The sequence below is a fragment of the Typopeltis vanoorti genome, chromosome 22, assembly GCF_054136105.1.
Source record: "Typopeltis vanoorti isolate ZY-2024b chromosome 22, IOZ_Tvanoo_1.0, whole genome shotgun sequence".
Lineage (NCBI taxonomy): Eukaryota > Metazoa > Arthropoda > Arachnida > Uropygi > Thelyphonidae > Typopeltis > Typopeltis vanoorti.
In genome coordinates this window covers 85,244,751-86,313,938 of record NC_143570.1, presented here as the reverse complement: position 1 = coordinate 86,313,938, position 1,069,188 = coordinate 85,244,751, and the positions used below count along the sequence as shown (strand labels likewise).

At 35.5% G+C, this 1,069,188-nt stretch overlaps 4 protein-coding genes and 1 pseudogene across 7 annotated transcripts; 4 read left to right on the top strand and 1 right to left on the bottom strand.

Annotated features, from left to right (window-relative positions):
* Positions 1-7,296: 7,296 nt before the first annotated feature.
* LOC150094541 (4-trimethylaminobutyraldehyde dehydrogenase A-like) lies at positions 7,297-157,119 on the top strand. 2 transcript variants are annotated; one of them, XM_090412176.1, is made up of 9 exons: positions 7,297-7,384; positions 28,874-29,040; positions 38,165-38,310; positions 45,458-45,587; positions 54,545-54,789; positions 79,255-79,482; positions 99,824-100,012; positions 122,858-123,081; positions 156,869-157,119. In XM_090412176.1, exons 2-9 carry the CDS (start codon positions 28,878-28,880, stop codon positions 157,086-157,088), a joined length of 1,545 nt encoding a protein of 514 aa, XP_090268302.1. In that variant the 5' UTR covers positions 7,297-7,384; positions 28,874-28,877; the 3' UTR covers positions 157,089-157,119. The 2 variants fall into 2 exon arrangements, with proteins under 2 accessions (XP_090268302.1, XP_090268301.1); XM_090412175.1 differs by having other exon boundaries at positions 7,304-7,650.
* Positions 157,120-201,714: 44,595 nt separating this feature from the next.
* On the top strand, positions 201,715-717,778 carry Frl (formin-like protein). Its single transcript, XM_090412395.1, is given in 28 exon segments — positions 201,715-202,084; positions 322,115-322,198; positions 350,171-350,257; positions 367,520-367,599; positions 374,755-374,838; positions 399,165-399,378; positions 438,326-438,402; positions 453,960-454,131; positions 490,118-490,378; positions 498,609-498,657; positions 505,303-505,355; positions 517,462-517,603; positions 525,274-525,462; positions 535,612-535,736; positions 552,954-553,052; positions 571,011-571,187; positions 580,333-580,415; positions 583,209-583,236; positions 587,630-587,664; positions 589,074-589,095; positions 595,761-595,829; positions 610,532-610,612; positions 628,998-629,127; positions 641,667-641,839; positions 655,138-655,239; positions 675,657-675,773; positions 696,981-697,086; positions 713,763-717,778. Coding segments are annotated over 28 exon segments (3,072 nt in total). The 5' UTR covers positions 201,715-201,958; the 3' UTR covers positions 713,870-717,778.
* A 13,648-nt stretch (positions 717,779-731,426) lies between these two features.
* LOC150094539 (MBT domain-containing protein 1 pseudogene) lies at positions 731,427-733,088 on the bottom strand (annotated as a pseudogene).
* A 15,751-nt stretch (positions 733,089-748,839) lies between these two features.
* Positions 748,840-968,196, top strand: LOC150094538 (DNA methyltransferase 1-associated protein 1-like). Of its 3 annotated transcripts, none has more exons than XM_090411891.1 (13): positions 748,840-749,024; positions 765,015-765,107; positions 782,734-782,819; positions 791,553-791,673; positions 809,693-809,767; positions 832,320-832,538; positions 845,931-846,038; positions 868,511-868,702; positions 877,835-877,903; positions 900,127-900,199; positions 913,193-913,347; positions 937,744-937,875; positions 967,983-968,196. In XM_090411891.1, exons 2-13 carry the CDS (start codon positions 765,015-765,017, stop codon positions 968,040-968,042), a joined length of 1,383 nt encoding a protein of 460 aa, XP_090268017.1. In that variant the 5' UTR covers positions 748,840-749,024; the 3' UTR covers positions 968,043-968,196. The 3 variants fall into 3 exon arrangements, 2 of the variants coding, with proteins under 2 accessions (XP_090268017.1, XP_090268016.1); XR_016550226.1 differs by having other exon boundaries at positions 748,841-749,024; positions 877,832-877,903; positions 937,744-937,935; XM_090411890.1 differs by having other exon boundaries at positions 748,841-749,024; positions 877,832-877,903.
* A 38,580-nt stretch (positions 968,197-1,006,776) lies between these two features.
* Positions 1,006,777-1,028,571, top strand: LOC150094537 (uncharacterized). Its single transcript, XM_090412090.1, is given in 3 exon segments — positions 1,006,777-1,006,832; positions 1,027,603-1,027,634; positions 1,027,637-1,028,571. Coding segments are annotated over 3 exon segments (1,023 nt in total).
* The last annotated feature ends 40,617 nt before the right edge of the window (positions 1,028,572-1,069,188 follow it).

Genomic DNA, 1,069,188 nt, shown 5'->3' with positions numbered 1-1,069,188 from the left:
ACTTATTTTTACCTTAAGTTCATCTTGAATAGGAATAAAATAATACGGTTCTCGGTAGGCAGGAATCTGTTGATTTATTTTCCACAAACCACTATCTAATGCAAATTGTCTTGCGGATACAGCGGGAACTCCGAAACGTGCTCTAATTATGTTTGCCATTCTTGCACTACGCAGACACACCGTGGGTATTTAAAAAGCCCGAAAGAATCCCTAGAACAGAAAATTGACTTATAAGTTAAAGGAAATATGCTTGCACTAAAATACGAGATATTAGATGGCGCTCAGATACGCACTCGATGTAACTCACACTCGTGTTATCTTACTTAATGTATTTCGACATCATTCTTTCTAGTATTAATAATATCAGAAGTAGAATAAAGCAAAAAACATTGACACAACACTGCAGTGATGAGACATGCATGCTTGATGAATGTAATCGGTATAGTACTGGAAATGGAGTGTGGTTTAGAGTTTGTCTTCCTGTGAGGTTTCATCACAGGCCGCCATATTAGTCATCAAACAATTCCTGCAATTAATGCACCATTAGAACATTCGAGATCACCTGTTGCTTATATAATTAAAAGAATGAAAAGAGATAGTGAGAATGTCTTGCACACTTCATAAACTGATGCAAAGCATTCTGATAAGAGACTGCCGGGAAGATTTGTACTTTCTACCTGGTGTTTATATAATTAGTATATAAACAATTGTCATACACAACTGGATTCTTTCAATTATGAATTCGGGACTTCCAAGATCTGTGTAAGAATATTAAGTTGAGTTTTATCGCATGTATTCCCATGAAGGAGGTAAGTGGTCAACAGCAGAATGTTGCTGATTTGATGGGTAAAGCATAAATGCTTTTCATATTCCCCTTTGTTTGAGGGGGGAGTTCTTTGAGTGGAGAGTTATTGAGCGTTAAGCTCGCCCTGGAAGGGCAGTGAGATTAGCTGTGTTCAGCTGAGCATAGTATTGACTTGAGTATTTTGTGTTTGTAGAATTCTGATTCATTGTGGTCTGAAGCTTGCTTGATCAGTGGGTTTGGATGATTGTTTGTCTTGGTGAAGAACTTTTCTGCCAAGTCATGGAGAAGGGATGTGATGTAGGGAACCTGTGAATCTGGGAGTTCTAATGAACTATGGGGCATACAGAATCATTCTCAGGCATTTGTTCTGTATTCTCTGTAGCTTTTGAATATTTGTATTCGAGGTGGGCTCCATGCAGGAGATGCGTAAGTGATGACTGAATGTATTACCATCTTGTATATTAGAGAAGTAAACTGGATAACTTCTCTCATATACAAGAGAGAAGTACTCTCATTACTTCTTCTGTTGATCATGAAGTAGAGCTGAGCAATTGCTTTGGATGTCTTCGAGCTTTTGTGTTTTATATGATGAGTGAATTGGATTTTTTTGTCAAACATGACACCGAGGTATTCAACTTCGCTCTGTCATGGGATCTTGAAAATTAGCAGGTGTGTATCTTCCTTGATCTGAAACTTCTTTTTGGTGAACTGGATCCAAACAAACCAGCGAGATTGCTTGGATCCTCCAGTCCATTAGCCAATTCTCAATGTATGAATACTGTTCTGGAGTATTTTGATAGCTAGTTTGGGACTGAGAGATCTTTTTAATAAAGTAATATCATCCGCATGGAATTCTGTGATTGTTGAACTTGGATTTTGAGGAATATGAAATAGAAATATCGAATAGAAAACTGCAGGGGAGCCAGAAGAGAACCCTGTGGCACATCTGCCAGGATCTTGTGTCTGGTTGATACGGTTTTATTTATTTTTACTTGCATGAATCTGTCTTTAAGGTAACTATCTATGATTTTTATTAGATTAGTTGGCATATTAAATTTGATGAGTTTGTAGAGAAGATGCCACACTTTAATAAAAGCCTTTGCGGTGTCTATAAAGACCGCAGCAGTGTGGAGGTCCTAGTTGAAACCTGTGGTGGTAAATCCTACCAGTAGGCGTATCTCATGTGTGGTGCTATGGTCTTTTCTGAATCCAAACTGCTCATTAGGGATAATACCTAGTTCATCTGTTGCTGATCGAAGATTTGTAAGGATGACTTTTTCTGCAACCTTACCCAGGCTGGACAGTAGACTGATAGATCTGTAGCTTTCGGGAAGCTGGGGGATTTTTCCAATCTTTTTGATTGGTGTGATGTCAGCTGTTTTCCATGTTAAGGGGGAAAAATCTGAGGAGAGCATTGATAATATTGACTAGGTGCACAATGGCTTTTCTGGGAAGTAGTTTGATTGTTCTGTTTGTGATTCCATCTGGACTAGAAGCCTTGTTATTATTCAAATTGGTTATGATATTCATAACTTCTGTTGAAGAGGTGGGTGTGATGGCTCTTGCGTTCTCCTTTTGTTGTGTTATGATCTGCTTGACTCTGTGGTGAATCTTGTAGATTAGAGTAATGTTCAAATTCTAGTAAGATGGGTTACATTGATTTTCCAAATTGTCAACCTAAGCTTCTGCTTTTTCTTGGTCAGTGTGAGCTGCACCTTTCTTGGTCTGAATTGGGGGTATAAGTTGCCTTTTAGTGCGGAGGGTTCTCAAGAATTTACAGATGGAGTTATCCTCTGGGTTCAGATTGTTTAGTTTGGTTTCCCATTCTTGATTTCGATATTTTTGTAGAACTTCCCATAATTGTCTATTTAAATTATTCAGAGTTATTTTATCTTGTGGGGCTTTTGAGTTATGGTACCTCTTTCTGGCTCTGTTTTTCAGTCTGATCAGGTCCATAATTTCCTCAGGGATCCGACCACTGTAGTGAAAAACTGTGGTTTGTGTGACTGAAGTTAGTGTTTTTATAATTTGGTAAGTGAGGTTGTTGACAGCTATATCTATCTCCTCTTTGTTATGGATAATGGGTGCTGGGCCAATGTGATCTGAGAGAGTTTTTCCCAAGATATAAAGGAGTGGGGAGGAGAGAATTCTTCTTGAGTACCGAGCTTGAGCAAAATGGAGTTGTGATCAGATGATAATTTTTTTAGCGTTTCGGTTGGTATTGGTATCTGATGTTTCTGAGAATTACGATGTCCAGCACGTCTGTGTTCCCATTTGGACTGTGATGAGTGGGCTCTGTGGGTCCAGCTATAACAACAGAATTTTGCATTCAGTAATGGTTTAGGGTGCGGCCTTTGTCATTGATTGTGGAGCTATACCAAACTGTATGCTTGGCATTGAAATCTCCATCCATGATGATGGAGTCTGTGAAGCCGAGAATGGAGTCCAAGTCAGATACCAGTAATGGAATGCTGGGTGGGTTGAATACTGTATAGATTTTGATACTGCCAGCATTGTTTCTATGAATTTCTAGGCCTGTTATCTCTAGGTTCTTGGTTTGTGAATTGGTCAGGACATTGTGCTTATGTAGTTTTTAATTAATATGGCTATTCCTCCTCTACTGGTAGTAAGTTTGTCTGTTTTGTACATTGCGTAGTTCGGTAATTTAGGGTTATTAGCTGGCCGGAGATGTGATTAGTTTACTAGAATTATATCAGGAGTGTATTTGTGAATGAACTCTTGTAGTTCAAGGATTTTGTTGCTCAGTCCATTTGCATTCCATGCAGTTATGGTAAAGGAGTTAGGCTTATATTTCCTATTGTTCATGATTGAGGGCTGTCAGAATGGAATGGATACCCTGCAGGAATTTCTTCGTGGAGGATGGCGTAGGATTTGTTTTGCTGAATTCCTAAAGCATGGTAGCTAGTGAGGCAGTTAGAACTTATGTAAGGCTGGAGCTTGTAAATTTGTTGGAGGAAGTATTCTTGGATCGTGCAGCCTCGGCGTATGTTTTGGTCCTGATTTCACGTTGATTTACTTTCTGAGTTGTCAAGATAGAGGTTATTTGAACTGGATGTCGATCTGCAAAGTTGTCCGGAGTGTCATTGCTGGGTGATGGATCAGCGGTTTTGGGAGACCTAGGGTTCTTTGGGTGTGCTATGCATCCTTTATAGTTGGCGGGGCAAGGACCTCCCTCAGTTTACTCACTTAGCAGGTGTGGATCTTGGCATGGTGCGTATGATAGTCTGGTGGCCTTCGCCACATTTTAAGCATCTAAAGTTGGCCTGGCATAGCTTTTGGGCATGCCCAAACCGCTGACATCTGTGGCACTGTCCTGCAGACGCTCTCTTTCTTAAAGGTTCCATAGTAATTCTGAAGCCTCAGACAGTACTCAGTTCATATATTTTCATCGCAGTCTCACTGCTCACTTTGATTGGGATCAGGCTCCGGTTGCTTAGATCAGCTGAGATTTCTTCTGGAGTGATTCCTTCTGTAACACCATGTATTACTACCTTTAGGGTCTTTTCGATTGGTAAAGCGAATGTAAGGTAAGGAAGATTTTTGTTGTCCAATAGTCTTGTCATCTGCCTGTAGTCAGTGACAGTAGCTGGCTGGATTTTGACTCCATCATCTGAGTTTTTTGCCCAGGAGTATGTGATGTTTTGCTCCCTGATGACTGATATTTCAGAAATCCATTTCTCCTTGTCTCATAATATAACCGGGGGGATCCTCTCCGAGTTTTTTCGGAGCGTCTTGTGTGGATGAGTCATCCTCCATAAGATCGTCTGTTGTTCTTTTCCATTTGTTTGAATGCTCTACTTGTGAGTTGTTATGACAGATGGGTTTTAGGGGATGGAACAGTCATAAATTCCCCTTGAGATTCTTCGTCCTTTCGTTCTGGAACAACTGTTTGTGCGTGCAGGTTTAAATAATACAGCCAGTCAGTCTCAACCTTTGCCATTATTAACTTTAGCACTTGTAATGATTCATGATCCTTGATGACTTCCATACCATTCGGGAGTCTCCTGGAGTTATCTGAGGGCTACGAAAAATTCCTTCAACAAAGTAGGGCAGTGAGACTGCGATTTAGTTGCTTTTAATAATTAAATCAGCAATGGCGATTCTAACGGCGGTTAGGCCTAGCGAATCGCCCTCGTTGCAATTATAGTCCACTTAACAGTGTTGCTGTTCTTAAATATAATCCGCAATTTAATAACTGCAATCGCGTCTCTGCTACTTAATCTAGCAGCTACACTACAAAATCAGAGTTACTCATATTTTATTAACACGTTACTCAATCCTTAAAATTCATTGAAGCAGGCCTCCATCTTGAACAACACACACCACAAACAGATCCCCAAGTGGTCAACAATACCCAAATCCGAGTTATGTAGGGAAGAGCTTGGCGCGATTGGATGTTGAGTAAACTATCGAGAAGCGTGTGACTAGATTGACAATTCGCATTTCCCTCCTAGCAGGTGGGTGGGTATGGGTACACCGAGAATGTTATCTAAGTGTTTTGATCAATCTGGGAATGAGTTTTCTGGTATGGGCTAGAACAATTTGCATTGCTCGAGCAGGAGCGAATTTCTCAGGTAATGAGCTTGCACAGCAAGCTCATTACCTGAGAAAGAAGTAATATTTATTTGTTAATAAATGCATGCATTTATAAGTTTTCCGTTCAGGCTTTTATTGTTGTAGACAGAAGACCTCTTAAGCTAGGGCGGCAATAACTGAGCTTTGCGTTGTATATCGAAGCGCGATGATTGCTGGTCTTGTTAAAGCTACCTTGGCTTGCTCGGTTGTAGGAGCTTCCAGGTCCTCGCAGCAGCACCGTGATTTCATGCGCGCGTTAGCCATTTCACGTCGTCTCACTCTGTTGCTTAAACACAGGTCATACGCAGTCAACGTCGCTTTAGTCAGTAAGCTTCAGCCAGCCTTTAGAAGTGTGCGTGTTGCTTTGGAAAGTTAAGTTACACCTAACTTTTTATGACGATGTTATTGACCAGTTCATAAAGAAGAACTGTAGGGTAGAATTTGTATTCAAGTCGCTAAATTGAAAAAGATAGAATATCATTTGTAAAATAAATGCTGTATTTGTATGATTAAATGTACATAAATTTCTAAATATATAGTTTTAAATGGTTGGTAATTCATTATTCCGCTAATCAAACTTCAATCACACCTCTCACTCCCTGAATAATAACAAGAGCAAGCGTGAATTTCAAGATCAGCATTCGCCCATGTGCTCGAGAACACCAACACCGTAAGTTAGATTGATTGCAATTCTGGTCAGTCCTTTGACGTCAGTCTACACTTTCCTTTGGGTGTTGCATGGAAAGGATCCAGTGGAATATCAGCATTACGACGCACTGTTATACCTAGGACGTCGTGGCCTACTCTTAGTAACTGACGCAATGCTCAGCAGCGGCAAGTCTGCAGATCAGCAAAATTGTATTTCAATCATCATCCTCCATAGCGCAACTGGATGATGTACGGAACATTGAGCCCTTCGATTGGAAAAGTCCTGCGTTTGATTCTTGTCATGACGACAGCAACCTTTATATGGGCTCTTTCAGTTGAAGGTGGGTCAGCCAATCTCATACGAAGTTAGCAGGGTTTTTTTTTTTTTTTTTTTTTTTTTATGGTGTTTACAACACCATAAAAATTGGTGTTGTAAATCACCACATTTTTAAATAAGAGTATTAATATTTTATTAAGTGGTTCGCTATTTGTAATCACATGATATTCCTGCTGAGTGCTTTATGATTGTGTGGGCATGTGCTTGCTTGTAAACGAAAGCAGGTCTACTCAAGGACTATTTCGGAATAGACAAGACTAACACTCTTTGTGGACGAGTCTTCCGGAGTGTGTCCATGAAATGTTTCGATATATTTGAAAAACCGATGAGCCTGTGTAGCTCAGTGGATGTGGCGTTTGCACACCACCGCGCTAGGCCGCACGAAGGAAGTCTTGGTTTCGAGTCTAGTCGGCGACTAGAGGAAATTTTTCTAAGCCTTTTTTCGACCGGTTCCCGAGTTAGTCGATCTCTGGCACGGGCAAGCAGGTTTTTCCTCCCGGAAACTCGGGTTTTTCGTCCTGTAAACTCAAGAAAATCGACCGTAGAACCCACATTATTTCAGACATTAAATATATTGTGTTAGGGTTAGAGACCACGAGATGGCGGCACATTTGAGCCGTCTCTCTTCACTGCGTACCGCTTAATTAGTGATAGCCTTGGGCCATCTGTCTCTGATTGGGTACCAGTGGAGATTGAACTGCCCACTCAGTCTCCAAAAGTTAGATAGGGCTAAATGGCCTCGCCTAGTCCCGTATATACGGGAATAAAAAGGCGTTAGCTGATTTTTTTTTTTTTTTTTTTGAAAAACCGATATTTAATATCAATAAATAATTTAAAATGAAAAGTACTTTCCACCTGGCGTTCATTTTCAACTTTTTTTTTTCCTTTTTTAACTAGTGAAAGCAAAGCCATGAGCCAACGCTATTTGGTATTGCTGTTAAGACGGTGCTGATTTTAGTATTAGAAGCGCATTAAAGTATTTTAATTGCTGCCATACTGTATGCAACTTTCCATTCATTCTTATAATAAAATAACACTTCTGAATATTTTGGTAGATTGTATTATTTTTTGCTTTGACCACCGGTGAAGCTTGACATATCCCCCTAGTCTCATAAGTTGACTGAACGGTATTAAAAGATAAGCAAAGTTTTACGACGAAGATTGACGATTCTTCATTACACGGTTTTACTAATTTGATTTAGTGACCGAACTCGGCTCCCTAAGCAAGATACTGTTATTTTTCGAAGTTGAATTGTTATTAGAGGTAGAGTTACCAAACTTAGTTTTATACTCATATATCTGAATTCTCAAAAAAAAAAAAATTATGCGTGATTTATTCGATTTGATGGCCGTAATTCACATATCCGTAATTCTTTACCATGTGGTTTAAATAGCTCTGACTACTACCTTTCTGTTTTTCATATAACGAAAGCTGAAAATGTATTCTCAGCTATATATATAGTTAACGTCTCACAGGAGACTTGTGAATACTAAATATACCTCGAGATAAATACAGTACAGCGCGTTTTCATCTGAAATGCTTAATATCAGTAGTAATTTATACTCCAAAAAGACGTACTTTTCAGAAATACTGGTGTGCGTAATGTTATTTTCCAAGGCTGAAGCAAAAGGAGAGATTAAGCACAAGTGCTTTCAGAGTTCTGCTTGCGAGAGGTCACAGATCTTTGCAAAGACTTGCATTTAGCAGTTTATTGCAACGTTTGTAGCTTGCAACAATTCTTTTCCTTCATAAGGGGAAAAAAAAACATGCTGTACCACATGAAGTTTTATAACTACAAATTTCTTTACCGTCATATTCAAGAATAATCTCAAACAGTTAAATTATCACAATTATAAGCACCTTTATGTCAGAAACATTAGTTAAAACAAGGAAAGTTGGTTATATCTTAGGATTCCCTAAGATATAATTCCCAGTTAAGTTACAACAGTTAATATAGAACTTAATTCAACACATCTTTGAGATTGCATCTGTTATCACCATTGTCAAACTGGCACATAAGTGCTTTTTTTATCGTATAACCTTTAGGTAGCAGTTTATTTCAGGCCCATTGCTTACAGTTAAGAGTCATATTTTTGTTTTTTATAGAATTGGGTGGGTATCATTTCTGTAGATTCATTGTCTTTTATATGTAAGCACTATAGGAAATGCTGGCCTCGTTGGCCAGATGGTTAGCATATCCGCTTTCCAGCCAAAAGGCTGTAGGTTTGAATCCTGCTGTGGCATGGAAGTTTGTGATTGTCTTTCACCTTCATACACTTATTCACACAAGTGTGTAAATACTCTCCCAAGTATTTACACACTTGTAATTTACACACTTCTCCATAATGGGAGAAGCCTTTACCCAACAGTGGGGAATATATAAACTTATAAAAAACTACAGGAAATAGCAGCATGACTGAAACATGAATGGATCCTGTAGAACTCATTCACCCAATCTCAGTTTTATTGACCATCTTTGAGATGTGGTGCTATTAAATATTATTATTATTATTATTACGGGCAACTCCAAGGAGTCCTTAGACTCATCGAGGGAGGCCCTAAACATCATGTCCACCACAACTATTCGACATTCACATAGTATCTATCATACTTTGCCTTGAACTCATTCACCGTCATAGCACCCACAACAGACTCTGGCAGCTTATTCCACTCATTCACCACTCTACAAGTAAAAAACCCAGCTCTAACACCCTTACTAACCACACTCTTGCCCAGCTTCCATAGATGTCCCCTAGTCCTCCCACCACCAGTCCTGTTCTCAAAAATATCCTCTGAATTAATCCTATAGAAACCCTTCAGCAATTTGAATGTCTCAATCATATCTCCCCTTTTCCACCTATCAACCAATTTCTGCAACCCATAAATCTTCAACCTGTTTTCATAAGGTTCATTCCATAGACCTGCTATCATCGTGGTCACTCGCCTCTGGATCCTCTCAACCTCCTCCCCATCAAGAAGAAACCTAGGTGACCAGATCTGGGCTCAGTAATCAAGATGGGGTCTTCTCAAGGCTCGATACAGAGGAACAATAACTTACTTATCTCTGCTCATCAAAGTCAGCATCCAAGTGATTTGATGAGCTGATTTAGCCACTTTTGCAATGTGCTCCCTAAACTTCAACTCCCTATCCACCAACACTCCCAAGTCCTTGGCCTCATCAATCTCCTGGAGTGTAATTCCACCAATGTGATATACTGCTGCTACTCTTTTCACCCCAAAATGCATAACCTTACATTTTGCCACATTAAATTGACATCCATTTTCCTTAGCCCAGACCTCCAATCTAACCAAATCATCCTGCAATATTTTGACATCTTCTGCATTCACTATTGCCCTACCAACTTTGCATCATCAGCAAACAAATGAACCGTTCCTCTCAGATCCTTCCCTATATCGTTAATGAAAAAATTAAACAGCAGTGGTCCAAGAACGGAACCCTGCAGCACACCAATAGTCACAGGCTGTCTTTTGGACTCGACTCCTGGACAAACTACTCTCTGGTATCTCTCCATCAACCACCCTCCTATCCATCTCACCAACCCTATATCCATTGCTATATGTTGTAGTTTACGGATTAGAATTCCATGTGGTATCCTGTCAAAGGCCTTAGCCAGGTCCAGCAGTATCACTGTAAACCCATTACCCTTATCCAGTTCAACCCTCACTGTGTTATAAAACCTGAGCAAGTTACCGAGGCGTGATCTACCCTTCACAAAACCATGCTGTCTCCCATACAGTATCTGATTTTCATCAATCCATTCCTGTATTTTTCCCTTGACTACTTTCTCCAAGACCTTGACAACGACTCCTGATATGCTGATCGGTTGGTAATTTGCAGCAGTAGTCTTGGATCCTCCTTTATGCAGTGGAACTATTTTCCCCTCTTTCCACCTCTTCGGGAATAAACCAGACCCGTTACTCAGATTAAACAATGTGATCAAGGGCGCTGACAATTCTTTAGCCACTTCATGTAAGACCCGTTGGTATACTCTCCAATCCCACAGATGTATTCACATTAAGGTTCTGTAATAGACTATTCACCTCCACTTCATTTGCCACAATTCCCCTATAAACTAATGGTTCCTTCAATGTCACCACTTGTATGATATACTCTTGCAAAGTGTTCACCCAGTAATTCCACTATATTGACTGATTCATTGACCTCCCTACCATTGGCATTCCTTCTGCCGTGTACAGTTTTTCTTTTACTTGCAGCATATTGAAAGAACTGTTTGGGATTCTCTTTAGCTTGGCTAATTTCCATTCATAATCAGCTTTTGCTTTTCTTACCACACTCATTACCCTTCTGGCCTGCACTTTATACCATTCATGTGCCTGCAGGTCACCTTTCTCTTTAAATTTCCTCCACAGTTGTTTCTTTTTTTGCAACTCAAGTTTAATGATGTTATTCATCCATTTAACCCCTACTTGACTTACTATTTGGACTCTACGTATACAGTCAGCCATAACCTCCTGCAAATGCTCCTTGACCACTTCCCATGCCCTATCATCAAAACTGCCCTTGCAGTTTTACATGCCATGGCACTGAACCAAGCAATGTCCTAAACTTGTCATACTTGCCAGCATGGTAATTCCACATGTACCCTGTCTTAATCGAAAATTTCACACATTTAGCCACCTCCCAGGCCAATACCCTATGATCACTCTCACCAATAGGTGGCAACATGGTCATATTCATTACAATTAAATTCTCAGATGCTATTACTAGGTCAAGCACTCTCGAACACCTAGTATTTTCCATTACATGCTGTCTCAGACAGTTATCCCTTAGTAACTGAATAAAATCCAGTTCCTTCCTCACGTGTCCTCTCCTCCTTCCAATCGATGTTACCATAGTTGAAATCCCCCAATAATAATTACCCTCCTTCCACTCATTTTATCAATTTGTCTATGCATACTATCTCCACCATCTATTCCATCACCTGGTCTATAGCAGTACCCAACTGTACATTTTGTTCCGTTAGTCTGAATCTCACACTAAATAGCCTCAAATGAGCTCTTTTCACTATCCTGCAATACAACTTCTATTCGCCTTGGCTTCAGTTCATCAGCTATCATCAATAACACTCCTCCCATTTTATTCTCTCTGTCCCTCCTGAACACACTATACCCTACACATTCTATCCCACTAACTATATCATCTTCTGTCAGCCATGTTTCACTAATGCCAATAACCTACAAGAGATATCCACCACTATTAGGTGGATATCTCTTGCAAACTAGCCATGGAGTATAAATTTTTATAGATACAGTTAACTGACCTAAACAGAAACCCCACTTCCAGATGAGGGAGTCAAAATAGCCCAAAACTGTTGGGTGACACTAAAAATAGTGAAATTACATACACATCCAAAATGTATTATAAAGTATATTAAAAGAAGTATAATTCAGACAGCCAATACCAAGAAATTAGAATGAAATAAATAGATAATTGTAAATTGTTGGATACATTTTTTTTTTGTTTGTTTGTTTTTAAGAATTATTACATCAATTAAAATTTTCAAAATGTAAGTTTCAAAATCGAAGTAATTTACACTTATTAAAAAAAAAAAAAAATTAAATCTAGTGATTACATAGTCAGTCATACACTGTAATGCTGGAGTTACTTGATGTATGGTATAGCCCCTCCTAAAACCAGTATCTGGATCTTCCTCTGGTGCATGGCCTGTAAAGTAAAAGAAAAAAAAAGTTTTACAAATATTTTAATATGAAAAAAATGTGCAAGCAAAATTCTTTTGCACATAAAAAATTTGACTTAGAAATTCATTCTCTTCAAGTTATTAGTAATACTGTTCTTAAACATTTCATTAGTTAAAGATATAAATATGTATTTATATATTTTTTTTTATTTATTTACCTACGCATATTTATTAATATGTCATCATCATCATCAAATTTCTGACATGTACCCTCAAGGGGTGTACAGGATATGATAGTACTACATGAAAAATTTACATCATTACTAACTTCCTATCTACAATTTTCCTCCAAATCAGTCTGTTACTTGTCAAGATTCCAACATTATCAGATCTTATATTTCTATCGTCTAAGGCACATTGTGCCGTATCAATCCACCTATATCTTGGTCTTCCTCTGGGTTGTTTTCCTGCCAGCAGAGAACACTATCAATCTTTCCTTGCCCATTCTATTTAAGTGGCCATACCACCTGAGAGATTAGCTCTGCTAATGCATTCCTGGATGCTGACAATGTCAAGTTCTTTCCTAATATCCTCATTTTTAATATAATATTGCCATTGAATACCATCTGTTCGCACCTCTAATCTTTCTCAGGACTCTCATATCTGCGGTCTCTAGTCTTTGGTCAAGTGTTTAACTTCTGACACAGCTCTCAGATCCATAAGTTAAAACTAGTTTGAACACTGTCTTGTATACAGCTAATTTAGTGTTCCGACTAATTTCTCTCTTATTCCATATGAATTTATTCAGTTGACTTCCCACCATACCAGCTTTGCTGATTCTGTTGTCTATTTCCATATTTAATTTACCATCTTCACTAAAAATTGAGCCTGAGTTGATGAAAAGTTTTACTTGTTCCACAGGTTCTCTGTTCAAAACACAGTTGACATTTTCAAGTATGGATATGTATTCCTGACTGTATGTCTGTTGAGTGTTTTTTACCACTGTGCTATCACTGCTTGTTTCATTTAGCAATTTTTTGAAGTGATTACTCCATACTTCAAGGATATCTTTTTTTCTCATGTTTTCATGTCACCTTTATCATCTCTAACTCCTTTTACAGCACTCTTTCCTCCATTTCTAAGCTTCTTCAACACCTCCAGAATATCTTACCACCTTCTTGATATTTATTTTCTATGTTCTTGCCAAAGTCCTCTCATGACTTTTGTTTAGCCAGTTTTACACAGTGATTAACTTTCTTACATTTGTCTCTGTATTCTCTAAGAGCACAAGCTGACTTATTTGCCAGGAACTTTTGATATGCTTTCTTCTTTTCCTTCACTGCCTATTTAACTTCCTGTGTCTACCATGTAGTTCTGTTTTTCTATCCTTGCAGACAACCTCACCACATGCCTCTCTGGCTGAATCTATCAGGGTTTTCTTCAAGGTTTGCCACTGAATCTCCAAGGTTTGGTCTCTGTTCTCCAACTCTTTCATATTTTCTTCAATAATCTTGATGTATTTTAGTCTACAGTTCACATCTGAGAGCTCCTCAACTTTTATTCACTTTAAAACTTTCTTACATGTCATTCTTTTCAATATGAAATTCAATTTTATCCTGCTCAAGAATAGTGATCACTTCCAATTTCAAATCCTCTGTACACTCTGGTGTCCTGCACCAGGGAGAAAACATCACTATCAACAATAACATATTATTATTATTATTATTATTACTACGGGCTACTCCAGGGAGTCCTTAGACTCATCGAGGGAGGCCCTAAACATCATGTTCACACAACTGTTCAACATTCTCACAGTATCTATCATACCTTGCCTTGAACTCGCTCGCTGTCATAGCACCCACAACAGACTCTGGCAGCTTATTCCACTCATTTACTACTCTAAAAGTAAAGAACCCAGCTCTAACACCCCTGCTAACCACGCTCTCGCCCAGCTTCCATGGGTGTCCCCTAGTTCTCCCACCACCAGTCCTGATCTCAAAAATAACCTCTGAATTAATCCTATAGAATCCTTTTAGCAATTTGAATGTCTCAATCATATCTCCTCTTTTCCGCCTATCAACTAGTTTCTGCAACCTACAAATCTTCAACCTGTTCTCATATGGTTCATTCCATAGACCTGCTATTATCTTAGTCACTCGCATCTGGATCCTCTCCACCTCCTCCCCATCAAGAAGGAACCGAGGTGACCAAATCTGGGCACAGTAGTCGAGATGAGGTCTTATCAGGGCTCGGTACAGAGGTACAATAACTTGCTTATCTCTGCTCGTCAAGGTATTTTTCAACAACCAAGTGAGTTGATGAGCTGATTTAGCTACTTTCGCAATGTGCCCCCTAAACTTCATCTCCCTATCCACCAACACTCCCAAGTCCCTGGCCTCATCAATCTCTTGGAGTACAGTTCCACCAATGTGGTATACTGCTGCTAATCTTTTCACTCCGAAATGCATAACCTTACATTTTGTCACATTAAATTGACATCCATTCTCCTTAGTCCAGAACTCCAATCGATCTAAGTCATCTTGCAAGACTTTGACATCTTCTGCATTCACTATCTCCCTACCCAACTTTGCATCATCAGCAAACAGATGAACTGTCCCACTTAGACCGTTCCCTATATCGTTAATGAACGGATTAAACAGCAGTGGTCCAAGAACAGAACCCTGTGGCACACCACTAGTCACAGGCTGTCTTTTGGACTCTACTCCTGAATAAACTACTCTTTGATATCTCTCCATCAACCACCCAGCTATCCATCTCACCAACCCTATATCCATTCCCATATGTTGTAGTTTACGGATTAGAATTCCATGTGGTATCCTGTCAAACGCTTTTGCCAGGTCCAGCAGTATCACTGTAAACCCATTTCCCTTATCCAGTTCAGCCGTCACCTTGTTATAAAACTTGAGTCAAACATAGTCAATGAGACTTTTCTTATTCCTTACCTCTTCTCTCCATGTGAATTTGTGCACAAATTTTTTTGTTGGAACATGGTGTTAGTAATAACCAGTCCATGTCCTGAGCAGAAATCCAACAGGTATTTGCCATTATTATTAGCTTTGCTCTTTTCTTCAAATTTTCCCAAAATATTTTTGTATATCTGATAATCACTTCCTACTCTGCTATTTAGATCCCCAACAAGGGCCAACTTTTCCTTTTACATTGTGTCCGTAGCTTCCTCAAAAAATTCCTCCACTTCTACCTTAGTAGAGCCTTCAGTGTTACCATAGGCACAAATAAGTCTCATTGTCTAGTTCCCCATTCTGATATTTGCCCACATCACTCTACTTGAGACTGCCTGCCATTGAAGAAGATTAGCCTCGTATTTAGTGTTAAATACTATGGCTACACCTTTTCCTTGATTTTCATTGCCTGAATATAACATTTTGTATTTTTTGCTCAGAAAGATCTCACCAGTTTTTGTCTTTTTTGTTTCAGTCATCCCTATTATGTCAATCTGGTACTTATCTAATTCCTCAGCTAGCTCCATTTCTTTGCCATTCAGGCTTCTTATGTAGATAGTACCGATCTTTAACTCTGTTGATGTTGAGTTGTGGTGTGCTTTCAGATTTGTTCCGGTAGCTGACTTTTCACTGTTCTTCCTGGTTCCCTGGCGAAAACAACGGGGGCCCTTGTTTAACAGGGCGATGCCCCAGCCGGCATGAAATTCTGTCATGTTGTACCATCATTTTCTATATTGGTTTAAGCCAATAAGAATAAAATTTGTTCGGCTAAATCCCAAATTGCCAACCCATCCTCGTTCGTTCAGTATTCAGGTAGATACCCAACAGGGTGCACCACGAGAAGGTGAGGATTGGACATTAGGTCAGAAGCCCTGGTCGGTTCTCCACATTCCTTTAAAGGCTATGTGGAGGTCTCCGCTCAGTTATACAGCTTTGACCCTTAAGCACCCCTTATTAATATATAGGTCCCCATTTTTCTTTAAAATTGTGTAGTAGTGACAAACCTCATTGCTGCAAGATATAAAGGTACAGGAATGCTTCCTAAATGACAGCAGTTGTGTATATTTCAAGATGACATTGTGCTTTGTATTAATGGAAGGTGTGAGGGATCTAGCAGTGCTCTAAATTTAGTAAGTTTTGTAGAAGGGGAGTTCCTGGGACATGGGCATCTGCAGAAAATTTTCCAGGGATAGAAAGTAAAATTTTCTAGGGGAAGGCAAAGCTAGGAGACAAATAATTACATCAAAAATTTTTTATTTATTTTTTTCGTTTTTTTTTTTTTCCACAAGTAGAACCAAGGGGACAAGTGCCCTGTTTTCCCCCCTCTGCAGACGTCCATGTCCTGGGATGTTTACTGAGAATACAGTGCCACTTTATAAATGGGGGGGGGGGATCCAAAACAGTGACAAGTCTTCAGCTAGTTTGTTTTAGAAGTAATGAAGGTGTTGGAGAGGTTGCTTAGAGTCAGAATAAATGATTTCATTGATTATTATTATTATTATTATTATTATTACATGACACTTTCAGGGAGTCCAAAGACTCATCGAGGGAGGGTGCCTACTCCACAACTCCTGTCTCCACCAATTACTTTCATCATCTACGCCAACGGCACCTTCTGCCGACTACCACTACTAGTATTTTCAGAGACAGACACAAACATCCATGCCCAAGGCAGAATTCGAACCCGCCACCTTTTTGGCTTGAGAGCAGATATGCTAACCACTCGGCCAACCACGCTGGCATTGATGAACATAAAAATCTGTGTTGTCAGAATTGTCATGTTTTATCTCAGTAATTTAGTCACGTATAATAGGAAGAACTGCAGTGGATACAGGAAAATGTATGAAAATGTATTTTTCTGTATTTTGCAAAGGATTTGATAGAATACAGCATAACAAACTAGTATTGAAATTTAGAAGACAATTTAAATGACTTATAGATTATCAGTGAGTTGTGCATAGGAAAGTGATGAGTTGTGTATGGTTACTTTCCTAGGACCTCTGCTTAATTGATGTTGCTAATATACTTAACGGATTTGATAGATCCTCAGATCTTGCTTGAGTATAAATTCGATTGTTTGCAGATGTCACATTAGGAGTACTTCACTGAGCTAGTTTGGTGACAGGAGCAGAAGTTATAATGTCACATTAAGGATGTGAGGGGACTGAGGATAATTGCTAATAAAATTTTGTAGTTTGGGGGACACATTGCAGTAATTGTGCAAGTCTCTCATGCACACAGAGGACTGTTTCAGAATTCAAATATTTTATGGAATAATATTTATTACTATTATTACTGTGTGACACCTCCAGGGAGTCAAAGAGACTCATTGAGGGAGGGCACCTGTTCTACAACTCTGTCTCCACCACTCATTCCACCAACTACAATGAACCACGACTGTCATCATCATCTACCACCACCACTGGTATTTTCACAGACAATCACAAACATCCATGCCCACAGTGAGATTCGAACCCGCAGCCTTTTTGGCTGAAGAGCAGGTTATGCTAATCACTCAGCCAACCAGGCTGGCATATTTAATAAAAGTAAAAATTATGATAAAAATATTTGGAGTCTTTGTACAAAAGAGTATAAGCCATAGCAGATTGAAGATCACAAATTGCTGAAATATTGTTCCTCTGTATCGAGCCTTGATAAGACCCCATCTAGACTACTGTGCTCAGATTTGGTCACCTAGGTTTCTTCTTGATGGGGAGGAGGTGGAGAGGATCTAGAGGCGAGTGACCAAGATGATAGCAGGTCTGTGGAATGAACCGTATGAGAACAGGTTGAGGATTTGTGGGTTGCAAAAATTGGTTGATAGGCGGAGGAGGGGAGATATGATTGAGACATTCAAATTACTGAAGGGTTTCTATAAAATTAATTCAGAAGATATTTTTGAGAACAGGGCTGGTTGTGGGAGGACTAGGGGACATCCATGGAAACTGGGCAAAAGTGTGGTTAGTAAAGGTGTTAGAGCTGGGTTCTTTACCTTTAGAGTAGTGAATGAGTGGAATGCGCTCCCTGAGTCTGTGGTGGATGCTGTGACAGTGAATGAGTTTAAGGCGAGGTATGATAGATACTGTATGAATGTCAAATAGTTGTGATGAATATGATTTGGGGCCTCCCTCGATGAGTCTAATGACTCCCTGGAGTTGCCCGTAATAATAGTAATAATAGTAATAGTAATATTATGATTATTGTTATTATTTTTATTATTATATGAATACATCTTCACCTATTCCAAGGACTCATCAAAGGATGACCAATTTAGACACTATTTTTAAATGCATATCATATCTCTCCTGGTGAAAAAGGATATTGACCAGCAGAGATATGGATGTGGTGGTTTACAAATATGGTCACTGGATGTTGAGATATCAGGAACATTTAGAAAGAGTACAGAGGAGGATAACAGCATTGATATGAGGATTTTAGAATGTTAACTATGAAGGTAGCCTGAGGGAATGTAGTCTTGCAGTGTTTTGTAGATAGGAGGAGGACAAGAGGTTGTTTAAGACATCCATTGTTGTGTGTGTGTGTGTGCGTGCACGCATGCTCTCCGTTCAGATCTGTCCCTAGCCATATCTTTCAGAATTTCTAGGCACATTACAGTTGCTTCTTTAACTCCATCCACCCATCTAATTCTTGGTCTTCCTCTTCTCCTGCTTCCATCAACTTTAGCAAGCATCATCATCATCTTCTCCAGACTGTTGTTTGCTCGCATAATATGTCCAAAGTATGACAATTTTTGCTTGATGATTATAGCTTCGAGGGAGCAATTTGGCTTTATTCTGTCTGTCACTGATTTAATGGTTTACTTTGCAGTCCATGGTATTCTTAGTAAGCGTCTCAAACAGTGGCAGCCCATGAAGTTTTAAGTGGGGGTGCTGCCTATACAAAATAATTTAAAAAAAATTATTTTTTTCCTAATTAGTAACCAATTTATTAATAAATAAATCTGTAGATTTATTTTCATGCCTTTAAAAGGTTCCGTCCTTAGCCTGTTGATGATTGTGGTTATTTCTCTATTTTCATTAATTGCACTGATTTCATTCTTCTTCTTGATAGTTTGTTTTACCAATCTTATTTTGATGACAAAGTTAGATCAGTTAGTGATAGTGGGTGTAATTTTTGAGGTAATAAGTATCTTGCTTCTTTGGCTAGTATGTCTGCTCTTTCATTGCCTTCAATATTTACATGGGCTGGTATCCATTGCAGTGTACAGTTAATTTAAAGTTGTTAGTAGTACATGAATTTTCTGTGAGTTTTGTTTTTCCATTTTTTAATGTCTCAGGCACAGATTTTGAGTTGCTGTAGATAGTTATTCCTTCTGTAATATTTATTACTGGATTTCAGAGATAGAACTTGAGAGCTGTTTGTATGGCTGTTAATTCACAAGTGAAGTTAGAAGCTATTTTGCCAGCTGTGGTTTTGATTTGTGTTTCCTTGCTTCCAGGTAGAGTTAGAAAACCCCCTGAACCTCATTGGTTTAGTGCTTCATCAAATTATTATTATTATTATTATTATTATTATTATTCAGGCCTCCATGGAGTCAAAAGACTCATCGTGGGAGGTCCTTCCTAAGAACATAAAGTCTGTCAAGACTCATCGAGGGGAGGTCCCCCCTAAGAAACACAAAGTCTATCATACCACTCTTTAAACTCATTGACCGTTCTCGCTCCCACCACTCCATCAGGCAATGCATTCCACGGTTCAACCACCCTCCACGCAAAGAAACCACTCCTTTCCCTCTTGTTCACAGTTTCCTTTCGGAACTTCCAGGGATGGCCTCTTGTCATCACTCCTTCCTGCTGTTCAACCAAGCGAAAGAACTCCCCAGTGTTAACTCTGTAACCACCTCTCAACAGTTTAAAAGTCTCAATCATATCACCTCTCCTTCTTCTATTCCACCAAACTCTGCAGTCCACATTCCCTCAGCTGATCCTCATAACTATCCTTGTACAGTCCTGAAACCATCTTTGTCATCTGTCTTTGTCCTTTCCACAGTTAATTTATCCCCTTCAAATCCTGGGGACCAAATCTGAGAACAATAGTCCAAGTGTGGTCTGATCAGAGACTTATACAACAGAATGATAACCCTCTTATCTCTGCAGGTCAGTGTCCTTCTCATAATTGCGGCAATCCTCTGTGTTACCTTCACCACCTTTACAATATGTCCCCTAAACTTCAGGTTTCTGTCAATCATCAACCCCAGATCTCTTGTCTCCCCTACTTCCTCCAGTATAACTCTTCCCATAGAGTATGCAGCATCCCATCGATGTTTCCCAAACCTCAAGACCTTACATTTTGCTACATTAAACTGAAACCCCCATTCATTTGCCCATCTATCTAGCTTATTTAAATCCTCTTGCAGGGCTACCACATCTGCACTATTACTAATAATCCTTCCCAGCTTCGCATCATCCACAAACAACTGAATATCCTCTTGCAATGTCATTGATATAAAGGTTAAACAATATAGGTCCTAGTACTGAGCCCTGTGGGACCTCACTTGTAATCCTCTGCCTCCTTGAAACTGCTCCACCATATTGAAACTGGATTCAGGATTGGCTGTCTCATAGGTATCAGAGAGGCAATCCTGAATCCAGTTGACCAATCTGACATCCAGACTCATGTGCTGCAACTTAAATATCAGCTTATCATGTGGCACCCTGTCAAATGCCTTCGCTAAGTCTAAGAAAATTGCAGCATATGCCTTTCCCTCATCTAATGTTCTTGTAACTTTATTATAAAAGGCTAGCATATTGCTAAAACAAGAGCGCCCTTTCACAAATCCATGTTGGCTCTCACAGATAACATTACTCTCATCTGCCCAATGCTGTATATGGTCCCTCACTACTTTCTCCAAGATCTTAACAACTACTGATGACACACAGACTGACCTATAATTAGACACTTCCAGTCTGTTACCACCCTTATGCAATGGCACTATCTTACCTTCCTTCCATTCCCTGGGCACCCTTTCCTGCTGCCAGACTTTCATTAAAAGCCAGGTTAAAGGCACTGTCAGTTCCCTAGCACATTCTCTCAAAACTCTAGCATTAAAACTGACTCCTCTAGGATGAAATACTCCAATAAAGCATTCATTGAACAATTCCACTATGTCCTTTGCATCAGTCACTCTATTCCCATTTTTATCCCACAATCATTTCTCCTCCTACTGGCCACATAGCTAAAAAATTCCCTAGGATTTTCTTTGGATCTTAGGGCCAATCTCCTCTCATATTCCAGTTTTGCTTTCCTTACCACGCTAGTGTTACACCTGATATCTTATGAATGTAGAATTCTCAACTATCATGGTGTAACATGAAGAATAAATAAAATAAATTAAAAACCCTGCATAAAAGATAATAGTTGAATTAATTAAAAGAAAAAGAAAGATTCTTGCATCCAATAAAATATATAAAAAATAAAGGTGTTTGTTAAACTAACTAACAAAAGAGAGAATATATTAATATTGTGATATGATTTAAAAGAGAAAATTTAACTAAATAAGACAGAAAAGGATTAGTCATAAGAGATGGTATGTGAGAGGCTAGAGATTAAAATATTAAGTGAATTCATAGAAAAAATTTGGAAAGGGGATTAAGTTAGAGGCTAGCGGAAGAAAAACAACAGACTATCGCTCAGGGCCGATTCCCGGATTGAGACATCGTTTGGCTCGCCGACCAAAGGATGTTTGGCAGAAAAAAAAAACGCCACCCTAATTGGTCGATGAAGTAAAAACAAGTAGGGGGTGGAGAAAAGAAGTTAAAGAGGGTGCCGTTAGGAGAGCAAGTATAAAAGGGTTGGAAACCCCTCCCATAAGGCTTTTTGGTTTTTGTTTTGGTTCTGTTCCCGAGGAGTTCTTTACGAGCTCGGTGGCATAGGTTTCACGCGGTTTTCCTGAATGGAGATTGGGGTTATATCTCCGTCGTCACAACATGGAAACAAAAGTGAGCGGGATTTCGATTCTGGATTTCCTATGTAAGAAGCGAAGAATGCCATAGAGTCAAAGAAAAGGAAACATATTCTTTGTGTTTCAACTTCAGTGACAACCACGAGAAAGGGAAAGCTATAAAGATATCAGTATCCACGTCGCGAGTCGCACAGCCATCATATAGATGATTCAAACTGTGTCCTGAATTACGAAAGTTTAAGACCGTGTAAGCATAGTTCAACTCCAAAAGGAATGTAGGAGTAGCAGATTATCAGAGAGATTATACCAAGCTAGTTCAATCAGAAAAAGGTAAAGGCCCATATGAAAAACTCAAGAAAGGAAGGTACTGTAAAATATATCTAATGTTAACTAAAATTTGTCTGTAATAAGTATCATTATTCTAATACGGAACTGTTGAAGTGACCAAGGAAAATTTATACTATCTGCACCATCAATTCCTCTCCCTTATTCCGGATACCCCTGGCATTAGTATAAAGCATATAAATGCCATTGTTTCTATGATATATTTCTATGATTGTTTAAATGATCTATCAATGTTGGCAGTGACATGGTTTAGATTATTTAAATGACGATGTATAGCGTCAAATCCTTTTCTTTTATTTTCTTGCTCTGAATCTTTTTTGAACAAGGTTTTAGGAGATTTAAGTTTATCATTATGTTTTTTGGTAGAATAGTGAAAAAGAATGGCTCTTTGCTTATTTCAATGGACAGGTGCTCTAAGTCGATCGGTTTTCTAATTTCACTATCGTATTTTTAAGTAGATGATCTCTTTAGTTTAGATTTTCTTGTCCAGGCATCAAAAGTCCTGAGGATGTGATCCTGTTGTAGGCTCTTGATTCTCCTAGTGAATTTAACTGTAGAGAGTTTTCTTTTGTCTTCTGGTATGTGAAACCCACACCCTCGTTGAGCTTTTAAATTATTCATGGTTGAGACTGCACCTATAATAATTTTTGCTACTCTTGATTGTACTCTGTCAAGTTTTTCTTTTGAGCTAGTAGAAGCTGGAGCCCAGATTGATGAGGTATATTCCATAGTAGGTCATATGAGTGCTGTATATGTAGTTTTTAAGATCAGAACACATCCCTCTGGTAATAAAATCCTTTTTTCCATTATGAGATACTCCAGTAAAGTGATCATTAAACAACTCCACTATGTCTTCTGCAGTCATCATACTCCCATTTTTATCTAACAATGTCATTCTTCCACAATCATTCCTCCTCCTGGCTACATGACGAAAGAATTCCTTTGGATTGTCCTTGGATCTCAGGGCTAATCCCTTCTAATATTCAAGTTTTGCCTTTCCTACCATACTAGTCACTTTCCTAGCCTGAGTCTTATATTCCTCATACAACTGCATTCCGCCTCTCTCCTTATACCCTATAACCTCCTTTTCATCTAAAATTCCTGTTTGATATCATTAATTGTCCCCTTTACACCAAATGTTCTCTTTTTCATTCAAGGTGTATATGTTACCGCTAAAGTGCGAAAACAGTTAATGTGCACATTACCTAGCTAATCTGCAGATTAACTGATTTGCTCCGTTAACGTGCAGAATCAAGAGTTTTCCGCATTTTACCTAGGTAATGTGCACATTAACGGCTTCCGTATCGTTAAATTTCAAAAGTTTGTTTCTCTCATTTCCTTTCCCTACTCCTTCCCCCCTCTCCCTCCACTTTTAGTTTGTTTTTTTAATAAGTAAACATAATTTTATCATATGTTTTTTTTTCTTAATTGTAATAATATTTTAAACCGTTTGATTCCTTGTATTATATTAATTGATTGATGATTGATTCTATCAACTAATTTGTTGATTGTTTGATTGTATTAACTTTAGATATTCTTTAGATATCAAAAAATAAATAAATAACATTATCTTAATTTAAACATACAGAAACGTTGCTGTTGTTCCAGCAAAGATCTTATTTTCACTTTAACGAGTGCCTAGTAGGTAATGTGCAGATTACCTAGGTAATTTGAAAAATGAAACAATTTTCCGCACATTAACGGATCACCGTAGTTAATCTGCACAATACTTATATAATCTGCAGAATAACTGATTTCTGCACTTTAGCGGTAACATATACAACTCACCATTACTGCTAATAAATAACCTAAAAATAAACTAAGCTAATAATACATAATAAATGTGTCATTGTGGAATGATAATGTGGCACAAAATGGGATTAGAGTGACTGATGCAGAGGACATAGTGGAATTGTTCAATGAATGCTTTATTGGAGTATTTCATCCTAGAGGAGTCAGTTTTAATGCTAGAGGGATAGGGCAGGTTCGAGGTACAGGAGGAGAGTGTGTTTCAGATACTGAGTACTCTGGATGTCAGTAAAGCTTTGAGACTGAATGGTATTTCACCACAAGTTTTGAGAGAATGTGCTAGGGAACTGGCAGTGCCTTTAACCTGGCTTTTCAATGAAAGTCTGGCTGCAGGAAAGGTGCCCAGGGAATGGAAGGAAGTAAGATAGTGCCATTGCATAAGGGTGGTAACAGACTGGAAGTGTCTAATTATAGGCCAATTTGTGTGTCATCAGTAGTTGTTAAGATCTTGGGGAAAGTAGTGAGGGACCATATACAGCATTGGGGCAGATGAGGGTAATGTTATCTGTGAGAGTCAACATGGATTTGTGAAAGGGCGCTCTTGTTTTAGCAATATGCTAGCCTTTTATAATAAAGTTACAAGAACATTAGATGAGAGAAAGGCATATACTGCAATTTTCTTAGACTTGGTGAAGGCATTTGACCTTCACTAAGTCTAAGGCCACATGATAAGCTGATATTTAAGTTGCAGCACATGGGTCTGGATGTCAGATTGGTCAACTGGATTCAGGATTGACTCTCTGATACCTATCAGACAGACAATCCTGAATCCAGTTTCAATATGGTGGAGCAGTTTCAAGGAGGCAGAGGGTTACAAGTGGAGTCCCACAGGGCTCAGTACTAGGACCTATATTGTTTAACCTTTATGTCAATGACATTGCAAGGGGATATTCAGTTGTTTGCGGATGATGCGAAGCTGGGAAGGATTATTAGTAATAGTGCAGATGTGGTAGCCCTGCAAGAGAATTTGAATAAGCTAAATAGATGGGCAAATGAATGGGGGTATCAGTTTAATGTAGCAAAATGTAAGGTCTTGAGGTTTGGGAAACATCGATGGGATGCTGCATACTCTGTTTGAGGAGTTATACTGGAGGAAGTAGGGGAGACAAGAGATCTGAGGTTGATGATTGATAGAAACCTGAAATTTAGGGGACATATTGCAAAGGTGGTGAAGGTAACACAGAGGATTGCTGTAATAATGAGAAGGACGCTGACCTTCTCAGCGTCCTTCTCATTATTGGAACAGATTGGAAGCTGACCTGCAGAGATAAAACAGTTATCATTCCGTTGTATAAGACCCTGATCAGACCACACTTGGACTATTGTTCTCAGCTTTGGTCCCCAGGATTTGAAGGGGATAAATTAACTGTGGAAAAGGTACAAAGGCAGATAACAAAGATGGTTTCAGCACTGTACAATGATAGTTATGAGGATCGGCTGAGGGAATGTGGACTTGAGAGTTTGGTGGATAGAAGAAGGAGAGGTGATATGATTGAGACTTTTAAACTGTTGAGAGGTGGTTACAGGGTTGACACTGGGGAGTTCTTTTGCTTTGTTGAACAGCGGGAAGGAGTGATGACAAGAGGCTATACCTGGAAGTTATGAAAGGAAACTGTGAGCAAGAGGGTGAGGAGTGGTTTCTTTGTATGGAGGGTGGTTGAACCATGGAATGCATTGCCTGATGGAGTGGTGAGAACGAGAACGGTGAATGAGTTTAATGAGTGGTATGATAGACTTTGTGTTTCTTAGGGGGGACCTCCCCTCGATGAGTCTTGACAGACTTTATGTTCTTAGGAAGGACCTCCCACGATGAGTCTTTTGACTCCATGGAAGCCTGAATAATAATAATAATAATATATCTTATTATTGCAGTAACCTTCTTGGGGTCAGGGGGCTCATTTCGAGAGGTCCACAACATGTCTGTCATATTGAACTTTGAAATCATTTACACTCCCTGCATTCACAATGCATTCTGGCAATCTGTTCCACTCACCAGCCACTCTTTCTGTAAAAAAACTACTCCTTACACCCCTCGCTACTGCATCTGTACACAACTTCCAGTGATGGAAGTGATGCAATCTACATTCCCTCAACCACTCTGCATAGCCAATATTCCAGAGTACTGATAGCACTTTGGTCATTTGTCTCTTGATCCTCTCTTGTATTTTTATATCGCAATGAAAACTAGGTGACGAAATTTTAATACAATAGTCCATGTAGTTTGACCAATGACTTATTCAAAGGCACCACCACTGCATCCTTATCCATACATTTTGATGTACTTCTTATCATAACAGCAATATAATTTGCAGTCTTCACAACACTTTCAGCATATCCTTAAAACTTTAGTCCATTGTCAACCATTACCCTAAGATACTAAATCTCATCCAGTTCCTGAAGCACAGCCCCACCAATGCAATATGCAGCTTGATATCTCTGCACCCCAAAGTGTAGCACCTTGCATTTCTTAATATTAAAACTACAAACCCCCACTCATTTGTTCAAGCTAAATATTTTTCATATCTTCCTGTAGAGAATTATGATCAGCAAGACTCTTGATAATATCATATAACTTTGCATCATTAGTCGTCAACAAACATTTGAAGATCTGCAGTAATCCACATGACATGTCATTAGCAACTAAGTTTAAACAGTAGGGGCCAAGAACAGAACTGCTTGCCACTGGTCACCTTTCTTTTCTGAGGCACTTTTCCATCATGTATAAATTGCTGGTATCATTCAAAAAACCTGCTTCAGTCTATCTAACCATTCTGTTATCAATCCCATCTTCTGCAGCTTACACACTAACTTGTCATCTGGTAATCTATCAAATGTATTTACATATCTAAGAATATTGCTGTATATAAATCTCCCTTACCCAACACATTCATAATTTTATCATAAAATGTAAGCAGATTGTTAAGTCAAGATCTGCCCTTCACAATTCATGCTGACCATCATAGAGAATGCCCATCAATTCTGTATTTTTTTCCTAATCAATTGCGCATACCTTCATTACAACTGCAGATATACAGATTGCAGATATAATTGGAAACTTCTATCCTAGAACTGTGCTTGTGGAGTGGTACTATATTGTTTTGCCTTTTTTCCATTCCTTAGGAACTTTTCCTACTGCAAGACTTAAATAACCAGGTCAAGGGCATAGCTAACTCGTTTGCACATTCTTTAAAAATATGTGTGATATGTCATCCATTCCTGCAACCTTACACACTAACTTGTCATCTGGTAATCTATCAAATGTATTTACATATCTAAGAATATTGCTGTATATACATCTAACATCTAACCCAAGCAAGTGTTGCTTGGGTTAGATGTTACATCTAACCCAAGCAACACTTGCTACACCTCTAATTCCCGTAATATTTGCCTCCCTTCTGCATGTTACATAGCATCATTTATTATTATTATTATTATGTGACACATCCAGGGAGCCCAAAGACTCATCAAGGGAGAGTGTCCCAACAGCATGGAATGATTGAATCCCTTCCAACTACTAACCACACTCAAACTTGCTTAACTTGTTTCGTGAGCCATTAGTAGCAGAGGCTCTACCAATCGACCAACTTTTTACCAGCGTGATGTATACTACTGATAACGTGTTCATTAAATAACTCAACAATGTCCTTTGCTATGGTTACTTTGTTGCCATAACTATCTACTAGTATCATCCTTCCATAATTATTCTTCCCCCTTGCCTGTCGTATAGCAGAAGCATTCCATTGGATTATTTTTGATCTGACTGGCCAATCTCTTCTTATACTGTACTTTTTTACCATGCCTTTCACCTTTCTGGCTTGCAGTTTATATTCTTCACATATCTGTTCACTAAAAATTGTCTTGTATCTCCTCCATAACATTCTCTTTTTCACACTGCTTGCTTGAGTTCACTGTTCATCCATCCCACTCCTACTCTTTATTTACATAACTCTTGGTATACACTTATGCATTGCATTTATTTAAAGAACAGAATGAAGTGAGTAAAGGGGGGGGGTCGATTCATTTCTAGACTGAACATTACCTCAGACATGAAACATCTTGAATGTACCTGCTGTTGCTCAATATTCTTTTACCCCCACCCCCCCAACCTTGTATTGTCTCATCGGATAACTGAATTTTTTTTCAGCTTAGCAGTGGCCAACACATCATTTTGTAATACTTTTAAGTTGTGAATTCTATCCAGGTACTTTAAGCTTAACACGTTGAGGCAAATACATTGGTTGCTTGACCTCGTAACTAGCACAGGGAAGCATTAATAAGTATGGTTATTGCTCTGTTGAATAAAGTAAGTCACTTTTTTCTTGATTGGAAAGCTTTGATAGTATTGTAAGAGTGGTGGATTTTGTTTTGTGGGAAGTGAGGAAATGTGGATTGAGTTTTAGAGTGATTTCAACTAGATTATCCTTTCCTAGTTGGAGACTAATGTGAAGTGAATTAAATACTAGTTTATAGATTTTCATGATATTTTGTTTTGCTTTTATGTGTCAAGATTTCTGATACTGGAAGGAATGTCAGGATATCATGAGCAAAGATTTGATTATGATTTGTATTCATAAAAAAAAATCATTGATATACAGACGGAAGGAAGATAGTCTTGAGATATTTGGGCAGTAATTGAGTATTCCAAGAAGAAATTGGATACCTAAATGCAAATTAATAAGCCAAATATGATGCTTATATTATAGTTTGATAGCTGTTTGACTAATTATTATTTTCACTCTATTTTTTAGGTAAATGTCGATGCATACAATTTTGAAACATATAGGAAACAAATTAGTGTATCCAAAAACTGCCAAAAGGTATTCTACAATGTCAGGACCATTCAATTTTATTAATGGAGAGAGAACTGAAGCAATTGATGCTACACATCATATTGAAGTTATTCAACCAGCTACAGGTAATAAAAAGTATTTGTTTGTAAAATTTGCTAACTGAAATAATATCCTGAGACAATAATTAGCAAATATTAGGAAGGAAAGGCTTCAGATTTGTTTTGTGATACAGAATTTTATTGTACATTTAGTCAGTATTATCAAATAAAGTAAAATAGTTTTTAAATCTGATGTGAGAGGTGGAATCTTTAATAACTTTGGCAGTCCTTTGAAACTTTGTGATAAACTGTTTCTGATGCAAAAATAATGGTAATACTAATGGAAACTAATTCACAAAGGTTTCTTTGCCTTACCTTTCAAGCAAAGCACTTTACTCACTTACTGTTTGCCATACAAAAAAATTATTCCCCATCAATTGCTCAATCACACCTATGTAAATTTCTAACAATGATCTCTTTCTTTGCCTCCTGTTCCTTTTGAAAAATTTCTCCAGTATTTGTCTGTAAACTATTCTCAACAATTTGGTTATCTCAATCAAATCACCTTTCTTTTATTCACCACTCTTCATATTTCAGTTCATCAGGCTTTTCTCATGTTGAAAGTTTTTCCACTTCGCTATACTGTAAATTAAAGATGCCAAGAAATTATATTCTTGGTTTAATCCTTTATCCAAGTGTAAGCAAACAAAGTTTGCACATTATTATTATTATTATTATTATTATTATTACCCCAAGACCTCATGGAGTCAAAGACTCATCTGGGAGGTCCCCTCATCTCTCTCTCTCTCTCTCTCTCTCACACACACACACACACCTCATCATACCATGTCTTAAACACATTCAAACTCCTTGCAGACACCACACTCTCAGGCAAGGCATTCCAATCATTCACAACTCTGCACAAAAAAAACCTGCCTCTCACACCCTCTTTATACAGTTTCCAGGGATGACCTCTGGTTCTCCCCTGATCTCCCACTATTCTCTGTAGAACTTCTCCACCATTGATCCTATAACAACCCCTTACCAACTTATAGGTCTCTATCATATCTCCCCTCTTCCTCCTGTCCACCAGACTACTCTGCAAATTACATCTTCTCAATCTTTCCTCATACTCGACATTCCAGAGGTCAGAAACTACCTTAGTCAGTTGCCTTTGGACCCTTTCCAACATCTCTTCATCCTTCTGAAAACCCGGTGACCACATCTGGGCACAATAGTGCATATGTGGCCTAATCAAAGCCTTATACAACGGAACAAGAATATCCCCACTTCTACATGTCAATGTCCTCCGCATCATTCCCAGAAGCCTTTGTGTTGTCTTCACAATTTTGGCGATGAAGTATTGCCATGAAGTAACATCATGGCTAATGACTTCACATCACTTGCCTTAGTATCCCATAATGCAAAGCACATATCCTTGTGGACATGTGCTTTACTTCAACCTTGGTATCACTTCTGGGTCTGGCTCCCAGTGATGAGACCTCAATCAAGGTTGAAACCAGTCTCGGTAGTGACCCTTCCCATAATGCATAGCATTATACATGCCTGCAAGGATATGTGCTTTACATTATGGGATACTAAGGCAAGAGATGGGAAGTCATTAGTCTCTGTATATGAGTTTCCCAGTTGTTGAGTTACTTCACATGCAAACTTTGTTTGCTTACACTTGGATAAAGGATTAAACCAAGAATATGATTTCTTAGCATCTTTAATTTATAGTCTGTTCTCATAGCCATCATCCCACAAAGTGATATTCTAATATTTGTTTTTTCACTTTTATCTGAATCTTTGTCAGATATTTTTAACTCCTCAAAATCCATATGACCAAATCTGTATCTAGTAGATATGATCTGATCAAATATTATTTGCCAGTTTTCTGAATTCACACTATTGTATTAATCCTATGCTCTCTGTGGTCTTCTCTCTCTCTCTCTCTCTCTCTCTTGCCATGATCCTCTGGCCTTCTCTACCTCCTGTAAATACATTTCTAGTAGTAGTAGTATTTCATGAAATTATGAAATACTAATGGAAATTATATAATATTGATGGATCCAACATTAGATCCCTTATGTTTAGGTATGATCTCTCCATTTACCTATTAATATTACCAGTATATACTATTGAAGGAGCTGCATCAGATTTATTCATGATAACTCTATCAGTTTTACACTAAACTGCATATCTCTTTTCAAAATTACATATGGTATTTACTAAAATATAAGTCGAACAGTAGCAGCCAAAAGATAGAATTCCCTGATATTTCACATAATTCCCTTCTTCTCTGCAACATACACTGCACCTCTACATATAACTCTTAGAAAACTAGCCATCTGACAAATATTTATTAATCTTATGTGCTATCAAAATAGCAGGTTGTGTGGAGTGACCAAATCATCTTCCCACGATGATTCTATGGAGGTATCATATAATAATAATTATAATTATCTAGTCCCATTTGTTTCAGCAATAATTTATCACGAGGAAATTGTTCACTTATTCACCGTCTTATCTTCATCACCTTATTATAAAATGTAAATATTAGTAGATAAAAAAAGAATGTCTTCATAGGATCCTTAATCTGCCCTATCCAATATCATGGACCTGAGTAGCTTTTCTAGAATCTTAACTGCCACTCTTAAAATGAAAACTAGTTTGTAATATAATGCTTCTGATTTTGCATTATTTCTATACAGTTGCACTGTCTTGCATTCTTTCCATTCCTTTGGAGACCCAGGTGAATATCAAGATGTTAAACAGCTTTATCAAGTTGCTATTAATTCTGTAGTGTACTCCTTTAAAACATAGCAGAATCTCATGTGGTCTCACTGCTTAGTTAGTATGATACATCCTCTTTTGGGGAAAATATTTGGGTTTTATATTGCAGTAGACTAAAAATTATATTTTCATTTTCATCATATTTTATCATAATTTAAGCAAACAGTAAGCATCTACATATGAAGCAGCTTCACAATGGGCTACTAGGGCTACTAGCATAACAAAAGAAGACGACTTCATTATGAGGTGCTCTACCCATAATATAGTGCATTCTTTTTGGGATGTAGAGATTTTCCTACATATTGCTATGGAAATAGCAATCTCCACAGTGATTTCAATCTTTATGAAGATAAGGTAAGGTCTCATCATTGGGAAATTATATCCATAGAGATACTAGAGTTACTTGATAGCAGGCCATATATTTCTCATATATAAATAGCAAAATGGTATTTATTATATTTTTACTATACTTGAGAACCGATATAGTTGTAGCAAATGCTCTTGTTTCTATGTATATTTTACACAAGTGTAAGCAAAAACAGTAGACATTTACATGTGAAGTATCTACATGACTAGTAATTGCATAATGAGAGCAGCTGTTTTAGTACAAGTTTTAGTAGTAGTTGCTTCAATTATCTCATAATGCAAAAGCACACTACTTAGGATGTGTATGTTATTATTTATTATATATGACCCCCTCTTCCTATTCATGGAGCTATGCAGATGGCATACCTAAGATTCCTAGTGCTGCCAATCTATCATACAGTATATGCTTTTTTTCCCCTCTATCCATTCTATATTACTATAGTTGAGATCTCTTAATGATCACTGCTTTTATGTTTTTCAAAACTAATTTACCTAGATATTTCTCATTTCATCTTCCTTTGCACACTGTACCTTGCACTATACACACTCTCAAAGCCATCAGTGAATTTCTCTTCCCAATTTTTTTCAACCCCAGCAGGGTTTATTCCTGTCAGGATATCATCTTCTGTCAATCACATTTCATTGATATTAATAATCTTAAGAGAGAGAGGGGTGGTGGCACACACACAAACTCATTTCATTTATTCTTGATATCCTATCATTTATATATATATTTATATATATATATCATCATCATCATCATCATCAAATTCCTGCCATGTACCCTCAAGGGGTGTACAGGATATGATAGTACCACATGAAAAAAATTACATCATTACTAACTTCCTATCTACAATTTTCCTCCAAATCAGTCTGTTAGTTGTCAAGACTCTAACATTATCAGATCTTATATTTTTATCGTCTAAGGCACTTTGTACCGTATCAATCCACCTATATCTTGGTCTTCTTCTGGGTCGTTTTGCTGCCAACCTGGCAGAGAACACTTGTTTTGCTAATCTGTTTAAGTGACCATACCACCTGAGATTAGCTCTGCTAACGCATTCCTGGATGTTGACATTGTCAAGTTCTTTCCTAATATCCTCGTTTTTAATACGATATTGCCATTGATGCCATCTGTTCACGCCTATAATCTTTCTCAGGACTCTCATATCTGCAGTCTCTAGTCTTTGGTCAAGTGTTTTACTTCTGACCCAGCTCTCAGATCCATAAGTTAAAACTGGTTTGAACACTGTCTTGTATACAGCTAATTTAGTGTTCCGACTAATTTCTCTCTTATTCCATATGAATTTATTCAGTTGACTTCCTACCATACCAGCTTTGTTGATTCTGTTGTCTATTTCTATATTTAATTTACCATCTTCAGTAAAAATCGTGCCTAAGTAGCTGAAATGTTTCACTTGTTCCACAGGTTCTCCATTCACAACACAGTTGACATTTTCAATAATTCTGCCTATTTTCATTGTCTTTGTCTTTTTATTGCTGACCTTCATACCATATCTATTACAACAGCTATTCAATTTAGTCAGAGAATCTTGCAGACTTGTAGTGGATTTATTTAGAAGTATAACATCATCCGCATAAAGCAAAGAGCTGACATTAACACATCTCCAATTTTGATATCATGTTTAATACCACTTTCCTTCATAATGTGATCCATATAGATAATGAATAACAGAGGGGATAATGTACATCCTTGTCTCACACCAGATTTAACATTAAACCATCTTCCTGTACTTCCTTCAATTCTAACTGCTGACTTACAACTCAAATAAAGACTAAGTATTGCTTGATATAATGCCCCATTGACACCATATAACTGCAGCGTATTGAATAGCTTCTCTCTTGGCACCTTGTCATATGCTTTTTCTAAATCGACAAAACTTAAATACAGATCTTTGTTATATTCCCATGCTTTCTTGACTCTTTGTCATAAAGTGAAGATCTGATCCTGACAGCCTCTATTTGGCCTGAATCCAGCTTGTTCTTCACCAAGCTTTTCTTCCACAATTCTTCTCAACCGTTTCTCAAGTATACTGGCATAAATCTTACCAGGAACACTCAGTAGGGAAATACCTCTGTAATTCTCACATTCAGTTTTATTTCCCTTTTTATATATGGGTACTATGAGAGCTCTACTCCAATCATCGGGAATTCATCCCTCTGTCCAGGCTTTCTGAACTATGCAGTGCAGCCACTGTATGAATCTTATACCACCATACTTCAGCATTTCTGGTCGAATATCATCTACCCCTGCTGCCTTGCCCTCCATGGAGTCAACAGACTCATTGTGGGAGGTTTCATTCACTGTTCCAGTCCTTAACACTCCTTGTATTAACAACACATTCTGGCAATGCATTCCATTCACTGACAATTCTCCATGTAAAAAATCTACTCCTCACACCCTTCTTCACCACACTTTTACATAACTTCCAGGAATGACCTCTGGTTCTTCCCAGAACAGCCAATCTGATAAAATCCTCTCACTAACTTAAACAAATCTATCATATCACCTCACTTCCTCCTATCCACCAAACTCTGCAAGCCACATCTCTTCATTTATTCCCATTTATCCCTCTCTCCATAGCCAGCATTCCAAACTCTTGATATTGTCTTAGTCACCCATCTCTGGACCCTCTCCAGTGTCTCCACATCACATTGAAAACCAGGTGACCAGATCTGAGTACAATAGTCCAAGTGTGGCCTGACCAGTGCCTTATACAGTGACACAACCACTTCCTTATCCTTGCATGTTAGAGTACTTCTTATTATAGCAGCAATACGATGTGCAACCTTTGCTACACTATGCAACACACACATGCACATTCACACACATGCGCACATACACACAACGCAGTGCATTGTTTATTCCTGTTTATCCCATACTTATCATTGCTGTCCAAAGCGTCACACTCTAATATACAACCTTTCATCTCTCTGCACTAACATCATCATCATCATATGGAATATAGTTAGCATTAAACACATATGAACACATAAAATGATAAACATGGCCAAAATAAGCATGTACATTCAGACAAAAGTTTAGTGTATAACAAGTGTGAAAAAACTGAAATAGACATGTTGCAAATTATCATATTATAGCCTGTTTTTGTTTAGGAGTATCCCTTATATTTAATTCATTGGCTAACATAACTCAAAAAAGGGTATATATATTTATACTTTAGGGCATTATGGGCGAGTATAGAAGGTAATTATGGCAGAATAAAAAATGTGGAAAAATTTTGTACATACCTTGTTTTTGGTTTAAAGATGCCTTCTAAATCCAAGCTCTTGCTGAAAGGTTGTATGTAAATAGGGGGAGGGGGAACATGGGGATGTGCTTGAGACACGGGAAATAAGTTTGGAAATCCGGGTCTATTAATAATATATATATAAATATATATATATTATTTTGTTGTGGGGAGAGGGGGGAAAAACGAAGGGGAAGGGTATCCTTATGTGGAAACTGGGGCAAGGGTTTACGGGGTGTGGACCGTTTCGGTCATCGTCTGACCATCGTCGGAACTTTGTGGGAATGACTGTAGGGCTATGTGAAGGCTGCAAGTTGCATCTGCCAAATTTGGGCATTTGTTGTCGCTAAATGGCCAGAGGCGTGGCTTAATTTGTAAGTTTTGGAACGTCCAACATTCGGAAATTAGGTAGGGGCGGTGGACGTTGATAGAATTTCCATCGCATTTTATGGCAATAGTTTCGATATTCTAAGCATTGTTTCGTTTTCTTGTTTGTCAATGATTATGGCTTTGTCAATTTGGGGGATGTGTTTTAGTTCAAAGGCGTGAGCTGCAATTTCTGTCTTCCCCGAAAAACGGTTACCCGATACGACCCATAGTCTCCTACAAGAACACCACCACAGCTCCTTTATCAAAATTTGTTGCCAAACTCATCAAACCACTACTAACAACGTCTATCTGTATGATCAAAAATACAGATGACCTATTCTGGAAATTAAGCAACACTACTCCATCCCAGGATGACATCCTCTCCTCACTAGATGCAACTTCATTATACACCAACGTGGATGTTCCCCAAACTTTAGACATCGTACACACACTACTCTCCGAGGACCACACCTTACACACACGCACAAAACTAATACCAAATGACATCATTAGTTTGATTAAACTCACAATATCCACCAACTTCTTTAAATTCAACAACTCCTTATATGTTCAAATTTTCGGTCTCCCAATGGGCCAAAACATCAGTGGACAATTAGCGGAATTATTCCTGGCACACATTGAATCACTTCTACTCCCTCCCCCCCCGGCATCACCTTCTATGGCAGATACGTAGACGATATTTATGCATTGGCAAACCCTCACACATCTCCGCCTTACAAACATCCATCAACGATTTTAGCAACAGACTACAATTCACCATGGAAACAGAACAGAACAAATCCATCAATTTCTTAAATCTTACATTAATCAGAAGCCATAACAGAATAGCCACGAAGATATTCCACAAACCCACACATGTCGGAAACTACCTCCATTTCAATTCATACCACCCATATTCCATTAAAAAATCAGTCATCCTATCACAATTTATCAATGCTTACACATTCTCAACCAACAGCAATTTTCTTAACACAGAACTCAAGTATTTAACACAGGTTTTCAAAAATCGCAACTACCCCACACATCTAATAAATTACGCGAACTATACGGCAAAATCCCGTGTTAACAATAATACAACAAAAGCAGACTTCCCGACACGTATGGTCATCAAATTGCCATACATCCAAAACACATACAAGGCTTACAAATACATTTTCAAAAACACGAACTATAAGCTAGTATTCACCACAAATCAAAAATTAGCAACTCTCCTAAAACCTACTAAATCTCTCACTCACAAAGAAATATTCGAACACCACAACGTAGTCTACAAATTTCCTTGTCAAAAAGACTGTGACGTCACCTACATGGGCTCTACAATTAGGTCGTTATGGACTAGGCTACAAGAGCACTTCAGGGATTGCAATATTCCCATTCCAGAATATCTGAACACAAAAAAACATCGCAACATCAAAGAGAAAAACAAAACACAGAATACGGTGAAGACAGAAATTGCAGCTCATGCCCTTGAACTAAAACACATCCCCCAAATTGACAAAGCCATAATCATTGACAAACAAGAAAACGAAACAATGCTTAGACTATCCGAAACTATTGCCATAAAATGCAATGGAAATTCTATCAACGTCTCCACCGCCCCTACCTAATTTCCAAATGTTGGACGTTCCAAAACTTACAAATTAAGCCACGCCTCTGGCCATTTAGCGACAACAAATCCCCAAATTTGGCAGATGCAACTTGCAGCCTTCACATAGCCCTACAGTCATTCCCACAAAGTTCCGACGATGGTCAGACGATGACCGAAACGGTCCACTCCCCGTAAACCCTTGCCCCAGTTTCCACATAAGGATACCCTTCCCCTTCGTTTTTCCCCCCTCTCCCCACAACAAAATAATATATATATATTTATATATATATTATTAATAGACCCGGATTTCCAAACTTATTTCCCGTGTCTCAAGCACATCCCCATGTTCTCCCCCCCCCCCCCCCGTTTACATACAACCTTTCAGCAAGAGCTTGGATTTAGAAAGCATCTTTAAACCAAAAACAAGGTATGTACAAAATTTTTCCACATTTTTTATTCTGCCATAATTACCTTCTATACTCGCCCATAATGCCCTAAAGTATATATATATATATATATATATATATATATATATACCCCTTTTTGAGTTATGTTAGCCAATGTATTAAATATAAGGGCCACTCCTAAACAAAAACAGGCTAAAATAGCCGTTAATTATATTAATAGCGTTTAAGAGGAGTAGCATGGGAATTTCACAGAAACTATACTTAATCATATTATATAGTGTTATTGTACAATTCATTTCTTACTTTCATGCCATATTTTATAATTAATATACTTACTACAAATTATCAGCACTCTTTAAAGTATATAAAATAACTCTTGCTAACTGTTTCAGGTAAACTACTGTGTAAAATTCCCAATTCTGGACCACAAGACGTTTTTAGAGCTGTACAGTCAGCACATCATGCGTTTAACAATTGGTCTCAGCTTGGTAGTCAGGAGAGAGGTCATTTACTAATCGCAGCAGCTTCAAAAGTGAGAGTAAGTAGATAAAAAGTTTACTTTTAACGAGGTGACTGCCTGAGGATATATCATTTATCATGCGTACTTTGATAGAAAATTTTAAGAATGCTTGAGATACATGTTTAATAGTTAGTCAAAGATTTTTTCTGCATTCTTCATATAAGTTGTGCAGTGACAGAAGTGATAAACAAACAAACAAAATATATTGTATTACCAGATAGTCATTTGGTAGTGTAGTATTTGCTTTATTCACCGATATCTAACCCCCACATTTTTCATGTCCTGCAAGCTGGTTATCTTTGCCACCTATCACTGTGTGACTAGTCAGAACTCCCCCCCTTTCTATTAGCCTGTCAAAATTAAAATTTAGGATAAAGGTTTGTGTATTTGTACACCCAGTGGAGATGCTACTTTCTCCCTCCCTCCCCATCTTAGGGGAGTAATTTCATTTCTCCCTACCTGTCTAAAAATTGAATTATCCAAGATAGCTATGGCAGCCATTTGATGGCTGCCAGGTTATTTCAGGAAACTTCTATGTATGTATATGAGGTGTCAGTTTAGGGGTAAGAGATGATATTAGAGTGCAAGAGTGAGAAGAATTATGAAATATATCCGTGCTCAATATATATTGGGCATGGAAATGGGGATGTGAGTTCAATGTTGCAAAATGTAATGTTTTAAAATTTGGAAAACAAAGATGGGATGCAGAATTTATGTTTGGTGAGGATATATTGTTGGAGGTGGAGGAAATAAGAGATCTGGGGGTGAAAGTGGATAAGGATCTGAAATTTAGGGGACACATAGCCAAAATTGTGAAGACAGTACAAAGGCTTCTGGGAATGATGCGGAGGACACTGACTTGTAGAAGTAGTGAGATTCTTGTTCCATTGTATAAGGCTTTGATTAGGCCACACATGGACTATTGTCTCCAGATTTGGTCACCTGGTTTTCAGAAGGACAAAGAGATGTTGGAAAGGGTCCAAAGGCGACTGACTAAGGTAGTTTCTAATCTCTGGAATGTCGAGTATGAGGAAAGATTGAGAAGATGTAATTTGTAAGATGGAATTTGTAATTTGCACTGATCCTATAACAATCCCCTACAAGTTAGTAAGGGGTTGTTATGGATCAGTGCTGGAGAAGTTCTACAGAAAATAGTGGGAGATCGGGGGAGAACCAGAGGTCATCCCTGGAAACTGTATAAAGTGGGTGTGAGAAGGGAGGTGATAGTGGATAGAGGATCTGAAATTTAGGGGACACATAGCCAAAATTGTGACAACACAAAGGCTTCTGGGAATGACTTGTAGAAGTAGGGAGATTCTTGTCCATTGTATAAGGCTTTGATTAGGCCACACAGACTATCGTGCCCAGATTTGGTCACCAGGTTTTTAGAAGGACGAAGAGATGTTGGAAAGGGTCCTAAGGCAACTGACTAAGGAAGTTGTCACTATAAGTTGTCACTGCACAACTTATAGTTTCTAACGGTAGTTTCTAACCTCCGGAATGTCGAGTATGAAGAAAGATTGAGAAGATGTAATTTGCAGAGTCTGGTGAACAGGAGGAAGAGGGGGAGATATGATAGAGACCTACAAGTTAGTAAGGGGTTGTTATAGGATCAATGCTGGAGAAGTTCTACAGAAAATTGTGGGAGATCTGGGGAGAACCAGAGGTCATCCCTGGAAACTGTATAAAGAGGGCGTGAGTAGGGGAGTGAGAAGCAGGTTTTTTTCGTGCAGAGTTGTAAATGATTGGAATGCCTTGCCTGAGAGTGTGCTGTCTGCTTTGAGTGTGTTTAAGAACGGTATGATGAGCTGTGTGTGTGTGATAAAAAGACCTCCCAGATGAGTCTTTGACTCCATGAGGTCTTGAGGTAATAATAATAATAATAATATAAAATTCAGGCCAGAAAAATAACAAGTGTTCTAGTCATGTTCAGAAAGTTAAATCAGAGTATGAAAAGAAACTGACTGAGCAGGCTAAAGGCAACCCAAAAGAATTTTATTGCTGTGTTACAGGTAAAAGAAAAAAATGAATGTGTAAGAATAACTTTAGTGATTGTAGATGGTACCCTTGTGTCAGAAGCAGATTAGATTGTTCAGATAATGAGTGCTTGCTTCCCTAAGATCTGTCAACTAGGTGTATGTAACATGGGGCACAGTGATACCACTACATTGGATGAAGAGATAGAGGTGCATAAGAATGAGGTTCAAGAACAATGTATAACCTGGATATGAATTTAGCAGTGTGACCAGATGGGATATCAGCATGTATGTTATAGGAATATTCAGCTGAACTGACTAGGCCCTTGACATGCTTGTAGAATTTGAGTCTTAGCTCAGGAAGGGTACCACAGGGATGGAAAGAATGCATGATAATCCCATTGCACAAGGGTGGTGCAGAGATTGGTGTGTCTAATTATTAACCTGTCAGTATCTCTGGATTAATTGTGAAGATTTTAGAGAGGTTGGTAAGAACTCACATAGAGAAATTTGTGAACAAACAAAAAATATACTTTGTAAGGAACAGTATGGGTTTACTAACGGAAGGTCATGTCTGAGCAAATGAGCAAGGATTTTTCAGTAATCAAACTAAACATGCATTTAGGTTTGGGTGCTGGTTAACACTCATACTAAAAATTTAATGGAATGAATACAGTAAAAAGAGAAATAATTAAACAGCAGGCAGGTTTAATCATTTCGATATTTCATTTGGTATGGAGACATTTTCAGGAATGCAGTATTAAAATTCAAATTAAATTTTTTTAAGTGAATGGAATTTTTAATGAAGATGGGGATTTCCTTTTTTTTAGGAGGAGAGGATTTTTTAACTGTTAACAAATTTGTAAGTGCATTTGCATTATGAACAGGATGAAGGAGGATACTGGATGTAGATTTTTGAGTCCCAGTATATCCATGATAGTTTAACTACCCTGGATATATGGGATCCAAAAATGTGGTTTTGGTTTTTAATTTTTTTTTCATCATCATCATCATCAAATTCCTGCCATGTACCCTCAAGGGGTGTACAGGATATGACAGTACTACATGAAAAAATTACATCATTACTAACTTCCTATCTACAATTTTCCTCCAAATCAGTCTGTCACTTGTCAAGACTCCAACATTATCAGATCTTATATTTCTATCGTCTAAGGCACTTTGTACCGTATCAATCCACCTATATCTTGGTCTTCCTCTGGGTCGTTTTCCTGCCAACCTGGCAGAGAACACTTGTTTTGCTAATCTTTCCTCTCCCATTCTATTTAAGTGACCATACCATCTGAGATTAGCTCTGCTAACGCATTCCTGGATGCTGACAATGTCAAGTTCTTTCCTAATATCCTCATTTTTAATATGATATTGCCATTGATGCCATCTGTTCACGCCTCTAATCTTTCTCAGGACTCTCATATCTGCGGTCTCTAGTCTTTGGTCAAGTGTTTTACTTCTGACCCAGCTCTCAGATCCATAAGTTAAAATTGGTTTGAACACAGTCTTGTATACAGCTAATTTAGTGTTCCGACTAATTTCTTTCTTATTCCATATGAATTTATTCAATTGACTTCCCAAGATACCAGCTTTGCTGATTCTGTTGTCTATTTCTATATTTAGTTTACCATCTTCAGTAAAAATTGTGCCTAAGTAGCTGAAATGTTTTACTTGTTCCACAGGTTCTCCATTCACAACACAGTTGACATTTTCAATGATTCTGCCTATTTTCATTGTCTTTGTCTTTTTATTGCTGACCTTCATACCATATCTATTACAACAGCTATTCAATTTAGTCAGAGAATCTTGCAGACTTGTAGCGGATTTATTTAGAAGTATAACATCATCCGCATAAAGCAAAGAGCTGACATTAACATCTCCAATTTTGATATCAGGTTTAATACCACATTCCTTCATAATGTGATCCATATAGATAATGAATAACAGAGGGGATAATGTACATCCTTGTCTCACACCAGATTTAACATTAAACCATCTTCCCGTACTTCCTTCAATTCTAACTGCTGACTCACAACTCAAATAAAGACTTAGTATTGCTTGATATAATGCCCCATTGACACCATATAACTGCAGCGTATTGAATAGCTTCTCTCTTGGCACCTTGTCATATGCCTTTTCCAAATCGACAAAACTTAAATACAGATCTTTGTTATATTCCCATGCTTTCTCGACTATTTGTCGTAAAGTGAAGATCTGATCCTGACAGCCTCTATTTTCCCTGAATCCAGCTTGTTCTTTACCAAGCTTTTCTTCCACAATTCTTCTCAACCGTTTCTCAAGTATACTTGCATAGATCTTGCCAGGAACACTGAGTAGGGAAATACCTCTGTAATTCTCACATTCAGTTTTATTTCCCTTTTTATATATGGGTACTATGAGAGCTCTACTCCAATCATCGGGAATTCGTCCCTCTGTCCAGGCTTTCTGAACTATGCAGTGCAGCCACTGTAAGACTCTTATACCACCATACTTCAGCATTTCTGGTCGAATATCATCTACTCCTGCTGCCTTTCCACATTTCAAGCTTGATATTTAATATTCAAACTTGTGTTTGAATATTAAATTTTTATAACATCCACCACATACACAGAAAAATTGAATTTATTTATTATTATTATCCCAAGACCCACATGGAGTCAAAAGCTCATTGCATGTGGTCCTTTGTCATACACACATAATACATTAAAATTCTCTGCAGACACCACACACTCAAGCAATGCATTCCAATTATTTACAACTCTCCTTGCAAAAAAACCTGCTTCTCAAGAACTTTGCTGACACCAGTGGGATTTGAACCCCATAATTTCTTATGTACTAGACAGGTGCTTTAATGCACTAAGCCATGGCACCACATACTTTAACTCCAATGTATTTCATCTTATGCTACAAGGACATCATCAGAGAAAATAGAGAGGATCAGGCAACAACATTCAAAGCACATCACATGATTTGTACTCACATGCTCGTATCTTGGTCACAGCTGAGTTAACAGTAGAATGCAATATTAGAGTTCAAAGGGAAAAACATGGGTAACATTTGTTGTAATTCAAATACAAGGTTACATAATTTATTCATTATTACAACAACAACAACAATAATAATAATAATAATAGTTAATTGTGATCACTTCCCAGAACAGGATTTAAACTCTTAATACTGATTATTTAAGAGTTTATTCCTGTAAAGTGTAGTATTAGCATTATTATCCCACAATAAATCACATATTTTAATTAATCCCTAATTAATTAGTTGTAGCATCTTTCTTTTATTGCTGACCCAGAGGAAGACCAAAATATAGATAGATTAATACAGTAAACAGTGCCTTAGAAGACAGAAATATAAGATCTGATAATGTTGGAGTCTTGACAGATACAGATTGATTTGGAGGAAAATTGTTGATAGGAAGTTAGTAATGATGTGAGTTCATCATGTAGTACTATCATAATATCCTGTAACCCCCCCCCACCTTGAGGGTTCATGTCAGGAATTTTAAGATGATGATGATGATGAACTTTTCTCTATTGAGATCTTATCAGAATAGCTGTTTATAGTCATTATAAACATTTTATTTTACAGAAATATGAAAGACCTAATTGCTGTGTTATTGTTGTTAGTGATATCTTCAAAATTCAAAATACAAGAGGATACATGAGATTTGAAATAAGTGATCATTTTTGAGCAGGATAAAAGTGAGTATTACATTGAAAACAAAAATATGTACAAAAGTTCTTAAGAATCAAAGTCTCAAATATACAATATTACTCAAGAAAAACTGAAAGAGTTTGGAAAAATAAAATAAAAAAAATTAGACACCCAGTAGCAAAACTTTATGGGAAATTGATTGGCTTCAACCATGGAAGAATGTAGTGAGTTGATGTTGTTTGCAAAAAAGAGAAAAAACAGACCTTCATTCTGGATCCAAAAAATTAAAGGGGTACTTCTCAAAAATGAGAAATCATATTGTTTCTGGCAAGTAATTCAGAAAGTGTCCTAAGAGAATACAAAGAAAAATGTATGAAAACTGAGTAGCATGTGTAAATGTGGTTAAATAAAAGTCATGGGAAGACTGGTAATAATACAGAAGGTAAATATTACAAAAATGGAAAATGTTCTAGAGGCTATTGAAAAAAGCTTCAAAATTGAGGAAAGACTACTGTAAAATGAATGAAAGATGATACCAGTGAATTGAAAGTAAAGATAAACTAAAGTTTTACTCAAATGCGGTAGTTGTCTCCATAATTTCAAAAATGTAAGTGAAAGTAAAGACTTCTGAATGTCTGGAGTAATTATTATGAAAGATTATTAAACATGAATTGACAGAAAAGTGATAGAAAATATGCAATAGGAATGCATTCAGAGTACACATATTAATATTTGAAGTTTTTAAAGCATTCAGAAAGTTAATGTGGAAAAGTGTCTGTAGTAGATGATATTCAATCAGAAATGCTCACTTCAACATTTGAATCCTTTACTAATTAATCGTCTGCTTCTTCTCAAAAAAAAAAAAAGAGAGAGAGAGAGAGAGAAAAGAAACTGTTGTTTATTATGATTGATTTTGGTTTATTTCTGGAATTAAAACAGTAATTCAAAAATATAGTTCTGTCATTAATAAAATGCTATTTTTCTGCCGTCATTTATATCTGTGTCTGTAAAAAATCGATTTTGAGATTTCAACAAGATTACGAATAGACTTTTGTAATGTACTGTTGTACATCTACCAGTCTGGTTGGCTGAGTAGTTAGCATACCTGCTCTACATCCAATAGTTCATTCCAATTCCAATGGTCGTTTAAGAATGTCTTTGGGTGAAACATGACTTTCATCCACTTTAAAACTACTACCCCACTTACTGATGGTGTGAAGTGGCTTGAAAAGTCTGTGGTTGGTTTCTAGTGTAGTTTCCAAATTATATAAAAAATAAATTTAAAAAAACATAAAAAAATAAAGTAATAAAAGAAACTTAGCCCATCGTCAGTACTAATGTACTATAGGTTTACAACCTTCCTTGGTTCAGAGTCATATAAAAAATAATTTGAGAACTTCCAGTATTTATACGTAATGCGGATCTGATAACCTTGTTATTATAAACAGGATTTTAGCTATTACACATGTATTGTATTTATTTTTCTTGTAAACTTCTCGCTCATTGTCATTATTTAGGAAAGATTAGATGAAATCTCCAAAGTAGAAGTTATGGACACAGGTAAGCCAATATGGGAAGCAAAAGTAGATATTGCTGGATGTGCTGATGTTTTAGAGTATTACGGTGGAATTGCACCATCTATTGTAGGTAAGAATACCAAATATCACTTTTGTTACCATACCAGGAAAAACTCATTTAGTAATTCTCATTTACATGATAATTTTATTATCAGCTCCCACTCCTCCTTCTCCTCATCAGATTCTTGATGTGTACCCTCATGGGTTGTGCAGGATACTATGATTAGTACTACATCAAAAGCTTACATTATTACTATTTCTAAATAACTTAGGGAATTGAAACAACGTAGATCCGAATATAAATTAAATGATACTTTAATAGATATTTCCGATATTTCGGCAATGTCACATTGCCATTTTCTAAAGGAACTTACAAAAAGGCAGGTGCACACAGGTGCCTTTTTGTAAGTTCCTTTAGAAAATGGCAATGTGACATTGCCGAAATATCGGAAATATCTATTAAAGTATAATTTAATTTATATTCGGATCTACGTTGTTTCAATTCCCTAAGTTATTTAGAAATGCATAACCAACGTATAAGCCTGTCTACGAGAATCTACATTATTACTAACTTCATATCAGCAATATTCTTCCAGATTAGTCTGTTAGCAGTCATAAATCCAATATTATCAAATCTCATATTTCAGTCTTCTAAGGTGCTTCTTACCAGTCCACCAAGATCCTGGTCTTCCTCGGGTCTTTTCCTCACCACCCTAGCATCAAACACCTGTTTTGCTAATCTTTTCTCTTCCATTTTGTTGGACTATGCCACTTCAGATTGACTCTGCCCATATATTACTCAGTACTAACCATGTCAAGTTCCTTCCCGATATCTTCATTTTTAATATGATTCTGCCATTGATGCCATCCGTTCACTTTCCTAATTTTTCTCAGAACTTTCATATCTGTGGTATTCAGTCTTTGGTCAACTGTGTTATTCTAACTCAGCTCTCATGTCCATAAGTGAAAATTGGGTTGAACACTGCATTATATACAATTTCTTTAGTGCTTTTACTAATTATCTCTTATTCCATATAAATTTATTCATATAATGCCCAACTATGCATACCTTTGCTTATTCCCTTGTCTATTTCCATATTTAATTTACTATTTTCATTAAAAAAGTACCTAAATAGCAAAAATGTTTTTCTTGTTTTATAGGTTTCCCATTCAGGATTCAGTTAAATGTTTTCAGTGTTCCTGCCTCTTTTCCTAGTCTTTGTCTTTTTATTGGTGACTTTTATACCAAATTTACTGCAGCAGTTATTCATTTTAGTTATAGAATCCTGCAGACATGTATTGGATTTATTTAGGAGTATAACATCAGGTGCATAAACTAAAAGACTGAGATTAACATCTCCAATTTTGATATCAGGCCTAATGCCACTTTTCTTCATAATGTGATACAAATGATAAATAACAATGGAGATAGCATACACGCTTGTTTCTCACATGATTTTACATCAAAATCATACAACTCAAATATAGACTTTATATTTATGATATAATGGCCTGTTTACATAATTGTAGTTTTTAAACATCTTTTGTCTGTCTTTTCCTGATCAGAAAACTTAAATATAGATCATTGGAAGTTTATTTTGCACTTGGTTAAACTATAATAAATTTAGTTTAATCCTTTATCCAAGTGTAAGCAAACAAAGTTTGCACCTGAAAATATCTTCAGGACTGAGGTAAGGTCGTACATCCTTTGCTGCAAGTTGCCAAGGGATGTACCACCTTATCTCAGTCCTGAAGATATTTTCAGGTGCAAACTTTGTTTGCTTACAATTAGATAAAGGATTAAACTAAATTTATTATTAAATATAGATCCTGGTTGTATTTCTGAACTATTTTCCCCTAAAGTGAAAATTTAATCCTGACTTGTTGCCTGAATCCATAGTTCTTCTTCATGTTTACCTTTCAGAATTTTTTCTGAAGCTTTTCATAAGTATGCTTACATAAATCTTCCTGGAATTCTTAGCAGTGAAATTACTCTGTAATTATTGCTTTCAATTTTATTTCCCGTTTTATAGATGGGCAATTTGAGCTCTAATCTAAATCATCCAGAATTCGACCTTCTAACTAGGCATTCTCAATTATGTAGTGCAGCTACTATACGATTTTTATACCACCATATTTGAGCATATCTGGTCAAATATTATCAACTCCAGCTGCCTTTATTGATGGCTTTCTCTTTCTCAAGTATTGATTGCATTCTACTTGAATATTTTCTGCCATTATTCTCCCACTTCTTTTTTCATTTATCCTTTCAAAGTAATTACTCTAGATATCCACTATACCTTTTTCTTCATTTTTCATATCATCCTTTGATGGTATTGTTTCCTCCATGTGTAATCTTTTTTCAGTAGCTTCCAGAACATTTTTCCACCTTTCTGATATTTATCTTCTATATATATTCTTATCAAAGTCTTTCTGTGACTTTTGTTTGAACGGCACATCACTTCACTTTTCACATTTTTCTCTACATTCTCGAAAAGCATGTGTTGACTTATTTGAATTTATGATTATTTTCTGACCTCCATGGAGTCACTAGACTCATCATGGGAGGCCAATACAAAGTCTATTGTATCACTCCTTAAACTTATCCCTGGTCAGCATGTTCATCATCCTCTCAGGCAATGCATTCCATCCTTCTACCACTGTCTATGCAAAAAACTTACTTCTTACCATTTTACTCACTACCTTCTTTTGCAACTTTTAGGAATGGCCTCTTGAACTTGTTCCTTTCCCTTGTTTTACCATATGAAAGATCTCCTCAGTATTGAGATGATAATAACTCTTCAACAGCTTAAATGTCTCAATCATATCTCCCATTTGCTTTCTATCCACCAAATACAGTCTGCATGTACTCAGTCTATCCTCATTAGCAACATTGTACAGTCCTGACATCATTTTTGTTATCTGGCTCTACATCCTCTCCAAGATTACTTCATCCCCTTCAAATCCCAGTGACCAGAATCTGAGCACAGAAATCCAGATGAAATCTGATTAGAGATTTATACAATGGGACCAGCACACTTTTATCTCTCATGATCAATGTTCTCCTCAACATTGCTGCAATTCTCTGAAATGTCTTCACACACTTCACAATATGTCCTCAGAACTTCAAATCTCTATCCACAATCACCTTAAGATCCCTTGCTTCCTCCACTTTTTCCAGTATTACTCTATCAAGTGAGTATGAAGCATCCCATCTGTGGATCCCAAATTTTAAAACCTTACATTTAGTTGCATTAAACTGACATCCCCATGGCTTTGCCCACCTTTCCAGCTTATTCAAATCCTCTTGAAGAGAAAAAACATCAGCACTGTTACTAATAGCCCTCATCAACTTCACATCATTTGCAAACAACTGAACATCTCCCTGTGATCCTGCAACAATATCATTGACATAGAGATTGAACAGTAATAGTCCCAGGACTAAATACTATGGAACTCCACTTGTAACCTTCCTACTCCCTGATACTGCTCCCCATATACAACTCTCTGATATCTATCAAAAAGCCAATCATCAATCCAATCTACTAGCCTGATATCCAAACCCATATGCAACTTAAAAACCAACTTGTCATGTGGTATCCTGTCAAATGAAAATTACAGTGTATGCCCTACCCTCATTCACTGCTCTTGTTACTCTATTGTAAAAAGTAACCAGATTACTAAAACAAGAGTGTCCTTTAACAAATCCATGCTGGCTCCCAAAAATAATATTACTCTTATCTGCCCAATTTTGTATATGAGTTCTTACAAATTTCTCCAAAATCTTAACAACTGCAGAAGAAATACAAACAGGCCTGTAGTTTGACACCTCCATTCTATAGCCATCATTATGCAGTGGTACTATCTTAGCCTCCTTCCACTCTCCAGGAACCTGCCCCTTTGCATGACTTTCATTAAACAACAAAGTTAATGGTAAAGTCAGTTTCATATCACATTCCCTTAAAACACATGGTGAAATTCCATCTAGTTCCCCCTGCCTTATTGACTATTGTACTCAGTCTTTGGAATACATCCTCTTCATTCACTTCTAAAACTTCACCAGCCATTATCCTTCTAGGAATGAAACCTGTAGTACCAGGATGGAGCAGTCTAATAAAGTGATCATTAAATAGCTCAACTATGTCATTTGCTTTAGTCACCCAATTCCTATCTCTGCCAGCAATATAATCTTCACTATAATTTTTCCTCCTACTCGTCAAATATCAGAAAAAGGTCCTTGGGATTCTCCTTGGATTGCAGTGCCAGTCTCCTCTCATATTCTAATTTTTTTCTCCTTACAATACTAGTTACTTTCCTAGCCTGAGCCTTATATTCCTCATGCAAGTGATCTCCACCTCTCTCACTTTATATGCCTTTCATATTCTTTTGCAATTCCCCTTTTATTCTTTCTCTCATCTGTTTGACTCCAAATTGCTTAAGCTTCTTCTTCACTTGAGGTATACAATCTGTCATTATTGTCAACAATTCTTTCTTAAATATCTCTCATGCACAAATGACCCCCTCACTTCAAATTCTTTCATCCCTTCTGCTGCTGCAAGCTGGTTTCTAAGTCTATGATAGTTGCCTTTCTTATAATTCCACATAAATTCTTTCTGTTTTGATATCTCTACATGCTTCATCCTCCAAATCAGGACTACATGGTCACTCTCACCAACAGGAGCCAAGTATGTCATCTCAGTCACAATCAGTTCCTCTGATTGTAACTGCAATTTTTTTTATTTATTCATATGGCGTTTCCTCCCTTTTCTCTCCCATCCCTATTGGGGCAAGTTGAGCCCCTCATGGGGGGGGGGGGGGTTAAGTGTTTATGACTGTAGATCCGTGTGTGTTCACGGGGCCGGTTTGCCTGCTTGCAGGATGAAAAACCCCAAATAAACGGGTGTAAAAAACCCTGCTGTCCATGCCCAAGACCGGCTAACTTTGCTGTGGCTGAGGAAGATCCTTAAGCTCCTCATGTTGCTGACAGGAATTGAACTTAGGACATTCTTTCCCCAGGCATATGGTTGTGAAGTGCAAAGCCACTAGGCTAACTGCACAGACTATGACCGCGATGACATACTGTGACTGAATCCAAAATGCTTGATTCTTGTGTTCCATCCACCATATGCTGCCTAAAACAGTTGTCCCTCAAGAAATCCAAAAATTCAGTTCTCTTATTACTGTCTATAGTTGAAGTCTCCATAATGATCGCTCACTTTGCACTTGCCAAACTAATTTTCCTAAACATTTCCTGTCATCACTGTCTATATTCCTTGGTCTGTAGCAACATCTCACTAAATATCTTATTGTATAAACATCCATCTCACACCATATACTTCAAAGCCTTTGGTGTTATTTCCACTGAGATTCTCCACCCTGAGAGCACACAGTTCATCTCTTATTACGAATAACTCCACCACCACCACATTTACCTTCCCTATCCTGCTGAAATATGCTCTACTCTTTGATTTCTACCCTTGTTAGAACATCTTCTTCAGTTAACTAAGTTTCACTAATACTAACAACCTTTGGGGAGACTGAGTCAATCAATGCTACAAACTCATTCCATTTATTCATAATGCTCCTAGCATTTGTATACAGAAAAACCGGTGTATTTCCAGTTACTCCCCTCATACTCCACCTGACTCTGTAATGTAGTGTAGTGTACACCCCCTCATTTCTTAAGCCACTATCCCCACATGAGGCCATCCCTGCAACATTCCATCTTTGCAGTTCTTTTCTCTGTCCCAACACACTCACTTCTTCAGAAAACAGCTTCTCTAAATGTCTGCATCCTTCTGCATTAAAATGTAATTCATCTCTTGCATACAGCTCTTTTCTATCGTCAAATGTACTTCACACATCCGTATATTCCAGACCTCTTTTCTGCACATTCTCACTGTCATCTCATTCATCATCACTGTTTTTCTCCTCCTCTCTGCATTATCATATTGGGGCGGCATATTTACAATCTTTCCTTGGACATCATGTGCTACACAATTCACACTACTTCTCAGGTCATTTATCCCAACCATTACTATCATCTCCTCTACACTCATCCCTCTTCACTGCCATTACCAGTCTCTCTAGCATTCCACCAGGCAAGCATTCTTCTGGCACTCTACTCCGCAAACCCTGAATCATCAAATCTCCATATATGAACACTCTAAAGATATTCATTCGTCCTTTTCTCACTGGCATCCCTAACACTTATGGCTTCCACTCTCTCTCTCTCTCTCTCTCTCTCTTGTTTCTCTCCCTCTCATCTCTGTATCCCTTGTTTGCACACTCTTTCGGCTGTTTGCAGTTTCCTCTTGTCCCCTGTCTCTCTTTTTTGTTTATTTTTTTTTAGGAAAGTTATTGACTTTTTTAGTTATCTTACACCAGCTACTTAGGTGGCGCTTTTTGGGATTGTCAGTTATTGTTTAATTTGATCTTAATGTACTGAAGATGCTTGTGACACATAGGCGAAAATTATACTATTAAATAATCTTTGTATGTGAGTTTTTTCCATTATTAATTTTGTATCGATATGTCTACTCATGGTATACCTCTTTTAAAACTTATTGCTAGACTTCACGGAGAGTCTATTTCCAAACAATCTGCTAAATATGGTAAAGTATTGGTAAAGAAGACCAAATGCATTAACAGATTAATATTCCTTAAACGATGTAAGATGGCCCAGGTTATTCCAACCTGTTGTAAAATAAAAGAAGTTTTTAGGTCCCCAAAAGCTCATCGGATCTACTTCAAAGCTAGTAAGTCTCTTTTAAATAATCAGCTACACGAAGCTAAAAAATATCTTGCCCTCTTAAATAGAGAAATTATGGATATAAAAAATGCTCTGGAATCTGTTTTAATGGTTGAAACTTTTACTACTGTAATGCGCATATCTTCGAGTTCTTACTTAAAGGTCTTTAATGATTCTCATGACAAGCTAAAATGCAAATTTGAATCACTGGTCAGCATACCTAGATCCAGTAATAATACTATTGATATAGATAAAGTAGTTATAAATGTTTCCGGACGTCCATTAACAGACTGTGAATGTTTTGTTTTATCAAAAGGACACGATTTCGCTGTTACGCCGAATAAGGTACCAATTATGGATTTTTTTCATAACATAGACAGGGGTATTTGATTTTTTGGAATTGTCAGTTATTGTTTAATTTAGCTTAATGTACTGAAGATGCCTGTGACACACAGGTGAAAATTATACTATTAAATAATCTTTGTACGTGAGTTTTTTCCGTTATTAATTTTGTAACAATAATATCCTTCCTTATTACTAATACTTATCTTTTTAACACTCACATGATGCATTGCATCCATCTTCATGCACTAGCTATGCCACCACCAATTCAATATACTTTCTTTTTTTCCTTGATTGTATCTTTAACCTCCAAAGTCCACCATTGAATTTTTATTTTACTGTTCTTGCAGATAAATTTACTACATGCCTGCCTTTCTGGCTGAATGAATCACTGTTTCTTCACAATCTTCTGCTGGGTCTCTAAGGTTTGGTTCATTCTTGTTTTAGCATTCTTTCATTTTTTCTTAAACAATATTCATATATTTGAGTCTACAGTTCACCTCTGAAAGCTGCTCAATTCTGATTCTTTTTAAAACTTTCTTGCACACTTTTCTTTTCAGTATGATATTCAGTTTCATTCAAGTCAAAACTAAGTAGCAATTGCCTCCTGTTTCAAATCTCTTGCATCTCTAACTAGTGTGAAAGTGTTGTTATCAATAATAATCTAATCATCGAGACTTATCTTTTGTCTCTTGCAAATTTGTGCACTTCTTCATGTTGGAACATAATGGAATTATTTGGGATTAGATTACTTATGCCAAAAAAAAAAAAAAAAAAGAGAGAGAGAGAGAGAGATTTCTTTATTCATAGAATTTTTTTCTCATCACAAGCTTATTTAGTATTATTGATGTAATGGATGGAACAATAGCAGAAGCATAAATGAAATTTTTTGCAGTTATGGTAGTTTTGAGTTGTAGTAGAACAAACTGGTCTAATTATATTTACGTTCTTTCAAATTTAGTAAACGTTACACACACACACACACACACACACACACACACACACACACACAGAAAACAACACTGATGTGTGCAGGAAATAATATTATTTCCTACAATAAGGATAAATGTAGATCATCAGATCTGTTCAGATTTGGACAAAATAATAGTGCTTGAAAACTTTCATTGTATATATGTTTTCCATGAAGAATCTTTTCTCATATAGAACTTTAGCATTTTAGCTTTTTTCCAGTGAACCCTGTATGTAGAAGTGATAGTATGCTCTGCAAGCCTATTCTGTTTAATGAAACTTGCTATTTTTTTATATTTGTGGCAATAATCTGCTGCTGAAATCCCAGATTGCTCCCAAAGTATGGTAAACAACAGGTGCAAGAGATCTCATAAAACTAGGGAATGACAGTGAGGGAAGCTTACTCCTTAACAGGGAGGTAAAAAAAGACGAATATGTCTGGTTAAGATAGAATGCAGCTAGAACTTAGTATCTCATCAGAGTGTTCTTACATTTCTCTGACATAGGGTCATTAAAAGCTGGTATTTGCACATTTGGTTTAATCCTTTATCCAAGTGTAAGCTTGATAGAACAGTTTTAAAACCTTATTTCTTTTATTCATTATATTGAGACTTCATTCATTTTAGTCATGTTATTCAGATCCTCTTGATGGTGTGCAGTTATTAGATTTATTCATACAGTAGCTCTCACCAGCTTCACATCACAATATCTCCCTTCAGGTCACTTAAATATCATGAGTATTCAAGCTGATGTATTGTCTGTAAAATCTGTATATCGTAGTTAATTGCACTTCAAAATAATCCCAACTTTAAAAACAAAAAAAAAATCATTCTCTGATATTAACAAATATTATGGGCACCAAGTTGTGCTATCTTATTAAAAAGCAAGTAACATTGTTAGAATTAATATATGTTTGTTTTTTTCCTTATTAAAGGATCATTTTTTAAATGCCATTACTCATCTAGGATTCCATCATAACTTGCCAATGGGAAACTTTGCAACAGTTCAAAGAGAACCACTTGGTGTAATTGCTGGTATTGGTGCTTGGAATTATCCATTTCAAGTTATGACATGGAAGGTGGCCCCTGCTCTTGCATGTGGTAATACATTTGTGTACAAACCTTCCCAGTATACTCCACTAACCTCAATTATGCTGGCAGAGATTTTAACAGAAGTCGGAATACCCCATGGTGTTGTGAATGTAATACAGGTCAGAATTTTATGTATATATATGAGAAGTATTATTACAAGATTAGTCTTTATTAACTCATACTGAATATTGCACATAATTCATATAGAAATAGAGAAGTTTAAGTTGCAAACCCTAAAAAACAGGCTTCAGACAAGAAAGATATTGAAGGACATATAATTGAACTGTGTAAATTGTCAACTCTGAGTTCTCCATATAGCATAGACTATTTTCACTAAAGATAATCTCTCAATACCACCAAGTATTGTCACTACACAGAATATATTTTATCTTTCTAGTTATAAGAAATGCAAACTAGACCAGTAATTTGAAATTATCTGCTACCAAGTTTGCACGTCAGCTAGATGACAGATAATTTTCATTGTGATGAAATACCTGCTTCTTAGAGATGTGACACATTTTCTTTTTCCTTTTTTTTTTCCTTTTAACTTCTTTTCCTTTTCCTTTTTTTTTTCCTTTTAACTTCTTTTCCTTTTCCTTATTTTCTCCTTTTCTCTCTCTCTGTTTCTGTTAGCTGTTCTGCCAGTTTTCCCTGGAAAGAGTTAAGAGTAGTAGTGTTTTGAGATGAATAGCTGTTGTAATAGATATGGTATGAAGGTGAGCAATAACAAGACAAAGACAATGAAAATAGGCAGAAGCATTGAAAATATCAGCTGCATTGTGAATGGAGAAGTGAGAAGTGTCAATGGAAAAGAAGCAGAGCTGACAGAAGAATTAGAGCAGTACCATGTCATTTACCTCCCACACGATACTGATTTGCTATAGATTCTTGTACCTTTCATGTGTTAGTTAGTTAATTATTCACATTTGACATCACTGGATGCTGTATGGTCACTCTCACACCTCATAAGGTTTTGAGAATGATGCTTTCTGATAGAAGAAGTTGTAAGATCACAAATGCCCTTTCCACATAAAATTAGTAGGACAATCACAAACATCCATGTCATGGCAGGATTCAAACCCACAGCTTCTTGGCTGGAGAGCAGACATGCTAGCTACTCAGCTAACCAGGTTGGCCCTCTTGTATGGTCTAAAAAAAAAAAATAAAAAAAAAAAATGTCAGCATAATTAGTATTACCGAAACAAAAAAGACAAAAAGCAGGTGAGATTCTTCTAAATGACCATTACAAGACGTCATATTCAGGAAAAAATGATCAGGGAAAGGAAGGAGTAACTATAATATTCATCACTAAACATGAAAATGATTTTCTTGAATGGCAAACAGTATCAGAGAGAGAGAGAGAGATGTGGGCAAACATTAAAATGAGGAATTGGAGAATGAGAATGAGACATTTGTTCTTATGGTCATATAGACGGTTTTACTAAAAAAATTGAGTAAGTTTATTTACATAAAGAAAAAGGAAAAGATGGTCCTTGTAGGTGATCTGAATAGTAGAGTAGGAATTAAACACCAGAATCTAGAAATGTTTTTGGAAAATTTGAAGAAAAGAGCAAAACTAATAATAATAATGGTACATATTGACTAGATTTCTATTCACGAAAGAGACTAGTTTACTAACACTATGTTCCAACATAAAGGCATGTACAAATTAAAATAGAGAGAGAACACAAGAAATAAGAAAAATCTCAATGATGATGTCTTTGTTGGAATATAGTGTTAATAAACTAATCCCTCTACTGAACAGAAATCCAGAAAGTACTTAACATTATTATTCTAGTTCATGACATTATTTTATTATGCTGGTTCAGGACAGAATGGTATATATAGCAGATCTGAAATAGGAAGTGATCATCATTTAGTTGAACAGGGAGAAACTGAATACCATATTGAAAAGAAAAGCACGTAAAAAAGTTTTAAAAAGAATCAAAAGTTGAGTAGCTTTCAGAGATGAACTGTAGACTCAAATATACAAATATTATTCAAGACTAAATGAAAGAGTTTAAAGACAAGAACCAAACCTTGGAGATAATTATTATTATTATAATTATTACGGGCGACTCCAGGGAGTCCTTAGACTCATCGAGGGAGGCCCTAAACATCATGTCCATACAACTATACGACATTCTCACAGTATCTATCATACCTTGCCTTGAACTCACTCACCGTCATGCCACCCACAACAGACTCTGGCAGCTTATTCCACTCATTTACCACTCTAAAAGTAAAGAACCCAGCTCTAACACCCTTGCTAACCACACTCTTGCCCAGCTTTCATAGGTGTCCCCTAGTACTCCCACCACCAGTCCTGATCTCAAAAATATCTCTGAATTAATCCTATAGAAACTCTTTAGCAATTTGAATGTCTCAATCATATCTCCCCTTTTCTGCCTATCAACTAATTTCTGCAACCCACAAATCTTCAACCTGTTTTCATAAGGTTCATTCATAGGCCTGTTATCATCGTGGTCACTCGCCTCTGAATTCTCTCCACCTCCTCCCCCATTAAGAAGAAACCTAGGTGACCAAATCTGGGCACAGTAGTCGAGATGAGGTCTTATCAAGGCTCGGTACAGAGGTATAATAACTTGCTTGTCTCTGCTCGTCAAAGTATTTCTCAACAACCAAGTGAGTTGATGAGCTGATTTAGCCACTTTTGCAATGTGCCCCCTAAATTTCATCTCCCTATCCACCAACACTCCCAAGTCCCTGGCCTCATCAATCTCCTGGAGTACAGTTCCACCAATGTGGTATACTGCTGCTAATCTTTTCACTCCAGAATGCATAACCTTACATTTTGTCACATTAAATTGACATCCATTCTCCTTAGCCCAGAACTCTAATCTATCCAAGTCGTCCTGCAAGATTTTGACATCTTCTGCATTCACTATTGCCCTACCCAACTTTGCATTATCAGTGAACAAATGAACTGTTTCTCTTAGATTCTTCCCTATATTGTTAATGAACAAATTAAACAGCAGTGGTCCAAGAACAGAACCCTGCGGCACACCACTAGTCACAGGCTGTCTTTTGGACTCTACTCCTGAATAAACTACTCTTTGATATCTCTCCATCAAAAACCCACCTATCCATCTTACCAACCCTATATCCATTCCCATATGTTGTAGTTTACGGATTAGAATTCCATGTGGTATCCTGTCAAATGCCTTAGCCAGGTCCAGCAGTATCACTGTAAACCCATTACCCTTATCCAGTTCAGCCGTCATTTTGTTATAAAACTTGAGCAAGTTACTGAGGCATGATCTACCCTTCACAAAGCCATGCTGTTCCCCGTACAGTATCTCATTTTCATCAATCTATTACTGTATTTTTCTCTTGACTACTTTCTCCAAGACCTTGACAACGACTCCTGATATGCTGATTGGCTGGTAATTTGCAACAGTAGTCTTGGATCCTCCTTTATGCAGTGGAACTATTTTCCCCTCTTTCCACACCTTCGGGACTAAACCAGACCCGAGACTCAGATTAAACAACATGGTCAAGGGCACTGATAATTCTTTAGCCACTTCACGTAAGACCCGTGGCACAGATGTATTCACATTAAGGTTCTGTAATAGACTATTCACCTCCACTTCATTCATCACAATTCCTGTATAAACTAATGGTTCCCTCATTTTTTCAATGTCACCACTTGGATGATATACTCTTGCAAAGTGCTCGCTCAGTAATTCTGCTATATCGACTGATTGAGTGACCTCCTTACCATCGTCATTCCTTAAAATCATTCTGCCATGTACAGTTTTATTTTGCTTGCAGCATATTGAAAGAACTGTTTTGGATTCTCTTTAGCTTGCAGAGCTAGTTTCCTTTCATAATCCGCTTTTGCTTTTTTTACCATGCTCATTACCCTTCTGGACTGCGCTTTATACCATTCATGTGCCTGCAGGTCACCTTTTTCTTTAAATTCTCTCCACAGTTGTTTCTTTTTTTGCAGCTCAAGCTTAATGGTGTTATTCATCCATTTAACCCCTACTTGTTTCACTATTCGGACCTTAGGTATACAATCAGCCATAACGTCCTGTAAATGCTCTTTGACCACTTCCCATGCTCTATCGACGTCCAGCCCTTGCAGTTATACATGCCATGGCACTGATCCAAGCAATCTCCTAAGCTTGTCATACTTGCCAGCACGGTAATTCCACATATACCCTGTCTTAATCACAAATTGCACACCTTTAGCCACCTCCCAGGTCAAGACCTTATGATCACTCTCACCAGTAGGTGGCATCATGGTCATATTCATTACAGTCAAATTCTCAGATGCTATTACCAGGTCAAGCACTCTAAAACCTCTAGTATTTTCAATTACATGCTGTCTCAGATAGTTATCCCTTAATAATTGAATAACTCCATTTCCTTCCTCACATGTGTTCTCTCCTCCATCCAATCAATGTTGCCATAGTTGAAATCCCCCATAATAATTACCCTCCTTCCACTCATTTCATCAATTTGTTTATGCATACTATCTCCACCATCTATTCCATCACCTGGTCTATAGCAGCACCCAACTGTATATTTTATTCTGCCAGTCTCAATCTCATACCAAATAGCCTCAAATGAGCTCTTTTTACTATCCTGCAATACAACTTCAATTCTCCTTGACTGCAGTTCATCAGTAACACTCCTCCCCCATTTTATTCTCTCTGTCCCTTCTATACACACTATAACCTACACATTCTATCCCACTAACTATATCATCTTCTGTCAGCCATGTTTCACTAATGCCAATAACCTGTGGCCAGGAAGCACCAATCAAGGCCAAAAATTCTTCCTTCTTGTTCCTAATACTCCTGGCATTAGTATACATGAAATGCAGAGGTCCCTTTGTCCCACCCTTATCTTGATGCGTTATTCTAACTATCCCATTCCGATTTCTTGTTCTTAGTATTGGCTCGGGTACATTATATACATTCTTACACTCAACTGTCTCACTGATGTCTGCATGTACACCCCCCCCCCTCCTTGGTAGTTCTAGTTTCTCTGGTTCTTCACATCCATTTCACATTCAGCAACACTTTTTCCAGTCTCCACACACCAAATCCATTCAAATGCTGGCCATCCATCTTGTATAAATCCTTTCTCCCATCAAACTCATTCCACACGTCCACGAATTCCACACCACACCATACCATCTGCATAACCTGTGCATAAAGTCATTTGCGATTATGACCCTCCTTCTAAACTCCTCTCTGTCGTACCGCGGCAACAGAGTCACCATCCTAACTCTGTCACTCTTTTCTTTCACTACCTTTAACAATACTTTCAAGTCCTCTCTCATAAAAAATTTATCTCCTTTCAATTCATTTGTACCCGCCACAATTATCAATTCTTTCACCCTCTGTTTTTGCGCTCTAATACTCTCACTTACATCCTTAAATTTCGCACCTGGTAAGTACGATTTAGTTAAACTCCCATCTATCACTCCTCTTAATAACGAGTCACCATACAACACTCTTTCATTGACAAACTTAAGAAAACAATGGTTAATTCAGCCAGAGAGACAAGTGGTGAAAATTCACAAGAATAGAAAAATCAGTACTCTATGGTGTGGACTTAAGGAAGACCAAAAGTAAGTCATGAAAAAGAAGAAAGCCTATTGAAAGTTTGTAGCAAGTAAATCAGCAATGATCTGAAAGAATACAGAGAAAAATGTAAGAAAGAAAAGTAATATGCAAAAGCAGCTAAACAAAAGTCATGGGAAGACATTGGTAAGATTATTATTATTATTTTCCTGACCTTGATGGAGTCACAAGACTCATCATGGGAGGTCAACACAAAGTCTATCATACTACTTCTTAAACTCATCCACTCTCCGCACTTTCACCATTCTCTCAGACAATGCATTCTATGCTCCTGCCACTCTCCATGCAAAAAACTTACTTCTTATCCTTTTACTCACCACTTCTTTTTGCAGCTTCCAAGGATGTCCCCTTATCCTTGCTACTTCCCTTTGTTCTACCATATGAAAAATCTCCTCAGTGTTAGAGGAGAAGGTAAATATCAAGAAGGTGAAAAATGATTTGGAAGCTATTGAAAAAAACTTAGAAATAGAGGAAAGAACACTTTTACAAAATTAATCAGAGATGACAAAGGTGACTCGCAAACTGAATATAAAGATTCATTTTAAAAATTTATGGAATTTACAACCGTGTTAAAAAAACTTTTTTATTATCCCGACGTTTCGATCTTCACATCAAGATCATCATCTGGAGCATACATCAATATACAAGACAAGCTACTTTACATTATTAATTGTAAGCTAAAGAAACAATGATTTGATCACATGGATTTTTAGTATTATAATTCTTATTTTTGCTTTTAAGATACTGGATTTTCTACAGTCCTGTTTATAGTTGTTCTTAGGTGAGGAATGTTCCATAGGTCGAATATATACCTTCCATATGTTTGGGATTTTTAGACCATCATTATTGTTCAGATTGGGGTGGTTGATAATAATCTCACATGCTTCCTTAAATTTCCGTTCATACCATGTTTTAGTGTGATGTAGACAGCCAGTGCTTTATAAGTCAATTCTGTGTAAGGAATTCAGGGCATGATCAGAAGGCCAGCTTCACCATAATTATTATATTTAATGTGTCGTTTATGTTTTTTTTTTGTCTGATAGGAATTGTGCGTCCTGTTTTTCCTATATATGGTATGTTGCAAGTACAATAAATCCAGTATACTCCAGGGTGGGCTAGTGGAGGGAGTGGGTCTTTGGATGTGTTGAGTAAGCTTTTTAATTTTGCAGGAGGTTTAAAGGTGGCTCTGAGGTTGTATTTTCGTAGTACTCTGTTTATTTTGTCTGATGTTCCTTTAATGTAGGGAATGGTTATAGTTTTACTATAGTCAGGTTTGTCTTTGTTTTTTATTGAGGTTTTGTAGAGAATTTTGTTAATAGTGTTTTGGCTGTATCCGTTTTTTTGGAAAGTATTAAAGATAATTTTAAATTCGTCTTTTAGTGCCTGTTTGTTGGAACAGATCATCTGCGCCCTGTTTTTTAGCCTGTTGATGACACCTAGTTTTTGTGTTAGATGGTAGTAGGAGTTTATGTGCATATATTGTCCCATATGTGTCGGTTTCCGGTAAACCCACTCCCTCCACTAGCCCACCCTGGAGTATACCAGATTTATTGTACTTGCAACATACCATATATAGGAGAAACAGGACACACAATTCCTATCAGACAAAAAAACATAAACGACACATTAAATATAATAATTATGTTGAAGCTGGCCTTTCTGATCATGCCCTGAATTCCTTACACAGAATTGATTATAAAAGCACTAGCTGTCTACATCGCACTAAAACATGGTATGAACGGAAATTTAAGGAAGCACGTGAGATTATTATCAACCACCCCAATCTGAACAACAATGATGGTCTAAAAATCCCAAACATATGGAAGGTATATCTAACAGATAAGCTTAGGTGTTGATGGTTGTTCATGACTTATTTTTCACGGTATTAACAACACCACAAACACTTTTATCAACAAAGATGTTTTATTAACGCTTATATTTTGCTGATTTTCAACTCAGCATCATCAGAGCACAACACACGTAAACACGACAGTGAGTGAGTGAAACAACAATATTGCAAAAGACAAAAGATCTAAAGTCCTATTTTTGGCACCCTCTAACGAAAAAAAAAAAACCCAGCAGTTATCCAGGAGTTTTTCTCAGGATAACTGTCTCCCAAATTTTTGGCAAATTAATGCAACCATATTTGTTAAGGTTGGGAGAATTCTTCAAAGCCATTGCTGACTCTATTTACAGAAAGCCTACACACACAGGAAGATACCTACATAAACAATCACATCATCATCCAGTCCAACAGTACGGCATTTTAAAAACACTTACACACAGAGCCAGAGCCATTTGTTCTAACGATACAGCTCTGGTCACTGAACTCCAGTACCTGTGCCATACGTTCTTAGCCAACGGCTACAATCCCTACAAAATAGATAAAATACTACATAGGCCTATTACTCTGCCCTCCCCTAATACACAAGAATACAACACGACCATTTCTATTCCCTATATCAGAGGTACATCGGAAAAGATAGCCAAAGTATTGTTGAAACATGGCCTTCGCACCACCTTCAAACCTCATGTCAAGCTGGCAACTCTGATCTGCTCACCCAAGGATAAACTTCACCCTTTAGCACACCCAGGAGTGTATGAAGTTCCATGTGACTGTGACTTGGCCTATTATGGGCAAACAGGAAGATCAGTGAACATCCGCCTGGAAGAACATGAAAGATACATTCGCTACTATTACTATGGCAAGTCGGGGCTGGCAGACCACGCTTTGGACACTCCTTCACACAGGATTAGATGGAGGAAAACGAATGTGCTATTAAGGAGTCGTTATAGATCTGAAAGATTATTTTTTGAGTCAGCAATGGCTTTAAAGAATTCTCCCAACCTTAACAAATATGGTTGCATTAATTTGCCAAAAATTTGGGAGACGGTTATCCTAAGAAAAACTCCTGGATAACTGCTGTTTTTTTTTTTTTTTTTTTTTTTTCGTTAGAGGGCGCCAACAATAGGACTTTAGATCTTTTGTTTTTTGCAATATTGTTGTTTCACTCACTCACTGTCACGTTTACATGTGTGTTGTGCTCTGATGATGCTGAGTTGAAAATCAGTGAAATATAAGCGTTAATAAAACATCTTTGTTGATAAAAGTGTTTGTGGTGTTGTTAATACCATGAAAAATAAGTCATGAATATGGAAGGTATATATTCGACCCACGGAAAATTCCTCACTAAGAACAACTATAAACAGGACTGTAGAAAATCCAGTATCTTAAAAGCAAAAATAAGAATTATAGTACTAAAAATAGGACATCATTATTTCTGAAAGAAAACCATCTGAAAGAATGTTTATTCCTGTCATTGTAAATAGAATTTAGCTTGATGTAAATTTTTTTTTTTTTTTCACTAGAGGTCATGCCAATGGAATTACATGTGATCAAATCATTGTTTCTTTAGCTTACAATTAATAATGTAAAGCAGCTTGTCTTGTATATTGATGTATGCTCCAGATGATGATCTTGATGTGAAGATTGAAACATCGGGATAATAAAAAAGTTTTTTTAACACGGTTGTAAATTCCATACATTTTTAAATGAATGCTGATCACCGTGTAACTCTAAAAGAAATGAATATAAAGATATTCTACATGTCTGGATAAATTCCTTTGAAAGATAGTTAAATAAACAAGTAGTAACAAAATCATGGTAGAAAATATTTAAGAGGATGCAGTCAGGAGTACATAACAGTACATGAGGTAGAAAAATCCATCAAAAATATGAAATCTGGAAAAGTAGCTGTTGTAGATCATATTTAACCATAAATACTTAAATGTGGTGGGATAAAAGTTTTCTAATAGCTCATCATCATTATCAAATTCTTGCCATGTACCCTCAAGGGGGTGTACAGGATATGATAGTACTACATGAAAAATTTACATCATTACTAACTTCCTGTCTACAATTTTCCTCCAAATCAGTCTGTTAATTGTCAAGACTCCAACATTAACAGATCTTATAATTTTTATCATCTAAGGCACATTGTACCGTATCAATCCACCTATATCTTGGTCTTCCTCTTGGTCGTTTTCCTGCCAACCTGGCAGAGAACACTTGTTTTGCTAATCTTTGCTCGCCCATTCTGTTTAAGTGACCATACCACCTGAGATTAGCTCTGCTAATGCATTCATGGATGCTGACAATATCAAGTTCTTTCCTAATATCCTCGTTTTTAATATGATATTGCCATTGATGCCATCTGTTCACGTTTCTACTCTTTCTCAGGACTCTCATATCTGCAGTCTCTAGTCTTTGGTCAAGTGTTTTACTTCTGACCCAGCTCTCAGATCCATAAGTTAAAACTGGTTTGAACACTGTCTTGTATACAGCTAATTTAGTGTTCCGACTAATTTCTCTCTCATTCCATATGAATTTATTCAAATGACTTCCTACCATACCAGTTATGTTGATTCTGTTGTCTATTTCCATATTTAATTTACCATCTTCACTAAAAATCGTGCCTAAGTAGCTGAAATGTTTTACTTGTTCCACAGGTTCTCCATTCACAGCACAGTTGACATTTTCAATGATTTTGCCTATTTTCATTGTCTTTGTCTTTTTATTGCTGACCTTCATACCATATCTATTACAACAGTTGTTCAATTTAGTCAGGAAATCTAAATCTTGCAGACTTGTAGTGGATTTATTTAGAAGTATAACATCATCCGCATAAAGCAAAGAGCTGACATTAACACATCTCCAATTTTGATATCATGTTTAATACCACTTTCCTTCATAATGTGATCCATATAGATAATGAATAACAGAGGGGATAATGTACATCCTTGTCTCATACCAGATTGAACATTAAATCATCTTCCTATACTTGCTTCAATTCTAACTGCTGACTTACAACTCAAATACAGACTAAGTTTTGCTTGATATAATGCCCTGTTGACACCATATAACTGTAGCGTATTGAATAGCTTCTCTCTTGGAACCTTGTCATATGCCCTTTTCCAGATCAACAAAACTTAACTACAGATCTTTGTTATATTCCCATGATTTCTCCACTATTTGTCGTAAAGTGAAGATCTGATCCTGACAGCCTCTATTTGGCCTGAATCCAGCTTGTTCTTCACCAAGCTTTTCTTCCACAATTCTTCTCAACCGTTTCTCAAGTATACTGGCATAAATCTTACCAGGAACACTCAGTAGGGAAATACCTCTATAATTCTCACACAGTTTTATTTCCCTTTTTATATATGGGTACTATGAGAGCTCTACTCCAATCATCGGGAATTTGCCCCTCTGTCCAGGCCTTCTGAACTATGCAGTCCAGCCACTGTAAGACTTTTATACCACCATACTTCAGCATTTCTGGTCAAACATCATCTACTGCTGCTGCCTTTCCACATTTCAAGCCTTTGATGGCTTTTTGTACTTCAAGTATGGATATGTATTCCTGACTGTATGCCTGTTGAGTGTTTTTTACCACTGTGCTATCACTGCTTGTTTCATTTAGCAATTTTTTGAAGTAATTACTCCATACTTCAAGGATATCTTTTTCTCACGTTTACATGCCACCTTTATCATCTCAAACTCCTTTTACAGTGTTGGATCCTACTTGTTCTTAATCTATACTTTGGATCCGACATGATTACAATTATGATGTTCTTAACCTAAAAAATAGTTGCTAGTTGATTTCTAATACAAATATAGAGAAAATTTATATTTATAGACTGCGCCACTCTATATCTGAATTAGTTCAAGAATTGAAGATAAATCAACCCTCAACTAGTTCTCCTTAATATATATACTGGCCGAGTATATTTAACTAACTTAATTCACCCGCTTTGGTTCGAATATTTTATGAATGGTGCAGTAAAAGAGATTCAGGCAAAATACAACTTTAGATAAACAAAAACAAACATTTAATTTTAAAATCACAAATTTTACACTTAGGATCAAATCACTAATTAAGTTATTATAATCACTTCAGCCTTTCTGATAATACTGTTATACAAACTCAGACAATGGTAATTCTGTTATCTGTAATACAGTCTTCTCACAGTTCCTTTCAACTATTTAATAAAGTTCCTTAATGATCATTCGCATCAATATCTCATAGTTCTTTAAGTTTCAAATACAATAAAAATTGCAGTTATACCTCTTCACAAGCAAACATTTATAAATTTACACTTTAGCTAATCTCCGCAATAGTTACTGTTAGCATAAGGAAATTCTAGGGTGAAACTCACACACTTCTCTGTATAGGAATATTAATGGTTGGAATAATCTTACCGATAATCTTCTATCTTCATCAACTTATACACAAACACTTTTTATAACCGTAAACACTTTTAACAATAATCGGCACTCATTAAAATAAATATTCAAAGCATTAACTGAATTAATTCACGGTCACTATACACATAAACAAACGTTCTTGCATGAAGTACTACTGATCACTCATGAAATAAGGCAACACACAATAATTCCTTAACTTGAGGTTTTATATGCACAGTTGTTCACTCTTCCGGCATTCAATTAATTCTTTAGACACTACAATTTCCAAAAACAGCTAACAGTAAACTTTAACTTACAGCCTCTACTACTTTATTTCAAGATTCTGTGTGTCCTTGACAGGTCGGCCCTGAAATTAAATCTCAACTCAAGTATTGCTAGTCTATTTAGTAGTCACTCAGCTGTCTTCCGTAGCTATAATTGTTATTCTACAACTTATTAGCTAACCGCCTCTCGACTAGTAGACTTTATTTAGCTGCTTGAGTGACTTGCTGACTCACTATTATCGCACTGTGATTGCTGAATGCTCCGATTCCAACCTAAATGCCAATCTCTCTCTAATAAATCTCTAATGCTCCCCCTTTTCCAGCGTTCCTCGCTTTTTATATCTGTTCTTCCTGCCCAAATTATTCTCGTGATTTCTTTCCAAAACTCTTTTCAATAAACCCTCTCACGTGGTGTTCCAAAAACGTGCTCACTATCTAACATACGTTTCCATGACAACAAAACAAAATATAATAAAATTGAGCTATTGCATAATGTTAAACTTCTACAAACAGGAATAAATAAAGAATATTTATATTTCAATTAATGCGCAGTTAAAATATCAAATACAAGTTCTTATATTAATATAGCAATAAATAAAATAAGCTTAATAATATTTAAATACAGTCTTTTCATTATTAATACATATATCTTTGATTAAATAATTAGATATTAGACAAAATTAAAGTAGTTATATAAATATTAAATTGTAATATAAGTTGTTTACATTAAATAATATTTACAAGTCTAGGCTTTGTGATGGAAGATCATGTTGGATTCTGAATCAAATAATAATTACTCCAATTTCTATATATTCAGAATCCAACAACAGCATTCTTTCCTCCATTTCTAAACTTTTTCAACAACCTCCAGAATATTTTGCCACCTTCTTGATATTTATTTTCCATGTTCTTGCCAAAGTCCTCCCATGACTTTTGTTTAGCTAGTTTTACAAAGTGTTTAACTTTCTTACATTTGTCTCTGTATTCTCTAAGAGCACAAGCTGATTTATTTGTCAAGAACTTTTGATATGCTTTCTTCTTTTCCTTCACTGCCTCTTTAACTTCCTGTGTCCACCATGAAGTTCTGATTTTTCTATCCTTGCATACAACCTCACCACATGCCTCTCTGGCTGAATCAATCAGGGTTTTCTTCAGGGCTTGCCACTGAATCTCCAAGGTTTAGTTTCTGTTCTCCAACTCTTTCATTTTTTCTTCAATAATCTTGATGTATTTTAGTCTACAGTTCACATCTGAGAGCTGCTCAACTTTTACTCAACTTTTATTCGCTTTTAAACTTTCTTACATGTCATTCTTTTCAATATGAAATTCAATTTTATCCTGCTCAAGACTAAATAGTGATCACTTCCAATTTCAAATCCTCTGTACACTCTGGTGTCCTGCACCAGAAAGAAAACATCACTATCAACAATAACATAGTCAATGAGAGTTTTCTTATTCCTTGCCTCTTCTCTCCATGTGAATTTGTGCACATTTTTATGTTGGAACATGGTGTTAGTAATAACGAAATCCAACAAGTATTTGCCATTATTATTAGCTCTGCTCTTTTCTCCAAATTTTCCCAAAATATTTTTGTATGTCTGACAATCATTTCCTACTCTGCTATTTAGATCCCCAACAAGGATCAACTTTTCCTTTTTCATTGTGTCTGTTGCTTTCTCTAAAGACTCAAAAAAATTCGTCCACTTCTATCTTAGTAGAACCTTCTGTGGGACCAGGCACAAATAAGTCTCAATGTCCAGTTCTCCATTCTGATATTTGCACACATCGCTCTACTTGAGACTGCCTGCCATTCAAGAAGATTAGCCTCGTATTTAGTGTTGAATACAATGGCTACTCCTTCTTTTCCTTGATTGTCATTGCCTGAATATAACATTTTGTATTTATTGCTCAGAAAGATCTCACCAGTTTTTGTCTTTTTTGTTTCAGTCACCCTATTATGTCGATCTGGTACTTATCTAATTCCTCAGCTAGCTCCATTTATTTGCCATTTAGGCTTCATATGTTGATAGTACTGATCTTTAACTCTGGTGATGTTGAGTTGGGGTGTGCTTTCAGATTTGTTCCAGTAGCTGACTTTTTGCTGTTCACCCTGGTTCCCTGGCGAAAATAATGGGGGGCTTGTTTAAGTGGGTGACGCCCCAGCTGGCATGAAATTTTGTCATGTTGTACCATCATTTTGTATTTTGGTTTAAGCCAATAAGAATACAATTTCTAATAGCTGCACTGCATAATTCAGAAGGCCTCATCAGAAGGTCTTTTATGAAAGCATACTTATGAAAGCCTCGACAAAAATTATGAAAAGTAAACATGAAGAAAAACAAGCTGGGTTGAGAACCATGTCAGATCATGATTCAGATTTTCACTTTAGGGAAAATACTTGAGAAATCTTAGGAATATAACAAGGATCTATATTTAAGTTTTGTAGATCAGGGAAAGACATATGACAAGGTGCTAAGACAAAAGATGTTTCAAAATGCTACAATTATATGGTGAAACAAGACACTATATCATAAATATGTAATCTATATTGAGTTTTAAGATATTTTGTGTAAATTGGTGTGAAATCCATATAAATGATGAATACAATATTCTAATATTATATTCATCATTTATATTATTATTAACACTAGACCTCTAAACATTGTTACACACAAAACCCATCAAACCGTGGTTTAACCACCTTACCGGCCATTGTGGATCAAATACACATCCTCATATGCTTCATATCCATCATATATTTCAATGTAATATCAACTGTATTAGAATTTTAAAATGCATTTCGCATCCATGATATCCTTGACGTCTATAGATGTCTTGGCCGGTAGCGTGGTTAAACTCATTCAGTGTATCTGCATTCACCACAATGTCAGCCAAAGTATTCCACTGACCAACCACCCTCCATGCAAAGAACCTACTCCTTATGCACCTGCTTAAACCCTCCTTATACAACTTCCAGGTATGTCCCCTTGTTATACCTCCTTCCTCCATTCTATGAAAAAATTCTTTTGCATTAACCTGGTAACAACCCTTTACCAACTTAAATTCTCAATCATGTTCCCTCTCTTCCTCCTATTTGCAAGTGTCCATATGGATCACATATCATTCAAATGTGATCCATATACTATATGCATCACATTATGAAGGAAAGTGGCATTAGGCCTGATATCAAAATTGGAGATGTTAATCTCAGCTCTTTCATTTATGCACGTAATGTATTTAGACACATTAGTGAAGATGGTGAGTTAAATATGGAAATAGACAAGGAAATAAGCAAAAGTGACATGGTAGGGAGTTATCTGAATAAATTGATATGGAATAAGAGAGAATTAGTTAAAACACTAAAGAATCTGTGTACAATGGTGTTCAAACTAATTTTCATTTATTGATCTGAGAGCTGAGTTAGAAATAACACAGTTGATGGAGATCATAGATATGAAATAATTAGAAGAAACACACGTATAAACCACAGTGAAAATTATTTAATTGTAAATATTTCATCCTAAGTATCTTAGGACATCATCAGTACAGTATTTAAACAAAAATTAGGAATAACATACAGTTAGGGTGCATGATTACAATAGAATCTCATGAAAACGTGCATAACGTGCTAAAGTAGTACAAAAAAAAAAAAAAGTTAATTATTTAACACAGTTTTGTATGATAATTTCCCATACTTTAGGAATAGTAAGAACGTCGTTGCGGTTTAGGTTTGGTCTGTGTAGTAAGCCCTACTACACAGACCAAACCTAAACCGCAACGACGTTCTTATTATTCGAAATACACTTTTATTAATACAGACCAGTATTTTACAAATAAACATTTATTAAAACCTACCAGTTTCGCCAGCAAACTGTCTGGCTTTTTCAAGGTATTATGGAGATATGAAAGTAAATGCAAATTAAAAGGAACATAAAAAACGTTGTAAACCAAACTAGTATCTATGGTTACACGTTTCGCGTGACAGAGATGGCTTATTGTTCTTATTCATTATCACGCATGCGCGTTTGTTGTAGACTTGCAATGTGATTACTGGCCAGCTGCAGTTCAGATTGACTGAGAGAGAGGATCAAGTTTTTCCACGAACTGTTGAGAATTATACCCTGATTTCTGTTGAGGTTTCCGCCGGTTATTAGTACTATTGTGGCTTCCTTAAAAACACTTAATAATAAACACTTAATTGTGGCTTCCTTAATAACCGGCAGAAACCTCAACAGAAATCAGGGTATAATTCTCAACAGTTCGTGGAAAAACTTGATCCTCTCTCTCAGTCAATCTGAACTGCAGCTGGCCAGTAATCACATTGCAAGTCTACAACAAACGCGCATGTGTGATAATGAATAAGAACAATAAGCCATCTCTGTCACGCGAAACGTGTAACCATAGATACTAGTTTGGTTTACAACGTTTTTTATGTTCCTTTTAATTTGCATTTACTTTCATATCTCCGTAATACCTTGAAAAAGCCAGACAGTTTGCTGGCGAAACCGGTAGGTTTTAATAAATGTTTATTTGTAAAATACTGGTCTGTATTAATAAAAGTGTATTTCTATCTATAAAAACGACCAAAAATGTATACCTTGTTCTTATTATTCCTAAAGTATGGGAAATTATCATACAAAACTGTGTTAAATAATTAACTTTTTTTTTTTTTTGTACTACTTTAGCACGTTATGCACGTTTTCATGAGATTCTATTGTAATCATGCGCCCTAACTGTATTTTATTCCTAATTTTTGTTTAAATACTGTACTGATTATGTCCTAAGATACTTAGGATGAAATATTTACAATTAAATAATTTTCACTGTGGTTTATCTGTGTTTCTTCTAATTATGAACGCACCACAGGTTTCGTTATTTAAAAAAAAAAATAGATATGAAAGTTCTGAGAAAAATTTGGAAAGTGAACAGATGTTGTCTGTTGGCAGAATCATATTAAAAATGAAGATATTGGGAAGGAACTTGACATTGTGAGCATTGAGGAATGTGTGAGCAGAACTAGTTGAGGTGGCATAGTCCAACAGAATGGGAGAGGAAAGATTAGATAAACAGGTGTTTAATGCCAAGAAGGCAGGAAAGAGACTAGAGAAATGACCAAGTTGTAGGTAGGTTGATGCATTAGAAGTTCCTTAGAAAACATAAATATAGGATCTGACAATATTGGGGATCCTGACAAATAACAGACTAATTTTGAGGTAAATTATTGATAGGAAGCTAGTAATAATGTAAACTCTCCATGTAAGCAATATTATAGTACATCCTTCCAGGGTACATAATTTGATGATGTGATATAAGGGGCATTCTGAAAGTTATGCTTCCATTGGGATCACTCCCCCATCCAAAATAGATATGATAATAAAATAAAAAAAGTTTGAAATATCTACTTTATTTTCATACCCTTTCTCAGTGTAATCTCTCTTTCCTTTAATACATTTTCTCTCATGCATAAAAAGTTTTTATAATTCTTAATGTTGTTTTCAGAAGAACATTTTTTTGTCACTGCTTTGACTTATTTGTCATTTTCAGAATGGATACACCTGAGATAGATATTCAATTTAAGAAATAATCAAAAGGTTGTTCCTCAGCATGAACATGGTTAATTTGTTTCACTTTTTCAAGATCTGTAGTTAGCTCTAAAGTTAGTGTGATCCCTTTTGTCATACAGGTGAATGATATCTTTGTTGTTTCAAAAGACTGTCAATGTTCTCTAGCAGAAGGTTGAGTTTAGAACTTCTTGACTGTATAGGGTGATTACATTCTATATGAATTTTCATTTGGAATCATAATGATGGATCCAACTTTTCTGAAGAAAAGCATTGCCTTCCTATGGTAATGGTAAAGACATTAGAAACAAACTTCCATTCTTGTCTGTTTCATTTCACTAGTCAGTAACACAGCACCAATGTGTTCATCTTTTATTGTAACCAAATTCTGTGACAATGACTGACAAAAAATTCAATTTCCATGCTAGTAATTCTGTGACTCATTCATCTATTTTCTCTGATTAGCTGCTCATCTTACTGCTTTGGAAATCATTAGTTGTAATTTTTGGCCACCCACTTCATTATCAGTCATCAAGTTCATCTATACTATCATTGTTTCTTGCTTTTACATACATTAGAAAACTTGCAAAAGTTTTGTCTTTTGCATACAAGTAATTACCATAAAAAATACAATTTTTATCACATATTACTGTATATTAAATTGTAGTGGAAGGATGAAGGAAGAAAGCAATACTAGACTTATTTCAAAGCTACTCACACTCCAAGTAATGTGCAGGTATCTTACTTTCAGAGTATTTATCATAATAGAAATGTGATATTATAGATTGTTATTATATTGGGCAGTGCAGGTGGCTGCACTGCTCAAAAGAGTTTGCATCCTAATTATAATAAAGGGAGTTTTTTTACTCCTTTTAATCAGATTCTGACTGCTGGCATTAGTGTGCATGAGGTGTTTTCAGAAAAGATGCTCTTTAACATAAGAAGAATTTTCATTAACATCCCTTTATGTGTTGCACATATAGTATAACTAATACTTTTTCTTCCTTTCCAGTAAAGGTCCAGTGTCCTGTTACAGTCTCTTCTCATCTTTTCAAAGGCCATCCTCTATTCTTTCTCTCTTGAGGTTGATATCTCTCTGGGGAGTCTTCCTTCATTCATTCTTTCTGTACGTTGTCTCCATCTCTCTCTCTCTCTTTCTCTCTCTCTCTATAAAGATCAGTGTGGTCTAAAAGAGATATCACCTCAAGTTCCTTTAAGATATCTTTTTTCTATTTCTTTTGAAGATTAGTCTGTTATATCAAGCTGCTTTGTGCATGAATCTCATTTCACATTTCAGAGCTTATCAGCCTTTTTCTATCTGCTTGAGTTATGGTCCAGGCTTCTGAATCATATGCTAGAAAAGGTCTTGCTATTGAGTTTATGGGTTCTTATTCTTGTTTTCTTGCTTATTAAATTTGGATTGAATCCTATATAATTGGTTATTTTATGTTGCATATCTTTCTCTCTTTTATAAGATAAGTGGTAGTCTAGATATTTGAATGTATTAACCTATTCTATAATATTATTAAAATTCTATAATAATAAATAATAAAATAAAAAAAATAATAAAATTCTATAATGCTGTTATTAGTTTATTGATGTGACCCTTTAGGGTCATATCAATAAACTAATAATAGCATTAATTGTACAAATTATAAAACATGCATATCACTGTATATTTACATAATTTATACTTGTAAAAGTCATATCAATAGATTGATTGAATTCATTGCCAAAGATATGATTACTTTATCAGATTTCAGTCCATAATATTTGCTTCTGATCACTATTGTTGTACACTTTTCATTGTACTGTACTTTCTTCAACAAAACTACTCAAAGTGAATTTTCCTTAGTATATCCCTCTTAGTCATAGATATCTTCTTAGTTGTATTGCCTCTCCCACAATACAGCTACTTCTGACTTCACTAATACACAACTCACAAATACAACTCTATGACTATATGAAGCTTCATGACATGACTTATGAAAGTCTTCACCTCCCCACAATTTATGAGAGAAAGAGAATGTGAATGTGCATTAAGTATCCTTTGTCGTGTCTGTTTATTCTGCTTGCTCCTTTTTTTTGAAATAGAGGGCTCTAGTGGTAATACTTTCATCACTGCTTATTTTATTTTTTTGTAGAACAGCAGTCATAGTTGGTAACACATATAGCTGGGTTCTAACAACATTCCCATCTTTCTGTTTTTTTACTTTTCAAGAAAAAAAATACATTCCATTTTTCAAATCAATTAAATTTGTTTCAACAGTATTTGCAAGATTTTAGAAAACTGAAAGCATTCTTCTGCATCCCATTCCAGAAAGTATTTTTCATTAACTTTCATTATAAGATGATAAACTCCTAAATGTTCTGAACCAGAAATGTGAAATGAGTAGCAAAGACTAGCAAATTGTACCCTCTCTCTCTCTCTCTCTCTCTCTCCTATGTACTTTTGTTATTTCATATGGGAATTGTTATTTCTATTACTTTGACATTAATCGTTCATGCTTCTCTGACTTCGTTAAGTATAGGATCAACCTTCTGAGCAGAAATAATTCTTTCTTTATCTTATAGTTGCATATTTGGATGTGTTTTGGTAACATTACAAACTTCCTGTTTAGTTTTTGACTGCATAGTTTGTTTTAATTGTTTCATTAATGACATACTGTGAGTTGGTATATTGAAATTCCACATGCTTGGCCATCCTCTATGTCAGTACTACATAATTATATTCCTCAATTGGAGACAAAGTTTTTACCTTAGTTAAGGACATATTTTCTGATGCTGTCAGAAACTTTCATATCCTGAGTAACTTTCATATCGCTTTCATCTCTCACACACATGCCTATTTAGCTTCAAATGCACTGCCTCCCACATCCTTTGCTGGCCTTGTTGGCCAAGTGGTTAGCGTATCTGCTCTCCAACCAAAGGGCTGCAGGTTTGAATCCCACTGTGGGCATGGATGTTTGTGATTGTCTGTGGTAACACATATGGTAATGCCATATGCATTAACTTCTGCATAATCTTGCATTAACTTAATCAAGTTAAACAGCAGTTATTCCAGAAATATTAGTGGTGGTGGTGGTGGTGGGCAGTAGATGCCATTGGTATAGATCATGCAGTTTACTGTACTTGGTAGATTTGAGTGGTGGAGATGGAGAGTTGTAGAGTGGGTTTTAGAGTTTTCATGGAAAGGGAAGTTATACAAACAACTAGATGGGACAGCAACGGGCTACCCCATTTATCCAGTTTCTACGTAGAACACTGGGAAAAGTTAGCTATGAATACAGCCACTCTAAAACTAGTGGTTTGGCTGCACTATGTTGATGATGTGTTTGCTATTTGACCACATGGTACAGACACATTGGATACATTTTTAGTGCATTTAAATAGCCAGCATCCTAAAATCTGCTTCACAATGGAACAGAAAGCTAATGACTGTCTGCCTTTCTTGGATACATTAATCACATAGCTTCTTGATGGTTCATTATCTTTTTCTGTTTATAGAAAATCCACACATACATGGAGATATTTGCACAAACAGTCACACCATCATCCAGCTCAACAGTATGGTATCCTAAAAACACTAATTCACAGAGTTAGAGCTATCTGTTCCTATGACAATGCTCTTACCAGAGAACTCACTCACTTGTGTCACACTTTCTTAGCCAATGGCTATAATCCTCATATGATAGAAGAAATAGTAAATGCTACCCAGAAATCTCCCCACACAAGACTACAACAAGACTGTTACCATCCTATACATTCAAGGCACATCTGAAAAGATATCTAGACTGCTTAATAAATATTAGCTACACACATGCCATATTTAATCCATATGTCAAATTGGCAACTCATCCATTCACCTAAGGATAAATTCTCTTCTTGATCACATCCAGGAGTTTATGAAGTGCCCTGTTCTTGTGACCTGGCTTACTGTGGACAACAGGAAGAACTGTTCACATCCACCTTGGTGAACATAAAAAAAATACATTTGGCACTATTGTTATGGCAAGTCAAGTCTAGCAGACCATGCCTTAGATACCCCTTCACACAGGATCAAATGGAAGAAAACAAAAATGCTACACAGAGGTCATGTCAGAGAGATAGTTTTTGGAATCAACAGCAGCTTCAAAACATATTCCAAACCTCAACAAGTATGGCTGTATAAATTTACCAAAAATCTGGGAGACAGTCATTTTAAAATCTAATTAATACTTGTTTTCTCTCTTTTTCCAACATAGATGGCACCAAATTAAGACTTTAGTTCCTTGTGTTATAAAAGGATATGAAAGCGAAGTAGAAGATAAGCTATGAGTGAACATGAACAAGACAACCTGTATATGGTAAATCTCATGTTATGCATACTGATTTGGCCACAGTGAGATCAGTGAGAATAGGCAAAGTATAGTGAGATTGCTCACTGTATTATTCACCTACTATTTGTTTTTTATTGAGGTTAGTTGGTCTTGGGCTTTGTGATTGGTTAATTTTGTTATGGGTGCTCTGGTTTTCCTTGCAAACATAAAACTGACTTTGAACACATTTGAAAGGAGTTACATGTACTGTTGAGGTATACATATGAATTTGGTTGATTCACAGAGTTCATGCTGGTGTCACCCTAGACCTAATTAAGTCTCTTGGTAGAAGGCATAATAATAATTAAGGAATGAAATCTTACTACATAGTGACCAGTCATACTCATCTTAAATATTTATCTGAATGAACAGAAGATACAAATTTTTACATCACCTTTATACACTGCATAAAGGTGGTGATAAGGCTATAACTTCAAATTATAGACCAGTCTGTATATCTGGAGTTGTGGTGAAAGTACTGGAGAGATTGGTGAGAAGTAGGATGCAGAAATGGGTTGATAACAGCAGTATTCTCTGTGGTTATCAGCATGGGTTTGTTAAGGGGTGATCATGTTTTACTAACTTACTTATGTACTATTACAAGTGACAAATACCTTGGACAGAGGAGATGCATGTACAGTGGTGTGCTTGGATTTTGCAAAGGCTTTTGATAGACTGCCACACAACAAACTGTTAAATAAATTGAAACAGATGAATTTGGATAACATATTTCTGAGTTGGATCAGTGACTGGCTGTCAGATAGGTATTAGAAAGTTGTATATGGGGTTGCAGTATCCTAAAAGAGGCTGGTCACTAGTGGTGTACTGCAGGAGTCAGTTTTGGGACCATTGTTGTTCAGTTTCAATATTATTAATATTAGGATGAGTTTAACTAGTGATATGCAGCTGTTTGCAGATGAAGCAAAATTCGCTTGACTCTACAATGTAGATTCAAGCGAATGTTATGGCCTTACAGGAGGACTTGAATAGATTGCATGAATGGGCAGGTAAGTGGAACTGTCAGTTCAACATTGCAAAGTGTAAGGTTTTGAGATTTGGTAAGCAACAATGGGATGCAAAGTATACACTTGGTGGGGAAATTTTAAAGGAAGTAGAGGAGATGAGAAATTAGAAGTGATGGTGGTCAAGAACCTGAAATTTAGGGGCGACATTGCATAAGTTGTGAAGACATTACATTGGATAATTGCAATGATTCAGAGGACCCTGAGATTCCGAAATAGAGAAGTTATGATGTCATTGCATAAGGATTTGATCAGGCTTCATATGGATTATTGTGCACAGATTTGGTCACTGGGTTTCATGGTGACAAGGATATCTTGGAAAGGATCCAGAAAAGATTCACAAAGGTGGTCAGTGGTCTTTGGAATGTGTAGTACAAGGACAGATTGAGAGAATGTAAGTTGCAAAGCCTCATGAATAGGAGGAAGGAGGGCCAGGATATGATTGAGAAATATAAGCTAGTCAGGGGTTGTTATCAGATTGACATGGAAGAGATTTTTAATAGAATGGGGGGGGGGGATAGAACCAGAGACTATTGCTGGAAACTCTATAAGGAGGGTGTGAGGAGAAGGGTCTTTGCATGGAGAGTGGTTGGCGAGTGAAATGCATTGCCCGAGCGTGTTGTGAATGTAGACACACTGAATCAATTTAAGGCATGGTTGGATGAGCATTATGTTCACTAGTGTGTACCTCCCATGATGAGTCTCTGACTCCATGGAAGTCAGTTGATAATAATTATCTATTCTATTCTATTTCCTTAGCCATACGGCTGGTGGGGTTAATTATATGCTACCATACTAGGGAAATGACTATGAGCAAGGTTGTTTCCCATTGCCTTCTTTGCCATACTATATCCTATGACTCTATCCTGTATGTTCACAGGGCCAGTTTGCCTGCTTGCGGGATGAAACACCCCAGATAAACTATTGGGAAAAAACCCTGCTGTCCACACCTTGGGTGTGGACAGCAGGGTTTTATGACTAAGGAAGATCCTTAAGCTCCTCGCGTCGCTAATGGGAATTGAACCTAGGACACTTTTCCCCCCAGGTATATGGTTGCAAAGCACAAAGCCACTAGGCTAACCAATCAGACATAATAATAATAAATAATAATAATAATACTCTAGAAAATAACAAACTGGGTAAACAGGCTATTAAATTTTTATTAATAAGAAAATCCAGATTAGCTGATCATACTGGCATCAAATGGGAAAATACATACAAATATTCCTGCAAATAAAATGCAGACTAGACTACTCAGAATAAGAATAATTGTACCAATTTCAAAATTTTAGTAGGCTATTCCCCATAATTATATGTGTTGTCTAAGTCACCTGTAATAATGGTCCTGACCATGTTCCTGGATTTAAAGTGAGCATGTGTTTTTATCTTGCCATGTTTCACTTTACAGAAACATGAACAGAATTTACTATTATTTATATATTTAGTTGATTTTCATTTAACAAAGTTATGTTTACTACTCAACTTTTTTTGCAGGGAGAGGGTACAACAGGTGCTAGTCTTTGTTGTCATCCTAATGTAGCTAAAGTAACCTTTACTGGCAGTGTATCCACTGGACAGAAGATTATGAAAGCATGTGCAGATGGAATGAAACGAATAACTATGGAACTTGGAGGAAAATCAGCACTATTAGTCTTCTCTGACTGTGATTTGACAAATGCCATTAAAGCAACATTATTGGGCAATTTTCTTACACAGGGTGAGGTGAGTGTGTTTATTACAGTCAATTTTATTTATTTTTAAATGTTATTATTCACTATTAGTAATTGTTTGATTAGTACAGAAGTGATTGATCGACAAGGCACAGTAAAGGTTTTAAAGTATCTGTGTCCATTAGTTTGTTCTTTTCGTGTTCCATATAGAAATTTGTTGTGGTGGGGGAGAAACCAATTGTAGTCCCATTTAGCTGTTTGTATTTTCCCTTTACATACAAAATAGGCAGTACTTCAAAGCTGCTGGAGAGCAAAAAAAATACCCATGATCTTATTAAGTTAATGGGTCTCTTTTAGAAAGATACGTTAATAAATAGAAATGTCATAAAGCTGATCATGATGGCTGAATTTCCAAATATGAGGAATTTTTTTTTATTTTAAGGGGAGGAAAACATATTATCCTCAAAATATTGGTATATCGGATATTTCAGTTTTGTTAAGATAATTGATTCTTTATTATTTCTTTTTAGATAAACAAGTTGTAATTTATAGATGTAGTTAAATGTATAATGCCTAGTAGCTAAATGATGTGAATAAGTGTATTTCACAAATATAATTACTAGCTATTAACCTCCCTACCAGCTTTGATGTATTTTTATGTCCACCAAAATGTGGATGTGAAGCATATGACTGAGTTGGAGAAATATGGATAAGAAGTGCTAATCACCATTAAGAGGTGTGATAATCCCTCACACTCAGGAGAATCCTTAACTAGATTAACTCGCATTTGTAGCTGTGTCTCAGAGCCAGCACTACTAAGCAGGACAAAATGTGCACTTCCTTGCAGTATATGCAATGTAGCTGTATTTTAAATAGAGATATAAACTGAATGTATACAATTTGTGTTATGTTCCATCGAGTTGTTTTCGACTCCTGGTGATTCTATGAACATATACTCTCCATTCAGATCTGTCCCTGACCATATCTTTCAGAATTTCCAGGCACATTCCAGTTGCTTCTTTAACTCCATTATACAATGTACAATATACAATTACGTATACAATATATTATGATATTTCTAGTCCTTTTATCATATAATTATGATTTGTTGCTAATGACAGGAAAAATAACAGAAACTTTCATTCTAATTTTTTTTTAATCTAAACAGAAAAGAAAAGAAAAAAAAGAAAAATGTCATTGATGAATGCAGAAAATGCTTGCTATCGATTATTGCATGTAAATCTTGTTTCAATCTAGAATAAGAAATGTCAGAATAATTTTTTATAATATTCCTAATCATGATTACATGACCATTTAGTTTTTATCTTCAATAAAGATTTTGAGAACAAAATTACTTTCATGAAACAATTATTTCATAAAATAACTATTTCATAATAAGCCAGTGTTACTAAGCAGCATGAAATGAGTAATTCCTTAGAGTATATTAGTGTAGCTGTATTACTAGACCTCCAGAGAACCAAGAGCTCATCAAGGGAGGCCATACATTATCCACACCAACTGTCATACCTTTTCTTAAATTCATTCACACTAGATGCACTCACTACTTCAACAGGCAAGCTGTTCCACTCACTTACAGTTCTATGAGAGAGAAATCTAACTCTTACCCCTTTGTTAATTGCACACAAACTTAATTTACACGAATACCCTCTTGTCCTCTCCCACCTTCCTTATAATAAAAAATTTTATCAAAAAGTATGCTATTATGTTCTCTCAAAGGTTTATAGACTTCTATCACATCACCCCCCCCCCTCTTTCTTCTATCTACCAGTTTTTGCAGTCCACATACTCTCAATCTATCCTTGTAATCTTTCATAATTAAGAAGTTATGGAGACACAACACACGTGTTAAAATAATTACTTTACTTAATATTAGGAAAGTAACATTTGATGTTTCGACCTCTGTATTGAGGTCGTCATCAGGAAAATACGTATGTATGGGATACAAGCTACATGCCACTGCACTTTACAAAGGTAAAACGAATCTAACTGCTTATTAATCTTTTACCTAGCCTGATCTCTTGTGGAAAAACTAAATTAATATTATTAAATTAAAAAAATTAAATTTAAAAAACCAATACATATAAAAATAAATTAAAAACAGAACTACATTAAACATTTCTTATAAAGTCCTCTTGTATTGATATTTTCTTCTGGGCTTGTTCCAGTTGATGCAGATGGGTCTTCCGCATTCTTGGAATGATTAATCCATCATTTTTGTTCAGGTTTGGATAATGTTTTAACATTTCACAGGCTTCTTTGAATTTTCTCTCAAACCAGGTTTTGGTGCAATTTAGGGACTTGGTGCCTTTCCAGTCAATTCTATGGTATGTTTGGAGTGTGTGGGGTCTGATAGGCCTGTTTTACCATAATGGAGGTATTTAATGTGTCGTTTGTGTTCGTCTTTTCTGATTAGGATCGTGTTTCCCCCTATGTAGGATAGGTTACATGTACAATGGATTTTGTAAATCCCTGGGTGGGTCAGGTATGGAAGAGGATCTTTGGAAGAACAGAGTAAATTTTTTAAAATTTTGTCAGGAGTTTGAAAGTAGTCTTGATGTTGTATTTATGTAGTGTCCTGTTTATTTTTTCTGAAATGCCTCTAACATAGGGTATGGCTATGGCATTCTTGTAATCTTTTTTGTTTTTAGTGGTATTTTTATGGAGGATCTTGTGAACTGTTTTTTTATTGTAGCAATTTTTTAAAAATGTATGGTTAATGATTTCAAATTCTTGATTTAGGGCTTGTTCATTCGAGTAAATTGTTAGTGCTCTAATCAGAAAAGACAAACACAAACAACACATTAAATACCTCCATTATGGTAAAACAGGCCTATCAGACCGTGCACACCAAACATACCATAGCATTGACAGGAAAGGCACCAAGTCCCTACACCACACCAAAACTTGGGTTTAAGAAAAAATTCAAAGAAGCCTATGAAATGTTAAAACACTATCCAAATTTCAATATGAGAGGACTTTAGAAATGCTTAATGTAGTTCTGTTTTTAATTAATTTATTTTTTAAAATTATTTTGTGTTTATTTTTTATTTATTTTAATTTAATTTTAATTTTGAATTTATTTTTATATTTATCATTTTTTTAAATTTAATTTTTTAAAAATCTATTTATAATTTTTAAAAAACTTAATAATGTTAATTTAGTTTTTCCACAAGAGGTCAGGCTAGATAAAAGATTAATAAGCAGTTAGATTCATTTTACCTTTGTAAAGTGCAGTGGCATGTAGCTTGTATCTCATACATATGTATTTTCCTGATGATGACCTCAATACAGAGGTTGAAACGTCAAATGTTACTTTCCTAATATTAAGTAAAGTAATTATTTTAACACGTGTTGTGTCTCCATAAATTCTTAACTATGAATGCTGACCACCATGTAACCTTAAAAGAAAGAAGTATCTACATTGTAATCTACATTCCATAATCTCAATATCTTCTTTGTAACTCTTCCTTGCAGCCTTTCCACAGCTTCTTTATCCCTTTGGAACTCAGGGGACTTAATCTGCACACAGTAGTCCAGGTGCAGTTGTATCAGTGCCTTGTAAAGAGACTTCCATGTCCTTATATGTCAATGTTCATTTCAACATTACAATTCTCCTCTGAGTTGTATTTGTGTGACCTCTGAATTTCAACTTATCCATTATAATTCCAAAATCTTTAGCTTTATCAGTTACTCCAAGAATGATCCCACCAATATAATATGCTGTTGGATATTGCATCATTCCATAGTGCATAACTTTATAATAACTAACATTGAATTAATAGCCATTATCATTTGGCTATCAAATGATAGTTTGATACCCACACTTCCAGTCTATCCAAGTCACCCTATAAATGATGTATATCAGAAGCATCTCTGGTTGCTGTCCTGTCTTTGCATCATCAACAAACAACTGATTTCCTGTCAGCTCCTTTCCAATATCATTAATGTACATATTAAACAACAATGGTTCAAGGACTGATCCCTGAGGCACTCCACTGGTCACCTTAAATCTGGCAGATTCACATCTCCCATATACCACTTTCTGATACCTGTCTAGCACCATTTATCCAAGCCAATAGTTCATATTACAATCCCATATTCTTTAGTTTATGCAACAGCCTCTCATGTGGTATCCTGTCAAATACCTTAAAAAAAAGTCTAACAGCATCATGGTGCATTTATTCCCTTTATCCATCTCAGCCGTAACATTATTATAAAATATGAACAAATTGCTCAGACATGACCTCCTTTTAGTAAACCCATGCTGCTCCTTGTAAAGAATATTGTGTTTGTCCACCCATTTCTGTATGCAACTTCCCTAAAATCTTTTCAATTACTTCAGAGATGCTGATAGTTAGACACATGTGCTAATATCCTATCTGTCCCAGTTGCTAAATTCTTATCCAGGTTATGCAGTTGCTCTAGAACCTCCTTCTCATGTAACTATCTCTTCAACCAATCTAGTGGTAGCATTGTGCACTATGTTACATAGATCAGGTTGATAGATTTTGATGATGTGAGCACTTATTATTTGAAGTACCTCATCTGCTTCTAATACTAGGATGCCGTATGCATTCATTAAAGTTATTATTCTGCAGTCATTCTTTCTTTTACTTGAAGCATAATAAAATTATTTTGGGTTGCCTTTTACCCGTGCAGCCAATTTCTTTTTGCACTCCAACTCACTTTTCCTTATAGTACTTGTAACTTTTCTAGCCTGAGCTTCATATATTTCATAATTCTTCTCACTTATTCTTATGATATTCCTTCCACATCATCTTCTTCTTATGGATCTCTTGTTTAATGAAATTGTACATCCATTTCACTCTCATTCTGTTTGTTCTTCGAACTCTAGGGAGACATTCAGATACCACATTATTTCAGTATGTTTTCAAAACTTACCACATCCTTACCATTCAACAACTAATACCATGGAACCAAACATAGTATTCTCCTGAGTTTGTCATGATTTCCAGATTTGTAGTTCACCATATAACCTGTCCTGATTGGAACATCCATGTAGTTGGCTACTTCTCAGGTCAGTATGACATGGTCACTGACTGGTGGCAAAATAGTCACATCCTTAACTGAGCCGCCTTCTAACGTTATAATTAATCGAATCTAACACTCTTTGTCCGTGAGTTGCTTCTTTCACACACACTGCTTGGGAAAGTTGTCATGCAACAACCCAATAAATTCTCCTTTGTTCTTATCACGAGTTTTCTCTGATACCAATCAATATTTGGGTAATTTGTCACCCATAATTTGGTGATACAATTCTTCATCCCCAGCAAATGAATCACAGGTCTATAATAACACTCCACCATATATTTCATCCTATTAGCTTCCAGTTCACACTGGATAGCCTCAAACTCAGCGCTACAAGGAGAAATTATTACAATTATTTCTTTCATTTCGATCCTAAATGGACTCAGTTATCTGATATCATTAGTAGTGCACTCCCTTCTCTCCTGTCTCTTTTGTCATTCCTAAAACTACTGTATCTTTTGTACTTGATTCTAGTTAACATCCTCTGAGAGCCACGTTTCACCACTGCTAACAATTTTAGGCCACAGTTTATTCACCAAAGCACTGAATTCAACCACTTTGTCTAATGCTCCTAGTATTTGTATATAGACATAACAAGTTACCTCCTTGCTTTTTCTTATACTTAAATCTACATTCTGCTTGTCCCAGTTGGACAACTTCCTCCTTGCACACTCAGAATGCCCAAACCCAAAGCATAGTCCATCAACAGATTCATAACTGTGCTCATTGACACTATTATATTTACATATCCTAGTTGAACTGGTTGCTGAACTTGAGTAAAAAGTAGTAGATAGAATTTGAATATCTTAAGGTTAAAATAATATTATTAGCATAGATAATGGTTGGAACTTTTGTATTAAAGGTTTTACTGCAAGTGCAAAACATAGGGGATTGAGCAGATATCTATCTCTGTTTGACTCCTCTGCACACTAAGATCAGACAAACTCATATTATTGTTTTTGCTTTTCCATAGATTTTAAATACAACCTTGGTGAGTTTGGCTCTTATATTACAAGCCCATAGTTTGTGGCAGAGATATGCATACATTCTTCTGAAGGCTTTGTTTAGGTCATTTGAGAGTAGTGTCAACAGGAACTCTAAGGAACCAGGTATATTACATTTCTGATGAGAAATAGATCAAAGTCAGTTGTTCTCGCTGGAATTCCATGAATTTGTGTTCTTCAGATGTGATCAATTCGATGCTTTATTCTGGTGTTATGGATCTTTATGAAGATTTTATAATCTGTGTTAATCAGGACTGTGGATCTCCAACATGATATGCTTGGCAGGATCTTCAATTTGATTTGCTACCTCATCTTTCTTTAAAACCCATGTCTTTTTAAGGATGAAGACAGTGAAATTCTCCACATCTATTAACATGTTGTTGAAGAGTGTGACTAAAACTGGGAGTAGGAAATTCCAGATGATATGGTAGACCTCTATTCTCTTTCCTTCAAAAACCAGTAGTCTTGCCTCTTTTACAACTTTTTTGTTACCTCTTCAGACGTTATAGTCTTGTCCTGAAACAAAAAATGATATCCTGAGAGAACTTGAGTAGGCCACTCATTATAGTGATTATTTTCAGAGAGATTAGACAAGAGCTGCTTTTAATAGGTATGGAAAGTAGTTAAGTGTTTTTTAATGTTAGGCCTATACAATCAGTGTTAGGATAGATCAGAAAATATTTTTCGCTGTGATGATGAGTTTGAGAGAAAAATTGTAGAATCAAGGGAAATCCTGCTGAACCTTGTCCACTTAAACAACAATTTGAGTTATAACATCCCAGATAGCCATGCTGCAGTTATTCAATATTGGCGTTCACATGAGCCTGCACGCACACTTCCAATAAACAATGGCACGCCTGTTAGAGCAACTTGAAAAAATACAACATTTTTTATGTATCAATTATATGTGGCAATTTTTACTGCATAACCTGGATAAGAATTTAGCAACTGGGACAGATAGGATATTAGCACATGTGTCTAACTATCAGCATCTCTGAAGTAATTGAAAAGATTTTAGGGAAGTTGCATACAGAAATGGGTGGACAAACACAATATTCTTTACAAGGAGCAGTATGGGTTTACTAAAAGGAGGTCATGTCTGAGCAATTTGTTCATATTTTATAATAATGTTACGGCTGAGATGGATAAAGGGAATAAATGCACCATGATGCTGTTAGACTTTTTTTTAAGGTATTTGACAGGATACCACATGAGAGGCTGTTGCATAAATTAAAGAATATGGGATTGGAACATTTCAAATCTGTGACAACAGGAGCACTGTGTATCTCTAACCGTCTGTTATAAACTTATGCACGCACGCGCGCGCGCACACACACACACACACACACACACACACACACAGAAAATTAATTTAAGAATAATGATTTTAATTTGTTTCACTGCCAACTGTAAGACAGAATTATATTCTTATTTTCCCAGTACCTTATTTAACCCTTAAGTAGGTATGCAGTTTATAATAAGTTTAGTTTAATCCTTTATCCAAGTGTGAGCAAACAAAGTTTGCGTCTGAAAGTATCTTCAGGACTGGGGTAAGGTGGTACAACACCGGGCAACTTGTTGCGAAGAGGAGAATGCTCTCATCACTCCTATCTCAGTATCTCCCATAATGCAAAGCACATCTCCTTGCGGATATGTGTAATGCTATGCATTAAGGCAAGGGCCACTACCCATACCGGTTTCAACCTTTATTGAGGTCTCATCAGTGGGAGCCAGGCCTAGCTTTCTCCACCTTTGCAACGAGTTCCCCGTGTTGTACCACCTTACCCCAGTCCTGAAGATACTTTCAGGTGCAAACTTTGTTTTCTCACACTTGGATAAAGGATTAAACTAAATTTATTATAGTCTAACCAAGTGAAAAATAAACTCTCGGCATCTTTCTCTGAATCCGGAGTAATTTAATAATAAGGCTGTACATCCTTTGGTAACTCCTATAGGTTGGGATGACCTCTCACTGCTTCTGCCTTGGTGGCACAACAATGAGTTGCCCGGTGTTGTGCCACCTTACCTCAGTCCTGAGGATTCTTTCAGGCGCAAACTTTGTTTGCTCACACTTGGATAAAGGATTAAACTAAACTTATTATAGTCTAACCAAGTGAAAAATAAACTCTCGATAGGTATGCAGTTCTAATGTAGTATTGGCCTGAACTTATTTTCACAAAATTAATTATCTTAGTATAATTATATACTAGAACGTTTTACATGATGAAAAGGGTTTTTAATACTTTTATTTAAGAAACATAATTATCTTGCAAAGACGAGTTGGAGATTGACTGTTATATTGACATGATAATGATAAAGGTGTTAGTATGGCTTTGCCATTGCTAGTGCTGACCATTTTCCATTGATTTCTTAAATTTTATTATTTGTCTTTCCTATTATTTTGTTTTTATGGATAATTTATATAAATTTATCCTTTATTATGGTAATAAATGAAAGCAAATGCATACTACACTTTTTAATTTTGTGAAACTATTAAAACTGAAGGTAAAAGTAAGAGACTTAAAAATGTTAAAAACACTAGTGCTATTGTGACATCATCTGAAACAATAAAGACTTGTTTTCCAAGACAAATGGCTCAAGGAATTCTAATGGTTATACTACCAAGATAATGTATAAACAATATCTTCAAGCTTCTGACAGAAACCAGAAACCCTAGATTAATGCAAGATTTTCAAAGCCCTTTCAAAGTGGAGACATTTAAGGTTCATGAAGCATTGAATTTTCACAAAAATATGCTGTGATATAGACTTGGCCAGAAATCATCCTGAAAATTGTGATCTAGCTACCTTCTAAAAAAAAAAAAAAAATCTAAAATGTACATCGAGTGCTTTTTTTAATACAGCCTATTATAATGCTAAATCAATAAACCAGTTTTCAAAGTTCCAGTAGTCAAATTATTGCATGTAATTTGGATTTAGCCATTTTAAACAGTAGCAAAATGACATGAAATATAAAGCATTTGTGTCAGTTGTTGCTGATGTTATTAAGCAAAAATTAGTTAAGGAAATCAAAAACTTCAGTAATGAATCTTCTTCCAGACATTTCAACAGATATTTCAAATGAAAAGAAACTCATCCATGATATGAGATGAATAAATAAAAATCACATAATTCCTCCACAAAACCAAGCTATGTGTACTTTGATAGAATAGAGAATGAAACGAACAAGCTTTTCTTGTCAGAAGACTGGTAATTTTGTTAGCAGGCATTTGGAACAGAAGTTGCATGTAACATACTTGGGGAGGGGGAATGTACTATTGAAAGAATTAAAGAGAAACAGACCAGATCTTACAAATTCTTGCACCTAATCTGAATTTGCTGTCTTATTCTATTAAAGATGTTCTCTCTATTGCTGAAATATATAAATGGTAGTAAATATATATATATATATATATATTTACTACCATTTTTTTTTTTTAAATATGTATGTGTGTATATATATATATATTGAAAACAAGAAAAAAGATTATGAAGAAAAACTTAATCAACAACTAGACTTAATAAACATATTTGAAGAAGACATAAATAAAATTAGCAAAAACCTAACAGAAGCATTAATCTCAGCAACCAGCAAATTCGACAGCAACAAGCATAGAGACCAAAAACTTTCGGAGGAAACCTTACAACTACTAAAAAAGAGGTGAAATATGAAACGACAAAAACTTAACTTCTAAAATAGAATATGTAGAACTCTGCAAAACAATAAGGAAAAGATCAGAAATGAAATAAGATCTTATAATGCTATAAAATAAAAGAAACAATTGAAAACAATAAAAATATGAAAATACTAAGAAAGCATTATCAGTGGTAATGGTCAAATAACTGCAATAAAAGATAAGTATGGAACCACAATAAGGAATCAAAAAAAACAAATCTTAAAAAGACTAGAAGAATTTTTAGAGAACTGTATAGTGATCCTTCAATAGATAAATTAAATATAAATAACATTTTTCCATCAAATATGAATTCATCTCACCATTCACTTCAGATGAAATAAAACAAGCATTAAAACAAATGGAAAATGTCCTGGTGAAGATCTAATACACATTGAATTAATTAAATGGGGAGGAAACAATATTATTCACCATGTCACAAACTTACTAAATTTATGTCTAGAAGAGGAGAAGATACCAGATAACTGGAAAAATGCTACTCTGATACTTTTATTTAAAAAAGGAGACAAAGAAGAAGTAAAGAACTATAAACCAATTAATATTCTCTCTAATCTGTATAAAATTCTCACCAAAATAATAACAAACAGGTTAACCCCTCTTTTAGACTCAAATCAACCAGTAGAACAGAATTCCATAAAGGCTATAACACAATTGATCATATTCATGCATATATGCATGGTTAGCCTAGTGGCTGTGCACTTCACAACCATATGCGTGGGGAAAGAGTGTCCTAGGTTTGATTCCCATCAGTGATGTGAGGAGCCGAAGTATCTTCCTCAGCCATAGCCAAGTTAGCCAGTCTTGGGTATGGACAGTAGGGTTTTTCCCCCAGTTTTTCCTGGGATTTTTCATCCCAGAAAGCAGACGAACCTGCCTTGAGAATTCAACACTACAGACATAGGATACACCTAGGCGTAGGGCTGACCACCTTATCCTATGAACGGTTTGAGGTCTGATGATTAATAAACCCTCGACACTGCAAGGTAAAAGAGGGAAAGATGATGAGATGAGATCATATTCATGCAGTAAAACAAATAATAGAAAAAGCAGAAGAAAACCAGTTGTCTCTCTGTTGAGAATTTATTGATTATGAAGAAGCATTTGACTCCATCAAAACCAATGCAATAATCAAGCTTCAGAATCAGGAAGTTCCTGGGGAATATACAATCAGGAAATCTCCTCCAGGAAATATAGTGCACTGCAACAGCAACAATCCAACTTCACACAAGCAGCAAGAGAATACCAATTGAAAAAGGTGTCTGACAAGGAGACTCTCCATGACCCAAAATCTTCATAGCAGTCCTTCAAGAAATATTTAATAATATAAACTGGACAAACTTTAGTATAAAAATTAATAACAAAAACTTAACACACCTAAGATATGCAGATGATATCATAATTTTTGCAGACACTCCAGAAGACTTTAATATAATGATAGATCTATATATTGAAAGCAGAAAAGCTGGTCTAAAAATAAACAAAGAAAAAACTAAAATCATGTTTAATCATTTTGTAGTACCAAAAAAAACACAATAATAGAAAACTGTTTCTTAGAAAGAGTCTCTTTATACACATACTTAAGTCATCTCATTGATCTAAACAATGGACATCAAAAGGAAATAAATAGAAGAGCTTAACTGGCCTGGAGTTAAGAATGTCCCACTCTATTTAAAAAGGAATACATATAACCAGTGTATTCTTCTAGTCATCACATATGGTTGTGAAACTTGGTTTCTGACAAAAGCACTGGCAAATAAACTAGCAACAACTCAAAAAAAAAAAAAAAAAAATGGAAAGGCTGATGCTAGGCATCACATTAAAAGATAAGAAATGAAACACCAGGATAAAAAGCCAGACTAGTATCACAGACATCTATCCAGAAGAGAAGATGAGCAATGGACCATACTATCCACCATACTAACAAGTGGATTCCAAAAGAAGGGAAACGAGGCCAAGGACATCCTAAAAGAAGGTGGGATGATGAACTGTCAAAATTTGTTGAAAAAAATTGGTCAACCATAGCCAAGAACAGAGAAAGATGGAAAAAGCTGGATGAGGCCTTTTTCTAGCAGTGGACTGAAAAGAAGAAGAAGAGGATATATATATATATATATATATATATATATATATTCATTTTTAATATTAACTGACTTAAAACCCGAGAATTATAACAAAATGAGATTTATTTGAAAACGCAGCATGTTTCGTCGAGATTGACTTCATCAGGCGTTAAGAACATAGAAAGATATTAAAAGACACTGAAAATAACATTGAGACACTCTAAAGCTATACAGTTATAAAGTTATAATATTCGACTGTGAGTTACAGTTATTATGAACTTGAGCTATAGTCCGTGTTAAAGTTCTGTTGTTGTACACTTGTGCGTGTGTGGAACCACGCAATCTCCAGTATCTGATAGTAGAGCTGAAAGAGTCGGGCAAATTATAGCTGAGATTATTGTTCATATGAAGCGGGTCCAAGGTGATTTCTTTTGACTCCACAATGTGGCATTCCACCTCATCATGGCAAATGTGTAGGTTTGAAGTTGATGTCCAATTTATCTCATGTTGGCGGCTTTCGTTGTTCGTGCTTATTGAAAACAGGACATGGCCCGACAGAGCAGTTGCTCTGGTTCTCTTATAAGCAATGTCTCTCTGGTGCTCCTCGAGATGCAGTAGGACAGATTTCTCCGTTTGCCCATAGTAAGGCTTTCTGCACTCACATGTGACCTTGTATACACCTGGGAATTGTAGAAGGTTGTGAGATTGTTTATAGTTGTTGAAACGTGATCTTATTTTTGGCAGAGTCGAGAAGCACGTTTGTATGTTAAACTTCTTTAGGATTCTACTCAGCTTTTTGGATAGTGTGCTGATATATGGCAAGACGATATGACCTTTGGAGTCATCCTGTGTCTCTACGTTGCTACGTTGATGGTGGGATAATTGGTTGTTAATACTTTTTAAAGAGTAGCCATTGTTTTTAAAGGTCCATTTAAGATGTTGTAGTTCTTTTTTTAGTTCTTCTTCATCTGACAGTACAGATCTTGCATGATTCGCAAGAGTTGATATAATACCCAACTTTTGCGCTGGATGGTGATGTGAGGACGCATGCAAATATCTGTCCGTGTGTGGTGGCTTTCTAAATATAGAGACTTTTATTGATTCAGGCGTCTTGGTGAGTTTAACATCTAGGAAACAGATGGAACTATTTTCTTCAATCTCCATGGTCAATTTTATATCCTGATGGAGGTTATTTAAGTGGTTGAGAAACCTGTGAAGATTCTCAATACCATGCTCCCATATGAGGAAAATATCGTCCACATATCTATCTATCTATCTATATCTATATATATATATATATATATGCTACAACTTATATTTAAATATATATATATATATATATTTTTTTTTATGTTGCTCCCACCCATAAAAGATTATTTGTAAACCTATGGTGCATTTTGTACCGTGAGCAACTAGGGATATATTTTTTTCTATTTTTATTAATTTTTTTATATGTATATTTCTTCATTTATTATTTTTTTTTTATGTAATCTGGAAACCCTGCTCTAGAGACAAACATGGAACTTTTTCAAGCCACTTCAGGCCTCCAAAAAATGTGGTGGTGGTCTTATACAGGATGATGACATTCATCTCCCACCTAAAAACAATCACAAAAATCCTTGCTCATGGCGATTTAAACTTGCAGCCTGTTGGTTGGAGAGCAGGTGCACTAACCACTCTGCCAATCAAGCTGGCATATAGTTAAGAAATATATATATATATATGCACAGCCTTTTTTTTTTTTTACCAGAATTCATAGTCAACAACAGCTTTCTAAAGCCCATTGCTAGACGAATGCCTCTCCATGCTTTGTGTGCTTCTACATCGTAAATGTCTGTAACATATTGTTATCTCATCATCCAATCTTAGCACTGGTCTACCTGTTACTAATAACCAGTTCTGGAGGTCCATTCTGTTATTTTTTTCTCTTTGTATATCAGACCTTCTCATCACATGTCCTACCGATCATCATTTGTTGCCTTTTATTACTAATGCAATGTCCATCACTTTTGTTTGCTTCCTTATCGTCCATATATAAGTAAGGTGATGGACATTGCATTATCTAATTAGGTTATTCTCAAAATGGCTTTTTCCATGTTTCTTCATGTTGTTTTCGTTTTCTCTAGGTGTTTTTTAGTCAAACTCCAGGTTTCACTACCATAGGTCATTGTTGGGAGATATACTAGTTGTATATCTTTCTTTTTAGGCAGTTTGGTAAATTGCTTTTAAATATCTCTCTATAATGGCTTTTTATTCTGCTGTTATTTTAGCAAAAATTTCATTATCAAGTTTATGATTATTTGTAATGATTTGTCATAGATATTATTCTGTTCTATTCCCTCAGCTATATGGCTGGTGGGAGTAGCTATATGCTACCATACTAGGGAAATTATTATGATCAAGGTGGTTTCCCATTGCCTTCTTTGCTGTACTATATCCTATGACTGTAGCCTATGTGTTCACAGGACCAATTTGCCTGCTTGCAGAATGAAAAACCCTAGATAAACTGGTGTAAAAAACCCTGCTGTCCACGCTCAAGACAGGCCTAACTTGGTCATGGCTGACTTAAACTCCTCACATCATCGAACGGGAATCAAACCTAGGACACTCCTTCCCCAGGTATGGTTGTGAAGCGCATAGCCACTAGGCTAACCACACAGAGTGTAGATATTACATGAACTCACAATTTCAATGTCTTTAATTTATTTAGATTTGTTTCCCTTCTGGAATAGTTTCACTATAGATTATTTTTGATTTATCCATATTTATTTGCAGGCCTATCTCCAGACTTCATAGTATGGATGAGTAAAAATTTTTTGTGACTAGTAGATTTAAGTAGTATTTCTGGAGGGTATATGCACTTCAGTATATACTGTATAATCTTATACTGAATCATTATAAGAGAAAAGTTAAACTTTTATTAACCTAAAATAAACTAAGAATTTTTATTACAAAGGAAAGGAAAGGTGGATATTAAAGATCCAACATTATTTCAAAAGTCACTTCTTGGCCTGTAGAAGTTACCAACTGATTAAAGCCGTTTAACTCTATACCCCCCCCCCCCTCCTGTATTTATGGACTCTCAAAAAATACATGTTAAAGATACCAAGCTATTTTAAACCTAGTTTTACTCCATTTCCCAAGTAAGTAAACAGACAAACAAGTCAAGTTTGCGCCTGCAAGTGTTGCAAGTCTAGCTGACCCTGCACGTAGTGTAAGACCAAGGCAACTCATGGTAAAAGTAGAATAAGCTCTGGTCACTAATCTTAATATTTACCCATAATGCAAAGCACATCTCCTGGAGGAGATGTATGATGCTTTGTATTTTGGTTCTTGGTAAAATCTTGGTATTTCTAGCCTGGCTCCCACTGATGAGACCTCAATAAAGGTCGAAACCAGTCTGGGTAGTGGCCCCTTGCCTTTAATACAAAGCATCATACATCTCCTCCAGGAGATGTGCTTTGCATTATGGGTAAATATTAAGATTAGTGATCAGAGCTTATTCTACTTTTACCATGAGTTGCCTTGGTCTTGCACTATGTGCAGGGTCAGCTAGACTTGCAACACTTGCAGGCGCAAACTTGACTTGTTTGCCTGTTTGCTTACTTGGGAAATAGAGTAAAACCGAGTTTAAAATAGCTTGGTATCTTTAACATTTATTATACCCAAGGTAAAATACTTTCTCCCAAAAAATACATAAAGAAAATGTGCCATTACATCCCATAGTAGATGGCATTGATTCCCCCACATACAAATTAGCTAAACATTTGGCCAAAGAGCTTACGCACTATACTGGCAACACACCATCCCACATAAAAAACTCAGCCCACTTCAAAGCCAGCATAGAAAATCTTACACTCCAACATACTGACATTATGGTCAGCTTTGACGTTTCCTCCTTATTCACAAATGTCCCACTCAAGGAAACTTTAGAGCTAATCCAAGCTAAATTTTCTCCTGATATCTCAGCCCTATTTCAGTTCACAATGAACTCAGGATATTTCGTTTGGCAGGGAAAATTCTACAAACAAATAGAGGGGACAGCCATGAGTTCACCACTCTCCCCACCCTTGGCCAATTTCTTTATGGAGACCTTTGAAGGAAAAAGCCTTAGCCTTTGCCTCACAAAAACCAACCATATGACTTCGCTACGTTGATGATGTGTTCGCTATTTGGCCACATGGCTCTGAAATACTCCTCTCCTTCTTAACACACTTAAACAATCAACATCCCAGAATCAAGTTCATTGGAAAAAGAGGAAAACAACAGCCTTCCTTTCCTAGACACACTAGTCACCTGCCAGCCTAATGGAACCTTGGTTTTCTCAGTTTATAGAAAACCCACCCATACAGGCAGATACATTTACCAACAATCCCCCCCCCCACACACACAACAATATGGAGTGGTGAAAACACTATACAACAGGGCTAAACTAATCTGTTCTAACGACATGGCCCTAAACACTGAACTAAATCACATCCTCAACACTTTCTCAGCCAATGGCTACCCCCCCCCAAAAAAAAAAAAAAATCCAAAAAATATTAAAACCTACAAACCACAGCTCCATTTTCCTCCCCTCCACAACAAGGATTACTCTAAATCCATCACCATTCTCTACATTCGAGGCACCTCGGAAAAAATTACCAAAATCTTAAAAAAACATGACCTGACCTCTGTTACAGGCCATACAGAAAATTGGCATCCCTTATCTGTTCTACTAAAGACCAACCACTTCCCCTAGACCTACCTGGTGTATACCAGGTCCCTTGCAGCTGTAAACTGTCTTACTTTGGCCAAACAGGCAGGACAGCGAATATCAGAATTTCTGAACACAAAGACTACATCCGTTTTCACAAGTACAGCCATTCTGGTCTTGCGGACCATGCTCTGGATACACGCCACAGAATACAGTGGACAAAAGCTACAGTAATACACCGTAGCAAATACAAATTCGAAAGACTATTTATGGAATCAGCCTCAGCCTTAAGAAACTCTCCAAACCTCAACAAATTTTGTTGTATGCGACTGCCCCAAATTTGGGAGGCTTACATCAGCAGACCTTCAGCCCAATGGCCAAGAACACCTACTTAGCCTGCTAGAGGGCCATCAGGACTTTTAGGAGAACAATAGCTTCATCTCTTCATTCTCAGTTACTGTGTTGTAGCGCCTACATGCACGTGCCGTTTTTTGTAAGTTCCCTTTGAAGATGGCAACGTAACGTTGCCGAAATATCGGAAATATTTACTAAAGTGTAATTTAATTTATATTCGTATCTATGTTGTTCAATTCCTTAAGTGATTTAATAATGCATAACCAACGTATAAGCCTGTCTACGAACATATTAAATTATATCAAGAATTACTATTCAGAAAGAGAAGCAATAGTGAAATACAAAAACATAGAAATGAAATGCCTAAGAAAAATTAATAGAACAAATGGACAGAAAAAAAAAAAAAATTAAAAAGTCCGAGAAGAACTTAACTTTAAAGAAACAGCACTAAAAAAGAGCCAACTAAGCTGTTTTGGACATGTTTCAAGAATGAAGCCAGAAAGACTACCAAACATATTATTAAATGGTAGAATCTTAAGAATGCTGGATCTTAAGAAAAACAGAAATGGATAAACTCAATGCTTTTGAAATGAAATGCCTAAGAAAAATCAATAGAACAAAGTGGACAGAAAGAAAAACCAATGAAAAAGTCAGAGAAGAACTTAACTCTAAAGAAACAATAATTACAGCACTGAAAAAGGGCCAACTAAGCTGGTTTGGACATGTTTCAAGAATGAACCCAGAAAGACTGCCCAACACATTTCCCCAAAAATAAGACCAGGTCTTATTACTATATCTTATTATATTTATAATAATGCTATAAATTTATAGCATTACTATAAATAGGTGATATTCTGTAGAAAAGCACACTATCTACAATTTTCCATCCTTGTGTTTTCACTGCCGTTTGTTTCACTATAACAACGTGTAAAGATGGCGTCCAACAAGAAACGTACGTCAGCGGCGCGCAGGACTTCTACTACTACACGAAAGGCTGGCTCAGCGTTAGATTTTTCGCAATGGATGCGGTGCGGAAACTGCTACATGTATGCACCGAAAAATGTGAAGGATCTGTGGTCGGTCTGGCAAAATGAGAAGAAAGAAAATGTCGACGTATGTGAGAAGTGTCGGGATAGGCTGGAGCGTTTGGGGGGTGGGGGGGGGGGGGGGTGGGGGGGGGGGGGGGTGGGGGGGGGGGGGGGTGGGGGGGGGGGGGGGTGGGGGGGGGGGGGGGTGGGGGGGGGGGGGGGTGGGGGGGGGGGGGGGTGGGGGGGGGGGGGGGTGGGGGGGGGGGGGGGTGGGGGGGGGGGGGGGTGGGGGGGGGGGGGGGTGGGGGGGGGGGGGGGTGGGGGGGGGGGGGGGTGGGGGGGGGGGGGGGTGGGGGGGGGGGGGGGTGGGGGGGGGGGGGGGTGGGGGGGGGGGGGGGTGGGGGGGGGGGGGGGTGGGGGGGGGGGGGGGTGGGGGGGGGGGGGGGTGGGGGGGGGGGGGGGTGGGGGGGGGGGGGGGTGGGGGGGGGGGGGGGTGGGGGGGGGGGGGGGTGGGGGGGGGGGGGGGTGGGGGGGGGGGGGGGTGGGGGGGGGGGGGGGTGGGGGGGGGGGGGGGTGGGGGGGGGGGGGGGTGGGGGGGGGGGGGGGTGGGGGGGGGGGGGATACTTCCACATTTGGATTACTGTGCTCAGGTCTGGTCACCTGGATTCCTTGGAGATCAGGAGGCTGTGGAGAGGGTTCAGAGAAGAGTGACCAAGTTGGTGAGTGATATAAAAAATACTCCCTACATTGATAGATTGAGAGCTTGTGGATTGCAGAGATTGGTTGATAGGCGAAGAAGAGGTGATATGATAGAAACATTCAAATTACTAAAAGGTTTTTATAGGATTGATGCAGGGAAATGTTTCAGCTGTGTGATAGTGATGGAAGAACAAGAGGTCATCTCTGGAAATTAAAGAAGAGTGTGGTTAACAAAGGTGTCAGAACAAGGTTTTTTGCCTGGAGGGTGGTGAATGAGTGGAATTCATTGCCTGACTTAGTTGTGAGCTCTTCGTCCGTAAATGAATTCAAGAAGAGATATGACAGATATTGTTTTGCTAGTTTGGGTCTCCCGCGATGAGTCTACTGACTCCATGGAGATACCCGTAATAATAATAATAATAATAATCTTCCTTTATGTATTAGGTCTAGTTTAGTATTACAGCCAAGAAAGCTTATTTTCCATAAACTTAATTTGTTGTTTAATCTTGTATCCTTCTGTTTGTCAAGCATACGTTCCAGCCAGGCTGGTTTGCCTGTTTTACAGAGGGAAAAAATCCTTCCTGCCCACCAATGTATGAGACCAGCTAATTCACCTTCAGTTGAAAAGCTTTTTGCATTCTTGGTAGGACTGAAACCTCAATTATTCTAACCAAATGGCATCATTGCTGCTGATTGTACTCTACAGTGATTTTATTTCATATTTCATTTTAAAAACGAATACACCATATACTGAAATACAATGCACGTACATGTGTGTGTTTCATACACACACAGTGATCTTTCAGTTATCCAAGCTTCAGATAATCAAGCTCTTTGTCAACTAGTCCTTGAATGGGTTAGCACATTGGCTGGCTTACAGTACAGAATCATGCAGCTGCACCTTCAATTAACCACGTCTTTGATTATCTGACCAGCAAATCGATTTCCCAGTTTGAGTGGATAATTGAGGAATTACTGCATGGACACACACACACGCAATAAAAATGAAAAAAATATTAATTAATAAGAAATGAAAATAAATATACTGAAAATGAAATGCACTAACACCATACAAAACTGAATTGTTCAAAGTTATTATAGTGTAATATTGAAATGAGCTATTTATCCAAGGGTTGGTTATGTGATTTGATTATTATTATTATTATTCGTGACACCTCCAAGGAGTCTGAATCTTATCGCAGGAGGACACTCACTGTACAACTCTGTGTCTCCACTACTACACAGAACCTCTACTATCTACATCAACGCCATCAACACCACCACGGCTAGTATTTTTTTTTTCTGTAAATTGCGTATGTTCTGAGGGGCCGATTTGTCTGTATGCAGGATGAAAAACCCGAGTTTCCAAGAGGGGAAAAACCCTACTATCACCGTATGAGATCGGCTAACTCACCTTCAATTGAAAAAGTCCATATAAAGATTTCTCCCGTCATGATGAGAATCGAACTTAGGCCTTTTTCTACTTGAAGGGTGCAACGTACCATCGTTCTTCCAGCTGCGCTACGGAGGCACTAAAATGATGAAAGCTAGAATCCTGTGTTTCATTTTTCACTTTTTAATGGATATGATGAATAGCTTTCATCTCATGTTCATATTATTTTAAGACCATTGTTTATCACAAAAACACTTTATATTCAAGTCTTGTTAATATTAAATATATGACAACTATTTTCAATATATGTACGATTGTGATTTCAAGATATAGAAATGACCTGGTCAGTTAATTATTTTCCAGTTTCATCTTTCAAACAAGCATTTATTTTTTAGGTCTGTTCAAATTGTACCCGTGTGTTTGTGGAGAGGCCCATTTTATCATCATTTTTAGAAAAATTAAGGGAAGCAACAAAAAAAATGATTATTGGAGATCCCATGGTCGATACTACTACTGTAGGAGCTGTGATAAATGAAAACCATGGACAAAAAATACTGCAGTATATTGAAACATCAAAAAAAGAAGTAAGGTATAATTTTTCATATTAATTTTAATTAATTAATATGAAATCTACAAATACTTATTTGTGGATTTTAAAAATGCATAAAAGAAAGAGAAAAGAAGTAACCAGAATTAATACGAAAAACTGTTTAATTTATTGAAAGTTAATTAACATATATTTTGTTTTATGCATCACAAAACATCTTCATTGTATTCAAAGTTATAATCTGTCATGTTAACATAGCTATTATTATGAATTTTCTCACAAGAATCCATGGACTCATCAAAGGAGGGACCCGTTATTAAATACCTATTATTCTTCTCCTTGAACATGTTTAACGAAAATGCTTGCACATCTAATAGTAGCCTCTTCCACATACACACTTACCACATGCTATGAGAACTTGGACCTCATATACTTCCTAACAACATCCCTAGCCTCACATACTTTCTAACAACACCCCAGTTTCCTGGAATGACCCTGAGTTCTACCTACACATCCATAAGCTGCAAGATCTCACTTGCATCCATACTGTAAAATCCCTTACTAAGTTGCATATTTCTATCATATCTTCTTTCTTCCATCTATTTCTCAGACTTTCTTAATCTCCTGCTGCTGAATCTTTCCAATTATTTTTCCATCTCCTTGGTACTCAGATAACCATATATGTGTCCACAGTAATTCAGATATGTTCTTTGCTAAGCCTGGTAAAGTCAGACAATAACTTCCTTATTCCTGCAAGTTAGTGTTATCTTTAACAGTACTGCTATCTGATACAGTGGCTTAACCATCTTAGCAGTGTGACTCCTAAACTTAAACTTGCTATTTACAATAACATCCAATGCTCTAGCTTCATTACTACTTGTAGCAAATTCCCATTAATGTAACACTCTCCTATAATGTTTTTCATCCAAAATGCATAATCTTGGTAAAAGTTGAACTGAACAGTTATATGAACAAATCTGTTGAAATCAGCCTGCAGAGATTCTGTATCATCTACATTTCCTATCACTTTCATTAACTGAGCATCATCAGGAAATAACCAGATATCACATCCATGACACTCTGCACTATCATTAATATATATGTTAAATAAGAATGGCATGAGTACAGAACCCTGTGGTGCACTACTGGTTGGTTAGCCACTTTCCAATCCATATCACAAGTTCATTTTGTAAATCCATCCATTTGAGTTTTGTAACAACCTCCAGTGTGGAATCCTCTCACATGCCTTTGCAAAATCTAGGATTATGGTATATATCCATTCTCCTTATCCAACTCTGCCGTCATCACTCTGTTATAGAACATATGCAGATTTCTAAAGCAAGATACGCCTTTAATAAAAACATGCAGTTCTCTATAGTGGAACTAGTTTTGTTCCACTATAGAGAACTGCAACCTACTTTGGATGCAGTTTCTAACCATCCATTCCAATATCTTGATGACCACACTAGAGATAAAATTGATCTATAATTCTCTGCACAAGCTTTAGCTCCACTTATGTATAATTGAATTATCTTGCTCTCCTTCCACTCCTTAGAAATCTTGCATGTTCTCAAACTCTAGTTGAACAAACAAGTCTGGAGCATTACTAACTATTTTGCACATTCCTTCAGCATCTGCGTTAGTCTCATCCAATCCACCTGCTGTATTAAAGCTTTAATGCTTGTAACTTATCTATGTCTATTCTTTCATCTAGTCCTGCCCATTATCTAGAAGAGAGCTAATGAGTCTGCCCTGATTGTATAAACTGAACACTAAACAGCTCAGCTGTTGTGTATCTGATACTTTTCTGCCATTCATTCACTAATGTCATTCTTTTTTAACTTGCTATGTAATGATAAAATGCTGTCAGATTGCTTTTGGACTTCTCATCTAACTTCTTTTCATAATGGCTGTCACTCTCCTAGCATGCTCTGTATAGTGTTCCAGAATTTCATCATCATTCTATTCACAGTATCATTCATCCATTTAATGCCTATGCAATTAATTCTCATAAGAGTGGGGATGCAGTCAGATGCTGCTTCCCTTTGAACAACCTTTGACTACTTCCCATAGTCAGCTAATTCCTCTACCATGTAGTTCCTTATTCCAAGGTACTGCTTCAAGCTGCCTTTTTAGTTTATTATAATCACCTGCCTTACAGTTCCACATATGCTCCTTCTTAGTCACAGCCTTTACATACATTGTCACCTCCCAAGCCAAAACTGCACGATCACTCTTACCAAATCTGATGTACTATGAGTCCTTTCCATCAGCTGCTACTTAAGGCAGTTATCCCTGAGTAATTCCATAAATTCAACTTTCCTCATTTTGCATGCTTTTTTCCTCCCTCCAGTCTGTATTCCTGTAGTTGAAATCATTCATAATGATTGTCCTTATAATCATAAAATTTATCTGTCTATACAGTCACAATCCTCTTCAGATGATCCTGGTCTATAGCAGCAGCACTCAATTGTATATTTTGTCCTGTTAACCTCTGTCTTACACCAAGCAACCTCAAACCCACTTCCTGTATAACTCATACTGCCGTCTCCATTGGAGATTTCTACACTAGTTGGATTTAATTCCTCTGCCATCATTAATAGTAGATCTCCCTCCCCCCACCTTTCTTATCTTGTTTGACTTCCCCAAATAAAGTGAATCCATGATGTTTTATTCCATTAACAATATCCTTCTCTGTTAACCAGATCTCATTACATCTGCCATTGCTAAGAACACCTTGCCTTTATTCCTGGTACTTCTTGCATTAGTGTATACATGTGATAGCCAACTACCAGGTTGATGAGTTGAATATTGAACCAAATTCCCCTCCCTATTTCTACATTTTACTCTTTTCTTTAATTGACAGAATTAGACCTTCATTTCCTGAGGTCATCTAACAAGCTATCTATCATTCTCTCTCTCTCCTTCTCTCATTCTGGCATCAATGCACACTTTCATGCAGCCACCCAGACATATCTAGTTTTCCTGACAATTCACATTCACTCTTTCATTAGATTATTTCTTCAAGCACCTGACACCAAAAGTGCAATCCATCTTACAAGTACAAATACTTTCAAACATCAGAATAATGTCATGTACCATCATTTTAAGAGCCTTCATAGCTCAGTCGGTATAGACCAGGGGTTGGCAAAGTGGTCGATATCGCCCTGGGGATCGACGTGGCTATAGAAGGGGTCAATAAATGTCTAGGGGTCAAAAGGGGGTCAGTGAACACCTAAAACGATTTTGAGTAACACCTAGTAAACATGCAATGCCAACTGGCTGATTGGCTGAGCCAACGAGGGAGAAGCCCATGCTCTCACTGATGAAGACATCTAGAACAGAGACAATCAGAACTAGTGCACATTTATTGTCCACAGCTATCAGAGTGGGAGTGGTGTTTAGTGATCTGATAACTTTGAATTTACTTTGTATTTTTTAAAGTTATAGTGCCCATAATGGTGGCCCCTGATAGTAAGAACAAGTGCCGACAGTATTTGCAAGAGTATTTAAAATTTGAATTTATACCATCATTTACCAATGAAGCAATGCCTATGTGGCTATTATGTGAAAAGACTTTCAGTAATGATGCCATGACGCCTACAAAGATGAAAGACCATCCCAAAAGGGTTCACTCTGATAAGAAAAACAAAGATCTTAATTTTTTTAAGGCACTGAAAAAAAAATATCTTTTCTTTCAGTATTTTCTTTAAATTTCTTTAAATATTTCTTATCAAGAAGCAGTAATAAAGTAAAAAGGTGAAGGAATTATTATTTTTAAATTGAGAAATTTATTATTGATAACACTTATTCATTTATTTAAAATGATGGGTGTCGATGAGGGATCAAGGATTCCATGAAGGGATCAGTGGTCTAAAACGTTTGCTGACCCCTGGTACAGATGAAGCCCTTTGGTTGGAAAGACCTGAGTTCCATTCTCGTCAGTGATGTGAGGAAACTTTATTTGGTCTCTTTCGACTAAAGGTGAGTTAGCTGGTCTCATACAGAGGTAGTGGGTTTTTTCACCTGAAAATTTGGATTTTTCGTCCCCCAGAACAGGCAAACCGGCCCCATGAACACACGCTTCTATAGACATAGGACACTTCCAGGAATAAGGAGTAACCACCTGAAAAACCACAGGAAAAAGTGACCATACCACCTGAGATTAGCTCTGCTAACGCATTCCTGGATGCTGACAATGTCAAGTTCTTTCCTAATATCCTCGTTTTTAATATGATATTGCCATTGATGCCATCTGTTCACATCTTTAATCTTTCTCAGGACTCTCATATCTGTGTTCTCTAGTCTTTGGTCAAGTGTTTTACTTCTGACCCAGCTCTCAGATCCATAAGTTAAAACTGGTTTGAACACTGTCTTGTATACAGCTAATTTAGTGTTCCGTCTAAATTACCAGCTTTGTTGATTCTGTTGTCTATTTCCATATTTAATTTACCATCTTCACTAAAAATCGTGCCTAAGTAGCTGAAATGTTTTACTTGTTCCACAGGTTCCCCGTTCACAACACAATTGACATTTTCAATAATTCTACCTATTTTCATTGTCTTTGTCTTTTTAATGCTGACCTTCATACCATATCTATTACAACAGTTATTCAATTTAGTCAGGGAATCTTGCAAACTTGTAGCAGATTTATTTAGAAGTATAACATCCTCTGCATAAAGCAAAGAGCTGACGTTAACATCTCCAATTCTGATATCATGTTTAATACCACTTTCTTCATAATGTGATCCATATAGATAATGAATAACAGAAGGGATAATCTAAATCCTTGTCTCACACCAGATTTAACATTAAACCATCTTCCTGTACTTCCTTCAATTCTAACTGCTGACTTACAACTCAAATAAAGACTAAGTATTGCTTGATATAATGCCCCATTGACACCTTTGTGTATTGAATAGCTTCTCTCTTGGTACCTTGTCATATGCCTTTTCCAAATCGACAAAACTTAAATACAGATCTTTGTTATATTCCCATTCTTTCTCAACTATTTGTCATAAAGTGAAGATCTGATCCTGACAGCCTCTATTTGGCCTGAATCCATCTTGTTCTTCACCAAGCTTTTCTTCCGCAATTCTTCTCAACTGTTTCTCAAGTATACTTGCATAGATCTTGCCAGGAACACTCAGTAGGGAAATACCTCTGTAATTCTCACATTCAGTTTTATTTCCCTTTTTATATATGGGTACTATGAGAGCTCTACTCCAATCATCGGGAATTCGTCCCTCTGTCCAGGCTTTCTGAACTATGCAGTGCAGCCACTGTAAGACTCTTATACCACCATACTTCAGCATTTCTGGTCGAATATCATCTACTCCTGCTGCCTTTCCATGTTTCAAGCCTTTGATGGTTTTTTCTACTTCAAGTATAGATATGTATTCCTGACTGCATGAATGGTCAGTGTTTTTTACCACTGCCCTATCATCACTACTTGTTTCTTTTAGCAGTTTTTCAAAGTAATTACTCCATACTTCAAGGATATCTTTTTCTCCTGTTTTTGTGTCACCTTTATCATTCTAACTCCTTTTACAGCACTCTTTCCTCCATTCCTAAGCTTCTTCAACAACCTACAGAATATCTTACCACCTTCTTGATATTTATTTTCTATGTTCTTGCCAAAGTCCTCCCATGACTTTTGTTTAGCTAGTTTTACACAGTGTTTTGCTTTCTTACATTTGTCTCTATATTCTCTAAAAGCAAAAGCTGACTTATTTGCCAGGAACTCTTGATATGCTTTCTTCTTTTCCTTCACTGCCTCTTTAACTTCCTGTATCCACCACGGAGTTCTGGTTTTTCTATCCTTGCAGACAACTCACCACGTGCCTCTCTGGCTGAATCAATCAGGGTTTTCTTCAAGGCTTGCCACTGACTCTCCAAGGTTTGGTTCCTGTTCTCAAACTCTTTCATTTTTTCTTCAATAATCTTTGTGTATTTTAGTCTACTGTTCCCATCTGAGAGCTGCTCAACTTTTATTTGCTTTAAAACTTTCTTACATGTTATTCTTTTCAATATGAAATTCAGTTTCATCCTGCTCAAGACTAAATAGTGATCGCTTCCAAATTCAAATCCTCTGTACTCTGTGCTTTTTCTAAAATATCAAAAAATTCCTCCACATCTAGTAGAACCTTCTGTGGGACCATAGGCATGAATATGTCTCATTGTCCAATTCCCCATTCTGATATTTGCCCACATCACTCTACTTGAGACTGCCTGCCATTCAAGACTATTAGCCTCGTAGTTTGTGTTGAATACTATGGCTATTCCTTCTTTTCCTTGATTGTCATTTTCTGAATATAACATTTTGTATTTATTGCTCAGAAAGATCTCACCAGTTTTTGTCTTTTTTGTTTCAGTCACCCCTATTATGTCGATCTGGTACTTATATAATTCTTCAGCTAGCTCCATTTCTTTGCCATTCAGGCTTTTTATGTTGATAGTACCGATCTTTAACTCTGGTGATGTTGAGTTGGTGTGTGTTTTCAGATTTGTTCCAGGAGCTGACTTTTCGCTGTTCGCCCTGGTTCCCTGGCGAAAACAACAGGGGCCTTGTTTAACCGGGCGACGCCCCAGCCGGCATGAAATTCTGTCATGTTGTACCATCATTTTCTATATTGGTTTAAGCCAATAAGAATAAAATTTGGTCGGCTAAATCCCAAATTGCCAACCCATCCTCATTCGTTCAGTACCCAGGTAGATACCCAACAGGGTGCACTACGAGAAGGTGAGGATTGGACATTAGGTCAGAAGCCCTTGTCGGTTCTCTGCATTCCTTTAAAGGCTATGTGGAGGTCTGCTCTCAGTTATACAGCTTTGACCCTTAAAAAGGTTTTGTTTATTTATTTAAAAAACAAATTTCATGACGTGTTTTCCTTTCACTGCATAATCCATCAAGAGATACTTTGTGCATAAACTTTTCCAAGAGATAACAGTAGTGATGGATTTGGTTATAGAAATTGTTAACAAAATAATGGCAACACCGCTACATCATTGGCAATTTTGTGAACTTCTTAAAGAAATCAATTGTGAATATTCTGACCTTCTTTTGCCTAACAGAATAAGATGGCTTTCCAGCGGTGCGGTGTTGATGCGATTTGCTACTTGCCTTGGAGAGGCTAAGTTGTTTCTAAAACAAAAAGACCTTGAATATGCATAGTTAGAAGATACTCATTGGTTACAAAAATTCTACTTTATGGTGGATATGACTTCCCAATTAAATGCACTAAATAAGAAACTACAGAGAAAGGGAAATACAGCAGTTTTGCTTTTAGAATAAGTGATTTCGTTTGAACAAAAATTATATTTGTTTGCGACATACTTAGAGAAAGGTGCATTATTACATTTTCCTACGTTGAAGAAATATCAACAAGAACAAGCTGATAATAATTCCATAAATTTAACCTTTTCCAAAGAAATTGTGATAAGTATGCAATCTGAATTTAATGGGAGATTTGAGGAGTTTAGAAAGAACAAGGCAATTATGCCATTTTTATTGTGACCACTTGAAATTAATCCTGCCGAATTAAATTTTCACCTTTTGCTGGAATTGATGAGGCTGCATTTCAACTTGAGTTAGAGGACCTGAAAAACCAAGGTGTGGAATTCAAAATTTAGAAATCTTGAAGCTGACCTGGAGGAGTTGGAAAGACAAAAATCTACACTTGCAATACAACACAAATGGTGTGAAATAGAAGATCTTAAAAAGCTAGATCAGATTGTATTTGACACGTGGAATCATTTGCCAGACACTTACATTCAGTTAAAAACATACACATTTGGACTTCTATCAATTTTCAGATCAACATATTTCTGTGAGCAAATATTTTCTAATATGAATTTTATTAAAAGTAAGTTGAGAAACCAACTAAACAACGTGAGTCGTTCATCATGTTTGAAAATGAAAATTACACCGTATTCGCAGCATATTGAGAAACTATCCCAAGAAGTTCAACATCAAAAGTTGCACTAAGAAGATATTTTAAATTAAAAAAAATTAAAGAAATAGGTATATTATTGGATTTTATACATATGTTTTTGTAAGGAGGAGGAAATTTTTGTTTTATTATTTAATATTTAAAAATATATAATTTCTTGTGACATGCCACCCCCTGTGTTTTAACAAGTACAAGTATGATAACGTGTTACTGTAAAAAAAAACTGAATAAATCATTTAATTATAATATTTTTCAATGTAGTTTCTAAATTTAAAGCAGTGATGAGCAATTAAATAGTAAATCAAATACTCGGTTCGATCTACATAAAGAATATTTTCTTTTTCTTTGATAAGACAGTATTAATTTATTTTCCATTATTTAGGTATATTTTAATTTTTTAACCTGCACAAATAAATCCACATGTAAAAATCAACATTCATAAAGTAGATTTTTAATTAAAATATAGTAATTCTGCCATACAAAACGAACACCATGGACTGCACAAAAAACCTGAGAGGGTCACATGCAGCCCATGGACCATTGGTTGCTCATCACTGTGTGCAGCTCCCTAAATTTTTTTTTAACAGACATAATTTTAAAAATGGCTCTTCACTCCAAAAAGGTTGCCGACCGATGGGCTAAGGCATCAATGAAAATTGCGGAAATTATTTCATGCTATAGGCATCAAAGAAGATTGCAGGCTATAGTAATCACTTAATCATGTCATCTTTCTATCGAAAAAAAAAGAGGTTCATTACTTTAAACATACACATACACACTGTTGTGTAGTGTGTGATATTGGTAATAATCAAACGAACAGCAACACTTAATACACTTGGACATTTTTGCAAAATTTCTAGTATATAAACACATGCCGACCTGGTTGGCCGAGTGGTCAGGGTATCTGCTTTCCAGCCAAGAGACTGCAGGTTCAAATCCTGCATAGGCATGGATGTTTGTGATTGTCTTCCACTTTCATACATTCATTCACACAAGTATACATACACTCTCCCAATATGGACTGGGTCACCATGGGAGTAGTAGACCCAAACCTCCCACAATGGGAGAGGCATTCACCGTGCAGTGGGTAGAAAAATAGGCTGATCATCATATATATATATATTCCTGACACTTAGATGTTACAAAATTAAATTTTCATTATTACTAATCACCATCAATACTTTTCCTTCAAAAATCTTTCCCTCTAGATCTTTTCAACATCTTGGCATCAGTCATATGTTTTTATTAAATTTTATTTATTATTTATTCTGTTTAAGTGACCATACTGCCTTAGACAAGCTCTGACCATAGGTATGCCAACAACATCAAGTTCCTTCCTAATATCTTCATTTTTCATATGACACTACCATTGATGCCACATACTTACTCCTTTACTTTCTCCCCAAATTCTCATATCTGCAGTATCTAGTCTTTGATCAATTTGAATTTCTAACTCAACTCTCAGATACATAAGTTAAAATTGGTTTGAACATTGTCTTGCATGCTGTTAGCTGTGTTTTGGCTAATTTCTCTTTCATTCTGTATAAATTTACCATCCCAAACATAGATTGCATATTATACTAATTCATATTTGGGAATAATTATTTTCTATCATTCAACACATTCATTCGTTCAACACATTTTATTTGATTATTCTAATTTTTTGATTCAGAGGTGTATAGCTGATGAATAAGAATGGAGATATTGTGCATCTTTGTCTTACACCTGATTTTATATCAAACAATCTTCCTTCATCAATTCTAACTGCTAACTTATAACTTTAGTATAGACCAGTGGTGTTCAACCTTTTTTACTATGCGAGCTACTTTTCTATAAAAAGTTATTCAGCAATCTACTCTCTTATATATAAGTTATTCGGCGATCTACTCTCTTATATAGATCACGTTCCCCCCAACATGATATCTGATTACACACAAATAAACAACTAAAAATAAACAATTAAAAAAAATACACAACTAATAAAGATTAGCAAAACAAGTGTTCTCTGCCAGGTTGTCAGGAAAACGACCCAGAGGAAGACCAAGATATAGGTGGATTGATACGGTACAAAGTGCCTTAGACGATAGAAATATAAGATCTGATAATGTTGGAGTCTTGACAAGTAACAGACTGATTTGGAGGAAAATTGTAGATAGGAAGTTAGTAATGATGTAATTTTTTCATGTAGTACTGTCATATCCTGTACACCCCTTGATGGTACATGGCAGGAATTTGATGATGATGATGATGATGATGACAACTAATAACTTTATTTGTGTGTTTAAAATTTTATTTATCACTTTTAATTATTTTAATACAACAAATATTTTAATACAACAAAAAAAAACAAAAAAAATATACTGGAGTAAAATATTTATTTCTCTATTTTGGAAAACCAAAGTTAGAAAAAAACAACAGATTGATTACAAACTCACAAGTTACAGGAAATTTTGGTTGATTAAAAAAAAAAAACAATGTGAAATTTGGCATTGTTTGGACCTCTCAATATTTTCATAGTCAAGTTGATATGAAGAAGTGGCCAATCGCAGATAATCATCCAAATGATCATTTGTAATTTGGTTTCTTAATTGATTTTTTTATGACGGTCATATTTGAAAAAGCGGATTCTGACAAGTATGTTGATCGACAGAATTTTTCGCGCAACATCAGTTAATATTGGGAATTTTTCATGTGCATACTTCCAAATGACTTCATTATTTATTGATTTTAAATGTAAACTATTCTGAATGTTTATTATCTCAAGTTCTACTTCAGCTTGGTTTATATCAAACAGGCCACTAATTTTATTTGAAATTTCTGTGATGTTCAAGTTTTATTAAAATCTTTAAATCTTGAATTTATTTCTTCCTCAATTAATTCTATTTTACGAATAAATTCTTTTAAATCATAGCAAAGCATTTCTTGATTTTGTTCAAAAAATTTTAATAAATATGGGAGATGTCTAAATTCGCAGTCATTTATATTTTTCTTTAATAAAAGTAAGTATTGTTGGAAAGTTTTTATTGAACTTAACATGTCAATTAAATTTTTATCTCTACCTTGTAACTCTAAATTTAAATTGCTTAATTTCGTACAGAAATCTACTAAAAATGATAAGTATAACAACCATCTTTTATCACTCAATTGTGGATAAATATCTCCTTTTTCATCAAGAAAAAATTTTATATCGTTAATTAATACAAGAAATCTTTCTAAAAATTGACTTCGGCTGAGCCAGCGAACATAATTGTACAACAGAAGTTCCCTTCATCACATGCCTGTAATTTAAATAACCGCTGTTGTAAGGCTTTTCCTCGAACAGAATTTACAATTTTAAATGTAATATCAAAAACATCTTTTGTGTTTAATCTTTTACTACACAGTACTTGTTGGTAATAATACAGTGGTGCGTTAAAAAATATGGATATTTATCGTTTTTACATAATGAAATGAAGCCTGATTTATTACCTATCATTGCAGGAGCACCATCAGTAGTAATAGACACAACTTTAAAAAGCGGAAGTTTGTGTTGTTTCACAAATTCATCAAATGCCGAAAAAATGTCTTCTCCTCTATTCCTTCCCAATAATGGTATAATTTTCAAAAGTTCTTTTTTACTTGAATAATCTTGAAATACCACGTGAATAAATACCATTAACTGAGTAATATCAGAGAAGTCGTTTGATTCATCAAATTGTAATGAAAACGCAACACACTGGTGAATGTCTGACATTAACCTAGCCTGGAAACTTTTCTCCAGCAATTGGAATTCTTCCTTTCGGCAATTTGAAACCTTGTCTGCGGCCTAGAAGTAGTCTCTCTCTAGCAATGTCTCAAACCGAGAAGCTCCTTTCTGGAAGCGGGAAACTCCTCTCTCAAGCAACGTGGATCTGGGCAGTCTCTCTGACAGCAACTCTGGACCAGGTGGCCTCCTCTCTGACAGCAATTCTAGAACCGGGACCCCTTCTGCTTGCTTCAGTCCCTTTTTAATAGGCCTCCTCTGAGACCTCGCATGAAGTTTGGCAACCCCCCAAAGAATCGGTATAAGTCTTTCATCTTAAGTTTCAAGTTCGGCACGCCTTTTGTTCTCCTCCACTTTCTTTTGATTGTAAGTCATCGGCCATCGGAAAGTTGTTTGAACTCTTTCTGACTGACTTCGGAGATGTTTACACTTAGAGCCTGCGAGCCTTTCTCATACATACAGTTTCAATAACAATCTTTCTAATGCCACCATGTACAGCTTCGGTGACAAAAACATTGCCTTTGCTTTTTAACACTCTAACATATTCTTATTAAAGCAGTATATACAGCTAGCTTCAAAAGAGTTATTTACAAAAACATCTAATACAAACTATGCCGAGACGAACAAAGTTTATTTTTTTACAATATTCACATGGGACTTAACCTAAGTAAAATATCGATGTAATGTGCTTTGGAATATTTAATATTTAAGCTACATTCGAGTTTTTACACTTTGCTTATAATCGTATTCACTCAGCTCGCTGTTTGACTTCCACTGATCTAAATTAATTCATTTACCCGGACTTATAAGAAAATTACTGATTTGACAATTTTAACGAAAAATAAATAAACAATAGCAATACACTTAAAGCGAATTAAAAATAATACAAAATAATGATAAATAAAATATTATGTTTTCAGTTTTAATTAAATTTGTAAGGAAGGAGGAATACACAAGAGATCGACCAAAAATCGCTCCGCAATCGGGTTGAACACCCCTGGTATAGACTATGTATTGTTCTGTATAGTATGCCATTGACTTCATATAAATGTAGTGTTTTCAAACAGCTTTTCTATTAGTTATCTTGTCATATCCGTTTTCTAGATGTATAAAACTTAAATACAGGTCATTGTTATATTTCTATAATTTCTTTACAAGTCTGTCTTAAAGTAATCTGATTCAGACAACCTCTATTTTGCCTGAACTTGGTGGTTCTTCTCAAATTTCCTTCCATAATTTTTCTTCCCTCTTCTCAGTTATGCTTTCATAAATCTTACCTGGAACCAGTAGTGCACTCAGGATTTAATCTTAGGGAGCCCGAGTTGAGTAGACGATTTGAGAATACACACTACGCATCACATACGACCTATGACTGAGCATCTACAGTGATCGCTAATTCATAATTAGTATGGAAATAGAAGACACGACACAACATAAATTTTTAAAAAAAATGAATTTTAATTAGGAAAAGATTTTTGGAAAATTTTCTAGTGTTTTGTTTATTTTTCATTGTGGGGCAGGCCCCCTGGACCCCCTCTGGGTGCATCACTGCCTGGAGCACTCACTAGGGAAATTTTTCTGTAATTCCCACATTCTGTTTGAAATTTTTTTTTTTTTTTTAAATAGATGGGCAATATGACAGCCCTCCTCCAATCACCTTCCAAGTAATCTTCATATTTGAGCATTTCTGATGGAATGTCATCCTCCAGCTGTCTTTCCACATTTTTGGTTTTTGAGTGCTTTTCTACCTAAAGTATTGATATATACTCCAAGATTGCATTCCTCTTTAGTATTTTCTACCACTGTTCTATTGAATCTTGTATCACTTAGATTATCAGACGTCTAAAAATTATGCTTCAATTCTTCCATCACCATTTTTATCTGTGATTTCTTTTACAGAACATTTTGTCTCCTTCATGATATTTATCTTTTATTCTTACCAAGTCTTCCCATGACTTTTAATTAGCTAATTTTATACATTGCATTGCTTTCTTACATTTTTCTCTGTTTTCTCTCAGAGCACATGCTGACTTACTTGCTAGGAACTTTCGACACTTTCTTCATGTCCATGACTGCTGACTGTCTAACCTCTTGAGTTTATCATGGAGTTCTGATTTTTCTGTCATTGCAGACAACCTCACCACAATGCTTTTTAGCTGAATCCATGTTTTCTTCCAAGTCTGCCACTGAATCTGCAAGGTTTGATTCTTTCATTTTTTTCTTAAATAATATTTGCATATTTGAATCTGTAGGTTATCTCTGAAAGCTGCTTGACATTGATTCTTTTTAAAACCTTCTTACACACTTTTTTTGCAGTATGATATTTAATATCATCATGCCTATATAACTTATAATATAAATTATAACTTTATTTGATTTATAACATAAATCATAATTTGGTATAATTTATAATCTTCTTCTTTGGTGCATCAATCCAAAGATTGGTAATTATAGCAGCACATCATAACATCCTGTCTTATGACTTCCTTTTTATCTCTTCATAACTCTTAGCGCCAGTTAGTTATAATAACATCATTATGTTATTTATATATGAAATTCTTGGTCTGCCTCGTGGCCTCTTTCCTTCTACAGTCCCTCCATTATTTCTGTAATCAGTTCCCCCATGCCTCAAATGGTATCCAATTAGGCATTTTCTTCTCTTAATTGATGTGTTTTCATTAATGACTGCTCTTCATGAATTATATTTAGAACTTCTTCATTACTTTTCCTTTCTGTCCAACTAATTTTCATCATCTTTCTCCAGCACCAAAGTTCAAATGCCTCCAACTTTTCGATGTCTTGTTTTGTTAGAGTCCAGGCCTCACAACCATATAATACAATGCTCCACGTGTATGTTTTCACTAGCCTTTTTTTGAGCTGGATGTTAAGTCCTTTACAGGTAAAAATGTTTCTAGTTTTTTTGTAGAATGCTCTTTTGGCTAGGATTATTCGTGCTTTAATATCTGATTGTTTTCTTCCATCTTCTGTGATAAGACTTCCAAGATATTTAAAAGAGGATACCTGTTGTATTAGGTTATTATTTATTCCCAGGTTTATTTTCATTGGATTTGCTTTACTTGTAATTAATAATTTTGTTTTTATAATTAATTTTTAGGCTGTACTGTGTGAAAATTTCTTCCATCTTTGTCAGGGTGGCTTTCAGTTTGTTTTCGTTATCAGCTATAACTGCTATATCATCTGCGAGCCGTAGCCAGTTAACATCAATTCCATTTATCTTAATTCCTGTTTCTATTAGTTCTTTCAATTTATTTATTGCATCTTCAAAGTACAGATTAAACAATATGGGTGAAAGAGAGCATCCTGTCTTACACCTCTATGTATTTTTGCTATTGCAGTTTTTGTTTTATTGCTGGCTGCTTCTATTAGGGCTTCTTGATACTTGTAAAGATCATATATGAGCCTTCTATCTCTCCAATCTACCTTTATTGTTTTCAGGAGGTGAAACATTTGGTTCCAGTCAATACTATCAAAGGCTTTCTCCAAGTCAAGAAAGATTATCAGAGTATTTTGATTCTTCTCAAATCTTCTTTCGATAACTGTTCTTAGAGCTAGGATTGCTTCTCTTGTACCCTGCTGTTTCCTAAATCCAAACTGGTCATTGCCAACATATTCTTCAACCTTCTTTGTTAGTCTTTTTTTTATAATTTTGAGTAGTATTTTCGAAGCATATTAAGCTTATTGTTAGATGATTTTCCACTTGTTTGCATTATTTACTTTAGGAATGGGTATGATAGAGCATTGTGTAAAATCTTTGGGTATGATCCCTGTTTCATAAATATCCTTTATGACCTTGAAAAGGTATGACTTAGTTATATTTCCTGAGTATTTTATTAATTCTGAAGGGATGTTATCAATGCCTGGTGCCTTGTTGGTTGACAATTCATTCAGTGCCCATTCAAATTCATCTTTTAATATAGTTGAACCAATTTCTTCCACATCAAGTCTCGTTTCATCTTCTATAGCCTTGGTGTCTAGATCTTTTCTACTATATAGATCTTCTAAGTACTCCTTCCATCTTTCTGAAATTTCTTCCTTATCTATAAGTATGTTCCCCTGTTTATTTTTGATAATTGTACTTCTTGTCTTGTTTTACTAGCTTATTCCTTTTATAATGTTATAACCTTTATCGATTCTCCCAGTCTTTGTTAGATCTTCTATTTCTTTACATTTCTCTGTATACCATTGTTCTTTTACTTCTTTACACTTTCTATTTATCATATTTTTTATATGTTTATATTTGTCTTTGCTTTCTTCCTTTAGGGAGGTTTTGTATTTCCTTCTTTCATCTATTAGATCTAGAATGTCCTGGGTGATCCATGGCTTTTTTTTTATTTGCTTGTTCCTTAATCCTATGCAGTCATTGGCAGCCTTGATGATTGTCTATGTTTTTCTTTTCCTTTCTCCAGTTTTAATGCTTTCATCAGTTTGCTGTTTATAGTTTCTATGGTTGTCCTCTGTTTTCAGGTTATTTATGTTCCATTTGGGCCTTTTCCTTGGTTGTGACAGCTTTTTAAATTTCAGATAACATTTCACTAAAACCAAATTGTGGTCACTGTCAATCAGCTCCCAGGTAACGTTTGCATGATTTTACTTGATTTTTAAATCTGTTTCTTGACATAATATCATCTATTTGGTACCTTGCTATATCCCTGGCATTTTCCAAGTTCACCCTTCTTTTTGGTACCTCATACTAGATATTAGTAATGATCAGATTGAATTGGTGTCAGAACTCCAAAAGGCTATCTCCTCTTTCATTTTGGCATCCAAGTCCATACTTTCCCACCACTTTGCCTTCACCAATGACTGCATTCCAATCACCCATTACAATAAGATTATCTTCCTTTTTTGGTGAGTTTGATTAGATTCTCAATATCTACATATACTCTTCTAACTTCATCATCACTCTGGTCACTAGTAGGCATGTAAGCTTGTATTATTATAATATTTGTTGGTTTTGCTTCTAGTTTTACCATTATCAATCTGCTAATATATTTTACTGAGTTGATTACTCTTCTTCCCCATTCCTTATTGAGAACCACCGTGACATTTTTTGCTGTTTCATCACCTGAATAAATGATTCTGTAATCACCACACCAAAAGTTTCCAGTTCCATTCCATCTCATTTCACTAATTCCCAATATGGCTATTTTTAATCTATCCATTTCTCTCTTCAAATTTTCCAGTTTTTCAATTTCTAGGAGGGTTCTCACATTCCATGTCCCAATGAATGTACAAGGATTTTGCTGGTTTATGACCTGGGAAGCCTTGCTTCTTCACCTGCCGTGCACAAATATTAAGCCATTGTATGCTTGACTATCTTTTAGAATGTCCATCTATACTGCTATCTTACTAGGGAAAAATAGAACAAGGTGGTATCCTCTTGCCTTCCTTGTCCAGTAATAGACTTCTAGAGAGGCTCATTGTGCTAGCCATTTCTTATTCTTCATGATCATCTGCCTACCACAGTATCCTTTACACCATTATCACTTATGGTGATCTTCCGATGATATGGATGAAAGTTGTTGCTGCCCCAACTTCCAGCGGGCTATAACTTATTGAATGGCAGCTACATCTCGCCATGTCGCATCCCCATCAGTGGAAATGTGTGGCTTTTTATAGAGATAACCATGCCACTGTCTATCTCACCACTTTCTGTTAGTAGATGCTGTCCCATTGTCCATGACTGCTTATTCACAGGTTTCCCTGTTAATTCGCAACTTCTGTATCCAGAGGCCACTCCCCTATCTGCAACCTGGGGATGTGCTTGGTAGCATGGGTCCCATGCTATGAAGTGAACACTTCTTATTTCAGATCCCTATAATTATGTGCTCTGACCCAGAATGATTACATTGCTATCAACAATAACATAGTCAATAAGAATTTTCTTATTTCTTGTGTCTTCTTTCCGTGTGATTTTGTGCACATCATTATCAACATGATATTAGTAATGACTTGTCCATGTTCCGAACAGAAATCCAATAGGTACTTACCATTAGTATTATTATCTTTACTCCTTTCTCCAAATTTTCTAAAACATTGCTATATGGATGATATTCATTCTTTATGTTGCTCTTTAGATCTCCGATAAAACCAGCTTTTTCTTCTGTCTTTTCCTAATCTTGAATTTTGCTGGTATTGAGTTGGAGTTTGTCTCAGTAGCTGACCTTTCATTGTTTGTTCTGGTTCCTTCATGAATATACAGCAGGCATCTTGTTTAACCTGGTAACACTTCAGTTGGCCTGACATTATACCTTCATTGTCGTTTGGCCTTAAGTTCATACAAAATACAATTTGATTGGCTAAATCCCAAATTGCCAGCCCATCCTCATTCATTCAGTATCCAGATAAATACCTACTTATCTACTAATAAGTTTCGAGAAGCACTGGGTGGTTCTTACATTCCTTAAAAGATTATGTTGCGATCTCCTTCCAGTTATCTAGCTTTGACTCTCAAGTGATCCTAGTGAATAAAATGAAAGTCAGATATAAATTGTAAATTGTAAAATGAAAAGATAAAAGAACAATCACGGTGATGAACTTTCCTTTCCCAAAGTTTGGAATTAAATAGTTTAAACTTAAAATTAAATAGTTGTTATTTATTTATTTTATACTTTTTTTTAAAAAAAATTTATTTATTTTTCCTAAGTTCCTGATAATGTTTTAGTTTTATACATAGTGCACATGTAACTGCATATAGTAAAAAAAAATAGCATAGCATTTAGTCATAATCTGTTGCTTTTCAATTTCCCACTGCTCTTAGGCGTTTTTGAACACAATAAAGCTTTGTGATACATAGAATGAAATATCTTATTTCATTTTCAATTAATTAAATAGTTTTCTTGTTAATTTGGTTATGGTTTCTTATTTAATTATGCAAATCCCATAGGTTTCATTACACCATAACAATATAAATGATGAATTTGTTTATGACACTTTTACTAATTGTTAATTGCATATGAAAACTAGTATGTTATTCTTTCTATAGGCTCTAAAATTCTAGATGGTATTAAAATGTATTTTTTGGTAACCACAGATAAAAACAAGTGAGAAATCTCCAAATTTGATCAGCTGTGTTATTTCTAACCCTTCACTCAGATTCATATGCTGAAATTGGTTTGAACACTGTATTGCATACTGCTAACTAGGTATTTTAGCTTATTTCTCTTTTGTTTTATGTATATTTATTCATGGCATTTGCATCCATTGCCATGTATACATAATTGACATTGACATATGTCAATTATGTATAGAGACTCTCTATGATGTTCATAATTTATTTAAGCTTTCTTTTTTTTTAAGCACTCTGGCATTCGTATAATGAAGGTATGTAAGTTCTTTTCACTTAAACTTTGATATCATCCAGGTCTACCTACTCACTGATGAGACCTCAAAAAAAGGTTGAAACCGGTCTGGGTAGTGACCCCTCCTCATAATGTAAAGCAGTATTACATCTCCTAGGAGCTGTGTTTTCACATTATGAGAAAATATCAAAGACAGTGAGGGAGCTTGCTCCACCTTTGCTTTGAGTTGCCTTGGTGTGGCACTACCAAGTGGTCACTTACGCTTGGATTCGCCGATAGTTCTTCGGCATGAAACTCATAGATCGTAGTTTTAGATCTTAGAGTTTCGCATACTGGCTGTAAAACAATAAGGGATTTTTATCCCCTTAATTTTAGGAAGATTTTCCTTTTGGGTATACAATAGAAAGTGCAATAAATGAATCAAAATTACAGTTCAATTTCACTCTTAGTTTCTTTCAGATGAAGTGTATTGTCATTGGCAATCCAGAACAGGGTACCAGTTGGATTCCACTCCACTATAAATTTCGCAACAGTTCTTGGTAGAAGAACTTTAGGTAAAAGGTCTCCAGGTAGAAGCTGTAGATGACGGCTTTAGCACATATGAAGAGGAAATTGCATATTCTGTGTCTGTTTTCTTCTGTATGGACTAAATTCCAGTAGTCTTCTTGGCTGTGTGCATAGTTACAGGTGCTAGAGGCAGTATTCAGGACATAGGTGATCATCGTTTTGTTTACAGGACACGTTAGATGTGTGTGTTCTAAGGTACCTGAAACTTCACAGAATAGACACAGATCTGTTTCTCTGAGCTGAAATTTGTAAAGCTTAGAAGGAGTTGGCAAGACGTTATGCCATAGTCTCCACTGTATGTCGAAATCTGGTTTGGCACACTTCGATTTATATGGAAGATCCCACTGAAAACTGAGTGGCATGTGCAGCCTTGTAGATGATAGGGTTATGGATGAATATATGAAGGGGGAAGTTGGAGGCACTGACATGAGGAAGTGGTATATTTTCTTTTAGTTGGAGGGAAGGATTAGAAGTGAGGCTTCAGATTGTACAAGATGAAATATCGGCTCCGAGCAGTTTTTAGAAGGAATACGGATTCCCTGAGGTGTAGCGATATCTGGATAGGCTTTTATAATAGCAGCTTGCATCTGTTGATATTGATTTTCAGTTTTTGAGTTCTTCATTGGTAGGCTTGTGAATGTTTTCCACTTTAGGGTTTGGGTCAGGAGGTCCCCTAATTCTTATTCCTGCCCAGTTCCATGTAGGGAAAAGAAAGGGCTGGTCAGTTGTGAAACTTGTTGTGTTTCTGTTCGAAAATAGTGATTCTGTAAGTACAGCTGACTCTGTTGATCCTGTCAGTGTGTAATGAAGTTCTGTGTTTTTCCACCGCTGTAGAGCATCTCTGTAAAAATGAGGTAGTTTAGGAGGAGATGGTGCAGAACTGGCCATTCGGAGGATTGTGGAAAGTGTAAGTCCTCTGGTGGATGATTTCATGATGTGATCGAAGGTGGTTACATGAGTATGATTGCACTGAAGTATATTTAGGAGGAAGATTATCTTGAAGGACCTAATCTTGTTTTCAAGGGAAATCAGGTCTTGACCTCCCTTACTGAGTGGCTTGCAGAGTTCAGGGTATGTTGTCCAGTTAGTATTGTTCCAGAGGAAACGTTTGATTGCCTTTTGAATGTTGTGGAGAAATTCTTCTGGGGGTGTGAGTACTTTGAGGGTATGCCATAACACACTCGCAGCCATCTGGTTAACTATTAGTACTCTTCCTCTAAGTGAAGACATGGAACGAATGCTGTTCCATTTACCTAGCAGCTGTGTTCAGTTCAGTTTGTTATATATTTTAGTGTTGCCAAGGTGCACGCCTAAGTATATTTGTCCTTCACTTGACGGTACATTCAATCGGAGAATCATTTCTAGCCTTCCATCTGCCTGACCACAAGCCAGTTGGCTTTGCAGAATTTAATTTGGCCCCTGAGGCTTGTGCATATAGTCTGTGTGCTTCCTCGGTTACTGTAATTTCTTCTTCATTTTGGACTATGACAATGACATCATCGGCATATGCTGATAGGGTTATTTTTTGATGTGGCTGTATTATGCTGGTTCGTTTGGAGATGATGGTGATGTACTCTTTTTAAGAAGAGTTCTATGGCCAGTGTGTATAATTGTCCAGAGAGAGAGATGACATCCTTGCTTGATCCCTCGAGAGTATGACAAAGTGCGAGTGAGCATGTTGTTGGTTTTTAAACAGAAGTGTGCATCTCTGTATAGCAATTGCACTGTTTCAGTGATGAGAGGACCATAGCCAAATGCCTTTAGGACTTCGTAAAGGTACTCATGCTCTATCCTGTCAAAAGCCTTCTCCTGATCAAGGCTGACGAGTGCTAGGTTTTCATGTTGGCTGTTTGCGATGTGGATGAGATCTCTTATTAAATGGAGGTTATCATGTATTGATTTTCTTGGAACAGAGTATGTTTGATGTTGGCCAATAACTTCAGGCAGTGTTGGCTTTATTCGGTTTGCTATAACTTTGGAAATGATTTTACAATTGGTATTAATTAGGGAGATTGGATGCCAGTTTCGGATATTCGTGTGGTTTCCCTTCTTTGGTATCAGTCGTGCTACTGAGGTTGTGACGGATTGTGGGAGCCCATTGAGGTAGGCTTCTTGCAGTGTTTTGAGGAGAAGTGGTCCAAGTTAATTCCAGAAGACTTGGAAAAACTCTGACATGAGACCATCAAGGCCAGAAGATTTGTTCTTTGGCAAGGATGTGCATGCAGTTTTCAGTTCATCTAGCATGAATTTGTTTTCTAAGTGGTTCCGATCTGTTGCAGAGATTTTTTTTTTGTTTCTTTCAGTATTTTGTGAATGGTGTGATGGGATGTTCCTGTGGAGCTGTATGCATTCTTGTAGTATTGTAGGATTTCAGAAGTGATTTTACTTGGATCTTCTTTGATGCTGCCATCTTGAAGTCTGATAGCAGAGATGGAGTTTGCTGCCTGGCATTTGTTTCCCAAAGAGAAAAAATATTTTGTGGGGGCATCTGAAAGATTTATTTGTGTATACTGCGATCTAAGTAGGCCACCTTTTGCAGATACTGAGTGTCTTTGCATCGCTTGGAAGGCTGAATGATATTTGGGGCTTTCTTCTGGGAGGTACTTCAGCTGTTCTTCAAGTTGTCGGATTCTAATGTTCCTCTGTTGATTTTTCTGGTGACTGTAGATCTGTGTAAAGGATATTATTTGTGATTTTAGGTGAGGCCACCATATTTTCATTGGTTCTGTATCCACTTTCAAGTGAGTGAGTGAGTTTGGTTATTAAAGCCTGAGTGTTTATTATGCAATCTGGATCTTTCAGGAGGGTATTGTTGAAGATCCAATAAGCACTTCCTGATTTGGATGCTTCCAAAGATAATGAAAGTTGCAACTTGACGAAGCAGTGATCTGAGATGTAGGAAAAAATGTGTGAGATGTTTCTAACTAGAGGAAAGGTGTGTTTGGAAATGTAGTATCTGTCAGTCGTGCTTGGTAGAGTGTCCTATTAATCGCTGTGATTGCTGACCTCCATGTGTAGGACTTCTTATCTGGATGTTGATACCTAAAGACACCGATGAGTTCATTATTGTTTACCAGTGTTTGAAGTTAGTTTATTAATTGGCTACGATGTTCAGCACATTGAAGTCTGTCCTTTTCTTGGTCAAGAGTGCAATTAAAGTCTCCAGCTATTATGATATGTTCTTGGTCAATACTAGAAAGATGGTTTTGAACAAAATCCAGGATTTATAGATAGATAATTATATTCATATTGTTGGAAATATTTTAATATGCTATATTTGACAAAAATGTTTTGTTTAGGGTGCTAAAGTTGTATGTGGTGGAGAAAGAATAATGATTGATTCCCTTCCTGGAGGATTCTATATTTCTCCTTGTGTGTTAGCAGACTGTACAGATGACATGACTGTTGTGAAGGAAGAAATATTTGGTCCTGTAGTATCAGTGTTACCTTTTGATAATGAAGATGAAGCCATTACAAGAGCCAATAGTAGTCCTTATGGACTAGCAGGTGGTGTTATGACCAAGTAAGTTTGAATTTATATTTATTTATTTATTTATTATTATTATTATTATTAAGAGAGACCTTCAGGGAGTCAGAGATTCATCAAGGGAGGCCAAATACTACACTCACCAGCTATCATACTTATTCTTGAATTCATTAACACTGCTTGCACTCACAACATCCAATGGCAATCCAATCATGCACCACCCTATTAGAAAAATCTAGCCCCAACTCTCTTCTTAACGGCATTCATTCTTAGCTTCCAAGGATTCCCTCTTGTTCTTTTCCCCACCCTCAATAAATTGAAAAACTCCATAAACTGAAATCCTGTATGACCTTTTCAGAAGTTTATAAGTCTCAATCATATCACCCCCTCTTTCTCCTGTTTGCTATTGTCTGTAGTTTACAAATTTTCAATCTGTCTTCATAATCATTATTCCATAATCCAGATATCATTTTTAACACTCTCCTTTGCACTCTCTCCAATATATCAGAATGACAACAGAAACCCGGAGACCAGACCTGCGCACAGTAGTACAAGTGAGATCTTATCAACATCTGTAAAGAGGCAAAATGACATCTTTATCTTTACATGTGAACATTTGTTTCAGCATTGCAATTATCTTTTGAGTTGTATTTGCAATCTTTGCTACATGGACCCTGAATTCCAACTTTCTATCTACTAACACTCCAAGATCCTTAGTTTCATCTGTTTCTTTTAACATAATCCCACCAATATAATACAACATTGGATATCTAATCATGCATGACATTTGAAGTGCATGACTTTACATTTACTGACATTGAACTGACATCCATTTTCCCATGCCCACAATTCCAGCCTATTCAAATCATTCTGCAAGTACTGCATAACAGCAGCATTCCTGATTACCCTACCTATCTTTGCATCATCAGCAAATAGCTGTATGTTGTGTATCAAATCCTTCCAAATATCATTAATGTACAGATTGAATAACAGAGGACCAAGCACTGATCATTGTGTTACACCATTATTTACCTTAAATCTTGTAGACTCACATCCCCCATATACCACTTTTTGATATCTGTCAGTCAGCCAACTTCTTATAATTCAAACTAATATTTTTTAATTCAAACCCATATTCTCCAATTTAAGCAACAGCCTTCCATGCTGTCTTCTGTCAAAACCTTAGCAAAATCCAAAAGTATCATGGTGTGTCCATTTCCCTTGTCTAGTTCAATGGTAACATTATTCTAGAATGTGAACAAGTTGCTAAAACATGTTCTTCCCCTTAGTAAACCCATGTTGCTCATTGCAAAGTAGAGATTCAATGTCAACCCATTTCTGAATGCAAGCCCTAACCAATTTTTCCAAAATCTTCACTACCACTCCTGAGATACTAATTGGTCGATAGTTGGATACATCGGTCTTTGCACCACCCTTATGCAATGGAATTACCATACATTCTTTCCATTGCTGCGGAATCTTCCCTGTTCTGAGACTCATATTAAACAGCCTTGTCAAAGGAATAGCTAGTTCAGCTGAACACTCTTTTAGCACACATGTTGATAACCCATCAGTTCCTATTACTGAATTCGTATTCAGTTTGTGAAATAGCTCTAATACCTCATCCTCATACACCTGAATTTCTTCATCCAGTGAAGAGGTAGTTGTGAGCTCAATGTTGCGTACACTAGGGCGATAGCTTTTAACAAAATGAGTGCTTATTAGGTGAACAGCCTCTTCTGCATCTGTAACCCTCACGCCATCTGCATTTAGAAGAGTTATTCTTTCATATTCATTCTTTCTGTTACTTGCAACATATCAATAGAATTCTTGTGGGTTGTCTTTAGCATGCAGAGCAGTTTCTTTTCATACCCAGACTTTGCCTTCTGTACAACAGTTGTGACTATTCAAGCCTGCTGCTTATTATTTTCATAATGCACATCATTCTTATGCACATGGTATTCTTTCCACATCATCCTTTTCTTACGAATCTTTTGCTTAATAAGATTACACATCCATTTGACTCCTACCCTATTTATTCTTCGAACTCTCGTGACACACTCTGATATTGCATCATTTAAGTATTGTTTAAATGTTTCCCATATACTGTCGATATTCTTCCCATCAATCAACCGATCCCATTCCGCTGAAATCAGTATACTCCTCAGTTGGTGATTATTTCCTGCTTTGTAGTTCAGCAAGCAACCGTTTCTGAATGGAACATTCATAAACTTAGTCACTTCCCAAGTGAGTACCACATAATCACTGTCACCAACCAGAGGCAGAATAGTTATATCTTTAACTAAAAGATCCTCTGACACTATAATCAAAAATCAAATCTAATACTCTTTGACCTCGAGTTCCTTCTGTCACATGCTGCTTGAGGAAGTTGTCCCACAAAGCTCAATAAATGCATTTTCATTCTTCTCATGAGATTCTACTGCTACACAATCAATATTTGGATAATTAAAGTCTTCCATCATGATTACTCTTTTCACACTCATCTTGTCTATTTGGTGATGCATTTCTTCATCACTAGCAACCAATCCACCAGGTCTGTAACAACACCCCCACCATGTAATTGATCTTGTTAGATCACCTCACACCAGATGGCTCCAAACTCACTGCCACATGAAATACTGTTAGTACTAGTACTACAGTCTTAGGTCTCAAATCTAACTGGATTCAAATCATCCGACATCATTAGCAGTATGCTCTTCTTCTCCTATCCTCTTTATCCTTCCTAAAAATAGTGTACCCTTTACACTCGATGCCAGTTAGTATGTCTGATTCTTTATTAATTTGTTTTTATTATTAATTTTTAATTCATATTTTTAATATTTTAATATTAATTTTTAATAATTTTAATTAATTTATTGATTAATTTATCTTTATTATTTATTTATTTATAGATATATAGAGCCAGATACACTATATAATTAATAATATCCAGACCCATTCGTAGTAGTGAATGTGGCTATATGCATACCAACCATGGTTCATACAAGTAGAAAAGGAAGACACAGTCTTGTAATTTTCATAGACAATCATTAATAGTAAAATGGGCCATACTGAAAAACTTAGCAACTTTTGATGTGGCACTCTCATAATATGCCACTTTGCAACAACTCATTTAGGGAAATTTCTGCCCTGATGCAGCTGCCATAATCAGCTGTAAGTGATGATGTTGTGAAGTGGAAATGCCTAAGAGCAACAACAGCACAATCATGACCTGATAGGCTATGTAGAATTGCAGAGTGCACCAAGTGCCGAAGCGTATGGTGTGAAAAAAAAATCACTTGCCCTCAGTTGAAACACTCACTACCAAGTTCCAAAATGCATCTGCAAGTGATGCCAGCACCACAACTGTTCATCAGGAGCTGAAGAACATGGATTCCCCATGACTTGGCTGTGGCAAGTGTCAGGTGAAGTGGTATAAAGCTCACTGTCATTGGACTCTGGAGCAGTGGAAACTGTTCTCTGGATTTAAGAATCACTTTTCACCATCTAGCAGTCTTACAGACAAGTCTGGGTTTGAAAGATGTCAGGAGAATGCTGTCTGGCCAAATGTGTTGTGCCAACTGTGAAGTTTGTTACAGGGTCATCATGGTTTCAGCTTGGGCTCTTTAGTTCCAGTGATAGGGATTCTTAACAATGTGGCCTATCTATAATGACATTGTAAACAATTCTGTGTTTCCAACTTTATTGAAACAGTTCAATGAATGCTCTTTCTGTATCAACACAACAGTGTGCCCCCCCCCCCCATCTGTAAAGTGAAGTCAGTGCAAGAATAGTTTGATGAGATGGGTATTGAAGAATCTGACTGGTCTGCACAGAGAACTGATTCCCCCCCCCCCCATCAAACACCTATGGGATGCACTGGAATGCTGATTGCAGGCCAGGTCAAATCACCTGACATCAGTGACCAATCTCACTAATGATCTTCTAGAAGAATGGAAATTAATTACTACAGCAATGTACCAGACTTTAGTGGAAAGGCTTTCCAGATTTTTTAAGGCTGTTATAGCAGCAGAGGGTGGACCAATTGCATTTTAATACCTTTCATATTAGAGCAAGAGTTGGGATGAGCAGTTGAATGGATATTTTTGATCAGATAGGGTAGACACTGTCTGGCTAATTCATCTTCATTTGAAAAGTCCCTTATAAAATTCCTCATGTTGTAGATGGGATTTGAATATAAATTTTTTCTTCCAGAATGACACTGTTGTCACTATCAGCTGGCTCTTTGGATATTTAATCTCATGAGATTATATACTTTAATGCATAAGTAAGCTCTGCAGTTCCAACAGTATCTTAATTTCATGTCCTCCTGAGGGGCACATTGTACAAGCAATAATAATAATAAAAAAACATTAGTCCCATAGGTGGCATAAAGATTAGATAATCTGGAAATCCTCCTCTAGAGACCAAATATGAAACTTTTTTCCACGCCATTTCACAGGGTTTCAGTTTCTGACATGACTGCTCTGAAATTCTTATTAATTTGAGATATAAAAAAAATTTCTTAAATATGGTTGTGATAAACATAATGGTACTAAAATGAAGGACTAGGATGCATTTGAGAACAAATATGTGAAATATTCATCCCAAACACTTTAGATCTTGCAAGGATATATATATAGATTTCGGGCTGTTTTCCCTGAAGGCTTTCAGGGAAAATTTCTAAGGGTTAGAAATTTCAGGTTGTTTCTGTTTAGAGATAATGTCCTCAATTTTTTTATTCTCCTCAAAAATAAGTAAATACATAAAAATAAGTTATTACTGGAAGGGTCACTCCTTAACAAAAACAGCTATAATAGCCGTAATTATAATTGTAGTGTTTAAGAGGAGTAACATGGGATTTTTCCCAGAGACTATACTTAATATCGTAGTGTGTAGTGTTCGTGCAAGCTCCTGATAAGATAAGTATTATTTTCAGTTATCGTTGATAAAATTAGTTAATATTGCGTAGTTTTGTTTGCCTTGCATATTTTAGTGCGTCTGTTTGTGTGTTTTTGGTGTGTATAACTTATTATTTGATAAAACACGTTGCAATAATTATGGCACCTGTACGAAGGAAAATGGCAGCCAGTAATGATGGTTCGCCATCGTTATCAAAGAACAGTAGTATAAAAGAAATGAGTCAGTGTACTAGCTGTGAAATGTATGCTTTACGGAGTGCAGTCGGAGTGTGGATAGATGATAATAAAGGATTGAATGTGTGTAGAAAATGTAGGGAGAATGAGGAATTGAAGTGTATTTCGGATCGTGAGTGTGATATTTTTGTCAAACTTCAGAATGAAGAAAATAGCGATATGACAAGAAACGGCAAGGTTGTACATGAGAATTATGAGAGTGTGAATGTAGAAAGTGTGAATGATAGTATTAATGGTTTCTCAGAGAATAAAAAAGATGAGATAGATGCATTGAATGAGATCGCGTTGTTGAATGGTGCGATAGAAAGGGCAAAACAGCAGCTAGAGTGCATGAACAAAAGTCGACTGAATGAACCAACCAATAATAAAAGGTATGACAGGAAAAATAGGCGTATGAATGTGAACATGAACAAAATGAAGGATAGAGTGCTGTATGGAGACTCGTTAGTACGAGGTATGTTAGTAGAGGATTTGACAAAATCGTACCAACCTGGTGCGACCATAAAGGATGTAACTGAGTCTATTAGAGAGCAAAAGGAAAGGGTGAAAGAAATGATTGTTGTGGCAAGTACGAATGATTTGAAAGGAGATAAAATGGAAATGATAGAAGACCTGAATGAATTGTTTGAGGTAGCAAAAGAAAAGAGTGAGAGAGTTAGAATGATTAGTCTTTTGCCACGGTATGACAGTGAAATGTTTAAAAGGAGGGCCATAATTGCGAATGACTTTATGCGTGGGTTATGTATGACGAGTGGTGTGGAATTTGTGGAGTGAGTTTGATGGGCGAAAGGATCTATATAAGATGGATGGCTTGCATTTGAATGGTTATGGTGTAAGAAGACTTGAGAAAGTGTTGCTGAATGTAGTGGATGTGCAAATTCAGGGAAACTAGATTCGTTAAGGGGGGGGGAGTAGATATACAGTCCTTAGGGAGGCAGTTGAATGTAAGAATGAATATAATATGCTAGAGCAAATAAGGACAACAAACCAGAGTGGGATAGTTAATATAAGGCATCAAGGTAGGGTTGGGGCTAATGGGGGTCTTAAATTCATGTACACTAATACTAGGAGTATTGGGAACAAGAAGGAAGAGTTTTTGGCCATGGTTGGCACTTACAGACCACAGGTTATTGGTATTAGTGAAACATGGCTGACTGTAGATGATATAGCTAGTGGGATTGAATGTGATGGGTATAGTGTATTCAGGAATGACAGAGAGAATAAAATGGGGGGAGGAGTATTGTTGATGATAGCTGATGAGCTACAGCCAAGGAGAATAGAAGTTGAATTGCAGGATAGAGAAAAGAGCATATTTGAGCCCATTTGGTGTGAGATTGTGGCTAGCAGAACTAAATATACAAATGGGTGCTGCTATAGACCAGGTGATGAAAAAGATGGTGGTGACAGTATGCACAAGCAAATAGAAGAAATGAGTGGAAGGAGGGTGATTATTATGGGAGATTTCAACTATGGTCGCATTGATTGGAGTGAGGAGAGGACACACGGGAGGAAGGAATTGGATTTTATGCAGTTATTAAGGGATAACTATCTGCGACAGCATGTAATGGAAAATACTAGGGGTCAGAGAGTGCTTGACCTAGTAATTACATCTGAGGATTTGGCTGTAACAAATATGACCACATTGCCACCAATCGGTGAGAGTGATCATAGGGTCTTGACTTGGGAGGTGGCTAAAGGTGTAGAATTTTCAATTAAGACAGGGTACATGTGGAATTATTGGGCTGGAAAGTATGACAGGCTTAGGAGTTTGATTGGCTCAGTGCCATGGAATGTACAACTGCAAGGACTAGAAGTTGATAGTGCATGGGAGGTGGTTAAGAAGTGCTTGCATGAAACAATGGATGACTGTATACCTAGAATCCGAATAATAAATCAAGTAGGGGTTAAATGGATGAATAACACCATTAAGCTTGAGCTGGAAAAAAAGAAACAACTATGGAGGGAATTTAAGGAGAAAGGTGACCGGCAGGCACATGAACGGTATAAAGCGCAGGCCAGAAGGGTGACGAGTGTGGTAAGAAAAGCAAAAAAGGATTACGAAAGAACATTGGCCATGCAGGCTAAAGAGAATCCTAAACAGTTTTTTAGATATGTAGCAAGTAAAAGGAAAAATGTACATGGCAGAATGATTTTAAAGAATGCCGATGGTAGGGAGGTAACTGAATCAGTTGAGATAGCTGAGTTACTGAGTGAGCACTTTGCAAGAATATATCATCCAGGTGGTGACATTGCAGAAATGAATAAACCAGTAGATTATACGGGAATTGTGGTGAATGAAGTGGAGGTGAGTAGTCTATTGCATAACCTCAATGTCAATACATCTGTGGGGTTGGATGGTATACCAGCTCGTGTAGTACGAGAAGCAGCTAATGAATTGTCAGTACCCTTGACCATTTTGTTTAATTTGAGTCTCGGGTCTGGGTTAGTCCCCAGCGGGTGGAAGGAGGGGAAAATAGTTCCACTGCATAAAGGTGGTTCCAAGACCGCTGTTGTAAATTACCGACCGATTAGCATATCAGGAATCATTGTCAAGGTCTTAGAGAAATTAGTCAAGAAAAGAATACAGGATTGGATAGATGAAAATGGGATATTGTATTGGGGACAACATGGTTTTGTGAAGGGTAGATCATGCCTCAGTAACTTGTTCACGTTTTATAACACAGTGACAGCTGAACTGGATAGGGGTAATGGGTTTACAGTGATACTACTGGACCTTGCCAAGGCGTTTGACAGGATACCACATGGAACCCTAATCAGTAAACTGGAGCAGATGGGGAATAGATATAGGGTTGGTAAGATGGATAGGAGGGTGGTTGAAGGAGAGATACCAGAGAGTGGTTTATTCAGGAGTGGAGTCAAAAAGATGTCTTGTGACTAGTGGAGTGCCGCAGGGCTCTGTTCTTGGACCACTGCTTTTCAATTTGTTCATCAATGATATTGGAAAGGATTTGAGAGGAAGTGTTCACTTGTTTGCTGATGATGCAAAGTTGGGTAGAGCAATTGTGAGTGCACAGGATGTCAAAATTTTACAGGATGATTTGGATAGTTTGGAGGACTGGGCTAGGAAAAATGGATGTCAGTTTAATGTGGCAAAGTGTAAGGTTATGCACTTTGGGGTGAAAAGAATAGCAGCAGTATATCGCATAGGTGGAACCGTACTCCAGGAGATTGATGAGGCCAGGGATTTGGGAGTGCTGGTGGATAGGGAGTTGAAGTTTAGGGGGCACATTGCAAAAGTAACTAAAACAGCTCACCAAATCACTTGGCTTATGAAAAATACTTTAACATGCAGAGAGAAGCAAGTTGTTGTTCCTCTGTATCGAGCTTTGATAAGACCCCATCTGGACTTCTGTGCCCAGTTATGGGCACCAGGGTTTCTTCGTGATGGGGAGGAAGTGGAGAGGGTCCAGAGACGAGTGACCAAGATGATAGCAGGTCTGTGGAATGAACCTTATGAGAATAGGTTGAGGATTTGTGGGTTGCAGAAATTGGACGATAGGCGAAGGAGGGGTGATATGATTGAGACATTCAAATTACTGAAGGGTTTTTATAAGATTGATCCAGAAGATATTTTTGAAAATATGACTGGTGGTGGGAGGACTAGGGACCATGCATGGAAGCTGGGCAAGAGCATGGTTGACAAGGGTGTTAGAGCTAGGTTTTTTACTTGGAGAGTGGTGAATGAGTGGAATAAGCTTCCAGAGTCTGTTGTGGGTGCTACGACCGTCAATGAGTTCAAGGCAAGATATGATAGATACTGTGTGAATGTTGAATAGTTGTTCCAGACATGATGTTAGGGCCTCCCTCGATGAGTCTGTTGACTCCTTGGAGTTTCCCAGAACAACAATAATAATAATAATAATAATATTACTGGAAGTTTTTTTCCCACTTGGTTAGACTATAATAAATTTAGTTTAATCCTTTATCCAAGTGTAAGCAAACAAAGTCTGTGCCTGAAGTATCTTCAGGACTGAGGCAACTCGTGGTAAAGGTGGACTAAGCTCTCATCACTTGTCTTAGTATCTCTCATAATGCAAAGTCTCCTTGCGGACATGTATAATGCTATGCCATTACCACTACCCAGACTGGTTTCGACCTTTATTGAGGTCTCGTCAGTGGGAGCCAGACCCAGAGGTGGTGATACTAAGGTGGAATTTACCTATACTTTGCATATTTACCTATACGAGTTGCCAAAAGGTGGCTCACCTTATTATTCAATTACTCTGGATTTAGAGAAAGATGTTGGAAGTTTTTTTCCACTTGGTTAGACTATAATAAATTTAAAAAATTTATTATTTGGAAAAAATTATTTGAAAGTGATTTGTAAAAAAAAAAACTTCCAACATCTTTCTCTAAATCTAGAGTAATATAATAATTAGGTGAGACACCATTTGGCAACTCGTATAAGTAAATATGACTTCTCCATTACTTTCACCTTAGTATCACCACCTCTGGGCTTGGCTCCCACTGACGAGACCTCAATAAAGGTCGAAACCAGTCTGAGTAGTGGCCCTTCCCTTAATGCATAGCATTATACATGTCCGCAAGGAGATGTGCTTTGCATTATGGAAGATACTAAGACATGTGATGAGAACTTAGTCCACCTTTACCATGAGTTACCTGAGTCCAAGATATTTCAGGCACAAACTTTGTTTGCTTACACTTGGATAAGTGTAAGCAAACAAAGATAAGTGTAAGCAAACTCTTTACTTTTAGAGTGGTAAATGAGTGGAATAAGCTGCTAGAGTCTGTTGTGGGTGCTATGACGGTGAGTGAGTTCAAGGCAAGGTCTGATAGATACTGTGAGAATGTCATATAGCGATGTGGACATGGTGTTTAGGACCTCCCTCGATGAGTCTAAGGACTTCCAGGAGTCGCCTGTAATAATAATAATAATAATAAATGATTAAACTAAATTTATTATAAGTTATTACATTTTTGGTAGAAAGAGAAGTGAGGGTACTTATTCCTCTTGAAATCTTTAATGAAAACCTCCTCTGAAATGTTCATAAAAACATCACTGATAGATTTCAGAGCTGGTAGCTGTTATGCAGAGAATTCTTTCCATGATCCATAAAATTAACAGATTTAATGTTCACTTAGATGAATTTTGAAAGTGGTTCAAAAGGGGAAAAAATGCCAGTAATCAGGAAGGTACCTGCTTACATCAGGGTGGTCTAAGTTCCTTCATCCTATCTTTAATTAATTAATTTTTTTCTTCCAGCTGAAAAAAAAAATGCAGAATATTGGTACTAATCAAAGCTGAAAAGTAACTTCCCATGGTATTCTCTTTAAATGCATATACTTTGTATAAAAAACTCATGTTGCTTGTTGAATGACTTCTAAGTTCATCATTCCATATAAGTTTTCAAAGAATCATTTCATGGAACATATATTGGATAACCCTTATTTCTATAGTGAATGCATGCATTGCATTTAGTGAATTTCTCATGGAAGGAAAGAAAGAAATATCAAGTAAAACTTGATATTTCTTTATATTTCTTGATAAATACAGCACATTTATTAATGTGCTGTATTTATCTCAAAATTGCTTGTCCCAGAATCAGTTTTAATAGTGTACTGTAAATAGATAGTGGAAAATTTTTATATGGGATTCTGGCCTGCAGGAGGATTTGAATAGAGCAGTGTTAATAATAATGAATGTCAGTTCATTATTGCTAAATGCAGAGCTGTGCATTTTTGATTGAAGAAAGTCTGGTGTGTATACTGTGGTGACAAGCTTTTACTCCTAGAAACTAATTGGAAGTAATTTCTTGAAGATAGTGATGAGGGAATTCAAGTTTGGAGATCACTTCTTATTTATGGTAATTCCACAGAGCATGTTCAGTATGTTATACATTAGGATGATGGTTAAGGAGAAAAAAGAAACTTGTTAACATTGGGTTTTAAGATCTGCAAACTCAGCACAACAGACTCCTGTTCCACTCATTCACCACTCTCCAAGCAAAAAATCTAGTTTGAACACCCTTGATAACTACACTCTTGCTCGGTTTCCAAGGATGACCCTTGTTTCTCCCACCACCAGACCTGCTCTGAACAATTTCCTCTGTATTAATCTTGTAAAAACCCTTCAGTATATCTCAACCATATCACCTTTTTTCCATCTGTCAGCCAATTTCTGTAACCCACAAATCCTTAACCTGTTCTCGGTAAGGTTCATTCCGTAGACTTGATACCATCTTGGTCACTCTCCACCTCACTCTCAAATGGTGGATCCTCTCCACCTTTTCCTCATAGCCAAAAAATCCAGGTCAGCAGATCTGCACGCATTAGTCGAGATGAGGTCTTATCAAGGCTCGATAAAGAGGAATAATAACCTGCTTGTCTCTGCTCGTCAAAGTATTCTTCAGTAGCCAAGTAATCCAATGAACTTCTTTTGCCACTTTTCTGTGTGCCCTCTAAACTTTAACTTCATATCGAGTAATACTTCCAAATCTCTGGCTTTGTCAATTTCCTGGAGTACAGATCCATCAATGTGTACCACATACTGATGGATCTGTACTCCACATTGATGGTGTACAGATCCATCAATGTGGTATACAGCTGGTAATCTTTTCATCCCAAAATGCATAATTTTACACTTTGCAACATTAAACTGACATCCATTTTCCTTTGCCTATCCAAATCATTTTGCAAACCATCTGTATTAACTATTTCTCTACCCAATCTTGCATTAACGGAAAACAACTGAACAGTTCCTTTCAGATTCTTATCTATATCGTTAATGTACAAATTAAATAGTAGCAGCCCAAGAACAGAGCCCTGTGGCATGCCACAGGACTCTGTTCTTGAATTTTTTTTTGTGTATTTACTGATGTTAATTCTGATGAAACAGTGATCTTGGAAATATCTCTAGAAAATACAATCAGAAGTTAAATTAAATGCATTGATTTGGAAGAGACAGAATATTAATTAATTTAGTTGCACTCTTTTGGACTGAATTAAAGATTTTTAGGAAGCTCTTGGGAATGGACAGATGTGAGAACAATATTCAGTGCTTGGATAGACTTATGGTTTATATAAAACTAATAGCTATTAAGAGTTAAAGTAAAATTTGGAGTGAAAAAGAAACAAATTTCTTGAATTTTGAGTTGGTGATATTTGTGAAATGTTTATGCCAAGAAAAATTTAATGTTAGTTATCCCAAGAAAAGAAATCTCATCTTGTCCAGAGATTTGGGTATTGCCCAAAAGTAAGACTGGAAGAATTTTTTTTTTATTTTTCCAGAAATCGGACAAGAATTAGTTTTGCAAGCTTTGGAGCTGACAATATTATAGACATCTACTTATGGAAATAAGAATTTAGTATTGTAGAAATAGATAATTTAGAAATTTTGACGATTTGTATAGTATAAGTCAGTTAAATAAGAAGCATTGTGGAATGTATTAACAGTGACTGCAGATGGTAATTGATGTATAGAAAAAAGAAAGTAGGTGAAATGTTTTCCCACTAGTTCAGGACACAAAAGTATACAGAGGATTTCAAATTGGAAGTAATCACTATTTAGTGTTTAGCAGGATGAAACTTTATTTCATATTGAAAAGAACAGTGTGTAAGAAAGTTTTAAAACAAAACAAAGTTGAGCAGCTTTCAGAGGTGAACCATAGAATTAAATACACAAACATCAATCAATAAAAAATGAGAGTTTGAAAACAAGGACCCAAACTTGGAGACTCAGTGGTAAACCCTAAAGAAAACATTGATTCATTCAGTCAGAGAAGCATGTAGTGAGGTTAGCAATAATAAGACAATGAAAATAGGCAGAAGAAATTGAAAATATCAACTGCATTGTGAATGGAGAACCTATAGAACAAGTAAAACATTTCAGCTACTTAGATATGATTTTTAGTGAAGATGGTAAATTAAATATGGAAATAGACAACAGAATCAACAAAGCTGGTATGGTAGGAAGTCGACTGAATAAATTGATATGGAATAAGAGAGAAATTAGTCAAAACACTAAATTAGCTGTATACAAGATAGTGTTCAAACCAGTTTTAACTTATGGATCTGAGAGCTGAGTTAGAAGTAAAACACTTGACCAAAGACTACGAGACCACAGATATGAGAGTCCTGAGACAGATTAGTTGCATGAACAGATGGCATCAATGGCAATAGCATATAGGAAAGATTAGCAAAACAAGTGTTCTCTGCCAGGTTGGTAGGAAAAAAGACATTTGTATATAAGATCTGTTTATTAGATCTGGAAAAGGCATATGACAAGGAAACCATGGAAACCCTGACATTCTGAAGAGCCTTCCATTTGGAAAGCTCTTCAGAATGCTATAGGTATATGGTGTAAATGGGATGATGTTATATCAAGTAACACATAGTCTCCATTTAAGCACTAAGTCAGCAGTTAGAATTGAAGGTACAGGAAGATGATTTGATGTTAAATCAGGTGTGTGACAAGAGTGCACATTATCTCCACTGTTATGCATTATCTATATGGATCACATTATGAAGGAAAGTGGTATTAAATCTGATATCAAAATTGACACTGTTAATTTTGATATCAGATTTACTTTACTCTTTACTTTATGCAGATGTTATACAGGATGATTCTAAATTAGTGTCGGGGTTTCCATGGCCTATAATTTTCAAACTGGAAACATCAAAATAAAACTGCTTACAGAATATGAAAGTGTAACTCAAAAAAAGGTGTTGCTGTACTTGCCATATTGATGTCAGGGAGATAATATGGCATCATTCTTCAAAATGGTGACTGTTCAAGAGAATGTAATGTGCATATTTGGTTTTTTGAAACAGAGTCTGATATCACAATGCAATGTCGTTACAGAACTCAGATGGAAAACACCCACTTTTAGATAATGTTATCCAATGTTGGTTAAAGCAATATCAAGAGACTGATAGTGTTCAGTACCAAAAAGCAGTGGGAAGACCGAGCACTTTGCAGGAAGATGTTGATCAAATCCAGGAAGCATTTTATTGAAACCCACAAAAATCAACTAAATGAGCTTCTTTGCAGTTAGATATACTACAAATGACTCTTTGGAGAGTTGTTCATTACTACCTTCAACTCCGTTCCTACAAACTGCAGATTTTGTAGGCTTTACAGTCAGACGATAAACCCCACCATTTCCAATTTGCTCAAGACATTTTGTCAAAAGTCGAAGATGATGAAAATTACCTTCAGAGATGGATATTTAATGATGAAGCAACGTCTTGAGTATTAGGGAAGGTAAATCATCACAACTAAGAATGAGGATCAGAAAACCCTCGCAGCATTCCAAAGAGATAGTTCAAAGGTAAATGTGTGGTGTTGTTATGTCGTATATATTTGCTATTATTATATCGATGCTCCATATTTAATTATATCCTTTCTTACTTCAACCTCTTCTATCAAAATCCTACCACTTGCACCTTTTATTATGTCGGCTGCGCCATTGTTATGTGGCTTTCTCTTTGTGTTATTTTTATCGTTATGTTTCCCTTTTATTCTTTTATTTTCTTATTCTTATTTTAATTTTTATCACGTCTTAGTGTTAATGTTATCAAATCTTTACAATCCTTCTTTTATTCTATGCTTATCGTTGGGTCTGAGCCTTTGTTCTATCATACTATTCTTTATTCATTTTATTTTATTCCTTACGTAATTTAACTTTCTAAGGGCCGCCAGAAATACCTGTTCCCTGAATACTATGAACTATCCTATTCACTCAGGCAAATTTATTTACTGCACCAGCCTGGGCCTTAAGGGTAGAGTTAAACTCAGCCTAAGAATAGTCATAGGATATCAGGTGCTACTAGTAATCTTAGCTAAAATTCAGAAGCCTTAGGTTTTCTAGTTTATTGCAGTCATGCCCTACTACTCTTAATTGAGATATCCCCGCACACACATACAATCACATACAATCACAGGTTCGTATTTTATGAAGGGTCAGGGTCAGTCAGCATGATCAGAAATACAGACATGTAAAGTATCAAATAAATTTAATGAACTCATTATGCAATGCAATACAAAATAAAACAATTATTAATTCTAATTTAAACTTCTACTTTTCTATACTCTCTCGTTCTTAAAATAATTTAGCATCGATTTCTAAAATGTTAGCAAATTAAATATTTCAACATATTTTACATTCTTATCTACAACTCAATGGGTCATTTAGGCATTTAGCACATTGATAATCTCTCTCGGATGAATCACGACAAAATCTCTATCTAACTGAAAGTTCTTAAAATTCATTTCAAAAGGCATAGAGTCATTTACATAAATCTTAGTTCTTCACACGTCCTTCTATTACAAGTTTAAGATACACTCTTTTCACACTGTTAGTCAATTCTCAAAAGGGGCTAGAACATGTGAAAGTACTTATCTACTCTTTATCGGTTTCTCTCCGTCCTTCCTTCTTTGTTACGATTCTGGCTATCTCGATTTTTCTGCCATGTGGGATACACGTGCTCTCCTGAGCTGGGCGCTATCTCTCCACTAAGGGTTTACGTCAACGATCCTTCTCATTGATGGCCTACATTCGATCTTGCCGAACTCTGCTGCGGTGCCATGCCAGAACTTCTCGAAAGTCAGCTTTTAAAAATAAGAGCTGAGCTGCGATGAACACTTGTAGCACACGGAGAAAATGCAGGAACAAACAAACGGGGGGATTCAGTGTCGCGGGTTTTATACGCTCCCCAAGAGCACCACCTTTCTGAGTTTGAATTTCTCTTATCGTCCTGCCTATTGGTCTCCGATTGGGTGACTTCACCGATCAACATACGGGACTTTCTATTTCCGAGAATGTATGCATCACGATATCTTCTCAGATGTGATGCCTGCGGGTGCTTATGCTGCTCTTGTAGCGTTAGGGCGATCTTTGCCCTATGTTGCTGAATAACTTGCATTCTTTCACTTGTAGAACATCACTAATAATTTCTCTTATAACTGCCCCTTTTTGCTGACTTACATTTATACTTGACACACAGATACATTAATTTTAATTCACATAATTCAAAGTTTAATATACAAGATGTTGTTTACAAAAAAAAAAACATAGTCATACTGTGCTAAAAGATAAGTATGCATATTTATTTTATGTTTATTGTTAGATTCTGGAATGGTGATGTCATGTAAAAATGAGGTCATCTATTTTAGATCTAACAGTGTGCTTTGTCATGTTTGGAAGTGTTGGGGCCCTTTTTCTTTGCGGAAAAAACAGTGACAGTGGTGAACTATCTGGACATGATACAGCTGTATCTGTTATCAGTTAGAAGATCATCAGCCAAATGTGGTGTTCCAGCAAGATGGAAGCACTGCCACATTGGGCTCTTATTGTCCAAGAATTTCATTTTCCTGGGTGCTAGGTTGGGCATGGTGGAGCGATTCTATGGCCTCCACACTCACCCGATATTATGCTTCTTGATTTCTTCCTGTGGGGATATTGAAGGACATTGTTTACCAGACTCACATGACCTACCTCAATAAACTGAAGACCAGAATTGTTGCTGCAATAGAAACAGTTCCACCACAAATGATGGAGAACACTTGGAGGGAAATTGATATCTCTTGGACATCTCACTTGTCACAAAAGACACACTGTTGAAGTTCTTTAGCATTTTGCAGTATTGATTCTATAGATAATAAAACTTTTTGAGTTACACTTTCATATTCTGCAATCAGTTTTATTTTGTTGTTTCTGGTTTTAAAATTATAAGCCATGGAAACACTGACAATAATGTAGAATCACCCTGTACTTCTGAATAAATTTGGTATGAAAATCAGCAATAAAAAGACAAAGACAACGAAAATGGGCAGAAAAATGAAAAACATCAACTGTATCCTGAATGGAGAACCTATAGAACAAGTAAAACATTTCAGCTATTTAGGCACAAACTTATCCTTGTCCACCACCACTCTAAGGCCTCATCTCCTCAGCTTCCCCCAATATTACCCAGCCAATTGTATACTTTGCACTCCATTGTTGTCTGCCAAATTTCAAAACCTTAGCTTGACAACATTGAATTGGCAGTTCCACACTGTTGCCCACTCATACAATCTATTCAAGTTCCTCCTGTAAGGGCACATCTGCTTGATTTCTCATTACTCTTCCTGGTTTAGCAGCATCTGCAAGCAGTTGCATATCACCAGCTAAACCTTTCTCAATATTAATAGTATACAAATTAAATAACAATGGTTTATCATCTATCTATCTATCATTTATATTACTAGTCTATCATCCAATCCCATCTGCTTCAATTTAGCGACGAACTTGTGGTGCAGTGCATTAATCTATCAAATGCTTTTGCAAAACCTGAGTATACCATTGTATATGTATCTCACTTGTCCAATACATTCGTCAGCTTGTTATAAAACATAAGCAAGTTCATAAAATATGATTTACCTTTAACAAACCCATGCTGACAAGCACAAAGAATACCACTGTTATTAATCCACCTTTGTATCCTATTATCTCACCAACCTCTTAACGACAACTCCAGATGTACAGATCAGCCCATAATTTGTTACCTGCTTTATCACCACCTTTGTGAAGTGGAACAATTTTGCCTTTCTTCCACTCCTATGGTGATGTTGCATGACTCTTATTAAACGGGTTGGCCAAGGCTGATGCTAACTGCCTGGAACATTCCCTTATGACATGTGATGATATGTCATCAAGTCCTACTGACTTATTGACATCTAGCTTACTTAACTCTTCATGTATCTCTTGCTTGCTTACCATTAACTCTTCTCTCATTTCATTGTTTACATTTGATTTCACACTGAGGATGAAACAGCTTGATGAACTGCTCACTGACCACTTGACCATGTCCTCTGGTAGTCACCAATCTTCCAATGTCATCCATTAATAGCATCTTACCATAATCATCCTTCCTTCTACTTGATACATATCAAAACAATTCATGAGGGTTTTTTTGGGTCTGATTGGCTAATTTCTGCTCATGCTGCACTTTTGTCCTTACCAACAGAATCACTCTTCTGGCCTGCTCTATACTCTTCATGTAACTGATTATTACCATTATCCATCTTGTGCCACCTCCAAAGTCCCCTCTTCTATATTTCATGTTTAATTCCCTTGTTCATCCATTTTAAACCTCCCTTATTAAGCCTTTTGACTCTTAGAATACATTCACACATTGATGCTGTTATGTATTTGTTTGTCCATTCCCAATCAGCATTCATTTCCTTACTGCTCAACTCCTCATTCCATGCTATAGCTCAAAGCTGTCTCCTAAGCTTGTCATAATCACTAGCCTTGTACTTCCACATATATCCTTTCCTCACAGAAGTATTCACATGGCTAGCCAAAACCCAGGTGATCACTTCATGATCACTCTCACCAACTGGAGGGAGGTGCAAAACCCACTCACAATTGCATCCTTTGATGAAATGATCAGATTTAAAATTCTCAATACTTGCATGCCCTCCTTTACATAGTGCCTGAGATAGTTGTCTCTCAAGAACTTAAGTTCATTTTTGTTATTCCCAAACGCCATCTCTTAATTCCAATCTATATGCCATAATTAAAATCACCAATAATAATCATCCTGTCCTTGTTCACTAATCCAAGTTGTTTATACATTTCTTCATTGCCACCATCCACATTCCCTGGCCTATAGCAATATCCAATTAAATATGTTGTCGACCTTCACTTTACACCACACTGCATCATAACCATTGCCACTATTTCCTTCTTTCATGTCTACCTTATGTGGACATAATTCCCCCTAATATCATCAGCAGCACTCCTCCTCCTCCCTTCTTGTCCTTTCTGCTCACAAAAAACACTGTATCCTTCCATTTCTATTCCGATTAGGATATCATCTTCATTCAGCCATGTTTCACTTATTCCAACAATTTTGGAGTGAATAAACTCAATCAGTGAAATCCGGACTTTGTCTAAACAAGGGTTTCATTTGGCCTTAAGTGGAAAAATGAGGGTTGCTAATTTGATATGTATCCATGAAGGTTTTTGTAAACCTAGAGTACTTTAGGTTTACAAAATCTGAGTGTGGGCTAAGGATTTTTTTCCTTTCGGTTTATTATTATTATTTATTTATTTATTTTTACGTAGTGTAGAAACCCTGCACTAGAGACCAAATATAGAACTTTTTAAAGTCACTTTAACCCTCCAGTAAGCAGGACAGTGGTCTCACACCAAGCATTGAAAATCATTTCCTACCTAAAGATAATCATAAATATCCATGGCAGGATTCTGACTTGCAGCCTGTTGATTGGAGATGGTTGATATATGGTTTGAATGTAGTGTGCAGGTTTTATTTATTAAACGCTCTGGATATCTTTTCAGATGGGGGTCCTGAACATACAGAAATAGTAATAGTTGTGTATTAGAGTCTTACATATTAGAGAAGGTTTTGAAGTGAAAAACCTTTGTATTAGAGAAATATATCTGGGAAATGCAATATTGGAAAGCTTTTGTTAACCTGTGTGGACAAGACTCTCTCTCTCTCTCTGCCGTCGTCCGGCAGAAAATCAAAGGTTAAAAGTGAACAGTTTGTTGAATTGAGTGCAGTTCAATCAATAGAAAGACAGTTAGTGAGATCATCCGTACAAAAATGGTTCAGCGATATATTCAGCACAGATGTTTCCTGTTTGCATCAGAGGACTAGAAATGATAATAAACCTGATGAAATGAAACATGGAAGTCATCATCAGTTCACTCGGCATTCTTATAATGCCAGACAATATGAGTGATTCTTGCTTTGCTTACTGGAGACCTGATGTGACTGAACACCATATTTGGACCACAAAAGCAAGGTTTACTTTTTCCTCATTTCTTCCAGCATTAGACGTTGTTTTTTAAGATTCATCTTTAAAATGGCTACTCATTAAATGGGCCAGTAGAAAGTGCACCAGACTGAACACAATGGCATAGTTAACTCTGGAAAGTTAACTATGCTATTAAAAAAATCACTAATAATGCCAGCTAGAAGAAATAAGGAAAAAGTCATCTGGAAGACTTTGCTCTGGAATCCAGACCTGAAGATTTGCCACTTCAAGTCTTCAGCAGACAAAGTGAGCATTGCCCAGTGTGAGAAGAGAACAACACTTGGTTGTAATCTGAGTTGACCAAAGGATAAACACTATCCATAGCATACTTAAAAGGTCCATTGCTGAGGAAGAGCAGAAATAATCCAAAATTGCAGTAGATATAAGAAAAATAACTAACATTTATTTTATTTTTAAAGATGTTTACAGTTGTTAGATTAGAGTTAGTCTTAAAATGACCATTTTCCAAATTTTTTGTTAAATTAATGCAGCCATGCCTAAAGTTTTTTATGACCACCAAAAATATCCAGTGTTTTCTAATTATATTCATTGGTCAAGTCTCTTGACAAATATGTATTTTTCTATTAGTCCTGTATATGATCTGTTGACTCATCCTGTATTGTTATCCCAGATTATTTTATGTTCTTTGTGTTAGAAAGAAAAGGTTAGTGTTCTATATATTGATTACTTAGAAATGTAGCACGACTTCACTATTATTATATAATCAGCGAAATTTTGGTATTTTATTTTTCTGTTTATAGGTTCATGTTTTACTCTTATACTTAAATCTCAAAACCAGACTTTTTATTTTTTCCTACTACTAATGTTATCTATAGTACTATGTAATTCTTCATAAAATGTATGTTTGTTCGGATACGTCGTATTATTATATTGTTTCCTTTTTTTATTATTATGAATTATTATCACATTATCATCATATCATATTATAATCCATAATAATCCATTTTATCATATTTATCATATTTATCATATTTATCATTATTATCATATTTGTCACTGCCTATAGCAAATACTTCAGCCTTCCCTTCCAGCTTGGGTAGAATTAAAGGTAAAGGAATCAATTGGAATTTTTTTTTCTGTTTCCTTCCACACCCTTTGTTGTGAATCGCCCTCTTGTCCTGTGTTATTAGTTGTTCTGTTCTTATTTTGCTTTTCTCAGTTTTTTTTTCCTTTCTTTTCTTCTTCTGGAGATGCACCATATCGTAATGTTTTAAAATAAATTCTTTGATAAAGATGCAAGTTATAATAATGTGATTTATGAATTATTTATCATGGTGATATTATATAATTCCTGTTTTCTACCAAACTACCAGATTTGAACTTTGATAGCATAAGATAAATCTGAACCAAGTGATTTTTAAAGAAGGAAGTGATTTTTAATTGGTGAATAGTCCGTTTTTTTCCCCATTTTTTTACGTTTTTGAGTGCTAAATTGTTTCTCTGAATACGAGTGTACTTCAGTGGTTGTTTTTTGGAAGTTAGTTGCTGTCGCGATATAATATATTTTGGTTACTGTCGGAATCGAATGCATAATGGTGGAAGACAAAACGAAGCTAAGTTTTCATTACTGTATTTAGTTATATTTCATTTTATTTAGTGTACTTAAATGTTTTGTTTTGTTTGTAATTGTTTGTACTTTTTTTTTCTATTTATTTAACGGAATTTATTAATTGAATAATTAACGATTACGCTACTCGGCAGTAAGGAATAATGGCGGATTCAGCTGCAAGTGGCGTATTGCCAAGTCCTCCGCCATTTAAGAACTCGATTATAAGAAATATCATAAGGGACTTTGTGGCATGTATGCGTCCTGAGAATTAGATATGTAGCTTGTTAAAGAGAGCAGAGAGCGTATTTGTGCAAAATGCAGGCAGTGGGAGGAAATAAGTGTCGAATTATCAATATCCGACCTTGTTGCTCCAGGAATGGGGAATGAATGTAGGAAGACAAGTAGCGTGATAGGAGAGAATGAAAAAAATATATGTATGAATGAGAAAATAATAGTTGATAGTGTGGAAGGCGTGAGTGACTGTGAAAGTTTAGGAGATGGTTTTGTTTGGGAGAGTGAATTTAGATTAAGAGTGACTGACCTGCAGAGGGAGATAGATGAGCTGAAAGAGGAGGTGGAATGTCTTGTGAATGAGAGCAGAAGTATGAAAGATAAGATTAGGAGAATGGAAGAGATAAATGCAAGCCGAATCAGAGTGGGGGAGAGAGAGAAATTTGGGAGTGTTAGAAGAGGAGAGAAAGGAAACAGAAGAGATGGAATGAGTGAGAGGTATGTGGGTGCTAGAAGAGGAGAGAATGGAAACCGTAGAAGAGAGGGAATGAGAGAGAGGTATGGGAATGCTAGCAGATGAGAGGATGGAAACAGTAGGAGAGATGGAATGAGAGACGGATATGAAAGTGCTAGAAGAGGAGAGAATGGAAACAGTAGGAGAGATGGAATGAGAGAGAGAGATATGGGAATGCTAGAAGACGAGAGGATGGAAACAGTAGGAGAGACGGCATGAGAGAGGGATATGGAAGTGCTAGAAGTGGAGAAAATGGAAACAGTAAGAGAGAGGGAATGAGAGAGATGTACGTGAGTGCTAGAAGAGGAGAGAATGGAAACAGTACGAGAGAAAGGTATGGGAATGCTAGAAGAGAGAATAGCAGTAGAAGAGAGGGAATGAGAGAGACCTATGGAAATGAAAGAAGAGGAGAGAATGGAAACAATAGGAGAGAGAGAGAGAATGGTAAGAGGTATAATGTATGGTGACTCAATGATCCGTGGTGTTCAAGATAGGATGCATGAGGAAGGAGTGTTTGCCAGGAGGAACAATAGAAAGGGCGGTTATGGCAATTAAGAGAGGTGAAAGGGTGGATGAGATGATTGTGATGGTAGGAACAAATGATTTGAGTGGTAATGTAAGTAGGGCAGCGAGAAATATGAGATTTTTGCTTGAGGCTGTACGGAAGAAGACAGAGAGAGGGAAAATAGTGTGCGTATTGCCTAGGTATGATAATGATGAACTGAGCAGAAGAGCGGTGATATTGAATGGCATAATAGCGAGAGTGTGTGACAACAGAGGACTAGTATATGTGGATGCCTGGAGTGCATTTGAGGAAAGAGAGGAATTGTATGCAAGAGACCGCTTACATTTGAATGAGGGAGGACGTAGGCATCTGGAGAGATTGCTGTTCTGAACGAGTCAGTGTGTCCCAGGGAGGATGATAGCAGGGGTTGCCTCTTGTGGGAATGGATACTTGGGAGAAGGGAGACGATGTCAGGTAGCAATGAGCCCAGTGGAGTCTAGAAGAGATAATGCTGGGTATAGAAACAATGGCATTTATATGTTTTATACTAATGCCAGGAGTATCCGGAATAAGGGAGATGAATTGGTGGCGCAGATAGCATCAGCCTGGCCAAAAATTATTGGGATCACTGAGACGTGGTTGACAGAAGGGGATATAATAACAGGAATAGAAGTCGCTGGGTATAGCATTTTTCGTCAGGATAGGAGGGGAAAGCGTGGTGGTGGGGTACTGCTTATGATAAGTGATGACCTATGTCCTCTAAGAGTGGAGGCTTTGGAAGGAAGTGAGACAAATGATTTTGAGAGCATATGGTGTGAGGTAGAGGTAGGCAAGACAGGATATTTAGTGGGGTATTGCTACAGACCCAGGAGCACAGAGGATGGGGACCAGGAGATGTTTAGACAGCTAAGTTTGGCAAGTGCAAGAAGAATGATTGTTATAGGGGATTTTAACCACAGTAGTATAAATTGGAGAGAGGAAGATGCATGTAGCAATAGGGGAATAGAATTTCTAGAATTCTTGAGGGACAAATGTCTTAGGCAACATGTAACAGAGGGAACAAGAGGTTCAAGAGTTTCGGATTTGGTTATAGCATCAGAAGAATTGATAATAACTGAGATGACATCTCTCCCACCAGTTGGAGAGAGTGACCATATGGTTTTGACTTGGAAAATGAATAGACATGCAGGAGTATCAAAGAGACGGGAACTTATGTGGAATTATAAAGCAGGTGATTATAATAGTCTTAGACGTCAACTTCGGGGAAGTTTCATGGAGGGGAGGAATTGGAAGGCCAGGATATCATTAGTGCGTGGGAAATTGTTAAAGAATATTTGTTAGCAGCAATGGTAAGTTGTATACCACGAGTGAAGAAGAGGACACAATTTGGAGTAAAATGGATGACAAACAATATTAAACAGGAATTGCATGCAAAAAAGAGGCTATGGAAGAGATATAAGGAGACAGGTGAAGAGAGGATGCATGAAGAATATAAGACACAGGCCAGAAGAGTGACTAGTGTGGTACAGAAAGTGAAACTCGAATATGAGAGGAGGTTGGCCTTAAGATCCAAAGAAAATCCTAGGGAATTTTTTAGCTATGTGGCCAGTAGGAGGAGAAATGACTGTGGAAGAATGATATTGTGGGATAAAAATGGGAATAGAGTGACTGATGCAGAGGACATAGTGGAATTGTTCAATGAACAATTGGAGTATTTCATCCTAGAGGAGTCAGTTTTAATGCTAGAGGGATAAGGCTGGTTCAAGGGTTTAGAGGTACAGGAGGAGAGTGTGTTTCAGATACTGAGTACTCTGGATGTCAGTAAAGCTTTGGGCCTGGATGGTAGTTCACCACGAGTTTTGAGAGAATGTGCCAGGGAACTGACAGTGCCTTTAACCTGGCTTTTCAATGAAAGTCTGGCTTCGGCAAAGGTGCCCAGGGAATGGAAGGAAGATAAGATAGTGCCATTGCATAAGGGTGGTAACAGACCGGAAGTGTCTAATTATAGGCTAGTCTGTGTGTCATCAGTAGTTGTTAAGATCTTGGAGAAAGTAGTGAGGGACTGTATACAACATTGGACAGATGAGGGTAATGTTATCTGTGAGAGACAACATGGATTTGTGAAAGGGTGCTCTTGTTTTAGCAATATGCTAGCCTTTTATAATAAAGTTACAAGAACATTAGATGAGGGAAAGGCATATACTGCAATTTTCTTAGACTTAGCAAAGGCATTTGACAGGGTGCCACATGATAAGCTGATATTTAAGTTGCAGCACATCGGTCTGGATGTCAGATTGGTCAACTGGATTCAGGATTGGCTGTCTGATAGGTATCAGAGAGTTGTGTATGGTGGAGCAGTTTCAAGGAGGCAGAGGGTTACAAGTGGGGTCCCACAGGGCTCAGTACTAGGACCTATATTGTTTAACCTTTATATCAATGACATTGCCAGTGGATTGCAAGGGGATATTCAGTTGTTTGCGGATGATGCAAAGCTAGGAAGGATCATTAGTAATAGTGCAGATGTGGTAGCCCTGCAAGAGGATTTGAATAAGCTAGATAGATGGGCAAATGAATGGGGGGGTCAGTTTAATGCAGCAAAATGTAAGGTCTTGAGGTTTGGGAAACATCGATGGGATGCAGCATACTCTATGGGAGGAATTATGCTGGAGGAAGTAGAGGAGACAAGAGATCTGGGGTTGATGGTTGATAGAAACCTGAAGTTTAGAGGACATGTTGCAAAGGTGGTGAAGGTAACACAGAGGATTGCTGCAATTATGAGAAGTACACGACCTGCAGAGATAAGAGGGTTATCATTCCGTTGTATAAATCTCTGATCAGACCACACTTGGACTATTGTTCTCAGATTTGGTCTCCAGGATTTGAAGGGGATAAATTAACTGTGGAAAGGATACAAAGACGGATGACAAAGATGGTTTCAGGACTGTACAAGGATAGTTACGAGGATCGGCTGAGGGAATGTGGACTGCAGAGTTTGGTGGATAGAAGAAGGAGAGGTGATATGATTGAGACTTTTAAACTGTTGAGAGGTGGTTACAGGGTTGACACTGGGGAGTTCTTTTGCTTGGTTGAATGAGTCTTTCGACTCCATGGAGGCCTGAATAATAATAATAATAATAATATCTTCAATTTGTTTATTTAATAAATAAATAAACAAATTATCATAGCCTTGTCTCAAGATTGTGTTCATATAATTTTCTCTGACACTTAGTAAGGAAATTCCTCCCTAATTTTCATGATGTTTAACTTTCTTTTTTAAATTGGTATAATAACAACTCTCTTCTGATCATCTAGGATTCAGTTTTTAGAATTAGGCATTGTAGCCATTGATGTTAAAATATAAAAGAAAGTATTATACAGGGTGGCCATAAAATAACTTTCCGTCTTTGGAGGCATCTGTAGCTAAAAACCAATAAAATATAAAATCTGGAATGAGACCAGATTTTATATTAAGACTTTTGAAGGCATGTGGAGATGATTTCTGCAAAAAAAAAGATTTAGTACCAAAAGTCGCTGACAGGGGAAATTTTGGCACTGGTGGAGCCAAAAACAAGCTCATAATTACATTAAAGGCAGATAAAATGGAATAATAACATTTCGACATTGTAAGCAACAGCTGCATCATTCATTCCAGCTGGATATGTGGCGCATTACAATGATAATAATAATAATAATAAAACTAAAACAACAACTTGCGAGAGACACATAAATTAATGTAGTGATTGAACTCACAGGAAATAATGTTTTATTCATCAGAATCAGGGTCCCCTGGACCACATACACGATTTTCAATGTGCTGACCTTTCTTGTATACAACAAATTGCATCCGGTGTGCGAAATGCTCTACAGCTGAACGTAAAGAGTCAGATTGGATGTTCATAACAGCCCGTTTTATGTTCTCTTTCAAGACATGTGAGTTGGAAATGTTACACAATGGATTTCAAATGCCCCCACAGCCAAAAGTCATATGGAGTGATGTCCGGGGATCGAGACGCTTATGCCATCGGAAAGAACGGACTGAAAACCCTCTCATTACTGAAATGCTGGCGTAAAAGGCGCTGTACTGAACGTTCAATGTGTGGCCGTGCTCCATCCTGCATAAAAATTATGGAGTCCAAACATTGTCTTTGCTGCAATGCAGGAATGACAAAATTTTCCGGCATTCGTCGATAAATCTCTCCAGTAATGGAGCAGGTTACAGGACCTGTAGGGGTAATACGCTCAAAAAAAGTATGGTCCTATCATGAAATCGGCAGTGAAGACACACGGTTACTTTTGGAGAATGCAGTGGTACTTGCTGGATCGCTTGGGGATGTTCAGATGCCCAAATTCTGCAGTTGTGAGTGTTGACCGACCCATTCAGATAAAAATGAGCCTCATCACCCCACAATATTCTCCAATTCCAGTCATTGTCGACCTCCATTCTGGCAAGAAACATTAGCGTGAAGGTCATGTGCTTATCATAATCGGTAGTTAGTGCTTGCACATGACTGAACTTATACAGATAGAAGTGAAGCATTTTCGTAAGATTTTCCAGACTGTACCATAAGCCATATCAATTTTGCGAGCCATGGCACGAGCTCTTGGACCAGGCCCTGTGTCGTCGAACACCGCAGTAGCAACATCTGTTACTGTCTCTTCTTGCACTGCTTTCCATCCTCTGCCAGGTCTAACTCCTAGTGATCCAGTTTCTTCAAACTTCTTAATCAACTTAACAAGTAAAGCACGCTGAGGCAAGGGAAGCGTATTGAGCACAATTCGTCAGGCATTCGAATAACTGCTTGAACTTTCCCAATTCCTTTTTAAGTGGAATTGGTGGCACTGCTGTCACGTTCACATGGTAAAATTTGCATAATCCTTTTTACCTGCATTTACTGCAAATATTTGACTTCTTTTAGCTCTGCTAGCACCAAAATTTTACCTATTGGCGACTTTGGTACTAAATCTTTTTTTTGCGGAATTCATCTCCCCATGCCTTCGAAAGTCTCAATATAAAATGTGGTCTCATTCCATGTATTAGTTTAAGCTACAGATACCTCCAAAGAGGGAAAGTTAATTTATGGCCACCCTGTATAATAACAGCTCTACTCGAATCATCTAGTATCTAGCATTCAGAATTAAACATTGTAGCCAACATTTTTGTAACTGAATGTACAGTTAATGGATTTTTTCTGATCCCTTAATACACTTTACTATAATTTTACATGATAAATGCCTGAGTTGCAGCCACAATTATAATGGATTTCTTTCTTTTAACAGTAAATTTTTCTGAGTTATTTATTTATTTATTTTTGACAAAATTATAACTACTTTGAAAAATCATTACTAATAAGGTATGTTTGCAGGATTTCAAAATTGACACTTCATATGTCTCACTTTATGTGTTTTTTCATTATGTGATGCGCTTCAGTATAAATTTTCACATTTCAACCAATATATGTATATATATATATGTGTGTGTGTGTAGAAAGTTTTTTGCCTTGGGTATAATATATGTTAAAGATGCCAAGCTATTTTAAACCTGGTTTTACTCCATTTCCCAAGTAAGCAAACAGACAAATAAGTCAAGTTTGCGCCTGCATGTAGTGCAAGTCTAGGCAACTCGTGGTAAATGTAGAATAAGCTGTTGAAAGTTTATTTTTCACTTGGTTAGACTATAATAAATTTAGTTTAATCCTTTATCCAAGTGTGAGCAAACAAAGTTTGTGCCTGAAAGTATCTTCAGGACTGTGGTAAGGTGGTACAACACCGGGCAACTCGTTGCAAAGTGCGTTGCATACTGAGATAGGAGTGATGTTAGCTTGCTCCACCTTTGCAATGAGTTGCCCAGTGTTGTACCACCCTACTCCAGTCCTGAAGATACTTTCAGGCACAAACTTTGTTTGCTCACACTTGGATAAAGGATTAAACTAAATTTATTATAGTCTAACCAAGTGAAAAATAAGCTTTCAACATCTTTCTCTAAATCCAGAGTAATTTAATAAAAAGGTGGCACACCATTTGACAACTCCTATAGGTAGAGACGACCTTGCTAAAGATTCTGCCTGGTATCTCCACTTGGGCCTGGCTCCCACTGAAGAGACCTCAATAAAGGTCGAAACTAGTCTGGGTAGTGGGCCTTCCCTTAATGCATAACATAACATTATACATATCTGGAAGGAGATGTATTTTGCATTATGGGAGATGCTGAGATAGGAGTGATGTTAGCTTGCTCCACCTTTGCAACGAGTTGCCCGGTGTTGTACCATCTTACCCCAGTCCTAAAGATACTTTCAGGCTCAAGAAGATACTCCCACACTTGGATAAAGGATTAAACTAAATTTATTGTAGAATAAGCTCTGATCACTATTCTTAATATTTACCCTTAATGCAAAGCCCAGACCGGTTTTGACCTTTATTGAGGTCTCATCAGTGGGAGCCAGGCTTAGAAATACCAAGGTTAAGTAATACAGAGCTTATAAGTATTTTACCAAAACAAGTTACCATAAGGTGCTTTGACCTTATTAAATAAAAATCTTAGGATGAGAAATAGATGTAGAAAGTTTTTTACCTTAGGTATAATATATGTTAAAGATGCCAAGCTATTTTAAACCTGGTTTTACTCCATTTCCCAAGTAAGCAAACAGACAAATAAATCAAGTTTGCGCCTGCACGTAGTGCAAGTCTAGGAGACCTGCAAAGTAGTGCAAGTCTAGGCAACTCGTGGTAAAGGTAGAATAAGCTCTGAATATTCTTCATAATTTTAAAATTATTTTTATTTTTCAACATAATCTCCCTTAAGACTAATACATTTATTCCAGTGACATGCTTAACATGACAGGTCTTTAGATTGAAGTTATGAAGATAGAGGTGTACGAGGGTGGTCTGAAAAGTTCTCAGCCTAAGAATAAAAAAACGAATTTATAATTTCAAGATTATTTTTATTTTCAACATAATCTCCCTTAAGACTAATACATTCATTCCAGCGATGCTCCGGCACCATTATCTCGTCCCTGTGGTGGTTCTCAGTAAGATCTGCAAAATACCCCTCTACAGCTGCAATCACTTCTTGATTCGAAGAAAAACGCTGACCAGCAAGGAGGAGTTTTAGTTTTGGGAAGAGATAGAAGTCAGAGGGAGCCAAATCTGGGGAATAGGGTGGATGTTCCAACAATTCATAGTGCAGATCCCTTAATTTTCCCATTGCCCAAACACCTTTGTGGGCAGGTGCATTGTCCTGATGAAAGATGATTTTTTTCTTCTGCAAACCGGGTCTTTTCTCACGAATTTTTTCGTCTAGTTTGGTTAAAAGATCGGAATAATATTCCCCGGTTATTGTTTTACCCTTTTCAAGATAATTAATAAACAAAATGCCTTTAGCATCCCAAAACACTAATGCCATGACCTTTCCTGCTGATGGAACCGACTTTGTCTTCTTTGGCACTGAACAACGATCTTCTGTCCACTGTTTGGATTCTGGTGTGTAATGGTGAATCCAAGTGTCATCCATAGTAATAAATCGATGCACAGAAGCAGTTTTATTCTTGTTAAAATGCACCAAACACTGTTCAGAGATTTTCATGTGAGTGCGTTTTTGATCTGCTGTGAGCAAGCACGGCACCCATCTTCCACAAAACTTTTTCATTTGCAATTCTTCACACAAAATATATCCTACACATTCTTTTGAAATGCCTATAGTCTCAGCAATTTCATGCACTTTGACTCGCCGGTCATCCAATACCATATCGTGCACTTAAGATTTCTGGTGTTGTTACACTTTTTGGACTTCTTTCATGTGGATCATCTTCAAGACTGGTACATCCACATTTAAACTTGGCAGCCCATTTCTTAATTGTCAAAAATGAAGGAGAAGAGTTCATAAACTTTTATGAACTTCGAATGAATTTCTTTTGGCATTAAACCTTCTTTTACAAAGAATTTTATAACCGCACGATACTCAGTTTTATCCATTTCAAGGGATACTGACAACACTTTTGCTTCAGCCAGCTGTATAAAACAAACTGCTTGATAGAATGACTTGCAATTTCACATGGATGCTTATGACAGATGTACCAACTTAGAAAAAAAAAAATCCTGCCAATAGTGTTGCCATCTATGGTCGAGGCAAAGAACATTTCAGACCACCCTCGGATAACTTTTTGTCGATATTTACAATGGGAAACAGTGTCGACAATGTACTGAATGCTCAATTTTCTACCAGAGCATTCACGGATCGTATGATTATAGTCGAATGAGGTTGGAACTTGTGTATAATAAGTAAGTAAAAAGAGTTATTCCAGCCTTTCTTTGGTTCAGTCCAGAAAAATAATAATTTCCCAAGTGATTACTTTTTCCAATTTTTGTGCATATTATAGGTTGTATTTAAAAATCATATCAAAATTCAAATTATCCGTGTTTCACTCTAGTATTTGCTAATGATAATCTAATCTCACCACAAAGCATAAACATTTTTTGCTTCTCACATAAATGGCGCACATGAAGCACAGCTATTGTTCAATTGACCTTTATGCTTTCAATATTTAAAATCATATTAATTGATAAATTGAAAATTTTTCAAGGTTATCTTACAGTTAATTACATTGGACCAGTTAAAATTATTATTATTATTATTATGTAACACCTCCAGGGAGTCCAAAGACTCATCCAGGGAGAGTACCTACTCTACAACTCTGTCTCCACCACTTAATCCACCAACTACAGCATAGTGCTACTAAACCAGTGCCATCTATCACCCACCACTAGTATTTTCACAGACAATCACAAACATCCATGTCCATGGCAGAATTCGAACCTGCAGCCTTTTGGCTGGAGAGCAGATACGCTAACCACTTGGCCAACCAGGCTGATACATCTGAAGCTCAATTTTTTTCTCCATCCACTTTTGGTAAACTGTTTTGCTTTGGACTGCCTTGACACACTTCCTAGAAAACTGTGGTTTTGATATTGAATGAGAATTTTGAAAAAGAGTTGGGAAAAAGTCTTCTTTCCAGAATGGATAATTTCTGTAACACAGTCATAGGTATCTAGATCTGGAAGAGCAGAAACAGTAATCTAACCATAGAAAGAAGAGCAAAATTCTGGGAAATCTTTCAGCTTGGCATTATAGTGCCAAAGGGTATAAGGTTATAAATGGCTGAGGGGAGGGTGTGCCACTAGAGATAGAACAGATGATACTTGTATGGGATTATGATCTGAATTACTAAGAGGAAAGGTCATTTCAGCAGGTTTTTCTTAACATCTTTACATTTTTCTTAACACCAGGTCTCCTTCAAGGAGACCTGGTGTTAAGAAAAGATCTAGAATGTTGTGTATTGCTGGAAAGAATCGTTTTATTCTTGTTGGCTGATGAACCGCTTGCTTTATGTCACTGCCTATAGCAAATACTTCAGCCTTCTCTTCCAGCTTGGATAGAATTAAAGGTAAAGGAATCAATTGGAGTTCTGAAATTTAAATCAAAGGATGATCCCTTCTGTTAAGATAGTTGGATTGCATAGAAATCATATGTCAAGGATACAAAATCAAAGAGGTCAGAATGATTTTCAGAATTGGGAGGAGGACAAAAAGGACAGCTGATAAATGATACATAATGGAGGCAAAGAAATCTTAGCACAGAAGGGTCAAAAAAGTCAAGATTAAAGATTTGGTGTCTCTGGCAAGAAACATCAGACCACATTAATTCATGTGTAGCACCCTTTTGGCAGAAGCAATCATGCACCTTCATCTGTTTGGGCAGTTAAAATGAGAGGAACGGATTGTTATTGTAGCAGTAATTTGGGGTTCAGTCAAAAACAAGAGATTATATTTGGATGTTAGTAGCTGGTGGCATACATGATTCAGTTTAGTATTTATGCAGTGAATATTGGTGAAGTGGACAGGAAGACATTTTTGTTTGTAAGGTTTTGCAGTTTTCTTTAATTGCAATGGTACTGTATCTCTTTGAGTTTATTGTCATGTTAAGTGTTTCAGATGTGAAGAGAAAAACAGAAGAGGCAACATGCTGTGTGAGGATGTACTCTTAGGCTCATACAGGGAGCATCCAAATTACATGACATAACATAGTTTCAACAGTGCCTCTGCATTTTACAGCAACTAAGCACAACCTGGATGTCAGAAAGTCTCCCAAATACATTGTATGCACACTGGCTACCATATAGCACAAAGGACCAAACCTGATGGAAAATGCATTTAGGAGGCTTACTGGTTGAGAGTGGATAGAGATAGAAGCTAGAATTCTTGCTCTGGGGATTAAATATAGCATCATCCACTTCAGGCCATTAAATAAGCAAAGTGATGTTTCACCAAGTGATGAAGGCCATCCTTTGTCAAACTAGGAAATTATATTATTATTATTATTACGTGACATAGTATATTATTACGTAACACCTCCAAGGAGTCCAAAGACTCATCGAGGGAGGGCATGTACTCTACAACTCTCTGTCTCCACCGCCGACCACCACCACTAGTATTTTCACAGACAATCACAAAAATCCATTCCCATGGCTGGATTCAGACCTGCAGCCTTCTAGCTGGAGAGTGGATACGCTAACCACTCAGCCAACGAGGCTAGCGTGGTTATCCTTTGGCAGTAATACTTGCTGATAGTGCCAGAGTCCATCTGTTGGAAACAGTTCATGCCTGAAGAAGGCAGAGTTGACTTGACTTGACTGGAAGAGGCTGTATATTATGCATTTACAGTCCATTAGCACTCAGGGCAAGCCTTTTACCCTATCAGATGAAGAACGCATGGAAAAATTTAACTTGTATTATGAGTTTATGAAGGAAGGAATCGCCTTCCTCTGGAACTATTGCTGATAAGTAATAAAACAGAAATGAATGTCATATTAGCATTTTATTTTAAAATTCAATTTCACCATTACTTAAACAAAATGGATTTTTGATAGCCATTCCAAACAATTTATTATACTATGGGTTGATTTTAATCCTTAGCTGGTTTTATAATTATTTAATTTTTGTTTTATTTGCTATTCTTTACACAATTTTTTTTTCCTCCTACATCAAGAGATATTCAAAGAGCACATCGTGTAGCATCAAAGCTTCAAGCAGGAATTGTATGGATAAATAACTACAATGTCTTCTCACCTGTAATACCATTTGGCGGCTACAAAATGTCAGGGTTTGGTAGAGAAAATGGATTGGCTGCTATTAATGACTTCACTCAGCTGAAAACTGTGTATGTTGAATTGAATTCTGAAATTGACTGTCCTATATATAGTGGATAATAAAGTAAAATATCAAATTTAATGTAAATAAGGAGTGTATTTTTTTTCATCACTAATTCCTGATATAAACTCTCAAGGAATGGATAGAATACTATGACACTACTATACAATTAAAAAAAAAAGGATGCTTATGAGATTTATGTTATTACTAGCTTTCTATTATATGTATTTTTATGCTTTTATAAAAGAATAAAAAAATAGACACGATGGTGATGATCACTTAAGTGGAAAGAATAACATTATCCCTTGATTTTATATTTTCTGTGTTTAAATTAATACTGTATTATGTTACTGCATAATATATAATATTATATTATATATATATATATATATATATATATATATATATATATATATATCCTAAAAAGAAGCCAATGTCAACCCAAAAAAAAGCTCCCTAAAAAGAAGCCAATGTCAACCAAAATAAGTAGATTGGTTTGGTTAAATTGGTGAATAGAGCATGCCCTGATCAGTGGAAAAGTAATTTTTTCTGACGAGAAAAAGTTTAACCTGCAGGGCACTGATGGCAGACAGAGAGTTCGAAGAGGATCAGGGGAAAAATTCAACCCTGACAGTTTGGTGTCAACAGTCACATTCTCAGCCAGCCAAATGATCTTGGGCTGCATGTCATATTATGGTGTTGGTTGCCTGCATTTCACAAAAGGTTCAGTGAATGCACAAGTCTACCAGAAAATTTTAGAATTGCTGCTTACTATCAGAGACCACTTTACTGTAATGATGAATTGCATCTTTCAGGATAACTCTGCCCCTTGTCATAGGGCAAAAAGTGTAAGTAATGTTATTATATATTTAGTTTAGTATTTAAAAAAGCTTTAATTTTTGTTGTAGGTTAATAAGTGGCCCAAAGAACACTCAATTCATTAACTACCATGGCCAGAAAACAACCCCATTGAGAATTTTTGGTACCAAATGGAGACTGAAATACACAGAAAGAAGCCAAAAACACTTTGGCAGCTCCAAGAAGCCATTAAAGGGTATGGAACCATAAATTGACAGTTGTATCCATCAGAAAATTGATTATTATTATTATTCTAGGCCTCTCCAAGGAGTCAACACACTCATCGAGGGAGGCCCTAACATCATGTCAAGAACAACTATTTGACATTCACACAGTACAAGTGTGGTCTGATCAGGGTCTTATACAATGGAATGATAACTCTTTTATCTCTGCAGGTCAGCTTCCTTCTCATTATTGCATCAATCCTTGTTACCTTCACCACCTTTGCAATATGTCCCCTGAATTTCATATTTCCATTAATCATCAATCCCAGATCTTTTGTCTCCCCTACTTCCTCCAGTATAGCTCCTCCAATAGAGTATGCAGTGTCCCATCGATGTGTCCCAAACCTCAAGACCTTACATTTTGCTGCATTAAACCAGCATCCCATTCATTTGCCCATCTGTCTAGCTTATTCAAATCCTCTTGCAGGGCTACCACATCTGCACTATTACTAATAACCCTTCCCAGCTTCACATCATCTGCAAACAACTGAATATTCCCCTGCAATCCACTGACAATCATTGATATAAAGGTTAAACAATATAGGTCCCAATACTGAGCCCTGTGGGACCCCACTTGTAAACCTCTACCTGCTTGAAACTGCCCCACCATATAACTCTCTGATACCTATCGGACAGCCAATCCCAAATCCAGTTGACCAACCTGACATCCAGACCCATGTGCTGCAACTTAAATATCAGCTTATCATGTGGCACCCTGTCAAATGCCTTTGCTAAATCTAAGAAAATGGCAGTATATGCCTTTCCTTCATCTACTGCTCTTGTAATTTTATTATAAAAGGCTAGCATATTACTAAAACAACATCACCCTTTCACAAATCCATGTTGACTCTCACAGATAACATTACCCTCATCTGCCCAATGCTGTATACGGTCCCTAACTAATTTCTCCAAGATCTTGGAGAAATTAGTTAGGGACCGTACAACAGCTACTGATAACACACAAACTGGCCTATAATTAGACACTTCCAGTCTGTTACCGCCCTTATGCAATGGCACTATCTTTACCTTCTTCCATTCCCTGGGCACCTTTCCCGTAGCCAGACTTTCATTGAAAAGCCAGGTCAAAGGAGCTGTCAGTTCTTTAGCACATTCTCTCAAAACTCGTGGTGAAATACCATCCAGTCCCACAGCTTTACTGACATCCAGAGTACTCAGTATTTGGAACACACTATCCTTCTGCACCTCTAAACCTCGAACCTGTCCTATCCCTCTAGTATTAAACTTGACTCGTCTAGGATGAAATACACCAATACAGTGTTCATTGAACAATTCCACTATTGCATCAATCACTCTATTCCCATTTTTATGCCACAATGTCATTCTTCCACAATCATTTCTCCTCCTACTGGCCACATAGCTAAAAGGATTTTCTTTGGATCTTAGGGCCAATCTCTTCTCATATTCCAGTTTCATCTTCCTTACCATACTAGTCACACTCCTGGCCCGTGTCTTATATTCTTCATGCATCTGATCTTCACCTGTCTGCTTATATCTCTTCCATAGCCTCTTTTTCACCTGCAGTTCCTGTTTAATATTGTTTGTCATCCACTTTACACCAAATTGTGTCTTCTTCTTCATTTGTGGAATACAGCTGCTAACAAATATTCCTTCACAATTTCCCCAGCACTAATGATATCCTGGCCTTCCAGTTCCTCCCTCCATGAAACTTCTCTAAGTTGATGTCTAAGACTATTATAATCATCTGCCTTATAATTCCACATACATTCCCGTCTCTTTGATACTCCTGCATGTCTGTTCATCTTCCAAGTCAAAACCACATGGTCACTCTCTCCAACTGGTGGGAGAGATGTCATCTCAGTTATTATCAACTCTTCTCATGCAACCAAATCCAAACTCTTAAACCTCTTGTTTCCTCTATTACATGTTGCCTAAGACATTTGTCCCTCAAGAATTCTAGAAATTCCATTCCCTTATTGCTACATACATCTTTCTCTCTCCAATTTATACTGCTGTAGTTAAAATCTCCCATAACAATCATTCTTCTTGCACTTGCCAAGCTCAACTGTCTAAACATCTCCAGGTCCCCACCCTCAGTAATTTTTGCAACCTGACTTCCTTCTGTAGGAGCGAAGGTGTTCCATGCCATTCCATGCTCTGGTGTCTTCTTTCTGGATCAAACTGAAAACACCAGCTTTCATCACCAGTGATAATTCTTTGCAACGCATCATGATCTTTATCAACTGCATAGATGAAATTTTGACAACATGCAACCCTGTACTTGCTCTCTGTTCGCGTGTCAACGTGTGCAGCATAAACCTTGAACAAATCTTCCTCTTGTGCAAATCTCTTTCTAAGATTAATCTGGCCGTTTCCTTACTGAAACCAAGTTCTATAATGAGTAGCCTAGTGGTTATTCACCTGCCATAGGCAACGATTTCCCTAATTTTCACTACATTTTCATTTGTCGGTGCAGAAACTGGCCATCTGCAATGTGGTTCATCCTCTAGGGATCCCCTCCTCTCTTTAAATGTTGAAAACCAGTTGAACACCTGTACATAGTTCAGAATATCATCACCATAACCATTTTTTTGAGCTTGTTATACTTCTGTAGCACTTTTTCCTAATTTACAGTAAACTTTTATCACAGCTCTTTGCACCATGATGCAACTCATGACATGGTCCACTCACACACTCTTACTTCAACGGTTGCCACATGAAAACTACTGCATTATCTGACTTAAAAGTTGTACCCGCGGTTACAACACACTCTAACAGTCAAAACTATAAACATGTTTGTAGTTTTGACTGTATTCAAAGGGCTCGCCTATAAAAAAAAAACCAATCTCATTACCTAATGGGCACACAGCGTATATTTCAGCTTGAAAATTACACACCACCATCATCATTGGCAGCTTTAGTTAATTACAAGGTAGAATGCAAACAATGAATTGATTTGAAACAGTGAGGGACACGTGATATTATACATAAAACAATGTAAAGGTATAACAGAGGAAGCACTGTATTATTAGTTATTATCAGTATTCAAAAACATCTTTGATAATGTGTGATTAGAATAAGACTTTCGCATATCTTAGATAGTGAGAAGCAATTGTTTTGATTCAAGTTTGGGTGGTGAAGTAAGGCTTCAGTGCTTTTTAAATAAATATTTCAATTTATATTGAAAGAGATGGAGTAAGCACATTTCAGACCATAGGATACTGAGGTCAACATCTATTCCATGTTGTGCAAGGCCAGATGTCTCAGATTTCCTACTGATGATGATGTTTTCCAGTGAATGCTCAGTTTGCCTGGTCTTTGTAATTCTTGTGGAATTGGTTATTACCACTTCTCTTATGCCGCCTCCATAATGCCCTTTTTCTCTGTATTGCATGCTTAATCTTTTCATTCATCCATTTCACACATACCTTATTAAACCTTCTGACCCTTGGAATACGTTTAGACATTGCTTCTACTAGATAGTTCTTGAATATCCACCAAGCTGCAATGATCTCTTTTTCAGCTAACTCCTCATTCCATGCTACACCTGCAAGCTGTCTCCCGAGCTCTTCATAATCACCACCCTTGTAGTTCCACATATACCCTATTCTCACAGAGGTCCTCACACTCCTGGCAACCAGCCAGGTAATCACTTCATGGTCACTCTCACCAATTGGAGGGTGATTGGACACCTCTATAATACAACCTCTGATGAGGTGATCAAATCCAAGACCCTCAATCCTCATGTGCCCTCCATTACATACTATCTGAGGTAGTTATCCTTCAAAAACTCAAGAAATTATCTCATCTTCCCAAATGGTATACCAGATATTGTTTCAAACTGCCAATTATTATTATTATTACTGTAGACCATCCTCAGAAAGATGAAAACAAATGAGAGAGGCCTATAATCAAAACTGGTTATAAAAAAGGACTTAGAAGAAGAAAGAAGGCTGCCCAATAATCATATCTTATTGATCTGAATATAAATGTAAAGAACTTTTTCACATTAGCAAGAGCAAATGTTTTGAAAATTGCTACCTGATAATGGTTTTTGTGCCCACTCATTTTTTATTAGTTGATTGCAAGATTCAAAAGTATTATTATTTAATGATTATTAAATGCTTAATACCTTTAGACATAGTACTGTTTTTCTCAAGCTACTCATGATTAATTGTAAATTTTGATTCAAGTGTGATCCGTTTCTGTAGAAAAAGTTGAGCTTCTTAAAGGAATAATTCTTTGGACTGGAACTGCTAAAGCACTTTATTATCAGTCTTAACATTTTGCCTGTGAATTTTACATTGTTAAGGAAAGGATTTTCATGAAACATTTTTATTTTATTATTATTTTTTTTTAATTCGCTTTAAGTGTATTGCTATTGTTTATTTATTTTTCGTTAAAGTTATCAAATCAGTAATTTTCTTATAAGTACGGGTAAATGAATTAATTTGGATCAGTGGAAGTCAAACAGCGAGCCCGAGTGAATACGATTATAAGCAAAGTGTAAAAACTTGATTGTAGCTTAAATATTAAATATTCCAAAGCACATTACATCAATTTTTTACTTAGGTTAAGTCCCATGTGAATATTGTAAAAAAATAAACTTTGTTTGTCGCGGTATAGTTTGTATTAGATGTTTTTGTGAAGTTAACTGTATATACTGCTTTAATAAGAATATGTTAGAGTGTTAAAAACGAAGCATTGTTTTTGTGGCCAAAGCTGTACATGGTAGCATTAGAAAGATTGTTATTGAAACTTGTATGTATGAGAAAGGCTTGCAGGCTCTAAGTGTAAACATCTTCGAAGTCAGTCAGAAAGAGTTCAAACAACTTACAATCAAAAGAAAGCGGAGGAGAACAAAATGCGTGCCGAACTTGAAACTTAAGATGAAAGACTCATACCTATTCTATGGGGGTTGCCAAACTTCATGTGGGGGTCTCAGAGGAGGCCTACTAAAAAGGGACTGAAGCAAGCAGAAGGGGTCCCCGATTCCAGAATTGCTGTCAGAGAGGAGGCCGCCCGGTCCAGAGTCGCCGTCAAAGAGACTTCCCAGATCCACGTTGCTTAAGAGAGGAGTTTCCCGCTTCCAGAAAGGAGCTTCTTGGTTCGAGACGTCGCTAGAGAGAGAGACTACTAATTATACTAGGCTTCAGACAAGGTTTCAAATTGCCGAAAGGAAGAGTTCCAATTGCTGGAGAAAAGTTTCCAGGCCAGGTTAATGTCAGACATTCACCAGTGTGTGTTGCATTTTCATTACAATTTGATGAATCAAACGACTTCACTGATATTGCTCAGTTAATGGTATTTATTCGCAAGATTATTCAAGTAAAGAAGAAATTTTGAAAATTATACCATTATTAGGAAGGACTAGGGTTGAAGACATTTTTTTGGCATTTGATGAATTTGTGGAACAACACAAACTTCCGCTTTTTAAACTTGTGTCTATTACTACTGATGGTGCTCCTGCAATAATAGGTAATAAATCAGGCTTCATTTCATTATGTAAAAACGATGACAAATATCCAGATTTTATAACATACCACTGTATTATTCACCAACAAGTACACTTGGTCGTCAACTTACAACCGACTTCCGTTCTGGCTGACAGGTCGTACGTCGATCTGGTCGTATGTCGGCCATATAGTTATTAACAGTATTCTTTAACCTTTAATCTTTTTATCATCTTTATAATTTATTTTTATAATCTTTTAAATTTATAATTATGTATATTGTACACAGTGTGAAAAATAATACTGTACATACTATACTGTAAACACAAAAATACAATCTAAAATTAATGTAAAAATTAATACAAATGAAATTTACAAAATAAATTTTTAATCTTTGCTTGTGCTGGGTTGTGGATCATCAGGGTCATGTTCTTGGGTTGAGGTAGGAGATGTTCTCTTGATGAGGAACATGCTGAGCTTTGTTTGAACAGTTTGTTTTTTTTTTCTTCATAAATCTCATGATAACAGTGCACAGCATCTTGAATGATACGTTCAACCTTTGTGAATCGTTTGACATTAGAGTCCATTGTTTCGAAACTGGCGAGAACTTTATTCAGTTGTGAAAAATAATCTGATAAACTCTTTGCAATGAATTTCTTTTCTGGCTTCTCTTCTTTCCTCTCTCGCTTTTTCTTCTGACACTTTCTGTGCTTCCAATTCAATCAACTCTTCATCTGAAAGTTCTTTTATTTCACAATCTAGCAACTCCTCTATGTCGTCTATTTCACATTCTAATTTAAGATTTTTTGCAAGTTTAACTATTTTTTCTGTAATCACTTCCAGTTCCTCTCCTTTTTCAAATCCTTCAAATGTATTCGCATAACATTTTAGACACTTTTTCCAAATTCTCAACATACAATTCTTTGTTACTCGTTCCCATGCAGTCGAAATATTCTTGATACACTGAAGAATGTTGTACTGCTTCCAAAAGTCTCGCAAAGATAAATCAGCATCAGAATCTATCACTTTGATGGCTTGTGCGAATGTCGTTCTGAGGTAATGAGCCTTGAATGCTGAAATAGCACTCTGATCTATGGGTTGAATGAGAGCGGTTGTGTTAGGTGGCATAAAAATCACTCTAACATTGTGTTGAAGGTTGTCCAGATGAGGAGGGTGGCCAGGGGCATTGCCCATAATCAATAAAATCTTGAAAGGGATACCTCTCTCCGCACAATATTCATGAGCCTGGGGAATAAAGCAGTTCATGAACCAGTCTTCAAACAGTGCTTGAGTCATCCAAGCTTTAGGGTTCGAATGGTAGTAAACAGGCAGTGTGTACTTGTTGATGTGCTTAAATGCACGAGGGTTTTCTGAACAATAAATGAGAAAAGGCTTCAGCTTAAAACCCGCGGCATTCCCACCAACAACAAAGTCAACCGATCCTTAAAAACTTTGAATCCTGGCATCCTTTTTGCTTCTTGGTGTATGTACGTATGATTAGGCATGCGTTTCCATTGCAAGCCGATTTCATCTACGTTAAATATCTGTTCCAGTAGATAACTTTCTTCTTTGATTAAAGAGTCGAAGCTATCAACAAATTTTTGGGCTTCATCTTCATTTGCACTTCCTGCTTCTCCTGTGACAAGTACATTATGCAAAGCAAATCTTTTTTTAAAATGCTTAAACCATCCAGTACTAGCCTGAAAATCTTCTGCGTAATCGTCTCCAGTGCGTGATTTTAAACTCTGAAACAGACTTCTAGCCTTCGCTTGCACTGTGCAAAGTCTCATGAGTGAATTTTTCTGTATTAAATCTTCCATCCACATAAACAACAATTTCTCCATTTCATGGATGGGTCCCTGTCATTGTTTGGTTAAAATTGTAGACTTCATAGGTGCGGAACCTTTCACAGCTTCCCGAATTCTTTCTTTGTTCTTAAGTATCGTCGATACCGTGGAATGTGATAACTTCAAGTCACGTGCTATCGTATTCACTTTCTTTCCGCCTTCATACTTCTGGATAACTTTCATTTTTACACTCTAAATCAATAGTTTTCCTTGACTTCTTAGCTGGCGTATCTGTAAATGAAGGCATTTTCCTTTTACTAGAATTTTATGGGTAGTATTTCAGTAGAATTTTAATTAATACACCACGCGCAACAGATGCTTGAAAGCGACTGAGTGTATGTGAGAGATAGTCATCATACGATAACTATCGTATCCCATAGTTATCGTACGCGCAGCTACCTGATTTATTATTAAATTATTCTTTTTTTTTTTTGTGATCATAAGTGCGGATAGTCGTAAGTCGACAACCAGGTGTACTGTGTAATAAAAGATTAAACAAAAAAGATGTTTTGGATATTACATTTAAGATTGTAAATTCTGTTCGAGGAAAAGCCCTGCAACAGCGGTTATTTAAATTACAGGCAGATGATGAGAGGGAACTTTGTTGTACAATAATGTTTGCTGGCTTAGCATAAGTCAATTTTTAGAAAGATTTCTTGTATTAATTAACGATATAAAAAATTTTCTTGATGAAAAAGGAGATATTTATCCACAATTGAGTGAATAAAAGATTGTTGTTACACTTATCATTTTTAGTAGCTTTCTGTATGAAATTAAGCAATTTAAATTTAGAGTTACAAGGTAGAGATAAAAATTTAATTGACATGTTAAGTTCAATAAAAATTTTCCAACAATACTTACTTTTATTAAAGAAAAATATAAATGATTGTGAATTTATAAATCTCCCATATTTATAAACATTTTTTGAACAAAATCAAGAATGCTACGCTATGATTTAAAAGAATTTATTCGTAAAATAGAATTATTTGAGGAAGAAATAAATTCAAGATTTAAAGATTTTAATAAAACTGAAATGATTGTATCTTTTATCAATAATCCATTTCAAGAAAACTTGAACATCACAGAAATTTCAAATAAAATTAGTGGCCTGTTTGATATAAACCAAGCTGAAGTAGAACTTGAGATAATAAATATTCAGAATAGTTTATTCAGAATTGGTATCAATGGTATAAAATACAACAATCTTAGATATGCTGATGATATCATTCTAGGTAGAATTCTATCTGCATACCGATTCCAAAGAAATATAATGCACAAAATTGTGAGGATTACAGAACTGTGAGCCGAATATCCCATGCATCTAAAATTATTTTAACCATTGTTAACAAAGAAATTGAAAGAGCCTTAATCAGTGAATTGAGTGAACAACGGAAAGGCTTCAGAAGAGGAATGGAAACCATTAATGCTATCTTAGAATTAAAAATACTAATAGAAAGATCACTTGAAAGAAATAAGTACATATGCTTCATAGACTTTCAGAAGGCCTTCGACCAGGTAAAACATAATAAAATGTTCAATATATTAGATAAATTAGACATAGAAGATCATGTACTTAAGATTATAAAAATGATTTACACTAAACAGGAAATGTTGTAAAAACTTCAGGTAATTCTATTGTTTTATAGATATCCTGAATAAATTGTACTAAATAGTTGTTATTATAGCCAAAGCTTTCAGCAGCTCAGCTGGGATATTATCGCACCCAGGGGATTTATTATTAGGAAGATTCTTAATTATGTGTTGTCTCCTTTCTTGTTGGTAGAGTGGTATCTGTTGCTACGTTTAACTTATGTTGTTGTTGTGAATCATCTATCATGTTACCACTATCATCATCATAGAGATCTGATAAATACTCCACCCATTTTCCATTTATCTTTTCCTTATCAATGATGATGTTTCCATCTTTGTTCTTGATGTTATTAGATTGTGTATGTTTTGCTTTTCCATTAAGTTAATGGAAAAGCAAAACATCTTTCATCTTTTCCATCTTTCACTTTCAGGAAATTCTTCTATCACAGTGCACTGCCTATTTATCCAGTTTTCTTTCAATCTCCTGCATAACTGTTTGATTCTCTCATCCAATGTTTTATATCTTAATCTTTCTTCTTCATTTGTTCCTCTTTTCTATGTTCTTCTTTCATCGATAAGGTCGATTACTTTTTTTGTTATCCATGGTTTTTTCTTTCTTTCTTCATGTTTATTGATGTGGTTTTTAGTAGATGTCATGATAGCTGCTTGTAGTTATTCCACTGAGAGAGTTCGTTTGCGTTTCGCAACTATGCAAACGGCAGTTCTGAAACATTTTCATTAAATTTTGATTTTACCATTGGATTTTGTACCATCTGCAGATCCCATTTTAGGGATTGTTTTCTTTTAATTTTTATTCTTTTCGGGTGAATATTCATCTTCATGAAGACCAGTCTATGATTAGATCCACAGTCAGCACTTGGCATCACCTTTGAGTTTCATATCCCATTGAAGTAACGTTTACTGACCATGATATAGTCTAATCGATTTTTGTATCTTCCATCTGGACTTTCCCATGTGTATCTTGCTGCTGGTTTTTGCTCAAAATAAGTGTTAGTTATGATGAGACTGTGCTTGTTACAGAAATCAATCAGTTTTTATCCTCTCTCATTATGAATTCTAAGTCCAAATCGACCCACATGTGTAGATGTTCTCTCTGATCCAACTTTTGCTTTCCAGTCACCCATAATGTAAATAACTCGATTTTTCTTGCCTCCAGCTTGCTTCCTTTATACACCATTCTATTTCATTCTATTTCAATGATCAGCATGTCTCTATGTTTAGAATTCACTAGAATTGCCATTACTTTGATTTTTTGATGACATGGATAATGTTTTTATTAATTTTCTCTTCTACAGTGAACATTTAGCTTCTTGATATTTCACCCCTGACGTATATACTTTATATATCTTGCCATTTCGAAATTTAAGCTCAAAGTCCGATGATCCTTTCCAAAAGGTTGCACTTATTCCTAGTATACTAATATTCCCTCTCTCTCATCACATTAGCCAATTTCCCAAATTTATTCAATCCTCTTATTCCAAGTAGCAATCTTCAAGCAATTTCTGCACTGAGTTTCTTTATAGCAGTCACAGACTGATGATGATGCCACAGGGCCTGCTATATCACCCTGACACCACCATTCCAGGCATTTCGAGACTGTTATGATCCATCAAGTCGTTTCCGACTCCTAGCAACTCCACGAACATACACTCTCCATTCTGATCCGTCCCTGACCATGCTTTCAGAATCTCCAAGTGCATTCCAGTTGCTTCTTTAACTTTATCCACCCATCTAATTCTTGGTCTTCCTCTTCTCCTGCTTCCATCAACTTTAGCAAGTATCATCTTCTTCTCCAGACTGTCATTTGCTCGCATAATATGTCCAAAGTATGACAATTTTTGCTTGATGATCATAGCTTCAAGGGAGCAATCTGGCTTTATTCTGTCTATCACTGATTTATTGGTTTGCTTTGCAGTCCATGTTATTCTTAATAAGCATTTCCAAACCCATAATTCAAATGCACCTATCTTCCTTCTTTCACTCTTTCTCAGGGTCCAACCTTTGCATCCATACAGCACCACAGGGAATACTATTGCTTTCATGATTCTGATTTTTGCTGTAAGGCTAATATCTTTATCTTTAAAGATCTTGCTTAAATTTGTTATTGGTTTTTTTCCGAGTAATAATCTTCTTCGGTACAATAACCATCTTTAACAATTCAGGATCCTAGGAACACAATATTGTTAACTGCTTCCATTTTCTCCCCATCTATTTCAAAATCATTAAGTTCACATGTTGCCATAACTTTTGTCTTTTTGAGGTTAAGTTTAAGACCATATTTAGCACTTTCTTCTTTAACTTTCATAATAAGTTCCTTCAAATCTTCTTTGCATTCTGCTAGTAAGGTGGTATCATCTGCATACCTCAAATTACTAACATTTTTTCCACCAATTGTAATTCCAACTGAAGACTCCTCCAACCCTGCCATTCTTAAAATGTATTCGCTGTACAAGTTAAACAGGTATGGAGATAAAATACATCCTTGTCACACCCCTTTACATATTATGAAATACTCAGTTTCTCCAAGATCTGTTTGGATAGTAGCTTCTTGTTCATAATAAAGATTCCTGAGAAGGTTAATGAAATGCTCTGGGACTCCCATTGTTCTTAACACATTCCACAGTTTCACATGATCTACAGAGTCAAAAGCCTTGCTATAGTCAAGGAAACAAAGGTAGACATTCTTGTGATATTCCTGCGCTCTTTCTATTATCCATCTCACACTGGCGATTTGATCTCTTGTTCCTCTGCCTTTTTGAAATCCTGCCTGTTCATCTGGCATTTCTCTCTTCATGAATGGTTCCAGTCTTTTCTGAATGATCTTAAGTAAGACTTTACTTGCATGAGAAATCAATGCTATAATTCTGCAATTTTTGCACTCTCTTGCATTGCCTTTCTTCAATAAAGGTATATAAACTGATTTTTTCCATTCCCTAGGCCATGTACTTGTGATCCAAATTTGCTCACATAGAGCTGTTAAAATTTTAACTGCCTCTTCTCCCAGGGCTTTGAGCAGCTCAATGGGTATTCCATCTCCTCCTGGTGCTTTCTTACTGGATATCTGTTGCAGTGCCCACCTCACTTCACTCTCCAGTGGTACTGGCCCCTGTGTATAATCCTGCTCTTCAAATTTCTCAGTAATTTTGGAGTCCTTTCTGTAAAGGACTTCTGTATACTCTTTCCATCTTTCTTTGATGTCTGCAGCTTCTATAAGATATCCTTTGTGTTTACTTTTCAATATTGTCACCTTAGCACTAAACTTCCCTGTTAGTTCTCTGATCATTTTGAAAAGATCTCTTGTTTTTCCTTTCTTGTTTTGGTCTTCTATTTGTTGGCATTCCTGGTTAAAGTATTTTTCCTTGTCTTCTGGCTTGTCGTTGAAACTCTGCATTCAAATGCTGTACTTCCTGCAAATTTCCAGTGGCCCTCATTTTCTTCCTTTCCTGAGCAGTTTTGATGGCATCTTCTGACAGCCCCTTGGACTTCTTCTTGCAAACTGGTGGAATATTCTTTGCTTCTGTTTTAATTATATCTTTAATCTCTTCCCATAGTTCATCTGGTTCTCTTTCACACAAATTGAGTGTGTTGAATCTGTTCTGTATGTTAATATTGTATTCAGCCGGTATGTTTCCAAGATCATATCTGATAGACATTTGTGTTGTTTTCAGTTTCCATAGTTTCACATGTATCGTAGCCACTAATAACTCATTTCTGTTCGACAGTCTGCACCTGGAAAAGTCTTGACAGACTGAATTGCACTTCTCCATCTTCTTTGTCCAAGAATATAGTCAATTGGATTTCTGTGTTGTCCATCAGGTGATACCCATGTGTACAATCTTCTTTTGTGCTGTTTAAAGCAGGTGTTAGCAACAAACAAAGAATTCTCTGCACAAAACTCAACTAGTCTCTTCTCTGCAGTGTTACAAATACTTAAACCCAAAATGACCTGTTATTTCATGTTCCTCAGTCTCTGCCACTTTTGCATTCCAATCTCCAATAAGTAGCCATAAATCTCGCTTTGTGCCGCATCTATCACTTCTTGTAACTTGCCATAAAATTCTTCAATGTCTTTTTCTGATGCCTCTGTAGTAGGTGCATAAACCTGAATGATGGTCATATTCATTGGATGTCCACTCACTCTTAGAGAAATGATTCTGTCACTCACTGAATTATAACCCAATACATACCTAGCCATCTTTTTCCTGAGTAAGAAAGATATTCCATTTTTTTTTTTACTTGCCTCATGTCCTGAGTAATACACCATATAGTCCCCTGACTGAAAATGGCCCATTCCTGTCCATCTAAGTTCACTTATTCCCAATATATCCAGCTTCTTGTGCTCCATTTCCATCTTTATTATTTCCAGCTTATCGAGACTACCTGGGCTTTATTTCTTTTCTATTTAGACATGATGCTTTACATAGCAGCAGTCTTTACGGAATAGGCCACCAGAACCATCCATCCCCCAATATGAATGGAGGACTACAGCTGTTGTTGGTTAGTGGATCCCATGGACCTAGCCAGGAGGCCTACAAAGTAGTCCACTGATCTCCTCATCTACCACTGAAGGAACGCCCCGATGTGCTGTGACAGCCCAGCAACCAGCAATTTTTTAATGCTTTTGAATAAAAACTGCTAACTACCAGCTTTTATTAGGTGCAGAAATCCATTTCTACATAATGAGTGCCCATCTAAATCAGGAGACCTGATAATTAGGTCTCAGCACCGGCAGGGCCCCAAAAGAACAAAAATAGGACAAGATATTTCTGTGACATAAAGGCGTCTCCAAACAAAGGTAGTAATCTGCAAAGCAATTAGTATTTCAGAAGTGGTGGTTAAGGAAACATTCGACATGGGCAGAATACAGGAATGAATGGATAGAAAAAACATGATCTGCTATGGGATGAACAGCATGATATTGTGAAGGAGAGATCCTGTCTTAGTAATTTATTCACTTTCTAGAATAAAGTGACAGTTGAACTGGATATGGGAAAGAAAAAAAAAAAAAAACAGCTACTCCATGACACAGCTAGAATATGCAAAATCATTTAACAGAATATTTCATTAAAATCTACTGTATAAACTGAAGTAAACAAGGATGGCCATAAAGCTGGTTTTATGGATAAGAAGAAGAATGATAGACAAACTGAAAGTAGGATTCAAACTAGAAAGTAGGTGACTGTTAGTGTGCCATAGGTTTGTATTTGGACAACTATTGTTTAATTTGAATGTTAATGATACTGGGAATGATTTGAGGTGAATGTCCAATTGATTCTGATTGATGCAAAACTGGTAGTGGTGGGGGGGGGGGGGGGTAATAACAATAATGTAGAGATCTTGCAAAATGATTTCAATAAACTTATGCTGTCAGCTAAGGATAACAGTTATCAGTGTAATTTGGCAAAGTATAGAATTATGCACTTTTGGATGAAAATATTACAAGCAGTGTGTTCCTGAAAAATAAACTATAGGAAACTGATGAAACTAGGAGGTCTGTGATGACAGAATTGAAAATAGTTCAAAGGATCACCCAGATGTTAAGACACATGACATACTGATAAGTAGGATTAAAGAGGTTATTATCCCTCTTTGTGAGACTCTGATAGAATGCGATCTATATTACTGTGTGGAGATTCGGTCATTGGGTTCCTTTAGGAAAGAGAAAGTGGTAGAGAGATCAAGGTATGTGGAATGCTTCCTATGAGGAAAAACTGAAGATTTGTGATTTATGTTTTGGTGACAGGCAGAAAAGAGAAGATACAGTCAAGACATAAATTACTATAGGATAGATGCCAAAGAAATTTTTCAATATGTGATAAGGCAGAAGAGAACAAAAGATCACCCCTGGAAATCGTCCTGTTCTGTATTTGTTATAGAAAGTAAGAGTGTGGATAACAAGGTCTTGAAGATTACATTTTTTGCTTAGACAGTTGAATGAGTGCATTGTAAACAGCTTCAGAAAAAGTATAATGAGCACTGTGTGAATAATGTTTAGTATATGCCTCTCAAAATGAATCTTCAGCTTCTATGGAATTCACTGCATAATAATGTGCAAAAATGGAAATCATTTCCAAATAATTTTATGGGCCAGAATGCAATGCGTTGCATGCTGAATTAAAGTTGCATTGTCTTTTTTGTACACACATAAAAGTAGAAAAGGGCATAATCTTCATAACATATTTGAATTACTGAGTGAGTACTTTGCAAGAATATATCTTCCAGGTGGTGACATTGCAGAAATGAATGAACCAATAGATTATACGGGAATTGTGGTGAATGAAGTGGAGGTGAGTAGTCTATTGCAAAACCTCAATGTCAATACATCTGTGGGATTGGATGGTATACCAGCTCGTGTTGTAAGTGAAGCAGCTAAAGAATTGTCAGTACCCTTGACCATTTTGTTTAATTTGAGTCTCGGGTCTGGGTTAGTCCCGAGAGGGTGGAAAGAGGGGAAAATAGTACCATTGCATAAAGGAGGTTCCAAGACTGCTGTTGTAAATTACTGACCGATTAGCATATCAGAAATCATTGTCAAGGTCTTGGAGAAATTAGTCAACAGGACTGGATAGAAGAAAATGGGATACCGTATGGGGAACAACATGGTTTTGTGAAGGGTATATCATGCCTCAATAACTTGCTCACGTTTTATAACACAGTGACATCTGAACTGGATAAGGGTAATGAGTTTACAGTGATTTTACTGGACCTTGCCAAGGCCTCTGACAGAATACCACATGTTACTCTAATCAGTAAACTGGAGCAGATGGGGATAGATATAGGGTTGGTGAGGTGGATAGGAGGGTGGTTGATGGAGAGATACCAGAGAGTGGTTTATTCAGGAATGGAGTCCAAAAGACGGCTTGTGACTAGTGGTGTGCTGCAGGGTTCTGTTCTTGGACCACTACTTTTCAATTTGTTCATTAACAATATAGGAAAGGATCTGAGAGGAAGTGTTCACTTGTTTGCTGATGATGCAAAGTTGGGTAGAGCAATTGTGTGTGCACAGGATGTCAAAATTTTGCAGTCTGCTTTGGATAGTTTGGAGGACTGGGCTAGGGAAAATGGATGTCAACTTAATGTGGCAAAGTGTAAAGTTATGCATTTTGGAGTGAAAAGATCAGCAATAATATATCACATTGGTGGAACCATACTCCAGGAGATTGATGAGGCCAGGGATTTGGGAGTGTTGGTGGATAGGGAGTCGAAGTTTAGGGGGGGGGGGGCACATTGCAAAAGTGGCCAAAACAGCTCATCAAATCACTTGGTTGCTGAAAAATTCTTTAACAAGCAGAGACAAACAAGTTATTGTTTCTCTATATCAAGCCTTGATAAGACCCCATCTAGACTACTGTGCCCAGATATGGGTGCGAGGGTTTCTTCTTAATGGGGAGGAGGTGGAGAGGATCCAAAGACGAGTGATCAAAGATGATAGCAGGTCTGCGGAATGAACCTTATGAGAACAGGTTGAAGATTTGTGGGTTGCAAAAATTGGTTGATAGGCAGAAAAGGGGTGATATGATTGAGACATTCAAATTACTGAAGGGTTTCTATAGGATTAATCCAGAAGATATTTTTGAGAATAGGATTGGTGGTGGGAGGACTAGGGGCCATACATGGAAGCTTTGCAAGAGTGTGGTTAGCAGGGGTGTTAGAACTAGGTTTTTTTCTCGAAGAGTGGTGAATGAGTGGAATAAGCTGCCAGAGTCTGTTGTGGGTGCTATGACCGTGAATGAGTTCAAGGCGAGGTATGATAGATACTGTGTGAATGTCGAATAGTTGTTCTTGACATGATGTTAGGGCCTCCCTCGATGAGTCTGTCGACTACTTGGAGTTGCCCGAGATGATAATAATAATAATAATAACATATTACAACATAAGGATTATTATCTTATCTAAGAAATGACAACCGAATAACAATTCAGCAATAGGTGCTAAGAGAGTGTTCAGCTGAACTAGCTATTCCTTTGAGTGGGCTATATAATTTGAGTCTCAGAATAGGGAAGATTCTGCAGCAATAGAAAGAATGTATGGTAATCCCATTGCACAAGGGCGGTGCAAAGATCGATGTATCCAACTATTGACCAATTAGTATCCCAGGAGTGGTGGTAAAGATTCTGAAAAAATTGGTTAGGACTCACTTTCAGAAATGGGTTGACAGTAATTCTCTACTTTGTAATGAACAGCATTGTTACACCCTGATACCTTTACTATGTGGAATTTTCAGTTAGCATGGTGTAGCATGAAGAGAAAATAAAATAAAATCCCTGTATAAAAGCTAATACACAAATTATTTAAAGAAAGAAAAATATTCTTGCATCCAAGTAAAATATATAACAAAAAAAATGTTTGTTGAACTAACTAATAAAAGAAGGAATATATTACAGTTGTGATATGAAAAAAATTAGCTAAGTAAGACAGAAAGGATTAGTCATAAGGAATTGTATGTGAGAGGCTAGAGATTAAAATATTAAGTAAATTCTTAGAAAATTTGGAAGGGGGATTTATCTAGAGGCTAGCAAAAGAAAAACAATAGACTATCGCTCAGGGTCAGTTCCCAGATTTAGACATCGTCACGTGTGAGTCACATGCTCATCGACCTCAGGATGTTTGGCAGAAGAACGCCACCCTAATTGGTCGGTGAAGTCGAATCCAGTTAGGGGCGGAGAAAAGAAATTAAAGAAGGTGCCGGTAGGGATCAAAGTATAAAAGGGTTAGAAACCCCACCGAGAAGGCTTTTTCCTGGATAGTTTCTTCACGAGCTCCTTCGTATAGGTTTTTACGCGATTTTCCTGAGTGGCGGGATTGGAGTTATATCTCCGTCTGACACAACAAGGGAACAAGTGGTGAGCAGGATTTCGATTCCGTATTTCCTATGGTAAGAAACAAGGAATGCCATTTAGCTAAAGGAAAGAAGGTATTATCTATGTGTTTCATCGTCCAGTGAAAAGGAAATCTGTAAAGAAGTTGGTGTCCACGTGATGAGTTTCACAGCTATTATATAGATGATTCAAAGTGTGTCCTTAATTCAAGAACGAAAAGTAAAGATTGCATAAGCACAGTTTAATGCCATAAGTACTTAGGAGTGACCGATTATAGGAGAGATCATACCAGGATAGTTCAATCGGAAAAAGGTAGAGGCCAATATAGAAAACTCAAAAGAAAAAGGTACTGTAAAAATCTCGTGTTAACTGAAAATCGTCTGTAATTGTAATCATTATTCTATTACTGAGCTGTTGAAGAGACTAAGGAAATTTATACTAGGACTTTAGTACATGACTGATTATAATGAAAGTATGCTTGTTAATATTATATAAGTAATTATGTGTCCTGAGATTTATGCATGTGTATTGTAACTTATAGGAAAGTTTTAAATGTCAAAGTTATGTGTTAACACAGTGAAAGGATAATTTAATCTACACAGTTTTAGATAGTTAAATAGAGTGAGTTGATCACATATGTCCAGGTGTTACAGCATATAGCGTATTCAGACTAATATAGGGTTAACTAATGTGTTAATTAGATCTGGGATTATACATATGATTGTATGAGTTGAATTTGTTATGGCGGCATGATCGCAATACGCATATAGGAGCATAGCCCAATTACTTGTGATAAGCTAATGTTATTTTGTAAATATTTTCTTAGTGTTGAATTGAATTATATTAGAAATTGAATTGTACCATACTAATGAGTTTAATAAACCTTTGTTCATTGATAAAACAGTTGTCTGAAATTGCTGCCCAATGCACCACTTGAAAAACATACGAACCTAATCATGCGGGAAATTAATGTGTTAAAAAATGAGATAAAGTGTCACGACTGCAATATTGTTTCACATTCAGACATATTTTAGTAATTGCTCCTTTGTTTTTGTATTGAATATCTCAAACTAAATGTCCCAAAAGGCGCAGTATAATATAAATATTAGGGATACTAAGGGGAGAAATAGCTTAAATATTTGTATTTTTGGGTAATATCTCGTGCATAGATAATAGTTGAACATAGATGAGTAGAATTTCACTAGATAGAATAATAATCATAAATTGGGACACAACAGCATGTATTTACTAAGGAAAGGTTATGTTTTAGCAACTTGCTCACATTCTATAATAACGTTACCAACGAACTAGAGGGGAATGGATACACCATGATACTTTTGGATTTTGCTAAGGTTTTGACAGAAGAAAGCTTGGAAGACTGTTGCTTAAATTGGAGAATATGGGTTTGGATTATAAAATATTAGCATGGATAAAAGGTTGGCTGACTGACACAAGGATCAATGTACCACAAGGATCGGTCCTTGGTCCACTGTCATTCAATCTGTACATACATGTCATTAATGATATTGGGAAGGATTTGATACACCACATACAGCTATTTGCTGATGATGCAAAGTAGGTAAGGTAATCAGGAATACTGCCATTATGCAGTACTTGCAGAATGATGTGAATAGGCTTGGATTGTGGGCATGGGAAAATTGATGTCAGTTCAATATCAGTAAATGCCAAGTCATGCACTTTGGCATGATTAGATATCCAATGTTGTATTATATTGGTGGGATTATGCTAAAAGAAACTGATCAAACTACGGATCTTGGAGCATTAGTTGATAGCAAAGTGAAATTCAGGGGCCATGTAGCAAAGATTGCAAATATGCAAATATTGCAAAGTTTTACATGTAAAAATATGAAGTTTAGTTTTCATTTTGCAACAATATACAAGTAACAAATTTTTAGTCCTTTAAGGATTTGTTTGTTTTTTCCCTTGTTATTTCAAAGTTACATTATCCTCTATAAGCACCATTATCTTTGATTATATTACTTTTATTCTTTTCTGAGTATAGATTGAAAATAATCTTTCCAATATTTGTTAGTGGTATACGTGCATTTAGTTCTTTCTTTTGTGTGTGTATCCAGATTCTTCTTTGACTACCATAAATAATCATGTTTTGATGCTTTTAGTAGTTAGTTATGCCAGCATTTCTATTTAACTTTCCTTATCTCACTATTTACTTTATTTTGTAAAGTTTCATATTCTTCATACATTGAAGTATTTGATTTGTCTTTTAGATATCTGTGAAATGAAGTGTCCTTTTCTTTTGTGTAGCTTTTCATATCTTCTTTATGAAGTACCATGGTGTCCATCTTTTTTTGTTTGTTTGTTTTTGTACTAAATGCCTAATTCTTTTCTTGCTTTATGTAGCGTCTTTGAAGGCTGTCCAATTTTTGTCTATTGTTTGTTTTTGTCTTTTATTGTTTGCAGTTTATATAACATTTTTTTTTCTCATACAAACATCTTATATTTTCTTCCTAGAGGAATTCGATCCTATATTTTGATCTTCACTGTTTATATACTGCATTCTGTTTTATTCTTAGATATCTTTTCTAGTTTTATTTTTCCAAGAATTAACTTATTGTCACTTCCTTTATCTGCTGATGATAAGAATTCTTACATCAATAATTTATTTGGGTATGATTTCTGTATTAGTTATAATGTAATCAATTAAATACAGATTTTTGTCATTTTATATTCTCCCATGCTAGTTTACATGGTATTTTATTTGGAGGGAGACTATTAGTAAAAGAATTATATGATATTCATCATCATCAAATTCCTGACATGCCCTCAGGGGATAGTACCACATGAAAAAGTTACATCATTAATAACTTCCTATTGACAATTTTCCAAAAAATTAATCTGTTATCTCTCAAGACTAATATTATCAGATCTTATATTTCTCTCTTCTAAGACATTTTTTACTGTATCAATCCATCTAGATCTTGGTCTTCTTCAGGGCCTTTTTTTTTTTTTTTTTTTTTTTGCCATCCTGACAAAGAACACTTGTTCTATTTCTGTTTAAGTGACCATACCACCTGAAATTACCTCTATCACATTCCTGAATATCTTTCCTAATATCCTCACTTTTAATATTTTAATAATATGGCTCATCTGGATAAATAAGAGCATAAAGAAACAAAAAAAAAAAAAAAAAGAATCTACAAAACAGTAGTCAGACCAGTACTAATATATACATCCAAAATAAGTATAGCAACTACAATAACTAGACAAATTCATTACAACTGATATGAAAACATCAAGAAAAATTGAAGTTATTACAATATTAAAATCAGCAACTCATAAATCAGAGAAAACCTGTAAAATACAGCCAATAAATGACTGAATTCAAAAATGGAAAAATCATATAGAAAGAATATAGGATAAAACATGGGCACTTTGTAAAGAACTGTATGCCTAAGAAATAAAAGCAGAGGAAGATAGTTGAGAAGATGACAGGGTGGTTTTGAAAACAACAGCATTACAAGGACTGAGCTTAATAGTGGAAGAAAAATAAGATAGAAAAATCTAAAAAAAAAAAATGTACATTGCAGTTTACTTGCCTAAGAGTTGCTCTATTTCAAACTGTTGGTTTTCATCTGAAACCCACAGTAATAAAAGTATTTTCTCTGAAAATTTTGTATTCAGAAAGTAAACATCAGTCAGTGCTAAAATAGTTGATAAACAACCCAAAACATGGCTTCACCTGCATTAAAACTACTTAAAGAGAGAATATTAAGTAATGTTTTAGCAGAAGTGTATAAACTGCGTTTGCGTGCTGATATGATAGTATTTGCATTAATAAAAAATATTACGGATTATATCGCCTTAAATATTACATACACGGAAACTTATCCTGAAGGTAATGAAACTGGATAAGCTTCTAATCATGTTCCAAACTTTTACTTATGTGGCGTGTAAAGGTTAACTTTGCAGTATAAAATTGTACCAGATGATTATTAATCTTGAAGGAAGTTGATACATTATCATACAGAAATCACACTATTTCTGTTCTTCTCAAACAGGAAACAGCGTGATAAGTGGGATCCTGATATGATTTCTAATTCACTGATCAACGGCGATAAAATAAGCATTTAAGACTCAATCAAAACGATAATCCAAACATCAATAATTTTGTTCTCAGTAAAGCAGTCGTGCAAAACGACAGCTACAAACATTAATTTCAATGGATGTGCTGGGAGTGTCTAAATCAGGAGTGCAAATATTTAATATCAGCACTGTTCTGAGTCCCAAGGGAACGGAAAGATACAAATTTAAACATCTCAATTTTCTCATCGGTAAGACAGCGTCATATATTTCGCGTGCAAGAGTATAGTTCCACAATACGTGGGGAACGATCCGATCCGCAGCCACTAATCGATAAATTCTTGGTATTCATTCCATTAAACTACGTTAAGCCACAATGTAAAAGCTCCCTCCTTGGCATAAAAGAATTTCCACTTACATAAATACGATCAATTTTGCAATGAATTAAGAGTGATAAAGCAGTTTTATCTCGCAATAATTAAGAAATTATTTTTAAAAAAAATCAGCTAACGCCTTTTATTCCCTTTATAGGGAGTAGGCGAGGCCTTTATTATTATTATTATATAAATTTAATGACGAGAAGCCAAGAGATACCAAAATAGAAAAAAGATATTTATTATTTGAACGCACAACTAGTTCTATCTTCTTAAAAGACTTCCTCTGAGAAATACAAAAATATATCATTACAAGTCTCAGCAGCTAAAAATTAACTTGCAAACATACTGCTGACATTTGAAAGCATTCTGAATGCAAGGCCGGCTCTAACGACGGCGCACTATGCATTTGCACGGGGTGGTAAATTTTTAGGGCTGCAAAGTTGACCTCAAGTATACGAAAAATAAATCATAAAAAAGCCATTTATTCCTTCTCTGTTGAAACCAGACTTCAGGATGTCGTCAGTTACATTTTTACATAATAAAACTTTATTGTACTGTATATTTTTTAAAAATCATAATCATTTAAAATAATGAGAGCCTGTGTAGCTCAGTCGGTATAGACGAAGCCCTTTGGTCGGAAAGACCTTGGTTCGATTCCCGTCCATGACGTGAGGAACCTTTATCTGGTCTCTTTCGACTAAAGGTGAGTTAGCCGGTCTTATACGGTGGTAGAGGGTTTTTCACCCGGAAACTTGGGTTTTTCGTCCAGGTAAACTGGCCCGGGAACACACACGGATCTACAGTCATAAAGCACATACTGAATCCCTCACTAGGAGTGCTCAACCAGTTCTAAGGAATGGGGGGAAACCCCGCACGAGTAAATAAAACAAATTAAAAATAGTGTAGTATTATGTTGCGTTTAATATTGCACGCTCAGTGTTAATATCAGACAACGTGACAATAGCAGAACACATTCCATTGTTGGCTGTGAAATGACCTTGACTTGAGGTTAAATCTCATTTAACCAATGAGACCAAACGATCAGTATGAGATAATTGGTTAAGAGTAAACTAATTAAAGAAATAGAATCAAAATACATAAATACAGTTGTGCAGTGATTGTTAATAATACTTTTTTTTGATAAAGTCATTAGGAGTTGGCTTTTAAAATAATTTTAACATTCCAATACGTCTGATAAAAGAAAAAATCTGGCATGTGCAGAATATCGCAAATGAAAATTGGAAAGGGAACGCGATATTCAGAAACAAAGTGGGCTTTAAGAAGAAAAAATAAGTGAAAGGACCGAAACCAAAAATTCTGAGCTCATGGCAAGTTCTAATTGCGATCCCAGAAATGTCGATATTAGTAACAATGAGGGCGGCAAAATAGGGGTGAGGGGGACAAAATTCGTAGGGTCGACCCTGTTATGGACTCGATTCCTTGAAGGAATTCTTGAACTATCTCAAAAATCAACACCCAAGAATACCATTTACCTCGGAATTGAAAGTTAATGCTTCTACCTTTCCTGGATTTCAAACTCACTCGTGTATTTTTTGTGTAACTGCAATATGTCCTATTTTGGTCAGACGGAGAAATCCATTGAGTTGCCTATGGAAGAACATATGAGACATCACCTATGGCAGAACTAGAGTCTGCTCACTATGTAATCATGTTCTTAATTCTGCTCACCCTAACGATGAAGATTCTATCACTCATCCAGTGATCTAGAAGAAATCAGTAAACATTTTCAGATGCTGTGATGAGCTGCAGAGAAGAACTGTGGAATCAACAAAAATTGTCCTCAATTCGGTCCAATTTCATACTAACCTTAGCTATAACCTATCTGATGGTTACCCTTCAAATATCCAACTTTGGTATGCATGAGATTATGCCAGCGTGAACGTGCCCAACAATACTGGCATCCAGAACTCAAATATCAGTAATTTGTTTCCGGTTAATTTTTAGCTGTTGTTCTCTTGTAGTGCATATTTTTGTATTTCTCTTTCTCTTTTATATTATGCACCCGATGAAGTCTGCTAAGAAGACGAAACTAATTGTGCATCAAATCAGAATTGTTTTTTCCTGCCATTCTATTTTGGAATCGCTCAACTTCTGGTCATTAATTTTTTAATGACTAGAAGACTTATTTGGGTTAATTTCTTAAACTATGTTGAATTCAACTAACTATTAGGTTTTTTTCCTCTCTAATTCAGATTCGCTGTTAAGATAGGAATCACATTTATTGCAATTGGCGGAACAAACATAAGCAAGAGCTTAATGTTATGTTGCGAAAATATTCGAAATAATGATAGACATTACAGACTCAAAAGAAGAAAATGCTCCTCTTTTTCTTTTTTTTTTATTAAAGATATCAGATGTACCATCTTAACAGTAATGTAGGCCCCTGGACAAAGTAATGCACTGGGTTCCCTACCCATCCACCTACGGGAATAATAATGTAAATTGCAATAAAATTAAGCCTACCGATTATTTGTACTTTTAACAAAATCAATGTTAAAATAGGCTGAAAAGCGAGAATTAATCAAAACAAACTTTTGCGAAATTTCTTTGAAGAGAATTAATTTATAACTGGCTTAAAGTCCATGGTCTTCAGACAGCAACATATCTTGTTAGGGTTAGGTACAAAGAGATGGCAGCACTTGTTTGCCAGCCTCTTCATCAGTGGCTGCTATAATTAGTGACAGACATGAGCCAGCTATCTCAGATTGGCTACCGGTGGAGATTGAACTGCCCACTCAGTCTCCAAAAACTAGATAGGGTATAAAGGCCTCGCCTACTCCCTATAAGGGAATAAAAGGCATTGGCTTATTTTTTTTAATATATAGTAGTAATAATTCATTGTAATATATAATATTAAAATTAATTATTAAATTTAATAGTAATTTATACACTCTGCCAAGAGCTCTCTCTCATGAACAATATAGCAGCATGGGGTCCCTGGGCAACTGCCCAGTGTGCTCATGCCTTAAGACTGCCTTCATATCAGCTAACGCCTTTTATTCGCGTATAGGAAGTAGGCGGCAAGGTCATTTTAGCCCTATATGACTTTTGGATACTGAGAAGGCAGTTCAAACTTCACTGGTAGCCAATCAAAGAAAACTGGCCCAAGACTATCACCTAATTGTACATAGCATCGGTGACGAGAGGCGACTGACAAGCGCCCCTATCTTGTGGTCCATAATCCTAACACTATGTTTACTATCTGATAATAGTGTGTTCTACACTCGATTTTCTTGAGTTTACAGGACGAAAAACTCGAGTTTCCAGAAGAAAAAGCCGCTTACCAGTGCCAGAGATCGACTAGCTCGGGAACAGGTTGAAAGAAAAAAACTTAGTTCAAATTCCTGGATCAGCGACTAGAAACGAACTTACTGGACTCTCTTCGGACGATTTAGTGCAATGGAAGGCACGTGCCATCTCCACTGATAAATAAAAAAAATAAACAGGCACAGAAAAATCTGTGAGTGGACTTTGTGTAGTTCCCAGTGGTTATCTAAGATCCATGCATTCACTAAACATCAATAGCTAATTTTTGATGTTTAAAGAATAATAATAGATAATTTACTAACAATAATAAATAATTTATTATGGTTAAAAAATAAATTATTTATTATAATTTAAGTTAGAGCCTGTGTAGCTCAGTGGATGTGGCGTTTGCATACCACCGCGCTAGGCCGCACGAAGGAAGTCTTGGTTTCGAGTCTAGTCGGCGACTAGAGGAAATTTTTCTAAGCCTTTTTTCGACCGGTTCCCGAGTTAGTCGATCTCTGGCACGGGCAAGCAGGTTTTTCCTCCCGGAAACTCGGGTTTTTTGTCCTGTAAACTCAAGAAAATCGACCGTAGAACCCACATTATTTCAGACATTAAATATATTGTGTTAGGGTTAGAGACCACGAGATGGCGGCACATTTGAGCCGTCTCTCTTCACTGCGTACCGCTTAATTAGTGATAGCCTTGGGCCATCTGTCTCTGATTGGGTACCAGTGGAGATTGAACTGCCCACTCAGTCTCCAAAAGTTAGATAGGGCTAAATGGCCTCGCCTACTCCTGTATATACGGGAATAAAAAGGCGTTAGCTGATTTTTTTTTTTTTATAATTTAAGTTATGAATTAAGTTATTATAAATTAATTTTTAATAACCTCTTATGACCAAGTATGATATCTGGATTCCTTGTTCTTGTGGCTTGTCATATTATGGACAAACTGGAAGATCTGCTTTAATTCGTCGCGAAGAACATAAGTCGTATATCAAATATCATGAACCTGACCAATGTGACTTGCTGAACATTCCATCTCCACCAAACATAGAGTTCACTAACATAAGTCAAGACTACTTCATAAAAATATCAGTTAATGTCATTTATTCCCTTATAGGGTATAGGCAAGGTAGTTTTGGTTCTATCTATCTTTTGGAAACTGACAGGAGAAGTTTAGTCTCCACTGGTAGCCATTTAGAGATAGAAGGCCCAAGGCCATCCTAATTATAAGCAGCATTGGATGAAGAGACAACTGACAAGTGTCTTCATCTCATCTCATCTCTTGACCCTAATCCTAACAAAATATATTATTGCCTGAAATAGTTGGGTTCTATGGTCGATTTTCTTAAGATGGGACGAAAAACCCGAGTTTCCGAGAGAAACATCCTACTTGCCCATGACAGAGATCAACTAATTCCATCATGAAAGCTGATTTCTTATAGATGATCTGCGTTTATCTCCTTTATTATTTATTATTTTGGTAATCTTCATGGCCGATAGTGCTTTTTAAATCGGTTGTTCTTTCTTGATGTTTAATTAAACACAAATACATTTTTAGTTAGGAAAACGTTGATCCGTTTTGGTTATCTTATACTAGCTACTAAGGTAACGCTTTTTAGAATTTCGGTTATTATTTAATTACCATTCCATTTTTGTACTGAAGATACCTATGAATGAATTGTGAAAATTTAACTAAGATGGCCTGTGTAGCTCAGTGGAAGTGGCGCTTTCGTCGTCTTCACTTGGTCGCTCGAAGTCAGACTTACGTTCAAGTCTAGTTGCCGAATGGAGGAACTTTTTCTAACAGACAGTACCATATCTTCTTAGGAATAGGTACCAAGAGTTGGCAGCACTTGTTTGCCAGCCTCTTCATCGGTGGCTGCTATAATTAGTGATAGACATGGGCCAGCTATCTCTCATTGGATACCGGTGGAGATTGAACTGCCCACTCAGTCTCCAAAAGCTAGATAGGATATATAGGCCTCGCCTACTCCTTATAAGGGAAAAAAAGGCGTTAGCTGATTTATTTTACAACAGCATGTTTTTCCACGTGAATTCTGTCTTCTGTAGTTTATTTTTTATTTTTTTTTGTTAAGGCGTAAGCAAGCGTAATAATTCAATTGTTATCGACGATGACCTTTGGTTGGAAAGACCTGATTGGAATCTAAGCCGAGAAGAATCTTTATCACGGCTTTGCAAGTTAAGGTGAGTTCACAGGCTTAACCGAGATATGCAATTTTTTACTTTCCGAAAACTCGCGTTTTCATCTTGCAAAACAGGCAAACATATCAGAACAGATGCCGTTTAGAGGCAAAGAAGCAATGCAGATAGGAATTAACTATTGGCTATTTAGAGATACGTGCTGGTTTAAATTAATTATAAAGTTTAATGGAATGAATATAACACATAAATAATTAAACATAATTTTAATATAGGATCGATTAAACCTGTATTTCGCTATTTATATGTGCTGTATTCATTCTATCAAACCTTACAATGAGTTTAAACCTGCATGTAAGTCTAAATACTCAACTGTTATTACTACATGGAGTAGTCACAGCACACAAAGCTAAACAGTACGATAAGTGAAAAGTTGGTTCAAACAGGGAACTTAACTGGCTGTCCTTCTTGAAAAGATGCAAGGAGAATATAATTGCCGGCAAAGGTTGGTCGATTGGCAGAGCCTCTGCTACTAATGGCTCAGTTAAGTAAGTTTTAGCGCGGTTAGTAGTTGGAAGGGGTACAGTCGTTCGATGCTGTTGGCACACTCTCCCTCGATGAGTCTTTGGACTCCCTGGAGGTGTCAAATAATAATAATAATAATAATAATACATGTGCAAAATTAAATCATGCTCATCTAAAGCTCTTCGTATATACAGCGCTAGCTTTGAGTGAATTCGAGAACAGATCGGAGCAACAAGTCCTATTTTATCTGCTATTAAGCAGCCATTTGTTCTCTCTCCAAGATTAACTCTCGTCAATTCTGAATTCTCCAACTTCTTTGGTTTATCCTTTCTGACATATCGGATAAATTTCGCTTAAGGAATTTCTAAAAATAAAAGAGAAGCACATCAAGAAATAAAACAATCATCGTAGATCTTTTTCTCAGCTGCAGAGTCAGCCGATTCAAAACATTTCGTCAAATAGGCCCGACGAAACAGTGGTTAGAGTTCTTAGTTTTTGCCACAACTTTGCAAGGTAAATAATGATCTAGGAACCGCACAGTGCGGAGGTTGAACTCGGCTGCATGACAACAGAAGAAAATGCAATAAAAATACATGCAGTCATTTCCGTACAAGGATATAAGGAGAGACATTTCCAGGTAAATGCAATTAGAAAGCATACAATTAGTTCCGTATTTTTTTATAAGAGCATTCATTCAAAAATATGAATCTAACTACGTACTCCAGGTTTTGCATGAAGCAGAACACCAAACTCGGGCCTACACTCCTTCCATAGGATTTCATGGCCAGTAATCACATAAAAGAGAGTGCATTTTTTAAATTACGGAAATCATACATCTTTTCGTTATTTACTTTAATTAGGTAAAGAAAACTTCTGGATTTTAACTGATCAAAAACAGCAAGAATTTCGCGATTTTACTGTCGGTTTTGGAGAGAGAGCTATACTCGTAACTATAAGCCGTTTGAAGTAACGCCTTAGACTTGATGCTCCATATAGCACCTGGTATCCGCAACTTGTCGCCTACCTTTGCCAACAATATTAGGCTTGACAAACCTAATATCTTTCTCCAGCTCCGCTGCATAGAAGAGATCTCTCTAACATCCAAATCCTTATTCTCCGTAAATTGCACAAAGACGGTAGCATAATAATCACTAAAGCCGATAAGGGTAATTCTACTGTGGTTACGAATGCTAGTGAATATAATCGGGAAATGAATCTGTTGCTCAAAGACCATAATTTTCTCCCTCCCTCATATCATTGTTCCTTTCAGTATTACCCACCATTCTGACTGATTCACTCGAAAAGATATCATTTGTAAACAGATTGAGGGATGTACCCCTCTCTTCAATTATTATATGGAACATAACATGCCCTAGATACTGCTGTTCACAAACCAATCTGGCTAAGATACGTTGACAACGCGTTCTCTATTTCGTCACATAGCTTAGACACATTAAATTCCTTTCTTACACTTTAAACCCCAGAATCCAATTCACTGTAGAAAACGAAAATAATAATAGCCTTCCTCTCTAGATACGCTAATCGCACGTCTTCCCAATGGCACATTTCTGTCTTAGTTTGCAGAAAGCACACTGGTACAGATTGACAAATACGCAAACTTTCCCATCATCCCCACCCTCAAGAATATAGTGTTATCAAAAGCCTTGTCAATAGAACTTCCAATGTCAGTTCTACGCAAGCTTTCCTTACAGTAGAACTCTTTTTTTTTATTTGCCAGACCTTCTTGTCCAATGGATACAATACCAAAAAGATAAAAAAAAAAGTATGTTTCTTCCATTTCCTCACATTCTTCTCAACATTCGGACTATAGTAATGCCATCACTATTCTTAATATATCCTGGATACCTTAGAAAAATAGCCAAAACTCTAAAAAAAGTACAATCCATGCACTTCATGAAAACCTCATCTGAAGTTAGCTGTTTTCATCTACTCTCCCAAGGATTCTCTACATTCTCTCTCAGTTTCAGGTGTTTACAAAGTTCTTGCAACTTATCATTTTATGGTTAAACTGGGAGATGTGATAACATCCTCCTAGAACATAAAAAATACATTTCTGCGTAAGTATCGTCATTCAATTCTAGATGACCATGCCTTGATTACCTTGTACAGAAAATATGGAAGAAAAATTATTATCCTTCACCAAAACAAATACAAAGTTAAAAGACGTCTTTCAGAATCAGCAAAAGTTTGAAAAAATATCTCATTAAATATGGTTGTGTTACAATTGCGAAAATTTGGGAAACTTTCCTTTTTAGATCTCCAACCCAACATCACCCTAGAGGGCAACCCTCATAGAACTTTAGGCTTTCTGTCTATTCTTTTCACTTGTTTTGTGCATTTATATTTTTGCAATTTTAATATTGTTTTTCCATGAGGTTTTTATGTGTGCTATATTCTTACCATTAAATCTTATAATGAGGAATTAGCCACTCTCTCTCTCTCTCTCTCTCTCTCTCTCTCTCTCATAAGCCCGATCCGATTTGTAAGCGGCGAAGTTACACGGCCGTGCAATGCTAGTGGGACGATATTCAGTGGAAGTGTAAATGTTCTACAATTTCTGACAACGTTCAAATTAATATATGTTATTTACGAAAGACTTTTCCTGATTTGCCAGTGATACTAAGTAACAATTCCTCACACTGTCTACTTTATCCCGCAAATATAAAACGAGGTTTACATATAGGCACTGAGCTGGTCTGTCTTTAAGGGCATGTAACCACAAATGCGTTATCTTTAAAGTCTAGTAGTCTTTGCTGTGTGACGGGGGATCTTTACTTGCTAGAAGGACAACTTCTTTGATGAAAAATTTCATACATGAAGTGTTACATAGAACCTGGAGTTATATCTCTCCATTCATAATAGTATTGATAAAATAAACTGGACCATTATCTTGAAATCGCTCCCATGCTTTATCGCTTCCTTGACCAAGTAGGAAATGGCAATACTACTCACAGTGTTCGCTGAGATGATGCCAGATCTAGGATTTTCAATTTAATGAAGCAGATGATTGTGACACTCCTGTTTCCAAATACCAATTTCTTCATGCAGATTACAGTGTCTGTACTTAAACAAGCTATGCTTTACATGGAACAGTTTGGGTTTACTACAGGGAGGTCATGTTTCAGTAATTTATTCATATGCATAATGTTACTGCTGCTGAATTGGATAAAAGTAAGCTAAGCTAGCTAATGCCTTTTTATTCCCTTGTAAGGAGTTCTCAAGGCCTTTTAATTTTATCTAGCTTTTGGAGAATGAATGGGCAACCCTAGCAGAATATGTTACTGTCTGAATTAATGCGGGTTCTACTAAACACTTTCTTGTGTTTACAGGATGAAAAATCCGAGTTTCCAGGAGGAAAAAACCAACTTTCCCCTGCCGGACATCGACTAATTCAGGAACCGGTCGAAGATAGGCTTAGAAAAAGTTTCTTCAATCGGTGACTAGACTTGAACTATCTTCAGTTCAAGAAGTTCTGCAAAAGGGCGGCCTAGTGCAGAGGATGCAAGCGTTACTTCCACTGAGCTACACAGGTCTTGGATATACATAATATACTGTTAGGTTTTGTATGGCATTTGATAGGATACTACATGAATGGATTTTGATTTTGAATAAACTAAAGAATATAAAATTGGAATATAAACTTTTGGCTTTGATAAGAGCGTTACTGACAAACAGGTATCAGAAAGTAATATAGGCAAGAAGTAAATCTTCCATACTTAAGGTGACCAATAGTGTGGACAGGGGATCAGACCTTGGACTATTATTGCTTAATCCACACAAGAATGATATTGAAAAGGGGATGAAACGAGATCTTCAGTTCTTTGCTGATAATGCGAAGATAGGAAGAGAAATTAGAGATGTTACTAATATATAGCATTTACAAGGTGATTTAGTAAACGTGACGTCATGCACTTTAACATAATGCGTTATGCAGCAGCATATTATATTGGCTGGATTATGCTTGGAGTAGCAGACGACACTAGAGATGGATATAGTGGATGGAAATTTCAAGTTCAAAGCTAATTAAAATTGCAAATAAAACTCAGAGGAGAACGGTGATGTTGAACTGAACATTGACATGCAAGTATATGGAAGTCATTTTGCCTTTTTAGTAGACCTTGATATGGCTACACGTAGAATACAGTGCGCATATTTGGTCTCCTGAGTTCCAAAGAATAAAGAAGCTGCAGAAAGGGTGCAAAGAAGAGTAACAAAGATGATATCAGGATTATGAAATGCAGATTATGAGGGCAGATTGAGAGTATGTGAAATGCAAACAATAGTAAATAGCAGAAACAGGAATGACATAATAGAAGTCTGTAAACTATAGATTATCAAATGTTAATCAAATAGATTATCAAATGTTTTTGTTATATAGAAGATCGGATAGGATGAGGGTGTATTAAACTATCCATTTTTATTTTCAAAGAACAACTGACATTCAGTTTGGATTCTTATTTCACTTTTTCAAAATTCTCTTTTTAATAATTCCGTTCAAAATGGAGTATTGCATAAGTTCACTATGATATCCAATTTTAGGGAGAGTACAAATTATAATCTTCTTTAGTTAAATATTTGCAGTCCACCTGTATCATTCTACGAAATATAGTCACTGTCTTTACCACACTAATAATGCCAGTGAACTTTTTAATTCTTTTCTTTTAATGTTGAGTTTTCTCCAGCAGAAAGTTCCATCCCAGAAACAACGTTTTGCCTCTCACAAACCAACATTCAAGCCAACCAGAAGAAAACATTCAATAAAAAAAGCATAAAATACTACCTTCATCGAATGTTTTCTTCGACCAAAATTTCAAACAACTTCCGGTTGAAAATTTTCTAATGATGAAGAATCTACAAAGAGAAATTTCTATGTTTATTATTATTATTATTTCACAGGCCCACTATGGAGTCCTACGATTCATCTTGGAAGGCTAAAAGTGTTAACACAATATCTATGATACTCTTGAAATCATTAACAGACAACACACTCAAAACTGTCTGTCTCAGGCAATCCATTCCATTTATTCACTACTCTCCAAATGAAAAATACAGTCCTTATCCCCTTGCTAACTACACTCTTACCCAATTTCATGACTTGTTCTTATGCCCTCTCTATTCAGGTGCTAAAATATTTCCCTTGAATTAGTTCTATAAAATCCTTCAACTTAAACGTTTCTGTCATGTCCACCCTTTTATACCTAACAAACAAATTTTGCCACCAACAACCCCTTATTTCATCCTAAAAGAAAGCATTCGACAGAACACTCACCATCTGGGTAACTTGCTTCTCGATAACCCCACCAGTTCATTAATCCCAAGAACCAGACCTAAGCACAGTAATCTAGACGTGGTTGTGTCAAGCCTATAATGAGGAACGATAACTCCCTTACCTCTGCTTGTTAGTGTGCTCTTCAATAACCAAGTAAGCCTTTGAGCTACCCTGGCCACTTTTGCAATATGTCCTGTAAACGTCAACTCACTACCTACTACTTCCCTCCAAATACTTGGCTTCATTGATTTCTAAGAGAACAGTTCCCTCGATGTGCTACAGACCTTGTAATCATTGTATCTTAAAATGCATAACTTTACACTTTTCCCTTTTAAAATGACGCCCATTATGTTTTCCCCATACTGTTAACCTATTCGAATCATCCTGCAAGCTCTCTGCATCTATTCGATTAAATATCAATCTACCTAACTTTGTATCATCAGCAAACAACTGAATATCTCCCTTTAAATTATTTGCTATATCATTTATATACAAATAAAACAGCAGTGAACTAAGCACAAGTCTTGTATCACATCACCAGTCATCTTCTTTCTCCTGGATTCTGCTCCTCCATATATTACTTTTTGGTACTTCATGAGCTACCCTTTTGTTGCAATTTGCATAATGGAGTTTCATGTGATATCCTGTCAAACTCCTTTACAAAATCTATCAGTATCACAGTGTAGCAATTCCCTTTATCCAGCTAAGTCACTATAATATAAGAAGTTAGATTAGTAAGACATGCCCCACCCTCTATAAAGTCATGCTGCCGATCACAAAGTATCATATAATTATCCACCTATTGTTGAATGCTAATTTTGACCAACTTTTCCAATACTTTTACCACCACTCCTGAAATACTAAGTGGTCTATAATTTGCTACCACAGGCTCAGCTCCTCCTTTAATAAAGGAATTATTTTGCCGTTCTTCCACTCTCTTGGGACTTTGCCAGAGCTGAGGCACAAATTAAACTGCCAAGTCAAAGTCATCGCCAGTTTCTCTTCACGTTTCCATAATACACGATCCAATATCCCATCCAATTCCGCAGCTTATTCGCATTCCGATTCTGCAATATCCAAAGTACCTACAATTCTTCAGCCCCTCCTCACAGCAGTCCTTGTCATCCCTGTCATAACAATACCATTACTTGGATGATAAATCCTTGCAAAATCATTGCTCAGTAGGTTCTACCACCCCTTACCTCTCTACCATCTGCATTCATTAAAGTTATCCTTCGATAATCATCCTTCATCTTATCTGCCACATAAAGAAAAACTCTTTGAGATTTTCTTTTGCTTGTTCAGTTTATTTCTACACTTGGATGATATATCCTTGCAAAATCATTGCTCAGCAGGTTAAAAAATTTCATCTGCCATAATTTAAGTATCCTCTTCCAAGATACTACTCTCTCATACCCTGAGTCCTTTCCCTCACATTTTTGCTTTAAGTAATTTTCTCTCAGTAACATAATCGGATTTTGCCTTCCTTCCCATGCTGATCGCCTTTCTTGCCTTATCCTTGTACTGCTCATGAGTTAGCTGGTCATCACCTTTCTCCTAATATACTATCCACAATTTTGCATATCATGCATAATTACACGAATCATTCATGTAATTCCTATCTCCGATTTATCTCCCAGATCTATATACAGTGTGATATTGCTTTTTCCAAGTACCCCTTATTTATCACCCATACACTGTGAACATCCTTCCCATGCAGATATTTATGTCATGATAGTGTTTCAAGCTGCCTCTTAAGTCTACCTTAATCACCTACCTTTAGTTCCACATATACACCTTCTTGATTGGGATTTTCACATTTTGCTTGCTTCCAAATCAAGACCATATGACCACTTTCCCCAATCGGAAGCAACGTATCCACCTTATGCACAGGTCGTCTGATTCTATAACAAGATACAACTCTCTCATACCTCGAGTCCTTTCCGTCACATTTTACTTCAAGTAATTTTCCCCTCAGCCAGTGTATTAATTCCATTTCTTTACTTCCACACAATCTTTCCTCCTTCCAATTTATGTCATCGAAGTTGAAGTTCCTCATAATAATTATTCGACTTGCACTCATTGCACTAATCTGCTGATGCATATCTTCCACATCATCCCTGGCCTACAGCAGCAAACAATTTTATACTATATCATATTGGCCTGAATCTGGCCTGGATTGACTCAAAAGAACTGCTGCCTTCATGACTGTCTTCTACTCCTGTTGGCTGCAATTCATCTGCTGTTTTCAGCAGTATGTCCTGTCTACTCTATACTTCCTGCAAATACTCAATACATCACATTCTATACCTGTAACTATATAATCTGCTGTTAGCCCTCTTACTAATGCCTGTAACGTTTGGCAAGGTTCCACTAACCAATGCTCCGAACTCTTGACACTTATACTTCTAGCATTAGTATATAAAAAACTGCAGCATCCTTGAAGGCCACAGCCATCTTTTCTTCCCGAACTGCGCATCCCATTCAATATTTTTGCTTGAGAAACTAGACTGCAATTGTTGGTCATTCTCATAATGACATGCTCAAAGAGTGCTCTCACACACATTCATGGGTGAGCGTGAGAAATTATCCACCATAATTGCTTTAGTTCCCGGCTTTGCACTTCCACGCTCTCAGTAACCACTTAGACACTTAACTCAGAATATATTTAATTGCAGCACATCAGCATTATACAATTTTTTACGTCTATCAAACTGAGCCTATAGGTCCACAAACTCTTCATCTTCCTTCTGCACAATTTACATATTAAATGATTAGCAATCGTCATCCTGCTTCTCAGTGGGCCAATATCAAAGCGCAGGAGCAGACTCACAAACTTCACCTGCTCGCTCTTGTTTTTCGTTTCTTCCAGTATTCTGACATCCTCTTTCATATAGTACTTCTTACCTCTTAGGTCATCGGTTCTAACCAAAACAATGAATCTTTCATCTTCCTGCATTCTAACAGCATTACCAATATTATGAATATTCGCACTAGGAAAATAAGCTTTTGTATCACTTTCGTGAATTACTTCCCTTATCAGAAAAACGCTGTAAAATATTATCTACTTACGCTATTTCTCTAAACAGTTTTCTTGTTGGCTTCGTATCACTTGATTTTTTCTGTTCTCAGATCAACTAATCTATTGCTGTTTCTGTAATCGTTCAGTATCACAGAAACAGTGTCAGTTTCAAGAACTACATCCAAGAAAGCTTTTTTCCTTATTCGGGTCTTCTACATTCTCCTGAATTTTCGCCCACGAATATGCTATCTTACTGTTATTATCAATCATCTCATTCATACTCCCTTTGGCATTTCTTTCACCATCGTTTAAACACGGAACTCCATTCATTCCGACCCTTTTGGTTTCAATGATTTCAGTACTAAATTGCACTATTTTATTCTATCGCTTCTGAGAAGTCTCGTATGCATCGTAAATCATTTATGACACATTCTATCTCCACTACCAATCTCATATCAGAACCCATTTTCTCTTGGTAACAAATACATAGCTCACACATACATACTACATTTCATAATTCCCCCATGTTGAATAATGTTGTCTTGGCTGCTATTGTTTTCGTTCGCATGGGCGCCATGAATTACACCGTTTATCTATTACACGCTATACATATAAAATAATCAGTTAACGCCTTTTATTCCCTTATAGGAAGTTGGTGAGGCCGTTTTAAACTTATCTAGCTTTTGGAGACTGAGTGAGCAGTACACTGTCCACCAGTAGCCAATCAGTAGTAGCTGGCCCATCACTCTCACTGATAATAATCGGCAACCGAGGAAGAGACAAGCAAAGAGGTTCTGCCATCTCTTGGTACCAAACTCTAACAGGATATGTTTACTGTCTGAAATGATATGGGTTCTACGGTCGATTTTCTTCAGCTTACGGAACAAAAAACCTGAGTTTTCGGGAGAAAAACCAGCTTGCCCATGCCAGAGATCTCTTAACTTGGGAACCAGTTGATATATTTATAGTGTCTGTGCTAGGCTTCGGATAATAAATATTTCAAAAATAAATACACTCAGCTACAGTAATGCATTAGACAGCTATTTATCAAAATATCATTAAATCAATTAAAAGCAATGATTTAACTTCAAGCTCAAGATCACACTAACCGTCCACTACATGACCCCTGGTGTCTTTCTTTTTCTAACATGCTTTTCTTTTCCAAATGTAATAAACTGTCAAATAGTGCTATCTTGCCATTTCTATTATGAGCTAGCTCATAGAAATCATTTCTATAACAATGCCAGTATTAATTAATCAGTGTATGATAATATAATCGTTGTCAGTCCCATAGTGGCAGTATGACGTCATCTTATGAAACCAGTATTAAGCAAATGGTTATAGAGTATTTTTTTCTGTCAATTTCATGTATTCTCCTAGCCATCTTGACTGATTGCTGCACTTAAAACCACAGTTTCCGAGAGGGAAATTCCTTTCACCACCATACGAACTCACATTTGAAGCGCCCTCATAAGGATTTTTTGCATCCTATAGAGGTTCAAACCTAGGCCTTTTCAACTAAAGAGAAAGACATGGGTTCGAATCCACTGAGCAATGGAGCTCCCATAACACTAGATAATCCCAACCATTCTCCAAACCCTTTTCCTTATCTTCCTCAGCAGACACATTTCTGAGATTATGGGTAGTTTGTCAGTTTGTATTTCAAATTATAGTGTGAATTCTCTCAGGGGAGCAACAGTCAGAGAATAAATATGATCCATATTTTTACTGACTTTTTAGAATGCCAACTAGAATACCATTATTTCCATGATATATTTCATTAATCGGATTACAAGAAAATCTGTTAACACATTATATACCCTTATAGGAACTCAAAGAGGCCGTTTTAGGCCCCACTAATGTTTGAAGACTGAGAGCAGTTCAATCTCTACTAGCAGCCAAATAAAGATAGCTGGCACAAGACTATCACTACTTTAAAGCAGCAAGTAAAGAGATGGAAAAAGCAGAAGGTCGAATATAGTCGAAGCCTTTCTTCAATGAATTGAAAGCTAGTCAATGTTTGGCATGGTCAAGTAGGGTTTCCCTTCTGAAAACTCGGATTTTTAATCCCGTATTCCAAGAAGTACAATTCATACTATTACATGCAGTAATTAGAGTATTAGAATTTAGTCAAACAAGATGGTAGTAGTTGACTACTGTAATCTCTCTCTCTCTCTCTCTCTCTATCCTCGAAAGCTTTGATTTTTTGATAGTCTGGGCTCACTATCAGTAAATGATTGGGATAGAGACTGCTCGTCTGCCCTCTTCTTTCCGAAATAATTACTTAGAGCTTATGGATCTTCATTCACTCCCTTTGAGGTAAATAAGACTTTAGAGAATTTATTTTTTAAAAAAGTTCTATATGACATTCACGCTATTCAAACAATAGGGGTGATAGTATTTAGGGCGACGAGATGGTAGGAGGACTTGCTTGTCATTCTCTCTCCCTTTCTCCAAAGACTTACAAATCATCATTATCCATAAGTACAGCTATCACTAATGACTAAGGATAGGTGGAGCCTACCCAAGTTTCAAAAAAACCAAGGTAAAAGAATTTTGCTTGCTTTCTATGGAAAACATTGATGAGTGCTGCTCTATAGCACAGATAAATATAGGCTTCTAGGATCTGGCAGGAAACATACTCAAGTTGGTGCATCCACCCTATGATGGCTTCTCCAAACCATTACATTATTTCTAGCATAAGTGAACCTTTCACGGATATTAGAGTTATTATAACGTGTCCCTGGTTCTCTCTACAGAACGATACCAGGTGTGCTCTGGTCTACTGAGAACTAGGTATACCCTCTAATATCTGTGAAACGGATACTTATGTTATTGGAGATTGTGTGATGGTTTGAGGAGGAAATTCATTGGGTGGATGCACTGACTTCTGTGTGCCTTCTTAGCGGAACCATGAATACCACCATTTACGGAGACGAGGTATTAGATATCTTCGTTGATCCTTATATGGGTGCGATAGGGGAGACGTTTATACTATAAGACGACAATTCTCATCCTCATAGAGTGAAACTGGATTGGCTAGCCAAGTTTCCTTACCTTAATCTTATTGAGCATGCCTGCGATGCTCTAGGTAAACATGTTACCACTCTTAATCATTCTCCCCAAATCTTGAGGACTTCCTCAAGATTTGGGGAGAATTTTGAAGAAGAGCTTTGCAGGTGCAATAGTTGTTATTACCAACTGATCTTCTGGATACCATTTTTAACAGTACGAAACATTGTAGTGCATTTCGTACTGAAGCACTCTGACAATCCCATTTTGACCTCTTGTGTTTGATTATTGTCCTCATGTACTTATTTGTTACTAAATTAAACTATTTATTCATAAAATTTGTGGGTGTTTCTTTCACATCTCATATCACCTTCCAGTAAATTGCCTAAAAATTCAGAATAGAGTTTTTGACTTATCGTGAGTTTTCTCTTTGTTTATTTATGGTAAACATTGTATTTATTTCATAGTTATTCTTCTAGATTTTAGGTATTAAGCATGCTATAAAGCCTGACGTCATAAGAGAGAGCTATCGTTGGCAGACTGCCAAGAAGAGTCAATTCATGTTAAAGTGGAGAAAGAAATAAGGCGATGTACGAATTGGTCACGAACACGCGAAATCACGTGCTTTATATGTAAAATTTTTCAACTGTGAAAGAAACACCCACAAATTTTATGAATAAATAGTTTAATTTAGTAACAAATAAGTACATGAGGACAATAATCAAACACAAGAGGTCAAAATGGGACTGTCAAAGTGCCTCAGTACGAAATGCGCTACAATGTTTTGTACTGTTAAAAATGGTATCCAGAAGATCAGTTGGTAATAACAACTATTGCACCTGCAAAGCTCTTCTTCAAAATTCTCCCCAAATCTTGAGGAAGTCCTCAAGATTTGGGGAGAATGATTAAGAGTGGTAACATGTTTACCTAGAGCATCGCAGGCATGCTCAATAAGATTAAGGTAAGGAAACTTGGCTAGCCAATCCAGTCTCACTCTATGAGGATGAGAATTGTCTTATAGTATAACCGTCTCCCCTATCGCACCCATATAAGGATCAACGAAGATATCTAGTACCTCGTCTCCGTAAATGGTAGTATTCATGGTTCCGCTAAGAAGGCACACAGAAGTCAGTGCATCCACCCAATGAATTTCCTCCTCAAACCATCACACAATCTCCTAATGAGTTTTTTAGCGAGTTTTTCATAAAGGTTGCCCATGTATATCGTTATTATTATTATTATTATTATGTCTCTCTGTTTGCATGTATTATTATTATTATTATTATTATTATTATGAGGAGCCTGTGTAGCTCAGTGGATGTGGCGTTTGCATACCACCGCACTTGGCCGCACGAAGGAAGACTTGGTTTCGATTCTAGTCGGCGACTAGAGGAAATTTTTCTAAGCCTTTTTTCGACCGGTTCCAGAGTTAGTCGATCTCTGGCACGGGCAAGCAGGTTTTTCCTCCCTGAAACTCGGGTTTTTCGTCTTGTAAACTCAAGAAAATCGACCGTAGAACCCACATTATTTCAGACATTAAATATATTCTGTTAGGATTAGGGACCACGAGACGGCGGCACATTTGAGCCGTCTCTCTTCACTGTGTACCGCTTAATTAGTGATAGCATTAGGCCATCTATCGCTGATTGGTACCAGTGGAGATTGAACTGCCCACTCAGTCTCCAAAAGTTAGATAGGGCTAAATGGCCTCGCCTACTCCCGTATACGGGAATAAAAAGGCGTTAGCTGATTTTTTTATTATTATTATTATTATTATTATTACACTGGCACCTTTATGGAGTCCAAGAATCATCTTGGAATGTCTTTGTGATAAATAACAGCAGTTACTACATATTTAAACAAAATTTAAACAGCAAAAACAACTCACAAGGATAATTAATCGTACTCACACCCTGCCAGTCATAAAACTGCTTAAACTGATTCGGTGATGTTGCACCCACCACTTCCTCTGCAATATATTCCACTAGTCATGAGAAAAATCTGCTCATTGTACTCGTTAAACTTCTTCCAAGAATGACCTCATTCTTTCTCTTCCTAACCTGTTTTGAAAAATTTCTCCTGTATCTATCCTATAAGATCCCATCACCAACTAATATATATCTATCATGTCACCTCTCCTCCACCTCTCTGGCAGACCAGAGTTACTATCTATTTCCATAATCAACATTCCACAGTCCTGAAATTTATCTTAGTTATTCTCATTTGAACCCTCTCTAATGTATCTTCATTGCCCTTAGAGCCATGCTAACAAATATGTGCACAATAGTCCAAATGGAGTTGAATCATTTCTTATATAACGTCAATCAGTTCTTGTTACGACTTATGCCTTTTTCATTATTCCTGCAGTCCTCCTGTGTCACATTCACTACATTCTCTATGTGTCTCCCGAATTGCAATCCTCTGTCCACAATCACTGCTAATATCGTGCTTCCTCCTGCCACCTCTTGCAGTTATTATTATTATTATTATTATTATTATTATTATTATTATTCGTGTGGAGTTTCCCCGTTCCTCGACCGCCCCTCAGGAGTGGTTAAGCCTCCTAATGAGGGATTAAGTACTACATCCTATGACTATAGCCCGCGTGTTCACGGGACCGGTTTGCGGGATGAAAAACCCCAGACAAACTGGAGGGAAAACCCTACTGTCTACACCCAAGGTTAACTTGCCTATGGCTGAGAAAAATCCTTAAGCTCCTCACGTCTTCGACGTGAATCGAATCGAGGACACTCCTTCTCCAGGCATATGGTTGCAAGGTGCATAGCCACTAGGCTAACCTCGCGGACACCTCTTGCAGTGAATTTCCGATAATATAGTAACTGCATTCCATTTCCCTGTTCCGAGATGCAAAACCTTACACTTGTGGACATTGAAGAGACATCCCCACTTTTATGCTTACAGGACCAACCTATCCAAATCCTCCTTAAATAATCTAGCATCAGTGTTATTTTTCATAACTCTTCCCATCTTTGCATCACTTGCAACAACTACATGTCTCACTTTGAGCCAGATGCTATGCTATCGATATATAAATTAAATACTAGTAGCCCCAACATAGAATCCCGTGGCACCCCACTTGTCATCTTTCTTTTCTAGGACACTGCTGCCTCATACATAAAACAGTGATATCTATTACTTAGGCAGTCTCAAATCCATGCCACTAATCTACTATCAGTCGCCCATTTCTCGCAGTCTAATTTATCATGCAGTACTTTATCAAATGCCTTTGCAAAATCAAGAATGGCGTTTTTTAATAGTATATGTCAGGGAAAATATGACATATACAATTCATGATCACGTATTTCGTTTTCGACGACCCGCATACATTGAAACGAAACCGCCAACAATAATTTCACTAAAAATTACAACTCTACGAGCGTTTTTTTTTCGCACATTTCTTTTTATTTTATAAACAGGTTAGTCGATGATTTTCATACATGAAGGCACATTACATGACAACCCCGAAGGTTATAAACTCTAGTAAATTTTCGATTTTTTTAAAAGTTTCTTTCATATTTGGCTATAAAATATCCTCGATTTTAATATCTTACATATGCCAAATTCAAGTCTTTGAACTCTATACTTTAGTAATTAATTACTTAGTAATACTTTAGTAATTAGTATATACTTTAGTAATTAATATATAATGATTTTTGAGAAAAAAAAAACCTTAACAACGCTGAAAGTGCTTATTATTATAGAACTGCGAACATGTTAGCAAACAACGATATCAAGATCACATATATAATAACAGTTGCTTAATTCCAAGGAAGCAACCAAATGTTTTGTGTGGGAGGTATTAAGTAACCTGAGGTGTACTTAAGCCCAGTTAATAATTTCCGCACGGTAAAACAAAACGCCATTGATGTGAAAACAACGGTATATACGAGCAACTATCACTTTGAAAGATGGCAAAATCTCAAGTATAAGAAAGTTTATTTAAACAGACCAACACCCAACTCTCACGCTTATTACCAAAAGAATGGGAAGTACCAAAAACATTTCTTACTTGAAGAAAGTATGCTATAGAATGTCCCGGATATTTTCTGCAGGGAGAGGCTGATTGGTCATTTGTTCGAAAACTTTCTCCTGCGTTTGCGCAGTTTCTGGCTGTTACTCATCGACCTATTTTTTGGGGTTAGAAGAAAATAGTTTACTGTGTACTCGGCTCTCCTCGATTGTATGTGATATGTTTAGAGTATTTGATAGGTAATGATGTGAAAATTTAACGAAGTGTTTACATGTGTGTTCATGTTTATAGTGCCTCAATGACAGTTCTGGAATTACCACAACTTGTTGCATTGGATAATCGAGTAATGAAGGTGTGTTTGCGGATGCTTTTTTCCCGACGCGTAACGTATGGTTACTGAGTCTGGAAACCGTCTGCCAGAATGGGCAACGCGGAATCTTCCCGATCACAGCTTAGCGAACAACGGGTAAAGCAGTCTGCAGTTGACAACATGAAAATGCCAATGCCTGAATCAAACGAATTGGAGAAGAGGTTTACGAAGGTTTTAGTAAGTTATATTGTATTGTATGTCATTTTTGATATATTATTACATATATAATTTTCTGAAATTGCCGGCCTCTGACAAAATGTATGTTTAGTCAAACAAAAACAATCCAAAAGTCCACGCAGGTGTTCGTGTTAACTATTAAAGAGTGTATTTTTTAGCATTCACTATTGAAACAAGATAGAAATTAATTTTTTCGGTTTACTTTCACCATGAAGTCTATACGGATTCTGAGGTTTGGGATACATAAACAGTTTATTATTATTATTACAAAGGGTGCCTCCTGAAATTAGTGCACATGGGATTTAGTCAGCAATTTTAGGTTAAGCATTTTAAGCTAATTATAGGAGATAGACTCGGTGATAATGTTATATCCTGTTTTCATGACTATATTTTTACAAGTTCAAGATAGAATGTTTAAATGACCCAGTTCATGGAGTAACAATCGACTAGTCAAAATGTTTGGTTGTTTTTCTGATTTTCAGAAGATTGGAATCGCTTGTTTTGAAAATTTCGACGCCGAAATTACAGCTCATCAGTTCTTCTGCTTTGATACCGTTTTGCTTTTTGTTAACGGGGAAGCCGGCAAACGGATCATCAGTTAATGCAGTGGAAGATTGGAAACATTTCATCGTTTCGGGCGTTTCTTCAAAAGCAGTTCTGCTTTAACAGCCCGTGCTGAGAAAAAACGACAGAAGGCTAGCACCCAATCATCCAGCTTTCCAGTGAGTCTCTGTGTTAATCCTTATATTCCCGAGAATCAGATCCAGAAATGAAGCAATTTTGAAAATCAATTCTCAGTACTTGAAAATAATGTTTAGTGTATTGACAAATTCTATAGACGAGGGAAAGATGCTTTAAGTATTTTAATAACCAGTAATGAGTACACGAAATTTATTAGAAAACTCTGCCCTGTGTTGCTGTGCCTCATGTAATGAGTTATGCCTTTAAAACTCCCATGAAATATTCCAAATACTCTGTGTTGTTGTTAGAAATGTCAGGAATGTGTTTCCAACTATGTCATGTTGAAAACCGTGTATACAGTTATTCGGAATGCGATGCGGAGCATCCTGTGTTTTTTGTCTTTTTCTTTAGTCTCCCCCCCCCCCTTTTCTCAACAGACATATTTCGTTACAAATTTATAAATATTCTTTGAAATATAATTATCAGTGTAACCTGTGTTTCATCTGACTTTGTAATAATACTTATTTAATCATAAGTTTATATTTATTTAAATTGCCCAAACGAAGATAAAATCAGGTCTCAAACAAATCATTTAGACAATTTAAATTTATTACCAAGTGAATGAATAGAAAAATGGCTTGTGATTAAAATGCTGCTGATTAGCTAAGTTATCACATAATTAAATCTTGAAGTAATATTAATGCCAAGAAACTTGATAATAGTTTGACAACTTTCTTGTAGCCAGTCTTTGAATTTATTCATAAATATCAGATTGGATGAGAAGAAATTTCAAGTGAGCATTGTCACATTTAATAGCATGTTGGTTACTAGGCTGGCTGGCTGAGTGGATAGTATACCTACTTTCTAACTAAGAGGTTTGGATCTATAGCATGGATGGCTGTGGAAGGCTTTTGGCTGTAGATGTTATTTGTCATCAGTGTATTATCACAAACTTGTTTGTTGTAGGTGGCTTGAAAATAAATTTCGTGTTTGGTCCCTAGGTTAGGATTCTCAGATTGCCTAAAGCTTAACCTCCTATATACTAATACCAATGTAATTGCATGTTTGCAGTCTTTTTGTTGGTGGAATTCACACAAAAAAAAAGCAATTTGTTCTAAAATAGTGTATTGGTTGTAGTATATTGATATAAATACATTTGCTGCATTCAAAGAAATGTCGTGTTATTAAAAAAGAAGTACTTCAAATATTTTTGAATAGAATTTTTATCTAGTTAAAATGATCAGCTCTTGCGGCATTTACCCATAGTAGGTTACTAGTTTTGATTAACATTTCATTATTTTAGGAAATTTTGGTTTAGAGAGAAAGATTTTTATCCAAATCCTTTATTAGTAATCTTTAAAAAAATGTTTAAAAACCTAAAAGGCAGTTTTCCAACATGTTATAAAGTGATGATAAATCTTTGTTAGCCTGCTGATTAAATACTTTAATTTGAGCAGCAGAATGGGAAAATATTATGAAATGTCATAAAATAGATGCAGCATAGGTTAAGAAATTTAAGGTTTTCATTATATAATTTGTATTCTGCTGTGAATATGTGAAATATTTAAAAATACTTCAAATTTAATAATAGTTTAATAACAAATAGTCCCATGTGAAAGAAAGAATGGATTTTCTTGAAAAGTTAAAGGTTTTATATGTTGGGAAAAATAATATGTGCAAAGCTGTTCCAAAAAACAGAGGAAAACTGAGGAATGCAAACAGCTGGTTTGGTGAGGCAGCAACTTTGAAAATAGCTATAAAAAAAGGCCTAGTAGTACAGAAACAATGTCTGTGAGAAGTGAGTGGAGGGCATCTTTAAGAGGATTATCAGTTTGATAGATTGTCCTCTTCGATATATGATCAGGAACCTTTTTTGGGATGTCCTGATGCACTACCCCAAATGTAAGAACAATATTCTAAGATTAGTTGAATTTTGGATTTATGTAATGTAAAGAGTTGAGTAGTAGGTGAGAGCCAGCCTAGTTGGCCGAGTGGTTAGCATATCTGCTCTCCAGCCAAGAGACTGTGGGTTCGAATCTCACCAAAGGCATGGATGTTTTGTGATTGTCTTTCATCTTCGTACATTCATTCATCCACATATGTACACACTCTCCCAAGATAGACTGGGTCACCATGGGAGTAGACCCAACCCTCCCCCAGTGGGAGAGGCCTTTACCCTGTAGTGGGTAGAAAACAAGCTGATCATCATCAGTAGGAGAGAAGCACTGTATTGATAACACTAATTTTTCTTTTTTGGGGGGGGGGAGGGGTGTCTGAGGTTATGGATGTAATATGTTTATGCCAAGATAAGCGGGATTGCAAACACTTTTTATAAACAAAAAAACAGCAAGGTATATATATGGAGATCTCCCAATGATACATATACTATTCAAATAGATTTTATAATAATTTATATCAATCAGAGATATAGAAATGGAATAACAAATGCAAAGGTTATGCCAAGTGCTTATTGCAGATCAGACCACATGCTGAGAATTCCATTAAGTATAAAGTTAGAAAGATAACTAACAGATTTAAACACCATGATCCACGTGGTTAACAGATTTAAAATATTCAAGTTGGAGACAGATAAAATTAAATAACAGTAACACCAAAACTTTTTCAAAATAATATGAAGTATATGAAAAGAAAGAATATCCCAACAAATGGATCAAGATAAAAGAAGCAATATTGACTGAAGAAGAAAAATATCAGAAACACAGAGCAAATTAAAAAAAAAAAAAAAAATGGATGACAGAAGAGGTACTAGAACTAATCGATAAAATAAAGAACCTGGAAAAATAATCATAATGGAAATGAAGAATATAAAAGATTAAATAGACAAATTAAAAAAAAATGAGAAAAAAAACATAGATGGATCAATAATAATTACTTAGAAGTAGAGATGTTAGATAATTAAAACTGTGGAGTTGCATTCAGAACTAAAATTTCTTAACAACCACAAGAAAATAACAAGTCAACAGTTAAATAAGAATGTTATTATAAATCTGAAAGATAAGATACAAAGATGGAAGGAATACCATCCATCTTTGTATCTTGGGAGGATTACTAATACTAATAAACTGGTCACAGGCCTGGCAAACCTATGATTATTGTTAACTGTCAGAGTAAGTATGAGAGATAACTGTAAGAGTGTGGGTAGTAGGGGTGTGTAGACTAGTTTTTTTTTTGCATGTAGAGTGGTGAATGAGTGGAATGGATTGCCAGAATTAGTTGTGCATTCACTGATGGTGAATGAGTTTAAGGAGAGGTATGCTAAGTTTTTGTGTAAAATATTTAGTTTGGGTCTCCCACAAGTCTCCAGGCTCTGTGTAGATACTGTATTATTATAATAACTCATGATGATTGTAGTTGCGGTTCGTTGTAGTTGGTGAATTGAGTGGTGGAGACAGAGTTGTAGAGTAGGTGCCTTCCCTTTATGAGTCTTTGGACTCCTTGGAGGTGTCATGTAATAATAATCTTTCCTAACTTTATTATGTCCAAGTATATATAATTTGAAAAAAAAAAGTAAGGACATTATTGACCTTTTATAGTTATGTTAGCAACTTAGGTGGCATTTTTTAAATTGTTTTTTAATATTTCATTGCCATTTTATGGTCTTGTATTGATGATTTCTATCATACTAAGGTGAAAATTCTACGTTAAGAAAGTTTTTTTATCTGAGTTTTCCCTCCTGTTTTATAATTCTTTTCAATATGCCAACTCATCGTGTTTCGTTTTTGAAAAAACAAATGTGAATATTCATTCCAACATTGCAGTTATCCTCCGAGTTGTATTTACATTTTTTGCTATGTGACCTTTGAACTTCAACTTCTTGTCTATAATGCCAAGATCTCTAGCCTCATCAGTTACTCCAAGCATGATCCCACCAATATAATATGCTGTTGGATCACATCACACCAAATTGCATAACTTTACACTTACTAACATTGAATTGATAGCCATTATTATTTTCCCACACTTCTAGCCTATTCAAATCACCTTGTAAATGCTATACATCAGTAGCATTTGTGATTGCCCTGCCTATCTTTGCATAATCAGCAAGCAACTGAACGTCTGTTGTCCACCTCTTTCCAATATCATTAATGATATAGGTTAAACAACAATGGTTCAAGGAGTGATCCCTGGGACATACCACTTCTCCTCTTCCTCCTTTCACGTATATTAAGCCTAGTGACCTGTTACATTCATATTAGGCATGGCCTATTACGATTTGAAACCGTGACTGCTTTGAGGATAAGGTGGTTACCCCTATGCCTCCTGGTGTGTCCTATGTCTGTAGATGCATGTGTTCACCGGGCCAGTTCGCCTGTTATGGGACATACCACCAGTCACCCTTAAATCTGGCAGATTCACATTCCCCAGTATATTAACACATACGTCTGATTGCATATCTCTGGTTTCAGTTTTTGTATCACCTTTATCAACTCAGATTCTTTTTTTTTTTTAAAGTATGGTACTCTTTTTCTCCATTTCAGACTTTTCAACATTCTCCACAGATTATAACATTTTTTTTTTGATATTTTAACAGATGTATAGCTAAAAAAAAAAAAGTCATTTTGAATTGTTTAGCTACTTATACACACCTTTGTTTCTTATTTTTGACTGTATTCTCACAGGGCATTTGCTGACTTACTAGGAACTTTCAGTATGCTTTTTTCCTTTATAGAAAAATTGTTACAGATCAGAAAGATTATTTTTAATAGTTCTTTTTAGAATTCTTCATAGCCAACCATTGCTATGAAGAATTCTCCTAACCCGAACAAGTATGGATACATTCATTTGCCAAAAAATTGGGAGACTTATCTTAAGATTAACTCCTACATAGCTGTAATACTTTTTTTTTTTTTTTAGAACGTTAGAGGGCTCCAGATTGGGACTTAATATATCTTTTGTCCATTACAATTTGAATTTTTTCCCTTTTCAGCATCTTCAGAGCAGAAGATAATTTGAAATTCAGTAAAATACAAGTCAGTTAATAAACATGTTTTTTTTTTATATATAAAATAGATCATTTGGTGTTGTTAATACCATTAAAATAAGTTACAAATTCTTGAGTATACATTATTATTAACTAGGTATTATTATTATTGATTCAGCCAGGAAGGTGTGTGTGTAGTGAGATTATCTGCAAGGATAGAAAAATGCAGACAAACAACCTTGCACATGCCTCCATAGCTGAATAATTTTTTCTTTAATTTGCCAATTAGACTTGAAGGTTTAGTCCTTGTTTTCAAACCCTTTATTGTTCTCCAATAATATTTGAATCCACAGTTAGCACTGACAGCTGGTCGACTTTGATTCTTTTTTTTTCTTACTTTTCTTTTAAATATAATATTTAATTTTATCAAAAGGAGTACTACCCCTTGTATTAAATCATTGGCTCTTTTTTTTCCCTCCAGTTAAATTAAGATATTGATGATATATTTTAAAAACACAAATTGAAAGAAAAATAATATAAGGATAATAATATTTGACATACCTTCATAGAATCCTCAATTTTTTGATGAAATGGCATCAGAAATAGAATTGGTAAAAAATAATAAATAACCGAACTTGAAACCATTAAAAATGAACTATAAAAACCATTTAGGACTATGGCTGGATTAAAATAAAGTAGAGTTTTTTTTTCATAAGGGTATAAAAATAGAGATAAAAATATATGGAAGCCAAAAATGTGGAAATTAAAAATATGAAACTAAAACCAGAAAAATACATACAGTGGTATCATAATGGCCTTGTATTGCAAATGAACTAAATTTAAAAATTGAAGATAAAAAAATTGGTGTTACAGGGTATAAGCATGAGCCGTTTTGACATTAAGAGTCGTCTTCAGAGGTCAAAGGCTCTCCATTGCTGAATAACTTTTTCCTTTACTTTGCCAACTAGACTTGAAACTCAAGGACCCCTTGAGCTTTCATTTTTAAATTTAGTAGTTTATCCTCTATTTTTGATGCTGTTTCATCAAAAAGTTAAACTTGAGGATTCTATAAAGGTATGCCAAAAATTATACTTCTATTATTTTTCTTTCCATTTGTTTTTAAAAAATATATATCATCAATGTCTTAATTTAACTGGAGTTAAAAAAAAAAAAAAAAAAAAAAAGCCAATGATTTAATGCAAGGAGTACTCCTTTTGAAAATAGGCAAAATAAGCATAAGTATTGATATCAGTTTAGAAGGGCAACATGGGAAAAATTTTCCAGGAAAATAATATTTTATTTTATTAAAAAAAAAAAAACACTATGAAACTAGTGTAGTGATCATTTTCTTTTCATAACTTCGACATATGCTCATATATCCTGAGCTATCATGAAAATACCACTATCAGCAGTAAATCAGTCAGGCGTTTTTTTTTTTATTTATTTATTGATGTGTGTGAATTTGTGCATATCTCCATGTTCTGATATAAAAATGTACAGAAATGTTAACTGTGATTAATCCATGCCCTAAACAGAAATCCAACTACTAGTTATTAACTTTGCCCTTTTTTTTCTAAATTTTCCCAGAGTATTTTTGTATGTCTGAGATCTATTTCTAACCCTACAGTTTATTCTCCAACAGAGATCAACTTTTCCTCTTTCTTTGTTACTTTGTTTCGTTCTTTGTGACTTGGAAAATTCATCCTTCCTTATTAGAATATTCTGTAATACAGTAGGCACAAATAAGATTCATTGTCTCCTCCATTTTGAAATTTGTCTGTATCACTCATCTTGAAATTTTGTGCCAATCAAGAACTTTCTCTTTATAATAGATCTTCTCTAGTTCTTCTGCTGGTCAGACTTATTTTACTTTAGTGTTTGGCTGTTACATTAGCTGATTTGGTTCCTTTACAAAAAAAACAAGAGGATGGCTGTTTAAATAGGTGACATCCTAACTAGCATGAAATTTCATCCTGTTGTACTATCATTTTATTATTATTTCTGCTACCATGCAACACCTCCAGGAAGTTTAAGGACTCATTGTGGGAGGGCACACTACACAACTTACAATGTTTCCTACTCTCTCCTCCAACTACGCTACTACAATCAAAACACAATGTCACCTGCCACCAACCATCAATAGTGTTTTTTGTCTGTAAATTGTGTGTTCTCATGGCTGATTTGCCTGTACACAGGATGAAAAAGCAGAGTTTCTGAGAAAAAAAAACAAAATTGCTACCTCCATATGAGATTGACTAGCTCACTTTAATTATGTTTTGATTTATGCCAACAGAGAATACAGTTTCATTGACTGAGTCTCAAGCACTCTTGAAATTGTGAAAAAAAAATTCTATTGACATTGGGGACATCATGAAATCTATCTGTGTATGCATACAAGGGTGGTTTGAAAATTTCTCGGCCTAACAACGAAAAAACGAATTTATAATTTCAAAATTATTTTTATTTTTCAAAATAATCTCCCTTAAGACTAATACATTTATTTGAGCGATGCTCCAATACCATTATCCATCCCTGTAGTGGTTCTCAGTAAGATCTGAAAAATACCCCTCTACAGTTTCAATCACCTCTTGATTCGAAGAAAAACACTGACCAGCGAGGAAGAGTTGTAGGAAGAGATAGAAGTCGAAAGGAGAGCCAAATCTGGGGAATAGGGTGAATGTTCCAACAATTCATAGTGCAGATCCCTTCATTTTCCCATTTCCAAAACACTTTTGTGGGCAGGTGCATTGTCCTGATGAAAGATGATTTTTTTCCTTCTGCAAACTGGGTCTTTTCTCATGAATTTTTTTGTCTAGTGTGGTTAAAGATCAAAATAATATTCCCCAATTATTGTTTTACCCTTTTCAAGATAATTAATAAACAAAATGCCTTTAGCATCCCAAAACACCAATGTCATGACCTTTCCTGCTGATGGAACCGACTCTATCTTCTTTGGCGCTGAACAACTGGTTTCTGTCCACTGTTTTGACTGCTGTTTGGATTCTGGTGTGTAATGGTGAATCGAAGTCTCATCCATAGTAATAAATCGACGCACAAAATTAGTTTTATTGTTGATGAAATGCTCCAAGCACTGTTCAGAGATTTTCTTGCGAGTGCATTTTTGATCTGCTGTGAGCAAGCACAGCACCCATCTTGCTCAAAACTTTTTCATATGCAATTCTTAATGCAAAATATATCCTACACGTTCTTTTGAAATGTCTATAGTCTCAGCAATTTCACGCACTTTGACTCGCCGGTTATACAATACCATATCGTGCATTTGATCAGTGATTTCTGATGTTACACTTTTTGGACGTCCTTCATGTGGATCATCTTCAAGGTGATACGGCCATGTTTAAACTCGGCTGCCCATTTCTTAATTATTATTATTATAAAAACTTCCATGGAGTCAAAGACTCGTCATGGGAGGTCTACTGTTATACACACAGTTTATCAAACTGCGCATTAAATATATTCACTGTCTCTGCGCTTACCACACTCTCGGGCAATGCATTCCAATCACTCACTACTCTGCATGCAAAAAACCTGCTCCTCACTCCCTTGCTCACACCCTCCTTATACAGCTTCCAGGGATGACCTCTTGTTCTCCTGTTATCATCACCCATTCTGTGCAAAACCTCCCTGATATTAATCTGGTAATAACCTCTTAACAGCTTATGTCTCGATCATATCCCCCCTCCTCCTTCTATCCACCAATACCAGAAACCACCTTAGTCAATCGCCTCTGAACTTTTTCCAATGCAACTTCATCTTTTTGAAAGCCAGGTTACCAGATTTGTGCACAGTAATCCATATGTGGCCTGATCAAAGCCTTATACAAAGGAACCATAACATCCTTACTTCTACAAGTCAGTGTCCTCTGCATCATTCCCATTATCCACTGTGTTGTCTTCACAATTTTAGTAACATGTCCACGAAGTTTTAGGTCCTTGTCTATAATCACTCCCAGATCTCTCATCTCCTCTACCTCTTCCAAGATATTTCCACCGATTGTGTACTTTACATCCCATCTCTGCTTCCCAAATTTCAAAACCTTACACTTTTGAAACATTGAATTGACATCCCCACTCATTTTATCCATTCAGCCAGTGTATTCAAGTCCTCTTGCAAAGCTACAGCATCCGCTCTACTCCTGATAGCTCTCCCCAACTTTGCATAATCTGCAAACAACCACATATCACCATTCAGACCTTTCCAAATATCATTTACATACAAATTAAACAGCAACGGACCCAAAACAGATCCTTGAGATACACCACTAGTAACTTTCCTCGTCTGGGATATCACTCCTCCATAGACAACTTGCTGATACTTATCAAACAGCCAATCTCCAATCCAGCGGACTAATCTACTGTGCAACCCCATCCGTTCCAATTTAATTACCAGCTTGTCATGTGGCAATTTATCAAACGCCTTTGCAAAATCTGAATATACCACTGTATATGCAACACCCTTATCCAACGCATTTGTCACTTTATTATAAAAGTAAGCAGATTGCTGAAGCACAATCTTCCTTTAATAAATCTATGCTGGCTGCCAAAGAGTATTTTTCTGTTGTCAACCCAATTCTGAATCTTAGTCCTAACTAACTTCTCTAATACCTTAACCACAACTCCAGACACACAGACTGGTCTATAATTCAAAGCCTTACTCTTATCATCTCCCTTATGAATTGGAACAATTTTACCCTCTTTCCACTCTTTTGGAATATGACTTAGTGAGAGACTCATGTTGAAAAGATATCCAAAAGCTTTTCATGTTGTTAATTCTCTGGCACATTCCCTCAAAATACGTAGAAAAAGCATCAATTCCCGCAACCTTATTTACATCAAGTCTATTCAATTCCTCATATACCTCCTGTTCACTTACTAACAATTTCTCCTCCTCCTTCTTTCCCACTACCTTCAAGTTCTGCATGATGTCACATTCACAAGAATGAAATACCTTTTAAAGATTGCTCACTAAATATCTCAACTATATCCTCCGCAGCAGTTATCATTCCTCCGTTTTCAGCTGTCAATCCCATCCTACCATAATCATTCTTTCTTCTACTGGCCACATATTGAAAAAACTCCTTAGGATTTTTTTTTGGCCACTTTAGCTAACTGCTGCTCATACTGCATTTTTGTTACCCTAATCAAGCTAGTCATCTTCCTCGCCTACTCTTTGTACTTCTCATGCAACTGGTTTGTTATTAATACTCATTTTGTGTTTCTTCCATAATACCTTCTTCCAGATTGCATACCTTATCTCTTGATTCATCCATTTTACACCTACTCTATTTACTCTCTTAACCTTTGGAATACACTATGATGTTTTTTTTTATAATTAAAAGAAACAGATGTATTAACCACAGTGAAAATTATTTAATTGTAAATATTTCATCCTAAGTATCTTAGGATATCATCAGTACAGTAGTTTTAAACAATAATAGGAATAACATACAGTTAGGGCGCATGATTACAATAGAATCTCATTAAATGTGCATAACGTGCTACAGTAGTACAAAAAAAAAAAAAAATTTTATTATTTAACACAATTTTGTATGACAATTTCCCATACTTTAAGAATAGTAAGAATGTTGTTGCAGTTTAAGTTTGGTCTGTGTAGTAGGGCTTCGGAACTTTCTTTGTATAAACGTTCATGTTTATATAAAGATCCATGTAAAAGTTTAGAATTTTCCCAATTGATCCTATGATTTGGATTTTCAATTCAGTGTTGAGAGAGGCCAAATTTCTGCGGTTTAAAAAGACGAATGTGGTCTTGATGTTCCGAGATGCATTTCTGAACAGACCTACCTGTCTGTCCAAAGTAAGATAATTTGCATGAGCATGGAATCTCATAAACGGCAGGCAACATCAAAGGTGAGAGTTTGTCCTTAGGAGAAGGTAACAAGTTGTAAATTTGGTTGATAGGTTTGTAAGTAGTGGCAAAATTGTATTTCTTCATAATTTTAGAAAGACGTTCTGAGATGCCTTTAACGTAAGGTATGGGAATCCTATGGACTTCTTCCTGTCTGGTTTGATGTGTGGAGAAGTGACTACTGATGATTTTTGAGTTGTTTTAGGATTATATCCATTTAGGATGGCTGTATTTTTGATATTGCCTCTACTAAATAGTTCTTGAGTATGGCCCAAGCAGCATTGATATCCTTTCCATCCAGTTCCTCTTTCCAATTTATTATTGCAAGCTGTTTCCTGAGCTTTTCGTAATTGCCAATCTTATAATTCCACATATCCCTTTCTAACAGACTTCCTCGAATGACTGGTCACCGTGCAAGTGATCACCTCGTGGTCACTCTCACCAACTAGTGGAAGATTTGACACCTCATTTATGATAACATCATCTGATGAGATGATCAAATCCAATACTCTTGATCCTCATGTACCCTCCATTACGTGCTGCCTAGGTAATTGTCTTTCAAAAACTCCAAAAATTCATTTTCTTTACCCTCCAGATGCAATCTCTTCTTCCAGTCTATGTTACCATAATTAAAGTCACCAATAATGATAATTAGTTTCTTGCTAGCTAGGCCAATTTGCCTATACATTTCCTTCTCATTACCCTCCATATTACCAGGTCTATAGCAACACCCAACTAAATATTTCATCCTGTTTACTTCTACCTCACACCATACTGCTTCAAAACTGTGACCACTATTTGCACCTTGAAATCCATCTGAGATGGGCATAACTCATCTGCTACCATTAACAGTACTCCTCCTCCCTTTCTTCCCTGTCTATCTTCACGAAAAATATCATATCCGTTCATCTCTATTCCTGTCAGGATGTCATTGTCATCTAACCTTTCACTTATACCAACAATTTTGGGGCAAATAAACTCAAGCAAAGCAACAATTTCGTTCCCGTTATTTCAAATACTTCTAGCATTAGTGAAGAAACATTAAAAATCATTACTGTTTCTACAAGTCCTACGAATGCTACTCCTATGATGTGACTCTACAATACCTTCCCCAGTCACTTCCTCTATATTACCACCAATTCTACAACTTTCCTCACACCTAAACTCTCCCCACCCATCCCGAGCAATCGCAATCTGTGTTTGCCTGCTCACACATTCACCTATTAATTCAGCATCCGCATGTTTCATAAAGTGTCTCCCCATCCACTCTGACTCCCTCCGTTTCCCTGTTTGTGTTGTACCTCCACACTCTCATTTACTTCATTCATAATATTCACCTCCACATTTGCAAGTGAGGAGAAGAGTGCTCATAAGCTTTTATGAACTTGAATTTCTTTTGGCGTTAAACCTTTTTTTACAAAAAATTTTATAACTGCACGATACTCAATTTTATCCATTTCAGTGGATACAAACAACACTTTTGCTTCAGGCAGCTGTATAAAACAAACTACTTGATAGAATGACTTGAAATTTCACTTGGATGCTTATGACAGATGTACCAACTTAGGAAAAAAAAAAAAAACTCTTGTGATAGTGTTGTCATCTATGGTTGAGGCCAAGAACTTTTCAGACCACCCTCATGTGCGTGTATTAAATCCTCTCTCTCTCTCTCTCTATCACACACAGTGTGCTCGTTAAGTAATGAGACAATTATTATATCAAAAACAAAGAACTATATTTGGAATTGTCAATTACACAGATTCAAACTAATCTCCCTCCAGCTGCACATAACGTTTACATCTGACATACAGGTGTTCAAAGGCATGGTGGAAGTCCTGAATTGGAGCCTCCTTCAGTCTCTGGGTCACACTGCGTTAGATGTCCTCAATGTCGGTGAAACGCTTCCCTTTCAAGGCACACTTTATCTTTGGGAAGAGGAAAATGTCTGTGCGAGCCAAATCTGGCAAATAGCAGGATGTTCAATCACACAGATCAACTTCGAAGCCAGAAACTGCTTCTAAGGCAGTGTGCAGGCACATTGTTGTGTAACAGAAACCAATTACTGTTGTGGAAAAGTTCTTTCCTTAATGACACCAAGCTGTACAGTGAGTAGTCTAGTGGTTATTTGCCTGTCACGGGCAACAATTTCCCTGTATTTCACTATATTTTCATTTGTCCATGCAGAAACTGGCCATCCACAGCATGGTTCATCCTTCAGGGGACTCCCTCTCCTCTTTAAACATTGAAAAAGTCAACACCTGTTCACGACTCAGACAGATATCAGTGTAAACTTATTTTTTAGGTCTTAGTACACTTGTGTAGTAGTTTTTCCTAATTTACCATAAAATTTTATCACATTTCTTTGCTCCATGATTCAACTTCTGACATGTTCCACTCATACACTCTTATTTCAGCAATTGTCACAGGAAAACTACTGCATCACTTTAAAAGTTGCACCTGCAACGACAACATACTTCAGCAGTCAAAATTATACATACATTTGTTACTTCTGTTCAAAGCCCTGTCATGTAAAAAATTAATCTCATTACTTAATGGCCCACTTTGTGTGTAATTTTTTTTTCTTCTTTGTATTAGTAGAGTAGCTACTTGTTTCTGATAGGTGCCTTGTCAGCAGAACCCCGTGACTGATATACTACATCTCAGGATTGATGCCAATGGAAACGTCAGCGAATTACTTTACGAAAAGCAAAAACATTTGTTTTAAAAATTTATTCAAGAATAACACAAAAAATTCTATGAAAACAACCAGCTCCAGTCAAATTATAACTATTAATAAATAAAATAAACCAAATTTAAGAAAAGAATGAATGGTACACTTAATACAGGACATGTTTAATATGCACTGAGCAGTTCTAATGCCCATATTTTTTTTATATGGTTTGCACTCATATATGTGAAAGCCATATAAAAATGGGGTAAGAGTTTTTATTATTTTATAATATATATTTTTTATATTTTTATTTCTTATTTATTTATTTTTTACATAATCTGGAAACATTGTTTTAAACTTCAGGCTTCCAACATGCATTGTGATTTCACGCCAGGCACACTGAAATTCATCTCTGTCCTAAAGGCAATCACAGGCCAGCATTAAAACTTGAAAAAGGCAAAGATTAACTAGAATAAACAAGAAAAAAAATTTACGAAACAAATTTCTCCAATTTTGAGAAAAATAACAATGCTAGCTTGATACATACAGTTCGTAATTTTTGTCAACTTTGATTGAAATATGAAACTGTGCATGTGGACATTCTTGCATTACCTTAACCACGAAATGCTGCAACAGCAGATATAGATTAAAAAATTATTCCAATATCACAAATTTCAATTAATTACTAAAAATTTTCCACTACACACTGATAAGCATTCCATATTACAATTAAATCTGTTTTCACTAATGAGGTGTACCCATTATAAGAGCTTTATGCACATGCAAATCACTGCTCAAATGACAAAAGTCAGCCACAATGTCTGTTGCCAAGAGACTATCCTTTGATTTTTTTTAAATGTTTGTACCTAATGTTTCAGAATGATAGTATATTGATTTTAATGACTTCAGTAGTCAACTGACATTATTGACCCATAGTTTAGAGGATGCTCTTTTTTAACATCAATACCTTCCTATTAAAAAAAAAAAAAAAAAAAAGGGACATCCTCTAAACTCTGCCTCAATAACGTCATTGATTACTGAAGTCAGTAAAATCAACATACGATTGTTTCTGAGACATTAAGCAGAAACTTGAGCATAAAAAAATCTAAGGATATTCTAATAAGCTAAATACATAAACTAATTCTAAAACAGTTATATGCTAATATGACCAATAATTAATAAAATTCTACAAATATTAAATAATTTTTCCTATGTTAATGTCATTCTGTTACTTTTAAAAAAAAATTTTTTTTTTTTATAATCATTGTCTTCCGTTAATGTTTCGGTGTTTAGATCTATTCTAATTACAGTACTGGATCACAAAATAAGCAGTAACATTACTTCTTGTAGCGTCAATCAAATGACTAATATATATATATATATCACTTGCTTTTGTTGATTATGGAATTCTCAGAGACAAGTAATTGTAATCTATTAAAACTATTTTTATATTTTTTGTCTTTAGGTAGTAGATGAATTTTGTCACATGGTTTGAGACCATCATCTTGCATATTGGAGGCTTTAAGTGACTTAAAAGAAAAGTTTTGTGTTTGATCTGTAGACCAGATTAAAAAAAAAAATCTCATACACAAGAGATTGTAAAACCTATTGGAGATTAACACACTATGTGTGGGCAACTAGTTAAGAAAAAAGAAGGCAATGCTCTTGAGGTGACACAAAATGCTGTCCTATAGATGGCAGAAATTGAAAAAAAAAAAAAAAAAAATTGTACCGGAGAAGATGAATAACCTAAATTGACACTTGTTTATTTTCTTATACACACGAAATCTAGTTCAAGGGAAGAGGGTGGAATACCACTTTCTTTTGAAAGGAAATATTTTTTTTTTTTACCATACTTAAGTTAAAAAAGAAAAGACTAGTGATGTTTCTTCCAACTGCTTGGAAGAGATTCATTTCAATAGAAGAAAAAGAAATAGTATGATAACAATTAGAAGCAAAAAATTAAAAAAAAAAAAAAAGGATAGAGCAAGATCATGTTTCTGTTGAAGATCTTTAGAATGATGTCGATGAAGAAATAAAAAAAATGTATTTGGCTGTTATGTATGATAAATTTGAAAGAAAAGAAGGCATTATATATTGCTCATTTTGTAATCTTTTTAATAAATGAAATTTGCTGGTAAATATTTTTTTAACCATTAACTAAGAACTAAATATTGGGAAGGAAAAATTCTGTAATTCATGAAATGTTGGAAACTCTTCTCTTTGTGATCTGTGACAAAATGTTAAGAAAAATTTTAAATCATTGTTTTTGCAAAAAAAAAAAAAAAGTTGGTAATTGACTTTTAAAAAAGAGATTTTAAATGTTGTTTACCCTGCCAGATGTTCAGCATTCTCTTGTTCACCATAATAGCCTTGAACTTTTTTGTATTTGTTTTGCTGCTAGCTGTTATTATCACTCATCAGACTTCCATGGAGTCCAGACTTGTCATGCTAATCTTCACCATCAAACAGTGCTCCTCAACCCATACCATAAACTGGTTTACTATATCTGCAGTTTTCACACATTAGGCAACATATTTTATTCCCTACTTCAAGTAGAAAACATGTTCTTCATTTCATTGTTCATATCTGCCTTTATAATTTTCTAGGCATAGTCCCAATTAACCTGTACTCTATGAGAAATCTCTTCTGGCACAGATCTCTGACCAACTTAGGTATTATTCTTATTTCTCCTATAGACCAGCCTCTGTAATTATCATTCCCTCAATCTGGCTTTATAACCAATATTTTCCAGAGACCTGACTACCTTACATTCTCCTGTTTGGACCCTTTCCACAATTTCTCCATCTCTTCAAAATACCATCATCCAATGTCAGATTATGCATATCAGTTCAAATGTAGCCAGATCAAATCTTTAGCAGTGCAATTGTAATTTGTTTGTTTCTGCATGTGAATGTCTCATTCTTCATAGCCATGATTAGTTTTCTTATCCTTAAGATTCTCAATAAAGGTGGCCCCTAAATTTCAGATGATTGTCTATTATAACTGTAATGCTTCTGAAATCTTCCCTGGAATTTCTCATTAATGTAAAAAAACTTGAGATGGCAGCAAGTTACATAAACTGTTTCAATGATATCATTCGTGTGTTGAGGCTTAAGTACTGGGCAAAGCTCACGTTAGAAGTTTAATTGAATGAAACAGCACCTATTTATTTGTATGGAATTTCCTCCCTTTTTCTCCCCCGTCCCTATTGGGGCGAGTTGAGCCCCCTCATGGGGGGGTTAAGTATTTATGGCTATAGATCCGTGTGTATTCATGAGGCCGGTTTGCCTGCTTGCAGGATGAAAAACGCCAGATAAACTGGCAGAAAAACCCTACTGCTTGCGCCCAAGACTGGCTAACTTGGCTGTGGCTGAGGAAGATCCTCAAATTCCTCACATCTTCAATGGGAATCGAACCTGGAACACTTCTTCCCCAGTCATATGGTTGCGAAGTGCACAGCCACTAGGCTAACCATGCGGACAATGAAACAGCACTAAGAAAGTATTAAAATATTATTTAATTCTTCTAGTATTTCTCTTGGAAGTACAAAATTTATGAACAGATACTCTTGACTCTGCCTTTCTTGAACCTTCTATGTGGTTAAGATATGCAGATGATGTGTTCTCCATTTGGCCTCATGGCCCAGACACGTTACTCTTTCATCTCTCACCTCAATGGACTTCACCCTAGAATCCAGTTTATCATGAAAAAAGAAACTAATAATACATTAGCCTTTTTAGACATCTTGGTAGCATGTTTACCCAGTGGTAGACCTGTCCTTTTCAGTATAAAGGAAGCCCACCATTTAGGCAGATACTTTCCCATAAACCCCTCTCAACAATATGGTATCATTAAAACACAATCCAATGGAACCTGTACCCTTTGTTTCAGTGAGTCTATCCTTACATTACAATTACATTGAAAGATCTCAGAGTTTTCAAGTCCCACTGAGAGCTTACCCCCCTTATATGTTCCACTAGAGAGGTTATGGTGCCATTGTATAAGACCTTGATCAGGCCTCATATGGATTATTGTGCACAGATTTGGTCGCTGGTTTTCATAGTGACTAGGATATGTTGGAAAGGGTCCAGAGAAGATTCACAAAGGTGGTCAGTGGTCTTTGGAATGTGGAGTATGAGGACAGATTGAGAGAATGTAAGTTGCAGGTTTTCACATTGTTTATTTCCCTTTCTTAAAAAAAAAAAAAGAATAGGAGATGCTGTGCCCTTCATTTTTAATAGCCTGGCTTATATATTATAATTCAACTTATAAAAAATTTATAAGATTCAAATTTATTATTATTATTATTAACATTTGACCTCCATGGAGTCAGAGACTCATCATGGGAGGTACACACTATTCCACAGTGTTCATCCAACTATGCCTTAAACTGATTCAATATGTCTACACCCACAACATAATCAGACAATGCATTCCACTCCCCATGCCTAGAACCTACTCCTCTGCTCTCACACTCCTATATAGTTTCCAGCAATGATCTCTTGGCTTTGCCCCCCCCCCCCATTCTATGAAAAACTCCATGTCAACACGATAACAACCCCTGACTAGCTTACACGTCTCAATCTTATTTCTTCTTCCTATTCACAAGGCTCTGCAACTTGCATTCTTTCAATCTGTCCTCATACTCCACCTTCCGAAGAACACCTTTGTGAATTTTCTCTGGACCCTTTACAACATATCCTGGTCACTATGAAAACCAGGCAACAAAATTTGTGCACAGTAATCTATATGAGGCCTGATCAAGGCCTTATACAGTGGTATCATAACCTCTCTATTTCTGCATGTCAGGGTCCTCCATATCATTGCTATTATCTGATGTGATGGCTTCACAACTTGCACATGTGGCCCCTTAATTTCAGGTCCTTGTCCACTGTTACTCGCAGATCTCTCATCTCCCTCTACTTCCATTAAAGTTTCCCCACCAAGTGTATACTTTGCAACATTGACAGTTCCATTTACCTGCATATTCATGCAATCTATTCAAGTCCTCTTGTAAGGCCATAACATCTGCTTGACTCTGCATTGCTATCCCCAGTTTTGCATCATCTGCAAACAGCTGCATATCACAGTTAAACTCATCCCAATATCATTAACATACAAATTGAACAACAATGACCCCAAAACTGACTCTTACGGCACGCTAAGGCGATTGATGGAAATATAGAGAGACGCTAAGGAAATATAGAGAGATGCAAGTGGAGCTGCACATGGTGTTTATAGACCTGAAAAGGCATATGACAGAGTGGCCAGGCAGCAGGTATGGAGGTGTATGAGGAAGAAGGGGGTGTCGGAGAAGTACGTGAGGATGGTGAAGGAAATGTATGAGGGAACAGAAACTCAGGTCAGGTCTAGTGTCGGCATGATGAAGGGTTCCCCATTGTCGTAGGGCTACACCAAGGGTCAGTTCTGAGCCCCTACCTCTTTGACCTGGTCATGGATGTACTAGTGGAGGATGTCAAGAAGGAGGCATCATGGAGCATGCTGTTTGCCGACGGCATTGTTCTATGCGAATCATCCCGAGAGAAGCTTGAAAATACCCTAGAAGAGTGGAGAAAAGTATTGGAGGAGAGAGGCATGAAAATTAACCGGGAGAAGACTGAATATACGTCAATGGGGAGTGACGAGGATTATGATCATACGACTTCAGGGTGAAAGGCTAATTTCAGGGAAGAAATTCAAGTACCTTGGGTTGGTCGTTGAGAGGAATGGTGACCTGGATGAGGAAATACAGCACCAAATAACACGTGGCTGAATGAACTGGAGGAAGATGAGCGGGATCATGTGCGACAAGAGAGTGAGTGGTAAGAGGAAAGGAAAGCTGTATAAGATGGTGGTGAGGCCGGTGATGCTTCATGGCACGGAGATGTGGCCTATAACAAAGGCACTGGAGAGGAAGATAGAGGTAGCGGAGATGCGGATGTTGAGATGGATGAGTGGTGTGACAAAAAAGGACAGGATAAGGAATGACTACATCAGAGGGACGGTTAAGGTGGGACCAATTTGCAAGAAGATACAAGAAAGTAGGCTGAAGTGGTTCGGACATGTAGAGAGGAAGGGTGAGGAGTATGTTGGTAAACGAGTGGAGTATATGGAGTTGGAGGGAAGGAGGAAAAGAGGCAGGCCCAAGCTCAGGTGGAAGGATAAGGTGAGGATCTTAGGGAGAAAGGATGGAGTCCGAAGGACGCCCTGGACCGGAGAACTTGGAAGAGGAAGGTTAAAAATCGGTGCGCCGACCCCGTTTAATATGGGATAAGGCATAGTGAAAGAAGAAGACTTCAATCTTGTCGAAATCCGGCTTGCTCATCCGGAAGATGTGCAAACGAACAACCAAGAACGATTTTTTCCGCTCTTCGGGGGCATGCCGTGATCTCCATATTTCATTACATAGCTTATGTATTTCTTTTGCAACTGATTCTCCCCCATATTTTAGCATCTCGCCTATTATGTTGTCATTTCCAGGACTCTTGTTGTTCTTGAGATGTTTTATAGCCTTATTCACCTCCTCTTCCAAGATGTCATTTTCAAAGATCTGTGTTAGTGGAGAGATTGCTTTTAGTTCTTTGATTACTTCTGTTGCGGTATCATTTAGTTGATTTTTATATAGTTTGCTGCAATATCTTGTCCATCTGTGTATGGTTTCTGTTTTGTCCATCCATACTTTACCATTTTCATCTTTGACTGCTACTGATCTTGTTTGCCACTTCCTATTGACATTTCTTATAAGTTTGTAGACCTCTCTAGTTTTGTGTTCTCCATGGTACTGTTCAATGTCTTTGCACTGGTCCTCCAACCATTTGGCTTTATCAGATCTTGCTGCTTTCCGTACTTCATTGCATTTTTGATAGTATAACTCATCTGCTGCCTCTGAATTATCTCTTTTAAGTTTCAGTTCTCTTTTCTCTTGGACCAATTTTAGGGTTTCCTGAATTATGCATTTCTTGTTGATCTTTTCTCTTTCAGGAATTACTTCCTCTACTGCTTTTTTTAGCACTGTAGTCAGTTGTTCTGCTCTTGCATTTATATTTTGATTTTCACTTGGGGTCTTAAGCTTAGTTTCCAATATGTTCTGATATGCTGTTCTTAGCATGTCTTCATTTAGTTTTGAGATGTCTCTAGCTTTTTGAAACTTTCCTTTGTACTTCTGTTTCAGCTTTAGTCTTATATTCACAATCACTACGCTGTGGTCCGAATCAATATCAGCTCCTTGGAATGATCTGTACTGTTGAACTGAGGTTCTCCATTTCTGGTCTATTAATATCAGGTCGATCATATTCCTGTGTTTTCAATTGAAGGAGCGCCATGTCCATTTACGACAATCTTTTTGTTGGAATTTGGTAGTGCAAATCATCAGGTTGTTATCCATGGCAAATTCTAGAAGCATCTCTCCACGTTCATTTCTTTCTCCATAACCTTTTTCCATCCTGTGTTATTTTTGCCAATCTTTGCATTCCAGTCTCCTCCAATGATAAGTATATCCTGCTTCGGTACCTCATCAATTACTAGTTGTAGATCCCTGTAAAATCTCTCAATGTTTTCATCTACACTATCTGCAGTGGGGGCATATATTTGAATGGTTGTGATAGTAAATGGTTGGGCACTGAATCTTGCAATCATTATTCTTTCCTAACTGGTTTGTATCCTATCATTGCCTGACAGTCTTTGTTACTTAGCAGGAAACCTATGCCTGCTTCATTATTACTTTCATTTCTTGACCAGAGAACTCTTCCACCATTTGATTCTCATGACAATGTCCATCTCATTTCTGAAATACCCATTATATCACATCCGTATTTCTTCTTGAAGCAACTGCAATTTTCCAGTTGCCCAGAGTGTATGGACATTCCATGTGCCAATTGATATTCCATCCTTTACAAGCCTGAGTTTGAATTTTTTTGTCTTTGTTTTCAGTAACTGATTTTTTGATCCAACCCTGATTACTCGATTGGGGACGCAGGCCTTGTTTGACTGGGCGATATCCGAGCCGGCATGAGTCTTTTTTCTTGTACTTTGGCGTCAGATTTCAATCGTGTTTTCTTTTTAGTCAGCACATCGACACTTATCTGACAAACCCTTAGTCTTCCTTGAAGAGCTTGGGAGAGAATCAGAAGGAGCATATAGATTTAGGCTTAGTGCGGCCTAAACTTGCCTTGACGTAGTACCGTCATTGGACTTCTGTGGCATTTTATAGAGTTACTGGAGTTGTCCACTAACCCACCACATCCTGTTAGTATTGCCGCTTCTTGTCCGGGACTGCTTATTGGCTATTCTCAGTTAGCCACGATCTCTGGTGGCCATTTCCCGATCCGCAACCTGGGAACCCGTCTGGTGGCATGTAGCTTTGCCTCTGGGGGAAAGACCCCAGACCTGAAACAGGCCTTCATGGAATTGGAAAATTCATCATGGATTTCCAAGATGCCTACATACACCATTAAAATATATTCATACTCTATACAGTACATTCAACATGCCCATGCTGGCAATCCATTCCTTCTCATTTACTATCTATTATTTGCATCCAAATTTTCTGATGTGCTCTCTTCTCAGAAATAATTCAATAATTATATCAGAATTCAAAATACTCTTGAATTACTGAAATAAGAGCCAACAGGCTTCACTTCAGCAAAGTGAAGCCTGTTGGCTCTTATTTCAGTAATTGTATTCGTGTACCTTTTGGCAACTTGTACAGTAAAGAAATAAGCTCTGACTATTGAAACCTTAGTATTACATCTAAGTATACCTACTCACTGATGAGACCTTAAAAAAAAAAGGTCGAAACCGGTCTGGGTAGTGACCTCTCATATTGTAGAACAGTAATACATCTCCTAGGAGCTGTGTTTTACATTATGGTTAAATATTAAGGACAGTGATTGGAGCTTGCTCCACCTTTACTACGAGTTGCCCTGGCATTGCACTACCAGGTGTTGGCTTATGCTTGGACTCACCGGACTTTATTTATATAGTTTTTTTATATTTGGCATGAAGCTCTTAGATTAGATTTCCTATCTTTGAGTTGCTTATTCGGCTAAGAAATAATGTGGTATTCAATATCTACTTAATTTTGAATAATACTCTTGAATTATTGATATCAACCCTCTTTCACATGAAAAAAAAAACACCTTAGTCTGTTTTTAAATTATGTATAGAAAATCTTGCCTCACCTGCTTCGACATTTCTTGTCTCCCAACATTCTACTTAGACACTGGAACTAATTCAGGTACAGTTTCCTCCCAAAATCTCATTCTTTTATAACTTTGCCATGAACTGTTTTGTTTGTCATGAATGGGGATCTTTAATCACAAAGATCTCCATAAGAATGGGGATCTTTGTGATTAAAGCCCTGTGCACTCCATGCAGACTTGCCATACGACTGCATGGCTCTGATTCATTGAATGCTTTTCTTTTTGGCATACTCAAACAGCAAATCTCATGATTCACTTTGCTTATGGGGAGGGAGAAGTCTTCTTTTCCTCCTGACACCTTAGTATTTTGCCTGTTTTACTGGATCGTTGTCTTGTACTCTCTACAGAGTTAAAGCACAGTAATCCACGTTAGGCCTGTGTGCACAGATTTGGTCATCTGGTTTTCATGGGGATATGGGGAAGATTGACTAAGCGTAAATATGAAGATAGATTTAGGGAATGCAATTTGTAGGGCCCTTTGAATAGGAGGAGGGGAATGTGATTGAGATACATTTTGGTAAGGGGGTTGTTACTGGATTAATGTTAAAGAAATTTTTCATAGAATGGGAGGGAGTATAGAGCAAGAGGCTATCCCTGTGAACTGTATAAGGAGGGGTATGAGCAAAGGAGTAAGAAGCAGATTTTTTTGCATGGAGAGTGGTTGGAATGCATTGCCTGGGAGTGTGGTGAATGTGGTCATGTTGAATGGGTTTGGAACAGTTTAATAATTTGCTTCATGTGTGTCGGTGTGTACCTCCCATGATGTGTTTTTGATTCCATCATTTGCTGAGATAATACTGATCTCAGTCGCATACCCACTTTCATAGTTGGTTGCAACTCCTACCAAGTCAACAGAATATTAGCTCTTCCTTCCCCCTTCTAAGATATAGATTGCAGAAAATCCATAACTGTTCATATATCTAAGAAACATTTGAATTGATGACTGAAATTCTTAAAAAAACAGTGTCTTGTTACTAACATTAGATCACATAGAAAATAAGCATCCCTTATTTCCCTTTTCTCAATACCAATTTCAACACCTCCCAGGAGTTTACAACATGCTATATAGTTGTAAAGTAAGCCTGTTATGGTCTGACTTAAGACACTAATTCTGAACATAAGGGTTATATCCTGATTCACTACTGTAGCATTTTGTTGGCAGGGGAGTGGAAAGAAGCTAAAGGAAAGAAACTAGATTTAGATATCAGATTAGTGAACTGAATTGGAGATCGGCTATCTGATGGATACCAGAGAGTTGTGTAGAAGGGAGCACTGTCAAGGAAGCAAAAGGTCACAAGTGGGGTTCTGCACTGCTCAGTACTTTGGACTTGTATTGTTTATCCTTTATGTCAATGATATTATCAGGTATTGGCATTATGGGATAGATACTAAGACAATTAATGTGAAGTCTTAGCCTCTATATACAGGATGATCAAAATTAAAGAATCCCTGTTTAAGGCCTCTTGGAGTGCTCCATTCAGTGATCCGAAATGCTGCAAAACCTTTGCAGGAATGTGTTGTGTGACATCTGAGAAAAAAATAGTTCCAAATTCACCACCAGGGGCATTGTAAACATCAAATGCGTGGATGCAGATCACACATACACACACACACCTCTGCAGGTGCCAGGAAGGTTTAAAAAGATGGACATAGAATTTTTCTTTTCATTCTGATTGTTAATACCATCCACAGTTATGGCACTATTCTTGCCCCTATGTGAAGCAGGGGAGTGGACAACCGCAATGCTGTTGCTGCACTCAACGAATTTCGTCACCAGAACGAATGTCTACTAGGTCCACTATCTCCATGTGCTCTGCGATGAATGATTAGTTGTTTTGAATAAATGGGATCATTGCGAGTTAGACCTGGCAAAGGTTACAAACACCCAGTGAGTTCACAACAAGTGAATGAAGTTGCTACTGCTGTTATGGAGCAAGTCATGAATAACAGCATTCGTTGCTGCAGTGCTTTTGCAAGAACATTGAGACACATGGATGTTCCTTACACAATTGTCTGGAAAATTCTACAGACCCATGATTGTAGTGAAATTGTGTCAGACTTAACTTGAATGGGTAGAAATGCAGAAGATTCTGCATTTCTACCTATTCAAGTTAACTCTGACACAAGAGTTGCACCCACAGGACTTTGAAAGTCGACTGACATTAATTTTAACATTTGTTTTATGTGTGGAGTTGAATGATGCGTGGCCTTGGATGATTTAGTGGGGAGATGATGAGGTTCACTTTCACCCAAACAGTGCTGTGAATACCCACAATTGCCGGGTATGGGCTATGTAAAATCTGCATGCAATCCAACATATTCCTTCGCATTCACCACAAAGTTACTGTCTGGTGCAGGATTACAGCCTTGTTTATCATTCTTCTTTGAGGATATTCATGAGTTGGGTTCTGTGATCTACTCAGTTACTGTCAAGAGGTATTGCGCCATTCTGTTGTGCTACAGCTGCACCTGTGCATGGATTTAGTCATTTTCATGCAGGATGGGCCCTCTCCACACATTGGTCGATTCATACAGAAGGTTCTTCGAGACTATTTCACAGAAGCCAGAGTGATCAGCTGCACATTTCCCACTGCATGGCCTTCTTGTTCACGTTTGTGACTTCTTTCTCCATGGATTTCTAAAAGACAGGTCTTATTGGGATCATCCTGATAATTTAACTGTACTGAATGACAGTATATGTGCAACATCAGTCCTAACCAGCTGCGTTCTTTCATTAAACACATTGTACAAAGGATGAAATTGTGGCATACCAGGAAGGGCAGCACATTAAATCGAACAGTACAGCCTGTGAATAAAAATGGGTTATTTATGCTTGTCGCTTTTCTCCTTCTTACACACACACACACAGAAAAATTACTACATCCATTCAGTACTTCGTATAGCTTGTTCTGGTGAATTTTGGAAACCCCCCCCCCCCCCACCAGATATCACTTCTGCATGACACACAGTGTATTTCTGCAAAGTTGTGCCTCATATTGATTACTCCACAAGGCCTTAAAAAGGGATACTTCAATTTTGATCACCTTGCAAGTAATGTAGTTGTGAAGTTACTTCATGCATAAACCTCCAGGATAAAATTGATTCAATGCAGATATTATATATTTTTCACATACAAGTAGCAAAAAAAGATTTATCCTCTTATTATTAAAACACTATTGATCAGAGATAGTTTTTGAAAGTTTCTTTATTCGGTTATAAAGTAAATTACATTTGCATTATGGGATACTGAGGCAGTTGATGTTTAAAGTAAACAGCTTTTATATACAAGTGGTCTATTTGCAAAGATACTTCGTGTGCAAACTTTAAGTTTACACATGTATCTTCATGACTGTTTGAGTTTTGGGTAAAGGATTCAACAAGAGTATTATTTCTTGCAAAATATAGTACTAGGCTCAGTACTAGGACCTATATTGTTTAACCTTTATATCAATGACATTGCCAGTGGATTGCAAGGGGATATTCAGTTGTTTGTGGATGATGTGAAGCTGGGAAGGATTATTAGTAATAGTGCAGATGTGATAGCCCTGCTAGAGGATTTGAATAAGCTAGATAGATGGGCAAATGAATGGGGGTGTCAGTTTAATGCAGCACGATGTAAGGTCTTGAGGTTTGGGAAACATTGATGGGATGCTGCATACTCTATGGAAGGAGTTATACTGGAGGAAGTAGGAGAGACAAGAGATCTGGGGTTGATGATTGATAGAAACCTGAAATTTAGGGGACATATTGCAAAGGTAGTGAAGGTAACACACAGGATTGCTGCAATTATGAGAAGAACACTGACCTGCAGAGATAAAAGGGTTATCATTCCATTGTATAAGTCTCTGATCAGACCACGCTTGGACTATTGTCCTCAGGATTTGAAGGGGATAAATTAACTGTGGAAAGGATACAAAGATGGTTTCAGGACTGTACATGGATAGTTATGAGGATCGGCTGAGGGAATGTGGACTGCAGAGTTTGGCGGATAGAAGAAGGAGAGGTGATATGATTGAGACTTTTAAACTGTTGAGAGGTGGTTACAGGGTTGACACTGGGGAGTTCTTTCGCTTGGTTGAACAGCAGGAAGGAGTGATGACAAGAGGCCATCCTTGGAAGTTACGAAAGGAAACTGTGAGCAAGAGGATGAGGAGTGGTTTCTTTGCATGGAGAGTGGTTGAACCATGGAATGCATTGCCTGATGGAGTGGTGAGAGCAAGAACGGTCAATGAGTTTAAGGAGTGGTATGATAGATTTTGTGTTTCTTAGGGGGGGGGGAAACCTCCTGTCGATGAGTCTTTTGACTCCACGGAGGCCTGAATAATAATAATAATATAATTTACTTTACTTTAGAACCAAGTGAAAAAACTTTCAACTATCTCTGATCCAAGGAATTTTAGTAATAAGATGATACACCTTTTTATTACTTGTATATGGCAATTATATGATTTCTGCTTTTATTCAACCTTGTCTACTGGATCATGGATTTGGCTCCCTCTGATGGGGCCTCAATAAATATTGTCGAAACTGATTTGGGTAACGGTCTTCCCATAGTCTTTTTGTATTATGGGATATTGAGACAGTTGATATGAATTCAACAGCTTCTATATAAAATAGCCTAATTATGAAGATATCGTGCATGCAAACTGTTCGCTTATATTTGGGTATAGGATTAAAACAAGAATATAATTTCTTGTCAAATGTAATTTGACTTATTACAAATTGAAAAATCTTTTAGTAGACTAGTGCTGATATTTTTGTTAACGTGAATGCTTGCTAATTTCAAGCATGTCTTATTTTTTGCAAAAAAAAAAAAAAAACTCCTTTACCTCTTGTCGCATAATAATACTCAAATTTTGAAACGAGTATTTCTTTTTTTTTTTTTTTTTTTTTTTTTTTTTGTTATAGCTCTCACCTGCAGTCTTGCCAAAAACATATCACAAGTATAACCTCCTAAGTCTTTAAAACTAGGATAGTTTCTCTTTTGCTCAGCACATTATTTAATTTATAATGGTTGTTAATTCTTTACAAATTCATCCAACCACTGAATACCACTTTCTCATTTGGGGTAGTGTTTCAAAGATCTTCCTACAAATATTTAACTCAGTATAGATGAGTGAGACCCAACAAGAAGGAGTTTGAGCATGGTGGAAAAACATTTTTGTTCTTCCATCAAGGGAAGATATGCTATCAAGTTCCTTCACGATATCCTTGATTTTAATGATTCTGCCATTGACGCCATCTGTTTACTTCACTAATCTTTATCAGAACTTTCATATCTATGGTCAACAGTGTTTGAACAAGTGTTTTATTTCTAACGTAGCACTCAGATCTAGAAATTAAAAATTTGAACACTGTATTGTATATAGCCAGTTTAGTGTTTTGACTAATTTCTCTCCTATTCCATATAAATTATTCACTTGACTTTCTAACATATTTGCTTTGCTGAATTGTGTTGTCCATTTCCATGTTTAATTGCCATCTTTGCTAAAAATTGTGTCTGTATATCTGAAATATTTTACTTGTTCTATATGTCTTCCTTTCAGAATCCATTTGATGTTTTCTGTATTTCTACTTTCATAGTCCTTTTATTGCTGACATTCATATCAAAATTATTACAGCATTTATTCAATTCAGTTATGGTATCCTAGAGACTTGTACTGAATTTGTAAAATCCTTATATTCCATGGTTTCTTAATTATTTGTTTTAAAGTGAAAATCTGATATTGACAAATTCTGTTTGGCCTGAACCTAGCTTGCTCTTCTCTTTTCCCTTCCACAATTTTTCTTAGGCTTTTCTCAGATATGCTTGCATAAATTTTACCAGGATCAATTAGTAGAGGAATTCCTCTGTAATTCTCACATTGTTTTTTTTAAATTTTTGTGGATAAGTATTATTGAGAGCTCTACTCCAATCTAGTGGAAGTCGGCTGTCTGATCAGGCCTTATAGCCACTGTAAAAGTTTTATATCCCAGTTTGAGCATTTATGGTCAACTATGTACTCCACATTTTAGGTTTTCGATGGCTTTTTTCTGTCAAGTATTGATGCATATACTCCTGATTGCTTTCCTTTTTTGAATGCTTTCTACAACCGTTCTGTCACTGCATGTTTTATTTAGCATTGTTTCAAAGTAATTACTGCAGATATCTAATATATCTTTAATCTTCTGTTTTCATGTCTCCATAATCTCTGATTCCTTTTGCTCTACAGTTTCTTCCATTTCTAAGCTTTTTCATTAGCCTCCAGAATAATTTACCTGATGTTTATTTATTTATTTTTTTATTATTACAAACTTCTTCCCATGATGTTTGTTTAGCTAGTTTTACACAGCTTCATTTTCTTCTTACATTTTTCTTTGTATTTTCTCAGAGCACATGCTAACTTACCAGGAACTTTTGATAATCTTTCTTCTGAATGATATAATCACGTAATCACAAGAAAGATATTTATTTAACCAAATATTTCGGTCTGGAAATAGCAGACCATCGTCGGTGGTATTACAAGAACAGTTTAAAAAATATACAAGCTAGAATACTAACAATAGATCGTTGAAATTAGAACATGCCGCGTGATGTTATATCACTAAGTATGAAACGAAATATTTTGAAGTAGAAACATGATTGAATTTGCTATTAAAAAAAAAAAAAAAAAAAAAAAAAAAAAAAATTGAGTAATCTTGATTAGGCTTTCCCAGATTTTTGATATAGATATGCAGTCATTACGATTCAGGTTGGGATGATGGAGCAAGGCCTCCACGCTTTCCTTGAACAAACGTTCGAACCTATAACGGGATCTATGTAAGAGGCGCGTTTTGGACCAAAGGATGCTGTGGTCAGTTTCAATCCTGTGTTGAGCCAAACCAGACTTTTCAGGTTTATTGTGAAGAATGGATGATTGATGTTCTTGGATTCTTTTTTCAAGAGAACGTCCAGTCTGTCCAAAGTAAGAGAGATCACAGTTGCAAGGAATTTGATAAACTCCAGGAAGAGATAAAGTTGAGCGTTTGTCTTTAGGAGAAGGAAAATGAGAAGACAATTTGTTAATAGGAGAATACGTAGCTGTTAAATCATATTTCTTCAAAATTCTTGCGATAGGTTCTGAAATACCGGAGATATAAGGAATAGGTACTCGACGTATTGAATCTTTGTTGTTTTGTGGAGGATTATAAGATGTAAGAAGACGTTGAATACTTTTTTCAGAAAAGCCATTGAGTTTCATGTGTTGCTGGATAGTAGAAAGTTCTTTCTGTAGATAATCAAAAGTAGAACAATTAGTTTTGGCTCTTTTGATGAGACATTTTATAATTCCTGTTTTATGACATGGATGATGGGCTGATTCTTTCAGAATATAACGACCTGTGAATGTTGGTTTCCTGTATACTGTAGTTGTAAGAATATTTGAAGATGATCGGATGAGGAGAACGTCTAAAAAAGATAACTGGTTGTTTTCTTCTAATTCCATAGTAAACTTTATGCGATGATGTAAGGAATTAATACTGTTTAAAAAGGAAGATAAAGTGTTTTTACTGTGAGGCCAAATAGCAAATATGTCATCTATATATCTTACCCAAAAAGATGGTAGAGGGAAACTAGATGTGAAGAGGACTTTTTCTAAATGTTCCAAATAAAAGTTGGCTAAAGCTGGAGAAAGAGGACTTCCCATGGCTGTTCCTTCTACTTGGCTATAAAATTTGTTTTGACATATGAAATAACCAGAATGTATAACGAAATCGAATAGTTTTATAATATCTTGAGGAAAGATGTCAGCAAGTAGTTTTAAAATTTCCTTAAGAGGTACATTGGTGTATAAAGATTCTATATCAAAACTAACCATAAGATCTGTAGGTTGTAATGAGACATCTTTTAATTTTTCTAAGAAATCTGAGGAGTTTTTAAAAAAAGAACTCGAGTTGCCAATGTAAGATTTCAGTAATTTAGCTAGATATTTGGCTATACGGTAAGTAGGAGAATCAATGCAATCTACTATTGGACGAAGAGGATAGTCAATCTTATGGATTTTTGGAAGGCCATAAAATCTAGGAGGTCTTGCAAAATGAGTTTTAAGTCTTTCAATTGTGTCTTTATCCAAACTGATGACTTCATCAAGGAGAGAATTTAATTTCTTTAGTTGTCTGTTGGTTGGATTATAATCAATTTCTTGATATGTGGAGCGATCTCGAAGCAAAAGAGAAAGTTTTCTTCTGTAATTTGCTGAGTCCATAACTACTGTTGCTTTTCCCTTGTCAGCTTTAGTGATAATGAGGTGATTATTTTTTCTCAAGGACTGTAAAGATTTCATTTCAGAAGGAGATATGTTAGAAGGAGGAAGTTTAGCCTTAAGTAGAGAAGAAGCGACTTCTAGGCGAAGAGCATTAGCTTTATCGCTGGTTAGATGATTAAGATTCCTTTCAATGTTAACTAGGAAATCTAGATATGGTATTTTATTTGGAACAATAGAAAAATCATGTCCTTTTGAAAGGATGAGGGTTTCGCTTTTAGTCAAAGGACGTCCGGATATATTTACAATCCAATTATCTGGAGTTATGAATGGCTTGGATTGTTTAGACGAAAGAGCCTCATATTTACGGTTAAGATGTTGACTTAGTTTATTATAAGCACGTTGAGTAGAACGTTTAGCTACATTTAGAACTATGTGAGAAAGATGTGGATCCAAATTTGTGGATATATAGGTGCGTAAATCAGAAGTCTGATGACTGTGAATAGCAAGATCACGTTTAGCAGCTTTAAGTTGATTACGGATTAGAGATAAACTTGTGTTCCGGTAAATATTATGAGCTCCAGGAGATTTTATTGTTTCTTTAATCCTAGCGAAATTGGGAATAATCTTGTTGTCGCGGCACTTTTTTAAGAAATTAATCTTTGCTCGTAACCTACCTTGTATAACTGAAAGTTTTCCTAATTTACCAGTTATTTTGGTAGCATTTTCCCCGTGAAGGATAAGAATTTGTTGTTTTAAGGATACTTGCGACATAAGACTGAATGATATAATCACGTAATCACAAGAAAGATATTTATTTAACCAAATATTTCGGTCTGGAAATAGCAGACCATCGTCGGTGGTATTACAAGAACAGTTTAAAAAATATACAAGCTAGAATACTAACAATAGATCGTTGAAATTAGAACATGCCGCGTGATGTTATATCACTAAGTATGAAACGAAATATTTTGAAGTAGAAACATGATTGAATTTGCTATTAAAAAAAAAAAAAAAAAAAAAAAAAAAAAAAAATTAATGAGTAATCTTGATTAGGCTTTCCCAGATTTTTGATATAGATATGCAGTCATTACGATTCAGGTTGGGATGATGGAGCAAGGCCTCCACGCTTTCCTTCTGAAATGAAATCTTTACAGTCCTTGAGAAAAAATAATCACCTCATTATCACTAAAGCTGACAAGGGAAAAGCAACAGTAGTTATGGACTCAGCAAATTACAGAAGAAAACTTTCTCTTTTGCTTCGAGATCGCTCCACATATCAAGAAATTGATTATAATCCAACCAACAGACAACTAAAGAAATTAAATTCTCTCCTTGATGAAGTCATCAGTTTGGATAAAGACACAATTGAAAGACTTAAAACTCATTTTGCAAGACCTCCTAGATTTTATGGCCTTCCAAAAATCCATAAGATTGACTATCCTCTTCGTCCAATAGTAGATTGCATTGATTCTCCTACTTACCGTATAGCCAAATATCTAGCTAAATTACTGAAATCTTACATTGGCAACTCGAGTTCTTTTTTAAAAAACTCCTCAGATTTCTTAGAAAAATTAAAAGATGTCTCATTACAACCTACAGATCTTATGGTTAGTTTTGATATAGAATCTTTATACACCAATGTACCTCTTAAGGAAACTTTAAAACTACTTGCTGACATCTTTCCTCAAGATATTATAAAACTATTCGATTTCGTTATACATTCTGGTTATTTCATATGTCAAAACAAATTTTATAGCCAAGTAGAAGGAACAGCCATGGGAAGTCCTCTTTCTCCAGCTTTAGCCAACTTTTATTTGGAACATTTAGAAAAAGTCCTCTTCACATCTAGTTTCCCTCTACCATCTTTTTGGGTAAGATATATAGATGACATATTTGCTATTTGGCCTCACAGTAAAAACACTTTATCTTCCTTTTTAAACAGTATTAATTCCTTACATCATCGCATAAAGTTTACTATGGAATTAGAAGAAAACAACCAGTTATCTTTTTTAGACGTTCTCCTCATCCGATCATCTTCAAATATTCTTACAACTACAGTATACAGGAAACCAACATTCACAGGTCGTTATATTCTGAAAGAATCAGCCCATCATCCATGTCATAAAACAGGAATTATAAAATGTCTCATCAAAAGAGCCAAAACTAATTGTTCTACTTTTGATTATCTACAGAAAGAACTTTCTACTATCCAGCAACACATGAAACTCAATGGCTTTTCTGAAAAAAGTATTCAACGTCTTCTTACATCTTATAATCCTCCACAAAACAACAAAGATTCAATACGTCGAGTACCTATTCCTTATATCTCCGGTATTTCAGAACCTATCGCAAGAATTTTGAAGAAATATGATTTAACAGCTACGTATTCTCCTATTAACAAATTGTCTTCTCATTTTCCTTCTCCTAAAGACAAACGCTCAACTTTATCTCTTCCTGGAGTTTATCAAATTCCTTGCAACTGTGATCTCTCTTACTTTGGACAGACTGGACGTTCTCTTGAAAAAAGAATCCAAGAACATCAATCATCCATTCTTCACAATAAACCTGAAAAGTCTGGTTTGGCTCAACACGGGATTGAAACTGACCACAGCATCCTTTGGTCCAAAACGCGCCTCTTACATAGATCCCGTTATAGGTTCGAACGTTTGTTCAAGGAAAGCGTGGAGGCCTTGCTCCATCATCCCAACCTGAATCGTAATGACTGCATATCTATATCAAAAATCTGGGAAAGCCTAACCAAGGTTACTCATTAATTTTTTTTTTTTTTTTTTTTTTTTTTTTTTTTTTTTTAATAGCAAATTCAATCATGTTTCTACTTCAAAATATTTCGTTTCATACTTAGTGATATAACATCACGCGGCATGTTCTAATTTCAACGATCTATTGTTAGTATTCTAGCTTGTATATTTTTTAAACTGTTCTTGTAATACCACCGACGATGGTCTGCTATTTCCAGACCGAAATATTTGGTTAAATAAATATCTTTCTTGTGATTACGTGATTATATCATTCAGTCTTATGTCGCACGTATCCTTAAAACAACAAATCTTTCTTCTTTTCTTTGAATGTCTCTTGACTTTCTGAGTCCATTATAGTATTCTGATTTTTCTATTCTTGCTGACAGCTTCAGCATAATGCTTTCTGGCTGAAGCAATTTTCTTCAGGGTTTGTGATTGAATTTCCAAGATTTCATTCTTGTAATTTTTTTTTTTTTTGAATAATTTTTGTGTATTTGTTGCATTTTTTTTTATTATTGAATTTTGTAATTGAGTTATCATTTTAACATATTTTCTTGAAAAAGGGAAAGGTCATAAACATTTTTTTTTTGCATGTTCTTTATTAAAGTACCATCTATGTGTGTGTGGCATGTTAATATTAACTTATGAAATGTTATAACAGCAACATAAAGAAGCAGTTTAGATGATTTTTTGTAGGCATATATGAAACAATCTTGTCTTCCTTTGCTCAGTGATCTTGAGGTTCATTTACTGAGATGTTATTCTTTGTGCCAGTTAATCACAGCAAGCAGACATCTAATTTCACCTAAATACTTCCAAATGTCCTCGCCACAGTGAGATTCAAACCCACATATTGTTGGTTGGAGTTCAAGACACTTATCTACTAGAACAAAAGACAAGTGTACCTTTTGACAGAGGTTATACTTGGATTCCCTTTACAGCTTTCATTGAGGCCTACTGAAACCACTTTCATTTTGTCATTGAGATATATGAGATACTCCCACTGCATTGTATGGCATCACAAATATATAATTTTATATCATTTTCACACAAAAAGAGGTAGAAGAATCTATACCACTTTAGTGTCATGTGTTCGGTAGCATCCTGTCCTGTCAGGTGTCTTCTCTCTCCAGGAGATTGACTACCATGTGTCTCCATCATGTCCTATTCTGCACCTCTCTGCTGCATTCCTCATATGAGAGATAGGTCCAGTCGTCTATATTTTTCATCCACTCCAGTCTTTGTCTTCCTCTCTTTCCCTCAACAGTTCCTTCGAGAAGTGTCCTCTGTAGGCAGTTATGTCTCAGAATATGTCCAAAATATCAGAATATGACTTTTCTCTTTTTAATTTCTTTCATCAGGCTCCTGTTTACACCTACCATCTCTAGTCCCTCTTCATTTGTCTTTTTGGCTTTCCATGGTATTCTCATAATTCTTTGCAGCATCCACATTTCAAAGGCCTCGTTTTTTCACACTCAGATTGGAGAGTGTCCATGTCTCTACTCCATATAATGTACCATATGTAGCATTTGGAGATTCTTAGTCTTGTTTTCAGATTTATTTCTCTAGATGTTAGTAGATTTTTCATCCTGTTGAAAGTTGACCTTGCAATTTCAATCCTTTTTCTAATTTCATCTTCTGTCTTTTGCCATTCTCTGTGATCAAGTGTCCGAGGTATATGTATTTTTGCACCTGTTCTAATTTATTTCCTGTTATATTGATGCATATTTTTGGTATTTTCTTTTCTCTTGAAATTATCATGATTTTTGTCTTTTTAAAGTTGAAACTGAGGCCATACTGTTCGCTATACTTGAGGGTTTCATCTATAAGAGTTTTGAGGTCATATTTGTTTTCAGCTAGAAGAACCTTGTCATCTGCATATCTTAGGTTATTAATATTTCTGCCCCCTACAGTGATTCCTTTGAGGTTACTAATTTTATTAAATATTTCTTCTGTGTACAGGGTAAAGAGAATCGGAGAAAAGACACAGCCTCGTCTCACACCTTTCTGAACTGGGAATTCTTCTGAGGTCTCTCTGTTTATTCTCAAAGATGCAGTCTGTTCCCAGTAAATATTAGTTAATAGCCTAATGTCTTTTCCACCCATGCCTATTTTTGGAAGGATTTCAATTAATTGTTCATGTTGGACATTGTCGAATGCCTTTTTGTAATCTATGAAGCAGAGGTACACATCTTTTTGTTTTTCTAGATATCTTTCTATTATGGTTCTGATGTTGAAAATACCTTCTCTTGTTTTCCTTGAAGCCACTTTGTGTATCATTTATTTTTATGTTTATTTTTCTTTTATTTCTTTCAAGAATAACGTATAGGAGGACTTTTGATACTTGACTGATGAGGCTGATTGTCCTGAACTCTTCACATCTTGTAGCTTTTGTTTTTTTGGGAATTGGAACGAAAATTGAGTGATTAATATCTTTGGGTAGAAATCCAGTCTCGTATATTTTATTGCATAATTTTGTTAGAAATTTCAGTCCTCCTTCATCGAGAGCCCTCAACCATTCTGCCAAGATGTTATCTATTCCTGCAGCTTTATGTGGTTTTAGTTTTCTGATGGCATTTTCAACTTCACAGAGTAAAATGGATGGTCCTTCGAAATCAGTCTGTTCAGGAATATCATTTCTTTGTTGTTCATATAATTTCCTTGTGTATTCAATCCATCTTTCCATGATTTCTTTTTTATCCATTAGAATATGGTCTCTTGAGTCTCTAATGACACTTGCATGGTTTGCTGTATTTGTCATGCTTGTCATTTCTCTGATCTTTTCATGCATTTCTCTACTTCTGTGTTTTCTATCAAGGTTTTCTATATTTATACATTTATATTTAATCCATTCCTCTTTGGCTTTCCTGCATTCTTTTTTTATTTCTTTATTCATGCTTTTATATTCAGGTTTGTTCTTTAACTTTTTTCTTTGTTCCATCAACGTCAGTATTTTTTCATTCATCCAAGGTTTATTCCTTTTCCTTTTTAATTGTGGGAGTATATTTTTGGCTGCTTCATTGATGCTATTCTTGAATGTTTGCCAGTTCATGTTAATTTCTATTTTCTGTGTGAGTTGTGGTGTCAGACTTGTTAAGGGATTTTGTGAATTCTTTTATAAAGCAGACTTTAACTTCTTGGTTGTTAAGTGAGTCTGAATTATAAGTTTCTCTTATAAATGGTTGGCTTGGTATCTTAAGTTTTATTTTTGCAATCACTGGGTTGTGGTCCGATCCTATGTCTGCTCCAGGATATGTTTTTGTTTGTGTTATTGCATTTCAGAATCTTTTGCTTATTATTATATAGTCAATTTGGTTTCTATAGATGTCCCCAGGGCTTTTCCAGGTACAGTATATAGTCTTCTGGGAGGATGTTTAAACAGTGTGTTGGCAATTATTAGGTCATTGGTTTCACAGAATTGAATTAATCTTTCACCTCTTTCATTTCTGATTCCAAGCCCTTGGTTTTCCATGCAAAATGAGATTTTTTCTGAGTCCACTTTTGCATTTAGGTCACCCATCATTATAATAACATCATCTGACTTAGCAATGGAGATTGCAGTTTGGATGTCTTCATAAAATTGTTCCAACTCTTCATCTGGGTGATCTTGGGTTGGTGCATATGCTTGGATAATATACAGGTGGAATGGTTGTGCAGTTATTTTGGCCGTTATGATTCTGTCATTTATGGGCCAATATCCCTGTAGAGATTTTGCAATTCTATTACTTAGGACAAGCACTACTCCATTAAAGTGTAAGTCACTGCCAGAGTAGATTATAGTGTGATTTTTTCTTCTTATTATGCCTGTATCTGTCCACCTCACTTCACTGATACTTGCAATATCGGCCTTCATCACTTCTAATTCTTGGAGTAGGTTATCTAATTTGCCTGCCTCGTAGAGTGTTCTGACCTTCCATGTTACTATTTTCAAGAGATTGCTCCTGGTTTTCAGACAAGGGACATCTGAGAATAATCCTCCCTGGAGGGTTTGGGATATTATCTTCATACACTACCTTAGTAGTTCTTGTCTTACAATTCCCGGTTTCAAGCTCTTCTTCCCTGTAGCTATAAGAGCTGATGGTTGCAGGGGTCTCAACCACATCTCTAACTTCATATTGTGACATGGTGTGTTTCATGGTTGACAATGAATAAATATGTGGTGAGGCTCCAATCTCTTCCACGACGGCTGGCCACAAGTTCCTTGGATGTCAGGAGTGTGCCCTCGATGTGCCACACATCTTGCTGTCATGCCCTTGATCAGTCAGTGTTGATTCTTCTGCCATCTTGGCCATTCCAGACTTTGTGCACATAAAGGGTAACATTCCCTATTTACAGCATTCTATATTGCTGATACCCTCACTTAGTTTAGTCCGCCAGTCAAGGCGGTTTACCGGGGTGTGGCCGCTGGTGTGCACTACCAACTTCTTTGAGCCATAAGTGAGAGTTGAGTGTATATGAGGACCAGAGCCCAACATCCTGATCCTGAGATCAGCGGCTGACATCGATACTATGGTGCTACCCCTCCATACTGTTGCTTATCCTAAGAAGTGTTTTTATCTTATTATGCATTTTTCTGGAATTTGTGAACAATGATTCGAGCTGAGCTGAAGTTGTTTAATTGAAAGCCCATTTTATTTCTTTTACAATTTGACATAACCTGAAAGTGTCTTTGGAATTTGTGCTGACAAATATAGAGCACTGATAAGGTTTTTGGAAGTTTTTGTAATAAAAATATTTAGGTGAGATATAACTATCAGACATGGGGTCTGATATCCAATTTGGTTACCCTTGTGAAGATACCTATTAATTATTTAATAGATTTATTATTTTTCAACACTATGTTGATAAATGTTTTGAATGCATCTGAAATGATATTTTTTCCATGATTAAGTGTGTTTGTTGTAGCATATACAAAAATTGCTGTTCATCTAAACTCATAAATATTACCTTTAAAATAATTCCAATTTGATTTTTGTCAAAGATTTTATTACTTTTGGCTGGAACTTTAACAGCAGTTTCCACTGATGTCAGTGTACAGTTAACAGTAGCCATGCTAGTAGAGATAGTTGAAGAGTTAGTCTTTAGTTGACTCTGAGCTTATCACTATCTACTGGAATAAGTGGCACTTCACCTGTTTATTTATCGTGACCTTGCTGTGATAAATGATTAAGTGGTTCCTCACCACCATATAGGTATATACTTTTTTAACTATAATTCCCTGTAAATGAAGAGATGAATGAAGTTTTATAGGATTCCTATAGTTGAAAAGTTATCAGATTTAAGTATGCTTTATATAAATGAAGTGTGTGTGTGTGTGGAAACAACGCATACATATTACACTAACTGCAACCAAATACTTAGTAATGTTAAATATCTTTTCATGATATCACTTAAATTATGCAAAAGAATTAAAGAATGTTTCATTGATAGCAAAGATAATATTTCTTATTTGAATTTAATTTTTCTATATTTTAATGAATAAACCATTTAATTTTTCTTTTATTTCTTTTTTAAAATCTGGTTCAATAATAAGATTGGCCAATCTTATTATTCTGTTACCCAAATTGGCCAGATTGTATTACCAATGTCTTTCCCCTCCCCTTCTGACAAAATCAGCAATACCAATATGGGATGATCGCCTTAATTCTCTGCTTCTTTTCCATGGTGTTATTACTATTTCTGTTCACCTGATCCAAGCATCTTCTTTGATTAAATAACTGAAGTAATCCTTCCTGGAATTTGAGGACCTTTATCTCTCCCCTTCCCTCAATCCATAACTCTATCCAAGCTTTGGTTTCTCCAACAGTATGCCAAAGCAGTTAAACCTTAGCTTTACACTCTGCGTCATTTTTTAACAAAAAAAATAAAATAAAATAATAATAATAAATAAAATAAATCAAACTTTGAAAGGGCTAAATGCTGAAAAGTTGCCCCCTACTCAAATGGCAATTGAACTTTATGGTATCCCGATAAGGATATTGTGTCAATTTCTGTTCTTTGACACTGATTTAGCTTTGCATTAGGATATTAGGACCCCCCCCCCCCAAATTTACATATTTGGCATGATAACGAAGTACCATGTGATATCAACGTCACATGTGGCTACTATAAATGGGCACCCCAATCCTCTCTACATAATCAGTAAATGTTTGCTAGTAATGGGGAAATGTGGTGACATAAGCCAATACTATGTACTGTCAGAACCGGATTAACCGTGTGAACATGCATCCAATAGGAGGATTCACATTGGTCAGTCATGCATTGTTGATCCTAAAGGTGAGCATTGGATGTCACGGCTGGTATCTCAGCAACGACGTGCAACAATGACACAACTCACCCACCATTACAATAGCTGGGCAGAGTGACTCATTTCCACATGCATCATGCGCTGTAACTTGCTTTGCCTGTGGTTCCAGAGACCAACTAGAGTACCCATGATGACAGCCAGGCATCGCAAACAACACTTCACATGGGTAAAGGAATGTCAGCAATGGACCCCTCTACAGATAGAAGAAGGTCATCTGGAGTGATGACTCCTGTTTCCTGCAGCACCATGCTGATGGCAGGGTTTGCATTTGACGTAAACAGCACGAAGCCCTATCCCTTGGTTGTACTGTTGGGGTTCAACAGGCTAGTGGAGGTGGTGTTATGGTTGGCAGCTTTTTCCTGGCACCCCCCCCCCCTGGATCCATTAGTTATCATCCCACAAACACAGAATGGTGAATGCTACAGGAATCTGTTAAACATCTCCATCCATATCTGCAGGAGGTCTACCCAGACCACAGTGCCATCTTTCAATAGGACAGTGCACCTTGTCATCAGGCTCATACAACTACTGAGTGGTTGGAGGAACACAACAATGAATTCGCCACATTGCTTTGGCCCCAAAACTCCCCTGACTAACCCTATTGAACATGTGTGGGATGTGGTGTGAGAACTGCTGATCCTCTTCCATGGAATGAGCATGGAAGAGGACCATGTCCGTTGTAACAACTGACAACTCTGTCAGTTGTTGCAACGGACATGGGTCAAGTTACACGTGCAGGATGTTTAACACCTTGTGGAATCAGAGTAATCAAGTTCTTTGAGGGTCATAATATTTATTCAGTGTATTATTCCTTAATTGTTCAACTTTGCTGAATTACATATAAAGGAGAATTAGTATAGAATAAATTTAGCTGGCAGATAGTTCTGTTAAGTAGTGCAGCATTATATTGGGCTAGTCTGTTATTTTTATTTGCATGGATAAAAAAAAAATGTGGAGGCAAGTTAACTTGGAGAAATAGAATTTTTGTTTCGTGCATTATGCTGATTGCATAAAGTGTGAAGGAAGTGATGAAGGTAATTTTAGACTTTTTTTATTATAAGTATTGTTTAGAATTAGCTGAATTAATGCAAATACTAATAGATCTCGTCTGGAATAATGTAGTGTATTAAGCCTCAGCTTTAAGGGAAGTCGCTAAAGGTTATCCATCTGTCAAATAAGTTAATGGAATATTCACTTAAATGTGTAAATTATTTCGCTGCAGAATACTGCTTCAGATTAAGAGAAACAGTGGCTGAGTCATTTAGAAAATTTAAAAATTTGGTAGGAGATTTAGTGAAGCATAAATATTCTGGAATTGAAAGTGGCATATTGTTGGAAAGATACTACTAGTGAACATTTAGGTGAAAGTAGTTGGCTTTTAGTGGATGAATTTGATGTAAAAGAGGATTTTAATAGTCAGGATTTCTTGTTTTATATGTTAAACACAGATTCTGATTTAAGTGCTAGTATTAAAATCTGTAGGTGATTTCATCATGAGAGAGAGATTGTGCAGTTGGCATCACAAGAATGTTATTCAAGTATGTTTGCTTTGGGCTAGAATAAAAGATTTATATCAAGTTTTGTAAGGAAAATGACAAATTCTGAGGTGTATGTTTATCTGCAGTAAGAAATGGTCTAAAACTGTAGTTTTAGATCAATTTGTTCCCACTTGCAGGATGATATTGTGAGTGATTGTGTAATTCATTTTCTTAAAAAGACATCTTTGAGAATGTCTTTTTAAGAAAATAGGCTTTGAAAGTTGCAATGACTCCCATTTCCATAGGTTGTAACAATGATGATGTATTTGGTGGGAAAAATAAAACTTTCACATTCTCACACAAATCATTAAGAGAATTTGGATGACCTCGTGGCGTGAGCATGATTTTGTGTGGTAAATTTAAAGGCGCATTAATCAAAACTCATGCCGCGTATATCAAGGGATTGCCGCAATTATTTTCGCCGCGATAATCAAATCTGCGTTAAGCAAGGGATACCTGTAATGACTTAGAATCCATCTATGATAACTATAATTTTTATCTCAGAAGGAGAATTATGACTAAGGGAGGAAATGATAATTAGACAGCATTGTGGGTTGAATTTGTTAAAAATCGAACTTTGAGGGTATGAAAAGAAAACTGAAGTATTAACAGGTAAGCATTATTTAATGTAAGAGACATTAAATGCAAAGTTGTTAGTACTGAGAGACATCTTGCATAATTTAATGTTAAGTATCCCTGGCAGATATTGATAATAAGCATGGATAGCAGCTGGATGAATAATCAGGTTCTTAAAGAAATATATTATAAGAAAAAGCTATGGAAAGAATATGTAAGAAACAACTAGCATTGATTGAATTAAAGATTGTAAAGTAAAATTTGAATTATAACTGCTTAGGTATGTTATGGTTTATAGAAAAGCTTTTATAGATATGTAAAAAGGGATAAGTATAATAGCAATGAAATAAGTGTAACCAGTACTTCTGGAAGAATTCTGAATGAGCCAACCATGGTTGCAAAAGAATTTCATAAGTATTTTGCAAGTGTTTCATATGCAGACCAGTCAGTTTTAAGTGAAAACACAGCTTGAGAGACGAGATTTAATTTATGACAATAATGCAGAAGAAGGAATTTATTTTTAAATATTGAAAGTTTTTCACTTGGTTATGCTATAAATTAAAGATGCCAAGAAATTATATGCTTCGTTTCATCCTCTACCAAGTGCAAGCAAACAGAGTTTGCATGTTAAGTCACTTCATGACTGGGCTACTTGTATATAGAGGCTGATGACTTCACATCAGTTGCCTCTATGTTCAAGTTAGGATGATGAAATAATGTTTTTTCTGTTTTCTTTATAAAGCCTATCCATAAGGCAGCGTTTTCTAAACTTTCAGTATGTGTGTGTGTATCCCTTTTAAAATTTTATTAACATTCACATACCTTTCAGGCAGAAGCAGTTATAACATTTCATTCAAATGCAAATGATTATGAAGTATTTATTTTTTAATATATGTGTTATAATGAATTGTAAATAGTGGAACAATTTTTTAAATATTATATACTTTTTCATTATGCAGATCCAATATACATATAGAAAGAAAATTTTGAAATTTAAATTTTCAGTAATTAAAAAAAGTTTAATGAAATTTAGCAGAGAGTGTGACCATGATTCAAACTAATTGAATATTAACTTTTAATGCGGACAGTTTGAACCACGTGGTTGGAATGCAGTTGTGCCATCAATCAGATGTGGCCCTAAGTCGATCAGTATGTGCCAAGAAACATATTTGTTTAAAACTTCCTTTAGATTTTTTTTTTTTTTTTAGTTATTGGAAAATTAATTATAGGGTAGACCTGCACTTATCTGTGACAATATTGAGACAAAAATATAAAAGTTAAAGAAAAAAAGTAACTAACATTTTTTTTTTTTAAAAGTACCTCATATCCCCTAAAAACTTTCGTGTACTCCTCGGGGGTGGGGGGGGGTATGCATATCACAATTTGGGAAACACTGCAATAAGGAATATACTGTTATATAGAATTTTTGTTTTTCCAATGAATCCTGTATTTAGTAACAGTTCTGCAAAGCCAGATTGTTCAGAGTTGTGATATTGATATGGTCCTCACACTGAATTCAGCTAATGACAGGGTCTTTTGTAAAAACACAAACTCTGCATGAGAGTAGATGTCTTGTGAAAATGTTTCATAAAGAAAGCTGTGAAACATTGTTACATCATCCTAACTTTGAACATGTCCAATAGATCACTTGTTCAATCACTTTTCGTTCTGCTGATCTTTCCTATGGAATTTTTAACTCAGAATGTATTGACCGTTTGTCACCTTACCAAAGCTGTTGTGATGCTTTGATTTTTTTTTTGTGTGTGTGTGTGTGTGTGTGTGTGCGTGCGTGCGTGCGTGCACGCACGCACGCACGCTATATTGTTTTCCTTTTGTTATACTTACACAGATTGTGATACCCAGGCAAATTCTACCAATAAAGATTTATTTGTATTCAAGGTCTCCATCTTTTATTTATTGTCTATTTAACATTCCTATTTTAAAAAGGACATTTACATTTCAGCACAGTCTTTAATAGCATTCTTTGCAGAATGCTATTAAAATATTTCAGATAGCTATTGAAGAGATAAGAAATTAGGCGACAGGAAGTAGTGTATAGAGGGAGGTGTTCAGTGAGTCAGGTTGTTAGGTGTGGGGTACTACAGGGTTTGGTATTAGGATTCTTGTTGTTTAATATATATGCATAAATGATTTAGGTAAATCATTTATGCATGTAATAAACATATGTTAATAAAATTTTTCCCATTACATCATCATTACTGATGGGTAGAGTAGTGAAATATTTGGATGACCTAAGTTCTTTACTGGCTGATAACTTAAAATATTGGAAGAGTTGACAGGAGGTAGGATTCAAAATTTAACATGAATATATGCAGGTATAGCTGTTCATGTTAAATTATCGTATTTTTCGGACGATAAGACGCACCCCAAATTTATGAGACGATTTTTAGAAAAAAATATTTTATTATATAAAGATATTTACAAATTCTTACTTAATTTTTATTTATTGTTACAATCATTTGTATTAGCAATATTCAGTTAATCTTCACTCTCGGTACTATCACTCGTCTCGTTAATGTCACCCTTCGTATTACTTTCGTCTGAACTCCTTCAAAAACTGCGTCATCTTGACGCAGTTTTTGAAGGAGTTCAGACGAAAGCTTCCTATGAATCTTTCACCCAGGTACATACTTCTGAAATTGTTGGCCGTTTCATACGTCCTGTTGCTGTAACATCGTGATTTGGCTTTGCCATCCATTTGTTCCACTCTTCCCGCATAAAATTTTTGGATGGTTTATTAATAGATTCATCCAAGGGTTGTAATTGACTTCTAAGGCCTCCAGGAATGAGCTAATTCTGTATTCATTTCTTTTAGAAACTTCATGGTTGATTCTGTTTTATGCGCTCTGAATTGATCCCACACTAACATCGCAGGCTTTTTAAACAACGCACCTGGACGTTTTGCCCATATCTTTTGTATCCATAATTTCATTCCTGTTTCGTCCATCCAGCCTTTATCTTGATCGTGGATAGTAATGCCACGAGGAATTTCATCTCTCGTAACGTTTTTCTCTTGAAGATTAACATAGATTCAAAAGTTAGACTCACTTCATCCATGTTCGCAATTTGATTAAGCTCAAAGTTAAATTTCCTTCTCGCTGATATGACAAATCTATGGACTTCTATAATTTTAGCTTCATAGTCAGCGCATTTTTTGGGCTAGAGTGGTTTTTGTACGCATGCATAACCCGTGTCTTTTCATAAATCTGAAGCACCAAGACGGTGATCCGGTAAAATCTAAAATTCCATTAGCAGTTGCCCATCGTTTCACTTAAAAAAATTATCATTTTCGTAGAAACAGATATTCCCATGTTTTGATGATTTGTTACCCAATTTTTCATTTGTACTTGTAATTCTGGTCATTTTTCTAGGTGTGAACAGAATGTTTTCTTGTGTTTACATAGCAGTTTTAATTGTTCCTCTTGTTTTCTCCACTCACGAACCATTTTTTCTGTTGTGGTGGACCAAAATGTCTTTCTGCTGCTCTGTTTCCATATTGTTTTGCATAATTTATCACATTTAATTTATAACTCACGTTATATAAAAGTCTTTTTTTGTTTTACACTCATTTTTTTCTAATTTTAAGATAAATAAGCATTTTAATGACTTATAAAAATTAATTCAAATAAACCGTACAAAAGCGCATATGTTCACACACTAATGACTATTGACGCTCTAAATCGGTGATTAGATATAATCACCGATTTAGAGCGTCACCCACATGCAGCGAGATAACTTAGGTACCTACCTTCAGTGGCGTACTTACTAATTTTATTAACATATTGCGCCAGTAATTGAACTTCGCTAACGTTAAGCTTCGGTACAGTGTAAAGATTCGTATTTTAATGTTACCAATTTTAAATCGATTTTTCTATGTAAAAAGGTGCGTCTTATGGTCCGAAAAATACCGTATATGTTTTGATATGAAGATGATATTAGATGAATAGGCTGAATGGACTGGATTTAGAAATGAAAATTAACGAATACAAAGATTTGGGTATTCTGGTTGATAAGGGATTTATATGCAGAAAACACATTAAGAAAACTAACAAAGCTCAGCAGATTGTAGGCTTAATTAAGAGAAAGGGAGTGAGGATACTATTATACAAGTCTGTAGTCAGGCCAGTATTGGATCAGGCTCTATATCAAGCTTTATCACTAAGTTTTTTGAAGGAGGTTGAGAAAATATTTAATTATAATATGTATTGTACTTGATATTTTTGTTTTAAATCCTATACTCAAGATAAGCCTAAGTGTGAAATAATTTTACGACTGGTTTACTTGTGTGTAGAGTGGTGAATTCTCCATGCTTGCTGCGCAAGCTCATTACTTGAGAAGGAAGTAATCTGTTAATAAATGCATGCATTTATAAGCATTCCATTTAGGCTTTTATTTTTGTAAACAGAAGACGTCTTGAGCTTGCTCGGCAATAATTGAGCTTTGCGTTGTGTATCGATGGCCGATGCTTGCTCGTCTAGTCAAAGCTATCGTGGCTTGCTCGGTTGTGAGAGCTTCTAGGTCCTTGCTGCAGCACTGTGGTTTCATGCGCGTGCATAGCCATTTCCGCTCCCTTTACGTCGTCTTAAACACAGGCCATACGCAGTCAAAGTAGCAATACCCAGTGAGCTTCACCCAGCTTTTACAAGTGTGCGTGTTGCTTGGGAAAATTAAGTTACAACAAACTTTTTATGACAATGTTATTGACCACTTCATAAAGAAGAACCGTTGGGTAGAATTTGTATTCAAGTAGCTAAATTGAAAAATATAGAATATTATTTGTAAAATAAATGTTGTATTTGTATGATTAAATGCACATAAATTTCTGAATACAGTATATAGTTTTAAATGGTCAGTAATTCATTATTCCGCTAATCAGACTTCATTCACACCTCTCACTCCCAGAATGATAACAAGAGCAAGCGTGAATTTCAAGACTAGCATTCGCCCCTGGTGTAGAGGTTGTTGACTTCAAATCTGTTGTCTTAGTATTCCATCATGGAAATACAGGGTATTCAGAGAAGACATTCACTAGAGATAGAGGGATTGTATCAGGTATATATAAGATAGCAGAAGTTTGCTTCGTTTAACTGAATCAGGCTCTATATCAGACATAATAAGATAACGAAGAAGAGAGTTGTAACAAATATAAAAGTTCATTTTTAGATTATAAGGGTTAAAGTAGACGTGAGGAGTGGCTTTTATGAATAGATTATAGAAGTTGTGAAATTATGCTACTTGCATGGTTATAGCTAGAAGACGAATTAATTAAAGTTTACTATGATTATCTAGTTTAGCAGTGACAAATACGTCAGTATTATGCCTTGTGTAAAAATATGTATTTTTTGAATGCTCCCAAAATGGATTGAACGATGCAATCCGTAAGGATGTCTTGGAATATTTTACTCTTGATTTACGTTGTTTACGATTCACTGAGGCAGGGCCGTCACCAGATTAGATCGCGCCCTTAGGCAAACAATTAAATATCGCCCCTGATGGATTATAAGACAAAAATATATGAAAATCTCCAATTGCTATTTTGTTTTTATTACAAGAAAAACATTAATGCAAAACGATTAAATAATGACATTAATTATATGTTTGCTCTACGGGGATATGGCACAATAAAACTGTTTATAAGCTCTTCTAAATTTGAATTATAAGCTATGTCCGCCTCTATCGATATAGTTGCTAGACCAAGCAATCTTTCTTGGGTCATTGCTGTGTGCAAATATTAACCAGTTTAAGCTTGGAAAAACTTCTTTCCGCACTTGCTACGCTAACAGGAATTGCGTAGCGACGGCGCCTAACGCAATATGGCTGAACGAGCGGCCTTACTAAGCAGCGCCGTGAGGCAGGCTGCCTCTATGCTACACCCTGTCGACGGTACTCCACTGAGGTGATTCATTAAGTCCCATCTTATTTAATTTAGGGATGGATGAAATAATAAAAGAAGTAAACAAAATGGCAAAGTGTGGAATACCTATTAAATATGAAAAATATAAGAATAATTGAGAATATGCTGATGATATAATCTTAGTATCAGAAAATGAAGATGACTTACAAAGATTAATAAATACACACTCAGTAATACAGCAGAAAAAAACTGAAACAATGACAGCCGCCAAGGAACCACGAAATATAAATTAGAAATCAGAGGGACAATAATTGAATAAGTTAGTAAATAAAATATTTAGGAATAGAAATGAACTATGGCATCACACAGAATGGAGTGCAACAGCAAGCAATAAAAGCTAGTGGAATATCTTGATGTCTCAACAGACTTATCTGGAAGAATAACAATCCACAAAAGAGTAATCCGATCAGAATTAACACGTGCAACAACTACAGAAATTAAACCGCATAGATGAACGTTAAGAAAAATTAAAGATGTAATCATATTAAACAAAATTAGGAACTCGCAAATCAGAAAATTGTTAAATACAGCCATTGAATGATTGTATCCAAAAATGGAAAAATTATATAGAAAGAAAGCAGGATAACAGATGGACAAAGAAAGTGAAGAACTGAATATCAAAGGAAAAGATGACGGGATGGTCCTGAAAACAGGGGCACTACAATCATAAGCATTTACACATAATCCCTGAGAACTTCGGGTGATGTTTAACGAATATATTTGTTATAAGGAACAGATATAAGGAATGACTATTCTTTTGCTGAAATCAGCAGAATGTGATCTGTTATAAAGATAACTTTGTTGTTTCAGGAAATGAACAACGTATACCACATATTAAGTAGAAACTTAATAATACTTCCAATATTTTTGCAATTTTTAAAGACTGTTCTTGGAATCCGCCTCAGACTTCAGGAACTATCCTAACCTCAGTAAATACATACAATGTATGGTTGTATAAACCTCACATCTGAGAAGCACTGATCCTCAGAACTTCATTACAACACCCACGAACATTACCCCTTCCCATTGAGGGAGGGGATTTTTAGAACTAGATTTACCTTTGTTGTTTCTGCTTCAGTCGTACTTATCAGTTTTTTTTTTTTCGTCTCTTTAAGAGAGCAAGTTGACTTGCCTAAATGTTGGAAGTATTACGTATTTTTTCCCCCATCTAATTAATACATAGTATACTTCGTTAATTTCCTTAAATGACACCGTTATGGACGTATAATTCAGTGTATAACCCTTTCCTCCCGAACTGTTAAAGGTGTTTCCTGTGGAAACATTATAACAGGTCACATTATTTTGATCCAGTTGTTCAAATTTTATTTTATTTATTTTTATTTTATTTTTATTTTTATTTTTATTTTTTTTGCCAAAATTGACTGCTACACCTTGATGTTTGATTTGGTTTAATTCTATATATATATATATATATATATATATATATATATATTTTTTTTTTTTTTTTTTTTTTTTGTTGCAAGTTAGGTTGAATGCATTTACTGAGTTTATTTTATTATTTTAATTTCTATTAAAAGGAGGTTTAGTAGTAATTTATTTTCATAATTTTTGCTACACTGAAATAGCTAACAGCTGTTTGAATTACTTTGCGTTTGTATTATATAATAGCCTTTTTTCTCTGCTGGAATGGAACAGACAGCACTTGGAGTGTGCCTGTTATTGGGACGTTGCATGTTCATGTACTATTTTGATGGGTTATTAAATCTTCATTATTATTAATCAGCTAAATGGCAGAATTTTTGTAGTTGCAGCCTATGTGCTTTATTTGTTAATTATTTCATGAAAGTAATTAATTTAAAAACAGGGTTGATGCCACGTATTCATCCACATTATTAATGGCTTCATGATGGGAACATTACGCAAATGCAGTTATGTTGGCACTTTAATGTACTATGCGAATATTTTTACTAATTACGCTAGTGCGCATACAGAAAGTTTTTGAAAACATAGTAAATATATAGAAATTTGTATAGGAATCTGTACCTAAACAGAGTGCCTGTATGTAATACAGGAATCTCTCACATTTAGTCTGACAAAAAAAAAAAAAAAGGGACGATTTTTATAAATTATTTATAAAAAGTTACAAATTATTTATAAAAAAGTTACTTGTCTAAATAGGTGTCCTAAACACGTCATTTCACACTTCAACCACCTAAGAAAGATGAAACTCAGAAAACAAAAACACAACTCATGATAAATGACAAATTTCAATTGGGTAGGTTTACACAACCAATCACAGCTATTTATTTCTAGGTGTCATTGCCTGGGCGCTCACCTTGCCTCTCCTGGGCGGTTTAAAATCACTGGAACGCTAACAACTTGATCTGCTGCGCCATCTGTATGTCAGTTCAAATTGCTCAAAGGTGTATGTATTTGTAATCGCACATCTGGGCTATTAACGCGAATGACGATTTTTACACGTCGAAAAGTGTTCTCTTTATGAATCATTAGTATTTTGTGTTTAATTTTAGGAATCACGCGAAGTCAGGAAACAATTAGGGGAGTGCCCCTGATATATATCAGGGACGAATATTCCGGGTGTGTGGTGCACATCCACAGAATAGCAATAATACCGATATTATATTATGTTTTTGCATTTATTCCCGTTAAAGACTCCCCTAATTGTTTCCAGGCTTCGGGTGATTCCCAAAATTAAACACAATATTCTAATGATTCATGAAGAGGACTTTTCGACGCATAAACATTGCCTCACATTCGCGTTAATAGTCCGGGTGTGAGGTCACAAATGCATACACCTTTGAGCCGCATGAACAGATGTACAGATTTCGCAGGCGGGTCAAATTCTTAGCATTCCAGTAGTTTTAAACCGTTCAGAAGGCGAGGCAGGGTGAACAGAATGCTCATGAACAGCCTCATGAGCATTCTGAACATGCTCATGAGGCTGTTCATTTGCACAGTCTATTTTGACTTGTACAGTCAGTTGAAGACTGATTTAGATCTCGATTTTCGGAGATTTAAATCATACTAGAAAAGCATACAATAGGACCACCTGACGTGGACTGGTGAGGCACATTACCGAGCATCTGAGTGACCATACAGCAGCTGTTAATGTTCAGTGCATAGATGGATGGATGGATGAATGATTTTCAGATCGATATACTAATGGGAGGAAACGTTTTCTGACAAAAATGAAAAACTTACTGAACAGTATAAGTATTTCGTCATGTTTGACGAAATTACAGCGCATTCACCAAATACCGACAAACTCGTTCAAGAACTTCAGCAGTAAAAGTCGCATGAAATAAGTATTGTAATTATTAATTTTATTAATATGAATAAAATTATTTTGGTATAATCATGATATATAATTGTTTTATGTAATTTGTTTCAATCAAGCTTTTAAAATAAAATAAATTTCGCTGTTTTACGAGTATTTCAATTATTTTGGTGAATGCCGTTTTTACTGAAATCGTTCTCTAGGCCCAAACAAGTTGCCAATCCCTGCTCTAAATCACTTGCCTACACATGGCAGTGTGTCCTGTTATAGGCATTGAGACCTCTTCTGTATGTGATTTCATTAAAAAAAAATAATAAAAAAAAATTAGATAATCCTAGCTAGAGAAGTGCTGTTACTTTATACAAAACATGACTGACATAACAGCCCAGTTTTTGAGACAATCTAAAACTCCACCAGTATACACCATTATACGATTACCGAAGCACCTTTATCTGCCATTAAAGAAGCCAGTAATTTACAACATATACAGGTAACCCTCGTATAACGCGGATGTTAGGTTCCATGGAAATGTCGCGTTATATAAATCGCGTTATGCGAGGACTCAGATCACATAGAAAAAGTAGGGTTAGGTTCCGAAATCGTTTTTTTTTTTAAATAAACAACAATGACATACCCAACAAAAATATATTTTTATTTAATTCAGGTAATTCATGTAAGTTAAGAAAACATAAACTATGAAACAAATACATAGTTAGAAAATTATAAAAAATTATAAATTGTACGTAAACTTCACTGCACATAATGCATAAATGTTTTAGGCAAAATAAAATAAAGTGCATATTTTAATCGTCATCACTGTCTTCAAAACTAACATTTCGAAGATGTTCTTTATTTACGATTGGCCTGACGTCGTCATCACATCTCTTGGACATCATTTGCATAATTCTCATTGCATACTTCGGCTGGTTTAGTTATCAAGAAGTCAGTAATAAGACCTTGCTTACCACTATGCTGTAATTTTTTTAAGTTCGTAATATGGAGCTTAACAAATATCCAATTGTCTTGTGAATTTTCCGGAGCGTTCCATTGAGGGATCATTATCCGTAAAATAACTTTCTTGCCAAGTCCAATCCTTCTGCTAATTTCTTTAAACAGAATTCTTTAACCGATTCATCAGAATCTTCGGCAGAACTTTCCCCGCCATTTGCTTTGACGTCATCTATTAATTGATCAGTTCCTCATTTAAATCTATTTCCCCATCAATTAATTCACTAATTTCGTTTTCAACTATATCGCAGAAGTCCTCTAAGTGGCCATTACTCTCTATCTATCCCTCTCGTCCGTCTTAGGACGGGTTGAGTCCCCTCTTAATGAGGGGTTACTGGCGTATTAATGCTGCTGGTTCGCCGCTCTTCTGCTGCATCCCCTGCATCCCCTAATGATTGTAATCCGTGTTTGTTCACGGGTTCGGTTTGCCTGCTTGCGGGATGAAAAACCCCAGATAAACTGACGGGAAAAAACCCGCTGTCCACGCCCAAGACCGACTAACTTGGCTATGGCTGAGGAACATTCTTGAGCTCCTCACGTCGTTGACGGGAATCGAACCTAGGACACTCCTTCCCCACGCATATGGTTGCGAAGCGCATAGCCACTAGGCTATAAAGATAAATTTTTTACACACACAAAAAAAAAACTCATTACATATTGTATGTAACTAATAAGAAAATAAAGTGCTCAGCTTGAGATTAACACACTTATATGATTTTTAATGTGCTTTCCTGGCAGAAAACGAAGACAAATTCAATTGTCCTCGTTTACTGTAAACAATTGACGTACATGCGTGCTGAAGGGTATTGCCCCTTCGCTACTTATAACTACATGCGCGATACGAGCAGACTCAAATTTAACGAAGATAAAATTTGATTTTTGAGTCGCGCAGTGAAAAATATATGAAAAGATAAAAGTTACTAAAATTTGTAGACTGTTATATCGAAATCGCGTTGAACAAGGGTTACTACAAGTTGTAGACCGCGTTATACGAGGGTTACCTGTACTTGGAAATTCTTGACTGTATTACATATACTCTGCTTAACGGTTTTAGGTAGGCTTGGAGTCCTCGGGAAAAATCCAAATAGGCGAATATATTAGAGACTATATGGAGATTGGGATGAAGTACCTAAATCCGGTTTTGCATTTTTTATAACAAAGGAAACATTATTTGGCAGCAAACCAAGATTCCTTACCTGTTGTTATATAATAGTTACATCCGGAAGTTCAGAGAGGCATAGGAAATAATTCTTTCGCCCACATTGTGTAGTAGAATCCAAAGCTTAATATTCAGCCACGTGTGATCATTTCTTATGAAGTTCAACTTCCCAGAAATGGATATGCAAGCAATACGTCAGGCGAAGATCAGCACTGACACTGCTGATCTTCGCCTGACGTTTATATAAAGTGAAAATTCTCTTTTATCGGAAGCTGGCTGTAACATCTTATTTATTTATGATGCCCTGTAAATTTATTTAACATATTTTATATGAACCTAATCCCGAGAAAACAGAACACACAGCTTACGGAACTAGTCGATTTAAATAAGTAATGTATTCTAGGTGTATTAAATTCAAATAATGGAAAATATCCACCGGAGCTTTGGGATGTATCCTTAACCAAGTTATTTTGCATGCAAGCGTCTTACAGGTGTACTGTACATCCTGATGTTCCGCCATGGCTAAATTTCGCTGTACTTTCTCGGGGCTGGTTTTTATGTTCTCAGGTTCCGAATTACCCGGGAGAAATCTGTCCCTTTTGGATGAGACTGGCCACCTTATTCCCTTGAAATCCATGAAATTGCCCTTTCATTTGACACGAAGAAATTATCTTCGTGTCATCCACGAGAAATCGAAATGAATTTTTTAACCAACACACATACCCCCCTTATTCTCCCAGTCACTTTTTTCAGGCGTTATACAAAGCGATTACATCATTACCGACTGGTTGGCTTAGTGGTTAGCGTTTCCACTTCCCAGCCAACCGTCCACCGGTTCGAATCCCAACTGGGGGCTTGATGTTTGTAATTGTCCTTAAGTGGGAGATGAATTTCATCACCCAGTGTAGACCGCCGCCCCTCTTATTAGGGACCTGAAGTCACTTGAATAAGTTTCATGTGTGTCTTAGAGGATAGGGTTTGCGGATTATGTAATAAATTAAAAAAAAATCCTTAGATCTCTCCACTGTACTAATGCCCTATAGGTTCACAGCCTTTCGAGAGAGGAAGTCACATAAAATTATATCCTAAACTTTGTCATAAGAGAAGCATCTCACTTAGGTGGATTGGACTACAGATGTCAAGTCATGAACAAGAAGCAGTTATTCAGCTGTGAAAGAGGAATGGGAGAAGTAAATGAAGTCATCATAATTGAGGCATTTGCAAGAAATAATTTCTTTGTAAAATTTTCAAATTTTACAACGAAATGTGTTACAGATACTTTTACAATATTTAATATAACTGGTATACCAGTATACAAACATATGTGTGTATTATCACACTAAAGTAAAATGAGAAGCCCACCCATTTTTGAACATGGTGGAACATAGTGTGATTGCACTTGTAAGATTAAATCAAATAGCAAATGCCATCTGTTGGCCCTCAAAGGCCGTCATGATGAGAATTTCTTTTCAATCTGCTGTAATTATCGCGAACTTCTCTTTAGGCTGTATGTTATGAAAATTTCTGTCGCTTTTCAATGTTTGCCTCAGCTCTTTCCAGGGGGGAAAAATCATGGGGACATCCTCATATATTCAAGAAAAATTTTTTGTTGCAACATTTGCGGGAATCGATGATTAAATTCCCCTTGTGCATATCTCTCTCTGCTTACAATATAATAGAGAACCGGATCTCAAAAATAAACAAATCTCGCCCGCCCAATATTTAAAATTTCAATGAAATCCAATCAATATACAGTATTTCCGTTTGTCATCGCCAGGCTACCGAAGAACGACTGTTCAGTGTGACTGCAGAATCCGGACGAACAGTTCGGCCGAAAGCGGAGCCAATCTGACCGTAGCCTAAGTGCTAACTTTTAACACAATTGACGTTCTGTTTTGATAATAGTGCCCGAGTGGGCATGACCGGAAGTACGAGCGTGACAGACACGTGCATGGTATAGCGTGGGCTGTTGCCACCGCCTTGAATACTAAACACACCCACACGATTTTTGACAGAACTGTTCAGGATTATTTATTTATTTTTTTGGTATTTACATGTACTGATTTATTTCGAACGATTATTATATACTTTCAAAGAAATGTGGGCTGAATAAGATCGGTGATTATGCTTGAATATAAAACCTTATGTCAACTATTATTTACATGCGATGTTAAGTTAACATCACATTGTCACGGTTACGACAAATTGTCTTATTCAATGTTTACATGGAAATTTATTGTGGAAGCATTTTTTTAAATAAATTCACTATAAAATAGCTTATTTTTATACGGTAACTAAATTATCGAATATAACACAGTATGATACAAGGGTTGAACCTGATGTTCTGAACGGATTTTGTCAATTTGAAGAAATCTCGATCTGTGCCTAAATCTGCGAAAATTGCAAATTATTAACAATTTCATCAGAATTGTTAATATCAGAAGATTTGCATTCAATCAGTGACTGTAGTACTTATTTCAGTAAATTTTAAATCTGGACAGGGTTCGTAACTTCCCAGTGTTGCATAGTTTGTTAGCTTCTGTGAAACAAACGCTATTTGCTTATTACATGAATTTGAAATAGTAGAATGATTTAAATTAGATTATATGGTTACAGAATCAGAACTTAGACTTTTTTTTTTATTCTGTGTTAAAAAATTCATATCTAAACCAAAACCATTATCTGTTTGAAAGATTATATAAAAGCCTTGATTAGATTCCTGAATCATGTCTGATTCATGAACGTAACCAAAATTTAAAATGACAGTTTTAAAATGTCCTCGTTTAGGAAACTAAGCGTATTAAATACTGTAACATGTTTTAAGATAACTTGTGGAGCTGACATAATTGAACTTTTAACATGTTAATTGACTATAGTTACATGAAGTGACCTACTTAAATTACCGAAACAATTATACTCGCTAGTTGCAGGTTTGTAAACAACAGAAAAAATTATTTATTGGCTGATAGTTCGTTCTTTGAAGCAGCGAGTTTCATCGTCTTTTTTGTTTGTTTTGTTATTTGTTAGTCATTTGCTGTTTTGAGATCTAACAGAACTTCTGAAGGTACAGTGGATGTCAACGTGAAATAACGTACTATATAATTCATTTCAGTAATTAAACTAGTTAGTTACTTTCTTTCTTTTTAAACCTTCTCAAGTTTGCGCTTTCCCCATGTTTAGCTGTTCTCACACTCTTGTTTTATAATTGCTATTGTGTTCTACCCGATTTTAACCATAGTAATTTTAATTGTTCTCACCGCGAGACTATAATTTTATCTTAAAAGTATGCATTAGAGGCAAAATTGAAATATTCGAGCCGGTATAGTTTTGAATTGCATTCGTGCACAAGATTTTCTCATAAGAATTTTAGGTTAATCATGCTAGAAAATGAGTAATGGTTTAGTGCATGTAGGTGGAAAAAAATCTTGCTTCCAGCATTTCTTCGCTTGTTACAAGGACATAATGAAAAACTAAAATAAGAAATGAAACATAAGCGGTTATAATTAAGGTTATAGTGATTGTGTATGTGTGTGTGTGTATATATATATATATATATATACTCTATAATATAAAATAAGCCTTTTTTTGTAACGTTTTTGTGTCACGTTTTTTGTCAAGTTATTTGAAACGTTTTGAAACTTAGGGGCTAGCCTGAGTGTCAAGTCTTCAAAATTCGAGTCATAGAATTCAAGGAAAACCGGCCTACCAGTCCGGAACTCGGGGGGTTGGGCGCTGCAGGCGCAGGGGGGGGGAGGAACCCCCTTTTGAGTCTTCAAAATCCGAGTCATCAGAATTCAAGGAGAACCAGCATACCAGTCCGGAACTCCGGGGGGGGGGAGCGTAGGCGTCAGGGGGACGGAGCCCCCCTAGTATATATATAAAATGTGACAGTGTATGATGATCAGCATCCAAAACTTGCCAAATTTGCAAAAATTGCGCTAGCAGTCGGTAGCGAAACACAACAATAAATTAGTAATTTATTAAAGTTAAATATTCTGTAACTATATAAACAGCAACGGTGTTATATAAAATAGGAAACTGAAAATAATGCGTCTTATTATGCACAGGCATACATAATATTGCATACTTCTTCGTACCCCATGGCACATGAGGCTGCGATCCATTTCTTCCAAGATACTTGTGCCACTAATTTTGCTTCTCTCCAGCTTTTCCAACCAACCATTCCTCTTTCCTTTTTTGTCATTCTCTGCCAAGTTAGTTTAGGCTTTTCCTTCCGGGATCCATGTCACAGCTGCACTTGGGGATCGCTATACTGTCTAATCTCGGTACATGTATAATCCATTTATATTAGCGTTATTTATTTATTTATTTTATTTTATTTTACTGGTGATACTACTTTGCTCAGTCCGTTTATTTAAATTATCGTCTGTTATACCACCTTGGGGTCAAAATATTTTTAATATTTTACAAAGACACGTTCTTCGAAAGTTATTTAATTTAGCTTCCTGTGTTTTTGGTCAGTTTTCATGTCTGGTCATAAAATATAGCCTTAATATTGCTATTGAAGATCTTTCTTTCTCTATTTTGGTTTTATTGTAATATTTGGATGATTTTCATATATTATTAAATTTTCTGAAAGCAATATTTGCTTTTGTCAATCTGCTTTATATCTCTGTCAGTTCCTCCTTCTACATTAACATTAGTTTTAACTAACTTCTACTGCATGTTGATCAATTTTAATTTCTTGTGGCATTTGATGTTCGATTTAATTATGGATTACCTCATTGGGATGCAAATTCTGAGTACAGATTCAAGCGATATGTAATGCCGGAATAGGTAAAGTCGCATTTATCAAGATAATCCATGAAAGAATTGGAGCAAAGTAAAGCCACTAGTTTGGTCTACAGATGCAGAACAGATGGGAGGACTGGATGGACAAATTGCTTCAGCCATTGGCCTTGGCAAGGAATGAGAAAACGGACACGATGCTATGTTCCGATTTTTGGTCATTTCAAATCAGTTTCCAATTTTGATAAGTTGTTTGCAAAGGTTAATGGTGATTTCACTGAGAACCGATATGCTTGATTCTTAGTTTGGTTAACATGAACACATTGTTTGGAGAACGATTTGGATAGAGGACGAGATTAGATTAGATTAGATTTAGAGAGATTTAGATAAAGGACGAGAATATCAAATGTGGGATAAGATCTGATTATTATTATGCATTCGCTGCACATATTTAAATCGGGTAACGGGAAACAATACTCCAACTAAGGAAATCAAGCTTCAATACAAATCATGAAAATTATCCTACTTGGTATTCTTATAATGCCATTTACTGAGGTCAAGAGTGACTCCCCGAAAATCAATACATCTCTTACAGTTTTCAAAGCGGACTACATTTTTTGCTTTTACATCATTTTTGCATGTCGTATGCTTGTACTCTTTTCTTGATCATTTTGAATGTAGTCTGTCACGTCCAAAACTCTCCAGTGCAGTGCATCCTTATTTATACGAAAACACGAGATTATGATATGCTCAGAGGGAGGATAAATATAATCCTCAGTAAACTCAAGCATTGTTGTTGAAGATATCACTTGCGTTTGGAAAATGGCCAGGATTGTGTAGTATTCCATAAAGTTTGCGCAGAACTTATGTGAGATGGTTGGTAAATGTGTAGGCATCTTACTTACTAGTAAAAAAAAAAAAAAAAAAAAAAAAAAAAAAAAAAAAAAAATCAGCTGTACGAGTAGTTCTAAATATTAAAATATTTAAGGAAAGGTGACTTTGTTTTTAGAAATGGTGTAGTGGAAGTAATTCTAAGTTCGGAAAGAATGGCAGCATTAAGAAGAAACAAATGAAATAAAGAGATATCAGTGTAATAAGTCCAAGAAGAGGTACCTCTGTGTAGTACTGAGTAAATATATGTACAAACGCTACCAAAGAAAGAGTCGGAGCTGATGAAACTGAGATGCGTAGTGGTTGAAGAAGATGATAGTTCAGTTTTCGTGGGGTAGAGCAGATAAGATTCTGCAGGTTGCAAATGGACATTAGGACGGGAACACAGATACATATAAAATGTGCCTGTAAAGTTTTGGGAGGTTTGCATTTATCCCATCTTTCATTTTCATACTTAAGATAAACTGAAATCGGAAGAGATATGGAAAATGTAATGAATTCTTTACTAAGCTACGTACATAGAATTTCATCAATTTCCTGTTGAAAATCGTGTTTTCCTGATGGTTAATCAGTACTACTCATACCACCCCACGGATTTCCTCTAGGTAAACCTGTAGCTAGCGGCTGTTTGCTAGCTAATATTGTGAAATACCTCGAAAGCATTCGAGTTAGATCCTGTGTATATTCGAGCTGTCGTTATATGTGGAATGGCCTTGTTAAAACTGAATCTTCGACAACAAGAAATGCTACTCTCCACGTAACTAAAATACTGCTCATACTGCATTCTAAAAGAAATGTGTGTGTGTGTGTGTTGTGGTGGGGAATGGAGATTTTGTTGTAGGACGACAGAAACATCTTTTGGCTGCTTACACTATTTAATAAGTGGCGTTGTTACGACGCAGTGAAGTTCATTTGCCATAGTGGCGCTGGTACCTCAAACGTTTACAATTAAAGATGATTAATTTGTAAATTAGTATTAGGAATGCTTACATTATTATTTATTAATGTGGTGATTAATTAAGGATGCCGTAATACTTCGATACTATATAATATATTCAGGGTGCCCTAGGAGAAGTCTGCAGACCTTTAGGGGTTTATTCCACTTGTGATTTTGAACCGACCAACAACCAAAAAAATTATGTCAACATGGATCACTTTTCTCTTGAGTCATGGTTGATATATCATTGCCAAGAAGGAAAACAAATACTGAGTTTTTAGAATTAGAAGGCACAAAAATGGTTTAATATAATCTTAAAACTTGTGAGAATGTCAAATTATTTAAAAAAAATGAAAATTAATTTATCTCTTATAGTTTCCAAAACGGTTCTACATTTTTTGCTTTTACAGTTTTTTCCCCCATCGTATGCACGTATTTTATTATTATTATAAAAACCTCCATGGAGTCAGACTCATCGTGGGAGGTCCACTGTTATACACAAAGTTTATCATATCGCGCCTTAAATATGTTCACTGTCTCTGCGCTCATCACACTCTCGGGCAATGCATTTCAGTTACTCACTACTCTTCATGCAAAAAATCTGCTTCTCATCCCCTTGCTCACACTCTCCTTATACAGCTTTCAGGGATGACCTCTTATTCTCTTCCTATCTTCACCCATTCTGTGCATAACCTTCCCGATATTCATCTGGTAATAACCTCTTAACAGCTTATATTTCTCGACATATCCCCGCGCCTCCCTCTATCCACCAATTCCTTCAAATTGCATTTTTTTTCAATCTGTCTTCATACTCAACATTCCAGAGACCAGAAACTACTTTAGTCAATCGTCTCTGAACTTTTACAATATATCTTCATCTTTTTGAAAACCAAGCCACCAAATCTGCACACAGTAATCCATATGTGGCCTTAATCAAAGCCTTATACAAGGAAACCATAACATTCACTTCTACAAGTCAGTACCCTCCACATCATTCCCATTATCTGCTGTGCTGTCCTCACAATTTTAGTAACATGTCCCCGAAATTTTAGGCCCTTGTCTACAATCACTCCCAGATCTCTCATCTCCTCTACCTCTTCCAAGATATTTCCATATGTGGAGTACCGATTGTGTACTCCACATTCCATCTCTGCTTCCCAAATTTCAAAACCTTACACTTTGCAACATTGAATTGGCGTCTTTAACTCTCTCTGCAACCAACAATAGAATACTCGAGGATTCTATTGTTGGTTGCAAATGTAGTCTGACACATCCAAAAATCTCCAATGTAGTGCATCCTTATCGTTAATGTGGCTCCCCATGGCCAAGTACGACAATTTGGATATTGCTTGTTCAGTTAATTGAAAGTCCGTGCTCATCTTGATATATACCAAGGCGGACGATATATATATAATTTATTTTTTATTTTAAAGAGGTATATTTCCTCACTGAATTGATCGTTGGAATCGTATGATCCCATTAATTGGTCACCAACACGTCTCTCCCGTACATCTATGGACAATCAGCAATAGAAATTTAACTTGCAGATGATTTTTCACATGAATAATAAATGTCACGAATATTGTTGTGGATATTTCGTAGATTTTGCTTGATCGACAATTAAAGCACTTATGCATTACATCACGATTTGTGAGCACCCAACGACAAAAGCTCACTCACGGCTCACAGCCTGCCAATTCTAACTTGTTCCAGGACTGTAGTTGCTAGCTAGTTGTTTAATCATGAAATAATCTTTATCTCCTACCTCTTAGACCGTGTGTCCGATTTCTGCCCGAGTTGGACACTTGTTTATTTATTTATTATTATTATTTTTTTGTTTTTAATCACTCAGTCGCCTCCTAAATTCTTGCAGATTTTTTTCTGGGATACCGGTATTTGCGTGCACGTAAGCAGTAGTTCGGCGTTTATTTATTGTAGAATAAGAATTCAGTAAATTGAAGAGTACATCACGTTGATATCCTAGTGAACTTTATCTCATGGCAGAAGTTAGATATAATTTTACGAAGGTTATGAAATTGTCAGGTATTACCACAGTTAACGGGTCCCTTTTTTATTGCTATTTAAATAATAAACACAGTATAATGAGAGAACTGGGGGAGGGGTAAAGAAGAAGATAATTCACACTGAGTATGCACAAGTTTTCATGGCGGAGACGAATGAAGAGGGGATCTTATTACTTGTTTATTCACTGTGGCGATTAATTAGTTAATGGCCATCTTGTCATGAATTACTCATCGATTTATTTCCTTTTTGGACGATTGCTGGCCTGACTGGCCGAGTGGTTAGTGTACCCGCTCTCCAACCAACTCGTCGCGGGTTCGAATCTCGCTGCAGGAAAGTGTTTGTAATTGTCTTACCTTGTGTACTGATATAATCTTTAATATGGCGCAGTATGACCCTTGCAGTCCTTGCGCCATTAAAATCATAAATCATCATCATCTGAACGATTCTCCTCTCCCTCTTCTTTTCTTCGGTTGGTTGCATTAGTTGGTCTTGGAATGAGGGGAAAAAACCGATGTGGAAAACTTTTAGAATTATAACTCTAACTTACTATTGAGTAAGAATTAAAAATATCCAGAAGTTCATGCTGTTTCCATCCCAGATAGACTTAGGTCTTGAAGCATTTATGATATGTTGCAGAAGTTATGAAGTTCTCAGGTAACTGTTAAATGCTTTCTTTTTATTGCAGTTGCTCTTTGAAGACATTGTCTGTGTATTTTTAATGATAACTGTGCTATTTGTACTAGCGCAGTATTGAATGTTTCTGTTCGAGTGTACAGATGTATAGCCAAAATTCACATCAGTAAATAAGTACTATATCCACACTTCCCATCCAACTGTTTACTGATAACGTTATGATAATTAAGCAAATTCGTTAAACATATTCCTTTTTTTTTAATCAAAAAAAAGAAAAAAAAAAAGAAAAAAATCATAATTCAGTAGTTAGTGCACCTTGTACTAGCGCCACTTAAAACGTTTTTGTTTTCCCGACCTTTGTATAATATGTACTTGCGGACCTGTAGCGTACATTTCTTGCGTTGTATATTTTCCCATTAATCTTTGCAGCCGTTTTAATAGTTATAATCATCTACTGCTTAATAAGGCAGTAGGTGGATATTTAATCCTTCCCGAACTCATGGTACTAATGTACTCTAGTTTCTGCATAGTTGCTACATGTAGAAATGTTAGAAAGCAGTAGGTTTCTTATCATTAATTTTCATCTTAAAACCATCTTAAATTCTCGGTATAGATTTAATGCAACACTATGGCAGTAATTTTCGCATAAAAAATTCTTGATTAGAGTAAAAATACCAGATGAAATTATTGCAACCTGATTTTTTTTTTTTTTTTAATGACTAACCCCAACTAAATTGAACCTGACCTACATTAGTACTGTGGACAAGCTAATGATTTTTATTTATTTATTTGTATATAATCTGGAAACCCTGCTGTAGAGACCAAACGGACATTTTAAAGCCACTTCAGGCCTCCAATAAGCAGGACGATGGTTTCACACCGGGCGATGAAATTCATCATATGACAATTACGAATCCCACGTGGGCATGGAATTCGAATCTGCATCTTGTTGGCTGGAGAACCACTAGGACAATCAGGCCGGCGAATTTTGCATGTATATGGTATGAATGAGGTGCTTCGCTAGTTATCATTGCCAACTTAAACTGAAATCTTCGCTCGGCTTTGCACCTCGTTTAAGAGGGACGGAAATTCGGGAGGGACACTTCATTAAAAAGTTAAAATAAAAAAAATGTCAAAATACACACAAAAAACGCCGATGTCATTAATAAGAAAGGAACTGTATTGCATATTATGCGGAATATGCATTATAAATCAATTTATTTATATGTACAGGAATATAATTGATTTATAGTGTGATAAATGTTAAGCTAATTTTTTTTAAAAAAGATAAATATTGAATAGCATTATGCTTATCATTACAGGTGAAAAAAAATTTCAGGCGGACGACTTCCCATTTAGGATGTATCAAAATTCGAAAATCACGCTTTAGATATTTTTAAGTAATGAATTGTTAGATGCTAGTGCAAACTATATCCTTAAAATCTTCGATGTTAAGACAAAGAAATAGTAGAGAGGTTTAAATATCGTTTTCCAAAACGCTATCGAAGTCTGAAGCATTGGGCTACTCTTCTGCATCAAAAGCAAGGACGTAACTCATATATATGTAATATTCGATAGAGCGGACAATCTAGTAATTGCAGAATCACTGAATCAGTCATTAATCACTCAGTTAATGAGCCTTAAATTGGCACATTTTCAGTAGACCTTGAGAAGGCAATTCAGTAAACTGAGAAAAGACGTGTGTATGGAGATAATTTGCAGTCATTAAAAGTTAGTGACATCGAAACCTTCGCAATAGTAATTAGGTGTGTCAGAAGGAATATGTACCACGCATGGTATTACCTAAACTTTGAACTTCCACATCAGAAATCCATCGCGTTCTTGAATAATTTAACGATCAAAACACGCAAAATCGAAACTTTTCGCTTTGAAACAAACTACCGTATGTGCCTACATATAAATTTATTTTCAAAATGTTTATTTTGTGGCATACTCGTATATAAGACGACATAAATTTAACGCTTGTCGTTGACAACCTTCTTGCACATTTACTTTTACTAAATATATAATGTAGGCATAGAAATGGCAGGTATTTTCTTTACTGTAATTTATGAGCATTGTCTTTTCATACAAGATGACCATAAAATTATTTATGTTTATAGGTTTCGTATATTATAATTCATGTGATTACCAATAAGATTTCATTATAATTTAATGAAAAAAATTGCATGCTTACCCGACCGAACATATTTGTTAAATACAAATATTTATTTACAAACTACTGTATATTCATCATCAGTGCCCATGGGGTGCAATATGTTGATGTCAGAAGGTCTTTTCACCATTCTTTGCCATTTCTCCATGTCCCTTGCCAGGTGACTTAGATCCTGTAAACTCTTTCCACACTACTCCTTCACATCTTTAATCTAGTCTCGTCTTGACCGCCCACCTCATCAAGGTTTGACATTTCTTCTGTTATCCATCCTGCAGATATGTCCAGAAAGCTTGTTTCATTCGCATTATTATTATTTTCAGTTTCTCATTTGTTACCTTTTCACCCATCCCGTTCATAGCATCTTTCTATAACATGTGTCCTTTCAAAAGCCAGTATTTTTCCCACAGTCTCTGACTGTAAGCTGTGTTGCTATTCTTGTTATTTATAAAGCTTGCTTGGTTACTGCGCCTTTGAAATACCGTTATTCTAATTAGCAGTGCGCGCTTTCTCTCTCGTAACCTTTCTTGCTTATACTATTGTGTACTATGTTTATCTACTTTTCGTACTACGAGTCGTATGCCTATGGATACTAGAAAATTTATTTTGAGACTGCACCACTAATATCTTTTAACTGGCATAAAACTCAGTAATACGGCTGGGTGATTTCTCTCTTTCTCTAACACAAATTACTTCAGTAAAACTTTACACAAACAGTCGTGGTCTATTTGCACTTAACTATACGCTTGGCTATCTCACTTGGCTTCCCGCTCACAAGTCCGATAATTTTTTTTTTAGCAACAGTGCATTGTAAAATAAACAATCAGGCAGCACTCTATTGACATATAATTAAAACACATTTATTTACATTAAAAATAAAGTACATTAAATAAGCGACAGGGAGGTTACTCTCTCTACCTATCCTTTTGGTATAAAGAAACAAACTTTCTCTTTTCAAATTTAAATGACTAAACAATATATTTACTCTGTTACTTCTCTGCTTAAGAAAACCAAATTGCTGAGACTAATTTACTCATAAAGAGATTAACTAGCTATGACAAGTTATCTTACAATTTATATTCCAGTTAACAACTCAGAGGAATCTAGAGATTAGCTAGTCATAGCAAGTTATCTTACAATTTATATTCCAGTTAACAACTCAGAGGAATCTAGAGATTAGCTAGTCATAGCAAGTTATCTTACAATTTATATTCCAGTTAACAACTCAGAGGAATCTAGAGATTAGCTAGTCATAGCAAGTTATCTTACAATTTATATTATTATTATAGTACACAGAGGGCTCTCTTATAGATATTTCTTATTACTATGTCTTATCAGTTCATCTATGACATATCTCCTAGATTACTAAAAGAATGTACATTAAAGGGTTGGAACACACTTACGAAGGCTCTTTGTCACGACACCTTCCAAAGGTCTTGTATCAAAGTCTCTATGGTTCTTCTTTCATCTTAGGCCTTGCTTCATGGGGCCTTTCGTCGGAGTATTAGCGGTTCTTGGACTGCAATTTTCCCGATACTCAAAAACTCAGGCAAGAAGTTTCAGCATACAGGCTTGAAGAGATTGTTCTGCGGCTTTTGGCTTTGGTTGACTTCCCAATTTTTCCCCTCTGGCGTGGGTTCGCCATAAAGTCTGTTTCTCTGGATTAGTATGCTTCTGGCTCTCTTCAGTAACAGCGATTCGTCTCCCCTTCTGTCAGCAACTGGACCTCACCTCCTCTCGACTGCCTCTGGTTCTCTGCCGAAAACTCCCCACTGGTTCTCTGCCTGAAATTGCCCACGATGTTTGGCTCAGTCCTCTTTTATTTTCGCCTTCTCGGGACCTTGCACCAAGGGTTGTAAACCCCGAAGAAATCGGCACTTCTCCTTGATCCTTTTGTTAAGGCTGGCCCGTTCTTTTTTCTCCTCCGTGCTCTCTTTTTTCCTTTGTCTTGTCGGGCAGCAGAAACTTCTCTGAAACTAGCGGACCTCTTTGATACTAGCTTTGAAGGTGTTCATGCGCAGAGCTTACAAACAACTTTCTTGTGCTCTTACACATAGCTATTATACAAAGTTCCGATGGCAAAGCATTGCTTTTGTTTTTGAAGTTAGTGTCCTGACAAAATGAAAGTTGGAGGAAATATCTTTCGAGGATATGAGAGGTAAAATGGTATAGGGAAGGCTACTCATAGGAGTTGTGCCTACTCAAGGTTGAGAACCAGGACCGTAACAAGGCCGATGATTATTTAAGAGTGCGAGGTGAAATAGAACTGGATAGTTAGTGTGATGTTACTGTAGGCTAGGGAGTGTAGAAAGCAGTGTAGATATCATTCTGATCCCGATTTGGTGAAACGCTTTCATCAAATCGGGACCAGTGGTCTTGGCTTTGAAGGGCAAGATATTCTTACAAGATGTGATTATGATAGACCTCATATAAGTTAGGTAATTACATTGGACTTCGTACAGCTCCCAGCCAACTAGGAGCTGTATCATGAATGGAAGAGAAGCAGTAATGCATGGGAATTAAAAGAAATATTTGATAACATAAGTGAAAAATTGTTCCTAAGGTGAGGATAAAGAAGTCGAATTGAAATGGATTGGGAGGTGATCAAAGAGGAACTACAAATCAAGAAGATATATAACCTGACGGTTGCAGATTGAACATGACAGGTGTGGTTCTTTCCCTCAGTGGCGCCTACAAATTAGTGGACAGAATATGTTTCCAGTGATTTGAAGCTTTTGCTGAAGACTTACTCAGTCTTGCTTTTTCCTGAGTAGGTGTATAATCTCGTTGTTGTTATACACTTAAGAAAACATCTCGAGTACCCCCCCCCCCCCACACACACACTTATTTATTTACTATCCTGTTTAAAAGAACGGCAACTTTTAGGCGTAGCATTTGTTATTCATGTCAGATATATTCTTCCGTAGAATATCGTCATCCGGTTTGTTGGAATTATGGCCAAAGCAATGAAGGTCATGAGGCTACTGTATTATTTTTGTTAATTGCACGTGCCCTTGCTCCTTCTGGCTGATTTGCCTATTTCGCGTAAAGAAAACATGCTTCCATCCGCCACACGAGACCTGCCAATTCACTTTCATTAAAAAGCCATTATAAATGTTTTTCGTGACCTAGATTGGATTCGAACCTAGGTCTCTATAAACAAAGACGTTATCAACAAATCGTCATCTGGAATGGCATTTTCACCAAAGTTATTTATTACATACAAATATGCAGTGCTATTTGTTGCACCTCGTAGGCTACCAAACCACATTCGTAACAATTTGAACACATTTTTAGGTTGTAGCACCCTTTACTTAGACAGATATCTGAGTTTTGTTTTCGTTACTGTGTAGAGCAATGCCTTAAAAGTATGAAAATTTCCCATTTTGCTCATAATGCTCAATTAACCGCACATCTTTGTCATTCACACTACCAAGTCAAAAGTTACCAATTACTGAGGACACTCCTCTTTCTCTGGATCCAACTTGCGCATTTAAGTTTCCCATAACAATCAGGATATCACCTTTGTTTTATGAATTTTTTTGTACCTCATAAAACACTTCAACTTCTTCATCACAATTGCTTGTCAGTAGGAGCATATGCCTGGATGATTCCAATGTTAAAAGGTTTCCCTGCAAGTTTGATTAGTATGATTGTTACAGGCCAGTATCCGAGATCCTTTCAGAAATTCCTTTTTTCATCATGATATGAACACCTCTTTGTGTGTCCTTCACTTTCCGAATAGATGTAAGTAAAGTTTCCCTTTTATTTTTCCCATTTCTTGTCCTCCTCGTCTCGTTAGCTCCCATTGTGTCTGTATTCATATTTAGCATATCATCCATTAAATTGTTAAATTTACTAATTTGGTGTAATGCTCTGACGTTAAAGGTAGCAATTCGTAAGAGCCTATTTGTAGTTTCCAGATGAACGTAGTCCAATGATGATTATTCTGATGGCTTTAAGACATTATTTTCATATAAGCCAAAAGCGAGTTATGACATTATATATTAATTATTACGACATTTTTCCCCCACTTTGCCTCTGATTCCATGACAAATATTTGTAAGGAGTCCATATTTTAATTTCAGTAAAATTCGTCCAGTTAGAATAACACAGTTTTGCGACATTCACTAAAACGATCAAAGATTTTTATAAACGCGTGACTTTTAACACTTAAATCAGATTTATTACAACGATACCACTACTGTGGAATTCTTAGAATGAACTTCATCGTAGATATCATAATAGTTCTCACTAAACAATGGAAATGTCTACCATCGACAATTGTACTTGGAACAATTTCAGCATGTAAAAGCAGTTATGAGTCCACTAACCGTGATGCGTACAGCGCAGAACACTAGTTTTCGTTGTCAAACTTGTCCTTGGTTAAGATTGCGTGATAAAAGCTATTTTTTTCCCTTCCGTTATGATTTTATACCTATTGACAAAAGAATGTGAAATGACAGTAGTATTTCCACTTTTTTTTTGTCACATTTGGGCCGTTTTTATTCTTAAAACGATTCCAAATGATAATTCATTATATTTTAATTTTTATAGTTTAATAATTTCCATTATTAAACTTAAAAATTAGTCTTACGGGCAGGACTGATCGATGAGAAAAAAAATTCTGTGCGTTATAATTTCATTTTTGTTGGCATGACAATTTGAAATTGACGATTCGTCAGCTTCCCAATTATCCCCAATTATCATGCAGACATACTGAATAATGACGCACCCGTGCCAGCTTCCATGCTCCACGTGTTTGTGTTTTTTACTTTTGTGTAACGGTTCGATGTTCGGCTTTAGTTATGTAGTGGTTCATGACCCTTGATTGTATTACTTTGTACTTCCTAACGCAGAAGAAACCACTAGCATATGTGGCGAAACTAGTCTGTTTAACTATCTATATATTATCACGACCTATTACACCCACTATCAGCTATCTTTTGTCACATTGATTACGATCATTACTGAATTTTTTGCTGAAAGAAATCATCACTGAATATCTCACATTTTTTCAGTCTTCAGAGAACGTTGTGATTGTCGAAAAATAAAACGATTACCATATGTGAATTCACACGTTCGTTAAATGTAGCAAGTAATTAGTTAAATTATGATACTGAAGAAAAACTTTTCATCAATAACATTTTTGCACATTGTTTCGTGCGCATTTTCAGTAATTTTAAAGGATGAAAGAACAGCAGAAACGTAAATGATAAAAAGGATGATTTGGCATAATGAGTTGTAGTAAAGGATCAGTTCTAACTATACTGAAGTCTTAGCACGGCGTTAGATTGGGGGGAGGGCATGGTGAAGAGTGTTATATCATTTCCCCAAACTGATATATCCGTCTGTTCATATTTGGACGATCAAGAAATTCTCTTTTTCTGTAGGATATCAGTCTTCTAAGTGATTGCCTTCTGTGCGAGTTAAGATTGTTCCATGCTGTCTGATGTACTCGTATTCCTTATGTTCGTCACGATGAACCGACACATATCTCCTAAATTGGCTAAAAGAAATAAGACAAACGGTGTAATATCCGAACACTTAAGTATGCTAGTAGGCGTATCCTTTTGTCAAACCAAGAAAGCTTACAGACCGAACGGGATGTACGCTTGAAAGTCAAGAGTTCTGAGTATCGTTGCTTTGCGCTTCCTTATGGCATTCTTCATGAACTTAGCATTGAAACTGTAGGGTAAAAAAGTAGGCTTTGCGTATTTTATTTATTGCCTTCTTTTTGAGATATCGATTATAGTGAGATCGATATTGTATATGCTTAAGCATATCATGCTCGTTATTAAGAACAGCAAGACGCCTACTGTGTCTCTTTTAGGGCTTCAGGTTTAATTAGAAACGTGTTGTTTCTACAACTCGTGACGTCACGTCTGCATTGTCATTTACACTTTTTGCGCTAATTCCATGAAGAATGTTTGTTTATGAGCTACTACAGCTTATATTTCTCCAGGGTAACACTAGCATCGTCAATGCTATTATAGGGACAAAGAAGATAAAAAAAAAAAAAAATCAGTGTAACGTTCGGAATCGATTAAATCGATAGTGACATCTCCTGTTTATGAGTAAGTTACGCCGATGTATCTGTTGATCTTATAGCTTGAATGTCATTCTCTGAGCCAGTTCAGATAACAAACATAATCTTTTTATTGGTACCAAATACTGGGCTGAGGAAACATCCTTATAAAAACTTGTTCAAAATCCCTCAACAAAAATTGAAGGTTTTGTGAGATAGGGGCTGCCTATAGCTGTTCTTTGTGCTTATTGATAGTACTGTATTTTCTTTTTATAAACGAAATATCCAGTTTACAAAGTACTTTAAGTTTAATTATAACGGTAAAATTTCTGGTTTTTAAATTTGTAGGTTATTTTGTAAAGGTATATTGGTAAACTGATATAATTAGATGAATTTCATCGCCCAGTATGAACTCATATTCCCGTTTGTTGGAGGCCTGAACTAGCTTGATAAAGCTCCAGAGTTCAGGATTATGTAATACACACACACACACACACATCAGGGGCGAATATTCAGGGTGTGCTAGGTGTGCGGTGAACATCCACAGAATAACAATATCAGCGATATTATATTTTTGCATTTATTCTCGTTAAAGACTTCCCCAATTGTTTCCTGGCTTCGCGTGATTCCCAAAATTAAACATAATATACTAACGCATCATGAAGAGAACGTTTTTCGACGCGTAAACATTGCATCGCATTCGCGTTAATAGTTCGGATGTGCATTCACCTCGTACAAACACATTTGAGTCCTTCGAACAGCAGCGGGTCAAATGCTTAGCGTTCTATTGGTTTTAAACTGCCCACAAGTCGAGGCAGGGTGAGCGCTGAGACAATAGCACCTAGAAATGAAGGCTGTAGATGGTTATTGTGTCAAACAATCCAATTGAATGTTGTAATTTGTCATCAGTTGCTGTTTTTGTTTTCTGAGTTTCATTCTGTATTGCTTGCGTGAAGTGTGAACTGACGTGTTTAGGACACCGATATAGACAAGTTTTTAACATATAATTTTCTATAAATAATTTATAACTTTTTTTTTTTTTTTTGGGCCATATTTACAATGGAAAACAGTGTTCACGATCTACTGAATGTCCCGTTTTCTGCCAGAGCTTTTGTGGATTGTATGAGTGTAGTCGAAGGAGGTAAGCCTCGTCCTTCTCTTCCAAATTTTACACATTTTAGTAATTCCAATACACCAACCAAATATAGCATTCTGCTTCATTATTGTTTTCTAATATATCTTAAAACAAACACATTGTCCCCCTCCCACTTTATGCAGATTTGATTACAATTAATTGATAAAGTATTCAAAGTTATCCTACAATTAATTGCAATTAAGATATGCCCTATGCACTCTTAAAACTCATACATCGTCAAAAATACAACCATACGGTCAAATTGAAGTGAATTTTGTAGCACCGGGTTGCATAAGCCACACGAGAGCATATTCAACCGAAATGGGTACGCGACGCCACTGATAGATAGCATGGGGAAAAACGTGTCAAAATTATATATTGCAATGATTTTGCTCTGACTAATTGAAATATAATGAACTGATTTGAGAACGCATCCAAAATTTTCATGCTGTACAGTTTTTGTTTTAATCGCTGCACTTTTATTGGCAAACTGCTTCGAATTGATATTAACTCGATATCGTTGATATTATCGATACACATGTACATATATGATACTTACGCATCATATGTGCGTATGCTAAAACGCTTCATGTTCAGTTGTGATAATGATGTCATTACACAAGAATGTGATTACGAAACATCTTTTTTTGCGACAGTCTGATAATTTCCTTGTTTTTCAATAACACAATCGTTTTGTAATCACTAATAGAAGGTAACAGTTTACATAATCATCTTTTTAAAGTGTTTGGATAAATCGGATATTCTTTGGTATGAACCAATGCCTAGCTGTGTGTTCTTGTAACTTCAGAGAATTTAAGATGAACCTAAGTTACGTTAAGCTCAATAATGTTAACATTGTGCTAACTGAGGAAATAGCACTCCCTGTCTCACTTGACTCAGAGATATTACTCCGCCCACATGTATCAATATCCGGTTACACAGTCATCTTAGCGCTGATTCGACACTAGTCTAGGAAATGCTTTTCTCTTCGGCTAAACTAGATAACACCTAAAACATGTTTGCTGTGGAAAAAGAAAAAATAAAAAACTTTTCCGTTACGACTGTTTTTTCCTGGTTTGGTATATATGCATGATAAATAAAATTCTAGTAGGCTCTGAATAGATAAGAAAGGTAATAATGTGTATCTGTAGTTATCCCTGCTTGTAATTATTTTCCTATTACTGGTAGCTTTAGGATACATCATTACCTTTTCAATTTATGTTGTTTGTCAGAAATTTTATTATAAACATTGCGAAGGATGCCCATTAAGTGATGTCGACCTTTTCCCCTTCTGTTGCGTTTTTGGATTCTTCACGTCTTGTAATTTTACATTTACTTTTTAAATAGCATAACTTTGCCTTAAAATTTTCCAGAAACGTTTATTTGTATTTTTGAAACTTTGATAATTACAGATAACAATGGTCACACTATCTTATTTAGAATCAAAAGAGAAATCAGTCTACTGTATTCGGTAGTTTTTTTTATACCTTTAAAACGTGGTAATTTGCTGTGCTACTTATAAACAGAAAAGTTCAAAAAATTTCAAACTGTTCGTGTTTTGCTTTTTACCTCCTTTCAACGTGGGTAAACTGTTTCCAAATTCATAACGTGACATTTTACATATACCTCATTCAGTACCTATGGTGCCCATAATTTCATTGAACATCGTCGTCTCCTTCCTAAAGAACATGATGTCACACTTGTGTGTATATACCACATATATAAGTTTTCTTTTTTTTTTATATATAACGGAAATGAATTTAATTAATTCTAATGTAGTTCGAAAATATCTGATGTAAATTTGCTAATATATATATATATATATATATGCATGCATGCACATACGCTGCTTGGAAAAAAGTCAATGGACACCATAGTGTGAGGAACAACCAGCCATGGCGCCCACCTTAAGATGTAGGACTTCCTTTCTCTGTGATGACCTCAGCCATCCTACGGAGCATACTTTCCACAAGCATTCAATGGAAATTTTGGACCATTCTTCCTGTAGGCATGTAATAAGATTCTGGACTCTTGTGGGACGAATTTCCCTTGATCTCGCCCAACGCTCCAGTTTATCTCACAGATTTTCAGTAGGGTTAAGATCAGGACTCTGTGGAGGCTAGTCATCAGGTGTGGTGACTTTCATGTCCAGAAACTGCAGTTACAGCAGCAGCCTTATGACACAGTGCATGTCTTGCTGAAAGAGACATTGGTCAGTTCCATGGAAACGTCACAAAATAGGAAGCATTGCATTGTTCAGAATGTCCAGATACTTCTCGGAGTTTAGTGTTAGTGGTACTAAAACAGAGATCCGAGCTAAAACAGGACCATACCATCACACCGCAACATCTGAATTAATAGTTACACACTCTGGCAAGAGACGTTCACGGGGAATTCGCCACACCCATCCATCTACTCCATAGAGGTTGAAGCGAGATTCGTCGCTCCATAACATCTTTCCAAGTTCCATCTCTCACTACACACTCTTTGCACCAGTGAAGACGACGCTGCATGCTAGTTCGAGTAATGTGGGGCTTGCATATTGCTGTCCTACCATAAAAACCCATGTTGTGTGTGAACCTCAGTTCTGAATGTTTTTGTGCAGATTCCTGTTCAAGTCGATACCCGGAATTCCGCATTCAGCAGTCGGCCGACAAATGGCGGTTTTTACATATTATCCTTCGTAGCACCCTTTGGTCACATTTAATTAGTGTGGTGGGTCGTCCACTGCGGGTATTACTTGCAGTGAACTCCTTGCGCTTCCATCTCAGTATGGTGTCACAGATTGTTGACCCGGGATGCCCCAATATGTCAGTGATTTGCATGGATAGGCCTGCAACCAACATGGCATCCTATTACAACGTCTCCTTCAAACTCTGCCAGCTCCCTTCTCACAGCCATTTCACCCGACACATTTGCACTGAGTTGGGAGCATCATATTCCTTCCATTTATGCCGGCTACAAGCATGCGACTCGTTACATGGTACGATACACCTTGCCCACGGGGTGTCCGTTGACTTCTTTCTATGTTCCCAATAATATTGGGAATAATAATAATAATACTATTTTCTCATGCAGTCTGTAGAGTGATTTTAATAAATTTTTAGCTAAGTAGTTTTATATTATACTAGAAGGTTAGCACCTTGCTAAAGCGTTTTATAATCTATAGATGCAAGTTGCTTTTTTGTTAATTAAATTTCTTTTCCTAGTTAGTATTTTAAGAGTGAGTATAGGTTATTATCCTCCTTTCGTGATATATATATACAGTATATATACACGAAGAAAGACTTGGTTTCGAGTCTAGTCATGACTAGAGGAAATTTTTCTAAGCCTTTTTTCGATCGGTTCCCGAGTTAGTCGATCTCTGGCACGGGCAAGCAGGTTTTTCCTCCCGGAAACTCGGGTTTTTCGTCCCGTAAACTCAAGAAAATCGACCGTAGAACCCACATTAATTCAGACATTAAATATATTGTGTTAGGGCTAGGGACCACGAGATGGCGGCACATTTGAGCCGTCTCTCTTCACTGTGTACCGCTTAATTAGTGATAGCCTTGGGCCATCTATTTCTGATGGGTACCAGTGGAGATTGAACTGCCCACTCAGTCTCCAAAAGTTAGATAGGGCTAAATGGCCTCGCCTACTCCCCGTATACGGGAATAAAAAGGCGTTAGATGATTTTTTTTTAAAAATTTATATATACATATATATATTTTTTTTTTTCGTTTATAATTTTTACTAGAATAAAGATTTTGTTATGTCTGATGTCCATGCTGATCTGAAGTATTGTCACTCCTGAAAACCTTTCCATGATTCATTAAATTTGCTGGTTGATCATTAGCTGTTAGGTAGTCAATTACCGATTCTTGAACTTTAGTTGTCCAGATAATTCTGTCAGCATCTTTGTCTAAAATATTTATGTTGTTGCGAGATAAAAAGTGTTATTTTTCTTCAGTTAAGGTAATTTTCGCCATAATTTGCTATTACAGATTGTATTAATTCATTACCTATTCTTGTATTTAAGTCGCTTACTCATAATATAAAATAATTTGGGTTTATTTTATCCCATTTATTGGTACCAACTTATTAAATTCTTTACTTTTTTTTTTTTTTCACGTTCTACCGGGGCATATGTTCCTCTTGTTAGATGGCCACTTTTCTTTTTAATCTTGTTTCTAATCATATTTCATTCCAATAGTTATAACGTTATATATTTTTTTTACCAGTCTTTGTCCATCTTGTTTTGTTTTTTATCCATCGAAACGAAAAATGTCATCAGACGACATCCAATGACACCCATTCAAAAGTTTATGGACCTCTACCATATCATGTTAACTGTAGTCTGTAATCCACGTACTCGCAATTCTCTTCTCATAATCTAAATCCCGATACAATGTTTGTATCCTTGTCTTTCTTGAAACATGCCCATTTCTTAAGTATCTCGGCCTCGACTTTGTGCTCAATACTATTTAGAATAATCATGAGTCTTGATTAGAATTGCTTGCATGAGAGATTAAACTAATAGATAGATTGTGCAGCGGTATGAATATGACTTCTTCCTATCCTATCATTACAACTCATCTATGAAACACTTATTCTTCCATTCTCTGCTTGGTATTCCTCCATGAATACTGTTATCCCTGGAGAGGGATCTGTTCCAAATTTTCCTCATCCGCTCTCTCTGTTGTACAGTTTTTTCACAATACACCTTTCATCTGATTTTGATTTACTCTTCCGTGCATTTCCCTGTTCCAGTCCTTATAACATTCAGTTATGGGCTTAAGCTCACGAATTAATCCAGACAACCTTTTATATTCGTGCCTACTCGTCTTCTGCTCTATCTCTTTGCATTCCTTAGCATAATATTTGTCTCCATCTCTTTATCCTTTGCCCTTCTGATGTGTTTTCTGACTTCTCTGTGTATTATTATTATTATGTGACACCTCCAGGGAGTCCAATGACTCATCGAGGCGGGGGGGGGCACCTACTCTACAACTCTCCGTCTCAACTATTCAAATCCACGAACTGCAACTAGTATTTTCACAGACATCCATGCCCACTGCAGGATTTGAACCCGCAGCCTTTTGGCTGGAGAGCGGATACGCTAACCAGTCGGCCAACCAGGCCGGCAATGTTCTTATGTTCTTCATTCTCTGTGTCATTTCTTCTTCATCTTCTTCTCTTGATCAGATATCATTATGAGACAATCAAGAGACCTCCATGAGATTCATGGAGATCTCTTGTTCTTTTAATTGATCTTGTATTATGTCGTTGATTGTCTCCCAGAGAATTTTAGGTGAGGTCTCATCAGGCTTCAAGAGAGCATCCAACTGTTTTGGATGTTTATTCTGTGAATCATTTGGAGATTACTCTGATATCCTGTCGTCTCCTAGGATGGGACTGCCTTGGAGGGTTTCGGACTCTGTATTACTCTGACTCTCACTAGTTGATGACCTGTCACCACTCTGTCCCAGGATATGCGTGCACATCAAAGATGCTTGTCTTCAACTTGCAGTGTCGGCATCTTGACCTATTAATGGGTAATGTACAAGTATAGGAAAGTCATGGATACTTCGGGAAACAAATATTAGTAATAACTAATCCGTTGATATTAAGAAATTACAGCAGATTTCCGCTACAGTTTTTATGTTCCTCCAACTAAACACGCCAACTCGAGCCAGACTATCACATTCTCTCCTACGTTTGCATTAAAGTATTCTAGAAGGAAGAGAACATTTCTCTTTGGCATACAGTCCACAATGATCTGCAGGTTTTTCATGAACTCCTCACTCTCTTCATCACCCACATCAGTAGATATCTGTGTAAGGTGCATAAACTACCGCTATTGACATTTGTAGGATGAGTCTAAAATCTAATAAGTGACCTGTTATTTATGGACTTATAAAAAAAAAAAAGGGGGAGATCTTGCTTAGGCTTTTATATGCCACAGCTTCCCTTGGTGCTTTGAATTTTCCCCCGAGGAAACAGCTAGGTCATCATCAGGCCTTCTGATAACATTTCCATTCCACGTGGTCTATAATTAACAGGATGTCATTTATATACCTATCCATCTCTTTACAGACTGTCTAGAGAACGCATTCGAAGCTGCTTGAAGAAGTAAACGTTACATGTGCCTGTGTGAAGTTAGCATCTGAGGTTATTCTCTAACCTTCTGAATCCCCCATTCACAGTAATACTCACATATATTGGAGACTTGTCGAGCAGAACCTTCTGCCTAAACCATGAACGTTGCTCTGATTTTTTTGGGCGACAGCCGGTGCAACATGAGATTCGCTATAAGAACACTCAATCATGTTAGATTTTATGGTTAAGGCACTGCTAGAAGGGGGTGGGGTATCCTAAGCTACTTCTGTTCAGCATGTAGATGCGGTTGCGAAAGGTGACTGTACTCCATGTTAGGAGCGGCCTATATACAATAATGTGTAATAGATAGGGTCCTTACCACATTCTCCTTCTACCCATAGTCAACCATGAATCACACCAAGAACTTGAAAAGCAGTGGAGTAATAATTTTGACCTCTGCAACCATTACATCCTAAGATAAAAACAGGGAAGAAGAGTTTGAAAATGCCTCAAAGCAGGGTATTGCTAGTGCAATAAATGATGTTTGCTATCCCAAACCCAAATGGGAGGATATCAACCAATGAGGCCGTTCTATAATGTCGAAGTAAAATTTTAAGAATAGCAACATGGAATGTCAAACATTGTACCAGTCTAGAGAACTTGACATCCTTCTCCAAAAAAATGGAAAATATGAGAACAGACATTATGTGACTTAGTGAAGTAAGATGGAAAGAAGCTGGAAAAATTCAAAGAAAAAAACATATACCATTGTACATTAAGGGGGATAATCACATACAAATGGTGTAGCAGTAGTGATGAGGAACAACACTTCGACTGCATACTGGGTTATTGGCCCATTAATGATAGAATAGTAATGGTGAAAAATGCAACCAAACTTTTAATATAATTATAATCAGGTATATGCCCACATTTACACAATAGACACTACAGAACAAGTGAACAAGCAAGTGAAATTAATGAATTTTACGAGTAAGTTCAAGAGGCAGTTTCTACAACAAAATCAGATGACGCATTACTAATAATGAGAGATATGAATGCCAAAGTTGGACCAGAAAAAACTTCAAGTTGCATGGGACCTTATGGACTGGGTCACAAAAATGACAGAGGAGACACAGCTATCCAGTTTTGGGAAGAAAATTGCCTTGCGATAACTAACACAATGTTTAAACAACATCTAAGAAGAATGTACACCTGGAAGAATCCAGGAGACCTTACAAGAAACCAAATCGGACTACATCATGATAAAGGATAGATTTAAAAATTGCATTAAACAAGCAAAGACATATCCAGAAGCAGACATAAACTCGGATCATAATCCAGTAGTGGTAACAGCAATATTAAAATAATAAAAAAAAGAGCAAGACAAGTTCCAAAATACGACACCTGTGTTCTTAAGAAGCCAGTATAAAGGATAAATTTCATCTGAATTCAATAAAAGCCTGAATAATATACTTGGTAATATAAATGTAACAAAGGAAATAGCTCAACAGAATGGGAATGCGTTTAGAACACCAAAGAATATATTACTTAAGATAAACAGAACTGAAAGGAAACCGTACATGAGTAAGGAAATAATCAGTATGATGGAAGAAAGGAGAAGGGAGGAGAACACTGAGGAACAAGCCAGATTATAACAAAGTGAAGAAACTCATAAAAAATAATGCAAGAAAGCGAAGGAAGCCTGGTATACAGATAAATGCAGAGAGAGAGAGAGAGAGAGAGAGAGAGAGAGAGAAGAACTGGCTAATGTACACAAAGAAAGAGACATACAACAAGATAAATGAACTAACATATAAGAAAAGGAAAAGCATGGAGAGTATTATCTTAAAAATGCAAAATAGTAAACCTATCATCAATAAGGAAGAAATATTAGGAAGATGGCAAGAATACACAGAGCAATTATACTATGAATATAGAGAATAAAAACCTAACACAAACAACCAGATGGGCCTGATATTCTTGCTGGTAAAGTATATAATGCAGTAAAGGGATCAGAGAACAAGAAAACAGCAGTGAGCGATGAAATCACAGCTTAAATGTTAGAAGCTCCCAATGGATGCTCTGACAATGGTATGCAACCAAATTTACAATACATGATATCTCCCAAAAGACCCGAGACACTCTATCTTCATACCTATTCCAAAATAAGCAATGCTACAGAATGCTTAGAGTATAGAACAATTAGCATTGTTGCTGAAATGTTGATAAAAATTATTCTGCAAAGAAACAAAAGAAATTTCAACTGGGAAATAGGTGCAGTTTGGATTCAAAGAAAAACATGGAACAAGAGATAGTATTTTCACTCTAAGAACAATACTAGAAAGATATCTAGAAAAACAATAGACACTTGTATATGTTTTGTAGATTATAGCAAAGCTTTTGATTCAATCAACCATATGAAACTAATCAAGTCCCTCAGTAAAATCGGAATGGATGGAAAAGATGGCTGTTAACAAGTGTATATACTGGGAGCAAACAGCAGCAATAAGAGTTGACAATGAGATATCTGAAGAATTTATAATTCAAAGAGGTACGACAACGATCTATACTATCTCCAGTACTCTTTATTTATATACTGAAGGAATATACAAGGAAGTTGTAAACCTAAAAGAAGTATCAATAGGAGAAAGGAATATAAACAATCTTAAGATATGCTGACGATACAGTTCTATTGACAGAAAATAAAAAAGATCTAGAAGATCTAATCATCAAAGTAAGAGTTATGAGTGAGGAATATGGTTTACTCTTAAATCCCAAGAAAACCAAGACCATTGCAATAACTAGGTAAAGACAACACCTAAAATTGATATCAAAATAGATGACATAACTTATTCAGCAAGTAGACATATTTACGTATCTCGACACCTTAGTAACAGAAACTATTCCTTTAGCTACTGTTTTGTTCTAAAACGAACATGTTCCCTTTGTGACTCAATTTTACAAATCAAGATGGTAGTAACAGAAGATGGAAGAAGGACAAGATAAAAAGAATTGAAATAGCTAGGGAGAAATTCAGCACAATGAAAAATGTCCTGACATCTAGAGATTTGAGCATAAAAATGAGGATAAGGTTGACAAAATGCTATATGTGGTCAATACTATTGAGACATGGACAGTATTAAAGGAAGCAGAAGATAAAATCAAACCATATTGAGATGTGGATTTTAAGAATTACGAAGGTATCATGGACTCAGAAGATAGCAAATGACGAAGTTATACAAATGATGGGAGAGAAAAGGAGGATTCTTAAAACTATCAAAAGAAGAAAGGACAAATACTTCGGACATTTGCTAAGACATGACAGCCTACAAAAAGTAGGCTGTCATGTCATGTTTCCTTGAAGAAATGGTAGTGGGAACGAGGAATGCAAAGAATTACTTGGAGCAGCAATCTTAAGAACTGGATCTATGTGCAAGGGAGACATGGCAATCAACCTCCTGTGCACGTAATTATGATGACTGCTAGAAGAGGTGTTAAGTTTGCAGAGATCAAAGGGAACACTCTTTGATCTCATCACTCCATGGCTACCTACTCTTTATTGGAAGCAACCTTTTTTTGGACTTCCCACATTAATATATATAATATCACAAAGCACATTTTTAGTACATAAACGGAAAAGTAGGGACGTTTTAAAAGTTACAATAATATTTGTGATCTGTGTTATTCCTATATTAAATGTTAATGTTGGGGCTTAAAAAATTAGATGGGGGAAAAAAAAACATCGAATTTTACCCGTTCTGGCACACTAATGTCAAGAATGAGTTAATCCAGCTTAGGAAAATTGTATTTACTTGTTCTTTTGTTTCGAGCATTATTTTCTTTGTCATTCACCGTTGTAGTTAGTAAGTGACTCAGAATTTGAGTCAGTTTCAGATGTTGTCATCTTTAATTTCGTTTGTGACCTTCGTAGCAGTACTACTACCACCTTTTTAGACAAATCGCTGTTGTTGTATTTCACTATGCAGGTCAGGTGTTGAAGCTGTAGATTTGTGTAACAAAAATCAGTACACAATAATTAATAGTTTCTCTCATTCTCTCGCTGTTATTTATTCACCCAAGGGTATTTAAAACTAATATTGAAATGATTTACTTTTTTGAATCAAATTACAACGATGTCTAGAATCGCAGCCGTCACCAACAAAACTGATTTGTACAGAAGCAATAGAGAAGGAAACAGACAATATAATACAGGGGGAGTATAGGTGGTAGGTAAATTTCTTCGTATAGTGTGAACCACGACCCTCTTTAATGGAGCCCTGAAGTAGCTTGAAAAAAAAAAAACTTCCGTATTTGGTTCTTTAGAGTAAGATAATCCCGATTATCTAGCTCGCCTGTATTGTACAAGAGGTTTACAGTCTTTCATGGATGTAATTAACATAAAAAAAATTTACATGGGATTTTAATAATAAAAAACTCCGCTTTTATTATCTTATAGATTGAATATTATACAGATTGCTAGATTTGAGTACTCCACTGAAGAATACAAAAATGTCCAAAAGATTATTTTCACACTGAATTGCGCAATATTGTCCAGCTTTTTTTTCCAAGGAGTTTTTCTAGTAATCCAAATCTTATTAAATGAGATGTTCTTTAAATTTCAAGACTATCTTTAATTTTTTCCACCGTGTTTTTGTTTAGTTCTATATTTATATTTTTCCGTTTTTTTTTATTCTATTCATTGTTATTTTTAGTTCTGGGGTTCTAGTATTCTCTGTTAGGTCATTCTTTGTTTTAAATATCTTTGCTACTTTATCATCATCATCACTTTCAGAGTTTTTGGAAAATAGGTCATCCAGTTTTTTTTTGCTTGTTTGTTTGTATTTTTATATTTTCTTTTATTTCTCTCTATTTACGTATTTTATTATTTTATACGTTTTGTTTTTGATAAATCCTTTTCTAGTTCTGTTACAAAATTGTTCCCTCTTTATTTATTTTTATTTATTATATTTTTTCCCCACAGACACTTGCATGTGACATTGTTAAACCTTTTGATCAGATTAGGCATAATCTGATCAAAAGGTTGTTCCATATATTGCTATTGGAGAAATGTGCAGTAATCCGACTAAAATGAAGTGGTTTAGCGAGGGAAGGGGGTTCCTTTGCAAAACGCTATAACAGATCGAATTATTGAATAAATTTCGACTGCATTTCAGATATGGTTATCTCGCATTTTATGCACCCATAAGAATTTCAGTCCGACCTGACAAAAATGGAGGAGGTGAGGTGTCTTTCATAAACGCTATTCCAGGTCACCTTATTCGACAGATTCCGACTAAATTTAGAACACTGGTATTTTGTTCTTTGAAAGATGCAGTAGAGTAGAGTCATGAAGAGGCATGGATTGTGTCCTACCCAGATACCTCTGCAAGTTGCATCATTCAACTGATTTTGACCGTAACCGTTAAATGATGCATCTTGTACAGAAAACCATTGTTTACATAGATCTCTTAGATATCCAACTTAATTGGACTAAAATGAAGGGCAAGAGTTTCGAGAGGTATTCCTTTCTTCGGACAATCAACAGTACCAGCAAATGTTATTTTAAAAAAATGCACTTAATGTTATGGATGAGTGCTGTTAAATAAGCGAAAGCGTCTCCGTAGCGCATTTGCGAAGACCCGCAAATTTGCCCTTAGGTTGAAAAGACCTGGATTGTAATGCTATTTAGGAGTCAAGGAAACTATCTCTATTTTTTATAAAAAATAAAATAAAATTGGCATCAATTTTATTTCCTTTTTAAAGATGTATATATCCGTTTTCTGGTTTTTGTGTACCTATGTTGCAGACACTCCCCCCCCCCCCCTACACACAATAAAAACCGCGATTTGCTAATTTTAAGAGAGTTACTACTGTCTGTATACTTGCTTGAGACTAAAAATAAAGAATTAATTTTAAAAAAAATTTTCCATCTTTTTTTCAAAATAAAGTTTTGCAATTCCTTATATTTGATAATTAATCTTTCAATAATTAGCGACTTCTTAATGTGGAAGAAATGAAACAATTTCCCATCATTAGAGCCAGCTCTGAAGAGAAAACTGTGTATTAGACTTAGATACTACTTTTATATTTAAAAATGTATCGAATACAAACATTGCGATAGCCGGTTTACGTATGCAGTCTATTATGCAGTAATGTTTTAGCAACGCTTCGTGAAAAATATATGCATTCTATTTTTACTACCTAATTTTGTTGTATGTTTGTGTTGCTTTTAGAGCAGTACAGTTACAATGCTTTGGGCAAATGAATACATATTGACATTTTTGAACTTAATATCTCTAGTCTTTTAATTCGTATTTTATTAAACGGCAACATTAATTTCTTACTGCATGTTATAGTACAAAAGAGAACTGCTTAGCTAGTGCATGTAGGATGAAACCGGATGACAGGGAAACCAGATAAATAAAGGCCACCCCTGCTCCTAAACAGGAAAGCAAAAATAGCATACACCACCCCAGTTAACGTGTGCAATTCCATTCGACTCATAAGTCACACGTGTATGGAATAGAATTGTCTTGAGGAAATTATATAAATTAAAATATTATGTAAATTAAAATATTATAATTCTTGCGGTTTCATCAAGAAATCTGTTGAGTTTCCCGTGCTCTCTCTCTCTCTCTCTCTCTCTCTCTCTCTCTCTCCTCTCTCTCTCTCTCTCTCTCTCTCTCTCTCTATATATATATATATATATATATATATATATATATATATATATACACACACACACACACACACACACACACACACACACACACACACACACACCTTTTATGCGTAATTGAAAAAAAAAGTGACGTAAGCGCATTTACTTTAATTAACCATTATGCTTACGTATAAAATTACTTCTAGACAATCTATCAATTCGATATCTTTATATTAACAGATTTGGATTAAAAATGAAGGTGATTTCAGTTTTAGTCCAAACACACACACACACACACACACACACACACACACACACACACACAAGTAGTTCCTTCCCCCCTTATCCGCGTGGGATACGTTCCAAGACACCCCGCGGATAGTAAACCCTATATATACTATGTTTTTTCCTATATATGATAAAGTTTAATTTATAAATTAGACACAGTAAGAGATTAGCAATAACTAATAAACAATAACTAATAATAAAATAGAACAATTATCACAACATACTGATAATAAAAGTTATGTGAATGGAATCTTAGCAACCCCAGCATACGTTTTTTTTTTTTTTTAATGAAGTCGAGAACTTTCATCTTTTTCATTTAAAAGGAAGCATTTTACGGCATCTCTTTGGCATATCTGAATTGCCAGCATCACTACTCTTGCGATTTTGGGCCATTTTAAAGCAAAATAAGGTTACTTGAGCACAAGCACTGCAATACCGCGACAGTTTATCTGATAACCGAGAACTACTCAGAACGGCGCGCAATTTAAAGCATATGGATTGTATATGACTCTCCCCCATGCAACAACGCTTACACAGCCACTCCCATATAAGAATAGTTTGGCATTATAACAGTGCCAAGTGGGACAGCCTCCGCAAATTCTATGCCTTATTCCCATGGTTAGACTATTGCTTCCGCCCTTCCAACCCAAACACATGCACTGAACTCATAACCAAAGTAATCCTCACTGGTATGGAATCATACATTCCCCACAGTACTTTGATCTGCTATTCCTTAACTAAACCCTGATTTTCCAAATCAAATAAAAGACCAAATAATACCATCACTGGCTCAGATCAAGAACCCCATCCTCCTTTAGAGCTTATACCTGAGCCCGAAATAAATGCAAAAAAAAAAAAAAAAAAAACAATCAATGCTTCCAAAACAGAGTTCGAAAGAGCAAAAAGCAGGAAATTAGCAGCTTGTCCAAATGGCAGCCGAGCCTTTTGGTCTCTCTCTCCAAAGCAATCGGCCATAACTTCTGCCCATGCTATTTCCACCTCTATCATATCCAGATGGCGCCATTGCACCATCTCCTACAGAAAAGGCCAATCACCTGGCCTCACACTTTGCTTTCAATGTACGCATAATCGACAATGGCAAACGTCCCCCAACCATTCCAGATGCTCAACATATGCTCACCATATCCTTTTGCCAGAAAGAGATCAGCAAATACTATCTAAATTAGACACAAAAAAGTCTCCTGGTCCTGATGGCATTCCTCCAATTGTCCTGAAGGTCTGCACACCAGAACTATCTACTGTCATATGTCGCTTATATAGACTGTCTTACTCCACTGGTATCTATCCCACAGTCTGGAAATTGGCCTATATTCAACCCATTCCCAAAAAAGGGCGACAAGACACTGCTGTCCAACTACCGCCCCATCTCGCTCAACTCAGTACTGTCTAAAGTAATGGAAAAAATCATCAATTCACAACTCCTACACTACCTTGAAACTACCCGTCTAATAAACGATCGCCAATATGGATTCCGTCGCTGCCGATCAACAGGAGATCTGCTCACATATGTCACCCATCTCTGGTCAAATGCCATGGAGAAGTTTGGCGAATCTCAAGCGGTTGAACTTGATATTTCCAAGGTGTTTGACCGGATCTCGCACAAGGGTTTATTAAGCAAGCTGCCATCGTTTGGTCTATCTCAAGACCTCTGTAACTGGATTGCCAGCTTTCTGTCCGGACTCTCACTATGTATGGTGGTGAATGGCTCCTAATCCTCTCACCATTCAACTAATGCTGAGATTCCTCAAGGTTCTGTCCTCTCACCAATCCTCTTCCTACTATATATCAATGACCTACTTCAGCTTACCTCCAACGCAGTACACAGTTTTGCAGATGACAGCACCTTCCATTCTTTTGATAAACCTTACTTGACACAACTCGCCTCACCCTACAGAACAGCAACCACCACTGCCCTTGATTCAGACCTCCAATGGGGTTCAGATAACCTAGTAAATTTCAATGCAAATAAAACCCAGTACTGTCTCATTTCTCATTAAAAAAAAAAAAAAAAAAAAAAAATGTAAAAAAAAAATTTTAAAAAAATTCAGTTTCTCCCAGTATTATTTTTGACGATACCCAAATTTCCAGACAATCTGAGATTTCTCTTCTTGGAATTACCCTGTCATCAAGCCTCTCCTGGCATAAACACATAATAACCATTGCATCCTCAGCTTCTAAAAAACTAGGCTTTCTCTTTCGCTTAAGACGTTACTTCACCCATGAAGAGCTATTAACCTTATGCAAATCACAAATCCGCCCAACCAGCGAATACTGCTCCCACATATGGGATGGGACCCCCCCCCATCTAAAGCTCCTTCAAATTGCTGGCCTCCATACAGAAACATTCATAGTTTCTACTATATATATATATATATAACTAGTTGCAGGTATGATATATTTTTCAATTCCTCGTGCAAAGCAGTGGTCACTTCAGATACAAAGCTGGACATGTTGTTCTAACCCGAATCTGACGTTCAAGTTCATTCCAAAGAGCCTCTATAGGATTGAGGTCTGGGCTTTGAGCTGACCACTCCAAATTCTGTACACCCATATCCTCAAACCATGTCGAAATGAAGCGTTCTTTATGCCACTGCGCGGTATCGTGCTAAAACAAGAATGGCCCGTCTCCGTAAAACTGGCCAAGTGTAGGCAGTGCGGCGTGATCTAGAATGCCTCGGTAATTTGTAGTGTTCATGTTTCTATCTACAACCAGCAAACAGTCCAAGTCCATATCACGAGAAACATGTCCAGGCCATGACACCACCAAATTTAACAGTTGGGATGACAAATGCTGATAGATACAGTTCACCTGACATACACTACACCCAGCAACGACCATCGGATTTAAAATCAGTGTAGCGTGATTCGTCACTCCGTACCACTCGTTTCCACCTCTAGGGTCCATCGACGATGTTCTTTGCACCAAGAAGTAAGACGCTTACTTGCATTCATACGAGTTATTAACGACTTGTATGCAGCAGTTCGGCCATAGAAATTTAACTTGTGCAGTTCCTTACGAACGGTCTTCGTGAACACACTCATCCCTGATGACTCCTGCAACTCTTTGGTGATGATTTGTGCAGAGGAATGACGACACGTTTCAGAGCTCTTCTGTACCTTTCCATCAGTTTACATGGCCTTCCTGAACGTTTCTTGGTAGTCATAAATCCCTCACGTTTCCATTTACTAATAACGTCTTGAACAGTTCACCGTGCGTGTTGCAATTGTTGCACGCACGGGCAGATTGCTGATATGGCATCCTATATTAACACCTCGTTGGAAGTCAGTAAGCTCAACACGCATGGCCATATCTCACGAGTCCACGGTATACAGTACTGTTGTGACGTGTGAGAAGCTCACTCGCAGTTTTAAAGGAATTCTGGCGCACGTGATCTATTGAAATGTTAAAATTTTTGTTGCGGAATAGGGTTTCCGGACACTCCCCCCCCACACACACATGTGCCCGTTAAGTAATGATGATTTTTTACAGGACATCCCTTTGAATAAAAGTAACAAACGTGATTATAATTTTGACCGCTAGAGTGTGTTGTAATCGCAGGTGCAACTTTCCAGTGGAGTGACGCAGCAGTTTTCATGTGGCAGCTGTTGAAGCAAGAGTGTGTAAGTGGAGCGTGTCAGAAGTTGCATCATGGAGCAATGAGCTGTGATAAAATGGAAAAGGACCTAAAAAAAAGTTTACGGTGATGATTGTCTGAGTTGCGCACAGGTGTTCCGCTGGTTTTCGACGTTTAAAGAGGGTAGGGTGTCCCTAGAGGCAGTGGACGGCAAGTTTCATTTGTCCAGTACGGACAAATGAAAATGTGGTGAAAGCTAGGGAAATAACCAGGTTACTCGCTGTACAGCTTGGTGTCGGTAAGGAAACGGCCAGATTAATCTTAGAAAGAGATTTACACAAGAGGAATTTTTCTCTGAGATTTGTGCATCACACGTTGATACACGAACAGAGTGAGAGCATCGAGTTGCATGTTGTCAAAATTTCATCCGTGCAGTTGATCCAGATCGTGATGGGTTGCAAAGGATTGTCACTGGTGATGAAAGTTGGCGTTTTCAGTTTGATCCTGAAACGAAACACCGGGGCGTGGAACTTCTTCTACCTGGCAGAAGAAAGTTAGGTAGCAAAAATCACGTGTCAAGACAATGTTATTGTTTTTTTCGACTCAGTGAACGGTAAGTATTATTTAGGAGAAATTCAACGTCTGTATGCCCGCATGCGAGGTGTCAGGAATAAACTGTTCCACAACAACAATTGGTTTCTGTTGCACGACAACGGGCCCGGACACAGCGCACATGTGGAGTAGTTTCTGGCTTTGTAGTCGAACATCTCGCATATTCTCCAGATTTAGCTCCAGTAGACTTTTTTTTGTCTTCCTAAAGATGAAGTGAGCATTGAAGGCGGAGCACTTCAGCGACATTAAGGATATTCAACGCGCCTTCGAACAGGCCTTCGAACACTTGTACGACAGATGTAAACGCTGTATGGAGTTGGAGGGTGATCAAGCAACAGTTTTAAATCATCCCCTTGTAGATCATTTTGTAATTAGTATCAGACTAAGACTGCCTTTATCGAACACTTCGCTGAAGTAGTTCGCCGAGTGGTTAACAAACCCACTCTCCAACTTACAGGTCCCGGGTTTAGATCCCACCATGGACATGAATGCTTTTGATTGTCGGCCTTAGGGGAGAGATGAATTTCAACATCTGATGTGAAAATGCCATCCCGCTTATGGTAATCCTGAATAGTTTGAAAACATACCATGTTTGGTCTCTAGAGCAGAAATTCAAGACTGTGACAAATAAACTATTTTAAAAAATGAAAAAAAAAAAGGGTGGGTGGGTGGGGATAATTTTAATATAGCCGATGATGCAAATGCAATACTAGATTTACCTTTCCTGGATGGGAGTGACATAAAAAATGACTACAGAGTGCTGAAACATAATCTAAGCATTATCTCTTGAAAGTGAAACAAACATTGATAATTCGTATTATAAATTTATTGAAATATTAAATAATAAAATAAGACAGGTTATGCAAAAAACCGAAAATCAAATATATTAATTTAACCCTGAATTACTTAGGAGTAAGGCACTATATTGAAATTTAGAGATAATATCTATAAGTTTAAAAATATCCACACAATCAATATTATTGATACAAAATTAATAACGGAAAAAACTCACCTACAAAGATTATTTAATAGTATAATCTTCAGTACATTAAGCTCAAATTAAACAATAACTGACAATTCTATAAAGCGCCACCTAAGTAGCTGGTGTAAGATAACTAAAAAGGTCAATAACTTTCCTAAAAAAAAAGTAAAAATAAATAAAAAAAAATTAAAAAAATAATAATAAAAATAAATAAAATAAAAAAATCAATATAATAAAAAGTTAGGAGATTTACAAATCAGCTAATCTTTCCTAACTTTTTATTGTATTTATTTATTTTATTTATTTATTATTATTTTTTTTTAATTAATTTTTTTTTTTTTAGGAAAATTATTGACCTTTTTAGTTATCTTACACCAGCTACTTAGGTGGCGCTTTTTGGAATTGTCAGTTATTGTTTAATTTGAGCTTAATGTACTGAAGATGCCTGTGACACACAGGCGAAAATTATACTATTAAATAATCTTTGTACGTGAGTTTTTTCCGTTATTAATTTTGTATCGATATGTCTACTCACGGTATACCTCCTTTAAAACTTAATATTATTAGCATATCTTCAAGTACTATAGAAATCAAACACTGTAAATTAAAATACACACGCTACCGCAATGGATTCCCAAAATATCAAAGCAATCTAAGAAACAGTGGATGTTTGCAAATAAATTAATCGACAGAGATATGCATCAGTCAACTCTTCCTACACTTAATAGATAGATAGGTCATTCTTGGAAGTTGTATAAAGGTGTGGTGTGTAAGAGAGTGCGGCATGAATTTTTTGCATAGAGAGTGGTTGGCGAGTGGAATTAATTGCCAAATGAGATGGTGAGCGCGCAAACATTGAACCAATTTAAGACGGGAATGATAAACACTATCGCTGTTAGAATGTATCTTACTATTGCCTCCCTCGACTTACGTCCGTTCGATGTCCGTGAACCCATAATGCAGTGTTTCTCAAACTTCAGATATCAGTGTACCCCTTCCCAACTTTTCATTATTACCAAGTATCCCCTTATCAAAATAATCATAAATAAATAAAATAAAAAAGTATATTTCGTTATAAATGTCTATTTTATTTGTATTTAGATGTATATGTAAACAAAAAATATGCTTTATTTGTAATAGAACAAAATTGATTCATATAATTACTTTTTTAATTTTTATTTTATTATTATTTTTTTTAATCAGTCGCTATCGTACGCTCTTCGCGTTGTTGCAGGCTCACAATGTACGTTCATATACGAAGCTAACCAAGATTCACGAGTAATCGCCCGCGAATTTGCAAACTATTCAATTGAATGCGCTATTGCCACTGCAGTTATCACTGAGTAGGAGAATTCATACATAATGTATAAAACTTATTGAGAAATTTATACGTTTAAAATAATTCTTTTTTTTTTTTCTTAACGATTCCATGCATAGCCGAAAATTGCCAGGTATCCCCTGAAGACCTTTCACGTACCCCCACATGGCCCCTACATGCCCAATTAAGAAATCTAGTGAAGAATCATAGAAAAAGAGGCGAGCAACACTGCCATAATGGATAAACACGTTTTCTACTATACTTCGAACAAGACGCAAGCGAGCGTAAAGTAAAAGGGGTTTTATTTAGCAACAATGCAGTGGCAATAGCACATTCAGCGGCAACCTACCTCGGCAGTCGGCACGTGGCTTCAGTCCTCTGTTGATTTTGTGTTTAAAAATTAGGTTATTTGTGTATTTACGTTAAATATTTCGCGATATTTTGTGCAACATGGCCCCTACACGCCCAATTAAGAAACCTAGTGAAGAATCACAGAAAAAGAGGCGAGCAATTGATCTTGAAACGAAGTTGCAAGTTCACCGACAGTGACGAAGCAACGAGTAGGTCCTATCGGTGATTGGAAAAGCTACTTCCATCACGCATCACCAGAAGTGCATAACTCTTAGCACTAAGACCATAACCACTAAGGCACTAAGTCTCTTCAACATGTTGAAGGAGAAAGCAGAACCCGATTACGACTATGAATTCAACGCTTCTTCCGGTTGGTTCATGAGATTCAAGCAGCGTTTTGCATTGCATGTGAAAATGTATGGTGAATCTGCAAGTTCCGATGAGAAGGCTGCCAAGGAATTTGTGGAGAAATTGGATAAAATTATTACAGACGAAAGTTATTTGCCACAGCAAAAATTTAATATGGGTGAGACCTCCTTGTTTCGGAAAAAAATTTCCGAGCAGACAATTCATCCACAAAAAGCTAAAATTTGTGCCTGCTTTCAAAGCTCTTAAAGACCATATTACGATTCTATTAGGGGGTAATGTGGCTGGATATAAACCGAAACCATTTGTGATATGGCACAGTGAGAATCCACCAGCTTTCAAAAACATCAGAAAGCAAACTCTTCCAGTTAATTAGCGGAGATATGAGAAGCCTTGGATGACTCATAAATTGTTTGCGGATGCCTTAATAAATTGTAATGCGAGTGAAATGGAAAGCTATTGAGTGATAGAAAATGTAGAATTTAAAATTTTATTAATTCTAGATAATGCTTCAGGTCATCCGTCTTATATCGGTGATCTTCACCAAGTTCAAGGTCATGTTTCTTCCTCCAAACACTACTTCATTGATCCAGCCGATGGATCAGGCAGTTCTTGTAGTGTTTAAGGCTTATTATCTACGGAGAACTTTTTCACAAGCCATTTCTGCTACTGAAGGAAACGACCAGACTCTCATGCTATTCTGGAAAGTATTCAATATTTATCATGCTATTAAAAATATTTCTGTAGTTTGGGACGAAGTGATCTCTCAATGTATGAGTGGCATATGGTAAAAGACATTAAAAAGGTTTGTGCACGATTTTGAAAGTTTTGAAAAAAATGAACTTTGTAAAATGAGTGAAGAAATAGTGGACCTAGCAAACAATCTGAATATCGAAGTGAATGATGACGACATAGTTTAACTCATAGAAAGCGCCCCTGAAGAATTGACTAACGAAGAATTGGTCGAACTGGAGGACAGCGTGTTGCAGAAGAGGAAAAAGAGAAACAAGGAGAGGGAGCTAAACAATTCACACTGAAGGATCTTGCAGAAATGTTCTCTGCAGTTAGCGATGTTCTCAAAATGGTTGAAGACATTGACCTCAATGTTGAACACTACTTATTAGTAGAAAGGAAAGTACAGGATGCGTTTGCTTGCTATAAAGAAATTTATGATGAAAAGAAGAGGAATAAGCAAAGCACATTGGACATTTTCATCAAAAAACAAAGGTTACACCAGAAGAGCGGCAGCCTGGTCCTTCACATAGGGAAGATAATGAAGATTTGGGTGATTATTCTCTTTTTTTATAGTGGCAGTAACGCACAGTACAGTTTTATAATAAGGTTTAAAAATTAAAATGACAGTATACTTATTACTGTTAAGGCCCTAACCGCTATAATTCTGTTGATTTAATGTATCGACTTAACGTCCGAACCGACTTACGTCCTGTCGGATGGAACGGTACCCCGACCTAAGTCGAGGGATGACTGTAATGTGGACTTCGTAAATAAAGATATCAGATTAACTGATGAAATCAGAGGTTTTATGGCTAGACTAAAATAATAAATAAATAATAAAAAAACACTATTAGTCCATGTTAATGAACTAATATTTGTTCATTAACCAATAGTAAATAAGAGAAACGAAAGATTTCTTAAAAATTGTTAACCAGTCTTCTTTTTATTTTATTTTATTTTTTTTAATAAATGCTTTCGGGTTTAGGCAGAAGTTTAGTATCACGAGCATGCTTTACTAATTTAGTTTGTAAAGGTAGTTGTGTGCCTCTAGATAAACACGAAGTAGCTTAATCAATTTTTACTAGATTTACATAATATCTTTGACACATTATTCCACAAAATTCATTAAGAAAATTGAAAGCAATAGGGATAGTATCCTAAATCAGTTTAAAAGTTATTTAAATGCTCGATCATCCCAAACTATAAAAGTAAGTAATAGATATAGCCGTTTCCTAATATTAGTTTGTTCTGCCGCAGGGGACCAATCTTATTTGGCACATTTTTTTCAGATGAACTGTCTTAAATTTTTTTTCTTTCATCACAGTGGAAGAAATGCTGATCTTCATAAAGTAAATTACTTTAATGCAAATAAACTTAGTCTTAATTTTTTTTTTTTTTTTTTTTTTTTTTTTTTTTTTTTTTTTTTTTTTAGTTTCAGAAACGTAGTGTGCAAAACGAACTATATCAAATAATTTTACATGATTTGAATTACAAAGCAAATTCTAATTGTAAATTGCATGGAAACCGGAAAAACTTAACATAATCGATTTACGATTAAAATCGATCGAATGTAATTTTAGTTGAATTCTGCACATTACACATATATAATTTTATTTAGAAACTCCGGTTTTCCGGAAGACATTGTTAGCTTACACTACCTGCCAATAATTGTCCGAACACCCTTGTTAATTGGCGTTGTGGAACATTCCAGGTTTGTTAATAACATAAAAACCGACGTGCAGATAGTAGGAAGCAGTCTTTCATCGTAGCAGTTGAATACAGGTGGGTTGGCAACACGACGTGAACTCGGTGACTTTGAGAGAGGTGTCATCGTAGGCTGTCACATTGGTGGTCATTTTCGGCGGTCGACTCAGGGCGACCGCCGAAAATGACTGACTGGGACAGGAGGATGTTAAAACGGGTGGCACGCAAAACCGTCACAGAGCATCCCTGATGAGTTCCAGTGCTCCAGTAACAGCATGGTGAGCACTAATACTGTACGAAAAGAACTCTATTTACTGGGTTTCCACGGAAGAGCGGTTGTACACAAGCCGAATATCACAACAACGAACAAGGTGGCTCGTCTGGCCTGGTGCGAAGGAACTGGACAATTGACCAGTGGAAAACGGTACTCTGGCACGATGAATCAAGGTTCACCTGTTTCCAGTCTGATGACAGGGTGTGGAGGCAGCCTTGTGAACGCTTGTTACTACAGTGTGTTGTACGCACAGTAAAGTTTGGTGGTGGAGGAGTAATAGTTTTGGGTGCATTCAGCTGGTTTGGAGTGGGACCACTGGTCGTTGTCCGTGGTTCCTGTTAGATGAATTGGAGCGGCGATTGAGGTCCAGAGCAGCACATCCTCGATCTGTCGCTGAACTCAGTGCTGCTTTGATGGAGGAATGGAGACAAATTCCACCTGATGTTTGCTTCGCATTGGTAGAAAGCCTCCTTTAAAGGGTGCAGGAGGTGATCAAAGCCAAAGGTTGACTTACCCGATATTAGAGTTCGCCTGCTGGTATCAATTGTAAATTGCTAAAGTGCCCATATCAAATTCGTACCCGTCGGTCTGGTTACCCGAGTGGTTAGCATATCCGCTCTCCAGCCAAGAGAGGCTTCGTGCTCGAATCCCGCTAAGGATTCAAGCACGCAGTTTGTGATTGTATTACTAACCAACTATCTTATATACTATGACCTGTGTTCTAGCACAGTATGACCTTTGATGTCTTTGCACCATAAAAATCAAATTCACTATTGAGCATAAATTCGCCAATCGTCTGCTCTTTTTGGATGCCTTAATAATTCAAAATTTTGTAGATCATGTTGAGTTTTCGGTTTATCGAAAACAAACCTTTACTCGCAGATATATTCACCCGCCCTTACGCTATCGTTCATCACAGGAGGTAGGTATTATCAAAAGTCTTCTGCATAGAGTTCATGTGATCTGCCCTTCTGGTTGTCTTTTGTTAGATGAATTAACTAAAATTAAAAACAGTCTAATGGATACAACGAAACTACCATTCAAAAAGTATTGATAATTATCATTCCGTCGATCCGATGTGAAAAGAATTTCAATATCCTACCGCAAAGGACACTTCCTTCAAACCAGCTCGGAAATTTGCTTCTTTCTTACTTCTACAAAGGATACCTTACCAGTTGTTTATCAAGTACCCCCTGTTCATGCCATCTTTGCTACTTTGGACAGTCTGGCAGCTCTGATTTAATTAAAATCCAAAAACATCGAGATTATTGCATTTTTGAAATCCGACAGTTTCGGCCTTGCTTTTCATGTTGTTGACACAAGTACCGAGTTCTGTGGAACCGAAGCTTGTTTATTCCAAACGATTCAAATTTGATCGTCTTTTCTCAGAAACATGTGAAACGCTACAAAATCATCTGAACGTTAACTGCCCAGACTATATAGCGATCATCTCTAAGTTTTGGAAAGCAATTACTATTATTATTTTTTTTTTTTAATCTACACCGACTTTTACAGTTGTTCCTTTGAACTCTAATGGTATAATCTTATCGACTCAGCTGTAACCGAGACGAGCAAGTAAACACATGCTACATGACTCGTTCTTATAATTCATGTCTGTTTTGAATGTATTTACCCGTCTTTTCCCCTGATGATGTCAGTTACATTGGATGAAATATATATGAGTTTTTGAATAAATTTCTATATTTTTTCAACATGTGCCAACCGTATAAGTATTTGCAAATATGAAATTTTTGTAGCCGAAGGCTATCCTACACTGAAACTTCTGTCAGCTGAGAGTAATTCAGATGTTAACCAGTAACAAATTGTAATGGTTGTACATTAAATATACCATAGATGAAAGCATTACCTCTTTGAGAATTATACATTGATAGGTTACTGTAATGCCGTAAAAAAAAACAACGATAATGAATACGTTAGTATTAAACAAGATGTGTCTTTAGTAGACAAGACATACAATATACAGTTCATATCAAATCACATAGAAGACACGCAAAACACTATACTTTATCTCCAGAAATATTCGATAGTCTTCTTTTATGAAATCAACCCAGACACCGAATAAATATTCTTAGAATAATTTATTCAGTTCACAATAATTATAAATTACTTTATTTTGAACACATTTATTCTTTTACTGCTCTTCTTCAAATAATTACTAAGTAATCAATTTGGGAAATGGTTCTCCAAGAGATTGCATAATTAATATGTAATTGTTCAAGAATCTCATGTTCTGTGTACAAAATGCAAATAATACTATTTAGCTACTGTTTCTTTTGTTAAGAAATCAAAACACTTTTGTTTACTACTTGGTATTTATTTATTATGTTGCACTTACTACATGTTTTTATATATTGATTATATATATTACTGTATCTTCATGCATTTTGTATCCTGGATACGCGTTGCTGATCTTAGGTTACATCACAATTTTTTTCAGAATTTTGTATGAACTGAAGAATAAAGTGATTGATTCATAAAATTATTATCAGTTAAGATAGCAAGCTTATGCTATCTTAACTGATAAGCCTTTCTTATAGCCTTTCTGTTTGGCAAGGATTAAAATCTGAGAAGTGAATAAAATAAGTTAGGCTTCTTGGTGGTGGCGGCTTGTACGCTAGTAGTGTTCGTTGGCATAATTCAGAGAAAAAGGAAGAAGAAAACATTCAAAATGAGGGTTATGGATGTTGGGGGAAGGGTGAATCAGAATTGTCGGAGAGCAGGACAAGGGAGGAAGGGATGGTTTGAGGGGAATATCCGTACAGTCGTAATAGGGCAGCGGGTATTTCAGCTATACCATCAGCTGTGAAGGGTACAGAAGATATAAGGCACACATAGCATTGCAGTAGTTTTAGGAGAGGGGATGGCTGTTGATCAATTTTGAAGATTCATATGTGATACAAACCCATTCTGTATAAAGTGCTGACATTAAAGTAATGATCGTGATAACAGAAGTACGGAATGGTTTAGGTAGGTTAGATCATAACAATCGAGTACGTTTGTCTGGAACTAGAATAAAGATCCAAATAAATTTTGTCATTATTATTATTATATAGGTATCTTATTTGTAAGAAAAATAAGAGAACCTCTGAAAGTGTTTATGCTTCTTTGACTTCTTTTAAGTCGTTTCTGTAACCATTTTTGGTTATAGGCCTCCCACGTTTGTCTCAATTTTTCTCTTTTGAAATCCTTCCAATGCCATCATCTGGGAGGGATATAAGCAGTGCACGGGAAATTGAAAATATCAGAATTTGAAAATATTCGAAAAATATCGGAACTTTTCAAAGCTCCGAATGTTACTGGAATTCGAAGAACAAATAGAATGGGCCTGATTTAAATGTGCAATCTCATTAAACAAGAAATCCATAAGAAGATGGTGTGGAAGTAATATCGTGAGAATAAGAGCGAGAAGAGAAATATATAAAGGCCAGGCCAGAAATGCTACGAGTATTTTAACGAAAGTTAAGTGGAATATGAAAACAAATTGGCTGTACAGGCTAATGCAACCAAAAAGAATTTTATCGTTATGCTTCAGGTAAAAGAAAGAATGACTGCGGAAGAATAAGTTTACTGAATGCAGATGGTACCCTACTATCAGAAACAGACGAGGTATTTTTAATAATGAGCACTCACTTCACCAAGAGCTATCAACCTGATGTGTGTAACAAGTCCACAGTGCCACCACCACATTTGATGAGATAGAAGTGCATGCGAAGGTGGTTCTAGAGCTGCTGCATAACCCGGATTTCTGTAATTTAAGTGTTAGCTCAGGAAAGATTCCACAGGAATGGAAAGAATGTACGATAATCCAATTTGCACCTTTACATAAAGGTGGTGCAAAGACGGATGTGTCTAATTACCGACTATCAGTCTCTTGAGTAATTGTAAAGATTTTAAAGAAATTCATGGTAAGCACTTGCATACAGAAATGGGTAAACAAAGAAAATATACTTTGCAAGAAATAGCATGGCTTTACCGAAGGGAGGTCGTGTCTGAGCAGTTTGCTCATTTTATAATAATGTTAGGGTTGAATTGAATACTTAGGGAATACTGTTGGACTTTGCTAAGGAATTTGATAGGATTTGAAAGGCTTTTCCATAAAGTAAAAAATACGGGATTGAAACATAAACTATTAGCTTGGATAAGTGGATGGCTGACACACAGGTAGCAGAAAGGGTTATTATTATTATGTGACACCTCCAGGGAGTCCAAAGACTCATCGAGGGAGAGTGTGCCAACAGCATCGACGATTGAATCTCTTCCAACTACTAACCTCGCTCAAAGTTGCTTAACTTTTTTGTGTGAGCCATTAGTAGCAGAGGCTCTACCAATCGACCAACCTTTGCTGGGGGGGAGGGATGCGAATCTACGAGATGTAAGGTAACTAGTGGTGTGCCCCAGGGATCAGTCCTTGGACCACTGTTGTTTAATCTATACATTAATGATATTGGAAAGGACAGACAGGAGATCTTAAGTGGTTTGCTGATGATGCATCATTAAGCAGAGCAATCAGACGTTTGGTTTCAATAGGCTGTAAGTGTGAGCAGACGATAATGGCTGTCAATTCAGTGTTAGTACTGTAAGTGTAAAGTTATGCACTTTGACGTGATGTGATATCCAACAGCATATCCTATTAGTGGGGATTATGCTTGGAGTAACTGACGAGGCTAAAGATCTTGGAGTTATAGTAGACAGAAAATTTTTAAATACAACTCGGAGGATAACTGCGATGTTGAAACAAACATATAAGGATATAAAGTCATTTTTGCCTCTTTACAAGACCGCGATACTACCGCGCAGATTTGATTTCCTGGTTCAAAAGGGACATAAAAGATGTGAAAAGGCTGCAGAGAAGAGTTACAAACATAATATCGGGTCTGTGGAATGTAGATTACGAGCATAGATTGAGAGTATGTTAACCGCAGACACTGGTAGACAGAAGAACGAGCAGTGATATAATAGAGGTCTACAAACGTTTGAGAGGACATTATAAGCTGTTGGTTGATAAAATTTTTTACAATTTTGATAGAATCATGTGGAAGGTGAAGAGATCATAAAGGGGCGGGGCATCCGTGGAAGTTAAGTTTGTGTGCAGTTAAGAAAGGGACACGAGCTAGATTTTATTTTTATTTTTTTATTTTTCTGATAGAGTCGTGAGTGAGTAAAACAGTTAGCTGTATATCACCCACACCAGCTGTCATATATTTTCTTATTTATTCACACTTGAAGTAGGGAGTGTATCTAGTGTGAATGAGTAAGAAAACACATGACAGCTGGTGTGGGTGATGTATGGCCTTCCTCGATGAGTTTTTGAATATCTGGAGATTTAATAATAATATTCTCCGACCATATGTCTTACTAGATCATTTCTTCGTTTTTTTCCTCTGGTTGTCCATGTATTCATCATTCTTGGTGTGGTCACCATTGATCATTTTTGTTCGTCATTTTTCACTCTTGCTGGCATGTCTCGGCCATTTTCATCATAAAATTTCCTTTCCTGTGTTGACCAAGTTTATTTCATTTCTTGATATCTTCATTATTTTGTCTTGTGGAATGTTTAACACAGCTCTCTTCATTTGACAAAAAACGGGAGTTTTTTTTTTTTTTTTAATTTACTAATTACTTCCCAGTCCCTGTGTAGCTCAGTGGATGTGGCGTTTGCACACCACCGCGTTTGGCCGCACGAAGGAAGGCTTGGTTTCGAGTCTAGTCGGCGACTAGAGGAAATTTTCTAAGCCTTTTTTCGACCGGTTCCCGAGTTAGTCGATCTCTGGCACGGGCAAGCAGGTTTTTCCTCCCGGAAATTCGGGTTTTTCGTCCTGTAAACTCAAGAAAATCGACCGTAGAACCCACATTATTTCAGACATTAAATATATTGTGGTAGGATTAGGGACCACGAGATGGCGGCACATTTGAGCCGCCTCTCTTCACTGCGTACCGCTTAATTAGTGATAGCCTTGGGCCATCTGTCTCTGATTGGGTACCAGTGGAGATTGAACTGCCCACTCAGTCTCCAAAAGTTAGATAGGGCTAAATGGCCTCGCCTACTCCCGTATACGGGAATAAAAAAGGCGTTAGCTGATTTTTTTTTTTCCCAGTCCCGTGGAATTAATTATTTTTATTTCTTATATAATTATTCTCCCCATCCCTTCTTCCAATAGATATGTATTCTTGTAGTGGCTTTTATTTTCTGTTACTTGTTTTTCCATTGTTATCATTCCACCCCCCCATTCCCATTATATTTAATACCAACATTTGATACTGTATTTAGGTTGTGTATAATTTTTTCCATCATAATTTTGTTTGCTGTTAGCACAGTCATCAGCATATCACAAATAGTTCTTATTCTGTTGATATTAAACCCTCGTCAGTCTAATCTAGTTTCACTTAGGACATAGTGATACTGAGTTGAATAATTTGGGTATGACTTATTCCATGTCTGTATTTCTGGAGTGTTTGCTTGTTTTTCTTTCAACCCTAAATACAATAGTAAATTACGTTCGTTACATTTTGCATTTAGTTCATTCAGTATCGTCAAGTCGTCGATGTTGTTATTTATTGCACCGAATCTTTTTTTTTTTTTTTTTGACTAAAATTTATTATGTTTGCTTCATCTCATAATCTTGTAGCGTTTTTTATATAAATAACTGGTACTCGTGACAGTCAGCTGATTAAGGACTATAATTTTCTTTCTTTTTTTATGTTATCGTTTAATGGTAACGAATGATCTAAAATTGGGAGTGATAAATTTAAACGTCTAATAGAATTTTTTGCACTCATGTTAGCTGATAAATCAAAATTTAAATTTCATTACTATAATGAAATTAATTTGAATGCAGTGACAGCTGGTGAATTTCATTTGGACTGTCCTGTACACTTTACATGACTTTTTTTTAATTCATGGGATCATTTGTTAATGGGAAATGGTTTTGTAGTGATAATATCCTTCGAATTGTGTAATTGACCCTAAACTCCGTAAATTTTTAACAAAAGGAAATTTATGGGCAGTTGAGTAGATATGCCGAATAAAATGAAAAGTGTACCGTGTACTCTGAATGGTATTGCACTCTTACATGCCAATACACGAAGCCTTAAAGAAATATAGTCTGTTTTAAATTATTATCCGGAGAAATTCAGCGCCCTAATTTGTGATTAATTTTGGATCTTCGCTTAACAGAGACTTCCTTGATATCGAAATGCATAATAATTATAATCTCGTTTAAACATCTTATATTTAAAAACAAACAAAAAAACTACTCGGCTGCAAAGCACAAATTTACTGAATGGATGTTGCCGACATTAATTTTTACCATTAGTATTAAGTCTATGTTATTTAGATAGCTCCTTTTAAATTGTAACCAACCACCTACCTCAAAACTTGGCTTTTTTTTTTTTTTTTTTTTTTTTTTTTTTTTTTTTTTTTTTTTTTTTTTTTTTTTACATCTGAGTTATTTATTTTAATGAGATGCTGTTTATTTTTGAAAGTTAGTACATTGCGCCTTTCGATTGGAACAGAACTGGTTTCGATTCTCGTGACGAGAGGAATCTTTATATGTTTTTTTTTTCAGTTAGTGAGTCAGCCGATCTTATACGTAGGTAGCAAGTGTTTCCTCCCGTAAATAAACGCAGGTTTTTCATCCGGCATGTGCAAATCAGTCATGAGAATACACACAATTTACAGACAATAAATACTAGTTTTTGTTGGCGGTAGATGGCGCTGTGTGTGCGTGGTTGGTAATAGTGTTGTGCAGAGCAGCTCTTCCCAAACTGTGGGTCCCGGCCCCCTTGGGCGCCGTTAGTTTTGTTGAGGCGGACCGTGAAATAATGAAAACAAATGTGAAATGTTTTAAGACGAAGTGTGTCGTGTAGAATGTGTATTTAAGATGTTAAAAATGTAATATTTGCATTTGATTTTTGCGATATTCGCTGTGTATGCTTTGTATTGAATATAAATACATTAAATATAATAATAATATATGTCTGTATTACGATTTTTTTCCCCATGGGGACCGTGAAATATTTTAATTTTTCCAAGGGCGCCTTTATTATTATTATTCCTGATACCTCCAAGGAGTTCGAAGACTCATCGCGGGAGGACACCTCACCTACAACCGTCTCAACCACTACACCGAGCCTCTACTACAAATCGGCGCCATCTACCGACCACCACCACAACTAGTATTTTTTGTCTGTAAATTGTGTGTGTTCTGAAGGGCCGATTTGTCTGTATGCGTTATGAAAAACCCGAGTTTCCGGGGGAAAAACCCTGCTATCTCTGTATGAGATTGGCTAACTCACATCCTTAAGTTTGGGAAGCACTGGTGTAGAGCAATGGTTCTTAACCTGAGGTGCGACCCAGGTTAAGAACCATTTTGACCCAGATTCGATGGACAACAGCTATTTAATAAAAGATGATCTTATTGAAATATGAGCCAATGCACGTATTCAAATGGAATTTGAAAAACTGGACTTAGAACAATTCTGGTGTACACAGTTAGAACCTTATCCACAGCTGCCAAAAGCAGCATTGCAGACACTTTTACCATTTGTCACCACCTACCTGTGTGAAATGGGATTTTCATCACTTTTGCACATAAAATAAAAGCCAGAAATTGGTTAAATGCAAGTGATGACTTATGCGTGGCTCTTTCAAAAAAGGAGCCTCGCTTCAAAAGTATTATTATGAATAAACAACAACAACATAGCCATTAAAAATTGAGATATTGTTTTGTATGTATATGTAAATGTATGTGTTTATTTTTCAATAAATAAATTATCTTGCAATAGATGTAATTTCATAAATAAAGACATAGAAACACATTTTTCAAGGGGGTGTGAGAACTTATTTTTAGATTCAAGGGGGTGCTGATCACTAAAAAGGTTGAGACCCACTGGTGTAGAGGATAAGTAAGGAGGACAGTTAATTGTAGCAGAGTAGTGTGTGTCCTCCCACAATTAGTCCTTGGGGGTAGTATATATATATATATATATATATATATATATTTTTTTTTTTTATTTATTTATTTTTTTTTTTTTTTTGACAATTACAAGGTATTTATCACACAGAGTATTTATGTATATATATAATGAGACATATTTTCTGTACAATACAAAGATTCCATACAAAATGCAGAATATTAAATTTTTTTATAAATATAATTATACATTTAAAAAAAATTAAATATTTATCCATTGTACTTGCATATAGATTGGCACGAATGTGCATACAATTCACTATACAATGCAGTAATACAACACACAGTTCAATAGTAATAATAATGGAATGATTTTATATTAATGTACATAATTTTTCTGCATTTTATCTTTTGTGTTTTTCTTTCAATGTTTTTTTTTAAATAGATACTGTATTTAATACAGATATTTTACTTCTCTACAAAAATTCAGTATACAAGTACTGAGTACATTCTTTTTCATATACTTGTTTGTTTGGGTGGAATTTCTGCTTTCTTTCTAGAAGTTTTTGCAGAGCTTATCTGAGGAAGATAATAGATGCTGGTGGTTTCGTTTCAGTACCTGTCGCGAGCCAGGTGTAGATTTAACTGTTCATATGTATGTGCTTCGATATATAATAATAATAATTTTCCAACGAAGTAGGTAAAAACATTTGATAAATAACTGGTTAAACACGAGAGATGTGACTTGTACAAGTGCATGAGACAAAAGCTACACCTCCCAACAATCGTACATTACTCCAGCCCATCAATTTTGACCAAATTGCCCATCCCACCCACACATGCCATTCAGTTTCCTTCATTTTTGTCTGAATGGGCTTAACCTCTCACTGGAGCATAAGAGTTAGGAATAACTGTATTCTAAATTCAGTTGAAATTACAAAAATAAATAAGGCAGGGTAAGGATTGCAGATTATTTAAAAAAAAAAAACAGATTAGCTTCAACAATAGTTGTTATCTAAAAGCATCATCAGGATAAGCAGTAGAGAACATAAGATCTGAAAATTTTTTGTAAATGAAAGCATAACTATAACATAATAGCTAGTCGCTCGTGTCATTATATATGCTACCATGGCCTGTGTATTGTTGTATAAAGTCTTTAGGTGCTTATTGGTATAACAGAGGTCTTGTATGTTACACAAATGAATAAGAGATTTCCAGATGTCATGAAGTATGTGGGCCTGGTTGATGTTCAAGGTACTGTGTGAATGAAACACTCAGAAGATTCCTTAAACATCCTACCAAAAAAGTTGTCTTCCAATATAACATGGAAGTGGATGGCCAGTCCATGTTGTGATGTTCAAATAAGACATTCAGCGGGACTTTTTTTTTTTTTTTTTCCCATTTATGTTCTTCATTGTTTATGTTTATGTACTATTTCTTCTGAATTTCAAAACTTTTCATTGTCTGACTGATGTAAAGTTTGTCACATGAATATGGATTATTATATACTCCAGGGTACATTCCAAATTAAATGCTATCTCTAGAAACATAGGAAGTTTTGTAAGATGTTGAATGTTTATAAAAGATATACAATCTGGTAAAGAAATAGTGGTGTTGTAATTAATTTCTTTAGATACACGAGTTGGTTCATCAGAGAATAACAATTTCTTTTAATAACCTTTAATAGCCATTAATAATAACTTATGTATCTCCAGAAGTTTTTACAGCATTCCATTGGTAAAATACTTTGGGATATATAGGATCCCATATTCATGTTATGCTTTATTGGTCAAATAGGGAGAAGTTATGAAATCCATAAGAAAGAGCATATAGGCAACATAGAACATGGAAGGAAAGAAAAAAAGTGATCTCACTACATATATTCTCTGAACAACATGAGGACTGGTTGTCTGCTTCCATGGCACACTTGGAAGACAATGTTTTTGCTAGGATGCTTAAGGAGTCTTCTGAAGTGATTCATTCTCATGGCACCTTGAACAGAAACCAGGCCCTTATACTTCATGACATCTGAAAGTCTCTTATTCATTTGAGTAACACACAAAGCTTTTCTACCACTTGGAAGACAATGTTTTTGCTAGGATGCTTAAGGAGTCTTCTGAAGTGATTCATTCTCATGGCACCTTGAACAGAAACCAGGCCCTTATACTTCATGACATCTGAAAGTCTCTTATTCATTTGAGTAACACACAAAGCTTTTCTACCGTCAATAACTGCCATATTTACACATATGATATATGATGGATCTAATAACACATGATTAGCTAATATGTTGTCAGATGCATTCATATATATATATATATATATATATATATATATATATGTAGAAAGTTTTTTAACTTGGGTACATTATGTATTAAAGATACCAAGCAATTTTCTATAAACTTGGTTTTAATCCTATTTCCCAAGTAAGCAAACAGACAAGTCAGTCAAGTTTGCGCCTGCACGTAGTGCAAGTCTGAGGCAACTCATGGCAACATAGTGCCAGCCTGAAGCAACTCGTGGTAAAGGTGGACTAAGCTCTGATCACTTTCCTTAGAATTTTCCCCTAATGCAAAGCACATCCCCTTGCGGAGATGTATGATGCTATGCCACGAGTTGCCTCAGACTTGCGCTACATGCAGGTGCAAACTTGACTTACTTGTCTGTTTGCTTACTTGGGAAATAGGATTAAAATCAAGTTATATTTAATATATATATATATATATATATATATATATATAAAGAAATAATGATTGTTAGTCTTTATATTTTATATCTTTATGCATGTTCTTTACTCCTTGTTTTGATGATGCTGGATTTATAAGATTTTAAAATTTGGAAAGCAAAGATCCACCGAATGTACACAGAGTATACATTCGGTGGAGCTTAGAGGAAGCAGAGGAGATATGGTATATCTGGGAGTGGTAGACAAGAACCTAAAATAATTTAGTTGAGACATTGCTGAAATTGTGAGAACATCATAATAGATTATAGCAGTGACTTGGAAAATATTCACATGTAGAAGTGAGGAGGATATGATACACTTGATAAGATCACATAGGAATTATTATGCAATGATTTGGTTACCTGGTTTCAAGGTAGATGATATATTGGAAAGGGTCCAGAGATAATTGATGTTTCCATTCTCTGTAATGTTGGTTATGAAGAAAGATTGAGGAAATGCAAAATTTCAGAGGCTTGTGGATACGAGAATAATATATGATTGATGCATATAAGTTTGTAAGAATTTGTTACCAGTTAAATGTGAAATAGGTCTTTCATAGAATAGAAGGAGACAGGTAGAACAAGAGGCCATCCATGGAAGCTGTATCAGGAAGGTGTGAATGGGGGAGTGAGAAGCAGGGTTGCTGACTAGAATTCATTATTGAGGGTGAGTGTGGAAACAATGAATGAGTTTAAGTTACAGTTTAATGAACTGTGTGTCAGTAGGAACTAATATGATGAGTCTTTTGACTCTGTAGAAGTAGGATGAAGATAATAATAAATGAATGCAGTAATAGTTAGTGATGTCAGGGGAAGTGCTTCAAATCTGATGCTGATTCTAAAAATAGTCTCTTTAGACTTAGAGTAACTTCTGTGCAGCATTGTAGTCTACTACCTTTTAATCCTGTGTGAAGGGGTAGTCAGAGCGTGATCTTTTATGTCTGAACTTGCTATAATGATGACATTGAATATAGTTTTTATGTTCATAGTGAAAGTTAACAGATGTTTCTAATGGCCATAGTAGATCAGGTTCAGGCATAAGGACTGTTATATTAATCCTGGATTGAATGAAATTTATCCTTCATAATGGAAAGAAAAAAAGATATTTTTTATTTTCTTTCATGAAATGTATTTTTGGCTGTTTAAATGCACTGAAAATATATTTAACAGTATAGCATCCATAAAATGCAAAGACAAAGTGTCAAGACTGCTTGTGCTAGTGCATTCAGCTCTTATCACAAAACTTGGTTATCTTTTTCCACACTTTTTTTTGTCAGTGACTATGATCATTGCAAAAATAGATAAGAGTACATGTCCTCACATGTGACACTGTTCCCATCCTCCATATCTGAGGTATATCTGAAAAGATAGCCATCTATTAAAACATAATCTTCACATTGCATTTAAATCATACAAGCTAACTTTATCCATTAACACATCCAGGCATGTATAACAGGTTTTGTTCATAGATCAAGTTACAGAAACAATTAGGAACATCTATTAACATCTGCCTTTAAGAACATAAAAAACTATATTCGTTAGTATCATTGTGGTAAGTCAGAGCTAACAGAAGATGCTTTGGATATGATTAAAAGGAAGAAAGCTATAATGTATGATATCATGAGAAGTCTAGAGAAATAGTTTTTAGAGTCAGTATCATTAGCTATGAAGCATTCCTTTACCCTCAGTAAATCTGGTTGACTTCATTGTTCAAAAATTGGAAAGTTATTTGAAGACCACCTGTAACATTGTTGTGAATAAACTTTCTTCTCTGGCCCTAGAAGATGCCTTCCTGGAATATTACTTTTCTTTTAAAAATAGAAATAGACATCATACACAGAAAAAAATATAGATGACTTGTGTATAATTAAATGTTCATTAGTAAAATTTTTGCCTATTTATAACAGTCGTCTTCAGTGTAGAAAATGAAACAACATACCAAACAACTTATCAGAAGAAGCTTAACAAAATATTATACCTTTAGTAATGTAACAAATGATCAATAAAGTCCTAGAGGTAAAAACTAGTAAAGATTAGCAGGATATCACTGAATTCTTGGGGAAGATTTTCTACTGCTATTGTTAAAAATTTAATGATTTCGTAATTCATTCTGAATATTTGAGTGACTGCTAGGTGGTTTGAGGAAAAGAAGATCATTGTTAAGAGTGTTTTGTATATGTAATATATGAAGATTCAGTACTAGATAACAATTTAGTTCATTATAGTTTACTTTCAAAGTTAGTAAAATTTTTGACAACTGTATAACATTGTTGGCATGACACCAGTGGACAGCAGAACTGTGGCAGCCTAGATGTCTTGGTTAGATTGAATGAGAGATTTTATATGGTATATGAAAGATATTCATTATCAGAGGTGAAAGGAAATAGACTGGTGAGCTAATAAGTAGGAAGTGTTTTGAGAGTGAGTGCCAGTTTGGGTTGAGTAAAGTGTGCCATAGGAGGACTGTCTTTATTATCTCATCCTCTTGTTTGCTTGTTCTGTTAACACTTTCATATCCACTTTCTCATAGCACATTGTACACCTTGAAAATCAGTAGCACCTGCCAAGCAATTATCTTTGCATGCTGTGACAGCCTCATTGTATCATTTTCACACCTGGGAAACAAGATTTAGTCATGCAGTTAAGTACTTTTTGTGGAATCATCATAAACTTGATTCTTACTCTCATTCTTTAACTTTCTCATATGTTCCTTTTTCTTACCTCGCATCTCGTTTTTCCTTTTCTTCTCAGCTTTACCACTTGCTGGATGTTTCTGCAGTTCAGGCTCAAACATTGTCCTGCAAAAGATTCCACACAGGTGCACAATTTCTTTTATGACATCCCCTCGTTATCGTGACCTTTTTCTACCACTATTTTTCACCAAATAGAGTGAGACATGTTTGTCAACATTCTTCACTCTGCTAAATGCAGAAGGAATGGAATGGTGTGCTGTTTATAGACCTTTGGACTGAATTTGATAGATTGGAAGAGGACTTACATAAAATTGATGTATTTCACTTAAATAGATTGGAAGTTAAATATCCCGAGAAAGCATAATTCACTGAAAGCGTGGAAATGTATTATTATTATTACACAAGTATCTGCATGGAGTTGGAAGAACCATTGCAGGAGACTCGCACTAACATTTATACACACGGTACCTATTAGACCTTCCCTTACACGCATTCACTATCAGGACACTCACAACTAATTCTGGCAGTCTATTCCACTTGTTTGCTACTCTCCAAGAAAAAAAATCTACTGCATATCTTTGCTAACCACCCTCTTATGAAGGTGGTCTGAAAGATTCTCGAACTAAAAATGAAAAAACAAATTTATAATTTCAAAATTATTTTTATTTTTCAACAAAATCTCCCTTAATCTAATACATTTATTTCAGCGATGCTCCAGTGCCATTATCCCATCCCTGTAGTGGTTCTCAGTAAGATCTGCAAAATCTGCTCTACAGCTGCAGTCACCTCTTGATTCGAAGAAAAACGCTGACCAGCCAGGAAAAGTTTTAGTTTTGGGAAGAGATGGAAGATAGAAGTCAGAGAGAGCCAAATCTGGAGAATAGGGTGGATGTTCCAACAATTCATAGTGTAGATCCCTTAATTTTTCCATTGCCAAAAACACCTTTGCGGGCAGGTGTATTGCCCTGATGAAAGATGATTTTTTTTCTTCTGCAAACCAGTCTTTTCTCACAAATTTTTTCATCTAGTCTGGTTAAAAGATTGGAATAATATTCCCAGGTTATTGTTTTACCCTTTTCAAGATAACTAATAAACAAAATGCCTTTAGCATACCAAAAGACTGATGCCATGACCTTTCCTGCTGATGGAACTGACTTTGTCTTCTTTGGCGCTGAACAAATGGCTTCTGTCCACTATTTTGACTGCTGTTTAGATTCTTGTGTGTAATGCTGAATCCAAGAGTTTCATTTTCAACCTTTTCCATAATACGGCACACCTAGATTAATTATTAAAATTCTGTAGCACACTAAAAATATATTCTTTTAATTTTTTTGATGATCTGGCAAAAAATAGGCATAATTTCGATTGATTTACAACACATGAAGAGGGAAGACCAGATACTAGTAAATAAATGGACAAATTATGACATTATTTTTTTCAATTAATTTGTTTTCATAAATCTCATGGTACACCTGAAGACCTCTTGCGGCACACTGGTTGAAAATCGCTGATCTATAGTAATAAATCGATGCACAAAATCAGTTTTATTCTTGTTAAAATGCTCCAAGCACTGTTCAGAGATTTTCATGTGAGTGCGTTTTTGATCTGTTATGAGAAAGTGTGGCACCCATCTTGCGCAAAGCTTTTTCATTTGTAATTCTTCATGCAAAATATATTATTATTATTATTCCTGATGCCTCCAAGGAGTCCGAAGACTCATCGCGGGAGGACATCTTCAACTGTCTCTACACCTTACCTCTACTACGAATCAACGCCATCTACCGCCCACCTCCAACACCACCACAACTAGTAATTTTTGTCTGTAAATTGCGTGTGTTCTGAAGGGCCGATTTGTATGTATGCGGGATGAAAAACCCGAGTTTCCGGGAGAAAAAACCCTGCTACTTCCGTATGAGATCGGCTAACTCACCATCGATATCCTACACATTCTTTTGAAATGCCTATAGTCTCAGCAATTTCACACACTTTGACTTAAGCGGTCATCCAATAACATATCGTGCACTTGATCAATGATTTCTGGTGGCGTTATACTTTTTGGACATCCTTCACGTGGATCATCTTCAAGGCTGGTATAGCCACGTTTAAATTCAGCAACCCATTTCCTAATTGTCAAAAATGAAGGAGTAGACTGCTCATAAACTTTTATGAACTTCAAATGAATTTCTTTTGGCGTTAAACCTTTTACAAAGAATTTTATCATTTCAAGGGATACAGACAACACTTTTGCTTCAGACAGTGGTGTAAAACAAACTACTTGATAGAATGACTTGCAATTTCACATGGATGCTTATGAGAGATGTACCAACTTAGAAATAAAAATCTTGCTGATAGTGTTGCCATCTGTGGTCGAGGCCGAGAACATTTCAGAACATCCTCATACATAACTTTCAGAGGCGACCTCTAGTACTCTCTCTGTGTTTTTCATATATTGAAAAATTTCAAGGTACATGTAACACTCATTATACATGGAGTTTGTCTTCTCGAAAATCACTGCATATATGATGGGACGAATGGTAAAAATCTGTGTTTAAGAGCAGCAATGTGATGTAACTGGGTTAATAATGGAAATTATTATTATTATTATTATTACGGGCAGCTCCAAGGAGTCCTTAGACTCATCGAGGGAGGCCCAACATCATGTCAAGAACAACATTCACACAGCATCTATCATACTTCACTTTGAACTCATTTACAGTCATGAGGAGAGAGAGAATTCGATTTTCTGTTTGTCCGGTTCAGACCCATAAAGCATGTGTAAAGATGCCTAAATAAGGTCTACAGACATGAGTATTTGAAAAAAAAAAAAAATGTATGTACACAAATGCTAGGAGTATCAGAAACAAAGAAGTAGTTTACTAAATTAAAGAGACCAAAGGCTTCATTTCAGCAATGCAAAATTATATATAGATTAAGTGGATATTTAATCCAACATCATTTCAAAGCCGAATACAGAAACTATAAAAGTTTCGTGCGAAAATTGACCAGAGAGCTTGCGAGAATACACTGTGCCATACTACAAGTTGCCCTAGCCGAATCTAATAGGAAAAGCACGAACACTAAAAGTGCCCGTATGTCTTCTATTGGTCCATTTTGATTGATTTCACTAGTCTGACAGCTGTTTCAAACTCATTGGTCATTGGTTCTAAGAGAGCAAAATCTCTCTGTACTAGGGAACTTGAAATGTCAGAGAGGTGTGTTTTCCGTAAGTGAACTCTTGGTCGGTGTATTTACTAAAATAAAGAGCCAACGCCTTCAACCGAATACAGAAACTATAAAAGTTTCGTGCGAAAATTGACCAGAGAGCTTGCGAGAATACACTGCGCCATACTACGAGTTGCCCTAGCCGAACCTAATAGGAAAAGCATGAATGCTAAAAGCGCCCGCCCGTATATTGCCTTCTATTGGTCCATTTTGATAGGTTTCACTAGTCTGACAGCTGTTTCAAACTCATTGGTTTTCATCATATAACTTTGCATATAATTTTGCATTGCCAAAATGAAGCCTTTGGCTCTTTATTTTAGTAAATACTTTCCGCACCGACCGAGAGTTTGCTTACGGAAAATACACCTCTCCGATGCTTTAAGTTTCTTAGCACTGAGAGTTTTTGCTCTCTTAGGTTTCTGCCTAGTCTCTGACGAAAACCAATGAGTTTGAAACAGCTGTCAGACTAGTGAAACCCATCACAATGGACCAATAGAAGGCAATATACGGGTGCTTTTAACATTCGTGCTTTTCCTATTATGTTCAGCTAGGGAAATTTGTAGTGTGGCGGCGGTGTATTCCTGCAAGCTCTCTGGTCAATTTTTGCACGAAACGTTTATAGTTTCTGTATTCAGCTTTGAAATGATGTTGGATTTAATATCCACTTAATCTATATATAACAAAGGAGTAGTTTGTTTCTTTGGTTAATACATTGGGACCTGAGATTGTAGGCATTAGTAATACCTGGCAATCAGTAATAATAATCCAGTTAGTGTTGAGACCTGTGATTGTAATTTTAATAGCAGGTTTTCATCTGATATGAGGTTGAGGGTAACAAGATTGAATACATAATGTTGTGTTGTTACAGACCTGTGGATCAATTGCTAGTAATGAAGAAATGCATGATCAAATAAAGATGACGGATGCAAAAAAGAGTAATCATAATTAGGGACTTATCCAAGCATTGATTGGGTAGCTGTGAAATCTCATGAAAAGAATGAAACTGAATTTATTGAGCTGTTGTGAGACAGGCAGTATGTGACAGAAGGAACTCATGGTCAAAAGAGTGTTTGATGTGATGTAGTGTCATGGGGGGGGGGTGTTCGTGTTAAAGATGTAACTAGTCTTTGGTGACAGTGATCAGTTGGCTAAGTTCATGAGTATACCATTTAGAAAAGGTTACATGCTGAACAACAAAACAGGAAATTATGATCAACTGAGGAGTATACTGAGTTTAGTGCAATGGTATTGGTTGTTGGATGGAAAGAATATTGATAGTGCATTTTAAATTTAAAAATATTTAAATGATGCAACATCAGAATGTGTTCTGAGAGTTTGAAGAATAAATAGGGTAGGAGTCAAATGGATGTGTAATCTTATTAGCAAGAAATTTGTAAGAAAAGGATGATGTGGAAGGAATACTGTATGCATAAGGATCATATCCCCTATGAAAAGTATAAGCTGCAGGCAAGAAGAGTTGCAACTGTTGTGCAGAAAGTTAAGTCTGAATATGAAAAGAAACTGGCCCTGCAAGCTAAAGACAACCCAAAAGAATTCTCTCATTATGCTGTATATAAAAGACAGAATGAATGTGAAAGAAGAACTCTACTGAATGCAGATGGTGTGAGGGTGACAGATGTAGAAAGGTTGTTAAACAAATGATTGACCATTTTGCTAAAAACTATCAACCTGATGTATGCAATATTGCACCCACTGCTACCTCTTCACTGAATGAAGAAACTCAGATGTATGAGGAGGATGAATTAGAGCTGTTGTACAAACTGAATGAGAATTCAGCAAGGGAGGTTCATAACATGGGATAATAAAGGTTGCATTACCAAGTGAGTGAGATTCCTATCTTCAGGATTAATTTTATCAAAAATGCACGTATTGTTCATGCATATTATGGCAAAAAGTAGCAAATAAACTATTCAGTATTTATAAAACAAATAACTATTCAAGTAGTTCTTTATTTTCACTATTAATATATCGTAATCACATTTTCTTTATCTGCCATGCTGAAGACTACTTTATCAAGAATCTTTTAATGGAGACCCGACTTGCAGTTTCAGTTTTCGATTGTAACCTCCTAATTTCTCTTTGAAGAAAAATTCATTAACTTCTTCAGTTGTAATGTGATCTGTGAGGGGAACTGAAAAGTTCTGATAACCACTTACAACAGTGGTTCCCAGACTTATTTGGCTTACTGCCCCCTTTTCCCCAAAAAATTTATTCACCCCCCCCGTTAATCCTGTACAATTGAGCACTCTTGTACATTGTATCAAGCCATTATCAGTGTAGAACTACTTAGTCCCATTGTCCTTTGAATGTCAAAGCTACATCCACCTCTATCAAACCTATTCATAATTTTCAACTTCACCTCTGAAGAATTGGATTTCCTAGGCCTTTTCTTCACTTGGTCTTTATGCACATTCTTCTTTTCACTCTTAGTTTCTTATGTGTGTCTCTTGCCAGACATTTTGCTCAAAGAGCGTATAAGTTATTTACAGATAAAGTAAAATACCGTATAGACAAATAAGGCAGTAGGGACAAAATGGATACTGAGCCACTGAACACAGCAGACAGAGGTGGGAGATAGGAAACAATGTGCATGCACAGAAATTTCTATGCTTTATGCACCTTCTTCTTTTCACTCTTAGTTTCTTATGTGTGTCTCTTGCCAAACATCTTGCTCAAAGAGCGCATAAGTTATTTACAGATAAAGTGAAATACCACATAGACGAATAAGGCAGTATGGGCACTGAACTCACTGAACTAAGTGCGGTCACTGTTGATGATGAGTCTCCTCCACATCCTCCTGTCTTGGACTGTCACCACATCCAAGTTCTTCATCCTCAAGTCCTCTTCTACCAGCTCCCTCCATCTCTTCTTTGGCCGCCCATGCTTCCTCCTTCCTTGCACATCCATCTGCATGACCCTTCTTCCCACATATTCGTCTTCCATCCTCATCACATGACCAAACCATCTCGACCTTGCCTCCTGTATCTTGTAGTAAAAAACTCTTGTAGAAAAAACGAGTTCACAATTGTTAGATCAAACGCTACTGCAAAGTCCACAACCCTCTCTCCTTCCTGGTTCATCATTCCCGCTATGTGGCCACCATGCACCCTTTCACAGTCTCTATTCTGTCTCCCTATGTGTCCGTTCAAGTCTCCTCCGACAATCACCATCTCATTTTCTTCCAGTTCCCTCATTTCTTCATCTAACACGTTCCAGAACTCATCTTTCTCCTCTGCTGTACAGCCAACTTGCGGAGCATATACACATAATAGGACCCCCCGCTCTTCTCCAAGACCCAATTTCATTCGCATGATCCTGTCGTTCCTTCTACCCACTTCCAGTACTTCGCCCTTCATTCTGCCACACACCACAATTCCTACACCATTTCTTCCCTCGTTATTCACTCCAGAGTAGAACAATTTATATCCATCTCCCAGTTCCTTTGCATTTCCCCCGTTCCACCTTGTCTCCTGCACACACAAAATGTCCAACTTCCTCATCATGTCTGCCACCTCTCTTCCCCTTCCAGTCATGCTTCCAACATTCAGTGTTCCCACTCGCAACATCCTCTCCACCTGCTGGGCTCGCTTCTTTAACCGCATCCGCTGTTGATGCGGTAGCCCTCATCCACTTCACTTAGATAGGGGTGGGGAGATAAGACGCAATGCACATGCATGGAAATTTCTACACTTTGTAGAGGAAACAGTGATGATAGTCATTATGTACTGCAATAATGGAACCACGCATATTCGAAAATGCAGATAATGAAATCACTTATAACGAGAGTTATAAGTTATGCTACATTAAGTTGGGAGGTTTCAAATGTGGATTCTTTTTTTAAAAAAAAAGGGGTATATGTTGAACTGCAGGACAATTGATAAGCCTAAGAGGTAGCTTCAAGCAATGCATTGCATAAGAATTTGCAAGCCAAGTATGTTACAGCACATTGGAGATGATTTAGTGTCTGAAAGAAGCATTATGAGAATGTATACCTATGGTCAGAAGGATAGCAGTCACATGAATGAGTAGCATCATAAAGCAGGAGCTCCAAAAATAGAAAAAAAAAAAGTTGTGCCGGGTATATAATGAGAAAGGTAAACATTAAGCTCACAAGTAAAAGAGTGACTAGAGTGGTCAAAATCATATTATGAGAGGAAATTAGCTGAGCAGGCTAAAAGAAATTTAATGGCTTTCTTTCATTATGTGGTGAGTAAAAGGGAGAATGACTATGGAAGGATAACTTTAACAAGTGTTGATGATAGGAAGTAAGAAAAGTTGATAAAATAGTTGCATTCTGGGTGACCACTTTGCAAATGTGTCTCTTTTCAACATAATCTTCCTCTACTTCAACACACTTTTCACAGCTTTGAATTAACATTTCTATGCCCTTGAAAAAATAGCTTAAAACTGCATCTTTCACCTCATTGTCATCTACAAATTTTCTTCCTCAAAGGTCTTTCTTCAGTTTTGAGAAGAGGTAGTAGTCAATGGGTGCTAGATCTGGTCTGTAGGGTGGGTGTTCAATCTCCTGGAAGCCAGTCCTTCACTGCAGCCTTCACAACAATAGCTGTATGGAATGGAACATTTGTGAAGCAGGCGAACATCATGACTCAGCATTCCTCATCTCATCTCCTTTATGGAGATGAGACGAGGAATGCTGAGGAAACTTGTGCAAGAGTGAAGCATAATATTCTGCATTCACAGTGGTATTCCTTTCCTTGTGGTTAATCAAGAGAATTCCCCAGAAATCCCAAAAGATTGTTGCCATGATCTTATTGGTGGACTGAGTGACATTGACTTTTCTCAGTGGTGCTTTGCCTGGTTTGCACCACTCCATGGATTCCCTTTTGGAAAGGGGATCACAATAACCCATTTGGTAGTGCAACACTGAGGCAACTCATAGTAAGGGTGGAGCAAACTCCGATCACTATTCTTGATATTTACCCATAATGTGAAACCCAGCTCCTAGGAGCTGTATTACTGTTCTACATTATGAGAGGTCACTACCCAGACCGGTTTCAACCTTTATTGAGGTCTCATCAGTGAGTAGGTAGACCTAAATAATACCAAGTTTGGTATTATTATCAAGATATTCTTAAATATCAAGAATAGTGATCAGATCTTGCTCCACCCTTACTATGAATTACATCAGTGTTGCACTACCAACTGGGTTAGGTGTTGCACTATCCAGGTATTTGCTTACACTTGGACTCGCCGAACTTTATAGTTTCTATATTCGGCATGAAACTCTTTGAGTTTCTTATTCGCCTATGAAACAATATGGGATGTAATATCCCTTAACTTAAATAAGTGCATGTCGCCGAATTGAAGCCTTTGGCTCTTCATATAATTAGTAATTTATTAGGACACCTTGGCAATTCTTATAGTAAGGTATATGTAAGTTCTTTTCGCCAAACTTGGTATTATTTAGGTCTACCTACTCACTGATGAGACAACAATAAAGGTTGAAACCGGTCTGGGTAGTGACCTTCTCTCATAATGTAGAACAATAATACAGCTCCTAGGAGCTGGGTTTCACATTATGGGTAAATATCAAGAATAGTGATCGGAGTTTGCTCCACCCTTACTATGAGTTGCCTCAGTGTTGCACTATCCAGGTATTTGCTTACGCTTAGACTCGCCGAACTTTATATAGTTTCTATATTTGGCTATGAAACAATATGGGATGTAATATCCCTTAACTTAAATAAGTTCATGTCGCCGAACTGAAACCTTTGGCTCTTCATATAATTAGAATATTTTCTTATTTAATAAAAATTAATTTTCAAAATGAGTTTTTTCAATTTAAGAAAATAGAAGCACACCACTTATCATTTTATGGAATATCTGTTGACTTAATGAGATTTTTTCTCATGAAGTCTTTCCGTTGACTTCGTGAGATCCCTCACCCAATTTTTTTTCATTAAAAAAAAATTGGGTGAGGGATCTTGGGAGTGCAGGTTTTTGCACTACTAGTAGTATTTTGTATAATTTGTTAAGCCACGGTCGTAAAGGTACTGAAGGCAGCTCATAGAGATAACTTGGTCAGAGACAAAAGGAATGGGGGGGGGGATGAGAATATGATACTTTATGGAGCAGTGGGGTGTTACTCACTTATTATAATAACAGAGTTAGATAAAGGGATGGCTACACATTGATCCTGCTAGATTTTACAAGAGCATTTGATAGGATACCACATCAAACTTTGTTACACAAATTGAGGTGGGGATAGATATGAAGCTGGTGATATGGATTCAAAGGTGGTGTGTGTGCAGTTACTAAAGGGATATATGAAAGAGTGCAGAATCCAGGAAGAAGCAAGTGACTAGTGGTGTTTTTTGTGTGGTTCCCATCCACAATAGGTTATTATGAACTTATAATACATCTTGTGCCATGGGTGGGCTAAGGATTTTTTTTTTTGCCATTTTTTTTTATCAATTTTATATATTTTTTGTAATTTTTAAATTTATTTTTACATAGTCTGGAAACCCTGCTCTAGATACCAAACATAGAACTTTTTTTCAAGCTACTTCAGGCCTTCAATAAGTAGGGTGGTGGTCTTGCACTAGGTAATGAAATTCATCTCCCACCTAAAGTTTCTTTAACTATTTCAAAAAGAATAATTGACTCCAGTCTAGTAGAAAGGTACTATTTTTATTAATATAATTGTTATTCTTATTTTTAGTCATAATATATTTAAAATTGTTGGATCTTCATAACATTTTTAATACTAACTTCAGTATGTTTATTTTTAGGCATCTATGGACCTCCCTCCTGATAAAGTGAAACTTTTAAAACAGTATGATGATGAAAAGAAGTGGGATATGATATGTGATCAGGTATAGCTTTTCATAGGAGATCAATTTTGTTTAAGTGTGCTAGAGTGCCATTTTGCTAACAAAAACATTGGCTTTTTTTTTTCTTTGACAGCATATTTAAATAAGACCTTTTTTCCCAGTAAGAATCCATCACAGTGTAATATTTTGATATAAATTTGAGTTTTTTTTTTTTATACGAATCTTAATGTTAAGTTCATTTTCTAGAATAAGATTTTTTTTTAAAAACAGCAAAGTATATCTATATGGTAGGTGACAATACCAGATGTATTTAAAAATTTTTGATCTGAGAGAATATGACAATAACATGCATATTTAAATTATAATTATAGTTATAATTATATGAGGGTTGTTTGAAAGGTTTGGTAAAAAAATAATAAGTTAAACACGTTTTTTTGGAAAAAATTACCTTTATTTCTCAGCGGTCTCCATCGAGGTCTACATATTTGGTCCAGCAAGTTTCCAATTTTTTCATCCCATCTAAACAAAAGTAGGATTTGTCAAATTGTGCAAAATCGGCATCGACAGCCTTGATGAGATCCTCGTTCGAAGAAAATTTTTTCCCACCGAGCCAAATTTTTAAGTTTGGGAACAAGAAGTCGTCGCATGGGGCCAAGTCCAGAGAATACGGTGGATGTGGAATCAATTCAAACCTCAATTCATGCAATTTTGCCATTGAGACTGCCGATGTGTGGGACGGTGCATTGGCTTGATGAAAGAGCACTTTTTTGTATACCAATCTTGGCCGTTTTTTCTTCAGTTCTTCTTTTAAATGGTCCAACAATGACGCATAATAGACTCCTGTTATTGTCTTACTATTTTCCAAATAGTCTATCATGATAATTCCTTGGGAATACCAAAAAACAGTGGTCATCACCTTCCCAGCTGACAAAATGGTCTTCACTTTTTTTGGTGCTCTTTCACCAGGCATTGTCCATTGTTTTGACTGCTGCTTGGACTCAGATGTGTAGTGGTGGATCCAAGTTTTGCCTACAGTCATGAATCAATGCAAATAATCCTGCGAATTGCGGTTAAACATTGCCAAACACTGCGTTGAAATGTCTTTTCACATACGTTTTTAATCGACAGTCAACAATCGCGGCACCCAGCTTTTTCTTGTGCAATTTTTTGTGCAGGATATAATACACTTGTTCAGTTGAGATGCTTACAATCCCAGCAATCTCATGCACTTTCACTCGACGGTCTTCCATAATGATACCATGGATTTTGTCAATCATTTACTTCATAGTGACCTCATTTGGGCTTCCAGAGCGCACTTCATCTTTGGACTTAAGACCATGTTTAAACTCATTTATCCAAAAATAAATAGTCTTTAATTCTGGTGCAGAGGCCCCATGAACTGAATCAAACTCAACTTTGATCTGCGCAGTCATCCACTTCTTCAAATAAAACTGTTTTATCACTGCACGAAACTCGTTTTTCTCCATTTTTATGAAAAATGTGAACACAGTCATTTTAACTGTTTGCCAAACGAGAACTACTTGTAGCATGTGGCAAAAATTTTGCCAGGGAGCATGAAAAAGATGATACGTGCCAACACTGGTATGAATGAACGAATTGTGTCGCTGTCTATTGGAAATTTATCAGACTTTTCAAACAACCCTCGTAGTTAATTATAGTTGAAATTATAATAAACATTACTGAACTTCTCAGTGCAGTGATAAAGTGAGAGTGTGAATAAGGATCATTCATAATCCAAAAAAGCATGAGAATCTTTTTGTGAATGGACATAGAGAATATGGATGTAAAATCAGAAAATGATTGATAAGAAGAGTTTTAGAATACATGCGAATAAGAGAGTAGGTAAGAGTGAAGAACAAGGAAATCAGTAGATCAGAGTAGAGAGCTGCCACAAAGCATATAGCAACAAGCATGAAAAAAGAAATAACTATATTGATTGGATGGTCTGGAAAAGCAGGATAGAGCACATCCGATACATTTGGAAATAAAGCCATGGGGGGGGGGTAATACCACAAGGTAATAATGGCATAGCATAACGTATAGGACACCTCATGGACTGTATATATATATATATATATGAGGATGGTCTGAAAAGTTCTTGGCCTCGACCATAGATAGCAACACTATCGGCAAGATTTTTTTTTCCTAAGTTGGTACATCTGTTATAAGCATCCATGTGAAATTGCAAGTCATTATATCAAGTAGTTTGTTTTATTTAGCTGTCTGAAGCAAAAGCATGATACTCAAATTTATCTATTTCAAGAATAAAATTGAGTATCGTGCGGTTATAAAATTCTTTGTAAAAGAAGGTTTAATGCCAAAAGAAATTCATTTGAAGTTCATAAAAGTTTATGGGCACTCTTCTCCTTTGTTTTCGACAATTAAGAAATGGGCCTCCAAGTTTAAACATGGCCGTACCAGCCTTGAAGATGATTCACGTGAAGGACGTTTAAAAGGTGTAACAACATCAGAAATCATTGATCAAGTGCATGATATGGTATTGGATGACTGGCGAATCAAAGTGCATGAAATAGCCGATGAAATATGTAGGATATATTTTGCATGAAGAATTGCAAATGAAAAAGCTTTGTGCAAGATGGGTGCCACACTTTCTCATAACAGATCAAAAACACACTCTCATGTGAAAATCTCTGAACAGTGCTTGGAGCCTTTAAACAAGAATAAAACTGATTTTGTGTATTGATTTATTACTATGGATGAGACTTCGATTCACCATCACACACCAGAATCCAAACACCAGTCAAAACAATGAACAGAAGCCAGTTGTTCAGTGCCAAAGAAGACAGAATTGGTTCTATCAGCAGGAAAGGTCATGGCATTGGTGTTTTGGGATGCTAAAGGCATTTTGTTTATTAATTATCTTGAAAAGGGTAAAACAATAACCGGGGAATATTATTTCAATCTTTTAACCACACTAGACGAAAATATTCATGAGAAAAGACCTGGTTTGAAGAAGAAAAAATCATCTTTCATCAGGACAATGCACCTGCCCACAAAGGTGTTTTGGCAATGGGAAAATTAATGGATCTGCACTATGAATTGTTGGAACATCCACCCTATTCCCCAGATTTCGCTCCCTCTGACTTCTGTTTCTTCACAAAACTACAACTCTTCCTTGCTTGTCAGCGTTTTTCTTCGAATCAAGAGGTAATTGCAGCTGTAGAGGGGTATTTTGCAGATTGCACTGAGAACAACTACAGGGACAGGATAATTGTGCTGGAGCATCGTGAAATAAATGTATTAGTCTTAAAGGAGATTATGTTGAAAAATAAAAATAATTTTGAAATGATAAATTCGTTTTTTCATTGTTAGGATGAGAACTTTTCAGACTACCCTCGTACATATGTACATATACTAATGGAAAGAATATCAGATAGAAGGATGGTATGTTTGTGACAGTGCAATTCAATGTGTCTAAGGATTATTGGCATATGCAAAACTTGGTTAACTGAGATTGGTGCTTAGGCATTAATCAAAACTGAGGGATACAGAATCTTTCAGAATAATATGAAGGAGAATAGAGGAGCATGAGTACTAACTGATAGTAAAGGAATTGTAGCCTTTCAGATTGTAGGTAAAGAATGGTTGTACATGTGATGGTTTGGAGGCTACCTGGCATAAGGTTAAAATGCATAGAATATGTCTACAAATGTAAAGAGTAATAGCCATGAAATATTGAGACAAATTAGTTGAGCTAATCATCATAATGGATGATTTCAGTTAAAGGAATATGGATTGATAAGAGCACATATCTATCAGAGGCAGTCTACAAATGTATACCAATAACCAACAGATAAGAAAGGGTAATGCTGATGAAAGCAAATGAAATCATGTTATAGTTCAGAGAGGGCAGTTTATTTGAGCCGGTCTGGTGTGATATTTTTCATACATAATAGCAAAAAGGTGTAATATCTTGCTACTAAAGTATTCTAGATCAGAGTTACATTTATGACACAAAGGAGAACAAACAATTACATGAAGGAGACTGAAATTACAGCAGATATTGCAATGCACTTTATTTCTACTGCTTGCCAGCTATTCACATGATTGTATTAGAACCCATGCGAAACTAGTCATTAACATAGCAATAAACAAATGTCGCCCATGAGAAAAGAATCACATGGCTCATTAGATACTAACCAACAAATTATATTCTTGTTTAATCCTTTCTGTGTCTAGATAGTGAAATGATAGAGGCCAGTAAGTCAAAATACGCATTGGGGTTCCTGCTATGGGCTAGAGCAGGGATTCTTAACCTATGGAACGCGTACCACTGGTGGTACATGAGCCACTGCCAGGTGGTATGAAAACAGATTTGATTACTGGTACACCTAATATCTTGAATTAAATATAGCGGTATGCCACTGGAAAAGGTTGAGAACCCCTGGGCTAGAGGATGCGAAAGGTAGGAAACAAGATAGGCAGTCTGCATAAGAGTTATATTACACAAACTTTATCCAGTTCAAATTTTATGTAAGATTTAATCTCTTTGCCTGTTGTTGATTACACACAATTGCTTATGTATATGCAATAGTGCATTAACATGTTTTAAAGGTTATTTGTTAGTTTCAGTCACAGAATTCACATAAAAATTGGATTTTAATATGTAATTATTAATAGCAAGTCAAATAATACTGTGTAAATAGTATGAAAAAATAGAAAAAAAAAAGTTTAATTTGGCTGTTCAGTCTTTCCTATGAAATTATCAAGAGATGACAAAATATGGCTTCTTTTTTCTAAAATCTCACCATAATAGGCTATTGCATCATCTCTTTTTCTTCAGATATTTTAAGAAATGTGAGGTATTAGGATCCATGCAGATGCTAACAATACATAGCATGCAAACACTAAATATATAGCATATCCATTTTGAAAGTGAGACTGAGGAATGCAAATTTCTTATGCAGGTTCAGTGAAATTTTTATAATTCATTATTTTTTAGAATTTTCTTGCCTTTTCTTGATAAGTTGCTTTACTATGAATTTACTTAGATCAGGAACTGCCTGTAATATCAAATAAGATCCATCAGTGGCAGGTGTAGAACTATTATGGGGGATTTCAAATTATGGGAAGGAGGAAAAGACACATGGATGGAAGGAAATGCTATTATGTAGTTATAGAAAGGTTCCTCCTCTTGGTTACAAAGTAAATTATACTTTCCAAGAAAGTATATTCTTGTTTAACCCCTCCCTGAAGTATTAAACAAAGAAAGTTTGCACGTGAAGTATTTTCACAATTAGACTACTTGTACATAGAGGCTGTCGACTTCACATTAATTGTTTTGGTATTCCATAATGCAAAGCACATTCCTTTTTTGACATGTATATTGCATATATATTATGGAAAGAATTACCACCCAGATTGATTTCGCACTTTGAGTTTTCATCAGTGGGAGTTAGACCTAGAGAGATGTTGAGGTTGAATTTTTGTAGAATTTATATATTTTTCATACGTAATAGCAAAAAAAGGTGTAATGCCTTGTACTAAAGTACTCTAGATCAGAGATAGATGTAGCCAACAAATTATATTCTTGTTTAATCCTTTCTGTGTCTAGAGAGTGACTCTTCTGATAATCCATAATATCTCAACGTAAATGTGCTTTGTATTATGTGATACTGAGGCAATTGATATTAAGTCAACATCTTCTATATACAAGTAATCTAGTTGTATATAGAGGTTGGTATAGAGTTTGGTTATACTTGGGTAAAGGATTAAACGAGTGTTTAATCCTTTACCCAAGAATTTAATTTACTTTGTAACCAAGTGATAAAGCTTTCAGAAGTTATCTCTGATCCAGAATATTTTAATAATCAGGTGATATCTTTTTGCTACTTATATATGGAAAATATGACTTCTGCATTTATTAATTCATTTATTTTGAAAAAAATATTGCATGTTCCCAACATTGATGGAACTGTTATACACGAAATTGATAAGGCTAGGGATTGGGTGGGGAGGCTGTGGCAACCTGAGTAGTTCAGTGGGCATGTTGACATTTGGCTGTGGTTATTGAAGAACACACTGACAAGTGGAACACACTGACATATAAAGAGATATAACAGTTATTATATCTCTTTATATGGCTTTGGTATGGGATCTTATCTTGATTAATTTTCACTGATCTTGTTGACTGGGTTTCTTGTGGATGAGGAAGATGTGGAGAGTATTTAAGAGGCGAGTGACCAAGATGGTGGCAGGTTTGTGGAATGCTCCTTATCCAGACAGGTTGAACATGTGTGGTTTTCAGAGATTAGCTGATAGGGGAAATTAGCAGCTCTGGCAGAGGTATAAATTACTTAAAGATTTTTATGGAATTGAAAGAGAGGAAAACAATACCCATCATATTTTGCTTTGTCACTAAATAAGTTCAAAGCAAAATATGACAGGTATTGTGCAAATTATGGTTAGCTTGGGTGTAGTTTAGGGCTCTTCTGTCATTGAGTCTCTAGACTTTGAGATACCTGCATAATAAGAAGCTTTAAGCTGAATTATGTGTATATTGACATGGAGCTTTTCATATTTTTATCACTGGATTCACTCCAGTGAAAATACCTATATATATATATATATATATATATATATATATATATATATATATATATATATATATATATATAAAGGATCAACATTTCTGTATGAAATATCATTGTCATCTTTCTTTTACAGTATAAGGTTTTGTGGCTTGTTCAGGCCTCACACTATCTCTTCAAGCGTCTTCCTTGATTTCTTTTCATTTCATTTTGTGTGTGTGTGTGTATTCATCATTTTTTGACTGACTGAAACTGAGAAAATAGATAAGTTAATTTAATCGAGCACACAACATGTTTTGTCAAAATGATTTCTTCAGGTGTCATAACACTTAAAGCAAATTAAAAAAAACCCATAAAAACACTGTGCCATTATAATAATAGACTTGTAAACTGAAGTTAAGTTTGAATTGTCATTATAGTCCATTCTGTAGTTCTGTTGTTGTGCAAATGCGAGCATATGAGTTCACGGGTACAGCAGTATCTAATAGCAGAACTATGCAAGTCAGGTAGACTATAACTGAGATTGCTGTTGATGTGAGAAGGGTCTAGGACAATTTCACATCAATGGCAACCTCAGTTATAGTCTATCTGACTCACATAGTCCTGCCATTAGATACTGGCATACGCGTGAACTCATACGCTTGCATTTGCACAACAATAGAACTACAGAAGGGACTACAACGACAATTCAAACTTAACTTCAGTTTACAAGTCTGTTATTATAATGGCACGGTGTTTTCATGTTTTTTTTAAAATTTGCTTTAAGTGTTATTACCACACCTGAAGAAGTCGTTTTGACGAAACATGTTGTGTGCTCCATTAAATTAACTAGTTATCTATTTTCTCGATTTCAGTCAGTCAAAAAAGATGAATATATCTAATCACTGAGTCAATGTACCAAATGATCACACACACACACACATATATATATCAAAAAATGTATGTTAAAAAAAATCAGTTAATGCCTTTTATTTTTCCATATAGAGAGTAGGCGAGGCCGTTTTAGCCCTATCTAACTTTTGGAGACTGAGTGGGCAGTTCAATCTCCACTGGTAGCCAATAAGAGATAGTTGGCCCAAGGCTATCACTAATTAAACAACACACAGTGAAGAAGGCAGCTAGAGAGTGTCGCCATCTCATGGTCCCTAACACACTATATTTAATATCTGAAATAATGTGGGTTCTATGGTTAATTTTCTTGAGTTTACGGGATGAAAAACCTGAGTTTCTGGGAGAAAAAAACCAGCTTGCCCATGCCAGAGATCGACTAACTCTTGAACCGGTCGGAAAAAGGCTTAGAAAAATTTCCTCCAGTTGCCGACTAGATTCGAAACAAAGTCTTTCGTGCAGTCAAGCACCAAACACCACTTCCACTGAGCTACACAGGCTCCATGTGTGTGTGTGTGTGTGTGTGTGTGTGTGTTAAAGATACCAAGAAATTATATACTTGGTTTTAATCAGCGGTGAGCTATAAGGCACTCGTGCAAGCACTTCAATTTTTCTCAAATTTGCGAGCCCCTTGTTGTTCTTCTTTACTTTTTATTTTAAAAAACAACATAATTTTTTGAAATATATTAAGCCACTAACTCGTTCAGTAACCTAACAAATATTTGTCTATTCGACAGTGTATAGATTATTTGGAATTATTGTTTCAACTCCTCTATAATGAAAGTTTGAAAATAAATATGCAATCGTATGGTAAAACAGCGGGTTGTTCCACTGGACATTAGTTCTGTGTTCGTCAGTACACTGATGTATAACAATGGTTTGTGTTTAAAATTTTAAAATAATAATAAATTTAAAAACTGTAGATTCAGCAAATTTTATTTTTATAATTGTAAAAGTATTTTTACCCATGAAACATGAAAAGACAGTGAAATTTATTATATTAATTTTTTTTTTTTTTTTTGAAAAAAAAATAATGCAAAGTGTTCTGCTGATTCTACTGCTGTTGAAAATGAAGTCGAATATGAAGTTTGAAGATAATACGCACATTGATTCAATGAATATGCAACAAGTTGGAGGAGAAAAAGAAAATAATTTACCTGATTGCTAGAATGAGAAGCAAGCATTGTATTTCAAAATGCAGTATAAGTGGTTAGAAGTTAAAAATGGTAAATTAGGATGTCGCGTTTGTTCAAAATATAAAAACTTAAGTGTTGAAGGAGAAAAAAGTTGTTTTATCATCAAAGGAATGGGTAGAAATGGAACCGAATGGAAACTCAAGAACCGCATGTTTGCGTAAAAAGTTATCCAAACATAACGAATCATTTGCTCATAATAAAATCATAAAAATAAATGAAGAATGTAGCAAATCTATATTACCAAATTTAATTGACAAACTAAATGAAAGAGAAATTTTGATAACTTCAAAAATGCTTAATTCTGTGTATAGTTTGGTGAAGAGAAACCGACCAATGTCTGATTTGCCAGATTTAATCGAGCTCCAAATTAAAAATGGTATTGATCAAGGATTATCATTGAATTCTAGATTCTCATGAATTAGAATAGTTGAACATATTTCTAAACAAATAAAATTAGAAATATTCTCCAAAATAATAGAAAAAAAAATTGCAAAATTTCTATAATAGCAGACGAATCCATAATATTGTCAATTCGTCCGCTATTATAGAAAAAAAAGTGTTTTAGTTATTCACATACAAGTTGAGCAGCTCACTGAACCATGTATGATTTTTGTAGATCTTGCAGAACTAGAAAATACCACTGCTGAATATATATACATGCCACTTTAAATTCATATGGATTTTCTGATAACAATTTAAAAAATCATCTCATTGCATTTTGTTCTGATGGAGCTAGTGTAATGCCAGGAAACAAATCAGGTGTTGCAATCATACTTCTACAAAAATTTCCCAACATTGTGATTTAGCATTGTGTAGCTCATCATTTACAATTAGCATAAGACGATTCAAAAAAAAAATATTAAAGAAATCAATCATTTTGAAATATTTATGGATAAATTATATGCTTTTCATCTTCAATCACCAAAACATCAACAAGAATTAAATATGATTGCGAAAGACCTTGGTATCGAAATTTGAAAGATCAGCCGTGTGTTTGGACCGCAACGGGCAGCTTGCAGTTTACGAACGGCTCTTGCTGTGTGGAGAAATTACCCAGTTTTATGCAAGCATTTTGCATCGAATGATAAATATAAGGGCTTTTTAAACCAACTTCTCAATTTGAATTTTTAAAAGATCTAGCATTAATGATTGATATCCTACAGGAATTATCATATCTGTCAGAAGCTCTACAAAGTCGCAATATAAGTATTATAAGGGCTAACTCCTTAATCATGTGAACAATTAATGCAATTAATGATTTTAAAAATTCTGTAGGGTCTTGTGAATCTAAAATTGATACCATGTTAAAATCAAAACAATTTGAAGGAATAGCAATTGAAAGCAAAATCAGATTTCACAAACCACCGCAAGAAACATTACTAAACTCTCTTATAATGTCTTTAAAGGATAGATTAATGCAGCAAAGAAATTTTAAACTTAAAAATGAAAATTATGAGGATTTGGAAGATGAAGAACTCAAAAACATTTTAAATGTATGTTATCCTGAAACATAGAGTATGGAAGAAGTTACGTGTCTATGGTTAGAAGAGAAAAAAAAAAGATAAGATTTTTAAATTTTATTTTGAAATATGAAATTAAAATTAACGATTTTAGAGATTTAGTGGAAATGGCTTTGGCTGGAAAGTTACAAAACGAAATTCCCAGAATGGCGAAAAAAGTCAAAGCGATTATGGCAACAATTAATGCAGTTTGCAGTGCTGAAGCCAAACGAGCTTTTAGTATGATGAATAACATCGTAACGACAAAGAGATCTTCTCTCACTATAACATATTTCGGATTTAATGACAATATGTATAAATGGGAAACCCTTGAATGAATTTAATCCGAATCCCTATGTCAGATCTTTTCTAGAAAATCATCGCTCGGCTATAGATCCTCCTAGAAGAACACAAGACGTGAAGGTGGAAATAAGGTGTGGCAGCTGTTGTCATAAGTATTTCCTTAAAGACATTTACAAACAATTACCTTAAAGTAATTGTTTCTAAATGTTAACCTCTAAAGGAGAGAATTTTTTCTGGGTAAATGTGCACCAGACAGCGAGTTTTTTTTTTTTTTTTTTTCATGTAGAATTGTCTCATAGTTTCGAAAGTGATTTTATTAAATAAAATAGTATAGTTATTGTTACTAATCATTTTACAAATAAGAATTCACTTTTGGTAGTCTCATATAAATAAATAGGACTATAAAATAATGTCCCTTGATTTGTACCGTTGATTATCACTTGAAGTATAAAAACAAAAGAAAAATATGACGTATTTCAGTATTATTGTGTTTAGATAATATTGATGTATTATTTATAGATTGTTTGTAATAAAAACTTCTGTCGCAAACAAAACAAATTTATTTTATTTATAAACATCCCGCTGTGGGAATGGATGTTTGCGATTGTCTCTGGAAATACTAGTGGTGGTGGTCAGCGATAGATGGCGTTGGTGTAGGTTTTTTTTTTTTTTTTTCCTCGATGATGCAAGCCCTTTGTTAAAATTTCCATAGCTCACCACTGGTTTTAATACTTTTCCCAAGGAAGCAAAACAATGTTTTGTGCTTGAAAAATATTCAAGTCTGAGCTACTTTATTATTATTATATGACACCTCCAGGGAGTCCATGACTCATCGAGGGAAAGTGTGCCAACAGCATCAAATGATTTACCCCTTCCAACTACTACTGCACTCAAGCTTGTTAACTCTTTGTGTGAGCCATTAATAGCAGAGGCTCTACCAATCGACCAAACTTTACTTCTTTTTTGCTTAATTAATATCCATTCCATTTATTCTGCTTGTATATAGAGGCTAATGACTTCATATCACTTGCCGTAGACGTGTATACAGTTATGCATAATTGGAATCTAAATGCATAGCATTATACATTAAAGTTTTGACCTTTATTGAGGTCTCACCAGTAGGAGCCAGACCTGCAAGAGATACCAAGGTTCAAGTAATTGACAATTGACATTTATGTCTTTAGGGGTGAAGCAAGATGCTTTTCATATTCCCCGCTATCTGTCCTGGTTACAGTGAGGGTAAAATTTACGAGCAGTTTGCTCGCCCTGAATGGGCATGGAGATTATGTAACGCTATAGGAGGCTAATATAGTTTTTGGTCTTCTATATTTAAATATGTCCGTTGGCTCGTATGCTGCAGCTTGTTGAACCAAATCGTTGGGATGTGTGGACGTCTTTAGAAAAAATTTGGAAGCTAAGGATTGTAGATAAGAGAGAATATAGGGAATATTTGTGTCTCTGTGGAGTTGGCTGTTTCTAACATACCACGGGGCGTTCAAAATCATTCTCAAGCACTTGTTCTGCACTCGCTGTATCTTAATAATGTTAGTATTAGAGGTGTGGCTCCAGGCTGGAGAGGCATAGGTGATTATAGGACGAATCGACATCTGGTATAGCTGCAATTTGATTCTGTTGCTGAGTTTGCTATTTCTATTAATTAGCGGGTAGATCTGAGCTATGGCTTTAGATGCTTTTGCACATGCAGACTTGATATGTTGGTTGAAAGATAGCTTTTTGTCGAGAATCACACCCAGGTAATTTGTTTCTTTCTGCCAGGGAATTTTAGTATTGAATAGTAACACATCTCTAGCAGGAGACATTGGCCTTTTTGAGAAGAGAACCGCTGAGCTTTTCAGGGGATTGACTTCCAATCTCCACTTGGAGAACCAACCCTCCAGCTTTAGAAGATTTTCTTGAAGCTTTCTAGTAACGAAGTGGGGTCTGAGAGATCTGGTTAGTATTGCCGTATCGTCCGCATACAGTGCTAAAATGGAAGTCATCGGATTGTGTGGGATGTCTGACATGTATACAGAAAACAGCAATGGAGCCAGTAGAGATCCCTGCAGCACTCCAGCAAAGATATGGCGCTGGGACGATGTAGAACCGTTAATTTTAACTTGCATTGATCTATTCTGAAGATATGAACGGATTAGATGAACCATTTTTAGTGAGATACCGGCTGAGATAAGTTTGTGCAGGAGTCCAAAATGCCAGATTTTGTCAAATGCTTTAGATAGGTCAAGGAATACCGCACCTGTGCACTGGCGCCAGTTGTAGCTGGTGGTGATATATTCCACAATTCTGTGGATTTGCTGGGTAGTACTATGGTGTTGTCGAAATCCAAACTGTTCTTTAGGGAGGATGTCTAGGTCATTTACTGAGGTTTGGAGTCGTGAGAGGATGACCTTCTCTGCGACCTTACCCAGATTGGAGATGAGACTGATTGGACGATAATTCTGCAGTAAGTGTGGGTCTTTGCCTGGCTTATGTATAGGAATCACATCAGCCATTTTCCAGGTGGAAGGAAAATAGTGAAGTCTTAAGATTGCATTTATTATATTGGTCAGATGCACTATAGCTTTTCGAGGCAGCAGCTTGATCACCCTGTTTGAGATGCTGTCTGGTCCAGGAGCTTTATTGTTCTTAAGTTTTTTAATAATATCATATAATTCAACAGGTGATGCGGGTGCAATATGATCGGCACTGGTGTCCGGGAGGTTTAGTGCATGCCTAACCTGTCTGTGGATTTTGTACAGATGATTGAAATCAATGTTGTTATAAGAAGGTTTGCACTGATCCTCAAGATTTTTAAGTATGGCTTCTGCCTTATCTGCATCTGTGTGGACTAGGCCCTGGTTTGAGATTATAGGGGGGAGGGATCTGGTTTTATTTTTGATATTTCTCAGTAGGCCCCAGATAGAGTGATCAATAGGTGAGATAGAGGCTAACTTTTTATCCCAGACTTCGTTTCTATGTGTTTTAAGTGCATCTCTTACTGCTCCATTCAATCTGTTAAGCACTGTCTTATCCTGAGGTGCGCGAGTGTTATGAAATCTCTTCCTAGCTCTGCTCTTCTCTCTGATCAGGTCCATAATGTCCTCAGGCAAACGATCAGGCTTGGGAACAGGTTTCTGGTAGGATGCAACCATTATAGCGGACTTAATCTGTTGGGTGAAGCTAGTCACTGCAGATTCCACATCTTCTGGTGTGCATATGGGAGGGACGGGTCCTATTTGATCCCGAAGTGCTTTAGACAATCTTTCCCACGATATGCCTGAATGAGAAGGAGGAGGCAGGCATTCTTGCTCACCCAATTGCAGTAGAATTGGGTTGTGATCCGACGACAGCTCGTTTAGTGATGTAAGGCTGTACTGTAGTTTAATGTCTTGCAGGATGGCTATATCCAGGATATCAGCAGTGCCAGATGTACTGAGATGAGTTGGTTCGGTAGGTCCAGCCACAACAGCATGGTTTAATCCTGTGTAGCTAGAGAGGATGCGACCATTTTTGTTGGTAGATTTACTGTTCCAAGCAGGATGCTTTGCATTGAGGTCTCCAGCAATGATGACCGGTCCTTTTACTCCAAGGATGGCATCCAGATCTGAGGTCAATAATGTCTTTAATGGAGGGTTGTATGCAGAAAAAATTTTGAGGTTTCCAATTGAGTTTGTGAGAACATTGATTCCTGTGATTTCGAGGTTGGTGGTAGTAGGGTTGGTTATTGAGTGAGGATTGATATAGTTTTTGATAAGGGTGGCTGTACCTCCACCTCTATACCCAAGCCTGTCGTTTCTATAAATCTGATACCCTCTGATTTTCAGGGTGTCAGCAGGCCTCAGGTGAGTTTCATTAATTAGCAGTATATCTGGATTGTATCTATTATTAAATTCCTGGATTTCTAACAGTTTGTTTTTTATACCGTTGGCATTCCAACCGATAATCCTAAGAGAATTTGGGACGATTTTTTTCCTATGCATCAGAGAGTGCAGATAATATGGATTGGGTTTGCTGTAGGAATCTTTTTGTGACACTTAAGGATGGATTTGAGTTGCTGAAATCCTGCAGCATGTTTGCAAGAGAAGAGGTGATAACAGCTGATAGATTTGAGTGTGGATTATTCCGGTTCTGGGTTTGTACTATCTGATTGGAGCGGGCCACATCAGCATATGTTCTTACTTGATGTTGGAGATTCGTTTTATTAAGGGGCTCAGTTAATGATGGGCGAGCACCTGTTGTCATGTATTCACTCTTGGAGAACTGAGTAGCCTGAGCTTCAGGAACTCTCGCACTAGATGACGAGGTAGATTGATGACTTGTATCATTCCATCTGTTTTTGGGGTGATGTATACACCCTCTATAATTAGCAGGGTGAGGACCCCCACAATTAGCGCACTTAGCCGGGGTGGATTTTGGCTTGGCGCAGGTGTTTGTGGGGTGATTCTCGCCACATTTTAGGCATTTGAACTGAGCTTTGCATAGCTTCTGGGCATGGCCAAATTTTTGGCATCGGTGGCACTGCCCAGAAGATGATTTCTTTCTCAATGGTTCTGGGGTGATTTTGAGTCCACAGATTGATTTTAAATTATAAATGTCTTTGTAAATGTTATGAATTTCTTCTAAAACTAAAGGCATAGGTGTCTTATTTGATCTAAACATTCTAGTAACCTTTATGGGGGGTAGTTCCTGTAGGTTAAGGTCAGCAACTATTTCATCAGTGTCAATATCCTCGGAGACTCCACGTAAGACTACTTTCAGATTTTTTTCGGAGGCAAGTGAAAATGTGTGATATTGGATTCCTCTAGTGTCCAGTTCCTTTGTAAGATTTCTATAGTCAGCCACCGTGGTGGGCTGGATATGTATTCCCTCGTCTGAATTTTTAGCAGACGTGTAACGAATCTGTGAATTAGCCATGATGGTTCTGAGTGATGACCATCTCTGCTTTTCCCTTAGGATAATCGGTGGCACCTTTTCGTTGGGGGAAGCAGAGGGATCTGAAATGGGAACATCCTCGTCCATACCAACAACATTTGTTGACTCAGCAGCAAGAATTTTTCTTTTCTTACGTGCGTGGGTTTCTTCTAGACCAGAAGGATTAGAGGTAGAGAAAACTAGATTGAGTTTTTCCTCCATTTGAGGGGAGTCTTCATTTTCCTCAGCATCGACTTCAGGTGAGGAATACAAATTTAAGTAGCCGGGCCAATCCCGTTCAAACTTTTTGAGGAGCTTTTTAATAAAACTGAGTGCTAGCTTTTTATCGAGTGACTCGATAATAGTGTCGGGGTCAATCATACTAGTGGGCCATGTCAGTTTGAACTTCTTTTGGAGTTTATCAATGAGTTCAAGAGCTGGCTCTTTATCGAGCAAGTTAGTGAATACGTCTAGGTCAGGTACGCTCATATCGATTTAACTTCGTATGTGCGTTAATAAAATATCCCGCAGGTCTGAAGACCTGCCAGCAGAAATTTTTGTAAAATATCCCGCAGCCGCAAAGGACTGCCTGCAATATCAAGCATAGGCGTGTCAACCAGCAATAAGATGTTAAAGTACAACAACAATGGCGATACGAATGGTAGTAGGCCTAGCGTATCGCCTTTGTGAAGTCAGTTGACTTACCTGTACTTGGATAAACCAGTATGGGAAATAAAATACCTGTTTATGGCAGCAGCAAATAATTGATATTACTAAAGAATAAACATAAATCTCTAAAAACTTATCAGTCAAATTCACAATTCACCATCAAAATTACACGACACGAAACACTAACACGCGAGCCGCCATCTTATCATCTTCTCTCGGTTCAAGTAATGCAAAGGTCATACTTATATATATATCTCATATATAAGTAGCCAAAGGGTGCTTGACCATATTTATAAAAATATCTGTATGAGAGAAAAATGTAGAAAGTTTTTTAACTTGGGTTTATTCTATGTTCAAGATACATAATATATATATATATATATATATATTTTTTTTTTTTTTTTTCCTTTCCCCTTCTCTTTTCCTGTCTGTCCAGTACCATTCCATTTATGTGTTTAATTACTTATCATTTGTAATGCTGGTTCTTTTTAAATTTCATAGTTGTTTAATGTATCCTGCTGTTCCTCACAAAAATCTGATTGATGCTAAATATTCTTCTATTTTTTTTAATTGTTCACGTTCAGTTCTATACAAAACAGGTGATATTAATATTATCTGTTATATGGAATTGAACATGGACAATACACAATATGTAATATTAATAATAATTCTTATATTTTTTGTATTAAATTTGGTTTAAAAATATTAAATCGTGCTTTTTTAACAAAATTAATAAATTTTGTTAAATTTATTAATTTTGTGTTATCTGTATTTTTAGTGTCGCTTTTATTATAGCCAAGATAATTAATGACTTTTTCATTTTTATTTAGAAACTATTTTGCTTGTTAACAACTCCTTTCCTTTAAATGTCATAAGTTGTATTTTAGCAGAAGATATTGTAGAACTATATTTGATAATAGTTTTGTCAAGGTTAAGTAATGGCTGTAATTTATTTTCCATATTAGCAATTGTATTTGATCATCTCCATATAATAACATATTCTATCATCATCATCAAATTCCTGCCATGTACCCTCAAGGGGTGTACAGGATATGACAGTACTATATGAAAAAATTACATCATTACTAACTTCCTATCTACAATTTTCCTCCAAATCAGTCTGTTACTTGTCAAGACTCCAACATTATCAGATCTTATATTTCTATCGTCTAAGGCACTTTGTACCCTATCAATCCACCTATATCTTGGTCTTCCTCTGGGTCGTTTTCCTGCCAACCTGGCAGAGAACACTTGTTTTGCTAATCTTTCCTCTCCCATTCTATTTAAGTGACCATACCATCTGAGATTAGCTCTGCTAACACATTCCTGGATGCTGACAATGTCAAGTTCTTTCCTAATATCCTCATTTTTAATATGATATTGCCATTGATGCCATCTGTTCACGCCTCTAATCTTTCTCAGGACTCTCATATCTGCGGTCTCTAGTCTTTGGTCAAGTGTTTTACTTCTGACCCAGCTCTCAGATCCATAAGTTAAAATTGGTTTGAACACTGTCTTGTATACAGCTGATTTAGTATTCCGACTAATTTCTTTCTTATTCCATATGAATTTATTCAATTGACTTCCCACGATACCAGCTTTGCTGATTCTGTTGTCTATTTCTATATTTAGTTTACCATCTTCAGTAAAAATTGTGCCTAAGTAGCTGAAATGTTTTACTTGTTCCACAGGTTCTCCATTCACAACACAGTTGACATTTTCAATGATTCTGCCTATTTTCATTGTCTTTCTCTTTTTATTACTGACCTTCATACCATATCTATTACAACAGCTATTCAATTTAGTCAGAGAATCTTGCAGACTTGTAGCGGATTTATTTAGAAGTATAACATCATCCGCATAAAGCAAAGAGCTGACATTAACATCTCCAATTTTGATATCAGGTTTAATACCACATTCCTTCATAATGTGATCCATATAGATAATGAATAACAGAGGGGATAATGTACATCCTTGTCTCACACCAGATTTAACATTAAACCATCTTCCTGTACTTCCTTCAATTCTAACTGCTGACTCACAACTCAAATAAAGACTAAGTATTGCTTGATATAATGCCCCATTGACACCATATAACTGCAGCGTATTGAATAGCTTCTCTCTTGGCACCTTGTCATATGCCTTTTCCAAATCGACAAAACTTAAATACAGATCTTTGTTATTTTCCCAGCTTTCTCGACTATTTGTCGTAAAGTGAAGATCTGATCCTGACAGCCTCTGTTTGGCCTGAATCCAGCTTGTTCTTCACCAAGCTTTTCTTCCACAATTCTTCTCAACCGTTTCTCAAGTATATTTGCATAGATCTTGCCAGGAACACTCAGTAGGGAAATACCTCTGTAATTCTCATTCAGTTTTATTTCCCTTTTTATATATGGGTACTATGAGAGCTCTACTCCAATCATCGGGAATTCGTCCCTCTGTCCAGGCTTTCTGAACTATGCAGTGTAGCCACTGTAAGACTCTTATACCACCATACTTCAGCATTTCTGGTCGAATATCATCTACTCCTGCTGCCTTTCCACATTTCAAGCCTTTGAAATGTGGAAAGGCAGCAGGAGTAGATGATTCAAAGTAATTACTCCATACTTCAAGGATATCTTTTTCTCCTGTTTTCATTTCACCTTTATCATCTCTAATTCCTTTTACAGCACTCTTTCCTCCATTCCTAAGCTTCTTCAACAACCTCCAGAATATTTTGCCACCTTCTTGATATTTATTTTCTATATTCTTGCCAAAGTCCTCCCATGACTTTTGTTTAGCTAGTTTTACACACTGTTTAGCTTTCTTACATTTGTCTCTGTATTCTGTAAGAGTAAAAGCTGACTTATTTGCCAGGAACTTTTGATATGCTTTCTTCTTTTCCTTCACTGCCTCTTTAACTTCCTGTGTCCACCAGGAAGTTCTGATTTTTTTATCCTTGCACACAACCTCACCACATGCCTCTCTGGCAGAATCACTCAATGTTTCCTTCAGAGTTTGCCACTGAATCTCCAAGGTTTGATTCCTGTTCTCAAACACTTTCATTTTCTTTTCAATAATAATTCTGTATTTTAGTCTACAGTTCACATCTGAGAACTGCTCAACTTTTATTCGCTTTAAAACTTTCTTACATGTTATTCTTTTCAATATGAAATTCAATTTTATCCTGCTCAAGACTAAATAATAGTGATCACTTCCAATTTCAAATACTCTGTACACTCTGGTGTCCTGCACCAGGGAGTACAGAGGATTTGAAATTGGAAGTGATCACATATTCTATTGCTAATATAATTCTTACAGCATTTTGTGGTATTTAAATTTTGTCTTTATTAATATTTTGTTAATATTAATTAAAGATGCTAAGAAGTTATATTCTTGGTTTCATCCTTTATCCAAGTGTAGGCAAACAAGAGTTTGCATTTTAAGTCACTTTATGACTGGGCTACTTGTATATGGAGGCTAATAACTTCACATCAGTTGCCTTACTATCCCATAATGCAATGCATATATCCTTACAGACATGTGCAATGTTATGCATTATGAGAAGGGCCACTACCTAGACCAGTTTTGACCTTTATGGAGGTCTCAATAGTGGGAGCCAGACCCAGAAGTATTACCAAGGTTGAAAAAATGCAGAAGTCATATTTCCATACACAAGTAGTCAAAAGTGTCACACCTTATTACTAAAATACTCTAAATTAGAGATAGATGTTTAAAGTTTTCTCACTTGGTTATACTATAAATTAAAGATGCCAAAAAGTTGTTATATAAGTTATATCATAGATTATGTCTCACCGCTCAAATCATTTGTAACAACCATGACAATCATTTCCTTTGACTTAGCTTTTTACATCCTGATGATGTGGCTAATATCATGAATTTTTGCACTCGTGAAACATGATTTTGTCATAGTTTCATTAAGTGCTCCTCTGATTGAATCTCTATACGTAACTTTCTCCTTAACTTGTTTTTCTTGTTTGTTCTGTTGGTCTTTATTATTCCTTCAGATCACCTATTTCTTTCTTTTGTCAGCCTTGCTTAACTCTTTCTGTTTCTGCAATTTTTCACTTTTGCGCTTTGTCCTACGAAGTATAACATTTAAGCATACTATTTCTTTATTAATATCCATTTCGTTCTCCTCTATTTCCACGGCCACACGTTCAACATTAATAACATCATCTTCCATCTTGTTGTTGGTATTTGCTGTTCTCGTCACCTAATAGACACTAACTTTTGAAACGCTTAATACATACTCTCTCCCTAGTTTCAGTTTCCTTCGACATATTCTTTAATTTTCTTGGCGAATACATTTCACATACTGCACTGATTAACATCCCTCAAATTCAAATTGGCCAGACAACATGGTCTTTGATGCTATTGTTCGTCGCGTTGGTGCCAAGCTGACAGTATCACAATAAATATCACAATAAGAATGTTATAAGATACAACATACTCTAAAAATGCAGAAATCTACACTATAATACGCTAATTTTTTTAGGGAAAAACACAGTGAAACAGATAAAAATCACTAATTTTTACATAAGCGCTAAATTTCATGACCACTTAAAATATAACCTCAAATCAATATCCTTTACATTCTATACCTGATTGCAGGTCTCACTGATTGCCTATAATTTTTGGCCAAGTCTAGCCGACCAATGCCTAAAACTCCTCTCCCTTATTCCTGATACTTCTGGCATTTATGTACATGCATTTCAACATTCCTTTGGGGCCACAATTACTCTTGTGTAATGTCATTAGCAAACCCATTCAAATCTGAAATGTCTGCAATTGCATTCAGCATTGCATAATCATTTTTGTACACACATAGACCCATTTATGTCATGGTGGCCAGACACATCGTTGAAAATCTCTCATGCTAAACTAGGTGAACAAGGAAGTCTTGGCTGCCATTTTCCTTGACCCACCCCCAATATCTCTTTTTCCCTTGGTTTTGCACTTTGTAACTCCTCTCACTAAATAACACTTTTTCCAAACATCTAAGTCCGAAACCATTCAAATGTAGTCAAGTAGGCGTATGTTAGTCCTTTTCCATCAAATTCATTCTATGCATCTATAAACTTCACACCATTCCGTCTGCAAAATCTTCTCAAGCAATTGTGACCCTTCATAATGTTTCCTTTCTTATTGTTCATTTTCACTTCCTTCAACAACTCTTTGATACCCTCTCTTATTGCACATTTCTCCCCTTTCAAATCATTTCTTCCTGCCAAAACACTCAACTCTTTCACTTTCCCTTCTGCAAACTTATATTTTCGCTATTATCCTCGAGCTTCACACTTGGAAAACATGCTTTTGTCACTTTCTCATTTAGTGTATACTTCTTATAAATGAATCTCCATACAATACCTTTTCCTTATTTTCAGTTTCTCATATTTTCCTCACTTACTGTTCTCTTTCATTCTCTTGCTTGCTGTACCACACGACCGTTATTTTTCTGGTCTCTCTAGTTTCCATTTTGTCTTGTGAAGGACACTATGTAAGCATGCTGTTTCACTCCCTACTGTCATCTCATCATCCAGATAACTTTCAGCCACTTCTTTCATGCTCTCATTCATATCTCACACATTAGCATTCACTAATTCCATATTCTTCAGAACATTTTTGCAATTTTTCCTTATATAGTTAATATTTATCACTTCATTTTCCCACTTTCCACATGACTCGTGTTTCTTGCCCTCACACATGAAACATTTACTACAGTCTCTCTCACTACTACTCTCATTTTTGTATCATTATCGATTCTCTCTTCTTGGCAAGGAATGCATAGAATATACACTACATCTTACAAAATCCCTCATGCTAAACTAGGTGAACAAGGAAGTCTTGGCTGCAATTTTCCTTGTACATATCACTGCCATGAAAAAACCCATTCTAAACAACATCCAGTAATAAATTTCTGAAACAAACACATATACACTCAACTTTACAGTCTAAAGTAAATAAGACATAGCCAAAAATGATTACTAAAATTAGTAATACTCACTATAATAAAACTTATCTGTGGGATACATTCGAATAATGCTTCTGATTAGATTCATTTGGCTAAACCTCGTCAAGCAGTTTTGAGAGAAATTGTAACTAACCTGTTCATCTATAACTTTTTGTATGCTTAATTTGAACTCATTTTTGAACTTTGAACTCATTATTACTTGTTCACCAAATTTACTGAAACTATCTCTTCATTATCATTAAAATATTTGCTCAGATATTTACCCTGAATTTTACTTTCCTCTTTCCCAAAATCTTCAAAGATCTTTAGGTCAAGTAAGCTTGACACAGCTTTTAAATACATTATTGCTTTATCTATTAGATATTTTCATTCAACACTGGAATAGCTCTCTACATACATACACTATCTGAATACCATTGTATATTTTACATTTTCTTTCCTTTTGATGTATCAGCACCATTCCCTTTTCCATTGCCTATTTCTTCCAAATGCATTGGCACTGCAGAGTAGTTAACAAGTGCAATCTGTGCCTCTGTTAGACACACACACACCTTACTGAATGCCGATACTTGAACTTCAGAATTTTTATTTGTAACATGGTTACTATTTTTCCAATTCTTTCATCACTCTTTTCAGTGAGGTCAGGTAAAACATGCCACTGTTTTAATTTCACAATAAAGGAAACATCTTTAATAGAATTTAAAAGAGCCAGATTCAAATTATGTGCGATACAACGTGTTGATATAAGATCAGGCTCATCTCTCTTTAATTATGCCACTTGCCCATCCGTTTGTTCCCAGCACGTTACTTGCAATATCTGTTTCAATGCCTACTAACCAATCTTGCACATAAGATATCTTCATGGCTTATATCAGTTATGTGTTAAAAGACACACACACACAATTTATTTCTTTCCATGAAGGAACCAAAAAAAACATTGTTTTTATTTAATCTAATTAATTCATGGAATAAATTATTTTCAAATTCTTAATTTTTATCTTTGTATTAAAATAATTATTTCAAAAATCCATTAAAAAATTAACAATATATCTGATAAAAAAAAAAAAGAAGATAAATTTGTCTTATGAACAATCAACTCACAAACACATTTCCAAGAATACTGTTTTGATCTCGAGTTGGGGGTCATCTATATATACATATTAAAAAGTACTCGAAATAAGCTACATCTATTTTTTTTTTTTTTTTTTTTTTAATCCATTCTGTAGTTATACCATTGGTTTTTATTGTTATAAAATTATATTCATAATATTATTTCATATTATAAGAAACCATAGCTTTTATTAATCGAGGAGGTTTTAAATAAAATTTCAAAGTTTATTATTATTTTTTTCTTTTATGTGGGTCCCACCCCATGAAAGGCTTCTATAAACCTATAGTGCATTTGTACTGTGGGTGGGATAAGGTTTTTTTTTCTATTTTTATTAATTTTATATATATTTTTTTGTATTTTTTAAAAAAATTATTTTTTACATAGTTTGGAAAGCCTGCTCTAGAGATCAAACATAAAATCTTTGATAGAATTTAAAACCTTAAAAATTTCAGGCCTCGAATAATTGAGGCAGTGGTGTCACACTGAGCAATGAAATTCATATCCCACCTAAAGACAATCACAAAACTCATGCCCATAGTGGGATTTAAATCTGCAGTCTGTGGATATGCTAACCAATTGTCCAACCAGACTGGCATTTCACTAGAATAAAGGATTTTTCACAATCTGTAAATGGAATTTTCTTTGTTTTTCAATTACCAGTTGTAAATTAAAGACCAAATGAATATATTTGTAATCCTTGAGTACAAAATGGATGTAATTCTTGGAAGTTTTTTCACTTGGTTATACTATAAATTAAAGATACCAAGAAATTATATACTTGGTTTAATCCTTTATCCAAGTGTAAGCAAACAAAGTTTGCACCTGAAGTATTTTCAGGATGGGGCAACTCATTTATAGAAGCTTAGACTTCGCATCACTTGCCTTAGTATCCCATAATGCAAAGCACATATCCTTTCGGGTATGTATAATGCTATTCATTATGGGGAGGGTCACTACCCAGACTGGTTTCGACCTTTATTGAGGTCTTTTTAGTGGGAACCAGATCCAGAGGTGATACTAAGATTGAAGTAATGCAGAAGCCATATTTTCATATACCAGTTGCCAAAAAGTGTCGCATCTTATTATTAAATTACTCTGGATATTGGAGAAAGTAGTTGAAAGTTTTTTCACTTGGTTATACTATAACCAAGGGTCTGGCTCCCACTGAAGAGACCTCAATAAAGGTCGAAACCAGTCTGGGTAGTGACCCTTCCCATAACGAATAGTATTATACATACCCGAATGGATATGTGCTTTGCATTATGGGATACTAAGGCAAGTGATGTGAAGTCTTATCTTCTATATATGAGTTGCCCCATCCTGAAAATACTTCAGGTGCAAACTTTGTTTGCTTACACTTGGATAAAGGATTAAACCAAGTATATAATTTCTTGGTATCTTTAATTTATAGGATCTAATACTAAATCCATTTTCTTGTTCTGCAAGATGTTTTGCTATATAGTTAATTTTTATTATTATTATTATTATTACGGACAACTCCAGGGAGTCATTAGACTCATCGAGGGATGCCCCAAATCATTTTCATCACAACTATTCGACATTCATACAGTATCTATCATACCTCGCCTTAAACTCATTCACTGTCACAGCATCCACCACAGACTCAGGGAGCGCATTCCACTCATTCACTACTCTAAAAGTAAAGAACCCAGCTCTAACACCTTTACTAACCACACTTTTGCCCAGTTTCCATGGATGTCCCCTAGTCCTCCCAGAACCAGCCCTGTTCTCAAAAATATCTTCTGAATTAATTTTATAGAAACCCTTCAGTAATTTGAATGTCTCAATCATATCTCCCCTCCTCCACCTATCAACCAATTTTTGCAACCCACAAATCCTCAACCTGTTCTCATACGGTTCATTCCACAGACCTACTATCATCTTGGTCACTCGCCTCTGGATCCTCTCCACCTCCTCCCCATCAAGAAGAAACCTAGGTGACCAAATCTGAGCACAGTAGTCGAGATGAGGTCTTATCAAGGCTCGATACAGAGGAACAATAACCTGCTTGTCTCTGCTTGTCAACGTATTCTTCAGCAACCAAGTGATTTGATGAGCTGATTTGGCCACTTTTGCAATGTGTCCCCTAAATTTCAATTCCTTATCCACCAACACTCCTAAATCTCGTGCCTCATCAATTTCCTGGAGCACGGTTCCACCAATGCAGTAAACTGCCTCCAATCTTTTAACCCCAAAATGCATAACCTTACATTTTGCCACATTAAATTGACATCCATTCTCCCTAGCCCAGACCTCCAATCTATCCAAATCATCCTGCAAAATTTTGACGTCATCTGCATTCACTATTGCCCTACCCAACTTCGCATCATCTGCAAACAAATGAACTGTTCCTCTCAGATCCTTTCCTATATCATTTATGAACAAATTAAACAGCAGTGGTCCAAGAACAGATCCTTGTGGTACACCACTAGTCACAGGCCGTCTTGTGGACTCTACTCCTGAGTAAACCACTCTCTGATATCTCTCCGTCAACCACCCTCCTATCCATCTCACCAACCCTATGTCCATTCCCATATGCTGCAATTTACTGATTAGAATTCCATGTGGTATCCTGTCAAAGGCCTTAGCAAGGTCCAGCAGAATCACTGTAAACCTATTACCCTTATCCAGTTCAGCCGTCACTGTGTTATAATACGTGAGCAAGTTACTGAGGCATGACTTACCCTTCACAAAACCATGCTGTCCCCGATACAGTATCCCATTTTCTTCTATCCAATCTTGTATTTTCCTCTTGACTATTTTCTCTAAGACCTTGATAATGATTCCTGTTATGCTGATTGGCCGGTAATTTTCAACAGCAGCCTTGGAACCACCTTTGTGCAGTGGAACTATTTTCCCCTCTTTCCACCCCCTTGGGACTGACCCAGTCCTGAGGCTCAAATTAAACATAATGGTCAAGGGCACTGACAATTCTTTGGCCGCTTCACGTACGACACGAGCTGGTATACCATCCAATCCCACAGATGTATTGACATTGAGGTTCTGTAATAGACTAGTTACCTCTACCTCATTCATCACAATTCCAGTATAAGCTGTTGGTTCCTCCATTTCCGCAAAGCCACCACCTGGATGATATACTCTTGCAAAGTGCTCGCACAGTAATTCCACAACATCGACTGATTCAGTTACCTCCCTACTCTCAGCATTTTTTAAGATCATTCTACCATGAGCATTTTTCCTTTTACTTGCAACATATTGAAAAAACTGTTTGGGATTCTCTTTAGCCTGCATGGCCAATTTCCTTTCGTAATCTGCTTTTGCTTTTCTTACCACCCTTGTTACCATCCTGGCCTGAGCTTTATACTGTTTATGCACCTGATGGTCACCCTTCTCCTTAAATTCCCTCCACAATTGTTTCTTTTTTTGCAGCTCAAGCTTAATAGTGTTATTCATCCATTTAACCCCTACCTGATTTATTATTCGGACTCTTGGTATACAGCCAACCATTGCCTCCTGCAAACAGTTCTTGACCACCTCCCATGCACCATCAACATCCAGCCCTTGCAGTTTTACATGCCATGGCATTGAGCCAAGCACACACCTAAGCTTGTCATACTTACCAGCCCGGTAATTCCACATATACCCTGTCTTAATTGTAAATTCGACTCCTTTAGCCACCTCCCAAGTCATGACCTTATGGTCACTCTCACCAATTGGTGGCAACATGGTCATGTTCGTTACAGCTACATTCTCAGTTGCAATTACTAGGTCCAGCACTCTCTGCCCCCTGGTATTTTCCAATACATGTTGCCGTAGATAGTTGTCTCTTAATAACTGCATAAAATCCAATTCCTTCCTCCCATGTGCCCTCTCCTCTTTCCAGTCAATGTTACCATAATTGAAATCACCCATAATAATTACCCTCCTTCCATTCATTTCTTCTATTTGCTTATGCATACTATTCCCACCATCCACTCCATCACCCGGTCTATAGCAGCACCCAATTGTATATTTTGTTCTGCTAGATTGTATCTCACACCAAACAGCCTCAAATGTGCTTTTTTCCCTATCCTGCAGTTCAACTTCTATACTCCTTGGCTGAAGCTCATCAGCTACCATCAATCATTATTTCATCATTACTGTGTATGTTTTGTATCTGGAATCCAGTAGGTGTATTCTTCCATTTTTGATGAATTGGATTTGTCCTCTTTCTTGAAAATAGACAGTGTGGTAGATGTGCATAGTAAAAGTAATTAAGTAAAGCTGAATCTAGAAAAAATAAACCAAGCACAGAAAAGAAAAATCATGTGATGGTTAATAGTTGCAATGATCATTTTCAGCTGCAAATAAACGTATCAATTACAATGGAAAAATCATTATCGGCTAAGAGTATGCTAAGTAGTTACAATGGCAAACGGTGACTGAAACACACTCATAGTTTTTGGAATATGGTTGTAGTGCCATTTGAATTTTGAACTGACTTCACACGAAAGTGAGTTAGCCAGTACAAGACTGGCTAACTGCTCTATGACTGAACATTTTTTCATTTTGCAAGTCAAAAATGCTAGCCTGAAAATAAATGCATGGATAGGTGTAGGTGCAGGCTACATGTAAAAAAAAGGTATGCAAAAAAAATGTGAGAAATCTCTTTGAAAATTGAAAGAGAATTTTTCTATTAAATGTTAGTCTTCTTCCCTTCTTACTTACACTAAATGAATTATGATTCCTTCCTTCCTCTCTGAAGGGTTGTAATTTATGGATGAACCTTAAAGAGAAACTCAATTGAGTATCGTATGATGTTTTTCATAAATTTTCTAATGCTGTATACTAAAGAGAAGTACATTGATTTTCTTTTATTTTTTAGAATGATAGTAATTTATTTATTTATTTATTTTTTTTATAAATTTTTCAGGAAAAAGTAATGGCCAAAGCATCACCTTCATTTTATCTTAGAAAACTTAAAACGTACCTTGATCCTAAAGCATCTCGAAGTTCTCGTGTAAGTTTGTTTTCAGTTTTCATATTCATTTTTGTAATATCTCTTAATATTAGCATTAATGTAATATAACATTTTTTTTTTATAAAAAAAGAAATCTCTGTAAGGAAACAGAAATTTCTGCAATTTCCTACTATCAGATTACACTTTTTTAAAATTTATTCTTTTGTTCTCACTCTCATAATGGTTAACAGTGAGAAACTATTGACTAACTTGCTGTTGATTAGTACGCAGTCAGTTTGGACTTATTTTGATTTAGGAGTTGATAATATTCACTGTTCCTGTGGCATCTGCTACGTAGGCCAATGGGGAGATCAGGAGAAATCTGCATGAGCGAACATCAAAAGAACGTACAAAAAAGGAGAGAACATAAGTCTGGTTTGGCATTTCACACAACTTCTACTGGTCATGATGTACTCCCAGACAGAACAAACATGTCCTACATTGATAAAAACTGCTTCACAGGAAAATTCAAAGAGGCAGCAAATATGATTAAAATTGCTACGCAATGCAACAAAAATCAAGGTTTGATTTTAAATCAAGTTTGGTCAGCGTTTATCAAAAATTTACCCAGTTCAGACCTTGGACAGAGTGAAAGTGAACCACAGAATGCAACACCAAATAGCATTGTTTCCAGCTAACACGTATTAACGGTTGTATAGATCTGTTATTCGGTTTTTAATGAACCTTTTTTTTTTTGATGTTCATAATACCAACAAATGAACTTGTTTTTTTGTAATTTCTTATAGTTCGTGCTTTAAACTCTTAGTTCTCTTTACCCCTGAAGATGTTAGTCTGACGACTAACAAAAATTGTCGGGTTTGTTTTTTAGTACTTGTCTTTTTTTAATAAAAATGTTGTCACAAACTGAAATAATTCGATGATACCTTATATTTGGATTTTTATTGGACCATGATTTTGATAAACATATATACATAATTGTCGACAAGTTTTGCCAGCTAGGGTCTGTCTGGCTTCAGGACGAGAAAAGTTATACTAACATTAAATGCTAAAACAGAAGAATGCAGTAACGATCTTAAATTCAGTTAAACAAATTGAAAAGTACGCGTGACATTAAGAGCATAAAGCGTGGAGACTTAGTCATTGTTAGTAGATCATGTTTTATAGTTTTTCGCATAATTGAGTTCTGCTAAACATAATGAATTTATTAAGTTTTTCCAAATGTCTTTTAATATCATGCCTTGATTTCTGTTGAGGTTTTCTCCTGTCCGAAGCACCACTGCAGCTTCTTTAAAGTTTCAACATATGAAATCTTCTTCAATGTATGGCATGGAGCTGTTGTCCCAATGTATGGAATGGTTCGAAATTGAGAAATGATGTGCTAATCCTGAGGTGTCTGTTCTGTTGTTGTCGACATCTCCGATATGTTCTTTTTTTTCGGATTTCTAGGTTTCGTGAAGTTTGGCCTATTTAAGTCAGTCCACAGGAACACGGGATGCTGTAAACTCCTGCGTATTTGTAGAAAGCGATGCTCTCCGTAGGAGATCTTAACATGTGTCGTGTAGTTAAAATAGGTTTAAAGGCGACCCTGATGTTGAAAGGCTTCATGATTTTTGCTGTTTTGGTGGAGAATGAGCCTGCATAAGGTATGACGATGGATGATGTGTACTGTCTCACTTGAAGTTATTGCTGGGGGTTGTTTCTATAGAGGATCTTTTGAATTATATTTTGTGGATAACCATTTTTGGATGGAGTTTTTGATATGAGTGAGAGCTCATCAAGTACATCTTTTTCTTCTGTGATGATATTTTTTGCTCTGTTTTTTAGCATATGTATGATGCTAAGTTTTTGTGCATAATGATGATGATTAGATGTAAAATGAAGATAACGTCCGTTGCAGTAGATTGTGAGCTTGATTTGTCCATTATTCTGTTTTTTTACTAATACATCCATAAAAGGTAATTGATGGTTGTTTTCTAATTCTAATGTGAACTTAATTTTATGGTGGGAAGAATTTATTTTTTGGACGAACTCGAGTAAGGCATTTTCCGTGTCTTTCCAAACAATGAACACATTGCCAACATATCTCCACCAGACTGATGGTTTTGGAGTTATTTTTGATAGGATGTCATTTTCTAGTTTTTCCATGAACAGATCCGCACACAGTGGTGACAGGGAACTGCCCATGGCTAAGCCTTCCAGTTGTTGATACACTAAGTTGTTTACTTTAAAATAGTTAGACTTTAGGCATTGGCAGAAAAGCTGTGCGATGTTGTTTGGAAAGACATCTTCTATGATCTTAATTACTTCTTCAACCGGTACGTTTGTGAACAGAGAAACCACGTCTAGACTTGCAAATATATCTGTATTTGATATATTGATGCTTTTAAGTTTTTCAACGAAATGTTGAGAATTCTTTATGAATGAGGCTGATTTCTTTATCTTCTCTTTCAACAGACTGGCTAGCTGTTTGGCTAGTAGGTATGTAAGAGAATTTCTGCCGTCCACGATCAGGCAAAGCAGAACTCCGTCTTTATGGACTTTTGGTACACCATATAGGCGTGGTGTTAATGGATGTAAAGATTTAAAATTTCTTTGTAATTCTTTTCATTTCATTCTTTTCAGCAAAGTTTTTCATTCTAGTAAGGTATCTCAAATTAAAAAAGTTGATGAACTCTATCAAAGAAAGTACAACTCTAGACCATGTCTCCCAGATGATAAGGTTATTTTCAAACTTTCGGACTACAGTCTTTCCAAACAGGAATCAGATATTTTAAAAAAAAGGTTTCAACTTCTCAATAACTCCTAATCACATCCCAAAAATAGATTTCATAAGTAATATTGAGAAAGGGCTTTCTTCAGGGAAAGAAAAACTAAATAGTGAGATTGTGAGCATAAGCTACCAGGATCAGTGTGAGAAAAATAACGAAGAAAGATAACAAGATAACATTGTGAGATGACCTCCATCAGAACAACAGTCAAATGGTTGAATGATGGGCGAGAAATTTTATGAAGGTAAGGAGACCAGGGATTAGCTTCTGTGTTTATATTCCAATGCAAGGTGTATTAGAAATGAGGGCAGAGAGTTTGTGGCCTTGATATAGTTAGTGAGTCTGCAAATCATTGGTATCAGTGAGATATGGTTAATGGAGGATGGTGTGCTCACAGGAATAGAATGTGATGATTATGGCATTTTTCTAAAAAAAAAAAAAAAAAAAAAAAGAGGTTGTGGGGTATTACTTGAAGGAAGCAGTAGTGATAATGATCTTTCAGGCCATTTGGTTCAAGGTTGAGGTAAGCATGAATTTTTGATATTCAGTAGGGTGTTACTACAGGCCAGGACATGTAGAGGATTATTTTTAAATGGTTAAATAGATGAATCTGATGAGTGGCAGGAGAATGATAATAATGGATGACCAACTATGAAAGCATTGATCGGAAGAAACACTCAAGTAAGGAGATCGAATTCTTTAAGGTATTTAGGGACAGTATCTTATTATTATTATTACCCAAGACCTCATGGAGTTAAAGACTCATCTGGAGGTCCTTTTATCACACACACACATCTCATTATACCTTGTCTTAAACACACTCAAACTCCTTGCAGACACCACACTCTCAGGCAAGGCATTCCAATCATTCACAACTCTGCACAAAAAAACCTGCCTCTCACTCCCCTATTCACACTCTCTTTATACAGTTTCCAGGGATGACCTCTGGTTCTCCCCTGATTCTCCCACTATTCTCTGTAGAACTTCTCTACCATTGATCTTATAACAACCCCTTATCAACTTTCCTCATACTCAACGTTCCAGAGGTCAGAAACTACCTTAGTCAGTTGCCTTTGGACCCTTTCCAACATCTCTTCATCCTTCTGAAAACCCGGTGACCAAATCTGGCCACAATAGTCCATGTGTGGCCTAATCAAAGCCTTATACAATGGAACAAGAATCTCCCTACTTCTACACATCAGTGTCCTCCGCATCATTCCCAGAAGTCTTTGTGTTGTCTTCACAATTTTGGCGATGTGTCCCCTAAATTTTAGATCCTTATTCACTATCATCCCCAGATCTCTTATTTCCTCTACCTCCAACAATATATTCTCACCAAGCATAAATTCTGCATCCCATCTTTGTTTTCCAAATTTTAAAACCTTACATTTTGCAACATTCAACTCTCATCCCCATTTCTGTGCCCAATCACTCAATTTATTCAAGTCTTCTTGCAAGGCTACAACATCTTCACTACTCTTTATGGTTCGTCCCAACTTTGCATCATCTGCAAACAACTGAATACCTCCATCCAAATCTTCCCCAATATCATTAATATACAAGTTAAATAGTAATGGCCCTAAAACAGACCCCTGAGGCACTCCACTAGTGACTTTCCTTTTCCTGGATATTGCATCCCCATACACAGCTTGTTGATACCTATCATAGCCAGTCTCTAATCCAATGCACTAATCTAATATCCAACCCCATCTGCTCTAGTTTGACTGTCAACTTATCATGAGGTACTCTATCAAAAGCTTTTGCGAAATTCAAGTATATTACTGTGTATCCTTCTCATCTGTCCAAGGAAGCAGTCACTTTATTGTAATAAGTAAGTAGATTACTAAAACATGATCTCCCTTTAGCAAATCCATGCTGTCCATTAAAGATTATACCATTGTTGTCAACCCAACTCTGGATCCTAGTTCTCACAAGCTTCTCCAACAACTTAACCACAACACCTGACACAGAGATAGGCCTATAGTTTGATGCTTGAATTCGATCCCCTCCTTTATGAAGTGGCACAATCTTGCCCTCCTTCCACTCTTTAGGAACTTGACCAAGTGCAAGACTCGTATTAAAAAAATATGTCAAGACAGGTGTCAACTCTCTGGCACATTCCTTCAGAATACGCGGTGATATATTATCAAGTCCCATAGCCTTATTTACATCTAGTTTACTCAGCTCCCCAAACACCTCTTGCTCACTTACAGTCAGCCTCTCCTCCCCATCATCAACTGCTCTCAATCTCTCCATGAAGTCACATTCACAAGATTGAAAGACCTGTATAAACTGCTCATTAAGTATCTCTACCACACATTCTGCAACAACTGTCTTTATACCATTTCCTCCAATCAATATCATCCTTCCATAATCATTCTTTCTTTTGCTGGCTACATATTGAAAGAACTCCCTAGGATTCTTTTTGGCTACATTAGCTAACTGCTGTTCATACTCTTTAGCTACTCTCACCAACCAAGTCACCCTCCTTGCCTGGTCTTTGTAGACCTCATGAAATTAGTTACTTCCACTTCTCTTATGCTGCCTCCACAATGCCCCTTTTCTCTGTATCGCATGCTTAATCTTTTTATTCATCCATCTCACAGCTACCTTATTTAACCTTCTTACCCTTGGAATACATTTAGACATTGCATCTACTAAATAGTTTTTGAAAATCCCCCAATCTGCATTGATCTCTTTTCCAGCTAACTCCTCATTTCATGCTATACCTGCAAGCTGTCTCCTGAGCTCTTCATGATCACCCCCCCCCCTTGTAGTTCCACATATACCCTTTTTTCACAGGGGTCCTTGCACTGCTGGCAACCACCCAGGTAATCACCTCATGGTTACTTTCACCAATTGGTGGATGATTTGACACCTCATTGATAATTACATCCTCCGATGAGATGACCAAATCCAAGACCCTTAATCCTCGTGTGCCCTCTGTTACATACTGTCTGAGGTAGTTATCTCTCAAAAACTCAAGAAACTCATTTTCTTTACTTCCAGTTGCTATCTCTTCATTCCAGTCTATATTGCCATAATTAAAATCACCCATAATGATCACCCTTTTCTTATTTGCTTGGCTTATTTGACTATACATTTCAAAATGTTAGATAACAGTTCTGTCGCCCGAGGACTGTGAGAAGTGGGCTAGGGCTACTGAACCAAGGACGGGTTCAGCTAAAGAAGCGAGTCCAACAGAAAGAGAGTGTGTGTAAAGTAAGAATCGGGGCGCTGAATGTGGGTACAATGAATGGGAAGAGTAGGGAGATAGTGGACATGATGAGAAGAAAGAAGCTGAAGATCTTGTGCGTGCAGGAGACAAGGTGGAAAGGCAGTAAAGCAAAGGAGCTGGTGGAGGGATATAAACTGTTTTATAGCAGTGTGGATGAGAAAGGAAGAAACGGAGTTGGAATTATCATCGATAATTCCAACTCCGATAGGAGCTAAAGAGTGGAGTCTACGAGGTGTGCCGGAAGAATGATCGGATTATGAGTGTTAAGCTTGAGATGGGAGGAAGTGTGGCTACTATAGTGTGTGGCTATGCCCCGCAAGTAGGTTGTGATGATAAGGAGAAAGAGACATTCTGGAGAGAACTTGACCAAGTAGTAATGAGAATCCCTGATGGTGAGAGAGTGATCGTCGGAGCAGATCTGAACGGGCATGTAGGAAGGTGACGAAGTGGTGAAGAAAGGGTACATGGAGGTTGGAGTAGTGGTGAAAGAAATGAAGAAGGTAAAAAAATCATAGAATATGCTGTGAGCTTCGATCTGGCTATAGCTAACACGTGGTTCAAGAAGAGAGTTGGGCATCTGATAACCTATAAGAGCGGGGATAGAATGAGTCAGATTGACTATATTATGTACCGTAGGAAACATCTGAAGGAGGTGAAAAACTGTAAAGTGATTAATGGAGAAAGTGTAGCAGCACAGGTTGGTTGTGGTAGACTGTGATATAAAAGGGGAAAAGAAGAATAGACGGAAGTGGTGGGTACAGAGGAGAAGAAAGTGGTGGAAATTGGAAGAGGAAGGACCAAGGAATAAGTTTAAAGAAGAGGTATTGAAAGAAATGAAGTTACCAGAGGATGTGGAAGAATGGTGGGACGTTAATAGTCGGAATATTAGAAAAATTGGAGAAGAGGTGCTTGGTATAACATCAGGAAAGGGACCACCTGAGGATAAGGAGGCATGGTGGTGGAATGAGGAGGTGCAGTTGGAGATCAAGGAAAAGAAAAAGGCAAAGAAAAAATGGGACATGACTGGAACAAGAGCCGACGAGGAGGCATATAGATTAGCAAAGAAAAATGCAAAGAGAGCTGGGACAGGGGCGAAAGCGAGGGCAGTTGATGAGGTTTATGAAGAACTGGAGAGAAACAGTGGCGAAGCTCAGTTGTTGAGAATAGCGAAAGCCAGAGATAAGGCCTCGAAAGACATAACATCAGTCAAGCAGATAAAGGATGCCTCAGGAGTAGTATTACAAGACGAGGACAAAATCAGAGGAAGATGGAAAGAATATTTCCGAAAACTACTAAATGAGGAGAATCCAACAAAGAGGTGCGAGGATGGAGAGGTAAATGAGAGACCAGTGCAAGACATAAGTAGAGAGGAAGTGGTTTGGGTACTGAGAAAAATGTAGAATGGAAAGGCTGTGGGAGCAGACCAGATACCTGGGGAAGTATGGAAAAGTTTGGGCAGTGAGGGCGTGGATATGTTATGGGATCTGATGTTTAAACTAGCCCAACAGGAAAAGATACCAGAGGAATGGAGGAAAAGTATTCTCGTTCCAATCTACAAAGGAAGAAGAGATGTTCAAGACTGTGGCAACTATAGAGGAATCAAGCTGATGTCACACACATTAAAAATATGGGAAAGAGTAATTGAAGCAAGGTTACGGCAGGAAACAAAAATTGGTGAGGAGCAGTTTGGATTTATGCCAGGAAGAGGGACAACGGATGCAATATTTGCGCTAAGGCGATAGATGGAGAAATATAGAGAGATGCAAGTGGATCTGCACATGGTGTTTATAGACCTGGAAAAGGTATATGACAGAGTGGCCAGGCAGCAGGTATGGAGGTGTATGAGGAAGAAGGGGGTGTCGGAAGTACGTGAGGTTGGTGAAGGAGATGTATGAAGGAACAGAAACTCAGGTCAGGTCTAGTGTCGGCATGACAGAAGGGTTCCCTATTGTTGTAGGGCTACACCAAGGGTCAGCTCTGAGCCCCTACTTCTTTTACCTGGTCATGGATGTACTAGTGGAGGATGTAAAGAAGGAGGCACCATGGAGCATGCTGTTTGCCAATGACATTGTTCTATACGAATCATCCCGAGAGAAGCTTGAAAATACCCTGGAAGAGTGGAGAAAGGCATTGGAGGAGAGCGGCATGAGAATTAACCGGATGAAGACTGAATATACAGGGTGTTCGGGATAAATTTGACAGTTTCGTAAGGAAAAAGAAAATCTTCTTTGTATCTATTAAATTTAATGAATTGACAAAAAAACATTACAGGCAGAGTTAATTACAATACTATCAACAAGATTTACTCAAAATAACCACCATTAGCATCGATCACAGCTTCAATTCTGCTTCGGAACCTCGAACAAGCTGATGCTACAGTCTCCCTGGGAAGGGCTGCAAAAACTGTTTTAATTTTATCCATTAACTGGGCTTTTGTATTACTGGAAGTGTGATTGGTGTCTTTTTCAACTGCGCCCCATACAAAATAATCCATGGGGTTAAGGTCTGGGGAGTTTGGAGGCCAAACATTTGGACTGGTGAAGTCGTAGAAATTTTCAGACAACCATTTTTGACTTTTCCCAGAGGTGTGGCAAGGGGCCGAATCCTGCTGCCATACATACGGCCTACCATTGGCTACCCTTGTTATCCAGGGCTTGACTACAGTTAGCAACTCCACGAACAAAGCCCGAATTCCAATGCCAGGGTTCTTCAACACCTGTTCCTGCAGATTTGCGAGGAATTCTGCTGTACGAACGCAATCAGATCGTCTGCTAGGGATCTTTCTTCTTGCTACATCCTCGTAGTCACCATTGCAAGTCTCTAGTTCATGCCTGATTGTTTTTACTGTATTCAGGGAGCATTGGGCAGCAGTCGTAATATCCTTATTTTGATGGCGGGCACGAATCATCATGATACAAGTTATTCTCTTCCATGATTCAGGTGGGTTCCAGCTATCCATCCTTTCTGACATCTTGTATATGAATGAAGAAGGGTCCAAACTTTTAAATGAAGAGAAGTGTGTGTTAATACATGTAACTTACGGAAAAATATAATTAATTATAAATATGTCAAATTTATCCCGAACACCCTGTATGTCAATGGGGAGTGACGAGGATATCGTCATACGACTCCAGGGTGAAAGGCTAATTTCAGGGAAGAAATTCAAGTACCTTGGGTCGGTTGTCGAGAGGAATGGTGACCTGGATGAGGAAATACAGCACCGAATAACATGCAGTTGGATGAATTGGAGGAAGATGAGTGGGGGTCCTGTGTGACAAGAGAGTGAGTTGTAAGAAGAAAGGAGAGCGCTATAAGATGGTGGTGAGGCTGGCGATGCTCCATGGTGCGGAGACGTGGCCTATAACCAAGGCACAGGAGAGGAAGATGGAGGTAGCGAAGATGCGGATGTTGAGATGGATGAGTGGTGTGACAAAGAAGGACAGGATAAGGAATGACTACATCAGAGGGACGGTTAATGTGGGACCAATTGGCAAGAAGATACAAGAAAGTAGGCGGAGGTGGTTTGAACATGTTGAGAGGAAGGGTGAGGAGTATGTTGGTAAACGAGTGGAGTATATGGAGTTGGAGGGAAGGAGGAAAAGAGGCAGGCCCAAGCTCAGGTGGAGGGATAAGATGACAGAGGATCTTAGGGAGAAAGGATGGAGTCGAAGGATGCCCTGGTCCGGAGAACTTGGAAGAGGAAGGTTAAAGATTGGTGCGCCGACCCCGTTTAACATGGGATAAGGCAGCGTGAAAGAAGAAGAAGATTTGACTATACATTTCACTATCACCACCATCCACATTACCAGGTCTATAACAACATCCCACCAAGTATTTGATTCTATCCACCTCTATCTCACACCATACTGCCTCAAAAACCACTGGCCCTATTTCCCTCTTGCATCTCTACCTTGTATGGACATAACTCTTTTTCTATCATCAATAGCACTCCCCCTCCCTTTTTACCCCTTCTATCCTCATGAAACATATCATACCCTTCCATCTCTCTTCCTGTCAGGATGTCGTCCTCATCTAACCATGTCTCACTTATTCTGACAATCTTTGGGTGAACAGACGCAATTAGTGCAGCCATTTCATCCGCCTTGTTTCTTATACTTCTAGCATTGGTATACAAACACAACAGCTCATTTCTGGATCTACAGCTAGTTCCACTGATACCACTCGCTCGATGTGATCTCTCCATGCTGGACTGGGGCCATTTCCCTTTCTGCTTCTTCATTTTAGAACCCTTTTCAATTCCATTATATAGCATATAATTCAAGCACTTAATAATATCATCTCATACAGTGATAATACAAGATGTCAAATCGTTTGGAGACTGCAGTCATGTTTTTGCTGTTAAAAGTGGCTAGGTTGGTATGAGCATCACAGAACAAAAACTGAGTGGAATTACAGAACAGGAGACTATGATAAATTAAGGAAATTAAGGTTATGTGTAGTGGCTTGCTTTCAACTTCATCAAAAATAAGTTAGGTTAGGAGGATAAATGAAGTAGGAGGGAGATGAATCATGGATTTATGTAGGAGCTTCTGAGAAAGAGAGTGTTATGGAGGAGATATAAAGAACAGAGTATCCTTCAGCAGCATGAGGAGTATAAGGCCAGGAAAGTGACAAGTGTAGTGAGGAAGGAGAAATTGGCATGTGAAAGTAGATTGACTAAAGCAGTAAAGCAAAATCCTAGAGAATTCTACAATTAAGCTGCCAGTAGAAGAAAGAGTGAATATGGAAAGCTAACTAGTTTTGCTGGAGATGAAACACAGGTCACATCTGTAGTGTTGGATAACAATAGGAAGAAGGACAACAGGCTAAGGGTTAAGGAATTGGAAGTATTTAGAATATTAATTAACCTTGATGTTAATAATGCTACGTGACTGGATGGGATATCACCATATACAGGGTGTCCCTGAATTCATGGCCCAAACATAAGGGGATGGTAGTACACACCAAAACCACCAATATTCGTCATAGAATATGCAGCCGCAAACACAGTGAGGAGTCAGAAATGAAGGATGGACAGACACAGGTTTCCAGAGTGGCATTTATTGGAGATCATTACAACAAATGCTTAAACGTCCACCCACCAACGTTGATACATGCGGCACAATTGTGGAGTAGTGATTGGCATACCTGCTCGTAAACACCAGGCTTGTCATCCACATTGCCGGCTGCGACGAACAGTCTCAGGCTACTAGATCCTCCGTGGACTGCACACAGGCACGTACACGACACTTTTCAAATGTCTCCCCACAGAAAGAAATCGAGATAAGAAAGATCGGCGATCTGGGTGGTCAGGATGGGACCACCACGCCTAATCCATCGGTTCCCAAGTGTGGCATTAAGATGCTGACTCATGTTCATGCTGAAATGGGGGGTACACCATCGTGCTGGAACCACATACGGGGCAGATGGCGACTTGAACATCCTGAAGCAATTCCGACAAAACCTGTTGAAGAAGAATACGGAACATTCGTCCATTGAGGCAGTTCGGCAGTAGGCAGGGTCCAATTAAGTAATCATGCACATGATCCCCGCCAAGACATTGCCTGCGAACCGTTGCTGGTTCGACTGTGGACATGTACCATTGGGGTTCTGGGACTCCCACAAATGCGCATTATGGACATTGACTGTGCCTTCATGTGAGAAAGTTGATTCATCCGTAAAGAGCACATGAGCGGGGAAATCGGGCTGTATGACACTTTGCTGAAGGAACCACCGGACAAAATCCATGTGCAGGGGATAATCAACAGCTGTCAATACCTACACTCACTGCAAATGATAGGGGTGTAGCCCTTCTTCATGCAGTACTCGCCAGACACTGTTCCGATGCACACCCAGACTCCAGGCGGTGGATCACGTTTTTGTGCCTGGGTGATCTGTCACCTTACACAAGATGTCCTTGCTCATTGCTGGCGTTCTGACCATCCGTGCTCGTCTGGCATCATGTTGACTGACATGGAAAGGGCCTGCCTCACACAGCTGACGGTGCAGTCACACAAACATTTTATGATTGGGCACACGGCACATAGGATATCACTCACAGTACAGTCTTTGCGCTTCTCTACCATTGCTTCTATCACTTGTATGCTGTACATCAGGTCCATATCGGCTTTCTCTGCGTTTGTAAACTGCTCCATCTCTTGTTCGGTCAATGTTGAGAATGCTGGGGTTTGGCCTATCCAGCACTTCTAAGCCATGCCACCTAGTCTGCACCCCTACTGGCACCAGCCTGTAGGGGTGCCAGTAGGGATGCATATTCTATGACGAATATTAGTAGTTTGGGTGTGTACTACCATCCCCTCATGTTTGGGCCATGAATTCAGGGACACCCTGTATATTATGGTGAATATGTGAAATACCTGACAATAAATACCCTTGATTTGGTTGTTCAACAGGAGTCTGACAACAAGAATAGTCACATAGAAGAGTGGAAAAAAGGGAAAATAGTTTCACTGCATAAGAGAGAGAGAATCCAAGTCAATAGTGTCCAACTATAGGTTAGTGTGTATATGAGGTGTAGTAGTAAAGCTTTTAGAGAAGCTGTTTTTTATTTATTTATTATTATTATTATTTTTTTTATGTTGAGATTATGCATGAGAGGTTTGTTGATCAACCTATATTAGTACATTATATGGGTAGTGGGTTGGGAAAGGAGAAACTTTAATTTAAAAGCCTATATATTGTATTCCTTGGAAATACACCAGGGGGAAGATTATTCCACAGTACAGGAGTATCAGGGATGAAGGAGGAGGGATTCAAGGTGTACTGTGAAAGGATGTCGGATGGCAGCTGTACGTGTTCCAATGGGCTTAGTACTAAGTGGGGGAATTATTGATGCTATTTCAGATGAACATTTGCATTGGAAATATTTATAGAATACACAAGTTGCAGAGACCAAGCATCTGTGTGAAAGTGGGGGGAGTTAGTTGGTAGGAGATGGGTCATTTATCAATCTAATTGCTCACCTCTATATTGAGTCAAGCATTTTGAGGAAACGTTTAAGGCCCTACTCCAAATGTGAGAGCAGTATTCGGTAGCTAGGTGGATTTGTGATTTGTATAAGGTTAACAGCTGTTCAGAAGTAAAATAACATCTTGAGCAAAAGAGAAATTCTAGTTTTTTTTGGAAGCTGAGGATGCAATGGTTGTGATGTGTTTATGCCAGGAGAGACGATGTCACAGTAATTCCAAGAAGAGAAATCTCATCTTGTCTGGAAATTTGAGTGTTATCAAAATAATACTGGGGGAAAAATGGTTCTTTATTATCAGAAATAAGACAGAACTGGGTTTTACTAGCATTGAAGTTGACGAGGTTATCTGAGCCCCATCGAAGGATAGCTTGAAGATCACAATTGATGGCATGGTGATTGATGTTCTGTAGGTTGAGGTGTGTTGTGTAGAGTGAGGTTTATCAAATGAAAGGGAGAAGTGCAATGTGCTGTCATCTGCAATACTGTGTATATTGGGTTGGAGGTCAACTGAAGTAGGTCATTGATATACAGAAACAAGAGGGTTGGTGAGAGAACATAATCTTGTGCAACTCCAGCAGTAGTTGGATGGTGAGAGGATTAATGTCTACCATCACACATAGCACGTATCCAGACAAGAAAGCTGGCAGTCCAACTGCAGAATTCTTGAGACAGTCCAAATGATGGGAGTTTGCTTTGCAAGCCTTTGTGCCAGACCCAGTCAAAAGCTTTGGAGATATCAAGTGCAACCACTTAAGATTCACCAAATTTCTCTATAGCATTTGTTCAGAGATGGATGATATATGAGAGATCTCCTGTTGATGGGAAATGATGGAATCCATAGTGGTGGTCATTTAATAGCTGAGTTAGAGACAGAATACAACCGGGATTGATGAGAATGATAATATTTTGAAGGATCATCATGGATTTGTTAAGGAGAGGTCTTGGTTTAGTCACTTTATCTTTTTCAATGGAATGAATAGCATATTGGACAGAGGAGATGTTTCTACAGTGCTTTATCCAGATTTTGTTAGAATAGAGAATTTGAGTACTGCATGATAAACTGCTGTTGAAATTGAGCATGATGGGGATGAATAGTTGGTAGCTTAGTTATAGGGATGGTTAACTGAGAGGAGCAGTTGGTTGGGTATGGAAAGGTGGGGGGCAGATTCAGCATCCTGAAGAAAGATGATGATGAGTGGAGTATAGAGTTCTGTTCTGGGACTGATGTTAACTTTATATATCAATGATATGATTCAGGGTGTGAGAGGAGTTGTTCACTTATTTGCTGATGATGCTAAATTAGAAAGAGCAGTTTCAGGAAGTTCTGATGTGATGTTGTTGCAAAAGGATTTGAATAAATGTGCCTTGGGCTGAAGAATGGGGAGTCACTTCATTGTTGCTAAGTGTGAAGTTTACATTGGCCACAGAAGATCCATCCATCTATTCATTGGCATTGTCAGATGCCATATGGTCACTTTATTCTGGAAGCTTTATCTCTCTAAAGACCACACTCCAGACACACTATCCATCCATCCATCCATCCATCTCATTCAGATTCCACCTCTTCCTCTTTTTCTAGGAACTTTACCTTCTATTACTGTTTTGAGAAGTCTTCTTTCCATCCTTTCAATGTGTTCAAAGTATTTCAGTTTTCTTCTATCAATGTCTTTAGGAGCCTTAACGTTGTACCAGCTAATCCATCCATTTGACTGCTTTTCAGTATATGATATCTTCAAGTCTTCTGTGACTATCCTTTTCTTATTAGACTTCTTTAAGTTCCAAGTTTAACATCCATAAGTCACTGTTGGAAAAATAGCTGCATCCAGAATCCTTACTTTTTGTTCTTGTGGAGATGGATTTATCCTTCCAGATTTTAGACAAGTCTCTAACTTGTTTTAGCCATTCCTAATCTTCTTCTGATGTCTTCTGAACAGCAGTTCTTTACATTAATAATAAAGCCCAGGTATTCGAACTTCCTCAATTCTTTCTCCTTTAAAGTACAATATTTCTTAGTAGCTTCTCTGTATATTTCTTTTGAGAACCATAATCTTTGTCTTGCTAGAAATGAGTTGAATTCCTCTGTTTCATCTCTCACTTTATTATAAAACATTAGTAAATTACTAAGTTGTTACCAGCCCTTTACAAAGACATGATGTTCCCCATAGAGCATCCATATTCTTGTACTTCCAATCCTGAATTCTGTCCTTGATTAACTTTTTTCCAGTACTTCTACCATCCCGCCTGAGATACTGATCGGTCTCTAATTTGTTATCACAATCTTACAGCCTCCTTTATTGCAAAGGAATTAATTTATCCTCCTACTCCCTTAGGACATTATTAGACAGAGCAAAGTTTGCGTGTGAAGTAACTTTACGACTGAGACTCATATATAGAGGCTAATGACTTCACATCACTTGCCTTAGTATCCCATAATGCAAAGCACATATTCTTAGGGACATGTATAATGCTATGCATTATGGGAAGGGTCACTACCCAGACTGATTTTGACCTTTATTTAGGTCTCATCAGTGGGAGCCAGACCCAGAAGTGATACCAAGGTTGAAGTAATGCAGAAGTCTTATAAACAAGTAGCCAAAAGGTCACACCTTGTTACTAAAATAAGGCTCCCACTGATGAGACCTCAATAAAGGGCAAAACCACTGTGGGTAATGACCCTTCCCATAAAGCATAACATTATACATGTCTGTAAGGATATGTGCTTTGCATTATGGGATACTAAGGCAAGTGATGTGAAGTCATTAGCCTCTGTATGCGAGTTGCCCAGTCATGAAGTTAGATTAAACCAAGAATATAATTTCTTGGTATATTTAATTTACACTACTGTGTTGAAGAACTTACTTTAATTAACATTAAAATAACTTCCTTCATTTTGATCTTTATATCAAGGTCATCTTCAGGACTTACATTTGTACAGGTTTTGGACCGATGTAAGGACTTTGGATACCTTTTTTTTGTCAATTTAGTGCGTGGTCTGATAGACTTACTTTTCTGTGACGAATACTTGAGGTGTCATTTATGTTCTTCTTTCTGTTTTAGGATTGTAGATTATTGCCATAGTATTTTTATAGTACTGGGAGATGATATTGAGCATTTTTACTCTTTTATTTTTTTATTCTAAATTTCAAAAAAAATTATTTTAATTTTGTTCTGTTTATTGAATCATATGCTTGCTTAAAATCTATAAAGCAGCAGTCAAGATTTCTAATTTTTCCCATATCAGTTGAACTAATTGTAAAACAGTATAGATTGAATCATTTGTAGTTCTCCCTTTCCTGAATCCCATTGGTTCTCCTAAATGTTGCTCATAAGTTGCTTTCATTCTGTTTAGACCTCAGATAAATAATTTGTGCGACTTATTTAGGTTATCAGTCTTTAATTTTCACATTCCTGTTTATAGCTTTTTTTACATATGGGAATTATTATTCTTCCCAATTTCCAGTCTTCAGGAATTTCCCAAGAAGTTAAGACCTGGTTGAATAACTGAATACAAGTTTTCTGTATTCTGGTAAACTAAATATAGAAATAGACAACAGAATCAGCAAAGCTGGTATCGTGGGAAGTCGATTGAATAAATTCATATGGAATAAGAAAGAAATTAGTCGGAACACTAAATTAGCTGTATACAAGACTGTGTTCAAACCAATTTTAACTTATGGATCTGAGAGCTGGGTCAGAAGTAAAACACTTGACCAAAGACTAGAGACCGCAGATATGAGAGTCCTGAGAAAGATTAGAGGCGTGAACAGATGGCATCAATGGCAATATCATATTAAAAAACGAGGATATTAGGAAAGAACTTGACATTGTCAGCATCCAGGAATGCGTTAGCAGAGCTAATCTCAGATGGTATGGTCACTTAAATAGAATGGGAGAGGAAAGATTAGCAAAACAAGTGTTCTCTGCCAGGTTGGCAGGAAAACGACCCAGAGGAAGACCAAGATATAGGTGGATTGATACGGTACAAAGTGCCTTAGACGATAGAAATATAAGATCTGATAATGTTGGAGTCTTGACAAGTAACAGACTGATTTGGAGGAAAATTGTAGATAGGAAGTTAGTAATGATGTAATTTTTTCATGTAGTACTGTCATATCCTGTACACCCCTTGAGGGTACATGGCAGGAATTTGATGATGATGATGATGAAGTTTTCTGTATACAGGTTTTTAAGAAAATTGCTTTTCAGCATTTTTTAAAATTACTTTCGTTTAATTATTTGATAAAAATGCTTTTAAAAGAATGCATTTATTCAGTTATAATTTATTATTCTAAAAATTCCACATTTAGAAAAGAAAAATGCTTGGTGATTCAACATCTACTCAGGTGCTAAGAGATTTGGAAATATCACTGAGGACTAATAATATCGAGTAAGTTGAAATACTACTCTTTGTTATTATTAAACTGTGCTCATTATAGATGCTTCATTACTGCATCTCCATTTTCATTTAAATTTTCATAAAATGTGATTACAATTTTAATTAAATTTTATTTATTCAATGATGTTCATATTTTTGCTTAATATATGTTTGTATTTAAAGGATCACTTAGAGAGTGATTTGAATATGTATTATTCACCTAGTAAAGATATCTGGGTTCAAATACCATTTGTTACCTCGTGAGAACTCCATGGATATTTCACTATAATAATATTAATGTAATTAGAACAGATGAATCCTAATCTTTAGGCTTACACGTTGATTCTCCAGCATCATGTTGTTTAAGGAAATTAACAACATAGACTATAGATAACTCTTAAATATGATTATTACTTCCTATATTTCACCAAAGTTGAATTGCATGTAGGCACACTTCAGTAACAAAGAAGGAACAGGAGAAATACAGGATGACCTCAAGTCCTATAATTAAGCCACCTGCTGACTTTGGTTGGATGTTTTTGCCTGTTGAGCTAATTGTCTGATGATGAGGGTTTCCCATATGAGAAGCAGTTTGGTACAGCCATACTTGTTGGGGTTGGGATGGTTGGTGAAAGCTACAGCATATTTAAGAAAAAGCCTCTTGAATTAAAATTTGCTCCAATTGAGTAAGGTGGCTTTTTTCTAATGGATCCTGTGGCAGGTATCCAGGGCATGGTTTGCTAATCCTGAGTGGTCATAGTGGTGGAAACAGATGTAATCCTGGTGCTCTGATATGAATGTTGGCTGTCCTACCTGTTGGTCCATAGTATGAATAGTTGCAGCTGCAGGGTACCTGGTACATTCTGGGTAAACCCAGAGGTTGTGTATGGTCTTTGAGGGAGCAGATTAGGGTTGCTAGCTTTTTGTGCAGTTTATAAGTGGTCACAAGATTGTGCTTTTTTAAGATCTTCGTTGCCTTTTCTGAGATGTAATGAATATAGGGAATGGTGATGGATTTGCTGTAATCTGTTTGGAAGGAAGGTACATGCCATTAAAATTCTTTTTATTTGATGTGGGTGAGTTCAGTGTCGAGTGAAATGTTATCTGAGCAAATTAATTTTACCTGTTTGACTAGGGTTTTTATAGTTTCACATTATTGAGAGGAGTAGGGTGATATGATATGACTGATCATGGATGTATGTATGTACCTGTGTGTGGGGGGGGGGGTCTGCAGATGATGAAGGTTAGAGATCCATTTTGTTGTCTTATAACTAAGGTATCTAGGAAGGGCAGATTGTTACTTTCAATTTCTGTTGTGAATTAGATCCTAGGATGTTGGCTGTACAAATGAGATAGAAAAATGTGTATGGTGTGCTGGTCATGCAGCCAAATTGACAAATAAAAGCCTGTATTGGCATTGGATAGTGCAACCTTGGCAATAGTTCTAGGCATTAGTGAGACTTGGCTAACATTGATGACAGTTACAGGAATATAATGTGATGGAGTTAGTATTTTCAAAGAGGATATAGTAAACAGAATTGGGGAGGGGATACTGTTGATGATAGCAAATGAATTGCAGCCAAAAAGTTTAGGAGTCAGTCAGGCAGATGGCAGCTCTTTTGAGTTAATCTGATGTTAGATCGAGGACAAAATATAAAATTGCTTGTTGCTATAGGCAAAGGGAATCCCAGGAATAATGTGGAAGACATACATGAGCAGATTAGTATAATGAGTGCCAGTTGAGTAATTATTATGGGGGATTTCAACTTCAGAGATATAAATTGGAAGGAGAAAAAATCACATGACAGGAAGGAAATGGAATTTATGCACGTACTGAGATATAATTACTTGAAGCAGATCAGAAGATCTCTCCATAACTTAGATGACTGCATTGTCTCCAATTGGGGAAAGTGATCATGTGGTATTGACTTGGAATGTAGCAAAACATGTGGAAATTTCAGTTAAGAAGGGATGTGGAACTACAAGGCAGGTGATTGTAATACACTTAGGAGGCAGCTTGAAGCAGTATCATGGCATAAGATCTGCAATGGAAGGATGTTCACAGTACATTGAGGATAGTTAAGGGATATCTGGCGGAAGCAACATCACACTGTTGTCAGGAGGGTAAATCAGGTAGGAGTTGAATGGGTGAGTAGTATCACTAAGCGTGAGCTGCAAAAAAAAACAATGTTATGGAGGTTATACAAGGAGAAAGGTGAGAGCTAACTCATGAACAACAAGGGTCGGACAAGAAAGGTCACCAGCATGGTAAGGAAGGCAAAATCATATTATGAGAAGAAATTAGCTGAACAGGAAATCTGAAAGACTTTTTTTTTTTTTTATGTGGCAAGTAGGAGGAAAAATGATATGTAAGGATAAGCTTAATGAATGCAGATGATAGAGAGGTAACAGAGGCAGACAAAATAGTTGAGTGATCATTTTGCAAGGGTATATCATCCAAGCGAAGATATTGTTATGGCAGTGGTGATGGGAACTGATTTGAGAACAGAAGTTGATGAATTCAAAGAAGTACTTAGGATATTGCAGAATCTGAATGCAAATACATTGTGGTATTGGTGGAATATCAACTCGCATTGGAGGAGAATTTCCAGGGAAATGGTGATGTCTTTGACTAGTCTGTTTGTTAAATTTAAGTCTCTGCTCTGGCAACTCTCAAGAGAGTGGAAAGAGGGCAAAATAATTCCTTTGCATAAAGGAAAATCTAAGTCTGTGGTGGCAAATTATAGATGATCATTATTTCAGGAGTAGTGGTAAAAGTACTGGAAAAGTTGGTTAAAAAGACAATTCACACAATTCAATGGGTGGATAAGAATATAATACTTTATAAGGGGGCAGCATGACTTCATGAAGGGTAGGTCATGCTTTAGGAATCTGTTAACTTTTTATAATAGGGTGACAGCTGAGTTGGATAATGGGAATGTCTATGTGATGTGAAATTGCTGGATTTTGAGGAGGTGTTTGACAGGATACCACACTGAGTTCTGTTAAACAGTCTACAAAAAATAGGGATAGATATGAAACTGGTGATATAGATTAAAGGGTGACTCATGGATAGATACCAAAAAGTAGTATATGGAGGAGCAGAATCCATGAGAAGGCAGGTGACTAGTGGTGTGCCACCACAAGGCTCCTGTGCTTGAACCACCGCTATTTAATTTGTACATAAAGGATATAGGAAATAATTTGAAGGAAGATATTCAGTTGTTTGCTGATGTTGCAAGGTTAGTTAAATAATAGTTAATCAAGGGGATGTAGAGAGCTTGCAGGATGATTTGAATAGGCTGACCGTATTGACAAAACATCCATGATGTTTTGCCATTACTCTCAATTTTTCTAGACCCACCTCTCATGTATCTTTGTCAACAGCCTTTTGTAAGACCACATCTCAAAAGCAGCTATTATTTTTTTATCTGACTACTTTAGGTTCCAAGTCTCACATCCATAAGTTGCTGTTGGAAAAACAACTGCATCCAAAATCCTCAACTTCATTCCCATGGAGATAGATCCATCCTTCTAGATTTTAGACAAATCTCTGACTGTTGTTTTAGTCATTCCTAATCTTCTTCTGACTTCTTCTGAACAGCACTTCTTCACATTTAATAATGGATCCCAGGTACTCAAACTTGCTGATGTCCTCAATTCTTTCTCCATTAAGGTATACTTCTTTCTCAAGAGCTTTCCTGTTTGTATTTCCTTTGAGAACCATAATCTTTGTCTTGCTAGGATTGAGTTGAAGTCCTCTGTTATCACTGATCTTGTTTACTTTATCAAGAATTTGTCCCAGTTCTTCCTTGTCATCACAGAGGAGTACGGTATCATCAGCATACTTCAGATTACTGATCAATCTACCACCTATCCTAATTCCTGTCTTGAGCTTATCCAATGCTTCCTGCATGATGTCCTCCTCATATATACTAAACAAGTGAGTGGAAAGTAAGCATCCTTGCCCAACTCCTTTTCCAACCTGAAGCCAATCAGGTATGGAAAAGGTATGAGAGAGTCTTATTCTAATCATACGTCATTAAAGTATTTTTTTTTTTTTTAATACAGTTAATGAATAACTAATAATATGATATTTCCTTAGTTATATCTTTGTGTTGTTTTATGTATAACACTACGTGGCTCTCACTATTTCAAATCAATCTCTTTTTTGCATTCTATCTTGTAATTAACTGTCATTGTCACTGATGATGGCCTGTAATATTCAGGCTGAAATATATGACTTTAAATAAATGCTGTTTAGTTATTTCCTTGTGTTTTCATGTCACAAGTATCTCTTAAAGAACATTCATTAGAATTATTAAAATAAAAGAATTTCAGCAAACCCATTCAGATCGTAAGATTCATGAAGAACTTTACAGCTGATCATTTGCATGCTATAAAAATAATAGAAAAATGTAATTGATACAACAGATATCTGTGCTTTGCTTTTATGTATTATAAGAAAGTATTTGATGCAAAGCTTATCTCAGTGTTTTAGCCTATGCTTGAACAAGATGAAAATGTTAAATATATTGGAATAATCCAAACTTCTTTGGATTATTCCATCAAAAGTCAAGCAGACATTTGTACAGAAGGGAAAAAAAAAGGAGTGGGGGGGGTGGAGACGATTGCTTCCCACTCACTCTGCAAGTTAAACAACTTGACCCAGTACCCTAGACCTTATACTAGAATGTGTACTCAGAAAATGTCATAGTAAAAACAAGGACATCATTATCACAAGAAAGAAATCGCGCTTTCAGTTTCTGATGATATTTCAATCTTCTCAAAGAATCCAACAAACTGATGTTGGTGATAAATTGGCTGAACATCACAGGCAAACTAGTTAGACTGAAGTGAATTTTATAATAACAGAAATTATAACTCCAAATATTCATGTGTTGTTGGATGTTATCAGCATTGAATTTGCACCAGAATAACCAAAGCATGTTATAATTAGAGATTGAGCCACCTAATGGAGGATGACTTGCCTATTTATCTATTGATAAATGGGCACAATCTAACAATAATTGTTAGATTATGTTATACGAAGCCATATATATATATAGCATATATAACATTATTATAACTTTGTATAGCAGTGGATTATGTTTTACAAAGCCTCTCTACACTGCCATCTCAGTTCCATTAATTAAATTGGAACTGAGATGGCAGTGGAGAGAGGATGTAAGATGATATAATACAGAACTACAATTTGGCTGCTTCTGCGTAGAAATCCCAACTGTAACAAGGGTATTCGTTTGAAATCTTTAATCCGTCTACATGATTGTAGAGAAATAAGATTATAAGAAGTGGGAAGCAGTGCAATGAGGATGGCCTATGAGAGATAGAGAGGAGTTGAGAATATCGAGAGAGGTATTTGCCTCGCAAGAGGTTTACATCTTGTAGTTGTCCTTTTGAATGCAATAGTGCTGTCATTTTTTTCAGAAAAGTTTAGAATTATCTCTGATCAAAGTTAAATACATATTCTCTAGGTGTAAAGTGGTTTTCTCACTTCTTTATAAGAAATGCTGGAATTATAAATATTATCATGTGATCAGCTATTCCTTGAATTTCTATTTTTTTTTTAGCAACCAGATTTTATATACAACACTGTTCTTATTCTTCTTTCGGCACCTGTAGTATGACTTGATATATCATGAACCATTTCTGAGGAATAATTGAAGTTTTCTACTGCTTTGTTACTAGATGCCTGTTTCATTTTGCTGTTATCAGAGCAAAAAATAAAATAATAAAAAATAAATAAAATAAGTAAAAAATAAATAAAATAAGTAAAAAAATAAATAAAATAAGGAAAAAATAAATTCTTAGCCCACCCACTAAATGTACTGTAGGTTTGCAGATAACATTTTGTGGATGGGAGCAACATAAAAATAAAAAAAATCATTTGCATATTTAACAGTGAGTACCGTTTATTTTCATAGCATTTTAAACCAGCTGCAACTCATGTCAGAAATATTAACAGATTATTTTCATGACATCTGTTTTTAGAGTAGAGTTCATGCCCTTCAATATAGTATAATCAGTTTTGCTCAGTTTTTAAATAGTCAAAAAAACATTCCCTGTATACTTGAATATGGTACTGAATGGGTCAACATAGCCTATGTCTGAAGCTGTGCTAGCTCTGCTACAAAGTTTTCTTTCAAGCAGCTTGTGATGTATTCCTTGAAAAGGGTGTGGGGGGGGGGAGGAGAAAATGATGTATAGTTGATAAAGTATGACTGAATCATGATTAGTCAACTTTCTGCTAAACAACACTTATTCAGTTCATTTATATCTTAAGATCTGAATATTTCTATATATCTCAGTACTGTTAAAATAAAACAGCATTAAAGTGCTGAGCATTGCTTTTTTCTGATAAGTATTTTTTTTTTAAATTTCTTTCTAGTGAAATATTCTCAATGAAAATATTTTATTTATAACTTATTTTAATAGTTATAATGTCAAACCAACTAATTTATATATATATATAAAAGATATTTATTAACTTGCTTATATTTTGCTAGATTTCAAACCGGCATCTTCAGAGCACGTTACATATTACATTTAACACATGACAAAGAGGAAGTGAAACAGTTCAAATTATAATGGACAAAAGGGATGTTAGCATCTGCCTTAGAGAACATGAGAAATACATTCGCTATCATTATTATGACAATTCTGGACTGGAATACCCCTTTACGCAGGATTAGATGGAAGAAAACTGATGTGCTTTATAGAAGTTGTTGCAGGTCAGAAAGATTATTTTTAGAGTCAGCCATGGCTGTGAAGCATTCTCCTAACCTGAGCACATTACTTAAGATCAACTCCCCCATATCTGTAATACTTTGTTTTTTACAACATTAGAGCAGGCCAAATTAGGAATTCAAATCTTTTGTCCATTACAATTTGAATCGTTTCACTTACTTTCATGTGTTGACTGCAACATGTAATGTGCTCTCAAGATGGCAGATGGAAAATCAGCAAAATGTAAGCCTAAATATAGTTAATAAACATCTTTTTTTCTATAATTAATTGATTTGGTGTTGTGATACCATTAACATAAGTAATGAATAACGATCAACACCTAACCTTCCATGTTAGAAAATATATTATATTTATCTTGTTTATTTAGCTATGTAAACTGATGTAATTTTTGTTTTATAGGTGGGTTCGAGAGTTTCTTAATGAAGAGAACATGGGATTAGATGTCCTTGTTGATTATTTATCATTCCGGTTATTAATTTTAAGGTGAATACTTCTGAACAAATGCATTTGTTGAAAAGAAAATTATTAGTGATTTGAAAATTTTTCAGCTGTCTTTCTTGTTTTAATAATTTGGCAATAATTTGATTTGGGAACAACAGTTTTATTAAACTCCTATTTCTGTTTAATCTTAAGAAAGATTTATAAAATTTCATATACTGATTATTTCTACATTGCTTGAAAATTGTTTTAAATTTAGTTTCATAATAATTATGAATGACTGTATGTGTGAATGAATGAATATTTTAACTTTTACCTTAAAATTTGTATATGAATTATATATTGTATCTTGTTTTTCTTAATCATATTCAAGAGAATTTGGTTCTTCAACTGTAACATGAGAAGAAACCTACTGAGTTATTTTTTGAACATGGGTAAGATTCCAATGAACAGAATGGCTGAAAGAAAGGCATATTTAGTCAAATTGCAGTTGAAACACAGATGTTGATAGCTGTAGCTCATATTTTTATTGCTTTAGATGAAAATGGAAGGATTATAAAAGATAATTTGGTTGAAAAGTTCCCCATGGAGAAGCACCTGTAAAATAAATAAACAAATACAAAAAAAGACTGTCTGCTGTTATGTCCTCAAAGTAATGAGAAATGTAACAGATTTTAGACAAGTTCTGGTGCTCCACTCAAATTTGTAAACAGTATTGTAAGGTTAGATAGATTTGATACTTCTGTAAAGTTCTTCGGGTAAGTAGTGCCTAGAACTTGAACAGCATGTTTTTTTGTTTCCCCAGAAGAGGAAAGTAAGGTAAATGATAGTTTACAGATGAAAAACAAAATATATGGAGGTATACAAGTTTTACGGTGACTGCATTGCATAATTCAGAAGGCCCATGGGATTGAATTCTGGATGATTGGAGTAGAGCTCCCATGCTACTCATCTATAAAAAGAGAAATAAAACTGGATGTGAGAATTACAGAAGTGGTATCTCGCTAATCTGAACCCTCCAGTAATCAGAACTACGGTTTGAAAGAAAAAAAGTTTTATTTATTGCGTATTATTATTTTGTGTACTATTATTTTTATTTAATTATTATTATTTTAACTATTATTATTCATTTTATTATTATTACAGTACAGTATTTTTTTCATACTGTCGATTGGACGGTTATACTGTAGGCCTATTTTGATTTATTGTATGTTCGTGTTTGCTTGGGAAGCCATCGAATCTGAAGCAATTCGAGCGTCATGGAAAAAACTGTGGCTTTCTAGAATTTACCAAGATAACTAAGGTGATACACCAAAAGAGGAAATTTCAAAAAATTCAAAAAGTAAAACATGAAGAGGCAGTTGACAGTTTTATTAATATGTGTATAGAATGGGCTAAGCAGAATGATATGCCATTCCATAAAATTTTATTGCTAATGCAGCTCCGAGAAGCATTCGAAAAAAGTTTAGCTTCCAAGAAGCAAAAGAAATCAGTGACTTTTTTACAAAGAAATAGAAAAACTTTTTTTGTGTTATTTTGTGAAACTTTTTTTTGTGTTGTGTAAAAGAAAGTGATATTTTTTATGCAAATTAATTATGTACAGAACTATGTAATTTTATTAAATCAGAATCCTCAACAATACAGGTACATACAAACTAAATTTTTTATCAAAATAAACTTTTGTACGGTATTATTTTTTAAGTTTTACATTACAGTACAGTAGCTTTTTTTCTGTCAATTACTTCATTTATTTACAGAATTAAATTGATGTACCATTAGAATCTGATTATTTTTGTCTTAAACGCTAGTTATTGTTGTCTCTTGGGGGGGGGGGGGGATTCGCTAATCCCGACGAGCACGGCTTTTATTAGTTCGGATTAGCGAGATACCACTGTATTTCTCTATTGTGGAAGAGAAGCTTTAGAGGCTGTCAGGATCAGGTTTTCACTTTAGGACAAATAGTTGAGTAATCATGGAAATATAACAAAGATATGTATTTAAGTTTTGTAGATCTGGACAAGGTGACAAGAGGAAAGCTCTTCAAATGCTACAGTTATGTGGTGTAAATGGGACATTATATCGAGCAATACAGAGTCTATATTTACGATGTGAGTCAGCAATTAGAATTGAAAGAAGTACAGGAAGATGGTTTGATGTTAAATCAAATGTGTGACAGGGTGCAAATTCTGTGGGAAGTTTTTGGTATTGAGACCACATTATGATGTAAATAAAGAGTTTAATAAAAAAATAAGCAATTAAAACCCTAAAAATTTCGTAAGTCATAAGACTTGCATCATCAGGGGCACTGGTACATAAGTTTTACACAACAAAAGCTTATTAACAATTAATTACATATATTAGATGTTTTTGATAACTTCATTACTGTTACACCAGAATACAAACAGTAAATTCTTTACTGTATGCATGTTGAAACATTGATGGCTGTTGCTATCACGGTCTGTGGTATGACGCGTGATATCACAGATGGGTTCAAAGAATAAATAGGGTGGGAGTGAAACAATTCCTAATTTACATTAGGAATTGTTTTGCACATTTATCATACCGACAAGACTTCTCATTACTGTCTGTATGCCACTTCTGCATTGGGTGGGCTCACCAACACAAAGCTTCTTGTAGACAGGCTTATACGTTGGTTATGCAATATTAAAACACTTAAGGAATTGAACAACGTAGTTAAGGATATAACACACTTAAACAACCAACACCCCAGGATCAAATTCACTCTGGAAAAAGAGGAAAACAACAACCTCCCTTTCCTAGACACACTAGTCACCCGCCAGCCTAATGGATCCTTGATTCTCTCAGTTTACAGAAAACCCACCTATACAGGCAGATACATTCACCAACAATCCCACCATCCCCCCTCACAACAATATGGAGTAGTGAAAACACTATACAACAGGGCTAAACTAATCTGTTCAAACGACTTGGCCCTAAACACTGAACTAAATCACATCCTCAACACTTTCTCAGCCAATGGCTACCCCCCAAAAAAATCCAAAAAATATTAGAACCCACAAACCACAGATCCCCCCCCCCTCCACAACAAGGATTACTCTAAATCCATCACCATTCCCTACGTCCGAGGCACCTCAGAAAAAATTACCAAAATCTTAAAAAAATATGACCTGACCTCCTGTTACAAACCTTACAGAAAATTGGCATCCCTTATCCACTCCACTAAAGACCAACCACTTCCCCTAGACCTACCTGGTGTTTACCAGGTCCCTTGCAGTTGTAAACTGTCTTACTTTGGCCAAACAGGCAGGACAGCAAATATCAGAATTTCGGAACACAAGGACTACATCCATTTTCACAAATACAGTCATTCTGGACTTGCGGACCATGCTCTGGATACGCGCCACAGAATACGGTGGAAGAAAGCTACAGTGATACACTGTAGCAAATATAAATTTGAAAGACTTTATGGAATCAGCCTCAGCCCTAAGAAATTCTCCAAACCTCAACAAATTTGGTTGTATGCGACTGCCCCAAATTTGGGAGGCCTACATCAGCAGACCTTCAGCCCAACGGCCAAGAACACCTACTTAGCCCGCTAGAGGGCACCATCTGGACTGTTAGGAGAACAATAGCTTCATCTCTTCATTCCCAGTTTCTGTGTTGTAGTGCCTACGTGCACGTAACTTTTTTTGTAAGTTCCTTTAGAAGATGGCAACGTGACGTTGCCGAAATATCGGAAAATATTTATTAAAGTTTAATTTAATTTATATCCTTAACTACGTTGTTCAATTCCTTAAGTGTTTTAATAACAACACAAAGCTTATACAGCATGTTAGGTGCAACTCTTTTGGTAGAATATTATTTGAAGTTAGCATTTATGATCTGCCTTAATGACATTGAAAATTTCAAATGCAATCGAGCAGACATTTATTTCATGTACCGTATATTATCACGTATAATGCGAAAAATTTATGGTCTAAAGTTAGGGGTTCGCATTATATGCGAATCTTAAAAAATATAACATCTTATTAGACTTACACACACACAGTATATACTACCTAATGCCTATGCAACCAAATCTATTTGACCCACTCGCATTCGGCGACCGAGCGCGCATAAAGCCAGTAATGTAAGTAGTGCTAATATCCCGCCAAGGGGGCGGGATATTAGCACAATTATATCGGTTTAACCACAGTTCATTTTAAATATTATTCGTTAAACAAACCTAGCCTGAAAAGCAGCCAACAGAAAAGTAATAAACGTTCATCTTTTGAAGCAGGATTTAAATTGCGTGTCGTGCAGTTTGCAGAAGAACATAACAATGTTGCTATGAGAGAATTTGTTGTAGCAGAGAGTAATATTAGACTTTGGCGTAAGCAAAAAGACAGTCTTGACTTTTGACGATGACGACAACTACTACACTGATGACGCAATGCCTACAGATGATTTATTAATGAAATGTTTGACTCAAAAGATGAAGAAGAATTTAAAGGATTTTGACATTTTGTTTTAAAATAAATATTTCTTTAATTCGTATTGTTTTATTTATAATGTTAGGGAACAAGATTAACAGATCGTATTATACGTGGACATGGCATTTTAGGGCTAAGTTTTCAAACAAAATTTCTAGTTCGTATTATACGTGAAAATATATGGTAATTGAAAATTTGAACAAATGTTAGGGTATTTGTTTTTATTTAGATACTGTGTTTGGCTGTACAACAAAAGGTTTTGGTTGAGTCTATGCTGTATACTTCTGAGGGACATGTTTGAGGGACATATGATAAGCCCTGCCCCTCAATAGTTATTTACTTAGCTAGCAATGTATACAGTTGCTGTTTCTTATTGGTTAGTCATTTATATTTTGCAAACAAATCCCTTTTCATCTATTCATGAGTTTTTTTTTTAATTATTACCATTTTAAATACAAATCTGAAAGTCTAGAGTTTATAGGATCACGTATTCTTCACCCCACCCTAGATACTTACGCCCCTTTCCATAATGTGGGATGAGTTACGATCGAAGAAACCATCACAAAAAGTGGTGTGTCTGATGACACAGGAATGATATTGCCAAGTGCCATGGCACCAGATGGTCAGGTTCACATCAAGAGAGCTACAATCGCCATGTCGTGAACATGTTAAGGAAGAGATCCATAAGAAGATTATGTGGAAGGAATATTGTGAGAATAAGAGTCAGAGGTGGTGTATATATAAAGTGCCAGAAAAGTAACGACTATTGTGCAGAAAGCTAATAAACTTAAGAGAATACTGTCTTTGGTCCTATGGTATCAGTTGCTGAATGGGAAAGATATCAGCAGTCAATGGGAATCTTTGAAAAAGTGGTTAACTGAGGTGGCATCTGAATGTATCCATAGGGTTTGTACAAGAGTAGTACAAAAAACCGATGTGTTGAACTACCAACCTATTGGTATCTCTGGTGTGGTAGTGAAGATTTTGGAGAAGTTGGTAAGAACTTGCATACAGAAATGGGTGGACAAACAAGCTATACTCTTCAAGGAACAGCTTGGGTTTACTAAAGGAAGGTGATGATTAACAATTTGCTAATATTTTATAACAATGTTACAGCCGAGTTGGATAAAGGAAATGGATTGCTTAGACATTTGAGAGGATACCACACGAAAGGCTGTTGCATAAACTGGAGAATATGGGATTGGAATATAAATACTTGACTTGGATCAGTGGATGGTTGACAGACATATCAAAAAGTGGCATATGGTCAGTGTGAATATGCCAGATTTAAGGTGACCAATGGTGTATCCCAGAGGTCTGTACTTGGGGCCATTGTTGTTCAATCTCTACATTAATGACACCAGGAAAGGTCTGTTGTTTGCTGCTGTTTGATGATGATGCAAAGATAGACAGGGCAATCAGGGATGCTATTGATATCCAACACTTATAGAATGATTTGAATAGACTGGAAATTTGGGCAAATGAAAAGGGTTGTCAGTTTAATGTTAGTAAGTCTAAAGTTATGCGCTATCATGCAAAGTTTCCAACGGCATATTATATTAGCAGGGTTATGCTACATGAAACTAATGAGGCTAGAGATCCTGGCATAATGATGGATAGGAATTTCAAGGGTCACATAACAAAAATTGCAAATACGACTCAGAGAATAATTGCTATGTTGAAGAATTTTGACTTGTAATCATCATCAAATTCCTACCATGTAGCCTCAAGGGGTGTACAGGATATGATAGTACTACATGAAAAATTTACATCATTACTAACTTCCTATCTACAATTTTCCTCCAAATCAGTCTGTTACTTGTCAAGACTCCAACATAATGAGTTCTTATATTTATGTCATCTAAGGCACTTTGTACCCTATCAAACCACCTATATCTTGGTCTTCCTCTGGGTCGTTTTCCTGCCAACCTGGCAGAGAACACTTGTTTTGCTAATCTTTCCTCGCCCATTCTGTTTAAGTGACCATACCACCTGAGATTAGCTCTGCTAATGCTTTCCTGGATGCTGACAATGTCAAGGTCTTTCCTAATATCCTCATTTTTAATATGATATTGCCATTGATACCATCTGTTCACCCCTCTAATCTTTCTCAGGACTCTCATATCTGCGGTCTCTAGTCTTTGGTCAAGTGTTTTACTTCTGACCCAGCTCTCAGATCCATAAGTTAAAATTGATTTGAACACTGTCTTGCATACAGCTTTATATTTTGTATACAGAAATTTAGTGTTCTGACTAATTTCTCTCTTATTCCATATGAATTTATTCAATTGACTTCCTACCATACCAGCTTTGTTCATTCTGTTGTCTATTTCCATATTTAATTTACCATCTTCAAGGAAACAAGCAGTGATTAGCACAGTGGTAAAAAAACACTCAACAGGCATACAGTCAGGAATATATATCCATACGTGTAGAAAAAGCCATCAAAGGCTTGAAATGTGGAAAGGCAGATGATATTCGACCAGAAATACTGAAGTATGGTGGTATAAAAGTCTTGCAGTGGCTGCAACTGTATAGTTCAGAAGGCATTGGCAGAGGGACGAATTCCTGATGATTGGAGTAGAGCTCTCATAGTACCCATATATAAAAAAGGAAATAAAACTGAATGTGAGAATTACAGAGGTATTTCCCTACTGAGTGTTCATGGTAAGATATATGCAAGTATACTTGAGAAACGGTTGAGAAGAATTGTAGAAAAAAAACTTGGTGAAGAACAAGCTGGATTCCGGCCAAATAGAGGCTCTCAGGATCAGATCTTCACTTTACCACAAATAGTTGAGAAAGCATGGGAATATAACAAAGATCTGTATTTAAGTTTTGTCGATCTGGAAAAGGCATATGACAAGGTGCCAAGAGAGAAGCTATTCAATATGCTACAGTTATATGGTGTCAATGGGGCATTATATAAAGCAATACTTAGTCTTTATTTCAGTTGTAAGTCAGTAGTTAGAATTGAAGGAAGTACATGAAGATGGTTTAATGTTAAATCTGGTGTGAGACAAGGATGTACATTATCCTCTCTGTTATTCATTGTCTATATGGATCACATTATGAAGGAAAGTGGTATTAAACATGATATCAAAATTGGAGATGTTACTGTCAGCTCTTTGCTTTTTGCGGACGATGTTATACTTTTCAATAAATCCGCTACAATTTTGCAAGAGTCCCTGACTAAATTGAATAACTGTTGTAATAGATATGGTATGAAGGTCAGCATTAAAAAGAAAAAGATAATGAAAAAAGGTAGAATTGTTGAAAATGTCATTATGTTGTGAACGGGGAACCTGTGGAACAAGTAAACATTTCAGCTACTTAGGCACGATTTTTACTGTTGAGTGTTTTTTTACCACTGTGCTAATCACTGCTTGTTTCCTTTAGCAATTTCTCAAAGTAATTACTCCATACTTCAAGGATATCTTTTTCTCCCATTTTCATGTCACCTTTATCATCTCTAACTCCTTTTACAGTACTCTTTTCTCCATTTCTAAGCTTCTTCAATAACCTCGAAAATATTTTGCCACCTTCTTGATATTTATTTTCTATGTTCTTGCCAAAGTTCTCCCATGACTTTCGTTTAGCTTTCTTACATTTGTCTCTGTATTCTCTAAGAGCACCAGCTGACTTATTTGCCAGGAATTTTTAATATGCTTTCTTCTTTTCCTTCACTGCCTCTTTAACTTCCTGTGTCCACCATGGAGTTCTGATTTTTCTATCCTTGCAGACAACCTCACCACATTCCTCTCTGGCTGAATCAATCAAGGTTTTCTTCAAGGCTTGCCACTGAATCTCTAAAGTTTGGTTCCTGTTCTCAAACTCTTTCATTTTTTCTTCAATAATCTTTGTGTATTTTAGTCTACGGCTCACATCTGAGAGCCTGCTCAAATTTTATTTGCTTTAAAACTTTCTTACATGTTATTGTTTTCAATATGAAATTCAATTTTATCCTGCTCAATACTAAATAGTGATCACTTCCAATTTCAAATCCTCTGTACACTTTGGTGTCCTGCAAAAGGGAGAAAACATTACTATCAACAATAACATAGTCAATGAGACTTTTCTTATTCCTTGCCTCTTCTCTCCATGTGAATTTGTGCACATTTTTATGTTTGAACATGGTGTTAGTAATAACGAGTCCATGTCCTGAGTAGAAATCCAACAGGTATTTGCCATTATTATTAGCTTTGCTCTTTTCTCCAAATTTTCCCAAAATATTTTTGTATGTCTAACAATCATTTCCTACTCTGCTATTTAGATCCCCAACAAGGACCAAATTTTCCTTTTCATTGTGTCAGTTGCTTTTTCTAAAGCATTAAAAAATTCCTCCACTTCTACCTTAGTAGAGCCTTCTGTGTGACCATAGGTGCAAATAAGTCTCATTGTCCAATTCCCCATTCTGATATTTGCCTACATCACTCTACTTGAGACTGCCAGCCATTCAAGAAGATTAGCCTCATATTTAGTGTTGAATACAATTGCTACTCCTTCTTTTCCTTGATTGTCATTGCCTGAATATAACATTTTGTATTTATTGCTCAGAAAGATCTCACCAGTTTTTGTTTCAGTCATCTGATCAGAAAGATCTCACCATTTTTTTCTTTTTTGTTTCAGTCACCCCTATTATGTCGATCTGGTACTTATCTAATTCCTCAGCTAGCTCCATTTCTTTGCCATTCAGGCTTCTTATGTTGATAGTACCGATCTTTAACTCTGATGTTGAGTTGGGGTGTGCTTTCAGATTTGTTCCAGTAGCTGACTTTTTGCTGTTCACCCTGTTTCCCTGGTGAAAACAACTGGGGCCTTGTTTAACCGGGCAACGCCCTAGCCGGCATGAAAATTTAAGGATGTCATTTTGCCTCTTTACAAGACCTTGATAAGACTGCCTGTGGACTATTGATGCAGATTTGGTCTCCTGGTTTCCAAAGGGATAAGGAAGCTGTGGAAAGGGTGCAAAGAAGAATTACAAAGATTATATCACAATTATGGAATTCAAATTATGAAGCCACATTGCAAGTATATGGACTGGACTATTCTATCTAAACTTTCTAACATAAGAAAGAGGGGTAATATGATAGCGGTTTCCAGACTTCTGAATGGATGGTATAGGATATCATCTGGTGAAATTTTTTGTTATATGGAAGGAGAGAGAGAGAAAAAAAAAGAGAAAACACGGGGACATCCATGTAAGTTAAGTTTGTTCATGGTTAAGAAAGGGATAGGAGCTAGATTTTTCTCTCACTGAGCATTGAGTGAGTGGAATAGTTTGCCTTTCGAGTTAGTGAGGGCATCTACACAGTAGTATGAATGAGTGTAAGAGAAGATATGATAGCTGGTTTGATGATATATAGCCTCCCTTGGGAATAATAATAATTATTCTTTTGTAAAGTAACATTTCTATCCACCAGCTATTTGGTTGAGGAGAGAAGAAGTAAAGATATATGTTCTAGGAACCAAATGTGAAACTTTTTCAAACCACCAGGCCTTGAACATGCAGGATGGTGGTGATAATAATCCCCCTTATTTAAAGACATTAACAGACATCAGCAATATGCCTGTTGGTTAGAGAACAGGTACATTATCCACACAGCGAACTGGTAAAGTGTATACTCTTAAATAAGTCCATTACAAATCTTCAGCACTCTGTAACTAAATCGAATAACTGCTGTAACAAATTTGGCATGAAAATAATCAATAAAACAATAAAAACTGTGAAAATAGGCCGGAACATGTCAAGCATTAAGCTGGGATTTTAAAAAAAAATTGTGTAAATACCTAGAATAAAGATGGGAGGAAGCAGATCCTTAGGAGAGTGGAGAAGGAAAGCCAGCTTCAAATGAGGTTTGAAAGCAGTGCAGAGATTATATTTCTTCAAAATTCTGGTTAATTTTTCAGAAGTGCCTGGATATAAGGAATGGTAATGGCATTACTGTAGTCTTTATGTTGAGAGAGATGTGAGTAAGTGGAAGAGACAGATAATTTATAGATAATTTTTTGACATTGTCACCTTTCCTCCCCAACATTTACAAGGTTCATTGTTCTTGCAAATTATCATATTATGGTCAGAATGGGAGATCTGCTAACATCTGTCTAGAAGAACACAAAAAATGCATCTGTTTAGAGCTATGGTCAATCAGGTCTAGCAGACCATGTTTTGAATACCTTACAGAGAATCAGATGGAAGAAAACCATTATGCTGCATCATAGCAGACCTAAAAAACCAGCCTAATCTTAATAAATATAGTTTTATTAAACTTCCCAAAATTTGGAAAACTTTAATTCTTAGGCCTGCTGCTCAACATTTAAGGCTAGCCAGCAGCACCCTTAGAGGGTATCCCTCATAGGACTTTAATCTTCATTTATTCTGCCTCATTTCTTCCACTGTTTCTTGTGTGTTTTTATTTGTGTTATTACAGTTTTAACGTTGTATTCCTGATGATGTCTTTGTGACTGAGACAAAATATTGAAATCTGTTAAACCTGTTGTTTAATTATTTCTCTTTTTTGTTGTAAATTATTCCAGTTAAGCAACATTAATGTAAACCAGCACCTTAGCCTAAATACTCTTATGTCACTTTATATACTCAGTAGTGTGATAAACGATTAAGTACAGTTTATCATTAAGTGCATGAGATCAGCACCACAATCAAAGGTTAGTCACTGTTATCCTCCATATTTCACACACCTGCTAATTGTTATTTTCACGTGCATACACATTCTGTTGGAGAATAAGATCATTATCAATTCCTGATATGTACTCTCAAAGCAGTATGCAGAATACTGTGATGAATTACTAATTTCCTGTTAACGATTTCCTCTAAATTAGCTTTTGTTAAATCAGTCTTCTGACTGCATCAATCCACCTAGATATAGATCTTCCTGTGGGTCTTTCCTACCATTTTGGTATCAGTCACCTGTTTTGATAACCTTTCCCCTCTTTCTGTTTAAGTGACCATCTTATACCACCTTAGATTAACTCTTGCTCAAGCATACTTAACTGCTATTAACTTTGAGTTCCTTCTAACATCTTCATTTGTTTATATGATTCTCTCATTTATGCCATCTCTTCATTCCCCTGATGTTTTCCAGAATTCTCTCATATCTATGGCCTCTATCTTATGCTTTGCTGTGATAATAAACCAAATCCATAAGTTAAAATTAGTTTGAACAGTCTTGTATAAAGCTACATTAGTATTTTGACTCATTTTTCTCTTATTCCATATAAATTTATTTAGTTGACTTCCTTCCATACCAGCTTTATTAATTCTGTTGTCTATTTCCATATTTAATTTACCATCTTCACTGAAATTTGTGCCTAGGTAGCTGAAATGTTTTACTTGTTTTATGTGTTCTCTATTCACAATGCAGTAGATATTTTCAATGTTTCTGCTTATTTTCATTGTCATTGTCTTGTTTTTGCTGATTTTCATACCAAATTTATTTCAACAGTTTTAGTCTTTTGCATTATTCCATGCAAATTTATTCATTTGACTTACTACCATACCAGCTTTGCTTATTTTGTCTGTTTTCAAATATTTATTTTGTCATCTTCACTAAAAATTCACTTACAAATTCAACTGTGCTCTTTATTTGCTAAATGTAGATAATAAATAACTGGAGATAATGTAAACCTTGCCTCTCACCTGATATCATTGAACCATCTTCTTGTACCCACTTCCTTTAATTCTATCTGCTGACTTACAACTCAAATTACACATACTTTTAATTAATTGAAATCTCCATTATCCAAACCAACCTCAGTTAACCAAGTGCCTTATATATCCAAATTAAAAATTTGGAGCCACTTTGTTCTGTATTTTGCCACCTGAGATTCTTGACATTGGTTGCGCAATTAATTTGTTTTGTATATGTAGGCTATTTAATGGCACTTCAATAATTACAAGTTTTTTTTTAACATTATTTGGTTTTAGTTTCCATCATTCTATTAGAAGAGTTTCAGTCAAACTATATTGCACTTAGTTCAAAGTCACAAAGGCCAATGTGAAATATCTTCTATTTCACTATTGCTTCTGTTGTATACAATATTATTCTGTTTTTAGTGTGGTATAGTTTGGTTTGAAAATAAAATTTGCTAATGTTCTGTTTTTTCAAAATGCTACTTTATGTAAGCATATGCTACCCTAAAAGCCATTTGAAAAATAAATGTCCGCTGTTAAAACACTGTTTATTTTGTGCACTAAAATATATATATTTCAGTCATGCATTTGTTCACTAATCTAGTATGGGTATTTGGATGTTGATTATCACTCATGTTGCTGTTTAATGGAAAAAAACACATCTACAGATAGTAATTGCCATCTAAATTTATTCAGCTAATAAATTACTATTCCAGTATTTTTCTTGGTCACCAAAGCATCTTTATGAACACAAATAAATTCAGCAAAGCATGTGCATGCTTGCAGCTGCAAGACAAATCCAGACAGAGTATGAAAGGCGAGAAGCTGGCATCCTCTGTGGATGCAGTGATGGAAACTTGCTGAAAATATCAAAATAATTGGAGGGGAAAAAAAAGCAACAACATATAGATCTTGAAGCGATACTTAGGCACCTTATCTACTTAGCAGCAGATCCTCTCCATCATCTAGACTAGAGTTTACCGAACTATGTTCTACGGAACACCAGTATTCCCTGAAAAGTGAATAAGCGTTCTGTGAAAAATTATCAAAATTATTATGAGCCTGGAATGGTTTTAAATGCTGCAACAAATTCAGACATGTTTAAAAATCAGACGCTCCTCACTTTGTGTGTGGATTGTTCTGTTAAGGCCAGCATGCACTGGCCTTGACTCAGCTGCCCGTGGTTGTTTACACCTCCAAGCACGACAAAGTACAGAGGTATCTATTCTAGGAAATGTGCGGTCACAAGCAAGGTCAATATGATACACTGCAGCCCGGCATGCCTGTAGTGTGCACTGTTGCATTTTTGCGATGTGATACAGCCTGCTGCATCGATAGTGTGCGCTTAGCTTTACATTGAATATGAGACTGATGATACTTGACTCTAATCAAGGTGTTTAGAATTTCAGGGTTTGTGAAGTGTTCCGTCGTAGGAAAAGTTTGAGAAACTGGATCTAGACCATCACGAGGGCCTAGAAACTACATATTTACTGACTTTTCAGTTACCTTTAATTTGATAGTTTCATAAATGCAGGTAATACTAGTAATTTATCAAAAATGCTCTAATTTCAAGAAAAAAGTATATTGAAAGACAGTCAGTAAATAATTAATAAACAAAAATTTGATTGAAACATAAAATAGCTTTATTATTACTACAGGTATCTTCATGAAGTCAGAAGATTCATCATGGGAGATCATTATTCATAAAATACCAATTATATCATACCTCTACTTAAACTCATTCAATGATGAAGTACTCGCAACCACCTCTGGCAACCCATTCATCACCATCCTAGCAAAAATTCTAGTCCTTACATCTGTGCTAACTACACTCTTATGCAGTTTCCATGGTTGACCCCTCTTTCTTCCTGCCATGTACTGAAAAAAGTCTTCAGTTTCCATCCTATAAAAACCCTTAATAACTTATATGCTTCTATCATTTTCCTTGCTTTTGTCTATCAGCTAGTTTTTGAAGCCCACAGATCAATCTATTCTCATAGGGAACATTACACAAATCTGCCATACTCTTTGTCACTTGCCTTTGCATCCTCTCTACTACAACTTCATTCCCACAGAATCTGGGTGTCTAGATCTTCTCACAGAAGTCCACATGTGGCATTATTAAAGTCTTACAAGGAAGAACAATAACTTCTCTATCCTTGCTTGTTAGTGTGCTGGCAACAACCACATAATCTGACGTGTTGCTTTGAAGTTTAGAGTATGCTCTCTAAACTTCAACCTCCTATCCATAGTCACCCTCAAGTCCCTGCCTTCATAATTTTCCTGCAATTCAGTTCCATCAATATAGTACACACAGCTTCTGATCTCTTCCCTAAGTGCATCACCTTACACTTGGACACATTAAATTGATAGCCATTTAACTTTGCCTAAACGACCATTCTGCTTAAGTTATACTGCAGGATCTTTACATCATCTTCATTGACTATTGCTCTGCCCAGTTTTGCATCATGAGCAAACAACAGAATATTTCCCATCGAATCATTTCGTATATCATTGATGTACAAATTAAACAACAAAGGACCAAGTGGTACATTGTGGTACACCACTGGTCACCTGCCGTCTCCTGCACTCAACTTCTCCATAAACCACTATTTGATATGTGTTCATCAGCCACTCTCTAATTCAAATGACCAGATTTATATCTATTCCCATTTGCTCCAATTTATGTTACAGAGTTCTATGTGTAATCTTCTCAAATACCATTGCAAAGTCTATCAGTATTACTGAGTAGCCATTTTCCATATTTAATTCATTGTCACTTTATTATAAAAAGTAAGCAAATTATAAAGGCAAGACCTACACTTCACAAGCATTGCCCTTTATAAAGTATCACATTAATGTCCACCCAATCCTGAATTCTATCTTTCACCAATTTCTCCAATACCACAACTCCTTAGATGCTGTTGGCCTATACTTTACTTATTTTCTGTCTTGGATCTTCCTTTATGCATTGGGATTATTTTTTCCACCTCTTTCCACTACATTAGCATCTTCCCAATATGGAGGCTTAAATTAAACTTTTTTCTGCCCTAAAGAATAAAAACAATACATTAAACTCTCGATTTAACTACCCCGATTCAACAGACTTCGGATTTAACAGACATAATTTGACAAATAAATACAGATAATGAAATAATTAATAAAAAAAAATAATAATACGACGGTTAATCAGAAGCGATTGGCAGTGTTTATAAATTGTGTCTTCGGATATATTTGTGATATTTTGTGCGTACTCTTAATAGTTCACGCACGTTTTGATTTGGTAGCATAGCGTGCGTAAAATACGTGATGTTTAGGCTGTTGCTGGAGTAATTTTTAGTTAAACCGTTATTAGTCATAATTGATATCAATTAATATGCCTAGAGTTAAAAGAAAAAGAGTACACTTGACGATAGCACAGAAACTTGAGTTAATAAGTAAGTTGGAAAGTGGTGCATCTGTTGCTCATCTTTGCGAACTTTACGGGGTGAAAAAGCAAACAGTTTTGGACATACACAAAAATAAAGACAAACTACTCAGTTTTTGCTAAAATATAGCATTGAGAACTCCAAAAGTGGTTTCACTGTGCAGATAAGAAACGTGAAGTTGGCCAAGCATAAGAATTTAGAAGTTCACAAGTGGTTAATTCAGCAGCGGTCTAGTAGCATTGTCGTTTGTGGTGTTGAACTAAGGTCAGCTACTGAAAAACTGGCACAACACATGGGCATACAGTTCTAGGCGAGTGATGGGTGGCTTAATGAATGTAGCACCCCAGGTTAACTTTAGCGGGCTAAGGAACACAAGGTGTAAGAGAGGTTGTGGGATGAAAGGGATATTGCAGTTTATGTATACTAATGCCAGAAGTATTCGAAATAAGGTTGAGGAGTTTTTGGTATTGGTAAGCACAACTTGGCCAAAAATGCCTCTAACATAAGGTATAGCAATGGCATTTTGAAATGTTAGAGGCATTTTGGAAAAAATTGAACACTACACAAATATAGTATGAAAATCAGCAATAACAAGACAAGAACAATGAAAATAGAAAGAAACATTGAAAATATCAACTGCATCGTGAATGGAGAACCTATAGAACAAGTACAACATTTCAGCTACTTAGGCACAATTTTTAGTGAAGACGGTGAATTAAATATAGAAATAGACAACAGAATCAACAAAGTCAATATGGTAGGAAGTCAACTGAATAAATTTATATGGAATAAGAGAGAAATTAGTCAAAACACTAAATTAGCTGTATATGAGACAATGTTCAAACCAATTTTAATGTATGGATCTTAGAGCTGGGTTAGAAATAAAACACTTGACCAAAGACTAGAGACCATAGATATGAGAGTCCTGAGAAAGATTAGGGGCGTGAACAGATAGCATCAATGGCAGTATGATATTAAAAATGAGGATATTAGTCAAGAACTTGAATTTCTTAGCATCTAGGAATGTGTTAGCAGAGCTAATCTCAGGTGGTATGGTCACATAAACAGAATGGGAGAGGAAAGATTTGCCAAACAAGTGTTCTCTGCTAGGTTGGCAGGAAAAAGACCCAGAGGAAGACCAAAATATAGGTGTATTGATATAGTAAAAAGTGCTTAGAAGACATAAACATAAGATCTGATAATGTTGGAGTCTTGACAGATTAATTTGGAGGAAAAATTGTTGATAGGAAGTTAGTAATGTAATTTTTTCATAATATCTTGTACTCCCCTTGAGTGTACTTGTCAGGAATTTGATGATGATAATGATGATATAATATCATTAGAGCATATATGGAAAAATCCACCATCCAAAGATGCCATTATCTATACAGTTCAGATAACACAATGATAACAGATAACAGAGTACAATGCATTCTCATGATTTATCAAGTATTTGTTTTGGTGAGAAAATCTACTTATAACAACCTCTGGTTGGTCCTGAACCTTTTTTTCATGTTTCTTATCCACTTTTCTTAGCCTCTTGTTAAGTATGTGTGTATAAATTTTACTTGGAACACTGAATAGGCAAATTCTACTGTAATTCTGTAATAGCTTTATTACCCTTTTTACAGACTGGCACTATAAGAGCTCCACCCAAATATCTAGAATTTGACTGTCTGACCATGTTCTCTGTATTATGAAGTGCAGCCACTGAAACTTGTATATCTCCATGTTTTGGCATTTCTGGCCAAATATCATCTACTCCAGCTGCCTTTCCACATTTGAAGTTTTTGAGAGCTTTGTCTTCATGAGGTATTGATAGATACTCTTGATTATGTTCTCCTTCTTGAATATTTTCCTGCTGTTCTGTTATTTCTTGATTCATTTAGCAATCTTTCAAAGTAATAGTTCTAGACATATATCTGTATATTCAGTTTTCATCTAATCTTTATCATTTCTGATTGTCTCATCTCTGATATTTATCTTCTGAACTCTTGTAAAAATCTTTCCCCTGACTTTTCACATCTTGCTTTTCTTTCTTACATTTTTCTCTATATTCTCTTCGAGCACTTGATGACTTACTGTTGGGTTCACCATGGACTTCTGGTTTTTCTTTCCTTGCAGACAACTTTACTGCATGCCTCTCTTACTGAATCATTCAGTGTTTTCTTCATAGTTTGCCACCTAGTTTCCAAGATTTTCTTCTTGTTTTCAAACTTTTTTTATTTTACCCCCCCCTCTTTGAATGATGTGTATTTTCAGTCTACAGTTCACAACTAAAAGCTTTAGAATTTGATTATTTTTCAAGTTATCTTACTTGTTTAATAATCCCACAAGTGCTGTACAACATCTTGATTAATTTTTACACTATCCAGTTTTGCATCAGGGAAAAGGAGAGGAAAATGAATATTCCTTATCAAATAATAAAGTAACACGTAAAAACCACAGTGAAATCTCTAATTAGTAAAAAGACAGATATTTCGTACTAAAAATAGTAGTAGATCTTCAGTGTCTGTAATGTAATAGGAATGGAATACACGCAAATGTTCGGTGGATCACCTATTAAAATACAATTGTTACCACATGCTAGGAAATAATAGAAATAACAAATTTAATCTTTAAGATAAATGTTTTTTTACATAAGATAAATGTAAAAAATATAATATAAACTACATTATAATATATTTTACATAAGATAAATGTAAAATTTATCTTATGTAAAAAACCATTTATCTTAATAGATTAAATTTTTTATTTCTGTTATTTCCTAGCACGCGGTAACAATTGTATTTTAATAGGTGATCCACCGAACATTTGCCTGTATTCCATTCCTGTTACTGTTACAGACACTGAAGATGTACTATTATTTTTAGTACGAAATATCTGTCTTTTTACTAATTAAAGATTTCACTGTGTTTTTTATGTGTTACTTCATTATTTAATTACATGCCACAGGTTCCACTAAAAATCATATTCCTTATCAAATAATTTTCTGTGTCATTTATGTACAAATTAAATGGCAGTTGTCCAAGTGTAGAGCTCTACAACACACACCAATATTCACTTACTGTCTTCTGGAATCTGATCCTTTCATATACTACTCTTTGATATATGTTCACCAGCCATTCTTGTATTCATATCAACTGTTTCACATTTGTTTGGCAAAGTTCCATTTAATAAATCTTTCAGAATCCATTAGTGGAAAAAATGAGTACATTATGAAGGCATCGCATTTCCTTCACAAAACCCTGCATGCTGCTCACATAGAGTATCATATTCTTATGCACCCATTTGATTTTTCATTTCTCTCAGACAACTTTACTGCATGCATCTCTTACTGAAACATTCAGTGTTTTTCTTCAGTCTGCCACCAGTTTTGTGATTTCCTTTGACTAACTTTCCCAATACCTTTACCATCGCTCCTGAAATACTGATCAGTCTATGATTGGCTGCCACTCTTTTATGCATTAGGATTAATGTATTAGGATAATGCTAAGCCTCAGTGCTGTATTGGCATTGAGAATTAGCATTCTCCTGAGTACTTCAAATTCATCTGTTACTGCAGTAATTTCACCTGGATGAGAGACCCTTTCAAGTGGTCACTCAGTAATGTATTTTTTTGATTCTCTCTTACTCTCTTCCCCCCCCCCCCCCACCACCATCAGCACTAATTAACATGATCCTTCCATAGCCATTCTTCCTCTTACTTGCCATATACTGAAAGAATTCTTTAGGATTTCCTTTGGCATCTTAAATGGCTGAGTTTGCTGAGTACTTTTTTTTCCTTATGTGCTCTTAATATTTTCTTTCCTTTTGCAGTTCCTGCGTAATAATACTACTTATCCATTGAACTCCCGATTTATCCTTCTAACCTTGAGTATACAGTCTATTATTGCTTTCTCGAAATGCCCATTTATCCATCTCCCATGCAATATTATATAAATTAAGTGGATATTAAATCCAATATCATTTCAAAGCCAAATACAGAAACTATAAACGTTTCGTGTGAAAATTGACCAGAGAGCTTGCGGGAATACACCGCCACCATATTACGAGTTGCCCTAGCCAAACCTAATAGGAAAAGCACGAACACTAAAAGTGCCTATATATTGCCTTCTATTTCGGAACACAAAGACCAGATGTAGTCTTTGTGTTCCGAAATCCTGGCATTTGATGTCCTGCCTGTTTGACCAAAGTAGGACAGTTTACAGCTGCAATGGACCTGGTACTTCCCATTCCCCTAGACCAGTGTTTCTCAACCTTTTTATCATGCCCCACCTCAACGTTTCAAAGATTTTGATGCCCCCTCCAGCATAATAGTCAACCAAATTCTGAAAAAGTATAATATAAATATGTACATGTACATTTTCTAATTGCCCCGCAAAATCTTCAAATTGGCCCCTTGTGAGGCATACGCCCCACGTTGAGAAACACTGCCATAGACCTACATGGGGTATACCAGGCCCCTTGTAGCTTTACAGCTGCAAGGGACTGTCCTACTTTGGCCAAACAGGCAGGACAGCAAATGTTAGGATTTCAGAACTACATCCGGTTTCACCAATATAGCCACTCTGGACTTGCAGACCATGCTCTGGATACCTGCCACAGAATACTTGGGAAGAAAGCCATGTTAATGCACTGCAACAAGTTTAAATTTGAAAGATTGTCCATGGAATCAGCTTCAGCTCTAAAAAAAGCTTTCCAAACCCAAACAAATTTGGGTGCATGAGACTGCCCCAAATTTGGGAAGCTTGCATCTTGAGAACTTCAGCCCGACAGCCAAGACAACCCAATACAGCCTGCTAAGAAGCACCTTTAGGACTCTAGGAACAACAGTAGTTTTCTCTCTTCTGCCTCATGTGCTTTTTATAGTGGCTGCATGCACGTGTCATAGTTGTATGTTTCCATGAAGATGGCAATGTGACCCTCATCCAATGATATCTCATTTATTCCAACAATTTTTGGGTGAATGAATTCAATAAATGCAATAATTTCATTCTCCTCATTACTGATATTTCTAGCATCCATATGCAAGCATAACAGTTCATCGTGGGAGAGTTTCCAAAATGAAGGAAAGAGTGTTGTATGGTGACTCGTTATTAAGAGGAGTAATAGATGGGAGTGTAACTAAATCGTACTTACCGGGTGCGAAATTTAAGGATGTAAGTGAGAGTATTAGAGTGCAAAAACAGAGGGAGAAAGAATTAATAATTGTGGCGGGTACGAATGAATTGAAAGGTGATAAATTTTTTATGAGAGAGGACTTGAAAGTATTGTTAAAGGTAGCGAAAGAAAAGAGTGACAGAGTTAGAATGGTGAGTCTGTTACCGCGGTATGACAGAGAGGAGTTTAGAAGGAGGGCCATAATCGCAAATGACATTATGCGCAGGTTATGCGGACGGTGTGGTGTGGAATTCGTGGACGTGTGGAATGAGTTTGATGGGCGAAAGGACTTATACAAGATGGATGGCCTGCATTTGAATGGACTTGGTGTGCGGAGACTGGAAAAAGTGTTGCTGAATGAAGTGAAAATGGATGTGCAGAACCAGGGAAACTAGAACTACCAAGGAGGGGGAAAGTGGATATCCAGACATCAGTGAGACAGTTGAGTGTAAAAATGTATATAATGTACCTGAGCCAGCACTAAGGACAAAAAATGGGAATGGGACATTTAGAATAACGCATCAAGATAGGGGTGGGACAAAGGAATCACTGCAATTCATGTATACTAATGCCAGGAGTATTAGGAACAAGAAGGAAGAATTTTTGGCCTTGATTGGCTCTTCCTGGCCACAGGTTATTGGCATTAGTGAAACATGGCTGACGGAAGATGTTATAGTTAGTGGGATAGAATGTGTAGGTTATAGTATGTTTAGGAGGGACAGAGAGAATAAAATTGGGGGAGGGGTGTTATTGATGATAGCTGATGAACTGCAGCCAAGGAGAATTGAAGTATTGCAGGATAGTGAAAGGAGCTCGTTTGAGGCTATTTGGTGTGAGATTGACACTGGCAGAATAAAATATACAGTTGGGTGCTGCTATAGACCAGGTGATGGAATAGATGGTGGAGATGGTATGCATAAACAAATTGATGAAATGAGTGGAAGGAGGGTAATTATTATGGGGGATTTCAACTATGGTAACATTGATTGGAAGGAGGAGAGGACACATGTGTGGAAGGAAATGGATTTTATTCAATTATTAAGGGACAACTATCTGAAACAGCATGTAATTGAAAATACTAGGGGTGTGAGAGTGCTTGACCTGGTAATTGCATCTCAAAATTTGACTATAATGAATATGACCATGTTGCCACCTATTGGTGAGAGTGATCATAAGGTCTTGACCTGGAAGGTGGCTAAAGGTGTGCAATTTGTGATTAAGACAGGGTATATGTGGAATTACCGTGCTGGCAAGTATGACAAGCTTAGGAGATTGCTTGGATCAGTGCCATGGCATGTATAACTGCAAGGGTTGGACGTCGATAGAGCATGGGAAGTGGTCAAAGAGCATTTACAGGACGTTATGGCTGATTGTATACCTAAGGTCCGAATAGTGAAACAAGTAGGGGTTAAATGGATGAATAACACCATTAAGCTTGAGCTGCAAAAAAAGAAACAACTATGGAGGGAATTTAAAGAAAGGGGTGACCTGCAGGCACACGAACGGTATAAAGTGCAGGCCAGAAGGGTAACGAGTGTGGTAAAAACAGCAAAAGCCGATCATGAAAGGAAACTAGCTCTGCAAGCTAAAGAGAATCCCAAACAGTTCTTTCAATATCCTGCAAGCAAGAAAAAAACTGTACATGGCAAAATGATTTTAAGGAATGACGATGGCAAAGAGTTCACTGAACCAGTCGATATAGTGGAGTTACTGAGCATGCACTTTGCAAAAGTATATCATCCAGGTGGTGACGTTAAAAAAATGAAGGAACCATTAGTTTATACGGGAATTGTGATAAATGAAGTGGAGGTGAATAGTCTACTACAGAACCTTAATGTGAATACATCTGTGGGATTGGATGGTATACCGGCACGGGTCTTGCATGAAATGGCTAAGGAATTATCAGTGCCCTTGACTATGTTGTTTAATCTGAGTCTCGGGTCTGGCTTAGTCCCGAAGGCGTGGAAAGAGGGGAAAATAGTTTCACTGCATAAAGGAGGATCCAAGACTATGGTTGCAAATTACCGACCGATCAGCATATCAGGAATCGTTGTCAAGGTCTTGGAGAAAGTAGTCAAGGGAAAAATACAGGAATGGATTGATGAAAATGAGATACTGTACAGAGGACAGCATGGCTTTGTGAAGGGTAGATCATGCCTCAGTAACTTGCTCAAGTTTTATAACAAGGTGACGGCTGAACTGGATAAGGGAAATGGGTTTACAGTGATACTGCTGGACCTGGCAAAGGCGTTTGACAGGATACCACATGGAATTCTAATCCGTAAACTACAACATATGGGAATGGATATAGGGTTGGTGAGATGGATAGCTGGGTGGTTGATGGAGAGATATCAAAGAGTAGTTTACTCAGGAGTAGAGTCCAAAAAACGGCCTGTGACTAGTGGTGTGCCACAGGGTTCTGTTCTTGGACCACTGCTGTTTAATCTGTTCATTAACGATATAGGGAAGGGTCTAAGTGGGACAGTTCATTTGTTCACTGATGATGCAAAGGTGGGTAGGGCGATAGTGAATGCAGAAGATGTCAAAGTCTTGCAAGATGACTTAGATAGATTGGAGTTCTGGACTTAGGAGAATGGATGTCAATTTAATGTGACAAAATGTAAGGTTATGCATTTCGGAGTGAAAAGATTAGCAGCAGTATACCACATTGGTGGAACTGTACTCCAAGAGATTGATGAGGCCAGGGACTTGGGAGTGTTGGTGGATAGGGAGATGAAGTTTAGGGGGCACATTGCGAAAGTAGATAAATCGGCTCATCAACTCACTTGGTTGTTGAAAAATACCTTGACGAGCAGAGACAAGCAAGTTATTGTACCTCTGTACCGAGCCCTGATAAGACCTCATCTCGACTACTGTGCCCAGATTTGGTCACCTCGGTTCCTTCTTGATGGGGAGGAGGTGGAGAGGATCCAGAGGCGAGTGACTAAGATGATAGCAGGTCTATGGAATGAACCATATGAGAACAGGTTGAAGATTTATGGGTTGCAGAAACTAGTTGATAGGCGGAAAAGGGGAGATATGATTGAGACATTCAAATTGCTAAAAGGATTCTATAGGATTAATTCAGAGGATATTTTTGAGATCAGGACTGGTGGTGGGAGAACTAGGGGACACCCATGAAAGCTGGGGAAGAGCGTGGTTAGCAGGGGTGTTAGAGCTGGGTTCTTTACTTTTAGAGTGGTACATGAGTGGAATAAGCTGCCAGAGTCTGTTGTGGGTGCTGTGACAGTGAGCGAGTTCAAGGCAAGGTATGATAGATACTGAGAATGTTGAACAGTTTTGTGAACATGATGTTTAGGGCCTCCCTCAATGAGTCTAAGGACTCCCTGGAGTAGCCCGTAATAATAATAATATTTATTAAAGTTATTTTTTTAATTAATATTCCAGTATACATTGCAAATTCCTTAAATAATTTAATAGTCACTCAAGTTTAATAAACGTATTTTTCCCACTTGGTGTTGGTTATACTGTTAGGTTTTTTTATGACATTTATTATCCATAATAAAGCTTATCTCTTTTCTACAAATGAAAAGATTAATCCTGGTAGCATATTATATTCATTATAATAAAAGTATGTTTTGATACAACAGTAAATTTACTCATTCGTTTTATTGCATAGTGTATGCTTTCATAATATTGATTATTATATTTCAGGCATGAGCATATAGTTAATCACAGCAATCATGAATTTGATAAGGAAACTCCAAATGGCAATATTGGCACATCTAAACAACACAGACCTATGCTAGATGTGGAAACAATAAAAGTTAGAAGAGCATCTAAACATATAGCAAAACTAAATATGGGTGAGGCAAAAGATGATATTCATGTATGCATTATGTGTCTGCGAGCAATTATGAATAACAAGGTATTAGCTTTGTTCTCTAATAAAATAATTTATAATACAGTGGGTGTCCAGCTATTGTGATTAGTTTGGACTGAAAAATTGTCTTGGTAAGCAAATTTCACAATTTGATGTGCAATGGGGGACAATTTTTTCTATAAAGTCATCTAAATGTATGTTTTATGTTGATATGACAACAAATTTACACATTTATTTTTTTTATTTCATAGTGCACTTTCTTTCATGATATTAACTGTACGGCCCTTAATGCTTCATTCTGATGGCCTAATCAGCAGAGCTCTCACATTGTATTAGTACCAAAACAACTCCAGCTAGTTCTGCCTTTCAGTGTACTAGGCATGAATGATATTGCTGCAGTGGCTAGACAGGATTCTGACTTAGAGGTATTCAATCATAATTCTAGGGATGGTATCACTGGTCACTCAACCCAGCACATTTACCAAGTGTCCAAACCTGCAGTTCCTGTCTCACTGAGCAGGCTTACTATCACAATGACTAATCATCAGCAGAATAAAACTAACCTATCTCATTATGGTTTAAACTTGGCTCATGTTCCTTATTAGCAGGCGAATAATCTACATTTGGTGAATTCTGCCGTGCAATGATAGGAAGAGCTGACATTGAAGGATTAAAACTGACATTGGTATGAATGCTTAGCCACTACAAGCTAGTTATCCCTGTGGTAATTTTTCTGACACCTCTTCTTTAACTTTTAAAAGCAAATCAATAGGGCCCCATTTTTGCAGTCTGTATTCTTACTAAAAATCCAGATCAAGCCAGATTTTGATTAATGCAAGGTTTGTGTACTTCCTAAACTTGTCTTAGGATGCCTACATTACCTTTTGACAGATGTACTGTCCCTGTCAAACTCTCTGCCTGATATATGCTATAATAAAAAATGTTTAGATTATTCATATTTGGTCTTTGTATATTTAATAAACACAAAACTTATTCTTATATAAGACCATCTGTTTAATACAACTATGTACAAGAATGCCTACTAGTATCGCTAGCCTACCGTCTAGCTTTGTCAAGACTGAAAAGGTGAACAAAAAAATAATAAATGCAAAAAACGAACTAATACAGAACCATTTACAACGGTTAGTACACCAAATTTAACAGCTCACGTGACTGTGTGCACATAGCGAGATGCTTCAATTATCATTGTGAACACGCGTTACATAGTTTTTAGCGTACTGTAGTTCCGCTAAACTCAATTAATTAATCAGATTCTTCCCTATATCCTTTAATACTGCTCCTTGATTTCGGTTGAGGTTGTTTCCTGTTCATAGGACCACTGCTGCTTCTTTGAATATTCTGGATCTGTAATCATCCTCTATATATGGCATTGAGCTGTTTTCCCAATCTATCGTGCAGTTAGAAGTTGAGAAGTGATGTGCCAAACCTGAGGTATCTGCTCTGTTGGGATTAATATCCCCAACGTGCTCCCTCTGTCTAATTTCCAGGCTTCTTGAAGTTTGGCCAATGTAGGAAAGTCCATAAATGCATGGCCTTCTATAAACACCTGCATATTTGAAAAATGGAATGCTATCTTTAGGTGATCTTAAAAAGTGTCTAATAGTTGTAGTAGGTTTGAACACAACTTCGATGTTGTAAGGCTTTAAAATTCCAGCTATTTTGGTGGAGACTGAACTAACATAGGGGATGACAACAGATGAAACGTACTGAGTAGCTATTCTATGTTGTTGGAGGTTATTTTTATAAAGCAATTTGTTGATTATGTTCGAAGGATAACCATTTTGAGAAAGTTGTGTCATAGTTGGATATTTGTTAAGTATTTTGTACGTTCGACGTAAGTATTTTGTACGTTCCACGTAAACAAAGATCCAACTATGACTAACCATAACGAGACAAACCTTCTAATTCGGAATATGAATAGTTGGCCTGAAGAGTAAAAAAGAAAACTTAAATCTTCACATCCAATAACACCTCGCCTCTATGGTGCTCCCAAAGTGCATAAAGAAGAAGTTCCACTGCGTCTGATCGTTGATGGCAGATTCTCCCCCACATATCTATTAGCAAAACACCTTGCCAACCTACTTAAAGGAAAAATCAGACAGAGTCTTATTTGAAGAACTCTCAACACTTTGTTGAGAAACTCAAGAACGTTAGGCTTTCAAAAACAGACATAATGGCAAGTTTCGATGTGGTCTCCTTATTCATGAACGTTCCAGTTGAGGAGGTCATTAACATTATAAAGGATTTCTTTCCTAGAGATATCACACAACTCTTCAATCACTGCCTGAAGTCCAATTTCTTTAAAGTCAACAACATCGTTTATCAACAATTGGAGGGTCTGGCCATGGGCAGTCCCCTGTCACCACCATGTGCGGATTTTGTTCATGGAAAAACTAGAGAATGAAATTCCAGCCAATATTATTCCAAAACCATCAATCTGGTGGAGATACGTTGACGATGTTTTTATCATTTGGAAAGAAAAAAGAGAAAGCTTACATGTGTTTTTAAATAAAATCAACTCGCTTCATAACAAAATCAAATTTACTTTGGAATTGGAAAACAATCAACAATTACCTTTTTTAGACATTCTGGTCAAAAGACAAGAGAATGATAATTTTAAACTTACTATATATAAAAAGCCAACAGATACTGGACGGTATCTGCATTTTACTTCCAATCATCAACATATGGATGATGCTGTATTTTTGTGTATGATGATGATTGGAAGTAAAATGCAGATACCGTCCAGTATCTGTTGGCTTTTTATAGAATAGAGCCCAAAACATAGTCCCAGATGAAGAAGATGTTCGTACACAATTTTCTCAAAATGGTTATCCTTCGAACATAATCAACAAATTGCTTTATAAAAATAACCTCCAACAACATAGAATAGCTACTCAGTACGTTTCATCTGTTGTCATCCCCTATATTAGTTCAATCTCCACCAAAATAGCTGGAATTTTAAAGCCTTACAACATCAGAGTTGTGTTCAACCCTACTACAACCATTAGACAATTTTTAAGATCACCTAAAGATAGCGTTCCATTTTTCAAATATGCAGGTGTTTATAGAATGCCATGCATTTATGGACTTTCCTACATTGGCCAAACTTCAAGAAGCCTGGAAATTAGACAGAGGGAGCACGTTGGAGATATTAATCCCAACAGAGCAGATACCTCAGGTTTGGCACATCACTTCTCAACTTCTAACTGCACGATAGATTGGGAAAACAGCTCAATGCCATATATAGAGGATGATTACAGATCCAGAATGTTCAAAGAAGCAGCAGTGGTCCTACGAACAGGAAACAACCTCAACTGAAATCAAGGAGCAGTATTAAAGGATATATGGAAGAATCTGATTAATTCATTGAGTTTAGTGGAACTACAGTACGCTAAAAACTATGTAACGCGTGTTCACAATGATAACTGAAGTATCTCACTACATGCACACATTGTCACGCGAGCTGTTAAATTTGGTGTACTAACCATTGTAAACGGTTCTGTGTTAGTTCATTTTTTGCATTTATTATTTTTTTTTGTTCACATTTTTAGTCTTGACAAAGCTAGACAGTAGGCTAGTGAAACTAGTAAGCGTTCTTGTACATAGTTGTATTAAACAGATGGTTTTATATAAGAATAAGTTTTGTGTTTATTATAATAAAAAATATTTAAAAAAATGTTTCTGTCCTTTCCTTTTTTTAAGGAAATATGTTTGTCAAACTAAAAATGACTATGAATTAGATTTTGATTTAAAAAATATAAAAAATTTTCAAATTTTTTTAAATGTCCTCTTTAGAACTTGAGAAACCTGCTAAAAAAATGCAAAAGCTCGGTGATGCAAAGTTAATATTCATATATCTAAATATTTTTAGGTTCACTAGCTTTATCATTCGAAACAAATTCACCAACATCACTTTTTTGTGTGGTTGTGTCTTGGTAAGTACTTCACCCATTCAAAAGATTAATCTTGAAAAATAAAATTCGTTGCAAAATCTCCAAATATGTGCAGTCTCTTTAATGAGAGTGTCATGAGTGACTTGACCATATCCATTTCACACACACGCACACACTTGCAAACCACTTCAGTGTTTCTTTTTTAACAGGCAGTAATAGTTTCTTCCTTAGCTTAGCGACTGTTTATGAAGCTTTGTGCATGATTTGCAAATTCTTATTAATATCTTTCACAGATCATGACACTGGTTTGTCTGTAACTCTGAGTGCAACCTCTTGACTGAGTGTTATGCATTTTTTTTGTGTGGTTGTGTCTTGGTAAGTACTTCACCTACAATGCATAACACTACTACAATGCATAACACTCAGTTAATGTTGTGTTAACACAAATAAATAATGTTTTCTTGCACTTCTCTTTTGCTTTGCTATCCATACTTTATTATGAAGATTTGTACATTTACATTATATTTACAGATTTATGAAGATTTGTTATTTCTCTCTAATAGGAAAACAGAAACAAATCTCTGACTAATACATAAATATACAAAATGCAGTTCAAAATTTATTGGGCTTAAAAAAATACATTGTGCATACACTTCTATTTAATATTTATTTTATGGCTCGACATCTTGTGGTTTTATTGCTTTACACCAAGGTACATATTTATTGCTAATAAGCAGTATGAAACTGCATATGAAACCTGTGTGGGTTTTGGAAAATCAATCAAGCAAGTTTGACTGTGATTTTGTTTTAATGTTGCAAAAAAACATGGTTATTCAGATATCACAGTAGTGGACACCCATTGTGTTATAGTTTTTATATAATATAGAAATTTGCCTTATGTTCTTATTTATATAGAAATATGAAAGAAATCTTTTACTTTGATGAAAGCAAGACAGTTTCTTTCTTTCTGTTTTATAATTACCTTTTGTATGTTTGAATGAAACATACCATTCTGCCTTGTATGTTTCATTCACCTGTTCATTTACATGGTACCTTCTGACTTAATACAGTTTCACCTTTTTCAGAAACATAGTTGAGTTGACAGAGAATACTTGATTTATGGGTTAATTGCAATTAGTCTTGGATATCAGACACTATATTTTATTTTATTTTTCTTTTGTTGAATTAACTTTTTTTAACTACCATTTTGTGTTAGCATTATCAGATGAAAACATATGTTGAACTTGTATCGAAGTTTGATTTTTATTATATTTATTTAATTATTGTGAAATTAGCTATGAAGAAATAAAATTATTATTAATTAATTTATACTCTAATTTCTTTAATAATTAACATTTTAAAGAATTAAAAATCCGATTAAATATTAATACTTTATTTTAATGTTTAAATTCTAATTTTTTAGTTAAATATTGTATATAAAAATAATTTTTTTCTGCTGCTTAGCAGTCTATAAATGACAGTTGAAAGAAATAATACACAAATGACAGTAGAAGCAAAATCTGTATGCATACAGTTGTTTAGTGAAGTCATTGGGTTTTATACTTCACACTTCAAAGTTTTACCCAACTGAAAACATATAAATATTATATATCCAAGGTCAAAACAATGTAATAACATATACATGCCATAATGTGCTTTTACAATTTCAGAACAATACAGTGTAAATATGTAGTATAATTTAGTTGGCTTTTTTTAAAAAAAAATAAAAATAAAAATGACAGATAACTAAATTAAATCATCTAAATTATTTAATGATAATTAAAGGACACATAATTATTATTACATTTTAAGCAGTATAAACAAGTGACACAGCAGTCTAACCTTTAAATGTGATATGTTTCTATTTAAAATTTTTTTTTTCAAGTGTGTGAACAATAACTCAAGTAAGCAAATGACAGAAGAGAACAATAATATGACATACTTCATAATAGCATTCTTGTATAAGTGACACCATTTATTATCACACCAGTTATTCCTAGAGTTATTTTTAGTATATGTACTGTATACCTATTTTGTTTTGCCTGATTTGGCATATCTAGTCCTATTATTGCAAAAAAGATTATTGTATGCCTATAAATACAGAATTATAACAAGAAAAATTACATCATCAGTCAGTCTCAAACCATGGACTTGGTTTAATAATGAAAATTAATTTCCCAGATCACATGTATTTGGCCAAATAAACATCATCACTGATTTCAGACTCTTATGATTATTTGCATATAATTTGAAATAGTTCTGAGTAGAATTTTGATTGTTGATATTTCCACTGTTTTCATGACAACTATTATGATATCTGCAACAGATTTACATTACTCAGAAAATTCTATTCACTGGCATTTCTGTAAATTTTCTATGAGTCTGTTAAGTTATAGCGTATTTATCATTATCATCATTTACATCATTATTAACAGCATTTCCATGGAGTTTGGAGACTCATCACAGGAGACCCAAATTAACCATGATACACAGAAATCCCATCATACCTCTCCTTGAACATGGAATTCGCAACCAATTCTGGCAGTCCATACCACTCACTCTTCACACAAAAAATCTGGTCCGCACACCCCCTACTAACTGCACTCTTGCACAACTTCCATGGATGGCCAACTTCCATAGTTTTCTGACTATTTGTCATATATTGAAACATTTCGCTTGTATCAGTTTTATAAAACCCCTTTAAAATCTTAAAATTTTCTACCATCCCCCTTTTCTGCCTATCCACTAAACTTTGCAATCCACAAACCTTCTACTTATCCTTGTAGGAAGTATTCCATAGACCTGTCACTATCTTGGTCACTCACCTCTGAATCTTTTCAACTGCCCCCTGGTCCCCAAGAAAGCCAGGTGACCAAATCTGTGTGCAGTATTCGAGATATGGCGGAATCATAGCCTTATAAAGTGGGATAATAACTTCCATATCTTTACTTGTCAGTGTATTTTTCAACATCCAGGTAATTCGTTGAGCAATTTTACCAACTTTTGCAATATGCCCTCTGAACTATCTCTTTGTCCACCATTATCCTCAAGTCCTCTAGCCTCATCAATTTCCTGCAAACCAATACCATCAATACGATACATACATGCATCAATATGATACACCATATGCAATCCTTTCATTCCCAAGTGCATAACCTTACATTTTGCAACATTAAATTGACAATCATTATCCTTTGCCCACAATGCCAATTTATTTAAATCATATTTTTATTCCTAAGAGTACCTTGCCCAGAAATGCAAACCTGAAAAACAACAAATTCTGTTTTCTTAAAGCAGTACGTATGGTTTCTGAAGAAAAACCATAAAAAGATAAGTCCAAGAACAAGATAAGTCCTTGGCGGTATCTCATAATAATAATGATAAACAACCTTTTTTCCAGAACACAACGTGGCTTCCAAATTCTTTTTTACAGCTGATCAACTAGCTGACTGGAAGCATCCATTAGAGATACTTTCCTAAAATACGAATACTTAGTATCATTTATATATATGTATGTATATCATCATCATCATGATTAGTTTCCTTTTCATCCATACGGATGGTATGGGCAGCTATGCTACCATACTACGGAAGTGACTATGAGCAAGGTGGTTTCCCGTTGCCTTCCTTGCTGTACTATATCCTGTGTATTCATGGGTCTGGTCTGCTTGTTTGTGGGATGAAAAACCCCAGGATAAACTGGGGAAAAACCCTACTGTCCGTGCCCAAGACCAGCTAACTTGGGGCTATTGCCGAGGAAGACCCTTCAGCTCCTCACGTTGGGAATCGAAACTAGGACACTCCTTCCCTAGGCATATGGTTGCAAAGCACACAGCCACTAGGCTAACCATGCAGACATATATATATATGTAAAAGCATATGACACTGCTTGAAGTTTTTATTATTAATATTAAGAGAGACCTCCAGGGAGTCAGGAACTCATCGAGGGAGGCCATACCACTTCCATACAACATCCCCTGTCAATCTATTCCAATCATGCATTACTCTATGAGAGAAAAATCTAGGCCTAACCCCTTCTTGACACTGCATTCATTTTCAACTTCCATGGATGCTCTCTCTCTTTATCTCTTATCCTTTCTGTCTTATAATCAGTATTCTATAATCTGGATATCATTTTTGACATACTCATTTGCAATCTCTCTCTCTATCTTCACTGTATCAGAATTACAATGGAAACCAGTAGACCAGACCTGCACACAATAGTCCAAGTGAGATCTTATCAAGGCCTTGAACATAGGCAAAATGACATCCTTATCTTTACACGTGAAAATTTTTTCAGCATTGCAATAATCTTCATCATCATCATCATCATCAAATTCCTGCCATGTACCCTCAAGGGATGTACAGGATATGACAGTACTACATGAAAAAATTACATCATTACTAACTTCCCATCCACAATTTTCCTCCAAATCAGTCTGTTACTTGTCAAGACTCCAACATTATGAGATCGTATATTTCTATCGTCTAAGGCACTTTGTACCGTATCAATCCACCTATATCTTGGTCTTCCTCTGGGTCGTTTTCCTGCCAACCTGGCAGAGAACACTTGTTTTGCTAATCTTTCCTCTCCCATTCTATTTAAGTGACCATACCATCTGAGATTAGCTCTGCTAACACATTCCTGGATGCTGACAATGTCAAGTTCTTTCCTAATATCCTCATTTTTAATATGATATTGCCATTGATGCCATCTGTTCACGCCTCTAATCTTTCTCAGGACTCTCATATCTGCAGTCTCTAGTCTTTGGTCAAGTGTTTTACTTCTGACCCAGCTCTCAGATCCATAAGTTAAAATTGGTTTGAACACAGTCTTGTATACAGCTAATTTAGTGTTCCGACTAATTTCTTTCTTATTCCATATGAATTTATTCAATTGACTTCCCACGATACCAGCTTTGCTGATTCTGTTGTCTATTTCTATATTTAGTTTACCATCTTCAGTAAAAATTGTGCCTAAGTAGCTGAAATGTTTTACTTGTTCCACAGGTTCTCCATTCAAAACACAGTTGACATTTTCAATGATTCTGCCTATTTTCATTGTCTTTGTCTTTTTATTGCTGACCTTCATACCATATCTATTACAACAGCTATTCAATTTAGTCAGAGAATCTTGCAGACTTGTAGCGGATTTATTTAGAAGTATAACATCATCCGCATAAAGCAAAGAGCTGACATTAACATCTCCAATTTTGATATCAGGTCTAATACCACATTCCTTCATAATGTGATCCATATAGATAATGAATAACAGAGGGGATAATGTACATCCTTGTCTCACACCAGATTTAACATTAAACCATCTTCCTGTACTTCCTTCAATTCTAACTGCTGACTCACAACTCAAATAAAGACTAAGTATTGCTTGATATAATGCCCCATTGACACCATATAACTGCAGCGTATTGAATAGCTTCTCTCTTGGCACCTTGTCATATGCCTTTTCCAAATCGACAAAACTTAAATACAGATCTTTGTTATATTCCCATGCTTTCTCGACTATTTGTCGTAAAGTGAAGATCTGATCCTGACAGCCTCTATTTGGCCTGAATCCAGCTTGTTCTTCACCAAGCTTTTCTTCCACAATTCTTCTCAACCGTTTCTCAAGTATACTTGCATAGATCTTGCCAGGAACACTCAGTAGGGAAATACCTCTGTAATTCTCACATGCAGTTTTATTTCCCTTTTTATATATGGGTACTATGAGAGCTCTACTCCAATCATCGGGAATTCGTCCCTCTGTCCAGGCTTTCTGAACTATGCAGTGCAGCCACTGTAAGACTCTTATACCACCATACTTCAGCATTTCTGGTCGAATATCATCTACTCCTGCTGCCTTTCCACATTTCAAGCCTTTGATGGCTTTTTCAACTTCAAGTATGGATATGTATTCCTGACTGCATGCCTGGTCAGTGTTTTTTATCACTGTGCTGTCATCACTGCTTGTTTCATTTAGCAGTTTTTCAAAGTAATTACTCCATACTTCAAGGATATCTTTTTCTCCTGTTTTCATTTCACCTTTATCATCTCTAATTCCCTTTACAGCACTCTTTCCTCCATTCCTAAGCTTCTTCAACAACCTCCAGAATATTTTGCCACCTTCTTGATATTTATTTTCTATATTCTTGCCAAAGTCCTCCCATGACTTTTGTTTAGCTAGTTTTACACACTGTTTAGCTTTCTTACATTTGTCTCTGTATTCTGTAAGAGTGAAAGCTGACTTATTTGCCAGGAACTTTTGGTATGCTTTCTTCTTTTCCTTCACTGCCTCTTTAACTTCCTGTGTCCACCAGGGAGTTCTGATTTTTTTATCCTTGCACACAACCTCACCACATGCCTCTCTGGCAGAATCAATCAATGTTTCTTTCAGAGTTTGCCACTGAATCTCCAAGGTTTGATTCCTGTTCTCAAACTCTTTCATTTTCTTTTCAATAATATGTCTGTATTTTAGTCTACAGTTCACATCTGAGAGCTGCTCAACTTTTATTCGCTTTAAAACTTTCTTACATGTTATTCTTTTCAATATGAAATTCAATTTTATCCTGCTCAAGACTAAATAGTGATCACTTCCAATTTCAAATCCTCTGTACACTCTGGTGTCCTGCACCAGGGAGAAAACATCACTATCAACAATAACATAGTCAATGAGACTTTTCTTATTCCTAGCCTCTTCTCTCCATGTGAATTTGTGCACATTTTTATGTTGGAACATGGTGTTAGTAATAACCAGTCCATGTCCTGAGCAGAAATCCAACAGATATTTGCCATTATTATTAGCTTTGCTCTTTTCTCCAAATTTTCCCAAAATGTTTTTGTATGTCTCACAATCATTTCCTACTCTACTATTTAGATCCCCAACAAGGACCAACTTTTCCTTTTTCATTGTGTCAGTTGCTTTTTCTAAAGCCTCAAAAAATTCCTCCACTTCTACCTTAGTAGAACCTTCTGTGGGACCATAGGCCCAAATAAGTCTCATTGTCCAGTTCCCCATTCTCATATTTGCCCACATTACTCTACTTGAGACTGACTGCCATTCAAGAAGATTAGCCTCGTATTTTGTGTTGAATACTCAATTGCAATAATCTTTTGAGTTGTATTTTATATCTTTGCTACATGGCCCTGAATTTTAACTTCCTATCTAATAACTCCAAGATACCTAGCTTGATCAGTTTCTTCTATCACAATCCCACTAATATAATACAACATTGGATATCTAATCACACCAAAGTGCATGATTTATTAACATCTTACATTTATTAACATTGCCACGACAGCCATTTTCACATGCCCATAATTTCAGCCTATTTAAATTTTTCTGCAAGTACTGCATGTCAGCAACACTCCTGATTGCCCTATCTATCTATCTTTGCATCATCAGCAAATAGCTGTATGTCACCTGTCAAATCCTTCCCAATGTCATTAATGTACAGATTGAATAACAATGGACCAAGGACTGATCTTTGATGCATACCACTGGTCACTTTGAATCTTGTAGATTCACACACCCCCATATATGACTTTTTGACATCTGTCAGTTAGCCATCTTCTTATCCATGCAATTCAATCCCATATCCTCCAATTTGTGCAACAGTCTTCCATGCTGTATTCTGCCAAAACCCTTAACAAAATCCCAAAGTATCATAGTGTATCCATTCTCCTTGTTTAATTCTATAGAATGTGAGCAAGTTGCTAAAACATAACCTTCCATTAGTATAGATTCTCTGTCTACCCATTTCTGAATGCTAGCCCTAACTCACTTTTCCAAATTCTTCACAACTACTCCTGAAATGGTGATTGGTTGATAGTTGGATACGTTGGCCTTTGTACCACCCTTATGTAATGGAATTACCATACATTCTTTCTACTCCTGTGGAATCTTCCCTTTTCTGAGACTCAAATTATATAGAGGAAATAGCCAGTTCAGCTGAACATTCTTTTAGCATCTTTGCTGATCCCATCAGTTCCTATTGCAGAATTCTTATTCACTTTGTTCAACAGCTCTAGTATTTCCTCCTCATCCACGTGAGTTTCCTCATGCGGTGAGTTCAATGTTGTACATACCATGTTTTAGCTTTTAGCAAAATGGCTGCTCATTAGTTGAACAATCACTTCTGCATCAGTCACCTGCATACCATCTGCACTCAGTAGAGTTATTTTTCTTTTACTTGCAACCTAACGATAGAATTCTTTTGGGTTGTCTTTAACTTGCAGAGGCAGTTTCTTTTCATACTCAAACTTAGCTTTCTGTACAACATTTGTGAATCTTCTGGCCTGCTACTTATAATTATCATAACTGACATCATCCTTATGCATTATCATAACTGATATTCCTTCCACATCATCTTTTTCTTATGAATCTCTTAATTAATTAGGTTACACATCCATTACACTCCTACTCTATTTTTTGAACTCTAGATACACATTCTGATATCACATCATTTAAGTATTTAACCTCCATACTGGCCAAGGTGGATGAAATAGTGAGACCAAATTGCACTTCTTACCCATGTTATTCAATGGGTGTTATAGAATCGTATCCAGATTTAGCTGGACATCTATAGATGTCATGGCTGGTTGGGGGGTTAAACACTTTCCATACACTGTTGATATTCTTCCTGTCCAATAACTGATACCATAATACACAACCCAGCATACACTTCAGATGATCACAATATCCTGCTTTTAGCTTAACAAGTAATCTTTTCTGAATGGAACATTCATAAACTTAGCCACTTCCCAAGTCACTTCCTCTGATCACTGTCACCAACTGGAATCAGAATAGTCACGTCTTTAACTGAATTCTTCTCCGATACTATAATCAGATCTAACACTCTTTGACCACAAGTTTCTTCTGTCACATGATGCTTGAGGAAGTTGTCTCACAACAGCTCAATAAATTCAGTTTCGTTTTTCTCATTATGCATCCAAAGTATGATCTACCAGAGATAGAAAGTGCTCTGCAATGGCTTTATCCTTTTCACCATCAAGCCATAAGAATTGCAACTGGAGCATTTCAAACTTCACGACAAATGAACCAGATTTTCCTTCGACTGTGACAGCTGTCTCTATTATATGGTATGAAAATAATATCCTTGCCAGAACATCTCACTTGGCCAACTATTTTTTATTCTATGGCCAACTATTGGCGCATAGATTCACAGCGAGTGAATCTATGTACCAATCAGATTGTTATATGACACTTTGCAAATTAAAGTTCTCTCTCAAGCTCCAGATATTGGAGTAGACAACATACCGCAGATGCCACTAAATATACTGCTATTCTACGAGGGTGGTCTGAAAAGTTCTTGGACTAACAATGAAAAAATAAATTTATAATTTTAAAATTATTTTTATTTTTTAACATAATCACCCTTAAGACAAATCCATTTATTCCAACGATGCTCCAGCACCATTATCCCATCCTTGTAGTGGTTCTCGGTAAGATCTGCAAAATACCCCTCTACAGCTGCAATCACCTCTTGATTCGAAGAAAAACGCTGACCAGCAAGGAAGAGTTTTAGTTTTGGGAAGAAATAAAAGTCAGAGGGAGCCAAATCTGGGGAATAGGGTGGATGTTTCAACAATTCATAGTGCAGATCCATTAAATTTTGCACTACCAACACACCTTTGTGGGCAGGTGCATTGTCCTGATGAAAGATGATTTTTTTTCTTCTGCAAACTGGGTCTTTTCTCACAAATTTTTCATCTATTCTGGTTAAAAGATCGGAATAATATTCCCTGGTTATTGTTTTACCCTTTTCAAGATAATTAATAAACAAAATGCCTTTAGCATACCAAAACACCGATGCCATGACCTTTCCTGCTCCTGCTGATGGAACTGAATTTGTCTTCTTTGGTGCTGAACAACTGGCTTCTGTCCACTGTTTTGACTGCTGTTTGGATTCTGGTGTGTAATGGTGAATCCAAGTCTCATCCATAGTAATAAATCAATACACAAAATCAGTTTTATTCTTGTCTAAAGGCTCCAAGCACTGTTCAGAGATTTTCACATGAGAGTGTGTTTTTGATCTGTTATGGGAAAGTGTGGCACCCATTTGCGCAAAGCTTTTTCATTTGCAATTCTTCATGCAAAATATAACCTATATGTTCTTTTGAAATGCCTATATTCTCATCAATTTCACGCACTTTGATTCGCCGGTCGTCCAATACCATATCTTGCACTTGATCAATGATTTCTGATGTTGTTACACTTTTTGGATGTCCTGTATGTGGATCATCTTCAAGGCTGGTACAGCCATGTTTAAACTCGGCACCCCATTTCTTAATTGCTGAAAATGAAGGAGATGAGTGCCCATAAACTTTTATGAACTTCGAATGAATTTCTTTTAGCATTAAATCTTCTTTTACAAAGAATTTTATATATATTTTATATATCAAGTGCACGATGTGGTATTGGATGACTGGTGAGCCAAATTGTGTGAAATTGCTGAGAATATAGGCATTTCAAAAGAACATGTAGGGTATATTTTGCATGAAGAATTGCAAACTAAAATGCTTTGCGTAAGATGGGTGCTGTGCTTGCTCACAGCAGATCAAAATTGCACTCGCATGAAAAATGAAACAGTGCTTGGAGCATTTTAATAAGAATGAAACTGATTTTGTGCATCAATTTATTACTATGGATGACACTTGAATTCATGTTACACACCAGAATCCAAACAGCAGTCAAAATAGTGGACAGAAGCCGGTTGTTCAGTGCCAAAGAAGACAAAGTTGGTTCCATCAACAGGAAAGGTCATGGCATCGGTGTTTTGGGATGCTTTGTTTATTAATTATCTTGGAAAGGGTAAAACAATAACCGGGGAATATTATTCTGATCTTTTAACCAGACTAAATAAAAAAATTTGTGAGAAAAGACCCATTTGCAGAAAAAAAAATCATCTTTCATCAAGACAATGCGCCTGCCCACAAAAGTGTTTTGGCAGTTGGAAAATTAAGGGTTCTGCACTATGAATTGTTGGAACATCCACCCTATTCCCAAGATTTGTCTCCCTCTGACTTCTGTCTCTTCCCAAAACTAAAACTCTTACTTGCTGTTCAGCGTTTTCCTTTGAATCAAGAGGTAATTGCAGATCTTATTGAGAACCACTAAAGGGACAGGATAATGATGCTGGAGCATCGCTGGAATAAATGTATTAGTCTTAAGGGAGATTATGTTGAAAAATAACATGTGTAAATACCTCCATGAATTTTTTTTTTCTGAGCTTTCTACAGCAAACAAATAGAGTGGAATATTCTGATTTTGTGCCTGTTTACATGGACTGTTCAAAATCATAGTCCTTGTGGAATCCTCTACTGTCTTCACAGATAGCATAATATCTGTTCAGATCCTACTAGAATGTAAAGAAATACTGCTGAGCTGTATATATATTAGAGCTTGCTTTAATATACCTAATTGTATTTTTACCAAAGGTGCAATATGTACACACCCACACCCACCCACCCACCCACACACACACACAGGTAACCCTTGTATAATGCTGTACTTACATAACGCGGTCTACAAATTGTAGTACCCTTTTATCTTTTCATATATTTTTCACTACGTGACTTAAAAATCAAATTTTATCTTTGTTAAATTTGCATCTGCCTGTATCTTGCATGTAGTTAAAAGTGAATTTTTTTAGGGGAAATACCCTTTATCATGCATATGCATTAATTGTTTACCGTACAAAGTATTTATTGTTGAAAATTCTCTTCGTTTCCTGCCATTTTTAAAGTGCATTAAAAATCATAAGTGTGTTAATCTGAAGGTGAGCACTTTATTTTCTGGTGAGTTACATACAATATGTAATGCTTTTTTTATCTAAAAAATTTATTTTTATAGTAATGGCTACTTAGAGGGCTTTGTGATATGGTTTTCAACCATATCACAAAAGCCCTTAATTAATGGAGAAATAGATTTTAATTAGGAGGAACTGCTACAATTAATACATGATGTCGAAGCAAATGCCGGGGAAAGGTATTGTGATTAATCCATTAAAGAATTCAGTTTAAAGAAATTCGCAGAAGGATCGGACGTGGCAAGAAAGTTAGAAGTTATTTTACCTATAATGATCCCTCAACGGAGTGCTCCGGAAAATTCACGAGACAATTGGATATTTGTTTAGCTCCATATTATGAACTTAATAAAAAATTACAGCATGGTGGTAAGCAAGGTCTTATTACTGACTTCTTGATAACTAAACCAGCCAAAGCACGCAATGAGAATTATACAAATGATGTCCAAGAGATTTCAAGTGATGACGACGTCTGGCCACTCATAAATAAAATATCTACAAAATGTTCGTTTTGAAGACAGTGATGATGATTAAAATATGTGCAATGAAGTTAAAAAACGTTTAATTTTCTTGGCCAAAAAGCTCTGGATAACTTAGTTGTTTATTATATTTCTATGTGCAATGAAGTTTATGTACAATTTGTAATTTTATAAGTTTAAACTATGTATTTGTTTCATAGTTTTTTGTTACCTTACATGAACTACCTGAATTAAATAAAATTATATTTTTGTTGGATATGTCATTCTTCTTCTTCTGCAGCTTCTCCCACTTAAGTGGGTCACTGTTGATGATGAGTATCCTCCACATCCTCCTGTCTTGGGCTGTCACCACATCCAAGTTCTTCATCCTCAAGTCCTCTTCTACCAGCTCCCTCCATCTCTTCTTTGGCCGCCCACGCTTCCTCCTTCCTTGCACATCCATCTGCATGACCCTTCTTCCCACATATTCATCCTCCCTCCTCATCACATGACCAAACCATCTCAACCTTGCCTCCTGTATCTTTGCTCCTAAGTTCGTAACTTTCACTGTTCCCCTCGCATAGTCATTTCTCAGACAATCCTTTCTGGTCACACCACACATCCACCTAAGCATTCTCATCTCTGCTACTTCCATCCTGCTGATTGTTGTTTAAAAAAAAAAAAATGATTTCGGAACATAACCCTACTTTTTCTATGTGATCTGAGTCTCGCATAATGCAATTTACATAATGCGGCATTTCTATGGAACCTAACATCTGCATTATATGAGGGTTACCAGTGTGTGTGTGTGTGTGTGTGTGTATATACAGGTATATTTTCCTCCACAAAAACTTGGAACTATTTTGACCTTGGGACATAGAGCACACTCTCTTCTGAATGACCCAGATGAACTTCAAAAAGAAATTACTTACCTCTCTCATGTCTTTAGACAAAATGGATATTCTAATAAAACCATTAAAAAAGTTCTTCTGACTCCTCCTAGCCACCGTACTGAAGAAATAACTAACTTTAAGGGTAACATTTCACTACACTCCCTAAAGTCCATTCTCTTATAAGCCATCTGAAGCCTATTCATCATAACCTGAAATATCCAGATGTTTACAAGTTATGGTGCGACTGTAAAATTCCTTATTTTGGACAGACTAACAAATCTGTTGAACTGCATATTGAGGAGCATAAGAGGGACATATCCTATAAAAGATCACATGCATCTGCACTATTCAGTCATGTTCTTTTCTCTTATAACCCTCATGACGATCTACAGAGTCACTCAGTTTGCTGGGATAAATCAGAAAACATTTTTCGCTGTAGTGATGAGTTTGAAAGGAAAATCTTGGAGGCCAGAGAAATCCTCCTTAATCCTGAACATTTGAACAGCAATTTGAGTTATACATCCCTGATAGCCATACTGCCGTTGTTCAATACTGGCGCTCACGAGAACCTGCAAGCACGCATGCAACAAACAATAGCACGTTAGATAGAACAACCTGAAAAATACAACGTTTTTGTGTCAATTATGTATTGCATTTTTTGCCTGTAATTCTCAGTTTTTTGTAACTTCAATTTTTTATTAGAGTGTTCTACCTTTAGTGAATACCTGAAGAAGGCTGTAAAAGGCTGAAACTAGTTGTATCATTATCATTAAAATTTAATATTTTATCTCTTTTTAAAGTCATTAAAAATTTATTCTCTAAAAAATATATATATATATATATATATATATATATATATATATGTGTGTGTGTGTAAAAGCTTTAATGACTAATACCGAGAGAAAAAAGATGACATGGTATATTTGAAAAGATACTACTAGTTTACTAGTTTTGTTTAATTGATCAACATCTTCAGGTATCACAATCAAAGAAATATATAAAGAATTACAGAGACTTAAAATTGTAATAACAGGACAAGTACAAAAAAGACAGTAGCGTGTTTGAAAACAAAAAGCGAGCTTGAGTTCCAAACAAACATATACTACACGCTGTCGCGAGTGCGCCAATACTGAACAGAGGCAACGTGTGCATCAGAGAGATTGAAACTTAGGCTGTTATTGATATGAAAAGAATCTAGAGAAATTTTTCTAGATTCGACAATCTTTCTCTCGAGTTCATCATAGCACACATGGATGTTAGAAGTTTGAGTCCAGTTCACAATGTGTTGGCGGCCTTCATCTGAGTTAACTGAAAAGAGAACGTGGCTAGAGAGAGCAATGGCTCTAGTCCTGTTATAGGAGATATCTCTACGGTGTTCTTCCAAACGTAGAAGGATGGATTTAGCAGTCTGGCCATAGTATGGCTTTCCACAATCACATAAAATATTGTACACTCCTGGAAACTGAGTTGGAAGATGTTTCTCTTTAGGTTTACTAAGTATTGAATGAAGTTTTGGGAGCGTAGTGAAGCAAGTTCTGAAGTTAAACTTGAGAATTTTTGACAGTTTTGGTGAAAGAGAGCTGATGTAAGGCAAAGAGATGAAGGCTCTGGGGGAAGAGGGATCTTCAGAAGTAGTTGAGTGACTCGGGGAAAGAAATTTGTCAATTTTCTTAGGAGAGAAACCATTATTAACAAAAGTTTTTTTAAGAAAATGGAGTTCATTTTCAATTTCTGTTTCTTCTGTAAGTAAAGATTTTTCTTGGTGAGCTAAGGTGGAAATAATATGAAATTTTTGTGGGGGATAGTAATGAGAGGAAGCATGAAGGTATCTATCAGTATGAGTAGGCTTTCTAAAAATTGGGATTTTAATACTCTCAGCACATCTGGTAAGTTTGAGGTTTAAAAATGGAAGGTAGTCATCGCATTCCAGTTTGAAGGTAAAAGAGATTTTATCATGACACTTGTTTAGGTGGTCTAAAAATAAATTGAGGTTGTTGACACCATCTTCCCAGATGAGGAAAATATCATCAGTATAGTGATGCCAGAATTTTGGTTTAAGGTGGAAGGAGTTAATAGCTTTTTCTTCAAAATCATTGAGAAATATATCTGCGAGAATTGGAGAGCAGGCTGCCCATGGCTAGACCTGAGTTTTGGAAGTAGATCTTATTGTCATATTTGAAGTATCCTGACTTTATGCAATGGGAGAGTAGAGCAAAGAGTTTTTTTTGATAATTTGTTCTTGAGAAGATCGAGGACTACTTGAGCAGGTACATTTGTAAAGAGAGAAACAATATCGAAACTGGTCAATAAATCTGTTTTTTTAAGTTTGATATCCTTGATTTTAGAAACAAAATCTGCAGAGTTTTTAATATGTGAAGAGGAAATTCCAGAAAGATTTCTTAGAAAACTCATGAGATATTTGGAGAGGTTATAGGTAGGAGAATGTATGCCCTCAACTATAGGTCTGAGTGGGCAGTTTGTTTTGTGAATCTTGAGGAGACCATACAGTGGAGGGATCAAGGGATGAAGTGACCTAAGAGAAAGACAAATGTTTCATTGTAACTCCAAGGTGGTTTTTAATAAATTATTAGTTCTATTGTGTAGTTAAACCAAAATTCTGGTATCGCTATATTGATGATATTTTCCTCATCTGGGAAGATGGTGTCAACAACCTCAATTTATTTTTAGACCACCTAAACAAGTGTCATGATAAAATCTCTTTTACCTTCGAACTGGAATCCCATGACTGCCTTCCCTTTTTTTAGACCTGAAACTTACCAGATGTGCTGAGAGTATTAAAATCCCAATTTTTAGAAAGCCTACTCATACTGATAGATACTTTCATGCTTCCTCCCATCACTATCCCCCACAAAAATTTGGTATTATTTCCACCTTAGCTCACCAAGAAAAATCTTTACTTACAGAAGAAACAGAAATTGAAAATGAACTCCTTTTTCTTAAAAAAACTTTTGTTAATAATGGTTTCTCTCCTAAGAAAATTGACAAATTTCTTTCCCCGAGTCACTCAACTACTTCTGAAGATCCCTCTTCCCCCAGAGCCTTCATCTCTTTGCCTTACATCAGCTCTCTTTCACCAAAACTGTCAAAAATTCTTAAGTTTAACTTCAGAACTTGCTTCACTATGCTCCCAAAACTTCGTTCAATACTTAGTAAACCTAAAGAGAAACATCTTCCAACTCAGTTTCCAGGAGTGTACAAGATTTTATGTGATTGTGGAAAGCCATACTATGGCCAGACTGCTAAATCCATCCTTCTACGTTTGAAAGAACACCGTAGAGATATCTCCTATAACAGGACTAGAGCCATTGCTCTCTCTAGCCACGTTCTCTTTTCAGTTAACTCAGATGAAGACCGCCAACACATTGTGAACTGGACTCAAACTTCTAACATGCATGTGTGCTATGATGAACTCGAGAGAAAGATTGTCGAATCTAGAGAAATTTCTCTAGATTCTTTTCATATCAATAACAGCCTAAGTTTCAATCTCTCTGATGCACACGTTGCCTCTGTTCAGTATTGGCACACTCGCGACAACGCGTAGTATATGTTTGTTTGGAACTCAAGCTCGCTTTTTGTTTTCAAACACACTACTGTCTTTTTTGTACTTGTCCTGTTATTACAATTTTAAGTCTCTGTAATTCTTTGATTGTGATACCTGAAGATGTTGATCAATTCAACAAAACTAGTAGTATCTTTTCAAACATACCATGTCATCTTTTTTTCTCTCGGTATCAGTCATTAAAGTTTTTTCATAATATTCCAACCGAGTACAAACGAATTCTGAAAAAAAAAAATATATATACATATATTAAATAAAATATGTATATATTCATATTCATCAAGTTTTCTACAATCATCATCAAATTCCTGCCATATACCCTCAATAGGTGTACAGGATATGATAGTACTACATGAAAAATTTCCATCATTACTAACTTCCTATCTTATAATAAATTTAGTTTAATCCTTTATCCAAGTGTGAGCAAACAAAGTTTGCACCTGAAAGTATCTACAGGACTGGGTTAAGGTGGTACAACACCAGCTCCACCTTTGCAACGAGTTGCCCTGGTGTTGTACCACCTTAACCCAGTCCTGTAGATACTTTCAGGCGCAAACTTTGTTTGCTCACACTTGGATCAAGGATTAAACTAAATTTATTATATGCTAACCAAGTGAGAAATAAACTTTCAATAACTTCCTATCTACAATTTTCCTCCAAATCAGTCTGTTCCTTGTCAAGACTCCAACATAATGAGATCTTATATTTCTAATGCACTTTTTATAGATATAGGTGGACCATATCAGTCCACCTATATCTTGGTCTTCCTCTAGGTCTTTTTCCTGCCAACCTGCCAGAGAACACTTGTTTTGCTAATCTTTCCTCTTCCATTCTGTTTAAGTGACCATACCACCTGAGATTAACTCTGCTAACGCATTCCTGAATGCTGACAATGTCAAGTTCTTTCCTAATAACCTCGTTTTCACTATGATATTGATATTGATGCCATCTGTTCACGCCTCTAATATTTCTCAGGACTCTCATATCAGCGGTCTCTAGTCTTTGGTCAAGTGTTTTATTTCTGACCTAGCTCTCAGATCCATAAGTTAAACATGGTTTGAACACTGTCTTGTATACAGCTAATTTAGTGTTCCGACTAATTTCTCTCTTATTCCATATGAATTTATTCAATTGACATCATACCATACCAGCTTTGTTGATTCTGTTGTCTATTTCCATATTTAATTTACCATCTTCACTAAAAATCATGCCTAGGTAGCTGAAATGTTTTACTTTTTCCATAGGTTCTCCATTCACAAAGTAGTTGACATTTTCAGTGATGTTGCCTATTTTCATTGTGTTTGTCTTTTTATTGCTGACCTTCATACCATATCTATTACAATAGTTATTCGTTTTAGTCAGAGAATCTTGCAGACTTGTAGCGGATTTATTTAGAAGTATAATGTTATCCTCATAAAGCAAAGAGCTGACATTAACATCTCCAATTTTGATATCAGGTTTAATACCACTTTCCTTCATAATGTGATCTATATACGTGGGCTGTTCAATAAGTAATAAGACTAATTTTACTGTGGCGAAACCACTCATCACAATATTAATTTCTGTGGAATAAAGAAATGTTGCTGTATGTATTAACAAAAGAGGTTGATAGATGATGTATACGGGCTGATGTGCCAGAGTGTCACGTGACTAAACGCAAGTGCTCATCGGCGTGCCTGTGAGGTGCGACCAGTCTTCGAAATGAAGTGTCCTTGGAACAGCGTTATGCGATTTAATTTTGTGTGCATTTGCAAAAATTGACAGTGGACACTTTTAACATGATACGCGAAGCTTTCCACAATGAAGCAATGTCGAGGGCAAGTGTTTTTCACTGGCATAAAACTTTTAAGGAAGGAAAGCAAAATGTGGAAGATCTTGAACGTGAGGGAAGACCTTCAACATCCATCACAGAGACAATGATTAACACAGCAGCGATTATCATCAAGCACGTCAAAAGGAAGTGTCTATTGCTGAAGAATGGCTTCTTCTTGCACCACGATAATGCAAGGCCACATATTGCTGGTTGCGTAGTGGACGTTTTGCAGAAGAACAACACAGATATCTTACCACACCCTCCATACAGTCCTGATCTGGCAACATGTGATTTCTGGCTGTTTCCTCAGCTCAAGAAACCACTAAGAGGCCGCCATTTCGAAAGCAACAAAGCATGTGTAAAAGCTGCAGAGGGGGGTTTTTGAAAGAACTCTCAAAAAAACGGACTCTCACATGTGTTTAAGAAGTGGATGCAACGTTTGGACAAATGCATCGTGTCTCACAGTAGTTACTTCGAAAAAGACCATGTAAATGATGACGATTAAAGGTAATCTGTTTTCTGTATAAATATATTTTATTACTTATTGAACAGCCTACGTAGATATTGAATAACAGAGGGGATAATATACATCCTTGTCTGACACCAGATTTAACATTAAACCATCTTCCTGTACTTCCTTCAATTCAATATTGCTTGATATAATGCCTTGTTGACACAACATAACTGTAGGGAATTGAATAGCTTCTCTCTTGGCACCATGTCATATGCCTTTTCCAGATCGACAAAACTTAAATACAGAATTTATATTCCCATGATTTTTCAACTTTTTGTCATAAAGTGAAGATCTGATCCTGACAGCCTCTATTTGGCCTGAATCCAGCTTGTTCTTCACCAACTTTTCTTCCACAATTCTTCTCAACCGTTTCTCAAGTATACTTGCATAAATCTTACCAGGAACACTCAGTAGGGAAATACCTCTGTAATTGTCACATGCAGTTTTATTTCCCTTTTTATATATGGGTATTGTGAGAGCTATACTCCAATCATCGGGAATTCGTCCTTCTGTCCAGGACTTCTGAACTATGCAGTGCAACCACTGTAAGACTCATACCACCATACTTCAGCATTTCTGTCGAATATCATCTACTCCTTCTGCCTTTCCACATTTCAAGCCTTTGATGGCTTTTTCTACTTCAAGTATGGATATGTCTTCCTGACTGTATGCCTGTTGAGTGTTTTTTACCACTGTGCTATCGCTGCTTGTTTCATGTAGCAATTTTTCGAAGTAAATACTCCATACTGTTGTGTCCCATTTTACGATTATTAGGCTTTCAACTATCCTTACATATGAAACTCTACTTGTCTTTGTCCAAATCTTATTTATATACGAGATATCACCCAAATTCAAATATTCAAGCATCTTCTCCCCTTAGTGTTTCTAAATATTTATTTTATACTGTGCCCTTTCAGGACATTTAGTTTAAGATATAAAATTCAAAAACAAGGAGCAATTACCAAAATATGTCTGAGTGTGAAACTAAAATGCGTCGTGACCTTTATCTCATAACGTAACAAAATTCTCCCCCCCGTGTGATTAGGTTCGTATGTTGTTACAAGTGGTGCATTGAGCGGTGATCTCAGACAACTGTATTTTCAATGAGCAAAAGTTTATTGAACTCTTAAACATAATACAATTCATTCTTTATCAAATAAAACTCAATTTAATACTAAGAATTTCAATACTAAGAATATATGATACAAATTTTCACTAGCTAAACACAAGTATTAGCTTAAGATCTTACATGAGAATTGTGATCATATTGCCATAACAGATTCTATACATACAAACGTATAATTCTAGTACTAGTTGATCCTTTGTCTAACCCCTTACTGGTTCGATCACACTATAATTCTGTATTTTCTAGGACATATATAATCAGTTACTCTAATTTTCTCATTAAGACAATTTGGATTAAAATTATCCTTTCGCTGAGCTAATACACACTTTTGACCTTTAAAACTCTCTTAATTAAAATACAATGTATATGCATAAATCTCTGGGCACATGAATACGTATTAATTAATAGTAACAAGCTCATTTTTATTCTAGTTTGACATGTACTGAAGTCCTAGTATAATTCTCATTAATCCTTTCAACTGTTCAATAATTGAACAATGACTACAGTTACATATGATTTGAATTGACATGAATTGACAGTATCTTTTGACTTGGGTCTTCTACACTGGTCTCTACCTCTTTCTGATATTTTACCTTCCTAGGACGAACTCTTCTATAACTTATCACTCCTAAGTTCCTTTGGCACTAAGATGGGCTTTCACAATTTACCTTACATTCTTCAATCAAGGACATACATAGGATCATCTATTATATGGCTGTGAAATTCACTACGTGGGCACTGACTTCTTTATAGATTTTTCCTTCTCTCGATACGATCACCGGATGATAAAACACACTGACATTCTTTCTTTTTAACTAAACGGCGTCCCTATTTTCTTACAATAGGAACATGGATCGAAATCCTGCACACTTTGTTTCCTTATTGTGTCGGATGGAGAAAACTCCTAACCCGTCACTCAGGAAAAACTGCGTGAGACCTATACGAGGACTCGTGAAGAAACTCGGAGGGAAAAAGCCTCTTGGGGGGGGGGTTCCTAACCCTTTTATACGATGACCCCTATCGGCACCTTCAATTTCTTTTCTTCCCACCTTACTAGAGTCAATTTCACTCAGTTAGAGTGACTTTTTTCTGCCAAAACATCATGTAGTCCGTGTGCACGCGACCGACATGTGAGCTTTGGTTTTTGTTTAAGCTAACCTCTATACTCATCTATACTAAATTAATCCCCTTTCCAAAATTTTCTAAGAATTAACTCGAATCTTTAATATCTTATTTCAAGTGTAAAAACTAGCCTCTCGCATACAAAGTCCTATGACTAATCTTCTTTGCTTTACTTAACCTTATTTTATCATATCACAACTAATAAAATTCCCTTCTTTTTTTTTTTTTTTTATTATTCAGTTCAACAAACAATTTCAGCTATATTTTTCACGTGGATGCAAGCATGTTTTTCTTTCCTTTTGTTTTTTGTATTCGTTACTTTCAAAGGCTCTTAACGATATCTGCTTAGGAACAAGCTTGCTTACTTAGTTATCTATACAGGGTTTTTATTTCTTCTCTTGTTACATCATGATAACGGAAATTTTCACATTCTTAAGTTATCAGGGTGTAACAATACTTCAAGGATATCTTTTTCTCCCATTTTCATGTCACCTTTAGCATCTCTAAGTCTTTTTATAGCAGTCTCTTTCCTCCATTTCTAAGCTTTTTCAACAACCTCCAGAATATTTTGCCACCTTCTTGATATTTATTTTCTATGTTCCTGCCAAAGTCCTCCATGACTTTTGTTTAGCCAGTTTTACACAGTGTTTAGCTTTCTTACATTTGTCTCTGTGTTCTCTAAGAGCAGAAGCTGATTTATTTGCCAAGAACTTTTGATATGCTTTCTTCTTTTCCTTCACTGCTTCTTTAACTTCCTGTTTCCAACATGGAGTTCTGATTTTTCTATCCTTGCAGACAACACCACCACATGCCTCTGGCTGAATCTATCAGGGTTTTCTTCAAGGTTTGCCACTGAATCTCCAATGTTTGGTTCTTGTTCTCAAACTCTTTCATTTTTTTCTTCAATAATCTTTGTGTATTTTAGTCTACAGTTCACATCTCAGAGCTGCTCAACTTTTATTCGCTTTAAAACTTTCTTACATGTTATTCTTTTCAAAATGAAATTCAATTTTATCCTGCTGAAGACTAAATAGTGATCACTTCCAATTTCAAATCCTCTATACACTCTGGTGTCCTGCATCAGGGAGAAAACATCACTATCAACAATAACATAGTCAATGAGACTTTCTTATTCCTTGCTTCTTCTCTCCATGTGAATTTGTGCATATTTTTATGTTGGAACATGGTGTTAGTAATAACCAGTCCATGTCCTGAGCAGAAATCCAACAGGTATTTGCCATTATTAGCTTTGCTCTTTTCTCCAAATTTTCCAATATATTTTTGTATGTCTGACAATCATTTCCTTCTCTGCTATTTAGATCCCCAACAAGGACCAACTTTTCCTTTTTCATTGTGTCAGTTGCTTTCCCTAAAGCCTCAAAAATTCCTCCACTTCTTCCTTAGTAGAACCTTCTGTGGGACCATAGACACAAATAAGTCTCATTATTCAGTTCCCCATTCTGATATTTGCCCACATCACTCTACTTGAGACTGCCTGCCATTCAAGAAGGCTCATTTTTAGTGTTGAATACTATAGCTACTCCTTCTTTTCCTTGATTGTCATTGCCTGGATATAACATTTTGTATTTATTGCTCAGAAAGATCTCACCAGTTTTTGCCTTTTTTGTTTCAGTCACTCTTATTATGTCAATCTGGTACTTATCTAATTCCTCAGCTAGCTCCATTTCTTTGCCATTCAGGCTTTTTATGTTGATAGTACCGATCTTTAACTCTGGTGATGTTGAGTTGGTGTGTGTTTTCAGATTTGTTCCAGTAGCTGAATTTTTGCTGTTTGCCCTGGTGCGAAAACAATGGGGACCTTGTTTAACCAGGCGACGCCCCAGCCGGCATGTAATTTTTATTATGTTGTACCATCATTTTGTATTTTGGTTTAAGCCAATAAGAATACAATTTGGTTGGCTACATCCCAAATTGCCAGCCCATCCTCGTTTATTCAGTATCCAGGTAGATACCCAACAGGGTGCACCACGAGAAGGTGAGGATTGGACATTAGGTCAGAAGCCCTGGTTGGTTCTCTGCATTCCTTTAAATGCTATGTGGAGGTCTCCTCTCAGTTATACAGCTTTGACCCTTAGGTACCCTGTTCTCTACAATCAATATGTCTAAATTTGTAGAAATATCCAGAGCTATCTCAAATCCAACAGATATCTAGTCCTCTGTCAGCAATAGAAGCTTCACCTGGATATATACTTTTATTGTATTCCAAGCACAATGGAATAAACAGAAACAAGGATGTAAATACAGCTAGGTCAGCTCATTTTCAAACTCCCACCAGCTGCCAGTCCGATATGCTGATTACTAACTGATCATCAGACACAAACTTTTATCTTCGTGATAGTCACCACGGGATTAGAGAGACCAATAAGTCCATAGACGCTACACTTGGATATGCTTTTGTTGTATCCCAAACCACATTGGGAATAACAGAAACATGGCTGTTAATACTGCAGCCAGGTCAGCTCATTTTCAAGCTTCCAAGTCCCATATGCTGATTACTAGCAGATCATCAGACATAAACTTTTATCTCTGTGACAGCCACCATGAGAATAGAGAGACCAATAAGCTCCATCGAATCAAGCCTTAAATAAAATTGTGGTAGTTTAATCAATGCAAGGTCCATAAAGAGGAAGTTTTACTTGCTTGGCTTTGCATAGGTCAAAGCCATGTTGCAATTCTTTCCTGTTAAAGGGATGATGCCTCTGCATAAATGGGTTTAGGACTAACCATGATTCATATTTTAATCGACCTCCCTCATTTTGTCAATAAACGAAGTGTCTCTTTTCTTTTTAAATTTTTACAGAAAATCAATATTTTTCAACATATATAAATTGTGTACATTATTTTTTATTTATACAATGTGTTTTTGTAGACAGGCTTTTAATACCTGGTAGTTTGTATTTGTGTTTTACAAACTTTTTTTCACCTTTGTTCTTCATAACCATTTTATTCCTGCTTACACCATTTATACCTGTTTTATATATATATATATATATATGTGAAAAGTTTTTTACCGTGGGGATAATATATATTAAGGATACCAAGTAATTTTATACACTTGGTTTTTTTACTCCTTCTCCCAAGCAAAACAGTTAAGTTTGCGCCTGAATGTAGTTCAAGTCTAAAGGTAGTGGAACACCAGGGCAACACGTTGTAAAGGTGGGTAAAGCTCTGATCACTATTCTTAGTATTTCCCATAATAATGTAAAACACATCTCACTAAGAGATGTATACTGTTATACATTATGGGTGGGGATTCACTACCCAGACCGGTTTCAACCTTTTTTGAGGTCTCCTCAGTGAGTAACTAGACCCTGATAGTGATCAGAGCTTTACCCACCTTTACAGTGAGTTGCCCTGGTGTTGCACTACCTTTAGACTTGAACTAAGTTCAGGCGCAAACTTAACTGTTTTGCTTACTTGGGAGAAGGAGTAAAAAAACCAAGTTTATAAAACTACTTGGTATCCTTAATATATATACACACACACTTTTCTATACCTATCTTTTTTATACATTCATATATATACAGGGTGTTCGGGATAAATTTGACAGTTTCGTAAGGAAAAAGAAAATCTTCTTTGTATCTATTAAATTTAATGAATTGACAAAAAAACATTACAGGCAGAGTTAATTACAATACTATCAACAAGATTTACTCAAAATAACCACCATTAGCATCGATCACAGCTTCAATTCTGCTTCGGAACCTCGAACAAGCTGATGCTACAGTCTCCCTGGGAAGGGCCGCAAAAACTGTTTTAATTTTATCCATTAACTGGGCTTTTGTATTACTGGAAGTGCGATTGGTGTCTTTTTCAACTGCGCCCCATACAAAATAATCCATGGGGTTAAGGTCTGGGGAGTTTGGAGGCCAAACATTTGGACTGGTGAAGTCGTAGAAATTTTCAGACAACCATTTTTGACTTTTCCCAGAGGTGTGGCAAGGGACCGAATCCTGCTGCCATACATACGGCCTACCATTGGCTACCCTTGTTATCCAGGGCTTGACTACAGTTGGCAACTCCACGAACAAAGCCCGAATTCCAATGCCAGGGTTCTTCAACACCTGTTCCTGCAGATTTGCGAGGAATTCTGCTGTACGAACGCAATCAGATCGTCTGCTAGGGATCTTTCTTCTTGCTACATCCTCGTAGTCACCATTGCAAGTCTCTAGTTCATGCCTGATTGTTTTTACTGTATTCAGGGAGCATTGGGCAGCAGTCGTAATATCCTTATTTTGATGGCGGGCACGAATCATCATGATACAAGTTATTCTCTTCCATGATTCAGGTGGGTTCCAGCTATCCATCTTTTCTGACATCTTGTATATGAATGAAGAAGGGTCCAAACTTTTAAATGAAGAGAAGTGTGTGTTAATACATGTAACTTACGGAAAAATATAATTAATTATAAATATGTCAAATTTATCCCGAACACCCTGTATATACGTGATGGTAGAAACTTATATATGCCAGCACTTATAAGTGCTGGTAGAAACTCATGTTAAAAATTAAATGGAGCAAAACAGCAGTAGGAAAGGATTAAAATAGTATTTAATTCTTCCATTATTTCATTGTCTATGTAGAGACAGTGTTAAGGAGTACAAAATGAGACTTGTAACCCACATTCAAAGCAGCACAAAAAACTAAGTGAAACATGTATGTGAAAGACTAGAGTCCTGACTAGGTTGGGTGCTGTATGGATGCCTGCTGGTGGCCTAGGATGTAAATTAGGATCTTGAAGTATTAGTGTTTCCCATATTTTGGGAAGTTTTATACAACTATATTTATTCAAATTAGACTGATTTTTAAGAGCCACAGCAGAATTTAAAAATAGTCTTTCTCTTCTAAATTTACTGTGATGGAGGCATAATGGTCACTTTCCAATTGATTCTGTGAGCTGTAATCAAAGCATGATCTGCAAGACCAGATGGACCACAAACATGACTGTAGATGTATTTTTTATATCTTTATCTGCTCCACTAAAGACAGTTCCAAGTGTATATATAGAATTCCTTGTTCTTCAAGTTGGCCTACTATGGATAGACTGGAAGATCTGCATAGACGAACATAAAAAAAATCTACAGTCATGACTATGGTCAGTTTGTCCTTGCAAACCATTCTTTCAATCAACAAAATATGCAATTTGAATCAACATGGTTGCATGAAACACTGATACTTCAAGATCCCAGTTTTATATCCTAAGCTGCCAACAGGTGTCCATAGAGGGTGTCCCACCTATTCAAGACTAGTCTTTCGCCCACATGTTTCACTTAGTTTTATGCAGTCTTTGTATATGTTACAAGTTTCATTTTGTATTCCTTGATGATGTCTCTGTAACTGAGATGAAATATTCGAAGAATTAAATACTATTTTTAATCCTTTCATAGTGCTGTTTCACTCCGTTAAACTTGTGTATACTACTTTATGCTTTTGTTTAGATCGGTAGCTCACACTGGACAATAAAATTAATCTCACATAATGACAAATCTTGCCTGTGGTGCAGTTTTCTCATATCCTGTTGGTTGGAGGGTGGACATGCTAACCACTGCCAGTCCAGCTAGCACATTTCATTTGTGTTCTGTTTTGTGCCATTTTCTTTGTTTACCGCCCTCAGCTATAGTTTTCTCCCCAGATTAATCCTTCTTCACTAAAAGTTCATGTTCAATGATTAATCAAAGTTTAAAATAGGGTATTGCTAGCTATACTATATAGCTGAAACACTTGAAAAAATATTTAAAACTCTTCAGTAATTGAGGGGGACAGGGTAAATTGTGCACAAATTATAATGTGATCTGGAAGGGGAGTGATAGTCTCAACAGACCTGTTAAAGCTTGGTATGTGAGATTAGTTCAAGAAGCTGCTAGTTACTTCAGCTGAATGACAATACCTTCTTGGGTATTTATTTACTGGGAATGCAGCGATCATAGTGAGGGAGTTAGTCTTTTTTGCTAAATCATTATAGTGAACCTTGCATTATAATTAACTTTCTCTGGTCCTATGAATTTGCTCTAGCAAGTATTAATAGTTACCATCTTTAATTTGTACACTAGTTATACGTAGAATGTTTTGGATGATGTTAACAGTGATATAGAGATCCTACAGGATCTATATCACTTTATTAAATATAGAATTTGGACAGAGGATAATGATTATCAATTCAATGTTAAGCAGTTTAGCAAGAAAAGATTTCAAGATTCTGTTTTATTGATGGTATGGAACTTCAGAAAATTAATGTGACTAGGGATTTGGTGATGATGGTTGTCAAGGTATTAAAGTTGAGAGGACATATTATGGAAGTGATCAGAGTAGCTCAAAGATCATTTGATGAAAAACAAATGACACCTTGAGGTAGGGAAGTTATTATTCCTCTTTTTAAGGTTTTTAATACTACTACTACTACATCTGAGCAATTGTGCACAGATTTGATTGCCTTGATTTCTCGGGAATATGGAAATACTGGAGGTAGGGACGTTTGATTAAAGGTTTTTGGATAATAAAATTTGATTGATATGTGGTTAAGGGATTTTATAGCAGTTAAAGAAAAGAAAATGTTTACCATATGATAGGAAGGAAACTCTAAGACTCTGGAAGTTATATAAAAGTGTAACTAGCAAGAGTGTGAGACTAGAATGCTGGAAGCAGTAATGAGTGCTTAATTAGTGAATCAGTTTAAGAATATTTAGGATGATGGGTATTGTATGAATAATGGTTAGTGTTCCCTCCCTGCCCCCATATAATAATAATTTAGTGCTTCTTGCCTTTTATCGAATCCTAGAATCGATGAATTCCGTGATAATTAGAAGGAAGTATGTACTATGTTTTTTATTTCACCATGATAAACATCATCATGAAATTCTGAGATATACCCTCAGGGGTAAATGACAAATCAGGGGAGAGGGTACAGGAGCTCATGACAGCACTACACAAAAAGTTACATCATTACACACTCCCTATCAACAATCCTCCTACAGATCAGCCTATTATCTGTCAACATACCGACACTATCAGATTTAGTTCTTGTAGATAGGCTTATACATTGGTTAGACATACTTCTAATGACAATGTAAACTATATTATTAATTATAAAAACTTTAATTAATAACTACCTGTGTTTTGGCGATGTTACGTTTTCGTCTTCAGGGATCACAAAACAATGATTTGTATGCAGGCACTAATACTAAGCAAATGAGACTGAAGAAAAGCAACTGAAGTCAGTCCTAGAGTCTCAAAGGTGCCCTACTGTGGACTAAATTAAATTATCGTTGAGCTGGTGTTCTTAGAATGCAAACTTCCCAAATTTGTGGCAGTCGCATGCACCCGAATTTGTTGAGGTTTGGGAAGTTTTTCAGATCTGAGGTTCATTCAAAGAGTAATCCAATCTAACCGGGGATGAAACCATGGTCCTTTATTATGATCCTCTTTCCAAAAGGAAATCCATGAAGTTGCGCAAACCAGGCGAAGCACTGCCAAGAAAAGCCAAAGTTACTCAGTCCACCAAATAAGATCATGACAACAATCTTTTGGGATTTCTGGGGAATTCTGTTGATTGACTTCAAGGAATACTACCATGAATGTAGAATATTATGCTTCACTTCTGCACAAACTGCACGACACAATAAAGGAGAAGAGATGGGGAATTCTGAGTTGTGGTGTTCTCCTACTTCACGACAATGTTCCAGTCCATATGGCTATTGTTCCAAAGGCTGCTGTGAACAACTGGAGGCTTCCACCTACAGCCCAGATCTAGCACCTCGTGACTACTACTTTTCAAAACTGAAGAAAGGCCTTCGAAGAAGAAAATTTGCAGATGACAGTGAGATGAAAGATGCAGTTTTAGGCTATTTTGCAGACAAAAGTATAGACTATTTTTTCAAGGTCATAGAAATGTTAATTCAAAGATGTCAAAAGTATTGAAGTAAAGGGAGATTATGTTGAAAAGTAACACAGTTGTTTTCTTTCTATCACATCTTAAAGTTAGTCAGGCTGGAAACCTATGGAATAGTCCTCATATTAAAAAAAAATAACACGATACAGAGGAAATATCTCAGTACTTGCCAGAGGGAGAACAAAGGGTGATCCCTGGAAAAGAGTATGGCTTATAATAAAGGCTATATGACTAATTTTTCCTTTCAGGAGTAGTAACGAGTGGAATCGGTTGTCAGAATCTGCCAAGTGCTTAGTCAGGGAATGCTTTCAAGGAGAGGTATGATAGGCATCATGTGGATAGTTTAGGACTCTCTCTGTGATTCTTTGGACATATGGAGATTTCCATGCAATAATAATAATAACTGTCACTTATTTTAATGAAAGAAACAAATGTGTAGGAATAAAAATTAACCATTGTTAAACTGTGATATTGTCTTAGTATTCTTCTTCTTCCTATGGCTACCCAAATCATGCCTTTGCCTCCTGGATTTGTTGTTGTCCTGGTTTTATCATAGTCATCAAGGCAAAAAGAAAGAAAAAAATGTAGAAGGAATATTATAAAGAGAAAGGTGATCAGCACATTCATTAACAGTAAAAAAAAAGCACAGGCAAGAAAAGTAAGTGGTGTGGTAAGGAAAATAAAATCATAAAGATTTTATAGGTATAAAGATAAAAATATGTGCAATAGGTAGACATATGGAACATAAGATTACTTAATGTGCAATCTTGGAAATCTCTTTTTTTTCCTCATTGAAGTAATGCATATTTTATAGTGATGTCTTCACCCTGGTACAGGACACTAGAATGCACAGAGGATTTAAAATTGGAAGTGATCACTATTTAGTCATGAGCAGGATAAAATTGAATTTCATATTGAAAAGAAGGACATGTAAGAAAGTTTTAAAGAGAATAAAAGTTGAGCAGCTCTCAGATGCGAACTGTAGATTAAAATACATAAGCATTATTGAAGAAAAAATGATGGGAACAGGAACCAAACCTTGGAGATTCAGTGGCAAGCCCTGAAGAAAACATTGATCGATTCAGCCAGAGAAGCATCTGGTGATTGTGTGCAAGGATAGAAAAATCAGAACTCCATGTGCAGACACAGGAAATTAAAGAGGCAGGGAAGGTAAAGAAGAAAGCATATCAAAAGTTGCTGGCAAATAAGTCAGTTTGTGCTCTTAGAGAATAAAGAGACAAATGTAAGAAAGCTAAACACCGTGTACAACTAGCTAAATAAAAGTCATGGGAAGAGTAAGAACATAGAAAATAAATATCAAAAAGGTGATATTTATTCTGAAGGCTGATATTTATTCTGAAGGTGAAAATATTCTGAAGGCTGTTGGAAAAGCTTAGAAATGGAGGAAAGAGTGCTGTAAAAGGAATTAGAGATAATAAAAGTGATAATAAAACTGGAGAAAAAGATATCCTTGAAGTATGGAGTAATTACTTCGAAAAATTGCTAAATGAAACAATCAGTGACAGCACAGTGGTAATAAACACTAACCAGGCATGCAGTCAGGAATACATATCCATACTTGAAAGTAGAAAAAGCCTAAAATTGGGGAAGGCAGCTGGTGTAGATGATATTTGACCAGAAATGCTCAAGTATGGAGGTCTTCCAGTGGTTGCACTGCATAGTTCAGAAGGCCTGGACAGAGGGACAAATTCCAGATGATTGGAGTAGAGCTCCTATAGTATCCATATATAAAAAGGGAAATAAAACTGAATGTGAGAATTACAGAGGTACTTCTCTACTGAATGTTGCTGGTAAGTTTTGTGCAAGTATACTTGAGAAATGGTTTAGAAGGGTTGTGGAAGAGAAGCTTGGTGAAGAACAAGCTGGATTCAGACCAATCATTAGAGGCTGTCAGGATTAGATTTTCACTTTATGACAAACAGTTGAGAAATAATGGGAATATAACAAAGATCTGTTATTTAAGTTTTGTAGATCTGGAAAAGGCATATGATAAGGTGCCAAGAAAGAAGCTATTCAAAACGCTACAGTGGGGTATTATATCAAGCAATACTTAGTCTTTATTTGAGTTATAATTAGAAGAAACACACGTATAAATGACAGTGAAAATTATGTAATTGTAAATATTTCATCCTAAGTATCTTAGGACATCATCAGTACAGTATTTAAACAAAAATTAGGAATAACATACAGTTAAATTAGAATTAAAATTAGAATTAAATTAGAATTAATTAAAAAAAAACTTTCTTACAAAAATTAGGAATAACACTGTATGTTATTCCTAATTTTTGTTTAAATACTGTACTGATGATGTCCTAAGATACTTAGGATGAAATATTTACAATTAAATAATTTTCACTGTGGTTTATATGTGTGTTTCTTCTAATTATGAATGCACCACAGGTTTTGTTATTTAAAAAAAAAAAAAATATTTGAGTTGTAAGTCAGCAGTTATTGAAGGATGTACATTATCCCATCTGTTATTCATTATCTATGTGGATCACATTATGAAGGAAAGTGGTATTAAACCTGATATCAAAATTGGAGATGTTAATGCCAGCTCTTTGCTTTTTGCGGATGATGTTATACTTCTAAATAAATCCGCTACAAGTCTGCAAGATTCCCTGACGAAATTGAATAACTGTTGTAATAGATATGGCATGAAGGTCAGCAATAACAAGACAATGAAAATAGGCAGAAGCATTGAAAATATCAACTGCGTTGTGAATGAAGAGCCTATGGTACAGGTAAGACGTTTCAGCTACTTAGACTCAATTTTTAGTGAAGATGGAGATTAAATATGGAAATAGACAAGAGAATCAACAAAAATGGTATGGTAGGAAGTCAACTGAATAATTATATATGTGGTTTAATCCTTTATCCAAGTGTAAGCAAACAAAGTTTGCACCTGAAGTATTTTCATGACTGGGACAACTCATGGCAAAGGTGGTAAAACTTGTCATCACTTGCCTTACTATCCCATAATGCAAAGCTCATCTCCTTGTAGAAATGTATAATGCTATGCATTAAGCCAAGTGAAAAAAACTTCCATCAACTTATCTCTAATCCAGAGAATTTTAATAATAAAAAGTGTGACACCTTTTGGCAACTGGTATATGGAAATATGACCTCTCCATTCTTCTTCTTCTCCCGTAGTCCTAAATGGACTGTTGGGTCATTCATGGCTGGTAGGTGATATTATTTGTTAGCCTCTTCCAATCATCTCGGTCTCTTATTCTTGAGAAAGGGAGGAATTTGTCAATTTTTTTGATGTTATCAGTCCATTTTAATCGAGGTCGGCCCTTAACATTTGTCCCGGAACTATTCCTTCTAGTACTTGCTTTGGAATGCCATTAGCCCTCTCCACATGTCCAAACCATTTCATCTATCTTCTTCTGATAACTGTCAGAATATTTTCCCTTTTTCTCCCATCTATTGAATCAATCAGTTTTTGGACATTTTCATTCGTTTCGTGAGCGGTATAGGGAATTCTCAAAAGTCTTCTGTAAATTTTCATTTCAAAAGACAGGAGTCTCCTCTCATCTTCCCTCAATAAAGGCCAGGCCTCACAATCATACAAGAGGACAGAATTCATCAAGTTGTCAATTAGTCTTAGTCTGGTTGTGATTGCTATTCTGTTATCTCCCCACAATGGTTTTAACTTCTGTAGGGCCATGGTTGCCTTAGCAATTAGGTATTTAATGTCAGTTTTTGAACGACCATCTTGGCTCAGCGTGCTTCCTAGATAAGTGAGCTTGTATACATTCTCAATTTGTTTATTTGTCAATTTGTATCTTTAAGAATTCAATGTCTGATTTTGAGGTTATCATTGTTTTTGTGTTTTGTAGGTTTATGTATAATCCATATTTTTTTAATGTTCCGAAAACGCAGCTGGTTATCTCTTGTAATTCTTCTTCACTTTCTGCCAGAAGATCGATATCGTCTGCAAAACGTAAGTTATTTATTTTCTTAGTCTGCCAACTACCATTCCAGTGTCATATTCAGGAAGAGCTTCATCTATGACATATTCCAGAAAACAATTAAAAAGAAGAGGGGACAAGATGCATCCCTGTCTTACCTGCTGTTCTGCCTGGAACGGTTCACTGCTGTAATTTTTAATTTAATTTTCCATATCAGATGAGAAATAAAGATATTTAATTATCCTAATGATTTTGTTGTCAATACCATAATGTTCTAAAATTTTCCATAATGACTTTTCCATTACTTCCAGCTTAGTATTACCACATCTGGGTCTGGCTCCCACTGATGAGACCTCAGCAAAGGTTGAAACCGGTCTGGGTAGTGACCCTCCCCTTAATGCATAGCATTATACATGTCTGCAAGGAGATGTGCTTTGCATTATGGGATACTAAGGCAAGTGATGAGAAGTTATACCACCTTTGCGATGAGTTGCCCCAGTCCTGAAAATACTTCAGGTGCAAACTTTGTTTGCTTACACTTGGATAAAGGATTAAACCAAATATGCAATTGATAGCATAGCCAAGTGAAAAAACTTCCATCAACTGAATAAATTTATATGGAATAAGAGGGAAATTAGTCAAACACTAAATTAGCTTATACAAGATAGTGTTCAAACCAATTTTAACTTATGGATCTGAGAGCTGGGTTAGAAATAAAACACTTGACCAAAGACTAGAGACTGCAGATATGAGAGTCCTGAGAAAGATTAGGGGCGTGAACAGATGAATGGCAATATCATATTAAAAACGAGGATATTATGAAAGAACTTGACATTATTAGCATCCAGGAATGTGTTAGCAAAGCTAATCTCAGGTGGTATGGATGGTCACTTAAACAGAATGGGAGAGGAAGAATTAGCAAAACAAGTGTTCCCTGCCAGAGGAAGACCAAAATATAGCCAGATTGATACAGTAAAAAGTGCCTTGAAAGATAGAAATATAAGATTTGATAATGTTGATAATTCTTGACAGGTAACAGATTGATTTGGAAGAAAATTGTAGATAGGAAGTTAGTAACGATGTAAATTTTTTATGTAGTACTATCATATCCTTTACACCCCTTGAGGTACATGTCAGGAATTTGATGATGTAATGCATGTCTCAGCTGTGGTATTAAGACTATATCATTTTTTTAGACAAAAAAAAAATCTACTTATGTGTACAAAAGGCTTAATAATAGTTCTGATAATAGCTGAAGAAATATGGAACAATTCCTGATTTTATTAATACATTTTGAATGTATATTATTATTATTATTATTACATGACACCTCCAGGGAGTTCAGTAACTCATTGAGGGAGGGTACCTACTCTACAGCTCTCTGCCTCCACCACTCCATTCACAAACTATAATGAATCGCAACCATCACCTACACCAATGCCATCTACCGCCCACCACCGCTAGTATTTTCACAGACAAACACAAACATCCATTCCACGGCAGGATTCGAACCCGCAACCTTTCTGGCGGGAGAGTGGATACACTAACCACTCAGCCAACCAGGCCAGGTTAATAGACCTTCTGTGTGTAATCCAAATATTGTAGCATATTTACAGGATTATTCATATAGAACTGAACCCAAAAATTCTGTTATAGACCAGAAATGGCAGCATGGATTTGTCCATAAATTTCTGCACATTTCATGCCAAATCATTCATCATAAAGCCTCTTGAAACTTGGATCAATTTCCTTTCATAATTTAGAATAAAAACTTTGGGTTAGGTTCTATATGAATCACTCCGTATAAGTATTATAGAATTCTACATTATTTTGTTTCAATTAAAAAAAGTATTAGTCACAGTTTTAATTATTCTTCATTTACTTTTATATTCCTTATTTTCAGTATGGATTTAACATGGTAATAGAACATACGCAAGCCATTAATTGCATAGCACTGAGTTTGAATCATAAGAGTCTAAGGTAAGCTGGATTTAGTGTACATGTTTATTGCATTTACAAAATTGCGTTAATGTTCATTAAAATTCCCTTGGATGGAAACTGTCACACAGATTTTTATGAAATGATTTCACAAACATCTAAAGAGAGTAAAGTTTAGATTTTTGATTGCAATTTCTTATAACCTGAAATTTTTCTTGCAGTAGCATGCAGATCATTCAAGTTAACCAGAAAAAGTTTTAGAAGTTTATGAGAAATTAAAACATTAATTATAACTCATTCATGTTGGAGGTTTAATGGAATATTATAAGCACTGAGAAAGCATTAAAAACAATTTTAATACTTCCAATATTTCGTCTCCGTCACAGAGACATCTTCAGGGATTACAAAAAAAATTTTGTAACAACACACACACAAATATAATACAGTAGTGAGTGAAACTCACTATTGTATTACGTCTTATCTAGGTGATGCACCTTCTATGGGCATTTGCAGGTGGCCTAGGATGTAAAGAGGGATCTCTGATAATTAATGTTTCCCAAATTTTGGGAAACATTAATTATCAGAGTTTTAGAGGGGAAGAGTCTATGGCTTGTTTTTCAGAATTTTCCCATGTAAAAATTGGCAAGAGGGGGCGAGAGGGGGGAACCCATGGCAGTTCCCTCTATCTGTTTGGAAAATTTTGAAAAACAAGCCATAGACTTTTCCCCTCTAAAGCCTTCTATCTGGCTAAGATATGTAGATGATGTGTTCTCTATTTGGCCTCATGGTCCAGACACATTAGATTCCTTCCTCAGTCACCTCAATAGTCTACATCCAAGATTTGACTGTGGGCATGAATGTCTGTGATTCTCTTTAGGTGGGAGATGAATTTCTTTTCCTGATGTGAGACAACATGATCCTGTTTATTGGCAGCCTGAAGTGGTGTGAAAAAACTTCCATGTTTGGTCTCTAGAGTACTGGATTATGTAAAAATATTTTTAAAAATTACAAAGAAAAAGATAAAATTAATAAAAAAAAAAAAATCCTTACCCCATTCACCATACTAGTGTTCTATAGGTTAACCTTTCATGGATGGGAGTTGCATTAAAAAAAAAAAAAATTATTTTCCGTAATATAATTTAAAACTTGATTTGTAAATTTAAGCATTCTAGAAACAAGTAAGATATATAGGAGGGTGGTCTGAAAAGTTCTTGGCCTAACAATGAAAAAACGAATTTATAATTTCAAAATTATTTTTAGTTTTCAACATAATCTCAATTAAGACTAATACATTTATTCCAGCATCATTATCCCATCCCTGTAGCAGTTCTCAGTAAGATCTGCAAAACCCCTCTACAGCTGCAATCACCTCTTGATTCGAGGAAAAACACTGACCAGCGAAGAAGAAGAGTTTTAGTTTTGGGAAGAGATAGAAGTTAGAGGGAGCCAAATCTGGGGAATAGGGTGGATGTTCCAACAATTTATAGTGCAGATCCATTAATTTTCACACTGCCAAAACACCTTTGTGGGCTGGTGCATTGTCCTGATGAAAGATGATTTTTTTTTTTTCTTCTGCAAACCAGATCTTTTCTCATGAATTTTTTTGTCTAGTCTGGTTAAAAGATTGGAATAATATTCCCCGGTTATTGTTTTACCCTCAAGATAATTAATAAACAAAATGCCTTTAGCATCCTAAAACATCGATGCCATGACCTTTCCTGCTGATGGAACCAACTTGTTTGGTGCTGAACAACTGGCTTTTGACTGCTGTTCGGATTCTCGTGTGTAACGGTGAATACAAGTCTCATCCACAGTAATAAATCAATACATAAAATCAGTTTTATTCTTGATAAAATGCTCCAACTGCTGTTCAGAAATTTTCATGCGAGTGCATTTTTGATCTGCCATGAGCAAGCGTGGCACCCATCTTGTGCTAAGCTTTTTCATTTGCAATTATTCATGCAAAATATATCCTACATGTTCTTTTGAAATGCCTATATTCTCAGCAATTTCACGCACTTTGATTCACCGGCCATCGAATACCATATCTTGCACTTGATCAATGATTTCTGATGTTGTTACACTTTTTGGACATCTTTCACGTGGATCATTTTCAAGGCTGTACGGGCGTGTTTAAACTTGGCAGCACATTTCTTAATTGTCGAAAATGAAGGAGAAGAGTGCCCTTAAACTTTTGTGAACCTCGAATGAATTTCTTTTGGCGTTAAACCTTCTTTTACGAAGAATTTTATAATTGCACGATACTCAATTTTATCCATTTCAAGTGATACAGACAACACTTTTGCTTCAGACAGCTGTATAAAACAAACTACTTGATAGAATGACTTGCAATTCACATGGATGACAGATGTACCAACTTAAAAAAAAAAATCTTGCTAATAGTGTCGCCATCTTTGGTCGAGGCCGAGAACTTTTCAGACCACCCTCGTACAATATCACATTGCTTTTCATGATTTTTGATAGAAGTAATTCAAATATTGAAGTCACTCGCATTCCTTATGTGTATTGCTCTTCACAAATGATTAAGTGACGAGATTGCTTTGATATGTTGAAAGTAGGATACTAAATTACTTAACAAGCTTTCATCCATTTGTTCCATGCTCTGTAACAAGGGGGGGGGGGGGTGAAAGATTTTATCCACAATATTGGTAAGTTATATGGTTTCAGAAATGACTGAACAATGGCTGAAGAAATTTTTCATGAACACAGAAAAGTTGTATATAGAGCAGCTCAAAGACATGGAAAACAGTTCTTTTCATTTTATTCCTAGGAACATTATCCCCCCCCCCCCACCATTTTAAAATTATAAGATCAAGCTGAAAAACTGAGGATTCAGTGTAATAAACCAAAGTATTACGTAAAAGTTATTTTCTTCTGGAAAGACTATACAAAAAAAAAAAAAAAACTGTGAAGCACACATTCACAATCCAAACCTTAACAAAAATGATTGCCTTAAATTTCTCAATTTTGGGAAGTTATATTGACTAATACCATTCATGTGTTCTATAAATTATAATTAATTGTTTATATTTAAAAATATTTTATTAACTAAATTATTTTTAATATCTATTAATGCAAATGGAGCTATTCTCCTGCAGCCCATAGTGTATATAATATCATACACTTTCAATTGAATAGTTATCTTTTTTTTGTGATAGTTTTTCCTATAATTGTATTGAAAATAGCTATGAAACATAGCCAAAAATTCTACAGATAAAAATATTTAAATGAACATAAGTGATTCCATTATTAATTAGTTGTAATAAAAGTGTATATATCTTTCCATATCAGTGGGGATTGGTGTCACCCTATCTAAGAAAAATCACCATGTCACCATATGCTTGTTGCCTGCCTTAAATATGGGATTGTTGAAGTTAATATACTTACATTGGAAAACTTTACAGGAATGCAAGATGAATATTAGATAGAACAGGGAGGATTGTATCAGAGAGCATGGTATGATTTAATAAATTTTGTGTGTGTGTCTTAGTCATGTTAATTCTTATTGCAGCAGGTTGTTCATGTAACAAAGCAATGACTAGAGAGTCATCAGTCTGTTAGATAACAAAATGTATAGTAGTAATATGACAGAAGTTTTAAGATGGTGCACTGTCCTTTGTTCTTTCTGGACTAGTTCTCTGCTTAGAGAAAAAAATTGATATCCATAGGTCTGCTGAACTTATCATTACAACCTATACTCTGTAGGTCGTAATGATAGAGGGTAGTCAGATAATGAGTACCAGTTATTGTGAGACTCAAAAAAATATTTATTTAGACAACATTTTAAACATATCTCTGAGATGTGTTTATGCTTATACATTGATTCTCCAGCATCAAGTTGTTTAAGGAAATTGACAACATAGACACTAGATAACTAAAAATATTTCATTATTACTTCCTATATTCACTGAAGTTAAATCGTCATCTTCAGAGATTAATACACTGATATTAAACATGTGCATGCAAGCACGCTTCAGTAACAAAGATTGAACAAGAGAGGTACAGAATGATCTCAAGTCATATAATTACACCAATTATTGACTTTGGTTGGGTGTTCTTGGCTGTTGGGCTGACTATCTGCTGATGAGCATTCCCCATATGAGAGGCAGTTTGATACAACCATGTATATTGAGGTTGGGATAGTTGGTAAGAGTTGTGCAAATTTGAGGAAAAGCCTCTCGAATTTAAATTTGCTTTGGTGGAGTAAGGTGGAAATAGATGTAATCCTGGTGTTCTGATATATGGATGTTGGCTGTCCTGCCTGTTTGTCCATAGTATGAACAGTTGTCTGTGAATAAGGATATCATATGTCTCTCTTTACAGTCTCAATATGACCACTACATCCAGAATACTCACACAGATTGAGCTCCTGAGTTCTGAGGGGATAAAAAAGATCACAAAGAAAAGTTACAAAGATAATGTCAGGATTATGGAATGTTGATTATGTAGATCATGTCCACCAGTATCTGCAGATACTGGTGGACATGATTCACATGATAGAAGTCTATACACTTCTGAAAGGATGTTATAGGATATCAGCAGATGAAAATTTTCTGTTATACAGAAGGTGGGTAAACATAAAAGACAAGGGAGAAAGTCAAGTTTGTGTGTAGTTAAGAAAGGGGATGATAGCTAGAATCTTCTCTTAAAGGACTATGCATGAAACAGTTTACTTGTTAGAGTGGTGAGTGTATCTAGTGAGTTAAAGAGAAGGTATGACAACTAGTGTATTGCTTCCCTCAACAAGTCCTTGGCTCCCTGGACATCTCTGATGATGATAACAGTAATAATAATAATAGGAACTTGAACACCCTTTGAGGATACATATCAGGAAATTGATGATATTATTATTATTAAAGGAAAAAAAGAGCTGTTCCAAGTAATAATCAACATCAAATAATTTGCTTTCCATCATTTAAGTTATTCACTGGACTTCACAACTCCGATATTACACAACACCAACTTCTGCCTATGGAACAAAAAGTGTGATGTAGAAATTCCAGAGGAACAAAATACCAGTTAATTGACAAAATGTTTTGAAGAATTCGAGAAAACAAAAATCAAACTTTTATATGGCATGGATTGATTACGAGAAAGCATTTGACTCTTTGCCACATGCTTGGAGTAGAAAATGTTTAGAAATTTTTGGAGTGAGTAAAAACATCAGAGAATTCCTACCAGCTGTCTTGACCACACATGGAAAACTCAATTTATAATTAATGGAAACATTGATTCACTGTGCTTGGGTACAGTGAATGTCAAGAAAGGAATTTCCTAATTTTTTATTTCTTGTTACTCTTTGACTGCAAACTCTGTTAACTGAATATAGAAATAATATCAAAGTACTATAGGCCTATTAACAAACTTGGCAAAATTATTAATAATAATAACTGGATAATAAACAATGGATAAACATAAAATCACTAGAGGCAGGAATTAATTATAAATACAAAAGATCAATTGCAAAAAAAAAAAAAAAAAAAATCTGGAAGTAAGAGTGAACAGGGACAAAAATCTTTCTGTTAAAAAGATATGATAGAACTGAATTAGGAAAGTGGGCCATGATGCCAAACAAACTGTTTGCAAACAAAATCAATGTTCAGACTGTGTGGTTGGAATGGTTGAGAGTTTCTGAATGTATAGAGCAAGTTTGAGAAAAGAATGGATTTATATATATTGAAGGGATAGCCTGCTTTTGGATTGTATTTGATATCAGTAGCTTGAGAAATTATTTCTTGCCAGAGTTAGAAAAACTAGATGATACAAACTTCAAGTTTTTCAAGTTTGTATTTACTGTGATGGAGCATGATAGGTTTCTTCCATCGGATTCTGTGCAAGGTTTCCAAGACATGGTCTGTTAGACCTGACTGACCATAGTTATGGTGGTGGAGGTATTTCTGTGTTCATCTAGGCAGATGTTAGCAGATTTCCCAGTTTGACCATAATATAAGTTGCAAGAAGATGGAACCATGTAAACACCTGAAATAAAGAAGGGAGGAAGTGGAGAGCAGAGAAGGGGAGTCAGCTTCAAATGAGATTTGAAAGATCATATTTCTTTATAGTTCTGGCTATTTTTTCTGAAGTCTCCTGGATATAAGGAATAGTAATGGCATTAATGTAGTCTTTGTTGAGAATGATATGAGAAAGTGGAAGAGATATAATTTGTATATCTTTTTGACATTGTAACTATTGGACAGGAAGGTTTAGCAAATGAAGGAGAGTTCTGGTGTAAGGGAAGCTTGGGTAGAACAGAGGTTGCAGGCTCTGTTGACATGGGTTTTGATGACTGAGAAGAGGGAGGGGGGGGGTGATGGGAAAGTTAATGTATGTAACTACCTGTGTGGATGGGTTTTCTGTAAACTCAAAAGAAAGGGTGCCATTAGGCATATGTGTGATTACAGTATCTAAAAAAGGCAAACTGCTATTATTTTCTTTTTCAGTAGTGAACTGGATTCTGGGGTTTTGACTGTTTAGGTGGGAAAAGCAAGAGTCTAATGTGTCTGAGTGATGCCAAATATGGAACACATCATCAGTATATATCTTAACCAAATAGAAGGTTGGAGATTGGCAGTATCTAGAGCATGTTTTTCAAAATATTCCATATAGAACTTGGCTGGTGGGGTGGGAAAGGGGCTAGCCCATGGAAGTACCTCTATCTGTTTATACATGGTGCCTTTTGAAGAGAAGTGACCAGTATGGATAGGTAAATTAAAAAAAAAAAAAGATCATGAATGTCAGGGGGAAAAGCAGTAAATTTAGAGTGTCAGAAAGGGAAATATTTCTGAATAAGGAAGTGACATCATAGCTCGCTATGATATCATTATTGTTTAAAACTAAATTGTGGATTGAAAATTTGAAATGTGTGGAATTTTTTATCTTTTTTATGTTTCATTTCTTCCACTGATTGCTTCTTGTGTGTTATTACAAATTTAACATTGTATTCCTAAAGATGTCTGTGACAGAGACAAAATATTAAAATGATTAAACCTGCTGTTTAATTATTTCTTTTTGGGCTGTAATTATTCCATTAAATTGTATCAGGAGGGATAGAATTTATTGCCTTATTGAATACATTGTAGCCAGAGATTTTTGGAGATATCATTAATGACACTTTGCTCTCAAAGGCAAATATACTAACTCAAAACTAAGAGTATAGTATCCTTATTCTGTCTAGCAAGCACTGCACACAACTCATTAGAAAGAAAAATATTTATTCAGTTACTAGTTTTGTACATCATCAGTACATCAGTTTAAATACAACAGAAAAAAAAAAAAAGGGTATTAGGAGAGATTTGTACATTAATAACTGTTATACGTCAAATGAACATAAACCAGATGTTGAATACAGTATCGAGATATCAGGAACTTTGCTCATTATTGTGATTTGCTGTGTAACTTCTCTCATAGCCTAATTCATTATTATAGGTCTTTGATATATGCTGACTAAAGCTGGTTTAAGACAAGACTTCAGTTTTCATTACATTGGGTTAGATGCCACATCATTTTGCTAGCTTGTTAGATCTAGGAACCCAGTTGCTGAATTCTGCATATGGTATTTTTGTAAGCTGCCAAAGCACTCGATGCTTTTTCTTTGGTAGTGAGAATGCCAATCCTGACTTATGTCCTCATTTCTTCTCCACATATTTAATGTTGATTTCTCCAGCTCAACCCATTTGTCTAGCATAACAGATACTGTACATACAGAAAATTTTGTACACCACTGGTGGTTTAAGAGACGTGAGGACAACTAAGTTATGTTGCTTGAGAATTTTCACTATTTTATCTGTAATATTTTTTTATGTAGGGTAAAGAAACAGCACTTCTGTAGTTGTCCATAATTGTATCCATTTAAAGTAGTATATCTTTAAGATGTTATTACCCAAAACTCCGTGGAGTCAAAGACTCATCTAGGAGGTCCTTTTATCAAACACACAACTCATCATACCGTGCTTTAAACACATTCAAATTCTCTGCAGACACCACACTCTCAGGCAAGGCATTCCAATCATTTACAACTCTGCATGAAAAAAACCTGCTTCTCACTCCGCTACTCACATCCGCCTTATACAGTTTCCAGGGATGACCTCTGGTTCTCCCCTGATCTCCCACTATTTTCTGTAGAACCTCTCCTGCATTGATCCTATAACAATCCCTTAATAACTTGTAGGTCTTTATCATATCTCCCCTCCTCCTTTCTACCACACTCTGCAAGTTGTATCTTCTCAATCTTTCCTCATACTCGACATTCTATAACTGCTATATCATCCACAAACCGTAGCCGGTTAATATCAATTCCATTTATCTTAATTCCTGTTTCTGTTAGTTCTTTCAATTTATTTATTGCATTTACACAGATTAAACAGTATGGGTAAAAGAGAGCACCTCTGTCTTATATCTCTACTATTCTTGCTATTGTGGTTTTTGTTTTATTGCTGGCTGTTTCTATTAGGGCTTCTTGGTGCTTGTAAGAATTAAATATGAGCCTTTCTTTGCTTTCTTCATTTAGGGAGGTTTTGTATTTATATACATAACCTCCCTATATATATATATATATATATTTATATTTGCATAATATACACTTCTTGTAGAATGTGTATATTATGCATTAAGGGAAGGATCACTACCCAGGCCAGTTTTGACCTTTATTGAGGGTCCTTGGTGGGAGCCAGGCCCAAGAAGATATCAAGGTTGAATTAATGCAGGAATCATATACTTTCCATATACAAGTAGTAAAAAGGTATATCACCTTGTTATTAAATTATTCTGGCTCAGATATGTAGTTACAAAGTAAATTATATTGCCAAGAAATTATATTTTGTTTAATCCTTTACAAATGTAAGCAAACAAAGTATGTGAAGTACCTTCACAACTAAGCTACCATATATTATCACGTATAATGCGAAAAATTTATGGTAAAAAATACTACTTAAAGTTAGGGGTTCGCATTATATGCGGATCCTAAAAAAATATAACATCTTATTAAACTTGCACACACAATATATATACTTCTTAATGCCTATGCAACCAAATCTACTTGACCAACTTGCATTCGACGACCGAGCGCACATCGTATCTGCGCATAAAGCTACTTACATTACTGGCTTTATGTGCAGATACGATGTGCACTCGGTTGCCGAATGATAGAGCACAGTTAGGTATATCGGTTTAACCAGAGTTCATTTTAAATATTATTCGTTAAGCAAACCTAGCCTGAAAATGAGCCAACAGAAACATAAACGTTCATCTTTTGAAGCAGGATTTAAATTGCGTGTCATGCAGTTTGCAGAAGAACATAATAACAGTGTTGCTATGAGAGAATTTGGTGTAGCAGAGAGTAATATTAGACTTTGGCGTAAGCAAAAAGACAGTCTTGAAAAAATCCCCGAAACGAAACCTGCCCGTTATGGAGATGTAGCATCCTTTCCAGAACTCGAAGAAGAGTTAAATGAATGGATTTTGATGCAACAACAAGATGGCATTATAGTAACAAGAAATGCAATTCGTTTTCGAGCTCTACAACTCAAGAATGGTAAATTTAAGGACACACCAGGTATTTCATCTTTTCTTGCTTCGCCTGGGTGGTGCAACAGATTTATGGAACGCAAAGCATTAACATTACGGCACCGAACAAAAATTGCTCAGAAGTTACCAAAGCAGCTTGAAGAAAAAGTTCAGTCCTTCCTTAAATTTATCATAAAATTACAGAAGTGTCATGGATATGAACTGTCCCAAATTGGCAATATGGATGAGATGCCCATGTACTTTGATATGCCTGGGAATCGAACAGTAAACTCAGTTGGTGAAAAGAGTGTCTTCATAAAAACAACGGGACATGAAAAAACGCATTTTACCGTTGTTCTAGCATGCATGGCAGATGGAACCAAATTAAAGCCGACAGTGATATTTAAAAGGAAGAAAATTCCGAAGTGATTCCACCAGGTGTCATTGTTCGCGCCAATCAGAAAGGTTGGATGGATGAAGAAGGTGTACAATTGTGGCTGGATCAAGTATGGAACATATGTACAGGTAGCTTGTTACGTCAATAAAGCATGCTAGTCTGGGATATGTTCCGGGCGCATTTAACAGAGACAAGCAAAGAGAAAGCACGTGAGCTATGCACAGACCTAGCAGTCATACAGGGTGGTCTAACTTCTGTTCTGCAGCCGCTTGATGTCAGCTTGAATAAGCCGTTTAAAGATCACTTACGTGAAAAATGGAGAGAATGGATGTCATCTGGTTTGGTGAAGATGACAAAGGGTGGGAATTTTCAGAAGCTTGAGATCACCCTAGTCACCAGCTGGGTTAAAGAAGCATGGGATTCGATACCATCTGAAATGATTCAACGCTCATTTCTTAAATGTGGAATAAGTAATTCAATGGATGGATCCGAAGATGACGTCATATACGAAAGCAAGGATGACGCACAACAAAATGGAGAGCATGAAGACGATGACGACAACTGCTACACTGATGACACAATCCCTACAGATGAATTTAAAAATGAAATGTTTGATGACTCAAAAGCTGAAGAAGAATTTAAAGGATTTTGACATTTTGTTTTAAAATAAATATTTCTTTCATTAATTTGTATTGTGTTATTTATAATGTTATGGAACAAGATTATCAGATCGCATTATACGTGGACATGGCATTTTAGGGCAAGTTTTCAAACAAAATTTCTAGTTCGCATTATACGTGGATCGTTTTATACACGATAATATACGGTACTTATAAATAGAGGATGAGGATGTTGACTTCGCATCAATTGCCTTGGTATTCAATAATGCAAAGCATACTCCCTTTCAGACATGTCTATTGCTATGGATTATGGAATGGGTCACTACTCAGACTAGTTTTCAACCTTTATTTAGATCTTGTCAGTGGCAGCTGGAACCCCGATCCACATGCTAAACCCATGTTATTAAATTATTTTTGCATTATAGGATATCAAGGCAATTGATGTGATGTGAACATCCTCTATATACAAGTAGTCTACTCATGTACAACCTCTGTCCAAAAAGAAACCGAAGTTTTTGAAAATAGAAGAAACTAGTGGTGCCACCTGTTGTATCTTTTTTGTTGTCGAAAGCAGCAACCTTCGTTAGTGTTGTGTCAACTGTTTATGACATTTGCTTCATTAGAAGCCGAGTTATAGTGCCAAGAGTGACAGTGTGTTTTGCTTCACGATACCATATGCTACGAATTTTTTCTGGATAATGCCCTTGGAATCGTAGAAACAAATCAACATTGTCTTTACTTTTGACTTCTCCAAGCAACTTTTTTTTGGATGCCCCTCTTCTGGTGGTCTCCTCTCAGCACTCTGGCGCTTTGTTTCAGGCTCATACTCAAAACACCACGTTTTGTCACCAGTAACGGTCATTTCAAGGAGGTCTGAGTCTTACGAGTAGTTTTAATGAGGTCCTTGCTGTGTTCAATTCGATATATTTTTTGGTCGTCGGTCAACTTGTGGGGAACAAATTGCAAATTCACTTTATGAAGGCCCAGACTCTCAACCAAAATGTTGTGCACAGTTTATTTTGGAATCCCCAATTCATCTTCAATTAATCTCACGGACGATTTCGGGTTTTCTTTGATGAAATCATGCACTTTTTGGATGTTAACTTTGCTCCTTCCAGTTTTTGGATGGCCCAGCTTTTCATTGTCCTCAAGCTTCTCACAACCACTTTGAAATCGCTTAAACCACTCGTAAACTTGAGTACGGGATAAGCATTCGTCACCATATGCTTTTTGAAGCATTTGATGCCTTTCAGTATAAAACTTTTACCAAGTTTAACACAAAAGTCAATCGCAGCTCTCTGTTTGAAATTCATTTTCCGACTGTTCGTCAAAACACACTGTCACTCTTGGCACTATAACTGTGTACCATTTGTTTATAATGAAACAAATGCGATAAACAGTTGACACAACACTAATGAAGGTTGCCGCTTTTGACAACAAAAAGATAAACAGGTGGCACCACTAGGTTCTTCTATTTTCGAAAAGTTTGGTTTCTTTTTGGACAGAGGGTGTAGATGCTTCATGCACAAAGTTTGCTTGCTTAAACTAGGGTAAAAGATTAAACTAAAATATTTATTGGAGTGTTATATCAAGCAATATACAGTCTATGTTTCAGTTGTAAGTCAGCAGTAAGAATTGAAGGCGATTAAAAAAACAATTCTAATAAATAATTTTTTAATCCATTCCATTATACTCTTAAACAGTACAAGTCTGTAGAATTCCTTAACTAAATTCAATGATGTAACAAATTTGATAAGAAAATCAGCAACAAAAAGAAAGACTATGAAAGTAGCACAAGATTAAAAACTTCAATTCCATCCTGAATTGGAAACCAATAGAAACAAGTAAAATATTTCATCTATTTAGGCACAATTTTTAGTGAAGGTTGCAAATAAATGTCAAAATACACAACAAAAATAAGGAAAGCTTATTTATATGAAATAAGAGAAAAGCTAGTCAAAATGATAAGCAAGCTATATGAGACAGTGTTTAAACTAATTTCAGCTTCAAATATATAGATATGAGAGTTCTGAGAAAAACTTTAGGGAAATGAACATATATAGAACAATCCTTAATAATGAAAACAACAGCAGGATACTCTAGGTTGTTAACATTTCAGAATTGGGGAGGAAACATTAGTAAACAGGTGTTTGATACCAGAATGGCAAGGGGGAAAAAACAGAGGAAGACAAGATTGAGGTGGATTGATGCAATTAGAAGTGCCTTAGGAGAGTGACATATAACGTCGAAAATACTGGAGTCCTGACAGATAACAGAATAATTTGGAATAGAATTGTGGATAGGAAGTTAGTATTAATGTAAACTTTTCTTTTACTATCATGGTATTCTGTACTCCCTTTAGGATACATATCAGGAATTTGTTGATGAATTTTAACTTTTTCAAGGAGTATTGATTTTGTTCAACAACCTTGCATAATTTTGTGTCCTCTATTTGATCAAGTTAATCCTCAGTAGTTTTTGTGGCTTTTTTTTAATGGGAAACACAGTTGCATTCAGTCATTGGTGGATGTCACTCTTCTGTCATTCACTAATTTAAGTAGTACACTGATGAATGAGGATTCAAGGTCGTCAATGGCGAATGCCTTGAACACTGATCTGTTATTCATTCTTAAGTAGAGTGAAGATAATTTAGTAAATTTTAAGGCTACCAAAACACAATTCACCTTTATTTCCCATAAGAAAGATTATGCCTCAATCTCCTTGTGATAACACTCCACCCATAAACCAAGACCAGTTTTTTTATTCTTAGGCTGACATTAACTAGCCTATCCTGGCATAAACACATCACATCCTAGCCTCTACAGCCTCCAAAAAGCTTTGTATTCTTTCTTGTTCTAAACATTACCTCTCTTCTATGCTGAACTCCTAACATTGTATAAATCTCATATCTGCCAAGCCTTAGAATACTGTTCACATGCTGGGGTGGCATGCCAAAAACCTCCCTCAAAATGCTAGATTGGATAAAAAAATAACTTTCAACACCTAATCTTATCTGTTAGATGCATCAAAATTCATTAAAAAGAGAGCAATTTGCTTAATAGATGGCCATTCTCTCACTGACTCTCTCTTTCTCTAGTTGCTTTTCCACATGCTCTGTTTTTATTATGTCTTTTTTTTTGTATAGATATTTCCATGCATGCTTCTCCACTGAATAACTGGCTGGCACTACTCTACTACTTCCCAATAACTACATACAAACACATGTTGCTGGTCAGGATTCATATACCAGTCAGCTCAAGACTCACCAACCTAACTTCTCATCCAATTCCTTCATTACACATACTTCTGTTCTTTGGAATAATCTTGCATCTTTTCCTAAATGTAGAACCATCTCTTCAAGAAGCATGTTAACAGCGTGCTTCTTCAATGCAATCACTTGGTCACACAACACTATTATGTTCTAGGTGTGAGGCTTGTTGTATGGGGAGTTGATATAGAAAAATAAATAGCCCATGTTTCCTACTGTTTAAGAGATATTTGTGCCATGAGATGTTTCTTCAATTAACACAAAGAACACATAAGTAATACTATTTATTTAAGGTTATAAATTTCAGCCTAAATATTACACACTATCATCATTGGTGATGATAGTTACAAAGTAGAACATGAACAAGGATTGATTTGAAAAAAGTAAAAGCTGCATGATGTTATACATAAAATAAGACTTTCCCATATGTAAGATAATGGAAAGTCTTATAGTATTACTTATTCCTGGTGTGTGTGTGTGGTAACTGAAGAAAGTCCATATTTTGGAACTATAGAACAGAGTATGAAAGGCCATCATAAAATTTAGAATGGGTTTCCTATTTTTTTTTTCTAAAAACTAAATAAAGATGTTGTTTGTTTATGTTTTCATCTATATCTTTTTTTTTTTTAGATATTCTATTATATAAGGTAAATAATATTGTTACTTATTGTATCTTCTGTGATTTTTGATTTAACATGACCTTTGCCTTTAAATGCCACGGTTATTTTCGAGTTTAGAAAAAGTAAGAGCTGCGTGATGTTATACATAAAATAAGACTTTCCCATATGTAAGATAATGGGAAATTTTTGGCTAATTTTTCTTAATTAATGAACTAATGTTTGAAGGTCATCTTCATTTATCTTGTAATATAATCTGATCATTTACTTATAACACTGTATTAACTGGATGCTTACTTAAAAATGTTTCCTAGATTTTCTCTATATGGTTTATACAAAGTTTATGCAAGGATACTTTTGTATCTTTGTATAAACTGTACAGTTTGCACTAAATGAATATTGAATATTCTTGTATTTTCTTCATGTTCCACAGTTTTTTTCTGTTTATCTTATCAAAAACTTTGCCAGCCTGGTTGGTTTTATATTATTAAAGATTAAAGAATATAATAATATTATTATATTATTATTATTATTATTAAATTACAGAGATATTAAACAATTGGGCATAATTAGATTGACTCTCTTTTTGAGATTATATATATATATATAATACATATATTGAACTTCTGGTATTATCTCATGGATAATTTTTTATTTTTTTTTTAATTTAATGCTTTTTATTCCCAAAAGGGAATAAACAGAGAGCTCCTTTAGCCCTGGCTAACTTTTTAAAGTGGACAGCCACTCTCTCTATCCTTCAAACTTGCACTTGTAGTGACTCTAACTGCTGCCATGTTGTGTCCCTAAACCCTAACATTTGTATTATTGTCTGTTATAACGTGAGCTCTAGTCATTTTTTGAGATATGAGCAAAAATCCTACCTGCCATGCTAAAGAAAGATCAGTAAGGCTTTTGTTAGTCAGCCTTATTGATATAGAAAGAGAGAAATGCTTAGAAAAATTTCCTGAAGGTGGGGATTACTATCAAACCTCTAACAATCTTTCTTCAGGCTAACCTAGTTCTGTGGATGCAATGTAATTTCCACAGAGCTGCTGGCTACTATATAGACATCTATTTCATTGATTGATTTTAAAAAAATTATAAATTCATTATAGAAATTATTAAATAGTATATCATTTAGCATAATTGGAAAATATAAATTAATTTTTCATCAGGACCAAAGCCCTTGTTCTTGAGTTGCTTGCTGCAATTTGTTTGGTAAAAGGTGGACACCAGATTATTTTGACAGCATTTGATAACTTTAAAGAAGTTTGTGCTGAAAGAAGACGATTTGAAACTCTTATGGAATATTTTATAAATTACGAAGTATTCAACATTGACTTTATGGTAACTATTTTTAAGATTGTATAATTTGTATAGAGGTCTTTAACCTACTTTTTTTGCTTGCATACTTTTATAAGATTCATTATACTGGCAGAATTTTAATTTTTTTCATTAATTGCACATTGTTACTATGATAACTTATACAGTTTTAACAATGAAAAGTTATCTGGATGTGTAGTTTCCTGTAAAATTACCCTATTCTGTAAAAATAAGTAGCAGAGATCTTTTACTGAAAATAATTCTTCAGTGATTCAATATATAAATATCTACCGTATTATAAATACTTCAGCAATTATAGACATACTTGACCTAGAAATAAATATAATTTTTTAAAATTAAAATAAAACTTTTCTTCTTCTTCAGCTGCTCTCATTTCTATATATGGGGTTGCTGTTTCTGATGTAGACTGCATCTTTGTCCAGGATTTTCTCCTTCAGATCTTTCCACTTCTTTGGTCTTCCTCTTCTCCTTGTATTTCCATCGTCATGATACTTCATCCATCATATTTTTCATTTCGTCTCATTACATGTCCATACCATCTTAATCGTGCTTCTTGTATTTTGCCTGTAATTGCAGTCACCTTTACAATACCTCTGATGTGTTCATTCCTCACCTGATCTTTCCTTGTTACTCCACACAGCCATTGAAGCATCCTCATTTCTGTAGCACTAATCATGCTTTTATTTGGTGAAAGCAATTTCAATGTTTGTGAAAGCTTATTGTCCTTGCATGGCATAAAACCCTCCAAGGGAAGAATGTTAGTAATGCATGGGAGATAGTTATGATGCATCTAGATGAAGTAATATTAAATTGCTTTATTATATTAAATTAAATACAACAAGGATTGATCAAGAGGGAGTTAGATGGATGAGTAATGTCATTAAGCATGGGCTGCAGGAAAACAAAAAATGCTGTGGAGGTTATATAAGCAGAAATGGAGTGGTGGTTAAAATACTGGAAAAATTGGTCATAAAAAGAAATTCAAGAATGGATGGATAAGAATGATATTCTGTGAGGGAAAGCATTGCTTTGTGAAGGGACTGTCATGCCTATGTAATTTGCTAACTTTTTATAATAGAGTGACAGCCGATTTGCATAAAGGAAATGGCTACATGATGATTCTGCTGGATTTTGCATGGCATTCGACAGAATACCACATGGAACTCTGTTATGCAAATTAAAACAAAAGGGAATGGATATGACACTGCTTATGTGGATAAGAGGGTGACTACTGGACAGATATTTAAAAAAAAAAAAGTATATGGAGGAGCAGAGTTCAGGTTTCCGGAAACAGATGACTAGTGGCAGGGCCGGCCATCTCGGGGGTGCGATGGGTGCAATGAACCCGGGCCCCACGATCGAGCGAGCACAGTTGGTACACATTTGCGGAAACGTATTTTTTATTTTATTTTATTTTTCTTCTTCTAATTTTGCTTATAACTAAAGGGATTTCATCGACAGGATTTTAGGGCCCCCTGGTAATAATAATATCTCTGTGTTTTTCTATTATATTAGTGTTTTGTGTTCAGTAAACGTTTTGTTAACCTGTTATATTTCGAATGTTTTTTTTTTTGTTTGTTTGTTTGTTTTCCTGTGCCAAAATCATTTGCAGGTGAGAGGTTTTGCAATATGTTTATTTCGAATCCTTTAATTTTTACCTTTGAAAAATATTTTAGGGCCCCAAAAGGTTTCTTGCACCCAGGCCCCTTTATAGAGAAGGCCGGTCCTGACTAGTGGTGTGCTGCAAGGTTCAATGCTAGGATCACTACTGTTCAATTTGTACCTAGGATATCAGTTATTTGCTAATGATGCAAAATTAGGTAGAGCAATAGTGAATCAAGGCAATATGGAGAGCTTGCAAGATAATTTAAACCGGCTGTCGGTATGGACGAGATAATGGGTGTTAGTTTAATGTAGAGAAATGTAAAGTTATGATGCATTTTGGGATAAATCAGTTACATGCTGTGTACTACATTGGTGGAACTATACTCGAGGAAATAGATGAAGCTAGGGATTTCGTGAAGGTGGTGGTAGGTAGACAGAGAGAGAGTCTAGATGAGAAATAATAAAGTTGCCCTCTTTATATGGTCTTGATAAGTCCACATATGGATTACTGTGTTCATGTCTGGTCTCCTGAGTTTCTTGGGGATCAAGAAGTGGTGGAGAGAATTCAGAGGTGAATGACCTGACCAAGGTGGTGAGTGATCTGTAAACTGTTCCCTATGAAGATTAACTGAAGTTTGCAGACTGCAGATAGGCAAAATAATGGTGATTTGATAGAAAGATTTAATTGAAGGGTTTGATTGTTGCAGGAGAAATGTTTCAGTACTTAGTGAGAGGGAGATAAAAGAAGAGGTCAATCTTGAAGTTGAGTAAAAGTGTAGTTAGTAGGGGCATTTAGATTTGATTTTTTGCTTGGAGAGTTGTGAATGGAATGGGTTGCCATAGTGACTGTGGCAACCCATACTGACTATGGCATAGTCAGTTGTTAGCACTCTTTCTGTTGATGGGTTCAATGAGTGGTATGATCGATTGTGTGGATAGTTTGGATCTCCTGCTATGAGTTTTCATACTTCATGGAAGTGCCCATACAATAATAATAATAACGAGTATTGTTACTGTACTGTGTAAAAAAAATTCATATTCTTTACAGAACTGACTTATCTTCCTCATTCCCCATGACATCAAAGGCCAAGATCCATTTCCTCCAGTTACCTCTATCTTATGCCGCTAATTCTGATTCTCTTCAGCTTTCCTTTTTTTGTCATTTTCTGCCAAATTTAGTTTAGATGTTAGCCTTTTTCCTTCAACATCCATCTTAAATCTACTTTAGCTACTCTTGGAATCTCTCTCTTGTCCATTCTCAGTATATTTCCATTTGCCTTTTTTTTTTTATTTCACTGTTGATACTTTTTTTTTTTTTTCCCACTCCATCTATTTACATAATTCCAAAACATTAGTTTGTTTTAAATCCTTCAATATTTTATCAAATCTCAACTTTAGAATTCAACATTGAAATTCAAAGTAGATAATAAACTCAAGTATTGGAATTAATATAATTGGGCACTTTTTTTTTTGTGGGATGTGTATAAGTGTAATAGGGATTATTACACAGAATCACTACTATTCCTTTGAACATGCAGTTTTCATAGGCTATTAATCAGCACAAGAATGATGTAGGAAAATGAAAGTAGATAGTGCCATAGTACTCCTCTGCTAATAAAAATTTACAATAGTAAACTTTTAAAATAAACCATGTTTCTGCCACCTCCCCTTCAGAAATTTCTCTAGTAAAAAATAGAGGGCTGACTGGAAAAAATAAGAATAAATGCAAACAAGAGAATGCTTTCCTGAAGTGATTAATCCTTAACAGTGTGGAATTGAGTATTTCTGTTAATGTAAGAAGTGCTCAATCACACAGTGTTTCTGTTGTGTAGGAGTAATGTATGATATTACTGAGCGCTAACCGTAAACTGATTTTCATGCTTGTTTGCTAATGCTAGGAGTATTGAAAATGGAGCAGAAGAATTTGTGGATTAGCTAAATGCACAAATTAGAAGTTTCTTGAAAACTAATTTCATGACTATTCGTTTAGGTGCATTTTATATTATTATGTGTTAGCTCTTTATAATTTCATCAGTATTTTTAGGTGGTTATATATATAAACTTTCTTCTACATCAATGGAGTTTAATGGAATTTGGAATCTAAAATTTATCAGTTCTTCTCTATTTTAAGACAAATCTTAATGTTTTAAATAAAAAATAAAATAAAATATTACAAAATGATGCAAAATTGTATTTAAAAAATAACAGTTAAGAAACTTTTTAGAAGGTCTAGTTCCAGATTCTTTGAAATCTGAACTTAAAAATTATAGAGGAATTTTCATATTGAGTTTTCTGGTAAGATTTATGCAAGTATACCTGAAAGAAGATCAAAAATAGTTGTAGAAGAAAAACTTGATAAGAACAAGCTACATTCAGGCCAAATAGACCAGACTGCTTCTCCTGAAGTGAAAATACCCCAATGACCTCTATTTAGCCTGTCCCCCAGTTTGTTCTCCAGGTTTCTCTTCAATTTTTTAAGCCTCTTCCTAAGTATACTTGCATAAATCTTTCCATGTGAATTTCCATACATGGAACAATGAGTATGGAAATTTCTCTGTATTTTTCACAGTCACTTTTATTACTCTTTTTTTGTAGATGGGATGGGTACTGCGAAATAGTTGTGTTAAGGATTTTGATGGCTATCTCTAGTATTGATTTGCATTCCTTTTGAATGTTTTCTATCACTACATATCATTTAGCAATCTTTCAAAGTAATTACTCAAGACATCTAGTTACCTTATCCTCAGTTTTCATGTTACCTTTATAATCTCTAATTCTTTTTACAGTACTTGCTCCTCCTTTTGTACAGTTATGAGGTTGGTGAAGTAAATATATGATTTTGACAATCTCTGTTTGGTCTGACATTTGAGCTAATTTTGAGTGATAAGATAAACATATAGGTGTTGTTTCAGTGGTTAGAGAAAGTATCAAATTTTGCCCAAAATTTAAATTTAACATTAATGTTGTTTTTCATTTGTCACATCTGCAATGTCCACTTGTATTCTCTCTCTCTCTCTTTCTCTCTCTCTCTCTATCTTGCCATACACACCTGCAATAGTACTGATTTACCATGCTAACAATAGCAGTAATTTTGTAGCAAGTTCTAGTTGGATGGTATGACTTGCATGTTATTAGTTGATAATATTTTGTTTTATTTTGTAATAATGCATGAGTTATGTAATTCTATATTTGAACTACAAAAGCTAACCATTCTACTGAGATATAAATAAAAATTAAAAATATTTGAAGAAACTCTTCATTTCTTATGGGCTAGTTTCCCAAAGGATATTAACTTATTTAAATCAAGGACAACCATGAAAAGTCCTATCTCACCTGCTTTAGTTTACTGTTTTGTTTGAATATCTGGAAAATCAACCCTTCTTTTCTTCAGCTTTATATTTGGCTTCACTTTCTGCATGATATTTTTGCAGTCATAGACACTAAAATTTCTGGATAAAATAAATTCCATGTACTCTTATATGCTATTGAACTTGGATCAAACAAGAGGTTTTTTTTTTCCTTTTCTAGATACTTTAATAAACTGTACTTCTGTAAGCAATATTCAATTTATCAAAAACTGTCCTTTATTGACAGATACATCCATCCGTCCTCATACCATCATCCATCATAGAAGACAGATATTATCAAATTTTTGATATGCCAAGTTCACATAATCTGTTCTTCTGATTCCAGTACTTTTGGAGGAATTAAATAAAAATCACTTTCCTTCATTCGTACACGGTGATCAGAATACATTATAAAAAATTATGGAGACAACTGCTGTGTTAGAGCAAAACTTTCGTTTAATATAAATCAAAATGAACACTTGACATTTCGACCTTCATATCAAGGTCATTATCTGGAGCATGCACATATATACAAAGAAACAAGCTGCACTACAATCTACATGGTTTGCTAAAAGTTACTGACCAACCATTACAACAATTATTGGCTTGACCTCTGGTGGGAAAAAAAACTTTACTACATCAAAGCTACTTCATCCTATTATTATTATTATTATTATTATTATTATTATTATTATTATTATTATTATTACCTATTAGGACTCTAGCTTTGATGTAGTAAAGTTTTTTTTTCCACCAGAAGTCAAGCCCATAATTGTTGTAACGGTTGGTCAGTAACTTTAGTACACCATGTAGATTGTAGTGTAGTTGTCTCCATAATTTTTTATAATGTAAACACAAATCACCATGACTTCTAATAGACATAACTAAGCTGCCATCCAGAAAATTATTATTTATAGATATTATCCCTCAACCAGACTACAATTTGATGTAAAATGTTTCCATAACTTACCTTAAAGGAATGTCAGAGCCAATAACACAGGTTCACCACAAATGTAATCTATGTACCACCTTCAAACCAGTTGAAAAATTGTCTTATTTTTTTATTATCCACCTAGGATAAATTGCCACCTCTCTCTCTCTCCTTGCCTTGTTAGTCTGTCAAGTACTCTGCTCATTATTTTGTATACATCGGCCATTCTGCTGAGATTAGAATCCAAGAGCACAGAAAATGACTACATCAGATGCCTGGAATAAGCTTGGGCTTGCTTTCCAAGCCATTGCCACTAGATACAGAGTACTTTGGAATTAAACCAAGATTTCCACTCCAGTCAAGTTAAATTTCATATCTGTTCCTCGAAAGTTGCACCCTCAGAATATCAACCATTCTAATTGCATGTTATTAGTTCATAATTTATTTTTTATTTTGTAATAATGCATGAGCTGTATAATTTTATATTTGAACTACAAAAATTAACAATTGTTTCCCTTGAACTCTAATAGTGTGTTCTTTTGTTAACTCAGCCATCACCAAGATTTGAGTAACTAAACATATGATATGTGATTCCTGTTTTGAATTTTGTCTTCTAGTATTCTTTCTTTCCCAGATGATGTCCTTGTAACAAGGAAGATATATATATATAGGAATTAGTAAATTTGGTTATGCTCTACAAATGTAAATATTATTAACAGCATAATATAATATTTCTTACACTTGTTTAATGCTGTAGTGTAGATAGTGAGAAGCTGGTATTTCTATATGCTGAAATCTTATCTTGGACAGACTGATTTTTTTTTTTTAGAGAAACAGTGCTTAGATAAAGGTTTACAGTGGCTCTGCCACTGTAAACCTTTAACCTTTGTAAACCTTTGTTCAAACATTTGCTCTATCTAAAATAATCCTTACAGGATTATTTTAGATAGAGCAGGTAATAACCAGCCAAAAAGAGGCCTAGGACTTATCAAGGTCATTCCAATTGGCACATTATAAATACCATAGGATATGAAGCTGAGATTGCCTGGTGGTGGATTGATCTACAGAAAAAGGAAAAGTTAAGGTCAGAGTATGGCTCATTAAGAAATCCATTTCCTAATTTTAGCTGAAGCCAAGAATAAACCTAAACAGTCAAGGAAAGAGAAACAGATTATATGTGGAAAACCTTGTAATGCCTTCCGAATTCACTTCATTGATGTAGACTGAGTTCTAATTCTAACAGTGCTAATTTGTGTCTCCAGCCTTCAAAATCATATACTTAACAGAAAAACACAACCTAACTTAACGGAAATTTAGATTTCAGCTTCTTAAAACGCTGCTTTTCTCAGTTTTATCCATTTACCACTCTTTGACTCCTTTTGTCTCATTTGCCCTGATGTGTGTGTGTGTGTGTGTGTGTGTGTGTGTGTCAGAGATTTTCTAACTTAGGATTTCCTGTTTTGATTTTTTTAAAATTTTTTTTCCCTCCAAAAATCTCCCTCTATCTCTTTCATTCAAATTTATTTCTTTGTAAGAGGTAGAGAGGGGTTCTAATGCCACCAACTATTCTGAAACTTTTTATTATGTTTTTTTTTTTTTTTTTAATTTCCTCTCTTTAAATTCTACTAATTTTATATTTACTGGGGCAACTCATGGTAAAGGTGGGGTAAGTTCTCATCACTTGCCTTACTATCTCCCATAATGCTTTGCATTATGGGAGATAGTATATTGTGGACATGTATAATGTTATGCATTAAGGGAAGGGCCACTACCCAGACCGGTTTCAACCTTTATTGAAGTCTCATCAGTGGGAGCCAGACCCAGTGGTGGTGATACTCAGGTGGAAGTAATAGTGACATCGTATTTACCTATACCAGTTGCCAAAAGGTGTCACACCTTATTATTAAAATTTTGGCAACTGGTATAGGTAAATATGACTTCTCCATTACTTCCACCTTAGTATCACTACCACCACCGGGTCTCTCCCACTGATGAGACCTCAATAAGGGTCGAAACCGGTCTGGGTAGTGGCCCTTCCCTTAATGCATAGCATTATACATGTCTGCAAGGAGATATGCTTTGCATTATGGGAGATACCAAGGCAAGCGATGAGAACTTACCCCACCTTTACCACGAGTTGTTCCAGTCATGAAAATACTTCAGGTGCAAACTTTGCTTACACTTGGACCAAATATACAGTGGTAACATAGCCAAGTGAAAATACTTCACAATCAGCTTTAAATTCTGATTTTCTCCAGTCTATCTTTCTTGGATATCATAATATTCATAACTCCAGTTAGTTTTTCTTTTTCAGTTATACAGATCAACCAGGTAGAAATGCTGAAACATTTGATATCATCAGTAAATGTGAATTGTTCACATACCCACTTCAATACCAAATAACTCCAACCTCTCTCACTACTAAAGAATTGTCTACATATACTATGGAATGCTGTTTGTCCTTTAGGTAATTCAAGTCACAGTCTAGTAGTGATTTCTTCTCCCAAGGTGTATTGTCTGATATTATAAGAATGCCAAGTAGAATGATCTTTTTTCCCCATTTGCCTCATTTCCTTGATTGGATTATTGTTTTGAATCTTCTGATTCACACATTTGCACTGGATGTATCATTGAAACATTTCTTATTGGTGTAAAAGGTTTTATTCTTTATTCTGCTTTAACTTCTTCACCAGTTTAAGCTTTATTTCTTCAAGAAGTGCACCAAGGCTGTGCAGTAGAAGAAAATGGGCAGATTGTAATTAGCTTTTGTTGAAACCTCTTTTTTTCCTTTTCTGTTTTTACTAAAGACTGTTAGAATACAAGTATACTATCAACACCTCCAGAAGTAATTTTGAAACGTCTAAGTAGGAGTCATAATTTCTGATTTCTTGCCAAAGCTATTGAGCATAACTTTGTCCAACCCTGCTTCCACCACTTTTAGACTTGTATGGTGGTGCCTTTGAGGTTCAGTAGTTAGTATCAGCAGTATCCTTTAGTTTGTATAGATGTGGATATGAATTCCATTTAAGATGCAAATAACTTTTTAAGGTTTTTTTTTCTTCAGCCAAAGATGAGTTAGCTAGTTTCACATATAAATGGTAGAGTTTTTCCCATCCTGGACACATGAAGTTTTTATCCTGCAAAACATACATACCAACCAAATGACTGTAGTCAATTAACAGGCAAAATACACTGTCCTCTTACCTTTAGTTGTTTTGCTGTAAATCTAAATAACAACAAATAATGTTTGGATGGTCCCTTTCCATTGTTAATAATAATTTGTGTTACTTTGACCCAAGCCCTGCCAAGTATCTTTGGCTTTTGTAAGCATAATTATAGAATAAGAGACAAGAAGTTAGTCTTATATAAATTGCATGTTCTCTTGACTGGTTTGCCTGATTATATGATGAAAACCTTTGACCTCTGTATGAGATCGGCCAACTCATCTTGTTTAAATAGAGTTTTGTAAAAACAACTATGTAGGTACATGGAGAATGGCATCTTTTCTTCTCTGCAGTTGTGAGACAGCCCAGATGCAAAATGATGCTATTAGGATCAAACGAGGTGTGTGTGTGTGTGTGTGTGTTAAATATGTAAAAGCAAATTATATATAATGTTAAGAAGTATTGTTCTTGATAATAATTTCCCAGAGTTTTGCCATGCAGAGTCCATCATTTAAGGTTGAAATTAAGGTGATGTAGAAAGATCTCAGCACTATAAAAACATGTTCATATTTATGGGAACAGCTCTGTTATAATTTAATATCATTTCAGAAGATCATATGGCTAGTATTTGTGATTCCATGCCTGGCTAGATAAGATTTGTTGCATTGCTTGGAGGCAGTATAGGATTCATGTTTGGAGATGCCTTTTTTGTTTAAAATGGAATAATTTGTTGCATTGGACTGAATATACTCTAGGTAACAGTAAAGGTTGAAATTTATCTTTTGGATACAGTATCACAGAGGTGATGGAATTAATAGACTTGAATATGCCAGATATTGAACTTCTTTAAGATAGAAGATACATTCTGAAATGCCTTTTAACGTAAGGAATGGAAATTCTATTTCAGAGGCTGGAGAATAATGGTCGATGATTTTCTCTGTTGTTTTGGAGTTACACCAATGAGGATAAGTCTCTTTGATTGTGGAAAATTCTTTCTGAATGAGCTTGGACTAGGAACAGATGATATAAGCTCTTTAAAGGAAACATTTAATAATGTCATACTTGTTTGAGGTATGGTGAGCAGAGGTGTGATGAATATGCAACCTGAGAAGAATGGTTTGTGATAGACAGATGTTGATAAGGAACCATCTAATTCCTTTTTTTTTTTTTTAAAAAGGACATCCAGGAAGGATGTAGTCCTTAGATTCAAGCCATTATGAATTTATGAATTTGATTCTGTGATGAAGGTTATTAATTTTTTTTAAGAAGACTTCTCTGTTAACATGATTTATTCGCAATTGCAGAAACATCATCCATATAAGGAGCCTTAGGTAAGGTTTTGGATCAGAAGTGGATATTTTTTTCTTCCAATTGTTCCAAGTCAAAGTTGCCGTAAATAGAGAAATTGGAGAGCCCATGGCTATCCCTTCAGTTTGTCAATAAACCTTTTCATTTTAATATCCAGAATTCATGAACATAAACAGCTCTAAATATCTCATGAAAATTTTGAGGATAAAAATTCTAGGGTCTCAGTTAGAAGAACATTAGTGAAGAGTGAAGCTATATCAAAACTATCTAGTAAATCTGTGGAATCATGTATCATATTCCTGATAAAGTCACTGGTAATTTTGATATAAAAGAATAAATAGCTGGTTAAGGGAGAGAGGAGATTCAAAAGAAAGTTCAAAATTCTGTAAGTAGGACTTCCTATAAAACATATAATGGGTCGTGAGGAAATCATAGTTTAGGTAACTTAGGTAGTTGATAAATTCTAGGTAGGCTTGCATAATGAGGTTTCTGAGTTTTTTTGGGGGTTCAAATGAAAATGCATTATCCAATAAGGACTTCAGTTTGTTAACACGTTCGCTGCCAACTACGAGTATACTCATAGTTGGTATATGAGCCTCACAAGTCAACTATGAATATATTCGTATGTCGATTACCAACTTTGTACTGATTACTTATACTGACCTTAAAGAAGGGAAAGTGCTTGGCATGCAGTAACAAATTATGTGCGAGGAGTGTGGCAGCGAACGTGTTAAGCTGGTTGGATCTCTGTCAGTTAATGCATAAGTTATTCGATCTTATACTAAAATGGCAGTTTTTTGTTTATATTCAGAAGACTCCGATATAACAGTGATATTGCGTTTGTTGTCGTCTTTGGTAATACTATTATAGGGGAGAGGGATACCCACTTTCGATCAAAAGCCTTTCCCACGGCTTTGGATAATGATTTTGCTGTTTGGAATAAATTGTATTAACAACTAGAATTCTTCTCACAAGAAATTAATATCCTTTTTCACTACTGAACTCGAATCAGATCAGACTATATTCTTTCTAGATGTCTTTATAAAAAAATAGTATTATATGGGTCCTTATCAACATCTGTATCTCAAAATATCCTTCTCAGGTCAGTATATTCATCACACTTCTGCTCACCATCCCTTACAGAAGTATGATATTATTAAATGCTTTCTTTCAAAAAGCACATAACCATCTGTTCCGCTGCTGAACTCCTTCAGAAAGATTTCTAAAATCAAAGGAACTGCTATTCTTCACTTAAACAATAGAATAAATCCTCGATTGTTTGTCTCCAATCCCTATTAGAAGAGATGACATAGAATCATCATCATGCCTTACATTAAAGGTATCTCAGAAACTGCTGTCTTCAATGGTATAACTCCAAGACAACAAAATTATCAACAATTTTTCTCCAACCTTTGAGATAGAATCTCCATTCCTTACATTAAAAGGTACTTCAGAACATAGAGAAGTTCAATATCTGTCATATTCAAGCCTATTAATTCAATCACCTCTGTGATACTGTCTCCAAAAGATAAATTTCATTCTTTATCGTTGCCCGGAGTATATTCAGTCCCATTCAACAAATTATTCTATTTTAAACAAATGGCAAATCTGTTTCTAAATGCATTTCCAAACATCAATCCTACATTGTCTCCGAGAAATGCAACAAATCTGATCTAGTCTAACAAGTCTGATCTGCATCACTCTAATCTCAATCTTAATTATAGAGTCTCCATGGCAAAATTCTGGGAAATTATCATTATTATTTTTATTGTATGGGCTCCTCCATGGAGTCCTAAGACTCATCGTGGGAGATCCAAACTCTCTATCATACTCTCCTTGAAACCATTAACAGACAAAACACTGACAACTGACTCCAACAAGCCATTCCATTCATTAACCATTCCTCATTTGAAAAATGTAGTCCTTAAGCTATTGCTAATTAGGCTATTACCTGATTTCCATGGATGACCTCTTGTTCTACCCCTCCAGCCAAGTGCTGAAACTTTTCCTTTGCATCAATCCTATAAAAACCTTTAACTAACTTAAATGCTTCTATCATATCTCCCTGTTTTTCAGCTATCAACCATCTTTTGCAATCCACAATCTATCCTCATTAAATCATCAGCCTGTTTAAATCATCCTACAAGCTTTCTTTATCACCTTGATTAACTATTACCCTATCCAACTTTGCATCAAGCAAACAAATGAATATCTATTCAAATTATTTCCTATATCATTTATAGGAAATATAAGCACACTATTAGTCCTCCCTTTTCCTGGATTCTGCTCCTACATATACTACTTTTTGGTATCTATCCATCATCCAACCTTTTATCTATATCACCAGTTTCCTATCCATCCCCATTTTTTGTAGTTTGCACGGCAAAGTTCCATCTGATATCCTGTCAAACCCTTTGAAAAATCTAGCAGTATCATCGTGTGGCCATTCCCATTTTCCAATTCATTTGTCACTCTATTATAAAAAGTTAGCAGATTTCTAAGGCAAATACCTACCCTTCACAAATCCATGGTTCTCCTTGTAGAGTATCATATTCTTATCCACCAATTAACGAAATCTCTCTCTCTCTCTCTCTGACCAACTCTTCCAGTATTTTTACAACCACTCCTGAGATAGTAATTGGTCTGTAATTTGTTGCCACAGACTTACATTCTCCTTTATGCAAAGAAATTATTTTTCCCTCTTATTTCAAAGTCATTTTGACTTTGATAGAGCTGAGACTTAAATTAAACAGCCTAGTTGAAGGCATTGCCAGTTTAAATCACACAGTTGTATTTCCATTCAGATTCTGCAATATACTAAGTACTTCCATTTCTTCAGCCTTTATTCTCAGATCTGTGACATCTGTCATAACAACATCTTCACTTGGATCATATACCATGGCAAAATGATTGCTCAGTAGCTCAACAATTTTATCTTCCTCCATTACCACTCTACCATCTGTACTCATACTCATTAAAGTTATCCTTCAATAGTCATTTCCTCCTTGCCACATAACGAAAAAACTCTTCGGGATTTCCTTTAGGTTGTTCAGCTAATTTCTTCTCATAATATAATTTTGTCTTCCATACCATGATGGTCACCTTTCTTGCCTGATCCTTATATTGTTTGTGACTTAGCTAGTTACCTTTCTCCTTGTTTATTATTTTAACGGTATAATAGGACACAGAAACTAAGTAAATAATTAATTTATTAACTTGATGCCGATATTTCGCTGGTATAACCAGCATCCTCAGAGCACAAAAACACTGTTTGTCACAATACGCGAGACTAAAACAACATGGTGTACTTAGACAAAATTGTAATTACAAGATCAGTCAACATACAAAATTATAGATCGCAATCCCACCAACACACAAAAGAATAAGGCACGAAAATTATTAAAAAAAAGTCACTTCCTGGCCCAAAGACAGTTAACAAACTCGAACCCTTCCATGTTAAAACACCGAGGATCTATGGATCACCAAAAATTCACAAACCAGGCACACCCCTACGCCCAATTGTGGACAGTATAAATAGTCCCACATACAAACTGGCTAGACATTTAGCGAAGCTACTAGCCACTCTCACTAACAATTCTCCCTCCTTTGTCAAAAATTCAGCACACCTAAAAAGCATCTTACAACACCTCACCCTAAAAAGCTCAGACTTAATAGTAAGCTTTGACATCACTTCACTATTCACAAATGTACCACTAATAGAAACCCTCAATCTACTGAAGTCACACTTCCCCCCTGATATATTTGAACTATTCAAATTCACAATACATGCAGGATATTTCACATGGAAAGGGAAAATATACAAACAAATTGATGGGACAGCCATGGGCTCCCCCCTTCCCCCCCAGCCAACTTTTACATAGAACACCTGGAAAAACAAGCAATCAATACAGCCACTCTCAAACCAACACTTTGGCTACGCTATGTTGATGATGTGCTTGCTATTTGGCCACATGGCCCTGAGACATTGAAAACATTCTTAGCACATTTAAATAGCCAACATCCAAAAATCCACTTTACTATGGAACTGGAAGCCAACAACTGTCTGCTCTTCCTGGATACACTCATCACACATCTCCCAGATGGTTCCTTATCATTTTCAGTTTTCAGAAAACCCACACATACAGGCAGATACTTACACAAACAATCACACCATCATCCTTCTCAACAATATGGCATATTAAAAACGCTAACCCATAGAGCGAGAGCAATCTGTTCAAATGACAAGGCTCATACTGCTGAACTGACTCACTTACGCCACACCTTCTTGGCCAACGGCTACAATCCACAAAAAATAAACAAAATACTAAACACTCCTAAGAAACCCCTCCCACCATCCACCACAGAGAACTACAACAAAACAGTCACCATCCCTTACATTAAAGGCACATCCGAAAAGATCTCAAGAATTCTCAATAAACATAAACTACGCACTACATTCAGACCATGTAGCAAATTAGCCACCCTCATCCGCTCACCCAAGGACAGCATTCCTCCTTTATCACATCCAGGAGTCTACCAAGTACCCTGCTCATGCAATCAAGCCTACTACGGTCAAACAGGAAGAACTGTGAATATCCGCATCAGCGAACATAAACGATACGTCCGGAATTATCATTATGGGAAGTCGGGCCTAGCAGACCATGCTCTGGATACCCCAGCACACAGGATCAACTGGAAAAACACAAAAGTACTACACAGAAACCCATATAAATCAGAGAGGTTGTTCTTAGAGGCGACAGAAGCCCTAAAACACACTCCAAATCTCAACAAATATGGCTGCATTAACTTGCCGAAGATCTGGGAGACAGTCATATTAAGAAAAAACTAGCACTTTTCTAGGACTCTAGTAATATATGATAGCGTTATTTTATTTTATTTTATTTTATTTTATTTTTTTTTTCCCAGATAGAGGGCACCAAAATCAGGACTCTAGTCTTTGTGTTGCTGCTACAATTTTGTCTAAGTACACCATGTTGTTTTAGTCTCGCGTATTGTGACAAACAGTGTTTTTGTGCTCTGAAGATGCTGGTTATAATACCAGCGAAATATCAGCATCAAGTTAATAAATTAATTATTTACTTAGTTTCTGTGTTCTATTATACCGTTAAAATAATAAACAACATGTTCGACGAACACATAAGTCTGTCCACACCTTTCTCCTTATATACCCTCCACAACATTTTCTTTGTTTGCAGTTCATGCTTAATGATACTACTCATCCATCTATCTCCTACCTGATTTTCCCTTCTGATCTTGGGTATTCAGTGTGATATTGCTTCCTCCAAGATACCTTGACTCTTCCCAATGCACTGTGAACAACCTTCTTTTGCAGATCTTTATGGCATGGTACTGCTTCAAGCTGCTGCCTCAGTCTAAGTATATCATAATCATCTGCCTTGTAGTTCGGCATATCTGAAATTTCCACATGTTTTGCTACCTCCCATGTTGAGACCACATGATCACTATCCACGATCAGTGGCAATTTAGCCACCTTGGTTATGGACATGTATTTTTATCCTATAACAAGATCCAACACTCTCCCATACCCTGAGTATCCCCCCCCCCCCCACCACCACATTCTGCTTCAAGTAATTATCTCTCATTAAGTATATAAATTCTGTTTCCTTCCTGCCACATGATCTTTCCTTCTTGCAATCTATATCTCGATAGTTGAATTCCCCCCCCCCCCCCATAATAATTACTCGACTCGCACTCATTGTTCTAATCTGCTGATGCATGTCTTCCACATCATCCCTGGCATTCTCTGGCCTATAGCAGCAACCAGTTGTATATTTTGTCCTCTTGTCCTTGGTCTAGCACTAGATTGAATCAAAAGAACTGCCCAACTTACTCCTACTCTTGTTGGCTGCAATTCATCTACTATCATGAGCAGTACCCAATTACGTGTCTTGTCTACTCTATCTTTTGTGCTAAATCCATCATATACTATCCCTGTAACTACATCATCTGCTGTTAGCCAAGTCTCACTAATGCCTATAACGTTTGGTAAAGTTGCACTAACCAGTGCCAAAAACTCCTTTCTCTTGTCCATGATATTTCTGACATTGGTATAAGAAACTGCAGCATTTCTGTAGGTCCCCATCCAACTTTATTTCCTGAACTGATTATTGTATTTAATATTTTTCCTTGAGAGACTAGATTTTGCATTTGTTCATTCACACACTTCCTTCCTTCATGGACAGACAGACAGACACACACACACACACACACACACACACACACACACACACACACACACACACACACACACACACACACACACACACACACACACACACACAGTGTCCAGATCTGTTCTAATTTCTTTAGTTTTCTTGACTTTGTGCTTTTACACGCTCAGTGAACAAAGCTCTCTCTCTAGATACCTAACTCCAATCCATTTAAGTGCAGTCCATCAGCATTGTATAAATCTTTACGTCCATCAAACTTTCTATAGTTTCACAAACTCTACATCATTCCTTCTACACAACCTGCATATTGATTAATTAGCTGTCATCACCCTCTTTTTCTCAGTTTACTTCTATCATAGCATTGCAACAGACTTACAAACTTCACCCTTTCACTCTTCATTTTTTGCTTCTTCTTCCAGTAACTCTTTCACATCTTCCTTGATAGAATACTTCCCATCTCTCAAGTCATTGGTTCCACTAAAAAACAATCAATTTTAACACCTTTAATTTCTGCTTTGCTGACAGCATTACTAAAAAAAGTAATTTTATATAAAATTACTTTTTATATAAATATAAAAGTATATTAATTTTCACGCTAGGGAAACAAGATTTTGTAGTGTATTCGTAAACTACCCTCCTTATAGAATCATCGTAAAAAAAAAAAATTATCTACTTACAGTCTTTTTCTCATTTATTCTTACAATTTTCTTTTTGTCTTCAGACCTCTTGCTTTTTTCTGTTCTCAGTTTGACTAATCTCTTGCTGCAGAGATTAGTCAGAGATTCAGCCTTTCAGTGTTACCCTACTTCCTGTGAAAGACTACATGTAAGCAAGCTATTCAGGTCTTCTACGTTCTCCTGAACTTCTCCCTCTATAAATTTTGCATAAATATCTTACCACTGTTTTCATTCTCTCATTTCTTGCTCATAAAACATCTACAACACACTCTCTCTGCTGCCACTTTCACACCATAATCCATTTTATCTTGGCAATGAATACTTAGTGCACACCCACACTTCATTTCACAAAATCCCACACGTGAATTGCCTGCACAATGATGTCTTCCTGCCATTATTCTTGTTTGCATTGGTGCCGTGAATAACACAGTTCACCTGTCCTACATGGTATAAATATAAACAACAAATTACATGATAACCACAGTAATTAACTTTAATGAAATGCAAGTACAGATATTTCATACTGAAAATAACAGTACATCATTCAGTGTGTAGAAACAAGCAAATCAGAGAATACAAGATATATACAACAATCGGTGATTTACCAATTAAAAAGTGTTGCTGCATGCTAGAAATTAATATTAATAAATAATAATATTAAAAACTATTTTCAATGGTAACATAAAATGAGAATCTCCCAAAATTTTGGGGAAGGGAGAGAGAGAGACAATCGTTTCGATTCAGATTTGGCTGATGTAAAATGGCTTCACAACTTTCTTTGAAAAGGTGTTCATATTTAAAACTGCTTCTATGGAGAAGACAAGCTTCATTCCACCGAATACTGTGTTTAGTGTCAATACTATGTTGTGCCAGACTAGACTTTTCAGGTTTCATGTATTCAATATAATATTGATTTTTATTAATTCTTTCTTCCACAGAATGGCCTGACTGCCCAGAGTATGTCAGATTATATTCACAAGGTATATGGTATAAATAAGGAGCTCTTCCAAAATATGGCTTCCCAGAAATTCATAAAGAAAGTTATCCAGTAAAAGACCCATTGTGAATTGTTTTTGACTCTCTTTCTCACCTATAGAATTGCTTAATTTCTGTCACATTTACTAACTGTCCATACTGGACAATGCAAATCATTCAAGCATTCCACACATTTTCTAGAGAAAATCAAGGGTGTTCAAATCCAAGATTCGGATTTGTTAGTCAGCTTTGACATTGTTTCCCTCTTTAGCAACATTGCGTTATCTGACAATGTTAATTTTCTATATGATGATTACCCTCCTGATATTGCGAGGATTTTTAAATTTGTTATAGAATCAGGGTATCTCAGCAGGAAAAACAAGATCTATAGACAAGTTGAAGGCACTGCCATGGTAGCCCTCTGTCTTCACCTTTGTCAAACTATTTTTTGAACCATCTGGAAGATACCTTGTTCTCATCCATTCATCCCCAACCCTCTCATTGGTTTAGTTATGCTTATGATATTTTTGCTGTTTGGCCTCATTCTGAAAATGAACAACTTACCAATTTCCTACAACAGATCAATAGCCTTCATCCACACATTCAATTCACCATGGAATAAGAAAAGGCTGATAGTTTACTATTCTTGGACATCCTTCTTATACATACAGCCTCCGGTAATTTATCAACTAGTGTTTATCAACAACCTACCTTTACTGTCAGATACATTAAACAAAAGTCTGCTAATCACACCTCTCAAAAAATTGGTGTTATCAAGTTTTTAATTAATAGAGCACAATGTGTGCTCCTCTCCCTCAAGCTTACAAGGACTTCTCACTATCAAAACTTTAATGGAATTTAATGATTACAACTGTAATCAAATCCAGCAGATAATTGGCTGCCATGTTCCAACACCTCAAGATTCTTCAACAGACCACGGGGCCCCAATCCTTTATATTTCTGGTATCTCTGAACCAATTGGCAGAATTTTGAAGAAGTATTGAAACAGATGGGATTTGATAACAGACTTCTGTGTTGGATTAGTGACTGGCTGTCGGATAGGTATCAAAATTTGTATATAGGGGTGCAGTATCTTAAAAGAGAAAGGTCACCAGCAGTGTGCTGCAGGGGGTCAGTTTTGGGGCCATTGTTGTTCAATTTGTATGTTAATGATATTGGGTTGGGTTTAACTAGTGATATCCAGCTGTTTGCAGATGATACAATGGGAGAGCAATGCAAAGTCAAGCAGATGTTAATGCCTTACAAGAGGGCTTGAATAGATTGCATGAATGGGCAGATAAGTGGAACTGTCAGTTTAATGTTGCCAAGTGTGAGGTTTTGAGATTTGCTAAGCAGCAGTGGGATGCAAAGTATACACTTGGTTGGGAAACTTTAATGGAAATAGAGGAGATGAGAGATCTAGGAGTGATGGTGGACAAGGACCTGAAATTCAGGGCCACGTTGCACCAGTTGTGAAGACATCACATCGGATAATTGCAATGATGCAGAGGACCCTGACATGCAGAAATAGAGAGGTTATGATTCCATTGTATAAGGCCTTGATCAGGCCTCATATGGATTATTGTGCACAGATTTGGTTGCCAGGTTTTCATGGTGTTGGAAAGGTCCAGAGAAGATTCACAAAGGTAGTCAGTGGTCTTTGGAATGTGGAGTACGAGGACAGATTGAAAGAATGTAAGTTGCAGAGCTTCATGAACTGGAGGAAGAGGGGAGATATGATTGAGACATATAAGCTTGTCGGAGTTGTTATCAGGTAGACATGGAAAAGATTTTTCATAGAATGGGACAGAGGAGTAGAACAAGAGGCCATTGCCGGAAACTGTAAAAGGAGGGTGTGAACAGAGGAGTGAGGAGCAGGTTCTTTGCATGGAGGGTGGTTGGTGAGTGGAATACATTGCCTGAGTGTGTTGTGAATGTAGACATTGAATCAGTTTAAGACGCGGTTGGATGAGCATTGTATGCAATAGTGTGTACCTCCCATGATGAGTCTGACTCCATGGAGGTCAAATGTTAATAATAATAGTATCACCTTATTGTCACATATTTTCTTATCAACAAAATTTCTCATCTGTTGCCATCTACAAAAGACAAACTGTCACTTCTATCATTAGCTGGCATTTACCAAATACTTAGTGAATGTAATCTGACATACTTTGGGCAAACAGGCCATTCTGTAGAAAAAAGAATTAATGAAAATCAGTATTCTATTGAATACATGAAACCTCAAAAGTCTGATCTGGCACAACATAGTATTGACACTAAACACAGTATCTAGTGAGATGAAGTTCATCTTCTCCATAGAAGCAGTTTTAAATATGAACACCTTTTCAAAGAAAGTTGCGAAGTCCTTTTACATCAGCCAAATCTGAATCAGAATTATTGTCTCTGTCTCTCCTTTTCGAAAAGTTTGTGAGATTCTCATTTTATGTAACCATCAAAAATAGTTTTTAGTAATATTATTTATTAATATTAATTTGTAGCACACAGCAACAGTTTTTAATTCGTAAACCACCGATTGTTGTATATACCTTGCATTCCCATTTCTTTGCTTTGCTTGTTTCTACACACTAATGATGTACTGTTATTTTCAGTACGAAATATCTGTGCGTTCATTTCCATTAAAGTTAATTACTGTGGTTATCATGTAATTTGTTTTTTATAGTCATGCCACAGGTACCTTTTGAAGACTAGACAGTATAAATATATCAAAAATAAATAAACAAACTGAACCACAGAGTCATACCCTAGAATACTACCGTCACTAATTATCAATATCTTTAAATCACTGTTACAACAGTGACTTAGCTGTGAGCTCACGATCACACACTCTATTTAGTATGTGCCCGGGATATGCTCCTTAAGAATTATACAGGACAGGTAGATCATCAAGAACTATATGTCTTAAAATCATTTATAATATATTTTTTAAATATTTCTTCTCACTCACTCTTTCACACACACACATTATCTGAACTTAAGAGAACCTGTTTTTTATCAGACAAGAAAAGATTCCATTCTCCATGTACTTTCACTGTTTGATTTTTTTTTTCCTGCACTAATATACTACACTGAAGATGGTTCATTATTGCACCAAAAAATTTGTGCTATAATTAACTTTGTCAGTGAAATATTTAACTGTGCTTATACAGTTTTTCCCTTTGTTATACAACTCTGTGTATTGAAGATCTCATATTGAGGTTTCTTCCTATCCTAGATAGGGTTTGAATCTAGGTCTTTCCTTCCAAATGTCATTATCGACAATGACTGAACTATGGAAGCTGGAGGCTCTCTTTTGCATCCTTACCAATTCTTGCTTAGACAATTTGGTAAATGTCCTCCTACCATTCCAAACATGTAATATTCTATGACTCAGCCCCCCTCCTCCCAGTTTCCCAGAAAGAGATTAGAGGAATCTTGTTCAAATTTCATACCAGAAAAGTATCATGGTCTTTATTACAAAATATAGGATTGTAAGAAATTACATTACTGAAGTTACTGACTTCATTGGAATTTTCAGTCTAGTTTCAAGACACTGTTCTGAGTTATGTATAGTTAGAGACAAAACACAATGGAACAATTGAAAATAATAGTGTGTGATATAATACATGATATTAATTTTAGAAATTATGGACTTTATAAATCTTATGGACTTTATAAAAAAAACCGTGTTATAAATAACTATTTTAATTTCCCGACATTCAACCTTCATATTAAGGTCATCATCTGGAGTATATACAAATATACAAGGACAAGCTGAGTTACATTTCACACAGTATGTTAAAAGAAACACTGATTTGATCAATGGTTATTCTACTGGCATGATCTCTAGTGGGGGGGGGGGGGAGAAAAAAAATAGATAAAATTAAAAATTAATTATTTAGAAATTACATCAATGCTAAATTCTGTTTAAGATAAACAACATTCTTTCATATATATAGTTTTCTTATAGTAACAATGATGTCCTATTTTTAACATGACAACTGTTATATTACATTTAAGATACTTGATTATCTACAGTCCTGTATATAGCTAATTCTTAGGGAGAAAAGTTCCGTGGGTAGAATATGTGTCTTCCATATGCTTGGGATTTTTAGACCATCATTATTGTTCAGATTGGGGTGGTTGATAAGAATTTCAGAGGCTTCCTTAAATTTACGTTCATACCATGTTTTGGTGTGATGTAAACAACTGGTGCTTTTCCAGTCAATTCTGTGTCAAGTGTTCAGGGCATGATCAGAAAGGCCAGCTTCACCATAGTTATTATAGTTAATGTGTCGTTTATATTCCTTTTGTCTGATAGGAATTGTGTGTCTCCTGTTTCTCCTATATATGGTAGATTATAGGTGCAATAAATATGGTATACTCTAGGGTATACCCCACTCCCTCCAGTGGAGGGAGTGGGTCTTTGGATGAGTTGAGTAAGCTTTTTAATTTTGCAGGAGGTTTAAAGGTGGCTTTGAGGTATAATATAGTAACAATGATGTCCTATTTTTAACATGACAACTGTTATATTACATTTAAGATACTTGATTATCTACAGTCCCTGTATATAGCTAATTCTTAGGGAGAAAAGTTCCGTGGGTAGAATATGTGTCTTCCATATGCTTGGGATTTTTAGACCATCATTATTGTTCAGATTGGGGTGGTTGATAAGAATTTCAGAGGCTTCCTTAAATTTACGTTCATACCATGTTTTGGTGTGATGTAAACAACTGGTGCTTTTCCAGTCAATTCTGTGTCAAGTGTTCAGGGCATGATCAGAAAGGCCAGCTTCACCATAGTTATTATAGTTAATGTGTCGTTTATATTCCTTTTGTCTGATAGGAATTGTGTGTCTCCTGTTTCTCCTATATATGGTAGATTATAGGTGCAATAAATATGGTATACTCTAGGGTATACCCCACTCCCTCCAGTGGAGGGAGTGGGTCTTTGGATGAGTTGAGTAAGCTTTTTAATTTTGCAGGAGGTTTAAAGGTGGCTTTGAGGTATAATTTTTTTTCTGTAGTATTCTGTTTATTTTATCTGATGTCCCTTTAATGTAAGGAATGGTTATAGTTTATTGTAGTCTGGTTTATCTTTGTTTTTTTTATTGAGATCTTGCAGAGAATTTTGGTTAATAGTGTTTTGGCTTTTAACCATTTTTTAGAAAAGTATTGCTGATAACTTTAAATTCATCTTTCAGCACTTGTTCGTGGGAGCAAATCTTCAAAGCCTGTTTTTTAGAGTATTAATGACACCTACTTTTTTTGTTGGATAGTGTTATTAATTTATGTGTATATATTGGCCAGTATGTGTAGGTTTCCAGTAAACAGTGAAGGAAAGACTGCCAGAAGGAAGAAGTGTGACAAGTATATCTAGAAATGGAAGTGTGTTCTGTTTTTTCAATTTTCATTGTGAACTGTTTGTGTTTGTTTGTTTAGGTGGCTAAGGAAAGTGTCTAGTGTCTGGTGGCCATGGGGCCAGATTGCAAAAAACATCGTCAATGTATCTAAGTCAGACTTTGGGTTTTAAAGGAGAGGAATCTAGAGCATGTTGTTCAAAAGGTTCAATATAAAAGTTAGCAATTGGGTGGGATAATGGCGAGCCCATGGCTGTGGCTTCTTTTTGTAGGTAGAAAGCGTTTAACGTAATACATGTGCAAAGAGCATGATATCTGGACGGAATTTGTTCTGTAAAAGGATTGTGTCATTGATTGGGACATTCGTAACAAGGGCAGAGACGTCAAAACTGACTAATAAATCATCTTTTTCTAATGTGATGTCTTTGATTATGTTTATGAAGTGTTGTGTGTTTCTGATATCGAAGGGGGAATGACCTACCAACTCTGAGTGTTGCTGCTAATTTCTTGGCTAGGTGATAATTCAGGCTGTCTATACCTTTGACTGTCGGCCGGAGTGGTATGTTTTGTTTGTGAATTTTTGGTAGACTGTAAATTCTCGGGAACGAGTGTAGTACAGAAGTAATTTTTTGACTGTATCTTCGGGCCAAGTAGTAATTGATTTAAGTAGTTTCTCTGTTTTCTTTTTTAATCTACTGGTTGGGTCATAGTTAACAGGTTGGTATGTACTATTGTCCGAGACTAGCTGATTCAATTTTTCTAAATATGTGGTTCGGTTTAGAATAACTGTGGCATTTCCTTTATCGGCTCTAGTTTTTATGATGTTTGGATTTGATTTAAGTGATTTCACTGCTATTAATTCATGTTTTGTTAAATGTTGGCAGTTTCTAAATGTATTTTATCTGCTGTGGTATTTGGGATGAATCTTAAACCTTGTTCAATGTTACAAATAAAATCCAGTTTGTTCATCGATCTGGGTGCTACGGCAAAGTTTAGACCTTTGCTGAATAGCTAGAGCTCATCTTTGTTTAAAGCGTAGTTGGATAGGTTAACTATGTCACTGTTACCTGCAGGCGATTGGTGGCTCCTGTTGTTTTTTTCTTCTGGTTGGTTGTTAACGTTCACTGCAGAGAAATTCAAATATGTCCATTAGTTTTGTTGATCTTTTAGGCTATGAAATTTAGATATCAGATTTTCTTTCTTAGTTTGAAGAATATGGTTTGCTGTGTTGTCCATAATCTTTCGAGGATAATCCAAATATCTGCGTTCAAGTAACTTGAAAGTTCAGATTTTTAATTTTGTATCTGGTTTTGAGTAATGGCCAAGTTTTTTCTAGTAGCCTGGATCTGTTATCTGAGTAATGCTTTCTCCATGCAGTGGTATATCCCTTGTGCCTTTTCTTGAGGTGAATTTTTTCTTTAGTTATCACCTAGCCAAGAAATTAGTGGCAACACTCAAGGAGTTGGTAGGTCATTCCCCTTCCTATATCAGAAACACACAACACTTCATAAACATAATCAAAGACATTACATTAGAAAAAAATGATTTATTAGTCAGTTTTGACATCTCTGCTGTCTTTACGAATGTCATAATCAATGACATCGTGATATCTGGAGGGAATTTGTTCTTTTACAGAACAAATTCCCTCCAGATATCACGTCGCTCTTTGCTCATGTGTTACGTTCTGGTTATTTTTTATGGGAAAACGCTTTCTACCTACAAAAAGAAGGCACAGCTATGGACTCGCCATTATTCCCCCCCCCCCCCCCCATTGCTAACTTTTATATGGAAAATTTTCAGCACATGCTCTAGATTCCTCTCCTTTAAAACCCAAAGTCTGGCTTAGATACATTGATGATGTTTTTGCAATCTGGCCCATGGCTGCCAGACACTAGACACTTTCCTTAGCCACCTAAACAAACAACACAAACAGTTCACAATGAAAATTGAAAAACAGAACACACTTCCGTTTCTAGATACACTTGTCACATGTCTTCCTTCTGGTTCCTTCACTGTTTACCGGAAACCTACACATACTGGCCAATATATATACACGTAAATTCCTACCACCACCCAACACAAAAGCTAGATGTCATTAATGCTCTAAAAAAACAGGACTTTGAAGATTTGCTCCAACAAACAAGCGCTGAAAGACGAATTTAAAGTTATCAGCAATACTTTTCTAAAAAATGGTTAAAAGCCAAAACACTAGTAACAAAATTCTCTGCAAGATCTCAATAAAAACAAAGATAAACCAGACTACAATAAAACTATAACCATTCCTTACATTAAAGGGACATCAGATAAAATAAACAGAATCCTACAGAAATACAACCTCAAAGCTACCTTTAAACCTCCTGCAAAATTAAAAGCTTACTCAACTCATCCAAAGATCCACTGGCCCACCCTGGAGTATGCCATATTTATTGCACCTATAATCTACCATATATAAGAGAAACAGGAGACACACAATTCCTATCAGACAAAAGGAACATAAACGACACATTAAATATAATAACTATGGTAAAGCTGGCCTTTTTGATCATGCCCTGAACACTTTACATAGAATTGACTGGAAAAGCACCAGTTGTTTACATCACACCAAAACATGGTATGAATGCAAATTTAAGGAAGCCTATGAGATTCTTATCAACCACCCAATCTGAACAATAATGATGGTCTAAAAATCCCAAGCATGTGGAAGTCACATATTCTACCCATGGAATCTTTCTCCCTAAGAGTTAAACTACAAACAGGACTGTAGATAATCCAGTATCTTAAATGTAATATAACAATTGTCATGTTAAAAATAGGACATCATTATAAGAAAGCTATCTATATGAAAAAATTTTGTTTATCTTAAATAGAATTTAGCTTTGATGTAGTTTCTAAATAATTAATTAATTCACCCCCCCCCACACACACACACTAGAGGCCATGCCAGTAAAATAACCACTGATCAAATCAGTGTTTCTTTAACGTACTTTGTGAAATGGAACTCAGCTTGTCCTTGTATATTTGTATATACCTCAGATGATGATGACTTTAATATGAAGTTCGAAACATCAGGAAATTAAAATAGTTATTTAAAACAAGGTTATGAAGTCCATAATTTCTAAAATGAATGCTCATCACAGTGTAACACTAAAAGAAAGAATATACTATATTCATTGCAAGGGAATGACTTAATCTTTAGACCGTAAGAATTCAATGAAAAGACATTGAATTTTTTATCAGTTAAATTATTTAACTCAGTCATGACGAGTATTGAGTCAGGTAATTTCTCAAAACTCATAAAGTTCTGATTTTTTTATCCTTGCAGACAACCTCATCACATGTGTCTCTGGCTGAATCGATGTTTTCTTCAGGGCTTGCCACTGAATCTCCAAGGTTTGGTTCCTGTATTTTAGTCTACAGTTCACATCTGAGAGCTGCTCAACTTTTATTCACTTTAAAACTTTCTTATGTCTTCTTTTCAATATGAAATTCAATCGTATCCTTCTCAAGTCTAAATGGTGATCACTTCCAATTTCAAATCCTCTGTACACTCTAGTGTCCAACACCAATGGAAAAAAAAAAAAACAACATCACTAACAACAATAACATAATCAATGAGACTTTTCTTATTCCTTGCCTCTTCTCTCTGTGTGAATTTATGCACATTTTTATGTGGGAACATTGTATTGATAATAACCAGTCCTTGTCCTGAGCAGAATTCAACAGGTATTTGCCATTATTATTAGCTTTGCTGTTTTCTCCAAATTTTCCAAGGAAATCAAAGGAATCTCCAAGGTTTGGTTCTTGTATTTTAGTCACTGTGTAACACTAAAAGCAAAAATACATAATATTCATTGCAAGGGAACGACTTAATCTTAGACTGTTAGAATTCAATGAAAAGACGTTGAATTTTTTTATCAGTTAAATTATTTAACTCAGTCATGAGGAGTATTGAGTCAGGTAATTTCTCAAAACTCATAAAGTTCTGATTTTTCTATCCTTGCCGACAACCTCATCACATGTGTCTCTGGCTGAATCGATGTTTTCTTCAGGGCTTGCCACTGAATCTCCAAGGTTTGGTTCCTGTATTTTAGTCTACAGTTCACATCTGAGAGCTGCTCGACTTTTATTCACTTTAAAACTTTCTTATGTCTTCTTTTCAATATGAAATTCAATTGTATCCTTCTCAAGTCTAAATGGTGATCACTTCCAATTTCAAATCCTCTGTACATTCTAGTGTCCAACACCAATGGGAAAAAAAAAAAAAAACATCACTAACAACAATAACATAATCAATGAGACTTTTCTTATTCCTTGCCTCTTCTCTCTGTGTGAATTTATGCACATTTTATGTGGGAACATTGTATTAATAATAACCAGTCCTTGTCCTGAGCAGAATTCAACAGCTATTTGCCATTATTATTAGCTTTGCTGTTTTCCTCCAAATTTCCCAAAATATTTTTGTATGTGTGACGATCATTTCCTACTCTGCTGTTTAGATCCAACAAGGACCAACTTTTCCTTTTTCATTGTGTCAGTTGCTTGTTTAACTAGGCAACACCCCAGCTGGCATGAACTTTTGTCATGCTGTACCATAATTTCAGTTGTGGTTTAAGCCAATAAAAATACAATTTGGTCGGCTAAATCCCAAATTGCCAGTTCATCCTTGTTCGTTCAGTATCCAGGTAGATACCTAACAGGGTACACACAAGACGGTGAGGATTGGACATTAGATCTGAAACCCTGGTCGGTTCTCCACATTCCTTTGAAGGCTATGTGGTGGTCTCCTCTTTAATATAATGTCTAAGAAGAAGTCACCAGTAAGAGTAAAATTTTGTAAATGCCTTATACAGTGAGTATAGCATAAAAAAAACATTTTAAAAAGAAATTTTGGAGGTCATCTCATGCACTAAGTGACTTTGTACACTATCATAATTGCACTTGCTAAGCTAAAGCTACATTACCAGAAAATGTTGGATGATGAAATGATATCATCATATCATCATGCCTTCATCTGCTGTTTTTTATATATATTTTTTCTATTTTAATGATCATGTACCTTACCTCTCTACTTTGCAAATTGTCTGACTCTTGATGTCCATTCCTTCATTTCTTTGGCTATCTATTTCCAGAGTTCTGATTGCATCACCTATCTAATGCCATTTACTGTATTTTATTACCATTGCAATGTCTGTTAACTTTGTTTCCTTATCCACATGTTAATCTTTTTATGCAACTATATTATTCTCTCAGTCCTTTGTCTTGTTCATTGTGATGTCTTATCATAATTAATTATCTTCAATATGTGTACAAATTCACTCTCATTCTACTTTTATGTTTTTTGTTTTTCTCATTTCTGCCAAACATTATTTTTGATAATCATAATTGTCATCAAATTCCTATTATTCTTCCTATCAGCAACTTTCTTCTGAATTAATGTTATTTGTCAAGACTCCAATATGGAATAAAAGAGAAATTAGTCAAAACACTAAACCAATTAACATTATACAAAAATGTTCAGACCAGTTTTAACTTATGAATCTGAAAGATTAAGACGTGATAGAATAAAAGAATAGGAACCATAGATATAAGTTCTGCTTAAAATTAGGCAAGTAAATAGATGGCATCATCTGTAGAATCACATTAAAAATGAAGATATTAGAATGGAACTTTAAAAGAATTAGAATTTAAATGTTCTAATTTAGAAAAAGAGGACTTTTTCTAAATGTTCTAAATAAAAATTGGCTAAAGCCGGAGAAAGAGGACTTCCCATGGCCATTCCTTCTACTTGGCTGTATAATTTATTTTGACATACGAAATATCTAGAATGTATTACGAAATCGAATAGTTTTATAAAGTTTCCTTGAGAGTTACATTGGTATATAAAGATTCAATATCAAAGCTAACCATAAGATCTGTAGGTGGTAATGAGACATTTTTTAATTTTTCTAAGAAATCTGAGGAGTTTTTTAAAAAAGCATTAGAGTTGCCAATGTAAGATTTCAATAATTTAGCTAGATATTTGGCTATACAGTAAGTAGGAGAATCAATACAATCTACTATTGGACGAAGAGGATAGTCAATCTTATGGATTTTTGGAAGGCCATAAAATCTATGAGGTCTTGCAAAATGAGTTTTAAGTCTTTCAGTTGTGTCTTTATCTAAACTGATGACTTCATCTAAGAGAGAATTTAATTTCTTTAATTGTCTGTTGGTTGGATTATAATCAATTTCTTGATATGTGGAGTGATCTCGAAGCAAAAGAGAAAGTTTTCTTCTGTAATTTGCTGAGTCCATAACTACTGTTGCTTTTCCCTTGTCAGCTTTGGTGATAATGAGGTGATTATTTTTTCTCAAGGACTGTAAAAAGATTTCATTTCAGAAGGAGATATGTTAGAAGAAGCGACTACTAGGCGAAGAGCATTAGCCTTATCACTAGTTAGATAATTGAGATTCCTTTCAATGTTAACTAGGAAATCTAGATATGGTATCTTATTTGGAGCAATAGAAAAATCATGTCCTTTTGACAGGATGAGGGTTTCGCTTTCAGTCAAAGGACATCTGGATATATTTACAATCCAATTATCTGGAGTTATGAATGGCTTGGATTGTCTAGACAAAAGAGCTTCATATTTACGGTTAACATGTTGACTTAGTTTATTATAAGCACGTTGAGTAGAACATTTAGCCACATTTAGAACTATGTGAGAAAGATGTGGATCCAAATTTGTGGAAATATAGGTGTGCAGATCATAAATGTGATGACTGTGAATAGCAAGGTCACGTTTAGCAGCTTTAAGTTGTCATCCATGTCAAAAAACAGGAATTATAAAATGCCTCATCAGAAGAGCCAAAACTAATTGTTCTACTTTTGATTATCTACAGAAAGAACTTTCTACTATCCAACAACACATGAAACTCAATGGCTTTTCTGAAAAAAGTACTCAGCATCTTCTCAATTCTTAAAATCCTCCACAAAACAAAGTTTCAATACGTCGAGTGCCTATTCCTTATATCTCCAGTATTTCAGAACCTATCGCAAGAATTTTAAAGAAACATGATTTAACAACTACATATTCACCTATTAACAAATTGTCTTCTCATTTTCCTTCTCCTAAAGACAAACGTTCAACTTTATCTCTTCCTGGAGTTTATCAAATTCCTTGCAACTGTGATCTCTCCTATTTTGGACAGACTAGACGTTCTCTTGAAAAAAGAATCCAAGAACATCAATCCTCCATTCTTCACAACAAACCTGAAAAGTCTGGATTGGCTCAACACGGGATTGAAACTGACCACAGCATCTTTTGGTCCAGGACTCAGCTCTTACATAGATCCCGTTATAGGTTCAAACGTTTGTTCAAGGAAAGTGTGGAGGCCTTGCTCCATCGTCCCAACCTGAATTGTAATGACTGTATATCTATATCAAAAATCTGGAAGAGTCTAATTAAGATTACTCGTTAATTTTTTTTTTCTTCTTCCCAATCATGTCTTTGCTTCAAAATATTCCGTTTCATACTTAGTGATATAACATCACGTGGCGTGTTCTATTTTTAACGATCTATTGTTAGTATTCTAGCTTGTATTTTTTTAAACTGTTCTTGTAATACCACTGAGGATGGTCTGCTATTTCCAGACCAAAATATTTGGTTAAATAAATATCTTTCTTATGTTTATGTGAATATATCATTCAAATATACATATGCACAGGATACAAGCTACATGACACTACACAGAAGTAAGATAAATCTAAATGCTTTGTTAATCTTTTTTTTTTTTTTTACCCTAGCCTGACCTCTAGTGGAAAACAATAATAAATAAAATATATACAAAAATATAAATTAACAAAATAAAATAAATTTTTTATACATAGCAGTATAAAAATATACAGATAGAAAAAAAATCTCTAAATAAATAAAAATAAAGTCTTATAGTAGAAATTACATTAAACACATCTCTACAGTCCTCTTATATTAAGGTTTTCTTGTGTTGGAGTTCTGTCATCATGTTGTGGATGCTATATAGCATTCAAAACATGATGAACAGAACTGCACTTGTCTACAACTTATCTAGGTTGCAGATAAGTCCTCCAGATTCTAGGAATTACTAATCCATTGTTCTTTCATCATTCTTGTTTAGATTCGGATGATGTTTGAGTATCCCACAAGTTTCCTTGAATTTTCCTTCAAACCAGGTTTTGGTGCAGTGTAAGGACTTGGTGCCTTTCCACTTGATTCTGTATCATGTTTGAAGTGCATGGTCTGACAGGCCTGTTTTACCATAGTGGAGGAATTTAATGGAGCATTTATGTTTGTCTTTTCTTATTGAGATGGTGTGTCCCGTATCCCTTATGTGGGGGTAGTTTGCAGGTGCACTGAATTTTGATAACCCCTGGGTGGGCAAGATAGGAAAGGGGATCTTTGGATGATACTTTTAATTTTGCAGAGGTTTGAAGGTTGCCTTAATGTATTTATGTAGTATTCTGTCTATTTTTTTTCTGATATTTTCTTAATGTATGGTATGGCATTCTTATAATCTTTTTTGCTTTTAATAGTATTATTGTGGAGAATCTCGTGAACTGTTTTTTTGTTGTAGTCATTTTTTATAAATGTTTTTGCTAATAATTTCATATTCTTTGTTCAGCTTGCTCATTATAGCAAATTGTTAGGGTTCTGTGTTTGAGGATGCTGATGATTCCGAGTTTTGTGTTGGATAGTGGTATGAATTTTAATGCATATATTGTGTGTGTGTGTGGGGGGGGGGGGGGGGTTGTAGTAGATCATGAATGAAAGGCAGCCTGAGAGAAGACATGTGAAAAGTGTGTCTAGAAAAGGAAGAGACTTGTTTTCAATCTCAGTGGTAAATTGGATATGTTGATTCAGGTGGCTTATGAATGTATTTAATGTTTTGCATCCATGTGGCTAAATGGCAAAAAAATCAACATATCCGAGCCAGACTTTGAGCTTTAGACTTGCTGAACCTAAAGCTTGTGCTCGGAAGTTTTTTATGTAAAAGTTAGCCGGGGTGGGGAGTAGTGAGCTCATGGCTGTACCTTCTTTTTGTATGTAGAAATTATTTTGTCACACGAAATACCCAGAATGAAGAACATGAGAAAAGATGGCCATGATGTTGGGTGGAAATATATTATGTATAAGAAGAATAGTGTTATTGATCAGTTAGTGCAGTGTTTCTCAAAGTGTGGTATGCGTACCCCCCCCGGAATACGCGAAAGGTCTTCAGGGGGTATGTGGAAATTTTCGGCTATGCATCATCAACGCATGGAATCATTATATTTTTCAACAAATAGTGCAATTAGAGACAACTGAGATAAAAAATAAACGGTTCTAACTAATGAATCACATCTCCTCTCCAACAGAAACTGCTGTATAGACTCGAGCAAAACCTTATGTTGCCGGTGCAACATATGGTTTTGCTTGACACCACTCTGTTGTGAATGTGTTAAAACAAAGAAATATATACCTATATAGTGAATGTGTTTCAAATATTATGGAATTCGGTTGAAGAGAATTAACGTTTCAACTCGAACTCCGTATTTATTTATTTATTGATTGATTGATAAGGGAGGTACTTGGTAATAATGAAAATTTAAGAAGGGGCAAGTGGATATCTGAAGTTTGAGAAACACTGAGTTAGTGGAAAGAGCAGTTATGTCAAAGCTGAGTAATAAATCTTCGTATTTGAGTGTGATGTTTTTTAATTTTATTGATGAAGTGTTGTGTATTTTTTATGTAGGAGGGGAAATGGCCTCCTACCAACTCCTTGAGTATAGCTGCTAGTTTCTTGGTTAAGTGTTATCATTCAACATATTCAGTTCTAATAAACAGCTAAATTGCAATTTAACCAAAGCAGAAAAATTAGCCCTTAAGTCACTAAGAAATAACTAAGACATCATTTTTACTAAGGTGAATAAAGTCAATGCTATCAACATTCTTGACTGGAGAACATACTTTGAAAAAATGAACCAACTAGTACCCGACCACAACAGGCATCAATTGATTAAGTACAATCTACAAACCACATCAAAATGAAAACAACAAAATTAATTAAGTTAGTGATCATATGGGCAGAGTGAACAATTAAAAAGCTATTACCACATTATGCCCACACTCCCAGAATTTATGGCCTGCCTAAAAGACACACGCACACAAAACCACTCTGACAGATAGTTGAAGGAATCTCTAGCCCCAATTAACACTTAACCAAGAAACTAGCAGCTACACTCAAGGAGTTGGGTGTAGCTGCTAGTTTACCAACTTACCAACTCCTTGAGTGTAGCTGCTTTTGGGTGCGTGTGTGTGTGTCTTTTAGGCAGGTCATAAATTCTGGGAGTGTGGGCATAATGTGGTAATAGCTTTTTAATTGTTCACTCTGCCCATGTGATCACGAACTTAATTTTTGTTGTTTTCTTTTTGATGTGATTTGTAGATTGTACAGAAATATCTCGATTATCGCGGTTATTGTTGCCACAAAAAATACCACAATAATCGAATCCGCGATAATAGGGATAAATAATGTGTGTAAAATGGGTGATCAATGCCAAGGATTTTTCAAATCTATTAATTAAATTTTATATATCAAGTAAAAAAGAAATGTGTTCAGCGTGTTAAGTAAAAAATGGAGGTTCATTTAGAAAAATAAGATTATTCTTTAATCTTTATTTATATATAAGAAGTACATACAGTATATACAATTATTCTTTCTTTGATAAAAATTGGTGTAGAATTGTCTGGCGGAATTTTTTCTTTCTTTTTTTTTTTTCGTATAAAACTCGGTAGCAACAGATGGAATTTTCAATTTCCTGATGAACTTTCAGTGATCGCTCGAGATTAGGATCGCCATTCAAGATTTTTTCTTTAAAATTTTCAGCAATTCTAAACATTTCGTCTATTTCTTTGAGGGTAAATTCCTTCGGTGCCAAGTCAATTTGTTCGTCATTATCATCGATTTGAGCATCGTAAGCACATTCTCTCTCTCGAGATTAATTAGGTCTTCATCATCCAGCTCCTTATCATGTGACTGAAGCAGGTCCTGAACATCACCTTTTTCAATTTCTTTTAGTCCTAGATCGAAGCCCTAGAAAAGTGCAGCGTGGTCTAAAATATGGCGAACAGTTGATTCATTTAGACCATACTCTCTTGCAATTTTGGCTCTGGTTATGCTTGCTTCATACTTATTTATCATATGCAACTTATCTTCTAAGCTGATCACTCTACATTTCTTCTTGATAGCTGTAGACTTGAAATCATCCTTGTTTCTTTTAGCATTCATTGTAGGGGTAAATAACAAGAGAAATAAATATCCACATGTACTTCAGGCAAGGGCGGATAGTTACTGGTAAGTGGTGAGAAGGCGCCGTCGGAAAAAAACGAAGCGCTACAAGAAAGCGATACCTGGAGAGTGGCGACTCGAACTGGTTGCATATGTAGTGGGCTACATCTCACGGCCGCGATAATTCAAATTTGGAGCGCAATGATTCGAATTTTGGTATCAAATTATAAACCGCGATAAATCGAGAATCGCGATAATCGAAGCCGCAATAATCGAGGTATTCCTGTACATAATTAATTGACACCTCTTGTGGTCAGGTACTAGTTGGTTCATTTTTTCAAGCTATGTTCTCCATTTAAGAACAATGATAGCATTGACTTTATTCACTTAGTAACAATGACGTCTTAATTATTTCTTAGTGATTTAAGGGCTAATTTTTCTGCTTTGGTTAAATTGCAATTTAGCTGTTTATTAGAATTGAATATGTTGCATATTTCCATCCATCTGTATATTATTATACTGTTAGGTATAAAAAAAATTATTTTATTTATTTTTAGTATTATTTTTTACCAGAGGTCAGGCTAGGGTAAACAGTTATCAAAGCATTTAGATTTATCTTACTTTTGTGTAGTGTCATGTAGCTTGTGCCCTGTGCATGTGTTTTCCTGATGATGACCTTGATACAGAGGTCAAAACATTGAGTGTTATTTTCATAATTATAAGTAATTACTCCAGTATGTGTTTTTGTCTCCATAAATTCTTCACTATGCATGCTGATGACCATGTAACCCTAAAAAAAAAAAAAAGATTTGCTACTGCAAGTTTCATGTAATTTTCTTTTTCATAATGCATCGTTTTCTTTTCAGAACTGATTCACAGCATTTCAGTAATTAAAAAAAAAATTGCTTAGAAGTTTTGTGTATTGTAGTAGTTTGAAACTTATATTAAAAGACCTTTTTTATTGATGAATATTTGTAAGAGGGATTAACTTTTACTAATAATGGGAATCCGTTGGTGTTGGGATTTGTTCTATAATAGCATGTAAGAGAGAATTTTTAATGTTATAAATACGCTTTAAAAATGAATCAAATTTAATGTCGATGCATATTAATTTTTTTGTTTAAGGTTGCATGCATGCAGTTTATCAATATTGTTGTCCATTCAGTAGAAGATATGAATTTTAGAGTCCATCTTCAGTATGAATTCACCCAACTTGGATTGGATGATTATCTAGAAAAATTAAGACAAACAGAAAGTGAAGAACTTCAAGTGCAGATATCAGCATATTTAGATAATGTTTTTGATGTAGCTGCCCTTATGGAGGACTCGGAGACAAAGAGTGCAGCGTTGGAACAAGTATCTGATTTAGAGGAGCACCTTTCTAGGGTTTGTATTATATTATATTATATTATGTGTGTGTGTTATATATTTATATTTTTTAAACAGATTAAATGACTATAAGTTGAGAGATAAAAAGAAATAGAAACACTATTTTATTTTAAATAAACTGCACAACTAGTTTCATCTTCTTAGAGGACTTCTTCAGGTGCATAACATGAGGGAAATACTAACAAACATTGTAAGATAACTGGTAATTAGTTTACAGAATTAACAACGCATATAAAGTATATTAATTAAAGGTAACTTTAATAAATAACTTCTATATTTCGGCAACGTCATGTTGCCGAAATAGGGCACCTCTGAGAAAATAACCAATATCCTCAGAAAATATGACCTTACTTCTTGTTACAGACCATATAAAAAGTTGGCATCCCTTATCTGCTCTACCAAAGACTAACCACTTCCCTTAGACCTACCTGGTGTATACCAGGTCCCTTGCAGCTGCAAATTGTCCTACTTTGGCCAAACAGGCAGAACAACAAATATCAGGATTTCAGAACACAAAGACTACATCCGGTTTCACCAGTACAGCCGCTCTGGGCTGGCAGACCATGCCTTAGATACCCACCATAGAATTTGTTGGAAGAAAACAAAAATAATACACCGCAGCAAGTTTAAATACGAAAGATTATTCAAGGAATCATCATCAGCTCTAAAAAACGTTCCTAACCTCAACAAATTTGGATGCATGAAACTACCCCAAATTTGGGAGACTAACATTTTGAGAACTTCAGCCCACCTGCCAAGACACCAAATTAGCCCAATAGAGGGCACCATGAGGACTTTAGGAACAATATTGGTTTCTTGCTTTCTTCCTCATTTGCCTTTGTTAGTGCCTGCGTGCACATACCATATCTTTATGTTCCTGAAGATGGCAACGTGACGTTGCCGAAATATAGAAGTTATTTATTAAAGTTACCTTTAATTAATATACTTTATATGCTTTGTGGGGTGCTTAAGGGTCAAAGCTGTATAACTGAGAGGAGACCTCCACATAGCCTTTAAAGGAATGCAGAGAACCGACCAGGGCTTCTGACCTAATGTCCAATCCTCACCTTCTCGTGGTGCACCCTGTTGGGTATCTACTTGGATACCGAACAGACGAGGATGCGCTGGCAATTTGGGATGTAGCCAACCAAATTGTATTCTTATTGGTTAAACCAAAATATAGAATGATGGTACAACATGACAAAATTTCATGCTGGCTGGGGCGTCGCCCGGTTAAACAAGGCCCCCGTTGTTTTCGCCAGGGAACCAGGGCGAACAGCGAAAAGTCAGCTACTGGAACAAATCTGAAAACACACCCCAACTCAACATCACCAGAGTTAAAGATCGGTACTATCAATATAAGAAGCCTGAAGGGCAAAGAAATGGAGCTAGCTGAGGAATTAGATAAGTACCAGATTGACATAATAGGGGTGATGACTGAAACAAAAAAGACAAAAACTGGTGAGATCTTTCTGAGCAATAAGTACAAAATGTTATATTCAGGCAATGACAATCAAGAAAAAGAAGGAGTAGCCATAGTATTCAACACAAAATACGAGGCTAATCTTCTTGAATGGCAGTCAGTCTCAAGTAGAGTAATGTGTGCAAATATGAGAATGGGGAACTGGACAATGAGACTTATTTGTGCCTATGGTCCCACAGAAGGTTCTACTAAGGTAGAAGTGGAGGAATTTTTTGAGGCTTTAGAAAAAGCAACTGACACAATGAAAAATGAAAAGTTGGTCCTTGTTGGGGATCTAAATAGCAGAGTAGGAAATGATTGTGAGACATACAAAAATATTTTGGGAAAATTTGGAGAAAAGAGCAAAGCTAATAATAATGGCAAATATCTGTTGGATTTCTGCTCAGGACATGGACTGGTTATTACTAACACTATGTTCCAACATAAAAATGTGCACAAATTCACATGGAGAGAAGAGGCTAGGAATAAGAAAAGTCTCATTCACTATGTTATTGTTGATAGTGATGTTTTCTCCCTGGTGCAGGACACCAGAGTGTACAGAGGATTTGAAATTGGAAGTGATCACTATTTAGTCTTGAGCAGGATAAAATTGAATTTCATATTGAAAACAATAACATTTAAGAAAGTTTTAAAGCGAATAAAAGTTGAGCAGCTCTCAGATGTGAGCTGTAGACTAAAATACACAAAGATTATTGAAGAAAAAATGAAAGAGTTTGAGAACAGGAATCAATCCTTGGAGATTCAGTGGCAAACTCTGAAGGAAACATTGATTGATTCTGCCAGAGAGTCATGTGGTGAGGTTGTGTGCAAAGATAAAAAAATCAGAACTCCCTGGTGGACACAGGAAGTTAAAGAGGCAGTGAAGGAAAAGAAGAAAGCATATCAAAAGTTCCTGGCAAATAAGTCAGCTTTTACTCTTACAGAATACAGAGACAAATGTAAGAAAGCTAAACAGTGTGTAAAACTAGCTAAACAAAAGTCATGGGAGGACTTTGGCAAGAATATAGAAAATAAATATCAAGAAGGTGGCAAAATATTCTGGAGGTTGTTGAAGAAGCTTAAGAATGGAGGAATGAGTGCTATAAAAGGAATTAGAGATGATAAAGGTGACATGAAAACGGGAGAAAAAGATATCCTTGAAGTATGGAGTAATTACTTTGAAAAACTGCTAAATGAAACAAGCAGTGATGACACCACAGTGGTAAAAAACACTGACCTGGCATGCAGTCAGGAATACATATCCATAATTGAAGTAGAAAAAGCCATCAAAGGCTTGAAATGTGGAAAGGCAGCAGGAGTAGATGATATTCGACCAGAAATGCTGAAGTATGGTGGTATAAGAGTCTTACAGTGGCTGCACTGCATAGTTCAGAAAACCTGGACAGAGGGACGAATTCCCGATGATTGGAGTAGAGCTCTCATAGTACCCATATATAAAAAGGGAAATAAAACTGAATGTGAGAATTACGGAGGTATTTCCCTACTGAGTGTTCCTGGCAAGATCTATGCAAGTATACTTGAGAAACGGTTGAGAAGAATTGTGGAAGAAAAGCTTGGTGAAGAACAAGCTGGATTCAGGCCAAATAGAGGCTGTCAGGATCAGATCTTCACTTTACGACAAATAGTCGAGAAAGCATGGGAACATAACAAAGATCTGTATTTAAGTTTTGTCGATCTGGAAAAGGCATATGACAAGGTGCCAAGAGAGAAGCTATTCAATACGCTGCAGTTATATGGTGTCAATGGGGCATTATATCAAGCAATACTTAGTCTTTATTTGATTTGTAAGTCAGCAGTTAGAATTGAAGGAAATACAGGAAGATGGTTTAATGTTAAATCTGGTCTGAGACAAGGATGTACATTATCCCCTCTGTTATTCATTATCTATATGGATCACATTATGAAGTAAAGTGGTATTAAACATGATATCAAAATTGGAGATGTTAATGTCAGCTCTTTGCTTTATGCGGATGATGTTATACTTCTAAATAAATCCGCTACAAGTCTGCAAGATTCTCTGACTAAATTGAATAGCTGTTGTAATAGATATGGTATGAAGGTCAGCAATAAAAAGACAAAGTTAATGAAAATAGGCAGAATCATTGAAAATGTCAACTGTGTTGTGAATGGAGAACCTGTGGAACAAGTAAAACATTTCAGCTATTTAGGCACGATTTTTACTGAAGATGGTAAATTAAATATAGAAATAGACAACAGAATCAGCAAAGCTGGTATGGTGGGAAGTCAATTGAATAAATTCATATGGAATAAGAGAGAAATTAGTCTGAACACTAAATTAACTGTATACAAGACAGTGTTCAAACCAGTTATAACTTATGAATCTGAGAGCTGGGTCAGAAGTAAAACACTTGACCAAAGACTAGAGACCGCAGATATGAGAGTCCTGAGAAAGATTATAGGCGTGAACAGATGGCATCAATATCAATATCATAGTAAAAACGAGGATATTAGGAAAGAACTTGACATTGTCAGCATTCAGGAATGCATTAGCAGAGTTAATCTCAGGTGGTATGGTCACTTAAACAGAATGGAAGAGGAAAGATTAGCAAAACAAGTGTTCTCTGCCAGGTTGGCAGCAAAACGACCCAGAGAAAGACCAAGATATAGGTGGATTGATACGGTACAAAGTGCTTTAGACAATAGAAATATAAGATCTGATAATGTTGGAGTGTTGACAAGTAACAGAATGATTTGGAGGAAAATTGTAGATAGGAAATTAATAATGATGTAATTTTTTTCACGTAGTACTATCATATCCTGTACACCGGGTACATGGCAGGAATTTGATGATGATGATGATGATATATGCGTTGTTAATTCCGTAAACTAATTACCAGTTATGTATGACCAACGTATAAGCCTTGCTACTAGAAACATTGTAAGAGATAAAAATTTACATTTATAAAATGCTAACGTTATTAACATTTGAAGGTGTTCTGTATATCTCTTCACTGTTAAGTATGTGTGCACACGTTCAAGGTTTTGATAATGCCAAAAAAACTGATTTGTCCTTCACAACTGAATGATAGTTTCATCATTAGCATCAGCAGAATTCAGGACATGGTTTGACAGAGCACTTGCTCTAGTTCTGCCATATGTGATGTCATTTTTATGTACTTCTTGATGTAATTCAAAGGATTTTTCAGCCTGACTAAAATAGGACATGTTGTAGTTGCAAAAAGGGTGATTTCTATCACCCTTTTTTTTTAGGAATAGGATGGATATGAGATTGCTTCCATGCATTGGGATAAGTACCAGATATGTATAGTTGATCATAGAGATGATGCAAGACGGGTGCTAATTCTTGAGCACAGTGTTTAAGAACAAATGGAGAGATCCCATCACATCCAGAATACTTTTTAGTATCCAAGTTTTTTAGGTTTTTTTTGTTGAAAAACTAAAGGAGACTTACAGTGCTTGCATTCTGATATGGTAGGAGGTCATCAATGCAGGAGTTTGTGAAAAGAGTGATGCCAGGAGGTCTGCTTTATCTTTGGGTGAAGTAACAGTGGTGCCATCAGGATAACAAAGTGGTGGAAATTGCATCCAATAGCCTTAGCAAGGGACCAGACTCAGCTTCCATTTGGACAGTAGGCTGTTGACCTTTATGAATTCCGATTAGGATCTGCTGATGACTGATTTGCATATGTTTTGTGCTTTGGTGTAGACAGACTGAAAAAACAAATTACTACAGGATAGATGCCAAAGAAATTTTTCAATAGGTGATAAGGCAGAAGAGAACAAAAGATCACCTCTGGAAATCGTCCTGTTCTGTATTTGTTATAGACAGTAAGAGTGTGGATAACAAAGTCTTGAAGATTACATTTTTTGCTTAGACAGTTGAATGAGTGCATTGTAAACAGCTTCAGAAAAAGATGTGAGCACTGTGTGAATAATGTTTAGTATATGCCCCTCACAATGAATCTTCAGCTTCTATGGAATTCACTGTATAATAATGTGCAAAAATGGAAATCATTTTCAAATAATTTTATGTGCCAGCATGCAATGTGTTGCATGCTGAATTAAAGTTGCATTGTCTTTTTTGTAAACACATAAAAGTAGAAAAGGGCATAATCTTCATAACATATATGAATTACTGAGCGAGCACTTTGCAAGAATATATCTTCCAGGTGGTGACATTGCAGAAATGAATGAACCGATAGATTATACGGGAATTGTGGTGAATGAAGTGGAGGTGAGTAGTCTATTGCAAAACCTCGATGTCAATACATCTGTGGGATTGGATGGTATACCAGCTCGTGTTGTACGTGAAGTGGCCAAAGAATTGTCAGTACCCTTGACCATTTTGTTTAATTTGAGTCTCGGGATTGGATTAGTCCAGAGGGGGTGGAAAGAGGGGAAAATAGTACCGTTGCATAAAGGAGGTTCCAAGACTGCTGTTGTAAATTACTGACCGATTAGCATATCAGGAATCGTTGTCAAGGTCTTGGAGAAATTAGTCAAGAGAAGAATACAGGACTGGATAGATGAAAATGGGATACTGTATGGGGACAACATGGTTTTGTGAAGGGTAGATCATGCCTCAGTAACTTGCTCATGTTTTATAACACAGTGACAGCTGAACTGGATAAGGGTAATGGGTTTACAGTGATTTTACTGGACCTTGCCAAGGCCTTTGACAGGATACCACATGTTACTCTAATCAGTAAACTGGAGCAGATGGGGATGGATATAGGGTTGGTGAGATGGATAGGAGGGTGGCTGATGGAGAAATACCATGGAGTGGAGTCCAAAAGACGGCTTGTGACTAGTGTTATGCCGCAGGGTTCTGTTCTTGGACCACTATTTTTCAATTTGTTCATTAACGTTATAGGAAAGGATCTGAGAGGAAGTGTTCACTTGTTTGCTGATGATGCAAAGTTGGGTAGAGCAATTGTGAGTGCACAGGATGTCAAAATTTTAATAGTTTGGAGGACTGGGCTAGGGAAAATGGATGTCAATTTAATGTGGGAAAGTGTAAGGGTTGAAAAGATTAGCAGCAGTATATCACATTGGTGGAACTGTACTCAGGAGATTGAGGTCAGAGATTTGGGAGTGTTGGTGGATAGGGAGTTGACATTTAGGGGGCACATTGCAAATGTGGCTAAATCAGCTCATCAAATCACTTGGTTGCTGAAAAAAACTTCAACAAGCAGAGATAAACAAGTTATTGTTCCTCTGTATCAAGCCTTGATAAGACCCCATCTAGACTACTGTGCCCAGATATGGGTACCAAGGTTTCTTCTTGATGGGGAGGATGTTGGGAGGATCCAGAGATGAGTGACCAAGATAATAGCAGGTCTATGGAATGAGCCTCATGAGAACAGGTTGAAGATTTGTGGGTTGAAGAAATTGGTTGATAGTTGGATATGGTTGAGACATTCAAATTACTGAAGGGTTTCTATAAGATTAATTCAGAAGATATTGTTGAGAATAGGACTGGTGGTGGGAGGACTAGGGGCCATACATGGAAGCTGGGCAAGAATGTGGTTAGCAAGGGTGTTAGAGCTAGGTTTTTTACTTGGAGAATGGTGAATGAGTGGAATAAGCTGCCAGAGTCTGTTGTGGGTGCCATGACTGTGAATGAGTTCAAGGCGAGGTATAATAGATACTCTGTGAATGTCGAATAGTTGTTTTTGACATGATGTTAGGGCCTCCCTCGATGAGTCTGTCGACTCCCTGGAGTTGCCCATAATAATAATAATAATCCTGAGAAAAATTAGAGGACTGAACAGGTGGTATTAATGGGAGTGTCATATTAAAAATGAGGATATTAGGAAAGAACTTATTGTTGTTAGCATTCAGGAATGTGTTAGCAGAGCTAATGAGTGGTATGGGCACTTAAACAGAATGGGAGAGGAAAGTGTTCTTTGCCAGGATGGCAGGAAAAAGACCCAGAGGAAGACCAAGAAATAAATGGATTGATACAGTAAAAAGTGCTTTAGAAGACAGAAATATCTGACTATATTGGACTGTTGAAAGATAACAGGCAAATCTTGAACAAAAATGTTGATAGGAAGTTAGTAATGATTTAACTGTTCGTGTTGGTACTATCATAAGATCCTGCACATACCTTGGGGGTATGTGTCAGGAATTTGATGCTGATGTAAGTGGGAGAGCCAATACAGTTCATTATTGGGTGTAGGGGTCACCCTTCTGAACATTAGGTAGACCATAGAGACAAATCAGTTGGGCATGACGAATTGTAACTTTTTAAGAGTAGTGACATTCAAAGTTGTACATCGTCCAATAATTTATTGATTTAATTTTTTGTTACATCCATTCTGATCACACTGTAGGTTTACCATCTCTCGATAAGATATTAATTTTACGATTATACTCGGTGATATTAATAATAATAATAATCTAATAATGGATGATTTAGTGCAGTAAGATTTCTCATTTATCGATATACCAGCATTTACAGTAACTGTGTTTGCTCCTAAAAACAATAGGATTTCTGCCATTTTTTCATTTCTTGCAGACTGAAACTCCAAAATTAACGCTGTTGCACTAAGTGATCAGTACTTCAAAAAATTACCAGTTCTGTAAATTGTCTGGCTAACATATATCACTAATGAACAGCTTAAACAGTGTGTGTGCTTTTTTGCTGGTTAATAATTGTTTAGTTTGACTTTATTTAGATAAGATTTATGCTTTTCTAAATATTCAAAAACACTGTCTCTACAATTTCATAATATGAAGAATACTATTTTTTAAAAGGCAAATGAAGAGATTCAAGAAAAAGAAAATGAATTCATGGCAAAGTTAGGTAAGTAGATCATTTTAATGAACACTTGGTTATTTTCTGAAAATATATACATGTATTACTATTATTATTATTATTATACAGGTATCTCCAGGAGGTAAAAAGATTTATCGTGGGAGAACCACATTGACCATTATTCACACAATATTCATTATACCTCTCATCAAACTTATTCACAATTGGAGCAATCATAACTACCAGTGGCAATCCATTCCACTCATTCACTGTTCTCCAAGCAAAGAACCTAGTCTTCACACCCTTAGCAACTACACTTATACAACTTCCCTTGTTCTCCCACTACTTATGTATTCAAAAATTTCTTTAATGCTGATTATATAGAATCTCATTAGTAACTTATACATTTCTAACATGTTGCCTCTGATATGCATGTCAACTAATCTCTGCAACCTACACACATTCAATCTCTCCTCATGAGTTTCCACAGACATGTCACCAGCTAGGTTACTTGGCTCTGAGTCTTCTCCATCCCCATTGTAGTCTCCTCTAAGAAACAGGTGACCAAATATGTGATCAAGATGTGGCTGAATCATAACCTTATTCACTGTCAACTAGGTCACTGATACCAATAATATTTGGTCAAGCCCAACTTACAAATGCCAAAAAACTCCTCTCCTTTATTCCTGATACTTCAGGCTCTAGTCTACATGCATTTCAACATCCCCTCTGGCCCACAGTTACTCTTCCATAATGCTATTACCAGCCCATTCAGATTCAAAACCTTGGAAACCACACCCAGCTGTTTCTGGCCACATGCTTGTTTGCATACCCCCTCCTTCCTCATGATATCTCTAGTTTCCCTGATTTTGCACTTCCAAACTCTCACTGTCCATATACACTTTTTTTTTTGTCCATCAGGTTCACTCCACACATCTCTGAACTGTAAACTATAAACAATATGTTGATGATAATACAAACTTGTTGCATCCCACTGCTTCACAGACTTTCTGTGAAGTTTCTGTGCTCTTTTTTTTTTCTCATGGGCCTCTTCATCCAAGTGTTTCTTGCTGTTCCTATGATACTGTCTGTCTTCTGGATCTCTCTCTCTGGGAATCCTGAAGATAGTAAAGAGAGACTGTCCATTTGTCATCTTTCATCCAGGCTACATGGTTTGATGTCTGAATTTTTTTACCTTAAAAAAATTAAATATTATATTTAAAATTGAAATATTTTGTGCATTGTTTAGAATTGTATAATCAGCAGTTGGACTTATCAGTTTTGTGTGCCTGGAAAGCATATGTGCTTGTCCATATACAAAGCCCTTTTCATTTGTCTTCTTTTTCTGTAGTTTCCTTCCTATTATTTCCCTCGAGTCTTTTTTTTTACTCTCCCATTTTCCTGACAATATCACTATGGGATTCATCACCCTGCCACCATGTTTGCCACACAGTGTGATCTATGGACATCCAGAAAAGAGGATCCTGTTAATTTTGTATTACTATTGTCTTCTCCTTCATCAGTTCTACATAGCCAAACAGGATCAGTTGGCTAGTGGGCTTGCCTGAAAGGGTTAAAAGTATACTATGCAGTAAGTCTTCTTCTCTCTCCTGTAGTTACAGAGCCCAAGCCTTGCTGGCTGCAGTGCTGGTGTAGCATCCAGGGTAATCCTGGCATTTCACTTCCAAGCACAGTCATTGTTTGTCAGATAATTGGACATCCATGTACAACTCTGTAGTGTGTAGAAATTTCTGGCACTGAACCAGAAAATCCTTTTGAGCATGAATCGTTTTCTCAGATTTTTTGGGGTCCCTCAAAAGTAATAAGAAACAAAAGACATTTGATGCATACACAAATATACTATTGTTTCTTGTCATCCATTCAACAAGTGAAAAGCTAGTAAGGAAAATGTTACCCTTTATTCAAAAGGATTTACAAGGATTGGCAGGATTTTTCAAATCTGTGTTGGTCACATTCTTGTTGAAACATTCTGGCAGCAACACTCAGAAGAGCTACTGCTTTCAGCACATCATTGGAGAGGAGAGAAAACCCGAGGAAAACTTGGGTTTTCCTACTTGTAAATGGAAGAAAATCAACTGTAAAACCCACACTATTTCAGACATTAATATGCTGCATTAGGGTTAGCGACCACGAGAAGGCAGCACTAATCTGCCTGGTTAGTGATTGGCTACTAGTTGAGATTGAACTTCCTCTTATTCTCCAAAAGTTTCATATGTTTAAAGTAGCCTTGCCTATATCTTTACACGGAATGATGTTTTCTTATACCGAATACCACATGGAAAATTGTCTAGGCTAACAGGAAATACATTTTCCTGTTTTGTGAAAATTAATGCTGAGGCAATCAGCTGAATATCTATCATTGAAACAGTGATGTGTGTAATAGATTGTGTTGTCCATTCATTACTTATTTTAATGGTATTACAACACCAAAAACAATACTAAATTATAAAAGAATTATTTAAATTAAGGGGATATTAAATCCCACATTCTGTAGATTCTTCATTCGCAATGCAGTTGATATTTTCAATTCTTCTGCCTATTTTCATTTTCTTTGTCTTGTTATTGCTGACCTTCATACCATATCTATTACAACAGTTATTCAATTTAGTCAGGGAATCTTGCAGACTTGTAGCGGATTTATTTAGAAGTATAACATCATCCACATAAAGCAAAGAGCTGACATTAACATCTCCAGTTTTGATATCAGGTTTAATACTGCTTTCCTTTTATAATGCAATCCATATAGATGATGAATAACAGAGGAGATAATGTACATCCTTGTCTGACCCCAGATTTAACATTAAGCCATATTCCCGTACTTCCTTCAATTCTAACTGTTGACTTACAACTCGAATAAAGACTAGACTAAGTATTGCTTAATGTAATGCCCCACTGACACCATATAACTGTATGGTTTTGAATAGCTTCTCTCTTGACACCTTGTCATATGCCTTTTCTAGATCTGTAAAATTTAAATACAGATCCCTCCATAGTCATTCTTCTTCCTACTTGCCACTTAACAAAAAACTATTTGGGATTTCTGTTTGTCTGTTCAGCTCATTTCTTCTCATTATCTGATTTTGCCTTCATTACCATGCTTGTCATCTTTTTGGCCTGATCCTGATCCTTGTAGCGTTCGTCAGTTAGCTAGTTACCTTTCCTCCTTGTATTTTCTTTTTTGCAGTTTATAGTTAATGATACTACTCATCCATCTAACTCTTACCCGAATTATTCTCCTGACTTTGGGTATGCAGTATGGTATTGCTTTCTCCAGATATCCCTTGACTATCCACCATGCACTGTGAACATCCTTCCCTTATGGAACTTTATGCCATAATACTTCTTCAAGCTGCTGCTTAAGTGTATCATAATCACCTGCCTTATATATGTGGAACTATATAAGGCAGGTTTACAAAAAAGTGACATATATTCTTGATTTCATATACTGCCTTATTACCTGGAATTTCCACATGTTTTGCTACCTCCCAAGTCAAGGCCACATGGTCAATTTTCCCATTTGGTGACAATGTAGCCATCTTAATAATGGACAGGCCTTCTGACCCTATAACAAGATCCAATACTCTCATACTCTTACCTTCTGCTTCAAGTAATTATATCTCAGTAAGTGTATAAATTCCATTTCCTTCCTGTCATGTGATCTTTCCTTCTTCCAATCTATGTCTCCGAAGTTGAATTTCCCCCATAATAATCACTCAAAAATAGTCTCGTTAATGCCTATAAGTTTATAACATTTGGCAAAGTTGCACTAACGAATGCCAAAAACTGTTCTCTTATTCCTGATGCTTCTATCATTAATATATAGAAACTGTAGCATTCCCTTTAGCCCCCAGCCACCTTTACTTCTTGAATTGTTTATCCTTCGATATTGTTGCCTGAGAAACTAGATTACTCATTTGCTTAATGGGTGCCTTCACACACACACACTTGTTTTCATTCACCCTAATTGCTTTAATTTTGATGATTTTGCACTTCCGCACTCTTAGTGAAAAAAGCTCTCTCCAACACCTAACTCTGAATCCATTTAAGTGCAATCCATCAGCATTGCACAAAGATTTCTATTCATCAATCTCAGGTCATAGGTTGACATATAATGGTGAAAAATCAGATACTGGAATAAACTTGCACTCACTGTGCTGAACTGAAGATAGCCACCATCACTATAAAAAGTATCAACATTAAAGAAGTGGAACTGGCACAAGAATTACAGAAGTACTGCATTGACATAATTGGTGTTATGGGAACAAAGAAAACAAAAATAAGTGAAATTCTTCTAAATAAAATAACTGCAAGATATTATTTACAGGCAATAATGATCAGACAATGGAAGGAGATGTCGTATTTAATACTAAACATGAAGATAACCTTCATGATTGGCACATTATTTCAAAATAATTATAAAACATTTCAAAATAATTATAAAATGAAATTTACTTATTTCTATATTACCGCAGAAGGTTCTGCTAAGTGTTGAACATGTTTTTTCACTTGGTTATACTATTAATTAAAGATGCCAAGAAATTATATTCTTGATTTCATCCTTTATTCAAGTGTAGGCAACAAAGTTTGCTCGTGAAGTAAGCTCTTTATGTGGCTCTATATTTGGGAACAATAACCTCTTTCCTTTTAAATATTAAGGTCCTCTTCATTATTGCCATAATCTGCTCTGTCACAATTTAGAATTTTAGCAATGTCAGCTCTAAACTTCAAGTGTTTGTCCTTCATCCCTCCCACATCTCTTACACTTTGCAACATTGAACTTGTAACTCCATTCACTTGCCTGCTCACACACACTCTTCAGATCCTCCTGTATGGTCACATCTGCCCTACTCTTCAAAATTTTTCTAATCTTGGCATTATCTGCAAACAGCTGTATATTTCTAGTTAAGCTACCAATAATGGTCCCTCTTGGGACCATTAATGTTTAACTTGTATGTAAATGATATTGACAGACCTCTAAAGCAACTGCTAATTACCTTCTTCTTTTGGGGATACCATCCTCCAACTCTCAACTTGCTGATATACTGACACCTATCCAACTCACTAGTCTCTTATTTAGTCCCATTCCTTTCCAGTTTTTAGTTATCTTATCATGTGAATATCTTTCACGGGCCTTTGAAAAATCCAAGTGGTATACCACTGTATATGCCTCTTCCTTGTCCAGTGAATTTGTCACCTTTTAGTACATAAGCATATTGGCAACACATGTCCTCCCTTTAAGCCCATCCATGCTTACTATTACAGGAAATATGACTTATCAACCCATTTCTGAATTCATGCCCTCACCAACCTCTCCCACACATTAACCACAGACATACAAATTGGCCTATAATTGTAGCCTGTCTCATCTCTCCCCTTTGTGAAGTCTAACAGCTTAATCCCCCCCCTTCCCTCCTTGGGGACTTGTCTTGTTGCAAGACTCATGTTAAACAGCTATGTGAAGGGTGCTGTTAACTACCTGGAGGATTCCTTTAAGACAGGGTGATAATGTTGTCAAGTTCTACTTCTTTATTAACATCAGTTGTATTTAATTTCTTGTATACCTCCTGCTCATTGATTATCAGTTTGTACTTTGCCATACCCTCTGCACAAAAGTTCCCCAATTATATTGTATTTTTTTAAGGATTAAATATTTTCATTCTTGTTGGAATATATGCTTTTGTCTGCAAATTTCTCAGTAAGTTGTGTTCTTCTGAATGGTTTTCCTCTTTGTGTATATAAAATAATAATAATAATAATAAAAAAAAACTCAAGTTTCTGGGATGAAAAACCTGCCACTTACAATGAAACCAATCAACTCACTTTCAATTGAAAAGCTCTTGTAAAGATTATCTGTGTCTGTCCATGACAGGATTTGAATTTAGGCCTTTCCAACCACACTTCATCATTTATGTTAATAAGATTATTTTTGAATTTTAATTTTTATCAGTAAATATATTTTAAACGATTACTGCAACTGAAACATTCATTAAAAACTTTCTTTAATTATTACTAGATTATTATAATATGTAAAGCAAAAAAAAAAGTTTGCAAGGAAAGATTTTTATAAAAGCATTGTGGAATAAATGAGTTATGTGACAAACTGGTGCAAAAATTGAAAAATGATCACTGTAGATGACCTGTTGAATAGGAAGGATATATACCTGTTTAATTCATTAATTGGTTGAAGGGTGTGGGAATAGTCAAGATTGCTTCTGAGAGAACACTGATTTAATGCAGTAATGTGTAACTGCAGTTCTGGAGGATTATTACAGATCTTGTTTATCACCATTTCCCCTCCATTTTCTCTCTCTTTCTCTCATGTTTGGAAAACACTGGAAACATAGAGGAAAGAAGTTCTAACATACTTCACTGTCACTATAGTAAAGTTTGTATGGTAGAGATTTGCTGCAGTGAATTTCCTATAACATAATAATGATTGCTTTGTAACTTTGGCTAGGGCACATCTGTAATTAAGTATGCGAGTTCCCTTTATTGGAATATGGTTATAATGTGAATTTACTCTATCATCATTGAAATATGACCTGTAAATGCTTAATCTTAAAATATTTAATGTGTATTTATATTTTATATTATTATCCTGACAGCTTTGTATTAAATCATGAAAACTTATAATTGTATTAAATAATTATTTTTTTTTTTTTAATTCTTTAGTGGAACTTGAAACACACCTAGAAAGTGCCCTGAGAGAAAATAATGAACTTCAGGTAAAAATCAGGTTTATATAACCACATACAACAGACTAATATTAATATAAGGAAATCATGAACATTCAAGCGAAGAAAAAGTTTTCTGATATATTTTTATACTTCTGCAGTTATTAAAATGTCTTTTAACATTATAGACCCTCAAAATCATATATATCACTGTATAGAAAAACATCTCTAAACATTACTTATTTTTTTACATTCTGCTATAGGAATTTAAATATGAACTTCAGGTAACAGTCCTTGGGTGAATTTTTATCAAAAATTCAAGAATTTTTCCAAGAAGTTCCACATTGTAGATTTGTGTAGTGTGGAACCTTATGCATGCCTTATATTTAAAATAAGCTGTTAGAATTGAAGGATACACAATTGTATGTTATCTCCACTGATTATTTATAATCACTGTCAGTTACATTATTAAGGAAAGTGATATAAAATTTGATATTCAAGTGGAAGATATTAAGCTTAATTCTTCATTCTCTGTAGATGACATTATTATTATTGATGTGAGACATGTCAGATCTATCTAGGGTGGCAACAGCATGTATCCAACAAAATACCCAACTTCATATTTATATCAGGATGTGTATGTAATTAAACCAAAATGTATTCCAAGTCAGTTTTGTGTTAGCGTAGGGGAAAACAATCCCTCACTGCCACATTCCATGACTGAATAACTTGATGATGGGTAGGGGAGGCAGGTATTAACACGTTCGCTGCCACGCTACTTCGGCATAGTCTGTTCCCATACGCCGAGCAATTTCACTTCTTCAAGGTCAGTACGGTAATCTCGTTGCCGGTGGTAAGCGTCATACGAGTATACTCGTAGCTGGCTTGTGGGGCTGGTTTACTAACTACGAGTATACTCGTAGTTGGCAGCGAACATGTTAACAGCTGGTGAAATCTATGCTGAGTCATCACTACTGTAGCCAAACTGATGTGCATACATGAATTTCACTACCAGTGTTTAGGATGACTTATGCAGATTCATCAAGTGTATGTTTTCCTCATTCATTCTCTCACTTTTTAATTAATTTATTTTTTCATGCATATTTATGCATTCAGGTAATATTGACATGCCCCCAACGATGCCATATTAAAGAATTATTACCTTCACTTTTAATTAACCTGCCATCCTGTCACAACTGTTTAATGCTGCCTTTAAGATAGATAAATATACTGACCCTATAACCTGTTGATGATGATGATGGCTAGCCCACACATTTTTCACCCAAACAATATACTGACCCTATAACCTGTTGATGATGATGATGGCTAGTCCATACATTTTTCATCCAAACAATATACTGAACCTATAACCTGTTGATGATGATGATGGCTAGTCCACACATGTTTCACCCAATCAATAAAAAAATGGATGTATATTAAGTTAATAAGCCGAAAAGCTATTTTACCGGCGAATATGTTAATAGAAAGGGGGATGGTAAATCCCTCTATGTTTCTACAGCTGGGTACGAAACTCGGATCGAAATCCATAGAGTTTCATGCCGAAAAAACTATCGGCAGGTTTCAACCTTTTAAAAAAGGTTGAAACCGATCTGGGTAGTGACTTCTTCTCATAATGTAAAACAATATATATACATCTCTTAGGAGCTGGGTTTTACATTATGAGAGAATATTAAAGTTAGTGATGGAGCTTGCTCCACCTTTGCATGGAGTTGCCCTGGTGTTGTACTACCCAAGTGATCATTTACACTTGGGCCAGCTGATAGTTTTTTCGGCATGAAACTCTATGGATTTCGATCCGAGTTTCGTTCCCGGCTGTAGAAACATAAAGGGATTTACCATCCCCCCTTTCTATTAACATATTCGCCGGTAAAATAGCCTTTCGGCTTATTAACTTAGTAATTAACAATAAATATAGGAGTACACCACTTCGGCAATTCGATAGTAGAGGTATGTAAGTTCGTGTTCACTTAAAACCTTGAAATTCCAGGTCTACCTACTCACTGATGAGACCTCAAAAAAGGTTGAAACCGGTCTGGGTAGTGACCTCTTCTCATAATGTAAAACAATATATATACATCTCTTAGGAGCTGGGTTTTACATTATGAGAGAATATTAAAGTTAGTGATGGAGCTTGCTCCACCTTTGCATGGAGTTGCCCTGGTGTTGTACTACCCAAGTGATCATTTACACTTGTGCCCGCCGATAGTTTTTTCGGCATGAAACTCTATGGATTTCGATCCGAGTTTCGTTCCCGGCTGTAGAAACATAAAGGGATTTACCATCCCCCCTTTCTATTAACATATTCGCCGGTAAAATAGCCTTTCGGCTTATTAACTTAGTAATTAACAATAAATATAGGAGTACACCACTTCGGCAATTCGATAGTAGAGGTATGTAAGTTCGTGTTCACTTAAAACCTTGAAATTCCAGGTCTACCTACTCACTGATGAGACCTCAAAAAAGGTTGAAACCGGTCTGGGTAGTGACCTCTTCTCATAATGTAAAACAATATATATACATCTCTTAGGAGCTGGGTTTTACATTATGAGAGAATATTAAAGTTAGTGATGGAGCTTGCTCCACCTTTGCATGGAGTTGCCCTGGTGTTGTACTACCCAAGTGATCATTTACACTTGTGCCCGCCGATAGTTTTTTCGGCATGAAACTCTATGGATTTCGATCCGAGTTTCGTTCCCGGCTGTAGAAACATAAAGGGATTTACCATCCCCCCTTTCTATTAACATATTCGCCGGTAAAATAGCCTTTCGGCTTATTAACTTAGTAATTAACAATAAATATAGCACTACACCACTTCGGCAATTCGATAGTAGAGGTATGTAAGTTCGTGTTCACTTAAAACCTTGAAATTCCAGGTCTACCTACTCACTGATGAGACCTCAAAAAAGGTTGAAACCGGTCTGGGTAGTGACCTCTTTTCATAATGTAAAACAATATATATACATCTCTTAGGAGCTGGGTTTGACATTATGAGAGAATATTAAAGTTAGTGACAGAGCTTGCTCCACCTTTGCATGGAGTTGCCCTGGTGTTGTGCTACCCAAGTGATCATTTGCACTTGGTCCCACCGATGGTTTTTTCGGCATGAAACTTTATGGATTTCGATCCGAGTTTCATACCCGGCTGTAGAAACATAAAGGGATTTACCATCCCCCCCTTTCTATTAACAAATGGATGTATAATTTGTTCTAAATCGGTTCTTTACTGTCTCTTTATTATGTCCCTCTAGTAGAGCATATACATACATACTTATGAACTTCAGTTATCTTATCTGTCTCCTGTTTGATAAATTCACCAGATTGCAACTAACCAACTGATTCTCAGGTTTAACTATTAGGAGAAACTCATGTTAGAAGTTTAATGAAGTATAACCAGAATTAGGAAAAGATTAAAAATAATATTTAATTCTTCTAATATTTTGTCTGTTACAGAGACATCATCAGAGTGTACAACATAAGACTTGTAGCATTCATACAAAAGGCAAACACAAAACTAAGTGAAACATGGATGAAAGACTAGTCCTAACTAGGTGGGGAATGCCTGTTATGGACATTCCCCATAACGGGCATTCCTCAGCAGCCTAGGATGTAAACTGAGATCTTGAAGTATTAGTGTTTTCCATATTTTGGGAAGTTTTATGCAACCATACTTATTCAAATATAGTTTCATAAAATAAGAGCAGTAGCATATTCTAAAAGCAGTCTTTCTCTTCTAATTTACTATGAGGGAGCATTTTTTTTTTTTTTTATCGTACTATAGGTAGATCAACCTATAGTACATTCGTACCGTGTATGGGTTAATATAGTGGGTTCTGTGAGCTGTATTCAGAGCATGGTGTGCAGGTCCAACTGACCATAGTCATGATTTGCAGATGTATTTCTTATGTTCTTCCATGCAGATGGTAGCTGATCTTCCTGTCTGTCCATAGCAGCCAACTTTCAGGAACAAGGATCTCTATAAACATCTGGAACTGATAGGGGGAGAAAGTTTGTCTTTAGCGGAGTGGATAAGGGTAGCTAGTTTTAAGTTAGGTTTTGAAAGACGTGCAAAGATTTTATTTCTTCAAGATTCTGGCTATTTTTTCTGATGCGCCTCAGACATAAGGGATGGTGATAGCATTACTAAAATCTTTCTGAAAAGAAGATTGTGGATTGGAGTAAGGATTGTTTTATTATGTTTATACTCTAATCGTTTTGATTAACTTCTTTATTCTTTATAATCCTACCAGCTAGCTGATTTGTTAGAACATCTTTCCTATCCTCTTTCTAGTTCTTATAGCAAGCTTATCACTAATCTTTATTTATTTTTCCTCTCTCTCTCACATATGCACGTAAGTCCTTTGTCTCTTATCAAATGAATTTATTTCTTAGTATCTTTGCAGTCTTATTGGCCTTTTTTATTTTTTAAACATCATTTTATCACACAACAATCTGATGGAGTTCACCCTATAAGTATTAACACATTTATTTTTTCGCTGCGCCAGCTAATACCTAGGATAGAAAGGATTCTTGCTCAGGGTGACCCCTTCAGAGTGATACATGATAATTAGATCCAGATTAATCTTACCCCTCCGCTTGCTTAATTCTTTCTCACAGTCGTGGCTCACTTAATATATTTTGTATTCATGGGTTTATCCCGCTTAGTTCGTTGATAATTTTATGAGCGGTAGTTTTGAATTCATATAACATAAGGCAGATCAGGCAAGTACATGAATGAAACAATTTAATGAGCTTTAAGGTGATACATAATAATACAATTCAAGCAGGTTAATATGGTAGCACTCAATTTTAGTTCAAAGGCTCTAATTAATTTGTACTAATTACACATACTAAATTGCAAGTAACACTGATACAATCATAAAGTATAAAATTCATAGGTCATCATCATGCCATTCTGATACATGTGGCCATCAGTTAACACAATAGCACAATTTACACATTAAGTTTAACATAATCAGATATCTACTTGGCCTCGTGGGCAAACAAATCTTAACACTGTTTCGGACCTATGCCAAGTTGTAGGCTACTCTTACAGTCCTTTAAGTTCAGTCCAATATAAATGTTCTCACAGGGAATTCACTCTTCTATAGCTGGAATTAGTATTTCAAAAGTCTACATTACCATCTCTGTCCTTGAATTCTTAAGACTTGTTCCCGCCTTGTCTGGTCATCAAGGCCTTCAATATAGTCGCTTTAGAGGATATCTTCCGTAGATCTGTGCGAGTAGAATCTCCGCGAGAAACCGGGGGGGGTTGGCAAGGTGACATCGCCTTGATTGGAACGGCATCAATTTGGTTTTTCCGTCGCATGACTTCGCTCAGCTATCCAGTGCACGGATATAGCTTGGCCCTATACCAACGCTACGACAGGCGAACTAGATGCCTTCCTCGATAAGCCAGGAACTTGCCCCGACGACGAGCTCGACTGCTCTCCGAGAGATCGGGAACCAGGAATCGAGGAAAAAAAGATCTCGAATCGTGCTTGCAAGGCCTTTTTGTTTAACTCTTTCCTCTCGGCAAATCCCGAACTTCGCGATTCGCACCAACGCGGTCACGTGTGCTAACGTTGATCACCTTAGCTCCCTCTATTTTTTTCCGTACGTGTGTTTGCCTTCCTTTCTTGGAAGACACTTAGGTTTCCTTTTCCAATACTTCTCTCCCTCCCCTCTCTCTCATTATGCAGGACGGCAAAAGTGACCCTTGAACCTTGACTCATAGGCCTTGCTAATTTAGTACTAGAGACTGGCTTTTCCAAATGGATTTGCCAGCTTACATGGATCTCTATATCTGGTTCACACTTAATACAGATTATATATAAAATATAAAAGCTTACTATACAAATTCATGAAATTCCTAAATTTTAAGTGTTTTGTACTTGTAAACACTTATCCTATTGCCAACGTTCCATATTCTCTGCCTTAGTTGTACTTAAGGTTGTGACCTGAATATTTTATAATGAACATTTCATAGCTTTTTCAGGACACAACAATTGATTGTTGATACTATGCTAATTGTAGCCATTAGATAAAAAAGTGTTTGTGTGTGTTTGTATTTTTTATGAGGTTCATTCCCACTGAAGGTTATTAGTAAACAACTATAGTACATGTGTACCATAGTTGTTTACCATAGTTATTTACCATTGTACCATAGTTGAGTGGGTTGAGATTTTTTTAAAAATTTTTTTAAAATTTTATTATTATTTTTTTTTTTATAGTCTAGAACCCTGCTCTAGAGACTAAAAATGCAACTTTTTCAAGTCACTTCAGTGGGGCAGTGGTCTAATACAGGTAATGAAATTCATCTCCCACCTAAAGACAATCGCAAACATCCATAGCTGCAGTGGGATTCAAACTCGCTACCTGTTGGTTGGAGAGCAGGTATGCTAACTGCTTGGCCAACCAGGTAAGCAAACTGGTCTACTCAACCAGATTGAATGCTGCTGCAAGGAGAGTCTCTTTGGAACAAAAGTGATAGGCTTTATGGATTGGTATTTTAATGACACCATATTGTTGAGAGGTGGGGGTCAGTGAATATATATCTGCCTTTGTGAGTGAGTTTCCTCTACACTGAAAAGGACAGGGTTACCATTAGGTAGGCTGGTTAATAACATGTCTAGAAAGACTAGACTTTAGTCTTTAGACTAAAGAATAGTCTTTTGTTCATGTATTTCACTTAGTTTTGTGTTGCCTTTATTTTTGTGTTAAGTCTCAAATCTTAAGGCTACATTGTGAGTGGTTAGTCTATTTAGCACTCACGTAAAATTAGTGATTTTCATCTGTTTTAATAAATAACATAACATGGATTTACCTTCTGCATATATTTTTATTAGTATAAAATTTCGCCCTAGTGTCAAGGGCATCTTCAGTATTACTTTCAAATTTAACAACAAAAACAAAAACTGATATATTTCAACAATGACACATACGAACTGCATGTACATGAAACACCATAGGCTAATTATATTAAAGTTCTAGTAAAAAATAACTTTAACAGGAGTAAAAAAATACAACGTATAAATGAATAGGTAGATAATTAAATTTAAGTTAATTCTGGAATTTGTGAAGAACTATTTCCCATAAGAGAGAGAGATCATTTAAGTCCATTGTTTATATTTAAATTCGGTCAGTGCAGCAAAGTTTCACAACTCTCCTTATATAAATGTTCCAAGAGATTATAATGCTTTTATGGAGAACCTGAATTTTTCTTCCAAAGAACTTGGTGTCTGGTGGTGATAGCATGCTCTGCGAGTCCCCATTGTCCTGGCTCGTAGAATTGAATGTAATGTAAATGTTCATCACAATGCACAACTGCAGATCTACCTATTTGGCCAAAATATGATAATCTTCACTGGCAAGGAATTACTCTCTTGCATGGGGTGGTTTAAAGGCAGAAGTTTATCTTTAGCTGAGCCTAAAAAGGTAGATATCTCGTTTCATTTTTATCTTTATGCATGGTTATTCTTGGTTGCAGTTCTTTTCACTTTTTTTGTCATTTTTTCCTTTATCAATAGTTCCATTTTTATATTTCATATTTTATATTTAAATTATTTTCTATTTTGTATATTAGCTGGCAGAGGAGAGGGGAGGCTATGAAGTTTCTAAATTTATGAATGTCTTCAGGTGATAAATATTTATCATTGTCTAGCATGAAACCATCACCCAGTTTACTAGATGCCTGAAGTTGCTTGAAAAAGTACCATGTTTAGTTTCTAGGTCAGGTTTCCCAGATTATATACTCTTAGTCCTCATTCTTGCCACATACACATAGCACTAAACATTTAATAGATTTGCAAACTTTCATCATATGAGATTCACATGAAAAATAAAATAATCTTTATAGAATTTTGTAATTCTCATTTCACTTTTTAAGTTACTTGTTTTGTTTACTTCCATACTATTTTCCTTTTCGTTTCAATGTATTTTTGCTTCTCTTCATTTTGTTCTGTATTCTTCTGTTGTTGTGTATGTGTGGTGCACACATGTGCTTCATATCATTCTTATTTATGATTTTTGCATTTTCTTCATTAAACCAGTTATGTTGCTTTTTCAAGTGTTTCTTCGTTTATTTTTACTTAGCAACAGAAAGATCATTATGATTCATCACTAGTACTTGAGAAGTTGGTTTGCATTTGCATAGTTCATATTGTTCTGTGTATTTTTATTTGTTTAATTATTTTTACACACTGTTCTGATATCTCTTACAATTTTAATCACTTTATGTTACATGTATGTCATTATAACTTTATAATAAATTTAAATAACTTTAACATTCCTCTGTGATATTAATTAATTATATTGGAATTATGGCATTTGTCAAACAATGTATAATCATTTTGCTTAAAGATTTAATCATTAGACAATCTCCAGGTTGCCTTGTTTGATGATTAAATCTTCTGCTCTTGGACTATTATTTGATCTCTCAGATAAGCAAAATATAGTTGATAAACTATACTTGCCACTTGGTAAGTTTTCTGATTTCTATTTCATTTCTGATTTTAGCATTTGGTATTACCTAAAAACATTTTTATAATATTACACAAACAGTTACCATAGTTTTTCAGGTGTTTCATAGAGTTAATTCATGCTTTTCATCAGGGTGTTTGCTGTTATAATGCTGATATTCTTCTTATTATGGTGCCATCTTCTATCAAAGGTCAGCAACCATCTTGGCAAACAAAAAAAAGGTATTCTTGTGTTAATCTGAACAGTTGTGCACTGCTCTTTCCTGTCTGCAATTTGATGTTGTCAAACCAAAATATTATTTTTATTCCTCTAGCTCCTTTGCCATCAATTCTTCCTACCAAAATAGTTTGTAGAAGTTGGTATTTACCATTTCTCGTGATGTGACCAAAATATGATGTTTTTCATTTCTTGATTGTTTGTATGAGATCTTTGGCTTTGCCATTGGATTTTAAGACATCTTCATTGGTAATTTTTTCTGTCCATGATATCTTTAGCATTCTTCTATATAACCACATCTCAAGGGCTTCAATTTTCTTGATGGTTGTAGCCTTCAATGTCCATGTTTCAACTCCATAGAGCAGAATAGACCAGATGTAGCATTTCAGCATTTAGCATCTGACTTCTATGTTTAGATCTTTATTGCAGAATAATGTTCTCATTTTCATGAAGGACTGCCATGCAACTTCAATCCTTGTCTTTATATCTATTTCAGGATCCCACCTTTCATTAAGCCAGCACCCAAGATATTTATATCTTGACACTTGATTGATCTTTTTCCCATTGAGTGCCAGTTTCATTGACGAGGTTGGATGTTTGCTGATCACCATGTATTTCGTCTTGTTAATGTTTATATTTATTCCCATTCTTTGGCTTTCTTTGTATACTCTGTCAGCAAGTTCTTGGAGATCCGTGATGTTATCTGTAATTAGCATGATGTTATCTGCATATCTTACGTTGTGAACAATTAACGAGCTTTCCATTTCTTGATTCCCTCTGGAAATTCTTCCAATGCCTTTTAAAGATTACCTCTGAGTATATGTTGAACAAGAGTGGTGAGAGCATGCATCCTTGTCTCACTCCTACTTTGATGTTAATATCACCGGTGGTAATGTGTCTAACTGGATGGTAGCTGATTGATTCCAGTTCAGATTTCTTGTTAGTCTTATGCCATTTTCATCTAGCTCTATTTATTGAAGGAATTCTATTAAATTAGTATGTCTGACTTTGTCGAATGCTTTTTTGAAATCTATGAAACACATAAAGAATGATTTCTGTTTTTCTATGCATTTTTGTATCAATATTTGGCCACAGAAAAGGGCCTCTCTAGTAGCAAAACTATTCTGAAAGCCACTGCCAAATAATGCAGATATTAAAAAACTTAATTTCCTTTTAAAAGTGTGTTATAAATAGATTGTTTTTAGTTTTAGAAAGTCAAAGAAGCATTTCTTCTTGGGTTTTTCTGTATTTCTTTTCTTCTCTTCCTCTCTCTCTCTCTCTCTATCTATTTATTTCTCCTAGTACCTACAATGTGTCAAGGGATCCCAAGAAGTATGTGTTTACGTGATATCTCCTTTCCCAGAAAATCTTTTATATCAAGAGAGTTTTAATACTAAATATTTCAATTTACTTTTTCCTCATATTTTTCGCTAATTTTGTGAGTATATTAACATCTGGGTTTGAGCAATACAACAGCTAACACACTTTCATGTTGACTTGGGTAAAGCCATTTAGTAGCCGAGTCATTTTATTATTCTATATAGTTCTTTAGCACATTAGTCAACATTTGAATGCATCTGGTCTTTATAGAGATTGCTCTGCCATCATCTTCTTGATTTTTCTTACTAATCTGTTTATAGATTGAGTTGTTAGTTCAGTGCCTGAATTTTCTCCTTTCTTAAGTAGGCTTGGAATTGGCACCAGCAAAGGTCATGTAGTTTATACTTTAAAAATTGAATTCTCACATTTTAGCTGTATTGACAGATGAAATCAGTGGTGTGTTAGTAAATTTTTAACAACCAGCTTGCTTTATGACCCAGGGCCAGTGCGAACTGTGTGGAGGTAGAGGGCCCCACACTGGCAAAGCAAGTGCCCTAAACTAATTATTTTTTATCTTTGAGGAACATCGCTATTCTATTTTGCACAGGGCACCCGCAAAGTATAGAACCGGGACTGATGTGACCAGGGAAAAAGTGTGGGGAAAGAGGGACAAGCCGACGTAGAATATTTTGTCATCATGTTTTTAGGTTTTTTTTCACATACTTATCTGTGAGGCCCTTATAGACCGGGGCAATATTCACAAGAAATTACACTATGACACCAAATTACAATAAAAATTTAAAGATAATTAATTAATGAATAGTTCACATCAGTCTGTGGCAGGATACATAGTGAATGTTTTCAAATCCTTTCATGAAACAAATTGTGATAATAACAAAACTAAACAATAATTCAATATTTATTTTTATTGAAAAATATTTTTACAAAATTTTTATAATAATTTCCAAACAGAAATTTGATTTTCACTAAAATTTTTCTCTTTTTTCTGTCGTACCCTCATATCTGTGGCCAATCTGTGATTTTTATTTATCCATGAATTTACGAAAGGTGTAGCGTCCAATTCTTTTAATTCTTTGCCCGGTAAATTATTCATCATGAAATCAGAAATATGTTTTCCTTCCTTTATATCAAGCCATTTATACTGTTCTAAAAAGGTTATTAGTTGTTTTTCACACTAACAATCCGGAAGAGAAGGATTAGATTTTTCTCCTAATAAAGAATTTTCATTATCATCACAGATTGAATCTTCTGCAATATTTGAAGAATTTGATTCTTCACAGAGTTCTGTCGTATCTTCAGATGTCTTTGTTTCTGCTTCTTCAAATTTTGTGCTTTTAATGTTTAAGAAGTTTCGTAAATCACTTTCCCTCTTCGACATTTTGAATAGCAAGCACTGGAAAAAAAAAAAAATTTTAAACATTTTTCTAATGGAAAGGCATTATGTTGTTCTTACATACATTTATTAAAAAACAGAAGAATATTTATTGTTGCTTATTTCTATTTAATTTTTTACGAGTAACGGCTATCTGCTTTTTCGACTGCAAAACTCTAACCCTGATTAAAATTATTTTAACTATAAACGAAATAAAAACACATAAAGAAATTTTTCCTATATTACCTACAACTTACCTATCCTACAATGATTATTATGTATTATCAAATGAAATCCTGAACAAAATAAAAAAATGTAACACTAATATTACCACTCGTTTATGACTGGCACAATTATACACTGTGAGTAGTCGATCAAATGACTAGAGACTGTAGCCGTCGTGACAGATTTTTATATTTATCAATAGTGCAACAATGTTGCTTTTCCAAGAACTTAATGTTGCAAGTTCTTGGAAATTCGCCGAAAAATAAGGCATTATTGTTTATTCAAATGCCCAGTACGGGAGTTTTGATAATGTGTTTGTGTTTTAATGAATACAGACATTGTTTAGTAAATTAAATAGTTTCCAAATTCCTGTTCGTAAATTGAGTTTGTGTTTTGTGAATTCTCCTTTATGCATTTATTTTTGATAATAATAATATATGTAAGTGTTTATTATACAATTTCAAAATATTTACGAGAAAAAGTATATACCCCCCCTTTTATACAGGAGCTTCATAAACAAACAGATGAAGAATTAAACACACTACGTAGGGCAGTAAGTCAAAAAGAAGAAGAATCCCGTCAAAGGCAAAGCCTTCTTGAGTCAAAAATTCAAGAGCTTGAAGTGCTGCAGAATTCTCTACCAAGAGGTGAGTTACAGATTTCTTTATCTTTGTGAGGTTTTTAAAATCTACTTCACACGACAGTCTCAAGACCTATTCATGTGTGGGGTAGATCTTTTCACATGTTTCTTCAGGGATGTATTTTTTGCGGAAAATGTGAGGAAAGACTTCCAAAGGTCACAGACATGTAGAATTAAGGAAGTGAAAAGTTAGTTTGGTGAGTTTGGAGCTGTGCCATATATGGATGCTGTCCATCAGCTGCCTATGTTCATAAATGATTAGAGGAAAGTGAACAAACGGTGGTGGCTAATTCAATGGAGTAACATTCATAAAATTACTTACAGAAAAAAACAATGTCAAAACAGAGCATTCTATGGAAAAGCAATTGGAGAAAGATTCATCTCTTAAGTGAATAGCTCTCTTCTTGACATAATCAAGCATTTTTGAGGGTGCTTTTTAATGTTGATACCCAGATGCGAGAGCAGTATTTTAAGGTGTGGCACATTCAGGATTTATAAAGTGTTGGGGGTTGAGCAGAAGAAAGTAATGATCAGTCTAGTTCATCCACAGAAATATAAGAGAAAACTGTGGAAAACGTATCAATCTGATAAATCAGTTATTAAGTATGATAGATGTAAGCACCACCTAGTATTAACTGACCTATTATTTAAAGATTGTAAAGCGGAATTGAAATTACACTAGCCAATAATGCAGTGATTAATTGAAAAGCTTTTATGGATATGAAGAAAGGAGTAAGTATAACAGCAGTGAAATTAGCATGACCTCTGAAACAATTTTGAATGCCTTGGTGCTATGGTTGTAGAAGAAAGTAATAAGTATTTAGCAAGAGTCATATATGTGAACACTGGTCAGTCAGATGAAAAAGTACTAATTAGAGGGGTGGGGGACAAGACTTACCTGATGACACACTGCAGGAGAAAGAAATTCTTATTATGTTAAATCATTTGGCAGTTGATAAGACTGGAGTTAGGGATGACATCCCGTGATAATAAAGTATATCATCGCTTATTATTAAGGGATATTAGAGTTAATTATTAAAGTTAATAAGGGATATTAATTAATTATTTTACTTTTGATCAACTTCAATGAATTATTCAAGTGAACCTTCTTATTAGAAGTTTGCAATGTTTATTCAAATTCCTATGAGTGATTTATCACTTAAAGTAAAAACTTATAGATCAGTAAGTTTTCTTACTTGTTATAGACAAAGTAATGGAAAAATTAATCAGGAATCATATCTAGGATATCATTGACAGTGCTCATTTGGTGAATGCAGCACAGCTTGGTTACGTCTGCTTGCTTTTTTTATGATGAAGATATAGGAGAAATAGACTGAAACAATAGCTATGATGTGATTTATTTAAACAGAAGAAGGTTAAAGAACACGCTTTAACCCAACTTGTTCTTTTCCAGATTTCCATTTTACAATTTTGCCTATCTTCTTCAGTATGTTTGCATAAATCATATCTGGAATATGTAGCGAGGAAATTCATCTGTAATAATTCTCCCATTCAGTTTTATTTCTCTTTTTGTTGATGCGCATACTATGAGAGCTCTTTTCTAGTCATCTGAAATTTCATCCTGTGGCCAGGCTATCCGAACAATACCATGTAACCACTTTAAATCTTTTATACCTTCTATCTGAGTATTTCTAGTCAAATATGATGTACCTCAACTACTGCCCTTTCCCCATTTCAGGTTTTAGATGGGGAAGGAGGGTCTGCTTCTAGTATTTATATAGACTGAATGCATTCTTCTTGATTGTTTTCTATTACTGTTCTGCCACTGGTTTCACTCGGTAATCTTTCAAAGTACTGTACGCTCACCGATACAAGACCCTTTGACACTTCTGCGTATGTCAGAAGAAAGAAAATCCATTCCGATGTTAGGGTAATCAATGCATTTCGTGGGATGAGTGTTTATTATTATTATACATCGGAAAATTAGCTTTTCTTTTATGAAAATTCTAGTTCTTAAAGTGGTAACTATTTTGCTTGTACAACAGTTGGAAAATTAATTTCCAACTGTTGTACAAAGAAATACGTCCTTTATTTCTTTCTCTCCTTCAGCATGAGTTGACTATTCTTGGCACATTGCCAAGCTCAGTTCTATGAAGTGTGGGTATACAATAATTAGTGATATTGATTACCTTTTGGTAAAACTGTTAATTTTTCATAGCTTAGCATAACAGTGTGAAAGGGAAGTTTTGTGTTTTTGATACACGTTTCTTCTACTGAATTTTGATGCTTGCAGTGAACATTGACAAAATGGCAATGTGAGCAAGATCTGCACTCCATGCAACCCAAAAATCAAATGTAAGTAAACGGTATAAATTTTTCAAGAATTGGCAGTTATGATGAGTGCAGCATGTATGCGTGGTGAATATGGAGAATATGCTTGGAGAGGGACTGAAGTGGAGATGAGAGAAGGTATAGGTATTTGAAAGGTGTGTTTTATTTACTATGAATTATCAGTAAATGCAAAACCAACTGATGAAATGAATGCAAGTGTAATGAATTGCACGAGCAGACAACTGTATAAGTCACAATGCAAAATCACTAAAGTAAAAGAAAGTACAACTGATGAAGCGAAAGTGAGTGACACTGGGAAGAGAGGGAAAGTAGGAATGAGGAAATAAAAGAAAAAAAATGACAGACTGAATAAAAGCAACACCTCAGGAGCAACAGATAGTGTTATTTCCATGATGCGAGATTCAAAGAATGAGTTGATTAGAATGAGAAATGAGATTAAAGAATGTGTGCAGTGAAATTAGAAGTTTGGTGGATAGGAATGAAAACATGCAAAAGAATAGAATAAAGAAGAGTAGACAAAAAAGGGTGACAATTGACTTGGGGAATAATGATGTACGGATATTTTATTATCAGAGATGTGATAAATGCGAGGTTCCACAAAGTATTTCTCAGGATGAAGAATTAGCAGGATAATTGATGCATTGGTAAATGTTTAGTGAATGAACAAGAGTTAGTGGTGGTTGTGAAAACAAATGATTTGGTTCGACATGAGGAGAATGTAATGATGGAGATTAGAAGTTATTGAGGAGAGTGAATGATAATGGTATAGTAGATAAGGTGGTCACTGTGTTGACAAGGTGTATGATAGTAACTTCCACATTTCAGGCTTTTGATGGCTTTTTGTATCTTAAGCAGAAATATGCATTTCCGATTGCATTGCACTTGGATATTTTCTCACACTGTTCTTACAACTTCTTGTTTTGAAGTTGCAATGGAGAAAAAGAATTGTGAATACTAGGTTAGCTGAGTTGTGTGAGGAAAAGAGAGTGGACTTTGTAAATGTGTGGGATGCATTTGAGAGATGGGTTGCATTTAAATGTATCTGATGTGAGTCAACTGGAAAGGCTGCTGCTAGAAAGAACTGTAATGAGTGATGTGAACAAGAGATCAGAAATAAGAGGTAAAGTTAAAGATGAAGAGAGAGGAAGTAGTGAGACCAGAATGGTTACAAATGGAAATGTAGTGTGAGAAACAGTGATGAGAGAACAAGAATGCAAGATGGACATGGAACTGTGGGAGGGAGGGAATGGACAGGGAAACATGGTATAAAGAAAAGTGAATGAATGTTGGAAGCAGTAGTGGATAGATATAGGGATGGTCTGTATAGGGATGGCCTGGGATGTAAGGCAGGGAGCTCAGTCTGAGGAGATATATACGTATGTGGTGATAAAGGCAGTGGTGCAGGGGCAGGTGAGGAGAAATCACAACCAATAAGTGGGTGGGTCATAGACCTCAAAGTGAATTCCTCTGTTTAGTTACGAATTGTTGGATTAAGTGAAACATGGTTGGATGATATTCTGATAGCAATAGAAAGTGAGCAAGACCATTGAAGTAAGTACAGATAATGAAATAAAAGTGAGTAGCTTTGTGGAAGAGAAGGAAACAAAAATGAATGACAGAGTGTAAGTAACGCTGCAAGAGTAACAAATGATATAATGGCATGGTGTTTTTTTTAGGATAGAAAGGGGGGGGGGGGCATGCTTCTGATGATGATAGCAAGGGGAAGAATATCTTTGCATAGTGAAGATGGATGAGGGAAATAGTGACATTGCTTTTGAGTTGAGGCAGTATGGTGTGAGGTAGAGATTGACAGGAAGAGATATTTAGTCTGATGTTATAAGCCAGAAAATGTGGAGAATGGTGATGAAATCTACAAGTAATTTGGATTAGTGAACAAGAGAGGAATGATCATCATTGGTTCTTTTAATTATGGTAATATACAGAGTTCGACAAATACACTTCCCCATGGCAAGTAGATTTTGCTAGCTGGTGAGTAACTGTAGATTGAAAAGAATATATTTCTTTATTTAATAAAAAAATAACTTTTTAAATGAAGCATTTTAACTTGAAAAAATACAGATACAGCACCACTGATAAGTTTATGGAACTCTTACTGACTTATTGAGACATATCATTAAAAAATTATGGTCTTGGATGAGTATATTTGTTTGGTAAGTAGGATTTTGCATAATTTGTCAAGCCCTGTTAATATAGATTGGAATGAAGAGATAGCATTTGGGTATAAGGAAAATGAATTGCTTGGCGACAGCTATCTTAAGCAGCATGCAAAGGAGGGCATGTAAGATTTAAAGGTTTACATCTAATCATTTCATCAGAGGATGTGATTGTGAGTAGTGTGTCGTATTTCTCTGCAGTTGGTGGGCGTGACCATTACATGATCACCTGGGTAGCAGCCAGCCATATGAAAACTTCTGTGAGAAAAGGATATATGTGAAGTGGCTGGTGATTATGAGAAGCTTAGGAGACAGCTGGAAGATATAGCATGGAATGAGGAGTTAAACAGGAGATAAATGCAAGAAATATTTAATAATATAAGTGTTTGAATGTATTGTAAGGTGTAATGGTATGGTGTGTTTTTTTTAGGATAGAAAGGCTGCATAAGCTAAGCGTCAAATAGCTGAATGAATGGGTTAAGTATGCTGAATAATGATGATAATCATTTGTACGAAGAGTATAAAGAGCAGACCAGGAAGGTGACTCAGTTGGTAAGGATAGCAAAAAGCTTAGTATGAGTACAAATTAACAACTCGTGTCAAGAAAATCCTGGAGAGTTTTCTGATTTGTGTCAAGCAGAAGTAAGAATGATTATAGTAAAATGGTGTTAATGGATGAAGGTAGCCATAATCAGAGAATATAGTTGAGTGAAGAATTTATCAGAGTGCTTCATCCTCATCAATGTGAATCACAAGAACTTCAAGTGTAGAGGAAATGGGATAGGGTGGCTTACTTGTGAGAGCAAGAGGTATATAAGGAATTAAGTAAGCTTGATGTCAATAAGCCAATGGGACTTGATGATATACAGTATAACCACTTATATTAAGGGTATATTTCACGGAGTTGTCATTAACCTTGGCATTCCTCTTTAATAAGTCTTATAATAGTACAGGTTCCATGGGAGTGGAAAGAAGGTAAAATTGTTCCACTTAACAAAGATAGTGATAAGGTAATGGCTACAAATTGGGCCAATCTGTATATTTTTAGTTGTAGTTAAGATATTGGAGAGGTTAGTGAGAACTAGGATACAGAAATGTGTTAATAAGAGCAGTATTCTCTGTGATTGTCAACATGAGTTTGTTAAAGGGAAGTTAGGTTTTACAAATTTGTTTATATACTACAACAAGGTGATAACTATATTGACAGGGAAAATTCATATACAGTAGTATACTTTGATTTTGCAAAGCTTTTGATAGATTGCCACTCAAGAAGCTGGCAATCTATCAAATTGAATCTGATTGGATTCTATCTATCTAATCTGTCTCTAATAATAAATTGAAACTGATTAATAATAAGTATTAATTAATACTTTTATTATTATTATTATTATTATTGCATGGACACCTCCATGGAGTACAAAGACTCATCACAGGAGAATCCCAACTATCTACATAATCTATCAATCATACCTTTCCTTGAAACCATTAACAGGCAAAGCATATACATCTGACACTCGCAATCCATTCTATTCATTCACAAATCTCCAAGTGAAAAATCTAGTCCTCACACCCCTACTGCCCATGCCCTTACTCAATTTGCAGGGACGACCTCTTGTTCTGCACCCTCTAGCCAAGTGCTGAAATATTTCCCCTGCAGCATTGATCCTATAAAACCCTTTAAGTAACTAAAAGTTTCTATCATATCCCCTCTTTTCCACCTGTCAGCCAACTTCTGTAATCCACACACCCTCAATCTATTCTCAAATCATCTGTCATCAACTGCAGGGGTTATTCTCCTACACTATAACAAACTGCCGAAAAGTCCCAAAGGCATAATGTTCTAAATGAAATTCACTCTAGAAAACTATTTATGATTAACTTAGAAGGAAAGCTTGGAGCTAATGGAACTCTGTCCTGCATACCCTGCACTGTCATCTATATACACATCTGTGTCATAATAGTAACTTAAGTATGCTCATCTTAAGTTTAATGGTTATTAAAAATGACATCACTTAAACCAAAGAAAATTTTATTGATCTGCTAATGTTTTGCCAGTTTGAAAACTGGCATCTAAGCACAAATAATTTGTTTGTCACAATACACAGGAAACTTATGAATTGCACCATATGTTTTTTTGACAAGTTCATATTTCTTTCAAACTTGCACTTTTTATGCAAATGTTTTTTTTTTTTTTTGAATAAATTCCTGATATGTGAAGATTTCTGCTAACTGCTTCTTTCAACATTATTTTTAACCATTCAAATAATAGTTGAGAGTCATCTCTTGCTACAATGAACTCCCAGTGACCACAAAAATAGTGGATTATATGCTTATAAGTAAAGGATACTAGAGCTTTAACTGGGACTTTTTGATAGTTTTTATAGTGAGTGTTACCTGTTCTTCTTTATGAACAAACAAGATTTCAGTGTTCAATATCAAACTGGCTTTCCTTCTTTTGCTTCAGAAAACAATCTGGAAGAGATGCCAAGTCATTTGTGTTAGAACATTACTAAGAGCAGAAATCACAGAGGTCATCCCAGTTAGTATAATGTTGCCTCTTCTACCTCTTTTTCTCTTTCTCTCTCAACCTGATGTTTATACATGTATCGAACTATTAAATTTAACTTGCCCTCATTTGAAGAGGTTGGTAAAAAGACAGAAAATTCATCTTCCTCCATAGAATTTGAACTTTTAAGTGAAATCTTATAATCTTTAAACATATTTCTGTAGAAGTGTGTCTTTCTGTGGTGTTGTTTAACAGAGTTGAGAGGCATCTGGAGATTTTCCATATATTTTTCAAATATTTGAATTAATGTACTACTCAGATGAATGCATTATTCAAATACCTTACATTCAAATATTAGTTTTATCTTATTTTCAATCTTTTTTTTTTTAATTATATCACTGGGAGTTATGTGATGCTATTAAAAAAACGAGCACTTGTTCTGTATTTTTCGTTAGGGTTAAGTGATACATCCAATATATATTTTTGCCAAAATTCTGTATATAAGGTAGTAAATAATTTGACAAAGTTATCAATTACTCTGAATATGAATTTTGAGTTATTTCAAAGTACACCAATAGCCTCTGAGAGGCTTGTATGAATTTATTTAATGATTCATGGATCAATTATAATTTTTCTGTTAAGATTATAATTATAGATTGTTAATGGAATTACTGCAAATTTTAGGAAGCACAATTGCAAGCTTGAGTTCTTCTACTCAGGACATAACTACAAACCTCACACCATTGTTACCACCACCGCCACCACCACCACCACCTCCTCCTGCTGCACCGCCCCCTCCACCACCTCAAATGGTTCCAAAAGCACCACCTGGTCCACCTCCAATGCCAGGTCAAATGCAAGCACCTGCTGATGGTAAATTAGATAATTTCTTTGATTGTTGTTTGCTACTAAGTAATAATACAGTGTTTTATATGCACTTTATATAGTGTGTTCTGAATTACTAACAATAATTTTTTATAAACAGAAACATTTTTGTTGCTTAAACATAAAGAGCCAACAGGCTTCATTTCGGCAATATAAACCCTATTTAAACAAAGTTTACTATATTCGGCATGAAACTCTCTGATTCCAATCTCTGAGTTTCTTATTCAGTTTTAAAACAATGTGGGATTTAATATCCCCTTAATTTAAATAGAAACATTTTTTTTGAATAATTGTTCATTTGTAACAAAACAAACTGTTACCAATAGCAAGTTGATGTTCCATAAAATATTATAGAATCATGCAATTTCCACTTACAGATCAAAAACTCACCAAGTTTATGATCCACAGAGCAACAAAAAGTGCAGTGATTTTTTAAAACCTGTTAAATTCAAGCTTTCCATTAGAAACCAGTTAGTATGCAATGAAATTCAGATAGAAATATAAACAGGATCCATTTGAGTAACATAGTATTGTGAAATGGTATAAACAAACATTTGTTGGAAACCGGTTCTGCATTGAGAGGAAGAAAGGAAAAAGTAACTAGGCAGTGGATGCAAATCGACTTCAAACAATATGGGAAGCTTTTGATTACAGTCCCTGATAAATCTAATTGCTGACTGCAAATTCCACTTTTTGATATTTTGTCAGCATGATTTACACTGCGAAACATTTAGCAAGCTCACAAGAATTCAATTGTGATATTTCATTTTCTGTTCCCACAATAAGCAGCTAGGCAAACCTGACAAATTTGAACAACTGGTTCAGGCAAACCAGCTGAATGAAACCACTGGTTACATTCTTTCTTCCTTTGGTACATGAGTTTTTAAGTATCCTTATAATTTGTGAAGTCTGTGCAATTGGATTCCACAATCCTAATTTATCTGTCTGAAAAGTGCTTATTTGGAGATTTTCACTAGATTACCATAGGCTGGTAGGCTCTATCACAAGGACTGAATAATTTAGACCATGTTCATGTAATGTCACTGTGGCTGCTGTGAAAAACAAAGGCCCAAGAACAGAATCTCATTTCAGATTTGCCATTCATATGTTCTAGATAGATTTGTATTTGCATATAATTTTTTTCAATAATTGAATCTTCTGATCTCTCAGTGGTAGATGATGGCTTCTACCTAGATGAGAAGCTTTTACATGAGAAGCTTTACCATGTTAGCTTCTCTGGTGAGGCCACCTTTCACATCTCTCCTAAGGTACACCAACACAGCTACTGGATTGTGGAAAGTAAATATCCACATGTAGTAGAGCAACAGCATCACAATCTAAAACCAAAAGGAGAGATGTGAAAGGTGACCTAACGAGATAAGCCAACATGGTCAGGAAAATTAACAGCCATCTGCTGCTGAGAGCTTAGAAGATTTAATTGGTGAAGAAGTTATAAGCCATTAACAAGCCTATTTGGATTATGTGAATATATCACATTTTCCATTCATATGTTCTAGATAGATTAGTGACTAATTTGAAGAAGCATGTAATTTCTAAAAAAAATAATTGCGTGTCTGTTTCTTACAATGCACCTATACATTATACAGTCATTTTTATATTCATTAAAATGTTTTTATAAAAATTTGTGGACGATGGTTATTTTGATTTCCTCATCAAGAGATGGTTGAATATCATTATTTTTCCACTGAGTGTCTGTTAGCTTAAGATCTAAAATTTCATCTGTTAACTGGAATTGAATAGATGAGAAGTTTATTTGGAAAGTTAAAAGATGTAATATGCATGGATGTTAACCAGCAGCTGCTCATAATTTGGATATGGTCAGTTTGGTTGATGGAATGATGCCAGTGAAAAAGGCACAACACAGAAATACATTATGAGAAAGTCTTTGGAGAAGAATTTCTGGCTGTGTGTGTGGGGGGGAATCATCTATTATATGGATTGCCCTCTTCTAGATTGCATCAAAAATTTGTTAAGGAGATTGGACATAGTTTTTTCGAAATGCAAGTAGGGCATGAATATCATATTCTTGTCCCAGGACAAGATAGATGTGTAAGTCAGCCCAAAAAGAGAAATGTGATCATGTTCTGAAGATTATCAGAAGTTAGGGCTAGCTAAGAGAGAGAGAGAGAGAGAGAGATTTCTTAGGAGAAATAAGAAAAGAACTATTAATTACATGAAGAGCCAAAGGCTTCAATTCGGCGACATAACTTGTTTAAGTTAAGGGATATTACATCCCATATTGTTTCATAGCCAAATAAGAAACTCAAAGAGTTTCATGCTGAATATAGAAACTATATAAAGTTCGGTGATTCCAAGCGTAAGCAAATATCTGGATAGTGTTACATCTGACCCTTTAGGGAGTGCAACACCGAGGCAACTCATGTCAAAGGTGGAGTAAGCTCCAATCACTATTCTTGATATTTACTCATAATGTGAACTTAGCTCCTAGGAGCTGTATTATTGTTCTACATTATGAGAGAAGGTCACTACCCAGACCGGTTTCAACCTTTATTGAGGTCTCATCAGTGAGTAGGTAGACCTAGTTAATAATACCAAGTTTGTAGCGAATAGAACTTGCATCTCGTCTATGAGTATTGCCGAGAGGTGTCCTAATAAATAAATTATTATTTTTTAATTATTAATTATTAATTATTAATAATTAATTTATTAATAAATAAATCATTAAGTATTTGTTATTTTTAATTATTAATAATTCATTTATTAATAAATGAATTATTAATAATTAATTAAGTAATTATTATTATTTAATTATTAATAATTAATTAATTAATTATTACTACACCTCTCGGCAATATTCATAGATGAGATGTGAGTTCTGTTCGCTACAAACTTGGTATTATTAACTAGTATAGCCATATGTTATGGCTATACCTTCTCTCATAATGTAGAACAGTAATACAGCTCCTAGGAGCTAAGTTCACATTATGAGTAAATATCAAGAATAGTGATTGGAGCTTACTCCACCTTTGACATGAGTTGCCTTGGTGTTTCACTCCCTAAAGGGTCAGTTGTAACACTATCCAGTTATTTGCTTGCGCTTGGAATTGCCGAACTTTATATAGTTTCTATATTCGGCATGAAACTCTGAGTTTCTTATTCGGCTATGAAACAATATGGGATATAATATCCCTTAACTTAAATAAGAAAAGAACTTTATTTCAGTATCGCTGAAGTTTACTATATTCTCATACTGCTAGAGAATGGTATGGAGATCAGCATTTAAGACATTGGTTATGGAATATCTTGAAACATGAATAATTTCAAACACTGCAAGGTTTATCGAATGGATAGAATTTGAGATTAGAGAAGATCATTAATATACAGAAGAAATATTGATTATAGTACTGAACCTTGTGGTATCGCATCGTATTAAATGACAACCCATCACAAGCAGAAGGCAGACCATAAGATGGTAGCTTTGTAAGGAGACTTCTGTATTAGACAAGCTCAAGTTTTTTGCATTTGATCCTTTTCAAAGTATGATTTGGGTTTGTCTTTTTAAGTGTATAGATGTTATGGCTATACCATAGGTCGAGTATGAAGTTAGTTTTTGACTTTAGCATTTCAGATATGCTGAATTTTTAAGCATAATTGTTGAACCAAGGCTAGAATAGTGTTTGCAGGATATATAAGTGCCAGCTGACTATAAAAGTTTTATAAACAGTATGAGATTAGCATTAGGTAAAGCAAAACTTTTGAGTACAATTGCCAAGATGTCATCGAACCAGAAGTTTTTTTGGTGGTCTGTGTTATTTAAGATCCTTCTAATGTCTTTTTGCTGAAAGACCATTGGAGCTATACAGTGCTTTCTTTGTTTGGGGTATAACAGACAGTGATTTACCTTGGTTATCTCTGCTGGAGATGGAAAAGAAGAATAATGTTGGGAGGTTTGATTTATCTTTGTGCTGTAATAGCAGATGAGAGAGAGAGAGAGAGAGAGAGAGGTGGAAGCACTGGTGAGCAGAAGTTGTGCAGGGGATCAGAAGGCCTTATTGCCATTTTGATAGGAGGTAAATTTTCTGTTGGCTCTTTTGAAATTATTTGGACATGCTGATCACTTCTTTGCATTTACTGCATGCTTCAGTGTATGCTGAATAAGAATATGGAGTTCTTCTTGCAAGCCTCCTGTAGTATGCTGAATTTTTTTTTCTTGAACTGCCTCGGTGCACCTGTTGTTATCATCGCTAGGAAAGCAGGAGGAGATTTTGGATGAAATAGAGAATGAAGTCTTATGTTTTCACTGGAACCATGTTCTACACAGATTTCCATGTGGAAAATGAACCATACTATGTTGATGAGAATAATTTCTGTGACTTACTTGGATCAGAAGGGTGGAAGCAGTTGAACCATGGAAAGGAAGAGTAGGATTTCCATACATTTATAGCACTTGGCATTCCCATATGCTTTAGGACAAGAGATTGGAAGGCTATTGTGTATCAGAAGAAACTTATATATGATTATAGTCTGAGTTACTGAGAGGAGAAGTGATCTCTAGGTATACCTAGAAGAACTAGTTGAGAAAATATCGAGGGTATTTGGAGAATAGACAGTTATCAGGTATTCAGTTTGGCAGGTTGTTTCAGATCATTAGGTATAACAAAATCTTTGTGTCCTCCACCTTGCTCATTAGAATTGGAAAAGGTGTTAGGAGTTTTGGACATTATTAAGGTAACCCTAAAAGAGTGACGACTTTATTATTTAGGTAATCTGATTGCAGAAAGTCAAGAAAGGGATATGAAGTTGAAAAATTGTAAATACAGCAGATATTGCCAATTGAAAAAGAATATCAGTTGTTTACCAAGTTTATTAGTGAGTTTTCATCTTTATCCAGTTAAAGAAACATATGTTCACATGCAGGATATTTTTTATTAATATTGTTTTTTTCATTTTCATGATTAGTATTGCTTAATAAAATCTTATTGAAAGGATAATACTCAATAAATTGAGTGAGACAAAATAAATTCAAACAAATATCTTTCAAATGAACATCATTAGCATATGTGGTGGTATGCATGAATATAATATTGTGTGTAAGATGTTTCTTTGTCTCCTAAGTAAACACTATATACAGTTCATTCTTATAGTATTAGAGTATTTTCTTTGTCAGGGTTTTAAATTCCAGAAATGAAAGGAAATTTGAGGTGAGTCCTTTTTTACTTTATTGATACTAATAAATCTTGTGATCAAATTTTAATTATAATTTTTGATAGTGAATTTTTAATGGAGTTTTTAAATGATTGTTGTATAATCAAACTAGCAATGGTTGTTGTACATTTCATGGTTATTATTATTACTACTATGTAATACCTTGGAGTCCAAAGACTCATCAAGGGAGGGCATCTACTCTACACCAACACCATCTACTGCCTACCACCACCAGTAGTATTTCCACAGACAATCACAAATATCCATGCCCACAGCGGGATTTGAACCTGCAGCCTTTTGGCTGGAGAGTGGATATGCTAACCACTCAGCTAACCAGACCTGCAATTTTATTTGGGAATAGTTGTAAAACAGTAAGGACATGCTTTGAGAATAGATACTCTTGGACTTGCTACCCATACAGAGGACAACCAATCTCCTTTCCATAACATTGCATCAAAAATGCAGATCTTCTCCCCCCCCCCCTCTCCCCCCACTTATACTGTGAGACAACAGAGTAGAGTATGTGAGAGTGGAATTATGCACCAGTCAACCCAGAAAGAAGCCTTCTGACTCATTACTCTCAGGTTACATGTACTGCCTGATAGACATACTGCAAAACTGTTTCACCACACCTCAAGGATAAGGGGTTGAGAATTTACAGGGGAAAGGCTGTATGTTGTCACCTGTCCATTAGTGGTTAGAGATGAGGATAGATCTGATCAGACCATTCCCTAATTTTTCTCACTCTCATATCTGCAGTCTTTGGTTAAACATTTTATTGCTAACTTATATCAAACCTATATGTGTTAATTCTCTGTTTCGACTGATTTTTCCTTCTTCTTTTGTATAAATTTATTCACTCCCCTCCCCCAATTCTAGGTGTACCTATTTTGCTTATGAACAATTTCCTTATTCAATTACTGTCTTTATAAAAAATTGTGATGAAGAGCAAAATATCACCTGTTCACTCTTGAGAATACAGTTAATGCTCTCCAGATTATTTTCATATTTAAATGTTATTAGAATTCTGATGATATGTTGATTTGTTTAGTAGGATAACGCCTGCATAATAACAAACAGAACTTTCATTTTGCAATTGAGTTTGATATCATTTTCCTTAATAAATTCTCCATATAAATAAGTGTGTATATTGTAGAGCTCTGTGCCTTATATCTGAATTAATGTCAACACATCTATGTGTCCATTATTTCTAAATTCTGATTTTTTTTTTTTAGTACAGCTTAAACTGTTTATGCCACCACATACCTGCTACATGGCATGTCTCTTCAAGGTCAATAGAAGTTGTAGATCCTTTATAGGTCTACTCATAGGGAAGGAACCAAAGGATTAGTTTTCTATAGTGGAAAGTTTGCCATAGTGAGAGTCAATATTTCTTTGAGGATTAATATTTCCATAATTTCTAACTGTTTGTCTCAAAATAAAAGTCTGATCCTAACATCTCCATTTTATTAAATGGTACAGAAGGCAATCTACCCAATCGTCTGGGATTTTTATTTTCACATTTATGAATTATAAAATATAGCTGTCATGACACTTGTATTTCTATCTGAATACTATCTAATCCTATCTCTCCAACCCATCCACCTGGAGATGTGAAATGTAGAAGGAATTTGAAATTCTGATCTTAAAGAGTTTATCCATGTGGGAGGGAAAAAATACACACCTTTTTTTTTTGACACACATGTCCTCTCATTTTTGACACTTGAATTTTTGAAAAAGATGTTTTTCAGATAACTCTGAGTTTCAGTCTTCGAGATAAAAATATTACAAATATCACTTCCTCGTCTCCAAGAGGTTAGATATTTTTCTTTTGCTTAAGAATTATCTTACCTCTGAAGAGCTATTAAATCTATGCAAATCACAGATCCAACAAACCATTGAATGATGTTCTCTTATTTGGTGGTGCCCTGAAGTGCTCCCTACAAATACTTTACCCTATGCAGAGAGAGCAGTTAAGTCTATTAGTGACTCATCTCTCCTCAAATCACTTCACTCTCTTTCACACAGACATTTAGTTTCTACTACTTGCATTGAATATTTCTTGAATATTGAAAACTCCTTCATAGTTCACTTTAAATCTTATAGAACAAATTTTTCTTCTCTTCATTTGTTCCCCCACCCCTTATGTATATCCTGTGAATATTACCTGCAATTCTTCAAATTCAGTGTTAAAAAAATTTCTTTATTCTTGAACACTTGTGTAAAAAATTGCCATTAAATCTCTCTCTCTTTATATATATATATATATATATATATATATATATATATATATATATATATATATATAGTGGAAAGTTTGTCTTAGTCATCATCAAATTCCTGCCATGTACCCTCAAGGGGTGTACAGGATATGATAGTACTACATGAAAAAATTACATCATTACTAACTTCCTATCTACAATTTTCTTCTAAATCAGTCTGTTACTTGTCAAGACTCCAACACTTAGTGAGAATCAATATTTCTTTGAGAGTTCTAACATCTCCAGTTTAACACTGAATTTGAAGAATTGCAGATAATATTCACAGGACATACATAAGGGGTGGGGGAACAAATGAAGAGAAGATATATATATATATAGTGGAAAGTTATATATATATATATATATATATATAGAGAGAGAGAGAGAGAGAGAGAGATTTAATGGCAATTTTTTACACAAGTGTTCAAGAATAAAGAAATTTTTTTAACACTGAATTTGAAGAATTGCAGATAATATTCACAAGACATACATGAAAAGAAAATATTCTTTTCATAAATATTTTTATAATCTATAAAAATAATAGGTGTTTCTTGTAAAAATATAATTTTATTTTAATATTCTTTTTTATTAAAAATATTTTTGTAATATCAATGGCCTTTTAAAAGTTGCATTTTATTTTTTAATAATCTTCTCTTCATTTGTTCCCCCACCCCTTATGTATGTCCTGTGAATATTATCTGCAAGTCTTCAAATTCAGTCGTAAAAAAATTTCTTTATTCTTGAACACTTGTGTAAAAAATTGCCATTAAATCTCTCTCTCTCTCTCTCTCTCTCTCTCTCTCTCTCTATATATATATATATATATATATATATATATATATATATATATATATATATATATATATATATATATATAACTTTCCACTATATATATAGTGGAAAGTTTGTCTTAGTGAAAATCAATATTTCTTTGAGAGCTCTAACATCTCCAGTTTATTAAATGGTACAGAAAGCAATCTACCCAATCATTTGGAATTTTTATTTTCACATTTATGAATTGTAATCTTTCTCCACTGGGGTGCTTAAGGGTCAAAGCTATATAACTGAGAGGAGACCTCCACATAGCCTTCAAAGGAATTCAGAGAACCTAACAGGGATTCTGACCTAATGTCCAATCCTCACCTTCTCGTGGTGCACCCTGTTAGATTTTCACTTTATGAAAAACAGTTGAGAAATTGTGGGAATATAACAAAGATCTGTATTTAAGTTTTGTAGACATGCATTGACAAGGTGACAAGAGAAAAGCTATTCAAAACATTACAGTTATATGGTGTCAATGGGGAATTATATCAAGCAATACTTAGTCTTTATCTGAGTTGTAAGTTAGTAATTAGAACTGAAGGAAGTGCAGGAAGATGGTTTGATATTAAATCTGGGGTCAGACAAGGATGTCCCCTCTGTTATTCATTATCTATATGGATCACATTATGAAGGAAAGTGGTATGAAACCTGATATCAAAATTGGAGGTGTTAATGTCAGCTCTTTGCTGTATGCAGATGATGTTATACTTCTAAATAAATCTGCTACAAGTCTGCAAGATTCTCTGACTAAATTGAATAACTGTTGTAATAAATATGGTATGAAGATCAGCATTAAAAAGACAAAAACAATGAAAATATGCAGAAATATCAACTGCATTGTGAATGGAGAACATATAGAACAAGTAAAACATTTCAGCTACTTGGGCAATTTTTACTGAAGATGGTAAACTAAATATAGAAATAGACAACAGAATCAGCAAAGCTGGTATCGTGGGAAGTCAATTGAATAAATTCATATGGAATAAGAAAGAAATTAGTCGGAACACTAAATTAGCTGTATACAAGACTGTGTTCAAACCAATTTTAACTTATGGATCTGAAAGCTGGGTCAGAAGTAAAACACTTGACCAAAGACTAGAGACCACAGATATGAGAGTCCTGAGAAAGATTATAGGTGTGAATAGATGGCATAAATGGCAATATCATATTAAAAAAGGATATTAGGAAAGAACTTGACATTGTCAGCATCCAGGAATGCATTAGCAGAGCTAATCTCAGGTGGTATGGTCACTTAAGCAGAATGGGAGAGGATAGATTAGCAAAAGAAGTGTTTTCTGACAGGTTGGTAGGGAAAAGACCTAGAGGAAGACCAGGATATATGTGGATTGATATAGTAAAAAGTGCCTTAGAAGACAGAAATATAAGACCTGATAATATTGGAGTCTTTACAGGTAACAGACTGATGGAAAATTGTAGATAGGAAGTTAGTAATGGTGTAAATTTTTCATGTAGTACTGTCATATCCTGTACACCCCCTTAAGGGTATGTATATCAGGAATTTTATGATGATGATCTTTCTCCCTCCCTTCTCTCTCTCTCTCTATCTATATATATATAGCTATATATAGATAGATAGATAGATACTTTATTTATTTATTATTATTATAGTAAAACAAAGATATTGTGATGTCTGTACTAATATGCTTAACTCATTGTACTCATCTAGAACCTATGATTATTTTTTTCATTTAATAATATATTAAATGAAATATAATATATTATTAAATGAATAATATATTATAAGGAAATTATAATGAGTTAAAGAATTTTACTTTTTATCACAAATAGTAAAAAGATATGGTATTCATTCATTCATTCAAATCATATGAATCATATTTTATTTCAGCAATGACTATCAAAAAGAAGTACCAAACTAAATATAAGCTCCCTACCCTTAACTGGATAGCTCTTAAGCCTAACCAGGTGAAAGGAACAGTGTTTAGTGAACTGGAAGATGATAAATTATACAGTGTAAGAATATCGAATTTGTTCTAATTTATAGCTAAAATAATAAAGTAAACATGTTATGATTTATATATTATAAAAAAATACTGATTTTTTTTTTCTGTTGTTAAAAATATCAGATAAATCCACTAAATAAAAACTTTAGCAATTGATAATATTTTTCCCTATAGATTTATCAAAATAGAATGCACAAGCACAGAAATATGTTTTGCATTTTCTTTGCTCTCCTCCCATTTCTTCTAACTCTTCAGTACAGCAACTGCTTAGCACATCTATTTAGAGTTCATCTGCTAAGTTACTAAACCTACTCTTCTTACTTCTCTTTCACTCCATACCCTTCAAGGCTGTTCTCTGGAACAACTTTCCTCATGAAGTATTCCCTAAGAACTACAGCCTTCAGCTGTTCAAGAAAAGAACATAAATCATAATTACCTCTCTCTCTCTCTATGAATGCTTGGGAATACAATTTAAAAAGCAAAAAGTTATTATTTTTATTGAGCTCTTTTTGTTTTTTCCCATAAGTTTGTTTTTCCAGATCTAGATAAAAATGAACAGAAATTATCATTACAACTGAAGATTTAAATGCACAGATTGGGAACTAGATAAATCCCAGGAATATGTTAAATATTCACCTGACCATTGAAAAATAAAAAAATGCAATTAAATTACTGCAGTTCTCTACAGACAATGAATTGAAAATAACTCATTCTACCAACATAAAGAAAATAGCATAAAATATCATAGAGAAATACCTTGGGTAATTTATCTACAAACTATATAATAATAGAGACATTAGACCTGAAAAAATAATGGATATCTGATTTAAGCTGATATTGGAACTGACTGTGCATTACTTACTAGAAAATTAAGATTCTAGAAGATAAAAAAATACAAAAAAGTAACAGGTAAATTAATAATTAAAGGGAAAAAAAGTAAGGCAGTAGAATTGTTATGGGAAGAAAGTTTTAAAACATTATATTAATAAAGAATAAAAGAGCAATTTAAGAAAATTCAGTTTCAATGAAAACTAGGAAATCTTCTAAAATAATAGACAAATAGCATATGAAACTTTAGGAGAGGGAACAGCTGGAAATAAAAGCAAGGATGGACTCCTTGGTATCAAGTGGTTAAACTATTATCACAAAAGAAAAAAGAAGCATTTTTAGCATATCTACAAGATAAATCTAATGAAGAAAAATATGAGATAAAAAGGCTTAAGTGAAACTTATTCTCAAATTATTCAAAATATCTTTAACATGATCTTTATGACACACTGAAGCAAATATGGAGATTAATTAGAAACCAAAGAACTGAAGTTGGATGAGTGCTGTCCTCATTGATTTTTAAAGTGGTTAACATATCCACTTTCAAGCCAGCAGCTTGTGGATTCAAATTCTGTCATGGGCATGAATGTTTGTAATTGTCTTTAGGTGATAAATGAATTTCATCACCGTGTAAGGCCACTGTCCTACTAATTTAAGGCCTATAGGAGCTTGAAAAATGTTCCATGTTTTGTCTTTAGAGCCAGGGTTTCTGGACTATATATAAAACAAAAAAGTAAATATTGCAAAAGGGAAAAAAAAATTCATTATCCCACTCACAGGACGAATGGTACTACAAGTGTGCAAATAAACTTTTATGCATTCAAGAGCCACATAAAAAAATATATATATGTAAACATAGCTTTGAAAAAGAATGTTAGGAAGAACACTTAGTAAATTGTATGAAGGTGAAGAAAAAATAACTTGACCTGATAATTTGAAAAATGATGAAGAATAGATATATGAGCACAGCAAATTGAAAACATTTGAAGAAAAATAAGGAATATAAAAACAGCTGGAATAGACAAAATACAGAGTGCGTTGTTAAAATATGGAGGACGAGAAATATTTCAGTTAACGTTTGTTTTTTTTTCAATGTTTTTCTAAAAAAATACGAGATGGATGGAGAAAAATATCACGCCACCAATTTTTAAAAAATGAGATAAAACAGATCCAGTTAATTCCAGAGGGATCAGGCATACAAAACTTATTCAAGAAATCATAAATAAATCTCTGTACTAAATGATGAGCAACAAGGTTTTAGATTCAGAAGATCCTGCATAAATGCACTATCTGCAGCATTACAATTAATATTAAAATTGATAGAGTATAACTCTCTAATTTTTATGTGTTGTACTATTACAGATAACATAGTTAATCAAATACAGAAGGTAATATACAAGAGAAGTATTTCATTTCCAACACATTTGCCAATAAAGTCTGTGTAACTGCAGGTTGTCAAGGTATTGAAGAGATTGGTAAGGAATAGAATACAGAATTGGGTTGATGGACATGGCATTCTTTATGATGGTCAGCATGAATTTGTAAAGGGTAGGTCCTGTTTTAGTAATTTACTTGCATTTTATGATAAGGTGACGAGTGTGTTAGATAAGGGAGAATCATATACAGTGATATTTTTAGACTTCGCAAAAGCATTTGATAGATTACCACATGATAAGTTGGTGTACAAACTGCAGAGGATGGGAATAGATAATATATTGATTAGATGGATCAGAGATTGGCTCTCTGAACGATACCCACAAGTTGTGTATGATGGAGCAGTGTCTCAAAAAAGAAAGATAACTAGTGGCATGCCCCGGGGTTCTGTTCTTGGGCCCCTGCTGTTTAACTTGTTTGTTTGTAAATGATATATCATGTGGACTGATTGGGGATCTTCAGTTATTTGCTGATGATGCAAAGTTGAGAAGAATTATAAGTAGCACTGCTGATGCTGAATCCCTTCAGGAAGATTTGAATAGACTTTTTACTTGGACAAAAGAGTGGGGTTGTAGTTTTAATATCAATAAGTGCAAGGAGTTGCATTTTCTCGTGCATAAATATAAGGCTGTGTACTATATCGATGGTGCTGTACTGCAGGAGGTGGATGAGATTAGAGATTTGGGAGTGATGGTTGACAGTAGACTGAAGTATAGAGGGCATGTTGCTAGTGTTGCAATGGTTGCACATCATAGTACTGTTATGATAAGGAGTATTCTAATGTGCAAGGATAAAGAAGTGGTTTAAGGCACTGGTCAGACCACACTTGGACTTTTGTGCTCAGATCTGGTCACCTGGTTTTCAGTGTGATGTGGAGACATTGGAGAGGATTCAGAGATGAGTGACTAAGACAATATTAGGGGTTTGGAATGCTGGCTATGGAGAGAGGTTGAAGAAATGTGGATTGCATAGTTTGGTGGATAGGAGGAAGAGAGGTGATATGATAGAGACATTTAGGTTGGTGACAGGATTTTATCAGATTAATCCAGAGGGGATTATAAAAAGAGTAGAAGGTGAGAGGGGAAGAACCAGAGGTCATTCCTGGAAATTATGTAAAAGTGTGGTGAACAAGGGTGAGAGGAGTAGATTTTTATATATGGAGAATTGTCAGTGAATGGAATGCATTACCAGAATGTGTTGTTAATGCAAGGAGTATTAAGGACTTTAAGATTCTATATGATAAATATGTGGTCATTTGAATGAACCTCCCACGATGAGTCTATCGACTCCATGGAGGGTGTAATAATAAAAATGGAAATATCAGAAGTGATTAGTAGACAACCAATCAGGTATAAGCTTGAAGATCTAACGTGGAATTATAAGATGCCAGATTACTTGGCCATGACAGGCCTGTGAGCATAACAAAAAAAAAAAGATGGGATGGGATATATTCTTGACTGAAAATTGGCCGGATATATAAATTTGATATTATGATTCACAGATCATATATACCAATGGAATCAATATATAAGCCTGCTTCCTCCTTATTTAATGATAAGAGTTATCTACATATATCTTAGATGGCTGATTTATAACTTAGCTATATTTCTGGGATGTCAGACTCAAAGTTGCATATGGGCAATTTTTTGTTGAAACCCCAGGCCAAATGCCCAATCAAAAAATTCTGAAAATTCTTTCATTGTTCTTTTGTTTGCATTGTTGTATTATCCATCCAAATCACCATCACCATCGATATCCTCATATGTACCTTCATTGTGGGTACAGGCTACTACAACAATACTACATAATTATCATCATCATAATGCTAATTATGGATATAGACCATATTGGTCTGTGCAGGTCTCTTTTTCTATCCAATATCCTCTTTTGAGGTCTACCCTGCCTTCTTTTTCCAGTTGGCTTATATGTTAGTATTTGTTTTGGATGTCGGGTGTTGGCCATTCGGCTTACATGTTCAATCCATTTTTGTTTATAATTGTTTAGTTTTTCTTCTATTGATTTTGTTTTTAGTTCTTTTAAAATGTCTTTGTTCCTTTTTTGATCTAATAATGTGTATTTTGCAGTTCTCATAAATCTCATTTCACTTGTTTTTATTCTTTGTTTATCTTGTTTGTTTATTCCTCAAATTTCACTGCCATATAATAATGTGGGCACTGCTAAAGTGTTGTACATTTTCAAGCGTGTTTCTTTTTGTACTATATTTGGGTTGAGTGTTCTATTTATCAGGCCTATAATCTGTAAAATTTTGAAGTTTTTAATTTTATGTCTTTTTCTCCTTCATATGATATTTCACATCCAAGATAACTGAAAGTATTTATCTGTTCTGTTATATTATTATTAATAACTATTTTGCTTCTAACTGGAGTTTGTCCACAAAATGCCATTGTTTTAGTTTTATCTATGGAAATTTTCATTCCAAACTGTTCTACTATAATGTTTAAATTCTACATTGCTCTTTGTAAATTGTCTTCCTTATCTGATATTATTACCTGATCATCTGCAAATAATAGTGTATTTATTTTGTTCTTCCGGAAAATTTCTATACCTTGATTGTTTAAGGAGTTCCACTGTATTAATATTTCATTAATGTAAATATTGAATAGTGTTTGAGACAGAGGACATCCCTGTCTTACTCCTTGGTTTATAGATTTTTTTCAGACAACTTTTCATTTATTTTTATTTCATTATCTTTATATATATTCAATATTTCATGTAGTAAAATATTAGGTATATTTATTCTTTGTAATATAACAAACAGTATATATATCTCTCTGTCATATGCTTTTTTGTAATCTATAAACAAATGATGAGTTTACAAATTAAATTCTCTTCTTTTTTCTATAAGTAGTTTTAAACAGAAAGCTGCATCCATTGTAGAGCATCCTTTTCTAAATCCATTTTGACATTCTAATAATATTTTTTCACTGTATATTTTTAGTTTTTCATTAAGTATTCTACTATATATTTCGTAGCATGTATTCAATAAACTAATACCTCTCTAGTTAGCCGGTTTTGTTTTATCCCCTTTTTTAAATATAGGTATTACTATGCTTGTATTCCATTCGATTGGTATTTGTCCATTTGTATATATTTTATTTTAAAATTTTAGTAATCTGATGAAATTTTTTTTCCAGCAAATTTATTCAGTTTGGAGTTTATCCCATCTTCTCCTGCCGATTTGTCATTTTTTATTTTATTTAGGTTGTCCTTTAATTCTTTCATTGTTATCATATCATTTAAGATATTTTGTAAGTTTCTGGTGTAATTATTTTGGATGTCAGTATTATCCATCCAAAGATCTATAAAGTAATCCAAGAATTCTTTTACATCTATTTCACAATTTATATTTGCAGTTTCTTTTATATCTGCATTCATGTGTTTTAGAATTTTGTATATGTCATTTTCTAGATATGATACAAATTTTTTCCAGCTTTCTCTGTGTCTCTTTCTGGTTTCTCTTTTGGCTATTGCTCGTCTTTTATTATATTCAATTTCATCTTGTTTTTTGCTACTTAACCATCTGTTAAAAGCCAGCTTTTTATTTTCAATTATTGTTTTTATTTCATTATCCCATATATGTAATTTATTTTATTTTTATGATATTTTATGTGTGTTCCTAGACTTTCATATGCTGCTGATGTGATAATTTCTTTTATATTATTCCATTCTTTCTCAATGTCTTCATTTTCTTGTATTTTTTCTAAGTAGTTATTAATCCTCTATTGGTATAAATTTATTATACTTGAACCATTTAGTAGTCTTACTTTGTAACTAGATTTTGTTTCTCTAGTTTGTTTATTTTTTTTGTATTTTTTGTAGCCAGCTTGGTGGAAATCTTAGTTTTGCCTGTACTAAATAGTGATCTGTGTCAATTTTTAGCCCTCTTCTAACTTTAACGTCTAGGAAGAGGTTTGCTGCTTTTTCATTTGCTATAAAGTACTCTATTATTGATTTTTGTCCTCTTGCACACCACGTATATTTATGTATATTTTTATGTTTGCAAAATGTATTCATTATTTTTAAATTATTATATATTGTATAATCAATGAGTTGCTTTCCATTTTTGTTTACTGTTGGTTCTCCGAATTTTTGTATATTATTGTTATTTATTTATTTTTTTTTTAATTCCTATTCTGGCATTAAGATCTCCAGCTATAATTATATGGTCTGTTTTATTTAATTTTTCATATATTCCTTGTAACTCTGTTAAAGTAATCATTTTCTTCTTCTTTTCCTCCTTCAGGGGCATACACTCCAACAACTGTTAAATTTTCTTTATTTAATTTTAATCGAACTTCTAATATTCTTTCATTCCAGTATGTATAATGAGTTATTTTTGCTTTAATTGATTTATGGATCCAAATCATTACACCAGCTTTCACATGTATTTGTTTGTCCACTCCACTATATATCATATTGTAGTTAGCTGTTTCTTTTGTTCCTTTAAGTTTCTTTTTTGTTTCTTTAAGAACAAAAATTTATATATTTTCGTCATTTAAAATTTTATCTAATTCTTCTTTATGTGCTATGCCTCTAATGCTCCATGTAGCATATTTCACTATGTTTTTCTTTTTCCAAAGTTTTCCAGTTTGCAGTCATTTCCCATGTTTTCTGTTCAGTTTGGATTTTGATGAGACTTGAAAGTAATATGTCTTTCCCTATGTCAAGTGACTAGCATGACGATAGGTATCCTAGTAGTGGGACTGCCACCTTAAGACAACTAGGCTTGCCTTTTTTAGTAGATAGTGGAAACTACAGTTTGAGAGGAAAGAGTCACTCCCTCGCCATTGAGTTGTTCTAATAGTACTGGGGAGGGGGATAAGAAGTAAGAGAGAGTAGAGGGAAAGAAGACTAGAAGACCAGTCTCCAGATATGATATACAGAGTGCATATTGTATGAAGTAAGATCAGGTCTAGCTTGGGTATCTCGGGTTTGCCATGCCCATACTCACCAATGTGAGCCCCTGAAAAAATTAAGTTTATATTATTACTAAACTCCTATCAACAATTTTCATCCAAATTAATCTATTACTTGTCAGCACTCCAATTTTGTCTTAGTTAATGTTTTGTTATTCTAAAGTACTTCTGACTGAATCAGTCCACCTAAACATCGACATTCCTCTTGGACTTTTTTTCCCCTGCCATCTTGACATAAAACACTTGCTCTTTTTTTTTCTATTCTTTTCTCTTCCAATCTGCTTTAGTCACTACACCACCATAGGATAGACCTGCTCACATTCTTGAATGCTCAGAATGTAAGTTCCTTCCTAATATCTTCATTTTTACTATGATTCTGCCATTGATGACATTGGTTTATTCTCCTAATTTTTCTCAGAACCTTCATATCTGTGCTCTCTTATCTTTGATCAAGTGCTTTATTCCTAATGCAACTCTCAGATCCATAACTTAAAACTGGTTTGAATACTTTCTTGTATACTCCAGGTTTAGCATTTTGGCTAATTTCTTATTCCTTATAAATTCATTCAGCATGCCCCCCCCCATTATAGCTTTGCTTACTCTCTTCTCAATTTTCATACTTAATTTGCCATCTTCACTGAAAACTGTACCTAAATAGCTGAAATATTTTTACTTGTTCTATAGGTTCTCCACTGAGAATGCAGCATATTTTCATAGTTTGGTCTTTATATTGCTAATTTTCATGCCACATTTGTTTCAGTTGTTATTTAGGGTACAACATCATACTACTTAGGCACGATTTTTAGTTTATATGGAATAGAGAGAAATTAGTCAGAACACTAAATTAGCTGTATACAAGACAGTGTTCACACCAATTTTAACTTATGGATCTGAGAGCTGGGTTAGAAATAAAACACTTGACCAAAGACTAAAAACCACAGATATGAGAAACCTGAGAAAGATTAGGGGGAATGAACAGATGGCATCATATTAAAATTACATCATCATTATCATCGTCAAATTCCTGCCATGTACCCTCAAGGGGTGTACAGGATATGATAGTACTACATGAAAAATTTACATCATTACTAACTTCCTATCTACAATTTTCCTCCAAATCAGTCTGTTACGTGTTCAAGACTCCAACACTATAAGATCTTATATTTCTATCGTCTAAGGCACTTTGTACCCTATCAATCCACCTATGTCTTGGTCTTCCTCTGGTTCGTTTTCTTGCCAACCTGGCAGAGAACACTTGTTTCGCTAATCTTTCCTCGTCCATTTTGTTTAAGTGACCATACCACCTGAGATTAGCTCTGCTAACGCACTCCTGGATGCTGACAATGTCAAGTTCATTGCTAATATCCTCGTTTTTAATATGATATTGCCATTGATGCCATCTGTTCATGCCTCTAATCTTTCTCAGGAATCTCATATCTGCGGTCTCTAGTCTTTGGTCAAGTGTTTTACTTCTGACCCAGCTCTCAGATCCATAAGTTAAAGCTGGCTTGAATACAGCTAATTTATTGTTCCGAATAATTTCTCTCTTATTCCACATGAATTTATTCAGTTGACTTCCTACCATACCAGCTTTGTTGATTCTGTTGTCTATTTCCGTATTTAATTTACCATCTTCACTAAAAATTGTGCCTAAGTAGCTGAAATATTTTACTTGTTTCACAGGTTCTCCATTCACAACACAGTTGACATTTTCAATGATTCTGCCTATTTTCTTTGTCTTTGTCTTTTTATTGTTGACTTTCATACCATATCTATTACAACAGTTATTCAATTTAGTCAGAGAATCTTGCAGACTTGTAGCGGATTTATTTAGAAGTATAACACCATTCGCATAAAGCAAACAGCTGACATTAACATCTCCAATTATAATATCATGTTTAATACCACTTTCCTTCATAATGTGAACCATATAGATAATGAATAATAGAGGGGATAATGTACATCCTTGTCTCACACCAGATTTAACATTAAACCATCTTCCTGAACTTCCTTCAATTCTAACTGCTGACTTACAACTCAAATAAAGACTAAGTATTGCTTGATATAATGCCCCATTCACACCATATAACTGCAGCGTATTGAATAGCTTCTCTCTTGGCACCTTGTCATATGCCTTTTCCAAATCGACAAAACTTAAATATTCAGTTTTATTTCCCTTTTTATATATGGGTACTATTAGAGCTCTATCCAATCATCGGGAATTCGTCCCTCTGTCCAGGCTTTCTGAACTATGCAGTGCAGTCACTGTAAGACATTTATACCACTATACTTCAGCATTTCTGGTCGAATATCATCTACTCCTGCTGCCTTTCCACATTTCAAGCCTTTGATGGCTTTTTCTACTTCAAGTATGGATATGTATTCCTGACTGTATGTCTGTTGAGTGTTTTTTACCACTGTGCTATCACTGCTTCTTTCATTTAGCAATTTTTCGAAGTAATTACCCCATTCTTCAAGGGTATCTTTTTCTCCCATTTTCATGACACCCTTATCATCTCTGATTCCTTTTACAGCACTCTTTCCTCCATTCCTAAGCTTCAACAACCTCCAGAATATTTTGCCACCTTCTTGATATTTATTTTCTATGTTCTTGCCAAAGTCCTCCATTGACTTTTGTTTAGCTAGTTTTACACAGTGTTTAGCTTTCTTACATTTGTCTCTGTATTCTCTGAGAGCACAAGCTGACTTATTTGCCAGGAACTTTTGATATGCTTTCTTCTTTTCCTTCACTACCTCTTTAACTTCCTGTGTCCACCAGGGAGTTCTGATTTTTTTATCCTTACACACAACCTCACCACATGCCTCTCTGGCTGAATCAATCAGGGTTTTCTTCAAGGCTTGCCACTAAATCTCCAAGGTTTGGTTCCTGTTCTCAAACTCTTTAATTTTTTCTTCAATAATCTTTGCGTATTTTAGTCTACAGTTCACATCTGAGAGCTGCTCCACTTTTATTCGCTTTAAAACTTTCTTACATGTTATTTTTTTTTCAATATGAAATTCAATTTTATCCTGCTCAAGACTAAATAGTGATTGCTTCCAATTTCAAATCCTCTGTACACTCTGGTGTCCTGCTCCAGGGAGAAAACATCACTATCAACAATAACATAGTCAATGAGACTTTTCTTATTCCTTCCCTCTTCTCTCCATGTGAATTTGTGTACATTTTTATGTTGGAACATGGTGTTAATAATAACCAGTCCATGTCCTGAGCAGAAATCCAACAGATATTTGCCATTATTATTAGCTTTGCTCCAAATTTTCCCAAAATATTTTTGTATGACTGACAATCATTTCCTGCTCTGCTATTTAGATCCCCAACAAGGACCACTTTTCCTTTTTCATTGTGTCAGTTGCTTTTTCTAAAGCATCAAAAAATTCCTCCACTTCTACCTTAGTAGAACCTTCTGTGGGACCATAGGCACAAATAAGTCTCATTGTCCAGTTCCCCATTCTCATATTTGCCCATATTACTCTACTTGAGACTGCCTGCCATTCAAGAAGATTAGCCTCACATTTTGTGTTGAATACTATGGCTGCTCCTTTTCGTTGATTGTCATTGTCTGAATGTAACATTTTGTATTTATTGCTCAGAAAGATCTCTCTAGTTTTTGTCTTAGTAATGATGTAAATTTTTCATGTAGTACTATCATATCCTGTACACCCCTTGAGGGTACATGGCAGGAATTTAATGATGATGATGATGATGATAGTTTTTGTCTTTTTTGTTTCAGTTACCTCTATTATGTTGATCTGGTACTTATCTAATTCCTCAGCTAGCTCCATTTCTTTGCCATTCAGGCTTCTTATGTTGATAGTACCGATCTTTAACTCTGGTGATGTTGAGTTGGGGTGTGTTTTCAGATTTGTTCCAGTAGCTGACTTTTTGCTGTTTGCCCTGGTTCCCTGGCGAAAACAACGGGGACTTGTTTAACCAGACGACACCCCAGCCAGCATGAAATTTTGTCATGTTGTACCATCATTCTGTATTTTGGTTTAACCAATAAGAATACAATTTGGTCGGCTAAATCCCAAATTGCTACCCATCCTCATTCGTTCAGTATCCAGGTAGATACCCAACAGGGTTCACCACGAGAAGGTGAGGATTGGACATTAGGTCAGAAACCCTGGTCGGTTCTACGCATTCCTGTAATGGCTATGTGAAGGTCTCCTCTCAGTTGGAAAAACTTGACATTGTTAGGATACCTAATCTCAGTTGATATGGTCACTTAAACAGAATGGGAAAGGAGAGATAAGCAAAACAAGTTTTCTCTGCCAGGTTTGCAGGAAAATGACTCAGAGGAAGACCAAGATATAGGTAGGTTGATATAGTAAAAAGGGCCTTAGAAGATAGAAATATAAGATCTGATAATGTTGGAGTCTTGACAGGTAACAGATTGATTTAGAGGAAAATTGTTGATAGGAAGTTAGTAATGATAAGTGTATCATGTAGTACTATCACATCCTACACACTCCTTGAGGGTACATGTCAAGAATTTGATGATGACAACATCATCTGATAAAGCAAAGAGCTAAGTTTGATATCTTCAATTCTAATGTCAGGTTTAATGCCACTTTCTTTCATAATGCGATCATACAAATGATGAATAAGAGCAGAGATAACATATACCTGTGTCGTACACCTAATTTTATATCATGCTGTCTTCCTGTATTTCTTTCAATACTACCTGTGACATATCTATTACTGAGCAACACATATTGGCAATGTGTTGCTCTGTATAATGTTCCATTTATCCAGTATAATGTATCATTTTGAAAAGTTTTTCTCTGAGCATCTCGCCTGCTTTTTCCAGATCTAAAAAACTCGAGTACTGATCCCTGTTATATCCCCATGATTTCTTAGTTCTTTATCATAAAGTGAAAATCTAATCTTGACAACCTCTATATGACCTGAATCCAGCTTCAAGTTTTTCATCCATTGTTTTTCTGCCTCTTTTCAGTTATGCTTGCATAAATCATACCTGGATCACTTAGAAAAGAAATTCCTCTGTAATTTTCATATGCAGTTTTATTCCATTTTTTTTTTATAGATTGGGATTATTCCAATTATCTCTAATTTGACCTTCTGACCATGTCTTCTGAGCCACTTCAAAACTTTTATACCTCCATATTTGGAAGTAATTACTCCATACATATAGATTATCCTAATCTTCAGTTTTCATCACTTTTAACATCTTTGATTCCTTTTACAGTATGCTTTGCTCCATTTCCAATTTTTTTTTGATAGCCTCTGGAACATTTTGCATCAGTTATTTCCTGATATTTATTTTGTATGTTCTTACCAATCTTCTCATGACTTGTTTAGTTACTTTTTCCACATAGCTGTCTTGCATTTTCTTTTTTGTTTTGTGTGTGTTCTTTTAGAGTATCTGCTGACATTTGCCAGGAGCATTTGGTATGTTTTGTTCTTTTTTCAGGACTGTTTCTTTAACTTCTTGTGGCCATCATGATTTTATTTTTCTATACTTGCAGACAACTACACATGCCTTGCTAGCTGAATCAGTCTGTGTTTTCTTCAGTTTGTCTGAGACTCCAAGATGGGTTATTGTTTTTGAGCTGCTTCATTTTTTTTTCTTCAATTTTTTTTTTTTTTTTTGTTTAGTTTACAGTTTATCTATAAAAGCTGCTCAACTTTAATTCTTTTAAAAACTTTTTCATACTGTTCTTTTCAATGTCATATTTCTTTTTATCCTACTTAAAACTGATGGTCACTTCCAGTTTCGAATCCTCTGTAGGCTCTTGTATCCTGAACCAGCATGAAGATTTCACTATCGACAATGACATAATCAATGAATCAATGATGCTTTTCTTATTTCTTGTGTCTTCTCTCTATGTGAACTTGTGCATATCTTTATGCTGGAACATAATGTGTTAGTAATGACAAGTCTATATCTTGAGCAGAAATTTCACAGATATTTGATGTTGAATGCTATCATCACTCCTTTCTTTTCTTTCCTTGATCACTATTGCTCAAACCTAACATTCCATGCTTATTATTTAGTAGAATTTTACCTGTTTTTGTATTTTTTGTCTCAGTAATGTCAGTTATGTCCACATGGGACACAATTCAATTTCCTTTCCATTAATATTGCTTATGTTGATAGTTCCTTTCTTTTGATATTAGGTTCATTCTTCTTGTGCTAGATGTTGAGTTGGAGTTTCCAGTAACTGACTTTTCACTTATTTGTCCTGGTTTCCCAATGAAAACAGTAAGAGCCTTGTTCAGGCGACACCCCAGCCATTGTGAAATCTCATCACGTTGCATCATCATTATGCATACAATTGTACATATTGTATTACTCTAATTATATGTTGATTCATTTGAATTCCAATAATTTGCCATATTATATGCTCGAAAGTAAATTAGTTCTTCCACGGGTCAAATATTCTTTCATATGTCTTTCAGTTTGTTTAAAACTTGCTTTTTTTATTTCTTATTTTTATTATTTGAATGCAAAATGCATTCTTGTGAACTGTTTAATTTTAATTAATTGGAAATAAACAAACTTATAGCTATTCTAAATTTATTTTTATTTGACCCTCTTTCTTTTGTCTGTTAAACATTTTGAACATCTCATAAATTGACTAAACATAATTTCCAACAAGTTGTCATTTCAGCATACCAGCAAAAATGAGCGTCCATTAACATTCCACTTACACTTAGAGAATCTGAGGATCTACACTATATTCATTAATACAGAGACTTCAAACATTGTAACAGATGGATTGATTCTGGTCTTGTAAAAATACTTATAAAGCACAAGATTCAAAAAAAAAAAGTTACAAAATGCAATCCTATTAATCATTCAATTGTGATAAGTTCAAAATCCTGCCATACTTTATACTTTTGTACTGAAGTATAAACTTTGATTAACTGAGCGCTATTATATCAAGTAGGAAGTTTCACTCTACATTGGCATTTGATGTCATATATGGTCAACTGTCAATTTCCACCAAACCCTCATAGACACATTGCTATTTTAAAGGAAATTTGCTATAGAAAACTCTCCACTGTAACAAACTCTTTTCATGGTCTCTTTTAATATGCAATAGGTAATGTTGATATCTGCTTTTGTGCTATGTTAAGAATCAGGTTGTATTAGTATCTACAGCAGTGTAGAAGTTCCCTGTGAATTGCAGAGCATCCCTACATAGAAGCAGAATCTTATGAGTGTACCCTTTCCTGTAGGGCACCTGTTCATGGTATAGGGGACCTCTAAGTAATGGTACTGGCCCTTTTCATTCTTCCTCTTTTTTCTTTGCTTTTCTTCCTGTGTTCTTTGCTCTGCTTCTCCTGAGTCTTTTTTTTTTTTTACTGTCCTTTATTCCAGACCACTACAATGTGATTCAACACCCTGTCCGCATGTTTGCCATGCACTGTGACCCATCCCCACTTCCAGAAAGGGAGATCTTTGTAGTAATCTTGCATTACTTTGGCATCTGGTTTGGCAAGATGGACAGTCCTAGATTGCCCAATTAGGATAAATCAGCTAGTGGACTTGCCTTGCAAGGGTCAACAGTTTTCCAGTAAGTCTCCTACCCCATGGTCTATGAACAGGGCTCAAGGCTTGCTGCAGTTCTAGTATAGCATCTGGAGTAGTCCTGACGTTCCACTCTTGAGCACAATCATTGCTTGCCAGTCAGTGGGTGTCCATGTGTTGCTCTTTGGTGGGTAAGTATCTCTGTCTCTGAACAAAAAAATCTCTTGAGCATGAATTTTTCATCCTCAAATGTTTCAGGAGCCCTTGCAAAGTCCCAAACAAGTACTTATATCATAGATACATAATGTGATAACAGAAGTAAGAAACAAAAGATATATAATACTAGTACAAATGTACCAGTGTTTCTCATCATCCATGCAACAGGTGAAAAGCTGATAGGGAAAATATTAGCCTTCTTTACTCATAAGAGTTTAGAAGGGCTGACAGGATCTCCCAAAACAGTCAAGAAACCGCATTCTGGTGATATTCTTGTTGAAACATCTGGTCAGCAGAACTGAGAAAACTGGAAAAGCACCTGCTCCTTACACTGCACAAAAACCTGGCACGAAAGGAAATTTAAGGAATCCTGCGAAATCCTGATAAACCACCCAAATATCAACAACAAAGATGGCATGAAAATTCCAAGGATCTGGATGGCACACATTCAGCCTACCTAATATGAAAGATCCAGCATAAGTCAGGACTCTAGCCAATCCTTAGCTAGTATTAGAAACCATTCCATACCAACTGGCCGGAATGATGTTAATATATGTATATAGTAGACAACACTAATAATAGGACTCTAGCGTGATGTATAATTTTTTTTTTAATTTAATTTAATTTTTTTTTTTAAATTTTATTTTATTTTTTTTATTTTTTATTTTTATTTTTTTTCTCACCAGAGGTCCGACCAACAATTGTTGTAGCAGTTGGCCAGTGTCTTTAACAAACCAGTTTGATTGTAGTATAGCTTGTTTCCTGTGTATATAGTTGTATGCTCCAGAAGATGACCTTGACATAAAGGTCAAAACGTCGAATGTAGATTTTAGTTATATTAAACTAAAGTTTTTATTCAAACACGATAGTTGTCTCCATAATTTTCAAAAATGCATTCGGATCACCGTGCAAGCCTAAAAGAAAGGATTGAGAAAATTTCTAATGACTACATCAATAGGTGGAATACCAATTACAGTGATACCTCTTAAAACACAAAACTCTTTTAGAGGAGTGAAATCAGAATGGAATCTCCTTGATGTTCCTGATGAAATATGTTCAGAACTTAAAGATCAGGGAGTTGACAGGTGTGACATGCATCATGATATGTAGGGATGGTCACCTGGTTCCAACCAGAAACATCATCCTTTCTTTTGATACACCTAAGCCTCTAATAAAAGCAGGATATCTCAACTGTCCTATTAGACTGTACATCCCTAATCCACTAAGATACTTTGTCAGAATTATGGGCATGCCCAAACTGCCTGTCGTGCTACCACCTGTGCCTGACATGGTAGTAAAAAGCATAACAAATCTTATTCTGCAAAGAAAGTTAAATGTGTCAGCTGTCAAGGAGATAATCTAGCTTACTCTTATGCATGTCAGTAGCGGAAAGATGAAAAAGAGATACAAAAGATTAAAATGAAACAAAATATATCAGGATGCAAAAGGAAAGTTAGCTGCCTCCACACCTGTTCTGTGATCCTCTTATGCTGAGATGTCAGCTAAAAAAATGTCAACAGCATCCTAAACACCTATGTCCATTCTTCCATTTGATAATTTCACCATATCTGAACTTTATGATCGTGAGTGCTTTTCTGTTGAGCTCATCAGTTGCATGACCAACAGTCTCACTCCAGAAACAGGAAGCTAATACTGAAAAAGAAATTCCAGATTTCTTTTTCAGCTTGATGCAGTTACGAATAAGATTGCCTGTGCACCTCTTCATCATTTGTATTGTATATATACTTATTTTGTGGTTCATATATCAATATATTTCCAAAAAATATATTAAAATTGTTGATTTTCTTTCTAATGATTTAAAAATACATTACCTTAAATGGTAATGTTGTATCTCATCAAAATGTACCCATCAGATAGTTTAAAAACAACTAATGATTATTACTTGTTTTTTAATATAATGAATTATTATGCACCAGTGTGGCATTGATCCTTAGGAAATTAAAGTTCAATAATTAGAATATAAAAGATTTACTTGAATCAGACTGTCACCTACACACACAGTATAAAAGCAGAATGGTACATAGCAATGTTAGCTTGTTTTTAGAAGAGCTTTTAAAAACATTCGTACCTTATGTGGGATTCAAACCAGTCACCTTTCTTGTAATAGTGACATTTAATAAGCTGCTGAGGTACTGGATAACCATTTAATTCATATTAAATAGTTATCCAGTTAATAGAGAAATAAAAGTAGAAATATTTCTACATTTGGAAATTAAATTAGTAAATGGACTAAAATATCATGCATTTAGTGCGGTTCTCTGTTTATTTTAGATCATTGACTTTGCTGAGTTTGAAGAACACTTCAAGCTTGGTCTACAAGGAACATTTCCAGATAGAACTGATGATATTAATGGCAGCAAACGTTTCAAGGCAAGCATTTCTTAATTTTGGAATATTTGTTGAATGTGGTCAGTTAATTGTTAAGTGAATTTCTAAACAAATGTTTATTAATATTACCCTCAATATTTTTTTCTCCTTTGCTAATAGTATGGTGAAGTAACCATAGTAACATAACAGAAAATAATGAATAATCACTCTTTGAATGTTGTGAATGTTGAATTTGTTGCCATTCTTATTTTTTCCTTATTAGTCATCTAGAAGAAATCCAATACTATAATCTTTAGCAATTAATAATTCAGAATGTTAAATATTTTACCAGAATTCCTTGTCTCTCTTACAGAGGAGAACTAATACAATGTAACATAAATTTCAATAGTTTATAGTAATGTTAAGGATAAATGTTACATGCTTTCAGCTCCTGCACTAATTTACAAAAAGGAAAAAAAAAGGGGGGGGGATAAATTGGCAATTGCATATCCTGAATGGACTAACACATTCTTGATTTGCAATTGCCAATTTATCCTTTTTTTGTAAAATAGTGCAGGAAGTCATCTGATCAGTTTCTTTCTTTGCTTGAAATCTGATGACCATGCTGTCCATTCATATCTCACAATTTTCTTGACATTTATAAATATACATAGCCCAATAGAGTGTAGCATTACTGTCCTTAAAGTATTGCTGTCTGAAATTAACTATCAATTTGGTAATTTATATCTTTTTCCATAATGGCAATTCAGTCATTATTTCTTGTTTGTAGTGGAAAAAACACCAGTGAATTTAACAATAAAGCAGTACACATGGAACTACTCTCCTTGGTAGGGTTCACACTGCAACTGCATAACAACTGCACAGAATAGAAAAAGGAACGTTATTTGAATGTTTGTAGTTTTAGCAGTTGCTATGTTCTGTGAGCAGTGGATTGTTGCTCATATTACTAATTTTGTTAAATAAGTAAAGAAATGATTGCAGTTATAAAAAACGTTTGCATTTCATAATAGCATTCTTGCATAGTGACAACTCATTAATCACAACAGTTGGGCTATTTAGAGTTGTTTTGATATTATTACTATAAACCTAAGTTTGTTTGGTCTAATACAGCCATTGAAATAGACTAATTGAAACAACATAAAAAATTTTAGTAGTAATCCTAAATACCAAATTACATCATATTCCATCAAATTAGGCCATTGCAACAATTGAACCATTTAGAGCTGTTCTTGTTATATCTACTATAAGTATAATTTTGTGCAGCTTAATAATAATTAATAATAAAAATACAACTTAATGCAGCCATTAAAATGATCCAATAACAACAAGAAAAATTTGGTATTTGTAATCTAAATACTAAATTTTATAAAACTCCATCAAGAATCAAGCCATGGAAGCATTATTATTATAATTATTACGATAAACATGCAGTACATTGTGAACACCAGTGTATTGAAATGATGTGCCATAACGAACCTTTTAAAAATCCCAGGCCTAAGCTCCATAGAACTAATGCTATTTTAAGCTCATATTACAAACAGTAAAAGCTAAAATCTTCACTATAGTGAACTAAATTCCTTAACAAATGATATCACAATCAGGAGACAAAGAAAATTGCAGGAAAAAGGAATTAGCAGGAAATCATACAGGAAGCTGGCATTAAGGACAGAACCCAAAGAATTGTCAGGAACCATACATAATGCACACAAAATGACAGCATGAAAAAGTATAAATATACACAATAATAAGGGGCATAAGGAAGAACTATAATAGTGTGAAATTATAAAAATCTAAAAATGGATCTCGGCCTTGTGTACCATGAGGTACGAAGAGGATAAGTAACATAACAGAAAATAAAAATCTCTGTCCTAAAAATCTAAATTCTTCAGTTACAAGAATTAATATTTACATTAGCTTAATGTTAGTTACCTAAAATCTTCATAATAAACTACTGTAAATATGTGCAAACTGTAAGAATTTAGATTTTTACAATTAAAATTTAAAAAAATTAATTAAAAAACAGAAAATTCTAAATCAGAAATTTAGAATGTTTTTTACACTGTGTGGTTAGTCTTTCAAACACAAAATGAGCTGATGCCCAAACAAATTTCATAAGTTTCAAATCTTACAGTATGTTAATACTGTATATTGTGCAATATTTATGTAAGTTACATTTCTAAGGGAACAGTATCAATACATGCCTGCTGAACATCATTCAGTCCCTGTCCCAATCAGGATATTCACACCAGCTGTGCCCCCCCACCCCAAGGTTGACCAATATTGACTAACAAATAGATATGCTTAGGTGTTGATGGTTATTCATGACTTATTTTTCATGGTATTAACAACACCACACACACTTTTATCACAAAGATGTTTTATTAACGCTAATAAAATATTTTTGTGATAAAAGTGTGTGGTGTTGTTAATACTGTGAAAAAGAAGTCATGAATGTTGACTATGTTCATCATTTCTCTTCCCTTTGTGATTTGTGACTATGTTGACTAACTGACTGAAGTTTTCAGGTTATTTTTGATTTTAATGGTACAAACTATGCATATAGTATTTAGTTTATTACAAATATTTCAGGTAATTGACATTATTTTAAGCTAATGTAACATTTTGAAATTTAAGCATTAATTCTAAATTTTCATTTTTGTAATTTCCTACTTTAGTTCTTTCCTTGTCTCCTATTATTGTTTGTATTTGTCCTTTCTCGTGGTGTCATTTTATGTGCCTTACATATGATTCCTGCCATTTCCTTTGATCTATTTCTGATTACTTTTATTTCTCACAAAATCCTTTGTTCTGTCTCTTGCAGTCCCCTTTGATTTTTGTGATTTCTTGTTATATGTGTTATTTCCCATGATGATATCTTTTGAACTTTTGTGATTTCTTCATTCTGTTTCCCAGAATTTCATTTGTTATGTTTTTTGCAATTTCTTTTTTTCTGTTTCGTTTGATTTTCTTTATGATTTTTTGCAACTTCTTTTGTATCAGTATAATTTCCATGATTTCTTTTATTTCCTACAATTTATGTTCTTCTGTTTTACTTGCTTTCCCTTATTCTACTATTCTTTTGTTTCACAAATGGAGTGCACAGGTTAGTATTTTTAAATTCACTATAGCTCACCTTGCATTATAACAAACTATTTCTCTGTCCTTAGATCTTTGCTATAGCGATAATCTGCTGTATAGTTTTTCCTGTATATGCATTTCCTCCTCTAAACAATGAGTTGTTTTGATGAGGAAATACAGGGATTGAACAAAATAATGGAAACACTTGTTATATATACACACATTTCTTTATTAATATGGTGTTAAACACTTTTGTCTTTAGTAAAGCTGAATTCTTCTTGTAATGGACTCAAGTTTTGAATAGTTTCTGGTGGAATTTTGTACCATTCTTCTTGAAAAACATAAAGCTGTTTTAAAAAAATTGGAGATAGGCATCTGTTTCTTATTCTAGTCTTTAAAACTGACCAAATTTGGTCAGTTTTAGAGACTAGAGTAAGAATCAGTTTTGTCACACCATCAAAACTGACACATTTGGTCATGTGACAAACAAACCAAATGTGAAAAAATAGGTGGCATTCTAAAGACCTAATTAGTGTCCTCGATTGAGTGGTGTGGTGATGGAATCTTGATTGCATGCTCATCTGAAAATTCCAAGATGAGAAGTCACCATGATTTTTTGTTAAGATTGGACAGGCATATTTGTTTAGATCTGAAGTTGTAGTACAATAGAAGATTTCAGAAACAGCCTTCGTATTCAGAAGTAGGTGCATTTTTATAGGGGTGTTATTATTATCCAGGGAGTCAGGAACCAACCCATTGAAGGAGGCCACATACTACATGCACCAGCTATCATACTTGTTTTTGAATTCATTCACATTGCTTGCATGCATGCGCGCGCGCACACACACACACACACGTAGTGGCAGTCCATTTCAATCACACACCAATCTATGAGAGAGAAAACTAGATCTCACACCTTCTTGGCAGCATTCATTCTCAGCTTCCAAGAATGATGCCCTCTCATCCTTTCCCCACTCTCCATAAAATGAAAAATTCCATCAACTGAAATCCTTTCAGAAGTTTGTAAATCTCAATCATATCACTTCTCTTTCTCCTATTTGCTAGTATCTGCAGTCTACAAATTCTCAATCTGTCTTCATAATCAGTATTCCACAATCCTGATATCATTTTTAATGCTCTCCTTTACAAACTCTCCACTGTATCAGAGTCACAATGGAAACTAGACCAGACCTGCACACAATTGTCCAAGTGAGGTCTTATCAAAGACCTTGTAAAGAGAGAAAATGATATCTTTATCTTTACATTTCAAAGTTTGTTTCAGCATTGCAATTTTTGAGTTGTATTTGAAATCTTTGCTACATGCTCCTTGAATTTTAACTTCCTGTCTAATAACACTCCAAGATACCTACCCTGATCAGTTTATTCTAGCATAATCATGCCAATATAAATAGACATTGGATATCTATTCTGACCAAAGTACATGACTTTACATTTACTGACATTGAAATGATAGTCATTTTCACATGCTCACAGTTCCAGACTATTCAAATCATTCTGCAAGTACTGCATATCAGCCAAATTCCTGATTATCCTGCCTATCTTTGTGTCATCAGCAAATAGCTGTATGTGGCATGTGAAATTCTTCCCAATATCATTAATGTATAGACTGACTAACAGTGGACCAATGATTAATCCATTAGTTACCTTAAATCTTGTAGACTCACATCTCCTGTATACCACTTTTTGATATCTGTCATTCAGCTAACTTCTTATCCATTCTAGTATTTTATAATATGATCCCATATTCTCCAACTTATGCAACAGTATTTAATGCTGTGTTCCGTTAAAAGCCTTAGTAAAATTCCAAAGCATCATGGTGTATCCATTCCCCTTGTCTAACTCAATGCACACAGTGGTAGTCCATTCCAATCACACACCAATCTATGAGAGAGAGAAAACTAGAACATTGTTATGAAATGTGAATAAGTTGCTAAAACATGACCTTCCCTTAGTAAACTCATGCTGTTCATTGCAAAGTAGAGATTCTCTGTCAACCCATTTCTGAATGCGAGCTCTAACCAATTTTCATAATTCACTGCTGATTGATGTACTGACAATAGTCTTTGCACTACCTACAGATTTTCTAAAAATTAGTAGATTGTGTGTGTGTGTGTGCGCGCATGTGCATGCTTTGTTTTAAATGCTGAATTATTAGAAATTATTCATCGTATATTAAAAGTTGTGTCAAAGCATTATAATGTTATGATTTAATGTTATATTGTAATATTAGTTGTCATCTAGATGACAACTAATATGTTTCTTCCTTCAAAAAAATAAGCATAATGAATTTTATTATTTTTATGTAAATCTTTCCCAGTGAAGGGTATAATACTAATATAATATATTGGCTGTAGGTGTGTTAAGAGTTACATATTACATTCTTATATTACATATTACATATTACAATACCTCTTGGCGAACGGGCAAACTTCCAAAAGAATGGAAAAAATCAGTTATTGTACCCATCCTGAAACCTGACAAAAATGCTGCAGAATGTCAAAGTTACAGACCTATCGCATTAACTAGCATACTTTGTAAAATTACTGAAAGAATCATACACTCCAGGCTTATGCACTGGCTGACAAAAAATAAGAAAATCAACTACTACCAAACTGCTTATAGAACTCGTCATTCGACAACAGATCAATTATTCCATTTCTGCCAAACAATAATAGACTCATTTCAGGAAAAACCAACAAAAAAGACAACTGCCATATTCCTTGATATGACTGCTGCTTTTGATCGTGTTTGGATCAAAAAATTAATACAAACAATACATGATATTGGAATTAGAGGAAACGCTTTAATCTGGATTGCTGATTTCATCAGAGGAAGAAAGATCAAAGTCAGAATCAATACAGCAATATCAAAAGAGCGGAGAACCTGGGCTGGTGTTCCCCAGGGCTCAGTACTCAGTCCCTTACTATTCCTTCTATATGTCAATAATATTCATCCCTACCTTACAGAAGACACAAAAGTAACTTGCTATGCAGATGATATAGCCATCTGGCACACTAGTGCTAAAATCAAAGAATCAGAGGAAATTCTAAACAAATCCATGAGAGGATTAGAAAAATGGTCAAACGAACTCAAACTTAAAATCAACCCAGACAAAACAAAACTAAGTACATTTAGTACAGACAGGAAAAATAGACATTCCTACAATCCCAAAGTCATGATCAATAACAAGCTAATTGAAAAAGTCACAAATCCAAAATACCTTGGTATTACGCTTGATCAGGAATTACGTTTTGCACAACACATCTCTAACACTTCCAACAGAGCTCTAAAAAAATTAAATATACTGAAAAGGCTTTGTGGAACAAATTGGGGTGCAAAGCCAAAAATCCTCAAAACTACTTACACTACACTAATAAGGCCAATAATGGAATATGCAGCACCTATCTGGTCACCTTCGGCTTCATCGGTAAAGAAAAACCTAGACAAAATACAAGCAAAAGCATCCAAGATTATCATTGGTGCAGTCTCATCCACTAACAACATCAGAGCCCAACAGGAATGTGGGCTTGACCTGCTGGAGGACAGACGAAAATTTGCCACCATAAAATTCATAAATAATATCAGAAGCTACCAAAGTGATCATGTCTCCCTAAAAACCTATGAACATTGGAACCAAATTTGCAGACTTCACAGATCATCGACTTTACAATATGATGACACTATCAGGAAAGAAATAGGTCTTGATCAGCTAAATGTCCACATAAACAAAGAACCTCTATTTTCCAGTCCTTTACCTTCAAATACCTTCATAAATCTAAATCTTACCAAACTCTGTACAAAAAAAGAACCAAAAGAAATGCTTAAAGAAAAAGGCCTAAATACCATCAACCTTCTTTCATCCTCCAAACAGGTTATTTGTTATACCGATGGATCATCAGACACCAATATGATTAATGGAGGCGCTGGTGTTCTCCTTCTACTCCCGAAAGGTGAAAAACTTTCAATAAAAGTTGGATCTGGGAGAATCGCTTCCAATTTTACCAGCGAACTCTACGCAATAATTAAAGCACTAGAAGCCTACTTAAATCTATCATCATCTCAACAATCTGAAGGAATTATAATTTACAGTGACTCAAGATCAGCTATGGAGGCAATCAAAAATGGCAATACCAAGCTCACACAAGACATCCATAAACTCTTAAATCATCTAAAGTGTTTAGGTAAAAGTTGCATTCTACAATGGATTCCTGCTCATGTAGGCATTGATCACAACGAAGCAGCTGATAAATTAGCAAAAGAGGCCAGAGAACTCAACCAAGAAACTCATATGATAACTCTTGCTGATGCCAATGCACTAGCAAAAGCTAAACTAATTCCATTGAAATCAGTGATACAACATCAAATTCCCGAGATCAATGCTGACAGAAGGACCTCCACTACGATAGCAAGACTACGAACAGGACATTATAGAGGAATGAAGATCAATACAGATGATACGAGAACATATAGAAACTGCAACAACTGCCCCAATACGGAACTGACACCCACTCACATCTTTACCTGTCCAGCAATTACAGCAGCCTTGCAAGAAATAGATCCTAATCCTGAACAACAGCTCTATACAAACAAAATCACAGACATAGCCAAAGCAGTACAAAGAGCGCACGGAAACATCTAAGACTCTTCAAAGGACAAGACAACAACAACAACATTACATTCTTAGATTGAATCATGAAACTTTTTAAAACCTTTTTTAGGTTTCCAGTAAGTAGAGTTTAATCTAACACATGGTGATGAAGTCCCTACCATTCATATATAGTTCGCCCACCGATTTGAGGTCCCTCGACACTTCTGCGCATCTCAGAAAAAGAAGAATCCATTCCGATAATAGGGTAATCAGTCCGTATAGTGGGATGAGTTGTTTATTATTACCGGTCGGAAAATTAACTTCTCTTTTATGATTATTGTAGTTAACTATGTTGCTTGTATAACAGTTGGAAAATTTTACCTATAACGCACGTGATTTCGTGTGTTGGCGACCAATTCGGACGTCCTTCATTTTTTTCTCCCCTTCAGCATGAATCGACTATTCTTGGAAAGACGCGAAGCAGGGACCTGGAAACGGTGGGCGAACTATACTATAGTATAAGGCCTTCGATATGTGGCGAACAATTTCTGATAATTCAGGATTTAAATCATCGTGTGTGTGTGTGTGTGTCAGAGGTGAATATTCCTGGTGTTCTAGGTGTGCAGTGCACGCCTACGGAATAGCAATATCACTGATGTTATATTTTTGCATTTATTTCTGTTAAAGACTCCTCTAATTATTTCCTGGCTTTGTATGATTCCTAAAATTAAACACAATATATTAATGCTTCATGAAGAGGACACTTTTTGACCATGAACATTGCATCACATTCACATTAATAGCCTTGTGCATATACTGACACCTTTGAGCCCTTTAAACAGACATGTAGATGGTTCAGCGTGTCAAATTCTTAGTATTCCAGTAGTTTTAAATGGCCCAGAAGGCAAGGTAGGATGTGATGTGTGCTGAGATAATACACCCAGAAGTAGTTAGTGGCCGTGATTGGTTATTGTGTAGAGTAATCCAATTGAACATTGTGTCATGAATTGCTGTTTTTGTTTTTTGAGTTTCATCTGTTTTATGCGTGTGAAGTGTAAACTGATGTGATTATGACACCGACATAGACAAGTTTTTAAGATATACAATCTAATCAAAAGTATCTGGACACCCCTCTGTAATTCGTAAACTGACGTCTAGATATTACTATGACCTCGCTTACTGGTATAAAAGGAGGCACGGAGCTGTGTGTTGTTCGTTGATAAGAAGTACAAGCTGAATTTGTAGGTCAAGGGAGCTCGGTGACTTCGAATGTGGACTAGTTATTGGTTGGCACATCAGTAAGAAATCTCTCATAGACATTTCAATCCTCCTCAAGTTGCTCATGTCAACAGTTGGGGACGTGATTGTGAAGCGGAAACGTGAAGGCACAACGAAACCACGGTTGGGTAGACCACATTTAATGAGAGACAGGGAACATAGAGCGTTGAAGAAGGTGGTTCATAGAAATCTCTCATAGACATTTCAACCCTCCTCAAGTTGCTCATGTCAACAGTTGGGGATGTGATTGTGAAGTGGAAACGTGAAAGCACAACGAAACCACGGTTGGGTAGACCATGTTTAATGAGAGACAGGGAACGTCAAGCATTGAAGAAGGTGGTTCATAGAAATCACCAGACATTGAGTGAAACAATCACTTTGGAGTTCCGCAATGCTGCTGACTGTTCAGCCAGCATCATGACTGTGCGTTGAGAGTTAAGAGGAATGGGGTTCCATGGTCGAGCAGCTACCCATAAACCAGACATTTCTCCTGTGAATGCTAAGCACCAACTGCAGTGGCATAAAGAGCAATGCCACTGGACAGCTGGAAACGTGTCATTTGGAGTGATGAATCATGCTTTACCATGTGGGATATGGCAAAATGCCTGAAGAATGATTCCTGCAATCATGTGTAGTGCCAACAGTGAAATTTGGAGGAGGTGGCGTTACAGTGTGGGGTTGTACAATTTTATTAATACAGACCAGTTTACAATAAAAACATTTATTCAAACCTACCAGTTTCGCCAGCAAACTGTCTGGCTTTTTCAAGGCATTACGGAGATAAGAAAGTTAGTAAATGCAAATTAAAAGGAACATAAAAAACATTGTAAACCAAACTAGTAGCTATGGTTACACGTTTCGCATGACAGAGATGACTTATTGTTCTTATTCATTATCACGCATGCATGTTTGTTGTAGACTTGTAATGTGATTACTGGCTAGCTGTAGTTCAGGTTCATTGAGAGAGAGAGGATCAAGTTTTTCCACGAACTGTTTAGAATTACACCCTGATTTCTGTTGAGGTTTCCGCTGGTTATTAGTACTATTGTGGCTTCCTTAAATACACAATGTCTGTAGTCGTCATCAAGATATGGCATGGAGCTGTTTTGCCAATCTATCGTGTGGTTAGACGTGCAGAAATGATGTGCTAAGCCGGAAGAGATGCTTCTGTTGTGGTTTACATCACTAACATGTTCTTTTTGTCTAATTTCTAAACTTCGTGAAGTTTGTCCGATGTAGGCAAGACCACAGGAGCAGGGAATGTAATATACTCCTGGATATTTGTAGAACGGAACTTTATCTTTTGGAGATCCTAAAACTTGTCTGATGTTGGTGGTTGGTTTGAAGACCCCTCTGATGTTGTAGGCTCTTAGTATTCTTGCTATTTGATAAGAAATTGACTTGATGAAAGGTATCACTAGTAGAAATGTGCTGACGATGGGATTCTTCTTGTCTGGGGTTGTCATTGTATAGATATTTTTTGATGATGTTTTGAGGATATCCATTTTGTGATAATGTGTTGGCTATTAGTGAGAGTTCATTCTGTGTATCCTCCTCTTCTGATATAAATTTTTTGGCTCTATGTTTCAACATGTGGATAATACTCAGTTTGTGTGTCTTGTGATGGCTTGAAGTATAGTGAAGATATCTTCCAGTATCTGTGGGCTTTCTGTAAATGGATAATTTGACACTGTTAGGTTGTTTTTTTATCAAGATATCTAAAAAATGCAGTTGTTTGTTGTTTTCTACTTCCAGAGTGAATTTTATCTTGCTATGTATTGAGTTGATTTTATTCACAAACGACTTTAGGTTGTCTAAGCTGTCTTGCCATATGATGAATATATCATCCACATATCTCCACCATGTAGATGGTCTCAGAGAGATTGCAGAGAGAATTTCTTTTTCAAGTTTTTCCATGAAAAGGTCTGCACAAGATGGTGATAGTGGGCTTCCCATTGCTAGGTTTGAATAAATGTTTTTAGTGTGGGGTTGTTTTTCATGGAATGGACTTCGCCCTCTCAAAAGGATATAAGGACATTTGACCTGTTGCTTACTGTCTACAGTAGAAGATCAATTTGGTGATGACTATTGTCTGTATCAGCATGACAGTGCTACCTCCCATAAAGCAAGGTCTGTGAGGAAATGGTTCATGGACAATAACGTTCCAGAAATCGGCTGGATGGCCCATAGCCCTGATCCAAATCCCATAGAATACCTTTTAGATGAATTAGAATGCTGACTTCACTCCAGATCTCAAAGACCCACATCACAAACTGTTCTGGCTACAGCTCTTCAGGAAGAATGTGGTGCCATTCCTCCAGAGACGTTCTGACACCTGGTAGAAAGCCTCCCCGGCAGAGTTAGAACTGTCATAGAAGCAAAGGGTGGATTCACCCCGTATTAATGTCCACTACTGGAAAGTGTTTCACAGGGAAAGTCTGATTACAGTTTTGAGTAGATGTCCAGATATTTTTGATCAGATAGTGTATTTATAATGTCTGTAAATTATTTCTAACTTTTTTTTTTTTTTTGCTCATATTTACAATGGGAAACCGTGTTGATAATGTACTGAATGTCCCGTTTTCTGCTGGAGTTTTCGTGGATTGTATGATTATAGTCAAATGAGGTTGGAAACTTGTGTGTAGTAAGCAAGTAAAATTAGTTATTTCAGCCTTTCCTTGGTTCAATCCAGAAAAATAATAATTTCCCAAGTGATTACTTTTTTTTTCAATTTTTAAATACTTCTATGGCTGTATTTAAAAATTGTATCAAAATTCATATCCAGTGTCTCACTCTAGAATTTGCCAATGATAATCTGATCTCACCACGAAGCATAAACCCTTTGTGCTTCTCACATAAACGGCGCACATTAAGCATAGCTGTTGTTCGTTTGACCTTTATACTTTCCATATTTAAAATTATGTTAATTGATTAATTAAAGTATTCAAAGTTATCCTACAATTAATTGCATTCGACCAATTAAGATGAGCACTGATGCACCATGCACTCTTAAAACTTTCATCCGTCAATAAAAATGCAATTGACGTGAATTTTGTAGCATGGGTTGCATAAGAAACACGACAGCAGATCTAACCTAAATGGGCATGTAGCGCCACATATATACAGGGTGTTCGGGATAAATTTGACATATTTATAATTAATTATATTTTTCCGTAAGTTACGTGTATTAACACACACTTCTCTTCATTTAAAAGTTTGGACCCTTCTTCATTCATATACAAGATGTCAGAAAGGATGGATAGCTGGAACCCACCTGAATCATGGAAGAGAATAACTTGTATCATGATGATTCGTGCCCGCCATCAAAATAAGGATATTACGACTGCTGCCCAATGCTCCCTGAATACAGTAAAAACAATCAGGCATGAACTAGAGACTTGCAATGGTGACTACGAGGATGTAGCAAGAAGAAAGATCCCTAGCAGACGATCTGATTGCGTTCGTACAGCAGAATTCCTCGCAAATCTGCAGGAACAGGTGTTGAAGAACCCTGGCATTGGAATTCGGGCTTTGTTCGTGGAGTTGCTAACTGTAGTCAAGCCTTGGATAACAAGGGTAGCCAATGGTAGGCCGTATGTATGGCAGCAGGATTCGGCCCCTTGCCACACCTCTGGGAAAAGTCAAAAATGGTTGTCTGAAAATTTCTACGACTTCACCAGTCCAAATGTTTGGCCTCCAAACTCCCCAGACCTTAACCCCATGGATTATTTTGTATGGGGCACAGTTGAAAAAGACACCAATCGCACTTCCAGTAATACAAAAGCCCAGTTAATGGATAAAATTAAAACAGTTTTTGCGGCCCTTCCCAGGGAGACTGTAGCATCAGCTTGTTCGAGGTTCCGAAGCAGAATTGAAGCTGTGATCGATGCTAATGGTGGTTATTTTGAGTAAATCTTGTTGATAGTATTGTAATTAACTCTGCCTGTAATGTTTTTTTGTCAATTCATTAAATTTAATAGATACAAAGAAGATTTTCTTTTTCCTTACGAAACTGTCAAATTTATCCCGAACACCCTGTATATATAATTGTTACTACAATTTTTCATGTATTATAACTAATAAATAATGGAAAATCACTTAGATATCATTTTTCTGATATTTTTTCATGCTTCTCCTCAAAGTAAACATCAGTACTATAAGTACTGATGTTTACTTCAGTACTTATAGTACTGAAGCATCTTTTTGCTTATTTTCCCAAGCTACACCCCTAGTATTAAACCATTGGTTTTTCACTGTGGTTAAAATTAAGACATGAATAGTATGCATTCAAACTTATATTAAAAAAGAAAAAGAAATTATAGGAAAAAAAGTAATCTTTAACATATCTTTGGAGGATCCTCATATTTTTCTTTAAAATTTTTAACAAATACCATTGAAGTTATCAAAAAGCATTATAGTGTTAAAAGTAGAAGTATTAAAAAAATACATCATTTAGAAAATATGTCCCTATAATTTGAAAAATAAACAGAGTGGGAGTGAAATGACTGTGCAGTCTTATTAAGCAAGAGATTCTTAAGAAAAAATGATGTGGAAAGAATACTGTGTGCATAAGGTGAGGCATAGATATTGGGTGCAAATTTTGAATAGAGGTGGAAATAAAGGCATTCATTCCAGCAGTTATAATTCCTCTATCCCAATCAGAGCAAGTGTTTGGATTTGAAGAGTTTAAACTAATCATGGAAAGGAGAAATGGAAGTTCCAGTGAGCATTCCACTGGAGTTGCAACCTGTATTAGCGAGAACTGATTAAGAAAAGATCCAGAATGTTGGATGAGCAGAGAGGGTTGTCTGGTATTCTGGTTATTGGATGGACAATTTGCATTAGATCTTTGCTTACCTTAGGATACCATTTTAGTTTCAAAAACACATTTTTTTCTCTGTGTGGTATAAAATGATGGATATTTATTATCCTTATTTTTTATTAATTTTCATGCCAATTGAAGCTTTTTAGGCTCTTCATTGATCATGATATATATTCCGAGTTCACATATGAAAAATCATCTTTCATGGTTTCTGTCCTAGTGAAACTTGAAAGTACTAATAAAAGGTGAATATATTGACTCCTGGACAGAGTCTGTATCTTGTTCAGTAATGCAGTATAGTAGATATACATAACAAACACCACTGTAATAAAATGTTGTATTGATGTGTGTGTGTGTGTGTGTGTGTGTATATATATATATATATATGTATTATTTATTATTTATTTATTTATTTATTTATTTTTGTTGAGTAAAATCTCAAAACCTTCATGATAGCCAACTAAATTTCTTAGCAAATTACCCCACATTTAGTACACAAAGAAAATTATGGGAAATCATATGCAGATTACAGAACAGCATTGTTTATGTAACAGAACCATATATAAAGAAAATTGCAGGAAACAGAAAAATGGACATTACAAGTAATCATATGCTGATGACAAAACATAAAGGATTGGCAGTAACTAAACATAAGGAATGCAGAACAGCACATGATAAAGTACAAATGCAAACAGTATTGGGAGACATAAAGAAAGAGCTAGAAGAATATGGAATTATAAAAATGCAGAATTAATTTTTTTTTTCAATTTCAAACTGTTACATTAGCTTAAAGATTAATGTCACTCACTTTAAATCTTCATAATAAACTAAATATGTGCAGGCTGTACTATTAAGTCTGGCATGTATATCAAAACTTCTAAATCATAATAGGTTTTTACCTCATGGATACAATATCCTTCTAATACAAAATGAACTGTTAGATATGCAAACTGCATAACTTTCATTGTAATGTTGAATTGAAGAAATACTCAATATTACTCTTTATTGTCCCATATTTCTTTAATTTATTTAAGTATCAGTTTATGCCAGCTGTCCTTAATTGGGTTTGTTCAATTAGGAAGGTGACTTGTTCACAGAATGTGCCACTCACTCTACTCTTAAGTGATTAATGCAGGCAGACTTTAACTAAAGTTCATTCAGTTACAAAGTTGACGTACTGCTGAAGAATTTTTGATTTTAATGATAAAGACTGCACATATTTAATTTATTATGAAAATTTTGGATAACAGACATTGATTTAAGCCAACATAGCATTTAGAAATTAATTCTAAAATTAATACTTTTAATTTTTATGATTTCATATGCATCTGATATTTTCTTTCTTGTGTGTCTCCCATTATTGTGTGTTTGTAATTTTCATGTCATTTTGTGTACTTTATGTATGATTTCCACCAGTATTTTATGTTCTTTCATCAGTGTATAATCACCTACCATTTCCTTTATTCTGTTTCTGCCATTTCTCTGCTTATTTTTCTTGCTATTTCCTTTGTTTTTGGATATGGAGTGGGGAGGGAGGTTAATTTGCACTACAACAAACATTCTCTGGTCCCTAGGGTTTGCTATAGTATGTTGTCTGTATAAGGGAACTCATGGTGATGGTTTGTATTTTTGTATGTTCTTAGCGAATTTAGAACTTCTTATTCAAAGGCAGACTTTTGTCTGTTTGATATAAAATAAGTATAAATACAGGTATCCCTTGATATATGCGGCTTTGATTAATGTGGTTTTGATTAGTGCACAAAAAATTATTGTGACCATAAACTTGATATATGGAGTATCAAATTTGATTAGCAGCCCAGAAAGTTTGAAAATAAGCAAAGCGTTAGACTTGGTCAATGAAACCGAGCAGATCATGTGGTACAAGTCGTGCTCCAACGTTAGTAACTCACTCTCGGCCTCAGTCTTAGTGCTCCAACGTTAGTAACTCACTCTCGGCCTCAGTCTTAGTCTTCAATTTATCAGCAGAGCGTGGCGCGTACAGATGTGTATGTATTACAGTGTACGCTTACGGCCTATCCGCATATCACGTAATTTTCAAATTATGTAAAGCATTACCCTTTGTAACTGTGGCCTCGAAAAAGAGTAATAAATGAAAATATATTACTTTGGATACTAAAATTGAAATTATTAAATTTTTGATAATGGAGAAAGCAAAGCAAACCTCTGAAGAGCTCTAGGCTTTGGTGAATCAACTATACGAGCCATTTTAAATAACGTGACTGAGTACCGCGAACAAGTCAAAATGGCATCTGCATCTTTAAGTATGCAGTGTACTAGGAATAGAAGCCAATTAATGATCAAAATGAAAGATTTACTATTTCTTTGGCTAGAAGATTGTAATCAGAAGCATATTCCCATCGACAGCAATAATCTTAGGCTCAAGGCTTTAAGCCTTTTTTTCTACACTTAAAGAAACCAAATATCAAGATGTGACTGCAACATTTTCTGCAAGCAAAGGCTGGTTAGAAAATTTCAAGATTTGAAATTTTCTAACCAGAATTTTTATACATCTTTAGCAGCACTTGCTGCTTCACCTGTAAAATTAACAGGCGAAGCAGCAAGTGCTGATAAAGATGTTGCAGCCAGATATCCAGCTGAATTAAAGAAAATAATCGAAGAAAATGTGTATGACGATTGTCAAATATTCAACGTAGACGAAACTTGTCAGTTTTGGAAGAAAATGGCAACAAAAAACATTTTTAGCAAGAAAAGAACGAACCACACCTGGTTATCAAGCATCCAAAAATCATTTAACACTTTTACTTGGAGGTAATGCTGAAGGTGATTTGAAATTAAAGCAAATGTTAATTTATCGAAAATGAACTCAAGGGCTTTTAAAGGCTGTAACAAACAATCCCTTCCAGTAATATGGGAATCAAATAAAAAGGCATGGCTTACCAAACGGTTGTTTGAAGAATGGTTCACTTCTCATTTTTGTCCCACAGTTGAAAAATACTGCAATGAAAATAATTTAGCTTTCAAAGTTCTTTTAGTATTGGATAATGCCCCCTGGACATCCCACCTCACTTAATGATTTAAATAGTAATGTGCAGGTTGTATTTTTACCACCGAATATGCCATCTTTGATACAGCCTATGAACCAGGGAGTCATTTCTGCATTCAAGGCTGACTATGTTAGAAGAAAGTTTGCCCAGGCAATTCAGCTACAACTGGAGACGGTCCAATCACTCTAGAGGAATTTTAGAAAAAATACGATATTAAACAAGCAGTTATAAACATTTACGAGTCTTGGGAAAAAGTGACAGCCAACTGTATGAGAGCAGTCTGGAAGAATCTTTTGCCTGAATCTGCAAATAATTTTCGTAGTTCTATTAATCTCGTCAATGAAGTTATCGATAATGTTGTTTTGATTGGAAGTGCTCTTGGCTTTGAGAATGTCAATTCAGAAAATATTCAAGAATTATTGGAATCGCATTCGAAAGACCTAAGTAACGAAGATCTTCTTGGAATCGAACATCAACAGGCATACGAAGAGGAAGAAGAAAAGGAAACTGAAAAAATGGAAGATGTATCTAAAGAAATCGCTATCAAAGAACTTGAAGAATTGTGTAGGACAATTGAGAAGGCAAAAGAACTTATACTAGAGATTGATCCAAATGTAGAGAGAAGCATGAACGTTAGTCACGGTTTAGATAAACAAATTGATTGTTATCGCAAAATCATGGAGGAGGAAAAAAAAAAGCTACCACTGTTCAATTTACATTTGACAAGTTTCTTTATGAAAATATTTTTTATAAAAAATAAATATTTAGATAAGTTTTTATGTAACAAATATGTATAAATAAAAATATAAATACATGTCACCTTAAAAAATAAATGTTTAAATTTTTATATTTTGCAGGATTCATTATAATTATTCCCATTAATTCTTAACATTGAATAATGCGGTTTTGATATATGCGGAGTCCATCGAAGATTAATTAACCACATATATCAGGGGATACCTGTATATATGAAACCATCCTAGTTACCATCTAGAAACCACCTAAATACTAGAAACCATCCTGATTTTTTGATGTTTTGTAATATACTGAAACATTAGAGAATAGTCATCTTAGTAACTAATAAGAATTTTTTTAATAATAATTTTTTTAAAAAAGTAACTACTTAGTGACTTCAAAATATTGCTTTAAAAATGCTTTAAAATATTTTACATATTTATACTCTTTAGGTTCCTGAGAAGGTTACACTTCTTGAGCACAACAGGTTACGAAATATGGCCATATCAAGAAGAAAAGTAGAGTTTCCTTCAGAAGTGGTGGTTAAAGCTGTAAATGCGCTTGATCTCAAGATATTATCTCAGGACTTTGTGGAAATTCTGTTGCGTATGGTGCCAAATGAAACTGAGGTAGAAAATTTGACATCTATTGTGGTGTGACATTCATCTATCTTATTCTTTATTAAATTGAAACAGTAATAATGATGATCAATAATGCATGGTTTCTTCTTTATTTGCATAATATCTGTGATTTTGTCTAAAAACTTTTTTTTTTAGTGACACTACTTAAATACTAGTTAAAAGTATGTCATGCCATGCCATGCTATGCTATGCTAGATAGGAGGGTTTTTTCCAATATATCAAATTGCCCAAAGATAAGATATGATTAACCACCCACCAAGCCATGTTAGATGAAATATATCAACCATCTTAAATTTTGTATCCACGTTATTTCTACAGTGCACTTGTATCCTTGTTTTTCATGGATAAACACATATTAGTTGGTAGGGTAGTCCTTTTACTGATTTTAATGTATCGATATGTAGTATAATATTGAGATGTTACAAAATTTTCTGAATGCAAAGTAAATTAAGAAAATAAATATTACTGGATTTCTATTAAATGAATACATCCTGTATGACCATATATAATCAAAACTGTTTTTCATTCTACTAGTTTCTTCTGTGCTATGACATACTTTGTCAAGAATATGAAGTTTTTTAACAAACTGAACAGATATACGGAACATAAATAATTTGAATACATATGCACATAATTTTTAGTCAGTTATTTTTCTTTTTAAGTAGCTTCTCCAATTTGGAGGTTAGCAATCATGGTACACTAGAATGTCCAATCCTCTGCCATTCTTTTGATCTCATAATAGCTCTTGTTACCCATCCATTTCTTTACATCATCAATCCAAGAAGTTCTTGGTCTACCAGTAGATCTTCTTCCTTCTAATTTTCCCTCCAGTATTTTCAGAGATGTTTTTCCATGCTGATCCTCTTAATATGTGTCCTACCAACATGCACTTTCTCTTTATAAGGTCTTTTATGAGTGCTCCTTTGGTTCCCATTAACTTCAATACATCTTCATTAGTTTTTTTTTTTTTTTTTTCCCCTCATTCCAAGAAATCTTTAATGCTCTCCTATGGCACACTGCATCTCAAAGGCATGCAATTTCTTGATTATGGATTTTGTTATTCTTATTTTAGCCTGTTATTTATTCCAGAAATCATTAGTAATTTATTATTCCAGAATGCTTTTTTGCCATCTTCAGCCAGTTATTAGTAAGTTAGTATTTGCAGTCATGGTTAGCCAATGGTTAACATATCCATTTTCAATGAATGAAGCTCATAAAAGAAATACCACATGAAAAGTATGGAAGTGCTATCTTCATTCGGCAGGAGATCCAGGTTACAGAATGCCTAATCACAAACCAAAATAACAGAAATCCTTGGGATAGATTTGGATAACATCAATGTTTTCTTAGTATATAAACCACCTAGTATAACTTTTGCTTTTGAAGTGTTCCAGTACTTGACACAAAAGAAATCTGCTATTATTATAGGCAACTTGAACAGTCATAGCACACAGTGAGGTTATAGTGAAACAAATGAGAATGGAGAGTTAGTTGAACAGTGGGCTGAAAGTAATCAAATGACTCTTATACACGATCCTAAACAGCCATAATCATTTAACAATGGAAGATGGAAAAGAGGTTATAACCCAGACCTTGGATTTGTTAGTAATCTAGAATAGCTAATCTGTGCACTAAACAGGCACTTACACCAATCCCAAGTTCACAACATAGACCAATAATGCTGCAAGTTTTCCCACGACTTAAGGAGATCCCACTTAGAAGATGCTTTAATTTTAAAAAAGCTGACTGGGAACAGTTCTCAAGAGAATTAGACATAAACCTGACCAACATTTCACCCAGACCAGAAAATTATGGTAAGTTCATCAAAGCTATTAGACGGTCTGCTATCAGGCACATCCCAAGAGGTTGTAGAACATGTTACATTCCAGGTTTTACAGAGCACAATGTGGAAATATGTGAAAGATATTGTGACCTATATGATAAAGATCCATTTTCATCAGAAACAATTGATGCAGGAGAGGAACGTATAGCAGCACTGTCTGAAAAAATAAGTCAACAATGGGCAGAGAAAATTAAAAGCTTAGATATGAAGCACAGTAGCAGGAAAGTCTGGCTCTTACTCAAAAAATTATCTGGTGACCCCACAACAGCAGCAACTGAAGTTAATATAAATGCAAACCAAATTGCAGCTCAGCTATTTCTGAATGGTAAACCAAGTACCAAAGGAAAAATACCTAAATATTATTATAATTTTTAGTGGAACCTGTGGCATAGTATTTAAATAATAAAGTAACACATAAAAACCACAGTGATATCTTTAATTAGTAAAAGGACAGATATTTCGTACTAAAATTAATAGCACATCTTCAGTGTCTGTAACAGTAATAAATGGAATACAGGCAAAATGTTCGGTGGATCACCAATTAAAATACAATTGTTACCGCATGCTAGGAAATAATAGAAATAACAAATTCAATCTATTAAGATAAATGGTTTTTTTTTTACATAAGATAAAAGTCTCCCAGATCTTTGAGAGAGACATACAGTCATTTATATTTAAATTCGGTCGGTGTAAGAAACTTTCCCAACTTTTTTTGAATAAGCGTTCATATTTGAATCTGCGTCTATGGAGGAGAACTGCTTTATCCCACTGAACACTATGAGTAGAGTCAATACTGTGCTGCACCAGACCAAACTTCAGAGGTTTGTTATAATCAATATAATATTGGTGTTCTTTTATTCTTTTTTCCAAAGAATGGCCAGTTTGTCCAAAATAAGAGACATTGCATTCACAAGGTATTTGGTAAACGCCAGCCAAAGATAGAGAAGACAGTTTATCCTTTGTAGAAGGTAATAAAGAAGAAATTTTGTTGATTGGAATATATGTTGGAATCAATTGATACTTTTTTAGAATTCTACCTATAGGTATTCCTGGAATGTATGGAATAGGAACTCTGCGGACTGTTGAAGAAACTGTAGGAGTTGGAACATAAGAGTCAAGTATCTGTTGGATTTGGTTGGAGTTGTAATCATTTGATTCCATTAACTTTTTAATGATGGAAAGTTCTTGTTATAAGATTATTGGGGAAGAGCAAACTTTATGTGCTCTATGAATTAGAGATTTAAGAATGCCAAATTTTTGAGACATGGTGTGCAGACTTTTTGTGAATGTATCTGCCAGTAAATGTGGGTTTTCGAAAGACGCTTGTAGATAAGGTACCAGAAGACGTTCTAATAAGGAGGATGTCCAAAAATGGTAAAGTACCATAGTTTTCTTTTTCCATAGTGAATTGGATGCATGGGTGAAAGTTATTTATCCATTTATTTGTAGACGTACTGTCAGAGGTAAGGTTTTTCTTTTGTTTGTTATATAAAAAGTTGTATTTTTGCATAAGATTTTGAAAATTTCTCTCATAAGACCGGGATAAGGATAAATAAGCTTCGAGCATGGATTGCCTTCCTCAAAAAGTGCCGTGATACTAAAGTTATTCCCACTTTCGCTAGATTTAAAGAAATAATTCGGTCTCCTGGAGCCCACTCTATTTATATATGCACAAGTTTTTCCTTAATTCTTAATCAACTTTGTACTGCCAAAAAAGAATTAGCTTCCAATATCAATTCTATATCAGTTCTCAAAGAAGACATTTCAGCTGTTCTTAATGAAGAATTATTGGATATTGTTCTTCGCTTATCAAAACAATCCTTATCCCGGTCTTATGAGAGAAATTTCAAAATCTTATGCAAAAATACAACTCTTTATATAACAAGCAAAAGTAAAACGTTACCTCTGACAGTACGTCTACAAATAAATGGATTGTAAAAACATTTCCGATCACCCATTATCCACCGCTGAAACCAGTGCTTTCGCAAAGGGCCTTGATTTTGCTGTTATTCCTTCACACATTCCTTATCTTGATTTCTTACATAATATAGAACGCAATCTGTCAGGACTTCCAAGCAAAGATGCCAACAAACTACGTTTTGAAGTTGCGACTTCATTATTCAAAAGCAAATTACCTCCATGCAATTTATCAAATACTGAAATTAAAGGTCTAACTTCTTTAAGAAAAGATAATACATATCCATTTCTAAGGCCGATAACGGAAAAGCTATTGTAATTATGAATAAGACTGACCATGAGAAAAAAGTATCCAGCCTATTAAAAGACACCACGCCCTACTAAGAGATCACACGTAATCCTACTAATTCACAAATTAAACAGCTAAATAAATTACTTGATGAGGTATAAGTTGGGATCCTAACTTCGTGGATAAAATACGCACCTACTTTGGAAGAACTCCTTGTCTTTATGGACTTCCAAAAATCCATAAAGAAGGCTGTCCTGTACGACCTGTCGTAAATTGTATTGACTCTCCAACTTATCGGATTGCAAAAGTATTATCATGTTCCTTAAGTGCTCTTACTGGTCATTCCAGATCCTATATAAAAAACTCAACAGATTTTCTTGAAAAAATCAAGGATATAAAAATTACAGATTCTGAAATATTAGTCAGTTTTGACATCATTTCTCTATTCACCAATATCCCATTAACCGACACAGTCAGTCCTTTATATGAAGATTACACTCCAGATAGTGCAAGGATATTCGAATATGTCATCCACTCAGGTTATTTTAGTTGGAAAAACAAAATCTACAAACAAATTGAAGGTACTGCCATGGGTAGCCCTCTGTCTCCACCTCTGGCAAACTATTATTTGAAACAATTCAAAGATACAATGTTCTCATCCATTCATCCTCAACCATCTCTTTGGTACTATTACGTCGATGATGTTTTTGCTGTTTGGCCACACACTGAAGATGAACTTTCCACCTTTCTACAATGGATAAATAACCTTCACCCATGCATCCAATTCACTATGGAAAAAGAAAACTATGGTACTTTACCATTTTTGGACATCCTCCTTACTAGAACGTCTTCTGGTACCTTATCTACAAGCGTCTTTCGAAAACCCACATTTACTGGCAGATACATTCACAGAAAAGTCTGCACACCACGTCTCAAAAATTTGGCATTCTTAAATCTCTAATTCATAGAGCACATAAAGTTTGCTCTTCCCCAATAATCTTATAACAAGAACTTTCCATCATTAAAAAGTTAATGGAATCAAATGATTACAACTCCAACCAAATCCAACAGATACTTGACTCTTATGTTCCAACTCCTACAGTTTCTTCAACAGTCCGCAGAATTCCTATTCCGTACATTCCAGGAATCTCAGAACCTATAGGTAGAATTCTAAAAAAATATCAATTGATTCCAACATATATTCCTATCAACAAAATTTCTTCTTTATTACCTTCTACAAAGGATAAACTGTCTTCTCTATCTTTGGCTGGCGTTTACCAAATACCTTGCGAATGCAATGTCTCTTATTTTGGACAAACTGGCCATTCTTTGGAAAAAAGAATAAAAGAACATCAGTATTATATTGATTATAAGAAACCTCTGAAGTTTGGTCTGGTGCAGCACAGTATTGACTCTACTCATAGTGTTCAGTGGGATAAAGCAGTTCTCCTCCATAGATGCAGATTCAAATATGAACGTTTATTCAAAGAAAGTTGTGAAAGTTTCTTACACCGACTGAATTTAAATAGAAATGACTGTATGTCTCTCTCAAAGATCTGGGAGACTTTTATCTTATGTAAAAAAACATTTATCTTAATAGATTAAATTTGTTATTTCTATTATTTCCTAGCATGCGGTAACAATTGTATTTTAATTGGTGATCCACCGAACATTTTGCCTGTATTCCATTTATTACTGTTACAGACACTGAAGATGTGCTATTAATTTTAGTACGAAATATCTGTCCTTTTACTAATTAAAGATACCACTGTGGTTTTTACGTGTTACTTTATTATCTAAATATTATTATTAAAAAAAGTTAGGGATTCAGAAAATAATCTCTTCAAAGCACCATTTACTAATGAGGAACTAGAAAATGCTCTAAAAGCTTTAAAGCCAGGAAAAGCTGCCAGTGTAGATGATATCAGAAATGAGATACTGAGGAATCTCGGAGAAAAGGCAACAGAGTGGTTGTTAGAATTTTTCAACTTTTGTTGGAAATTTGCTAAAATATCCAGCATATGGAGGCAAACGAAAGTAATACCTATTCTGAAACTGGGTAAACCTGCTGAGGATTCCAAAGAACTATAGGCCTATAGCTCTCCTATAGACAACACTGAAGCTGTATGAGAGGCTAATCTTGAACAGACTAAGTCCAGAAATAGAGAAAATCCTGATAAAAGAACACGCAGGATTTAGACCAGGAAGATCATGCACTGTACAAGTATTAAACTTAACACAGTTTATTGAGGATGGTTTTGAAAAGGGGGTTAGCAACAGGAGCTGTATTTATAGATTTGACAGCAGCATATGACACTAAATCTTAGAAAGCTTATAGTCAAAATTTACAGCATGAGAAACAGCTATCGGTTAGTGGTGATATTTAGGTCGCTGCTGTTCCACAGGAGATTCTTTATTGATTTTTCAAGGAAAAAAAAGAGTAGATGGCATATCCAGGGACGTGTGCTATCTCCCCTCCTCTTCAATATATATATATATACTAATGACCAACTTATATAAATCCATGGTCAAGAACCTTCTTATATGCAGATGACCTGGCCAGCCAATAGCTTATCAAGCAAAATCCTTTGATGACATTGAGAAGCAGCTCACACAAGAGCAAGAAACCCTTACAATTTACTATAAGGAAAACTAACTGAAACCAAATCCCAGTAAAACCCAAATGTGTCTTTTCCATCTCAATAATAGGGAGGCAAGGAGAGAGTTGAATATAGAATGGAATGGTGTGAAACTGGTCGATTATCCAAATCCAACTTACCTAGGTGTTACACTAGATAGGACCCTAAATTATAAGCGATGCATAGAGAAGACAGCAGCTAAAACTCAAACACGTAATAATATTCTGCACTGATTAACATCATCGCAGTGGGGTGCAAATCCACAAGTACTGCGCACCTCTGCACTGGCACTCTGCTTTTCGACAGCGAAGTATGCTGGCCCTGTTTGGGAAAGATCATCACATGTCAAAATTATTGATAAGGTTCTTAATGAAACATGTCGGCACATTACCGGCTGCCTTAAGCCTACAAAAATTGACCATCTATACTCACTGTCTAGTATTGCACCTCCTCACATCAGAGGGACTACACAGAGTAGATATGAGTGGAAACAACTAAATGATGAACAGCATCCTTTGTATGACATGTTGCAGTACATGAGACGCTAAGATCAAGGAAAAGTTTTATTCACTCAGTGGAACCGTTGGTTGATTCCATAAAAGCTACAAGGTCAACAATGGCAAGAACAATCTCCAGAGGCTCTGAACTTATACGAATCTCTTCCTTCTAGCTTACATCTTGACTGGCAAAGATGGAAGACATTGAATAGACTTCGTTCCGGAATGAGCAGATCGAAACAGAATATGGCCAGATGGGGCTACACTGACAGCTGTTCATGTTGTGAAACACAAACCATGGGTCATCTTCTGCAATGCTGCTTAATAGACATTAATAGTATATGTACCTGAGAAGATTTAATTCAGTGTAATGAAACAGCTTTAAAGTATATTAGTCACTGGATGAGTGAAATTTGACATTTTATGTTTTTGCTTAATATTTCATGCAAATGGCATTTTTGTCTTTTAATGTATGCTTTTAATCATTTATATGTATGCTCTTACATTTTCTGTAGTTCGCACACGAAATAAATAAATTACTATGGCAAATGTTTTCATTTTATGTTCTTCAGAAATGCTAGCTGAAATTGTGCAAAATATCAGAAGCTTAATAGATAATCTTATTTATTTTATTCTTAGAATTCTGTGTTTATACTTCCCATTAAATTATTTATACAGTACTAAAACTGTTTAATCATTTTCACATGACCATATGAATTTCTTATGTTATGTGAAAGGATGTTTTTTATGTGCCCCCCCCCCCCCCCCCAGAATAGGTTGTAAATCTATAGTACAGTAGTATAATGGGCAGACTAAGAAGTTTTTATATTCATATATATATATATATATATATATATATATATATATATATATATATATATATATATATATATATATATTTGTATTTATATTTATTTTTACATAATGTGGAAACCACATGTATTCTGTGGTTTCCACATTAATGTTTTTTGACATAACAGGAAGAAAGAGCCTTTTCCAGTCTTCTTTCATTAAAAAGTTGTTATTCAAAGGATAATGACAGTTATTTTATCGTTGCAATTGTCATTTGCAAATGCTTTGAAACATGTTAATAAGTGAAGATCTATTGATAACATTCAGTGGCTGCTGCACAGATTGTCTTTAGTTCTATTGTATACTGGTTACCGTGGTAATTAACTGCAGCTAGTATAAACTTTTATTGTAATCCACACTATAAAGAGCGATGTTTGTAGTGTTGCTTTCCATAAAAGGAACAAATGCTGAATTTCATCATCATGTGTTATGACGCTACATACTACAGGTTATTCCACAGGATGAGACCATACCATGAATTTGCTTTATGAACAGCACACCTGGAAAGGATAAGTCTCATCTGAACTTAAATTTTTCTTCATTTTTTTCATTGTTACACAGTAATCAGCATTCATTGTTGTAGGCTACTATTCTAGAGTACTTCCTATAATTATAGTAAAATTCCCTTCAGTTGTGTAATTATAAGATAACAATTTCATGATGATCATACTATGATTCCAAATCATGATACATTCATGGCAAAAAAAAAAAAAAAAAAAAAAAAAAAAAATCATAGCATAACATCATAACCATAAAATATGAAAGAGAAGATTCTTAATAGAGTGTGTCAGACTCGTGTTTCATTCCTTTGAATTCACATTATTTATGCGAATGCATTAATATTTTTTCCCCAAAAAAATGAACTGGGCTGATGAACACATACAATTGACAGTCATAGTATAATATCCTGTTTTTGCTTGGATGTTGTTCTTTTTCATGTTCTGAAGAGTGCCTATTTCTAACTTTTCAACTGTTGACAAATTGAGTTTATATTTTTAAATGAATTTGAAGTCATTCATAAAAATATTATTAATTAGAAGTGATTAATTATTTCTTTATCCTGACATGAAATATTTAATGAGTTGTTTATGTTTAGATGAAAGCCTATAAAGAATATGAACGTGAAAAGAAGCCTGTAACTGCTCTGACAGATGAAGACAAATTCCTTCTTCAGGTATAGTAAATACCAAATCAGTTTTTTTTTTTGCAAGTTTTATTTCTTCAGAAATCTAAATAGGGAAAAAACTTTATTGCAGTTAAGAATTTTATTAACCTTAGATATTTTTAATGATTATTTTTGTTATTATATTGGTGATTCATCTAGAACAAAAATTCAACACAAAGTAATGCAAATGTCTTATATTGCTTTTGTCCTCAGTTACTACATCTAATTAGATAAAAAGTAATGTATAAACAAACTTTAAAAAAATTTCAGCTCATGATAATTTAAGAAGCAATTACTTTATGAAGTTGAAAATGTGTTTATTTTCCTTGCTTAAATATAAAGAGCCAATAGGCTTCATTTCGGCGATATAAACCTTATTTAAATTAAAGGGATATTAAATCCCACATTGTTTTAAAACCGAATAAGAAACTCAAAGATTGGAATCAGAGAGTTTCGTGCCGAATATAGTATAATAAACTATAAAAGTATCGGCGACTACTAGCGTGCGCTAATGCAAGTAAACCAAGTACGTAGTACAAACTCGGGCAACTCTCAGCAAAGGTGGTAAAGTGCTAATCGCTATTCTTGGTATTTTCCATAATGTAAAACACATTTCCTAGGAAATTTATGCTGTTATTACATTATGGTAGGAGGTCACTATCCAGACCGGTTTCAGCCTTTATTGTGGCTTCATCAGTGAGTAGCTAGACCAAATTAATACCAAAGGGTATAGCGAAAAGAACTTATATACTCTGTTATACAAGTTGTCAAAAAAGGTGCACCCATTAAGTTACTTAAATATAAAGAGCCAATAGGCTTCATTTCGGCGATATAAATATTATTTAAATTAAGGGGATATTAAATCCCACATTGCTTTAAAACTAAATAAGAAACTCAAAGATTGGAATCGGAGAGTTTCGTACCGAATATAGTATAATAAACTATAAAAGTATCGGCGACTACTAGCATGAGCTAATGCAAGTAGTCCAAGTACGTAGTACAAACTCATTCTTGTACATAGTTTTTTTTTATTGTAACTTCTGTTCAAAAAAGTGTAAGTAGCACCTGTTGTTTCTGTATAATGCAGGAATTGATGATGAAATTTGCTCTACCCTGGAGGGTAAAGTTTTTAAAATCCCAAGATTCTGGGCAGGATGATAATGATGATGATGTGAAGTGACATGTAAGCATCTGCCTGTGTGTGTGGGGGGGGGCTTATGATAGACTGAGCATGTTATGGACCCATCAGATTGCTTTTTAACTAAAGTACCCAAGAAAACTAGAGCCCCTTCATTTTCCTCTTCCATGGTAAAAGTAATTCAGGGGCAGTTATTGTTGAGGAATTGTAAAAAGTTCGAAATAGCTCTGGGACATGTGGTCAAATGGCAAAGACACTGTTTATATACCTAAGTCATACTTGAGGGGAACTGAATTTAGTGCCAACATTTCCAAGGATACCACTTCGTTGGTAATGGAAATTACCAACAAAGTAATGGGTGAAAGTGGAGAGACCATTGCTACACCTTCAATTTGTTCAAAGATGGGTTCTGAACATGCTCAGTTTAACAAAAGCTGCTTACATGGCACTTCACATCACTATCACAGTAGCATACACCAATAATCACTGATTCCTATTAAGTGTGCCTCATGAAAAGATGTCCACAGTAGATTATTTTATGTTGTGTACCGAGCCTACTCATATAGGTCATTATTCATTATTTTTTATGTTATTTATTTTTTGTACCTACTCCTCTATTCCAACCATTTCCTTGCAATCGGTATTCATGAAAACTCTTACACAAATTGGTTTTCTCTAATCCTGCTCCACAGCAAACTCCTGATATTCACTATGGGACTTCAGTTCCATCCCTTACAATGTTAAAGTTTCTATCAAGATCAGGTAGTTTTCCTTAAGGCTCATGACATCAAGTTGTATTTCAAGACTATTCTGACTATGTGCATCCTGAGATGGTCTATAGTATTTCGTGTTCCTGTGGCCTTTCTTACATAAACCAGACATCAACAAGTTTCAAAGACAGAAAGAACACACTGGAGACATCAACAACAATGGAGAAGACAACTCGGGCCTGGCTTTTCAATCTCTCTCTCTCTCTCTCTCTCTCACACACACACACACACACACACACACACACACACACACACACACACACACACACACACACACTGAGTGGAACAGAACTCCATGCCTTATAATGAGCACAACATAAAATAATCTACTGTGGACATCTTTTCATGAGGCACACTTAATAGGAGTCAATGATTATTGGTGTGTGATATTTGGAAATCACTTATATTTTTCCATACATCAAATTTTCAGCCAAATACCTGCACACTTTGATCAACAGCTAATTTGTGTCACTTGCCCCCCAAGATTCCATAAGGTTTCAATCAATTTGTCAATCAGCAAATCCTGTGGCAGGTGTCAGAAGCATGATCAGCGAGTCCTGAGTGCCTGTGGTGGTGGAAATGGATAGAGTCATTATGCTCAGTGATTCTGATATTGCTAATAATTGCAAATACCTGTTGGATTTCTGCTCAGGACACTGAGCTGGTTATTACTAACACAATGTTCCAACATAAAAATGTGCATAAATTCACATGGACAAAAGAGGCAAGGAATAAGAAAAGTGTAATTCACTATGTTATTATTGATAGTGATGTCTTCTCCCTGGTGCAGGACACTCGAGTGTGCAGAGGATTTAAAATTGGAAGTGATCACCATTTAGACTTGAGCAGGATACAATTGAATTTCATATTGCAAAGAAGAACATGTAAGAAAGTTTAAGGTGAATGAAAGTTGAGCAGCTATCAGATGTGAACTGTAGACTAAAATGCACAAACATTATTCAAGAAAAAAATGAAAGAGTTTAAGAACAGGAACCAAACCTTGAAGATTCAGTGGCATGTCCTGAAGAAAGCATGGACTGATTCAGTCGGAGAGGCATGTGTTGAGGTTGTCTGAAAGGATAGAAAAATCAGAACTCCATGGTGGACACAAGAAGTTAAAGAGTTAAAAAAAGGAAAAGAAGAAAGCATATTGAAAGTTCCTGGCAAATAAGTCAGCTTGTGCTCTTAGATAATACAGAGACAAATGTAAGAAAGCTAAACACTGTGTAAAACTAGCTAAACAAACGTCAGAGGAAGACTTTGGTAAGAACATAGAAAATAAATATCAGGAAGGTGGCAAAATATTCTAGAGGCTGTTGAAAAAGCTCAGAAATTAGGGAAAATGTGCTGTAAAAGGAATTAGAAAAGGAATTAGACTTTGTATGGAGTAATTACTTCAAAAAATTGCTAAATAAAGCAAGCAGTAACAGCACAGTGGTTAAAAAACACTGACCAGGCATGCAATCAGGAATACATATTCATACTTGAAGTAAAAAAAGCCATCAAAGGCCAAAATGTGGAAAGGCAGCAGGAATAGATGATATTCAAGAAATGCTCAAGTATGGAGATATAAAAGTCTTGCAATGGCTACACTGCATAGTTCAAAGGCCTGGACAGAGAGAAGAATTTCAGATGATTGGAGTAGAGCTCTTGTAGCACCCACATATAAAAAGGGAAATAAAACTGAATGTGAGAATTACAGAAGTATTTCTTTACTGAGTATTCCTGGTAAGAGTAAGATATATGCAAGTATAATTGAGTAATGGTTGAAAAGGATTGTGGAAGAGAAGCTTGGTGAAGAACAAGCTGGATTCAGGCCAAATAGAGGGTGTTAGGATTAGATTTTCACTTTGTGACAAACAGTTGAGAAATCATGGGAATATAACAAAGATCCATATTTAAGTTTTGTAGATCTGCTTATGACAAGGTGACAAGAGAAAAGCTATTCAAAACATTACAGTTATATGGTGTCAATGGGGAATTATATCAAGCAATACTTAGTCTTTATCTGAGTTGTAAGTTAGTAGTTAGAACTGAAGGAAGTGCAGGAAGATGGTTTGATATTAAATATGGTGTCAGATGAGGATGTACATTATCTCCTCTGTTATTCATTATCTATATGGATCACGTTATGAAGGAAAGCAGTATTAAATCTGATATCAAATTTGGAGATGTTAATCTCCGCTCTTTACTTTATGCAGATGATGTTATATGTTTAAATAAATCCATTACACGTCTTCAAGATTCCCTGACTAAATTGAATAACTGCTGTAATATATTTGGTATGAAAATCAGCAATAACAAGGCAAAGACAATGAAAATATCAACTGCATCATGAATGGAGAACCTGTGAAACAAGTAAAATATTTCAGCTACTTAGGCACAATTTTTAGTGAAGACGGTAAATTAAAAATGGAAATACACAACAGAATCAACAAAGCCAGTATGGTAGGAAGTCAAATGAATAAATTTATATGGAATAAGAGAGAAATTAGTCAAAACATTAAATTAGCTGTATACAAGACAGTGTTCAAACCATTTTAATGTATGGATCTGAGAGCTGGGTTAGAAAAAAAACACTTGACCAAAGACTAGAGACCACACATGAGAGTCCTGAGAAAGATTAGTGGAGTAGTGAACAGATGTTAGCTTCCAGGAATATGTTAGCAGAGCTGATCTCAGGTAGTATAGTCACTTAAACAGAATGGGAAAGGAGAGAAATTAGCAAAACAATTGTTCTCTGCCAGGTTGGCAGGAAAAAGACCCAGAGGAAGACCAAGATATAGATAGATTGATACGGTAAAAAGTGCCTTAGAAGATAGAAATATAAGATCTAATAATGCTGCGGCCTTGACAGATAACAGATTGATTTGGAGGAAAATTGTTGATAAGAAGTTAGTAATGATTTCCTTGAGGATACATGTCAGGAATTTGATGATGATGATGCAGTTGATACTTTTCTAAAGCAGTTGGGAACCACTACTTTAGAAAATTAAGAACTACCAGTATCCTTGCTCCTCCCCAGGTGTCTACAGTATTCCCTGTCAGTGTGGTATCCAGTACTTTGGACACCACTATAATAAAAAGAAAAGAACAAAAATACATTGAGTATGGACAACAAAAGGTGGACTTGTTTAACATGCCTTGGATGGATCATTTCATCAAATGGATAAAGGCACAATCTACTACACAGATCGTTGTTTAAAGCACAGTGACTGATGCACTACAAAACCCAGCGAACTGCAACAAAGATGGGTTAATTCTATATAAATTTTGGAGCACTGCCCTGTCTGCCCACCAGCAATAATCACAGAACATCACTGCAGAGAGCACCACTGTTGTCTTCAGTAAACATGACTCTTTGGAACAAGGACATTCATGAGCTGGTGAAATGTCAGATTGTGCAGTAATCAGAACATCACTGTCAAGGGTACCGCTGTTGCCCTCAGCATGTAACTGTTCATGTTCTGGACAGAATTTACCAAATAAACAAAATTTAGTTTATTCACTAAATTATCTATTTCATTTATATTTCTGCATAGTTTTATTTCAGAAATGTTACCATGTAGTATACATATTGTATATTTCATGTTTAGCAACTACATGGCAGTGCCTTTTGCACATTTTCATATGATCGTTGTTCTGCAGAATTAATAATTATTTGAAAATATTATGACTGTAAAAGCTGAAGGAGAACTAAAAATTTGATTTAACTAATCTGTTTACTTTCTAATATTCATGCTATTTTAGATAGTATAGTAATTAGCATGCAGGTGGGTTGAATTTTATGTACCCAATAAAGGTCTCCTTGAGGACTTCATTGGATACATAAACATAGGAGGAGAAAAACAGAGAAATGCACTAAGCATTAGCAGAATATAACTGTCAATTTTTTAAAAACAAATTGTTTCCATTTGAGGTAATTCTGGATATAACTGTATTGTTCATAGCAAGATCATGGTGGTGGTCCTACATTCACCAATAGTTGAATAGCAGTGGAATAACAATTTGATAGGTTATAATTGTAACTCAGATTAATATTAAGGCAAACAAGGTTGAAAATAATTTGTGTTGATTCTAATATTTTTCTCTCAAGTTCATCATAGCATCTATATTGGATTTCTGATCTATCTCCTTTTACAGGATGTATGAAGGATTGCTTGCGATTTGGATTAGCAAAGTTTAGAACATTATTTGACAGAGCTGATGCCCTGTATCTGCCATAAATGATCTTAAATGATCTCTCTAACATGCTCTTCCATACGGAGTTCCATTGATTTTTTCCATTTCTTGTTCTCAATGATAATAGGCATTATAATCACTAAAGACAACCACACCTGGATACTTGTAGCAGCCTTGTTTTAATTTTACTGGATGGAACAAGGAACATAATTGGTTAGAGGTGTGAATTTGGTCTGGATTTTATGTTTCTTCAGAATTTTTGATAACTTGTTAGAAATTGAGCTAATATATGGAAGAGAAACATAACCTCTCATTTCATTATCATTCACAGCATGACATACAGGTGGATTGAACAGGAGCTTTGAAACAGTCATTTTGTGAGAGCCACTTCAGTTCTTTTGTAATTTCTTTTTAATTTCTGTGTAATGCCCTTATATAAGTATAAGCACCAACAACCTCATATGATGATCAGGAAGTGCATCTTTTTTATGACCAAATCAATAACATGATGTGTGAAACAAACCAAGAAAGACTTTTATAATACAAAGAACAGATATAGAAAGGAATTTTCTTCCCTTTATTAGTCCTTTTTTAGATTAGGAAAAAAAAAATGACAGTGGTATGAAGCAGATAGAATTTACTTTGCAGAATGATCACACAATAACTAACACACATTTTTCTCATGAAAAGTCACAAAAATGGACCTGGATCTCCTCAGATGAAAGAACTCGAAACCTAATTGATTACATACTTATGAAAACAAACTAAATATAAAACCTATATAAACTTAGCCACAAGAAAAATAAAACAGTTTAACCTTACACAACTCAAATCAAATACCACTGAAGAATTATTTAAAACAAATCTTGCTTCTGTTCTTTCTGAAATCCTTGCTTCTGTTCTTTCTGAAATCCTTGCTCACTCTCTTGATCCTGATAACTCGTACTAACAGTTTTCAAGGACAGTGATTGAAGCCACTGAAAATATCCTAGGAAGAAAATGCAGTATTAATAAAGCTTGGATTTCCCAAGAAATATTACGGTTTTGGATAAAGCAATGAACATTATAATTACCTGAAAAGGTAAATTAAAAAGTATAAAGTTAGCAAAAAATAAATGGTTATTCAAAGAATGCAAAGAAATTGAGGATAATCTCCATAAGAATATTCATGCAGTAGCATATCAAATAAATAAGAAATTAACAAAGCCTTTTTATTCATAAGAGCTGGATAACTGAGAATGAGGATGGAACAAATATTACTGATGATGATAAAATACTGGAAAGATGGTGTGATTATTCAAGTAAACTATTGAAGTGTGATGATAGCTTGTACCAAAAAATTTAAAGGGAATTGTCCCAGTGATAACAGAGAACAGAGAAAGAGTCATCTTAGGATCAAAATCAGGAAAAATAGCAAGAATTGACAATATTCATCAGAACTACTTAAAGAATCATGACTTATTTTTTAACAGTATTAACAACACTACACAATTTTATCAAAGAGATGTTATATAACTGCTTATATTTTGCTGAATTTCAAATCAGCATCATCAGAGCACAACACACTTGTACACGTGACAGTGAGTGAGTGAAACAATACAATTGCAATGGACAAAAAATCTAAAGTCCTGTTTTTGGCACCCTCTAACAAAAAAAAAAAAAAAAAAAGACAGCTATGTGGGATTTTCTCTTAGGATAACAGTCTCCCAAATTTTTGGCAAATTAATGCAACCATATTTGTTAAAGTTGAGAGTTATCATAAGAGAAACTCCCGCATAGCTGTTTTTTGTCTGTCTTTTGTCCATTGTAATTATATTGTTTCACTCACTGACTGTCGTATGTACAAGTGTGTTGTGCTCTGATGATGCTGATTTGAAATTCAGCGAAATATAAGCAGTTAATGAAACATCTCTTTGATAAAATTGTGTGGTTTTGTTAATACTGTTAAAAAAAAAAATAAGTCATGAATAACCGTCAACACCTAAGCTTATCTGTTAGATTACTTAAAGAATCAGGAGAACCTATTGTTTAGTGCGTTCCACAAAATTTGCCAGAGTACTTTTAAAGGAATTGGAGATGATAAAGGTAACATGAAAACTGATGATAAGACTGGAACACTGAGATCTAGCCAAAAGATTGGTGAATAGTTATCCTTATTCCCATTCTATAAAAACAGAAACATCAAAAACTGCAATGATTTTAGGACAGTTATTCTCATCAGCCATCCAAGCAAAATATTTTTGGACATCTTCCTCACACATATTGAAGTAAAAATTAAATTCAGTTTTTCAGACTTCCAGGATAGATTTAGAAAGGACAGGAATACAATTGACCATATATTTACCCTCCATATCATTGATGAAAAATATTGGAACATAATAAAGTAACATGTCATAATTTTATTAACCTACCGAAAACCTTTCATTCTATTTGGGATGATGCCTTTTTGAAAATTTTGCAACATTATGAAATAGACAGCAAAATAATATGACTGATTGAATCCTCTTACTCATCTTTTGAAATGATGGTTGAAATCAAGGGGAATTATAGCACTCCCCTCCCAATAGAACATGGAGTGAGAGAGAGATGCAAATTATCACCAATGTTATTTAACTACTTCCTTAAATATGTTGTAAATGAAGCCCTGGAGAACTGTGATATAAGAATGACAATAGGAAGAAGAATAAATACTCTTAAGTTTGCTGATGATATTGATCTCATCAATATCAAATTTTCCTTAAAAAAAATTTATGAAAATTTGGTGAAAAGGACAAGACTGATAATAATGGTGAGTATCTGTGGGATTTATGCTGAGGATGTAGACTAGTCATTACTAACACATGTTCCAGCATAAAGATGTGCACAAATTCACACTGAGAGAAGACGCATGAAATAAGAAGCGTCTCGTTGACTATATCATTGTTGATGGTGATAGCTTCATGGTTAAGGATACAAGAGTGTATGGAGGATTAGAAATTGGAAGTGACTGTCACTTAGTTTTAAGTAGGATAAAATGAATATCACATTGAAAAGAACAATATATAAGAAAGTTTTTAAAAGAATTAAAGTTGGCAGCTTTTACATGTAAATTATAAACTCAACTCTACAGACATTATTGAAGAAAAAAGAAACAGTTTGAAAACAAGAACGAAACCTGAAGTCTCATTGGCAAACTCTGAAGAAAACATTGATTGATTTAGCTAGGGAGGCATATGGTGACACTCTGCAAGGATAGAAAAATAAGAACACCATTGTTCTTGAACACCATAGAAGCAATCTTGGAAAAGAAGAAAGCATGCCAGACATTCCTAGCAAATAGTCAGCAGATGTTCTAAAATAATACAGAGAAAAATGTCAGAGAACTGAGTTATGTGTACAAGTAGCTAAATAAGTCATGTGAAGACTTTGGTAAGAATATAGATGATCAGAAAAGTGGTAATATGTTCTAGAGGCTATTAAAAAAAAGCTTAGAAATGGAAGAAAGAGTACTGTAAAAGGAATCAATGATGATAAATGTGAAATAAAAACTGAAGATAAGGATGTCCTAGATGGCTGGAATAATTACTTTCAAAGACTTTTCAAATGAAACAAGCAGTGACAGAACAGTAGTAGAAAAATTTCAAAAGGAATTGCAAACAGGAGTACATATCAGTACTTTATGTAGAAAAAGTCATCGAAAACTCAATGTGAATAGAAGGCAGCTGGAGTAGATGATATTCGACCAGAAATGATCAAATATTATTATTATTGCACCCTCCATAGAGTCAGCAGACTCATCCAACTGACCACATATTCATCATATAGAATCTTAATATCCTTAACACTCCCTGCATTAACAACACATTCTGGTAATGCATTCCATTCACTGACAGTTCTCCATGTAAAAAATCTACTCCTCACACCACTCTTCATCACACTTGTACATAACTTCCAGGGATGACCTCTGGTTAGTCACTCACCTCTGGATCCTCTTCAGTGTATCCACATCACATTGAAAACCAGATGACCAGATCTGAGCACAATAGTCTCAAGTGTCCAACCCTGACCAGTGTCGTATACAGTACAGTGGCACAACCACTCCCTTATCCCTACATGTTAGAGTACTTCTTATCATAGCAGCACTATGATGTGCAGCCTTTGCAACACTAGCAATATGCCCTCTAAACTTCAGTCTACTGTCAACTTTCGCTCCCAAATCTCTAATCTTGTCCACTTTCAGCAGTATGGCACCATCGATATAGTACACAGCCTTGCATTTCTGCACTCCAAAATGCAACACCTTGCACTTATTAATATTAAAACTACAACCCCACTCTTTTGTCCAAGTAAAAAGTCTATTCAAATCTTCCTGAAGGGAATTAACATCAGTAGTGCTACTTATAATTCTTCCCAACTTTGCATCATCAGCAAACAACTGAAGATCCCCATTCAGTCCACATGATATATCGTTTACAAATAAGTTAAACAGCAGGGGGCCTAAGAACAAAAACCTGGGGCACGCCACTGGTTACCCTCCTTTTTTGAGACAGTGTCTGAACGATAACCTGCTATTATCATTCAGAGAACCAATCTCTGATCCATCTAACCAATATACTATCTATTCTCATCCTCTGCAGCTTGTACACCAACTTCTCAGAAATATAAAAGACACATAATTCACAGGGCCTGGTCAAAAGGTCAAATTCCAGGTGATTGGAGTAGAGTTCTCATCTATTAAAAAAAAGGGAATAAAGCTGCATGTGAGGATTGTGAAGGAATTTCTGGGTAAGATTTATGCAAGCATACTCAAATAGAGTTTGAAAAAAATTGTGCATGAAAAACTTGGAGAACAACAACAATATGAGATCATGGCAAATAGAGGTTGTCAAGGTCAGATTTTCATTTTACAACAAGTAGTTGAGAAATCATGGGAATGTGACAAGCATCTGTACTTAAGTTTTGTTGTAGATCTAGAAAAGCCATACAACAAAGTCCTCAGAGGAAAGTTGCTGTATGTGGACAAGAGGATAAGAAGAAAGGAGGAATCTGTTTACTTTTTTGAACAACTGAATGTTGTGTTCTTTGGGGAAGGCAGAGTGGGGGTGGTTGTTCCAATCCACAGAAATAGATAGAATAAAAAAGGAGGCAGTGAAGTTAGTTTGTTGTTTCAAGATGGACTGTAAAAGGGTTGGTTAGCACTGACTTTTGTTCTAATGATTTTGGAGGAATAAAAGTAATCAATTTAGCAGAGCACTATGCATGAAATTATTTGTAGAAGAGACACAAGGCAGAAAGGAGAGGGGGGGGGGTCATTAATTAACCAGATTGCCCTCTTCTGGATAAAAACGAGCAGTCTTGGAGAGGACTTTATTGCACCTCCAAATATGGAGCAATATTTCATGATTGGACAGATTTGGGATTTTTATAGAGTTAGCAGGTGTGAAGTGTGTAAATAAAAAAATAAATAAAAAAAAATACCCTAAATATTTTGGTAGCTGCAGAAGCTATAGGTGAAATGTGTTTATGCCAGAAAAGGTTAGAAGTATTATTATTATTATTATTATTTTTTTTGACACCTCCAGGGAGTCCACAGACTCATCGAGGGAGAGTGTGCCGACAGCATCGAACGATTGGCCCCCCTTCCAACTACTAACCGCGCTCAAACTTACTTAACTGAGCCATTAGTAGCAGAGGCTTTACCAATCGACCAACCTTTGCCGGCATTCAAAGGGTCATTCAAAGGGTATAGGTCATTCAAAGAAGGGAAATCTGATCATGTTTGGACATCTAGATATTATTGAAGGTAAGGTGGGGAGGGTTGCAGGTTTTTTCTTTCGACAGATCAGGATTACGTTTTGGTGACATTGATTTAAGTCTACATGGTTGTTCTTGTCCCATTGTCATATAGTTAGCAGATCACTGTTGAGGATATCATGGTGGATCTTGAGGATTCTAATACTTCAAAATCCTCAAGGATTCTGAAGGTCAGAGAGCTGGCCAGCTGTTTTGACAGCTTGTAGCAAGGTGCATTAGTGGCATCTACTATAGGTCTTAGTGGGGAATTAGGTTTATGGATTTTTGGTAAACCATATATTCGGGGGGGACGGGAACGGAAAGGTTTGAGTTTTTTTTTGTGATTTCTGGGGGCCAGGAAGACACTTTTTTTAAGGAAATTTTTTAACTTGTGTTTTTGTGGGGTCGTGTTCTAGCGGGGTGTAGGTAGAGCGATCTCGGAGGATAATCACTATTTTCCGATTGTATTCCGTGGTATTAAGAACAACAGCGGCATTACCCTTATCTGCTCTGGTGATGACGATACTTTTTTCTTTTCATAATTTCATGAGAGTAGTGCGTTGGGCGGACGATAAATTACTTTTTGGAGGCAGAGACTGGGTGAAGATGTTGGAGACGTCAAGTGTGATGTTATTTGCTAACTCTGGTGCTAAGCGACAGATACTGCATTCGACATTGTACATCATATCAAGCACTGGCACTTCTTTAGGAGTGCCAGTGCTTGATGTGATGTACAATGCCGGTGCCAATATTATTATTATTATTATTACCACGGGCTACTCCAGGAGTCCTTAGACTCATCGAGGGAGGCCCTAAACATCATGTTCACACAGCTGTTCAACATTCTCACAATATCTATCATACCTTGCCTTGAACTCGCTCACTGTCATAGCACCCACAACAGACTCTGGCAGCTTATTCCACTCATTTACCACTCTAAAAGTAAAGAACCCAGCTCTAACACCCCTGCTAACCACGCTCTTGCCCAGCTTCCATGGGTGTCCCCTAGTTCTCCCACCACCAGTCCTGATGTCAAAAATATCATCTGAATTAATCCTATAGAATCCTCTTAGCAATTTGAATGTCTCAGTCATATCTCCCCTTTTCCGCCTATCAACTAGTTTCTGCAACTCACAAATCTTCAACCTGTTCTCATATGGTTCATTCCATAGACCTGCTATTATCTTAGTCACTCGCCTCTGGATCCTCTCAACCTCCTCCCCATCAAGAAGGAACCGAGGTTACCAAATCTGGGCACAGTAGTTGAGATGAGGTCTTATCAGGGCTCGGTACAGAGATACAATAACTTGTTTTTCTCTGCTCGTCAAGGTATTTTTCAACAACCAAGTGAGTTGATGAGCTGATTTAGCTACTTTCGCAATGTGCCCCCTAAACTTCATCTCCCTATCCACCAACACTCCCAAGTCCCTGGCCTCATCAATCTCTTGGAGTACAGTTCCACCAATGTGGTATACTGCTGCTAATCTTTTCACTCCGAAATGCATAACCTTACATTTTGTCACATTAAATTGACAGCCATTCTCCTTAGTCCAGAACTCCAATCTATCTAAGTCATCTTGCAAGACTTTGACATCTTCTGCATTCACTATCGCCCTACCCAACTTTGCATCATCAGCGAACAAATGAACTGTCCCACTTAGACCCTTCCCTATATCGTTAATGAACAGATTAAACAGCAGTGGTCCAAGAACAGAACCCTGTGGCACACCACTAGTCACAGGCCGTTTTTTGGACTCTACTCCTGAATAAACTACTCTTTGATATCTCTCCATCAACCACCCAGCTATCCATCTCACCATCCCTATATCCATTCCCATATGTTGTAGTTTACGGATTAGAATTCCATGTGGTATCCTGTCAAACGCCTTTGCCAGGTCCAGCAGTATCACTGTAAACCCATTTCCCTTATCCAGTTCAGCCGTCACCTTGTTATAAAATTTAAGCAAGTTACTGAGGCATGATCTACCCTTCACAAAGCCATGCTGTCCTCTGTACAGTATCTCATTTTCATCAATCCATTCCTGTATTTTTCCCTTGACTACTTTCTCCAAGACCTTGACAACGACTCCTGATATGCTGATCGGTCGGTAATTTGCAACCATAGTCTTGGATTCTCCTTTATGCAGTGAAACTATTTTCCCCTCTTTCCACGCCTTCGGAACTAAGCCAGACCTGAGACTCAGATTAAACAACATGGTCAAGGGCACTGATAATTCATTAGCCGCTTCATGCAAGACCCGTGCCGGTATACCATCCAATCCCACAGATGTATTCACATTAAGGTTCTGTAATAGATTATTCACCTCCACTTCATTCATCACAATTCCCATATAAACTAATGGTTCCTTCATTTTTTCAACGTCACCACCTGGATGATATACTTTTGCAAAGTGTGCGCTCAGTAACTCCACTATATCGACTGGTTCAGTGAACTCTTTACCATCGTCATTCCTTAAAATCATTTTGCCATGTACAGTTTTTTTCTTGCTTGCAGGATATTGAAAGAACTGTTTGGGATTCTCTTTAGCTTGCAGAGCTAGTTTCCTTTCATGGTGGGGGGGGGGGGGGGTGGGGGGGGGGGGGGGTGGGGGGGGGGGGGGGTGGGGGGGGGGGGGGGTGGGGGGGGGGGGGGGTGGGGGGGGGGGGGGGTGGGGGGGGGGGGGGGTGGGGGGGGGGGGGGGTGGGGGGGGGGGGGGGTGGGGGGGGGGGGGGGTGGGGGGGGGGGGGGGTGGGGGGGGGGGGGGGTGGGGGGGGGGGGGGGTGGGGGGGGGGGGGGGTGGGGGGGGGGGGGGGTGGGGGGGGGGGGGGGTGGGGGGGGGGGGGGGTGGGGGGGGGGGGGGGTGGGGGGGGGGGGGGGTGGGGGGGGGGGGGGGTGGGGGGGGGGGGGGGTGGGGGGGGGGGGGGGTGGGGGGGGGGGGGGGTGGGGGGGGGGGGGGGTGGGGGGGGGGGGGGGTGGGGGGGGGGGGGGGTGGGGGGGGGGGGGGGTGGGGGGGGGGGGGGGTGGGGGGGGGGGGGGGTGGGGGGGGGGGGGGGTGGGGGGGGGGGGGGGTATAGAACCAATTATAAACTCAAACATACATTTGATTGACTACACAGACAAACATAATATATTTAATATTTTTACACAAATCATTTCAAAAGATCCCATATGCTGCAGATAAGTAACAATTAAAAAAAGAATAATAATAATAATCAAAATAATTATTTGTTAAAATGGCCTTTGGGTGGAGAAACATTTGAACAGAGGTAGACCTAAGAAAGACATGTGAAAGAGAAGCAGTGACTACAATTACATACCACTCAGCCTCATTTCAGACCTAAAATGCAAATAAGCAGATCTGTGAACATAAAAACCATGAATAGGAAGGACTTACTATATTAACATTTACCACCTTGAAACTTGTGTTAATAAGTTAATAATATATTATGGTTTCAAAATTATTCTAATATTAAATTTCCTTCTGTTCGAATTTCAGCAAGTACATGCTATTATTGCAGCATCCAGGTCGATCAAGAACTCCAGAAAGATTAAAAAAATACTGGAAGTGAGTTTATTTTCACCTATATGTCATCTCTTATGATTATGTAGTTTATGTCTCTTCATTCACATGATATTTATAGATATTTTGGCTTTATCACCTTTTTAAGATTATTGATATGATGTTCATATGTTTGTAAATTAAGTGGATAAGTATTTTTTGTGCTATCTCAAGAAAGTGCTTGTCCACTATTTTATTACCAGTTGCCATAATAAAAATTGACTTACCTCTGTTATGTACTGTATCTTTATTATCTTAAATTTACATTGAAAATATAGAAGAATATATATTTAAAACCAAGTTACTACTATGTCTAAAAAAGAAGGTTTTTGTTTTTATTATTTTATTTTTATTTTTTTAACCAGTGTATTATTCTCCCCATTTCCTCAAGGGCTCACTTTAGTGAGTACGGGCATGGCAAACCCGAGGTACCTGATGCTGGACCATGCCTTACTTCATGTAATATATATCTGTTATATTATTCTGTAGACTGGCCCCTCCTCTTTTTTTTTTGCTTCTTTCTCCTCTCCTTGCTCCTTCCCCCTGATGCTATTAGAGTATTCGAGGGCTAGGGGTGAGTCTTTCCTATCTTGCTAAGTCATTTCGTCTTATGCAGCCACCGAAGGAGGCAAGCTAGCCTCAATAGGTGCCAGTCCCAAGCCCGGATGAATGCAAGGATTGATGTCAGGAAGGGCATCCGGTCGGAAAACTTCAGTGCCAACTCAAACTATGATTATGAGTTGAAGAGAAAATGATATAAGGGCTAGGGCGTACCCCTTAAGCGATGTGCAGCCACATCGCCCTACAGCTGTGAGAAGTGAACTGCAGAAGTGGACTGTGAGAAGGCTACTGCATCAAGGGCGGGTGCGGTTAAAGAAGCGAGCCCAGCAGGTGGTGAGGATGTTGCGAGTGGGAACACTGAATGTTGGAAGCATGACTGGAAGGGGAAGAGAGGTGGCAGACATGATGAGGAAGTTGGACATTTTATGTGTGCAGGAGACAAGGTGGAAAGGAGGAAAGGCAAAGGAACTGGGAGATGGATATAAATTGTTCTACTCTGGAGCGAATAACGAGGGAAGAAATGGTGTAGGAATTGTGGTGTGTGGCAGAATGAAGAGTGAAGTACTGGACGTGGGTAGAAGGAACGACAGGATCATGCAAATGAAATTGGGTCTTGGAGAAGAGCGGGTGGTCGTATTATGTGTATATGCCCCGCAAGTTGGTTGTACAGCAGAGGAAAAAGATGAGTTCTGGAACGTGTTAGATGAAGAAATGAGGGAATTGGAAGAAAATGAGATGGTGATTGTCAGAGGAGACTTGAACGGGCACGTAGGAAGACAGAATAGAGACTGTGAAAGGGTGCATGGTGGCCGCGGAGTGGGAATGATGAACCAGGAAGGAGAGAGGGTTGTGGACTTTGCAATAGCGTTTGATCTGGCAATTGTGAACTCGTTTTTCTTCAAGAGGGAAGAACATTTGATAACATTTAGAAGTGGTAACAACAGCTCACAAATTGACCACATTTTGAATAGAAGAAAACATCTTAAGGTTGTGACAAATTGTAAAGTAATTCCAACAGATCAAGTAGCACAACAACACCGAGTGCTGTGCGCAGACTTTAAAATAAGATCGAAGATAAGAACTTCTGGTTGCCATGGGATGAAGACAATTAAGTGGTTTCGCTTAAAAGAGGAGAGTGTGAGGAATCGTTTTAGGGAGAGAGTGTTAGAGAGGATTTCGGATGGAATGGAAAGTGTACAAGATTGGTGGAAACATAATTCAAAAGTAATCCTGAGCTGTGCAATCGAGGTGCTTGGTGAGACATCTGGAAAGATTAGAGAGCAGAAGGAGGGTTGGTGGTGGAATAATGATGTACAAGTGGCAGTGACAGCTAAGAGGAAGGCAAAGCAGAAGTGGGATAAGTCAAGAGTGGAAGAGGACAGAGAGGTGTACAAAGAGAGAAAGCAAGAAGCCAAGAGAGTTGTGGCACAGGCGAAGGCCATGGCATATCAAGATCTGTATGATCAATTAGAAACAAAGGAAGGACAGAGGAAAATTTACCAACTAGCGAAATGTAGAAATAAAGCAGCTAAGGACATCTTACATGTGAGGCAGATCAAAGATGCTGAAGGAAGAGTATTATGGAGGGATGTGGACATAAGAAACAGATGGAAAATATACTTTGAGGGACTTTTGAATGAGGAAAATGCAAGGACTCACAGAGGAGATGGGCAGCCTTCTGAGGGGATGGTGCAGAACATCAGTAGAATGGAAGTGACGGAGGCCATGAAGAGGATGAGGAATGGAAAAGCGGTGGGCCCCGACAGAATTCCAGTGGAGGCATGGAAGGCACTGGGGGAAGAGGGAATTGACCTGCTGTGGGACCTGTTCATGAAAGTTTGCCAACAGGAAAATATATCCGAGGAATGGAGGGAGAGTACTCTTGTTCCCATCTACAAGGGTAAAGGGGATGCACAAGACTGTAAAAATTACAGAGGAATAAAGTTGATGTCCCACACAATGAAGATCCTAGAAAGGGTTCTTGATGGTAGATTGAGGGAGGAGGTGGAGATTGCAAAGGAACAATTTGGCTTCATGCCTGGTAGATCAACAACAGATGCTATCTTTGGGTTACGACAGATGATGGAAAAATATCGAGAGAAACAAAGGGAGCTACATCTGGTATTTATTGATCTGGAGAAAGCATACGATAGAGTGCCAAGGCAAGAAGTCTGAGGGAGAAGAAGGTGCCGGAGAAACATGTCAGGTTGGTGCGGGAAATGTACAGAAATGTGAAGAGAAGTGTTCGGTCCTGTTTGGGACAGACAGACAAAGTTTTCAAGTAACAGTTGGCTTGCATCAAGGGTCAGCATTAAGTCCATTTCTGTTTTTAATATTGTGATGGAGGTGGTAACAGAGGAGGTGAGAGAAGATGCACCTTGGACAATGTTGTATGCAGATGACATCTTGCTGTGTGTAGATTCAAGAGAAGAAGCGGAAACTAAACTGGAAAGATGGAGAAAAGTACTGGAAGAGAGAGGTATGAGACTGAGCAGAAGTAAGACAGAGTATATGTGTTGCGCAGTGGGCGGTGGCCAGGAGACAGATCTGGAGCTGGAAGGAAATGTCACCAGGAAGGTGAGAGACTTTAGATACTTAGGTTCAACAGTGGAAGAAGATGGAGGAGCTGAGAAGGAAGTGGGATGCAAGATATAAGCGGGTTGGAGGAACTGGAGGGAGATGGCTGGAGTGTTATGTGATAAGAGGGTGCCGATCAATCTGAAAGGCAAAATTTATAGGACAGTAGTGAGGCCAGCTATGACATATGCTATAGAAACTGTGGCCCTGAGGAAAAATAACATCAACAGGATGGAAGTAGCAGAGATGAGAATGCTTAGGTGGATGTGCAGTGTGACCAGAAAGGATCATCTGAGAAATGACTGTGTCAGGGGAACAGTGAAAGTTATGAACTTAGGAGCGAAACTACAGGAGGCAAGGTTGAGATGGTTTGGTCATGTGATGAGGAGGGAGGACGAATATGTGAGAAGAAGGGTCATGCAGATGGATGTGCAAGGAAAGCGGAAGTGTGGGCAGCCAAAGAAGAGATGGAGGGAGCTGGTAGAAGAGGACTTGAAGATGAAGAACTTGGATGTGGTGACAGCCCAAGACAGGAAGGTGTGGAGGAGACTCATAACAAACAGTGATCCCACTTAAGCGGGAGAAGCTGTAGAAGAAGAAGATTATTCTCCCCATATTGGCAATTGACTGCAAAACATGGACATTAAATGTAAAGGAAACTCAAAAACTAAGAACACAATTTAGTAGTATGGAAAGATGTATGCTATCATAAGACTAGTTTGCAAAAGGATTACATGGACAAGAAACTAAACCAAAGTCAATGACATTATAGAAAGAATGAAACATATGAAGTGGAAGAAGTGGGTTGGGCATGTTACTTGAAGACAGGATCAGTATGGACAAAAGAAATGCTTGATTTGATTCCACGGGAGGAAAAATTATAACACTGACAAACATCACAATGGGTTGATGATGATATCAGATTTGAAGGTGTGGCGTGGGAAAGAAAAGCAATTGACAGTCTTAGAGTCATCTTGGAAAGGCCTTAATTCAGCTGTGGATTGACGATGGTTGATGATGATATACAAAACAGTTGTACATAATTATAATAGTATTGCTCATATATCAGGTCAGGTCCCCAAAATCTAAAAACTGTTAGATTTTGGAGACCTGACCTGATATATGAGCAATACTATTATAATTATGTACAACTATCCAGGTTCTAGGCCACTGGCCTGTTCCGGACTCACTCCATCTTCTTCTTGGTCATCCCCTATTCCTTGTTCTTCTAGGATTATATATTAAGATCTTTTTTGGTAATATTTCTCTCTGCATTCTTGCTATGTGGTCTACCCAGTTTTTCCTATTATTAATCATTGAGTCTTATTTAACTTATACATATTTTTGGTTGTAAAATGTTAAAAAATATAAGATATAAAAAATATAAGATATATACAATATAAATATATTGTATAAACATACGTACGAATTAAATATCTATGATCAGGTTATCAATAATTCTTATATATTTTAATCATTGAGTCTATTATAGGATTGATTTTGAGATTTTTAATTATTTCACTATTTCTTTTTTTATCTAATAGAGTGAATTTTTCTGTTTTCCTAAAGAATTTCATTTCTGCTGCCCGAATTCTCTGTATATCTCTTTCTCCGAAGGTCCAGATCTCAGTTCCATATAATAGTGTAGGTTTGGCTATTGTTTGTAGACTCTGAGTCTTGTGTGTTTCTGTACATAGTTAAGATTTAAAGGTTCTGTTAATTACACCAGTGGTTTTTATAAAATTTGTCATCTTAAAATCAATATCTATTTCATTTATGTAAGGTTTACAGCCTAGGTATTTGAAATTATTAACTTGTTCAATTATTTTATTATTTAGTACTATTTCACTTCTGACAGGGTTATTTCCATAAAAAGCCATGACTTTAGCTTTCCCCATTGACATTTCTAGGCCATATTGTATGATATCGTCGTCGTCTGAGCAATTCAGATATAGGCTTTTTATGTACTGTTCCTGCTCTGCAGATGAAGTTGATCTTTCCACAGTTTCTTCTTCCTCTAGGTTTATATTTATATACTAATTTGGGAATCCTATTGCTATTCATCCTTTCTATGTTGTGTAGCCAATTTTGCTGATATTCTTCTATTTCTTGTATGATGTTTTTTGTATCTAATCGTTCTCTTATTTCTGTGTTTTTCTTTTTATTTAACCTAGTGAGTTCCAGGAGAGATCTTAGAAACTTCATCTGTGCTGCTTCCAATCTTTGTTTCTTTGTTTTAGAATCCAAGTTTCACTTCCAAATTTGAGAGATGGTTTAGAGGTTTACTTGCTTCCAATTGTGAATCAGTACTGTATTGTGAGATTATATTTCCTAAGTATATGTATGATATCATTTAAATTATAAATTGATTTCTGCATTTCATTTTCAGTCTTTTCAAAGCTGATCTGATCATCAGTAAAGAGTAGTGTGTCTATTTTTGTATGTCAATTGATTTGGAAGACACATGTATTTACTTCTCTCCATTTTTTGATAATATTGTCCATATACACTCTCTGTCCAAAAAGAAACCGAACTTTTCAAAAATAGAAGAAACTAGTAGTGCTACCTGTTGTATCTTTTTTGTTGTCAAAAGCGGCAACCTTCATTAGTGTTGTTTCAACTGTTTATGACATTTGTTTCATTAGAAGCTGAGTTATAGCGTCAAGAGTGACAGTGTGTTTTGACGAACGGTCGGAAAATGAGTTTCAAACAGAGAGCTGTGATTGACTTTTGTGTTAAACTTGGTAAAGGTTTTACCGAAATGCATCAAATGCTTCAAAAAGCATACGGTGATATGAATGCTTATCCCATACCCAAGTTTATGAGTGGTTTAAGCGATTTCCAAGTGATCGTGAGACGCTTGAAGACTACGAAAAGCCGGGTCGTCCAAAAACTGGACTGAGCGAAGTTAACATCCAAAAAGTGCATGATTTCATCAAAGAAAACCCGAAATCATCCTTGAGATTGATTGAAGATGAATTGGGGATTCCAAAATTAACTGCGCACAACATTTTGACCGAGAGTTTCGGCCTTCGTAAATTGAATTCACCATTTGTTCCCCACAAGTTTAGCAATGACCAAAAAATGTATCGAATTGAATACTGCAAGGACCTCATTAAAACCGCTCATAAGGACTCAGACTTCCTTAAAACGATTGTTACTGGTGACAAAACGTGGTGTTTATAGCATGAACCCGAAACAGAGTGCTGAATGGAGACCACCAGAAGAGGGGCATCCACAAAAAAGTCGCTCGGAGAAGTCAAAAGTAAAGACAATGCTGATTTGTTTCTACGATTCCAAGGGCATTATCCACAAATAATTCGTTCTGCCTGGCCAAACAGTCAATGGCGAGTTTTATTTTGAAGTTTTGAAGCGATTGATAGCGAGAATTCGTCACATATGGCATGAATATCGTAATGCAGGCAGCTGGTCACTTTTGCACGATAATACACTGTCTCATCGTTCGAACATTGTGAGACAGTTTTTGAGCAAAAACCAAATTTATGTGTTGGATCACTCGTCGTGTTCACCTGATTTAGCACCCTGTGACTTCTTTCTCTTCCTCCAACTTCATTTGCTGATGAAAGGAAAGCAATACAACACCATTGAAAATGTTCAAGCGGTAACCACGACCCTCATCAGTATCCCAAAAACCAATATAAAAAAAACTCATTTAACGAATTAATTGACCGTGCTAAATGCTGTATTGAAACTGAGCGGGAGTATATTGATTGATATAAATGATTTGAATAATTATAATTGGCCTGTGTTTTATTTTCTATCAAAAGTTCGGTTTCTTTTTGGACAGAGGGTGTATATTGAATAATATGAGTGATAAAGGACATCCTTGTTTATTGGTTTCCAGGTGGATATGAAATCATTTTGCCTTATTGCTATTTCTTTATGGTATATATTTAATAGAGCATTGTAGAGTTGGTTTGGAATGTGATGTTCCTTTAAAGTTTCCCATAGTTTATTACTCAAGAGTTTGTCAAATGCTTTTATATAATTGATGAAAGCTATGTGTGTTTCAATATTGTATTCTCTATGTTTTTCTGTAATTATTTTTAAGATAAAAGCTGAGTCTAGAGTCTATACATGTTCTTCTCTCAACCAACTGTGATTGTATATAGGATAATAATTTGTTTGTTAACATTTTTGCATAAATTTTGTATTCTGTATTGAGGAGGCTGATGCCACGATAGTTATTACAATCTGTTTTTAGACCTTTTTTTTATAAATTGATATCACTAGAGCTCTACCCCAATTTTTTGGGATTTTCCCTATGTATATTTGGGTTATAAATTTTAAACATCTGAAGTTAAATTCTTTACCTTTTAAATTTAATAAGTTCTGTATTTGTTTTATCTTCTCCTGGTGACTTGCCTGTTCTGCTTTCTTCGAGGGTATTTTGTAGTTCTTCATATGTAAACTCATCTATATTACTGATGTTATATTTCGAGGAAGATTCTGGTACCAAGGAGTTATCATGCCATAGCTTCTGGAAATACTCCTGCCAAGTTTCTAGTTTGATCATATTGATTTTTGTTCTTTCTTTTAAATCGTTATTCACTTGTTTGAGATTCTATATGTATTAGGTCTTTTTAATGTGCTGTCCCATTCTAATTTTGCTATAAAATTTTCATATGTTTCTCTATTTTTTTCCTACATGCTCTCTTTGATATTGTTCCTTTCCTTTTATATTCAATGAGTGATTCATCTGTCTTCAAATTTAGCTATTGTTTATATGCTGTTTGATCTGTTTGATCTCTTCATCCATTATCTTAGACCTCAGCATCTTATCCATTTTCTTTTTGTTCCCAAACTCTCTCTTGCAGCATTTTCTAATATATATTTGACCAGTCTTCTTCCACTGTCCTGTTTTCTTCAATTTTGCTCAACCAATCCCTAATTCTATTCTGATACAGGCCTCTAATATTCTCATCATCTAAGAGTTTAATTTTAGTTCTGTATTTCTATTTTCTTTTGATTTTTTTTTCTTCCCCTCCCATCTTGGTTTCCATTTAATTTTCCTTACCAGTAAGTAGTGGTCTGACTCTATCTCTGCTCTTCTACATACTCTGGTGTCTGTGATCATATTTGATAATTTCTGTAATAAATTTAGTTTAATCCTTTATTCAAGTGTATCCAAACAAAGTTTGCGCCTGAATTATCTTCAGAACTGAGGCAACTCATGGTAAAGGGCGACCAAGCTCTCAGCACTACTTGTCTTAGTATCTTCCATAATGCAAAACACATATCATTGCAGACATGTATAATCTATGCATCAAAGGAAGGGCCACTACCCACCGGTTTCAACCTTTATTGAGGTCTCGTCAGCAGGAGCCAGACCCTAGTATCACCACCTCTGAGTCTGGATAAATGATTAAACTAAATTTATTATAGGTCTAACCAAGTGGGAAAAAACTTCCAACATCTTTCTCTAAATCCAGAGTAATTTAATAATAAGGTGAGACACCTTTTGGCAACTCGTATGGATAAATATGACTTCTCCATTGCTTCCGCCTTAGTATCACCGCCTCTGGGTCTGGCTCCCACTGAAGAGACCTCAATAAAGATCGAAACCGGTCTGGGTAGTGGCCCTTCCCTTGATGCATAGCATTATACATGTCCGCAAGGAGATGTGCTTTGCATTATGGGAGATACTAAGGCAAGTAGTAATGAGAGCTTGGTCCACCTTTACCACGAGTTTCTTCAATCCTGAAGATACTTCAGGCGCAAACTTTGTTTGCTCACACTTGGATAAAGGATTAAACTAAATTTATTATAGGTCTAACCAAGTGGGAAAAAAACTTCCAACAATTTGATAATTTCATATTGACTATTATGTAATCTATAATGCTTTTTGTATTTCTTGCCAGGTAAATCTGTGAATATATTTAAAGTAGGTATTCAGAATTCCATAATTGTTGTATAGGGTGAATGCTCATAATCTCTTCCCACTATTATTATATGTTGGTTCACATATCGGTCCTATTTTGGGTTTGTGAGGTACTACCAATTCTTGCATTTAGGTCACCTATTATTATAATATAATTAGAGAGGTTTATTTGATCTATAATCTTTTGTAGTTTTGGATGAAAAAAATAACCTGTTTCTTCTTCTTTTTTCTCTTCTGGGGCATAAGTGCCTATTATTGTCAGATATCCTCTATAAATCGTTAATCTTGTCTCTGTGATTCTATCATTCCAGTAGTTGTAATATAGCTGATTATGAGAATTATCTTCTTCTAAGTAGCTTCTCCCATTTTAAGGTTAGCAATTGTGATGTGCCAGAGTGTCCATTCCTCTGCCATTCTTTTGATATTGTAATAGCCCTTGTTACCCATCCATTTCTTTACATCAACAACCCAAGAAATTCTTGGTTTACCAGGTGATCTTTTCCCTGTAAGTTTTCCTCCAGTATTTGCAGAGATGTTTCCCTGCTGATCCTCTTAATGTGTCCTGCCATCTTGCACTTTGTCAGGTCTTTCATGAGGACTGTTTTGGTTCTATTTATCACTTGCTCCGTCTCTAGTATGAGATAAAATGGTTGCTGTTAAGCCAAAGTTGGATGATGTATCTAGATAAGCTGTAATTTAGACTGATTAAGGTTGTTTATTTTTGTTAGTCAGGTTTCTAGTTTTTCTAGGCTGGGAGAAATGCAGTCCATGAACAAAATAAATAAGAAATTTACTAATTTACTTATTCAGCTGCTAATATTTCAACAGATTTTGATCCATCATCCTAAGAACACAGTTTGCCACAGTATATAAGAATTAACAATCAGTTATCAAGGGAAACAATACAAAACTGAACATACGTAAGAAATATCCTAATTTGGAACCTTTTGATGTTGGATAAAAAAAAAAAGTTTACTGGTATTAAGTTGGAAATTACTTGAAAATGACTGCCTTGCAGATTTTTGGTAAACTAATACACCCATAATGATTGAGGATGCTGCTGTTGATCCCAGATAAGTCTCTCTTTGTGTAATGACTTCTATATAGCACTTTAGTATTCTTCCATTTAACCACATTGCCATCACTATGGATAAAATACACCACTCCTCTACACTTCGTATTCATCACATATTTCAATGCAATATCAATGATATTACAATTTTTAATATGCACTTCATATGCATAGTAACTTGGACGTGTATATATATATGTCCTGGCTGGTTGGGTAGTTAATCCTGTGTAATTGAATACTAAAGCATAGTATACCAATCCTGACTTGCCATATCAGGGCTGCAAATGTATTTCTTATGAAGGAAGGTTCTAAGAGATCATCTAGCCATCCATAATATGCTGAGGTACAGGCACACAGCACTTCACATAATATTAGATTTTTTTTTAAATTATTTCTTTTTATATCAGACCCACTTGAAAGACCTATAACACATCAGTGCTGTGTGTGTGGGGGCAAGGGAGGAAAGAAGGAAATGGCTGATATTTCTTGAACAAATGAATGGTTTTTGTTTTGAGTAAGACAGAATTAACTTCCATACCTCAAATTCCACATCTCCAACACCTGCAATTTCCTAATTATGGATTGTGTATACGTCCATGTCTCACATCTATAATTCAATGTGGACCATACATAGGATTTTATTATTCTTATTTAGTTTGTTTGTTTATTCCAGAGGTCATTAGTAATTTATTAATCCAAAATGCTTCTTTTGCCTTAGCTATTCTTGATTTTATTTCCTTTCCATAACTGTTGTTCCATCTTCTGTAATCATTATATCTAAATAATTATAAGCCTTTACATTTTAAATGAATCCTGTTAATACTCTTAAATTTGTTTTGTTACTTTTTTTTTTTTAAAATTAGTATTGCAACCATATTTTGTAACTCTGTTTTTGATTTTGTTATGCAGGCAAAATCATCAACAAATCTAATATTGTTAATTATAATTGCCATTTATTTTTATTCCCATTTCAGTTTCTTCAAATTCTTTCATTATCATTTCACTGTATATATATCATTCCCTTATCTCACTCCTCTTTTGATATCAATTGTTTAATTATTAATTCATTTAAAATTTGTCTTCTGATTCCAGTATAATTCTATTATTATTCTGAGGTCTTTTGTATCAGTTTGAATGTGTTTTAATATTTCTATTAACTTTTCATGGTTTACTGTGTCAAATGCTTTCGAAAGTCTACAAAGCATAGATATGTTATTATTTATTTATGTTGATCTTTCAATAAGTTTTTATTTCATATATTGCATTAATTGTACTTTTTCCTGTCACGAATCCTTTATATAAGATTTTATATAATTATTTTTTAATAATTATACTTACAAAAAGTCCATGCAGAATTAAATGCTGTGTGAAAATTTGTCAGTAGATGGCGTTGGTGTGGTTGCGGCCAGTTGGTGAATGGTGGAATGCCCTCCCTCAATGAGTCTTTGGACTCCCTGGAGGTGACAAATAATAATAATAAATAATGATAATAATATTTCTTAAAGATTTATATATGAACATAAATCTTTCCTCTTTCATCTGTTCCTTTTTGTTTTTTTCTTTGATTTGGTAATGGTGCTATCATTTTTTTTTTGTTTTTCCAAGGTTTGGTCTAGTTCTTGTATTTTATGGTGTATACTTCTAAAATTCCATATTGCTTCCAAATATTAGATATCTTCTTTGTCCATTTTTGTGTCTGTGTCCGAATCATGTCTATTCTCCGACATGGGTGGTCATTTCTGATAGGATCCATCCTTTTTGAATTGTCTTGAGTCTTTTTAGCGAGTTTCAGTTCAGCTGAGAGGGTTACTGGCCTCCTGCAGTCTAGCTTGATGGTGGGGTTGCCACCTTAAGATCATCAAGCTTGCCTTGGTTAGTGATTATTAAAGGAAAATGAAATTCCCCTTAGCCCTCAATTACTCTAATAGCCTCAGGGGAGAGTGGAAGAGCCCCTCCCCCTATAGTATTCTGTAGATGTTAATAGAGGAGATGAAAAAGGGATCAAGAGGAAGAACAAAAGACAGGAAAGAAGTATGGCTAAAAGAGTGAAGGAGGCCATACTTTGCTCATGTACCCTGGGTGTGCCAAGCCTGCACTTGCAATTGCAAGCCCCTGGAGAAAAATTCTACCCTGAAGAATACAGCTTATTCTTCTCCAAATTTTCATGCTACAATTTTTCTTAGCTTCTTCTCAATCATGCTTGCATAAATCTTACCTTGGAACACTCATATAGGGGAATTCTTCTGAAATTCCCATGTTCAGCTTGATTTCCATTTATGCAGATAGATAGTGCAAGTTCTCTACTCCTGTCATCTAGAATTCAACCTTATCACCAGGCTTCCTGAAATATGAAGCACAGCTGGGTTTTTTTTTTTTTTTTTTGAAAAAATAAATAAATTATACCTTCATATTTGAACATTTTTAATCAGATAACATCTGCTTTTCTGCATTCCAAGTTTTTGATAGTTTTTCTCTGTCACGTATTGATAGGTATTCCTGATCAATTAGTTCTCTTACATGTGTTATATTCACACATGTAAGAGAAAACTAACTGACTATATAGGAATAATAAATACAATTTATTAATCCTATATATTTTGCTCAGTATGCCATGAGCTTCTTTCAGAAGACAGAAAAACACTGTTAATAAATTATGAATACAAGAAAACAAGTCATACAGCATGCATATGATGTCATGTTTCTATGTCACAGCTGTCCAGGAGTTAACACTATTAGAGTTTAGAGATGCGGGAATAGATGTATAATTAATTAATTTAAAAAATATACAAAAAAATAACAATCACTTTCCAAAACTGAGAAATAGGCATACAGTGTGTCTGATTAAAATTAGGATGGTGGCATTGGACTTCACACAGTTTGAAAAAAATTCAATCATATTTGAACTTATTATAGTGTAGCATCTTGATACAGTTTCAGTGAACTCAGTCTAGTGTTGATGGCATGAGAAGTAGCAAAGATAACAAGAACAGGGTATTTGACAAACACCATTTCAGGCTGGTTTGAAGGTGGTGTACAAATTATATCTGTGAAGGGTCAGGGTCCTTACTATTTTGTTCAGATGTTTCTTTAAGGTAGGGTATGCTGACCTTTTAACATCAGATTACAGCCTGGTGAATGCTGGGAACCACAGTGTGTTGTATCCACAGTAAAGTTTGGTGGTGGAGGAGTAATGGTGTGGGGTGCATTCAGCTGGTTTGGAGTGGGACTGGTCATTGTCTATGGTTCTATGAAGTCTGCTCAGTACCTTGATATTCTGATTATCAGGTACTGCCAACACTGTGGAGTTTTTATGGAATGGACCATGTTACTATCAAGATGGCAATGTCTTATGCCACAAAGCTGCAGCTGTTATGGAATGGTATGAAGAGATAGGTGTTAAACGACTGCCCTGCCCGCTCAGAGTCCTGACCTCAATCCCCCCCCCCTCATTGAACACCTGTGGGATGAATTGGAGCAGCGATTGAGGTCAAGAACAGCACATCCATGATCTGTCACTGAACTTAGTGCTGCTTTAATGGAGGGATGGAAACGAATTCCAACTGATGTCTGCCTCACATTCGTGGAAAACCTCCCTCAAAGGGTGCAGGAGGTGATCAAAGCCAAATCAAAGGTGGACATACCTGATATTAGGTTTCACCTGCTAGTATCAGTTGTAAATTCCTAAAATGTCTGGACAATTATTGGTAGAAATGTATATGAATAGTGATATTTTTCTTTTGTAATTGAGAGGTATATTTTGACCTTTCTCTGATAGATTTAAAAAAAAAAAAAAAGTATTTCTGTATGCTGTTTTCTATATTTGTTATACTTGGCTTTTATGTCATATCAGTCGTCTTACTACAGTTACTGAAACCAAGGCAGATCAATTATTCCCCATCTGTCTCTTAGCTGATTGTTATCTAGCTTTGTTTTCTTTGGTGGAATCTATCAAGAATGTAAATTTTATAATTTTTTTTTTTAATGGGTTAATGTGAATTCTGCCCATAAAAGATTTTAAAGTTATCATACTTAATTATCTTGGGAGAGTTATTCTGGACATCCTGCTCTCAAGAATAAATATGGAACTTTTTTTCATGACACTTCAAGCCTCTAATAAGTATGGTGGTAATTGCATACCAGGAAGTGAAATAATTCATTTACCACCTAAAGATTCATAAACATCCATGCCTGCAGTGAGATTCAAACCTATGTCCTATTGGTGAAGGCTATTCACTCTGCCATCCAAGCTATCATTTAAATGCTTTAAACATTATAATCATTCTCAAACATAAAAATGTTATGGTGGCTATAAAATATTGTACAATGATATATATATAACCTAAAAAAATTAAATTGCATATTATTGAAAGAAAAAATTACAAGGCAATTTCTGAATTTGTCCTTAAAAAATATGCTTAATAAAATGAATTTTAAGTAGAGAAGAAATTCATTATTTACTAGTAGTATTATCTTTAACTTTTCTTCCATCTTCATCTGAATTAAAAATTATTTTTAGTTCTATCTGTTATTTATGTAAAACATTTTGAAAGGTAAAAAATATTTTAAAGATGAACTTATTTATTTCAATAATTTTAGGTCATTTTAGCATTTGGCAATTATATGAACAGTTCAAAACGTGGTCCAGCTTATGGCTTTAAATTGCAGAGCTTAGATATGGTAAGTAAAACTTCATATTTGTTTATTTAATCATTATAAACCAGAAAAAAGAACATTAAGAATACAGCTCGGGAAAATGGTTTTGCTTTATTATTATGTCACAAAACATACATGCATAGTGCAACTGAGAACAATGCTACATTTGTCCTTTGTTAAAAACTAGTGTTGAAATAAATACCATCTAGGGTGCAAGAAACCCCTTTATAACTTGAAAGCCATGGTTTTAGTGTAACTTCCGACATGTTAATAGAGTATGAGAAATGTTACACACAGTGAAGAATAAATAAGCAATTGAAATGAGATAGATTATGAAATAAATACAATAAATATGAAAAAAAAACAGCAGGTTAACCAATAAAAGCAAATACTGCAAATTAGAAGGATAGTATCAAATAATTATTTCAATTTAGATTAGGGGTACTAATTCTATGAAGTCTCTGAATTTTCTCTGATAGATGTTCATGTTTAAAACTGCTTCTGTAAATTAGGTAGGTATCATTCCAGTAGATCTGTGTTCAGTGTCAATACCGTGTTATTCTAGACCAAGTATATACGATTTATGGTACCAAATGTAGCACTAACACTCACTTATTATTTTTTTAACCAGTCTGTCCAAAATATACTAAAATGGTCAGAAGAAATCTGATAAAAATGCAACAGAGAGAAAAGTTTGCCTTTTGTGGTTGTCAAAAATTAGAAATCTTGTGATAGAAAAATGTGACCCCACTTCACTATTTATTGTAGGTCTTTATGATAACCACTTGTGCATAAGGTTATAAAAGGCGTGTCAGGACAAAATTACACGAGGACGAAATTACACAAGGATGAAATTACATATAGATAAAAATACACTAAGAAAAAATTACACAAATGTTCCGTTAATTTTGTAATACTTTATAAGACCTACCTGTTGACTTTAATTTGATTAAAATATTATTGCTATTTTGTTGTCAAATTAAACACATAAACTTTCTTAATATTGCAAAAATTACTTTTATTTTAAAAAATAATAAAAAACAAACACTGTCATATAAGCTATACAACGTAAAAATTCCAATTGTCTATTAGAGTCATAATTTTGTACAATATTTGAAATACGTTGTTTTAACGAAATATACCTACGACGTCCTGGGTTTCGTTGACTAGTTAAATGCTGCAAATAGTTTGTATGTTGTAAAGATAATTCTTTAACAATGTTATCCAAAAATTTCCAAACAGTTGGATGGGAACACTGAAAGAGAGACTGAAGTCCATAGTGCCATCCTTCGATACAATTTGTAGTTCTGGCTATACATTTGGCTGCAGAGTGTCTATGGTTCCAAGTAGAAATATTGAATAGAGGTTGTCTATAAGTGCCGTTCCTGAGCTGTCGACCTCGAATATATGTACGTTCGAAGTAAAGGAGAACTTGCTCGATTTGTTCATTATATTCGTCTAAATTAGAGAACAGATCAGCAACTTCTAAAAATGTTTCTAACACTTCTTCTGGTAAAAATGCAAGTGATTGTAACATTTTAATGTGTACTGCAAATGACTGATTGGATTCATATAGAGATTTTAGTCCACATTCATTTACTTTGCGTATAATAGATTGTGATAAGTGAAAAAAGCAGCCACCAATTTCGATATTTTCAAGCACGGCACGGAAAGCATTCATTGCTGCTGTTTCAAAATCAGTCAAAATTTTTCTGGTCGAGCTTGAGGAATTTTCTCCAGTAACATGTTCAGCATCTTCACGTATATTTCTTCCTTTTGCCCTGGTAGAAGAGCCAGTAGACAAGGAAAAATGCCGCCTGAATCATATTGGACATGGATACTGTATAACTGATAATATATTTCTGGAACCACTTTAAATGTACCATCTGCTAGCCAAAAATCGTTAACTACAAGTTGATCTAGAAGAGTCTTGTGGCCAATTAATATTATACGTTCTGGATCTTCTGCCCCGGAATCATGAATAATCCATTTAGAGTATTTCAAAGTTATTGTTATCTGGATTTGATGGAACGTTTCCGATTGTTTTAACTTTGGATCTATTTAATCGCCTCGTCATGAAGCTTTTCTTTGGTAGGCACATTTTTAATCCGTCTGATACAGTCACTAAATTGTTAGCTATAATTGCATGAGCCATTGCGCCTGAATTCAATATTTTTCTTTTCATTTGATTTGCAAGTTGATGTGCTTCAGATTCAAAAGTCCTATTAACATGACAGTGTTCTGAAGACTCACGGATAATCTCATTGTCTCTGGTATGGAGCAGCAATCGACAATGCAAAGTTCTAAACTTTGCATAACGCCAATGAATAGTTCCGATAGCAGTTTCATGGTGACGAACAAACTCAAATCCTTTGTAAATTATAATTTGACCACCTTTATTACTAACGCCGTACTCAAAATCAGCCATGGGTAAATTAAAAATTAATTTAAAAAATTAATCACGAAATTTATTAACTCGTACGTTATATACTAGTTGTATTACGAGTCACTAAACTAGAACTGAAGAATGTAAGACAAAAATTTACTTATATACCTTCACTCAAACAATTCTTAGAAATTCTTGAGCAGTTCATGGTGATTAACAATTGTCGATTAGTGATTTACCCCTTGCTGGTTATAAATTTTGTACAATTTTTGGTAAATTTTATTTTATGTGTAATTTCTTATTTGTGTATTTTTTTCTTAGTGTGATTTTCGTAATTTCGAAATTACTTGTGTAAATATTTTCCTATTTTTCCTTTTAATTTTTTTCTTAGTGTAATTTTCGTAATTTAGAAATTACTTGTGTAAATATTTTCCTATTTTTCCTTTTAATTTTTTTTGTAATTTCGAAATTACAAAATAAAATTACATTTAATTTCTAATATGTGTAAATTTTTTCTTTTTTTAAATTACGAAATTACAAAATAATTTTTTGTTTAATTTCTTATATATGTAATTTTTCTTTGTGTAATTTTGTCCCCGTGTAATTTTGTCCCATGTAATTTTATCATGTAACCTATAAAAGGCTGTGTGTGTGGAAGCAAGATGCTGAAGAAGAGTAAACTCTCACACCTTTCCTTTTCCACGGTGATTGGAATATTTTTGGATACAAACTGATTTGTAAGAAAATAGTTTATTTTCAGAATGGAGCCAGATAGCAGATATATCTTCTGCATCACGAACCTAGAAGGAAGGTTGATGATGAATGTTAGAAAACAGAGCATTCTCTATTTGGTTTATATAGTAATTATCCAAGAGAGAGAGAGGATAGAGGACTCCACGTGGCAATGCTTTGAGTCTATTCATAAATGTCATTTTTCCATCTGAAGTAACCCAATTGTTTAACAAATTCAAATATCTTCATCACTTCATGAAGAAAGTTTTTAGACAGCAAACAAAATTCTTGGTCAGAAGGGAATGTTTGTGAATAGAGAGATGATATCAAAGCTAACTAGAATATTAGAAGATTGTAGGGAAATATTTCAGTGATTTGAAATATAAGTAGACATTTTAGAAACATTAATACAGCAGAAGACTTATGTTTGGAAATTTTATTTGCATGAAATTTTTGTCCGATGGCGAAAGTAATTTCTCATGTGACCGACACATGAGAAAAGTAGACTAGCCTAATCTGAACTGCTCTATAGTTTCTGATGATGTTTTTTTATATATATAACTGATTTAAAAATATATATAAACAAGAGTGTGTGAAGCATAATCTCCCATGGCAATAGCTTAAGCCCATTAAATAATAAGGGAACATCATTAATCCTTTTGAGTAATAGTGTAAAATTTTTGAAACCAGTTGTGTCCAATGTTTGTTCTTAATAAATTAAGAAATTTTGTCATTCTATATGTAGGAGAGTTAATACAGTTCACAATGAGTCTCACAGGGCAGCCACTCTTATTCATTTTAGGAAGATCATATAAATGAGTAGCCCTCCCAGAATGAGTGCATAGTTTTTTACAGTATTAATTTTCTAACTTATAACTTCATCAAGGTGCTTATTCAGTTATTGAATCTGAGTTTTGATCAGATTATTAATAGTATGTACATGTGTCTCATAGAGGAGGAATGATCTTTCTCTCATTGGCTTTATCCATGACTGCTACAGCCTTTCTTTTATCAGCTTTCGAAAGATATATGCTTGTTCTTTGAATGATTAACCAGGTTTGATTTGTAGAATTTTTTTATTCATTAAAGTTAAATGTTTCTCAAACATATTTCACTGTCTTTATGGCTGACAGCATCTTTAGGAATATATTTAACACAAACAAACAAAAAACATTTCCAACAGCCATTATTTCTCTAAATTAAAAAAAAAAAAATACCGGATTGATAGGTTTAGTCGCATGTCTATAACATTCTGTAAACTCTGTATTGACAGCTGACATGAGAGAGAGAGGTCACAAATGTTATATATACACTAATTAATGACTTCCAGGTGTCATGAAGCATAAGTCCTTGGTTTCTGTTTAGATAAGTTCTCATCTAAATGTTCAGAGATTTCCATGAGCCACCCTTTTATCCATACCTTTGACCTTGGCATATAAAACCATATATATTTTGACTATACCTATGACCTTGGCTATAAAACAGACAGCAACAGTCTCTAGCCTGATCATTTCAAAAGCTAAAGTGGCTAATAAGCTGTACAGATTTCTCTGGGCTTGATTGACATCAGGAGCATTATCTTTCACATATTTTACAGTGGAGCTTTAAATGGAACCTTAGTGGCTTTGCTTCTCAACAAGATCCTCCTTTTATTGCAGGATTGTATTCTGTTCTTCATTATCCTTACCTTGACTTTCTAGTTTGGTGTGATATGACTAGTCACAGTAGTTTAGAGATTTAAGATAGTTATTACTGCTTTTTTTTCTTTTTTTTTTTTAAATAGCACTTTCATCTCCAAAGAGGAACACCAACTGTTTAAACTTGTTTATTGCATACATATGCTATCATAGCAAACACACAATGAACAGCTTCCTCAGACCAACTTCCAGTGGAGCATGGAATATACTTTCATGTGGATAACACTTGATGCCTTTGGAAAATGGCCTGTTTTCAACAGCTGCAATAAAATTTTAAGTCCTTGTGCTAGATTTTGTTGGTTGGTAACCACGTGTACTGCATATTTCCAGTGTCAGTTTGCTATGAATGAGTTTAAGCCCTTCCTGTATTGTGCATTCTTCAATGGGGGAGGAAGAGTTTTTAGTTTTTTGATGCTATGTGAGCTGTAGAGTTATGTTTATGTCAAAAGAAGCTCAGTTTTGTTTATATTCCAGAGAGAAAATCTGCTTAAGGACTTCATTAGTATCAAAAGTCACTGCGATATTTATGCATGGATAATAATAACAATACACAACTGCCTGCAGTGCCAAATTATGAAAATGGGATGGCTAAGTGTTTATCTAAACAGTGAATAATTTTAAAAATTTAATAAAACGCTTAATTTTCTTAAATTTGTTTCTTGTTATAATCCCACCCATAGAAGATTTGGAACCCTATGGCACATAGCATCATGATTGTAAAAGGGTCAGATAATCTGCAGAAGATACTTTAGATGGACCAAGAATAAAGAGATGGTGATAGGAATGATTGTCCTTCCCAAAAGAAATCAACAGAATTGTGAATTTTTAATTATAAATTAAAGATGCCAAGAAATTATATTCTTGGTTTAATCCTTTACCAAGTGTAAGCAAACAAAGTTTGCATGCGAAGATACTTCATGACTAGGCTAATTGTACATAGAGGCTAATGACTTCACATTACTTTTCAGACATGTATAATGCTATGCATTATGGGAAGGGCCACTACTCACACTGGTTTCGACTTTTACTGAGGTGAAAAAGTAAAGGAGTGTTTGCCATAGGCCTAGAATGGTTAGTAAAGGAGTGCAAGAGAGCCTGATAGTATTAGGAGAAAGAAAAGACAGATGGATAGTATGAGAGAAAAAGGCCTCAGCTCTTTTGTCATCATGTAGCCAAAGGCTATCATTTTTCCTTTTTCACCAGTCTCGTGCAGACGAACAACCAAAAGACCAATTGAAACTAACGTGCAGAGATGACTGGCACCCAGGTAGTTACCCTTATCTAAGTTTTAATTGTCATGAGTTGATCTTCTCTGCCTGGAATTGCTCTCTAGTCATCCTTGCAATTGACCATAAGACCACATTGAACTGAGAAGATGGAACCATTTAAAAAAACCTCTCAGTGTAAAAATGGAATTTTATCCCCTTCCCCCCTGGTGAATATTGCATAATGTGACTAAGTGGTATCTCCTAGAATGCTTCTTTCTAAATACAAAAATTGTCTGACTTAACAATAAAATTTTCGCAATACAATATTGTAAAGCATTTGTATGTTGTGTTGCTAGTTTTTAAATCCATGTTTTTTCCTAACCTTCCATAAGTGGTATTTTAATTCATTAATTATCAAAATCAAAATTCTCTTTCCATTGCTGACAGGTACTGCAAAAAAAAAAAGAACCTCTTCTGTTGTAATAGAATGCCCAACATTCTATTCCAAATGCACAGGGCAAGAAAGCAGCTGTAGAATGCATGTTCTACTGTTTCCATTCATAACAGATGTCACAGATTCAATCTCCAATGTTAAGATACCTTCCATTTGATGGTATTGACTGGAAGGCAACCATATGCAATTTTCCAAGCAAATCCCTCCTGTTAGGGTATCCTTGGAACTTCAGTATGTTATGAAACAAGGTGTTGTTGTCAGTACCTAGCTGTTGGAAGTTTGTGCCAAAAGAGGTTCAAGATTTTTTTATACCAAATGTTACTTTTATTAATGGAAAGAATTTGACGTCAATGCCAGAATATTGTAGCAATCTTAGAGTTAAGCACAGAATATTGTAGTATTCAGGAATAATCTCAGCTTTTGGACTTTTGTAATCATTTATTCCAAATAGAGAAATATACCCAGGTGGTACTGCAGAAGGTCTGCACATTTGTGATTGGTCTGCAACATTTTATGCATTTTTGAAGCTTGTATTGCTTAAATAGCAGAATTTTAAGACTGGAAGCCACTACTAGTGTCGATGCTTCTTTCATAGTTGAAGAAATTCCTTTTTAACTTCTTCTTATCGACTGGACCAAAAAATTTTCAGGTTTATTGTATAATTGCTTTTCTTCGGATTCTGTAATGTCTAATATTTATTATTATGAGCAGAAAAAATTATGGTTTTAAATACTATGGCTTTAGAAGAAAAAGTAAGTGGCACAATTTAAATTCTTTTTAATGTTTCAATGTTCTTGTATATAAGTTCTTGAACTGTGGTAATATTGGATAAGTCCAATATTACCCAGTATTAATAAGGGAATTCCAATAATGAGGGGTTCTCTCTTAGGGGTTAGTCCAAAAGGAATGCCTCCAAGATCCCACTTTCCAAAAACTTTTAATTTTGTCTTGTCTGCATTAGCATTTAATCCATTGATCCTGCTGAATTTTTCCAAAATACCAAGAAAAAAAGATGTATATGGAATCACTATCCCTCAAAATGCCTACTACATCATTGTGGTTAAAGCCAGTAAGAATACAGTTTGGTTGGCTAAATCCCAAATTGCCAGCACATCCTCATTCATTCAGTATCCAGGTAGATAGCTAACAGGGTGCACTACGATAAGCTGAGGATTGGACATTAGGTCAGAAGTCCCGGTTAGCTCTCCACATTCCTCAGAAGGCTACATAGAGGTCTCCTTCCAGTGATACAGCTTTGACCCTTAAGCACCCCTCTAAGCTCCCACTTTCCAAAAACTTTAATTTTGTCTTGTCTGCATCAGCAGTTAATCCACTGATCTTGCTGAATTTTTCCAAAATACTAAAAAAAGATAGATACAGAATCATTATCCCTCAAAGAATATATGAAAAGAACTTGCCATTGTTAGCATTCAGGAATGTGTTAATAGAGCTAATCTCAGGTGGATGGTCACTTATACAGATTGAGAGAGGAAAGATTAGGAAAGCAGATGTTCTTGGTTAGGTTGGCATGTGAAAGACCCAGAAGAAGACTGAGATGTAGATGGATTGATTCAGTAAAATGTGCCTTAAAAACAAAAATATAAGGTCTGATAATATTGGATTCTTGACAGATAACAGATTAATTTGGAGGAAAATTGTTGATCGAAAATTAGTAGTGGCATAAATTTTTCATGTAGTACCATCATAATTATCCTGTAAACCCCTCTGAGGGTATATATCAGGAATTTAATGATGATGAGTAGGAGTTGAAGGAACTGTTATTCCTTGCACAGCATGTGTATTGTGTTAACTTCCTGTAAGAAATGTTCAACAACCAATGCAAAGAGTAATAACTTTGCTTGACTTCTTTGTAAATTTTGACCTGGCCTGATAGGAGCCCATTAACTAGAAGGCAGGTAGTTGAATTGGCATAGGCTCCTTTAATAATGGATAGTAGCTTTTTACCCACACCAATTTACTGGAGGATGTAGAAGAAAGGAATGTCAGACATTATCAATGCTTGGGTATGGTCTACTAATAGCACTGCCATTAGCTGCTCTGTAACATCAACTAGGTGGAGTAGATTACATAGTAGAAACAGATTAAATTTTACTGCTCGGTCTGGAACTCCATACACCTATGTGCATTTAATTATGTATCTCATCCCTACTTTTAACCTGTTATTGATAATGTGGAAAAATATCTAATAGTCAGTATTAGGTTTTGAATGATTATGATATAGCTTGCTACAAATTCACTTAGTATGTATCCTGATGATAGAAAAGAATTAAATAGTACAACTAGAATGGGAAAAATAAAACCCCCAGGCCTCAAGATAAAGTTCTATCCTTAGACCATCTGGCATTCTTTATAGGCTGTGGTCACTTCAGATATAATAGGTCTGTCAAACATGCCAATCTTGTATATTAACAGGAAGCCATTCATGTTCCAAGAGTTATCATTTCCCACAGTACTATTGTCTTCAAACAGATTTTTATAGTATTTTTTGAAAGGAGTCAAGGATGTCTTGAGTGGTGGACATATCTTCATCATCAACACAAATTTGATTGATAGTCCTTACTGTTCAGAACTTAGTGAATTGTCTATTGAAGAATGCAGCTGAAGGGCTATCTTCTAAGTGCTGCTGTATTCTTATTTAAAATTTTTTTCTTCCACTTGTTTCTGTCTCTATGTTAATGTTTCTAATGATGTTGCCACATTCTATACCATTGCATTGGTTTGCTGCAAACCAGCTTCTTTCTTTATACAAGTCTTTCAACCTTTTTCTTTTGAGGAAAGCCTGTTCCTTTTCCCATTCAAGTATATTCTGTTTTACAGCTTGTTTGAATTTTAACCACATATCCCAGTTCCAGGTAGCATTATGTCAGTTTGAACAGGGGATCTGGAATTGGGTTGAGATAAACGTAAAATTTGGTAGAAATCTCCATGGTCCAGAACTGATCTCTACTTGTTCCATGCAGTGGAACTGGATTATGATCTGACATGTTGATGTCAAGATGTTTTATCTGAATTATCCTCTCTATAAGGGAAGAAGAGATATAAATTTGATCAAGACTGGTGCCAATACATTGATTCATGTGCTGTAAGCCCAGAGATTAGGATTGCAAATCCTCCATACATCTTCCTTCATAAATGACTGATATTTCAGGAATATGAAGCATGTGACATTTTAAATAAACTTGAATGTTAATAAGACTGGAACTGATTGAAATATCAACACATACAGGAAATGCGATAAAGTGTTAACAGTGCCCATGACTTGATTGTTCAAGAAGTCTAGAATAGTTAGTGCCACTGCATAATCAATGGTGGCAAACTATAGTTAGTACATTAAGTATTGAAAGTGCTGAAAATAAATCTTTGCAGAGCAGCACAGTTTTATTATTATTATCATCATTAAAAGAGACCTCCAGGAAGTCAGGAACTCATTGAGGGAGGCCATACTATTCGCACCAGCTGTCATACCTGTTCTTGAATTCATTCGCACTATTTGCACACACAATATCCAACAGCAATCCATTCCAGTCATATACTACTCTATGAAAGAGAAATCTAGCCCTAACACCATTCTTCACAGTATTCATTCTCAACTTCCATGGATGCCCTTGCGTCTCTTCCCCACCCTCCATAAAATGAAAAATTCCATCTACTGAAATTCTGTATAACCTTTTCAGAAGTTTGTAAGTCTCAATCATATGAATGGGGGTGTCAGTTTAATGCTTTTAAATGTAAGGTCTTGAGGTTTGGGAAACATCGATGGGATGCTGCATACTCTATGGGAGGAGTTATACTGGAGGAAGTAGGGGAGACAAGAGATCTGGGGTTGATGATTGATAGAAACCTGAAGTTTAGGGGACATATTGCAAAGGTGGTGAAGGATTGCTGCAATTATGAGAAGGACACTGACCTGCAGAGATAAGAGGGTTATCATTCCGTTGTATAAGTCTCTGATCAGACCACACTTGGACTATTGTTCTCAGATTTGGTCTCCAGGATTTGAAGGGGATAAATTAACTGCGGAAAGGATACAAAGACGGATGACAAAGATGGTTTCAGGACTGTACAATGATAGTTATGAGGATCAGCTGAGGGAATGTGGACTGCAGAGTTTGGTGGATAGAAGAAGGAGAGGTGATATGATTGAGGCTTTTAAACTGTTGAGAGGTGGTTACAAGGTTGACACTGGGGAGTTCTTTCGCTTGGTTGAACAGCGGGAAGGAGTGATGACAAGAGGCCATCCCTGGAAGTTACGAAAGGAAACTGTGAGCAAGAGGGTGAGGAGTGGTTTCTTTGCATGGAGGGTGGTTGAGCCACGAAATGCATTGCCTGATGGAGTGGTGAGGGCAAGAACGGTCAATGAGTTTAAGGAGTGGTATGATAGACTTTGTGTTTCTTAGGTGGGCCCTCCCCTCGATGAGTCTTGACAGAATTTATGTTCTTAGGAAGGACCTCCCACGATGAGTCTTTTGACTCCATGGAGGCCTGAATAATAATAATAATAATAATATTGCCCCTCTTTCTCTTGTTTGCTAGTGTCTGCAGCCTACAAATTCTCAGTCTGTATTCCACAGTCCTGATATCATTTTTGACACTCTCCTTTGCACACTCTCTCTACTGTATCATAATCACAATGGAAACCAGGAGACCAGATCTGCCCACAGTAGTCCAAGTGAGGTCTCATCAAGGCCTTGTAAAAAGGAAAAATGACTTCCTTATCTTTACATGTCAATGTCAAGGTTTGTTTCAGCATTGCAATTAACCTCTGAGTTGTATTTACGATTTTTGCTGTGACCCTACCCTTGAACTTCAACTTCCAGTCTACTAAAACTCCAGGATCCCTAGCCTCATCAGTTTCTTCAAGCATAATCTCACCAATATAAAACAACATTGGATATCTAATCACACCAAAGTGCATGATTTTACATTTATTAACGTTGAAACGACACTCATTTTCACATGCCCACAATTCCAGACTATTCAAATGATTCTGCAAGAACTGCATATCAGCCACATTCCAGATTACCCTATCTATATTTGCATAATCAGCAAAATAACCGTATGTCACATGTCAAATCCTTCCCAATGTCATTAATGTACAGATTGAATAGCAATGGACCAAAGAATGATCCTTGAGGCCCACCACTGGTTACCTTGAATCTTGCAGATTCACACCCCCATATACCAATTTTTGATGTCTATCAATCAGGCATTCTCTTATCCATGCCAGTAGTTTATAATCCAATCCAATATTCTTCAATTTTGCAACAGTATTCCATGCTGTATTCTGTCAAAAGCTTTAACAAAATCCAAAAGTAGCATTGTGTATCCATTCTCCATGTCTGACTCAGTGGTAACATTATTATAGAATGTGAGCAAGTTGTTAAAACTTGCCCTTCCCTTAGTAAACCCTAACTGTCCCATATCGTAACTGACATTGCAAAATACTTGGTTATTCTCTGTCAATTGACAGAGAATAACCAAGTTTTCCAAAATCTTCACCACTTCTCCTGAGATTGGTCTGACTGGTCGATAGTTGATACATTGGTCTTTGCACCACTCTTGTGCAATGGGATTACCATACGTTCTTCCCACTCCTGCAGAATCTTTCCTGTTCTGGGATTCAAATTATATTGCCAGGTCAAGGTCAAGGGAATATCCAGTTTAGCTGAACACTCTTTTAGCATATGTGCTGATGATATCCCATCAGTTCCTATTGCAGAATTCTTATTCAGTTTGTGCAACAGCTCTAGTACTTCATCCTCATCCACATGAGTTTCCTCATATGCCAAAGAGGTAGCAGTGAGTTCATTGTTGCATATACCAGCTGATATTTAGCAAAATGGCTGCTCATTAGTTAAAAAATGACTTCTGTATCAGTCGCCCACATACCATCTGCATTCAGTAGAGTTATTCTTTCAAATTCATTCTTTCGTTTACTTGCAGCATAATGATGGAAATCTTTTGGGTTATCTTTAACTTGCACAGTCAATTTCTTTTCATACTTGGACTTGGCTTTCTGTACAACACTTGTGACTCTTCTGGCCTGCTGTATATAATTATCGTAACTCACATTATTCCACATACGATATTCCTTGCACTTCATCTTTTTCGTATGAATCGCTTGCTTAATTAGAATACACATCCATTTCACTCCTACTCTATTTATTCTTTGAACTTGAGGAACACATTCTAATATGAAATCCGTTTAAGTATTTTTTAAAACACTTCTCGCATACTGTCGATATCCTGCCCATCCAATAACTGATTCCATGATATACAGAACCCAGTATAACATCATTACACATGCTTGATAGGTCCGAACCAGTCAAACACAGAATTGTTCTCTCTTCATAATAATTTTCATAATAATAACCATTCCCATCATCACTCATTATCAATAACATTGTCACTCTTACACAGATTCTCACAATTCCTCCCATCAGAATTCAGTTTCCCTGACTCTCTGTGTTAGGTCTTATATCATTTAATAATTTTTCAAGACTCCTGATGCCAAATGCATTCAAGTGTAGGCTGTCCTTATACAAATCCAATCTTCTCTCAAACTCACTTCATTCTTCCAAAAACTCGTATCCATTCCTTAAAAGGTTCAGAAAAAGTTCCTCTAGTCGGCAACTAGAATTGAATTCACAGTGCTCTTTCTTCGGGCTATCTAGTGCTGAGGAATGCAAACACCACTTCCATTGAGCTACACTGGCTGCTCTCTGAATTCTTTTACTAAAAAGAAAACCTTTCTTTAGTAATCTAGTTACATTTTATCGTTGAATAATAATCAGTCAGACAGAGGCGATTTTTGTAAAGTGATTTTATTTTAGATTTTGCAAAATTGTTAAATAGAATATTACATAGCAGATTACTTTTGCAGTTGAGGAAGATGGGGTCTGATAGTCAGTTAGTAGTCTGGTTGAGATCATTGACTGATAGCAGCCACTCAGAGGAGATTAAACAAGATGTATAGTATTGGTGAAACTTTACTTTAGAAGATAGAGGAGATAAGGGATCTTGGGATGTTGGTGTATAGGAAGTTGAAGTTCAGGGAACACATTACTGCAAAAGTTATAAAGATTATCCAGAAAACCATTGCCATTTTGCAAAAGACAGTGACAATTAAGAATAAGATAGGTATAAGTTATAAACAAAGATAATGAGATGATACCACTGTAGAAAATGCTGATCAGGCTATATCTGGGTAGCTGGATGATCTAGAAACAGAATTACAGAAATGAGGGACTAATAATGTATCAGAACTATAGATTGTTGATTATGAAGACAATATTAAGAGAATGTGCTCTGTAAGGCTTAGCAGATAGGAGGAAAAGAGATGAAATTATAGAGACATATGTTGGCAAGAGGCAGCTCAGATTAGGTTTTAATGGCACTTGATGTATTAGAGAATACTCACTGTATGTGTGTATGTAGACAGACAAAGTTAACGCTTCATTAAATCTGATGTTTTAATCCAAATATAACAAATCATTTCAAATTAGGTAGAATAACAACAATGTTGCATAGCCTGAATTTCAAATGAATTCAGGCTATGCAACATTGTAATTCAGTACACTTAAATCTTTTCTCACATTGTGAGATAAGATTTAAAAAAAAAAAAAAATCCACTTTAAACTAATAAGAATAAGACTCTCAATTACTGTTCAAATTGGGACAACACTCTTTGTACAAATCCCCAAACTTGAAGCAATTGTAGACCAAAAGATTTTGTGTTCAGTGTCAGCTCTCTGCTTTGCTAAATTAGGTATCTCAGTTATTATATATGATGTGAGATTGGTGCACCTGTAGTCTTTTTTTTTTTTTTTCAACAGAACTTTCTTTCCTGTTTGACTCTCTCTCTCTCTCTTTTCCTGTGAGAGAGAGAGATGGCAAATCATAAGGTGCTTAGTAAACACCTGGAAGGGATGGAGGAGAGTGTTTATCCTGGGTGAAGGATAACAAAGAAAGACAGTTTGATTGTTAAAAAAAAAAAAAAACATGGACAATAGATAATAATTCTTGAGGATCTTAGAAATTGGTTCTGAAATTCTGCATTGATGATTATAGCATGGAAACTTAATTCCTAAAAGTTAATTTTATAAAAACAAAATATTTGATGGAGAAGGCAGAGACTTAGACCTAGTCTGTAAAGTTAAAGCAGTAGATCATTTCAGACCTTGGGATATATTATTCATAGGTTGAGAATGTGTAGATGATTCTAAGAAAGATGTAGATGATTGGGTCATAATCCTATTAAGCATTTGAATGGCATGCTGTGGAGTCGCACATTCCACGGGTAATCCAAGAGCATGTTACTCCAAATGATAGTAGAGTGTGTGTGTGTGTTCTGATGTATGGAAGAAAAGGATGTACCAAGTTTGTTTGTGAAGCAGAAGAGTCATAAAAGAGCTATGGAGATGGGTGGTTTATGATGAAGTATGTTTATATGTCTCCTTGAAAGAGTTCAGAATGAATCAATTATGGAAAGATTGAATTTGCAAGAAAATATGATGACCTGCTTTGGAGTATTATGAGCATGTTGAACATGCTTATACAGTAGTATGATTGTTTTCGATAGATGCCACAGAGGCGAGATGGCCCAAGAGTGATGAATTGATCATCACCAGGAAGACAGAAAAGAGGATGGCTTCGACTTACATGGAGAAGAGGAATTATAGAGACAATGCAAGCCAGAGAGTTGCAAGAATGCAACTGGGATGGCTGTTCACAATGGAGAAGTGGATTACAATGCAACTGCTGAGCAGTGGATGTGCTTTTGAAAATTCCGAGTCTTAGATTTCTGACAAGTGTGCAAAGGCAGCCTGAGACAAAATTAGCATATTGCAAGAGGCTTGAGATGCAAACTCCAGCTTCATTCTCAGCCTATACTGCAACAATCACAATACAACCATTAACAGATCTACATCTGCATGTAGATCTGTTAATTTTCCTGTCACCATCTGACTTCAGGAGAGCTAATTGCAGAAACATACCTGGTAGCAAAAGTGCCTTCTGGTTTCTTGTAAAGGTTGTTGAAAACATCTGTTCTCCATCTTTCACATGACAGAATGTAGCAACTAAGGTTAAAGCTGGCCATCTGATATCATTCTTCTCTTTGAATTCTTGCATAGACTACCAAGGCTTATTGCCTCCATTCATGCCATGAGCAATGCACACTTCATGATTCAAGAAAAACATCAGAAGAACTTGATTATGAAGACAATATTAAGAGAATGTGCTCTGCAAGGCTTAGCAGATAGGAGGAAAAGAGATGAAATTAGAGATTATCAAAAAATAAAAAAAAAGTAGTTTAGTCCTCAGTTGTCTCTAAGAGATGTGTACCAGAACTAACACCTGCCCTTCATTATTTCTCCACTCCATTATGCTCAACTGGCATCTACAACACACTGTGGAAGCAAATCCACCATTTAGCCTGTTTCCAAAAAATAGAGAGAAAAGTCTATCATCAGATTATTGATCTGTTGCCTTCATCTCAGTGCCGTTAAACATAATAAAGGACATCATCTATGAAATTTTTTCATCATTTGGCTCCACTGCTTAGTGACCATCAGTACAGAATCTTCCTGGCAGGATTCCACAGCAGATCTCTTTGTCTACATCACCCACCTGTGATGTTGCACTTGATGTTTCCAAAATGTTTGATGGGGTATGATAGAGAGGTCAGTTAGCAAATTGCCATCCAATGTCAGTCTTCCATCCTTTGTAATTAGAAAGCCAGATCTTTCTGTGGCTGTTCATTACATGTAATGATAGTGTTCTCTCTACAGATTTCTACCAGTGCAGTTCTCTTTCAGGGTACTGTTATATCACTTATCTTCTTCCTCATACATAGATAACTTTCTCTCACTGACTTCAAATTCTATCTGTAGTTTTGCTAATGATAATACACTCCATTCTTCCTACTCACGTGACAAACCTTTCAGTAGTTCCAGTATCCCAAACTTCAAGATCTACTATTAGTGCTCTAAATGCTGATGTTGATACAGTTAGGTGATGACAACTTTTTGTTGTCTTAATTGCTACCAAAATGCAGTCTTTTTTTTTTTTTTTTCAAAGAAATTGTTAACCTGTGATAGTACCAGTAGCGGCCCGTGAAGTATTAATAAATCTGTAGATTTATTTATTAATAAATTGGTTACTAATTAGGAAAAAAATAATTTTTTTTAAATTATTTTGTATAGGCAGCACTCCCATTTAAAACTTCACAGGCTGCCACTGGATAGTACCCAGCTCACCACTCACCATACAAGACCAGATCTTTCTTGAGTTAACATTTACCTTCTTTAGCCTTTCCTGTCACATATACATCATATTTGTAGTTTTCATAGCCAAAAAACATGGTATCCCTTCTGGCCAAGGTGTAATTGTCCACTTAGCAGCTACCAACCTGTATACAAATATCAAATATGTCCAGAGATGTTGAACATTTATTTTTCACTTGGTTAGAGTATAATAAAATGAGTTTAATCCTTTATCCAAGTGTGAGCAAACAAAGTTTGCGCTTGAAAGTATCTTCAGGACTGGGGTAAGGTGGTACAACACCAGGGCAACTCGTTGCAAAGGTGGAGGAAGATACCAACACTTCTATCGCAGTATCTCCTATAATGCAAAACACATCTCCTTGCGGATATGTCTAATGTTATGCATTAAGGGAAGGGCCACTACCCAGACTAGTTTCGACCTTTATTGAGGTCTCTTCAGTGGGAACCAGGCCCAAGTGGAGCTACCAGGCAGAAGCATTAGCAGGTCATCTCCACCTATAGGAGTTGCCAAATGGTGTGCCACCCTTTTTTAATAAATTACTCTGGATTTAGAGAAATTTATTATACAAATATGTCCAGCTTTAGAACATTGCTCTTATATTGGAGGTGGCACATCAAAAACCTCCATAAAGGCTCTTTGTTTTATCCAAATGAAGGAAGTTTGGCTATTGATTATCTCTCTTTCTCTCTCACACACACATGCACATATGCACTCTCAGTCCAGCCATTGTCTCACAAAACTGGCATCTCCATTTATCTATGGTAACATAAGCAATAACTGTTCAACATCAGTTTGCAGTGGAACTGTTAACCTATCAAACCTGCTTCTCTTACTCTCCCAATGACTACAGCTTCCAGCTTTTCAGAAAAGAAAATTAACAGATTTCCTCTCTTTTAACATCTGTCCACATGTCATTAATTTGTTTATATTTTGAAAACTTGGATTTTTCATCCTGCATATTGGCAAATTGACCATGACAACACATGCAATTTACTTACCGGCCTCTTCCATCAGGGATGGGTTGAGTCTTCTGTGTTTCCACAACAATCTCCAGGAGTCTTGGTTTCTTGCATGGCTGGATCTGTCTATAGGTTTGTAATCCTGAGTTAACCTTTATTGATGTTATCCATTTAGTTCTTGGTCTTCCTTTTTTCTTCTAATCTTGCATACAGAGCAAGGTTGGGTAGCCTTTTTAGTGACATTCTTTCGACATGTCCATACCATTGAAGTTGTCTTCTTTTGATATTTTCTATTAATAAGTCTGTATATGCAATTTACAGACAAAAAATGCAGTTGGTGGTGGTTATGATAGTAGTTGTAGTAGTGGTAGTTTTCTATTAATGAGTCTGTACATGCAATTTACAGACAAAAAAAATGCAGTTGTTGGTGATTATGATAGTAGTATCATAGTAGTGGTAGTAGTTGAAGGATTAAATAGGGGAGTGGTGAGTTGGACATAACAGAGTAGAGTGCCCTCCTATGATGAGTCCTTGAACTTCTTTGAGATGTCATGTAATATTAATAATAATAAAATTGGTGATATGCTCATAATATGCACTTTTTTCTTTTTTTTTTCCCCCTTTTCTACTTAAGTGACTTTTGTTTATTCTGTTTGTGTAATTAGCTAGCAGACACCAAATCTGCAGACCGGAAAGTCTCTCTTCTGCATTACATTGCTGAAACTGTACAAAGGAAATTCTCTGATATTGCTAATTTTGATACAGAACTAAGATTTGTTGAGAAGGCTGCATCAGGTAATTTTGTTTAAGCATTATTTTCATTTTTAAACAGTTATTTAATTTTAACTATATAAAAGTCATTAGATGAAGTCCCATAGACTTCATGATCAGGAAAAATCTGAAAAGTGTGTGAAGTGTCATATATTTCCTAATTTCAAGGCCAGTGAAAGCGTTCTGAAACATATTGATCACCTGAACCCTCATCCAACTTCTTTAGCACACAGATGCATCAGTCTAATTTCTTGATCATCATTGCTAGTTTGTAGCCCATGCTACTTGCTTGCTTTTTGTGGTAATTCTACAAGATTTTTCCAGTTTATAGTACACTAGTACGGTGACTAATAAAGCAAAAAGTTATGGAGAAAGAAGCTTGTTATTATTGAATTTCCCCAGGGAAGAAATCCCTTCTTCAAACTACAAAAAAAAAAAAAATTAAGACACGGGTTTAGCTTCTCTGAGGTAAACCCAGAGCACTAGCACCCTTAAATAATCCCTAGCTTTCATAATTTCTTGCAATTCTGTTCCATCAATATAGTACACAGCTGGTAATCTTTTCATCTCAGAATGCATAACCTTCTTAACTGGTGTTCCCCAGAACACTTGTGTTCTGCCAGTGAAAGATGTCACCTGACACAGTTCTGAGTGTAATTGACTACTCTGAATAAAAATGTCCAGGGAATTATTTCCATTATAACAGAACAATTAACAATATTGGAAGAAAAGATTTCAAGTTACTTTCCTTCCTTAAATACACACAATTATGACTGGATCGAAATCCATTGGGCACAGTTAATACATCCAGTTGTGAATTTTTGTTACAAGAAGAACAGTTAGTTACCTTGTCAACAGATCGTACTCTAAAATTGAAATTCTCTGAAATAACTGAAAGAATTTTGGATTTTTGTCCAAATTGAATACCCAGCTCTCTCCACAAGAGCACTGAAAATTTTGTTACAGTTTTCAACATCATATTTGTGCAAGTTCGGTTTCTCAATATTAACCCAAATAAGAAACAAAAGTGTAAAAGACTTACTAATATAGAATAACTATATCACATATTAGACCTGATATTGCTGAAATCTGCAAAAGCCGACAAGCTCAAGTATCGCATTAAAATAAGTTCCATTTTTATAAAAGGCAAATCCATGTGTATGTTTATTGTTAGTTTTATGACCTAATGCTTTTGGTGTTCCCTAAATTTTTCTTATACTCAAAAGTGTTCTATGACTGAAAAGGTTAAGAACCACTGCCTTACACTTTGTCACATTAAACTGATAGCCATTCTTCTTTTCTCTTACTCTTGATATATAGATTAAGAGTAAGGGAAAAGAAGAATGGCTATCAGTTTAATGTGGCAAAGTGTAAGACAGTGGTTCTTAACCTTTTCAAAGTCATGGAACACGGAACAACTTATATTGTCCTACCTGGTTTTATATCATCAGCAGATAATTGAATATTTATCTTCAGATCATTTCCGCTATCATTAATGTACAAGTTAAATAGCAGTAGCCTGATTAGAGCCCTGTAATGCACTGCTAGTCACATGCCTTCTCCTGGACTCATCTCTGGACTCCATAAAGTATTGTAATGTGTCTGTTAACCACTCTTTTATCCATCTTTGCCAGCTTTGTATCCAAATCCATTTGCTCTGATTTATGTAATAGAGTTCCATGAAGTTGCAAAGTCTATTATATTTTATTGTATAATATTATATTATATTATGTGGGACTTCACCTATCATCACAGATTGATAAGAAAATAACTATTTATTAACTTAAAAGCTAATATTTCACTAGTATTATATCCAGCATCTTCAGAGCACACAAATAAAGTTTGTTACAAATGCAAGACAACTATAATCCGGTGTAACAGTGGGGCTAGTATAAGTAATTGCAGCGTGCAACACAAAACTAAAGTCTTAATATGGTGCCATCTAAGTTAAAAAAAAAAACAGTAGTCCAAAGTTTTGAAAAAAATATAGTAGTCCTTGAAAGTTTTGAAATAAATAAAATTAAAATAAATATTATTTATTTTAATTTTATTTATTTATTTTTTATCTTTTCAAAACTTTCAAGGACTACTATATTTTTTAAAATAAAATAAATTAAATTAAAATAAATATTTTAATAATATTTTAAAATAAATTTTATTTTTTTCAACTTTCAAGGACTACTACTTTGGATTACTGTTTTTTTTTTTTAACTTAGATGGTGCCATATTAGGACTTTAGTTTTGTGTTGCACGCTGCAATTACTTATACTAGCCCCACTGTTACACCGAATTGTAGTTGTCTTACATTTGTAACAAACTTTGTATGCTCTGAAGATGCTGGATATAATACCAGCAAAATATTAGCTTTTAAGTTAATAAATAGTTATTTTTTTATCAATCTGTGTTCGATTCAACACCATTTAAATTCAATTCAACATGTGTGACGAACACGTAAGCCTTTCCACATGTCCATCTATCATTGTGTAGCTGTTGCCCTTATACAACTCAGCTGTTACTTTATTATAAAAAGAAATGCTGTACTGTGGTTGAAGTTATTTTTTTTTATTAAATAAAAAATATTCAACTCGCCAGCTAGCTAAATCACTCACTTGTGGCAAGTGGACGAGCATATTTGTTGCACCCTGTGTGTGTGTGTGTGTGTGTCTAGAGAGAGAGATTGATTGATTGATTTTTTAAATTTATTTTATTATTATTGATACAATAATCACTTGGAATTAAGATGGATTTCTCTGCACTCAGGTAGAAGGTTTACATATTGATAATTAAAATATTTATTAAAACTGGAAAGTCAATTGCGAGTAACTGTTCACGTGATTCTGATGCAGTGTTCTTTTCTCCCTTGGGGGAAAGATATGATATTGCTGCTAGACTGAAAAGTTGATGATGATACTGTTTCCCTTCTCAGTCAGGAGTTTGATTGCTTTAATTCCAGTGCTAATGGAATAGGTCAGATGTGTTGTTCTCCTTGTGACGATGATGTTCGTGTATAATACAGCTTCTCACCTTTTGCATGAAGACTGTACGTAGGCAGCTCAGTGACTCTCTTGGAGAAGTTCCAATTATATATATTTGTTTAATCCTTTATCCAGGTGTAAGCAAGCAAAGTTTGCACCTGAAGTATTTTCATGACTGGGACAACTCATGGCAAAGGTGGTATAACTTCTCATCACTTGCCTTGGTATCCCATAATGCAAAGCATATCTCCTTGTGGACATGTACAATGCTGTGCATTAAGGGAAAGGTCACTACCCAGACCGGTTTTGACCTTTATTGAGGTCTCATTAGTGGGAGCCAGACCCAGAGTTGGTGATACTAAGGTGGAAGTAATGGAGAAGTTCTACTTCAGGTGCAAACTTTGTTTGCTTACACTTGGATAAAGGATTAAAACAAATATATAATTGGTAGCATAATCAAGTGAAAAAAACTTCCATCAACTATCTCTAATCCAGAGAATTTTAATAATAAGGTGTGACACCTTTTGGCAACTCGTATATGGAAATATGACTTCTCCATTACTACATCAATATGGGTGTGACTTGTCACCTTTTCTATTTTGTCTTGTAATTAATTTTATGATGATCAAGATTTAAAGGAAAGAATTGAGGATTAAAGCAGCCTGAGAATTTTAGAATATCTGATTTGGATGATTTGGAGAAATTAACTTCTAAAGAAGTTAATTTCTCCCATATTTCTCCTATAACTATAATTTGGTTAGTTATAACTATAACTAACCAAATTTCTCCTATAACTATCTTTTGCTGCAATTGATGATGCTGGAAGTCAACTAAGTCTTGATTATCAATATTGAGAAAAACTAACATGTTAAAAACAAGTGATACAATTGATTCCTTTCTCTTTCTTAAAGGATGCACTATAGAGCAAGTTTCTCATTTCAGTTATCTTGGTAACTGATATTGGTAAAGTGAGGGATGGCTTCTGGAGGGCTCAGAAAATTATGGAAAGATGGGAAAGACAGAATATCAGTAAACTTAAAATCTATAATAATCTAGTTATCTCTGTTATGTGTTACAGAGCTGAGACATAAACATATCTAAGAATGATAATTGGAGATTTCATGCTTTTGATCAACAGTGTTTATGGAAGTGATAATAATGATAAGATATATTTGGAGGAGTGGTCAACTATCTCTTAGCACCGTCTTATATAAGGAAAGGCTATGATGGTTCAGCCATGATGTCAGAATGCAGGATATTTGGTTAGTCAATACCATTATGTTGAGTGATCCAGATGTTAGGATTAGAACTAAAACCAGTGTGCTATATATAATGCATCCCTACAATGTATCCCTAGTGTTTGAAGAATAAATAGGTCAGGAGTGAAATAGATGCAAGAGGTCTACAAGAAGAAAGTGACGTGAAAACAATATCTTGATAATAAGAGTGAGAGAAGTTATGAAAGATATAAATCTCAGGCCAGAAAAGTAACGAGTATTGTGCAGAAAGTGAAATTGGTTAAAAAGTTAAATGCTACAAGCAAAAGAAAAAAATGAATGTGGAAGAAGAATAGTAGTTGGAAGGGGACCAATCGTCCGATGCTGTTGGCACACTCTCCCTCGATGAGTCTTTGGCCTCCCTGGAGGTGTCAAATAATAATAATAATAACTTTATTTAATGCAGATGGTAGTCCAGTGTCAGAAGCTAATGAAATTGTTCAGTTAATGAGTGCTCACTTTGCTAAGATATATCAACCAGTTGTATGTAACATGGAGCATAGTGCCACCTCTACATTGGATGAAGAGATAGAAATGCATGAGAATGAGATTGAATAGCTTTTGCATAACCTAGATAAGAATTCAGAAATAGAGATAGATGGAATATCAACACATATGTATAGGCATGCTTAGCTGAATTGGCTAGTCCTTTCACATGTTTGTATAACTTGAGTCTCAACTCAGGAATGATACTATAGGAATGGAAGGAATGTATGATAGTTCAATTGTACAAGGGCGATGCAAAAACTGATGTATCTAACTACTGACCTGTCAGTATCTCTGGTGTGGTAGTAAACATTTTAGAGAAGTTGGTTAGAACTCCCATAGGAAGAAGTAGCATGGATTTATGGATTTACTAAAGGAATCCTTGTTTTAACAATTTGCTCATATTTTATAATAATGTTACTAATGAGTTGGATAAAGAAAATAGATACACTATGATAATGTTAGATTTTGCCAAGGCACTTCATAGGATACCACATGAAAGTCTGTTGCATAAACTGAAGAATATGGAATTGGAATAGAAACTTCTAACTTGGATCAGTGGATACAGACAGATATCAAAAAAGTGGTATATGGTGGGTGTGAATATGCCAAATTAAAGGCAACCAGTGGTATACCTCAGGGTTCAGTCCTTGGGTCATTGTTGTTCAGTCTATACATTAATGACATTAGGAAGGGTCTAACAGATGTACAATTATTTTGCTGATGATGCAAAGATAGGCAGTGCAATCAGGGATGCTACTGATTTCTGGCAGTTACAAAATGATTTGAATAGGCTGAAAATTTGGGCAAATGAAAATGGGTATTAATTGAATGTTAGTAAGTGTAAAGTTATGCACTTTGGCATGATGAGATTTCCAGTGGCATATTATATTAGCAGGGTTATACTACAAAAAAGTGATGAGGCTAGGAATCTTGGTGTAATAGTGGATAGAAATTTGAAGCTATACTCTGCAAGGAGCAGCATGAGTTTACTAAAGGAAATCATGTTTTAGCAATTTGCTCATATTTTATAACAATGTTACGATTTGGATAAAGGGAATGGATACGCTATGATAAAGTTGGATTTTTCAAAAGTGTTTGATAGGATACCACATAAAAGGCTGTTGCATAAACTGGAGAATATGGGATTGGAATATAAACTCTTGACTTGGATCAGTGGATGGTTGACAGATAGATATCACAAAGTGGTATATAGTGGGTGTGAATCTGCCAGATTTAAGATGACCAATGGTTTGCCTTAGGGTTTAGTCCTTGGGCCATTATTGTTCAATCTATACATTAATGGCATCAGATGTGCAATTGTTTGCCAATGATCCAAATATAGGCAGGGCAATCAGGGATACTACTGATTATTCAGCGCTTACAAAAATGATTTGAATAGGCTGGGAAGTTGGACAAATGAAAATGGACAAATAAAAATTAAATTTCCAGGAGCATTTTCTGTCCAAAAAGAAACCAAACTTTTGATAGAAAATAAAACAGGCCAATTATAATTATTCAAATCATTTATTTCAATCAATATACTCCCCCAACTCCGCCATTGCCGGTCCCAAGCCCAGATGAGAAAGGAGGAGGGTTGTACTTGTGGCTAGCAACCATAATATGGAAAAAGCATATTGCTACAGAAACCTCAACTATTGTTGGAAAACCGACACAAAATCAAGAGGGAGAAGTACTGGGGAAAATGAAGCAAGCCAGTGAAAGCCCCTTTGGGGAAGCTGACAGGTGGAAAACTCCAAGAAAAAACCTCTTTAGCCCAAAACGTTTAACCAAAATTGGATGCTGGAATATTAGGACTTTGTATGAAAGCGCAAAAATTAACTTACCAACCAGAGAAATGGACAGATACAAAATAGAAATACTAGGTCTAAATGAGACAAGATGGAATGGTAGCAGAGAAGTCCAACTAACAACAAACAAATACATTTTATATTCTGGAAACCAGAATGAAGATAATGAAATTATCTTCATTCTGATATGAATAAAGAATGAAACCAGAATGAAGCATGAAAGCTACACCTATGCTATATGTGTAGCACAAAAGCTACACATATAGCAAAGGTGTAGCTTTCATGCTAACAGCAGATGCTAGAAGAGCACTAATTGAATGGAATCCAGTTTCTGAAAGAATCATCAAAGCTAGATTTAAAACTAAATACAGAAATGTGACTATAATAAACATATATGGACCAGCAAACAATGCAAAAACAGAAGAGAAAGAAGACTTCTATTACATGCTGCAAAAAGAAGTAGATGAAGTAAAAAGTAAAGATATGCTTTTAATTATAGGTAACATGAATGCAAAAGTAGGAAATAGTAACATGGGATATGAACGAATAATGGGAAAAGAAGGTTTAGGAAACTGTAATGAAAATGAGGGAAATCCTAAAAGACTTGTGCACTTTCGATGATATGATCATAGGAGGAACCTTATTTAAACATAAAGACATCCATAAACAGACTTGGATATCACCTGATAAGAAATCCAAAAACCAAATAGACCATATTTTAATAAACAGAACTTGGAGAACCTCTTTGATGGATGTAAGAGTTTGGAGAGGTGCAGATGCCTTTACAGACCACTTATTATTGATCGCAAAAATGAAAATGAAACTAAGAAAAATATTCCAAGGCAAGAACCAAAGAATTAAATACAATATATCCAAATTTAAAAACAAGAATACAAAAGACAAATATAAAGTAACATTAAGGAATAAATATGGAAGCCTTATAGAACAACATAAGGAAATAGACATTGAAGAGAACTGGGAAAAAATACAGAATACATTTAATATTACTGCTGAAGAAGTTCTGGGAAGGCAGAGTAGGAATCACAAACAATGGATCTCTGAAGAAACCATCAAATTATGTGAAGAAAGGAAAGCTTTATGGAATACACTTCTGCAAAATACAGAAGAAAACAAAAGAAATAGGATAAATGAAAGATACAGGCTTAAAAACGGACAAGTAAAAAAAAAGTGCAAGGAAAGATAGAAGAGTTTTCCTGGAGGAAATGTGTAAAGAGGCTGAAGAAGCAGCAAGTAAATTTGACCCTAAGATGTTGTTTGAGATAACAAGAAAGTTAGCTGGGAAGAGCTTTAAAAGAGAAGGGCCCATAAAAAATAAACAAGGAAAATTTCACAAATGAAGCAGACATAGAAAAAAGATGGGTAGAACATTTCCAAGAAATTTTAAATGGAGAAATAGAAAACCTAGAACAAGGAATACCAGAAACACCAGAAGAAGAAATACTTAAAATAAATACAGGAACTATAACTAAACTAGAAATAACTCGGGCAGTGAGTTATTTCTAGTTTAGTTATAGAGAAATAACTCAGGTCCCAAGTCCGGATGAGAAAGGAGGAGGGTTTTACTTGTGGCTAGCAACCATCTTTCTGATTGTTATTGATTGGGTGATGAGGAAAACATCTGAAGAAAGAATTGGCATTCAATGGGGATGGTCAAATAAAATCAGTGACCTGGATTTTGCAGACGATTTATGCCTTTTGGCACAAAAACATCAACACCTCCAAAAGAAAATAGATAATTTAAACCAAGAAGCAAATAAATGTGGATTGAAAATAAATCACAACAAGACTAAGGTAATGAAGATAAACCCCAAACAAGAATTAGTCTTTGAAATACTAGGGAAAACACTGGAACAGGTAGATAACTTTGGCTACCTGTGATCAGCACACAAGGAGGAACCAAACAGGACATACAAAATAGAATCCAGAAAGCACAGATTGCATTCAGTATAATGAAGAAAATTTGGGGGTCCAAAGAAATAAAATTAAAAACCAAAATTAGGCTCTTCAACACTAATGTTAAACCAGTTTTACTATATGGAGCTGAGACATGGTCACTAACAAAGGAAAACATAAATAAAATACAGGTCTACATAAACAAATGCTTGAGGAAGATACTAGGAATATACTGGCCAAATAAAATAACAAATGTAGAACTTTGGGAGAGAACAGGTCAAACCAGCATCAGAAATGAAATTACTAAAAGAAAATGGAATTGGATAGGTCACAGAATCAGGAACCCAGATAAAGAAATAACAAAAATTGCACTAGAATGGAATCTCCAAGGCAAGAGGAAAAGAGGTAGACCCAGGATAACATGGAGAAGAGAACTAGAAACAGAGGTAAGATGGCCGGGATGTTCCTAGAAAGAGATCAAAAAAGAAGCATTGAATAGAGTCAGATGGAAATCAATGGTTAGGCCCTATGCTCTGCAGGGAGCGAAGAGGATAGGTAAGGTAAGATAATATACTCTCCCTCAGCTTCAATACAGCATTTGGCATGGTCAATTAATTCGTTAAATGAGTTTTTTTATCAGTTTTTGGGATACTGTTGAGGGTCGTGGTTACTGCCGCTTGAACATTTTCAATGGTGTTGTATTGCTTTCCTTTCATCAGCAAATGAAGTTGGAGGAAGTGAAAGAAGTCACAGCGTGCTAAATCAGGTGAACACGATGAGCGATCCAACACATAAATTTGGTTTTTGCTCAAAAACTGTCTCACAATGTTCGAACGATGAGACAGTGCATTATCATGCAAAAGTGACCAGCTGCCTGCATTATGATATTCATGCCGTATGTGACGAATTCTCGCTATTGATCGCTTCAAAACTTCAAAATAAAACTGACTATTGACTGTTTGGCCAGGCAGAACGAATTCTTTGTGGATGATGCCCTTGGAATCGTAGAAACAAATCAGTATTGTCTTTACTTTTGACTTCTCCAAGCGACTTTTTTTGCGGATGCCCCTCTTCTGGTGGTCTCCATTCAGCACTCTGTTTCAGGCTCATGCTATAAACCACGTTTTGTCACCAGTAACGATCGTTTGAAGGAAGTTTGACTCCTTATGAGCAGTTTAATGAAGTCCTTGCAGTATTCAATTCGATACAATTTTTGGTCATCGGTCAACTTGTGGGGAACAAATCGTGAATTCAATTTACGAAGGCCCAAACTCTCAGTCAAAATGTTGTGCACAGTTGATTTTGGAATCTCCAATTCATCTTCAATCAATCTCGTGGACGATTTCGGGTTTTCTTTGATGAAAGCACACACTTTTTGGATGTTAACTTCGCTCAGTCCAGTTTTTGGTTGGCCTAGCATTTCTTCATCCTCAAGCATCTCACAACCACTTTGAAATCACTTAAACCACTCATAAACTTGAGTACAGGATAAGCATTCATCACCGTATGCTTTTTGAAGCATTTGATGCGTTTCAGTAAAACTTTTACCAAGTTTAACACAAAAGTCAATCGCAGCTCTGTTTGAAACTCATTTTCCCACTGTCACTGTCTCACTCTTGGCACTATAACTCAGCTTCTAATGAAATAAATGTCATAAACAGTTGACACAACGCTAATGAAGGTTGTCGCTTTTGGCAACAAAAAGATACAACAGGTAGCACTACTAGTTTCTTCTGTTTTCAAAAAGTTCAATTTCTTTTTGGACAGAGGGTGTAGGTAGGTAGTTTCTCTTTTTACAGTATTAGAGGGTGCCAAATTAGGACTTCAGATCCTTTGTCCATTACAATTTGAACTGCTTCACTTACCCAATGTTGCATGTTAACTGTAACACTAATGTGCTTTGAAAATGCTGATTTTAAATCCAATGATATATAAGCCAGTTAAATAACAATCTTTTTTATAATTTAGTTTGTTTGGTGTTGTAATACCATTAAAGTAAGTTACGAATAATGTTCAACGCCCAAGTTTTGTATATTAGATGTAATGTCCTAAGCACCTCTAGTGTGCCATCAGTCTTTTTTACATTTGGCATGGCAATAATGCCACCTAGATCAGGGGTGGGGAACCTTTTTAGTATCAAGGGCGAAAATTGCTAATTTAAAAACTTCCGCGGGTGACTGGAAAAATTTAACTCTTATATATAGTGTATGTAGTGTGCTGATGTACATACGAGTACATCAGCAAAGGGGCGAATTGAAATAGACTCGCAGGCGAAATTTTGCCCATGGGCGAGGGGTTCCCCACCCCTGACCTAGATGGTACACTTTTGCAAGATGAACTTTTAGTAAAAGTATTTGGTTTCCTTCTGTTTCCTCCTCTCCATCAAAACTTTTAAAAGTCATCCTTCCATAGTCATTCCTCCTTTTACTTGCCACATAGTGAAAGAACTCTATGATTTTTTTTTCCTCATTATCTAGCTTTCTCTTGTAATATGCTTTGGCATTCCTTACCATTCAGGTCATTCTTCTTGCATGTACATTGTACTACTCTTGAGCATACTGATCACCTTTTTCTTTATGTTCCGTTCCCAACTTTTTCTGCATTTCCTGCTTAATGATGCTATTCATTCATTGAACCTCTTCTTAATTTATTCTCTTGACTCTGGGTATACAGTCTGATGCTGCTTTCTTCAAATACCCCTTGACCACATCCCATGCACCACCATTTCTCCTCTCGAGATTCTTATTCTCTGGCACTGCTGAAAACTAATTCCTCAGCTTGTCATAATTACCTGCTTTGTAATTTCATATATATCTTTTTTAATAGAATTGCATGCCTGGCAGTCTCCCAGGACATGCCCACATGATCGCATTCCCCATGTGGAGGTAGTGTAGCCTGATGGTTATTGTTAAGTTCTTTGATGGTTTGACCTGATTCAATAATTCTGAACCTCAAATCCTCTCCATATATATGCTGTCTCAGATGATTATCTCTTAACAGCTGTGTAAATTCCATTTTTTTCCCTCCTTGTAGCCATTCCTCTTCCTAATCTACATTTCTATAGATGAAATCCCATAATAATTACTTGACCTACATTGATGACATTGCAACCAGATTATCTGGATATGTGCAGCTGTGAGAAGTGGGACTGATGTTGTGTCTTTGCAGGTGGATCTGAATAGACTCTGTGGGTGGGCAAATGATTAGAGTTGTCAGTTTAATGTTGCAAAGTGCAATTTGGTAGGCAAGGTTAGGATGCAGAGTATACAGTTGATAAAGAAAGTTTGAAGGAGATCTGGGAGTGATGGTAGATAGAGACTTGAAGTTTAGGAGTCACATTGCTAAAATTGTAAGAAAATCTCAACAGATTATGGCAGTGATGTGGAGGACATTGACATTCAGAAGTAAAGAGATTATGGTTCCCTTGTATAAGGCTTTGATCAGGCCACATATGGATTACTATGCACAGATTTGGTTGCCTGGTTTTCAGGGGGATAGGAGAGGGTCCAGAGAAGGTGTACTAAGTTAGTGTCAGGTTTATGGAATGTCAGATGCAAGGAGAGATTGAGAGAATGCAACTTACAGAGCCTTATGAATAGAAGAATAAGAGAGGCTAGGATTAAGACATATAAGTTGGTGAGGGGGGTTGTTACCAGATTAATGTGGAGGAGAAATTTAGAGTAGAGAGAGGCAAGAGTAGAACTAGAGGCCATTCTTGGAAACTATATAAGGAGGTTTGTGAGCAAGGGAGTGAGAAGCAGGTTCTTTGCAAGGAGAGTGAGTGGAATGCATTGCCTGAAAGTGTTGAGTGTGGAAATTGTGAATGGGCTTAAGGCACAGTTCAGTGTATAGATTTTTGCAAGAGAGTATAGATCTCCTACAAAGGAGTCCTTTGAATACTTTTTTTTATTCTTTATTTCCTCAACTTAAGATGAATTTTCAGTGGTTATGCTTTGATAAATGCATTGCATATCAATAAATTATATGCATGTATTTATAAAAACTAGAGAACTTGAACATGTGCCTCTTCCTGCTTAGCATCATACCTATTTTCTAACTATTATATATTGCAATTAAACACTGCAACTTGTTTCTTCCAGTATCTATGGAGAATGTATTAACTGACGTTCATGAACTAGAAAAGGGAATGGAACTGTGTAAGAAAGAAATGTTATTAAGGAAAGATGCCAAAGATGTTGCAGTACTTAGAGAATTCATGGCCAACTCTGAAGACAAGTTAAAGAAATTACAATCAGAAACTAAAACGGCTCAGGTAGTGGTTTTAACGATATATATATATATATATATAGTACTTACATTCATATTTTGTATAAATTGTAAACTTTTTTTATTTATACAATAATTATTGGGAAAAGAGAAATACACTCATCCATAAACTCCTGGAAACTTATTTTAAACATTCCTTACCTTCAAAGTTAATAGAAAACACTGTGTACACATATTTCTTACCATAGCTTTCTTTGCTTAAACTACCATGTGGATTTTGATTAATAGGAATTTCACCCTGAATTAATTCATCAGCCACACTTTTATGCTTGTCATCATCAGCATCATATCCACTCCCATTACTCTGGTTTACGCGATAGGGTTCAGTGGAATATCATTATGTAGCCAATTTGTTTATCCACCTCAGGTGTCACTATTGTTGAAATCTAGTAAATTACTAAAGACAAACCTTTCCCAAAGTCATACTACTTCACACCAGCATGTCCATTTACTCCTGTTTACCCACTAATTCTATTCTGAAGATAACACACAGAATCCACTAGGGTTCTGTGTATTATCCTTAGGTGCATTTGCAAGTACAGCAGTTTCATGGTGCATTCATTTCCTTTATCCAACTCAGCTGTCACATTACTGTTGAAAATGTGTCAATTACTAAATCAAGACCTACCTTTCACAAACTGTGCAACCCTCTAGCATATTGTATTCCTGTCCAGCCCATTCCTGAATTCTGCCTTTGACCAATACCTTAATTGGAATCTAGCATACTAATCAGTCTATAATTTACTACTTCTGTCTTTTTACCTTCTTTGTGTAATGAAACTATTTTATTGTCTTTCAAGCCCCTTGAGATCCAGCTAGTGCTGAGACTGAATTGCATTTTCTTGTAACACAAGATCTAATTTCCCATCCCATCCCATGGCTGTATTCACATTGAGATTTCATAAAGAAGAATTATTTTATTTTGTCATTTGGTAAAAGGGCAGAGACATCAAAACAGACTTATAAATCACTTTTTTCAAGTGTGATGTCCGCAATTTTTTTTACAAAATATTGTGTGTTTTTAATACAGGAGGGAGAATGACCTACCAACTCCTTGAGTGTTGACACTAGTTTCTTGGCTAGATGATAACTGGGGCTGTTAGTACCCTCAATTATCATCCAGAATGGTACATTCTGCTCATGAATCTTGGGCAAACTGTAAATTCTCACGGAACAAGAATAGTGTGGAAATAGTTTTTTTAATTGTATCTTCAAGCCAGAATGTGACTGATTTGAGTAATTCTGTTTTTGTTGTAATCCAATTGGGTTATATTTCAAAAGTCGATAGGTACCGTTGTTCGAGACTAAGTGATTCATTTTTTCCAGGTATGTAGTTAACTTTGAAATAACCATGGTACTGCCTTTATCGGCTGTAGTAATTACAATGTCCTGACTTGCTTTTAAAGACTTCACACTTGCCAATTCAGTTTTGGTTAGATTGCTAGTTATTTTTTTAGTACTGTTTAAAATGTTAGAAGTTTCTAATTGTATTTTGTCAGCTACAGTGCTTGGGAGAAACCTTATGCTTCTTTCAATATGGTATATAAAATCCAATTTGTTAACAGTCCTCAGTGCTACAGCAAAGTTTAAGCCTTTACTGAGTAGCGAGAGTTCATCACTGTTGAGGGCATAACTAGAAAGATTAATCACATGATTAATCATCAACTGCTTATTGAAGCAGTTGGTTGCTCCTGTTATCACTGGCTTTTAGTTGGCTGTTTTCAAAGACGTTAAATGATAAGAAATTTAAATTTATTATATAAAGAAATATAATAAATAAATATTAAAAGAACATAAAAAACAATAATTATATTGCCCTCTTTTAGTCTAAGAAATTATTATTATTATTATCAACAGACCTCCATGGAGTCAAGAGACTCATCGTGGGACCTCATAACCACAGCTCATCTAACCTCAACTTAAATGCATTCACTGTCCCTACACTCACCACCCTTCATGCAAAAAATTGAAGCTCATCCCCTTGTTCACACCCACCTTATAGAGCTTCCAGAGATGGCCTCTTCTCCCACTGTCTCCAGATATTCTATGCAAAATCTCGTCCACATGAATCTGGTAATTACCCCCTTACCAAGTTATATGTCTTGATCATGTCTTCCCTCTTGATTCTATCCAGTAGGCTATGTCATTTTCATTCTCTCAATCTGTCCTCATATTACACATTCCAGAGACCAGACACCAACTTATTCAATTGTTTCTGGACCCTCTCCAACATCTCATCATCCTCTTGAAAACCTGGCAACCAAATCTGTGCACTACATGTCAGTGTTCTCCACATCATTCCCATAATCTGCTGTGTCGTCCTCACAATTTTAGCAAAATGTCCATGAAATTTCAAGACTCTATCCTCCACCTTCTCCAAAATATCCCCACTAATCTTATATTCTGCATCCCATCTTTGCTTCCCAAATTTTAAAACCTTACACTTTGCAACATTAAATGGACATCCCTCCCCTCCCCCCCCACTACACACACACACACACACACTTGTCTATATAGACAGTCTTTTTAGGACCTCTTGCAAAGATACAACATCTACTCTACTTCTTATAACTCTCCTCAACTTTGTGTCATCTGCAAACAACTGTATATCACCATTTAAGCCCTTTCCAATCTTATTTACATACAAATACGCTAATCAACCAAAAGGCTGTGGTTCAAATCCTGCTGCGGGCATGGACATTTGTGATTGTCTTTGGGAGTGGTAGTGGGCGGTGGTTGAAGCCATTGGTGTAGTTGCGGTCAGTTGGTGTATTGAGTGGCAGAGACAGAGTTGTAGAGCAGGTGCCCTCCCTCGATGAGTCTTTGGACTCCCTGAAAGTATCTAATGATGATAATAAATTAAACAATAGTGACCCCAAAACAGACCCTTGGGGCATGCCACTAGTGACTTTCTTCTTCTGGGATATCATTGTCCCATACACCTGTTGATACCTATAAGACAGCCAGTCTTCAATCCAATGCACTAATCTACTATCCAATCCCCATCTGTTCCATTTTAATTCCTAGTTTGTCATGTGGTAATCTATCGAAAGCCTTTGCAAAATCCAAATATACTACTGTATATGCATCCCCCTTGCTCAATGTATTCATCAACTTGTGATAAGTAAGCAGATTGCTAAAACAATCTTCCTTTAGCAAACCCATGCTGTCCACCAAAGAGAATTCTACTGCTATCCACCCAGTTCTGAATCCTTGTCCTCACTAGCTTCAACACCTTGACCACAACTCCAGACAAGGAAATTGGTCTATAATTCAAAGTCTTATCAACTCCTTTATGAAGTGGAACAATTTTGCAATCTTTCAAACCTTTGGGACCTGGGCTAATCTAAGACTGATGCTGAAAATGTATGTTAAAGGTGTTGTTAGCTCCAAGGAGCATTCCCTTGAGAGACACATGGTGATATACTGTCAAGTCCCATGGCCTTGTTGATATCAAGTTTACTCAATTTCTCATACCTCCTGCTCACCCTCCATCAGTGGTTCCTCCCCCATTCCCACGACTCTCAAGTTCTACATTATGTTACAATCACAAGGATGGAATACTTTAATGAACTGCTCATTTAACACCTTTACTATATCCTCTTCAGTGTTTATTATTCTCCCATTATCACTGACCAACATTATCCTCCCATAATCATTCTTCCTTCTACTAGCCAGATATCGAAAAATCTCCCTAGGATTTCTTTTAGCGTCATTTACAAACTGCTGCTCATACCACAGTTTTGCTACTCGTACTAAGTGAGTCACCTTCCTTGCTTTTTGTACTCTCGTGTAAGTGATTATTTCCACTCATCTTGTGCTGCCTTCACAATGCCTTTTTCACATTTCACCTCTTCAATCATCCATTTTACACCTACCTTATTTAATCTCCAGACCTTTGGAATATGCTCAGTTATTGCCTCTACCAGATAATTCCTGAGTAGAGACCAAGTAGCACTGATTTCCTTCCCATGCTGTTCCACATTCCATGATATTGCTGCAAGCTGCCTCCTGAGTTTACCATAATCACCCATCTTATAAATCCACACATATAATTTTTCTCACAAAAGGCCTGATTATGGCTGCCCACCACCCAAATGATCGCTTCATGGTCACTTTCACCAACTGAGGATAATGTGACACTTCATTTACAACATCTTATTAGCCAGACGAATTTGCCTAAATATTTCCTTCTCACTGCCTTATACATTACCAAATCTATAGCAACCCTACTAAGCATTTCATCCTGCCCACCATACTTCACACCATACTGAATGATATAATCACGTAATCACAAGAAAGATATTTATTTAACCAAATATTTCGGTCTGGAAATAGCAGACCATCGTCGGTGGTATTACAAGAACAGTTTAAAAAATATATACAAGCTAGAATACTAACAATAGATCGTTGAAATTAGAACATGCCGCGTGATGTTATATCACTAAGTATGAAACGAAATATTTTGAAGTAGAAACATGATTGAATTTGCTATAAAAAAAAAAAAAAAAAAAAAAAAAAAAAATTAATGAGTAATCTTGATTAGGCTTTCCCAGATTTTTGATATAGATATGCAGTCATTACGATTCAGGTTGGGATGATGGAGCAAGGCCTCCACGCTTTCCTTGAACAAACGTTCGAACCTATAACGGGATCTATGTAAGAGGCGCGTTTTGGACCAAAGGATGCTGTGGTCAGTTTCAATCCCGTGTTGAGCCAAACCAGACTTTTCAGGTTTATTGTGAAGAATGGATGATTGATGTTCTTGGATTCTTTTTTCAAGAGAACGTCCAGTCTGTATATCTATATCAAAAATCTGGGAAAGCCTAATCAAGATTACTCATTAATTTTTTTTTTTTTTTTTTTTTTTTTTTTTTTTTTTTATAGCAAATTCAATCATGTTTTTACTTCAAAATATTTCGTTTCATACTTAGTGATATAACATCACGCGGCATGTTCTAATTTCAACGATCTATTGTTAGTATTCTAGCTTGTATATTTTTTTTAAACTGTTCTTGTAATACCACCGACGATGGTCTGCTATTTCCAGACCGAAATATTTGGTTAAATAAATATCTTTCTTGTGATTACGTGATTATATCATTCAGTCTTATGTCGCAAGTATCCTTAAAACAACAAATTCACACCATACTGCTTCAAAACCACTGTCAGTATTTGCTCCTGGCATCTCCACACTAGATGGCCACAACTCTTCTGCCACCATCAATAACATTCCCATTCCCTTTATCTGTGTTTGTAAAAGACTACATATTCCTCCATCAGGAGATGGAGGGATATGTAGTCTTTCGAAGTCATCAAATCATACTATTCCTGTCAGAATGCCATCTACGTTCAATCATATCTCACTTATACCAACAATTTTTCGGATAATGAACTCTCTCAATGCTACAATTTCATTCCCCTCATTTCAAATACATCTAGCATTTATAAACATACACACTAGATCATTTCTTTTTCTATAAAAAATCCTACTAACCCCACTCCTCTACACTCTCCCCCTTTCCATTCCTTTCTATCATCACTGATACTACATCCCTCCCCAGACCTAAATATCACCCCCACATCTTTGACTTTCATAATCCTTTCTTTCTTTAATTCCCCTGTCCACCCTGACCTCCCTCTCCAATCTGTGTTCCTGCTCTAAAAATTTATAACTGTATAGAGAAAGCAATGCTCAGAGAGAGCAGATTCAAACTACATGCAAAAACTTAGCATTTGCTCAAAACCAGGTTCTAAATTTAAAATTGGAAATTTTCAGTTATTTGGGATGTCCTTGAGAGAATTACTCACAACTCAGCTAAATGTATCCTGGAAACAAGGAAAGTAAAACTTATTGCCAAATAGCTATAAGTTTTACTTTCCTTGTTTCCAGGATACATTTAGCTGAGTTGTCAGTAATTCTCTCAACGACATCCCAAATAACTGAAAATTTCCAAAACTTTAGAACCTGATTTTGAGCAAATGCTAAGTTTTTGTATGTAGTTTGAATCTGCTCTCTCTGAGCATTGCTTTCTCTATACAGTTATATATTTTTAGTGCTTTTGCCATGGTGAATTTCCTTTTTAGCTTGATGCAGTGGAATGAGATTGCTGTTTCTACATCATTTTAAAAAAGCCAGTCAATTAATGAAAACAGAAACATGTATCTTTAGCTTACCATAGTGTAGGAATATCAGATAAAATAAACAGAATACTACAGAAATAGAACCGTAATTGCCACCTTTAAACCTCCTGCAAAATTAAACACTTATTCAACTCATTCAAGAATCCACTTCCTCCACTGGCCCATGCTGGAGTACACCATATCCATTGCACCTATAATTTGCTCTATATAGGTGAAACAGGATACACAATTACTATTCAAACAAAAAAATAGCATAAACTGCACATTAAATTCTGAATTCTGGCTTTTCTGATCATGTCCTGAATACTCTGCATAGAATTGACTGAAAAGGTACCCATTCTTTACATCACACCTAAACGTAGTATGAGCATAAATTTAAAGAGGCCTGTGAAATTCTTATCTATCTGCATAATCTTTTGGGCTAAGAGTTAATTATAATTGGGACTAGTAATCTAGGATCTTAGCTTTAATATAACAAACACTTATGTTAAATTATTGATCCAGCCACCAAATTTGCTCTAATAAAAGTATTAATATGAAGTTGTTCTCTGATCTTAATATGAAAGTTGAAATGTCGGGAAATTCAAGTAATTATTCCTAACATGGTTGTAGTCTGCATAATTTACCAAAACCTGATCACTGTGTAACACTAAAGGAATGGAGTTTTACTGATGGATGTCTCTGCACCATTTGATTATTTACTTTTATTTAAATATTATTTGTAATAGAAAAATCAAAAATTTGGTATCTGTTATTCACTGGATCATTGTCTTAAATTTATACTGAAAATGGAGTTATACATTATATTACAAATATACATGTATAAGACCTTTCCAATAGTCTAAATCATCAATGCATGAATTCATGGACAAGTACAAAGTGTGCAAGTTAACTTTGTATTTAGATGATTGTTGCAATATAATTTTTTGGATATGGAAGAGGTGGAAACAAGATTAGACACAGTAGAAACAAATGGCCTTTGCAAGGAAGTAGAAAACCAATCTGCTGTTGTTGTTTTTTTTATTATTATTATTATTATTTTTTTAATATATATTGGTCTCATGTATAAGAGGTCTCGAGACCTATGAATGACAATGTCACGTGTAGATAAATGGTTAAAAAAAACAAAGGAATTTGTTGATATGTTTATTGAGGACTTGAGGGTTGTAATCATTGGAGAAAGCAGTATGGGGAAGACTGTTCCAATGATAGGGAATAAAGGAGGAGGAAGGACAAGAAGGTTCACTGAGTTTGGAGCTCTATATGGTTGTTGACCAGCAGCTCCTTTTGCCCATACATGATCGGAGGATTGTGGAGGAATAGTAGGGGTTCAGTGACACAGCATTCATGGAAATACCTATAAAAGAGACATGCTGCAGCAACAGAGTGCTTATGGAAAGGTGCTCTCTTCTGAATATAAACAGTATTCTAAGGGAAGTCTTGGGTGCACTGCCCCAAATGTGAGAACAGTATTCTCAAGCTGTGTGGATTTGAACTTTATAAAGTGTCACACAACTTTTGCCTGCTGTTCTCACATTTGGGACAGTGCACCCAAGACTTCCCTCAGAATGCTTGATTATATTGAGCAAGAAAGAAGTACTCTTTGGAATAAAAAAAAAAAAAAAATACCAAACTTTTTTTGGGGGTTGAAGGGATCCATGTGCTTATGCCAGGATTGGCTAGAGGTGAAGGTTAGTCCAAGAAGAGAAAACTGATCCTGATTAGTGAGCAGACTATTGTCAAAGGTGTGTGAGAGAGAGAGAGCAAGGTATGGTCTTTTTTCTGGGAAATGAAATAGGAGTGCATTTTGGTGGCATTAAAACTCATCCCAGTTGAAAATGGCAACAAGATCTTGAAGCATGAATTATCTGCGCACTACAAGGTTTCAAAAATGAAATAGAGAATTGGAGCATACTGTCATCAGCAAAGCCATGAATAGGATTGGATGTGTGAGAGAGAGATCATTGATGTATTGGAGCAAGAGTGTAAGTGAAAGCACAAGCCCTAGGGTACACCAGTATTGATTGAAAAATTTGATGAAAGAAAACCATCCACAATAGTGCAGTGAATGACCAGAAAGGAAGTTGACAGTCCATTCACAAGGGGGGGGGGAAAAGAATGTCACAAGTTTGTAGTTTGGTAAAAAAAAAAAAAAAAAAAGGTCACAATGCCAGACTTCATCAGATGCCTTGTAAATATCAAGAGCAATCACTTGAGTTTTTCAAACTTTTCCATGGCCTGTATCCAAAGGTGGGTGAGGTTGGTTAGGAGATATGCTGTGGAATTAGATTGATAGAATCCATATTGGGAATAAATAAGTAATTGGTGAGTTTATAAGTAGTGAAGCAGTTGACTGTTGATTACCTCTTTCATTATTTTTGGGAGTATTGAGGTCAGAGGAGTAGGACAATAGTTTCATGATTGACTTCTATCTCCCTTTTTCTGGAAACAGGATGGATGAAAGCTTTCAAGTTATTGGATAGGTATGATGAATATGAACAGCTTGAAGGGTCAATACAAGATAGACGTGAGTTCTGGAGCACAGTCTTTTAGTACGTCTGGAGGAATATCATCAGGGCCAGGAGACTTTGATATCAAATCTAATAAGTATTTTTCTGATGTCCAGGAAAACACTGATGCCAAGAGGTCTGCCCTATCTTTTGGAGATATGACCATTGTGCCATCAAGATATGAGAGAAGTGGAAGCATGGATGGACAGAAGTTGCGTTCTGTAGCCTTGGCAAGGGACTGTAATACTTGACTGCCATTTGAACAGGAGACAAGCTTAGTGCATTTGGTCCTTACAAAATTTGCGTTGGATTTGCAGTTGTTGAAGAGCTGTACTTTCGGCTGAGTAAGAAGTAATAGTTTTTGACTTGATACATTGGGCACACGATAAATTTTTGGCATGGACTCCTTTGGCACAACTGATAGAGAAGTGGATTGTGTTGAGGATTTTGAATAGGGTGGGAAATAAAAGCACCCATCCCATCAAGAATCATTTCTGTTATTAGATTAGAGTAGGTGCTAGGATCAGAAGAATGAAAGTAGTAATCAGACTATGGAAATGAGGTATAGAAATCCTGAAGGCCATCCCGGTTGGCACCACTGCTGTAGTGACACAGGATTACAAGGACAATCATCTGTAGTAAAGGAACATGGGCATAGTTATGATCTGACCTTATAGGAGGATGCCATCATAAACAGTGTATTTGGAGAGAGAGAGAGAGAGCAGTAACGAAAGGTCCAGGATGTTAGGAGAGTGATAAAGACTATCTATCGAAGTGTATATACAATTTGTGTTAAACTATTACTAATAAACTTTGCATTCGGATTGGTCTTTGAAGTTGGAGAAGGGAAGCCAGTCTCTATTGTAGAAGATGATATTACCAATACCCTAAATATTCAAATAGATCAGTGGAGTTATTAGAGTTAACAGAATGGTTAGTAGCAGTGAAGTGAGGTAAGGAAATCATGTGTCAATGCAAGTCATATAATGGGGTTTGCAGGTCTGATAATCTTTAGCATGGTATATCAGTGCTGACAGATGCTCAAGTCTTACCCTTCTTATGAAAGGCATCGTGGAAAGTGTAATGAGGAAAGTTGAGGTGAGGTTATCACAGAAAATGTGTGTAGATTAGCAAGATAGACATACTGGATCCATCAGTGGTATTGTCTTCAGCATTAGTACAAAGTAGTTGCCCCAGTGTCAAAAATTTTGTTGTTGTTGAGCCCATTGAAGAGCTTATAGATATGACTGTGGAACTGCAGAACTGCTTTGGCAATCTGTTGAACTTTGGAGTAGAGCTTTTCTCTAGGGTTATTGTCAATTTTCTGTATAGCAGCAGCAGCAATTGCTGGACAAGAATAGATATGGGCAGGTGTTAGTTCAACTCCTGGACAGTTCTTGCATGCTTCATAGCTCCTACTACCATCTGGCTGAATTTTCATGCCTTTAAAATGTTCTCTCTTTAAGCTGGTGATGATTGTGGTTATTTCTCTATTTTTATTAATTTCACTGATTTCATTCTTCTTCTTGAGTGTTTGTTTTACCAATCTTATTTTGGTGACTGAGTTAGCTTCAGTCAGTGATAATGGGTGTAATTTTTGAAATAAATGTCTTGCTTCTTTGGCTAGACTGTCTGCTCTATCATTGCCTTCAATATTTACATGGGCTGGTATCCATTGCAGTATACAGTTCTTATTTTTCAAATTTAACATTGTTAGTTGTTAATGAATTTTCTGCGTGAGTTTTGTTTTTCCATTTTTTAATATTTCAAGTACAGATTTAGAGTCGCTGTAGATGGTTATTCCTTCTGTAATGTTTATTACTCGATTAGAGAGATATAACTTGAGAGCTGTTTGTGTGGTTGTTAATTCGGTTAATTCGCAGGTGAAGTTTAAAGCTATTTTGCCAGCTGTGGTTTTGATTTGCATTTCCTTGCCTCCAGGTAGAGTTAGAAAAACCCCTGAACCTCTTAGATTGATGCTTCATCAGATGATCCATCAGTATAGGCAATGACATGCTTTGGATTGTGTAAGTGATGTATAGTGTCAAGTCCTTTTCTTTTATTTTCTTCCTGTGAATCTTTTTTGAACAAGGTTCTAGGAGATTTAAGTTTATCATTGTGTTTTTTTTTTGGTAGAATAGTGGAAAGGAATGGCTCTTTGCTTATTTCAACAGATCGACTTAGGTGTTCTAAGTCGATCTGTTTCCTAATTTCATGATCGTATTGTAAAGTGGATGATCTCTTTAGTCTAGATTTTCTTGTCCGGGCATCGAAAGTTCTATAATAGAAATTTTGTCGAAAATGAGAATTTCTTCATTTTCTCCATCCATTTGTAGTGAGATAACACTTTATTGGGAAAAGCACTCGGGAGTTGATTGCTTTCAGATTGTAGATGCTGTGAATGGCTATTTGGAAGGAATACTGAAGTTCTGTTTCCTTTTTTTGGTGTAGGATTTTTTCACCCAGAAACTCAGTTTTTTCATCCCTCAGAACAGGCAAACTGGCCCCATGAACACAGATAGATCTACAGTCATAAAATACATATTCTCTCTATACATACATATATATATACGTATGTATAGAGAAAGAAAGAAAGCTGTTACAGGCCGAAACTAGTAGTGTGTTTATATTAAAACCTTTTTAATTAAATCTCGGTTCTAGTCATTCAATTTTTTCATAAAACCAATATATATATATATATATATATATTCTCTCTTATTAGGAGGACTCAACCCATCCTAAGGGACAGAGGAGTAAAGGGAGAGAACCCCATATGAAATAAGTTTGGCATTTCTGCCACAGAAATATAGAGCAAATTCTAAATGATGTCTTATAATAAATAAACCATCTACAGTAGCAATACATAAGCCAAAAATCAGAGCCAGGTTTGTTTGCTGTGATAATGAATGACATCTGTATATAAGAATGTAGTTGTGAATACACCTATTTTATGAATATTTAATTTTCACACCTTTTTTTATCCCTATTATTTTTAAACTAAGAATGAATAGAAGCAGAATACCTAAACAAATTCTAAATTACCACCCAAAAGGTACTCGATGCAGAGGAAGACCCTTAAAAAGATGGAATTGAGTCCGGAACAGGCCACTTGGCCTATAAGCCTGGAAAGGAAGAAGAAGAAGAAGATTATTTTTAAACTCTGTTTTTTTCCCCCCTCTTCTGTTTTGTGTATTACACACTGACTGCATGATACCATTTGGTTATCTGTAAACTGTTTTGATTGAATATAATGGTGAGTCCTTATTCTTATAGTTTGTCGTGTCTGCCATTTGCTCTGCTTAGATAGACATTCATAGACTCCATAGTGTGAAGAACAAACAGCCATAGGACCTCCTTTTGCTGCAATGACTGCAGCAATCATGGGAACTTTGGACCAAAATGGTCCAAAATTCCCCATGATTCCTGTAGGCATGTAATGAGCTCCAGGACTGTTGTGGGGCTGACCTGCCTTGACCTCACCCGATGCTCCAGTTCATCTAACAGACATTCAGTAGGGTTGGGATCAGGGCTCTATGGAAACCAGTCAATTGTGGTGACACTCATGTCCTCAAACAATGCAGTTGCAGCAGCAGCCTTACAACATGGTGCGGTGCATTGTCTTTCTGAAAGAGACAATGATTATTTCTGTAGAAACGCCACAAAGTAGGAAGCATTATGTTGTCCAGAATGTTCAGATATCTCTCTGAGTTCAATGTTTGTGGCACAAACAGTCGTCTCTGAGACCAAACCAGGAAAAACAGGACCATACTATCATGCTTAACACCTCCAACTTTCATAGTTCTGAATAATTTTGTGCAGATTCACGTCACAGTCGATGCCAAGAACTCCACATTCAACATGGCGGTCGAGGAATGGCAGTTTTTATATATTATCTTTAGTAGCACCCTACTGTAACATTCCCTGAGTGTGACGGGTCATCCACTGTGAGTAGCACTTACAGTTGACCACTTCCATCCACTTCCACCCCACATCAACAATCACTGATTGTTGGTGTGGGGTGGCTTAATTTGTCAAGAGTTTGCAACAGATAGACCTGCAACATAGCATCCTACCATATTGCCTCTTTCAAACTCTGTCAGTTCCCTTCTTGCAACCCTTTTCACCTGGATATAGTTACACTGACTTGGGAGCATCATATTCCTCCAGTTTATACTGGCTGCAAACACATGACTTATTACATGGGGCTGACCATTGACTTCTCAAGTAGAGAATTTATGTGTTCTCAAGTCCTAATCCATTTTATAAGAGAGAAAAATATGAGTTGCCTCATGGTTGGTGACATCTGTCTCTCATCATACGCTAACTCAGTATTGCCTGTAAATGACCATTCCACATGTATGCGATATGATACAAAAGCAAGCATTTGTATGACAATAAAAAATTGCTTGGAATAAAGATGCATTTGATTAGTTCATTATTGGTATATCATTGGGGAGGAGCAGTTTCTCCTCCTCTCTCTCTCTCTCTCTCTCTCTCTCTCTCTCTCTCTCTCTCTTTGTATTCATGAAAATGTAATCTTTTATACAAAAGATAAGTATTACTAATTTGCACAAGGATAATTTATTACCCCATGTTGAATTATAATCTTTTTGAATCTGTTTTTAAATAGGAAGCATATGCAGATTGTGTAGAATATTTTGGTGAGAGTTCACGTACGTTACCTGCCAACACCTTTTTTTCAATATTTGTACGCTTCACAAAGGCATTTAAGGTAAGTTTTTATCTAAATATAAATCTGCCTTAAAATTATACCCATACTAGCAATATTAATATAGTAATGTTACCTGATGTATGGTGAGAAATACACAAATTGTTATATTTGGTTAAAATTCTAATGAAGAATAGTTTTGTCTAGCAGTTATTTAAGTTCTTACATGAGGGTGAAAGCATGTTTTTTTCTTTATGTAATTCTACTATTCGTGTGGTCCTGATAAGAGATGTGTGTGTGTGTGTGTAAGAGAGAGAGTTGACATCTATAATTTGGAAGGAAAGTTCTGTTTTGAAACAGGCTGTTGGAAAGATGGTGAAGACTGTTAGTATTCTGATGGGTAGATGGATATTTGTGTTAGATTTGCAAAAGCCTTGCATTTCTTCCACTTGGTGAGTGGAATTAGAGAAGGGAAGGCAGCTTGAGTTGTAAAAACTGAAGTCTCCAAGATAAATGACTCCAGCATTTATGTATTTAGAGTGCAGAAAATCAAACTTTGGAGTTAAATAATTAATGGGTCAGGGTCATTCTTGGGGTGCTTAAGGGTCAAAGCTGTATAACTGAGAGGAGACCTCCACAGAGCCTTTAAAGGAATGCAGAGAACCAACCAGGGCTTCTGACCTAATGTCTAATCCTTACCTTCTCGTGGTGCACCTTCTTAGGTATCTACCTGGATATTGAACGAACGAGGATGGGCTGGCAATTTGGGATTTAGCTGACCAAATTGTGTTCTTATTAGCTTAAATCACAATATAAAATGATGGTACAACATGATAGAATTTCATGCCGACTGGGGGCTTCGCACAGTTAAAGAAGGCCCCCGTTGTTTTTGCCAGGAAACCAGGGTGAACAGCGAAAAGTCAGCTACTGGAAAAAATCCTAAAACACACCCCATCTCAACATCACCAGAGTTCAAGATCAGTACTATCAACATGAGAAGACTGAATGTCAAAGAAATGGAGTTAACTGAGGAATTGGATAAGTACCAGATTGATATAATATGGATGACTGAAACCAAAAAGACAAAAACTGGTGAGATCTTTCTGAGCAATAAATACAAAATGTTATATTCAGACAATGACAATCAAAGAAAAGAAGGAGTAGCCATAGTATTCAACATTAAATACGAGGCTAATCTTCTTGAATGGCCGGCAGTCTCAAGTAGAGTGATGTGGGCAAATATGAGAATGGGGAACTGGACAGTGAGACTTATTTGTGCCTATGGTCCCACAGAAGGTCCCTCAAAAAATTCCTCCACTTCTACCTTAGCAGAAGTGGAGGAATTTTTTGAGGCTTTAGAAAAAGCAACTGACACAGTGAAAATGAAAAGTTGGTCCTTGTTGGGGATCTAAATAGCAGAGTAGAAAATGATTCGGTCAAAATGAGCTGGGTCAGAAGTAAAACACTTGACCAAAGACTAGAGACCGTAGATATGAGAGTCCTGAGAAAGATTATAGGCGTGAACAGATGGCATCAATGGTAATATCATATTAAAAACGAGGATATTAGGAAAGAACTTGACATTGTCAGCATCCAGGAATGCGTTAGCAGAGCTAATCTCAGGTGGTATGGTCACTTAAACAGAATGGACGAGGAAAGATTAGCAAAACAAGTGTTCTCTGCCAGGTTGGCAAGAAAACGACCCAGAGGAAGACCAAGATATAGGTCGATTGATACGGTACAAAGTGCCTTAGACGATAGAAATTTAAGATCTGATAATGTTGGAGTCTTGACAAGTAACAGGCTGATTTGGAGGAAAATTGTAGATAGGAAGTCAGTAATGATGTAAATTTTTCATGTAGTACTATCATATCTTGTACACCCCTTGCGGGTACATGTCAGGAATTTGATGATGATGATGAAAATGATTGTCAGACATACAAAAATATATTGGGAAAATTTATTTGGAGAAAAGAGCAAAGATAATAATAATGGCAAATACCTGTTTGATTTCTGTTCAGAACATGGACTGGTTATTACTAACACCATGTTCCAACATAAAAATGTACACATATTCACATGGAGAAGAGACAAGAAATGAGAAAAATCTTGTTGACTATGTTATTCTTGATAGTGATGTTTTCTCTCTCTGGTGCAGGACACTAGAGTGTACAGAGGATTTGAAATTGGAAGTGATCACCATTTAGTCTTGAGCAGGATAAAATTGAATTTCATAGTGAAAAGAATAACATGTAAGAAAGTTTTAAAGCGAATAAAAGCTGAGCAGCTCTCAGATGTGAACTGCAGACTAAAATACACAAACATTATTCAAGAAAAAATGAAAGAGTTTGTGAACAGGAAACAAACCTTGGATTTTCAATGGCAAGCCCTGAAGAAAACATTGATTCAGCCAGAGATACAACATGTGGTGAAGTTGTCTGCAAGGACAGAAAAATGAGAACTCCATGGTGGACAAGGGAAGTTAAAGAGGAAGTGAAGGAAAAGAAGAAAGCATATCAAAAGTTCCTGGCAAATAAGTCAGAAAATTTGAGAATACAGAGACAAATGTAAGAAAGCTAAAATCTGTGTAAAACTAGCTAAATGAAAGTCATGGAAAGACTTTAATAAGAACATAGAAAATAACTATCATAAGGTGGCAAGATATTCTGGAGGCTGTTGGAAAAGCTCACAAATGGAGGAAAGAGTGCTGTAAAAGAAATTAGGGATGATAAGGTGACATGAAAACTGAAGAAAAAGATATCCTTGATGTATGGAGTAATTACTTCGAATAATTGTTAAATGAAACAAGCAGTGATGACAGCCCAATGGTTAAAAAAAACACTGACCAGGCATACATATCCATATTTGAAGTAGAAAAAGCCATCAAAGGCAGAAATGTGGAAAGGCAGCAGGAATAGATGATATTCAAGAAATGCTCAATCATGGAGGTATAAAAGTCATTCAGTGGCTGCACTGCATAGTTCAGAAGGTCTGGACAGAGGTATGCATTCGAGATGACTGGAGTAGATCTCTCATTGTACTCTCATATAAAAAGGGAAATAAAACTGAATGTGAGAATTTCAGAGGTATTTCTCTACTGAGTGTTCCTGGTAAGATTTATTCAAGTATACTTGAGAAACATTGAGGATTGTGGAAGGGAAGCTTAGTGAAGAACAAGCTGGATTCTGGCCAGATAGAGGCTGTCAGGATGAAATTTTCATGTTACGGCAAATAGTTGAAAAATCATGGGAATATGACAGTGATCTTTATTTAAGTTTTATAGATCTGGAAAAGATATATGACAGGGTGCCAAGAGAGAGAAAAACTGTTCAGAGTGCTACAGTTGTATGGTGTCAATGGAGCATTATATCAAGCAATACTTAGTTTTCATTTGAGTTGTAAGTCAGTAGTTAGAATTGAAGGAAGTACAGCAAGATGGTTTAATGTTAAATCTGGTGTCAGACAAGGGTGTACATTATCCCCCCTGTTATTCATTATCTATATGGATCACATTATGAAGCAAAGTGGTATTAAACCTGATATCAAAATTGGAGATGTTATCCTCTGCTTTTTGCTTTATGCGGATGATGTTATACTTCTGAATAAATCCGCTCCAAGTCTGCAAGATTCCCTGACTAAATTGAATAACTGTTATAATAGATATGGTATGAAGGTCAGCAATAACAAGACAAAGACAATGAAAATAGGCAGAAGCTTTGAAAATATCAACTACATTGTAAATGAAGATCCTATCGAACAAGTAAAACATTTCAGCTACTTAGATATAATTTTTAGTGAAGATTGTAAATTAAATATGTAAATCGACAACAGAATCAACAAAACTGGTATGGTAGGAAGTTATCTGAATAAATTTATATGGAATAAGAGAGAAATTAGTTAAAACACTAAATTAGCTGTATATAAGACAGTGTTCAAACCAATTTTAACTTATGTATATGAGAACTGTGTTAGAAGTAAAACACTTGACCAAAGAATAGAGACTGCAGTTATGAGAGTCCTGAGAAAGATTAGGGGCATAATCACAGATCGTCGCTTGGTGTCGCACTGATTAGATCGTCGGCTTGTCGAGAGCTCCTGAAAAGATTAGTAGTATTTTGTGTTAACATTAGATATTTTACTAGAATTTTAAGTAGTATTGTTTGCTTTTTGTTCTTGGTGTGTCTGTGCAATTTTTGTGTGTTTTCTGTTATTTTAATTATTATTGTTAAGAAAAGATAGCGTACACATGGCACTGATAAAGAAAAAAATGGCGGCCAGGTCGCCATGTTTGTTTAAGAGTTTTGATGTAAACGAATTTATGCAATGTGCTGTCTGTGAGATGTATGCCTTGCGAAGAGTGGTGGGAGTCTGGTTAGAAAGTGATAGTGGAGTTAATATGTGTAGAAAGTGTAAAGAGAATGAGGACTTCAAGTGTGTTTCATGTGTCGAGAGTGATATCATTAACGATAGTCAGAATGTAGAAAATGGCGGTGTGCTAGAGAATTGCGTGGTAGTGCCAGATAGGTGTGAGAGCGTCGCCGAAAGTGTAAATGAAGGTAGAAACATAGAAAGAATGGATGATTTGATCGATAATGAAAATGGTGAGATAAATGCGAGTAGCGAAATTGCCTGTTTGAATGGTGCGATACACAGAGCTAAAAGACAACTGGAGCGTATGGAAAAATGTGTGTTGAACGTACCGACAAATAACCGGCGGAAGTCTGTGACGGCAAATAATAGAATGTTCGTGAACGTCAATAAAACGAAGGAGCGAGTGCTGTATGGGGATTCGCTATTAAGAGGCGTAATAATTGAGAGTTTAACGAAGTCGTACCAGCCGGGTGCAAACATAAAGGACTTCAGCGAATCTATTCGACTGCAAAAACAGAGGGTGAAAGAGATGATAATCGTGGCAGGAACGAATGATTTGAAAGAGGACAAAATGGAAATGATAGAGGATGTGAGGGAGTTGTTTGAGGTAACAAAAGAGAAGAGTGAGAGAGTTAGGATGGTGAGTATCTTACCACGGTATGATAGCGAAGTGTTTAGAAGGAGGGCTATAATTGCCAATGACTTTATGTGTGGGTTATGCATGGAGAGTGGTGTGGAATGAGTTCGATGGGCAAAAGGACTTACATAAGATGGATGGGTTACATTTGAATGGAGTTGGTGTACGGAGACTTGAAAGAGTGTTGATGAATGATGTGGAAGTGGATGTACAGACTCATGGAAACTAGATTTATTAAGAGGGGGGGAGTAGATATGCAGACTTTAGGGGGCAGTTAAGTGTATGAATGAGTATATTATGCCCGAGCGAGTACGACAGACAACAAATCAGAATAGGATAGTTAGTATAAGGCATCAAAGTAGGGATGGGACAAATGGGCTTCTGCGATTCATGTACACTAATGCCAGGAGTATTAGGAACAAGAAGGAAGAGTTTTGGGCCATGGTTGGCACTTCCAGGCCACAGGTTGTCGGTATTAGTGAAACATGGCTGACAGAAGATGATAAAGCTAGTGGGATTGAATGCGACGGGTATAGCGTGTTCAGGAGTGACAGGGTGAATAAAAAGGGGGGAGGAGTGTTATTGATGATAGCTGATGAGCTTCAGCCAAGGAGTATAGAAGTTGAACTGCAGGATGTGGAAAAAAGCACATTTGAGGCTGTTTGGTGTGAGATAGAATCTAGCAGAACAAAATATACAATTGGGTGCTGCTATAGACTGGGTGATGGAGTGGATGATGGGGATAGTATGCATAAGCAAATAGAAGAAATGAGTGGAAGGAGGGTAATTATTATGGGTGATTTCAATTGTAACATTGACTGGAAAGAGGAGAGGACACATGGGAGGAAGGAATTGGATTTTATGCGGTTATTAAGGGACAACTATCTATGGCAATATGTATTGGAAAATACCAGGGGACAGAGAGTGCTGGAGACCTAGTAATTGCAACTGAGAATGTGGCGGTAACGAACATGACTATGTTGCCACCAATTGGTGAGAGTGACCATAAGGTCATGACTTGGGAGGTGGCTAAAGGAGTCGAATTTACAATTAAGACAGGGTACATGTGGAATTACCAGGCTGGTAAGTATGACAAGCTTAGGTGTGTGCTTGGCTCAGTGCCATGGTATGTAAAACTGCAAGGGCTGGATGTTGATAGTGCATGGAAGGTGGTTAAGAACTGTTTGCAGGAGGCAATGGTTGACTGTATAACAAGAGTCCGAATAATAAATCAAGTATGGGTTAAATGGATGAATAACACTATTAAGCTTGAGCAGCAAAAAAAGAAACAATTGTGGAGGGAATTTAAGGAGAACGGTGACCATCAGGCAGGAACAGTATAAAGCTCAGACCAGGATGGTAACAAGGGTAGTAAGAAAAGCAAAAGCGGATTACGAAAGAAAATTGGCCATGTAGGCTAAAGAGAATCCCAAACAGTTTTTTCAATATGTTGCAAGTAAAAGGAAAAATGCTCATGGTAGAATGATCTTAAAAAATGCTGAGGGTAGGGAGGTAACCGAATCAGTCGATATTGTGGAATTACTGAGCGAGCACTTTGCAAGAGTATATCATCCAGGTGGTGACTTTGCAGGAATAGAAGAACCAACAGCTTATACTGGAATTGTGATGAATGAAGTAGAGGTAACTAGTCTATTACAGAACCTCAATGTCAATATATCTGTGGGATTGGATGGTATACCAGCTCGTGTCGTACGTGAAGCGGCCAAAGAATTGTCAGTGCCCTTGACCATTTTGCTTAATTTGAGCCTCAGGACTGGGTCAGTCCCAAGGGGGTGGAAAGAGGGGAAAATAGTTCCACTGCACAAAGGTGGTTCCAAGGCTGCTGTTGAAAATTACCGGCCAATCAGCATAACAGGAATCATTATCAAGGTCTTAGAGAAAAGAGTCAAGAGGAAAATACAAGATTGGATAGAAGAAAATGGGATACTGTATCGGGGACAGCATGGTTTTGTGAAGGGTAGGTCATGCCTCAGTAACTTGCTCACGTATTATAACACAATGACGGCTGAACTGGATAAGGGTAATGGGTTTACAGTGATTCTACTGGACCTTGCTAAGGACTTTGACAGGATACCACATGGAATTCTAATCAGTAAATTGCAGCATATGGGAATGGACATAGGGTTGGTGAGATGGATAGGAGGGTGGTTGACGGAGAGATATCAGAGAGTGGTTTACTCAGGAGTAGAGTCCACAAGATGGCCTGTGACGAGTGGTGTGCCACAAGGATCTGTTCTTGGACCACTGCTGTTTAATTTGTTCATTAATGATATAGGAAAGGATCTGAGAGGAACAGTTCATTTGTTTGCGGATGATGCGAAGTTGGGTAGGGCAATAGTGAATGCAGATGACGTCAAAAATTTGCAGGATGATTTGGATAGATTGGAGGTCTGGGCTAAGGAGAATGGATGTCAATTTAATGTGGCAAAATGTAAGGTTATGCATTTTGGGGTGAAAAGATTGGCGGCAGTTTACTGCATTGGTGGAACCGTGCTCCAGGAAATTGATGAGGCACGAGATTTAGGAGTGTTGGTGGATAAGGAATTGAAATTTAGGGGACACATTGCAAAAGTGGCCAAATCAGCTCATCAAATCACTTGGTTGCTGAAGAATACGTTGACAAGCAGAGACAAGCAGGTTATTGTTCCTCTGTATCGAGCCTTGATACAGAGGAACCCCATCTCGACTACTGTGCTCAGATTTGGTCACCTAGGTTTCTTCTTGATGAGGAGGAGGTGGAGAGGATCCAGAGGCGAGTGACCAAGATGATAGCAGGTCTGTGGAATAAACCGTATGAGAACAGGTTGAGGATTTGTGGGTTGCAAAAATTGGTTGATAGGCAGAGGAGGGGAGATGTGATTGAGACATTCAAATTACTGAAGAGTTTCTATAAAATTAATTCAGAAGATATTTTTGAGAACAGGGCTGGTTGTGGGAGGACTAGGGGACACCCATGGAAACTGGGCAAAAGTGTGGTTAGTAAAGGTGTTAGAGCTGGGTTCTTTACTTTTAGAGTAGTGAATGAGTAGAATGCGCTCCCTGAGTCTGTGGTGGATGCTGTGACAGTGAATGAGTTTAAGGCAAGGTATGATAGATACTGTATGAATGTCGAATAGTTGTGATGAATATGATTTGGGGCCTCCCTCGATGAGTCTAATGACTCCCTGGAGTTGCCCGTAATAATAGTAATAATAATAATAATAATAATAATAAACAGAAGGCATCAATGGTGATATCATATTAAAAACAAGGATATTAGGAAAGAAATTGATATTGTCAGCATCCAGGAATGCATCAGCAGAGCTGATCTCAGGTGGTATGGTCACTTAAACAGAATGGGAGAGAATGATGAGCAAAACAACTGTTCTCCGACAGGTTAGCAGGAAGAAGTCACAGAGGAAGACCATGATATAGGTGGATTGATATGGTAAAAAGTGCCTTAGAAGATAGAAATATAAGATCTGATAAAATTGTAGTTTTGACAGGTAACAGACTGATTTAGAGGAAAATTTTAGATAGGAAGTTAGTAATGATGTAAATTTTTCAGGTAGTACTATCATATCCTGTACACCCTTTGAGGATACACGTCAGGAATTTGATGAAGATGATTATGATGATTGGTCATTGGAATTCGGAGAATAATATTGACAGCAATTAATGCAACAAAGTCTGCATGAAAATTTGAGCCAAAACAGATCAAAATAAAGTATCATAAGTTTGATATTCTCTGAAACGGGATGCTTGATCTGGTGAATACACAAGCCTACTCTTTGACAGAAGAAGTCATGCAGAATGTAGTTTGAATAGTTGAACCAGACAACAGTTGTTGAGGCTATAGTCAAAATTCGTGATCTTCCAGTCATGATACCTAAAAGTCGTGAGGAAGTCAAGATACTCAAAACACCAAACTGCTCATCATTCTTCATTATGTTAGAAATAACTTCATCAAATTCATTGTTACTAAAAAATAGTTTTTTTTTTTTCTTGCCAGGAGGATCTCACTTTCTCCTTTTCTCACTTCGATAATATTCAGATATCCAGGCATAGTAAGATTTATTTCCATTTTTAGGCTGACTTGCACCTCTGGTATTTTCTGGTGCAAAAATAACACCTGAAGTGCTCTGTTTGTTGGTAATGAGTTATTCACTACTCACCTGTACAGCTTCTAGCCTATATAAATCCTAAATCTCCTCATCATTGTAATACTGGTGTTATATATTGGATGGTGCACCAAAATTCTTGATAGGTAAAGGTAAGTTCAATTAACTGATGATCACTCTCTCATAGGCTCTTGCAAAAACAAAAGGTGCAAGTGATGTGCTGTTGAGTGGATTGAGTTGCAGAACATGCTGACAGAGTGATAAATCTCAGTTATGGTAGTCTATAAAAACAACGAAGGGGAAACAACAGCCCTACCAAAGATTCGAGTTAAAAACAGTAATGGAGATGGTACAAAAGAGATGCAAAAGAAGAAATATTCAACTTCTAAAATCATCATTGGGAGATCTCTTCTATCACATACAGTAAACAAGAATACCAAAATAAAATTTAGAAATGAATCTAATTCTTTTATCATACAACTATGTGAATATGGGCTAAATTATTTCAAAGTAGTAAGGATAATATTTGCTCCACTTTCTGAGTGTAATGTAGCTTTTTAGAAAGAAAAGTATTTCCAAATGCTGAATTATAATAGAAAGTTAAGCCATAAATACAAAGCTAGAATAAAAACAAAACAGTTTTACAGGATATACAGAAGATCAAAATATAGGAATAACAAGCCTGAAAGCATAGCATAAATTATTTCACAGAGATGAAATAGCAAACTCTGCCTGATTGCTCTTTCATCTTTCATGACTAATGTTTGTCCATTGCTATTGTTGATTATGATTTTATTCATATGTTGTTCTGCATTTTGGGTGTCTAACATAGAAATTTCTTTGTTTGGTTATTTGTGACTTGTTTTTCTGGATTTCTTCAGTTTGTTCATGTAAATCTTATCTTTTTTTTTTGGTCTTCCTATTTTATTGTTTTTTTCTTACTGCACTCTTTCTCTACCCTTGTATATTTGAGTAACATGAATATCAAGTAAATTATTAAGTGCCAGTTATTTCTGTCTTCTTTTCTTGTTACTGCTTATTCACTTTCTTTGTTAAATCAGTTATTTCACTGCTTTTACTCTGAATTCCAGTTATTTTCTGCTGTGACTTTTATACTGTCTTGATGTCAGGGTAATTCCAAGAAGAGAAATCTCATCTTTTCTGGAAATTTGGGTGTTGGCAAAAATAATGCTGGGAGAAAATGGTTCTTTTTTTGAGAAATAAGACAGAATTGGGTTTTACTAGCATTGAAATTGACAAGGTTATCTGAACACCATTGGAGGATAGCTGGCGATCAAAATTGTGAGGGTGGTGGTGGTTGATAGTCTGTAGGTTGAGGTGAGTTGTGTAGAGTAAGGTTTATCAAATGAAAGGGAGGAGTGCAATGTACTGTCATTCACAAAACTGTGTATTGAGTTGAAGGCCAACTGAAGTAGGTCATTGATATATAGAAAGAAGAGGGTTGGTGAAAGAACGGAACCTTGTGAGACCCCAGCATTAATTGAATGGTGAGAGGATAAGGAACCATCCATCATCACATAGTGTACATCCAGACAGAAAGCTGGTAATTCAACTACAGAAACCCTGAGACATGATGGTCTGTCTTAGTAAACCTTTGTTCCATAGCCAGCAAAAGTTGGTCGATTGGTAGAGCCTCTGCTACTAATGGCTCATGCAAAAAGTTAAGCAAGTTTGAATGTGGTTAGTAGTTGGAAGGGGCATCGATAGTTCGATACTGTTGTCACACTCTCCTTCAATTGGTCTTTGGACTCCCTGGAGGTGTCACTTAATAATAATAATAATAATTCCCATTCAAAAGCTTTGGAAATATCAAGTGCAAACACTTGAGATTCACCAAACTTCTCCATGACATTTGTCCAGAGATGGGTGACATATGTGAGCAGGTCTCCTGTTGATCAGCAGCATCGGAATCCATACTGGTGGTCGTTTATTAGATGGGTGCCTTCAAGTGGTGTAGGAGTTGGTAATTGATGGTTTTCTCCATTACTTTAGGCAGGACTGAGGTGAGTGAAATAGGACAGTAGTTAGACAGCAGTTATTTGTCACTCTTCTTGGGAAGTTGAATATAGGCCAATTTCCAGCTGTGGGATAGATACCAGTGGAGTAAGAGAGTATATACAGGCAACATAGAATAGGAATCAGTTCTGGTGCACAACTTTCAGGACAATTGGCAGAATGTCATAAAGTCCAGGAGACTTTTTTGTGTCTAATTTGGACAATATTTTTCTGATCTTTTTCTGGCAAAAGGATATAGGGGCATTGTATGTTTGGCATCTGGAATAGTTGGGGACGTTTACCATCGATAGTTATGTGTGCATTGGAAGCAAAGTGTGAAGCCAAGATTGGCTTTTTTTTGTGGGTGATGATGCAGTAGAGCCATCTGGATATGATAGGGGTACCAGGGAATTGACATCTGCCTTGGTATATTTGTTTAATATGAGTCTTGTATTTGGTCAAGTTCCAAAGGAATAGAAGAAAGGCAAGATTGTACTGCTTCATAAGGAAGGTGACAGAACTCGTGCTTCAAATTATAGGCTAATCTGTATGTTAGGTCTTGTGGTTGGAGAGGTTAGTCTTTGATGGACAGCATGGATTTGCTAAAGGGAGGTCATGTTTCTTTATTTATTACAGTAAGGTGATGACTGCATTGGACATGGGAGATGGATACACAGTAGTATACTTAGATTTGAAATCGAGTTTGATCATTGTTGATTGGATTTTAACGGTATAGATGCAAACACAGGTTGATAAGAAAATAACTATTTATTAAATTAATTGCTAATACTTCGCTGGTATCTTCAGAGCACACAAGCACAGTTTGTTACGGTAGCGACACAACTGCAATCCGGTTAACAGTGGGACTAGTATGAGTAATTGTAGCGTGCAACACAAAGACTAAAGTCTTAATTAAGCACCATCTAAGTTTTAAAAAAAAAAAAATGAGAGAGAAAAAACAGAGATTAATTTTGTCTTAGGATGACTGTCTCCCAAATCTTTGGTAGATTTATACAGTCATATTCCACATGCTTTTGATAATTACCACATGATAAGTTGATAGTCAAAATTGTTAAAAGGAGATTAATGATAATGTAAACTTAATCGTGCTGTGCTGTTATGGTAACCTGAATACCCTTTGTGGGTACATATCAGGAAATTGATGATGATGATTGTTCCTCCCATCACTTCACATCCCTCTCCACATAGATATTATATTAATGCTATTACTATTCCTTATATCCATGGCACCTCAGAAAAAGTAACCAGAATTTTAAAGAAATATAATCTCTGTGCTGCTTTTCAAACCTCGTATGAAGCTGTCAGCCCTCATCTGCTTTTCTAAAGATCATCCCCCCTCTCTGTTCCTGGAGTGTACAGGGTTCGTTATTCTTGCAACTTGTCATATTACGGGCTAACTGGGAGATCTGTAAACATTTTCTGCCACAACTGTAGTCAGTCAGTTTTAACTGGCCATGCCTTAGATACCTTGCAGAGAATCAAATGGGAAAAAACTACTATGCTTCACCACAGCAAATACAAACTTGAAAGACTTATGTTTTGGAATCGGCAGCAAATAAAATAAATATAATTGTGTCTAAACTTCCAAAATTTAGTAAACATCAGTTCTTAGACCTGCCACCAGCAATCAAGGCTAGCTACCATCATCAATAGAGGTGTGTATGTGTGTGTGTGTTATGTTCCATCCAGTTGTTTTTGACTCCTGGTGATTCTCTGAACATACACTCTGATTCAGATCTGTCCCTGGCCATATCTTTCAGAATTTCCAAGCACATTCCAGTTGCTTCTTTAACTCCATCCACCCATCTAATTCTTGGTTTTCTCCTGCTTCCATCAACTTTAGCAAACATCATCATCTTCTCCATACTGTCATTTGCTCACATAATATGTCCAAAGTATGACATAGAGGGCATCCACCCTATTTAGGACTTTTGACCTCTGGTCTAACTTCTTCCACTTATTGTTTGTGTGTGTGATTTCTTTTTGCTGTTTTTATTCCATTAAACTTAATAATGAATTGTTTCGAGTCTCCTAACAATTTCAGCATAGTTGGGACAAAATAAATGAGAGTTTAAAGCAGAAGAGGCATTCTTTCTTATAAAGAAAATCTCAAGTTCCCTTCATCCTTAAAAACTTTCCCATTCACCTTGAAAAGCCAAGAGTATACAAAGTCCTTTGTTCATGTGAAATGTACTGTATGAGATAAACATGTCAGTCAGGTAAGATACATGTGTTTGAATCTATCAAGAAAAGGAAACCAACATGAATCAGAACTAGCTTCCTATACAACAGAAACAAACTCTGTGATAGTGTACAGAAATGTTATGCATTGATCATGACTACTTTGCGAGGACATTTGAGAGGTCTTCAAAAATGTTACAAAACCCCCATTCAAAGCTACAAAAAACTAGGATTTATCCTCCATCATGTATGGTCTTCCTTCATCATAAACCTGGCACATGTGGATCTTGGACATGATACACATCGTAACAACAGTTATTATCATACATTATTAATCTACCACAGGTTGCATTATCAATGTGTTTTAAATACACTGCACTGCTCATGCTGTTAATTCGCATGTAGCAAACTCCATTACTTTAATATTAGCTACTTTTATTTTACTCTCCTGAAAGAGACCTTTACCAGTAAATAAAACATCTCATATGTTCAAAAAGTGAACCAAGTATACTAAGGAAACAGCAGGTTGACCACAATGTAGAAGTGACTACTTAGCTGACATTGCTTTAATTGTTGGGAATGTAAATTCCTCTCAGAATATACATTTGTAACAAGAGTAGTATTAAGAGCTTATCTAATCAACCAATAGTTAGATAAACTGGATACACAAATGTACTAATTCTGTTATGCTTGCTTAATTGTTATACTAATGAAATATAGTGCAAGATAGCTATTTAAGATGTGAACTTGTGGGAAATCTGATTGACTGCTTTATTATATAAAATTCTGTGTAACCTAGATGCTTTTTCTTCTGAAGAATGAATGTTAGAGGTTAGTTTCTGGTCTCCAGCTATAGAAACTTATGCCCAGTGTTTTTTTTTCAGCCATTTTGAAAATTAGTATCTATTTGGCATGCAAGTAAGGTTTTTAATTTTAGTACTCATCAGAGTCCTAGAACACACACACAAATATGAATAAAATGGTATCCAGAAAATTCACCGAAAACAATTAATGAAATAAACAATAAATCGAAAGACAGTTCATTGAACAACTGCTAATCAAAAAAGCAGTTCCGCGAAAAACAATTCATCGAGCAGCAATTAATTAAAAACACAATTCATTGAAAAATCAAAAATTATTGAATGAACAGTTGATCTAAAAATTAATTATGAAGTGAAGTGGATTTATCAAAAAGAACTGTAGTTTTTATTGAATTAATAAATGCTTAGCATATTCCCTTCATATAATATTAGATGTGTGGTAATTTTTCTTTCTTTCTTTTTCTCCCCCCCCCCCTTTGAGAGAGAACAATTTCTTTCAGTCAGTATATGCATTTTGTGTATTTCACATGTTTTACACAATCTGTAAAAGATTATGTAAAATCTTTTGACGTGAATACTTTATCTCATGCAATCCTTACATTCCTAATTAAAGGGTACCTATTACTGCTAATTATTATTGTTAGTAGTAAAATTTGTTATTATTCCCCATCATCCTCTCTGATCAACCTAATGGTTAGTGGACTAGCAATGCTACTTTACTAGGGTATAATTATAGAACAACATGGTTTTCCCATTGTCCGACAAATGTTTCCTGTTTGCAAATATGTGTGGTCATGGGACTAGTTTGCCTGATTCCTAGAGGAAAAACCCTGAAGAGGACTGATAATAATTAATCGTGTCATAGACAGGATTCGAACCCAAGCCTTTCAACTGAAGGGTTTTGTTTATTATTATTATTATATATATGCATCCCCTTTGTCCAATGTATTCGTCTTTGTTATAATAAATAAGCTGATTGCCAAAACACGGTCTTCCTTTAGCAAACCCATGCTGTCCACTAAAAAGAATTCTATGGCTGTCCACCCAGTTCTGAATCCTTGTCCTCACTAGCTTCTTCAACACCTTAACCACAACTCCAGAAAAGCAGATTGTATGTTAAAGGCGTTGTTAACTCCCTGGAACATTCTCACAAGGTACACAATGATATACCATCAAGTTTACTCAATTCCTCATACCGCCTGCTCAGCCTCCATCAGTGGTTCCTTCCCCATTCCCACTGCTCTCAAGTTCTGCATTATGTTACAATCACAAGGGTGGAATACTTTAATGAACTGCTCATTTAACACCTTTACTATATCCTCTTCAGTGGTTATCATTCTCCCATTATCACTGACCAACATCATCCTCTCATAATCATTCTTCCTTCTACTGGCTACATATCAAAAAAACTCTCTAGGATTTCTTTTAACACATTTGCTAATTGTTGCTCATACTGCACTTTTGCTACCCATACTAAGCGAGTTACCTTCCTTGCTTGCTCTTTGTATTTCTCATGTAGCTGATTATCTCCATTCATCTTGTGCCACCTCCATAATGCCTTTTTTCTTCCATATTGCATGTTTTACCTCTTCAGTCATCCATTTTCCACCAACTTATTTAATCTTCTGACCCTCAGAAAACACTCAGTCATTGCTTCTGCCAGATAATTCTTGAATAGAGACCAAGCAGCACTGATTTCCTTCCCATTCAATTTCTCATTCCATGATATTGCTGCAAGCTGGCTCCTGAATTTGCTGTAATCACCCATCTTATAGTTCGAGATATAACTTTTTCCTCACAAAAATCCTGATTTGAACATATAGCAAATGCAATGAACTGTGGATCGACAAATTGCTTATTCGGCAAATTGCTCTTCCGATGGATTGTAAACTGTCTTTTCATTAACTGTTTTTGGTGAATTTTCATCGAACCAATAAAATACTAGTTAGGGTTGTAAAACATCATGTGATGTGTGATGAGAAAGTTTGATGACTACATTTGCACTGCTTAATCGATTGGAAGAAGAAAGAAGCCGAGAGGAATCGCATGATCCCATATCTGTCAGTCATGTAATGAGTTTTGAGTCGATCATTTTGCTCTTTTAGTTGTAAACACAGTTTTGCATCCAAAACGATGATCATGTGACTTCAGATCTGAAATCTTTTCAGAGCATCATAACAGGAGACAAATCATGGGTGTAGGCTATGATTATCCTCAGACCAAGATTTGGAGTTCACAATGGAAAGCCCTGTTTTTTTTTTTTTTTTTTTTTTTTTTTTTTTTTTTTTTTTTTTTAATTATCTGAGGGGATAGTGTGGGCAGAGATTCATATCTGTGGGCACTACAGTCAACTGTGAATATTACAAAAGAGTACTGGAATGTTTTCAGAATGATGTGTGTTGTAAAAGACCATAAAAATGGGTAGATGGTTTCATGTTGCATCACAACAATGCTTGATGGTGCACATCTCTTCTTATTTGGCAGTTCTTGCCAATAAAATGTTACTGTGCCCACATCCACTCTATTCACCCAGTTCAGCACTCTGTGATTTTCTGGCTCTTTCCAAAGTTGAAATTGACAGTGAAGGGAGAGTGTTCGCATCAGTACAAGAAATTGAAGTGGCATGACAACTAGCCTAAAAAAGCTAAAGAAAGATGACTACCAAAACTGTCAGAAAGTGGCTAGAATGTTGGGACAAGTGTGTGGAAAGACAGAGGCTACTTTGAAGGATATTAATTTATATTTGTGTTTTATACAAATATAAATAGGGTGCTTAATAGTCAAAGCTATATAACTGAGAGGAGACCTTCACATAGCATTTAAAGGAATGTGGAGAACCAATCAGGGCTTCTGACCTAATGTCCAATCCTCACCTTCTCGTGGTGCACCCCTTTTAGGTATCTACCTGGATACTGAACGAACGAGGATGGGCTGGCAATTTCGGATTTAGCCAATCAAATTGTATTCTTATTGGCTTAAACCAAAAAAAAAATGATGGTACAACATGACAGAATTTCATACCTGCTGGGGTGTCGCCCAGTTAAACAAAGCCCTGTTGTTTTCGTCAGGGAACTAGGGCAAACAACCAAAAGTCAGCTACTGGAACAAATCTTAAAATCCACCGCAACTCAACATCACCAGAGTTCAAGATCGATACTATCAACATAAGAAGCCTGAATGGCAAAGAAATGGAGCTAGCTGAGGAATTGGATAAGTACCAGATAGACATAATAGGGGTGACTGAAACAAAAAAGACAAAAATTGGTGAGATCTTTCTGAGCAATAAATACAAAATGTTATATTCAAGTAATGACAAACGAGGAAAAGAAGGAGTAGCCATAGTATTCAACATTAAATACGAGGCTAATCTTCTTGAATGGCAGGCAGTGTCAAGTAGAGTGATGTGGGCAAATATCAGAATGGGGAACTGGACAATGAGACTTATTTGTGCCTATGGTCCCACAGAAGGTTCTACTAAGGTAGAAGTGGAGGAATTTTTTTTGAGGCTCTAGAGAAAGTACTGACACAATGAAAAAGGAAAAGTTGGTCCTTGTTGGTGAGCTAAATAGCAGAGTAGGAAGTGATTGTCAGACATATAAAAATGTTTTGGGAAAATTTGGAGAAAAGAGCAAAGCTAATAATAATGGCAAATACCTGTTGGATTTCTGCTCAGGACATGGACTGGTTATTACTAACACCATAAAAATGTACACAAATTCACATGGAGAGAAGAGGCAAGGAATAAGGAAAGTCTCATTGACTATGTTATTGTTGATAGTGATGTTTTCCCACTGGTGCAGGTCACCAGAGTGTACAGAGGATTTGAAATTGCAAGTGATTACCATTTAGTCTTGAGCATCATAAAATTGAATTTCATATTGAAAAGAAGAACATGTAAGAAAGTTTTAAAGCGAATAAAAGTTGAGCAGCTCTCAGATTTGAACTGTAGACTAAAATACACAAACATGACTGAAGAAAAAAACAAAAGTTTGAGAACAGGAACCAAATCTTGGAGATTCATTGGCAAGCCCTGAATTAAACATTGAATGATTCAGCCATAATCGCATGTGGTGAGGTTGTCTGTATAGATAGAAAAATCAGAACTCCATGGTAGACACAGGAAGTTAAAGAGAGAGTGAAAGAAAATTAAGCATATCAAAAGTTCCTGGCAAATAAGTCAGCTTGTGCTCTTAGAGAATAAAGAAACAAATGTAAGAAAGCTAAACACTGTGTAAAACTAGCTAAACATAAGTCATGGTAGGACTTTGGTAAGAACATAGAAAATAAATATCAAGAAGGTGGCACGATATTCTGGAGGTTGTTCAAGAACCACAGAAATGGATGAAAGAATGCTGTAAAAGGAATTAGTGATGATAAAGGTGACGTGAAAACAGGAATAAAAGATTTCTTTGAAGTATGGAGTAATTACTTCAAAAAATTGCTAAATGAAACAAGGAGTGATGACAACTCAGTAGTAAAAAAACTGACCAGGCATGCAGCCAGGAATACATATCCATACTTGAAGTAGAAAAAGCCATCAAAAGCCTGAAATGTGGAAAGGCAGCAGGAGTAGATGATATTCGACCAGAAATGATCAAGTATGGAGATATGAATGTCTTTAAGTGGCTGCCCTGCATAGTTCAAAAGGCCTGGACAGAGGGACAAATTCCAGATTATTGGAGTAGAGCTTTCATAGTACCCATATATAAAAAGGAAAATAAAACTGAATGTGATAATTACAGAGGTATTTCTCTACTGAGTGTTTCTGGTAAAATATATGCAAGTATACTTGAGAAACGGTTGAGAAGGATTGTGGAAGAGAAGCTTGGTGAAGAATAAGCTGGATTCAGACCAAATAGAGACTGTCAGGATCAGATTTTCACTTTATGACAGATAGTTGAGAAATTATGGGAATATAACAAAGATTGTATTTAAGTTTTGTAGATCTGGAAAAGGCATATGACAAGATGCCAAGAGGGAAGCTATTCAAAACGCTACAGTTATATCGTGTCAATGGGGCATTGTATCAAACAATACTTAGTCTTTATGTGAGTTGTAAGTCAGCAGTTAGAATTGAAGGAAGTACAGGAAGGTGGTTTAATGTTAAATCTGGTGTGAGACAAGGATGTACTTTATACCCTCTGTTATTCGTTATCTATATGGATCACATTATGAAGCAATGTGGTATTAAACCTGATATCAAAATTGGAGATGTTAATGTTAGCTGTTTGCTTTATGCAAATGTGTTATACTTCTAAATAAATCCGCTACAAGTCTGCAAGATTCCCTGACTAAAGTGAATAACTGTTGTAATAGATATGTTATGAAGGTCAGCATTAAAAAGACAATGAAAATAGGCCAAAACATTGAAAATATCGACTACATTGTGAATGGAGAACCTATAGAACAAGTAAACCATTTCAACTACTTGGGCACGATTTTTAGTGAAGATGGTAAATTAAATATGGAAATCAACAACAGAATCAACAAAGCTGGTATAGTAGGAAGTGAACTGAATAAATTTATATGGAATAAGAGCAAAATTAGTCAAAACACTAAATTAGCTGTATACAAGACAGCGTTCAAACCAGTTTTAACTTATGGATCTGAGAGCTGGGTCAAAAGTAAAACACTTGACCAAAGACTAGAGACAGTTATGAGAGTCCCGAGAAAGATTAGGGGCATGAACAGATACATCAATGGCAATATCATATTAAAAACAAGGATATTAGGAAAGAACATTGTCAGCATCCAGGAATGTGTTAGCAGAGCTAATCTCAAGTGGTATGGTCACATAAACAGGATGGGAGAGGAAAGATTAGCAAAACAAGTGTTCTGCCATGTTGACAGGAAAAAGACCCAGGGGAAGACCAAGATATAGGTGAATTGATACAGTAAAAAGTGCCTTAGAAGATAGAAATATAAGATCTGATAATGTTGGAGTCTTGACAAGTAGCAGACTGATTTGGAGGGAAATTGTAGATAGTAAATTAGTAATGATGTAATTTCATGTGGTACTATCATATCCTGTACACTCCCTTTAGGGTATATATACCAGGGAATTTATGATGATGTGTTTTATACCAAACTTTCATGAATTCTAGCATTCACCATACTTTTTTGATTGCACCTCACACCATTTCTCTCTCTCTTGCCATGAGGATGCATTCAGCCTTACTAATGGTGAGAAGTAAGAACTGGCTACTTTCCAATGTAATGCTATGTGAATAATTTGCAGGTTTTTTTCAGGTTTTTCAAAATGTTGTTAATTAGATAAATACTTGTTTATGTCTTTATATCTATTGTTTTCAGCAAGCTGAACTGGAAAATGAAAATAGAAGGAAATTGCAAGAAGCAGCTGCTCGAGATCACCAGAAGCATCCCCAGGAAAATATATCTAAGAATGCAAATGCAAAAAAGAATAGCCAGGTAATAATCATTCATTTTACTAATTTTTGTACCTTATAAAATATGCCCAATTTATTCCTCTCAGAAATGTGGTTTTGCAGTCACTCATCAAATTCCACACACACTTCAGGTTAAATTTTTATTTTATCTAGATAATTGTCTTATCTCAATGGTGAGGTACTAAAATTCATTCCACTCATAGATGGAAAGTATTAGAGGGAACATTGTCCCCTCAACCCCCCCCCCCACACACACCACACACACACACACACACATGCACCTTCTAGGGCAGATTTGTTTATATCCAGTTACACCAGGATTCTCATAGTCTGGGATTTACAAATTCCCTGTCACTATGCCTAAAGTCCTAAGCAAATTTGAAGTGTAATTATATACTTAAATGCACTCACATGATATTTAGTCAGTCAAGTGCATAGTTTTGTGGTTGCTTTCCAGAGGCATAGTGATTGACACTGAGTAGAAAACAGTCTGAGTTGTTGTGTTTCTGGCTGTTTTAAAAATCAGTGCTTTGTATTTTGATGTGAAAAAAATTGTCCTCACTTTCAAAATTTAAAAATAAATAAAATAATCCACTGAAATTTTAATGTATTAACTATGTTATTAAAACCATATGAATATCTCACTTTTTGTGGGAAATTTGATTTTTCTTATCCGCTTTTAAGATACAAAACATGCAATTCATATGTTATTAGTACTGTTGTTAAGCTATGCCTGTGGAGGCTTGTGGTTGATTGGTTGTAGGAAGACTAATAGATCATGCAGTGTTTATTGTGCCTCTTAAGTTTATTAAACCAGTACATTCATTTCCTCTAGAACAAAAGAAAAGAAAGAAAGAAAGACAACCACATTCAAATCTCTGTGTTGTTTATTTTCTCTACAAAACCTATCCACTTCATTCATTCTCATCAGCATTCTATAATCATGATATAAATTTAAGAGTGATTCCACAAGTAGTGTAATCAGTATTACCATTAACTGAATAAAAATTTATAGAAGAAAAAGCCATTACAGCCCTTCAGCATAATGTCACTACTTTCCCACTATCCTGGACACTATTGAATGTCATCTCCCCAAATGTAGTAGTAGTAGTTTCTAACTGGAAAGACTTAAGTTCGACATGTTTAGGATATGAAGAACCTTTATGACGGCTTTTCAGAAGAAGGCGAGTTAACAGTGTCATATTGAAGCAGAAAGGATTTTCTATCCTGAGTTTTTCATTCCTCAAAACAGGTACACTGGCCAGAAGAATTCATAAAATTAACAAATACATTGGAGTTATAGCCTTAGTCACTTTGGCCATAACCTCCAAAACATCTCAACCTGAAAGTGCAGAAAATAACCAGTTCTTTTATAGCAAGCCACAAAAGTGAGAAACACTTGGGGGGGGGTATCCAAATAGCTTGGGAAATGTTGCCTTCAGAAACTGTTAGTGATGTTACTTTTGTGGTATACCAATGTGTACTAAAAAGAAAACAAAAGATGCCTGATTATTTTTGTTTTGCTATCACAATACTAGTGCTATTGGGCCCATCATGAATTTCAGTATTAAAAAAAAAAAAAAAAAAAAAAGAGCCATTGATATATAATGCTTCTCGGTTTCATTGTTAGCTTAATTTATTTTTGAGAATTAAATGCAATTTAATTTGTAGTTTAAAAAAAAATGTGAACTCCGTGATGATTCAATTGATTTATGCCAATTTTGTAACTGATTAATAAAAATACTGTATATTTTGTCAGAACCATATTTGTACCTAATTCCAAAGGAAAAATAAGAAACCCCCTCCCACTGCCTAAGTCATGATTTTTTCTTTTGTTCTTTATATGTATATTCCCTTTGTGTTGACTAGTAATAAAGACAATAAGCAATTTATATTGCTTTACATCTTTATTTCTTTTTTCACAGTTTGTATTTTTATATTTGGTTTAAAAAATAATCTAATTGCCTATTAGAGAATTATATTTTCACGAATGTGAAAACTGCAGTACAGGAAAAGATTTCGAATATGTATTTGCAACAAGTACGTATTTAAGTAGCTGCTGTGCTATCAGCAACATATGCTAACACTGTGACCTCTCAAGTAAACTGCAGGATAATTAACAACCACAGACATGTTAAATGAAACTCCTCCCACTCAAGGTTTATTCACATTATTTAATTAATACTAATATATTTGTAGAAAATCAATTAGATGGGACTAGCAGACTGTTGATACAAGGAAAATTATGGAAGATATTGCAGTGTTAATAGAAAAATCTAATGGAACAAACTAATCCCTAAACAAATAATTTATGATATATAGTGAACAATTTTCTATATTTTCAATTTTCAATACAGCACCGAATAACATACGGTTGGATGAATTGGAGGAAGATGAGCAGGGTCCTGTGCGACAAGAGAGAGTGAGTTGTAAGAGGAAAGGAAAGCTGTATAAGATGGTGGTGAGGCAGGCGATGCTCCATGGTGCAGAGACGTTGCCTATAACCAAGGCACAGGAGAGGAAGATGGAGGTAGCAGAGATGCGGAAGTTGAGATGGATGAGTGGTGTGACAAAGGAGGACAGGATAAGGAATGACTACATCAGAGGGACAGTTAAGGCGGGACCAATTGGCAAGAAGATACAAGAAAATAGGCTGAGGTGGTTTGGACATGTAGAGAGGAAGGGTGACGAGTATTGAAATTGAAGCGAGTGGAGTATATGGAGTTGGAGGGAAGGAGGAAAAGAGGCAGGCCCAAGCTGAGGTGGAGGGATAAGGTGACAGAGGAACTTAGGGAGAAAGGATAGAGTCCGAAGGATGCCCTGGACTGGAGAACTTGGAAGAGGAAGGTTAAAGATCGGTGCGCCAACCCTGGGGTAAGGCATAGGGAAAGAAGAAGAAGAAGTGAGCAATTTTCCTAAAAGAGAAAAGCACATTTCCAAAATATGCAGAAATAAACAAAATATACAAAAAAAATATTCCTTTATTGTAATTTTATGTAAATTCTCCAAAAATGGAGAATTCAATTAATAGATGACAACACCTCAGAATTTACCTAGTTAATCAAAATATTAAATGCCCATTGGAATGGACATGGTTTTCTCTTTGCCACTTTTTTGTATAAGTAATACAGTGCAATTTTGTCTGGGAAAAAATAATGAAAAAAAATAAAGTTCAAATTTCAGACAAATACCAGTACAACTAAGTAAATGAATTATTATTTTATTTTTCTTCTTTTAAACTTAAATAAATGGAAAGAAATGGAAGTAATGCCTTGAGAGAAGGAATACATTTAAGGAAATAGACTGAAAAGTTCCAAAAAATTTGTGAAATTAAGTATGTTTGATAAAAACATGCTATGGATATTCATTACATAGTGTATATTGGTACATATTATTCTTTTTTTTATACTTTCTGTAGGTGCACACATGCTTGTATTGGTGTTTTTTTTTTTTAATGTCATGAGAAGTTTCAATACTTATAAAAATCTTAAAAATAAATTAAAGATAACAGCAGGCTACATGCATGCACACAAAAAATAACACTTGACTGAAACTTGCACTCAGTTATAACATTTCTTTTACAGTTATCATCATAAGAGACATGAATACGTCTTCAGCAAACAAATAAGTCTCACTGGTTGTGTTACAAATGCTTTTTAGGATAGTATGATTTATACATGAAGTAGGCTTTTTAAAAATAGATATGGTAAATTTTAATTTCATGCCATACTAAAAATAAAATAATATTATATTTCACATCTGTCTTAGTGCCTTTAAACTTATTGCAGTATAGTTGTATTGCAACCCTTCTAACATACAGTAGCGAACAAGTAATCTTGAACACTCACATTTTACAGAAAATTTTTAATTTTGCAAGAAAATAACTACAAAAATTATATTCTAACTTGACGTAATAATTTTTATGTGCTTCTCTATTCCTAATAAGTTCATTTATTCACTTAACCATGGACTCTACCAATGTAGAACGCTTTTTTTTATAAAAAAAAATGGTTTCAAGATGTAGAAATAATACATTTTATAATGGATTATATTCAGTTATCCTTTGTATCACAATTTAATTTTCTACATCTCTTTTCACTATTATGACCCACAAATCTTCTATTTGTGGGCCATAGTGAATTTGCAAACATCTTTAGTGCCCTACCTGGCCACTAAAGCAATTAGATGTTGTGATTTTTGAGGAACTCTCACTTCTTTTGAAGTGCACCATGGAGCAAGATCCTATTGGAAGAGGACTTCTTTGTCTTTCTGTACCTGTGGGACCACTCTTTTCTATATTTTTATGTATTGATCACTTTTCATCATACCATCAAAAGGCACAAGTGATCCTTGACCGTCATGTGTAAAACAACCCCAGAACATATATTTAGCTGGGTGTTCAGGAGCTTGTTGAAGTGGGCAGGAGAAGTCTTATCAGCCACAGATTTGCAAACATCTCTCTCTCTCTCCTTGGTTCAAATGGTTCAAACAAATGGTTCTCATCTTAGAATATGACCTTCTTTAACTTCTCAACAGTACAATCTTTCTATACTTTTGTCCACTGGAGCCTCTTTTTCTGCCTACCCTTTGTCAAACAGTTCACTTTTTTTGGTCTCTTGGCAGTCCTCCCTACTTTCAACAATCTTCGAAGGACTGTCATATCAGAAATATTAATCCTACTAGCTGCCAAGTTTCTATTTAAGTCTACAGCAGACAATCTTGGATTCATTTTGCTTTTCCTAATTAGTAAACGATCTTGAGTAAGTGTAGTTGTCTTTCTAAAAGCCTACATTTTCCTTTTCTGTAAGGAGAAAAGGTACCTGTCTCCCTAAACCTCTTTAAAATCACATTAACAATACCCAAATCGACACCACACTCATTGGCAATTTGTCTTTGAGTCATGGATGCGTGCCGAGAAAGAGTACATATTTTTGAATTCTTTCTTGGAGATGTATCCATTTTATAGCAAAAGAAAATGAATGAAATACTGCAAATTCAACTTGTTTATACTATTAATAAACATCATAAAGACAGTTAAAACACGTAGCACTCATCCAAAATAGTGAACCAAAACCAAACCCGAAACTTGACAAAAATTCCACTTGTTTGGATGAATTTGTTTGCTACTGTATCAATCAAAATTAAAAGCAAATCATGTAAAAAAAAAAAAAAAGTAAGGAATTGCAATTATCAATTTTTTTAAATGGCTTACATGTGCACACTACAAATAACAACTGATATCAGTGTCATCACATACCTCTTATGACAAGACATAGAACTAGACAACTCTGAAATTTGTAAACTTCCAGCTGCCAGAAGAAAGATAAGGTTTGATTCTAGCTACTAAACAGAACTTTAGATGGTGCTTGAGTTTGTTTGTCAATCATTGGCACAAGCAAGTAGAGTGTTTTACCCTTGCAGCTTAGTTTTTTAACTCTGCAACTCAAAATCAGCCATAGAACCTGCACTCTTTCAGACAGTAATACTATTTACTGTTTAGTAAACATACAGAATCTTCAAAATCACTAGTAATCATTAACTCACCTTTCAGTGACAACTAATGACAAAACCATTTGCCTACCTGTTTTCAAAAGTTAGTTCAGGCCAGAAGAGTTCTTCCTACTCTCTTTGGAGAATAAAAGGCATAAAAGAATTTATTTATTTCATTTATAAAAAATAAATCATGTGTGTCCTTGTAGTAACGTTAATGTTAGATCACAGAAGAAAGACCTTAATAGGTTCGATTCCAATTAACTTATGCAGTGTTTCCGAAACTTTCACTACCTGCATACCTCCCTCTTAGGTAAAGGTAATTTGGGAGAAGTATATTTCCTGCTTTCACAAATAATTATAAAGATATTTATTTTTGAACACTTGGGTTATAATAAATTACAAGCATGTGTAATTTTTGATTTTATTTAATAAATATATTTCAAGTTATACAAATTCAATATACATACAGTATAGCAGTGAGATTTTATTAAATTTAACAGGGTTCTTACCACATGGCTCAAACTATTTGAATTAAAGCTTTTGCAAACAGCCACCACTCAATTGGAAAGCAGTCATGCTGTTAACCAGAAGTGCCCTGAGAGATCAGTCAGTACATACAAGGAAACATATTTTGTTTAAAACTTCTTTTAAATTAATTTTTGAACTGACCTGCACTGTTATGCTTGAATACAGCAACAAAAATATAAAAGTAAAAAGAAAAAAAAAGAAAAGAAATTATAATTTTAAAAAATGCTGTGCCATATACCCCCAAAGACCTTTTCTGTATCTCCAGGGATACGTGTACCACACTTTGGGAAACACTGAACTAGGGGCACTTCAGAAGATTTCTTTATTATAAAAAAAATAAATCTTGTGTATCCTTGTAGTGACTTGAATAATGATCTTTCTCAGATTTAGATTGATTTAATTTTAGTCTTCTGGAACTTTCTTAGACGTTTTTGCCATTTCTCAAGTTCATTCAGCTTGGCATAAGAAAAAAAGTTTTTTTCCCTTTTGAAAACTTTTTAACTCCTTAGCTCAGAAAATTTAACCTTGATATTCATCTTTTACACAGTATCAAAAGTTGTGGTTATAAACAGAAGATGGCAATGGTTTGCCATACTCACATTCACTCATAGGTCTACAAATTATCAATAGAAATGTATTCAACTACTCATGATCACTGTGAGTGGAGGCCTGTTTCCTTCTGATTTCCAAAAATTAAAGATGAAAGATTTCTGTTTGTTACATTTGGGGGAATGTAAAGTAAAGAAAAGAAATTACAGGATTTCTTTAAATTAATTCATATTTAATTTACTTTATTAATTTAAGAGGTGTCTGCCCAAGCTCTTAGTAACCTCTGTGATACTGTATATGCAGAAGAAAGGATTACAGATTTGAGTTTAATCAATAACTAGACTTTTTTTGCCATTTCCTTATTGAGTTGATTCTTTGATACATGTAAATAGGATTTTTATCCTGCAAGATGATGATGAACACATCAGCACCTTGATATGCAAGGTTCTGATGTTCATTTTCTCAGTAATACTAATGATATTCATTTACTCAGTAATACTAGTTAGGATTATGAACACCACATCTCATCACTTGCTTGACTACCACACTGGCAGAAATGCACTCGACTCTCAATGAAGAAGAGTGAAGACTAACTGATAGACTGATTTCTAACAGTTAGCAATGAGAGAATGCTGCTTGCTTGCTTACTGTGAGTAATAATAATTATTATTATTGTAGTAAAGAACTCGTGAGGTTGCTTAAAAATTGTTGCAGTATAACTGGAAAGAGACTGTCACATAGCCTGAAAATAATGCAGAGAACTTTTGACTTATCTAATCTTCACCTTTCCATGATATCCTGTTATTGATGAGCATGAATGAATGAGTAAATGGACTAGAAATTTGGGGCTTAGCTGACTAAATTGTATTCAGTGTTGGCTTAAATACAGAGGAAATATGATGGAAATATCATATAATCAAAAATCATGTTGAAAGTTTTTTCACTTGGTTATATACTGCTCAAAACAATTAGGAGATATTCTTATTGTTATTCTTGTTAAAATTATTTCACGCTAAAATGTATAGTTTGTTAAATTTGTAATAAATATTGATTATTTAAATGATATCTAATCAATTACACTCTATCCATAAGTGAGAAATATTTATTCATGTATAAAGTACCCAATAGTTATAATTATCCAACAGAAACTAAAATATCCCCTAATTGTTTTGAGCAGTGTATTATAAATTAAAGATGCCAAGAAATTATATTCTTGGTTTCATCCTTTATCCAAGTGTAAGCAAACAAAGTTTGCACATGAAGTAACTTCATGATAGGGTATTTCGTATATATAGACTAATGACTTCACATCAATTACCTTAGTATCCCATGATGCAAAGCATATCCTTATGGGCATGTATAATGCTATGATTATGGAAGGGCCATTACCCTGTTCGGTTTCACTATATAAGTGAAGGGAAGTCTCTAAAAACTCAGGCGATCCCTCAGATCACTCTAAAGTCAATTTGTGTGAGCAACTCGAAGGATAATTTTACTCAGCGGTAGTCCCACTCAGTGACAGGCCCACCTGCCACAGAGAGCCCTCAGCAGTCGCTCTGCCCAATGGCAATCTCATTCCCCACCACCAAGCAGAGTCATAAACTCAGCATAGCAACAATTTCAATGCTAAAGTGCATCAGTGGAAGCCAGACCCCAGAGTGATAGGAAGGTCAAAGTAATACAGAAGTCATATTTCCATGTCACACCTTATTATTAAAATACTCTGGATTAGAGATAGGTGTTGAAATTTTCTCACTTGGTTATCCAAAAAAAATGGCATTATGGAATACCAAGACAATTGATGTGAAGTCATTAGTCTCTATATATGAGTTGCCCTGTCGTGAAGTTACTTCATTCACAAACTTTGTTTGCTTACACTTGGATAAAGGATGAAACCAAGAATATAATTTCTTGGCATCTTTAATTTATAATCAAAAATCATGCCAGCTGGCATGCTGCCAGTCAAATAAGACCTCACCCTCCACTTCAGGAAACACACCATATAGTAAAAATCTTCTTCTGGATACCTCAGCAGAATCGAAAGGAGTCACTATCAATGTAATAAGCATCAATACAGAAATAAGGGAAATCTACCAGAAGAATCTCTTAGAATTCTCATTTAAAAGTATTTCACCTGTCTGCTAAAGCAAATGGAATATTTTCGAATAGTAACTACAAGATTATTTATTCAGGCAATAGGATCAGAGAAAGGAAGGAATAGCTGTATTATTCAACAATGAACATGAAAGTAAATTTCTTGAATGGTAGATACTTTCAAATAAAGTGATGTGGGCTGATTTCAAAATAGAAAATAAGATTTATTTCTGCCTTTGGTGTACCCCAGAAGGTTCTAACAGGGAAGAAGTAGAGAAATTTTTCAAAGGAAAAGATAAACACATAAAAAGAAAAACTGGTTCTTGTTGATGAACCTAAACAGTTTAGTAGAAATGAATCTCAGTCTTACAGAAATGCTTTAGGAACATTTGATGAAAAGGGAAGTTAATCATAACGGCAAGCACATTCTAGATTTCTGTTCAGGAGACATGGACTACTCATTATAAATGCCATTTTCCAGTGTAAAGATGTACATAAAATCACATGCACATAAGAAAAGTCTTATTTTATTGTTGATAGTGATATCTCCAGGCTATATCATGAATAAAGAGTATGTACTCTTTTCAAGTAGGAGTTTTGAATAGAATAAAAATGAATCTTCTTCTTCTTCTTCTACGCGTTATTCCCGCTTCCTATGCAGGGTCCGCGTGTTACATTTAGATGCGACTTCTTGTTAGTACTACTCTCAACCGACCCGTCGCCTGGTCTGCCGCTGGTGGGGATATATTTTTGACTGTAGAGGCGTATGTTCACGGGGCCGGTTTGCCTGTTTGCGGGATGAAAAACGCCAGATAAACTGGTGGAAAAAACCCTACTGACCATGCCCAAGACCGGCTAACTTGGCTATGCCTGAGGAAGATCCTCAAATTCCTCATGTCTACAACGGGAATCGAACCTGGGACACTCCTTCCCCAGGCATATGGTTGCGAAACGCAAAGCCACTAGGCTAACCGCGCGGTAATAGAATAAAAATGAATGCTGATGGAATAAGAAACATTTCATTAATTGTTATTATTGATAATGATATGTCTAGGCTGATTCAGGATGTGGGTGGGGGTTCAAATAAGAGTTTTGAGAAGCTTTCAGGGGTACACTGTTGACTTATATCAATATTATTGTGGTAAAAATGAAACAAACTGAGACCTATTTCGCAAATTTGAATCTAAATATTCATTTCTTGGGTATCATGTCAGCATTAAGACCCAAATAACCAACTCAGAGATATTGCCAGTTATTCCTGTTAACACTTTCACTGATAGCTGCCCAATATCATTGCTGTATTTACTTCAAGTCCTTGTAACATCTTAATCACATCCAACCCATCATCATCTTATACTTACTATTTAAAAGGATCTCGTTTGTTTTTGTTTCAGATTCATACGTTAAAATTGGTTTAAAGTGCATCTTGTATACAGTTATTTAAGTCAGGTTCACTTTTCCAAATAAACTTATTCAGTTGATTCCCCACCGTTTGTTTATTCTAATCTATTTCAAAATGTAATTTGCTATCTTCAGTAAAAATTCTACCTAAATAGCCTAAGTATTGTATATGTTCTATAGTTTCTCCATTGTGAATACAGGTGGTGTTTTCCAGGTTCCTACATTTTATCATAGTTTATTTTTTATTGTAGATTTTCATACCACACCTGTTGAAGTAATCATTCAGTTTAGTTAAAGAATCTTGAAGGCTTGTACTGGATTTATTTAGGAATAAAATATCATCAGCATAAAGTAAGGACTGAGTTGAATATTTTCAGTTTTGATATTAGGTTTAATATCACTTTTGTCATAAAATTGATACATGTAGATGATGAAAACAGTGGAGATAGCTTGATCTTTGTTCCTTCATTTGGAACAGCAGTTATGCAATTTAAGTATAGGCTGTATATTGCTCTGTATAATATTTTGTTTACACCATACCATTGTAGTTATGAACAGCTTGGTTCTTGACACCTTTCCATATGCTTTTTTTTCCCAGATTTAAAAAACTTCAATAATATATCCTTGTTATATTTTAATGTTTTCTCATTTTTTGTCTTAAAGCAAAAATCTGATCGACAACCACCTCCATAGTTTTTCCTAGCCTCGTTGAGCATGCTTGTATAAATGTTATCTGTAACTCTCAGTCAAGAATTTCCTCTGTAATTATCACATTCAGTTTTATTTCCCTTTATCTAGATGGATACTATGATAGCACTACTCCAATCATATGGAATTTGGCCTTCTGAATTATGCGATGTAGCCATTACTGCAGATTTAAATACTTTTGGTTGAATATCACATAGTCCAGCTGCCTTTCTACAGTTCAAGTTTGTGAAAACTTTTTCAGGTATTGATGTGTACTCCTGATTGCATTCCTCGTGAATAATTTCTTCTGCTGTTCTGTCTGCTTCTGGTATTCTCATTTAGTAGTCTTTCATATTAGCTACTCCATAGATCCAGAATATGTATCGTATTTTGCATTTATCATGTCTAATTTTTTCCTTTTACCTTGACTTTTTTTTAGCTACTTTTACATACAGCTGGCTGTCTTACTTGCATTTTACTATATATTCTCTCAAGGTACTGATGGGCTTACCAGAAATGTTTTTCCAGACTACCTCTTTAACTTTTTTGAGTCCAGTGTGAAGTTTATATTTTTCTATCCCTGCAGGTAATTGAGCAGGGATTCTAGCTGAATAAGTCATTCTTTTCATCTGGGAAAGATAAATCATTGATTGATCTGAAGTTTGGTTCTTTTTTTTCTCTAATTATATTTATACATTTTTTTCCATAGCTCACCTCAGAAAGCTGTTTGGTTTTGATTCTTTTTAAAACTGTCATATATATGACAGTTTTGAGGTAGAGGTGGGCAAGACAGGATATTTAGTGGGGTGTTACTACAGACCCAGGAGCACAGAGGGTGGGGACCAGGAAATGTTTAAACAGTTGAGTTTGGCAAGTGCAAGAAGAAGAATTGTTATGGGAGATTTTAACTACAGTAGTATAAATTGGGGAGAGGAAGATGCATGTAGCAATAAGGGAATGGAATTTCTAGAATTCTTGAGGGACAAATGTCTTAGGCAATATGTAATAGGGGGAACAAGAGGTTCAAGAGTTTTGGATTTGGTTATAACATCAGAAGAGTTGATAATAACTGAGATGACATCTCACCCACCAGTTGGAGAGAGTGAACATATGGTTTTGACTTGGAAAATGAATAGACATGCAGGAGTATCAAAGAGACGGGAACGTATGTGGAATTATAAGGCAGGTGATTATAATAGTCTAAGACGTCAGCTTGGGGAAGTTTCATGGAGGGAGGAATTGGAAGGCTGGGATATCATTAGTGTGCAGGAAATTATGAAAGAATATTTGTTAGCAGCAATGGTAAGTTGTATACCATGAGTGAACAAGAGGAGACAATTTGGAGTAAAGTGGATGACAAACAATATTAAACAGGAATTGCATGTGAAAAAGAGGCTATTGAAGAGATATAAGTGGACAGGTGAAGAGAAGATGCATGAAGAGTATAAGACACAGGCCAGAAGAGTGACTAGTATGGTAAGGAAGACGAAACTGGAATATGAGAAAAGACTGGCATTAAGATCCAAAGAAAATCCTAGGGAATGTTTTAGCTATGTGGCCAGTAGGAGGAGAAATGAACATTGTGGGACAAAAATGGAAATAGAGTGACTGATGCAGAGGACATAGTGGAGTTGTTCAATGAACACTTTATTGGAGTATTTCATCCTGGAGAAGTAGGATTTAACACTAGAGGGATAGGGCACGTTCGAGGTTTAGAGGTGCAGGAGGAGAGTGTGTTCCAAATACTGAGTACTCTGGATGTCAATAAAGCTGTGGGACTGGATGATATTAAACCATGAGTTTTGAGAGAATGTGCTAGGGAACTGACAGTGCCTTTGACCTGGCTTTTCAATGAAAGTCTGGCTGCAGGAAAGGTGCCCCCATGGAATGGAAGGAAGGTAAGATATGCCATTGCATAAGGACGGTGGCAGACTGGAAGTGTCTAATTATAGGCCAGTTTGTGTGTCATTAGTTAGTAAGATCTTGGAGAAAGTAGTGAAGGACCGTATACAGCATTGGGCAGATGAGGGTAATGTTATCTGTGAGAGTCAACATGGATTTGTGAAGGAGTGCTCTTGTTTTAGCAATATGCTAGCTTTTATGATAAAGTTACAAGAGCATTAGATGAGGGAAAGGCATATACTGCCATTTTCTTAGACTTAGTGAAGGCATTTGACAGGGTGTCACATGATAAGCTGATATTTAAGTTGCAGCACAACTTAAATATCAGCTTATGTCAGATTGGTCAACTGGATTCGGGATTGGCTGTCTATCAGAGAGTTGTGTATGGTGGGGCAGTTTCAAAGAAGCAGAGGGTTACAAGTGGGGTCCCACAGGGCTTAGTACTGGGACCTATATTGTTTAACCTTTATATCTATGACATTGTCAATGGATTGCAAAGGGATATTCAGTTGTTTGCAGATGATGCAAAGCTGGGAAGGATTATTAGTAATAGTGCAGATGTGGCAGCCCTGCAAGAGAATTTGAATAAGTTAGATAGATGGGCAAATGAATGGGGGTGTCGGTTTAATGCAGCAAAATGTAAGGTCTTGAGGTTTGAGAAACATCGATGGAACACTGCATACTCTGTGGGAGGAGTTATACTGGAGGAAGTAGGGGAGACAAGAGAACTGGGGTTGATGATTGATAGAAACCTGAAATTTAGGGGACATATTGCATAGGTGGTGAAGGTAACACAGAGGATTGCTGCAATAATGAGAAGGATGCTGACCTGCAGAGATAAAACAGTTATCATTCCGTTGTATAAGACCCTGATCAGACCACACTTGGACGATTTTTCTCAGATTTGGTCCCCAGGATTTGAAGGGGATAAATTAACTGTGGAAAGAGTTCAAAGGCAGATAACAAAGATGGTTTCAGGACTGTACAATGATAGTTATGAGGATTGGCTGAGGGGATGTGGACTGCAGAGTTTGGTGGATAGAAGAAGGAGAGGTGATATGATTGAGACTTTTAAACTGTTGAGAGGTGGTTACAGGGTTGACATTGGGGAGTTCTTTTGCTTGGTTGAACAGTGGGAAGGAGTGATGACAAGAGGCCATCCCTGGAAGTTATGAAAGGAAACTGTGAGAAAGAGGGTGAGGAGTGGTTTCTTTGCATGGAGGGTGGTTGAACCATGGAATGCATTGCCTGATGGAGTGGTAAGAATGAGAACGGTCAATGAGTTTAAGAGTGGTATGATAGACTTTGTGTTTCTTAGGGGGGGGGGGGACCTCCCCTCGATGAGGCTTGATAGACTTTGTGTTTCTTAGGAAGGACCTCCCACTATGAGTCTTTTGACTCCATGGAGGCCTGAATAATAATAATTATTATTATTATTAAGTGTAACAAAATAGAGATCACTTCCTATTTTAAATACCCCTGATGCTTGAACCAGTGAAGATTTTGCTTATATGTTCTCTCCTTGGGAATTTATGCACATCTTTATGTTGGAACATATTTGTATACTGAGTACCCCATGTCTGAATAGAAATCCAGCAGGTACTTGCGATTATTGTTTACTTTGTCCTTTTCTCCCAATTTTCCGAAAACATTTCTAGTATTAATTTCTATGTCTGATCTTCAACAAGAACCAGCATTTTCTTTATGTCAGCTACACTCCATGACTCAAACAAATCCTATGCTTCTCTCTTTGTAGAATCTTCTTTAGGGCATACTCACAAATAAGTTTCGTCATCCAGTTTTCTTATTCTGAAAGCTGTTCACATCACTGTACTTGAAATTGTTTGCTAATCAAGAAATTTATCTTCATGTCTAGTGTTGAATACTACAGTTTCTTCCTGGATTGCTGGAATATTAGATTTTATAATTATTATTTAATTGTATTTCACATGTTTATTTTCTTAGTTTCAATAACACCAATTATATCAACATGATACGTCTCATGTTAATGGTTCCACTCTGCTGAGGGTGAGTTTGTTCGAGTAACTGACTTTTCACTGTTTACTTTGGTTTCCTGACAAAACAGTGAGGGCTTTTTATTATTAGTATTTATTTTATTATTATTTTTTTCCAGGTGACATCCTATCTGGCATAGCATTTTATCACTTTGTACCATCAAGTTTAAGTCAGTACTGAGTTGGTTTGCAAATTCTAAATTGCCAGCCCATCCTCATTCATTGGTCTAGGTGGATACTGAAGAACAGCAAACTAAAAGGGGAGGATTAGACATTTGATCAGAAATCCAGATCAGTTTATCACATTCCATAAGGCTATGTTGAAGTCTCCTCCTAGTTATCTAGCTTTGATCCTTAGGTGATCCAATTGACAAGTCATCATACTAGCTTTTGAAAGAAATGCTATGATCTTAGGAGAGTGTATTTAAAAGAAAAATGGCTGTCTTATTTTTATATGCTGCTAATGTCAGATTAGGCTATCATGTCTTGTCTGTGGTCATTAAACCACAGACAAAACAGTCTCTTTTCTTTGTACTTATTAAGTGAAGTATATTAATCTTTTCTTCCCATATGCCTCTTTGCAGATCTAGACACTTACCTTGACTGACCATACTTGTGAAGGCAAATGTACTTCCTTTGGTCTTCAAGACAAACATTGAAGATCTTCCAGTTTGTTCATAATTAACCAATTTGCAAGTACAAGGAACTTTATGTACACCAAAGTGGGAGGAGTTGATCTTGAGAGGAGTAGATAAGGGTAACCAGCTTGGTATGAGATTTAAAAGCAGTGCAAAGATTATATAGTGTTTTAAGTCCTGGCTATTTTTTCTGCATTATCCCAGATATAAAAGATTGTAATAATTTGACTATGATCTATATTTTGAGAGTACAATATTTTGTTAATTATGTTAAAATTGTAGGCAGTAGATATAAAGGTGTGGTAAAGTTTGAAAAAATATGGATAGCTTCAGGTGTGGAAAAGCGTATTTCCATGTTAAAATTCCTGTAGCTATTGCTGTGATTCATGCTGAAATTTCTGGAACAAAAAACTACGTGAAACTTGAATGCAAATAAATAATATACTGATTAAATAAAATATTTACTAACCCAAGTAACCACAGAGAGGATACGGTGGTTACCGTATCCTCTCTCCAGCCGAAAGGCTACAGGTTTGAATCCCGCCATGGCATGGATGTTTGTGATTGTCTGTGGTAATACTAGTGGTGGTCGGTGGTAGATGGTGTTGGTGTAGTTGCGGTCAGTTGGCGGATTGAGTGGTGGAGACGGAGTTATAGAGCAGGTGCCCTCCCTCGATGAGTCTTTGGACTCCCTGGAGGCATCACATAATAATAATATTGTAATTAATTATTGTTATTATTCTTACTTGAATTTTAGTTTATTTTTTTAATATAAATTTTATGTGAATTATTCTATCCATTTAATTTTATCATAAAAGGTCAGGTTATGTAGTTTTACATCTGATGTACCTTACCATTCTGTGTTGCTAGTTGTAATGTAGAAGTTGTATATAGATATACAGGGATCAAATAAAATAATGGAAACACTAAGGTATTTAGGAATTGAATTTGTTCATATTAGCTACATTGAAAAAACTTGTGATGGCAGCACTGAATGTTCTTGTTTTGTTTTCTTTACATTCTGTAAACATGCAACTGCATTAGTGATTGTACTGAGTGATAATATATGTTAAAAAAAATAGGAAAAATGGGAGATGTCTAATTTTGAAAGAGGACAAATCATTGGTGAGTGTTTAGTTGGAGCATCAGTGACAAAAACTGCCACATTATTAGGTGCATCAAGATCAACAGTTTCTAAGGTTATGTCGATCATCATCGCTATTCTGTTGGTCTCATTATAACTCTTCATGGCAGAATTACTGCAAGTTATTATTTGGACATTTTGAGTAATCAAGTACATCCCATGATCCAAACATTATTTGCAAACAATGCAGTATTCCAAGATGACGATGTCCCCATTCACACATCTTGGACTAGACAGTTGTGGTTTGAAGAGCATGAAGTTGATCAACAACATCGAAGAGAAACAGTTGGCAAAAATGACACAGATTGCCTGATATTAAGAAAGATTGTTTTGAAAAATAAGTAAGATTGCACTCACCCTTGCAAAATATGTCTATACAGAATGAACTACTGCAGCACAAGTAAAAGCAGATTTCTGATTAGTAAAAAGAATACTCAGATGTGTAAACAATGGTGTCATGACCATAAAATATGGACATTAGAAAACTAGAAATGTGTGATATGGTCAGGTGAGCCAACCTTCACACTGTTTCCTACATCAAGACAAGTTTATGTTTTGAGAACACCCAAGGAAGCCTACAATCTGGAATGTATGGTTCCAACAGTAAAGCATGGGGAAGCTGTGTGATAGTCTGGGCAGAAATATTGTGCTATTCTGTTGGTCTCATAACTCTTCATGGCAGAATTACTGCAAGTTATTATTTGAACATTTTGAGTAATCAAGTGCATCCCATGATCCAAACGTTATTTGCAAACGATGCAGTATTCCCAGAAGAATTCAGGCCATACTAAAGCAAAAAGGTAGTCCAACACCATATTAATAAAGAAATATGTATGTATGGCAAGAATTTCTATTATTTTGTCCAACCTCTGTATATATCCCTGAAGATGGCCTTAACTTGATGGTTGAAACATAGAATTTTATTGTTAAAGTTATCTCAAATGGCTGTTGACTCCATAAATGATATATAATGATTGCTAACAAGAGTTGTTGTAATACCGTATTGTTTGTGGGGGGGGGGAGCAGGAGTGATAAGAAAGATTGTGAATATAACAGTCTGTGTGAGAAAGTTTTCTATAAACTATTAAAGAAAGAGTACCATTAAGAAGAACATTTGATTAAAGTCCAAGACTATTATTATTTTTTTTTCCACTCGTAAATAGGATTTTGTGTGGTTCGTTTTTGAATCGGAGGAGAAATGTGTCTGAGCCATATGGCCAAAGGGAGAATGTAGCATTATAAGCATATTTTTCAAAATCCTCAAAATAGAAATTGACTAGATGAAGTGAGAGTGTAGAAATTTCTTGTTTACTAATGTCTTTCTATTTAACTCCTTATTTAATTAAAAATGTCCTCTCCCTCAACATCACTGATCTTTTAATTTTACTATCTAAACTTGCTGCTTCACTTGGAAAAACAGAATGTATAAACGTATCAAAGGTACCGCTTTAACGTCCCTTAGCCAAATTCATGACTACCACTTGTTAGAAATTCTGACTATTTTTGCTGAGGTTCTCCAGATTTAGATCTCAGCAAAAATAGCAATAATTTCAAACAAGTATAATTTGTGCAGTGCTTTCAAACCTCACATCAAGCTGGTTACCCTTATCTGGTACCCTAAAGACCATCTCTTCCATTCTCAGTTCCAGATTTATATAAAGTTCCTTTGTAAAATCTCGCATGGTAAGTTATTTCATAACTTATCAAGCTCGGTTTTACAAGGGTCCTAAATCAAAATATTACAGAAAATATAATACAAAGTTGACGTAAGGTATAAATGAAAAATTAGTTATAATGTATAGTGTATGTATGATTTGAAATTACCTGTAAAACTATTGTGCTCAACACAATAATAAAATAATAATATTTGTGCTGACAAGGAGTCAGCACAAACGTTTCCTAAATTATTAAGGAACAAAAGAAATGCCCTGAGGGAAAAGATCGCAGAGACTTGTGAAAGTTCAAATTATCATCAAGAAAAGACTGTGGTACAGGTGTGAAAATTGTGGAGGTAAAAACAAAGAACGGGAAGGAATATTTAAGCGAGCTGAGTAGGAAACAGCGTTCTTGCTGAGTAGGAAACAGCGTTCACTTGTTAATGGGGTTGGGGGTCACCAAGATTCGCTGGCGTTCCTGAGCGTTCCAAGAGTTGAGAGGTTCCAAAGTACAGAAGTTGCCATGTTTCTCTGCGACCACCAGCAATTTGGCTGGTCAAAACCGGTCTCGCAGATGAAGTCCAGGTCTTCCCAGGAGTCTTTCTCGATAGAATAGCTTCTAGTCATCGACTACAGAGAAAGGAAAGGACATCACTTGGAATTTGCACAGTGCCACCATCAAGGATGAGATGTATTTCCACGACATCCTAGAGAGAAAAGAAATGTCCTAATCGAGACAGAGGAATGAGATGTCCCAACGGTACTCTCACTGATTACAACAGACTGTTTGTGAAGGAAGATCTGTGAATAACTGTAATATGTTGATACTCTTGTGCTATGGATACATGCAACTGTGTGAAGGTATGAATTAAGTGTTGTCTTAGTTATATACAATACTGTGTCTGATAGCGCATTGTATAGTATTGTGTTATAAAATAGTGAATGATAATCAAGATTTAGGTAGATTAGGAAAGGTAGCCATAACTATTATTTGTCTCAAATGTACATGCAATTTTTGGTTAGAATAAATGACTTGTATACTGTCTCCAAAAAAATCACAAACCTGTGTGCTGATAGGAAATTGCCACAACCAGCTTAAGTGTTGAATAAGATAATTAGAAATTTCTGTCTAAGTTACAAGCCCTTGCATTTGCCGTTATTCCACATTTCAATCCCTTACTCTCAGGAATTCAGTCTGGCTGGCACAGTCTAAAATCAAATAAATTTGCCAGTCTGAAGAGTGTAAGGGACTGAATAAGTTGCAGACATTTGGCTGGTGGCAATCAGTCATATGTACGATAAGGATTAAGGCAAGACCGTGAGGGGGGGGGGCGTCAATTCCGAGAGTTAGCTAATTAGAAACATAAAGGAAAAACGTTAGTTCTATGTAGTATAAATAGAAAGATAAAGAAATAAAAGGTAAAAAATAATATACAAGACAAAATTTTACACCTTGTAGTTGCAAATTGGCTTATTATGGACAAAGTAGAAGATCTTCAATGTCGGTCTTAAGATCACAAGAGTACTAAAATACAATTTTATTTAATGCTGACCATAAAAACAAACTTATATTATAGCATACCAGTTTCGCCAGCAGACTATCTGGCTTTTTCAAGGCGTTTATGAAAAGACATAAAAACTAGTAAATGCAAATTGAAAGGAACATAAAAAACGTTGTAAGCCAACTAGTAGCTAAGGTTACACGTTCGCGTGACAGAGAGGACTTATTGTTCTTATTCATTGTCACGCATGCATGTTTGTTGTAAACATGTAATGTGATTACTGGCTAGCTCATATATATATATGAGCTAGTTTATACGAATTGTTTAGAATTACACCCTGATTTCTGTTGAGGTTTCCGCCGGTTATTGACACTATTGTGGCTTCCTTGAATAAACGATGTCTGTAGTCGTCATCGAGATATGGCATAGAGCTGTTTTGCCACTCTATCGTGTGTTAGACGTACAGAAATTATGTGCTAAGCCAGAAGAGATATTTCTGTTGTGGTTTACATCACCAACAGGTTCTTTTTGTCTGATTTCTAAACTCCGTGAAGTTTGTCCTATGTAGGCAAGATCACAGGAGCAGGGAATGTAATATACTCCTGGATATTTGTAGAAAGGTACTTTATCTTTTGGGGATCCTAAAACTTGTCTGATGCTGGTGGTTGGTTTGAAGACCACTCTGATGTTGTAGGCTCTTAGTATTCTTGCTGTTTGATAAGAAATTGACTTGATGAAAGGTATCACTACAGTAGAAATGTGCTGGGAGTGTGATTCTTCTTGTCTGGGGTTGTCACTATATAGATATTTTTTTATGATGTTTTGAGGATATCTGTTTTGTGATAATGTGTTGGCTATTAGTGAGAGTTCAGTCTGAGTATCCTCCTCTTCTGATATAAACTTTCTGGCCCTATATTTCAACATGTGGATAATGCTCAGTTTGTGTGTCTTGTGATGGTTTGAAGTATAATGAAGATATCTTCCAGTATCTGTGGGCTTTCTGAACTCTCACTAATAGCCAACACGTTATCACAAAATAGATATCCTCAAAACATCATAAAAAAATATCTATATCAAGGCAGTCCAGTTTTGGACTGCCTTGCTTTTCATCGTCGTCAAGCGTCTCACGACCACCTTAAAATCGCTTAAACCACTCGTAAACTTGAGTACGGGATACGCATTCATCACCGTATGCTATTTGAAGCATTTGATGCGTTTCGGTAAAACTTTTACCAAGTTTAACACAAAAGTCAAAACACGCTGTCACTCTTGTCACTAATGAAAGTTGCTGCTTTCGACAACAGGTGGCGCCACTAGTTTCTTCTATTTTCGAAAAGTTCGGTTACTTTTTGGACAGAGGGTGTATTATACACCAGCACTGTAACTGATGGCATAATCTTGAGTTAACAGTTTCAAATATTAAAACACTTTGACTACTTAATTATAAAAACTTGAGCTTGAATCCAATCAGAAGTGTGCAAAAGATCACATGATATTGTCAGAAAAATTTAAAAAATATATATTTCTTAGTAGGTATGAAGTAGATTTAATATTTAAGCTGCAAATCAGTGTTTTATTTAAAAATAAAAAGATATACAAAATGGGTTAATGTATTTTTCAGGAAGCTGTAATTAACGAACTGAAAAGCAAAGCTCGTCAAGTTAAAGAAACACGACTTTTAAAACAAGATGAAGTCTACAATGGAGCATTGGAAGACATATTATTAGGTATTTTTGATGTGTATAAATTGTCATCTTATGCAAATTTTTTTTTACTCTTATTCATGTCCATCATTAAGTATTTCATTTTTCATTATCATATATGTGATTAAAAAGACAATGTACATAAAGCAATACTATTGGAGAGATATGCATCAGCGTTACAGTGTAAAGACGAAATATTGGAGAAGCATGATGTTTCTTGAACAAAGGAGTAAAAAAAAAATTCAGTTTACATATATTGTTGACTAATATATCACAATTCAGTAAAGCAATCTAATGACTTGAGAAGTTAAACATACAACAGCAACAACAAAATATAATAATAAATAAGTAAAAAAAATTATATTCAGTTAGAAATATCATTGATGATTATTAAATGATAAGATGGTATACTTGCTTTTGGTTCATGCATACTAAATTGACTTTGTCAGGAATATTATACGTTTAATTCAGCAATGTAACCATTATTCAAAATATTTGTTAAGGTTTTTTTGCATGATTTAACTCTTTCCAAACTCTTTCTTGACTAAAAGGTAGTCAATAAAGGATATATATGGGACTCCTTTTCAAGCCATTCAGATAAAAAGAAAAGTGATGCAAACTTTGAAGGAATTTCATAAGAAGAACCTCAACAAATGTTTTGAAACAATGTTTACATTGACAATTAAAATGTTATATAAGCCACATCATTGAGAATGCATCAACAAAAATGTCTGTTCTTTCATTACTTTATTTAGTTGCTGGGGAATAAGGTGATCAATCATGCATTATTATTATGCTTCAGGCATAATAATAATTATTATTATGGCACAGGCACCTCCGAGTCTTAAGAGTCATCATGGGAGACCCAAACTATCAACAATATCTGTCGTACCTCTCCTTGAAACTATTTACAAAGCACTCACAACTCAAGCAACCCATTCCATTCATTCACCACTCTCCAAACAAAAAATCTATCCCTCATGCTCTTGCTAACCTTACCCAACTTCCAAAGATGACCTCTTATTCTACCTCTCTAGCCAAGTACTGAAACATTTCCCTGAATTATTTGTATAAAATCCTTTTTAAGCAACTTAAATATTTCTATTATATCTCCCTTTTTTGCCTCTCAGGTGAACTTTTGCAATCCACAAACCCTCAACCTATCCTCATAAGGACATTTCACACTCCACCCACCATCTTGGTCACTCCCCCTCTGAATCCTCTCCACCACTTCCTTATCTCCAAGAAACGCAGGTGACTAGACCTGAGCACAGTGATCCAGATGTGGTCATATCAAGCTGAAGAAGTTCCAACTATTATTATTTATTGAATCCTGTCATGGATTGCACCATTGTGAATAGTTTTAAACTATTAAATCCTGATCATCAATTTTGCCTTTTGTAAAAATAGACTGTGAATGGTATCAGATTTCTGTACTGAAATCTAAGCATACAAGTAAAATCCTAGATGTGTTATTTGGTATGATAATTCTTTCTTATTCTCAAAATTCTATCTTAACTTTAACAATAATCAAGCAAATCAAGTCTTCACCCCTCTACATATAAAAAACCAAAACAGTTTAATAATATTAAGATAACATTTAAAAAAAAACACAATATTCTGAACGTTAATTCAACAACAGAAAATTTGTCTTAAAATCTAACATTACCCAATTGCCAGCCTTGTTGGCTGAGTGGTTAGCATATCTGCTCTCCAACCAAAAGACTGCGGGTTCAAATCCTGCTGTGGGCATGGATATTTGTTATTTAAATATAAAGAGCCAATAGGCTTCATTTCGGCGATATAAACATTATTCAAATTAAGGGGATATTAAATCCCACATTGTTTTAAAACCGAATAAGAAACTCAAAGATTTGAATCAGAGAGTTTTCCTTATCTTAAGTTTTCATGTCACCTTTATCATCTTTGATTATACTCTCCTCCATTTCTAAGCTTCTTCAATAGCCTCCAGAACATTTTGCCACCTTCCTGATATTTATTTTCTATATTCTTACTAGTCTTCCCATAGCTTAGCTCTCTTACATTTTTCTCTGTATTCTTTTAGGGCATCTGCCAACCTATTTGTTCGGAACGTTTGCTATGCTTTCTTCTTTTCCAAGACTGTTTCTTTAACTTCTTGTATCTATTATAGTGTTCTTATTTTCAATTTGTTTCATTTTTGATTCAGTTATGTTTGTATGAGGATATCCTAGATGTCTAGAGTAATTACTTTGATAGACTGCTAATTAATCCACACTGTGATAGAAGTGTACCAGAAAATTTTCAAGAGGAATACAAAGAAAGAGGAAAATTTTCAAAGAGAAATATATATCAATACTTGAGGTAGAAAAAGCTGTCAAAAACTTGAAGTCTTCCCATGTAATACATTACTTCTTCATAGCTTACATTTTTCTCTGTATTCTTTTAGGGCCTCTGCCAACCCATTTGCTAGGAACTTCTGTTATGCTTTCTTCTTTTCCAGGACTGTTTCTCTAACTTCTTGTGTCCACCATGGTGTTCTTATTTTTCCATCCTTGCAGACAACTTCACCACTTAACTCCCAACTGAATCAATCAATGTCTTTGTCAGAGATTACCACTGAGACTCCAAGGTTTTGTTCTTGTTTTCAATCTGTTTCATTTTTTCTTCAATGATGTTTGTATAGTCAAGTCTACAATTTACTTGTAAAAGTTGCTCAACTTTAATTCTTTTTAAAACCTTTCTTATATACTCTTCTTTTCAGTGTGATATCCATTTTTATCCTTCTTACTGCTAAGTAATAGTCACTTCCAATTTCAAATCTTCTGTACACTCTTGTATCCTGAACCAACTTTATGATATCACTATCAACATTGACATAGTCAATGAGACTTTTCTTATTTCTTGTGTCTTCTCTCCATGTGAATTTGTGCACATGTTTATATTGAAACATAGTTACAGATACCAAGAAATTATATACTTGGTTTAATCCTTTATCAGTGTAAGCAAACAAAGTTTACACCTGAAGTATTTTCAAGACTGGGGCAACTCGTGGTTCACATCACTTGCCTTAGAATCCTATAATGCAAAGCACATCTCCTTGCAGACATGTCTAATGCATTACTTCTTCATTACTTCAACCTTGGCATCACCTCTGTGTCTGGCTCTCGCTGATGAAACCTCAATAAAAGTCAAAACTGGTCTGGGTAGTGACCTTTCCCATAATGCGTAGCATTATACATGTCTACAAGGAGATGTGTTTTGCATTATGGAATACTGAGGCAAGTGATGTGAAGTCATACCACCTTTACCGCGAGTTGCCCCGGTCCTGAAAATACTTAAGGCGCAAACTTTGTTTGCTTACACTTGGATGAAGGATTAAACGAAGTATATAATTTCTTGGTATCTGTAATTTATAGTATAACCAAGTTGGAAAACTTTCAACATTGAAACATGGTGTTAGTAATGATTACTCCGTGTCCTGAGCAGAAGTGTAGTAAATACTTATCATTATTATGAGCTCTTTCACCTTTTCTCCAGATTTTCCCATAATATTTCTATATACCTGGTGGAATTCATTTCCTACTCTGCTGTTTGGATCTCCAACAAGGCCCACTTTTTCCATTTTCTTTGTCAGCTGACTGTTCTAATGACCCAAAAAAATTCCTCCACTTCTTCCTTGGAAGTACCTTCTGTGGGACCATAGGCTCAAATAAGCTTCGTTGTCCATGTCCCTATTTTGAAGTGTTCCCTCATAACTCTGCTTGAAACTGTCTTCCAGTCAAGTTCAATATTCAATATTCGTCTTCAGTGTTGAATACTATCACTACTTCTTCTTTTCCCCAGTCTACTACTACTACTACCCCCAAATCCCTGGCTTCATCAATTTCCTGGAGTTCATTTCCCTCAATATGATACACAGCTTGTAATCTATGTATCCTAAAATGTACAATTCTACACTTTCCACATTAAATTGACATCTATTATTTTTTGCCCTATACTGTCAACCTGTTTAAATCATTCTGAAAGCTCTCTACATCACTTTTATTAACTATTAGTCTACCCAACTTTGCATCATCTGCAAATAATTCACATCTCCCTTCAAATTATTTCCTATATCATTTAAGTACAAATTAAACAGGAGTGGATTCTGCTCCTCCATATACTACTTTTTGGTATCTGTTCATGAGCCACACTATTATCCATATCACAGTTTCATATCCATTCCCATTGGTTGCAGTTAGTGCAATAGTTCCATGTGGTGTCCTTTCAAACCCCAGAATACAGCAGTAACATTGTGTATCCATTCCCTTTATCTAGCTCAGCTGTCACTGTATTATAAAAAGTTAATAAATTACAAAGGCATGACCTACTCTTCACAAAGCCATTCTGCTCCTCATAGAGTATCATATTCTTATCCACTCATTCCTGAATTCCCTTTTTGACCAACTTTTCCATTACTTTTACCACTACTCCTGAGATTCTAATTGGTCTATAATTTGGTAGCACAGACATAGATCATCCATTATGCAAAGGAATTATTTCTTCCTACTTCCACTCTCTTGTGACTTTGCCAGAACTGAGACTTAGACAGCCTAGTCAAAGGCATGCCAGTTCTCCTGCATGTTCTTAAAACACAAGCATATATCCCATTTTCAATCCCGCATCTGTATTTGCATTCAGATTCTGCAATATCCTAGGTACCTCCAATTCATCAACCTCTGTTCTCAAATCAGTCCCAGTCACCTCTGCCATAATATCTTGGATGATATATACTCTCTCAAAATGATCACTCAGTACCTCAACAATTTCGTCTGCCTCGGTTACTTCTCTACCATCTGCACTCAGTAGTTATGCTTCCTCCTACTTACCACATAATGAAAAACTCTTTGGGATTTCCTTTCAACTGCTCTACTAATTTCTTCTCATAATCTGATTTTGACTTCTTAGCATGCTAATCACCTTTCTCTTTATATACCCTTCACAACAGCTTTTTTTTCCTCTCAGCTCATGCCTATCTAACTCCTACCTGATTTACCCTCATGTTGGATATACAATGTAATATTGCTTTCTCCACATACTCCTTGATGACAGTCCACCATGCACCTATGAACATCCTTTCCTTGCAGATCTTTATACTGTGATACTGCTTCAAGCTGCCTCCTAAACATATCATAATCACCATATATCATAATAGAGGAATTATGGTAAATGGGAGGAGAGAACTGAATTACCTTCAATTCACTAATTCACTGATGACATTGTTCTTTTAGGAAACTCTGTAGAAGAACTTCAAAAATTATCAGGGGATGGATTGCAGAAAGTAAAAAAAAAAAAAGAGGATCACCAAAAAGCTAATACAAAATAGTGCACCAGGAAATTGATATAGTCACCTCCTATGTTTACCTAGAACAAAGGATTATATTCAAGTGTGACTGTGAAGAAGAAATTGTATGTAGAATTCAACTTGGTTGGGTCGCCTTTGGAAAACACTGTGAGGCACTCAAAGTAAACATCCCAATGTGCCTTTAAAGAAAAATATTTGACAGTTGTATCTTCCAGTCGTTATATGGAAATGAAACATGGAATTTAACATCAAAATTGATCAAGTTGAGGATTACCCAGAGGAAAATGGAAAGATCATTACTTAGTATTATCATTCTAGATAGAAAGCACAATACTTGAATCAGAGTTCAGACTAGGGTGAGAGACATAACTGCCATTAAAAGATCCAAATGGCAATGGGTATGTCATATTGCAAGATGTAACACTCAAAACTGGACAAAGTTGATATCTGAATAGTATCCCAGAGATGGAAAGACAGTTACGAGAAGACAAAGAGGTGGTGGGAGAATGAGATTAAAGAGATGGCTGGAATATAATGGCATAGAAAAACTCATGATAGAAATGAATGGAGAACATTGAGGGAGGCCTTCATTCATCGGTGGACAGGAAAATAGCTACTAATGAAGATGAAGTCAAGACTACATAATCACTTTCCCCAATTAGAGGCAATGTATCCACCTTAGTTATAGACATGTCTTCTGATCCTGTAACAAGATTCAACACTCTCATACCCAAACTCCCCTCAATCACATTCTGCTTCAAGTAATTATCTCTCAGTAAGTGTACGTATTCCATTTCCTTCCTTCTTCCAATCCATGTCTTTGAAGTTGACATTTCCCCATAATAATTACTCATTTTGCACTCCTTGCACTAACCTGTTGATATATGCCTTCCCACATCATCTTTGGCACTCCCTGGCATATAGCAGCAACCAGTTTCATAATTTGTCCTATTGGCCTCAATCTCGCACTGGATTGACTCAAAAGAGCTGCCATCTTTCCAACTGACTTCTACTCTTGTTAGCTGCAGTTCATCTGCTATCATCAGCAGTTTCCTCAAAACATTTATTACACATTCACTTTCCTTCCACAAATCTTTCAACTTTTGCAATGGATATATCTCACAAATTTTACACAAGACAAAATCACACAAATTTAACTTGCTTAATAAAGTCGTCATGGCCATTATTGTTCTGTTACACATAGGTGCCATACCAACAATATATACTTTAAGGAAATATAGCCGAAATATTTTACTTGTGACATAGGCATTCAGGATGCCGTTAATATTTTCCATGTTTCTGCTTATTTTCATAGCTCATTAGATTTATGGACTCAACTACCATTTGAGATTTTTTTTAAACAAAAAAGTTGTAATGTTATTATTAAAGATTTTAATTACAACATTAAATAACTCAGTCTGTCTCGCACACTTATAAAACAAATAAATACAATTTTCTATCTTTTAAAGTGAATTGTATCAGTCAGAAGCTGTGGCTTGTGACATTTTTGATTTATTCCATTATTTAGTTGGAAAGGAGTTTAGAGAGTTTATTTAATATATAAAGATTGCTTATTTAACACGATTAATTTCCATTTCATTCAAAATAAAATTTGTGATATGTATTCTCAAGAGTCCTAGAGGATACATGATAAATTTACATTATTGCTAATTTCCTATCATCCTCCAAATTACTCTATCATTTGTCAGAACTGCAGTATTGTCAGATTGCACATTTCATTAAACAGCATCAATTCACTAAAGTCTCAGTTCCTCTGCATTTTCCACAATCTTTGTATCAAGCTCCTATTTTATACTAATCTTTCAACTCTCATTTTGTTTAGACAATCATACCACCTTAGATTAGCTCTAAATTAAAGATGCCAGGAAATTGTATTCTTGGATTAATCCTTTATCCAAGTGTAAGCAAACAAAGTTTGCCCATGAAGTATCTTCACAACCAGGTTACTTGTATGTGGAGGCTAATGACTTTGCATCATTTGTCTTAGTATCCTATAAATGCAAAACACACATCCTTTTGGGTGTGCATAATGCTCTGCATTGTGGGAAGGGCCACTGCCCAGACTGGTTTCAACGTTTATTAAGGTCTCATCAGTGGGAACCAGAAGGGATACCAGGGGACAGTGGCCCTTTGCATAATGCATAGCATTATACACATCCAAAAGGATGTGTGCTATGCATTATTGGATACTGAAATAATTGATGTAAAGTCATTAGCTTTTATACATAAGTAATCCACTCATGAAGATACTTCATTCGCAAACTTGTCTGCCTACAGTTGGATAATGGATTAAATCTAGAATATAATTTCTTGGCATCTTTAATTTATAGTATAACCAAGTGAAAAAACTTCTATCTCTCTATCAACATCTATCTCTGATCTAGAGTAATTTCCTAATTCGATTAGCTCTGTTCCTACATTCCTAAATGCTAACAATGCTGAGTTCCTTCCTAATATCTTCATTTTTAATGATTCTGCCATTAATGCATTCTGTTCAGTCCAGTCTCATACCTGTGCTCTCCAGTCTGATGAACTGTTTTATTTCTAACCCAGCTCTTAGGTGCTTAAGTTAAAATTGGTTATTCAAACCAATTTCAACTTCATTCTTTTTATTTCACTCTTATTCTATAAATTTTTCAGCTTACTCCCAACCATACTGGCTTTGTTTATTCTGTTATATATTTCCATTGTGTTTACATAGCCGAAATATTTTACTTGTGACATAGGCATTCAGGATGCCGTTAATATTTTCCATGTTTCTGCTTATTTTCATAGCTCATTAGATTTATGGACTCAACTACCATTTGAGATTTTTTTAAATAAAAAAGTTTTAATGTTATTATTAAAGATTTTAATTACAACATTAAAGCAGCTAGCACCTTACTATTGTATGCTACATGATATCTAAACTGATTAACATGCTAGCATGCTTAGCCTTGTATTTAAAGAAATTAATTTTAAAAAAAAATTACATCACCCAAGCAAAAAATTCCTGTTTTTTGATAACCATTTATTAAATCCCTATAGTCAATCTTGACATTTTATATTAATGTATTCATTCAAAGCCTAGCCATTTTAATTCTTTGTTGTTAACTTATAGTTATTGTATTTAGTGTAGTGGTCTAAAAAAAAAAAAAAAAGAAATTTGGAAGGACAACACCAAAACTACCTTTAAACCGTTAATAAAATTAAATGTAACCTTCCATACATATGTGAAATTGGATGTGCAGTAGATCAGAAAAGGAGAACACAAAAATCATATCTGCTTAATCATTGACTACTTGAAAGTGACAAAGGTAAACATCGGAGCCAAGATTGTTTGAAGGAACTGTAGGCTAAATGTAATAACCAAAGGTCAGGATAAGAATTAACATGGCTAACTATATGGATTTAATGACTGGATGTCAAGAATAGGAAATTTCTGATTGGCTAATGTCATTAATTAATTTTTAATGTATACTTATTTATTTTTTATTTTATTATTTTTTTTTTTTTACAAGAGGTCAGGCTAGATAAATTAGTTAGTTTTAGACATTACAGTAGTATGATGCTGGTGGCTTTAATATAGTGTGTATGGTCTTTACATTTAAGGTCACCCTGAAGATGACCTTAATGTAAAGGCCAAAATATAGAATTTTCATTGTCATCGTCTGAACAAATTGGTTGATCTTTCCATCTTAATTTTGGATGTCCATGGTCTCTTCTTCCTGTGGGTTTATATTCTAGTGCTAGTTTAGGAATCCTATTGTTATTCATTTTTTGTATGTGGTGTAGCCAATTTTGCTGGTATTCTTCTGTTTCTTGTGTGATATTTTTGTATCTACTTGTTCTCTTATTTCTGTGTTTTTCTTTTTATCTAATCTAATGAGTCCCAGGAGAGGTCTTAGAAACTTTATCTGTGCTGCTTCCAGTTTATCCGTTTGTCTGAGAGACAAAGATACAGAATTTTAATGTTGCTAAAATGTTTTTCTCAAGTGAGTCCATAAATGTAATATAACGAATGTTATTTACTTTTCAGCTACTCTAAGAGCTGAGTTGAATAATTCTTTACCAGGTTTAATGCTGTGGAGTCTCTTTAGCTCAGTTAGCTTGCATGATGCTGTTTAGTTGAAAGGACGTGGGTTTGTATCCCATCTAGAATACAAAGAACCTTTATAAGAGTTTTTCAGCTGAAAGTGACTTAGCCAGTTTTGTATGGATGTGGGAAGGTTTTGCATATCACAAAACAGACAAACATCAGCCAGAAGGAATACACAGAATTGACAGTTAAAATATGCTGTGCACATAGAATGCCCTGTCAGACGATTAACTAGGTTTGGGAGAAGCCCGGTTGATTGGCTGTGAAAAGTAATTGAGCCTAAGATGCAAGGGAAACTCAGATTGGGATGGTTTAATACAAGATTTTCTTCCAAATGTAATCTGTATAGTTCGTGAATAACAGCGGAAATCGTTTATTGTTATTAGAAACGGTGTGCCATTATCTTACACCTGATTTACATCAAATATCTTCCTGCACTTGTAAAGTTCTAACTGTTGTTACAACTAAAATATAGACTGTGTATATTGTATAATATAGACTTCTATAATATTCCATTTATACCAGATAAATATATCATTTTTAACATCTTTTCTCTTGGCTCCTTATATGCCTTTACCAGATCTACAAAACTTAAATACAGATCTTTGTTATGTTCCCATGATTTCCAAACTGTTTGTCTTAAAGGAAAATCTTTGCAACCTCTGTTTGGCCTGAACTCAGCTTCTTGTTCTCCAAGTTTCCCCGCAGAGAAATTCTCACTCACAATTAAGCCATCATCTCCTATGTCCTCTACACTTGAGTTCATGATTTTTTTTTCACTGGAGAAATTCCTCTATAATTTCTGCATTTAGTTTTATTTTTCCTTTTTAATAAATGGGATAAATAAATCAATCAGATCTCTCTACTGGTCATCTAAAATTTTGTTTTGGGGCCAGACCTTCTGAATTGTGCAGTGTTGATATTGTAAAACTTTTATAGCTTCCATAATTGAGCGATTCTGATCAAATACCTTTTACTCCAACTGCCTTTCCACATTTCAGGTTTTTGTTGTTTTCTATCAGTATTTGTGGTTTTCTACCACAAATACTGATGCATACTCCTAATTGCATTCTGCTTGAATATTTTCTACCATTGTTCTACCACTGTTTATGTTTTGTTTTATTTATTACTCTTTCAAAGTACCTTCTCCAGACATCCAGAATATAATCAGATTTTGTCACCATTTTCTCCTCTGTTTCCTTTTCCAGTATTCTTTCCTCCACTTCTAATTTTTTCAACAGCCTCCTCCAGAACATTTTGTCATCTTCCTGATTTATCTATATTCTTAAGTCCTCCCACAATTTTTGTTTAGATACTTTTATACCTAGCTTAGCTTTCCTACATGTTTCTCTGTATTCTCTCAGAGGAAATGCTGATTTACTTGCTAGGAACTTTTCATATAGAAGAGAGTGCTATGGAGACAGCACAAGGTGAATAATGGTAGCAATTAATAGCATGAGAAGAAAAAAGGGCAGGCCAGGAATGTGATTCAGTTGGTAAGAACTGCAGTATGAACAGAAATTAGTAAAATCAAGCCAAGAAAAACCCTAGAGTTTTTCCAATATGTGGCAAGTAGAAGGAAGAGTGATTATGGTAAGATGATGTTAATTGATTTAATTGATGAAAATGGTAGAATGGTAACTGCTGCAGAAGACATTGTTGAGGTATTCAACGATGTCTTCATTTATAAGGATGTTTCATTCTCATCAGGGTTAAATCATGAAAAACTCAAGTATTGAAAGGAGAGGATAGCTTAATTGTGAGCAAGCAGGAAATATATAATAAATAAGCTTGATGTCAGCAAAGGTTGGTAGAGCCTCTGCTACTAATGGCTCAGCAAAAAGTTAAGCAAGTTTGAGCGCAGTTAGTAGTTGGATGGGATCAATCGTTCGATGCTGTTGGCACACTCTCCCTTGATGAGTCTTTGAACTCCCTGAAGGTGTCACATAATAATAAGGCAATATGATATGTCATCAAATCTTATTGCCTTATTATTATGTGACACCTTCAGGGAGTTCAAAGACTCATCAAGGGAGAGTGTGCCAACAACATCGAACGATTGACCCATCCAACTACTAACCGCGCTCAAACTTGCTTAACTTTTTGCTGAGCCATTAGTAGCAGAGGCTCTACCAACCTTTGCTGACATCAAGCTTATTTATTATATATTTCCTGCTTGCTCACAATTAAGCCATCCTCTCCTTTCAATTTTCAAACCACATGTCTTAAGGGAATGTTCCATATAACTGGCTGTAGCATTGACATGCCTGTTTAATAAGTCTTACAACAGCACAGGTTCCAAGAGAGAGTGGAAAGAAGGTAAAATTGCTCCACTGCAAAGTGATGAGAAGACTATGACTAAAAATTATATGCCAATAATCTGTGTGTGTGTGTGTGTGGAATTGTGGTTAAAGTACTGGAGAGAGATTGGTGAGAACTAGGATACAGAAATGGGGTGATAATAACAGTATTCTCGGTGGTTGTCAGCATGAGTTTGTTAAAGGGAGATCATGTTTTACTAACTTACTTATGTATTATACCAAGGACAAATGTCTTGGACAAGGGAGATGCATATACAGTGGTATACTTAGATTTTGCAAAAAATTTTGATAGACTGTCACACGACAAGCTTGTAAATAAACTGAAACAAATGAGATTGGGTAACAGACTAGTGATTTGAATCAGTGACTGACTATCAGATAGGTATCAAAAAGTTGTATATGGGGGTGCAGTATCCCAAAAGAGGAAAGTCATTAGTGGTGTGTCACAAGGGTCTGTATTGAGGCCATTGTTGTTCAATTGATATATCAATGATACTGGGATGGGTTTAACTGGTGATATGCAGCTGTTTGCATATGATGCAAAATTGGGAAGAGCAATGCAGAGTCAAGCAGATGTTATGGTCTTACAGGAGGACTTGAATAGATTGTATGAATAGGCAGATAAGTGGAACTGTTAGTTCAATGCTGCGAAGTGCAAGATTTTGAAATTTGGTAAGCAATGATAGGATGGATAGGATGTAAAGTATACACTTGGTGGGAATACTTTAAAGGAGGTAGAGCAGATGAGAAATCTGTGGTGGCAGACCTGAAATTCAGGGGCCATATTGCACAAATTGTGAAGTCATCATATCGGATAATCACAATGATGCTGAGGATCCTGATGTGCAGAAATAAGGAGATTAGGATTCCATTGTATAAGGATTTGATCAGGTCTCATATGGATTGTTGTGCACAGATTTGGTCACCAGGTTTTTTAATGGTGATGAGGATATGTTAGAAAGGATCCAGAAAAGATTCACAAAGGTGGTTAGCGTCTTTGAAATGTGGAGTATGAAGACAAAGGCCTTGTGAATAGGAGAGGAGGGTGAGGGATATTATTGAGACACTTAAGTTATCAGGTTGATATGGAAAAATTTTTTCATAGAATGGGATATGGGGATAGAGCAATAGACCCTCCCTGGAAACTGTCTAAAGAGGTGTGAGGAAAAAGTTCTTTGCATGGAGAGTGGAATGCATTGCCTTGAGTGTGTTGTGAATGTAGACATTGAATTCGTTTGAGTCACAGCTTTGTGTGTACTTCCCACAATAAGTCTCTGACTCCATGGAGGTGAGATGTTAATAATATGCTTTGACCTTTTCCAAAATGCCTCTCTTTAACTTACAGAGTCTGTCATCATGAAGTTTGGCATTTTCTAATCTTGCAAACAATTTCACCATATTCCTCCCTCACTGTTTGACTTTGATTATTTTTAAAACTTATGTACAAAATTTTCTTTTCAGTATAGTGTTCAATTTAATCCTGATCAAAACATAATGGTGATCATTTTCTATTTCAAATCTTTTTCTAATTTCTTATATGTTCTCTTCATTGGAATTTATGCACATCATTATCTTGAAAAATGGTATTTATGAGTAGTCTATATCCTGAACAGAAATCCAACATGTACTTACCATTATTATTAGCTTTGCTCTTTTATTCAAATTTTATCAAAATTTTTTTATGCTTGTTATTCATTTCCTAATCTGTTGTTTAGATATCAAACAACAAATAATCAAAGTTTGACTTTGATTATTTTTAAAACTTATGTACAAAATTTTCTTTTCAGTATAGTGTTCAATTTAATCCTGATCAAAACATAATGGTGATCATTTTCTATTTCAAATCTTTTTCTAATTTCTTATATGTTCTCTTCATTGGAATTTATGCACATCATTATCTTGAAAAATGGTATTTATGAGTAGTCTATATCCTGAACAGAAATCCAACATGTACTTACCATTATTATTAGCTTTGCTCTTTTATTCAAATTTTATCAAAATTTTTTTATGCTTGTTATTCATTTCCTAATCTGTTGTTTAGATATCAAACAAGGACCATACTTTTACTTGTTTTCTTTGTCATCTGCCATCTTTTTTGACTCGAGAAATTCCTCGACTTTTTCCCTAGAGTATAACTTCTGTGAGGCCATAGAAACAAATAAATCATTGTCCAATTCCCATTTTGATATTTCCCTACATCATTTTGTTTAATATTGCCTACCATTCAAGAAGATTATCTTTTTATTTAGTTGAATATGATAGCTGTGCCTTGCTTTTCATTCATTTTCTTTGGATATAACATCTTGATCCACTTATTTTCTGGTGAAACTTCTTATACTGAGTCTTGAATTTGCTGATGTCACATTTAATTATGGTCCAGTATTTCACTTTTTACTCTGTTTGTTCCTTCATGGAAACAGCAGAGTCCTTGTTTCAGCAGGTTACACCTCAAAGTAATATTTCATGGTGTTGTGGCATAATGTTCTTCTGGTTAAAGTCAGCATAGAATACAATTTGGCCAAAATCCAAGATTGCCAGCTCACTCTTACTCGTTCAGTATCTATATGAATACCTAGAGGAATAGGACCTTCTTTCACTGCAATGACTACATACTTTATACAAGCACATGATAGTGATCAATAGGAATTTTGGACCATTCTTCCTGTAGGCATGTGATAAGGTCCTGGACTGTTGTGGGGTAGATGTCCCTTGAACTCACCCGACATGAGTTCATCCCCACAGATGTTCATTAGAGTTAAGATCAGGACTCTGTAGAGGCCGGTCAAGTGTAGTGACGTTCATGTTCACAAACCATGCAGTTATGGCAGCAGCTTTATGATGTGGTGCATTGGAAAAGACAATGGTCATTTCCATAGAAACACTGTGAAGTAGGAAGTATTGCATTGTCCAGAATGTTCAGATACCTCTCAGAGTTCAATGTTTGTGGGATCACACCTCCCCCACCCACCCCATCCATCTGCTCAGTATTGGGTGTAACTTGATTTGCCACTCCATGACACAGCTTTCCAAGCTTCCATGTCCCACTGTACACAACACCCTTTGCACCACTGAAGATGATGCTACATGTTGGTTTGGGTAATGTGAGACTTGTTGTGACCCTTGATTCAGAATGTTTGTGAGCAGACTTATGTTCCAATTGATGCCCAGAACTCTGCATTCAACATGTTGGCCAATGAAAGGCGGTTTTTGCATATCCTTCGTAGCATCCTATGATCACATTCAGTGAGTGTGGTGGGTCATTCACTGTCAGTAGCACTTGCATAACAGTTTGGTATTATAGACTGTTGATGCACGATGGCCCAATTTGTCAACAGTTTGCCTGCAATCATAACGCCTCTTTCAAACTCCATCCAGATCCCTTCTCGCAGCCATTTTACTCAGACAAAGTTGCACTGACTTGGGAGCATCATATTCCTCCGACTTGTACCAGCTACAAACACTGCTTGTTACATGGCACGATGCTCCTTGTTCATGTGGTTTCCATTGCCTTCTTTCCAAGCAATATATATGAAGTACATTCAAAAAAGTTTCAGGACTTAATTTATTTAAAATATATATGAAAGCTTATGAGCTATAGGAACCCATTCCCCCCCCCCCTCGAAATGTTTGCATGCTGCCTCAGTACAGCATTCCCAGCATTTTTCTCACTTTCGAAAGCATCTGGAACTTTTCTAAAGGAATGGATTTAAGTTGTTCTGTCGCATTCAGTTTAATTTCATTTACATCTTGAAACCTTCATCCTTTAAGTATAGACTTTAGCTTAGGGAGTGGGAAGAAGTTACTAGGAGGAAAAATCTGGTAAATATGGGTGGGTGAGGTGTGACTGTGATGCCAGAATTATGCAAGTCTGGACTGGCAGACCATGCTTTGGGCACCCCTTTCACACAGGTTGGGTGAAAGAAAATCAGTGTACTTTATAGAAGTCATTACAGGTCAGAATGATTATTTTTAAATTCATCCATGGCTATGAAGCATTCTCCTAACCTGAACAAGTGGTTGCATTAAATTGCCAAAAATTTGGAAGACTATTATCTAAGATCAACTTCTGCATAGCTGCAATACTTCTTTTTTTACATTAGATGGCATCCAATTAGAAATTTAGATCTTTTGTCCATTACACCAAACAAACTATATATATATATATATAGTTCATTTGGTGTTGTAATACATTAAAAAAAAAGTTATGAATAACGTTTATTATTATTCTCTATTAGAAGTTCCTCCTTTTTTTTTATTTTAGTAATGTTTTGTTGTATTATTATTATTATTACGTAACACCCCCAGGGAGTCCAAAGACTCATCGAGGGAGGACACCTACTCTACAACTCTCCGTCTCGATGACTCCACCAACCACAACTATCTTCATTGTCTACACCAATGCCACCTACTGCCAACCACCACCACTAGTATTTTCATAGACAATCACAATCATTTATGCCCACAGCCGGATTCAAACCTTAGCATATCCGCTCTCCAGCCAAAAGACTGGAGAGCGGACTTTATTTTTTTTATTTTATTTTTGTTTATCCTAACCCACTAGGAGCCACAAGTATATGTGGTGAAACTAGTCAGTTTTCATTTTTATATTGTTATGACCAAATAAACTCAATATGTTTCTCTTTATAATTAATCCATACACATTCATTAATTTCTGACATTAGGATGCTCAAAAAGAAAAAATTATTTGCGTTCATTCATCAAAATACTATGGATGACCGAAGTGACAGTGATTTTCGGCTTGTTTCGTCATGTTACAACCTACATACATATCTGCTTACAAAACAATATGTTGATGTGCCCAGTTACTTTATAATAATAATAATCTGGAAGTTTTTGAACAGAAAAATCATTATTTGAGTGAAATGGAATTTTATTTTACATTTTTTGTATGTATGTATGTATGTACTAATTTAAAATATTTTGCAAATTTTAGGTCTGAAAAACGAGCCTTATCGAAGAGCAGATGCTGTGAGGAGGAGTCAGAGACGGAAGCAAGAAAATATTCGATTTTCCCATGTTATGGATGAACTCGATTTGTAAATAATTGCAGACAAGCCTTAAATTTGTCTGTATATATGTAACTATACATAATTGTATGAAAGTATGAAGAGCTCTCTGAAAATTTACATGACTTAATCCATTTTGAAATTTTATAGCAGCAACTTATCTCTATAAATCAAAACATTCTATGAGTGGTACCATATTACTGCATTTGAAGTGGCAATGTGCCACATGGACCAGGATGTGCCTTACCTCCTTTTATATCATAGAATAGTTTGAAGAATTGGCAATTCACTTTCTTAAAGATTGCAACATTCCTCATGCATAGTCCATCCCAAAGAACTATATATATTATAGCATTAATAATGGACCAACAAAATCTTTGCATTTTTATATGATGAGATTATACACAAACTATGGGATTATTAGCACACCCGTTTTTTTAAGTAATTTGTATATGCCTGAATTTATATCACCACGCATTATATTTTATTGAAATGGGCCATTTACCTGGTGCCTTAGTGTGATTATCAGCATCTCTTAAGATATTAAATATCATTTATTTATAAATAATGTGCCTTTGAACTTCTTTGAAACTTTGTCATGTGATGTACTTTGTCATATGATTAAAGGTAAATGGAAATTTTAAACACTGAATTATTTTTAAACTCCAACAAATGTAAAGTAAGGAGCCAGGTATTCTGTCCCTATCCAAGTTTTAACAGTACATAAAATAACATAGATCTGAAATGTATGTTCAGTGCATTTGTCTGTAATTGTTCTTTGTAGAACAGGTGTTATCACATATACAAATTGTGGAATTGTATATTTCTGTTATTTTTTCCTTGGAAACTGCCTTTTAAGAATGCATTTTAAACCTACAAAATTGTTGTGAAAACTAATTTACAGTCTGAAGATGTATGCCTAAACAAAAAAATCATTGCCATATTTTATGTGAACTGAAAATACTACTTCTGATATACATGTTATTTCTGATGATTATCATATAATCAGTTTTGCCTCAAAAGCTTTTTTTTTTCCAGTTGGTGAAAATTAACCCATGGTATCTTAAGCACAAAAACTTGATTATAGTCTCTAAATTATCAAAGTTAACTGAATTTATGGTTGATAAATTCTGCAAAGTTGAGTATTAAGGTACTTGAAGTACAGCTTGGGATTACTTGCTCAGCTCTGAATAAATACATACATCATAATAAAAGAATCTATATAAAAATACAGATTGAGCTGCCTGTGCATATTTAAAATATCGAATGGGAGGGAGACGTAATTCAAATAAACATGAATAAGTATTTTTGCAGTCGGGGAGTAAAAATAAGCTATAAGTTGTATAGCTTATCTGCATAATCATTAATTATCTAATTTCAGAGGTGTTTTCTGTCAGTGTGGCTCTTAAGGAGATGCCAGGTAAATCCTTAAAAGATTTAAGAAGAAAAGTGACTGAATATGATAAATACAAATTTCTATAGCATGTCAGCTGCCTTCTTTATGGAATTTACAAAACTAGGTGAATTAGAATAGCTTTAAGGTTATGAAAATCTCAATTTCAATTCTTGTATTAAGATCATGTTAAGGAGCACCTATTTTTAATGATATATGCTAGCTACATTACAAAATATTGTGTTATCCTTTTGTCCTGCAAAATCAGATTTTGATTTTATTTCATGCTACAAAATTTTACACCTAAAATAATGCTATATATTTATTACATCCTATTTCAATTCCTTCAAAGTTACATATGCTGATCAAGTACTTTAATAACCAGTTTGTGAAATTATTCTAAAAATGAAATAATCAAAATAAAAATTTAATGTTATACATTTAGATTTGATTTAAGTTTCATATTTGTAATCTCAGGAGGCAATTTCCAAAAATGTTATGATTTTATGAAATCATGTATTCAGCTTTTTTTGAATATTTCATATTTGCATTTATCTGTTTTACATAAATGCAGATTGCTGTGCTATTTTTGGAAATGATTATCAAGTCAAAATTTATTACAAATCAAATCAATTCCTTGTGATAATCCATTTAAAGCACATTACAAATACACAGTCTATTTTTGCTCCATAGCTAAATTTTGAAATAATAGAATGTATGCATGTAATAAGAAGTTAACTTTTATAATAACAGATCAAAAAGATTAACACACCACATTAATTATTCTACATAACAAATTCAGAATTGTAATCATTAGAATATGCAGTTTAAAAACATTTAGATGAAGAATAATGTATATAGTACATCGTTTTTCTGTTGAATCTGTTTGGATTACAACGTCCAGCTCTGCAATTAAGCGAAAAAAAAAATATATTTATGTAAAATTGTATAGCACTAAAAATTATTCTTGTGTATAATTATCTACTGTTTCATGGTTTTATTGCACATATATTTAAAACAAGTGACATATGAAAGCACTGTTGATAATTGAATAGAACACATGTAATAATAAAGATGTATAAATGTTAAACGCCATAGGGAAAATTTTTTTCACTAGGTTATCATTAATATTTTGTAAGTGTAGAAATTTTGGTGTAATATACTAGAAAAATTGTGTATTTCAAAGTTTGATTATCTTTTTTATCAGTATGAAATTGCTATATATTATATATATATATATATATATCAAAGTGTGAAGCTTTGCTATTAAACCCAGCTTGCTGAGAGTACTGTAAGTTTACAGTAAAATAAGTTATTATGGTAGATAGGGGCTGTTTAAAGCTGCATGGTTATTTACTGATATCACATGTAAAAGTGTCTAGTCAAAAGTGCAGGCAATAACCTGCAGCTGATGCCCTGTTTACTTTCTAATTATAGAAAGGGGGGGGGGTTGACATATCCAAAGTATTGTGTGAAGTTTGTTAGCTTAAGCAAGTTGGTAAATTCAAGAAAAGTTTTAAGTGAAATATTGTATAAATAGAAGATAATCGATAATAATCCCGAGGAGATGAAAGGATGCAAGTTATACATTTTTTTTAATGTCTGTGTTTGTTCTGGCTCTGTGTCTGATCTATATTTATTTGTCCCATGTATTCTTTTATGTATGTGTTTGTTCTGCTGATATGTGGTGCCATGTGTTGTTTTATGTGCTTCACAGTATGATCTCACTAGATGAAAACTAAGATTGAAAAGTTCCTGGGAAGCTATAGATGATACCATTTAAGCCAAAGTATTTTATATTCTCTGTTATATAAATAGAGAGACTAAGAACTTTTTTGCTTGTGAAAATGATTGGAAATTCTGACTTGTGCAATCATATTTTTTATTTATATACTCATATTTGTGGATGTTTTGCACTGTTAAATATTAGACATCTCTTTGAGTATTCTAATTATTAGTCAGAATTCTTTTGCTTACGTTAAATACAATTTTCTTGTAACTGATATTCAGCTACTTGAATATTTACATTGTTAAGCATCGTGCACACATGTAAAAAATAATATATTGATATTAATTAATCCTTAAAAGATTTCATTCATTTTAATTACATATAATTTATATGATAAAATAATTGCCTAATGTAAAACATTCTCTAAGTTTATTAGCTAGCTCTTGATAAATAAGTAAAACACTCCACAAAAAAGTATGTTATATCTTTTATCTAGATATTTGGGACCAGAACAAGTCAACAGAAACTTCCATGTTATCAACAAATATTCACTGTTATATACATATTTTTGCAAAGTTGTAATTTTAGATTGTTGTTATTATAGATATAAGTTGACCTGATGCACTTCTTTGATTTTTCATAAAGGCATTAGAGTTGATGGACATATAAATATTTGGTAATTTATATGCATTCAACTCCAGGAACATTTCATTTTGTGTCAAAAATGCATTTTTGTTTTACAGCCAGCTCAGTTTCTGTTTGTGGTTGTTACAGTAATTATGTATATTTGTTTACTATAAAGATACAATATTTGCCACATTTGATAGATTTTTGATTTCTCATGTGCAGCAAAACAAGTTTTAATACACAACTGAAAATTTTATGATCAATATTTTAGTTTAAAAAAATTAATCTCATGTCATTTAGTGATATATTTTCAAAAAAACATTCAGCTGAAATCTTACTGTCAGCCATTTTGATTAATTAAATACACATATTCACAAGAATAAAGAATAATAATTTGTATTATTGCAAATTATTTCGACCAGAAATTAATGAACCATCATCATCATCATCATAATCACAGGTGAAGCTTGAACAGAGAATGTTCATCATATTTACAGAACTTAGATGGTGTCATATGGTGGTTACAAAATGAAACGAGATCATACAATTAAAGCCGAAACTAAAATTATATAAAGAGAGTGGTGAATCACTTCTACACCATCAAAAGTGAAAGTGCTTAAGAGTCAAAGCTGTATAACTGAGAGGAGATCACCACATAGTCTTTAAAGGACTTCTTTCCTAATGTCCAATCCTCACCTTCTCGTGGTGCACCCTGTTGGGTATCTACCTGGATACTGAACGAACGAGGATGGGCTGGCAATTTGGGATTTAGCCAACCAAATTATATTCCTATTGGTTAAACCAAAATACAAAATGATGGTACAACATGACAAAATTTTATGCCGGCTGAGGCGTCACCCAGGTAAACAAGGCCCCCATTGTTTTCGCCAGCGAACCAGGGCGAACAGCGAAAATTCATCTACTGGAACAAATCTGAAAACACACCCCCAACTCAACATCACCAGAGTTAAAGATCGGTATTATCAACATAAGAAGCCTGAATGGCAAAGAAATGGAGCTAGCGGAGGAATTAGTTAAGTACCAGATCGACATAATAGGGTGACTGAAACAAACAAACAAAAAAAAAAAACTGGTGAGATCTTTCTGAGCAATAATTACAAAATGTTATATTCAGGCAATGACAGTCAAGGAAAAGGAGGAGTAGCCATAGTATTCAACACTACATACGAGGCTAATCTTCTTGAATGGCAGGCAGTGTCAAGTAGAGTGATCTGGGCAAATATCAGAATAGGGAACTGGACAATGAGACTTATTTGTGCCTATGATCCCACAGGAGGTTCTACTAAGGTAGAAGTGGAGGAATTTTTTTTGAGGCTCTATAGAAAGTACTGACACAATGAAAAAGGAAAAGTTGGTCCTTGTTGGGGATCTAAATAGCAGAGTAAGAAGTGATTGTCAGACATAAAAAAATATTTTGGGAAAATTTGGAGAAAAGAGCAAAGCTAATAATAATGGCAAATATTTGTTGGATTTCTGCTCAGGACATGGACTGGTTATTACTAACACCATGTTCCAACATAAAAATGTGCACAAATTCACATGGAGAGAAGAGGTAAGGAATAAGAAAAGTCTCATTGACTATGTTATTGTTGTTGATAGTAATGTTTTCTCCCTGGTGCAGGACACCAGAGTGTACAGAGGATTTGATATTAGAAGTGATCGCTATTTAGTCTTGAGCAGAATAAAATTGCATTTCATATTGAAAAGAATGACATCTAAGAAAGTTTTAAAGCGAATAAAAGTGGAGCAGCTCTCAGATGTGAACTGTAGACTAAAATACACAAAGATTATTGAAGGAAAAATGCAAGAGTTTGAGAACAGGAACCAAACCTTGGAGATTCAGTGGCAAGCCTTGAAGAAAACCCTGATTGATTCAACTAGAGAGGCATGTGGTGAAGTTGTTTGCAAGGATAGAAAAATTAGAACTCCATGGTGGACTAAAGAAGTTAAAGAGGCAGTGAAGGAAAAGAAGAAAGCCTATCAAAAATTCCTGGCAAATAAGTCAGCTTGTGCTCTTAGAGAATACAGAGACAAATTCAAGAATGCTAAACACGGTATAAAATAGCTAAACAAAAGTTATGGGAGGACTTTGGCAAGAACATAGAAAATAAATATCAAGAAGGTGGCAAAATATTCTGGAGGTTATTGAAGAAGCTTAGAAAGAGAGGAAAGAGTACTGTAAAAGGAGTTAGAGATGATAAAGGTGAAATGAAAATGGGAGAAAAAGATATCCTTGAAGTATGGAGTAATTACTTTGAAAATTTGCTAAATGAAACAAGCAGTGATGACAGCACAGTGATAAAAAAAAAAACACTGACCAGGCATGCAGTCAGGAATACATATCCATACTTGAAGTAGAAAAAGCCGTCAAAGGCTTGGAATGTAGAAAGGCAGCAGGAGTAGATGATATTCAACCAGAAACGCTGAAGTATGGTGGTATAAAAGTCTTACAGTTCCTGCACTGCATAGTCCAGAATGCCTGGACAGAGGGACGAATTCCCAATGATTGGAGTAGAGCTCTTATAGTACCTATATATAAAAAGGGAAATAAAACTGAATGTGAGAATTACAGAGGTATATCCCTATTGAGTGTTCCTGGTAAGATATATGCAAGTATACTTGAGAAACGGTTGAGAAGAATGGTGGAAGTTTGGTGAAGAACAAGCTGGATTCAGGTCAAATACAGGCTGTCAGGATCAGATCTTCACTTTACGACAAATAGTGAAAAAATCATGGGAATATAACAAAGATCTGTATTTAAGTTTTGTCAATTTGGAAAAGGCATATGACAAGGTGCCAAGGGAGAAGCTATTCAATACGCTACAGTTATATGGTGTCAATGGGGCATTATATCAAGCAATACTTAGTCTTTATTTGAGTTGTAAGTCAGCAGTTAGAATTGAAGGAAGTACAGGAAGATGGTTTAATGTTAAATCTGGTGTGAGATAAGGATGTACATTATCCACTCTGTTATTCATTATCTATATGGATCACATTATGAAGGAAAGTGGTATTAAACATGATATCAAAATTGGAGATGTTAATGTCAGCTCATTGCTTTATGCAAACGATGTTATCATTTCTAAATAAATCCGCTACAAGTCTGCAAGATTCTCTGACTAAATTGAATAACTGTTGTAATAGATATGGTATGAAGGTCAGCACTAAAAAGACAAAGACAATGAAAATAGGCAGAATCATTGAAAATGTCAACTGTGTTGTGAATGGAGAACCTGTGGAACAAGTAAAACATTTCAGCTACTTAGGCACGGTTTTTAATGATGATGGTAAATTAAATATGGAAATAGACAACAGAATCAACAAAGCTGGTATAGTAGGAAGTCAATTGAATAAATTCATATGGAATAAGAGAGAAATTAGTCGGAACACTAAATTAGCTGTATATACAGGATAGTGTTCAAACCAGTTTTAACTTATGGATCTGAGAGCTGGGTCAGAAGTAAAACACTTGACCAAAGACTAGAGACCGCAGATATGAGAGTCCTGAGAAAGGTTAGAGGTGAACAGATGGCATCAATGGCAATATCATATTAAAAACGAGGATATTAGGAAAGAACTTGACATTGTCAGCATCCAGGAATACGTTAGCACAGCTAATCTCAGGTGGTATGGTCACTTAAACAGAATGGGCGAGGAAAGATTAGCAAAACAAGTGTTCTCTGCCAAGTTGGCAGGAAAATGACCCAGAGGAAGACCAAGATATAGGTGGATTGATACAGTACAAAGTGCCTTAGATGATAGAAATATAAGATCTGGAAATGTTGGAGTCTTGACAAGTAACAGACTGATTTGGAGGAAAATTGTAGATAGGAAGTTAGTATGTTAGGGGTGGGGGAAGAGCTGTTAGCATCCCCCCCCCCCCCGAAATGGCCTTCCCCAGGGAAGTGTATTATCACTATTACTTTTCAACCTCTATGTCAATGATCTCCTCCCCCTGTCTTTCTAGGAACTAGAAATTTTATCTATGCTGATGACCTTGCCATAGCTATGCAATCAAATGATTTCAAGTCCATTTAAACTATTCTATCACTTGCCTTCAGTAGTTTAACCACATATTATAGCAGTAATCAACTAAAACCAAATCCCTTGAAAACCCTGACTGACTTTTTCCACCTTAACAATAAGGAAGCCAACAAAAGATACAAATTTCTTGGGAAGGCTCTTATATAGAACATTCCTGGAAGCCAGTCTACCTTTGTGTTACTTGATTGCACTCTTTCATATAAAACACACATGGGAAAAACAAAGGCAAAAGTTATGTAAGAAACAATATACTAAGAAAGCTTACTTCCTCCAAATGGGATGCAGAACCTAGCACACTGAGATCTTCTACCTTGACCCTGTGCTATTCATCTACTGAATATGCCTGCCCTTTATGGCCCAGATCCTGCTGTATTGAAAAAACTTGACCCAATATTTGAATGAAAGCTGCTGCTTAATTACAGGATGCCTGTAACCAACACCATTAAGAAACCTGTAAAGTTTGGCTGGTATTGCACTCCCTTCAGTTTGAAGATATGCATTCTCAGCTGACGAAAGAAGCACACAAATGAATGATGAGCAGCACCCACTATTTGGCCAGACTACAGTCCCAAAAAAACTAAGATCTCAACATAGCTTTCTAGCAACTGTTGAACCCACTTAAAAACCCCTTCAGGGACAAGCCTTCAACAATAGTTGCACTATACCTCGAGAGTAATACCAGTATTCCAACAGCCAAACATCTTCCATGTGTGCCCACTTGGACTGGAATACTTGGAAAAGCCTCAACAGACTACGAACTAGAACATGGGACACTGCAAACAAACCATTATCAAATGGGAGTACTTCACTGGACCAGATAATTGTGAGTGGGGGGTAACCCAGTCCAAGGAACACCTTCTTTCTTGCCCCCTTCTTCAATTGCCTTGCATAAATGAGGACCTTACATCCTGCCCAGAAAGAGCAGTTGATTGTGCAAGATACTGGAGGAATATCTTACCATATTTATTGAAAAATATATAGTTTCTTTTTACTTCATATTTTACCTATTATTCCCTGTATATATGCCTATTAAATTTAAGGTGTTCTCATTTGTAATGTATCCTAATATGTTTTTATATAACGAAACCCTGTGGATTGATCACTAAAAACACACGTATTAACCACAGTGAAAATTATTTACTTGTAATATTTCGTCCTAAGTATCTTAGGGCGAAATATTACAAGTAAATCATCAGTACAGTAGTTTAAACAATAATAGAAATAACATACAATTAGGGCCATGATTACAATAGAATCTCATTAAACATGTGTAACGTGTTACAGAAGTAAAAAAAAAAAAACTAATAATTATTTTACACAATTTTATATGACAATTTCCCATACTTTAGGAATAGTAAGAACATCGTTGCGGTTTAAACTTGGTCTGTGTAGTAGGGCTTCAGCACTTTCTTTATATAAACGTTCATATTTATATAAAGATCTGTGTAAAAGTTTCGACTTCTCCCAATGGATCCTACAGTTTGGATTTTGAACTCTGTGTTGGGAGAGACCAGATTTCTGCGGTTTGAAAAGACGAATGTGGTTTTGATGTTCCGAGATGCGTTTCTGAACAGACCTACCTGTCTGACCAAAGTAAGACAATTTGCAGGAGCATGGGATCTCATAAACACCAGGTAACATCAGAGGTGAGAGTTTGTCCTTAGGAGAAGGTAACAAGTTATAGATTTGGTTGATATGTTTGTAAGTAGTGGCAAAATTGTATTTCTTCATAATTTTTGAAAGACGTTTGGCGATGCCTTTGACGTAAGGTATGGGAATCCTATGGACTTCTTGTCTGGGTTGATGTGTGGGAAGGTGACTGATGATTTTTTAAGTTGTTTTAAGATTATATCCATTTAGTATAGCTGTATTTTTGATTATTTCTAGTTCTTGGTTTAGAGAATCTTCAGAGGAGCAGAATTTGTGTGCTCTGGCAACCACTGATTTAATGATGCCAAATTTCTAGGTAAAATAAACCTTCTTCATCCTCACATCAACTTTACACTAGAAAAAGAATCTCCACAGGGTATCTCCTTTCTGGATTTACACATTTAAAGAAAAGAAGACAGTTTCATTGCCATGTCTGTCTATCGCAAGCCTACATTTTCAGGTGGCTACATTCACAATTCTTCCGCTCATCATCCAGCTCAGAAATTTGGCGTCATTAAATCACTAGTTTCCAGAGCACACAAATTCTGCTCCTTTGAAGATTCTCTAAACCAAGAACTAGAAATAATCAAAAATACAGCTATACTAAATGGATATAATCTTAAAACTACTCAAAAAAATCATCAGTCACCTTCCCACACATCAACCCAGACAAGAAGTCAATAGGATTCCCATACCTTACATCAAAGGCATCTCCGAACGTCTTTCAAAAATTATGAAGAAATACAATTTTGCCACTACTTACAAACCTATCAATCAAATCTATAACTTGTTACCTTCTCCTAAGGACAAACTCTCACCTCTGGTGTTACCTGGTGTTTATGATATCCCATGCTCCTGCAAATTGTCTTACTTTGGTCAGACAGGTAGGTCTGTTTAGAAACGCACCTTCGAACATCAAGACCACATTCGTCTTTTCAAACCCCAGAAATCTGGTCTCTCCCAACACGGAGTTCAAAATCCAAACTGTAGGATCCATTGGGAGAAGTCGAAACTTTTACACAGATCTTTATATAAATATGAACGTTTATATAAAGAAAGTGCTGAAGCCCTACTATACAGACCAAATTTAAACCGCAGTGATGTTCTTACTATTCCTCAAGTATGGGAAATTGTCATACAAAATTGTGTAAAATAATCTTTATATATATATAATTTTTTTTTTTTTTTTTCAGTTATATTTAATTTACTTCTATAACATGTTACTGCATGCATACTGAGATTCCATTCTAATCATGCTCCCTAACTGTATGTTATTCCTAGTATTTAAACTACTGTGCTGATGATGTCCCAAGATACTTGGGATGAAATATTTATGAATGAAATAGTCATTACTGTGGTTATTACATGTGTTTTTAGTGATCCTAATATGTTGTAAATAATGTTGTACCAATTACTTACTACTGTACCACTTGTGTTTGGATATGAAATGAAATGTCAGTAAACCCATAGGATGGAATTGTTTGGCTTCATAAAGGGGGTGGTAAGGTTAAGGCTTCAAATTACAGACCAATCGGTTTGTCTGGAGTTGTGGTAGAGGTGTTAGAGAGGCTCGTGAAGGCCAGGATTCAGAATTGGGTTGATGACAACAACATTCTTTTTGATGGACAGCATGGGTTTTTCTAAAGGAAGATCATGTTTTAGCAGTCTACTTACTATAACAAAGTGACAGGTGCATTGAAGAAAGGGAAAGTATATACAGTGGTATATTTAGATTTTATTAAATCTTTTGATAGATTGCCACATGACAAGCTGGTAATTAAACTGAAACAGATGGGGGCCAGATAGTAGATTAGTGCACTGGGAGACTGGCTGTCTGATAGGTATCAGCAAGTTGTGTATGGAGGAGTGGTGTTCCCCATGGGTCTGTTTTTGGGTCCACTGCTGTTTAATTTGTATGTGAATGATATTGGGAAGGGCTTGAATGGTGATATATATTTGTCTACATAGGGTATGAGTTTGGCAAGAATTATGAGTAGTATGATGGATGCTATAGCCTTGCAAGGGAACATGAATAGACTTTCTGAATGGGGCTGCCAGTTCAACATAGTTAAACATAGTTTAAAGGTTGAGAAGCACAGATGGGATGCAGAGCATAAGATTAGTGGGGATATCTTAGAGGAGATGAGGGATCTGGGGGTGTTGGTTGGTGGATAAGAAACTGAAATTTCAGGGATACTTTGCTAAAATTGTGAGAACACCACAGCACATTATGGGAATGATGCAGAGAACACTGATATGTAGGAGTAAGGATATTATGATTCCATTGTATAAGGCTTTGAATAGACTGCATATGGATTACTGTGGGCATATTTGGACACTGGGTTTTCAAAAGGATGAAGATATGTTGGAAGAGATTAATAGATAATTGACTAAGGTGGCTTCTGGTCTCTGGAATGTAGAGTATGGAGGCTGATTAAGGAAATGCAAATTGCAGAGTCCAGTGGATAGAAGGGCAGGTGGGGGGAAGAGACATGATATAGACCAGGGGTTCCCAACCTTTTTGTTTCCTAGAGCACATTCTAAAATACCAGTAGGGCGACGGGCACCATCTATTTTTTCAAGCAAATTTTTTTAATTCGTTTGTTAAATAAATACATACCAAGTTTACATTATAATCAAATGTTTTATTACTTAAAAGTTTACATTATATAAAAATTTAAATATATATATGTAAGTTAGTGTGATCTTTGGCATTGCATTTCATTGGCCAGAGCTTCATAATTAGGAGAATATGATGATATTCCAGTTCTTTAACTGGAATGAACAATTCCGAATGCGCGTCTACTTTACATTGTATGCGTTTAATACTCATCATGTGTCATTAACGCACGCATCGCATAGCATGCCATGAATTGTTGCGTGATTATTTCAAACTATACGGCACACACAAATTGGTCGGCGGGCGCCATAGTGCCCGTGGGCATAGGGTTGGGAACCCCTGACTTTTAAGTTGATAAGGGGTTATTATCATATTAATGTGGATCAGATTTTTAATAGAATGAGTGGCGATGAGGAGAACAAGAGGCCATCCATGAAAACTGTATAAAGAGGACAAGGGAGTGAGGAGTAAGTTTTTTGTGTGTAAAATTGTGACTGGTTGAAATGCATTGCCTGGAAGTCTGGAGACAGTAAATGCATTCAAGTCACAGTATGTTGAGCGCTGCTTGTGTGTGATGGAGGACCTCCCCCAATGAGTTATTAACTCCTTTGAGATCTAATAATTAATTGTAATTAAGTTAAGTTATTGTAATTAATAAATCCCTCATTATTTTTAAAGCTGAATAGGAAACTCTTAGATCTCGATCTTCGAGTTTCCTATTCGGCTTTAAAAATAATAAGGGATTTATTATCCCCTTAACTTAATTTACATCGCCGAAAAAAATAGCCTCTTGGCTCTTTATTGTAATTAATCGTAATCTCATTTTATTTTGTAACCTACCTACAGTGGCATGTGGCTCAGCTCTGTAAATAGGATTAACATTCTTTCTTATAGCTTCACTTTCTGAAACTATAATGTACATGCTGTTGCACTGATAATGGCCTGTTTATTTCTAGCCAAAATATTCGCAGTAATAAAAATTATTATGCTTTTTACTATGTCCAAGTGCCATTAAAAACCATTTTATTCAGTGATTATTTTTGACATGGACTATCAAAGAAGTCAATAAACATCAAAAAAAAAGCATCAGCTATAAATAAACATAGAATGTTTCTTTCAAATAAAGGAATTCCATCAAAATACTTTTAACGTTATGATTATTATTTTAACAATAAGATTGAATCCAGTTAGGGTAAAAATTCATTAAAGCAGTGATGATGATAATAATGTCCCATGTAGCAGTGAGTTTGAAGCTATCTGGTGCAAAGTAAATGCCAAAAAGATGAAATATATGGCGAGATGTTGCTATAAACCAGTTCGCTTGCTAGATGATGCATCGCCAAATTACTCTGATGTTTACTAAATGAGTAATCGTTATGACTTAAATTATCCAAACTTGGGTTGGGTAGAAGAGAAATCTCACGATAAGAATGAAGGAGAATTTAAGTTGCTGCAGACAACTTCCTCAAGCAGCGTGTGAGAGAGGAAACTCAAAGAGTGTTACATTTTGGTCATAACATCAGTTAAGAATGTGACTATTTTACCACCAATTGGTGACAATGATCATGCTGTACTTTTCTGGGAAGTAGTTAACTGTATAGATGTTCCCATTAGGATAGGTTATACATACTGAACTACAAAGCTGAGAATTATGGCCAATTCAGGAGAATACTATCTTTGGTCCCATGGTATCAGTTACTGAATGAGAAAGATATAAGCAAATGCATGGGAATCTTTGAAAAAGGGCTTCAAGGAGTCTGTATTTGAATGTATCCCAGAGTTTGATGAACAAATAGGATGAAAGTGAAATGGATGTGCCATCTTATTAAGGAAGAATTCCATAAGAAGATGGAAGCAATATTATGCAGCTTCAGTCAGTATCACTCTTTTCATGTACATTTATTCAGCAGGTTTCTCTTATACTATCCTTACTTGTTCTATTATTTTGAAGTTTCATGTCCATAAGTCGGTGTTGGAAAAATAGTTGCATTCACAGTCCTCAACTTTGTTCCTGTAAATAGATCTATCCTTCCAGATTTTAGACAAGTCTGACTTATGTTAGCCATTCCTAATATTCTTGTGATGTCATCTGAACAGCAATTCTTCATATTAATAATGGAGACCAGGTATTCGAACTTGCTGACTTCATCAGTTCTTTCTCTGTTAAGGTAATCATGTTTCTCAGGAGCTTCCCTGTTTATATTCCCTTTGAGAACCATAATCTTTGTCTTGCTAGGATTGGGTTGAGGTCATCTGTTCTTACTAATCTCATTAGCTTTGTTTAGGATTCATCTTAGTTCTTCCTTATCATTTCAAAGGAGTACTGTATCATCGGCATACCTCAGATTACTGATCAATCATCTGCCTATCCTAATTTCGGTGTTAAACTCATCACACTCTCATACTCTTTCCCATTTTTGCATTAAAAGTCCATAAGATGAAAAAGTACATCCCTTCTCGGCAGGCAGTCCAACACAGTCTCTAGGTTTTCATAGGATTTCTCACTCTCTTCATCAGGTCTATCTGCATGGGATCACATAAACTATGACAATTGACCCATTGGTAGAATGAGCCTTCAGTCTAATGCAAAAGTATCCTGTTATTAATGGGATTGTAGCCAAAGAAGAGCTCTTTCCTGAACTCTCCTCAGTATCACAGCTACCCCATGATGCTTTGAGCCACCTACCGAATAATTAACTAACTTACCATCCTGTTTTTTGAAATGATCTTCTCTAATCCATCTGGTCTCTGTAATTCCCAGAATATCAATTTTATAACTTTCCATCTCTTTGTAGACAATATCAAGAGTACCCATCTGTAGACTGTACATTCAATGTACCAATATAAATCCCATGCCTTCTGTATTCTTCATTCACAGTAACACAGACTTGGGTTGGAGACTGATCTGGTGTTAAACAAAAAAAACTTTTATATGCCCCAAATTTACCTCATTCTGCACTGCTTATGCCTTCAAATTTTTAATCTTTTCTTAAGGATTCTGGAATATTTGGTTTTAAATTCCTCTATACTTCTTACATTTAGATTTGTTTTTCTTTTTCATAAATTTATACAATAATAACTTGAATCAGTTTTTATCCAGTCATCTGGGATTGTATTAACAAAGCCTTCTGAATTATGAACTTGTAGCCACAGTAAAACTTCTATTTTACCATATTTCAGATTGGGATATGATATACAATTATCATATTTGATCACTTACCCCGTGGTTATTTTCTACGACTTGTCACTTGTTACTCCAATAATTTTTAAAAGTAATTGCTCTAGACTTCTTGATACTATATTCTTATTTCTTTTTCTGGTACTTACTTTCATTTCTAGGCTTTCTTATTAGCCTCCAAAACATTTGCTATGAAGTATTCTGTTTAACTTTTTCATATTAGCTAACTTAGCATTCTTACATTTTTCTCTGTATCCTTAAAGAGACACATTTGACTTACTAGCCAGGTATTGGATTGCTTTAACATCTGCATATATATATATATATATATATATATATATATATATATATATATATATATATATATATATATATATATATACATACATACACCAGAATCTTCGTTTAGGCATATTAACTTCCTTTGCTAGCTGATTGTACTGTCTTTAATCTCAAACTCTGTTCAATTCCTAATATGAAATTCGTGCTGGGGGGGGGGGAATACGCAGAAAAGAAATAAAATAGATAATTTATCGAATAAATTAAATAGTTACAACTTGGCGTTTCGCCAGCTAAAGCTAGCATTATCATAGGCATATTGAATATACACAAACAGCGAAGACTGGAAATTAAAAACAATCTCTAGGACTCTAAATAGCTGTATTCAAGAAACAACTGAATCGGTTCAGCTACGGAAATCTTAACATGGAAATATAAAGGGAAAAACTATTACAGTTGTTCTCAATGGTTTTTTTTTATTATTATTTAATATAAAGAACATATAGTAAAACCCCGTTTTTACATTCCCGCAATTTACGTTTTCCTGCGATTTACGTCATTTTCTGTTGGTCCCTTCTTAAGGCCTATTCTCACGATGTGTTGTTTTCCCGCCATTAACAACTTGATGTGGACGTTATTTCCCGTGATTTCTTTTTTTTCTCGGTGGCAATACCGATTTTCGAATCGCTTTCAGAGGAAATCTGCGCATTTCTGTTCCCAGGTGGCGTTGCTTTCGGCTGCAGTTTCGTTTCCGCCATTACGGTGACAGTGCGCGCATTCAGTAGTACAGTAGTGATGAGCGGTACCGTGATTTTTCAATCACAGTACGAATTGATATTGCAGAATATCTGAACGTAATTTAGAGTGTGAAAGTTGCGGTGGTGGATTATCCATGTTAGTAACATGGACAAAAAAGACAGAAAATGTATTTCGGTAGAAGAAAAGATGGCAATTCTGCGAAAATGATGGCATTTCGTGTTCAAAGTGGACTCTCCGTGTCCACTTTGAACACGATAGTAAAAAAACAAGTCAAGCATTGAACTCAATGCAAAGCAATCTGGCGCTAAGTCAAAAAAAAGCAAAAACAATGAAAGTTTTTTTTAAATAGATAAGTGCAAGTAATTGTAAATTCATTTATTTTCAGTTATTAAATTTTGTAATCTAGTATGTAGACTCACATATACTGGCAGTAAGTCATCTTTTAGCCTTTTTTTTTAATGTTTTTTTACATTTCCTGCTATTTGCACTTTTTTCCATCAGTCCCCTGAAAAGTGTAAAAAAGGGATTTTACTGTATATGAAATTCAAGTAAGGAAGACTGTGAATTTGATTACAATCTCTAGCATGAAATTTTACTTAAAGTCACATGGAAACTCTTTTTTCTTTTTAGGTAACCCCTCGGCCCAATCCCTAAAAATCGAATGTATATAACTCATTGTAAGGAACCGTAATAATGCGGCCATTGTCTTCATCCGTACTCTCCTTCCTGGATGCCAATTAAAAGCTGCCAACCAGTCTCCAAAAATTAATTAGAGATAAACATCCTTACCTACTTTCTTATAATAGTTATAAACACTTTAGTTGATTTGCATAATTTAATTAACTGATTAAATTTAGGTTCGAAGGATCTAAAATACACCAATTTTTCTTTATCTAGGTCTAATCAGTATTGAAAGTAATCATGAAACAAAAACCATAACTTTAGAGATGTTATAATTTGTAAAACTTTTGTTTAGCTAAAACCCTCGCCTACTCCCTATACGGGAATAAAAGGCGTTAACTTATTTTTTTAGCAGATTATTTTTAATTGGTTTACATTGTTAATTGGAATGATTTAAGTATTTCCTATTCATTTTTTTTAATCTGTCTTTATTAGAAAAGCAATACATCACATACACAAAATTCTTTGTGATGCTAAGAAGAACATTTTTCACTGGTAGAATTTATTGCATATTACATTTCCATGAAGGTTTTTGGTATATAGTAGAAGAAAGTACATTTTCATTCTTTGTAATTCATTCACTTGATGAATAAGTTTATTTCTCTCTCTTTCATTTCTTTACTTTTGACCTTCCGCGTCTGTGGCACGATGCTTCTTTTAGTAAAGCATGTTTTTCTTCAGGATAATCGAGTCGGTAACCTGCTGTTTCACACCAGCCGATAGGAAATATATCTGGACTTTCGCAATCACACCATTGTTCTCGGTTGACAGTGTAACCCTCAAAACGGAGTTTCAGTAGTCGACCTACTACTCTGGAAATTTTCGCTATACGGATGCTGCTTGGGTTTAGCAAATTTACGGCCTCGACGTACATTCCTTCTTTGAAGCCATGGTTATAAACACTTCTTTGAAAAACACAAACTGGTACGGGTCGAGATTCTGTTTCAGTGAGATATTTATACCAATCAAAAGCTGTTCGACCCTCAGGCGGATCTAAATTAATATTGTTCAATTTGCAGAAACCCACTGGAAATATGTACGGAGAGGATACATGATAGCAAAATTTATCTGACCCATTCACTGACATTACTCCGTCAAAATGTACTATCAAATAACATTTATTTAAGACCTCTGCTACTGTAGCCACTCGAATACTATCAACACTAAGTGGATCTACTGCCTCTAATTTCATTCCTTCTTGAATTATGTTAGCAGGAAACACTATATTGGTCATTGAACAGAAATAAGAAGAGGGTGCGATGATTGCATCTTTTAGCCAGGGAAAATTATCTGAAGACAGCGGATGTCCTACTTCCTCTGCCCATCCAATCGGATGAATTAATGGGCTTTTTGCATGAACCCATAAATCACCGTCTATTCCATTGTCACTATCATAGGCGATACGTAAACGAGGCCCAATAATTTCAGCAATGTGTGCCAATTTAACAGTTGAGATACAGTTTTTGTAAACTGCTTCTAGTTTCATTCCGATTTTAAATCTGGTGCTTAAGCTTTCTTGAACTTTGGCATGAAAATTTTTCGGAATTGTTGTAGGTTCAGCAAGTAAACGTATCAAGTATTTGCGCCAGTCGTTGCTTTTGTTCTGAAGATTATCTGGTGGGATCAAAGCCTTTCTATTCAAAGCACACCAACCTAAATGATGTACTTCATCTTTGCATAGATTAATCCAAAAATCGTAGTTGCTGTTTATTCCATAACCTTCATATCGGATTTGAGCCATGAAACCTTCCGTTCTAATAATTGTAGCAATCCAGTACACATCGGGGAAAATATCTTGATTAAGGCTGATTTCTATGTGCTTTACTTCAATCTTCGTATTAATTGACACATGGTTCCAAGTATTACAAAGAGACAACTGTTTAAAGCAAGAAACTGGAGCTGCTCTTAATTGTGGATTAGAAGAGAGATACAATCTCCAATCAAGCAACGCTGAGTGTTGATTATATTTGACATTGCTGCATTCTGATGAAAAACGTGTAGGTCGCTTTGGTATGCATTCCATACTGCAATATAATTTCTCTCTTGAGAAAAATGCATGATTTAATCCAGTCTTTTGACAATGTTCGCATGAAATCACGCGGCTTCCTTTTATTACTACAAGTGGTTTTTGTAGAGACTTACTTTGGTTTATACATCTTCCATCGTGCGATGTCTTCTTTATATTAGATGCAAATATAGGGCCTGTGTCTTCGTCATCTGAACTGATTCCTACGACATCAATATATTCGTTTTCCTCATCTTCTGAAGCCATCAACGGTGGTGATCCTGCTTTTATTTCGCTTTGATATATCTAAAGAGAGAGAAAAAAAATGTTTGAGTGATATCTCTACACTATTTAATATATTATGAATAAAAATCGAATGCGATGACTGATAAAATTGCTTCTAAATGTTTTTAATTCAAGATAGGTTTCTATCACTAAAATGACACGAATTTCACTAATAAGGATGGACATTACAACGCCGCGCGTGTAGTTATTTAGGTTGCGCATGGCATTAATTGTAATGGAGCGCCATTTACATTGCGGAAATTTTTACTATTCTGAGATTGTTTATTGTAAATTTATTGGGTGTCCAAAATGTTTTTCTAACACGGTTGATTTGTCATTCCCCTTCGACTTAGGAAGGAGAGACGAGTTCGATAATGTGCTTTAATTTTTCGACCGAAGTGCTAAACAGTGACTTATTTTATTTTATTTTTAATCGCCTGTTGGTATTAGTGCACTGGCTGAATTTGAAGTTTTAATTTACAATCAACATCCTTTTCCATTTGTTTATTGTTCCAGAATGGTATCGCCAAGTTCCTCATTTAAATCACCAGTAATTTCCTTGCGACACGAATCAGTATATAACAACTACTATTCGTTTCAGGTCAATGGATATATTAGCATAAATTAGAGACTACCAGTATATTTCAGAAAATTCCATAATATTACCGATCATTAGTACGTAATAATCGGTAATGTTATGGGAATTTCTTCAGTATAAAAACTAACTGCTGTTAAAATTTATCGGTTTGTTATATACTTATTATTTAAAAATGCAAATTTGAAAATAAAATGCTAAGCGACTATATTATTTCTTCGCTGATGTCGATAAGAATTTTTTTCAAAATGATCAAGATCAGAAAAAGAAAATTATTAAAGAAGAAAATTATTTGGATAGCTTAATCAACATATACTCACGATTAAACCACCTAAGTTTAATGAGCATTGAATATGAGATTTTACAAAATATTAACTTTGATGACCTAATAAATGATTTTGCCACATCAAAATCTAGAAAAACACTTTATAATGTTAATTTTGCTATGGGGAAGCGTGTGGGTGGGAAGGAGTGAATTGTTGTGTTATTATTGTTTTGAATATCACCTTCACATCCACCATTGGAATTACTTGGGACTTCAAAATCGATGAGTATCTTATTATTATTATCTGCAATTGTTGAAGAATGCTGCTGGTCAGTAATGGTCAATAGTATTGATCACAATGGAAAAAACAAAGGATTTTTCGGAGTTCGATAAAGGGCTCATTGTGGGTGCCCACCTGGCTGGAGCCACGCTTTTGAAAACAGCCGAGCTAACTTGTTTCTCAAAAGGTAAGATATCCCGGGTGTTTAATCAATGGAAAAATAACCTCTATTGTTGGTCTAAGAGACGTAACTGTGGTCTTAAGACAGTCTGTCAGGAACGATATCATTGTCACTAACAGAACTTCCTAGGTGCAGCAATCAACCGAAGCATTTCATGAAAGCTGTTCCCAATTCATAATATCTCACCAAACTATGCGCAGTAAACTGGATGGGATCGGCATTATCACTCATACGGAAACAATGTTTTAAATAAAAGTTTCTAATTCAGTGGAAAGGATACGAATTTATCTTTGACCTCCAGGTCAGCCATAACTGATAAATTTAGAGAAAGAAAAAAAAAATTAGGTAAAGCATTTTATTCCCTTATCCACTTTTAATGTTTCCTGGGTACTAATTTATCATGCGAAATATAAGATATTCTTCGTAGAAAAATGGCAGTAATATTCGAGAAAGCTATTATTGATGTTACACAAACTATAGTCTCTTGACACTGAAGTGAACTTATCCAAAGTAAAAAAAAATAAAATAAAATAAAATAAATAAAAAAAAAACTTTTTTTTTTTTTACCTAGTATTTTTACCTTTTTGAGTGGAGAAGTCGTATTTCAACCGCAAATTACACGATGAGACCATCTACTGACAAAATCTAAATCTCAAAGTCAATTTTTTTAAAATCTTTTTTTCAACGTTGGATATAGTAATATCACCTTTAAAATAAAAGCGTATGATACTGAAAAGAATATCTCACCATTCGAGGTGGAATTTCAAGAATTATTGATGAAAATGAACAACTAATGCAACTATGTATAGTAGTTATCAGCAGGGCCGCGCCAACCCGAGGGTGCATCGCACCCGGGCGCAACATTGACTTTAACACGACATTAACCAATATAGTATTAATAACCCTTACTTTTAGATGTCAGACGGGTGGTCGATAAAAGTTTTCACCCGAGCGGCAAATACCCTTGGCGCGCTCCTGGTTATCAGGATATATATAATATTGCAGCATCTAATTATTAAAAAAATGAGATTGGAGCAAGTAAGTATTGAAAATGTCATAAAAGATTCTTCCCATTCAGCGAGACGTATTTACTATTTTTTATGCTCACTAACTTGATTTTTATAATTCATACAGAATAAATATTATTCATGTTAATTATTAAAAACTTTTTTTTTTTTAATTTCAACAGGGGTGCATTTTTGTAGTATACTCAAAGGCGCATTAGCGCCTTTAGAGATGACGTTTTAGTCTTGTTCTTACCGGTTCTATCTCTTTGAAAGGATTCGAATCTGGACTCTGTGCTCGCCGGGTCTGGCCAGCACAGACCGGCATCACACCCATTCCTATAAATCTGTTGTCACAAACAAAGGGATTATGCTAAGTTCATGCTTAGCCGATTTGTTCCATAGATGAATTAAGTGATTTCATACATTTGTTTCTATACCGATAACTAGTGAGTTTTCATTCCATTTAAAAAAATAAAAAAAACATTACGTATTTTAAAGCAGTTTGTCTCAAAACGTAATATATATAATATACTGGCTTCATAGCCTAAATTGGTTTGGTTGCAATAACAATGAGAAAAACAAAGCCACAACAAAAACCTAGGTGATTTCTAGCTTACACCCCGGAAGCTCAGGCGACATCGTTGATACCTATCGGTTGGAAAAATGGAGACACAGATTCGAATCCGTAAAAACCGTTATAAGAGCATTTCTTCAACAAAAGGTAAGTTAAATAGTCTTTTACGGATTTGGCAGTCTGTACTTTCGACAGGGTGTAGAGGCAGCCTACCTCACGGCGCCGTATTACGGCAACAAGATATTTTACAGATATACGGCGTTTAGTTTATGTGCTTATTATATTTTAATAATAATAATAAATTATAGTCTTCTTTCTTCTTTGTTTATGATCTCTTATGCTTTTAAGAGTCAAGATTTTGCCAAACAGATTTCCATGACAGATGTCCAAGGTTTGTTATCTTGCTTCTTTCCAGTTAATTCCCTTCTTTTCCAATTTTTCTTTAATTTCCTTTTGTCAACCTTTCCTGAGTCTGCCTATGTTTCTTTTTCCTATTTTCTGGCTTTCGTATACAGTGAAAGGCCCACTCCTAGATAAGGAAGAAGTCACCCAAAATGGCAGTGTATATCGTTCAGTGTTTCTACCAACATTAACATACAGTTGTGAGTCTTGGTGTTTAACAACAGGAAACACAAATAAAATACAAACAATTGAAATGAAATATATCAGGAAAATGGCACAAAAAAACAAGACTAGACCGAATAAGAAATCAAACCATAAGAGACAGCCTTCAAGTTTCAAGACAGCCTTCATAACACAAGCCCAAATAAGATGGTTTGGAAATCTTAATCGAATGGAAGAAGGAAGAATAGCAAAAACTGTATACGACGAAAAATTATAGTCATACATACTAAAACTAAACATTTTAGAACCAGCTTCTTAGAATTCAGCGTTTCTCGGGGGTACGTGGCAATTCTATGGCTATGCACCATTCGCGCGTCGAATCATTATTAAGAAAAAAAGCTTAAACTGATTAAAAATTATTAGCGAACAGCAATGACCTAAGAAAGATTGGTTGGTGTAGCAACTATATTGATAGAGGCCGGCATAGCTTATAATTTAAATTTAGAAGAGCTTATAAACAGTTTTATTGTGCGATATCCCCGTAGAGCAAACATTTAATTAATATTATTATGTAATTAATGTTTCTCTTGTAATAAAAACAAAATAAGATTTTATTATATTTTTGTCTTATAATCCATCAGGGGCGATTTAATCCGGCGACGGTCTTGATGGCGGTTTTTCTAGTGAAATCGGAAATTTTTTTCGTTCCCAACAAAACAGGCAGAATAGCCAAATAGCACACAGTTAACAGTAACAAGTGAATATCTAACTTTAAAACAAAATGTTTTATATTTGAGATACAATTATGCCATACTCCAAACTTAGGTTTCATAGGCATTGCCATAGTTGGTTATGACAGCACTTCGTGTGGATTATTTTCATTACTTCTGTAATATGCGCCATTCCGTTCAACTCCCTCGTAGCATTATTCCAAGATCTCTTTATATCACAATTATTATTGATAACCCTCCCAACGGCACATTACTGCAAATAAAAGCATTCACAGTATCTCTGACATAAATGTTGCAAAGTATTAGTCCAAACATTATGCCTCATAGAACTCCACTTGTAACCTTTCTCTTCCTTGACTCTATACAAATGCATAAATCTGTCTAATTCACTTCACTGATCTTTGCAAAATCTAGGAAGAACACCCTTTTATTCTCCCATGACACTTGATTATAAAATTTGACCAGATTACTAAAATGAGCCTTCATCAATTCATGTTTTCTCCAATTTTTAAGTGTCATCCATACCGACGAAAGGCACATTCAATAACATTAGTGGATTTGCAATAGGAACCAAACATGATATCATTTCAAGCCATTTAATCTTCAACCATGTGCTCAATGCTATATATTAAGTCTTGAAATAATAATATACTAACTACTCTAAAATGTTAATGGCCGTTGAACATGTTTCTTCTAATGGCGAAATTTATTAAACTAAAAATCAATGAGCAAAAACAAATAGTTTTTGTTGATTTATAAAATCTGTTTTTAATAACCTGGTAACCCAACTTATTAAAATTGGCGTCATTAAAAACAAAAATGCATTAATACACGTTTTTCTTCTAAACGATTTATTTTGTTTAAAATTAATTATATTTAAATAATACAATTAAAATTACCTTTCTGTTGAGAATAAAAAAAATCTACGGCGAACTACAAAGCTGTTAATCCTAGGCAAAACAATAACATAAATGACTCCAAACAAAATGAGAGTTCGAATGAAGAATAAATTGCAGTCTGGATGAGAGATTACTTATACTGTGAGCGAGAGGATTATTTTAAGCCCACGGGCATTATCCGGATTATTATATGTAGCTCATACATGTCCTTAAGAAATGAATTACAAGAAATGCATAATATGATTTTAAGTCAAATATAGATACATGACCATCGCCAGATTAAATCGCGCCCTGAGGCAAACAATTAAATATCGCCCCTGATGGATTAAAAGACAAAAATATAAGAAAATCTCCAATTGCTATTTTGTGTTTATTACAAGAGAAACATTAATGGAAAACAATTACATTATAATATTAATTAAATGTTTGCTCTACGGGGATATCGCACAATAAAACTGTTTATAAGCTCTTCTAAATTTGAATTATAAGCTATATCCACCTCTATCGATGTAGTTGCTAGACCAACCAATCTTTCTTAGGTCATTGCTGTTCGCAAATAATTTTTAATCAGTTTAAGCCTGGAAAAACTTCTCTCCGCACTTGCTACGCTAACAGGAATTGTTAACAATATTCTTAGGGCGGTGGTTACGTTGGGATAAATTTCTACAAGATTTTGCTGATATATATATATATATATATATATATATATATATATATATATATATGTATATATATATATGTAGATAGAATTTTTAATTCTTCAAATAGATCTATTGCATCTACATCAGATGTTTTGCCACTGCTGCTCAAAGCAATTTCCACGTCTTTACAATGTTTTAATATTTCGGCCGAGCTCCAGTTATTTAAATTATTTATATTATATAAAAATCCAAATAGTTCATTTCCTGCAAACGTCTCCAACCTTATTCAGTGACATAATAAAACTACTTTTCTGCGTCTGCAGTGTGGTAGCTGTTGCGGATGGCGTGTTGTTTATGGCAGGGAATTCGCAATTTGATAGGAGTTTAAATTAATTTAACTTAATTAACGTATAAATTAATTATTTTTCTCTTAATAATGATTCCATGCGTTAATGATGCATAGCCGAAAATTGCCACGTACCCCGGAGAGTATGCGTACCACACTTTGTGAAACACTAATCTAATAAGTGGATCCTAAAACGTTTAGTTTTAGTGTGTATGACTATACTTTTTTATTGTTAAAATATAATAAGAACATAAACTAAACTAAACGCCATATATTTGTAAAATATCTCGTTGTCGTAATACGGCGCTAACCACAATATGGCTGAACGAGCGCCCTTATTAAGCAGCGCCGTAAGACAGGCTGCCTCTATGCTACACCCTGTCGACGGTACAGTATAGATATTACTGTAAGTGAGTGAGATTCACTCTCTCATTGGCACACAGCCGATGGCACCATTGGCTAAACTCGTTCCTTGTATGTAATCTCATTACCCTCTTGGAGAATGCACTCATTATTTCCCTACGTTGTCCATGCAATAAATTGCAAGCTGATAACGCGCTCTCCATTAAGGTACAAAATTTGTCAAAAATGTGTGGTCGCTCTTCATTCCATTTCAAAGGATGTGCTCTGAAAGCACTAGAGGTGATTAGGAATGTGGAATGCAATATATTCGATATGTAGAAAAGAAAGAATGCCATTGAATGCTCTTAGTTTATAAAGCGAATTTACATGGAAGATAAAGGGAATTTTTTATCCTTCACCAAGCTAATTTTAAATCTGATTTCTATCTACTGAAGGTTATAAACCTGGATTAGATTAGAAGAGGAGGAGGAGGAGGGCTAAGAATACTTTTTCATATTATTATTTTATTTTTATTTCCTTTTTTTTTGTTTTTTATATTGAAGAATATACAAAAAAGCTGTGGTAGTCGAATACCGAAGTCTATTGGTTGGAATGCAAATTATTTAACCTCGACACAGACGTTCGAATTAAAATATCTCTGAATTGTTAAAAAAAACCCAATGCTGTAAACAAGAAATCTATTTTGAATTTTAATTTCTACACACACACACACACACACACACACACACACACACACACACACACACACACACACACACACACACAAAATAATAATTCAGGGAGTTTCACATTAGACCAGAAAATGTGAAAGTAACTTTTTTTTCCCCGTATACGTCTATACTGATTTCAACGAAATACTAGGTGTAACTGCATGAAGATCGGCACAGAGAGAGAGAACGTCCCCTGTAGATAGATAGGCTGTCCATACGTACCGTTTTGAATGGGACAGTACCGTTTTTTTTTTTTTTTCATATTTCCCTGCTGTCCCGTCGTTTTAATAAAAATGTCAGTTGTGTCTCGTTTTTAATAAAAACAATAAATATAAATTAATATTGGTCAGTCATAAAATATTACTCATAACCTATAATCGTTTGTGGATCAGTTGACCCTCATAAAATCTATAATAGTGAGGCAGTTGGATACATGGGATAAAGAAAACATTCCTGTATCTGATAGATGGGTACAGATTTTTTTCTGAGATGAGCGAAAAATGCCTAGACTTTCAAGATTTTGTAATATTGTAGAGTTTATTCTTTGTCTTCCGGGAAGTACAGCTTCCTGGAAGACAAAGAATAATGAACAGATGAGGTCAAAGGAGAAATCTAGATTAAGTGTTGAGACAATGAGGGCTGTGTTAGATGAAAGATAAAATTGTGTCATGGAGTGTGAGAAGTTTTATGATAAGTTGTTGAAAGACCGAAATTTGCTGCATAAAATCACTTCATCAGAGAAATATTCATGGTACGATCGTGGTGAGGTACAGTTCTCCTTTATGTCTACCTAAATTTTTGTATGGGTTCTGTCACTGAAGAATAATGGTAAGCTCAATATGTTTATGTAATAAAACTTTTTTGTACCGTCTTACTTTTTCATGAATACAGAATATTACATAACACCCGTCCCGTTTTTGCCATCCCAATGTCCCGTTTTGGTCTCAAGGAAATATGGTCAGCTTAACTATAGAGGAACACTACCACAAAACTTATTCCCTGTGTTTGCTTTACTTTTTTCAGAAGTTTCTCAAGTATACATGGTTTCAGACAAAGCTTTGAAATAAGTTATTCTTTCTTCGAAATTCAATGAGTTATTTTTGCAATTTTTCTGATATAAAAATAAAAAATAATATAAAAAAACAGAAGCTGTCAGTCTTCTAGCTCGCACCTCTCCATCTTGCTAACAGAACAACTGAGCATCGACCCTACAAGACCTTTAAATTGCAGGATATATGCTGTACCATTTCATCTGGATTGCTTCCTAAACCTGCGCGTGTTCAGCTTTCAATCATGTATTCTCCGAGATCTTGTATGGCAGTTAAATCCGGGGATTTCGAATACCAAGTTCACCAATGGAAGACGCTGTCAGGTTCGGCGTACCACTCTTGTACGATATCCCTAACGTGATACGACATTCCTTCTTTAATTAAATTCCACAATCAATAGTTCAACAGTTTTTTGTCTTTCAGCTTGCACAAGCTGGACAACCAGTCTTCTCATCAGGAGCATCGTGAGTGAACACACCGCAAATATTATCATATATTTTTATTTGATTAGTTTATCAAATAACCAAAAATGAAAATAAAATAAAAACGAATGATTTTTTATTCCATAAAGTAAGCGATTTCCTACAGCTGATATATATATATATATATATATATATATATATATATATATATACATATATATATTTATGCGCCTCCGTAGCGCAATTGAAAGAACGACGGTATATGCGCCCTTCGATTGGAATAGGCCTAAGTTCGATTCTCGTCGAGACGGGAAGAATCTTTATCTGGTTGATTTCAATCGATGGTGAGTTAGCCGATCTCATACGGAGGTAGCAGGGTTTTTTCTCCCGGAAACTCGGGTTTTTCATCCCGCATACATACAAATCGGCCCTTCAGAACACACGCACTTTACAGACAAAAATTACTAGTTGTGGTGGTGTTGGAGGTGGGCGGTAGATGGCGTTGATTCGTAGTAGAGGTAAGGTGTAGAGACAGTTGAAGATGTCCTCCCGCGATGAGTCTTCGGACTCCTTGGAGGTATCAGGAATAATAATAATAATAATAATAATAATAATATATATATAAATAGCAAAAGTGCTGTCTGTGTCCCTTGAAATGAATAAAATTCAGTATCGTGCGGTTAAAATTCTTCATAACAGAAAGTTTAACGCCAAAAGAAATTCATTCGAAGTTCATGAAAGTTTATGGGCATTCTTCTCCTTCGTTTTCGGCAATTAAGATATGGGCTTCCGAGTTTAAACATGTCCGTGTAGCCTTGAAGAAGATCCCCCGTGCAGTGGCGGCCGGTGAAATTTTTAAATGAGGATGCTGCATATACAGAAAAAAAAAAAAAAAACTTTTTTTCCTAATCAGTAACGAATTTATTAATAAATGAATTTACATATTAAAAATTGCTTTATTAAAAATATTTCATCCTCACCACAAACAAATACCAATAATAAAAGTTTCGTATCTCACAGACATAACGCGCGCATGTATACCATTTATCTGCAAGCGACACTGCCCAAACGAGAAGTGTTCGGAATCACTTGTAATGTGCAATGACAAGCGCAAAAACGAATATCGGCGTTAGATCGCAGTGTATCTGTTTCTTGTAATAACGATAATTGAAAAACTGTAATTCTTTTCATATTTTCAACAGTGGCACTCGTCATAATTCAGCCTTGTATCTATAATAAATAAATAGTTATATGTTATTTTAACAAAATAAAATAAGATTTACAAAAAATAGTTCACCACGAAAACACGCAATAATAATAAAAGTTTCATATCTCACATAAATAACGAGCGCAAGCATGTTCTGATACTGCCCAAACGACAGTGTCAGAATCACTTGTAACGTGCAGTGACAAGCGCAAACGAATATCGGCGAATCTAGATGCAATTGGCCGAAAGCGCTAATTCTGACACTGCGTTAGATCGCAGTGTATTTGTTTCGTAATATAAAGCGTTAATCAAATAATTCTAATTATTAACTATTCAATCAATGTCAAAAGATAAGCAGTAACCTTTAACATGTACTGCATTTATATAATGTTGTAAGCATTGTTATTATTTATAAACACAAACAAAATTTAATTTTTTCATTTTTTCCTTGGGGTACTGCAGTGTCGCAGTGCTTATGTACGAGCCGCCACTGTCCACGTGAAGGACGTCCAAAAAGTTTAACAACAGAAATCATTGATCAAGTGCACGATATGGTATTGGATGACCGGTTAGTCAAAGCGCGTGAAATTTCTGAGACTATAGGCATTTCAAAAGAACGTGTAGGATATATTTTGCATGACGAATTGCATATGAAAAAGCTTTGCGCAAGATCGATGCCACGCTTGTTCACAGCGGATCAAAAACGCACTCGCATGAAAATCTCTGAACAGTGATTGGAATGTGTTAACAAGAATAAGTGATTTTGTGCGTTAAGTTATTACTACAGATGAGACTTGGATTCACCATTACACACCAGAATCCAAACAGCAAACCAAAACAGTGGACAGAAGCTGGTTGTTCAGCACCAAAGAAAACAAAGTCGGTTCCATCAGCAGGAAAGGTCATGGTATCAGTGTTTTGGGATGTTGAAGGCATTTTGTTTATTAATTATCTTGAAAAGGATAAAATAATAACTGGGGAATATTCCGATCTTTTAACCAGACTAGACAAAAAAATTCGTAAGAAAAGACCCTGTTTGCAGAAAAAAAAATCATCTTCAGGACAATGCACCTCCCCACTAATGTGTTTTGGTAATGGGAAAATTAAGGGATCTGCACTATGAATTGTTGGAACATCCACCCTATTCCCCAGATTTGGCTCCCTCTGACTTCCATCTCTTCCCAAAACTAAAACTCTTCCTCGCTGGCCAGCGTTTTAATTCGAATCAAGAGGTTACAGCTGTAGAGGGGTATATTGGATGTTCCTGAGAACCACTACAGGGACGGGATAATGGTGCTGGAGCATCGCTGGAATAAATGTACTAGCTTAAGGGAGATTACGATCAGTACGATGTAAAATAAAAATAATTTTGAAAATATAAATTCTTTTTTTCATTGTTAGGCCGAGAACTCTTCAGCCCACTCTCGTGTGTTTGTGTGTGTGTGTGTGTGTGTGTCAGCGCCCCGTACACGAGAGACCCAATTGCCGCAGATGATTAGAATTGGAGCTGATATTCAGGCTATGATTGAATTAAGAAAAGATAACAATCTTGATTAGGAGATGAACATATATTTTTTCAACTTTTTTTTTTGGGGGGGGAGGGTTCTGGAATAAAAGTTAACTTTCTTGGAGAGAAAATCAACTAATTCGCGAACCGAATGAATGAGAGATTATTGGAACATAATTTTTCACTTGGTGTGGCTCTAAAAATGCAAATACATTTTCGGCGTCATTCCAGTAACCATAATTTTAACATTTTCTCATTTATTACGTGCTGCTTCTGATATACTCTTCATCAAGAAAGGCATCCGTACATAAGTTCCAATAAGTGAAAATACCAAGTAATGTACACTACCTGTAAATAATTCAAAGAACAACACCATGGACAAGCTACATCGTGGCATGTAACGAATCGGGTTTCTAGCCGATATAAATTGGAGGAATGGGGTGCTCTCAAGTCATGCCACCTGTGTCCGGGTGAAATGGCTGCAAGAAGGAAACTGATGGATTTTGAAAAAAGCGTTGTGGTAGGATGCCATTTTACATGCTTATCTCTTTGGCAAATTGTTGAAAAATGGGCCATCGTAAGTGTACAGTTAGTGATATCATATTGAGATGGAAGTGCAGCGAGTTGACTGCAAGTGCTATCCGCCGTGGACGACCTACCACACTAACCGAACGTGACCGTAGAGTGCTATGCAGAACAATGTGTAAACACCTCCTTTCGTCGGCCGACTCAATGAATGAGGAGTTCCTGGCATCGACTAGAACACGAATCTGCACAAAAACATTCAGAACAGAGACTCACAACATGCTTTCGATGGTAGGACTGCAATATGCCCGATATACATTACCTGAACAACATGAGGTGTAGTCTTCATTGGTGTAAAGAGCATTTATAGTGGGACTTGGAAGCTTGGAAAGTTGTGTTATGGAGCGAGGAATCACAATACCCTCTCTACGAAGCAGATGCACGGTGTGAGTATGGCAGATGCCTGATGAATGTGAATGACTTCTTACCAGCGTGTATAACCCCAACAATGAAATTCGGAGGTCGCTGAGTGATGGTATAGTCCTGTTTTTACTAATTTGACCCTGGGCGTTAGTTTGTAGTGCCATGAACATTAAACTCCTAGAGGTAACTGAACATCTGGAAAATGAAGTGCTTCTTACTTTATGGCGTTTCTACAGAACTGATCATTTTTCTTTCAGCAAGACAATGCACCATGTCATGAGGATGCTGTGTATCTGCATGATTTGAGGACATGAACATCACCACACTTGACTGGTCTTCACAGAGCACTGATCTCAACCCTCATATACGTCTGTGGGGTGAATTGGAGTATTGCCTGAGGTCGAGAGAGGTCAGCCCGACAACAATCCAGGACCTCATTATATGCCTACAGGAAGAATGGTCTAAAATTCCCATGATCGCTACCTTGAACTTGTGGAAAGTACGCCCCATAAGATTTCTGCAGTCATCGCAGCAAAAGTCGGTCCTACATCTTATTAAGTCACTATTAACCAGTTTGACGTATTTCTGATCAGTGTATTTCAAGAATGAAGGTTATAAACCTTTCATTTACTCTCCCCAACTTCTTCCATCCATTTTTTATAGTAAGACCTAAAACTAATAAGGAATCACCTTATTAGTTTTAGGTCTTTATACATCTTGTGTATGTCATGCTCGATGAATGATTGCCCGTCTCTTGAAAAATTATCGCCCAAAATTTCTTTTTTCTCTTGGCATAAATCACGAAGATGACCTGTTTTGAAATCCCAAACTGGATCAAGGTTTGACTTTATAGTTATAGGGCCTTGGCTGCACAACTTATAAGGCACCTCTCCACCGAATACCGCTTATAATCAGCAATTGTCTTGTTCCCGCTATATTTGATTGGCTAAGGAGGAGATTGAACTCTCCTTTTAATTCCCAAAAGTTAGACAGTGCTAAAACCGCCTTGCGTACTCTTTATCCGGGAATAAAAGACAGCGGATTTATTCAATTTAAGTACAACATAAAAAGAATAGTTAAACAAATTTCATCGTTCGGATATTTCGTTACTGTCTCAGAACCGAAATATCGAAGCTATTGGACTTTTTTTTTAAAAAAAAAAATTCTTTCTCTGTGGTGTACAAACTTCAGCTTGTTGCACCTTGAACACTTCAATGCAGTCTGCCCGTCGCGTAGGTTTAACAACTGGTCTTTTTGTATCTGGTTTCAACTCTTTTGATAGTTTAACTTTACTCTATTTATCCCATTCAAGTTAGTTATGGACGGCCTATGTAGCTCAGTGGAAGTGGCGCACTTGCGTCCTCTGCGCTTGGCCGCTCGAAGTTAGACCTAGGTTCTAGTCTAGTCGCTGACTGGAGGAACTTTTTCTAAGCCTATCTTCGACCGGTTCTCGAATTAGTCGATCTCTGGCAGGGGCAAGCGGGTTTTTCCTCCCTGCAACTTGGGTTTTTCCTCCCTGCAACTTGGGTTTTTTCGTCCCGTAAACTCAAGAAAATCGACCGTAGTAGCCCCATTATTTCAGACAGTAACCTATCTTGTTAGGGTTAGGTACCATGAGATGGAAGCACTTGTTTGCTAGCCTCTTCATCGGTGGCTGCTATAATTAGTGATAGACATGGGCCAGCTATCTCTGATTGGCTACCGATGAAGATTGAACTGCCCACTCAGTCTCCAAAAGCCAGATAGGGTATAAAAGCCTCGCCTACTCCCTATAAGGGAATAAAAGGCATTAGCTGAATTTTTTAAAGCTAATTATGAGCATATCTAGTACTTAAGCTTAAATTCTCACATACCTAACAGACATTAAGCTCGCAAAGTCGAGTTTAAGTCAGCTAATAGTCTAATGGCACTCAATTATAAAAAGGGGAGTTAGTCAAGAGAGAGAGAGAGAGAGAGAGAGAGAGAGAGAGAGAGAGAGAGAAAACAGTTAACAGAAAATAATCCGGCTCAAAGAAGAGACCAAACTCACGCAAAGGACCACGGAAGAGCCACTTGATTTCTTTTCAGGTCTATAGTCCTCTGTTGGTACACAGGTCTTTATTCAATATGATCGGACCTTTCAACATTTATTATTATTATTGTTTGGCATCTTCATTGAGTCAGAATATTCATCTTGAGGATCCATTATTCGAACACTAGAAATTATTCACATGCTACCTCTCATACATCTCCTTAAACTCAATCACTGATGAAGCACTCACAACCACCTCTTCAACCTGTTCACCACCCTCCAAGAAAAAATCTACCCCTAATTTGCTAATCACACTCCTACTCAATTATCTCACTTCCTGTCATGTACTGAAAAAAGATCTTCAGTGTAAATTCTATAATACCCTTTTACCAACTTATATACTTCTATCATGTCTCTTCTTTTTCTGCTGTCAACTAGTTTTTGAAGCCCACAGACCATCAACCTTTTCTCATAGGGAGAATTCCACAGACCTGCCACAATCTTTGTCATCGTCGCTGGATCTTTTCCACCATTTCTTGATCCCCCAAGGAATCCAGAAGTCCAGATCTCTGTGTCTTTGCGATAGTCCAAATGTGGCTGTATTGAAACCTTATGTAGGGGAGAAATAGCCTGTATATCCCAAATTGTTGGTATGTTCTTCAATAATCACGTAATTTGATATGCTGTTTTGGTTAACTTCACAATATTCTCTCACCTTCACTTCTCTGTCGATCACCTCAATTCCCTGTCTCATCAGCTTCCTGCAGTTCCATCTATATAGTATACATCTTGTGATCTATTCTCAAAATGCAACACCGTACACCCGACCACATTAAACTGGCAGCCATTTACCTTTGCCCATACTGCTATTCTGTTTAAGTCTCCCTTCAGATCTCTGCATCACCTTAATTTATCATTGCTCTTTTCAGGTTAGTCTCATCAGCAAACAAATGTATATTTCTTGTCAAATCATTTCCTGTATCATTGAGTAACTAATTAATAGTCATTTGTGTTCTCCTGAACTCAGATCATTCATAAACCACTCTTTGATATCTGTCCATCAGCCACCCTGTAATCAGAATCACTAGATTCATATCCATCCTCATTTGCTCTAATTTATGCATTAAAGTTTTATGTGGAAAGGTTGGTCGATTGGTGGAACCTCTGCTACTAATGGCTCGCAAAAAGTTAAGCAAGTTTGACCGCGGTTAGTAGATGGAAGGGTTCAATCATTCGATGCTGTTGGCACACTCTCCCTCGATAAGTCTTTGGACTCCCTGGAGGTGTTACATAATAATAATAATAATAATAATAATAATAATAACTTATGAAATGACCGAGAGTCCACAATGAATAATAATAATAATTAATTTCTGTGCGCTTCCAATGGGCATTTTGTAGGTGGCGCATTGGTAACATGAGTTAACTGTTTATCACACAAAAATTATTGTCGTGCTTGTTGTTATGTTGTATATGGAGTTGATTTTTATGTTAATGTGGTTAGAGGATTGAATCCTAGTGTTTGAAATCTTGTAATGGAATCAAGTTAGAGTACATAAAATAATACCTATTATTGCAATATACGAATTGCTGTTAAAAAAAAAAAAAACTATACAAGGTATGTTTCACATATGTGACTTTTGTGTTGAAGACTTGATTTTATTGAATAGTGAGGAATTCTCTCGAAACTAACTAAATAAATAAACAAAACTTGAAAGTGCTACATTTGCTCTGGAGATATGAATGTTGTTAAGGTTCCATAAGATCGATCCATGTTTTTTTTTTTTAATGTATATTTTCATTTTGTATTCTGGATGCGGTTTTTACGTTTTTATATAATATTTTTAATGTACTAAACCAGATAAATGCTTTTTTTGTTGGGGGTGGTGGCGGCGGGGGGATTCAGATGATTGCGGGACAGGAGTTTATTCTCTTTGGATTTCTGACTATAGATTTATTTATAAAGTAGGACTGGATGAAATTTCGCCACGATTCTTGCGGCAAAGAACTTACAGCTTCCTTGATTTGACGAGTTTGTGTTATTTCTGTTGTTGTTAAGGTATTAGAATAATTGGTAAGAGTTCTATACAAAACTGGGCAGATGAAAATAATATCTGTGAAGGCCAGCACGGATTTCTCAATGGCGTCCCTGTTTCAGTAATCTCATTAACTTTTATGACAAAGTAACAAGAGCGGTTGATGAGGGTAATGCATACACTGTAATTGTTTTCATTTTGAAAAAATTTTTGATACGATACTACATGATAAACTGATATTTAAGCGACAATGTGTGTGGGTTTGGATGGTGAAGTTGGTGGAGCAGATTGGCAATCAGTTGACTGATATCAAAGGATCATGTGTGGAGGAGCAAAATCAGGGGAAAGTTGGGAAGGTTGCTGATGTAGGACGAACTGAATAAGCCTGTAACCATTTTTGGTTATAGGCCTCACCTGTTTGTCTTTGTTGAAGGCTTTCTGATGACAGCATTCTCCGGTCATCTCCATTAGATCATCCTTTGATTGTCCAAGCATTCTCCACGGAATGCCACTAGTGATTGTCTTTGTCGATGTCTTTGAATTGCCAGAATTGGTTGCGAGTTCCCTGACAGTGAATGGATTCAAGGAAGAGGTATGATAGGATTTGTGTATATGATGGTTGATTTGGGTCTCCTATGATGTCTCTAGACCTCATGGAGATATTCTAAAATAATAATTTTCAGTATGGTCTTTTCTTATAAAGTGTGTTTATAACATTCAGGTGGTTTCTTATCATAAAGTATAGCATAATTTTTTCTTTTTCATTTCCTTCTCCTTTTCAGTTTTTTCCTGTACATTTTCAGTTTGTTTTTATTTTACCCCCCCCCCCCCCTCCCAGTCATGAATTAAGATCTGCCAGCACTATTGTGGCTCTAAGATCCTAATGTGTTGTATTAGACACTGTCATAGAATTCTTCAGTTTCATAACTGCTGGTTGGTGCATATATTTGTTATTTTAATAGTTTTCTGTTTGAGTGTTTGTTCTATAATATATGCAATCCAATCTGATATTCTTGTATATTTAGTAATTTTGTTTGCACATCTCATCCTTTCCAGTGAAGTATATTTGCTGATTTTAATGTTATGCATTCTTCTGATTTTCTTTTCACTTCACTTAGCATTATTATATTCCATTTTATTTTGCATATTTCATATTCATAGTTATTCTCCCCTTTTCATCATCCACTAATGTTCTTATGTTGTGTGTAGCAATGATGAAATTAGTTTTCTTGCACGTCACACTATATCTGTTTATCTACCGAAGTGGTTTCTTCATTGATTGTAAGGATGACTGGAAGCTCTGGGTTAATTTTGTATGTAACATATTCATAGTTGTAATGGGGGAGGGAAGTATTGTCTTTTCTCTTACTGTGATCAATTGACTTGGGAGAGGTTTGGCAGTAGTCCATCTAATTAGAGCTATGGATGCCATCATTGATAGTATCACTTTTGTCATCCAAAATGATAGGCAATCTGTCTTACTTCCTGCCCAGCTTACACTACTCTGCCTCAGAATATGTTCAAGTGACCAAGTAAGAGCTCATTAGTCAGCTGTCTCCACAGGGGATAAGAGACTGCTGGGAAGATGCTACTCTTTAGTTTTCAAACATGTAGGAAGGCTTATGTGTTCATCATACACGCTGATTAATTTTAACTGTATAGATGAGAACACAGACTATAAGAAAATAACTATTTATTAACTTATTGCTGATATTTCTCTGGTTTTGAACCTGATTAGGCTCAAACTAATCCCATTGTTATACCAGACTGTAGTTGTCTCACGTACTGTGACAAACTGTTTTTGTGCTCTGAAGATGGAATACCAGAGAAATATCAGCAGTAAGTTAATGAATAGTTAGTTTCTTACAGTCTGTGTTCTCATATATACTGTTAAAATGAATCAACTCTGGAGTTTTATCACACCCAGTTATAATCTTTCTCTCTTAATCTAGTTCCTGAGTATCGACCTCCAGCTTTGGTGGACTTGCTGGTAGAATACATTACTGCTGATATAACTCAAAACGTTTACGAAACACACAGGTCCTTTACCTTGTCAAGGTGAGGATTCCAGTGAAGGGGATTTAAGATAATTAGTATAGGGAATCAGCAAAATGTTACGAAATTTTATGAAATTTTAAATTTCTTTCTTATGGACCCAGTTGGCTTAAGGCCAGCCTTGTATAGACATTTAAAAAATAAATAAATAAATAAATGTGCTCTTCAAATCTTACATATCATGTCACACTTGTTCTGCTTCTTCAACATATTCATCTCAGTGCTGATTTTGTTTACCAAAAATGGTCCATTGGTCAATTATCTTAATATTAAGTGTAATGTGCAGATTGTATTCATTCCAAATTAATGAAATGAATAGTATTTAATAAAATTAAGTAGTATTTTAATTACATTATTTAGATGACTTAATGAAAAATATCATCTCATCAGCTGAAATTTACTTTTATAATTTCATGGTATCATACCCATCAAAAACAGTTAAAATTTTGAATAACCACCTTGGTACCATATATTGTCCATGGGTGATGGGAAAGGAACAGATAGAGATAAATGATTTTGGAGGATTAGATAATTGGATTTTGGCAAGGCCCATTTCGGTCATGCTGGTTGGTTTGATAAAATTTAAGTTTCTATTTCATCACTTGATTAGGTTCAGCATTACAGTTTTCAGATTTCAAATCCTTCCAAGTAAGTACAGCAATCCCTTGATTAGTGTGCCTAATGCATTCTTTAAAACAGGCACATTAATTGAAAACGCACTAATCAAATATAATAACCTATGGGAAAAAGTATAATTCGTTCCTCAAATTTCTTTTTTGAACCTTAATTTTTTTATAAAAGAATTAAGGTATGTCTCAGGGACTAGGTAAAGGAAAACCATGAAGCTGAAAGACAATAAAACATATTCAGAATAGAAATTTTATTATTCTACTTCTTAACAAAGAATTGAGCTAACATAATTTGGCAGGCATTTTGTTTCTTTTTTTTTTTTTTCATACAACTGGCGGTATGGCCCTATTGCCTCTTCTACAAATTTTACTGCTTCTCTCTTCATCAGGGTTAGCCTCCAGGCATTGCTGATTAAAAACTTCGATTGTACGAAAAATATTTTCAAATTGTTTCTGTGAAATCTCTTTTGGCTGACTATCAGTGGTTATATTTTCTTCATATTCTTTGGGATCTTCCCACTGTGCATCCAATTTTAGCAAGTCGGAATCACTCAGTTCTTCAGAATGAGATTTAATTAACTCTTGGATGTTATCAATGAGAGGGATAAAGAAATGAAGGACGTATATGAATTGGTCGCCAACACGCGAAATCACGTGCTTTATAAATAAAATTTCCCGACTGTTATACAAGCAAAATAGCTACCACTTTAAAAACTACAATGATCATAAAAGAGAAGTTAATTTTCAGACGTAATAGAAATTTTATTATTCTACTTCTTAACAAAGAATTGAGCTAACATAATTTGCCAGGCATTTTGTTTTTTTTTTTTTTTTTTCCATACAACTAACGGTATGGCCCTATTGCCTCTTCTACTCTTCTGCAAATTTTACTGCTTCTCTCTTCATCAGGAGATGGATTGATTACCCTATCATCGGAATAGATTCTCCTTTTTGACATGCTCAGAAGTGTCGAAGGGTCTCGAATCTGTGTGTGGGTGTACTATAGCAGACGACATAAATTTTGGTGGTAAAAATTTGGAACATAGTATAACATGGAAGTAGTGTAGTATGCCATTAAAAATAACTTTGTAAAATATTTTAAATCAGTAACTAAATTATTTCATTCTGGTGAGTGATTTTTTAAAATAGTTAGCCATAAAAATGTATAGATAGACAATTTTTAAAATCTGTAACATTTATTTTTAAGATGTATATAGGCTCTAATTGAATTTGAAAAAAAAATGATGCACTAATTGAGGGCGCATTAATCAAGGGATTACTGTAGCTGATGTTGCCTCTGACAATAATTTTAATTAAATGAGAGGGGTTAAAAAACTGTGTAATTGAACCAGAATTGTAATAATTAAAAAAAAGTATTGTTACATTTAAAAAAACATAAAATGTATCTTTATTTATGAATAATTAAATCAAATGTACTTTTGTAGCAGGAAAGGCCATGTTAAGTGGAATCTTTATGTTTTGATCTAGATATATATTTTTGTTTCTGAGGCTTCAAAATATTCTAGTGCTGTACTATTAAAATGTGACATTTTCACAAATGATAATTTTTGAATTATTGTGGATGATGAGTCTGTTGACTCCATGGAGGTTACCAAATAATAATAGTAATAATAATAATTATTATTTTATATAATGAATTTTATTGTTTGGTGGCGGCTAAGAAATTTCTTATATCATGTCCCTTCTTGAATAAACAAAATCTCTTTTGAATGGAAAAACAAACCATCAGAATGAAATAAAGAACAAAAGAAAAGTTTTGCGTTCCTGCTCTTCAATTGCAAATTAGTGTTCATCTAGGAAATTTCTTTTAACATGATGATAGGGTTTAATATAATAATGAAATTATTATATAATAATTTCATAATGGATATAAAATAATGTCAGAATGAAATATATTAGGGGTTCGAGAGTGCTTGAACTAATAATTGCACCTGAGAATTTGTCTATAACGAATATAACCACGTTACCACCAATTGATGAGAGTAATCATATGGTCTCGACCTTGGGGGGAGGGCAAAAGTGTGGAATTTTCCTTTAAGACAGGATATATGTGGTGAGCATGATCATATGGCCTTGACCTCGGGGGTGGCCAAATGTGTGGCATTTTCAGTTAAGACAGGGTATTTATGGAATTACAGCTGATAAGTATGACAAGCTTAGGAGATTGCTTGGACCTGTGCCATGGCATGTAAAACTGCAAGCTAGATGTTGATAGCCCATGGGAAGTGGTAAAGGAGTGTTTGCGGGAGGTAATGACAGACTGCATACCTAGTTAAATGGATATAATCATCAATCTGGAGCCGCAAAAAAAAAAAAGAAACAATTGTGGAGGGAATTTAAGGAGAAAGGTGATGCAGGCACGCAAACAGTACAAGACACAGGCCAGAAGGGTAACTATTGTGATAAAGAGAATCCCATGCTGCTAGTAAAAGAAAGAATGTATATGGCAAAATGATTTTAAGGAATGCCAATGGTAGGTAGATAACTGAATCAGTTGAAATAGTAGAATTACTAAGTGAACACTTTGCAAGAGTATATCATCCAGCCACCTGGATGATATGCAGTCATCCCTCGACTTACGTCCGGGTTCCATTCCATCCGGCAGGACGTAAGTCGAATCAGACGTAAGTCGATACATTAAATCAATAGAGTTATAGGGGTTAGAGGCTTAACCCTAATAAGTATACTGTCATTTTAATTTTTAAACCTTATTATAAAACTGTACTGTGTGTTACTGCCACTATAAAACAGGAGAATAATCATCCAAATCTTCCTCCACAATGACATCTTCATTATCTTCCCTGTGTGAAGGACCAGGCTGTCGCTCTTCTGGTGTAGCCTTTGTTTTTATGATGCAAATGCCCAATGTGCTTTGCGTATTCCTCTTCTTTTTTTCATCATAAATTTATTCATAGCAAGCAAATGCATCATGTGCTTTCGTTTCTATTCTTAAGTACCGCTCAACATTGGGGTCCATGTCTTCAGCCATTTTGAGAACATCGCTAACTGCAAAGAACATTTCTGCAAGACCCTTCACTGTACATTGTTTAGCTACATCTTTTCTCTTTTCCCTCTTCCTTTTCTCATTTTTCCTCTTCTACAACAATTGTTCCTCCAGTTCGACCAATCTTTCGTTGGTCAACTCTTGGGGGGGGGGGGATTTCTATGAGTTGAATTACCGTATTTGTCGGCGTATGGACGCTCCCCCTTTTTTGTTCACATTTTTTAGGAAAAAAACATTATCACTGAATATTATAATGAATTTACAGTATTTCAAATATAAAGTAATAAATAGGTCTACTTTCAACAAATACCTAATCTAACTAGGAAAGAGTACCCACCTTTTAATCATCAAAACCCAGAAATTCATTTCCAGAGCTAAATGAAGAGACACTTGAAACCTCTTCTAAATCAGAATTTGAGTCCTCATACAACAAATTGTCCTCTGTACCATCCAGTGCATTACTAATTCCCCACTTCTTAAATGATTTAACCACTGTCTCAGTTTTCATAGCATCCCATGAAGCTTTGATCCACTTACAAACTTGCGAAATGCTAGGCTTCTTCCTGATGGCGTAACCTCAAAATCTGAAGAATGCTTCCAGTCGTTCCACTTCTCCTTCATAAATCCCTTAAATGGTTTATTAATACAGACATCTAAAGGTTGAAGCTGACTAGTTAGACCTCCTGGAATTTACAGCTAACTGAATCATAATTTACAAAAGAAATTTAGAGAAAATTTAACGGCAGAAATTTATCGCCGTTCACAACTCCGACAACAATTGGAAAGTTTAAACGAACAGGACACAGCTGTGATCGTCGATGACAGCGCATGCGCATCCACAAAACTACGTCAGTGTTTCTCAAAGTGTGGTACGCGTACCCCCCGCGAGTACATGAAAGGTCTTCAGGGAGTCTGTGGCAATTAACGCATAGAATAAAATTCAATCTATCCGTGAAGTTCGAGATCATAAAATGTTTCTATTGTATCACTGAATAAGGTACATAGACGTCTGCAGGCTGTGCAATATGTTTTTTCTCAACAAACAGTGCGATTAGAGACAACTGGGATAAAAACGGCACTAATTAATGAATCGCATGTCTCCCCCCTCCTGCAGAAAATGCTGTATGACTCAAGCTAAACCATATGGTTTTGTTTGAGTGAATGTGTTAAAATGAAGAAATATATAGTGAATGTGTTTCAGATATTATATAAGGAATTCGGTTGAAGAGAATTAGTATTTCACCTCAACTGCTGGCTTGTCTTTGTCATTTAGTAGCACGATCTTTTGTTAATACCACACCAATCATATGAACGTGGATGTCTGAAGTTTGAGAAACACTGCTCTACGTAACTGGAATGCTCTCACACACACCACAAGGAAGCAATAAAGAAATTGCGTGACTCGGAACAGAAAATTTCCAGAAATGAAAATAATAAAAAACTGAGTATCGGCATATAAGACGCACCATGTTTTTCAGACCTATTTTCAAAGGAAAAAAGTGCATCTTATATATGCCACAAATATGGTATGTCATCATCATTCACGTCAAGATTCAGATTGTTTACTAGGTTCACTATTACAAACTTCCAAAATCACATGCAAACCTTTTTAATGTCTTTTTCCATATGCCACTCATACATTGAGAGGTCACTTCGTCCCAAGCCACAGCAATATTCTTTAATATTTAATAGCATGATAAATATTGAATGCTTTCCAGAATTACATGAGAGTCTGGTCATTTCCTTAAGTAGCAGAAATGGCTGGTGAAAAAGTTTTCCGTAGATAATAAGCCTTAAACACTGCAAGAACTCCCAGATCCTTCGGGTGGATCAATGAAGTAGTGTTTGGAGGGAGAAACATGACCTTGAAGTTGGTGAAGATCACTGCTTTAAGACATAAGATGGATGATGACCTGGAGCATTATCTAGAATTAATAAAACTTTAAATTCTACATTTTCTTTCACACAATAACTTTCCATTTCACCACATAACAGTTGATTTAAAGCATCCTCAAACAATTTTTGAGTCATCCACGACTTCTTATTGCTCCGATAATGAACTGGGAGTATGCTTCCTATGTTTTTGAAGATTTGTGGATTCTCACTGTGCCATATCACAAATGGTTTCAGTTTATATCCAGCCACATTACCCATAACAGAATTGTAATACGGGCATTAAGAGCTTTAAAATTAGGTATAGATTGTAGCTTTTTTGTGGATGAATGTCCACTCAGGAATTTTTTTTTCAAAAACAAGGACGTCTCATCCATATTAAATATTTGCTGGGTAAAATAATTTTATCCAATTTTTCCACAAACTCCTTAGCAGCCTTCTAAGCACTTGCAGATTCCCATACATTTTCATATTATGAGTGCAAAATGCTGCTTGAATCTCATCAACCAACCGGAAGAAGCGTTGAATTCATAGTCATAATCGGGCCCTGCTTTCTCCTTCAACATGTTGAAGAGACTTAGTGCCTTAGCGGTTCTGGTCACAGTGCTAAAAGCCAATCGCTTTTGGTTCAGGTCCTCTATGCATGATACAAGTAGCTTCTCCATATCACGGATAGAACCTTGTCTCTGCTTAGTCACTCTTGTCAATTTAATGGAAGCAGATCCTTTTCCAGCCTCAACGATTTTATCCGTATTTTTCAAAATGATTGTCACTGTAGAATGAGACCATCTGCAGTCATGTGCGATCACATTGACGGGCTTGCCAGCTTCATGTTGCTTTATAACTTGCAACTTAGTTTCAAGATCAATTGCTGGCCTCTTTTTCTGTGATTCTTCCCTAAGCTTTTTAATTGGGTGTTCAAGGGCGATGTCGTACAAAATATTGTGAAATATTTAACGATAAATACACAAATAACCCATTTCTCAAACATAAAATCAACAGAGGAATGGTTGAAGACATGCCTACTGCCAAAGGAGGTTGCCACTGCATGCTTTACCTTATGCTCGCTTGCATCTTGTTTGAAAGTATAGCCGAAAATGTTATTTATTCCCTTATGGGATCACGGACGTATCTTCGAAAGGACGTAGCTCGAATGGACGTAAGTCGAGGGATGACTGTATAAGAATGAAAGAGCCAAAGCCTTATACTGGAACTAAGATAAATGAAATGGAGGTGTATAGCATATTACAGAACCTTAATGTGAATACAGCTATGGGATTGGATGGTATACTAGCTCGAGTTTTACGTGAAGCAGTAAGGGAAGTGTCAGTGCACTTGACCATATCGTTTAATCTAAGTCTCACCTCTGGGTTAGTCCTGAGGGGGGTAGAAAGAGGAGAAAATAGTTCCATTGCATAAAGGAGGCTCCAAGATTGATGTAACAAATTACCGACTGATCAGCATATCACAGGAGTTGTTTTGAAAGTATTAGAGAAGTTGGTCAAGAGTAAAATACAAGCAGGGGCGTGCCAGTAGCGTCTGGCACCTGTGTGCAAAACTTTAGTTTGCACCCCAATCCCCCCCCCCTTCAATAAAAAATCACTTTAAAAAAACGTTTTTTTTTTAAGTATTTCCTCCTCTTTGGTGCCTTTACTATCCTGGTACCTGTGTGCATCGCACACATTGCACATATGGCTGCCGCGCCCCTGAGTACAAGAATGGATAGATGGAAATGGGATACTATATGAGGGTCATCTTGGTTTTGTGAAGGGTAGGTCATGCTTCAGTAACTTGCTCACATTTTATAATACACTTGGTCATTGACTTATGACCGACTTCCGTTCTAGCTGACAGGTCGTATGTCGGCCATATATTTATTAACATTATTCTTTAACCTTTCTAATCTTTTTATCATCTTTATAATTTATTTTTATAATCTTTTAAATTTATAATTATGTATATTTACATAATGTGAAAAATAATACTGTACCGTAAACACAAAAATACAATCTACGTTAAATATTTGTTCCGGTAGATAACCTTCTTCTTTGATTAAACAGTTGAAACTATCAACGAATTTTTGGGCTTCATCTGCAATTCCTGCTTCTCCTGTGACACATACATTATGCAAAGCAAATTTTTTTAAAAAACACTTAAACCATCCAGTACTGGGCTGAAAATCTTCTGCGTAATCATCTTCGGTGTGTGATTTTAAACTCTGAAACAGACTTCTAGCCTTTGCTTGTACTATGCAAAGGCTCGTGGGTGAATTTTTCTGTATTAAATCTTCCATCCACATAAACAACAATTTCTCCATTTCATGGATGGGTCCCTGTCGTTGTTTGGTTAAAATTGTAGACTTCATAGGTGCGGAACCTTTCACAGCTTCCCGAATTCTTTCTTTGTCCTTAAGTATCGTCGATACCGTGGAATGTGATAACTTCAAGTCACGTGCTATCGTATTCACTTTCTTTCTGCCTTCATACTTCTGGATAACTTTCATTTTACACTCTGAATCAATAGTTTTCCTTGACTTCTTAGCTGGCGTATCTGTAGATGAAGGCATTTTCCTTTTACTAGACATTTTATGGGTAGTATTTCAGTTGGATTTTAATTAATACACCACATGCAACAGATGCTTGAAAGCGACTGAGTGTATGTAAGAGATAGTTATCATACGATAACTATCGTATCCCATAGTTATAGTACGCGCAGCTGCCTGATTTATTATTAATTTATTCATTAATTTATTATTATTTTTTTTTTTTGTGGTCGTAAGTGCAGACGGTCGTTGGTCAACGATCAGGTGTACAGTGACAGCTGGGTTGGATAAAAGTAATGGGTTTACAGTGATACTGCTGGAGTTTGCAAAGGCCTTTGACAGGATACCACATGGCATTCTAATCAGCAAGCTGCAGCACATGGTCATGGATATCGGGTTGGTGAGATGGATAGGAGGGTGGTTGATGGAGAGATATCAGAGAGTAGTTTATTCAGGAGTAGAATCCAAAAGAAGGCCTGTGACTAGTGGCATACCACAGGGTTCTCTTCATGGACTGCTACTGTTTAATTTGCTCATTAACGATATAGGAAAGTATCTGAGAGAAATTGTTCAGTTATTTGCCGATGATGCCAAGTTGGGTAGAGCAATAGTTAATATAGATGATGTCAAAATTTTGCTCAATGATTTGGATAGATTGGCAGATTGGGCAAAAAAAAAAGAATGTATGTCAGTTTAATGTGACAAAGTGTAAAGTTATGCATTTTGGGGTGAAAAGATTACTAACTGTATATCACATTGATGGAACTGTACTCAAGAAAATTGAAACCAGAGACTTGGGAGTGTTAGTGGATAGAGAGTTAAAGTTTAGGGAGCACATAGCAAAAGTGGCTAAACCAGCTCATCAGATCATTAGGTTACTGAAGAATACCTTGACATTTCCCCTTTATGAAACCTTGATGAGATCCCATCTTGACTAGCTATCAGATTAAAAGGTAAAGAAAAAAATTTTCACTTTACAATAATTCAAATTTACACCCCCGACCAGTCACATGAAGATGAAGAAATCGATACCTTTTATGATAAGTTGAAAGATATAATAGACAAGACCAATAAGAAAGATATATTAATAGTGATGGGAGATTTTAATGCCAAAATTGGGAAGTTCATCCTAGGCATGGAGGATGTAATGCGCAGGTTTGGAGTTAATAACAGAAATGAAAGAGGAGAAAGAATATTAAAATTTTGTAAAGCAAATAATCTATTTATCTGTAATACCCATTTTTTCCATAGACCTTCCCACAAATACACATGGACCTCACCACATTGTACAATACAGAACTGTATTGATTACATTCTTATCAAACGCAATTGGAAATCATCAGTGCAAAATGTTAGAAATTTAAAAACTCCAGACTTCGACACTGACCATGAACTGCTTGCTGCAAAAATTAAAGTAAAATTCAAGTATTGTAAATCACAAGCTCCTATCAACAAAGTGGACCTGTCAAAACTGAAAGAGAAATCTATGCAAGATAACTATCAGACACTAATAGGAAATGTGTTTAGAAGATTATCCTATGACAATATAGAAAATACATGGAATCAAGGTAAAAAAATTGTTACAAGTACTGCAGGAAACATACTTGGTACAACATCAAGACCAAGTCATGAATGGATAACCCCTGAAATTCTAAATACTTTAGAAGAAAAAAGAGCAGTGCAAAGCATATATTAAATATAAAAAATACAGAAGAAAATAAACAACATTATAAGAATCTTAAAAACAAAATTCATAAAATGTGCATATCTGCCAAAAATAACTGGTTGAAGGAAAAAGCAAAACTGTGCGAAGAAGCTAATAAAAGAAATGATAATAAAACGGTATACAAAATTATCCAAGAATTAACTAAGATCTATAAAGATAAACCATTAACAATGAAAGATAAAAACAATCTAGAAACTGGGTCAATACAAAATATTAAAATAATTTGGAAGGACTACTATCAAGCATTATTTCAAAAAGAACAGGAGGAGGAAAGTATAACAGAAAAGATGATATATGAAAAGGCACCACCCGTAACCCCAGCAGAAATTATAAATGCAATAAACCAAATGAATCTTTAAAAAGATATGGGCAAAGATGAAATATCTATAGAACTATGGCAGCGCTTCCCAAACTGTGGGCTGCAGCCCCCTTGGGGGCCGTAGGTTTTGTTGAGGGGGGCCGTGAAATAATGAAAACAAATTTAAAATATTTTAAGACTAAGTGTATTTTTTTATTTTAAAAGAAACGTATTTAACTTTTATTATTTCTTTTTTGTTATTTTTTTATATGGAAAAATTCACACATTGGTGTTGGTTCACAAACTTTGCTTCTTGCGTATTTCGGCGCTTAACGAATATTAGTAAATATTGCTTATTCATATGTTTCATTTCAAAGCAGTGGTTAATTGTATTTACTTCGAATGCTCTCCAGGGAAGTTCCAAATCTTTCTGTCCCTTTCGTTACGCGTTCGTAATCAGGGACTGTTGATATTGACTTTATATACATATCAAAACTCGTTTTATATTATCACTGTCATCCGAGCTAGTTTTCTGTTACCAATAAAAGTTTCGCATATACTTCACACATGAAAAAAAGCTTAAACAAGTTCATGTGGGAATATAGTAACTCGCTTGCAGTGGTAAACAACACGCCCTCCCTAAGAGCCAATATACTGCAGAGGCAATAAAAATAAGTACTTTTATTATGCCAGTGAATAAGGTATGAGGAGTCTGTGTAATATATTTCTCAACAAATAGTGCAACTAGAGACAACTGGGATAAAAACACACTAATTAATGAATCACATGTCCCCTCATACAGAAACTATGCTCTGTAGACTGAAACAAAACCATATGTTGCATGGGCAAACACAGTATCTAACTAAAAACTATTGGTATTAATTAGATGTATGTGAGTTCGATTTCCCAAGGCAGCAGTAAAATTCAACCGAACGTGTTAAAATTCGTAAAAGTGTTAAAACTAAGTAATATATATATATAAGGAATGTTATTGCAGTTTCACATATGGAATTCGGTTGAAGAGAGTTAACATTTCAACTCAATTGTCAGCTATGCTTTTATCTTTCGGTTGCGCGATCTTTTGTTAATACTGCACCAGTCATATGCACGTTTTAATAAACAGACTGCCTTTGCTGTCTGTTTCGCATTAGGCTTAATTACCGTAAAAGGAGAAAAGTCACAAAAGTGAAAAATGTTCCTGGTCCGGGGGATTCCCTTATTCAGGTAATATTCACTAATTTCATGTTATCAGTCTGTGTCGTACCAGTTTTTGTAAGTGGTGATATTATTTGATCTATTCCACGTTAAAAAATTTAACCCTGAGATGGATAAGTGGTTGGTAAAAAATAAAAAAAATAAAAAAATCCCGCGAACAATCAGAAGAAGCAGAAACAGACTCAAAAAAAAAGAACAGTATTTTATATTTTACCAGAACAGCCCGCATCGTCTTCAGAACCAAACGGTAAGAGGCAAAAAATGTAATATAAGTATTTGATTTTTGCAATATTCGCTGTGTATGTTTTGTATTGAATATAAATACAATAAATATTATAATAATATATCTCTCTATTACGATTGTTTTTCGAGGGGGGCCGTGAAATATCTTAATTTTTGCAAAGGGGTCCCTGACATTCAGAAGTTTGGGAAGCACTGAACTATGGAAATATGGTGGCAAGGAAACTGTTAATTTCTCGATGAATTTATTTAATCAAATTCTTTATAATGGAGTAATTCCAACTGACTGGAAAACAGGAAGTATTATACCAATTCACAAAAAAGGAGACAAAAGAATATGTGAAAATTTTAGGCCCATAACACTCTTAAGTCATAATTATAAACTATTCATTTGAATTATACTAAAGAGAACAGGTGCTTACAGAAAAAATCATAGAGGAAAACCAAGCAGAATTCAGGCCACATAAATCCACTATAGACCATATCTTTACCATTAATAATATAGCAGAAAAATATTGGGAATACAATCTGCCCATATACTGTTGTTTTATAGATTTTAAGCAAGCCTTTGATTCAGTTAATAGAAACAAATTGATCACTATCCTAAAAAACGTAAAAATGGATTCTGATATTTTAACATTTATTACAAATTATTATGGAGACACCAAAGCTTTTGTTAAAATGGACAACATTAAACCCGAGGATTTCAGAGTCGAGAAAGGTGTAATGCTGGGATGCCTCCTCTCACCTCAACTCTTTATCATCTTCCTAGAAGGAGTCTGTAAAACCATAGCTGATGAACCAGCTATGGTTTTACAGACCATATATTTTAATTTTAAATATTTTAAATGACTCTTGTAAAATTTATGGTATGAAAATTAATCATCATAAAACAAAAATAATGAAGATAGGTAGAGAAGAAGAAAATATTTCTATAAATCTCGAAAATCACCTGCTGGAACAAGTTAATATGTTTATCTTGGTAGTCTTATATCTGGTAACCTCAACAATATGGAAAGAGTAAAACACAGGCTAAACCTAGATTGGACCAACATGAATAAACTAAACAAAATATGGGAAAAAAAAAAAAAAAAAAACCAACGAGTACAAAGTTAAAATTATATAAAACAATTATTATCCCATTGGCTACTTATGCTTCAGAAGCCTGGAGAATAATTCAACAACCAATCAAGAAACTTCACAAGACTAATGATCAAGTAAGAATAGATTTAAACTTCCTAGATAATATAATAGACACAATCATTAAGCATCAACTGAGATGGTTTGGTCATATTCAGACTCCCATATTTAGCTCTGAATGGATATATAGGAAGAAAAAGACCTAGAGGCAGACCAAGAAGTACTTGGATAAAGTTGCTGAAAGAACTGTGCGTAGAGGCTTAAGAACATTGCTGAAAGAACATTTCCATCTACCCAGCTATAGAGTTATGATTGAGATGGCTAAAGATCGTGATAAGTGGAGAACCTTTCTTCTTAGTGGACTCAACCTGTTATCAAGCGGATGAGATGAGATGATATAGTGTAGTAGGTATCATCATAAAGTTCCTGACATGTACCCTCAAGGGGTGTACAGGATATGATAGTACTACATGAAACTTACATCATTACTAACTTTCTATTTACAATTTTCCTACAAATCAATCTATTACCTGTGAAGACTCCAACATTATCAGATCTTATATTTCTATCTTTTAAGGCACTTTTTACTATATATAATCCACCTATATCTTGGTCTTTTTCCTGGCAGAGAACACTTGTTTTTTTGCTCATCTTTCCTCTCCCATTCTGTTTAAGTGACCATACTACCTGAGATTAGCTCTGCTAACACATTCCTGAACGATTATTTTATTTCATAAAAAAAACGTTGCCTTTATGGCCGTAATTATTACAAGAGTATAATGCTTTTTTTTCCCTTGTGTGATTTATAGATGAGTGATGTTTTGGACATCCTTGATGTGGAAAGACCACAGACTCCAGAAATCATAAGTAAGGAGAGCATTCTTGGATGTGATTCCAAAAAAGTAAGTAATCATTTATTTAAATGTTTTCCTTTAAAAAAACTTCTTTATCACATTGTCACATTCAAGTTTTGATGTTCCATCACTGCAATACTGTATACTGTTTATTGACCAAGAAAGATTTTAATATCCCTTAAGCTTGCTTTCATGTTTACACACACACACACACACATTAGGTTGCAATAAGTATAGGCATACCCGCCTGTTAAGAATGAAATGTCGATTTGTGTGTTCCTGTACTATGCTATGGGCAGTAGAACTGACTGTGCATCTGTACACTCAACCATGTGGAGAATTTAGGATTCATAAGTTATAAGATGTCATATCAGTGGCCTACCTGTTTATGACATTAGGAAAATATTGCATTATCCAGAATCAATTATAGGCAACTTAACCAATGTACTAGTGGTTAAGTTGCCTTCACCGGTGGATGATTCCATAATTCGTATTTACTTCAATATAACTCGCACATTTTTCACCAAAATTAAAGTTAAAAATCATGGTTTGATATATGTGCAGGGATTTTTGGAAACTAAAAAGTTTTTCAGGAAAAAATTAAATTGACGTGTTTAAGTTAAGGGATATTACATCCCATATCGTTTCTTAGCCGAATAAGAAACTCAAAGAGTTTCATGCCGAATATAGTAGAAACTATATAAAGTTCGGTGATTCCAAACGTAAGCAAATACCTGGATACTGCAGCAACTGACCCTTAAGGTAGTGCAAGCTGAGTCAACTCATGTCAAAGGTGGAGCAAGCTCCAATCACTATTCTTGATATTTACCCATAATATGAACTTAGCTCCTAGGAGCTGTATTACTGTTCTACATTATGAGAGAAGGTCACTACCCAGACCGGTTTCAACCTTTATTTTCAACCTACTAGGTCTACCTACTCACTGATGAGACTTCAATAAAGGTTGAAACCGGTCTGGGTAGTGACCTTCTCTCATAATGTAGAACAGTAATACAGCTCCTAGGAGCTAAGTTCACATTATGGGTAAATATCAAGAATAGTGATCTGAGCTTGCTCCACCTTTGACATGAGTTGCCTCAGCTTGCACTACCTTAAGGGTCAGTTGCTGCAGTATCCAGGTATTTGCTTATGCTTGGAATCACCAAACTTTATATGGTTTCTACTATATTCGGCATTTCTTAGCCAAATAAGAAACTCAAAGAGTTTCTTATTTGGCTAAGAAACGATATGGGATGTAATATCCATTAACTTAAACAAGTCATATGTCACCGAATGGAAGCCTTTGGCTCTTCATATATCTAATAATTAAATTGAGGTCATTATAATTTATATTTGCTCACATTGTTTATAAAATGAATGCATTTAAATTTTAATTATCAATGTTATTTACATGATCAGCTCATTATCTTCATCATGCGATATATTTTAATTTTTAGCGACAATGCTTCTGTAATTAAATTAAGTCAAACTGTTTCATTATTGCTTGTCCGTTTATCATTTTAGAATCATAAGATTATCATGATTTAAAAAAAAAAAATGACTTACCAAAAATCTCATATTCACTATCGCCACTTCCAGTCTTGAGAGCGGTTTCCTCAGGTGTACTGTCAAGGTCATCTACCAAAATAGCATCATCTTTGCTCCCATCCAGGGCATTAGAGATGCCAGTTTTTAGAAAAACTTTGGCAATTATTTCTGGTGAAATCATGTCCCTAGCTCTCAAAATCTAGTTGCACAACAGTTCTATTTATGGTCTCTTAATCTTCCCTGCCAGAGTCAGGTTGTAGCTGCCATCCACTCCATGTAGAATTTTCATACATAGTCCTTGAATGGTTTGTTGAACGATGCATCCAAGGGTTGTTGACAAGGTGTAAGACTACCAGGAATAATGGCCACGTAGGTCTTCAGATCCAAAAGTTGGTTTGCTATTTCAGGTCCTAAGTGTCTGCAGAAACTATCCCTCACAAGAGCATTGTCCCAAACTGTTCTAATCTAATATTGAACCATTGTAGTGTCCATCCATCCTTTTTCTTGAACTCTTACGTGAATTCCAGGGAAAAATTTCCCCTTCTGCATTAGTTTCCTTTTGGATATTACATAAGGAGGCAACTTTCTTCCAGTTGTGAATATGATGTTTTTCGCTGTTTTTCACTTCCAATTGTGTGCATTATCACATTTCTTTCATCTTTTTTTGGTTATTGTTGTTTGGTGCAGCATGTCGAAATTGAGGGGTGTTTGATCATCATTGGCTATTTGTGATAACATATAATTATTGCTCTTCCTAAGTTGAATCACATAGTGATGAAAATCCATCACTTTATCTTCGAAATCTTTTGGCATTCTTTGACAAAGGGATGTCTTTTGATGAAGGGAAGTACTTTTCCTCTCACACTTCTTTTGATCCAATCTCGGCTCACTTTCGTTAACAAAAGATTGTGCGACTCGACAACACAAACAGGGCAATGATTGTTGAGTTGAAATGCTGATTCTCTTCAACCGAATTCCAAAAAATATCTGAAACTGCCATAACAACATTCACTATCTATTTCTTAAAATTCTAAACTTTTTTTTTGTGTGTGAGGTATATGCAAAACTTTTTAATTTCTTTTCTTGTAAAGTAAAATCAGGAGTGTGAAATATACGAGGGTGAGTTATATTCAAGTAAATATGGCACATGGATGTGAAGTGTCTGTTGAAGTCAATATAACCTTGGATATTAGAGAAATAATATGAAAGTGTATATTTTTGATATATTTTATCCATCTGGTCGTTTGGGTGGTTAACCAAGAAATGTACATGAAACTAATACCAAGGGAACAAAAGGTGCTCAGTACACTGGTTCAAAATTCCAAACTCCTGTGTGGTCAACAAGGAGTTTATAAAATTGTTCAGGGACAAAATCTCAATTTCTAGGAAAGCACGGCTGCACATAAAACAAACAATGTGGAAATCAGTAGAACAGATCCATATAATGAACTAAGAAGTTCATTGTATGGATTCATTATTGATATAGCATCCTAAATGTTCATAACACATATTTCAAGGAACATAGTTTTCTACATATACCATTAATATTGCATTTGTTCAGTGAAAAAAAAAAAAAGCAATATTAATGGTATATATAGAAAAGAACTATGTTCCTTGAAATATGTGTTATGAACACTTAGGATGCTATATCAATAGCTTATCCATCTGAAAACCTTGTGAAATGCTGCATCATCATCAAATTGACTATGCTACCAATTATATATTTAGTTTAATCCTTTATCTGAGTGTAAGCAAACGAAATTTGCACCTGAAGTATTTTCAGGACTGGGGCAACTCGTGGTAAAGGTGGTATAAATGAAAAAACTTCCATCAACTTATCTCTAATCCAAAGAATTTTAATAATAAGGTGTGACCACCTTTTGGCATAAATATGACTTCTCCATTACTTCCACCTTAGTGTGGCTCCCACTAAGGTGGAAGTAATGAGGTCTCGTCTGGCTCCCACTGACGAGACCTCAATAAAGGTTGAAACAGGTTGGAAGCTTGGGTGATGGATGGCATTGCTGAAGCCAATGAAGTTCTAACTGAGGCTTGGCTGTTGCTGTTATTTAGGTAGAGGGGACAACGAATGGCAATGCTGTAGCCCATGAAGTTATCTGAGGCTCGGCTGTTACCCTTCAGATAAGATATGAGCGGTTCTGCTCAGTGGTGGGGTGAGCCTGCCACTGAGTAGAGCCAATGCTGAGTGTTCTCAGTGATGGGGTGAGCCTGTTACTGATATCATACTTATTCTTGAATTCATTCACGCTGCTTGCACTTACAACATCCAATGGCAATCCATTGCAATCATGCACACCCTCTAAGAGAAAAATCTAGCCCTCATACCTTTCTTGGCGATCTTCATTCTCAGCTTCCAAGGATGCTCTCTCGTCCTTTCCCCACCCTCCATAAATTGAAAAATTCCATCAATTGAAATCCTGTATGACCCTTTCAGAAGTTTGTAAGTCTCAATCATATCACCCCTCTTTTTCCTATTTGCTAGTGTCTGCAGTCTACAATTATCAATCTGTCTTCATAATCAGTATTCCACAATCCTGATATCATTTTTAACTCACTCCTTTGTACTCTCTCCAATATATCTGAATCACAACGGAAACCAGGACACCAGACCTGCTCACAATAGTCCAAGTGAGGTCTTATCAAGGCCTTGTAAAGAGGCAAAATAACATCCTTATCTTTACATGTGAACGTTCGGTTCAGCATTGCAATTTTCTTTTGAGTTGTATTTGCAATCTTTGCCACGTGGCCCCTAAACTTCAACTTCCTATCTATTAACACTCCAAGATTCCTAGCCTCATCAGTTTCTTCTAGTCTAAACCCACCAATATAATATGACATTGGATATCTAATCATGCCAAAGTGAATGACTTTACATTTACTGACATTGAACTGACACCCATTTTCCCATGCCCACAATTCCAGCCTATTCAAATCATTCTGCAAAGACTGAATATCAGCAGTGTTCCTGATTACCCTACCTATCTTTGCATCATCAGCAAATAATTGTATGTCACTTGTCAAATCCTTTCCAATATCATTAATGTACAGATTGAATAACAGTGCTTGGTAACATTTAAGGTAACATGCTGCTTGTTACCTTAAAGCTTGCAGACTCAGATCTCCCTTATACCATTTTTGATATCTGTTAGTCAGCCATCCTCTTATCCATGCTAATATTGTAAAACTCAAACCCATTTTCTCCCATTTATGCAGCAGTCTGCCATGCTGTATTCTGTTATAAGCCTTAGTGTTGTGTTGTGTTTATTGCTATTATATCGATGCTCTATATTCAATTATATCGTTTCTTACGTCAATCTCTTCTATCATTATCCTTTCGGCTGTGCCATTTGTTGCTTACCCTTTTTTTGTTTATTATTACTTTTACTATCTATATATATTTGTATATTCCACTACTCACTCATACACAGTTATTTCCCTTCTATCCTTTTGTAATAATTTCCAATAAGTCTAGCAAATCAGCTATCACCCTTCTGTCTTTTTGTAATAAGTTTCCAATAAGTCTTGCAATTTAGCTATCACCCTTCTATCCTTAAACAAGCTAAAATTTAGGCTGCTCTTAAGTTTAGTCACGTATAATTCTTTCACTCATAAGGTCTTTGTCTAAGTATGGGACAAGGCCGTAAAATCTACCCTCTGAGACAGTCCACCTGTTAAATATTGGCGAATTTATATTTTGCTGCGCCAGCCAATATATATATAGGATAGATGAGACTTATCCAAGGTGGCTCTCTCAGAGTAATACACAGTAATAAACTTTCTAACACTAATTTCAATTCGCTTTGTCTTTGCATACAGTTGCGGTCAAAAAAATCAACTTATATTCATATATCTCTCCCGCTAGGTTCGATAATATTTTATGAGTGGCTATTTGAATTCATAAGACAGGCTAGATTCAGGCGAATGCTATAAAACATATTTATTTAGGTTTAAAAGATATACAGTACATGGTTAACATAATCACTTTCCTAGTAAAATTCTGGTATCGTTACTAACACAAGAATACATGCATAATAACTAGATCCCCAGAGTTTTTCTATAAACATACAAACTTCTGGCTTAATTTTACATTATCTTCAATCACTCTCTGATCACTACTCATACCTCACAATATGTCTCAGTTATCTCAAACACAGATCCCTTCTGGGAGACATTCTTCAAAACAGGGACAGGTCATGGCCAAATTGGGATAATCTCTAAAGTTCTCTACAGCATGTCCATACACAAATTAGCCTATAGAGTTCACACAAATCTTTAATAGGAATTCAGATACTTGAACATTTTTACGTTACCGTCCCATGGAATGGCTTTCTGTTCTATCATCAGCCTTGTCTGGACATCAAGGCACCTTTGTTCTGCAATTCTCCAGGTCACTTACAATAACAGCACGGCCTGGTTCCCCGAGTCGATAAGGCGATGTGCCACTCTGGACTTTCTCTGGTACCACGGGCACACATCTGGATTACCGGTCACTCGATATGGCATAGCTACTCTGTTATGAAGAGATAGCTAACCTTTCCTCGCAAACATCGATAGGCCTCACACGACTTCTACAGCCGACTCGGAATCTTCACATTGGCGGAGAGCGCTGGCCAACGTCCACAAGCGCAGGAAACAGGAACCAAACAGCCCCGTGTGGGGGGAGCTTGACCCTTATATTGTTCCCTTTTTTTTTCTCGGAGATTCTCGCGCTTAGCTACGTTTTTTTTTTTACCGCATGGCACTCACCCACGTGCGCTGCCGCTCTTCCAAGAATGCGTTCTCGCTTCGTTTTCCTTATAATTTCTCTTTCCCTTAAGCCATACGCTATTCTAGATGGCTAAAGTGTGACCCTTGGACTTTGGCTTACATTCAACTTGCATTCATACAATACATAAAATGGGATACTCTAATTAAATTATAATCTTATATAAATTTCTCTATTTGACTCTGTACAAACAGGTTAAATCTCACATCTCTTATGCTAATATTTCTTCAGTTTTGCCTTAAAGTTATAATGTACAATTTTATTTCCTTGCTAAAGCACAACATTCTCTGCCTACATTCAAAGATAGTTGTTCCTGAATAGAATTAATCTTTTGTCTCAATTTTTGATTATTCAGGACACAACATTAGCAAAATCCAAAAGTATCATGGTGTATCCATTCCCCTTGTCTAGTTCAATGGTAACATTGTTATAGAATGTGAGCAAGTTGCTAAAACATGACCTTTCCTTAGTAAATCCATGTTGTTCATTGCAAAGTAGAGATTCACTGTCAACCCATTTCTGAATGCGTGCCCTAACCAATTTTTCCAAAATCTTCATCACCACTCCTGAGATACTAATTGGTCGATAGTTGGATACATCGGTTTTTGCACCATCCTTGTGGAATGGAATTACCATACATTCCTTCCATTTCTGTGGAATCTTCCCTGTTCTGAGACTCATATTAAACATCCTGGTCAAAGGAATGGCCAGTTCAGCTGAACACTATTTTAGCACACATGCTGATATTCCATCAGTCCCTATTGCTGAATTCTTATTCAGTTTGTTCAACAGCTCTAATACCTCGGCCTCACACACCTGCGTTTCTTCATCTAGTGAAGAGGTAACAGTGAGCTCAATGTTGCGTTCACCAGGTTGATAGCTTTTAACGAAATGGGCACTCATTAACTGAACAACCTCTTCTGCATCTGTAACCCTCACGCCATCTGGATTTAGAAGAGTTATTCTTTCATATTCATTCTTTCTTTTACTTGCAGCATATCGAGCACACAGAGCCGGTTTCTTTTCATAATCAGACTTTGCTTTCCATACAACAGTTGTGACTATTCTAGCCTGCTTATAATGTTCATAATGGACATCATCCTTATGCAAACGGTATTCCTTCCACATCGTCCTTTTCTTACGAATGTCTTGTTTAATAAGATTACACATCCATTTGACTCCTACTCTATTTATTCTTCGAACTCTCGGAACACATTCTGATATCGTATCATTTAAGTATTGTTTAAATGCTTCCCGTGCACTGTCGATATTCTTTCCATCCAGCAACCGATCCCATTCCACTGAACTCAGTACTCATTTGTTCATAATTTCCTGCTTTGTAGTTCAGCATGTAACCTTTTCTGAATGGAGCATTCATAAAGTTAGCCACTTCTCAAGTGAGTATTGCATGATCACTGTCACCAACTGTAGGCAGAATAGTTGCGTCTTTAGCTGAAATGCTCTCTGACACTATAATTAAATCTAACACTCTTTGACCTCGAGTTCCTGCTGTCACATGCTAACAGAAGGAACTCGAGGCCAAAGAGTGTTAGATTAGGAAATTGTCCTGCAACGGCTTAATAAATACAATTTCATTCTTCTCATGAGATTCTACTGCTATTCAATCAATATTTGGATAATTAAAGTCTCCCATTATGATTACTCTTTTCGTGCTCACCTTTTCTATTTGGTGATGCATTTCTTCATCACCAGCAACTGATCCACCAGGTCTGTAACAACACCCTACTATGTAATTTGTCTTGTTAGATTCCACCTCACACCAGATGGCTTCGAACTCACTGCCATATGAAATATTGTTAGTAGTATTACTATATTCATAGGTCTCAACTCTAACTGGATCTAAGTCATCCAATATCATTAGCAGCACATCCTCTTCTCTCCTATCCACTCTATCCTTCCTAAAAATGCTGTACCCATGACACTTAATACCAGTTAGTAGGTCTGATTCATAGCCAGGTCTCACTAATTCCTACAATCTGAGGTCACAACATATCGACTAAGGCAACAAACTCTACCCCTTTGTTTCTGATACTCCTAGCATTCGTGTACAGACATAATAATCTACCTGCATGTTCTTTTGTATACTCTTGTTTACAGTCTGCCTGACACAGTTGAACATCTTGCAGATCTCTATTCTTCTCTAACGCCTTACACATGTAGACATCTTTGCACACACACACACATGATGGTCCAAACCGGACGAACACAAACCCGAAATCATGTTCACCTCGTCAACATTTCCATGACAAAGCCCATTCCCATTATTAACACGGTTGTATACCATTGTTGCTCTTACATTCACACCATTCCTCTCTTTATGATTTAGTTTCCCTGATTCTCTGTGTTAGGTCTCATACCAGTTATTAGTTTTTCCAGGCTCGTGATACCAAATGCATTCAGGTGTAGGCCATCCCTCTTATACAAATCCGAACATCTTGCAGATCTCTATTCTTCTCTAACGCCTTACACATGTAGACATCTTTGCACACACACACACATGATGGTCCAAACCGGACGAACACAAACCCGAAATCATGTTCACCTCGTCAACATTTCCATGACAAAGCCCATTCCCATTATTAACACGGTTGTATACCATTGTTGCTCTTACATTCACACCATTCCTCTCTTTATGATTTAGTTTCCCTGATTCTCTGTGTTAGGTCTCATACCAGTTATTAGTTTTTCCAGACTCGTGATACCAAATGCATTCAGGTGTAGGCCATCCCTCTTATACAAATCCGATCTTCCCTCAAACTCGCCCTACACATCCAAAAACTCACATCCATACCTTCTACATAGCCTATGCATTGAATCGTTTGCCATCATAGCCCTTCTTTTTAATTCATTTTTATCATAGCAAGGTAAAATACTAATGATTTTCACTTTCTCACTCTTTACTCTCGCCTCTTCCAGCAACCCTTTCATGTCCTCTCTCATACTGAACTTATCGCCAGTTAAGTCGTTCGTACCTAATACAACTACGATTACGTTTACTTTTCTGTTTTTGAATTACTTGCATTATATTTTTAATTTCCGCTCCAGGAAAACTCGATGTTATAACTCTCTCATGTATAGCATGTTTTATTATAGAGTCACCATACCAAATAACTTCTTTCTTTTTACTAACAACATCACTTACCTGATTTTCATTATTTCCTGACTTACCTATTTCCTTACTTTGTTGTTTCTTATTTTCCTGTTAAATTTTTTTTTTTTCCTCCCTACATTCATTTAAACATCTCAACTTTTTGCAATTCCTGCATTGTCTCTCTGATGATCTCCTTCAACTTTGCTATTTTGGCGGTTAATTCATTTTCGTTAACATCCTCCATGTGCACAATAACCTCGTGGGCAGGGCTAACCTTGTTCTTGCCTGCGGTGCTTTTTTTAGCATTACCTTTCTTGCCCTTTTTTGGCGCCATTTTAAACGTATACTAAATATTAAAATATCTTAATAAAAATATATCATAAAATACTAAATACAGTATAAAACACTAAAATCTACACTAGTATACTACAAAACACTAATTTTCTAAGGGAAAACACAATAAAAACGGACAAAAAATCACCAACTTTACAGGAGCACTAAATTTGCCAACCAACCACTGTATCCTCAAACCAAAATCCCCCCCCCACACACATATACATACATACATACATATATATATATATATATATATATATATATTTATCCTCAATGAATTAACAGGATACTAAGTGACAGTAATACACAATTCTTTAGAAAACACTAATTTTCTAAGGGAAAACACAATAAAAACAGACAAAAAATCACCAACTTTACAGGAGCACTAAATTCGCCAACCAACCACTGTATCCTCAAACCAAAATCCCCCCCACACACACATATACATACATACATATATATATATGTATATATATATATATATATATATATATATATTTATCCTCAATGAATTAACAGGATACTAAGTGACAGTAATACACAATTCTTTAGCCTCTTTCTATCCATTGCTGGATATAGGCCTCCTCCTTAACTTTCCAGTTCTTTACATCTTTAGCCAATACCCACCATCTCATGTCAAACCTTTCTAGATCTTCCATCCATTTTGTTCTTTGGTGAACCTTCCTTTCCTTAGTATACATTCAGTACTTAATTTTGTCCACCTTTCATCCGTCAATTTAATAATTAATGGCCAGCCTATCCCTGTTCACACGCCTTACAGTACTTCACAGAATCCTCTACCACAGTCATCTATCTCTAATTCTAGTATTTCTTATTCTATCCCTTTTTGTTATATGGAGTATTCTTTTCTCATTTCTTCCATAGGAAACACTGAAATAGTGCTTATATTAAAGAGCTTTCGTTTTAGGCATACAGGTAAATCTCCTAAGATAATCTTTATACAGCCAAAATGCTTTGTTTCCTTGTTGTGATTTTTCTACTTATTTCTTTATCTTGTTCTTTAAAGCTAACCAATTGACCAAGGTAAATAAAGTCCTCCATAATTTCAATAAGATTATCTGATAATTTTAGTTTAGTTTGATCTGAATTTGTTATCAGTTTTGTTTTACATTTTTAAATCTTTTTTCCTGCTTTCTCCCTCAAGGTCCTGAGTTTCTTCTTTATTTTTTGCTAAAAGAACAATATCATCTGCAAAACTGATTGAGATTTTCTCCATTGATGCTAATTCCATGGTTTTGTCCATGAGACATTTTTAAAGACGACCTCTAATGTAGCTGAAACTTACTCCCTTCCCAAAACTAAATTCCTTTCCCTGATGTTCTAACTTTATACTAGGTGTTCAGTTTTAATATACAGTTTTTAGTGATTTGATATACATTGCTGAGAGGGCTTCTTATTTTAAACTGTTTATTATTTCTGCCTGATATTGACTATGAAAGGCCTTTCAAGGATCTAACAACACAAAACATGAAAGAAGATTATATTAAAATGCTTTGTCTCTTACTTGGTTAATAGTAAGGATATAGTCAGAGCAGTGAATCTTGCTCAGAAACCTGCTTAATTAAGTTTACATTTGCAGGCATAGACTGTTGTGGCTAATTGGTTCAAAAGATATATTTCAGTGATTACACCACATTTTTTATTATTCAGTTATACACAATACTGAAATAATAGTTCCTGACAAGTTTCGTAAATCGTAGGATTTACATCTTCAGGGGGTAAATAGTATAACTTAAAGTTTAAACAAGAGAATTAATAAATACAAATCATAATCATCTGGCTATTCATAAACTCAAATAACAGAATGCAGATATAAAACGTTATTGACGTTGAACAATACTGGACGATGTCACGTGTTCTTGTTCTCATTCATACAGTCCGAGCTCAGATTGAGGTAGATTTTTTATTAGAGCTGACCACACTTGATGGAGAATTAAACCTTGATTTTTATTGCATTGGGTTGGGTTTTTTATCATATTAGCAGCTTCTTTAAATTCAAAATCTGTAAAATCAAAATATCATAGGATGTTTTGATTACAATCAAAACATACTTTCATACCAAGAATATATGGTGTTCCAAAGATCCATAAGACAGATATACCTTTAAGACCAATAGTAGATGGAAGAGATTCACTGACTTCCAACTTGGCGAAATACCTCACCAACATTATCTCACAACATATAGGAAAAGCATCTTCCTTCATAAAAAATAGTAAACATTTCATAGAAAAAGTGAAAGATACACATATTGGTTCAACAAACATCTTAGCAAGTCTAGACATTATCAGCTTGTTTACAAACATCCCGAGACAAGAAATTTTGAATCTCCTAGAAGACCTCTTCCCTCTGGACATCTTAAATCTTTTTAAACATTGTATAAACAATACTTTTTTCACCTATCAAGACAGAATCTGGGAACAAAAAGAAGGATTGGCCATGGGTTCATCATTATCACCCACTATTAGCAAACCTATTTATGGAAAAATTTGAAAACAATGCTCTTAAGAATTACTATAAAAAACCAAAAATATGGCTATGCTATGTGGACAATATTTTCATCATATTCAATGGAACAACAGATGAACTTATCAATTTCAAAGATTATCTCAACAATTTGCAAAACACCATAAAATTCACTTTAGAACAAGAAGAAAATAGAAGTTAATGAAGAAAGTAAACTCTCCTTCTCAGTATATAGGAAGCCAACAAACACTGGAAGATTTCTAAATGCAACCTCACACCACCATCCTTCACAAAAAATAAGCTTAATTAAAACTCTTCGAGACAGAGCATACAATATCTCCAGTACACAAGAAAGATGTAATGAAGAACTAAAATACTTAACACAAATCCTCGAACAGAATGGATATGAAACAAAAACCATCAAGGGAATCCTTAAAATGCCTCCAACTAACAACACAATAAAAGAGGATTACAAAAACGCATTCTCGCTTCCTTATATCAAAAATGTTACAGATAAGCTAGCCAAATTAATGAACAAACACAACATAAAAGTAGCCTTCCATCCACCAAAACCACCTCATCATCCTCTTAAAAAACCAGGAGTCTACAAAATCCATTGCTCTTGCAGGATTTGCTACGTAGGACAGACAGGAAGATCTGGAGAAATACGCATGGCTGAACACCAAAAAGACGTACAATACAAAAGAGAACAAAAAACAGGTCTTGCTTTTCATACCACTTCCACTGGACACGATGTACTCTGGCAAAAAAACGAATGCTATACATAGAAAACAACAGTTATATAAGAAAATTTAAAGACGCTGCTAATATGATAAAAAACCCAACCCAATGCAATAAAAATCAAGGTTTAATTCTCCAAGTGTGGTCAGCTCTAATAAAAAATCTACCTCAATCTGAGCTCGGACTGTATGAACGAGAACAAGAACACGTGACATCGTCCAGTATTGTTCAACGTCAATAACGTTTTATATCTGTATTCTGTTATTTGAGTTTATGAATAGCCAGACAGTTATGATTTGTATTTATTAATTCTCTTGTTTAAACTTTAAGTTATACTATTTACCCCCTGAAGATGTAAATCCTACGATTTACGAAACTTGTCGGGAACTATTATTTCAGTATTGTGTATAACTGAATAATAAAAAATGTGGTGTAATCACCAAAATATAAATTTTTAAGTTTGCATTATTACTAATCTTCCATAAGCAGTTCTCCTCCAAATTAATCCATCACTTTTTTTTTTTTTTTTTTTTTTTTTTTTTTTTTTTTTTTTTTTTACGTTGTGTCCATACACAAGAGGTTGGTTGATCAACCTATAGTACATTAGTACCTTGTATGGGTAGTGGGTTGGAAGAGGAGGAACTTGTTTACATTTGATTTAAATGACTGTAAATTGTATTCCTTAGGAGGCTGTTCCACAGTGCAGCAATTGCAGGGATGAAGGCTTCTGTTTGTTTCTAGGTGTACTATGAAGGGATGTTGAGCAGCAGCTGCACATGTTCCAACAAGCTTAGTACTGAGTGAAGGAATTATGGATGTTATTTCGGGTGAGCATTTCAATGGAAATATTTGTAGAATATACATATTTCAGAAACCAAACGTCTGTGCAAAAGTTGGGATGGGGGGGGGGGGGAAGAGGTGGTAAGAGATGGGTCATTAATAAGTCTAATTGCACTCCTCTGTATTGAGTTAAGCATTTTGAAGGAGCTTTTAGGGCCCAACCCCATATGTGGGAGCAGTATTCAATAGCTGGGTTGATTTGTGATTTGTATAATAACAGTTGTTCAGGGGTGAGGTAATGTCTTGAGCAAAAGAGAAATCTTAGTTTTTTTGAAGCTGAGGATGCAATGGTTGTGATGTGTTTATGTCAGGAGAGGTTTGATGTGAGGGTAATTCCAAGAAGAGCGATCTCAAACTGTGTGCAAATTTGAGTATCATCAAAAAGGATACTCGGAAAAAATGGTTCTTTTTTATGAGAAATCGGACAGAACCCCATTGCAAGATGGCTTGGTGATCAGAATTGAGGGTGGTGTTGGTGGTTGATGTTCTGTAGGTTGAGGTGAGTTGTGTAGGGTAAGGTTTATCAAATGAAAGCGAGGAGTGTAATGTGCTGTTGTCTGCAAAACTGTGTATTGGGTTGGAGTTCAACTGAAGTAGGCTGTTGATATATAGCAGGCAGAGGGTTGGTGAGAGGACAGAACCTTGTGGAATCCCAGAATTAATTGAATGGTGGGAGGATGGGGAGCCATCCACCATCACACACAGTGTGCATCCTGACAGAAAGTTGACAATCCAACTACAGACTGGATCAGACTAAACGATGATAGTTTGCTTAGTAAGCCTTTGTGCCAGACCCGGTCAAAGGCTTTGGAAATATCAAGTGCCACCACTTGAGATTTGCCAAGCATCTCCATGGCATTTGTCCAGAGATGGGTGACGTGTGAGCAGATCTCCTGTTGATCGGCAGCAACAGAATCCATACTGGTGGTCGTTTATTAGGTGGGTGTCTTCAAGGTGGTGTAGGAGTTGGGAATCGATGATTTTTTCCATTACTTTAGACAGGACTGAGGTAAGCGAGATAGGGGGTAGCTGGACCGCAGTGACGTGTCACCCTTCTTGAGAATGGGTTGAATATAGACCAATTTCCAGTTTGTGGGATAGATTCCAGTGGGGTAAGAGAGTATGTATAGGTGACATAGGATAGGAGTCAGTTCTGGTGCACAAACTTTCAGGACAATAGGGAGAATGCCATCAGGGCCAGGAGACTTTTTTGTGTCTAATTTGCCGGTATTTTTCTGATCTCATTCTGGCAAAAGGATAAAGGGGGGTATTGTATGTTTGGCATCTGGACTAGTTTGGGACATTTACCATCATCGGTTATGTGTGCATTGGAAGCAAAGTGTGAAGCCAGAATTGTCTTTTTCTGTGGGTGATGATGCAATAGAGCCATCTGGGTACGATAAGGGTGGAAATAGTGTTGGGCAGAAGTTACGGCCAATTGCTTTGGTGAGAGACCAAAAGGCTTGGCTGCTTGTTTCCTGCTTTTTGCTCTTTCAGACTGTTTTGGAAGTATTGATTGTTTTTTGCATCTATTTCAGGTTTCACTCTAAAGGAGTGAAAGGTTCTAAAGCTCTAAAGGAGGATGAGGTTCTTGATTTAAGCCAGTTGTAGTATGTCTGCTGTTTCATCTGTACAGCCTTGGCACGTCTATTGGAGAACCATGGGAATGTGGCATGGAAGTTGCAGAGGCTGTCCCACTTGGCACTGTTATAATGCCAAATTACTCTTGTATGGGAGTGTCTGTGTAAGCGTTGTTGCATGGGGAAGAAGATGAGCACTAAATTGTGGTCAGAATTACCCAGAGGGGGGAGGGGGGCTCACTACTTTCACTGTGTATTTGGAGGGTCATTGGTGAGGAAGAGAACTAGGGTGTTTTGGGGAGTGGGGTTCGGGTTATCTGGTATCCTGGTTGGCATCTGAACAAGTTGTGTAAGGTCGTTAGTGATGGCAAATGTTTCGGCATCTCTGCCTGCAAGATCTGTACAATGGAGGAGGAAAGCCAGCTGGTGTTGTGGACATTAAAATTTCCTAGGAGGATAATTTTGCTGTTGGGAAAGTGGGATTGGAGAAAATTAATTTTTAAGGAGAGGAAATTGAAGAGTTCAGATTGGTTGGTTGCATTGGGGGAGCTATAGAGACAGCAAATGAATTTGACTGAGTGGGGGGAAGCGATATTTTCAACCAAAGAAGGTCAGAGTTGGGTGCTCTCTGGCAATGTATGTCAGAGCGGATGTATGCACAGTATGCATCCGTGTTAAACCTTCTTTTACAAAGAATTTTATAACCTCGCAATACTCAATTTTACCTTTCAAGGGATACAGACAACACTTTTGCTTCGGACAGCTGCATAAAACAAACTACTTGATAGAATGACTTGAAATTTCACATGGATGCTTGTGACAGATGTATCAACGTAGAAAAAAAAAATCTTGCCAATAGTGTTGCCATCTATGGTCGAGGCCGAGAACTTTTCAGACCACTACTGTATGCTTTCTTATTTTCTGAGACTGCCTCAACTTCTTGTGTCCACCTTGGAGTTCTAACTTTTTGGCAGACAACTTTGCCACTTGCCTACCTAGCTGAATCAGTGATTGATTTTTTTCAGAGTTTTCCACTGAGTCTTCAAAGTTCAGTTCTTGTTTTCAAACTTTTTCAGTTGTTTCATTAATGACATTTGTTTAGTTGAGTCTACAGTTCACCTTTAAAAGCTACTGATGATTATGTTTAAAACTTCCTTAATTATTTTTATTTCTTTCATTTTTATCATGCTTAACAACGCTACTGGCAAAGACGTCTGTAGATGTCAAGGTTATCATGGATGCGAAGTGCATATTAAAATTGTAATATCATTGATATTACATTGAAATATATGATGGATACGAAGCGTATGAGGATGCGTATTTGATTCATAATGGCCGGTAAGGTGGTTAAAAATAAATGATGATGATCACTTCTAATTTCAAATCTCTGTATATTCTGGTATCCTGTATTGGTCTGTAGATATCACTCTGTATGATAATATTATTAATAAGACTTGTTTTTTTTCTTGTTTCTTCTCTCCATGTGAATTTGTTTACATATTTATTTGGAAACTTGATGTTAGTGATGACTGGTCTGTGTTTTGAACAGACTGTTTCCATTATTATTATTAGGTTTGCCTTTTCTCCAAATTTTTCCAAAACATTTCTATAATCCTGGGATTCATATCCTACTCTGATGTTTAAATCTTATACAAGGACCAGATTTTTGATTTTCTTTGTCAAATACTTTCTAATTCAAAAAATTCATCTGCTTCTTCTTTAGGAGAACTTTCTGAGGGACTTCAGGCACAAAGAAATTTCATTGTCCAGTTCCCTGTTTCAAAATTTTCTCACATGACTGTACTTGAAATTGCTTGCCTATCAGGAAGTTTGTTTGGTGTTGAAAGGTTTGTTATTCCTTTTTAATCTGATCACTCTTGCTGAAATATAACAACCTGTATGTAATATTTAGCAGGGTCTCACCTGTTTTGGCCTTCATCTCAGTAATACCAGTTTTGCCCATGTACTTCTCTAGTTCTGCCAGTTATTAATTTCCATTGATATGTTGATGGTGCCTATCTTGAATTCTGATGTTAGTTTTGAAAAGCAGTGAAAAGTCAGGTAGCTGACTTTTCACTGCTTGTCCTGGTTCACTGAAAAAAGCAGTATGGGCCTTATTTGACTGCGCATAGCCCATGGTGGTATGCAATATCCTAGTTATCGAACCTTGACCCTTAAATAGACTTAATTTTTCAAAACCCACCAATTTTAATCTGAATATCTAATGTTTTAAAACTATTATTTCAGAAGAAGAAGAAGATCATGGAAGCAACATTCAAAAGACCAGAAGGAATGCACCGAGAACTATATGCCCTTCTGTATTCAGATAATAAGTGAGTAAACCATTTCTGTTTATAGCATATTTGCTCACCAGGATAGCATTTCGGTAACTTACAATGCAACTTTTTATATCTTAAATATATGATTTATTTACAAGGAAGTTATATTTGCTGTTGTTTGTAACTTATGCCATTGAGTCCGTTTGTAGATTTTTAGAGTGACAACTTTATTTGATTATCAGTACTTCAACAGTTTTTGAATTAAAGCAAATCTAAATTTCTTTCATTTTTCTATAGCATGGTAAAATGAAACCCAAAAGGTGAGAAGGCATTTTTTTCATTGAAACGTATTCTTGTAAGATTGTATTCAGACTACACTATTTCAAAAAAAGTTTCGCAGCATATTATGTATGTAGAAGACATTCCTCGCTAGTTGCAGATTCAACTTATAAACACTGATTTATTCATTAAAAAAAGATGTATTTGGTTATTTTAATCTGTATATCGGGGCTTTGTGGTAGAATATAAATTTTACTTTATTGATGTTCTAAAGCTAAAGAAAAATATTTAATGTTGTACAGTAATACCCCGGTTAATGCTCAGAATGCATTCCTAGAAATTAAATTAAAAGTGCTAAATGAAACAGTGTTAAACGGGGCCATTTTAAGACATAGTAAATAGGGATAGAGGAGCATGTGACCAAGAATAAGCAAGTTTTACTTTAATTTTAAGTTATTTTTATATTAAATTGCAAAATATAATAACACATATACCTATGCACACAGAAATTCAAAGTTTATTTTTGTCGAAATTTTGCTGTCGAAGGTTCTGACTCTTCTGAAATTCTTGATTTTTTTAGAGATGAAGTCGTCTAGTGTCATTTGTCGTTTTTTCTCTCATTAATCAATTGATGGTAGCAAGAGATTTCATCCAAAATACCTCATCTTGCTTTTGTATTTCTTTCAAAATCTGGATCTTTCGCTACAAATTGATCAACAATTTTGGTTATCATCACCAAACTTTTACTGAGAAAATCTGTAGCTTCTCCGGTGATTCGAATATTGTAGAAGTTGCTTCTTTTTTTAAATCTATTGAACCAACCTCTGCTAGTTGTAAAGTGTTCACTCATATCCTCTCTTTGTTTTTGAATGTGATTAAAAATACTTCTGGCCTTTTCCATGATTATTGCCTGATTTATGGCATGTTGCATTCGGTTTCATCATCAATCCAAATGGAAAGACGTTTCTCCATTTCCTGTAAAACATTGCTTCTGGATCGGGTTACCTTTGTTGCAGAAGACTTTGTGGTTCTGGTTGCTGAACACTTAATTTTGTCCTTATTTTTTAAAATCATTCATATAGTAGAGGTAGACAAATTTAAAGCGGCTCCAATGTCAACTTGACGTTCACCTTTTTCTAATTGACTCAGCACCTGCATTTTAATTTCGAGCGAAATTCTTTTTCTTGTCAATTTTGTTTTGTCATCTTTACACTCAATCATTTTGCATAATTTAAAAAATGATAGTAATGATTATTTTTTAATGAACAAATAGAATTTTTGTTGATTTCCTTCGTCAATAATATTGATGATTACAGGGCATAAATAATGTTTTATGCATCATTCCATATCGTATTGATACCATGGACACTGTTTCACTGCCAGTGAACACCTACACAATGTAAGGGGAATTACAGCGCTATGACAAATCTTCACATTTCACTGATTGGTTCGGGTTCATGAATAATCATATTATATATGAATCAAGGGAAATACAGCGATAAATTGAATCAGCGTAAATTTAATGTTTTTTTTAGGCTTTGAGTAGAACCATGTTATATCAAATCATGGAATATTTAGTGCTTTTTTAGAGTTAAAAAAAAATGCATTATATTGAATCAGTATTAAATTGTGTCTTACTGTATAATGTTGGTTGCCACCTAGTTTTTATTATCTTTATAAACTGAAGTTATTAGTTTCAAACTTTCAATACTTCATTGACATCTGGCAATCAAGTATATTTTGATAATTATGTAAAGTTACATAAATTTGCACATTTACTTTGCAGTTAGAAACAAACTTTGCATATTTGTTCTAATTATCTTCTTTTTTTTTTCTTGTCATCTTTTTATTAGTTCCTCTGGTAGAGTCTGATTCAAATTAGTGAAACTACTTCTTCTATATTCTATGAAATAAATTCAGTTAATTATTTTTTCTGACTTCTGTCAGATAAATTCAACAAATTACAACTAATCAACAGATAATACAAACATTCATTATGCTTAAGGAACCTCTTCTTGAATACAATTGATTCTCTTGACATTCATTAAAAACTTGGTGAATAAAGTTGAGTTATCCAATATTGGTCTGTACTGACACTTGTATAATAATATCATAACATCCTTTCCTCCCCTTAGTGAAGAGCTGATAGAAGAAAGCTGATCGAAAGTTCCTGGCAAATACGTCATCTTGTGCTTTTAGAAAATAAAAAAATGTAAGAAAGCAAATACTATGTAAAACTAGCTAAACAGAAGTCATGAGAAGACGGATAAAGTAAATATCAGGAAGGTAGTAAAATATTCTGGAGGTTGTTGAAGAATCTTAGAAATGGAGGAAAGAGTAGTATTGCAAAAGGTGACATGAAAACTGAAGATAAAGATACCCTAGATATCTGGAGTAATTACTTTGAAAGACTACTAAATGAGACAAGCAGTGGTAGCACAGTGGAAAAGTACTCAACAGGAATGCAATTAGGAATACATATTGATACTTGAAGCAGAAAAAGCCATTAAAAATCTCGAATGTGGAAAGGCACATTAATAGATGATATATGACCAGAAATGCTCACATATGGAGGTACAGAAGTTTTATGATGACTGCACTGCATAATTCAGAAGTGCTGGTCAGAGAGTAGAGATCTTATAGTTACCCCTCTATAAAAAAGGGAAATAAAACAGTGTGAGAATTATACTGTTTTATTCCCAGCTAAGATTTATTGCAAGCATATTTGTGAAGAGACTAAGTAAAAAATGCTCTTCTCCAAGTTTTTCTTCCACAAGCTGGATTCAGCCCAGTTGTCAGGATCAGATTTTCACTTTAAGACAAATAGTTGAGAAATCAAGGAAATATGACAAGGATCTGTATTTAAGTTTTGTAGATCTGTGAAACGTATATAGCAAGGTATCAAGAGGAAAGCTGTTCAAAATGCTACACTTAAGTGGTGTAAATGGGACATTATATCAAGCAATACTTAGTCTGTATTTGAGTTGTAAGTCAGCAACTAGAATTCAAGGAGGTATAGGAAAATGGTTTGATATAAAAATTAAAGATGCTGGGCATCTCGTATATAGAGACTAATGACTTCACATCAGTTGCCTTGGTATCTCATAATGCAACACACATATCCTTGTGAAGTCATTAGTCTCTATATACGAGTAGCCCAGTCATGAAGTCACTTCATGTGAAAACTTTGTTTACTTACAAATAAAGTGGATGGAGGTGCCATCTTCAGCTTCCCCCTCCATCCACTTTTCAGTGTATGGGTGAAGTAAATTAAGGATCAATTGATATTCTCTGGTTAGTGCGAGTGATGATTCCAATAGACCTAAAGCTTGGTGTGAGATGAGTTCAAGAAGTTATAGTTACCAAGCTGATGTCACTAAATACCTTCTTAGGTATTTATTTTTTGGAAATGGAGTTTGAGGAAGTCAGTCTTTTTGTCCCTAAATTCACTATAGTGACTCTTGCATTGTACTATTTTTTTGGTCCTTTGGGATTTGTTATAGAGCATCTACTGCATGGAACTGTAGCAAAACATGACAGTGTAATGGAATCATTTTGTAGTGATGTGGATTTTAACATTAACATTAATAACACCACATATATATATAGTGTTAATCCCAGTGACTGGTGGTCCCACTCCAAACCAGCTGAATGCATCCCACACCATTACTCCTCCACCACCAAACTTTACTGTCGGTGCAACACACTGTGGTAACAAGTGTTCACCAGGCTACCTCCACACCAACACTGCCATCAGTCTGGAATCAGTGAACCCTTGATTCATCTCTGCAGATTACCATTTTCCACTGGTCAATTGTCCAGTTCACACACTCTTTACACCATGCCAGACGAGCTGCTTTGTTCTTTGTTGTGATGTTCGGCTTGTGTGCCACTTCACTTCTGTGGAAATCCAGTAAATGGACTTCTTTTCGTATAGTATTAGTGCTCACCATGGTGTTACTGGTGCTCTAGAACTCATCACGATGCTCTGCATCGATTGTACCAGTTTTAACACTCTCTCCTATTCCTGTCAATCATTTTCAGTGGCCACCATGGGGTTTTCCTGCACTAGTGATGCCAGAACGTCGCCAACTGTTTATTTTGGATGCTCCAGTTGAGCAGAAATGGCATATATGGATATGCCACCAATATGACAACCCAAGATGATACCTCTCTTAAAGACAGTGAGTTCACGTCGTGTTGCCATACCACCTGTATGATGAAATATTCTTTCCTACAGTCTGCCCACCGGTTTTTATGTTATTAACAAACTTGGAATGTTTCATAACTTCAAATAACAAGGATGTCTGGACAATTATTGGTAGATAGTGTGTGTATATACAGGATGTCCCATAAGTTCCTAGATATTTCAGTAATTCATAAAAATTAGAAAAATTGGTATATTGGAGTGCAGTTTGCACAAAAGTGAATTGCAAAGAGGGGGATTTTTTATTTTTGGTGCAGAGAAAAAATTTACTACAAATTTTCACCGATAGAGGGCACTGTACCACATGCATCATTTGCAAATATGTGCAAATTAGAGTTCTGTAAGACGCAGGGTGTACTGCTGACAGCTCGTAATGAATCTGTGCAAATTCCTAGTCATTAGGGATGAACAGAATTGTTTTGTGAAAAGAAAATTTTTTTGCCGTGATGCTTATTTTGGTGGTGTGATGATTATGCACCACAAAGGATGCAGGATAGTGCCATTTTTGCTATGCCAGTGATTCTTGCAGCTTCCTGTGCACTGCTTACACCGCTTGTTGATTGTGCCACTAGGGCATTCATTTGCGATACCACAACGCTGGTACAGGGTTTGGATAACACTGGTCTGCATGTTCGAGGGCAATCTGACAAACATCGTATTAGACTATATTCTGGCAGGAGCGATAGGACCTCGACCTTTCTTCATTCTTTTCTGTGTTTAAAACTTTCATAAAACTTCTGCTACCAATTCCCCACTTACATAAGACAACTTAACTAATAATATATTATCCACCAAAGTAAGCATCACAGCAACAAATTTTTCTTTTCACAAAACAATTCTGTTCACCCCCAGTGACTGGGAATTTGCACGCATTCATTACGAGCTGTGAGCAGTACACCCTGCGTTTTATAGTGCTCTCATTTGCACATATTTGCAAATGATGCATGTGGTACAGCATACTCTACTGGTGAAAAATTGAAGTAACTTTTTTTCTCACTTTCATGCAAACCACACTCTAATATACCAATTTTTCTAATTTTTATTAATTATTGAAATATCTAGGAACTTATGGGATACCCTGTGTGTGTGTGTGTGTGCGTGCGCATCCTTGCTGAAGGATGGTATGGAGATCAGAGTTCAAGGCACTGGTTGCAAATGGTCTTGATGTAAGGGATGTCTGGAAACCACATAGTTTGTCAGAGGAGTAGGATGAACGGAGAGTGCTGTTGTTTCAAAAGCTATGGATAGGATTTGTAGTGAATTGAGAGTGGATAATTTATATGGAGAAAGATGGGTAAGTGAGAGAACAGAGCCCTAAGGCATCACATTGGTGGAAAAGCTCCAAGAGAGGGTTGCATCCACCATGACATGCAGTGAATGACCAGAGAGAAAGCTGGTCAGTTACAGAGGGTCACAGGTAGACTGAAGGAAGGCAATATGCAAAACAGGCCTAGATGCCAAACACAGTCGAAAGCCTTGGAAATGTCAAGGGTGATAACATGCATATCTCCGAACCTTGCTGTGACACTGTCCGGTGGTGAGTAATGTAAGCCAAGATATCAGCTGTGGATCTAGATGGGGTAGAATCCATGCTGGTGGTCGCTGATTAAGTTGTGAGCCTCTAGATAGTGAAGAAGTTGAACATTGATAAATTTATCCATTATTTTAGAGAGGATTGATGCGATGGCATTTGGTTGGTAGTTGGATGATAATCTTTTATCACCCTTTTTTTGAATGGATTGGATATATGCTGCTTGGAAGAAGTCAGTGGACACCGTATAAATTGGAGGAACATGGTGCTCCCAAGTCAGTGCAACTGTGCCTGGGTGAAATGGCTGTGAGAAGAGAACTGACAGTTTAAAGAGACATTGTAATAGGATGCCATATTGCAGGCAAATTGTTGAAAAATTGGGCCATCCCAGGTCAACAATCAGTAATACTATACTGAGATGGCAGTGCAGGGAGACAACTGCAAGTGTTGCCCACAGTGGATGACTCACCACTCACCGAGCATAACTGTAGGATGCTACAAAGGATATTATGTAAAAACCACCATTTGTCAGATACATTGAATGTGGAGTTGAGCATCAACTGAACACAAATCTGTACAAAAACATTCTGAACCAAGGCCCACAACATGGGCTTCCATGTTAGGACTGCAAAATGCAAGTCCCACGTTACCTGAACCAGCATGCAGCATTGTCTTAGTAGTGCAAAGAGCATGTACGGTGGGACGTGGAAGCTTTGAAAATTCTGTTATGGAGCGATGAATCAAGCTATACCCTCTAATGAGCAGATGGAGGTAGCATTGTGATGGTATGGTCCTGGTTTGGCCTCAGACCTCTGTTTGTGGTGCCATGAATGTTGAACTTCGAGAAGTATATGAACATTCTAGACAGTGCAGTGCTTCCTGTTTTTTGGCATTTTTACAGAGCCGACCATTGTCTCTTTTAGCAAGACAATGCACCATGTCATAAGGCTGCTGCTGTAACTGTGTGGTTTGTGGACACAAACATCACTGCACTTGACTGGATTCCAGAGTCCTGATCTCAACCCTGTTGAACATCCTGAGGATCAACTGGAGCATCGGATGAAATCAGGGGAAGTCAGCTCCATTACAGTCCAGAATCTCATTACATGCCTACAAAAAGAATGGTCCAAAATTCCCATTGTTGCTATCATACGCTTGTGGAAAGTATGCCCCTTAGGATTGCTGCAGTCATTGCAGTGAAAGGAGATCCTACATCTTATTAAGATGGGGGCCATGACTGTTCCTAACAGTATGGTGTCTGTTGACTTCTTTCCAAGCAGTGTATGTTAGTTTCCATACAGTGGGATAGGTGCCAGCTGAATATGGAAAATAGAAGAGATGATAGAGGACAGGTGTTAGCTCTGGAGTACAGTGTTTGAGTACAATAGGAGATATGACAGCAATCAGAACTTATTACAATTTATGGAAGTTTCATGTTATGCGGAGTTAGAAATATATTAAGTAGAACTGACAACAGTTGCTTGAATATGGTTGTCTTGAGCAAAGGCTGAGGGTTAAGTAACAAAGAATGCCATTAATTAGGAAAATGAAAGAAATTTTGAGATATACGCATTAGTTAGAAAAAAGAACTTAATTGGAATAGGATTTTTCAGAACTCATTTTGACTGCAAAATCAAGTGTTAATGCAACTTTGATAAGTATCATTCCTAGGTTTGATAATGAATGTATGTCATTGCAGTGGTAACAGATTGGGTATTTAATTAGATTATGGCTTAGGCACGACAGTAGATCCCTCAATATATGGGATTGTTTTATGTGGAATAAGAACTAATTTGTGAAGATGGTGTACAACTGTGTTGATGGTTCTGCTGAGGTGGGGTGAGGCTATAACTGCTGTGATATACTTCTGGAGGAGAAATCCAAGGCTATTCACTGTGTTGACTAGAATAAAGTAAGATGCCAGCTCACACTGGCATCGTTCTCTATTCCAGTCAGGCCAGTATGTTAGGATTGGAAGAGCTTGGAAATTGTCTTCCAAATAATTGGAAACATTTTTTTAATATGATTAATGTGTTTACAGATCTTACAGACAAATACAAACTTTTTTAATCCAGATGTGAGAGATCTTGCATAAGATAGGAAATAATGGCAGATTTACCATCCATGAGAAGCATAACCTTCCTAGAATGGACATGAGAAGAGAGAATTTGTTGACAGTTTTTGCATTTGTTGTGAGCTGTAGTGTAGGTGCTGAGAGAGAGAGATGCTTTTATATTACATTGGATTTCAACTACTCAAAAAAATAATGTGCAAATAATGAAAAACAATGAGTAGTATACAGAATAGGTGTGACACATGGACAAATATAGTATTATGCTCGGTTATCTTTAGTGTAACAACTTATGATTTTTTTTGGGATAGGGGGATGTACCTTACTGCTTACATTTTCAGTAGAATATCAGATCTCAGTTACTCTGAAATCACATACAAACAATGAAAAAACAAGAAGTAACATACGTAGTTAAGGGTCACATAGACATCTAATTTTATGTTTAGTTGATTTAATTATACCTTTAATTTACTTATCTTTATGGGAGCCTGTTGCTATTGTTTTTTTTTTTTTTTTTTTTTTGAAAGAAATCCAAAGTAGTCATTTAATAAACTACATCAGAATAAATTCGGAAAGACGGTATATTTAGATTGTGATATCATTTGATATTATTAACATTAGAATGATGTTAAAACGATTAATAATTGCTATTACTAATTAGTTTAAACAGTTGCTATTACTATTTTATTTTGTTTACAGGGATGCACCTCCAATTCTTCCATCAGATACTGGTCAAGGATATAAACAAATTAAAGCAAAACTGGGTTTGAAAAAAGTTCGCCCATGGAGGTGGATGCCATTTGCAAATCCTGCTAGGAAGGTATTTTAATTTTTTTTTTATTTATGTTTTATTTATTTATTTATATAGAGAGGATTCATATCTGATATCCTCAAGAAACCCAGATGACTAAATCTCTGCACAGTAGTCAAGATGTGGCTGAATTATACATGTTAGCATGTTTTTCAACATCCAAATAATCCTTCGAGCTATTTTACAACTTTTGCAATATACTGTCTGGACTTAGACTCTCTGTCCACCATTTTCCCTAGTCCCTGGCCTCATCAATTTCCTGCAATTCACTGCTATCAATATGACACTGTACCATTTCAACCTGAAGTGCATAACTTTCTGAAGAACAGATGTTTAACTTCTGTTCTTCAGAATTGAAGCTCATGAAACTTATAGTCAGTACAAATTTACCTATGGACACAGACCATGAAGAAATTTAGAGAGACTCACATGGTTGTCCTCGATATTTCAAAGGCATTCATTCAGGTTTGGCACAGGGGGCCTACTTAATAAAATGCCATCCCATGGTCTGTCTCCCTCATTCTGCAACTGGATCACCAAATTTCTCACTGTGTATCATGGTGGACAGGTTACGCTCCTCAGATTTCCCCATCAATGCAGGAGCACCCCAGGGTTCCGTTCTTTCACCAAGTCATTTGTATATAAATGACCTGCTCTCTCATACTTCCAATCCATTCCTCCTTTTCATTCGACAAACCTTGTAGTGCTCAAGTATTAGAATCCTCAAGAGCTACTATGACCAGTGACCTGAACTTAGATCTCCTAGCTTTATCTCAGTGGGGCAAGGACAACCTTATAAACTTAAATGCCATCAAAACACAGTCCTGTCTGATCTCTCGCAAGAAAGAGGCTCTTTTAGATATCACAGTAATACTGTGATATCCATCAGATTTTTCTTCTTGGACTGACTTGCACCTCAGATCTTTCCTGGTACAACTACATTTCAACTATAGCTTCTGCAGCTGCCAAAAAACTTGGTGTACTTTTTCACACAAGACACTACTTCACAGCTGCTAACTATACAAAGTCCAAATCTGCACCTAGCCATGGAGTATTGCTCCCATATTTGGGGTGGTGCACCAAAATACTCTTTAAGATTTCTCTATTCTGTCCAAAAGAGGACAGTCTGGTTAATTAATGACCCCTCTCACAAACGTTCACATTTTGCCTTTTGCATCTTCTACAGATACTCTCACGGACAGTGCTCTGCTGAATTGGCTACTATTATTCCTTCACACTCTTCCAAAATCATGAAAACAAGAGCCACGGCTAATCAACACCCTTTTATAGTCCATCTTCAAACTCACCGAACCAACTTCACTGCCTCCTCTTTCATTCCATCTACTTCTGTCCTTTGAAACAGGTGGCAAAATGTTTTAGATGCTATTCAAAAAACTTAGAAATGAAGAAAAAGAATTAGAGATAAAGGTGACACAAAGAGTAATGATAAAGATATTCCGGATGTGTGTGGAATAATTACTTTGAAAGCTAAATGCAATAAACAGGGAAAACAGTGGCAGAAAACATTCATGAGGAATGTCAGGAGTGCCAAAAGAAAGCTGTTCAAAATGCTACAATTACGTGGTGTAAATTTTACATTACAATGTGCATCTTCTTTAGCCTGTTTCCAACCACTGCTGGATATAGGCCTCCTCCTTAACTTTCCAGTTCTTTCCTATTCTACCCCTTTTTGTTATGTGGAGCATTCTTTTCTCCAAGGCTCTTTGTGCCACATACAACTTGTCTTCCTGTTTTTTAGTCATTGACCATGTCTAACGTTCATACGTAAACACTGGAATAGTGCTTGTATCAAAGAGTTTGTTTTAGGCATATAGGTAAATCTCCTAACAGATAATCTTTATACAGCCAAAATGTTTTGTTTCCTTGTGATTTTTCTACTTATTTCTTTATCTTGTTCTTTAAAGCTAACTAATTGACCAAGGTAAATATAGTCCTCCACAATTTCAGTAGGATTATTTGCTAATTTTAGTTTAATTTGATCTAAATTTGTCATCAGTTTTGTTTTACCTCTTTAAATCTTTTTTCCTGCTTTCTCTCTCAAGGTCATTTATGATTTCCTGAGTTACTTCTTTATTTTTTGCTAAAAGAACAATGTCATCTGCAAAACTGATTAGATTTTTTCCATTGATGTTAATTCCATAGTTTTCAAATGAGACATTTTTAAAGACCTCTAATGTAGCAGAAAACAATGTGGGTGATATTGAATTTCGTTGCCTTACTCCCTTCCTAAAACCAAATTCCTTTCTCTGATATTCTAACTTTATACTATCTGTTGATTATTGATATACAGTTTTTAATAATCTGATATATACTTTGCTAGGATGGCTTGTTTTAATCTGTTTATTATTTCTGACGCCAATATTGAAAATCAAAGACTTTTCAAAATCTACAAATGCAAAATATGCATGAAGATTATATTCATGTGCTTTTCTATTATTTGGAGGATTTTGGAAAATTGAAGAAGGTATAGAAAGATGTTATTTCAGGTGTGAAAAAAAAAAAAAATCTGACCATTCATTCATCTATATGGATCACATTATGAAGGAAAGTGGAATTAGGTCTCAACTCGGTGCTTTACTTTTTTGCAGTTGATGTTATACTGCTCAACAGATCCATCAGAAGTCTGAATTTCTTAACTAATTTGAACAGCTACTGTAATAAATTTTGTATGAAAATCAACGATAAGCCACTTTGAAAATAGGCAACAACATTGAAATCATCACCTACATCCTAAATGGAAAACTTATAAAACAAGTAAAACATATCAGCAATTTAAGTGCAGTTTTTAGTGAAGCTACAAACTAAATATCCTCCTCCTCCTCCTCATCATCATCAAATTCCTGCCATGTACCCTCGAGGGGGTGTACAGGATATGATAGTACTACATGAAAAAAATTACATCATTACTAACTTCCTATCTACAATTTTCCTCCAAATCAGTCTGTTACTTGTCAAGACACCAACATTATCAGATCTTATATTTCTATCAGCTAAGGCACTTTGTACCATATCAATCGACCTATATCTTGGTCTTCCTCTGGGTCGTTTTGCTGCCAACCTGGCAGAGAACACTTGTTTTGCTAATCTTTCTTCACCCATTCTGTTTAAGTGACCATACCTTGTTTTTAGTTGATTGAGATTAGCTCTGCTAATTCATTCCTGGATGCTGACAATGTCAAGTTCTTTCCTAATATCCTTTTTTAATATGATATTGCCATTGATGCCATCTATTCACACCTATAATCTTTCTCAGGACTCTCATATCTGTGGTCTCTAGTCTTTGGTCAAGTGTTTTACTTCTGACCCAACTCTCAGATCCATAAGTTAAAACTGGTTTGGACACTGTCTTGTATACAGCTAATTTAGTGTTCAGACTAATTTCTCTTTATTCTATATGAATTTATTCGATTGACTTCCCACCATACCAGCTTTGCTGATTCTGTTGTCTCTTTCTATATTTAATTTACCATCTTCAGTAAAAATCGTGCCTAAGTAGCTGAAATGTTTTACTTGTGCCATAGGTTCTCCATTCACAACACAGTTGACATTTTCAATGATTCTGCCTATTTTCATTGTCTTTGTCTTTTTATTGCTGACCTTCATACCATATCTATTACAACAGTTATTCAATTTAGTCAGAGAATCTTGTAGCGGATTTATTTAGAAGAATAACATCATTCACATAAAGCAAAGAGCTGACATTAACATCTCCAATTCTGATATATCATGTTTAATACCACTTTCCTTCATAATGTGATCCATATAAATAATGAATAACAGAGTGGATAATGTACATCCTTGTCTGACACCAGATTTAACATTAAACCATCTTCCTGTACTTCCTTCAATTCTAACTGCTGACTTACAACTCAAATAAAGACTAAGTATTGCTTGATATAATGCCCCATTGACACCATATAACTGTAGCGTATTGAATAGCTTCTCTCTTGGCACCTTGTCATGTGCCTTTTCCAAATTGACAAAACTTAAATACAGATCTTTGTTATATTCCCATGCTTTCTCGACTATTTGTCATAAAGTGAAGAACTGATCCTGATAGCCTCTATTTGACTTGAATCCAGCTTTTCTTCCACAATTCTTCTGAATCGTTTCTCAAGTATACTTGCATAGATCTTACCAGGAACACTCAGTAAGGAAATGTCTCTGTAATTCTCACATTCAGTTTTATTTCCCTTTTTGTATATGGGAACTATGAGAGCTACTCCAATCATTGAGAATTCGTCCATCTGTCCAGGCATTCTGAACTATGCAGTGCAGTGCAGGAACTGTAAGACTTTTATACCACCATACTTCAGCATTTCTGATCGAATATCATCTATTCCTGCTGCCTTTCCACATTTTAAGCCTTTGATGGCTTTTTCAACTTCAAGTATGGATATGTATTCTGGACTGCATGCCTGTTCAGGGTATTTTAACCAGTGTGCTGTCACTGCTTGTTTCATTTAGCAATTTTTCGAAGTAATTACTCCATACATCAAGGATATCTTTTTCTCCAGTTTTCAGTCACCTTTATCATCTCTAATTCCTTTTACAGCATTCTTTACTCCATTTCTGAGCTTCTTGAACAACCTCCAGAATATCATGCCACCTTCTTGATATTTATTTTTTCTATGTTCTTGCCAAAGTCTTCCCATGACTTTTGCTTAGCTAGTTTTACAGTGTTTAGCTTTCTTACATTTGTCTCTGTATTCTCTAAGAGCACAAGCTGACTTATTTGCCAGGAACGTTTGATATGCTTTTTTCTTTTCCATCACTGCCTCTTTAACTTCCTGTGTCCACCATGGAGTTCTGATTTTTCTATCCTTGTAGACAACTTCACCACATGCCTCCCTAGCTGAATCAGTCAGAGCTTTCTTCAAGGCTTGCCACTGAATCACCAAGGTTTGATTCCTGTTCTCAAACTCTTTCATTTTTTTCTTCTAATCTTTGTGTATTTTAGTCTACAGTTCACACCTGAGAGCTGCTCAACTTTTATTTGCTTTAAAACTTTCTTATATGCTATTCTTTTCAATATGAAATTCAATTTTATCCTGCTCAAGACTAAATGGTGATCACTTCCAATTTCAAATCCTCTGTACACTCTGGTGTCCTGCATCAGGGAGAAAACATCACTATCAACAATAACATAGTCAATGAGACTTTTCTTATTTCTTGCCTCTTCTCTCCATGTGAATTTGTGCACATTTTTATGTTGGAACATGGTGTTAGTAATAACCAGTCCATGTCATGAGCAGAAATCCAACAGATATTTGCCATTATTTTTAGCTTTGCTCTTTTCTCCAAATTTTCCCAAAATATTTTTGTATGTCTGACAATCATTTCCTTCTCTGCTATTTAGATCCCCAACAAGGACCAAGTTTTCCTTTTTCATTGTGTCAGTTGCTTTTTCTAAGCCTCAAAAAATTCCTCCACTTCTACCTTAGTAGAACCTTCTGTGGGACCATAGACACAAATAAGTCTTATTGTCCAGTTCCCCATTCTGATATTTGCCCACATCACTCTACTTGAAATTGCCTGCCATTCAAGAAGATTAGCCTCGTATGTAGTGCTGAATACTATGGCTACTCCTTCTTTTCCTTGATTGTCATTGCCTGAATATAACATTTTGTATTTATTGCTCAGAAAAATCTCACCAGTTTTTGTCTTTTTTGTTTCAGTCACCCATATTATGTCGTTCTGGTACTTATCTAATTCCACAGCTAGCTCCATTTCTTTGCCATTCAGGCTTCTTATGTTGATAGTACCGATCTTTAACTCTGGTGATGTTGAGTTGGGGTGTGTTTTCAGATATGTTCCAGTAGCTGAGTTTTCAGTGTTCGCCCTGGTTCCCTGGCGAAAACAACGGGGGCCTTGTTTAACCGGGCGATACCCCAGCCAGCATGAAATTTTGTCATGTTGTACCATCATTTTTTATTTTGGTTTAGCCAATAAGAATACAATTTGGTCAGCTAAATCCCAAATTGCCAGCCCATCCTTGTTCGTTCAGTATCCAGGTAGATACCTAGCAGGGTGCATCACAAGAAGGTAAGGATGGGACATTAGGTCAGAAGCCCTGGTCGGTTCTCCGCATTCCTTTAAAGGCTATGTGAAGGTCTCCTCTCAGTTATACAGCTTTGACCCGGATACAGGAAGTTAATGAGGCAGTGAAGGAAATGAGGAAAGCATGTCAAAAGTTCCTGACTAATAAGTCAGCTTGTGCTCTTAGAGAATATAGAGACAAATGTAAGAAAGCTAAACACTGTAAAACTAGCTAAGCAAAAGTCATGGGAAGACTTTGGCAAGAACATAGAAAATATAAATATCAAGAAGGTGGCACGATATTCTGGAGGTTGTTCAAGAAGCTCAGAAATGGAGTAAAGAATGCTGTAAAAGGAATTAGAGATGATAAAGGTGACTGAAAACTGGAGAAAAAGATATCCTTGATGTATGGAGTAATTATTTCGAAAAATTGCTAAATGAAACAAGCAGTGACAGCACAGTGGTTAAAATACACTAAACAGGCATACAATCAGGAATACATATCCATACTTCAAGTAGAAAAGCCATCAAAAGCCTGAAATGTGGAAAAGCAGCAGGAATACATGATATTCAAAAAATGCTCAAGCATGCAGGTATAAAAGTCATGCAGTGGCTGCAGTACATAGTTCAGAAGGCCTAGAACAGAGGGATGACTTCTAGATGATTGGAGTAGCTCTCATAGTTCCCATATACAAAAAGGGAAATAAAACTGAATGTGAGAATTACAGAGACATTTCCTTACTGAGTGTTCCTGGTAAGATTTATGCAAGTATACTTGAGAAATGGTTGAGAAGGATCGTGGAAAGTAAGCTTGGTGAAGAACAAGCTGTATTCAGGACAAATAGAGGCTGTCAGGATCAGATTTTCACTTTACAACAAATAGTTGAAAAATCGTGAGAATATAACAAAGATACGTATTTAACTTTTGTAGATCTGGAAAAGGCATAAGACAAGGTGCCAAGAGAGAAGCTATTCAAAATGCTACAGTTATATTGTGTCAATGGGGCATTATATCAAGCAATACTTAGTCTGTATTTGAGTTGTAAGTCGGCAGTTAGAATTGAAGGAAGTACAGGAAGATGGTTTAATGTTAAATCTGGTGTCAGACAAGGATGTACATTGTCTCCTCTGTTATTCATTATCTATATGGATCACATTATGCAGGAAAGTGGTATTAAACATGATATCAGAATTGGAGATGTTAATGTCAGCGCTTTGCTTTATGCGGACAATGTTATACCTCTAAATAAATCCGCTACAAGTTTGCAAGATTCCCTGACTAAATTGAATAACTGTTGTAATAGATATGGTATGGTCAGCAATAAAAAGACAAAGACAATGAAAATAGGTAGAATCGTTGAAAAAGTCAACTGTGTTTTGAACCGAGTACCTGTGGAACAAGTAAAACATTTGAGCTACTTAGGCACGATTTTTAGTGAAGATGGTAAATTAAATATGGAAATAGACAACAGAATCAACAAAGCCAGTATGGTAGGAAGTCAGTTGAATAAATTTATATGGAATAAGAGAGAAATTAGTCAAAACACTAAATTAGTTGTATTCAAGAAAGTGTTTTAAACCAGTTTTAACTTATGGATCTGATTGCTGAATCAGAAATAAAAACTTGGCCAAAGACTACAGACTACAGATATTTGAGTCCTGAGAAAGATTAGCGATTTGAACAGATGGCATCAATGTTATATATTGATGACAGCAATATATTAAGAACAAGGTTATTAGGAAAGAACTTGATATTATTAGCATCGAGGAATGTGTTAGCAGAGCTAATCTCAGGGTATGGTCACTTAAATAGAATGGGAGATTAAAGATTAGCAAAATAAGTGTTCTCTGCCATGTTGACAGGAAAAAGACCCAGAGGAAGACTAAGATATAGGTGGATTGATACAGTAAAAGTGCCTTTGCCAAGCTGGTATGTTCAGTAAACAGCTGAATAAATTTATATGGAATAAGAGAGAAATTATACTCAACAGATCCAGCAGAAACCAGAATTTCCTGACTAATTTGAATAGCTACTGTAATAAATTTGGTATGAAAATCAACAATAAAAGACACTTTGAAAATAGGCAACAACATTGCAGTATCAACTATATACTCAATGGAGAACTTATAAAACAAGTAAAACATATCAGCAATTTAAGTGCAATTTTTAGTGAATTTGCAAACTAAATATGGAAATAGACAAGAGAATTAGCCAAGCTGGTGTGGTGGTTAATCATCTGAATAAATTTATATGGAATAAGAGAGAAATTAGTCAAAACACTAATTTAACATCATCTTGTACACTAATTGTGTACAAGATGATGTTAAAACCAGTTTTAACAATTAGATCTGAGAGCGAGGTTAACAAATACTTCAGTGATGCAATGTCATAATATGTTATTAGAGTTCAAGGAGTAAATAGATTTGGAGAGAAATGCATGTGCAATCTTTTATCCTATAATTAGCCACATGTGGTTTATTTGATCCCAGCCATCATTCAATTTCAATTTCTGACAAAAACCAATGACTGATGTTTGTTGTGATTTTGAGTAGCTGAGTTTCTTGCTGCTCTTGTGCTAAATCAGTCTCTTGCTGGCCATCAGCACACTCAGTTGTGGAGTAAGGAGTGATTTCTGCTGTTCTGACTCCCATGCGACTGCTTACGTATTTTTTTAGTGTTTTTTTTTATTATTTTGTACTTTTATGCCATATTTTCTTATTCTAGTCCCAATGATTACCAGGGGCGAATATTCCGGGTGTGTTAGGTGTGCATTGCTCATCCACAAAATATCAGTATCACCGATATTATTTTGCATTTATTCCCATTAAAGACATCCCTAATTGTTTGCAGATTTTGCATGATTCCTAAAATTAAATATACTAATGCTTCGTGAAGAGGGCACTTTTCGACATGTAAGCATTGCATCACATTCACATTAATAGCCCAGGTGTGCTTTCAAAATTCATACACCTTTGAGCTCTTTGAAAAGATGTAAAGAGAGCCCAGTGGGTCATATTCTTAGCGTTCTAATGTTTTTAAATCATTCAGAAGGCGAGGCTGGGTGAGCTCAGAGTCAATAGCATCTAGTGGCTGCAATTGATTATTGTGTCAACCAATCCAACTGAACGTTGTCATTTGTCATGAGTTGCTGTTTTTGTTTTCTGATTTTCATCTGTTTTGTGTGTCAAGTGTGAACTGATGTGGTAGGCAAGTTTTTATATATAATATGCACATAGACAAATTTTTAATATATAATTTTCCATAAATTTATAACTTTTTTGTCCATATTTCCATGGGAAACAGTGTTGATGATCTACTGAATGTCCCGTTTTCTGACAGAACTTTTGTAGATTATTGTAGATTATATGAATGTACTCGAAGGAGGTAAGCCTCGTCCTCCTCTTCCAAATTTACTGAGCAAGTACGAAGATGCAAAAACTGAGTACACGAGACACTTTTCTGTTTCACAGTACAGTAGAGTAGAATGGTTAACTGAATGTGAAGTGCAGTCAAGACTTTTTTTCTTGGCCTTGTTTATTATTCTCCAGAGAGAAAGGCATTTGGAATAAGCATGAATATTCTGACCTTAATCATTTGACTGCAGCAGTGCAAAAACATGAGTGCTCCCAATCACATGTTCAATCATTTTTAAATCTTAAGATGTTTAGAAAACGAAGAATTGACATTCTCCTTGACAAAGAAAAAAATTGAAGTTACTCATCATAATGAACAGGTAAAGAAAAATAGAGACATTTTTAAAAGATTAATTGATGTTGTATACTATTTGGATAAGCAAGAGCTTCCTTTGAGAGGTCATGATGAGTCTAAAAATTCAGTTAATTGAGGAAATTATATAGAATTTTTAAATGTGCCCCATGAGCATGATCCTCTTTTAGATATTTAAAGAATTTTGTTTCATTTACCTTTTATGCTTTCCTTATTTAAAATTATATTAACACGTCTTTTTTGAACCTGCGTGTCTTTCGTTCCCTTATTCCCGGGCGGGTACTAGCTTTTAGCTTATGTATGTGGTTTCCGCATCGAGCGGTCGCATTTTCACACAGATTTAGTTTCATCCAGACACTTGAATGCATTTAGCATTGAAGTGTCTAGATGATATTGAATATCTGAAATGCAATTCAAACTGATTTCAAGTTATATATGTATTCATTTTGCTTTTCATAAATTGAGTGCTTTCTATATCCACTGGCTGTATTATAGACAGCTGTTACACATGTTTTCTGGAACTGAAAATTGAAAGTGGTTGACAAATGCATGCAGCATAGCCTGCGTGAGTGGAGTGTTTTTCCATTAAGTGTGTCGTTCAAATTGTCTTACACTAATTGTTCCTAAATATAGTACAGATGTTAAAAATCTGTTTGTTGTATTTAATGATAAACAAAGCTAATTGTTTCTCTTGCTCATGCAGTATTACATCTGTTGAGGTTGGAAAGGGTTTTTTTTAACAGTGTAGAGATATTTTTATTCTAGTTTTTGGAAACCACCAATAGTAAAAATTTATCTATTCCTGAATAAAAATGAATACTCTTATGTATTATGAGACGTTGTTGATCTACAACAAAATACCAGCAACAAAATACTGATATTAAAAAAAAAAAAACAAAAAAAAAAAACTAATGAATGTAGGATTCCCGAAAGTGTGGATAATTCTGATAATGATCGAATATTATGTATCCTGTTTTGCATAAAATGTATACTTAGTCTCAGTAAACAAAAGAAAATTCTTAGAAAACAGAATGAAATATACACAAACCAGAGAAATACACATAATGTGTGCAATTAATTTTATGAGGTGATTTGCTCTCCATCAAACCATATGTATTTCACATTTATTCTCCTCGTAAGTTTTTTTTTAATTATGCCATCATAAATTCACTTATTCATGTTTAGACTTTATAGGATCATGCTATTCACTCTACCCAGCAACTTACAGGACACACATATCACAAATGTTAATTATTAATAATTTGTTTGTTAATCTTTTCCTTTCATTTCCCATTCTCACGTGTCTTATAAATGACGGTTCACATATTTTTGCCTTTGAGTATTTCAAATATACCAACCAAATATAGCATTCTCCTTCATTATTGTTTTCTAATAAATCCTAAAACAGACAGATTATTTTAGGATTTATTAGAAAGAATTCAAAGTTATCCTGCAATTAATTGCATTGGACCAATTAAGATGAGCACTGATGCGCTGTGCACTCTCAAAACTTTCTACATCAATAAAAATGCAATCATATGGTCAAATTGACATGAATTTTGTAGCATGGGTTGCATAACCCACACAACAGCACACCCAACCAAAATGGGCACACGGTGCCACTGATGATTACATTTGTTGACACCACTGTGTAATATGTCCAAGAACGAAGGATCGCAAAATAAGGTCAAAGTGTGAGAAATGTCTGAGCTTTTGTTGCAATGAGCATTCTTCAGTAAGATACAACAGTTGTGGGGAAAATTAAGACTGAATTAAAATGTTAATAATTAATATAAAAATAAATCAATATTAATGATTTGTTTATTTTATTTTACTCACCATAATTAATTTTATAATAAATAAAAACATTTCATGAGAAATTATAGAAATATAACTTTAATTTTGGGGTCAAATAGTCCTATGCGACTAATTATGTAACAAAAAAAGATGTGACTAATTAAGGGTTAAGAAAGAGATGTTTGAAGGAATACCATGTGCATGAGGATGATATTAGTTATAAAAATACAGTAATAAGGTGCAGGTTAGGAAAGTTACTCAAGTATAGTGTAATAGAAAGCTAAGTCTGAGTATGATAAGAAACTGGCTCTGTAAGCAAAAGATCCAAAACATTTCTGTTGTTATGCTTCAAGTAAAAGAAAGAATAAAAGCAGAGTATGCAGGTAGCAGATACAGAAGAGATTGATAAACTAACCAATGTTTTTGCTAAGGGCTGTCAACCTGGTGTATGAGACATGGAGGTCAATGCTATCTCTATACTGAATGCACACTCAAGTGTATAGGAAGAGGACATTAAAGCTGTTGCATAAATTGAATATGAATTTGGCAACAGTGTTTGTTCAGGCTGTGCATTTGATCTGGTTGAATAAGTTGAGTCTCTGTATCACTAGAATCACACTTCCAAAATATTTGAAATTTTTGGTTCTCCCCAGGAATTCCCTGCCAAGCCTAAGTGCATTAATTTGTTCTTTTTTTTTTCTTTGGTCATTAATATCTAGGACATTGTTCATCACCAGCATTTGAGATGAGTCAATTCCTTATTGCAATTCATTTTTAAATGTAAACCAGTCTGGATTATCCAGATTTAAACCCAAACAAATTCCCTGTATCCATTCATCATTTCTTTACAGTGAAAATCAAATCTACAGTTGATCTCTCTAAAACCAAACTGCTCTTCTCTTACACCCTCCTCTACTTTATTCCTTATTTTTGTTGCCATTATCCTTTCATAAATCTTTGCAAAATGACTCATTAGTCTATAGTTACTATACTCCCTTCTTGAGCTCCCTTTATATACAGGAACAATAATCCCCTTGGTTCAGTCATTAGGTACTGCCTTCTTTCTCCAGATCACTCTGAGGATGTTTCACAGCCATTTCAATCCTGAACTGTTTGAAGATTTGATCGATTCAGTAAATAAATATCCTAGGGTATTTTCCATTCTTCATCTTCTTTAATGCTTCCTCTTCGTGGGGCACCCATTGGTGGTGGACCATGGATGATGAATATTATCATTCAGATATATAGTATGGTTGAAAAAAAAAAAAAAACAGTTACTGAATAACTACAACAATATATGTTATGGAGTAAATGGGTTTGTTAACAAAAAATTTGTTTATTTACGCATGTACACCCACAACTATCAGTGGAATCTTGGTTTAATAAAGCATTAACGATGGTAGATTATGTGCTTGAAATGGGCCTTGTCTTTCAAGACAGGTTTCATAGCACATGCGAAGGTTCTCTGTCATCTTGAAGAACAGGGGTTGGGATATCTGCTAGACATGGTCATGTAAACAGAAGGGTACAGGAATTTTGTGAACCTCAAAATGAGCATCTTAGGGAAGTGTTCTGATAAATTAGCTCTAGAACCACTCGATGTGTGACAGGTTGCTTTGTCCTGTTGGAATACCTGTGCACAGAATGAATTGTTTTTTGCATGGCACATCCTATGCAAATCTGGATTTAAAAGAACTAAGATATTATTGATATAGCATTCGCTATTCAAGGTCACGGTTACACCACCCTCTTCAATGAAGTGGAGCCCAATTATGCCATGGCCAGAAAGTGCACAGCATGCAGTGACCTCGCTAAGAAGAGGTTTCTCTTGGACAAATTCAGGTCTCGAGAAACCAAGAAACCTGTGGATTCGTCTGTTTACATGACCACTTAGATGGAAATGTGCTCTGTCTGAGAACCAGACGCTATGGAGGAAAGACAGATCGTCATAGACATTGACCAGCACTCGTGCATGGTGTCTCATCGTGCAATGTAATCTGTTGCTGTTAAACAACTGATTACATTGCATGGTCGGAACATAAGGACCACCTCAGTATCCCAAGTTTTACCACTGTTCTGTGTTGATTGCATTTCAGACACTGTAATACTTGGTCCAGCACAAACCCATGATTCTCATTTGTGTTAAGAGTTTGTGGTCTCTCTGAATACCCTTTGTATTGTGGCAGACCCCCCCCCCCGTATGTCAAAACCTCTCGATTAAGGCAATGATGACACTATTGTTTGGAACATGCTTACAGAAATGACAAACAAACTGCTCATAAACATGGCATAGGCTTGGACCATTTGCTTTACCAACTCCATATGAACGAAAATAATGCTCAACAGTAAACGTCTTTTTTTCCAATCAACACCATTGCTACAGATAAATGTAATGGCATAGACTTTACAGGTGCTCTTCTATTAATGTGCATGCAGTCAAACAGCATATCTCGTAGCAAATATACTGAAGCAGGTGTCGGAAGTTCAGTTTTTTTTTTTTTTTTTTTTTTTTTTTTTTTTTTTTTTTTTTTGTGCCATACCATATTTAGAAGAATTTTTTCTGTTGTATGTTATCAGTAAAATCAATTAAAGGAGTTGAACATTAAGAAAAATTCATTTTAAGATTTTGCTATGTTGTTATTATTTTTTTTTTTTTTTCATTGTGAAGTTTGAGATAAAAGGTCATGATCTTAAATGTATTGCTATATTGGTACTGTCATTCAGAAGTTTAGAATATTTGCTGCTGTTGCCAGATGAATGGTGGCATCTGCAAATATGGAAGTATTCTGAGAATAGAGAAATTTATAAAACTAGTGATTTGGTCATGAATTTTATTTTATCACTTCTCCATTTTAGAATTGTGACTGATATATTTTTTTTTTTTCAATGACTATTTTGTATGTTACTCAGTAATTGTGGATACCTGTTGACCATTTTGTATTCAAACTATTCTTTTTATGACTAATAGTCTCATTTGTTAATTAATGAATATTAGTCTCAGTGTTAAGTCTAAGTGTACTTGAATGAATGTTACTTCCCGATAGTGGAGAACTAATATAAAGAGAAGAGGAAATGTTTGAAGTAGAGAATGCAAAAAAATGGGAAAAGAAGTTTTTTCCTCTTTAGGGATGAACTTTTAGTAATAAGACTTGCTAATATTGTATTTGTAGAGATTAAGGAGAAAACTCTTAATTTATTTTAATTAAATTATTAAATTTAGAAATAGCCATTTAATAGTAGTCATTTACTGTTGAAGTTCAGGTAGTGAATAAGGAAAATATTGGCCAGCTAGGGCTTAAAATTCTTTGAAAAGTCATCAGTCCATTAGACTTACTCTACTTTATGCAAAAGATGTCATTTCCAAGTGGCTAGTCTATCTTCTCTCCAAACAACAGACCACAAGTTTAAATCCTGCCATGGGTGTTGGTGATAGTCTTTAGGTGGGAGTTGAATTTCACACCTTATGCTGCTGATGGATACCATGTTCTTGGATCTCCTCCATAATATCCTCTTTCGCAGAAGCTCGTGCATAATTTCACAATTCATTTATTTTACTCCTACTTTATTTATCATCCAAACCTTAGGAATTCAATCTGACATTGCCATAAGTAATTTTGATTCCAGATCAAGTACTAGGCACTGCTGATTTCTCTCCTCTTCAACTGATGAAGCCACTGTACATCACTAATCTGTTTCCTTAATTTATCATAGTCCCCTGCTCTGCAATTCCACACATCTCTCTTGTTCTCTGAAGCTTGGAGCTAGCTACTCCCTTTGTCAATACCACATGACCGCTCTCCCCCATGAGATGATATTATTAAGTCACAATAATATGACTCCTACATGTTACTTTAACTACATGCTATATAAGATAGTTATCTGAAAGTAGCTCAAAGAATTTGATCCCCTTACTCAAACATGATATTTCCTGCTTCCAGTCAATGCTGCCATAGTTAGCGTCGCCTGTTATGATCACTTTTCTGTTGCTCACCAGTCTCATCTGTCTGAACATTTCTAAACCATCTCCCTCTGCATTTCCTGGCCTGTAATGACATCCTGCTAAATAACCCAACTTTGTGCTAACCTGAACATCACACCAAATAACATGATCAGGTTATTTGGTATGAGGTTCAGGTTATTATCATTACTGCTTTCTTCAAGTTTCACGGTTTGATTTGAGGGGACACACCTCCTTCTGAAATCATCAATAAAATCCACCTCATCTTTTATCTTTTATGTAAATTCAAAAAAATGCTATAACCATCATATTCTATTCCCATGAGTACACTATCTTCTGTTAACCGCATCTTGCCAGCACCAATGATTTGCAGAATGACTACCTGCATCATGGCCACAAACTCTGCACCTTTATTCCTAATATTCCTTACATTGGTGTATAATTGGTGGAGTAGCTTCCCCTGGTCTACCCTTTCCTTGCCATAATTCCTTACCTCATTACTATACATAATAAATAACGGAAAAACTCACGTAGAAATATTATTTAATATTTATTTATTATGTATAGTTATGTCTACTCACGGTTTACCTCTTTTAAAACTTAATCCTTACCTCATTGTTAGAGTCTTTTGGCTCTGCTGCTTCCACTGAGGTTATCTCTGTGTTCATATCTTGTCTTCCTTTGACCATTATCTGACCAATTCTGGTAATCCTTTGCTCTGTAATTCAGATAGTGAATATTGCCTAGATAGACCTAAAAATTCTTTGAAAAGCCATCAGTCTGTTAGACTTTATGCAAAAGATGTCATTCCCAAGTGGCTAGTGTATCTGCTCTCCAACAGACCACAGGTTTGAATCCTACCATGGCCATGGATGTTTGTGATTGTAAAAAACTCTCCTCCTCTCATCAACAGACTACTCAGCTTCACACCATCTCCTCACTCAAATGTAGACTGTCTGCAGCAAACAGCTCTCTCATACCTACAGATTTATTCCATACATCTACCAACTGAAGTCTTCTCTTCCTGTTCATTTTAGCTGTTATGCCATTCATGATCATTGCTCTTCTCCTCAGCTCTCTACTATCATACTTCACATTTCTTCCTCTAATATTTTTCCACTTCACTGTCTCTAGCAAGAGACAGTGAAGTGGAAGAATGTTAGTGAATACAACTGCTGGTTTACAGCAAAGGCTGCAGATCTAAACCTCATATAAGACATGGATGTTTGTAAAAGGACTTGCTATGGAAAGTTTGTATAGCCCCTTGAGTTTATGACTTGTGTTATAAATTCTGCATACTCCTGTATTTTTTATTTTTTTTAAATTAATTAATTTATTTTTTATTTTTTAGAAATAGAGAGAGAGTGTGGTTTCAACCAGTATCATTGCTGGATGACAACAATCTTGTTCAATCATCATCATCATCCATGTAGATACCTAAATAATGAATCACATTAGGAAAGGGGGATTGAACATTACTGCATCAATTAGCTCTATCTTTTGACCCTTTAAAAATTGATCCCATTCATAAATAATGACTTCATTTAAAAATTTTATGGAATTTACAACCGTGTTAAAAAAAACTTTTTTATTATCCCGATGTTTCGATCTTCATATCAAGATCATCATCTAGAGCATACATAAATATACAAGACAAGCCGAGTTACATTATTAACTGTAAGCTAGAGAAACAATGATTTGATCACATGTTATTCTACTGGCATGACCTCTAGTTAAAAAAAAAAAAGTATTTATGAATTACATCAAGCTAAATGCTATTTATGATGACAGGATTAAACATTCTTTCTTACAGATGGTTTTCTTTCAGAAACAATGATGTCCTATTTTTAGTATACTGGATTTTCTACAGTCCTGTTCATAGTTGTTCTCAGTGAGGAAGGTTTCGTGGGTCAAATATATGCTTTCCATATGTTTGGGATTTTAAGACCATCGTTATTGTTCAGATTGGGGTGGTTGATAATGATCTCACAGGCTTCCTTAAATTTCCATTTATACCATGTTTTAGTGCGATATAGACAGCTATCTACATCCCACTAAAACATGATGAACGGAAATTTAAGGAAGCCTGTGAGATCATTATCAACAATAATGATGGTCTTAAAATCCCAAACATATGGAAGGCATATATTCGACCCACGAACAACTATAAACAGGACTAGAAAATCCAGTATCTTAAATAACAATTGTAATACTAAAAATAGGACATCATTGTTTCTGAAAGAAAACCACCTTGTTTCTTTCACATGCTACTTGAGAAAGTTGTCATACAACAGCTCAATAATTTTTTTATTTAATTAAAATTATTCAATTTTTTTTTATTCAATTAAAATTATTTGGATTGTGTTAATGTGAAGAGATCTTTATTTTTCTTTTGTGTAATACATTTAAAAAGAAATTGTTAAAATATTACTTACAGGTTCTTTATTCTTAAATGTTTTAATTTCTTTCTCTCATTCTTTATTAAGGATGGAGTGTTGTTTTATCATTGGAGACGTGTAGCAGATGAAGGAAAAGACTATCCCTTTGCAAAGTTTAATAAGGTAAAATTAGTTCAATTTTAATATCTGCATATTTATTAATATATTATTTGAATTGAAGATTTTCAACTTCCAAAAAACTTCATCACAAAGACAATGAAAATAGGCCGAAACATTGAAAATATCAACTGCATTGTGAATGGAGAACCTATAGAACAAGTAAAACATTTCAGCTACTTAGGCATGATTTTTAGTGAAGATGGCAAATTAAATATGGAAATAGACAACAGAATCAACAAAACTGGTATGGTAACTGAACAGAAGTCAACTGAATAAATTTATATGGAGTAAGAGAGTAATTAGTCAAAACACTAAATTAGCTGTATACAAGACAGTATTCAAGCCAGTTTTAACTTATGGATCTGAGAGTTGGGTCAGAAGTAAAACACTTGACCAAAGACTAGAGACTGCAGATATGAGAGTCCTGAGAAAGATTAAGAGCATGAACAGATGGCATCAATGGCAATATCATATTAAAAATGAGGATACTAGAAAAGCCCTTGACATTGTCAGCATCCAGGAATGTTTTAGCAGAGCCAATCTCAGGTGGTATGATCACTTAAATAGAATGGGAGAGGAAAGATTAACAAAACAGGTGTTCTTTGCCAGGTTGGCATGAAAAAGACCCAGAGAATGACCAAAATATAGTTGGATTGATACAGTAAAAAGTGCCTTAGAAGATAGAAATATAAGATCTCATAATGTTGGAGTCTTGACAAGTAACAGACTGATTTGGAGGAAAATTGTAGATAGGAAGTTAGTAATGATGTAATTTTTCATACAGTACTATCATATCCTGTACCCTTGAGGGTATATATCAGGAATTTGATGAATGATGATGAAGTTTGCGATGACTAAATTATATCATCAAAAATTTGCAAGCTGCTAGTATAATGAACAACCAGTCTTATCCAAAACTAGCTATAATTTCTATGCTTCATTTTCTTGGATAAATTATGATTACTTCTTATAATCTAAACATTTACACTGACTTATATTTATATAGCAGACAAACACATAGTATTACAAAATCTTTGGTACATCAGTGCCATGTCTAGGCAAGAGATTCTGAGAAAAAGAAGGAATTTAGTTTTGTATTTCTTTAACAGCTGAAAGCTGTAGTCTTTGGAGAAGATAGTTGAAGAAGCTTGTTCTGAATTGGTAGATAGAATAAAAGAGCTCACAGTAAGTTTGAAAGCTGGAGTGTACATGGATGTTGTTCAGCAGCTGTTCATACTCTCTGTTTTGTTAGTTTATTTTAACAGTATTGATTACCATATTTACTCGAATATAACTCGCACTTTTTTTCCCAAAATTAAAGTTAAAAAATCGTAGTGCAAAATTTATGTAGGGATTTTCGGAAATTAAAGTTTTTCAGGAAAAAAACTAAATTGACATTTATAATTAAATCCTCAGTATTCATTATAATTGCTCAGGTTATTTATAAAATGAGCACATTTAAATTTTAATTTTCAACATTATTTACATGATCAGTGGCTCACCTTCATCATGTGATTATATTTGAATCTTTAGCGATAATGCTTCTGTAATTAAATTAAAACAAACAGTTTCATTATTGTCTCTCCTTTTATCATTTCTGAATCATAAGATCACCATGATTTAAAAAAACTGAAAATGGGTTTGACTTACAAAGAATCTACTATTTGCTATAGCAGATTCTTTGTAAGTCTTCGCTACTTCCGGTCTCAAGAGCCGTTTCAAACTGGTCTAATTCAATCTTGAACGTTGTAGTATCCGTCCGCCCTTTTTCTTGAACTCTTACATGAATACCAGAGGGAATTTCCCCTTCAGCATTGTTTTCCTTTTGAATATTATTATGTAAAAAGGCAACTTTCTTTCATCTACAGTAATTGCGATCATGATTTTGTATTGCTGTTTAAACTTTTTTCATGTGCGAGGTAAACTTTTTAATTTCATTTTTCGTCAAGTAAAATCAGGGGTGCAAGATATACGCTAGGCCGAGTTATATTCGAGTAAATACCGTACCAAACAAAATGATAAGAAATTAGGGATAAAGAAAATAATTAATATTTATTAACTTTTTAGCTGATATTTTGCTGGTATTATATCCAGCATCTTCAGAGCACAAGAACAGTTTGTCACAGCACACAAAACAACAATTTGGTATAACAGTGGAGCTAGTTTAAAAAAAATTGTAAGGCAACACAAGGAATTCAAGTCCTAATTAACATCATCTATGTTAGAAAGAGAGAGAAAACAAGTATTAATTAGATCTTAAAATGATGACTTCTGTGTAGTACTTTTGTTTTCTTCCATTTGATCCTGTGTGAAGAGGTATCCAAGGCATAGTCTGCTATACCTGTCTTGCTAAATGATAGTGCCGAATGTATTTTTTATGTTCACCAAGATGGATGTAAACAGTTCTTCCTGTCTGTCCATAGTAAGCCAGCTCACAAGAACATGGTGCTTCATAAACTCGTGGATGTGATAAGGAAAAGAGTTTGTCCTCAGGTGAACAGATGAAAGTTGCGAATTTGATATATGGTTTAAATATGGTGTGCAACTGGTATTTATTAAGCATTCTAGATATCTTTTCTAGAATGCTTAATAAAAATCAGCTATGCTTTTCTTAAGCAGCTTTCTTAGACACAGATCAACCTTGGACCATTTGGTCCATTAAAAACATGTATAAGAGATGCTTTCCTGAAACAAGAACATGTGGTTTCAGTGTTCTTCAACATGGAAAAAAGCTTATGACAGCCTGGAAATATGGCGTATTAAAAGACCTATTTAATCTTGGTCTGAGGGGGACACTTTCCTGTTTTTATTAAAAACTTTCTGTCCAGCCAAGTCTTTCAAGTCCATGTGGGAAGCACATTATCTCAGCCATATCAGCAAGAATAGGGAGGTCCTCAAGGCTATGTGATAAGTGTGATGCTTTTTGCTATTAAAGTGAACTTTATTGAACAGCTTCATCCCACAGTAGACAATTGCCTCTATGTCGATGACTTCACAATTTACTGTCACTCCTGCAATATGAGGGTCATTGAAAGACAACTTCAACAAGCAATTGATCATGTCTCTTCGTGGTTTTCAGGTTTTCTGCAGAAAAAACAGTATGTACATTTTTGCCAGAAACACTTTTCACACTGATCCTGATTTAAGAATGGGACAAACTATTATTCCAGTTGCACCAGAGACCAAGTTCTTGGCCTCTGGTGCTACTGGAATAATAGGTGGACACAAATTCATCATCTTTGGAAAAGTGCAAACAGCATTGAATATCTGGCTCCACATTCTATCCTCTGCAGAATGGCGGTGCTGATCGATGTTCTTTGCTCTGCATTTATCACTTCAATCTCAGATTTGCAGTTCTCCAAGTGAGAGCACGCTCCATTGGTTGGGCCCTATCCATCATCGGGTATCCGAATACCTACTGATGTCTTCTGCACAGCACCCATTCAAAGTCTTTATATTGAATCAAATAAACAATTGTTTTCATCTATTACTTAGATGAAAACAATTGTCTCTTAAATATGCCCTAAAAGTAAATTCCCTTCCAGATCATCCTACATGGACTAGTCTCTTTTTTTTTTTTTTTTCTGTGTTGGGAGGTCCAATATCACACTGCAGACTGCCCTTTGTCCTTTTGGTATGTGCATTAAAGAAGCTGTGGAAGCTATTGGCATAAATGTTGACAACATTACTTGCACCAAACAAAATAGCATTCTTCCATGTCAGGCTTACGCCCCATCCTGCAACCTCTTACTGTGTCAACTACAGAAGTCTCATACACCATCATATGTTAACCTTCAATTGTTTAATGCACACTGAGCAGCACACTGATTTCTTGCCCATCTGTACTGATAGTTCAAGATCAGAGATCTCTGTTGGCTGTACAGCAATCCCTTGATTAATGCATTCTTCAAAACAGGCTCATTAATCGAATATAATAACCTATGGGAAAAAAGTATAATTCGTTCCTCAAATTTCTTTTTGACCCTTAATTTCTTTTATAAAAGAATTAGGGTATATCTCAGGGCCTAGTTAAAGGAAAACCATGAAGCTGAAAGACAATAAAACATATTCAGAATACAAATTTATTATTCTACTTCTTAACAAAGAATTGAGCTAACATAGTTTGCCAGGCATTATGTTTCTTTTTTTCATACAACTGACGGTATGGCCCTGTTGCCTCTTCTACTACTTCTGCAAATTTTACTGCTTTTCTCTTCATTAGGGTTAGCCTCTAAGCATTGCTGCTTAAAAACTTTGGTCATATGAAAAATATTTTCAAATTGTTTCTGTAAAATCTCTTTGGACTTGTCAGTGATTAAATTTTCTTCATATTCTTCAGGATCTTTCCTCTGTGCATATAAATTTAGCAGGTCGGATTCTAAGTTAATTCAAATGAATTAACTTATATTCATTTGAAAAGCCTCTAAAATCATTTGCATAATGTGAAAGAATGTGCTTCCAAATGACTCGCATATTGCTAGCAGTAATTTCATTCAACTTTAAGACTTTATAACCAGGCTGAGATTTCTGATTTGGCCAAAAAAAGTGTTAGAAGGCATTCACTTCCAAAAAAAGACTGGTTTCATTGACATTAAATATTTGTTAGTCATAATAGCCCCCTTCTTGCACAATTTTCTTCAAAATCTCTTGATAATTTGCAGCTACCTTCTTATCTGCACTTGCAGCTTCACCTGTTGTGATTAGAACATTATATAGGCTATTTCTCTTTTAGAAACGCTCAAACCACCCAGCACAAGAGTGGAATTCTTCTTCTTTTCCATCATTGATAGCCCTTTCTTTCAAGGTTGCAAAGAGACTTAATGCTTTTGATTTAATAAGGTCAGTGCTCATCAGGATCTGTTTTTGGTTACAATCTTCAATCCATGTAGAAAGAAGTCTCTCTAATTCATTTATTATAATACTTTGATTTCGAGTGCATGCATGATGAACTTGAAGCAGCCTTGCCTTTCTCTTTGTATTCAGCAGCTTTGCTTAATGCTCTTATAGTTGATTTACCCATTTTTTGTGTTCTTGTCCCATCTTTGCTCTGCCTTGTTCATTTTTCTTTATTATTTCAAGTTTTTCTTCCAATGAGATTACTTTTCAAATCATTTTCACACTTTTTTCCTCACTAATTCTTTTACTCATGTGAAAGGTTGTGAAAATGTTTTAAAATAAAAAATAAAAAAAGATAAAGAAAACAACTGCAAAAGAGGCACAAGGTATAATAATCAAACTTCTATGTAATTAGCAGACGACATAAATTTGGCAATACATTTGAAGCATGGTGTACATGGAAATAGTGTAATATGCCATTAAAAATAACTTTGTAAAATGTTTTAAATCGGTAACTAAATTATTTCATCCTGTGAGTGATTTTTTAAAATAGTTAGTCATAAAAAATGTATAGATAGAAAATTTGTAGCATTTGTTTTTAAGATGTATGTAGGTGCATTAATTGAATTTTAGAGGCTCACTAATTGAATTTGGGTATTGAAAAAAAAATGACCCACTAATCGAAAACGGACTAATCGAGGGATTGCTGTACTTCTTTGTTTTCTAACATTACCATTTCCAACCAGATTCCACTTGATTGTAGTAATTATATAGCAGGCTTTCATGCCATTCTGCTTGTTTGTACATATAAAAGAACACCCCCTTCCCAATGTAATTTATACAGACTCTGAGTTCTTTACAGGCTATCTCCTCTCATGCATATAATATACATTCAGTGCTTGGATTAAGTGTTAAAACTTTGGTACAAAATAAAGACCCTTAATTTTGATGTTTGGTTTGTGTTGGATTCTCAGCCACATAGGAATTATGATCAGCTCATACTTTTTTTTTTGACATACTGTTTGATGTACCATGTACTGACTACACAGTTTATAAACTCAAAGTTAATTGCCCACTGGCAATACTCCTGGCAGGAAACACTAACTAACAAATTGTGTGAGATAAAGCCTGAAATTAAGCAATAGCGGTTTAGTCAACATAGGAACAGAAGAGAGGAAGTTGTTCTTGCTAGGCTCTGCATAGGTCATAGTTAGTTTACTTATTCTTATTTACTGAGGACTGATGACCTACCTATGTGTGAGAAATGGAACACCTGTCTCATCATTATTCATATTCTGGTGGCATGCCGGCACTTCACAAGAGAGGAATGACATTTTTACTTACTGGCCAAAAGCTATACATGCAGGAAGATGTTATCAGACTGAGACAAATTGCATGAAGTTTTTTTGATTTTTACAAACATTAATTTATTCATATTATGACCTTTTTCTTGACCACTAGTATTAATAAATTAAAGACTTAATTCTGTATGTTAGTCTAGTAGATAATAGTTTAATATCCGACATTTCACTGACTGATATCTGTCAGCATTTTCAAAGGATACACTGGTAAGCAATAGAAAGTAACAAAAACTAGGAAACTAACCGACAATTCTAAAAATTATATAAAATTATTACTGTCCGTGATACAATGATATAATACACATCATTCTACTTGAGAGTGCCTGCCATTCAAGAAGATTAGCCTCATATTTAGTGTTGAATACTATGGCTACTTCTTCTTTTCCTTGATTGTCATTGCCTGAATATAACATTTTGTATTTATTGTTCAGAAAGGTCTCCCCAGTTTTTTTCTTTTTTGTTTCATTCACCCCTATTATATCAATCTGGTACTTATCAAATTCCTCAGTTAACTCCATTTCTTTGCCATTCAGGCTTCTTATGTTGATAGTACTAATCTTTAACTCTGGTGATGTTGAGTTGGGGTGTGTTTTAAGATTTGTTCCAGTAGCTGACTTTTTGCTGTTGCCATTGTTCCCTGGCGAAACGGGGGCCTTGTTTAACCGGGTGATAGCCCAGCCTGCATGAAATTTTGTCATGTTGTACCATCATTTTTTATTTTGGTTTAAGCCAATAAGAATACAATTTGGTCAGCTAAATCCTAAATTGCAAGCCCATCCTCGTTCGTTCGTTCAGGTAGATACCTCACCACGAGAAGCTGAGGATTGGACATTAGGTCAGAAGCCCTGGTCGTTTCTCCACGTTCCTTTAAAGGCTGTGTGGAGGTCTCCTCTCAGTTATACAGCTTTGACCCTGAAGCACCCATTTGAGTTTATATGTAGATACTAAACCTTGTATATACATTTTATTTACTCATTTATCTTCTTAACTATTTTTAATACCTTGTATAGATAAATATTTATATTTAATATATAGATACTCCACTTTTTGTATATATACTTTATTAGTCACTCCTTATAATTATTTATTGATACATTTATTATGTAGATACTTAACACTTTGTACATATATTTTATGTTATTCACAGTTTATCTTCTTATAACTATTTATTTATTTATTAATACTCTGTGTGCTGCTATAACCTGTCTCATGGTGCAGTTTGACCTTTACTGTCCTTGCACCAATAAAACCACAAATTGATCATTCAGTCAATTACACATATCTCTCGTCTGTAATCTCTGATCAGATGCTTTATTTCTAATCCAATTCTCAGATCCATGACTTCAAGGTTTAAACAGTGTACTGTGAGTTTAGCATTTTGGCTAATTTCTCTCTTATTCTATACAAATTTATTCATTTGGCTCCCCAGCATATCAGCTTTATTCTGTTGACTCTTTCCAAATTTACTTTGCCATATTCCCTAAAAACTGTGCCTTAGTAACTGAAATATTTACTCATTATATAAGTTCTCCATTGAGAATGCAACTGAAGTTTCTGATTTTGCCTATTTTCATACTTTTGGGCTTTTTATGATTTTCATGTCAAATTTGTGATAACTGCTGGCCTGGTTGGCCGAGTGGTTAGCGTGTTCGCTCTCCAGCTAAGAGGCTGTGGGTTCGAATCCCGCCGTGGGCATGGATGTTTGTGATTGTCCTATAGACTTTGTGTGGAAAGGGAATCTGTGACCCTACCACTTATTCTAGCAGAAGACATTATTGCCAAAACCATGTGAGGTACAGCAGTGACCATATGGCATCTACAGACGTCAAATGTAAAAAGAAAAAAAAAGTCATTCAATTTAGTTAGAGAATCCTGGAAACTTGCACTGGATGTGTTTAGGAGTGTAGCAACATCTGCATAAAGCAAAGAGATAAGTTTGATATCTGCAATAATAATATCAGATGTAATGACACTTTCTTTCGTAATGTGATCCATATAGATGATAAATAAGTGTGGAGATAATGTGCATCCTTGTGTTACCCTTGATTTTACATTAAATCATCTTCCTATATTTCCTTTAGTTTAGAGAAGAACCATATTGACATAATTGGTGTTTTAAACAAAGATGTATAAGACAAAGGTAATAAGTATAAGATGTTATATTCAGGCAATAAAAGCCAGGGAAAGGAAGATGTTGCTAGAATATGAAGTTAATTTGGATGATGGTGCACATCAAGCAGTGATGTGGGCAGATGACATTAAGAAAAAAAGGAAAGTTGCTCTTTGTTTTGATGGCTAAATAACAGAGTATGAAATGAATGATAATCATTGGGAAAATTTGGAGAAAAGAGTAGAAAAGAGCTAACAATAATGGTAACTGTGTTGAATTTCTGTTTATGACATGGACTTATCATTACTAATACCATGTTCCAAGATAATGATGTGCACAAATTCAGATGGAGAGGTTATGCAAGAAATAAGAAAAAGTCTCATTGAGTGTGTTATTGTTAATAGCAATATCTTCACACTGGTTCAGATATAAGAGCATGGGAATTGAAATAGAACGTGATCACTGTTTGGTTGTGCACAATATAAAAATGAATTGTGTTGAAAAGAAAATATGTACAAAAGTTTTAAAAAGAATCAAAATCAAGCATCTTTTAAAAATAAAAATTAAATGGTACCTGGCTTTTTTGCCAAGTTAACTGGGATATTAGTTTAAGTAAAGTTGACAGTGTCATGTTTGAAATGAAACTTAGATTTCAGTTATGTGCCCATTATTTTTACTACATTCATCTCTCACTAAAGCATATTCCTAGGAACCAGAGTAATTGTTGTTAAGTGAATAGTTTGCAATAGTGAATTTACTTCAGCACATCATTGTTCTTGGTTAGGACTTTTTAGTCTGTGTCTGATGGTCATTTGCTGCTCTGCTGTTTACGTCTAAAATAGGAAACTGGCATTTCTTTGTTAGCTTCCTTCTCTAATGATTCGAAAAATTCTTCTGTTTCTTCCCTGCTAAAACCTTCCATGGGACTGTAGTCACAAATAAGTCTCATCATTCACTTACTCAGTTTTGTCATGACTATGTAACCTTCCTTTGTTTAGACACTTTAAACACTAATGGTGTTTTATAAGACATAAAACATCTGTTAATGTTATTAATCAATTAATATTTGACATTGGCATACATTTATTATATAAATATAGATGGCCCACAACTGTCTCTCTGTGCAACATGGTTTCATTAGCTAAGCCATCCAGCTTCATTGTAAAGAGCAATAACATGCTTGGCTGACTAGAGAATGGGTGGGAAAGTCTTTTCATATCATGGACTATATTTAGTTTACTATCTGGCAGGCAACTATACTTTTTTAAAATATGATCAACTCCCACTAGCATACATACACCATTATACTGAATTCCATTCACCATAATGAACTGCTGAAAAATCTAAGCCAGTATTTCATAATATTAATGCTATTCTAAAGAAAATTCATGAGAATAGAGTGTTGTGGGCAAATATCTGAATGGGGAATTGGACAATGAGACATTTTTGCCAATGTCTTATTGTTCAATAAGAAGGTTCTACTAATAAAGTAGTGGAGGAATTTTTCGAGACATTAGAGAATTCATCTGACACAAAGAAAAGAGAAAGTTGGTTCTTGTTGGAGATCTAAATAGCAGGATAGGAAATGATCACCAAACATAGACATCTTCCAGCTATGTTCCGACATAAAAATGTACATACACAGATTCACATAGAGTGAAGACACAAGAAATAAGTCTATGTTATTATAAATAGTAGTGTCTTCATGCTGACTTTGAAACAAAGTGACCCTACCTAGTTTTCAACAAGATAAAATTTAATATCATGAAAAAAAAAAAGTATAAGAAAGTTGTATAAGTATGTAGAAATGAGGAAAGGTAGCTGTAGTAGATGAAATATGACCAGAATTGCTCAAATATGTAGATATAAAAGTTTTACAGTGGCTGGCTACACTCATAATTCATAATGCCTAGTCAGAATGCCAAATTCCAGATGATTGGAGTAGAGCTCTTATACTACCCATCTATAATAATGGATATAATGGAAATCTTCCACAATTTTTCTCAACATTTTTTCAACCATTAACACTTAGTAGAGAAATTCCTCTCTAATTCTCACATTCAGCTTTTTTTTTTTTTTTTTTTTGTAGATGGAAACTGAGCTGTAATCACATCGGTCATATGACCTTTTGACCATGCTTTCTGAATTATGCTGTACAGTCACTGTACAACTTTTATACCTTCATATTTGAGGATTTCTAGGGGACCAACATCCACTCCAGCTACCTGTCCATTTTGATGGGTTTTCTACCTCAGGTATTGATGTGAACTTCTGTTTGCATTCTTCTTGAAAATTTTGTACTATTGTTCTGTCACTGCTTTCAAAATAATTACTCTGGATAGATGTCCTTCTCTTCAGTTTTCATGTCACCTTTATTACCTTAATTCCTTTTAGAGTAGTATTTTCTCCATTTCTAAGCTTTTTCAACAGCCTCCAGAATATTTTACCATCTTCCTGATAAGTATTTTCTATATTCTTATCAAATCCCATGACTTGTTTAGCTACTTTTACACATAGCTTAGCTCTTTTACATTTTTCTCTTTATTCTTTTAGAGTATCTGCCAACTTATTTGTTAGGAACTTTCAGTATCCTTTCTTCTTGTCCAGCACTGCCTCTTTAACTTCTTTGGTTTACCATGGTGTTCTTATTTTTCCATCCTTGCAGACAACTTCATCACATTCCTCTCTAATTGAATCAATGTTTTCTTTAGTTTGGCACTTAGACTCCAAGGTTTGGTTCTTGTTTTCAGAGTGTTTCATTTTTTTCTTCAAAGAAACTTCTACTGTAAAAGCTGCTCAATTTTTATTCTTTTTAAAACTTTGTTACGTACTGTTCTTTTCACTGTGATATTTACATTTATCTTACTTAGCACTAAGTTGTTCCTATTTCAAATCCTCTTTACACTCATATCCTGAACTGGCATGAAGATATCACTATCAAGAATGACATAGTGAATGGAGTTTTTTTTATTTCTTGTGTTTTCTCTCCACATGAATTTGTGCGCATCTTTATGTTGGAACACAGTGTTAGTGATGATTAGGCCATTTGCTGAGCAAAAATCCTGTAGATATTTTCCATTATTATTAGCTTTGCCTTTTTCTCCATATTTTTCCAAAATTTTTCTGTATGCCTGGTTGGATTCACTTTGTGCTCTTTTTATTTCTCCAATAAGAACAGCTTTTTTTTTTTCATTTTCTTTATGTCAACTCTTATCACTTAAAAAATTCCATCATTTGTTCCTTAGGAGACCCTTCTGTGAGACCATAGGCACAAATATGTTTCATTGTTCATTTCCCAATTTTGAAACTGCCTTCCAATGAGTTTATGTTGGGTGTTAAATGCTGTTGCTACTCCTATCACAATGATAAGCACATTATTCTGTATATCATTTAAAATCAAACTGACATTGGTTCTGAAAATGAAAGCACATAAAGCCAATGACAACTTCTCTTAACCAGTGGCAAAATATTAATTAAATATTCAACATGTTAATCTCCTGTCTCTGTTAATACAAAAATTTTTATGTTTGTGGATAAATAAAAAAGAAGTACTTCAAATTGTTCCAACAAAGTTCCAGAGGATGCAGGGTGTTGATTTTTTTGTAGAAATGAGTAGAGTTCTGTGTGACTCCAAACTGCAAAGATGTCGATGATGTCTTTGCAATCCTCATATCAGGTTCACACTAGAAAAAGAATCATCAAAAGGTATTTCATTTCTTGATGCACACATCCAGTGTAAACAAGATAGATCCATTTCCACTTCTGTCTACCAAAAACCAACTTTTTCAGGTCGTTATATCCATAATACATCAGCTCACTTTCCATCTCAAAAATATGGCATAAAATCTTTAGTATCAGAGCATACAAGATTTGTTCTTCTGAAGAATCTCTAAAACAAGAATTGGAAATTATCAAATTAACAGCCTTACTAAATGGATATAATCCAGTAACAACCCAAAAAATAATTAGCAACTTTTCTGCAAATCAACCCAGACAAGAAGAAGCTCACAGGACTCCTATACCACATATTAAAGGCATCTCTGAACATTTGGCAAAAAAAATCATGAAAAAAAAAAAAAATCAACTCATTGTTATTTGCAAACCCATCAACCAAGTTTGCAACTTGCTACCTTCTCCAAAAGATAAACTCTCACCAAAGATGCTGCCTGGCATATACGAAGTATCATGTTCATAACTAACTTGTATCAAAGTAACTTATCTTACTTTGGACAAACAGGAAGTTCTATAAATAAACATATCTCTGAACATCAAGACTACATCCACCTTATCAGACCTCACAAATCTGTCCTTGCACAACTTGGAATCGAAAATGCTAACCATAGGATCTAATGGCAAAATGCTAATCTACTACATAAATCCATATATAAACATGAATGTTTATAAAGAAATCCATATATAAAGAAAGTGCTGAAGCATTACTTCATAGACCTAATCTTAATTGGAACGACTGTCTCACTATTCCAAAAGGCTAGGAAATTGTTATCCTCAATTGTATTAAATAATTATGTACTATATTTAATTTAATTAATTTTAATTTCAGCCCAATAGTTTAAATGCATGAACACACTGTAATATGTAGAGGGATTCTATTTTAAGTATGTGCACTACTGTTTTTTGAATTCAATTCCTATTGTTGTTTAATAGTTGTATTGATTATGTCTTACAATATATAAGAAGAAATTTTTACATAATAAAAATGTGATTTACTGTGGCATACATGTTACTATAGTTATGGATACTCCACAGGTTTCACTACTACATAAAAAACACTTTGAATTAAATGGGGATTACATTCTGAGATGGCATGGCTATACATTGAAACTCACAAATGCCATTTGCAGACTAAAGTTATTTGATATAAAATTATGTGTGATGAGCTTGAAAAATGTACAATTATTATGTAAAAGTGGATAATGTAGCTGCTTTCTGAACAGCAGCATACTTGAGTTTGAATTCCACCATGGTTCGGGATGTTCTTGAATGTCTTTAGTTGGTAGGTGAATTTTATTGCCTGTTGTGAGACCATCACCATCCTGCATATTGTGAGTTCTTGAATTGAGTGCTTTGTTTTTAGAGCAGGGTTTCTTGGTTGTCTAAGTTCACTCCTTCAATAGGTTTACAACCTTTTGTGAATGAACTTCACATTAAAAAAAAATGCAAAAAAGGTGAAAGAAAAGGTTTTTTAGATTGTTAAAATATGCTAATGGATTTAATTAAAACCTTAATTGCAATAAGTTAATATTGTCATTAACTTATTACAATTAATGTCAGTAATATCTTGTAGATTGCTTTCTGGTTTTGGCAGTTATACATCTTAAGTTTGCTATTAAATAATACCAAAAATGAAATCAATAAGATATTTATTAACCAGCCACCATCGTCAGGGCACAAACAGATTGCATGATTTACCAGTAATGATCGTTAGTGTTGGAAACAGTTCGAATCATAAGAGAAAGAAAAGAACTAATGTCCTAACTTGGCACATTTAATGTTGTGTAAATAGAAGTTTTTACAGTTTTGTGGTAGGAGTTAATATTTAAATGGCCGTCTCATAAATTTTTGGTAAATTAATGAAGCCCTACTTGTTGAAGCTTGGAGAATGTTTCATAGCTGTTGCTGACTATAGTAATAGTCTCTCTTCAAATGACTTCTGTGTAACACATTAGTTTTCTTTCATCTAATCCTGTGTGAAGAGATGTCCAAGCATAGTCTCCCAGTCCCGACTTACCATAAATGGGAGCAAATGCATCTCCTGTATTATCTGAGGCAAATGGTAAGTCTTCCACTCTATCCATAGTGGGCCAAGTTACAGTCATGGGCACTCCTAGATGTGACAGAGGATGGAGTTTGTCCTTGGGGAGAAAATGAAGGGAGCTGATAGTATAGGTGCTCTTGGCTAATAAACTTGCCAAATAGTTAGCAAAGTCATTTGCTCCTCTCATAGGTAATTTCTCTATCTTTATAAAAATAATTCAGTTCTTTTCAAAGCTATATTACAAAATCACATATTTAAAAATTCAGATATCATAATTAGTTTTGATATCACTTCTGTGTTCACTAATATATAAAAATAAAGTTTATTTAAGTAGCTCATCCCCCCTCCAGATTGTTTTAGTTATTTATGTATAAATACATGTTTATTTCTTTACATAAAAAAGGAAAATTTGACAAATGGATAGACCTGCAGTGGATCTTCCCCTCTCTTCCTTCCTTTGGCTAATTTCTATATAGAATTTTTAGAGAAATGCAGCCAGACTAAAGGTTTATGAGTAGTACCACAACTACTTGCAAACCTTTAATCTGGCTTCACTATGTACATAAATATGTTTGCCATCTGGCCCCATGGACCAGATATATTAGATTCAATTTAACTCTTCTAAATGGACAATGCCATAAAGTACACTTCACATTAGAAATCTAAATCTCTTATACTGAGTGCAATGTAGTTTTCTCCTGTAGTTTTTTCATTTGAAAGACACAAGAAGAATCTTGAATAACCTAGATATTACAACTCTTTTTTCTTAGTGATATCTCCCCCCATTGGGTAATTTTTTTTGCAGAATTAACATCCACTTTTGAATTCCTTCTCTACACTTTTTCATTGTTAGCATCTGTCCCACATCATTGAGGCAAGTCTGCATTCATTCCATGATTATTATCTGAAATAAAAATTTTTCATCAAAGTGATCTATTACTGCACCTCAGTCCCCTCTATAGTAATTGAGAAGATATATCAATCATTAATTTCTTTGTCGCCTGGTGGCTCACCAATATTAATGGCCACTTTTACAGATTCAGCCACTCTATATTCATGCCATCACATGACTTTGTATCTCATGAAAGGCTGGATGAAACTTGCAGTAGCTCATGACAAGGCATTAATTTGGGGCTTTTGTCTTTTGCCATCCTTTATACCAGGGGTGTTCAACCTGTCGATCACGGAGCGATTTTTGGTTGATCTCTTGTGTATTCCTTACTTACAAATTTAATTAAAACTGAAAACATAATATTTTATTTATCATTAATTTGTATTATTTTTAATTCGCTTTAAGTGTATTGCCATTGAAAATACAAACTTATTTAATACTGACCATTTACAAACATCTTATTGTCATTAACTTAACATTAACTTATAGCCTACCAGTTTCGCTAGCAAATTAGCCATTTTTGCTAACAAAACTGGTAGGCTATAATATAAGATGTTTGTAAATGGTCAGTATTAAATAAGTTTGTATTTTTAATTATCAAATGATCAAATATGTTTAATTTAAACAGTTTAATGTATTGCTATTGTTTCTTTATTTTTCGTTAAAATTGTCAAATCAGTAATTTTCTTATAAGTCCAGGTAAATGAATTAATTTGCAGTGGAAGTCAAACAGCTAGCCGAGTGAATACGATTATAAGCAAAGTTTAAAAACTCAATTGTAACTTAAATATTAAATATTCCAAAGCACATTACATCGATTTTTTACTTAGGTAAAGTCCCATGTAAATATTGTAAAAAACTAAACTTTGTTTGTCTCGGTATAGTTTGTATTAGATGTTTTTTGTAAATAACTCTTTTGAAGCTAACTGTATATACTGCTTTAATAAGAATATGTTAGAGTGTTAAAAACAAAGGCAATGTTTTTGTCACTGAAGCTGTACATGGCGGCATTAGGAAGATTGTTATTGAAACTTGTATGTATGAGAAAGGCTTGCAGGCTCTAAGTGTAAACATCTCCAAAGTCAGTCAGAAAGAGTTCAAACAACTTTCCGATGGCCGGCAACTTACAATCAAATGAAAGCGGAGGAGAACAAAAGGTGTGCCGAACTTGAAACTTAAGATGAAAGACTCATACCGATTCTTTGGAGTTGCCAAACTTCATGCGAGGTCTCAGAGGAGGCCTAATAAAAAGGGACTGAAGTAAGCAGAAGGAGTCGCGGTCAGAGAGACTGCCCGGATCCACGTTGCTTGAGAGAGGAGTTTCCCGCTTCCAGAAAGGAGCTTCTCCGTTCGAGACATCGCTAGAGAGAGAGAGAGAGACTACTTTTAGGCTGCAGACAAGATTTCAAATTGCCGAAAGGAAGAGTTCCAATTGCTGGAGAAAAGTTTCCAGGCCAGGTTAATGTCAGACATTCACCAGTGTGTTGTGTTTTCATTACAATTTGATGAATCAAACGACCTCACTAATATTGCTCAGTTAATTGTGTTTATTCGAATGGTATTTTAAGATTATTCAAGTAAAGAACTTGAAAATTATACCATTATTGGGAAGGACTAGGGGAGAAGACATTTTTTTGGCATTTGATGAATTTGTGAAGCAACACAAACTTCTGCTTTTTAAACTTGTGTCTATTACTACTGATGGTGCTCCTGCAATGAAATGTAATAAATCAGGCTTCATTTCATTATGTAAAAACGATGACAAATATCCACATTTTTTAACATGCCACTGTATTATTCACCAACAAGTACTGTGTAGTAAAAGATTAAACACAAAAGCTGTCTTGGATATTACATTTAAAATTGTAAATTCTGTTTGAGGAAAAGTCCTGCAATGGCAGTTATTTAAATTACAGGCAGATGATGATAGGGAACTTCTGTTGTATAATAATGTTTGCAGGCTCAGCAGAAGTTAATTTTTTGAAAGATTTCTTATTAATTAATGATATAAAAATTTTTCTTGATGAAAAAGGAGATATTTATCCACAATTGAGTGATAAAAAATGGTTGTTACAGTTATCATTTTTAGTAGATTCCTGTACGAAATTAACCAATTTAAATTTAGAGTTACAAGGTAGAGATAAAAATTTAATTGACATTTTAAGTTCAATAAAAGCTTTCCAACAATACTTACTTTTATTAAAGAAAAATATAAAATGACTGCGAATTTAGACATCTCCCATATTTATTAAATTTTTTTGAACAAAATCAACAAATGCCTCGCTATGATTTAAAATAATTTATTCGTGAAATAGAATTAGTTGAGGAAGAAATAAATTCAAGATTTAAAGATTTTAATAAAACTGAAATTATTGTATCTTTTATTAATAATCCATTTCAAGAAAACTTGAACATCACAGAAATTTCAAATAAAATTAGTGGGCTGTTTGATATAAACCAAGCTGAAGTAGAACTTGAGATAATAAACATTCAGAATAGTTTACATATTAAAATCAATAAACAATGAAGTCATTTGGAAGTATGCACATGAAAATTTCCCAATATTAACTGATATTGCGCGAAAAATTCTGTCGTGTTTCGGATTGACATACGTGTCAGAATCCACTTTTAAAAATATGACTGTCATAAAAAATCAATTAAGAAACCAAATTACAAATGATCATTTGGATGATTGTCTGCGATTGGCCACTTCTTTATATCAACTTGACTATGAAAATATTGCAAGGTCCAAACAATGCCAAATTTCATATTAACTTTTTTTTTTAATCAATCAGTATTTCCTGTAACTTGTGAGATTGTAATCAGTCTATTGTTTTTTCTAACTTTGGTTTTCCAAAATAGAGAAATAAATATTTTATTCCAATATATTTGTTTTGTTTTTTTATTGTATTAAAATAATTAAAAGTGATAAATAAATTTTTAAATACACAAAGTTTTTAGTTGTGTGTTTTTTTTTAGTTGTTTATTTGTGCATAATCAGATATCAGGTTGGGGGAACGTGATCTATATAAGAGAGTAGATCGCCGAATGATTTTTTATAGAAAAGTAGCTCGCTTAGTAAAAAAGGTTGAACACCACTGCTTTATACCAATGCTGGAGTGCCCTAGATCCCTCAAGGAATGTCCTTGAAACAGTTTGAAACAACTCCATTAAATATTTCTTTGTGTGTATGTACATGTTACATTAAGCATGTACATAATTTTTAATGTACATGTAATTTCCCTGTACCATTGCCTTAGTAGCCCAGGATCCTCACTGATAAATAGCCTTCTTTTTACTTTCCTGAAGTTTGTTAAGCCCCTTGCAGTTGTTGGTGGTTGTATCAGCAAAACTGGATCCTCAGCTGAAGTGAAAACCACAGAACTACATGAGATACACAGATAATTCCAACCTTGCATCCTGTATCATCAGTGTAAGTCAGAGTTTAGTTGAATCAAAACAGAGATACTGTGTAGAGGGCAGCTGAAATTTGATTGTTTCCTCATGGAATCCTGCAGTGCACTCCTTCATTATCCTAATTTAAATTATTCTGATTGTATGTCATTGTCAAAATTCTTACAAGTTATTAAACTTTTTTTTTTTTTTTGCATACATGTAATCTACATATAAATATTGCTGAACTTCAAGTAGTGTATTCTTATATGTGTAGCCATCAACCAAGACCCTATACCTGTACTTTAAATGCAAGAATCAATAATTTGAGCATAGCTGTGTCATTGTCATTTGTCAACACTCTCTCTCTTTCTCTCAAGATGCACTTTTCATAAGTAGTGAAATATAACTTAAAAATAAAGGTGCTTTCTATTAAACAGTTAAAAACAACTCCATTAGGTATCTAGAATTGTCATTTGATTTATTAAGTCTTGTGCCTGTTTGAAAACTTTAATGGACCAACAACAATTTCTGCTTTGGGATTGGTAAAGTAATACATTGTGTGAACAGGATACACGTGCTGACGTTGTTCGGTGTGTCCTCTGAACTTTAACTCCAGTTCAGTCATTCATGGATTCCTGATATCTGCAATTTCATCATTACAGAATGCATAACTGTGTAGCAATGCAGTTAGATAATCTCAGAAGCTGTGAGATTATCCATTTCTGCAAAGTTATTTTTGAAAGTAATCAAAATTTTTTAATGGTGTTTTCAATTTCTTAATTACCTATTCTGGATTAACAGTTGGGTTATTTATTATTGTACAGTTGCTGCAATAGTGCAATATTTAGGCATTACTACCACATTTTCTTACAATTAATTTAGTATTGATTGTAATCTAATTTGCATAAATGATGTTTGATATAAAATATAATTCATGTATTATTGTTATTAACATAATCATAGTAGAGTGGAGTCGACAGAGACCAAAGAGCACAAGCAGGAGTCATGATTTAGATTCATAACTCCCATTCAAAACAGTTAAAACATTATAAATTATGGAATGAAAGAATAATAGAAGCTAGAATAAAAATAGATAGAGGCTAATTAAATTAAGGGGATAATAAATCCCTCATTATTTTGCAGCCGGATACGAAAACTCAGAGATCGAAATCTAAGAGTTTCATGCCAAAGAACTATTGGCGAGTTCAAGCATAAGTCATCACTTGGGTAGTACAACACTATGGCAACTCGTGTCAAAGGTGGAGCAAGCCCCATCACTATCCTTAATATTTTCTCATAATGTAATGTAATTATATGTAATGTAATGTAATCATAATGTAATTATTATTCCCTTAACTTAATTTATGCCACCGGAAAAATAGCTTATTGGCTCTTTATCATAGATAGAGGCTATTTAACAATAATTGGTTTATATGCCCCAGAAAAAGGAAGAGAACAGGATAATATTGATTTTTATAATCAGCTACAAAACATATAATAAAATAAATAAAAATGATTACGTAATTTTAGCAGGAGATTTAAATGCAAGAATTGGAGACACAAAAATTAATAATAATATAGGAATACATGGAGAACATACTCTAAACAGGAATGGTAAAACATTGATTGACTTTGTAGTTGATAACCTAAAAATAATGAATTCCTTCTATAAACATAAAGACATACATAAATATACTTGGGTATCAAGAGGATGGAAATCAATATTAGATTATTTTATATTAAATGAAAAGACATCAAAATTTTCACTAGATGTTAGAGGATATGAAATAAGCAGTGACCACTTCCTTGTTAAAATAAAATTAAGATTACCACCTAAATGGCTACAAGTAACAAGAACAGAAAGAAAATTTGAGACATGTTTATAAAACTAGACTATTGAATGACACAAATGTACAATGGCTATATGAACAAAGAATTAACCAATATCTAGTTAAAATAAAACAAAATGAAGAAATAGAAATAGAATGACTTGATATAAAAACGATACTAAATGCAGCAGCAAATGAAAGCTTAGGAAAGACCAAAAAATTCAATAAAAGAAAAAAACTGAAGATCTGGGATGATACAATCAAAGAAATAATCAAAAAGAAGCCTATCACAAATGGTTAAGCAGTAAAAGATTAGAAGCTGAAATAGAATATAAAAGAATAAGAGCCGTAGCTAAAATAGAAGTCAGAAAAAGACATAAAGAATCATGGAACAAATTTGTTTCTAATTTAGAACATGATTTATATAAAATAAGACCCAATGTATATAAGATTTTGAAACACTTAAATGCAGATACCAAAGAAAACATAAAATTAAACACCGAATTGAAATTAGAAGAATTTCTAAATTACTACACAGAATTGTGGACAGACAAATATTTTAAAAAAAGACAACGGGCAAACAATTAACGAAAATGAAAAGGAAATAACTAAAGAAGAATTAGAAATCAGTCTGAAAGAAACAAGAAACGGAAAGTCACCTGGAGAAGATAAGCTAGGTTCAGAACTATATAAATACGCAGGAACAAGATTCAAAGAAAGACTCTTATTATTTATAAATAAAATTTATTCAACTGGTATTCCCCTAATAGAATGGAAAAAAGCAATTGTGATTCCTATTGTTTAAAAAGGTAACAGAGATAACAAAGGAAAATATATGGCAGAATCTTAAATAGCAAACTAATGAAATATTCCGAAAACTTTATTTTAGAAGTACAGAATGGATTTAGAAAAGGACGATCATGTATAGACCCGGCCTTTTGCCTAAAATTAATAATAGAGAAATGAAGAGAATGCAATTTAGAAACACATATTGCATATATTGAATTTGAAAAAGCATTTGACAAAGTTAAAAGAAACATATTATTTAACATATTAAAAGAAAGACAAATACCAAATAATATCCTAAAAGCTATCACAAGTATATATGAAAATAATCAAATACAAATAAGATTAAATCATGAGCTATTATTATTATTAAACAAGACCTCATGGAGTCAAAGACTCATCTGGGAGGTATAAACCAAGGAGTCTGACAGGGATGTCCCCTCTCAGCAACTGTTTTTAATATCTACTTAAATGAAATAATGATAAAATGGAATAAAAAATTACATCAAGGAATTAAACTTTCTCCTACAGTGAACTTAAACACTCTCCTTTTTGTTGACGACCAGATAATTGTAAATTCTGAAGATAACTTACAGAAAGCTCTTTTAGATCTAAATGAGATAGCCAAAGATTATGGTATGATAATATCAACAGAAAAATCAAAAACTATGGCCTTTAAAGGACAAGATCCAGCAAGAACTAAAATAGTAATAGATAACATGATCTTAGAACAGGTGAATTCATTTACCTACTTAGGATATGATCACATATGAAAATGAAAAAGATATAAAAATTGCAAAATATTTAAAAATAACAGGTGTAATTAACTCTATATTTAAACCAAACCTAGTTCAAAAACAAACCAGACTAAAAGTACTGGTAGGGCTAACGTATACAATACGTTAGCCCTACCAGTTTTAATGTATGGAAGCGAAATCTACTGATGGAAGCTGACAATAAAACCATCTACTCTAATGGAAGCTGACAATAAAACAAAAAGACAAAGATTAATAACAGTAGAAATGAAGTTTATGAGAAAAACTGCAAAGTATACTCTATTTGATCACAAAAGAAACGAAATTATGAAAGAATTAAACCAAGAACCAGTAATAGAAAAAATTAAAAAATATAAACATAAATGGATTTAACACGTTCAAAGAATGAAAACAGAAAGATTATCAAAACAAGCTTTAAAATACAAGCCATTAGGAAAAAGAAAACCAGGACGTCATCTTAAATGATTCAATGATGGCTTCTAAGGCCGGAACAGGACATGCTAGGCCTAAATCCTTGATATGCTGATGATGAATATAATCATAGTACTAATTTGCAGGTTAATTATACAAAAGTGGCAGCACTTCCAATTATTACACTGTTATTTTATTTATTATTTGTTTATTTTAATTCATTTTATTTATTTATTTTTTATTTCATTCAAAGCTTTTCTGGATATCAGATTCTTTGCTGCATAAAATAATTTGAAAATTGGTTTTAAAAATTATATTTGAATTTAAAAAAAAATATCACACACTAAAATTTTATCAGACTAACATTTCATAAATGGATTAGGCTGTACAGGTGCCAACATATTCAGATGCGGAGTATCAGCAACACTTGCATTGTGATGGTTGGGCACGAGCTGAAACCGATCACCTTTTTGATTTGTGTCGAAGACTTGATCTTCGTTTCATCATCGTTCATGACCGTTGGGATAAGGCTCGATTTTCAAACCGCAGTGTAGAAGATTTAAAAGAAAGATATTATAGTATCTGCAATACTTTATCAAAGGTAATGGAAATTTTTTCAACTTCAAAATTTTCCTCTGAAGTTTATTGCACTTGTTTTTACTATGAAAAATTAAATATTTTAATTTTGTTTTAACACACACTGCTCAGAAAGAAGTAAATGCACATCCCTATGGACAAGTTACATCTTGCCATGTAATGAGTCGTTTGTAGTTGATATAAATTGGATGAATATGATGAATAAGTCAGTGCAACTGTGTCTGGGTGAAATGGCAGCAAGAAGGGAACTGACAGAGTTTGAAAAAGGCATTGTGATAGGCTGCCATGTTGCAGCCCTGTCTGCTCAGCCAATTGTTGACAAATTTGGCCATTCCAGGACAACAGTCAGTGATACCATATTGAGATGGAAGTGCAGGGAGTCAACTTCAAGTACTACCCACAGTGGACAACCCATTCCACTCACCAAATGCAATTGTAGGGTGCTATGAAGGATATTATGTAAAAACTGTCATTCTTCGGCTGACACATTGAATGTGGAGTTCTTGGCATTGACTGGAACACGAATCTACACAAAAACGTTCAGATCCAAGGCTTTCCATGGGTTTCCATGGTAGGACCTCAATATACAAGCCCCACATTACCCGAAACAACATCCAGTGGTACAAAGAATATATGGTGGGACGTGCAAGCTTGTTAAGCTCTGTTATGGAGCAACAAATCATACTACACCCTCTGCCAAGCAGATTGACAGTTGGGTGTGGCAGATGCCTGGTGAGTGTGTAAACCAAATTATGAAATTTGGAGGTGGCAGTGTGATGATATGGTCCTGGTTTGGCCTCAGACCTCTGTTTGAAATCTGAGAGGTATCTGAACATTCTGGACAATGCAATGCTTCCTACTTTGTGATGTTTCTACAGAACTGACCATTGTTTCTTTCAGTAAGACATTGCACCATGTCATAAGGTTGCTGCTGCAACTGCATGATTTGCAGACATTAAAGGCACCCATTTGACTGGCCTCTACAGAGTCCTGATCTCAATCCTATTGAACATCTGTGGAATGAACTGGAGCATCGGGTGAGATCAAAGGATGTCTGCTCTACAACAGTCCAGTACCTCGTTACAAGCCCACAGGAAGAATAGTCCAAAATTCCTATTGATAACAATTGTACACTTGTGGAAATATGCACCTTAGGATTGCAGCGAAAGGAGGTCCTACATCTTATAAAGGTGAACACCATGGCTGTTTGTTGCTCATACTATGGTGTCTGTTGACTTCTTTCTAAGCAGTATGTGTGTATATTTGAATTTTTTGATGTAAAATAATAGATAATATTTAGGATTCAGAATACATTTTATGAAAATTATGGATACAACAATTGAATGGAAAAATAGATGTTCTTTACATCATACAAACACTTGGTATGAATGGAAATTTAAAGAAGCCTGTGAAATTTTGATCAACCACTCTAATCTTAATAATAATGGTGGCTTAAAAATCCCAAAAATTTGGATGGCACACATTCAGCCCACTTAGTTTCCATCAAACCCTAACTTTAGGGCTCTAAGCAATTTTCATCTTTTATTGGCCAGTCCATACCAGTTGTTGCAATTTATATGTATACTTAAGGGTAATTTAATTTTTATTTATTAAATTTGTGTATGAATTATTTATTAAATTTCTTTTTGTTACTCTCCAGCTTAAGTTAACTTTGTAACCTAATAGATAACAGGACTCTAGCTCTGATCTAGTAAGAATTTTTTTTTTTAACACCAGAGGTCAGGCAAATAGTTCTAACGATTGATCAGTAACTTTAGCATGCCATGTAGATTGTAGTGCAGCTTGTTTCTTTATGTATATATATATATATATATATGTATACTCCAGAATATTACCTTAATGTGAAGGTCAAAACATCAAGTGTATATTTTGGTTTAGATTAAACTAAAGTTTTACTCTAACACAGTAGTTGTATCCATAATTTTCATAAAATGTATTCTAGTAAGCATGAAGGAAAGGATTAAGATTCAGAAATTTAAATAATCTAATTTGTTCACATGAAATAAACTTATAGTCACGATTGCAATTTGCAAATTGTTTTAACAATTTTAGGTACTTTTGTAATAGTGCTGTTGTATAATTATAATAACAGTACAACTTGTTATGACAGTTGTATATACTGTAAAATGTAGGCAACACTGTCATATTTTCTTACATGTTATCCAGTACAGGTTATAATATAATTTACATAAATGGTGCAGTTGATATAGAATATAATTCATATATTAATTATAACAGGGGGTGCTTAAGGGTCAAAGCTGTATAACTAAGAGGAGACCTCCACATAGCCTTTAAAGGAATGTGGAGAATCGACCAGGGCTCCTGACCTAATGGCCAATCCTCACCTTCTCATGGTGCACCCCTGTTAGGTGCACCACGATGTTTACAACCTGGATACTGAACGGATGAGGATGGGCTGGCAATTTGGGATTTAGCCGACCAAATTGTATTCTTATTGGCTTATTAGCTTAAACCACAATATTAAATGATGGTACAACATGATAGAATTTCATGTCGGCTGGGGTGTCGCCTGGTTAAACAAAGCCCCCGTTGTTTTCGCCATGGAACCAGGGTGAACAGCGAAAAGTCAGCTACTGGAACAAATCTGAAAACACACCCCAACTCAATATCACCAGAATTGAAGATCGGTACTATCAACATAAGAAGCCTGAATGGCAAAGAAATGATGAGGAATTAGATAAGTACCAGATCGACATAATAGAGATGACTGAAACAAAAAAGACCAAAACTGGTGAGCTCTTTCTGATCAATAAATGCAAAATGTTATATTCAGGCAATGACAATCAAGGAAAAGAAGGAGTAGCCATGGTATTCAACACTACATATGAGGCTAATCTTCTTGAATGGCCGGTAGTCTCAAGTAGCGTGATGTGTGCAAATATGAGAATGGGGAACTGGACAATAAGACTTATTTGTGTCTATGGTCATACAGAAGGTTCTCCTAAGGTGGAAGTGGAGCAATTTTTTGAGGCTTTAGAAAAAGCAACTGACACAATGAAAAATGAAAAGTTGGTCCTTGTTGGGGATCTAAATGGCAGAGTGGGAAATTATTGTCAGACATACAAAAATATTTTAATAAAACTTGGAGAAAAGAACAAAGCTAATAATAATGGCAAATATTTGTTGGATTTCTGCTCAGGACATGGACTATTTATTACTAACACCATGTTCCAACATAAAAATGTGCACAAATTCACATGGAGAGAAGACGCAAGGAATAAGAAAAGTCTCATTGACTATGTTATTGTTGATAGTGATGTTTTCTCCCTGGTGCAGGACACCAGAGTGTACAGAGGATTTGAAATTGGAAGTGATCACCATTTAGTCTTGAGCAGGATAAAATTGAATTTCATATTGAAACACGTGAGAAAGTTTTAAAGCAAATAAAAGTTGAGCAGCTCTCAGATGTGAACTGTAGACTAAAATACACAAAGATTATTGAAGTAAAAATGAAAGAATTTGAGAACAGAATCAAACCTTGGAGATTCAGTGGCAAACTCTGAAGAAAACATTGATTGATTCTGCCAGAGAGGCATGTGCCGAGGTTGTCTTCAAGGATAGAAAAATCAGAACTCCATGGTGGACACAGAAAGTTAAAGAGGCAGTGAAGGAAAAGAAGAAAGCATATCAAAAGTTCGTGGCAAATAAGTCAGCTTGTGCTCTTAGAGAATACTGAGACAAATGTAAGAAAGCTGAACACTGTGTAAAACTAGCTAAACAAAAGTTATAGGAAGACTTTGCTAAGAACATAGAAAATAAATATCAAGAATGTGGCAAGATATTCTGGAGATTGTTGAAGAAGCTCAGAAATGGAGGAAAGACTGCTGTAAAAGGAATGAGAGATGATAAAGATGATATGAAAACGGGAGAAAAAGATATCCTTGAAGTATGGAGTAATTACTTCAAAAAATTGCTAAATGAAACTAGCAGTGATGACAGCACAGTGATAAAAAACACTGACCAGGCATGCAACTGGGAATACATATCCATGCTTGAAGTAGAAAAAGACATCAAAAGTCTGAAATGTGGAAAGGCAGCTGGAGTAGATGATATTAGACCAGAAATGCTCAAGTATGGAGGTATAAAAGTTTTACAGTGGCTACACTGCATAGTTCAGAGGGCCTGGACAGAAGGACTAATTCCAGATGATTGGAGTAGAGCTCTCATAGTACCCATATATAAAAAGGGAAATAAAACTGATTGTGAGAATTACAGAGGTATTTCTATACTGAGTGTTGCTGGTAAGATTTATGCCAGATTTATAGTATGCTTGAGAAATGGTTGAGAAGTTTTTCTAATGGAAACCTGAGTTTCCACTAGAAAAACTTGCCACTTGCCTATTTGAAAATGGCCACTTGCAATAAAAGATTCTTTGTTTCATCATAATATTGAGGTTTTCTTAGATGAGTCTTTGTAGCTTAAAGAATTCAAAATTGATGCGAATATTTCCTGTATTTATGAGAACACTGTGGTGATACTGCTGCTGTTGGTGGTGATTTAAAAATGACCACTCTCACTGATCCTCTTAAAGGATCCAGCCTGCCTTAAATTCTGTTTATTGTATCTTCAAGATCACTCCTATCAGGTATGCCCAGTACTAAGGGAGGAAAAATATTTCCTATCAAGAAATGCTTTGTTTATGCAAAAACATTATTAGAAAGAATCCAAATATACATACATTATATTGACTAAAATGATATTTTTCATTGAAAAATGCTGACTAGCAATGGGGTTTCTTTATGGTAAATATCAAACTCATCATCATCAAATTCCTGCCATGTACCCTAAAGGGGTGTACAGGATATGATAGTACTACAAAAAATTTACATCATTACTAACTTCCTATCTACAATTTTCCTCCAAATCAGTCTGTTACTTACCAAGACTCCAACATTATCAGATCTTATATTTCTATCGTCTAAGGCACTTTGTACCGTATCAATCCACCTATATTTTGGTCTTCCTCTAGGTCGTTTTCCTGCAACCTGGCAGAGAACACTTGTTTTGCTAATCTTTCCTCACCCAAAAATTTATACCTGCCTCTTCTCTCCACGTGAATTTGTGCACATTGTTATGTTGGAACATGGTGTTAGTAATAACCAGTCCATGTCCTGAGCAGAAATCCAAAAGATTTTGCCATTATTATTAGCTTTGGTCTTTTCTCTAAATTTTCCCAAAATATTTTTGTATGTCTGACAATCATTTCCCACTCTGCCATTTAGATCCCCAACAAGGACCAGAACTTTTCCTTTTTCATTGTGTCAGTTGCTTGCTCTAAAAGCCTCAAAAAATTCCTCCACTTCTGCCTTTGTAGAACCTTCTGTGGGACCATAGGCACAAATAAGTCTCATTGTCCAGTTCACCATTCTCATATTTGCCCACATCACTTTACTTGAGACTGCCTGCCATTCAAGAAGATTAGCCTCGTATTTATTGTTGAATACTACGGCTACTCCTTAAATATCAAGCTGCAGGTGCTAATTTTTTAGACTGCTCAGGTAGCAAGAAAAGTGAATCATTTGAGTACATGTCATGTTTCCATATCTGTAATTTCATTAAATGCCACTTTTTGTCATTATTTTCTATGTGGGAGTATTTTTAAGATAAAAATATGTTCACAATCTGGTAATTCATACACTTCCTAATACTGAGAGAAAAATTACTGGTATTGCTTTTTAATTTAATTTTATTTTTTAACATCACAAACATGCACGCCTGTGCACACACACACACACGCATTGAATGTTCATTTCAAGGTACGCACATCATCTGTGAAATCCACTTCTTCCCCAGAGACATTGTTACATGTTTGTTTTAGATTGCTGTAGAATGCTTGTATAGCTAATCGTTAGAGACTACAGAAATAGTTTTAGTGCAATGTCTGCTACATGGAATCTAGTCAAAAAGACTCCCCATTTCTTTCCCAGGTAATAATAGTTATTATGTCTCTGTTCATTAGAAAGCTGACTTGTTCCCCATCTGTGCCCATCACTTTCCTTCTTTGTAGGCTGTTCATCACTGTGTCCCCTTCTTCATTGTATTAGGAGATGATCAATGATAAAGTTGACTTACTGCCTAAGTTTCTGTGTTAGTTTTGATTTTGATGATAAGACATATTTAGTTCATTGAAGATTGACAGGTGAATTGAAGATGGGTGACATTAAATTAACATTTTTGAGAATTTAAATTGTAATTCTGGATTTTCATTTTTATAGTTTCCTGCTCATCTAGTTCCCTTCTTTCTCGTGTTTCCCATTATTGTTTACATTTGTACTTCTTCTCGTGTCATTTTGTATGCTTTATGTGTGGTTCTTGCCATACACTCATTGAAGGTTTTGTGCTTTTGCTGTTTGCAATAAAGAACTTAAAGTAGCCTTTATTCTCTTATGCAAAATATTTACCACAGTTCATAATAGTGCATTATTTTGTTATAGTATTGTTTTCTTTAGTCATGTCTGTGTATAAAACAGGTAGGCAGATGCAAAGGGAATTGTGTGGATGGGTGTAATTAAGCACAGTAACTTGCCCACAGTTTGATATTAGTGATTTGAGCATTGCATATTAATCCTATAATAAATTTAGTTTAATCCTTTATCCAAGTGTAATCAAACAAAGTTTGCACCTGAAAATATCTTCAGGACTGAGGTAAGGTGGTGCAACATCAGGCAACTCCGAGCAAAGGTAGACCTAGCTCTCATCACTTCTTGTCTCAGTATCTCCCATAATGCAAAGCACATCTCCTTGCAGACATGTATACTGCTATGCATTAAGGGAAGGGCCACTACCCAGACTGATTTCCCTTTGTTTAAGTGCAGGGATACCTTTCCAAAAACTCGTGAAATCCCCCGGATCACCCAATAATGAGTGACTCGCAGGATCAGAAACTCAGAAACGCTCATTTACTCATCTAGAAGGGTAACAGCAACAGCCATGCCTCAGTTAACTTCACGGGCTACAGCATTGCCATTCATCACCCCAGCTTCCAACCAGTTTCGACCTTTATTGAGGTCTCGTCAGTGGGAGGCAGATCCAAACGTGGAAATACGAAGGCAGAAGCAATAGGAGAGGTCATGTTTGCCTATACAAGTTGCCAACAGGTGTACCACCTTATTATTGAATTACTCTAATTAAAAGAAACACATGTATTAACCACAGTGAAAATTATTTACTTGTAAATATTTCATCCTAAGTATCTTAGGACATCATCAGTACAGTAGTTTAAATAATAATAGGAATAACATACAGTTAGGGCACATGATTACAATAGAATCTCATTAAACGTGCGTAACGTGTTACAGAAGTAAAAAAAAAATTAATAATAATTATGAATCACTCTGGATTTAGAGAAAGATGTTGGAAGTTTATTTTGCACTTGGTTAGACTATAATAAATTTAGTTTAATCCTTTATCCAAGTGTAAGCAAACAAAGTTTGCGCCTGAAAATATCTTCAGGACTGAGGCAAGGTGGTGCAACTCCGAGCAAAGGTGGACCAAGCTCTCATCACTCCTTGTCTCAGTATCTCCCATAATGCAAAGCACATCTCCTTGTGAACATGTATACTGCTATGCATTAAGGGAAGGGCCACTACCCAGACCGGTTTCGACCTTTATTGAGGTCTCGTCAGTGGGAGGCAGACTCAAAGTAATTCAATAATAAGGTAGTACACCTGTTGGCATAGGTAAATATGACCTCTGCTATTGCTTCTGCCTTAGTATCTCCACGTTTGGGTTTGCTTCCCACTGACAAGACCTCAATAAAGGTCGAAACCTGTCTGGGTAGTGGCCCTTTCTTTAATACATAGCAGTATACATGTCTGCAAGGAGATGTGCTTTGCATTATGGGAGATACTGAGATAAGGAGTGATGAGAGCTTGGTCCACCTTTGCTCAGAGTTGCCTGGTGTTGCATCACCTTACCTCAGTCCTGAAGATATTTTCAGGTGCAAACTTTGTTTGCTTACACTTGGATAAAGGATTAAACTAAATTTATTATAGTCTGACCGAGTGCAAAATAAACTTCAAACATATTAATCCTATATGTTCTGGTATGATTGTTACAGAAACGTTTGGCTCTATTAGGACATTTGTGCATACTAGAACGTACTGGGAATGGTCTGGAATATCTAGTAAACAGATCTATAAGTGAAGACATTTTATTGATTTCTGAGGCCAATGGACAATTACCAGAATTTTGTAGTCTAAGCAGGCCACAATTGATCAAATGGCAAGGGTCATTGCTAAAGACATATCAGAGTGCACAACGAACTCTATTTTTAGTTCCACTCCTGTCATCTAAAAACAAGCAGGTGTGATGTGTATGTGAACACTGTCCTAACACACTTAGGAACTGAAACAAGTTAAGAAATGTGTGTGTGTGTGTGTGTGTGTGTGTGTGTGTGTGTGTGTGTGTGTGTGTGTGTGTGTGTGTGTGTGTGTGTGTAAACAACCCTATAAACTCAAAGCTATCATGCTTGTCTAGAACAGGCTTTTACAAACATAAATGTTCAAGGTGGGATTTGAACCTACAACTCATTTGTTGTGGGTTCAGATCCACATGGCCAATGCATTTAATAAACAAAATTCATGTAACCTGATAGACACGATGATAGGTGCTGTTCGTCTGCAGTCATGCCATAAATGGTTGTCCAGTCCCATAGATCTCCAGTTCCAGTTGTTTCACATTGATGGAAGGGCCATCGAACAGTAGTAACAGCATGAATCCATAGGTACATTGTGTAAAGCAGCAATTGGACCATCACAAGACTTAGCTCATTTATTAATAGTTTCATGTGCACAAGGTCTTTATCATATTTCAATGACCAGTTTAGTTATTAAATCTCAACCTAGTTGAGCATCTTTAGGATGAGACAGAAAGAACTGCGTAACAATGATCTGCTACAGTCCAGTTTAAGATAGCTATGTGATGCCAAAAAAAAAGGCTTTGAGCCACTTTATATCCAGACTGTATATGGAATAACCTTGACTCATTCCCAATGAGTTGAAGCAATTCTCATATACAGGCTATTGTGTATATTTGTTGTTGTGTGCTATTACATAAGTCTATTATAATAAACTCTGCACTGAATATGATGAAAGTGAGATGATATTTTATCACTCTTGACACCTTCTGTTAGAGAGGCAATGTTTACCCAACAGTTTTAAGTGAGTGCAAGAGGAGACAGAAGAGCCACTGACAAAAGTTTTCAGTTAACTTCTAATAAACATACATGCAGAAGGTGGAGTGATAAGGCATCTTTTCCAGAGCAGTACATAGTTTGGCTTCTGAAGGTACTTTGAAAATGTCTTCAGACATTAACAGTTATGTGCAATTGCAAAAGTAACTTTCTCAGCTATGTTTTGACTTGAGTGCTGTATGGGGAGGGGGATTGTGGCCTACTTCACTGCACAGGAAATTGCATATACAGTTGACTCTTGAACAACCTGGGGGGTTAGGGGCATTAATCCCTGCGTTGTTTTGAAAATCTGCATATAACTTTTGACTCCCCAAAACCTTAACTACTAATAGCCTATTGTTGACCAGAAGCATTACTGATAACATAAACATTCAATTAACACACATTTTGTATGGTATGTATGGATTATATACTAATCCTGTGGCCTCCTTTCTTTTTGGAGAGGATCACAGCTGATTACTAGGGAGATATGATGCAAGGAAGGCAACAGGCGACTGTTTTGAGGGATGAAAACCCCGAGTTACCAGGAGAAATCCATCTCTGTATGAGACTGGTTAACTCACTTTTAGTCAAAAGAGACCAGATAAAGGTTCCTCGTGTCATGGACAGGAATCGAACCCAGGTCTTTCTAACAAAGGGCTTCGTCTATATCAACTGAGCTGTGGAGGCTCAGATTATATACTATATTCTTACAATAAAGTAAGCTAGAGAGAAGAAAATGTTATTAAAGAAAATCATAAGGTAGTGAAAATACATTTACAGTATTGTACTGTACTGTATTTATTGATACCACAAGTTTACGTCGTCTCTTTACAAGATGAATCCATACGATTCATCTTGTAAAGATGAATTGTATAGACATCAAAAATGAAAAAATAATGTGAAAAAGAAATTCATAATTATTTACGGTTATAATTATTCCTGCATTGATAATGAAGCAGCAGCAATAAGATTGCTTCATGGTAGCCTATTGCAATTGATACGATTGCTTCGCAGTGGCCTAGCCTTTACACTAATGAGTGAAATCATTAGTGTAATTTTTTAATTTATGGTAATTAATTAATTTAACTAATTAATAACAGCTAATTTTATGCCATTATGATTTAATACTGCATCTTTACATTTGTTTACATTTCTCTCGATTGGCACCATGTACGGTCTATAAGTGTTTGTACGCTTTGATAAATTTTAACTTTTTTATAATTGACAACACAAAGACAACGAAAATAGGCAGAAACATCGAAAATATCAACTGCATCTGGAATGGATAACCTATAGAACAAGTAAGACATTTCAGCTACTTAGGCACGATTTTTAGTGAAGATGGTAAATTAAATATGGAAATAGACAACAGAATCAACAGAGCCAGTATGGGAGGAAGTCAATCGAATAAATTTATATGGAATAAGAAAGAAATTGGTCTAAACATTAAATTAGCTGTATACAAGACAGTGTTCAAACCAGTTTTAACTTATGGATCTGAGAGCTGGGTTAGAAGTAAAACACTTGACCAAAGACTAGAGACTGTAGATATGAGAGTCCTGAGAAAGATTAGGGGTGTGAACAGATGGCATCAATATCATATTTAAAACGAGGATATTAGAAAAGAACTTGACATCGTTAGCATCCAGGAATGTATTAGCCAAGCTACTTGGCTGGTATGGTCATTTAAATAGAATGGGAGAGGAAAGATTAGCAAAACAAGTGTTCTCTGCCAGGTTGGCAGGATAAAGCCCCAGAGAAGACCAAGATGTAGGTAGATAGATACAGTAAAAAGTGCCTTAGACAACAGAAATGTAAGATCTGATAATGTTGAAGTCTTGACAGATAACAGATTGATTTGGAGGAAAAGTGTTGATAGGAAGTTAGTAAAGATGTAAAGTTTCTTATCCTGTACACCTTTAGGATAAATGTCAGGAATTTGATGATTATGATGATATTTTATGGTAGTAAATAATAAAATGGACTAGTGTCTACATATATTTTATGCATTCATGACATATCTAACGTTTTCTTAATTTTTTTTGATATTTCTAAGTTACACAGTTCATCTACAAATTTTCAAAATCTCTAAAAAATTTCCAATATATTTGTTCAAAAAAAAAACACTTATATGTGCTTTTTTTTTTGAACAAATATAAGTGGACACACACAGTTCAAACCTGCATTCTTCAAGGGTCAACTGTATAATATAATATTTTTAGATAATATAAGAATTTCATGCCAGCTGGTGCATTGAAAATATCAACTGCATTGTGAATGGAGAACCTATAGAACAAGTAAAACATTTCAGCTACCTGGGCATAATTTTTAGTGAAGATGGTAAATTAAATATGGAAATAGACAACAGAATCAACAAAGCCAGTATAGTAGGAAGTCAACTGAATAAATTTATATGGAATAAGAAAGAAATTGGTCAAAACGCTAAATTATCTATATACAAGACCCTGTTCAAAACAATTTTAACTTATGAATTTGAGAGCTGGGTTAGAAATAAAACACTTGATGAAAGTGTCCTCTGATATGAGAATTCTTAGATTAGTGGAGTGAACAGATGGCACAAATGACAGTATCACATTAAAAATGAGGATGTTAGGAAAGACTTGTCATTGTTAGTATTTAGGATTTAGTATTTAATAGAACTACTCTCATGTGGTATGATCACTTGAACAGAATGAGAGTGGAAAGATTAGCAAAACAAGTGTTCGTTGGCAGGGAAAAGACTCAGAGGAAGACCAAGATTGATACAGTAAAAAAACACCTTAAAAGACAGAAATATAAGATCTGATAGAATTGGAATCTTGACAAATAATAGATTAATTTGGTGGAAAATTGCTGATTGGAAGTTAGTAATGGTGTAACTTTTTCATGTTGTACTGTTATGATTATCCTGTACATCGCCTTAAGGTACATATCAGAAATTTGATGGTGATTATGAAGTATATAATCAACTAGGTTTTGAGTTCTTCCATCTGGTGTGATCCAGGTACATTTTCATGACTATTTATATGGGAAAAGTGTGGTGGTTATGTTGACATCATTTCGCAATGCAAATTCTATAAGTTTTATACCTCTTTTATTTGTTTCTCATCAAAAAGCCAAGTCGTGACATCCTGTAAGATTTCCTTCATATCTATTTAGTGGGTAATTAAAGACAGGTGATACCCATCTCCTCTCATCTTTACCTACAAGCATTTAACTGAACAAAGTAGAACAACCTTAACTCCTAGGATGATCCTACCAGGAGCATATACATACTTCCAACGTGTTTTTGCTTTGCTTGTTCAATCCAGTGCCACCCCTCCACTAGCCCTTTTACAAGTTAATAAGTGCTCCATTCAGAAACTGCAGTGATCCCATATATTTGAAGTATATTGAAAAAAAAAAAAAAAAGGAGGAGGCAAAAAACCATTTATATGCTATGTGCAATCTCTTATTCAGTTGAATTTTTTTTTTTTAACTTAAAGATGAATACCATTCCTGACAAGTGCACACTTTCCTATTATGATTAGTGAATCAGCACTGAGACAGGAAAGGGGATACATCTAGTCATTACCTTAAAAATAAGTTAATTCAAAATGGAAAGACTTACCTTGGAAAACTGTGTGACTTAATGAAGATATCTAAATGTTGAAGATATGGGAAATAGTTATCTTTCAGCAAAAAAAAAAAAAAAAAAAAAAAAAACTGACATAACCTCACTGAGACAGAAGCACTCACACCACTATATGATATTTTGTCTGTGTGACTGAGGCAGAATACATTTGTCATTAAAGAACTAATATTAATTATCTTTTCTGTGTTGCTCATAACCATGAAGGCTTTATTAATGGTGTCTAACCAAGACAAATATGATTCATACAAAGTTGTTTATATAATGGAAACAATTTTAAAGGCTGATCAAAGTAAAACCTCAAATTCTTTCTGAGATTTGTTTGTTTTTGGAGCAAGGTACAAGTAATAGATTCTATTGTATATTTATGCAATATTTAGTATAAAAAAACCTAAAACTTAATTTGGATTTAAGTTCAAATAATTAAAGTAATTTGATAAGAGAGAATTAAAATCAAAGCTAAAATTTTTTTCTAAGAATTCATTCATACAAAAATACTTCAGATTTTTAGTTTATATTTTTCTTTTAAAATGCTCTAAATTCATTAGGTACGTGCAACATCTGGACAAGAACCAAAGGTTAGAGTTTTTGATGCTGATCATGAAAGGAAAAGGAAAGAACAATTAAAGAAATTGTACAATCGAACTACTGAACAGGTACATATTTTAAATTAAAGTTGTTTTTCATTTTCTCTTCTCATCTTCCATTTTGTGTTAGGCTTGTGCCAAGTAACTTACTCTTCGAAACTTGATTACTACTTATGATATGGTGATTAATCCTGTCTGCATTATCTGCTGTATCTAATTTGCACATGGGTTCTTCTGGCCAGTTTGCATATTTTGCAAGATGAAAAGCATGAATTTTTTGTAAGGTAAAGCCATATCAAAGATTCTTTGCATCCTGAAGAGGATTCATGCCCAGGTCTTTCCACCAAGAGGTGTCAATAGTGAATGAGCTATGGAGCCTCATGGTTCTTCTGTTTTGAATATTTTAATCACTGTGTTTGCAATATTCCTGCTTTGGCTGGTGATGAGGAATGAAAGATAATCCAGTTCACTGAATAATTCATGGAGACTGTGTGTTTATGTAAGCAAACAACTGGAAACATTTTCATTAAATGCTGCTTGCTATATTCCAACTAACAGAACTGTGCTATAGAAATACTAATATTGTTGGGGAGATGAACTTAAAAGATACATATTCTACTTGCTCCTAATTACATTGCTTTGGTGAATATAGTTAATCTGCATTCTTATGATTGTGTGTAATTGTAATACATGAAATATTATACCATGTGTAAGAATGAAAAATTTATTATCATTCAATATCGTTTTATATATTTATACTGCAGAGCCTCCATAGCTCAGTTAGTTTTGGAGATGCTTTTTGGTTGCAAAGACCTGGGTTCAGATCCTGTGCAGATAGAATTAGCTACTCTATCAGAAGCATGAATTAGGTTTCAAAGATGCCAAAGTAGTTGGCCATCAGGCTTAACATGCAAATGAAAATGAGAATGGGATTTATACTATAGATATACTGTCATTGAGATTAATTTGAAAGATGCATACTCAACTGTTCTTCCCTATTGTGCTATTGAATTGATTGTTCTGTGGTGACTACAGCTCACTTTGGAGTCTTATGTTCATGATGTTTTATCATGACTCATCACACATTGTAGCTTGCTAAAGTATTTGTGGAATAGTTTTTTAAAAATGAGTAGTGAACTAAAAAGAATCTAAGTAACTGCCTTCACTAGTAGATAATTGTCACATTCTGACCTTGTCATTGTTTTCTGAAGATGGTTAATTCAAGAAGCCTGTTTACTTTCATTAAGGTAATCAGGCATAACTTGTGCTGCAAATCTTGCAAATCTTAGAGAGAATGTGCAGCTTGTCTCAAGTTCTACTCGTTTTCATTTGAAAACTCGATGAGAATTTCATCAAGATCAATAATCCTGTTGAATTTCTTAATCTTGATGTTATGTTCAGTTACATCCAAAAGAGGCAGTGTGAGCTGAGGTCATCCCTAATTGGCTCTCGAAGGTTACTGTTGAGAATCTCATCATTGCAGTTCTGTTTCAATCTTTAAATTGTTCCTTAGTTTACAGTGAAGATTGATAAGATTCACTGTCCTTGAAGAATGTGTCCGGACAGTTCATCGCAGGAAAATTGATCACTGACAATTCATCGCAGAGTCTATTCATTGCTGGAAATTTAATCATGAGAAAAATTAATCGCACAAAAATTCAGCGCGGATATGTGTGAAAAAAAAATTTTTTTTTAATATTTCTTATAAAAAATATTTTTTAAAATTAAATTTTATTCTGATATTGGTTTTGTATGATGACACTGTTTTTGAAACATCAATTTCTTCAATATCACATAATTTAATAATTCATATTTATCAGGAAATAATATAAATGGGAAAATATACAAAATTTGCTCATTTGTAATAATCACAATTTAATTTCAGTATTGGAATAGTAAAAGTTATCTGGTACAATTACTTTGGAAAAATAACGAATTAAAATAAAAAGAAAGTGCACATGTGTTACTTAGCAGTATTTGTGTATGTGATAGTTTGGGGGGGGGGATGAGCCATCAAAGACGAAATACAATTTTAATTCTATTATGAAAATTTTGGAAATAAAATTTCATTTTAACGCATCCACCTATACATGTTTCAAATTATAAACTGTAGGGAAAGTATCGCTACTTCAAAATTGCGGCATAATATCAAAATTAGCAGAAAATATGTACATAACAGTTTACTTCATTATAGCCATTCATTTCAATATGTAATGACTGATTCCAGGAAACCAAGAAAGTTGAAGTGCAAAGAACTACAGATTACATTATACATTATATGATTCAAGATTTACGTATGATTATCTATAAGGTAATATCGTAAAAGAGCAACCCTTCATGCTATCTGTGAACTAATTTTCTACCTAAGATTATGAATAAAAAAATAAATGGTGGAGGCTGTATTTATTTATTTTAAGATTCAGATTTTTATGAATTTATAAAATAATCAAGTTCTGGGAGAATAAAATTCTCCCAGAACGCATAAACCGAACAAATAAGTTTGTTCGGTTTATGCATTAATACAAGTTTATGCTGTGTCGCCTGTCACTATTGTTGCGCTACTGCCCAACGCTATTGCGCAGTTGAAAGGCGACAATTCACATAACCTTTCAGTGAATTTTCGTTCAGCCTACTTCAGTTGCAGGTGTGTAACATAAATTTTAGAAATGGAAGGAAATAACGTACATTACCGGCATGTTTTGCTTTTTTATTTCAAAAAAGGCAAACAAGCTGCAGAGGCTCATAAAAAAAATATGCAACGTATATGGAAATGGTGCCTTAACAGAACATGTATGTGAAAAGCGATTTTCCAAATTCTGTTCTGGAGATTTCGACGTCAGTGATGCGCCTCGCGTCGGTCACCCCACCGAGGTTGATTCGAGTGTTGTGAAGTATATCGTCGACAAAAATCCATCACAAACAGTGTGGGAGTTTGCTGCAGTACTGAACATATCCCATAAAGTGTTGAAAACCATTTGCACAAGTTGGGATATGTTTCAAAACTCAATGTTTGGGTGCCGCATGAATTGACCGAGACCAATATGACTGCTCGCATATCCATCTATGATTCACTGCGACGTTGCCAAGAAAATGACCCATTTTTGAAGTGGATGATTACGGGAGATGAAAAATAGGTTGTGTACAATAATGTGGTACATGAAAGATCATGGGGTCACAAGAACTAACCGCCGCAAACAACCTCAAAAGTGGGAGGATTATAAAGGTGTTGTCCACTACAAGGTGTTACCGTCAGGCAGAATGATTGATTCAACTGTCTATTGCTCACAGTTAATGCGAATGGCCCGTGCAATTAGCACAAAACGTCCTGAATTGGCAAATTGGATAGGAGTTGTCTTTCACCACGACAACTCCAGACCCCACACATCGTTAACAACCTGGAGTAAATTGTTACCTCTTGGCTGGGATGTTTTGCCGCATCGTCCGTATTCACTGGACCTGACACCTTCCCATTACCACTTCTTACGATCGTTGCAGAATTCTCTGAATGGGAAAACCTTCGCTGATGAGGAGGCTGTCAAAAGCCACCTGGATCAGTTTTTTGCCAGCAAACCTCAGGAGTTTTATGAATGCAGCATAATGAAGTTGGACAGATGGCAAGAGGTCATTGATAAAGAGGATCAATATATAACCGACTAGTATCTATTATATATATTAAATAAAATGTGTTTCATTCCACTCTGAAAAACCGAACGAACTTATTTGCCAACCCAATAATTAACAAAAAAAAAAAAAAAATGATAGTGGCATTGTTCTCCAGAGTGATGCAATCTTAAGTGAAGAAATATGAAAGGATCTCTTATTTGCACTGGCATTAAAAACTATAATTATACAATAAAACACGTATCAAAAATAAATGTAACTCATAGGTAATATAATTTAGATTCCAGTTACCGAGCAAACAACAAGCAACTGCATTTCTGGCAATAGGTAACTGAACATAGCTACGTACGCGAGGTAATCTGGTTAATTTGTTCTCATCAGCGTGAAGGATTATCATACCTTCTAATGGATATGACAGTCAAATGCACTTGATATCCATGTTTTTTCAATAGGTGGTCTGACTCATATCCAGATTTGCTGGATGTATATATACTTCCTAGCCAGTTGGGAAGTTAACGCTGTGGAGGTCACGGTAAAAAAAATTGCAGCTTAGGTCGCATGCATCTGAGAGATACATTCATTACTAGTATGTGCTGAAAGGCGATAAAAAACACAAAAAAAAAAACACTATAAATATAATACATGATGGTTTATTTATTTTCAGTCGATCTAGAAAATATTGAAAAAAAGAAACAAATAAAAAAACAATAACAACTAAACCAATACTATACTGATATCGGAGTTCCCAGTATCTCTCAGATACAATTTACTATCAAATTTCGCTTTTGCATTCGACTCTATCATGCTCATCGGACTCAAATAACATTCACTGAATCTCTTCGACATTTCTTGGATTATCCTGTTGATATATTTTTCCAGCCATTTTCAATGATAAATTATAAAAATAACTAAACCAATACTATACAGACATCGGAGTTTGCGGTATCTCTCAGATACAATTTACTAGCAAATATCACACACCTCTACATAACACATGTTAAACCAAACTGACTTGAATTTTTCCCGTGATTGATTTTCCTCGATGAATTGTCCGTGAACGCTTGAAGAAGATTATTACATCTTTTACTTCGATGGGTTTGAAGCATGAGTGCTCTGATTCCAAGGAGGCTACAAGTATCCTCATGTTATGTATTTTCTTCAATTCCTGCAACTGCCACTGATTCTTCAAGAGTCACTGTTATAATCCATAAACTCGTACGCTGAGTAGTGTGTAAACAGATTACTCTCCTGTTTATGAGATAAGAGGATAACTCTTGAGTAAATAGCAGATATTAAGGTGTGACCTTCAGATTTCAGGAATGACACTTGTTGTAACAACAATTTAATAAGGATAAATATACTTTCATTACATTAGGTGACAGTGATTAACTGTCTGCTACATAGTTCACACAATATGATTACACTATTACTTCATTGAGTATGTGCAGTATATGCTTAATTACATTTAACTTGCCTAAATTCCTGTTCAATATATAGTTCACAACAATTTAATTGTTATTGTCAGTTTCTTTGAACACAAACACTTAGTTCTCAATGAACTGCTGTTGGGTAGGGGTGGGGGATAATTCTTATTGGGGTATTGCTTCATGTACATGGAAAGTTTTTTATTATTATTATTATTATTATTATTTCGGGCGACTCCAGGAGTCCTTAGACTCATCGAGGGAGGCCCTAAACATCATGTCCACACAACTATGCGATTACATTCTCACAGTATCTATCATACCTTGTCTTGAACTCGTTCACCGTCATAGCACCCACAACAGACTCTGGCAGCTTATTCCACTCATTTACCACTCTAAAAATAAAGAACCCAGCTCTAACACCCCTGCTAACCACACTCTTGCCCAGCTTCCATAGGTGTCCCCTAGTTCTCCCACCACCAGTCCTGATCTCAAAAATATCCTCTGAATTAATCCTATAGAATCCCTTTAGCAATTTGAATGTCTCAATCATATCTCCCCTCCTCCGCCTATCAACTAGTTTCTGCAACTCACAAATCTTCAACCTGTTATCATCTTAGTCACTCGCCTCTGGATCCTCTCCACCTCCTCCCCATCAAGAAGGAACCGAGGTGACCAAATCTGGGCACAGTAGTCGATATGAGGTCTTATCAAGGCTCGGTACAGAGGTACAATAACTTGCTTGTCTCTGCTTGTCAAGGTATTTTTCAACAACCAAGTGAGTTGATGAGCTGATTTAGCTACTTTTGCAGTGTGCCCCCTGGCCTCATCAATCTCTTGGAGTACAGTTCCACCAATGTGGTATACTGCTGCTAATCTTTTCACTCCAAAATGCATAACCTTACATTTTGTCACATTAAATTGACATCCATTCTCCTTAGCCCAGAACTCCAATCTATCTAAGTCATCCTGCAAGACTTTGACATCTTCTGCATTCACTATTGCCCTACCCAACTTTGCATCATCAGCGAACAAATGAATTGTTCCACTTAGATCCTTCCCTATATCGTTAATGAACAGATTAAACAGCAGTGGTCCAAGAACAGAACCCTGCGGCACACCACTAGTCACAGGCCGTCTTTTGGACTCTACTCCTGAATAAACTACTCTTTGATATCTCTCCATCAACCAACCACCTATCCACCTCACCAACCCTATATCCATTCCCATATGCTGTAGTTTACGGATTAGTATTCCATGTGGTATCCTGTCAAACGCCTTTGCCAGGTCCAGCAGTATCACTGTAAACCCATTTCCCTTATCCAGTTCAGCCGTCACCTTGTTATAAAACTTGAGCAAGTTACTGAAGCATGATCTACCCTTCACAAAGCCATGCTGTCTCCTGTACAGTATCTCGTTTTCATCAATCCATTCCTGTATTTTTCCCTTGACTACTTTCTCTAAGACCTTGACAACGACTCCTGATATGCTGATCGGTCGGTAATTTGCAACCGTAGTCTTGGATCCTCCTTTATGCAGTGAAACTATTTTCCCCTCTTTCCACACCTTCGGGACTAAGCCAGATCTGAGACTCAGATTAAACAACATGGTCAAGGGCACTGATAATTCTTTAGCCGCTTCACGCAAGACCCGTGCCGGTATACCATCCAATCCCACAGATGTGTTCACATTAAGGTTCTGTAATAGACTAGTCACCTCCACTTCATTCATCACTATTCCCGTATAAACTAATGGTTCCTTCATTTTTTCAATGTCACCACCTGGATGATATGCTTTTGCAAAGTGCGTGCTCAGTAACTCCACTATATCGACTGATTCAGTGACCTCCTTACCATCGTCATTCCTTAAAATCATTTTACCGTGTACAGTTTTTATCTTGCTTGCAGCATATTGAAAGAACTGTTTTGGATTCTCTTTTGCTTGCAAAGCTAGTTTCCTTTCATAATCCGCTTTTGCTTTTTTTACCACACTCGTTACCTTTCTGGCCTGCACTTTATACCGTTCGTGTGCCTGCAGGTCACCCCTTTCTTTAAATTCCCTCCACAGTTGTTCCTTTTTTTGCAGCTCAAGCTTAATGGTGTTATTCATCCATTTAACCCCTACTTGTTTTACTATTCGGACCCTAGGTATACAATCAGCCATTACCTCCTGTAAATGCTCCTTGACCACTTCCCATGCTCTATCGACATTGAAGTTCGGCACATTCTTTAGAATATTGCATCATCAGGTGACATAAACAAAATCTCCAATTTGGAAAACATGAACCAGGACTGTTTTAAACAGGAAAGTTATTCCTTGCTCTTCTGAACTAAGATTTAAAATGGCATGCTCTTACTTTGGCAAGTGTTTTGACTTGTTCTGATAGATCGATCATTCTCCCTTCAATACTGTAATAGACTTGCAGTACCTCACAGGTGTTGAGTCTGTCTTCACTTCTATCAGCAATGCTCAATACTGGTTTCTTACAGCTCCCTTCTTCCTTTTTTTATGATGAAAAGTGTGTTGGGCTGGGCAAAAAGTCTCTAGACAGGTCTTTCGTAGAAGTTTCCTCTGAACAAGAATTTTTGGGAGGAGTCACCTAGATAGCCAGTAGTTAGGCAGTAAGTGCTTGCAAGAATTAGACCTTTTGGATGCAGTTGTAGGTAGAAAGCACCTCACCTCTCCTTCTCAGCATCTTCTTATACAGTCGTTGGCTTGTGATATAGAGTTCCATTCAGACAATCCCATCATAAGTCTGAAATCACTGTATGAACTATAAGGATATATTAAAAATTCCTGAAATGACTGAATGTTAAAATGTGTAAGTCTGTTTTGTTATATTTTTTAAAATTAATTTTACTGTTTATAGTGATATAATACAGTGTACAAATTATAACATAAAATCATTATATATACTGCACTGTGTAATAAATAATGAAGTGAGTGCACTTCTTTGTGCTCACCACTGAAATATTTAGCTGGAAATGCATGGAGCAAAAGTAATTCATCAAAGCAGCTGCTTTATTAATTGAACAATTCAGTGGAGGAGAAAAGGGAGGCTAAGTCCTCTACAACAAATTCTTCAAATTCTAGAATTACAAAAGCATTCTGAGTTTGATTCACCAGATTCATAACTCATGGAAGGTTATCTTTGGAGGATGAGAGGACAGTAGGAATGGGCATCTTCAAAAATTTATTTGTTGCATCCAACTTGGTCTGTACAGGTTTCCTTTTCTTTGCTGCATGAATTTCTCTGTAGCAAGCAATTGCAGCTTGCACATTCTGTCTACTTAGCAAAATTCTCCATATTATTGTCCATTTCGTTAAACATCTGAATGCCTTCTTAACAGATGCAAATGCCTCTTTCAGTTTTTCACTGTAAACATCATTTAAAGGCTTGATTTTTTTTTTTTCCCTGCAACTTTCTGATCCTCTAGCTCTATACGATCATCATCTGAGAGCTCTTCTTCTACAGCTATCACTAACTGCTGTACATTCTTCATTGCCAATAACCAGCTCTTCAGCTAGCAGCACCGTCTTGTGACCAGTCTCTTAAGACTTTGACTTTGTTGAATCCTGTGAATGTATCAACATATTTTCAAAAGCCTCTTCCAAACTCCATTCATACATTCTACTGTCACCTCATTGTATCTTACCTACTTTGTACAATGCAAGATATGTTTCTTTTATAAGTCTGAGTTTCCCTCCTTTGGTATATCAGCAATAGCCTGAATTTAAGAAATACAAAAGTATTTCTTAAATATATCTTGAAGACAACAGCAACACCCTGGTCCATGGGTTGCAGAAGTGAGGTGGTATTTGGTGCACATGTTAATGAATGACAATCATAAGTAAAAGTGGTTGTAAATCATATACATAAACATTCAAGGAGTGAGTGTACTCTTTATAATGGTTTGTAAGAATTCAGTGATGTTAAAAATTTACAAAACATTGTAAGTTTGAAATAATGTAAATAACTATTTGGGAACATTGATCAAGTGTAAACGGATAAGTATTTTTAATACCAACTAGTTTAAGCACACTTAAGCTATTGGCATTGTCAGGGTACAAGCACTGAGGTTAAAACATATCACAAAAATAAATCTTTACTGTAAATTCTAACAATTGTAGTTATAATCTAAAATAGCATTGAACGTGAATAATACACATATCGCATGTACATGATTTACTAGTTGTTGCTAAGGAATGTTCTATATTTAGCATTCAAGTTCATTTCTTGTGTGTTCAGAGATCTAATTAGGGTTCTCCATGTTCCTGTTAAGGTTATCTGTAGTGCGTGCAACTGTAGCTGCTTCTTTAAACATTCGAGAGTGGTAGTCTTCTTCTATGTAAGGGGTACAACTTTTGTCCCACTCAATGATATGATTTGTTATGGAGAAATGTAATGACAGGCCTGATATGTCTTGTCTCTTCACAGACAAGACATGTCAGGCCTGTCATCACATTTCTTGTCTGTTCACAGACAAGACATATCAGGCCTGTCATCACATTTCTCCATAACAAACCATATCATTGAGTGGGACAAAAGTTGTACCCCTTACATAGAAGAAGACTACCACTCTCGAATGTTTAAAGAAGCAGCTACAGTCGCATGCACTACGGATAACCTTAACAGGAACCAAGGTTTAATACTTCCAGAGATATGGAAAACCCTAATTAGATCTCTGAACACACAAGAAATGAACTTTAATGCTAACTATAGAATGTTCCTTAGCAACAACTAGTAAGTCATGTACACGCGATATGTGTATTATTCACGTTCAATGCTATTTTAGTTTGTAATTACAATTTTTAGAATTTACAGTTAAGATCTATTTTTGTGATATGTTTTAACCTAGTCGGTATTAAAAATACTTATCTGTTTACACTTGATCAATGTTCCCAAATAGTTATTTACATTAGTTCTGTGATCAAGAAAATACACGCTCATTACGAGTTTGAAATATTGAAATATTCACCCCCCCCCCCCCCTCCCGAATGCTCACTGAACTTTTTTTTTTTTTTTTTTTTTTTTTTTTTTTTTTTTTTTTTTTTTTTTGGCAATTTTGCTGGAACTGATTGAACTTTATGCAGTCTTACAGATTGTTTGCTTTGAATTGAATTTTCTCTGTGTGTGTCTGGTTAGAATCTCATTCCTCTCTGAGGCATTCATATATTTTCTCTCAAGTAGAAATATTATTCTCATAAATAAATTTCCTTACAAGAATTCAAGACGCTTAACTAAATTAAATAATTGCTAACAAATTTGATATGAAAATGAGCATTAAAAAAGATGAGGAAGACAATCATAGTAAAAAGAAACTGCATTCTCAGCAATGAACTTATAGAACAAGTAAAATAGTTTTGGTTATTAAAGGATATACAGGTAGTGAACATGATAATAAGCTAGTATTATGTCCTAGTGAAAGTCCTAGTCCTAGATACATGTGAAACTACGGAAACTGAAAACAACACAAATGTCGATCAGATATGATCTTGGAAACATACCAGCTGAATACAATATTAACATACAGAACAGATTCAACACACTCAATTTGTGTGAAAGAGAACCAGATGAACTATGGGAAGAGATTAAAGATATAATTAAAACAGAAGCAAAGAAGAATATTCCAACAGTTTGTAAGAAGTCCAAATGGCTGTCAGAGGATGCCATCAAAACTGCTCAGGAGAGGAGGAAAATGAAGGCCACAAAAAATTTGCAGGAAGTACGGCATTTGAAAGCAGAGTTTCAATGACAAGCTAGAAGAGACGAGGAAAAATACTTTAACCAGGAATGCCAACAAATAGAAGACCAAAACAAGAGATCTTTTCAAAGAGATCAGAGAACTAACAGGGAAGTTCAGTGCCAAGGTGACAATATTGAAAAGTAAACACAAAGGATATCTTACAGAAGCTGCAGACATCAAAGAAAGATGGAAAGAGTATACAGAAAGGACTCCAAAATTACTGAGAAATCTGAAGAGCAGGATTATACACAGGAGCCAGTACTGCTGGAGAGTGAAGTGAGATGGGCACTGTAAGAAAGTACCAGGAGGAGATGGAATACCCATTGATCTAGGCCTAATCTCTATATGGGTAATACTGTATAAGAGTTAAAACAATAGGGGAGGTTATCGATGAGGTCGGTAATTCCCTAGTTCTTTCTGCTGATTGATTCCATTTTCGAACACAAAGAAAATTTATATTTAACTGCGTCACTCTGTGTCCATGGTTGTAAGAATAATGTTAAGGAATCAATCATCAGCAAGTACAATGCTGCAGTAATCTGAATAAGACAGAACTTTCCTTAGACAAATTACTTTTAAGTGATATAGCAGTCGTGGTTCTCTAATCCTTCCTTACTTTCACATTAAATAGAGTTCCTGCTTAGATCCAAATTGTTAAAATGAGCAGTGCAATGAAATGAACTCAGGCAAGCACAAGATTCAAATTAAATAAAAACATGTAATACACTAACACATGAATTTACATTAATCAAAGAAGATCTAAACATAACTAAAATGATCATGAAATAAAGAAGTTCTTATTAAGACCTAACTTCACAGTAGAGTATACTCAGCACGGTTAAATTCTTAACATATAGATTTCTACCCTTCTTCGAGTTATAAGCTTCTAAGCACAACCTTTAGACAAAGATTATCTATCAATATATTTCAATTGTCGACTCTGCTTAGCCGTTCAGGATGTACAAAGCACATATCGCTAAATACGCTCCAAGGAATTCTAAAGTTCCATCAATCTATTACAGTAATTCTTAATAAGTCAGTTTCTAACTTATATCATGTTCTCTTGGAACAAGCTTCAAGATATCACAGTTCAAACTTGAACTGTCATTAAGGCAATACATTTCCTCTTTATTGTAATTTCATTCACAAAAGACATAGAAAGGATTTCCTTACCGGGACGGTTGATATACCTTGCTTATTATCACATGTTCTGGAAAACACTTCCTTGTTTCTCAATAGCTTTCTCTCTTAGGTCATTTTAGTTCGATAGGATCCAGATTCACCATAACGATCTTGTTGGCTCGGGAATATATGCCTACTTCGCTCAAAAATGAATATCCTTCAGGTTTCCTTGGCATTCCCTGTCATGCCTCTCGTCTTTCACATTTATAAGATAAGGGAATAAGAATCAGGATACGAATAAGAGCCTGCAAAAGAATAAGAGAAAAACAGAGAGCTCTCTTGTCTTTTCAACCTGGTTCCATCTTTCGCCTCATGTCTCCCCTTATTCAACAGCGCATGTCTCCTTCTTTGCGCACCAAAATCTGCCTCGTTGATCTTCGTTAGCTCGGCATAGTAACTAGCACCAAAATGTGCACTGGCAGATAACTTAGTAATTTCATACAGCACTTAATTTCTATTATACTGGCTATGTCTTTGGCAATGGTTTACATAAATGGATTAAATTCCGAATTTCCATCCACAGTTCACATAGGATTTATATACTCTACAAAGAATTAGTACAGGATAAATAATTAACAACTATTAGAACATACAATTATTTTATAATTATGGAATATACATTAGTAAGTAATTAATTTGCTATTTGTCTGATGAGCAAATTTGGCTCAGGGAATGGCAGACTATGTTAAATCCTGAATGAAACACTATTACACCTAAATCTCTTTTTATGGGAATTTTTTTTATGCGATTTTTATTCACTTTTACACGACCAACTTAAAGTCTAAGTTAGGAAAAAATCCGTAATTCAAGAAAATTCTGAGAATTTTGTAGAATTGCATTCTCGTTTCAATTAAGAAAATTCTAAATTCTTACGAATTTCATTTATTGGGAATTCCCTGAATTACATAACTGACTGCACATAAAAAAGCAGTTCTTAGCAGTTTATATTTGGTGTTTGAGTAGACAACACATTTACCGCATTTTTTAAGTGAAATCAAAATAAAAATCGTGTTATAAAATTAATAATTTTGCCAAGAAATAATAAATGGTAAGTTATATATAATTTTTAAACTTTCATTTCATTAACTGAAGATTTTAATCCAGCCCTCACATGATGTTGCTGATAACCTAAAAAAAAAAGAAAGCCATTTCCTTGGATATAAAAATTCAAATTTTAGATCATCTAAAACTGGGGAAGGTGCGAGGCTGTGGGTAAGCATTTTGGAGTCCGTGAATCAACTGTCAGATCTATAAAGAAAAATGAAGAGGCTATTAGAAAAGTGGCATGTTCTGTACAAAATCGAGTGAGAAATTATCATCATACAGAAGAGATGTTGTTCTAGAAAAGGCCAAAAAAGCTTTGGTGATGTGGATAGAAGATAATGTACAAAAAAGAATGCCAGTTGACGGAAATTCCATCAAGCAATCAGCATTGAGATTTTATGAACAGATTAAAAAACTGCAGCCAGATACTTCATCTCAATCGAGGAAAAAATATGATTTCATGCAAGCAATGGTTGGCTGGCTAAGTTTATTAAAAGACATGCTCTTCATAATATAAAAATTAAAGGTTTCTGCTGATGAAACAGCTGCTAAAGCATTTCCACAAAAACTTGCTAAAATAATTGAAGATGGAGGTTACACTGTGGGTTCAAAGCAGCAAAGGATTGCATAACACTCCTATTTTGTTCGAACCCTTTAGGAGATCGGATGTTAAAATCACTGCTCATAAATCGATCATTAAGACCACTGCCAATGAAAGGCGTAGATTTTCAAAAATTGCTAGTTCATTGGATGGCCAACAAAAAAGCTTGAGTGACCATTGATATTTTCACTGAGTGGTTCCACAAGAATTTTGTGGCTATTTGAATGATAAGGGTCTCGAATTTAAAGTGTTTTTGATTCTTGATAATGCACCCGGTCATCCTGCCATAGAACACCCAAATGTGCATTTTTTTTTTTTTTTTGCTGCCCAATAGCACATCATTGCTACAACCTCTAGATCAGGGTATAATTGCAACTTTTAAAACATATTATGTCAGAGGACATTTCAGTATGCTTTGAACAAGATAAATGATGATGAAACACTGTCAGTTATGGATGTGTGGAAAAAATTTTCAATTATGGATTGTATTGATCAGGTTCGATTATCGTTATCTGAGTTGAGACCAGAAACTATGAATGCATGCTGGAAAGCTATTTGGCCTGCATGTGTTAACGAGAATGCTCCTGTTCCCATCAATCATACTGCAGAATTCCCCAATATAATAAGTTTGGCATGTGAAATTGGTGGAGAAGGATTCGTTGATCTTACGTCAGCAGATATCGAAGAATTGTTAATTGATAAACCTCTTGGCGAAGACGAAATAGTGGAGATTGTTTCTGAGACTCCTGAAAGCGAAGAAGTTAATGATAATGATCAAGGTAATCCTACTTTTACTGCTGATATAATTAAAGAAGGTCTTAAACTGGCCAGTAATTTAGGCAATTATTTTGCCCGACATGATCCAAATGAAGAACGTGCTGGGAAGTTTTCATGTTAGCTTAAGTTGTTAATGTCTTCATATAGAGAATTATATTGCAGCTTATCTAAAGTATCAACACAACAATTAATAACTGAGTTCATGCCTAAAACTACTGAAACAAAACAACCAGTGGTACTTTTGTTCAAAACATGACAAGAAGAATTCCACAAGTTGAGGCGGAAGTCAATGACGATAATACCATATCTAGTAGTTCTAGTGATATTACAGTCTCATGAAAACTAATGTTTATTGTCAGAAACTGATAGCAAATAACATAATTTTTTTATAGAATCCTTAGCAAACAACTGAAATTAATATGTTTTTTTTTAAGTTATTAAAATTCATTATATGTACTGTATGTGTATTCTCCAAGAAATGTAAATAAAAATCTTATGATCCTAACAAATTTAATGTTTGTTTTTTTCATTATTTTGCTTATATTTCAAGTTTGGAACCAATCTTCACTTTTTCTATGGAGTCAGTAGTTCTTTTTACGCGTAATTTTTAGGAACGTATCTATTGCGTAAAAAGAGGTTTAGGTGTATATTATAATTCCTTTCAATCAGAATTTAACACCTGTTTAACTTGTGCAGCGAATGTATTTTAAGAATGGCAGGGCTGGAGGAGTCTTCAGTTGGAATTATAATTGGTGGAAAAAATATTAATAATTTGAGGTCTGCAGATGATACCACCTTGCGCAGAATGCAAAGAAGATTTGGAGGAACTTATTATGAAAGTTAAAGAAGAAAGTGCTAAATATGGTCTTAAACTTAACCTGAAAAAGACAAAAGTTATGGCAACATGTGAACTTAATGATTTTGAAGTAGATGTGGAGAAAATGGAAGCAGTTAACGATTTTGTGCTCCTAGGATCCAGCATTGATAAAGATGGTTATTGTACTGAAGAAGTTAGAAGAAGATTATTACTCGGGAAAAAAAGCAATGACAAATTTAAGCAAGATCTTTAAAGATAAAGATATTAGCCTCGCAACAAAAATCAGAATCGTGAAAGCAGTGGTATTCCCTGTGGTACTGTATGGATGTAAAAGTTGGACCCTGAGAAAGAGTGAAAGAAGGAAGATAAATGCATTTGAATTATGGGTTTAGAGATGCTTACTAAAGACGCTTACTAGGGACTGCAAAGCAAACCAATAAATCAGTGATAGACAGAATAAAGCTAGATTGCTCCCTCAAAGCTATGATCATCAAGTGAAAATTGTCATACTTCGGACATATTATGCTCACATAATATGTCCGAAGGACATGTTATGTGAAACTTGCTAAAGTTGATGGAAGCAGGAGAAGAGGAAGACCAAGAATTAGATCGGTGGATGGAGTTAAAGAAGTAACTGGAGTGTGCTTGGAGGTTCTGAAAGACATGGTCAGGGACAGATCAGAATGGAGAGTGTATGTTCGTGGAGTTGCCAGGAGTCAGAAATGACTCCTGGCTTGATGGAACATAACACAACACATTATGTTCTAGATGACTTTGAAGATTATTCAGTTCATATATCACAGAACTCTGTGATCATGTGCAGAGGTGTCTTAGAATGGTCAAACAACTAGAAAACATCCAGCCATTGGCATTACTCTGAACAAATATATCTTTGTGATGGAACGCAGATGGAAGGTTACAAGAATCATGCAGCCTAAGAGATGGGCGACATTTGGTCAACTGTTAGTGTAATACCACACTGTTCTCTAAAGGAACATATCAGAATGCATTAGGCCATGTTACAGATGGGATATTGCAGCTGTGGTTATACTTATGGTCCTGTGAATCCCAAGTTCCATTCATTCCATATTGATATGCAATTATGGCAATGCCAGTATAAATCATGGGACCCTTGTGGTCATGTGCTTATGTAGTTTGGTGGTTATGTGATGGTATGAGGAATGTTTGCTTGGCAATCTTTTGATTCACTGTAGTAGATGTATTTCCATATTCAAATTTCTGAACCTGTTGCATTGATTCATATTGAAGTTTCAACAACGAAAAATATACTTATACTTGAAATGGAAGAAAATTTATTTATAAGCTGACACTTTGTAAGTTCATGCTAGCATTATCAGAGGCACTTTAAAAATATACATTCAGTAAAGGCTGAGAATGAAATTTACCTCAAGAACAAGGACAGTCATATTCATGGAGGGCGACAGTGGTGCTCTTCACTGTGATTTGGGATTATTGCTGACAGAAAGATGGGCAGTGTACCAAAATTATGTCAAGAGTCCCTAGGATTCCCAGGTAGTAAAACCTAAATACTACATAGGTTTAGATTTTCTTAACTTCAAGGATCAGACAAGAGCTGATGCTTTCAAACTGATCTGGCTGCTAACATCTGTCACTAATTATGCATTGACATCTCTCCTCAGGCCAGATGAGTTTGAAAATGCTAGTTCTTGTCTGATCACTGAAGTTAAGGAAATCTGATCCCAATTAATACTTGTGTGACACCCTTCACCCTGGAATCCTGGGTGTTCTTGAAATAACAGTTTCAGTTATGTTGGGAGTTCTGTAAAACTTGAGCTGTTTCTAGGAGTAGTCTTTGTCATTTAAATTGAGATTTATGTAGTAGCCTTTCTTCCACCTGATGAAATAACCTTCATCCAAGGCATATTGTGCTGGTCCACTTTTAGTTTGCCCATACTGTGAATATACTTCTTCATGCTGTTTATTTCTGAACCAAGGTAGTTCCTGTCTGTCCAAAGCACTGGATCCCACATTAACAAAGAATACTGTTAATGTGGGACACTTAGGAAGGAGAGAGGATCCTAACTGTCATATGTGATATGTTTCAAGAAGATGGAAACTTTGGAGATTTGTAGTTTTCTAATTCTGTGGTTTAGGACTGAGCCTGGCCCATCTGTTGTACCTTTGATATAAGATAGAGGTGCAGTGTATATATGTGTAGTATAGTATAGTACAATATAGTCCAGTCCAGTTAGGGGAGTGGGAATTTGTTGTTCTTTTTAAGGAGTTTAGCAAGAGTTTTGTTGTTCTATTTATTTAGTTTGAATGATATAAAAAGAGTTTGAGATGCATTGCTGGTGCTGAGAATGAAATTTGCTCTGCCTCTGAGGCTAAAGTTATAAAAATTCCAAGATTCTGAGAAGAGTGGCAATGTGAAGTAGCATGTGTGTGTATGTGCTTGCAGTAGGGGAAAAAAAAAAAAAAAGATGGGCCCACCAGTTACTTGTAACAAAATTATCCAACAAGGCTGGAGCTCATTCTTTTCCTTTTCAGTGGTAAAACTAATTTGGAGTGGAACTAGAGGAACTAGAAAAATGTTACAGTCTGTAGGCTGTTTGGATAAGGTATATAAACAGTGTCTTTGGAAGACTTCCTCTATATATTTCAGCCATACTTTGGACTTGAAGGTGGGTGAATTTAATACCAAAGTTTTGAAAGATTCCATATGTTAATTAGTGGTAGAAGGTGAAAGTGAGAAGTCCATTGCTACACTTCCAATTAATTTAAAGAACTGACTGCTCAGCTGAAATACCTCAATTTAAGACAGTAATTAGAGTTCAAATGTTGTCAGGGGAAAAATTTTGAAAAGGCCTCCTTCCCAGCAACTAAGGCTAGCCAACAGCATCCATAGAGGACAACCCTCATAAGACTCTAGTCTTTATATAGTCTAATTTCTTCCACTTATTGTTTCTTTGTTATTACAATTTTAGCATTGTATTCCTGAAGATGTCTCTGACAAAGACAAAATACTGAAATGATTAAACCTGATGTTTAATTATTTCTTTTTATTCCATTAAATTTATCACGAGTGTAAACCAGCACTAACCCTAGATGTTGTTGTTATCAGCCTGTAGAATCCTACCACTAATTAACATTCCATATGTTAATTAGTGGTAGAAGGTGAAAGTGAGAAGTCCATTGCTACACTTCCAATTAATTTAAAGAACTGACTGCCCAGCTGAAATACCTGAATTTAAGACAGTAATTAGAGTTCAAATGTTGTCAGGGAGAAAATTTTGAAATGGATATCTAATGTGTTGTCTACTAAAATGTGTGTAAAAAGGAATGACACATCGAAGCTCACTAAGTGATCTTTCCCCACTAATTGAATGTTTTGTATAGTGGTTTTAAAGTGTGTTGATGTTTTATGTAAGATGCTTTGTTTAGAGTTCATATTCTAAGTTTGTGGATCTTATGTAGCCCATTATAGTTTTGGTGTACAGATTAAAAAAAAAAAAAAATCTTTTGTTTAGATTAGATATGGTTTCAGTTGCCTGATTTGTAATATTATCTAACAGACTTAAGGTTTTATTGCTACTGTGGAGTTATATATGCCAGTAGTGGAGAACTGCCAATATTGACTGATCATAAAATTGACATCCACAAACTGCATCTTGATGATTCCATAAATAGAAAGCTGCATAAGCCAGCACAAATTGTTACAGAATTGGGCTACAGTAACTAGGTGTGTGACATTATTCAACTAGTCAAATGAAGTATTTTATGGTGAAACAATTATAGATGCCAGTACTATATTTCACTGGGCACAAAAGAACAAGAAACAGTAATGCCAGAGTTGACATTATTGACTGATCATGAAGTTGACAGCCAAAAAAAAAAAAAAAAAAAAAATCCATAACTGATGATTTTCATAAACAGAAAGCTGTTCAAAACCATCCAAGTTGTTACGGAATTTGACTGCAGTGACATTGGGCACCCCATCATTTAACTAGCAAAATGAAATAGATATGACACGCGTGGATAGGCTTATGTGTTCGTCAGACATGTTGTAATAGATTTCATGGTATTTCATGCCCTGTTCTTGCCATCAAGCCTACTACGGACAGACAGGAAGAACTGTGGACATCTGCCTCGGTGAACACAAAAAATATATCTGACACTTTCACTATGGTAAGTCGGGTCTGGCAGACCATGCTTTGGATACCTCTGCACACAGGATCAATTGGAAAGAAACAAAAGTAATGCACAGAAGCTTCTACAAGTCAGAGTGGTTGTTCCTGGAATCAACAGAAGCCTTAAAACATACTCCAAACCTTAACAAGTATGGCTGTATAAATCTACCAAAGATTTGGGAGACAGTCATCCTAAGACCAAATTAATATTTATTACTTCTATTTTATTTTATTTTTTAAAACTTTCTAAAAAAGTCATTTGGACTACTATTTCAAAACTTTGATTTTTTTTTTTTTTTGTTTTTTTGTTTAAACCTAGATGCCGCCATAGAGGACTTTAGTCTTGTGTTGCACGCTGCAATTACTTATACTAGCCCCACTGTTACACCGGATTGTGGTTGTCTTGCTTTTGTAACAAACTTTGTGTTGTGTGCTCTGAAGATGCTGGATATAATACCAGCGAAATATTAGCTTCATTTTCATTTTGAAAATTTAGCTTCTAAGTTAATAAATAGTTATTTTCTTATCCATCTGTGTTCATATCATACTGTGAAATCTATTACAATACGAAATAGATGACAATTGAAGTTTTTCACTGAATGCTTCAATTAACCAAGAGAAAGCAGTGCTTTTCTTCACAAAGTTATGACTAGAAACAAAAGTTAGATCTGTCATCATTATCCCAAAATGAAAATGCAGTCTATTTCATAGTGAAAGGGATGACAGTAAATCTACAAAGCTGTGTGAAAGCCTTGAGAAAGGTGAAAGAGCAAAATAATACTGCTTGTAAATAGCCTTGTGAGTAATGAATGATATAATCACGTAATCACAAGAAAGATATTTATTTAACCAAATATTTCAGTCTGGAAATAGCAGACCATCGTCAGTGGTATTACAGTGGTATTATCTGCTATTTCCAGACCGAAATATTTGGTTAAATAAATATCTTTCTTGTGATTATATCATTCAGTCTTATGTCGCAAGTATCCTTGAAACAACAAACTTGTGAATAATGCTGAGGAACAGCATTATTCACAAAATTGCTTTTGCAACATTGTGGATATTCCACAACTTCAAATCAGATTTGAAGTTGTGGAGTGTCCTCCTTACAATCCAGAGTTGGTTTTCCATTGGACCTCTGGTTATTTCCTTAATTAACACGTTCATTGCCAATCACGCGATGCGAGTTCTCACCAAACGGCCGGTCACGCGTTATTGCGTTGACGTCGCTAACTAAATAAAAAATAAAAAAAATTTGGCCACCACACGAAATTCCAATTTTCAGCTTGGTAATGAAAGTGTTAAAGAACACATTTCAAGAGTATCAGTTTTGAAAATGGAACAGATCTAAATAAAAAAATAAAAAAAATTTGGCCACCACACGAAATTCCAATTTTCAGCTTGGCAATGAACGATATCGCGCGATCACGCGATGCGAGTCCTCACCAAACGGCCAATCACGCGTTATCGCGTGGACGTCACTAACTAAATAAAAAAATATAAAAAATTTGGCCACCACACGAAATTCCAATTTTCAGCTTGGCAATGAAAGTGTTAAAGAACACATTTCAAGAGTATCAGTTTTGAAAATGGAACAGATCTAAGCAAACATGAGAAAATGGTTCCAAAAACACTGCAGATTTTACTACACTGACATGCATTGAAACACACTTGTTATACATTGGAGAAAATGTATTGTTCACTATGACATTCTCATGATACAATTGAATGGAATAACTATAGCACAATGAGAAATAATTAACCAGCAGAATTAAAAATGAATTCTTAGGCCTCCTTCTTTAGCAACTAAGGCTAGCCAACAGCATCCATAGAGGACAACCCTCATAAGACTCTAGTCTTTATATAGTCTAATTTCTTCCACTTATTGTTTCTTTGTGTTATTACAATTTTAGCATTGTATTCCTGAAGATGTCTCTGTGACAAAGACAAAATACTGAAATGATTAAACTTAATGTTTAATTATTTCTTTTTATTCCATTAAATTTATCACAAGTGTAAACCAGCACCTAAGCCTAGATGTTGTTGTTATCAGCCTGTAGAATCCCACTACTGTGCCAAGGCCTCCCCCATGTTTTTCCATTCAGCTCTGTTTTGGGCTGTTCTCGACCAGGTTAGTTAGCTGTTACAGTAAAGTAAGTTCATCTCTCCATCTGGTCTTCTGTCAAAGTGGTTCCTATGATACATGGGAAGCCTAAATATCCATTTACAAATATGAGATTCTAGTAGTGAGAAGTAGGATATAAACATAAAATAGAGATTTCAAAAACATTTTTTTTCACTGGAATTGGGAACTATCACAGTGGAGGCATTACTTTTGGTCCTCATAGGTTAGGCATTCATATGGAATGCACATGTACTGCCTTTCTTATGGAAGGAATTGTGTAATGTGTAGTATAGATAATTGAGGCGGATATTCTTTTGGTTGAGGTTCTGTGAGAAATAGCAGGTCTGGTTTATAAGTATTGAAATAGTGGTGCACATCATTGTGTTTGTGTTAAGACCATGAAAATGTTGCAGAGGATATAGCTTTTTTTGTATATTTGGTGTTTTTTAATGATACAGTAAATCTGATAAACATTAAAAAAAACTCTGATCCATAGAGTTATTGTATTATTTTATTTATTTATTTTTATTGTGTCTTTTGTTGTTGATGGTAGAATTACAGTTAAGGGACATGGCATGCGTAGGTGTGAAAGACTCATGAGCATGTCTTGCATAGTTATTTTATTGTTATATAAAGCCATTGTTATCTGAATTTTGTCTCTGTAGTCATTTTTTAAAAGTATCAAAAGATCTTTTGAAATAATTGTGAGGGTGATTCGTTTTATGGCTTTGAAGGGGGGGGGGGTTGCTTGTTTTAGTCTTCATTAAAAATGAATAGATCCTTTAAATTCCTTGGGTTTCAGAATAATTGAGAAAAATCATAAATATTATAAAATAAATCCTTAGTTCAGTAATTAATAAGTTCAGTTCTTAATAAAAATAAAAAAAAATCACGAGAGGTCTGTGTAAGTTTATTGATTGTTGATAAAGTTTAGAAAATGCCTTTTAATATTTGAGTTCAGGTTCCCTTTTTTTGTGTTTGAAGTAAAGTATAATTTGCATTTTTATATATATATATATTTATATAATTAGGTTGAAGAAGAGCAGAACTTACTAAATGAATTGCGTAAAATTGAAATGAGAAAAAGGGAGAGGGAGAAAAAAACACAAGACCTTCAAAAATTAATTACTGCTGCTGATAGCAGTGCAGAAGCAAGACGTATGGAAAAGAAAGGTCCAAAGAAGAAGCTGCCTATTCAGAAAAATGCCAAAACTGAAGGCACTGTAAGTTAACTGTAAATTGAACTTGCTGTTTCAATATATTTATATCTTAGCTTAATCCATTCTTGACATAACTAAATGATTACCAGAATTATTGGGAAAAACAAGCATTTATTCAACAGATGTTTGTTTCAATTTATAGGAATTAGGATATCAGTTTGTTATAAATATGTTTAAGTAGCACAGAAGTAGTAATCAAACTTGTACTGAACTAAAATAATTTTTGCAAAGTGGTTATGATGTTATTGTAATCTAATGAACATTAGTAATATAACTTTTTATAATAGAGTGACAACTGAGTTGGATAAAAGATATTGCCACACACACACAATTTTATGGCAATTACTTCCCAAAACTTGGAGATTGGCATGCAATCTAATCAGTTAAGATTAGGATGATGATGATGTAAGGTTTTACAAATATCAAGGAATAGATGATCAAATTTAAATTTATTATAGTGCAAAATCTTGGTTTAATTCCAATGAATGTGCAATGTCTAAGATTGGAATCCAAGAACACCAAGACTACATAAGATTTTCAGAATTAGAACATTCTGGCATTGCCTCTCATGCTGTAGACATAGAGTATACTGGAATCAGACCAATCCTTCACTACAGTAGATTTAAATTTGATAGTCTATTCCTTGAAACTTGCAAAACACTACATCATTAAGTCTTAAAAGAGGTAAACCGTGAGTAGACATATCGGTACACAATAAATAACGGAAAAAACTCACGTAGAAAGATTATTTATTAGTATAATTTTCGGATGCCTGTGACACACAGGCGAAAATTATACTAATAAATAATCTTTCTACGTGAGTTTTTTCCGTTATTTATTGTGTACTACATCATTGTCCTGATCTTAATTACTTAGACTCCATGCTTAACTCAAAGTTTTGGAAAGTAATTGCCATAAATGGTTCATAATATATATATATATATATATATATATATATATATATATATATATATATATATATATATTGTAAAATCTTGTATAGAAGGATTCTGTGTACAGAGTCCTTCTATACCGATTTTACTGGAGAATGAAAATCCATACAAAATACTTGTAGTTAATTAGCATTTTTTCAATAGTGTATTATGTCATATGGTAAATTAATAGATGTTTAATTAACAAATTTTTTCTTTTATGTTTATGTAATATGGTAATATATTAGAATGAGCTGTTAAATTATGTAACTGCCAAAATTGTAAAACAGAAACGATTCAGATGGGATTAATATGTAAGACCTGAGGCGATCGCAACTCGCGAAGGTCAGCAAAGTATGGGGTTTCCTGCCTTAACTCAGCAAACTCAGGGTGGCTGGGAAAACCCCCTCTAAGAAAATCAGGGCAATTGAAATGATAGGAGTTCCAAGGCAGCAGAGCAGAATAAAAGGGGGAAGGATCGACATAAACAGGGCTCTCGCTACAAGAAGTTCCCGTGTGTCCTGCAGTTCTATGGACAGGAATCCATGTCCTGCTGACAGAAATCTGACGATGATAGGAGATTCGTTTTTGCAGTAAAGGCGGGCTGTTCCAGAATTCCTGGCGTTAAATTCCTTGACAAACTCCATTTGGAAGTATCATCGATGTCGCAAAAAGTGCCCGTGAGTGAATATTACTGGAAAGTGGAAGAAAGTGTCAACGATCTCAAGGATGTAGTATACGGAACTGGATGACTAATTAGCAAGTAAGACTTTTGTGTAGGACTTTTCTAGGTGTGAAATTCATGGCAAAGATTGCTGATTTTTTTGTTTGTTAACTTTAAGAGCCGTAGTAAAGATGGAAGGCCGCTTGTTATAGCAATTGTGAAAGCAGAGTAATGAGGAATCAGTTAATGTTGATGTGTGTGAAAGGTTTAGTATGCTTAAGAATCTTTATAGTCTGAGTTAAATTAATGCAAAGTGTGTACAAGTCTGTTCCGGTGTCTGATATGTATGTGAGAGTAAATATTGTAATAGTCATTAGGCTTAAGGTAGAATTGTTTAATTAATCAAGTGGAGAGCCAGAAATGTGGATTTTTAGTATTTTCTATGTTAAAATTGGTGAGAAACTTGGAGCCTGAGAGTTGTCTTGAATGATAGTATTACCTTTATATGTACCTTAATTTAGCATGAATAAAATGTTTTGTTTGTCATATAACCTGCCTGATTCTGCCTGACCAATGCACTTCTCATTAAAAGACAGAACCTGTGTGACCTTAAGAGTTAAAGTAGTCATGACTGGCAAATAGTAGATTTTGCTTGACTTAGAGATAAATATTACAGATATTCCCGTGTTTTTGCCGAGTTTTTTTTTTTCTTAGGAATCATATACAAGTCCTCTCTGTGATTTCTAATGGTGCAGTCGTAAATAAAAATAAATTTTCAGAAATCAGTGTAAGAAAAAGCCAGCTGTTTAGACAAGGGAATTGGCTCCAGCCAGAGGCATTTCCTAAGTTCTAAAATTACGTACACGTGAAGTAGCATAGTCGCAACCTTGAGAGGTGGGGGGGGGGTAAATTGATAGACTAAAGGGTTTAACAATAATATACTATTTCAAGCAACTAGATTATATACTCGGTGTTACGACCAAAATTAAAGTTAAGCAAGTAGAGTTAAATAAGATAATAAAGTAAAGCTAAGAAGAGAAAAAATATTGAATATACAGATACAAATCATTATTGTGTAGGAACCTTCATTAGGGTTTGAAGGCCCATTGTGACAGACCAAAACTATCTTATCTACACAATATCTATCATACCTCTCCTTGAACCAATTAACAAAGCACCCACAACTGACTGCTTGCAACCCATTCCATTCATTTGCCACTCTCCAAGTAACAAATTTGGCCCTCACACTCTTACTCAACTTCTAGGGATGAGTTCTTGTTCTGTCCTTTCTAGTGAAATGCTGAAACATTTTCCTTCATCAAAACTTAAATGTTTCTCTGATATCCCCTCTTAAATTTTGTCTGTCAACCAACTTCTGCAATTCACAAACCTTCACTCTCCTCGTAAGAAACATTCTACACACCACTCACCATCTTTGTCACTCTCCTGGATTCTCCACTACTTCTTCATTCTCAAGAAACCCAGGTGACCAGACCTGTGCATAGTAATCCAGATGTGGATCTATAAAGGCCTTATAAAGAGGAATAACAATTTGCATATTTCTACTTAGTGTATTCTTCAGTAGCCAAAATAATGCTAATCTACCTTGGCAGCCTCAGCAATATGTCCTCTAAATGTCAATTCTATCTACCTACCACTCCCAAATCTTTGATTTCATCTATTTTCTGGAGTACATTTCTATCAATGTGGTACACAGTTTGTAATCTGTTTATCCCAAAATGCATAACTTTACATTTCTCTGCATTAAACTTATACCTGTTATCTTTTACCCATACTGATAGCCTATTTAAATAATCCTCCACATTGTCTTCGGTAACTATTTGTCTACCCAATTTTGCATTGTCCCAGACAACTAAATATTTCATTTCATATTATTTCCTAATATCATTTATGTAGAAATTAAACAGTAGTGGTCCAAGCACAGAAATTTGTGACACCACTAATCACCTACTGTTTCCTGGATTCTGTTCCTCCACATAACACTTCTTGGTATCTGTTCATCAACTGCCCTCTTATCCATATATCCAGTGTTGTATCCATCTCCATTTATTCTAATTTGTTTAACAGAGATCCATGTGATATTTTCTCAGATTCTTTTGCAGAATTATTGTGTAGCCAGTCCCTTTATCCAACTCAACTATCACTAGATTATAAAAAGTTAATAAATTACTAAGGCATGACAACCCTTTATAGAGCCATGCTGTCCCTTTATAGAATATGATATTTGTTTTCATTCATTCCTGAGTTTTCTTTTGACCAACTTTTCTAGTATTGACACCACTCCTGATACACTGATTGTTCTATAATTTGCTATTGCAGTCTTAGAGCTTTCCTTATACAAAGGAATTAGTTTGCCCTCTTTCTACTCCCTTGGGACTCTGGCAGAGCTGAGAACTTAAAGAGCCTAGTCAGAGGCATTGCTAGTTTCCTTGCACATTCTCATAAAACGTGAGCAAATATTCCATTTAATCCCATGGCCGTATTTACATTGAAATTCTGCAATATCCTAAGAACTGCCAATTCACCCCCCACTCTCACATATCTCACAGTAACCTTACTTGGATGATGTACCTTTGCAAAGTAGTCACCCAGTAACTCAACTATTTTATCTGCTTATGTCATCTTGCTATCATCAGCACTTGTTAAAGTTATCCTTCATAGTCATTCTTCTTACTTGCCATGTAACAAAAGAACTCTGGGATTTCTTTTGACCTGCTCAGCTTGTTTCTTCTCATAATCTGATTTACCTTCTTGCCATGCTGGTCATCTTTCTTGCCTGATCTTTGTACTGCTTGTAAGCTCTTGCTGATCACCTTTCTATACTCTATTACCCCCCATAACACATTTTTTTTGTAGCTCCTGCTTAATGATACTACTTATCCATCTTAACTACTATCTGATTAACCCTCCTGAAGATATCCCTTAACTATCCTGTGCACTGCTGACATCCTTCCTGGTTTTTATGCCATTGCACAGCTTCAAGCTTTCTTCTAAGGTTGTCATACTTATCACCTTATAGTTTCACATATACTCCTTCTTGACAGAATATTCGCCATTTTTTGCAACCACCCAAGTCAAGACCACATGATCACCCTCCCCAATCAGAGGCAACTTTGGCCATGATTAGCTCTTCTGATCCTATGATCAGATCCAATACCCTCATACTCCAAGTCCTCCCCCCTCCATCATATGTTGCCTCAAATAATTCTCTCTCTCATCAGGCATATAAATTCCATTTCCTTCCTGCCGTGTGATCTTTCTTCCTTCAAATCTAGATTTTTATAGTTCAATTCCCTCATAATTACTTGATCTGCACTCATTCCATTAATGTCGTCTACATCATCCCTGGAATTCTCTGGTCTGTTTCAGCAATCAACTGTATATTTTGTATCTGCTGTCATCATCATTACCCCTCTCCCCATCATATCTTCTCTATCTTCCCTGAAAATACTAAACGCCATTCACATTCTGTCCCTGTAACTACATCATCTGCTGTTAGCCAAGTCTCGCTAATGCCTACAACTTTTGCCAAGATTGCACTAACCAATGCCAAAAACTCCTCCCTCTTGTTCTTGATGAGAACAAGAGGGAGGAGTATATGGAAACTGATTAGTATATATTAGTATATATATATATATATATATATATATATATGTAGCATCCCTTTAGGCTCCCAACCATCTTTACTTCTTGACATTGCCCCACTTGCTATTTGTTGCTTGAGAAACTAGATTCCACTTTTGTTTGGTCATTCTGATACTCACTTCCCTCATGGACGCCTTCACACACACACACACACCTGCATCCATCATAATTGATTAAATTTTCCTGTCTCTACATTTTTGCATTCTCTGGGAACAAATTTCTCTCTAACTCTCTAGACACTTAACACTTGAAATGGTGTGCACCCAGAGGGAGACAGCCCCCCCCCCCAAAAAAAAAGAAAAAGGGGAAAAAACTAGAAAATTTTCCAAAAATCTTTCCTAATTAAAATTAATTTGTTTTTATTTATGTTGTGTCATAGCTTCTATTTCTATACTACTTATGAATTAGCGATCATTGCAAATGCTCAGTCATAGGTCGTATGTGATGCGTAGTGTGTATTCTCAAATCGTCCACTTATCCCCCCCCCCCCCAAGATTAAATCCTGAGTGTGCTATTGACTTCAAATCATTTATATGTGCAATCTGTCAACATTATACAAATCCTTCTCTTGATCAAACTCAGGCCATAGGTTCTACATTATTGTATTACGTCACAAACCTTATATTATCTATAACAATAGTACTTGCTAATGAAACAAGAATTGAGAGGGCTGTATGTGTGTTGTATAAATTAATTTTTAAACAGGATTGGGATGTGATCACAAAAAAAAATTAATAAACAATTTTGTGCTTTTTTTAAAACAGCCCTTTCAAAAAACTTCAGTTATCATATTGGGGAGAACGTTTAATTTGACATCGATTGCTTGGTGAAGTTTGAAATCTTAGTTTAATTATACTTGAATTTTTTGCTTGTTGTTGTTTAATTCTACCTAATCTCATTTGATGTTTACATACCATTTCCATTTTTAAAAATATTTGCATTTGTTAGGATGCTATTCTAAACAAACAATAATTATTTTTCGTCCCTAATGAATAACCAATAATTATCGAATAAATTACCGTATATGTTAGTGTATAAGATGACTCTCAAATACTACAGTAAACCCCTCAAAATCATGGATCGTCTTATGTGGCGAGTATAAAAAGGGAAGCTTAATTTCTTCGATGAACATTTAGGTAGTTACAATACATTGTTATATAAGAAAATAGGCAATGTTTATAAACAAATCGGATTAATTTTTTGTTAAATAAATTTATTTAAAATATTACAATACATGTAAGTCTTAAAAAACAAATAATAATTATTAACCTCGATTTTCATGTTAATTTTCTTCATCATCTGTTGGAAATGGTTCTATAGATTCATTGTTTAAATGATCGTCATATGGATCCCAGTTCGAATCCGGTGAATTGATTTCATTTTCATCATCATCAGTGTCCCACAACAGATCATCTTCCATACCATCCATAAGATTAGAGATACCACACTTTTTAAATGATTTTATTACTTTTACTTTATTCCATACTTGGATCACAAAATTGCACAACATATCAAGTGATGCAGCGCACATAGAGCCACCGTTTGTAAATGATTTTTCACCAGTCAACATCCAATGATTCCACTCTTCTTGCATGTGATCTTTAAATGGTTTGTTCAAGCAGACGTCTAGTTGTTGCAATATAGAAGCTAAACCACCTGGTATAACAGCAAGTTTTGGTCGCGTGTTCCACACATTATTTATCCATAATTTCACACCATTTTTGTCCATCTATCCTTTTTCGTGAAAATGTACAAAGACACCTGAAGGAAATTTTATCTTAGGTCTAGTTTTACGTTTGAAGATGATCATTGGTTTTAACTTGGTTCCATCAGCCAAACATGCCAACACAACCGTAAACCTTGTTTTTTCATGAGCTGTACTTCGAACTAGCACACTCTTACTACCTTTAGACTCCACTGTTTTATTGCTTATCATATCAAAGCTCATAGGAGTTTCATCCATATTTCCAATATTTGACAATAGAAATTTATGTTCTTGTCTCAACTGAATAATAAATTTATGGAAACTGGTAAGTTTGTGGTCAAGACCTGCTGGTAGTTTTTGAGCAATTTTCGTTTTTGTCGTATTACCAGATTTTGTCTGTTCATAAAATGGTTACACCACCCTGAAGTAGCTTGAAATTCTATACTTTCATCCGGATTCAAGCTTGACCATTTTAGTGCATATGCTCTAATCACATTTCTTGTAACAAGATAACCATTCTGCCTTTGTTCAAATACCAACGTGATTTTCTAATTGCGGCTATCGGGTAATCCCCGTTCTCATCGCAGATTTTTTCTTTGACAGTTTTTTTTAAAATATTTTCTTTCTTCCTCCATGCTCTTCCCATCTTCTCGGTTATGTCAGACTTTCTTGCAGCAGCACAATTATTAATTTGCTTTGCCATTTCAATTACCCTTAATAGAACTTCATACTTTCTTCGTTTTGTTGCTGGTTCCATGATTTTAAATGATAACAATTTTAATAATCCTAAAATTTAAAAAAAAAAAAATGGAAAATTTATAATTAATTAAAATTGGGGCCAATCACTTTTAATTAGGGTAATTCATGTAAATACTAAATCTATGCTAGGCAAAAAAATAACAGATGTGCATAGATATAAAAATAATGAATATAATAACAATACCTAACGTTGCATTAATACAAGAAAGAAGAAATTGGGGGGGAGGATCATCTTACACAACCGATATAAGCTTAAAACCTAAAAATAGCCTAAAATTTAGGCCTTGTCTTATACGCCGACATATACAGTAACAGCAGGTTCTTAAATTTAAAAGAATACATGCACCTACATTTTCACTTCTTGGTCACCAGTGTTTTGTGGTACATGCAACATGGTACCATATAAACCTTACCAATGCCATGATAGTGCTGCTAATCCTATTTTCATGATCTGCTTTGTCCTGTCAAAGCATATATTCTATTATCATTTTGTAAGATGCTAAACCCTGTCACCTCTGTATGATGCCAGCTGACACATTCATTTGAAAAGTCTCATAAAGGTTCTCCACATCCTAGTTAGGATTCAAACTCCGGTCTTCTCAGCCAGAAGTCATGGTCAGTATTGAACTAAAAGGCTCGGGTAATAAATAATTTAGCTTTAGAATGAAGGCATGACAAACACACTACAATATTTACCATTGCTGTCACCCAGATGTTACACTTTTTTTATAATATATAGTGTCCATAACTGAAGATTTGTTAAAAAATGTAAAATTAATGAATCTATAATAATTGTAGGTTATGCTACATTTTCCGCCTCTAAAATTACCAGTGGCAAGTATAGATGGTAGTTCTAGTTCCTCTTTTTTTTTTTTTTTTTTTTTTTTGATGCCAGTATATAAATTCAATATATAGCTAGTTACATAATATACAATAACATTCAGGTGAAAGCTATTGTATATTATGTAACTAGCTATATATTGAATTTCTTAGATCAGTAAATTTATCATCTTCACTATTCTTCTAATATTCCCTCCCTTTCTCCCAAACACTTCTCTACTATTTAGAATAATTGATCAAAACTAATAATACTTTCTGTTATATTGATTACAGATATGATTTATTTTATAATGCAGTTATTGATAAGTGACAAATTTTGGATGTGATATGTAATATTTGAAAATGTGGAAGATATAATACATGAAACTTAGTTTCAGAAATTCCAAGTGCTCTAAAAGATCTAATAATGAAACCTTTTCATTTAAGTTTATTCAGGCAGTACTTTAAATGAAACACTTTATTTTCTGTAGTGTATTTAATTTCAGTCTGACTTCACTGTATGATCTTCAGCTTTAAGTATATCTTTAAAGTTATTGGGAAGATTTAATTCCTTCTTTTATTTACAGCAGTGTTTGGAAACAGCAGGCATCAAATTTCCAGATTTTAAGGCAAGTGGAGTTACTCTAAGAAGTCAAAGAGTAAGTATCAGTAAGCTTATATCTCCCAAAAATTAATGCATTTTTCCCCTCCCAATTTTTATTAAATATACTCAGCAACTACTTGATTTTACTTTTTTCTTAAAATGTCTAGATGTTAATGAATAATCTTTCTCTGGTACAGCAATTCCCAAATGGAATGTCAATGTGTGTTGATAGAAGTGAAATATCCCTAGGTTCAGAGTACGCATAAAAATTTGCTCCCACTTGGAAAGACCATGGCATATTACAGATACTACATGACATACTATGTTCCAAATTTACCGCAAAAATTTATGTTGTCTGCTAATTACATAGCATTTTGGTGATCATATGTCCTGCCTCCTTTGCAGTTGTTTTCCTTACTTTTTTTCTTATTTTAAAGTATTTTAATAAGTAAAAGAATTACTGAGCAAAAAAAGTGAAAGTGTGAAAATGATTCAAAAAGTAATCTCATTGGAAGAACAACTTGAAATAATAAAGAAAAATGAACAAGCCAAGTCCAGAGCAAAGATATGACAAGAACACAAAAATGGGTGAATCAACTATAAGAGCAATTTTAAGCAAGGCTGCTGAATCCAAAGAGAAAGGTAAGGCTGCTTCAGGTTCATTATACATGCACTTGAAATCAAAGTACAGGTAACCCTCATATAACGCGGTACTTATATAACCCAGTCTACAATTTCTAGTAACCCTTTATTTATTTTTTTCATATATTTTTCACTGCGCCACTTAAAAATCAAATTTTATCTTCTTTAAATTTGTGTCTGCCCATATTGCGCAAATAGTTATAAGTATCGAATTTAGTTTTATTGTATCCCTGAATAAGGTACTGTACAGAGGCTTTTACAGTCTGTAATTCTCAACAAATAGTGCAGTTAGAGACAGATGGAATAAAAAGCACTAACTAATGAATCATGTGTCCTCCTCTCACAGAAACTATGCTGTATACACTCAAGCAAAACCATATATTGCACTGAAACACAGTATCTAACTAAAAACTATTGTCCAATTTTTCATTTATGAAATAAGTGTTTGTTTTATTGTATTTGAAATTCTCGATGTTATTATGACAGATCACAAAGGCTAACTTCAAATAAAATTCTACCAAGAATTGAAACATGCTATATAATAAGTGTGTGAGTTCGTCTGCCACCTCAAACGCAAACAAGCAGCCTTAAAATTCAACCAAGGGTTGAAACTTTGTGTGAGTTGAGCCAGCCAGTAATGAGAAGTTCCTTCAGAACGATAAATGACACCCTGTCGTGAATGTGTTAAAACTAATAACGAATGTTGTTTTGACAGTTTCATATGTTATGGAATTCGACTGAAGAGAATTAGCATTTCAACTCAACACTTGTCATTTGCCTTTGTCTTTGAGTCGTGCGATCTTCAAAATTCAACTTGTACGTATTGTAATAATAATAATAATAAAAGTTGAATAATTTATAAGCATATAAAAGGATATCACCTGTAAATCGTTGACGTGCCAGCAAAATTCTCAGACGTGCCACCCTGGCACAAGCGTCATAGGTTCGCCATCTAGGGTTTACTGTATAAAGTGTTTATTGTTGAAATTTGTCTTCGTTTTTCGCCAGGAAAGTGCATTAAAAATCATAAGTGTGTTATTCTCAAGATGAGCAATTTATTTTCTGGTGAGCTACATACAATATGTAATGCTTTTTTTTATGTAAAAGTTTATTTTTATTGTAATGCCACTAAAACTGCAACGAAAGGGGAAAAAACCAACATTGAAGAGGAAGTTCATTTCTCTCGAAGAAAAAATTAAAATCTTGGATCGATTGAAAATTGGAGAAAAACCAGGAGTTGTTGCAAGGACTCTGAATTTAAATGAATCAACAGTTCGAATAATCAAACAAAATGAACATAAAATCCGAGAAAGTGTTTATTGCTGGATCAACGGTAAGTGCAAAGCACGTTGCTCGTGTACGCGATATTCTAATAGAAAAAAAATGGAGAAATCTCTAATGATATGGATAGAAGATTGCACTCAAAAGAAAATTCCTTTGGATGGACATCTTATTAAACAAAAAGCTCTCAAAGTTTATAAACATTTAAAAGAACTTGATCAAGATTCCATCATTTTTTTTATTTTCGTTTTTTAAAATTTTTTATTTTGGTTTAACCAATAAGAATACAATTTGGTCGGCTAAATCCCAAATTGCCAGCCCATCCTCATCCGTTCAGTATCCAAGTAGATACCCAACAGGGTGCACCACGAGAAGGTGAGGATTGGACATTAGGTCAGAAGCCCTGGTCGGTTCTCCGCATTCCTTTAAAGGCTATGTGGAGGTCTCCTCTCAGTTATATAGCTTTGACCCTTAAGCACCCAGGCATGCAGTCAGGAATACATATCCATACTTGAAGTAGAAAAAGCCATCAAAGGCTTGAAATGTGGAAAGGCAGCAGGAGTAGATGATATTCGACCAGAAATGCTGAAGTATGGTGGTATAAGAGTCTTACAGTGGCTGCACTGCATAGTTCAGAAAGCCTGGACAGAGGGACGAATTCCCGATGATTGGAGTAGAGCTCTCATAGTACCCATATATAAAAAGGGAAATAAAACTGAATGTGAGAATTACAGAGGTATTTCCCTACTGAGTGTTCCTGGCAAGATCTATGCAAGTATACTTGAGAAACGGTTGAGAAGAATTGTGGGAGAAAAGCTTGGTGAAGAACAAGCTGGATTCAGGCCAAATAGAGGCTGTCAGGATCAGATCTTCACTTTACGACAAATATTTGAGAAAGCATGGGAATATAACAAAGATCTGTATTTAAGTTTTGTCGATTTGGAAAAGGCATATGACAAGGTGCCAAGAGAGAAGCTATTCAATACGCTGCAGTTATATGGTGTGAATGGGGCATTATATCAAGCAATACTTAGTCTTTATTTGAGTTGTAAGTCAGCAGTTAGAATTGAAGGAAGTACAGGAAGATGGTTTAATGTTAAATCTGGTGTGAGACAAGGATGTACATTATCCACTCTGTTATTCATTATCTATATGGATCACATTATGCAGGAAAGTGGTATTAAACATGATATCAAAACTGGAGATGTTAATGTCAGTTCTTTGCTTTATGCGGATGATGTTATACTTCTAAATAAATCTGCTACAAGTCTGCAAGATTCTCTGACTAAATTGAATAGCTGTTGTAATAGATATGGTATGTAGGTCAGCAATCAAAAGACAAAGACAATGAAAATAGGCAGAATCATTGAAAATGTCAACTGTGTTGTGAATGGAGAATCTGTGGAACAAGTAAAACATTTCAGCTATTTAGGCACGATTTTTACTGAAGATGGTAAATTAAATATAGAAATAGACAACAGAATCAGCAAAGCTGGTATGGTGGGAAGTCAATTGAATAAATTCATATGGAATAAGAGAGAAATTAGTCGGAACACTAAATTAGCTGTATACAAGACAGTGTTCAAACCAGTTTTAACTTATGGATCTGAGAGCTGGGTCAGAAGTAAAACACTTGACCAAAGACTAGAGACCTCAGATATGAGAGTCCTGAGAAAGACTATAGGCGTGAACAGATGGCATCAATGGCAATATCATATTAAAAACGAGGATATTAGGAAAGAACTTGACATTGTCAGCATCCAGGAATGTGTTAGCAGAGCTAATCTCAGGTGGTATGGTCACTTAAACAGAATGGGCGAGGAAAGATTAGCAAAACAAGTGTTCTCTGCCAGGTTGGCAGCAAAACGACCCAGAGGAAAGACCAAGATGTAGGTGGATTGATACGGTACAAAGTGCTTTAGATGATAGAAATATAAGATCTGATAATGTTGGAGTCTTAACAAGTAACAGACTGATTTGGAGGAAAATTGTAGATAGGAAATTAATAATGATGTAATCTTTTTCATGTAGTACTATCATATCCTGTACACCGCTTGAGGGTACATGGCAGGAATTTGATGATGATGATGATCAAGATTCTTCAGAAGAACTCTCAGTATGGATTTTGTGCCAGTAAGGGTTGGTTCGAAAACTTAAAAAAACAGTTTTCTTTGTAATCTTAAAATCCAGGGAGAATCAGCATCAGCAAACGTTGAAGCTGCCCGGAAATATCCAGCAGAACTTTAAAAAATCTTTGAAGAAGGTGGTTATAGTGCAGATGAATCTGGGTTATATTGGAAAAAAATGCCAAATCGCACCTATATTTCGAAAAATGAAAGATCAGCTCCTGGATTCAAAGTTTCCAAAGATAGAATTACTCTACTGTTTTGTAGTAATGCATCAGGTGATTACATGACAAAACCAATGTTTATTAAGTGATCTGCAAATCCTTGTGCGATGAAAGGGCTTGACAAGTCCACCCTACCTGTTTATTGGCGGGCCAATAAACAGGTAGGGTGGACATTGAATTGGTTTCATTGAAAAACCAATTTTCATGTTTGGAAATTGGTTTTTCACGTGTTTTGTACCCGATGTAGAAAGTTACACAAAGAAAAAGAATATGGACTTCAAAATTCTACTAATTTTAGATAACGCACCAGGCCACCCAACAAATCTAAGTCTCATCCGAATATTAAAATAACTTTTTTACCGCCTAATACTACTTCACTTATTCAACCACTCGACCAAGGAATAATATCAACATTTGAGTCATATTATATTCGTCGAACATTCCAATTAATTTTGGAAAAAATGGAATCTAATCCAAACACGACACTGCCTCAAGCATGGAAAGAATTTTCAATATTGAATTGTGTGTGAAAATTATTTTTCTGTCCATTAAGGAATTACAACCCTCTACGCTGAATGCTTGCTGGAAAAAAATATGTCCTGAAGCCATTCTGGAACAAAATTTCGTACCTCCAGTGGATCCAAGCTAAGTCATATAATAAACGTCGCACACTTTTTTGGTGGAGAGGACTTTTGTGATATGGTTGAAAACGAAATTAGTGAATTAATTGATGGGGAAACAGATTTAAATGAGGAGGAACTGGTACAATTAATAGATGGTGTCGAACCAATTGGCGGGGAAAGTTCTGCCGAAGATTCTAATTGTGATGAATCCGTTAAAGAATTCAGTTTAAAGAAATTAGCAGAAGGATTGGACTTGGCAAGAAGGTTAGGAAGTTATTTTATGGATGATGATCCCTCAATGGAGCACTCGAGAAAATTCACGAGACAATTCGATATTTGTTTAGAGCCATATTATGAACTTAATAAAAAATTGCACCATAGTGGTAAGCAAGGTCTTATTACTGACTTCTTGATAACTAAACCAGCCGAAGTATGCAATGAGAATTATACAAATGATGTCCAAGAGATTTCAAGTGTAGACGACATCCGGCCACTTGTAAATAAAGAACATCTACAAAATGTTATTTCTGAAGACAGTAATGACGATTAAAATATGCGCTTTATTTTATTGTGTCTAAAATATTTATACATTGTGTGCAATGAAATTTATGTACAATTTGTAATTTTTATAATTTTATACTATGTATTTGTCTCATAGTTTATGTTTTCTTAACTTACATGAATTACTTAATTAAATAAAAATATATTTTGGTTGGATATGTCATTGTTGTTTATATAATTAAAAAAAACGATTTTGGAACCTAACCCTACTTTTTCTATGTTATCTAAGTCTCGCATAACACGATTTATATAACGCGGCATTTCTATGAAACTTAACATCCGCATTATACGAGGGTTACCTGTATTATAATGATTGAATTAGAGTGACTTCTTTCTACATGGATTGAAGATTGGTCAGTGCTTAGCAGGATCCAGAAATGGATCCTGCTAAGCACTGACCTTATTAAATCAAAAGCATTAAGTTTCTTTGCAACCTTGAAAGAAAGGGCTATCAGTGATGGTAAAGAAGAAGAATAATTACACTCTTGTGCTGGGTGGTTTGAATGTTTCAAAAAGAGAAATAGCCTACATAATGTTCTAATCACAGGCAACGCTGCAAGTGCAGATAAGAAGGTGGCTGCAAATTATCCAAAGATTTCGAAGAAAATATTGTGACCAACAAATATTTAATGTCAATGAAACCAGCCTTTTTTGGAAGTGAATGCCTTCCAAGCTTTTCTGGCCAAATCAGAGAAATCTCATTCTGGTTATAAAGTCGCAAAGTTGAATGAAATTACTGCTGGCAATATGCGAGCCGTTTGGAAGCACATTCTTCCACATAGTGCAAATGATTTTAGATGCTTTGCAAATGAATCTAAATTAATTAAATCTCATTCTGAGAAATTGAGTGATTCTGACCTACTAAATTTAGATTCACAGCAGGAAGATCCTGAAGAATAAGAAAATTTAATCACTGACAAGCCAAAGAGATTTCACTGAAATAGTTTGAAAATATTTTTCATACAATCGAAGTTTTTAATTAGCAATGCTTAGAGGCTGACCCTGATGAAGAGAGAAGCAGTAAAATTTGCGGAAGTAGTAGAAGAGGCAATAGGACCATACCGTCAGTTGTATGAAAAAAAGAAACGGAATGCAAACCAAACTTGCTCAATTCTTTGTTAAGAAATAGAATAATAAATTTTTATTCTGAATATGTTTTTTTGTCTTTCAGCTTCATACTTTTCCTTTAACTGAGATATACCCTAATTCTTTTATTAAAAAAACTAAGTCAAAAAAGAAATTTGAGGAACGAATTATATTTTTTCCAATATCTTATTATATTCGATTAGTGGGTTTTCGATTAATGCGCCTGTTTTAAAGAATGCATTAGGTGCATTAATCAAGGGATTGTTGTATTCGCAATCTGTCCTCATAATCTAAATCCCATAATCCGGATATAATCTTTGTATGCACAGCTTCTTTATCTCCTTGGAAGTCAGGAGACCAAATCTGTGCACAATAATCCAGGTGTGGTGTCATCGAGGCCTTATAAAGAGACAAAATGACTTCCTTATCCTTACATGTCAAGGTTCACTTCAACATTGCAATTATCCTCTGAGTTGTATTTGCAACTTTTGCTATGGGACCTTTGAACTTCAAATTCCTATCCACCCTGTCTGATGTCATTAATGTATAGATTGAACAATAATGGCCCAAGGGCTAAACCCTGAGGCAAACCATTGGTCACCTTAAATCTGGCAGATTCACACCCACTGAATACCACTTTCTGATATCTATCTGTCCACCATCCACTGATCCAAGTCAAGAGTTTATATTCCAATCCCATATTCTCCAGTTTATGCAACAGCCTTTCGTGTGGTATCCTATCAAACACGTTTGAAAAATCCAACATTATCATAGTGTATCCATTCCCTTTATCCAAATCGTAACATTGTTATAAAATATGAGCAAATTGCTAAAACATGACCCCACTTTACATGACCCATGCTGCTCCTTGCAGAGTATAGCTTGTTTGTCTACCCATTTCTGTATGTGAGTTCTTACCAACTTCTCTAAAATCTTCACTATCATACATTCCTTCCATTCCTGAGCTGAGACTCAAGTTATACAAACCTGTGGAAGGCCTAGCCAATTCAGCAGAACATTCTTTAGCAAATGGGCTGATGTTCCATCTGTCCCTATAGACAAATTCTTATCCAAATTATGCCGCAGCTCTTCAACCTCATTTTCATGAACCTCTAACTCTTCATCCAATGTAGCAGTAGCACTGTGCACCATGTTACATACAACTGGTTGATAAATCTTAGCAAAGTGAGCACTCATTAATTAAACAATCCCATTGGCTTCCAACACTCAAATACCATCTACATTCAATAAAGGTATTCTTTCACATCCATTCTTTTTTTTGCTTGCGGCATAACAATAAAATTCTTTTGGATTACCTTTAGCTTGCATGGCCAATTTCTTTTCATACTCTGATTTAGCTTTCCGCACAATACTTGTTACTTTTCTCGCCTAAGCTTTATATATTTCATACTTCCTCTCACGATATTTTTTCCACCTTATCTTCTTCTTCTTCTGGATCTCTTGTCTAATAAGGTTTCACTCCCAATCTATTTATTCTCCAAACAGTAGGGATACATTCAGATACCACCTCATTTAAGCACTTTTTCAAAGCATCTCCCATGCATTGCTAGCATTTTTCTCATTCAGTAACTAATACCATGTGACCAAAGATAGTATTCTCCTAAGTCGATCATAATTTCCAGCATTGTAGTTCAGCATGTAATCTGTAACCTGTTCTAGTAGCCTCAATACAATTAGATACTTCCCAACAAACACAGCATGATCACTGTCACTAACTGGTGGTAAAGCTATATTCTTGACAGAGAACCCTTCTGACGCTGTGAGCAAATTCAACACTCTTTGACCTCGAGTTCCTTCTTTCACGTGCTGCTTGAGAAAGTTGTCTCCCAACAATTCAATAAATTCCTCTTTTTTCTTATGAGATTTCTCTTCTCCCCAATCTATGTTTGTATAATTCAAGTCACCCGTAATAATTGCTTGTTTGGTACCCATAAGGCTAAATTGACTAAATTTAGTTCTTTGTTTTGATATAATTGTTGTCCCATTAAATAATAAACACACTTTATATACTGCTCTCTGGAGTCTGTCTGTCAGCCCCCCCCCCCCTCCAATCCATGCAACCAGTTTCATACTCATTCCCATTTGCTCCAGTTTATGTATTAGCTTTATGTTTGGCATTCTGTAAAATGCCTTTGCTAAGTCCAGCAGTGTCATGGCATAGCCAGTTCCCTTATCCAACTCAGCTTTCACTATTATAAAATGCAAGTCAATTACTAAGGTGGGACCTACCTTTCCCAAAGCTGTGCTGCACATCATAGAGTATCGTATTCCTATTTATCCATTCCTGAATTCTACCTTTAACTAACTTTTCCAATGCCTTAACCACCACTCCTAAGATATTAATTTGTCTATAATTGCTATTATATCTTGGAGTCTTGTTTATGTAATGGAACTATATTGCCCTCGTTTCAATTCATCAGAATCTTGCCTATTAGCTGAGACTTGGATTAAACACTTTGGTCATTGTATTGGTAGTTCCCTTGCACATTCTTTTAACACATAGGTCAACATGCCATCTAATCCCAGCATGCACCACCAGAAATATCAATTAACATTGATATTTCTGGCAGTGCATGCTGAACACTTCCAGTTCATTTACCTAATTATCTTTACCTGAATGATATGTCCTTGTGAAGTGATCGCTTATTATCTCAACTGTTTCTTCTGCTTCTGTTGCTTTCCTGCCATTGGCAATGCTAAAAGTTATCCTTTCATCAAGATGAATATTTGATTAACTTAAATATATAGTTGTATACCACCTAATTCTACACTAAAAATTAGAGCAGGTACAGATTGTGTAGTCAGTAAGAGATATGATGATAATGTTTTTGCAGGTATCATGAAAGTAATTAATAAGAAATTATTAGAATTTTTAAGCAATAAAGCCAATTCACAGTTTGTACATGATAAAGCTAAAGACTATTCATAAGTTGGAAAAAATATTCTTGTAAAAGACAACTATGAAAACTTTCTTAAATAAAACTTGGAATAAGTTTGGGACTAGATTGAAGAAATTTTAGTATTCATAAATGGAAATAATTCAGGATATGACATCATCAAATTCCTGACATGTACCCTCAAGGGGTGTATAGGATATGATAGTACTACATGAAAAATTTACATCATTACTAACTTCCTATTTACAATTTTCCTCCAAATCAGTCTGTTACTTGTCAAGACTCCAACATTATCAGATCTTATATTTCTATCTTCTAAGGCACTTTTTACTGTATCAATCCACCTATATCTTGGTCTTCCTCTGGGTCATTTTCCTGCCAACCTGGCAGAGAACAGTAGAAAAAACAGTATTTCGTTCTGGTGAGAAAGATAAAGAAATATCTAAACCTGTAAGTACTTCAATTTTGGGTTATGTAAAATCATAATTCATAGAATTTCATTCTTAACTTGATAAAATCATACATGTGTATGTGTGTGGGTGACTGGAAAGTTCTGATAAACACGTATAACAAAAATTAATTTTATGTCTTATATATCCTAAAAGAATAACAACAAATTATTACAATTATTTCAAGTGTTTTACTTCTGACCCAGCTCTCAGATCCATAAGTTAAAATTGGTTGGAACACTGTTTTGTATACAGCTAATTTAGTGTTCTGGCTAATTTCTCTGTTATTCTATATGAATTTATTCAATTGACTTCTTACCATACCAGCTTTGTTGATTCTATTGTCTATTTCCATATTTAGTTTACCATTTTCACTAAAAATCGTGCCTAAGTAGCTGAAATGTTTTACTTGTTCCACAGATTTGCCGAATGATATTTCTAACTAACCAGATTATAATCTGGGTTAGTTAGAAATATCATTAATTATGACCAAAGTCATAAGTGATTTTTCTCTACAACAGCAACTCTCTCTAAATCCTTCAGCAGATGTTGAAATTGAAGTTCTGCGAGACTCATTAAGGGTAATATTCACAATGGATTGAATGGAACAATCATCGTAAATATTTACTATTGGATATTTATCATTGTTTATCATCAGCCACATTTTTATTAAATTTAAATTATCAAACACCATGAAATTTTGGTTTAATAAGAATGCATCTGACAATAAACAATGACAAATATCCAGTAGTAAATTGTCATGCTGGTTTTAATATTGGTGAATTAGATTATTCTCTAGAATAATCTAATTCACCAATTTCAAACCAACATTATCATAGTGATTTCTTAGCAACTGGATTAAATGCAAATAACAGTGTTTCTTTAGTAAGTTATATAGATTATGGTAAACTGTATTCAGTAATGTTTAGGTGTATGTAACCATCCTGCATAAAATAATGTGGATAATTAAGTGCCAGTTGCTTTTGGTAGTTAAGAGAAACCCCAGCTAAAACATACAGATTTTATTTCATTTTCATATATAAAAGAAGATATCATCATCATACGTATCAAGGATTTAGGCCTAGTATGGCCTGTTCCGGCCTTAGAAGTCATCGTTGAATCGTTTAAGAGGACGTCCTGGTTTTCTTTTTCCTAATGGCTTGTACTTTAAGGCTTGTTTTGGTAATCTTTCTGTTTTCATTCTTCGAACGTGTTCCATCCATCTATGTTTATATTTTTTAATTTTTTCAATTACTGGTTCTTGGTTTAGTTCTTTCATAATATCTTCGTTTCTTTTGTGATCAAATAGGGTATACTTTGTAGTTTTTCTCATAAACTTCATTTCTGCTGTTATTAATCTTTGTTTGTCTTTTTGTTTTATTGTCCAGATTTCACTTCCATACATTAAGACCGGTAGGGCTAAAGTATTGTATACTTTTAGCCTGGTTTGTTTTTGAACTAGGTTTGGTTTAAATATAGAGTTAATTACTCCTGTTATTTTTAAATATTTTGCAATTTTTATGTTTATATCTTTTTCATTTTCATAAGTGATCATACATCCTAGGTAGTTAAATGAATTCACCTGTTCTAAGATCTTGTTATCTAATACTATTTTAGTTCTTGCTGGATCTTGTCCTTTAAAGGCCATAGTTTTTGATTTTTCCGTTGATATTATCATACCATAATCTTTGGATATCTCATTTAGATTTAAAATAGCTTTCTGTAAGTTATCTTCAGAATTTGTAATTATTATTTGGTCGTCTGCAAAGAGGAGAGTGTTTAAGTTAACTATAGGTGAAAGTTTAATTCCTTGATGTAAATTTTTACTCCATTTTATTATTATTTCATTTAAGTAGATATTAAAAAGAGTTGCTGAGAGGGGACATCCCTGTCGGACCCCTTGGTTTATCTCTCTTGTATATGATAGCTCATGATTTAATCTTATTTGTATTTGATTATTTTCATATATACTTGTGACAGCTTTTAGGATATTATTTGGTATTTGTCTTTCTTTTAATATGTTAAATAATATGTTTCTTTTAACTTTGTCAAATGCTTTTTCAAAGTCAATAAATGCAATATGTGTTTCTAAATTATATTCTCTTCTTTTCTCTATTATTAATTTTAGGCAGAAGGCTGGGTCTATACATGATCGTCCTTTTCTAAATCCATTTTGTACCTCTAGAATAAAGTTTTCGGAATATTTCATTAGTTTGTTATTTAAGATTCTGCTGTATATTTTGTAACATGAATTTAGTATACTGATACCTCTATAGTTTTTAGGGTCATCTCTATTACCTTTCTTAATGATAGGAATCACAATTGCTTTTTTCCATTCTATTGGGGGGATACCAGTTGAGTAAATTTTATTTAAAAATAATAAGAGTCTTCCTCTGAATCTTGTTCCTGCGTATTTATATAGTTCTGAACCTAGCTTATCTTCTCCAGGTGATTTTCCATTTCTTGTTTCTTTCAGGCTGATTTCTAATTCTTCTTCAATTATTTCCTTTTCATTTTCGTTAATTGTTTGCCAGTTGTCTTTTTTAAAATATTTGTCTGTCCACAGTTCTGTGTAGTAATTTAGAAATTCTTCTAATTTCAATTCAGTGTTTAATTTTATGTTTTCTTTGGTATCTGCATTTAGGTGTTTCAAAATCTTATATACATTGGGTCTTATTTTATATAAATCATGTTCTAAATTAGAAACAAATTTATTCCATGATTCTCTATGTCTTTTTCTGACTTCTCTTTTAGCTATGGCTCTTATTCTTTTATATTCTATTTCATCTTCTAATCTTTTACTGCTTAACCATTTGTGATAGGCTTCTTTTTTCTTTTTGATTATTTCTTTCATTGTATCATCCCAGATCTTCAGTTTTTTTCTTTTATTGAATTTTTTGGTCTTTCCTAAGCTTTCATTTGCTGCTGCATTTAGTATCGTTTTTATATTAAGCCATTCTATTTCTATTTCTTCATTTTGTTTTATTTTGTCTAGATACTGGTTAATTCTTTGTTCATATAGCCATTGTACATTTGTGTCATTCAATAGTCTAGTTTTATAAACAAATGTTTCAATTTTTCTTTCTGTTCTTGTTACTTGTAGCCATTTAGGTGGTAATCTTAATTTTATTTTAACAAGGAAGTGGTCAGTGCTTATTTCATATCCTCTGTGAACTCTAACATCTAGTGAAAATTTTGATGTCTTTTCATTTAATATGAAGTAATCTAATATTGATTTCCATCCTCTTGCTGCCCAAGTATATTTATGTATGTCTTTATGTTTATAGAAGGAATTCATTATTTTTAGGTTATTATAAACTACAAAGTCAATCAATTTTTTACCATTTCTGTTTAGAGTGTGTTCTCCATGTATTCCTATATTATTATTAATTTTCGTGTTTCCAATTCTTGCATTTAAATCTCCTGCTAAAATTATGTAATCATTTTTATTTATTTTATTATATATGTTTTGTAGCTGATTATAAAAATCAATATTATCCTGTTCTCTTCCTTCTTCTGGGGCATATAAACCAATTATTGTTAAATAGCCTCTATCTATTTTTATTCCAGCTTCTATTATTCTTTCATTCCATAATTTATAATGTTTTAACTGTTTTGAAAGGGAGTTATGAATCCAAATCATGACTCCTGCTTGTGCTCTTTGGTCTCTGTCGACTCCACTGTATATCAGATTAAAATTTTCAGTTCTCATAGTTCCTTTTAATTTCTTTTTTGTTTCAGTGATTACTGCTATTTTAAAATTTCTTTCATTTAATAACTGGTCTAATTCTATTTCTTTATATGCTATTCCTCTTACATTCCAGTTTGCTATGTGTATTATATTTTGTCGTTTCCATTTTCGTTTTCCCTTTTCCATTCCAGGGTCGTTTCCCATAGATTCAATCCGATTATCTTTTTCTGTCAGTTTACAAGTATGGTTATGTTCTCCATGTCAGGGGACTAGCTCGACGATGGAATAGTTCAGTGGTAGGGCTGCTACCTTAAGGCTTCTGAACTCGCCTTCTTCCGAATTTAAACCCATAGGAGGAATAGGGTATATTGAAGGGGAAAGGGTAGATTATAGAAGAAATATAGTAAGGTTTATAGAGAGGACATAGTTGTAAGGCCAGAAATGAAAAGACTCCATGGCCCTCGAGTACTCTAATAGCACAAGGGTCATAAAGTAAGAAGAGTTGGCTGATAAGGTCTTATAGGAAAGATTAAAGTAAGTGGGTCTTCCTCAAAGTAGAAGAAGGAGAGGATAGATCCAGCTAGGGGTCCATGAGAGTGCTGCTTCCCCTACAATCAAGATGATGGCCCTGTTGGTCCACGAGTCCTTATTCAGTATATTCGGACCACCCCACCATATATATATATATATATATATATATATATATACACACACACACACACACACACGTGCATGTACACACACACACACACATGGTGGGCTCCCCTATCTGCCACCCAGGGGACGTGCTCTCTAGGGGTTACAGGGTCCCCTGAGAGTAAAAGAAGATATAACAAATATATTTATTTTCATCATCATGATTAGCATGACCTCAATTTATATCCATTATATCCTCAATTTATATTTGTTATATCTAACAAATATATTTGTTAGATATAACAAATATATTTAAAAAGCAGTTTGATGATTAATATTCATTTGGTAATCTATATGATAATTTGAAAGAAGAGTCTACCTGATCCACTTTGGAATGGATATAAATTGAGGTCATGCTAATCATGATGATGAAAATAAAAAGATTTATCGATGACATGTTACTTTTTATGCAAGTACACATAAATTTATTTTAGTAATTCAATAGTACTCTTTTCAGTCATGCTATTGAAATTGAAAACAAAATATATGACTATGAAAATTACACTATATTTGGAAAGAGGTGAACTTACATTAATTTAAAGATTGGTGATCAACCATTAAAGTTAGAAAATAGTAAAGAAAAAACAGTATTTAGTTCTGGTGATAAATATAAAGAAATATCTAAACCTGTAAGTACTTCAATTTTGGGTTATGTAAAATCATAATTCATAGAATTTCATTCTTGACTTGATAAAATTGTACATGTGTATGTGTGTGGGTGGCTGGAAAGTTCTGATAAACACCTATAACAACAAATTATTACAATTATTTCAAGTGTTTTACTTCTGACCCAGCTCTCAGATCCATAAGTTAAAATTGGTTGGAACACTGTTTTGTATACAGCTAATTTAGTGTTCTGACTAATTTCTCTGTTATTCTATATGAATTTATTCAATTGACTTCCTACCATACAGCTTTGTTGATTCTATTGTCTATTTCCATATTTAGTTTACCATTTTCACTAAAAATCATGCCTAAGTAGCTGAAATGTTTTACTTGTTCCACAGATTTGCCGAATGATATTTCTAACTAACCCAGATTATAATCTGTTTAATTAGAAATATCATTAATTATGACCAAAGTCATAATAAGTGATTTTTCTCTACAACAGCAACTCTCTCTAAATCCTTCAGCAGATGTTGAAATTGAAGTTCTGCAAGACTCATTAAGGGTAATATTCACAATGGATTGAATGGAACAATCATCGTAAATATTTACTATTGGATATTTATCATTGTTTATCTTCAGCCACATTTTTATTAAATTTAAATTATCAAACACCATGAAATTTTGGTTTAATAAGAATGCATCTGACAATAAACAATGACAAATATCCAGTAGTAAATTGTCATGCTGGTTTTAATATTGGTGAATTAGATTATTCTCTAGAATAATCTAATTCACCAATTTCAAACCAACATTATCATAGTGATTTCTTAGCAACTGGATTAAATGCAAATAACAGTGTTTCTTTAGTAAGTTATATAGATTATGGTAAACTGTATTCAGTAATGTTTAGGTGTATGTAACCATCCTGCATAAAATAATGTGGATAATTAAGTGCCAGTTGCTTTTGGTAGTTAAGAGAAACCCCAGCTAAAACATACAGATTTTATTTCATTTTCATATATAAAAGAAGATATAACAAATATATTTAAAAAGCAGTTGGATGATTAATATTCATTTAGTAATCTATATGATAATTTGAAAGAAGAGTCTACCTGATCCACTTTGGAATGGATATAAATTGAGGTCATGCTAATCATGATGATGAAAATAAAAAGATTTATCGATGAGATGTTACTTTTTATGCAAGTACGCATAAATTTATTTTAGTAATTCAATAGTACTCTTTTCAATCATGCTATTGAAATTGAAAACAAAATATATGACTATGAAAATTACACTATATTTGGAAAGAGGTGAACTTACATTAATTTAAAGATTGGTGATCAACCATTAAAGTTAGAAAATAGTAAAGAAAAAACAGTATTTAGTTCTGGTGATAAATATAAAGAAATATCTAAACCTGTAAGTACTTCAATTTTGGGTTATGTAAAATCATAATTCATAGAATTTCATTCTTGACTTGATAAAATTGTACATGTGTATCTGTGTGGGTGGCTGGAAAGTTCTGATAAACACCTATAACAAAAATTAATTTTATGTCTTATATATCCTAAAAGAATAACAACAAATTATTACAATTTGATGAAACATGGAGGTTGAAGGGCTTTAAGATATGTTCTTTCTTGTGGTTATATTCTTGGCTATTGGTATCGAGGCTAGCCTGTGAAAAGACTGTGAGAGAACTCCTGAAAGATTTGTGATTTTTGTTGATTTATTAAGTGTTTTCTTATATTTAATTGTGTATTTTAGTATATTATTGTAGTTTTAGTAGTGTAGTTAATTGTACTAAAGTGTTTTTATAACATAATTTCAGAAAAGTTATTAGTTTTTACTACTCTTAAAAATGGCGCCAAAAACTCGTCGTAACAAGGCAGTGACTAAAGCTAAAATTGCTACTGAGGAGAGCGTTTGTTCTGAACAAAACCACTGCTGCAGTGATGATAATAATTTATCTGAGGATACGCTGACATTAGAAATAGCTCGGTTAAAAGAAATTATTAGGAAATCCACCAGGGAATTGGAAAACGTGGAAAAACGTTTGTTTAAACTTCGACAGTATAAGAAAAAGGATGAGAACAAGAACAGGAAGGAAAATACTGAACTTGGTAATCAAAATATTAATAACAACAAGGTAAGTCAGTTAATATCTAAGAATTAAAGAGGTAATATGGTATGGTGACTCAATTTTAAAATTTGCACTTGCCAATGGAGTCACCACTTCTAGTTGGAATCCCAGGAGCGAAAATTAAAAATATGACAAACGTAATTGAAAACCAAAAAAGGAATGTAAAAGAAATGGTAGCGCTGGTAGGTACTAATAATTTAAGTGGTGACAAACATAATATGAGAGAAGATATGAAAGGACTGTTGGAAGAAGTGAGAAAGAAATCTGAGAGAGTAAAAATTGTAGGATTACTACCTAGATATGATAGTACTGAGTTAAGAAGGAGGGCGATGATAGCAAATGATTTCATGCACAGGCTATGTAGAAGATATGGATGTGTGTTTGATGGCAAAAAAGATTTGTATAATAATGATAGCCAGCACTTGAATTCATTTGGCATCAGAAGCCTGGAGAAATTACTTCTTGGTATGAGACTTAATGCAGAGTCTCAGGGAAACTAGAACATCAAGGGAGGAATGAGAAAAATGTGTGTGAAAGTTCAGCTGTGGTATAGAAACGTGATAAAGATATAAATGCCTTTGAACATGGTTTTGTATGTGGTGTAGGAGTGGAAAAATATGTTTTGGGTTTGGACCTTTTAAGTATGTCTGGGGAGGGAAAAGAGAAAATTCTAGAACAAGACCAAATACGTTGCATATCTAATTATCAGAATAGGATAGATCGTAATTTATTATGTCTATACACAAATGCCAGGAGCATTAGAAACAAAGGGGTTGAGTTTGTTGCTTTATTGAATTGATGTATGATGTGGCTTAAGATTGTTGGCATTAGTGAAACCTGGCTATCAGAATCAGATATGGTAAGTGGGATCGAGTGTAACGGATATACTATTTTTAGGAATGACAGAAGAGATAGGAAAGGAGGAGGGGTGCTACTAATGATATCAGATGACTTAAGTCCAGTTAGGGTAGAAATACAAGAAAACAATGATGGTAACAATGTCCCATGTAGCGATGAGTTTGAGTCTATTTGGTGTGATGTGGAGGTTAACAGAATGAAATATATGGTGGGGTGTTTCTTCAGACCTGGCAGCTCAGTTGTAGGGGACAACGAAATGCATCACCAATTTAGCCTTATGGGTACCAAGCGAATGATCATTATGGGTGACTTTAATTTTTCAAACATTGATTGGGTAGAAGAGAAATCTCATTATCAGAAAGAACAGGAATTTATTAAATTGTTGCGGGATAACTTTCTCAAGCAGCATGTGAAAGAAGGAACTCGAGGTCAAGGAGTGTTGGATTTGCTCATAACGTCAGAAGGGATCTCTGTCAAGAATATAGTTATTTTACCACCAATTGGTGACAGTGATCATGCTGTTCTTTCTTGGGAAGTATCTGCTTGTATTGAAACTCCGATTAAATCAGGCTACATGCTGAATTACAAAGCGGAAATTATGATCAACTTAGAAGAATATTATCTTTGGTCCCATGGTATCAGTTACTGAATGGAAAAAATGTCAGGAATCTTTGAAAATGTGCTTGAATAATGCGGTATCTGAATGTATCCCTAGTGTTCTAAGAGTAAATAGGTTGGGTGTGAAATGGACGTGCAGCATTATTAAGCAAGAAATCCACAAGAAGAAGATGATGATGTGGAAAGAGTATCATGAGCATAAGAGTGAGAGAAGTTATGAAATATATAAAACTCAGGCCAGAAAAGTAACGAGTATAGTAATAAGAAAAGCTGAAACGGAGTATGAAAAGAAATTGGCCATGCAAGCTAAAGGCAATCCAAAAGAATTTTATCGTTATGCCACAAGCAAAAAAAAATAATGGATGTGAAAGAATACCTTTATTGAATGTAGATGGTATTTGAGTGTTGGAAGCTAATGAGATTGTTTAATTAATGAGTGCTCACTTTGCTAAGATTTATCAGCCAGTTGTATGTAACATGGTGCACAGTGCTACTGCTACATTGGACGAAGAGTTAGAGGTTCATGAAAATGAGGTTGAAGAGCTGCGGCATAATTTGGATAAGAATTTGTCTATAGGGACAGATGGAACATCAGCCCGTTTGTTAAAGGAATGTTCAGCTGAATTGGCTATGCCTTTCACACATTTGTATAACTTGACAGCTCAGAAATGATACCAAAGGGATTGAAGGAATGTAATATAGTTCCATTGCACAAGGGTGGTGCAAAAACTGATGTGTCTAACTACCGACCTATTAGTCATTTCTGGTGTGGTAGTGAAGATTTTAGAGAAGTTAGTAAGAACTCGCATACAGAAATGGGTAGACAATCATTCTATACTCTGCAGGGAACAGCATGGGTTTACTAAAGGAAGGTCATGTTTTAGCAATTTGCTCATATTTTATAACAATGTTACGGCCGAGTTGGATAAAGGAAATGGATACACTATGATAATGTTGGATTTTTCTAAGGCATTTGATAGGATACCACATGATAGGCTATTGCATAAACTGGAAAATATGGGATTGGAACATAATCTATTGACTTGGATCAGGAGATGGTTAACAGACAGATATCAAAAAGTGGTATACAGTGGGTGTGAATCTGCCAAATTTAAGATAACCAGTGGTATACCTCAGGATTCAGTCCTTGGGCCATTATTGTTCAATCTATACATTAATGACTTCAAGCAGGGTCTATCATCAGATTTGTAATTGTTTGCTGATGATGCGAAGATAGGCAGGGCAATCAGGGATGCTACAAAATGATTTGAATAGAAAGCAATTACAAAATGATTTGAATAGACTGGAAATCTGGGCAAACGAAAATGGCTGTCAGTTTAATGTTAGTAAGTGTAAAGTTATGCACTTTGGCATGATTAGAGATCCAGCGGCATTATGCTACAAGAAACTGAAGAGGAAAGGAATCTTGGTGTATTGGTGGATAAGAATTTAAAGTTCAAAGGTCACATAGCAAAAGTTGCAAATACAACTGAGAGGATAATTTCTATGCTGAAGCGAACCTTGACATGTAAGGATAAGGAAGTAATTTTGCCTCTTTATAAGGCTTTGATAAGACCACACTTGGATTACTGTGCGCAGATTTGGTCTCCTGGGTTTCAAGGGGTTAAAGAAGCTGTGGAAAGGGTGCAAAGAAGAGTTACGAAGATTACATCCAGATTATGGGATTTAGATTATGAGGACAGATTGCGAGTATGTGGATTACAGACTCTGGTTAATAGGAGAGAGGGTTGATATGATAGAGGTCTATAAACTTTTGAATGGGTGTTATAGCATTTCAAATGATGAAATTTTTCGTTATATGGAAGGCAGGGAGAGAACAAGGGGTCATCCTTGGAAGTTAAGTTCTCAGTCAAGAAAGGGATAAGAGCTAGGTTTTTTTCTCAGAGAGCAGTGAGTGAGTGGAATAATTTGCCCTTAGTGGTAGTGAGTGCATCTGGTGTAAATGAATTTAAGGGAAGGTATGATAGTTGGGTTGGATAATTTACAGCCTCCCTCCATGAGTCCTTGACTCCCTGGAGATCTCAGAAATTAATAATAATAATAATATCAGTTGCTTTAATATCATTTTTGTTCTAGGTGTTTGTTCAGAACACCCCCCCCCCCTGCCCACATAAGTGAAGCATGATTCTCCAATTACCCCAGCAATTGGCAGTGATGTCATTTGGGATGATGTATCAAGAGACACTGCTTTATTAGAGCCATTAGTTAGACAATTTATAGATTATCTTCATAGGAAAATTATTCAGGGATTTAAAGATAAAATTGATTGGAATCTTATATGTAAACATCAGGAATTATCTGACATCTTTGAGGAATAATGTGAATATATACTGGGAATAATGGAATATTATTTCTGAGTATCAAATATTATCTAAAGAATTTATAAGCAGTTTAGAAGATGAACTAAATTGGAGAAATATTTTTTTCATTTCAAGTACTCATTGGAATATTTATTTTAGAATTTGCAGTAAATTTAGGTATGAAAAGCATTGTAAGGAATCAGAAATTATCACATGTTATTGAAGAAATTCATAATTTTGTTCACCCTGGAGAATTAAGAATTCGAGCATAATCTGAAGACTTAATTACTAAATTTAAGATTAAACTGTATGGATGTTATTCTATATTGCATATTATCGTATGAATTCATTCCAGAAAATTATCAAAGGCCAGATATTAGTCCTGTTAGTGAGAATATGTATGAAATTTTTTTCTAATTAGAAATGTTTCTTCAGCATCTTACCAACTGACTTGGGTAACAGACCAGCTACTCTTTTACCATTATCAGAGAGTATTTACCTTTGTGAAATAAGGTACTGATAAAGATAAAAAGCTTTGCTGATGCAATATATTGTTGGCAGATACAATTGTGTCTAATAATTATATGGGCATTACACCATTGTAAGAGTTCTTTAAATGGCTTCACCGCTCATGCCAGGCAATGAAATTCGTCTCCACCTATAGACACTCAAAAATATTCCGTCTGTAGTGGGATTCTAAATCATGACCTGTTAGAAGAGCAGAGACACTATCCCTCAGCCCAACCAGGCTGGCTAGATCATTGTTGAAGATGAATGATGCGGAAGAGCCTAAGAGGTAGAAGAAAATAAAATCTCTAAGATCTTATTTACAAAGGATTACATGGCAATACCATTGACATTTTTATATAAAATATTGATTTTATTTGATTGCCTCAGAACTCTCATTAGGCTATTTTTTTATATATCCTTCAATTCTGATTATTGGTTTCTAATTTAAGTCAAGCTAATATAGTGCTCTGTGTGATAATTAGTTTTGAACAACTTGTTCTCTTGATACCTTATATGATTATACCAATTTAATGAACTAAAATACAGATTATATTTCTATCATTTTTTTAACTGTTTGTCTTACAGTAAAAATTTGAACCTGATAATCCCTATTTTTCCAAAACTCAATTTGTTCTTCCTCAAGTTTCTCTTCAACATTGTTTTTTCAGTTCTTCTGAAGAATGCATGAATAAATATCTAACCTAGAATTATCATAAAGGAAAATATCTCTATTCCCCACATTATTTTATTACACTTTCTGATGCTAAGAGAAACCTTTAGAACAGTCACTAAATTCCACATTGCTCCAACCTAAAACTTTTATTATTGAATAGGTGTGTATATAATGCTACATAACAGCTAAAATTGTTAGTGTTCATAAAAACTGAAAGAAAAATATTTATTTTTTAATATTTTACAGATGAAATTGCCATCTGCTGTTGGGCAGAAGAAGGCTAAGGCAATAGAACAGCTCTTACAAGAACTTGGCATTGGTAAATTTATTTATGATTTCCATCCATCCATCCATCCATCCATCCATTTATGTGGCTAATTTTCATGCACAATCATTGAAACATTCATATTATGTAAAATTTGTTTATCAAGAAATTTAAAATTATCAATTTTATGGATCCCAATAATGCCTCATTGCAGTTTATATATAAAACATATTTTTACAATAATTATAATACAGACATGAGTAATGGTTCTAGATAGATTAGTCATCAATGTTTCCAGCCATCCACTAACAGAGGACGAACTTTTTGTTTTATCAAAAGGACATGATTTCACTGTTTCTCCCAATAAGGTACCCCTTATGGACTTTTTTCATAGCATAGATAGAGGTCTTCTATCCTTATCTCAAAAAACAGCTAACAGGACTCATTTTGGATGTGCAAAAATTCTTTTTACTGTCAAGCCTCTGTGTCATAATCTCTCTTTCTCTGAATTTAAAGCACTGAAATCATTGAAGAATAATAACAGTGTAATTATCATGAACACCGAACAGAGAAAAGCTATTGTTGTTCAAGATAGAAAAGAATATGAAAGAAGAATGGCTTACTTCGAGATTATTCAACTTACAGGGCCCTTGCATCTAATCCTACCTGTAGTGAACTAAACAGACTTAATTTTCTTGTTGATAATGTTTCTATTTGGATTGAAGATCAAAAGAAAAAGTTTAAAACTTTCTTTAGTTTTCCATCTAAATTGTGTGTTCTTCCTAAAGTTCATAAATCAGGTATTCCATTAAGTCCAATTATAGACTGTATAGGATGTCTTTCTTAATCTTTCCCTCTTTTACTTTTATGGTGTTGATTTCTATACCTTATAACTGCAACCATTATATGAGGATAATGTGGCTGACCCTATGCCTCCCAGTGTATCCCATGTCTGTAGAAGCATTATGTTCTCAAGGCCAGCTTGCGGGAGGAAAAAACCTGAGATAAACTGAGGAGAAAAACCCTGCAGTCCACACCCAAGATTGGCTAACTTGGCTATGTCTGAGAAAGATCCTAAGCTCCTCACTGGGTTCAATTGCCATCACTGATGGGAATTGAACCCAAGACGCTCCCTTCGCAGGCATATGTTTGTGAGGTGCATAGCCACTCGGCTAACCGCACAGATGTATATAGGATGTCTCAATTATAAAATTTCTAAATTCTTAACTAATTTACTTACTACTTCAACTAGAAGAACTACTACTTACATGACAAATACTTTGGATTTTAAAAATGAAATTTTGGATCTTCATTCGCCTCAGATATTATGATTAATTTAGATGTTTCCTTGTTTACTAATGTTCCTTTATTGGACAGCATTGAATTACTTCAAGCACTTCCTTCAGATATTATTAAACTATTTGATTTTGTAATACATTCTGGTTATTTCTCCTTTAAAAAAAAGTTATATCAACAAATCAAAGGAACAGCAACGAGAAATCCTATTTTTCCTGCTGTTGCAAACTTCTTCATGGAACACTTTGAACTACTTATTTTTGATAACATTTCTCCTAGACCTACTCACTGGTTCAGATATGTGGATGATATTTTTGCAGTTTAGAATCGCTCTTCCTCTGAGCTACAGCAGTTTCTTTCTAAATTAAATGCACTTCATTTCAGGATCCAATTTACCCTAGAAGAAGTAAATAAGCAGTTAGTCTTTTTAGATCTTTTAATTCTTCGTCAACCAGATGACCTGTATTTCTCAGTTTTCTTTGGAAGAAGACTTACAGACTGTTACATCCATGCTGAATCTCATCACCATCTCAGTCAAAAGGCTGGAACTGTTAAAACATTAGTACATTATGCCAATTCCTTATGTTCTTCAGGTGAACTGTTACAGAAAAAATTACATGTTAATGCCACCTTTTTATCTAATGATTTTAATGATTCTTTCATCAAAAGAGCTTTTAACAGTTATGGTATCTTTACCTCTTCAAATACAGAAGAAATAACTCACATTCCTATCTGTTATGTGCAAGGCATTAGTGAATGCATAACAAAAGTTTTAAAACCATGGAATATTTTTGTTACATTTTGCTCCCATCCCCCTTTCTCGCTGCTTCTCCTAAGGACAAGCTTCACCTCTCAGTTATGCAGGCATTCACCAGATTCCTTGCTCTTGTGGATTATCATATTTTAGACAAACAGGAAGATCTACTTTCATTTGGCTAGAAAAATTAAATATTATATTAAATACCATCAGCCTAAAAATCTGGACTTGCAGAGCATGTTATCAATACTAGACATAGAGTTTATTGGAACAAGACAAGAGTGCTTCATAAAAGTCAGTTTCTCATAGAACGGCTTTATAAAGAAGCATATAAAACTTTACTTCACTCTCCTAACTTAAACAGATCCAATGGTTCTACGTCTATACTCTTTGTGGGAGACAGTACATTTTAAATCAGCTAATCTTTTCTAACTTTATTTTCTCTCTCTCTCTCTCTCTCTATATATATATATATATGACTACTACTATTAACTCGGGGTTGGGATATATTCATTTTAATATTAATTGACTTAAAACCCGAGAATTATAACAAAATGAGATTTATTTGAAAACGCAACATGTTTCGTCGAGATTGACTTCATCAGGCATTAAGAACATAGAAAGATATTAAAAGACACTGAAAATAACTTTGAGACACTCTAAAGCTATACAATTATAAAGTTATAATATTCGACTGTGAATTACAGTTATTATGAACTTGAGCTATAGTCCGTGTTAAAGTTCTATTGTTGTGCGTGTGTGGAACCACGCGATCTCCAATATCTGATAGTAGAGCTGAAAGAGTCAGGCAAATTATAGCTGAGATTATTGTTCATATGAAGCGGGCCCAAGGTGATTTCTTTTGACTCCATAATGCGGAGTTCCACCTCATCATGGCAAATGTGTAGGTTTGAAGTTGATGTCCAATTTATCTCATGTTGGCGGCTTTCGTTGTTCGTGTTTATTGAAAACAGGACATGGCCTGACAGAGCAGTTGCTCTGGTTCTCTTATAAGCAATGTCTCTGGTGCTCCTCGAGACGCAGTAGGATAGATTTCTCCGTTTGCCCATAGTAAGGCTTTCCGCACTCACATGTGACCTTATACACCTGGGAATTGTAGAAGGTTGTGAGATTGTTTATAGTTGTTGAAACATGATCTTATTTTTGGCAGAGTCGAGAAGCACGTTTGTATGTTAAACTTCTTTAGGATTCTACTCAGCTTTTTGGATAGGGCACTTAAACAACCTCCATCAGGATATAAAATTGACCATGGAGATTGAAGAAAATAGTTCCATCTGTTTCCTAGATGTTAAACTCACCAAGACGCCTGAATCAATAAAAGTCTCTATATTTAGAAAGCCAACACACATGGACAGATATTTGCATGCGTCCTCACATCACCATCCAGCGCAAAAGTTGGGTATTATATCAACTCTTGCGAATTGTGCAAGATCTGTACTGTCAGATGAAGAAGAACTAAAAAAAGAACTATAACATCTTAAATGGACCTTTAAAAACAATGGCTACTCTTCTAAAAGTATTAACAACCAATTATCCTACCATCAACGTAGCAATGCAGAGACACAGGACGACTCCAAAGGTCATATCGTCTTGCCATATATCAGCACACTATCCAAAAAGCTGAGTAGAATCCTAAAGAAGTTTAACATACAAACGTGCTTCTCGACTCTGCCAAAAATAAGATCACGTTTCAACAACTATAAACAATCTCACAACCTTCTACAATTCCCAGGTGTATACAAGGTCACATGTGAGTGTGGAAAGCCTTACTATGGGCAAAAGGAGAAATCTGTCCTACTGCATCTTGAGGAGCACCAGAGAGACATTGCTTATAAGAGAACCAGAGCAACTGCTCTGTCGGGCCATGTCCTGTTTTCAATAAACACGAACAACGAAAGCCGCCAACATGAGATAAATTGGACATCAACTTCAAACCTACACATTTGCCATGATGAGGTGGAACGCCGCATTGTGGAGTCAAAAGAAATCACCTTGGGCCCACTTCATATGAACAATAATCTCAGCTATAATTTGCCCGACTCTTTCAGCTCTACTATCAGATACTGGAGATTGCGTGGTTTCACACACGCACAAGTGTACAACAACAGAACTTTAACACGGACTATAGCTCAAGTTCATAATAACTGTAATTCACAGTCGAATATTATAACTTTATAATTGTATAGCTTTAGAGTGTCTCAATGTTATTTTCAGTGTCTTTTAATATCTTTCTATGTTCTTAATGCCCGATGAAGTCAATCTCGACGAAACATGTTGCGTTTTCAAATAAATCTCATTTTGTTATAATTCTTGGGTTTTAAGTCAGTTAATATTAAAAATGTATATATATATATAATTTTTTTTTTAATAAGTTAGGAAATTTACTGACCTTTGGTGGCACTTTTTAGAATTCTGCTAATGCTAATTCAGCCATTTTGTGATCTTGTACTGATGATGCTTAGGCAAAAATTCTACACTAATAAAGTATTTTACGTGAATTTTCCTCCATTGTTATAATTATCTTAAATATATCATCTCACAGTATTTCATTATTGAAACATATTTTTACGTGTCAATGCAGAACTAACTGGAATGACTTTAACTAAAATCCAGAATAGCATATAAGAAAATATATTATATAATATATAAGAAAATATATAATATATCCCAGATATGCAACTTATACAAAATGCATGAAATGTACCACAATCCTTAAAAGCCTTTGATCATTAAAAACTATTTTTAAGTATTGATGTTAGTTGGTAGGAGTCGTCTGCATAGCACACATAAGGATTATGCAGAATCAACTGGATCTGAAGCTCCAGTTGATTCTGCTTAATCCTATATTATTAACCCCACACACAAAAGGATGTAAAACCTGTAGAATATTTATGTCATCTGTAGATAAGTGTTTCTCCAGTAGGAGAATAGAAATCTGTTGATGTGTTTCTTGAACAACTGGAAGTTAAGAGATCCCATTCCAAAAATAGAAATTGATGGAATATAAAGAGAAGTTGTTTGGCAAGTCTGAAGCTGGACAGTAAGCAGAAGCTGACCAACAGTTGATCCTGTTATCAGAAGAAGTTTTGGAAGAATAGCAGAGGCCAGTACAATGGAATATTGCCCATGGAAATAAATGTTGAATAGGCATAAAGCAGAAACAGAATGCCAATGAGAATATGATTACTGTGAATCTTCAGGGGAAAGGGGGGGGGGGGCTTAGCTTATCATTTGACCAGATTATCCTTTGCTGAATAGCAAAGGATAATCTGAAATGTGTTTTTCTTTCATTGGTAGATGGAAATGTTTGGAGAAGGAAGATAAGCCCCCACACCCTACCCCCAAAACTAAACATGGTACTTTTCAAAACACTTCAGGCTTCTAGTAAGCAAAGCAGTAGTTTTACACTGAACAGTATAAATTGTCTTGCCACTTGAAAACATTCACATCTCTTCATTCATAACAGTTGATCCTGTTATCAGAAGAAGTTTTAGAAGAATAGCAGAGGGCAGTACAATGGAATATTGCCCATGGAAATAAATGTTGAATAGTCATAAAGCAGAAATAGAATGCCAATGAGAATATGATTACTGTGAATCTTCAGAGGAATGTGGGGGGGGGGGGATGGATTGATGTTATCAACTCAGTTCATTCTAGTTCATCTAGCATCCAAATGATGGATAGACTGATAATGTTAGTCTTAGCCAAATCGCATTTTGTATTGGCTGATGATGTTACAGCATAATTAGACAATAAACTGGGACATTGTGTGATGATACAAGGCTCCAGCTATTTTTGTCATAGAAATAAAGTAAAAGTTAACTTTTGAAACATCTCAGTATAACTGAAGGTAGGTAGGCACTATTGCTCTAAATACCAGTGGAAAAGAAGTGAGACTGGCATGGGATGTAAATTAAAGATGCCAAGAAATAATTTTCTTAGTTTAATCCTTTATCCAAGTGTAAGCAAACAAATTTTGCGCATGAAGTAACTTCGCAACTGAACAACTCTTATCTAGAGACTAATGACTTCACATCATTTGCTTTAGTTTTCAATAATGCACATACATATCCTTATGGACATGTATAATGCTGTGTATTGTAGGAAAGATCACTACCCAGATTGGTTTCACTATATAAGTCAGTGGTTCTCAAACTTTTTGAAGTTGGGGCGCATTTAAAATCCTACAAATAATTGTAGACGAACTATATACAAATTTCTGAGAAATATGTTATAATAATTAAGTCAAATATTACAGAAAAAAAATAATGCGATAAAAAAAAATAAAACGAAACATACCTTAAGTTTATAATTAAAATAAAAAGCCAAAAGGCTATTTCAAAACCGATAGTTTTTCGGCATTGAAACTCATAGATCGTAGTTATCGATCTTGAGTTTCACTTACTGGCTATATAACAATATAGGATTCTTATCCATTTAATACCTTAAGTTTATTCATTCTTGTGTTTATGAGAAACATGAGCCTGATGTGTCCTAGCGATTGTTTCAATGTTTGGGCATATATTTGAAAGGCAAACTCTCATTTCCTCGTCAATACATTGAAGAGTTCCTCTCTTTTTACACTTAATTGTGGTGAGGATAGAAAATCCTAATTCACATAAATATGATGTTGAAAATTGTAGTAAAATGTTCAAAGCTTTTTTTAGATATTGACACATATTCTTCTTTTATAGAAATCCAAAAGGTTTCAAGAGACAATTCCTTATGTTTAATCATCAGTCCACGATCAGTGGATATAGCTGCCAGTTCTTCTTCTTCTGTTAATGTTAAACCAAAATCACTTGAAGTTTCCATAAATGGGTTTCTAATCCAATCGTATTGTTCAGTGTTAAGTGATGGAAAATAAGAACTCAATTTTTCTTCTAAACTTGTTAAATGTTCAACTATTATTGGAAGTGTTTTATTTATGCAAGTGTTACTTACCAATGGAAACATTTCCAAATTACCTTCAACAGCTTTTCTTTTCCAAATCTGTAGTTTTCTCTGAAACGCTTTCATTTTGTCAGTGGATGTGAGAATATTTTCTTCTTTCCCTTGCATGCTAGTATTCAAAATATTGAGCTGCTGAAATATATCGGCCAAATACTGTAACCTGGCAATCCAAAATTCGCACCGAAGCAGGTTACAAAAATGTAATTGTTTCATCTCTTCAAAAAATGCAAGCAGTTCTTGTCATAGCTTGTGTACACGGGTAAGTACTTTCCCCCTTGACAGCCACCTTACCTCAGTGTGTAAAAGCAGCCATCTGTGTTGTGAATCCATATCGATACAAAGCTTTTTGAATAAACATGATTTGACAGGTCTTGTTTTAATAAAGTTTACCATCTGAACAACTTGATCTAAAACTTCTCTTAATTTTTCTCCCAATGTTTTTGCCATCAAGGCCTTCCTATGAAGAAAGCAGTGAGTTACGATAACATTCTCATTTTGTTTTTTTACAAAAGATGTAAGGCCCTTAACACAGCCTACCATGGAAGGGGCTCTATCTGTACAAATGCCTACACACGACTTTAATGTTAACTGCCATTTATCAAGATAGCTATTCAAAATGTTAAAAACCTCCTCACCTTTTGTAGACACACTTAATTCTTTGCAAAAAAGAAAAAACTGATTTACTATTTGATCTTCATTAATAAAACGGACGAATGCTAAGAGTTGCGCCTTGTTGGTAATGTCTGTTGACTCATCAACTTGCAATGCAAAATTTGAATACTGAAGTTTATTACTGCATACATTTTTCTCGATATCAGAAGACATTTCTATATTACGCCTGTGAACTGTATCGTTGGATAGAGGAATCTTGCTTATTTTCATTGCTGCTTCATTTCCTAGCATTGTCATGACCATTTTTTGCATGCAGGCAAAATAAGTGACTCACCTAAAGTATGATCTTTCATGTTTTTTGCTATCAGTTCTGAGACTTGATAAGAAGCGATTTGAGTTTTATCAGAAACAGTCATTATATTTTAAAAGAATTTGCCGCTTTTGTTTGCTGTTCAGACAATCTCTTGAAAAAACTTACAGATTTATCTTGTAAATTAGAGTGTATAGTTTTAAAATATTTACTCAATTTACTAAGAAGCAATGATTCATTTGCCATTTTACATCCACATACTAAACATAGCAGCAAAGGATGATCTTCACTTCCGGTCCAAGTGAAACCAAAGCTTAAATAACTTTCATTATATTTGCGAGTAGGCTGCGATTTTGCTTTCTTACTTGCACTTAACTTTTACTCACTTCCAGAATCTGATTCTTCAATATCACACTTCTTTTTGAGAAATCTATCCATTTTATTTGGGTGTATTTATCTGAAAATAAGTAATATGCACATAACATCCACTTCCAACACTTAAAATAAGTAATATACACAACAAGAATAAACCATATTCTTGTTCTCTTTGCAAGAAAAACCGCTGTTAATTAACATAATAATGATGTGTTGACAAAAAGAGCAGTATATCCATAATGAAAAGGTATAATAGAGTAACTATATTTATTTTTATATCTGGACACATATTTCTCTGGAATACCACAGGGCACACCCTTTGAGAACCACTGATATAAGTGAAGGGAGGTCTCCAAAAACTCAGGCAGTCCCCCAGATCACTCTAAACTCAGCAAGTGCGAGCAACCCGAAGGATCATTTTACTCGGCGGTGGTTCCACTCATTGGCAGGCCCACCATGCCCCAGAGAGGAATCCTCAGCAGTGGTATCCCATAATGCAAAGCACATACATGTCCTTATGGACATCTATAATGCCACGTATTGTGGGAAGGATCACTACCCAGATTGGTTTCGCCATATAAGTGAAGGGAAGCCTCCAGAAACTCAGGCAATTCCCCCAGATCATTCTAAACTCAGTGACAGGCCCACCCTGCCACAGAGAGGAACCCTCAGCAGTGGCTCTGCCCAATGGCAGCGTCACTGCTGAGGTCACCCCCACCACCTAGCAGAGCCATAATCTCAGCAGTGGCCCCACTCAAGAGACAGAGGCAAAAGCCTGCCTCCCCGAGCAGAACTGCTCATATCTCAGGAAGAAGGGGGGGGGGGGGGGCCCTTTCTGCACAAAAGCACATCAGTGACAGCCAGACCCAGGAGAGATATCAAAGTTGAAGTAATGCAGAAGTCATATTTCCATATACAAGTAGCCAAAAGGTTTCACACCTTATTATTAAAATACTCTTGATTAGAGATAGATGTTTAAAGTTTTTCCACTTGGTTATATTATAAATTAAAGATGCCAAGAAAGTGTATTCTTGGTTTCATCCTTTGTAAGCATACAAAGTTTACTCATGAAGTAACTTCATGAAAGGGCAACTCATATAGGAAGCTAATGACTTCACATCAATTGCCTTAGTAGCCAAAAGTTGTCACACCCTATTACTAAAATACTCTGGATTAGATATCTATCTCTAATCCAGAGTATTTTAGTAATAAAGTGTGACACCTTTTGGCTGCTTGTATATGGAAATATGACATCTGCATTACTTCAACCTTGGTATCACTTCTAGGTCTGGCTCCCACTGATGAGACATCAGTAAAGGTCGAAACTGGTCTGGGTAGTGACCCTTTGCATTATGAGATACTAAGGCAAGTGAAGTGAAGTCATTAGCCTCTATATACGAGTTGCCCGGTTGTGAAGTTACTTCATGTGCAAACTTTGTTTGCTTACACTTGGATAAAGGATTAAACTGAGAATATAATTCCTTGGCATCTTTAATTTATAGTATAACCAAGTGATAAAACTTTCAGCATAGCATAGGAATGGCAGAAATATTGTGCAGATATAATTGTGGCTATTACCAAAATTGAGAAGATCAAAACAAGCAACACGAATCCAAATAATAAGTACAAGATGATCACTTTAGGCATGAGGGATCAGGAAAAAGGAGGTAGTTAGTCTGAATGATCATCTTTCTTTCTAAAGCTGGTTTCTAGCAGAGCGATGTAAGTTAACAACCCCAAACTGGGTAAAGATAGTAAGACTTATTTGGCTTATGCTCCCACAGAAGGTACTAGTTATGGAAAAGTAGAGGAATTTATTGAGTCATTGGAAATGGCAGCAGTAGTTGATATGTAAGGAGAAGCTGGTTTATGGAGAAATAAGCAACAGAGTGGGAAACAAATGTTGTACAGTACATATAAAAATGTTTTGATAAAATTTGAAGGAAAGGGCTAATTATAGCCATCTTTCTTCCTGGACACTTGCAAATTGATTCAGATTTTTAACTCAGAAGATTCTTTAACTTCTGTAGAAAAATATAGCCTTCGTCCAGAGGATGTGATAAAGATCATACTGCATTTAATTCCCGTTGCAAAAACAGAGTTCTTTGGATGCTTGGATGCGATATTGGACAGAAAATCATGTTTAACAAAAAATTCTTCCTGCACATAAATCAGTTAAGGAATATGTGCAAAGAGAATCAGACAGCTTTTGCCTATTTTTAGAGTACTGAAAGGTATTCCTTTTCTGTTTCAGGCATGGACAGTACAGCAAAATGCATTGTGTCTCTGCAGTAGACAGTAAATTTTCATAGTTGGATCTTCATTAGGCAATCCAAAGCATCTGGTATATTAGACCATTGTCTGTTTGTAGTGACAGTCAAACGAACCGTCACTTTTGCATCACCGCTAGCAGTGGTCTCCAGCATTCATTTAAAAATTGTCCTTGCAAGACCATCCAGTATGAGCAAGAATATTTAGTTATGTCGGGAAAATTGGTACAACATGCATCAGACTGTTTTCCTTTGTTTTGGATATTGAAGTATGTGATCTGGGTATTCATGATAAGCAGTACTTCATTCTTTTATTCTGCCATGCTATTTATACATCATAAGGAAACAGTTTCTTCCCCCTCCTCCCACATTAACACACACACATACACCGACTACCACTAACTCTTTCAAACACACCAAGAGGATTACTCTGATTATCAAGAGGATCGACTGTTGCTTTACCAACTGCATAATATCTCAAATAAATGCAACATCAATATGAGCAAATCCATGCCATATAGTTAAATTAGAATTCATAAAACTGAAATGCTACCAAAGGTGCATCATTTATACTAACTCTTTTTAAGGTCATATGTTCTTTGGTATACCACAAATACCCAGTACTGTCTTGGATTTTGTTTCTGTAACATGAAATAAGAGGCCCTATTAGGATATTTGCTTATGTCAGATCATAAGCACATTTGGATCAAGAGAAATGATATGTTATTGTAGCTTGATCAGCTTGTCTATTAGAGAATCCCTATCTTTCCCAAGTATGGATCACAGGCAGATTCCGTTGACAGACATCATAGTACAGAGATACAGCTAACAAACTATATACCAGATTAAACCTAAAATTAAACTGGAGCAGTTTATTTTGACCAGGGACCATAAAGAAGATGTTATTCTTTTCTTGGCTCCACAGGTCATAATTATTTCTCACACTCTTTCTTTTGAGAAGTAATTAAATTCATATTCGTAAAATAAAAAAAAATCATATTCTAATAACTGCCTTCAATTTATTAATGAGGACAATTTGTTAAAATTCTGTTTTACTGCTTATGAATCTGACCAATGCTTAACACTCAGACATATCTGAACATTGTATATTTTTTTACAAAATTAAATTAACTTGTACATTATTTATATAATCTGTAACAATATGCTCTTTAGCACCATTGTTCTTTATATATTTTAGATTAATTTTTTAGAATGTTTAAGCATTGTGAATTCCTAACACGTGGAACTTATGATCCATTGCCCTTTCCAATCTTCCAGTGTTGCAGTCTGGGAAGATCCAGGATATGTACCAGAATCAACAGTGAAAAATCAACTACTAGACACGTGATCTTTACAATCATTATTAGAAAAATTTTTTCTTTAATTCTTTGACTACACTTAGTCAGCAGAGAATTACAGAAATACTGTGTTGATATAATTGGTGTTAACAAAAAAAAAAAAAAGATAAAAACAGGTGAAATAATATACTTCTAAATAACTGGCGGTCATTATATTTGAGCAATAGTGATCAGAGAGAGGGGAAAGATTTACTGTTGTGTTGAACAATAAACATCAAGATGAACCTCTTGAGTGTCAGACAATTTTAAATAGATCGATGTTAGGATTTCGGAATAGAATGATAATTTCTAGATTTGGCAGTGGATGGTACCCTGATTTGCATTCTCTGTTGTTTATCAAATTCTTGTGCTTGTAGCTTATTCTTCTCTATTGTTCTGGTAAATCTTCATCTATTCATTACATAAAATATCAGAAAAAAGATTAATAATACTCTTTTAACACTGCTCATCTCACTGGTTCCCACCCCCCCTTTCTATTGCTTAGGATAAAAATTTATGATGACTGTGCCATTTTTTTTAAATAGCCTATTTATTTGTTTATCTCAGTAGGACTAGAAAATGAGGTTATTTCTTATATTTTTGCCTTAAAAAAATCATGCCTTTATGGTGTTTGATGCAAAATAAAAGATTAGCAGACCAAGAATTGGAAGGGGGAGCAACAGGTAAAAATTCATCAAGAATTAACTTTGTTGGCACTATAAAAGTGCTAACAAAGTTAATTATTGGTCTGCTAATCTCTTATTTTGCATCAAACGTGTGAAATGGGGTTTCTGGATTATGTAAAAAATATATAAAATTAATAAAAATAGAAAAAAGAAACTAGCCCACCCACAATAATAATGTATCAATTATAGGTTTATAACCTTTTGTAGGTGGGAGTCACATTAAAAAAAAACTCAAGAACATGTTCTAGGAAATGATATTCTCTGGCTGGTGCTGTAGCACCAAATGATTCATGCTTTTAGCTGGCATGCTAGTGGGGGAAAAAATCAAAATATTTTTTAATTGGACTGAAGTTTGATAAAATATGTAATTATAATAAGGAAGAATTATAGTAATTTATTTTGATATACTATTACATTATTCTTATTTAAGAGTTAAATCCTATGCCAACTGAAGAAATCTGTGGTCATTTCAATGAGCTACGTAGTGATATGGTGTTGCTTTATGAACTTAAACTAGCTCTTGCCACATGTGAATTTGAGCTACAGACTTTAAGGCATCAGTTTGAAGCCCTAGCTCCTGGAAAGGTAAGTGAAATCACTTAGTTTTTGTGAATTGTATTGACTGTTTTGTATGAAGTAATTACTGATCTTTAACTGCAAAATTCTGTTTCCTTGAAATTTATTGACTTAAAATTTGAGTTTAGAATAATTTAAAATTTTGTGATATTAAAGGAATTTAACATAAAATTATCATTTACAAAGAAAATAAACAGTACCCAATCTAAAGAGGTTTAAAGCTCGGCATGTTAACTAGATGATCCTCTAATGATACTATTCAAAATTTTTCATTTACAGTTGATAAAAAAATACACAGATGTATGAATTACTAAATAAATCTTGTTATGCTTACTACTGGCTTTATTAGGAATAACAGAAACTTTGTCAAGGAACCAAGGCAAACAGTGAAAAGTGAACTACAGGAACAAACTCCAGCTCAACATCTAGATGGACAAAAAAAAACAGTGTCAGAAAAATCGGTGGGAAAAATCATCAACATAAGGAGTATTAATGGAAAGAAATTGAAAAAGTACCGTGTGGACATAATTGACATTACTGAGATAATGACAAAAACATCTGAGACCTTATTAAATAATAATTATAGGATGTTATATTTAGATAATAATGATTAAGGTAAAGAATGAGTAGTAATAGCATTCAACACTAAACATGAAGATAAACTTGTTGATTGGAAGGCAGTTTCAAGTCTTGTTGTCCTTAATGTGGAAAGGCAGCTAGTGGATGTTATTGCCCTAGAAATCCTTAAATATGGAGGTATAAAAGTTTTACATTGACTACAGCATAATTCAAAGGGCATGGTTTAAAAGTTGAATGGCAGATGATGTACAGTAGAGCTGTCATAGTTCCCATCTAACAAAAAAAGAAAAGAAAAAGAATAAGCTGAATGTGAGAAGTACAGAGGAATTTCTCTAACATGTGTTAACAGTAAGATTTATGCAAGCACACTTGAAAAGATACTGAGAAAAATTGTGAAAGAGAAACTTGGAGAAGATCAAACTGGGTTCAGGCCAATTGTCAAGATTAGATTTTCACTTTATGATAAAACAGTTGAGAATCAGGGGAATATGACAAGGATGTGTATTTAAGTTTTGTAGATCTGGAAAAGGCATATGAGTGCATCCTGAAAAAAGCTTGTCAAAACAATACAATTATATGGGATAAATAGAACATTATACAGAGCAATTAATAGTCTAAATTTAAGTTGTATCATCAGTTGGAATTGGGGGAAATACAGGAAGATGATTTTTAAAATCAGGGGCAAGGCAAGTATGTGCATTATCTCCACTCTTATTCATCATCTGTGTGGATTGCATTATGAAAGAAAGTGGCATTAAACCTGATAATATTACATTTGGAGATGGCAAACTTAGCATCTTTACTTTACATAGATGATGTACTTCTAAACACATCTAGTATAATTCTCCAGTGTCCTGTAACTAAATTGCATAACAGTTGTAAGAAATTTGGGATGAAAATGAACTGAAACGTAGAAAATGTCAGCTGAATTCTCAATGGAAAACCTTTAGAACAAGTAAAGTATTTCAACTATTTAGGCACAGTTTTTAGTGAAGATGGCAAATTAAATTTAGAAATGCACAACAAAATAAGTTGTGTATTTCTAAAGTTGGTATGGTGGGAAACCAGTCGAAGAAATTTATACAGAATAAGAAATTGGGCAAAACACTAAACTAATAGTGTTCAAGACAGTGTTCAAACCAGTTTTAAATTATGGATCTGAGAGTTCAGGGGGCCCAAACAGATGGCGTCAGTGGTGGAAACATTAGGAAGGAAATTGGCATTGTTAACATTCAAGAATGTGAGCATGGCTGATCTAATGTGGTATGGTCACTAAAGGAAAGGTTAGCAAATCTTGTGTTTGATGCAAAGAGGGCAGGAAAAAGACTCAGAAGAAGACCAAGATCTAAGTGGATTGATTCTATCAATCCACTTAGAGCTTGAACTATCTGTCTTAGAAGTTGAACCAGTTGAAGATCTCTTAGAAGATCTAAATGTTAGCTACAACAATATTGGTTTACTGACAAGTAATATAGTAATTAGGAGGAAAATTGTTGATAGGAGATTAATAATAATGTAAACTTAATCACATAATGCTGACATAGTAGCTTGTACACCCCTGTAGGGTATAATCAGGAAATTGATGATGATGATTATTGTTATAAAATATTCTAAGTCTTTTTCATGTTATATGCATGACACATCCCTAGCTTTTGTGGGGCATCCAAAATATTTACTGTGCAACCTTTCATTCCTGTTGAACTATCTGTTTATTAATTTCAACAACTTACTGTTAAGTTGTTTCATGCCTCAAGTAGCTTCTTGAGAACATACAATGATCATTATTTATGCATGGTTAACTAAGCCTGATCTCTCTTGATTTTATTATCTTGCTACTCTAATACAGTACGAATCCTTGATCCACTAGAATGCTCAGTCAGTATCAGTGATGCCCATTATCGAGAAAGACCTGGGCTTGAATCCCATTTAGGATGTGAAGAACTTTTACAACTTTTCAATTTATGAATTAGCTGATTCCATATAGAGAAATAATTCCTTATTTCTCTTATTAATGGTAAGTGAGGCTTTCATCCCAAGAAAGCAAGTAAACTGGGGAGAAGAACACATGCAATCTACAGACAAAAAAATAAATAAATACTTACCTTGTAGCCTTAGTTGCTTTGGTTTACATCCCAAACAACACCCTAACCAGATTATATTAATTGATGCCCTGCTTCTCCTGGCCAGTCCTGTGGGAAGGGTATGTTTCAAAATTGCATGGTTTTTGCCCTTATGTTTTTGTTGTATTTGTTAGTAGCTATCTTGTTTAACTGTTTATTGTAGTTCACTAAATTCTCGCTCTAGTGTGTCTTAAGCAAGAACTAAACTCAGTTTAGTGAGAGTTAACTGCATGTCTGTTCTCATATTCTCTGTATGTTCATTCATTTAATCAATGTTTTTTTGGAACATAAAATTCTTATCATTTTGTCTGGTTGTTTTAGAGAACTAAACTTAGTTTAGTGTCTTGCTGCATTTAAGTTCATTTTTTCATATTCCTACAGATCTTCATAAAAGTACTGTTCAAAATGGATTTTGGATCTTGATTTCATCATAATGCAATAGTGTCTTTTTAGTTTCAACATATAAAATATTAAAGAGTGACAGCTGAAGCTGGTTCAAGCTGAAGAATATTTCAAGGTGATGGAATGAGGATATGGCAATAATACAGGAACACTAAAGTTGCCAAGCAAATAGAATTTTCTGAAATTTTATCATTTACATATATGCTTGGTGACCAATAAAAAAAAAAAAAAAAACATTGGTAACCAAACAATGGTCAAAATTGGACTAATTTCTCCTATTCCACATAAATTTATTTAGTTGACTTCCTTCCATACCAGCTTTGTTAATTCTGTTGTCTATTTCCATATTTAATTTACCATCTTCACTAAAATTTGTGAAGAGTATTTCGATATTTTCAATGTTTCTGCTTATGTTCTTTGTCTTTGTCCTGTTTTAGCTGATTTTCATACCAAATTTATTACAACAGTTATTCAAATTAGTCTGGGAATCTTGCAGGTGTACTGGATTTATTTAAAAGTATAACATCATCTGCATAAAGTAAAGAGCTGAGATTAACATGTCCAATTTTGATATCAGGTTTAATACCACTTTCTTTCATAATGTGATCCATATAAATAATAACAGAGGGAATAATGTACATTATCGTCTGACACCAGATTTAACATCAAACCATCTTCCTGTATTTCCTTCAATTCTAACTGCTGACTTAAAACTCAAACACTAAGTATTGATTGATATAATGCCTCATTGGCACCATATAACTGTAGCATTTTGAACAGCTTTTCTCTTGGTACCTTGTGATATGCCTTTTCTAAATCTATGAAACATAAATACAGATCTTTGTTATATTCCCATGATTTCTCAACTATTTATCGTAAAGTGAAAATCTTATCTTGACAACCTCTATTTTGCCTGAATCCAGCTTGTTCTTCACCAAGCTTCCCTTCCACAATCCTTCTCAACTGTTTCTCAAGTATACTTGCATTAATCTTACCAGAAAAAACTCAATAAAGAAATACCTTTGTAATTCTCACATTCAGTTTTATTTCTCTTTTTATATATGGGTTATGTGAGAGCTTTACTCCAATCATCTGGAATTCGTCTCTCTGTCCAGGCCTTGTTAACTATGCAATGCAGCCACGGTAAAACTTTTATACCTCCATACTTGAGCATTTCTGGTCAAGTATCATCTACTCCTGCTGTCTTTCCACATTTCAGGCTTTTGAATATGTATTCCTGATTGCATGCCTGTTCAGTGTTATTTTTACCACTGTGTTGCTGTTACTGCTTGTTTCATTTAGCATTTTGAAGTAATTACTCCATACATCAAGAAGATCTTTATTTCCAGTTTTTGTCACCTTTATCATCTCTTATTCCTTTTACATCACTCTTTCCTCCATTTCTGAGATTTTTTAACAGTCTCCATAATATTTTGTCACCTTCCCAATATTTATTTTCTATGTTCTTACCAGTCTTGCCATGACTTTCGTTTAGCTAGTTTTACACAGTGCTTAGCTTTCTTATATTTGTCTCCGTATTCTGTAAGAGCAGAAGCTAATTTATTTGTTAGGAACTTCTGATATGCTACCTGCTTTTCCTTCATTGCATCTTCCTGAGTCCACCATGGAGTTCTGATTTTTGTATCCTTGCAGACAACCTCACCACAAGCCTCTCTGGCTGAATCAATCAATGTTTTCTTTAGGGCTTGCCACTGAATCTCCAAGATTTGGTTCCTGTTCTCAAACTCTTTCATTTTTTCTTGAAAAATGTTTGTGTATTTTAGTCTCAAGTTCACATCTGAAAGCTGCTCAACTTTTATTCACTTTAAAACTTTCTTACATACTCTTCTTCAAAATAAAATTCTTTTTTATCCTAATTGTGATCGCTTTCAATTTCAGATATTCTTTACACTCTACTGTCCTGCACCAGTGAATAAGCATAACTGTCAACAATAACATAGTCAGTGAGACTTTTCCTTGCGTATTCTCTCCATGTAAATTTGTGCACATTTTTATGTTCAACATTGTGTTAGTATTCTGCGTGGTTAGCCATGTGGTTATGCACTTCGCAACCATATGCCTAGGAAAGAAGTGTCCTGGGTTCGATTCCCTTGGCTGATGTTGAGGAGCTTAGGATTTTTCTCAGACATAGCCAAGTTAGCTAGTCTTGGGCGTGGACTGCAGGGTTTTTTCATCCATAAGTAGACAAACCAACCTTGAGAATTCAATGCTTCTACAGAATAGGATGCACTGGGAGGCATAGGGCTAACCAGTTTATCCTTGTGTACAGTTGCAATTAAATAGAAAATCCTCGACAATGTAAGATAAAAGAGGGGAAAAGGAAGAAGCAGCAGCATTGTGTTAGTAATAACGAGTCCATGTTCTGAGCAGAAATCCAACAGGTTCTTGCCATTATTATTAATTTTGCTCTTTTCTCAAAATATTTCTATATGTCTGGCAATCATTTTTTACTCTACTATTTAGATCTCCAACAAGCACCAACATTTCCTTTTTCATTGTGTCTGTTGCTTTCTCTAAAGCCTTGAAAAATTCCTTCACTTCTGCCTTAGTAGAACTTTCTGTGGGACTATAGCCACAAATAAGTCTCATTGTCCAGTTCCTCATTGTGATAATTGCCCACATCACTCTACTTGATATTGCCTGGCATTCAAGAAGAGTATCATGGTATTTACTATTGAATACTATGGTTACCTCTTCTTTTCCTTGTTTGTCATTGCCTGAATATAACATTTTGTATTTATTGTTCAGAAAGATTCATCAGTTTTTGTCTTTTTTGTTTCAATCACCACTATTATATCGATCTGGTACTTATCCAGTTCCTAAGCTAGCTCCATTTCTTCCATTCAAGTTTCTTAGGTTGATAGTACTGATCGTGAACTCTGGCGATATTGAGTTGGGGTCTGTTTTAGGATTTTTTTACTTATAAATTTACTTTACTTTTATTTTATTTTTTATTCTGTTTTATTTTATTATAAATTTACATTATTTACTTATAAATACCGTATATTCCGGCGTATAAGTCGACTTTTCGGCATTGAAAAAAATTACTACATTTTTTAGGTTGACTTATACGCTGGGTCAAAAATTGATTGCTTTCCAAGAAAAAACTAATACATATCATACTGTGTTAAATTTATTAGCAATATACAAAAAGGGTAAATAAGTAAAAATATTTCGACTTATATCAAATTTATTTACATGTTATATAATTATTTATTTACAAAAGAAAATAGGTAGGTAACTATATAATTAAAATTTAATTTTTCACTCTCTGAATGTATGAAAAGTTTATTGTACTTTGGTTCTGTAATTTCTTCTGGTATATCGTCACATAAATTGTATTCGTTTTCTCCATCAGATTTAGCATCAATTTCGTTATCATTGTAAACATAATCATCTTCCGAGCCATCTAATTTGTTAGATATAGTACATTTTTTAAAAGATTTTATTACTGTATCTGGTTTTATTTCATCCCATGCTTTTGCTACCCATTCACACATAGTTACCAAAGTAATTCCAGAATAGGCCACTTACAAATTCCTTTCCGTAATGCACACTTATTTTTTGGCATTTTCATTATTAAAGTTTCATTGTTTTCTCCAATCGCAAAGTACTTTTTCGTTTACTCCGAATTGACGTGCAATAACACAGTTAGTATTTTCTTTTGCAAATTCAATCACTTTGCACTTAAAACTCGCGTCATATTTCATTCTTTTAAAAGGAACCATTGCACTTTAGTTCACTATTGGTCAACTGGTCAATACAAAAAATAAATTTTTCTAGTCAACTTATACGACGAGTAAACTATAAAAACTCAAAAAATTCCAATATCGACTTATACGCCAGGTCGACTTGTACGCTGGAATATACGCTATATGAATGCAATTTTACGTCATGTTTTTCTTCACTTTATTTATTAATCTTTTAACTATGAAAATTTTTAAAATTAACACATACCTTTCCCTTTTTTTATAAAAACATAATTTCTAATTCATTCTAATAATTTTTTCTTCCTAATTAGTATACACAAAAAGCTCTTCTTGCAATTATTGCTAATTTTATTGTTGCAAAAAAAGTTCTTTTGTTTGTCAGAAGTTTACCTTATATTATACAGCTCTTAGTTCTCTAGTCATATATCTTTGTTTTCATACAAGAATTTTTCCCATATTGCTCCAAGTAGTAGTTAACAATTTTAATATTGCTATCTTTCCATTGACATACCACTTTGGTATGGTAAATGTTTGTATCAGTTGGTGGGAATCCAGAATTCCCACTTATAGAATGTAGTTAGCTAAATAAGCCTTTTTTTCTAAAAAAAAAAAAAAAAAAAAAAGAAAGGTTATGTGTTAATTTTAAAAATTTCATAGTTAAAAGATTAATAAATAAAGTGATGAAAAACATGGCGTAAAATTGCATTTATATATTTATAAGTAAATAATGTAAATTTATAATAAAATAAAACAGAATAAAATAAAAGTAAATTTATAAGTAAAACAAATCCTAAATAAATAAGTCTTTCCACACTGTAGTTAACTAAAATTTTGCTCAAAGCAATTATTTATGGTTTCTTTAATCAGAAATTAACGATATACATTGATTGTTTTATTTATTTTTTTCACCCCATTCGTCCCTTAGGATGGGTTGAGTTCCATGATTAGGGATCATGACAAATAATGCAGCTGGCATGTCAATTCTCGGCTGCATCCCATAAGGGGAGTATTTTTTGGATGCAGATTTGTGAGTTCACCTGGTCAGTTTGCCTGTTCTGAGGGATGAACAACCCAAGTTTCCAGGTGAGAAACCCCCTACCTCTGTATGAGATAGGTTGACTCACCATTTGATTGAAAAGACCGGATAAATGTTCTTCATGTCGTAGACAGGATTCAAACCCTGGTCTTTCCGAGCAAAAGGCTTGTCTATACCAACTGAGCTACAGAGGCTCTGTTTTATTTTTTAATATATTACACTGGCCAACAAAAAAAAAATTTTTTCTGCTGATTATGATCTGACACTTGTTTTTTTTACTAATTTGGGTGCGCTGATTTCAAATATCAAACCCATTTTTCTCTATCACGTCAGGTTTTTCCTCTATGGCATTTTCATTTTGCTAATTTGTAAGTTTTTGATAGTTTTAAGGAGGCAGTACTATTTAGAGGATCAAAAAAATCGATTTTTTAATATTATTTTCTGAAAGTATGTTAATTAAATAAAGTAAATTAAAAAATAACATACTTTCAGAAAATAAATCTGTTCCTAACTTTTTATCAAGAAATTCGAAAAATTCCTGAAGATATAGCCTATTATTCAAAGCAGTGCGCAGATCAGAATCGGAGCGCTCACCGCTCTTGCTTGTTAGTAAATGAATAAATGCGTAAGAACCTGCAACAGCACGTACTGGCGCTTTGAATGCGAGAGAGGCCGATAACCGACCTAATACATTTAGGTGATGAAAAGTAGGCGATGACAACTGCCTAAAACAAATGAATGCTATATGCGTCGTAACGGACAAAGAACGATCAAAATCAGTGAATCATTAATCGATCGTGAAAGTATGATGAGCGCTTATAATGTTTCAATAAAGTCTCTGGTTTTTATTTGTGTTGTTAATTGCATGTTAGTCGGCAGTGAAGAAAATACATCATGTCTACTACTCGAAATTGTGTCAATAGTAGATTCTTTCTGCTACATTTGTGGCAGCTTTACTGTTCCCAGTCAAAGGACAAATATCACTGATTTCGTTAAGAAAGTGTACTTTGCATACTTTGACATAAAAATTGCAGATCAGGACAAGTCATGGGGTCCAAATAAAGTGTGTAAGTCATGTGTAGAAAATTTACGACAGTGGAGCAAGGGAAAACGCCAAAAATTAGCTTTTGGCATTCCAATGATTTGGCGTGAACTGAAAAATCATGTAGATGATTGCTATTTTTGTTTAGTTCAGACTTCTGGTTATAATAAGAAGAATAAGAAAAAAATTGTGTATCCAAATCTCGACTCAGCAATTCGGCCAATTGCTCATTCCAATGAAATAGCCGTGCCAATTTATAAAGGACTTCCTTTACTTGAGAACGAGCATGATCGGGATATGCCAGATGTTCTTGAAGAGCAAGACCCAGATGTTGATTTAGACAATGAAAATTTAATTTCTAGTTCTGGACAGCAATGTTTTACTCAAGCGGAATTGAATGACTTAGTAAGAGATTTGGGCCTATCAAAGGAATCATCGGAATTGTTAGCTTCAAGATTAAATGAAAAAACTTACTGGAGCAAGATACGAAGATAACTTTTTATCATAGCAGGGAAAGTAATCTTGTACAATATTTTAAACACGAGTATGGGTTTGTTTACTGTAACAATGTGTCAGGTTTACTAACTGAAATGATTGTTGTACAATATCATCCAAATGAGTGGCGTTTATTTATTGACAGTTCAAGCAGAAGTCTCAAGTGTGTCTTACTACACAATGGGAATGTATATGGCTCATTTCCTATTGGCTATTCAGTCCACTTAAAGGAAACATATGAGGACATTAAAAAGGTTCTGAAGTTATTAAAATATACAGACCATAACTGGATCATCTGTGTGGATCTTAAAATGGTGAACTTTTTACTTGGCTTTCAAAGAGGATATACAAAGTTTCCGTGTTTTCTATGCTTCTGGGATAGTCGAGCTAGAAACCAACACTGGAGTCAGAAACATTGGTCTCTTAGAATATCTTTAAATGTTGGAGAACAGAATGTTATAAATCAACCTTTAATCGACAGAGAAAAAATCATTTTTCCACCTCTACACATCAAACTAGGTCTTATGAAGCAGTATGTTAAAGCTTTAGATTTACAGGTGACTGTTTCCAATACATATGTGAAAAATTTCCATGACTTAGTTATGAAAAAATTAAAGCCGGTGTATTTGATGGACTGCAAATTAGAACTTTAATGAGAGACCCAAATTTCATCAACTCTATGAACAAAATTGAGAAAGAGGCCTGGACTTCATTTATGATGGTTGCGAATCATTTTCTTGGAAACAAAAAAGCATGCAATTACAAAGATCTAGTGGAAACAATGCTTGAAAATTTCCAGCACCTAGGTTGCAACATGAGCATAAAGCTTCATTTCCTATACAGTCATCTTGATAGATTTCCCGAGAATTTAGGTGCTGTAAGCAATGAACAAGGCGAAAGATTTCATCAAGACTTAAAAACTATGGAAGATCGGTACCAAGGAAGATGGGATTCTCACATGATGGCCGACTACTGTTGGAGTATTCAAAGGGATTGCCAAAACAGACACACAGCAGAAATTGCTACAAACAAAAATTTATTCCCTGAAACTCATGTGTAAGTAAAATTAGTTTTTTATAAATATTCTTGTAATTTTTAATGAATATTGTTAAGTAGTTATGTATCTAATTATCAGCCTCTCTCGCATTCAAAGCGCCAGTACGTGCCGTTGCAGGTTCTTACGCATTTATTCGTTTACTAACAAGCGAGAGCGGTGAGTGCTCTGATTCTGATCTGTGCACCGCTTTGAATAATAGGCTATATCTTTGGGAATTTTTCGAATTTCTTGATAAAAAGTTAGGAACAGATTTTTAAAAGTACATACTTTCAGAAAATAATATTAAAAAATCAATTTTTTTGATCCTCTAAATAGTACTGCCTCCTTAAAACTATCAAAAACTTACAAATTAGCAAAAAGAAAATGCCATAGAGGAAAAACCTGACGTGATAGAGAAAAATGGGTTTGATATTTGAAATCAGCGCACCCAAATTAGTAAGAAACAAGTCTCATATAAAAGTCAGCAAAAATTGTGTTGGACTGTGTTATTAATCGGTGAATAAAATAGTTTTACATCGAAAACTATCTACTGTGGTTATTTTGTAATATGACATCTTACACAAGATAACTGTGTGTGTGTGTACACACAGATAGGTCTTGATTAGTGTGGGTAATGAATCCCATGAAGCAGTCACATTATTCGAATTTCCAGTATTCAAACTTATAATTATGTGTAAAATTTGGTAATTGATTCAAGCTCGACGGAAATAGGCAATGAAAAACTTTAAAGATAAGTTTTTATATTTATATGTTTATTAATGAAATATTAAAATAAAGGATAATTTAAATTTATTGTAAACAGAGTCACAGAGTAGTTGTAGAGAGCAAAAGAAAAATCTAAATATCATTCCTGAAGATAAGCTAACACTGATGAAAACATCGTTATTGCGTTTCTGTATATTTTAGCAATGTAAATGGAACTGGTTTATCTTTCTCGGAAAAGTAAGTTCTGGAAGGCATCTTTTTCCAGAATAAACTGCTTTCGTCCACATTAAATATTTGTTGATCAGTGTATCCACCATTTTTAATTATTATTATTTTCAACAGCAGGATATTTAGATACTGCGTCCTCATTTGCACTGGCTGCCTCACTGGTAATTTTAACATTATGCAGCTGAACTCCATTTTTAAATCAATCAAACCAACCCAAACTGCATTAAATGTTAAAAGACGCTCTCTTTCTATCATTGTAACACTTCTGTTCCTTGTAGATATTTGCAAAATACAAAAAAGCTGATACAACTTTACCATTTTTCTTTTATTGTTTTTCATGTTTTAAAATATTCCATACTGTAGATTCAGGCATTCCAACATCTCGTCCTATTTTAGAGTTGCTGTGATAACATTCAGTCACATCAAATTTTTGCTTCAGTGTAATAATGCGCCTATTCTTTTTTGCATTCCTTTTTATCTAAAGGAATCTTCCTTTTGTCCATTTTGTTAGGAATACCTCTTAAAACAATTAAAACAAATCATGTAAAGTAATGTTATTATGACTGGCAGCAGCACATGCACACTCGAAGTTAAACAAGTATAGACTGAAGTAGTAGTGTCTGAAATCCTAGCAGTGACCCAGTAACCTCAACTGCACATGTGCTAACTTCACGTTAACTGAATTTTGGTTTGCATTAAATGCGACCCGGTATCGTACAGTTTGCACTAAATTGAATAACACATTATCTGAACTTGTATTAATCATGACTAGCTGTATATATAAAAAGATGTGATCCATGTCTGATCCTTGTTATTTCTTTGATGTCCTGTTAGTAACTACATCATTAATGAACAAAAATGGGCTAAGATTTATTATTGTATTTAAGTGGTCAAGTCTTGCATTGTGTATTATATATTCACATATTAGGTCACATTCTCACATTTTTTTTTGTTTTTTTTTTTTATGCACTCGTAGGCATCCATATTTTATAGTTTGTAATCTTCCCGTTCAAAGATTCAGTATGAATTATTTGTTGAATGCATAAATTTAATGAGAAATATTAAGTTGCTGATTTGTTGAAGCACTTTTTTTCAGTCAAAGGCATAATAATTTTCATCATTCTACTGAACGCTAAGAATCTTAGACATTATTAATTTTTAATGTGCACTACCAAATTTTTACTTAAAAGGTCTAGTTTGTTCATTACATATTGGTTTCAAATGAATGATAAATCTACTCTTTGAGTTGAGTAGTTGTAGCAAATATATCAGATTAACAAGAAATATGAAGTAAACGCAAAACTGCATGATTTCCTTATGATACAATAAATTTTTTTGTTAAAAATGTAATGTCTCTTATCAAATTGTGTGATATGTTTTAATACTATATTTGTATTTATTATTATATATATAATAATATTATATATATATTATTTATTATTTTTAAAAACTGCAATTTTTTAAAAATATATTTAATATAATTTTCTGTTTTATAAATTGTTTCTACTTGACTGAAATGGCATCTACATTTTTACAAATATGTAAAAGCTTTCAAAAGAGAACACATTGACAATTGTACTAATATATGTGCACGATTATCATGGACATTAATTTGCTATAAACATTATTGCTTGCATTATTTTCAATATCTGTTGTTGCATTATGATTCAGTAGCAGTATGGTTAAAGATGTAACCAGTGATATTGATGATAATTGACATGGAATCAGAATGCTAAACAAAGTTTTGAAGATCTCATAGTTAATTTTGAAGAGATAACACAAGTGATTTAATAGCTAAACTTATATTTTGGGTCCGGGCGGTTAGCCGAGTGACTATGAGTTATGAGAATTTTGAACATGAGTGAAGGGGTTTAAAAAGTGGAATTTTTTTTAAAAATGTCTTTTTGTTCAGAAATATTTTCAACATGTGGAAAGATTATCTTGTTTTGATTTATGTCAGTGACTGTTTAGACAGATAACTGTAAGTTCTAAGGTAAATTTGATATGCTAATGGATGGTATTGATATTATGAAGTAAATTTTAGAAGAAATCATTCTCTGAAACAGTCCAGATGGCAAAAATATTCTCCATGTAACGGTGCCAAATACAGGACTGAGAAAATATGGTGATAAAAATCTGTTGTTCAAAATGAATCATAGAAATGGCTCAGGTTTGGTGACATACAACTGCCCATAGCTTTTCCTTTTACTTGCTGATATTTTCCTTTATAAATAAAATATAAAAATTTCATATATTAAAAAAAAAAATCTGTGAGCTGAATTATATCAATTATATCCTGCTTTACATGCTGTAAGATATCTTATAAAAGTATGTTAGTAAACAGTGATGTAGGACCAAAGCTTATCACTATTCAATCATTTTAGGTTAATTTGTCACCTTAGACTTTTGAAATTAAATAAGAAGTACTTCTGTGTAGAAAGGATAAGTTCCATATACTTATACTTTCAAGAAATTAATTTTTGACAAATAATTAGCAATTTAAATATATGAGCATCAATAAAATGCTAAATAATAGGGCACCTCCTACTTTGTGGCATCAACAATGAAGGAGACAATGGACAGACAACTGACCATTGTCTCTTTCAGCAAGACAATGCACCATGTCATAAGGCTGCTGCTGTAACCATGGTTTGTAAGTACGAACCTCACCACACTTGACTGTCTTCCATAGAGACCTGATCTTAACCCTATTGAACATCTGTGGGATGAATTAGAGTGATGGATGTGGTCAAAGGATGTCTGTTCCACAATAGTCCAGGACCTCATTAAATGCCTACAGGAAGAATGCTCCAAAATTCCCATTGATTGCTGTTATTAACTCGTGGACAGTATGCCCCTTAGGATTGCTGCAGTCATTGCAGCAAAAGAAGAGCCTACATCTTATTAAGGTGGATGGCATGGCTCTTTGTCCATTGACTCAAGTAGTGTATAATTTGAAATCTTCATTAAAAATTCTGCCTAAAATAGCTGAAGTTTTCTGTGTTCCTGCCTATTTTTCATAATTTTGGTTGTTTTTTTGCTGATTTTCATACCAGATTTGTTGCAACTGTTATTCAATTTTGTTAAAAGAATTCTAGAAACTTTGAAAAGTATTTGTTTAGGAATACAACATCATCTGGATAAAGCAAAGAGATAAGTTTGATATCTCTCATTCTGATGTCAGGTTTAATGCCACTTTCTACCATCTTCCTGTACTTCCTTTAATTCTGGATGATAACTTACAACTTAAAATAGTATATTATTATTATTCCTGACACCTCCAAGGAGTCCGAAGACTCATCGTGGGAGGACACCTACAACTGGCTCAGCCACTATATGTATATATTGCTCTGTATCATGTTTCATTTACCCCATATGACTGCAGAATTTTGAAAAGCTTTTTTTCTTGGCACTTAGTTAAGTGCTTTACCAGATCTACAAAACTTAAGCGGAGATCCTTGTTATATTCCCACAATTTCTTGACTGTCTGTCATAAAGTGAAAATATGAATCCATCAACTTCTCTTTGGTCCCAACTGAGTTTGTTCTTCTGCAAGTTTTTTCCTCCTATTTTTCTTAGCCTTTTTCTCAAATATGCTTACATAAATCTTACCTGGAATATCATCATCATCAAATTCCTGCCATGTACCCTCAAGGGGTGTACAGGATATGACAGTACTACATGAAAAAATTACATCATTACTAACTTCCTATCTACAATTTTCCTCCAAATCAGTCTGTTACTTGTCAAGACTCCAACATTATCAGATCTTATATTTCTATCGTCTAAGGCACTTTGTACCGTATCAATCCACCTATATCTTGGTCTTCCTCTGGGTCGTTTTCCTGCCAACCTGGCAGAGAACACTTGTTTTGCTAATCTTTCCTCGCCCATTCTATTTAAGTGACCATACCATCTGAGATTAGCTCTGCTAACGCATTCCTGGATGCTGACAATGTCAAGTTCTTTCCTAATATCCTCATTTTTAATATGATATTGCCATTGATGCCATCTGTTCACGCCTCTAATCTTTCTCAGGACTCTCATATCTGCGGTCTCTAGTCTTTGGTCAAGTGTTTTACTTCTGACCCAGCTCTCAGATCCATAAGTTAAAATTGGTTTGAACACAGTCTTGTATACAGCTAATTTAGTGTTCCGACTAATTTCTTTCTTATTCCATATGAATTTATTCAATTGACTTCCCACGATACCAGCTTTGCTGATTCTGTTGTCTATTTCTATATTTAGTTTACCATCTTCAGTAAAAATTGTGCCTAAGTAGCTGAAATGTTTTACTTGTTCCACAGGTTCTCCATTCACAACACAGTTGACATTTTCAATGATTCTGCCTATTTTCATTGTCTTTGTCTTTTTATTGCTGACCTTCATACCATATCTATTACAACAGCTATTCAATTTAGTCAGAGAATCTTGCAGACTTGTAGCGGATTTATTTAGAAGTATAACATCATCCGCATAAAGCAAAGAGCTGACATTAACATCTCCAATTTTGATATCAGGTTTAATACCACATTCCTTCATAATGTGATCCATATAGATAATGAATAACAGAGGGGATAATGTACATCCTTGTCTCACACCAGATTTAACATTAAACCATCTTCCTGTACTTCCTTCAATTCTAACTGCTGACTCACAACTCAAATAAAGACTAAGTATTGCTTGATATAATGCCCCATTGACACCATATAACTGCAGCGTATTGAATAGCTTCTCTCTTGGCACCTTGTCATATGCCTTTTCCAAATCGACAAAACTTAAATACAGATCTTTGTTATATTCCCATGCTTTCTCGACTATTTGTCGTAAAGTGAAGATCTGATCCTGACAGCCTCTATTTGGCCTGAATCCAGCTTGTTCTTCACCAAGCTTTTCTTCCACAATTCTTCTCAACCGTTTCTCAAGTATACTTGCATAGATCTTGCCAGGAACACTCAGTAGGGAAATACCTCTGTAATTCTCACATTCGGTTTTATTTCCCTTTTTTATATATGGGTACTATGAGAGCTCTACTCCAATCATCGGGAATTCGTCCCTCTGTCCAGGCTTTCTGAACTATGCAGTGCAGCCACTGTAAGACTCTTATACCACCATACTTCAGCATTTCTGGTCGAATATCATCATCTACTCCTGCTGCCTTTCCACATTTCAAGCCTTTGATGGCTTTTTCTACTTCAAGTATGGATATGTATTCCTGACTGCATGCCTGGTCAGTGTTTTTTATCACTGTGCTGTCATCACTGCTTGTTTCATTTAGCAGTTTTTCAAAGTAATTACTCCATACTTCAAGGATATCTTTTTCTCCTGTTTTCATTTCACCTTTATCATCTCTAATTCCTTTTACAGCACTCTTTCCTCCATTCCTAAGCTTCTTCAACAACCTCCAGAATATTTTGCCACCTTCTTGATATTTATTTTCTATATTCTTGCCAAAGTCCTCCCATGACTTTTGTTTAGCTAGTTTTACACACTGTTTAGCTTTCTTACATTTGTCTCTGTATTCTGTAAGAGTAAAAGCTGACTTATTTGCCAGGAACTTTTGATATGCTTTCTTCTTTTCCTTCACTGCCTCTTTAATTTCCTGTGTCCACCAGGGAGTTCTGATTTTTTTATCTTTGCACACAACCTCACCACATGACTCTCTGGCAGAATCAATCAATGTTTCCTTCAGAGTTTGCCACTGAATCTCCAAGGTTTGATTCCTGTTCTCAAACTCTTTCATTTTCTTTTCAATAATATTTCTGTATTTTAGTCTACAGTTTACATCTGAGAGCTGCTCAACTTTTATTCGCTTTAAAACTTTCTTACATGTTATTCTTTTCAATATGAAATTCAATTTTATCCTGCTCAAGACTAAATAGTGATCACTTCCAATTTCAAATCCTCTGTACACTCTGGTGTCCTGCACCAGGGAGAAAACATCACTATCAACAATAACATAGTCAATGAGACTTTTCTTATTCCTAGCCTCTTCTCTCCATGTGAATTTGTGCACATTTTTATGTTGGAACATGGTGTTAGTAATAACCAGTCCATGTCCTGAGCAGAAATCCAACAGATATTTGCCATTATTATTAGCTTTGCTCTTTTCTCCAAATTTTCCCAAAATATTTTTGTATGTCTCACAATCATTTCCTACTCTACTATTTAGATCCCCAACAAGGACCAACTTTTCCTTTTTCATTGTGTCAGTTGCTTTTTCTAAAGCCTCAAAAAATTCCTCCACTTCTATCTTAGTAGAACCTTCTGTGGGACCATAGGCACAAATAAGTCTCATTGTCCAGTTCCCCATTCTCATATTTGCCCACATTACTCTACTTGAGACTGACTGCCATTCAAGAAGATTAGCCTCGTATTTTGTGTTGAATACTATGGCTACTCCTTCTTTTCCTTGATTGTTATTGCCTGAATATAACATTTTGTATTTATTGCTCAGAAAGATCTCACCAGTTTTGGTCTTTTTTGTTTCAGTCACCCCTATTATGTCGATCTGGTACTTATCTAATTCCTCAGCTAGCTCCATTTCTTTGCCATTCAGGCTTCTTACGTTGATAGTACCGATCTTTAACTCTGGTGATGTTGAGTTGGGGTTTGTTTTCAGATTTGTTCCAGTAGCTGACTTTTCGCTGTTCGCCCTGGTTCCCTGGCGAAAACAACGGGGGCCTTGTTTAACCGGGCGACGCCCCAGCCGGCATGAAATTTTGTCATGTTGTACCATCATTTTTTATTTTGGTTTAACCAATAAGAATACAATTTGGTCGGCTAATTCCCAAATTGCCAGCCCATCCTCTTTCGTTTCAGTATCAAAGTAGATACCCAACAGGGTGCACCACGAGAAGGTGAGGATTGGACATTAGGTCAGAAGCCCTGGTCGGTTCTCCGCCTTCCTTTAAAGGCTATGTGGAGGTCTCCTCTCAGTTATATAGCTTTGACCCTTAAGCACCCCCTGGAATATATACCTGGAATATTTAGTAAAAAAATTTCTGTATAATTCTCACAATCAGTTTTATTTCCTTTTTTAACAGAAGGGAACTATAAGAGCTCTACGCCAACTACAACTTTCTGACTGATCTTCTGAATTATGCAGTGTAGCCATTGCAAAATTGTTACACATCCATATTTGAGTATTTCTGATCAAATGTCTACGCTGGCTTTTCCAATTTTAGATTTTTTTCTAACTCAAGTATTAATATATACAGTGTTTCTGATTGCATTTCTCTTGAATGTTTTCAACACCTCTACTGTCAGTGCTTGTTTGATTTAGCAGTCTTTAGAAGTAATTACTCCAGCTATCCAAGAATATCTATAATTTCAATTTTCATGCCTTCTTTGTCATCTCCGATTCCTTTTACTCATTATTTCTTCTACTCTTTTCTCCATTTTTGTTCTTTTTCAATAGCGTTCACTCTGTTGATTTGATTTTTCTGTCCTTACAGACAACTTCATGATGTGTCTCCCTTCCAAATCAGTGTTTTCTTTTGAGTTTGCTGCTGACATTCCAATGTTTGGTTTTCAATTTAACATTTTCTTCAATTATTGTCATATAGTTGAGTCACTTAAAAAAGCTACTTAACTTTATTATTTTTTACCACTTTTTCGCATATGTTTCTTTTTAATGTGATATTAATTTTTATCACTGCTTAAAACTAAATGATAATCACTTCCAATTTAATCCACTCTAAACTCTTGTATCCTGAATTTATGAAGATATCAGTATCAACAATAACATAATAACATAGACGGGAATTGAACCCAGGTATTTCCAACCAAAGGGCTTCGTCTATACCAAATGAGCTATGGAAGCTCCAATCCATGTGAATTTGTGCACATCTTTATGGAGGAACATGGTGTTAGTAATGACTTGACTAGTCCATGTCTTGAACAGAAATTTAGCCAACATGAAATTTATTCTTGTTGTACCACAGTGTTTGTTTCTGATTTAAGCCAGCACAGAATAACTTTCAGCAGAATACAATTTGTTTGGCTAAGTTCCAAATTATCTGCCTACTCCTTGTTTGTTCAGTATCCAGTGGATTCCTACTGGAGCAATCACATGAGATGAGGATTGGACATTAGGTTAGAAACTCTAATCAGTTCTCTGCATTCCTTAACCCAGCATTAGTAAGGTGAGGTGTCTGCACACTAAACTTGCTTGCGTGCAACAGCCTGTCGTCTATGGCGTTGAGTAGCGGGTTATGGAAGGGGAAGCTATACTGAGGCATGACTCACTGCCACGTGTTGTTAAAAAGTTATAGTCAATTTAAAATCTTTGGGGTCTATGACACCCCACCTTACACTGGGTTAATGAAAAGTTACCCTGTCTACCAATAATTTCCATCCATCCATCAGTGGCTTTAACAGATGCCTAAGCACCCATAGCCTTCTAAGTATCCTTGGACTTCTCAGCTGTAATACGAGGATAAGGCGGTTACCCCTATGCCTCCAAGTATTCTTGTCTGTAAATTATGTGTGTTCTACTGACCGGTTTGTCTGTTTTGAGGGATGAAAAACCCAAGTTTCTGGGAGAAAAAATGAAAAAACCTCTACCTCCATATGAGACCAGCTAACTGACCTTTGGTCAAAAGAGATCAGATTCCTCTTGTCTTAGATGGGAATCGAACCCAGGTCTTTCCAACCAAAGGGCTTTGTCTATACCAACTGAGCTACAGAGGCTTCAATAATTGTCCAGAAATAAATAACATCCCTGTTATTTATTTTTGTCCAAATAACACCCCTGTTATTTGAAGTTATGGAACATTCCAGTTGAATACATGTGGTATGGCAGCATGACATGACCTCATTGACTTTGAGAGAGGTATCATCACATTGGTGGCATGTCCATACATGCCATTGCCACTCAACTGGAGCATCCAAAATCAATGGTTGGTGATGTGATCAACAAATGGAGACTTTCTGGCATCACTAGTGCAGAAAAACACCCAGGGCAGCCACTGAAAATTACTGACAGGAACAGGAGGGTGTTAAAACCTGCTACAATTGCCACAGACCATTCATAATGAGTTCTTGAGCACTAATACTGCACAAAAAGAACTCCATTTACTGGGTTTCCACAGAAAAGCAATGCCACACAAGCCGAACATCACAATAATGAACAAAGTGACTTATCTGTCCTGGTGCAAAGAGCATGTGAACTGGACAATTGACCAGTGGAAAACAATACTCTGGAGCGATGAATCAAAGTTCACCTGTTTCCAGTTTGATGACAGGGTGTGGAGGCAGCCTAGTGAACTCTTGTTACCACAGTGTGCTGTACCCATAGTAAAGTTTGGTGGTGGAGGAGTAATGGTGTGGGGTGCATTCAGCTGATTTGGAGTGGACCACTGATCGTTATCCGTGTTTCCACGAAGGCAGCTCAGCACCTTGATATTCTGGATAATCAGGTGTTGCCAACACTGACTATTAAATTTTATGGAATGGACCTGTGTTACTGTCAAGATGACAATGCCCCATGCCACAAAGCTGCAGCTTACGGAATGGTATGAAGAGATCAGGACTCTGCACATGCCAGGGCAGTTGTTAAACAACTGCCCTGGCTTGTGCAGTTCTCAACCCCATTGGGAAAATTGGAGCAGCATTTGAGGTCTAGAACAGCACATCCTTGATCTGCTGCTGAACTCAGTGTTGCTTTGATGGAGGAATGGAGACAAATTCCACCTGATGTCTACTGCACGTTGGTGGAAAGCCTCCCTCAAAGGGTGCAGGAGGTGATCAAAGAAGCCGAAGGTGGACATACCCAATATAAGGGCTCGCCTGCTGTTATCATTTATAAATTGCTAAATGTCCAGAGAATTATTGGTAGGTAGTGTGTATTAAACTGATATCAAAACTGGATGTACTGTGCTTAGTTCTTTATTCTATGCAGTATGTTATTCTTTTAAGTAAATTTTATTCACATACCTTTGTCTTTAGCAACATTAAATATTTGTTATAACAAATTTGATATAAAAATTAGCATTAAGTAGATAAAAACATTGAAAACAGCTAAGAAAACAGAAAACAAACTGTATTTTCTTACTGGTAAACCTCTAAAACAAGGAAAAGAATTTCAACTATTCAGGCACAATTTTTAGTGAAGGTGAAAAATTAAATGTGGTGATAGAGAATAGAATAGCCTGGCTAGTAATGAGCAAAATAAATAAAACTGTATTGAACAGGAGAGAAATCAGCCATAACACCAAACTACTTAATAAATGGAGCTGAAAATTGGGTTAGAAACAGAACAGTTGATCTCAGACTGTAGACTACAGATACAAGAAAAATATCAGTAGAATCAACAAACATCAGTCATATTGAAAATGAAGATATTAAAAATGAACTTGACATAATAATGACAAATTCTTTTTCTAATATTTTTTTTTCTTCTGTATCTTAATAATGTGATTTCTAATATGTAGTTTAGACTCATCTGAGCTGGTATGATTGTAAGATGGGTTTAAAAGTACCTTCAAGAATAAAATTGCAAGTTACTGGTATTGGTGACCCGACAAGTAATAGATCGGTTGAAAAGAAAAGTGTTCATATGAAACTAGCAGTGAATCTTTAATTGTGTTGGTGGACTGTCATTATTTCCTGTATACTAATAGAAATCAATATTTTGGAAATAATGCACAGACAGCCTGGTTGGCCAAATTGTTAGCTCATTCACTGTCTAACAGGCTGCAGGTTTGAATCCTGCTATGGGCATGGATGTTTGTGATTATCTTTAGGTGGGAGATGAATTTCATCATCCACTGTGAGACCACCACCATGCTTATTTGGAGGCCTGAAGTTGCTTGAAAAAGTTCCATGTTTGATTTCTAGAACAGGGTTTCCAAAAAATACAGCATATAGTAATAAAAATACAGTAAATAAATAAATAAAAATAGAAAAAACTATTTAACATCAATTATTGTTATTATTATTATACGGCCACCTCCATGCAGTCTGAAGACTCATCGCAGAAGACTCAGTCTATCCACATAATCTATCATGCCTCTCCTTGAACCCATTAACAGACAAAGCACTCACAACTGACTCTGGCAACCCATTCCACTCATTCACAACTCTCCAAGCAAAAAAATTTAGTTCTCACACCCCAACTGACCACACCTTTAATCAACTTCCAGGGATGACCCCTTGTTAAAATTTAAATGTTATTCTTCCACATTGGTTCATTGCAGTGAGTTTAACATAAACTTCTTCTGAAATCTGCAACTGTTCTTAACAACCATTCTAACCACAAATACACGAGGATGGGAGAAGCTGCCAAAGACACGGAAGACAGTCTCTTCTTACAACTTCAGGTTCTACTGTATCTCTATCACTTTCTTTGTGTTGCTTCTTCAGTCTTACATTGAACCTTTAATGATGCCTCTCTGATAGAGAAAAAATATTGGACTCATTAAACTGTCCATTATTTTGAATTTATAGAATAGCGAAATTTAATTTCTCATGGAGTAACCCTTGTGCTGCCTACTCCTATGCTAAGTTAAGAAATAAAAAAATTTAAAGCAAGAATTTATAAGGAAAAATTTTATATGGAAGGTTTGGGGAATAAAAGGTATTGGAGTTATTTAATTATACAGAGCATAGAAGACCACTTAATATTGAAAATTGGAATGTATTGAGAATATAAATTACTGGAATGGCTGATATTTTCCATTTTAAAGTTGCAAAGAAGAGGACAAAAACATTGTGTTCAACATTTGATTATAAGACCAGTAAATCGGTAGAATTCCATTTTTGTCAGTTGTTCAGATAAAAAGAATCCTTAATAAATTAAATTATCTGTTAATTTTGAGTCTTTAATGATAGCACTTGTGACATGAAACAAACACTGAAACATGCATAAAGATAAAACTCTCAAGTTTTAGGTAAAGAAAGACATTCGCTATGGTTTAAGTTGTGGCAATGTAGTAGCTCTTTACCTCTCTCCTTGAACAAATTGCTCAACTTTGAAACAACAACAGTGTAGTAGAAGATTCTTAGATCAGAATATTCTGTGGTCAATGGCAGCTCTATTCTGTGCTGGACCAAACTTCTCAGGATTATTATAGATGATATGTGTTCCTGTAGTCTTTTCATGTCAGCTAATTTTCTGAATTGTTTCTGTTAAAATGCACAGTGAATTCTGTATACCCCTTGATAATTCATAATAGGAAATATGATTATTAAGCATTTTAAAGAAGATAGGAAATCCTTGAAAATAAGATTAAACATAGTAAAGCTAAGTTGGACCATGCAGAGAGGTAAGTGAATATATTTTATTTGTTTATTACCATTACTGTTGAATGCTTAACATAGAAGCAATTTGCTTAATTATGTGAATTAGCCTAAAAAAGAATTGTCATCAAGTTGGTCAATCAGGAGCTTATATTATGTTCAAAAACAAAATTTCTCACTAGTTATATGACTCAGAGAAACATAAGAGATTTTATTTTTTTCTACTGTTCTAATATAAAATATCACATTTGTGCTTGATACGTGAAAAGAATTATGAAATTCCATATCCATTATATACATTTTCTGAAATGCGCAACTAACAAAGAAACTGGAACATTACCAAGGTTCTAAAACTGAAGGTTTTGGAGAAATTAATGTTCTGATATGAAAAATATCTTTCCTTAATATTCAAAATTTTCTTAATGCTATTTGATTTTATATTTTGTACTCATATGGGAATGTTTATATATCAGAAATTTGTTATCAGTTCAGTGAATTATCTTTAATAACATGAATGTTCTTCAGGAAAAATATACATGCCAATGAATATAGATGTTTTTTTAAATTGTCATCAATATCTTTAATGATATTCTAACCATTTTCCTAAAATATAATCATTGTATAAATGATTATATATAATATATATAATCATTTATACAATGATTTGTATAAATGCTAAATACAGAAGTTTTCATGAATATGAATTATGTACATTATACGAAAGTTTTTTTTAATATATACTTATTTATCATGGTAAATTTTCTTAGACACTAGATTTTCCTACTGGCGTGACCGTTTCCAGTTCAGTGCAAACAGGAGATCCTAAGCTTGAAACGCCCACAAAACAAAAAGCCATTTCTGAAATAATTGATGTTGGTGGGACTCCAGGGACTCCAAATGTAAGCTGACACTTGGTTGATTTCATAAACCTTGGAAAATAACTAAACTGGTAGTGTCAGGTACGATGAAATTTCTGTATTGAGAACATTCTTTCTTTCTTTGTTTTTATCTCTCCCACTTAGTTGAATCATTTTAGACTGTATTGAAGGAAATCATTTCTTTATACAGTTTGTTCTTTTTCAAAATAAGTGCTAAGTGTATTTTGTAAACTTATTGAGTGCACATACAAATTTCTCCTACCCAGCAGTGAAAGATGCACAAAATTCGGTTTTGTTTAATTTCTTTTATTATTTTTGTGCACTTATTTTTGCCTGCTCTATTTTAAATTGATTCTTGATGTAAGAAAGTGGTTTTTCCCTCCCTAAAAGTTGTGAAAAATTAATTCATTCATGTTTTTCTATTGTTTTAATTTCATTGCAGGCAAATGAATTTCACTCATTTAAAATTCAAGGTAAAATCCATATATATATATATTGACTGAAATAGATATTGAAGGAAACATAAAATAAATTTCTCTTTCTATTGCATATTATAACTAAGTAATAATCATGAAGACAGTATCAGGACTGCACAGCTGTGGTATTATGCACTAGCATGTATAAATTTTTTAGGTTTGAAAGTTGTGGGGACCAAAAAGCTCCATGCTGGGAGGAAAAGCAGATTTTAAATAATGTAATTAGTAATGTAAAAAACAAACTTAATATTAAGTATAGTTATTTTCATAGGTTAAAAGATGTCAAATATAAAAAAAATATGAATATAATATCCCATATAATGTGATTTCAATAATTCTGGTTTAAGGATAGAGGCTATTTAAGCATATTCTTAAGTCATTTGCATAATCTAATTAATTTCTAGAGTCATTAAATTGGATATCTAGCAATTCCTTTCCTGAAAGAAAAGTTGTATTTCCATTCACTTCTTGATTGATACAAAATGCAAATAGCTGAGTTTTAAATTAAAAATCACATCTTTTATTTATACTATAACTATTTTCCTTCATGTGGCATGTGTGACTTTGACACCCAAAGTATTCTTGTCAAGCTTGCTTGTGCATCAGAGTCAGATGCTAGGACTATAATAATGTCTCTCTCTTTCTGTAAGTTCCTTCTTGTGAAGCATATTAAGATAGTGCATGTAGAAACTTCTTTTGGAATGTAAGTACACTCAGTTTACTCAAACTGGGGTATCAGTTACCAAGCATCTTGTGATTTGATTTATTGTTGAATTCATTTCTCATTTTAAATGGTATTCATTGAGGAAAAATAAATAATAATGAAGTTAAGGATTTTTGTTTTTATTCTGCAGCAGTGAAGTATTTTAGCGAGTGTGATATCCCTTGAAATATAATATTTGCAATAAAGAAAAGCAGAAATAATAAAACTTACAAATGAATGTTAGTAAAAATGCTGTTTTACAGCTTTGAAAGAATTCTCCAGGCCTACATTATTAATGGAAACTGAAAAGGTTTACTTGTCATTTAATAAGTCAGATATGCCAAACTTAAAAATGACAACTGTTTTTTTCCCTATCTTTATGAAGATTCTTCACAAAATATCGTAGGCTGTTGCAAATAAACTCATTAAATGTAAATTTAATTTTTTTTTTTTCATGGTGACAAAATTGATATTTTTTTAATACATCTTCACAATAGAAGAAAGCATTCTAACTTATGAGAACATTTAGGTTATGTGAGTATATCAGTGGTCAGAAATTTGCTGATTTCTAATGAAGGACTACAAAAAAATTTAACAAGCGTTAAAATATCTCAATCTGCCATATTCTCGTCCCTCAACAGTTGTCCTGTTGTTGTTGCCACATAACAGTTGATAACTTTTAAATGTTTTTCTTTCTATATGAGTGACTTTATAAATATTCACTATCAAGTCCCAAAAGTTTCTCTCATTTCTCTCACAGTAATATTAAGTATTCTTTTCATTCCATGCATGATCCACCACTTCCAGTTTTTGTTTCAGCTATGAAGGGAGAAAAATGGTCCACCATTATGTCTATCGGATGCCACTTTACTTAAAAACAGTAAATCTCACACACTTGAAGTGTGCAAGTTTTTATATACAAGTTTCACATCACACATAAGATTTTGTTCCCTAAATCCATTTAAATTAAATTGCAGTTATCATTTCCAATAAATAAACTTTATGATGAAATCAATGCAATCATTTAGTTAAACAGTTCAAGATGAAAGTGTCACGTAATAATAATAACAGTCTTACACATATATGCAGTGTGCATGACATATAATAGACAATCTATTATTTAAAAAATTGTGCTTTTGCTTTTCTCACAATGCAACTTCATTAACAAATAAACTGTTAAGTGTCAACAGATATTAAAGTTGTCAAAATCTAATGAAATATTGTGTAGCATCTATAAATTTTATTTTTCCAACATCTTTACATTACCCTAAAGTAGGTACGCAATTGTAATATAGTATTGTCCTAAGCTTGTTGTCACAGCTTGTAACATGAATTAGCTTTTTAATACTTTTATTTAAAATATACAATTACCTTGCAAAGACAAGCCAAAGACTGCACCATGATGAGTGCATTGTGCCAGCTAGGTTGGCTGAGTGGATAGCATACCTACTCTCCAACCAACAAGGCCTCCATGGAGTCAAGAGACTCATCATGGGAAGACCTTCCTAGGAAACACAAAGCCTATCATGCCACTCCTTGAACTCATTGACTCACTTCTTGCGCTCACCACTCTATCAGGCAATGCATTCCATGGTTCGACCACCCTCCACACAAAGAAAACACTCCTCACCCCTCTTGCTCACAGCTTCCCTTCATAACTTCCAAGGATAGCCCCCTTGTCATCACTCCTTCCTGCTGTTCCACCAAGTGAAAGAACTTCCCAGTGTCAACCCTGTAACTACCTCTCAACAGTTTAAAAGCCTTGATCATATCACCTCTCCTTCTTCTGTTCACCAAACTCTGCAGTTCACATTCTGTCAGCCGATCCTCATAACTATCATTGCAGTCCTGAAACCATCTTTGTTATCTGCCTTTGTACCCTTTCCACAGTTAATTTATCCCCTTCAAATCCTGGGGACCAAATCTGAGAACAATAGTCCAAGTGTGGTCTGATCAGGGTCTTATACAACAGAATGATAACTCTTTTATTTCTACAGGTCAGCATCCTTCTCATTATTGCCTCAATCCTCTGCATTACCTTCACCACCTTTGCAATATGTCCCCTAAATTTCAGGTTTCTATCAATCATCAACCCCAGATCTCTTCTCCCCTACTTCCTCCAGTATAGCTCCTCCAATAGAATATGCAGCATCCCAGTTTATTCAATTCCTCTTGCAGGGCTGTCACATCTGCACTATTACTAATAACCCTTCCCAGCTTCACATCATCTGCAAACAACTGAATATCCCCTTGCAATCCATTGATAATGTCATTGATATAAAGGTTAAATAATAGAGGTCCCAGTACTCGCCTAATAAGGGTGGGGGATTGCTGATGCATAATGTTAGTATAGCCTCTCTTAGCCAAATCAGTCCCTTCCTGTAATGTGTGGCCTGTTTTCACAAGCAGGGCTCTTGACAAACATTGCTGTCTTAAAAGTATAGTTTCTCTGTTTGGTGGAATATCAACTGGACTTTCAAGTCCTGCAATGAAATACAATACCCGAAATGATTGATTCCCTGTTGGTTTTGTTTTTTCTCATTTTACATGCAGTATGGGTAGCACCCTACAAAGTCATGCCAAATATACTGTAGGGGCTGTGAAATTCCAATGTTTAAGTGTAGTAGTACAAATGTCAATTCTTTGTGGGTGGCAATATCTACTGCCTTAATTTTAGAAACACCACCTGTAGTATTATTAAAATATAACAACGTTAACAGTAAATTTTGATTTGTATATTTGAATACTTAGTTGTTGTTTTTTTTATTTGTTTTTTTAATCACTCCTGCACTAGAAGCCACAAGGCCTTTAGCAAATAAATGTGTGTGGGCTCAGGTCAAAAAAAATCACCTGTTGATATTCATCTTGAAGAGCTGGAGGTCATAGTTTTTAGAGAATACTTAATGGGGAAGGTTGTTCCACCCACAGAATTGAGTTAAATGGAAAGAAAGAACTGCCAGGTTCGGTGAGTCATCAGTGCAACTGTAAAAGGATGTTGGACAACTGTTGTTTGTGTTGCTGTAGGTTTAGCAAAAATGGGGACATAATGGATACTAGTCCTACTGAATAGCACCCATGGAAATATCTGTATTAGAGACAATGCCAGAACTGACTGCGACAGTGGCTAAAGAGACGTTGTGAGACGGATCGTCTACTAACTGAACATGGTCAAAGCTATATAACTGAGAGGAGACCTCCACATAGTCTTCAAAGGAATGCAGAGAACCGACCAAGGCTTCTAATCTAATGTCCAATTCTCACCTTCTCGTGGTGCACCCTGTTAGGGTGCTACCTGGATACTGAATGGACGAGGATGGGCTGGCAATTTGGGATTGAGCCGACCAAATTGTATTCTTATTGCCTTAAACAAAAATTTCAAATGATGGTACAACATGACAGAATTTCATGTCAGCTGGGGGTATTGCCCTGTTAAACAAGGTAAACACCTTGTTTACCTTGTTTTGCTGCAACAGCAAAAAGTCAGCTACTGGAACAAATCCTAAAACCCACCATAACTCAACATCACCAGAGTTCAAGATTGGTACTATCAGCATAAGAACCCTGAATGGCAAAGAAATGGAGCTAGCTGAGGAATTGGTTAAGTACCAGATCGACATAATAGGAGTGACTAAAACAAAAACTGGTGAGATCTTTCTGAGCAATCAATACAAAATGTTATACTCAAGTAATGACAAACGAGAAAAAGGAGGAGTAGCCATGGTATTCAACACTAAATACGAGGCTAATCTACTCGAATGGCAGGCAGTCTCAAGTAGAGTGATGTGGGCAAATATAAGAATCGGGAACTGGATAATGAGACTTATTTGTGCCTATGGTCCCACAGAAGGTTCTACTAAGGTAGAAGTGGAGGAATTTATTGAGGCTTTAGAGAAAGCAACTGACACAATGAAAAAGGAGAAGTTGGTCCATGTCAGGGATCTAAATAGCACAGTAGGAAATGATTGTCAGACATACAAAAATATTTTGGGAAACTTCGAAGCTAATATAATAATGGCAAATACCTGTTGGATTTCTGCTCAGGACATGGTCTGGTTATTACTAACACAATGTTCCAACATAAAAATGTGCGCAAATTCACGTGGAGAGCAAGTAATATGAAAAGTCTCATTGACTATGTTATTGTTGATAGTGATGTTTTCTTCATAGTACAGGACACCAGAGTGTATGGAGGATTTGAAATTGGAAGTGATCACCATTTAGTCTTGAGCAGGATAAAATTGAATTTCATATTGAAAAGAAGAACATGTGAGAAAGTTTTAAAGCAAATAAAAGTTGAGCAGCTCTCAGATGTAAACTGTAATTCTAAAATACACAAATATTATTCAAGAAAAAATGAAAGAGTTTGAGAACAGGAACCAAACCATGGAGATTCAGTGGCAAGCCTTGAAGAAAATGCTGATTGATTCAGCCAGAGAGGCATGTGGTGATGTCTGCAAGGATAGAAAAATCATAACTCCATAATTGACACAGAAAGTTGAAGAGGGAGTGAAGGAAAAGAAGAAAGCATATCAAAAGTAACTGGCAAATAAGTCAGCTTGTGCTCTTAGAGAAAACAGAGACAAATGCAAGAATGCTAAACAAAAGTCATGGGAGGACTTTGGTAAGAACATAGAAAATAAATATCAAGAAGATGGCAAGATATTCTTCTTCATTGTTGAAGAAGCTCAGAAATGGAGGAAAGAATGCTGTAAAAGAAATTAGAGATGATAAAGGTGACATGAAAACAGGAGAAAAAGATATCCTTGATGTATGGAGTAATTACTTTGAAAAACTGCTGAATGAAACAAGCAGTGATAACAGCACAGTGGTAAAAAACACTGACCAGGCATACAGTCAGGAATACATATCCATACTTGAAGTAGAAAAAGCCATGAAAAGCCTGAAATGTGGAAACGCAGCAGTAGTAGATGATGGTCGACCAGAAATGCTCAAGTATGGAGGTATAAAAGTTTTACAGTATCTACACTGCATAGTTTAGAAGGCCTGGACAGAAGGACGAATTCCAAATGATTGGAGTAGAGCTCTCATAGTATCCACATATATATAAAAAAAAAAATAAAACTGAATGTGAGAATTACAGAGGTATTTCATTACTGAGTGTTCCTAGTAAAATATATACAAGTATACTTAAGAAACAGTTGAGAAGGTTTGTGGAAGAGAAGCTTGGCGAAGAACAAGCTGGATTCAGGCCAAATAGAGGCTGCCAAGATCAGATTTTCACTTTATGACAGATAGTTGAGAAATCATGGGAATATAACAAAGTTCTGTATTTTAAGTCTTGTAGATCTGGAAAAGGCATATGACAAGGTGCCAAGAGAGAAGCTATTCAATATACTACAGTTATATGGTGTTGATGGGACATTATATCAAGCAATACTTAGTCTTTATTTGAGTTGTAAGTCAGCAGTTAGAATTGACGGAAGTACAGGAAGGTGGTTTAATGTTAAATTTGGTGTCAGACAAGGATGTACATTATCCCCTCTGTTATTCATTATCTGCATGGATCACATTTTTAAGGAAAGTGGTATTAAACCTGATATCAAAATTGGAGGTGTTAATGTCAGCTCTTTGCTTTATGTGGATGATGTTGTACTTCTAAATAAATCCACTACAAGTCTTCAAGATTCCCTGACTAAATTGAATAACTATTGTAATAGATATGGTATGAAGGTCAGCATTACAAAGACAATGAAAATAGGCAGAAACATTGTGAATGGAGAACCTATAGAACAAGTAGAACATTTCGACTTCTTATGCACGATTTTTAGCGAAGATGGTAAATTAAATATGGAAATAGACAACAGAATCATCAAAGCTGGTATGGTAGGAAGTCAACTGAATAAATTTATATGGAATAAGAGAGAAATTAGCCAAAATATTAAATTAGCTGTATACAAGGCAGTGTTCAAACCAGTTTTAATTTATGGATCTGAGAGCTGGGTTAGAAATAAAACACTTGACCAAAGACTAGAGACTACAGATATGAGAGCCGTGAGAAAGATTAGGGGCATGAACAGATGGTATCAATGGCAACATCATATTAAAAATGACGATATTAGGAAAGAACTTTATATTGTCAGCATCCAGAAATGCATTAGTAGAGCTAATCTCAGGTGGTGTGGTCACTTAAGCAGAATTATTATTATTATTATTACTGGCGACTCCAAGGAGTCCTTAGACTCATCGAGGGAGGCCCTAAACATCATGTCTATCACAACTATTTGACATTCACACAGTATCTATCTTACTTTGCCTTGAACTCATTCACTGTCATAGAACCCACAACAGACTCGGGCAGCTTATTCCACTCATTCACCACTCTAAAAGTAAAAAACCCAACTCTAACACCCTTACTAACCACACTCTTGCCCAGCTTCCATGGATGTCCCCTAGTCCTCCCACCACCAGTCCTGTTCTCAAAAATATCCTCTGAATTAATCCTATAGAAACCCTTCAGCAATTTGAATGTCTCAATCATATCTCCCCTTTTCTGCTTATCAACCAATTTCTGCAACCCACAAATCTTCAACCTGTTTTCACAAGGTTCATTCCATAGACCTGCTATCATTTTGGTCACTCACCTCTGTATCCTCTCAACTTCCTTCCCATCAAGAAGAACCTAGGTGACCAGATCTAGGCACAGTAATCAAGATTGGGTCTTATCAAGGCTCGATACAGAGGAACAATAACTTGCTTATCTCTGCTCATCAAAGTATTCTTCAGCATCCAAGTGATTTGATGAACTGATTTAGCCACTTTTGCGATGTGCCCCCTAAACTTCAACTCCCTATCCACCAACACTCCCAAGTCCCTGGCCTCATCAATCTCCTGGAGTACAGCTCCACCAATGCGATATACTGCTGCTAATCTTTTCACCCCAAAATGTATAACCTTACATTTTGCCACATTAAATTGACAACCATTCTCCTTAGCCCAGACCTACAATCTGTCCAAATCATCCTGCAAAATTTTGACATCTTCTGCATTCACTATTGCCCTACCCAACCTAGCATCATCAGCAAACAAGTGAACACTTCCTCTCAAATCCTTTCCTATATCATTGATGAACAAATTGAAAAGCAGTGGTCCAAGAACAGAGGCCTGCGGCACTCCACTAGTCACAAGACGTCTTTTTGACGCCACTCCTGAATAAACCACTCTCTGGTATCTCTCCTTCAACCACCCTCCTATCCATCTCACCAACCCTATATCCATTCCCATATATTGCAGTTTACGGATTAGACTTCTATGTGGTATCCTGTCAAAGGCCTTAGCCAGGTCCAGCAGTATCACTGTAAACCCATTACCCTTATCCAGTTCAGCCATCACTGTGTTATAAAACCTGAGCAAGTTACTGAGGCATGATCTACCCTTCACAAAACCATTCTGTTCCCCATACAGTATCTCATTTTCATCAGTCCATTCCTGTATTTTTCCCTTGACTACTTTCTCCAAGACCTTGACAACGACTCCTGATATGCTAATAACTCCATAAAGGAGGATCCAAGTAGTCTTGGATCCTCCTTTATGGAGTGGAACTATTTTCCCCTCTTTCCACCCCTTCGGGACTAAACCAGACCCGAGACTCAGATCAAACAATAAGGTCAAGGACACTGACAATTCTTTAGCCTCTTCACGTAAGACCCGTGCTGATATACCATCCAACTCCACAGATGTATTCACATTAAGGTTCTGTAATAGACTATTCACCTCCACTTCATTCACCACAATTCCCATATAAACTAATGGTTCCTTCATTCCTTCAATGTCACCACCTGGATGATACACTCTTGCAAAGTGTATCATCCAGGTGGTGCTCACTCAGTAATTCCACTATATCGACTGATTCAGTGTCCTCCCTATCTTCGGCATTCCTTAAAATCATTCTGCCGTGTACAGCTTTTCTTTTACTAGCAGCATATTGAAAGAACTGTTTGGGATTCTCTTTAGCTTGTGTGGCTAATTTACTTTCATAATCCGTTTTTGCTTTTCTCACCACACTCGTTACCCTTCTGGCCTGTGCTTTATACCGTTCGTGTGCCTGCAGGTTACCCTTCTTCATAAATTCCTTCCACGGTTGTTTCTTTTTTTGCAACTCAAGTTTAATGGTGTTATTCATCCATTTAACCCTACTTGACTTACTATTCGGACTCTAGGTATACAGTCAGCCATAACCTCCTGCAAATGCTCCTTGACCACTTCCCATGCCCTATCAACATTCAGCCCTTGCCATGGCATTGAACCAAGCACTCTCCTAAGCTTGTCATACTTGCCAGCACGGTAATTCCACATGTACCCTGTCTTAATCGAAAATTTCACACGTTTAGCCACCTCCCAGGTCAAGACCCTATGATCACTCTCACCAGTAGGTGGCAACATGGTCATGTTCATTACAGTCAAATTCTCAGTGCTATTACTAGGTGAAGCACTCTCGAACCCCTAGTATTTTCCATTACATGCTGTCTCAGATAGTTATCCCTCAGTAACTGAATAAAATCCTGTTCCTTTCTCACATGTGTCCTCTCCTCCTACCAATCAATGTTACCATAGTTGAAATCCCCATAATAATTACCCTCCTTCCACTCATTTCATCAATTTGCCTATGCATACTATCTCCACCATCTATTCCATCACCTGGTCTATAGCAGCACCCAACTGTACATTTTGTTGCGTTATTCTCAATCTCACACCAAATAGCCTCAAATGAGCTCTTTTCACTATCCTGCAATTCAACTTCTATTCTCCTTGGTTGCAGTTCATCAGCTATCATCAATAACACTCCTCCTGCCCATTTTATTCTCTCTGTCCCTCCTGAACACACTATACCTTACACATTCTATCCCACTAACTATATCATCTTCTGTCAGCCATGTTTCACTAATGCTAATAACCCTGTGGTCAGGAAGAACCAACTAAGGCCAAAAATTCTTCCTTCTTGTTCCTAATACTCCTGGCATTAGTATACATGAAATGCAGAGGCCCATTTGTCCCACCCCTATCTTGATGCGTTATACTAACTATCCCATTCTGATTTCTTGTCCTTCGTACTGGCTTGGGCACATTATAAACATTCCTACACTCAACTGCCTCACTGATGTCTGTATATCCACTTCCTTCCTTCCTTAATAGTTCTAGTTTCCCTGATGTTGCACATCCACTTTCACTTCACTCAGCAACACTTTTTCCAGTCTTCACACACCTAATCCATTCAAATGTAAGCATCCATCTTGTACAAATCCTTTCGCCCATCAAACTCACTCCACAAACTCCACACCATCTGCGTAACCTGTGCATAAAGTCATTTGCGATTATGGCCCTCCTTCTAAACTCTTCTCTGTCATACCATGGCAACAGACTCACTATCCTAACTCTGCCACGCTTTTCTTTCGCTACCTCTAATAATTCCTTCACGTCCTCTCTCATATCAAATCTATCTCTTTTCAAATCATTCGTTCCCGCTACGACTATCATTCCTTTCACCCTCTGCTTCTGCGCTCTAATACTCTCACTTACATCCTTAATTTTCGCACCTAGTAAGTACGATTTAGTCAAACTCTCATCTATCACACCTCTTATTGACGAGTCACCATACAACACTCTTTCCTTCATTTCTGAAACACTCCCAATCATACGCTTATTATTCCTTTGGTACACTTGCTTATTTCTGTTTGCCGAAGGTCTCGGGAAAGAGTTTTGCAGTCGCTCCAACTGCCACTTTGCCCTATGTATTATTCTGCGTAACCGTGCGATCTCACTCATTACAGCTAAGTTTTAAAAGAGGTAAACCGTGAGTAGACATAACTATACATAATAAATAACGGAAAAACTCACGTAGAAATATTATTTAATAGTATAACTTTCGCCTGTGTGTCACAGGCATCTTCAGTACAATTAGGCACAAAAATTAAACACTAACTGACAATTCCAAAAAGCGCCACCTAAGTAGCTGGTGTAAGATAACTAAAAAGGTCAATAACTTTCCTAAAAAAAAAAAAAAAAAAAAAAAAAAAATTAATACAATAAAAAGTTAGGAAAGATTAGCTGATTTGTAAAGTACTATCTCCCATAAAGGGGATAGACGTAAGCCGTCGGATCTGTTTAAGTTAGGAGAATGAAGTAGAGTTTCACATGCTTCTTTATAAAGGCGTTCCATGAGAAACTGACTTTTGTGAAGAACTCTCGTCTTTCTCCAATGAACTCTGTGTCTGGTGAAGATGGCATGTTCTGCAAGTCCAGACTTTTCAGGTTTAAAGTATTCAATATAAGATTGGTGTTCTTCTAGCCGAATGGAGGCAGATCTTCCCGTTTGTCCGAAATAACATAATCCACAAGAGCACGGAATCTGGTAGACACCTGGATGATTAAGATGTGGAAGCTTGTCCTTTGAGGAAGCGAGAAAGGTGGAGATTTTTCTAAACGGTCGAAAGGCAACAAAAATATTCAGTGGTTTTAAAATTTTTGCTATACGTTCACTGATGCCTTGTATATAAGGGATGGTAATGCGCGTTATTTCCTCTGTGTTTGAAGAGGGAGACATATTAAATCTACTCAAAGTTCTTTTAATGAAGAAATACGATATATAACTTCTTCCTTTCTATCTAATGGCTTTAAGAATTGCTTCATTAAAAGAACTTTGAGTAGATTTAATATGTCTCCCTCTTCAAACACAGAGGAAATAACGCGCATTACCATCCCTTATATACAAGGCATCAGTGAACGTATAGCAAAAATTTTAAAACCACTGAATATTTTTGTTGCCTTTCGACCGTTTAGAAAAATCTCCACCTTTCTCGCTTCTCCAAAGGACAAGCTTCCACATCTTAATCATCCAGGTGTCTACCAGATTCCGTGCTCTTGTGGATTATGTTATTTCGGACAAACGGGAAGATCTGCCTCCATTCGGCTAGAAGAACACCAATCTTATATTGAATACTTTAAACCTGAAAAGTCTGGACTTGCAGAACATGCCATCTTCACTAGACACAGAGTTCATTGGAGAAAGACAAGAGTTCTTCACAAAAGTCAGTTTCTCATGGAACGCCTTTATAAAGAAGCATGTGAAACTCTACTTCATTCTCCTAACTTAAACAGATCCGACGGCTTACGTCTATCCCCTTTATGGGAGATAGTACTTTACAAATCAGCTAATCTTTCCTAACTTTTTATTGTGTTAAATTTTTTTTTTTTTTTTTTAGGAAAGTTATTGACCTTTTTAGTTATCTTACACCAGCTACTTAGGTGGCGCTTTTTGGAATTGTCAGTTAGTGTTTAATTTTTGTGCCTAATTGTACTGAAGATGCCTGTGACACACAGGCGAAAATTATACTATTAAATAATATTTCTACGTGAGTTTTTCCGTTATTTATTATGTATAGTCATTACAGCTAATTTCTCATTTTTTTCATCATTCAAACCATTTTCTCTCTCTGTATAATTACTTCACTCTCTCTTTCATCACCACTCTCATTGCTATCTTGTACAACATCACAATTTACTGTCAAACCACTATTTTCTCTCACATTCTGGCTTTCTTCTACAACAACTATCTCAAGACCTGACCCACACTTCAATTCCTCACTTTCCTTACACTTTCGGCACAGTCTCCCACCACTATCATTATCTATTCAAACTCCAGCATGTTTCGGGAATGCATACATACCACACATCACTAGATGAATTCCCTTACATTAAAGTTTTTGAACAAAGATGGCGAAGTCTTGGTCGCCATTTGTTTTTTGTCGCATTGGTGCCATGTGCTACGCTATCAATCGTATCTTTAAACTACTAGTTTAATTAAAGCGGAAATTGCACAGACACGCCATGCTACCGAAAACAAACAATACCACGTCAAGATTAAATCAGTATTGCCAATTTATTCTCAAAATAATACTTATCTTTTCGGGAGCTCTCTGCAAACACTACACATCGTGTAGCCGTCTAGCGGACATTAGCAAAACAAGTGTTTTCTGCCGGGTTGGCAGGAAAAAGACCCAGAGGAAGCCCAAGGTATAGGTGGATTGATACAGTAAAAAGTGCCTTAGAAGACAGAAATATAAGACCTGATAATATTGGAGTCTTGACAGGTAACAGACTGATTTGGAGGATAATTGTAGATAGTAAGTTAGTAATGGTGTAAATTTTTCATGTAGTACTATCATATTCTCTACACCCCTTGAGGGTATATACCAAGAATTTGATGATGATGATGAACACATTACCATCTAGTTCAGTCCATACACTATCCAGCAGCCAGCCTACAGAAATTGTTTTATTACTTGTACCTGCTGAAATGGGTGAGGTTCAGCATCTCCACAGTATGTTTTGTCATGCCCTCGAGAGATGTAATTTACACTGCATTTTGGAAGATTGATGGGGGGGGGGGGGGCAGGAACTGGAATCAAGCATGGTGACAGCTATGTTGGTTCCTATATACCTTCCTAGTTGGAGTCTCTTTGGTGGAAACAGAGCACACCTAAAAGACTAGGATGACTTGATCAGGAGCAGCTATATATTGTGCATTGCTGGCCCATATTGGTTCAAATGATACAATAGCTCTATCTTTCCTTAAATTCAGAGGGAATGATGCCCTTTTTTTAATGGCCATGTGATTTTAGGAAACATTGACATCATCTGATATCATCTCTAGTAAATAAACAGCAATACTGCTTAAAGGTTGAAGCTATTATTATTATTGTTCCGGGAAACTCCAAGGAGTCGACAGACTCATCGAGGGAGGCCCTAACATCATGTCTGGAACAACTATTCAACATTCACACAGTATCTATCATATCTTGCCTTGAACTCATTCACGGTCGTAGCACCCACAACAGACTCTGGAAGCTTATTCCACTCATTCACCACTCTCCAAGTAAAAAACCTAGCTCTAACACCCTTGTCAACCACGCTCTTGCCCAGCTTCCATGCATGGCCCCTAGTCCTCCCACCACCAGTCATATTTTCAAAAATATCTTCTGGATCAATCTTATAAAAACCCTTCAGTAATTTGAATGTCTCAATCATATCACCCCTCCTTCGCCTATCGTCCAATTTCTGCAACCCACAAATCCTCAACCTATTCTCATAAGGTTCATTCCACAGTCCTGCTATCATCTTGGTCACTCGTCTCTGGACTCTCTCCACTTCCTCCCCATCACGAAGAAACCCTGGTGCCCATAACTGGGCACAGAAGTCCAGATGGGGTCTTATCAAGGCTCGATACAGAGGAACAACAACTTGTTTGTCTCTGCATGTTAAAGTATTTTTCATAAGCCAAGTGATTTGGTGAGCTGTTTTAGTCACTTTTGCAATGTGCCCCCTAAACTTCAACTCCCTATCCACCAGCACTCCCAAATCCCTGGCCTCATCAATCTCCTGGAGTACGGTTCCACCAATGCGATATACTGCTACTGTTCTTTTCACCCCAAAGTGCATAACCTTACACTTTGCCACATTAAACTGACATCCATTTTTCCTAACCCAGTCCTTCAAACTATCCAAATCATCCTGTAAAATTTTGACATCCTGTGCACTCACAATTGCTCTACCCAACTTTGCATCATCAGCAAACAAGTGAACACTTCCTCTCAAATCCTTTCCTATATCATTGATGAACAAATTGAAAAGCAGTGGTCCAAGAACAGAGCCCTGCGGCACTCCACTAGTCACAAGACGTCTTTTTGACTCCACTCCTGAATAAACCACTCTCTGGTATCTCTCCTTCAACCACCCTCCTATCCATCTTACCAACCCTATATCTATCCCCATCTGTTCCAGTTTACTGATTAGGGTTCCACGTGGTATCCTGTCAAAGGCCTTGGCAAGGTCCAGTAGTATCACTGTAAACCCATTACCCCTATCCAGTTCAGCCATCACTGTTATAAAACGTGAGCAAGTTACTGAGGCATGATCTACCCTTCACAAAACCATGTTGTCCCCCATACAATATCCCATTTTCATCTATCCAATCCTGTATTCTTTTCTTGACTAATTTCTCTAAGACCTTGACAATGATTCCTGAGTATGCTAATCGGTCGGTAATTTACAACAGCAGTCTTGGAACCACCTTTATGCAGTGGAACTATTTTCCCCTCCTTCCACCCGCTCGGGACTAACCCAGACCCGAGACTCAAATTAAACAAAATGGTCAAGGGTACTGACAATTCTTTAGCTGCTTCTCGTACTACACGAGCTGGTATACCATCCAATCCCACAGATGTATTGACATTGAGGTTATGCAATAGACTACTCACCTCCACTTCATTCACCACAATTCCCGTATAATCTACTGGTTTATTCGTTTCTGCAATGTCACCATTGCAGAAACGAATAAATAAAACCTTAATAAAACTTACACATAGCCTAAAAAGCCTAAGAATATTATAGAGACCTGCCTGGGATTACTTCTTCCTGCACTTTGTTACTAGCTCTCTATTTGAATGATGAATGATCAAGGATGGATTGGCAGTTTGAGATGTAACTAAGTAAACATGCAGTGTAATCAAATATCTTGCCACCTGAGGATTGCATAATGCTCCTATGGTTTTTGTTAAGAAACTGTAGAGACTACGTAATTAAGAGTGAACAGTGAAACAGAACCAAAATTAGGCATTATCAATGTAAGAAACATCAGCAAAAAAAGAAGTGAAGCTAACAGATCATAGTAGAAATATCAGGATAATATTACCAAGATAAAGAAAACTGAAATAGGTGATACCTATTTTACATGATCACTATGAGATTTATTTCAACATTAGAGATCGGAGAAAGGAGATAGAGAGAGAGAGAGAGAGTAGCTTTAGTATTTCATCCACATGAAGAGAAACTTATTGAATCGGCCAATTTCAAGTTGACTGGTGGGGACTAATTTTAAAATGGGAAATTGGATGGACAATGAGACTTAATTTTGCTTATGGACAAATGTACGGAAGGTTGCTAGCAAGGAAGAATTTCATTTTATTATGTAAGGGAATTTTTGAAGACATTAGAAAAGGCAGTTGACATAAAGGAAAAACTGTTTCATGCAGGAAATTAATCCAACATATAGAAAGAGGTTAAGAACATGTAATCATTGAATACATAAGATTTATTTAAAAAAATCAGCAATTTTATACTTAAAATAACAATACATTACCATTATTATAGTTAAAACAAGCACTTCAGACAAGTTGGAATTCAAAGCACTTCTAACTGCATTAATAACCACTTATATAATAATAGAGTGACGGCTGAGTTGGATAAAGGAAATGGCTACACGATTTTGCTGGAAGTTGCAAAGGTATTTGACAGAATACCACATGGAACTGTTACTCAAATTAGAACAAATGGGAATATACTGGTTAAATGGATAACATGGAGGGGGCAGAATCAAGGTGAAAGTGATGTGCTGCAAGATTCAGTGCTGGGACCATTACTATTTAATTTGTACGTAAATGATATAGGAAATAACATGAAAGGAAATATTCTGTTGTTTGCTGATGATGCGAAATTAGGTAGAGTAATAGTTAATCAAGGTGATGTGGAGTATGAGGATTTAAGTAGGCTGTCATTATGGGCAAAAGTTAATGGGTGTCAGTTTAATATCCAGAAATGTCAAGTTATGCATTTTGGGATAAATAGATTACAAGCCATGTATCACATTGATGGCATTGCACTCCAGGAAATAGATGAAGCTAGGTGGTAGACACAGAGTTAAAGTTTAGAGAGCATATTGCTAAGGTAGCCCATAAGATTACTTGGCTATTGAAGAACACATTAAAAAGTAGAGATGTTCTTGGAAGGAAGTGTTATTCCTCTTTATAAGGCCTTGATACACCCACATCTGGATTACTGTGCTCAAGTCTGGTCCCCTGAGTTTCGTAGGGATTAGGAAGCAGTGGAGAGGATTCAGAGGTGATGGCCTTTGGAATGTTCCCTATGAGGATAGATTGAAGGTGTGGATTATAGATGTTGGTTGATAGGAGAAAAAGAGGGGATATGATAGAAATATTTAAATTGCTTAAAGAGTTTTATAGGATAGATGTAGGGGAAATGTTTCAGTGCCTGGTTAGAGGAACCAAATCAAGGGATTATCCCTGGAAGTTGAATAAAGGTGTGGTTAGTAGGGGTGTAAGGTCTAGATTATTTGTTTGGAGAGTTGTGAATGAGTAGAATGGGTTGCCAGAGTCAGATGTAAGTGCTTTGCCTGTTAATGGGTTCAAGGAGAGATATGATAGATTGGGTCTCCCACGATGATTCTTCAGACTCTATGGAGGTTCCTGTATAATAATAATAATATCTTGGGTTTCCTGTGGGTCTATCTCCTTTCATCATGGTTATACACCTGTTTTGCTAACCTTTTCTCTTCCATCCTGTTTAAGATCTTACTACCAACTGAGAGTAGTTCTGCTTGGATATTCCTGAATGATACCAGTCTTAAGTTCCTTCTTAATATCTTCATTTTCAATATGATTCTGCCATTGATACCATCTTGAAAGTTTATTTTTCACTTGGTTAGAGTATAATAAATTTAGTTTAATCCTTTATCCAAGTGTGAGCAAACAAAGTTTGTGCCTGAAAGTATCTTCAGGACTGGGGTAAGGTGGTACAACACCAGGGCACTCCTTGCAAAGGTGGAGCAAGCTACCAACACTCCTATCTCAGTATCTCTCATAACGCAAAACACATCTCCTTGTGGATATGTCTAATGTTATGCATTAAGGGAAGGGCCACAACCCAGACCAGTTTCAACCTTTATTGAGGTCTCTTCAGTGGGAGCCAGGCCCAAGTGGAGATACTCCAGTCCTGAAGATACTTTCAGGTGCAAACTTTGTTTGCTCACATTTGGATAAAGGATTAAACTAAATTTATTATACTCTAACCAAGTGAAAAATAAACTTTCAATATCTTTCTCTAAATCCAGAGTAATTTATTAAAAAAGGGTGGCACACCATTTGGCAACTCCTATAGGTAGAGATGACCTGCTAATGCTTCTGCCTGGTATCTCCACTTGGGCCTGGCGCCCACTGAAGAGATCTCAATAAAGGTCGAAAGTAGTCTGGGTTGTGGCCCTTCCCTTAATGCATAACATTAGACATATCCGCAAGGAGATATGTTTTGCATTATGGGAGATACTGAGATAGGAGTGTTGGTAGCTTGCTCCACCTTTGCAAGGAGTGCCCTAGTGTTGTACCACCTTACCCCAGTCCTGAAGATACTTTCAGATGCAAACTTTGTTTGCTCACACTTGGATAAAGGATTAAACTAAATTTATTATATTGATACCATCTGTCCACTCCTAATTTTTCTCAGAACCCTCATATGTTGTTCTCTACTCTTTGATCAGTTGTTTTTATTTCTCACCAGCTCTTAGATCCATAAGTTAAAATTGGTTTGAATGCTGTCCTCTATACAGCTAATTTAGTGTTTTGTCTGATTTATGTAATATTTCATAAATATATTCAGTTGAGTTCCTACATTAATTTGTTGTCTTCACTAAAAATTGTGCCTAAATACTGTAACAGAAATGTTTTGCTTGTTCTATAAGTTGCCCATTCAGGATGAAGTTAGTGTTATCAATGTTCCTACCATTTAGATGATGAATAACAACAGAGATAGTGTGTCCCAGAACAGATTTTAAATGTTTGCCTGTACTTCATTTGGTTAACTGCTAACTTACAACTCAACTATAGACTATTATCTCAATATAGTATTCCATTTACACCATATAATTGTAGCAATTTGAACCATTTTTATTATTACCTTTATCTAAGCCATTCCAATCATGCACCACTTAATGAGAGAAAAATCTAGCTCTTACTCCTTACCTGATTGCATTCATTCTGAATATCCATGGATGCTCTTTCCACCCACCATAAAATGAAAAATTCCATCTACCGGTGTCCTGTGAGACCCTTTCAGAAGTTTGAAGGTCTCTATAATATCACTCCCTCTTTCTCCTGTTTACTAGTATCTGCAGTCCACAAATTCTCATTCTGTTCTCATAATCTACATTCCACAGCCTAATATAATCTTTAACATATTTATTTGCACCCTCTCTCCACTGTGTCTGTATCTCCTTGGAAACCAGATTGCACATGATAGTCTGGGTAAGTATGTATCAAAGAAGACTTTGAAAAGAGGGCAAACAACTTCCTTATCCTTACATGTTAGTATTCATTACAGCATTGTAGTTATCCTCTGAGTTGTATTTGCAATCTTTGCAATATGGCCCCTGATCTTCAGCTTCCTATCAACTAAAACTCTAAGATCTCTAGCCTGATTGTTTTTTTTTTCCCTTGTATAATCTTACTAGTATATTATGCCATTAATATCTCATCACAGCAAAATGCATCACTTTACATTTACTACCACTGAACTGGCAGCTATTTTCATATGCCCAGAATTCCAGCTTATTCAAATCATTCTGTCATGTCATTTGCATTTCTAATTACCCTGCTTATCTTTGCATCTTCCACAAACAGCTATATGTCTGTTGTCAAATACTTTCTTTCCAATGCCATTAATATGTGGATTGAATAAGAGTGGAGCAACGACTGATCCCTGGATTACACTACTGGTCATCTTAAAATTGTGCAGACTTATGTCCCTGTAAAACCACTTTTTGGTGTCATTCTCTTATCCAGGCTAATAGTTTATAATACAGACAGGCTACAGCACAGTTCCCATATCTTGCAACTTATGCAAGATATCTGAACTGTGCTGTATCCTATCTATATCCATTCACCATGCCTAACCTAGTCATAACATTATTATAAAATGTAAGCAAGTTATTTAAACATCACCCTCCCTTAATAAATCCATGCTGTTCATTGCAAAGCATAGATTCTCTATGAACTCGTTTCTGTATGCAAACTCTTACCAACTTTTCTAATACCTTCACCACTCCAGAGATATTGACAGGTATGTAGTTAGTTCCATCAGTCTTTGATGTATGATAATTGCACCCTTGTGCAGTAGAATTTTCATACATCCTTTCCACATCTGTGGAATCTTTCCTGTGCTGAGACTCAGTTACAGAACCAGATCGAAGGCATGCCACTTCAGCTAAACACTTTTTTAGCATTTTACTGATATCCCAATGGACCCTATTGAAGAATTCTTATTCACTTTATGCAACAGCTCTAATATCTCCTTCTCATACACCTGAGTTGCTTCATTGACTGTAGAGGTAGCATTGAGCTCTATGTTTTGCCAATGGATTGATAGCTGTTAGCATAATGGTGACTCATTAGTTGAACAATCACTTCTGCATCTGCCACCCACATACCATTCTCATTCAGCAGTTATTCTTCCACATTCTTTTTTTTTATTATTATTATTATTATTTTATTGCAGCATATCAATAGAATTCTTTGGGTTGTCTTTAGTTTTCAGAGCTAGTTTCTTTTCGTACTCAAACTTTGCTTTCCATATTATACTTGAGCTCATCTTGCCTGCACCCTGTAGTTTTCTTGACTGACATCATCCTTATGCACACGGTATTTCTTCCACATTATCTTTTTCTTAAGAATCCCTTGCTTAATAGGATTGCACATCAATTTCACTCCTATCCTATTTATTCTTCAAACTTTATGGACACATTTTGATATCACATAATTTATGTAGAAAGGCTTGTACGCTGATTAAACATGATTGTTAAATGCTTAAGGAATTGACAGCATATACTAGAAATATAAATTAATTCAAACTTTAATATATACTTTCCAATATTTCGACGTCACGTTGCCATCTTCATGGGATCTTAAGATAAAGACACGTGCACGCAAGTACTACACAGCAGCAAATGAGAAATGAAGCGAGGAAGCTACTGTTTTCCTAAAGTCTTGATGGTGCCCCTGGTGGGCTATGTTAGATGTTCTTGGCCTTTGGACTGAAGTTCTCCTGATGTATGTTTACCAAATTTGGGGCAGTCTCATGCATCCAGATTTGTTGATGTTTGGCATGTTCCTAAGGCTGAGGCTGATTCCATGAATAGTCTTTCATATTTGAACTTGCTGCAGTGTATTACTGTGGCTTTCTTCCACCTTATTCTGTGGCGAGTATCCAGAGCATGGTCTGCAAGCCCAGAGTGGTGAAATCGAATGTAGTCTTTGTGTTCAGAGATTCTGATATTTGCTGTCCTGCCTGTTTGGCCAAAGTAGGACAATTTACAGCTGCAAGGGACCTGATATACACCAGTAGGTCTAGGGGAAGCAGTTGGTCTTTAGTGGAGTGGATAAGGGATGCCAATTTTCTATATGGTCTGTAACAAGAGGTCAAATAATGTTTTTTTAGGATTTTGTTGATTTTTTCCAAGGTGCCTCGGATGTAGGGAATGGTGATGGATTTGGAGTAATCTTTTTTGTGAAGGGGGGGAGGCGAGTTGTGGATAACTGGTTTTAGTATTTTTTGGATTTTTTTGGGGGTGGGGGGTAGCCATTGGCTGAGAAAGTGTTAAGGATGTGATTCAGTTCGGTGGTTAGAGCTTTGTCATTTGAACAGATTAGTTTAGCCCTGTTGAATAGTGTCTTAATAACTCCATATTGTTGTGAGGGGGGGGGGAATTGTTGGTGAATGTATCTGCCTGTATGTGTGGGTTTTCTATAAACTGAGAAAACCAAGGTTCCATCAGGTTGCGGGTGACTTGTGTCTAGGAAGGGGAGGCTATTGTTTTCCTCTTTTTACAGGGTGAACTTGATTCTGGGGTGTTGGTTGTTTAAGTGTGTTAAGAAGGAGAGGAGTGTATCCGAGCCATGTGGCCAAATAGCGAACACATCATCAATGTAGCGAAGCCATATGGTAGGTTTTTGTGGGGCAGAGTTTAAGGCTTTCTCTTCAAAAGTCTCCATAAAGAAGTTGGCCAAGGATGGGGAAAGTGGTGAACCCATGGCTGTCTCCTCTGTCTGTTTGTAGAATTTTTCCTGCCAAACGAAGTAGCCTGAGTTCATTGTGAACTGAAATAGGGCTGAGATATCAGGAGGAAATTTAGCTTGGATTACTCTAAGGTTTCTTTGAGGGGGGACATTTGTGAATAAGGAGGAGACATGAAAACTGACCATTATGTCTTTATGTTGGAGTGTGTTTTCTATACTGGCTTTGAAGTGGGGCTGAGTTTTTTATGTGTGATGGTTGTTGCCAGTATAGTGTGAGAGCGCTTTGGCTAAATATTTAGCTAGTTTGTACATGGGGGAATCAATGCCATCCACTATGAGACATAATGTATAATGTATGTATTTTTGGGAGCCCATATATATGGGGTGGGGGTCTGGAGTTGTATGGTTTTAGTTTGTTAGTAATCTCCACAGGCCAAGAGGTGACCTTCTTAAGGAGCCTCTGGAGTTTTCTAATTTATGAGTTGGTGGAATTGTATTCAATGGGGAGGTAAGTAGCCTGATCTAATAGTAAAGCATTAAGCTTACCTGTGTAGTCAGTATGATTGAGTACCACAGTGGCGTTCCCCTTATCCGCTTTGGTGATAACTATTTCTTGGTTTTTCTTCATTTCCTGTAGAGACTTGTATTCACTATTGGCTATGTTGGTTTTTGGTGGTCTTGCTTTTATGAGAACACAGGCTACATCCAATCTAATATCGTTGGTGATGTGGTTTGGAAGGCGACTAATCCCACGTTCAGTCTGGATTATTAATTCCTCGGCTGGTATTTTCCTAGGAGCAATGACAAAGTTGTGACCACGTGACAGAGTGTTGAGTGCTTCAGGCTTCAAAATAACTGAAGAAAGGTTAACTACAGTGTTGGTTTGTAGTTTTGGTCTGGACGTTGAGTTCTTTTTTAATTTATCAAACTTGTTGATATGTCAACTCCATATTTTTTCGAATTCTTTATTTGCCGCAGTGCACGAGACGGCATGTAGAATTGACCAAAGTTCGTGATTTAGCATATTAGAAAGCTCTTTCTCTAGCGCTAAAATAGCTCTCTTTATATCAGCTAGGGAACTGCGTGTAGCGTTAATTTGTTCCCGTAGAAAAGCATGGCTCACGTGAAAAGAAATGATGCTTAAATTTTACACAATTTGGGATTACCTGATTATTCCAGCAGCGTTTTAGGAAGGTCAGATGATTCAATTGTCTAGATAACTTCAGCTTCATTTTGCCGTAATGGCAGGCCTTGCGTGCGATGGAATCTCCGTGGATGATAGTAATTCTTGTAGAAAGGATTATACGCTGGTTAAACATGATTATTAAATACTTGCGTGCATGTGTATCTTAAGTTCCCATGAAGATGGCAACATGACGTTGCCAAAATATTGGAAAGTATATATATTAAAGTTTGATTTAATTTATATTTCTAGTATACGCTGTCAATTCCTTAAGTATTTAATAATCACATAATTTAAGTTTTTTTTTTTAGTGCTTCCCATGCACTGCCAATATCCTTTCCATCTGATAATCCATACCACAGGATCAAATGTAGTATTTTCCTTGATGATTATTTTCTAACTTGAGATGAAAAGTGAATAGAACATTCAGATACTTAGCCCTCTGTCCCAATGCTATAATCAGGTCAGACACTCTTTGAATTTGTTCCTTCTGTTGCATGCTGCTTGAGGAAGTTACCTCACACCAACTCAATAAATTAAAGATACTGAGAAATTATATACTTGGTTTAATCTTTTATCCAGGTATATAATTTTTTGATATCTTTAATTTATAGTATAACCAATTGGAAAAACTTCCAACAACAGCTCAAATTATTCATTTTTCTCAAGAGATTTCACTACCCAATCGGTGTTCAGATGATTAAAGTTATCTGTGATGATTACTCGTTTAGCATGCCTCCGGTTGCCATGATTCATTTTGTCAACATCAGCAACAGATCCACTGTCTGTAACAACACTCTACTATATATTTGATCTTGTCAGAATTCACCTCTCAGCAAGTGGCTTCACACTTGCTGCTGCATACTAAATCATTCTTGGAATCATCTGGCTTATGTTTGTACCGTATTTTTCGATAGATAACGCACGCATTATCTATACAAAAAAAGTCTAAATTCATTAAAAATGAACATGCGCAGTATACATTTGAAAGGTATGAGAGGTAAATCAAATGTAATAACAAAACTAAGGTAGAAGTATTACTTAATATTTATTGAAAGAATCAATTGCGTTAAAAATTTTGTTTGGTATTTCTTCAGCTTCATAATCATTGTCACCAGACACCACTGCATTCCCTTGTGCTTTAATGAAACCATTTCTAACACTTACAGGCAGCCCAACTTTCTACAATCCACATAACTATATCTTTATATGATATTCTTTTCATCTGCCCTGTTTTGTTATATTCATGGATGCCATTCATCATCCAGTCTTCCCACTTATCCCACAAATTGTCTTTGAATGGTTTATTTACTGCAAGATCAAGGGGTTGGAGTTTTTTGTTAAACCACCCGGAATGATGGCCAATTTGGAATACTTACAATTGTTTTAACTTTTGCTGTTGTGTGTACCCTACACGAATCCAACCAAAATTTCATAACCTCTGAATTTATCCAACCTTTATCATCAGCAGTAACAATAATATCTTTGGAATCACAACCTTTTGGAACAGTCTTTCTTTTGAAAATCACCATCGTGGCAGTTTGGAACCATCTGCAGTTACTCAGAGAACCACAGTAAAGTTAGACCTGTCATGCGCTGTTGTAGCAACTGAAACCTCTTTTGCTCCCTTCAGATTCACAGTCCTAGAACTAGGCATGTCAAAACTTATGGAACCTCATCCATATTCCCAAAGTGACAAGCATCAACCCCACACAAGTTTTCTCTCAGAAACAAACAAAATTTAGCTACTTTCGCTTCCCAGTTGCATGGCAAAATTTGTCCAACACTAGTGGAGGAGCACACACTTAAATTGTTTCTCTTCATAAATCCAAAAACCCAAGATGGGTAGGCCTTGAAATCCTTTATATTATCGTTTTGTGCAATTCTTTTCTATTCCTGCAACACATGGACAGTAGATATTCTCATACATTTAGCTCTTTCACTAACAACCCAATGAAACAGTTTTTTCCCTATGGTTGGCCACAAGCACCTTCTAAACCTCATAGCACTTTTCCAGGTATGTAAACATTTCAGGATTGTTTCAGCCTTTTGCCATTCATGAACACTACTTTCTCCAACACTGAACAATTTACCAGCTTCCCGATTTCCTTTTTTCTTTGCTACTTCTACCCCTTCAAGCTTGAACTGTGCTGTTTAGGATTTTCTCTGAGAAGTACTTCTGTCTTCCATGGGTATTTCAGATCTAATAACAAAATATAAACAAATAATGATTTACTTTATGAAATATTTAAATTTAAAAACAGGATGTACTGAATAATCGGCCACTGCTACTAGCAACGCATGTGCTTTTAAAGAATTCCTCCGTCCTCTCTCTTACTTCCTAACTCTATTGCTAGTTGGCACATGCACGTTATCTGTACATCAAAAGGAGTGATGAAAATGTTGGGGGTGGCATGTTATCTATCGAAAAATATGGTAATTTGATTGTGGGAAATATGGATGACATTTCCATCTTTTCCTCTAGAACAACTTGTTACATCATCTGGTATGGCTGTGATTTTCTTAATGTCTTTTGCTTCAGTGTATACATGTATCCATTGCTTCTTGGGAGGTATTTGAAGACTCTTCTTTAAGGGAAGCTCTTGCCATTATTTTTTCTTGTTTAGTAGAATTATTTTATGGGTGATGTTGATTTGTTTCAAGAGTGGTATGGTTGATACAGTTCATGTGTTTTCCAAAGAGAAGCAGATAATATCATAATGTTCAGATATGCTATTGTTGTGGAATTATCATAATGCTGTGTCCTTTTTAATATTTTCTGTCAACTTCTCAGTATAAAACCTCACAAGAAGTGTGAGGTAAGTTTCCTCATTGTTTCTACGGTACTCTTGATTTTGTCTATTTCTTTTTCATCTTTCTACCTAGGGCATGTCTGGCAATAGGTTAAATGTTATCTTTGTCAGTTTATGCATTGAGACTGTTTAACACCATGATTTGTTATCCATATTCTTTACTGCTCATTAGGCCCAGATAGTAGACCCACAGTTTTGGCATGTCCATATTTCTTACATTTAAAGCATCTAAGTGAATTAGGAACATAGAGCTTCAGAGAGTGGCTGAGACAGCCTGCTTGTAACAGATGTTAGAAGTTTAGGTTTGTCAAAGATAAGAATGATATTCCTGGTTGGAGTTACTATATATGTATCAGGATATGCCTTGCCCACCATTTCTTTGTCTTTAAGTTCTGAATATATCGGGCCATCCCAAAAGTAAACTTGTTTCTTATACTGTACTTGTTCACACGTGTCTCAGCTTGTCTAAAAGTGACCTTTATAAATATTGCAAAAGCTGAGGTGGCCTCATTCTAAGGAATTCCACCTTGTAAGAACATAATACATAAGTTATTGTTTAAATAACTCATTATTACTATGGAGGTCACTGAAGAGCTCTTCAGTGTTTTGAATATTTTAAAAATTTCAAGAACAGGACTTTAGCTTAAAAGACTCCCCTTGCTCTGAGTGCCCTGTCTCTCTCAGTAATGATATGCTGGAAGCCACTATTGCGAGAAGTCAATGCCACTGTTCAAGATTTAGGAAAAGATTTTAATTCTTCATCATTGACCATCCATCAACATTTGCAAGAACTTGGAATAGTGTCTAAGTTCACAAGTGGGTTCCTGACAAACAATAATCGAAGAAACCACATCAACATCTGCACTGCTCTTCATTCTCGAGAGGTTCAATCTCCAGTTTTGAGTTGAAATGTGGTGATGAAAAGTAGATACTTGACAAGATTGTTAAGCACTGAAAGCAGTGGGTTCATTCAGGGAAACAGGCTAAACCTCAGCCAAAACAAGACTTCACCCTCAGAAGGTTTTGTTAAGTATTTGGTGGGATATGGCTGGTATTATACACTCTGAACTCTTGCCATAAAACCAAACAATCACAGCTGAAATATAATTTGAACAACTTGATCAATTGAATGAAAAACTGAAAGAAAAGAGGCATTCTCTAGCTAGGGTTTTCCAAACTGTGTTCCGCGAGAAGTTCTCCTGGAATTTGTCATTTTAGTTTTCTAAGCATTTTTCATGAATAAATATTTTATAGTGTAAATATTCTGAGGAGAATAATATTCGTCAATATGTCGAAAAGCTCAGACCAGAAAGAACGCCTAATAACATCTGTGTAGCAAATGTTAGTGACTAAGCCATGTATTTTTAAATGTAGAAGTATTCGTGAATTATCGTTAATTTTCACACATCGAAACCTTTCAAAATTTGGGAAAGGAAATACCGCTGTTTATGATCGGTCATAAAAATTGCCTGCAAGCAGATTATAGCAATGGGCAGCATATCCCCTGTTCTCAAAACCGAAGGAAATGACACCTGTGTAGCAAATGTCAGTGACCAAGCGGCATATTTTTAAACATGGAAATATTCATGAATTATCGTAATTTCCACACATCGAAACCTTTCAAAATTTGGGAAAGAGAATACTGCTGTTTATAACCGATCATAAAAATTGTCTGCAAGCCAATTACAACAATTGGTGGCGTATCCTCTGTTTTCAAAACTGAAAGAAATAACATTGTGTTGCAAATGTTAGTGACCAATCAGCAAGGAGGTATAAAGAAAATTTTTCCACTAAAATTGAAGATCAAGGTAGTCTGTATCCGGTTCTCAAATCTAGTAATACTGAATACTTTCACCCCACAATATGCAAGTTCATATTGCAGGGTGAAAGTTTTGAAACCATGGTGCTGTGATTTTTTAAAAGTAATAGGCCTGCAGATTATAAATTTGAATATGAATAAGAGACAAGGGACTCTGTTTAATTTTGGTATTAAGAAAACTCTTATTGAAGGTGTTTATGACGCAACAGATAGTGAGTCATCCACCACCAGCCTACAAAGCAATCTCCAGATTTTTCCCTCCTTCTGTAAACAACATTACAGAAGGAGGGAAAAACTACCAGCACAAAGGAGAAAAAGTCTGCATTCACTCGTAAGTACTTATAATAATATTATAAATTTTTGGTGATCAGAATGGGATATGTCAATGAAAATCAGCTAAATTAACAATTAATTATTAATTAATACATTACTAAATAACCAAGGTGTTCTGTGAAAATTTCAGGATTTGTGAAGTGTTCCATCGTCGGAAAAGTTTGGGAAATGCTGCTCTCAACGCCCAATTGAAAGGGCATTGTTTTTTACCATGATAACAATGCCTTCATAGTGTAAAAATCACCTGTACCAAGATTAAGGAAAAATGGCTGGGAAAAGCTTCCGCATCCTCTGTATTCTCCTGATCTTGCACCTTCATATTACCACTTATTTCGAAGTTTGCAACATTTCATTAAAGAAAAACCAATATGATACATTAGAGCCTATGTGACTTCTTTGCCTTCAAACCTCCTGAATTCTATAGAAATGGCATTATGAAGCTTTCTGAAGGTTGGAAGAGTGTTATTGATTCAAATGAAGAATATATACTTGATTAAATTAGCAAGTGATTTATCTTTTATATCCTTTCAAAACCAAATACTAAAAACAACATTACTTTTGGGATGACCTGATATTGCCTCATCTGGAACATCAGAGAGATAAATTTTGATATGACTCCTCTGGAATCGAAAATGTTAGGGGTGTCGCCTGTAATTGGCTTGAGTGTTACACATGTGGTGTTGCTTCAAGAATATTACCCAGACATAGTTGTTGTGTGATGAGAAATTATATTTCTTACTTTTACAAATGATGAATCTAAGGTTTCTTTACTTGTTTGGGACTTTATGAAGGCCTTGATAAATTTGAGGATGAAGTCATACTGAAGTGAATTTTAGATTCAGTGCCAGAGATCCTCACCCAGGGTCAGATTTAAGGTTGTTGTGGCCCATAAGCTATAATTTTTAAGAGTTTCTCCTTCCTAAGTGAACTTTTAGGTTTAATAGTTTTTGTATACACATGGACATTCAAAATCCAGCATGAAATAAATGCATATAGAAGTGAAATACTATGCCAGCACTGTAAAAAAACAAAAAACCTTGAACCCCATCCCCCAGACTATGTGGACAATGACTTCTACAATCATCAAATCTTGCAGGTAAGCCCATTAACTGATGGATTCTGGCTAGGTCATCCAGGATTGATGAGGGCCACTAAAGCAGTGCATGCACACTACCATCACTAACATCCCCCTTTTCAGATTTCTACAGGTCATATTGCAAATATGATAGCAGGACATTAGATGGTGGTCTGGTGAAAAGGAAAGTAAAGAAGACTCAGGAGAAATAGAGCAAAGAATATGGGAAGATAAGAAAGAGAAAAAATGAAAACAGCCAGCATTGGGTGGTCTTATCCACCATGAACAAGTATCCCATATGAAGAGAGAGTGATTTCAAGTTAATTAGTGCAACTAGATCTTTTATTGTAGTATGGTTTGTTGTTTATTTTCTAAAGTGTGTTGGTAAAGTATTTTTAACAAAGTTATTATTACACAGCAGCTTAGTTATAAAAGTGAATAATATTTAAAATGAATGCATTATTTTTTAATTTAAATAACCTGAGCTTTGATTGCATAACTTCTTAGTTATGTTTCATAGAATTTAGTCAAGAATCATATTTGATTTTTCTTGTTCCTTAAATCAGTAAACTAGATTTGTATCTTCTTTAATCAAAGGAGTGCTTGCAATCTAAACTTATGAAATGCTCAGGATATATTTTTTTCTTAATACCTATGTGAAATGTGGAAAAAAGCTAATATGATATGTTTTTTCCTTATATTTAAATATTTTTTTCTGAAATTAGTAAACTTCTGACAGAATAACTTGTTATTTCCTAAAGATAGGCAAACTCTAGTATGGATTAAACAATATGAAAGAGCTAGAATAATTTTATCTGTTAAAAATTTAATAGGATTTTAATGTGCACTTTTACAGAGAAAACGGCGAGCTGCACTGGAACAGAGTAATATTCTGAAGAAGATCAAGAAGATGTAAATAATTTTTATGGACTATTTTTTGATCATGCTCAAAAAGGAGTATTCAGTCAGCGTTGTACATATGTAGAATTAATTTATAATAAAAAAAATGTTTGCTTGAAGTCCTGTACTTGTTCATAAATATGTAATTAAAATGTGGATCTTATTGTTAATGTTAACTGTTATCATTTTTATTACAAATTACATTTTTTTTTATTGTAAATTTCTTATTTTTCCATGTTTTTTTGTTTTTCCTATAATGGTAATCTCAAACATGGAAGTTGTTGAATAGGTTTAAGATCAGGAGGGAGGAGGGAAAAAATAAACCCATTTGAAACCACAGGTTACATTTTCATAGAATAGATGTAAGATGAGATAATACTTCCATCTCACAGTTGAAAGAATACTCTGCTTTTTTCCCCTTTGCCTGGGACCTTTTCAACTAAACTTCTTAATTGGTTTCATATCGAGATGTTGTTTTCCCAGTTGGCACTATCACAACACCCACAAATGCAGGCAAACCAGCTGAAGAGCACATGCAGTTGGTTATGTACAGACCATTTGGAATATTATTCCCAGAAATGGAATCAGAGAGAATAGATAAAGAATATGAAAACTTACTCAGTTAGTTTCAAGCTGATCCATTAATCACCCACCTATTTAATACTGTCATAATTAGTTCCTCTATATAGACATTACGCAAAATTATCACTTCTCTCTCTCTCCATTTAATAGTATTTTTTTAATTGATCGACATATTGAGTTTTTACTAATGTTAAGCTAGCTGTCTGTTGAGATTTCTGTCCATCTTTTTAATATGTAGGCATTTTCTTTCCTAATTTATTCTAGAACCTGTCAAAATGATCTTAGCATATTTTTATGAAGAAGAATAGTTTGCAATCCCTGAACTGCTTTCACCATAAAGATTATCTAGTTTTTTTTTTTTTTTTATAATTTCATGATTTTAATTATCAAGATCAAAATCGTGAAATTATGAAAAAAAGTTTTACCCAATAATTTTTATGCATTAGCATGCAACTGTGCAATTAGGGCTTAAATAAAATCTTGCAAGCAGACATTTCAAAAATGTCAATGTCTGTCAGCTATGAAGTGACTTAGTATGTTAAAAACATTTAAAAAAAAGTGTGTAGACATGAGGTATATTAGCAAAAAATAAAAGTATTATGTACCACCTTGCTTAGACATCAAACATTTGGAACTGTTTACTCATGTTGTATTATACAACTAGCAAGATTGCCTGACATTACTTAGGTTTGTATAAGATTTTTTTTTTTTTTTTTAATGTTTTCACTTCATTTCTCCAATTCCATGCAACCCAGATACTTTTTTTTTTTAAATCAAAAACTATCTGCAGCCCATCTCAGCCTAATTTGTAAATGGAAATTTGAATTTATTTTTTCTACAGATTTTTGGATAATTTGCATTCAGAAGAGTTATTCTTTCATATTCATTCTTTCTTTTACTTGCAGCAAATTAATAGAATTGTTTTGGGTTGTCTTTAACTTCTAGAGCCAGTTTCTTTTCATACTCAGACTTAGTGTACAACACATGTGACTCTTCTTCCATGTTGCTTATAATTATGTTAACTAACATCATCCTTATGCACATGATATTCCTTCCACATCATCTTTTTCTTACAAATCTCTTGCTTAATTAGGTTATACATCCATTTCACTCCTACTCTATTTATTCTTTAGGGAAATATTCTGATATTGCATCATTTAAGTATTTAAACACTTCGCATGCATTGTTAATATCCTTCTCATGCAATAACTGACACCATGGCACAGAACCCAGCATACCCCCCCCCTGGTAGTCATAATTTCCTGCTTTGTAGTTCAGCATGTAACCTTTTCTGAATGGAACATTCGTAAACTTAGGCGCTTTCCAAGTGAGTACCACATGATCACTGTCATCAACCGGAGGCAGAATAGTTACAACACTATAATCAGATCTAACGCTCTTTGACTTCAAGTTCCTTCTGTGACATGTTGCTTGTGGAAGTTATCTCGCAACAGCTCAATAAATTCAGTTTCATTCTTCTCATGCAATTTCATAGCTACCCAATCAGTGTTTGGATAATTAAAGTCCCCCATCATGATTACTCTTTTTGCAACCATCGTATTTATTTGTTGATGCATTCCTTCATCTCTAGTAACCAATCCATGTAACAACACCCCAACTGTGTATTTAATCATTTTAGATTTTTAGAAAATTGTTACTATTATTGCAATCATAGGTCTCAACTTGAACTGAATTCAAGCAATTTGATATCATTAGCAGCATGCCTCTTCCTCTTCTATCCTGTCTATCCTTTCTAAAAATGCTGTGCTCTTTGCACTTGATACCAGTTAGTACATCTGCTTCTGATCACCAAGTCTCACTAATGAAGTCCCAGTACATTAACCAAGGCAACAAACTCTACTCCTTTGTTTCTGATACTCCTAGCGTTCATCTACAGACATATTAAATTACCGGCATGCTCTTTTTGCATACACTTGTGTCATTTGCATGACACAGTTTGACAACTTGCAGAAGATTTCTGTTTTTATCTAGTTCCTTACTTATGCAGACATTGTTACACATGCTTGATAGGTCCAAACCGGATGAACATAGAATTGCTCTCTCTTCATAATCATTTCCATAATAATAACCATTCCCATCATTAACACAGTTACCTAACATAGTCACTTATATCAATCAATACTTTTTCAAGACTCCTGATGCCAAACGCATTCAGGTGTAGGCCGTTCCTCTTATACAAATCCAATCTTCCCTCACACTTGCTCCACACATCCATTCCTTCCACACAGCTTATGCATCGAATCATTTGCCATCCTAGCCCTTCTTAATTCATTTTCATCATGTCAAGGTAATATACTTACTGTTTTCACTTTCTCACTCTTCACTCTCGCCTCTTCCCACAACCCTTTCATGTCCTCTCTCATAGTGAACTTATCGCTAGTTGAGTCGTTAGTGCTTACTACAATTGCGATCTTTTACTTTTCTTTTCTGTTTTTGAATTGCTTGCATGTTTTTAACATTTAACAAGAATTTATATTTAAGTTTCATAGATCTGGAAAAGGCACAGGACAAGGTGCCAAGAGGAAAGCTCTTCAAAACTCTACAGTTATATGGTGTAAATGGGACATTATATTGAGCAATACATAGTCTCTATTTAAGCTGGAAGTCAGCAGTTAGAATTGAAGGAGGTACATGAAGATGGTTTAATATTAAATCATGTGTACAACAAGGATGCATGTTATCTCCACTGTTATTCATATATATATATATATATATGGGTCACATTATGAAGGAAAGGTGTATTAAATCTGATATAAAAATTGGCAATGTTAATCTTAGCTCTTTGTTTTATTCAGATGACGCTATACTTCTGAATAAATCCAGTACAAGTCTGCAAGATTCCCTGACTAAATTGAATAACTGTTGTAATAAATTTGGTATAAAAATCAACATTAAAAAGATAAAGACATTGATAATAAGCTGAAACATTGAATGGAAAGCCTATAGAACATTTAAAACTTCAGCTATTTAGGCACAGTTTTTAGCAAAGATGGCAAATTAAATTTTGAAATAGACAACAGAATTAGTAAAGCTGGTATGGTAGGAAGTGAGCTGAATAAGGTAGGTTATAGGTCCCACATTCAATGTTTACATTATTTCTAATTTAGGTTGTCTGAGGGTGATAGATCATGACTATGTGATTCTGATGTAGTGGTAGCCAGCCAGGTCTACACTACTACAGATTTCAGAAATGTAATGGCGGCACTTTTCCACCATCTCTGAATAAGAAAGAAATTAGTCAGAACACTAAATTAGCTATATACAAGAGTGTTCGAACATGTCCAATTTTAACTTATGTATTAAAGAGCTGGGTTAAAAATAACGCTTGATCAAAGACTGGAGATCACAGATATGAGAGTTCTGAGAAAGATTAGTGGAGTGAACAGATGGCATCAGTGGCAGTATCAGATTATAAAAAATGAGGATATTAGGAAAGAACTTGACTTTATTAGCATTCAGGAATATATTAGAAAAGCTAGCATGGCCATTTACACAGAATGGGAGAGGAAAGATTAGCTAAACAAATGCTCTTTGCCAGAATGGCAGTAAAAAGATCCAGAGGAAGATCAAGATGTAGGTGGATTGATACATTAAAAAGTGCCTTAGAAGACAGAAATATAAGATGTGATAATATTGGAATGTTGACATATAACAGGCTAATGTGGGGAAAATTATTGATAGGAAGTTAGTAATGATGTAACTGTTCATGTAGTACTATCATAAGATCCTGTATATTCCCCTACTTTATTTATTTAGCATATGATATACAAGTCTCAGGATATTACATAAAACAGCATAAAAACAATTGTAAAAATCATATTAAAAGGGTACAATAGGTTGAAATGATTGAACATCAAAATTAAGAATCAGGAGTCAGAGCTTAATCCTTAAATCCTGGATCCACTCCACGGATTCTGGGGTTAGTTTAAAAAAGTCCTCTTTAGAAATACCTGAGAATGAGTAGATAGGGCACTCAAGCACAATGTGATTGATACTCTTGATCCTGCTTCTGCATTCACAGTTTGGAGTATCGGACCAGTTCCATTTATGCAAGAGATGCTTACATCTCCCATGTCCTGTTCTGATCTGATTTAAAGTGGTCCATACATGTAGAGAGATCGAAGCCCTCCAGACAAGATGTTGGATTTGAAATGGGAATTTGAAGATTGATTTATATCCCCTAAAGATATATAAGGAATTTGATGATGATGAAAAATATCAGTCTGAGATTGATCGATAGTAATGCTTTTAGAGAGCAACTGAAATGTATGTACGTTACTGCTGGAGACCTGACAAATCACTGCTTAATTTGGTTAAAAATTGTGTTGATAATTGTCCAAGTGATATTTTGTCGAGGATGGCTGATGTAGAAATCCTGTAGTGATGCCAAGATCCTGCAGGAAGACTTAAACTAGCAGTATGGGCAGAGGTAAATGGCTGCCAGTTTAATGTGGCCAAGTGTAAGGTGATGCACTATGAGAAGAGATCAGAAGATGTTTACTATATTGATGGAACTGAACGTGCAGGAAACTGGTGAGGTCAAGGAGTTGAAGTTTATAGGGCATATCATGAAGATAACCAAAACAGACATCAGATTATATGGTCCTTGAAGAACATACTAACAAGCAGGAATAGAGAGGTTGTGTCCCTATATAAGGCTGTTTCGGGAATACTGAACACAGATGTGGACTCCTGGATTCCATGGTTATGAAATCGTGGAGTAGATCCAGAGGCAAGTAACAAAGATTGTCACTTGCCTCTGGATCCTCTCCACAACTTCTATGGAATTAGCTGATAGATGAAAAAGAGGAGACACGATCAAAGCATTTAAGTTATTAAAGGGGTTTTATAGGATTGACACTGAAGACTTTTTTCAGTACATGAGAAGAAGGGAGAGAACAAGGGGTCACTAGTGGAAGTTGTATAAGAGTGTGATTAGCAAGACTGTTAGGACTAAGTTTTTTGCTTTTGAGGGCGGCGAATGGGTGGAATAAGTGCCAGAGGTGGTTGTGGGTGCTTCATCAGTGAATGAGTTGAAGGAGAAGTATAATAGATATTGTGTGTATAGTGTGAATAAATAGATCTCCCACAATGAGTTCTGATTCCATTGTGATACCTCTATAATAATAATAATAATGAATTATATTTAACAAGAAATTGTATTCTTTAATCTTTCACCCAAGTGTAATATGCTGTTATAAAGATAATCCATGTGCAAATTTCATTTTCACATGGATTATTTTTATAACAGCTTCTTAACTTAAGGCATTTGATGTTAACTTCACATCAATTGCCTTAATATCCTACCATACCATGCAAAAACATTATAGGATAGGCTGTTATCCAGACCAATTGGGACTTTTTTTTGAGGTCTCATCAGTGGGATGAGACCTCATTCAACCTTGGGATCTTTCTAGATCCCAAGGTTGAATCACTGCAGAAGTTTTATATTTTCTGTATACAAATAGAATGTAAATTAATATAAGCCCATACATTTTCCCCATTGTAACATGACCAGTATTCACAGAGATTGTAAAAGGCTAGTTACAAAATTCGAAATATCAGAAATATCATCCTTATTATTTACTCTGAATCAGGGATAGTTGTTGAAAAAAAAAATTTTTTTTTTCACTTGGTTACAAAGTAAATTATATTTTGTAAATTTTGTTTGCAAAATAAAACAAAATTTGTGCAGGAAGTATTTTCACAACTAGGTTACTTGTATGTAGAAACTGTTGACTCCATGTCAGTTACTTCAGTATACTACAATGCATGAAGATACTGCACAAGCAAACTTTGCTTATATTTGGGTGAAGGATTAAACAAGAATATAATTTCTTGTCATAAATAACTTATTTTGTAATAAAGTGGAAAAAAACTTTCAGCAGCTATCTCTGATTCAGAGTACACCTTTTTACTACTTGGTGGAAGAAAATATGACTTCTGCATTGATTTAACCTTTGTATAGTAATATATATTTTAAAAAACAATTAAGACATAAATTGGAATTTAATATAAACTATATTTTCCTCATTGTAACATGAGCATCATTCAGGGAGAATGTAAAAGACTGGTTACATCATTCGAAGTAGGCATACCTCATAATCAGATTTCATATCTATCTCAAAGTTTTGGGAGTTAATTGTCATAAACTGTTCATAGTTTATAGTTAACTTTGTATTACAGAACTGTATTTGGTTCCCTGGAACTTTAATAGTGCTTTCTCCTGTTCAATATTAGGATGTTGATGTAGGGTTTTGCAAGTTTTGAAGAAAACAAGCAGCTTAAATCTTCTGTAGTGAAAAATCTTGGTTTGATTCCAGTGAACTCTGTCTAGTCTGTATGGCATGAGAAGCAAAGCCAGAAACCTCTGATTTTATAAATCTTGTATAGTCTTGGTGTTCTTGGATGCTTTCTTATTATTTGATTAACCTTCAATTACAAAACTGATTGATTCCCCTGGAACTTTAATAGTGGTTTCTCCTATTCAGTCTGCTGTGACTGAGACACAAGGAGGTGTATACTCATGCTATATAATTAATTGTTGTAAGCAGTCTTTTACATTCTCCCTGAATGATGCTTGTGTGACAGTGAGCAAAATATACGAGTTTAATTCAATTTCTGATTTCTTTTACATTTTTTGAATTAATGATATAGATAAAAAAAAGGATTGGAAAGAAAACATACAAAATTACAGCTATTGGAGTGAAAAATTATTAGAAATAAGAATAAAAACAAAAAAGTCATTAACAGTTATAGGAGCATATGCTCTAGTAGAAGATGAAGAAAATGAAGAATTTTATAACTCATTACAAGGATATATTAGATAAAATAAATGCAAGTGATGATTTTATATTAACAGCATGTGATTTAAATTCAAGAATTGGTAATGAATCATTATCAATGGCTATCAAGTAGTCGATAATAAACTAGCAAAATGATTAAATGATGTAAGAGTTTTATAGAGGTTACAATATTGATTCAGATCATCATTTGGTAATCAGAAATATAACAAACTGGGTAAAGAAAATAATAGATTTAGTTTAATCCTTTATCCCAGTGAGAGCAAACAAAGTTTGCGCCTGAAAATATCTTCAGGACTAAATATAGTGTTGTACTATCTTATCCAGTAAGTAGTGCAACACCAAGGCAACTCGTGGCAAAGGTGGAGCAAGCTACCAGGCACTTCTAACCCAGTATCTCCCATAATGCAAAACACATTTCCTATGTGGATATGTATACTGTTATGCATTAAAGGGATTGGCCATCTACCCAGACTAGTTTCGACCTTTATTGAGGTCTCTTCAGTGGGAGCCAGGCCCAGAGCTGGAGATACCAGGCAGAAGCAGTAGCAAGTCATCTGTGCCTATGGGAGTTGCCAAAAGGTTTATCACCTTTTTTAAAAATTACTCTGGATTTAGAGAAAGATGTTGAAAATTTATTTATCACTAGGTTAGACTATAATAGATTTAGTTTAATCCTTTATCCCAGTGAGAGCAAACAAAGTTTGCGCCTGAAAATATCTTCAGGACTAAATAAATGGGTAAAGAAAAGAAAATGGAATGATGTATATAAAACAAATCTCTTACTATAAACAGAATGGAAAGAAAGATAGAACAATGGAAAAATCTGACACTAATTATATGTAAAGCAGCAGAAAAAAAAGTCCAGGAGTGATGGTGGACTGAAGTGGACTTGACATGTAGGGATAAGGAGGTGGTATTGCCTCTATATATATAAGGCATTGATCAGATCACATATGGACTATTGTGTGCAGATTTGGTCACCTAGTTTTGATTGTGATGTGAAAACACTAGATAGTGTTTAAGGACAAATAACCAAAATGATATCAGGACTCTGGAGTGTTGGTTATGAAGAGCGTTTGAGAGAATGTGGATTACAGAGGTTTGCGGATAGGGGGGGAAAGAGGAGATATGATAGAGACCTTCAAGTTAGTTAAAGGATTCTATCAGATTAATACAGAAGAAATTATAAAAAGAGTGGATGTTAAGATGGGAAGAACATGAGACCATTCCTGAAGTTGTATAAAGATGCGAGAGAAAAGGTTGTGAGAAGTAGATTTTTTACGTGGAGAGCTGTTAGTGAGTGGAATTCATTTCCTGAATGTAGGTAGTGTAAATAATTTCAAAGCTCAGTTTAAACGTTGCTGGTTGAGAGGGCCTCCCATGATGAATCTCTTGACTCCATAGAGGTTACCAAATAATAATAAATATATAAACTTCAACCCAAAATCTATAAACAATACAGTTCTTACAGAAGGAAATAAAAGAAACAATAAATATTGGAGAGACAGATGGCCAACAATGGGTAGATCATTGTTATTTTATACTCTCAGAAGGAAATAAACAATCAGAATTACTATTTAAAAGATTTTTAGAAAATGTACCTGATAAGTCTCCCAAATAACATTACATCAGAATAATTAAAGCATTAAAAGAAATGGAAAATTACCAGAAGATAAAATCCTAATAGAACTTATAAAATACGCATGAAATAAATTTTATCAGCAATTTCTTACTTTAATAAACAAAATATATAACACTGGAAGAATACCCAATAACTGGAACCATGCAACTGTGATTTTCATCTTTAAAAAAGGAAGTAAGAATAACTGACAACTATAGATGAATAAATTTATTAAACACGTTATTAGACATATGCTAAAATACTGAACAAATTCAACCCTATACTGGGGGGGGGGGAATACATTTACTGCAGAATGATTTTAGAAAAGGAAGATTCTACATATATCCTATATTCAGTCTCAGACTACTAATTGAGCCTGCGAATTCAACTTAAAATGCCTCTAGCATTCGTAGATTATAAAAAAAAAAAAACTTTTGACAAGATAGATATAAACTCTTTGATATACTAACACTTGCCTATAAATGTATTAAAACTGCTCCCCAGCCTATATGAGAAAATAATAAGCATAAAAAGAGGTAAGAATAGAACCAAAACATTTGAAGTAACAGAAGATCTTAGACAAGGACTCTCTCTTTCTCAAATGTTATTTGGAATAACATTAACCAACAAAGAAGGAATTCATATAGAAAATAATTTTATCTTAGATATCTTAATTCTTCACATATGACGGTGATATTTGGAACAGTTGGGGATGCGCTACAAAAAGCTGTATATAAACAGAATTTAATAATAAAACAATATATGTGAGTCTTTCAAAAAACAATATGGCATGCAAAGGAAAATGCCCATCCAAACTAAAATAGTAATAGGCAATAAAATAATTGATCAAAGCAACAATTTTTTAACTATTTTGAACTATAAATTCAGTTACAGTGAAGATTTATACATTTCTAACAAAATTAACAAATTATCCAAAATAAATAGAATAACCAAACATTAAGGCCAGCAATAATTACTAAAAAAGCAGGCTAAGAATGTGTAATGTTTTATCAAAACTAAATTATATGACAGTGAAGCATGGATAATAAGAGAAAGAGATAAGAATCATTGCAGCAGAAATGAAATATAAGGTATACAACAGGTTATACAAGACTAGATAAAAAGAAAAATGAAAAACATACTGAAAGAACTAAACCAAACACCAGTAATGGAAACCATAGAAAACCAAATGAAAAGAGCATCTAGAACAAATGGCATATGATAGAATACTCAGGAAAATGAACTACAAACCAAAAGGTCATAGAAACATACCCAGACCAATGAAACAGGCTACCTGGCCTAGATTCATGAAAAGAGGAAGAAGGAAGGACCAATAAGAATGGCTTCAGCATTGTGTTCAGTTCAGATACTTCTATCAGAAGGCTGAAAACAATAATCTAACCAAGGAAGTGGAGCACAGAAATCACGAAGATCATTCCACTCAGCATTCTTTTAATGCCCAAAACACATAGATGAGCATGGTTGTATGTGTGAATGTTGCTTCGTTTATTACTAGATTATAGGTTGAATTATCTGGAGAACAAATAACAACCACAATATATATCTCAAGTGTTTAAAAGGGCTTTTAGGTTATCTGGTATTCTGGTAGTCATATAAACAATTTGTGTCAGATCACTGATGATAGCAAATGTCTAGATTTCTTCATGCTTGATCTGTGCAGTTAGAAAAGGAAAAGCAGCTCTAGAACAACATCAAAACCTCTGAGAAAGATCCTCAGAGTTTTTATTGTTTACTATCAGGAAACTTAGATTGGAGAATATCAGCATTTAAAGAAAGAAAGAAAATCAAAGTTTTGAATGATTGGTGGCATTAGACAAGTGATAGGGACAATACATGTATTTGGTAGAATAAAGCAGAGAGAAATTTTACTCAAATATTAAAAAGAGGGGGACTCAAAGTTTGAAAACTTGGATATGATATATCACAACTGTAATTCAAAAAAAAGCTAAGATTTGAGTGTTCGTGAAGAAGTATGGATTTGCAGACTGGAGACAGAAATGATCAGCATTGTGGCTGGACCTGAGAGTACATATATTTGTAAATAATTTGGAGGTTTACCTTTATCTGCATGTAATCTATTTCTCAACTTAAACATTGAGTATTGCTTAAGTTGAGTGGAAATGTTATTAGGAGGGCATGGAACACACAGTAATGAATTCCTTACTATTCATGCGGAGAGTTTCACCTGGCTGCTCTGCAAAATGATGTCTTGGCAATGCATCATGTACTCTATTCAAACCCCTTATAGGCACACCTGTGGGAATAGTGGTAGCAAGATTACTTGCTAGCTGTCTTGAACCCTCCTGTTTAATGTCTAGTGGTTGGTCTGCAGAATGAGACTCTTCAAGTTGTGTACTTGAAAAGAAGAAATGTTGGATCTCTCCCTATGATGTCTGATGTAATTTGGAAAACATCACCCATATCATGTTAGATAAAATGGGGAAATATAAATCAAATCTTTGCTGTGGAATCCAAACAGTTTTTAAGAGATTTATCACAGCAGTTATTTAATTTGGCTAAATAACCTTGAAGATATACAGAAAAGAACTAAGCTTAACATTTTTCACTGCTAAGAATGAGTAGATTTGAGCATGCCTTTGCATTTGAAAATCTCTACCAAAACAACTTTTAAATATATTTCAATTTTACAGGTATGTGGAGACATCTATTATGAATATAATTCAGTTAAACTCAAGTACTTCTGTCTTCATGTGCATTTGGAAGTGAGAAGTGTTGACCAAAAGTCATAAAAATTGCATGAAGCCATCAGTAAAAAGAGAAAATTAGACCAATCAACCATGAGTGAAGTCCCCATCATGTAATATATCTGAATAATAATATGGGCAGCTCACAGGTCAGACATGATGGGTAGTTCTACTGAATGTTTTGATTAAGTCACTGGTACAGAAAGTTCTGTTTCACCTCCCACACATAACAGTTCTAAATTATTAGATACTGTGGAGTAAATACAGGGAAAAACATATTTGCAGATTTTCATCTAACTCATAAGAGAAATATTTGAAATATTCTATTGTGCCAAGAGTACATCTGCTAAAATGCTACATGCATAACCTGGTCATCCCCCCCCCTTCCCAGGCTGAATAGAGGGCACTTCTCAACTCTGGCTCTTCCTATTTAAAAACAAAATTCTATAGCATATTGCAATGCAAACAGAAGAGAGATTGCAGATATATGTTTGACAAATTGTGGACACTATGTATCTATTCCCACTTTCAAAAAATGTAATTGCTAAATTTTGAAAGTATAATGGAGGTGACCGAATTTTCAATATTGTTTAACCTTGATTATTAATAAAAACATAATTAGTGTGTCACAGTTTTGGTTAATCTTGAATTTAAAAAAAAAAAAATCCTTGAGTTTTACATGTGCTTTTTTTTTAGTTTGAATTATAAAAGAAAATAACTCAGCAAGAAGAGTTTGGATAGTGTCTGTATCTTAGCAGTGAAAGAATTAAAGCTTGATATTTGGCATCAGGTTTAATATCACTTTCCTTAATGACTGGTCCATAATACATTATAAACAACAATGAAGATAGCATGTATTCCTATCAAACACCTCATTTAACATCAAATCAACTTTTTGTACATCCTTCAATTTTGACTGGTGATTGTATTTTGCTTTTAACTTTCAGCAATATCTTCATCTTCTGTTTTAATTTATGCCGAAGTCCAAAACTGATTTTGAAAAGGTTGAAAGCAGGAAACTTACATCATGTCCAATTTTCATGCTTTCTGGTCTCTTGCCATATCTGTTGGCCCTTCTTCCACCTCTTTTGAACTCGGATGGTTCCATTGCACTGTTGCCTATAGAAAAGCTGATTTTCTGACTTCTTATCACAAATTGTTGCATAAACATCTTGATAAAATTCCTCCTATCATCCCAAACATGCAATATTCAATGCACCTTTCATTTTTCACCATAAAGAGATCAGAAGAAATAGTTCAAACTGAATACCAGAAAGTTTCCTAGACTTTTGACTCTCTCTGATTGCACTGAACACTTGTTCTCCAGAGTCGACTCCTGTTTTGTCTTCTTTTCATTTTCTCTTGTACTCTCTGATATCCTCCAGCATAGAAATTAGTCCATATTCAAAGCTTTAATTCTTAACTTCTGTTGAGAGTTAATGGCTCTGTGATACTTCTATGCTACCTTGATGCTTGTTAACTAATCAACAATCACCAGTATAGATTCTGCCACTGTTGATCTACACAGGGTATCTTCCTATTATTGGACAAATGCTGTGGAAAAGATTTCTTCTTTCTCCTCACATTTCTGTCACTCCTCACCTCTACAAATGCACTACAAATAAAAGACCATCTCTTGTGGATGAGATTTCCATAAAAATAAAATAATAAAGTGCTAAGGGTTAATTAATCTAGATTCCCTTCTTTAGAAATCAAATATTGCACATTTTTCAAACCATGCCTCCAATTGAAGTTCATCTACCACCCAAAGACATTAACGAACATCCAAGTGCCCATGGTGGGATTCAAATCAATAGCCTGTTAGTTGGATAGAGAGCAGCCATCCATTTAGCCAGCTAGGCTGATAAATATACTATGTATTCTCATGCTGCTTTTCAAGATCCACAATGCTTAAATGGAGATCCTTATATTCTTACAGTGATTTCTCAACTTTTTGTTTTGAAATAAAAATCTAGTTGTGACAATTCCTTTTGGCCTAATTCTTTCAGCAGTTTATACATTCCTTATGTATTTGATGCACTCAGTCATGTTTTTTGGTTTGGGTTATGTCTAAAACAACAAAGACTATGAGAATAATGTATATGTCTATTAATTATTTATGTGCACACATGCTTCTGGCCAAATCCTGTTTCTGCAGGAAGAAAATTCCAAATTTCCAGTCAAAAAAACTGAATCATTATTCCCCAATGAGCCTTGCTAATTTATCTGCCGAAGAAGCCCTTATAAAGGTTCCTTACATCCCAGATGAGATTCAGTTCCATCTGAATTTGATTTCACTTATAATTTGGTATGATGCATACTTTACTGCAACCATCTGAAATTTAACCTTCCTGACCAATGCCTCCATGTTTATGCATTTCAGGTTGAATATCACAACACCACTATTTCAACTTTCTAATAGCTTTTCCCCTCAAGTAATGCAGTATAGCTGATTATTTCTATAGGTGTTCTAGAACTTATTTCCTTGTTGAATGGTGCTGTACATTCAGAGCAGAGTACATTAAGCTTTGATGTAATAATTATGAACTTTGCTTCCTTTTTATGGTGCTCTTTCTCCCATGTCCAGGCTTTCATACTAGTCTTCAAAAACAATTTGTCACAAGCATATTTATTTTTGAAAGAAGCACTTTAATGAAGTGTACAGATAGCTTTAAATTACTCGAAAGAGATGTTACAAGAGCATCTGAAAAGCAGGTGATGCTAGATTCAGTTTCTTAAAAATTCTTCATATGCAAGCAGAGAATAGTAACTATGGTGTTTAAACATCTATATTTGTTTATTACCTGATTTTGAATTTTTTTTTACTTAATAACAGTTCATTTGTTTTATTTCATTCTAATGAATCTTTCGTTTTCATTTTTGTTTTCTTGAAACCTGTTTATTTTTGCATATTGTAATGTATTCTTATTCATTTTATATTATTTTAGTACAAACAAATAAACACACACACACACACACACACACACACACTTTGAATGAGGTATGTCCGTATTCTCAATGAATACATGCTGATTTTTGTATGCTAGGAACTTTTCATATGATTTTTTTTCTTTCAATGACTATTTTAACTGATTCCATCACAATATCTCTACAATTTCCTGAGGTGTTCAGTCAGTGAAACACCCTTTTGATTTTGTTATTCATTCTTCTAAAGTTTGGTTCTTATTTTTGTTCTTACTTTTCTGCAGTAAACATTTGAGTATTCAGTTCCTATCTAAAAGCTGTTCAATTTTCTCTCTTTCTAAACTTTCATACACATTTTTTTGACTGTAATACACATTCTTATCCTATTTGGATTTCAAATCAGAAGTGATTACTCCAGCCTATCTGAAGAAGATATTACTGTGAACAGTAATGTGATGTATGTAAATGCATGCATACTTTTATCTTGGAACATGGTGTTTGTAGTGAATTGTGTCCTTAGCAGAAAATTAGTAAGTACTTGTCACTGATATTATCACTGTCCTTTCCTCCAGATTTTTTCAGAACATTTCTTATCTGTGATTCATTTTCAACTTTATTGTTTAAGACTCCAAAATTTGAAAAGTTTCGGAATCTTAAACAAAATAGAAAATTTCCACAAACAATTCTAGCAAGGAATTGTTTGTGGAAATAATCACATTGTCCAGTTTCCCATTTTGAAATATGCCACAGCAATCTACTTGAAACTCCCTCAGCTATAGCTATTATTTCCTTTTCTCAGTCTCTGTTGATGAGTTAGTCATCTTATAATTGTTATTTAGAAGAATCTCACCTGTTTTTTTTTTATTTTTTTTTTTTATGTTGGGCTCATATATGTGAGATTTGTTAATGTTGTGTATGGCATCACCCATACACATTAGTACCTTGTATGGGTGGTGCCAATACAAGGTGCTAGGAACTTTCTGTATTATTATGATGACTAATTATCCTGATATGGTATTTTTTTTAATCCACTTCAGTTTTTTTTTTTTTTTCCTCCATTGGTACTCCATATCTTGATGGTATCTATCTTCAGTTCTCTTGAGATTGTTCCAACAGCTAACTTTTTATTGTTTGTCATTTGTCCTGGTTCATTAAAAAAAAGCAAAATCTCTTGTATAATCAGACAAAAGTTCTGCAATCACAATATTTGTGTTGAACTGTAATAATGTGTAAGTAGTTGCAGACAATGTAGAAACTTCAAAAACTTAAATTACAAAAAAAAATATCCTCACATATAAAGTAATGTTTTGAAAAATCTAATTGATGAAATTGACTCATTACTTTCTGTAGAAAGACCTGATAATAAAAATGGCTGTTCTCCACATAAGAAACATATGATACATGTACTTGATTGTTTACAAAGTGAATATGTACATCATCTGTGTTTCTTATACAATTACGATGACATGATTAAAATGTAAATGTAATTGTATGTAGAGGTGCACAGCATGATCTAAAATCTAAACTGTACTGCACTGGCAAAAATTCATTATCACTTGATAGATATTGTATGGAATAAACGTCATGTTCTAAAAATTGAGACATAAGAAGAAGCATTCGTCATAACATACTAATAATGGAATCACTCATGTTAATTAAAATGGCTTTATTTATAAAATTTTTGGCTAAGTTTCATAGCCATTGTCAATACGGTTATGGGAAAACACAAAGAGAACAATTCAGTTGAAAGTGCATGATATTATGTGCAAATCGGCTGCAGGAGAATAGTTCCATCTGCATTAAGAGAATTTAGTTAATAAATTATTTTTAAATATAATCAATAGATTAATTACAAATTAATGAATGGTGAGTATTGGTCAGTAGAACTTCCCAAAATTGAGAAAGAAGTTTTCAGCAGTTATTTTTGTTTGGGTTTGGATTGTGAATGTGTACTTCACAGCTTTCTTTATACAGTCTTCCAGAAGAAAATGACTCTTGTGTAACACTTTGGTTTTGTTCCACTTAATTCTTTGTTTGTAGATAATGTGTGGCCTACTAAACTAGATTTGTTATGTTCTTTAAATGAAATGTATTCCTGATGTTGTTCAAGAAGAATTTGTGCAGAACGGCCAATCTGTCTGTAATAACATAAGCCACAAGAGCAATAAGTTGGTAGGAAAGAGGAGGATATTTATCTTTAGAAGATATAAATAAGGTATTAACTTTGCAAACTGGATGGAAAGAGACTTGTAAGTCAATCTGTCAAAGTAGTCTCGCTATTTTTTTTCTGCAAGTCTTTTACATATGGAATACAAATTCTGGTAATTTCTTCTTGAGATGGGTTAAGACAACAGCTATAATTATTGATTATTTTATCGATAGTTTTTGTTATAACCATTAGAGATAAAGGTAGTTCTGATAATAAAGAGTTCTTTGTTTAGAAGAGAATCTGTAGAATATATTTTGTGAGCTCTGTCAACTAAAGATTTGTTTACACCATATTTCTGACAAGAGGTGTGATTATGTGAGTTGGAATCAATGTATTTACCAGTATGGATTGGTTTTCTATATACTGATAACCATAGACTACCATTTGGTTGACTCACAATGAGAACATCCAGAAAAGGAAGACAGTTGGTATCCTCTACTTTCAGTATAAATTTGATTCTTGGGTGTATTGAATTAATCTTTTCAAGAAATTAATGAAGATTGGACAAGGAAGAGTTCCATACAGCAAAAACATCATCAACATATCTGTACAAAATCGATGTTTTAGGTGAAAAAATGTTCAGAATATGTTGTTTGAAATGTTCCATAAAGTAATTAGAGTAGGGGATACCCCACAGCTCTTCCCTCTCTATGACATCTAAAGTATCCTGAAGTAATGATAATCAAATAATTTTACAGTATCAAGAGGAAAGTCATTATGAAGTAATTCATTTGTATTTCTCAGAGGGACATTTGTAAAAACTGTGAGACTACATCAAAACTTACTAGCAGGTCTGTGGGTTGTAAGGATAATCCTGAAATTTTATTCTTAGAATCTACTGAATTTTATGAAAGAAGCAGAGTCTAATCTTTCTGCATTTACAGAAAACTTTATTTCTTTCATAAAAAATTCAATAGATTTTAAGAATATCTTCAGGATTATCATCGTATACTGAAAAAAAAAAACCTCTTTAATTTAAATGCTTCTATCGTGAATCCTCTTTTTCTTATCAGCTAATTTTTTAAGCCTACAACCATCAATCTATTCTCATAAGGTGCATTCCACAGACCTGCCACAATCTTTATCACTTGTCTCTGAATCCTCTCCACAACTTCATCTGCATAGAATCCAGGAATCTAGGTCTGTACACGGTGGTCCAGATGTGCCCTTATTAAAGTCTTATATATGGGGACAATAACCTCTCTATCTCTGCTTGTCATTTTGCTCTTCAACAACCACATAATGTGATGTGCTGTTTTGGTTACTTTCGCATATGCCTTCTAAACTTCAACTTCCTGTCCACAATCACACCAAACTCCTTGGCCTCATCAGTTTCCTGCAGTTCAGTTCCATCAATATAGTATACAGCTTCTGATCTCTTCCCATAGTGCATAACCTTACACTTGGCCACATTAAACTAGAAGCCATTTTACTTTGCCCATACTGTTAGTCTATTTTAATCTTCCCTGCAGGATCTTTGCATCACCTTCTTTTACCATTGCTTTTTCTCACTTGAGCATCATCAGCAAACAATTGAATATTTCCTGTCAAATCATTTCCTATGTCTTTGATATACAAATTAAACAATTGAGGACCATGTACTAAGCCCTGTGGTACACCACCAGTCAATTGTCTTCGCCTGGACTCAACTTTCCCATAAACCACTCTTTGATATCTGTCCATCAACCACCCTTTAATTCAAATCACCATTGAATTAAAGGGTGGTTGATGGACAGATTAAAGGGTGCCTCCAATTTATGCAATAAAGTTCGATGTGGAATCTTTTGTAAAGTCTAGCAATATGACTATTAGCTGTTTCCATTGCCACTTGATTATAAAGAGTAAGTAAATTACTTATGCAAGACCTTCTTCACAAAACCATTTTTTCACTTGATTATAAAGAGCAAGTAAATTACTTATGCAAGACCTTCTTCACAAAACCATTTTTTCCCTTATAGAGTATCATATTCGTATCTACCCAATCCCAAAAGCTTTCACTCAATTCCTCCAATACCTTAATCACCACTCCTGAGATGCAGATTGGCCTTTAATTTGCTACTTCTGTCTTGGATTCTCCTTTATGCAATTGGACTATTTTGCCCTCTTTCCACTCTATTGCCACCTTCCCAATACTGCGGCTTAAATTAAACAGCTTGGTCAGAGGAACCAATAATTCCCTTGCACATTTTCATGACACACTGCCGATATGCCATCTAATCCATGGCTGTGTTTTGTATTGAGCTTTTATAATAAGCACCTCCATTTCTTCAACCTCTGTTCTCCTATCAATTAATGTCACATCTAGTATTGCAATGTCACTACCTAGATGGTACACCCCTGCAAAATGCTTTGCTCAGTAATTTAATTATTCAGTTTAGTTCTGTTACCTCCCCACCATCAGCACTTTTTAAAGTCGTCCACCTGTAGTCATTTCTCTTTTTACTTGCCACATAGTGAAAGAACTCTTTAAGGTTTCTGTTGGCCTCATCAGCATTAACTTTCTCTCATAATTAGCTTTAGCCCTCTTTACTGTACTACTGGTCAACCTTCTTGCCTTGTCCTGTTCACCTTCACCTTATACGTTCATGGGCATGCTGATTGCCTTTTTCTTTTTATTACTTCCACAACTTTCTTTTTTTGGCAACTCTTGCTTAATGATACTATTCATCCATCTAACTCCCACCTGAATATTCTGGGTTTACATTTTGATACTGCTCCAAACACCCCTTGACCACTTCCCATGCACCACCACCATCTTTCATCTCCAAATTCTTATGCCGTGGCTCTGCTGAAAGCTGCCTCCTCAGCTTATCCTAATTACTTGCTTTGTAATTCCACATATGTTCCTTCTTAATAGAAAATTCTGCATGTCTGGCAATCTCCTAGGTCAAGACTACATGATCACTTTCACAATTTTGAGGCAGTGTAGCTAAATTGGTTAGTTAAAAAGCAGCAGCAGGTTTTTAACAAACTTGCGACCAAAATAGGCTCAGGTAGTAACATGATAAGAATGATCCTCAGATCCACTATTTTATATTGTAAAATTTTTTTTTTTCAAAAATTGCTTTTTGATACTAATTCATTAAGAATTATCTTCGTTATTTATTTTGAGTGTTTTCCCATTATACTGACGTGAATGATTCAAGATATAGCTGGCAAGACAATATTTGAGTCTGTTTAGAGTATATTTTAACCTTGAGAAAGACCTCTTACAGGATACTTGGGTTGAAAATAAGTTAATGCATATTTATTTATAAAACATTGGGTCTGTTTTCTATTGTGTGCAAATTAAATTTAGTTAAACCTGATATTATCAGTATGGCATGCAATTTTTTCAGGATTTACAGTTTTCAGTAACAGAAATAAAAACTTCTATAACAGTCATCCATCATTATCATTATTTCCATAAAGTACATCTTCAGTAAGAGTTGAACTGAATTTGTTAAATTTCATCCAAAAATCCATTGGCTCTTCTTAAAATATTTCTTTTTGTGAATATCATTGGTAAATTTTTTCCAATAACTTGCTTAGAGATGATTTTTAATATTTTCAAAATTCATGGGATCCAAATGTGAAAATTCTCTGTAAAGATTACTATGTTCAATACCTTTCATTAAAATAATGATATACTCAGTCAATTGATACACGATAAGTTTCTTTTGAATTTCACTGTATGTTATTTGAATGAATTTCTCCAGACATCGTTTTTGAATTCTAGTCTCTCTATCTTTAAAATCTGTTTCAACAAACACATTGATATTTCTGATTTCTAAGACCTGATTACATCCTTAATTACATCCTTAATTACATCAGCATCCAAATTTGTAACAATGAAATTGTTACTGTAATTGTTACTGTAATAAGGATGTGTTCAATTTTTTTTCAAAATTTCTCCAAATTCTGCAGATCACCTGATATACTTTTGTAATATGTGTTGAATTTGAATAAAATATTTAGATAATAGAAATGTGTGCCCACAAATACCCGCAAAAATATTGCAACAGTTATGACTGCTTTGAAATAGGTGAGAAAATTCAAAATAGTTTTTGGCTTTGTGACATGCATCTTTATTAAATTTATTTAATTCTGATGATAAAATGTTTGTTATTACAATAAAATGCAAGATCTTAGTGCTAAAATGACCAAAAATTGTTGTTAAAGCTCTGTCTTTCACTTATTTCGTTTATTTCACTATTTGAAATGGCCAAATAGGTGCCAAGAAAACTGTTAAGTGAGCCATCATAAATAAAATCTTAATTTTCCATAGATTCATTCTCATGAATTAAGGTTACCTTCCTGGAAATAAAGCTTGAACTATATACTACTACATCAAAATGCAAAACAGAAAATATACCATTTAAATAATGAAATAATAAAGAAACATGTTTGATTCTGCAAAAATGAAAATATTACAGAATTTATAAGCTTCTGAAAATAAAAATCTATATGAAGTAGCAGTTTTATTTTTTCTTTTCTTGATACGTTTGTCTGTGACATGACAATTTGTTTCTGACCATGGCTAAGTTCTCTGAGTTCTATTCAAAATTTGGATCATTAGTTTCCAAATTTTTAGACCATTGTCAGTTTTTCAAAAGCCTTTATTGTAAGTTTGTGTAATGTAATTATAGGGATAGGATTAGATTCTTGAGATTTTTTTCTTCTTTGATGATTTCTTCTTTACTTCAGTGACTTCTATAGCTAACTGCTTTGCTGTCTGAACCATAATCATTGTTGCCTTTTTCAAAGACGATTCAAAAACCTTCAAAGTGTTCATTCAACTGTGGTAAAAGTTTTCTTTCAAACTTCCATTCTTTAAGATGGTTCTTGTCATAGAAAGAAACAGCTCAAAATTGGAATGAAAGTCCATCACTTTCATTCCATATTCATGAAGATTTAAAATTACGTGGATCTCTTTTAATGTTATTGCTTTCCATTTCTTTGAGAATTTTTGAGGTCACAAATGTGTACTGCACTGTAAATAATTTTAAATTAATCTGATGATAAATGAACAGCAAGGAAATTATAACAGTTTACTTCAACTGCAAGCTATAGACTAATTCCCCTCAGCACCTGTGAAGTGATCCAGACACAGCATTTATTTTTAAGTAAATATGTAAGATTTCGTGATGTAGAACTTGTAAATCATTCATGCCAGTTAAAGTGTTTCATTTTTTGCATTTTATGCACTCACAATAGAAAATTCAAACTATTATTCTTCCTGGGCCTCCATAAATCATACTTTTGCAATTGCGTAAGTATGATTTTTGAAGGTCTTTTGCTATTCATACTAGTAAAAGCAAGAGGCTGTCAAGGAGTGGTCATGAAGTGAATGTCAACTGTACTTCAATTTACTAAATTCACACCATATTCTTATGTTGGAATGATTCGCTAAAAAAAAAAAAACAACAGCATGGGAATTCCATAAAGAGAAATAATTTGTACTATTGCCTGTGATATTTCACTTACAGTTAAGTTCAAGATATGTACATAGCACCACATATGCATTTGGCCTGGTGCCTTGTTATTAAGCCACGCAGAAATCCCACTGTATTCATATTGCATATATTGGAGGCTCTGTCATTAAGTACAAATGCATTTTTTACATTGCCACATTTACTGTGTGCATTTGAGAAGCATTTTTATTTATGATCATATTTTCTGAACAAAAATGCTTGAATGAATTTAAAATTTAAAAAAAAAATGGCAGATACTTCAGCCCCTGTTAAAGAGATAATCTTCTGCTAGTAATATAAATTCGGAATCTATTTCTTGAACACAGAATCATAAGTCTATAAATCAAAAATCATACTTATGCAATTGCAAAAGTATATTTATGGAGACCCAGGAAGAATAAATTAGTCCAAATAGCTTCTTTCCCCTACTGACCTCTCACTTGCGTTCTCTTCATTATGGGATTTTGCATGGTAATTGCACCACTGGACTTATTTTCCTGCTGCTTTTGCCCAAATTATATTTGGAATCAGCTCCTTTAGTTCTTTCCCTTCTTCCATAGTATGATCAATGTGAATTTACATGCACTTTCTTTACACTCAACCACCTTCTCATTTTCTGACAACATCATATGTCACTTATAGCCATTTTGGGTGCGTTATTCTGACATCACTCTCAGGTCATTCTTTTAATATGTTCTGAACCATCTTGGGAATCCCTCTCTCTTCCTTGCAATAATACCACACACTTTTAAACTTTCCCTGATATTTTTATCACTCTCACTTAACTCTGTACATCCACATCTCAGCTGTGTGTGTATATACAGTATTTCAAGCTTCGTTATTCTGTAAAAGAAAAAACACTTCCTTTATTGAGAAACATCCATCAAAATATGCACCACTTCCAGACCTAATATACAAATCATTATTTCTCTAGTATGCAATATTAGTGAAATCAACGCTTTGTGAAGCTACTTCACATACAGTTTTGCCTGTAAAAAGGATGAAAAGAAGAATATTGTTTCTTGTTAAGTATAATTTACTTTCTGATCCAGCAAAATACTTCACATGCAAAAAAAAAAAAAAAAAAGGCTTGCATGTGAAGTATTTTCATTTATAGGCTACTTGTATAGAGACAGTTGATATCACATCAGATTGCCTCGGTATCTCATAATGCATAGCACACTTCCTTTCAGACATGCATATTGCCTTGCACATTATGGGAAAGATCACTACTCAGACTGGTTTTTACCTTTGTTGAGATCTTGTCAGTGGGTGCTAGACTCATGGTAATACTGAGAGAAAGAAATCAATGACAGAACTTACTACAGCTTCTCTTATCCAGAGTATTTTAATATGATGATACATTATGCTGCATTGAAAATATAACTTACTTTTGCAATTGATTTGATCAAGCCGATGTAGAGCCTGGCTCAATCAAATGCCTTGAAAGTATCATGAGTGACCACTTGAGTTTCTTAAAATTTTTCAAAGATGTGTGATATTGCTAGCAGATTGCTGTAAAACAAGAATGGTAAAATCCATATTGGTCATTCTCCAAGTGGTGAGGCAGTCGACTGTCCAACTTTTTCAATTATTTTTGATAGTATTGAAATCAGAGCAATAGGCTGATAGTTTAATGGTTCAGACTTATCTTCACTCCCTCTTTTTTTTTTATTATTATTATTATTATTATTATTTTTTAGTAACAGACTGGATAAAAACTTACATCCAAGCTCTATTTGATAGATGCTAGATGAATATGACAGTTTGAGGAAGCAATACAAAATGGATGTGCGAGTTTTGGAGCACATGCTTTTAGTACAACTGGAGATAATACCGTCAGGATTAGGAGACATTGGTAACAAGTCTGTTAAGTATTTTTCTGAGGTCCTGGTGAAAATTCAATGGAGGCATACTGTGAGTAGTTTGCAGAATAGTGGTAGGCATTTTTGCCTTGGTTTTCTGTACAAGAGGTGGAGGAAAAAATTGGTGCCAGATAGCCTTATCTTGAGCCGAGGTTACTGTTGTACCATCTGGATGTGAGAGAGGTGGAACATGAAAGGACACAAGTTGCATATTTCTTGCAACCATGGGGGAAACAGACGGCTTGACTGCCACTTAAATAAGAGACAAGTTTAGTGCATTTGGCCCTTAGAAAGTCTGCTTTGGATTTATTGATGTTGTTACAAGCTTAGCATGGACACATGAAGAATTTTGGGCTTGGACTGGATACCCTTTGGCACAACTGTCATCTGAAATCTAGATTAGGCTTTTAATTCAAATGTCAGTATCATTGTTACAATTAAGAATGACAGTGAATTCAATACTAACTTGTGTAGAACCCCACTGGTTACTGAATTCCAACCATTGAATATCACTCTCTGCTTTCTTTCCCTCTACCCTAACTAATCTATCCATTTCAGTTACTCTTAACACTATTTACCTAATTTGTAAATAAGCCGAATATAGTACATTGTAGAATATCTTACTAAAATAGAAATGTATTGTGTCGAAACTATTTCCTGCATCTCATCCCTTGGTGGTCATGTCATACATAGTAACTAAGTTTGGTAATCAGGACTTGCCTTAAAAAAAAGAAAAGAAAAAAGTGTTGGAATTCTGTTATAATTTAATTGACATCAAAATATGACTGAAGGCTATCCTTAACAACAGACTCCAATATTTTTCACACAATAGATGCTAAACGTAAATGCCTGTAATTTACATATCATATATTATTTTTGGACTCTTCTTCATAAATTTGGTTAATACTTGCCCTTTGTCAAGCCATAAATTCCCTCTCTTAATTCAACAAAGCCCTCCTTTTTAAAGTTTATGTTTAACCATCCCTGGAGCCTTGGTATGTTGCTTGCTTGTAGAGTTTTATTTAAGTTCATTTTCAGTTACCAAGAGCAGATTACAAGGTTCATTTATAACCAACATCTCTTCTTCTGCAAGTAAATTATTATTATTATTACATCACATCCAGGGAGTCCAAAGACTCATCGAGGGAGGGCATCTACTCTACAACTCTTCGTCTCACTACTCCACCAATCTTAATCATCTGACACCAACGCCATCTACCGCCGACCACCACCACTAGTACTTTCACAGACAATCACAAACATCCATGCCCACCGCGGGATTTGAACCCACAGCCTTTTGGCTGGAGAGCGGATACTCTAACCACTTGGCCAACCAGGCTAGCAGTCTGACTTAGAATAGGATCTGACCTGAAAATGTGGGCGGAAGAGAGAGAGAGAAATGGTCTAAAGCGTTACTCAGCTCACTGCTTGGTCAGCAATATTTTCTTTACTTTCTTCTACAAGGATAATTGCAATTTACACCTTTTCTTTTTTTATGATATGTGTATCATTATTTATTATAATTCGTCATTCCTTAAGAATAGAAATTCGTGTTCTTATATAATAGTGACTAATGACCAGAGAGATCCCCTTGGTAAAAATCAGAGGCTTAGCTGGGGGGGGGGCGGCACTTTGACCCTTTTTGAACTTTTGCAGTTAATTCTAAAATAGTCTCGAGATTTCATTTCCAAATATTATAATACTACTGCTCACAATTGCTTAAGTGTTGCTAGTTGTGAGAGGAGTTTTTTAAATAAAATTGATTAAGAATTACCTACATTACTATGAAATAGACTTCGCAATACCATCTACGATTTTGCTAAGAGAAAGCAAGAAAAATAACATTTTAGAATGCTGATATTAGTTTTATTTCAAAAATAAACATAGTGTTTTAATTTATTTCCTTATACGTCGTTTTGACTTTTTGTAGTATATTTGGTGTGTATTGAGAGGGGCGGCAAACGCAGGGTCACTCCATGCGACAAAAGCTCTAGCTACACTAATCAATGGGTGATATCCATTTGGTTGCACTTTTTCTAATGAAGTGGTGAGAATAATTCAAAAGAAAAAAAAAATCTCGTAATAATTAAAAGCATGAATCAAAGGTTCTAGAACAGGGTTTCTCGATTATCTACCCACGGTACTAATACATTAGTATTAGTATTAGTTAACTCGAAAACCACGGTACTAATACATTAGTATTAGTACCGTGGTTTTCGAGTTAACTAATCAAATAGCAAATAAATATGATTTTTGACAATGCGAACTTGGTTTTACTATTTAGAATTAGGAGCACTAGATGGCAGCAGCAGTTTCTGTCGAAAATAACGTACCATGGATAGAGATCAAATTTATCGTCTGATAATGACGACAGTGAAGGCCCGTTGCCAGGGCCGACCATCTCGGGGATGCAGTGAGTGCAATGCATCCGGGCCCCACGATCGAGTGGGCACAGTCGGTACACATTTGCGGAAACGTATTTTTTCTTTTATTATTTTTTTCTTCTAATTTTGCTTATAACTAAAGGGATTTCATCGACAGGATTTTAGGGCCCCGGTAATAATAATATCTCTGTGTTTCTCTATTATATTAGGGTTTTTGCTTTACCTTTTTGATGCGTTTATACAATATAAAAATTAACAAACATGATTTCGTTTTTACTCTAAAATGCCTGATTTATCATTCGTTTTTTCTAATCTGTTACACATTTATATCATTTGGCTCGTTATCGAAACCGTTGAAAAAATATTTATTATATTCTTTATATATGGTTAGTCTAGAGCAGGGGTGGACAACCCTTAACATGCCTGCCAAACGTGGCATGCCAATGACTTTTTTCCGGCTCGCAACCCAGAGCTCATCTTAAAAAATAATTAAATAAAAAAATACATTTCAAACATCTTCGCTGACATATATTTTAACTTAATATAATACAATTATATTAAGTACAGCTATACCAAATAAAAATGCAATAATTAATTAAACTCTACCAACTGTTTCATAATAATAAGTAATAAGAAAATTAGAAACAAACATCCTATTTCTAAGCCATCGATATATCTCCACGATATACTGATGTACGTGTTTTGTCCAGTTCAGTTGTTGCATTATTCGTCAGGCATCCAGTGGCGTGACTCCTTTACCATCATTTGATATATCTTTTCATGTTTCGTAAAGAACGTATCCGTTTTCTAAAGTGTATTTGGATTTTGATTTTATTAAATCGTAAGTCATTAAAATGTGAATTGGAAGTATTTATTGTCAATTAATATGTTTAACTTATTAGATATAAAAGCAAATTTCCTTTACATTGATTTTCGGAAACTAAAGTTTTCAGTTTTTTTTCGCAAAATCCCGCATATATTGCAATTGCTATTTCCTGCCTACAGAGTAGTTTTCTTGGGTGCATCCAACCCAAATAGCATCATCTGCTTTCCCATTATTTCAAGCAATAATTAGCAGTAATTTACAAGACTTGAGATACTTAATTAACAATCCTTCACGAATGACTAATGAACAGACAGCCATGGTACTAGGCCAGTAAAGACATGTGCATATGATTGGTGCGGTATTACAAAAGATCGCGCGAGTCAAAGATAAAAGTCAGCAGACAATTTTTGAATTGAAATGCTAATTCTCTTCAACCAAATTCAATATCTGAAAGTGCCATAACAATATTCACTATATATTTCCTAGCTTTAACACGTTTACGAATTTTAACGCTTTCTGTTGATTTTTATTGTTGCTCTGCATTTGAGCTGGGGGGACAGACTCCCACACATCTAGTTTTTAGTGTTTGCCAGTGCAGCATATGGTTTTGCTTGCGGCTAAATAGCATAGTTTTGGGGGGAAGGGAATGCGATTCATTAGTTCGTGCCATTTTTATCCCAGCTGTCTCTAATTGCACTATTTGTTGAGAAATATATTACACAGACTGCAAATGTTTGTACCTTATTCAGTGATACAATAAAACGATTTGCTTTTACATGCGTCTGCAGAGGTATTGGCTAATATGGAGGGCGCGTGGTTTGCCACAGGAAGCGAGTCACTATTGCCATGAGGTGAACGTGATTAAACTTTTTTTTTCTGTGCGAGGTTACGTGAAACTTTTCAATTTCTTTTTTTCGCAAAGTAAAATCAGGGGTGCGAGTTATACGCAAAAACCAGTTATATTCCAGTAAATACGGTGAGTTATTTTTAAAGCTATGTGAAATATATTATCAATATTCAGGATTATGAAGTGTTGTCTGCACGTGATTAGATCTCAACTACGTTAATTTTAACTCAGTTAATAGTGATAGATAAGGGTGAAACTGATGTACTGAAGTAAACAAACGAAAAAAATAAACATTCCTTGAGTGTTTCTAAAATTTTGTAATATTGTAAATAGTATGTACATATTTAACTTTTTGTTAATTCATGGGATAAAAATATTTAATATTATTTACTTATTCAACAGGCAAAGCCTAACCCGTAATGTCCATGCCAAGAAAGTATCCCTCTGGGTGTCAAAAAAGGAAATCAGCAGAAAAGAAAAGCAAAATCTCAAAAAGTTACAAGTAGATTTGTTTTCATAGCTACAAAATAAATCTGACAACGAAATTGTTACGACTTCAGCAGTTGCGATTCAAACTTCAACTGAAGAAGAAAACTCCAAACAAGCTACACAACTTTTCAACGAAAATGTAGAAACTGTGGGATTCGTCGAAAAAGACGCGTCTGATTATACACACGTTTTGGATACAGCAAATAACGATGAAAACAATAATAACGATGGTGATCAAGTGAATATAAATGATCCAGGTTTGTGGCCAAATATTATAACTGTAAATTTAGATTATTTTGTGTTAAAACGTGACCTAAACAACATCATCAAGTCGCATTCGTTACGAATGTTGAAGGTAGATCATTTTCTACATCGTACTATTGAAAAAAAAAAAAAAAATGCCAAATGGTAAAACTCAGCTTCGCAGCTGGTTAGTTTACTCAAAAGCTCAAGACTCAGTATTTTGCTTTTGTTGTGTATTATTTTCCAAAAGAAGAGGAAAAGATCAATCAACACGATTTGTATATGGTTTTAATAAATGGAGAAAACTGTCATCTGTAATTCGAGATCATGAGCTTTCTGTTAGTTACTTTATTTCTTTTATTGCTTGGCAAGAATTATTTAAAAGGCTTAATGTATGTTCGACTGTTGACAGAACAAATCAAATTAATATAAATAAAGAAACGGAACGTCTAAAATTACTATTCCAAAGAATTGTAGATGTTATTCTATTTTTTAGCAAATAATAATCTGTCATTTCGAGGATCCCATGAAACAATAGGAACGCCGAATAATGGAAATTGTTTAAGTTTAATAGAATTATTAAGGAAATATGATCCTGTGCTAATGGATCATGTAAACAGAATTAAAAATACGAAAAAAAAAAGAATTGTGCATCATTTGGCGTATAGATTTCAAGAGGAAATTATTGCTGCATTAGGTAATGAAGTCCTTAATAAAATTAAAGACGATATAAAAGCAGCCATATATTACAGTATCCAAATGGATTGTACTCCTGATATTTCTCACAAGGAACAAACTTGAATAATTATTAGATATGTAAATTTTGTAGACAAAAAATTAATTATAAATGAGCCATTTATAGGATTTATTGAAGTAACTGATGTGACTGGTGAAGGACTAGCAAATTCGCTTTTAAAAAGAATAAATAGGTGAGCTTGATTTAGATATTATGAATTGTAGAGGGCAAGCATACGATAACGGTAGCAATACGAAGGACACATATAAAGGCGTACAATCTAGAATAATTAGTTTAAACTCTCATGCAATTTATGTACCTTGCTTATCACATTCTTTTAATTTGATAATTTGTGATGCTGCTTCCAGTAGTATATATTGTAAAAAAAATTTCGGAATATTGCAACGTTTATACTGAGTATTTTCTGCATCTACAAAAAAGTGGGAAATTATACAAAAGCATTTAAATATTACGCTTAAACCATTATGTGATACTCGATGGGAAGTCAAAATAGACGCAGTCAAACCAGTGTATACACACTTGGAACAAACTTATAATGCCTTAGAATAATTTATTGGTGCAATTAACGATAACGCAGCAGTATCCGAAGCTAAAATTCTACTAGATTCATTACAAGAAATGCCATTTATTTTAAGCTGCTCGGTGTGGTTTACAATATTGTCAAAAATTAATAGTATCAACAAACTATTTCAAGCAAAAACAGTTGTTCTTGACTCTGCTTTTAATTTAGTGAATAAAATTAAAAATGAAATCCAAAATTTAAGATCAAAATTTAACACATTTTTAAACGACGCAAAAATGATAGCACGAAACTTGAATATTTCCGAAGACTTCCCTGAAAAAAGAATTCGAAAAAGAAAAATATTGTTTTCCGAACTAGCAGAAGATGAAGTTTTACTAAACCCGGTAGAGGAATTTAGATGTCACTTTTTCAACGTTGTGATTGATACTGTTATTGTACAAATAGATGAGAGATTTAAAAATATACTTAATGTTATTTCTTATTTTAAATTAATCACTGATATAAAAACATTAGAAAAAAATTAACTAGAAAACCGCTCAAGGGGTTTTGTAAAATATTATACTAGATGTAAATGAAGACTTAATCCAGGAAATTGATTTGTTACGAGAATTGATCTTGGACCCAAAAAAAATGTAAATAACGCGCAAGATATATTGCAATATATATTAAATAATAGTTATAATGAACTATTTCCAAATGTGCTAACTGTATTGAAAATTTTCTTTACGTTACTAGTTACTATAGCAAGTGCAGAGCGTTCTTTTAGCAAATTAAAATTGATAAAGAATTATCTTCGGTAAAGTATGTGCGAAGAACGCTTAAATGCACTTGCTATATTAAGCATCGAAAAGGAAATTGCCAAAATCTGTAATTTTTCGGAAATGATTAATGACATAGCAAAAAAAAATCGCATATGTAAATAAATACATATTAAGCAATATACGTGTTAGTAAAACTAGGCCCCTAAATAGTAAACCTATTTATTTTTTTATGTGCTTAAATTAATTTTTTATTACTTTAAACAATAATTAATTGTAAATAGTTTTTGTGCGTTAGTTGGTGAGCCAGGTTACTTTTCTTTGTGTTAATTATTTAATACTTTTGTTTTGGAGAGCCTGTGTAGCTCAGTGGATGTGGCGTTTGCACATACCACGGCGCTTGGCCACACGAAGGAAGACTTGGTTTCGAGTCTAGTCGGCGACTAGAAGAAATTTTTCTAAGCCTTTTTTCGACCGGTTCCCGAGTTAGTCGATCTCTGGCACGGGCAAGCGGGTTTTTCCTCCCGGAAACTCGGGTTTTTCGTCCCGTAAACTCAAGAAAATCGACCGTAGAACCCACATTATTTTCAGACATTAAATATATTGTGTTAGGGTTAGGGACCACGAGATGGCGGCACATTTGAGCCGTCTCTCTTCACTGTGTACCGCTTAATTAGTGATAGCCTTGGGTCATCTATCTCTGATTGGTACCAGTGGAGATTGAACTGCCCACTCAGTCTCCAAAAGTTAGATAGGGCTAAATGGTCTCGCCTACTCCCGTATACGAGAATAAAAAGGCGTTAGCTGATTTTTTTTTTTTTTTTACTTTTGTTTTGTGTTCAGTAAACGTTATGTTAACCTGTTATATTTCGAATGTTTTTTTTTTGTTTGTTTGTTTGTTTTTCTGTGCCAAAATCATTTGCAGGTAAGAGGTTTTACAATACGTTTATTTCGAATCCTTTAATTTTTACCTTTGAAAAATATTTTAGGGACCCCAAAAGGTTTCTTGCACTCGGTTCCCTTTCTAGAAAAGGCCGGCCCTGCCCGTTGCCAACAGTTTTGAAAACTAATGGAGGGACAGTGTTACTTACTTCGTTTGAGAAATTAAAAGGCATATAGAATTAGTATTATATTATATAACTTGGAAATTTTGTTTACATATTTATCTTTTTTTTTAGTTTGCAACGGATTCATAATTAGGGGCGGATTAAACCGACTAAGAGTATTTTACCTGGTAGTAAAATTTACGGGGGTTCCTAAAATATCTCTACATTTAAAAATGTTGACGATATTTCTTTTGCAGCCTAGTACACTTGCGTGGCAGTTTTAATTTGTCTTTATCTTCTTTTAAAACTAGAAACTGTTCCAATTCATCATCAAAATGCAATATCTATAACGTTCTTATATGTCTCTCTTAATTTTTCCACATAGCTCGGGGCCCCTGGCGACCTCCAGGTGCAACACTCGCTTTATCCGCCTCTGTCCATAATGACAGAAATATTAGACACAAAAAAAGAGACATTGATAAAATTTGACTCCGTTGATTACAGTGAACATATATAATAAATATAAATAAATAAATACATAGCGGTAACTCGATATAAGTTTTCTCATGTTGTTGAACCCTTTATGGAATTAGCAATGTAAGAAACAACAATTGTATTCTAAATTATTTCAAAATCTGTTAAAACGATAACGCCTTATAGAGCTGTCTTCAAAGAGAATACAGAAGAATTAAAAGTATTTAATTGTTTTGGACATTTTTATTGTTTTTAAAGTTTTCTACATGTTTCATTGACAGAATTTCACTCATCACGTTTCGCTATAATCCGCCGAATACCACTTTATAATTAAATATATTTTATAATTATAATATCGATTATATTCAACTTAGAACCAGTGTTACAGTAGGTCTAATTTTAATTGAAATGATCTTTAATAAGAGTGGAGATTCACAACTGTGCATTGGCTTAAATCATAAGCCATTGCCGTGAGTCTTGATAGAAAGGTGCAGTTCGTAATGTCGTTTTTGTTTAGTAACACCATTCGTTAATAAACTGGGTAAGCATCTAGCATCAAATTAGATTTGTTTTGTCTAGTTTCTATTCTAAATTTATGACAGAAATTTTGCTATCTAATGATGTTTTGAAGGTGTTTACTAAAAATTAATAAAAGCCACTGCTTCTTTACCTTAAAGGTTGTGAGCTTCAAATCCACAAATAAGGTTGTTTGAAAAACCTAGATGGGATTTAATGAAATGTGCAGCTCAGTGAAACTGCTGTTTACACTCCTTAGCGCTAAACTGCCCGAAGAGAGCGTCGTTAGTTCGATTCTAGTCGCTGACTAGAGGAACTTTTTCTAAACTTTTTTTTTTTTTTTGCCATTTCCCAAGTTAGTCGATCTGTTGGACGGGTAAACTCAAGGTCCCATAAATTCGTCCCATAAACTCAAGAAAATAGACCGTAAAACTCACTATTTCAGACATTAAAAATGTTGTGTTAGGGTTGCGTAACTCAGTGGGGATGGCATGTGCCTTCCACGGTGTTAAATCGCCGGAACAGAGAGAGCGTTGCAAGTTCAATTCTAGCCACCAACAAGAAGAAATTTTATTAAGCTTTTTTCGACCTATTTTCGAGTTAGTCTATCTCTGGCATGAGCAATGGGTTGTTTCTCCTGGAATCTCGAGTTTTTCGTTCCGTAAACTCAAGAAAATCGCCTGTAGAACCCACAATATTTTGAGACAGTAAACATAGTGTTAAGATTAGGGACCATGAGATGGCAGTACTTGACAGTTCCCTTTCTTCACTGGATGCTATGATATAGTGATATTCTTAGGCCAGCTATCTCTGATTGGCTACCTGTAGAGATTGAACTTCCCCTCAGGAAGTTCAATCTCTACTGGTAGGGCTAAAATGGACTCGCCTACTCCCTATATGGGAATAAAAGGCAACTGTCAAGTACTGCAAGTAGATTTGTTCTCCCAGAAACTCAAGAAAATCAACCAGAACCCATTATTTCAGACAAGAACATATCCTTTTAGGGTTAGGTAGCGAGAGACGGCAGCACTTTTTTGCTCGTTATTTCATCGGTTGCCACTTATAATTTAGTGATAGTCTTGGGCCAGCTATCTCTAATTGGCTACTGGTGGAGATTGAACTGCCCACTCAGTCTCCAAAAGCTAGATACGGTTAAAAGGCTTCTCCTATTCCATATAAGGGAATAAAAGATATAATTGAGACCAACATGAATCAGGCAATGAAATTCATCCCTCACCTAAAGACAATCACAAATTCATGCGAATTCAAACCCACAGTCTGCTGTTTCTTTCTTCACTTGGATTATTTTTCATATGCAAAACGATTTTAAAAAATTATAATCTCTCTCTCTCTCTCTCTCTCTCTCTCTCTCTTACTCTGAGTGAAATTTAATGTTTAGGAACTATTTAAAGATTTGGATTCATTTCAGAAAGACCGTTTTAATGGAATTTTCACATCACTGTAAAAATACTCTTACAAAATACACCATGTTAAACCAAGATATAAACATTTCAATAAATTTTAATATATAAGTAATAGTTTATTTATTATTATTTAGTGTACGGGGAAATTACAAAAAATTAATGAGCAAAACTATATATCGACAAAGTTCAGTTGATGAAACTCTGGGAGTTAATGCAAGTTCCTGAGACCTCCAGGGAAGGGATGTGTTGGACAGTTATTAGTGATATGGTGCATAGTCTGCACACGCATGCAAAAGGATGACTGAGAAATTCTTCACAGATATAATAAGTGAGCACAAGCGACCTTATCCAGTTCTAAATCTGTTTAACTACCTCCAAGGATGTCGAGGTAGATTGAATCCTGGAGGTGTGATAGTTGTATGCACTTGTAGGTACCTACAACTGGAGGTACTTATTTGTAGTTCATTTCAGCTCTTCACCATTCCTGGAGACCATCATCTAGTACTTTCACTAACCATCCACTGATTTTCTTTATTTCTTTAATACCTTCTCTTTTGAATCATAGAGGAGTGATGCGGGAAAGAACAGGTAATAACCATTGGAGAGGAGTAGATTTTAAGGTACCAGAGATGGTTTTCATTGTTATGCTAATCTGAATGTCATCTGTTTGTCCACAAGAGTTGTGTGGTAATTGTTCATTAGCTCCAAGCTAATGAACAATACTTAGCAACAAGGAAGACCAGAGCCAAGGCTGCTGTAGCCTTCTAAGAGTCGACACATTACAACCGAAAGTTGTGCCTATCAGTTTGTTTATGATGTTGTTCCCGTCAGATATCTTTAACTTAGTTTTTTCCAAATGTTTCGGTAAGTTAGCGTACGGTCAAATGTGACACCAAATAACAAGATTTACTTTTATGGATTAGAGTCCTGTTGCAGAAGTTTATTTTCAGTTTTCTATGAGTCGTTATTTAGGTGGAAAGTAAAAACAACAGTTTTGCTGGGATTAAGAGATAATCTCCAGCTTTCAAAGTGATTTTGTAGTGAGCTCAGGTCTTTGCCGTGTTTCCCTAGTTGGAGGGATTTTGCTTGTGTAGAGGTTGAATGAAATCAGGGGCTAATTCTCCAAACTTGCTATGCTTGCTGCACAAGCTCATTAATTGAGAAAGAAGTAATATTTATTTGTTAATAAATGCATGCATTTATAAGCATTCCATTTAGGCTTTTATTTTTATAGACAGAAGACGTCTTAAGCTTGCTCGGCAATAATTGAACTTTGCGTTATGTATCAAAGGCTAATGCTTGCTCGTCTAGTCAAAGCTACCTTGGCTTGCTCGGTTGTAGGAGCTTCTAGGTCCTAGCAGGAGCACTTGATTTCATGCGCGCGCATAGCCATTTCACGTCGTCTCACTCTGTTGCTTAAACGCAGGCCATGCGCAGGCAACGTAGCCCTAGCCAGTGAGCTTCAGCCAGCCTTTACAAGTGTGCGTGTTGCTTGGGAAAATTAAGTTACAACCAACTTTTTATGACGATGTTATTGTCCAGTTCATAAAGAAGAACCGTAGGGTAGAATTTGTATTCAAGTAGCTAAATTGAAAAAGATAGAATATCATTTGTAAAATAAATGTTGTATTTGTATGATTAAATGTACATAAATTTCTAAATATATAGTTTTAAATGGCCAGCAATTCATTATTCCGCTAATTAGACCAATCACACCTCTCACTCCCTGAATGATAACAAGAGCAAGCGTGAATTTCAAGATCAGAATTCGCCCCTGAATGAAGTAGAGCGAGAACAGATCCTTGTGGGATCCCATTCTGCAGGATAAATGTTCTGCTTTTTTGCGAATTCAAATGAACCTTTATTTTCCTATTGGAAAGCATTTGTTCTAGTAACTTCAGAGTTTTTTTGACAGTCGATATATACTGTATCATATGCTTATATTAGGTCTATGAAGGCAGTACCTATTTTTAAATGCTTCCGGTACCCAACTTCTACTTTATATGGGTTGTAAGGGCTAGGACCTAGTCGTAGCAGCTTCTGCCAGATGTCAACCCAGCCTGGATAAGGATAAGGTGGCTTCTATTTTTTGGAGAAATCCTAGAGAGGATAATCCTTTCAAAAAGTTTGTAAGGAGTGAAGAGTAATGCTCTAGGCCAGTCATCATTTGATTTGTTGGGTTTCGGCAAGGCTTGATTCATGGCGAAGTATTAGAAACCGTTCATCATTTATTATTGAGAACAAGAAATTGGATAGCCAGGATTTTTCTCTTGGACCAAAGTGAGTAAGAAAGTCTGGAAGGATGCCATGAATGCCAAGAGCTTTACCTGTTTTAGTTATTTGAGTGCTGCATAAAATTCATCTAGAATTACTGGATTAGAGTTTGCTGTAGATGTAGGACATGAGAAGAAAACTTTTTTCGTAAAGACAATGGATCTCTTTTATCTGTGGGAATTTTGGGTTTAGTTTTTTGTGCTAAGATTTATGCAGTACTGTTAGGGCGCACGCGCGCGCACACACACACACACATACACACACACACACACACACACACAGAATATATATTGCTTGTTCTCTGGCCGGTTTATCTTCTTGTTGCGAATGAAAACCGCGAAGTTATTATTTTGTATTATTTCAATGTCTCTAAGAATGGAACGGTCCGATAAAAAAAATGAAGATGACTTGACAAATTTTCGTTATTACAAGCGTCGATCTCAATAAAATATATCCAGCAAGTGTGTGTGTGTGAATTAAATGTTTACCTCCACGAGGCATTGAATAGTCTTCAATGAATAAAGAAATAATTATAGTTAATAATAAAGAAAACAAATTCTAGACGGTGATAATAATAAATGAATGAATATTATCGTCAACAACGATCCTGTTAAAATTACTTTCTTTTCAACCAAAATTACTTTTATATTACAGGAGAAAAATTACTGTAATACAAAAACTATTCAAATATGTTGAAGTTTCCGCAAGGGTGTGACCTACTAATGATCTAACGACGACATTTTAATTAACCTATTTCAGTATTTCAGATACAACAAAGGCAAATATAATAATAATAAAGCAGAACTGCGTAATAAAACAAGTAATTATGGAATTGTAAGTTGAGGGAAAATGTATAGTATTATACTAAAGACATAAATCGTCTACGCTGTTCATTTGGACAGCGCAGACGGAAAAAAAAAAAAAAAAAAAAAAAAAATTTTTGTCTAGTATTTAGCGGGAATATTAATATAACTTAAGTGCTGCAAACTTCCAACATTAGGTATTGTCTCCTGCAGTGATATACAGATGTACAGCTTGGATTTCTTCCCCCGACATTACAAATTTTCCATATGGTATTTTCAAACTTAATATTACTTAAAAAAAAAGTAAAGCTTGACCTTGCATGTGTGTGTAGGTAATTTAGAAAAGAAAAAAAAAATAAATATTTATGTAAGTATTTTATTATTAATATTAATATTAAATAAAAGCAGCTAAATATCATCATTTAATTATTAGTACTTCAATAATTTCGTGGGGAAAAACTATTATAAATTTAGCAAACTTTCTCTTAAAAGTGGTTTGCCTCCGTAGCGCAGTTGGAAGAACAACGGTACATTGCGCCCTTCGATTGGAATAGGCCTAAGTTCGATTCTCGTCGCGACGGGAGAAATCTTTATCTGGACGATTTCAATCGAAGGTGAGTTAGCCGATCTCATACGGAGGTAGCAGGGTTTTTTCTCCCGGACACCTCCAAGGAGTCCGAAGACTCATCGCGGGAGGACACCTACAGCTGTTTCAACTACTGCACCGCACCTCTACTACGAATTATCTCTATCAACGCCATCTACCGCCCACTACCACAACATGTATTTTTTTTGTCTGTAAATTGCGTGTGTTCTGAAGGGCCGATTTGTCTGTATGCGGGATGAAAAACCCGAGTTTCCGGTAGGGGAACCCTGCTACCCCCGTATGAGATCGTCTAACTCACCTTCGATTGAAATCATCCAGATAAAGATTCCTCCCGTCGCGACGAGAATCGAACTTAGGCCTATTCCAATCGAAGGGCGCAACGTACCGTCGTTCTTCCAATTGCGCTACGGAGGCGCTGAGTCTGAGAAACGTAAAAATGATTAGAATACATATATTCACAATGAAAAAAAAAAAAAAAAAGGCGTATTGTAACTATAGAGACTAAAAGTAGAAATTATTAAACAACATGGAAAGAAAAAAAGGGGGGGGAGGCAACAATAAGTTTGTAGACATGGCGCCTCCTTACGAAATAAATGAAGTGACTATAAATGATAAAGTTCGCACTATGTATCATGAAATATTCAGCCAATGTAATCCATGATCACTTTCAAGAAAAGAGTTGTATTCATAGAAGAAATGGAAAATTATTGGTGATTTTGATTGAAGGCATGTAATAGCGAATGCTGATACGTCTTACGGTTATACGACAGAATCCAAGAAAGTATTGCATGCTATAAGCTGATTTACGACTGTGGGAGAAGGGGGGGAGCTGGAAAAGTACCGACTATACATCCAACTTGCATAACCATAATAAGTAATACTGTTTGGATAAGTTTTCTTACAGTTGCATATGTTTCTGTACCTGTTTTAGCTTAAATTATCTTTCGAAACAGTCACCCTGTATATGTCCAAAATGAATCATATCGAAGCTCCATTCAACTTACACAGTTTTTTAACTTGCGCGGAAACCTTCGGAATGAATTAACCATCTATGTCGAGGACTTATTCCGTGCGTGTGTGTGTGCGTGCGCGGGTATGCGCATGTGAAAAGATTCCTTATAGTTGGAGGGTTCCTTATATTCGAATTATGCAACTAATGCTGGGATTCCACAGAGATCTGGTCGCTCACCCACCTTCTTTCATGTGTACATCAATAATCTACTCCAGTTGACAGCCAATCCAATATACAGCTTTGCCGGTGACAGCACACTATGCTCATTCAACACACCTTGCACTACACAAATCCAGAACAACAACATTTACTGCTCTATATTCTGATCTCCAAAGCATTTATCGTTGGAACATGGATAATCTTGTCAGTTTCAGCGCTAGCAATACACCCTGTCTTATTTCTCCCCCAAAAAGAACCATTTTCCTTCTAGTCATACTCTTAACAACACTTAAATCTCTAACCAAGATGAGATCGCTATTCCTGGAATTACTCTATCATCAAACCTCTAGCTCATTACAATTATTCTCTTTCAGCATCCAAAATAAATAAATAAATTTTCTCTTCTACTCAAGTCATTATTATACAAAATCATATATCTTTCCAGTCCAACCTATGACTATGTTTTCACATCTGGGGTTATGTCCTTAGCTTCCTAAAAATACTCGATTCAATACAGAAGAGAGGAGTTAGTTTGCTTAACGACCCAACACTCTTTTCACTTCAACTCCAAATCCACAGAACAAATTTCTCCTTTGCATCGTTCACTCTTTCTATTGCTACCCTCTGAAGCAGTCTCCCATCATGTGTGTTTTCCAAGGAATGCAACCCACAGCTCTTCAAATTAAATACACTCTCCACGATATGGGATTATCATGGAAAATGCTGAAATTCAAATCCAGGCCATTTCACACACGTCTCTCGATTTTTCCGACTGTGCTTTGATTTAGAGACTTCCATTAATAATAAATAACAAAACAAAAATAAATATGCATTCTATTTCATTCTGCCAGCCTAGCTGGCTAAGTGGTAAGCGTATCTACTCTCCAATCAACAGCCTGCCGGTTTGAATCCTACCATGGGTATGGATGCCTTTGATTGTCTTTAGGGAAAGCTGAATTTCATTGTCCGTTGTGAGATCTCTGTCACTCCTATTGGAGGTCTGAAGTGGCGTGAAAACGTTCTGTTTGGTATCTGGAGCAGGATTTCCAGATTATATAAAAATTAATATATATATATATATATATATATATATATATATATATATATATATATATATATATATATATATATATATATATATATATATATATATATATATATATATATATATATATATATATATATATATATATATATATATATATATATATAAAGAATTGAATGACTAGAACCGAGATTTAAGTAAAAAGGTTTTAATATAAAAACACGACTAGTTTCGCCTTGTAACAGCCTTCATCAGGCTGTTATTATAAAAAACACTAAAACACTGAAGCTTAAATAAACTATGAACATCATAGAGAGAGTCTCCATACATAATTGACACTAAATCGTTGTGGTTGTATTTAAAGCTGTTTTTTCGTTAGTTGTATTGCTGGGAAAGTGCGTGCTAGTAGCATCTCGTGAACGCCAGTACATGATTACAGCTGAATGACAATCTGGGAGATTGTAGCTCAAGTTATTATTTAGATGAACAGGATTGAAGATGATTTCTCTAGATTCCACGATTTTTCTCTTTAGTTCATCATTGCAACGGAAGATGTTAGTAGATTTTTCCCAGCAGGCTTTGTGACTTTGGTTTTCATCATTAGGATTTGCCGAGAAAAGGATATGATTTGATAATGCACTGGCTCGCTGGCTCTTGTAAGTAATGTCCCTCATATGTTCTTCCATGCGCAATTCGACAGATTTGTCTGTCTGCCCAAAATGAGGAATATCACAATCACACAATATTTTATATACACCAGGGTATTTGAGTTGATGATGACAAAGTTTTGGGTGACTTATTAAGAAACGGATCTTTGGAAGTGGAGTGAACAAGGTTCTGATATTGTATTTTCTTAGAACTTTTGCTAATTTATGTGAAATTGTACTTATGTAAGGAATAGATATATTGCCTTTGAATCTATTGGTTTCTTCTGAGTGATGTCTAGGAGGATTAAGAAGAAATTTTTCAATGATTCTCTTGGAATATCCATTAACTTCGAAAGAAGTTTTCATATGGTTTATTTCTGTAAGAAGTTCATTTGGGTCATCCAGAAGAGAACGGGCTCTATGTCCCAAGGTGGAAATTATTCCAAGCTTATGAGGAGGGAAGTGATGGGACCGACTATGCAGATATCTGTTGGTATGTGTGGGCTTTCTATATATCGATATTTTGAGTTTACCAGAAGAGCTAGTCAGTTTGATTTCAAGAAAAGGTAAGAAATTATTCGTTTCAGGCTCGGCAGTAAACTTAATACTTTGATGTCGGCTATTGAGATGTTCGAGGAAAACCATAAGGGAATCATGTCCATGGCTCCAAATAATGAAGACATCATCTACATAGCGTTTCCAAAACTTTAGGTGTTAAAATAAAGGAAGAGATAGCCTTGGTTTCAAAATCCTCTAAGTAAATATTTGCGAGTACAGGGGATAAAGGATTACCCATAGTCAGTCCATGATTTCGTTTGTATATATTATCTTGAAATTTGAAGTAACCGGACCTGATGCAATGTGTAAGCAAGGCTAACATTTTTTTGGTTAACTTGTCCTTGAGTAATGTTAGGACTTCATCTGTTGGGACATTAGTGAACAAAGAAGTTATGTCCAAGCTAGCCATGATGTCATCTTCATTAACTGTAGTATCCTTGATGTATGTAACAAATTCTGTAGTGTTCTTGATAAAGGATGGTGACTTGCCTGAAAAACGTTTTAGATATTTGAAAGGTTGTACTTCGGAGAATTGAACAATTGGGCGTAATGGGGTGTTCTCTTTATGGATTTTAGGAATACCATATATGCGAGGAATTAACGGATAGAGAGAGCGTAGAGATAAGCGAACGTTTCGGGATAATTCAGTTGTTGTTTTTAATAAGTTGTTTGTACGATTTGAAGTTCACGAGTTGGATCTCTCTCGGGTATTGAGTAGGTATCATTATGCAGTAATTCAAGCGTTTTATTCTGGTAATCTTCAGAGTTGAGGATGAGTGTTGCATTGCCTTTATCCGCAGGAAGGATAATTATATCTCTGTTGTTTTTTAAACTTTTAATAGCTTTGCGTTCTGTTGAAGTAATGTTATCTGCAGGTGGTTTTTTGTGTTTTTTTTTTTTTTCATTCCGTTTCTTTTAATAGCACGACGACGATTCGGTGCTGATTCATCTCGTCTGTTGATCTCAGATAACGTGATGATTCTGACACTAAGTAGGCCTGCTATTGGGAATAAAACGAGTGCCGAATTCGATACTTCGTATAGAATGTGGCTTGATTTATGGAAAAAGTGACTAGTTTTTAGATGTTCCCTTGGTTACATGCGTAGTACCTATTCGATTTGATCAATCCGTGTGGGCATATAATAACTCCACTACAGCTGAACTGATTTTACTGAAAATGAGGATCGTTGCTAACATTTTCCAAATCATCTTAATTAGTTTCGATCGGATAATTTTTATTCACAAAACGATGGAAAATTTTATGATAGTTACAAACGACAATAAAATAAAAAAGTAAATAAACAAACCATTCAAAATGATACTGCGCAAAGCACCTTTGATAGTTTTTTCATGAAAATTTAAAATAAATCATCTTGCCCTCATCATTTATAATTTTTACTGCGTTTTCATTTGTTTTTACTCTCATTATATTGTACAGTATTATTATCTTAACATTTTTTTAATCATGTACATTGTTAAATATACATTTTTGATGAAAAAAGAGGAGGGGATCATCAACAGCAGAAACATCTTACACTGATCTGCCAAGGATTTTTTTTATCCTGTGGGGCGGAGTTCATTATAATATATATACAGTACGTGTCTATATTATAATTCTTAGAGCGAGAGTCGAGTCCACAACCCCTCCCTCTGTTCATTTCACTTATTTTCTTATCGAAGGCATAAATAAAAAGGCCAATTATTAGTTTCATATTATTATATTTGTGATTATGTTTGTGATTGTCTGTGAAAATATTAGTGGTTATATGGGCAGTAGATGGCGTTGGTGTAGATGATATGGTTTGCTGCAGTTGTGGAGACGGAGAGTTGTCGCGTAGGTGCCCTCCCTTGATAAGTCTTTGGACTCCCTGCAGGTGTCACGTAATAATAATAATAATAATAATATTTATTGAGATTTGGATATTGTTCAAAGCGAAGTTCAAGAGACAGTTGTTAAGGAGGGGTTGGAGGAGTCAGTAGTTACCGTATTCTTTTTACACTTAGAAAAGTTTTTCAAACGAAGATTTTTTTAATAAATAAAATATTGCTTACAGCTGCTGATACTAATGCTTTTCAGTGACTTCTGATTTCCATCTCCTTGGTTACGGACCCAAACTAGTGGAAGAAGATACCACTTTGCTGACTTCTCTTGCAGACTTGCATTTAAAAAATAACAATACATTTAGATATTGAAACATTAACTGGTTCATCGCAGAATTTTTTTTTTTCATTTCTTATCAATACGGAAAGTGTTTTATCCCAAAGTATTGCTAAATCTGCTATGCAGTGAAATGAAATAAAAAGAAATAAAAATGGAACGGTGGAAAAAAAAGGTTAAGTTTTATTTAGATTGGGAAAAAATGTCTGTCTTGTGTATAAACCGCAAGCTTCTATTAATGCAGAGACCAGTTTAGTTGAGTTTGAATCAAATACCTGACGCTTCTCTCGCCTACCTCCGCTATCCACAGTATGTTAATTTTTATTTGAATTTCGGTATACGATCCACTTAATATTGATTCAAATTTGACGATTTCATTTAGTCTAAAAATAAAAGGAAGTCTGTTCATTCATTTGGATTTGTACGGTTTGGTTAGCAAAGCAATTAGTATAATTATTTAATCTATTATATTAATTGTTAAATCTACTTAATTAGGTTATAGCGTTTAATCTAATTAGAGCTGGTGGGTTAGTTTTATGTGAGTGTACTGAGCCATTATGTAGTTAATATTTATGCAAGTGAATGTCACTCGCTGCTTGTCATTGATTAACTCTGAATAATTTAATAATGAAGTGTCGTAACAGTGGTTTTATGAAAACATTCTACAGCAAAATAACTTGGATACAATTAATTATCTGAACCGAGTCTTACGCCCCTGTGACCCTGATGTGTTGGTAACTCAGATATGCAACGCATAAATCCAGGAAATGTATAGATAATCTAACACACACACACACACACACACACGAAATACTGAATCCTCCATGATAAAACATTGCACAAAAGCAGGACACGCGCGCGCGCACACAAAAGGATCTGAATATTTGCACGCAAGATAGTTTATGAATATTGGTGCATCAGTGTCGATAATATAATTTTGATCTAACTTAAAATAGTTTCACGATGCCGACTTGAGGTGATACGGCGGCAATATTTATGGCTCATTCTACAGACAAAAGGGGTTGTGGCAACAGTTTGCCAAATAGGATATAAAATGAACGATAGCTTTTGAATTGATAGATATCCGAGCATGAAAAGATGAAAAATAAGGACAACAACTAAGGTCCGGAGATTGATAAGTCCCTGTGTGAGCAATAAACGTCCTTGCAACAAAATATTGCCAGACTTTATAGTATTACTGTGAATAAATTAGTGTCGCTTGTGGAAAACATTCTGCATCAAGGAGTCGAATGTTAGAAGAGTCAAACGGTGATGTTGGAAGGTACTACTTTTTGATCTTCTGTGTAAATTAAACGTCAGTGATTAGTAGAATTTTACTATCAGGAATAATTTTGATAAAGATTTATTTTTTTTGTTGAATACATAAAAAAATGAAAAAGTGGGTCATTTTTATATTTTCCACATAATATTTCATTTAATTATATCGTTTACTCAGTAAGAATATAAGCCGAGCAATAAGAACTCCACTAAAAACAAAATCTTAAAGTGATGAGATACATCAGTAAAGATTGTTATTTCCGGAAATAAATAAGAAAGTTCAAGACACAGCAAATGTTTCCGTCGTTAGATAATTTTCTGAGAAGTGTAGAGTTATAATGATAATCCAATTCACGGAAGGTTGTAAGTTAGTAGTATATTAGCACTAAAGATTTATTTATTTATTTATTGTTGACGGCTTAAGGGTTAGATAATAAAAAAAACATTGCTCCAGAGAACAAGCATGGACCAAATTTTCTCAAACCATTTCAGGCTTCCGATAGGAAAGAAGTTGCTCCAACAACCACTGAAAATCTCATAACATCTCATGGCATTCGTAAATATTCATATCACAAAAGAACTGCAGTTCTCGCAGCCTGTAGGATGGAAAGAGGAGAACGCTTTCTACATGGCCATTCAGAACGACAGTTATGATATTGATCTGTGATTGCTGGGAGAAGAGTATCGGTATCTCGGTTGGTATAGACGAAGACCTGGGTTCGAATCTCGTCTCACACGGAGGTTGAAGCACGCAAGCAATTAATAGACAATGCAGATAGGATTAACCACTCTATCATAAGTAGTTATCAGGTTTCGAAGAAGGTTAATTACTTGCCGTGACAGGCCATCGAGCGTAACATGAAAAAGGAAGATAGGATGGGATTGTTGAGGGATATGCAAATAAGTAATAGGATTCTTAATGTTTGTTTCTACTAAAAGATCGTGTCTTTAAAGTGCTTCCTGTATAGGATGCAGCAGGGTTTTTCCCCTCTCAGAAACTTGGGTTTTTCTTGCTTAGGATTTTCTGAATTTTTTTTAAAAAAATTTCCCTCAAACCAAGCTAAACGGCAATTAACAACTATAATGCACTGGCCTCTTAGTCTTAGTTATTCTGGCGGTCATTTAAAAACAACAAATAAACAAACAAAACAATTCTCGAAATTTAATTGAAGGCGCTTTGTTTGACTCCCATCCAGTAAGACTTATTTGGTTACTTTTCGTAAACGGATTTATTTACTTAGAATAAACTGTTAGTCACATCTTATTAAGCAAAGTTTCTCCTCAAGAAAATGGGTTTTTCATCTCACGAAACAGGAAAAGCCAAAAGATAACACGAAATGTGCTGACGTAATATATTAGCCTCATAGTCTTAGTATCTTTGGCTGTCCATGAAACCCACTCAACCCAAGCTTACCGTAAAACTGTTTTGTATTCATTTATTATTAACATCGACAAGTTCTTGATCCGATCTTATTTGTTGCATTCACATCGAAGTACCTGTTAAGCATCTTTGTACCTTCTTATCGCAAACATAAGCAATAAGATGAGAACATGTTTTGATCTTAGCCGTTTCTGTGTTCTGATATAATTAAAAAAAAAAAAGCGGGGGAGGGGAAGAGAAGCAACATCTTGAGGAGAATTTTCATTGATTATTTTTCTGTTGTCGGGCGTGTAAGAAATAAGCATGCTATCTTGAGTGAATCTAACTGAAGGCTAACGTGAATGTACGTTCACTTTTAATAGCAAATCTTTCCAAGTATTGAAAGAAAAAAAAAATGCATGCGCACTCTTTCCACTCAGCATTCTGCGTATTTATTATTGAGTTTTGATTATCGCCTTTTGTTGAAAACATCTGCTTAAAAATGAACAAAAAAAAAAGAATTACATTAAAAATAAAAAAATAAAGCAAACGTGCGCTATCACGTTGTTTTATTCTTTAAAATGTGTTCCATAAATGCCACAAATTAATCGCGCCGCCTAAGACTTCAAAAAAGATCGCGAATAATTTAACATAAATCTACAAGTTAAGGTGAGGCTTCTTTAATGGCTTGCGTTGTTTTAAAAAAACTGGAGAAGAGTTTTTATTAAAAATAAAATACAGCCGAAGACATCACAGTTAAAAAAATAAAAGTAAATGGGAGCACGCTGCTTTCCAAACTACAAATTTGCAGGATGGAATACTTCATAATAAATCGTATTTGCTTACCTTTTTTTCTACTTTATTAGAAAGAATGAAAAGGAAATGTAAGACAAGTAAAACTCTTAGCTAAAAAATGAGAAACAAAAAAAGCAGTAAGAAAAATAAATTATTGAAAAAGGACCTAAAGGGCTTAATTTAGAATTAGGGGTTATTATAGATCCGTGAAATGTATGAAAATAGAGCTTATGAGAATGCAACCTTTGACATCGGAGTTGCCTTTGCTTGTTCTACTTAAAAGACACGAGCTCTGCCCAAGAGCCCGTACATTCGCCTTTTTTCAGTGTTTTAAGGATTCACTGGCCTGAGAGCCGTTACCAACTGTTGGTTCTCACCAGAGGCCATACAGAACTAATGGCTTAGTCGTTCCATCTTGTACAAACACGTTAAGACTTTTTTTTTCGTATGTCATGCAAACTACTGTCTACTATGCTATTTTTATTTTGTGAAATAAATGAAATGTATAGTTATTATAAAAAAATTGAAAAAAAAACCTTGCATGACTAATACAAATGAAAGTTATGAAACATTAAACTAACTTAGAAGTAAGTTTACACGAGGATTAATAATGTTGAACGATGCACAGAGCCAGGGCCGCATTTACCATAAGGCGCAATCTGGGGGCCTCACTCTCTATGGGGGCCACATTTTAAAACCTTACATTTGAACAAACATTTGAAAATTCGAGAAAAAAAATTCTTCTATATTGTCAGTAAAGTGAATGAACATAAAGTTGTCTTGCTCTGTTGCACTGATCTCAAGATTAAAAGACAGCAAGTTTACTATTACTAAATAGTAAAGGCTGATCTCGGGTACTTTCAGGGTTGATTATTTTCGCACATGTGAAATTCGTTTTTATTTTGGGGAAGAAATACAATAAATAAATTGTGCAGCAAAAAAGGTCAAATATCGTAGGACCGTAAAGGAAATTCCAAGTAATATATTACTTGGTAATATATTACTATATTAATAGTAATATATTAAAGTACACGTAAAGACAAGTGACACAAAGGTTGCTCCACCACAGTTAATCCGTTAACGGCTCTAAAATCGCCGTTCAACGATTAACGGCGGAGGGGGTAATGGCATGATAAAAGATAGAATGCAGATGAGGTTTTGATCCATGAAAAATGCTGGGGTGGTTTGGCTATTTCATCCACCTCGGTCGGTCTGGAGGTTAAGTGCGCACGTGTAACAACCGATAGCGTAGTTAACATTATTTGGCTAGTATTTGTAAAGCAATAAGGTTCAAGTAGTTGTCGCAGTCGGTAAGAATATATTTTTCAATGAATATTTATTATTCTTATTTTACTGTTACTCGTTTATTTTAATAAACGAGTAACAGTAACGAGTAAACCAAAATACTACTGTTTCTATTTTTGTATTTTTTTTTAGCTTTTAATGTAATTATTTATTTTATTTATTTATGTTTATTTTCGATTGAAATATTTTATTTCGCTTTTGATAGCGTGATACATAATGATGCCATGAAAGTTTTGAAGCCGGAGCTAGTAAAAGAAAACGACTCGGAGAAAGGAAAAACAGCTAAATAGTCAAAAGGGGGCAATTTTGTCTTTTTTATGTTCTTCTGCAAATGAAGGAAGTGAAGAATTTCATAGAACTGAAGTTGTACCTCAAACTTCTCGGAATGAAAGCGAAATGTTGGTATCAGGAGGAGACGAAAGTGAAAATGAAGAACATCAAAATAATGTGGAAAACATAGAAGGCGAGAAAGAAGTAAACGAGATAAATCAAGAGGATTCTGAAGAAAATTTTCAATCGGAGTCTGTACTTAAAAGCAAGCAAGCTATCTCTTATCCTACCGATATAGCAGTTTATCGAGCATATTTTAATAAATATGCCTCAGAATGTTGATAAAATCGAAAGTTAAAAAAAAAAACGCAGAACGCAATAGAATATATGTCAGAAATGTAAATGAATCACATTTTTACTGTTAAAAGGCGAATGGAACAAAGGAGAAACGAGAGTGGCTAATTTTTTCAGAAACCAGCAAAGCAATTTACTGCTTTGTTTCTAAGTTGTTTTCTAAGTCAAATATTAGCTTAATGAAGGGTTTAATGATTGGGGAAATATAACACGAACCTTATGTGATCACGAGCATTCTACTGAGCATATACGAGCGATGTGCACATATCGCAAAAGAAAATCAAATTCTGTAAATAGTCGAATTGATTCTGAATCGACGAAACAAATACAATCTGAAGAAAATGATTGGAGAGTGGTTTTAAAAGGAATAATAGCTACCATTAAGTTACTGACTAAACTAGGGCTAGCATTTAGAGGAAATACAAATGGTATTTTTTCTGATTCTTGCGGAAATTATTTATCGTGTTTACATTATTTAAGTGAATTTGATGATTTTTTAAAACATCACATGAAAATGTACGCCAACTGTGTTTCTGGCAGATCAAATTATCTTGCTTACCACACTTGTGATGAATTCACCGCGTTAATAGCTAAACAAAACAAGAGAAATATTAATATCAGAAATTAAGGAAGCTCCTTATTTTGCTACAGTACTCGATTCGACGCCAGGCGTTGCCCATAATGACCAACTAGCTAATATATTTTAAGTATGTTACCGCAAATTCTGATATTAGAGAAACATTTTTCGGCTTCATCAGAATTACACAACATAATTCCTTATGTTCAGAAGAGGTGGTATTAAAATAATTAGAAGAATTATCTTTGGAGATAAAAATGTGCAGAGGGCAAAACTATGATAACGCTGTCAATATGAAAGGTGTCTATACAGGTTTACAAGCTAGGCTGAAAAAACATAACCCTTTGCACATTGTGTACCGTGCTCTAGTATTCTTTAAATTTAATTGGCAACTGTGCCGCGGTATCTTTCCACGGAAGCAGTGCAATATTTTTGTTTTATTCAAAATATATATAATTACTTTTCATCTTCAACAAGAAGATGGGGTATACTCCTTAAACATTTAGAAAAAAAAATCTTGAACAGTTAAGACTAAGTGAAACGAGGTGGTCCGCAACAGCTCCAATTATATTGGATGTGAAACATGGACATAATCAAATTACAGAGGCATAACTTGAACTATCCATTTCTCCTCATGAAAAACCTATTTCTGAATTAGAGAGCTCATCATTGGCTGAACATTTTGACAATTCAGAAATAGTAATTTTTACATAATAAGCCGAAAGGCTATTTTACCGGCGAATTTGTTAATTGAAAGGGGGATGGTAATTCCCGTTCTATTTTATAGCCGGGTCCGAAACTCTGATCGAAATCCATCGAGTTTCATGCCGAAAAAACTATCGGCAGGCCCAAGTGTAAATGATCACTTGGATAGTACAACACCAGGGCAACTCCATGCAAAGGTGGAGCAAGATCCGTCACTAACTTCAATATTCTCTCATAACGTAAAACCCAGCTCCTAAGAGATGTATTAATGTTTTACATTATGAGAAGAGGTCACTACTCAGACCGGTTTCAACCTTTTTTGAGGTCTCATCAGTGAGTAGCTAGACCTACTCACTGATGATACGGAGCTTGCTCCACCTGTGCATGGAGTTGCCCTGGTGTTGTACTACCCAAGTGATTATTTACACTTGGGCCTGCCGATAGTTTTTTCGGCATGAAACTCGATGGATTTCGATCCGAGTTTCGGACCCGGCTATAAAACAGAACGGGATTTACCATTCCCTCTTTCAATTAAGTAATTTTAACAGTTGTATGGGACAAAATTTTACGACGAATAAATACTACTAGTAAATTTCTACAAGATCCCGGTATGGATTTGTTGTTAGCTAATAATTTGGTACAGTCTTTAGTTAGTTTTTTTTTAGATATAAAAAATAGTTTTGCTGCTTTAAATGAAGAAGCAGATGAGACAAAATTTAAAGCCGAGAAGGATAGAGTGAAAAAACGAAAAAAAAAATGTGTGACGATATTTCACAATCTAACGTTGAGATTATATTATATTGGAAAGAAAATTTCATTATTAATACTTTTAATGTCATTTGCAGCTAATTTTGGAAATTAATGAAAGATGAAAAAGATATTTAGACATATTAGAGATGTATGACATTTTTTTGAAGGAAGATATAGATCAAGACAAGTACAAGACTAGTATTAACAAAATTTTACGAACTTTCTGATACTGACTCAGAAAAATTTATTGATGAAGTTAAGCAATTTTTAATAATGATAAAGGAAGAAAATTCTTCAATTAAAAATGTACAAATTTATAAACGATAGGTTAAGATCTATTTTTCCGAACGTAGAAACAATTTTAAAAATATTCTTGACGATGCTTATTGCAAATGCAAGTGCTGAACGCTCATTTTCAGTGTTGAAACGAATAAAATGTTATTTAAGAAGCAACTTGCACCAAAATAAAACAAGTGACCTGTCGTTATTATGCAATGGACTCTCGATTAATTATGATGATACTATAGATATATTTGCTAAAACCAAAGCCAGAGAAAAACCTTTAGTTATTAATATTTTTTTAATTCAAACTTGAACTGATTTATACTTTTTTAAATGCAAATAAATGTATGCCAATGTTGTGTTATTTTTATTTTATTAAAATGAGTTATTATGGAAATGTCGAATTTTATTTTCAATAAACTAAAAAAAAAAAAATGGTCGATAGAATGCCATCAAAATGACTACCCAACCTTGCTCTATATGCAAGATTAAAAGAAAAAAGGAAGACCAAGAACTAAATGGATAACATCAATAAAGGTCAACTCTGGATTACAAACATATGGACAGCTCACCAGCCACGCAAGAATCCGAGACTCCTGGAGGTTGTTGTGGAAACATAGAAGACTCAACCCGTTCACGACGGAAGAGGACAGTAAGTAAGTAAATAAAATTAAAAAAACACATTATTTTATTATTAAATGAATTTTTTTTTCTTCTTTAGGATTTCCAACCGCACCGCAACATCCACAAAAACATCACAAATATTAATTCTCGTTTTTTTTTTTTTTTTTAAGTATACAAATACATTAGGAAACAGTTTTATCGGATAGTTCAGATGAACTCTGCAGGCACCCATCGCAACCATTCGCTCATTCATGGTGTCTATGTTTAGTAATGTCTATATTTGGTTATCGGCGGAGTGCAGTTCCAGAGAATGCTTGATATTCATCCGCGATAATGAAACAGTAAACTGCACTCTTCTCTAAAAAAAAAAAAAAAAAAAAAAATTAATAATAATAAAAAGATAATGACATAGAGAAGTAAATCTGATCTGATCCAGCCTTCAGAAAGATCGACTAATTTTTAATTTCTATTTCTCTAGAGTTTCTCTTCGAAAAATATTATGTAGTTAGATGTATATACGTGTGCTGTGTGAAGAAGTCTTTGGTGCGACTGATAGTTGTCATCGTGAAAAGCGAAATAAAATCAGTGAAATATAAATTTGTTATGGTCATAAAATTGTGCACTTCATTTTGCGATCGTGGACCAACTAAGAAGCTGCTGAATGTCAAAAAACCCCGAATCGTCTCCAACAGATAGGTAATCGAAGTTTAACTGTTAATCTTCTTTCAAGATTCGGGGTAAAAACCAGTTTCGGCATCCTAAAGACTTTATTTTTATTTTTTTCTAAGTCCTCCTATGTCTCTTTTTCCTTCGGTTTGTTCTTTTACTTCTTTTGATAGTTTTCCCTTCTCCATTTTTTGTACATGTTCTCACCAGTCCGGTTGATTTTCTTTTATCTATTGCCTGCATTTGTAATTCCTTTTTCGTATTCTTTCCATTCTTGTACATCCTTTAACTGTTCTAAGAATTTTCATTTCAGTTGCTTGTATTCTACTTTCAGCTTTTTTTTTTACTGCCATGACTTTAGAAAATTTTAATCGTGTTTCCTTCCTTGTTTTGCCTTTTGTTATTCATCTTATAGTATTGCAGGTACTGCTTGAAAACGGTGCTACTAATATCATTCTTCATATCAAACGTATGTCCCATCCTAAATATTGAAAATGTGTTACTTGTTCCAGAGTTTGGTTTTCAATTATTGGTTTAGTTCGTATGGGATGTTTACCCCAGAGATTCGTAAATTCTATTCACTAACTGCTGTAGATGGTGAGTCTTCTGATTTTCTTATAATTATTTGATCATCGGTTAAAAAGTATTGTTTACTGTTGTATGTTGATCGATGTTTATTCCTGGGCTTACTATAGATTATATATATAATAAAGTAGGAGAAAGGCCACATCCTTGTCTGACTCCCTGATTGGTTTCTATTTCTTCTGCTATGTATTCATTGATATTTATGATTGCAGTATTATATAGGCTCTTAATTGCATTTACTAACTGTAATGGATAGCCTCAGTCTTTTATTATATTCCATCATTTTTTTCTGTAAAAAATTCAAAGGCTTTTTCATCATCTATGAATGCTAGATGAGTCTGTAAATTAAATTCTCGTCTTTTTTCTGAGTAGTTTTAGTGTGAATACATCATCAATGCAACTTCTACCCTTCCTAAATCCAGGCTGTTCCTCTAATAGCGAACTATCGGCAACAGTGACAAGTTTATTCAAATGTTTCATTAATTTATAAGCAGTGTTTAGGTGGCCGTGTAAATCGTTTTCAATATTACTAGTAAATCTATCCCCAAAATCTTGGTGAGCTTTTCTTACAATGTTTTTTTGCAATATTTATTTTATTTTTATAAGATTCTAGTGAGTCTGGTATTTGTTTTTGTAAGTGTAGCTTGTAAGCTTCTTTGTTTTTCTTCTATAGCTGTTGCTATTTCATCATTCCAAATTTTCACTCTTTTTTTTCTTTTGGTCTTTGCTTTTGTTTTAAAAACATCTTCTGCTGTTTGTTTTCTTAGTTTGCTTATATTTTCGTTCAATTGGTTTTGAAATAGATTCCTAATGCAATCTTCCTGGAACAAGTAGGTAAGTTTTGTAGTTTCTTTCTACATTTTTCTTTTCTTTAAATTACCGTGATTTTTGTGAGTTCCATTTTGCTTATATTTTTGAGACCACCCTAGTCTCAAAACTTTTATCTGTAGAATATTCTACAAATACCAGAGATAATGATCTGAATATATATCATTGACTCGACAAGCTGTTGTGCCTCTTACTTGTGAAGATAGCTTTTCGTTAACGAATTACATAGTCTATTAATTATTGTAGTTCTCTGGCGCTCCAAGTATATTTAAGGATATCTTTTTTTTATAAAAAATATGTAATTTTTAATTCATAAAATGAAGGTGAATCTCTCGATTTGTTTCCATTTTGATTTAGATGTCATTTTTATTACAATGTTTTGTCAGTTTTTCTAAGTCATTTTTCCTTCTTCTGGATCATATATTCCTATTCCTATTCCTGTCTCACAGTTGCTATTCTTTCGTTAATAAAAGTGTAGCTCTTAATTCTAGTCTTCTACTTTTGATTTATCATTATAGCTACACCGCAGCTTGTTCTTTTATTGTGTTTTACCCCACTATGCATAATCGCATCCGCGCATAACTGTTAATAATAATAATTATATTTTGTAATATAAAATGAAAACAAAATTGGTTAGATCCCTCTGGTGGAGACGTAATTCTGAATAAATAAATAAATAAATAAAAAAGCCACTTTATTCTCTTTCTCCTTTAAAATTCTCTTTCTACTCTTTTAAAGGAGAAAGAGAATAAAGTGTCTTTTTTATTTTTTTTTTAAACAAAAAGTATGCGAATTCCATCGAAGAAAGATCGCAAACCTACACCACGTACGCAATACAAGATGATGGTTTTGTTAATATTGCATTCCGAGCACTTGTAATAATTACGAAAAACGAACTACTTTGTTCGATCTTTATTACAGAGAGAAATCAGTCTGCTTTTGATTTCCTTTCTATAAAAATCTTTTTTCCCCCATAGTGCTATGTATACGGAAAAGAACTTTTGCAAACAGTTTAATATACACCAATACACAGTGCAGTTTCGCTATAGCACAATTTATAATTTTGAACAATTAAATAAAATAATAATTGTACGGTACCGTACTGCATTACCAACATTCCGATTCTACTAAAACAGTACCGTAGTGATTTAGCATACTGCAGTAACAGCAGTAGCGATGCACGCTTTAGTATCATTTCAACTTTGGTGCAGCAGTCGTGGTCGCTCTACAAAATTTTTTTGTAGACAAAAAACAAACAAAAAAAACATTTAAAAATCCACAAAACATAAGTTATAAATTTATATGACTGCATAAGCCTTTCAGTGGATCCAAGATCAAATTGGAATAAATTCCAATTGGATAAAACCGCTAGAATTCGTCTATGTTCACTAGCAAGAAAGCAGGATAACAAATAGTATTTTCCGAAAACTATCCTTCACTACCGGGGCAACACAAGCTCAAACAATAAGGACCATTGCCTTAGCTCTATGTTACTCGGCTGCAGAATATGCGTGCCCTGTATGGTATAGATCCTGCCATGTTAAGCAGGTGGTTGCTGCCTTAAATGAAACATGTAAACTCATTACTGGTTGTTTGAGACTGGCACCTCGTGAAAAAAATCTATTGTTTAGCTGGCGTAGCACCTCCAGATATTAGACGAGAGATCGCGACTTGAAATGAGGGGCTGAAGGCATCCGTGTCTACAGACCATCCCCCTATTTGAATATCAACCTGTCCATCAACGGTTAAAATCCAGGAAAAGCTTTCTTCATAGCACCGAAAGCCCACTCCAAAAAGCAAGACTAGCTTCATGGAAAAGAACGAGCAATCACTTTCCAGATTGGGTTGTACCATCTGAAAGTCTTCCACCAGGCCACAGAGAAAACTGGAGTACCTGGAAAGCTTTAAATAGGCTACGATGCGGCGTTGGAAGATCCAAGGTTAACGTAAAAAAGTGGGGACTCTCATGTGAATCATCCCTGTGCGAATGTGGGGAGGAGCAAACTATGGCTCACCTCTTGAACCGTAGGTCATGTCCCTTTAGTTGTACAATGGACGATTTGATTAATGCGACACTTGACGCTTGTGATCTGGCCAAATTCTGGGCAGCAAAAATTTGATGGATCTTCTAGTGTACTTTTACATTGTGTACTTAAGATGTAAATTGTGTTGTTTTTCTTTTCTTTTTAATTCCAATATACGAGCGATCAATTATTTGTTTGTAAATTTATGTGTATTTGGACTATGTTGCGTCCGACATGAATAAATAAATAAAACTTAGAACTTATTTTTACAAGAGAAGACCATCTTCTTTGCACTGTGATCTTCGCCACAAGTCAAGATTAATTAAGTTCAAGGTCATAGGTTGACAGACGAAGAACGACGACAACTATCTTTACAATAAGATGGTCTTACGTACCGTAATTTTATATATTTGTAAATTTTTTGTTTACAAACGTTATGTAAAGTTATAATGCATTCGCTTGGGTGACATACGGAACCATTAAACATAATAATTTTTAATGGTTCCGACATTAACGGTTTTAATTTTCCGACAGAAAATTAAAACCGTTCGGTAAACCTTTACAGCGATTCTATAGCTGTTCGCTGCATTTCCTGTTAGCTCACAAGAGGGATTCCTATCTGGTGTGTGAAGTGGGTGGCAATCGCAGGAGCGCTGCGCTCGTATTACAATTACTAGACGCTCGGGGTTGCGTAGCATTGCGATGCAGAAAGCAGTTGCCAGAAGGCCATTTGTGAGGCCGTTTCGATGAAGACGCTGGAAAAGTGTTTGTGAAATGATTCGCATTTGGTGGATGTTACTGCAGGCAATTCGGATTCAATGCTGGGTCTTGGAGAATTACTGATGAACCGGACACTCCGCATCAAAGAAATCTGTTAGCATTTCTTTTAACTATTTTTAAAATGCTTCTCGAATGTCTTGGATCGATTCAACTATTTATTTTTATTTATTTTCCCCTAATACATGTTATAATATTTCTTGCATTTCTCTTGCGGGATCAAGTTGGCAGCAGAATTAATGCTTCCATTTCACAATGCAGTAAATAGAAAATCGGACAGCTCATCAAGACTGATTAAAGCTGACCTTTTTGGACCTGTAGGAGGCATCAAGAAATGCTAAAAAATCTCTATGGGTTCTATATAAAAAATTCTTTTTCTGATATTTTTGACCAGCCCTCTTTGGATCAGATATTTTGTGTTTATGAACAAGGTTTAGCGGAGAAAAAACCTGCACCTCCATATGAGTCCGTCTAACTTATCTTCAGTTGAAAATTCATGGCTTGCGGATAGTAGATATACGAGTGGTGGCCTTCTATACCGTGATCCAATCATTCTAAACAGTGTTGAAAGGAAGAACAAAAAAAAAGCGAGAGTGGTATTGGCTGCCACTTCACTTTCAAGTGCATGCAAATAAAGAAACTGGAAAGGGATCAGCGGCATCGAGTCTCTCATGTACTCTCTCACGAATACACCGCAACCTTTCAGAGGAAGAAGTCAATTTTTTTTTTATTGTAGAAAACGTTTTTGCAGATTTTTGCCACCTCTTTTCCAAGATGGCGTACGGAATTCAACTTCAATCGTTTCATGACTTTTACCATGTAAATTATCCAATGAAACAGTCTTCTAATTTTTCTGGACTCCTATTCATTCTCCAACCTCCATTTCTTTTAATTTATGTGGGCTAAAAAACTTACGTGAAAAAGCATCAAGTCCCTCTAATATGTTAAGGATTCGATATTGAAGTCAGATTCTGTTTTTTGTTTTTTCATGCTGTTATATGTCCAGGGACTGTTTTTCATTTGGCCCATTTCCCAGTGCAGGGAAAAAGTAGTGTGGACATTATCAAGTTACCATCCTAATATATATATATATTATTCCGTAATCATCAGGAGGCCAATTGAAATAATTTACATAAAAATTTTCGGTGGCGCTGAAAGCTTTTCAAGGTGTTCTTTTGCTTTGTGACCATCACACTGAATGTCCTTGACAAAATGATTAGATCGGAAATTCCTGTTTTCTTACAAATTCTAAATGGAACTTTGGATCACGTGTGTAAACATGGTATGACCATCGGTAAGACTTAGAAAACACATATTAACCATTCCCCCCCTAAACATACATTGATCATCGTCAATCAGTTTTATGATTAAAAGAATTCCTCGCGAATAAGACCAAATGCTGATATTAGTAGCTGACGGTTTTGTTAAGGCAGATCTTGATTTTCACATATTTAACTAAAAGATAATGGAGAGCCTAAAATGCTACGTCGGTGATACACACACACGCACATACATACGCCGCCTCGATGCATCCCTTTTATATGTGCTTAGCTGGGAATTTGCAAAATTGGGAATTTCTCTAAGTCGAAATTACGCAGTTTTCTTTTTTTTTTTTTAACCAAGCCATTTTAATTTCTCTGTTTGCGCACTTTTCGCAGCGCATTTTAAAGAGAGCAGATGGAAGAGCAAAAATCGCTTCTCCATTGACAAAACGACAAATGAGGCCTCCACCGTGATCACGTATTCACCTGCTGACTGCGGGACGACACACCAATGGGATTCACTCCAGCAGCAACTTTCTGCACCATCCGTTGTCTTGAGCCGTTTTTTTTTTCTTTCTTCTGTCGATTGATCTCTTTCACCCCTTGACGACAATTTCACGACCACAGGCGTTAGTCGTCCAGCGTGTGGTTTTAATACGCGTTCGAGTGAAAACTCAAAAAAAAAAAAAAAAAGAAACCCTCTTTCCGGTAACGAGGGGGAAAGGCTAGCGAAATAAGGAAACTCGGCTTAAGAAGTTGAGGTAAATAACTCCATTACTATAACAGCATCTTGAGTGTCAGCTTTGTCCGGCAGCTGTTTCAAATGAATGAGAGAGAGAGAGAGAGAGACGGGGAGGGGAGGCAGAATGGATAGTTTGATGTAAGCCATAAAGCTACACACGAAACATCAGTCATCGGCGGAACACAAGGAGCTACCGTCGTAACTTCTGAACCCGTGCACGGGAAAGGCTATCGATCTCCGCACATCTGCAACCGCTCTCATTCGTCGGTTCGTGCTCGCTGATCAACTTCGCCGCCAGCCGTTACCCGCGTGCACGAGCGAACGCCAGGCGCGCGTCACATTGTCAATTTCTCGGCAAAGCAGCAAGGGCAGCGTGAAATCGACCAAATCACTGGGTAGGCGTGTTGGGCGGGGGGTCGGCGGCGTGCCAATCTGGCGCGCGTGCAGCATAATGTCGATCGACCGGCTAATAAGCCATTAAGGAAGCTCCAACTTGAGTCTTCAGGACAGTTCGGAGTTCTTCCTCTTCTCGTGACGTCCCGTCCCGCGAGTAAAACTATCTCTCCGTATATAAGCCGGCAGCCTGTTGTCGATGTCGTAATTTATTTGCATTCCGTTCCTTTGCCCGGAGCAGTCGTCCCAGCCGGCGCCTTGCCACGCCACACTGCATGCCATGTCGGGCGCGCTCAACCCGTCAAACGGTGTCAATCGTTTTCACGGTGCTTCGGCCACGGCCGCCACTTTTGCTACACCTGACTGCGGCTCCAGCGCTGCCGCCGCAGCGGCCGCTTCGTTCCTCGAATTAACAAACACGGCAGCGGCGGCGGCAGCGGTAGCAGCGGCTGCAGATTTCACCTATGACTTCAGTTTAAGTGGTTTCCGCCCACCACCGCCAGCACATTCTTCTGCTAACTTTGGCGTCTCCTACTTCGGCTCAGACGCTGCCGAAAACTACGCCTCCTTAGCTTGGGAAGCTCAGTCTGCCTTCAGTTCTCCGTACCAAGGTCAGCCGACCTTTAACCCAGTTTCCTGTGATTTCGGACCTTTCGGCTTGACAGGTGGTCCTTGTCCCGTAGGCGGAGCGCGAATACCCGGCATGGCTGTGCAAAGATTCGGAGCTCAGGTGCGCGGGGCGGGATGCGGAGGAGCTGGTGGCGGTTCATTGACGGTGAACGGTAACGGCCAACCGCAAGGTGGGAAGTCGAAGACTCGCCGTCGAGTCGCCACGATGGCCCAACGCAGAGCTGCCAACATCAGAGAGCGAAGGAGGATGTTTAACCTGAACTCTGCTTTCGACAAACTGCGCAAGAAAGTGCCGACGTTCGCTTACGAGAAACGACTGTCACGCATCGAAACCCTCAGGCTGGCCATCATGTACATCGCTTTCATGACGGATGTCGTCCGAGGTAAAGATCCGGACGTGCATCCGACCCACGATCACCATCACATAGCTCTCCCTCCGCCGCCTTACACCCCTGTCAGTGGCCACGCTCTCACCGATGGGCACCTGTGGGCCCCGTCGCACGGCTCTGCTGCCCCCATTACGGAGAGCCCCATGTCCAGGTCAGACAGATTGTCTCATCTGTGCTCCAGACAGGTGTAGGAGTGCGAACCCGCTTCGAGTCACTCGAATTCGCTGTGATAAGTGAGGCAGACGTTCGTTTCTTCTTCTTCTTCGAGTCCCACCGACCATTTTTTTTTTTTTTGTATGTGCGTATGATGTGGATGTGATCTGTCTGCCGCCTCCCCCGAAGCCTTCTCACATTGTTGGACAAAAGTTGTTTACACGAAAAGAGATGCCTTCGCATTCTCGCGAGGTTCCCGCGTGTTACCTTTGCAGAACACACCTGTGAGACGCTGCGAGGTGCAAACCTGGCAGGTTGAGGACATTCGTGTCTGCCGAGGAGATTCCCACTTCGCTTCACAGTCGAACGATTTTGAGCATTAAAGGGATAAATGAATTTAAGACTAAAGGCAAGAAAACTTTCTTACAAACAGAAGCCACTTCGTCTTGAAAAAAAGCGTCTCTAAGAAAAGCAAGATTTAAGAAGAAATGATGGATTTTTCAGGGAGCGAGTTAGTTGAACAGTTGATCTCCGAGCAAAAATATGGCGGACTTCTCACTCACTTTTCAACTTTGAACAAAAATGGCGGAACAGTAAAGACAGAAAGATGTGGAAGTCGTTCGACGCAGATGAAGATCGAAGATAGTCTTGTCGGAAGTGAACAGCGGTGTGAGTAAGACTTCTATGTGTCGTACGTTAATTTAAAGCGAACTTTAACGAAACCTTCCTTTTTTATTCTCTAAATCCCTGGCCAAAGGAAATATTAAAGTGCATGTTCGGTGTGCGATGTCGAGATGTGTGTTTACATGTCCCTTCCGCTACGTTTGATCCTCTTCGGACTGTCTCGACACCAGTGAAGATGCTTTCCGAAATTGAACTCGTACAAATATCGCTAACAATTTTGTTTAATTAGAATTGGTTCACGGAGTTTTTGTTTTTTCGCATTCAAAATTCCAACTTATTATTATTATTTCTCACGTGTGGTTAACCTCATACGAACCATTCGGATTTGTGTTCATAGAAACAGTTCTATTATCGTATTCTGATAAAAGTATTGATTACTACAGTTTATTGGCTTTAGAACACCTCGTTCATCAGATATAATTTTACATGCATGTCTGAATAATATACATTTTTTACTCGTGTTCTTCGTGATATTTTCGGCATTTTTTTACTAAAATTATGTTGGCAACAATATAACTATTAATTGCGTTACACAAAACAACAAATCGCATTGCAGTCAGATTTATTATAATAGACTGTTGACTTATCTTCATAAACTTACTCTTTTAAAAGAGTTATAAAAAATCAGATCGCAATACTATTAAAGTACATGTTAAAATTTTTTAAGTCATAAAGAATACGATGTAAGATTCCTTTATTTATGTTGCATTATTTTTAATTTTTACTCAAATATGAAGCTATTTTTCATTAAAATACTCGAAAACTGAGTATCACGAAATGTTCAAGTGGAAAAAGGTGTAACCTAGAAAGAAAAGCTCCCTAAATATGTCGGGAAGTAAAATAATAATAGCTTTTAATTCAATTACAATTATCTAAACATGTGGATATCTTTGAATTTAAGTAAGTTAGCAGTTAAGTATATCGAGAGTTACAATTTCATTTTAACTATCTATCAGACGTCTTTAATGTTGTGATGGCTAAACCTGAAACTTATAAATGGATAGAGAAAACGTACTTTATATTTTCTTCATTTTTTCCCATTCATGACTGTAAAATGGTAATAAATTTTCAAATTTTCTGTCGACATGTGTCCAGAAGATTAAAAATTGGAAAACGAATAATATTTCGTTTTTAATTGCTTTTTCAAACTGACAATTATTTAAAAACTCAAAATTCTTTAGCAATTCTTAGAAATAAATTATGTCAAGTGTTCATAAAACACTTATGAATTAAGGATAATTATTAAAGGACTCTTTTTTGGCGGAGAAGAGGACTTTTCCTTTAATTCTGTCCGTAAAGATTATCGTCTGTCGCTTGCTAATATCTGGAGGTTTCAGCAAAGGCTGCTCCATCATCTCAAATCCACGCCTGATATTCGCCATTTTCTCATTCGCTGTCTCTCGGTGTATCATAAAGCTAACTTCCTGACGCTCTCCCGTTGTCTAATACCTAATTAGGAGCCATTTCCGCTCTTGTTAAAATAATATTGAATTTTTAAGATCCAATTTTGATGAGTAGGCAAAATATTTCGATTCAACACTTGATGTTTTGACTTGAAGAATTTCACCGTGTGTTGTATTTCTAATACCAGTGGTTATCTCACTTAAAGCCATTAGCATTACTATGTTCATTATAAATAATGAAAATTTTAACTTTTAAAAACAGATCTGGAATTAATAACTTAGTTCAGCCATATTATTTCTTTTCATCATGATCGTGTTAATTAAAAGATTAAGTATATCCACTACATTAGTCAAAGATTGATTTATTTCAATATCGGTTCTGTTTTTTTATTATTGGCTGTTTAATTTCTTATAGAGGTAATTGAATTTAATTAGTGGTGGCTGTTTACTGTCATTAAACTAACTTAAAAGTTCCCAGCAAACGAGAAGAAAATTCACAAAACTGTATGTCAGATAAACGCTCCTCAAATTTTTCTCTGTAGTAAAATTTATTATTTTAAAGATACCAATAAATTTTCAAAAGGTCAAGCACCTTTTGTTTACTTGTATATGAAATATATATGACTTCTGCATTACTTCAACCTTGGTATCTCTTCCGGATCTGGCTCCCACTGAAGAGTCCTCAATAAAGGTCGAAACCGGTCTGGGTAGTGGCCCTTCCCATTATGCATTGTATTATACACGCCTGAAAGGGGATGTGCTTTGCATTATGGGATACATAGTAAGGCAAGTGATATTAGTCATCAGCCTCTATATACAAGTAGCTCAAGACGTGAATGTATTTAACGCGCAAAATTTTGTTTTGCTTACTTGGGAAAAGGATTAAAACCAAGTATTACACCCAAGGTAAAAACAATTTCTACAAAATTTATTATTTCCAATATTTCCCATCTCGACAATAAATTGTCATCAAACTATAACTTTTGCAAAAACCACATGCAGAAGTGAAGTCTTTTTTAAAAAAAAAATAATAAAAACTGAAATATGCAAGTATTTAAAAAGAAGACTATTCAATGATTATTTAGGAGATTTTGAATTTTTTTTAATGAATGTTTCCTTCCCCTCCTCTGATTGTCATAAGAAAGCGTGCATGTTGTCTTAATATTTCTCTGTATACGTGTACGTGTTCACCGTGTCATAGTTGATTCAATATATCGTTTATATTTGATTTTATTGAAATACTTATGAAGAAGTTTAATATTACATGCTTGTGGTTGCATTTCTGTTTAGTCTGTACTTAACCGTATCATACAAAAGAAATAGAAACCAATTTGTTTTAAAATAACAGTATAAAAAATAGAAATTAAAACCTCATGAAAATATGGATTGCTTTCCCATATTTTATCTAGTACTGAATCTAAAAATTAAAAAAAAAAAAAAACGCTAAGCAAAACCCAGTCTTATTTTACGAAGGCCAGATTCATTCTTTGAAATAAAAAAGGAAGAATACGGTTTTGTATTTTACATGCATTTCTTACCAAAATGAACTCCTTCTCTCTCAGCTGAATTATCTCCATGACAATGAGAACTGCCAGTATGAAAATTCTTTGATTATAAAGGTACAAAATAAGTATATTTTAATCAAAATAGCATCTTAACTCTCTGACTTTCCTTACATTGCTGTATATTTTAGTGATACTAAGATTCTTTGTAAATATCATTTTCGAAATTTTATTCAACTTCACATGCAGGAGGATGCTGTATCTTTATTTTCGTTTTCAAACTGTGTGCTAATAAGAGAACTTTTGTGTATAATGCACTGATTTCATCCATCCTGTTTCTCCCGAAAGATGTCGAGATTCTGTATTTGTATATTTATAAATTATTAAAATTATTTTGAACCACTGATAATAATAAATCTCTTCAATTTTTCAAAATTGAAATTTCAAATTTCAAAAGTTTCCATTTACATTGTTCAGAGATTCTATAAAACCCACAGAACTGCTTTGGTTAAAATTTAAATATTTGTCATTCTTTATATTTTTATATATAAAGAATATTTTTTGGAAGAAAAAAACACAGTTAAATGTATGAAATAATTATTTGTTACAATACTTTTTGATTGTGTATATATTTTATTCCCGAATCCGTTTGCGTAGGCAATGGTCTCGATTTTTTTTTGTCTCGTGTATAAAAAATCAAAGAAACTGAATAGGCTCGAATAATTTTCATTAAATATTTTTGTGATACTCTGAATTCATGTTAAAATTTGATGTTAAAATAACAAATGCGAAACTGCTTTTGCATTGCAGAACTCAATTGTATGACTTCATTTATGCTGGAATGTTTCTCAAGATATTTCAAGTTCTTTTAAGTAATTGCCAAAGTCATTGTCAGATATGTCATTCTTCATGTTTTATGATTTTTTTTTAATTTTCGATATTCCTTCCTATATACTGATTACAGAATATTCCCCTTGAACGTGCTGATCAAGTTGGGCTTTTCTCCTTTAACTCTACTGAATGCGCACTTTACCTCGGTACACTCATGTCGTGCAGTGAAGCTACATTCACGTCGTTTATTTTATTTTTTTCTTTCTCCCATATATTAAAATTTAAAATTTGCATTCTTACAAACCGCCCATCGAACACGCTGGAATATATTTAAAGCACGAATTCAAAAATAGCTTTAGACAATTTCTACGTGAATTAAAATAAAGTTTAATTAACAGTGAGCAAATGAGATTATTTTTGTATGTAAACGAAAAGCTGTCACTATAAATTTGCACTTCCAACTAATTAAATTTCGATCGATATCAAAGTTTCTGAATTCCAACTCGCAAAATCAACTGACACTTCATTTTGGGGGGTTTAAAAAGCTCTTCTTATTCTCAACATGATTAAATTATTAGGGAGATCTTCTTTAGGCATTTCTCTCTACGGAATTGCTTCACTTCTACAGAGTTCATCCACTTTATCCATGAAATTGCAATTTTTTTTTTCAAGTGGTATCCACTTCTTAGCTGTTACCTTTTATTTCTTGTCCTTACCATTCTAATTTTTAATTCTTTCATTTCCTCTATTATCTTTTCATTAGTCTTTTGATATTTCTAGGTTTCTAGCTTTATCTTTTGACAAAAAAAAAAAATTCCATCCTGTTACCTTTTTTTCTTCTTCTTCATGTCTCAAGCCTCACACCGGCCATTCACATTACTCCTCACTCTATTTTACTAATCCCTCGGAGTAACTTTTGTTTAATGGCATAAGCTATAAAATTATTTCCTTTGTTCTGAGGGTTCTGTTTCTGGTGTGTTCACATTCTGGTCTAATGATTTCAAGCATTTAGGTATATCTTTATACGATTTTGTGGTAATGCACATTTGCTATGCATTTATCCGTTTACCTATTAGGCTTAATGGCTTATCACGGCCACATAACTTAGCTTCTCGCAAGATCTGATACCGTACTTAATCCTGTCTGTATAGAATTAACTGCTGTCATGTCTGTCAATTGCACGTATGCGTTATCAAGAGGGGAAATCCTAGTTTCTAGAAGCAAATACCCTTACACTGTCTGAATGAAATCATCTAAATTGATTTCAGAAAGCTGTTATACCATTCTAAGATTCCTCACGTCCTACATAGTAATTGCACCCAGGGCCAAGTTTATTTCTATTTAATGCCCATTAAGTAAAAATTATTTTCATTTAAAGGCATTCCTGTTTTTGCAATTCCTCAATTTGGGTACCTTAAATTTCCTAATTAGAAAATTTACGAATTTCCAATCTCGATGATAATAACAAGATATGCGATGTTTTCTCATGGCTTAAACACTTCAGTGCGTTTCATTTGAATATGAAAATCAAATAAAACTAAGCTCTTAGCCAGGACTGTGTGCTGCAGCTCCGAGCTCCACTCATAAGTTAATTATGATATAAGCGTGGAATATTAAAATTGGGGCTAAAACTCTTCAATCTAGCTTACTTAAAAGAATACTACCAGTTTAAAACACAGATTTTGTGTATGTGTGTGTTCAGATATTATTGGCATTATTATTATTATTACCTATTACCATTAAAATATTATTTCTTCATTTCATCATGAGTTTCGCTAAATTCCATAACTTCAAAGGCTCGCGGTTATTCTACGCGGTCTTTAGCATTTGGAAAGCTTTCTTCGGCAGTATAAATTCACTGCGAAGATCACGATCTTCATCGAGAGCGAACCGCAAAATGCGATAGCGCTTCCAACGAAGATATTTCAGCAACAATGCCTAGCAGCGCTTGAAATATCTCCTCCCTTGGGAAGAGATATTTCAGTAAATATATGAGTGAGTGCAAAATTCTGAGAGAGAGAGAGAGATTTGGAATTGGTCGTGTCATTTGCTAGCAAAAGTTTTTCTCCTTCTTCTAAGTCTTTTTATAATCATGTTTGGTTACATGCTTCCCCCACTTGTGTTCACATTTCTCTGTTGAATGCTTCCCGATGCTAATATTCTGTAGCCACCTCCGCTAGGTTATCCTTCCATCTTCTCTCCGGTTCACATGGGCGCCATTGAATGACTGTCTTTGTCCGCTGACCACTTTTCACCTGGAGATATTGTCTTTCTATTTCCATTTTAATTTAAAAATCACTTTCCTTATATTCAATACATTTGTTTCTTTATTTTATATCGTAGTCTAATACTTATCATGGTTCTTCCCAATTTTACGTCTCAGTTTTTCTTATTCTTCCAGTAGTTGTTCAGTCACTGGTCATGTCTCTGATCCATATGTCGTAACAGGAATGATACATTTAAACTGTGGCTCAATATTCAGGTTTTATTCTACTATGGATTTTTTCCATTTTGCCAAAAGTCATCCAGTCTAGCTGAATTCTTTTTATTTCTTCTTTTCCTAATGTAAAAGTTCGTCCAAGGCATACGTAGTCTTGTACGTGTTCTATCTGATTATTGTCTGTCGTTATTTGTTCTTCGATTATCTAGTTTTCTTCGATAATTATGATTATTTTAGTTTTTTCATAGTTATTACATATTTGCTACTTTATTCCATGCTGTATTTAGTCCTTTCATAATTTCTTCTGGCTCTGTTTTGTTGTTTGCTATTATCACAATCTCATCAGCGTATCGCAAAAGATTCAGTTAAAAAAATAAAGTTGTTTTTTTTTCATTGATATCATTCCCTTCATCTAGTCCACTGAGCGTATCTGCAATAGTATCTCATTGGCACGCTCTATTCATTTTAACTGGACTACTCTATTCATATATAACGATATTATCAGTTACTTTTCTCATATATTTTATTTATCAGTCTAATAGGACTGCTTGGTTTTTTAACTGAATTAAAGGCTTTTTTGTAGTCTATAAAACCAAAGTACAAAAGTAGGTTTTATTTTCTACATTTTTTCTCTCTTAGTTAATTCAGTGTTTGCAGGTTATCCGTTGTGATAAACTCTTTTTTCTAAATTCAGCTTCTTCATTAGATGAGTTTCACCTAATCTTTATCTTGGGATTGTCTTTTTAATTATTTTTTATAAATAATATATAGGAGAATATATAATGGAATTTCTAACACAAAGCTTATAGATCGTTTTTGCTTTTATTATCTTTTGAACAAAAGCAACTCGCATCATACCATTGTTCTAGTTGTTTGGTATATCTTTTAGGCATGTTTAAACATTTTTTATATGTTTTGTTAATATTTCTTCTACAATATCTGTTGAACAGGTTACTGGTATCCTGTATCAATTAGGGATGAAAATTAACATCAGAAAAACAAAGGTAATGAAAATAGCAAGGAAAGAAGCAAAACAAATATTGATATCAGAATAAATGAGGGGAAAATGAATCAAGTAAAGACATTTAAATATCTAGGAAGTGTTATTAGCAGTGATGGAAGATGGAAAAGTGACATAAAAGCAAGAATAGGGATGGGAAGAGATGCCTTTAATAGAAAATGGAATTGATTCAGAAGTAAAATGGATAGAAATCTAAAGGAAAGACTCATAAAATGTTATGTGTGGAGTGTTGCCCTTTGCGCAGCTGAAACGTGGACATTGAAGGAAGAGGAAATTACGATTTTGGAATGCTTTGAGATGTGGATTTGGAGAAGGATGGAAAAAATCAAATGGACAGATGAAATAACTAATGAAGAGGTCTTAAAAAGAGTAGAAGAAAGAAGTCTGTTAAGGAGGATAAAAAGAAGCAAGGGAAACTGGATCGGACATATTCTGAGAGGGAATGGAATCATCAGAGATGCCATAGAAGGAAAAATAGATGGAAAAAGACCCAGAGGAAGAGTAAGGAAAACAATGCTAGATGAAGACAGGTGCACAATCTTGAAAGAGAAGGCTCAGAACAGAAGAAAGTCGAAAGAAAGTTTTTGCTACTAAAAGAAGAACCTGCTCAATTGCAGAATACTCAAGAAGAAGAGAATATTTCTTCTGCTACTTCAAGGATTTCTACTATCATTCCATTTTCTACTGGCTTTTTGTTATCTTTCATTGCTTGTTCTATTATAAGCTTTTGTATTTCTGGGATTCTTGCAACAGGAGGGGTGGGAAGGATCAAAGAAGTAGATATATGTGGGGATCAGGAACACAAACGTGTACGAAGAAAGAAAAATAAGAAAAAGAAAGAATCTTGCTTCTGGCTTCCACTTAATCTTGTTTTTAGCAATGCTTGTGGTATTATACAGTTCCGAAAAGCATTGTCTAGCCATTTATAGTATTATTTTTATCTGTGATATCTAGTTCTCCTATAAACATAACTTAAATTTTGTTTTAACGATGATTAGAAATATTCAGGAATTTTCTATTCTACAAATATTAATTTAAATGCGATAAGTAACATTAAGGAACTCGTGAAAAAGATTTGCTGACGGATTCTCTGTTTTAGAATCACAGCATCACAACAGATCAACCTTTATCACGATTCTCCACAGACTCGGGATTCTACGCAGGGAATTTATCCAAGAAATGTGCAATTTTAAAATTATGGATATTTCGAAACATTTATATGCTCTGGACCTAGCACTAAGTGAAAGTCCAAAATAGGTTAAAAATGATGCGTTGATGGAAATCCTTGCTGCATGTAGTTTAATTTCAATCCCTGTATGCAGTTTTAGATAACATTCCTCTCTGAGTATAGTTTTTAAATGAAGCTCGAATATCACTTTATTTTTCTCTTTTTTTGTGAGCCATCGAAGCAATACATTGAAAAACTCTCGTGTTTGGTGTTATTCGGGATTATGTAAAAAATAAATAAAAATACAAAAAATTAATTTAAAATATAGAAAAAATTCTTAGCCCATCCACGGTACGAATGTACTAGAGTTGATATGAAAGCCTTTCTTGGGTGGGAGTCATATAAAAATAAAATTAAAAAAAACTGAAATTTCCTATGTTTAAAGCAACATTGATTTATTTTGTGCGATGCGTGAACAAATTAAGAAATCTCCTCTTAACCTTTTACGCATCACTGTTATTTCCTTCTTAATAAGCAGGTGTGTTGTCTTTCAATGAAGAAGCAGTGCTTCTTATATTACCAGCGCTTTAAATGCAATGTATCTTCGAGTTTCTCGGAGAAAAACAGATTCATTATGTACGATCATCCAATCCATTTACCACAGATGTTTTTTGTGACAATAAAAATGAATCTATTTTTCTCCACATGACACTGAAAGTTACGTTCGATAGCAGTGAATCCATAACATCTAGAGTATGTATGTATTTCTAAATTAAGTCACTCGAATTTGAATCCGGTAATGACTTAATTTCCATCTTTCACCAAATTTTTCCCTTTTTTTTTTGCGTAAGTTAGATGTTCAGATTTCTCCAAAGCATCCGAGTCTATGAAGTCGGCATATTTTGTCTGTAAACTGCGTTTAGCCAATTCGTTTAAGATAATTAGGACTCTTAATCCTGTATTGTGAACTCATGAGACATTTGTTGCTAGTTTTAATGTAATGGACATAGTAGAGCATGAAATTTGGTATGAATGGTTCTAAAGTTGTATATTATTGGTGATCTAGAGAAATAATAGGCGCATATAATTATTTTACAATATCCTTTTATACCCAGAACGTATAAAAAAATATAAAAAAATCACATTTGACGACCGTAGACCCCGGATGGTCACTCCCCTACCTCACCGGAATTTGGGAGTGAAGTTTTCTGCTAGAATTACGCACAGAGTAAGTAGCACAATCATAAACACCAATGCCCTTGGTGGAGGTGGTGAGTATTCGAACTAGCAGCCTCTTGGCTGGAGAGCGAGTACGCTAACCACTCGGCCAACCAAGAGCACTATAAAATCGTTTATAGACTTCCAATCTCACTTTAAAATTAAAAGCTTATATTTCACTAAGCGTAACTAAATGGCATTAAACCGAGACAACTGGCAAATACTGGAAAGGGTGTGTTGATGAGAGCTGAAATAATTATTAAAAGAACAGTTGAACTCAAATATGCTTGGCTTTCTATAGAAGGGTAGTATTAATTCCCATAATGCAATAATTAATTAATCGATTTCGTTTTGTATGAGTGAGCATTTCGCTTGTGTCTAACACAAGATGGAGTTTCGTATCCAAGCTCGTTGTTTTGATAAGCGAGTAAGTCGATTAAAACAACAAAACATCTCGCATAAAAATATCTGCAAATATATTATCTCGTCTGATATTTAACTTTCCAAAATTCGCCGGCATCTCGAGAGCAGCCACGTTGTAGCTTCTGCTGCATGACCACGTTCGCCGCATCACTAGAGGCAATCGATAGGAAAGTGCGTTTTGTATTTATGAGTATTCACAAGCAGAAAGGGAGACAATTTCATCTTCATTCTTTCAGCTGGAAATCAAAAGAATGAAAAAGAAATGCAAAGAATAATTTGTGCACCACTGCGCACCAATTTTAATATTTTATGTACTAAATGTTTTAACAAAAAGCAATTCCCATGTTTCTTTGAGCTTTAATACCATTAATATTTTGCAAAAGAATTTCGAATTAATATATATATATATATATATATATATATATATATATATATATATATATATATATATATATATATATATAAAGTGAAAGCTAATCAATGTACTAATAAAAAGCGAACATACGCTCCTAAGCAGAGTTCGTGTCTTTTAAGTATTGCAAACCAAGCAACCTGGATGTCCAGGTTTCTATACATTCGGCAATGAATAAGGATGGATTTATAATATCCCCTATTGAAATGAAACCTTTTAGCCTCTTCTTCAATATCTTCAGTATTTATATCCAGGGGCCGCTCGTACATAGGCACTGCGGAACTGCAGCACCCCCAATTTTTCTCGATATATAAATGTATTTATTAATTCATTTATATTTGCTTTTAATATTTAATTTTATCATCAACAATCCTATAAAATTCTCTTATTTTGTAGAAAAAAGAATAAAAATCCATCTTGTAGCACTTAGGAGGGCGCTGGCAGCACTGTGTTTACCACGGTGTCATATTGATAAGCGCGCAAGCATATGCACGTCATAGTGAGATGCGAGCTATTAGCGTAATGCGGCACTGTCCGTCGCGCAGTTCCACTGTTGTTTATATGCAGTTTGCGCCAATAGTCGAGTGTTCGTAGTGCTTATCGTGTTTACTCCGTCTCTTTAAATATTTGGCCATTGCAATTAAAGACATAACATTTGTTATAGTTTTGATTTTAGAACATTATTGGGGTTATGATAATGGATTTTATTTTCAAGTAATTTTGATTTATAATTTTGAATTATACCAAACTGTATAATTTTATCGATAATAAACAATATTTTTTCATGTTTATTTTTTTTTCATTTTTACCATAATTTGGATATTTTATCCAAATACGTATACACTGCACTTACAGTGTGTGTGTGTGTATTTCGAAAGTTGCAGCACCCCCATGATTTCAAGCCGCCGCTGTCAAGGATATAAATTATATCCTTTATTGATCAGAATAAAACAATGATTATAAATTTATTTTTATTTCATCTTCAAGTAATTCTCATTCAATCAAAACACGAAGTGAAATTTGCTGAGTAAAAATCGTGAAATTCACTCCCGAGAGGTTATCCATCCGTACAGTAAACTGTCCAAAACGTGACGAAATGGCGGAGAGCCACAACACATAGTTGAACAGATCAAGAGCTAACGATGTTATCAATTTGTCAACTCCATTCTACGAGAAGCTCGAGGGAAAATAGGCAGCCGCCTTGTTGACACGGCCTTGTAACCTCCGTTTAGCTATAGCCACAAAGATCCACCCCTAAAATACGGAGCCACGTGAACTGCCGTGCAAAAGGCGATTAGGCGAACCTGCATTATTTCTATTGCGTCGGACAATTGATTTAATGACCCGTAAACGTCGCTTGACGCTTGCAAGGGATCTATCTTACACACTGGCCCGACAGCCACAAGTCATTGGCGTCCTAGAGAGGAGGGGGTGGAGGTAGCGCGAGGGAATGCCCTCCCCCGAATACTCCAGGTGTCGCTTTCCCCACGAGCCGATTACCATTTCAATGGCCGCAACACCGAAGCAGTTGCAGTGTTTGGTGCGGTCCGCTAGCCTGCGGTTGGCACTTGACCTTTGGAGTGTCAGGTTTCAGGCGTCTGCAAGGACGAGAGGTTACCGTCAACTGCCGGTTTTGTTGGGGGAGTCGTTTAAAAAACGGAAGTTTGTGTGAAGGGAAATCGCGGACGAACAAAAGGTTCGCATTTGTTCTTGATGGTCGGAGGAGATTATGCACAAGTCGCTGTTTGGATGAGGGGATTAGAACTGTTCGTCATTTTTGCTTCCCTCCGTCTTCCGCTTCCCCTGCTCGATCGGTGCATTGACGAATCGTAGATTATGAAATGGCGAATCGAGCATAATATGTAATCTCACGCACCGGCATGGACAAAGACATCGTCAGTCAAGTGAATTGTTTGTCACTTCTTTTGCACGTGTTTTTTCTCACAAGGTTTAGGCTTCGTTTCTAGCTGGCAGATTCTGCGCAGAATTGAATGCTTCATTGAAAGCTCATTAATCGGAAGCGAGGAAGGATTGATGCTTGAAAGAATGTTTCTGCGCTCTTTGTATTCATCCAAAATCAGTAATTGAAAAAAAAAAAAGAAAGAAAGAAAGAAAGCCAGAGAAGAACGCTGATTTAGTCGGTTTATTAATAAGAAAACATTTTTAATATAAAATAAAACAATAAAAAGCAGATCTGTTTGGTTTGGTTATAAACGAAACAAGAGATCTTTCTAAATGTCTAACAGAGCTTAAGACGTCACTTCTAATATAGAAAAGGCATATTTCTCCAGTGAAATGTTCATCAATCGTAAGAGATTAAAATTATTGAAAGGTGACCCATAGAAACTCATAGCAGTTTATTTCTGGAATAAAAAAATTTCTTAATATTAAGAACACGAACAAAGAAAAAAAAATCAGTTTTTCAGGTTTTCATTAATTAGCGGTGAATAATTGACCTTCAATTAACCGTCATTTGTTTGTTGTAGACACGAGAATATTACACGCATTTAGAATAGCAGCGGAATATGAGAAGAGATTTCAATTTATTACGAATAAGAAGCGACCCGAATGATGGCGTGAGGATGCTGCAGTAAAACAAATGCTTAGGTTTGTATCGTGTATGTAGAGAGGGATGCTTCGGTACAGGATCCTTATTTTTATCTTACTGGTTAAGTAGCCTCCGAGGGAGCAATGGGTGATTCACTCATTCCATGTTACAAAGAGTTTTCACATGCGGAAAATTCCCGTGTCAAAACGAGGACCCAAAGCATTTCAGAGAACGGTGTATTTTGAACTTGTAAAGTATCGATCTTAGCGAAGCGAGGGAGGGGGGGGGGGGTGTTGAGTTCTAAAATATGGTATATGACAAAGTTGTTTTTATTTTTTTTCAAAAAAAAAATTAAATTTGACTAAATATAATTTAAAATTTATTTTCGTAAATCAATGTGCAGATTTAAGATAAATATTGCTCTATTTTTCATAGAGTTTAATGCGAAGTGAGTGCAATCTATTACGTATTTCCAAATCTAGGCTAGAAACATCATCCAACGTGGAAGGTGGGAGGGAGCGGAATAAAACGCTGATTATTGCATATTAGTTGAATGAAGATATGAGAATATAACGCGTCCACTTTGTGATTTTCATTGAATTTCGATGAAAATCAGAAAGTGGACGTATATTCTCATATCTTTTAACACTTTCATTGCCAAGCTGAAAATTGGAATTTCGTGTGGTGGCCAAATTTTTTTTATTTTTTTTGCATTTAGTTAGCGACGTCCACGCGATAACGCGTGATCGGCCACCCGGTGAGACCTCGTATCACGCGATATCGCGTGATTGTCAATGACCGTGTTAAGGAAATGGTTTTCTATTTTATTAAAACGAAATTTCTCTTTCAGCAATCCTATTTCTGTAAAAAGAACTAAAGAAATCAGAGAGTAAGTAAACAGCAACATCAGAAGGAATTAGATGAACCCAGTGGATACCAAATCAGTGAACCTAATGGTACCTTTTCACTGGGTCGTATATTGTTTGGACAGCCATTTAATTCTGTTATAAAATGCTCATCATCAGCCCTTTACGCTTCCGCCTTATAAACCAAATCTGTCGGAATTGGATGGTTTGCTCGTATTTCCATAGTTTGTGATGTCTATTCGCTATGTATTCTCTGGCAAGTTTAATGTTGCTGCGTGATGCTAAACTCGAGTTTTTCCAGAGGAAAACCTTCTTGATTCTCTAAACTTTTATTTTCTGTAGACGGATTTTCATTACTGTATTTTATATCATTCATTAATCGCATATTTTCGAATTCTTAATATAGGGTTACTTAAATGTTAATAAAATGTTACAATCCATCTCTACTGAATCTGAACGAAATCGAACTTGGTCATACCACGGACACTTTGTTTGAGATGGTGCACGGGAGCAGTTCATTGCACCATAGGGCCATCTTGAAGATTCTGCCGAACCAAGAGCGACCATCCAGTCTTAATGACCGCAACTGCTGTTTGAATAGATGCTTTAAGAAGTTTTCAGCTGAAAGTGGGTTAGTTAAATCTCCTACTTCTAGAAAAATAAGCAAACTAGCCAGAGAACACACACGCATAACTAAATGACATAACACATTAGGTCTCTTGATTTCGTGAATCAAAAGAAGCCAGTGTGTTATATCTGCGTAAAGTTAACCCAAGCAAAAATCTGTTAAAATGGCTACAATTAAAACTTTGCTGCCAATTCATGGAAACATAAATACTTTAGTCGTTTGTAAATACTTTATTATGATTATTATTAACACAAAACAGATAGAAATTAGACAGAAGGAACATGTCGGAGACGTTAATCATAACAGAACAGACACCTCAGGCTTGGCGCATCACTTCTCAACTTCAAACCATGCTATAAATCGGGATAATTTCGCCCCTCGATTGGGATAGGCCTAAGTTCGATTCTCGTCGCGACGGGAGGAATCTTTATCTGGACGATTTCAATCGAAGGTGAGTTAGCCGATCTCATACGGGGAAGCGTGGTTTTCCCTCCCGGAAACTCGGGTTTTTCATCCCGCATACAGACAAATCGGCCTTTCAGAACACACGCAATTTACAGACAAAAAATACTAGCTGTGGTGGTGGATGTGGGCGGTAGATGGCGTTGATGGAGATGATTCGTAGTAGAGGCTCGGTGTAGTGGTTGAGACAGTTGTAGGTGTCCTCCCGTGATGAGTCTTCGGACTCCTTGGAGGTGTCACGAATAATAATAATAATAACAGCTCAATGCCATACATGGAGGAAGATTACAGATGTCGAATATTTAAAGAAGCTGCAGTGGTCCTACGAACAGGAAACAACCTTGATAGAAACCAAGGAGTAATATTGAAGGACATGTGGAAAAATCTTATTAACTCATTAAGTTTAGCGGAACTGCAGTACGCCAAAAACTATGTAACGCGTATTTATAATAATGACTGAAGTATATCGCTTCAAGCATACCATGTCACGCGGCGCCATCCAATTTTGTTGTCTAACCGTTGTAAACCGTTACTGCATTTCTTGGGTTTTTTTTTTTTTTTTTTTTTTTTTTTTTCATTTATTAGTTTTTTCACCGTTTAGTCTTGACAAAGCTAGTCAGTTTTGCTAGCGAAACTAGTCGACGAATTTGTACATATATGTATTAAAACTATGGTCTTATAATCCAAATATCTGTTGTGTTGATTATAGTTAATAAATACCAAATATAACTTTCAACATGATTATCATTATTAAGAGAGACCTCCAGGGAGTCAGGGACTCATCAAGGGAGGCCACAGAAGGGGGAAAAAATCAGAGCCTGCATTCGTGATTACCGAATGATTTGACTGTGGTAAAAGAATTCCGAAATGTTAAGTTCATCTGGCTGTGTCTTATTCTTTTGTGTTTTATTGTTTCTCCTTGTCGTACACCCACTTGGAATGTGAACTTGAATTCAACTTCGTTATTGATTCTTTTGTTTTATTTTAATAAAGAGAAATGCTGTTTTCCTGTGATTTATCTGGTCTATTGCACGCTTTACTTCACTTTGAAATACTCGATCTATGATCTTTGAAATACTCAATCGATAATGACCTCGATATGAATCACTTAATTGAAATATTTATTAAATAAATATATAACCTGAAATTGTTCCGATGACAGCCTTTAGTGATGAAGACAAACTGGAAGCAATTGCATGCATTTAATGATTTGGGAAAAATACGAAAACCAATTTGGAGCATTTGTGGTCATAACTGTAATGGCTTTTGTTTGTTAACATTAAAGGCTTAATTGCGAACGGACCTGTCTCTTTACTCCAATCAACTTGTTTCTGATTCTTGTCTACCATCAGCATTCTGACACACTCCTCGCACGCCCCATTAAGTAGGCGGGAAGCTTTGTCGGTCCGCCCCGTTGCCATAGCAACGCACGGGTGCTGCCCGACCGATTTAGCATAACATCGGCAGCAGTTACGTTGAGCATCCAGCGATGACGGGAAGAAGTTCGGAGGGGGGGGGGGGGGGTTGACAAATTAATCAAAAGATAGCCAGCTCGTCTTACCCCTACTGTCAACGATCCGCTTTGTTGTAAGCGATTGAAAGAAGAGGTGGTCGGGAATGCGGCGAAGGTGATTTCAATATGAAAGGAAGTTTTTCGTTGCACGACATCGGATATGCTCAGAAGGGAAAATTGTCATTTAGGAGATAATGAGGAGGATATTTGGCGCCATGCAACAAAGATCTTGGCGAATTTAGAAACAATCAAATTTATTCATGCGTCGCGTTCATTTTTTCACCCTACACGCTACCTGGAAGCTTAGTGGAGAGTGCTTTTCACGCGACAGCTTCCACTTTATTTAACTAATGCAGGGGTACTGCAATTTTCCATTTTCGAGGCACGTGAGTATGCAGCACACCACCATTGTTGACCTCAAGAGTGAGTGAGAGAATTGTTCCATCGTTGGCTCTGTTCGCGGTTTTCATACTGCCCGCGGATGCTGTTCGATTTATGGCTTTGTTATTAATACCGTTCTTTGTTTTGTAGAAATTTGAGATCTTGTTTGACGCTTGAACAACAGAGGTAACCAAGCGAGGCCCTCGCCAGAACATCAGAGAAACTATCTGAGTGCTCTGAGCTTTTTTGAAAAAAAAAAAAAAAAGCTCGGAGCACTCAATTTTTTAAAAAAGAAACTTCAACAAAAATACCCCTATGGATTTAAGTGGAAGCATGTTATTGTTATGTGGATTCAGCCGATGTTATTAGGCCAGCGTGTGTATATCTGGCAACTGAGTGCTTTTTTACAGGTCGGTTTGCCTGTTATGTCAAATCTTGCCAACCAGTCGGTTGGCAAGATTTGATCGTATCCCACGACGAATGAAATAATGTCAGAAGTGACTATTGACTATCTTCAATAAACCTTTTACTGCATATTCTTGATGGTAAGACGTGATTATAATCGGCTGAGATCACCGAGGTCCACTTTAGTGTGTTGTTCCTTGACCGATTTGTCTGTTTAACTCGAAGGGGCATTAATGACCATGCCCTTTGATTGGCTAAATGAAAACAATCACACCATTCCACCTGATTCAAAATTTCTCACTCATTCATAGAAGATCGAAATAGAAAATGCCTAATATTATGACTCTTCTGGTGGTTTGTATAAGGATTCAGTTTCAGTTGAATTTAGTAATAAGCACTTCGTGTACTTTATTTTTTATTGTTCTTAAAAAACGTATAGTAAGTAGGAACGATTGCCCTCTGGTTAGAAACATCTTCGATCGATTTCCGTTGTATTAATGTAAAAGAACTGAAGTTCAGTTATCCACTTTCATGCATTAGTTGCAGAGTTTATCATCTGAAAAACATGCGAATCGACCAAAAACACTTGATACACACAAACCGTATATGTCGGCGTATAAGACGACTCTCAAATACTACAGAAAACTCCTCGAAATCATGGGTCGTCTTATACGTCGAGTATAAAAAGGGAAGCTTAATTTCTTGGATGAACATTTAGGTAGTTACAATACATCATTATATAAGAAAACAGACAGTGTTTATAAACAAATCAGATTAATTTTTTTTACATAAATTTATTTAAAATATTACAATCGATGTAAGTCTTAAAAAACAAATAATAATTATTAACCTCAAATTTCATGTTAATTTTCTTCATCTGTTGAAAATAGTTCTTCAGATTCATTGTTTAAATGATCGTCATATGGATCCCAGTTCGAATCCGGTGAATTGATTTCGTTTTCATTCATCAGTGCCCCACAACAGATCATCTTCCGTACCATCCATAAGATTAAAGATACCACACTTTTTCAATGATTTTATTACAGTGTCTACTTTTACTTTATTCCATGCTTTGATCACAAAATTGCACAACATATCAAGTGATGCAGCGCCCATAGATCCATCGTTTGTAAATGAATTTTCACCAGTCAACATCCAATGATTCCACTCTTCTCGCATGTGATCTTTAAATGGTTTGTTCAAGCAGACGTCTAGTGGCTGCAATATAGAAGTTAAACCACCTGCTATAACACCAACTTTTTGTATTATATTTTCTAGAAGACTTTTAGTATTCTCAGTTAAATGACTACGAAACATATCCCATACTAATAAACTGCGTTTCTTCATTATACCCCCTGGTCGCGTGTTCCACACATTATTTATCCATAATTTCACACCATTTTCGTCCATCCATCTTTTTTAATAATACCCTCCATCCATCCTGGATAATACCAAGGTTTTAGTGAACAGAGCTTACATACTTTACTACACGAATTGCCAGAAAGGTGTACCCATATATTATTACTACAATAAAGAGCCAAAAGGCTTTTTTTTTCGACGACGTAAATTATTTAATTAAGGGGATAATAAATCCCTCATTATTTCAAAGCGCCGAATAAGAAACTCGAAGTTCGAAATCTAAGAGTTTCATGCCGAAGACGAACTTCGAGTTTCTTATTCGGCTTTGAAATAATGAGGGATTTATTATCCCCTTAATTAAATAATTTACGTCGCCGAAAAAAAGCCTTTTGACTCTTTATTGTAGTAACACTCTTACTACCTTCAGACTCCACTGTTTTATTGCTTATCATATCAACGCTCATAGGAGTTTCATCCATATTTCCAATATTTGACAATAGAAATTTATGTTCTTGTCTCAACTGAATAATAAATTTATGGAAACTGGTCAGTTTGTGATCAAGATCTGCTGGTAGTTTTTGAGCAATTTTCGTTTTTTGTTGTATTACCAGATTTTGTCTGTTCATAAAACGATTACACCATCCTGAAGTAGCTTGAAATTACCCTTTCAATTACCCTTAAAATGGTAAATCTTGACCATTTTAGTGCGTATGCTCTAATCACATTTCTTGTAACAAGATAACCAAGGTGCCTTTGTTCGAATATTCATTCGGCAACGTGATTTTCCAGTTGCGGCCATCGGGTGATCCCCGTTCTCATCGCACATTTTTTCTTTGGCAATTTTTTAAATATCTTCTTTCTTCCTCCATTCTCTTACCCTCTTCTCGGTTATATCAAACTTTCTTGCAGCAGCACAGTTATTAGTTTGCTTTGCCATTTCAATTATCCTTATTTTAAACCGAGCTTCATACTTTCTTCGTTTTGTTGCTGCTTCCGTGATTTTAAATGATAACAATTTTAATAATTCTAAAATTTAAAAAAAATGTAAAATTAATAATTAATTAAAATTGGGGATAATCACTTTTATTAGGGTAATTCGCGTAAATACTAAATCTATGTTATGCAAAAAATAAATAAAATAAAATAACGGATATAAAACAATACCTAACGTTGCATTAATACAAGAAATAATAAATGGGGGGGGGGATAAAATAGCCTAAAATTTAGGCCTCGTCTTATACGCCGCCATATACGGTAATTACTTGCTTCATAGTCTAAACAAGCTGTATATTGAAATTTGTAACAACTGGTAATTCAACAAGGAATCAAGATGCCTAAGAAGGCCTGGGTTGTTCCATTTCATGTCAGCGGCAACCAGACTCCTGTAGTGCGTGTGCTTCGGCTGGTTTGTCAATTTTATAGAGTGAAATTATATGGCATCTGTCTTAGGCAGGTGAATTCAATCGATTGAAAATCTAATGAACTCCTGTTTATTAAAACTTCTTACATGGATGCAACTATCCCCATATGTTTTGTCTACATTGGAATATGTTTTGGAATAATACTCGTATGCGGCCGATCTTTGTCTTGTTACAGCCATTCTGAGCATGCTTTGCTCTCTGAACTTCTGTTTGAAATAGTGTTGGTTTTCAATTATTGATGCAACTGTTTTGCGGGTAAAAAAACTACCGCTTCCGAATGTCCAGTAAACACAGACATTCGTTCGTTCGTTTTTTCGTTCCCAGGGTACACGAAGTTCTGCCCACGCTATGGATTAGTGCTGTGAAAAGTTTTATTTTTTATTTTTATTGTTAAGGTGATGGGAATTGCTATGCAAATAGGCGTGTGCGTATATTTGTAATATGCGGAAAGCCATCAAACCATTTTTGTTATCATCAACGCGTCCCAGACTGAGTTAGCTCTCATCTTTTTCTAGTTCCGGGGTCTATCGTGCAGTGCACACAAATTGTGGACGTGTATTTAGTCATGTAAAAGATGGAAACCCAAAAACTAGCATTCTTTTATCGAAAAGCTGGAAGTGGAAAGACAGAGTTCGTTTGATATATAAATTATAACATACATTGCTGAATAAATAAATAAAGCGTATTAGCTGTGGTGGCATAGTTTAATTACAGTGTAATATATACTTTTTTAAAAAATAAAAAAAAAACATAAGAGAAACAACTGTTTAATTTTTTAAGCTGAAGAATAGCATATCTTAAAGAAAACATTCCAAAGTTAAAATTGCAGGCTGTCATCTTGTCTCATAAACTGAAATACAGTTTACGACGGGAACAAAGCAATATATATGTGTGTATATATATATATATATATATATATATATATATATATATATATATATATATATATATATATATATATATATATATATAATGGCAATTCTTATAGTATCAACGGTTATATTCAAGTTTTTTTTTTTTTTAATGCTTTAAATGTTTAGAGTTCGCCCATAAATTACATAACGTTTTCAAGAGGGAGTGGGGGGGTAGAACTGTTATTTTGTAATCATGTTGAAGGAAGAAATCTAAGAATATATTACTTATAAGATGTTTATTTTCGGGGAAGTTTTTTTGAAAAAAAAATTCTCACATTTGTTCTTCTGATGCAAATTCGAGTACGAATGAATGAAGAGACTAATCTGCGATGAGAACAACAGGCAATCGACTACACGAAAGGATCAACGAAAATTAGAATAAATTCTTTATAAAGAAACAAAATCCGTTGTACATTTGCGATGAATAATAAACACAGCACCCAGTTAAAGCTTTTTGAAATTCCGTTAATATTAACGACAAATTTCAATCCACTTCTTCTGCTTTAAGGCCTCACGTGCATTTTTCTAAAGAGAGAGAACCCCAAAATTAAGCAAAAACATATCGCTGCATAGAAAAATGGTTTACACTTTTTGCGGAACAGATCAGTAACATTTAAAGAACATTTTAGAATTAATTTATTCCATTTCAAAATATTATTACAATGAATTATATATTCTGAAACCATAATTAGTATTTTTTTAAATGAAACTGATGGTTTAGAGCTGGTGGAGGGAGGTAATTTTTGAGGAAGTTTTACTGTCACAAAGAGGACGTTTTCTAATTTGAAAAACAGACTTACGTAATTTATGTGAACGTTTATAACCCATTGCAAAAGCGAAAACCTTCCCTTCTTCAAAATATTCTCGGTTACGTCATCAGCGAAATGTAACGAAAAGCAAGCATATAATGCTGTTGCAAACGAACTTCTTCGCGGTCCATGGTAGCACAGATGTTGCGTGCTTGTTTCCCGAGTGGAAGGAACTGCGTTCGCGTCACGTCGAAGGCACTTAGGATGTTTTTCCTGCCGTCTTCCACTCGGTACCGAGTTAGTCGGTCTCGGACCATGGACGTGAAGGTTTCCTCCGGGTACTCCGGTTTTCCTTCACAGACAGACAAACCGACCGAGATCACACACATAGAGACAGACACCGAACACGAATTTCTTGAAAATTCAACACACCGTTTTTCGGTGTGTTGGATTTTCAAGGACCCCTTAAGGGAATTATCCCATTCGGGAGAGGGTAGTTCCTTGCCCCTTTCCATTTTAATGATCACCTTTCATTAAACTTGTCAAATCGAGTAAGTACAATGTTTTAAATTAAATGTGCTAGCGGATATCAGGAAATGTGGCTCCATCTTTTGACAGAGTCGTGATGTAAAAAATTATTCTTGGATTACACAGTCACGTGCTTACGAACAAATGACACGCTCTAACCTCATTCTTGATGCTTTTGCCATTGCTAGTCACTTCTCCAGAAGACTACGAGCAGCTATTACTACGTTTCCTCTTTTGTGAATATCAATGGTTTGCGTGATTGCTAAGTAGAAAAGATCTTAAAAAGTTAATTAAATTCAAACAATTAACGCAAACCATTTACTGATGGACGGAAGTGGATATGAGCTTCACTTCGTAAGCTCCGACTGACAAAAATCATTACAAGTTAGTGATAGACAGATATTTTTAGCCCCTTTTTGCTTAATTAATGTTTATTTTATAGGAGATGTATTTATTTTTGATTATTTAAATGGAATTTTACAATACTGTGTTCTGATATTTCTCGCGAGTGGAGAGATTCCCCTCAAGTTTTGTTGGTTTGTTTTCTCTTCTTAAAATACAGTTTCCCCTGAATTTTGTTTCAATACTCACTCCAGCTGTTTTAGATATGTATTTATATTTATTCTCTGTAAATAATCGAGTTACTTTCCTATTGTTGACTAACAAGTTAAATGTAACAGAACACTTGGCTTATATTTGACGTTTATTACTGACAGATGAAAAATAGAGCCAATACAGTATCTTATTTGTATTCTATGCACGTAAAATGTGAGGGGTTAATCATGCATTACTTTCTGCCATTTTAGGGATGTAAATTCCCTCCATAAACTCACAAAAAGTCAGCCTTCAAAACCTGCGTATCAAGCAGAAACCTCGTGTTATTGTAATTTTCTTCGCGAACAATAATTAGCATAATTTTACGTTCAGTGCAGCGGGTTTGTTTTAGGGTTGGACAGCCGACAGTGTATGTTTTCTTTTACCGAATTTCAATTTATAATCAGATATTTGCCTTAGTTGCTTATTGTCAATAAATATATGTTTAATTTCTTTCTGAAACAAAATTATATATTCCAATTTTGATTTGGTGCTTAAGTATTGTCGCGTATGCCGAGAACATGCTTCCAAATCTAATTTGCGATGACATTTATGTAATAAGTAATTTATTCATTTTACCACGGTGTTTACATTTCGGATCTCTTGTCAGTCAGCAGAATCAGATCAAATTACAACGAGCTGCAGGGGAAGAGTTCTCTGCAGATAATCAAAGGTAATATTATTCACCTGATAGACTGATTTTGTCGCCCCATTTGAAACGTCTTACTTAGAAAATGGACAAGCAGTTAGAATTCTAGTAACCGCGAATAAAAATATCAATGAAGCTGCCTTTTCTGCATTTAATAATAAATTGCAGCCAACCTCCTGTTTTAAAAGCATACTCATTTTTTAAATAGGAGATAAAGTAAGCAGGCTTAAGTATCGACACTCCCTATTTTAGAATGAGACATGTCTATTTCCCTGCCGTTGCACGTGGTCTATACTGTTATGTAAGACTGCGCACGTATGATGTCAATGCCATCACATACCTTAGAGTTAGAACGAGGTGTCATCACCACAGAATGCCATATCAGCTGCTATTCATGATATCGGTAAAGGGTTGATGCCATGGAAACAGAATTTGCGTACCTTAGTCAATAGCGATGGCTCCCTTTGATTGAAAAGAGCTGGGTTCAAATCTTGTCGGGAATGCTTGAATAAATGTTTCTTCTTCTGGGTCAGCTGAAGGTCAGATAATATCTCTCATACGATAGTGGTAACTTTTTTGTCTTGCAGACCAAGCAAAAGAATACAGCTTCACGGCTATAATTGCTTCGACAGCAACTCTAAACAACAGTAACATGATGGAAATGTGCCATTTCAGATTTAAAAAAAAAAAAAAAAAATCCGTAATGCGCTGATATTGATAAAAACGATCATCCTGGAATTCCGTGTGTATAGGGTTCAGGTTAGTAGCAAATCACTAGACAAAGAACTGTACCATCTCTGAAGGAAACATACAAGATAAACATCAGTCAACACTACTTTGGTGTAAAGAACATTGACATTAGTGCGTAGGGCATTGGAAGTCCGTGGCATGAATAAATCATGGGTTTCGATTGAATGAGACTAGGAATGCCTTATTTTCGAATCTCATTTCAACTGTACGAAATTCGATGCAATTGATCTGGAGCTGTTTCTAGAATGGATAACGTCTTTGGCATCTGTGAGGAACACCAAGAATATGCAGAACTTCCGCAAAAAGTACTGTTTCCTACATTGTGTGGACATCTAGAAAAACAGACTCGTTGCTTTCAACTTTTTCCACATCTTAGATTGATGTGGAAAAGGTTGATTGGCATAATCAAAGTTTTAATCTGGATCCAATAAATACTTTCGGACAATTGAATATTAGTGGCGGGCTAGTCTAGTATAATGTAACGATAGTGTTGATCCATATTATCGCAGGCTGCTGAAGAGCATACATAGAAAGGTGAAAAGTGTTTATCAAGGCTAAAAGATTGCTCAATTTAAAAAAAAAAAAAAAACGCAAAAGCAGCAAAATTTTATATATATTAAAGCAAATAATCGAAGCCCGAAGTTTCTTTAGCGATGTATTTCATTGATTATCAAAACCAGCAAACACGTCCTGAGATGGGAATTTTCACGTTAGCAACGCAAATGAGATGAATGAGCACGTACAAAACCAGCTCGCAGTTCTGGAATTGCCTTGCGACTCCAGAATGGTGGGCCGTTACACTTATTCCGGGGGAGGGGAACAATATTGTTGGAAGAATGTCATTTATTAGTGTCATCGGTCGTGGAATATTAAGTGGGAGGATTGAGCCTGGCAAAAATTGCGTTTTTTACACCCTGCCACAAATGTTGTCCAAATCTGGTATCACCTTTGGATTTCGTCTGAGACAAGAGGATGAAAAGAGAGAAAGGATGATTATTGGATAACCAAGTAAGCTATTATTAGTCTTACAATTTGTTTCTGTGGACAGAATGCAAAGTGTTCTTTTTACGCGGATAAGAATATGAAATGTGAAACAAATTATATTTAATAACATGAATGAATCCAAAGATGAAACTTTTTTATTTTGTAAATAATGCTTCAACCAGTTTTTGTGGTTCACTGAGTAATGTTCGTAATCCTTTGTTTATAGTTTGCAATAACTGCATTCGTTTCTTCAGCTAACGAATTGGAATTGTTGGGGTCTGTTTTCTTCTCAATTATTACTCTGTGGTCGGGGAATAAAATCGATCAGCACAAATGCATTTGCTAACTTCATATTGCAGGGTTTTTTTTTATAAAGGAATTGCTATAACAAAGGGTGGGTAACTTGCATTAACAAGTGCACTCGCATTCAACTACACAAGGGGGACGGAAGTACTGTAAGTTCAACGCAGGTAAAATAAGAAGTACATTTAAAGTCGACTTTTTTTTTAAATGAACTATAGCATATTTTTGCCCTCAGACTATGTTAATTTTACTCAAAGAAGCAAAATCAGTTACTTTTCGTTCATTTACATCCCCATCTAAAGTATATTTGTCGTTGCAGCCAGTTTTAGTGTTAAAATGGCAAAAAAAAAAAGGATAATATAAGATTGAAAGTCTGAAGTAAGGTTAAACACACGATCTCTGGGCAACCACATAATTGTTTTCGTTGTTTATATTTTAGTTCAATTTCTAATAGCAGTCAACATTCATTCACAAGTTGATGCGGATAAGAATGTACCTCTCGTAAGAAGGTGAACCAATCTTAACGTCTATTATGAATTAAGTGAATCTTTGGAGTTCTAGTTTAGAAGAAATTGTCTCAAATATACCACACCAAAAATGTCATTAAGATAAATTTATAACATAATTGCAATGTAGTTGCTATAAATTTAAATTCTGACGTCTTTAAGAAGGTATCGTGTTTAGTGCGAATTTTCTTTGGTTACACCAATGTTGGATAAGAATACTACTGTTGCGTCTTACTTGCAATATGCCTTCCGTAATACACGAGGTTTGACACTGCTCCTCTAATACAGGGCCTCTCAACTTTTCTGGCCGCAGTCCACTATCCTACCTTTTACTAATGGTCATATTTTACCACCAGAGGCGACCCTTAAAATGCAAATCTTAAGCGCAAAATAACACACAGCCTTAATATTTTTCAATGGAATATTAAGTAGGAGGAAAATTAGGATAGGAATGGATGTATTTTGAATTCTACCAAAAAAGCGAGATACTTGAGAAGTAGGATTTGTTTATTGAAGTGTTCAAGCATGCAAGGAATTAAGTTCGTGCATCAATTATATTAATGTGAAGAAGGGCACTGCTTTCTGTCCGACACCAGTAAACGTATGCCAGGTTTCAAGTTGAAGATACGTAGCGCGTGGCAAAATATTAGGTGCATTTAATACTTAAGTTAAAACGAATTATGCAAAAGAACCATTTTTTAAATTAATAGAATTTTTAATATATTATATTTCAAACGGTATCTGAATATTTACACACCAAAATAGATATTTATTTGGTGTGTAAAATTTGTGGAATATTTGTGGCAAAAGACACAAATATTCAAAGGGGTTTCCTTAACTTTTAGCAAGGAGCACCAACAGATTTCCTCACTCTTAAGATTTAACTGACATTTTAAAGAATACACAGAAATAGAATTTTGAGTTTTGTAGAATGGGAAATTGTTCTGGGGGCTGAGACGTTTTTTTTTTTTTTTTAGCATCCGTTAATGGGGTGGGGGATCACTTATTCCTCATTTCTTCGCAAAAACATCTGACCTATTTGACCAAGATGGGAGAGGGGGGGTCACTGTTTATCTGTGAAGATTTTTTCCCAAGAAGTCGCGACATTTGGCGTCCAAATGGGAAGACCGCGGGTTCTAATCCTGTCTGAGAAGCAAGGAATCAACGATCTTTTGAAGTGAATCTTATTCATCACATAAAAGAATACATTCGCCTCACAGCGTTGGTATTTAGAGTACATTTCCGCCACTACCTTCAAGCGATCGAAGTATAAAACCAGGTCATTTGGTGGTTAGGCATTGTCACGAAGCAAAAAAATGCATCAAAACCATCTACGATATGATTTTGAGGCTCACGTGCAGGAAATCTTCAGAAATTGCGTGAATATTCCCTGCATCTAAATTCTTACTAATCAGAAATTTGCCCGTTAACACCACCGATGTTTGAGCAGCCATTATTGGTTTACTAACTATACAGAAGCCACCAGCTAATCAACGTGAAGAGAGTTCTAGGGATATAAATATCCCACAACTTTGTTAATCTGGTGGACATGGACGAAGGAGACGTAGTGTTTAGAATAACATAATCGGTGCAGAATCTTAATCCATCAGAAAAATTATTTAGGCGATACTGGGTGAAGTATTTCTTATTACAAGAGATCTCCAAGTAGTCAGGGACTCATCAAGGGAGGCTACATATCATTGGCACCTCTCTTGAATTCATCCTCCAAAAGCAAGCCATTCCATTCACACACACCGCTCTGTAAGGTAATGAAATAAAAAAAAAAAAAAATTCTTGCCCTTTTCTTGATTGTCTTCATTCTCAACCTCCATGGATGTCCTCTCTCTCTCTATCCTCCATAAATGAAGATTTCCATCTACTGGTATCCTATATGACCTTTTCAGAAGTTAGTGGGGTCCGTGCGGTTAGCCTAGTGGCTGTGCGCTTCGCGACCATATGCCTGGGGAAGGAGTGTCCTAGGTTCGATTCTCGTCGGAGACGTGAGTAACTTAAGGATCTTCCTCAGCCATAGCCAAGTTAGCCGCTCTTGAGCGTGAACAGTAGGGTTTTTCCCCCAGTTTATCCAGGGGTTTTCATCCTGCAAAGCAGACAAACCGGCCTTGAGAACTCAACACTACGGACATATATACACCGGGGCATAGGGCTGACCACCTTATGTGAACGATTTGAGATCAGATGATTAATAAATCCTCGACGCTGCAAGGTAAAAGAGGGGAAAAGGAAGATGAGAAGTTAGTGGGTCATCCTCCTCATTCTATTTGCTGGCGTCTGCAGTCAACAAATCCTCAATCTTTCCTCATCATCTACATCCTCCAGTTTATTTGTATATAAAAGTGAGATTGTGAATTTATTTTTCCAAAAAAAAAATAATAATAATAATAACCAAAATTTCATTTATTTATTTATTAAATTTATTTGTAAAATAAAGTTATTTATAAAATCCTTATAGCTATTAATAAGAAAATAGTGGGTCTTTTTTTTTAAATCGCAATTTGGTTTTGATGCTTTAGAAGAGCATAAGAATAAGTTGTTGTAATTGCTCTGCGATGACTTTCTCAAAAGAATTAAACGTTAGTTCGTATCTTCTGTCTGCCGTGTTTTTTTTTTTTTTAACCAAATATTAATTTCCTAATACTAAAAAATGTTGCTATTTATAGCAACGTTCTTCAAAAGTAAATCTATGAAGTACGAAAAAATAAATATATCTATATAGATAAATAAATATCAGTGTTAGAGAAATGTTTTCTAAAACTTCATACAATGATACAGAAAGCGTGCAATTCTCGTAGACCTACAAGCCAAACAACCTATCGCGACTGCATTCCTTGTAACTGTAAAATGACATGATAGCAACCGAGTTGTCTGCTGTTGTTCACTACGTGATTCGTATTGGCTGTTTGATTACTAGTGGGTGGCGCTTCTGAGTGATTGATGCCTCGCTTTAAAGTATCAAGGCTAAGTTAGGCAGCAGACTTTGGCCATTTTCTGGATTTTTTATTTATTTATTATTTTTTTTTTGCACATTTATATTTATAGATAATTTAAAATTAATGATATTGTTATAATTTTGTACGGAAATTCATAAAAGCACTTAATATTTGTTCACCACAGAATGCAGAGACAGTGGCAAGAATAAACTATTCGAAGCGCTACAGCTATATGATGTAAACAGAACATCAGATTACGTTCTATCCGCATGATCTAATGCGATACACATTCAATCCATATTAAAGTTGAAGTAAGGTCTGCGACAAGAGTGCACACTGTCTCCACTGTTATTCATAATCTATATGGATCACAGAATGAAGAAAAATGACATTAAACATGATATCAAAATTGGAGATGTTGAACTCTGCATCAAGCAATCTTACTTGGTGCAAACGGCGTAATACTCTAAATAAATCTAGTACATGTTTACCGGATTTCTTAACTAAACTGAATAAGTACTGTAACAAATGCGACACGAAAATCAGCAATAAAAAGCCCAAAGCAAAAATAAGTAGGAACATAGAAAACTTAAATTGTATTCTAGGATACAGAACCTATAGAACAAATAAAACATTTCACCGCTATCTGATATAGCTGAAATGTTTTATATTTTTTTTTTTTTTTTTTATTGAAGATGGTAAATGAAATATGGAAACAGATAACAGAATAAATAGCTGGGGAGTCCACTGCATACATTTTTATAGAATAAGAGAGAAATTAGCCAAAACACTAAACTTACAGTAAACAAGACGGTGTTGAAACTAATTTTAACTTATAGATATGAAAACCTGGTTAGAAATAAAGCAGTTGACCAAAGACTAGACCGCAGATATGAGAGTGCTGAGAAAGATTAGGGAAGTGAACAGATGGCATCATTGGCAGTATCGCATTAAAAAAGGGATATTGGGAAAAAAACTTGCCATTGTTAGCAAAGTAATCTCAGGTGGTACGGTCACTGAAACAGGGGAGAAGAAAGATTACCATTATTAGATATATGAAGAGCCAAAGGCTTCAATTCGGCGATATAAGGCTTGTTTAAGTTAAGGTATATTACATTCCATATCGTTCGAAAGATTACCATTTTATTATTATTATTTTTCTTTCAGAGATGGTAGTAACAAAGACTTACAGGAAGATCAAGATCTAGGTGAAATGATAGTTAAAAGAAGTGGCTTAGAAAATCGAAATGTTAAATATGACGATATCGAAACTTTCCTCCAAATTTGCATTTTTTTTTTTTAATCTGAGGAGGCGATAATTGTTATGCCACGAGAGATTTCAGGTTAGGGAAATCCCAAGAAGATAGTTCTTATCATGCCTAGAGACTTGGGTGTTTGAAAAGTAGGATAAGACGAGAAGAAAAATTGTTCTTTTTTTGGGGGGGTGGATAAGGCAGAGCGGCGTTTCGCTAGCGTTGAAACTTGCATTGACGAAAGTTCAGGTTTTATGCTAGTAGAAGTTTTATTTTCTGGAGACTGTGGTGATCTGTGCATTACAAGGTTTGTCGTTAGCAAAACTGTATTTGATTGGAGGATCAACGGGAGTAGATCGTTGATATCAGAGGGGAAAGGGTGGACGAGAGAACAGAGCTTTTCCGAACCCCATCATTAGTTGCATAGTTAAAAGATAAGGAATAACCTCACTGTTATGTGTACGGTCAGTCAGAAAACTGGCAATCTAGTTGCAGCAATGGGTGGACAGGTCAAAAGTTTTGCAGATCATTGGTGATAGCAATTGTGGCGGCATCTCCACCTACTTCGTCTGTGCAGTTGGAAGAAAAATGCCAGCTGGAGTTGTGAATTATGAAAATTTCCACGGAAGATGACGTCACTGGTAATACATAGTAAACTTTCTTCAGTAAGTTTACTAAGTGGAGGATAACGAATTTGGTTCTTAGAGACGGTCGTCATCTTTTTGAATACTTTTTTTTGTCTTCTATTTCTTTCTCCTCCCCCCCCCCGTACTTCCGGATGTGTTAATATCATATTTGGTAATCATGTATTTACAAGGGGAAACCCAAAAGTTAATTATTATAAGTCATCATAAACCAAGTTGACAAACTTGTTCTTGAGAACAAAATGATACCCGAACCAATTATATCGGCATAACATTAAATTCTGGCCTCAGTCTAAACGTGCTTTCATATTATGGCAAACCAGCGTGTTAAAATTGCAGCGATGGAAGAAAATAAGGACATCGTGCAGTTCAAAAAAGCAGGGTGGCAACACCTTCCATAAATGAAATTAAGAAGTACAAAGCGAAGAGTGTGGACCAGCCGTCAGTTGACGTTGAAATACCACATGGGAAGTGTAGGAACAAAATCCCACATGACAATGCATTTCAGTTAGACAAATCTGTGCGCTTCCAGGACTGATGGCCTGCTACACCATGAAGATGACAACTGTATGAATACAGGACAAAGAACCCTAGTCGATGGATTCCTCTAGAATGGTTTCCGTTGCGTGTTGACCATCGTATGGATGTGCCTATAGAAGAACGAGCAGATTACCTACACTTTGCATCTGTTCTCAGCTGGAGCCTTCTAGGATGATAATAAGCCATGTCATCAGACCTGCAAGGTGCAAAACTGGTTCGAGGAAAACACCTAACTGAACAGGTTTGATATTCTTAAACCTGAATATTTCATTGTGAAAAGGAAGTGCACTTAATTCATCTACCCATCCGAAGAAAAAGAGAAGAGGCCATCATAAACTTGTGGAGGAAGGAAGCTTACGGGAGTGAGAAAAGAATAGTAGACATTTTGGAGACCAACTTTTCAATGAGCGAAAGATGCATTTCATTATTCAGATTTTTGTAAAACTTGAGTTTATGTTGGAGACCGGTAAAGCGCAAGTGAGTTCAAAAACTGCATGGCGATGCCCAAGTGGTATTGGGCACATAAACTTTATGCGCGATTTGCTTTTAATGTATATATTTTGATTTTTCCCGGTCGCATGCACTTTACGCACGCGAGTTTTCGTTTGGAATATTTGTCACTTTGAAGAATAATTACCGAATTGAAATTAGCCTCATAACTGTATATTATACTATGCAACCAATAGGTCCTGTTATCTTTAGGTAGGAGATGAATGTCAACGGTGTAAGACTAGCGCCAAGCTTCGTGGAGTTCCCTGCGTGCTCTATAGAGCAGGATTTTGGGATTGCGTAAAAAATTCCTAGGTCCACCAACTGTACTGTAAGTTACAATCTTTCGTGGGTGGTAGTCACGTAAATATATACATACAATTGAATTATGGGATATCAGGTCATCTGAAATACCTTCACGACTAAGTTGATTTTAGGCTTAGGTGAAACATGAGCTACCATGTAATTTAAAGAGTTCTTGCGTACCGTCTGGGGATCAATGTTCGATAATAGTGCAATACGAATGGAACTCATAAGTGTTTGTAATTTTTCAATTACCGTCTAAACTTTTAGTGCGAAAGATTGCCCACTTAGCGGGAATCAGTTTGATTTTTAAGGAGGGGATATGCGTCAATGATCGGACAGTTGACACAAATTTGTGATCATTATTGTGTTACTTTCGACATCTCAACCACGCGATCCGATCACTGCACTGAAAAATTTTAATATTCATGTAATTAAACTGCTTTTTTTGTTGGTTGTAGTTATTTTTATGCCATAATATCGACATTGAAAAGCAGTTCAATTGGGTGGTCGTGTTAAAAACGAAGTATACAATTTACATAAAACTATATCACAAAAATACGTCACTTCTGGTATGTGCAAAGCCCTCGGTTATTTTTGCAACCACAAAAAACCCGAGGCTGCTCAATAAACAAAATTGGTTCGGAGGGCATTCTTTTTTGCGTGATGATCGGCTGTTAGCTTAAAGGCATTAAATGTTTGTAGAAAACAGTCAAGGTGAAAAGTGTATCTTATTTTCAGGTTGCAACAAGCTCGTTGCTCACCTTCTAAAACATTTAACTGGGCCTGGAACCATTGTTTCTTCTATCCCGCTCAGATTAGTTCTGCTCTAAAAAACGTAAATCGATTATAAACTTTTCGAAAAGAATCTGTGTGATAGCATCAGCTGTATATAAATCGCATTCCTGACTTTCCCAAAACTGAAGCCGCAGTGTATTTATTTGTACAGAAGACATTTGTTAGAATAATGTGTAAGATCCTATCTAAGGACTTGAATTGTTGTTGAGGTAGTCAGTAGAAAGTTTTGAAATCGATGCAAAATCTAATTCTGCCATTCTCCTCCTTTACCTTTTTGCTATACCAGGGAAATTGTGAGGTTAAATTTTTTTGGGTGCTATGTGGATGATGAAGACATTTGCATTTGAAACCCCTTGCGTCTAGGAATAAAGTCAGAGCATATCACTTTTTTTTTTTTTTTCAGCATTAAGAAGCCAATATTATGTTTAGAAACTCATTATGGCGATTTTTTTTTCCCGACTATAGTCTGCTATTAATTAATCAAAAGGGCAAATAGCTATGTGAAGGAGAAGTTTTCATAAATATGTGCTGGACTGAATTGAAAACAAACTAATCATTTTTCATACTCATTCATGTTGTGACATCACACTCGATGTGATTTCGATGAAGCATGTTTTTTTTTGCTGTTATGACACGTACGTTTACACCGAAATAACTGGATTTTAGTTTATTAAAAACATAAGTTGGAAAACTGGAAGTATGTAGGCCTAAATGATTTTTGTTCAAAAAGGAAACGCTCAAGGGCGCCCCAAGGTTTTTTAAATCACCTAATTCTCCTGTATTTTTTAAAAAGCATTGGGCTTCTTTTAAAGGATAGTTATGCACATTATCAAGGAGTTATGATAGTCCTTGCTTAATGTTACATGTGTATCTTGTATAGTACCGTCAACAGGGTGTAGCATAGAGGCAGCCTGCCTCACGGGCACGTCTTAATAAGGGCGCTGTCGGCTAACAATTACTGTTAGCGTAGCAAGTGCAGAAAGCAGTTTTTCCAAGCTTAAACTGATTAAAAATTATTTGCGAACAGCAATGACACAAGAAAAATTGTTTGGTCTAGCAACTGTATCGATAGAGGCTGACTAGCTTATAAACAGTTTTATTGTGCGATATCCCCGTAGACCAAACATTAAATTAATATTTTAACTGCTTAGGTTAAAGCGGTTAATGATCCATTTTTGTATCAACCGCAGATATATAATTAATAATGGAACAAGGCGTCAGATACTTAAGCCCAGTTTTTTTTTTTTTTTTTTTTGTAAAAACACGTTTTAAGTAAATTCCTTTTATACTTTAGGGGTGAGGATAAGTAGAATTACAATATATTAAGAACTATTTTGTTAACAGTTTCTCTCCATTTTCGCAGGTTAGGAACTGTTTTCAACGCTACACATTATAATGCAATGTTTCTCATAGCTTAAAGCCCTCAGCATATGTAACCATCAGTAGTACAAGCGATGCATTTGCCAATCTCTTCACGAGCAGACACGAGAGTTTTGCATATGGATTTAATAGTAATAACGCCGTCAAAACATTAAATATTACTTTAGTGGCAACCTCGATTTTTCGTGCCCAAGAAGACGCATCATCGAGAGGAAGAGCAAGCACACAAACAACTTATTGATCGCACTTGGAATAACCTTTCAGCCTGTACGCCGCACGCTGCGATAAAAAGGAGAGTCATTCGGAAGCGCAAAGAAGTCGGAAATATCGGTAACAATCTGAGCGAGGGAGGGGGAAAAAACCCATAAAGCTATTCATCAAGTTTCTTGGAACACAAATGTGGCGAAACTGGGCGCCGAATTTTGAATATGATAATGAAAAATACGACTGCAAGCAATGCACGAAAATATTTAAATATCCTGCTAATTTCATAAATTCTTCATGTTTGTATGGGCAATCGCTTATCTCTTAGATTTCCTTTCAAAAGTTTTATAACTGGCCGTAAATCTGATGCTGTGTATTGTAACAAGGAAAACCAGTTAAGGCTATAGCCGTGTTTCACTAAATTTATATTCTCGCAATCCATAGAGGCAGATATTTTATTTCTCTTCCTGTTCTATTTGCTTTACTTGTCCAAGTATCACTTGTTTGAATCTGCAGCGATTTAGAGTACATTAGAAAAAGAACGTTTGCAATGCACTGTGACCAGAGCAGCATCTGAGGGAAATTGAAATTAGAGCGTTCTCTGGAGGTTAATTTTATTTTGATGGTAAGGGCTATGATACAGGCTGTAGATATACTTTTAAAAGACAGCAAATGATTTGCTGTTTGGCATTGTTTATTTCCAAAAATTCTAATAAGCATTCCATGGGAAATTTAATGAATTAAAAGCTTTCGAAAGTACAGGAAAACCTCGCTTTAAGCGAGTGATTAATCAGTTAAAAAAAAATTACGTTATGCGAAATTTTTTGTCGCCAATCTGCAGCGAGCGGAAAGGCTGGAATCATTAAGAGACATGAAAGTGGCCCTAGTAATACAATGATGGTGCGAGTCCATAGTTTGGACTATATAAAGAAGAGTAAAGAATACAAGAAAAAGTTGCTAGTGCTTCTTCTTTAAGTATGCAGTAATAGAAGCCATTTTAATGATGGAGAGTCTTCTATCACTCTGGACTGAACATCATAACCAAAAAAGAATACCCCTTAGTACAGGAGTATTCTTTATCAGTCCAAGAGGAATGTGAAAGCTTTACTGCGAGTTTAGATTTGACCCGTTTTAAAAATCCAACTGGACTGCATTAACGTAAGAATAACTGGGGAATCTGCTAGTGCTGATAAAGATTCTGTGGCCAAGTTTCCTGAACAATTGCAAAGCATAATTCAGGAGGGTGATTATGACGAACGGCAAATATTCAACGATGACGAAATTGGTCTCTTTTAAATATATGAAGCGTATGCTAGCCAAACTATAAGCATTTTAATCAGGATACAAATTATCTAAAGATCGTTTTAGGCTTTTATTAGAAGGCGACTTTAAACTCAAGCCCATGTTAGTTTATCCTGCGCAAAATCCAAGATGTAACATAATTAAAGAAACCAGCACAATTGGAAAAGAACTTGGATTTAATGAAGATGTGAGAAACATGCTAGATTCCCATTCAGACAGTTAAGCGAGCATGATCTCCTTCAACTAGAAGATAAGGATGCAACATGAAGAGAAAATTGCGATATTATTCGAGCTAGTTTTAAATCACATTAAGTATGCCAATGAAATTTTATTTGATCCTGATATGGAACGAAGTCCGCCGAAATCTTCATAAAGTTGTCGCAAATTGCATGGCATTATGAAAAAGTCAAATAAGGATGTTTGAATCGTACTCAATTTTTTTTTTACAAAAAAATAAGTAGCTCAATCAAATGTTTAGACATTGATTTTTATTATTCAATTGCTTTGATTTTATCATCTAATATAGCTTCTACTGTAATTCCCCCCCAATTTACGCTATGGATGAATTAATATTATTCTTATTGTATTCGCGTTAAGCGAAGTTTTCCTGTAATATATTTGGTCCTTGGTGCAGATTTCTGAATTATCTGGACCAGTACTAATGTAGGATAAGGTTGCGATAAGGGTATCCCATCCCTGAAAAGTTGTCAACCTATTCACATACCTAAAAAAAAATTGTGTGGGTGGGAGAAGAAAAATTCTTTACTACTATACGAGACCAGCTGGTCCTAGATCACAGCAACTGTCCAACACGATATACTTGTTTTCTTAGCTACCTATACAGTGGATTGAAAACTTTCAATAAAGAATACATTTCTGCACGATACTACATTCTTCCCCCCCATTATAATGGTTAGGACTTCGGTTTGAATCTCGTCCGGGGTTCTTCTGAGAGAGAGAACCATTATTATTACATAACACCAACTGGTTCAGGACTTGTGTGAGAATTCGTCAAAGTATTCTGATGATTATTGCATTTCCCTCTATTTTATTAACAGACCGATTCTTACTAGTTGCTTCTTTCCACAGCAAACTGTAGTTTTAAATTCGAAGCATACATACAGCATATTATTAGGTGACACTCTTGGACTCCAAGAACTCCTTGCGGAAATGCTACTTACAAAATTCAGAAAACAATTTTCTAACCTATTCAGATGTATGTTTTAATACATGCCTCTAATAGATATTATCGTCCAAAACTCTCTCAAGCAGTTGGGAAGAAATAGAAACATACAAGACATTATTTTATATAGAGAGCATAAGAAATTCCCCGGAAAAGATCTGCAAGTCTTTGGAGCTACAACAGCTGAATGGAGATGACATAATCAAGAATCACAAACTGTATAGATCCTACTACTAAATGATGAAATCAGGGCTTGGATGTGTATGTGGAAAGAATGGTTAAACAAGTATCCAAGATAAGAACTGTGAAAGCGATCTAAAGAAGAATAACATCTAATACGAGTTAGCATCATCATAGCTCTGCGTTAAACCTATTTTAATTCTTTCCTCTCACTGGCTACAAATAACGTTGGATTGCATTAACCTGTCATGCTTCTCAGTAATGCATTTCTGATTAGAGAGTATACATTCCCTTTAAAGGTAAGACTAGTGAAACAGTAAGATAATAAAAGAAACTTCCTTAAAAATTATTAAGTACCATATTTGTGAAAAGGGGGAAGAGGTTTATGCAAGGGATCACGCTTATTGAAATTGAATAACTGATGTAATCAGCCTTTAAATATGAAAAAGACTAACTAGTTACTTAATTTGTAAGGACTACCTGTTAAAGGATTTTCCTCATAATCAAGGTTGGGGAACATTCCTACTGTATGCTAGGTAAAAGTGGTATGTACTCGTGATTACAGCTGATGGAATCAAGCTTAGACTTACTTTAGAATTGAACAAATAGTCACTGATCAGAGTATTTTTGTCAACCAGTAGCATGCAAGTTACGAGATCACCAGCCCTTATAAATTTTGATTTATCATCATCAATTTCTTGATATACCCCTCAAAGGGTATTCAGACTACTATAACAGCACTACATGATTAACTTGACATTAGTCTTTCACTTGTCAGCATTCCAATATGTAATATTTTGTGCTTCTAAGGCACTTCTGGTTGAATCAAACATTCTGGTTTGTTAATCTTTTCTCAGCCATACCACCTTAGATTAACTCTACTGACACATTCTTGAATGTTAATAATGTCGAGTTCATTTTTAATATGATTTGGCCATTGATTCCATATAAATTTATTGTGTTGTCTATTTTCAGATTTAACTGTGCCGAAATATTTTACTTGTTCTATAGGCTCTCCATTCAGAATTTGATATGCCAAATTTGTTGCAGAATCCTAGGGATTTGCACCACATCATCTGCAAAGAGCTAAGTTTGACATCTCCAATTCTAATACCAGGCCTGATGCCACTTTCTTTTATAATGTGATCCATATAGATGATGATGAATAAGAGGGGAGATAATGTGCATCCTTATCTTACCCCTGATTTTACATCAAATGTAAGTCAGTGGTTAGATCTTAAATATAGACTCCTTCGATTCTATGTATTGCTCTGTGGTTAGAAAACTTTTCTCTGGGTATCTTATCGTATGCCTTTTACCAAAATTTTATGACAAATCCTTGTCATAAAGTGAAAATTTGGTCTTAACCCAGCTTGTTTTTCTTTTCAAGTACCTAGAACACTTAGAGAATTTGACCTTGGAATTATGCAGTATATCCATTTCTGGCTGAATGTCAGATGCCTTTTTCTACCTCAAATATTGATATGCATTCCTCCTTGAAAATGTTCTAGTATGGTTCTGTGCCTGAAATTCTATTTCATTTAACAAAGTAATGATACTAAATGGAAATTCACACCCCAGTTCAACTGATAAATTTATATATGAATAGTAGAAAGGCCATCATTAATGAAGCTTTATATTACAAACATTTTTATGTGGTATTGATTTTTTTTTTTTATTTAATTTAAGGGAAGGTGATTAGGTATGAATGTTTTATAACGTGAGCCATATGTCCAGTTCCTTAGATTGATGTTGTCTGAAACACTTCAGACAATAGTAAGCCTACCTCCAGACCTATTTTTTTTTTTAAAGCAGGGTGACTGATGTACAGAGATATCCAATTGGTGGCTTGCTTTCTGAATTTGATGTGAATGTGCACACAAAGGATTATGTATATAATACCAGAAATGAAAACGGTTCTTTCAGATAAAAAAAAAAATGTAAAACTCTTTGTCAAGCAATACTTCCTTGAAGGTTGACAACTGAATCAAGAATTCATTTTCCCTTAGAAAATGTTTCTTCATATCAACACGTCATTATATATGTAACAGGGTTGAAGAGTTTAAAAAAGTATAAATTCAGAAGTCATTTTGATAAGCATGTAAGGTGCATTCTTTTACAATATTGCATAGTCTGAAGAGCACCACAATCACATATGGGAGATGACTGTCTGTTGCATTTGTAGAGAGTATCTCCACACAAGCCAGGTTTTGCGAGGTAGATGTTTAGCAGTTTTTCTGCTATATGTAGTGATGGGTGGCGAGATTTCAATCTATTGACATTAAGAGTTGGATTACCAAAATTTTTTTTGAAATTCACAAAGTAGGGAATTCAATCTGCATAATTCTGTAGGAATAATGCCTGCTAAAAGAGGTAACCAATAAGTTGGAGTCAATCTAATAGAGGCTCTAATTATTCAATTGAGAATTGATAATCCTTGTGTGTGAGGGCTGTTGTCTGAAGCGTAGAGGCTCTTGAACCACAAATAGTGCCACAGAGTCTTTGGAGGATATTTTTAGACTTGTTAAATTATTTTAGTTTTTTCTTAATATATCTTGTATGCTTTTATTGATTGGGATATGCATGGCTGGTTGTTCTTTAATCAATGGAGTGCTACCACCTAATTTCCTGAGAAGGCTTTACAGCTGGAATGAGTAGTCTATACCTTCAGCTGTTTTTGGGTCCTTGTTCTTCTGATATTCCTTATAGAAAAATCTTGGCAGCAAGCAGGACAACAACCTGTAAATGGATTAAAATGACTACTTATTG

Bases quoted from the DNA above. Each gene is read 5' to 3' on its own strand.
- LOC150094541 (XM_090412176.1), top strand. From the start codon at position 28,878: ATGTCGATGCATACAATTTTGAAACATATAGGAAACAAATTAGTGTAT. The intron at 45,588-54,544 runs GTAAGAATACCA...TTACTCATCTAG, and splicing joins AATTGCACCATCTATTGTAG to GATTCCATCATAACTTGCCA. The intron at 54,790-79,254 runs GTCAGAATTTTA...CTTTTTTTGCAG, and splicing joins GTGTTGTGAATGTAATACAG to GGAGAGGGTACAACAGGTGC.
- LOC150094538 (XM_090411890.1), top strand. From the start codon at position 765,015: ATGAGTGATGTTTTGGACATCCTTGATGTGGAAAGACCACAGACTCCA. The intron at 868,703-877,831 runs GTAAGTTAACTG...TTTTATTTACAG, and splicing joins ATGCCAAAACTGAAGGCACT to CAGTGTTTGGAAACAGCAGG. The intron at 900,200-913,192 runs GTAAATTTATTT...TTCTTATTTAAG, and splicing joins CTTACAAGAACTTGGCATTG to AGTTAAATCCTATGCCAACT.